Source organism: Ixodes scapularis, unplaced genomic scaffold (assembly GCF_016920785.2).
Source record: "Ixodes scapularis isolate PalLabHiFi unplaced genomic scaffold, ASM1692078v2 PGA_scaffold13__105_contigs__length_92229423, whole genome shotgun sequence".
NCBI lineage: Eukaryota > Metazoa > Arthropoda > Arachnida > Ixodida > Ixodidae > Ixodes > Ixodes scapularis.
The window spans coordinates 6,076,870-7,230,302 of record NW_024609839.1 but is presented as its reverse complement, the minus strand read 5'-3'; the positions used below and the strand labels follow the sequence as shown (position 1 = coordinate 7,230,302).

General features: G+C 46.9%; 6 protein-coding genes, 1 non-coding gene and 2 pseudogenes across 11 annotated transcripts; 6 read left to right on the top strand and 3 right to left on the bottom strand.

Moving 5' to 3' along the window:
• Window positions 1-33,678: 33,678 nt before the first annotated feature.
• On the top strand, window positions 33,679-36,295 carry LOC120841057 (uncharacterized protein DDB_G0290587-like). The gene is made up of 2 exons (XM_040211888.1): window positions 33,679-33,742; window positions 35,194-36,295. The coding sequence occupies exons 1-2, from the start codon at window positions 33,694-33,696 to the stop codon at window positions 35,538-35,540; spliced, it is 396 nt and encodes a 131-aa protein (XP_040067822.1). The 5' UTR covers window positions 33,679-33,693; the 3' UTR covers window positions 35,541-36,295.
• A 10,022-nt stretch (window positions 36,296-46,317) lies between these two features.
• Window positions 46,318-48,537, top strand: LOC120841031. The gene has a single exon (XM_040211863.1). It carries the CDS (start codon window positions 46,318-46,320, stop codon window positions 48,535-48,537), a length of 2,220 nt encoding a protein of 739 aa, XP_040067797.1.
• Window positions 48,538-119,314: 70,777 nt separating this feature from the next.
• Window positions 119,315-122,072, top strand: LOC115309128 (annotated as a pseudogene).
• A 5,650-nt stretch (window positions 122,073-127,722) lies between these two features.
• LOC8042060 (peptidyl-prolyl cis-trans isomerase 7) lies at window positions 127,723-185,786 on the bottom strand. 2 transcript variants are annotated; one of them, XM_029984871.4, is made up of 11 exons: window positions 185,662-185,786; window positions 184,942-185,082; window positions 184,666-184,772; window positions 184,344-184,535; window positions 184,070-184,192; window positions 173,063-173,169; window positions 151,203-151,292; window positions 149,329-149,386; window positions 140,399-140,485; window positions 132,770-132,812; window positions 127,723-131,490 (listed from the first exon to the last, which is right to left on the bottom strand). In XM_029984871.4, exons 1-11 carry the CDS (start codon window positions 185,726-185,728, stop codon window positions 131,402-131,404), a joined length of 1,104 nt encoding a protein of 367 aa, XP_029840731.2. In that variant the 5' UTR covers window positions 185,729-185,786; the 3' UTR covers window positions 127,723-131,401. The 2 variants fall into 2 exon arrangements, with proteins under 2 accessions (XP_029840731.2, XP_029840732.2); XM_029984872.2 differs by lacking the exons at window positions 127,723-131,490; window positions 132,770-132,812; window positions 140,399-140,485 and adding an exon at window positions 147,990-148,339.
• On the top strand, window positions 155,706-157,209 carry LOC120841006. Its single transcript, XM_040211828.3, has 3 exons — window positions 155,706-156,807; window positions 156,877-156,979; window positions 157,086-157,209. The coding sequence occupies exons 1-2, from the start codon at window positions 155,768-155,770 to the stop codon at window positions 156,974-156,976; spliced, it is 1,140 nt and encodes a 379-aa protein (XP_040067762.1). The 5' UTR covers window positions 155,706-155,767; the 3' UTR covers window positions 156,977-156,979; window positions 157,086-157,209.
• Window positions 185,787-219,295: 33,509 nt separating the features above from the next.
• On the top strand, window positions 219,296-231,607 carry LOC8040052 (AN1-type zinc finger protein 2A). 2 transcript variants are annotated; one of them, XM_029980887.4, is made up of 8 exons: window positions 219,296-219,669; window positions 219,937-219,979; window positions 221,162-221,345; window positions 223,178-223,323; window positions 229,826-229,997; window positions 230,673-230,740; window positions 230,930-230,981; window positions 231,325-231,607. In XM_029980887.4, exons 1-8 carry the CDS (start codon window positions 219,615-219,617, stop codon window positions 231,352-231,354), a joined length of 750 nt encoding a protein of 249 aa, XP_029836747.2. In that variant the 5' UTR covers window positions 219,296-219,614; the 3' UTR covers window positions 231,355-231,607. The 2 variants fall into 2 exon arrangements, with proteins under 2 accessions (XP_029836747.2, XP_002413941.3); XM_002413896.5 differs by having other exon boundaries at window positions 219,314-219,669; window positions 230,930-231,607.
• Window positions 231,558-1,152,946, bottom strand: LOC8040054. Of its 3 annotated transcripts, none has more exons than XM_040211831.3 (22): window positions 1,152,787-1,152,946; window positions 999,611-999,639; window positions 852,608-853,029; window positions 292,320-292,439; window positions 278,029-278,189; window positions 275,164-275,266; window positions 274,720-274,771; window positions 271,108-271,221; window positions 269,980-270,087; window positions 266,105-266,236; window positions 265,250-265,369; window positions 262,158-262,294; window positions 261,301-261,520; window positions 259,008-259,091; window positions 258,349-258,456; window positions 255,443-255,575; window positions 253,536-253,669; window positions 251,792-252,118; window positions 250,388-251,042; window positions 244,612-244,992; window positions 238,979-239,469; window positions 231,558-234,091 (listed from the first exon to the last, which is right to left on the bottom strand). In XM_040211831.3, exons 3-22 carry the CDS (start codon window positions 852,742-852,744, stop codon window positions 233,225-233,227), a joined length of 4,584 nt encoding a protein of 1,527 aa, XP_040067765.1. In that variant the 5' UTR covers window positions 852,745-853,029; window positions 999,611-999,639; window positions 1,152,787-1,152,946; the 3' UTR covers window positions 231,558-233,224. The 3 variants fall into 3 exon arrangements, with proteins under 3 accessions (XP_040067765.1, XP_040067763.1, XP_029836745.2); XM_040211829.2 differs by having other exon boundaries at window positions 238,979-239,472; window positions 1,152,787-1,152,936; XM_029980885.4 differs by lacking the exons at window positions 852,608-853,029; window positions 999,611-999,639; window positions 1,152,787-1,152,946 and adding an exon at window positions 381,751-381,905 and having other exon boundaries at window positions 238,979-239,472.
• On the top strand, window positions 542,007-542,088 carry Trnas-aga. The gene has a single exon. It is a non-coding gene; the product is annotated as a tRNA-Ser (tRNA).
• LOC115324343 lies at window positions 895,457-900,331 on the bottom strand (annotated as a pseudogene).
• Window positions 1,152,947-1,153,433: the final 487 nt, after the last annotated feature.

The window sequence follows — 1,153,433 nt, the reverse complement described above, 5'->3', positions numbered from 1 at the left end:
TGGACGACTTCTAGGACGACCTTGACAACGACACCTAAAGAACGACGCTTAGGCCAACCTCTCGGGCGACCTCAATAACAATTTTTTTGACGGCCTCAGGGCAATATGACGGAGGCTTATTGCGGAGAAGGCGCCGTGTAACCGAGCTTTCGGTTGGACGTCAAAAGATCTCCAGGTGGTCGAAATTAATCCTCAGTCCTCCGCTGGGGCGTGCCAGATGCCCGTCGTAGGTTTGGCACGTAAAACCCCCCAATTTTTCGGCCTCAAGGACGACTTCTACAACAACCTTAAGGATGACGTCCAAGACGACCTCAAGAACGACCTCGAGGACGACGCCTAGGGGACGACCTTACGGACAACTTTTAGGACGACCTCAAGGACAACTTCAAGGACGACCTCAAAGACGACGTCTGGGACGACCTTAAGTACGATGTTTAGGACGACCTCATGGACGACTTTTAGAACGACCTTGACAACGACACCTAAAGAACGACGCTTAGGACAGCCTCTCGGGCGACCTCAAGGACAATTTTTAGGACGGCCTCAAGAACGACTTCTAGAACAACCTTAAGGATGACGTCCAAGACGACCTCAAGAACGACCTCGAGGACGACGCCTAGAGAACGACCTCTCAGACTTTTAGGACGACCTCGAAGACGACTTCTAGGACGACGTCTAGGACGACTTCATGGACGACTTCTAGGACGACCTTGACAGCGACGCCTGAAGAACGACACTTAGGACAACCTCTCGGGCGACCTCAAGGACAATTTCTAGTTCGGCCTCAAGGACAACTTCTAGAACAACTTTAAGGATGACGTCCAGAACGACCTGAAAGACGACCTCGAGGACGACGCCTAGAGGACGACCTCTCGGACAACTTCTAGAACGACCTTGACAACGACGCCTAAAGAACGACGCTTAGGACAACCTCTGGGGCGACCTCAAGGACAATTTCTAGTTCGGCCTCAAGGACAACTTCTAGAACAACTTTAAGGATGACGTCCAGAACGACCTCAAAGACGACCTCGAGGACGACGCCTAGAGGACGACCTCTCGGACAACTTCTAGAACGACCTTGACAACGACGCCTAAAGAACGACGCTTAGGACAACCTCTGGGGCGACCTCAAGGACAATTTCAAGGACGGCCTCAAAGACGACTTCTAGAACAGCCTTAAGGATGACGTCCAAGACGACCTCAAAGACGACCTCGAGGGTGTGGGGTTCTTTATGGGGGAGGTCCCTCTATACTAATAATCGCCGCCCGATCGGTATACCTTCCGCCCGTCACCCAGGGAGTTACACAACGCAACGAGAAGAGAGCGAATGGGTTAACTGTACCTCTCGGTTGCCCGTCGTCGAGAGCCGGTAGTCCAGGCCCGCCGACCTTTGTTGTCGCCCGTCGATCAGAGCTCACAGTCGGGGTCCGTGTCCAGGCCTGCGGATCGCCTTTCCCACGCCAGCGCTGCGTAGGCGCCCCGGGCTATCAATGCCCGAGTCTCGCTGCGGAACCACCCCGGGATCGTCATAGCCCAGGTCATATGACCCGGGCTCGCCGTTTCCACCGGTCTTGCTCCAGACCTCGCTGGTGGACCGCTCCAGGGTTCGTTATGGGCCAGGCTAGGCAGCCCCGGCTCCGTCGTTCTTTGTCCAGCTTCCAGCCTCGCTCAGCACGCAATGTCTCGCCCCAGCTCGTGTCTTCTCCGCCGGCCGCCTGTCACGTGCTCTCTGCCTCGTCTTTCACCCTCGGCTCCCACACTCTCCCCCCCTCAAGGCCCGGACTTCGGGGGACTTCATGGGCCTCAGGGAGCCGCTGGGCTTCATGGGCGGCCGCTGTTGCTGTTGCCGGAGTGCCCAAGGTGCAGCGTCCGAAAGCGGTGTAGGTGGTGGTGGCTAGCGAACCCGTCAGACAATGCCGACCTGTCTGTCGCTCGCTGTCCCACTCACCGCGATGCAGCAGGGGGCTTGCTCTAAGCTGGTCCGGCCGACGCAGACGGACTTGCCCCGTTCCGCTTAGAGGTCACAGCGGGCTTAGAACTGCCCGCCTGAACCGTTCGTCAGGCCGAACAACTGTCAGCCACCCTGAGCACTTGGGAAAACGAATGGCCAGTTTTCCCTCCCGGTGGGCTTCCTGGGTTACGCCGTCTACGGCAGTCTTTCCAAGAAGCTATTCTGCGCAGAACAAAGTGTTAAAACAACACACAACGAACAAGTACTCTGCCGCAGATTGTGGCAGTGGCCATAGCCTCTACCGCCACATAGCTTGCCGACGGGTTCGTGTACCATGCGGCCAACTCAGCAAGTCTGCATTCCAGAGCTCGCTCGTGGGTCGCCAAGAACAGGGGATTTCTTGTGTCCTACCGCAACCTCATGTTATACGTCTTCCCCATCGCGACAACGGTCCTATCCTTTCAAGTCAGCGATGTGAACCGGGCAGGCCTCCTCGTTTGTATCTCGCCGAGTAAGCCTTGAAGTAAGACACGACGCACGCGTCTTTGTACCTCGGGTGCCCTTCTCACCTCGGTGCAAGCAATACGGCAAACCCACTAGCTGCATTGCTCAACGCGTGAGTTTTCTTCTGAACAGGTAACGATGGTGTAAACCTAGTCCATCTTTAGCGCAAGCGAAGGGATCCAATGCCTGTGGCGGGACGGCCATATTCTATGCCCGCGCTCCAAAACGGCTACATATACCATGTGGTACTCGATGTAAGCGTCAGCGTCCCATTCCGTCCACGTGTATACGAGCTCTAGGGACTGCTCGGTCCTCGGAGGGGGCGGTAGCTCAGCGAGTAAGCCCGCTTAAACCGTTCACGCCTCAAGGCAAGCTGGACAACTACAAGCCACCTAAATGTCTACCGCCTCATCCCCGGCTAGGTCGTGACGCGGCATAACTTATTAAAAGTCTTGCTGTCACTGCCACGGCCGGCCAGAGTGAAGCCGAAAAAGTATCCTATAAAACATTTCGTAGCTCTCTCGGAACGACCCCCTCAAGAGAGAGTCGCCCCTCTGCCTTTCGTCGGTTGTTGGAGTGACGCGAAGCAACTAGCCGTCTTGGCCCAGTGGTTACAAATCATACTGCTCCTTAACTCGCCTGCCAGCGTTCCCGGTGTCAACTGCAATTTACGCCAGTTTGTCCAACACCCGCTGACAATCTCGTCCGCCAGTGTTCCCGGTGTCGACTGCAATTCCCGCAATCATTCCGACACCCACTGACAAAAACCGATCTGCACCCCGGGCCTCGACAAGCGCTTGCTTGCCTACCGCATCACTCCAAGCCTAAATCCTAAATATTCAATAAGTCCTGGCTGTTTTCCCTCCTGCCAGTCGCTATCCTGGCTTCCAGCGAACCTGCCGTGCCTCTCCTCTGCCTCCGAAGACGACGTTCTTACATCTTAACCGCGCTCCTCGTGTTCCCCCCGGTTGCGTCACCTTCTGCCAACCACTATTCTGGGGTACCCGAGAAAGCGCGTCCGCAACCTCGTCCTTCGAGACCTTTAAGTACTCGATTCGAGGAGACACCTGCTGAGCTCTGCTGTGAGACAAGTCCCCAAAATTCCGAAATACTTTGTCTCAACGGGCATCGTTAGCGTTAGTGAACAACCCGCTCAACAAATCCATGGGACTCTCTGGGGACGACTAGAAGCAGAGGCATACCGAACGGGCCCCACGTTGGGCGCCATTTTAATGTGGGGTTCTTTATGGGGGAGGTCCCTCTATACTAATAATCGCCGCCCGATCGGTATACCTTCCGCCCGTCACCCAGGGAGTTACACAACGCAACGAGAAGAGAGCGAATGGGTTAACTGTACCTCTCGGTTGCCCGTCGTCGAGAGCCGGTAGTCCAGGCCCGCCGACCTTTGTTGTCGCCCGTCGATCAGAGCTCACAGTCGGGGTCCGTGTCCAGGCCTGCGGATCGCCTTTCCCACGCCAGCGCTGCGTAGGCTGGCTGTCCCGGGCTATCAATGCCCGAGTCTCGCTGCGGAACCACCCCGGGATCGTCATAGCCCAGGTCATATGACCCGGGCTCGCCGTTTCCACCGGTCTTGCTCCAGACCTCGCTGGTGGACCGCTCCAGGGTTCGTTATGGGCCAGGCTAGGCAGCCCCGGCTCCGTCGTTCTTTGTCCAGCTTCCAGCCTCGCTCAGCACGCAATGTCTCGCCCCAGCTCGTGTCTTCTCCGCCGGCCGCCTGTCACGTGCTCTCTGCCTCGTCTTTCACCCTCGGCTCCCACAAGGGCGACGCCTAGAGGACGACCTTTCGGACAACTTCTAGGACGACCTCGAGGATGACGTCTGTCATGATTTGGAAAAAGAAACAGAAGGAAGAGAAGGGAAGAAAAAAGAAGAGCAGTATCGCGGGTGCGAAGGGATTCGAAGCTGGACCAAGAGCCGCGACGGTTGGCTGCTCGAACGGTGCGCTGCCCGGCTCCGTCCCGGCGTCAGTGTGGTGCGCTACCCGGCTCCGTCCCGGCCCCAACGCGCTGAGAATCAACGAGCCTGGCTTTGTCCAGGCTGCAGGGAAGCTGAACTTCAACGTAACCGGCTTCAGCACGGTGACCAGCAGCGCAACCGGCTCCGTCCCGGGATCAAGGCACCCGTACCCGAGATAACCAGCCCCCTCCCGATATCGCGGTACGCTCTACTTCACCAACGATCAAGGGGGCGAACCATCAAGGGCACCAGCGTCCCGGGCTACGACCCCAGGGGTGATTATACTGCCTACCGAACGTGCTTGGACGGTCGAATGGTTTCGTTTCTTGTGCCTTTCTAACGTTGCCTTTTTTTTATTTTTACTTCCTGACTTGAATATATATATATTTGTTTTTCTTCATGCATTTGACTCAATCTCCTGATCCTTCCTCTCACCACCCCGGACGAACCTGACAATTTGGCGAGCCTGCCAGGATAGCTGGCCCATTACATTATAGTCACATCTTTTTCCGGAGGGTGAGAAGGGTGAGGGAGATTTGGGTGGTATTTCGACGATGGAAACTGACAAGTTAATCGCGGTAGCGAAAGAATTAGGCTATTCCGGGGCAGATTTGAGGAAGTGGGTGGATGAGGAGAAAGTCCGGATAAGAGCAGAAAGGGCTGAGGAGCGCGAGCACTCGAGGTTAGAACGGGAGGCTGCTGACAGAACTTTAGCGGCGGAGTGCGCGAAACTGGACAAGGAGCGGGAGGCGCTTCAACTACGAATAGCAGCGCGCGATAATACACGTAACAGTTCAGAAGATGTGGAAGGCGCGCGTGAGGAACCACCAGGCTCCAGGAGCCTCGGGAGCCCACATAAGCTCATCCCGCAATTTAATGAGCGTCGAGACGACCTAGACGCATACTTGCAGCGCTCTGAGCGCACTGCAACAGGCTTAGGATGGCCTCAGCAAAAGTGGGCCACTAATTTGGGGCTTTGCTTAACCGGGGAGGCACTCACGGTTGTCGGTCGGATGACACCGGCAGATGCGTTGGACTATGCCAAGGTGAAGCTAGCACTCTTCCAGCGGTTTCGTTATACCAAAGAGGGATACCGCGACAGGTTTCGAGAATCCAAGCCGGAAGACGGCGAGACAAGAAGACAGTTTGCGGCTTGATTGGCAGGGTACTTTGATAGGTGGATTGAAATAGCAGGGATTGATAAGACTTTTGAAGCATTGCGAGACAATGTCTTGGTGGAGCAGTTCTTGCTGACTTGCTCAAGCAAGCTGGCAATATTTCTAAGAGAGCGGGACTGTCAAGGTTTGGATGACGTGGCAGCTAAGGCTGACCTGTTTTTGGAGGCTCAGGGACAACCTAGCACAAGTAAACAAAGAGGAGACGAGATCGGAAATAAGCAAAGTGCCATAAGCGAGGGGAATCGCAGAAAAGGTGAGGCTCAAAAAGGCATCCGCTGCTTCTTGTGTGGAAAGTCTGGGCACAGAGCAGAAAACTGCAGGAGTAGTGCACAAGGAAGAAGGGTTCTGCTGTGTTGGAACTGTGGTCGCAGTGGTCACAAGGCTGACGCGTGTAGAGAAAAGCCGAACGATAGACACCAAGCTTCATGCCTCTGGACGATGTCTCCAGGCAACTGCGACAAGTCAGATGACTGTTGCGTCACCTTGAGTAATGGCGATAAGATTCCAGTTGTTAACGCTGCCATGGGGAGGGCCCCGAAGTTCTTAGTAGAGAACATGCCCGTCGTGGAAGGTCGTCTCGGGGACCATAAGATATCGGTATTAAGAGACACCGGATGTAATACCGTTGTAGTTCGCGAGGAGCTGATTCCTCAAGAGAACCTAACTGGCAAGTCGAATCCAGTGTTTCTGTTGGATCGAACGGTCCGGTATTTACCTGAGGCGGAGATCTTTGTGCAAACGCCTTACTACACAGGGAAGGTGTTGGCAAAGTGCGTCAGCAATCCACTATATGACCTGGTGCTGGGAAATATACCGGGAATACGAGACGCTAATGACCCGAACCCAGCTTGGGTAAAAGTAGATGAGTTGGCGGGTCAGAGATTGAAAAAATGATGAGGTAAAGGTGAATCGGCGTACTGGTAAGGAGGCAGATGCCAGCAAAAATACCGATTCCAGTGACAACAAAAGGGACTTGTTACATCAGGTGGAACCAGCAGAGGTCGCTGCAGCCCGGAAAACAGGCGCCACACGAAATGAGGCGAAAAGTGAGACGCCTCTGAGTGTACCTCGAGTGGCGATAATTAATACCACAGCGGAAGAACTCGCTAGAGAACAGAGAGCAGACGGAACTCTAACTCGGTGCTTCGACGATATTGGAACGATCACAAGAAGGCACAAGTGTAGGACCAAGTTCCAGTTCTTCATGAAAAACAATCTTCTGTACAGGACGGCGGAATACTCTTCTGGGCGAAAGACAGAACAGCTGGTGCTCCCGAAAAAGTTCAGGGCCGCCGTTGTCGCTCTCGCACATGACAGCATCATGTCAGGACACCAGGGCATGAAGAATACGCTCAACCTGGTGGCTGAAGAATTCTTTTGGCCAAGTATGCAGAGCGAGATTAAGAGGTACGTTCGATCATGTGATATATGCCAACGTACAATACCCAAAGGCAAGGTTGGTAGGGCACCTCTAGGAAGAATGCCGACTATCGAGACACCTTTCCAGAGAGTGGCGATAGGCTTAATTGGCCCCATCGCTCCGAGGGCAGGCTCAGGTAACAGATACATCCTGACAATGGTAGATATGGCGACGCGGTATCCGGATGCAGTAGCGATGAAGAGCATCGGGGCGCAGGAAGTAGCCGAAGCTCTGATGGAGATGTTCACAAGATATGGAGTGCCGACAGAAATTCTTAGCGATCGGGGATCGTGCTTTACATCAGAACTAATGAAAGAGGTCAGCCGACTTCTATCAATGAAACATCTCATGACCACTCCCTATCACCCTATGGGGAACGGGCTAGTAGAGAGACTCAACGGCACGATCAAGCAGATGTTAAAGCGGATGTGCCAGGAAAGCCCTCGTGACTGGGACAGATACCTACCAGCCGTCCTGTTTGCGTACAGAGAAGTACCACAGTCGAGTCTCAAGTTCTCACCGTTTGAACTACTCTACGGAAGAAGAGTAAGAGGTCCTCTTGCCATTCTGAAAGAGGTCTGGTCGAACGAAACCCTCAAAGAAGAAGTGAAGACATCGTACGGGTACATGTTGGAGTTGAGAGAGAAGCTAGAAGAGACGTGCAAGCTAGCGCACAGTTGCTTGGGGGAAGCAAGAGCTAAGTACAAGGGGTACTACGACAGAAAGAGTTCCAACCGGAAGTTGAAGCAAGGTGACTTGGCGTTGATCCTTCTCCCTACAGATAAAAACAAGATGATAATGCAGTGGAAAGGACCATTCCTTGTGTTGACAAGAAGGAATGAAGTTGACTACGAGTTAGACATGGGAGGAAGGACGAAGACTTTTCACATCAACATGCTAAAGAAGTATGAAGAGAGGGAAGGAAGTCGACAGGAGCAGGCACTTTGCAATGCTGCAGCAAGCACTCACGAAATGAACGACTCCAGACACGACACTGAAGAAGACGGTCATATTCCAATGCTGAGTTTGACAAAGCAACAAGGGTGGCAGGATGTCGTCATAAACGGGAAGTTAGAAAGAGACAAGTCTTGCGAGGCACGCGAGTTAATAAAGGACTTCAGCGATATCTTTTCTGATCTTCCTGGTAGGACAAACCTCATGACATTTGACCTTCAGCTCACCACTCCACAACCGATACATGTGAGACAGTATCCACTACCTTTGGCTGTTCAAGATGTAGTCGAGAACGAAATCACAGAGATGCTCAAGTTGGACTTAATAGAGAGGTGTACGTCATCGTACAATGCCCCAGTGGTCATTGTGAAGAAGAAAGACGGGTCGAACAGATTTTGTATCGATTACAGACGGCTGAATGACGTCATACATCCTGACGCTGAGCCAACACCAAGAATCGACATGACGTTGGTCAAGGCGGGACAAAAGCGTTTCTTCTCAAAACTTGACGTAGCCAAAGGCTACTGGCAGATTCCGATGGATGACCACGCCAAGAAAAAGACGGCTTTTTCGTCGACGAGCGGGCATTATCAGTTCAAGTTTATGCCGTTCGGTCTGAAGACCGCCGCCGCTACGTTTACAAAGCTGATGCGTAAGCTCCTAGATGGGGTGCGAGACGCGCATCACTACATTGATGATATCCTAGTTGCAACAAGTTCATGGGAGGACCATATAGAGGCGCTCAGGACGATTTTTGAACGTCTACGAGCAGCGAAAATTACAGTAAAACCCAAGAAATGTCAGATAGGGTTCGAAGAAATTAGTTTCCTTGGACATGAAATTGGAATGGGTAATATAGCTCCGGATGCACAAATCATCGAAAGGGTCCGAGATGCACCACGACCGCAAACGAAACGCCAAGTTCGTTCGTTTCTCGGACTAACAGGATTCTACAGGCAGTTTGTGCCAAACTACGCAGAAGTTGCAGCGCCGTTGGTAGACCTGACTAGAAAGGGAGCACCTGATGGTGTCGAGTGGGGCCCGAGGCAAGAGGAGGCTTTCACAAAGTTAAAAAGACGTTTGGACGAGCCACCGATTTTGCTGTCACCAAATCCTGAGAAGGAATTTGTGTTACGCATTGATGCGTCAGAAGCAAGTTTGGGGGCAGTGTTACTGCAGGAGAAGGAAGGGATGCTGCACCCAGTAGCATATGCCAGTCGGAAACTGAAAAGAACTTCGCCACCGTGGAAAAGGAATGTCTAGCGCTGGTTTCGGCAGTTGGCCGGTTTAAGCTCTTTTTGTATGGGAGGACATTTCGCGTCCAGACTGACCATCAGCCGCTGGAATTTCTCAACAAGGCAAGACTCACGAATAGTCGGGTAATGAGATGGAGCATGGCGTTGCAAGATCACAGTTTCAACGTAGAGTATATTAAAGGTAGGGATAACGTGGGCGGAGACTTTTTAAGCCGGCTCTAGGGTGCCTTTCAAGAGGGAGATGGTTCACTGACCGGAGCTGATTGAGAGGTGCGTGCCACAAATCCGTATATACGTCAGCGGTATCGAGGAACCAGAGTCAGTATCGACTTAGGTTCTAACAGGTACCAACCTTGGCAGCTGGTCGGTGTCGTAGGTTCTTATAAGGTCTTTGTTTTTTTTTTTGTGTGTGTGTTTAATGGTTGTACGCTTATCGGATAAATTTTTCCTGAATAAGAATAAGTTCGATCTACGACGAGGTGCTTTAGTGTATGATTGAAGAACGAATCAGAGATTTTTCGTTTGTAAACCTTTTTTTGTTTGGTAAAAGTGTGAAATGGTGTGAGATTTCGGCAACGGTTGAGTGATGGCGTTATCGTTCGTGGCGGGTGTTGTGAAAGTGTCGTGACAAAGGCTCGTATCTCTCGGTTGCGATCAGCGATGTTGTGACGGCACCTGGAAGAGAAGAAACGGACAAGATAGAAGTTTCTTACAAACTTCTCGTGTTTGTGGGGTGATGTCATGATTTGGAAAAAGAAAAGGAAGGAAGAGAAGGGAAGAAAAAAGAAGAGCAGTATCGCGGGTGCGAAGGGATTCGAAGCTGGACCAAAAGCCGCGACGGTTGGCTGCTCGAACGGTGCGCTGCCCGGCTCCGTCCCGGCGTCAGTGTGGTGCGCTACCCGGCTCCGTCCCGGCCCCAACGCGCTGAGAATCAACGAGCCTGGCTTTGTCCAGGCTGCAGGGAAGCTGAACTTCAACGTAACCGGCTTCAGCACGGTGACCAGCAGCGCAACCGGCTCCGTCCCGGGATCAAGGCACCCGTACCCGAGATAACCAGCCCCCTCCCGACATCGCGGTACGCTCTACTTCACCAACGATCAAGGGGGCGAACCATCAAGGGCACCAGCGGCCCGGGCTACGACCCCAGGGGTGACTATACTGCCTACCGAACGTGCTTGGACGGTCGAATGGTTTCGTTTCTTGTGCCTTTCTAACGTTGCCTTTTTTTTTACTTTTTACTTCCTGACTTGAATATATATATATATTTGCTTTTCTTCATGCATTTGACTCAATCTCCTGGTCCTTCCTCTCACCACCCCGGACGAACCTGACAACGTCTAGGACGACCTCAAGTACGACTTCTAGGACGACCTCGAGGACGATGCCTAGAGATGATAACAAGGGATCAGGACCTCACTTCATACTTGCCACGACCAATGGGGAATTTTCTGTCAACATCCGCAGACGCATTTTTTTCCAGATCTTAGTGCATAACAGCTTCGCTGTAAAAGTTGTTGCCTTGGAAGTTAGCAAGCTAAAACTGGCATGAATGTTTACTGAAGTACTCTTTCCCTCCCTCTCACACCCACAAAAAAATCTCTAGTATAATTTTTTTATACTGTTTCACTGCACGGTAAGTTTGAGAGATAGCGAGATGCACCACGCACTCTGGTCGGATAGCGGCGCTGTGCCCAGGTTGTTCAGTTATTGTTACCTCAAAGGTGCTCAAGAGAACACTTTACACGAGGGCAGGAAGTGTCTACGATAAAGTACACAACAAAAGCAAATCTCGAGGAAAATACCTCTACCCCAGTCTCAGGTTACTTTAACATGGTTAAGATAACATTGTACACACTTCACAAAATAAATCACACATTACACGGATTCTTTTTTTTTTCAGTTTTGTAGACAATGTGCGTGTGCAATGAGTTCCAGTCGGCAATGGCAAGAGAGAGGGGAGAGTTTTGAAATGTGTTAGTTCTGGGCTGAGCTTTAAGGGGATGATCAAGGCGCTTGGAAATGTAAGACGGGTTCTGGAGGTGGGCAGGCTGCGAAACTCGGATGATGAATTATAAATGCCATGAAAGAAAACAAGACAGACGATTTTGGTTCTGACGGTTAGTAGTCTTAAGTCTAGGTTTTTTCTTCTAGAGCGCAGTTCTTAGGCGCCTGTTTCCGGCTTCAGCGGCGTCGCCGTCACCGTCGCTGGTGGCGTAACCGCGCGGTGCATTATAAGAAATGTCCCATAGTGCACCGCGCGGGAGTCTTGTGATGTCAGACGTGACGTCACGAGTGACGTCACGAGGGTCCCGCGCGGTGCATTATGGGACATTTCCCATAATGCACCGCGTGAGGAGGAGGGGAGGGAGGATGAAGAGAGGAGGGAATGAGCTTAAAGGATGAGGGGAGGAGGAGGTGAAGGAGGAGGAGGAGGAAGAGGAGGGAAAGAAGAGTAGCAGGGTGGATGAGGAGGTAAAGAGGAGGGAGGAGGGGTATGCCCTCCCCTCAGTACCCTTCCCTCCTCCTCCTCAAGAGCTGCGCTCTAATTTGGCGTTACCGGGTGCTGTAAACGTCTTTCATTTTTTTATAGCTGTGACACTCAACCTATACGAGTACTCATGAGTAATGTAAAGTGACGCTTTATTTTCTACCCATTCGAGCTTGTTGATAAGATATGTTTGATTAGGAAACCAGATGATGTTAGCGTATTCTAGTTTTGACCAGACGAATGCTTCATATGCGGTCAGCTTTACAGTCTTTGATGAGCGAAAAAAATTGCGTTTAATGTATCTTAGTGCTTTACACGCACTGGGCACGGAGTTATTGATGTGTTCGTTCCAAATGAGCTGCTCTGCAAATCTGGCTCCTAGCCCTAGGTACTTGGAAATACTAACCTTCTCTATGTCTGCGTTTTTGAGTGTATATTTCCTTAGTAATGGAGAGGGTCGGCTGGCAAATGATACGCATTTCGATTTATTTGTATTTTTGTTGTTACCATGTGCTGCACCAAAGTGAAATTATGTTCAGATCCTGTTGTAATAGTGCATCGCCATCCATGTTTGTGATGCAACGATAAGCTACACAGTCATCCGCGAAGAGTCTCATGTGGGATGATAAGTTGAGTGGGAGGTCGTTAATATATATAATTAAAGTGGTCCCATGACGCTGTCCTGTGGAACCCCCATTTCACCAGTAATTTGGGCGAGTTTTTCTCCCCAACATACGTAGCTTGCTTACGGTTAATGAGAAAGATAGCAATCCACTGTATGATAACGGGATAAATGTTGAGTTGAGTTAGCTTATTGAGAAAACGTTGATGGGGTATACAGCATGAAAGGCTTTAGCAAAATCAATGAAAATAACATGAGTAGTTTAGAAGCATAGATAGTGTCGTGCAAATGAGTAGCGAATTAAAAAAGTTGGGTTTCGCTCGGAAATCCTTTCTTAAAGCCATGTTGATTAGTGCAGAGGAGGTGATGGTCCCATAAATAGCTAATAACATGAGAATACATAATAGGCTCTATATTTTACATGGTATGCTTGTTAAGAATATTGGTTTATAATTGCATGCATAATTTTTATCTCCAGATTAAAAAATTGGTAAGACTCTCCCAAACCTCCAGTCTGCCGGATGGTGCATTTGTCCTACTGACTGCTCGAAAATAAGAGACAGCAAGTGAGAAGACATTGTTCGGGTTATTTTATGAAGTTCTGGACACATTTCGTCATCTCCGGGTACCGAGCATGGGAAAAGTCTTTCAATGCTGGCCAAAAGTCCTTCTTGTTTAAATGTGACATGCTCGCATAATACAGTAGGCGAAACACATACTGAATCCCATGGTAAGGAAAACAGTTCCTAGGTAAATACAGATACAAAATACTCATTAAAGACGGTTCCTGATTCGTGGTGGGAAAGCTCCTGTTCGTGATCATTATATATACTGGGCAAAGTTCGCTCGTGCGTGGGACCAATGGTCTTCTAAACTTTTTTAGAATTAGTTTTCAATAAATTTATGAGATCACTCATGTAATACTTGTTTTTGCCTCCTTTATTTCTAATTTGTATTCATTGTAGCACTCGTTATGCTTAGACCAATCTGAAGCAAAGTCACTGATCTTCGCTTTCGAAAACAGACGTTTCTTCTTGTTGGACAATGTCTTTAGTCAGTAAGTAAACCGCGGCCGTCCAGCATTCGTTTCTAGCACAATATTTGGAATGAAAGTATACTTCAGTCTTTTAAACTCTGTGTTTAGCATATTCCAGTTCGCTTGAACAGATATTGTGTCAAAATCAGAGTTATGTAGACGCGAAACCTTGAAAAGAAAGAACGAGGGCGTTTTTGTCGATCTTACGGTAGTCATAGATTACTTTTAGCGCTGTAACTTTATATTCAATCAGAAGTAGCATTTTAACAAAAACAATATTGTGATCACTGATTATATCAAGAACATGAACTATCTTTTCATTTCATTTCATTTATTTACCCTCAGGGCATAAAGCATTACAGAGGGGGAGTGGGGGAACAATGAATCGCTAATAAAAAAAACAAAAAAACTCACGTGGGAAAATTGATAAAAATCATGATTAACAAAATCAAGTAAAGGTGCTAATCAACGCCTTTTTGAAAAGAACATTGTCTACAATCGAAACAATGGGGGCTGGAAGGTGGTTCCATTCATGGGATGTGCATGGTACAAACGAATGGAAAAAGCTTTGCAATTTGAACGAGGGATGCCAACTTTATGTTGATGATCGACTCGTGATGAAGCCGCCTCGGTGGCACTGCTATAGAAGCGACGGAGCAGCAAGGGCTGGAAGGTTGGTCGGAGTTCAGAGCGCGTTTAAACAAACGATCTCTGAAGACACGGTGGACAAAGATAAGTGTCACTAGGCCACCGTAAACGGGGCCCGGGTTTTTACACAGATGTAGGTATATGGCTGGCGGAGGGACTTGTGATCCGAACCGCGAGAAAGCCGTTGCGATCGTTATCTCTTTACTGATTTGTATAGCTGACACCAAATACTGTGTACTGTATTTTTTTCTCACGCACTAAAAGTGTTTCGTACAGCAAAAAAAAACACGTTTTTTAAAGCAGGTAAATAACAAATGCTTTTAATAAAAAGTAAAAAAAAAAAAAAAAAGTCGCCTCAGTGGTTTCGAGGCGAGAGCGCTGGCCTACAGATCCCCATGTGGCGGGTTCGAATCCCGGCCGAGGTGCCTGCAATCTGACGGAGGCTTATTGCGGAGGAGGCGCCGTTAAACCGAGCTTTCGGTTGCACGTCAAAAGATCCCCAGGTGGTCTAAATTAATCCTCAGTCCTCCGCTGGGGCGTGCCAGATGCCCTTCGTTAGTTTGGCATGTAAAACCCCCAAATTTGACTTTTTGACTCGTGATAAAACATAGAAATGAAGTTCAAAAGCCTTTCTCGCAGTGTAACATTAGTGCAATACATTTTGTGAAATAGGCTTAACCGAGCGATTTTTCTGCGTACTGAGAGATGTGAGAGTGAAAGGTTAGCCTTCATTAACGATATACTTGTGGTTCGATGATAGTTAGAGCAAATAAAACGTATTGATCTGTTTTGTATGGCTTCAAGTGATGCAATTATTGCAGATTGACCAGGGTCCCAAATAGATGATGCATACTCTGGCATTGGTCGTACGAGTGTTTTGTACAGTATCACCTTTAATTATTGGGGTGCCAATGAGAAGCTTCTCTTCAAGTATCCCAGCATGCGATTTGCATTGTTAGTTGCGTTATCTATCGGATGTTTCCATGTTAGATCAGACATGATATGTACACCAAGGAACTTGTACTTCGAGACCGACTGTAATGCAATTCCTTTAATATTATAATCTGCCGGTACTGCAGTGAATCCGGATATTCTCATAGATTTACATTTAGATGACTTTAATTGCATTGACCATGATTCGCACCAAAGTGACACTACATTAATATAATTTTGTAACTGTCTTGATTCAAGGTTATTGGTTACTTCGCGTATAGGACGCAGTCATCAGCGAATAGTGAAATATTGGATGAAATATTAGATGGTAAGTCATTGATATTGATTAAAAATAGCAAAAGTCCTAAGACTGAACCCTGCGGTACTCCTGAAGTGACAGAAACTAAAGTGGAACTAGAGTCATTGATGGTAACCAATTGTTTGCGATTAGTCAAGAAAGAATGTATCCAGGTGAGAACTTTAGGGTCGATATTTAGTTTACTGAGTGTTAACAGAAGTAGTTTGTGAGACACTTTATCAAATGCTTTTGAAAAATAAAAAAAAAATGCAATCTATACTTGACCTCCGGTCAAGTACAGAATGAAGGTCATATGTGAACGATGCAAGCTGCGTTTCGCATGAGAATGATTTCCGAAACCTTGTTGAAATGGACAAAAGAAGCAGTTTGAATCTAAGAAATTTACTAAATTGGCATAAATTATATGTTCAGGAATTTTGCGTGGGACACTGGTCATTGATATAGGGCGAAAGTTTAGAGAACTATTTTTATCACCTCCCTTGTGAACAGGAACCACCCTGGTGACCTTCCAATCATCAGGTAAAACACCGAACTGTAGGGATTGAGTAAATATAGCAGAGAGAAAAAATTGACGTATACATCTTCGTGCTTTTAGGAACTTTGTATTAATATCGTCAATCCCTGTGATGATGAAAGTTTAAGGGAACCAATTATTTTAACAATGCCCTCAAGATCAACCACTATCAATTAAAAAAACCATCGGTTATCAGTGCGTTTGCGTTCTGCTTTTTTTTTAAATAACCAGCCTGAGTTGTGAAGCGTGTTAGATGCGGCATCGCTGTGTCGTGCCCCGCTGGTTATAGGCACGGTAGCTCCTTTTGATGGCTGTCCGTCGGCGGAGGGAGGTGTTGAACGACGCGCCATTGTCCAGCGGTCTTCAACACGGTGACGATAGCAGCATGGCTGTGTCGTCTTGATGTTGCTTGCTGAGGAATGCGGGTAGAGCACGTGCGCCTTCGGCCGTGATGGTTGTCGTGATGTAGTGCCGTCCAGCCGGGTTGGATAAGCGGCGACGAACAGGAGCGGGACCTGAGTTGTGAAGCATGTTAGATGCGGCATCGCTGTGTCGTGCCAGTTGCTGCTTGAGCCAACGGGACAGGAGATGAAAGACACTCCAAAGTGCAGTTGCCGAGGTCGGATGAGAGTGGTGCTGGCTCTTCGAGACTCGGATCTCCTTGTCCGGCCGCAACAGTCACTCTCGAAGCATCTTTAAAAAAACCTAGCGTTTCGCGTAGTGACTTTGCGAGCAGCTGTGATGCGACGGCCGTGTACTGCTACGACTGTATATGGTCTTGGGTCGTAGACCAGAGTGAGCTTGTTAAGCTGTCGTTGTCTACAGAGTACGAGTTGACCTGACACAAACTTGTGATGCTGGTCACACCCAGCATCACAAGTTTGTGTCAGGTCAACTCGTACTCTGTAGACAACGACAGCTTAACAAGCTCACTCTGGTCTACGACCCAAGACCATATACAGCCGCACGTCAATGTATGCTTGTTTCATATTTTCCTGGCTGCATCATTTTGTTGTGCCTCATTGTGAGCATTCTTGCTGCCATCCAAGTCTGGGAGTGCTGGCAGTAGGTTCCGCACTGTCCGCTTGAAGAGAAGTTGGGACGGTGGAATGTTCGTGGAACCGTGTGGGGTCGAGCGGTAGCCTAGCAGAAAGGATTGAAGGTCACTCGTCCAGACTTCGCCATTGATTTTGCTGGTGACAATGAGTTTGTTTGGTGTCCTCATGAATGTTATTTACTTCTCCGTTTGCCTCAGGCCATCTTGGTGTGATGCGGTCGTGCCTAAATTCGAATTCTTCGGTGAACGTCGAGAAGTCTCTGCCTTGAAATGGTAGACCACTGTCAGTTTTGAGTATGGGTGGAATGCCAAACTGGGCAAAAACTTAACGTAGCTAGCTGATGAATTCAGGTGCTGCAAGAGTTTGCAGGATGTTCACCACTGGGTACTTGGAACAGTCATCGATGACGACTATGGCATACCTGTCATCTGGGAATCGGCCGGCCAAGTCCAATGACAACTCGGTCCAAGGAGTTTTTGGTAGCTCTGATATTTGCAAGGAATACCGGTGATCCTCAAGTGTTGCCGCTCGACAAGCTAACTTGAAACTTGAAACACCTGGAGTCGGACCAGGTGGCTTCTGCCGGGTGCCTGAGTCACCAGACTGTGTACGTCACGGTAAAGGAAAAGAAATGTCGTCGTCTTCCCAGTCGTCTTCGGAACTCTCTTGAGGTCGTATCGACGAATTTAGCAACTTGGCTGCATTCCATCGACGCCCGTCTGCAAAGCGGTACGTTGACAGTCCCACTGGTGCGTGAATTACCTAAGGTTTTGAGTATCAGCTTTGTAACTTCTTGCGCTGATGTGGTTGAAATATTCTGACTGCTTGACCAGGGACGAATTGTGGCCACCTCACAGCTCGTCGTGCGTCAGAATAAGACTTCATCCAGCCTCGATACTGTTCCACTCGTTCTCGGTGCTTTGCCCGTCTGGAAGGAGTGTTAGCAGGAACCTCCCGGGTTGGCATTCCTTGTAAGTCTAGCTTGGAACGATAGATTCTCCCGTGAAGCAGGACGCATGGTGCTTGCCCAGTTGCTGAGTGAGACGTTCTGCGATACGCTTCCAGATCCTCTCGAACAGCATCTCGGAGTGGCTTACCCCATACTACAGCCAGGAAGCCAGGACTTTAGTACTCGATTAAATCGTTCCACCTGTTCATTACATTGTGGATGATATAGTGCTGTTTTCTTCTGCTTGATACCATGGTCCCGCAGAAAATCTTGGAACTCGCGCGAGACGTACTGAACACCATTGTCGGATACAATCTCGCATGGCAGGCCTTCTCGAACGAAGACATTCTTCAGGAATTTTATAACAGTTGATGATGTGGCTGATGATGCTGCTTCAACCTCTGGCCACTTGGAGTAATAATCGGTCAGAACAATAAAAAATCGCTGACTTGGAGCAGCCCGGTCGATTGGTCCCACGATGTCTATTCCCAGCTTCTCTCAGGGTTGGTGGGGAAACTCCACTGGCTGTAGCGGTGCAGGAGCTGTTTTTACCGGCTTGTCCGTCAAGTGACGGGCTGCGCAGTTTTCTACCTTGGACTTAATGTATAGATTCATTTGAGGCCACCAGTACTGTTCCCTAATTACGCTGGTTGTCCTGGATATTCCTTGATGTGTTTCATGAGCCAGTTGTACTATGTGGTCTCGAAGTTTAGAGGGGATGACGATCTTTTCCTCCTGGTAGAGAATCCCTTCATGTAATGAGAGATCGTCTCGCACCTTGTAGTATGGGCACAGCTCTGGAGAAATTGCATTCTTCTCCGGCCAAGACGACGTAGTGTACCGGATGACGCTTGGCAAGTTGACATCGCCTTGACAGCCTCTTGAAGGTGGGTGTGCGACAAGGGAACGTTGATGAACGAAATAGCATCCTGTTCAAACTTCGTTTTATCTTCTGTGTCTGGCACAAGGAGTCTTGAAAAAGCATCCGCTACCAAGTTATCACTGCCTTTTTGATATTCAACTGTCAAGTTATAATTTAGCAGTCTGGAAGTCCATTGGGTTATACGCAGTGGTCTGACGCCAGATCCTCTAGTTGACAGCAAAGTTACTAAAGCCTGGTGGTTTGTGCGGATGCCGAAAGGACGTCCCCATAGGTAAACATGTCCCTTTTCGCACGCCCAGAGGCATGCTAAAGCTTCCTTTTCGCACGTGGAGTATCTTCTCTCAGCGTGTGTGAGAGAGCGGGAAGCGAATGCAACTGGACGAAAATGGTTCCCATCCTGTTGCTGTAAAACAGCTCCTAAGCCGTAGTTAGACGCATCCGTGGATACGATGACGGGCAATGTCGGATCAAACATAGCCGAAATTGGTGCATTCTGAATGCAATTTTTAACTTTCTGGAAGCTCACCTCAACTTCTGGCGACCAAACAAACCGGACTCTTTTCCAGAGTAAACGGCGAAGAGGCTCAATTACAGTAGAGCAACGAGGAATAAATTTGCTATAATACTCTACCAAACCCAGAAATGTTTTCAACTTAGTCGGGTCCGTCGGAGCTTCGAAATTGAGAACTGCACCTACCTTAGATGAAAGGGGTGCTAGCCCTGCCACGGAAAGACGATGACCCAGGAACGAAAGCTCCTTAAGCGTGAACAGCCGTCCTGGGGCCCCTCTTGTTATTCTGTTTCAAATTTCGCAAACTTTATGCTATACTGTTTACAAGAAAATAAGAACGGGTATTAAGCAAAAAAAGAAAAACTGCGCAACTTAGAAATGAGCGTGACGCTGCAATAATGCTCCACGGTCACGCGCGCGAGGCGCGCGCGCATGCAGTTTACTCCTACTGCGAGCGGCGAGCTTCCTCGCAATACTCATGCCGAGCCAACGAGAGTGACTGCGAGGGAACATTTAGCGCACCACCGGCGCGGCGTCGAAGCTTGGATTGTGCTGGGCGAGGGTCAGACACATTGGAGTAGGCCGCCCACCTCGCAGCGCCCTACACTCCAATCCGCAGTTTTTTTGTCAGTTTCAAGAGGCCTCCAGGCGGCGCAGCTCGTACCGATGGCCACGCGCTCCGCTGTTCGCATTTCCTTTGAACCCGATAGTACCACCAACTCGCCCAACTTTCCGCCACCATAACAATTCCTTTCTTCTACAATGGGCTCTTTTATATGTTCGCCATGTTTGCATCCCAACATCTTGTACATCAAGACCATTGCTGTTTCACGGGTCAGAGCAAGACATTGCGCCTACGCCGTCAAGAGGGGTTGTTATTCCAATGAAGTTGTGAACCTGTGCAGTTTCCCGATGTCGGATGGGCATGCCAAGAGGGTCGCCAAGATTCGACGCTCTTGCGGGCCAGGCTTCTACTGGACTCTTTGAAGGTATAATGCTACGCCGTTTCTAAGGACGAGCGTGCGGCGGTCCGGTTACTGGGGGGTGTCTGCACGAGGCGACTCAGAGCACCGAGCTTTTGTGGCAACGGGTAAGGTGTCTCTTGGAAGACCTGGAAAGAAACAAGTGAACGGTCGAAGGGACGTGGTGCTGTTGGGGATCGACGCTTCGGCGCCGGTAGGCGTACTGCAAGTCCTGGAAAAGGGTCCCAAGTTTGCCAGCGAAGTGACATTGAAACCTCAGGAACTGCTCTCTTTGGTTAGGAATGTGGCTGCCAGGGCTGACGAAGCTGATAGAGATAGAAGTATTTTAGAGGGTGTTGAGTCCTTGCCGGGCGTGTTGGAGTGTCGCAAGGCTAGGCCCCACATTAGCAGAGTGGTTTTCTTTTGCGTAGACGAAGGTCCTAAGTTAATGCTCACTGATAAGGAAAGAGGGTTCGCCTTCGTTCCCGTAGGAGTGTTTTTGGAGAAGGCTGGAGAGTATTATATTTTAAAAAGATCGAAAAACTGACCTTGAGGTCAGTTTTTCAGGCAGTGCAGTTGTGTCAGGATTTGGGTCGTGAGAGACTTAGGGTGTCAACAAAAAAAGAAAAAAAAATCTCCACCTCATTGTGTTTTTTGCTGTTATGTCCCACAAGACTTCCATGCCATTTCGGGCGATTGTCTCCCAAAAAAGGTTCTTGGTAGGTGCACATGGCGTCCTTTTTGAAAAAGAACCTTTCGCCCCTCCAATTGCAAGACCCTTTCCGGGTTTGTAGTTCAGCGAGCGTTTTTGATTTCCTGAGGGAGGGGAACCCGGTCGCGTGTGATGCTGTCTCTTTTGACGTCGAAAATTTGTTTTATTCAATACCTCAACAAGAAATGATCATCGCGGTAAAGGGGTGCATTAGGGTTTACGGGACTGTTTCGTTTCAAAATGCCTGTGGAGTGAGCGTTGCCAATTTTTTAGAGGTGCTGGGTTTTTATCTCAAGTCAACTACGTTGTCTGCGATGGTTCCCAGTTTTTGCAGAAGCAGGGAGTTTGTACTGCGTCTAGCGTTGCCCCTGTGCTGAGCGACATTTTTTTTTTCAGGTTGTGATAGGGGCATTGCAAGAGATCTTGGTGGTGATGCGATCCGTGTGTTTAGGTACTTCAATGATTACCTGGTTCTGTTCCGGTACAAAGGGTCTGTTCAAAGTATAGGTTGTTTTTATTGGGAGTATGTTAATTAAACATATAAAATACCGCAAAAAAATACAAGCACAAGAAGTATACAGGACTAGCGCTGGGAGTATGTTAGAGGTGTTTAAATTGCATGCCTGTGGGTTGAACTTCACGAGAGAAGACCCAGTAGGTCGTTGTTTAGAGAGGGATACAGCCTCCGTTTTGACTCCATCCATTCTAAACTGATGAAGCGGAGGACTGCGGTGGGTTGCCTTCGGGAGGCACTGGTTAAGTCATGCCCACACCCTATGCCTGCTAGTTGTGCTAATTAGGCTACTAGGCTTCAGGACGGTGGCTACCCAGGTGGCATGCTGAATGGTCTGGCGGAAGGCATGGCAAGAGGGCTTCGTGACCCGTGTAAGGTTGCCAGGGAAAGGCCAAAAAGGAAACCTATGGTATATGTGATAAGGTCTCCCACAACCTTAAAAAAGTAGCTTAACGTCATGGGGTGCCAGCAGTTTTTTCAGCGCTTTCGAAGTTAGAGCGATTCTGCGCTAAAGTCGACAGGAGTAGGGTTCAGAGTTCTGTATGTGGAAAGAACCGACGTGCCGTGCACTGTAGGTGTAATTTACAACATTAAATTGACCTGCGGGATTGGTTACATCGGACAGGGAGGTCATCAAGAAAATACGTACCGTCAAAACGACCAGTATAAAAAGCAAAAGCGCACTGTACAGAGTCAGGGAAGGGTGTAGTGTGTGGCCATGTTGACGTTTGCATGTGTTGTGTATATCTATGTTCTCCCTGTATGTGAGTTGTACGCTATTGTATGTGTGGCACGCGAAGTGTGAGTGTGTGTATAATATAGATGTGTAAATCGCGATAGAAGAGCAAAATATTTTTTTGGCCGATGAATTGGATGGTGCCTAGCGCCACCTAGCCCAGACATTTCCAATTACTCTGCCTGTGCCTGCTATCTGGTGGCTAGCGATTTTACCACGACTTAGCTTTCTTTCACATAATTTAAAAGGTTAAAAGCGCGAACTGAAACACGGACCAAACAAGAAACACGAACTGCAAGGACAGGCGCAACTTACAACATAATTTTTTTTTGAAAGAACATTCACTCAGCCAGACTGTCGTTCGCCATATCGATAACAAGCCATGAACCGATAACGTATATCGGCAGTGTTAGATGAAGCCATCTAAATAGCACAATTCCTTATCTAGCAAAAAACAGACGGCATGCTCACATTTTTTCTTTCACCCGCGTTTTTTAGATAAAGAAAGCTTCGACGATTTCTCTCTCCCTCTTTGCACTCTCTTAAAAAACTTCGTAAAATCTAAACTCTAAAACGAGGAATTGCGTCCACATGCCTACATGCAGCTATCACTAAGAGCTGCCAGCATAAACTGTCAAGCAGTTTCGACCTTCAGGTTGAGCGTTTAAACAAAGCTACTTACCCGCCTCACCTAGTTCCTAGCGTTTTTGAAAAGCTCCTAAAAAAAATAAACGTCCGAGCAGCGAAAACTCTAAAGGGCAAAAAATGAGGATGCCAGTGCAGGTGGTACCTTAAATGTATAAAGTGTCGCAATATTGAAAAAAAGTGTCTGACAGGCACAAAGTTAATGTCCTGTTTTCGACCTCTCACGAGCTTTTCAAGATCCGTTCTACCTTGTCAAGGAAAGAGCATGTTCAGTGTTTCAAGAAACATCTTACGAAGTACACTGAAAGTATTACGACGGTGGTCTACGAAATTATTTTTAGTTGCGGTCGGGTTTATATCAGACAGACGGGACGTTGTTTAATTATAGGGCGAGGGAGCACAAGTAAGCTGTTTGTTTGTTAAAAGAGCGAATAAAAAGAGGGAAAGAGAATCGTTTAACCTTTTATTTTTTTATAAAAAACGCGGGTGAAAAGTGTGTGAGCGTGACGTCTGTTTTTCTGCTGGATGAGAAATTGTGTTATTTAGATGACTTCATCTAAGACTGCCGATATATTTTATCGGTTCATGGCCAGTCATCGGTATGGTAAACGACAGTCTGGCTAAGTGAATATTTTTTCAATAAATTCAGTTGAAAATGGAGCCTGCCCTTGTCGTGAGTGTTTCTTGTACCGTGCGTGTTTCAGTTCGCGCTTTTAACATGTTAAATGACCTGAACCAACTACACCCAACCAAAGTTTTATTGTTTTCGGGAACGACTCTTGATTTTGAGAATGGTGACCACTCCTCTCTCACTTGCGGTGTTAACGAAGGCAATATGTCGCGGGTATTTGCAAAGGTGAAGGCGATACGTGATGTGTGCGCAGTGACCGCGTTCGGGGTGTCTCCATGTAACATCGCAGTGTTGAAAACGAGAAGACTAAGTGGCAGCGTTCGAAACGCATTTTCTTGCCGGCGCGAGAAGCAGGCTTCGGTAATAAATGGAGTTCATGAAAAGCTCGTGTTACGTTTTCGTTCCCCGCAGCTCGCGCTCCGAAAGTAGAGACTTGCTTGGATGTGCGCCAAGCGGTTGATTGCGTTTCTTGCGTAGCGTGACCACCTTCCCACCCCCCCCCCCCCCCCCCAAAAAAAAAAAAAAAAAAAAAAAAAAAAAAACGGCCTTTTGACGGGGAAGGATGTTTTTAATTCTGCGATATTGAATTTGTGTTGAAAGGAAGATGCAATGTTCGTCTTTAACAGGCTGTGCAATTTATTGTAACGAATGATTTCCCAAGAGGAATTAGTATAATGTGCATGTACACAAAGACACAGCACTGAGCTCAATAATATGGGCAATTATAAACCCTCCTTAGTGAAAAATAAAGACATTTCTGACTAACTTGCCGCGCATAGCAGATGGAGAACCAACTAGTCTGCTGGTTGGCATAACAATATCAGTGAATGGAATAACATTTATACTAAAAGTGACTGAGGATTTTGTTGCTGCTCTTAGAAAGCATTACGCTCGTGTAGACTGAGCGCAAATCTATATTTTTTCTAAAGTCGCCAGCTCGGGGTTTCGGACGTGTAGATCACGTCTCTTCAAATCAAATCAACTTTATTTATGGCCTTGAGCCAACGGTGCCCCCAAACAAAAAGCTGCCAGAGGCAGCTTGACAAAGTCTGAAGCCCGTCTCCAGTTTGGCAGTACGACAGAAAACCACATGCACACATTACTTATGTACAAAAGGTAGAATGCTCTATGTGATCAAAAAATCAAAAGCGCCTCTTTGAAATAAAACATTTCTTAATCTATGTTAAAGAAAATACAAAATTCACATAAATTCTTGTGACAGAAACAACATACTACAGATACAAAAAATACAAAATTCACATAACCGCTTAATGACAGCTCTAAAAGCAACATACTACCAACACACACACAAAAAAAAAAAAAGAAGGTAACATGCTGCCTCGCCACTCGCATACCCCTTTCGAGAAATTGCAATTACTGGCTCCCCATGTGCGGCACTGAAAAATAACCGCTCGTACTTCGTCCATAAAATGCTCTTCGCGACTAAATCCACCAAACCAGTGGCATAGTACAGCCGTTAAAAAAATATAAGTGAATATGCCACAATGGTATCGGATATTATCATATATACATACACGAGCAATAATATGCAATACACAAAACAACGCAGAAAAACAAAAAAGGTAACATTTTGTATGCTGGCTATTTTCTATTTGCGGAACTTGAATGTATATTTCGAATTCGACTGAGCTGCTCGGATGAGGTGCTTGTTTTCTCTCGCCCATCTTTAGAAAGTCTTCACAGCTGTACACCAAATTATACCGCCCACAGAGCTCCACTTTAACCATTGGAACGCTTAGCCGATTTCTCTCATCCGTCCACAAGTTCCCCATCACGCTAAATACGCGTTCCACAAACGCGTTGCTGCAGGGACTAGAGAACACATGCTTAATTAGGTTCTGCAAATGGGGGCACCTGACCTATTTCAAGAATTTGAGCCAGATCGAGCTCGATTTCTCGTCAAGTCCTAGAAGTCCAGGGAGAGTATCCCTCAAAAGACAAAGCTCTGAGTACAACTTATCGCCCTCCTCTTCAAAGTTAATGCCAAAAAGCTCCCCCGCATTCATTACGACTGACATGCTGGGAGCACCTCTGCGCAGATCCATTTAGGCGAGCCTCTTAAACGGGGAATTCTCGAAGTCAAACCACTTTCCAAGGTACGCAAGGGCCCTGTCATAAACATTCACGAAGTCCAACGTTGCAGCCTGTCCGCCCGGAAGGATTTCAAGTCCCTGCTTAGCCTTGACACCGAAGAACATATCATCCTTCCGGTTAATCAGCTGCTTCCTGAGCTTAGTCATTACAGCGTAAAGTTCTGTCGGCTCAAGGTGACTCTTTTCAAGGGTGAGGATCGTTGAATGAAACATTGCAAGAATTTTTTTATTATATATTAATTTATATATACCAACGCGTCTAATTAAGTCAAATCCGCAGGCACCATGGTTTAACTCGTCACTAAAGCGTCTTAATAATAAAAAGAAAAGGCTATTTAGGTGGGCAAGTAAATATTGCCGCGGGCCAAGTAAACAGCGCGGCCGTAGCCTAACGGTTATCGCGCTTGCCTCCCCCGCGAATGGCCAGGGTTCGATTCCTGGCCGTGGCTACGCATTTTTGTTTACACTGTAATGTGATGTTCTAGTGAATTTGAGAACCGTCTAGCTGATTCGAGGTTGGAATGTTCTACGCGTCGAACCTTCTACATCGAATGCTCCAGAAGCCAACGCGTGTACAAAAGCGGCTCCGCCTGGCTGTTTACTTGGCACGCGGCTACGGCCGCGCTGTTTACTTGGCACGCGGCAATATAACACCCCCGCTGCATGGAATAAATACATCTCTGCCGATGAAGCATACAGGTCTGCTTTAGAATCCACCAAACGATCATTTTATTACCAACGTCTGCCTAATATGCTAATAAACACCCCAAAACAGTTCTGGAAAGTTGTCAACCCATCTCCAACAACATTAATTTCTTTAATTGACAAGGATGGAATAAGCATCGATGTTGAGAACTGTGCTAATATTCCTAATGAAGTGTTCAATTTGGTTTTTACAAAAGAAATTGTTGGTAATCATCCTGTAACTTCTGCCTATAACTTTCCACTTCTGTCAGCCATCGAGTTCGATGAAGAAGGCATCTACCATATAATCAAGAATCTGAAATTATCATCTTCAGCTGGTGTCGATGAGCTTAATTCAAAAGTTCTTAAAAACACAAATACTCTTACTAGTAAAATATTAACCCTCATTTTCACCCAATCACTAACTACTGGCTGTATTCCTGACGATTGGAAAGCGGGGAAGATCGTTCCTATCTCAAAAAAAGGCAACAAGTTCTCTCCTTTGAATTATAGGCCCATCTCGTTAACATGCATACCCTGTAAAATCATGGAACATGTAATCTTCTTAAAGCTTGTATCTTTTCTTGAAATGAATAAGTTCTTTTATCCTTATCAACATATGGTTTTCGCAAAGGGTCTTTATGCGAGTCGCAACTTTCCGCTTTCATTCACAATCTGCATTGTAATCTTGACAATAACATACAAACTGACGCAGTTTTTCTGGATTTTTCCAAGGCCTTCGATAGGGTTCCCCATAACCGACTGATGCTTAAACTTTCCCAGCTTAACTTAGATGCTAACGTCATTTCTTGGATTAACTGCTTCCTTACCGGTAGAACCCAGTTTGTACTCGCTAACAACCACTCTTCTTATCCTTCTCCCGTCACGTCTGGAGTACCTCAGGGGTCTGTTTTAGGTACTCTTTTGTTTTTAATATATATTAATGACCTTCCAATATCAGTAGCTTCTAACATTCGTCTTTTTGCCGATGATTGCGTAATATATCGTAGCATTATTTCTCCCGCCGATAATATTATCTTGCAGAACGACCTAATAACCATCGAAAAGTGGTGCACAGACTGGCAAATGTCACTCAACGCTGATAAATGCATGCTCCTTTCCTTCCACCGCCGCACTAACCCAATGTCATTTGTGTATTGCTTAAATAGTTTCGCCCTAACATCCTGCACATCGTATAAGTACCTTGGTGTATATCTCACCCTAAACCTCTCATGGGCAACTCACATTGAGCATCTAATTAAATCTACTAACCGCTCTTTAGGTTTCCTCAAGCGTAACTTAAAGTCAGCCCCACATCACCTCAAACTTCTCGCCTTTAAAACACTTGTTCGCCCTAAATTAGAATTTGCTTCATCTGTGTGGGACCCTCATCAGTCATATCTCTCTTCCGACGTCGAAGCGATTCAAAATCGCGCAGTCAGGTTCATTCATTCAAATTATTCGTATAACACTAGTGTCACAGCGTTGAAGAAATATGATAACTTACAAGATCTCAGCATACGCCGCAAAATAACCCGTCTTCTGCTCTTTCATAAACTATTTAATGACGCTACTAAGTGTGAGTCATACATTCAAGTAGCTGCTGAACGCCATCTCCGCAATTACCATCCTCACCAAGTCATACCTGCAAAATTTAAAACAACTACTTTCATGAATTCATTTTTTGTCAAAACTGCTAACGACTGGAACGATCTTCCCCGTGAAATCACTTCACTTGCTGACCCATTGAAATTTAAAACAGCTCTCCTCTCATTTTTCTAACTTGTGCATATGTTTATGTTGTCCATACAGCCAGTATTGCTATCATCAGTATACCAGTCTAACTAAACAGCAGTATCATATTTAGAATTTTTCTAGCATTTATCTAGCATTTTTTTTTTAACCTTTTATTATTTTTTTTTGTGCGTTTACTGTTTAATTTTTATTTGTATTGTATAATTTGCAAGTCCTTATTTGAGTGTCTATTTGTTACACTGTTTATTTTGTATTATCTACTTGCATTTGTTTATTACACGATTATGTAATACCCCGCAATGTGTCCTTAAGGTATGGAAATAAATAAATAAATAAACGAGTGCATGAAGTGCAGGTAGCACTCCGGAAGCGTGATACACTCCGCAAGTTCATCGGCTTGGTTGCCAATAAATATCCAGATTATTTTTTCGCACTCCTCCTCGCCCTGACTCATAAAGTAGGACTTTATGGGAGCCCATTTCTTAATCAGTCTGTCTAAGGCCGTAAACAAGCTTAACCAACGGACAGAAATATGACCCAGCACTTTTCTATATTCCTGATCACAGAAGTCAAAAAAATGTTTTCAATTCCTCTACACATTTCGAACTAGAAGAAAACTCTTTGAAGATCTTTAATACAAGGGTTTCCACACCAAACTTAAAGACTTCACTGCGTGCTTGGCAGCGTTGTGCACTACATGGCGATTACAATTGGCCTTCAACAAGTGCGACTGATCTTTCTGCATCTTTTGGAAAACGAAGTTGTGGTTCCCATAATTCACAAAAGCGTTATCCGCGCTATACGCCACAGCTTGCTCTAAAGGAAGACCCACCTTCTCCAAACTTGTTGCCAAGAGTTCGCAGATTCCGCCGGAAGTCTCGTCCGCCTGCTCACAGAAGTCGATGAGAGCGTCCGTTATTCCGGAACCATTCACGTCGTAGAAGCGCACGGGGAAAAGTTTCTATTTCCCTTGTTGGAGGCCTCCGTGGAGAGAGCAAACGGGAGGTTGCGGCCTGCTAGGCGAAGCTTCTCGACTATGCACTACACTGCATAAGGTGCCAGCACATCTTTCACGAGGTGCATTCCATCTTCGTTCTTCCAAGTCGCATTCTGCAAGCGACGTCTAAATCCGGGAAGACTTTTGACCCTAACTTGCTGCCACAATTCATTGACAGGTGACTGTAGGTGTGCTTGATGCTGTGGAATATGGTGCCCAGTTCTGCAGCAGTCATCTTATGTTCTGCGCTAGAAGTCGCTGGAGCGAAGAACTTCGTGAGCGCAGCCGATTGTTTCGAGGCGAGGCTCTTCTGCTTATGTTACTGCGTTGACGCGTGATGTTTGACAGCGCTGACGCCATCAAATTTCACCGTAAGCGTGCTTGCGCATAAAGTACATCCATCTTGCAGCTGTGGCATCGTCATCCACGGGCAGGAGCCAACTCTCGTACTCGGGTTGAGATCTCCAGTCTTTCCGAAACACGCACTAACGTCATTTTCGCTGTTTCGAAGGCGGAGAATTCGCGCTCATGATGCAAAGCAAAGGAAGCGCGTAACCACTGATGCAAATTTTCGCCCTCCCAATGACCAGTATACTTGAAGGGACCTTGCTTCCAGTATTTACGGGCACAATATAAAAAGTGGTTGACAAATAGCATGAAGTTTTGGTGATTGACGTCGGGAACGCCTCCGTACAAACCAATCGCATCGCTGCGCACGGTACTGCCCTTCAAGTTTATGGCAGCCTTTTGGAAATAGTTAGAAAGCAAGCCTGAACATAGCAGCACATATCGATACTCTGAAAGAGTGCCGAAAAAAACGACAATGTCGGCGTCTTCCTTTGATCCTCTGCGATGGCTCCACTGGCAGTGCACGGCAGCAGAGACAATGAGTCAGCACTCAACGTGCGGCTCCTATTGCGCACACTCTCTGTCATTTTGGAACGCACGCAGGCCACCAAGTAATCCCAGCTGCGAGAGCCGAGCATCTCTTCCTAGACATTGTCGGCGCGTGTCTGGCTTGGTGCTCAAGCAATTAACTTTGAATATTCCCTTATGCTCGCGCAAAGCTTTCCGAAGGAAAACGAATAGCGAGAACCAAGGAAAAACAACTATGGAGGTCTGAAATGAAGGGAAGGTTACTTTTGGGACACAAACAGCCAACAAAGTGACAACAGCTGCGAGAGACGCTCAGCTCTTTGACATCGTCGGCGCGTTTCTCTGGTCTTGGCAATTAAACAATTAAATGGAGAACGAATAGGGAGGGGAAAAAACGAGGATCTAAAGTAACAACAATATTACTCCATATGTGTAGTGGAAGGGGAAAGCTTGGGGAAAGCGCATACGCCGCCCGACACAGTGGACGGATGAAGCGCCGTGCGTGTCCTTGTCAAAATGCCGACAATCGTTAAGAAAACCAACACCTCCCAGAAGGCTCAGCTATCGGGAGGGATTGTCGCCGAGTTGCCCGCCGGCGACTTGCTTGTTCTCGCTCCCCCTCATTTTCCTGCTTTCCAGCTTTCCACCGCGCTCCCGGTGTCGTTTTGTTTTGTGTTGACCGTACCCCTCCCCCGTCTCAGGGAGTTCTCCTGTCGCGCTCGCCCGCGTACTTTCTCTAATCGCGTGTCCTATTCATCGTCGTAGTTGTTGAATTGTCGCTTAAAAAACGCAAGAAAAATAAGCTAAAACCAATCGCGCTTCGATGGCTGTCAAAAAACCGGCCAATGACGGCCGGTTTTACCTACGGACCGGCAACCGGCCTGCTGTCTAAAAAACCGGCTGGGCCGGTCAAAGACCGGGCGGGTGGCAACCCTATTCTTGCGACTTAGCAGGCCTGGGGGGCCGCCGTTGGTGCGAGGTAAATTGCCTGTCCGAAAACGACAGCTAGCTCTTTTCGGTTAAATCGCGGCAGCGTTGCGCGTAAAGGCCCGTTCACGCTCTTGCGACCGAGTAAGACCCAGAGAGACCAGTCCGGTTTTTAAGCCTCTTGCGACTTCTCAGGACCAGCTCCGCTGCAGCGCATCCGGTCCTAAGACGTCGCAAGAGGCTTAAAAACCGGTCTGGTCTCTCTCGGTCTTACTCGGTCGCAAGAGTGTGAACGGGCCTTAATGCCAATCCTGGCGTCCTAGTTAAACTTTATTGAGCTCGATTCACTCGATTCGGAGCCGTCATATTGCTATGCAGACGAGGGTGGAACGTTGCTCCCACGTTTGCGGGGACAAACGTTGTTACGTTTTTAAAGGACCATAGGGGAGAAGATCGTTGCGCTCTTTATGAAGGAATATATACACCTTTTTTTTTTTAAGTGCACGAACAGCCTTTTGAGCATGCGACATACCTTGGAGAAGTAACCCTCCTTCTGGCATGACTTGCAAGTCTTGCCTCTAGCTGGGCAGTTCGATCGACCGCCGTCGTGGGGCCACCATCCTCCGCAGTTGTAGCATGACGCGCCGCTGCTGGCGCTGATTCTGCGAGGACTGCGTCTTCCCTTGCCGCTTCGGCTGATGGGGTCACGAGGAAGGTTTGAAGTTGACTACCAGTGTTGCCGCTATATTCTCGGACCACTATCGGCCTTGTTCCATTACCGTGACGCTGTGCTCGACTTCTCGGAATAGTATGCGTCGCTTGCGAATTCTCTGTAGATTGAGATCATGTAGCATGGCGTACCGGCGTAAACGCGCAGGACGTCGTGGAAAGCAGTATTTGGTCCTTGATTTTCGAGTCTGCATTGGCGAAGCACAGTGTCTCGCTAGGTGCCGTAGCCTGGCGTAAAACGCGTCGGGAAACTCGTCTTCCAGTTGCTTGGCTTGTCGGAACCGGTAGATCTCGAACGTCATATTCACCCTAGGTGTAAAGTACGCACCGTGGTTCCCATGCGCTGTCTTGTTGATAGGGCTTGCCTCGGCAAAGCTTGAACAGGCCGCTGCTGGCGTGGTCGCTGGAGAGCCGGGTAGAGCACAGTAGGTATCGTGTACTTCTTCCCCAGTGTTGTGTAGCAGGAGGGCAGTCTTCCGGGCGTCGCTTCTGATGCCGCAGGCTACCACGAAGTTGTCGAAGTGTTTCACTCATTTGAACCACTCTGTGCCGACGTTATTGGCGTCAGTGGCACGGACGTCGAACAAAAGGAACGTGAAGGCCATGATTTGCTCAATCTCGCTACAGAAGTTCGGTTGTTTAACGAGGGGTCCGTACCGTTCAAAACTATTGTTTGGGGGTTCTCCCTTTGTTCGATCTCAAGCTCATCGCCATTGTTTTGTTGGATAGCTGCGTGAACACGTGAATTCTTGTAGATTTCAAACGGTACACATGCTTATTGAACATAACGCGGCAGCTATGTTCGATGCAATCCTATCAATAAAACATAGCTTAAATATCCAATCCTATCAATACTCTACGGATCATTTTAAGCACTCCTTTTTTGTTCGATGTATTGATTTCTGGAATAAGCTGCCTGAATGTATAGTCAACTCTCAAAGTGTGTCAACTTTTGTGAAGGAAATTGAAATGTTTCTTTCTTCCCATGTCACCAAGGGATGTGACTGAATTATTGAATTCTTTGTGTGTCCTTGGTATGTTTTTCAAAATATGTACCACTCCTGCCTTGGCCTCACGGCTGGCAGAATGAATAAATAAATAAATAAATAAATAAAATCCCTTCCCATGTTGTCAGACTTCGAGTACAAAATGGCTGAAGAGCGCCATTTTCCAAGGCCACGCGCTAGCGACCTGGGCGATGACTTGAAACACAAGATCTGCAGTAGAAGCTCCTCCTCCAGCGGCAGCTTTTGACCTTCGATGACACTATGGCTGTGTTCCAATATTTACTCGTTCGTATACTCCAGGGTGAGGATTTTGTGCTTTTGTGTTCGAGAACACACCCGCGTCCTGCGTTTTTCTCTCTCTTTGCTGTAACGTGGCACGACCCGCTGGAGTAACTCGGGTCCATTTGGGTAAGATTTGGAGCATAGCCTTAGGCGCACACGTAGCCAAATAGGACGGAAGGCCGCGTGCTGGAAACGGGGATTCTCCTGTAGATCTTATGTCTGCATTTTGTCATGCACGATTCCTGGGTAATGGGGTCCTCACTGGCACTGCCTGTGAGGACGGTTAATGATGCCACATTTCTTTACAGCAGGAATAAAGGCACCGTTTATTTTGCGCGTTGTAGCTATAATATTTCTTTATGATCCTTTCGTGTTGAATCTTTGACTGCAGGGAATCGTCGTCGTCGCGTCCTGTATCGATCTCGAGACAAACTCAGCTTCAACCTCCAAGTCGGATGGCGCAACCGAAGAAACCTTACAAGAGTCCGGCAGCCACTCCTTCTACTCAAACGCTAACACGGACCATAACCAGCCTTCTTACACCTACGCCGCCATAAACCTGAACCCTTTTGCAACTCCAGACTCTTCGGCCCGAGCAGACGATAACCAACAAGCGTCTTCCAGGAGCAAAACCCCCAATGAACCTGCTCAACAAGAACCAGCCGGCCAGGCCTTCTTCCATCCAACATCGTTCGAGTTTGGACAGACCATCAACCACGCCGTCACTGCGGGAGCTCCAGTCTCAAGCGCATCCAACCTGGAACAGAATCGACAGGTGTACGGTGTCTTGTCGAGGCCGGACCACGGGGGCTACAGAGCCGAGGCGACCGTGCAGAGAGGTCAGGGCGATAGCATAAGGTACGGAGCTAGCTCGGAAGAAAAGCATGACCCTATTCAAGCATCGGCAACCGACGGGTACGATGGACGGTTTCCAGGAGGCGGATATGACTTTCCGCAAGCAACAAACAGGTTTGTTCCAACATTCGGTTATATCACACTTGGAGAAGATATTTTGCAACTATACTTGGAGAGGTTTCGGTTTCTATTAATTGAGGTTCCGGTTTTTATTAATTGAAATATTTTACGCTTCCAATGCCATGGTATGCATTAGACACCGTTCTTCCTCTCGCTTTTGCTACAGCCACGAAATTTTCAGATACTGTATTGGTCCTCCTGGGCCATTCAAAGATAGATAGATGGTTTATGAGCACAGGAAAAATTACAAAAAAAACAGGCACGCTGCCTTTTTATTTTGTTTTATATACCGATCGACGCAATGGCGATTGCATACACAGTTAGATATGTTGTCTTTTCCTTGGGTTTCAAAACAACGTATGTTTTTGACTATCAGCTAATAATTACAAAAGGAGGAAAACGATGTGGTTAATTACGACGAATTGCTGCCTAGAAACAACCACGTTAACAACTTTTTGTAATAAATTTCGTTTGTTAGAATTTGCCACAAAGCGGCTAATGTAGACGAAATTAATCAGAACCACATACTAGGAGAATACACGGTACTCCGCTCATTTGCAATAGACAGCGCGCTTACACGGCCCTCTCTGCGCGGTTTGGAAACGTTCGAGAGAATAAATGCGCATCGCGCTGTGCCGAGGGAGAGGGCTGCCGCCGATGCACCGAGATACCGGATCCTCCAAGACAGCAGGTACGGCGGTCTCCGCTGTCTCGGCGCGTTTCCACGAAGATAGGTGGCCATACACAGCTCCTAATTAAAGCCCCTCGATAAAATTCACGCTCAAGCACATCGAGAGGATTCAGAGGGGAATTCCCGGAGGTTGCGCGCGTCCAGCCGTTCCAACTGCGCAAAAAGGCCCCAGTATAAGGAAAGACCAGCCAAGAGGGCGAATGCAGTTTGCTCGGGGTTTCCCCATCTCCTTTGCGCAGGCGCGGTTGCGTGACCTTGTAAAAGTGAGCGCGAATAACGAAGACTCCTCGATTGGCTCCTTACATGCTACGCCAACTCACGGCTTTTGTCAGAAATGCGAGCGAAGCTTTGCGACACCTGCTCCATGACGAGGCGACGCCGTCTAATTTCTTCCACCGTAGCCAAGGTCGTTGGATTTTTGCGGAGTAAGATTTCTTCCCTTTACGTTGTTTCAGCTTAAGACGCAGCTGGCGTTACGAGCTGATGGGACCCATTAAAGAGCGTGAAAAGCGCACCGCCATGGTTTTCGTCATGTTTTCGTACATGTTCTATCACCGCTGAACCAATCATAAGCAGAAAAGGCATCTTGCACTTTTGACGCTGCTTTCTTGATCCCATCAACTAGCTTCAGCTGCGTCTGGACTCAAGGTGAAACCAAGTAGAGGAACGTATTTGCCAGAACCGCAAGCTAATTTTCCTTTTCAGTTCCGACAGCTCAATTGTTTTTTGTCTTCTTTTTTTCAATTTATTTCAGATACTACGGTTACGGCGGCGGCGGCTCTCCGAAGGGCTACAACACCCAACGAGCGTACGCTTACGAGAAGGTATACCCGGAAAAAAGATACAGTACCAGCCATGCTGTGGCCTACGAGAAGCACTACAACGACGACGACCACAGTCCCGGAGGAAGCTACAGGTCTTCCAGCTACGGGCCTTCCAGGGGCGGCTACGGACGATCTGGTGGAGGATACAGACCATCTGGTGGAGGCTACGGGTCTGCGAGTGAGGGCTACGGATATCCACGGAGTGGCTACGAGTCCCAATACGACTCCAACCCCGCGGCTACGTCTAAAGACAGTGCCGGTGGGAGGCCACAAATGAGGAGCTACGTGTACAAGAACCCTTACGACAAGAGTACAATGCGGGTCGTCGAAATGCGCTCTGGGAGTCCCGGAGCCTCGTCGAGCCTTAGCAAGATATTTGCGAACCCTGGGAGCATGGAAGGGTTTGTAGCTAACCTCATGCGAAACGCCAAGGACGCTTTTCCATTTTAACCGACTCATTCTATACCGGGTCAGACAAATGAATCAAACTCACGTTTGAATAAGTTTAAAATTCTACAGCACTAATTCTGCTCGTAGGTGAAAATACCTAACGTATTTGTGAGAACATTGAAGGATATATTGAAGGGAAAAAGTTGCTTTATTTAGAGTAAAATAGTCAAAAAATTTGTTTCTATGAGCTGACGCTTCCTTAACTACAGGGTGTTTGTTTTAATTCGAACATATTTGTTTTTTAAATGGGTGGTGAGAGTTAAACGTGTTTTGTCTTCACCATGTATTTATCAGTCTAGCGTCCATTAGATGAGAGGATAATCGTCCCGATACGTTGATAATTAAATAAATTTCTTAATTAAGTTTATTGGTTTTGGTGGTCATGTTCAAATTGCAGTAGTGACGGAAATTACTATTAGAGGCCAGACCAATTTAAAGAATTGGCTAAAAGGTAAGGGTTTTTTACATATTAGTCTATAAATTTTGGCCCGATTTAAAAATTCCTCTAAAAAAGAGCGTCACAGCCCACAATAGGCTCGTTCAATTTCTCTGGACCTCCTGCATCGGTGCAGAAAAGTGAAGGGCGGTGTACTTCCGCTCGTATCTCAATGCACACACCACACTGCCCCGCACGTTTCTGCTCCGGTGCAGGAGGTGTAGGGAAATCGAACAGGCCTAATGGCACTTAGAGGAATGATGTCATCCTTTCAACCATGTCGTCAATACCTTGGCAGCGTGTTCTTCGTGGATGCACCAAGGACACAAGTGGCAACATAAACGTACCTCACTATTCCAAGCGTCCTTTTGGACAGGGCTGGATGCGCTCATTTTGGCGCGCCTATTTTAAATAGGACTAGATTACCTTTTCGCAGGTCTTGCTTCTAATAGTAACTGCCGTCAATAATGCAAATCCAACATGACCCTTACAACCAATAACTAAAAGTTAATCAACACGTTTGAGCTAATTAGTCAATTTAGCATGACGAGTATCCCATCATCTACTGTTCACTGAGCCTGATAAATGTACGGTGAAGACTGCACTCGTCCAACTCTCACAAACTTTTTTATCTGTTAAAATTAGAACTTGTATAGTAAAAAAAAAATGTTGCTGTGCGTCATCGAGACCATTAGACAAACTAGGGAACAAGAGCGAAATGAGGACTTTTGCCCCCTTCCCTGTTTTTGTTTACAGAAACGTTCCAGTGGTCTCAGTGTCGTTACAATAATCCGCAACAATTTTCTTTTTGTATTTGATAACTTTTACACAGGAAAGGCTTAACTCCGTGTAGACCCGTAGGAAGAGTATAATTTTTAATTTTTATTTTAAGCTTTATACTAAGGTACAGTTTTCTTTGATATTCTTAAAAACAAATGCAAAGTGTCGTAGGGTGTGAAACTGACGTTTTGCGATTTCTTTAACGTGAGTTGACTTCGTTTGATCCACCTGGTATCGTATTCTCTGACATATATTTCTTCCATCAGCATTAGAGGTGCAGTTTAGATTGAACCCGGCTAATGTAAAGGATGTAGGTTTCAAATTTATGGTTTTAATAGAATATCTACTTGATACTCGTCCTTCCGAATTCTCTCGCTTTTGAGCGTGGCATTTCGATAAAATTAACTTTGGAAATCGGCACTCTTCATGTGGGCGACGCAAATATCTCTCGCATCTGTTTTCTAAAGGAACCACCCCGGAGTTGGGACATTTTTATTTCATAATGCATTTGCTTTATTAATTTCGAAAACGGTTAGCGGCTTTCTCGGTCGACACGCTTTTGTCGCGGATGTCTGTCATCTAGTTCAAGGCCGTCGGTCAAAGCGGCTTCAGCCTCTTATATTAATTATAAAAAAAAAAATTCACGTGGTCTCTTATGTTATTCCTACGACTTGAAGGCGAAAGCCCAAGCGCCGATGCATTAAACACAGACACATGATTTACTCCCTGAGTCATTCCTCTTAATGTGCTGAGTCATCCTCCTTAATGTCCTGAGTCATCCTTCTTAATGTCCTGAATCATCCTTCCAAAAGTGCTCAGTGTTAAGTCATCCACTGAGTGGTCACGTAAAAGATTTTGTACCTTTCCTGTCGTCGACGCGTTTTCGCTCAAGGACTTTGAAGGTCGAATAAACTAAGAGACATATAAGGCTTTCGTCTTAAAAGCATGTCTGGCGGGAGCGCCTGGGAACTTTGCCGATGAGGAGGAGGAATATAATAAAATCCCAAAGAGGTTAGAATTAGGTACACGTAGCAGAGCACGTTGGATGGAGTACGTTCATACGGAAAGAATAAAAACGCAAAAAATATATGTGTGTGTCTGTCCCTCGTATATTTTCTGTGTTCTTATTCTTTCCGTGTGAAGAGAGTAGTAGTAAAGGTGTACAAGTTTGCACAGCGACCAATCACAGCGCAGGAGGGCGGGGCCAAATCCAATCCAACCAATCACAGCGCAGTAGGGCGGGGCCCTTTCCCTCTCTCCCATCCCATTGACCAATGATATCGATGGCCCCGCCCACAGGGCATTAGCCAGTGACCAATCGGAGCTCATCGAGGTCCCGCCCTCTGGTGAGGTACGCGGCACGTGCCTCGTACGTAATACCAGGAGTTAACAACTCCTGGTATTACGCACGTGCCTCCTGGTATTACGCACGTGCACGTGATGTTAACCACGTGATTTTCCCCGGGTTCGAGTTGTGTTCACGTGATGTCATCAGGGTTGGTGTTGCATCCGACAGAGGGCGCTGCGCTGCGGTCACATGACGGTCACGTGGGATGTCATCAGCACGGCTCCCATCACGTGATTCTAACCACGTCATCTCACACAGGGTTCGAGTTGCGTCCGACAGAGGGCGCTCACGTGATGTCACATAGGGTTCGTGTTTCATCCGATAGAGGGCGCTGCGCCGCGATCACATGATGGTCACGTGACATTATTCGAATCGCTGCGCGCTAAATGCCCCTTTTATTCGATAAAAAAGGCTCCGCGGCCGACTGGAACTCGACCGCTCTACCTTCAGCTCAGAAGTCCAACACTCTACCCCCTGAGCTACGAGCACAGTTTTTTTTCTTTATTACATGGAAGAAGAAACGTTGGGATCACAACGTTGTCGTTCAGGGTACACTTTACACAATCATACTACACATGTTAGAACTCTCTGATGTCTACAAGACTGTTAAACAGAGGCAGCCAGTCAGGTACGACAGTTTGAATATCATACACGCTTTTTACGCGGATAACAAGTTCAATGAAATGTAGGCGTACTGTTTTTGGATGCAAATCCTTATTCCTTATGTCGAGGCGGGACTTCCACATGCTATACAATGCTAGGAGCATTACAATGTCATACGGAAAGTTATCTCTAGATGATACAGGCAGGAGACGAATTGAATAGGGTGTAATATCAATATCCTTTTTTAGAGTGCGCTGCAGAACATCCCAGAAAAAAATGGCATCCCAACAGTGAATAAAAATATGTTCAATTGTTTCAGGCGTTTTACATAATGTACAGTTTGTTGACCACGGAACGAATATTCCTTTCTCTTCTAGCCACACTTTCGTGGGTAACACTGAACAATGTAATTTGAAAAAGAAAGTTTTCGCTGCAGGGGGAATGGACATCTTCTTTACCCGGCGCAGTACATCGCGGTGGGAAACGTCGCTAAACATTGAGCGGTAAGTTGGCATTGGAAATAAGATATTCACAAGATCTCTTGTCAACTTTTTACGTGAAACAGTCACTAAATATTCTTTTGAAAACCTTACTGATAAAAACTGAAAAGCATCGACTTCTCTAAGATATCCTACTAACAAACAGGTTTGGCCTCCCACGGTGGATACAATAAAGTCAGGTAGGTAATATGCCAGTCTATTCTGAATGACTTCACGAAGAAAAGAGTGCCCCTGGTCTCTTAGGAAAAGGAAACGTGAAACCAACTGACGTATAAACAAATGGGGAAGGCCAAGTCCACCACCTGATACACGACAGAACAAATTGTCACGGCGCATAGGTTCCCAAGTGGACTTCCATACTAAAACAGAAAAACCCTGTGCAATTTTTAAATACTTGTTCGTGTACAGTGCAGTACTTGCAAGACATACCATACTTTAGCCGCCAAAGATATAATTAAGTGCAAACACTGACAAATTCTTGTGTGACCAATTATTGGCTCGTCGTTTCAATTCAGTCGCAACTCCGGACCAGTAAGACGTGCTGTTTCGGTAGTGCTTCAATGGCACTCCTAGATGGTTACACGGAGTGCAGCTCCAATCTATGCCTTCGTAGTGCTTGGGCGTCGTCGCCCAGGTTCCATGCTAGAATCCTCGACACTTTTCTAGATTTACCGAGGCTCCAGTGGCCTCACAGAATCTGCGAGTGAGATCCATGGCATGGATCACGCTTTTCTTATCATTACAAAAATATGCGACATCGTCGGCATATGCTAGAACTTTAATTTCAGTGTTGCTCAAAGTAAAGCCTTGTATTTGTCTACTTCTTATTACAGTTTGGCACAAAGGTTCTAGATATAGAGTGAAAAGTAATGGAGATAATGGACAGCCCTGTCGAACTGAAGAACAAATTGGGATGCTTGCTGTAACTTTGTTATTTATGATTAAGCGTGTAGAACAGTTTGTGTACGACATTTTAACGCCATAAAGTATCATATCACCAACGCCAATGTGCGACAAAATCATAAAAATAACATTATGGCTAACACGGTCGAATGCTTTTGCAAGATCAACTTGCAGCATCGCTACCTGAGAGCTGCTGTTGGTGACACACTCTAATACGCTTCTGGCAATGTGAATATTTGTCTGAATCGACCTTCCACGAATCCCACACGTCTGGTGATCCCCTACTAACTCGCAAATGATGCGCTGCAATCTATTTGTCAGTATTTTAGCAAATATTTTATAGTCCACATTGCATAATGTGATTGGTCGATAGCCAGTCACTTGTGAAAGTTTGTTTTGGTCATCTGTCTTTGGAATAAGAATAGTGTGTGTATGCAGAAATGAGGGCGGAAGGTGGTGGTGGTGGTAAAAACTTTAATTCAGTATGTTCAGTGATGACGCCCCCCGGGTCAGGTCCCCAAGTCCAAGGCCCCGCAGGCCACCGCTACCCGTCTAGCCCGTTCGAGCAGCGCTCGCTGCCGTTCGGGGCGTGAGCTGAGTAGAGCGGCCTCCCAGGGGGTTGTAGTGGGATTAGGAACGGGCATGACTTTTACCCCGACAGGGGAAGGACATGCCCAAGTACAGTGGTAGAGGGAAGGGCGGAAGGCTTTTGTTTCTGTAGGCCTCTTGAAAAATCTCCTGCAAGATAGGACATAAAGTGTTTTTGCGAAGCTTATAAAATTCTGCAGTAATACCATCCGGTCCTGGGGTTTTGTTTGTTGGAAGGGCATCCACAGCGTTTTCTACCTCAGCTAAACTGATCGCTTCTTCCAATTCTTTTGTGTGTTCTTTATCTAACTGGGGAAGCAATGTTACAAGTTCCTTTAGATATTCTATATCTGTGGAGGCAATCTTTGTGCCGAATATCTTTTTGTAATGTTCAGAAAAGGCTTCGACTATAGCTTCGCTATTTCTAATTATCATGTTGTTTTGCCTTATCTCTTTTATTTCTTTAGTCATCGCATACCTTTCCTCCTCCCCTATTACCTTTTTTGTTGGCTGTTCTCCCAAAAAATATTTTACAGCACGAGAACGTATAACAGCGCCTTGATAACGCTCTTGGTGAAATTTATCGAGCTCAGGTTTTTGCGGATAATATCTTCCAAACCCTGTCCAGAGTTTTGACATTCAAGTTGAACCAAGGCACGGAAATTACTTATCAGCGTCCTCTCGGTCTCATACTTTTGGAATTTTAAAACACTAGCTCTCTCAATTGCTATATGTTTAAATTCTTGTTTAAAAAGCTCCCATTTAGCAGATATATGTTCAGTTGTTCTCCCTATTCGCTCAAAAAGATCGGTCACAGCTGCGACAAAGTTTTCATCGTTTAACAGTTGATTATTAAGTTTCCATACTTTCCAGTTTATACACTTTTTTCTTCGTTTCCTTCCAATTGTTATTGATACCATGCAATGGTTTGTGAAAAGAACTGGATCTACGGCATAACCATTTAAATTGTTAATAAGGTCTACTGAGCAGTAAATCCTATCAAGTCTTGCGTGTGATGTGTTTTGAAGATGGGTATATGGTAAGTGTTTTTCCTTTAGCTGAAATGCTGCGACATCAAAAATATTAGACTCGCCCACAACGTCCTGTAGCAGTCGTTCACTTTTGTCAATTCGAAGTTTATATGGTGATCTGTCTGCTCCGTCGCAAACGCAGTTAAAGTCTCCAAGCAGAACTACCATTCCATCACAAAGTAAATAAGGTCGTAGGTGATCAAAAAAAGTTACTCTAGCATTCACGTCATTCGGTGCATACACGCATATCACTCTCCACATTATGTCGGAAACTCGGAAGTCGCACATAATGAAGCGCCCGCAAAGGTCTGTCGTGGCAGCTAAATCAAATGAAAAGACTTTCTAATAAACAATAAACATCCTGCGGAGAGACATACAGCATGGCTAACGCATACCTCTTAGTCGTACAGGAAATGTTGCATGGCCTGTTCTACCTGTTCTACCGTTGACAGTTTTGTTTCCTGTACGGCTAGAAAGTCAACCTCTTTGTCTTCAAGTAGACGTTTCAAATGATACTGTTTCTTTCGTGAGTTAAATCCTCTTACGTTTAGGGTAACAATACGAAGGCTATCAGTTAAAGTTAATGGAAGGGGAGGAGGGGGTGAGGATAGGATAGAGGAGAGGGAGGTGGAAGGGCAAGGCGAGGGGGTAGGGAGGGGTTTGTTCATGTACTCTAGTGTGCAAGGGAGGTTTTTCGCTTACTCGCGATAATGTCAGGCGGGTGTTTTTTCCTCTTGGTGTCACTATTGTCCTTGCACGTGCTGGGGTTCAGGTCCATTGCTGACGGGTCACTTTTGTTGTCAAACGTTGTAAGTCCGTCTGCAGACACCGCTGACTGTTTCGGTGCCTCTGTTTCCGATGTTGACAAGGCGTCCTTGATTGGCCCTTCCTGGGAAGCTTCTTTCTCGGCTTCTGTCGATGTTGTGTCTTGGAGTACCTCCGAAGCTTCTTTTTCAACTTGCTTTTCGCTCTCGCCGGAACTCTGGGGCAGTGCCTCTCTGGGCTGCGCTTGAGTGGAAAGAACATCTCCGCTAGCATCCATGACCTCGGAGATGTCCATCAAAAGTTCCGGGTTGGCGTCAGGGTCGTTGCCAGAGCCTCGTACTACAGTTGCATAGCTTGAAAAGCACTCGTCACTCTCATGCCCAAATCGATTACAACGCGCGCATTTCGGAGTACGGCACTGTCGTCGAATATGACCGACCTTCTTGCATCGTAGACACAAGGGTGGTCGTCCCGACATCACCAGAAGGGATTGTATGCCGGAAACCTTCAGTAGGTGAGGTATGTCTTCTGACGTCACGGTGTCGTGCAGCGTTAGGCAGACCTCCCTGTTCAACGTCTCCATGTTCTCCATTCCTGGCACGCGCCACTTTTCTCGCGCCATGCTTCGAACCGTGCCGAACGGTGCTAAAGCTTCAACGACCTTTTTAGCTTCTAAGTATGACGGCAGCCAGAGTAGCTTGAGCTTCACGTCCTTTGAGTTCGGGTCGATGATTAAACACTTCTTCCCTTTCACGCTGAGTTCTTTCGCGGTTGTCAACTTTTCAGTGGCTTCAGGACTAGCCAGAGTCGCCATCCACACATGGCTCATCTGAAACTGCCCGAGAGACACCACTTCGCTGAGGTCGACGACCCCTCTAAGTCCATCGCGAAAGTCAACTGCACGGTAGGGCCGACCCGTGAGGTCAGCGTGGAGGAAGACCGAGTTTACGCACAAGGCTCCAGGTGAAAACGTGGAAGTATAATCTTATACTCATCTTGGCCGGTTGCCGGAATAGGAACGTCTCTTGGGGCCACGGGTGCCGTTGCAGTGTTCTCCGAGTACATCTTGTGATTTTCGTTACCAGTATAAGAAGCAGAGGTAGATGGGTTTCCTCGGCCTGAAGCCGATTGTTGATTTTCGACGGAGAACATGAAAGCACGACCATTCTAAACGGCGTCTTCTTCTTTCTCCCCCTCGACCACAACCTGAGCTACGAGCACATTGCTTCCGAGACCGCTTAACTCTTCGTAGTTGTCCGTGTGTGCAATTCAGATCACGTGATTTCCCGCGCCCTACTTGACTTTTGTAATGCGCTTAAAACAGGGTGCGTCGTTACCGCAGGTCATGTGTCCATGGTCGTGTGACGTTGATCGTCTTGGTTCGTCACCACGACTCCCATCACGTGATGTTAACCACGTGATTTTCCCCGGGTTCGAGTTGCGTTCGACAGAGGGCGCTCACGTGATGTCATCAGGGTTGGTGTTGCATCCGACAGAGGGCGCTGCGCTGCGGTCACATGACGCTCACGTGGGATGTCATCAGCACGGCTCCCATCACATGATTCTAACCACGTGTTTTCCCCCGGTTCGAGTTGCGTCCGACAGAGGGAGCTCACGTGATGTCATACAGGGTTCGTGTTGAATCCGACAGAGGGCGCTGCGCCGCGGTCACATGATGGTCACGTGACATTATTTGAATCGCTGCGCGGTAAACGACTTTTATTCGCTAAAAAAAGGCTCTGCGGCGGCTGCGGATCGACCTTGTGCACAGGAGCCCGACACTCTACCCCCTGAGCTAGAAGCACATTGCTTCCTAGAGGGCTTAACTCTTCGTAGTTGTCCGTGTGTGCAAATCAGATCACGTGTTTTCCTGGCACTTGGCTTTTGTAATACGGTTAAAAAAAAAGGATGCGTCATTGCCGCAGGTCATGTGTCCATGGTCGCGTGACGTTGCTCGTATTACTATCACGTGATTTCGCGCGCGCGCGATTCAAACGATGCTCGCGAACTCGTAGCCTCGTGGCGCCCCCTTAGCTGTTGCAAATGGGGTCTTCGACCCGCTGAATTTTGGCGTCATGTGACGGTCCCAAATAGAAGCAGCTGGGGGTCCCGCAAAATTGAGGTGAAATGTAAAAATTTTGAAGCTCGCGGACCGTGATTGATGTTGATCCTGCGTAAAGCTTTAAAGTGGCCCTGTTAAAATTCGGGGGCAAGCTCGTAACACTTTGCAAAGACCCAGCATATTTTGGGAATAGGTGCCATCTAGTGTTCAATGTGTGAAGTGGTCCTCGTCCAAATTGGGTGCCATCTGGTGGTAAAAGCTTCGACCCGCTATAAATTTTGGGCGTCATGTGAAGGTCCCAGTTAGCACCGGTGCCGCTAAATTGGGGGTGATGTCACGCTCACGAACCGTGCTAAGCTGAAAAACAGCGTAAAGTTTTGAAGTGGCACTGACATATTTGGGGGGGCTGGCCCCAGCGCGTAAAACTCTGAAGTGGCCCTGATGAAATTTCGGGCCCAGCGCGTAAAACCTTACACAGTCCCATCCAATTGTGTTGTATCCAACACCTAGCGTTAAAACTTTGAACTGGTCGAAGATTATTTTTAAATTCAATGAGATGAAGATAGCATTTCCTCTTCTCGATTTTGCGCGAACACAGTTTACATCTGGGATTTAGGCGTACGAGTTGTCAGCTCCGTTCATAGATGGTGCGAGATTTTGTTTCTAAGCGTCTTCGTTGTTAGGGCATGAGTGACATCTGGCGGTGTGGGTGTGACCTTGCGACATATTTTGCTGAAAAGTTAAATTGCTCGTGTCGCTAAGGCGTGCTCATCCGTATTTTCGCGCGCGCGCAATTCCGGGCTTTGTGAGTTGTCGATTGCGTTTGTAGATGGCGCGCACCTGAATCCCTTGGCTGGCGTGAACCATTATCACGCGAAATGTCTTCCTAATTTTAGCGCCAGCTTGGTAGATGGCGTCAACTCTATCGCGCGCGCGATATCTCTCGCTAATTTTATCGTCATCTGCAGCTGCTGAACGGAGCAGTGTGGGAAAATGGAACGGAGCGTGACCGCATCCTTACGCTAAAAATGAGACAGATATGGTGTTTCATTTTGTTTTATTCTCATAAGCTCTAAAGACATCCACACTTCTAAATACAGATACGGCACTTAATTTTTTTTTTTTCACTCTACGCAACAAAGACGTGATTGGAAACGCTTTACACCAAAAAATGTACAACACAAGCACAGTTTCGAGACACATCCGAGGCAAAAAAAGTTTTGAAATGACATCTCACGAGCAACGCGCGCGCGATCCTCGCATCACAGATAACTCCTTGACGATGTCGCTCACAAATATTTTACAATAAAAGGGACCACGAGACAAAAAACAAAAAAAAAATGGATTCACTACATCTCGTAGACGAAGCAATGAAACACCTCTTACCTATTTCTTGTGAGAAACGAGGCACTTTGCCGGACTTTTCGCGAACAGGCACACTCACCGCTTTCGCTGTAAAAGGTGTATGATGGGCTTTCGCTTTCGCACTACGCTGGGGAGTCAATTATCGCTGTGTAAAGAAAAGAAGGCAGTCCGAACAGTGTGTCCTGCAAAGGGGGACGCCCTGTATTTTCGGAGCCCCCACACGATGGAACCCTTTCCCTACTTTTGCGTCTACGATTTCGAGGCCATTCTGGAAGCGGAAAACATGGGTCAGGCATACGAGAAGCACGTCCCCAGTTCATTTTGCATACTCGTAATCCGATCCACGGACTCGCGCATCGTCGAGCAGTTTTTATACCGGGGCGAGGACTGCGTGGAAAAGTTCATTTCCATCCTTAATCAATTGTCAAAGCTCATTGGCGAATGGATTCGAAGCGAGGAAGTGCCAATGGTGAGCGTGAACGAAGAGGCTCACGCGTCGGCCTCTCACTGCGCGATTTGTGGCGAATCGTTTGGAAATCGAAAGAGAAAAGTGAGAGATCACGACCACTTCAGCGAACCGTACAGGCAGTCGTTGTGTCAGGGATGCAATTTAAATATGAGAGTAAACAAGAAAGTCATTCCAGTGCTCGCGCACAACCATTCGTATGACCTGGCCTTTATACTACCCAAACTCGACTTATTCGAGTCTAAAGATATTAAAATGCTCGCCACTAGCTGCCAGCAATTTAAGCGACTCGACGTGGGTAACCTGCGGTTTCTCGACAGTCTGGCATTTCTCCCCGCCAGCTTGGATGCGCTGGTTCAGGACCTCCGTTCCAAGGGACTAGAAAACCTGTGCTGTCTAAAGCAGGCTTTTCCGCAGCACGTTGAGCCTCTGGCGCGGAAAGGCGTATTTCCCTACGACTACGTGACCAGTTTCGAGGCTTACCGGGAGCCCGAGCTACCGCCGCCCGAGTCGTTTTACAACAAGCTTAACGATAGCCAAATTTCGGAGGAGGACTACCGTCACGCCCAAACCGTCTTTGAAACATTTAATTTCAAAAGCCTAGGAGAATACAGTGACTGCTACCTGCATCTCGACTGTCTACTTCTCGCCGACGTGCTCCAAAATTTCAGGAAATGGACTTTAGACACGTACGAGCTCGATCCGCTTCACTATGTTTCCCTCCCCGCGCTCAGTCTGGCCTGCGCACTTAAACAAACTGGGGTGAAACTGGAGCTGCTCGACGATGTGGATGCGTATCTCTTCATCGAAGCGGGTCTGCGAGGAGGAATCATTCAATGTGCCATTCGCAACACGAGGGCTAACGTGCCAGGAACCGCACGTTTCGATCCGAGCACTGCGGTTTCTCAAATTTTAGACCTCGATGTGAACGGTCTTTACGCTTCCACCATGCGACAATCCCTTCCATGCGCCGATTTTCGCTGGCTAGACCGCGAGGAAATCGACGCTCTCCACTTCCAGCAGGTTCCCGACGACGCGCCAGGGGGTTACATTTTAGAGGTGGACCTTGACTACACTCGGGAACTACACGATTCGCACGCGGACTTTCCCCTGGCTCCCGAGAAACGAGGAGTCCCGCTCGAATGGCTCTCACCCTATCAAAAAGCGCTCGTCGAAAAATTTCACCTACTCCAGCGAGAGTCTGAGCGAAAGTTGCTTCTCACCTTTTACCCGAAACGCAATTACATTATCCACTACCGAAACCTCAAGCTGTATCTGGAGTTGGGCTTAAAACTAAAGGTCATTCTTCGCCTTTTGAAGTTTTCGCAGAGGGCATTCCTTAAAGATTTCATCGACTTTAACCACAACCTCCGAAAACAGGCGGCAAATGCTTTTCAAAAGAACTTATCTAAGCTCATTATGAATTCAATTTATGGCAAGACTATCGAAAACCCACGTCAGTACAACAACGTTGTCATTAGCGTGAGCGAGGACGAAGTGCTGAAAAACCTGCAGAAGCCTAACCTCAGACAGTTTGCGGCAATTAGCCCGGCCGTGGTGATCTTTCAGTTTTCTCAGAGAACCCTACACTTGAACAAACCCGTGTACGCGGGCTTTTTCATTTTAGAGATGTCCAAACGGGTCATGTACGAATTTTTCTACAAGCAGGTCAGGCGCGTTTTCCCCGACGCTCGCGCAGCGTACAGCGGCACGGACTCGTTCATCCTCCAAATCACCGACCCGGATGTAGACTCGAAGCTCGCGACCCTTGTCGAAACTCACCACTTCTGGGTACCCGGGCGATCACCCCTTGTTCTCTCCCGCAAACAAAATGAAACTAGGAGTGTTCAAAAACGAGCTCCCAAAAGATCACATTCTTGGATTTGTTTGTTTAAAACCCAAACTCTATTCGATGGAACTAGCCTCCCGAGAGCACTACGTGAGGGCGAAAGGAGTGAAAAGGTGCGAGTCCCGTAAGCTAACCTACGAGCTGTACGTTCAAACTCAAACCCATTCTTTACCGGAACGCGTGGGAGAGTGTTCCCATTGTTCACACGCGCCTTATCATCCATCACGTGGTCTTGATGCTTGCTTTCTAGTTTCCTTTATTGAAACGGATACTGAGCTGTATGCTGTATGCCTGATTTCAAAGGAGATATGCTGTTTTGCCTATAATTGTTCGCCGGGAGTTTTTTTTGCTTACAACACTAACGACACGACCATTTCCTTGGCTGGCAGAGGTATACAGTTTCGCCGTAAAAAGGCTTTCCTGCTTCGCGCGTGTATCACCGGGACGCCTGTTACCCCCCCCCCCCCCCCCCCCCCCCCCCCCCCTGCGTTTACGCCGCTTTGGCGGCAGTCTGCGGCGACTAATTAAAAAAATGTTAGCTCACCTGAACCGTCCGTACACGCCGCTTCGCGGTGGCCGAATTCGCTAAAGGGAGGCTCATTGCCATATTCTCTAAATTGGGTTCTATGTCGGTGAAACGGCGTTCGCTAAAACGAGTTTCTCTAAACCACATGCTTCCGGGTTTACTACAGTTGATCGAACTCCATTTCATCGAAAGACGTTTTAGAGAACGGGCACGTTTTATCGAAGCTCGGTTCAGAGAAAGGGGAGCCTCAATTTAGAGAAAGTCAGTTTATCCAAAACGAAAGCTGTTTAAAAAAGGCTTTCCTGCTTCGCGCGTGTACCACTGGGGCGCGTGTTAACACACCCACCCCCGCCCCGTCTCCCCCTCCCCCTCCCCCATCTTAAAGGGACATTGACACTCCCCAAATTTTTTTTTTCATTTTTTGCCAGGCGATTTATTATGGTGTTGGAATACTACCCAATTAATTTTTTTGCTACAAAGTCACGTGTTTTTTTTTTAATAAAGCAAAAAAAAAAAAAAAAAAACGCCACTGCTCAAAACTGAAACCGAAACCCACGCACCGCACGGAGATGTGGAGAGGAGAGAGGAATTCTATCATTTGTAGTAATGCATCCCGTCGAGTGTATGTCGGAAAGTTTTGCTGCCGATTTCCCTCGAATGCATGCATTCCCGGCTTGAAGTCGGGCAGCACCACGCATTGGCCACATTCGCACCGAGTAAAGAAACCGTACGCGTGCGTATTCAACTTGATGTACGCACTTCGTGCTTGACGTTTGCGCGAGCGATGTCTTCAGCCACGAGAAAGGACGGCGGCTCGGCGACGTCTTCGTGCAATCGGCTTGCTGGTCGGGCGTGCCGTACGGGATGAATATCAATTCTTTTGATCGGTCCACAATTTCTCTTTCGAAGGAAGACCGGATTCGCCGGTGCCGTGAACGACAGTTCTGAAGTAGAGGTCCCACGCCCGTCGTCCGCTGCCACCCGCGAGTCCCACCCACGAAACGCGAAACGACGCCATTTTTAGAATTATGCGGTGAACGCACAGAATGCTTCCAGTTGTCTGTGCAACCTTTCTTTTTTTTTTTTCAATCAACGTATTTGCAGCTTTTTGAAAGCCACAAAAAATGAGTTTCAAATATTTTTTCCTATTTTTAGTATTGACTGTGTGCCAGAACTTTGATTAAATTTGGTGGTAGTGTCTAAACCTTAGAAAACTGCCCGTGACCACGGAGAAGAGAGTGAGCGCGACTCAAACCGGCGAGTTCTCGATCGGCGGTTTTCGGGCGGAAAGAAACCAAATTTCGAGCCGCAAATTATGTTCGGGGTTGTTGGGCTCTCATATGTCACGTACAACTAAAAACCTCGACGAGCATAAATGCCCTGTCAGTGTCCTTTTAACGCCGCGAAGCGGCGTTAACGAGGGGTGGGGAGGGGGGGGGGGGGGGTTACGACGCGCCCCAGAACACAAAAATGTTAGCTCACCTGAGCCGCCTGTAAACATGAACCTGAACCGCCCGTAAACAAAAATGTTAGCCAGCTGAACAGCCCGTAAACGCCGCTTGGCGGCGGATGAATTTACTAACAGGAAGCTCATTGCCATTTTCTCTGTACAAGTTTTTTTTTTATAAAAGGTGTTCGCTAAAACGAACTTCTCTAAAACGCGTTCGCCGCGGTAGATCGACGTTTTCACAGTCGCGGTATCTCCACTCGTCATCGAAAACACGCCGCTTTGATTTTTGCGGGGACCGAGCGCCGCAATCGTACCACTGCGACGGCTTTGTTCATATTACCATATCTCTGCTCGGCGTCGAAAACGCCCCACTCGCTTTTTCCCGGGCACGATCGAGCACGAGTAACACAATTCTTCGCACCCTCTGTCAAGAACCGCCACGGCGATCTCGTGAATGATATTCACGTGGATACAGTTGCAGACGCGGACGTCAAAAGGCTATTTTAGATTCTAGAGCCCAAGCATAAGGTAATAAAATTGTTACCGCGTCCGACTTGTTACGATCACGCAGCAATCCTAGGGCATTCGTTCCAACTGTTCTGTTTTGGCAAACACACTTGTGTCTCAAAACGTGGGCGAGTAATAAAATCGAAAGAATGGTACCAATGGTTGTTTCACGTCTTGCTTTGATCGTGTCACAGGGGGCGCTTGATTTTACGCCGAAAAGGGGAAAAAAAATCTGCCTCTCTAACTTTGAAATTGACGTGTCGGCAGTTGACGTGGAACCAAACCCCAGGTTAGGGTTCCATGCGAAAAGATCCCTCCCATTCGGAAGTTCTCCCCTAACCAGGGTGTCGAACCGGAACCGAACCGAACCGAAAACCGGAACCGAACCGGTACTTTTCCGGAACTGAACCCGAACCCGAACCGTTATATTGTTATCGCGATGAACCCGAACCGGAACTGAACCGGAAAAAAATAACGGTTACCGGCTCATGTCAAAACGGTTCGGCCACGCGCTGTTGACAATGAATGTGCTATCAATGCCGTTTGTTTTTTAAGTGCCGTCAACTGACACACACCTCGCTTACATATTTTTCTTCTCCACTCAGTCTTAGGAATATAAACGCTGCATCCATGAATCTTGACAAACGCTGCATCCATGAATCTTGACATAGGAATAAGTATTGTGCTGGTCGCGGCTTGCACGAAAAAAAAAAATTAAAAAGCGGTGCAAAAAAAAAAAAAAATCGCGTCACGGGATTTTATTTTTTTACAATCTCGTAAATCCTAAATGCTGCTGTGTGCTCATTTCATAACACGTTTCTAGAACGCGCGAGTTCTTGAAGCTTGCTTCATCGGAATCAGAAAAAAAAAAAGGCTGCGGAGTTTGATAATAATGCATCCGGTTTCGTATAGGCACTTAGAAGCTAACATACTTGTGAGACAGCGAACTCTTGTATTTTAATATTTATCCTATTACGTCCTTCTGGCGTTGCGTTCGGTGAAGTGTTTTTCATATTCCGTATCTTGTTTAATGAAAACTTCTTTAAGGGTCTAATTTGAGTTACCGAAGGCTAGTTCAAATAAAGAAAGCTGTATTTTCTCCCCACTGTTCCTTCAATTGCTTACACGCTGAGGTGGCGGGATAGTTAGCGAGTTCTACTTGTAAGTGGGTTTGTAAGGAGGTTGCAGATTTTACAGCTACTGCGTCGGACCCAATTAGATGAAGTCCGAATGCGTAAAGGTCGGTGAGGTAACCTTTGAGTGCACTAAAGAAACCATTCCTGGTAGAAATCCCTGAGCCTTACACAACGATGTATCCCGTTTCGTATGGGCTGATTTCAGATGTTTTATTTGTAATTTATTTTGATGTTGCAATTTGTCATTTATAATTTCCGAACCGGTTCGCGAACCGGTTCGCGGATCGAGTTAGTCGAACCGGAACTGAACCGGAACAAAATAAATTTACCTGAACCTGAACCGTAACCGAACCCGTATTTTTTTCGGTTCGACACACTGCCCCTAACACAAACTCTAAAAATGTGCACTTTTTTTTTCTTCTTTTTAGTCGTTTCTGGCTGTTTTGTTGGAAGTTTGTTCAGAACCCCCACATAAACCATCTTTTCACAAGCTAGCAGACACACGAAGATTGACGTCAGCAATTCATTCCACTCTAAGCTTTAAAGAAAACGACGAGAACTATTATTTTATGTATTAAATATTTTATACAGTACCATGTTGGTCTGTGTTACGAAGACCTGCGTTCAGGCTTAAATAGAAAAAAGCAAATATTATTTAATTCTTCAATCAATCTTTGCGTAAAAAATTCAGTGTGATTGGCTCGATCAAGTACCTTGGCTGTCCGGAAGAGTCGGATGTGTGTATTCTTGATTCCAAACTTAAGCGATCCTGGTGTTGAGCGTGAACTCGACGCTCGCGTGACAGAGACTGTTCGCACTTTACGGCCGCGGTTTGCTGCAGCTTTTATTTCGCGGAGATCTGCCATAGCAAAGTTGCCCCAGTTGATTGCAAAGCATTACAGCACTTCAAGAAGCCAAGAGATGCGAAACACATAACACAAGACCGATTGAATGGCGGAAACACGAAACCTAGTGGCAATGTTTCCCTTAGAAGAATGGATAGTTGGGTGAGTTGGTGTTTCCCTTTAACAGCATGCAAACAAAACCCGAACCGGAAGTGTGCTTGGCTCCGTGTCATGGCGGCCGAAAGTGGCCCGAATCTGGAAGAAGCAAAAGTGCGCAGGCGAGGTGGTAAGGCAACATCACACCCCTGAGACACAGAGGAAATAAAATAACGGACAAGACGACATAGAACCCTCAAAAGCAGTTGGGTTTATTCGCAAAGAAACAGCAATATATAGCCATCCACGCGCATAGGAAAGAACAAAGACAAAAGACATGCCGCCGCAAAGATTTGCGGAACATAGCCATACAGACTGACCTCCAACACTGCCTCCCGTGGACCACCCACCCCTCAACACCAACACACAAAAAAAGGCTCGAGGTACACCTAAGCACTTCTTATGAGTTGTGAATGCGAAAGCATGCAAGCCGCTCGTCCGCTCCTTTTTTCGTGTGGATGCCAGAGGCGACGCCATTTGGTCGGCGACGAGACGAGCAGAAGCCGCCGAGCGCACGCCAACGTGTCGGCGGTCGGTGAAACTGCGCGAGTTTCAACGACCGGCCACCTTATGGCGCTGCGTGTCCGGCCATTGGGAGCCTCGTCGACGCGCGTTAGCCAATGGGACCGAAGTGTAAAAGGTGCCGCTGGCTAGCTTTGCGCCTGGTTTCGTAACTGGAAAGCTGGCGGGGAGGGTTTAAGAACCGTTTGCCGCGGTTTCAAAGCTGACGACATCAGCTCGCTTCATGAGACACTTAACGCTTTCGCATTAAAACGAAACACGAAAACTTGCAAGAAAATAAACTTTCTCGCTTTCGAGCGAAAGACAACAAAATAATATTATTCATGCGACTGCAATTGTGAAATAAGACGTGCGAAAAAGAAAAATAAAAGCTGAAGCAACATGACGCAAAGGAAGCACTCCCGAAAAGGGGAACACCAGTAAACGAAAACCAGATGGGGAGACGAAGATTGGGAAGAGGGTCAAAAATATTACGTACTGGGAAGGACGGGGGAACGAATAAAATTGGGAGGGGGGTTGACTTCACAGGAATATTAAGGAAAACTAAGGAAAAGAATGCGAGAGCTGAAGCAACATGACGCAAAAGAAGAAAGCACTCCCGAAAAGGGGAACACCAGTAAACGACAACCAGATGGGGAGACGAAGATTGGGAAGAGGGTCAAAAATATTACGTACTGGGAAGGACGGGGGAACGAATAAAATTGGGAAGGGGGTTGACTTCACAGGAAAATGAAGGAGAACTAAGGAAAAAAAATGCGAGAGCTGAGGCAACATGACGCAAAAGAAGAAAGCACTCCCGAAAAGGGGAACACCAGTAGACGACAACCAGATGGGGAGACGAAGATTGGGAAGAGGGTCAAAAATATTACATACTGGGAAGGACGGGGGAACGAACAAAATTGGGAGGGGGGTTGACTTCACAGGAAAATTAAGGAAAACTAAGGAAAAGAATGCGAGAGCTGACGCAACATGACGCAAAAGAAGAAAGCACTCCCGGAAAGGGGCACACCAGTAAACGACAACCAGATGGGGAGACGAAGATTGGGAAGAGGGTCAGAAATATTACGTACTGGGAAGGACGGGGGAACGAATAAAATTGGGAGGGGGGTTGACTTCACAGGAAAATGAAGGAAAACTAAGGAAAAGAATGCGAGAGCTGAAGCAACATGACGCAAAAGAAGAAAGCACTCCCGGAAAGGGGCACACCAGTAAACGACAACCAGATGGGGAGACGAAGATTGGGAAGAGGGTAAAAAATATTACGTACTGGGAAGGATGGGGGACCGAATAAAATTGGGAGGGGGTTGACTTCACAGGAAAATGAAAAGGAAAAGAATGCGAGATCTGACGCAACATGACACAAAAGAAGAAAGCACTCCCGAAAAGGGGAAAACCAGTAAACGACAACCAGATGTGGAGACGAAGATTGGGAAGAGAGTCAAAAATATTACTTACCGGGAAGGACGGGGGAACGAACAAAATTGGGAGGGGGGTTGACTTCAAAAGAAAATGAAGGAAAACTAAGGAAAAGAATGCGAGAGCTGACGCAACATGACGCAAAAGAAAACCCACACAAAAGGGGCACACCAGTAAACGACAACCAGATGGGGAGACGAAGATTGGAAAGAGGGTCAAATATATTACGTACTGAGAAGGACGGGGGAACGAACAAAATTGGTTCACAGGAAAATTAAGGAAAACTCAGGAAAAAAATGCGAGAGCTGACTCAACATGTCGCAAAAGAGGAAAGCACTCCCGAAAAGGGGAACACCAGTAAACGACAACCAGATGGGGAGACGAAGATTGGGAAGCTAGGGTCAAAAATATTACGTACTGGGAAGGACGGGGGAACAAATAAAATTGGGAGGGGGGTTGACTTCACAGGAAAATGAAGGAAAACTAAGGAAAAGAATGCGAGAGCTGAAGCAACATGACGCAAAAGAAGCACTCCCGAAAAGGGGAACACCAGTAAACGACAACCAGATGGGGAGACGAAGATTGGGAAGAGGGTAAAAAATATTAAGTACTGGAAAGGACGGGGGAACGAACAAAATTGGGATGGGGGTTGACTTCACAGGAATATTAAGGAAAACTAAGGAAAAGAATGCGAGAGCTGAAGCAACATGACGCAAAAAAAGAAAGCACTCCCGAAAAGGGGAACACCAGTAAACGACAACCAGATGGTGAGACGAAGATTGGGAAGAGGGTCAAAAATATTACGTACTGGGAAGGACGGGGGAACGAATAGAATTGGGAGGGGGGTTGACTTTACAGGAAAACGAAGGAAAACTAAGGAAAAGAATGCGAGAGCTGAAGCAACACGACGCAAAAGAAGAAAGCACTCCCGAAAAGGGGAACACCAGTAAACGACAACCAGATGGGGAGACGAAGATTGGGAAGAGGGTCAAAAATATTACATACTGGGAAGGACGAGGGAACGAATAAAATTGGGAGGGGGGTTGACTTCACAGGAAAATTAAGGAAAACTAAGGAAAAGAATGCTAGAGCTGACACAACGTGACGCAAAAGAAGAAAGCACTTCCGGAAAGGGGCACACCAGTAAACGAAAACCAGATGGGGAGACGAACATTGGGAAGAGGGTCAAAAATATTACGTACTGGGAAGGACGGGGGAACGAATAAAATTGGGAGGGGGGTTGACTTCACAGGAAAATGAAGGAAAACTAAGGAAAAGAATGCGAGAGCTGAAGCAACATGACGCAAAAGAAAGCACTCCCGGAAAAGGCCACACCAGTAAACGACCACCAGATGGGGAGACGAAGATTGGGAAGAGGGTCAAAAATATTACGTACTGGGAAGGACGGGGGAACGAATAAAATTGGGAGGGGGGTTGACTTCACAGGAAAATGAAGGAAAACTAAGGAAAATAATGCAAGAGCAGGCGCAACATGACGCAAAAGAAGAAAGCCCTCCCGAAGAGGGGAACACCAGTAAACGACAACCAGATGGGGAGACGAAAATTGGAAAGAGGGTCAAAAATATTACGTACCGGGAAGGACGGGGGAACGAATAAAATTGGGAAGGGGGTTGACTTCACAGGAAAATTAAGGAAAACTAAGGAAAAGAATGCGAGAGCTGACGCACCATGACGTAAAAGAAAACACACACAAAAGGGGAACACCAGTAAACGACAACCAGATGGGGAGACGAAGATTGGGAAGAGGGTCAAAAATATTAAGTACTGGGAAGGATGGGGGAACGAATAAAATTGGGGGGGTTGACTTCACAGGAAAATGAAAAGGAAAAAATGCGAGATCTGACGCAACATGACACAAAAGAAGAAAGCACTCCCGAAAAGGGGAACACCAGTAAACGACAACCAGATGTGGAGACGAAGATTGGGAAGAGAGTCAAAAATATTACGTACCGGGAAGGACGGGGGAACGAACAAAATTGGGAGGGGGGTTGACTTCAAAGGAAAATGAAGGAAAACTAAGGAAAATAATGCGAGAGCTGACGCAACATGACGCAAAAGAAAACCCACGCAAAAGGGGCACACCAGTAAACGACAACCAGATGGGGAGACGAAGATTGGAAAGAGGTACAAACATATTACGTACTGGGAAGAACGGGGAAACGAACAAAATTGGTTCGCAGGAAAATTAAGGAACACTAATTAAAAGAATGCGACAGCTGACTCAACATGACGCTAAAGAAAACACTCACAAAAGGGGCACACCAGTAAACGACAACCAGATGGAGAGACGAAGATTGGAAAGAGGGTCAAACATATTACGTACTGGGAAGGACGGGGGAACGAACAAAATTGGTTCACAGGAAAATTAAGGAACACTAAGGGAAAGAATGCGAGAGCTGACTCAACATGACGCAAAACAAGCACTCACAAAAGGGGCAAAACAGTAAACGACAACCAGATGGAGAGACGAAGATTGGAAAGAGGGTCAAACATATTACGTACTGTTAAGAACGGGGGAACGAACAATATTGGTTGACAGGAAAATTAAGGAACACAAATTAAAAGAATGCGATAGCTGATTCAACATGACGCAAAAGAAAACACTCACAAAAGGGGCACACCAGTAAACGACAACAAGATGGAGAGACGAAGATTGGAAAGAGGGTCAAACATATTACGTACTGGGAAGAACGAGGGAACGAACAAAATTGGTTCACAAGAAAATTAAGGAACACTAAGGAAAATAATGCGAGAGCTGACTCAACATGACGCAAAACAAACACTCACAAAAAGGGCACACCAGTAAACGACAACCAGATGGAGAGACGAAGATTGGAAAGAGGGTCAAACATATTACGTACTGGGAAGAACGGGGGAACGAACGAAATTGGTTCACAGGAAAATTAAGGAACACTAAGGAAAAGAATGCGAGAGCTGACTCAACATGACGCAAAAGAAAACACTCACAAAAGGGGCACTCCAGAAAACGACAACCAGATGGAGAGACGAAGATTGGAAAGAGGGTCAAACATATTACGTACTGGGAAGGACGCGGGAACGAACAAAATTGGTTCACAGGAAAATTAAGGAACACTAATTAAAAGAATGCGAGAGCTGACTCAACATGACACAAAAGAAAACACTCACAAAAGGGGCACACCAGTAAACGACAACCAGATGGAGAGACGAAGATTGGAAAGAGGGTCAAACATATTACGTACTGGGAAGGACGGGGGAACGAACAAAATTGGTTCACAGGAAAATTAAGGAACACTAATTAAAAGAATGCGAGAGCTGACTCAACATGACACAACAGAAAACACTCACAAAAGGGGCACACCAGTAAACGACAACCAGATGGAGAGACGAAGATTGGAAAGAGGGTCAAACATATTACGTACTGGGAAGGACGGGGGAACGAACAAAATTGGTTCACAGGAAAATTAAGGAACACTAAGGAAAAGAATGCGAGAGCTGACTCAACATGACGCAAAAGAAAACACTCACAAAAGGGGCACACCAGAAAACGACAACCAGATGGAGAGACGAAGATTGGAAAGAGGGTCAAACATATTACGTACTGGGAAGGACGGGGGAACGAACAAAATTGTTTCACAAGAAAATTAAGGAACACTAAGGAAAAGAATGCGAGAGCTGACTCAACATGACGCAAAACAAACACTCACAAAAAGGGCACACCAGTAAACGACAACCAGATGGAGAGACGAAGATTGGAAAGAGGGTCAAACATATTACGTACTGGGAAGGACGGGGGAACGAACAAAATTGGTTGACAGAAAAATTAAGGAACACAAAATAAAAGAATGCGAGAGCTGATTCAACATGACGCAAAAGAAAACACTCACAAAAGGGGCACACCAGTAAACGACAACCAGATGGAGAGACGAAGATTGGAAAGAGGGTCAAACATATTACGTACTGGGAAGAACGAGGGAACGAACAAAATTGGTTCACAAGAAAATTAAGGAACACTAAGGAAAAGAATGCGAGAGCTGACTCAACATGACGCAAAACAAACACTCACAAAAAGGGCACACCAGTAAACGACAACCAGATGGAGAGACGAAGATTGGAAAGAGGGTCAAACATATTACGTACTGGGAAGGACGGGGGAACGAACAAAATTGGTTGACAGGAAAATTAAGGAACACAAATTAAAAGAATGCGAGAGCTGACTCAACATGACACAAAAGAAAACACTCACAAAAGGGGCACACCAGTAAACGACAACAAGATGGAGAGACGAAGATTGGAAAGAGGGTCAAACATATTACGTACTGGGAAGAACGAGGGAACGAACAAAATTGGTTCACAAGAAAATTAAGCAACACTAAGGAAAAGAATGCGAGAGCTGACTCAACATGACGCAAAAGAAAACACTCACAAAAGGGGCACACCAGAAAACGACAACCAGATGGAGAGACGAAGATTGGAAAGAGGGTCAAACATATTACGTACTGGGAAGAACGAGGGAACGAACAAAATTGGTTCACAAGAAAATTAAGGAACACTAAGGAAAAGAATGCGAGAGCTGACTCAACATGACACAAAACAAACACTCACAAAAAGGGCACACCAGTAAACGACAACCAGATGGAGAGACGAAGATTGGAAAGAGGGTCAAACATATTACGTACTGGGAAGAACGAGGGAACGAACAAAATTGGTTCACAAGAAAATTAAGGAACACTAAGGAAAAGAATGCGAGAGCTGACTCAACATGACGCAAAAGAAAACACTCACAAAAGGGGCACACCAGAAAACGACAACCAGATGGAGAGACGAAGATTGGAAAGAGGGTCAAACATATTACGTACTGGGAAGAACGGGGGAACGAACAAAATTGGTTCACAAGAAAATTAAGGAACACTAAGGAAAAGAATGCGAGAGCTGACTCAACATGACGCAAAACAAACACTCACAAAAACGGCACACCAGTAAACGACAACCAGATGGAGAGACGAAGATTGGAAAGAGGGTCAAACATATTACGTACTGGGAAGGACGGGGGAACGAAGAAAATTGGTTCACAGGAAAATTAAGGAACACTAATTAAAAGAATGCGAGAGCTGACTCAACATGACACAAAAGAAAACACTCACAAAAGGGGCACACCAGTAAACGACAACCAGATGGAGAGACAAAGATTGGAAAGAGGGTAAAACATATTACGTACTGGGAAGGACGGGGGAACGAACAAAGTTGGTTGACAGGAAAATTAAGGAACACAAATTAAAAGAATGCGAGAGCTGATTCAACATGACGCAAAAGAAAACACTCACAAAAGGGGCACACCAGTAAACGACAACAAGATGGAGAGACGAAGATTGGAAAGAAGGTCAAACATATTACGTACTGGGAAGAACGAGGGAACGAACAAAATTGGTTCACAAGAAAATTAAGGAACACTAAGGAAAAGAATGCGAGAGCTGACTCAACATGACGCAAAACAAACACTCACAAAAAGGGCACACCAGTAAATGACAACCAGATGGAGAGACGAAGATTGGAAAGAGGGTCAAACATATTACGTACTGAGAAGAACGGGGGAATGAACGAAATTGGTTCAGAGGAAAATTAAGGAACACTAAGGAAAAGAATGCGAGAGCTGACTCAACATGACGCAAAAGAAAACACTCACAAAAGGGGCACACCAGAAAACGACAACCAGATGGAGAGACGAAGATTGGAAAGAGGGTCAAACATATTACGTACTGGGACGGACGGGGGAACGAACAAAATTGGTTCACAGGAAAATTAAGGAACACTAATTAAAAGAATGCGAGAGCTGACTCAACATGACACAAAAGAAAACACTCACAAAAGGGGCACACCAGTAAACGACAACCAGATGGAGAGACGAAGATTGGAAAGAGGGTCAAACATATTACGTACTGGGAAGGACGGGGGAACGAACAAAATTGGTTCACAGGAAAATTAAGGAACACTAATTAAAAGAATGCGAGAGCTGACTCAACATGACACAAAAGAAAACACTCACAAAAGGGGCACACCAGTAAACGACAACCAGATGGAGAGACGAAGATTGGAAAGAGGGTCAAACATATTACGTACTGGGAAGGACGGGGGAACGAACAAAATTGGTTCACGGGAAAATTAAGGAACACTAAGGAAAAGAATGCGAGAGCTGACTCAACATGACGCAAAAGAAAACACTCACAAAAAGGGCACACCAGTAAACGACAACCAGATGGAGAGACGAAGATTGGAAAGAGGGTCAAACATATTACGTACTGGGAAGGACGGGGGAACGAACAAAATTGGTTCACAGGAAAATTAAGGAACACTAATTAAAAGAATGCGAGAGCTGACTCAACATGACACAAAAGAAAACACTCACAAAAGGGGTACACCAGTAAACGACAACCAGATGGAGAGACGAAGATTGGAAAGAGGGTCAAACACATTACGTACTGGGAAGGACGGGGGAACGAACAAAATGGGTTCACAGGAAAATTAAGGAACACTAAGGAAAAAAATGCGAGAGCTGACTCACCATGACGCAAAAGAAAACACTCACAAAAGCGGCACACCAGTAAACGACAACCAGATGGAGAGACGAAGATTGGAAAGAGGATCAAACATATTACGTACTGGGAAGGACGCGGGAACGAACAAAATTGGTTCACAGGAAAATTAACGAACACTAATTAAAAGAATGCGAGAGCTGACTCAACATGACGCAAAAGAAAACACTCACAAAAGGGGCACACCAGTAAACGACAACCAGATGGAGAGACGAAGATTGGAAAGAGGGTCAAACATATGTACTGGGAAGGACGGGGGAACGAACAAAATTGGTTCACAGGAAAATTAAGGAACACTAAGGAAAAGAATGCGAGAGCTGACTCAACATGACGCAAAAGAAAACACTCACAAAAAGGGCACACCAGTAAACGACAACCTGATGGAGAGACGAAGATTGGAAAGAGGGTCAAACATATTACGTACTGGGAAGGACGGGGGAACGAACAAAATTGGTTCACAGGAAAATTAAGGAACACAAATTAAAAGAATGTGAGAGCTGACTCAACATGACACAAAAGAAAACACTCACAAAAGGGGCACACCAGTAAACGACAACCAGATGGAGAGACGAAGATTGGAAAGAGGGTCAAACACATTACGTACTGGGAAGGACGGGGGAACGAACAAAATTGGTTCACAGGAAAATTAAGGAACACTAAGGAAAAAAATGCGAGAGCTGACTCAACATGACGCAAAAGAAAACACTGACAAAAGGGGCACACCAGTAAACGACAACCAGATGGAGAGACGAAGATTGGAAAGAGGATCAAACATATTACGTACTGGGAAGGACGGGGGAACGAACAAAATTGGTTCACAGGAAAAATAAGGAACACTAATTAAAAGAATGCGAGAGCTGACTCAACATGACGCAAAAGAAAACACTCACAAAAGGGGCACACCAGTAAACGACAACCAGATGGAGAGACGAAGATTGGAAAGAGGGTCAAACATATTACGTACTGGGAAGAACGGGGGAACGAACAAAATTGGTTCACAGGAAAATTAAGGAACACTAATTAAAAGAATGCGAGAGCTGACTCAACATGACGCAAAAGAAAACACTCACAAAAGGGGCGCACCAGTAAACGACAACCAGATGGAGAGACGAAGATTGTAAAGAGGGTCAAACATATTACGTACTGGGAAGGACGGGGGAACGACCAAAATTGGTTCACAGGATAATTAAGGAACACTAAGGAAAAGAATGCAAGAGCTGACTCAACATAACGCAAAAGAAAACACTCACAAAAGGGGCACACCAGTAAACGACAACCAGATGGAGAGACGAAGATTGGAAAGAGGGTCAAACATATTACGTACTGGGAAAGACGGGGGAACGAACAAAATTGGTTCACAGGAAAATTAAGGAACACTAAGGAAAAGAATGCGAGAGCTGACTCAACATGACGCAAAAGAAAAAACTCACAAGAGGGGCACACTAGTAAACGACAACCAGATGGAGAGACGAAGATTGGAAAGAGGGTCAAACATATGTACTGGGAAGGACGGGGGAACGAACAAAATTGGTTCACAGGAAAATTAAGGAACACTAAGGAAAAGAATGCGAGAGCTGACTCAACATGACGCAAAAGAAAACACTCACAAAAGGGGCGCACCAGTAAACGACAACCTGATGGAGAGACGAAGATTGGAATGAGGGTCAAACATATTACGTACTGGGAAGGACGGGGGAACGAACAATATTGGTTCACAGGAAAATTAAGGAACACTAAGGAAAAGAATGCGAGAGCTGATTCAACACGACGCAAAAGAAAACACTCACAAAAGGGGCACACCAGTAAACGACAACCAGATGGAGAGACGAAGATTGGAAAGAGGGTCAAACATATTACGTACTGGGAGGGACGGGGGAACGAACAAAATTGGTTCACAAGAAAATTAAGGAACACCAAGGAAAGGAATGCGAGAGCTGACTCAACATGACGCAAAACAAACACTCACAAAAGGGGCACACCAGTAAACGACAACCAGATGGAGAGACAAAGATTGGAAAGAGGGTCAAACATATTACGTACGGGGAAGAACGGGGGAACGAACAAAATTAATTCACAGGAAAATTAAGGAACACTAAGGGAAAGAATGCGAGAGCTGACTCAACATGACGCAAAAGAAAACACTCACAAGAGGGGCACACCAGTAAACGACAACCAGATGGAGAGACGAAGATTGGAAAGAGGGTCAAACATATTATGTACTGGGAAGGACGGGGGAACGAACAAAATTGGTTCACAGGAAAATTAAGGAACACTAATTAAAAGAATGCGAGAGCTGACTCGACATGACGCTAAACAAAACACTCACAAAAGGGGCACACCAGTAAACGAAAACCAGATGGAGAGACGAAGATTGGAAAGAGGGTCAAACATATTACGTACTGGGAAGGACGGAGGAACGAACAAAATTCCTTCACATGAAAATTAAGGAACACTAAGGAAAAGAATGCGAGAGCTGACTCAACATGACGCAAAACGAAACACTCACAAAAGTGGCACACCAGTAAACGACAACCAGATGGAGAGACGAAGATTGGAAAGAGGGTCAAACATATTACGTACTGGGAAGGACGGGGGAACGAACAAAATTGCTTCACAGGAAAATTAAGGAACACTAAGGAAAAGAATGCGAGAGCTGACTCAACATGACGCAAGAGAAAACACTCACAAAAGACCACACCAGTAAACGACAACCAGATGGAGAGACAAAGATTGGAAAGAGGGTCAAACATATTACGTACTGGGAAGAACGGGGGAACGAACGAAATTGGTTCACAGGAAAATTAAGGAACCCTAGGGAAAAGAATGCGAGAGCTGACTCAACATGAAGCAAAAGAAAACACTCACAAGAGGGGCACACTAGTAAACGACAACCAGATGGAGAGACGAAGATTGGAAAGAGGGTCAAACATATTATGTACTGGGAAGGACGGGGGAACGAACAAATTAGTTCACAGGAAAATTAAGGAACACTAAGGAAAAGAATGCGAGAGCTGACTCAACATGACGCAAAAGAAAACACTCACAAAAGGGGCACAGCAGTAAACGACAACCAGATGGAGAGACGAAGATTGGAAAGAGGGTCAAACATATTACGTACTGGGAAGGACGGAAGAACGAACAAAATTGCTTCACATGAAAATTAAGAAACACTAAGGAAACGAATGCGAAAGCTGACTCAACGTGACGCAAAACGAAACACTCACAAAAGGGGCACACCAGTAAACGACAACCAGATGGAGAGACGAAGATTGGAAAGAGGGTCAAACATATTACGTACTGGGGAAGGACGGAGGAACGAACAAAATTGCTTCACATGAAAATTAAGGAACACTAAGGAAAAGAATGCGAGAGCTGACTCAACATGACGCAAAACGAAACACTCACAAAAGTGGCACACCAGTAGACCAGATGGAGAAACCAGATGGAGAGACGAAGATTGGAAAGAGGGTCAAACATATTACGTACTGGGAAGGATGGAGGAACGAACAAAATTGCTTCACATGAAAATTAAGGAACACTAAGGAAAAGAATGCGAGAGCTGACTCAACATGACGCAAAAGAAAACACTCACAAAAGGGGCACACCAGTAAACGACAACCAGATGGAGAGACGAAGATTGGAAAGAGGGTCAAACATATTACGTACTGGGAAGGACGGAGGAACGAACAAAATTGCTTCACATGAAAATTAAGGAACACTAAGGAAAAGAATGCGAGAGCTGACTCAACATGACGCAAAACGAAACACTCACAAAAGTGGCACACCAGTAGACCAGATGGAGAGACGAAGATTGGAAAGAGGGTCAAACATATTACGTACTGGGAAGGACGGGGGAACGAACAAAATTGCTTCACAGGAAAATTAAGGAACACTAAGGAAAGGAATGCGAAAGCTGACTCAACGTGACGCAAAAGAAAACACACACAAAAGGGGCACACCAGTAAACGACAACCTGATGGAGAGACGAAGATTGGAATGAGGGTCAAACATATTACGTACTGGGAAGGACGGGGGAACGAACAATATTGGTTCACAGGAAAATTAAGGAACACTAAGGAAAAGAATGCGAGAGCTGATTCAACACGACGCAAAAGAAAACACTCACAAAAGGGGCACACCAGTAAACGACAACCAGATGGAGACACGAAGATTGGAAAGAGGGTCAAACATATTACGTACTGGGAAGGACGGGGGAACGAACAAAATTGGTTCACAAGGAAATTAAGGAACACCAAGGAAAAAAATGCGAGAGCTGACTCAACATGACGCAAAACAAACACTCACAAAAGGGGCACACCAGTAAACGACAACCAGATGGAGAGACAAAGATTGGAAAGAGGGTCAAACATATTACGTACGGGGAAGAAGGGGGGAACGAACAAAATTAGTTCACAGGAAAATTAAGGAACACTAAGGGAAAGATTGCGAGAGCTGACTCAACATGACGCAAAAGAAAATACTCACAAGAGGGGCACACCAGTAAACGACAACCAGATGGAGAGACGAAGATTGGAAAGAGGGTCAAACATATTATGTACTGGGAAGGACGGGGGAACGAACAAAATTGGTTCACAGGAAAATTAAGGAACACTAATTAAAAGAATGCGAGAGCTGACTCAACATGACGCTAAAAAAACACTCACAAAAGGGGCACACCAGTAAACGACAACCAGATGGAGAGACGAAGATTGGAAAGAGGGTCAAACATATTACGTACTGGGAAGGACGGAGGAACGAACAAAATTGCTTCACAGGAAAATTAAGGAACACTAAGGAAAAGAATGCGAGAGCTGACTCAACATGACGCAAAACGAAACACTCACAAAAGTGGCACACCAGTAAACGACAACCAGATGGAGAGACGAAGATTGGAAAGAGGGTCAAACATATTACGTACTGGGAAGGACGGAGGAACGAACAAAATTGCTTCACAGGAAAATTAAGGAACACTAAGGAAAAGAATGCGAGAGCTGACTCAACATGACGCAAAAGAAAACACACACAAAAGGGGCACACCAGTAAACGACAACCAGATGGAGAGACGAAGATTGGAAAGAGGGTCAAACATATTACGTACTGGGAAGGACGGAGGAACGAACAAAATTGCTTCACATGAAAATTAAGGAACACTAAGCAAAAGAATGCGAGAGCTGACTCAACATGACGCAAAAGAAAACACACACAAAAGGGGCACACCAGTAAACGACAACCAGATGGGGAGACGAAGATTAAAAAGAGGGTCAAACATAATGCCACGCCCGTCAGCGAGCTACCGCGCGCGTGGCCGAGTGGTTACCGTGCTTGACTGTCGTGCAGAAAGTCTGGGTTCGATTCCAGTCAGTGGAATGCTCTTTTATTTGTTCTTTCATTGCGTTCTCGGGAGTTCGAGAGCATTCTCGTCAGATCGAGTTCTGAATGTTCCAGTCGCCGAACAATCTAGGCCGATTGTTCCAGAACCCAACGCGCGTACATAAGGGACTCCGTGTGCTGATCTGCAGTCAGTCTCGCCCCAGCGTTCGACTCTGCTGCCACGCCGACTTCGACGCCCGCGACGCTCTATTAATATTATTTATACTCTTTTATTTTTGGCACAAGTTCGCCACATTAAACGTTTATTTCTTCTTGTTCATTTCTTGTTTATTGGTCACCACCCGTGACATTTTGGTGGAGGTGCGGGGTACCGTATGCCCGTGCAGCGTTCCCCTCCCAGGACCCGCAGTGTAAGCCCGACTCCAAGCTCGCTGAGAAGACCACTCAGCGCGGAACCTGAAACTCGGACCAGCCGCCGCACCAAGGGAGAGGATCCGGAGTACGGTTTGCTCCTGGACAAACCCAAGCCGAAGACGACAACGATGGACAACCAGTCGCAGGCCCCCGCCGCTCCTGCCGTCGTCTACATACCCGTCACTCCTCGGACACCGGCTCCCTTCCACGGCGAAAGCCACGAAGACATCGACGACTGGGTGCAACAGTACGAACGAGTGGCCCGTTATAACGGGTGGACACCGGAACAGTGTCTGCAAAACGCTTACTTCACCTTCGAAGCCACCGCCCGGAACTGGTTCGAGAACCACGAAGCTTCGATCACTTCCTGGGAGCAACTCAAGGCTGAGTTGCGAAGAACGTTCACGAACCAACAACGAAGAGAACGCGCGGAAGAGCTTCTTCAAGCGAGGATTCAAGGCCCTAACGAGAGCGTCGTTAGCTTCGTGGAAGATGTCCTGCGACTGAGCAACCGCGCCGATCCCGAAGCATCCGAAGCAAAGAAGCTCAGAGTCTTGATGCGTGGCGTCAAGGAAAGCATTTTCGGTGGTCTTGTGCGGAGCCCGCCTACCACCGCCGAAGGCTTCATGACTGAGGCCACCAACATCGAACGTGCCCTTCAAGCACGAGCCACCCACTATCACCGAGTTCCCGGCGTCGGTTCCTTTTCCCCTTCCGGCTGCAACACCACGGACATCCGCGAGATGATCCGAGACGTCATCCGGGAAGAGATCAAGAAACTTCTACCTGCCGCCGCAAGCCCAGCTTCGCCCTCAATCGCCGAGATTGTCAGGGAAGAAGTCCAGCAAGCGCTGCAGCCTGAGGTTCTCGTCAGCACCGCTCCGGAACCACCGACGTTGAGTTACGCCGCAGTGGCCCGACGGCCACCGCCTCCTCGTCGCACCTATGTCACGCCGCCCCGACGTCAGTCTCCTGCGCCGCAGCACGACCGACGCCACGACGACCAGGTCCAGTACGCCTGCCCGGAGCCTCGCGCACCCCGCAAGACCGACGTGTGGCGAACGCCCGAACGACGCCCTCAGTGCTTCCATTGCGGGGAAGCGGACCACACCTACCGCCGATGCCCATACCGACGACTCGGGCTACGCGGGTTCCACCCGAACGACCCGCGCCCCCGTCATGGTGAACGCCCTATCGAGATCGACGAGTACCTGCGACGACCTCAGTCCCCCGAGCCTGCGTCCCGCAGAGAGTTCCGGTCGCCGTCACCGCGACGTCCAGCTTCGCCGATGCACCGACCACGACGTGATAGCCTGTCCCCCCTCGCTCCTCGCCGGGAAAACTAGGCGCGGCAACCCCTGGAGGTGGAGTTGCCGAAGACGACCGACGCCAAGATCCTCCACGAACGTCGGGGGGCCCCCACTCGAACGCTACCAGAGACCAAAACGACGCCGCTGCAGTGGTGTCCAATAACCTAAACGTCGTCATCGACGGCCACGACGCATCTGCACTCGTGGACACCGGAGCAGACTACTCGGTCTTGAGTGGGAGGCTCTCCCGCCGCCTTCGAAAAGTCATGACGCCGTGGGATGGACCCCAAATACGAACCGCCGGAGGACATCTCATCACGCCAGTCGGGAGATGCACTGCTCGCGTCGAGATCCACGGTGAAACGTGCCCTGTCAAGTTCGTCGTTCTGCAAGACTGTTCGAGGGACGTTATCCTGGGAATGGACTTTCTCTGCGAGTATGGCGCCGTCATCGACCTCGGAACAAACCGGCTGACGCTACGAAAACCTGCTCCACCAGCGGAGGAGCCCCAAGTGTCGTCACCCACGGTCCGAGTCCTCGCAAATCACGTAAACCTACCACCGCGGTCGAGCGTTTTCGTACTTGTCGGGATCGATGAAGCTTCCTGTGGCGAAGTTCTTCTCGAGGGAAGCCTCCAATTGCTCCTGGGAAGAGGAATAGGCGTCGCAAGGGGAGTAGCTGAACTTCAGGATGGACGGACTGTAGCCCTCGTGACGAACTTCCGAAACGAAACGCAACACCTCACGAAAGGTGCAGCCGTGGGCCACGTCGAGGAACTCCGAAAAACCGCCGAAATCACCGCGATTACTGACGAAACCTCGCCACCTCAGCAAGGCAGTCCGTCGCCAGCGCAGCTCGACATTGACCCTAAGCTTCCGAGCCCGAAACGACGGCAGCTAAGTGACCTCCTCGCCGAATACAGTGACTGCTTCGCGACGTCGTCGAGGGTGCGCCAAACCGCCGTTGCGAAACACCGCATCGTTACCGAGGACGACGCGCGCCCTGTGCATCGATCGCCGTACAGAGTCTCCGTTAAAGAAAGGGAGGTGATCCAGGAGCAAGTGCAAGAGATGCTGAACGACAACATAATCCAACCTTCCAGCAGTCCGTGGGCCTCTCCAGTTGTACTGGTTAAGAAGAAGGACGGAACGCTTAGGTTCTGCGTGGACTACCGGCAGCTGAACGCAGTGACGAAGAAAGACGTCTATCCACTCCCCCGCGTCGACGACACGTTAGACCGGCTGCGCCACTCCCGATACTTTTCATCCATGGACCTGAAGAGCGGCTACTGGCAGATCGAAGTCGACGAACCGAGAGAAAACAGCTTTCGTCACGCCAGATGGGCTGTACGAGTTCAAGGTGATGCCCTTCGGACTGTGCACGGCTCCAGCAACTTTCCAACGTGTCATGGACACCGTACTGGCAGGACTGAAGTGGCAGAGCTGTCTCGTCTACCTCGATGACGTCGTAGTGTTTTCCAGCGACTTCGACGAGCACTTGCGACGACTCCGAGCAGTTCTCCAAGCCATACGGACCGCCGGACTCACCCTGAAGCCGTCAAAGTGTCGGTTTGCCTATGACGAACTGAAGTTTCTAGGTCACGTGGTTAGTAACGAAGGCGTTCGCCCCGACCCAGAGAAGACTCGCGCCGTCGCAGCATTTCCAGTACCGACAGACAAGAAGGCCGTGCGAAGGTTTCTTGGACTATGTGCCTACTATCGGCGCTTCATCCGGGACTTTGCAAGGATTTCCGCACCACTCACAAACCTCACAAAGGACGCCGAGAAGTTCGAATGGGCCGAGAAGCAGCAGCAGGCATTCGACGAGCTGAAGCGACGACTGCAGTCTCTCCTGTTCTAGGACATTTCGATCAAGATGCGGAAACCGAAATTCACACGGACGCAAGTAACGCTGGACTTGGCGCGGTACTGGTTCAAATGCAAGACGGTACCGAGCGAGTTATCGCCTACGCAAGTCGGACACTCTCCAAGGCGGAGAAAAATTACTCCACGACTGAGAAAGAATGCCTTGCTGTCGTCTGGGCAATCACGAAGTTTCGTCCGTATTTGTACGGGAGCCCGTTCCGTGTAGTCACGGACCACCACTCGCTCTGCTGGCTTGCGAACCTCAAAGACCCGTCAGGACGCTTCGCTCGATGGGGTCTACGACTACAAGAGTTCAACATGACTGTGGTCTACAAGTCAGGCCGCAAGCACAGCGATGCCGACTGCCTGTCCAAAGCCCCCATCGAAACACCTTCCGGCAGCAGCAACGACGAAGACGACGAGTGCTTCCTAGGTGCAGTGAACACCGACGACATGTCACGACGTCAAAGAGACGATCCTGAGTTGCGCGCGCTAATCGAGCACCTCGAAGGACGAGGGGGTACTGTCCCCCGTGTCTTCTCGAGAGCCCTGCCGACTTTCGTCCTCCGACAAGGTGTACTTTACAAGGAGAACTTCGGAGACAGCAGCACACCATGGCTGCTGGTAATCCCCACCGACCTTAGAGCGGAGATCTTCCAAGCCTGTCACGACGACCCGACGTCCGGACACCTTGGTTACAGCCGTACGCTGGCCCGTATTCGTGAAAGGTATTACTGGCCCAAGCTGCCGAAGACCGTTCACTTCTACACACGGTCCTGCCACGAGTGCCAGCGACGCAAGAAACCACCGACGAAGCCGGCAGGTCTTCTGCATCCGATCGCTCCCCCGACCGTACCGTTCCAGCAGATCGGAATGGATCTACTTGGTCCTTTTCCACCATCGACGCAAGGAAACAGATGGATTATTGTCGCCACAGATTATCTCACACGGTATGCCGAAACGAAAGCCCTTCCTGTAGGGACTGCTGTGGAAGTCGCCAAGTTCTTTATCAAATCCATCGTCCTCCGGCACGGCGCTCCCGAAGTTTTGATCTCTGACCGTGGATCATCGTTCATGGCCCAGCTGACGCAAGAAATCCTTCGTCTCAGCCACACCAGCCATCGGTGCACAACGGCGTACCACCCGCAGACCAACGGGCTGACGGAGAGACTCAACAAGACCATCGCCGACATGATCTCCATGTACGTCGACGTGGAGCACAAGACATGGGACGAGGTGTTGCCGTACATCACATTTGCCTACAACACGGCCGTGCAAGAGACCACCGGGGTGACACCCTTCCAACTGGTTCATGGTCGTAAAGTAACGACAATGCTGGACGCGATGTTACCCCACGAACCGGCTCTCGACGGAAGCGACGACGCCCAGGTGGTTGCCCAACGGGCAGAAGAAGTCCGCCAGCTCGCCAGACACCGTATTCAAGCCCAACAACGTGTCGACACTGGCCGCTACAACCTTCGTCGTCGGGACGTCCACTTCCAGCCCGGAGACAGGGTGTGGGTGTGGACACCGATCCGCCGCCGTGGTCTCAGTGAGAAACTCCTAAAGCGCTACTTCGGACCCTACAAAGTACTTCGTCGACTCGGGGATCTGAACTACGAGGTGATGCCCGACGGAACACGGACTTCATCACGCCGCGCTCCACGACCGGAAGTCGTCCACGTCGTGCGCCTCAAGCCGTACTACGCGCGATAAGACTGCGAACTGTGATCTTGTGCACCGCTTGATAGGATTGTGTTTTGCGAGCCTCCGTATGTTCCCATGTTTTTGTTTGTTTCGCTCTGTTTTGTTGCCTTTTACGTGGCATCGAGACGATGCCTTTTTAAAGGGGGGAGTAATGCCACGCTCGTCAGCGAGCTACCGCGCGCGTGGCCGAGTGGTTACCGTACTTGACTGTCGTGCAGAAAGTCTGGGTTCGATTCCAGTCAGTGGAATGCTCTTTTATTTGTTCTTTCATTGCGTTCTCGGGAGTTCGAGAACATTCTCGTCAGATCGAGTTCTGAATGTTCCAGTCGCCGAACAATCTAGGCCGATTGTTCCAGAACTCAACGCGCGTACATAAGGAACTCCGCGTGCTGATCTGCAGTCAGTCTCGCCCCAGCGTTCGACTCTGCTGCCACGCCGACTTCGACGCCCGCGACGCTCTATTATTATCCTTTATACTCTTTTATTTTTGGCACAAGTTCGCCACATTAAACGTTTATTTCTTCTTGTTCATTTCTTGTTTATTGGTCACCACCCGTGACAGTATTACGTACTGGGAAGGACGGGGGAACGAACAAAATTGGTTCACAGGAAAATTAAGGAACACTAAGGAAAAGAATGCGAGAGCTCACTCAACATGACGCAAAAGAAAACACTCACAAAAGGGGCACACCAGTAAACGACAACCAGATGGAGAGACGAAGATTGGAAAGAGGGTCAAACATATTACGTACTAGGGAGGACGGGCGAACGAACAAAATTGGTTCACAGGAAAATTAAGGAACACTAAGGAAAAGAATGCGAGAGCTGACTCACCGTGACGCAAAAGAAAACACACACAAAAGGGGCACACCAGTAAACGACAAGCAGATGGGGAGATGAAGATTGGAAAGAGGGTCAAAAATATTACGTACTGGGAGGACGGGGGAACAAACAAAATTGGGAGGTGGGTTGACTTCACAGGAAAATGAAGGAAAACTAAGGAAAAGAATGCGAGAGCTGACGCCACATGACGCAAAAGAAAACACACACAAAAGGGGCACACTAGTAAACGACAAGCAGATGGGGAGACGAAGATTGGAAAGAGGGTAAAAAATATTACGTACTAGGAAGGACGGAGGAACGAACAAAATTGGTTCTCAGGAAAATTAAGGAACACTAAGGAAAAGAATGCGGGAGCTGACTCAACGTGACGCAAAAGAAAACACACACAAAAGGGGCACACCACTAAACGACAACCAGATGGGGAGACGAAGACTTCTAGAATCGTGGTTTCTTCGCAGGGACACATCCGTGTGCAACGAAAACCGCGGCCCTCTCCACGAAGCTTACACGGACATTCGTGATAAATAGCGTGGAGTTTGGGTTGAACCCTGCATTTGCTGTGTAACTACTGATGATGCCTCCCGCATGGGAGGCGAAACGTCTAATGAAGTTGTTTTTTCTGTTATGTCAAGTCGGTGTACTTATTTTAATTATGACGTCTCCCGGCTTTTGGAGTATTTTTGCAAAAGTGGTTCACAGGAAAATTAAGGTAAACTAAGGAAAAGAATGCGAGAGCTGACTCAACATGACGCAAAAAAAAAACACACACAAAAGGGGCACACCAGTAAACGACAACCAGATGGGGAGACGAAGATTGGAAAGAGGGTCAAAATAATACGTACTAGGAAGGACAGAGGAACGAACAAAATTGGTTCACAGGAAAATTAAGGAAAACTAAGGAAAAGAATGCGAGAGCTGACTCAACATGACGCAAAAGAAAACACACACAAAAGGGGCACACCAGTAAACGACAACCAGATGGGGAGACGAAGATTGGGGGAACGCGACAGAACAGCACACGACAAAACAGCACGCGACAAAACAGCACGGTCAAAACAGCACGCGTCAAAACAGCACAGCCTCAAAACAGCACGGCGACAAAACAGCAGGCGTCAAAATAGCACGCGACAAAACAGCACAACGTCAAAACGGTACAGCGACAGAAGAGCACGTGCCAAAACAGCGCGGCGGCAAAACAGCACAGCGACAAAACAGCACGCAAGTAGCAACTTCGAGCGCGCTCTTCATCTCTCTCTGCGCAAATAATGTCGAACCTCCTTAACCCTTTCATATATTGTCGCTAGGTTATAAAGGAATTTATTGCCTATTTCATTGCTGAGTCAGTGTCCCGACTGGTGCTGCTGTGCTATTGCTAAAAACAAACGAAGTTAGCAGTAGTTATACTACTTAACTACGCTGACCACTGAAGAGATTGGGTATAGTTAGAGGTGATATCTTCACGTCGATGCGCGTTGTCTGGTCTTCTTTTTTTTTTTTTTTTAGAATTAACGAAAGATGACAACTTATAGGGAAAAAGAAATCCATAAGTTGAAGTTGTGAACCGTCTGGTTTACGGCGGTCTGGTGAGGTTCCGTAGTACTCGTCGTTTCGTAATTACCACCTAAGCGTAGAACGTTTCCCCAAAAAAAGCAGGAGATGCGCCGATTACAGATGCCTTGTTAAACCGGGAAGGTAAGGTAACTTTAATGTCGAGCGAATTCGAGGTGTACAATGGGCAACGATTCTGCGGGGTTCATTAGCCGTGAATAAAATGTCCCAGAAACACGTGGCTGCAGCTTGTAGGCGAGAAGTTGTTTTGAGATAAATTCACAGATTATTTGCGACGAAGGCTTCGATCGAGTGGAAGCCGGTGAAGCAGAAACATGCCATAGCCTCTGTGCTGTTGCCGTACAGCGTGGGATAAGTACACCGTTGCCGCACACACTTTCTGTTTTATTTTTAACAACTAACAACAGCACAATGTCGTGCGATTGATTCATTTATTGTAGACGACATCACCTGCAAACTTGAGCGTCAATATTAGCAGAACTTCTCGAGAAATAGCCAGAATACGCAACAGCGAGGGCTTCGGTACTGGCCAGGGAGCATGCATGTGCGTATCGCGTATACTCCCCACTCCCAACTTGCTCCCACGAGAACGGATTCGACAAATTGGCCGTCGACGAGATGACTTCCGAGGAATCGGCCTAGACCCTCCATTCTTATACAGTGCCTACTTTGAAACATGAATTTTTTAACTCCATCGCTATATTTAGGGTTCAGCGTTTTCGGTATAAACCAATAAAATGAGTAAAGTACGACGAAATCTTTTTTTTTTTAAATTCGGTTTTAACTGAAAAAGGTCAGTATTTTCGAGGGCGTTTAGAGGCGTGGGTGGGGGAATGTGCTTCATTACTGAGCGTATGACCACTTCCTTCCGCAGTTTTTAGCAAAGTCTCCGAGATCGGTTCAACTTTCAACAAAATTTGAACCGACGCAATGGTCTTCCGGACGAAATGTGGGTTTTTCACATGATAGAGATTTGTGTGTCGAATTCTTTGTTCAGAGAAGAGTTTAATCCGTAAATGCCGCACCCATAGCTTCCGTCTACTAGAGGGGGGCATAAATACGATTGATTTATTGTCGTTTCTTGGACTGCGCGAATTAACCACCTCTCGCAGTCGTCAAAATGGGGAAAAGGCGCAAAGAGCACAATGCTTGCAGTTTTGTGGATTTTGGTATTTGCCGCTCCGACCGAAGTGGTAGTAAAGCTCATGTTCGTCCTGTGTACAAATACGAGCCCACGACGATAATGTCAGATCACGATAGGGCCCCAGTGCGTCTTGCAGAACAGGTCGCGTCGGCTGCCAGACAGCAACAAATAAGAAATTCGGTACCTGGTTCACTCACCACTCATTTTAAAGAAACGCCTTTAAATATTGCATTTTCGTCAGTATAATGGTTTTCGTCAATAAACCGAAAAGAACTGAAAAGTTTATGAATATACTCAGCAATAAACCGAAAACTTCTGCTTGAAATAAAAACCGAAAAATGTACGCTGAATTTCAAAATAATTAAAATCGAAAACGCCAAACCCAAGCTCTATTGTCAATGTCCTGTTTTGACGTTGTGCTGTTCTGACGTTGTGATGTTCTGGCGATGTGCTGTTTTGACGCCGCGCTGTTTTGGCACGTGCTCTTCTGTCGCTGCGCCGTTTTGACGCTGTGCTGTTTTGTCGCGTGCTATTTTGACGCGTGCTGTTTTGTCGTCGTGCTGTTTTGACGCTGTGCTTTTTTGACGTGTGCTGTTTTGACCGTGCTGTTTTGTCGCGTGCTGTTTTGTCGTGTGCTGTTCTGTCATGGTGCCCTTTCGGTCAAAAATAATACGTACTGGGAGGACGGGGGAACGAACAAAATTGGGAGGGGGGTTGACTTCACAGGAAAATTAAGGAAAACTAAGGAAAAGAATGCGAGAGCTGACGCAACATGACGCAAAAGAAAACACACACAAAAGGGGCACACCAGTAAACGACAAGCAGATGGGGAGACGAAGATTGGAAAGAGGGTCAAAAATATTACGTACTAGGAAGGACAGAGGAACGAACAAAATTGGTTCACAGGAAAATTAAGGAAAACTAAGGAAAAGAATGCGAGAGCTGACTCAACATGACGCAAAAGAAAACACACATAAAAGGGGCACACCAGTAAACGACAACCAGATGGGGAGACGAAGATTGGAAAGAGGGTCAAAAATATTACCTACTAGGAAGGACAGAGGAACGAACAAAATTGGTTCACAGGAAAATTAAGGAAAACTAAGGAAAAGAATGCGAGAGCTGACTCAACATGACGCAAAAGAAAGCACACATAAAAGGGGCACACCAGTAAACGACAACCAGATGGGGAGACGAAGATTGGAAAGAGGGTCAATAATATTACGTACTGGGAAGGACGGGGGAACGAACAAAATTGGTTCACAGGAAAATTAAGGAAAACTAAGGAAAAGAATGCGAGAGCTGACTCAACATGACGCAAAAGAAAACATACATAAAAGGGGCACACCAGTAAACGACAACCAGATGGGGAGACGAAGATTGGAAAAAGGGTCAAAAATAATACGTACTGGGAGGACGGGGGAACGAACAAAATTGGGAGGGGGGTTGACTTCACAGGAAAATTAAGGAAAACTAAGGAAAAGAATGCGAGAGCTGACGCAACATGACGCAAAAGAAAACACACACAAAAGGGGCACACCAGTAAACGAGAAGCAGATGGGGAGACGAAGATTGGAAAGAGGGTCAAAAATATTACGCACTAGGAAGGACGCAGGAACGAACAAAATTGGTTCACAGGAAAATGAAGGAAAACTAAGGAAAAGAATGCGAGAGCTGACTCAACATGACGCAAAAAAAAAACACACATAAAAGGGGCACACCAGTAAACGACAACCAGATGGGGAGACGAAGATTGGAAAGAGGGTCAAAAAAAATACGTACTGGGAGGACGGGGGAACGAACAAAATTGGGAGGGGGGTTGACTTCACAGGAAAATTAAGGAAAACTAAGGAAAAGAATGCGAGAGCTGACGCAACATGACGCAAAAGAAAACACACACAAAAGGGGCACACCAGTAAACGACAAGCAGATGGGGAGACGAAGATTGGAAAGAGGGTCAAACATATTACGTACTAGGAAGGACGGAGGAACGAACAAAATTGGTTCACAGGAAAATGAAGGAAAACTAAGGAAAAGAATGCGAGAGCTGACTCAACATGACGCAAAAGAAAACACACACAAAAGGGGCACACCAGTAAACGACAACCAGATGGGGAGACGAAGATTGGAAAGAGGGTCAAAAATAATACGTACTGGGAGGACGGGGGAACGAACAAAATTGGGAGGGGGGTTGACTTCAGAGGAAAATTAAGGAAAACTAAGGAAAAGAATGCGAGAGCTGACGCAACATGACGCAAAAGAAAACACACACAAAAGGGGCACACCAGTAAACGACAAGCAGATGGGGAGACGAAGATTGGAAAGAGGGTCAAAAATATTACGTACTAGGAAGGACGGAGGAACGAACAAAATTGGTTCACAGGAAAATGAAGGAAAACTAAGGAAAAGAATGCGAGAGCTGGCTCAACATGACGCAAAAGAAAACACACATAAAAGGGGCACACCAGTAAACGACAACCAGATGGGGAGACGAAGATTGGAAAGAGGGTCAATAATATTACGTACTGGGAAGGACGGGGGAACGAACAAAATTGGTTCACAGGAAAATTAAGGAAAACTAAGGAAAAGAATGCGAGAGCTGACTCAACATGACGCAAAAGAAAACACACACAAAAGGGGCACACCAGTAAACGACAACCAGATGGGGAGACGAAGATTGGAAAGAGGGTCAAAAATAATACGTACTGGGAGGACGGGGGAACGAACAAAATTGGGAGGGGGGTTGACTTCACAGGAAAATTAAGGAAAACTAAGGAAAAGAATGCGAGAGCTGACGCAACATGACGCAAAAGAAAACACACACAAAAGGGGCACACCAGTAAACGACAAGCAGATGGGGAGACGAAGATTGGAAAGAGGGTCAAAAATATTACGTACTAGGAAGGACGGAGGAACGAACAAAATTGGTTCACAGGAAAATGAAGGAAAACTAAGGAAAAGAATGCGAGAGCTGGCTCAACATGACGCAAAAGAAAACACACATAAAAGGGGCACACCAGTAAACGACAACCAGATGGGGAGACGAAGATTGGAAAGAGGGTCAATAATATTACGTACTGGGAAGGACGGGGGAACGAACAAAATTGGTTCACAGGAAAATGAAGGAAAACTAAGGAAAAGAATGCGAGAGCTGACTCAACATGACGCAAAAGAAAACACACACAAAAGGGGCACACCAGTAAACGACAACCAGATGGGGAGACGAAGATTGGAAAGAGGGTCAAAAATAATACGTACTGGGAGGACGGGGGAACGAACAAAATTGGGAGGGGGGTTGACTTCACAGGAAAATTAAGGAAAACTAAGGAAAAGAATGCGAGAGCTGACGCAACATGACGCAAAAGAAAACAGACACAAAAGGGGCACACCAGTAAACGAGAAGCAGATGGGGAGACGAAGATTGGAAAGAGGGTCAAAAATATTACGCACTAGGAAGGACGGAGGAACGAACAAAATTGGTTCACAGGAAAATGAAGGAAAACTAAGGAAAAGAATGCGAGAGCTGACTCAACATGACGCAAAAAAAACACACATAAAAGGGGCACACCAGTAAACGACAACCAGATGGGGAGACGAAGATTGGAAAGAGGGTCAAAAAAAATACGTACTGGGAGGACGGGGGAACGAACAAAATTGGGAGGGGGGTTGACTTCACAGGAAAATTAAGGAAAACTAAGGAAAAGAATGCGAGAGCTGACGCAACATGACGCAAAAGAAAACACACACAAAAGGGGCACACCAGTAAACGACAAGCAGATGGGGAGACGAAGATTGGAAAGAGGGTCAAACATATTACGTACTAGGAAGGACGGAGGAACGAACAAAATTGGTTCACAGGAAAATGAAGGAAAACTAAGGAAAAGAATGCGAGAGCTGACTCAACATGACGCAAAAGAAAACACACACAAAAGGGGCACACCAGTAAACGACAACCAGATGGGGAGACGAAGATTGGAAAGAGGGTCAAAAATAATACGTACTGGGAGGACGGGGGAACGAACAAAATTGGGAGGGGGGTTGACTTCACAGGATAATTAAGGAAAACTAAGGAAAAGAATGCGAGAGCTGACGCAACATGACGCAAAAGAAAACACACACAAAAGGGGCACACCAGTAAACGACAAGCAGATGGGGAGACGAAGATTGGAAAGAGGGTCAAAAATATTACGTACTAGGAAGGACGGAGGAACGAACAAAATTGGTTCACAGGAAAATTAAGGAAAACTAAGGAAAAGAATGCGAGAGCTGGCTCAACATGACGCAAAAGAAAACACACATAAAAGGGGCACACCAGTAAACGACAACCAGATGGGGAGACGAAGATTGGAAAGAGGGTCAATAATATTACGTACTGGGAAGGACGGGGGAACGAACAAAATTGGTTCACAGGAAAATTAAGGAAAACTAAGGAAAAGAATGCGAGAGCTGACTCAACATGACGCAAAAGAAAACACACACAAAAGGGGCACACCAGTAAACGACAACCAGATGGGAAGACGAAGATTGGAAAGAGGGTCAAAAATAATACGTACTGGGAGGACGGGGGAACGAACAAAATTGGGAGGGGGGTTGACTTCACAGGAAAATTAAGGAAAAATAAGGAAAAGAATGCGAGAGCTGACGCAACATGACGCAAAAAAGAACACACACAAAAGGGGCACACCAGTAAACGACAAGCAGATGGGGAGACGAAGATTGGAAAGAGGGTCAAAAATATTACGTACTAGGAAGGACGGAGGAACGAACAAAATTGGTTCGCAGGTAAATGAAGGAAAACTAAGGCAAAAAATGCGAGAGCTGACTCAACATGACGCAAAAGAAAACACACATAAAAGGGGCACACCAGTAAACGACAACCAGATGGGGAGACGAAGATTGGAAAGAGGGTCAAAAATAATACGTACTGGGAGGACGGGGGAACGAACAAAATTGGGAGGGGGGTTGACTTCACAGGAAAATTAAGGAAAACTAAGGAAAAGAATGCGAGAGCTGACGCAACATGACGCAAAAGAAAACACACACAAGAGGGGCACACCAGTAAACGACAAGCAGATGGGAAGACGAAGATTGGAAAGAGGGTCAAACATATTACGTACTAGGAAGGACGGAGGAACGAACAAAATTGGTTCACAGGAAAATGAAGGAAAACTAAGGAAAAGAATGCGAGAGCTGACTCAACATGACGCACAAGAAAACACACACAAAAGGGGCACACCAGTAAACGACAACCAGATGGGGAGACGAAGATTGGAAAGAGGGTCAAAAATAATACGTACTGGGAGGACGGGGGAACGAACAAAATTGGGAGGGGGGTTGACTTCACAGGAAAATTAAGGAAAACTAAGGAAAAGAATGCGAGAGCTGACGCAACATGACGCAAAAGAAAACACACACAAAAGGGGCACACCAGTAAACGACAAGCAGATGGGGAGACGAAGATTGGAAAGAGGGTCAAAAATATTACGTACTAGGAAGGACGGAGGAACGAACAAAATTGGTTCACAGGAAAATGAAGGAAAACTAAGGAAAAGAATGCGAGAGCTGACTCAACATGACGCAAAAGAAAACACACATAAAAGGGGCACACCAGTAAACGACAAGCAGATGGGGAGACGAAGATTGGAAAGAGGGTCAAAAATATTACGTACTGGGAAGGACGGAGGAACGAACAAAAGTGGTTCACAGGAAAATTAAGGAAAACTAAGGAAAAGATTGCGAGAGCTGACTCAACATGACGCAAAAGAAAACACACACAAAAGGGGCACACCAGTAAACGACAACCAGATGGGGAGACGAAGATTGGAAAGAGGGTCAATAATATTACGTACTGGGAAGGACGGGGGAACGAACAAAATTGGTTGACTTCACAGGAAAATTAAGGAAAGGAATGCGAGGGCTGTCGGAACATAACACCACGATAACGAACGAACGAAATAAGACGAGGAGGGCACAGCAGCGGGACGGGGAACGTCGGGAAAACGAAGAAGAGGAGGTCGACTGCGGAGGAAAGAGTGGCAGTGTTCGTAGCCGAAGATGAATCTATTGTTTAAGCCGTTAGGAAAATCAGTGCGGAGATGAAAGATCAAACGTCTTTCTTCCTCTTTGCGAGAGCGGGAACAAATGAAGCCAGATTTGATGACGCAGACGCGCATATGGAATTCACTGTGTTCATTTTTGTAGAAGTTATCAGAAACGTGCGTGGAGAGGTTATGATTCATTACGGTTGGAACCAGCTGAACAATGAAGGAAGGAGAAACAGAAAAGACAACCTGCATTTCTTTCTTTTCTGATCTATAGTACTGAACAAAAACTACTTTTATAAATAATTGAAACGGTTCGCGCCACTTATATTTTGTATTTCGACTAAAAAAAAGCTTTTAGCGGCTCTGACCAGTAGTAAGCCCAAAACCAAAGACGTCACATATCGCGCGCTTTCGGTACCACGGGTCGCCCCCGTCGGCGGAGGTGGTTTCCGCGTCGTCCGGTTGAAATATGACGCACTGATATAGTTGTTCTCTCCGTGCCCGCTGGCTTGCCCGAACCCCAAGAGGCGCGGAAACCGCAAAAAAGGTAGACGCTTAAGTATGATTGCAGGGCCCCTTTAAAGGGCCTCTGACACGCCAAAGAAAGATTTTTTTTTATGCTAGACGTTGAAATGGCATATCAGGACATTACAAAAAAAAAATTGTTTCACTATAGAGTTGCGTAGTTTTTTTTATAAAAAATAGAAATACGAGGCCCAGTTCAAAGTTCCCGCCCGTGCACTGTGACGTAACAGTGTACCGCAAGGTGTCGGGGCGGTCAGAAGGGGGGCATCGACCTACGTCACTAAAAGTGGGTTCGCCGGAAGTCACGTGAGTTTCAATCCTCGTGCTCTCCGCGAAGGAGCCTAACACTATTTTTTTTATTAATATTTTGCTCGTCGTACGAGCGATCGTAGAAAACGAAGACTAGGGAGAAAGAAGTGACGTCAGCAATGCTCTTTGGGTGTTGATTGGTGTAGTCGCTGATGACGGTATCTGCACAAGTTGCTAAGATACGTTCATTCACACCTACGTCACTTCCTTCTCCCTAGTCCCCTCGGAGTCCAAAACGTGCAACATAGCCCCCCAGGCTGAAGATGCCTGCCGTCTAAAGAATACGATCTGGTGAGTGTACCGAGTACAAGTAAACGTCAAGCATAAAGTACGTGTTTTGTCTAGAACATGAGCAGAGCTTGTTTACCCGGCGCACATGCAGCCGATGCGTCGTGACGCCTGAATTCAAGCCTCTTGAGTGCCGCTGCTGCAGGGAGATGGACAGGAAACTTACAGACCTGCAGTTGAGGTCTCACATCGAGACTTGTGAGTTTTAGTAAACTTCGCCTAGGGTTGTAATCTTCAACACTAAAGTGCATCGAGCATATCCATCGCCTACCCACGGATTCTAATAGTTGTCCTGCGGGAACCGCAGTCAGCCACCGGTCTATCTCTTGTATGCCTCTCGGAAATGCATGCAGTGTGATGTCTTCTTCAGTTGCTGAAATACCTGTATGGTGGCTAGAAGGGGAGGTGTGACGGTCGGAGGAGGCAAGGCCGTCGCGCTGCGTTATGACGCCGCGAGCGGCGCTGTGGTCAGCAGCCCGATCAGCATGTTCCGTGTCCGCGCTGTCGTCTGCACGTTTTCGCGGTTCGTCCAGTTTGCAGTGTTAACTCCGATGCAACACTGTTTTTTTTTTGTGTCACAAAAATAATGGACCGAGATTTTAATTTTGTTCGACAGATGTAGCATGTTAGTTCGGTATTTGCACCTCTGTTGTGTTTTAATCGTGGGCCGGTCACGGAACCTTGCGCGAAGTGGCCACTTACGTTCTTGCCTTAACCTTTTGACGAATCTGTGTGGAATGAGATTGGAGCGGGAGATTTTGAATGTCGGGTTACAAGCAAAGGGCAATAATGACTTGATTTGTCAGCGTTTGATGTTCACGCTTTTTTTACTGCAGTACGTAAGCTGTTGTCCAAATATCCAAAGGTACAATCGAGCTTATGCCTAATAAATGTGAAATAATTGGGTACCCGAGAAAGCAGAATATTACTCGTGTTAAGGTTTTGTGTTCTTGCGTGCGGGTAGGGCTTTGTATTTGTCTATTAAGAGTTTTATCGAAAATACTATATTGAATTGCACAGTGAATTGCACAGTGTAACATACTTCAACGTTAATCCAAAGAATGCATGAACACTTTAATAAGCACGAAACTCAAAACAGGGTTGTGGACATCTTCCCAACAGCACAAACATGAGCCAGCAGTCAGTCTCATATATCAGGGTTTCTTCACAACAGAACAACTATGTAAACATTTCAGTGGTCACAAACGGAGTGTCTTTCATAGAAACTTAAAAAGAAATGCAATAATGCCAGCTAGCAACAAACTCGATACCGGTTTTTACAGCACCCGCCTCATCTTTAGGTGTTTTTTTTTTCTTTCCCGACTCCTTGTTAAGGAGCCGGGAAAGAATGCCAACTTGCATTCTTTGTGGCGACAAGGAAGGGCAACCTTATTAAGATGAAAAACTTAATGATAATGTTTGTCAATGTGGTGCTGCGTGTAGTGCAGCCAACAGAGCCCAGTGAGCATGCTTGCAGAGAAGAGCACAGATCGTGGATGCTTTCCGGTCCAAGTTCTCGGAAACTAAAGCAAGCAGTGAACGCATTTTCCAGAGATATCACCAATAGGTTCAGAGCTGCGGATGGGTAAAGAAGTCCACCCCGGTTTACAGCATTCGTCAGGCATGTATCCTTGGGTGCTGCTGCAGATTCCTGGAGCAGCTGTTCAGTGCATTCTCTGCAGTGTGTCTGGCGTATGCACTTGTGTGCTACACACCCTGCAATGTAGAACACCAAGCGCGAGTCACTACGCTCACGTGTGAGGAACAGCTGGTCAGTAACGATGCCACAAGCATCCAGCGTGGCCTTGGCTTCCTGAAGGTTGCCAAGATCAAGGAGGTCATCGACTCGTCTCTGAGCGTCTTGTGCGTTGCTTGGGTTAAGAAGGCTATTCACGGTGCTTCCAGTGACATTCCCTCCTGTTGGCGATTTTGCAAGGTTGGCGAATGTCAGGCAGTTTACAGAGACGAGAAACTGTGAAGGTGTTGGATGGTCATTACATCCCGACATCTGACGAAGAATCCCCAAGAGGTTTTCAATGGGATCTTGACTAAGTCGTGATGTGAGAAGGTACCTGTACCCCAACTCTCCTGTCACGTAATGCAAGAGAGAAAGCGTGCTTGAAAGCGTAACACGAAGTCCTTCGACGGTGCTGCGACTGAGGAGGCCCTGCCCTTGCATTCCTGCCGATGCCTCCCATGTGTTGAGGTAATCGAGAAATTCTTGCAGCACAGCCTCCTTTCTGGACCCAGGCCTTAAGGCGTCCTTGCTGCGGCGGGATGTCATTACACTGATAAGGTCTCTCATCTGCCTGACAAAGCACTCTGGTGCTGTTGTGGTACCAAACCTGCGCTCTACTTCTGCTTGTACAGGTAAGGGCCCCGGACTACCTCGTCGCTGTATAGGTGGATAAAGTGGCTGACGCTCATTTTCTTAAATCCGTTCGGGTGTAGCACCGGTTTTGTGACGCGCGGCATGGCTCTCAGTGGTGTGAGACTCTTGCTGTCACACTTCCAGGCTTCTTCGATGTGCTCCACTAGGACTCGTCCTTCTGGTGTGCGAAACCCTGCGATCAGCATGTTGTTTCTCGAGCATTTCACCAGGTGCGGAAAATCCGAAATGAAGTGCAGCTTTTCTGCTGGGGTCTGCAGGATGCTCCGTCTTGCCGACGACCTTTGTTGATGTTGCTTTAATTCCAAATATTTTCCACATACGCCTGTTCCATGCAGCAGCGTCACATGTCACAAAGTCAATGAAAAGCCCAGCTTTCTCAGTCATCAAAATAGCATCTACGATGATACGTGCGAGCATTTCGCTTTTACATTAGATCGCAACCCAAAGACGCCCAAGATCTGATGCCACTTTCCGCCAAACGGCTGAAATAGCAAAACCAGCCCATGATCGCACATGAGGTGCTTTTCTTTTTCGGTGGTGTAGTCGGCCAAGTTCACAAACCCTTCAAGCCTGCCACCTTGTCCTACACTCAGGTGTTCAGAAAGCTTAATCTCATCAATGAGCAACCCACCGTGGCACATGGAGTTGTCAATGGTTTTTGTTTTCTCAGCAAGGCAACGGAACATGTTTACGTTAAGGCCAAATCCACCCCTGTACGCACGAGTGTATGTGCGGAGGCAAGTACGCCCCGGCAGGACCAGCGTCTTTTGTTTGCGAAGGTGCTCGTACAGACGAGGGCTCTTCATCCGCATAATGATGCACTCGAGTGCCCATTCATCTGTGATTTTCATTCCACACGTACTTTTACACTTAAACGCCTCAAGGCAAGCTCACACCTGCTGTTGCTGCATGCTTGGCAAGCACTTGAGTTCTTCATCCAGGGTTAATAGCGTAACCTGTGCATTTTTCACTTTCATTTCTGCCAGTTTTTTCTTCATGACAGCAACTTCTCCTCTTGCTCGGTTAAGCTTGAGCGTCTTGATCCGCATCTTGTGAGCTGTTGCTTGGACAGGGTACCTGATACTCCTCCGCTTCCGCGAAAGTTCATTCAGCAGCAGCTTGCGCAGATATTTACTTTGCACACATCTGCTGTTCTGGCTCTGAACAGTGCCAGTGCACTTCAAACTCAATACTTTGCGTCCGAATGTCCGGTGCTTACACTTCGCGCGAAGCAGTTCATCAAGGTCCTGCACTTCTCCCAGACCCATGCAGGCTCGTTTCATCGCTTGTACTTCTCTAAGCAAGTCTTCGACTTCTTGTATGTTCTCTACTTGAACTTTCTTCAGGGTTGCACCCTGAACAATCATGAGGGCGCAGATCCCGTTGCTCGTGTTAAACACAACCGACCGCTCCAAGCCTACCGTCCCTCCGTCCATTTCGCACACTGAGAACACAACAATCTCAGGGGCACCTGAAACATGATGGCTTCCCCAGTAGTTGTTAGGACGTGCACAGTCTTGCAGGTCCACTCCTTGAAGAACGCTCGTGCTGGTGCACGGCAGGTCAGCGTCGTTGAGCTGCTGTGGAGAATCTGACCCTTCGATGTCAGCTCGATGTGTATTCGAAGGGAGCCCCTCAGACGATGTTTTTGTTCGCGCTTCTCTGGCAGCGGCTTTGAGAGGTGCGCCGGCAGGTTGGGGAAATCTGTTGGTACCGCATCGTCCGTGAGGATAGGGCGGTCGCGAGGGATCTGAGCGAGCTCCCCCCTCGCTGTATGCGTGAAGTGGCGTACGATATATCGTTCGTCAAAGTGCAGTTCACAGAGGACTGACCTGTCGTCGAGTTCTTTGTCGGCTCTTGGAACGGCGCGCTGCCAAGCTTGGAAGCGATCTGCTTGTTTAGGCACACCGAACAAGGACACGTGTGTCTTCGTTCGTGTCGAAACATAGCCGCTTGAGCACCCCGGCGCAAAGCAGTGCGTCTGCTTCGTCCCCATTCTGTCCACTGTTCTGCCTCGCCAGTGGCGTACCAACTTGTTTTTGTGTGTGTGTGTGTGTGGGGAAGGCGGGGGGGGGGGCAAACCAGACCCCCCCCCCCCCCCCCCGGGTCGCAAACTTTTACGAGTGATGGGACAAACTTTTGCCAAATTGAAAATTCGGCGCAACTTTTGCCGAACTTTTCTAAAGATTCGGCAATGATTCGGCAAAAATGCACTGTTACCAGATTTAACATTGCTATTTAGTTTTTTTCTGACGAGAAAAGGTTAATGGTTTTTTCTTAACTTTAGCACATGTAGTGCCTTTAGCACATGTAGTGCCTATTGACACAGTTGTGACTAAATAAGGTGATATTCTAAAAGATAGTACCGATGTCGCTTTTGTGTGTTCACTGGCAATTTTAGTGTTTGCTTGCAGAAAGTGGAGTGACAACCAGGTTGGGTAGTAGCCGGTGCAATCATGAATCACGCTACGAGAGTTAAGGTTTTGAGGCTTCATCAGCGCACGCCCGCAAGTTTTATTACATTGTTAAAATAAAGTCAATCCCGGCGTTTTTACTTTCTCTGGGAGTCACCGTTTCGTCTGCGAAAACCAATGCAATGGATGCTTTGCCTTCATCAGAAGAGATAACAATATTGCAAACATGCATGTTTTTCGATTTGAGTCACTTGACGTCAGATTACCATGAAAGTATGTGTTCCATATATGCAACGTTACGTTTTTAATCTTTAAATTCCAGTTTCTGGTGTTAGAAGACTCATGGACGTTTAGGAAGATGGGGAGAGTTAGGAATGGTCGGGTGTGCAACGTCGAGCATGATAGTTCTGTGTTTAGTTTTATGCAGATACATGGAAATCGCGAAATAACGTGAACAAAGCAATATTAATCTGTTTTGGCACAAACTACTTGTGAGCTGAAAACAAGATTGTTATAATAATAATAATAATAATAATAATAATAATAACAATAATCATAATAATAATTTTATTTGCACATACTGGAAGGGGCCCATGTGGTGGTGTGCGGGGCTAGGCAGATAGGTGAAAACCCTTACGCAGAGCTCCTGCCAGCTAAACTTGTACGTAGTTCAGCTACTTTACTCAAGTTACTGCAGTTGAACTACATTTTTGGGTAGTTTAGTAACTTTCAATTACATTTCTATTTTGGTTATTAGTAGTTTAACTACTTTTCCGAGTGACTTCTACTCAAATTACAAATTACGTTCAAATTTTAATGGTTGTTTTGCCTATCAACAGAGATAAGATGTTGGAAGATCAGCTGATATTTGCAGAGGGAGAAGCATGTTGGCGTAGAAAAGGGGGGGGGGAAGAAAGTAATTTGGATAGTTCAAGACCCCCAAATATTTTAACGAGCCCCCCACTGCAACAACACTGCTACGAAGCGCGGGGAGCGAAAAGACACGACGCAAGAGAGGCCGAGTAACTGTGGGATTAGCGCCGAAGACTGTCGTTTCCCTGTGTCCCGAAGTTCAAGGAGACTTGACGCATTTGAAGAAAGGGCTTGTCTCCCCTTCTCCCCAATGTAGGAATTCTTGCCCACCACAGGAGGTATGCGCACTACATCCTCACTCAAAGAAGGTAACAAAGGGCAGCACCCGCTCTGAAGTTCATCTGGTGCTCCTGTATAGCTTGTGTCATCCGAGACGTCTGGTCATTTCTCTGACTGAAGTAATGGCGGCTATAAATCCAATACAAATAAGTGCTGTATGAGTTGATTATGTTAAATGATGCGGCAGCGAGAATAAAGCAATTACTCTATGGCGTAATAGTTGCCGCCATTTCCAAAAAAAAAAAAAAAACATGCATTTTCGAATTACAGGAAATGAAAGGGCATTCTGAAAGAGTGTGTTAAAAAGTACTTCAACTTTACTTTGGAAGTACATTGTATCTATAGTACTTTACTTCAAGTACATTGCATTCGGTGTACTTACTACTTTACTTGAAGTACGTAACCTCTCATTAACTTTGTACTTCCAGGTAGTTTTTAGACCTACTTTACGCAACACTGTAAGCAATGAAACTTTGTCTGCAAAATCAAGCTCAGGCAGTGCTAAACCTCTAAGGTGAAAAGATACATCCGCAGTACATCCTTGGCTAAAAAGAAGTACACAACATTAGGCATGCAGAAGCAGAACCATCTATTAAAGCATTTATGTGAAAACAAAAGCCGCTTTATATTCAGCTAGCAGAATTTCGCTAACGCATCAAAACCATTGTTAGTACTTCCTTGTTAGCGCAGAAAAAATAAAAGTAACTTCGAAAGTAATTTGTTACTTTTCTACGGTAATTATTAATTTACTCAATTACTTTCTATTTGAGTAATTTCTACTCTAATCAAATTACTTCTGAGGATAATACTCAGTAACTTAACTTAATTACTTTTTTTGAGTAGCTTGTATATGTCTGCTGCCAGCCCGCCACCACATATGAAAAAACAAAACAGAGAAATAAATGAACAGAATATACACACTACAGAAAGTACGTAAAAAGGAAAGAAAAGAATATATCACACTATGACTAGGATGCCAGCAGTATCCCATAAATTCTGGCAACCTATCGTGACTCTGCCCCATTTGACGGCAGTGGGCTGGCGAACACTGAGCGTAATTGTCAGTTGTCAGTGAATGTTTCATCTACCTCGTTGCATCAATGGAAAGGTCAAACGAAAATCACACTATCCAGAACGCACCGCATCATTTGTCACTTGCGCAGTGGACTGCGTAAATTACTGGTCGATCTTCTGTTCTTGAGGCAGAAAAAATTGAAAAGAACCACACTCGCAAAAGCTCACAAACAAAAAGTTACCGTGTCGCCTACTCCACACCTCGCCGTAACCGCTGGTTGTACACACCTCCGATCTGCTCCGCACAGACGACTTACTTCCAGCGAAAATTTACCTCAGCGACCTGATTCAACATTACCATCGTGTGCCTCAAGACTTCCCGAGCACGTCGACCCCAAACTTGCGGCCGTAGGTGCGATATTTTGCATTTTACGACCACCTCAAGTTTCGAAGCGAGATCACCCCGCTAAGCCTACCACGCTAGCGGCGTGGTAGGCTTAGCGGCCACAGAGCGGACGTTTCCCCCCCCCCCCCCCCCCCGCCCCCCCCCCCCCCCTTCCCCCGGTCACGCCCAAGTGCAGAGAGTGCGGCGCGCCGCTAACGACGGAGCAACATAACTGCCACCCCCGATGCTCTTTGTGCGGCGGAAATCACCCGACGGCAACCAAACCCTGCCCTAAAAGGTTTCTCTCGTCCGTCAACCGCCGGAAAACGCAGCAGCAACTGGGGAACCCCCAGCAGTCCCCCAGGCGCGTCAGCTCCTCATCCCCGGGACCAAGTGGCCGGCGCTCAGCGTCCCGTCAGTCCCGGTCCCCCACACAGCGCGAAGGTGCGGGACCAAGTGGCCGGCGCTCAGCGCCCCACTAGTCCCGGTCCCCCACACAGCGCGGAGGTGTCCGAGGAAGGAGCGCTTCCACACACCGTCCCGGTTCCACGCGACGGACTCCGTCGCGGAACCGGGAGCCCTCCCGTTCCGAGGTCGGTTCGCTAGTGCCAGGAGGGGAGGCCAGGGAGCGGCGCAGGCCACAGAGCAGGTGAGCTGGGCGCAGGCTCTCTCTTCCAAAGCGGAGCGCGGCTGCCGGCGCGGTGTTGGTCACAACCCACAAGACTACTGGTTCGTCGTCGTTTCGAACGGCTTCGCAAGAAGAGAGAACGCCGGCACCGATCTGCTTCTGCTTCACTGCATCGTCCTTCGGTTTATCTGCACCTACGTCATCAACCAGTTCTACAAAAAGGACTATCGCACCATAGTTCACTGGGATTTGGGGCCTGGTAGGCTGAGCGGCTAAACCTTTCCTGTCTGACCTTGCAGTATTCTTCGAAGACCGAGCTAGCGGAGCGCGGCTGCCGGCGCGGTGTTGGTCACAACCCACAAGACTACTGGTTCGTCGTCGTTTCGAACGGCTTCGCAAGAAGAGAGAACGCCGGCACCGATCTGCTTCTGCTTCACTGCATCGTCCTTCGGTTTATCTGCACCTACGTCATCAACCAGTTCTACAAAAAGGACTATCGCACCATAGTCCTTTTTGTAGAACTGTAGTCCTTTTTGTAGTCCTTTTTGTAGAACATTACACACAGTGAAATTGATAACTGTGAACTTGTTATTGATAAAGATTATCTGGTTTATCGGAAAGACCGGTTGCACTCAAAGGGTGGAGGGGTGCTTATCGCTGTTAAAAAATGTTTCCACTCTGTCCCTGTCGAATTAAAAACCGAACTCGAAATGCTCTGGGTTCGCGTTAAGTTTTCGTTTTTTTATGTCTTGGTTGGTGTATGCTACAAGCCGCCTCATGTTACCGCTGATTTTGTCCGGGATCTTTGTATTAGCCTCGATGACGTTATTTCTCGTTACCCCGGATGTCCCGTTTTTTTTTTTTTTTTTGGAGGAGATTTTAATTACCCAGGAATTGACTGGATTTCTTGTGAACCAATACCTGACTGCAGACATGTTTCCGAGTGTTTAGAGTTTTTGAATGTTTTTAAATCACTTTTCCTCTCTCAAGTTGTTCTTGAACCTACCCGAGGTACCTCTATTCTAGATCTATTTTTCACGACTGCCCCTGACTTAATTAAGCGCGTAAATGTTCTTGAAGAAATTAGTGATCATAAAATGGTTTTAGTCGAAGTCGAAATGACAACTCAGCACCCCCGTAACCAGTTTAAAGAAATCCACGACTACTCAAAGGCAAAAACTGATGAAATAAGCACAACTATGAGGATCTTTTTTGATGACTTTGAGCGGTCGCTCCGCCTACGGTCTGTTGAAGAAAACTGGATCGCATTTAAAAATCAGCTGAATTATATCCTCAGAAACTTCGTTCCAACAATCAAAATTCCGAACAACCCTTTACGTCCGTGGTTTTCTAAAAATCTTAAGTCTCTTTTGAACAAAAAGAAACGCTTGTACAACAGGGCTGTGGAAAGGAACACGAATTTGTCTTGGGACTTGTATAATTCCCATTCATCTATATGTGCTTCCGAAATTAAAAAAGCGAAAACAACATTCTACAGAGATGACCTAAATGGCCTTCTGAAGTCAAATCCAAAAAAATTCTGGAATTGCATAAATCCACCGAAAACAAGTTGTGATCTTAACTTTACGGATGCGGAGGGAAATAGATGCACTGACCTTGAAACTGCCAACAATTTTAATGAATGTTTTAGTGAAGTTTTTACCAACGAATCGTTTCCGTTACCTTCTTGTGAATTGACCTATGACCACGCTTTCTTGGAAAAGATCACTGTTTGTTCACGTGGTGTAAGTAAACTCATCGAAGACCTTCCTTAGTTCCTCGCCAGGCATAGATGGCATTAACACTAAACTATTGAAACTTACGCAGCCGTTCTCTAGCGACATACTAGCTTTATTGTACCAGCAATCCCTCGAAGATGGGCATTTGCCGAGTGATTGGAAGCATGCAAAAATAATTCCGGTTCACAAGTCTGGTGACACGTCATGCTTAAATAACTACAGGCCTATATCGTTAACGAGCATCCCTTGTAAAATATTAGAGCATATCCTATATAGTCATATTATTAATTTTGTCTTGGAGAACAACATTCTTTTTGAGGGACAACACGGCTTCAGAAAAGGCAAATCGTGTGAGACTCAACTTTTCGAGCTTGTAACCGATCTTTATGATAACGTTCATTCGCTCCAACAGACCGACTTGATATTTCTAGACTTTTCCCGGGCTTTTGATTGTGTACCGCATCAGCGGTTATTACAAAAACTTGAAACGTTGAATATAGACCCCTCACTGATATTTTGGATTAGACAATTCCTTACGAACAGAACTCAATCCGTTGTAATTTCTGATCAGTTGTCATCGTCTACTGATGTTAAGTCTGGCGTGCCCCAGGGCTCTGTCCTGGGACCCCTTCTCTTCCTTATATATATAAACGATCTCCCTGTTAGCATTTCTTCATCGATTCGACTCTTCGCAGACGATTGTGTATTGTATAAAAAGATAGTACATATAGACGACACCTCGACACTTCAAACCGATCTGAGCTCTATTGATTCGTGGTGCGACAAGTGGCAAATGCGAGTTAACATAGATAAAACCAAATATTTGACTGTGACAACAAAGAAAACATCAATTAATTTCAACTACTCTATCAACGGTGTCCCTCTGGAAAAGGTAAATAAATATAAGTATCTGGGTGTTTTTATTTCCGATAGTCTTAATTGGCATGACCATATTAACTACTTAGTTGGGAAAGCAAATCGTTCTTTAGGATTCATCAGGCGGAAGTTGTATTTAGCTCCCCCTGAAACTCGTTTGCTAGCTTTTAAGTCCTTCGTCAGATCGCAGCTCGAATACGCCAGCATCATATGGTCTCCCCACCAGGACTACCTGATTGACCAAATTGAAAGAATTCAAAACAAAGCCGCGCGCTTCATATTTAGTGACTATTCACCTTACACGAGCGTTTCGGCACTGAAACAAAGGGCTAATTTACCTTTATTAAAAGTCAGGCGCAAAGTCTCCCATCTTACCTTCATTCACAATATTTATTACTATAATGTTAACCTTAAGGAACTCTTATTACCTCCCCCTCATCGCATCTTTCCCAGACATGATCACCCTCACAAAATTCGTTTATCAAATTGTCGCACTAACCAGTTTCGCAACTCGCCATTACAGCTTGCCATTGCAGAATGGAACTCTTTGCCCCCCCACGTTGTAGATATCATAGATAAAAATGAATTCAAATCATCATGTGAACGCTTGTTTCACTTTTCCATGGAATGAATCGCGGGATGGTGTCTTTCTTGTTTTTTATGTGCAAAGATGGTCTTTTCTCTCTCTTTTTGTAGCCTGGTTGGCACGTTGTTTCCTGTTTGTGTAAGAGTGTATTCCTTTCGAGTGGGTGTATTGCATTGTTTCTTGTTTATTAAGCAAATATGTACGATATGTATCGTTTCAATATTTTTGTCGAAAACCTTGTACTCCCCCCCCTCATACAATGCCCGAAAGGGCGCTTTGAGGTAAATTAAATAAATAAATAAATAAATAAATAAAGCCAACAACCCGCTGCTAATAGTGGGCGACTTCAACGCAGCCCACCCCCTCTGGGGCCATGCGTACGCCAACCCCAGGGGAAACTTGCTTCACAAACTTATTGAGGACATGTACCTCACCCTCGTCACTGACCCCACGAACAGCACGAGGCTCGGCACAAGTGTCACAAGGGACACCACCCCAGACCTAACCCTCACCAGAAGCATCACCCAAGCTGACTGGACCAACCTGGAGGAATACCTAGGCAGCGATCACGCGCTGCTAGCCACAACCCTTCTTGGGCTCAAATAGAAGGCCAGGATAGGCACTGCTCGCCTCACGGATTGGGCCAAGATGCGGGAGACAAGAACACAACGACCCGGAAACGACGACCGCTAGCACCACCTCCCCCATACAGGACTGGATTACCCAGCTCCACCAGGATGTCCTGGCCCATACTAAAACACTGCAAACGCCCACCCCCATCCCATGCATCGACGCCCGCCTCCTCCACATGTGGGAGGCCCGACGCAGCTTTCTGAAGCGGTTGAAGCGCCAACGATGGAATCGTAAACTCAAGAAACGTATCGCCCTACTCACGGAGGAGGCAGCGAAATACGCCACCTCGCTATGCAGAGAAAATTGGCTATCCCTCTGCGACGGCTTGAGAGGAACGCTGAGCACGTCCAAGACGTGGAAGCTATTGCGCTACCTCATCAACCCAGCCAGTGGCAAAACGGAATCCCACCACAACTTGGCCCGAGTGATCCATCAGTTTCCAGGAAAAGGGGCAGACCTCCTTTGGACCCTCAAAGCCCGGTACTTCCCCTCACAGCCATCGGAGCCGCTACCTCCATACACCGACAGTCCAAACGATCTCCTGGATGAGGACATTCATCTCCCTGAAGTATCTGCGGCATTACAACGCTTGAAACGACACACAACCCCGGGATTGGACCAAATCACCAATAAAGCGCTCATTAATCTTGACAGCCCCTCACTACTAGAGCTTACCGCTCATCTAAACAAAGTACGGCGCGAAGGAAGCCTTCCCGAGGACTGGAAAACGGCGGAGGTCCGTCTCATACCGAAGCCAGGCAAACCACCAGCCATTGAGAACCTACGCCCCATCTCCTTAACTTCTTGCGTTGGAAAACTCCTGGAGCACATCGTTCTCAACAGGTTACAGCCATACCTGGAAGACTCGGGCAAACTTCCGACAACAATGGTAGGATTCCGTCCGGACCTCTCAACCCAGGACATCTTACTTCAAATAAAAAAGGAGGTGAAGGCACCAGCGACGGCGCAACTCTCCCACTGCCCTCCTCGCCCTGGATCTTAAAGGGGCGTTCGACAACGTCAAGCACTCAGCGATCCTACAAAAGCTGAACACCCTTGGGTGTGGGGCCAGGACGTACCACTACATAAGGGATTTCCTGTCGGATAGAAAAGCCATCCTGAAGGTCGGGGATGAAGCCACGGACCCCTTCCCACTCGGTGGACGCGGCACACCACAAGGAGCAGCGCTATCCCGTCTCCTATTCAATATTGCCCTCGTAGGACTTGCGCTGCCCCTCGACAACATCCCGGGGATTCGGCATGGCTTATATAAAATAATAATAATGACTTTATTTACCATACAAGTATGGTGGGAGCTGAGGAAAAAAGCTGTGCAAGCAGCTTGACAGGTCCTCAGCCCCCCACAGGTACACAGCATTGGGGAAGTCATACACAAGAATTTATATAATACAAAATACTTAACAAGAAAAAATTAACGAAACAAAAACAAAAGCAATAATCTGCTAGCTAATCAACAGCAGTAAGGATTGTTTAATTTGAAAGAAAATAATCCTTAAGCGCACACATATTGGAAGATTCAACATCAAAATTAGAGCCCATTAGAGTGTTCAGTAATGTTAGCAAGGTTATTTTAATCATTTGGAGGCCATAATCTGTTCGTGACGTTTCCTGCCCAAATATCCGCGTGACGGGTGGAATATGTTGCAGTTTATTTTCGAAGTGATGATATGACAATAAAAAACTGTTTAACTCGCGACATTCCTGTTTATACTTTATGCTAAGTCTGAAAGCATAGTGATCAAATATGTTCACTACACGCAGCTCTCTAAAAAGTTGGTCAGTGTGAGAATCATAAGGCACATTACATACAATTCGTAACACTCTTTTCTGCAATAGAAATAGTTTCTGCAGATTGCTTTTTGTCGTCGTCCCCCAAACTAAATGGCAGTAATTCAGATGAGATAAAAACAATGAGTTATACAAAAGCCACTTAACTCCTTTTGGAAGATTATGACGATGTCTATGCAGCATACCAGTGATACGAGAGAGCTTAGAAATAATATAGTCAACGTGTTCAGTCCAAGACATGTGCCTAGAGAAAAACACCCCCAAAGTCTTAAACGTGCTTACCACTTCGATAGGCGAAGAGTCTAGAAAAATATCACTCGTAAGTTCAGGGTTCTTATTTTTGGCGCAAAATAAGGTCGCCTTAGTTTTCTTCTTATTAATTATAATTATGAGATTATTTGATTTAGCCCATGTGTCTAGAGGTGTCATTAGCTACGTGCGAAATTTCATTATAATTCTTACCTGAAAAAAGGAGGCTGGTGTCATCCGCGTAAATGATAAACTTCACTTGCTGCGCAATGTTAACGACGACATTAATATATATATTAAAGAGCAATGGCCCAAGTATGCTTCCTTGTGGTACCCCAGACTTAATTGGCTTGATATCAGAAAAGTGACCTTGAATGCGTGCGCTCCCCGCAGGGGGCACCTGTGAAAGCAGGTGTTTGGAGAGTGGCGTCTCCACGGACCCCGAGCCCCGCAGGGGGCGCCTGCACCTTTGGTGCTAGGTGCTTGGTGAGTAGCGTCACCACGGACCCCAGCCGCGTGGACCACCATACCCGCACGCAGGGGGCACCTACTTTAGAGTAGGTGCTTGGTGAGTGGCGTCACTACGAACCCCGAGCCATGTGGGTTCGCCCACCCACGTCTGGCTGTGCGTGGCTTAACCCGTGTCCGGGGAAAAGGGGACCCTGGTGGTTGAGCTGAGCCCGGGGTATGCTTGGACCCTTCGGGGCCCCCCAGGCGAGGCAATACACCGCTTCGACCCCTGCTTCTCGTAGACGGGTGTCTTGGCTTGGCCCGACCAGGATGATTCAGTCAGTCGCCTCTTCTACCCTCTTCTTCCTTCTTTCACTTTTCCTTCCACCTCTTTCTCTTTTCTTCTGCACTCTCTTCCTTCCTTTTTCATCTCCTTAGGCGGCAAGGGCTAACCTTGAGTGGAAACAGGTCCTGTCCCTGCAACCACGCTAGGGTATAGTGCCCGGGCAGCACTGGTAGAGTAATTGTGTCAGCCAAGCCCATCTTGCTATGGCACATTATCTACCCCCTTGTTGGGCTCCGTGGTGGGCGGTGCACCCGGGCACCGTATCTTTCTCCCATCTTTATGGGTCCTCAAGCTAAACCTCTCTCCGATCGGGCCCTGAAAAGGGTCCGCACCGAAGTTCCTAGAAAAGACACGACCCCATCTCCTCCTGCGTTCCCCAAAGTTTTGGTTATGCACTCCGAAGATGACACCCCACTCTCCAAGATGTCCCCCTTTCTTGTTGCGAAAGTGCTAGAAAGTGCGGTCGGTAAGAACTTTAAAGCCAAAAAGATGCCCTCAGGTGACCTACTAGTGGAAATTGAATCTAGACAGCAGAGTACAGCACTCCTGGTGTTGAACTCCGTGTCTGATCACAAAGTGACCGTTTCACCCCATCGTACACTCAATACGATTCAGGGCGTTATTTCTGAGGATGACCTGATCGATAGTTCCGACACTGAAATACTTGAAGGGCTCTCTGACCAAGGAGTTGTAGCTGCAAGGCGCATCTCCCTGCGTCGGGATGGTCAAGAGCGGAAAACGAAACACATAGTTCTAACTTTTGACTCCACCACACTCCCCGATGCTGTTAGGGCTGGCTATCTTCACTGCAGGGTTAGGCCCTATGTGCCTAATCCTCGAAGATGTTTCAAATGCCAGAAGTTTGGCCATGGCTCCCAGCATTGCCGTGGAAAAGCCACGTGTGCGAAATGTGCCAAATCTGACCACCTCGCAGAGTCCTGTACCAACGACCCACACTGTGTAAACTGCGGTGATCCCCACCCTGCATACTCTCGATCCTGCAGAACGTGGAAAGAAGGAAAGGAAGTACTTAGTCTTAAAGTGGAAGAAAATCTCTCGTACCCTGAGGCACGCCGTCGCTTCGCATTTGTGCGCAAGGGCAGCTATTCGCAGGTGGTGCAGCGGGGACCTGCACCACTGATGGTAGCAGTGGCGACCCAAACGTCCTTTCTGGACTATGGGAAGCCACGGCAGCCCCCACGCCCCAGTTGAAGATTCAGCTTCCGGGGCATGTTATCTCGGCTGGGCGGTCTACGGACCCTCCAAGCCAGAATGCAAACCCTCGCGCTCCAACAGGGCAACAGCCCGGGTCTTCTCAGGCTGTTTCCCAAACCCAGGAGGGACCATTGGCTGCCGCAACCGTCCCTCCTCCGCGATCTCCTTCCAGGGAGAAGGGTCGACACTCTCGCTTACACTCCCTGGAGAGAGCATCATTGAAGGAGCGGCACGACTCTCGTGCCGCACCTGCAGCGCCTAAGGGACAGGAACGGGTGGACTTGGGCGACGCTTCGCACAGCACCTCCTCTGCCCCTTTGGCTGGGTCTGGTCGCGGACGGCGCATGGCGCCCCGTTCTTCAGACCCAAAGAAACACGCAGGAAAAACCTCGCCTCAGGAAACTGAGGCCATGGAAGAGTGTGAAGTCTCCACTCCTGCATCTGACCAAGACGACATGGAGTGGCAGACTACTAAGAGTAAACACAAAAGCAAAAAACTGGTGACCCCACCATCGTGATGTTGAACAAGCTTTATTGCCCTTCGCGTCAAAGTTGACGTTTTTACTTTTACCTGTACCTTACTACTTTTACTGATTTACTCATTTTTAACTTAGTTTTAGAATAATGGCTAAATTTACTTTTATGCAGTGGAATTGCCGCGGCCTTTTACGAAATATTGACGATGTTAACTTTTTTATGGACGACCTCCGTCCTATAGCTCTAACCTTACAAGAGACGCACCTCAATGATCGTCATGTGTCTATTTTACGTCGTCACCAAGTTTTTAGAAAAGATCGTTCCACATCAAACTCATCTGGTGGAGTAGCAGTAATCGTCCAAAGTGGAGTTGCTTGTTCTCAGATTCCTCTTTCTACACCCCTTGAGGCTGCAGCTGTACGTCTCCTCTTGGACCGCTTCATCACCATCGTCTCCATCTATATTCCACCAAATGCTCCACTGCATATTCATGATCTCCATGATTTAGTTGCTCAGCTTCCTCACCCATTTTTACTTTTAGGAGATTTTAATGCCCACCATCCCTTGTGGGGTGGCACACGCCAGGACTCACATGGTGGGGTCATTGAACGGTTTTTACTGTCATCAAGTCTCTGTCTTTTGAACAGCAGAGAGCCTACCTTTTTTAGCGCAGCTCACAAATCATTTACATCCATTGATCTTTCCATTTCATCTCCATCCTTGGTGTCTTGTTTCACATGGAGCGTTTTAAATAATCCGTTTGGAAGCGACCACTTTCAGGTTGCTCTGGAGAGCGTGAAATCTATTCCCAGTCTCATGAAACTGACTCCGCGTTGGAAGCTAAAAAAAGCAGACTGGGCTCTTTCTAGCCAAAAATCCAAGCTTCTCCCCTCTATGTTCTCTTCATTAACTCATGACGATGCCACAGCCTACATCACAGAGCATATAATTGGTGTTGCTCTTTGCTCCATCCCTCAAACTCCTTCGAACATCCCCAAGAAATGTAAGCCATGGTGGAATGAGAATTGTTCCACCACAAAGAATAACCAAGATAAGGCTTGGGGTGTCTTTCGTAGATACCCAACATCGGTTAACTTGATGGAATTCAAGAGACGCAGAGCTTGTGCCCGCTGGACTCGGAAGCAGGCGAAAGGAAAATCTTGGAGAGGTTACTTGTCCTCCATCAGCAGCTATGTTCCAGCAAAGGAAGTGTGGGACCGACTTCACAAGGTCGAGGGGAAATACCGCTGTTTTACAATCCCCCTTTTTCCTTCTTCTGGAGCCTCATTACTAGACCAGGCTAACGTGTTGGGCACTCACTTCGCTGCTGTTTCAAGCTCCGCCCATTACTCTCCAGCATTCCTGAAGCGTAAGGCAAGCATGGAAAAGACGAGGCTCTGCTTCACAGGGGGAACGTCTGCACCTTACAATCAGCCATTTACAATGGTTGAACTCGAAGTGGCTCTTAACTCCCGCAAGAATTCTGCCCCCGGTCCCGATGGAATTCACTACGACATGATCCGACACTTATCTAAAGAGTCACTCAGTGCTCTTCTCACGTACTTCAATGGTCTGTGGTGTGATGCCTACTTCCCTGTTGAATGGAAGCCGGCTGAAGTTATACCGCTGTTGAAACCTGGCAAGGACCCTTCTTTTCCTGAAAGTTACAGACCAGTAGCATTGTCAAGTTGTTTATGGAAAACATTTGAAAGATTAATTAACAGGCGTCTTATTTATTTTCTCGAGCAGCATGATGTCTTGGATATTAATCAGTGTGGCTGTCGGCCTGAACGCTCTACAACAGACCAGTTGGTGCGACTGGAGACCTTTGTGCGCGAGGCATTCGTCAACAGGCAGCATTGTGTATCTGTTTTCTTTGATTTGTACAAGGCCTATGACACCACTTGGAAGTATGGCATCTTGCACGACCTTTCTATGTACGGAATACGCGGTAGATTGCTTCAGTGTATAAATAGCTTTTTATGTAAACGCACTTTTCGAGTTCGGTTGGGAACAACTTTATCTGACTGGTTCGTTCTAAAGTCACTGGATCCTGGGAAAGTAGCGCCATTGCCTTCCCTACCTGCTAGCCGGACACAAACGGGTACTAACATACAGACGACCCAAACCTAGCAAGGCGATTGACTAATCGGTATACGTTGCCATGGAAATCGCCATCTTGGTCCATTTAAATCTTCGAAGCTTCCAGGGGGTCGTTCTAAACCAGTCGCGCCAAGATTACCATGAAGCATCACCGTACTGGAGGCGTTCCTCGCCAATATAAGAGTCTTTGGCACTCTGTATGCGGTCAACTTATTATTCATGCCCATCTCCATAGATCTCTTACAATTATATTGTTCTTCTTGCGTATTTTAAAACATTAAACTTATTTTTCAGTGCCTCCAAGCACCGACACAGCATCTCGAGGTGGTACGACGGTCGCGCTTGTTTCACTGGTGATTGGTTAGCATAATCTCGGTATACAAAAATCCACTACATAAAGCTACCCGTCACCAGCGGATCTAGATCGGCTCACCAAGAACGGAGGGGTCAAGGAAAAATTGCTCATTTCACGGACCAAGATGGCGACCACACGGGGAGCTTGGCGTTACTTTCCCAGGATGCAGTGACTTTAGTTCGTTCAAGAGAACGGTGTTCCTCAGGGTGGAGTCCTAAGCGTCACACTCTTTGCAATAAAGATTAACTCTCTTAGTAAAGTCATTCCTCCTTCAGTATCTTACTCGCTATATGTCGATGACATTCAGATATCTGTAGCGTCATGTAATACGTCAAAGTTCTTTCGCACAAGTCGTGGGGCTCGGATAGAAAATGTCTCCTTCGTCTATATTTTTCTCTTATTCGATCCCGCCTTGATGATGGCTCAATTGTCTACGCCTCTGCGAGACCGTCTGCTTTAAAAATGCTCGATCCGGTACATCACCTTGGGCTGCGTTTGGCATCTGGTGCTTCTCGCACCTCCCCTGTGGTTAGCTTGTATGTTGACTGTCATGAAATGTCACTTGAAAAAAGGCGACAGCTGCTTAGCCTCACCTATGCTTACAAAATTTTGTCGGACCCCAGCTCTCCCACTTATAGTTGTATTCAAAACTCTAGGTTTTCTCGCCTCTTTAACAATAAGCCAACTGTTGTGCGGCCTTTGAGTCTTCGTGTCGAGAGTCTTCGCTCCTCCCTCAATCTGACTCGTGATTTTAACCTTTTGGATAGTTCACACCGTACTGCCCCATGGAATGTCAAACCCATTTTTTGTGAATGGTGCTTCACAAAATTCAGGAAGCAAAGAGTCTCTCCTTTAATTTTACAGCAGGAATTCTTTGCATTGGAAGAAAAATACAAAAATTATAATAATTTTTACACTGATGGTGCAAAGTCGTCAACGTTTGTTGGTGCAGCTTTATACTCTTCTCATTTTTCCAAAATCACTCGACTGAACACTCTTGAAAGTATTTTTACTGCCGAGCTATACGGGGTCATGATGGCGCTTGACTATATTATTCAGAGTAAAACAAAGAAAGCCATCATCTTTGTAGATTCCCAGAGTGTTGTTAGGGCTGTGTGTTCTGTTCTATCAACAAAGAATCGACTGACCCTAACTGTGCGAGGTAAAGTGCAGCAGGGCCTACAGGATGGGCACGATATTAGGTTTTGCTGGATTCCTAGCCATGTGGGCATTGCTGGCAATGAGGCTGCAGATAAACTGGCCGTCTCTTCGCAAAATCTCCCAGTGTCACATGTACGCATCCCCCACCAAGACTTAAAAATGCCTACAAGACTTGCAGTCTTGCGATCGTGGCAGTCTGAATGGGATTCAGAGGTGAACAATAAGCTTCACACCATCAAGCCAGACCTTGGTAATTGGGAAACAACTTTTGACAAAAATAGATTCCACGATGTCCCCTTATGCCGCCTGAGAATCGGTCACACCTACCTCACTCATAGCCACCTACTTACTGGTGGAGAACCTCCATCCTGTGAGCGCTGCGGTGAACCCTTGTCTGTTCTTCATAATTTACTTCTTTGTCCTGGTCTTCGGCAGCAGCACAAATTATTTTTTCCTGATCTTTTCAAATATTGCATTCCATTTCACCCTGCCTTGTTACTTGGTAAGCGACCGCTGATTTCATTCAAATGTCTTTTTAATTTTCTTGAAAATACTGGATTTTTAAACAAATTATAGAACTATTTTCCCATAGTTTAGTTCAACTGACCCCTCTTTATTGATTCACCTTGTTTGGCGCAGTATGGCCATTGTTGCTCTTGCGCCATTAAAACCGTAAACAACAAACAAACAGACCTTGAATGCGGACGACATTACCATCTGGTCGTCTACAGGGTCAATCGGGGCAATGGAGAGCCGTCTGCAGGATGCGGCGGACGTGGTGAATGCCTATGCTAAGTCTTGCGGCCTCAGCTGCGCCCCCCCAGAAGTCTGAGCTACTCCTGGTTTCGCCGCGACAGCAGCAGCACCCCCCCCCCCCCCCCCCCGGCTCGCCCACTATCACCATACACCTGGAGGGACACACCATCGCCCCATCCCGGAGCGTGAAGATACTGGGCATAATTTTCCAGGCGGATCGCAACAACTCCACATTGGTGAAGAGGCTCCAGACTACTATTGGCCAAGTTACCCACATGATTCGGCGGATCGCGACCAAGACAAGAGGCATGGGGCAGGAGGACACGCTTCGGCTTGTCCAGGCCTTCGTCGTGTCACGGATCACTTATGCTATTCTCTACGCTTTACTCAACCCGACGGAACTAAAAACACCAGACACAATGATCAGGAAAGCGTATAAGCAAGCCACGGGCCTCCCGACAAGCACCTCCATTGAACGCCTCCTCCGGCTGGGAGTACACAATACGGCCGAGGAGCTGATTGAGGCACACCTCTCCAACCAGCGAGCGAGGTTGGGGTCACGGAAACGGGGAGGTCCATCCTCTCACGCCTGGGGCTCTCGGCCCCGCTCCATCACCCGCCTCCTCAGACTGCAAGCCTACCCCATGCCATCCGGAGCAACATTATCGTTCCTCCCCTTCCTCGCAACATGCACCCCGTGCACCACGTGGAGCGAAGGGAGGCCCGGGCATGGGCTATTCACAAGCAGTACGGGTGTCAACCCTCCACAGCCTACACGGATGCGGCGTCCTACCCCGGCAGAGCAGCCACAACAGCAGAAGCCCGATTCGCCGTCATTCCTTACGTGCACAATTCAGCCCACCGGATAAAATCCCTTGCCTCAAAGTTCGACACGAATGTTGTCTTCTCGTGCCGCATGCGTCTTAAACAACTCTGTCAACAAGTGAACAACAACCGGATTCCGATTGGCTGCACTGTCAAACACGAAAAGAAATTCATTCCATGCAAAGAGAAGAAAGTTTACTCCCTCCCCTTGAGCTGCGGCCATCAATACATAGGACAGACCGGCAGATGCACCAATCACAGACTCCGCAAACATCACAACGAAGTTTCTAAGGCCTCTCCAGATTCTTATCATCCCATAGTCATACATGCCTGTTCGTGTTTGCGTTGTCATCCCCTCTTTGATGACACAAAAATCCTGGGGGGGGGGGGGGGGGGGGGGCATGATTGGCAGGGAAATCATAGAATCATTCGCCATGACCACAGCAAAAAACACCGTGTCTAACCCTTCCCTCCTGCTGACGAAAACTGTGGTTGAATTTTTAAAATCCGAGATAACCCTACCACCCTGACTTGCACTTCGCGTTTATTATCCTTCCTTCTCTCCCCCTTCTCTCCCCTACTCCTACTGGGTATAGTCGGCTGCTCGCTGTTGAAAGTTTACTCGTCTGTTGCTATAGTTGAAAGATGTGGTTGTGTTGTCCCTGTTTTAATTGTTTTATTCTTTCTTCATCCATGACTTTGCCGAACTTTCTTGCAAAATTTCGGCATGTGCGGAACTTTGCCGAATCTGAAGTTCGGCAGATTCGGTCCATCACTAACGTTTACGGCGTGTGTGTGAGTAGGCGTTGACACGACAGCGCACAACCGATTGGCAATTGAGCGCACGACACGAGAGCGACGAGAGCGCACTCCAGTTGAGTACGTTACTGGAGCAAGCTCAGTTCCACAGCTCCGCCTGCGACGTGGGCTCAGTGGCGGTCACGAGAACTATCAGCGCTGCAGTCGAGTCTTACTTCCGGATTGTCTAGCCCGCCAAGTCTGAATAGCAATACTTGAGCTTGGGCGAGTTGGTGATTCATACTAACACCTCACAGCTCAAGGAAACAGACGCACACAAAAATAAAATTCAAACACTCAAAGAAAGAACTCTCACACTGCGCTGACTCTCAACTCCGTGGTGTATTACACTTCATCTTCATCATCTTTTTTTGCTATTACACACATGGAAGTAAGAAATAAAAAAAGACAAGGAAGAAAAGAAAAAGGAAAAGAAGCTCTCAACGCAGTGGTAGGAGACGACGCGCGAGACAAGGAAGTACAAGGAGGTTATATAGTACTAGGGGGGTGCACGTTGCAATATTGGTGAAGCCTAGTCATAAAAAGTTTAAACGACGTTGTGGCCAACGTGACCACAGATCTCTCTGGCAATTGGTGCGCGTGACATGTCACGTGTGAGACGGATGGTTGCTTGAAGAAGGATTCCTTGCAGGCTTGCGCGCGCTCCGTCCGGAAGGTTTTGTCATATCGAAGTCTAGACGAAGGCTAGCTACGGTCACGTGATGTCGTCACGTTAGCCTGATAAGTGAAAAGGGTAAGGAGGAAAATGAGAAAGAGGCGAGGCGTCAAAAGAGCATGGCTTGGGGAGGCTACGCAGCTGAGTTCATGCCCTCTCCTACCTCATTAGTATGGCAATCTGGGCTAGTTGGTTCATGATAACTTTCATGGCGCCGAAAATACACAAGGACAAGATACAAGAAAGGAGACGTGAACAAGGCGCACTCGCAACTAGCGTTTATGGAAAAAACCACTCTCTTATATACTTATGGCAAACAACACAGTCATACTACACAGTCATACTACGTCCGCTGTAGCCCCCTTCGTAGAAATGTGTGCTCTTTTGCCGATAGTGACACAGACGTGTCACTAATGCAGTCCTTGCCCTTTTTTATTTCGAAGGCCTCGTGCAGCTCCCTCGATATCCGATCGGCGTATCTGGCCAAAAACCTTGTGTCACTAAATGACGGTGTGCAGGAGCAACGGCTGCAGTGCGTGGCGAGGTGTCCCGACGGGGTAGCCCGTGTAGCCACAGCATGTTCGCGGGCGCGATCGTTAAAGCATCTGCCCGCGAACATGCTGCGGCTACACGGGCTACCCTGTCGGGACACCTCGCCACGCACTGCAGCCGTTGCTCTGTACACCGTCATTTAGTGACACAAGGTTTTTGGCCAGATACGCCGATCGGATATCGAGGGAGCTGCACGAGGCCTTCGAAATAAAAGAAAAAGGCAAGGATTGCATCAGTGACACGTCTGTGTCACTATCGGCAAAAGAGCACACTTTTCTACGAAGGGGGCTACACCGGACGTAGTATGACTGTGTAGTATGACTGTGTTGCTTGCCATGAGTATATAAGACAGTGATTTTTTCCATAAACGCTAGTTGCGAGTGCGCCTTGTTCACGTCTCCTTTCTTGTATCTTGTCCTTGTGTATTTTCGGCGCCCTGAAAGTTACCTCTCCTACCCTTCTACCCTCCTTGGGGAAGTAAGATCCGACTGCAGCGCCGCTAGTTCTCGTGACCGCCACCTGGGCCACTCGCCTCCGCAGGCGAGAAGGGGGAGATGCGAAACTGATCTTGCTCCAGAAACGTTAAGTTGAGCGAACACCGGAAAATGTAGGATGCACCCGCGGCTCCAGAGACAGAAAAAAATTGTGCCACTCATCGGATCGCAGCATTGGTGATTTCTGGTTGATTAAATATGCCTTTAATAAACAAATAACAATAAAATGGGTGCAACTCTTTCTACCCAATTTTAAATAGTATTGTGACGTCCCTGGCCGTAATGAAGAAAGCTCACCGCTAAAAAACGACCAGCCAAAAACTCATCGAAGCAATGCTCAGCGCAATTTTATCGGATGCAGAGCTTTCCAGCCTTTTGACGGACACAGGAAAACCTCCCGTGCAAATCTGTAAAATATATTTGAGATTTTTTTTTTCCAAAATCCTAACTCGTTGACTTGTCGGGTACGAGGACGACGTCACCTTCTGCTGTTGATAGAACACAACCTAAAGGCCATGCCCTTTCTGCATGTCCCAGAAGAGACCCTACAAAGAAAAAAGACTTGTCTATCGCTTTGTCCGTTCTTTGCGTTATACAGAACCCTAGCTCCAATCTTTAGGGCTGAATGAGAGTGCTATGATTCAGAAATATACGGATACCAAAACTTCAGAAATATATTGTAATGTTCCAAGGCAAAGGCGAGAACAAAGAGGAAGCTAAAAAGGGGAACAAAGAAGAGGAAGGCGATAAAATAAAAACGCCATTTAATCCTGTTACGTACTTCGGACCTTTATACTTGGCGTAGCCGACAAGATTCTTTCACAATGTGGATTCAAATATGTTTGACCCATGGAGAAGAAGGACGACCCATCGTGGAGAGCTACCAAATAGACGGTGAGGAACCAGTTCATCTAACCCAGCAGTCTAGCAGCTCGGAGCTGTTTCATCTCCGGTAAGACGAAATTGTCGCCAGAAGATCTTGTCCAAAGAAAAACAGTAAAGCAGAATATCAAAATGGACGACTTCCAAAAGACCACTGCAGACCTCCTGCACTCACTAAAAGACGTATGTGTGGACATCCCAACTGCTCATGGGCAACAACGATCAGAGCCCAACCCCAAAAGTACGACTTCCGACGGTCGTAGCGGGAACCAGCTCCCCGCGTACCAGGCAAGTAATGAGCCTCAGGCGAATAAGTCGGGACGCAATTCACTCAACCTCATCGCAGAGAGCGCTGCTGACAAGCAGACAAAAAACGAATAAAGAAGGGTGTAAAGTCCCATCCGATGCCAAAGAATGCGACTGTCTATCTCATTAGGTACAACATTCTCTATACCCCTGGCATTATCAGTGGTAGACAGGTCGATGCCTTAGTTGACACCAGAGCATCTATCAGTCTTGTTAATAAGATCGTGAACAAAAAGAAGGTACGAGCTGGAAAGCCCATCGAAGTTCACAGCTATGACAACACCATTAAGCTGATGGAAAACTGGGTGACACTGGAAGTGGACTCCAGGGAAAGAAGCTTACAGTTGGAGCACTCGTCGTAGAGGAGGTCGAGTTCATGTTCATTTTATCATGACCTGATATGAAGCGTTTTCGGATGAATATTTCTTGGAAGGACGAAGTGACACTGGACCAGGACGTGGACATTCAGCCTATGGACGCACTGAAAGAGCTCCGTATTGTGAAGAGTTGAGATGACGTACCTACACTGTACCCGGACCTAGTATGTGTCGGATCATATCCGCCAGCAACCTCAGTCATTAAGGTTTCCTTTGAGCTACAAGATACTTCCGTAGTACGAAGAAAACCTTACAGTATGTCGCACGAAAAAAAGATGTGGCTAAAACGGGAGCTGCAAGGAATGCTAGACGCCGGAATCGTAAGACCATCGACGTCAACATTTGCATCTCCAATCACCATCGTACCGTCCGTTTATGCACAGATTACCGCCAAGTTAATAGACTACTTCCATAAAGCCCTGCATGCAACACGGCGCGCGTTGCACTCTGGGAACTAGTTGGCCAGGGAGGAGGGTGGCATGGTTTCGGTTTCGATCGACACGTCGACAAGAGATTGTTTTCTGGTTCCGAGAGCGTCATTTGTGGTCTCTAAACAACCTAAATGGTCATACCTCGAAGCTTTAGCACAATCCCGAGACGTATAACTTGTCTTAACACATGCTTGTTGTATTTTTGTACTTGAGCCTTCCTGTTAGCGTTCCAATCGAGGTATGTGGACGAGCCAGTGCTGGGAGTCTCGACGCTGCGAAGCTCGGGTGCTCGGGGATGTTGCTTGTGTACGAATCAACAAGCTGTAGCAAACAATAAGTATGCATACATCGAGCTCGCGCCTTTACATTAGTGTTGTTGATCAGGAAGTTTGTTTGCTTCGTGCGTCCATAGACGAAATATTACTTTTTGCCCCCCACCCGCTTGCCTTCCACTAATATTCAACATCGCGTATGCGCATAAAGTTATCCTGCAATCATTTAGGCAAATTCGCGCATACAGACCGTTTTAAGAATGCAAAAGTAGAGCACTTGTGTGAAGAATGTCGCACCGTTCGCCGGAAGTGCGTCAGCCGGGCATGAACCCCTATGCGCACCGCATTGGGGTTCATGCCCGTCCGGCGCACGGTGCGACATTCTTCACACAAGTGCTCGAACGAATTCAAAGCGCATTTGACGGTTGCTAATGGCCATAATATTTGTTATGTGTTTGCTTTCTTCCTGCCTGAGTATGCCGAGATAATTTCAGAGACACCGTTCCCGACACAGATCTCGGGCGTCTGTAAAAACTCGTCCAAAAAGGCTTAGCGAGGAGTAGGGGACGCTTTTTAGGGCCTCCATCGTAGCTAGACGATCTCAGCGTTTGCGAAAAGTTAATCTTCTATCAGCATAAAATTTGACTGGGAGATATATGATAACACGAGGAAGACATTATAGTCACTTTTGTGCAGTAGTGAGGTCGAATTTATTGCGTTTCCTTAAAAGTTCATGCGTAAACGCTGGCCTCAACTTTGATACCCTGTGAGGATGCGGCTTGCTTTTTGCCCAATGAAGTAACAAGAAGCGAACGTTTGGCAAACAAAAGGCGTGTAAGGTTCCAGACGAACACATTTCAGTTGTAGTTCACTGGTACTAGACGGGATTACTGACATTGAGCTCAAAGATACACTCGTGGGGTGAGGTGACTAAGCCACGACTTACTACGTTCCCATACGCACGCACAATATCCGGTGTTTCGGGAACCAAGGAAAGTGCCCCGGTCTTCGATCGTTTCGCATCGCTCGAGAGTGAGTGTATTGTACGTTCGTGAAAAGTCAGATAATCGAAAACGCAAGCAGCGCGTTCGGTCGCCACGTGATAGCATGAGATGAAGCTGCTCAGTCGAAACCGAAACTGAGTGGCCAACTAGTTCCCAGAGTGCACTGCGTGGTATTTCGCCGCGGTGGGGCGCGTCGGTTTTGGAAGAAGTCCATTGCCAGACCGAGCTTTTCCCGTTTCCAATGCCACGCGTGGATGACATCATCAACGAGACGGGAGCATGCTCATGGTTTTCCCGGATTGACCTCTGCAAAGGGTATTGGCAAGACCCCTAGAAGAAGAAGCTAAGAGATTTACTGCCTTCGTGACGCCATTTGATGTCTACGAGTATAACCGGCTACCATTTGAATGGAAGAACTCAGAAGCCTGGTTTCAAAAGATGATGAATGAAGTGCTCAAGAACTTCTTGGGTGATTTCTGTACCGTCTATGTTCACGACATTATTATTTATTCCCAGACAAGAAAAGAGCACGTCGATTATCTGTCCCGGGTTCTCGAAGCACTGAGCACAGCCAAGTTGAAGATCAACATGAAGAAAAGCGAATTCTTCCAAAAAAACAGTAGAGTTCCTCGGAAGAGTTTTTGACGGCCAAACGAAAAGCACGAAGGAGAAATCAGTGCAGCGAATCTCCAGGCTGACAAAACCTTATGACTTGCACTCACTCCGTGATTTTCTCGGGCTCGCTGGACATTTTCGAGCATTCATAATAGATTATGCCACGAAGACGAAGTGCCTAACCACTTTGACTCAGAAGGATACTCCATTTATCTGGTCAGTGAGTGCGAAAGGGCGTACGACTACCTGGTCAAGGCAATTTCTTCTGACACAGTCTTTGTGCTACTTCCTTTCCAACTTTGTAGAGACGCTTCACACTATGGCACAGGAGCCGTCCTCTACCAGAGACACTCGACATAACCTCCCAACAGCCAGTTAAAAGTAGTTGGATACTACTCATACACGTTTTCCAAGAGCCAGGAAAACTATGCCACCACAGAGAAAGAAGCTCTAGCGGTGGATATGGCTTTGCGATATTTCCGAAGTTACTTCGAAGGTTGGCATTTTAAACCTTTCACGGACAACCAAGCTCTCACTTATCTCTTCAGCTTCACTCAACCGAAGGGACGGCTGGCCAGGTGGATCAGCCAGATACAAGAATTCTCGTTTGACGTAACCCATCGAACCGGAGAAAAGCTTCCTGATGCTGATCCCCTCTCCAGGCTACACACCCCTAAAGATACCTTCACCGAGAGCATTCACCCTGCCCGAATTCGGAAAGGCACCCAAGACATGGAAGTGCGAGATGGAAAGGTCCATGTGCCAGAATCCAGTGTTCTTACAATACTAGTTTTACCATGACAGTCCAGGATCAGGAGGACATGATGGATTTCGGAGAACCTATTGTAAACTGAAGCGAACGTTCACATGGGAGAATATGAAGCACGACGTCTCCAATTATGTGCGTACTTGCCACACGTGCCAAATGAATAAGGCTAAATACCGACCTCGGGGAGATTAAATGGTAACGTCCGAATACTCTAACGTCCCCTTTGAGATCATTCATCTTGACTTTGCCGAAATCAAAAAGAAGGGAGAGGAGATCAAGAAAACACAAGCGTTCCTCATCGCCATTGATGAATGCACGCTAGTGGTGGCTGCCAAGGCGGGCAAAGAAGACGCCAACTCTGTCATTTCGCTCATGGAACGAGAAGCATTTCGGAATACGAAGGTCATTGTCTCAGACAATGAACCGTCCTTTCGCAGCAAAAAGTTGCAGAGATGGGCGCAAGAAAGGGGAATCAATCTGCGATTTACTGCTCCGTATCACCCAGAAGCAAATTCGTTAGCTGAGCGGGTGATACGAGACATCAAACAATTCACCGCAATGTATCCCAACTTCACGGGTGGATGGAAGTGCGCTCTTGAAGCAGCCGCCGCGTACCACAACAATTACCACACAGCTGGACTGGGATGTAGCCCACACTTCGCCGCGTGCGAAGAGAGCCCGTGGCTACCTGCAGATCACCTTCTCGGCTTAACCAACAAAATCGAATTGCAGGAACAGAAACGACTCCCACGGCAACAAGAAAAATATCGGTCGGCGATGAAAAATAATTACGACAAACGACACCAAAGCGCAGTACCAGAAATTCAACCAGGCGACATGATTTTAGTCCTAAAAGGATTACAAGGGTCTAAGGTCGCATTTTGTGGGCTTTACATGGTCACCAAAACATGCAGGCAACAACGCTTCACGCACCGTCTTGTTCGCGCCAATAGACCTGAGTACGAACCTGAGAAAGATCAACCGGCAGCTCCTCTCAGACGAACTGCAAGCGCTGGCCCCAGGACAGTTCAGCGAAGTTCGAGTAAACACACGTAAAAACATCATAGCCGCAGATGCAAGGTCGGAGGCGGGGGTACTGGAGCTTCTCATTCTGAACAAAATAGGCGGTGTGCCGTTCCGTGCTTTCCTGCCTCGCGCGAAGAACACACGCGCAGGCGTAATTACAGACGTCGATACCACACCACTGAAGACAGGCTGACGACGCTAATTGACAGCAGAGTGCGCGTCCTTCAAGTGAGGCGCTTGGGCACCACTCAGGCAATCAAAATTGTCTTTGAGGGCGACACATTGCCTTCCCACGTCAAGATCGACTTAATACGCCACAGCGTTAAGCCTTTTGTGCCACGCCCCCTGCAGTGCCGACGGTGTTTTCGCATCGGACACATAGCGGCAGCCTGTCCGAACGATGCCATTTGCCCCAATTGCTCACAACAGCACGGCGAGGATAGCTGCGCCTCTCTGCAGAAATGCGTGAACTGCCACCAAGCGCACGCTGCAACCTCGCCGGATCGCCCAAGGCTCAAAACGGAAAGGGAAACCTGCCGGGTCAAGGCTCGGCAGAACATCACGTTCCTGGAAGCAGCAAAGGTGGTAAAAGATCAACGAAAGAACAAGAGTCACAGCGACCAACAGTCAAGGAAACTTGGAGCAGGTATCGCGCTGCCCAGAGGTCCGACCACTACGAGGGAAACAGATCCTCGGGTACAAGACAGCCTCCGACCCTCAGGGATAGCAAAGACCGTGATTCCGGAAAACGATGGCAGGGACCCCACCGCCATGAACACGGGCACCTACACCTACTGCAAGGCTGCCCAGGGCTCCTCTCCAGACCCGGCTAAGGGCACCGGAAACCCAAGCTGCTCGTCTGAGGTGGGGGCCTGGTCGAACAGGACAAAGACGGCGGCCGCGGGGTCCAGTATGCAGTCGACAATGGGAAAGGTCATCAACCTGGTTTTCACAACGCTGCATCGGCTTCTCGGGCTGCTGCCACCATCAGATTTCCGCACTACACTAAGGAGTCTCCTAACCTTGGAGAAAATTCTGGGGACGCTCTTCTAGCGGAGAGCAAACAGAAGCAAACTCTCCATCCGATGGCAGAGCGACCCTCCGGACCCACTAAGCAGACACGAACGGCTCCCACCGTCCTTCAGTGGAACGCCAGGGGCCTCATCACCAAGCACAGTGAGGTCAGTCTGTTTCTACAACGTTACCCAAGCCCGGTGTTGGCAGTGACGGAGGCTGGGCTGCCTGGTAAGAGAACCCTACCTGGATACATCAGACGAACCACCCAATCCATTCCAAGTTTTCCGTATGGTAGCGCGGCATTGTATATACGCAAAGGAATACCGCATGAACAAATTCACACCAGCCAGTTGTGCTCACTGTCAGCAGAGTTTGTGGGAGGGTGAGCAAAGGAAACCCGCAGAATTGCATTACTACTTGGGTACATTCGTCCAGACGGCACAGTCCTGCCAAGCGAGGAAATGCTGAAGTGGTGCCATGAAAGAACCGAGGAGGTGCTCATATGCGGCGATTTCAATGCCCACAACGCAGTGTTGTACGGAACGGCGTTCTTGGAACGCGTTCCTTTTAGGAGGAACGAAGGAACGTCGCCGTTCCAGTTTGCATCGGTGGAACTGGAACGGGAACGCGTTACATTTTTACTGGAACGGAAGGAGTAACGGCGTTCCTTTTTTCATCCAGTGGGGTAATTTTTATTTTATTTCGAACAGATGATTTTGAAAGTACAAGAACAATATCTTTACGAAGTGCAAGATCTCGTTACCTTTTTGACTACTAATCTCATAGATTTTCTTCTTTTTTTTTTTTTGTGGTCCTCGCTTGCTAACAGTTTCGGGTGTAGGAAAGCTGGTGGGCATTGATTCTTTCTTGAGTGCCCAAAACTGCGGTACAAAAAGCAAGGCTTTTAGTCGTAGAAAAAAAAACAAAGAAAGAGGGTTGTTTCAAACTCAGTTACTGTCTTTGGTTCAACGAATCCTCATACACCCAGAAATTTAAGGCCGACTACAGCCACTTGTGAACTTCCATAACGAGACCTACAGATACAACAAGATCACAGACTGCCACACATCGAACGCACCTTTGTATCCCGAACATTGGTCACTTAAAACATACACAAAAAAATGAAAAACCTTCATTTCTTCTCCTGTCCCCCACCTTCAAAATAAACAACAAAGCCAACATTACAAAGAATTATTTGCAGTTTTTAAGACTGACCTTCCAAAAGCCCCACCCTCTCCTCCACTTGCTCGTCTTGCGGACAGCAACATCGATAAGCAACTGTTGTTAAGTTCACACAATGGACTTTGTTCAATTGAAACGTGTGAGGTTGTTGTAAAACGCTCGTACAATGTTGGTTAAAAGTACATTCGGCTCGTCTGAATCGTCCACTACAAACATGAATATGGTTAAAAGCTGAGAATGTAAACTTGAATATATCGACAAATAAAACCCTGCTTCTGCTTGTTTCCTTCTCCTGGTGCCCTTCCATGACGACATACAAACTCGTATGTTGACTACTAACGGGATAGATAAAAACACTCTGCTTGATTTAACTAAATATAGTAATTAGCAAAACACAAATATAACGTATATGTAACGATACGTTCCATTTTTTAAACTGTAACGGGAACGAGTTCCTTTTTCACAGATGTAACTTGTAACGGGAACGCGTTCCAAAAACCAGAAGGAACGAGGAACGAGCTTTCGTTCCTTTTTTTGAGGAACGTGTACAACACTGCCACAACGTGGCTTGGGGCAGCTTGCGCACAGACAGGAGGGGGGACGCCCTGATGAGTGTGATCGAGAAGCTAGGGCTTGCCGTGGCAAATGATGGGCAGCCAACTTTCTTCAGGCCGCCAAACTCGTACAGCGCAATTGATGTTACGGCGCACTCCCCATCCCTGGAGATAAAGTGGGAACTGGCTCCGGACACCCGAGGAAGTGATCACTTTCCCATCGGCATTACGGTGAGAGGCTGTCAGATCACTAAAAAAGTGCGGAAGTCCTGTGTGAATTGGGACGTGTTCTGGACAGCGCTGGACCTGAGCCATGGCGACATACCAAGCGCCATCATAGCAGCCATTAAGGCCACAAAAACAACAAACATCTCGGAATGGCTTCCAGAGCCAGACCTGATGTATTTGAACCTAGCGGCGGCGAGAACCCGTGCACAGCGAAGGTTCCGGAAGACGGGCTCGGCCCACGACAAGTCCGACTTCAACAAGATATCAGCCAAGTTGAGGCGGCATGCAAAATCCCTCGTAAGAAACCGTTGGGCCTTACTTTGCAAGAACGCGGACGCCCACACTTCCATGACCAAGCTGTGGACAATTCTGGGGGCCATGACGGGAAAAGGCAGGTCAAGACACTCGTTTCAGACCTTAGCGTGTCAAGCAATAAGTCGGCAGAAGAGGCGGCAGAGGACTTGTGTGCACGATACGCACCCGTAGAAGCCCCAGAACGACCCCGAGGACCCAACATGACGCCTGGGCCAATTGATTTCCCTTTCACGGTCCAAGAGCTCCAAAGCGCCCTGAAGAAATGCCGGAAAAAGAAGCGCGGTCGGCCCGGATGGGATACCATACCAGGAATTAACAAACCTGACACACGAGGCGCGGCATGCCATGGTAAACTGGTTCAATAAGATATGGGAAACAGGAGACGTTCCTGAAGGCTGGAAATCGGCAGACATCATCCCGTTGTCAAAGACAGGCAAACCGCCTGGCAGGGCGGAGTCCTACCGACCAGTGGCGCTGACGTCGTGCGTAAGCAAGCTTTTCGAGCGCCTCTTGCAGGCACGGCTCTCTTGGTACCTGGAGAAGCACGAAGGACTTCCAAAGTGCATGACGGGGTTTAGGAAAGGGCTAACAGCTCAAGATAGCATCTTGGATCTAACTAAAAAAAATCATTTGTATGAGAAATTTCTTGTGTCCAATAAACACATATGAATCATACAAGATATATAAGAACATATAAGAACATATAAGAACCATATAAGAAATATATGAGAACTATATAAGAATTATATAAGATATATAAGAACCACATAAGAAACTTATAAGAAACTTCCCACTAGTTTCTTATATGGTGCTTGTATGTTCTCATATATCTTATATAGTTCTTATATAGCTCTTATATGGTTCTTATACGGTTCTTATATGTTCTTATATATCTTGTATGATTCATATGTGTTTATTGGACACAGAAATTTCTCATACAAATGAGAATTTTCAATAGCGATCTCGAAGACAACAAATAGAGACGGAGGAATACCGTGGTCGTCTTTCTCGACGTGGAGCGGGCCTACGTCGGCGTCCCCCTCTCTACCATCCTCGGAAGGCTCACCGAGATCGGACTCAATGGCAAGATTCAAGCCTTCCTAAGAAATTTCTTAACTGGGCGAAGAATCCAGATACGGGACAGTGGCATCGTATCCACCCCAAGGACCATGCACCGCGGGCTTCCCCAGGGAAGCGTGCTAAGTCCGTCACTTTTCAACATAGTGATGGCCAAACACCCACAGTCCATCCCCAGATCCGCACTCCCAGTACAGATGTCAATATACGCAGATGATATCTGCTTGTGGGTATCAGGAATATACAAAAGACAAATTTACCACTGCATTCAAGAAGCCATCAATGCGACGGAGGGATTCCTGGTGGAATCTGGACTCGCCCTTTCACAGGAGAAAGCAGCCTGTATGCCAATACGTGGAAATGGACGGCGTTTCCCTCAAGCCGACGTAACATTGGCAGGGTAAAAGATCAAACAGGTACACAAACAACGGTTCCTAGGAATTATACTCACCAGACAACTAAAATGGGCTCAGGCCGTGAAAGCTGTAATGGATGTCTGCAGACTGGCCGCAAATGCAATCCGCTGCATGACAGGGACCTCTTGGGGATGCTCAGAACAGACATTGGCAGCCGCCCACGGAGCCTTGGTAGTATCACGAGTCTTATACAGACTTCCGTACATGACGCCGTCACAAACGGACAGGGACAAGCTGGAGCGGGTACAGAGATGCGGACTACGCACAGCAAGCCGCAGGAAATGAGGCAGTTTTAAGAGAGATGGGCGTAGACCCCTTTTCGAGACAAGCAACAGTGAGACAGCTGCAACAACTAGCAAGACTGTCAACTTCCACCGCAGGTAGAAGGCTGCTCACACGACTACAAGACCGAAAGGAGTCCAGATGGAGGACGCTGATAGGCGAGTTCCTAGATGTGGCATCCCCTTTGCCAGCGGTAGCAAACGACGCAAGAGTGGCCCCCTGGGAAGTGGCAGTTACGCCACTTATCTCCGAGGGGTTTGGCATCACGGGACCTGTGACGTAATCTGCAGCATCTACTACAAGAGACACTCCCCAACAACATTTCTTCAGTGGGCACGGCGAAAGCATGAGAGGCATGTGGCTAACGAGGGTGCCGTTCTTCTTGCTACAGGTTTTGCTACTACCAACTACGCCTGATCCGGCCGATGGCGGCTGCGCTTTTGTTGACTGCGTGTGTCCTCGTCACGATGAATCGGCCACGGTCTATCAGCACAAGTTTGTTTCTACCAACGTGACTACAGCGGCGCCACTTATCTCCGAGGGGTTTGGCATCACGGGGCCTGTGACGTCATCTGCAGCATCTACTACAAGAGACACTCCCCAACAATATTTCTTCAGTGGGCACGGCGAAACCATGAGAGACATGTGGCTAACGAGGGTGCCGTTCTTCTTGCTACAAGTTAGTTATTGCACAGCCTCTTTCAGAAGTAATAATTTAGCGCTTATGATTGTGCCGTGCCCACGGTGTCTAAAGAGATGTGTCTATGATTGCTTTCTTGTTTGTTGGTTACTGCTGTGCGGTGACGTGGAGTCTAATCCCGGCTCCCATAGCCTGGAAATGCTTCAAACCCTACTTGATGGTCAAGCGACCATACAGAGAGATATAACAGAGTTTCGCAACCAGCAAACTGCAACCGACAGAACAGTAAGTGACATGCACGCAAAATTCAGTGAGATGGATGGAATTCTAAAAGAGCTAAGAGAGAAGTGTAGTCAGATAGACCAGCTAGAAAGCATTGTTAATTCTCTTCGAAGTACTGTGCTCCAACAAAGCATAAAAATTTCTGACCTTGAGGACCGTTCTCGGCGCTCGAATCTAGTCATTTTTGGCGTCGCGTAAAGTCCGAATGAGAACGAAGAACAACTGAGGAGTAAAATAATATCTGACATATTTGCTGATAAATTGGGTGTGCCTTGTACTTCAATTGCCAGAATACATAGGCTAGGAAGAAATGGCACCAAAAGACCAGTTATTATGTACTTCCAAGATTTAACCGAGAAACGGTCAGTCCTCGAAAATGCGAAAAAGTTAAAGGGGTCTAACGTCTTCATTCAGAACGACTATTCACAGAGCGTGCAACATAAAAGAAAGAAGTTGTGGGAAAGTGCCAAACACGATAAGGCTAACAGTAAGAGGGTCCTTCGGGTTCACGATTAGCTTCGAATTAATGATGACTCGTATATCTGGGACGAGGCTGCAAATGAACGCGTACTGCTTTCCTCTGCGTCGCCCGCCCATTCTAAGGATTGACGGGCAGTTCCACAAGCTGTAAACAAACAACTGCGGTTTGTAAATTTCAATGCTCGTAGCATTAGTAACAAAATAGATAAGCTTGAGCTCATTTTATTGAACTACGATCCTCATGTGACGATAATCACAGAAACCTGGCTTACCGGTGAAATCAATGATAACGAAGTAATCCCGTCATCTCACAAAATATTTAGAAGAGATCGTTCATCCCGGGGGGAGGCGTTGGAATCGTGCTCAAATCATCAATTGACGCTGTTTTACTCGATCAGATAGATGATCACGAAAGTTTGTTTCTTAGAGTGAATGTGTGCGGTTCAAGTGTCATTTTGTGTGCTGTGTATCGGCCCCCAAGTTCACCCGCTGACTTCTTACTAAAGTTGTATGATCATTTACTACGATTTCAAAATAACAATGTTATCCTCTCTGGCGACTTTAATCTCCCAGATATTAATTGGACGAGTTTCTCAAATGCATCCACTGAAAATGCTACGATAATTTGTGACATAATGTTTACATGTCATTTATCACAGATTGTAACAGAGGTTACACGTGTCCAGGGCTTAAGTAGTTCGCTTTTAGACCTAATTTTTTGTAACGAATGCCTTTTCTGACTGCCATGTTACTGTTGAAGATGGTGTGTCGGATCACAAGTTACTATACTTTTGCTGCTCTTTGGTAGCGCTTCCAGCCAATAAAAAACCCACAGTGACGACTGTCAAAGATTTCAGTCGTGCTGATGATGACAGTGTTCTTCAATATTTAGATTCGGCCATTGCTGACTTCCAAATAAATTATTCCGATGTATCGGTTCTTTGGCAAAGATTTAAGCTTATGTGCTCCTTTTGTTTAAACAACTTCATTCCTAATAATCAAAGGTCACCAAAACGAACCAATCCGTGGATTGATAGAAACATCATTCATCTCAAACGTAGACTAAAAAGAATGAGAAAAAGTAAATGTAATCCCGAAAGGGTACGACAGTTACAGACTGAGTTAACCAGCAGGGTTGCACAGGCTAGAGAATGCAACTCTGTAAATGATTGGTCAGTTTTTCTGAGGGATGACCCTGAAAATTTTTGGAGATACCTGGTCAACAAGAATAATCCTGTTGAAAAAATTATGACAAATGACAGTCTTGTTTCGGATAAAAGAAGATATTGCTCAGCATTTCAACTCTTATTTTCAGTCAGTTTTCGGAGAAAACGACGAGTATGAATGTCGCGGTTCTTTGTCACCCATGAATGCTGGTTTTATTTCCTATCAAGGTGTCTTGTCAATGCTGTTAAACCTAAAAACGAAGTCTGGCGTAGGCCCCGATAAGATTCCAAATATTTTTCTTTGACGGTACGCAGTCACTGGCACGTTTTTTGACAATAATATTTCAAACTTCGTTTATCACCAGTGTGCTTCCGAATGACTGGCTCTTAGCACGTGTCGTCCCTGTATTCAAGAAAGGAGACCCATTATCGCTAACAAACTATCGTCCCATTTCTCTCACATGTACATGTTGCAAACTCATGGAGCATATTATTTAAAACTTCATTTCTTCCTTCTTGGAGGATTACAACATTTTATCTCCCTTCCAACATGGTTTCAGAGAGGGGTTTTCCACCACAACTCAGCTTTTAACCACGGTCCACGACTTCGCCACTAGTCTCGATAAATCTGGTCAGGTAGACGTAATTTTCTTGGATTTCAGTAAAGCCTTTGACAGGGTCCCTCATGGAAAATTAGTATTTAAATTAGAAAATATTGGTCTTCCGATTCCTTTTGTTAAATGGATTAAATCGTACCTACAAGGGCGTAAACCGTTCGTTGATATTGGTGGGGAATTTTCAAATGAGTTGCGTGTATCTTCGGGTGTACCCCAGGGCAGCGTTCTGGGGCCCTTGTTATTTCTAATATACATTAATGATATTGTTTCAGTCATCGATGAAAGTGTAAGCATTAGACTTTTTGCGGATGATTGTGTTCTGTTCAAGTATATAACAAGCTCATCCGACCAGTTTCGGGCCATTGAGAAGGCCCGAAACGCAGCAGCGGAGCTGCCACCGCAGCAGATCGTCATCCTCTCGGACTCCAAGTGCGCCTTACAAAGATTGGTCAATCCGTCCGTTGGCGACCCACTGACCACGGCTATAAGGAACACGGTTGGCGAACTGGAAAAGCAAGGCACAGCGGTGTACCTCCAATGGATACCAGGACATGTAGGAATCAAGGGAAACGAGAAGGCAGACAGCCTGGCAACGGAAGCTCACAAAAAGACTGCCAGCATCACCATACCGGCGGACCCACGGAAAGTGGCACGTACAAAGCGAGAGACCGGAACCGGCCTTACCCAAAGGAACACTGGTTGGGTTCTCACGAGCAGCGTCGACCCTTGTCGGTCGCCTTCGAACAAACACGGCGTACACCAACGAGTTTCTGCACAGAAGTGGGAGAATACCGGACCCTAGGTGCCCCAGTTGCAACGAGGTAGAGTCGGTAGAGCACATACTGTCAGTGTCCACGGAGTACGAGACAAACAGGACAGAAATGCTCCGAAGACTGTCATCCGGTCCAGGAGTATCACCTCAAGACGCGCTGTTTCCAGATGGCACGCGGAGAACCTGCAGGAGGTCTTTTAAGGCTCTAATAAGGTTCATCACATACACAGGGCTCAGAGACAGACTGCAACCGCTCTCAAGCCAGCACCTAAAGAATTAACAACACTGGTTTTCTCTCTCTTTTTATTTTTTTAATTATAAAATGCCCTTTTCAGGGCTCGTCGCCTGCCAGCGCCAGCGTCATTAGCTAGGCCAACCTAGGCGAGGTAAAGCCTCAACGAGTCACTACAACTACTACTAGCATCCATCACTGGGCTTGGCAGCAGCAAACCAGCATGACGCATAAACCGTTCTTCGTTCTCGCGCAGGTTGGTGAATTTGATTCTGACTCTCACAAAAGCAATAACATCTGTCTTTTACTGCTGCCAAGTCCCCAGGCATGTTCTGATTTCATTTCTGCTATAAACTCCCTAATCAAGTTGGCCTTGTCTGGCGACGTAGAACTGAACCCTGGGCCTACAACTGAGGAATTGCTTGCGCAGATTCTTTAGAGCCAAAACAAGATGGCTCAAGACGTAGCGGACATCAAATCGTGGAAATCGTCATTCGATCAAGCGCTTGCAAAACTTGATAATCGCTTAGATTCTATCGAACGGACGATTGAAAGCCTGAGCATGGAAGTAAGGAAAATACAAGATTGCGAGGAGAAAATATCAGGTCTAACATCTTCCGTATCGCATAATGAACTGAAACTGGACGACCTTGAAAACAGATCACGACGCAACAACCTAATAATTTATGGTATTCCTGAAGAGTAGCTCAAGAGACCTTTTACGGTTTAAAAGAGTATGTAAGTGTGAACATCTTCGAAAGCATGCTAGGAGTCAGAGTAATTTCCATCGAACACATGCATAGGCTAGGGAAAAATCAAAGAAACAAAGTGCGACCAGTTATAGTGCGGTTTTTTTACTACAATGAAAAGATAGCCTTCTTGAAAAACGTTACGAAGCTAAAAGGTACTAATATCGCTATTGGCGAAGATTACTCTGTTCGTGTACAATCATCGCGTCGTAACTTATGAGAGAGCTCCCAAGCCGAGAGAGCTAACAAACAAAAGGTTAAACTCGTCTATGATAAGCTCCTTATCAACGGTGACGTTTATGTTTGAAACTGTGATACTGCTCAGCGTGAAAGGCTGCATGCAGCGTCTTCATTTTCCCAACCTTGACGTCAACTTACAGGGCCAAGTAGTTTTAAGCTGATTAACGTAAATGCTCCTAGCCTTTTGAACAAGCTTGACGATCTTGACATTTTGTTGGCTGAGCATGACCCCGATGTACTGGTCATCACTGAAACATGGCTCCATAGCTCTATCAGTGACTCTGAAATTGTTCCCAGCGGATTTAAAATTATTCGAAAAGACCGGTGCTCTCGGGGTGGAGAAGTCGCGATAAAGGTAAAAGATACGCTGAACTTTACGGTTATGAATGATGTTGATGGAACCGAGTCTTGTTGGGCTAGAATAAACTCCTTTTCTCCTCCCATTATTGTTCGTGGTGTTTATCGGCCCCCTAATGCTGACTTGTCGTTTTTAGAAAATGTATACTCGCACCTCACGCCCATTCTAAAAAAAAAAAAAAAAAATAAGCACGTTATTATTGCAGGTGACTTTAACCTTCCCAATATTAGCTGGGAAAATCTTTCTCCTTTGAACCACAACTGTACTGATTCTGTCTTGTTAACTGAAATGTCGTTCAATCTAAACTTGTATCAAACCGTCACTACAGCCACACGTATTCAAGGTTCATCGTCAAATACTCTTGATCTCTTGTTTGTTTCAAGTGATGTAGCGAAGCGCACCTTTTCATGTGAGGTCTCGGAAGGCATCTCAGATCATCGCATTGTTGTTTTTGAATATAATCCATCTTGTGTAGGTTGTGCTGGTCCTGCTCGTAGGAGCACTCGCTGAGTGTACGAAGAGCGCGCTCGACGAAAGTGTTATTGACCAATTTGAAGTTAAACATGACGTTTTCCTTAGTCTGTACCCTTCGCCAGAAAATAATGATAACGAAATGTGGTTGTATTTCAAAAACCTGGTTTATGGGTGTCTATATCTTTATGTACCTAAAAGAACCCTCCGCTCCAAAAATCATAACAAACCGGGGTTAACGCGTAATATTATTCACTTAAAACGCAGAATTCATAGACTGCACAAAAATGAACACAATCTTCTACTTGGAGAGCATGCTGACAAGATGAGGGAGCAAAGGCAGGTGTTAATTCTACACGCAAATCCAAGTATAACTTTTTTAACGTCTCGCTACCTCGCTTTTTAATAACAGACCCAAGGAAATTCTGGCGATACATTTCTCCCAAGAAGGAACAGCTAGATAAAATAATTGTTGACGGAGTAGACGTAACTGCGGGCAAACAAATGGCGACCGCCTTTAACCAGTACTTTTCCAGTGTGTTTTCGCAAGACAACGGTGTCGAACCGAGCTCGCAAGATTTTCAGTTTGCCCAGTCACTGCCTGATATTGTTGTCTCAGAGGAAGGAGTGTTCGCTTCTCTGCTCAGTCTACATACTAAAAAAAGTTCTGGTCCCGACGATATACCGAATTAATTTTTAATGAGATACGCGGAATGGTGTTCTAAATATTTATATTGTTTATTCGAAAAATCGCTACGAGAAGGTTCAGTGCTAGATGATTGGAAATGCGCAAGAGTCGTTCCCATCCAAAAATCGGGGAGCACCGATGACACTACTAATTATAGACCAATTTCTCTGCTCTGCACGGTCAACAAACTGCCTGAGCATAGAGTACATAATCATATTTCTTCTTTTCTCGAAACAACCAGCGTTATTTGTTCCGAACAACATGGCTTCAGGCGGAAGCTCTCTACGACTACTCAATTTCCGGAAACGGTTCATTATTTTTCGGAAATTATTAACAAAAGGGGGCAAACGGATGTAATATTTTTAGATTTTTCGAAGGCCTTCGACCGTGTGTCACACCCCAAACTTCTTGTAAAACTATCTAAATGATTACCAAATGGCAAAGTGCTTCGGTGGACTAAAGACTACCTATGCAATAGGAAATAGCTTGTTGCGGTAAGGACGATCATCATTACTGCCGGTGCATTCAGGCGTTCCCCAGGGATCTGTGTTAGGCCCACTCCTTTTCCTCGTTTATATAAACGACGTAGTAAAAGATAACATAAACATAAATTTTCGCCTATTTGCCGACGATCTGGTCATATTTTCTGAAATTAACAATGGCGCAGATCAAGCTAATCTCAATTCGAGCCTGAGAAAAATCAGTGACTGGTGCCAGACATGGCAAATGCAGTTAAACCTTGAAAGATGTGTTTCGATAACAATAACGCGTAAAAAGTCTCCGTTGGTCTTTTCATACAGTTTAAATAACTCTACTCTGCAACAAGTTTCTTTATTCAAATATCTTAGAGTCACTATATCTTCTGATCTCAGATGGAATGCCCACATTGACTCGCTGTGTCAGAAGGCGATGTTCAAACTGTGGTATCTGAGACGTAACTTAAGACACTCTACACCTGCAACAAAATTAATAGCCTACAAATCTCTCATCGGGACACTTTTAAAATATGCTATTATTTGGGATCCACACACATTATCGAACATAAATAAACTCGAAAAAGTACAAAAGAAGGCACTAAGATTTATTTACAACAAATACAAAAGATTAGATTCTGTGAGTGCCCTATAAACGTTTGTAAGTCCGGTCTCAGGGCGCCGTCATCTTCCTCAGTGGCTTGCGCTCTTAAACACGGCCATAATCCGATTACGACGCTTTAGCAAGGCTTCGTAATCGGATTAGGACTGGTCCAAGCGCACCCCAGCCAAGCAAGATGGCAGCGCCCTGAAGCCGGACTTGGAAACGTGTATACAACATAGCCGGTATCCAGCCCCCCAAACGCGTAGGAAAATTAACAGACTCACTTTCCACTGATAAACGATGGCTTTAGAATAGATAGGTCACGCCTATGTCACTCTAAAATCTGCGAGAAGCACACCTTACCATGCCTTATCCCTTACAGACTTTTCTCTTTTTCCTAAAACCTTGCTGAATGGAATGAGCTGCCTTTTGACATCGTAAACACGACTACCACCCAATCATTTAAAGCCTCGCTCTTTTCGTTCTTTAAATAACCTCCAGGCTACTTGTTGCTTATTGTTTTGATTTTGTTGTCATTGTCATTGCTTAGAAGCCCGTCCTACAACGCCTTCCTTAAGAAGGCAGTAATATCTGTAAATAAATAAAAAAAAAAAAAAAAAAAAAAAAAAGCACGCAATGTCCGAACAAGTGGTCGGTCTGGTCGGGCCACTCGCGCTGGACTGGTTTTGCGCTCTCGTGTCGTGCGCGCTAACGTCGTGGCGCTCTAATGTCGGCGCTCTTGGGTCGTGCGCTCCAGTGCACAGCCGAAAAAAAAAACAAAAAAAAAACAAACAGACCTTTCTCGAGAAAGGAAAGGAAATGGCAGCACATTTTTCAAAAGAAATGAATGCCGACACTACCACCGCGTCAAAGACTGATACTGCAGGAGATCATACAGCGACATCGTCACTGGGAAAATACCTAAAAATTCGAAAACTGGAGATTTAGTAAGTCTAATGTTTTCTGTTTTACCCATCTTCAAAACTTTGTCGCGGCGCCGATTCTTAATCTGTATCCAAGCGTGCGAAGGCACAGAGACGAAGCGCTTCGGCGTGCCAAGGAAGCTTTGAACACGCCGCCAGACTGGCGAAACTTGCTTTCGACGAGTTGTGCCTTTTTTCTGAGGCAAGTATCACGCCTGACAGAGGGTTTTAAAAAACTTCATCGGTGAATGACGACGAATGAGTAGAAAACGTGTCTTTAGCACGCTGCCGCCGGCCTCTGCAACGCTAGCAAAACGGAAAAAAACGGCATGCAGGATGGCCGTCCGGTGGCCGCACTCGCGGAGCAAGGATGCGCGATTCAGCAATTGTCATTGAGATCAGTGGACGCCAAGCGTCTGTCTCCATGCTCCGCCGCTTGCGACAGCCAGAATGCATGGGAAAATGGCGGACCTTTTCCTCTAGAGTTAGTATATATAATCTCTATGCAATCATCCAAAATAACGGTGGAAGAGTGCGACTAGCGGAACGATCGACACAATCCATGCGCCAGGCGCTGAGGGCCGGGAATCTGCCATCCGAGCGGTCACACTCTGTCTGAGCAAAACAAGGTTCGAGCGGCACATTCGTTTCTTACATCTTTCAGCACGATCATGATCGAAACATCACATGCACTATATTTTCAACCATAAGGGTTACTACATCTTAGCTCTTATGCGCTTATTAAAGCATTGTACCTATGATTAAAACTGTTTCTCGCTACCACCACTAGGGAATTCTTTTCGGCTTTTGGTTGGCCAAGAGAGCATGTCAAGCCCTCTTTCTGCGTCTGCTGCACGCACTGGCTCTGCCCAGTCCTCCCATTGACCAAACTCTCGGCTCTGTACCGCTCTAAGCCCCTCCATCTCGTTGACTACACTACACCACGCAGACGCAAGGTAGGAATCGTAGGATGATGGAATATTATGGGATGAAAGCGAGCTTCCCAGTGACTATTTCCAGGAGTTTATCAATTTTAAGGTATCAACGTTTATCTATGCAACACTTGAGAATATTATTTATTTTTATATAAAAAACAAACTCCAATAAACTCTGAATAATCGGCAAAAAATAAACTCCGAAAAACACCGCCCGAATGTGACAAACAAACTACAAAGACGTGGAACTCTACTTTAGAGTTATACTTGTAACGAACAAACACTTTAACCTCGGTGTGCTCACGACCTACTTAATTGGGGCTGGGGAGTTTGATAAATGCTCATTAATAGTAATGTCCACACTTTATTGGATGGGAGTGATGGGTATAACATACATGGCACAAGATGAAACCAGGATAATCGGCCACTCCTAACGGAATGTGTGCAGAGAAAAAAATACATACAAGGTGATTCCAACTAGTTACGATTACCACCGGTTAAATTGTAACTAAATGTTATTAGAGCGCAGCTCTTAGGGGCCCGTTTACGGCTCGAGCGGCGTCGGCGTCAGCGTAACCGCGAGGTCACGTGACCCCCCCCCCCCGAAGTCACGTGACCTCCCTGAGGTCATGTGACCCCCTGAGGTCACGCGACCCCTCTGGGGCCACGTGACCCTCCCAACGTCACGTGACCCCCCCCCCCCCCCCCCCGAGGTCGCGTGACCCCCCGAGGTCACGTGACCCCCCTGACGTCACACGACCCCCCCTGAGGTCACCTGACCTCAAGGAGTCACCTATCCCAGTAAGTTTCCATCCTCCTCCTCAAGAGCTGCGCTCTAATCCGGCATCACAGGGAATTGTAAATGGCTTTCATTTTTCCTTTCCTCATTCTCTCTTCATTCACAAAGCTACAATTCCAAACTGGGCAAAAATTGTCAGAAGTACACCGGTATACACCAAATGCATCAAAATGGATAATTATAAAATATTAAAATTATTTAAAATACCTATGCAAACAAACCCACTAAGGAAACATTCAGATGTGAAGTATATGCTCAGAAATACCACTGAAAAATCATTGAATACAACATAAAATGGCAGCAACAAGAGTGACATATTAATAATGATGAAAAAGGTCAGGTCAAAAATGGTGAAACCACACACATGCAATGACATTATGCTACTGGCAACAGCCTACTATCCCTCAATGTCAAACCGAAACAAGCCTAGGGAACGCAGCAATGAACACAAGCAAAGCCAAAAAAAAGAAAATATTCCATTGATAGTCCCGACTAATAAAATCAGAACCCAGATCCCTAGGGCCATTTGCAAGAAAAACTTGTAAGGCCAACGAGAGTAAGAGCAGCAAAAACATTATTCCAAAACTCACAAAAAAGAAAACCAGCATCGAAGCCGCAGACAACCAAGTCGCCCTTAAAAAACCCTCTCCATTGCGTCATGTAAAAAAACAGCCAGTTGCCCCATTCGAAACTCACCCGACGTAATGGGGCGTTTTACACAGCCTTGCCAAAGACAGACTTCTCTTTCTCAGCACAGATTCAACACCGGGAAGATGGCAACCATTCAAGCAGTCGCACGCACAAAGAAACCGTCGAAAAAGTTCCATTAGCACTCTCAGAACGTCACCAGCAGATTCACTGCTCCAATAACATAATGTCCGTCATAAAATGTTCAACAAAAACACACACAAATGAGACACAACAGCACCAAACACCAGCCTTGACTCACAGCCAACCGAAATGATATTTGCATCCGTTCGTCACTGCAACGTTGTGGAAACAAAAAACACAAAAAACATCTCGCAGCACGGATTACGGCACTTTCGAGCTCCTGATTAGTGAGTTCCACGACTAGCCGCATCCACCAGAGCTGTAGATGTGTCTTTGGGGCATGTTTAAACAAAGCCAAAACTCAATCCTATGCTAGAGAAAAATTACACGCAACAAAACAATTTCGCGCGAGTCAAATTCAGAACAGGAATGAACATCGTTTTCACCACAACTGCCTTAATTATTCAGCATCCAAACAACATTACAGCACAAGCCATAGCCGCAGTCACGGGCAAAGTCGTCTTAAGACAAAGAAAGCATACCTTTTTTTTTTCCATCAATCCCTCAGCAATGTTGATCTGCCAATCAGGAAAGCCCGCTCACGCGGTCAGATCCAAGGATTATTAAACGCATCTCAAAGGTTTTGTGAAAACAAAATCAAAACTGTCGACACATCTAAGTCTAGGGAACAAATCGTAACCTACAAATGCACCTTCAGCAAACGGGCAGGTCCTAGTACATCGCGGTACAATACTGCATAATTCAAAGCCCTACACAATTCAACCTAATAAACACCACCTAGGAACACTGCTAGTTGATCTAAACTTTCCATGGGGGAATTTAGCGGAGCAGATTTTGGATATAAAACAGCATGCCGAGCCATCGGAGTGTACGCTCACGAACGAATGTCTTCCTAATCGCCTTAAAGGGACACTACAACGAAATTTCGGCGCCTATTTTTTTGATCTAATATGTGTTCAAAGGAGGGGTATTACATCGGACACACCAATATCTTGCTAAAAAATGCACGAAAAGGAATTTTAAAACAAATTAAACGATTAGCAAAGAGCACCTGGTGGATGTCGCTAACGCCTCGTTTGTAATGCTCACTTAAGAACCTTGAAGATAACTTTCTCGCCTCCGGCCACCATGAGAAAGGAGGGGAAGGAGGAACTCCCCTGTCCCAGATATTCTCTTTTGTGTGTCTGAGAAGTTGTTAGTGTCTCTCTATAAGATTCCAGAAGATTAACCCGTCACTCAAAATTCGTACAAAAGCAGCCGCTTCGGTGGCTGGAACGACTAGGCCATCCTCTCAACGTCAGCCTCGCTGCAGCTTTGCTTGTCCTAAGGCGAACTATGTCACGATTGCATTGGATGTCACATGCCCTCCCGTGGCTGCATTCAAGCGCTTGCCAGAGTGGGCCGTTTATAACCAAAAATACAGCCACCAGTCTCAAAATACAAACGTGCGATTGTCATTTACGGATATTGTGGATCATATTCAACCCATTTCTGAACCCGACGGGTACATTTAAAATTTCGTTGAAGTATCCCTTTAACAGCAGATTAGTGCTGGAGGCGGGACAATTTAACCTTTCCGCCCAGTTGATAACTACAGTCTGGCTATCCACTTTGGCAAATTTATACTCGGCGCTTACCCTGTGTCAGGCTTTTGCTCACCCACTTTCCTTCTAAGGAACATCCGCCTTCCCATCGAACGGATCGAGTGACAACTTCCACTGCCACTCGATTCAAACGAGCCCGGGAATCTCGTTAAATTATGAACTGCGAGCACAACTGAAAAGTCTTAAAATACCCCGCAAGAGTACTACATTTTCTGGAAGCATGGAGGCTGCAAAACCACCATAGTCACCGACAGAATGAGGATGACATCTCTTTCCGATGCCTGTGCGTGCACGCTCCAAGCTCACAAGACGCGCCATCCGAGCTAGGAGGCCCCAACTGGAGGAGGGACAACCGAAAGACTATCCCTGCCGATCCTGTCAGTGTCCGACCAAGTTTCTGACGACAGACACCAACCCGTTTGCGTGGTCTGGAAAAGAGACTCAAGCTCGACATACAAAATCCTTTTCGGCCCGACTGAAAACCTCTCTCTAACTTCAACCTCTCCATAGGGGGCCTAATCCTAGAGAGGAAGTTTCCACCTTTGCATTTCCCATACAAAAAAGGTACCCCTGTCTGGGGGGAGCTTCTCACGTAAAAAGGGAGAATGGCGGATCCCTCCTTTTTGGTATTACGTCGATGCAACGTACCATCACCCGCAGAACCATGACGCCATCGACAAATGACCTCGAGTGCAATGATGAGTCGGGTGGTGTCCTATTGTAGAACGGAGCTGTCAAAATGCATATTATGGCAGAAAGAGGGCCAAACTCTACACAAAGGGAATGAAAGAGAGAGAGAGCGCATCTTTCTTTCCCGTTATTGTTGCACGAGTCAGTTGAAGAGTTTTGCATAGGCTTTGCGTTCCTGTGCCTTGTAGGCCTGCATCTCCCCCTTCACAGCTGCTATTTCGGACAGTATTGCTGTGGCAAAAAAGAAAGAAAAGTTGGCGATGAGTCACGTGGGCAAAAAGAAAGACAAGGATATCTGTAAAGACCTTGAAAGTCATTTTGTTGTCCCTTTAAACAGAACTTCCACTTCATCTAAACAGAGCAATGATAGCATCCCTTAAACAATCGAATACGGGAAAAACAATCTGTCTGGTTACCTCTACTGCTTTTTAAAATGACATCCAAGATGAGAACGCCCTCATTCACTGCCGCTGCAAGGATAGTGAGTTACAAGTATAGTCGACTCCCGCCTATTCAAAGTCGCTTTATTAGAATTTGCAGTTTATTCTAAGCAGAGGTGCGGTCCTCACAATTACACGTGGAAGTCTATGGGAAAAAACACTAATTCGAAGTTTAACCTCTGGGACCAGTTAAATTGAAGGACTTTTTTACACGTTTCAAGTCCGGCAAATCAAGAGCCTAAAAAAGCCTCGCGATTATGCTGACCTAGCTTAAATCACGCCTGTGCACACTTTATTGCTTTTACCTACTTTGTATGCGGTCGGGAAAAAGAGGGAACGAGCGTGGTGTGCAAACAAGTCGGCAGGCAACCGAGCCGATTAAGCGGCCAAGCCACATCAAGAACAAGCCAAGCCAGCATGGATGTGGGCACACGCATCATGGCATCGTTCCCAGAAAAATTACGAAAGCGAGCGCGGCCATGCGGCGCGTACGGCCAACAAACCTTGGTTTGAGGCCAGTCCTACGGGATATCTTGTATATAGAATATATTGATGTCAACAAATATGCCAAATTCTGTAGTCCACTTCCAGACAGTGACATTAGTAACTGTGCAAATAATTAGGCCCAGGAACGATCACGTAGCTTTCTGTGCGTTTGAGTGCCACTTACTGCTTGTGATGTGCCACCACAGAATACAATTTAGCTTTTTCTTTGCCAAAGAAACTGCTAAAGGCACCCTGAGAAAGGTTTGCAATATACAGGGCATAGTTAATACATCTACATTGGTGGAATACTGCACGTGCCTCCGCTAGAGGGAGCAAGCAAAAAATTGTCCTGGTGAGTATTGAATAAAAAAAAGTGTGGTTTGAGAGTGTCTTTCTTAACCCAAGGTATGTTTAATTCAACGCGTTTTGCTGTCCCCGCGTGAACTTTGAATTATCGAGAGCCGACTGCTTGAGTGTGCTCAGGCAGAAATTTGTCACAGGAGTGCATATTAGCATGGTGAGCTCCTAGGGTAAGGCTATCTGAGTCACTAAAAATATGTCCTATAATATAATGAAAATCTTACCTTTATTGTTTGGCGACAAAGAGAGAGCTTGTTGTAGATTTGCCTGCAGCAAAAAGGAACGAACAAAGAACCCCGAAGTACAGGATTAGGGTTCTTCTTATCTTAAGCCACACAATTCTGAGACACAGACATAAACAACGATGGACATGCACATGTCATTAACATGCTGGTGATATCTTTTAAGTATTAGAAACCATCCCTAACAACTCTCTGCCCCACAGGCAAATCATATCACCTGTCGACATTTAAAAATACGAGGGATGTACAACATTGATTTACAATTACCGTTCTGCTGCAGGTATCGGTCATTTAGAGGTCCGTACATATGTCTGCCCTTTTGTACAGCCTCCCCCTGTAGCCAAATGCCCTTGCAGCACCTGTGTGGCAGCCTCCCCATGGCCTGCTGGAACCACTTTTACAGCGCCAGCTATATTAAGCAGAAAACTAACGGAGCATGCACGCACTTATCGCAGTTTCGCAGTTGGCTTTGGTGCCGGGAGAGGGCGCCACATGCTCTTTCTTGCCTTTGATCACTCGTTCGCTCTGTCTTACCACGAGTGTTAGGATGAAATGCATTCGACATCAAGATTATTCTCTGCATGAATGTAAAGCGACATGTAGAACAGAATGTTACTGAGCGAAAAATTGACACGCTGGTGCGGCCAACCAATCTGTGCAGCGCATCCACGAGAACATGTCTGGTCCTAGTTGTTCTGCCTGTCATCGATTATTGTTTACGCAATTGCGTAAACAATAATCACCAACACTTAAGTGTTGGCGTCTTTGCCAGTGGCTTGTTGCAAGGTTCTCCGAGTCGTCGCATTCGGACCGTGACCAGACTGCCTTCAAGGTGTGTGCTACGGGCCTACGCACTGTTTGTTCTGACAAGATCCCGAAACAGTCAAATTTGGGGGTTTTACGTGCCAAACCTACGACGGGCATCTGGCACGCCCTAGCGGAGGACTGAGGATTAATTTGGACCACCTGGGGATCTTTTGACGTGCAACCGAAAGCTCAGTTACATGGCGCCTCCTCCGCAATAAGCCTCCATCAGATTGTGGGCACCTCGGCCGGGATTCGAACCCGCCACATGGGGATCCGTAGGCCGGCGCTCTCGCCTCGGAGCCACCGCTGACAAGATCCCGAATCTCGCCACGTGCTACGGGCATGCATACCTGCCCATGCCAGAGGGTCTGCCTCAATTAAATCTCGTGGGCAAGTGTTTGATATCCCCTCGGGACTCTAAGCCTTTAGCACAATGATGCGGCAGCTGAAGCATAGGCAATACCTTCGAAATATTTCACCAGCTGACACTGTCCATTTGCATCCCATTTTTGGGGGTGCCTCAGTCCCATGCCTGGACAGCTGCTTTCAGCCGATCAGTGACCATGAGACCCTTGCAGGGTTTTCTCACGCCACTCAACAGGTGATTCCCACTGGGAGCCCGGTCAGGCCATACCCATGCACAACCAAACAGCCATGGCTAATCATACGGTGTGTCAGAAGGATGGCCAAACCCAATCAAGCTTCAGTCAATCATTGCATCACGTGCATACATGTGAGGCCGCGATTGGCCAGCATCTGATCAGGTTCGGTCGTCTTTTTGGCACATAGTAAGACCAGTGAGATGCTTGGTCGAGCATGTATGGGTATGGCCTGACCAAGCTCCCAGTGGTTATCACTAGTTAGGAGCAATGAAAAAAACCCTGAGGACAGCATTGCGTGGTTATTAATGAGGAACTGTTGGGTGCGAGGCACCCCCAAAAAATAGTTCCAGCAGGGAATGGACTCGGGTGGTGCAAGGACATCCAGCTACAAAGGTAGTCTGTTGAGAAGGTGGGTATAGCATTTAAGTGACAAATCAGTGCCTGCAGCAAGAAAATTAAATGTAAATCAATATAGTATGCCCCTAAAGAAATCATGTATATTTATAAAAAGATAAAGCGCAGACTACGTACAGTGTAGACCGCATATAACGTATGTCGCGGGAGTCGCGAAAATCTGCATTATAAGCGGTACCGCGCTATAACCAAAACATCAATTTTTCAGCCCAAAATACATGCTATGAGACAACTTACCTTCATAAAAGAATTTATTTTATGTTAGATGAAAAATAAAGCTTAGTTTGAGGAAAGTCTTTATTTCACCAGACTAGTACAGTTCTGTCTCGTGTGTCACAGATTTTTAAAGAAATTAGCGGCTTTTGCCTGGCGCAGCCTTTTAACGGCGTCGCGGGTTGCGGACGGACGTTGCGAGCGTTCAGGATTGCTAACCCTAATCACTTTTCTCCGGAGATGAAAACGCGTGAAAATTCGCATCCTTCATACGGTACGCGCCAGTAATACCTCGAACTTGAGCACACGCATGAAATGCGCCAAATAAGAAATCCGGGCGATGTTCGAGGACACAAATGCTTATAGAAATCACCACTGTAGTCGAAGTAAACAAACACGACGACACGGGCGTTTCTGCCGTCTTGAGAGCGCCGCCACGACATCGCCGCACGAGTAGGTGGATCTTCCCTTCTAGTACGTGCTGGGTTATCATAGCGACACACAACGAAAATTCACAGTCAAGGATAGCGCTTTTACGCAGAACGATGAGATGAACGCCGTCTACGACGACGATCACAACCGACGCCATGTCTGCGGATAGAAGCAGCCGGCCCGCGACCGGCATGCAACGCGCGCGAACACTTTTCCGACTTCTCCTCGATCTGCAATTGGTCTGTCGGTGCGGTTGTTTGTTTCTTTGTTTCCACGCAGCAGAGGGGCGGAGGGACGCACGCACGTGAACGACACGTGCGTGCGTCCCTACTGAAGAAGCCTCTCTCTTCGCTTCTCCCCACTTCTTTGAGCAACATCCTCGCCCCACGCCGTCAGCGCCGTTATCTAGTGTCGCACAGGGAAGCGTGCTCGCTGCTCCGGTCGTCGGCGCGGTCGGCGGGCTGTGCCAAAAACCGCACTATAACCGATATTTACCTTCGCGCGCCTGCATTTTAAGTGGTATGTAAATACATGGAGTTCTATGGGAGGCGAACCGGTGGTTTAAAAAAACCGCGTTATACCCGGTCCTGCACTATAAGCGGTTACGTTGTAAGTGGTCTATACTGTACAACTTTGGGTTTATCTGTTCCTCCCCTGGTGAAAATCAGTTCACCTGCAGCTAGACTATAAAACTAGTCTTAGCTGGATACTGCTGGAAATGAGACAATCCGGCTGGATCTAGCTAAGACCAGTTCCATAATCTGGCTACAAATGAATGGACAGATCAATGCTAATGGCTAAACAAGGGGTGGCCAAACTGCGGCTTGTGAGCCACATGCAACTCTTCACGGGTCCAAGTGCGGCTCGCGGCTCCGCCGTAAGCGAGACCATCTTCCCCTCCTGTGCTCCAAAACGGAAAGAGTTCTAGAACTTAAAAGCTTACAGTCTTGACAGCTTGGTACTACACTAGGCACATACAGCTGGATTGATTTTTGACACATAGATGCGTCCAGTGACTCCGTTTCCTTTATTGCTCTAGAAATAATTTTGAACCGTATACACATAATGGGCGTTGGGGGCTGGCTAGCGAACCATGCATTAAGTTTTGCTTAGCGGTTGAAGAAACATTCAGCTGCCTGGTGTTACTTGTTGTAGTCAACAATTATACATGTGCCCTTTGGAAAGGACTGTTCCATCCATATAGTTTCTTGTAAAAAGTAGCCCCCACCCCTCTTTTCTTTCTCCTGCAAATCTCTAAACTTTTGTAGCTTTGTCTGTAGCTCTAACTCTTTATTGCAGGCAGTAGCTTGCACCACTTATCCTCAAAGCTAAGGAAACAAACATGACTCCCGCCCCCCCCCTCCCTTCTAAGCCAATTTCCTTCCCCTCTGCATTTTTGTAACTATCCAGGCAGGCTGAAGTTGGGCTAGTTGGTCTATTGATGCAAAAGAAAAGGTCAGCTAGAATGTTAGGGACAGAAACACAGAGAGAAGAAACAGACATGCACACCGCTGACTATCAACTGTGACTTTTTACTTCATCACATAACCAAATTCGTTTCCCTTTTTTTCTACTTATTCTGCGCATGAAAAAATGCCAATAAATTAAATTCAATTATGACCCGTTACACATTCCCCTCTCACCCCAACCACCTAACTTCACCAACACGTGATCCCTCTCATTTACCCTCACAGGGACGTACAACACCGCGAAACCTGTTTCTCTTTTTTGCTGACCAAGATGGAAGGCATGCTCAATCATCCATCGGCGCTTTCCTCAATGGCCACGGCCTCTAGAATCACATGCTCAAAGGCATTTTTGTGTCTTTTAAGGATGGGAATATTGCTAAAACTTGAATTGCACTCACACGTGCGGCAATGGGCTGAAAGATGCCCAGCCGCCGTGCCTTTCATCGACGCTGCGTGCTCTCCGACTTGGTCAACCTTTAATGCAGCGACTTGTTTGCCCGATGCAGCATTTCCCGCAGGACATTGAAAACTGGTACACAACACCAGTGAAAAGACGGTGAGAGTGCAGGCGAGCTGGTGGTAGCTAATCATATGTCGTATTACACCTGAGAATTTTGAGACGTTCTCTGTGTCTGTTCCTTCTACTGAAAGTTCTTCCGATTTCTTCCACCGCAGTCTCAGGTGTAATACGACATGATTACACAACACCAGTTTGGCACGTGGCGTACTATTGCATCCTGTGAGCGGTGTTGCAGGTTGTCTAGACGTGTTTGGCCTGATTTACTCTGCGGCACATAGAGTTTGCTTCGTTTGGTGCCGAGCACACAACCTGGACATTCTGTCGTGCAGCGTTCTTTGCGAGTTCGTGGGTGACACTTTGCATGCAAGGAACTACCGCAATATTCTTTCATGGTGTCTGCTTCTGTTGCTCAGTACTTGGTGATTTTCTTTCCCGTCTTTGGTTTCACACATGGCTCCTAGGAGGACAATTGGATACCAAGAGTCGCATAGCCAAGTGATCTGTTATTGAAAACTTGCGTCAGCTTGATGGTGGCATGACTTGCTTGGTGCGGATACGAAAGCCTTGTTGACCACACTTCTTTTGACATTTGTTTTCGAGTGGCCAGATGTAAATAGAAGAAAACCTTTGCTCGAGCAGGGTTCATACCTCCAGCACACGTGTCCATCTATAAACTCAAGTGCAAGCTGTAGGAATTTAATGGACTTGTCAACGGGTAGTTTGTGAGTGAAGATCAAGTCAGGGCAACATTCTTGGAAGCTTCCCATGACCATGCTTCTGCATTTCTTCATTCTCAATGTCTATGCTGCATGGGATCAAGAAGTCATCCACATAGCTAAAGATGGCTTGGATTCTGGAATCGTTCAGGGTAGATTGGATATATCCCTTCCACACGCTGCCAAGAACAGGTCGCATACATGTGGCGCTACCCAAGAACCAATGCAGATCCCACTTTTTTGGACGCAGTATTGACCTTTACATGAAATCACCGTCGCCTTTAAATACCGTATTTACTCGCATATTGAACACACTTTTTTCCCGTAAAGTTGCCACATATTTAGGGGGTCTGCTCATTACACGGGGTAAAGTTTTGCACTTGCACACTTTGTGCAAATGTGTATTAGGGGCCAATATGACATGGCAAGGTACTGTGGCACGTCTTCACTAATAAAGGCGCACCCACAGCTGGTCAGGAGCACGCCACAGTAATTATGCTTTATTAATTGCCTTCCATCATGATCAGTAAAATAAAGAATGAAAGAAAGAAAAAGAAAGTTTTTGCGATGTGGCACAATTTTGTGAAAGGAAATAAGAGGGATCGGGTGTTGGTGGAGTTGGGTGGGTTGGGGTAAGAAGGAAATGTGTAATGTGGTCATGATTAAATTTATTTATTGGCATTATTTCATGTGCAGAATAAGGAGAAAGAAAAGGTAAACAAATTCGGAGTTCATACAGCCTTCCGAACAGCTCGAAATACCAGACATTATGGATTACGCATCTCGCCTTCGTACAACAATGCAACAACTCAGACCTTCGGTAGACCGCAAGCAAGCCACCGCTAAAGTGTTTATAAGCCCAGACCTCCATACCTCTTCGCACGTCCTCGTACGACATGACGCGGTGCGAAAACCGTTACAACCACCTTATGACGGCCCCTTCAAGGTACTCCGACGACATCCTAGGTACTTCACACTGCAAATTAACAATCGAGAAGAAAATGTCTCATTGGTTCGTCTCAAACCCGCCTATCTCGATACCAGCGCGGCCAAAAAACAGTGCGCACCACAACCAGTCATCACGTCAACGACCAGGCCAAAAACCGTCCGATTTTCAAACGCTCCCGCCGCCCAACCCGCACACTATCTCGAAGCTTGTCCGGACTACGCTTCTCTTCTAGGGGGGGAGCTAATGTAGAGACCCATTTGCACGGTGCGCATAGAAGACAAGAAGGACAAGCGCGTGCCACGGGACCAGAACGAGCTCGAGAGACGGAACGACCGGCGTGACATTATAAGCTCTCTGTGATCGCAGCTACCGTTCATGGACTCCGCACATCTAATGTAAATATTGTAGATAGAGTATTAAAGAGTCAAGTACCGCGTACCTACAAGGTGATAAAGAAGAAGTATAAAGTCACAGATGATAGTCAGCGGTGTGCATGCCTGTTTCTTCTTTCAGTATTTCTGTCTCTAGCATTCTGGCTGACCTTTTTTGTATCCAGGCAATGTGGGATATCGCCAGGACGACCTTTGGGGGATGGACTTGTGACAAAGCTGGGTTTTGTGTGAATATTTAAGTCTCCATCAAAGTTGAGTGTTGTGCACGAGAATGGGGCCACTGCAGAAGAGAAGAAAAAACAGAAGACGAAGAGATAGCAAAAAGGCCAGTTGGGAAGAGCGGTAGAAGGCAAACTTCAGGAAATCAGGACAGACTCCGTCTCCAACTCTGGAGCTTCGAGGGATTCCTATCGACATGGATCCCTATTGTTCCCAACGACAGGCAGAGACAGAAAGACTGCCAGCCGTGAGTGGTAAAGACGAGAACTAATTGAGTCACCTACTTTGAACTCCCAATCCACGGACTATGACAGTCACTCCCATTGCTTCGTGTAAATAGCTTTTCCTCTTTATGAAAGTTTACCCTTTTTCTTAATTTATACTGATTCTTAAAGTAAAACTAGTTCATTTCACAACGTCTCCGTATTTGAAATGACCCTCCACAACATAGAAATATGCAGCTGTTGCGACGGCTCGAGGCGTCACAGACTGATTTTCACCCGGGGTCACCAAAATTATATCGGTACCTTTTCAGTCAGCGCTTCATCAAACTAGTGTTCTCTATATACTGTAAACGGCAGAAGTTTTGCAAGGACCTCATTTTTGCGAATTTCACGAGTCGCCTACAATTCGCGAAAGATAGGTCCCGCAAACAATTCTGGTCAAATGTAAACACATTGAAATCTATATTGAGATCCCACTGCGTCACGAAAATTAGAACCCGCGAATTATTCCAAAAGTTCAGCTTTGGCCTAAATCACGAAATACTGAGTCCACGAAAAATAAGTCGTTTACAGTATAAGTTGTTCGAGCCTATTGTGATTTAGTCAATAAAGTGAACCGAGATTAAGGAGACAGAAAAAGCTTGGATGGGTTACCATGCTCTTCTCATAGTCTCGCATCCCATGAAATGCTTGACCCCTGCGGAAGAGGGCTTTGGGATGCTTTGGTTCCAAGTCTAATGCCTGTAACGAAAAGTAAAAGACAACAGGTTCTTGGACATCTTTCTGAGGAAGAACCCTTCTTGTTTGTCATGTGGTCACAACTGATTGGTTTCATGGTCACCACTAAAAGTAAAAATGAAATAGAAGTTGATAGCACACACGGCTTGCATGAACTGGAATCGCTTAGGCTATCAAAAGCTACAGGTCTCCACCATCGAAGAAAAGGCAGTCTTAACACAGAATGTATTGTGCGCCGCTTCGTGGTGATGTTGCACAGACAAACTCTGTATGCACCTTAATGGAGCAAACATTGGCGCGTGTCTCTAAGAGAAAGCCCTGTCAAAGCGACTGCTCCAACAGGAATGCAAAGCATGCATCGCCCCAGCTTTGACACCACTGCTTCGCGTCTCCCCGTTTCCTCCAAGTTGCTTGTTCTCTTTCCTCTCCGCACCTCCAGACGTGCTCTCGCTCAACACCTCCTACAGAAGAAGGCCGTAGTGCCCAGTTGTGGAACTCCCGCGGAAGGGGGTACCCCCCTCACTCACTTCAGTCCGCCTCCCATCGTTTGAAGCGCCATCTAGATTTTCGTTTCATAACTGTGCGTTCCATTAAGTATGGTGGATTGCCATCTAGACACCGTGCTTCAAAACGTATTCATTCCATAGAATACACTGCAGTTAGCATAGCAGCCGTCCGGAGCGTCAAACGACGGCAGGTGAGCCGTGGTGAGTGAGGGGGGTTACTGCTCGTGCAAGCAGCGTCTATGAGCAGTTCTGCAACTGAGCTAATCTAATAACTTTGGTGTTTGCCCTCTTGCTCTATAAAAACAAAATGCTAGTACGCTGGCAAGGTGATGCAATTTATTTCTTGTTATCACGTCAGGTAAGGGAACAAAGAAGTCTTATAAACAAATCAAAGCTAAAAGTGTCACCGGTGAAACTGCAAGTTTACAAAAGGCACAGAGCACAAAGTCTCTTCTCTACGAAATCTCTCGACCCCGTCTTGCGTTGTCCAACTTTTTTGAGGTGGACTATCTGGCCCCCACACTCAAACGAGTTTGAGATCCTTGTGTGCAGATTTCTAAATTTGACAGCAACTTTGGGTGCAAAAAGAGCAAAAAAGAAATGCAACATTTTTTGGTTTTTTTGCATGCGCATTTGATTGAGGCGACGTCAAGGCTTACAAAAAGGTTATTATTGAAACGCAAGCAATTCGTATGTTCAATTTCAGGGATACACCTCATGACCAGGATTTACAGGACGGCTGTTTAACTTAGGTGTTTTCTCCGAATCAGAAGATCCTTCGAAAAAGATCTCCCAATATTTGCTCGAATTTCTGCATTTTTTCTGACAAAATAAAAATGTAACAAAGCAGAGTAGATCCGTTAAGAAGATAAGTACAAAACTAGCTTTACCTGAACATTTGTAATCAATCCCTGACAACACCCAAACATTTCGTGAATACGCACAGGCCTGCAGGGCGGACACATATCCTGCCAGTGCCTGTGCCAGATGCGCGTGGCAGTACAATGTGCAGAATCAACCGCAGCACCACCGCGATGTGACGTCACAATGGTGCTGTGGCATGCGTCGCTCAGTGTTGCTTTACTAAAAGCTACCCACTTGCCACCTGCTAAAGAGCAGCTGGTCGCATCTTTAAAATTGGTATGAGTGGAGTAGGCGACTTTGCCTCGACGCAATATTTCGGCTGCGATCACAATTTGGGTTACCGGTCATTTATTCCGGTTTCGTTTTCGACCAAAGTCGCGCTTTAACTTTCTGCATAGACATAATGTTGTTTTAAATATGGCTCTTATGCATACTTGTAATGTCAAAATAGCCAAACATTTTAATTTATAAATAGTAATGGACAAGTAACGTGGATTACTTTTTCTCAGTAACAGTAACGAGTTACTCCATCCATGTTGGAGGCATTCGTCGCTGTTATGATACGTTTTGTTTGCTTTGGGTTCATGTTTGCGCTGTAGTTTGTCCCCTCACTCAAGGTCTAAAATTGTCAGATGAGTCATAATTAATTGGAACTCGTAATTAATTGTTCCAGACGTAAAAGTCTGCAACGAAATGGAGCTACGGCCAGCAGTATTGATTTGTTTAGAATCCTGGCAACCATTAGGAACCACGACTAGCTGACACTGGAGCAATCAATTCGCCAATATCATGAAGGGCTCCAAAGGATACACCGGCACAATCTCGAGAGAAAAACTTCGTACCAACTAAGGGTTTGTGGACTGCACTTAGTGTCAAAGCAGACAAAATTACTTGCATGACAGCTCCAGTCTTCATCCGTGTAGCGAGTCAAAAAGTTGGAGGACCCGCTACAGTTCTGAGAAGTTTTGCGCAGTCTCCCCCAATTATTTTACATATAGGTAGAGGCACTCATTTTCTTGTCAGTCGCCGCAAACGGTTAGCAGACGACACATTTTGTGCCGTCCGACAGAACGCTTGTGAGGTGTTCAAGAGCCAAGCGACCGCACTCCACGCGCGCATTCAAGTGCCATCCGAGGTACGTTAAACGAGAGTCACGCTTATTCTGACCCATGTTTCGTCGACTGATCGCCACCAATTTGTTTTACCATCAAACGCGAGCGGGGCAAACGCCAGAAGAGTGAGCGGCCTCTACGGCTCTACCGCTGCCGCAATAAGGCGCCGGATGCCTCAAACATAGTGCGAAGGCACAGATGGAAGACGACAATGTTGGTTTCGATTTCGAGGCTAAATGGATGTGACGTCAAGTGCTAGAAGCCCATTTGTTTATGACCTCCATGGTACTGTACTTTGTTTCAGCTTAAGTCCGGATGCAGCCGACGCTACGAGCTAATGGGACCAATCAAACAGCGTCAAAAGTACAACTTACTAGGCGAACATCTTGGCAACAAACAGCGGCAAAGAAACTTGGACAAGAGTAAACGAACAAACACGACAGGACGGCGTGTTCAGTGCCGTCCTGTCGTGTTTGTTCCTTTGCTCTTGTCCAAGTTTCTTTGCCACTGTTTCTTCCCAAGATGTTCACCCCAAACCAACAAGCCTAACACGTCACATTGTTGAACTTACTAGGCCTTCTCTGTACGTGATTGGTCCAGCGGTGATAAAACACATAGAAAAACATAACGAACAGCATAAAGGTGCACTTTTGACACTGTCCGATTGGTCCCATAACCACGCAGCGTCGGGTGCATCTGGCTATAGCTGAAACAAAGTATAGTTCTGTTCAGATATTCGGAGACCTCTCTTGTGGTTTAGAGTTTCACTCTGGACCACCTGAGCTCCTCACGGATTTGGAGTTTTCCAGATTGTCCTCACAGATGTTTCGATACGTTAAAATTTACGGGGCCCGCCAATAGACTTCTTCCGAAATTCAAAGCACCCTATCGCGGCGAAATGCCACGCAGTGCATTCTGGGAACTAGTTGGCCACCCAGTTCCGGTTTCGATTCAGGAGCTTCAATTCATGCCATGACGTCGTGACCGAATGCGCTGCTTGCGTTTTTGATTGTCCGACTTCCCACGAATGCATTCTCGAGCGATATAGAAGGAACTCTGGGGCAGTTTTTTTGGTTTCCGACATGCCGGATATTGTGCCTGCGTATGCAAACGTATTTAGACGTGACTTAGTCACCTCAGCTCACGACTGTATCTTTGAGCTGACTTTCAATAATCCTGTCTAGTACCAGTGAACCACAATTGAAATTTGGTCACTTTGAGCCCTACACCTATTTTGTTTGCCAAACGTCCGCTTCTTGTTACTTTATTCAGCAAAAAAACAAGCCCATCCTCACAGGATACTCACAGTTGAGCCCAACATTGGTGCATGAGCTTTTAAGGAAACGCAATAAATTCTCACTCACTACTGCTCAAAAGTTACTATAAAGTCCTCCTTGTGTCATCATATATCTCCCACTAAAGTTTTATGCCGATTGGAGATTAAGTTTTTGCAAACGCCGAGATCAGCGAGCTACGACGGAGTCCCTAACAAGCGTCCCCTGCTCCTCGCGAAGCCTTTTTGGGCGAGTCTTTACCGACGCCCAAGATCTGTGCCTGAACGGTGGTTCTGAAATTATCTCGGCATACTCAGTCAGGAAGAAAGCAAACATATAACAAATCTTATGGCCATTAGCAAACACCAAATGCTCTTGAAATTCTTTAGTTCATTTGGCACACTGCATAGGCGCTCACGGCGTATACATGCTGTCCGCCGAACCGTGTGACATTCTTCACGCAAGTGCTCGACTGTTGCTTTCTTTAAAACGGTTTATATGTGTCAATGAGCCTATATGATTGCAGGATAATTTCATGCAACATTGAATTAGTCGAATCCAAGTGTGTAGGGACTTCACTTCGTGCGGTGCTGCTGGTCAGCACAGCTATAAAGGGATAAGAAGTGTTTGACTTTAGCTTTTCAATGGCGTCTCCCAGTTTTACCTGAGTAATTGGACGTATTAAGAAAAACAGTAAATTAAAAAAAGGTAATTTTGTCAATGGACACAGAAAACAAGTAACAACCTTGCTGACCAGCAACACTAATGTAAGGCTGTGAGCTCAGTGTACGCAAACTTATAGGTTGTTACAGTGCGTTGACTTGTACACAAGCAAGATCCCCGAGCTTCACAGCGTCGAGATTCCCAGCACTGGCTCGTCCACATACCTCGAAACGCTAACAGAAAGGCTCAAGTCCAAAAATACAAGCATGTGTTAAGACAAGCTATACGTCTCGGGCATGTGCTAAAGCTTCGAGGTCTGGCCATTTAGGCTAGTTTAGAAACCCAAAACGATGCACTCGGGACCAGGAAATGTGAGATAATGGCTGTTTATAATCCACGCTCTGTGTATGATCTCTTCTCGACGTGTCGATTGAAATCGAAACCATGCCGCTCTCCTCCCTGGTCAACTAGTTCCCAGAGTGCAACGCGCACAGTGTTGCTTGCAGGGATTTATGGAAGCAGTCTATTACGTAGTTTGGGGATTTTGAGTATTAATTTAATCCCGGTCGGGGTCGTCGGGTTCACTTGATCCCGAGCCGATTCTCATGTTGGTTTTATTTGGTTAGAGAAAGAAAGACAGAAAAAAGGGGGGGGGGGGGGGGGGGGGGCTCGTTCGAGGTGTCTCGAAAGGTCATTATTATATCAGGTTTTGCAACCCTGCCTGCTTGTGAGGTAGGGCTATGTCACGTGCCTGTGACGATTATTACGTGTGGAAGAAGAAAAGAAGCGGAAGGGAACAAGCGCATTCCAGAGAACGGCGAGCGCGAGAGGAGAAGCAGCGGTGAAAGCCAGGGTCGGGCCGCGACGCACGGTGACGACCAGAGCTCGGAGGGAGGACCAGCCGCTACAGTCGGCGACTCCTGCTACGAGCAGCTCCAGGGGGAGTACGAGACACCGGCTTCTGCCTCATCACATCAAGCGGCGACGCTCCGCAAGGCACCGAGGGGAAAGACATGAACTTAAGGCAAGAACGGTAGCGGGAACGGGCTATGAGTGTGTTGACGTCACTTTAACTACCTTCAGTGTTTTGCTTTTCTTATTGCTAATTCTTTTCCTATTGTATCGCTTCTGACGCATTCCTCTCTACATTCTTGTAAATATATCATTTCTTTTTTTGATCCTCTCATGGATGCGGTTTCTCTCTTTTCCCGATTGACGATGACAGGCTACAAAACTATTGGTTCTGGCAAGATAGTTACAGCGTGAGTGGCCGTCCGACCAGCACTCCGCTCGTCTGCCCGTTGCTCTCGTCGCAAGTCTGCTCTCTTTTTCATTTGGATTCCTAGTTTTGCATTTCGGCGTGCCTTGCCTTCAGCCGTGTGCTGTTGCCTTTGGGCATGCTGCACCCTGTGGGCACATGTTTGACTGTGAGCGGTGTGTTGTTCCCGTTCCGGCAGTGTGGTGTTGTGTCGGCCTGCCAAGCAACGAGACGACGACAGTCTTCTGGACCCAACGTCAACCCTGCGTCAGTGAGCCTGTGAAGCATCAGTGAGCCTGTGAATGTTATCCTGAACTTTGGGTCCAAGAGTTGAGACTTTTATTTGTTGGAATTCCATTTCTATTTGTGCCGGCAAATGTTTCTTTCCGGCTCCATTTGTGCCACGAGCTGTGCATTGTTTCATAGTGTTTTTTGTATGTTTCTTCGTGGCCATGTTGCCCGAAGGTTTGTCAGTATGCTTTGTGGTGAACGCTTGTTAGCACTTTGTTGGTAGCTTTTTGCTGTGTCACTCGTGCAACTTTTTATCGCTTATTTTCTGTTTTTTTTTATTGTTTTGAGTTGGGCTGGTTGGTTAGCCTTCTGTTGCCTCTCTTTTGACTTTACACCAGGCGTGGACCCATTGCTTGTCATCGGTCTAAATCTAGCATTTCGCTTTTCTTTTTAAGTAATTTATTAATTTTTTAATGCAAAAGCATTAAATATCTCATGGAGCAAACCAACGTCATCAGTTTGAAGCGTGAAAACGGCACCTTAAATCCTTTCTCCAAGTGTAGCCAGCTCCCAGCTATGCAATTATGTGAAATGACTAGACACGGTACCTAGTTTCCCCGATCCCAAAAGAAGTAAAGCTGATGAATTTTCGACTTCAATCCCATTGGCTGGCGCACATCGACGAGGCTGCCATTGGCTGCTGCGCGTCCGTTTCATTGATCGCTCACCCGATGGCGCTGCGTGTCCGCGAGGCAGCGGCTCCATCGTTCCACGCCCAAGGTCAGCGCGCCGTTCACCGCAGACGAAAGAAGGGAGCGAAGAGCGGCGTGCGTGCTTTCGCATTCACAACTCATAAGAAGTGCATAGGTGTACCTCGAGCCTTTCTCTAAAATTAATTTTCCCCCCCTAGAGTTCTACATATCTGCAGATTGCTCGTGGATCATCCACGGATATCCGATGTCAGCTTGGCGGATGCAGATAAAAATGAATCAGGTTTGGTGGATTGCAGATCGGATAAGGATGACAGGGGTTGCGGATGCGGATATTCGTGGGTATGTTTCTATCGAGGCAGCCCATAAACGTGCGCGACTGCAGAGTGTAGAGTGAATAGGTGAGTGATAGTAGAAGGAAGTGCATCATCAAATATTTTGCGGGAGCAAAACGTTTGATGATGCACTTCCTTCTACTATCACTCACTTATAGGCACCTTCCTATAGGCTTCTGAGAAAAGGTCCTACAGGCACCTTCTCTCAGAAAGTGCCTATAGGACAAAAAGCTTTTCCTAACGGCATAAAAGACTTCATTCTCATGAAAAATCGCTTTATGCTGTTTTATCTCTCCAAAAATGGTGTCCCTAGAAAAAGTAAAAAATGCAGAGGCATCAGTTGCCCCGGCAAAGCATGCTCTTGTTTGCAAGAAAAAAGAGTGCATAACAATCTTCGGGCAAAGAAAATCCAAAATGTGCAAGCCACAAGTAGAAGAAGCCTCATTGATGAGTGAAACTTGGCGTATGTGTGCGTGCATTTCTTGTCTCAACAATTGGCAAGTTGCTGCTAAGTATGTGGTTCGGAACAAGCAGCTGCAGGTTCATGTTTGAAACTGAAGCCAATACGAGGTGCTGCCATTATCGAATATTGTCATATTTTCCCAGTGGTGTAGTCAGGTCTTACCACGTATAAACGAGTACTTCGGTGCGGTGAGTGGCCGCCTTTCCTCTCCCACATTGTATTGTTTGATGTAAATAAAATTATACTATGTTATGAATCTGAGGCCTTGTATTGATTTTAATGGTTAAAAAATATATGTCAGCATCTAGTGGGGGTTACAATAGAAAAAGAAAGGAACTATTACAATTTCTTCCCTTTTGAACACATCTTCTGGGCAGAGGGTCGCAGGCTCCCAGGACGATATCATAACCGCAATAATCTTTCCAGCGACGCGAAGTGGCTCTGAAGGAACAAAAGCTTATAATATAAATACAATAAAGTACCTATCATTGTACTCTAACTCGAAAAGTTCTTCGTCCAAGAATAAGCAAACGGCTAATAAGGTGCCATCCAGACGCTTCTTTTTTTCGTTCAGGCTGGCTTTCATAACCTACCAGGAATGCATGGATTGCGGGTCGGAAGGGGTTCGAATTTAGCGGATGCGGTTCGGATGAGGATAAAAAGTATGCGGATGCAGATGGGATGCGGATACAAAAATTTAGGAACACCGTGGAGGTGGCTCATTTAATTTATTTCCACTTTGAAGGCCCACTTAGGGCACTCCATAAGGGGAAGGGGGGGGGGGGGGGGAGTTTAATACACTAAACCAGGGGTGGCCAAGCTGCGGCTCGCGAGCCGCATGCGGCTCTTCGCGTGTTAAAGTGCGGCTCGCGGCTCCCTCCCCTACCTCCCCTCCCCCCGTCCCCAATCCCCCGCCTCCCTCCCGGTCCCACGAGCACTTCTCCAAAAAAAGGAATGGAATGCGTTTTAAATAGAAAGACCGGTTGCGGTTTGGTAGTCTTGTGCTACTGCTACATTACGTACAGTTGGACAGCTTTTGACTCAAATAGCTTGAAAGTAGCTCTAGTATTGTTTATTCCTTTAAACAAAAGTTTGCCCACCCCCCGGCTCTTGGAAGTTTCGTGGTTTCGTTTGCGGCTCTTAGACCGGGTCAGCCTGGCCACCGCTGCACTAAACCAACAAATAAACGCAATAATGTAGAATAACACGAGGGGTGGGGATAGAAGGTCTGCGGGTGATCAAATCATTAGCCCACCCTGTGACAGCATTCCTCATACTTTGAGGTAACGTAGGTCGGTAATGAATTCCTTTTATTTGGAAGTAACGAGTAATGTGTTTCGGTAACAACGCCACCCAAACCACGTCGATCGAGCACCCTTACACACGAGCAAAATATAGCATGCCAAAGCCCGTGATAAGAAGGTATTTACCTCGTCGCAGTCGTCCAATGCCTGGTCGTACCGCTTCAGCTTCAACTTGGAGGCGGCACTGGAAGCAACAAGGAACAGGGCAGACAAGTAGGAAAGCATTACCCACCCAGATGAATCTAACTATGCCAAACAGAAGCTAATGGCTGGTTCACACATTTGCATTTGACCCTGATCGACCACTCGTGATGATGCCATCTATCGGGTAGAACACTTTTTACAGCAGAGCTGCTAAGGGCTAGTTTTCCAGTTTAGAGTTCGTGGACAAATAAATCTTGACACAAAACTCTGGACAGCTACCGCCATCTATGAGCGACAGTGGCAACCAGACAACAGGCTTGCCGGTTGTCTGGTTGCCGCCGTCGCTCACAGATGGCAGCAACTTTTCCAGCTTTTCCACTCTGGTTTTCACCAGAGTGGAAAGGCTGAATTTCTCTAGGCGTCGTAATTGAGGTTGTCCTAGAAGTCGTCCTAGACGTTGTACTTGAGGTCATCCTCGAGGTCGTCTTAGAAGTCATCCTTGAGGTCTTTCTAGAAGTCGTCCTCAAGGTCTCCCTAGAAGTCGTCCTGGAGGTCATCCTAGACATCCTCGAGGTCATCCAAGAAGTCGTCCTTGAGGTTGTCCTAGATGTCCTCCTTGAGGTCATCCTAGACATTGTCCCTGAGGTCGTCCAAGGCGTCATCCTTGAGGTCAACCTAGACGTCGTACTTGAGGTCATCCCAGGCGTCGTCCTCAAGGTCATCCTAGAAGTCGTCCTTCAGGTCGTCCTAGACATTGTCCTAGATGTCATCCTCTAGGCAACGTCCTTGAGGTCATTCAAGAAGTCATCCTTGAGGTCGTCCCACACAGTACAGCTCCGCTGGTCTTCCTGCTTCACCAGAGTGGAAAGGCTGAAAGTTTTCATAGTGGCCTCGAAATTATTCTGACAACCCTTTCTCAGAGAAAATGGGTAGATCTGGCAAATATTGCAAAGCTACGTCCATCGCTTGCAGGGCTTCCAGGGTGTGTTCTCTCGTCATAAGCATTATGGTTTGAGTGGGATCAATCAAACAAATTTGTGAGCCAGCCTTAATTAAGTATACACTTTCTAAATATGCGCAAGATTTCAACTTTGTTCGAGCACAGCAGGAAATAAATTTACGTCGACTAAACAGCCAAACGCTATATAAAAAGATCTGGGTAGGCGCATGTCCGGCCACCTCGGTGGCTTTGAGGCAAAGCACCGGCGTACGGATCCCTATGTGGCGGGTTCAAAACCCGGCCGAGGTGCCCGCAACATGACAGGCATATTGTGGAGTAGGCGTCATGTAACTGAGCTTTCGGTTGCACGTCAAAAGATCCCCAGGTGGTCGAAAATAATCCTCAGTCCTCCACTCAGGCGTGCCACATGCCCTTCGTTGGTTTGGCACGTAAAAGCCCCCCAAACTTTTAGGTGCATGTCCCTCTTCAAGCGGCATGTTTGCGGGCCTGCACCCAAAAAGCTGCCATTCGTTAGACTAGTACCTCCGGCATATGTATATGCATAAAAAGTGCAACACCATTCGTGCGAATGCCAAATCGGCGATCGCTCGGTTTCGTGCAATTTCCGTGTCGAGATGAATAGACCGATCTCACCAGCCACTTTCGTTGCGCCACTGCTGCCGGCATGCATTGTGGGAACTGTAGTCTTTCTGCACTGCTGTCAGCCTGCGCGAGCAGAGCACAAGACAACACGAGCTGTCTTGTTCACTGGCATCTGCCTCCTGCAAACTAAAGTTAAGGCTGCGTCACTTCTGCGTGGAACGCTTAGTGAGATCGGTCTATTGGATTGCCAGAGAATGCAGTCTAGCAAATCGGCTTTTGAGCGCGACAGAAACCGGCTGGTGACGGGACTCACCTGTTTAGTATGCAGGGCAACACCACCGCGGCTATTTTGCTCTCCTGCTCCTTCGATAGTTCGTTGACCTCGTGAAGTTTGTTTAAGTACCTGCAGGGAAACAGGAGCGTGTATTGAGCAACAAAAATATTTCGCTGGAACGGCTCAGTTTTTTGGGCGAGATTTGTACCGAGGGCTCGATTTTGGTCGAGGTGAGAGCGAGGGTGTTCTCAGCTGCCAATTGGACGTGGCTTCGCAGCTTGCATGTGCATAGTGGGCCATTGAGACCTTTCTGACCCGTCAGCGAGTTCGTAATCGGACAAAATTTTTATGAAAAACGTCTCATTAACGTACAACCCAGACAACGCACATAGTCCCCAGGCGGTCCATAACGTCCAAACGTCCGGCTCAGTTAGCAGACGTCCTTCGTACCTCCTCCAATCGTATGTTTGTGAATTGCGCTCGGGAGCTTGGCAAACACACACACGAGTGACATGACATAACTCGTTACTTGGCAGCAACGGCAAGAACACGACGTACAATGAAGCACTTGGGTCTTAGCCACTAATATTCCTATTTTAAACTAACTTACAAATAAAGCTGTTTCTGGTAGATTATGTTATTTTAGTAATATTAGCAGAACTCATGTAAGAAAGCAACTACTTTCTTGAGGCTGTCCGCCTGGTCGTCCTTCAAAGGACAACTGGGCTGAAAGTAATTTGTTTCTTATATCAGTTGCGCTGATATTGTTGTGTAAGCAGCTAGCCAAGTGGGCAGAGAGCTTGACTCCCACGGAGATGGCTGGGGCCCGAATCTCGCCACCGCTTGTCATTTTTTCTTTCTTTACGTAAGTAAAAAATTCTAGGACGTTAGACAGCCGTGTAGCTCGTTCATGCTGAGAATGTATACTTCCAGAACAAACGAGGTAGAATGTTCTCAGCTCCCAGGAAAGGTTCAAAAGAAGCTGCACTGTACAGAGTCAATCTTTCGCCAGTGCTCGACTCTGCGCTCACGCCGACACTCGACGCCTACGATGCTTTCCCCTTACCTTCTGTTATTCTCTTTTGCTTTCGTTTTGGGCACAAGTTTGACCCATTAAACGCCTAGTTTCCTTTGGTCATTTGTCGCCTCATCGATTGTCATTCGTGACAATATTGCTAAAATAGCAATCTACCAGAAACAAATTTATTCGTAAGTTAGTTTAAAATGATATACCAAGCATACAATATGTTAGCGGCTAAGATCCAATTAGTACTTTGTTGTTGCCATTCTCGGCGTGCACCGGGTTTTTTCGTGTAGTGCTACGCTGCCTTCTATTTTTTTAGTTTCCTGACCTAACCAACCCGACGTCTCTTTCTTGCCTAGAGTAAAACCAGAATTTCAAAAAGCACGACTGAGAATGCAGGTAAGTGTTGAAACCATCTTAATTGATGCGAGTGCAATTTTGTGTGCATTTTTTTGTTCAGTTTGCTCAGTTGCTTGGCCAGGCGATCTCAGCACGCAGTTTTTATCAAAAGTATGACGTGAAGAACAGTTTGCTACTTTGTGAGCCTATTGAGGAGAATGTGAATGTTGACCAAGTGGATGGTGAAGACATCTCTTTGTTTGATCCCAAGCCTGCCTTGCCCGCTTGACTGGGCACCTCATCCGAGGAACACAAGGGCTGAACGCAACTGGCTTAAAGGCCGGCCCGCAAGCAGAGAGAAGGAACCGGACCCTCACTTTCCTTCTCGCCACTGTGAAAGGAGGAAATCACCTCTCGTTTCCTCCTCGCCATTTTCCGACCTTTTTTCCTGACCGCCTGCCTGATCCCCTTTCTGGAAGGTTTGGGTGGGTGCAATCAACGTTTGAAGGATTTGAAAGGATTATCCAGGGTCAAGCCGGCACCTCCGCGACAGGGAGCTGAACCAGCCGAGGCTTTTTTGAGCGAGCTTGGCACTTGCTCTCCCCAACGAGTTCGATGGCTGTTTTTAGCGTGGGTTTGGAGAACGATTTCTGTTGTTGTGAAAACACCAATAACTGTTGCTTTATTCAAAGAAGTAGTCATTGAAGTATCAATTTTGTTCTAAATCTCTGATTTGTCATCTTTCGTTGTTTATGTGAATTCATGGCGATAGCGGGAATTACGAGCGGCGTTTTTCGGTATCTCACGAATCGCGTTCCATAGACCATTGGTTCGGAACCACTCTACATTGAGGACCTAAGTGACTTTGTTAGGCGCAGCATTATCCTGTGTGAGGCTCGAAGACGTTAGACGCGATGGTTCGCTCGCCGGTATCTCTTTTCCAACGTACGCACTACACGCTCCACATCGTGTTTACGCGTTGAGTCGATACAGGCGGTATACTCTATAAGGCTTTGGCTTTATTACTGGTACTGCGTGTGGGAAAAACCCCAACCAGCAAGAAGCTTGAGAAGTTGTTTTGCACGATAGATCAGAAAAATTTTTAATATCTTCAAATGTGCCTCCACCGTGAAAACGTATAGCATCGTTGGGACATTCAAAAATGAGTGCATGATGGGCCGGGTGCGTTATCACAGGGTATTTTGTCCTGTCATTACTGGTTATCAAAAAAAAAAAAAAAAAAAACGCCAGTTATATTACGTTGCAAACAGCTGATTTGGGTGTTTCTCAAGGAGCTCTAGAGCTTTTCCATTGACATTTCGTCTCTTTATACAACATTCAAAAAGTTAGGTAATTAATCTTAAACATTTATTTGCTTAGGGTTATTTAAAAACACGGCAGCTCTCGCAAGACTTTTGCTAACAACATCTAGTCGGTTCAATTCGCGTACGGTGTCCAATTTTTAAGAGGAAAAAATTAGGGTGCGTTATTTCGGACACCCCATATTTACATAGATTTACTTATGGGTGATTCGAGAAGGAAAACGTAGCTATGTTTTCAGTGATTATTCATTTTGGGAAAAATCACTGTACTCTGTTGAGCGATGGAATAATACACGGCAAGCCTATGACGATATGAGATGTATAAGTGTGTCCTGCATCGGAAGCCGACAGATCTCGGACTTCTGGTCTTTCTGTGTAAGTACTACCCGTTTGTCTCTATACTATTTTACGTCGTGTTTCTTGTAATGAAAAAGAAAGAAAGATCGAAACTCATATTTACGCTGAAAAGTTTGTGCGTGAAAAGTTTCTACAGCGAAAAGTCTGCACACCGAAAGGTCCGCGCATCGAAAATTCCGTGCACCGCAAAGACCGCACCGAATCACCTTACACCGAACCGTCACACAAAAACGCGGCAGCTCTCGCCAAAATGTCCACATCCCATCCGAGGTGATGAGAGGGGGAAACGTATTGGGTCATTATGATTTCGTCAAAATAAATTTGTAATACTGAGAGCTAGAGTGAAGTAGACCTTTCACAGTTACGTATGGTGAAAGATATCAGCCAGAAGTTGGGTGCGTGCTTTCTATAATTCAAAAGATTAAAATCTTATAGCCTGGCTTGACTGATGAGTCCCTGCCACTTTTGAGAGAAAATAAAAAAAACCTAAAAAAAAAAAGAAAAGGAGAACGGGGCGGGTTGCGCCACACTGTCGAGCCCATGTGCGGCCTGACCACATGAAACCTGCTCTCAAAGTTTGGCATAGGCCGGAAGAGGATTTCAAAGCATTAGAAAGGATTAGTTCCACTGTTGCAATCAAGAGACCCCACTCCCCTTTTTTTTTCTTCGCACAGCGTTTTTTTTTTTTTTTTTTTTTTTTACGAAAACCCATTCTGCATTTGCCTTACTTCAAATAAGTACATCCCGGTTTGAAACACACGAGCAGACACGGTGACGAGCTCTTTCTGCTGGCTGACACTTGCTGGTTACAGCGAGTTCTGTAACAACCTCATTTCGCCAGCTGTTTGATGAACGATTTTTACTTTCGAGAAAACATCCAAGGCAGCAATACCCAGTACAAGGATTTCTCCTAAATAGCGGTGCGTATAATTTTTGGTTTAATTTCTAGATGTTTTTTTTTTCACTTTTGGTCAACACAGTGCCATATTTGTTTTCTCTTTACTATTTTAGCGACCACATCGACTAGACCGACAAGCATGGAGGTCCCTGAACCTTCTACGTTCGTTTCGAGAAAGAGGATGAAAGACGGTAGCGTAAAAGAATACACGTGTCAGCGGAGCGCGTTGCGCCGCACCATCAGCTTGACTTTTTCGTCAGAAGATGACATCACAACGTTTGACACGCTCCTGAAAGGTGCGAAAGCTGCATATAAGGGTGATCCGCTTAGTGCAATAATGACGAGAGCCTTACAGTCCCTGTCTGAAACACCGCATGGTCATCACACCGCTCCTGCACGAGTAAGTGACGCGCTTGCGTTGTCATGTGAGTCGGCTTTGATTGTTTGTGACACGTCAGCGCTCTTCAAGATGCTTGAGACTCTGCAAGACCACAGGGAAAGTTGCCCAGAGACGCTTTCGCTGGAAAAAGTGACCTCCTGCGGATTCGGCTCCCGCCTCCACTGGAGGTGTAAAGAACATTCTTTGACTGTTTGCTCTAGCTCCATAAGTGGGGACTCACGCACTGTCGATTGTCATCTCGCACTCGCATTTATATGCAGCGGTATGCTGCCGGTGCAGTTCCGGAAGTTTTGCGAGTTTAGCTCGCTGCCCTACTCTCCGAGGGCCCTGGAAAGGGCCACAATCAAGGTCAAAGCGGCAGTGGGCCTCTTGCGGATAGAATCCTTGACTGCCGCCCAGCAAGAAGAGTGCCGAGCAAGCGAGCCCCCATGTGCCTCTCCCATGATGAGCATTGAGACGGACGCACGGCATGCCTGCCGTAAAAACTCGTACCATACAGATGTCATTGCCCTAGGCCAGGAGACACACAAGATCGTAGGAATTGTGCATGTCACCAAGGATGATGAAATCTCGTCGCAGAAGCATGAAGTCGTGGGTACGAAGAAGTTGTACGAGTATTTTGATTCAAAAGGAATCGAACTGCAAGACCACGCCCATGACAGGAACACCTCCGTCAACAAGATCATCCGAGAGAGGAGTGGAAATACAACGAACACGAACGACCGCTGGCACGCAGCAAAAAGTATAAAAAAGGGCATGATGACCATAGCCTCGGGACCAAGAAAAAATGAAGGAAAAACGTGGCATCAGCAACTCTCAGACAAATGCCAGCCAGTACGCAACCATGTGTACTTCGCGATGGCCACCTGTGGCGGTGATGCTGACACCCTACGGGCAACACTGCTGAACTGCGTCAATCATTTTTCCGGTGACCATCGGTGTTGTGCTTCGGAATCACAATGCAAGGAGGTTGGGCACGTTCCGAGTACGCTGCTCGTTAAAGATCCCATAGCTCTCGATCTCTTGACAAATTTTATCAAGTCGACGACAGTCTACAAGCACGCACATGATTTTGTGAGGTCGAAGGACACTTTCTACATCGAATCCTTCAATAACACGGTACTCATGTACCTGGACAAACGCATCCACTACCAGAACAAGACATATAACCTAAGACAGAGCCTCGCTGTGCTCGATTGGAACGAGCACGTCGGACGAACGAGCACGTCGGCATACCGCATGGAGGATTGCCAGCACCCGGACAGGCAGGGTGGGAAGAAAAACTACTGCAAAAAAAGTTACAGGTAAATTCCCAGATTATTTTCACCTTCTTATGAAATGATTGCTTTTTATTTCATGTTTCTTTTTTAAAGATTCGTGAAAAGCATTTGTGACCTAATCTGCCAAGCCGCGTCCAAGGACAACACGGACTCCTCGGCAAGTGGTTCTCTCATGGAAGACGACGATGAATAAAAGGTACGATCAAAATCTAAATCTCTAAATAAAGTTCAAGTTTAAAATAATTCTAAGACTGTTAATTCATGCTATTTCTACCATATTCAAATTTCAACACTCGTCGCAGGCAGCACGAATGGATCACTGCATGCACTCCTGGCGCCAACGAGTGCCCAATCAACGGTCCTGCGACGTCCAGTGCTCAACCACGCATCACCACCCGACCTGTTTCAAAAATAAATGCTTTCCCGTACTTGTGGTAAAAAGGGCAAATTTTCTACTCAGCATGATCTTTTGTGGACCTATGGTCTCGTAGCCAAGATCGGTAGTTCACAGCTTTTGGATGGCGCAGAACGACGGATTCATTATTTACAGCGTAAGTACTGTTTTGACATTGAATTTCACATAAAATGGCATTTGCACAAATTGTGGCACGATGCCGAACTTGCTTGATTTACATTTCTTTCATAGGCAAGATAATCATACATAACCTACAGATATTGCAGTTTTAATTTTAATCGGCGTAGAGTGTGAAAGACAAGTACAGGCATAAAAAACACAACATAGCAGTGCATTCCTTTCTTTCTGTGCTTGTAGACAGTACGGGGCAGTTTGCCCCGCACGACTATATTCAAGAATTGCCAAATCTCCCAAGCGCCCCTCTTTTTCTAGTTGATTTTCTAATTTGTAAATTAATTAGGAATTAATTATAACGATTTGTCAGCCTCAAAATGCTCATTCATGATACAATCTCTGAGATGAAGGACCTGTACGTGCAATCCTGAGCGGAGTACTTCAAATCGGCAACTTCGCACAACATTCGCCACTCGAGACTCCCCACCATACCAAACAGGGATATAAGAATGCGCCTATTCACTTTCTACGAGATTTTAGAGAACCGCCTTACGACATGCAAAAACCCACAATGGGTTTACAAGCAGCAGTTCTGTCATACCTGGGCTTGGTAATGTTGAAAACCTTGCTCTGTTTTATTTCGGGTTACATAGAAAAATCTACATGCACACTGACCAATCAATGTCCCCTATTTCCACTTGTGTCCCATGTAGCAAATCCCGGCTGGGCTCAGGTATAGATCTCGCAAGTGTTGAAGGACACATTTCGGCATGATTTCCCGCTTGGTGATCACGTTGAGCTGGCCGCTGTGCCCCTTTTGTTCTATGGAGGCCGGGCGACTGCCAGGCGCCTAAATTGGCCAAGCAGCCCCAAGCCCTACGGTAGTACACCTTCCAAACTCCTGGAGTTTTTGTGGTGAAGGTCGCTGTGCTTCAACCACTCTGACAGAGCCCCGGACAATTATGGAAGGGCTGCAGAGGCAATCTGGGTATTCCATTTCTTATTGGACTGCGAACAAACGGGAACAGAAGAGAATGAAAACTTCGTAATGCCTGCTGTCTTTTTATAAATGACATAATTTGCTATTATTGCTAGTTGCGCACTATTTTACGCGTAGAAAATCTTTAATTATGCCGATTCAATCTCCGTCTTTCCCGCTCTCTTTGCTGTTACGCAACATATTTGTCGGCTGTTGAGTTCTCAGTTACATTTGTTGACAGAAACTAAATGCAACTTTGGCCACGAAGAACTTTTTTCAAAGGCTGAAGATGCATGAAAAAATCGTAAACCGATTTGCTTTTATGGAAGTTTGTTTTTTACTCTTCTTAGTTCCTTCAACGAGGCAGCCGTTACGAAAACACCTGTAGTACGAACCTATATATCAGGGGTGGCCAGGCCGACCAGGCCTAAGAGCCGCAAATGAAACCACGAAACTTCTAAGAGCCACGGGGGGGGGGGGGGGGGCGCAAGTTTAAATTCTGTTTAGAGTCTGACTGTAGGTATGAGTGCACAAGGCTGTACGACAGTACGTATGGAGGTACAAGGCCGTCAAACCGCCAGCCGTACTTCATTCTGCCTGAAATCCCTTCTTTTTTCCTGGGAAAATGCGGAAAAGGGGGGGGGGGGGGGGGGGGGTCCCCTTAACGAGGGATCTGCGAGCCGCAGTTGGACCAGCAAAGAGCCGCATGCGGCTCGCGAGCCGCGGTTTGGCCACCCCTGCTATATATTATGCGCCAGAACTGGTCAGACTGTGTTCATTTGGATACATGACTATATTGTCAAAATGCAACTAATTTTACATGCTTCACCCTCTTACTAAAATATTTTTGACTTGTATTTACTTGTGATTATTATTTTTAACAAAAAAAAAAAAAACGAAATACTGATACAATTACTCTTCAGTGTGCCGTTGTTAGAACGACCAATTCTCAACACTCTGGGTAGAGCTCAAAGTTCAAATAAAAATACCCACCTTTTTTTCTTTCGACTGTGATGTTCAAGTTCCGTTCACTCGAGATAAATATGCGGTATTGTAGCGTATGTGGCCACATGCGGAAGTGTCTGAGTGTGTTTTAAAGCTAAAAAGAAAAAAGAAAAAAAAAAAGAAAACAGGAGAAAAGCGAGCCAGCCCGCACCCTTACGAGCTCATACCGAGCCTGCCTAACTAATCCCTGGTGTTTGGGATTGAAGCAGAGAACCTTGAAGGGTTGCAGAGATTTTGTCGGGGAGCCGGTAAGCCCATTAGCACTCGTGCGAGAAGGCCGTAAAAAGTGAGGAGGAAATTGGAGGAGGAAAGGGGAGGAGGAAAAAAAGAAAAGAGGGGGAATCTTCTGCCACGCTGAAGAAAATTTTGAGCGCCCGCCTTTAAGTCAAACCTAGCCAAGTCGGCTCTATACCTGAAACGCAGCAGCAAGTTGCAGACTCCGAGCCATGTAGCAAAAAAGTTTGTGCTTTCCATTTAAAGGCAAATGTGCTATACTTCCACTATCGCATACTAGTTCTAACTGAGGTGAGGACTCTTGTATTGAACTTGTATCAAAATTATTACTTTTTTGTCGCGGAAGTGTTTGTTTCAATCTAGTGTTTTGGAAGATTTATTTTACTTTCATGCTTTTCATTTGTTTTGCATAGATGGGGCAGACATTGCCATTGCGAAATTCCCACAAGAAGACACTGTCACAGTTGTGCCACGCTTGTGTGGCTAAAATGAAAATAATTTTGTAAGATTGTGTAGTGCAACACTGATTGAGGAAGTTTCTTTGTGTTTAAAGTTATAAAAAAACACCCCAAAGGTCTTTTTTTTTTTCTTCTCTAAAACGATGCAAGTTGTAGCCATAGACATGCAAAAAAAATACCACAACGCAAAAAGATATCTCCCCATGCATGCGCACGGCATAGAGTTATTACAATAAACGCTAGAGGCTCAGCTGGCGCTAGTGTGCTGTTGCAAATTGAAGCAGACAGCATGCAGTCAGAAATTGACTTCCGGTAATGCATTTCTATGGGAAAAAGCGAGTGCATTTTCTCTCTGCGCTCAATTATAAGAGCAAATATCACGAATAATTTATACGTACTAGGCACATTGTAACATTTCTCAGTCACGCAGACGAAATAATTGGTCAGTTACAGCATTTTTATTTGAAATTCGCGGCATTAAAAACGGTGTTAAAACTGCTTCGTACGTGTATTTATGTGCACTGTCGGACACTGTTAGCGCGAACACGGCGTCGACGCTTTCCAGCATGGGGGATATACGTGCCAAAAGAACGAACGACATGTGGAAAACCAAGAGAGACGGCAAGAACTACGCAGTAACACTGGGTAAGTAACTCCTTGTGCTTGCAGACGATCAAAATAAGTTGAAAGTCACGTAATGTAGTCCGATTTACAATAAATAAGTACTGCTTTATTATTTCTGCTCATGAATATGTGCGAAGATGCTTGTTCTGTGTTCAAATCATCAACGCTCCAAATCTTTGCAAATAGAGGGAAGCCAGAGGACAGGTGCGCGATAAAAACTGCCCAACATAGGAGATAATAAGAAAACACACCTTTCGTAGCCCACATACTTTATTCTTTAAGTTTCAAACATTTTTTTTTTTTTTTTTTGTAATTGCTTGTAGAGATGCACGACGGGGTCATTTTCATATAGTGAGAGGACAGGCATATTAGCAATATATAAGCACCAGCGGAATGCTGGCGAACTTTGAACACACTCTACATTCCTTTCGATCGTTATTTTGCTTAGAATCGTCGCTCATTTCTACATACCTGCCATGGAACAGAGGTTTGGGCGTGAAATATAGCGAAGTTTAACATCGTTCAGTGGTAAAGGAAAAATGCTGTAACTAAAGCAATTACACTTTCACAATATTAATAAAGATACATACTACCCGGTACAACTAAAATAACAAAAGTTATTAATGTTGTTTTCCGGCGACGAGACAAAATTCGCGCGTGTTTTCCCATAGGAATACACAGGAAGGCTGGAAAAGCAGACTGCATGATGTCTGCTTCAATTTGCAACCGGAAGTCCCATAGACACTAGCGCCAGCTGAGCCTCTAGCGTTTATTGTAATAACTCTATGGCGCACGGCTTTTTATTTTGAGTTTTTTTCTCTCCCCCTTCTCACCTTCTCGCCTCTTTTTATTTGTGACATAATCGATTATAAAATTTAGAAGCTTTGGAAGAGACATTTCTATAACATTTAATAACGGCATTTGCAAAACAATGTTTTTAACGCAAATACGAACATACTACAGCCCTTCTTTTTGAAATAACGAAAATCGGAGTTCGGAGTGATGTCGCCCCCTAGCTTTCTATCCTCCCTCGAAAAAAACGACGGTGCGGTGGCACTCGGCGCACGTAGCACAGAGGATGATCGGTGAGTCGAGGAATCCGAGGAAGTTCCCTCTTTTAAGTGCCCGACGACCTCTTAGATTTCAAAAAGGAAATGCTCAAACGGTCAAAACAACTGGGTTTGGCATCTGTGTTCCGTAGTTTCGGTTGTGACTCCGCTGGGGCAGCCTTTCACGTAGAACCGGAGCGACACGGCCCCTTACGTCATTCACAAATGTCTACTGTGCATTCTCTTCGACCCATTTAAAAAAGTTCCAGATTTTAGAGTTTGAATTGGTCCAGCTTCAAACTCGAAAGGGAAGCGTCGTCTGCTTGCAGCGACAAGCAACCAGCATGAACGGAGGGGAGCGGTTGTTCACAGGACGCGAGTGAACATGACACTTCAGGGTCACAGCGGTTCCAAGGCGTGAGAGAAACTTGAGTTGCAGGACAACTCTCTCTGACGTCACTGCACTGGCGCAGATCGCGTCGAAACTTCAAATTCAACTTTGGAAAAATTTGTTTTTCTTAACTTCACAAATACTGAGTTCCCAAGTTTCGAATTTTGAGGGCAATGTCCAGGCAAGATTCAATCGTCCCGGATAATAAAAAGAAAAAAAAAGATTTTGACCTGTCAGTGTTCTTTCGGACTACACATACGAATACATTAAATGATAAAACATTGAAGACGGGCGCAAAAACAGGACTTCTTTCAGTGAGCAACGACATAGATTTTACGTTGTTGCTCAATGAAAGAAGTCCTGTTTCCGTCCCCGTCCTCAATGTTTTATCCTTTCATGTATTCATATCTATTCACCAACACGCTCGTTTTCAAGTATTACTTAAACTACAGTTCCTAGTAGGGGTGTGCGAATATTTGAGTTTCGAATTCGAATCGAAAAGTTATTACTCGAATAATTTGATTCCACTTTCGAATTCCTAGTATTCGTAATTACGAATAATTCGACCCGACGAATATCGACAATGCGGTCAATATTGTGACGTGCTTAAGGTAACTAGAACTCACCTTAATATTCCTCCAGCAGGCCTTCTGTAACATCTTTATCGACACCTTGATTAAAAAATATAGTGTCATGAACTTGATTGTGTGAACGCGGAAGCACGTGTCCATGCGCTCTCGCTAACCAATATCACGCTTTGCTCAAATCTTTATCCTAAAGATAAAGATCTCTATTTGCTATTTTCGCCACTGATGGGCACATACTTTGGGCGCATTGAAAGCACGCAAAGTTCCTCTGTTGCTACCGATCTCCTGGGTACACAACTATCAATTCTGTGACGGCCGCTACAGCCGCCATGTAAAACTGCCACATTGTGACGGACGGCGATGACCATGGGGCTGTCGCTAACACGCTTGTTCAAAGGTAAAAAAATATACTATATATATTTTCGTCGCTTTAAGTCAACCCTCGCGTAATGTTTAAAAAATAGCAAAATTCTTAATTCCTATGCAATTCGACGGCACTTTAGCTACTTTAGCTGTCGCGGTGCTGAAGCCTCCGCTATCTCAGGAGGGGCGCCGCCATCATTTAAAAAGAAAAGAAGCAGAAGCAGCGTGGAGTTGAGAGAAAGAACATGAAAAAAAGCAGAAGAACAACGGAGGCAAGCGGAGAAAGAAAAGCTCCGTAGCTTTTCAGCTCCGTTGGCTCCGTGACTCCGTCTTCAGCCATTCGGCCAGTACGGCAGTCGCCGTTTTTGGCGGCTGCCGTACTACGCCTTTTTTAAGACGTCCAAACGCTAAAGATGTCATACTTGTCTCTTTAGAGTCATTATATTGGCTCTGGCTGAAGTACCTCACGCCCTTTCACACTTCGATTCATGCTAGGATTCCGTTAATTCGCTATGTTATGGCGATGGAGCGCATTCAATACGTCTGCCTCGAAACCACCGTAGCTCGGCGGCTTGACATCAACGCGTCGCTGATTCGCGGATGGCGGGGTCGGTGAGAAATGACACGGAAAGGCTCCGGAGCCCTCGTTGTGGCGTGGTATGACTGTATCGCCTCCCGAATGGGATTGCGCTCAATCTCAACCGGGTTCGACGGTACGAAAGATACCTTCATTCTTAGGCAATCACGTAGACATTTAGGTTCGTTTTCGCGAAATTTATTTGTTTCGGCATCGAAGCCCTCAAAGTATATGGCCTGCAACGCGCCTGGACAACAGTAGCGACCTTCACACTGCGCCAGAAATACTGTCGCAGGCATGTTCCATGCCGAGTCACCTGAAATTTCGTCGAAATGAAACCATCAGCGAAAGTGATTGCCCGAAAATACCGAGCTCCTCCAGTGAAGGCGATGAGCAGTAAACCCATTTCCGAATAGATTAATTCCTTGAATAAAGATGCCATTTCTCTTTTAGTTCGTCTCGCAATACATTCATTTTTTTTTTCGCGTGACGGGTGAGCAAACAGGAGGCATGGTTGAAACTGGTTGAAACACTATCATCATCAGCCTCCTAAGCCTACACAATTTCCCGAGTTGATGCACACACGCACACGCAAGCACTCTTGCTACTTCTTCCGCCGTCCACAGAAGCCATATTCTTCTCCCGTCAAGCGCGCACATGTTGTTCTCCGCAACATGAATGGCCGCGGTGAAAAAAAGAAGTCTCATATGGAATTTTTTTGACAAAGTATCTCCAAGCTCCGCTGCTTGCAAGAAATGCGGTTTGACTTTGAAGACACCATCAAGCACAAGCCCGCTCGTGAACCATCTGAAGGCCAAGCATCACGTGCAATACAATGAAGTTCAACAGTCATTCAAGTAGAGGAAGCAAGATCCAAGGCAGTCAACCTTACTGGCTTCAAAGAAAAGGGAAAGTTAAGCTGTCAGAGAGTGCAAGAAAGCAAACGACAACATTCATCGCGCGTATGATCGCTGTGGACCTTCAACCGTACGAGTTTGTCGAGAACAAAGGATTTCAAGACTTCATTCATTATCTTCAGCCCCAGTACAAGGTCCCACGCAGGACTATCTTTTCTAGGACAGTGATCCCCGAACTGTATCAAAATACAGACGCTCAAGGCAGAGATCTCGTTGGACATTGCAGCTGCACTGGAGTCGATCACATTCACTAACAAACAAATTTGGGAGGATTAATTTGGACCACCTGGGGATCTTTTGACGTGCAACCGAAAGCTCGGTTACACGGCGCCTCCTCCGCAATAAGCCTCCATCAGATCACATTCACTACAAACATGTGGACTTCTAGGGCCAATGAAGGTTACATTTCTCTGACATGTCACTACATGACGCAGGATTTCACAGTCAAAGCCTTCACTCTGGCGTGCGCTCATCTGCCAGAAAACCACACTGCAGTCAACATTCAGAGCTGTTTGACTGAAATCATCAAGGATTGGTCTCTTGACCTCAGCAGCATGCCCACACATGTGGTCATAGACAATGGCCGGAATATCCGTGCAGCCGTGCATCAAATGGAATGAATTTCACTGTAGTGCTTGGGACATACATTTCAACTTGCAACAAAGATGCAAAAGAAGAAACCCCTGCAATGTCACTGCTTTGCAACAAGGCACGAGCAATAGTGGGGCAATACAAACACAGCGCTCAGGCGACCCTACGACTTAAGGACTGCCAGAAGCGCATGGAGCTTCCGAGTACAAGTCTTATTCAAGACGTCGAAATGCGTTGGAACAGTGAGCACGCAATGTTGAGTCGGTTGGTACAGCTGAAAAATGCTGTCTTCCATGAAATGGCAACGTCGGAACCCAGCATCAGCTGCCTTTCAGCAAGTGAATGGAGTGTTGCAGAGAGCCTGGTGCAAGTCCTGCAGCCTGCTGCAGATGCAACTGCAGACCTCAGTGGACAGAGGTATGGAAAACACTGTCGTCGGTGGTGCTATTTATTTATGGTTCAGAACAAATCCTGAAGAGGCACTCCATGATTGAGAACGAAGCAGCAGTGTTTGCCAAGAACCTGCTAAAAAGTTTGAAGCCCCGGTTCCCTCTCTTCAAGGAGCAAAAAGAATTGATGCTCGCCACTCTGTGTGATCCAAGATTTAAGGCCATTTTCTGCACAAGTTTGTTCAACCATACACAAGCTGTTGAGCTGCTGGCAGCAGAAATCGCTGATTGGTGTGCTCGCATAAACTCTCCCTCACAGCAGTTTCAGAGGCAGAAACTTCACTCTTAGACATCGACCAGTCATGACTGCAGTAGAGAACGCCTGGAAACAATCTGGGAGACTGTTCAACTGCTGGCACTACAAAAGAACAATCACAGTAACCAAGGACCCTACAGTGAAGAGGTTCAAAGGTACTTTAATGAGCCATTGGTCCCCAGGAAGGATGACCCTTTAGAGTACTGGAAAACACAAGGAACTGCGCTCTACCCGGGCATCGCAAAAATCACTTTGCGATAACTTCCCATCCCTGCGGCTGAGGTGCCCAGCGAACGAATGTTCTCTACTGCTGGAAACACAGTCACATCGCATCGAGAGCACCAGGTCACGTGGAGCAGATAGTGTTTCTGCATGATAATTTGCGGTTCTGTTAATAGCAGGTGTTTTCAGTGCATTTCAGGACACAAGTTTCTCATTGTGTAACAGGGTGTGTGTTCCTTTGAATATAAAAATAAAACTTTTGGTGTTCCACATTCGATTCGATATTCGACCTTTTTAGCTACTATTCGGCACGATTCGATTCAATTCAATTTAAACTGAAAATTTCACTATTCTCACACCCCTAGTTCTTACGTTCCTTTGATGAAGCACAGCGAAAACTTCCGTTAGCGGAACAGTCATCCGATCTAAGCTAAAAAGTAATGGTGTTGTTGTTAATTTCATAGGTATTCGGACAACAAGCAAACAATACTTTTGATCAGCTTTGTAAACCAAGAACACAAAGAGCAACTCATTCATTTATTCTTTTTCTTTTACTCAAATCATTTTACCCTTCCGAACTAATTTTTGTTTTGCTTGCCTTTTTACATTTTCTGTGCTGAAAGTGTAATGGGTATAAATAGAGCTTTATGAAGGCAGTGCAACACTGGGTAGCATGAATTGCAAGGGAAAGATGGGCACGTTATTTCAATGATGTGCTATAGTGTGTGCCACTTTATGGAAGCATCTCTCCATTTAGTGGTATGCTTGGCATACTACTGGTATGAATGCCAACAATGCCACGAACAATGCATATCTCACGACTTATTTTTTTTATCACCTGAGAAAATTTTAGTCGGGCGTTTCAGCAGGCCCCATTTTTTGGCCATTTTTTTATTTATTTAACGATGTTATTAAGAATAATACCAAAGTTGAGCAATAGTGAGTGCAGAGACAGCCTGAAGAAGAGGACAAGTAGGCCTTGAAACGTTGGGTTTCTTGCATCCAGCACTTGGTTGGATGTCTGCTCTTTACTGTTTGTCCCCCCCAATCAGAGGTTCCTCTCAAATGTTCACATTCAAGATATAGCTTCCCTTTTTATTGGCATGTGCCCTGACAAACTAACAGCTGTTGCAGATAACTGCACCTCCCTTAAAAGCATGAAGATATTTTAACTGCGTAAAAATAAGAAAAAGAGGTATTTTTCAGGCTTAGAAACAAAAATAATACATTCCTATTTTTGAATAACCAAAACATTGAATTCATATTGGAAATGAGAGCATTGGGTGTTATTTTTTGGGTGAATCTTATATGGGATCACTGCATAAGCGACATTGACATTGAGTATAGATCTTTCCTAACTTTTCAGAGATTTTTGGACTGCAAGTAATGGCTCCACATTTATCTTTTGCCAGGGTTTGAAAAGCATGTCCTCCGGATGCTCCACATCGTCAGTTTGAAGCAGACGCAGCACTGTACTCACTTGGATCTGCTTTTATCACAAAGAAATCAACAGGCTCAGGGTTTTGAAAGGGATGTAATCTAAGGACCACTTGAGAATGTAGACGAGTTTGTCAAATTGATGCGAAGCTCGCTGCTTCATCACTCTCAAAGAATGTCTGGCGAGTGCTTGCGTTTCATTCACAGTATATAATATTGGTAGTCTCTTCTTACCACCCTTCACCCTGTCTCATTAGTTTCCTGCCAGAAAAGCTCCACAAACAATCTAACCCTATTTTTTTTATTTCTTAATTTGGGAAGTGTAAAATAATAAGCGGCATGCTGAACTAGGTTCAAGTTGTACCGATCATATATCGGGCCATAAATATACCTTATTTATTTTAATTGAAAATGTCTATTCTATGACCAGGCTTAGCACACACACCCGATAATTGTTATTAAAGGAACATCTCAATGAAAAATGGTGAAACCTCAATTTGACCTCAAAATGTTACAAATCAGTGGCATGACACTGAGCATAATATTTAAATTAGAAGCTGGTGGGGGTTGGAGGACTCGGCTGTGAGGACGTGACAAGGAGGATATGAAAGGGCCTATTCAGTCATAAAGTGGCCGTTGAGAGGCTAAACTTAATGGATCTCACATGCTATGACATTATGCACCGTAAGTATAGGGTGTAGCATTTTGCCTTTCCATGTCTAGCTGTTCGGACAGTGGCCAAATAAGTACTTCATTTACCATGGTTATAGTTTGTAGCTGCTGTCTCATAGCCACAAGCTCTTAAGTGAAACCTGTTTAGAACGTGTTAGGAGAGGCACGCAGTTGCATGCGTCGCCACAAGATGGCGCCACGGCGGCATCGAGAGGACGCCTTCCGCGAGACTCGAGAGATGGCGCGCAGGATGCGCGGTTGTGGGGGGGGAGATCAGCGGACGGAGAGGGAGCGGAGGAGGGACGCAAGACGGCGAGCGGAGCGCGCGGTGCAGCGCGAGTGCTCGGGAATAAAGGAGTTCCGGTTATGAGAGTGCCTTTGTTCTGAAACCGTAAGCGAGCTAGCGTGGAAGCTCGCTGGGCCCTGACAAACGACCCCATGTACAGCAAATTATTGTCGATATCGAACTCACGGAAAATTGAAATAAAAATGCATGTAAAATGTACTTTTTGTAACAAACAACATATTGGCTATATCGAACTTCCCCCCCCTCTGGAAGGCTTCTAAAAACGTGCAAACAATCGTCCTCTAGCCTGTCCCTCCCCCCAAAAAAAATCTAGGAAAGAAAGAAAATTCCAAAAGCTCAAGGTGCGAGCAAAATCGACAAAGAGAAGCGATTCAGAAGGGGAGAAAGCTAAAAAAAACACTGCAAGCACACAAAAAAAAAACTTCATCCCAAAGCGGCCGCCTACAAAGAGAAGTGATTCAGAAGGGGAGATAAGCTAAAAGAACACACTCTGCGCTCATGCAAACAAAAAAAAAATTTCTAGCACTTTGTTACAAAATGGAAGCGAAGAGATGAAAAAGAAAGAGAAGCTCTCACCTTACAACGAATGCATCATGGAATTTTGTTGTAAATGGGTTTTTGCTATATCAAACTACCTGCTATATCGAACAGATCCTAGCGTTTCCTGCTGTTCGTTATAAACGGGTTTGACTGTAATTGTGCATTATGTGTGCATGTCTGTAGCACGAATGAGGATGCTGTTCAACTCTTTCTAGATAACGTTCATTCCTAAGACTTGTTTTTAGAGGTCTAAAACGAGGGGGCTATGGTGGGCAGTGGGACAAACTGCAAGGCTGAAGTAATGGCAGCTAGCTGGCTGCGTCACGCAAAACAGTGTCTCAGAGCCACCAACCCGTTAGCCACCAGGAAGAACCAATCATTTTGGGAACTTTTTTTTTTTTTTTTAAAGTTCTTTAAGTCGGGTTATGTTTACCTTTAAGATGTGTCTACTTAGTGCTGAGATCTCTCCACTAGCCAGAACATTACGGTGGATATGTCAACCCTCTTTTGTAAAAAGTGTGTAAAATAAAAGTTTGTTTTAATGCCCCTCTTATGCGGCTAATCTCTTTACATAATTGCGTCCCCCAATAATAATTTGTCTTCAGCAAGACTGACTGCATTAAGTCCGCTTGCAAGAGAAGACGGGAAAGTTGCAAAATGCTACATTCCAGTCGATGCATTGTGCAACCAATGCAGCATCTCGTGAAGGATCGTAACGCAATTGACCATACACAAAATACATGAGCAAAGTGGTGTATGCATGCTAGCCCAAACAACCTGCTGACTATGCACAGCTGTGGATGGTCTGCAAATTGTTTGGACTAGCACGCCCATACACCAGTTCACACATATATTTCACACACGGCCGATTGCAAGCCTGGTGTGCGTCCTGGTAATGTTCACAGGATGTGCTGGCCAACTCTCTACAGTGTCCAAGCGTCACAGGCTGATAGATCCTCAGGTTGACTGCAGGACATCCCACAGGATCAAACCAGGATGCTTTGAGGATCTTTTATGGACAATCCATAAGAGATCCTCAAGACATCCTGGCTTGATTGTGTAGGATGTCCTGCAGACAACCTGAGGACCTAAAAGCCTGTAACACTTGGTCACTGTGGGATATGGCCAGGACATCCTCCGGATATCATAAGGACAAACACCAGGTTCATAATGGACATCCTGTGGATGTCCCAAGAACATTGTGCTTTGTTCGAGTGCATTGTTGGGAAATAGCGAGAGATATTTCGCTGCCTCTTCAATACTCCACCCGCCGGTCGATGTCAACTTGCGCATGGCAGCAAAACAACTTGTTTTAGAAACTAAGCTAGGGTTGTCAATGGAGTCCAACATGAAATAGCAGACAATCACAATTTCAAACGTTCAACTATAGCAAATTAATGTGCAGCAAACAAGCAATAGCAAAAGAGCTTTAAAGGGCCCTTAAAAAAAAAAACAATTTTTTTTTTGGGGCAGTCTGGTTGGGACACGCGTGTCAAAAAATAAATTTTACGCAAAAACATTTTTTTTAAAGTAATATTGACGGCGCGAGATGCGATTTAGTCGGTAGTCATCTCCTTTGCACTCGTTTTCTCTCTCGGCATTTCGGGCGTGTGGAGGAGAGGTGGATCGGCTTGGCCATCACATAGAGGTGCAGAGAGTATACGATTACGGTTGTAGCGAACCAGTCGAGGTCAGAGTTCGACCAGGTTCGACTTTTCGAACTGATTGTGAAACATTCGACAAAGGTTTGTAGGAAATCGCGTACCGCCGCCAATTCGCCGTTTCCCATGTGGTCTGTCAACAACCCGAGTCCAGCCTGGTTCTTTCACGGGAGCGGGATTCCGCTCCCAGTTTATTGGTACAATAAAACACATTACAAAACACTAAATCTAAACTACAAATACAAGCTACATTACACAAATATTTACAACCGCATGTTAAGCCCAAAGCTAAACACAAAGAAGGACCCCAGGCCTCGTGTCCCGCGATTACCCTAGATCCGGTCGCCACCCACTTGCCTGTGTCTCGGTCTCGTCCGGAGTTCTAAGAGCCCTCTCGCCCCCTAGCCCACCGAGTATATATCTCGATCGATGGGCAAGGAGGTTTCTCCTCGCCCGCCACGGGGGCGCCTGCAGCGCCATCGTGTGGCTAGGAGAGAAAGCGGCACGTCGGAAGCCGAATTCGGGATCCCGATCGACCCCGCGACAACACAACCTACTGATTGTGTCTGAGGCGAGGCAGCTACTTAGCTGCCTCGCAGCCAAACTGGCAGAGTGGTTTGATAGGCACCCTCGTGAATGCACCATGCGCCATATGCTCAACTCGGGTTCGACTCAGGTTCAACTGCTATGCGTATGTGCGACAGGCTGGCCAGTTGGATTCGGATTGGATAGTGATGGCTAAGGGATGAATTAAGGGCAGCACTGCTTGGTTATTTCAGTTAAAACAGTACAACAAATTAAGTTATCAACTTCTTCAGTGATTAGAATTAGTTTCTTTTAATTGCAACTGTTCACAAAGTTAAAATAACCTTTTGCATAAAACTTTGTTTCCCAATTTAGACATGTTTGTATCAAGGTCTGGCCACAATGTCCAGAAAGTCGAACCGGTCGAATCTGGTTAAAAGTTTGAAGGTTTCGTCGAACCGGTTCGACCCAGCCGAACCCCGAAAATTTGACTTAAAAATCCGGTTTGACAAAAGTTTGCGACACCCCTATGCAGACTTTGCAAAAAGAGCGCTCTGGCCACCGCCATTTTGCAAATCGAGCGACCCCTATCCGCCAGAAATTTCTGGCACCCGCCTGAGCTGTGGAAACCCGGTCAGCGTGACTCCCCACCTGCATTGTGCATTCGGAGTTCGCTGGCTTTTCTTGGAAGTTTTTACTTTGTTTGCCTGTTTAGGATGCTTACCCATTGAGTGTTACCTTCCACTGTGAGAACCAGGGAATGCCAGGGCTCTTAGCCTGCTCGGCCTTTGCAGGAAACGAACGAAGAGAGCGAACGTCAAGCAGCCCGCGACGCAGGCAGTTCGACGTTCTTGGAGGATTATTTCCGTCGAGATAATCTCCAAAAAGCCTTCCCGGCTATGTTCCGGGTCTTGGCGAAAAATAGCCGATAGGGTCAGGTCTGGGGTGTGGGGACGGAATAGACACGTTCATTCATTTGCTTTGAAGCTGTGCAAAAAAGCAGCTCTCTTCTAGATGTTCCCCAAAACACGCCGCATTCCGTCCAATCGTCGTGAAGTGACTATTGTCGACACTGTATATTGGATATGCTGTGTTATTTGAGACCTTTCTCAAATCCTGTTAAAATAATGTGGCACAGTGGGGTACGTACAATATATGTTGCTCGATTGATGAGACTGGTTGAATTTCATGTAGTGGGATATATGAACTGCATATCCATGCAGTTCGGCTATCCTCTGTAATCAAATATTTTTGACGGCTACGACCTTTGCAGGTTGACACGGCTGAGTGTACGGTGCTGTAAAAAGATCAACATAATGTGAAACAAACATTCCAGTTGCATTTGTTCTGTCGAGCAAGGACTCACCAAAACAGCTTTCATTTCTTTGTTTTTGTTCCCAAAAATAGTAAAATGCAGTCTTAAAAACTTCCGAGAAATTATATTCGCCATAGAACACAATATAAAAAATAGAACGCGGCGATTCAGCGTCCAGCGTCCGGAAGTGCACCTAAGCAGGCTGCCTGAGCCCACCGACTAGAAAACCCACAGCCCAGCGCAGTCAGGTAACACTGACGCACCATCTCAAAACCAGGGACGCGCACTGTAAATCACTTTGTTTGAGACTGCCGCTGGAAAGGTCTATAATACGACCATCTCGTTGAGGTGGAAAGAGTGTGAGACCATTCCGCCACGTTGTGGACTGCGCGCAGAATTTGAAATCAATCTTGCGCCATCAATACTGCTCTAAAAGAACTTTTTCTGCGCGTAAAACTTCTTTTTTTACACGCGTGCCCCAACCAGACTGTTAAAAAACAAAAACATTTCTCTTTTCAGGGGCCCTTTAAGAAGCTATTAAAGAATGGATAGGGCTGAAAAAGGCAGAGGAAACCAAAAAAGCATGCTCACCTGAGCGCCTTCTTGTATTTTGAGTGTGCTCTGACAAAGTCTTCCTTCCTGAAGTAATGGTTCCCCGACTGCCGAATCTTTTCAGCCACGCACATGATGTTCTCAATCTGCGTGCGTCGGAAACCAACAAAACATCTTCAGGCGGCGTTTTTTGTGCTTACTGATGGATTGTTTAAAAAAGCAAAGCACCGAAGACCCAACCGAGCACCCAACATCTACTTGAATTTTACTCCAGGAATATTATGGCTACAGATCACACGGAAACAATAAAACGACAGAAAATACACGAGGGACAGACACACACAGTTCTTTCAACGAGCAACTACATTTAAATGATGCCCATTACAGTATGATGAACCACTTTGGTCACAGAGAAAATTAAGTCAAGACGAAAATACTAGAAGATACTACAAAAAGATAAAAATAAAGATAGCTGAATTTAACTTCCTGAGAGGGAAGAAGAAGAAGAGACTGGAGGAGATATTTTCTATGACAGCTCCGGCGCTAGGAAATCCATCTCTGATATCGATAACGACATTGAGGGCTCGGAAACATTGTCTGTGGCAGTTTTCATCTTAAATGCTTCGATTATCTCTCGGCCATACTTGTCCTTGTGTGAGCCTAGCACGGTAGTGTTTTCATAGCTATACTCTGTTTCACCTTGTGTCGTACCGCAGGAAAGGCTACAAGCGCAAGCTCCTTGCTCTAGGGCACATCTCGGCGGCACAAGCTCTCGTACACCAAGGGCAGCTGTCAACGCTATGAGCTCGCGCTTCTAGCCTTCGCTGCGGTACAACATAAGGTGAAACGGAGTGTAGGAGAGCAATCTTGGTAGGTGCGGGCATGGACAACAATCGGATAGTAGGAGTCGGATGACGCCTTGTTGACTTCGAGAAAGTGTTCCCTAAGGCGAACGTTCAGGCATCGTCCCGTCTGGCCGATGTATTGGCTGCCACAACCGAGCGGAATAGAATAAATTGGCTTCTCTTGGCATTAGACGTATTTGTTGAAGTGTTTGATGGTGCATTCTGGTGGACGACTTTCGTTATTTACCCTTTGGCACATTTGTTTTAGCTTCATCCGACATGTGAATACCACCTTTGTGTCGAAGCGGGCAGTGAGACTCTTCAGGCGATGGGCAGTATTATGCACATATGGAATACAAGCCGGGCGTGTGTGGCTGTGTCCTTTGTTGTTAAATGATCGACGGTTGGGGCCTGTAATGAGATGCTGAAGGCTACTATGGAGTAGGTCTGCTGGATACCCGGCTTGGAGAAGGCGGTCATGCTGACGTTGGAGGCCTGCTGACGATGAGATCCAACGCGCTCTGCTATGTGTGCATATTATGGCTACAGAGACCCTTTGCAAAACTTAGTCTGGCAAACTCAATCACCGTTGTCATCCGAGTGTACGGACTCCCAGCTGATCCATACAAATAGTGGTTTTCTCATGGCTCACAGATAGGGTTCCGGTTTTTCAAATACATCCGAAAAACTCCACGAAACAGCTGCCCGTAAATTTTTCGTCACTTCGAATTTATCCAATAAACTCAGGATTTCAATGTGCCAATGCCAAGAAAAAAAGGAAAAATAAAAAAAAAATATGCTATGTTAAGTTTGGTTAGTGGAGAAAAAGCCATCGCAGTTTTCTTTCACATCTGTGACCATTGACAAAAAGGTTCTTATTGCCTATCTCATCAAGGCTCATCCAGAACAGGTCATTGTACTGTTGGGTCATGACAAAGGCCACCGTTCTGGTTTCCAGTTTGGGCCACGCTATTTGTGCTTCTTAGAGTTCTGTTTTTGTAACACTGAAAGGTATGAACCAGAGAGATTTCATAGGAGGGAGAGAGGGGATGGGCAGTTGAAGCAGGATCCGGACATTTCGGTGCAGGACGTTTCGGAGTAGGACTTCTTGGTGTGGCCTTTTCCGTGCGCAGACGTTTCGGTGCACAGACATTTCGATGCACGGATGTTTCGGTGCAGGGACATTTCGGTGTGAATGCGATATATGTTTGGAAATAAATAGTCGAACCTTTCATGCATCAAAATATTAAAGTTTACAAAAATATGAAGAGACCCTTGTAAACTTTAATATTTTTATGCATAAAAGGTACAAGATGTATTGAAAGAAATTGCAGATTTGTCTTAATTTAGCTGTCTTCTTTTGGCCATTAATTCATTGTGTCTTCGATTCAACAATGATATATTTGGCCATTTTAATGTGCGGAAAGATATCTGAGTGCAGTTGTGAAGGCAGTCATTGTGACAGGCTAAACAATCTATCCATTTTACAAAAACTGCAACGTGTTTTCTTAGTGACAGCCACTGATGCAATCAAAGGGTAGAATAAGGGTCGGTATAGCCTTAGTTATGTGAGGTAAAACGACAGGATAACAGTCACCACATATATACTGCAACAGAGTGCCAAGTGGGGACAAGTAAGCCGAGTATGATTTCTTGGCCATTCAATTAATAAACATAAATAAAAGAATCTTATTTGTAAAGGCAATACTGCCTTCCATATCGAGAGGCCACACAAATATTGAATGGAGATGCAAGAATAAACAGTATAAACAATCAAATATCCGACGTATGTTCAGAGACAATCAAAGATATCCACAATATAAAACGAAAAGCAGTGTTGGGAATGAAACTTGATCAAATGGAAACTTGGGTGAGTTGGTGATTCATATCCTAAGGTTAACAGCGCAAGATCAATCACACACACCGACACAGAAAAGGACAAACACCATTCTTCCTTCCATTAGCTTCCCTTATCAGAGAGATAATGGAAGCTCAAAAAATAGCACTTCATGCTGACAAGTGTGTTAGTAGTCCGTCCATAACACTGTCTCAAAAAGAGCTCGAATTTTTATTCTGATAATTGCGGTGAGGAGTGAGAAGCATATTTAGAAGTGTTTCCCGTATTCGTGCTAATGTGCTGGTCAGGGGGATTGGAGGAGCCAACCTTAAATGACGAGAACGAAGAAGTAACAGAATACAAAACGAGTTGTAAGTCAGTGCATGTGTTTGTCCTTTTGTGTGTCAGTGCGTGTGGTTGATCTTGCACTGCTAACCTCAGGATAAGCGTTGAGAAGTACTTTAAGTACATTGTGCTTAAAGTGCTCCTTAAAGTAGGTTTACAAAACTTGTACTTTACTTGAAGTACATGTACTTATACTTTACTTAACCCTTTGGGGCCATCTGTCAGGTATCTCCCGACAAATAAATATCCCTGTTCTGGAGAAGAGTTGGGGCTCCCCCAACAGGCCCATTTCTCCTTCGCAGTCAAGCGTTGAAGCGTCGGACGCTTCCCGATAATTTCAACCTGCGCCATCTCTTGTCGGGTATGCGCAGTGGCGCACCGATGAGGGGGGTTTTGTTTTCTTTTCAGAAAACAAAACCACCCACATTTCTAATTTTGTTTACTTTTCAGCTTACAATGTTTTAATTTTGGGGGATTTCATTTCATTTTATTTATTGGCCTCAAAAGCATCTATTGATGCATTGCAGGAGGGGGGAATGACAAGAATGGGCGAGAAGTCGTGACTTATACATATATGAGAAACTTTGATAAAAACAAACTTATTGACCATGGCAAAAAAACAAACGACAAAGTGTACAAAAGAGGAAAATGTGCAATAAATTGCACACCCATTGTGGAACTCGAACAGTAGAAACACTGAAGTTAACAATAATACAAAAACCGTCATGGAACAGCAGGTAAACGAAACAACTCTTCGCAACTCTGTTTCAACATTATCGGGTCAGATAAAACCACAACATCACTGGGGAGACTATTCCGTTCCTTTATGGCTAAAGGGAGTGGTGAAAACATGAACAGGTTAGTAAGGGATTTGATCGGTTCAATTTCAAAAGAGTGATCAAGTCTACCAGATGTGAACCGTGCCGGTGAGCAGAGAAATGTTTTGAATAATGATCCGTCGTAATATATTTGATGAAAAATAGCAATTTTTCGCCGAATCTCTAAAAGGCCTAAGCCCAAGCTTCTCTTTAGGTCTGCGACACTTGTGAAGGTCGTGACAAATGAATCGCGCAGCTTTATTCTGCAGAGCTTCTAGCTTTAAAACGTTTTGGTGAGGACTCCACATAATACTGGCATATTCTAGTTTGGAAAGGGTGATTGGCTTATAACCTTCGTTGTTTGTGGAGCAGAATAAATGTTGCGCTTTAAGAAACCGAGCTTCTTAGATGCATTTGCAATTGTGCTCTCTATGTGCGTTTTCCAGGACAAGTTGCTGGTAAAATGAACCCCTAAGTACATATAGGGTGGTGCATTTTCAATAACCTCATTTAAAAATGAATATTAAAAAGATGACAATGTTTTTTTGTTTGTAGCTGTTAATACGCGGAATTTACTAGAATTTATTTTCATTTGCCAGGTAACACACCACTCGCTGATTATGTTCAGGTCGTTTTGGAGAACTAAGTGATCGGCTGGGGACGATATTTTTTGATAGATAGCACAATCATCAGCAAAGGGCCTAATTGTTGACGTAAAACTTTTTGGGAGGTCAATATAGACTAAAAAAAGTAAGGGTCCGAGAACGCTTCCTTGGGGCACTCCAGAGATTACAGGCACCTGAGAAGAAATACTATTGTCAACCATCACTGATTGGGGTTCTGTTGGTAAGAAAATCCGATATCCAGTCAACTACCAAGGGGTCAATTTGAAGGTGACGAAGCTTTGAAATTAAACGTGCATGAGGTACTGTATCAAAAGCTTTTGCAAAATTGATTAATGTAATATCAGTTTGCGCTCCAGCATGGGTGTTTAAGTGTAAATCATGTACAAATTCGAAAAACTGAGTGTTACGTGAGTTGTTTTTCATGAAACATATCTAGCATTAACTGGGATTTAAACATGTCCAGCACTGATCTGAGTGCCGGATGTGAACAGGAATTACTTGATTTCATGAATGTTAAGGAAATGTTTGTAATTTTTATAGCAGTCTATATTTTGCAAAACAAAATATAGACTGCTTAAAGTCTATATTTTGTGCCTTAAAGCAAACCAGATTTATTACTTTAAACTTATGCAGACAATATACAAAGAAAAACTCTATCAAATGGATGAAGTGCCATCGCAACCTTATCTTCTTAGAAACGCCAAACACAAGACTCCTAAGGTGAGGACAAATTATGAAAAACAAAAACTAAATTATCAGGCTCCTACATTACTAAACATTTTGAAGGGCGCACTGATTTTACAGTATCATTTAAAGGGGCCCTGCAACAACTTTTTGACTGGTTTTTAATTTGCACCGAACCGGAGCGCACTTAACGTAGTAACTTAAAGAAACTTTTCTTTTATCAAATTTCGCTTTATTTTAAAAGTTATAGGCAAATTAGAATTACAAAAACAAGCAAAAAATAACCTCCTTAATGACGTCGTAGGTCCTGGCTTGAGTGGCCTTGAACTAGAGGAGGAGTAGTGAGCTCATCGAGCGCACACGGCTGCCGCACTCCGTGTCGACGACTCGAGAGGGCGCCACTAAAGCACGTGTTGGATAGGCTGTATGAAGCGGGCGGCCAGGGCAGCTCGCATTGCATTTGCAGCGCGACTAAACACTAATTCGGCATAACATTTCATTGGCCACAAACGACAGCAAACACGGGGTAAAGATAAGTTCAGAACGGGAGCCACTTCACGCTGACGCACCGCCAAATGGCCTAATCGCCAGCAGGGCCCGCGTCGAAGGCCTTCGAAATGCTCGGAACCGGTCGGATTCTTGAGCCGGTATACGATCACAGCGCCGCCACGTACATCCGGGACCTTTCTACGCTCCTTGTTTGTCGTAGCCTCCTCCCACTAGCCTTTTCTAGTATGCGCCGTTTTTTTCCGCCGCTTGGTGGCGGGTATGTCGACGGGTCATTTCTCGTTTCTGTACTTTCTAAACTGCATTTGTTTCTTTTCTGATCTAAAATAGTGAACAAAAACTACTTTCATACATAATTGAAACGGTTCGCGACACTTATATTTTGTATCTCGACTAAAAAAAAGCTCTTAGCGGCTTTGACCAGTGGCAAGCCCAGGACCAAAGACGTCACATTTTGCGTGCTTTCGGTACCGCGGGTCGCCCTCGTCGGTGGAGGAGCTTTCCGCGTCGTCCGGTTAAAATATGATGCACTGATATTTAGTTACTCTCTCCGTGCCCGCTGGCTTGCCCGAACCCCAAGAGACGTGGAAACCGCAAAAAAGGTAGACGCTTAAATATGATTGCAGGGCCCCTTTAATAAATATAAAAGTAACATCAGCCACAGCCCTGTACACAACGATATATATTACGCATAGTAGAAATTGTTTTGTTTTTGCGCAGACCAGTGCTGCAATGACGAATGTGTTTGTTACATGGCTGTAACCTTTTGTGGACATATCTTTTGTGATTTTTTTTGCTCCTTTGATCATTTTGTGATTATACGTCAGTGATTACGAATCAATGTCGTATGAATGATAGTAATCTTTGTGTGGCATTATCTAGCTAGGTTTCGAATTTCAAAACGTTTCTTGAATTATTTTCTTATTTCTTGTAATACTGTATATTATTTATATTTGTAAAATAATTTCTACAATTTTGTGTAACAAGTGTGCAAGTTTGTAGCTATATAGATATATGTATTTTGTTCACTTTCTTTACGTATATGGCAACTAATGCGATTGTTGTGCTATAATGAACTGTGGGGGTAGAGGCCCAGTCAGGCAGAAATGCCTTTTGTCCCTGCCTCCCTACCGGGCCTGGCCCGTGAGAAACCAAATAAACTTCAAACTTCAAAAACTTCAAACTTCATCAAATTAGCCGCGTCTAAATGTTGCCAGTAATGTCCTTCATTTGTGCATGACAAACGTCAGAGAGGCCTCTAAAGGCGCTGTTACCTCGTTGAGAAGTGGTTTCCTCCTTTTCTAGTAACGGTCTCCATTCCCCTGACTCTAAGCTCAAACAAGCAGACTCTGGTGTTTGATTATGCTCGCGCTAACTCCTTGGGACTGTACATGCATCCGGACGATACTGACTGGGACACTGTCTTGAAATGTGCCGACATTGACTGTGCTGTCTCTTGGCTGACAGATATTGTCAAGTCTGCTTTGGAGCGGTTTACACTGGTAAAGGAGAGCATCCGAGGTCCCTGCTGGTTCTCACCTCATCTCCGGCTATCACGAGAGATTCTCTGGCTCGGACAAATGCCGCTCTATATTCGAGGAGCATCACTCTAAGGTGAAGCGATCGACTAAAAGAGACAAACGCCTATTGCGCAATTGCATCGAGTCTCACCTCAGGCGGCGTCCCGACCAACTTTGGGGATATCTTAGCTACACTAGGCTATCCAGCGCAACTGAGGCTAGCACTCCGAAGACTCTGACCGGTCACGTCTCCGACTCTTCGGGTGTCTGCAAACTATTTGCTAAACACTTTTCGTCCATAGTAAACCCCAATGTTCCCCAGTTTAAAGACGCAACCCCTTGTCCCAATATTCTCCTTCTTATGTCAATTCCTGTATTGACAATTCATAAAAGCCAAGTGAGGCGAGCCATAAAAGAACTTGCCCCAAAAAAGTTGCACGGGGAAGATGGAATTTCTGGCTTCCCTGTTAAAGGATGTTCTGTAATCTTGGCTCCTGTACTGCAGTAGATTTTTAATGTGTCGTTAAAGACGAGTACATTTTCATTGGCGTGGAAAAATGCTCTAGTTGTACCAGTGCACAAATCTGGGAGCTCTTTGTGCGTCAATAATTATAGACCAATTGCTCCGCTTTCTGCTCTCTCCAACTTTTTTGAGAAAGTTGTTTTTAAGCATCTGAGTTTCTATTTAAGACCAATGTGCTCAGTCCAAATAAACATGTTTTTTGTCGTCGACGATCTTTTGAGACTAACCCTGTAACCTTTTTGGAGTCTGCAAAGCCTATACAGTCAAACTCGTTTATAACAAACAGCAGGGAATGCTACGATCAGTTCGATATAGCAAGTAGTTCAATATAGCAAAAAAGCATTTACAACGAACTTCCGCAATGAGCTCGTTGTAAGGCGAGAGCTTTTCTTTCTTTCTCATCTCTTAACTTCCGCCTTGTAACAACGCCCTAAAAAGTTTTTTTTAAATTTTTTTTTGCATGCCTGCGCATTTTGTTTTTTAGGTTATCTCCCTTTCTGAATTGTTTGTCTTCGTGGGCAACCGCTTGGGATGAATTTTTTTTCTGTACGTGCATGCAGAGTGTATTTTTTAGCTTTCTCCCCTTCTGAGTCGCTTCTCTTCGCTCAATTTTGTTCGCCACACAGAGCTTTTGGAATTTTCTTTCTTTCCTACTTCTTTTTTGGGGGACGGGTCAGGCTAGAAGATGATTGTTTTCGCGTTTTTGGAAGCCTTCCTGGGAAAAAAAATTTGATATAGCCAATATGTTGTTCGTTATAACACATACTTTTTACATGCATTTTTATTTAAAATTTCCGTGAGTTCAATATCGACAATAATTCGCTGTATGTGGGTTCGTTCTAAACAAGTTTCACTGTAGCTGGGTCCCGTAACCAGGTTGATGTTATCTATTTTGACTGTTCTAAGGCATTTGACCTCATAGATAACAATCTATCGTTGAAGAAGAAATTGTCCGGTCAGATTTTGTGTTCGAGAAAACAATTTAATATAATTGTTATTGCCTCGAAACGCATCATCCGTGCGATATCTAAATTTAATATGCCCCTCTGCATGAGTAATTGAATTTTAAACTGCTTCAATCGCCTCCTAGCTTAAACGGTGCTTTCGTTGGCAACATTGAAGCTCCGACAAAAAACATAACGCAAGGCGAGCATTTCCGTCTCGTTGTTTCCCTGCGAGTGAATGCCGCAGCGTGCTTCATTTTTGTTGTTGTGCACGACTTGTTTCGTGGATGGGTGAGATTTCTGTTGCGTGGTTGGGTGCCACAGTGCCCTGCAATCCGCGAGACGTGCAGCGACGAGCAAAATGGATCGTCGCCCTGCGAAGGGACCAATGGGTTCCCCGTCAAGATCGAGATCCCGCTTATGAAGCAATCATTTCACGGAAGAGAGCTACGAGCTGAGCTCTAAGCGGACAGAAGGCTCGTAAGCTGGGGTCCGATGCTGTGCCAATGATATTCAGCTACATCCACCCACTCCAGGCCCAAATCAGATCTATCGGCTTGATTATGCAGCGAACCAGAAAACAAACGCTAGGCCATCTTGAAACAATTCCAAATAAAAGATTTAGCACGCGTGTAGCCCGATTCTGTTTGACCTGCGCGTGAAAATGGAGCGTGGCTACAATTCACCAAGCTCGTCCAAGTCGACTGATGATCCAGAAATATGACGTGCCATTTGAACGACTCGCCTTTTGCATTCAATTCGCCGCCATTTTTTCCGAGGGAAGGACCCCCAGCCGCATCACCGATCCAGTGGATCTGCCAATATGTGTGGACCCAGGTGCCGCTTCAGAGGCAAAATCTGCGTCCTTTTTGCAAGAGGATGCAAGAGGATGTCCGAGCAGTGGCCATTGCAATTGTGTATGCGCGAAATGGCATACATTTTCTCACAGCTAACGGCTGTTTTCGAGTAATATCCTGCTAAAAGGCGCAACTTCTTTGCACACGCTGACGCAAGGTTTATTTAATATTGGTAAATCATATATCAAAATAAAAATGACTTGTCTATATGAAGGCTCCCTTGACGTAATGAGCGCAAAACCTTAAGTTGAGCGCAAACCCTTAAGTACTTCTGGTTTCAATAGGACAACCCCTTTAATATGGGTCTTTTTGACTGGTTTGGCAGGTTTGGCAGCTGCTTTAGTAACCGCTCAAATATGGTGTTATTTAGGATGCAAATCATATCCTTATGCATTAAATTCCGAGGTACCACAAGGGTCAAACCTTGGACCTTGGCTTTTTAATAGTTTTATAAATGACCTTGCAACTTGCGCCAGTAACTCAGGGATGCTACAGTTCGCCGCCGACGTGAAAATTTATCATAGTATCCGCCCCCGTCTGCTGACAGCAAACTGTTACATAACTATGTTTATGTGATTCGCCTGTGGTGTTGTACGAACTCGCTGCTTTTAAACTTCACGAAAACTAAGGTGGCCTCTTTCTCCCATAAAGTAAATGTCATTGTTCATCCTTATAAACTGCACGACTCAGACATTTTTGAGATCTCCAGTTGTAGGAGACCTTAGTGGTTTAATTGACTCGTGCCTCAATTTTAATTACCATGTTTCGAAAATTATCAATGATTCCTTATGCATCCTTGGCGTAAATTCATGCATTACCCATAAATTTCGCAGTTACACCCAGATACTGCACCCATTTCAGTCATTAGTTTTATCAAGGTAGAACTTTTCTTCTACCGTGTGGAATTCTCTGGGCGTCAGTCGAACGCTAAGGCTAGAGCACGTACAACGACTATTTGTAAGAATTATCTACGATCGCTACATTGGATAGAGTGTTTTTTATGATTATGCACGTCTCTTTAATACACTTAGTCTTTCGTCACTTTCGGATAGATGAGTAGATTGCGACATGGTTATTTTATATAAACTGCTCAATGCTGTTATTGATCCTCTCCCCCCCCCCCCTGTTATTGAGCAGAATATCACATGTTCCCCAGTGACAAAACCGGTCTATGGTTTCTTTTTACCCTTTTAACTTAGAATCTAGTCCTTCATTGACTCGGATTCAGAGCATGTATGACAAGTGTCTTAACTCTGACGTGGACCTTTTCGCTACCCTTGTATGTATTAAAAAAGTGTAAAACTAAGGGTCACTTTGTAGCGTGAAAATATTTTAGTCCGATTGTCTTTCATTTGGTGCACGTTTAATCCTCCTAAGGCCTCTGTTTGGGTCACACAAAAACATGGATCGATTGATTGATCCCAGGCACAGGGAGCGATGTCAGGTGATGAAAGGGAGCTGATTGTACTGCCAGTTTAGGGGGAGCGTATCTCAGAAACTCATCTGCCCCAAAACGGAAAAAAAGTTTCAAAAGTCTTACATTGGTAAAGTCAAAGTCGCAGTCGTCTGGAAACGGTGGGAAGACGTCCTCAGTGCAGTCCACTTCACAGATCCCAAAATCCTGGCCCGGCAGAATCTCTCCACAGTTTTGGATGACGCAGTCCTAAAAAGGTGGACACCTCGTCACACTCTCTCGAGTTAAACGTCTATGCGAAGAAACAATGAAAATGAGTCATCAAATAAAGATCCGTAATAACTATGAACAAAAGGGATCCCGGATACCTAGATGAGGCGCAGCGGTCTGCTTGGCTCACCTCGACAGGAACGTCCATGTCGGAAGTCCGCACCAGCTCAAGGACTGCGACCACACCCATTCCCTTGATCACCCTCCCGAACACGACGTGCTTGCCGTCCAGGTGGGGAGTGGGTACAGTGACGATGTAGAACTGCGACCCGTTCGTATCGGGCCCACTGTTCGCCATCGCAACCAGGCCCGGCTTGTCGTGCTGCGTGTTAACAATGCAGGTTCTTAAAGATGCCGTCAAAAATACTCGACACACTGTTTGGCACATAGACATGAATCAAACATGGACTTTTGTCATTAAAATGTTTAATTAAAAAATATGACAAACCTACCTTAACTGAAAGGTTTTCATCGGGAAAGACACGACCATAAATGCTTTCACCTCCCGAGCCGTCTCCTTTTGTGAAATCTCCGCCTTGCACCATAAATTTAGGAATAACTGCAAGGTGGAAAAAAGATAAATCCATAAATTCAATGCACCCACAAACAATCAAAAAGGCACCCCATGCCAACTTGCCGGCTTACAGCAAGAGCCATGACAAGCAATCAAAAGATTAAAAAAAATGCAAAATAGAAAAAAAAGTAAAGCGTGGACAAAACCGATTTACTTTTATGGAACTTGCATCCCTTGAAATGCAGAGGCACTTTGCTGCTGGCGCCAAGACCTTTTTCCCCCGTACAAAGACACCTAAAATTCTCCGCAGTCTTCGGATTCAGGTCCTTGAAAAGTTCGATAACAATGCGTCCAACTGGGTCAAAGGAATAAAAATAACAAGTATAAACAAAAAAAATACATAAAAAAAAAAACCGGATCAAAACAGCATTCCCTAGCACAATGCAAGCCAAAAGCATTCGCCTATGTTCGAGTTTGTACGCAACGCTTCAGTTTCCCCGAGTAAATTCCCTAAAACTCTAAAAGTGGGAAATTATAATAATGCAAGTTGATTTTTTTTTTTTTTTTTTTTCTCACGTTGATATAAATTTAAACGTCTTTCCGATAACGCGATTGTAACGTGAAAAGGCGACACCAACACCGGTAGATTCTGTACATAGCACGACACGCGGCCCAAAACAAAGTGCGAAATGCTACATCGTCCGCGCATAGCGAGCTCTCTGTTGTGAAAACATGATCGATGAGCCGGCTGACAGTTGTGTAAACAACGCCGCAAAAAACGCCTTGCAGACACAAAACGCACAGCCTATCACAATGACAAGGGCAGCCAAAGCTACGTTACAGGCTTTGAACGCAAGTAAGCACGATGCCGGAAGGCCTAATGAAATTATCCGACTCTCTGAACTTGGGAAAGATAGGGAAATCCGTGCATTACCGTACTCTTCGCCAATCCTCACGTCGAGGAACACGTGTGGGTTCGGCAACAACGAAGCGTCCGCCATTTTTAAAGACTACGGAAGGCAGACGGTGGTGGTCGGCAGTGGCATCGATGACGCTATTTTCCACGCCTGGCCCGTTGTTTGTTTACTACTGAGCACGTTCATTTGCTCGGTGCTCGCAGCCCTCTAAATTGTCACGTGACTTTTATTTCTAAGAAGAAAGACAATTTATAATAATTATATCTAAATATTTTACTTATTAAACGATACGTTTGGACAATATATATATACTCACCTATTATTACATGTTCGACATTTTCGCCTTCTGGTATCGTTTCCAGATGGCCTAGCTGTTGGTTTCGGTTTCGCTGCAAAATCAAATTGATCGATCCGATTTGGGCGAGGAGTGGATGGACGTAGTTTAATACCGTTGGCACAGCATCACATGCACCTCAGCTTACGAGCCTTCTGTCTGCACCTCCGGCCAAAATTCAAAAGCAAACAAATTACTGGTATCGCTTTAGTGAACACAAAATACGACCCCAGCCAAAATATTACGTCAAGGGGACGCCGCATTCCCAGCTAATGCCGATAATAAAAACGCGATCCGCTGCGAGCAGCCGCTCCTTAGCGGACAGCCAGCGGGTCACCGATCGCTAAAGCAACCTTGGGTCGTGACGTCACGATCGTTCTTTTTTTTCTTTTTTTTTTTTTTCCCCGGTGCGGATATGGGCTTGCCCGTTTCGCGGTCGAGGGGCGTAAAGTGCGTTTCTTTGAGACGCTACCACCGCTACTTCAGCTGGTGCTTGGCGTGTTTAGCCGTTGCTTTTATCTGTAGCCCGTGTAGCTTCGGTATATAGCCTTTTGTTTATTTGCTTGTGAGGACTCCAATTGGCTCAATTTAGTGAGCAACTCGGTGCGCACTCGCGCGCATCGTGGTGTCAGACAGAAGTACTCTTCCTGCGAGGTTCGTCACCAGGTGGCAATGGGAGCTATCATCGTCTAGGGTGCCTAGATGTCTGTCTGTCTCAGGGTGAAGACATCCATTGTTGTCCGGAATGTGCCAGCGCGTGACGCTCTCGCGCACTCGGTGCGTGACTTGGGCGGTAAGATGACGTCTATGCATCAACCAAAGCTACGCGCTCGAGCTGAGTGACACCGGATTGCGCGCACTTCAAAATGCATAAAAAAACGATTGGGCGGAAAAATGGCTGAGATGTCACCACTCAAGCAAAAGCGCGCGTGTGTATGAAGGCACTCTATCATCGTCTTCGATGTCTTCTCTTCAATAAACGACATGTCTGCTGAAAAAAAAAAAAGACCCGTTTAGTAGAAATCGGCACACGACCTTGATGCGGGGATTCAAACTCAAATGCTATTTATCCCATATAAAAAAGGCAAAGATAAAAAGAAGCATTTGTGGGTTGTCGATATACGTCCTGCATTAAATTAGTCAAAAGGATGATTCCAGCCGAACCACATGATAAAAGTATTCAGATCAATAAAGCAGTCATTGTCAAATGCGCAGTGTTGAACATGGAGCACTCACGCTCCGTTGAATGGGGAATGGTAGGCATGTAAACTACAACCACTAACTAGCCCCAATCACAAGCTTTTTTTGTGTGTGTTTCTTGTGTGACTTGAGTGCGGCAAGCCTTTTCTTTGATATTTTCACAAATTAGATCAACCACTAGACGAACTTACGTGGCAAATTACAGTGTCGTCACTTACAAACTCGCTTTTTACGCGACTCATGACAAAAAAACGAATAAACAAACTTATATAATCCAGCACACGCGTGTTCGGACGCCACGGCCCGCGACGAAGAGCCCCAAAGCTTCGTGTGTGGGACTGAACCCCAGCGCGAAAGCGAGAAGCCTAGGTATGAGTACGGACAAGCGCACGCACTGCGAGGGTTCCTTGAGTACTGTACGTCACAGGCAGTGCGGCGTATAGAGCAATGCCACTCCATCCACGGAGCCCCGATGACAATTTAAGCCTAGAGACGAGTACGGACAAGCGCACGCAAGGCACCGGCCGCCGGGTGCAAAAGTTAATCAACGCCTGCCGCGCGCGCGTTCCACCGCTCATACAAACAGCAACAAACGGTATTTTGCCGCAGAAAGTTACTTCCACCGTTTCAGCGAAATAAACGACTACGGTATTGATTTTGGCGTATGCCGTAGCCACTGCAGTCGAAGCGGAGTGGTAGTGAGATCGGCGTCCTACACCGGCACCGAACGAGTTCACTTGCCTGCCAGTCGCTAGCTTTCGGGTATACCGAAAGCAGCTTATCTTTTATCTTTAATTAAACGGCTAGCGCCACAGAGGCAGGTGGGGCAGGTGCCGCTTGGACCGCGTACTCGTTGAACAAGAACGACAGTGACGTCAAATCCGCCTAGCGGCTGATTTCCAGTGTTGCCGGGGCCTCGAGCGGCTAGTTTCGGTTTTGTGGACCGCGAAACCGAATACCGGGAAAAAATTACACCTTGTAATTCAGGGACGCTGACTGCGCTAAAAACGTAGTCATAATCCCGAAATCGAAACTATAGACCGGAGTTGCCCTTTAAAGGGACCATGAAATGACCTTTTTACTTTTTCCAGATAACTTTTACATTAAACCGTCAATATTCACTGAATGCCGAACAGGCATCCGTTTTCGTCTCGGTTTATTAACTTTTACACAAAAAATTATTGAAAAATCGACTTTTTCATTCTCTCCAACTGACCGCAAAAGAAGCCGTGACGTAGACCGTTTCCGGAACCGGAAGTTCTCTCGGCAGTAGGAGAATGGGAGTGTTAGCGGCAACGAGTTGGGGTGCGCCGGTAGGTTTTACTGCGCTGATGTCACCGACGTATTTCCTGAATCGGCGCCTCTCATCGCCGCATCGCAGCTGAGCGAAATTCAATGAGATATGTTGCGCTACAGCGACAGCATGGGACTAGTCCCATACGCCGGTATGCCTGTTGGGAAGTGCAGCGAGTCTTGTCACCACCCCGTCATTGTTGGCAGAAGGGCCGGCCCGTGTCAGTCGTTTGCAAAGCGACGTAGATGGCGTTTTTCGCGGCCTCGGAGATGCAGGAGCGAGCCGACGTTAAAAAAGATACGTTTGAACTACGAGTGTCAGCAAGAGCCACGTAAATACCTGCTTACACTCGGAGCGGACGCGCGCGCTTGATGGAAGTCTTGTATTCGCGCTGTTGGTAAGCGCTTCGGGACCGTTCTTTTACGATTGCAACTCGATACTGACGCGACACTCGGCAAAGAAAGGTTGGACCGGGGTCGACAGTGACGTGCAGTCTGTCAGAATAAAAATGGCATACCAATAACAAAGTGTACATACCGTGTTACGAAGGCAATCCATACGGCGTTTATTTCAGCTCTATATCACACAAAACAAGAAGATAGAATCGACGAGAGTCCCTTTTCGACGAGTGTTCGTCAACACTGCCTCGGAAAACAAGGGGAAGAGATTGACCTCCTCACCTCTTAATCTAGAATTGAGGTCAGTGATCAAACTATAATACGGGAAGGGTCCACAAGGGTCGCGCGGGCATATTCCATTTAGCACGCCAGCCGGTCGTAGGCAGACGGTCTTGCGACGAAGCAACGCAGCGCCGAGTCGGAATGCCTGCTAGGCCTATACGCTTCGTCGGAGTCGGTGAATCCAGCGTTCTTGTTCGTCGTGGTCTGTTTTAAGTACTGTTTTCTTGCTGCTTGAAGTCGGCACGCGCGGGAAGAACACGTAGAAAAATAAACGTTCAGTCAGTCAGAGTTTTGAGAGGAAGGAAAACAAAGAAAATAAATGTTCGTCGGTCGCCGTCACCCAAGTAACTGGCGGCCCTGCCCTACTGCGCACGCGCAGTAGTTGCTTCGTTTACCACACGATAGATGGCGCTTGGCTCTCAGCATTATCAAATTTGGCAATTTTCGCCACACATCTCTAATTATGCTACAAAATGTGGATCTGAATATTATTTAACAAAACTTTTAGGAAACATTCGCCGGCTATTTATTGTTTACGATCGCGGTGCTGGTGAGGTAGGCTCTTACCCAATAGGCGATGTGGATTCGGCTGACGTGCACCGATTCTGCGTATGCATCGTAGTGAACAGGCGAAGGAAGGAAGGCGCAAAAGAGTCCAGTTTTCTTTTAAAAGTTCTATAGCAAATAATTTTTTTGGGCTCCCTATTTTTGTGTTTTTGTGTTTCTTTTCACACCTTTTACGACGTGCGGTGGATGAAACTCGATTTTAAAATCATTTCATGGTCCCTTTAAAGCTCAGCTCGAAGCTCTCTTCTGTGAGATGATTGCTGCATAAGCGGGATCTCGATCTTGACGGGAACCCCTGCAGTTACTAGAACCCTGCGCGGATAACAGTTTGATTATCCACATCTGATTAGCATCCGCAGGCTTTGTATCTGCATCCGAACCGCATCCGCAAACTTTTTACATTATCGTATCTGTATCCGATCCGCATCTGCCATAGAGATCATACATACTAACTCTAGAGCAAAAGGTCCGCCATTTTCCCATACATTCTGGCTGCCGCAAGCGGCGGATCATGCAGGCAGACCCTCGGGGTCCCAAACACGGTTACATCATCAGAGCAGTTTCGTGAACTTCAACAATTCACGAACTTACCGGTGGAAAGATATTCACGTTCCTTTCGAAGCTTTCTTTTTGAAAAGCGCGCAGATGTACGGCCTCGCGTTAACGCTAAACTAAACCATATTAGCCCCGAGAGCGAACACAAGCGTCGCTGCGGTCGCCGCGCCCTGATTGGGTGAGGTGTACCGTGACGTCAGGGGGAGGACTCCGCTCCGCGATCTCGCATCGGCTTGCTTCCCAGCGCCGGTTTCCTGGTTTGGTGTTGTGTGCTGCAAGCTCTTCGAGGAGCTGGACTTCGTTTACCCGGTGTACAAGACGTTGCGTTAGGCCGATATTGACGTGCTTCCGTACATTTTATAAACCTGTTTGTCCCCTTTACCTTTAAAATTGGGTTACGAATCCCGAAAGCTATCGGAGGAGGCAATTTCGCCGATGAACCTCCCCGTCCGTCCACGCGACACAAGGCAATCTTGCGAGGGGGTAAGGCATTTGAAGTGGCATTTGGCTTTTGGCTTTTGGGTGGTCGGCAAATTAGCTCGCGACCCCGACTTTGCACTGCCACTCTGCATGCGCTGGTTCGCAGATGTTTTAAAGGCCCTGCGTCTGATGATCTTTGAAGTGCTGGTGGAACAGGGCTGTTTTACATAAATGTAGCTTCTTCGTGAATTAATTATATAGTTTATACACGTATGCAGGCATATTTCTTAGAAGATGCACAATTACTGGACATTAGTTTTTATGGTAGCAGCAAAAACGGCCGAGGCCGAATTGCCCCCAGTTAACTGTATGATATATATTCAACTGCCCAAAATATGCACAGCAATAGTGCCGTAATTTGGAATGTTTATACTTTTTCCCAACATTCTTTATTTCAGCCTTGGGTATTAAAAAATACACCGTTAAGTCTGAATTGTCATTTCCGATTAAAAGAGACACTGCTGCAGGTCCCCAAAAGCTTCCTCAGCCTCAAAACTCCCTGGAGCTGGACTCTCTGACAACAGAGGAAAACAGGAGTAAAAGCAAGCATTTGAACGTCTGTCCAGTGGTAGACGCAGCACTAGTAGCAGAAAATGTGGAACCTGTGAAGGACGACAGTCTGCGTGAGAAAAGCTTCTGGTCTTTTAGCTTCAGGACAATTCGATTAAAGTAAAATCTCAATTTTAGGGCTTAAGGGACTAATAACGAGCTAGACATCTTCGCTTACGTTTGTTATACATTACTTGAGGGTTGATATAAACAAGTCCACAGATACCACCCGTGTAGTCCTTTGAAATACTATCCGAATCCAGCAAAGGTTAAATGCGAGCAATGTATATAATAAATGTTCCTTGTCTTTTTTTTTTTTTTTTTTTTACTTTGCTCCTGCACTTGGGCTGTCTTACTTGTGATTCTCTCCCCATGGCCCAGACTGTATTTAGCATGTTGCTCGAGGAGCGTGCAGCTTTTCTGCTTCGGCGATCTTGTTTAAAAACAGAGATACAAAAGAAAAATAGTATGCATAACCTGCCAATTCATTCAGACCATCAACAGCATTTATTGTGCGAGATGTAAATCTATAACGATGCTCTTGCAATTGCGTCCATATTTCTTTATTTTCATATACCAGCTGCGATTCATGCGTTGCCTGCCCTGTCAACCATGCTTAAAATGTTGGTTGAAGTTTCCCCTGTAGCTACAGGCCATACCTCAATAAAGGCGCATATAAAAAATTACACTTCAAACACGCCAAAAAAATTAAATAGAAACGAGCGCGCCGACAGCTAGCGTCGTCACAGCCTCCACAGGGCGAGCGGGGCGAGTCGGGGAAAAATTCTCTCCTCGCCGTGACGTCACCCCGATTCGCCGTAAGGGGGCGCCACGCGAACTTCTCGGGGCTAATACCCGGCTTCGCCGGTGGGGCGCGGCGGGCGCGGCTGGGCGCGGTTGAGGAATACGAAACTGCGCAACCACCAGATTTCCGAGATTTCGACAGAAGGGAAGTTAATGCAGCGTAATGAGTTTATTGCTTTTTATAAGCGTTAGAATAGCTCATAATTTAGTTTACAACGTTAAATTATCACTGTTTATATTGCTGAGAGTTTTCACTCTTCGCGTTACCATGGCAACGTTGCTTTCTTTCTCTCGTGTTCTGTCGCTCTCTTTTGCGTTCGTTCACTCGGGAGTGACGGGACCCAGGATGTCGGCGCACGGGATTTGCCACTCCTCCTCACCCACCTTTACCCCCCTGGCATCTGCATACTTTGTATCTGTATCCGAACCACATCCGTAAAATGTGGAACCAGATATCCGACTCACAATCCAGGCATTCATTGCCTGGATTGTGAGTAGGTGATAGATAGTAGGGGATAGAAAGATAGCAAGTTGTGCGAATACCTGCTCGATAAAAGGTAACCTTTCCATAAATCTTGTCGTTCCAACATATATATAAATGCGTCAAAAACCTGGTATCATCGACAAAACTTTTATTATAGGGAGCTTTAGTGGCGCCATCTATCCTAGGTTCACAAAACCGTCAGCTCTCTCTGCTACCGCGAACAGCCGCCAGAAGCCAAAGGGGTGGGGACAGGGCCGGACGGGTATGGCCGGACCCGGATGAGACTTTCCTCCTTTCACCATATTGTTCGCGCGGCGCGGCGCCCGCCAGCACGTGGTCACGCGGTCGCGAGCGGATGAGTTCTCACCGCTCACTAATGGCTCCAAAGAGAGAACTTTTCCGGAACCCCGCGCCTACCCCATCAACGTCACTGCGCACGTGACCCGGAAGACGACGTACGAGTCGAGAGGCGGCAAAAACCTGAATCTTTTTCATTTAAAAAAAATAAAAACTAGGGTATTCAGGCAAAATCTGTTTTCTGTAGTTCACTTCAGAAGTGTCAGGCATCAACTTCCACAACAATTTAACCAATGCCCTGAGATTATTGCACACCTCCTTTAAAGGGGTACTCCACCGTTTTTTTTTATTGTCTCCGATTTGCTTGAAATTTCGCTAAACTAACCAACAAACATTGCTAAAATAGTATCCCAAATATTAGGTCAAAATATTGTTTTTTCGCGAAGTTATTGAATTTACAGTTTGGTCTTCACCATGCTTTTCAAACTGAAAGTCTCTACTGGCAACAACAACAAAGTGACGTCAGTGGAAGGCAGGGGTTAACTTTTTGGACTACAGAAGTTGTTCCCAACGGATTTGAAGCAGTTTCTTGCTGTCAAATGAGTGCTTTGGAAGCTCGCTCCCGTATCCGCGCTCCAGCACGGAACAAATGATTGGCATATTCTATTTTTAGGCTACTTGCTCGACTGGCAAGCCTGCCTGCCACTGACGTCACGGCACTGAAAAGTGCGCGAATATTTGAATATTGGTTTTTGCACCATTTTCATTTGCCGATTTCACAATACCTATTATGAATTTCGCGATGCTAAATAGCATACCGGAAAGGCTAAAGGCCGGGGAGTCAGAAAATATAGTTAGTTGAGGTAGCTCAAAAAATCGGTGGAGGCATAGATATCATAGATAGGCATAGATATCATACATACTAACTCTAGAGGAAAAGGTCCGCCACTTTCCCATGCATTCTAGCTGCCGCAGCTTGCAGGCCATGGAGAATAGAAGGGTAGGAGAGGGCATGACGTCGGCCATGTAGCCTCCACAAGCCATGCTCCCTTGACGCCTCGCCTCTTTCTCATTTTCCTCCTTACTCTCCTCACTTACCATGCCAACGTGACCACATCACGTGACCGTAGCTAGCCTTCGTCTTGCTATGGGGTACAAGAATACACCACAGTCTAGACTTCGATCTGATAAAACCTACCGGACGGAGTGCGCGAAAGCCTGCAAGGAGCCCTTCTACAATCAACCATCGCAACCATCCATCTCGCATGTGACATGTCACGTGCACCAAACGCCAAAGAGATCTGCGGTCACGCTGGGCACAAAATCGTTTAAACTTTTTATGCCGAGGCTTCACCAATATTGCAACGTGCCCCCTCCTAGTACTTCTAACTAGGGGTGTCGCGAACCAGCCGAGGTTCGAGTTCGACCGGGTTCGACTTTTTCGAACCTTTAGTGGAAAATTCGACGAACCTTGTATTGAGGTTCGACTCGTGTGCGCATGCGCGACAGGCTGGCCAGTTGGCTTTGGATTGGGTGGTGATGGCTATTAAGGGCAGCGCTGATTGGTTATTTCAGTTAATGCAGTACAAGAAGGTTAAGTTATTAACTTCTTTAGTTATTAGAATTGGTTTCTTTTATTTTCAACTGTTCATAAAATAAAATAACCCTTTGCATAAAAAAAAAAATTCTCCAAACCTGGACATGCTTGTATCAAGGTCTGGCCACAGTGTCCACAAAGTCGAACCGGTCGAATCTGGGGAAAAGTTCGAAGGTCGAACCCCGAAAGTTCGACCTAAAAATCTGGTTCGACAAAAGTTCGCGACACCCCTACTTCTAACTAGGGGTGTCGCGAACCGGTCGCGGTTCGAGTTCGACCAGGTTCGACTTTTTCTAACTTTTAGCGAAAAGTTCGGCGAACCTTGTAGTGAGGTTCGACTCGTGTGCGCATGCGCGACAGTCTGGCCAGTTGGCTTCGGATTGGATGGTGATGGCTAAGGGATGAATCAAGGGCAGCGCTAATTTGTTCTTCCAGTTAATTTAGTACAAAAAAATTAAGTTGTTAACTCCTTCAGTGATAAGAATTGATTTCTTTTAATTGCAACTGTTCATAAAATAAAATAACCCATTGCATACAAAAACAATTCTCCAAACCTAGACATGCTTGTATCAAGGTCTGGCCACAATGTCCACAAAATCGAACCGGTCGAATCTGGCGAAAAGTTTGAAGGTTCGTCGAACCGGTTCGACCCAGTCGAATCCCGAAAGTTCGACCTAAAAATCCGGTTCGACAAAAGTTCGCGACACCCCTACTTCTAACCTCCTTGTTGCAGGCTACATACTAACTCTAGAGGAAAAGGTCCGCCATTTTCCCATGCATTCTGGCTGCCGCAAGCGGCGGAGTATGCAGGCAGACCCTCGGGGTCCCACATGGTTACCAACTGCCTTCGATTTCACAAATATATCATCAGAGCAGTTTCATGAACTTCAACAATCCACGAACTTACCGATGGAAAGACATTCGCGTTCCTTTTGAAGCTTTCTTTGTGCATAGCACGCAGTTGTACGTCCTCCCGTCAACACTAAACTATACTAGGGGTGTCGCGAACTTTTGTCGAACCAGATTTTTTGGTCGAACTTTCGGGGTTCGACTGGGTCGAACCGGTTCGACGAACTTTCGAACTTTTCACCAGATTCGACCGGTTCGACTTTGTGGACAGTGTGGCCAGACCTTAATACAAGTATGTCTAGGTTTGGAAAACTTTTTTTAATGCAAAAAGGTTCTTTTATATTGTGAACAGCTGCAATTAAAAGAAACTAGTTCTAATCAATCTAGAAGTTAATAACTTAATTTTTAGTACTGTATTAACTGAAATAGCCCATCAGCGCTGCACTTAATTCATCTCTTAGTCATTATCATCCAATCCGAAGCCAACTGGCCAGCTTGTCGCGCATGCGCACACGGGTCGAACCTCTATAGAAGGTTCGTCGAACTTTCCAGTAAAAGTTCGATATAAATACGAAACCGCGCAACATACCAGATTTTCGAGATTTCGACAGAAGGGAAGCTAATGCAGCGTAATGAGTATGCTGCTGTCTATATACCTTAGAATAAGTCAGAATTTAGTTTTTTATCACTGTTTATATTGCTGAGAGTTTTCAGTCTTCGCGATTACCATTGTGACTGTCGTCCTTCAGCTGGCAACATTGGTTTCTTTCTCTCGTGTTCCATCGCTCTCTTTCGCGGTCTTTCACTGGGGACCCAGGATGTCGGCGCGCGGGATTTGCCACTCCTCCTCACCCACCTTTACCCCCCTGGGCCGCGATGGCCGCGCCCCAGGAATACGAAACCGAGCAACCACCAGATTTCCGAGATTTCAACAGAAGGAAAGTTAATGCAGCGTAATGAGTATACCGCTTTTTATAAGCGTTAGAATAGCGCACAATTTACTTTACAACGTTAAATTATCACTGTTTGTATTGCTGAGAGTTTTCAGTCTTCGCGATAACCATTGCGACTGTCGTCCTTCAGCTGGCAACCATTGGTTTCTTTCTCTCGTGTTCTGTCGCTCTCTTTCGGGATCTTTCACTCGGGACCCAGGATGTCGGCGTACGGGATTTGCCACTCCTCCTCACCCACCTTTACCCCCCTGTGACAGGGTATTTATACTCGCCGAGGTTTTTAGTTGTACGTGACACATGAGAGCCCAACAACCCAGAACATAATTTCCGGCTCGAAATTTGTTTTTTTTTTTTTTTTTTCCACCCGAAAATCGCCGATCGAGAACTCGCCGGTTTGAGTCGCGCTCACTCTCTTCTCCGTGGTCACGGGCCGTTGGTTTAGACAGTATCACCAAATATAATCAAAGTCGTAGGTCATCGAAGGTACGCACACAATATTAAAAACAGAAAATAAATGTGATACCCATTTTCGGGGGGCTTCTAAAAAGCTGCAAATGTGTTGTTTTTGGGGAAAAAAGTATCACAGCCACGTGACTTCTTCCCACCACTCTCCTCCTCTATATTTCTTCTTCCTCCACAGTTCAGTTTCGGTTTCGGTTTCAAACAGTTGCGTTATTTTTTTTTTTTTTTTACTTTATTGAAAATATACGTGACACTGTAGCAAAATATTGATTGGGTAGTCTTCTGACACCATCTGGAAAAAATAAAAAAATAAATTTTGGGGGGTGTCAGTGTTCCTGGCTGTATTCCAAATCTTACCCAAATGAATCTGAGTTACTACGAGCGTTTCGCCGCAGTAAGGTTGCAACGCCTATTGGCTGAGAGAAAAAAGCAAAAACAAGCAAAACAACACAAATCGGAAGTGACGTAAGTTTTTTGTTTTGTTTCTTTTTTAATTTTATTTTTTGTGCGCGTACGTATATTTTTGTTTTGTTTTCACTTTTGGTTCCTCCCAGAGGGTTCCTCCAAGTGTTTGTTGGGCGCTTTTCGGAGCGGTCGCGTCGGTTCCAACGGCCGCGGTATTGCTAAGTGGAGTTGGTCGTGATATTCAATGCTTGGCAACGAGCGTCGGCAGTGAAGTGAAGTCCACAGTGTCCACAGCGCATTCATGCAAGCTAGCGGGCCCCGTCTCGCCACATCGATGCCCGTGGGACGCTTGTTCGGAACGTAAAAGGTGAGTGGAATTTACCTACTGGTGGCGGCGTTCGATCGTCGATTCGGCACCGCTGTGGTGGAATTTGATAGCGCTTGGCTACCTCACGTAGCGTCGGGGACAAAGAAGAAGATAATAGAGATAATCAACGGGAGTGGCATGTGGCTCCCGGGTGCCTCCTGCGCCCCATTTGCATTCAGTAATCGCACTTAAAGAAGGACCAAGCGCGTTGGGAATGTCGGCTTTTGACGAGCTCGTGAAGTCACAAAAGCGTTCTGTCGAAAGACGGGATTTACAAACAGATCAGGCTTCGCGAATGGCCCTCCCGGCGTGTCGAATTTGTGGCGGGTAGTAATGTTACTGTTCATCCTGGTAGGCCTGCGATGGTGTTTTCTGCACAAATACTGTATTCTGCCTCGTGGTACATTCACACCTGCAGCAGAACTGCTACGCGATTCTGCTACAGGTTAATCGCGAAGAGTTGTGCTCTTCCATAATGTGCATGTTAAAGTGACAACAAATCAGTGCCTCTCTGTTCTACTTCTCCTTTGGTATTCAACTGGTTGTATTTTCTACTACATTTTGTTCACAAAGCCACTGCGAGACAGGCATTATTGATGTATACTATCCAAAATAATGCTTGAGCATGAGACGAGGTAACAGAAATACTTCTATATGTGCATGCTTTTTGTGTTTTTGCAAGACAAGGTAACAGAAATACTTCTTTAGGTGCCTGCTTTTTATGTTTCTGCAATTCACCGGCTAGACCACTCTGCTCATGGTTATTGTTTTGTTGGGTGCAAAATTTTCCACCCCAGGTGTCCGATGCTTGCGGCTGATGGCTTCTACCTATGTGCATCAAACAGCGGGCCTGCACCTTCGCCGAGACAGCAGTAAAACAGTTCTGGGTAACTGCAGCGACTGGGTCACCGATGCCGTTCCACTTCCTGCACTGCACTCCGCGTGGGTCAAAGGGCCAGCGCATGCCTTTTATGGGTTGTCGCCAGCCATAGTGAGTATGGCTTGGAGTCACGTCATGCGAGTGAAATGCTTGTCACCTGAGTGACGTCAGGGGGGGTGGGGGGCGCCGCCGCTGCTGCCGTTGGTGGGGTTATGACCAGTGGTCTGCGATCACAGACCGCCAAGCACCATTGCACTGTTCCTGGATGAACTAGCCGCTCTTGAGGAAGAACAGGGTGCTTTGGGAAGAGATATGGTGTCCGCTTTTTCACTAGCTCCAGCTATCACCACAGACATTTTATCGAAAGGAGCAACATAGACGCCGCTGAATGGCCGCAAGGGGCCTCGCTTCTGACCGAGGGGGTCAAGATAGTCCCGTTTCAACAGAGGTACTATCGAAAACAATATGAGCGTGATTGCGCCTCCGTGGCGACAAGCGGAGGCGCGTTCACGCTCATATTGTTTCTGATAGTACCTCTTGGGGTATTGTACAACACAGGAAATAAAGGGCCCGAAAGTTTTCTACCTCGACGAGGTGTGGGTTATGGCAGGACCAATTTTCTCAAAGGTTCGAGTAGACACAAATGCGGCTCTGTTCCGTGGACACCTTCATGTGTGGTGGCACGAGGCAGTCATTGCTTAACCTTGCTTAAAGGTCTACGACTGGACTGGTCAAGGGTGGCATGCCTGAGAGTGGGACAGTAGACAGCTGTTATATACCAACTTTAGACTTCATTCACCCCTTAACTGACAGGGCACTGGAGGCTACATGCTCGGTGAACCAGCTGATTGTCAGTCTTGCATTACTTATCATGCCCCTTTCTCATACAGATGTGCAGGTCGGACATGGGGCAATAAAAGCTTGGCCCACCAACCACATGGCTCCTACCGCCCTGTCAGCGTAGGGGTGAACGGAGCGTAGGGGCGGCAGAGTTGGTGGGGTCTGCTGAGTGCTTCTGGCGTAGCAGCTCGGCAGTGGTGAGTTACTAGAGCACAAAATGCAATACCGCACTTTACTCTGAATGCTGCGAGCCATCGGAGCCAATCCAGTGCCGAAGGTGTGTCATGTGGCCTGTCCGCTGGGCGCAACGGCACGTGGAGCACAGTGTCATCTGGCAGCGAGAAAGAGTTGGATTGGCTCCGGTGGCTCGTATCGTCGGCTGCGGTGCAACACAAGGTGAAACGGAGTAGAATGTGATGGCGTGTCGCGTCACAGAAGGTGAGCAAAGTAAACAGATAAAAGTTTGATTTTTAGTGTCTTTAGAGTGCATCACAGGTGCCCCAGGGCGGGCGAGGAGGAACCTCCTCGTCCATCGATATATTGACGGGGGACCGGGGGGAGAAGGGCCTCTGGGGACTGGGCGGTGCCAAGAACAGGCAAATGTGTGCGACCGGATCTCGGGTAATCGTGGGAGACGAGGCCTGGGGGCCCTCTTTGTGTTTAGCTTGGGCTTTACGTGCGAATATCATTGTAATGTCGCATGTCTTTGCAGTTTAGATTGAGTGTTTTTGAGCGTTGTGTTTTAGGAACAAATAAAAGGGAGCGGAATTCCCGCTCGCGTGAACGAACCAGGCTGGACTCTGGTTGTTTGACGGACCACGTGGGATCTGGCGTATCGGCGGCAGTATGCGATTTCCTACGATGTGTCTTTTAAGTTTCATATATTTTGGTCTTGCATTTTAACCACTATTGTATAACTTGTTCACACCATTGTTTAACATGTTTGTTTCCTATGGTTGCATTTACATTTGCACTGTGTAATGCCCCTGGCTCCAAGGGTAAAATAAAGGAATAGAAACAAACCTATTCTGTAAGCTGCCAAGTTCAATGACGATCTCCTCTTTCTGGATATGTACTGTATAGACCGAGCACCGGCCCTGGACAAGCGTAAGTCCATTGCCACAGACTGAATGCCAGCAGAGCTGGAGAGCCTCGCTTGTGTTTGGTCCCATGGTGGTGCACATTAGAGCACTGTGTGGGCCTACTTTTCGAGGCCAGTCCCGGGCCTCCTGGCAACCCGTTCTGTTCGTCCTGACAACAAAGTGCGCTTAGTCAGCATACAAAGATTACGGTTACACTTGTTTGAACAAGATTGCAGCTTTAGCGGGCTGCTCGACTGCCATGTTGTGGCAGCATTTTTTGAAAACGAGTTTCTTACATAGGCTGCACTCAATTAGAATGCTGGGAGGCATATTAATCACATTTGTCCAATCTGTCTGCCAGAATGTGTGAAAGTAGAACAGATAGCACATCACTCTTGGTAGAGCAGCTCAACCTTGACCAACGTTTACGGTAGGCCTCCGCAGTGCTCTAGATAGAACAGATCTAATTTCACTCTCCTTTATCACAGTGTGGAGCTAAAAACTAGTGTGCCCTACCAGCTGGTGGTGGTGTGGTGACCATAGCTGGATGCCGGTACTTTGCTTGGCAGGACTTAACCGAGAAAAAGTTTTCGCCTTTTTCCAAGTTTCACTGAAGCACAGTATAGACCATTCCATTTAGCCCTCTCTGGGCGGCACCTTTTTGTTCGACAGCAGCGCCCTCTCCGTACATCCGGGAAGTTTGGCGGGGTAAAACGAGCGAGAGGGCACATGCTTGACTCTGCTAGCAGACGTCAAAACAGGAGGTTGCCATTCTCCATCTTTGGGCTGTACGGAACATAGAACTCTCGCTCGTGGCTACCGTTGTGAAATGGTTCGCGTTCTTAGAATAGTTGTGGCTACTCCAAAATCAGCCTAGAGCTTTCTGTTGTTCTACTTCGGTAAATGATCAACTCGCATATCTTTTTTCCCTTACTTAAATAGCAGTTGAGTCAGCCGGCAGTACTACCCTCAACTACTGCGTGTATTGCGGCAGGAGAGCACGTCTGTATTTATTATTTCAGACATCCACTCATGGTCTCTAAAACTAAAACCAGGAGAAACTTTGTATAGTAAAAAAGGTACATCCACCGGATTCACTTTTCGCCCGAGAAACCGGCCAGTCTGACACAGTTTTCCCTATATTTTTTTTTTTATTTGCACACAGATAACAGCGCAATTGGACTGTCTTTTTATCTAGCATAGTAGTACACAACTGGCATACCAAAATCTGCGCATCTGCGATTGAAATTTCCAAAGTGACGCGATTTTAAACAGAGTTTGTACGCCAGCCGGATGCTAGGTACTGCCCACTCGGCGGAGCAGACGACATGCAGGTGAGAGGGGGAGGGCATTTTTTTCTTTTTTTACCCTCTCTGCTATGACCCTAATGGAACGGTCTATGGTTTGCTGCCTGATGCGATCGTAGAGCATGTATCCACCACTTAGAGCTACATGAGACTGGTTTGATCAAAATGAGAATTATATATTGTCCTTTCAGAAATACAAAGTAGTAAACTTTATAACTTGCCATATAATTCTTTTTTGTTTTTAAGCTTTCTTTTTGTGCAAACAACATCAACAGCCGGCATCGAGTTAAAGTATGCCTTTAGTCGGCAAGGCTTTGAACAACTATCGCATTGCCACAAAGCAACAAGAAAAAAAACCTAGCATATTGTCTGCTTTGTTCCCCTGCTCTCTCTTCGGACCACCGGTATGCCGATGGTGCAAATAGTCGTAATCTGTTATGAAATAAGGTGCGTAAGTTGTGCACATAATGATAGCATGTAGTTATACTTCGTCTCGCCTTAGTATAGACTAATGTTAGCCGCTCGTGCTAGAAACGTGAGCTAGTCGCTTTGAATGAAGCCGCGGCGGCTGCATGAGCGCTCGTGCAGCAAGCGCTCTAGTCAATGCATTCAAGGCTGTCCGCTCGCGCTAGCACAGCTTTCGCGATTAGTCCATGCTAGGGTGAGACGAAGTATAGGTAGTAAAAATAAGTGTCAGACAACACTTCACAAAGCAGAACAAAAAAGTGCAATAAAATACAGCCAAAAAAAAAAAACAAAACAATATGCCTTTGCTTAGGAGCGGAGGGGAGAGAGGAGCGACAATTTGAAGCCACTTTATGGCGGCTGTGTCATGTGATTCCAAGATGGCAGCGCAGTATGTGGGCTCTTTTGCAGTGCTTTTCAATGTGGCCGCAGAACATGAACATAGGATTCTTAATAAAGACTGAAAGTAGATGGCAGATATTTTCTGGCACCTAATATTTTGACAAGCCTTGCATGAAAGGCTTTTCTTTTTCTTACCTGGAACATGGGGCTGAAGTATCAAACTGCCCGTGATGTCGCAAACGAAACAGGATATCACCAGAACATCTCGGTGCTAATAGTCGCTGATAAGATGAGAAATGCAGGGCATCTCTTAATTCAGCAGCGAGCACATCACCTTTTCTCATGCTTTCACTCTTTGGGATTGTTGAGGCTTGCAAGATGCCAAAGCATTGCCAAATGTAGGAAGCTCCTCCCTGCCATTCTCGTCTTACATTTGGTCCTCGAGGCACACTCCAAGTTGGTACAAAAACGTGATGGTCTACTGAACACCCGTGCACTATTTGGGCAATATGTTAGATATAGTCGTTAACGGAATCCGTATGGCTGGGAGTGTCTTACAAATGTCCGGCCTCTATGCATTGCCGAAGGTAGGAAGCTCATGCTGGAGGCAGCGAACTGAGGTTTCTCTCAGCGTCTTCACCTTGTGAGCGACTTTTAAGTGTAGCAATGCTACGCCATGCAATAAAGGTTTTTACGAAACCAATTTGTGGTTGATCTTATCAAAAGCATGTTATAAATCAAAATAAATTATATGAACTTGCTTCCGTCAAAAACAAATGGTGCTGTGTATTCAAATTTACATAAAATAGTTTTTCCTGAGCAACCTTCGAAAAAAAAATTGCATTGAATAGTGCCGCTTTTTAACTGGAGTAAAAAGACCCATGTCTGTGTATAACTATCTAGACACTTTCAAACGAGCATACAGTAAGGAAACGAGGCAATGACTGTCTACCCTATACATGTCACCAGCGTCCTTTACTTGCACTACGAGACCTCTTCCAGCACAATGGAAGATCATGATTTCTCGGAGATGGAATGCATGCTTGAATGAAGGGACAAACAAATCGGTGCCGCCCTTAACAATAAAACAAGATATAAAATCTGCACTCACAGAACAGACTGGTTTTAATTTCTTTATTGCTTATAACATTTCGGTGTCAACTGGATCGATTGCTGCAATGCTGTTAGTCAATATTAGTGGAAAAAAAGATGTGCTTGCATTGACCAAAGTGTGAACATTGTAAAAACATTTTTCAGGAAACACAGATCTCCAACAATATCCGGTCTTGCTGGGCAATGGTAGCAATACATGTACAAACATTCTCACATCTAGGTCAGTTGACAAGCTTCTGAAAACGCCAGACGCTTTTTTGCGGTGCGTCCGCTCAGTGGCGCCTGCCACACTATCAGTCCGCCCTATGGACAGATCTGGTGGAATGTTCGATGCACATTACCTGCAGTGGAAAGTGATTTTATTGTGGTTCTTATAGCTCTTAGGCACCTGTTTCTGCATTTAGCGGTGTCACCGTCTATGTAACTACCTCGCTAAATTTAGCAGGAAATTGAATTGGTGTTGAGGTCACGCGACATCAATTTTCCCGCCAAGTCTAGCGGAAAAACTGAATTTGTTCACGGGTGTTAGTCATCCGACGTCATTTTCCCCCGCTAAATCTGTGTTGGGTCACCTGTCGTCAATTTCCCCGACAAATTTAGAGGAAAACTTAACCCGCTAAATTGGGCAGGAAATTTAGCTAACATTTTCTGCTAAATTGGAGGGAAAGGAGAGGTAAACCCTCCCCTCCTCGTCAAGTGCTGCGTTCTATTTTTGCATTACAGAGAATTGTAAACGTCTCAATTTTTTTAACGCTGCTCTTCCGTGGAGCTTGTCAACCGATAGATCTGAGAACATCGGCGTGTACCGCCTGAGCGGTGGCATCTGTTTTCCCAAGCACCAGTTTTGAAACCCCCCTTTTCTTGAATCCTTTCAAGAAGACACTCAGTTGAAGGGCAACTCCGGTCCATACTTTCAATTTTAGGATTATGACAGTTTTTAGTGCAGTCAGCGTCCCTGAATTGCAAGGTGTAATTTTTTCCCCACTACTGTGCGTAGTTGTAAAGATATCGACGCCCCAAAATTTTGTTTGGGGCGCGGCCAACAAAACCGAAACTAGTCGCTCGAGGCCCCGGCAACACTGGAAATCTGCCGCAATGTGAACATGACGTCAGGATCATTCTCGTTCAACGAGTATGCAGGCCGAGCGGCACCTAACTCTGCTGCGTTGGCCGTCTAAAGATATGTAGCAAGAGTTAGTGCATATACCCAAAAGCTAGCGACTGGAAAACCCGTGAACTCGTACAGTGCCGTACTCGGCGGCCGCCGCCGTGCGTGCGCTATGCCATACCCGTCGCTTGTATACCCAAAAGCTAGCGACTGCAAAACGAGTGAACTCGTTCGGTGCCATACTCGGCGGCTGTCGCCGTGTGTGCGGTCTTCCGTACTCGTAGCTGGGCCTAAATTGTCATCGGGGCTCCGTGGATGGAGCGGCGTTGGTCTATGCCGCGCTGCCAGTGACGTACAGTCCGAGACACAAAGCTTTGAGGCTCTCCGGCATGGGCCGCGGCGCCCGAACACGTGTGCTGGGCTGTACGCGTCTGTTTTTTCGTTCTTTTTTTCCTCGGGCACGTAAAAGCCGAAATCCAAAGTCCACTTGCCGAACAGCGTTCACCCACATCTTCTCCAATTTCCGGTCCGTTGGAAACTTGCAGTGATGTGATTGCTGCGCCAATTGTGCCAAACTGCGCCAAGGGGCTAACCCTGCTACATCCTGCTACATTTAGCCAAAATATGGGTAATCTGCGCCAAGCCTGCGCCAAAGGACCAATTTTGGTCGCCTTTCAAAACCGAGACTAAACTAAGAACGTAATTGAGCATGCGTGAGCTAGGTGGCGCAAGGGGCCGCCCGACACAAAGCACCCTGTATCCATCTGGTCTTGCATGGTTTTGCCGCCGTCTCGCGTTTCGCGCCTCGTCGTCGTGGGAACCTCGTCTCGCGTCTTTTTTAAACTTTTTCAACGATAGACGCGGGCGTGTGCGGACGCTCCGACGCTACTGTGCCAGACATACCGTCATGCTGTGAAACAAATCCACGTTTTTGCGCGACGAGAGTTGCTTTGTGAGCTGAAACGCTGGTCGCGCGACGTCGGGTGTTGCCGTCCCCACGTCGCTGCAGGTATGGTGCTTTCTAGACTTGTTCATCGACATTCCTGTCCTTGTTTAAATCGTACTCTACTATACAAAAATCCCTCTTTAAAAGGATATTACAACGAAATTTCGGCGCTTATTTCTTGGTCTATTCGTGTTTAAGGGAGCACTATCACATCAGACACCAATCTTTTGTTGAGAAAGGCACGACAAGGAATTTTAAAACCAAATAAACGATTAGCAAGGAGCACCTGGTGGATGTCTCTAACGCCTCGTTTGTAATGCCCGTATAGGAACTTTGGCATGTAGTGACGATAACTGTCTCGCCTCCGGCCACCACGCGAGAAAAGGGGAAGGAAGAGGACCCCTCCTTCCGAGAATGTCCTTTGTGTCCCCCAGAAGTCGCTACTGTCCCCCTACAAGGTTATAGAGGATTAACCCGTCACTCAAAATTCGTACGAAAGCAGCCGCTTCGGTGGCTGGAAATGTTTGGACATCTTCTCGACATCAGCCTCCCCGAAGCTTTGTTCGTTCCGATACGAACTAAGTCACGATTGCGGCGAATGTCACGTGTTTTGTGTTGGCTGCTCTCCGAGCGCATGCCAGAATGGGCCGTTTATAAAAAATACAGCGATCAGGCTCAAAATTCAAATGTGCAATTATCATTGAAGTTTGGATCACATTCAACCTATTTCTGAACACGACGGCTGTTTTTCAAATTTCGTGCAAGTGCCCCTTTAATTCAAAGACTGCTTGTTGAAATAATGATTACCTATGTTCCTCTCGGTGGGCTTTCTTTCGAAGGGGACCCCGGTACGTGAAAAATTCGCTACGAAAGAAAGTTGGTAAAGAGAAGTGATCTAAAGCAAAGAAGGCAGTGTCTGCACGCTGAACCCACGCAGCGCGCTTGTTTGTCTCGAGTTCAGTCGTTGTACAAAGCGCTTCAAGAAACTTTTTACCCTGGCTCGCGATGTCTTGCATTGATGCGCTCAGGTTCTTTTCTCCTGTCTCTTTATATTATACAATGCTAATCACACTTGTCTATAACGCGCGAGCGTGCGGCGTTCTCCGGGGAGCGCTAGACTGGTGGCATTAGCAGAAACTAAGCTAGTCACATGGCGCAACATGGAACAGCCCGCTCAAGGGGTGTCCTGCCCACTCTATCAGCTGGCGGCGAACGCGGTGTCATTGTCGGCGATCAGTGCTTTTGTCCTGCAGGACTCTCTCGATACTATGTGCAGTCCTGTTAAATCCGGTCAATTGATATACTTTGGTTTTTTGCATAGTAGCGTGCCCTATACCAGCTTGATAAGCTATAAAAGTGCTTCGTGATATATTTTGTTTTTGTTTTTTGATGACTACATCGTTGATACGCCTTCATGCTTTAGTTCGTTTATTGTTCGACCAATGATGTTTGTAAAAAGCGTGCGGGCAGCCTTCCGCGTTCGCCGCCAGCTGATAGAGGGGGCAGGACACCCCTTGAGCGGGCCGTTCCATGTTGCGCCACGTGACTAGCTTAGTTTCCGCGAATGCTACCAGTCTAGCGCTCCCCGGAGAAATCCGCACGCTCGTGCGTTATAGACGAGTGTGATTAGCACTGTACCTCACCTGCCAGTCTGGCAAGCACGCGCCGCTGGAGTGTTGTTTTGTCGTATGCTGGAGAGTTACATTTCGCATACTATATTGGGAACCAGTTGGCGACGGAGCGGAGTGGCATTGTTCCGATTTCGATTCAACAGCCGTTGTCTCCGCTTGCGCGACGAAGCACATACCACTGCAAGCCTGCTGATGTTGCCCTCACGTGCATGTGAACATGACTGCACGACAGAGGCACCAGCCGGTACTTTTGCAATTCATTGTTTTACGTTTGCTTACTTTTGACGAAAATCTGGCACGTCGGGAACCAGTAAAACGGTGGCAAGCGTTCTTTTCGGAATCGTTCGGCAACGCCTACAACACTGCACTTGTGGGATCTCTCAGCAGTAAAAACACAAAAAGCGAGTTCCGTCACAACACAGCACAAAGCGTCCTTCGTTTGTCCAGCACTTAAAACAAAATACAAATTTTTTCTCCGAATTTTTATTTTAAAAGCCACTTTCGCTACTCCGAAACACGGTTTTGGCTGCTCCAAAAGCCACGTTTCCTGCTCCAAAGCACTGTTCTGGCTGCTCCAAAGGCCACTTTTGCTGCTCCAAAATGGCTTAGGCCAATCACATCACTGAACTTGTGAAAAAGCACCTCTGTGCTGCGCAGCGGGTTGTTTGAGCATCCCACAGCGCTACAAGTTGCACTCGGCATCTTTCGAGGAACAGCTGGGCAGTCTTGGGCGCACCGAGGTGCTCGCCAAAACGAGTCTTGGAGTCCTCGCAAGCAAATAAACAAAAGGCTACACCGAAGCTACATGGGCTACAGATAAAAGCAACGGCGAAACATGCCAATCACAAGCCGAAGTAGCGGTGGTAGCGGCTCAGAGAAGCGCACTCCGCGCAACGCCTGGACCGGAGAAAAAAAAGAGAATGATACTGACGTCACGGCCTAATGTAGCTTTAGCGATCGGCAACCCGCTGGCCGCCCGCTAAGGAGCAGCGGCTCGCATTTTTATTATTGGCATTAGTTGAGAATGTGGCGTCCCACGGACGTAATATTTTGGCTGCGGTCGTATTTTGTGTCACTACAGCGATACCAGTAATTTATTCCATTTTGAGTTTTGGCCGGACTTGCCCTTTAAGAGAAAATGGCGACAAACAACCTTTTAGCATATTTGTTTTTAGAAATACGCAATTCATTGAACTTGGCTGCATGCTCTAGCATTTGCTTGTTCCGCCTTCGCCAATGACAAAGCCGAGCCGGTCAGTCAGCAAGTCAGTCGCTTGGGCGGCCAGCACAATCGGAGTGTGATAGACAAGTTTTTGTGCATGTCGCAACCCTGCTGTTTTCACAATAATAATTTTACGTTCTGCCTGGTTTACGGCCTAACAAAGAGCGGGTGCTCAAAGCATAGGTCAACAAGCCTCACTGAATCGTGTGGTAGCCTTTAGCGTCTTCCAGATTTGCTTATGACGATTGAATGGATTTACTAAACGGCGCTCCTCTGCAACTGCTTGTTGTAGGTGCAGTACATTCTGTTAGTGTAAAATAAAGGCACACAGCTAAAGCACCTCAGTGATGCCTAGCAGGTAGCGAAACAAACTTCTCTGTAACAAAGCGTGCGTGGTTACCGAGACATCATGTTATTCAGAGTGCAGATGCAGAGTATAACCACTGTACAGCTTTGTCTCCCTATTTGCACTATCTTCCAAGGTATTGTCCAGGCACAGGCGGCACTGCCGAGCAGACAAGCAAAATAAATATTTAACAAAGGGTACTATTCAGTTTTGTACCACCAACATTACCGTCTTGCTTCGGCTCGTCACTAGATAGCTGACAGCTGCCCGATGCTTTCCGGATATGCGGAAGCAAAACATTTCATCAACACAAGTGCTATCCGCCACCGCTTAGCCACGTGTTCTTTGCGAACATAACTGGGCTGCCTAACGATATTATAGAACGCCGTAAGTTAAATAATATATTTCAAAACAAAAGCGGTTCTTGCAATTACGCAACATAAAAAGAATAGTGCAGGTAGAGCTGCATAGTATCTACGTTTCTGGATATTTGCTAGCAAAATAGCAGGTATTAAAAACAGGAAAATTAACCAGAAAGTGTGATGGGTTTGGGAGGGAAACAAACGTGGACAAAAGGCAAGCAGTTCAGAGGAGACGACCCACCGAGCTAACGCTGTACAAACAACAATCTGAACCTGAAATACTACTTTCTGTACAAACACAAGACACCCACGATATTACACGATAAATAGCCACCAAAATTAACGTACCAATTAGGCAGTGCTGTTCGTAAGTCGCGTAAATCGCCGAAGTCGCAGAACGTTCACGAAACAAAACGGCCATCTTGGAAAAATCAAAATAGTGATGGCGATAGCGATGGGTCTTCTGTAAAAACTCTGAGGACAAACGTAATCAGTTTTCTTCGCTTTCTTGTTTTAATTAATGTAAAAACACATATTCACCTTAGCAGAAACTTAAAATCATGGCAACAAAATAGCCTAAAGTTTGAACATTTAGTTGTGCCGAAATACACTTGGTAATGTCTGTAATGTCCGTTTCAGTAATTAAATGCAAACAGAAGAAAACCCTTGCTGATAGCCTTTCCTTGCAAGTGTGAATGGTCAAAAGCCGATGCAATGATTGGCTGAAATACTTCGGGGGATAGCATGCTTATAGTGGCCAGAAATATTAAACGGGGTATATCTATCGTCTTTCCATCAAACTTTTCGGAGCTTAATCTTCTTAATAATTACCTTCTCGCATGTTTCACAGTAATCCGTGGCATGGATTCACCACACTATTTTTTGTCAAGTGTGGCAAGAGGTATGCACCACCATCAGAAAAAAATATGACAATTTATTTAATTACGACAGGAAGCCACGAAAGGGGAAGATGGCAAGACCCGATCCACCAAAAAGGAATGGGCCTAAGAGTGCAGTCTTGGTCCATGATTCAGGACGGTAACCTATGATGAATGCAGAGAACAAAGGAGTCCATCAGGTCAACAGGAACCAATATCTGACCCGAAGATGCTGGGCAATGCAGAGCAGGGGCAAATTTATGGGTCAGCCTGGGGGGGAAGGGAGACAACATCATGGGCAAAATGTTGCCCAAATCTGTTTTGTTAACCTAATATTTGTTATGTCACTAAACACCAGCGTTACTAAAGCGCTCAGTTAGAAAACTCGCTCTTGGAACCTGGACCGCTGGCATCCACCGAGACCAAACTAAATATGATAACAGTGCCACCCTTTTGCGACAAATTAAAACATGCAGGTTGTTTTATTTAGCTACTGCAAAATGGCCCTGCGAGATGGCGCCACGTAGAGTTCCTGTATAGGCTCTTTACAGGAGCCATAGTTGCATGACTGTTTTCTACGTACCACCGCACCACTGCTCACCGAGATCCGATCATGTGAGGAGCAGACTCAAATGCAGTGCACGAAAGTACACGTTGCACGCACCCTGGCATACGTTCCCCTGCTTTTGAGTGCGCTGTGCTGCCATTCGCCGAATTCAGTCAGATGAGGAGCAGGCTCCATATGCCGTGCAGGAAAGACTGCGTACGGGGATGAACACCCAACTCTGGCTCCCGTAGGGAGCCTATACAGGAACTTTAGCGCCAGTGGCTCTTCTGTGAATCGACGGAACCACTAAGTGTAGCCGTGTAGTTTCCTTAGTGGCTGCTGTGGGATAAATGGTGGCGTTGCAATAGACTTCTTCCAAAACCGACGCGCCCCATCGCGGCGAAATACCACGCAGTGCACTCTGAAAACTAGTTGGCCACTCAGTTTCCGTTTCGACTGAGCAGCTTCATCTCATGCTATCACGCCGCGACCGAATGCGCTGCTTGTGTTTTCGATTATCTGACTTTTTTTACGAATGTACAATACACTCATTCTCGACCGATACAAAACGAAGACCGGGGCACTTTCCTTGGTTCCAGAAACACCGGATATTATGCGTGCGTATGCAAACGTAGTAAGACGTGGCTTAGTCACCTCACCCCACGAGTGCATCTTTGAGCTCAGTGTCAGTAATCCCGTCCAGTACCAGTGAACTACAACTGAAATTTGGTCACCTTGAGCCCTACACATATTTTGTTTGCCAAACATACGCCTCTTGTTACTTCATTGGGCGAAAAGCCAGCCGCATCCTCACAGGAGTATCAAAGTTGAGCCCAGCGTTGACGCATTAACTTTTAAGGAAACACAATAAATTCAATCTCAGTACTGCACAAATGTTACTATGATGTCTTCCTCACGTCATCACATATCTCACACTCAAATTTTATGCTGATAGAAGATTAAGTTTTCGCAAACGCTAAAATCAGCTAGCTACGACGGAGGCCCTAACAAGCATCCCCTACTCCTCACTAAGCCGTCTTGGACGAGCTTTTACTGACGCCCAAGATCTGTGCCTGAATGGTGTGTCTGAAATGATCTCGGCATACTCAGTCAGGAAGAAAGCAAACACATAACAAATATTATGGCCATTAGCAACCGTCAAATGCGCTTGAATAATTTCGTTCGTTCGGTGCACCACAGGGTTCATGCCCGTCCGGTGCACTTCTGGCGAACGGTGCGACATTGTTCACACAAGTGCTCGACTTATGCTTTCCTTTTTGAATGTGTAAATGTACCTATATTATTGCAGGATAACTTTATGCGCATACGCGATGTTGAATATTAGTGGAAGGCAAGCGGGTGGGGACTTCACTTCGTGCAGTGCTGCAAGGCAGTACAGATAAGAGATGAGAAGTGTGTTAGAATGGAGCTTTTCAATGGCGCGTCCGAGTTTTACTTTGCATATTCAGGTGATTAAGAAAAACAGTAATGTCAAAAAGTTATATTTCGTCGATGGACGCACGAAAAGCGAAAAAAAACAAAAAACTTCCTGATCAACAACACTAATGTAAAGGCGCGAGCTCGGTGTATGCATACTTATTGGTTGCTACAGCTTGTTGATTCATACACAAGCAAGATCCCCGAGCTTCGCAGCGTCGAGATTCCCAGCACTGGCTCGTCCAGATACCTCGAAACGCTAACAAAAAGGCGCAAGTACAAAAATACAACAAGCATTTATACGTCTCAGGCTTGTGCTAAAGCTTCGAGGTCTGGCCACTTAGGTTAGTTTAAAGACCACAAATGGCGTTCTCGGGACCAGAAAACATGAAATAACGGCAGTTTATAGTCCACACTCCGTGTATATTCTCTTGTCGACGTGTCGATCGAAACCGAAACCATGCCACTCTCCTCCCTGGCTAACTAGTTCCCAGAGTGCAATGCGCACTGTGTTGCATGCAGGAATTTATGGAAGTAGTCTATTGCGTTTAGTTCGGTTCTCGAGTATGGATGGAAGCCACTAATCATTTCTTCCAAACAAAAGCTGGCGTATGTAGATTTTTCACTGAAAAAAGTTAACCTTGGGGGCCCTAGTCCCCCCCCCCTTAAAATCTGCCCATGATGCATGTGCCAAGAAAATGAGGGAGAACAGTGGAAGAGAGCACGCGGGGACGTCAGGACACCCGAGCTCTGGTTAGAAGGATTGGTGGGTACACCTAAAGCCTCCACTGCACTCGTCGAGGACGTCTGAATGCAAGAGCCAAACACTGGACACCGGCGTTCTGCAGTCGAACGTGTTCGACGAGTGCAGCAGAAACAAAGGCTGCCTTTATCTCCACTGCACTCGTCAAACGCATTCGAATGCAAATGCGAAACGCTGGACACCGACGTTCTGCATGTGCAGTACAGACAAAGGCAGTTAGCTTTAGGTCTACCCACTAATCGTTCCAATCGGAGCTCTGCGTTTTGACATTCCTGCACTCTCATCTCCTCCTCTCTCTCTCAATTTCTTGGCACATAGAGTTCTGGAAGTTTAACAACAGTGGCCAGTGAAAAATCCAACAGACATGACATCCACACACAAAAAAAAGCAGCTTTCTTTAGGATTTTTTAAAGGTGTTCTAAATTGCACAGCACTCGTAGGATCTCTTCGCACTTGACCCGTCGCCCGTAGCACACTCCAGGACTAATCGCCAGACGGACATCAATTCAGAAGACCGTCCCACACGATCTCGCAGGTCCCCCGAAAATGGGAGACGCGCGGAGGAGTGCGAGAGTAGGCCAGCAGGGTGGCATACTCTCCCTGACAAGATTCGGAACGAGCAGGCTTAAAGCCAGACGACTCCAGAAGGAATGTCCGCACGTCCGCAGCTTACGTCCCCTTGGGGGAGGCAAACCAGTGGCTCCCACAACAGACATTCGCTTTTCCTTTAACAACCTTATCAAGACTTCTTCAATACAGCCGTCAAATAAAGCAATCGTGCTCAGCGGCTGAAGAGCTGCGCTTGTTTTGACATTCAGTAGGTGCACCGAGAACTCCAAGTCGAGTTACTCCATTCGTAGCTGAGGGAGCCGCAACTGAACGCACCATCACCACTACTGCAAGGGAGGTCACGGGGAAATATTGTGTCCCTGAACTGCTCCTGCCGCTTCAAACACCTTAGAGTTGTCGGAGCTGCTCGTCGGTTTCAAGTCGTACCCTAACCCAGCAATGCGTGTTGCTGTGGAGAGGGGAATAACACATCAGCTGCCCAAAAACTATATGAGTAACTTATCCCATGAGTAGCGGGCCTTATAGCAAGCTCGTTTCAAACGCACTGGCATTATGCGAGTCATCTCCCAGAGTGCACCGCACAAAGAACCGGTCTCAAACTAACTTACCGAGTGCAGCCTGATGCTGTCACCATCTGCATTGTAGTAAGAGTGCACACCTCAAACTGAAATTAGCGCTCCGCTGTTCGGCATGACGGGCAGGAATGCGATTGTGAGTCGCTGCAACGTGTAGTTTATATCTTTCATGACTTCAAACAGCTCGGCTGTAAGAGATATCTACAGATGGCATTAGTTCCTGTAACCAGCTCAGTACAAAACAGCTGTAACTTTTTGTTGAACGATAGACTGGAAAAAAACTGTTTGCGCAAAAGCTTGATCAGAGCAAACGCAAGAAATGTGAAGGCTAGGCACGCCTTGCGGAACAAAAGGATGCCCAAACGACGCTTTCTCTGAAGCATGCTCCTTCTGTACAAACAGCCCAAGTTAATTTTAGGGTTAGAATATTGTTTACCAGTTTCATGCTGTTTTGGATGGGTGTGAACTTGGTGGCGGGCCCAGGATAGGGACTACAAATGTCGAGATAGGCAGGCCTTTGGGCTCTTAAGGACACCGAAAGAGGCAACAAAAACCTAACATAGGCACTCTAAAAATCAAACTTTTATCTGTTTACTTTGCTCACCTTCTGTGATGCGACATGCCATCACATTCTACTCCGTTTCACCTTGTGTTGTACCCAGCTGACGATACGAGCCACCGGAGCCAATCCAACTCTTTGTCGCTGCCAGATGACACTGTGCTCAACGTGCCGTTGCGCCCAACGAACAGGCCACGTGACACACCTTCAGCACTGGATTGGCTCCGATGGCTCACAGCATTCAGAGTAAAGTGCGGTATTGCATTTTGTGCTCTAGTAACTCACCACTGCCGAGCTGCTACGCCAGAAGCACTCAGCAGACTCCACCAACCCTGCCGCACCTACGCTCCGTTCACCCCTATGCTGACAGGGCGGAAGGAGCCATGTGGTTGGTGGACCAAGCTTTTATTGCCTCATGTCCGATCTGCACATCTGTATGAGAAAGGGGCATGATAAGTGATGCAAGACTGACAATCGGCTGGCTCACCGAGCATGTAGCCTCCAGTGCCCTGTCAGTTAAGGGGTGAATGAAGACTAAAGTTGGTATATAACAGCCGTCTACTGTCCCACTCTCAGGCACGCCACCCCTGACCAGTCCAGTCGTTGATCTTTAAGCAAGGTTAAGCAATGACTGCCTCGTGCCACCACACATGAAGGTGTCCACGGAACAAAGCCGCATTTTTGTCTACTCGAACCTTTGAGAAAATTGGTCCTGCCATAACCCACACCTCGTCGAGGTAGAAAACTTTCGGGCCCTTTATTTCCTGTGTTGTACAATACCCCAAGAGGTACCTCTGTTGAAACGGGACTATCTTGACCCCCTCGGTCAGAAGCGAGGCCCCTTGCGGCCATTCAGCGGCGTCTATGTTGCTCCTTTCGACAAAATGTCTGTGGTGATAGCTGGAGCTAGTGAAAAAGCGGACACCATATCTCTTCCCAAAGCACCCTGTTCTTCCTCAAGAGCGGCTAGTTCATCCAGGAACAGTGCAATGGTGCTTGGCGGTCTGTGATCGCAGACCACTGGTCATAGCTAGAGCCACTCGATATGGCAGCGTAGCTGCCAGAGTAGCGCCACGCTTTTCCCTGTGCAGCCTCTCACCGTGATTGGTCAAACGCGGTACCATAGCAACGAGCTGAGCTGGCTCGGTTCCCTTAGCAACCGAGTGACTACTCGTCACGTGACCTCGCAAGAGCCGTGATGTCACCAGTAAGATGGCAGCGCCCAGAGCTGGTGGATACGAGTTTGTTCGGTGCGCGGTAGTCGTAATGTGCCGCTGCTTGCGGACGATTTCGGACTTCTTCGTGCTCTCTGACGCAGGTATAACGTGAAGATCCGAAAGAATGTGACTTTATACCTTTTCTGTGCAAGATCGCTCTGGATATTAGCACCTGTGCGACAGCATCAGTCATATCGCGATAGCAGTGCTCGTATTCCTGGATGTGTTCAAGGTTCGATAAGACATTTTGCATGCAATTTTCGCATACTCCTAGCCTTGTTTGAACGTCGGAATGTCTGAGAATCAATGCGAATTGTATGCGTCGCATGTTGGACCTTGGGGAAGTTGTTTCAGCCCCAGGTAACCGCGTAATCACAAAGTTTTAGCGAGGAAGCTCCTGTGATCTTTACGTTTTGTACTAATCAACGATCTTACGATATAGCTTTTAGGATAACATTTTCGCATTTTCTAGCTTCCTTTGAACGTTGGAATTTCTGAGAATCGAGACGAAAGGTATACGTCGTGTGTAGGGCCTAGGGGAAGTTGTTTCAGCCCTCTGTCACCGAATAATCACAGCAACTTTAAGCGAGGAAGCGCCTGCGACCTTTAACCTTTTGTACTAATTGACGATTTTACGAATTGACAGTTCTGAAGATTTTGATAAACGTCCTTTCGTTGCAATAGCTTGCATTTGATCGCAGTGTTTTTTTGTTTTTGTTTTCAAGTGACAAGCTGGCGTTTGCTCAAATGACGTATATGAAATGACCTGCTGTATAAGAATGCATCAACACACACTGTTAAATTTATATGCTGAGAGGTGTGTTCGTCTTTGTAATTAACAAGTTACAGACAATTATTTTTTACGAGTAATATTTATTTTCTGTAGCAGGGCCCGTTTTGTGCTCATTAATGTCCGTGTGCTATGATGCCATCATCATGTGTGTATGGTTCTAAATATCCTCTTTGCAATGCCTACAAAAGCAAAAATGACGTCAGCTGACCCCAGCTCACGCATTTGACACGAAAACTGCGTCACTCGGACGTATGCGCTCGTCAGCAATCAATTCGTCGATGAATATTTGAATTAGCGTTCGTGGCCAATGAGTGCACATGAGTGCACATCCGAATGACAAGTTCTATGGTGTGCTTAAAAAGCAGGGTGCAAGCTTGGGGTCATCGCACCGGTGCCCTAGCATGTCACGACCGCGTGATTCCACTGTTCTCTGTTGAGTTGAGGATTAAGGCTAAGGAGGAAGAAGTTAAAGAATCATTTCATGGCCCCTTTAACACGGGTATACGTGCTACACCAGATAAAAATATGGACATTTTGCATGCCGGTAAACTTCCGGACGACCACTTGGCCTGTCGGCAAGAACACCGCATATCCGGCGCCCTTCTCTTTTGATGACGTTAACAATCCTTTGTAGACCACCGTGCTGTCCTTTTTGGTTTAACCCCGTCGACTGTCCATCGCGTAAAACGAGGGTGATAGCGTCGTCGACGTCGCTCCCCGCCAGTCGGTAAGATAATCTCATCTTGAATGAATGATTGGGTCTTGAAGAAGTATGGTGCTAAGCATACATTCTCTTACTATGGGGCAGTCGAGCAGCAGTCATGTCCCAAGGCAATCGTTCTGTTGTGGCCGGCGTAATCGGATTTTGTTCCATAGGAGCGAAGTCCGACAGTACAAGGACAGTACGTTCGTCCCACGAAGCCGCCGCCATCCCGGCGGCGCGGAAAACCACTCGCCTTGTCCGTGCACGCTGCAAATCGTCTCATTTCACAGAAGAAACAGGCACCGCTCCTCCAGAGGCCCGTGCCGTACCGCCATGCAAAGAGTCTTTTAGGTCTTTTACCACTTTTCAAGTAACGAATGGAGATATCAACTAGATAAACGTTGCCGCCCGGCGTTGCTAGCAGTACGGTTACCATAGAAACCTCCCAGGCCCAAAATGGTGATCACTATAGGCGCTTCTAACGTCGTGTATCTAGATAATTTTGCGTCGTGTCGCTACTCTGGCAGCTACGCTGCCATATAGAGTGGCTCTAGTCATAGCCCCACCAACGGCGGCAGCGGCGGCGCCCCCCCCCCCCCCCCCCCTGATGTCACTCAGGTGACAAGCATTTCACTCGCATGACGTGACTCCAAGCCATACTCACTATGGCTGGCGACAACCCATAAAAGGCATGCGCTGGCCCTTTGACCCACGCGGAGTGCAGTGCAGGAAGTGGAACGGCATCGGTGACCCAGTCGCTGCAGTTACCCAGAACTGTTTTACTGCTGTCTCGGCGAAGGTGCAGGCCCGCTGTTTGATGCACATAGGTAGAAGCCATCAGCCGCAAGCATCGGACACCTGGGGTGGAAAATTTTGCACCCAACAAAACAATAACCATGAGAAGAGTGGTCTAGCCGGTGAATTGCAGAAACATAAAAAACAGGCACCTAAAGAAGTATTTCTGTTACCTTGTCTTGCAAAAACACAAAAAGCATGCACATATAGAAGTATTTCTGTTACCTCGTCTCATGCTCAAGCATTATTTTGGATAGTATACATCAATAATGCCTGTCTCGCAGTGGCTTTGTGAACAAAATGTAGTAGAAAATACAACCAGTTGAATACCAAAGGAGAAGTAGAACAGAGAGGCACTTATTTGTTGTCACTTTAACATGCACATTATGGAAGAGCACAACTCTTCGCGATTAACCTGTAGCAGAATCGCGTAGCAGTTCTGCTGCAGGTGTGAATGTACCACGAGGCAGAATACAGTATTTGTGCAGAAAACACCATCGCAGGCCTACCAGGATGATCAGTAACATTATTACCCGCCACAAATTCGACGCGCCGGGAGGGCCATTCGCGAAGCCTGATCTGTTTGTAAATCCCGTCTTTCGACAGAACGCTTTTGTGACTTCACGAGCTCGTCAAAAGCCGACATTCCCAACGCGCTTGGTCCTTCTTTAAGTGCGATTACTGAATGCAAATGGGGCGCAGGAGGCACCCGGGAGCCACATGCCACTCCCGTTGATTATCTCTATTATCTTCTCCTTTGTCCCCGACGCTACGTGAGGTAGCCAAGCGCTATCAAATTCCACCACAGCGGTGCCGAATCGACGATCGAACGCCGCCACCAGTAGGTAAATTCCACTCACCTTTTACGTTCCGAACAAGCGTCCCACGGGCATCGATGTGGCGAGACGGGGCCCGCTAGCTTGCATGAATGCGCTGTGGACACTGTGGACTTCACTTCACTGCCGACGCTCGTTGCCAAGCATTGAATATCACGACCAACTCCACTTAGCAATACCGCGGCCGTTGGAACCGACGCGACCGCTCCGAAAACCGCCCAACAAACACTTGAAGGAACCCTCTGGGAGGAACCAAAAGTGAAAACAAAACAAAAATATACGTACGCGCACAAAAAATAAAATTAAAAAAAGAAACAAAACAAAAAACTTACGTCACTTCCGATTTGTGTTGTTTTGCTTGTTTTTGCTTTTTCTCTCAGCCAATAGGCGTTGCAACCTTACTGCGGCGAAACGCTCGTGAGTTACTCCGGCGGGTCGTGTCATGTGACAGCACAGATTGAAAAACGTTGGACGCGAGGTTGGAGTAAATTTTGGAACACGACCCCTAGGAAAATTATGTTTACGCGACACTAGCGCCGCCGCCTTGCTCTACGCCATCGTGACTTATAAAAATGGAGGCCATACGCAATGCTTCGAATCATCGCATCAGTGCTGTCGTCCCGTGCAACTGATTTCAGCACGTCGTAAAGGCAGTAACACGGCTAGAAACTTGACGAATCAGTCGCTATCACGACGTCAGAGGCATACAAGCTGCAGGGCTCACCAATTGTGACATCAACTTTGTGAAAATTGTGCCTAAAAGTTTGCAGGCTGCGATGGAGTTTCCAGAACTCGGCCAACATTGCTCAGAATCGTCCTGCAACAAGCTAGGTGAGATGCACTTTCTCATCATAAAGCTGCCATGCATCATCGCTTAGAGTTCGTTAAGTGAGGAAGTATATAATGTGACGTATCGGGCTGAAAGTGAACATCTTGGGAAGGAACAGCGGCAATAACTGTCGTGAGAGTTTCTTTTCCTCTATCCAAGTTACTGCCGCTGTTCCTTCCCTACGATGTTCTATAGATTTCACAGTAAATGGTTGTGACTTTTGTACAGTGATCGGGCTTGAATTGATTGTGTCACATTGTTTATTCCAGATTTTTTGCCCATGAAGTGTGACGCGTGCAAGAAGATTTTCTGGTAAGCTGAGATTCGCTACCTCTTTTTTGTTAAGAGTTCCATGTAGTATTTGCGTTTTTTAAGCGAGCTGTTTTGCAATGAAGACTCTTTTTGAATCGATTAGATGCCCGAAAATTCCGTAACGTGTGAGTGACATCAGTGAAGTGGTGGTGTTCAAAGACGTTTTCTTTCGTCGTTTGTGAATGACGTCATACCGATCGCAGATTTCAACGAAGCTTCCGGAACCTTCGGGCACATTACTCAGTCCCGACCATGATTACCTGGATTTCCTTTTTTTCTATTTTCCTGTTGCTGTCTATATAGCTCTGAACTTTTCAACCCTGTTGTTTATTTTTTAAGTTTTTGTTTCTTAAGTTCTTTATTCTATTCTCCTGTTGTTTAATATATATATATATATATATATATATATATATATATATATATATTTAGTTTGAGAGCTACTAGCTTTTTTTATTTTCTTTATTTTATTCCTTTGTTTACTTTTCCTGCTGTTTATTTTTTAAAATTTGAGCTACTAGGTGTTTAAATCCTGAACAGTCGGAGATCAAGGTTGAAATCGGCTGTAAACAACATAGCAAACTTGCGGGCTAAAGTTTCAGTTTTGTTTGGAGCAACTTAATTGAATGCATTGCAGAAGTTTGGTGCTTGCCACACTATACAATTTGGCACCACATAACGATTGATCTACAATGCTTGATGGGCTCATAAAGTGACGTCCGGAAAACTGCCACAGCAAAATAGGCGACATAAAATGTTTGGTGTTCAACGACAGTCAGTAAAGTGCCATGTCACGTTCTGCACAAATGCCATCCATCCTACATTGTTTTTCATGCTTTTTGGCCCACTTTGCACCCAGTAAAACAAAAGAATTGATTTATCTGTCAATGATAGATGAAAAGTCATTGCTGTATACAGCTTGCACACAACATACTCATTTTTACTGAGAAAACCTTTCGGTGGTGTCAACGTGTGCTGCAGAGGGCATGCACTGAGCAGCAAGGCCGCCACAATGGCTGACACTATGACATCAATGCAAGCCACATGCTGCACTGTACTGACATGTGCATTTTTGTGAAAATGGCAGCTTGGGCGAGTTGGTGAAACACCATAACAACCACTGTGTGTCTCCTGTGTGTTGTTGTCTTTGTGCTGTTGTTGTTAATGTGCATTCTGTTGTGGCAGCATGAGCCATTTCCACTACGTCCAGCACAACTGTTTGGTGGGAGTTGCCAAGGACGTGCAAGTGCCTGTGTGCCCGCTCTGCAACCGGCCTGTGCCCAGCAAACGTGGGGATCCTCCCGATGTTGCTGTCAGCAGCCACATAGACCGCGAATGTCGGTCGGATCCCGCCCTCGCCAAGCGGAAGGTTAGCAACTCTGCTATTTGTAACAGCCAAGTGTGAAACTTTAAGAACTGTCCAAAGAATGTCACACACCTGCTGCACTTCCTTGAGATGTTGCACCACCACAGTCCTGTAAGCGTTGATGATTGATGGACGGGTGCCTAAATTGCTCCAGGTCAAGGTACTTCTTCCTAAGGCACCAACTAAAAGTAGATGCCTCACATATTGTCCACGCTTTTGCCCTAACTTGCTGAGAAGCATCCATATATTGACCCCAAGGACAAATGGGGAACTTTTGCCCAAAAAGAACTCAAATACGTTTACCATTTACTTTTTTTTTTTTTTTTTTTAACTTTTACCATTTAAAATTGTTGTGTGCACGGAACTTTCCAGACTGCTTTTAAGCCTGTGTTTGTGTGCTTGAGACTTTCACGACGTAGAGCCTGCAACTGATGTGGGAATGTGTTTCATGTAGTTTGTGCTTTGCAAAGAGAACAAGAAAGAATATTGTCCAGAAATTAAATAATTTATGTGCTGGTTTTGAGACACTGTCCTCCCTGCTCCTTGTCTCTAGATTTTTCATTATGAATGTGCACCAGCTCGCCTCCATTTTGGTCAGTCATTTACGTCTTTGCCAGTTAGGAAATCTTGTAGTTAAGAATTAAAAACGGCGCGAAAAGACGAGGACCAGACAAAGAAGTGACATGGACGCAGCGCTACGTCTGTGTCACTTCTTTGTCTGGTCCTCGTCTTTCCGCGCTGTTTTTAATTCCGAAGCACATACCAACTCGCCCAAGCCTCAACTTTAGCTTGTAGGTAACATTTGTCAGAAATAGTAGTTTTGTTGCACTCTCTGGCTTGTGAGGTTCTAAACCCAGATAAAAGTATCCCGGTCAAAGTTCGAGATCCAAAGATACCATGGGCAAAACTTTGTGTTAGGGCTAGTTTCCCATGATCGTGTCCGGTACCAAACAAATGTCGACACTCCTGGTCGACGTAACACTCTGGTTGTCGCCATCGCTCATAGAGGGCGGTAGCTGTCCAGAGTGTTGTGTTTGCCGGTTGTCTGCTTGCCGGCGTCGCTCATAGATCGCGGCAACCAGACAGCTGGTTGCTGCCGTCGCTCATAGATGGCGGCAACATTTCTTTGGAAGAAGAGTGGGAATGGAACGAGCGGCAATGTGCGCAGCAGTGCAAATGGTTCCGCAACCGCCGCGAGGCCACTATCGCCTGAAGTTCTGCTGCGTTGAGCGCTTCAGATTCCCTTGCGAAAGATGATCAGCTCACTCGCCCGGAAAGCCACCGCCGAGAATAGAAGCTACAGTTCTGCTGCTCTTCCTTCTTCACCAGAATGGAAAGGCTGAAAGTTTTGTTGTGATGAAAAATGAATTCTAAAAAATGGGAAAAGCTTTTCAAAGGATGTGATATGGGTATGAAAATTTGAATAGATCTAGCTAATAAAAATGTGCACTTCCTCAGTGTAGTACTTAAAATACATGTTGTTTGTAATTTTTTTTTTTTTGGGGGGGGGGGTTAGTGTTTACCCTTAAATCATAAACACTTCATATCACACTTAACAAAACTACATGTTATGCATGCAGTTTAGTATTAAAAACTGAACTTTCCTCATTACCATACGAAAAGTCGCAGCTTCTTTCGGAAGGTGTAGATGGCAACACATGTTGACGAATGGTTTATTGCATATTTGTCGTGGTTTGCCGCTTGAATCGCCTTATAAAGAACGAAAGCTGCATCCGATGCCTGGATGTGTGCCGCGCGCAAGCCAGAAACTTTTAAAACAAGTGCCATAGCTTCGTAGAGTTGGTGTCCCTTATGGAGGCTTTTCGTCCTTTCAGGCATTCACTAATCGGTGCTCCATGAAAGGATGCAAGCAAAAGGAACTGGTTCCCGTGCTGTGCGGCCAGTGCAACCTCAACCACTGTCTCAAGCACAGACATCCTGACGACCACAGCTGTACTGGCAGAGGACTGTCTTCCTCTGGGCAAGTACACATCTACTGCATCTAGTGCCTCTTAAATACATGGTTGGCACATGACATCATTGCACCATGCTGGTGGTCGTTCTCACTTGTTCTTGCCATGAAAAACAAATTTGATGGCACAAAGTGTGGGTGGCTAAAAATATTTGCTCAGCAGAAGGCCACCAGAATAGATGTTGGTGTGGCATCAATGCAAGCCATCTATAGTGTTTGTTTGTTAGGAACTATTTGCACATAATAGTACAAAAAATGTACCCGTAATATCCCGAGTCATCGCCCACCCCCCAACCGCCTGAAATTCGTTAAAAAAGTGGGGTGGGCCATGTCTCGGTGGGTGAGCACAAACACTTGAAAAAAAGCGGAAAAAACCGCCTATTTTTCTCTGCGTATCTAGCGCTGATGCACAAGAGATACATCGAACTCAAAACTCGATTTAGTTTCATTGTTTTATAAAAAAATACTCACGAAAGAATATTTTACTATAGCGAAGTCCGTTGCTTGCATACGCTCTAGAAACACCGCCGATCTGCATATAGCACGAACGTTTGTTCCGTGAAAGAATGTCACCATTATGTTCTTCTAGTTAGTAAAAAAAAAAAAAAAGAAGTCTACAAAAAAAATAGAAAAACCGACCAGGCGCAACGAGCGAGCGAGCGAGCGAGCAGACCAAAGAAGCGACCAAGAGCAATGCTGGGAAAGCGGGAAAGCTGGCGGTCGGGTTGGCAAATACTTTGGCGTCGGGCCAAGTCGGGCGCCTTGTCAATTGCAAGCTCTTGCGCAACTTTCTTGTTTGGTGCGTACATACGTGCGTCCGTGCACGGCGGGCTATCAATGCACGGTTGGGACGCTCTGCAAACGTTTGTGTAGGACGTTCCAGCAAAGCTTTATTTACGCTTTGGCTTTGCCTAAAATATTGCACAACCGCGGTCGCGACGGGCGGGAAGAAGGAGCGGGTTCGCGGTGACCTTACTTCGGCGGAGACAGACTTTGACCTAACACTCGGAGGTTACGTTAACAAACTCTTATTTTGTTATCTCCATCGTTTTCTTTTCGCACGGATACACCACCACTTTGGGGTCGCTCACGGAGGAAATGCGTAAACAAAAAGAAGTGTCTTTCCCTCCTTCGTTTTACTTTGTCACGGACGTCCTCCAACTGTAAGGTCCGCGGCCGCGTCATTCGGGTAGGATGAGTGTTCGCGGATCACAGAGTCCGCGCTGGGGTATTTGAAGGGGTGGGCGATGACTCGGTGTTTTTTTCGGAAATCGATATCTGCCCAAAAAATGGGGTGGGCGATGGCTCGGGGGTGGGCGATGACTCGGGATATTACGGTACTTGATTTGCAATGTGAATTGGAAGGACTGTTTAAATTTTGTCAAGTTTGCATGCATTGTAGTCCATTGCAAGATTACTTGTTTATGGGGAACAGGTGGTACTAATTCAGCAAGAGTGTGTTGCAACTACAGCTTGGTTGTTCATAAACAGACTTGCCACATTTTTTTTTAAGCATGAAAAGCTTTTTAATGAAGCCCCAATCCCAAAATTTTGTCAATTTTGCACCTTCAAGCATTTACAAAAAGAAATAGGTTGCATTTTTTAAGTGCTTAAGCCCTTGCCTGCTTATTTTTTTCTTCAAGCAACAAACTGCAGAACTTCATTTTGAACGTGCAATTTGCATCAAAATAAGATAAAATCATTTTCTTAACTTTCAGGTCTTCTGGTCTCCTTCAGTAGTTTTTCAGTGTTATATAGGCTGACCATATTTCTCAAGGTAGAAAACGGGACATCCCAGCCCGGAAAGGGGGGGGGGAGGGAGGGAGGGAGGGGGAGTGAGTGAGTGAGGGGGAGAAAGAAGGAGGAGAAGGAGAGAGAGAGAGGAGGGAAGGGAGGGGATGGGTGTAGTAAAGGTTGAGATAGGGAGAACAAATTTAAGGCCAGATTTGCGATTTCAAAGCGTTAACATATTTCATGCGTGCTGTATTCATTAACTAAAAAAAAAATATTTCTATTCACGAGTCTTGACAAAAATACGTGTTTGTGGGCAAGAACAGTTCTCCGAATTTTACTGGGTAAATGTTTTAAAGTGCCTACTTTTTTTCTTCTTTTTTATTTTTGTAAAATATATTTGTAACAAGTGGGCATAGTTTCCGCTTGCTTCAACTCGCTCTGTGCCAAGTTCGAAATTATGCACTCCTGCGAAAACGGGACATGATTCCTTATTGGGACAAAAAGACGGGACGGCCCAAACGGACCTCAAAAACGGGACTGTCCCGGCCAAAACGGGACGTCTGGTCACCCTAGTGTTATAGCACTGAAAACATTCCGGAAGGTAGTGTGCCACCTTAATCGGAGTGGTGAAAACGATTCACATCATTTTTATCACTCCCATCACTGTCCATCGAACTATCAGATTCTGAGTTACTGAAAAGGTTGCAAGGCTTGTCGTCAGATATGCCTAAGCATTCACTTTCAAAAAGAAGTTTTTGGATGTCTTCGTCGGCTAATGTGGACCTCGAAGCTGAAACCATGTTGTTTTGGTGCACTTTTTTTTTTCTGTGAAACATGAACACAAACAAGCAAACAACCCAAGCTAACTGGAGCAACGAGGGTGGTACTGTCATCAGCTAGAAAGCGCGCCAAACAAGCACCAAAGCCGAAACACGAGTCACATTTGTGGTCGGGCTTTATGGTCCGTAAAGGGTGGCACGAGTGACACTTATTATCAGTAGACAAGAGGTAAATGGGCTCTCTTGTATACTAACAAAGCTCGACACCTGCTCCCTCAACCTTTGTAATACAAGACGCAAATAGCAGTGTGCCCAAAGTCTTGTCTAAACTCAAACTTTGTTTAGACATTTCACTTCTCGTTTTCAACAGATTGGCCGCGCGAGAGAAACTACAAGAGTAGCCCGAGCTAGAGTGGATGTCAAAAATAGATAGTGTTTACGAAAAAACAAAAACAATGTCACTGGAGCAGAGGGACTACGAAGGGAGGTGGCTCGCAGGCTCGACATGGGCTCCCGTGTTCAAGCTGACCCTACCCTAGTAATGCACCAACTAGCTCAACCCAAACCCGTAACTTGATATGGCTTGTTTTTTATGTTCTGAATGCAATGCACATGCAGAAAAAACATGTTCTTGCATATAGGTGTCAGCGAAAACATAACTTTGTGTTCGTGTTTATGTTCTAGCTGACACTTATACCTAACATGTACAAACTAGCTCAACTTGAGGCTATAACTCGTGTTCTTTCACACGTGGGGGGCATGGCAGTATGAAAGGGCCTAGCAAAATAAATGAATTCGCTCCTTTTAAACCAATGAGTTTAACGAAGAAAAATAATGTGTGCGATACTACTTGTTTTATTTTAAACTAATTAAAAATAGCAAAAAAAAAAACTAAATTTTCAAGAAGCTAACAAAAGTTTCCTAAATTTTTCATCTATATAAAAAAATGGGCACATTGATATTTAGATTCATGTTGGTGTAAAAAAAAACTATCTCCAAAGTCCGGTCTAAAAACATGCCTTTCGTGTAAGGCTTATAAAATTATGAGGCACTGGTGTAAATTAACCTTCTGCATTAAGTCCTTATTTCAAATCCTTTTGCTTGTATTCTGCCCATTGCAAAGCATGCGGGAAGGGCCTTGGCATGCACCTTGGATCGCTGCGCCACAGTGTTCTTCCGCAGCATAAAGGCTGTCTGCTTTCATCGCCGTCACCATGGCAACGAACGCCGTTTTCTGGAAGGCCTTCTGCTAGCCCAATAGTTTTGTAATGAGCAGCGGGAACGCAGGCAGGGGGGGTGGGTGAACACGCTCCCTAGTGATTAGGGATGCCGCGAACTTTTTTCGAATCGAAGTTTCGATGATCGAATCAAGCGGTTCGAAAGGTTCCAAAGATTTCGATTTTTCGAATTGTTTATATCGTAAAATTCGACGGAGGTCGAATTTTCGAACTTGTTAAGCTAAGAAGTTCGATGCTTTTCGAACCTTCGAACTTATTACGCTAAAAAATTCGATCTTTTTCGAACTTTCGAACTTATTGCGCTGCAAGGTTCGATGCTTGTCGAACTTTCGACCTTGACTGACCAAAAAATTCGATGAATTTCGAAATTTCGAACTTATTTATCAAGAGGATTCGAAAAGTTTCGAATTTTCGGATTCTGAAAAGTCAGAAGTTCGACGAACTTCGAACTTTTAGGGTAAAAGTTCGACGTTCGTCGAACTTCGAAAGACCGGCGGACGGTTTCATTTGATTTCAAGTAGTGGGGTACATTCGTAATTTTTTTTTCTCGAACTTTTACGCGCGGTGCTGCGTTCCTTACGAAAGACAATGTCATTTATTTCAATGTTCTGCCATGCTTAGGTTTAAAGAAATAAATCCCCGAAGGGGCGAGGACAGACGACGGGTTTTTGACGATTATCGTTTGTGCCAGATTTGAAGCACGGTGCAGCAGCCGGAGCTATTTATGGTAGATATGTTATACTTTTTTAAGAATGATCTATGTATAGCATAGGTAAGTGCCGTCTTAAGATGTGATTATTGTTATTCAACGTGAGTTTCGAAGAAATGTCCAAACATGTATCTGCATGCAATTATGACCTAAACTTGATATTTATTTTCGTCTAAGTTGTTTGAGGTATCGCATTTAAATTAACACCACAGACAGTACATATCATTGCCATCTGCAGAATACAAAATAATATATTTATTGTTTTTTCACGTTAAGGAATAAATTAACTCATGGCAGAAGATTTCTAGTAGTTTCAAATTCAGCACGTCATTAAAAAAAAACTTTTTTTTTTTCGCTTCACGTTCCTGGGACGTGTTTCTTTTAGCCTGTACACATTTTGGTAAAAGAAACTTGTTTCGAAGTTCTGAACCTCTGAATATGCAAGAATAGAACACTTCCGACGAATTCTTGATAGTTTTTTTTTTCTCCTGCTTTTTATTCCCGCATTTATTCTTTTTTTTTTTTTTTTTTTTTTTTTTGTTACTATCGGCACAGGAGTGGGCACACGTGTTTAGGTCGAAAAGACAGCTTTGAACTTCCGAACCACTAAGCATGTGACGAGCAGTGCCTTCTGACAACGAGTTTCTAACAATGACCATCTACGCAACCTTTTATGCAGTGAAGAGCGACAGTAGCTATACATATGCATAAATAATTTCAGATTAAAATAAGCACCGGATCGGATTACTACCAGCGTGCAAGGGGTGGCGAGCTAGTTTGCCAGGTCGCTTCAAGGTTTTTCTGAGCCTCAACCTCCTGCTCGCCCCTGGCCGTTTCGAACTGGATGAGTCTTGTAAAACAGTGTGTTCGTGCAATCACTACTGCGTGATAAAGACCCCCCCGGGGCTGGCGGTCACAATTCTGCACTGGCAAATATTCTAGCACGTCCGGGACACTCGTCGTCTCATTTAATTGCCTGACCCAACTTCGCAGAATCTAGATATCACACCCTAACTTTTCTAAACTTGATTTTGTGAAAACCAGTGAGTCGTGAAAACGTTATTTGAAACTGAAACTGTAGAAAAACTTGAAAATCGGACTTCGAACTTTGAAAACTTGGATTAGAAAAAAATTCAAAATCTTCGAAGTTTTTTTTTTTTTTTTAGCGTTAAAAATGAATCGAAACCTTCGAACTTTTCGAACTTTATGCAAAAAGAAATTCGAAATCTTCGAATTGTTCGAACTTCATGGCTATAAAAATTCGAAGCGTTCGAAGTTTGCGAATTTTTTTTACAAAGAATTTCGAAATCTTCGAATTGATCGAACCTGAAGTAAAAAATATTCGAAATATTCGAATTCGAAATTTTAGAAACCGTGAAAGCTTCGAAATTTTCGAATTCGAAACTCCGCTGTGGACAAAAGTTGCGAATTTTTCGAAATCGAACCTCGGTCGGTACGAAAATATCGAAATTTTCCGAAATCGAACCTCACTTCGCTTCGCAAATATCGAAACCTTTCGAAATCGAACCTAGGGTGGTTCGCGACATCCCTACTAGTGATACATGTGCCGTCCAAAAAAGTCATTCGGCATTCGTTGTCATGGTGACGGCGATGAAAGCAGACGGCCTTTTTGCTGCGGAAGAACACTGCGGCGCGGCGATACGAGGCGCTTCCCGCATGCTTTTCAATGGGTCGAATGCGAACAAAAAGAGGTTGAAATAAGGACTTAACGCAGAAGGCCGATTTTCAGCATAAAGGCTTCAGAAGGCTGGTTTTCAGCATAAAGCCTCATAATTTGACAAGCCTTACACAAAAAGCGCGTTGTTTTGGGTCTAAAGTATCCAACTGCCAAAATCAAGATACTAGTTGCCTTCTGATGAAGGGCAGACATGAGCATAGAGATTGCCAGCTTTGCTAAGAAGCAGAATCTGTAGCAGCAAGATGCACAAGTGCCCCCTCACTGCTGTGGTAGCATGCCCCCAGCAGTGAAGTAGGTAAATATTTACATGGAACCTAATCACAAGCTGTACTCTGCCTTGTACAATGTGCAGTGCTGCTGCCATGGCGAGGTTGCAGCATAGAACGACCAACTCACCTGCAGCCCAGACCAAGATGATGTATCGGAGGACTTGCGCAACGACCCAGAGGCCACCTGCGTCCCCGCAGAGACCGTGCACAGTAGATGATAATTGCGTCAGTGCATCTGTGCTTCAGGGCAACCTGGTAAGCCCCCAGCTTTTTCCAACGTTTTAATAGTTCACAAAAATCCAAACAAGTGGGCAAGAATGTCGAGATGGTTGTCAAAATCGTGTGAGTATGCTAGCCAGCATTGGAACTATTCCAGGCACAACCTCCCTCATCCAGTCACCGAGGGCATTCTTCTTAGGTTGCGGCAGTAAGGTTCAGCACCCCGTGCTAGCTTCTGGGAGCCTAACGTAACGAAACGTCGTTGGTCCTGCATTTTGTACGACTGTTCCGCACTAAATACGCCCTGCATTAGCTGGCGACTATGTCATTGCGATTCTTCGAGTTGGGTGTTCTTGTCCCTGCGACAAAGATTTCCTACACATCACCAAGCTGACACAAAATATGAATGTAACTTTGACAGGAAACCACCCAGATACTGTTGTACCTGAAATCAAAACGAGGAATTGCGCAAACAAATTGGGAAGGTTGTAGTAGGTGCTTAAGAGCTAACCGTAAAGCCTCGGCCCACGTTTTCTAGGAAACTGAGTCTTTCGGCAAAATATTGGCTATTGTACCGAGGCAAGGAGTTACCTTTACGAGCTATTATGCGAAAATGAGGTCAACAGTAGGGGTAAAAGTTCAGAACCCGTCGCTTGTTGCGAAGCGGTCTCCCATAGTATAGCAACGCCAACTGCGTCCTGTTCCTTACAGACAGAGGATGAAGCTCTTGCGCTGGCACTGCAACAGTCGCTGTATGAAGCAGAGTTCCCGGAAGATGGGTATGTACAGCAGACGTCAGCATGTTTTGCACTGGCACATTTGTGCACCTGTCGCACTGAAACCTCAAGTTCATTGCAAGCAAGAATAACTGTGAAACTTGCCTGTGAATTGTGTAATGATTAATTGCGCGAGTAATTCTTGGAGTGGTGGAAAGGAAGAGATGACTTCATGCTTTGTTTTGCTTGCAGCAGTGACCAGAACGCACATGGTCGCAGGAGCCAGGGTGCCCCACATCGGAGGGTAATGGCGCCTTTTTCTTCTTTGTTCTTCCTTAGTGTGCATGGCAGAAGTAAACATGCGATTTGGTTCTATGAATGTAACAACCATTAATGGGGCCGTCATTAATCGCCAAGTTACAAATAAAAGTGGTCATTGGCCAAGCAAGTACACTGGATAAAATTTTGATGCTTGTCACTGAGCTTGTCCATTTTGTGGGGGCTGCTTTGTGCATCGTACCATGTGCACTGCTGCCAAAAAGTGTTCAGTTGGGTCTTCGACGAACTCAATCGCTGTATTTGGCGGCATTCCACCTGTAAAGTTGTACAACAATCATGTTCATTTCTTTCGTCTACTTCTTTTTCAGCATCAGGAAAAGAATTGCAGCGTCTCCTAGTTGGCAACTGAAGAATACACATGAGCGATCTAGGTGTACAAAGCCTTTTTCTTTTTTTTTTTAACGATGCAGCGTGCAAACAGTGGTAAAACAAGAAGTTTCTGTGCCTTTTCCTTTTTTTTTTTTTAACATCGGAGATCTTTTTTTAACACCATTCTACATTCCAGCAGCCTTTTCAGCCCAAGCACACAACAAGATTGAGCAACACTTTTGCAAACTCTTTATTATTCCGAAATAAAAAGTCTGAAGATTCTTTTTTTTGTATGTTGGTATCTCGTCGTTTGGGTCAGGTGTCCCTCCGTCATTATTATACATTTGGGGACTGACAATGAGCAGTTGGTCGTTAAGCACGGAGAACCCGAAATGCCGTCTGCATGCGCATGTCTGGGCTTTGACTCCGTCTTGCGTGCTTGATAGCCAGGAGATTCCTAACAAAGATAGTAGAGTTATACGGATGAAAAATACACATTCCTTCTCTCTCTCCGCCTCTCGCGCTGCTGCGCCACCCTTTGTAGCAATGTGGCCGCCGTCAAATGCTCGCAGCATATTGCCGCAAATCGTGCGGTATTATTGCTTCAACTCTGAATGCCCCAACAACACTGTCCCATGCCCATCCTGTTGCGACACTCGCAGCTGCTTCACGAACAATCCCTTTTTTTGGTTCTTTCCGACCTTTTCTTGCACGACAGCTGTGCTGTATAGGACAGTATCTTCAACGTTTTGGGAGAAGAAACCCGCATTTCTCTCCCGAAGGCAACTGTGTGAGATAGCACGCATTGGAGACGACAAAACATTTAAAAACGATAGCGCAAGGAAAAATGGCTGCCTGAGTATCATGTTTCCTTTTTTTTTTTTTTTTCTCGCTCTCTCGCACGTGTTTGGTGATGTAGTCCTGTGTGGAACCTTGGTACTGTGAACGAGCACTGTTCTCTTTCCCCCTTCCCAGTAGAGGTTGAGAGTGAAAAGAAAAAGGGGAGAGATGGCGGTACACTCCTTGTCGGCTTAAATGCTAGCTCCAGTCCTCGCACCAAAACGCTCCGTAAAAAAAAGTCGACAGGCACGGCAGGGGTTTTCCGAGCACAGTGTGACCGTCATTTCAATCGTCCAAAACATTAAGAGGACAGTTTTCCTTCTGCCAGGTAAAAACATGCGCACACGCAAAAACTTGAAAAACGGGAGTTGCTTCGACTAAGACGAATGCTGCTTAAAGCCTAACTTGAGCACGGAATGATTCGACCTGCGCAAGCAGCTAGATGCTACCAAATGCCTCCTTGTTTGTCACGCACGTCACGTAATAGTAAAAAAAAAAAACTAGCAAGCAAAAAGAAAGAAACCAGTTCTGAAGCAAAATGCAAAGCTGGCTAAGCTTTCGGTTCAACTGGAAGTCCTCCAAGCTGCCGTTTCATTCTCTAAGGGGCCTGACGGCCTAAACAATTGGTAACCTTTGTAGATATATGGTTTCAAAGCTAGAAGACGCCAAGAAAGCGCTTTATAACTCTGGAGCAATCCCTGCTGTTGTTGACGTGCGTCGTTATCGATGATCGCATCTCGAGCCTCTGGTGAGACGACCTGTGCGGGATATTGAGATTATTTTGCGACCCTCGCTCGCCCTCACAACCTTGGATGTCTTCCCAGGCAGCTGTGGCGCGTCTTTGCACAAAACATTGCGTCTAAAACCATCCCAGACTCGATCTAAGTGCTCGTCAGACCTTGCACCTTCCAATCATTGGTCCCTCCACATAAGATCTCGAAACGAAAAAAAAAAAAAAAGTCCATCCGAAAAAACAACGCACTGTAACTGCACGTCCTAACGAAAACCAGGGGAGGGGGCGAGGGGTATCGCACGGGGGTTACAGGGAGACGGGCCAAGTTAGGAGTTGTCGAACGACCTCAGAGTCCTCATCAGCGCGGTGAGTGCGGACGCCAGGTCGGTCGCCTGATGCATGAGCGAGCCGACGGCTCCGCCGTTGGCCCCGCTCTGCGCCGACTTTCTCGCGGCGCCGGCGGCGCGTGTATACGCCAGTGCCACAGCCTTGACCTGCTCTACGAGGCCGGACCAGGCGGAACCGCCGGAGAGGACCAGCATCTCGCATGCTGCAAACATGCGGTCTAGGAGTGCCACGCACGTCACTAGGTGCTCCAGCACATTGGGTGCCCCCTCGGTGGCGCTGCGCACAAACAGTTTGGAGGCGGTCACGAACTGGCGCGACTCTGTGACCAGCTCATCGCGGGCCGACGAGAACTTGTCGCCGACGCTCGTGTCAGTCGCCGAACGCTGGAGTGCCGTCGCATCTCGCGCCACGTCATCGATGCGCAGGACCATCGTGTACACTTGCTCCTGGGCACGGAGGAACGGAGCATCGGGAGCATTCTCGTTGCCCAATGCACTCCCTAAGGCCTCGCCACGGTTGCAGACGAGGCAGGGCATTTCGGGCGTCGTCGGATTGTTCGTCGCGAATGGCAAGCAGAGGCAGCCGTTAACACCGTCGAAGAGCGACGGCACAGTTTCGTCGCCGCCACCCGCTTCGGTGTAGACGTCGCCTGCGTTGCTGTTGCCGAAGCTGGTCGGGGGGCCATTGAAGGACCGTCCCCCCGCCCGTCCAATCGTGGCTGCGCGGACGGGTGAGGTCGTCTTGCGGGGGCTCAACGGACTGGCCGTGCGTGGGCTCGCGGACCCTGGGCGTGTGAGGGACCTGCCGTGATCCGCCGAGCTTGCTGTGGAGTGACCGGTTCTCGACTGCAGTCAGAAAATTGAACGAGGGTGAGGTAGAAATTATCGCCGGCTTAAGATGTGCAGGGCTGATCGCACTTTGAGTTTGTTTTTATCGGGCATAGGCCGGCAATTGAACATTGTGGCCCATAGATTGCACCAGCTTTCAGTTACATACGATTGCGTCTCCATGGTTGTGCAAGTAAACGACAGCTCTACGATTCAAGTTGCCAGCTGACGTCTGCTACCAACAACAAACAGTGGGCTGTAATTAAATTTTTGCAGAAATTGTTTATAACGCTTTACTTTACTGCACAATATTGAGCTGAAGCTTTTGCATCCTGTCTTCGCAGCTGGGGTTACCTGTCGATGAAGTTCAAGCATTCCATGGTGTGGGGTTCATTAGCCCCACAAATAGAGTGCAGGCGAGCTGGTGTACGTTAAACATGACTGCAAACCTGAAATTGGTAGGAAAAGGAAAATGCAAAGGAAGACAGAACAAGAACAGGCAACATCTCCAACTTTGCCTGTTCTTTTTCTGTCTTGGCGTTTTCCTTTTCCTACGCCAGTCTCAGGTTTACAACCATGTTCTTCATTAACCCCTTAGCAGTTTTTGATTTTTGGGAATTTCTGACCTTCAACTGTTTGAAAGTTAGAGTTGTTCCCTTTAAACTACAGTTTCTAGCCACAAACAACATGAAAGCAAACTTAAAGAAAGAAAAAAGACATTAGTACTCAGTGTTCTCAGATAAGAATGATCATGGTGGTGTCATGCCTATTTCAAGGCTGAAGTAATAAAGAATGCAGCTTTCTACACCGTCACATTTTTCATGTTTAATGCACGCATACTTTTCTGCCAGAATTGTCAACTTATATGAGCATATATTTCAAGCGAAATTAAATGTCAAACTTGGCTTCTAGAACAAATTTGCATAACAAGCATTTTTAGGCGAATACTTAAGTCTGATTGAATTTATATTCTAAAGCTGAAACTTTATGTGTCGAGTGTTTCATGCTTTGTGAACTTTTAACAAATTAATTACCGTTCTACTGTTGAAAGTGTTTTCTGCATTGCAACCGAAAATTTCATCAAAATCGAAACAGTCAAAATTTTGCAATATTTGTGCAGCAATTAAAAAAATATATAATTTTCGATTTTCTTTAAATTTTATTCGATCGGCCCTTGATGACCGGTAAGTACAAATCTGTAAAGACATGTTGCATTGTTTTGTTTTAAAACAAAAGAATAAGTATGTAAGTAGGTCATGGTCGCACAATCACCGCTGGGGCGTTTCTGTCTTAAAGGGATACTTGAACGAAATTTGAAATATACCCGTCGTGTTCAAAAATAGGTTGAATATGATCCACAATATCCGTAAATGACTATAGCACGTTTGTATTTTGAGCCTGGGTGGTTATATTTTTCGTTATAAACGCCCCACTCTGGCAAGCCCTCGGAGAGCACGTGACATCCAACGCAATCGTGACATAGTTCGCCTCAGGACGAGCAAAGCTACGGCGGGGCTGACGTCGAGAGGATGGCTTAGTCGTTCCAGCCACCGAAACGGCTGCTTTTGTACGAATTTTGAGTGATGGTTAATTTTCTGTAATCCTGTAGGGGGACAATAGCGACTTCTGCGACACACAAAAGGGATTCTCGGGAAGAGGGGAGTTCCTCCTTCCCTTCTTCTCTCGTTGTGGCCAGAGGCGAGACACTCCCCGTCACTACCTGTCAAGGTTCCTAGACGAGCATTACAAACGAGGCGTCAGCGACATCCACCAGGTGCTCTTTGCTAATCGTTTAATTTGTTTTAAGTAAACTTTCGTTAATTCGACCTCAACGGGCCTTGAAATTTGGTCAAATCATCCATCGTCGGAAAGCACAAAAACCAGCTTTCAAGGGAAATCCTGGAATCTCTGGCTATTGAGGCGCACGGGGACGAATGCGTGAGTGCCGCCTCCCTCACACTATTTTCGAAAGAAAAACTGTATCTTCTGGGAGCGCCCCAAGTGGGGAACCAAGTCCGAAACATGTGAACGCTAGCCACCAAGTGTCATACCGAAGAAGAAAAAGTTACCCCTGGGATCTCAGTCGTATAATTCATGAGGGTAGATGAAAAGGAAAAGGAAGAATTTCAGTAAATGGTTGATAGTCCAGCAGTGTGTGCCTCTTTTTCTTCACTCCTTGGTTTTACTTCTACGTTCAGCTGGAAACCTTCAGAATCAAGCTATTTTGTAAGCAAGCTTTTGAGCGGTGCCCAGAAATACAAATCAAATTATTTTGTCAGCCAGCTACTAATATTAAAGTACTAACTGGAAATGGTAGCACAATTAACATCTCACCAGCCCGGTATAACACCCCAAAAAGGATTGGACGGGCCGCAACGTTCAGTATTCATTGGCAATATCAGCCACATCAGTGATACAACCAAGTGCACGTGCCAGGCACGTAGCCAGGGGGGAGGCACATGGGGCCCGCCCCCCCCCCCCCCCCCCCCCCGAAATCTTCCATTTTGCATGGGTCCTCCTCTCCCCCCTCTCCCTCATACAGCATTTTGTCATGGGTGGGCCCCCCCCGAAACAATCCTGGCTACGTGCCTGGCACGTGCTTTTTTTATAGTGCTTCATGGTGCCTGGGCATTAATATGACCAAGTACGGATACTGTGGCATGCGTTGCTCATGTACCACAAGTCGTTAAGACAGAAACTGCCCAGCGGTAAATGATGTGACCGCGACCTGGTTACATTTTAGAGCGCAGCTCTTAGGGGCCCGTTTCCAGCCTGAGCGGCGTCGGCGTCGCCGTCGGCGTCGGCGTAACCGCGCCCCTCCCTCTCCTCCTCCTCCCCCTCCTCTTCCCCTCCTTCTCCTCCTCCCCTCATTGTGTAGTATGGTCCGGGCGGGTCACGTGACCTCGGGGGGAGGGGGTCACATAACCCGTTTCCAGCCTGTGCGGCGTCGGCGTCGGCGTTGTCGGCGTCGCCCGTCCCCCTCCTCCCCCCGCTCCTCCTCCTCCCCCTCCTTCCCCGCCCAGGTCACGTGACCCCGGGGGGCGACTCCCCTCCCCCCGCCGAAGTCACGTGACGGCCCGCCCAAGGTCATGTGATCCCGTCCCCTCGAGGTCACGTGACCCCCCGGACCTCTGCCCTCCTCCTCCTCCCCTCATTGTCTGGTTCGGGGGGGTCACGTGACCTCGGGGGGGGGGGTCACATGACTTCAGCGGCGAGGAGGAAAGCAGTACGAAGGTGGAGGAGGGGGGGAGGAGAGACGAGGAGGCGGAGGCGAGGGGAGGAGCTTGAAGGACGAGGAGGTGGTAAAGGAGAGGGAGGGGGAGCAGGAGGGGAGGAGCACTAGCAGGCATGATCACGAGGGAGGAGGAGGAATATACCCTCCACTCCTCCTCCTCAAGAGCTGCGCTCCAATTCGGCGTTACAAGAAGTTGTAAACGGCTTTCACTTTTTTTTTTCTGTTTTAAAACAAAATAATGCAACATGTTTTTGCAGATTTGTGATTATCGGTCATGAAAGGCCTTCGGGTAAAATCTAAAGAAAGTCGAGAATGATTATCTCTCTTGATTGCTGAACAAAATTTGCAAAATTTTGATTTTTTTCGATTTTGACTAAATTTCCGGGCGCAATGCAGAAAACACTTTCAACAGTAGAACGCTAATTAATTTGTTAGAAGTGCACAAGGCATAAACCACTCGACAAAAAACGTTTCAGCTTTAGAATATAAATTCAAAGCGACTTAAAAATTTGCCGAAAAAGGCCTCATTATGTAAGATTTGCTCCAGAAGCCGAGTTTGGCATTTTATTTCGCTTGAAATATATGCTCATATAAGTTAACTTTAACTAATTCTAGCAGAAAAAGTATGCATGCATTGAACATACAAAATTTGACGGTGTAGAAAGCTGCATTCTTTATTACTCCAGCCTTCAAATTTGGGTGATTGTGCAGTTGGGAAAATAGTTTTTTCAATCTTCTCTCAAATGCGATTTTTCTCCCAAATGCAAGGAAGTATGTCTGTTCCGTTGTGTGGACAGGTTTCGTTACCTTATATAAAAAATTAATTGAAAACAAAAAAAAAAGGCATGACACCACCACGACTCCTTACCTGAACACACCCTACTGCCATTTGTTGGCAGGGCCTCAAAATAGCCATGAACGAGCCTGGCTTATCCAAAACGGTTGAGTGCATGAACCGGAGAAAGCAGACAAGCTCATCCTGAACGGTTTAGGGATGGCTCCACGTTGACGAGCTAGGCTCGTCCAAAACAGTAAAGGGGTTAATAAGCTGCAGAAAAGCATAAAATTTCGTCGAGCCATGGCTACTTATTGCTACTTTGCCGACAGCACAAAAGAGGGTTTCAATAAAAAAAATTCACAGGGGCCCTTACGTCATCCCTAAGACGACTTGAAGGCGAAAGCCCAGGCGCCGATGCATTAAAGACAGACACATGATTTACGGATGCGGCGGAGGGGTATCGCGTCGGAATATTTAACAAAAGGTCGCTGGTTCGACGCCAGCCGAGGGACAAGAGCGAAAAGTCTTTTCGGAGGAATATTCAAATTCGCAGATGCCGTGTAAACGTTTTGGTACCGTTTGTGTCGCCGACGTGTTCTCATACCTGTCGTATCACTGACGTGTTTTCGCTCAAGGACTTCGAAGGTCAACTGAATGATGAGACATATAAGGCTTTCGCCTTAATGGAAAGAAATCACTTAAAACTCCCGATTTAGAATCAAGCTGAAACTTGGCGTCAGGCCTTCATAACTGCGTTACCTTCTCGCGTAGAATCTGTTCATGGGCAGGGAAAGATTTCTGAGCAGGGAAATACTGGTACACTGGGTTATTGCTGCAGATGTGAATCGAGCCTGTAACTCTGCCGAAAAGAAGATGGGCGATTCCTCCGCACCTGCAGGGAAGGGGATCCTGGGGGCAGGGGTGGCTTCCCCATCGAGTTCTTCCGTGCCAGGCTCAGCCCGTGCAGGTTGGTCCACGAGTGCGAACGTGCCACCTGGCGCTGGGCCGCCGCACTGTCCGAAGCCTCGGGACCGTCGCAGCTCCCCGTGCGGTCTCTCTTCACGCACGTCTCTGCGCTCCCCGTCTTGCGCAGCCTCGGGGGCACCCTGGGCTTTCCCTCTCCTCCAAACGCAACCTCTTCGTAGTCCCGGGCGCCTCCGCCGTTGAGTAGGGGCCCGCCGCGGTTCCGCGAGGGCGGGAGGTCGAGGTTCTCGTACGTGTGGGAGGAGCGGTCGGTCTCGCGCACCGCAGGGTTGGGCGAGGAGGAGTTGCTCGAGTCGGTCACCAGGAGGTCGCCGTAGCCGGCAAGGACGTCGAACACCTTGAGTGCCTCCAGGGGAGGGGGACCCACCGCGGCGACTTTTGCATCATCTGCCCTGCCGTCTGCTAAGTGGCAACAAAAATAAAATGACTCTTAGTGTTGCGCAAATATTTGAATTTTCAAATAGTAGTTTCGACTAATGTGCTATTCTACATTTTCCCCAAGATGAACTGTAATATTTTTTAAAGTTTTGATTGCGGCGGGTTAGCCTTGTTGAGCGCGCTTTTTACTGAGCAGGGGTGCACCGCGGAAGAGCAACAGATGCAGAAGCGAGCTTTGCTGGTGCTGCTTCTTCGCAGGGTTGCTTAGTAAGAAGCGCGCTCAAAGGAGTTAACCCGCCACGAGTTACGTTTAAAAAGGTACAGATATCGCAGTCGCGTTTATAGTAGAAAAGCACACTTTCAAACCAGGATGGTACACGTGCATATGCCTGGTGTACGTAAGCGAAAACTTTGTGAATGCTGATACCTACATTGCAGTAAAACTTTCAAAATTAGACTATGGCTATTGTGCAAGAGTATATAAGGCCGAGATGCCCTAACAACCTGCATTCACCTCTTTTTTTTTTCTTCAAATTAAGTTTCAGTTTGAAGGAAGAATGTTTACATATAGCAAGATTTGTTGCCCAGCCTCAATTAGGCTGAGCATTTCTTTATATATATATATATATATATATATATATATTCTATACCACATCTATTTATATATATACAGGGTGTTTTTTTTTTTTATTCTTTCAGATTTGTTTAGAAAAAGCCGTAAAGGCTAAACTTATGCGGTTTGTGCAGGTGAGTTATACGGTCAAGAGGACATAATATAGGGAGATAGTCGCAACTATTAGTTGGCTGATTAAGTAAAATTTGTTGATTAACTTTAATTAGTGCAAATATCCATATAGTTCCAATTATAAACTTGCTGAGCATCATCAAAAACCACTAAATCAACTCTTTTTTAGAAGGATAAAACGCCGGGGCAGCATTTTATGGTGTTCTGTAAAAACGCTCCATTTGGACACGTTTCTAGGTTTCGGTTTCTTATCAGAGTGCATCTCTTTGCCCGCGGTCCTGCTCCCCAGTGGTTGAGACGCGCAACACACGTGCGCCCAACTTCTTTCCATTCTACGAGGGAGGCGACGGCGTGGCTTCGCCCCGCGACCACCGGGGAGCAGGACCGCGGGCGCAAAGATGCGCTTCTTTGCGTGTTCTCGGACACGTGTTGTCCAACAATACGCAAAGGTGCGTGGAGGTGTCGAACAATGTAATTTGACAAAGGTCCTAATATTTCTTAAGTTTGCCTAAGTGTTCATCAGTGTGATAAAACCTCGGTAGTTTTTTTTTCTTCCATCACGTGTTTGAAAGCCCGTTTATTCCAAAACACACGGTCGCATGCTTTCGATTTCTTGGATGGGGAGGAATCACGGAAAAACATTTTGATTTCTTGTCTGTCTCGAATCATATTCAAAGTGATGGCCACTTGATAAGTGGTTTCTTTATAGGGATGTCGAACAATGGACTGAGGGCAACAGATGAGGTGTTTCGCTGGAAGGAACACCAATGTTGCAGTCAAGTAAATGGGAAGGTTCGATAGCTGCTTTTCTTGAGTTTGGTTGTGTTCGATTAGCTTCAAGATTGAGCCACCCACGGCGGTCAGTGCGTTGGCTACTCATCTTGACTGCTGCTGAAAAAGCCTCTGGGCCACACCGAAGGAGTTGGGCTGATTTTGCAATTACAGTAAAACCTCTTTATAACAAAATGGGATATAACAAACTAATGGATATAACAAAGCAATCATAATTCCCCTTGCTTGCAAATAGTGGGAAGAAATGGACATTGGCTATAACAAACTAATGGTTATAACGAAATAATTACAACCGCCCCTTCAGCTTTGTTATAACGAGGTTTTACTGTACTTGATTCCGGAAAACCTGCTCGCTGCATACGAGCAATGAGGAAAATTGTATGCTTTCAAAAGGTGGGGGACACGTCTCGCAAAGTTAGAAGCTGTCACGACATTATGATCTAGCGCGACTCCAATATTTATATTATACCACCGTCAAAGCCTGCAGCAATATATGTCTACATTGTTTAGGTTGTCCGGCCACAAAAAATACTCGATTTCTCTGTTCAGGATTTGAAGTCAAGTTCAATGCAGAGGGGGTCTGCATAAATCTCCGATGAAGACTCTCTCCAGTTTGTTCGCATTCGTCTGCAGGCTGCGTGCTAGAACCATTTGTTTGAGTTTAATCACTCTGTCTGTCAAATATACTTTTATTCAGCAGTTCACCTAATAGCTAGTCAACTAAACTCATATTTCAAACCAAAGAATATCCTAATATTACTTTAGTAGGACATAGTATGTAATATAATACAGAACCCGCATATTCGTCAAAAAGATTTCTCGATTTCTACTAAAACCTGAATTGAAATACGAGTATCAGCTGCTTAGTGGTTAACCAGCGGGTTAACGTGCTCCTTGGCGCAAGAAGCGCTTGCTTAATTTTCATCATTTTCCTGCAGCCTGTGTTATTGACCGAGCAGACAACTGGCTGTTTCCTAAACGCGGATACGCACAAAAGCTAGATTTCGCAGACAGATAAGTCGCATGGACAGGGCATGCGAGTTAGCTGAAAATTACTCTCGGTGGAACAATTCTGTAGTCATCGCCGCTTTCCTTAGCTGATCAATACTGATTTGAGTCTGTAACCGTCTCTCCAAAGCCCATAGCTTCGGCTTTGAACGAAATCTCGGAAATAAAAGTTTGACATGGAAAGAACAAAAAGCATCGGGAAAACAAAACTAAGTTCTGCAAGTTTATGTGCACCGGCTACACTTAACCGTCGCAGTCCAAATACCTATAAAATGGGGCATTAAACAAAAAAAACTGGTAAATTGAATGCGCCACTCGTTCAGGCAGCCCGGCCGAGCCGATGCGACCTGTTCCCAGTCGCCATGTTTGTTTGGTAGTGGCGCCCCCTATAGGTCGCTGGAGTTGCGAATAAGCTGTCTGCTTTCCTTTGTACAAAGGACTGTCAGAATACGGTGAAAGTCATTTTATCGTATCCGGTTTTATCATATTTAAAAAATAAGCAATCATTTTTCCAGAGAAACTTCGCATATCTGGAAAGATGATTGCAGTTATGAGATTGTTTTGGGAGTCCGTGACACTCACACTCTGTCCAGAAGATGCGCTTAAAAGGAAGAAAATTTTAATATTTATTTTCCTTCTTGCTTCGTAAAACCCACTTCAAGCAGACGGATATTTTATATTCATGAGCATTATCAAAGGACAGACTAATAACATTGTGTCATTTTATTTAGGCCAAACAACAAGAAAGTGGGAGGAAATGTGCTTATTCACTGCAGCAAAGTAATGGTGTCTGGTAAGGCGCAAGTACACCACTGGGAAAATGTCGCAATACTCAATAATAGCAACACCTATCAGTTTCAGTTTTAAACACTATCCTTCAACTGCCTGCTTGGAACCATATACTTAAAAACAACTTGGTGTCAACTGTTGAGAAAAAGAAAACGCACACACACCCAACGTTTCACTCGTCGAGGTTGCTGTGCAGAAGAAACAGAATATCGTCAACATGGACGGATTCCCAGACTGGTTCGCCTCTCTTAAATTAACACCCGCCAATGAGAAGTCTTTTCCCGTAGGTGCACAGGGTGGCATGCACGAACTGCGCTGCAAGAATGAGGTGTGGAAACTCGTGCTGGTGCAAGTTTCACCACTCCAGAGGATCGAGTTCAATCTTCTGGATCTACTTGCAGGCAAAGAAACCACTTGTAGGCTTTTCTACTTCCTTGTCTTTTGGGCTTTCTTTTTCCAAAGAATGTTTTCTGTTCTTTCCCTGCCACACAAGAAAACGCTTTTCCGGGCCGACTGATGCTCCTGCATTCTTTACTTTTTCCAGAGACGGCAGTTTTGGCGAGATTGAACATACTAAAGCAATCTTTGGCGAGAATCAAATCAATTTTCTCCCCGATTGGCACCTTTTATCTAAGAGAACAGTTCGCTCCTGCAATACACTCCATGATGCACGATAGTATCACTCACTTAGTCACACTACACTGTGCAGTTGCACACATTAATGGGCTGCCTTGTCAAAAATGTAGGTCCAGACCCGCAGATATCCGGATCCGATCCACATTTGCAGCCCCATCCGATTTGCAATCCATTGAATCTGATTAATTGTTATCAGCATCTCCCAGCTTGCTGTGGATATCCGCAGATATGCAGGGCTCTATGTATGTCCTATACGAATGTAGGCATTGAACTTTCTGAGGCTATAATTAGAGATAATTTAAATTAGCCTGGAAAGTGGAAGTTTGGGAACAACTGGGTTTTCGTTAAAGCTGCAGTACAGTAGGCTGGGAGAAACTATTTGATATTCAACTCGAAAGTATTCAGTCAAAACTACTGTTCACTTCGAATTCACCTGTAACTCAAAACTCGCTACATATTTGCGCATATGCTTAAAAATGTGCGATCTGAATTGCAGCGCAAACATTTTATAGTAAAGTCAATTTGCAAATGTGAAAAACTTCTCTGTATAGCGCTTTTACTTTGTAGTACCTCAAATAACTGCCAGAATCATGTGTTTCGCTTTGCCGTTTGCCAGTTTGAAGGAGGCGGAAAGTGAGGGAACAGGACACATGAGTTACGGTGGAACCTTCGTATAATCAAGGCTATTTATAAGAAAAAGAAGAAACTTCCTCTATTTGCACGTTAAGTTCATTGGTACCTGAAATTACTCTACCCACACTAGAGGCTCAGTAATTCTTTTTCTTGTCATTTGCTATTTTAGGAAGGAGAGGAAGTGAGGAAACAGAATCAAAGCCTTTCTCGTACCTCGAACATCTTCATCGGAAGCTTAGCTTTTCTTCATGCAAGTGAGCCAAGGTTGTACCAACATGCAGATATGCTGCCTCCTTTTTGACAGAGAACGGCTCAAGATCTATACCCTTTGTTCCACATACTTCAGTTCTGAAGTAAATGCACCGAATGTCACTCTTTGCTGGTCCTACTGATTTCTTGCCACGAGGGATCCCTCTTACAACTTCTCTCTTAATTTGACACATGTTTCTAGATGCATACGTGCTTGTTGTTCCAGTCTCGCTAACGAAAAAAAACCTTGTCCCGAAAGGAACAAAAAAAAGCTCGAGCCAGACAACAGAGCCCAAGAAACGGACACGTACCTTGCCCGTCCTCGCGCATCATCATGCGCCGCATGTCCTCCGAGGCGCGCTCAAACCTCGCAAGCACCTGGTTCTGTGCTTGCGTGCTTTCCTCGCAGCTCGGGGGCGGCGGAGGGATGATGTAGGCTGCGATGTCGTCGTCCGTCACGCCGGAGTCGCCGTCGTCGCTCGGGCCGGAACCGGGCAGCGGGGGTGGGGGGATGGTGACGCTCGCAATGAAAGTTTCGAGGTCCTCGCAGCCGAGCTGCTGGAAGAGCGCGTGGCAGCCCAGCTCGTCCCCAGAGGCTCGCATCTCCGTCAGGGCGTCGCAGAGGTCGTCGAGTTCGGCCACGACGCGCGCAGAGTCTGCAATGGAGCAGGGGGGCGGCACCATGGAGTGGCCTGCAAAAGAATCACTTCGTGTTAGTGTTTGCTTTGCTTGCGTTCGAAGGCCTTACGTCGAGGTAAGAAGGCAAGTTGCTATGGCAACCAATGCTGGTTTACGCAGCACTGTTTTGTTATGTTATGTATAAGTCACCGTCCTGTCTCAAATGTCTCGTGCCAGGCTATCTCCTTGAACTGGTAGCCGCACTTAGCATGAAAAGCACAGATGTCCCGGCAACTTGTGCATAAGCAAACTTTTGTAGTGTAATATAGTGTAAGAAAATGGGGCCGAATGAACCAGCCACTTGACTACATTGCGAGGCATCCAGGTGAACGGCAAGTTGCCATCCGCTGCCAAGCACTGTTGTCCGATTGTCCTGGTTCAGAAAAGGCTGGTTCGTACATAGTATGGAGTGTGCGTTCCCTTCTAACTGCTCCACCCATCTATCAGGTAGTCCTCTAACAATCTGTGTGAGACAGAAGGCTTTGCAGTAGTTTCGAGATCAAATCTGGGAGAAAAAGTTGAGGGCTATTCCACGGTGAAATTATGATGCATGAAAAATTATGAAAATATATACTACATAGGCCCAATTTGTCCCTGAGCCACTCAATATAGATGGCACCAATGTGCCAATGTATTACAAGAAAGCACACAAATGCAAATGTGTGAACCATACTATATTTGTATTAGTTTATACCAACTGTGTCACGACTCCTTGCTACAATACGTTGTGCATATTTTAGTTGCCATATAGCAAACATCTTGGCTGTGTTTCAAAATTAACTCAATCCAACTCCGGAGTAAAGTTTTCATACCATGGCATTTCAAAACTTACTCGCGCTTACTCGATGATGTCGGAACTCACGTTCCAGAAGTGGGTTGTTTACTTCTAAGTAATTACTTGCGTTACCCTCCCCTATCAGGGGGTAATGTCGAATCAAATCGAGTAAATATATCACGTGATCTGTTCGTTGTCTGCTTTCTGAACCAACAACCATCAAAACTCGTTTGCTCCATTGACTTTGGTGGCAGAAAATCGAAATGACGAAGAATGAGGCAGCCATTTATGTGTGGTTATTGCGATTTGCTGTTTTCAAAGCAGGAATTGAGTGCACCCAGTCTTGGGTAAGTTACTTTTAAAAAGTAATTCGTTACAGTTACAGTTACTTTCAGAAAAAAGTAGCGAAGTTACCGTTACAGTTACCGCAACAAAAGAGTAACTCGTTACAGTTACTTTTAAAGAGTAACAACGTTACTTTTCAGTTACTTTCCTAAACAAAAAAAAAAATTTAGAAAAACTAGAATACGCCTTTCACCAAAAGTATGTTTTTTACTTCATATTGTAACTTAGCAGAAGTTGCTTCTCGAAATTAGTGTTTGAAATTTTCCACGCCAGAGCGGTGGCACAAATCAGAATACGAAACATGCGCAGTGCCCTCTGCATGTATTGTTGTTTCACGGTTGATTCACCCGATTAAAAAGCGTTTTCACAGAAAAAATAAAAACCACAACATAGATAGTGCTTCAAGACACTAAGATGTAAGTGCTCAGTCACAAAGTACAAGCGCGTGCGTAAAGATAACTAGATTTTTTTTTCATGAAATCTACACGTGGCTATATTCGGGTCGTGACTCGTGAGAAAGAACGTATTCACAAGTTCGTGCAAGCCCAACTTGACACTCGAAATGTCGGAATAAACGATTTGAAAAGTGCAAGGAATATTTAAATTGTACCTCGTTCAGTGATATATTATTCATAAAACACTGGAAAGTAACGACAAAAGTAACGTCGTTACTTTTATCGTTACCTCACAAAAAAGTAATAGAACTCCAGTTACAAGTTACATTTTAAAAAAGTAACTCGTTACAGTTACAAGTTACCAAAAAAGTAAAAACATTATAGTAACGCATTACTAGTAACGCGTTACTACCCAAGACTGACTGCACCACATCTAGACCGTGCACCTTCCCCAGGAAGTTATACCTGTTGTTATTATCAGAGTGCGAGCGTAAACAAAAGCCTCTCCGCATCCTCATCCTCGGCATTGGGGGGAACTCCATATTCTTACGTTGAAGGCTGAAAATGTTCAAACGCAGTAGATGATGTGGAAGTACTTCTTTTTCCAGAGTGTACGTGCATGCAATGAGAGGATAACGCTCGTAAAGCAGTGAAGGCTTCAAAGGTTTCATGTATACACTCCGTGCGGGAACTATAGGGGGCGCTTTGAAAAATGCGCGCAGCGCCGCTAGCGGAGGAGCTGGCGTTCGACTGCGAGGCGCGTTCAGCAGCCTGCGGCGCCTTTTCGCATGCTACGCTTTGGCGGCGGAAGCGCACACGGGCGAAACTTTTGCTTTTTGAGCCGATACGTTGAGGGTGACGTTGCATGAGTGCTGGGGCAGACCTAAGAAGGGCATTTAGCTGTTCTCCACTTCTTATATATTGAGTTTGAGTCGTAATTAGGGGTAATTTCTCTAGTTGCGGCCAAAAAAGGAGTTGGAGTAATTTTCTGAAAAACAAAGACGGCCGCCACCTTAATTGCTCTGAGTGGGAAATTTATTTCGCTCGTCGCTGTAAACCTAGGACTGCTGCAAAGATGATATTTGGAGGCGAGTGAGATGTTCACTAAGTTTGTGCACGAAGAGTGCCAAGTTTCTTTAAGACAGCAGGTGTGAAAGTTAGGTTTCTAACAAATAAAGAAATAAAGCTGTACGGGATATCCAATATTTTACCCTAAATGTTGTGTTATAGCGGGCTGTGCAAAGTGCAGATTTGGGCACACAGGCGCTTGGACTTGACAGTAACATGACACAGCACTTATTATACAAAAAAAAAAAGGTGGCATAGGGAAACCAGGTGAAAATTTGGTTTGGGCGGCGTAACTCAAAGGGAACCGGTTTTGATCATGAAAAGGCTGTCAAGAGAATACCACTGGTCGAGGGAGGTGGAGACTTTAGAGGTAGGAAGGGACTAGTGAACTGTACTTCCAATCGAAACAACTTTACGAAAGGTGGTTCCAAAGCTGAGAAAACAAAGTTGTCGGCCAACACACGGTTTTGCCGCCAAGGGCTTTTGCGGTCAGCTGTTGTGTACTAACCTGTTGTGCAAGGTGCTGATTTTCGGCGCACAGGTACTTTGACATGACCGTCACTTGGCACAACACTTATTATAACAAAAAGAGTTGGCATAGCGAAACCAGGGGGAAATTTAGTTTGGGCGGCGTAACTAAATGGGAACTGGCTTTGACCGTCAAAGGCTGTCAGATAATGCACACTTTACAGGTAGGAAGGGACCAGTGGACGGTAATTCCAGTTCGAACCACTTTGCGATAGGTGGCTCTAAAGCCGAGAAGAAAAAAAATGTTGTCTATAGAACTTGGGGTATCAGCGTTTCCACATCCAAAAGGAGGCTGGTCCAGAAAGAAAGCACACCACATAAACTTTCATACTCAAACGTCGATTCTCCAGTGATTCCGAGTTTCATTGTTGTTTTTTTTAGATTTATATTTGTCACTTTTTGTACCTTTCGAATCTTTCTTCATGAAGTACAGATTGCGTGCCATACTTGTCCGGAAATATCATCGACACGTACGATGGGGACGAAACTTCTTTGGAGGGCATTCCTCCAACGAAATTGGCACTTCATACCTTCGAGTGTGGGTTCGTCCCATCGGCGCTGACACGTGTAGGCGTTACTGGTACGAAAACAAACGCAGAGCGCAAAGCGGCAGTGTAGAATATGTCAGCCGTGCCGACACAGTGGCAGACATGATCGCGAGACCAAATTTCTCACGTCGTACGGCACGGCTCCATCGTTGTCGCTGTCCCACAAAACATCGGCGAGGTGAAAAACTGTGAAAATTTGTCTTCACGAGATACGACGCATAACTATTGAAGCACTTAATGACGGAGCACAGCTTCATGCTGTGAACCCAGCGCTACCGCACCACTCCGACTTCAATGCGTACCAAAGTACGCGGCGTGGTTTCGGTTTCGTTTTCTCTGGGGTTCTCGCTGCCTACCTTCGGTACCGGCCGCGCGGCGGCGCGCCAGTCGCGTCGCACGGAGTGTATATGATCAGTCAACAACACCACCTTGTTTCCCTCCCCAATCAATTGCCTATAGCAGCTTGGAAGTTCTCTCTGTGATTTTGTAATCATATTCGCGTCAAAGCGAACATAAGTTACATATCACTGTAAAGAAAGCCCCCTGCGCTCTACCGCGCTACACCGTGTGGAAGAAACTTGCTCAAAGCGTAATCAGTGCAAATCATGATGCGTGGAACCTATGTGTTTATGGCATCGGGACTAGACTTGCAACGATCGCGCTGATTAATAAAAACAAATTTTGTTTAACTGAAAGGAATAACTAATTTTGATCTCAATATACAGCCCAAAAGGAAGGTGAACAAAAGGAGCTACCGTACAATACCGCGCATCCGCCCATTCCACATTAAGCGCCCATATATAAAATTCTAAGATATGAAAAAATGTGCACAGTACATTTATATGTAAATGTGATGATCGGACAAGCGCCCATCCCCATTTTTTCGCGATTATCTTTAAATTTTTAGTGGGCGCTTGCCCAGTATTTTACGGTAGTGGAGCCACCTCAAGAAATACTGTGTCCTCACTCTCGAAGAAAAACTTCAAAGTGGTTAATAATATAGTCTCTTGAAGTGCTTCTCTATGATCAAGGAAGTGTCTGCTATCTTCCACCATCGCTGCTGTTTTCTTTTTGCCACAGTCCAAGACGAAGCCAATCCGCTCAGTATCCAAGTGATTACCCCGCCGTTCCGAAATCGAGTCGCGGACAGTTTGCTCGCGATGTCACGTGGTATTACCCGCTGACGTAGGAGACGGGTTACTCGGGCAAGATCTGGAACATAGCCCTAATCGTAAGTAGTCGTAAGTATTTCTATCGGTACGTTATACTCAAAGGCAAATGCCTGGACCAGTCCTAACTCGTGGCTGTGCCTTCACATAGACCCCCACAACAGTCAAATGTAGTCAGACGCTACGATATGAATATGCTTTGAAGCGCATATTTTGCACAATCCCTTACTAACAACTTGCAAAGAAGCCGGGGAAAATAAATGCCAACGTGAGAAAACAGAGTTCTGGTTTTAAGGTAGCACGAAGTTTGTGGTGTCGTCTTCCAATGTGCATAAAGAGTTTCAATTCTAGTATTGTGGGCGCTGAAGTAAACCCACCGCCTTTTATTATCGATGTTTCCTCCGTTGGAGATGGGTCACTTTTAGGTGCTACAATAAGCAACCAGAGCGACGTCGCTGTGACAAGTATCCTTGTCATTTCAGCTCTTGGATACACCGAAGTGCCCTGCCAACTCTTGGCAGTAATGCGCATAATATTAATAGATACCTCGTTCAAAGTGCATGGTGTCCAGTGTCACTCACCTCCGTCCAGCTCGGTCGCCCCGGTGCCCGACCGGGGCACCCCCTTGTCCGAAAAGGGTGTCGGCGGAAGGTCCAGCGTCCCCGGCGACGCGTCGCAGAGCTCCACGTCCGGTGTCATGGGCGGCGGGATCATCGTCAGGTCGATGATGTCTGGGTCCAAGTACAGCGTGCCCTCCGCAAACGGGAGCTGGATCTCCGGGTTGGACTGCAGCTGCTTCAGCAGCTCCAGCAGGTCCCTGTCGCTGGACCCGATTCCCGGGAGCATGTCCGGGCTGTGCAGCCCGAAGCTGGAGCCCGAGCGCGTCCTCGCAGGCGGCGCCTCCGGGTCGGCGGCGCCGGTGAGCCGCGAAGTCCGGTGCAGCGGGCTCCGGTTGGGAGTGCCGAAGCTGTCCGTGTCCGACTCGGAAGGGGAGACCTCGTCGGGCACCGCCACCTGGTTGACGGCCTCCGACACGTCGTCCAGCTGGGTGAGGAGGAGCAGCGAGTCGGCCGCTTTGATGGTGCCCCTGGGTTCCAGGCTGCAGTCCATCTCGCGCTCGTCGCTACTCGTCGACTCGCTGTGCATGTCGGCGGCGGACGGTCGCGGCCTGCCATCCGAGAGGTAGTGCTCCGCGTCGGCCACCATGCGCCGCATCTCCGACACTCGCCGCAGGACCTGCGGAAGGACCATTAGCGCCACATTACAACAGTTCGAGGATGCGTGAGCTGATCGCAATGGCCCCGAGCTTCATTGTAGAACTCTGTGCAACCACTACTTCAAAAACTTGGCTAGTACAAAAATGATTGGGTGGATAGGAAAGCCTAGAGGAATGCGTGCGTAGCACTATCGCTGTCACGATGCCAGCCGTTCTTCTATAGCACTTTGCATCATTCACCGTCATCATTCACCTGCCATTCTTGTCCCTGACAGGACAAGAATGGCAGGAAGGTCCTTCAGTTGCACCTCCAGCGTAAGCTTCCCAGCTGCGGTGTCTTGTGAGCGCCAAGCATGCACCAATGCACGACAGAAGGCAACAAACACGCGCGGGCAGGTGAAAAAAGAAAAAACCTTCCGATCGTAGTAATTACATTTTGGCTACAGCCACAATTTGTCATGAAGAAGGCACGACGACTTTACAACAAGTTCTCGTAAACCTGACTCAGTTCATTTCATTTTCACCAAAGCATTCACTAGAAGCATGCAGTGTCTTGAAAAACAAGTTTTAGGTGTACTTTGTTTCGCTTAGGTCCAGATGCTACCAGCTGAGGGAACATCAAACAATGTCAACAACATGGTGTTCGTCATGTTTCTGCTTTCGCTTTTGAGGCTCTTTGATTAGTCCCATCGTCTGGAAGCATTGGCTGTGTTTGGACTTAAGCCAAGTGGGGAAACACATAAACAACAGTAAGCGAAAACAAACAGACCTCCTCGTTTTTGACCTCGAGTAGAATGGGTTCTTCGTCGTCGTCGTCGTCGTCATCGTCCATGATGTCAAACTTGACCAACCGCTCCTCGGATTCGTCTGCTGTCGACGATGCCGAGTCCGAGGGGAAGCCATGTCCATTGGGCGACCTCGGCTCGAAAGAGGTCTCCATCTTGAGGCTCCCCAGCGCCGAGGACCGGGGCACCCTGCTCGGGCTGAGCGGCTGGAGCAGGCTTGTCTCGTTCATGTTGTGGTCCACCGAGTTGGTCAGCGAGGTAAGCGAACACTGCTCTCGTGAGCTGCTCCGCGACATGCCACGATCCGGCAGCTGCACAAAACGGGACAAGTTGCCATGTCATCACACTTTTTAGCACCAATTCGGTCTAAAATGTTGCAATGAGGTTTGTTCTGCAAGCACGCAAAGAAGTCTAGAAAGGTGGACTAGTTTGGTACTAATTCATACGTATTACGTAACAGAGCGCACAAAAAACAAACAAAAGAAGGTGTACGACGGATGAGTGCCCGTCTTGTGCACCCTGCTTTATGGTGCACAAAAGTGTCTGCTACAATTCTGCCAGCAAACACCGGTGTCATGTAGGGTAGCCGCAGGCAATCGGGAGTCTCCCTTCCAATCCAAAAAGAATAATTGTAACAGCAGCAGGCACGTAGCAAGGGGGGCGGCCCATGGGGCCTGGGCCCCCCCTGAAATCTTCCATCTTGCTGGGGCCTCCTCTCCTCTCCCCCCCCCCCCCCCCCCGAAACAAAATCCTGGCTATGTGCCTGAACAGCAGCCATTGGTCAGTTTTTGGTGCAGTAACTACACAAAGATATGTGTAAACAGCTAGCCTTCACCTTGTGTATTAGAAAGCTTTATTGTTTTTTCCTTCATCAAAATGGCAGAGAATGTTTCTATTTTAACAATAATAATAACAATAATAATCTTTATGTGTAAAGCAAGGTGCACTGCGCGGCTCACAAGGCTAGGAAGAAAGGCAAGGGCCATACGCAGGAGCATCTGCTAGCCAGCCAGCTAGAGCAAAGGAATAAAGTAAAACTCAATATGTGATGAAGAAATATACAGGAGGAAAGTGGAAGGAAGGGCCGGGACGACACGCACTGTGATAAGCATTAACGCCAGATTCCCAGCGCCACCCAGGGCAGCAGACTGCAAAGCACAATCAATCTAAGCAGTCAAGTGCGGGTGCCATGCATCGCCACTTGCGGTACTTGCGTCCTGTTCAAACAGGAATCCCAGCTGGAAGTCGGCGACAACCCCCACGCCTCATCCAGACCCCACACTACACCAAGCGATGCAGAAACCCTAGAACAGAAGCCCCGCACACAGGTGATGATGTCGGGCTGCTGTTGGCGTGAAAACGCACGAGACAGAGCGGCCGATTCAGTCCCATTTTGAGGCAGAGGGGTCCAGACAGGGGAGGGCGATGCGGGGAAGTTTTCGAAGGCATCCAAAGCACCAAGTGACGGCGGTGAGCAGTTTGTGGTTAAGAGTCTTCTTTGTGACCAAACTGACCTGTGGGTCAGTTTTAGTTCCACATTTTTTTTTTTTTTTTTTTACCCATCACATTATTTATTTACTGAAACCCAAAATACGGCTGAATGCTCTTCATTAGATATAGAGCAGTGCCCAGAATACATGTCTCAGAACGCACTGCACCGCATTATGTCACGTTTTCATTAGGTGTGATGAGCATGCAGAATGTGCAGTAAGCATATGCATCACTTACCTCGCAAGGAACATAAGCAGGCGGCGGCACAGCCAGGTCAACTCTCTTCACAATGGGGCCGTCTTGGTCATCCGCCGAAGGCGCATAGCTCCAGGGGGTGGGGCAGACTATGTGACTGCCGTGGAAGCAGGGAGCTAGAAACCAAAAGCCAGCCATTGCTCTCAAACCTTTTGAAGCGCTTGCCCCTGAATAAACTGCTTTCCAAACTCACGGACAGCTATAAAGCTACGCAGGGCATGTTAAAGCCAGAGCCATTTATACCCGGAGAGTTTGGTAGATTGGTGGAGCTTATGACCCGCTAAATCTAGCTAGAATAAGCTGACCTCACGGCAACGCAAGATGAAGATTCGTTTCGCCATTCGACTCTGAGCAAGCCCACTTAAATTCGTGGCTACGAGTAGCGTTATGAAAACAATTCTCCTTCATCGGTATTTTGCTATGCCTGTAATTGATCACTGCATGCAATCAAAGACTGCTCACTTTTTATCCATCTCCAATATGAAAACTTACAAATAAGCATTTTCTGTTTGTTTTCAAACAAAAATATACTAAGCAGAAAAGGTCAGGCGATTTAGAGCACAGGTTCGCAGTTCCTGCATAGCAAATGCTTTCCGCGGTGTTGAATTGTGGCGGTCGTGGGAATACAGCAAAGTAATTTTCCAGACAAGAAAAGGGAGCGAAAGAGAGTAATACCTTTGGAGATAGTTGCAGATAAGGAGGTGTGAGCAAATTATTGTGTGGACTGAGGCACTTACATTAACATCTCAGTGCATTGACACGTCACTGCAAACATGGGGTGGCTAATAAAAAAAAAAATTTTTTAGCACCAATTTGGTCGAGAATGTTGCAGTAAGGTTTGTTCTATTCATGTTGCAATGAGGTTTGCTTGTATTCATGGCCACCCCAAACATGGGGTGGCCAGTACAGTATGGCAGGGGAAACATTGGGTGCCAGATCCTGGTTGCTAGATTGTCGGCATGATCAAAAGAATGCAGAACTCTCCCAGTATAGACGGCATTTAACTGACACAGTTTTCCAGAAATTACAAGCCAACCTGAAAACAAAAGAGCTCATTTCATATTTTTATTTTAAACAAACTGTAAAAGACACATACCACTGGATAGAGGAACGTTCAAAAACCTTAAAAGTCCACCCACCGCTAGCTGCTACTCTTCAAAGTATGAAACACTGGATTGTTGAAGCTCTGAATTTGATAACTTGGGACCAATTGATACGTGCGTTGCAAGAAATGAACCCCAAGGACCATACAACCGCTAGCTGCTACTCTTCAAAGTATGAAACACTGGATTGTTGAAGCTCTGAATTTGATAACTTGGGACCAATTGATACGTGCGTTGCAAGAAATGAACCCCAAGGACCATACAACTTCAATAATTAAACCTTCCTCTATACAGTGATGTGTGGAATACATTTGTCTTCTACAATTTGTTTTAAGTAAAAACTTTCGCTCCTTTTTTATTAATATATGAAATTCACGAAGAGCTCAATTCAAGTTACTACCTCTGTATCTACAATTTCACTGCAGACTTTACAAATCCTGCTAACCACCATCAAACAACAAACGGTTAATGTTCCAACACGCAGAAAAAATTACAATAGAAGATACAAACATTCATAAAACATACCAAAAACCCAGAACAAAAAGCGCCCCGCAGCTGCTTCGAAAGGCTGAGAGAAGTTTGATAATAGTCACCGACGTAGTCACTGACAGCTTTTTAAGACATGCAGAGCGGTCACGCTTGCGATTCATTCTTCGTTATCAACGCCGCAGTTTCATTGGTTGCAGAGCAATAATCAGATTCCCTTCATTTCTTAGGCTCTCGCTTAATAAGTATCAGCATCAGCATGCTGAAGTCGTTCATCAACCAAGAGAGTCCCAAACTTACAGGTCTCAACTTTCCAAGGGTCGTCGGTTTCCCAGTGAATTGGCAGATCTCGTGAGGCTAGCAGCTTGTGGTAGCCTTTGAGGATGAAGACCAATTCTGCAGTTTCCCGATCCTCCAAGCCAAACTTTAGACTCTGCACAAAAGGAGATCGTACCGAGGTAATCTACATTACAAAACCATCCTTGGATATTTTACGTGCACCTGTGACGGGTTCCCACATTAGACAATGCTCGCAAGATTACGCCGAATTAACTGCAGTGGGACCTTCGATTAATGGGGACTGCTATGGCGGAGACATAGTGAAAGAAAAATGGAGTATGGTTGTAACGCTGGAACAGGCCTTTGAGGTGCACCAAAGATGTGCCACAAATGAATTTGTTGCGGAGGTTCCTACTGCGTATCTTCCTGCACTGCGACTAAACAATATATATAATTGATTTTGCGCTTACATTTAGAACACATGTGAGAACTTGGGTATGGGTCATAAACTGCCTATAGAAATAATTTACGTTCATCATGTTCTGACAGAACAGCTTGTTAATGTACCACTACCATGATCTACTTTATCAGAAGGTAGTGAACCACTATCATCACTTATACTAGCTTCCAAACAAGGTACAAATAGATACATTTTTGTTTATTGGCGATCTCATAAAAATCTCATAGATTTCTATAACATTAAATATTGAAAAAACAGTTTGTCTCCAAATCACCAACAAAAAAAAAAAGAAGACAGCTCAGTTTTCAATATAAGCCAAGGAACACTCCTGTTTCACAGGTTCACGAATACAAATACCTTGGATCCATCAACCATCAAAAAAAATCTTGAACTGGTCGACCCATAAAAAAAACTCATCAGCCTTCAAAAAACTAGGATCGGTAAGACGCAAAATAAAACTATCAACCCCGGGTGTAAGATTATTAGCCTACAATTAGCTTGTTCGACAGAAAGCTAGAATATTGCACCATCCTCTGGGACCCTCACACAAAAACTAATTGTGAAACTAGAAAACATTCACAGACGTGCCATAGGGTTAATTGACAGTCAATTTCGACCCTCATGAAAACAAACAATATACCAACCCTGGAACATCGTCATAGGATATCTCCTCTCAAATTTTTGCATTAATTTTATAACCAAACATCACAGACCTTTCACAACAAGACATACTAGATGCCATCAACATTCTTTAACACTATACTTCGCTCATACTATTCTGTTGAAATTTTCCTTTTTCCTCGCACATTCAACGAATGGAATTCTCTCCCATGCAATGCGATATCATCAATTGTGCATCGTCATTTGAAAATTTACTCTAGAAGTGTTATTATCTTTTTCTATGTGTGTTTCAGTCCTGTAATCTATTTAGGATTGTAGTAATGGTGCGTTTGTACTTGTATTTCTTCAAAATTTTGCTTGCTTTCATTTATTTTTTTGTATACTCTGGATTGCTGAATTGTTTCTAATGCCATATTACTGTTTTTTCTTAATTTTCTTATATTTACAGCCCTTCCCGCTTGGACCACTCCAAGGTTTTCAGTAATAAATAAATAGAATAAAATGAACACAACTCCAATTTAGGTCAATTGAGTTCTATCTACTTTTCTAGAAAGTTTACACACAAGATGTTTAGCAATCCTCACACAAAGTGGTGTAGACAATAAACTAAGAAACAACTTCTGAAATAGCATAGCACCGGGGGAGGGGGGGGGGGGGGGGGCGGAGGGGAATGCTTGTTTTTAGGCAAAAAAAGCAATGTAAAGTAGCTAAGACTCTCAACAGCACATATGAGATTTCCTGGAGAAGGGACCTTGTGCGTCTTTTTGTAAACTCGCCATTTCAGCGGTGGCATCCTTAGATTTTTTTTATCTGAACAGCACTTTTAACAAGCACACACTAGACACACATGCAAGGTTGGAATCGATTGAACAGGAAATGGCATCGCTTTCTTTAGACCACTATAAATAGCACCTCGGCATTGCATTTAAAAAAGAAAAAATGTTACTTGGAATCAGCATGTCGACCAAATTGTGAAGAAGGCTAGATGTAAGCGTTTTACGCTTAGGCATACCCTTAAATTTGCAGATACCGAGACAAAGACTATAGCTTATAGAGCACTAACCAGACCAATGCTGGATTACGCTAACTGTTTGGTTTCTCCACACAGCAGACGGGATAAGCAGACTTGAAGGCGTCCGAAAACGAGCTATTAGGTTCATATTCAGTACATTTAGAAACAGGACTTGTGGGGCACACTTGTTTACAAGCGCAAATATGAAGGGTTGGAAACTAGGGGAAAAATTAATAGATTAAAACTTCCGTATTCCTTTATCCACGGCAAGTCTAATATTCGCACTGAACAATATATCAACTTGTTCATCGACCAGATCGGTCGATGAAGATTTAAACGCAATGTTTTCCAAATATTAGTTTTTCCCCCCAGTCAATTCAAGATTGGAATTCACTGTCAAATGATACTGCCATGCTTTTGTAACTCCCCAGTTTTGATAACACACTTTATCAGATATGTTTGATCGCATTTTGGGTGTGTATTCATTATCTATATTTTCTTATAAAAACTTCCACTCCTGCTAAGGCTTTCAATTGACAGCCACATCATCGACTGAATGAAATAAAAATAAATAAATATAAAAAATATTTAATCGATGGTGTTCACTTTAGATATATCAGTCAATGCATTTTTACTTTCCTAGCCAGTGAAAAAAAACTTTTTTAGAAGAGCCTGTGAAGACTTCTTAGAAATATCTTCGGAATGTCCTCATAGGTCTTTAGAACATGTCATTATGTAGTTTGGCATTGAACGTGACTTTTTGCATGTGGGACGAAACAATATGGGAGCGTGCGCACATGTAAGGCGAGAGTAAAAGTGACCAATAACACAAACCTCCTTGTCAGGATCTTTTATGCTGATCTCAACCGCGTACGAGAGGTCGTCGTCTTTTGTTATGGTCACGGACGACACTTCCGCGATCTGGGCCAAGGTTACAGGTTGCTGAAAGAAACAACAACCAGAGTGATTCAACATTACCTCGTGTGGTCCATCTAGCATTTGGTGTACAGCACGTACTGGCTCCTAGACCCCAAGGGTTGCCAGGGAATGCAAGTCTGTGGCGAACACGAATTTCCAGTTCGAAGTTGTTGTCGGCAAGTCTATTTCTCGCAGACAAAAATGCCCGCCTTTTTGCACCGCTGTGGAGTTGATTTCGACAAAGCCTCGTTTGAGACGGTGAGAAAATTAATTGTCCCGTTTTTTTTTCTTGCAACTACCATGATTTCATCAAAATAACAGTAGCCCTCAGCTGTTTCTGTAGACAAAATTTATATGCGTAAAGAAATAACTTGTTTTTTTGACTCTTCATCCAGGTAAACCTGCACATTAAAGTTTTTTTTTTTTTTGAAAGCACCCAGTGAAGTTGTTGATTCACGTGGCCTGATGAGTTGACAACTTAACCCAGTGTAGTCCTGCGTAACACACTAATGAAGCAAGAAATATGTTTGAAGGTGATACCACAAAAACCCGACAGGAGAATGAAGAAAACTCACGATTGGGACGGCGCCACGGGCACTGTTTATCTGGCTGATTCCGAATTTGGGGCTTATCAAGATTCCCGTCTCCATGTTGGAATCCTACCATGAGTCAAAGGAGTGACATGACATGAAAGCGGGAAAAGGAAACGGATTAGTGTTCATCGAAATCAGGAAGGATTCATCCAAGTGAGAACAAGAATGCGGAACTGCATTTATCTATTTCCTTAAATATGGCTTCATTTTGTCAAGATCTGAGCAGCCTCTTTTGTCCATTTTCAAATAACGACCGATTTATTTGCCTAGCTGTAACTGTCCAACATTTTAGCACCACCATTTAAATCTTGTTGTTCATCTCTTGGCCACTTTAAAATGTGCTACATATGCATGAGTACTCTTTCATTTGGTTCCAATTGTCTCATGAACTTTGTAACTTGTTCCATTAGATTTTAACCATTTACAGCTAATGCAAACGAACATTATGGTTATACTAAGCCAATTTCTAGGCATATTGTTTCTTCTGATACAAAATTACAAGAAAAAACGATAAACAAACTGCTCGGAAGGAAGTTTTTTTTTTTTTTTTACTGCACTGTTTTGTTTTTTCAGCTCCGCCGCACAGCACACGATAATTAAGCATACCTCGAACTTTATTTATTTTAGGCTTCGAAGCTCAGACCATTGCACTGCATTTTTATATATTGCAATAAATTGCATATACCGTAGAATACCGCGCATCCGCCCATTCCACATTAAGCGCCCATCACCAAATTTGTAAGAACCGAGAAGATACGCACAGTACATTTATACGCAAAATTGATGACCGGACAAGCACCCATCCCTCATTTTTTTGCGATTATCTCCAAAGTTTGAGGGGGCGCTTGCCCGGAATTTTACGGTATTGCATTTTTCACATCTTTTTTGTTCCGTAGGGTGCGTACATCTTTAATTCTTTGCATTCTTGAATGTGTATGTATGTTTTCTTTCCCCTCCTGCGATCACCTCATCGAGGTCGCAGTATTTTGAAATAAATAAATAAGACCCCTCATAGACATTCATTAAAGGAAAGCATAGAAAGGAAGATAAGATGTACAACTTTAGCAAAGATGATTTGATTTTTAACGACTTAAACAGAGAAAATATATGTAAATGTAACTTCTTTTGCTTCTCTGAGCCTTCTGATTGCTTATCTTTTCAGTTGCTGCTCTGGGTAAACCTCACCCATAAATCACGCAAACCAAAGCCTAATGTCCATTACGGTAATTCCAAAAGAAATCTGAAATGCGACAAACCGCTCCCCTTCGTGGGGAGCAAGCCTGGACTTAATTTGCTCTGTGATGGGTGTGTCTCTGGAGAGGCTTCTGTTAGTCAAGCCAGTCTGAATCCCCGAAACACTCCAGATAAGAAAGTGAGGAATGAACTCCCCATGTTTTGCTTAAAGACACACCCCCCAAAATGTTTGCTTTATTTTTTACCAGGCATTATGGTGTCAGAAGGCTATCCAATCAATATCTTCAAACCAAAACCGGACTGGAGAGGAAGAAGAGATATACAGGAGAGAGTTGGCAAGAAGTCACGTGACAGTGAAACTGTTTTTTCCTCCAATCAACATATTTACAGCTTTTTCGTAGCCACTAAAAATGGGTATCATATTCCTCTTGTATTTTTAATATTGAGTGAGTGCCTTTGATGACCCACGACTGTGATCATATTTGGTGGTTGTGTCTCAACCATAAAAAAATGGTACGTGACCAGGGAGAAGAGAGTGAGCGCGACTCAAGCCGGGCAGTTCTCGATCGCCGGTTTTCGGGCGGAAAGGATACAGATTTTGAGCCGCAAATCGTGTTCCGGGTTAGTTGGGCTCTCATAGTCACGTACAAATAAAAACCTTGGCGAACATAAATACTCTGTCAGTGTCCCTTTAAAAGGAATCTTAGGCTTTGCAGGTTCTGAAATTCAAACCCATATCTCCAGATAAAAAAAATATGCAACAAATAAGTGGTAACTAACTGATAAAAGTTGTAACTTTTTCTCTTTTTTCTAATTAAGGGCACAGCATCACCCCGGTGCTATTAGTCAGTGCTGGAAATATCAGTGACCTTGCTGATGCAGTGCTGGTGCAGCACTGCATTAGTGCTAAGTTACGTTCCAGACAACACTGCATCGGTGCTGTTCTAATAGTCTCTTGCAGGTTAAAAGAAGAAGGATAAGCTCTTCACTCCAAGTTAGCAAAGAAGGAAACTTCTTTGTGGAAGGAGCTTTAACCTGCGACAGACTACAGTGCAATGCATGTAAGGATCGGCCGGGGCACCTTCATGCATGTGGAGAAGCACTTTGCCCCGTAGCTGGGCAGCTCGCCCACAATCTTGAGGTAGTGCAGCTTGGCCTGCAGCGGCGTCAGCTGCTTCTGGCCGGGGGCGCACAGCGACTGGTTCTGCTTCAGGAAGTGGCTGAGCAGCTTGCGGAGCTCCTTGCGCTTCATCGTCTCCAGCAGCGAGGCGGGCACAAACCGCTTCAGGCCGCTCTCCCGCCTGCGTAACCGGTTCCGGTGCCGCGGTCAAAAACAGTAAAACGATTACCGAATTTCCCGGAGTGTAGTCCGTGGGCAACGCATTTATAAAAGTTGAAATTTTATACGATGAGGATTATGCACAGTTATGCGGACTATATGAGGTTTTGTCTTTTGAAGGCACTTCACTGTGACGAGATGTCAAGGATTTTGTGAATGGCAGAGCATTTTAATGATGATTTGTGAATGATGCAAGCTTCTTTTTGCCAGCAAGGAGGGCATTTTTCGAGGTGTGCTCTGTATAAAAAATCTTTTGTGCAGACCATGCACCAGGTGTGGACTATCGAGGAAAATCTTTCTTTTTCAGCCGATGTTTTCCCCTGCAGACAATACACTGGATGCGGACTATGCAAAATATGGTGAATTAACTTAACAGCTGCACTAAGGTGTTAAGTTCCCCACGTGCTCAATCCAAGTTTTTCTAAAAACAAGTTCTTAGTACGGATGTCTTCAAAAAATGACAAACTATTTCCTCAAGTTCTAGGAGTGAGATGAACATATGCTGCTTTGTTGAGAAATTACTGCGCAGCCACGACAACATTTTGTTTCAAGCGTGCCTGCTGTTGTTAGGATCAGGTTACCCTGATCAGGTCACTCACTCGACAGCCTTGATGGTGATCTTTCCCTGCATACCGCTTGTGAGTGCATGCAGGTGGATATGCAAGGCGGCCAGCTTGAGAGCAACGTCATACTTGAGCTCGGGTGCAAACCTCTCTTGGACCATGTCGTTGCAACACTGCAGGGCAGAACGTGAGGTTTGCAAAAGCTTCCTCCGGAGCAAGGATGAATGTACTTTCAGAAAAATTTGAAAGAAAGCGGACTTTCAGTGCCAACACAGAATCTGTTTTAGGGCTGGTTTTTCCAAGTCTAGAGTGTCACGTGACTATATCCTTACAAATGACTGTCCCTCGGCAACAATAAAAAAACTGACCTCTCATTCAGATATACCGTATTTACTCGCAGAATGAACGCACTTTTTTTCCCGAAAAATCGATGCAAAGTTAGAGGGGGCGTTCATTACGCAAAGTAAAATTTATGCGTCCGTATTTACTCGCATAATGAACCGACCTTTTATCCTGAAAAATCGAAGTAACTTATCTCTTTGCGCGCGGCGCCCGACCCCGTAACTAAACTAAGCTCTGCAAAAAAAAAATAAAAAACTCCTTTTTTTTCTTTTATTTCCTTGTTGTTGTTTTTTTCCGCCTTTCGCAAGCTGTCATGTTTGCTTACGTTGCTTAGGCGAGGGCTCTCCGCTTATCTTTCTTATCTCCTTGCGCGCGGCGCGCGACCCCCCGTAACCAAACTGCGCTGTGCAAAAAAAAAAAAAAAAGCTCTTCTTTTTTTTTTTTTTTTTCCCCTCAGTTTTGTGAGTTGCTTTTTTTCTTTTTGCCGCCTTTCGCAAGCTGTTTCCTTTGCTTAGAGGGCTTCTCCGCTCCTCTTTCTTACCTCCTTGCTAGAGTTCCTGTATAGCTACCTACAGTAACAGAGTTGCGCATTCAGCCTCGGCGCGTGGCCGTAGCGCCGGCTTTCCCGCACGAGCTGGATGCTTTGCTCCTCACGTGACTAAATTTGGCGAATAGCGGCGCCGCGCGCGCCGCCGCGCACGGAAAACAGGAGAGGAGGAAAAGGAGGAGGAAAGCAGGGAAACATACGCCGGGGCAAGAGAAACGTCGGCGGAGCGACCGTAAAGGTGGCTTTCTTGCACGCCACCGGATGCTTTGCTCCTCACGTGATGGATCTCGGCGAATAGCGGCGTGGCGGCGCGGGGAAAACAAATGCGCAACTCTGGCTCCCGTAGGGAGCCTATACAGCAACTCTACTCGTTGCGGGCGGCGCGCGACCCTCCTCTCCTCCCTCCCTCCCTCCCTCCGCCTCCCCCTCCCCCTCCCCCCCCCCCCCCCCCCCCGGAACCAAACTGCGCTGTGCAAAAAAAGAAAAAAAAAAAAAGATCCTCTTTGTTTTTGTTTTTTCTTAGTTCCGTGGTTTGTTTTTCTTTTCGCCGCCTTTCGCAAGCTGTTTCGTTCGCTTAGAGCACTTCTCTTTCTTACCTCCTTGCGCGCGGCGGCGCGAACCCGAAATCCAGACTGCGCCGCGCAAAAAAAAAAAAAAAAAGCTCCTCTCCATGTTCTTTTTCTTGCTTCCGTTTGATCTTTTCGAATTTTTTTAACGCCTTTTGCAAGGCGTTTTGTTCGCCCACGCTGCCCATGCATTCGCGACCTCGCTGTACCAGAATAGAAAAGTGCATTCATTTCGCGCGCGTGGGGGGAGGGGGTCAAAATTTTGACATCAGAGTTGGGGGTGCGTTTATTACGCGAGTGAAAAAAAAAAGTCGAAATTTTGAGAGCACACTTGGGGGGTGCGTTCGTTACGCGAGTGCGTTCATTGTGCAAGTAAATACGGTATATATATATTGCGAGGAAGAAAAGGACGAGAAGCAGAAGACGACGAGCCAGAACATAAGGTTAGAAATTCGAATGAACAACCTCCGCAGCACCCTCAACACAGTCATTCATCGTGCATTGTAAAATTAAACCACCTCAGAAGTGGTGGAGGTCAGTCAGTTCCCCTACCTCTATGCTCCTTCTTATCCCCAATGCTGTTCTGGAGCTTCGCAGTGGACGCACAGCTACCACCACCATTGTGGACTTGGAAGCCAGCACATCTCATCAGCGCCCACCCCCACCGCACAACCGTGTCAAACACCGCCAGCAAGACCCTCCAATTTCCAGTGGCTCTTCCGATGTCGACAATCGGCTGAAGCAATTAATACAACCACGTCAGCATCCAGAACCACTGGGACGACTCCCATGAGCTGGTGAACACCGTGTTTTTTCTAAAACACAGCGCTCCAGTGGTTTGACAACCACGAGGACGACAAACTCCTGGGATGGTTTCAGGACCGCTTTTTCGGAAGCATTTGGCAAACCTGAGAGCCGCAAGCAACAGACCAAAGACAAGCTGTTTCGCTGCTACCAAACACCAGCTGAGTCATCTACGAGCAATGTCAAAGATGTCCATAGTTTTCGTCGACAAGTCAATGAGCAGATGAAAGAGAGCGACAAGATCTGACACCTTTTTAAAGGATTGTCTTAGGAACTCTTTTCAATTGTAGCCCCAAAAACTCCCGCAACCGCAACTAATATCAGAATACAAAACATACGAAGAAATGCAAGCTCCCGTATTACAAAGGTGGCTTTTGAGTGTCTCCTCGAGGTTTCCCTCAAAACGATCGGCACCACGAACCTCCCAGAACTGATCTGCACCATCATCCACAAGGAGCTACAATCATACTTCAGCCCACTATGCATTACTGGCGACACCTCCAAACAAGCCACAGACTATCCAAAAAGTAGTGCAAAACGAACTGCGTGCCGCTTTCCAGCCTTCCAGTTCTCCGTGCTCACACTTGCCCACACTGCCCATGCCCCAGACGTGTTTCGCTAATCAATAGACAGTAATGACAAGCAACTAGAAAATATGTCACTCCACTAGTCCGGTTGGTACGGTCGATCACAATGCAGAAGAACTCGAGTGAGCCAGAAAGCATCAGTTTCAGACATAAAAAAGCGGGGCAATAGTTCATCACTATGGGTTCTCATGCGAGTTTAAGCGGGATGCATGTCATGTGAAATTGCTCTATAGAACAAAGCATCGCTGCCAATGACCACACATTTCCCCCAAGACACCTCACCTGGACATAGAGGTATTCAAAGGCCACCGGATCCTTCTGTAACAGGTCGTAGGCATCTAGAGGCACAAAGGCGACTCGGAACAAACACCGCAGATGATGAGCACCAGGTCGGGCGGCAATCTGCAACCAGAACGGACGAGTCAGACACTGCGGCAGAACAATGTCGACAAGCATGGAAACCAAGCCGCCATGGTCCCAGCTGTTCAACAAACCGCTCTTGCTACAGGTAGCCAGGCCCAAAGCAGTTTATGGTGAAGTATAGTGAAGTAGGTCATAACTAAATGCCCCAAACTGGGTTCCTAGGAAACCAGCCATTTCCCAGAGTACCTTCAGTGGTTCTTGAAGCTCTCAAATTTTCTCAACTGTACTTGCCCGTAAGTAAAGTGGTTTTCCATTTTGAGCTCTTCTTAAGGAGATCTGAGCCAATCATTGACGCGTAACTATGTGCTAAATGCTTTATGTGCAGCGCTGTTTACGAGACCTGCGGGCTGCCGCACTGCTTTCCTGCATCAAAGCCAAGATCAGGAGGGAACCCTCAGCTGCCATCCAAGGCCGATGGGAGTTCCTTGAGATTAAAAAGCTTGAGAACCCCCGATGTTCACCCTCAAGCTGAGACTGCAGCCAAACCTACAAGCGCAAGCTAGCCCGCGCTCCTGGCGTTGAGACGTGCATTACCAGCGCTAGTGCTCATTCTACGGAAGAATGCTTCAAAGCAGCAACCTCATACTCTCGTGCTCGTGTCATTGGCTGCAGTCTCAGCTTAAGGGTGAACCAAGTATAGGTTACGATGGAGTGGGTAACACTGGGTAACACACAGGTCAAGATGGGCCACGATGGAGTAGTACAAGGCCTTGCCTTTGCCAGGGAATCCTTTGGATCGAGGAGCGTCAGCTTGTTCCTCCGGACTGACTTGATGTGCTCCACGACAAGACCAAAATGTTCCATGGACTTGACTGAGAGCTTCTCTTGGAGGGAGTTGAGAACATCCTGTTGACGAGATGGCCGGCTCAGGATCAATCACCCACGCTCCGATTCGCACGACATCAATGGCTCAATGCTGTCTTCAGTACGGACAACGATCAGCCAGAAACCGAGCTCTGACCTAGCTGTGGGACGTTGGTGGAAAGTCGGCTGCCACTCTAAGGCCAATAGGAAGCTCTACGTCACTCCTACCAGCTTTGCTCCTGCTTGTGTTTCATAGCATAGATGTCCACAAGCTTGCTCTAGCCATAGAATAATAGGGCAAAATTGGAATGCAATAAACAATTGTTTATCAATATTTTTTTCTATCTATAACGGCTTTTGCAATAATATTTAAAGGGTTTCATTTATCTGAGAAACTGGGCTATTGTACGTAATATAGGCTGTATATGCAAGTTTACTGAATCACACTCCGATCCAGTGATTTATCCGGTAAGAACACTTGCCTGCCAGAGCTTGAAACATAATGTCTGGTTCACCCCACTCTCATACTGCAGGTGGCACTACTGTTAACATGAACGGTTTATTTTAGACTTGCATAACACCCCTCAGATATTCCAGGAGTGGCTATGAGCATATATAACAGCAAAAAGCTCACGGTAAAGCAGCTTTCAAAATCATCCGTTATTACTGAGGCCGCCAGCAGCATTGCGGTGAAGTCGGCATGTTGAACCAAGGATTGCGTGACGGGTATAAATTGGATTATTTACCTGGTTGTCCCCAAAATACAAAAAAATTAAGAAATATTACACCTAAAACTTATATTTAGTATTTCTGTGCCTTATGGAATATATAGTAAAAAAGTTGGAAGAAAATAAAAATGGCTTTTCTAAGAAAATAAACCTCAAATACGTATCTCAAAATTAAAGATTTTTAAAATGTTTGGAGCTTATGATTATAGCTATGCACTGATATTTGTTTTATGTCGTTACCTTGAACGGTTCATTTGGAGTTATTGAAGGCAAAATTGCTCCAGGTAAGCAAGTTTGCTATTTTATACGGAAATAACTATAAAACGTGAACATCACAGTTTGATTGATAAAATGGTCCATAACATTACCTGCATTGTAAAAATATATTAGCCATTTGGTTAAAGCCAAAACTGCCTTAAAACGATGCCCAACTTTGAGAAAAAATCTAATTAAGTTTTTGACAGATTTCACCTTCAGGCACTTTGGATTTTGTTTCTGTGAAAGTGTGAAAGCACGCGCTGCCCAGACGAGCGACATGCGCTTGGAGGCCGTAGATCCTCTTATGACGTAGTAATGACAGGTCGGAGGTTTTTTGCGTGTTCTCTCATTTATACTTTGTTCACCCTTAAGCTGATCAGACTAGAAGCTCCGCCATCAGCGCAAACTCGCTGGCTTCTGCACACGTTTACACTTGTGTTAGCAAGGGCAGAAAGCACGCATTGAAGGCGGAGCTTCTAGTCTCAGCTTAAGGGAGAACAAAGTTTAATTACATATTCGGGGAAAACAAAAGTGATATTTAGATTCACAAAATAAAACTATACGCTAGAATCAACCTCTATCTCATTTTTTGAAAGAAGTGTTTCAGCTTCCCTTTAAATTGAATGGCGTTTGAATTAAATTAAATGGCACTTTGATTTATTTGACCATAGTTTTGATTAGAATGAGTGAGCAAACCTGTAAACGATGACCGATACATTTAATAAGCTGGTCATACGAAACTTCAACTCGTGAGCCACTGGAGACATCTGTGTTGCGCAAATATTCCAATAGAACTAGTTTCGAATAATAAGCTACCCAATATTCACTTTGAGATGAACTGCAATATTCCTACTTTTCTAAATGTTGATTGTGGCAAGTGAGCTCTGTTGAGGGTGCTTCTCAGCGAGCTCCTGTGCACTGTGGGGAAGCACTACCCGCAGAGCTCGTGGCCTTCACGGGTATTGCTGCCCTGCAGTGAGCAGGTGCACAGGTACTCAACGGAATTAACCGGCCACGATTATGCAAAAGTATATGCTACGCAGTAATGTCTTGACAACTCGCGTTCCTCATCTGCGATTTTTCTTTTGTCAAATTTGGAATTGATAAAACAAAACAAAAAGCTTGCATTTAGCTAGCGGATTGATAAATCTCTTTGAATGGGGTAATTCCGACAGATTTAACTTTTACATGCCACAGGTAGATCAATGGCTGTTAGAAAGAATCGCATAAATCGGTTTGTGGATGTATTGAGCTAAGATTTTGTGCGGAGGTGGCCGAAGGACGCACATTAAGGGTCCCAAATTTTCACTAAACAAAGTTGCGTGACGTCAGCATAAAGTTAGAAATGAAAAACTTGAAATCCCAACCTACAGTGGCCATCTGCTAAAGAAAGGCGTCTGATTGGCACAACAACCGACAGATGGCAACATATGTAAGATAGCAGGCGGTTAGAGAGCCTGTATACAGGCAGTAGGCAGGCAGCCACGACGGGCGCTTCCCCCTACCTCGGCGATAGCAAATACGTTTCCGAGCCAGAAACGATCCGCTCTCTTCCTGCACGAGCTTTTAGGACAGAATTAGTTTTTTCTACAAAAAAAATAATTAAGATAGAATGAGAACAACAATACAGATACATTGTCTTGTTGTTGTTTTTTCGACACTTAATTTCAGGTAGATCTTGTCGTAAGGCTGTTACTCTCTGGTTGCTACCGCATCTCTTGGTGTAAGTTCACTAACGATTGAGTGAAGGTTGCGGTACGAGGAGAGGACTGCCAAAGGACAAGAAAGGTCCGCCGACATTTTTGGACGGAGTTTCGGCGGCGACCTCCGGCCTCCCCTACAATTCTACGCTGGGTGAGGCGCCTCAACAAGAAGGAAAACCTCCAAGCCATCGATAACAGTGGTGTCATCAGCTGACTCCGAAAGATGCGGTATCTCTGCCTTCACTGCCGACGCGGAGAGCGCTGCCGACATCAGCTGTTGCGTCAATCAGACGCATTTGGTTCGCACATGGCCGCCATACGTAGGGATTTCAAGTCTTTCATTTCTAATTCAGGTAAGGTTGTTCAGTGAAATTTTTACAGCACATTCTTCAGTCACCTCTGTGAAAAACCTTAGCTAGATACGTTCAGAAACCTACTTATGCCTCCATTCAAACGGACATCGATCCTTTTGACTCGCCCTGTAGTTATACTAAAATTAACTGAGCTTAGTAGTGGACAAATGGAAGGCTAGGAACAACCTTCACAAGTTCACTTGAATTTTCCTTTCAAGTCTACAGTAGTGAAAGGTTTGAAGAAATTATTTGATATTCAATTAAAAAATGTTCAGCCTAAACAACTCTTTGCTTCAAAGTCAAAATCCATTATTCTCACATGCCTAAATTGCATGCCTAGTTGTAAATGCTTTCGAGAGTAAGGTTCCTTGCTTTCTTGCCAATCCCTGCAGTGTAAATTGAAACACAAAGTGAAAATGGTTTTCCTTCACAAAGGGTGTACTAACTTTTTCTTCAAGAACTTGGAGAAATGCAGAAATGGGGTCTGTCAGAAACATGTCCAACTCTACCATAAATAAAATTATTCTACTGGTTGGAATACCTAATTCAATGTCTCATGTACTATGTGAAAAGGCTAATAATGATGCTTGCAGAAATATTGGTATATTTTGTTGCATCTGTCTTCCAGTAACAAGCACTAACACTGTTTTATGGACTATTATTAAAGCTAATGCTCTTTATGGGCACTCAGTCAATGCTTAATACCTGTATGCAAATCTGAAGGTACACTGCACTGCACTCACCTGAACCGTGGTGGAGCTGTCATACTTGAAAGACTTTGTCTGTCCATTTTCAAGGAAAACCTTCATAACGTTGGGCAGGAAAGGAACACACGACTCGAAAGTAGATGGCTGGGGAGAAAAAGAGTGTGCAGTACAAGGTGAACAAGCATGCCGAAGAATGACTTTGTTGACACCTCTTTATTTTGACTTAGAAGAGGTTAGACTGCAAGCATCTAAAACAAGGAGTTTTAAAAGTTTTCATACATCTTTCAGTCATTGGAAGCTGGCCCAAGAGAAGCAAAAGCATTCACAGCGGTATAGCGGGGTGAAAATATGGGACAAAGTCAGCAATATTGCTCACATTCCGTATGCTTTTTTGGATTTGATTTTTGTTACTTAAACCATAATGACTACATCACAAAAAATAACTGATTAGGCATTGACAACTTGTCCATTTACTTGAGTAATAGGGAACTTGTTTGTTGATCGGCAAATGCTTGTTGGACATTGCTTTGAGCTGCAGAAACAGATGTTCCCTCTCTACAGGTGAATAAATTATTACAAAAAAGAACCGACGCCTTAAAATAGACAGAATTATATACTAGGCATGAATACAACAGTGACACGCCACCCAGAATTTTCTAGCACACACTCTGTAAAACATGAATGCCTCAAAACAACTGCTGCCTAGAAAAAAACTTTCTTGCATAAAGAAAAGCCTCAGTACAAAGTAAATACATTACCAAACAAAACGGCAAGAAAAAAACTAGAAGTCTTATTCATTAGATTTGACTTCTCGCGTGTCAAAGTTCCCAGTCTGTAGCAAACTTTGTCCCACAGTAACAAAGGGCCCTCTGATCAGAAGTGATTGATTAGCCAGAAAAACAAAACAAACAATGATTAAAGCTCACTGAAACATTCATCATCGCTCAAAAGTACCAAAAGCATGGCTGGTTTATAGCAAAAAGTAAAAACAAACTAACAAAAGAAGAGCACAACAGAAAGAAACACAACGAACCTCAAGCAGAAAAACAGAAAGGATAAAAATGTCATTCTGAATTTGCTTGCGTGGTCCCCTCATGTATTGGAAAAAAATAAATGAAATGAAGACGCTTTAGGAACGACGAGCCAAAAGGGACGTAGGCTTACGCAGTACAGCGGGGATCCATTGATGACCACGCCTTCCGCAAAGCGAACCCTGGATGGATTGGACTTTAACTTGGCCTTTTTTGCTGCTGTCAGTAGGGCCGACTTCCGAGTTGTCTGCATAACAATGTCCATCGCATAATTTCACCACCTTTTTATTTTGTACAGATCGATTTAAAGACACTGAAAAAAAACATCTTCAGCTCTCTTTCGTTTAAGCATTAAACATAGTACTATATCAAACAAGTTTACCACGAGTTACAAAAAAGGCAACTCAGAAGACAACTTTGCAAACAATAATGAACTCGACACTTTGCTTTACTTATCATAATCATATTGGTTTTGTATCTGTGTTGTGTATGTTGTATATTTATGTATGATCCTCATATCAAGACTTCACTGGATCTGAGGCAAGGAATAATAAATTATTATTATTATTATTATTATTATTATTATTATTATTATTATGTTGTTGTTGTTGTTGTTGTTGTTGTTGTTGTTGTTGTTGTTGTTGTTGTTGTTGTTGTTGTTGTTGTTGTTGTTGTTGTTGTTGTTGTTGTTGTTGTTGTTGTTGTTGTTGTTGTTGTTGTTGTTGTTGTTGTTGTTGTTGTTGTTGTTGTTGTTGTTGTTGTTGTTGTTGTTGTTGTTGTTGTTGTTGTTGTTGTTGTTGTTGTTGTTGTTGTTGTTGTTGTTGTTGTTGTTGTTGTTGTTGTTGTTGTTGTTGTTGTTGTTGTTGTTGTTGTTGTTGTTGTTGTTGTTGTTGTTGTTGTTGTTGTTGTTGTTGTTGTTGTTGTTGTTGTTGTTGTTGTTGTTGTTGTTGTTGTTGTTGTTGTTGTTGTTGTTGTTGTTGTAGTAGTAGTAGTAGTAGTAGTAGTAGTAGTAGTAGTAGTAGTAGTAGTAGTAGTAGTAGTAGTAGTAGTAGTAGTAGTAGTAGTAGTAGTAGTAGTAGTAGTAGTAGTAGTAGTAGTAGTAGTAGTAGTAGTAGTAGTAGTAGTAGTAGTAGTAGTAGTAGTAGTAGTACAGTGATAGCGCTTCTAAGGATTTGGAAAGCTCTTCCGGCAATGGACCAGCAAGACTCTTTAGTGGAGCTCCCCTAGATTCATTCAATTCGTGCTAGAAGCAACGTTTATTGTTTTAACAGAGGACGAGCCACATATGCTACAGACTTGCTATAGACACTCAATTGAAAGTCAGTCACATTTTTGAGATCCCAAGTTCAGTGAGCGACATAATAGCCTACTGCGTCCACAAGGTTTGCTAAAGAGGGGTGAATATATAGATACTTTTTAAAAAGAAATTGAGGCTAATCTTTTTTTTTTTAATGTGCGTTTTTCACTAACCACTACTTTTTTTTTTTTTTTTTGTGAGATTTTCAGATTGGTAGTTAGAGCAAAAAATTTACACCCTGGAAAAACTAGCGGAAACCTCCGAAAAGGAAACTGAAGCTTCTACTCTGTCATGTGTCACATATCACGTGTCACACGCAAGATTTCCCTCTCTCCCGACAAACATGCCCGGCGCCACCGGTTCGAGCAAATTAATTTAAGGGTCAAAGAGTAATCTATTCAGATTATAGTTTTGTCAGTGTCGCCCTGGGTACCGCTGCAGCATGCTACGATTATATTAAAAATGGAGTTTGGAAATCACTTTCTTTTTGTTTTCTAAAACTACGTAAGGACGCCCTCCCCCAAGAGATCGCTCATTCCGTTTTTCTGGCTAAATACCTGTAACATAAAAATTCCGTCGGACGCCACGCAATGTCCGACGTGAGTCGCATCAACCGCACAATCTTAAATAGCGGGTTCCCGCGTTTATGTCCGCGATCTGCATGCGCGATATCGATTCCCGTAACTATGTTTCGCATCGTGAAATGCGATTATGCTGCATCCACAATCTGCGGTATTTGTTGACGTGACATGCGATTTCGTAGCTAATTCCCACGTTTTTGTCCACGATCTGCGCGCGATATTGGTGCTAGAGAGCAGTTCACTTCCGGCAAGCAAATAAAACCTTCTATGCCATTCTGCTCGGAAGTGGTACCTGTACTTCGTTTCAGCTTAATTAAGTCTGATTGGTAGCATCAATCGGCTCGTAGCGTTGGCCGCGTCTGGAGGTGATGCAAGCGAATTGTTTGGAATCTCGTGCTGAAAATTTTAAAACATTTATTTGCTGGTCATTGCTTGACTAAGACGAGCTTGCTGAATCGTTGTCCATTATTTCCCACGGTTGATGGCGATGGCCTTCTGACTGCTTCTGACACTGGGCGAAAGAGGTTCAAGGTGCCGTTCGCTGATGTTTATTCAATATCTGACGTCACAACATCGTGGTGAACCAGTAAAGTTGCAGTTTAATTTCGGTGATATCGTATTTCTACGATTAAAATTATTTTAAACAGATTTTTGGAAAACTTATTCGCTCCTCTAGGATCAGTTTCTTGTGCTCTTTCAGAAAATATGTTTACGGTTGAAAATGTTGAAATTGACGCCGGTGAAGGTATAAATGATTCATCACCAGGAAATAATCCTCGTTTTGTTGGCAGTTATGTCAATGATACCAGAAGCTTTGCATGGCACAGTGGAGTTGGCCAGCTGCCAACAGCGTAAAAAGAAAAAGAAAAAAAAATAATGACCGCATCTCCACGTGGTGAATGATGTTGATTAGGGCGAAGCTCTGGTGATGCTGATGATACTGATTTTTTTAGCATTTGACCGCAGTGCCCTCTCGTCTATAAACATTGAGCAAATGCATGCAAAGTTTAACGCGATTATATACGCATTTCACCGCAGCGCCCTCTCCTGTGTAGACGTTGAGCGGCTACATGCAACGTTTCATCCATGACATCCCCAGCTCTTGAGTTACTACCACATCTCAGAGCCCCCTACTCGTCCCGCAGTCGTGGCCGAGTGCTATGGACTAGAAATCCATTGGGGTTTCCCCGCACAGGTTTGAATCCTGTCGACTGCGCAAACATTTTTTTTTTTTTTTAAGAAGACAGATGGGATGGCAATTGATGTGAGCACGGACGCCGGACGGACAAGGCTAGAACCTAAGAAGCTTCGCCCCTAAAACAAATGAGGAGATTGGAGAGACTGCCAAGGCTTTTCGCCAAAAGCTTCGAAAACATCAAGAAAAAGAAAACGGTACGAAAAGAGGAAACGTGGCAATGCTTTGAAAAGACATGGCGGTGCGTGCACGGAAGGCCGAGATTAGACGTCAACATCCACTGTGTTCCCCGTACGACGCCAATGTACATTAAGGAAGTCAATCCAAAGTTGCGGACAAGCTGTTTAATTTAAGAACTGACATTTTTAACCCCGGAGAGTGTAGAAACGGAAGCACAGAACCTGTCCTGTTTCCCCACCCTCCAGGGTTAAAAAAAACGTTATTGTATATACGACTGTTTGAATGGGGGATCAATATACACCCGCATTTCTTTTTAAAGCAAAGAAAAGTGATAAGAAGAAACATCCAAGATGGCTTACAGTTTTGGCCAGAAACAAAAATAATCGGCGCTCGTTTAATAATATTCTAGCAAAGGATCCAAAGCGCGTGGTCGGGTAAATTAGATTCAGCGTACGCTAGTGGCTTGTTTCAAAAGACAGAGTAATCACTTACATTATTCACATGGGGCTGGCAAACGACCAGTTTAACAGACTGCTTGCATGACCTGCACAAAAGAGAAAAAAAGATACACACAACATTTTTATAAAGAAAAAAAAAATTCTCGCCAACAGCTTCTGTTCAGGGAAGTGCTACGTTCCGTTCCTTCTTTTTTGAGAAAGGGAATGGAAGAACAGGCATTGTTCCCAAAGAATGGAGACTACGGTATGGACTCTTTTTAGGATAAACGCAAAATAAAGCTGCAGACAAATTTTCTTCAATGAAGCTTTTTTTTCTTTTTTTTTTTTTACTCAGTTTTCTTCGATTTTAATAAAACCATCTCGGGGGGTTAAATATCGGGGTTTGTCTGTAGGAAGGGAACACTAAGCGTAATGGGAGTAAATTACCGTGCTAGACTAAAAGGGCAAAAGTAAGTCAATCAATCAGGAGCGCGCTTACTTGACGAGCTCTATCACATGTTCCCGAGGAGCACACTTGACATCCTCTCCGTTGATTCCGAGAATCTGGTCTCCGGGTTGAAGCTTGTGTTCACTTGGTCCACCTGAGGTGGAAATTTCCACTCACTCGCACGCTCCACCAAAGTCGGCAGCTGAAACCACTTTCACTTTTTAAAGAAATACCTCAAATATGTACATTTTAATAATATTTTTCTTTAATAAACCACGAGCATTCCGGGAGCACGAAGTTGTCATAAATTTCAAATTAATTTTTTTTTTTCTGGTTATTTTTGAGGAAAGTACAGATCTCACCACATATTTGGCATAAACATCCGACAGACAGATGTTGCCATTTTTCTTTTACGAACTACCGTATTTACTCGCATATTGGTCGATACGTCGTATAGGTCGACCCCCTAACTTCGGGACCCCCGAAAAAAAAAAAAAGTTGAAAAATATAATACCGGGATTCGCGTATTGGTCGACCCCCAGTTTTGATGAGGCGATTTTTGAAAAACAGGTCGACCTATACGCGAGTAAATACGGTAATGGTTATCACTAAAATTCTTAGTGAGCTGCACGGCGCTCATTCGGGGCGCCCCGATAACAAGTTCATATTCGCGCAACTCCGTAGATGGTGGGACCATAGCGCCAAGATGGCGGAAGAGACGGGGATAGATCCTCCACGACTTCCCGTGCGCCTGTTCGCTCACGCTGGTTTGTGTGCTAAAATTAATTTATTTGGCCACAAATACGAAGCGGTCAGGACAGGGGCATATCACAAATGACGGAGATGTTGACAGAAGTTAAAGGGAGGGGGGGGGGGGTGCAACGATTTTAAAATGAAAAGAATTTGCATCTCGTCATTTTTACGTTGTCTATCGTGTCCCGCAGGATAAAGAAAGCATCTCCTTCATTAAAAAATGTTGCGATTCCGCTGCATAATCACAAAGCAAATGTCGAGCTTTTTCCTCCACCTGCAGCCGCAAGTGGCAGCCGAAGGAACCATGGCGAGAAGCTTACGTAACCTTGCTCGGCTCTAAGCTGCAGCATAACGCCCGCTACTGTCAGCAGAGAGAGGGAGAGGAAGCATCCTTCGAGAGAGTACACGGGAAGCTACACGGCACCCCGAATCATGTCACTAGGAGTGCGACCAGGTGTGATCCTGAAGACTGTTATTGAGTTGAGGGGTGCCAGAAATGCCAATATTTATCTTTGTTTTTACGCAACAACTACGACATGCAGGCGAAATCGTTTTTTGTTTTTTTTTTAATTTCAGAAGTGTCAGAGGGCAACCTCCACAAACTTTTGACCGAAATACAGAAATCGTTGCACTCCCCCCCCCCCCCCCCCCCCCCTTAAAAAAATTAGCACGTTGACTTTTAAAAGTTGCAAAGCGGAATATATTCATATTTTAACGCAATCACATTTTTCGTTAAAGGGTGCAACGATTTCCGGTCTTCAGTCAAACATTTGTGGAAGTTGCCCTCTGACACTTCTAAAGTAAAGAACAGAAAAACGATTTTGCCTGCGTGTTTTAGTTGTGTGAAAAAGAAAAAAAAAAAGATAAGTATTGGCATTTCTGGCACCCCTCAACTCACTCCCAGTCTTCAAGGTCACACCTGGTCCCCCTCGTAGCGTAATTCGGGGTGCCGTGTAGCTTCCTATGTACTCTCTCGGAGGATGCTTCCTCCCCTCTCTCTGTGTACATTAGCGGGCATTATGCTGCAGCTTAGAGCCGAGCGAGGTCACGTAAGCTTCTCGCTGTAGTTCCCTCGGCTGCCACTCGCGGCTGCAGGAGGGGGAAAAAGCTCGACTTTTGTCACGGGCCTACGCTGAGCTAGTTGGGTCATTCTTACGATGGGACAGCTGAAAAAAGAAACCACGCAGAAAAAACACCATTCCCATTGCTGGACTAGCAACTGTTTAATGCTCTTCTATCTGAAAAGAGGAGCATTAAACAGTTGCTAGTCCAGCAGTGTGAATGGTGTTTTTTCTGCGTGGTTTCTTTGTTCAGCTGGCCCATCGTAAGTAAGCTCGACTTTTGCTTTGCGATTATGCAGCGGAATAGTGACATTTTTTAATGAAGGTGATGTTTTCTCTATCGCTCGGGAGACGATAAACGTAAAAATGACAAGCTGCAAATTCCTTTAATCGTAAAATCGTTGCAACCCCCCCCCCCCCCCCCCCCCCCCCCCCCCCCCTTTAAACACGAGCACGCCGACCAACACAGTGTCACCAAGGCACCGTCTCCGCCGCCGTCCCCGCTCCTCTGGTTCTTCGCCCGCGAGGGTGAGCGGCAAGCGGGGACAACAATCAATCCTAATCATTTTTTTTTTTGTTGCTTTTTAGCGAGTAAGGAGTTGTTGAGTCTTGAGATAACACAGCTTGGTCGACCATCATGAGCTTTTGCTTCTGAAACCAGAGTGCTAAGGCAGAATTGCATTCTTAGAGAAGCAAACTCTGGTCTTGGAGCGTCGCCTCGCGAGCCTCGATCGCGTGCCACAGTGGGAGAGTTGGCCAGCCGCCAACAGCGTTTGGAGCAAACAAAAAATAAAACAAAAGAGGCGCGAGAGAGGACGCCGAGACGACGCCTCGAAAAGACTCAACCAACAACAACTAAAAACTTAAAAAAAAAAATAAAGCAAACGACCAGGAAGGCCGAGAGACGTAAACATTTACTGCGATCCTCATACGACGGTTTAATCGATAGGTCAAAATATAACCGATCTTTTTTTTTTCCTCCACTGATCTTATTGTGTTGAAAAAGTCGGTACTTTCGCTTGAAAGCGCATTCTGTCTGCTGTAGTTTATTCGAAGCTCCCGCTTTCGGGCGTGCGAGTGCGTGAGTGTGTGCGGGTCGTACCTTCGGTCACGAAGCGAACGATGACCGGTTTCTCGCTTCCGGCAACGAAGCCGAACCCCAGCTGCGGGTCTCGGAGCAGCTCGACCTCGCGCGGAGAAGGGGGAGGCTCTTCCTCGTAGTCCTTGCGAGGGTCTTCGTACGTCGTCGTCTTGCTCACGTGACTGCCACAAACGCAGAAAAAAAGAGAGGTTTGAGTTCCATCACACATTGAAACATTTGAGAAACCTTGAGAGAAAACAATTGCCCGACTTGACATTCCATCAAGTACAGGGAAGATGCAACGGCACTAATACGCAGTTCCTACCCCACTACTCCACAGTTCCTGCGTAGCGGAAGGGGGCAAGAGGAAGGAGAGTGCTAGCGCACCGCTCCCTCCCCTCGGCGCAACGTTGGTCGCGCGCGCTATGACGTCAAACCTAAAGCTGCGTTCCGTTGCTCTCTCCCGTGGCCTCGCTACGGTGCGACCGACGCCAACACGTGCAACGTCCGTCAAGGGTTCCATGCCAAGCTATCCCTTTGAAACAAAATTGCAAGTAGATGCGCTATTCCGCAAAATTGCACGATGTTTCTAAATGCACTCCATCTTCTGCAAGGCAGCGGACAATCTGCTTCGTTTTCCTCCTCTCCCAAAGTACGAGGTTACTTTGCTCTTTCTGTTTGGAGAAAATACAAAAGAGCAAATTCTTTTTTTTTTTTTTTTTAAATCTAGGGAAGTGGGAAAGAAAAAGAAAATAAAAAAAAAAGACAAAAAAACGAAAGAAAAAAAAAGGAGAGCCGGAAGAGTGAAGGGTATATCCATATACAGCGCTGCGTCTGTGTTACTTCTTCATCTGGTCCTTCGTCTTTTGCGCGGTTTTCAATCCCGAAGTATATCCATAATCATAAACCAAAGACAGAAAGAAATATATATATATACATAAGATCGGACATCCACACACGATTAGTATAAAGATTCCCGCGACGGCGACCGATGAACGAAACTCATCGCTTTCTCCGTTCGGTGAGCGGACACACGCGGGACACACGTTCATAACTTTGGTGCGGCGTCGATTCTTGATCGGTATTCAAGCGTGCGAAAGCACAAAGATGCAGCACTCGGCGTGCCAAGGAAGCTTTGATCACGCCGCGAGACCGCGGCGACACTTGCTTTCGACGAGTTGTACCGTTAGATACGGCTTCACGCACATTGCACTCGCAAAACACACCCACACGGCGTCGATTCTGGGTCGGTATCCAAGCGTGCGAAGGCACAGAGACACGGCACTTCGGCGTGTCAAGGAAGCTTCGAACACGCCGCCAGACCGGAGAAATTTGCTTTCGACGAATTGTGCCTTTTTCCTGCGGTACTGCGCTTTCGTAAAATGTTCTACGTGTTCACAACGGCAAGTCCCAACGAGTGCACGGGGTCTTCAAAAAACTTCTTCGGCGAATGACCACGAACAAGTAGAAAACGTGTCTACAGCACGCTGGAAAACCGCAGCAAAAGGCTAGCAAACCGCAAATCGTATCCCAGCGAGTGAAGTCCGGTGGCTTGACTCGCCCTGCAGCGAACAAGCGGGGAAGCGCGATCCAGGAATTGTCATAGAGATCAGTGGTAAACACCATCTGGTTCGGGCGCTTCTCGGCGCGGCGTGATGTGGCGCAGTGGCCGACGAACGTAGGTCTGCCGCGGCGCGGGTTGGGTTCCTCGACGTTAGAGAATGAACAGGGTGTCTAGCAAATTATTATTTTGAAATTCCCTGACTTTTCCAGGTTTTCCCTGACATATTTCGGTGAAATTCCCTGACCACTGCAGAGGCGGCTAAGTATATAAGACTATTACAACACAAGGTATTGAGCATTGAGCACTGTGAGGATCATTTTGCACAGGCTTAATCCAACTTTTATATTCCAAAATATTCGGGTTCGTCCAATCCGGATTAAACGAGCCCTTTCTTGCCGCCGACATCGTCAGTGAGGACCCCACTTCCAGAAACACGGTGAAAACTAACCACACACACACACCTTGTTAATAACCGAATGGAAGCATGGTCGCCAAATGAACACTTTCGGATACTTTCGGCTTGGGGTCTGCGGCTTTCCCATTTGTTACTAAATCTAGTAGCTCTAACTGGATTTAGCCTAGCGTCGTGCCCTCAATTCAATCCAATCCAAGGCTTGGACTAAGTTTGTCGTCTGTTCCCTTTGCATCGGGTAGCACACTCTACATTGCGTGAGCAGAGCCTGCGCTCCGCTGTAAGCAGAATTTATTGCCTATTTTTCTCCACTTCAGTCTTCAAGTCTTTGCTCAGGGCGGGTCCATATCACATGAGCGAATGACGTTTTAGCGAACAGCGACATTTGAGTGAATCGACGTTTTAACGAATAACGGGGGCGCGCGTTAACCCATCCGCCGCGCTGCGCTTACGCCGCTTCGCGGCGACAGTCTGCGGCCGCTCATTACAAAAACGCGAACCCATTTGGCCTACCCAAAAACGCCGCTTCGCAGCGTCCGACTATTCGCTGAAGTGTGGTGAAACGTGGGCGTTCGCTAAAACGTGATTCGATCAAGTGAGTGCCTCCCGCTCAGGGCACTCGATGGCGTTTTCGGCTCGTTTTCCCCGAGGGGGCTCGTGACAATATCCCCGACAATTCCCTGTAATTAAAATTTCCCTGACAATTCCCGGTTTTCCCGGTCACTAGACCCTGATGAACAACCTTTAAAGCGTACGCCAGGTCCCTAATGAAACCTAAAGCCCCCACGGATTCATTAACATGTACGTCATGAGGTAAGTGCAACTCGCGGCATACAAATTAAACCCGACGCCGAAATTTCCCAGTCAGGCAAGTAGTCTGGAACGCAGTTTCTATATCGGGTCGATGCGCCGGCGATGTCTCTCTTGTATCCGCCGAGGCACCGGAGCCGCCCTCGTGTCACGAGGGGATGATGGATCAAGGTAATGGCGGCTGATAAAAGAGAGACAAAGAAAAAGAAACAGCTGGGGACTTGGTCTCAACGTAACTTGACAAAGGGCTACGGTCCCAGCGAGTCAATCAGAGCGTCGGAGGGAGACACCAGATTATACTCTAGGTTAAAGGGCGAGGGAAAGGAAGGCTGGAGAGGAGGAAGCGGGCGGAATGCTAATGCAAGGGGGATGTTCAACTAACTTAAACATGACCTCTCCACACACGTATCTGAACACTACTCCACGAATCATTCCGAACTCAACATGCGAGTATCCGTCAAAATCAAGCTTCCACACACCCACCTCACGCAAAAAAGGAAAAAAAACATTAATTTTTAACCTAGACGGAATTCCCTTCCGGTCTAAACAAGAATCTTTCGGCTGTAAGACATTCCCTTCTCGCCCACTCCTCTCTCTCTACCTCCCTGCCTCCCTCTTTTACAGCAGAGCTGTTAAGGGCTAGTTTCCCCAGTATCGTGTCCGCCAGCAAAGACACACATCTCTGGACAGCTACCGCCATCTATGAGCGACGGCGGCACCTTTCCAGCTGATAACCTCCGTTGGTCATAAATGGCGGAAACCTTTCTAGCCTTTCCACTCTGGCTTGCCGACTTGCGGCCGGCCATTACTTCATTCCCACCATATAGTACAGCTTCGCTGGTCTTCCTTCTTCACCAGAGTGGAAAGGCTGAAAGTGTTTTTCGTTGTTGATCATATGGGAGGTCACGCGGGGTACCCTAAGCTTTCCCTTCGCCCGCATTCCTCCACTTACTGGCTACAAAGACCTCTTGCATCTTATTTGACAACTTTTCCTCCTCCCTGACTCCATGACGTCACATCTCTCACGTGTTTCCTCCGTCTTTCGTACATACGTTGTACATATGTTTTGACCTGTCAGCTCCCCTTTTAGCATAGGCGCGGGGCCCCAGAGCGCGCCACCGTCGGTTGACCATCAGCGCCACGGTGGCCAACTGAGGCAACAATGGGACGGCAAAAATCGGCAGCACCGCCGGCTCCGAGCGCGTCCCACTACACTACCGACTGTTTTAAAAATGTTTCAAACGTTAAATATATTAATGTGTATGCGTGTGTGGTTCTAGCATTAGGGAGTGTAGGGAACGAATTTCCCTGCCTATTTTTATTTACAGAATTATATAGAAGTCCAGTCCGGTCGGGAGGTGCCGGTGTTCTGAGCTCGGCCTCTGAGCTCGTTCTCCCTTGTCCACCTGTTCTTCCTTCGTCCGAACAACCGGTTGCTACAGGAGTTTCAGTAGGTGCCTTCCTCGATAGGTTGAGACAACCCAAAACGGGAACTATATAGCAGAACAAAATTGAACGGGAATGTAAGCAAACAAAAAGTTTTTTTTTATAATTTTTTTTTACGTTGTTTGCGCGCATTTTCAAATTTTTAAAAGCGAAGGCTTCGTCGAGCTTCTCTCCTCTACAAAAGCGGAACTAAAAGCGACCCCCCCCCCCCCCCCCCTCCCCTCACCTACCCTTTTTTTTCAACTGAGCTCTTCTTGCACGAATAACTGACCACAGTTTGGCGATCAGCTTGTTTCCCGTCCCCTGGTCGTCGTGCTGTGGACGATTTAGGTGTCCGAGAACTGTGTTTTCCGTGCAAGTTGACTGTAGTTTGGACAATGTCGTACGCAGTTGCACGTCGCTTGTCGTGAGGAATTACCGTGTAGAGAGAAGTGATGCCCATTGGGAAGAGAATAGTGTGGGGGGTCAGGGCCAGATTTGACAGGCGTTGGAGGATGTCTGTAACGCCCACGCCTCCCTAAAGTTTACCTCACTGATATCGAAATCCTCTTTCAACTTCCTATACTTAGAAATAACTAGTGACGGACAAAAGTTCCACACCTCTGTGCATTATAAACCCTCTGACAGCCATAGCTGCCTCCTCTACTTCTCGAACCATCCTGGATCCCGAATCAACTCTATTCCCTTGCCACAATTTCTCCGCCTCCGTAGGATTTGCAGCGACGACATCGATTTCCGTCCTAAGCTTAAAACGATGACCACTTTCTTTATTGTACGTGGTTACCCACTCGGCCTTCTGCGCAATGCCAGCAGTCGCGCATCTAACATTTCGCGGCAGGACGCCCTATTTTCCCAACCAAGACCTAAACCACCGTGCAACCCCCTCACCTTCACGTTCCATCCCTCCATACCTAGGCTCGGCAAAGTAATCAAGGACGCCACTTCGCACCTTGTAGACTCGAAAGATAATGCTAAAGCACCCGCCCTAACTTAACGCCGACAGCCCAACTTACGATCCCTTCTAGCACGCAGCCACCGGCCCATAAAGCCTCAGACTTTACTGCCCGGTACCACGCCGTGCGGCGTCCCGAAATGCCTTACGTGCAAACACACCGGCCCTCCTCCAAACCTGCTAATGACCCTGACAATCACACCTGTAAATCCTAGAATCTGATATTATTTCCTGCATGCTCTGCCCGACCTTATTATATATCGGCGAAACTGACCGCTGACTCCACGAACGCTTCCGAGAACACCGCAGACTCGTCACCAGGGTTGTAAAGTACCTAGGTACAAGTAACTGGAAATCAGTATTTAGGTACTTTTGTTGTACCTGAGGTACAAACCTAGGTACATTAATTTCTCGATATCTGTATCTGTATCTTAGGTACGATTTCCAGTAACTTGTAACTGAGTGAAGTTACTTTTTACAGGTACTTTTTTATTCGCTTCGTCAAAATGGTAGAAACTATACATCTGAAAGTTTTAACACACTACCATGTGCCGTGATTAACGGTGAGGTGGGTATGACCTGGGAGGCACTAACTTGATCGAAGGACGTTTTAGCGAACGAAGCCCCGCCCATAATGCTTCATCGAACGACACTTTAGCGAATGGCTGTGTTCATTTGAGCGAACGGTGGATTAGCGATGCCGTTCTAGTGACACCAATTTATCGAATCGCTTCGGAACTCCGTTTGGGGAAAGTAGCTACCTGCTTCCTGCATCTCAAACCGAAACTGAAAAAGATAACGTGTCCTAGAATGCTCAGGTCCAATGCGGTTTTTCTTATTTCTCACATGAACACCAATAAAGCATATTTATCGAACTCGTTTTTGTGTGCCTCCTTAGTATAAAAAGTAGGGTTGTGCGAATAGTGTATTTTGAGTTCGAATCGAATTCGAAGCGAATAGTGATTTTGGCCGAATATTTTCGAATCGAATATCGAATAGTTGCGGTTAATATATCTTGGCCGTTTTTAGAGGGAAGTTTAGAGAAATATTTCTAAATTGGCTTTTCACCCTGTCGTTAGATTCCATCTTGCCAACCAACCTAGCTTCCGCGTTTTTGACAATGTCGATGTCATTCACTCACCTTGTCGCTGTAATAATATAATATTCTTTCGAAACATTGTAGTTTAAATGTTTTGAAATGCTGTTTATGAGTTTTCTCTCAAATAAACGTTTCTGAGCAATTATGCAAGTTTTGAGAAATTTCTAAAGGTATTTATTCTTATCCTAAACTTGTTTTTCTAACTTCATGTCTGAACGCGTTGGTGATGAGAAAAGAGCGCAGGGCGCCGAGATTGACAAAGATGGCGCCGGCGTCTCTGGAGTTCGTTGGTCGGTTTCTTTTGCCCGTTATTACAAAAGTGGATAAAATAACTACGATTAATATATTTGAAAGTTCCCACCATAATATTTATACCGTTTTGCCAAACGTGTGAGTATATTGTTGATTTTAGCGATCGTTCCTTTCTGGTTTTCAGACAGCAAACAAACTTGCGACCGTGAGTTTGCCAACACTTCGAACAGCACAAATTATACAACTGCTCTCGAAGCGAATATCGAAAAGAGTAATACTCGAAACTACTATTAGAAAATTTGAATATTCGCACAACACAAGTAAAAAGCTTTACTTCCAATATATTCTGACGAATTTGGGGAAAATAAATGAAGTATCTTTAAGTAACTGTACCTGTGCCTAGCTACATTTTTAAGCGAGTACCTAGATACGTACCTAGGTACCTTTTCGTGTGAGTAACTGTAACTGTATCTTAGGTACATTTTTGAAGTAACTTTTACAACCCTGCTCGTCACACTATAGAAAGAACGGGCCAACTGTAACACGACCTCTCAACACACGTATCTAAACACTTCTCTTCCACGAATCATTCCGAACTCAACATGCGAGTATGCGTTGTCAAATCAGGCCTCCATACAACCCACCTCACGCAAAAAAAGAAGAGAGCAGATTAATTTTTAACCTAAAGACGGAATTCCTTTCGGGTTTAAACAAGGAACTTTCCCCATTTCCCCAACTCCTTCTTCTCTATTTTATTTGATAATTTGGTTGGTCACGGGGGTGCTCTAAGCTTCTCGGCTTTTCCTCCTCCCCCTCCATAACGTCGCATCTGTCAACTCCGCCTTTTGTATATACTTCGTATATATATTTTGATCTGTCATCTCCCCTTTTAGTATATCTGAAGAAGACCGTTTGGTCGAAGCGTCGTTCCCCTCCTTCCCTCTGGCACATCCCTTTCCCTTCCTATCCCCACCAATATACTAACAGAACCCCACATCTTCAGACTGAATATGTTGTTCTCTTTTACATAGAACACAAATAAATGCCGCATGGATGACCTGTTCCGGTGGGGTAAGTAAAATTTTTTTTTCTTTCTTGAGCAGACTGTTTTTTCGCAGCAGGGACCATGTTAGAACTGCCTAGACACGGGTCGAAATAGAGCAGCCATCTTGGGCAGCTAAGCGATCACGCTAAAGACGTGATCGCGTAAAAGCAGCCAACGCTGCTTTTACGGCGTCGTCAAGCGAAGGGTCCGGCAGTTCAAGGAGCCTCGTTTGCATGGCGGTGACACTGATACCGCACACGAGCCCATCTCCAAGCAGCGAGTGAAGCTGCTCGCCGAAACTGCAGTTCGCTGCGAGGCCGCGGAGCGCAGCGACGAAATCGTTCGCAGTTTCGCCATTCCAGCGGTCGCGGCCATTGAAACGGAACCGTTCCATCGTTAGGGACGGCGCGGGGCTGTAACGCGCACGCAGGACCGTGAACAGTTCGTCCAGCGACCTATCGTGGGGGCTTGCGGGCTTCAGAAGTTCCGGCAGCACGGTGAACGTCCCGGTACCGCAGCTTGCCAGGAAAACGTCCTGCTGCTTGGCTGCTGGGGTGTCTTTGGCCCGGAAAATTATTCTAACTTGCTCATGATAGACGGGCCATGCTCACCCGTCGCCTTCGAACGCGTCCAGGGACCCTTTTACAACGGCATAACTTGCCGCGGCTCCTCCCCGGGCTGCTGTTCCGACGGTGCTGGTTCGCCGGTGCCGGGCGTGCGGTCGGGCGGGCTCGAATCACCTCGACACCAGTGTGACGATCGTACTACGTCGTCCGTCGGGCTCAAGGCCCGGAAGAAACGGTACACGCGTTAGACACGCTCGGGAGTCGAAAAACGCTCGAGTCACGCTCGCCGTTCTCTTTTTTCTGCTCGTGCAGGCTTTTGCCGCCTGGTATCGCTACGGCTTGTGACAGGACGCAGTTGCTCGTCGCAAGCTGATGCTCCTTCTCGTCGACTGAATGTGCTGTGCTCTTTTACATAGAACACAAATAAACGCCGCATGGATAACCTTTTCTGGTGGGGTAAGTAAATTTTTTTTTCGTTCTTGAGCAGACTGTTTTCTCGCAGCGGGGGCGGACCGCGTAGACACGGGTGGAAATAAAGCAGCCATCTATAGGGCAGCTACGCGATCACGCTAAAGGCGAAAACGGCAGTCCGCTCTGTAACCGGTGAAGAGGAGAAACCGCTCACTCCTGTAACTACGTGCAGACGTCCACAAAGTGTCGTTCGTTCAATATGTGTCCGCGGAGCAGAAAGTGATGAGTGTCAAAGGACTGATCTGAATCTAGAGAGTTACCGCATCGAATCCAAAGTCAGAATCCATTTCAAGTCAGGCAATATGACGGAATACTTATCTTACGTGTTTTACGACATTTATTCCGCTCCAACGGTGTTGTATTTCCCACGGCCTCGACGAGAACCTGCGGAGCTTCACGCCTGCTAAGCTTTCAGGGTTGCGGCAGTTCGGTGTGCAACAGCGCCCACAGTTTCGAAGTTTGCCCTTCTGCAACATCCGATAGCAATGTTAAGAATATAAGACCAAAAAACTCTGGAATCAACATGGGCGTACCAACCGGGGGAGGGGGGGGGGGGGCGCTTGCTCCCCCCCACCCGCCCCCCGTTCTCAGAGTGGGGGGGGGGGGGGGGGGGAGGCGGGGGGGGGGGGGGGGGCAAGGCATGTGTGGAGCCAAACATAACCTGAAAACTTCGGTTAGTCAAAAACCCTCTTATGCAGCGTAACAGGAGGCCACGGACACCATATGTGTATAAGTACTTAGGAATCCCGTACCGGCCACGCAACATCATAAGCTTCCTCTAGGTCACAAATATTGAAACACAGCGCTGTCGATGAACAAGTGCTTAATGTATGAAAGTTTCCACGTGAACAAGATGATCCAATGTTGATCGCCCCGTTCTAAACCCACACTGATTGGCATCTAAAATTCTCTCAGCCTCTGAAACGTGTACAAATCGTCTCTCTATTAGTTCTCCGTAAGTTTTCTCAAGGCACCTGGTCATTGCAATGGGACGATAACTCGCTGGCAGAGCATAGTCTTTACCGGATTTCCGCAGGGGTATTATATGTGACCGGTTCCAGCACCGAGGAAAGGCAGAAGCTTCCCACAAAATATTAAAAAAAAGGTTAACGAATGGCCTAGAGATTCAAGGGATAACCGCCGCAACATTTCATAGTGGATTCTGTCAGGTGCAGGTGCCGACTGTTTTTTTTTTACCCAAGAGCCATCTCGAGTTTGCACATTGTGAAAAACTGGTTGTATACAAGGGCATCTGATCCACACATAGCGATTGACAGCTTTTCTGCAACAGCTCTGAACTTTTTTAAATTTTGCAGATTAATTAGATGAACTAGAAACTTCACAAAAATGTTCCGCAAAAACATCTGCCAGGCCTTCAAAGTTGGCGAAGGCAACTCTTCAGTTGCCCCAAAGTTTCCTCACTCGGTCCCACACCTGCTTTAAAGTGACAAAACTGTTCACCCCGGAAACATATTTCATCCACGATCTTTTCTTTGCTTGTTTACTTGTCCAACGAGCCATTGTTTTACATATTTTTTAAACTCTACCTTCCTCTAGACCGTTGGGTAGCGACAAAAAGAGCGCTAGGCCCTGTTCTGGGATCTAAGCGTAACAGTGCAGTCTTTGGTCCACCAAGCCTTGCAGCGCTTGGGAAGATTTCCAGATGTTTGTGAACTGGAGACATATGCATAATTTATGATACGGTTAATAACGTAGAGAGTCGCACTTTCAGGGGTCATAGGTAAAAACTCAGTTGGCTCAAGCATTGCTTCCAATGCAAAAAAGAGCCCAGTCAGCTCTGACTTCATTTTCACTTGGGGATGCGTTTTGGAAGTGAAGTAGCGCTACAGCACTTTCTAAAATAACAGGAGAATGGTCACTCCCAAAAGGATTATCTCAAACCTTCCAAGATAAACAGCTAGGGAAGTAAAGTTGGGGATGAAAGAGAAAAATCGATGGAAGTAAAAGTATTCCGAGGTCCACTAAAAATGTAGGTTCTTGTCCATTTAAAAGGCAAAGGCAGGATGACAATAAAAATCGTTCAATGACACCACCATGGGAATCCTGGCGAGCACATACATAGGGTGGTGGGCTTTAAATTCTCCCAAGTCCACGCAGGTCGTGCGAATGCAGTGGAATATTTGATGACAGGTAAACTGAAACAAGTTTAATAAGGCAGTCAAGAAAAACACGAACTGCCGCTGCTTCTAGTGAGGTTGTGAGAGGAACTGGAGTACAGGCAATACCACTCTGTACAACCACAACTACTCCACCAGACGAGTGGCTAAGAGATGCACGGTCCTTTCTAAAAACCTGATGACGGCGTAGGACATCTGTTTGTATGTCCTTGAGATGAGTCTCATGTAGGCATATAGCGACAGGTCGAAGTGCATCGGAAAAAAAAGATGATCTCATCAATATTAGAAAAAGGCCGGGGCAATTCTGCTGCATAATACTCTAGTTCTTTGCCATTCAGAGAAGTAAAATATATATATGTTACGAAACATGTCTTAAAAGAGAGATTTGTTAAGGTTTAAAATCTATCTTTACACGCAAAGTGCTCCGTTTTTTAGAAGCGTCTTTCCGTCTACAATTGGGGTCACAGGTGAAAGAAAAAGAGGACTCCGATCCTGAGAGGGGAGCATCCTCATCGGACATGAGCCCAATTTCGTCCATGGGCTCGTCTGTTGCCGCCGGAAGGTGACCATTGGAGGTCGACTGCTTCGGCGGTTCCCCGGGCTTCCTCCGAAGAGCAGAGGTGCGATGGGCTTGACCTCGGCCCCGAGGGGTAGAAGTGCCGGGTGTAGCAGCGGGTGTCATTCCCTCATCCAGCGTGGATGCTGACGAGGCAGCATCCACCCCGGAGCTGCCTCGTCAGCAGCATCTACCTTGCGATCCGAAAGCCCCGCTCCCGAGGACACAGGAGACCGTGACGGAAGACGCAGAACGTTTGGAGACGTCTGTGTTCCAAGTCGAAACCATTGGCCGCGTCAGTCCCTTGCGTACTGCCTGGGCATAAGAGCCTTTGGAAACAAAGGCGAAGCGCTTCTTTGCATCAATGTAAGAAAAGTTTTCAGTAACCTTCACGACATCTCTTTTTTTCTTTCCATAAGGGACAGGATGGGAGTATGTTGGATGCTCACCGTTACAGTTGGTGCAGTAAGCTTCGTTCTAACAGAGATCAGCGACATGCTGATGTGTGTCGCAGATGTCGCTACCCCGACAGCTCCGCGACCCACGGCCGAACCTTTGGCATTTAGAGCAGCGCTGAGGCTTAGCACATAAGGCCAGACACGGCACTGAAAGTAGCCTGCCTTTATACAGTAGTTGGAAGAATCGTGGAGTCGAAGGTAAAAATAACGTGCCTTGTTTTGTGTTCTACGCCATCACGACAGATGGTGATGCGTCGTGCTGCAACAACTCCCTCACCAGGGAGACCCTCAGCCGGCTCTGTATCTATTGGGTCGAGCAAGTCAGCTTCAAAGATGACACTTTGGGCATTGTTTACCTTTCAGTGAAGGGTCACACTAACCTAGTAATCTCAGACTGAGTTCAAGGCTTGAAGTGATTCACTTTGTTTCTTTGTATCTATCTCAACAAGAAGGTAGCATGATGTCGTCTTTTTGGCGCTAAAGTTCGCACCGGATCGATGGATGTAACTGTAACGGGCGGTAGCTTGCGGTACCTAGCCTAGTCTGAAACGACAAACATATGATTCCTTTCGCTCTTCTAAGCCAATTTTCTTCCCCTATCATCAGGCAGTGTGGGATATCACCAAAATGACCTTTGGGGGATCGAAAAAAAACAAAAAAACAACAACAACATCTTTTTTCACTTTTTTCTTCGGCGAGGGAGTCGCCAATTTTCCTTTCGTCAAATCTTGTCGGCGTTACCCCAGCACCGGACCCACTGGGGTACAGGGTTGAAACTTTGGGCCTGAGCCACGCGGGAGGGAGTACGAATTTTCCTCTGTCCCGCTTGTCCCCAGCTGTGCTAGATAGTTGTGCATCATTGAATTTTTCCTAATTTCCACCAATATTTTAATCGCCTCTTTGTGACTGTAATCTTTTTCTCTTCCGTCCTTCCATCGTCGCCAGCAAAACCCAGGGCCCCGGCCAAATCTGTTACCTGTTTCAGGGAGGGCAGGGCGTAGCCCCATGCACTTCAAGACCAAGTGGTCTAGTATTTCGCTCTCGTTATGGCTGGCGGCACATAACGTGGCTTCATCGGCCGCTGATTCCTTTGGCTTGCAATGGTCAGAAGTGGTCGTGTTTACATAGGCCAGACGGAACGTTACTTAAATGATAGACTTCCAGAGCGGCTTCTCTTGGCAACAGTTACAGCTCTTACTTGCCGGGGCATTGTATAAGCTGTGGTTGTTACCCCCATGCTGGACGATGCGCAGGGGGAGGGACGCAACAAAGGAAGGTTAAAAAGAGAGTTGCTGGAGGCGACAAAAATACAAGCTTGCGACAAAGACTTTTGCATTAGCGTTGCATCGGTGTATATGCAACCCAAAGAATACAGCTTCATTAATACAATCTAGCTTGTAAATATTAACACGGCGCGCGTTTTCTTTTCCTAGTTAAGGTTGTGTGGCGGGGCGATGTAGCTGTTTTGCTGACTCTCCGAAAAGGTGGTGGGTAGGCTATATCTACAGATTCGGCGGTACGCAGGGTTTCTGTTGAGATGAGATTACGCGCATGCACAGCGATAGCAAAGTTGGAAGCGTTCAATAAATCTATTTTAATATCAATGCCAATTACCACCGCGCCCAGCAGACAACGTTTTTACGGTCCAAAGGTACCCCGGGATCAGCTCAACCACCAGGATGCCCTTTTCCCTGGACACGGGTTAAGCCACGCACAGCGAGGCGTGGGTTGGTAAACCCACATGGCTCAGGGTTCGTGGTGATGCCACTCACCAAACACCTAGTAAAGCAGGTGCCTCCCGCGTGTGGGTATGGGGGCCCACGCGGCTGGGGTCCGTGGTGACGTCCCTCACTGAGCATTTAAGACATAAGGTGTAGGCGCCTCCTGCGGGGCACGGCAGGGAATGCGAGGCAGCCAAGCTCGTGTCGTTCTTGGTCTAGGTCGGGGGCTTTGGCGGGCTCAACAAACACGCGAGGGTCGCAAGGAGCAGACCAACTTGCACGCCGTAGAGGTTTTAACGAAAGCGATGACCGAGAAATTCCAGGAACGCGAGAAAATCGGTAAAAACTGGCGAGGCCCTATTGGGGCTATCTCTGTCGCGCTCTGTATGCCGGTGTACCGCTTTAAAAAGCTACTCCAGTGAGCCGGGGTCATCGTCCAAACCGACATTTTGGAAATAAGTATTCCGAGGGTCTTTGAATAGATGTGCCGGTTGCTCGGAAATCGGTCGGAAAGAGCCCATCGTCTATTCGCTGCGCCTATCGGGAGATGGCGCCACAAGTTACGGTCGGTCATCCAGAGCAGTCATCGCTGAATCGGTGATCTGCGAACACGTCCTCGGCTGAACATGGCAAGTTGCTCTCATTTTTCGCAGGGAGGGAACTAGGCTCTAAAATTTCGCGAGATAAAATCCACCACCCAAATGCACATTCGGTGAAAGTTCTACGTGCAAGTGCCAATTTTTCTGCGCAGAAACCCGGTTGATGTGTGCGTACGCTCCACTCCACAGGAACAGCATGCATGTTCCTCACGTGGGAACTCACTTGATGAAGTAGCTTCGTCCGTTCTTGTCCACGGCAGCCTCCCAGCCGTAAGGCAAGCCCGTGCACGACGAGCTCCATGAGTCCACTGGAGGCAGCCATGACGACGTCCGCGTCTCGTGGCTGCAAACGAAGCCCCCCATAAGTAACGCGAGCCAAAGAGGCATCGCACGAAGAAACACAAGCAATCATGGCGGGTTCACGGACGGCCAAACCATCCTCGCGAGTAAATGACTGCCCTACCCCACATCAGCGTCGTTGGCTAGCAACGTGCCGCCGTCCCTTAAAATCAAAACACACACACACAAAAAAAAAAGCGGCGGACAACACGTTAGATTAGCGATCAGCTAAGCCTAATGAAGAGAAATGTGACCGCGACTAGATCGCCCCGCCGCCCACTTAATTGATTTCATCCATCGCTTTCAGTTTTATTGCTCCAGCCGCTTTCTCAGCTTTCGGTAGAGACGCGGAGCAGAAAGAAAGTACCGATTACGTCGTCAGCGACAGCGTGCATTGCGGGAAAGCTTTCACCAACACAAAACGCAAAAACAAATTGTACAAAAAAAAAAAAAAGAAAAAAAAGGTGGAGGACGACGATTGCGGGAGGAAAGTCATCAACGTTCGCAAATGGCACCCAATCTGCCTTCATTTTATCTTTGTTTCGTTACTTCTTCCCGCGGGCGTATCGTTGATTACGGCAGCTCGACTTCCGCGAGAGCGCCGGGCGTCGGGAACTGACAGCGTCGAAATCCACACCTCGACTCGCCCCGACCCGGTTCGCCGATCGCGCCCTAATCAAGTCGTCGAACTGCTCCTGCTTTAAACGGCCAAATCGTTAGGGAGGGGAAAAAAAAAAAAAGAAAAGAGACCACTAATTTTTTTACTTTTCTTTTGGTTTCGTGTCGGTCACGGTACTACACGGTAGTGAGGCATCTCGTTAGGGGGTCGCGTGCGGTTCGCCCAACTTGCCCCCCTCCCTCCCTTTCCCTTCCGCATACCGCTCTACGCCGTTTCACCTGACGATGGACCGCACCGGAGGCTACGAGCCAGGCCAGCCAATCCAGCCAAGCCGCCATCATGTCACGTGACTGCGCGTCCCAGGAGTCCCAGTCTCGGGCCGTCCTGGGAGTGCATGCAGAAATCACGGACATCACGTGACGCTAAGGCGGCTCCAGATCTTCGATCGCATCTGCGGTAGATCGTCAGCTGTGCTTGTTCGAAGGTGCACAGCTCGCTCGGTGACTTGGACTCGAAATGATCGATGCTTGGCTTAGGTGCGCAGCTACCGAGTTTCTATTTCCCTTTGGCGAGAGTGCTTCGTGTCGTTCTCGTGGTATCGTGCTGCTGGTCTTCGTCAACGCTTACGCGATCAAAGAAGAAAAAGCGACGGTAACTTGCTCGTTAATTCGGAATCGATTGACGTTTTTTGTTTCCCTAATTTTTACTTCGTTGTTTCCGAGCTGACGCTCTTTTTATGACGTATTTATTCGCTTACAAAAAACGATGTTCCATAGTCCAGAGACTCGGTACCAGTAGAAGAAAAACGGCAGATATTCGGCGCAACTGCCAAACAGACAAACAGCCCGTATTGCTTTTGAAATATAGTTAACGAGGGGTCGGGACTTTTATACCGCGCAAAGCCCTCAGTATCGCCAAGTTAAGCATTCGCGGTTTTGTTGGTTTAGTTTTACTTTGTTACGGGGCCCCTCCCCGGGTCCCCCAGCATGGTGGGCCGCTGGTCGCCGCCGCCAGGCGGATAAAGTCTCTCCCTCGAAGTGGTTCCCGAAGAATCCCGCTCAGGATGTCCAGTGACACGGTCCGTGTTTTTCTTTGACACGTTCGCGGCCCCCTGGTTCACGGACGGTTCTACCTGAAGCTCTGGTCGTCGGCAGCGGTTAACCGAAAAGAGCCAGGTTTGGGGAATTTTGGAATGGCTTCCACGTGTTGAGTGGGGTTTGCTTTTGGTGCCACATATATTTTGTTTTGTTGTTTATGTACTTGCGTACCTTCTTATGCTCACTGACTTGTCTCGTACGTGCATGTTCTTGTCAACGTAGCTTCGAATCTTTTTTGCATTGTTTTTAGCTGCTCTTGTGGACTGGGGTCGAAATGTGTTTTGTTTTGACATGCTCACGTTTGCTTTAGGCTCCGAGTTTCGTTATTGGTGAAGAAAACCCTCTGGGATGGGTGACCTAGATTGGTTTCAGAATGCTGCTAAACCCGATAGAAGCAGCTGCCAGAGGTCGGTTCCCATGCCCTGACCATCGCCCTGCCTCTGGAAGCCAACCTGCATGTCCGACTCCTTTCGGCTGTGGAGTCTTCCGCCCGCTAGCTCGCAAACTCGGGACCACCCTTACGGCTGTGGAGGAGTTCGGCTCGCCCGCCTTGTCCTGGCTCGTCGAGTTGGGCTCTGGCCCAGGAGGACGACAGGGCAAGTCGCCAGAGATAGGAGCACTTCTCCCCCAACATTTATTGACTAATTGTTCATATCGGTGGAAAAAGAGTTTATCTCACATTCCTTAAATAAACTGTTCTTTGCTAACATCAAAATTTTCATCGACGGAAAAAAAACAAAAAAACTATTTTTTCGCGACAATAGTACGAAATGCAACCGAAATCAAACACTGAGGCACACACGCTACACAACCAGAAAATCTTATAACATGAAACCTAGTTTCAATCAAAAGCCGAAAGAACCTATTTAAAGATTCTAAACGAGACTATTGCTTGGCTAAAAATAGGTACATGTAGTCTTTGATGAACATTTTACACATATGTAATCGTTTGAAACATTTTTGCGCGTGTATAGTCTCGTCAAAATAGTTCTTGCAAAGACCATAAACAAATGGAGTTAGTTCGCTCGATCCATTCGACTAAAAACAACAAAAGAAGTACTGCGATTGTTCTGACGTAGTGATCGAGTTCGCATTATAATTAAAAGCAATGCTAACGAAATGCCAAACGAGATGCAGAACAAACTAGTGCTTCGCTTTCCCTGCCTGGTTCGACTGAACAGGCGCAGTGGAGTCGGCAATGCGGCACAGCAGCACATAATCACACACACGGAGTGTTTCCAAAGCCTCTCCGGCGGTTACTGCGGACTCGGCAATTCCCACCGTCTGCCCATCGATGCGCAAGTTCTGCGGCGGAGAAACAAACCGAACCTGCTCTGCGAATGTCTCTTTCTGGCCTCACAACCTCGTACTGCGGCGGAGCCCAACGCCCGCACGCTCAAAACAAAATATTATTAATTTTATATATATATATTGCTGCCGATTTTACTGTTATCAGGAAAAGTGGAAATTATAATGAATAATAAAAAAAATTAATTACAACTTGCGAGAAGGAACAGATTTGCAAAAACTGTGATGAGTTACGAGCTCCCAAAAAAGTGATAAATCAAGTTTGAATGACGGAAGTGTCTAGAATGTGTTTTAAAAATGATAAACGACTCTTAAGTAAGAAAGGGCGCAAAACGAGGCTGAGATTTCCTCACCTTCTCGAACTAAATGGGGCCGGGTCTTTCTAGAGAAGTAGAAGTATATAAAAGCAATCGTTCGCGTGTTCTTCGTTCTTTTCATCTACGCAATTTTACGACGTACACGAACGACGTCTCTAAGAAAAGCCAGGAAAAAACAGCTGTTAATAGCATAAAAAAAAAGATAAAGTAAGCTTTAAATAGGTTTTTTTTTTTTTTTTTTTTTTTTTTTTTTGCTGAGTGACGAATTACACGCAGAATAAATTGCGTTTCGAATTAGTCCACGTCTCGCTACTTCATCTAAATATTGTAGGACCACTGAGTGTCGTCAGAGCTTCAGGAACAGGCCATCGCTCCTTGGTTAATTCCGAGAAACTAATTGCATAGTTGAAGCCGCTCGCTCGAGGCAGAAATGTGCCACCGTTAATCCCGGACGAATTCAGGTTTAATCCACGCCTTGGAGCAAAACACAAGCTCGAGACATCTTCTAATACAAATAACTAGGCGTCGCAACAAGACAAGATTCCTCCGCAGCGCCAAAAGTTCAAACGAAGAACAAGAACTGCCAGGGTGAGAACGACCTTGGACAAGGCGTCTCGTGGAGCACCTGCAGGCAGCCAAAGAACGGAGCAAGCCCGTGCTGGGCCTTCATCTTCTCACTCTGCCGGTCACTAGAGCAAGGCTCATAAACGGGGAGCGCAAAACAACAACAACAACAACAACAACAAAGTATTCGATAAAGTCTGTCGATTGAGTTAGGAAGTTGTAAACGTTTCTAGGCAGCAAACGCACACGCAATCGGCCCGAGACGCAGCGGGGGCAAACACAGACGCGTGCGTGCGTGAGGCAGAGCCAAACTCCTAGCGCAGTGCAAGGAGCGCTGTTCAAAAATGTCAGCGCGGTCTCTAGAAGCGGCTCTTATACTCGCCAGTAACGGGTGTCGCGACGCTGAAGCGAAACTCGTGTCGTAAAGACTTTCGTTTCCTTTTATTTTTTCCCTTCTCACGCTTCTCGGACATGTTTGCATACTCTATACGGCCCAAAGTTCTTCCGAAGCGAACAAGCTGGCGAAGCTTAGGACGGAACCACAGCGGACGCTATCGAGTCATGCCAGCGAATCCAGCGTCGGGAAAATATGGCGCGACTAGGCGCCGAGCGTCTTGCCGCACTCCTCCCAAAGGCCACGTGACATTCTCACGGCACGGGATTGGTTGCCAGGGTTCGTAAGCGTTGGGCGAAACGAAGCGCAGGACGGCGGTGTTGAGGCGTCACACTCACCGTCCAAAAGAGGCGCACGAAGCCCGTGCCACCATTTTTTTTTTTTTAGTTGATGTTTGTTCTCTCTAACCGGACGGAGGAAGAAATAAGCAACGTCATCTGAAGCCCAAAACAGAAACAACGAAAGAAAAGAACATACCACAAAGTGGAGACTCTGTGTCGCGCCTGTCGCGTAGTTTCCATTTCTTATTTTTTTTTTCTTGCCCCGATTAAGGGCTAAAACTCTGTTGGTCGTCCACCGGTAGACCTGCATACTTTCGCTTCTCTCGAGAGGCTCGGGCCTTTTAGAAACAGCGAGTGTTCAAGAAGGCGAGTAAAATGGGGAGAGTAACACAGAGGGGAAAAGGGTAATAAAAAAAAGGAGAGAGCGAAGAGAAAAAGTAGCACGGAAGGAATGGGGGAGAAGCAAACTTCTTGACGGTGGGCAACAAGATGGAGAAAAGCGACGTCATCAGGAAGGAAACATGGAGAGAAGGTAAAAACACGGGCGAGCTGCCGAAGAACTCCCATAATAACCGGAGACACAAAACGATAAAAGAAAAAAAAAAAAAGGAGAAAAAAAAAAAACGGACAAAACAACAAGTCTCAAATGTAGCATATGGAAAGCGCCGACGTAGGAGATGGATGCAGGAAAGGAAAGTGACGAGAGTCGAAGGGCTCTAAGAAACTAAATAAATAAAAAAAAGAAAATGAAGAGGCAAAAGAAAGCGATGCCGAAATCGCTGGTGTAGCTTGGCTGATTCTCGACGGTATGCGTTAGCATTTAGCGCACGGGTTCGTTCTCTTCGGAGAGCCAGCCTGTTCTCCCCGGCGCTTTCGGATGCACTCACCACAGCTTTTAGAGGAGCGCCCGTCAACAAGGCCGTGTCATTCAAAGCCTGCGGGAAGACTCTTTCCCTCTTACCTTCGAGGGGAAAGTGGACGTAGCCAGCGAACGAGAGGAGCGCAAGAGCACGGCGGGAACCGCGTCGCCGGATCCATAGAGTTATTACAATAAACGCTCGAGGCTCAGCTGGCGTTAGTGTCTACGGGACTTCCGGTTGCAAATTGAAGCAGACAGCATGCAGTCTACATTTCCAGCCTCCCCGCGTATTCCTATGGGAAAACGCGCGTGAATTTCGGCTTTTCGCCGGAAATTAACATAAATAACTTTTGTCATTTCGGTTGTACCGGATAGTATGTGCCTTTATTGGTATTCTTAGAGTGCAATTGCTTTAGTTTCAACATTTTTCTTTACTACGGAACGATGTTAAACTTCGCTCTATTTCAGGCCCAAACCTCTGTTGCAAGGAAGGTATGTAAAAACGAGCGACGATTCTAAGCAAACTAACGATCGAAAGGAATGTAGAGTGTGTTCAAGGTTTGCTAGCATTCCGGTAGTGCTTTTATGTTGCTAATTGCCCGTCCTGTCATTGGATGAAAATGACTCCGTCGTGCATCTTTACGATCGGTTAAAAAAACATTCGAACGCAAAAAAAAAAAAATAAATAAAGCACGTGAACTACGAAAGGTGTGCGTTTTATTATTTCCTATGTCGGGCACTTTTTATCGGGCACTTGCTCTCTGGCTCCTGCAAGATTTGAAGGTTGCAGGTGATGGGTGATGATTTGAATTCCCAGAACAAGCATCTTCGCACATATTCATGAGCAGGAATAAAGCAGTACTTATGTATTGCAAATCAGACCATATTACGGGGCATTCAATTTATTTTGATCGTCTGCATGCACAAGGAGTTACTTATTCAGTGTTGCTGCGTAGTTCTTGCCGTCTCTCTTGGTTTTCCACGTGTCCTTCGTTCGTTTGGCACGTATATCCCCCATGCAGGAAAGCGTCGACGCCGTGTTCGCGCTAACAGTGTTCGACAGTGCACATAAATACACGTACGAAGCGGTTTTAGCACCGTTTTTTATGCCACGAATTTCAAAAAAAAAAAAAAAAATTGCTGTAACTGACCAATTATTTCGTCTGCCTGGCTCAGAAATGTTCTAATGCGCCTAGTACGTACAAATTATTAGTGATATTTGCTCTTATAATCGAGCGCAGAGAGAAAATGCACTCGCTTTTTCTCATAGCAATGCATTACCGGAAGTCAATTTCTGACTGCTTGCTGTCTGCTTCAAAATGCAACAGCACACTAGCGCCACCTAAACCTCTAGCGTTTATTGTACTACCTCTATGGCGGGATCACGAAACCAGTTCAGTTCACGGTCCAGTCCAGTCCAAACTAAACCAAAGCAAAGACGGCTGCATACACCAGGACAATGAATTCGAGCCCTTGAACTCGTCATTCAGAGCACATCCCAGGGGGGGAGTGGTGTGGTCAGTCTGGCAGAGGTCCCCCCGCATCCTCAGATCAAGCTCCTCCCTATCGTCTGTAAAGAAAGGCGATCTTGATAGTGGGGTACAGAACGTTGGGGAAGCATTGTGGAAGCTTTGCCTTATACAACGTAGTAAACTCGATAGCGTCCTCCGCCGAGTTCCATTCAAGACTCCACGAGCGAGCCTTACGGCCGCGAACTGACGCTGCTTCTTATGGGCCCCTGACAAGGCAGAATTCCAACGGAGCTTCACAGACCGTCCAAAGGCGCAATCTTGAAATTTGCTTATTCTTTTGAAAACGAGTTTTCTCGAGTCTTCTGCCGGCAGCCCAGAAACACTAGTCTAGACTAGTGTTTCTCGGCTGCCAGCACAACATAGAACCCATTTAGGCAAAGAAATAAGCGCAAACATTTCGTTTCCCTACCCCTTCGAAGCCCCTTGGTAAAGGCATTTTTTACAAGTACCGCAAACTATTGTTGTGCAAACGCGCAAGACACGTGCCACGAGCCGGTGCCCCGCAGCTATTCGCTCCCGAAGGCCGCTCTTTTCAGTGTTGCGCCGCCATTTGCTTCCAACGGTCGCTGGAGACACGCGTCTCGTGCGCTGGCGTATTTGACGCTGCTCTCCAGACAAAAGCAAACACACCGAGCCTCGAGGGGTTTTGCTTGGTTTCAGCTTAAGCCCAGACGCAGCCGATGCTACAAGAGCGAGCTCCGGGTTTTCAGCCTCCCTGCCAAGCACGCGCGCTCGTGCAGTGCAAGCCCCGTTCAGGCTCTAGTTTAGGGCCACATGCTCGCGCTTGTAGCACCTGCTGCGTCTGGACCACGGTGTAAGATAATACTCTACAGGTGAGGACAGCGCGCTCCTCGCGCAGCGCAGATAAAGTTCGCTTTTCACTCTCTTCCTCTCTCTCACTATGGTTTCAAGCGGCGCCGGCAGATGACTCGTGCCGCGCGATTCCTCGTGCCGCGCGTTCAGCCCCGCCGTGTCCTCACCTAAAGAGTGTATCTTACACCGTGGTCTGGATTTAGGGTCAAACGAAGTATAGTCATCCTACGACTGACAGAGGCTTGGGAGGCTTGGCGGTCGCAGCGGAGATTCGGCTCGAAAATGGACGTATTATTTGTTTGTTTTTCTCTGTTCGGGTGTGAGAAAGAACCGGCTGGTATCAATAAAAGCATTTAAATTCATCTACCTTTATATTCGGTAGACTAGACTACTCCAGAGAGATACCCGAAATAACATGCCGTACATCCGTTTTTAAATCGTCCTTCTTCCCCGTACAATAAATCAATGGAATAGACTTCCGGACGCCGTGGTTACCACGCCCGTTGAAAACTGTGACGGTGCTCTAAAGCAGTGCTTTCGTGAAACCGTGCTATGATGGTTTTCTATGCAGCTTATGAATTCATTTTTCCTGTGTTTGTATACGAAAAAGTGGAAGGATAACGGATGAGTACCGTGTTTCGATGATGCAATGTTCATGAATATTTTTGTTGCTTACTTTAGGTGCTACGCTGGTTCAGTGTGCTTTACCTGTGTAGCCAATCATTGATATGTATTCTCTATCTGTGTATGTTAATGAGTAAGTCACCCCCGTACGATAATGCCCCATGGGCGAACTGTAGGTAACAAATAAAATAAGTTACATCCTATCTCACACCCTTTTGGAAAAGCGTAAATTCCGCGAGAGGCAGAAAAAAACGAAGAAAAACATTTTGGCTGTGTATATGTTTATACAGCCTGAACTTAGACAATGGGCAACTTGTCTCCCAGGTGTAGATGAGCAACTTAGCCAGTGCAGGAGAACCGCCAGCCTGGGCTCTTTAACGTGCACCGCGCAGTAGTGATACACGAATGCACGCCGCGACGATGCTCATCCAAATCGAAACGGGCAGGGGTGAGGGTTGAGCCCAGGACACGGTGGAAGAAACACCGTGGGTACAACAAGAAGCGGTGAGCGATGGAATGCGGGTCCACTGCTGAAAGAAACAACCGGAGCGGTCGGTTTGGGAGGGACCCTAGGGTGCCTCCATCTGCCGGCCGCTTACGCTGACAGGGTGGAGACACCAATGGAGCCAATGGAGCGCCACAATATGGCGCCTTAGGTCAGTATTGGCTCCACATTGGGTGTGGGTCCAGTAGAATGTGCGTGACAAAGTCGTGGTTCAAAAAAATCGTTCAGCCTTTCCATTCTCGTGAAGAAGGAAGACCAGCGGAGCTGTACTCTGTACACTGTGTGCTTCTTCTTCGTCGTCGTCTGTTTTTCGGGCTGTTTCCTACGATGAATTTCCACCAACGCGCCGCCCAACTATCCAGTCTTCTATGATAGCTGGAAGGGTTGGCGCCATCTACGAGCGACGGTGGCAACCACGCTGGTTGTGTGCTTGCCGCCGTCGCTTATAGATGGCGGTAGCTGTCCAGGTAGGTTTGTGTCGACATACCGGACACCATCCTGGGGAACCTAGCTCTGAACAGCTCCGCTGCAAAACGTTCTGTCTAGAGAAAGTTATGGAAATATATACTCAATATGGACGCCGGTGAGAGCATCGCCAAGTTCGCCACAAAATGGCGGGTGTTTCCCCCCTGTCAGCGGAATGGCCGGCAAATGAAGGCACTCTAGAGAAACCCCATGCTTGGGCGCCATCTATCCCCGTGCCAGCGAAGCGCGCTCGGTGCGCCGAACATAATGTGGCCGCCGCGTCGGACAGAGAGTCATCACCTAAAGGCTGTGGAACAAATTCTGTGACGAACAACTGGGGAACGCCGCCCGACGGCACGCTCGCTTTGCGCGCGACGTAGCAGCCACTGTGTTGATTCCACGCGCAGAGCAAACGCCGCCGGGCAAAATTCGTCGGTTATTCGCAGCATATTCGTTCCAGGGAGTTGCAACGATAATCAATTGGAATGTTTTTCGCTTGACACGAGCTTACTGGCACACCTGGGACTCAAGGATACTCACACGCAACGCCACTGGCCAAGAAACTCCTTTGTTGCGGTGTAATTTCAAGGACAAAAGCGATCATTTTCATTCAATCTCTCCTTTGCAAAATTTGACGACGTAACGTGGGGATCGTAGTACACCCAAGTGACGATATTTGAATGCGGTTTATAGATTGGACCCGAGCATTGCGTGGGCACTCGACTTGGGCTCGTGATAATTGCTAGTTCGAGAAGCATTCGGGCAGTGACCCGTGTCCAATCGCTGCAACGACGACAACAGCCGAGCCATAACAATGCCTGGAACTCAGCGCGTGTCCTGCGCTTTGCCAACCCCAGCGCGTGGCTATGATCAACATTGGCGGCATATAATCGGCTCCAGATCACGTGGCCGCTTGTTCTGGCTGCGAGTTGAGGGGGTGAACGCTGCTCGTTTTTCTTTAATTTTTTTTCTGGGACTTCTATTGCGTGGGGTGAAAAACGAACGCGTGTTTCATAGGTCATTAACGTCCGGGATCTGTTCTAAGCGGTATTTGCGCAAAGTACAAAAATTGTTGCATCGCTCCTTTAAATGTGTTTCTTTTTCTTCCACCGTGGCCCAGGATCCCTGGGTTCTGCAGCGCGGGCTTTCGCTCTACGTGCACCAGTGTGCGTAGCCCACTCGGCCACCGATACCACGCGAGCGGCAGGAGCTCAAATGTCGGTTGGGAGCGGTCGATTGCTTATATAGCCTCGCTTCAATCATTTTGTTTGTTTTGCCGTTACAGAAGAATAAGTGCCTATCACCATATATACCAGCATTAAGAAAGCGAAGTTTGAGTATGATATGATACGCGATGCTTTCCTATACACTTTAATGTCATAGCTTTATTTTTGTTGCGGCAGCTGTAGATTTTGCAGTACTTTAAATACCTAGTTCTTGTACTGGTGTCAATACATCGTTTTTGTGTAGCACAGATATATGAAACCGAGCTTTTGTTGACTTGTGCATTCTCAGCCAAAGATTATAGACCAAGAAATGTCCGAATCGATTTCATTAGTGAGCACGCGTCATATGGATATAAACACAAATCCTGGCAAGATAAACGGAGCGACTTCAACTGCTTATTGAGGAGTAATCCCACTTGGAGAAATTTTATTTTCTCTGATTTATCTGCACAACTCCTCCTCCTCCCCCTCCTCCCCCCCTCCTCCTCCCCCTCCTCCCCCCCCCTCCTCCGCCCGCCCCCCCCCCCCCCCCCCTTGGAATCAGACGATCCCATTCCGAAAACAGAGAGGCCTCGCTCGGCGTTCGAAACAAGTAGTGTTTCTCTTGGCATGAGTAGTAACCCACTTTGCAACCCGGCAAGAAACACACTTTGTCTTCGCCGTATTTGTAATCGTTGTGTGTCCCTTGCCTCCTGGGCACAGCCACACAATATTGCGTCGCATGACACACAGTGTAAAACTAGAAGAAATAGTCACACCCACACGCGGGCACGTAGCCAGGATTTTGTTTCGCGGGGGGGGGGGGGGGGGGGCCAATGACACAATGCTGTATGAGGGAGAGTGGAAGATTTCGGGGGGAGGGGGGGGACTGTTGATGAGACAGTTTAAAATCCATAGGGTAAAAAGAAAAACGAAGTTCCGTAAAACCAGCCAAACTCCGTGGAAATGAAAAGAGGCAGTCGGAAGGAAAAGCTGGCGAAGAGGAGGTAGCAAAGGGAGAAAGAGAATTACAGGAAGAGGATCCACGAGAGAAAGAACGAGTGAGCTAGACGTCTTGCATTCCTGGCATTGCACAAAGTTGCACTCCGTTCGCCCCCAAGCTGACAGTGTGCTGGAAGCCACGTTTTCCTTAGACTAGTCGTGTGTCTACCTTTCGCTGCGCGATCACTCTCCCGTGCCCCACACCCACTCGCAGAGAGCGGAGTCAGGTAATGAAACGAATGCCTTTGAATGGTCCACCGAGCGGGTAGTTTCCACCGCACTGTCAGCTCAGGGGAGAACTGGGTACAGCCCAGGCCCTTTCTTCCATCTGACAGTCTGCTGGAAGCCACGTTTTCCTTAGACTAGTCGTGTGTCTACCTTTCGCTGCGCGATCACTCTCCCGTGCCCCACACCCACTCGCAGAGAGCGGAGTCAGGTAATGAAACGAATGCCTTTGAATGGTCCACCGAGCGGGTAGTTTCCACCGCACTGTCAGCTCAGGGGAGAACTGGGTACAGCCCAGGCCCTTTCTTCCATCTGACAGTCTGCTGGAAGCCACGTTTTCCTTAGACTAGTCGTGTGTCTACCTTTCGCTGCGCGATCACTCTCCCGTGCCCCACACCCACTCGCAGAGAGCGGAGTCAGGTAATGAAACGAATGCCTTTGAATGGTCCACCGAGCGGGTAGTTTCCACCGCACTGTCAGCTCAGGGGAGAACTGGGTACAGCCCAGGCCCTTTCTTCCATCTGACAGTCTGCTGGAAGCCACGTTTTCCTTAGACTAGTCGTGTGTCTACCTTTCGCTGCGCGATCACTCTCCCGTGCCCCACACCCACTCGCAGAGAGCGGAGTCAGGTAATGAAACGAATGCCTTTGAATGGTCCACCGAGCGGGTAGTTTCCACCGCACTGTCAGCTCAGGGGAGAACTGGGTACAGCCCAGGCCCTTTCTTCCATCTGACAGTCTGCTGGAAGCCACGTTTTCCTTAGACTAGTCGTGTGTCTACCTTTCGCTGCGCGATCACTCTCCCGTGCCCCACACCCACTCGCAGAGAGCGGAGTCAGGTAATGAAACGAATGCCTTTGAATGGTCCACCGAGCGGGTAGTTTCCACCGCACTGTTAGCTCAGGGGAGAACTGGGTACAGCCCAGGCCCTTTCTTCCATCTGACAGTCTGCTGGAAGCCACGTTTTCCTTAGACTAGTCGTGTGTCTACCTTTCGCTGCGCGATCACTCTCCCGTGCCCCACACCCACTCGCAGAGAGCGGAGTCAGGTAATGAAACGAATGCCTTTGAATGGTCCACCGAGCGGGTAGTTTCCACCGCACTGTCAGCTCAGGGGAGAACTGGGTACAGCCCAGGCCCTTTCTTCCATCTGACAGTCTGCTGGAAGCCACGTTTTCCTTAGACTAGTCGTGTGTCTACCTTTCGCTGCGCGATCACTCTCCCGTGCCCCACACCCACTCGCAGAGAGCGGAGTCAGGTAATGAAACGAATGCCTTTGAATGGTCCACCGAGCGGGTAGTTTCCACCGCACTGTTAGCTCAGGGGAGAACTGGGTACAGCCCAGGCCCTTTCTTCCATCTGACAGTCTGCTGGAAGCCACGTTTTCCTTAGACTAGTCGTGTGTCTACCTTTCGCTGCGCGATCACTCTCCCGTGCCCCACACCCACTCGCAGAGAGCGGAGTCAGGTAATGAAACGAATGCCTTTGAATGGTCCACCGAGCGGGTAGTTTCCACCGCACTGTTAGCTCAGGGGAGAACTGGGTACAGCCCAGGCCCTTTCTTCCATCTGACAGTCTGCTGGAAGCCACGTTTTCCTTAGACTAGTCGTGTGTCTACCTTTCGCTGCGCGATCACTCTCCCGTGCCCCACACCCACTCGCAGAGAGCGGAGTCAGGTAATGAAACGAATGCCTTTGAATGGTCCACCGAGCGGGTAGTTTCCACCGCACTGTCAGCTCAGGGGAGAACTGGGTACAGCCCAGGCCCTTTCTTCCATCTGACAGTCTGCTGGAAGCCACGTTTTCCTTAGACTAGTCGTGTGTCTACCTTTCGCTGCGCGATCACTCTCCCGTGCCCCACACCCACTCGCAGAGAGCGGAGTCAGGTAATGAAACGAATGCCTTTTAATGGTCCACCGAGCGGGTAGTTTCCACCGCACTGTTAGCTCAGGGGAGAACTGGGTACAGCCCAGGCCCTTTCTTCCATCTGACAGTCTGCTGGAAGCCACGTTTTCCTTAGACTAGTCGTGTGTCTACCTTTCGCTGCGCGATCACTCTCCCGTGCCCCACACCCACTCGCAGAGAGCGGAGTCAGGTAATGAAACGAATGCCTTTGAATGGTCCACCGAGCGGGTAGTTTCCACCGCACTGTTAGCTCAGGGGAGAACTGGGTACAGCCCAGGCCCTTTCTTCCATCTGACAGTCTGCTGGAAGCCACGTTTTCCTTAGACTAGTCGTGTGTCTACCTTTCGCTGCGCGATCACTCTCCCGTGCCCCACACCCACTCGCAGAGAGCGGAGTCAGGTAATGAAACGAATGCCTTTGAATGGTCCACCGAGCGGGTAGTTTCCACCGCACTGTTAGCTCAGGGGAGAACTGGGTACAGCCCAGGCCCTTTCTTCCATCTGACAGTCTGCTGGAAGCCACGTTTTCCTTAGACTAGTCGTGTGTCTACCTTTCGCTGCGCGATCACTCTCCCGTGCCCCACACCCACTCGCAGAGAGCGGAGTCAGGTAATGAAACGAATGCCTTTGAATGGTCCACCGAGCGGGTAGTTTCCACCGCACTGTCAGCTCAGGGGAGAACTGGGTACAGCCCAGGCCCTTTCTTCCATCTGACAGTCTGCTGGAAGCCACGTTTTCCTTAGACTAGTCGTGTGTCTACCTTTCGCTGCGCGATCACTCTCCCGTGCCCCACACCCACTCGCAGAGAGCGGAGTCAGGTAATGAAACGAATGCCTTTTAATGGTCCACCGAGCGGGTAGTTTCCACCGCACTGTTAGCTCAGGGGAGAACTGGGTACAGCCCAGGCCCTTTCTTCCATCTGACAGTCTGCTGGAAGCCACGTTTTCCTTAGACTAGTCGTGTGTCTACCTTTCGCTGCGCGATCACTCTCCCGTGCCCCACACCCACTCGCAGAGAGCGGAGTCAGGTAATGAAACGAATGCCTTTGAATGGTCCACCGAGCGGGTAGTTTCCACCGCACTGTTAGCTCAGGGGAGAACTGGGTACAGCCCAGGCCCTTTCTTCCATCTGACAGTCTGCTGGAAGCCACGTTTTCCTTAGACTAGTCGTGTGTCTACCTTTCGCTGCGCGATCACTCTCCCGTGCCCCACACCCACTCGCAGAGAGCGGAGTCAGGTAATGAAACGAATGCCTTTGAATGGTCCACCGAGCGGGTAGTTTCCACCGCACTGTTAGCTCAGGGGAGAACTGGGTACAGCCCAGGCCCTTTCTTCCATCTGACAGTCTGCTGGAAGCCACGTTTTCCTTAGACTAGTCGTGTGTCTACCTTTCGCTGCGCGATCACTCTCCCGTGCCCCACACCCACTCGCAGAGAGCGGAGTCAGGTAATGAAACGAATGCCTTTGAATGGTCCACCGAGCGGGTAGTTTCCACCGCACTGTCAGCTCAGGGGAGAACTGGGTACAGCCCAGGCCCTTTCTTCCATCTGACAGTCTGCTGGAAGCCACGTTTTCCTTAGACTAGTCGTGTGTCTACCTTTCGCTGCGCGATCACTCTCCCGTGCCCCACACCCACTCGCAGAGAGCGGAGTCAGGTAATGAAACGAATGCCTTTGAATGGTCCACCGAGCGGGTAGTTTCCACCGCACTGTTAGCTCAGGGGAGAACTGGGTACAGCCCAGGCCCTTTCTTCCATCTGACAGTGTGCTGGAAGCCACGTTTTCCTTAGACTAGTCGTGTGTCTACCTTTCGCTGCGCGATCACTCTCCGTGCCCCACACCCACTCGCAGAGAGCGGAGTCAGGTAATGAAACAAATGCCTTTTAATGGTCCACCGAGCGCGTAGCTTCCACCGGACTGTCAGCTTAGATGTGAACGGGGTACGGCCTCGGGGTGGATGGAAAATGGGAGGCTTTTAGTGGAACTTAAGCTTAACTTAACAGAAACCATAAAGAAAAAAAAAAAGAAAACGCCAGGTCGTTTCTTCCTTTTTTTTTTATTGTTGAAGGGTAGAGAAGGTGAAATGGGGCTCTTAAAACAGAACTACCGGGCAGAGGGAAACAAAAACACACACGGGGTCTTCTGTTTACTTCTTGTTCTGTTTCGGAGGAAATCGGTCAATCGGCTTCCGCGTCTCCTGTATCAGCCCCCTTCGGAGAAGTTTTTCTTTCAGGGTGCGCAGACGCGCACGAGCGTCGTAATCAGTGCAGCCTAGTCAGGGTTGGCTGGAAATACTCTCTAAAGTGTTTAGACATAAAATATATGCAAAAAAAGCTAAAACACTGATACTGTAATGCATATTAAAAGGTATGGCGATAAGTATCAGAAATAGATTTGAAAAGAAAAGTAATTGGAACAAAACCTTGAAAGTATAAAACAGAGTGGACGAGGACGGGAAGTGGAACAGGACATCTTTGGAAAAAACAAATATAGGAATACATATTGGTGGGGCAGAAATACAGGTACTGAAATACACCAAGAACAAAAAAAGAAGCATAATCGAGAATACCAGATTTTGTTTTTAAAACAGCAAACGAGTACTCGCTGCAAGAAGAAGCCTGAATTTTGACGTTGACGTTTCTTGGCTCAAACCAGGTCTACCGCAGAATTAACATTTTGTGTTTCGGAAAGTAAGGGAAGCGAGCGATTGTTCCACCAAATACTTTACTAGAGGAATACATTCCACTGCGCTCATTTGCATTAGACAGAACGCCTACAGCGCCGAATCCAGCCCTGACGTAGGGGAGGTCCGCATCAGTCCACGCCCTTGTGCACCTGGATGTTCGCGGCGGCCGCGGCGGTGTCTTGTCCGATTCCACCTAAAGCCCCTCCATGTTTTAAAAGTAGCGCAAGGTGCGTCGATGCACGAGGCACGTGCAACGTGCAACCCTTGGGAAGATCATGGCGGCACAGCGCAGCACTACTAGTACACTGTGGCAGCAGTGAAGTACTGAGCTAGATTTCAGTCGCCATGAAGTTCCCCAGAAGTGGCGCGGGGCACGTGTCTCGAGCATTTCCACAGCAATAAATTTGGTATGTAGAACAACCATCATCGTCATCATCACCCTTTACCGCCCGATAGCCGAGACCTCTCCGACGATAGGTGGCTCTCGGCAAGCCCAGAAAACCTGTCCGCACCGAGGCTATTGCATTTGCGAGGAGTGGAATGTATTCCCCCTAGTAAAGTATTTGGTTCCACGATGGCTCGAGCCATGGGCGGATTTAGGGGATATGGGGGAGCGGCTGTTGCTTTTCCCCTACCCCCGCCCCGCCCCGCCCCCCCCCCCCCCCCCCTAAATCCGTCCATAGAGGGGGTCCCCGAGGCTCCACCTAAGGTCACCAAAGTCAACCTTTTCTTAATAAGAAATCGATATACACCAGCTTTTTTAGGAAGAAATATTAGTTTTTGGTCACACAACATTAGGTCAACAAAACAGACCTCGGCGACGTTTCGCCCGGGATGTCATTTCTTATAGAACTTTGACTATAAACTTTGACAGGTTTCATATCTGCGGTTCGCTTAAGCTATATTTAAAATTTTAATGTCCATGGAGTTCTTTATGAGCATAATAATAATATCATTCAATTATGCGCATTATCTCCTTCCATATCATCACTTAAAAATTGTAACTATTGAGAAAGATGCAAGTTTGAGATGAATTTTCATAAAAACACTTTTTTTTTTGTTTCGCGTTTTCGTGGAAAAAGGATTTTTTTACCTCATAGTTTATAGATATATTATTTTGTTTGTATGGCCTCGTGAAATGTGAGTTGGGCGACAATGGGCGGCACACGCCACTGCAAAGCCTCCCCAAACAAAACCGAGATGTGCGGGGGGATAGAAACGTGACGACCCATTCTGACATCACTTCGGTGACCGACCAATCAGAGCTAGAGCGAGCAGTTCAAATACGTGCATGATTCAGAAACGGCCAGCATGGAATTTCAAACGATCGGAGTGAAGAAGAAGAGAAAAGTGGAGGCGTGCTGATTCCCAGCTTGTCCTCCATCTTGGCCAGATGGCATTCAGAAGCGCGGCCGGCTGAAGAACCCGCGGTGCTCCACTCGGAGGGGTGGGGGAGAGCTCTTCGCTCGAAACCTGACACGGACCGAACCCAGGGCGAGGAATGTCGTCGTCGTGTTCTCTTGTGCGTGTTTCGCGGGCCTTACCCGTCGCGTACACGCATGCGTCGAGCGAACGGCAGCAAATAACGGCCAAGATCCAATAAACAAAAGGGCAAGAGAACGATGCCTGTCGTGAAGCGAACGATAACGACGAAGACGTCTTCCATCGGACACCGAAAATCGAGGCGTCCGAACCCTTCAGTTCAGATGGGTTTCACGTTGTTTATAGCCTTGGTTGGAATTGTTCTCCGTTTCTTTATTATTTTCTTTTGTTTGCTTTTGCTGGAAAAAAAGGGGGGGGGGGGGGGTTTGAGTGAGCGGGACAAGCTTAATGTGCGGATGGCGTTTCTATACGCACTTATTGTGCATTCTAAGTGAGCTTTCTTAGGAAAAAAAATAAAAAAATCAACCAAAAAGAAAGGAGGGAACGTGATGTTAAACAGAACTTTAAGAGCTTTCAAAAATGTCTCCGTCCTTCGTTCGCTCCGCCAGTATTGGATGTCTCTGCTACAATGCAAGTGACGAGAAGAACAGTGGGGAATGAACGACGCGGTTCTGGCAGAGAAGATGACGACCGAAGCGGTTCTGAGTACAGCTCAACAGAGATGCGCAAAAAGAAAACAAAAATGCGAGAGAAAACATAAGGATGTAAACCACATAAGCTAGACAAGAAGAAAGTATCTAGAAGTACGTCGAGACACAGCCAGGCCAGAAAAACAGACGTCGCCTAGGGTGCAAAGGCGTCCGGCAGGCACATCGAGTGACAGCCTCGAAAGAGGACAGAAGACAGGGATCAAACCGAAGGATGACCCGGAGTACAGGACACCGAAGCTAGCACCCGTTCGCTACTAGAAGTAAAGTTCCGTGATTTCGGATATATATATATATATATATATATAAACTTTTTAATTACTGATAATAGTTTTATGGTTCCAATAAGAAATTTGCTGAGCGCTTCTCACGCTACGCTTCTCACGCACTCAGTCTTTCTGAAAATGATGGACTTAGTGGTTTTCGATAACGCTCAGCGAGTTTCTAATTGGAACTATATGTGTAATTTTACTAATTAAAAGGTTAATTAACGAATTTTCGTTAATTAGCCGACTGATTGTTGTGATTAGCCCCATATACTATGTCCCCCTGGCCGTATAACATACCCAAACAAACCGCATAAGAGTAGCTTTTATAGCTTTTTTAAAACAAATATGTTAATCTTAAAATAACACCCGACACTGTCCCCGCTCGAAACGTCGTAATAAACCTCGAATTAGTAACTCCGACAGTACGCATCTTTGACTTATTAACGTTTCCCGGTCCATCGTCTTTATATTTACCTTACTTTATATATATATACAGTGCAGTCCACTTATAACGATATTGAGAAAACCGCAAAATCCAATCGTTATAGCCGATTATCGTTATATCTGGATCAAATCAAATCTAAAAAAATAGCGATCAAATCTAAAAAATTTGATCGCTATAAGCGATATATCGTTATATCTGGTATCGTTATAAGTGGATTACACTGTATATATATATATATATTTCATCAATTCAGATATATCCGAAAAACTCAGAATTTTTATGTCACAACAAGAAAATAAGAAGCAAAACAAAAAAGGATATTTTACGAATGAAATTTGTCGAGCACGAGGGTAGCGGTCCTGCAAAAATAGCCTCTTTATATTTTTCCTCTTATCTCCGGTTGATGACAGAATAGAGTTTTCCTTTCCTATCGTCCAAATGCGTACAGTTGTGGGGTCGCTCTCTAATACTTGCCGCCCAATCGGTCTGTGCTTTGCTCGTCTCCCAAGGAGCGACGCAACGAGAAGGCAGCGAATACTTCCCGGTCGCCCATCTTCGAGAGCCGGCAGGCCGCCCTGTTTGTCGCTCGTCCTTCGGACCTCGGAGTCGGCGTCTGTGAATGCGGATCGTTCTTCCCACGCCAGCGCTGCGTAGGCCAGCTGTCCCGGGGCTATGACAGCCCGAGTCTCGGAACCCCTCCGGGATCGCCATGGCCTAGGCCGGTATGGCCAGGGTTGGCCGTTCCCGCCGGTCCTGGTCAGAAGCTCCCCGTTGGACCGACCCCCCCGGGAATGGGCCAGAGCGGCTCCATCGTTGCTGCCCGGCCCCAGCCTCGCGCAGGACGCTCTATCTGGCGCCATCTTCCCGGCCGACCGCCTCTCAGGTGCCCTCGGCCCCGGCGTCTTCCACCCTCGTCTCCCACACAACGGGTACTTCTGGGTCACGACAAAGACCACCGTTACGGGTTTGGACAATGCGAGGCAGTGATAAAAGCTGTAGATTTTATAGAAGGACAGCTGAAGCTTCTATGCTTCCCAACGCTCGAGTTGAGCTATTTCAAAGTACCGATGTTTATTGAAGCAAACTTCATTTCCAAGATTTTCCGTGGGACAGTTCGTACTGCCAATTACAGGGGCCATCGGGACAACTCATTTCTTTCGACTTCGGTACGTTTTTGTCCGGAATTATTTATCTTTATTCTAAATTTGGAAAAAATTGGGAACACAGTAAAATAAACTCCGATTTCCGGAGAATCGGAAATCTAAAAAATATAAACTCCGAAAACACTAAGTTAACAAACAGTAAAGTCGAAGCTGCGTGAATGATATATGACCAGTAAACCGTCGGCCGTTACGCACACGCGAAGAAGTAACCTGTTCCAACCATGCTGTCAATCAACCCGAGGCCAGGGTGAATGGGGGTACTCGTTGTCACAGCAAGAAAAAAGGAGGTTTTGCGCATTCTTCATATGCCGTTGGAAAGTACCGTATTTTCGCAATTCAAAGCACGCCCCCCCCCCCCCCCCCCACCCACACACACACACACACACACACACTCTTTCAAGCATGAACACCTGGAAAAAGTTTGCATGCGAATGTAAGCACCCCCCTCCCAACAAGAAATTTGAGGTCGGAGACGACGGTATCGCCGAGCGCCGGAATCGCGAACGGCCGCTGGCGCTTGCTTTCAACGTCAGTTAATAGATGGCAGCACATACCGCCATTTTCCACTTTCGCATCCGTACAGGCTGCGAAAGGGGGTGCGTTGCCGTGCCCTCTATCGAAGACGTTTTGTCTGTTTGGTCTCCTTGCGCTTGTTGCAGTCGGTTGTTTAGTCTGTTAGGCCTATTCGTCCGCGTTGGCCTCGCAATCGTATTCTGTTCACTGTGTGCACGTGGTTAGCGGAAGTCGTCCGTCATGAGTGGGAAGAGAACTTCGTACACGATGAAGCTCAAGAGAACGGCTATTTCTTACGCGGAAGACAACGGAAATCAGGTCGCTGCTGAACAGTTCGGAGTGCGGCGTTCCGCGCAAGCCGAGGCTGGGTGGAGCGGATGATGAAGAGGGACGGTTTCTCTTTGAGACGCCGCACCACTATCTGCCAGAAGCTACCGGTGGACTCCGAGGACAAGCATGTCAACTTCCAACGTCATGTGATGAAGCTGCGTCGTGAATCTCGCTAAGGACTTGGGCAGATCGGCAATGCCGATGAGACCCCTGTGTACATCGACACGCCAAGGACGTGCTCCGTGAACGAAGTAGGCGCCCGAGAAGTAAAACTGCGTACCACTGGCTATAAAAAGCAAAGGGCGACCGTACTGCTGTGCATCACAGCCGACGGTCGGAAACTTGCGTCCTACATCATCCTCAAAAGACTAGTCGCGAGAGCGACTTCGTCTCACCTTAGCATGGACTAACCGCAAATGCCGTGCCAGTGCGAGCGGCTAGCCTTGACCGCCTTGTCTGAAGCACTTGCTGCGCGAGCGCTCGTGCAGCCGCCGAGGCTTCATTCGAAGCAACTAGCTCGCGCTTTTAGCACGCGCGGCTAACAATAGTCCATTCTAAGGTGAGACAAAGTACAGTCGACCATGGTGCAAACTGATGGCAAGCGGGCTACTCTCCAGTCTTTACTTTATTTATTTCCTATAGAACATTTATTCTTTCATTTTGATTATAATAAATTCATATTTCTAGCGCAAATTTCATATTTTCGGGTCATGTTCCGAATCTAAGCACCGTCTTCGAACATCGCGGGTGTGAAAAAAAGGGGGGTGCTTAGAATCGAGTATATACGGCAGTTCTTATAAGATTTGCTTGTCGGAGAAAAAACGAACCGGCCTAAAAAAGAAAAAAAAAAAAAGACCAAGGGAAAGGGGGGGGGGGAGCTATGGATGAGAAGGAAATACGTCGAAATACAACGAGAAAAAAATATAACAACATCAAATGCTACGAAAAAAAAAAAAAGACGACAAGCGTTGTAAGCTTAAACAAGACAAATATGGAGAAAAAAACCGGGCAACATCTACGGACGAGGAAAGATAAGGAAGGGATGGAAGCGATAAAGAGGAGAACCGCGGAGAACACGACGAGGAAAAATGGGAAAGGGGCGAAAGGACATCCAAATCATTCCTTCCCTCTACAATGGATCGCAGCCGAACGCGGCAAGCCATCGACCCAATGCCACCAGTGTCACGTGACTACCGAGAAGCGCGGGGTGCCTAGGAGCCAGAAACGTTGCTCCATGCTACATTCATTTCGAATTTAGAAATACACGATTAAAAGGCTTACCCTCGTTTATTTCCTTGCCTTTTCAATTGCAGGTTCCTTAATTGTTGGAATTAAAAGCCTTGGCTAGGTGGCGCATGCCGCCGCCCATTAAAAGGGTTCAGTCGTATTCATCCATCCATACGATTCACAGCGCTGGATAGGCTGGAATGGCCCGCAGCCTCCACTGCGATCCATCGTGAGGCGAAGAAACGGAGCGCAGGGAAGAAAGAGAGGGGAACGGGGAGGAAGGAAGCGGATACAACTAGGGAGAAAACGGGCTTTAAAAGGATCCCTCCCGAGAGCTGAGGGATGATTCCAAGATGGCCCAGTTCTTCCGGTGAACGCTCCAATCGACATCGGAAAGGGAGAGGGAAGATGTAAAGCATGGGATCATTTGTCACGACGGGACGGCACCCCAAGCCGCTGCTGCATGCTGTTGCTGCTTCTACAGCGGGGTGTTTGCGCTTATAAGTGGCTGTTACCAACCCTAAGCCGACAGTGCGGTGGAAGGTACCCGCTCGCCGGACCAATCAGGCGCTTCCCTTTCACTACCTGACCTCCCTGCGCGTCAGTAAAGGCGGGAACCTGATCACGTGGCGGATCACGTGACGAGAACGTAGCTTCCATCGCACTGTCAGCTTCAGTGGGAACGAAGCATTCTGCCGTTTCGCCACAAACCGTGTTTTTTGCTCCGACGAAGCAATACAACACGCACACACGACGAACAGCAGACAGAGAACGCAGAGAGGGAAGGAACAAAGGATTATGAAAGATAATTTCCCGTTTCTTCCGTTGGAAAATATATATATATCCCGAAACGAGTCGAGAAGAGGAGCGAGGGGGAAATGGGAAAAGGTTGGCTCGTTGTGAGCGCCTGGAAACGCACGCACAGCAGTCACCGAACTCGAACACCATTTAGTTTCGCTTTGGCGGCGTCCGATCGATCCTGTCGTCTGCTTTGTTGTTGGTCCGCTTGGCTTCATTCCTGATTCGCCAGTTAGAGTTTTGAACTCTTACTCTCGCTGTACTCTTTTGATCCCGGTACTGTTTTTGTTTTTAATTCGAGACACGACTTTGAGGCGGTCCGACGTGTGAGTGAAAAGGTTGAATTGAAAGTCGTGCTCGTCGAACCGCGATATCCCGAAATGTATCAGAAAAACGAGTGAGATCAAAAGAATTCCTCGTAGTGGATGCGACATTTGGAGGCCGAAATGTGCTCGTACGCGAAGGAAGCAAACGCTACTTCTAAAGAGTCAAGAGACATGCAGAAGTTCAAACAGAAAGCTCATTTAAAACGACACAAAAATGCATGCAAAAACAAAAAAAAGGCAAATGTTATTTTTTGTTCTCCCGTTGGAAGAGGACCGTTCATCTTTGTAAAGCCGGCGAACGATAAGTCCTCCGGCATCCCGTCTGCTTATCTCGATGCTTGCATCTGTTTGCATCGTTCTTGTCAGTTCACGCTCGAGGAATATTTCAGAGTCCGACTGCATGTCTCGATGGTGTCCCATCTCGCTAAGTTGTTTAGTGTGTTTTGTTGCGGCCCAAGTGGTTACATACTTCCTTTCAGCTATCACGGAAGAATTATATCTCCGATTCAAGATATTTACAATTCTAGATGGCGCCACCCTCGTTTGACAAAAGACACTGTGAAAGCCAGGCCAATCTGACATGCCTTTTTGCGCTTCCGCCGATTTCGCCTCTGCAGGAAATAACTTACGCTTGTTTTTTTGTTTTTTTTTTTTTTTTAATGCAAAAGCATAGTTTTATGGAGTGAAGCCGGCGGTGCTTGTAACCGCGAAAAACGGCCCAGAAATTCCCTCCGCGGAACGGCTCTTAAAGGGCAACTCCGCTAAATTCCGAAGATTTCGGGATAACGAGTGATTTTGTATTAAAAAAAAAAAAACATAGTAAAAGACAGCACGTCGTCTGCTTCGCGAAACATGGGATATATATTTTTAAATCTAATTTTAAACACGAGCGGAAATCAAAACTTCGGCTCCGTTCGGCAACACTGGCCTCGAGCCGCCAAGAACATGGCCATCAGGTGATACGAGATGTCACATGATGCTCTACACTGTTAGCAAAAATAACACGCCCAGACGTGTAAACCGTTGTCCCATAGCGGACACGTCGAAACGTGTTCGTTTTACACGGAGCCATCTGTGTTTTTCGTCTACACATGAGGTGCTGTGTAAAGTTAACACGCTACACCGTGTTTGCCTTCCGAGAAGCACGGTTCAACGTGTTCCTTATGAAACATGGCGGCCAGCAGCCGAGAACAGGCGAGGGACGAGCCCAGCCAGCCGCGCCTTTCAGCCGAACTGAACAGGACGCGTTCGTTCTCGTTCGATGTCTTTTATGCACAGTAAACAGTCCCCGAGCGGCGGACGTAGCTACGTGCAAAGGTACCTACGTGCATCGTCGGCGGTCGGTGGCGTCGGCAGCTACGACAAAACCGCTAGACAAAAACAAAAACAAAAAAAAAAAACGAATATTGAACTTACATGGATAAATAGCTCAAGCAAACTCTTGTAATCGGGCGGTAACTTGCGCCACCTAGTGCGATTTCTAGCAACCAATGAAAAAAAAAGCAGGAGTCGGTTAATACGCTGGGAACTATCACGAGTAGACTGCTACTCTACATACATCACAGACAACACGAGCACCACGTAGGACACAGCAGCGACACATACACAAACACAACACCGACACTACGCCCGACACTTCCTACTAACAACGGACTCTCCCCGCGGCGTATATATGCTTGACATGTACGGGTGAGCTCTTTGGTCGCTGACCATTACCGATTTATAGAAGAAGACACAAAACACGGCACAATGGACAGCCGTATGTAAGAACTGTTTGCATTTAAAAAGTATGGAGGCAAAATCTGTAAAATTAGTTCTTTGCGAAAAACAACGATGTACTAACAATAAATCTTAAATTGCCCATGAAAAAGTTCAAATTTTTGTTATTTTCATGCTCGACCAGTGTTATGAGCAGTCCGACTCGCTTGAATCAGATAGAAAAACAAATGATTGGGATTTTATCAGTACGTATTCAATAATCAATGGAAATTATACTTGCGCAAGGCATTTTTTATATATATTATTGTGAAGGACATCCGCCCAACACTTCACTTCCGCTAGTTGTAGTACGCGTACGGGAGCAGACGCCTTCACTTTTGGGGCGTTTTGATGCAGATTGTTGTCGTATGTCGTGTTGGTGTCGAGCGAAGCGGTGAGGCCTGGGAGTTTGTGACCGGTGTTATTCGTGATCATTAATGTGGCGCTGATGCGTTTTTTTTTGTTTTTTTTTAAAAATATTTCTATATAGCCACATTGAAAATTCACGAGCCCGTGGCACTGCATTATGCTAAAATCGCGAGCTCCTTCTCTGTTGACGTCGTTTTTCTGGTAGCACTCGTGGATACTGCAAGCGTTTAAACAGTGCACAGTCTCGCCTACATCCGCGGTGACGTACTCGACCTGTTGAAACATATTGCTTGCGTCATTTTGGAGTACGCAAGGCAATTATCTCGCTGCTCTGGTTTCGGTTATAAAAGCAAGGCAAAACGCTCGTAGTTCCCGCCCTCAGTACACGTTGGACATCTTCCACACTTTGACACTGGATAACTGGATGAACGAGGATTTACATTTACTTCAGAGGTCACACTCGCCGCTTCCTCACCGTCGAGCAGCAGGATCAGCTGGCGACAAGCCGCGTATGAAAGGCTCGAGCATCAACAGCCCAAGTGCACTCGGTGCCGATGCGGGCGATGCGGGTTTCTGTCAACCGCTAGCCCAGCACAGACCGTGACCGTTCCAGCTCTTCGTCATGACGCGGTGTTGCAGAAAGCAGCGTATAATGCCACTACACGGACCACCGAAGCGAACGCACTGTTATCGTGAATCTTGGCTTGTGATTGCGCCTAAATTTGTAAATAATCTTATTCTTTTTTCTGGAGGCGCAAACGAAGGGCATAACAAAATCGTTTGCATATTCCGCATACCTCGCAAAAGCATCAGTCACCTTGCGAGAAGCGCAAAACACGGTGTCCGCACCGTCCTGACTTCCCAGTCTTTTACCTGCTTTAGGGCAGTTTGTACCTGTTAGTAGGTATGTTTACTGAAACTGCAACTTGAAACTTGGGGCAGTGCCAGAGGGAAAAGAGACAAATTCGGGCCTCTTCCCAATGTAAAGAAAAACCACTATGTTACGTAAAAAATTGGTCTCAGTTCATGCATCTGTGGGCAGGTAGAAAATCTTGCCCTAGTTTATTCACACCGCATGATGAGCGCAACAAACTCACACGAGTCACACGAGATTTACAGGAAAACATCGGTGGTGACTTAAGTTTCCCTGAAATTCTGTATAACCGGTCGTTTGCGGGACCGAATCATCTACTCGAGCGGTGTGCGTCGCTGTGCGAACACGTCGCTGTGCAAATGCAGTCTAACGACACGAAGCATAGAAACGGCAGATTTAGGGAAACTATCCGAAGTCCCTTGTTCAATTAAAACGACGTAATTTTGTTGAAAACGTCCGCAGCATTTTACTCACGGTATGCGTCGGGAATCTTCCACATTTTGAAACGGAACGAAGGAAGATTTACTTTTAAGAACGCTCGCTGCGTCCTCCCCGACCAGCTGGACCGGATCAGCTGACGACGACGGGGCTAAACCCGCCAAACGCAACCCCACAACAACCAATATGAGCTCCGCGTTAGTGCGGGTTTCTACCTACAAGCACCGCACCACACACCACGAACGTTTCGGCCCTTTCTCGCATCGCCGTGTTGCCCCAAACAGAACGAGATCGCCGAAGAACGCAGCGCTGTCGTGAACCTTGGCTTGTGGTTGCGCACTCGTGGACCCTGTGACTCCCCTCGCTTTCAAAGCACACACGACGAATGGTACTTTCCGTCTTCCGGGAACGACACAGGGGCACTTCTCCGGTCACGTCTTCACTATGTGCTCGCAAACTGCGAAGCTCTATGCGAAGCTTCTCGCGTCCCGTCAAACCAAAACAATAGCGGCTGCCAGAAATTTCTCCGGTCAAACAAAAAGAACGAAAGCCAACCGGCTCTTGCTTCCACCGTACAGATCGGCCAGATCGCTTGCAGTTGAAGCAGTTGAAGCAGTTGAAGGTTGAAGCAAAAACGAAACCAACTGCAATGTCACGTGTTCACATCGCAGACACGCTTTTTATATCCATTTTAACTGTTTTGAACGAATAATTGGACCCATGACTTTATTTGTGGTGTGTAAGAAACTATTATCAAGAGCCCTAAACTAAATGCAAACATGGGCGACATGAGGGAAGCCGCATTGCCATCGACCAGAAAATGGCGGCGAGCCACGGTAAGCGCGGGTTTCGCCAACGTCCCGCGACATGGCGTAATTGCTTTTGGTGCATATCTGTTTCCGAGACATGTTTCTTTCCGCGGCATTTGTCTCGACGGTCCTTTCTAAGTGTGTCCCCAAGCATTCCGGTGCTTCGATAGCCGGCAATGCCGCGGTCGTCGCCGGAGGCGATGCGTGTTATCGAGGTCGGCTACACGGTTATGCGTGTATGACCGAACCAAAACACGTTTTTTACAACCTCGCATGATATCTGAACGTATTATCCGTTACTCATCGTGTAAATTTATGGTAATTTGTGTAAATAGCGTGTTTTTCACCCCAAATATTCACCAAATACACGGCACTTGCTAACAGTGTACTCAACGACGGGCGGGATTGGGGCGGGCGTGTGCCAGGCGCAATCTGCGCCGCACTCTTCGCCACGTTTTGTTGTCTAGGACATTGGACGACGTCTGCACAACTGCGGCATATGTCTGCGCACGTGGTGTCCGTAGTGTGGCAAAACTCCGAGATACAACAAGCCGCGTTTACATGAATCCGACTTAGTCGCGTCGAATCCAGTTGTCGCATTCGATGCGGTCATGTAAACGGCATAACGCGCTAGAGAAGCGCATCGTATTCAAGCCGCCAGACAGAGGTGGATTGAGACGGCGGGTGCGCATCGCGTTTTGGAACGGGGAGCCGTGTTGCCAGACGGAGAAAAAAAAAAAGTCAGCAGATTCATCACCAAAAAGTCAGTAGATTTGCTCAAAAATCAGTAGATTCTACGAAATCTGTGTTTTGCCATGTTTTCCTATTTGCATTAAACCACACTTCGAAGAAATAGTATAGAGTTATTGATTTGTGTGGCGATTTCGAGGATTATTCTTTGAAATCGAGACTGAGCCACTTTTTGAATCAACAGATGAGGGTGACAGTGCGACATCCACCTGTCGCTATTTTCGAAACGAAAACAAAACAAGACGTTCCGGCAAGTGCGCGCGCACATGTCCAATGGTAGTCCCCTGCAAGCTGCCATCTTTCCTTACTGGGCTGTGGAAGGTTTCTGACGCAACTCCGTCGGCGCGGAGTACTGTTGAGGCTACGCGTCGTCTGCTACGGGCTTATTTCCTTTTCTCCTGACTAAAAGTTTGCGTTCAAACGTGGAGGAACTTAGTTCGTTAGCTTCTTAAGCCACCGAGGATTAACATATATCATTTTCTTGCCAGAGCCTGCCGAATAAAAGTAAAGAACCAAGTTTGGATGTCGGTCCCATGCATACCGCCGGGCGAATTAATGAAAATCGCGGCCTTCTCCGCTCAGCTGGGAGCATATGGCTGGGAACAGCCTAGAGTTCACGCGCATGCGCTCACGCCTCTCGCTCTGCGCCGCAGGCTGATTGGCTCACTTGGGAGGGGGGCGTTACAGCGGCGAGATCATAGACTGGCCAAGCTCTCACCACATATGGCTCTGGCCCGGATGTCACCGTCGAACCGTCCAACGTAACGTTGAACCGTCGAACCTGCTTTGAGTGAATAAATAGATGAATATACGGCTAAGTCACTCGAATATAGGACGGGCTTCTGGGCCATCTAGCCAGTGCTTCGTTTTTAATTCTGGGAGAATATGAGTTTCCTTTGATGGCCGGGCGACCCTAGGAACTGATGGGGCCATAATAAGTTTTAATATGTTTACAAAAAAAAGTCAGTAGATTTTCTTTTTTTTTTTCAGTGAATCAGGAGACCCGGAACGAAATCAGTAGATCTACTGATAAATCAGTAGACCTGGCAACACTGACGGGGAGGATTATGGGAAGGCGCTCGCTGCGGGAGCGAGTGAACAGCTGAGGACATGGCGGCGGCCAACCTTGTCGGCGGCGGCGGAGAGCGGTTCCGTGTGGTCGCCCGCAGTTCCTCCCGAGAAGAAACGCGAGCTTTTATTGCCAAACTAAATGAGTGGAATATCACTGAGCTGCTCGGAGAGGGCGGCCCCCGTCCAAGCCTTGCGAAATACGGTTTGCGCGTCCAAGGGAGTGCCTAGAGACTTTGGCGCAAGCACGAACGACTCCGAGAGTCTGAGCACTGCACTCTAGCGCAGAACGAGCAGCTCCTACCTCGGTGCCGTCCCTGGCTACGCCGGAGCCTTTCGGCATCGGGGTTCGGCCGCGGTTGGCAAAGTACGGCGAGGCGAAGCGCGATGGCGTCCGCAGAGCGGTAGGACACGATCTCGCTCGCCGGTCCTTGCACGTCGCCTCTGATCCAGAGTGGCCCAGCGGCCCGACGCGGAGCCCAAGACGTTTGGGTTTTGATGTTACTTCCGTCTCGTAACTCCTTGAATTACGCTCGCTGAAAGCGTCGAAAGGCCTTCACGCGCTTCACGTGCGATGCACCGGAAGACGTGGTCACGTGGTGCGACCGGTGCCGGAAACGCAGCTTTAACTTTGAGCTTTGACACGGCGTGGCGCCACCTTTGCGTAGGGCTTGGTGTGCATTCATGTAAACCTTGCCGCGTCGGCTTCCTTCGGACGACGAGTGGAGTCGATGCGCTGAAGTCGTATTCATGTAAACGCGGCTATTCGCCTCGAGATCGAACCGTGTCGCCACCGTGCGGCTGAAATTGGAAACGCGCGAAAGCGGGGATACCGCCGTGCGTCGTCTGCTACGGGCGCACGCTCAGAAGCGTGGATCTCGGCGACGCAAGCCCCGTTTCAGGCTGAGCTTGACATTCCTTATTAAATGTTTTATGTCTTTGTTGCCGTTTCTTCTTACTAAAGGTTGTGTTGTATCGTTTCCCATGCGTACAAATTCAGCAAAGCGGTTATGATTAAGTCGGAAGCTTCCATAATCTTAGTGTGTTGGTTTGTATACAATCGCTGGCCCCACGTATTTTTGTTATCTCGCACAAACCGTGGCTTTCATAAAGCATTGGATCTTGAGTGGGTCTGTGGTTTGATTAGAAAATTAACCCGACTGATCGCTGTCCTTTAATAGACTAATCAATCAATAAATTCGTATGTTGATTTTTCGCCGGTCATATTGCGTGAAAGACGTTAAAACCACATTTTTTACTGGTTTTACTATGTCATAAATGGCGTATTGAATTCCCATTCTAAACTTTACGTTGTGAGTCCTATATAAATATGAACACTGGAAGCTTTTTAAAATCAAGTATTTTTCAAGCTATTATTATTATTTAAACAGTATAATCGCCCTCGGTGAAATGACGAGCACGCTGAAGTGGTTTACCGTGCAAGCCTGTGTCACAAAAGAAATAAAGACGTCAAAAATATTAAAGCAGGCATATTTTACTCCTTGTTGACTTTCTCCAGCACAAGACTCCAATTGACCGGCAGAACAAAATTGCAATTAAAGCATTACTTGAATATTCTGAAAGTTAATGAATGAACTGCCCAGTCCCGATATACGTTAGGTGAGGGCGGGGGGTGATCGGAAAGTCTCGTGAAGGGCCCTCATCAGTAAAAGAGTATCCCTGCGGCCGATGCTGTCTGTGTCGTGGTGCGCGTCGTTTTTTTCAGGTTGCAGAGTCTACTGTGGTTGAATACAAGATTATTTAGCCAGAAATTTATAGCATTAGCCTCTTGACATCCGCGGCCCTCACCAAGAAAATTGAAGCGGGTGAACCCACACTACCGAGAAAAGCATTTCATAACAGGAACATTGCTGCGTTGCTCGGTTACACCCGTTTATTACAGTCACGGCAGATATATTAGAACAGCTTGATTCACTTGTCCTGCCAACCGTGCAGTTTGCAGATCTTAACTAGAAGAGACACACTCTCCTCATCGCAACGGGGTACATTTGTTCAGACTCCAAAGAACTTACCCACACTATGGCAAAGTGAAAGGGCAGAGGAACTCAATAGCATGGTAATTTCCAATACAGCGCTAACTTATCTTCATTCTAAATATTTATATTACTGCAAAAACTAGAAGTTAAAAAAAGCATAGCAGCTGCGATTTCACAGCCCACAGTGCCAATATTATATTATCTGGGTTGGAACTTATTGTGTTTTTTTTTAATTAGCACGTTGATGAACCGATACATCCATTTTATAAGAAACAAATATTTCACATAAATATTCCAGTTGAGCCGGAGAGAGGCATCAGTCGTGGTGATCCATGCTTTCCAACGTCTGCCTAGAGCAGACGACGCCTCCACAGAAGCGATTTTAAAAATTTAGGCCGCACGCTGGCAACACAATTTGATCTTCACTGAAGCACCGAACAGTACCGCATCTTTTTTCGCTAGAATTGTTTTCCCACCAATAGTATGCGACAAACTAAACGTAAGAATCTACGCCGTCTCGCGCGCGAACGTGGAGAGTCTATGGGGCGGCCGTTCTCCTATCCCCGCTTTGATGACGATGATAGTGCGACCTTAGCGCCACCTCTAGGTCGATCTCGAGGCCAATAATCACAAACGGTGAGACGACGACGGCGCTTATGACGTGGGAGACGGCGGTAACCGCCGAACCACGGCGGGTCGGCGGTACGGCTCCCAAGAAGCGCACTGCGCAGGCGCGTTACGCCAATGACGTGGACACCGCTGATCGCAGAGAGGAAACGTTGCTGACGTCATCCGCTACGCCCGCACAGAGGCGGCAATGGTCATGACGTTTAGCTCAATGTTAGTTACGCCCATGCGGTAGCCTTGACTGCGCTGCGAGTCAGCCGATTTCGGCAACTTGGCGAGTTGCAAAGTTTGCCGGACCATTTAAGAGACATTGAGACAGAACTGCGCCGTAATATTTGACGTGTGGTCTTCCTAGGCGGTACTGAAGAGGGCTGCATTGTTTCTTCAAAAACAAAAATGAAGCGGAGTTACCCTTTAAATGGCTGCGAAGCGGCCGGCGCGCCGGATAGTTCCAAGGAACGCCACGTCACAGAGCGGCGCTGCTCCCTTTCGCCGCTGCTAGGGAGGCTCTAGAGAGGGTGCGCGTGGGTGCGCGCAACTGCTAGATCGGGGATAACGGGATATGGGCGCCATTTGATCGCTAAATTTTGCTGGGAGTCTACGGGGCAAAGGGTCGTTTTACTTTCGAACTCAGGTCATAAGAGCCCTTTAATGTGCTTGGATAAGTTACGCAAGGTATAAATGATTATTTTTCCATAACCACCATTTTTCTTCGATAGGTGAAGTATTTCTTTAACGCGAAAAATGGCAAATTCCGTAATCTTGGCCGTTGCTGCTTGTCTGGCAGATCTGCTTTCTCCTCTCGACGTTTGCGATTCCCGGAGCGAGAAGGAAGCGAGAGAGGCTACGCCAAGGCGTTCGTTGCTTGCACTGGGAGGCGAGAGGAGGAAAGGCGCATGGAGCAACAGAGTTGCAACAGAGCGGGCGTCTGCTCTCGTGCAGGCAACATTGGCGCACATCCTTTCTCGAATCCTCTGCCTCAGGCTTAAATTGCAAACGCTCTCCAGGTTTTGAGTTGCAGCCACCCTCACTCTAGATCCTCCCTAACCGCCACAGCAGCGCACAGTCGCCGCTCCCCAGAACTCGGCCGGGCGGCGTCTGCAGAGGCTGCTAGGCAACGCGCGGAAACTTAGATTTCGGATTCGGACGGCGCCTGTACTCGGGAGCGCGTTAACCCACCCCCTCGCCTGCGTTCACGACGCTTCGCGGCGACAGTATGCGGCTCCTAACTACAAAACTATTCACCCACTTAGCCCGCCCCCTTCGTACACACCGCTTCGCGGCGTACAGCCGGCAACCCAAGCCCCGCTGTCCCCCATGCACCTCCGTCCCATACCATTTAGGTCGGCGAAGTTTCGTCGACAACGTGCGTTTTTTTCAATGTTAAACGCAAAAAAGAAATGTCGTAAATATCGCCAAATGCCTCGACAAAACAAAATGTTGAAAAAAAATAGTACGCCCACACTGTGGATCGAACTCGGGTGCGCTGCGTTCGAGGCAGACATTTTAGCAATAAGCTACGCTACCGCTTCGGAAACTCCTTGCAACCGCTGCCTATGTTGACGGCGGCAGCGTTGATCTCCATGAGCCAGCCGATCCGGCGTGAGCGCCGTTGCTAAAGCGTGCATCGATTGCGCCTTAATATATACGCTGCATGCCCTCATGGCCTCTGCAGAGAATAGTGGGCCGCGCAGCTTGTAGGAGTACGTTACGTATACGAATATTTTCGCATTCCTACATGTAAGCAGTCTTAAGTGTCCTCCTGTATTTTTTTTCATTGCGTGTCGGCGCATTATGCTCGGGGACAACTTTGAGCGGGCATCGAGAAGTGAAGACGGTGTGGCATCGATCGGTGTTCGAAGTGCAGGTGCACTCGGATCTCCTATCTACAGCGCCTAGATTTCCACGAGGTTCCACTCAATCTAATGGCCAACGTTTCCCGTAGAGATTGGACGCAAGTGCGCATCCGCCAAGTTTTCGCGTGCTGAGGAGGAAAGCAGGCGGAAAGGCTGAGATGCCTGCAAACCATGCAAACCATGCAAGTCGGAGGTATTTGTTTTTAATCATGAATCCCGGCTTTTGGAACATTTTTGCATGCAAAACATCAACGGCTTCGGCACCACCTCGCAGCTCGTATTGCAAATGCGGCCTAAAACACCAACTGCTCCACCCAGGTGGAGCAGTTGGTGTTTTAGCCGAGTTACACTATAGCGCTCTCAACTGTCATTTAGTCAACGAGAGTGGACTGAACCGCGTTCGATCGGAGATAAACGGCGGCGCCAACTGTCGCTGAGCCGCTAACGATCATTGAGTTCAAGTGATCCGGCCTGCCTCATGTCGAATTCCACAGGTCGTTTTGGAGCGCGCCGGGATCGAGGTTTCTGGAGCGAGCCTATTTCACTGGGCGATCGGGATCGAGACCGACGTGTTTCACTGGTCGTTTTGGATTAGCTCCCGCTCCAGATCTCGATATGGATCCGAGAAAAGTCGCTCCCACGATTTCGGCGGATTCAACTAGAAGCCAGCCGGGCCAGCCCTCGGCGCACACACGTGACTTCCTTTCTCGTGGGGCATCTCGCCTGATCTCGCCCATCTCGCCTCAGAAGAAGAAGAAGCACGTCGCGGGCTGGGCTCCTATACTCTGTTTCATACTTAGCGTACAACGGTGTCAAAGCTACTGGCACGAGCGTGTGGCTTCATTCATGGTTTTTCTTGCGCGAGAACGCGTGCACATGATCAACGAGATCAAGCCCCATGCTCGCGCTAATAGCTTTGACAGCGTTGTACACTAAGTATGAAACAGAGTATAGATTGTCTCGACATCAGAATTGACAATGGCAGCTTGCTCACCCCTTCGCTCGACAGCCGGTTCGTTTTCCAGGAAGAAGAAGAGAAGGTATTTGCCGCGCTACGGGCATTCCGGTAATCTCTGCTAGAAGCGCCTGAGCCATTCCTGCCGCTCGTGCGTCGAACACGTGTTAGCGCCACGATTGCGGAAACGTCTTCGAAACGACCGCGGCGGCCGCGGAAAGGGGATTCCCGGGCAGTTGAATGACGGGAAGGCGTCCGCCGATCCCGGAGCAGTGGTCAGGTTCCACTGGGGATCCGTAGGCGGCGCGACACCGTTCGGATCGTGTGCTCCAGTCCGGATCTGGTCAACTGATCCCGGCGCGCTCCAAAACGACCCATGGAATTCCCCATGGGGGTTCGCACCTGGGTCCGGACATTTCGTCGAACGCCGTTTCATCGAACGCCGTTTCATCGAAGCCGTTTCATCGAACACCGTTTCATCGAACACCGTTTCATCGAAGCCGTTTCATCGAACTCCTTTTCATCGAACGCCGTTACAGCCTGTAATATTTTTGTATTTATTTTAATTTTTATACACAACGTCAACTAATTCTCCCTTTTTTTAAATCACAGGGTGTAGTGACGAGGTAAGTTCCATCGTGAACATTTCCTGCTTCGAGAAGAAAGCCTCCATGAAACAATGACCCCTCTCCATGTCACATGAAACAACTAAAAATGAGACAAAAAACAAACAAACAAACAAACAGAAAGCACGATGTGCTTTCTGGGAAGCGGATAGTGTTTTATTGTCTGACAGCGTGTACGTGTAACCTTGGGTTATGTGAGGATCCGAAAGGGTTTTGTCTTCTTGGGTGACAGAGTACACCCAGGGCTTTACTATTGTCTGGTGCGGGTTGGCCTTCCTAAGAAAGCGTCCTGAAGATCATTCAGAGGTAAAAGGGACGGTGATAAAGTTGACAGTGAGGGGGAGGTGGTTCCAGTCCAGGTGTAGCCCGAAACCATGTTGGCTGACACTTTGTGCAGCTTTTCTCTGTATAGTTTGAAAACTAAAAAAAAAAAGAAAAAAAGGCAGAAACGTTTAATTTGAGCATAAAGCCGATAATCAGAGTATCGTTATATTTTATTTCGTGTGCTCTCCTGGCAGAGTATCGTTATATTATAAGTGTGCTGCCCTGCTTTTCGCGAATAAACCTTCAACTAAGCGTAAGTGTGCAAACGAGCTAGTGTGAATTGCACATTACTAAAAACCCCAAACAGCCGGTAAAAAAAAAAAAAAAAGAACGACACAGACATTCAAAAGTGTTTTAAGCGTCGGTCCTTTACCTCCAGTGTCATGTTTTCTGTGGTGTACATGAGTAAAACTTTTCAGTAAGTCGCATACCCATTTGTTTTTATACCAATGGTTTTTATTTCTAGTAATTTGGCGCCACCCTAAAAATAGTTTCACAAGCCTACCTTAATCTTAACAAATGTAAGGTAAAACATCTATAAAGCACTGTTATGCCCCAAAACTCGATACAGAGAAATTCGATGGAACGACCCTTAGCGGTTCGATGAAACGGCGTTCGATGAAATGTTTATTCATTCGATGAAACGGCGTTCGATGAAACGGCGTTCGATGAAATGTCCGTTACCCGTTCGCACCAATAGAGCTAAAGATGACGGCGTCCGCCGCACCGCCGCCCGTGGCCAGCGCAGCACTTCCTATAGACCTTTTCCGCAAGGGCGCCGCCATCTTGAATTGTCGTCACTTCCAGTATGGGCGAAAACATTGTGTCACCGTCACCACGCCAATAGAAGGCATTTAGGACATAAACGTAACCGTCACACATTCCGTTTTGCTTCCCCTTTATTTTTTTACTATTTGCAGGTTGAAACGTTCTGATATTTTTTCGTCGCCCATACCGGATATGCCTACTTCGCGGTCGGGAGCGAGAGTAAGCGGAAAAGGTCTATACACTCCGTGCGGGAACTATAGGGGGCGCTTTGAAAAACGCGCGCAGCGCCGCTAGCGGAGGAGCTGGCGTTCGACTGCGAGGCGCGTTCAGCAGCCTGCGGCGCCTTTTCGCATGCCAAGCTGTGGCGGCGGAAGCGCGCACGTACGAAACCTTTGCTTTTTGAGCCCATAAGTTGTGGGTGACGTTGCATAAGTGCTGGGGCAGAAGGGCATTTTGCTGTTCTCCACTTCTTATATATTGAGTTTGAGTCGTTATTAGGGGTAATTTCTCTAGTCGCGGCCGAAAAAGAAGTTGGAGCAATTTTCCCAAAAAACAAGACAGCCGCCACCATAATTGCTCTGAGTGCGAAATTTATTTCGCTCGTCGCTGTAAACCTAGGACTGCTGGAACGATGATATTTGGAGGCGAGTGAGATGTTCACTAAGTTTGTGCACGAAGAGTGCCAAGTTTCTTTAGGACAGCAGGCGTGAAAGTTATGTTTATAACGAAAAAAGAAATAAAGCTGTACGGGATATCCAATATTGGACCCAAAATGTTGTGTTATAGCGGGCTGTGCAAAGTGCAGATTTGGGCACACAGGTGCTTGGACTTGACAGTAACATGACACAGCACTTATTATACAAAAAAAAAAAAAAAGGTGGCATAGGGAAATCAGGTGAAAATTTGGTTTGGGCGGCGTAACTCAATGGGAACCGGTTTTGACCATGAAAAGGCTGTCAAGAGAATACCACTGGTCGGGGGAGGTGGAGACTTTAGAGGTAGGAAGGAACTAGTGGACTGTACTTCCAATTGAAACAACTTTACGAAAGGTGGTTTCAAAGCCGAAAAAGCAAAGTTGTCGGCCAACACACGGTTTGGCCGCCAAGGGCTTTTGCGGTCAGCTGTTGTGTAATAACCTGTTGTGCGAGGGGCTAATTTTCGGCGCACAGGTACTTTGACATGACCGTCACTTGGCACAACACATGTTATAACAAAAAGAGTTGGCATAGCGAAACCAGGTGGAAATTTAGTTTGGGCGGCGTAACTAAATGGGAACTGGCTTTGACCGTCAAAGGCTGTCAGGTAATACCACTCATCGTGGGAGGTGCACACTTTACAGGTAGGAAGGGACCGGTAGACGGTACTTCCAGTTCGAACCACTTTGCGATAGGTGGCTCTAAAGCCGAGAAGAAAAAAAATGTTGTCTACAGAGCTCGGGGTGTCAGCGTTTCCACATCCAAAAGGAGGCTGATCAAAAAAGAAAGCACACCACATAAACTTCCATACTCAAACTTCGATTCTCCAGTGATTCCGAGTTTCATTGTTGTTTTCTTTAGATTTATATTTGTCACTTTTTTTAGCGTTAGAATCTTTCTTCATGAAGTACAGATTGCATGCCATACTTGTCCGGAAATATCATCGACACGTACGATGGGGACGAAACTTCTTTGGAGGGCATTCCTCCAACGAAATTGGCACTGCATACCCGCGAGTGTGGGATGGCACTTCAGTTCGTCCCATCGCCGCTGACACATGTAGGCGTCACTGATACGCAAACAAACGCAGAGCGCAAAGCGGCAGTGTAGAATATGTCAGCCGTGCCGACACAGTGGCAGCCATGATCGGGAGACCAAATTTCTCGCGTCGTACGGCACGGCTTCATCGTTGTCGCTGTCCCACAAAACATCGGCGAGGTGAAAAACTGTGAAACTTTGTCTCCACGAGATACGACGCATAACTATTGAAGCACTTAATGACGCAGCACAGGCAGCACTTCATGCTGTGAACCCAGCGCAACCGCACCGCTTCGACTTCAATGCGTACCAACGTACGCGGCGTGGTTTTGGTTTCGTTTTCTCTGGGGTTCTCACTGCCTACCTTCGGTACCGGCCGCGCGGCGGCGCGCCAGTCGCGTCGCACGGAGTGTATAGACCGTTCCATTAGGGTCATAGCAGAGAGGGTAAAAGAGAAAAAAATGCACTCCCCCTCTCACCCCGCATCTCGTCCGCTCCGCCGAGTGGGCTGTAGCTAGCGTCCGGCTGGCGTGCAAACTCTGTTTAAAATCGCGTCATTTTGGAACTTTCAAGCGCAGATGCGCAGATTTTGGCATGCCAGTTGTCGTGTAATAATATGCTAGATAAAAAGACCTACAGGGTCCAATTGCGCTCTTACCTGCGTGCAAATTAAAAAAAAAAGGAAAACTGTGTCAGACTGGCCGGTCTCTTTGGCGAAGAGTAAATCCGGTTGCTGTACCTTTTTTACTATACAAAAGTTCGTACTGGTGTGGGCCTTTAGCGACCATGAGTAGAAGTTTGAAATAATAAATAAAACGTGCTCTCCTGCCGCAATACAAGCAGTAGTTGAGGGTAGTACTGCCGGCTGACTCAACTGCTACTTAAGTAACGGAAAAAATATATGCCAATTGATCATTTAGCAAAATAGAACAACAGAGAGCTATAGGATAATTTTGGAGTAGCCACAACTATTCTAAGAACGCGAACCACTTCACAACGGCAGCTACGAGCGAGAGTTCGATGTTCGGTAGAGCCCGCCGATACAGCCCAAAGATGGAGAACGGCAACCTCCCGGTTTGTCGTCTGCTAGCGGAGTCGGGCACGTGCCCTCTTTCTCGTTTTACCCCGCCGAACTTCCCGGATGTGTGGAGAGGGCACTGCGGTCGAGCAAAATGGTGCCGCCCAGAGAGCGCTAAATGGAATCATCATCTTGAATTGTCGTCACTTCCAGCATGGGCGAAAACATTGTTTTGCCGTCGCCACGCCAAAAGAAGACATTTAGGATATAAGCCTAACCGTCACACATTCTCGTTTTGGCTCCCCTCTATTTTTTTGCTAGTTACAGGTTGAAACGTTTTATTATTTTGTCGCCGCCCATACTGGAAGTGACGACAATTCAAGATGGCGGCGCCCCTGTGGAAAATGTCTATAGACCGTTCCATTAGGGTCATAGCAGAGAGGGAAAAAGAGAAAAAAAATGCACTCCCCCTCTCACCCCGCATCTCGTCCGCTCCGCCGAGTGGGCTGTAGCTAGCGTCCGGCTGGCGTACAAACTCTGTTTAAAATCGCGTCATTTTGGAACTTTCAAGCGCAGATGCGCAGATTTTGGTATGCCAGTTGTCGTGTAATACTATGCTAGACAAAAAGACTCACCGGGTCCAATTGCGCTGTTACGTGCGTGCAAATAAAAAACAAAAATAGGGAAAACTCTGTCAGATTGGCCGGTCTCTTTGGCGAAAAGAAAATCCGGTTGCTGTACCTTTTTCACTATACAAAGTTCGTATTGGTGTAGGCCTTTAGCGACCATGAGTGGATGTCTGAAAAGAAAGAAATAAAAACGTGCTCTCCTGTCGCAATACACGCAGTAGTTGAGTGTAGTACTGCCGGCTGACTCAACTGCTATTTAAGTAACGGAAAAAAAGATATGCTAGTTGATCATTTTGCGAAATAGAACAACAGAGAGCTATAGGCTGATTTTGGAGTAGCCACAACTATTCTAAGAACGCGAACACTTCACAACGGCAGCCACGAGCGAGAGTTCGATGTTCGGTAGAGCACGCCGATACAGCCCAAAGACGGAGAACGGCAACCTCCCGGTTTGTCGTCTGCTAGCGGAGTCAGGCACATGCCCTCTCTCTCGTTTTACCCCGCTGAACTTCCCGGATGTGTGGAGAGGGCGCTGCGGTCGAACAAACTGGTGCCGCCCAGAGAGCGCTAAATGGAATGGTCACCTTTCCAAAAAACGCTCCTAGGCCGCCGCCGTGTTGCTGATGCTGATGCGGCTGGTGCGACTTTCGCGCCCCCTATCAGCTAGACATTTTCTGCCACTCTCTTGGACTGTGGAAACCCGCTCAGCGCGGTTCTTTGCCGACGTTTTTGCGGTTTTGCATTCGACGTTTTCTCGCCACTTTTGAAAGTTTCCACTCAATTTTTTTTTTATGCGTGCTGCGTACCCTTTTTGTGTTATCTTCCATTGTGAGAAAGAAGGCTGGTAAGTGCCTGCCATTCAAGCTTTTCTGCTCGACATTCACGGGAAACGAAGAAGGTGAAGGACGTCAAACGACCCTCGACGTGATTTTGCGAACATTGTTCTCCCCCCTCCGAGGGATTATCCGCTTAGAATCCTCAGTCATCTCAAAAAACAGTTGCCCGGGTTGGGGTGAGAAACAGGTCAGTCGCGTTTGTTTCTTTGCCTTGTTGCGGTTGTGAAAAAAGGAAGCTCTCCCCGAAACGTGCCCCAAAACGAAGTCATTCGGATTCCGTCCAATCGTCAAGATGTGACTGTCGTCGACTGTGACTGTGTTATTTGAGATCTTTCTCAAATAAATTCTTTTCGGAGAACGCTGCATCGTGCGGTACGTACGATATATTCTTCGAATGTTAACACTTCCTCAGTTGTATGTCCGTGCCCTGTCCATCGGTAAACACGTTACTTGTGAGCGTGAAAAATGCATGCTTTTCGGCCCTCTTCTGTTGCAATTTATTTTTGACAGCAAAGCGCTTTGTCGTTTCACATGCGTCGAATCCCGCGGCGCTGTCAAAACTTATCGTAAGAAAAAAACAAATAACTAGAACTATACATTCCAGTCGCATTCGTTCTGTCGCGCTCGTACCCAACAAAAATAATTTAGAGTTTTTTTTTTTCAAAATGTGGCACAATGCTTTTTCAATGTCCTCGGGAAAAAACATGTACCACGAAGCACAAAATATAGCGGGAAAAGACGAGAATTTAGCCGCCAGCAGCGTTTGAAACTGCGCCTACGTAGGCTGCGCCTATTGAAATCACAGTCCACTCGGTTAGGGTTAGGAGGGACGCCGGTGAGAGTCTAGCCTCAAACTCAGTGGCTGGGCTCGAAAACGATTTGTTGCCTCTGGGGTCGACTGTTTTTTGGAAAGGTGTATTGCGGGAGATCGGGGGAGATATGTAGAAAGTATCGTAACAGCAAATACTGTCCGATGAGGTACGATTTAGGGCCAGAGCTGCCGCTAGAACGATCCCGGCATGTCGCGGAAACCAAAGCTCGGCGGGGGCGGCCATTGCGATGTCAGTGCTGATAAGACTTCTGTTATGTCTCTCTCGCTTCAATTCGTGTGAACAGTTCTGATTGTCGTTTGTTTACTCTAAAAACGAAAAAAAAAAAAAGTTAGCTTGATTTTTATTTAAACGTTTATAATTAATCAAAAGTTGGCACATAATTGATTTACACCACCTTATAAAAATAAAAAGGCAATGTGACATCAGTTTTGGTTTCGTTTCGGTTTCAACTGTGTCCCGTTACGTGCATCTCAACTGAGTTTGTTAGGCCTAAGACGCGCGTAATGACGGTGGGAAGATGCCAATTGGCTTAACGACAGTTGGGAGCGCTAGCGTAGCTAGGGTAGTAGACAGGCTCTGCGCTCATTGACAAGGTTTACTAAACGGGTGACTCAGGACTCTTCAGTTGCTTCCCTGCGTTTCGACAAAAAGCTGCTCATCGGCGGTCGCGAGACTTCCGCTGAATGTAATCGACCGCCTTCAACCTCGGCATTGTGTTTGCGTTGTTTTGTGCTGCCCGAATCGGATTGTGCATCTATCACGACAGAGAGCTGCTCATCGACGACCTCGAGACTTCTGTTGGATGTGAGCGACCGTTTCATCACCGACGTTTTGTTTGTGAGTTGTTTTGTGCTGCCCGAATCGGATTATGCATCTATCGCGGATTACATGAGATCGCTGTTTTATTTGGAAGTACTCTGCAAGCATTCTTCTGATAGTAGTCCTCCTTCCGTCCCAATAAACCATGTTACCGTTTACAAACATGAACTGCCGCTTACGCCCCAAGCAACTCCCGGTCGTTCCGTCTTTGCCAGCCTGTCGAGTTCTGCTTACGTTACGTCACCTTCCCTGCGTAAAACGTCCGCAGGAATCTGTTTTGTTGTTCTTTTCCAGCATTTCCCCCTTAGTATTGTCCTAACCCATAATTGTACCACCAGACCAAGTCACACGGGACATGTGTCACATTTAAACGGGTCTGACACGAACAGCGGACCTTTTGTTTCGCTTATTTAGGCGCAGCCTGTATCACTCGATCCAATTTTAGACCCCCAGGTAAAGGGGAAAAAATACACGAAGGGGCACTCTCTCGAAACGCCCGAAGAACACGGAAGGCAAATCGAAGAGCAACGATTATTATGTGCGCAACCGGACATCAGCACTGTGCCACACTCAGCTCTAACGAATTGAGTGAAGCTGTTTGACCCCCGGGTGCGCTTAATATAAATCCAACTTAGACCGTACGGTACATTACACGATCCGAAAGCTGCAGGGAAACTGAATGCCTTGGCCATTCGATCACATTTGCAGCTTCCAGCGGCCGCGACCCGGGATACAAATAGCGAAGCAAACCTACGAGAACTAGTTAACGGAAGAGGAATCGGCCAGCGGCTATTAAATATTTAAAGCGAAACCACTTGACGACTCTGACTTAATATATATTTTTTTTATAAATAAAAGCGCGGGCAATTGATTATACATAAGGACATACGTTTGTAAATACGCATATCAGACGACCCTGCCTTTTCGGTTAACGGACGCAGTGCTTAGAATATTCTTCTCGTCTTTTCAAATATTCCTCTCGCCGCAGAGACGGAAAAAAAAAAAAGCGACCAAAGCAAAAGAACTATTTAAAATTCAAATTTTGTTAGTGATATTTTAAGCAAGCGCAATTGAGCATAGTTTTATAGCAATTCTGGGACAGGACTTACACAGTGATTTGTTTTCTTTTACCCTTAATATTAGAGTGCACTACAGTCACCGACAGCTTCCAGGAGTACGGAAGCGAAATTTTAGCGCCTATTTGTTTGCGTAGATACGGTCTCCTTTAGGACAGCAGCTCACGAACAGCAGTGTTTCGTCCGCAAAGGCTCTGTGGAGATCAGCGACCGGGCACTCTATGGCGCCGTCATCGAACTGCCAGGCTCTGTGAGTATTAGCGGCGAGAGGTTTCGGTGGCGCCCTCGTTCGGTTACCTTTCATGACGTCATTACCTTGTGAACAACAAGTTCGATGGTTTTTGTAATGGGCACGGTGGAAGCCTGAAATCATAGCGCTCTCAAAGCAACACTGCAAGCACCGTCAAAATTGAAGTTCTTGCATTCCTCTTATTTCCGTCGATGAGACATCCTTTGCTGACGTCATAGTCAGCACTCGGCCAATTGTGGTGGGCCGACCACAGCGACGCTTTAGATCGCGCACGTCGCCAATAGAGAAGGCTATGGCATCGGATACTAGATGAACCAGAAGTATCGAGCGGCTTATTAACGCTGTGGCCTAGCTCACTGATAAGGTCTCCGCTCCGCACCTAGCGGACCCAGGTTCGATTCCCGCGGGCGACGGGCGATCTTTGGCGAGGATTTGGCAACTTTGACGTCCGACGCCCTACCTCGCGTTCTACGACATCAACAACCGACGTCATTTCCAGCGCTGGCAAGAGCCCACAACAATTATCGCTGTCAAATACAAAGAAGACTTTCCATCATTCAAGCAAACCCAACCTATACGGCTATAGGGCTACGGCGAGCAAGTGTTCTATAACGAGCCTTGTGAGCATCGGTACGCAAAAAGGAGCACGCCAATCGAAGGGCGACATGGAGAGGCAGACAAGCTCGCCCCGTCAGTGGCCCAGATCGGCCGCACAGGCACATGGGCGCATTTGAGAGATGTGAACAATCGCACGAGGGACGCAACGAGCGGACCAACTTGCACGATGTTGTCTTGTCTGCGTGATTGCAGATTCGACTGAAGATAAATATGCGAATGACTAGAGCCCTACGCGGGTAACACTTTGATCATCCGCATCCGATCCGCACTGCCAGACTTTGTATCCAGATCCGAACCGCATCCGCGATGTTCTTAAATATTTGTGTCTACATCCGATCCGCATCGGCAGACTTTGCATCGGCATCCGAACCGGATCCGCAAAATTCGGAACCGCACGCGACCCTCAATCTGCGCATTCACTTTACATCATAAAATCAAGCGTATGACTAAAAAAATAATTAAAAAAAAAAGCATCTGGACGCCCTGTAAACCGTCTGCTTACCTTTGTACAAAAAAAAAAAAAAAAAAAAAAAAAAAAAAACCTTCGTGTCAGAATACGGTGAAAGACATTTTATCGTATTTTAAAATAAGCGATCATCCTTCCAGAGATACTTCACATATCTGAAAATATGACTGCAGTTATGAGATCGTCTTCATTAGAGTCCGAAACACTGACATTCTGTCCAGATGATAAGCTTAAAAGGAAGAAAAGTTTAAGATAAAACTCATTTCAAGCACACGGATATTTTATAAGCATGAAAATCATTAAAGGACAGGCTATTAATATTATGCCATTTTATTTAGGCCAAACAACAAAAAAGTGGGAGAGGAAAGGCGCTCACTTACCGCAGCGAAGTACTCGTGTATACGGGAAAATATCACAATATTCACTAATAGAAACACCTCCGATAGGTTTCAGTTTTAAACACTATCCCTCAACTGCATGAAACAACTCGGTGTTCAACTGTCGACAAAAAGAAAACGCACACACACGCAGCGTTTCACTCGTCGAGGTTGCTGGGTAGAAGAAACAGAATATCGGCAAAAAGAACGGATTCAGGCTCTTTCGCCCCTCTTAAATTAATACCCGCTAGTGAGAAGTCTCTTTCCGTTGGTGTACTTGATGCTGGGGTGATATGCACGAGCTGCGCTACAAGAATGAGGCGTGGAAACTCGGTGCAAGTTCCGCCACTCCAGAGGATCGAGTTCAATCTCCTACACCTACTTGCAGGCGAAGAAGCCACCTGCAGGTTTCTTCTACTTTCTTGTGGCTTGTATGTTTTGGGTTTTTTTTTGCCCAAAGGTCGTTTTCCGCTTGTTCCCTGCCAAACAAGAACATGCTTTTCCAGGACGGCTGATGCTCCCGCGTTCTTTACTTTTACTAGGTCCAACGTCTTCTTTTTTGGCGAGACAGAACGCTTCTAAGAGGATATCTCAGTAGAATTTCATCTCAGATAGGAACTTTTCCGGAATCCAGATGGCGCTGGGGAGAAAGCCTTCCCCCTCACCTGCTTAAAGGGGTCATGAAACGCTTTTCCAACTTTTTCCTGTTTTGCTTTCCTCCTCAACTCATAAATCGCGCATTCCACCAAACAGTTAAAGAAGACGAAAAGAAGGGAGGCCCCTCTCGCTCGGAACCTGGTTTGTGTAATCCCCGGACACATCCATTCTCCCCCTAGAAGATTAGCCCGTCGCTCAAAACTCAGACAAAAGTTTCTTTCCCTAGCCCGTTCACCCCTAAGCTGACAGTGCTGTGGAAGCTACGTGCTCCTTGGGCTAGCCACACTTTTGCCACGTAAGCGTGGCAAATGTGGCTGCAGAGAATGAAGTCAGGTGATGAAACGGAGGTGGCTGATTGGTCCGGCAAGCGCGTAGCTTCCACCACAATGTCAGCTTAGGGGTGAAGGGACTAAATGAGGTCCGGTTTTGTGTGACGTCAGTTTGGACCCGATGACACGCTTTTGGGACCGCGGATGTATCCCAGTGAAAAGGCAGAGCGGTTACGAAAGCGAGAAGGAACGAAATAGTCCGCTGTGTTTTCAAATTTTCGCACTGAATGTCAGGCTTTTGACTTTCTACCTTTTTTTCATTTGGCCCACTGAACGATGTTCTATTAGTAAAATCCCAATCTAAAATGATTTATCCCAACCCAAAAATCGTTTCATGGGCCCTTTAAAGGCCGGCCCGCAAGCAGAGAGAAGGAAGCCGACCCTCACTTTCCTTCTCGCCACTGTGAAGGGAGGAAATCGCCTCTCGTTTCCTCCTCGCCATTTTCCGATTTCTTTTTTTTTGCCGGCTGCTTCTTTTTTTCTTTTTGACAAGTTTGGGGTGGAGGAAATGAGAGCTTCAAGGATTTGAAAAGATTATCCAGAAGCCAGCCGGCACACCTGCGACAAGGAGCTGAACCAACCGAGTAGCTGTTTTGAGCGAGCTTGGCACTTGCTCTTCCCAACGAGTTGCATTGGCTCTTTTTTAGCATTTGTTTGGACGACGATTCTTGCTGTTGTGAGAGCACAAATACCTTGTTCTGCTCAAAGAAGTAGTGATTGACGTATCAATTTTAATATAAATATCTGATTTGGCATCTTTCGTTGTCGGATTCATGGCGACAACGGAAAGTACGAGCGGCGTTTTCTGTATATCAGGGATGGCGCTCCATAGACATGTGGTTCTGAATCATTATGGTTCATAAACCGGCAGAGGTGACGGAGGACCCCATCCGTAGTGGGTCTAGCACTTTTCGGCGTAGTGCGTTTTGCTGTAAAGCATTTCGGTGCGCACTTTTTGGTGCACAGACATTTCAGTGTACGGACTTTGCTGCAAAGACTTTTTGGTGTGGGACTTTTCGGTGCGCGGATATTTCGGTGCACGGACACTTTGATGCATGGACATTTGATGCATGGACATTTTGATGCATAGACATTCGACGCTATGGTTTGCTCGCCAGTATCTCTTTTCCAACGTACGCAGACACGCTTCACATCGTGTTTGCGCGTTGAGTTGATAAAGATAGTCTCCTCTATGAGGTTTTAGCTTTATTATTGGTCCTACGTGTAGGAAAGGACCCAAACAGCAAGACGTTTGAGGTTGTTTGTGTATTCAGAACAATTTTGAATATCTTCAAATGCGCCTCTTCCGCGTAATCGCACAGCTCCGATAGTTAATAATAAATTGTGATGACCTCGCGCGACAAAAAAATAATGTAATTATCACTTATAACTCATTATGGAATAAAGGAGGCGTGTGCGGGTACAAAATAAGTGTAATAAAATCAAATATTGATTCGAATCAAGTAAAACAAGTCGAATTTGGTGAATGCTCAATCTATTTTATTTGGTATCAAATGTTTACTCATTCTCGTACGAAAAAAAAAAAAAACAGTGACCACAGATCATACACAGCGTATGATATGTGGTCAACGTCTCCTTCCATGCCGTACTGATGTCGCCGGACGTAAAGAACTGCCTTACAATCGTGCTTATACAGGGAGATTTTTTTGAACGACTAGACATTTTTCTAAAAAAAGACGACCGAGTTACGCAATTGCGGTCTTTGCCTTATCTGTAGTCATCAAAAACACCAAATCATTCATTTTTAAAGAGATGTAGTGCACGTGAAGTGGTTCACGGCGTCCTAAAAAGCCTAATTTGGACGCGAATCGTGTTACCGCGATCTTTTCGGCCGCTGCACTCCTCGCCCCTTCTACAGTGGCGTTGTCACAGCGATGCTCATGATTTGTCGCTTTGGCTTCATGGCGTTAGGCTGTGCCACGCGAAGATGGAGCCCACATAAAATCAGAACTATATTTTCGCGCCCCAATTAGGAGGACGCCGTATCAGGACGCCGTATAATAGTGTACGCGCGTTACATCTTATTAAGAATAGACGGTTCGGTGGCTTGCGATTATGACCAACAACTTTCTAAATACACGATGTCGTTTTTCTTTTCTAACTAAAAGGTTAATTAGCGAATTTTAGGCAATCGGTCGGTTTTAGTTGCGTTCTTTCTTGAACCTAATCCTCGCCTGGCCGTATAGCTCACCTACACAAACCGCAATGGCGCTAATTTTCACGGGACAATTTGGTGGCTTTCGATTATGCCCAACACCTTTATAAATCAACTATCCCGTTTTCTTTTGTAATCAAAAAGTTAATAAACAAATGTTACGTAATCAGTCGGTTTTTGTTGCGTTCTTTCTTGAACCCAATCTTCACCTGGCCGTATAGCTCACATCCACAAAACGTTAATTTGCACGCTTTTCTAATATCTAGTAGGTGAAAAAAAAAAAAAAAAAAAAACAACGCTGTATATAAAACAGAGGGCAGTTCTTTTCTGATATAGATAAAGCGTGAGGCACGCGTCTTGCATGCATCTCTTTTTTTTTCGGCCTATAATAACGAATGCCGGGATATTCGAAATTGAGTTTATATGGCGCGGGCGCTTTATCACGGGGTATTTTGTCATGTTTCATAAGCTTTGTTACAGGTCAGAAGGCAGCCACGCGAGCCGTATCACGTTGCAAACAGCTAATTCGGGTGTTTCTCAAGGACCTCTAGAAATTTCCAATTGACATTTCGGTTCTTAATACATTTAAAAAAGTTTGGTACTTAGTCCTAAACATTTAATTTATGAGGCATAATTAAAAATACTGCAACTCTCGCAAGACGTCTGCCCAAAACATAAAGTTGGTTTCATTGGCGTAAAGTGGCTGCGCTCTAATTTCGCGTTACAGAGATTTGTAAGCGTCTTTCATTTTTATGCTTGGTTTTTAAAGATTCGTGAAAAGCATTCGCGACCTTATCTGTCAAGTCGCGTACGCGGACAGCGCGGCCTCCTCAGCAAGTTGTTCCCTCATCGAAGACGACAATGAATTAAAGGTACGATCAAAATCTTAATTCGTGAAGAAAGCGCAAGTTTAAAATACTTCTAAGAGTGTCAGTTGATTTTATTTTTACTATATTCAAATTTCAACACTCGTCGCAGGCAGCCTGAAAGGAAGCACTGCACTCTTGGCGCAAACCAGTGCCCAGTCATCGGTCCTACACCACCCGACCTGTTTGAAAAATAAATAATTTCCAGTAGTTTTGGTAGAAAAGGCGAATTTTCTACTGAGCGTGATATTTTGTAAACCCAAAAGTCCTGTAGCCAAAATCGGTAGTTCATAGCTTCAGGGAGACAAAGAACGACGGATTCATTATTTCCCGCGGAACTACTGTTTTGACGTTGAATTCCACATAAATTGTATTTGCACCAATTGGTGGCACGATACCGAACTCGCTTGATTACTTTTCCGTTAGAGACAACATAATCAGGCATAATCTACAGATATATCAGAATTTGTTTTAATTCGCGTACAGCGCGAAAGACAAGTATGGACATAAAGACCACAATAGAGCTCTGCATTTCTACTGCATTTATTTCAGTACTTGTGGACAGTTAGTCCGCATGACTATATTCAAAATTTGCAAAATCGTTTAAGCCTTCCCCTTTTTATAGTTTTGTTTTTTCATAGATGAATTGTGGCGAATCCCGGCTGGGTTCGGGTAAAGATCTCGCACGTGTTTAAGGACACATTTTGGCATGATTTCCCGCTTGGTGACAACGCTGAGCTGGCCGCTGTTCCGCTTCTTTTCTAACTAGACCGGGCAACGCCAGACGCCTTAATTAGCCAAGCAGCCCCAAAACTTGCGGTAGTACACCTTCCGAACTCCTGGATTTTTTTTGGAGATGGTCGCTGGCCTTCGCCCACCCTGACAGAGCCCCGAACAATTATGATGCAAGGGCCGCAAAGGCTATCTGCGCATTCCATTTCTTAATCAGCGAACAGATGGGAACAGAAGAGAATGAAAACTTCGTCCTACCTCCTGTCTTTCAATAAATGGCATAATATGCTACTATTGCTCGTTGCACTATTTTATGCGAAGAAAATTGTGATATTGCGGTTCAATCTCCGTGTTTCCCGTTCTCTTTGCTGATACGCAAGATATTTGTCGGCTGTCGAGTTTTCAGTTACATTTGTTGACAGAAACTAAATGCACGTTTGGCCACGAAGAAATTTTTTTCAAAGGCTGAAGATAGATCAAATATACCATAAACCGTTTCATTTTTTATGGAAGTTTGTTTTTACTCTTCTTAGCAGCTTCAACGAGGCGGCCGTCACACTAGAAAACACCTGTAGTACGAACCTATATATTATGCCTCAGAAATGGTCAGACTGTGTCCCTCTGACTGCAATATCTTTGACTTGTAATTACTCATGATTATTACTTTGTACAAAAAACAGAAAAAGAAAAACATAATAGTGATAGTTCTAACAACGGCACACTCTTCAGCGTGCCGTTGTTAGAACGACCAATTTTCAACTCTTTGGGTAGAGCTCAAAGTTCAGATAAAAATACCCATCTTTTTTTCCTTCTGCTGTGATGTTCAAGTTCCGTTCACTCGAGATAAATATACCGTATACGGTGTTGTACCGTATGTGGCCGCACGAAAAAGTATCTGAATGTAAAAGAACTTGTTGTTGGGCTATAGACCGTTTTACTGAAAGAGGGCGAGAGAGAAAAGGGGAAAGGGCTACCGGGACTTTCCCCCTTTCTGATTGTGTAGAAAGAGTGAAAGTCCCGGATGAGGGGCTTCGCTGGTGTTGGGTGTCTGCTGTGCCCGAAGTTCGGTCGCGCTTTCTTTTCTGTTTTGAACTAGCAAACTTAGTTAGAGCCAGAGGCTTCGATGGCAACAGTCCCCCGGTCATCGGGACACCATTGCTGGGTCATAGGGTGCACGAATAAAAACAGAAAGCATAAAATACTGTCCGAGGACATATGTAGCTTGCAAGGAATCCGGCAAGGCGAGAGCGGCTGCAGTGTCTTTGAGCTCCATCGCTTTCCACATGACCCCTGTCTCCGGCGGCAGTGGATTGCGTCCGTAAACCGAAAACGCGTCTCCTCAACGCCATCCTCTCGACTTTGCTCGGAACATTTCGGGAATGGAGCGCGCACCAAACGCTGTACCGCCGATGAACATGGGGTACGCTCGCAATGTGCGTGCGAGTTTTCTCATGCTAACTGCTGTTTCAGGTTGTAAAATTTTGTAACTGAATTTATATTAATAGTGATAATTTGCAGTGGTGACTGACTCGATTTTATCATCTACAACACTTAGTTGAAGGCTCATTTCCGCCCCCGGGTGAGGCTGGAAATTGTTGAAAACGTATTTCTATTGTTTTTTTTTTTTGTATTTTTAATCGCGATCTTCTGCGCGATACCAGGGAGCCGGCAAAAGCGTCCTTGGAGTGCCGCTGGTGGGTTGTTTCCGTTGACTAAGGCGCTTTGAGGCGCTTGATAGTCGCTGCAGGGAACGTCTCGTGTGTTGCGATCTGCGTTTTCGAGCCCAGTGTGCACGTTTCTTTGTTTGGGTCATGGCATCCGCCGGTGTGGCGACGGGGGGAACCGCGGCAGCGAACGTGCCAGCTATAGATATTGGAGGTGAGTACCCAAAATATTGCATCAAATAGTAAGATGATTCGTGGCTGCTTCGAGGCTTTCTGCGGTTCGATAAAAGTACATCTGGAGCGTCTTCGTCATTCATTCACAAGGAAATATAAGACAAACACGAAGATACAAACAGCAGAGCAAGACGATATGTAGCAGCTCCGGGCGTTTACAAAGTTAATTGAGATTCCCGTTTCGTGTATAACTTGTTGATTACAACTAAAAGCGGCTAGGTTGAAATAGGCCCATTCCAAGCAAAAATGTATAAATGGTTCATCATTTTCAGTCACGCGGAAAGCAATGGAGCTTAAAAACATTCCAGCCGTACTTGCCTTGCCGGATTCCATGCAAGCTACATAGGTCCTCGGACAGTATTCGACGCTTTCTGTCGTTATTCGTGCACCCTATCACCCAGCAATGGTGCCCCGATGACCGGGGGACTGTCGCCATCGAAGACCATGGCTCTAATTAAGTTGGGGAGTTTGAAACGTAGAAAAAAGCGCGAACGAAGTTAGGGCACTGCAGACGCCCAACACCGGCCAGGCCTCTCATCCGGGACTTCCACTCTTCCTACACAATCAGAAAGGGGGAAAGCGCCGGTAGCCCTTTCCCCTTTTCTCTCTCGCTCTCAAAATGGCGCTACCCACGATAAAACGGTCTATAGTCAGTTACAGGTTAAGAAGGTAGCGGCAAATGCTTCTCAAAGGGAATCGGATATCCCTCCGCCACCCCCGCATCCAATAGCGTCCCACCGTTTCCGTGACGTCGCTGCCAACGCGCGAGGAGGGTCTTGCCTTTTTGTACATATTTGCTTTATCTTTCGACTTTGATTTAGCATTGTGGAAGCCACGAGAGGGAGATTAGAGTTCTCCCCCACCGACGGAAACAAATACGACTTTCGGGGATTAGCTTCCCCCCCGATGGATACAAAGGCTGCTTTCAGGGGCTCGGTTCCCTCCCCGATGAATACAAAGGTCGCTTTCTTAAAAAGTGGGATCGGAGACAAGTGGGAATCCATTGAAGCGGAACAAGGAGCGTTTCCAGTGAACTCTTCTTTCGACTGCGGAGAGATTTGAAACGGGCGCATCACACTTGTGGGAGGAGCTTCTCCTACCTTCTTGACTTGTAACCGACTATAGTTGGTGTTGACTATCTGAGTTGTTTTAGAGCTGCAGAAAAAGAGTAAAAAAAAAAATAAAAAGAAAGGGGAAAAGCGAGCCAGCCCGAACCCTTCCGAGCTCATATGCAGGCTGCCTAACTAATCCCTGGTGTTTGGGATTGAAGCAGAGAACCTTGAAGGGCAACAAAGATTTTGTCGGGGGGCCGGTAAGCCCATTAGCACTCGTGCGAGAAGGCCATAAAAAAGCGAGGAGGAAAATGGAGGAGGAAAGGGGAGGAGAAAAAAAAGAAAAGAGGGGGAATTTCTGCCACGCTGAAGAAAATTTTGAGCGCCCGCCTTTAAGGGGTGTCCAAACAGGACACTACAAAACGCGCGACTCCGGCAAATCGTGCCGCGCTCTGCCGCGATCCGCTTCCGGCCGTCGGAGGGAAATTTCCCTCCGTCAATTCTTCCCGGGGGGAAACCTCCCTCCGTCAAATCTCCCCCTCGCTTCCTCCACGGCGGCCTTGCTCTGCTCATCACGTGGGCCCGGAGAGCCACTCACACGCTCTGTTGGCTGTCGGTCAATCGCTCAAGGCCTCCGCTCACAATACGGAACCGCATCGGACGCCATCACGACGAAAGTGAATCTCGACAAAGAAAGCAGATCCGAGGCGGGCGAAAGGCACCCTTCGACGCAGGAATGTCCCAAATCCACCCAAAGCCGGACCTCCTTGGCCTTCGAGCCGAGGCGACGGCGGTACGCGAGGGCGTTGGCGAGGTGAGACAGACGCAGGTGGCGTGTGACGTCAATCTGAAGAGGAGAGCAGTCGTGATTGTAAAAATTTTCACGACTCCTGCAAACATTTTCACGACTCCGACAGACCGTAAAAATAGAAGCGTCCGCTTCAATTTTCACGATTTGTCGGAGTCGCGGGTTTTGTAGTGTCCTGTTTGGACACCCCTTTACGCGATATAATGCTATTTCCAAACAAAAATAAAGAAAAAGCTTGTCTTTTTGTTCCGGTTATCAGCGGACGGCTTGACCCTGAAAGCGCCCCACTTAACCCACCAATCCCGTCACCCCGCCCTGCAAACTGCGAGAATGTTTTTTTCTTTTGTTTTCTGCAGTTTAGAAAGAGGACGGCAGTGAGGGTTCTGGGCCTCAAAGCCCATCGCGATGGAGGCTCTTTGTTCCAATCTTACCGGATTAGGAAGAAAAAAAACGCGGTTAGAGAACGCCTTATTTCGCTGCCCGGTCTTACTTCGGAGCTGGAACTTCGGAGTACCCGAAAAACTCAGTTTTTCGGGTATTCCGTGTTCCGAGATTTTTCGCACGATACGATTTCCAAAAATCATGTAGATTGTTAATATCGTGAGTACAAAAGCGAGATATGCTATGCATTTCTTTCGTAGTGTTGTGTCTCATAAATTAAAATGTTGCGAAATAATCTGCCACAAATTGGAATGGCGTTGCGTCCTAACAGCAGCCCCTCAGAGCCTACTTTTCATTCCAGCGAAGCAGTGCTTTGAAAAATAAAGCTACTCACTCTAAAAAGTGTCTGATCTCCTCGTGAGAAAAAAAGAAACAAAATTAACCATTTCGCGACGCAATCAACAGCCACTAAAGTCCCAGCTTTTTTTTTTCTTTTTTCCAGAGCATCGGATTTTGTTTAATTTCAACGGTCACCCTGATTTCTAAATAGGTGTGCGATTTCTAAATTGCAAGGAAGCAGAACTCTATGTTGTACTGTCAAAATGCCAAAAAATCAATTGCCACAAGTTTAGATAGTGGAGCGTCTTATATACGGACTGATCAAAGAGTAGTTCCATTGTCAGAAAGCTATGTAAAAAGAAAAAGAAAAAAGAAAAAGGTTCTAACTAATTTTTATAATGACATGTTCCGATTACTCACTTCACAAAACTGAATTGCCACTAAGACCCCGGCACCTTTTACCGAGAACCTCATTCGTTGTTGTTTTGTTTTGTTCGCCCGGACGAGGCACCGCCTCCACAAATCCCTCAAATCAATAATCGCTGTGGCACCAAGTAACAGCGTCAAGGGGCGCTGGGCGCTTTTTGGGCCATGTGATCGTCTTTCTTACAAGATCACAAGGAAATAACTTTTTCTTTTTTTTTTTCCAAGTGGTCTAATTTTATGTCAAGCGAAACTGAGATAAAGTGGAATGTTTGAGTATCAGTAAAACTATGAGCCATGTATCGCGGTCACCTCCGGAGTGTTTTTTTCTCGCATAATATGACCAATCCCAGTTTAGCGCTGTCGGGCTTAGCAATCCTTTTCGCACTGTCGGGCTTAGCAAAACTAGACCATAAATATGTCACACGTCACGGCGAAATTTGGAGCGTTTCAGTACCCCGTACGAATTACGGCTTTACATCATTAAAATACGCATTACCATCTTTACTTAATAAACTCGAAGCCAACGGTATCAGCATCTATGGGATATCAAATCGGATGTTGGCAAAAATCATATTACAGACAGCATCATTTTTACTTTTAGTGCCTGGAGTTTTTGTATCTGTGGTGAAACTTGTTTTTACTTTAAAAACATTTGTTTTGATGCATTCAAGCTGAGTGCAACAATGTGAATTCTCGTGATAGTGTTTTAGGGCCCATTTTCGTGCTTGTTTTCGTAGTGTTTCCAATGCTGCTTTCCCGCCGAAGTGTGTTAGGGCGCCAGGACCTCGTCAAGCTGCAACCGCAGCTTTTTGTCCTGGCGTCCTCCCTTTTTGTACCAACCAGAATGGGAAATAAAATACATTGTTATTATTATTATTATTATTATTATTATTATTATTATTAAAACACGAGATCGATGCAGCGACAGATATAGTCCGATTTTCAGCAAAAAATAGCTGAGTTTCGGTTTCTGGCTTGTTTCGGGCCGGCTCCCTTTTTGCGCTGGGGATAACGCCAATTAAACTTGAGGAAGAAAGCGAGAAAGGACGGCTCTCCGTCCTTTCTCGTTTTCTTCCATCTTATACCAACCCGCTCGTTCTGTCTTTACGAATAACGCTACTCTCAAAGTTAATTAGGGGGGGTCCACTGGCTTGTGGCCGGGGTAGGCGTCTTTGTATTGCGTTCCGAGGAGTCTGAACCATCTTAATTGCGTTTTGCCGGTTTGTCTTTAGGGAGAAGAAAAAAAAAGGGGGGGGGGGGGGGGGGGGGGGCTCCAAATCTGCGCCTGAGTTGTCGTCGGGCAAAGCAATAATAATAATAATAAAAAAAAGAACGAAGTAAAAAAAACAAAAAAAACACGAATGTGGTATCCATAGAAGGAGTTTCTTGGAGATGTTGAGCTTTCACCTGGACTCCACCTATGTTGCGTTTGAAGGTTCGAAATTCATACGGAAGGAAGGTATATGTATTGGGACGAACGTGGCCCCAGTGCTGAGTGATTTATTTTTGGCAAAATGCGACAGAGATATAGGAGCTAAACTAGATAGTAATATCATCCGGATATTTAGATATGTAGACGACTCCTGGTACTGTTCCACTCGGGGGAAGGAAGTAAAAGAGCGGAGTTTATTTAAAAAAAAAACGTTGGATGTTTTTAAGAACTGCGCCGCCGGTCTGAGTTTCACTACAGACGATCCTGTACAGCGCATTTTACAATGTTTGGACCTGAAACTGATATTTATGCCGTCCCATGTATGTTGGATGTTACTCCCCCAGAGCAAGGAAAGCGGAGTTACCCTACGGCTCAAACCACTCTAAGATTATTAGGAGAGGTATTGCCACTACGTGCTTGGGAGCTTCGCTGACTAATTCGTGCTCACACAATATGGTGGACGGCTTTGGTATACGAGTGAAGAGACTAGAAGATGCAGGGTACTCTCTTACGCTTATTAAACGTGTGGCAGAAGGAGGGTTACGAAAACTTCGGGGAGGGGAAAGGGGTAGTGGAAAGGTCAGGCGGAATGTTAGACCGACCGTGATACCATATGTGCACAAATTTAGTCATAGCCTCAAGAAAGTGGGCGAAAAACATGGAGTACCGGTGCTACTCTCAGCGCCTCAGAAATTGGGTAAACTGTATGCAAGAATAGAAAGGGGAGATTTGAGGGCGGGTATATATGTAAGAAGAAGCATGGAACTAAACATGTGAAGTGAAAGGAAGGGGTGGTGTATAGAATACCTTTGACGTGTGGGAGGGTTTACATAGGACAAACCGAAAGGTGCATCAACGACAGACTAAGGAAGCACGCCCTCGGGTAATCTTCGCCCTCGGGTAATCTTGCGATTCACTGCAACCGATGCGATTGTGGCCCAAAGCTTCAGGAAATGGTTATCCTGAGCAGGAATCGTAACAAAATGACTAGGGAAATTTCGGAGGCGTTTTCCATAAGGAAGTGCGACGGCGACACGTGCATCAGCGGCCCATCGATAGCATTGTACGATTCGGAGGTGCCGTATCCTCAGTCCTTTGTTCGCTCAAGCTAGAAAGATTATATGTAGATTATTGAACAATGTGTTTACATGATGTGGATGGTTGTTGACAAGGCATATATGTTTCTTCTTTGGTTTAAATCAGATTAAACCTCAGTTGCAAGTGCGCTCTCCTGTGTGTGTGTCTTCTTTTACTGGTTCTCGTTTTTGAGGGCTTTTAATCCTGAAATGTACCACCAACTAGCCCAAGTGAATACCCTTTTAACTTGAGTAGAGTACAAATACTTAGAAATGCAATTCAATTACTTCTGAAGATACTTCCGCATTGCCTAATTTGTATCGGCGTCAGTGAAAACGACAATTGTACAGCTCCGCAAATCTGGGTTAGCAGAATGGTTTATTAGCACGCCACAACACGAAACGGAAAAAAAAAGTATCGCAGGACTATTTTTTGCAGTCCAACTATAAGGAGCAGGATATTGTCACGAATGACAAATGATGATGCGGCGAATAACTGAAGAAGCTAGAAGTTTAATCGGGCGAACTTGTGCCCAAAACAAAATAGAGAAAGGCTAGCATCGCAGGCGTCAATGTCGCCGAAACAGCAGGATCGAGCGCTGGTGCGAGACTGACTCCGGACTGCCACTCGGACACCCTTGTGCGGTAACCGGACAAAAGCTCACCGGACAAAAGCTCACCGAACAGAAGCTCACCGGACAAAAGCTCACCGGACAAAAGCTCACCCGTTTTTTGACAGACCCGGACAAAAGCTCACCCGTTTTTTGACAGACCCGGACAAAAGCTCACCTCGATTTCTTTTTTTTTACTATCCGGGCGAAACACGGGCTGAAATAGAGTGCGGACGCAATGGACATTGGACCATTTTTAGGAGAACTTGTACCTCATCCACCATTGAGTTGAGAATGTTTTTAAAATAACATTGAAAGAACGGGAGTTCGGCCTTTTGGAAAAGTACAAGACAGATGACCAATTTAAAAAATTGTGCGGTATTTTAGATAGGCTAGGGTTCCTTTTAACACAGCTTGTTCCACAAGAACTGACCATCAGGGAAAAGTCTACCGGTGACATCGCTACCTACTGGACTATTTTGATTGCACGTATTTCAACGGCCGCTTCCGTTATGCTTCTGTTCCATCTGCGGCGGTACCCAGAGCGAATTCTTCCCTTCGCCTGCCTCTGCGCCGACGGCGACCGGAGTTTCCCCCGGTACGGAGGAATATGTACGACACCACTCTTCAAGATAAAGACCGGATGAGCAACACCTGCGAAAGATAGAGTACCGGGTTCCAGAAGCCCGTCGGCCACGCCCATCCAAGCGTCTTGAGGCTGATTGAATGCCTACAGCAAAATCAGGCGCTCGTTGCCACGGCATTGACAAAAGCCCGGAGAGGTGAGCCCACCGTAAAGCGGGTGCGAAAAATTACTCTCACCTGCAGAATCGTCTTAGAAATATTTGCGAGGGCTTGATGTACATCGAGATCTACCAAGACTGCTGGAGCTAGTGGGGCACTGCATTCGCTTCTAACCAATCGATAAATAAACTTGTTTCTATTAAAATCAACAAACCATGCGCCTGTCAGATTTAATTTATCGTTGCCTTTTTGTGTCGCACGCATGCACCAAAGTTGTCCGCACTCGTGTTAAGACCAACATGAAATTTTCTCGTGGTGAGCTTTTGTCCGGGTCTATGAAAATATGGGTGAGCTTTTGTCCGGGTCTGTGAAAAAATGGGTGAGCTTTTGTCCGGTGAGCTTTTGTCCGGGATTCCCCTTGTGCACCCGAGTGGGTTTCTGGGAGATTCGGCGTAGAAAGTCCGGCGCGTAGAACATTCGTAACTCGATCAAACGACAAGGTTCGCGAACTTACGAGAATGTCAAGTTGAAAGAATAAAAAAAGAGGAATCCGCTCCCTGGTATCGAACCCGGAGCCTCCGCGCGAGAGCCAAGCGCGGTAACCATTCGGAAACGCGATCGTTGAGCAGCGCGCACGAGAATATCACTGATGCTACAAAACATTTCTGGGACAACAAGAAATAGGTCGCTTTAGCTACTAGGGAGGAGATCAGACCGTGGCGCCCCAAGCGGTTAACTTTAGAACTACACGGATGGGGACAACGAATGCAATGACTCAGCACTCGGCTGACATAACCGAACGCGACGTCAGCGTTCGGCTGGAGTTCGTGTTCTTCGGTGAGGGGGAGGAGGGTCTCTTTTTTTACGACTCCAACCTGCATGAACGATGCAGCATGCACCGTGCCCAGCTCAGCACAAAAGCCCTCAAGCTCGCCTCTTCTGACTAATGCTTTCGAAAGAGATCAGGCACTTAACGTCACTTCGTTTATTGTTAGTATAGTTTTACATTACACTGTACCTCGCGCTCTATTGCAGAAGGTGACATGGACATTCCCACAAGGCCTGTGGGCATGTGCAAAGGCCTTGTGTTGGGTAAACACCGAAATGTGGGGGCAACAAACGGGTCAGAGCGCCTCGCCAATAGTGACATCGCTGAATATCACGTCCTGCGGCGCACCTTAGACGCATCGTTTCACTACAACCCATATTTCCTATATGGGTTGTAGTTCACTATAAACGAACTTGGGATACGGATATGAGTGAAGGGATAACAAAAAAAGCCCACATAATAGCCACGGCAGTGGTCGCACCTTCTTCAAGTAGGTTGCATTCAGAAAGGCACTCGACGTTGGGGGACACTTTGTTGAGATTTTGAGAGGTCATCCAGCTCTTAGTTCGTTTCCTGTCCTGTTCTCTGCTTATCAATGTTCGCTTACAGACAGCGTTCGCGAGAGCAATAGGTGATGAACTGACGATAAAACGAAAAGAAACAAAAGAAAACCTCGACGTACTGCCCCTAGCGGGGTCAAATATACAAAAAAGTAAAACAAAAATGTTTTTTTCTTGTGTGTGTCTGTGTGTGTGTTGTAACCTACGACGACACTCAAGTCTGCATTGTCGTCGTAGGTCGTTTCCCGGTCTGCGTTCCGCTCAGGGTGGCATCTTTACTTCCGTAAAACCGCACCTCTTGTTTGAGGATTTTGTTTGGGGGGTAAACGCGAGGGGAAAACCTTCATTGTACGAACTTTGGGCTGAAATATGAGTCACAATCGGCAAAAAAGCGATGTTTCCACGAGCTCAATCAAAGTCATCGTAGCTAATCGGAGCTAGCAACAGGATTTGGTTGCTCGAAACAATGTTCAAGTTTGCTCGTGCCACGCCCACGCCACTTAAAAAAAAAAAAAAAAAAAACTCGCAAAATGGCGGAATGTCAAACATGTATTTAAGATAATGAGTATAAGTAATTAAAATAGAGTATAAAATACTCTCGATCAAGAGTATTTGCAAGGTACCAAGATACTTCAAAAAGTGTTTAAAATACAGTATCCTGAGTAGAGTATTCGAGATAGGTACAAGTCTGGTTTCAGGACATTTAATCGAACGCCGTTTCATCGAAAAAGTGGTCATCCCGTACCAAAACTTTCAATTGCAACAATTGGCCGGTATTTTTAAACGAAAAATCCTGATTGCGGAAAAAACAAACAGAAACGTTGCTAACCAATATATATATATATATATATATATATATATATATATATATATATATATATATATATATATATATATATATATATATTCGGGGCTGGTGGAGGGGGGAGGTGGTAGAAACCCCGAATCCATCCGCTTGGTTACAACTCCAGGCGTGTTTTCCACCGTGCCATCTAAGCGTCTGTCGTACGAGAGGACAATGAGAAATGACTTCTTAGTTTACAAGATTCAATGGTTTCAAAGAAAGAATAAATTTTCAAATATTATTGGCAGAAACTTATATGCATTCAATGAAAGGGCTTTCGGTGAAATGTCTGGTCCCAGGTGCGGTTGATCTAGTGCGCAACAGAACCTCAGATGCCTCGCTTTGTGAAAATATGATGACTGAAAACCAGTGTTGTACACGTTCCTCAAAAAAAGGAACAAAAGCTCGTTCCTTGTTCCCTCTGATTTTTGGAACACGTTCCCATTACAAGTTACATCTCTGAAAAAGGAACTCGTTCCCGTGACAGTTTAAAAAAATGAAACGTATCGTTCATATAAGTTACATTTGTATTTTGCTAATTACTATATTTAGTTTAATGAAGCAGAGATTTTTTTTCATCTATCCCAATAGTAGTCAACATATGAGTTTGTATGTCGATATGGAAGGGCAACAGAAGAAGAAAACAAGCGGAAGCAGGGTTTCATTTGTTGATACATTAAAGTTAAAAATCTCAGCTTTTAACCATATTCATGTTTGTAGTGGACGATTGAGACGAGCCGGATGTACTTTTACCCAACATTGTACGAGCGTTTTACTGCAACCTCACACGTTTCAATTGAGCTGATTCCCTTGTTCGAACTTAACAACAGTTGCTTCTCGGTGTTGCTGTCCACAAGACAAGCAAGTCGAGGAGAGGGCAGGGCTTTTGGAAGGTCAGTCTTAAAAACTACAAATACTTCTTTGTAAGGTTGGCTTTGTTGTTCAATTTTGAAGGGGGGGGGGGGGGAGACAAAAAAAAAGAAATAATGTTTACCATGTTGGATATACGTGATACTGAATTAGAAAATAACATAAACGTCAAAGAAACAGAAAGGGACAGGACGATCGTCTCAAACTCGGCTACCAGGTTTATTTAGTCCTCCTCCTTAGGAGGACTCCTTAGGAGGAGGACTAAATAAACCTGGTAGCTGAGTTTGAGACGTCGTCCTGACCCTTTCTGTTTCTTCGACTTTTATGTTCTTTTCTACCCCAGTCTCAGGTATATTCAACATAGTTAACATCGACCAGCTCGCCTGCACCCTTACTATTTTATATCTATTTCAAAAAATGTTTTTTTTTGTATCGTTTAAAAGTGACCAATGTACGGCATACAAGGGTGCGTTCGATGTCTGGCGGTCTGTGATCTTGTTGTAACTGTAGATCTCGTTATGGAAGTTCACAAGTGGCTGTAGTCGGCCTTAGATTTCTGGGTGTCTAAGGATTCGTGGAACCAAAGAAAGTAGCTGAGCTTGAAACAACCTTCTGAGTTTGTCTTTTCCTACGACTAAAAGCCTTGCTTTTCGTACCGCAGTTTCGGGCACTCAAAAAATAATCAATGTCCACCAGCTCTCCTGCACCCGAAACTGTTAGCAAGCGAGGACCACAGAAAATAATCCACGAGATTAGTAGCCAAAAAGGTAACGAGATCGTGCACTTCGTAGAGATAATGTTTTTGCACTTTCAAAGTTTCCCGGTTCGAAACAAAATAAAAATTACCCACTAAACAAAAAAAAACAAAAAAAAAAAAGGAACACCGTTACTGCATTGGATGGTGCGCTTGTTCACTGGAAGTGTAGTTCAGGGCAGTATGCTCGCACTTCTATGTTCCGCTTCGCTCGCACGATAAAATCAACTCTACAGGTAATGCATTTAGTGAAACAAAGCTAGCTTCTGCATATGTGTAATGCCCTCAGTTTTCGCGTGATTACACGAACGCTTGTTTATCATTATTGTTTTCGTTTCCCACTGCGATTCATTTCGTGTTTTTTTGTGGGATACGGTCCATTCGTCACATGCGCACTCGTCACAGGACGATTGGTCACAGGACGATTCGTCACACAGGAACATTCGTCATAGGATGACTCGTTACGCGGCCAACCGGTCCTACAATAGTTCGTCCCCCCAAAAATGTATTGTTCAATTTGGTTCGGGCGCGGACAACGTGCCTCACCTCATATCTTAGTATGTCTTTGGCTTCTGAAAGGCGAAGAATTTGTAACAAACGTTTTAGCTTCTGGTTCGTTCCCGAACATTGAATGTTGGTTCGGCCTGACAAAGTGGGTCACCTCTTCTCTCAGCACGTCTTTCGCTTATCAAGGTCGAAGAATTTGTAGCAGACGTTTTAACTTCTGGGTCCGTCCCAAACGGTAAATGGAGAGGCCATATAAAAGCGACCATTTTCGAACTCGGGCTACATTCAACGGATGGAGGTGTTCGCAACAGAGAGAGGTGGAGCCATGCAGCTGCACGAGGGGTACTCGTACACAGGCATGCAGAAGAAAGAATTCCGATAATTGTTGGTTTTCTCGAAGAGGTGTATGCAAGGCAAGGTAAAAACTTATTTGGCTGCCAGTCGGGTTATTGCTCGTTCAAGCCAGCAACTTAGGTCAACCTGCTGAAGAGTCGGAATATGATGAAAGGAAAAGCGGATGAGTATCGTAAGATTAGTTTTTCTAACTATTGGTTTATGTCACAGTGGGAAGTCGTGAAACTCCTCATCAGGGAATGTGGGCGGTTGTTGAGATTTACAATTTACTATCGTCCCCTGCCCGATCGATGTGACCAGTTGCCCGCATGACGAGTCATCCTGTGATGAATGTTCCTATGTGACGAATCGTCCTGTGACGAGTGCGCATGTGACGAATCGTCCTCATCCCCTTTTTTGTGTGCTACATTCATTAGATACCAAGGTAACCCAGGAGCATTCTATTTCGTGGAGTGTAAAAACACCTATGCAACTTGACACGTGCGCCACAATTAATACAAAATATTCTATAAGCTTCACATGGTGACCGCTGGCCTGAGTAAACATTGTTGTTTGTCAAAAACAATTGCGATTGTATGAAATCACGTCGGAAAAACTCATTCTAAGCACACGACCGTTAGCATGCAGTGAATTCTCATAATCGGGGCCGAGATGATTGGTAGCTATCAGCGGGTGGAATTGTAAGCAGTGAGAGAGTGCAGGCGAGCTGGTAATTAATCGACATCTTGTAAACCCTGAGATGGGGAACGATAAAAAACGGACGAACACAACAAAATCTCAAACGCAGCTGAATTTTATTAATATGAGCATACCAATAAATAGACTTTCACACAAGAGGAAAAGAGAAAGGGCAAAAATAACTCAAAAGCAAAAAAAAAAAAAAAAAAAAAAAAAAAACGAGACGGTTAACGCGTTCACCCCAGACAGCCCAGAGTTAGAATGTTTCCTTCTTTCTGTTGTAAGCAAACAAGAGACAACTTACACCAAATCTTAGGGCAATAAAGTACTATGAACATTCAAACATTACTGCCTGAGCAGTATATGCGTGCAAGCTTTCGCTTTTGATGCACGATTAACTTTTAATACGCTCAACGCTAGTGTCTTAATCAGCGTACCATGTGCGAGCTTACACTGGATTTTATGCAACGTCAAACTCTACCCGTTGCATCTTTCTTCATTTATGCACACCACTACTTGCGCGCATAAATCGCCAAATTAAGACTGGTGCAGGATGTCACAAAAAGCTTTTACAGTGTTTTTTGTTTTTTTTTACCGCAAAATAAACGACGCATTGCCTACCGCTCATTCTCCACCGGAAGGTAGCGCTAGGTCACAACCAGATGCCAAAGTTGTATCCCGAACGGACACCTTATTCAAAAGCTATGTGATTTTCTGAAAATTTCAATGGGAAAATGGAGCCCGTTTTTGCCCGTTTTCGGTTTCTATTACCATAGATCCCCATGTATTCGAAAACTACGTTACCTCGGCCGCCATTTTCCCATTGAACTTTTCAGATAATCACTTATAACCCTTGAATAAGGTATCGGATCGGGCTGAAACTTTAACATCTGGTTGTGACCTCTAGCGCTACCTTTGGGTGGAAAATGAGCGTCCGGCGATACCTAGTTTATTCTTGCAATATAAAAAAAATATATATTGTATTTTTTTTTGTGAAACACTGTACATTGCTTAAACTATGTGGAAAAGCTATCTACTGACCCAAAATGTTTGCCTGGCCAGTCATGGATTTATCACTGGATTCGTATTAAAATTAATTCTTATAATGTATTGCTGTGAGTGAATTATTAACCTCGGAATTTTTTTTATTATGACTCCCGCACCGGTCCTACTTTAGGTTTACCAAACTCAACACCTAAACCTGAGTGTCATTTTTTGTTTGTTTTCCAGCTTCGTGGTTTTGGTCAAACACCCAGCTACCTAAATGAGACACCTGACCGCCCAAAAAATAGTTCATTTGTTTTGATATTTTACGTAGTTAATTCCTCAAGCTAGAATTTTGGAAATCCAAGTCTATCACGTCATCACGTTTTCCTGGAAATCCACAAAGAGCCAAACACATGCACGACAAAAGGGCCGGCTCGCCTTATTGCCGCCCGCAGAGCCGAGAAAGCAATGCTCGGTCACGGACTTCTAGAAGAGTCGCCTTCATTCTTGCACCAGACGTAACTTTCGCCCTGCTTTCTTGTTCTCGAAAATGCCAGTTCATCCTCGCCCCCAGCAAGTGACGCTAGAACCTTCTTTGCCGAACATTCGAGATAGTGACGCACTGTAGATAAGCAGCTGCCCGCAACATTGTCGAGTCAGTCTCGCTCTCGCTCTCTGTTACGCTGCCGAATCGCCGCCTGGCTTCTGCTGTCTCAACGCTCTTTCTTTACTTTTTTTTTTGTTTGGCACAAGTTCACCTATAAAACCTTTATTTTTCAGTTCACTGTTCGTCCTCTCGTCACCTTCATTCGTGACAATATAAATCTGATCACGTTGAAATGCGTAATTGGCCTCTGAAATCTCCGATAACGGCGCACGGGCAATTTTATATTTTTCAACGCGTCGGTGGTTTTGTTGTGCATGTGTCTCGCCATTTGGCCCAGGACGATTTTCGCGTTTAGTTCTGCCCACATTTGCTGAAGACGTGAGCTTGGAGCGTAGGCCACTGGCCCCCTTGCACGAGAACTGGCGCAGCCGTGCGCATTCCAAAGAAAGCTCGTGCAGAGAAGAACAAGCCAGGGACCAGGGGTGTCAAATTCAGGACATAGAAAAATACCCCACGGTTTCTCGCATTGATGTACAGGCCTGGAACTAGAGTGCCTTCATACACACGCGCGCTTTTGCTTGAGTGGTGACATCTCAGCCATTTTTCCGCCCAATCGTTTTTTTATGCATTTTGAAGTGCGCGCAATCCGGTGTCACTCAGCTCGAGCGCGTAGCTTTGGCTGATGCATAGACGCCATCTTACCGCCCAAGTCACGCACCGAGTGCGCGAGAGCGTCACGCGCTGGTACCTTCCGGACAACAATGGATGTCTTCACCCTGAGACAGACAGACATCTAGGCACCCTACCTGGAACGCGATCCCATCGCCATCTATTGGTTCAGAATCACACTAACCAAGGGTGGGGTTGCACCTTATTGGTGAACGGAGTATAGCGCCTCGTACTGCACGGGCTAAATTTCTCATATACAGTGAGTAACAAGCGAACCAATAATTTGGTTCGCTTGGCTGTGTTTTATGTAACGAGTGACATCAATTGACACCTTATCGAACCGAATATCTTTACGTTATTTCTCGTAATTATTGTCTTCGTCCCTGTCGCATGCAAAGAAACTTTAAAAATCGACGATGTTTTACGGCCTTTTTATATTGCAAAATGAAGAAATAGTTCTTCACATTTTAATACAGGAACCGCCTTCGACGAAAACGAAGATCAATTCAAATTGTAGTACTACAGAAGGCAAAATTAGCTCTCTAGAAGCCCCAAACGATAGCACAATCTGAAAGCCCATAGCCAGACTTAACGATGAGAGCATATACCGCAACACAAAACCGTGCGATAATTTTTGGCTATCAAAAGAGAAATGTGGAATGTAAGTTCGATTTCGGGAAAAGGTTAATGTGTAGATGATAAAAGCAAAAAAGAGTAGCCGAAAAATGAGAATTTTTCGCAGAGACGGAACATAAGACTGTAATAATCGTCTCAAAAACAGCGCGCTACGTTTTTTTTTTTTTTTTTTTTTTTGTGCGGTAGTGATGTGTCCGGTGGTAAGCTCTCGAGGGCGCGTTCGGTGGGTTCAATCGTAGTCCGGATTGTATGGGAAACGAGCCGCGCACATTCGAGATCCTAACCCGCGGTTCCACCAAAAGCAAGCGCGAGGATCCTTCGCTGGCTATTTCTTGGCTGAGAGTGGTCCTAGTTTCGGAACACGCCTCTCCCATCGCCGGACCTCGAAGTGCTGCGATCTTTGATTGTTTCATCAATAGGGAAATCGACCGCGTATCGTCACGATTTAGGGACGGGTGCCTAGAGCCAGCAGAGAGAGGTATCGCCATATTTAGGCCATCTGAGAGACCTTCGCACGACGGAGGTTTTCTCGCGTAGCGGCTTTTGGAGCCGGCATTTGTCATCGGGTTTGGAGGTTACGTGACTAGCGTCACCCTTTACACCCGCGGCTGGGTTATCCGCGGTTATAACAACACAACTGTCATCATTCCTAAAAGGAGACGGCCCGCGCCGCTCGTTTGCAAAGCAGCGTATACGGGAACGAATAGCTGCGGCGTTTTTCGCGGCCTCGGGGAGGCAGGGGCGAGCCGACGTTCAAGCGACGTTTCAACTACGACATTGTCAGCAAGAGCCACCTAAATACCTGCTCACACTGGCAGCGGACACGCGCGTGTTTGACGGAAGCCCTGGAACCGCGCTGTTGGACCGCGTCTTGGTAAGCGCTTCGGGACCGATCTTTTCCTTTGAAAACATGATAGCGCTTCAAGACAGGGACGGAAGTAAGAAAGAGACAACACAATGCGACCTTTTCCGTTTGCAACTCGATGCTGACGTGACACTCGAAAGAGGAGGGTTAGACCGGCATCGTGGAGCTCTAACGAACTGCTCTAGCTCGGCAGTGTCGACGTACCGTCGTGTCGGAATAAAGAAGACATATCTCATAACAAAGTGTACGTACCATATGTTGCGAAGGTAATCCATACGGCGTTTATTTGAGCTCTATATGACGCATAAAAATAAGATAGAGTTGATGATAGTTCCCCTTCAGAAAGAGCGTTCGCCATCGCTGCCTCTGAAAGCAAGGAGATGACAGGGGGAAGAGACTGATTTCTTAACTGAAAATTGAGGTCAGCGACAAACTATTCATACGGGAAGAGTCCACAAGGGTCGCGCGGGCATCTTCCACACAGCAAGGCTGCCGGTCGTGGGAAGACGGTCTTGGCCAAGGACCGTCGGAGTGCCTTGCTAGGCCTAAACTCCACCGATTCTTGGTGGTCGCTTGGTCGGTGGGATCGTTGCCGTTGCAGCTTTCTCCGGATGCCTGTGGATCCAGTGTTCATCTCCATCGTAGTCGGTTTCAAGCACTTCATTTTTTTCTTGCTGCTTGAAGTCGGGAAGCGCGTGAACAGCATATAGAAAAATAAATGTCCGTTGGTCGTCGACGCTGTCGGCCATGTTGTTTGATCGTAGAGAGTGCGTAAGACATCTCTAAAGCTGTCGTAAGATTCCATCGTCACTTACACCAAACTTTCGTGAATACGAATTTGTTCTTAGGTTTTGTCACAAGCACAATTTTGGCGGAAGATCGTTTCGTGAATCCGGCCTCTGAACCACTCTGAAAATTACGTAGTGGTATCGAGTCAAAACTGAGGACTTTTCTTTACAAACACCTTATCGAAAATCTCGTCTTGTTCGTCATTCATTTTGGCCAGGTACTTCGTTAATTTCGGCCACAGTGAAAGAGCAAATTGACAACCTGGATGAACGATATGCTGAATTACGAAAAACAGGTAAACTCGCAAGTTTACTCCTCAATGTTCTGTTTTCGTGAACACCTACTTTTTGATAATTTAGCAGGCACGGAAAGGCTTCGAAAGTGGTGCGATAGTCTAAAAGAGAGTAACATTGTGTCGGCTTGTTTCCTTTAAAAAAATTAAGAATTGGAGGAATATTTCGGTAGTCCATCCTAAGCAAAGAAAGTAATCGGCCCTTGTAAAGTGTGCATTCACAGCATTTTACAATGATCGCTAAGTAGAAAATAAATTACTTGTTATACCTACCATTGCTTACGGCGTGCTCAGGATATAAGATAGGCGGCCGGCCTCTCAAGTGAAGTGTTGTATGCTAAAGCCAAATGAAATTAAATGACGCAAGAGATGTGACCTCCATTAAATGCCAGGTACCACTTCATGAATCTGTGCAGACAAAGTTCTACTTATTTAGTTGGACCAATGCGCTCTGAACGTTTTGGGCATCACCAGTCACTGAAAGTAAATCAAAATCCGGCATCGATCACAACGCCGCACTTGGGTGCTTTCAATACAGACGGTTGGTCCTGACTCTCCTTCCTCGTGTCCTCGTTTTTTTAGACGCTTTACAAGTGAAACATGCACCGCCCACCTATCCATTGTACTTCAATGCAGACGGTGTTTGTTTTGGCGTTACATCGGTCACCATGCGCTCTCAATTTGTCTGTGGGTCTTTTTCACCCCGTGAATTTTTGACCTTTGTGATCACATTACTTACTTTAATTATAGTTTGATACCCGAAGAAAATAATTTAAGCACCCGAATAATTGTAGCATGTGACCGAGCAATGGGTGTAGTTTCTATAAATATATAGAGAAACCGATCCAGGGAATGTTTCTGTCGCAAAAACGATGAACATGCATCCAACGCATTTATAGATGTAATATTTTAAACATACTATTCATTTATTGTCGAGGTTACCATTATTCTGAGCATCAAATAAAATATAAGTTGAACATTCGTCGCCTAGCTTATATATATATATATAATATAAAGCAACCGTTTTCGATTTCTTATGAAGGCAAGGCTCGATGCTTTCAGGCAGCGCACATAGTGGGTTCATACGATGATTATTCCTGAGCCAACGAAAGTTGTCATACTCGACCTTTGAACCCTCGTGCTGTCCTCGAGTCACCTACATTGCGTCAGTACTGATTCATGTGCCCCCTCGAACTACCTGACATGGATCCGGCCTGTCGACGGCGAAAATAGTCAAACCGTGTAAAATTAACTGCAGAAGTTGCGCACCTAGTATTGGGAAGCAGTTAGGCAGGAAATATAAGGATCAGACGGCGCTTTACAGAGTAAGGCAGGGCACGTGATGAAAGGTGATGAGAAACACGAATACGGCGGCTTTGCCAAGGCACGGAGGGAGGAAGGGTGGCCGAGTGGGCTGGCGCACACAAGCTCGGAGCACCCCGAGGGACTCGTCACAATATGAAATGGCAGACCCACTACACGCTGTATAAATAACCACACAACCCCCAATTATAGGAGGTATTCACTGGACGCCATATTTGAGGGCGATGTTTAGAGCGCATGCCCAGAACGAGATAGCATTAATAGCCTGCTAAGACCGGCAACCTTGATGGTGCTAAATGCACGTTGCAAAAGGACTGCGGAAGCTCGCCGTCAGCACGCGCTCAGCTGCCGCGCACACAGATATGGCCGCCAGTGAATACTCCCTATTACGGAGGGCCGAGGGACGAGTTGAAGCAACCGTACGGCGGTCGCACCCCGTGATTTCAGGATGGCAGCGCCCATGCGTCGAAGGGTGGAAAAGTATAGACCTTTGCAAAAAATCGCCTTCTGCGAGCAGCCATCTTTGTCTGCTGAGCTGTAGAACTCCTTCTGAGCATGCGCTCTTGGTCTGCTGTGCGGTGTATCGGAGCCTGCGTTTTCCGTCCACAGCTCACTGAGCTCAGTGACTCAGCATTTTTCGCCCGGGTGATAAGCAATGCAACACACGAATGTTTTGCTCCCCATTGCCATTGCCCCCCCCCCCCCCCCCCCCCCCCCGAAAAGAATTCGTGGCCAGGCCACTGCTCCGCGTGCGCATGTTTGAGATCGGTCGGTGTCGGTTATTGCCGCTGTCGCTCAAGTAGGACTAGGAATAAGAATGGAACAAACAAACATGCGCACGGAAGTAGCACGAAAGCTGCGAAGGTAAGTGGAGCCGGTTCTTAGCGAGGGCGAGAAAAAGTCCGAGCGCCTGACGGCCGAAACGCCAAGCTCGTCGAGTGAAAGGAGGCGGAGGTGTAGCGGAGAAAACGTCGGGAAAACGAAATGGATGAGAGCAGACAGCTGCGGTCTGCCGGTGTGTCTGTGCAGCACGGGCCAAGACCGACCTGACCTTGCGCCAACTGCGTCACCATCGAGTGTGTGTCGCCGGAGACCCGTCCCGAGTTTAGGGTTCGATTCCCCGTCGGAAGCCAAAGCGATACTAGCGAGTTTTAGTAGACCGTGTTTCCCCCTCCGCTAAGGCCCTCCGCTACCCGGAACCCTACAGCCATGGCTATCGGTGCGCAGGCGCAGTGGCGGTTTTTTAGTAGCGGAGGGCTAGCGGAGGGGGAAACACGGTCTACTAAAACTCCCTATTCTCTCTCGCACCCACAAGAACAGGTGGAGGAAAGGCACAAGTACACGTACTTTTTTCCTGAGACATGCTACAGCCTTTCTCAAGCAGAGGTGTGGCGCTAGAAAAGATGGTTCAATCCAGTCCTGCCCGTTTCGATCTGGCATGCATCGTAGCGGCGTGCGGTCGCGTTTCACCCGATGCACGAGCCCAGGCTAGCAGTGCTGGGTCTCATCAACAGCGGAGATGGGGCTGACTTACCCTAACTTACCCGAGACCCCTGCCTTGTGTGCGGTTCAAGCTCGCTTACGCTAATCACGCTCGAACCACACACACAGCCAAGGTTCATCCGAAGACTTGGCAGCACGTGCAGAAACAGATACATTCGCATGCACCATCTTGCACGCGTGCACAAACGAAGATTTCCGGGCTCACATCGCTGTATCGAAGAACACACTCAGGCACCGACATAGACGTCAGCAACGTCGCTTCGGCCTACGCCTATGAAATAGCACGTCAAGATGAAACACGGGAGCCGGCGCAGGGCAAAAGCCCGCTCCGCGGATGCCACACACGACTTCCATCAATATCCAGCGCACGCATATAAACAACCCTCCCCCAAAACACACACACGTACATAAACACGTGCACGCACACGAAAGCAGAAACACACAGAGACAGACACACGCACATACATGGCCACACACAGGTACACGCACGCACAAACACACATCCATACAAAAACACGAGCGCATACACCCACAAAGAAACAGCAGGCGTGCCAACGAACCCCAGGCACGTCCTCGCGCGGGAAGCAGACGACGATGGATGGGATTGCGTCTCCGTCGTCTGCTTTCTTAAACAAAAGCCGTTTCGGATTATTGACGCCCGAGGCGTGGATTTCCCTTACGCTCCCGAAATAGAAAAAAATATATATAACCAAGGGTGTGGGGAAAATATAACGTGTCTATCGTGATTATTCGTCCCTTGCCTCCCGCGTTCCAACAGAGAAGAGAGATGACATTCAAAACAGATACACTTTTTTTCTTCTAATAGCAGTAGTAGCGTTTTGTTTACTGTTCCGTGTTTTCGAAGACTACTTTTCGTGAAATTCTGTGTTTATAGGAGTTTATTTTCGTTCTGTAATCCGAAATTTCCACCAAGATCGGAGTTTTATTTCGCCAAAATCTTCAATTAAAAAAATACAATAACAAGTAATATCCGGACACAAACGTACCCAAAATGGCTAAGAACTCAAATGTATCGAATGCTATTGAATTCAGCATTAGCACCCCTGCCACTGGGAATACCAACTGTCCCACGACCAAACTTGGGAACAAGTGCTGCCTTCACTACTAAGAAGCGGCTACTTGAACATAACTCGTGGACTGCAGTCGTTGACAAGCAGAGAAGCTTCAGCTGCCCTTCTCACTCCTATGAAATCTACGGGTTCATAGCTTTCACTACAAACAGTTCTAAGAATATCATAGACCACATAAGTATAGCTTGCACGACTAATAAATAAAAAACTTTAAGGTTTATTAAAACGTTTTGGATATAAAAAAAAAACAAAAAAAGGCAATAAAGTTTATGTTAACGGGTCAATTGTTTTTCGTACCAACGCTGCAAAGCATGCGACCGGGCGTTGCACGCGTTTTTTTTATTGTTATATTGTTGAAATAATTTATTTTTTAAAAGTACTCTTTCGTTTTTATGGAGTAAAAAAAAAAAAGAAAAAGAAAAAGAACGTTGTTCAGAAATTCTGCCGCATTCGCTTACAACTATAGGGCCAAACCGCAGCGAATATACTTACCGAAATTAAAACGACAGGCGACCCCGAGTCTCTCCATCCCCTTCGCTTTCTATTAAACGAAGAACTTCGTAGAAAAAAAGAGAATGGCTGGGCGACACTTTGAGCTCATTCATTAGTTTGATTAAGCGCACACATCCGTGTGCGATGAGGGTGCCCGTGAACCCACACGACGGTTCGACTTGGCGCAGATCGCGAACGGCGAGCCCTCGGGCCACGCGCCGCGCTCGTCGGTTTCATGCTGGCACCACGATAGTGGCCACGGGAAAACAAATCATTGGATCAAAATACCGAGTAATCACGTACGCTGATCATTCCGAGATATTCTTCAGTGTTAACAGAAAACAAAATATTGAACTGGCAGCAAACTCTTATCTTTCAAAACTGCCTAAGAACATAGATTGGAACTAAACTCAAACAAAACAATATACACAATTTCTAAAGCAGTAAGGCGGTTTCTTGCGTCGCTGGCACTCGTGGCGTGATCGTGCGTAGAGATGGACGGTTTTGGGAAGCTTAGGTCAGTAAAAGTTCTCACGAACACGGGCCAGTGTCCCGCTCTAACCAAGGTGCCCAGACGTGGGGGGGTCGAAGCAGGATCGAAGATCCTGCTTCGACCTCCTTCCTTCTTTCCTTCCCATCCATCCATCCATCCATCCATCCATCCATCCATCCATCCATCCATCCATCCATCCCCCTTCCCCCGTCCCCCCATCCCCCCACGTCCGGACACCACGTCTGGACACCCCTCGAAGATCGGTCGGGATTACCAGTAACCACGGCCAGTTGTCGTCCCTCAAGTTCTCTTTGTAGAGCACACCTTGCCGAGTGGCAAAGATCGGCAGGGCTCGTGAAAAGACAAGTGGAATGCCATTCCCGCGTTCTTCCAGGTGCTCGATCAGTGCGCGCAGCTTAGGATCGTCTCGTTGACGTCGTGCTATGTCGTTAATATTTACTGCGCCAAGAAAGCACGCGTCAACATCGTCGTCGCTGCTGCCGTAAGTTGTCTCGACAGGGGCTCTGGACAGGCGGTCGGCGTCACTGTGCTCGCGGCCTGACTTGTAGACCACAGTCATGTAGAACTCTTGTAGTCAGAGACTCGAGGTTCGCAAGCCGGCAGAGCGAGGGGTGGTCCGTGACTACGCGGAACGGGCTCCCGTACAAGTACAGGCGAAACTTGGTGGTTGCCCAAACACCTGATGCCTGATGCCTGTTTCCTCCTCTTATGACATTGGTCGGATACAAAAAAGTGTCTGCCGACATGCAAACACGCTTTGAACTTGCCGCAAAGAATTATGCCATCACGTTATGCAGCCTATCTTTTGTAGGAGCAGTGAGGGTGCGGCTCTGTAGTGATACCCATTTAGCCAAGGTCACGTGTTCTGACCAGATTTCCAGTCCCAAAGTACGGCATGCGTAACCGCGCATATTCTTCGACACACGAGGCAGATATCTCACTGGTAACAAAAACGAAGACACAACGCCCGCTTCAGATTCGTAACATACGCGTAAAACAACGTCAACCTGGCCGAAAAAAAAAAAAGGAAGCAAATGCGACACAAAGAATTTCAGCAACGAGGTGCAGAGAACGGCCACCGCGGCCATACATATATCAACTCCAGGGACCAGCGGTGCTCTCGCGGAAAATTGCATCAACCTCAAAGATTCAATTATTTTAAGAGCCCCTCGACTCCAAGGCGCAGCGCGCAAGAACACACACTTCGATGGAGAGGACACAGGGAGCCGGCCCCGAACTTTGAGAAGCGAAAAGAAAGAAAAAGAAAGACATAAAAAAAGAAGAGAAACCCGTAAAGTAAATGTGTTTTCGAAACTGCCGGGTGCAGCGAGGGTAAATAAGCGAGATTCCCGCCCATTCCGACATCAGGGCCCTGTACGCGGCGCTGAACGACATCGGGGCTATAGCCATTATACGGCCATGAACGACATCGAGGCTTTAGCCATTACAGGTCCTTTTTGTGTCTGGTATATACCCGCGTTCGTACGTACGCAGGTCTTCACCGGCGCCTTCGTGCACAGGCGTATTCGGCTGTGATTTTCCCATTTAACGTTTACCTGTACGGTGAATGTTTAGTTTTTCCCTTATCGGCCAAGTTTCGTAGCGGACCCCGGCCGGGCTGTGCTCTGCCTAGGGTCGCCACGTCCCGTCACAGCCTCACGTGACGTCCCGTCACACACAAAATTTTGTCCCGCTAAATTTAGCGGATGAAGTTTCCCGACAGGTTAGATTTAGCCGGAAATTTCCTCTCGCCTAATAGTAGGGGTACAATTTATTCGCTAAATTTAGACGGGAAATAGAAACAAAACACGTTCAGGTGAATAGAGTGATAAACTAGTTCTCCGCTAAACAAAGACAGGGAAAAAAATCACGATTAAACATTAAAAACCGCGCAAAGACACGTACAAGAACGAGAAGGTAGACGAACATGGCGCCGTATTCGTCTACCTTCTTCTTCTTGTCCGTGTCTTTGCGCCGTTTTTAATGTTTAATCGTGAAATACCAACGAGCCCAAACTTGTACGTTAGAGCAATTTTCGCCGCTAAATGTAGCGGGAAGTTTTCTCCGCTATATGTAGCGAGAATATGCGCGTGCGTAGTGTGGACGTGTGTGTGCGGCAGAGCGAGCAGCTCCTCGGCTCTTGCCCCAGGACACAGCGAGGGAGGTTTGGCTTCGTCAGGGGCGCGCCTGCCTGTGCGTTCGTGTGCTCGCCAATGGTTTCTGGGCGTGCCGCAGACTTGAAGGCTATTCATTACAAGTAATCAATTTTACTGCCATCGATTACTTTTTGGAGCAACTTTGTGATCTTTTGATTACGTGTATTAGGAACACAAGAAACCCGTCAAGCTGTACCTCACAGCTTTCTTTCCTGATCGCCGCCATCATCTTATGGTGGAAATAAACACTGTTACTATAATTTGATTAGTTTTGGAAGGAGAAGAGTTTTTTGTAAGCGTTACCATTTCCCCCTTCCTAATGGCGCCCTTTTTTCGTTTCCTAGCAAGAAGTAATCCTGGAACAGGTCTCCGACAGGAGGATACCGAAATTGGTGGATTAAATCCACAAATCAGCGATTAGGTCAGAAATCCCCAATTTTAATCCGATAACGGTCAGTGCGAAAGATCACGTTCCAAACCGGCAGAAATCTCAAGTAATCAGAGCAGCTGATTTTTTCGATTAACGGCCTATGGGATGTTACTCAAATAAAATTATTCAAATTACTACACGTTACTAAAAAAAAAAGCCTATGACAGGCTTTTTTGAGTAAGGAATAGTAAATTGATTACTTGAGACTTCTCAAGTAATCACATTGAATGCTTCTTAGGGAAGCCGGAAGAGTCATTATACCTGTAATTGATTACTGTTTCGAGTACAAGACGGGCGCGTAGTAGTGTACGGTCGCATACACGCCCTATGGGACGGCTCTTGGCGCGCACCTGTTCACACCCTGCTTACTCGGTTGCATCTCCAACACCTGTATAGATTCGTGCATGTGCGCTTTCGACTCCATATACGTGCGTGCGTAAAGAGCCCGAAAAAATGCGAAAAAAAAAATTCCGAGTGTGACATGGCGTTGTCGCAACTTTCCGTATCTCAATTAAAAGGGACCACACTACAGTTCCCACATTCAAAAGACGCAGTTGCACGAAATCAGCACGAGTACAAGTCTCAAGTTTCACTTTCGCTATTTTTTGTGTAAGAAGTCGATTTTAATAAATATCATTAGCGATATTTATGAAATATCGTTTTCTTAATAAATATCAATAGCGGCGAAATGAAGATGCGTCAGACAATGCGGCGGCACCGAAAGACTGAGCTTTTCCACGCGCTCTGTGACAGCTGCGAAAGTTTTCGATTTGCATAAACCTTCGGAAAGAGAGCTAAATCAACCTAACCACCCTGGAAGGCAAACAAAGGTTTCGCTTCCTTTTCAGTATTTTTTAGTTTGTAACAAAAAACACATCGCCCTCACAGTTTCGCTCTTTCTTTTTCTTTGAGTGGTGTATATACTAGAATATAAGTACAAAGTATATATTCTATTCCTACTTTTTTATCTTTGTCACGAATATTACCCCGACTTCAAGCGCTGGCACCATGCCGCGAGCGGACGATATTTTTGACGCCATGAAATGAAAATAAACAGTTCCGAGAGAGAGAGAGAGAGATACCATCTCCATAAAATACGCCAGTGCGCGCGCGGCGAGCGAGTCAACTCAATTTTCGCAAGGTCCGTTTGAAAAGAAAATCCAGAGTATTTGATATAGCGTAGCGCCGTTCCGGCCTTGGGCCGAAACGCCGTAGGCTTTCGCGAGAAATGAATAAATAAATACGGGAGCGACGCCGTGATATCAAACGAGATTTATCCAGGCTCCCTACAACCTCCAAGTGGGCCTCAGGGTGTTTCCAAAAGTCGAGCGGTAATTTCCAAGCCCGTAATATAAGGAAGAAATCGGGGTTTTCTAGAAACTAAGGCGGAATTCGCGTTTTCCTGGTAATATATAAATATTAATAAGGGGGCGGTGCAAGGATTTTATGATCAAAAGAATTTGCACCTCGTCATTTTTACGTTGTTTATCGTGTCCCGGAGGAGAGAGAAAACACTTCCTTCATTAAAAATGTCGCGATTCCGCTGCATAATCGCAAAGCAAAAGTCGAGCTTTTTCCCCCACCTGCAGCCCCAAGTGGCAGCCGAAGGAACTACGGCGAAAATCTTACGTGATCTCGCTCAGCTCTAAGCTGCGGCATAACGCCCGCTAATGTCAGCCGAAAGGGAGAGGAGGCGTCCTCCGAGATAGCCCAGGGGAATCTACACGGCACTCCGAATGACGTCACTGGGAGGGGGACCAGGTGCGACCCTCAAGGCTGGGAGTGAGTTGAGGGGTGCCCGAAATGCCAATCTTTATCTTTTTTTACGCAACAACTAGGACACGCAGGCGAAATCGGTTTTCTGTTCTTTACTTCAGAAGTGTCAGGGGGAAACTTCCAGAAATCTTTGGCCGAAGTCCGGTAATCGTTGCACCCCCCCCCCCCCCCCCCCCCCCCTTTAATAACAAGAACTAGCAATAAAAAGTCTTGACCGTTTTTAGAAGATGGAACGTTTTATTTTCACAAACGAGTCATTAATGTACCGATTATCGGATTAATAGGTAGAATTGGAGTTCACATGGTCATTTCAATTTGGGATACATTTTTGTTGGGATCCATAATGACCTGCCGTGCACAGTCCTTCTATCTCGAGAGTCAAAAGTCTCCAGACATATCTTAACTGAAAGAATGTTTGAGAACATAAACCTTCCGCCTGCAACGCACAGAAACGTCAAATTCAGTAGTCTGGAAAAACGCTTTTATCAAGAAAAAAAAAAAAAAAAGGACGTATTATTTGAATACTTTTGTTTGGCTTTTTTCCTGCGCGCTTTCAGCAATTCTCGTTAACGAGCTCCAAATTTCTACAACGCCAAGTAAAAAAAAGAAAAAAAGAAAAAAGAAAAGTGTAAACGGTGGAATTTTTGTTCCGAACTTGGAAAAAAGCGTAAAAATCAAGTTTAACCAGATTAAGAAACACATGCTGTTCGGGGTGTCAATATCGGGGAATATGGGGTCTTCACCTAGAATAAAGGGCCTAGTTTCTGGGCCGCGTTTTGCAGACGAGCTGCAAGGAGGTGGATCGCGGGTAAGCGTCTTTCGGCCCCGTTCTCTCCTGGCCAGGCGCCAAAGCAACGCATGCGCACTTCTATGCGCGGGGGGCCCTTGAGTTGCTCCCTCGCTCCAACCTGGGCTAGCCTCCCCAATCTCCCAACGACCCGTTCCCGAAGGCGAAAAGAGCTGGCAACCAGAAAATGGACAAGAACCGAAGAAACAAACAAACCAAAAGACTGGAAAAAAAAAAAAAAAGAGTCAACGATAGATTTAGGACATTCCCGAATTGGGAAATCAGGCCCGGCGGCGCAACCCTCGCGCCTCTCATAGGCTATTCATATCCTCCGCTTTTATATTTATTTGCTGGATTGTACTCTAAATGAAAAAAATAAAGTAAAAAAAAAAAGAGAGAGAGAAGAGAAAAAAGGGGGGGGGGGAGGGAGCCGGCAAGTGGGCGAGCGAAAACAAAATCATTATATATATATATATATATATATATATATATATATATTTTTTACGACGTCCGTTCCATTTGGTTCTGGACACTTGTCCGCGCTTGGATCGTTGGAGCGGAGGCGACGAGCGCAATGGGCGCGAAATTAAGATCGTCCAACTGGGAGGAAAAAGAAAAAAAAGATTCAGAAAACGGTTGATCTTGCTTACGAAGTTTGCCGCATATACGCCCCGAGTATGATGAGGACGTCCGAAACGCTCTAGGGCACGGGTGCAAAACTAAAAATTTAGGCGGGCCAAAATTGGTTTATAGAAGACTGTGCGGGCCGCACCTAGTGCGACGTGTTGCACATTTTGGCTGCGGTCAGGCTTCCGATATCATGTGTCATCTCACTCGTTGCCGTCGTCAGGACGTCTCGCAATGTCATGTCCGTCATGGAAGATCGAGGGCGGTTCTTGTGGAGAGCCATCAGTGAAAAGGTTTGCTCACAGACATACGTGCTCCCGAAATGTGACGACAATTTCTAGGCGTGGTCCAGCAGGTTTCCGTACTTGCTCTTGTCCAGGTTTTTGTAAAACGCATGCAGCTGAAATTCGAGATGAATAGTCTTCAGCGCCGGTGGACACTGGAGGTCGATAAGCTCCCATTTCATCTTTGGATCACAGTCCTCCACTCCGATGACGCGAGCCCTAACTATCCCAATAAAAAGGGAGAGGGTTGATAGCGTCCGTGGTGAAAGAGGGAAGGGATCTGTTGAGAGAGAGCAACAAGTTTTCGCATTCCGTGTACAGACATGTTGAGACAGATCCACACCATGGACACCTGCACATGCTGCACACACAGCTGCACATGCTATCTTATTGTTATCCCCGGGATTAGTGAAGAGGGAAAATTTGAATTGAGAAATCGCAGTTACTTCGCCGAAGACAGAGAAGTAGATAAGAGGGTTTCACTGCTGCTTGCCAAGCGGAGCGGGCGCTCAATGGATATAATGGCATAGTAAGCGAATTTCTGTGCTGAGCCGGGCCGCGGGCCGCTAGAAAAGCGCTCGCGGGCCGCATGCGGCCCGCGGGCCGTATGTTGTGCACCCCTGCTCTAGGGAATCCTGCGACCCTTCATTTGAACAAAGACGCCATTCGGAAATATTGGACAGGCATATATTGGGGCGCGACTCGGGGAAAACAATGGACCGCTTATGCGCAAGGGTGGTGCGAACAACAATACCCGTACGGCGATTAGGCGCCATTTCTCATTAGGGATGGTTTACAGGTTCCCTTTTGAGTGGAATCGACCGACGAGGGAACACACGCTGACGCCATCTACCGCGAGCGTAGGAAGAGTCACGGAACTCTTTTGACCTGGGACTGAAGGTTTTCCGCTATTCACGAGATAAAATCTACAAACTACCCGCGAGAAATGGTCGCTCATGAGATTCTCCGAATTAAATCGAGCACACGGGGAAAGAACGACGCGTAAAGTACACCTACATCTCAAGGTTTTCCTGCCCCATAGACGACGCCAGTGTTGTCTCTCGTCGGACGCGGTCACAAGTGGTCGTTTAAACGCAAATGTATTTCCCAAATCCTCCGTAATTGTTCTGAATTCGAATTCTCGTAGGTACCTTTTTTAAATTATTTCCGCGCTCTTGCATTTTTCGCGTTACCATATTTGTGTTTTTGCGTTGCAGCTGCTTGCAGTGTCCGAGAATTTCGAAATAAATCAAAGACACGGGAGATAAGCTCGAGCGCGAGCCGTCGGATGAGGGGAGAAAAGCTCAGCCACCAATCTGCTAAAATTTACAAGAACACGTAGGAAGCTCCGTGTTTCTTTTCGTCTTTCCCCCATGCGAAGGCGATGGGGTGCGAACCGCTCGCCGAATGCTCATTGCGCCAGATAATTTATCCATTGAAGAAGTGTATTGGCTTCATATTGATCGTTGTATTCGTGTTTTTGTTTTCTGGTTTTAGGTAGATGAGGTTTTTTAATATTGGAAACTCCGACCTGCCGCTCGCCCTCTAGCAGACAAACGAAGAACCAGAGGAGCGGCGACGGCGGTGGGCGTTAGCAGAGACTGGCCTCGGTGCTGCTGCTTCGGCTGCTGTATTCGTGCGCCATGCAGTTTTCACGGAAGAAGCGAGTGCCTTAAAATACGAATCGTTGTGGTACGCTTCCCAACAGCGCTGCACAAAGGAACCGGGATGTCTCATTTCATTAGGAACTTTTCGTAGATCTCTTCCGCTGCGGATTTCGGGTCCTCCAGTCGCCAGCACAATCTGCGCTCAACGTGAAGGCAAAAGCTCCCGCTAGTAGTGCAAAACTCTTAAGTACGATCTACGAAAAGTTTCTTCTCTCTAAAAAGTGGGAGGGAACTGCTCGCGCAGCGCTATATCGAGCGATAGACATCCGAAATGAGTAGGCATTTTGTGCACCGAAAGGCCGTGACAAGAAATATGAGAGTTTTCTCAAAGCACTTCCAAAAGACAGGCTACGCTCACCTGCTTTCACGTAACTACAGTGGCAAATAAAGAAATGCTCGTAGCATTTTAAGCGCGCCTGTCCGCCACTTGTGATGTCTGATGAGAACGGGGGGTTTTGGTGAGGCGGGTCTCGACGATGCGAATAACACGGTACACAGCTGGGAGTATATTAGAACATTTAGTTTGACACAGCAATAAATAACTACAAGAAATACGCCGATGGCACCATTATGCAGTTTTTGCATAGCGCTACTGTAGGCTATTCGCAATTCCAACGCCCTACAGGTGGCGGGGCGGTCGTTCTAAGATGGCAAAAGAGACGGGGATAGATTCTCCAGGATTTCCCGCGCGCCTGCTCGCTGACGCTGGCCAGCGCGCTAAAAACGATTTATTTGTGTACAAATGCGAAGCGGTTAGAGAGGGATCATATTACAGGTGACGGAGATGTTCATGCAGATTAGGAAAACGAGCATGCTGGTATTTAAAAGTAGCAGAAACCTCAACTTGCGAAGCTTTGTGGTGGGCGAGAGCGTTTTAGGCAGCGGCCACGTCACTCTTTGTGGCAGAATATCTTTGAGGGTGATGCAGATATCATGTTCTCGCTTTGCCAGCCCGTTAGTGCTCCAGAGAGTGAGCCGCGCACGGTCGACCGTCAAGCTTCGGAAGAGCTGCGTTCACAGCATTGATGTCTTCGCGTCACAGGCTCGCAACTCGCTGCTCACCCTCTCAATTTTAGTGTACTGCAGCACGTGATCAAACTGCTCTATCTTTATTGATAAAAAGTCTATTACCGCAGGCTACCGTGCGGTGTAGCATTACAACCGCAAGCTCGCGCTGCGCCTTTGAAGCACAATTTTCAGCGCGCGTCAAGAGCGTTGCCCTGCCGTGCACTGACGTCAATCTGACGGCCCCAACTTTTACGAGAGGCTTGATGACGGCGCGAATAAGATATGAAACAGCTAAAGTACGCATAAAAAATACACCCCCTCAAGAAAAAAAAAAAAATTGCAGTAAAGCAAAAGAAAAAAACAAAAACAAAAAAAACCAGACTACTTTTTTTTTTACAGTCATTTACACTTAAGCTATTTTAATAAGTTGCACAACTCGGCTATCAAGCCGCTCGTGAAAGTTGGTAACGCCGGTTGAACGTCAGTGCGCTGTACGTTCAACTGAAGTTTAGGGGTGTCGTTCGCTATGCAAAAACTGCCTATTAACATAACTGGCGTGTTAAGGATTTTATTTATTGCTATATCAAAAATAAATATTTTAATGTACCGTACATTTTTCGTACCTTGTTATTTACAACATTGCGGCCCCTGTCGCCAAAACTGCCCGTTCTGTAAGCTCTCGTCATGAATGGCTGGCGAACACAGACGCGCTTAAACTGCTTCGAGCATTTCTTTATTTGCTTCGTAATTACCCGAAAGCAAGTACGGGTATTGTCTTTTTAAAGTGTTTGAAATAAATGGTTATGTTCCCTGTAACGGCCTTAAAACGCGAACCTATTCCCGATGTGTATTGCTCGACAACATTAACAACTATAGGCCTATTTCTGTACTTCCTATGTTTTCAAAGGTTCTAGAATTTCTTATAAAAAACGGTTTTCAAAGTTCCTTAGTGAAAGAAATGCTTTTGTTACTCAGCAATACGGTTTTACGGAGAATAAGTCAACCGAAATGGCTCTACTTAGCATCAAAGAAAAAATACTTAATAATTTTGAAAACAAACATTTCACTATTGGAATGTTTCTGGATTTCAGAAAGGCCTTTGATTCGATTAAACATGATATTTTGTTCTATAAATTACCGTTTTATGGAATAAGAGGTGTTGCTTTAGATTCAGTTCGTAGCTACTTATCTTGTCGACTACAATTACTAGTCTTAATGGCTACAGGTCCAAGTTAGAACAAATTTCGTACGGTGTCCCACAAGGGTCTATTTTAGGTCGTCTCTTTTTTATTATTTATATTAATGATATCGTACGTATACCTAAAACTCCTGAAATAGTTTTGTATGCCGACGACACTAGCTTATTTTTCTCTAGCCCATGTCTGCGTGATCTTGAAATTTCTGCTAATACATGGCTGAGCGAGTTATCGTCCTGGCTAGACTCCAATCAGCTTCAGTTAAATGTTACAAAAACTAAATATATCATTTTTAAGCCGCGAAGTAAACCGGATGACTGCGAAATTATTTTAAAATTCCAAGACTCTCCGATAGAGCGTGTCACTATCTAAAATTTTTGGGAATTCTCTTCGAAGAAAATTTAAGCTGGACTCCACATGTAAATAAAATTCATGCAAGCATCTCTAGATCTATTGGCATTTTATACAAAATAAGAACACTTGTCCCAGGCTGGTTAAGACGTCAGTTGTATTATTCACTAGTTCATTCCCACCTTCATTATTAGGGAGTTTTAGAATAACGTACGCAATTTTAGCGCACGCTAGCGCTAAATTTAGCGCTTGTATTAGCCAGTCTTGGGTAAGTTACTTTTAAAAAGTAATTCGTTACAGTTACAGTTACTTTCAGAAAAAAGTAACGAAGTTACCGTTACAGTTACCGCAACAAAAAAGTAACTAGTTACAGTTACTTTTAAAAAGTAACGACGTTACTTTTCAGTTACTTTTTATGACACAAAAATAGAAAAACTAGAAAACGCTTTTCACCAAGTTTATTTGCATAAAATTAAAAAGTGTGCTTTTTACTTCATATTGTAACTCAGCAGCACTTGCTTCTCGAAATTAGTGTCTGAAAGTTTCCCTTGTTTGATAACAAACACGTCCCTGCCCTTGTTGAACAGGCGCTCGTCTAACGCGCTGGATGGGATTGCTGTGTTGTGTCGCCGGAACAGGTGTTTGATTGCCGGGTAGGCGTTGAGGCAACATAGTGTCATTTTCTGCGGTCAAGTTGTTAGTAACCACCTCCACCACAGCAAAATACTCTCTGTACGCCGGCCATGGTAGTTCTTCTTTGTTCTTATCAACATTCATATCCTTGGTAGCACTAGCACAAGTTACCAAAAAAGTAACGAAGTTACAGTAACGCGTTACTAGTAACGCGTTACTACTCAAGACTGGTATTAGCGCACGCGACGCAAGAGAGTTTTAGAACAGCGTTTCTCCGCCGCGACGCAAAAGCCCAAGCATCTCGCGCTTGCGACGCCACCAAGATACAGTAAAAAATTTCATTTCACACACGAAATGCTGTAAATTTAGAAAAAAAACGAGTTTTATGGTCCAGAGTAGCATTTTAATTTGTTTAAACATGAGAACGCGACGCGAGCGGTTGAGCGGTCGTGTCCGCTTGCGTCGCCTCGGCAAGAGAGGTCTCGTGTACTGACCATCGCACATCGTTCCTTCGCTGTGAAATGTTCGCGCGTGGCGAGCATCAAGTTGTCGGTGATCGCTGCCAAACCGAGTACAATGTCGTCCCGTACTGAAAATTGCAGTCGCGAGGATACCGCCGACGTCGAACTCACGATGCCGCCAAAGCAGCCGCCGACATAATCCTGGAAGCCGCCATTTTTTTTAACTGTGCTCGTCTTGGCTTTAGGCTTTAGCCAACTTCTCATCACGAATCCTCCTAGGAGAAGCGCAAAAGCTCTTTGCGTACGCACGCTATTTCCGAGAAATAGCGCACGCTAAAATTGCGCACGCAAAGCGCAAAGCCTGCTTTGCGTTCGGAACATGCGCAGTGGCGACGACGCTATTCTTTGCGTGCGCAAAGCTTTAGCGTGCGCTATTCTAAAACTCCCTACTGTCTACTAGTCTGGGGTTCAACGACTAAGACAAATATTGATAGACTGCTTGTTTTGCAAAAAAGAGCAGTACGTTGTATTGAAAATCTTCAGCGCACCGACCACACAACGCCGTTTTTTCTAAAACATAGCTTCCTTAATATTAGTCAGTTATTCCAGCTTAAACTTTCAATCCACATTTTTAATCAGTTCAATCGTGACCAATCCATTTTTTTTACGCATTCCTTCCTAGAAATATACAATACAATCTTCGGTATGACTCTTATAGAATACATTGGTCAAGGACGAATTACGGACATACTCAATTAGCGTACTTAATTCCTGATTTCTTAAACAAACCTCCGGCCGTAAGAGAAATGATTCATGAATTGCGGCTCAAAGCATACCTTTAAAAGAAATATAAAACGGTACCTTCTATCATGTCCCATTGAATGAATGTTTTTAAAAAGTGTTTGTATCCAATGGTTGAGCTTCATTTATTCTAGTGCATCCTATGTCCCCGAAAATTGTTATGACATGACTACTGTATAAGTTATGTTGTTTTGATCTTTATTTGTGGGCCGTTCTGTTTCCCGTGGTTTCTGTGTTTATATTACAACGTGTCGTACTATACGCTGAGCAATGTAAACTGGTGATAGGGCCAAGTCAGGCAGAACCCATCTGCCTTTTGCCTTGTCATCCGAGACCTTGTGTCTGAATAAAACCAATTCAATTCAATTCAAAATACCGTTGCGCGTCGAGTTTTCTCCTACGTAGGGCAAAGAATATACTTTTCGTAGACCGTACAATATAGCTCGTCATTGGGGAATTGTAGTAGACCGTTTCCGCAGCCCGCTAAGCACCCGGATAGCGCTCCGTAATCCGCCATAAGACCTTGAACTGTGCAGAGAAGGCTGGCGGCGCGCATGCGCAGCTGCGCCGTTTTCTTCGGGGATACCGTAGCGGAGGAGAAAAACGGTCTACTACAATTCCCTATTATTAGGGGGAGCGTTTGCCGTCACGTTGAGCACAGATGGAGCTGGCGGCCATACACAAGACCAGAAATCCGCAGCGTATGCGATATACGAAAAGTCCCTAATGAAATTAGACATCCCAGTCCTTCGTGCAACGCTGTTGAAAGACGAAGCACGATTTTTAACGCGCTCACTTTTTTCGTTAAAACGGCTTTACGCATCAAGGCCGACAGTCCCTACCACTAGCGGTTTCCGCGCCGCCGCTGCCGTCCCCGCTCTTCTGGTTCTCCGTTCGTCCGCGAGAGGGCGAGCGGCGGGCTGGAGTGACGAATAGGCACGGAAAAGCTCCTGGCACGCTCTGGAAATCACGCTTCAAAGGTGCAGCGCCAACCTGTGGTCGCAATGCCTCATCGTACGGTAGCCTGCGGGTCCGCCATGCTAAAGCTGCCTCTTAGCAAGCATGGCGCAGGTTCATCACGTCTCGCAATGCACTAAAACCGCGACGGTGTACAGTGGGCGGTGAGCCTCAGAGACATCAGTACTGTGAACGCTGATCTACTGGTCACCATGCGCGGCTCACGTTTTAGGCACCGGTGGCCAGGCACAGCGTGAACACCACGATATTTTCACCGCCCACAAAAAATATCCTACCACACACCATGATGTGACTGGCGCCCAACACACGCTCGCCTTCCACAAAGCGTCGCAAGTACTGTAATGCTTCCGCCGCTCCTGTGGCGACCGTTTGGCATCTGTAGCCGTATAAATTAATTTCAGCGCACTGACCAGCGTCAGCGAGAGGGCGCACGGAAAATCTATCCCCGTCTCTCCCGCCATCTTGGAACTACCGCCCCGCCATCTATAGGCCGTTGGAGTTGCGAATAACTTCCCAAGGTGAAATATTGAACGCCTTTAACTGCCACTCTCTCGTTTTCGGTTTACTCGTAGGTGATTTAGCGTTAGATTGCCTTAAAACGGGCAACCTTTCTTATTCGGAAATGTTAGCGAGAATTCTTATTCGTGCCATAAGTATTTATGAACAAAATATAATTGCCAATTCGTCAACATATCAACATATGATCACCCTGAAATAAAAAAACGATTTAAATGTTAAGCAAAAATGGTTTGTCTAAGTATGAGAACAACGATACAATAAAAACGTAAAAAAAACCAGCGGACTTGCATTCTGAAATACGGTCGGTCAGAGGAGTTCAAGAGAGGTCAATGCCTATCAATACTAATGATAAGAGGCTGACTATGTAATGAGTGACGTCACTGAGGTAGCTTGTCGATGTCGACACCTGCCGGTAGTGTTGCAAATGTAGGTATGGGAGAGAGGGAGAGCCACCCACTGCTTTCTTATCAGTTCCAGAAATTAATTTGTATCCTTCAACAATATTGAGCTAAGGAGAAACACAACGTTGCGACTTGTTGTTACAAGACGAGCGTCACACTTTTTTTTTTCTCTCTTACCCTTACATAATTATTTTTTCTTTTATGCGTATTTGAGTCAAAGCTAAACTTAAAATAATTCTATTCGTCAGAAAGAAGTAACCAACAACGAAGACTCCAAATAAAGAAAATTGTTAGCGAGATCCCTTATTTCCGGAAAGGGTCTGATTTAAATCACAAGGCGAAAAAACACAAGATTAAAATCACAATTTAAATCAATTTCATTTTTTTTTACGCTATGTCAGGCTGGCAGGCGCATTTGCGTATGGGTTTTCACCTTTCTACACAGCCGTGCATGCCAACCAAGATGAAATTATTTGCGAATAAATATTATTATTATTTGTCACATAGGGTGTACAGGAATCTGATGATATAAACCATATAAGAGCAACAATATGTATTATACAACTTAAAAAGTACCTTCGTACTACAGTCACCTAATAACATATATATTATACTGAGTATTAATATTGTCACTGAGTATACGAATACCACGTGGTACACCAGGTAATAAACGCATAGTGCACACTATAAATTAGGATGAACTAGTATATTATCGAGTTTACTGTGATACGCCCGAATAACTATCCCTGTATTGAAGAAAACAAACCTTCTTTGCGACTACGTAGAGCTTACTAATATTGCGTATTATATACAGCATTAGAAAGGTTTCCACACTTCCAAGACAGAATTCTTTCGCGTACATAGCATTAAACATACACGTGGAAAATCGAAATTTCGTTTAAGTTGTTTAAGTCCACTTAGATGCTGTTGTAAATTGTTTTGCCCACGGTTGTTTTAAAGTTACTTTTATCTCAAGCGCAACTATCGTGGGAAAATAAAGTTCGTAAGGAGATATATTATTGGAGCTTGGTTATCCGGCAAATAAACAAAAACAAAACACCAAGCAAGCGTTCTAACGACTACAATAAACAAACTAAAAATATATATAAAAAAGCTTACCCGAACACCCATCTCATGGCCATAGCCACATGATTCCAAAGAAAGACTTTGGCAGCGATTTGTTCGCGCTCTCCAACGTGGTCTGGCCGATGCAGTTCTGGCAAGGCTTAACTTTTCGGCGACGGCCCGAACTCCGGCGCACAACACAGGAAGTCGCGAGACGGCGAGGGGGCGGAGGAGGGAAGGAGACAGGAAGTCCCCTCTCACTGTGTAATCCCGAAATATATCGTAGGGGCAGGGAGGGAGGGGGGTCACGTGACCATCGAGGCCCGCCAGCGAACTCTCGGCTGCCAGGACGTTAAAGCCACGTGCGACCGAAACTCGAGAAGTCCCGGCCTTTACGCCCTCTCGACGCACGACTGGGCCGGAGGCTTAATAACGAAAAAAGAGAGCGAGAAATAGCGATTAAAAAGTAGCACTTCTTTTTCTTCTTCGTATTTAAAAGCGAATGCATTAGCTCGCGCTGCACAACCCAGGGATCCTGGGTTCGAGCCCCACCCCTGCCCGTTTCGATCTGGATGAGCATCATACAGGCGTGCGGTCGTGTGTCACTACTGCGCGGTGCACGTTAAAGACCCCAGGCTAGTAGTCGTATTACACTGACTAAATCGCTCATCTACAGCTGAGACACCAGACGCCTACTGAGGCAGACTAACTTCCGGCTGTATAAACATACACAGAACAACTTTTCGCTCGGAGCTCAGCATGCCTAGCTTTTCTAAGACGACTTTGCTCTTACAGGCGTCACAGAATACCTCACTCGTTCCTCCCAAATAAAAGGAACGCCTTACAGAACTGCCTTACTTCAAGAGAAAAGGAACGCATTACAGTTACCGGCACTAATTAAAAGAAACGCACTATTGCATTACAATCTTTATTTCTGATTTAAAACGTTCGACCATTTCGACGCTAAAGGAGCGATGCAACAATGTTTGTACTTTGCGCAAATACCGCTTAGAACAGATCCCTGACGTTAATGACCTATGAAACAGGCGTTCGTTTTTCACTTAACGCAACAGAAGTCCCAGAAAAAAATTAAAGAAAAACGAGCAGCGTTCACCCCCTCAACTCGCAGCCAGAACAAGCGGCCACGTGATCTGGAGCCGATTATATGCCGCCAATTTTGATCATAGCCACGCGCTGGGGTTGGCAAAGCACAGGACACGGGCTGAGTTCCAGACATTGTTATGGCTCGGCTATTGTCGTCGTTGCAGCGATTAGACGCGGACGACTACCCGAATGCTTCTCGAGCTAGCAATTATCACAAGCCCAAATCGAGTACCCACGCAGGGCTCGGGTCCAATCTATGAACCGCATTCAAATATCGTCACTTGGGTGTACTGCGATCCCCACGTTACGTCATCAAATTTTGCAAAGGAGAGATTGAACGAAAATAATTGCTTTTGTCCTTGAAATTTCACCGCAACAAAGGAGTTTCTTGGCCAGTGGCGTTGCGTGCGAGTATCCTTGAGTCCCACTAGTGCCAGTAAGCTCGTGTATAGTGAAAAACATTCCAATTGAATATCGTTGCACAGCTCCTTTAAAGGTTCGCCACATTTCAAGAAAGTGGGAATGTTTGCGCGACGGAAGAAGAGGCAAAGTTTTCGAGCTATGTGGGACGAGTGCAATCCTTCGTAAAACTTGGCCTCAGAGAAACGAAAAAAAAAAAAAGTGTAACGTATAATATTGTCGAGCCTCGAGAGGAACAAGTAACGAATAACATAACTACGTTCGCCGTTACTCGAAATAAGTGACGTAAGTACGTTATTCGTTACTATTTCGAAAAATAACGACTACGCTAATACGTAAAAAAAACAAAAAAAAAAAAACAAACAAAACAATCGCGTTATATCGAACTGCTAGCGCGTTACCACCAAAACTGTTTCGCTTTTTTTTTTGTGTGTGTGTGTGTGTTTTTTTTGTCTGTGTGCGTTTGGGCGTAAACAAAACGACTGGGCTGTTACGGGTATTTTTGTGTCTCGTAATCTCGTGGTAGCTCGCAGCATTTACTTATTTCTTACGCACCACTACATATAGGGCGTTACATAATTACGCATAAATAAGTAATAAACATTACACCAAGAATCTATTGAGACTTAGAACAACAAAATAAACTCTCGCAACTTCTCCGCTCTGCCGGAAAGAATTAAGTCGACGAGAAAACAGAAAAAAAAAAGCCAAAAGAGAGCTAGCCGCAGTTCTCTCGTTGAGAAGAAAGGCCACTGGCGACGCCGCTTGATAAGTCTGGATGAGTGCGAAGTATGAACTTAGAAGAGGGATTCTGCCAGGCGGAGTAGACGAAATCGGGCGTAAGTCTAGAGTTAAGTACAAAACGAGCGCGTTGGTAACAGTAATTAAACATGAGGAAGATACGTAGAAAATGGGGACGGACAACATCCCCCCTTTCTATGCATCTTCCTCATGTTTAATTAAGTCTAGAGTGCCTTCAATTCTCTATGCCAGCATTTCAAGATTGGGGAGCTGTATTGAGCAGCGAGAGTCGATGATTACCCCGGGTTCCATTCCCGCAGCTGGATGAGCACTCCCAAGAGCGCGGAGGAAGCTCTTGGATCACCCGATGGTCCCTACCCAGGCGTACAGAGTCAGCCGAAGAAATGGCTGATTCCGCCGCAGCTTGAGCGGGACAGTAGCAGTCGTACTGCGGAGGCCATATTGCGGCTCTACGGGGTTTAGCCCGCCTCACTATTTCTTAGGAAACGACGCAACGGCCGCAGCAGAAATATCCAGCACGCCTTCCGGTAAATATAAAGCGAGCGAGATAAACGTTGCAAATGCCACTGCGAAATACTCCGGGGCTATTTTGTCGTTGGAACAACGACCCGCAGTTGAAACGAGCTGCCCCCTTCCTCTTGCCCCTTCCTTTTTCTACTGCACTCGTTCTATAATATCGTACTATATAGACCTTTCCAAAAAGAGCTCTCTGGCCGGCGCCATTGTGCGACTCTCTCAAAATAGAGAGTTTTGGTAGACCGTTCCGGTACCTCCGATACCCCCGATAACGATACGATGTATGCGCAAAGGCGGCGGCGGACTATCGGCTATTCTTAACGGAGTCACCAGGGCTGTGGAAACGCGGTCAGCGCGACACTCCACACGCATTGTATATTCGGAATTCGTCGACCTTTTTCGATAGTTGTTCATTTTGCTTATTCAGGGTGCTTACGTTTCTCGTGTTATCGTCCACTGCGAACCGGGGAATACCAGGGTTCGTAGACTGCTCGGCCAAACGAGGAGATGTTCAATAGCCCGAGACGAAGGCCATTCGACGTTCTTCGAGGATCATTTCCGCTGACACAATAGAGAGTTTTAGAATAGGAAGCCCCAACGCTTTGGGGTACCCAACGCAACGACACCTCACGCAGCGTGCTTATAGAATAGGGTTTGTGACGACGCAACGCGGCACGCTCGCCTTTTTCGCATGCAGCGCCATTGTGGACAACGAACGAACTTCTTAACAGTGAAAAATTAGTAAAACACAAAACATTTGCGCTGAAACGACACTTTATTGTGGCTTCCGGTTCAAATAATAGGGAGGGTAACACCAGTTGGAACGGCAAAGCAAGACCCATCTGCCGACCGCCTCTGAATCAGAAAATTTACTTCTCTGGTCACAAGAGAGTGCACGCCCTCAAATACCAGGCTATCATGTGCGGCAATGGAATTATCTGCGAACTCGACGGGGCCATTCCCCGGTCACAGGCACGATGCTGGTAAGAGTAGCTTGCTTTTAGCCCATCCTGTAGCTGAGGCAGCACGACAGTTATACACGACATATTAGACAGTCCCAAAGGTTTGGGGCCCCCCAAAAATAGGGGCTCCGAACTGCGCATGCGCGGAACCCTAACTCCGTTTTAGGTTTTGTAGAGTTTTTGTACAGGCTCCCTATGGGAGCCAGAGTTGGGCGTCTGTTTTCCACGTGCCGCCGCGCCGCTATTCGCCGAGATCCGATCACGTGAAGAGCCGGATCAAGTGCCGTGCAGGAGTGTAGACGTTGCACGCGCCCCGACCGTTCCCCTGCTTTTGAGCGCGCTGCGCGCCTCGAACGCGCGGCGCCGCTATTCGCTGAATTCTGTCACGTGACGAGCGGGATCCACATGCCATGCAGGAAAGACGGCGCTACGGACATGAACGCGCAGCTCTGGCTCCCTTAGGGAGCCTATACAAGAACTCTACGGTTTTGGGTTGGCGCGCGCCTCCAACGTGAAATTCGAGAAATAGCGTGGGGCCCCCAATTTCTGGGGACCGGGTTGTGTCCGCAAACATGGCGGCACCCTTTCCGCTCGCTTCGGAGCAAATTCGTCGTGGTCGCTGCAGTATTAGCCAATTTCATTGCCAATGAATAGTGAAACCGGCTTTCGCTTTGCTTCATCTCGCTCAAGTCAAAAAGAATGAGCGGTGGGCTCTCTCCCTTTTTAAAGATCCCCCAAGCTCTGGGGCCCCCTAATCTAAAACTCTTTAAGGCTGCGGTACCACGGCGGCCATCTTGAACAAAACATTAGTTGAACCACCAGGGCGGCGTTGGCTGTCCGTATGAGCAAATGCTGCAAAACCTGCGCGCCAATTTCGAAACCCTTTTTCCCTTCGCTTGCGACCTTGAGTTTCCTTCTCCACTCTTACGCCCCTCCTTTCACGTGTTCACCCTCATGCGCGTCGCGCCCACGTTCATTGTTGGGAGGACAATGTACCGGATAATCCCCAACTTGAGGCCCCCTGCCAAAATTGTCCGGCTGCCAAGTGATTTGAGCGAGATGGGGTTTTGAAGCGGTATGGAAAAGTGGGACCGTCAATTTTGAACTATGCCTTTTCGATACTGCATACGTTGTGTACGGGGCTGGCCAAGGCACGGGCGCGAGGAGGAGCACTCGCACGTAGAAATGGTAGGACGCGCTTTCTGAAATCACACGCCTACATTCCGCAGCGTTGCAATCCTACGAGTAAAACAGAGTACATCTTCGGACAGTGCGTGAGTTGATGCCGGCCGTACGAAAGACACCCATCGCGCTTCCTGTAACTACTGCCTCTGCTTGCACGCGCTGCCGATTGGCGGTCCTTTCTTTATTTTGTTTCGTCGCTCTTTTGAAAATACTGAAACTAATATTTTCTCAGACCCTGCTCATCGTACCTCTGCACTACAGTTGTGTAAACACGTTGTGATGTAATTTGAGATATGGGACGGAGTGTCTACATTCTTTTTTCGTGTGTAATGCCGGCGTAAGATTCCTTTGCTGCCAGAGGGTCAAAATAATGGTAGGGTCGGCAGCAAAAACTATTTCAATGACCGAATTATGATCAAACACCAGTAAGAACATAAAAAAGAAATCACATGGGGCCAATAAAAATATTGCTACAAGAGGATGGTGCGTGGGGCACAAACAATATTCGGAGTGACGTTGAGGGAACGCGACAAGCCAGATCTTTCCTGATGGCAGCCGTAAATTTGATCTGGTGCCTCGTTTTGATCGACTTTGCACGGAAACTCGTAAACTACCGACTATCTTGTCAGTGGTGAACATAGTGAGCATGAACTGGATGATTTTGTTGTTGTTGTTTTTGTTTCTGTAGTTAAATGAGAGTATGGAAATATGAGACGTCCGCTGACGCTTGCGTCGGCTAACGGAACCTCAATCGCCGATCGCGGCCGATGTCATGGGCGTATACAAATACATCAAGTCGTTTGGGCGGGAGCAGTTGAAGCGCCGCACTTTTTTGGCCGGTCAGTAGAGACTCCGCGAATTCTGACTCGAGGCTACTCTGTGCGGAGGGAGCCGCTACTGAGCGCGACCAATCGGAAACCAAGGATGGCTGAAATTTCCTAATTGCCACGAGATTTGCAAATTCGTTCTTCCCGCCGTAGTAAATTCGTCCGAATCGCTATTCGATTTACTAATCGATTATTTGGATGAAAAGATATATTTCAAAATTCGTACGTGGCTCACCAAATGGCAATAAAATTGGTATAGGATTTCAAACCTATATAGTGTCGCCCTAATTTCCAAACTTGTTTCACTTGAAATTAGAGTTCACGCGCAAGCGAGCTGGTGGAAGCCTATACTAAAAAGGCCAGAAAAAAGAGAAACAAAAAATAAATAAATAAGAGCGGGATAAGCGCAACACAGTCTCAAATCACAGCTGAAAATGGTTACTTGGTAAGTGTAAATGTCCAGACATTGTATTAGTAAAATGTATATATATATATACATATATATATATATATATATATATATATATATATATATATATATATATATATATATATATATATAAAGTCAAAAATGCGTACTGTCGGAGTTATTAATTCGAAGTTTATTCCGACGTTTCGAGCGGGGACCGTTCTTCATTAGGTGATGAAGAGTGGTCCCCGCTCGAAACGTCGTAGTAAACTTCGAATTAGTAACTCTGACAGTACGCATTTTTGCCTTTGTATATATATATATATATATATATAGAGAGAGAGAGAGAGAGAGAGAGAGAGAGATAGGTAGATAGATATTTTTCACTATTTGCTGACGGCCGAAACTAACTATGCAACACAACAAGTAAAACCACAGAGCTGCCCCGCCTCATATCACCCTCAGTTGGAGCTCGACTGACACATTGCGCCGATCAAGCATCACCAACAGCTCAACACCTAAACGCCACGGCGTTCACTATCTTTGTTTGGGTGATTCCACCCACTAATATAACAACTCATACAATGCGCCGTGATAAAGTGCTTTTTGTCTTTGTTTATGCGTTTTCGTGACATCTAACCTCTGTTTGCGCTCTGACTAAGAATGAAACCATGTATACTAAAACATCGATAGTGGTATCTATTTTTAGCGACGCTCGCACACGTCTTGCCTTTGACGCAGTGGCATTCTCATCTCCCATACACGGACATTTGGACAAAATAGGTTGGTCGGCCTTCACTCATTAGCTGCGGAACGTTTTGACCGTGACGTATGTATAATTCAAAGAAGCACCGACAGGCCGGTGCCCCTTTGAAAACAAATCATGTTCGCGTAGAGATATTTAGCGGCTATAGTATAGTCCGTGGGTATTTATTTCTAGGCCAACTCGTCGGCGTCAGTCGGTACAGGCGCTGGAGGCGTGATGAAAATGCTGGCAGATGTCGGCTTGACGAGCCCCACACCCTCCCCTTACAGCAGATGGCAAATAAACCAACAACAATATTTGTCGACGGGCAATTGATTGAAGAGGCCAATCGGTAGTAGGATGACTCGACAAAGGGTAATTCATCAAAAATTCCAACTCGTTGACAATTGTTTGTGAGGCCATTCAGTTTCCACATTGCACTCATCTTCTGTATTAGTACACATACACATGTTAGACATTTTAATATAAGCAAGTTTCGGGCACCGGATGTTTTTTTGAAAAGCTGTTTCACCGAATTTCGCATCTCCCGGTTCGTCGAATTTTGATATGAAATCATAATATAATTATTATACTTGTCACTTCTTCAATTAGAAATGGTTACAGATAATTATAAAATAAAAGTAGGCTTTCGCAAAAATTATGTCGATTATAGGCTATGCCAACGTAACCGAACAGTAAAAAAAAATGTTATGAGGGTGTTTTTGTTAGGGTTCGAAAAAGACAAAGGCGATTCTTCAAATGAGCACTGGTAACACAGGCCGACTGGTAACATAATTAATATAAAAGCACCGACTTCACAGAACAGGAAAAAAACAATTTCACTAGACGTTTCGCCTCCATGAATAAACGCCTCCATGAATCATGAATAACCAACTCGCCCAAGCTGAAGTTCTGACCAGTTTCGCCTCCCTTGCGGGAGGCATCTTCAGTAGTCACACAACAATGCCTGTGTAAGCTTCGTGGAGGGGGCCGCGTTTTTTGTTACACACGGATGTGTGTGTCCCTGCGAACAAACCACGATTCTAGGATTTTCGGGACCCCCATCTGTCCTCCCTCGCCAAGGTCGTCGCGGCCGGGAAGTCAAAATAATGCCCTATTGTCCACACATAGTACACCAGTTCAGACTTCAGTCGGGTCGCGTGGGATGCGCACGTGACGTCACGCTTGTGTTTACAAAGCAAATGAAAAGTTCAACCTCAAGTCAACGCTATTTATCAAATATGTCCGTACTTCGTGGAGAGGGCCGCGGTTTTTCTTACACACGGATGTGTCTCTGAGAACAAACACGATTTTAGGAGATTTTCGGGACCCCCATCTTTGTCATAGGGTGACTCGTTTATCGGACTGTTCGTCGCAGCGAGAGTACAGGGAAGGATAATAATTCATACCCTATATCGTGCAGAAGAGAAGAATATAAAAAAAAAAAGAAAACGAAGCGAAAATTTCGATTTCCTTTCTTGTGGACAGGGCATTGTAGGTGAACGTGGCTTCTTTGTTTGATTCGCCAAAGTAGCAACAAAGCGACATTTTACGATCGAGCGAGCACCGTCGGAAACACTGCCCAAAATAATTTTATAGGGAGTTTCACGGCTTTCCACTGCGACATAAGCACGTGGATAGAAAAACAAATATTGACAACAATAATTGTCGAATATTTTTGGCACGCTCACTCCTGGTTTTTCTTCATAATTTGATGACTCATATGTTGATTTTGTTTGCGGAACCGTATTTCTGACCGGCAATTTTATTGCGTACGCGAAGCTTTTGCGTGCGATCCACTACAGTTAATTATTTTGGGGTGTCCAAGTTGAAGCGGTGCGTGTTATTTTTCGATCTCTGTCCGAATGATACAAAGTTTCACGTTTTCACCCTGTGAGTGAAGTGAGTTGGTCAGTGCTAGCATCGAAGGCTAACTTCGAACTCTAATTTGGAAATAATGTCTCTGTTGCCGCATCGCGGACAAAGATATATATGCTCTTATCACTGTAGCAAAATAACGTGGCAGGATTTGTGCTCTTGTTATGATCGTGTACCATTGTAGTCAACGTCATCCCAGCACGGCGTATCGTTTTTGTATTCGGTTCAGCCCTGCAAACCACACTTAGGAAAAAAATGAAAGTTTGCACCTTGTTTGTTCAATTTTTTGTTATACTGCAGAAACATATTGCGCCCCGTGTTTTTGAAGGCACGGTAGACGGTGGTGACGGTGAGGTGACCGACCCCCATGTCAGCCGGCGTCTCGCTCGACCTCCTCGGAGGACAGGTCGTTTTTACTGGTGGCTGGTGCATACGTGGAGCAACTCCGCGCGCATTGCGTTCTTCATCTCAGAGAACGCAATACATGACTCAGCTCTATCTCGTCATCGCTCCAAAATTACAAGTGGAATTCGCAACTGTAGTCGGTGACAGGTCAAGAACGAAGTGGGAGCTCCTCCCACCCTGTTCCACTTCAGCGGAGCGAACGGGGGAGAGGAGGTCGCCCCCTCTCCAGCGTTCGCAAATGGCAAATATTAGTTTATTAGGCCACTAACTGTCAATTTACGCTCGTTCCTTTACGTCCGCCGCAGCCGATAATGTTATCCCCGGGAATACCAAAAGTATAATTTCTTTCAGCAAAAAAAACAAAACAAAACAAAACAGAATAATAAAACGCCCGGAATATCACAGCTTTGACAACGCTTCACGTGTGTGAGGTTCGATGACCGACAGAGAACCACCACTGGCCGTGCTCCCGAAGCGGGGAAGTGCAATTTATGGAGACCGATCATATTATCAGAAAGGTGCAGACTAGAAAGCCTTCATGTGCGCGAAGCGCACATGGAGGCACTCTAATGCAGACAATCCAGGAAAAGTATTCTTGCAACTATGAGGTTCCAGTTGTACTTACACATGCATTATCGTCAAATTTGACGGAGTTCCTTCCAACACTAAAGAGTTGTCAAGAGTGAAGATTATAAAGGAGAATATCAGCAGGAATCTATTGTCTGTTTACTGAAAACAAAACAAGCATCAGAAAAACGCATTTGGGCGGCCGGGGAGGCCAGAAGCACGGACTGCGCGCACCCAGCGTGGAACCAGCGAATGAGAGGGCACTCCTAGCAATCTGTTTTCAGAGCCACGGTATGCCGGCTGCCGGCCAAATGCCCACTTTAATTCTATTATGGCTTTCGAAACGTAAATACACGCTCGAGAATTTTCAACAATATCACGCGAGCGCCGACCGGCCTGTAGATCAGCGCATCGTCACGGCGCGAAGTAGCGATATCAATGACAGTACGCGCGTGCGCAGAAGAAACGCGCCGAAGTCGGCGTCGGCTGCTAAGCTGTTTCCCCAATCACGACCCACCCCTGGCGCGACGCCCACCGCTTGCTCCACCCCATAAGCAGGGGACCTAGTAATCAAAGCGACACACACGGTACGCAAACACGAACAGCAGCCAGTAGGAAGGACACCGACACGAGCTTAGTCAGCGAACGAAAAGACAGACACAAACTTCACTTTAGGCAAACAGAGCAGGGGTAGTTACAAGGATGAGATGCGTGCGCAGACGGAGGTAAGCAGTGCACAATAAATACGCGAAAACTCGCAGCAACCGAAGAACTACGCAGCAAACACGTACGTGCACACGCACCAGAAGCACGTGCGTCACGCTGCGTATCTACGCAGAACTGGCGATTTTGGCATTTCGGTAATTTGAAACTTCGATATCGATTCCGTGAACAATTTATTCAGCAAACTGAACCGGTGGAGCCTCGCATAAAAAAAAAAAAAATCGTTTAACAATATGAAAGCGACTGAAATTCTTCCTAAAAGCTATATTAGCAGAAAGTACCGTGTTATAAAGGACCTCACGAGTTTCGACCAAGTTTTCCAGCAGGTTATTTTGCAAGAAACGGAAGAAGCCAAGTGTACAACCAGTTTCCGAAGCTGGCAACCACAGCTGGAATCAGCGCCATCCTCGGCGGTTTCCTGAACCTCGCGTAGTCACATTTCAGCCACTGCCACATAGAGGGCGCAACCAGACATCCAATTTGTGTTTTCTGTGTGTTTTATGATTCTTTTTAATAAATAGGCTCGATTAGTGAAAATGTGGGCTAATAATCAGGACCTGGAACAGTAATCTCCATTTAATACTAAAAATATCGGCCTAAATGTCTGCCAAAAGGGGTCAAAATACTCGTTTTTGACTATCAACAAATACGTGATTTCACCTATATTCAAACTTTGTTTATGGAAAATCAAAAGTGAAATTTAGAAAAAGGGCCTCGCTTTGCAAAGCAGAATATGTTTTTCTTTGCGGGCCTACAATTTTATTCATGTGTGCCAATCCCTAAGCGCTGTACCACTGTACTACCAAATGAAGTTTGCCAAAATTAACGGTTTTTGTCACTTTTCACGTGAGCATTCCGAAAAAAGTTTAAGCCATATTACAATGAAATTTAGCGTAACTCTTTCGACCATAATTACAAACTGATGTAAAAAGTTTCAAATAAAATGACCGAGTAGGCGCCCAAAACTTCGCGACTGAAGTGCTTCCGCAAAGTCAATTTTTCTAAAGTAAATATCTGTCAAAATAAAATAAAAAACGAAAAAAGGGCCTCCGTTGACAATGAACGCACTCTTCTTCTATAACATTCTAAAATTAGAAAGAAATTGCTCCAATAGTGCACCCTGTACCACTGTACTACGAAACCATGTTTTGCCGAAAAGGTCAATGTTCGCGGGTGCCCTGTGAATTAGCTTTTTGCACTAGGAAAACAAATCCTACATCAGATAAAAGATAATGTTGTACACTACAAGATGATATATAACACATAATTTTAGCAAGCTTGAACACGCCACAATCGCATTTCGAAAACGTGCTGAAAGCGTCAGATGTCATGGCCGCCGTGGGACCGCAGCCTTAATCTCTGCAAAGCCTCGCGGTCTTCGCGAAAAATAGTTCATCGGGTGCGGGGTGGGGGGCGGTTCACACACCTCTGCTTCTTTACTTCCGTGCTGTGCAAACAACAAGCGCTCTTCAAAACGCGCCCTGAAACAAGTTCGGATTTTGTCCGATCGTCGTGAAGTGACTGTCGCCGACACTGTCGATGGGATATGCTACATTTATTCGAAATCTCAAATAAAGCTTGTTCGGACAATCCGGCACCGTGGGGTACGTAAATATGTTGTTCGATTGATGAGACTCGCTGAATTTTATATTGTGAGCGGGGAATATTCGTGCCTTTCGGCTATATTGCGTGATCAAATATTTCCAACAGTTACGGGAAAGCGCAGCATCTTCCTAAAGCGGAGTTCCGTCCTGTGAGCCGAGAAGTACGATTACGTGTTTCGCACAGCTCCAGTCATAAGCATACTTGGGTAGTAATTCAACTACAGTAATTGAATTACTGTAATTTAATTACTTTTCTTGGGGATTTATAATTGGAATTAATTACTTTCTAGCGTCAGTAATTGCAAAATTTGAGGCACAATTACAATTACTTTTGCAAAACATCGTGGCGCCGATAGATCCTCTCTGTAAGCCTCAGCGCTCACACAAGCGGTTTAGCTCTAGGCGAAACACTCGCACGAAGGCACGCACTCACACACGCGCACAACATAAATAGTGCCCCATTGTTTGTTGTTCTGTTGCTAACACTGCGGGCTGAGAGGTAATCCTCTTTGGAGCCTACCTCAATGGCGCCGTGTAGCGCCGTCTGCTGTCCGCGCAGAAAACAAAGCGTAAACATGCCGAAATATTGAAACAAACAAAAATTGAGCTTCAGCTTTCTGTTGAGCTAGGGAATTTTAATTGACTATGAAGTATTTTTGCCAGTTTTTACGTCTTTTTTTTTTTTTTTTGGTACTGTCGCATATTTGCTTCTTTGTATTATTTTCAAGTTTATTTCCTGCTGGTTTTACTTCGGATATTATTTGCATAAGCATCTTTACTACTTTTGCTAAAAACGTTTGCTATAAATTTAAAATGTCAAAATTTCATTAACTAATGTTAATTAATTAGTTAATTGGGAAAACACAAAACAGCGCGACTCGCTCCGAGCAACGAACAAGCTTATTCTTTCGGTTTCGTCTTCCTAAAATGCACAAAAATGTTTTTGAACTTCGGCTAAAGGAACGTCTAGGCCACCGTTCAGGCTAAGCAGCCTAGACGGCGAATGGAGTTCAAGAAATCCGAGATTACCAAAAAGATAAAAATTTCCCACGAGTCCACACCGTCGCGAGGATTGCTCGAAAAAGAGAGACCTCATGCAGGAACGTCACTTACCTTTTTGGCAGTGGAGCAGCAGACGATGCGTGAACATGAAAGAGAGAGAGAAAAGAACAGAACATTTTAGCATTATCGATTTTATTTTGTCTCCGATACGCGAGAACAAAGACAGTATATGCGCAAACCACTCGGCAGATTTCAAAATAACACACGCTAATTTTTTCTTTACTCGGCAAAGAGGGAACCTCGCGTGGAATTGGCACGCTTGGCACATTTATTACGCCGAACTTGGTTACTCGTAACAAGATACGATGGAGCCCGGAGAATGCCTCGAGTCCACGAATTAACTTTTGGAGCGGCACACCGACGCGTGGAGTCCCGCATAACGATCAGAGCTTCGGATTGGCTCGAATATCGGTCCATCGTACGGCGTATGGTAGCTCCGCACTGCCGAGGCCGGGACACTGCATATGCGCGGGGTGACGGTCGTGCGGTGCGGCTATTCTTCCGTCTTAAAGCTGCCAAACCCCCCCAGCGAAAGAAAATTGTCCTCACTGAACAATGGGGGTGTAACGGAGCGCCGCAAGCTTCCAACGCTTCCTCCCATTCTTCCTCCGCTCACTTTCGCGGTAAAAAGAAGGTACGCCGCTTTGGTTCGGAAATATGCCGCCCCTTTCGAGGGCGCCCATGCCTCTCGTAGCCTAACGTCCCTGGATATTTTTTCGTTTTTACAGGTAGCGACAACTTTCCTCCTTTCCATCTACGATTCCTCTTTCCCCAAAAAATGTTCTCCTCTCCCTCTCTCCAGCGCCGCCATTCGCTTCCTAACGTCAGACGGGAGGGCGGTTCCGCTGTGTTGTTATGTGGTTAGCAATAGCGTAGTCTTCCTTGTTTTGGTAATTTCCAGCGCGTGAAATTAATTTGGATATCATCGGGTTACTTACGTGAGTCGAACTTAAGCTGTTATTTCCGCAAAAGCACATATATATATATATCAATATTTTGCCGCAATCCCTATCATACCGCAGCGAGAGCTTTCGCGAGCAATGCTCTCGGCGATGCTAGATTAGAGCACTGCACGGGCCGGAATTTCTAGGCCCGGCCCGACCCGGCCCGGTAGAGACACGGCCCGGGCCCGGCCCGAGCCCGACAGAATTTTTAATTTCTAGGCCCGGCCCGACCCGGCCCGGAAGAGACACGGCCCGGGCCCGGCCCGAGCCAGACAGAATTTCAATTTCTAGGCCCCGCCCGACCCGGCCCGATGGCTGTAGCCCGAAACAACCCATTCCCGTTGGAACCCGTCCCGTTTCCACCCGTTCCCGAAACGAGCTCCCCATTTGAACCCCGTCCGGTTTCGACCCATTCTTTAAACGCCCTTCCCATATGAACTCGTCCCGTTTCGACCAGTTCCCTAAACGCCCTTCTCGTTTGAATTTGTCCTGTTTCGACCCATTCCCTAAACGCCCTCCTTATTTGAACCAGTTTCCGAAACACCCTTTGCGTTTGAACGCGTCCCGTTTCAACCTACTTTTATAAGGCCCTGCACATCGCAACCTCTTCGCAAAAAGTCTCCATCGTTCTGAGCCTGGTCTGCGCACCTTTTCCTATTTAAGAATATGTTCTCAAGTAGCTTTACATGTCAACGCGTTCTTAAAATATACAACCCTTTCAGGCAAGATTAAGTTTAATATATTCCTACTTAACCCCTTAAACGTTTTTTTCAAGATGGTTCCCAAAACGTGCAAGCGCGGAACGGACTATGTACACTGCGCGACGCTGATACCGCGAACACGATGTTGGCTCTTTTTTCGAATTTTACATGGAAATGGTATTAGTAGGCACCAAAATATACCGCTTAGGCCTTTGGCCCAGATGAGCACTTCTAAAAACACTAATAGTTTTGAAAACAGCGTTTTGATTCTATGAGATAAACATAAAAACACGACGATCGCTTGTTCGCGCTATTATAGTGTCGCGCTCTGTGCAATAAGGGAGTCTTAGAATAACGTACTCAAGCACTTTGGGCCAGCTAAAATTAGCATCGCCATAGGTTTTACATCGCAACGCTATTTTTACGGTACCCAAAGCGCTTGCGTACGTTTTTCTAAATCTTCCTAATAGTGAACTAGATATTTTTGAGAGCGATGAATCAGACAGACTGACAAGGAAACAGCGCACCCTCAAAACAAGCACTCTAAGGTTTCATTCACACAAAAGAAAGAACCACTTACACAGCGCTGAAGTGGTTCTTTCTTTTGTGTGAATGAAAGCTTAGAGAGCTTGTTTTGAGGGTGCGCTGTTTCCTTGTCAGTCAAGAACAACCAACTCGCCCGAACCTCCGTTTTACCAGGAATCAGACAGGCTGACAAGCATATGACTGGGACTTTATTTTGTTTACAATTTATAACACTGAACCCTCGCTCACACGAAAAAAGCTTGAAGGCTTTCTAGCTTCAAGACGTCTTTTAGTTACTATTTTTAACGACGCTGTAGTGAATTTGCACTTCGCTTTTTTTGTATTCAATGAAACTAAAAGAGTAATGAGCAAACTTCTTGCTATCAGCAACAATTTATGATTTACGGCACAAGATTGCCCAGGCACGGCCCGGGCCGGTTCGGGCCGCCGCGGCCCGAGAACTTTTTTGTTAGAGCCCGAGCCCGGCCCGGGCCCGAGGAAATACCAGCTACCCGGCCCGAGCCCGGCCCGCGGGCCGGGCCGGGCTCGGGCTTTCGGGCTGGCCCGGGCCCGTGCAGTCCTCTATGCTAGATATGTGCGCGCCTGCGTTACAATAAACTATTTATATTTGTAATGAAGACAAATGCCTTGTGAAAATTTCATTCAGTCGTCGATAGAGCCGCATGGTTAAGCTATTTTGAAAACTCTATTTTGTTTACAACCATTCTCCCTCGTGGCGAGCGTTGGTAATGCTACGCAAACGTGTGCACGGTGTAGACGCAAACGCGTTTGGAACTCATTTTTTTGGGGTGTATCTACATGACTTCAACACACATTTTGTTATAAGTACTATAGTAGCAGTGCTTAGATGGAAAACAAACGTCGTGCGAAGTAGTGACCTTGACGAGTTTGGACGATGCGAGATCCGTGCGGACAAAGTTACAGCACTTAACTCACCAGTCCCGAACAATATTTCGGGTGAAGTTACACCATCGCACGTGTTATTCCCACATGCGATAACGGGATATCTCGTCATCGAACCTCTACTGCGGAGCCGTGTTTGGTCTCAAATAACTCTGTGAAGGATTCTAGCTTGCAACTTTCGCTGTTTTTGATTGATTTGAAGAAATGTTGCGTACAACTTTTATTATTTTGCCGCATTAAACGGTGAATCCAAGACCAATTTTATTAGATCGCGTTCAAGGAATTCGCTATGAACGTGTTTAATGTCTCTGTCTACTTTTTTCTGCCTAGATTCCACTGTAACATCCACGCAGATATTGTTTTAGACAAAACCAACGAGACTAGGGGGAAGGAAGGACAACACAACACGAAGCACATGCATTGTGCAGACATTTTTGTTTATTTCAGCTCTTGTCGTGCGATTATATATATATCTCAAAAGGTAAGTGTTCTACTCCCACAAGCTCCATTATTCCTCAACTTCGCTTTCTATTCCTAGTTCGGACCACAGCTCTCTCAAACACAGGTGGTAAGCCAAAAAAGCATGAAAGGCGTTTTCAGCTCATACTGTCCTCGGTAGCAGCTTTTCGTGTTTCGTAGAGGTTCACTGCGGGACACTCACAGCTGAAGCGGCCAATCGGCGGCTTCATCCATTCATATCCTGTCCCTTAAAAACTCAGATTACGCAAAAAACTTTGCCGGCAAACAACCGGGTTTTCGAGTGAAAAACAACAGGCTAAAACGGCAGAGCACCGATGCCGCATTTCAGCTGAGACCGAGCTCGGCAGTCAGGCGCGTCAGGCAAAACATTGCATGTGTACCTATGTGAACGTGTGTGGAAGAGGTAACTAGTTCAGAAATGCTCACCTCACAAAGCTTGCTGCTTCTGGTAGGGACAAAGTTTTTCCTCCCACTCATGGGAAGCCATGCCTTTTGCCGCTTCAGATCGGCTTTCCGAAGCGGAACGGCGAACAACTTTTTTCCCCTACCAGAACCCTGGCTGCACCCAAAAGCGCAACACCCCGTCATCTAACACAAACGCTTACTACTTGACTTGCCTCATTACGGTCGAGAAACATTAGGACGTCGAGCTAAAGTCGTCGGCGAGTATCACGAAACACGCGAGCGGACGGAGCAGCCGAGCAGCTTGGAAGCAAATGGCGGACGGAAGGGGCGACAATTCCGGAAATCACGTGACATCGCTCTCCTCCAATAGAAACAGATGTCGGCGCGGCAAAGAATGACGGTACTTGTAAAACGCAGTGAAAAAACATCGAGGGACTTTATCGTAGCCCTCTCCGAAAAAGAAAAAAAAAAAAACGAAATAAAAATCTTCCTTTTGATTTTCCGCGAGGCAGAAGCTCCCTGCGTTTCCTTCTCTCCCGAACTGCGACGCTAGAGCGAGTCCTCCCCCATGACGAGGCTCCAGAAGCGAATTTTCCACGTCACGTGCACGAGACGCAAGAGCGAAGAGATTGGACGGGAGTGTTCGGCTGGGATTCCACGTTAGATCGGTGCGTGAGAACTGCCAGCCGAACGCCGAGGCAGCACTCGTGTCCGATCGGTGGCCTCGTGCTATAGCCTCCGATTGGTGACGTAGAAAACCCGGCACATACGGCCTCGTATCCTCGGAGGCGTCGGAGAAGACAACGTCACTTAGACGAGGTCTTAGTGCTCCTCCGACCACGACACGGGCAGTGAAATGGGCCAGGAACACAGAGCGCCGAAGGAAACCAATCGCGCGAAAGGATGCCGTCGAAACAACGTATTGACACAATATAAAAGGCGAAAGGCTTAAGACCAAGCTGTGGATAGAATGAAGTCCTGCACTGTTAGCAAGTGCCGTGTATTTGGTGAATATTTGGGGTGAAAAACACGCTATTTACACAAATTACCATAAATTTACACGATGAGTAGCGGATAATACGTTCAGATATCATGCGAGGTTGTAAAAAACGTGTTTTGGTTCGGTCATACACGCATAACCGTGTAGCCGACCTCGATAACACGCATCGCCTCCGGCGACGACCGCGGCATTGCCGGCTATCGAAGCACCGGAATGCTTGGGGACGCACTTAGAAAGGACCGTCGAGAGAAATGCCGCGGAAAGAAACATGTCTCGGAAACAGATATGCACCAAAAGCAATTACGCCATGTCGCGGGACGTTGGCGAAACCCGCGCTTACCGTGGCTCGCCGCCATTTTCTGGTCGATGGCAATGCGGGTTCCCTCATGTCGCCCATGTTTGCATTTAGTTTAGGGCTCTTGATAATAGTTTCTTACACACCACAAATAAAGTCATGGGTCCAATTATTCGTTCAAAACAGTTAAAATGGATATAAAAAGCGTGTCTTCGATGTGAACACGTGACATTGCAGTTGGTTTCGTTTTTGCTTCAACCTTCAACTGCTTCAACTGCAAGCGATCTGGCCGATCTGGCCATGCGCAAGCGCAACGTCGATGTACGGTGGAAGCAAGAGCCGGTTGGCTTTCGTTCTTTTTGTTTGACCGGAGAAATTTCTGGCAGCCGCTATTGTTTTGGTTTGACGGGACGCGAGAAGCTTCGCATAGAGCTTCGCACTTTGCGAGCACATAGTGAAGACGTGACCGGAGAAGTGCCCCTGTGATGTTGCCGGAAGACGGAAAGTACCATTCGTCGTGTGTGCTTTGAAAGCGAGGGGAGTCACAGGGTCCACGAGTGCGCAACCACAAGCCAAGGTTCACGACAGCGCTGCGTTCTTCGGCGATCTCGTTCTGTTTGGTGCAACACGGCGATGCGAGAAAGGGCCGAAACGTTCGTGGTGTGTGGTGCGGTGCTTGTAGGTAGAAACCCGCACTAACGCGGAGCTCATATTGGTTGTTGTGGGGTTGCGTTTGACGGGTTTAGCCCCGTCGTCGTCAGCTGATCCGGTCCAGCTGGTCGGGGAGGACGCAGCGAGCGTTCTTAAAAGTAAATCTTCCTTCGTTCCATTTAAAAATGTGGAAGATTCCCGACGCATACCGTGAGTAAAATGCTGCGGACGTTTTCAACAAAATTACGTCGTTTTAATTGAACAAGGGACTTCGGATAGTTTCCCTAAATCTGCCGTTTCTATGCTTCGTGTCGTTAGACTGCATTTGCACAGTGACGTGTTCGCACAGCGACGCACACCGCTCGAGTAGATGATTCGGTCCCGCAAACGACCGGTTATACAGAATTTCAGGGAAACTTAAGTCACCACCGATGTTTTCCTGTAAATCTCGTGTGACTCGTGTGAGTTTGTTGCGCTCATCATGCGGTGTGAATAAACTAGGGCAAGATTTTCTACCTGCCCACAGATGCATGAACTGAGACCAATTCTTTACGTAGAGAACATAGTGATTTTTCTTTACATTGGGAAGAGGCCCGAATTTGTCTCTTTTCCCTCTGGCACTGCCCCAAGTTTCAAGTTGCAGTTTCAGTAGACATACCTACTAACAGGTACAAACTGCTCTAAAGCAGGTAAAAGACTGGGAAGTCAGGACGGTGCGGACACCGTGTTTTACGCTTCTCGCAAGGTGACTGATGCTTTTGCGAGGTATGCGGAATATGCAAACGATTTTGTTATGCCCTTCGTTTGCGTCTCCAGAAAAAAGAATAAGATTATTTACAAATTTAGCGCAATCACAAGCCAAGATTCACGATAACAGTGCGTTCGCTTCGGTGGTCCGTGTAGTGGTATTATACGCTGCTTTCTGCAACACCGCGTCATGACGAAGAGCTGGAGCGGTCACGGTCTGTGCTGGGCTAGCGGTTGACAGAAACCCGCATCGCCCGCATCGGCACCGAGTGCACTTGGGCTGTTGATGCTCGAGCCTTTCATACGCGGCTTGTCGCCAGCTGATCCTGCTGCTCGACGGTGAGGAAGCGGCGAGTGTGACCTCTGAAGTAAATGTAAATCCTCGTTCATCCAGTTATCCAGTGTCAAAGTGTGGAAGATATCCGACGTGTACTGAGGGCGGGAACTACGAGCGTTTTGCCTTGCTTTTATAACCGAAACCAGAGCAGCGAGATAATTGCCTTGCGTACTCCAAAATGACGCAAGCAATAAGTTTCAACAGGTCGAGTACGTCACCGCGGATGTAGGCGAGACTGTGCACTGTTTAAACGCTTGCAGTATCCACGAGGGCTACCAGAAAAACGACGTCAACAGAGACGGAGCTCGCGATTTTAGCATAATGCAGTGCCACGGGCTCGTGAATTTTCAATGTGGCTATATAGAAATATTTAAAAAAAAACCAAAAAAAAAAACGCATCAGCGCCACATTAATGATCACGAATAACACCGGTCACAAACTCCCAAGCCTCACCGCTTCGCTCGACACCCACACGGCATACGACAACAATCTGCATCAAAACGCCCCCAAAGTGAAGGCGTCTGCTCCCGTACGCGTACTACAACTAGCGGAAGTGAAGTGTTGGGCGGATGTCCTTCACAATAATATATATATAAAAAATGCCTTGCGCAAGTATAATTTCCATTGATTATTGAATACGTACTGATAAAATCCCAATCATTTGTTTTTCTATCTGATTCAAGCGAGTCGGACTGCTCATAACACTGGTCGAGCATGAAAATAACAAAAATTTGAACTTTTTCATGGCCGGTTTAAGATTTATTGTTAGTACATCGTTGTTTTTCGCAAAGGACTAATTTTACAGATTTTGCCTCCATACTTTTTAAATGCAAACAGTTCTTACATACTGCTGTCCATTGTGCCGTGTTCTGTGTCTTCTTCTATAAATCGGTAACGGTCAGCGACCAAAGAGCTCACCCGTATATGTCAAGCATATATACGCCGCGGGGAGAGTCCGTTGTTAGTAGGAAGTGTCGGGCGTAGTGTCGGTGTTGTGTTTGAGTATGTGTCGCTGCTGTGTCCTACGTGGTGCTCGTGTTGTCTGTGATGTATGTAGAGTAGCAGTCTACTCGTGATAGTTCCCAGCGTATTAACCGATTTCTGCTTTTTTTTTTTATTGGTTGCTAGAAATCGCACTAGGTGGCGCAAGTTACCGCCCGATTACAAGAGTTTGCTTGAGCTATTTATCCATGTAAGTTCAATATTCGTTTTTTTTTTGTTGTTGTTTTTGTCTAGCGGTTTTGTCGTATCTGCCGACGCCACCGACTGCCGACGATGCACGTAGGTACCTTTGCACGTAGCTACGTCCGCCGCTCGGAGACTGTTTACTGTACATAAAAGACATCGAACGAGAACGAACGCGTCCTGTATGCTTTCAGTTCGGTTGAAAGGCGCGGCTGGCTGGGCTCGTCCCTCGCCTGTTCTCGGCTGCTGGCCGCCATGTTTCGTAAGGAACAGGTTGAACCGTGCTTCTCGGAAGGCAAACACGGTGTAGCGTGTTAACTTTACACAGCACCTCATGTGTAGACGAAAAACACAGATGGCTCCGTGTAAAACGAACACGTTTCGACGTGTCCGCTATGGGACAACGGTTTACACGTCTGGGCGTGTTATTTTTGCTAACAGTGTGAGAAAGGCCCGTTCGCATTTTTAACGAGAAACTTTAGGTGATACAATTATATCTAGGAAAGCCCGGTTGTATGACAACGAAACATTTTCGTAATGGGATACAGAGTAACGCAGTCACTAAAGTAACTTTCAAAATTATGGCGCGGAACCACGAGAGCCCATAGCGGTTTTAGCTTTTGGTCCAGGTAGACAATTGAAAGTTAACGGAAAAAAGAAAGGCGCTGAGAAAGGACAAGGTTCCGAGCAAGAATCTGCAAAGAGACCTGGAGCGTCTAGTTTCCCAGAAAGCAGCTTGGACAGCCAATCGCTGCAATACTATAGAAGAGAGCCGGGCGAATGGGCCAGGCTGACAAGATATCTTTAGAGAGAAACACAGACGTGCCAATGAACATGACAGCACGCTCAGTGCCGCGCCCAAATGCAGCCTCGTCATTCGCCTCTCCGTACACTGCAGCGATTCACCGACTGCTTTTCGGGGAAAGACACGCTCCAGATTGCTCCGAGTGCACGGTCAGTGAGAGCCCAAGGAACACGAAGCTTCCAGAGTGCCGACAATCTTATTACCGCAGCCTGTGTGAGATAACCACATTACCTGCGAAGAACGCCGAAGCTGTCAGTTATGATAGCCGTACTCTGCTGCTCGCATCAGGCAGCAGAGAACACCTGTCGGCGAAGCTCGCAGGCGTCGCACTCGAGGAAAGGTTCAGAGGAGAGAGCGCGAAGAAAAGTGGGAAGCGCCAAGTATAGGTCGCCCTTTCGCACGAGTTGAACTGATCCAGGAATTTCCAGAATGGAATTCCGAACAATTTAAGGAGCGGATTCGGGGAGCCCGGGGAGTGCGTTTGGGAACTCTTCTCAAGCGCCGTCTCGGTCCTCTAGAAAAAAAAAAAAATTAAAAAGAGCGAAGAAAAGGTCTTAAAATCCGCTTTCAGAAACAACGCTCCAATTCTTCAGCAAGTCCGACCATCACTCGGAATCCAATTTGAGTACGCGCGACGTGTCGCTCGTCACCGTCTCTCTCTTGCTCTCTCCGAGATCCACTCACAACATACACGAACATACGTTTCCTTTCAAGTATGTTGATAAACGCACGGACGATTAGGCCAAGTACTATCGCGGACAATATGAGCTGAAACAGCGCTCCGGCCGGCGCACAGTACTACCTGCGCCACCTGTTGCCTTGCACCGCAGACACGGCGCACCCTGAGTACGAGCTTGTTCCCCTTCTCCAGGGATTATTTTCATCAATCTTGTCCAGCTCGCTTGCACCTTCGCATTTAATTGCATTATAATTACAACCTTAAAGGGATACTGAACCGAAGAATGTAGTGCCCATAATAAGTGGCGCACGTTCTTTCCACCAGCCAGCAGCCGCCGGTGTGCGCGAGCACACGCAACAAAAATGACGTCACAGACCTCCATTCGCGGTTGAGATGATAGTGAAATGCATGGGCTTCGGATTAAAGGAGAATAAGGGCAGGCTTTTCATCTCTACAAGTGAAAGCTACGTGCTTGTTAGACCAATTCATCGCTTACTTTTTACACCAGGCACCACTGTGTAGATGAAAAACTTGTCTTTATTCTCCTTTGGTCCGAAGCCCATACATTTCACTGTCATCTCAACCACGAATGGAGGTCTGTGACGTCATTTTTGTTGCGTGTGCTCGCGCACACCGGCGGCTGCTGGCTCGTGGAAAGAACGTGCGCCACTTATTATGGACACCAAATTCCTTGGTTCAGTATCCCTTTAACTTGCAAGCTTCACCCTTGTTGGTGTTAGGCTGGTGGCGGCTGATAAAACCCGTTTGCTCTACTGACGTCTAACCCCTGGTTAGCTCAGTTGGTAGAGCGCTCCACCTGTAATGGAGAGGTCCCGGATTCGATACCCGGACCAGGCGGATTTTTTCGGTTGCTCACCACTCACCTAGCTGTGTTTGGAGATTTATGTTTGTCCTTTGTCCCCCTTGTTCCCCTTCTCCAGGGAATATTTCCATGAATCTTGTCCAGCTCGCTTGCACCTTTGCATTTAATTGCATTATAATTATAAATTTTCAGTTGCGCTCGCTGCGCCACTGCGCTCTTCCGGCCGTCTGCAAGCGAGACGGCGGGTGCGGCAGCGGGCATATGTGTGGTAGGGCGACAGGGGGAGCAGAATATTACACTTGTCGTTGACGCCTCTCATGGAATTGATTTACTTTACTCTATCGCGCAGAATCCCGTAAAAAAAACGCTGACTGGTGAAGAACAAATATTAAGTGTCTTAAATTTCAGCGGCGATTTTCGTTTTTGAAAGTAACATCAAAAGACGTTGCAGCTTGTTTCTTTTTGATTATAGGTGCATGGCACAAAGTAGGACATCGTAAAATATAGGCGAAAATCTGTATGCCAAATGTAGTCCAGCTCCAAAGTGTTTTTTTTTTGTTTTTCATTCATCACAATGTCTAAAAAAAAAAAAAAACGGGAAGCATACATGTTACTAGAAGGTTTTGTAACCTAGATTGGTATGAAAAGGGTCAAAAATCTTATTTCTTTATTACTGGGCCCACGTGTTTCTTACAAACAAAACAAGTTGTTGACAAGACACCATTTTTTCTTTCTTTTTTTTTTTACAAATTCTTAGTATTAATGAAGTGGGACAAACAGTCATATATTTGCCAGAAGTAGGAGATTGAAACTTAATCGAAAAAATATTTGCAGAGGACAATGTCAGACACAAAAGATTAATAGTCGGCTTGGAAGTTCCACTGCACTATACAAGGAGATCGGGATCAAGGAGGCACCGCACAAAAGTATGCGTGGTTAATGGCGTCAAACAGTGTGTCGCAACCGTATAGCATCAAGCTTTCTTCCAATCGTCAGAAGTCCGCTTCAGGGGGTCCTGAAGCGCGTTAAAACTTATAAACTAATTTAATTCCGTGTCATTCTTCCCTCACCCGCGACCAGGGCTCCCATCCTGTCTGGTAAGAAATCGTAGAGCGCGGCAACGAAGTCTGGCTCAGCCCGAAGCCACTCCCATTCACCTCTGATTGCTTTCCACAATTTGTGGGCAGTGACGCGGTAAAGGGGACGCCGTGACATGGCTACCTTGATGCGCCTCCAAATGTTTTCGATGATATTCAAATCGGCTACTTTTGGGGCCCAAGGCACCTTCGTCAGGCAGCGCTCCTCACTGAGGAGATACGAGCGTGACAACGCATTTCCACTTCGGCGCTTTTTATGAATGCACTGAAATGCATGCCATACTTCGTTTCAGCTTCGGTCCGAGCGCGGCCGATGTTATCAGCCGAAAGGTCAATCAAACAGCGAAAGAGGCACAACGTCATGGCGTGCTCTCTGCAGTTCATAGGACCAGCCGGTATTCGCCGTCTCTCTGTGGGCGCTCCTCCGCCGGCTAGTCCTATCAAGCGCAGAGAGCACACCATGACGCTGCGCTTTTTGCGCTCTTTTATTGGACCTTCGGCTGATAACATCGGCCGCGCTCGGACCGAAGCTGAAACGAAGTAAACGTGGACATTGGGCTTTACGGCACACGCACCGTGATGGTGGTTCCGTCGGCCAATATTTTCGCTAGCAGACGGCCGGAAGAGCGCAGCGGCGCAGTGAGCGCAAGTGAGAATTAAAGGCTAGCCCACATGGCGCGTTTTTCAGTGCGTCTAGACGCGCGTCTCGGCTTGGCGCGCGCGCTAAGCCAGACGCGTGCGCCCAGTCAAACCACACGCAGCTCTACCAGGCAGCGCTTCGCGTCTGCGTTTCCGAAGCGTCTGTCCAACGTAGCCAGACGCGCTTAAGAAACATAAGCCCATTTTAAATAAAAATCGCGCGTTAAATGATGGCTACATGCCGTAATATTTAATTTTAGTAATAGTAAGCACGCAATTGCAATGAAGCTCAATTTCACTAATTTTCATCCTTTTTAGTGCGGACGCCTCATCCACGTTTCGATACGCCATTGGCATCACCACCGCCTGCGCCAAAACCACTGATCTCTATGACAATTGCTGGATCGCGCTTCCCCGCTTGTTCGCTGCAGCGCAAGTGAAGCCACCGGGCTTCACTCGCTTGGGATACGATTTGCCGTTTTTGCTAGCCTTTGCTGCGGTTTTCCAGCGTGCTGACGACACGTTTTCTACTCGTTCGTCGTCATGCGCCGAAGAAGTTTTTTGAAGACTCTGTGTATTGTTGAGACTTTCCGTTGTGAACACGTGGAAAATTTCACGAAAGTGCAGTGTCGCAGGAAAAAGGCACAACGCGTCGAAAGGAAGGGCTGGCGGCGTGTTCAAAGCATCCTTGGCACGCCGAAGTGCCGTGTCTCTGTGCCTTCGCACGCTTGGATACCGACCAAGAACCGACGCCGTGTGTATGTGTTCAGCGAGTGCAATGTGCGTGAAGCTGTTCGTGCCTCTGGATCAGCGTCTTTTCCCCTCGCGGTTTAGGAACGAGCTTAATCCAGCGTCCACTAGCGACGGGAGATGGGGAGAAGGTACGTCTTTTTTTCGTCCTTAGACGATTTACACAATACCGTGCACATCAGCTCCTCATCACTGATCAGTGCTGGCTTATTATCAACCTACGCGACTCGCCTAATTGTAATTGGTTAACAGATTGCACACGACCATATCGGCCGCGCTTCAAAGATTTTCATTCTCGCCGTCTTGTACATTTGCTTTCGAAAACCCCCCTGGCTCCACGTACAACGTTGCCCTATTCGTGCTCCCACGGAATCTATTAGAGTAGATTTGGGACATAGCCATGGTTAATATAGTACATAAGAATACGTACAGATCTCCCCCTTTTATTGATAGCAACTCACCGGAACAGCTGGACGATCCAGAACTCCGTGGCCGATATATATAAATGATCTAAAGGCATCTACGCGCGACACACGTTCAGAACTTTGGCGCGGCGTCAATTCTTGACCGGTATCCAAGCGTGCGAAGGCACAAAGATGCATCACTCGGCGTGCCAAGGAAGCTTTGATCACGCCGCGACACCGGCGACACGTTTTCGATGAGTTGTACCTTTTGATACGGCTTCACGCACATTGCACTCGCTAAACACATTCACACGGCGTCGGTTCTTGGTCGGTATCCAAGCGCGCGAAGGCACAGAGACACGGCACTTCGGCGCGCCAAGGATGCTTTGAACACGCCGCCAGCCCTTTCTTTCGACGCGTTGTGCCTTTTTCCTGCGACAGTGCACTTTCGTAAAATTTTCCACGTGTTCACAACGGAAAGTCTCAACAATACACAGAGTCTTCAAAAAGCTTCTTCGGCGAATGACGACGAACGAGTAGAAAACGTGTCGTCAGCACGCTGGAAAACCGCAGCAAAGGCTAGCAAAAACGGCAAATCGTATCCCAAGCGAGTGACGCCCGGTGGCTTCACTTGCGGGAGCGGCAAGCGCGATCCAGCAATTGTCATTGAGATCAGTGGCCAAAACATTCACGGCTGGCCGCTGGCCGGTGCTAGAGCACTATATAGCTCCTTCGGAGCAGAGTAGCGCAATCTAGAACGCCGCCTCTCGGCGACTAGCGGCGAACGCCCGGAGGTTCCAACTGTGGTCAGAAATGCATGGAGAACGTGAGAAAATCGTTGTTTCTTCAGTATTGTGGGGTTGTACGGAATGGCAATTATTTTTGACATAATAATGGAACATTTTAGAATAATTTGCGCTAAGTTTTGTGCCCCGCAAGGACGTGACTTTTTTTAAAAAATTGCCTGAGCGGCATCATGCAGCAGACGACACGGCGACGTCACACCATTCACGTGACCCGCTCCGGCCAACCCGAAAAGCCCATCTCCGCTGCGAGCGAAAATCGTCTGCTTCAAACGCCATTGCCTTGGAAATTGCTTTCTCAAAATTTGCACACGCATCCGATATTATTAAAACTTTGATAAATGGTTTAGTGCTTTACTAACTTCACGACAGACTAGTTTTGAAAAGTGTGAACTCGCCGTTAATTTTTTAATCAGCCGTGTTGTGTCCATCCCCATGTATTCTCCCATAGGGCGGGCCGCCTCCTGGAACCCTGAGCACCACGTGACTCGCGCCGAGCCGCTCTGTCGGCCATGTTGTCGGCAAAACACGGGGTTCAAAGGATTGCGCTACTCTGCTCCGTAGGAGCTATATAGTGCTCTAGCCGGTGCAGAGTTTGCGTTGTTGCGGTTGTTGCCGGTGTTGCCGGTAGTATTAATGTTGTACCTTTGTCTCTCGGGGTCCTAATCTTTACATTTCGCCTGCCAGAGTGCAGGACGCTTTTGTACTTTGCTAGGTCCTCTCTGTTCCGCTGAAGGAGCGTAGCCTCTCCCGCGGAGCAGAGAGGATTCCCTGGACTTGTGTAAAAGGTATGATAAACTGATATCCGCGGGGGGAAGGACGTAACTACCTATGTTCGCCCTGCTGCTAGCGTTGGCGGGGCCTAAAAGCCGTTTTTATATAAGGCCGCGAGCGTGCAAATTTTGTAAACTCCGCGCGCGCGGGTGTGTGTGTGTGCGTGCGCGCGTGCGCTCTGCCTTGGAATGACAGAGGGCTGCTACCCGTTTTTGTGTGTGTATCTTTCTGTTTTGAGTGTTTTTATTTATTTTCCTTTCCCGTATCCCCTCCCCTACTTGGCGGCGGGCTAGCAGGCCCACCTGCGTAAGGGTCTCAACCTTTTTGCCTCGCCTCGCAAGCTGCCGAGTGAGTATCGCAATATGTACAAATAAAAAGTATTATTATTATTATTATTATCGCCTTTGTCGCGAGGTCCGTGGCGAAAACTACAGTCCTACAGTGGCGAAAACAGTGGAGAAAATTCAAACGCTCCTTGCAACTAGTGAACACGGCGGTTCATTGGTTGTTGCCTTCTGGACGCAGCGCGAGACGCGACGCGTGGACGCAAAATATCTGGCTCCTCCAGATACGCCGGAATGCGCCAAAAAACGCTGCGTTTCGTCCCGGCGCCGGAAGTGACGTCAAAGCGCAGGCGCAGACGCGACGCAGACGCGGAGAAAAGCGCACCATGTGGGCTAGCCTTAAGGCTAGCTCACATGGCGCGTTTTTCAGTGCGTCTAGACGCGCGTCTCGGCTTGGCGCGCGCGCTAAGCAGGACGCGTGCGCCCAGTCAAACCACGCGCAGCGCTACCGTGCAGCGCTTCGCGTCTGCGTTTCTGAAGCGTCTGCCCAACGTAGCCAGACGCGCTTAAGAAACAAAAGCAAATATTAAATAGAAATAGCGCGGTAAATGATGGCTACATGCCGTAATATTTAATTTTAGTAATAGTGAGCACTCATTTTTATTACAGCAATCGCAATGAAGCTCAATTTCACTAATTTTCATCCTTTCTAGTGCGTACGCCTCATCCACGTTTCGATACGCCATTGGCATCACCATCGCCCGCGCCAAAACATTTACAGCTGGCCGCTGGCCGCTACAGAGGTTACGTTGTTGCCGTTGTTACTGGTAGTATTAATTTTGTACCTTTGTCTCTCGGTGTCCTTGTATTGTTTACATTTGGCCTGCCAGAGTGCAGGACGCTTTTGTACTTCGCTAGGTCCTCTCTGTTCCGCTGAAGCAGCGTCAGCCTCTCCCGCGGAGCAGAGAGGATTCCCTGGACTTGTGTAAAAGGTATGATAAACTGATATCCGCGGGGGGAAGGAGGTAACTACCCATGTTCGCCCTGCTGCTAGCGTTGGCGGGGCCTAAAAGCCGTTTTTATTTAAGGCCGCGAGCGTGCAAATTTTGTAAACTCCCCGCGCGCGGGTGCGTATGCGTGCGTGCGCGCGTGCGCTCTGCCTTGGAATGGCACAGGGCTGCTACCCGTTTTTGTGTGTGTATCTTTCTGTTTTGAGTGTTTTTATTTTTTTTCCTTTCCCTGCTTGGCGGCGGGCTAGCAGGCCCACCTGCGTAAGGGTCTCAACCTTTTTGGCTAGCCTCGCACGCTGCCGAGTGGGTATCGCAATATGTGCAAATAAAAAGTATTATTATTATTATTATCGCCTTTGTCGCGAGGTCCGTGGCGAAAACTACAGTCCTACAGTGGCGAAAACAGTGGAGAAAATTCAAACGATCCTTGCAACTAGTGAACACGGCGGTTCATTGGTTGTTGCCTCCTGGACGCAGCGCGAGACGCGACGCGTGGACGCAAAATATCTGGCTCCTCCAGATACGCCGGAATGCGCCAAAAAACGCTGCGTTTCGTCCCGGCGCCGGAAGTGACGTCAAAGCGCAGGCGCAGACGTACGCAGACGCGACGCAGACGCGGAGAAAAGCGCACCATGTGGGCTAGCCTTTAATCTCGGCCTCAAGGTGCGCCGTGTTTAGGGAGCGATGCGGCAGGCGGCGCAGGTAGTACCGTACACAGGCCGGAGCGCTGTTTCAGCTCATATTGTCCGCGATAGTACAAGTGTGCATGAATGCAAACACGCGCCTCTCTGTTTGAAACGGCTGCACCCACTCACACGCAGCGCAATCTCACATAGACAAACACACACACAAGCGGGCGCGCGTCGAATTACAAACACGCACACAGACACCACACGCACAAAGACCCCCACGCACAAATGCTCGCGAAGTCACAAAATAATGTACACAAGCGCGCAGGAACGAGGACAAGACGACACGCGATGTGACACATCTACGCACAGCCTCGTACCCACCGAGACGTCCAAGGGCAGACGCGTGGAAGACACGAAAAACATTAATAACGAGTGCAAAGAAGCTGCGCACTTTCGCGCAGACAGACATAATCAGTCCCGAAGTTTCGAAGCATACAGGCGCATTCAACGCGTCCCAAATTAGGGCTGACATTGCGGATCTTTCCCAGCCACCGAAGGCGGCGACGCCGGCCTTCTAAGCATTGCTTTCAGGGCAAAAGAGAACCGGAGCGCTCGCAAAGACCTTTCTCGCGAGCAGAGTGGTGAATCGAAGCGAGATGAAAAACGCGACAGAAACACCCACGCAAGGAAGTGACGGTCAACGTTTCAAAAGTGCACGCCATAGCTGAAGCTTTATCCAAAACAGGCGTTGTTTGGACACGGCCCCTGAGCATGTATACGGAAAGACTGAGTGCGCAGCCGAGCTGATGGTCGCTAATCACGTCGTTTAACACTCCAGAATCGGGTGCAGAAAAGGGAGAAAACATTTAGTCCGAGGAACAGACACGGAAGAGAACGTGTATTTTTCAGTTCTTTTTTGCACCGGAGCCTCGGGTGGGAAGGGTACATGTATTGGACACGAGGGCTGTGCCAGGGTTCGGCGTAAACCGCGGCTCAGCTCGGATCGAAAACGAGTGTCGCGTCAGTGTTCGCCGAGGACTCGGATCCAAGCAATGGCCCGCTACCAATGCTCCTCGATGCAGTTTTGAAAAGGTTACGGCGGACTGCGTAGCACGTAGCTGAAAGCGCCGCACTGGATGGCTGGATGGATTCGTCTCCTCAAATTGGGCCGAATTCGAGGAGACCTAGCCTCTGTTTTTCTTTTCTTTTCGGCACCTAAAATTTCGTAGAAACAGTGTTTCGAATGTACGCCTTTTAATAGCGCCGTTTCTAAACAAAAAAATCGATCGGTATGACGGAAGCGCCTCTTTGCGGGCACGCCTATTCCTCCTACGGATCGCCAGGAAGAGGACACGAAAATCTTTGTTTTTCCCTCGACTTATGTCAAAAGTCAGCAAAACTCCGCTTGGTGATCAGATTTCCTTCATCGCGTTTACTTTCGATATCTGTAAACTCCAAAGTGTTTACTGCATCAGTACCGCCTACAGATACTGCAGCACGAAGGCCTTTAAAAAAACACTAAAAGAAAGGAACTTTCCTGCAGAGCTGCCGGCTGTGCAGGGCTGGGCGTCGGCTTCGAAGGTGACAGTCAGACAAGTAGGCCTACACCTAGACAGAAATGGGCTTTGTCTTGGACGATGACAGTCAGATATGGGAAAAAGGGGAATGAAAATATGTGTAATAAGTGCAAACGAGCGTGGCGGTGAATACGTACGATTTCATGTATTCGAAGATATATGTGCTGATGGAATAAGCCGTAACCGCTCTTCGCCAGACAGCTTAAAAAAAAAAAAAAAAACGATGTCTAAATATGTGTGCCGTGCACGTGTGTTAGCAACTTTTCTGTTTACGCGTGATTGCCATATGCTTACAACTGTCATTTTGTCCTTTATTCTGTCAAAAAAGGTCAGATTAGTCGCTAGTTGTTTTTATACAGCAGTGGGTTGGTCTGCCAGAACATAGCGACATTGCTACCCACTGTAGATAAGCAATTTAACCAGTGCAGTACAACCGCTAGCCTGGGGTCTTTAACGTGCACCACGCAGTAGTGATACACGACCGCACGCCGGTACGATGCTCATCCAGATCGAAACAGGCAGGGGTGGGAGGGATTGAGCCCAGATCTCTGGGTTCTGCAGCGCGAGATTTCGCTCCACGTGCTCCGAGCCGGTGTGCGCTAGACCACTCGGCTACCGAACCTCCTTTATTCTGTCCTCCACCGGAGAAGGGGAGATGTGGCAGCTAGGTAATAAAGGAGGACGAAGTGCGCGGGACACACGCTTACCCAACAAAACACGGCCACGACTCGTCCATCAGAAATACCGCTACGCAAACGTCGTTGAAAAATTGAAATAAAAAATAACAGCGCAAAACACAATAAAAAACAACAAGCAGATCGATGCACGCGCGTATACTAATGTAAGCACAGGACGTCCTCTTGAAATATGCAGCGCGCAAATAAGGCTGCGCGCGTGCGCCTAATAACACCGGCTTTTCAGCTTTGCCCCATAATTGAATATCGACACAAGCTCACAAGCTCCCAAATCTGCCGTGATCAAACGAACGGGGAAGCGGATCTCATCATACGAGCGCTTCCTAGTCCAATCCAATCACATCCGCTGGCGTTCGGTCAACCATCGCAGAACCGGGCGACCTTTATGAAAAAATCGTGTCGTCCCTCTGCAACCACGTCACTTCGGGTATGCGGTAAGACATCCTTTTGATCTCTCCAGGCAACAGGTGTTTACGAAAAATGCGTGGTTGTCGCACATTCTTGTTTCGCCTCACCTATATTTTCTCGCACAATACAGGTTGAAAGGTATCATTAATCTTTCCTCCCGCATTCCAGATAGGGAACCCACGTGAAATGAGAACGACAGTAAACAGAAAACGTCTATAGGGACGACAAAAAAATGTTCTTCCGAATAAAAAGTTCGCTGTGTCTCAAAAACCGAACTTCGACGAACATCGACGAAGGTTCGGGCTCATCGACATTGTTTTTCTTTCATTTCCCAACAAGATCAATTTGATGATCCGTAAAGTAACATACGATTATGACGAATATAGGATAAAGTTATATTTTTTTTTTACAGCGAAGCTGTGTGACTTGTTGGTCGAGTTTTTGTTTTGTGTCCGTCGACAGAAGAGTAGTCGACAGATAAAATAGTCGACAGAAAACAAACGCGCGCGCCTTATCGCTTATCATGTGATTTTGACACATGTTTCCATAAGAAAACCACAAAAGCGTCAGAAGCAGGAGATAGATGATAAGCACGTAGCGCTCCCCGCATACGTTTCACAGTAAAAATTGCGGTTGCATAAGCTGCCGCGGCGACGGCAGCTTGCGACGTGGGGAGTGACGTCACTAGCCCCGCTAGCAATCCTAAACACGTAGCGCCCCCCGCATGCGGTAAACGTTGTAGTTGCATAAGCTGCAGCGGCAACGGCAGCGTACGAAGTCTCTCATATATAAAAAAAAAAGTTTTGGTACAGTGCATCTACTTCTCTTTCGTCAATCATTTGATATAGACCTTTTTGCTGTTTACAAACATGAACTGCCGCTTGCGTCCCAAGCGACTTCCGGTCGCACCGCTTGTTGAGCTTGCTTATGTCACCAGTGCTAGAAAGCATTAATGCTACACGAACAACCAAGTTGGAGATTTAACGAGAGCTTTCGGCTGTACAATAATCCATCTTGGAGGAGGCAAGTTGGTTTACAAGAATACTCGAAACATTTTAACAAATCTCGCACTCCTTCCTTGTTTTGGCGTTCACCTCGAGAATCATTGGTTAAACGTTTCAACTCCATTTCAAGCAGCGGTGTTGAGGTGGCTTCGTTGCTATGGCAACTTCTCGTTCATTCTTTTTTATGAACCTTTAAGTTCTTTCTGACATAAAAAATTGGAGCACCATCCGGTGGCGTTTGCCATAGAAAGGGTCTATAGTGCAGTGGGTAATCGTTGCACGTGGCGCCACAACTTCGCGGTCCAACCCCCTTCACAGCGTTAATTGGTTAATGCATTAAGTGCCTCATGGAGCGAGCCGACGTCATCAGCCGCGCCAAACGGCAGATAAATTCCCCTCTCCCAACGGAGCAAAGTGAGGCCGCGATCTGAGGCATCCCAGCTTTGAAGCCGCGCAAAAAGCCCAGCCAAATGGCAAATAAATTCACCTCTCCAAGTGAAGGCGAAATCTCATAAATAGGGCTCCCATTGGCTGGCGCGCGTCATATGGGGAATTCCACTCATAGATCCGGAGCGCTTTCCGAAATCCGCGAGGGAGGCAAAATTCCGCTCCGTGGGACCCGCTCCCAATCGACGAGGGGAAGATAAACTCGCACTTTTGGAGCGACCTCCCCCACACCCCTCCCTATCGCTTCTCCCTCCGCCGTTCAAAATGGCCGCTGCTCGAACTTGACAAACCCACCAACGCCTCAGCCGACTGATCTTTCCGACGCAGAAATAACACGCGACACAGGCCGGGCGAAAGTATACGTATCACGGCGCCCATGTCGCAAATAACGAAGACGTCCTCGTTCGGCACCGTCACATAACCTTTCGGCCGCCTCGAAGCGCGGGGCACGGACAGCGATTGCCAGCGGTGAGCTCAGATTTCTGGTACGAAAACAATAACTTGCACGGTCGTTGCCTAATCTCTTCTTGCTTTATTGCACGGGAAAACGCCGGCGGAATGCAGTGTAAAAAACGTAAACAATCATTGGCTGCAGAATGAACAGGCCTAACCTTGCGTCTGACTCCGGCTTTTCTGTCGTTCTTTTTCTTGTTCTTCCTCTCACCATCACAGATGTCAGCGCTTACGATTTACCACGCTCCACAGTCCCGGCTTTGTATCCCTTATCTACGCGAGGTAGAAGCGTTCGAGCCGTCACAGTCCAGCGTAAACAACCGACGCACCCAAACAGATCCAACTCGACGACTCGACCTTCCCAGAGGCACCTTTTGTTTCCTAGAGTTTCCCCAAAAACAACCTCAAACAGAAGGGGTCGTTTTACGAAAGTAAAGATTGCTACACTGAGGCGCAGCGCAGAACGGTAAACGAACCACGACAACAATGCAGACTTCAGTCTCAAGAAAATAACGAATAGAATAAAATAAAAAGTGGACACAAAAAGGAATTATTTTTTTTTTTTGCTGGTTGTATATCAAACCTTGCTACGGTAAGAAGTCGAGATTTTTTCTTCTATTTTTGTCTCTAGTGCGGCGCTTATTGCTTTCGCGAACACTGTCTGTAAGCGAACACTGATAAGCAGAGAACAGGACAGGAAATGACCAGCGAGTGGGATGCCCTCTGAAAATGCACACAAAGCGTCTCCCAACGTTGAGTGCCTTTCTGAAGGCAACTTACTTGAAGAAGGTGCGACCAGTGCCGTGGCTATTGTGTGGGCTTTCTTTGTTAAACCGTCACTCATTTTCGTATTCCAAGTTCGTTTATAGTGAACTCACCATATAGGGAATATGGATTGCAGTGAGGCGATGCGTCTGAGGTGCGCCGCGGGACGTGATAGTCAGCGATGTCACTATAACTGAAGCGACCTATTTTTTTTTTGTCCGAGAAATGTTTTGTAACATGTATCGGTGATATTCCTGCTCCCGGACTGCATAAAACAACCCTACGATGTTTTTTGTTTTTGTGCTGTTTTGTATCGTCGCGTGTTAATAAACCATTCTGGTAAACCAGATTTTCGCAACTGTATGATTGTTTGTCATTGACGACGAATCAAATTACGCAAAGCGGAAGTATTTTCAAAAGTAATTGAATTACATTTCTAAGTATTTGTACTCTACTCAAGATACTATGTAGTGAAAGTAACTTGAGTAGTATTTTAAATACTTTATGAAGCAGGTGTTTAGCAACTTAACATAGATACATTTATCGAGTACCTTGTTCAACACTGATGGAATTCAGCGCGTGTCCTGCGCTTTGCCAACCCCAGAGCGTGGTTATGATCAACATTGGCGGCATATAATCGGCTCCAGATCACGTGACCGCTTGTTGCGGCTGCGAGTTGAGGGGGTGAACACCGCTCGTTTTTTTTTGTTTTTTTTTCTGCGACTTTCCTTTAGTGTCGTGAAAAACGATTACGTGTTGCATAGGTCACGAGCATTAGATATTCGATCTGGGCGGTATTTGCGCAAACTACAAAATTGTTGCCTCGCCACCCTTTAGGGTGAACGGAGTATACACCATTACAATATTTACAAGTCCTCAGCCCAGCCTGCGATCTTCTCAGACAAGCACGCGCATGTTCATCACTTCGGAACATGAGCTTATCACGTGTCATACGCACAAACACTAAAACGTAACCGGCCAGGAGCGCTTTTTTGAAAAGATCTATATGGGGGTAGTATCATAGCCTTCTCTATACTGACAAAGCCTGGCATATCGCCACGGTACGCGGCCGCCGAGTGAAAAGGTACAGCGGCAGACAACGGAAGGGAGGAGAGCTACGTGAAGGGAGGCCCGCTGCGGCGAGACGCCGAAATCCACTTCTCCCGAGCGATGGAATGTCCGCTCGTGCTCCTCGTATTCGTCGAGCTACTTTTCTCGTCGGGTTTGGAAGCCCTGTTTCGGGTCCTCGCCGCTGCAAAAGCTGTGTGCTAACGTCCAAGTTCCCCGAGAAATGTTCTGTGCTACCAGATCCTCGCGCTCCAAATCTGCGACCGGGCACTCTTTGGCTCCGTCGCCGAACCGCCAGGCTTTGCGAGTGTTGTGGGGACCGTTGGTCGCCCTTCCCCGATGCCCGGTATAGCGGCCGTGGTTCGGAACGTTTGGCCTGGCTGCTGTGAGCTGTTCGTGAAGCGTAGGAGAGCCGCCTGGCTTGGGGGCTGTCCTCCTCACTCTCTCCCGGGGGGACCTTTTCTCGTCCCCCAGCTCATCCGGGAACCTAGTTGCTTTGGGTGAGGACGACGCCCGCGGGGGGAGGAGTTCGACTCGCGTTCCCGACTTCGGGAACGCGGGGGACTCCTCCCGCGGATGCGATAGAGATCGGACGCGTCGCGATTCGCGAAGATCTTCCTTTGCCCGCTCTGGACTGCGCTTGCGGGACGGTGTCGACAGGGTGAGCCTTTCATCTGACCTTGTCGGCGCGGGGGTTTTGGGACAGAGTCTTTTGGTGTTCCAATAAACACCGTTGGACCCAGTCCTACTGTGGTACGTGCTCCTCCTTTTTAGAGAAGCAATCAGTTGTGCGGCTGAAGTTCCGACTCGCCCATAGCGGTGTTCTCGAGAAAAAGCTGCGGGGTGTGAGAGTAGGCTTGGCGTCCCTCGATTAGAGACCGCCGCTGAACCCTTCGGTTACCACCACCCGTGACCATCCTACTCATCCCACATATTCTGGCGCCCAACGTGGGGAGCCATTTTATGTGGGATATTGCTAGCTACCAACACAGGTACCGATAGAGCAACCAAAGGGTTATTTTAACAGCGGCGGCGATCTAAAAAAAGACGTCAAACCTAGAAGCGCGATTCCCACATATCCGCGGCAATACAGACGACCTTTAGGGCTACATTACCGCGGGTCGGTTCGATAAATTATTTCCGCCGGTGCCAATGATCGACTACCTTGTCTCACTCTCTCGAATATAGCGGAAGGGAAGACACACGTACCAGAGTAAGGGCAGAGTCCAAGAGCATTTAGTAGATCATTCTTCTAAAAGAACTGCATTGTCCCAACCTAAAATGCCCCCCGCGCCGGCAAGGTAAGAAAAGGACCTTCCCTGCCAGACGCGGGGTCCCGGAGAGCCAAGATGGGGAAAGCATCGGAGAAGTCGCCGACACACGTCCTATCTTTTTCGCGGTCACCGGACGAGTCCCCCTCTCGAAAGCGGGAAAACAAGAGGCGAAAGCCCCCTCGCCTGTCAGCAGTGATTCGCATGCGAGCGGGGGGACGGAAAGAGGTCCCCCCGGGAGAGAGGGAAGAGGAGAGCCCCCAAGCCAGGTGGCCCTCCGCTCACGCACAGGTCGGAGTTCACGGCGAAGCAGGCCGAGTGTTCCGACATGCGGCCGTTATTGCAGTCATCGGGGAAGGGAGACCACAGGAATCCCCTCAGTGTAGAGGAGGCTATGGTAGTATCAAGTAGTATTCACTGGCGGCCATACCCGTGTGCGCGACTGCTGAGCGCGTGCTGACGTCGAGCTTTCACAGTTCTTTCGCAACGTGCATTTCACACCATCAAGATTGCCGGTCCTAGAAGCTTATCAATGTGAGCTCGTTCTGAGCATGTGCTCTAAACAGCAACCTCAAATCCAGTGAATTCCCCCTTTTGTAACCGTTCTAAAGCACAATCCTAAAACCCTAGCCTCCGAGATTTTCCGCGCCCTGGCTGCGCTCGTCAGGCTATAGTATTTGCCGGTATAGAGACTGTTACTGTGGGGCACTTGGTGGCACTCGCAACCAAAACTATACAATACAAATGAATAGCTGAGAATTATCATCATCACCATGTTCGTCGGTCTACGAAAATTTGGGAGCAGCGTGAGATGTACTCCCAGCCTCTCGCCGCAACATGTACCTTTGGCAAGTAAAAAGTTGACCAAAATTTTATGGTTTACTTTTTCAAAGCGTGAGAGGTCCGTGCACGTAAGTGAAGTTAAGGAGGCTGTTCCCATGCATGGCGACAAATGTATTTCTTCGCTTATCCCACCAGCCCAGACAGTATCCGCAGAGTTCAAATAAAGATTGGCATTAGAAGAATGGATAGTTGGGCGAGTTGGTGGGAATTCATGGTATCCTAGTCATGCAATGCCCCCATGGAATGAAGGGTCGTTTTCGTGTGTCTTCGTAATAAAATCCCTCAGTTGATAGTCAGCGCTCGTCTCGTGTGTTTCTTCACGGTCCACGTCCTCGTGTTTTCGGGCTGTTTCCACGATGAATAGATTCGCACTAAATCTTGTATTCTGAGCTCTGTATCCCACCAGCGAAATAGCGCAAAGACCGGAGCAGCGAATAAAAATTAGGAATGAACAGAGATCGATCTGTCTCTGTTCCGATGAGGAGAAGAATGAAAATGCAAGCTTCATGCCTTGGGCTCACACTTGACAGCGATCTTTGAGGCGATTCCGTTTCTGGTTTGGTTCTAAGTACCGCATGCGGAGATCTAGAGAACTGGCACGGCTCGCTTTTTGCGCTGAGCAGCCGAGCGTTTGGACAAGCCGGAGGACAGCGCGGAAAAACTCTCGGAGGCCATGCTGAGACAAATGAAGCACGCGCGTTCGTCAACGCCTTATTGTAGTCATTAGGGAGTTTTAGTAGACCGTGTTTCCCCCTCCGCTAAGCCTCTCCGCTACCCGGAACTCTACAGCCAGGGCCATCGGCACGCAGGCGCAGTGGCGGTTTCTTCGTTGCGAAGGGCTTAGCGGAGTGGGAAACATGGTCTACTAAAACTCCCTATTTACTTGAAATCTTTTATACGGGGAAGGCGAGCGCGTGCGGCGCAACACTCCCAGCATTCTCCTGGGGCCCTATGTTGCGCTTTTTGGACGCCCACGGCGACTAGGGAGAAGGAAGCGACGTCAACGACGTAGCAAACGCAGATTGGACGTTGATTGGTGAGAGACGATGATGACGAATTTCCGCAGAAGAAAACAAAGAAGAAGTGAGCTTTGTTTTCTTCTGCGGAAATTCGTCATCAGCGACTCCCACCAATCAACATCCCATCTGCGTTTGCTAGGTCGTTGACGTCACTTCCTTCTCCCGTAGCCGTGGGAGCCCAAAAAGCGCAACATAGGGCCCCTGGATGCTTGCATTGGTTTTAAATAGACCTATTGGCGACGTGCGCGATCGAAAGCGTTACTGCGATCGGCCTGCCACGATTTGCGTGCAATGAGCCAGGTTTTGAGTTGGCTGTTTCGGGAACGACTTTTTTGGTTTCGGGAATGGGTTTCCACTCCTTTCTGACGTGCGGACGACCCCTAACGAAGGAAATACGTCGCGGGGAATGGGAAAGGGTAGACGTGACGTGGCCGGGTTTCTCTTGTCTCCGCTTAACATGGCAGTGTTGAAAAGGAGAAGACTGAGGGACTACTTCGAAAAGCGTTTCCTTACCTGCACGGGAAGCCGGTTTCCGCAATAACCACAGGACGTGAAAAGCTCGTGATGTCTTTTCCATAGCTCTCGCTCCGAAAGCAGAGACTCGTTTGGATGTGTGCGAAGCGGTTTCCTGCGATAGCTGCTTAGCACGTCTGGGGGGCCACCCAGTGGTTCGAGGGATTCGCTTGTCCGAAAACTAGGCTACCTCTTTTCGGCGGATTCGCGGCAGCGTTCCGCATACAGACCGACGATACCCGCGGCGCCCTGGCGTCATCGTTAAAAAACAAAAAAACAACAACAACAACTGAAGAAGTTCTTGAACAAAAAAAAAAAAAAAACACACAAAAAAACAATCAACAATCGTTACGTCATAAAAGGATCTTTGGGCCGCCAAGCGCGTGTCGCTAGTGTGGGCAGCGCGTGCAGCTGCCAGGTACATTCCCCCACGCTGACACCAGTCTTGACGGAATTTTTTTTTTGTTTTTATTGAAAAGAGTGGGAGTACGCGTGCATAGCTTGGAGAGTGGCTGAAAATGCGCGAGGGCGGAAATTACGAAAACTCCTTTTATGACGTCACGCTCCGGGTTCTTTGAAAACTAGTTTCTCCAGCCTGAGTGCACCTTTTTGAAAAATAATCTCGATATTCATGATCCGAGAGGCAAAATGAAAACAATTTAAGTGTTTTTCGTGAAATACAAAATCGCGTCAATTTCGACCGTGCAAAAAAAAAAAAAAAAAACGGTGCACAGGCAAAAAAAAAAATTTGTTCCCATTTCTTTTTCAGCCTTACAGCATCAAGGTTCATAGTGGTGAAACAAATTTTCTGAATAGAGATTGCGAACTCCCATCCCCGTATATCTGAAGTAAATCTGTATTAAAAAAAGGGAGTTAAGACATAAAACAAATATACGAAGAAATATTTTTGGGCGTCAGGTTCCTGAACGACGCGAACGAACCGGATCCGAAAAATAACGCTGTGCAAAGGGAAAAAAATATCCGGGGAGAGGTTAGTTTTTTATGGCGCCTCTCCCCGGATTTGATCGGCTACACGGCAGGGCTTGGATACTGAAGATTCTTCAATCGACATGGTTCTGCCAAAATACCCGGCTAAAAGCGGCTCCGAAAAGAACGCACAAAAAATAACTTCTTTCAGATATGTTGGCGCGTCGTTATTTCCAAACCCGCAAGAGAAGAGGGCGCAGAAGCGGGATATGAAAACGCTGTCAAACAAAATAAAATTATAAAAATAATAATGGGCTAGAAACACAACAGAACGAGCGATGCAGACTTTAGAAGAAGGCAATAATGCAGAGGCAAAAAAAAGAAGAAGTGGGTGTTTTGCTTTTCTAGCTTCTAGTTCCTCCCTCAAAAAAAAAAAAAAGAAAAAGCGATTTTGCGTATGAAGCAATTCCTGTGTATCGATGGATCGTGTCTAAGCCAAGTCCTGTCAATAAAACAAAAGAAGAAAACAATTTTTTTTCTTGACAATGTTCAACAGACATTTTACAGAAAAACGCAACTAAATTACACAAGCTCGATCATGCTGACAAGTACCTGGAAGTGGAGAATGTGTTGAGTGACAACTACCCCGTGAACTACCTCACAGAAATTGACTTCACGTGACCTGAGGTAACACGACGTGGTCGCGTGACGTTGGTTTTCCCGCTTAATTAAGCGGCCAAATGGACGTGACAATTTTCTCGTGCGATTCGGCTGATAAAACACGTGTTAAAAGAAAACACTAGCGACAACGTGTAACCAAGGGCCAGGAATAAACCACGTATGAAACAAAAAAGAACCCACTGATCTCTAGTGTAGTACGCTGGATCGCGGATCGGGAGCCCGTCGGTGTTGCCGCCGGCGGCCATTGCTTGACACCAGGCAATACACGCCAGAGATGACAAAATTACGTTCAAAAAGTAATTAAATCACGTTACTAATTACTTTCCTGAAAACTGCAAAAGTATAATTAAATTACATTACAAATCACCCCAGACTGAAGGTAATGACATTACATTACAATTACTTTCCAAAAGTAATAAAATTATTTTGAAATTACTTTGACATCACTTTTGAATACCTCGAGGCAGTAATTTGTGCTCCTTTTATTTAACGTATACACCAACACACTGTTTACAAAACAAGCCCTCATTTGCCCATACAGCGCGTGTATAGCAACCAAATCCGGGAAAAGCGAGGCGCTGCGCATGCGCAGTGCCGACAGCAGCGTCACCGCAGTGATGTGACGTCAAAGATCTGAGTTGGTCTATATGTACCAAAACTCAGATCTTCCTGTTGACACCGCAACAACCTTATGTGCCTCAAAGTGAACCATACTGAACAGTGGTTTTGCTGGCGCACACGACATAAGTGTTTAACATGATAAATAGCTTCTTTAGATGTGACTCAGAAAGACAGTCGACTCACCGGTTTCGCTGTTCATTCGACGGTGAAGGTTTTTACTAAGAGGGTGATATGTTGCCGTCTTCCTGATTTAGAAGCTGTAGTCCGTGTCAGTTTGTTAAGTCGGGCAATGGCAGCTCGTTCTAACAAGGAGTCGTCACGAGGAACGTTTTCCTTCCGGCTCCTCCTCCCCTCCCCTCCCCTCCCCTCCCCCTCCTCCTCCTCCTCCTCCTCCTCCTCCTCCTCCTCCTCCTCCTCCTCCTCCTCCTCCTCCTCCTCCTCCTCCTCCTCCTCCCCCCCCCCCCCCCCCGAGACGCAATCTTTCTATTCTCCCAAAAGCACTTACTATGCTCGGCAACAACCTTTCTTGGCAATGCAGTGGAGAGGAGGAGAGCCCGCCAACAGCTTTATTCAGCGGTCAAAATGGGAGAGGGAATACGTGACTGTACCTCCACTGCATTACCAAGACGAGTAGGAGCATTTTTCCCAAACACCCGAAGAGCTCCAGTTTTTGCGCGTTATCAAAGAAAGGGCCTGGATAATTTCTAAGCCGAAACGTCGCCAGTTGAGGGATGGCGCGAGCTTCCTAAATTGTGTACTTTCTTAACAAGCGGGGTGCGATATCTCCTTGCAGGCTTATTCGCGAATGAACTTCCCTAGGGAAGGCAGCGAGGCATAGCACGGGCGGCACCTGCTTTGCTCGAGGACACACGAAACGTCCTGGGGCTTTGACAAGGCATCTGGAATTTATTTATTTATTTATTTATTTATTTAAAAGTTCCCTCAGGGCCCGAAGGCATTACAGAGGGGAGCGGGTACCGACAGTAGAATTCAACAACATACAATAAATAACAACCTATGAATGCAAAACAATATGTACATATTAGTGAAACGCTGAAATGTGAACATTGTTAAGGCAATTTTCGAAAGCAACGCTGTCAGATATTGATACCACAGACGCTGGAAGGTGGTTCCACAACACTGTGGTTTGGGGTATGAATGAATTGTGAAAGGTAGTAGTGTTACATGAAGGTACGCCCATCTTGTGTCGGTGATCGAGACGCGGTGATATGTAAAAAGGAGATGCTAATAACTTGTCACGCAAAGTATGATTGTGGTAGTAGACTTTGTAAAACAGGCACAAACGGAAAGCTTCTCTACGCGATGCAAGATTAGGCAGGTTCAAACTTGATTTCATGGATGTTACGCTGGCAGTGCGGTGATAACTAGTGGGTATGAATCGGGCGGATCTATTTTCAATTGCTTCAACTGCAGATGTTAATACGTCAGTACTGGGGTCCCAAATTGAAGAGGCATATTCTAGTTTGGTGCGAACAAGCGTTTTGTAAAGAAGTAGCTTAAGCGATAAGGGGGCTACTGAAAAATTTCGTTTTATGAAACCCAGCATACGATTGGCGTTACTTGTTACGTACTGAATATGAGTTTCCCAGGACAGATTGGATGAAATATGAACTTCCAAATATTTGTAGGTTGTTACTTGTTGTAAAGGAGTATGGTTCAGGTAATAACAAGAGACATCACTGTGAAGCCGAGAAACCCTCATTACCTTACATTTGTTACTGTTAAGCTGCATACGCCATAAGTCACACCATTCAGATACACGGTCAAGGTGACACTGAAGAGAAGAAACATCGGATTTGTTACTTACTTCACGATATATAACACAGTCGTCAGCAAACAAGCTAATTGAAGATGAAACACAGGAGGGTAAGTCATTGACATACATAAGGAAAAAAAGAGGACCCAGTACAGACCCCTGCGGCACCCCGGGACGTCACAGAAGCTGAAGGAGAAGACGTGTCATTCGCAAATACAAACTGAGACCGGTTAGTTAGGAAGGCGTGAATCCAAGATAATGTACCGGAATCAATACTGAGTCTGCTTAGTTTATGAAGTAGTAGAGTATGGAATGTTTTAGCGAAATCGAGGAATATTCAGTCAGCTTGGGAACTTCGATCAAGAATAAGGTGAACGTCGTTAGTGAAGGTTAGTAGCTGGGTTTCACACGAAAATGACTTACGAAAACCGTGTTGGGCGGGAGAAAAGAAGTTATTAGACTCCAAGAAGTTTACTAAATGTGAAAAAATGATGTGCTCAAGAATTTTGCAAGGGATGCTTGTTAGTGATATGGGGCGATAATTAGAAGGAGAATGTTGATCACCCGTTCTGTGTATCGGGTATCGGCACCACCTTTCCCACCTTCCAGTCGTCAGGTAAACACGCACAATTAAGAAACCGATTAAATAGTTTAGAAAGTATTATAGAAGAATATTCTTTGGTACTTTTTAGAAATTTTGAATTAATAGCATCTACTCCCGCAGAACACGATATTTTTAAATTATCGATTACATTAACAATTCCACAAGCAGCAATAGCAACCGGGTACGTAGGAACAAATCCAGTATGTTGAAATGGAGGTAAAGATGACACGTTAATGTCTGAAAATAAAAGCCACGAAGGCGGAGTTCAAAACAAGGGCACACCCACTAAAAGACAGGATTTTCAGAAGAACTAAACAATGATATTAACGATTTTTCATTTCGATTAATTACATTCCAAAACTGCTTTGGGTTGCTTGTTAAAAGTGATGGTAGAGTTACATTAAAATAAGCAGACTTCGCATTTTCAATAGCACTTTTATAATTATTGGCAGCAATATGGTAAGCAGACCATTTAGAGTCAACATTTGAAAATTTAGCTGCTCGAAATTTTTGTTTTTTCTTGTTAGAAAGCCTTTTTAATATGTTGTTAAACCATGGTGATTGCGGGAAAATGGAAATACTGCGCAAAGGTATATATGTACTAGTAAGATGTACAACCTGCATTTTAAATAACTCCCAATTTTCATGAATTGAGCGTTCCGAAAAGAGCGGCAAGTAATCATCAAGAAAAAGGTAAAGTTCATTGTTAATCGCCTCGAAGTTAGCTTTAGCATAGTCGCGTATTTTCGTCTGATTCTTTGGAGCATTTCTAACAGGAATATCGATGACAAAATGTATTAATGAATGATCACTTATGCCCTGCATGGTGCTAATTGAAGATATTAAAGAAGGTGACGTTGTTAAAATTAGATCCAATATGTTGGCTGTTGTACGGGTAATTCTAGTAGGAAGAGTCATCAATTGACTGAAGCTGAAATCGCTACACAAGTTTATGAAGTCACTCGCGTCTGATGAAAATGGGTGACTGTAAGCATGCAAGCCAGTCCAGACTATATTTGGGTAGTTAAAGTCACCCAAAAGAATGATTGGAACGGAAGGAAAGCGCATTAATAATGAGTTTATTGCGTCATGAAGACTGGTAACCAAGGAATGATTGTTAGACGGCGGACGATAGCATACACCCAAAATAAGTTTCTGGTGATTCAAATACAAACAAACCCATGTTATTTCCAATTCGCTGCTCAGGCGCACACAAAACGATTCAATATGACTTGCAATTGGGATTAACACACCTCCACCACTTCTTTCACCTCTATCGCAACGAGAAATCTTGAAACTTGTTTCACAACAAAATATTTTGGAATTAACTATTAATTCCGGTCGTTCGCTGTTCACAATGGTCGAAGCCTACGGTTTGACCTTGATTGACGAAAGTACAAGACTGGGGATCTGTTTGTCCTGTCCTCTCAGGTTTTAAACTGGGTTGACCTCAGTGGGAATGTGACCTTCGCCTTGTCGCCTAAAAGCCGTTCATCCCTAAGCTGACAGTGCGGTAAAAGCTACATGCTCGTTGGAACAGTCACACGTCTATCTTTTGCCACGTAACCACGCTCTTGTTCATGCCCACGCGCAAAAAAAGGGACGGGACAGGTGATTAAAGGGAGGTGCTTGATTGGTTCTGGTTAGCTTGCAGCTCCCACCGCACTGTCAGCTTAGGGATGAACAAAGTACAGTATCGTCGTGATGACGCGCACCGCGAATCTGTCGTGCCTGGAGTTCATAAGCCTTTGCCTTCCAGCGATGTCTGCACGCAAGCTTTTTTCCTTCGCCATTCCAGCCCTCTTTTGTGCGCTTGTTCAGCAATTCGTAAGAGGCTTTGCGCTCAGGTGGCCGTCGATTATTTCCTCTGATGCTCTTTCACAACATCTCACCGTGCAAAATAAGTTGTCTATTTTTAAAGCTTGCATACGAATTTTCTGATTTAGGCCAAAAGTAATTTCAAAAGTAATAAGTAATTTTCTCGAAATTACTGCCTGAAAGTAATTAATTACATTACTGAATTACTAGCCTATAGGAGTAATTCATTACATTATTCCTTACTCCAAAAAGTAATTTAATTACTGTAATTCCATTACAGTAATGTCATTACTGCCATCTCTGATACACGCAAATCTATGGGAGAAACGCACAAAAGTACGAATATTGGAGCATGTACGCTGTGTTCGGAGGCGAGTATTTTATGGTGCGATGCGATCTTTATGTCGGGTGTTTGGAGATCGAATCGGTACTTGTCAAACGTTCGAACGCCGATTAAAAAAATCAAACGTACCGGAGCACCTACGGCTGAGCTGGCAAGCTTGCTCTCGAAGCGGAGTAAACAAGGGAACTTGCCGTCAATGAGACCATCCTCGGGGAAGCCCAGAAGTTGATGAACGACAAAGAAGTTCCATCTCGACAGCGGCTTTCCTGGGAGTGAGAAATTTCCGCGTAGCAAAGCTTCGAGCTTGTCGTCTGCTAAACCCAACTCAACGAAACCGCCAGACTCCGCGGTAACTCTAGGTAACTCTGGCCTCATTGAGCTGCACTACATTTTTCGGCCAGCGCAGTCACTCTCGACCACAGAATATTTATTTATAAGAACTACGAGGGCTGTCAGTTTGAATGTTTGTACGCAAGCTATTTGACGGGCTTATCGAAAAGCAGCCAAAAAGTTTCTGTGCCGACAACAGCTTTGAAACGGGGGAAACGTCATCTTTCCTCGTTTTTCCTATAGAGTCCCATGCATTGGCCGGTGTCAATCAATGGCCGCCGGTGGCGACACTCGGCCCCAGCTGCCGAGGGAGCGGTCCGCGATCCAGCTCCAATAGAGATCAGTGAGAGAACCCTTAACTCTGTTACGTCCCGCTGCGGTGGTGGAGCTTCGGGTGCACTTCCGGTCCGGGGTTGTGTGGCGGAAGTCATCATGCGGGAAGTGCATTCCTGTGTTCTTTTAGAAGAAACCAGGCAAAAGCCTGCCTTCTCGTCCAAACGCCGTGACATGGGCTGTGCCAAGAGTCGAGAAAACTATGAAAATCAGTCTTCACATGTTCTTTGCCTGCTCGGTTCGTCCGAAAAGGTGGTAGGTGCCGTGAAAGGGGAAAACCAGACGCTGATGGACAACGATTGCTTGTGCGGGAAGCGCCTTGGGTTGGATTCACGGATACTTGTGGTCATCAGATTTATTTGTTTTGTTCCAACATGAACGCGGGAAAACCGCCAAGCTGTCCAGACCACCCGCGGACTACGTTCAGTGCATCTTCAAGTTCAAACGGCCGCCTGATCGATCGAGCTGTCGTCTGCTCTTTCAGACTCGTTTGCTTATGGCGAATTCAGGTGGACATTTCCAGGGCAAAATATTTTGCCATATCTTCCGCAAGGGCGTTCGTGTGGTCAAAAGCTGGCGAGTTTAAGCTGTAGGTAGCGCTTTTCAGACGCGAGCCGGCGATTTGCCGGCACAATTTTTGCCCGAGCTCCAAGAGGTCAAACAGCTTGTCTGCCAGACTGTTTCCGGTATCTTCATATCAGAACCGGGAAAGGAAAATAAACGGAACAATGTTCGCCGAAAGCGGCAAACAGCGGGTTCGAGTCGAGACAGACCCGCTGTTTGCGGGTCTGTCTCGACACCCATCAAGACAGACACCCGTCCGAGACGAGATAACAACTAAGATAATTCATGTTTCATAGGAAGCCAAAAATTTTCGAAGACTTTATCCGGCCTGCGCGAGGTCAGTTTGCTCTTGGACACGAACTGCACCACAATCCACCCTTTTTTTTACAACCATGTAAAAACGCAATTTTTCACAGCTGGAAAAAAAAAATGGATGGATAGTGATGCAGATTGACACTTGAACACGTATCAAATTTCAAGGGGGGTGGGCGCAATAAGGAAGCTGAGGATTCAAAAAGAAAAAGAGTAACAATCACGAAACAGAATTTAAAAAAAGCGACGCTGGCGAGCCTCGTTGGGATTCTCGTAAAACGTCAACAGTTCCTCGGGGATCCAAAGAAAATATATTGAAATTTGACGTGTGTGCGGGCAGCACCACGCAAATTTATTAATCAGCCCTTCCGCTAATTTTCTAATTAAAAACCCTCTAAGCTGCGCGGACTGTGCTGATGTTAATATTTCGAAAAGTATCGCGAAGCCGCTTGCGTTGACACACATCTCAGAGTCGGAAGTTGACACACATCTCAGAGTCGGAACTTATATTGTTGACTCGTACAGGGTGCTTATTTGTACCATAGAATAACCGAGGAAGAAGTTAACCAAGCTCACGCGCGACCCAGGCAAATCAAAACGCCAGTTGCCGGCGTTTGGTGTTCGGGTGCAGAGGGGCACGTGGTGCGCCGACGGCGCCTGTTTGGTCGCCGGTGCCACCGGCAAAGGCTCGCCGGCAATGGACCTGATGAATAGGCCATTATTGACGTCTGCTCGTTCAAACAACAGCGGCCCGTAGACCAAACTATGACCCGGTAATTGCGATAAGAAGCGAGTGAAGGCCTCAAAAGACAAGTCTGAAGGTTGTTTGTGGTAAGTAGACTCGGTGTAAACAGTAGATACAAGGAGATGTTGAACATTGTTACCAGTGGCCATCACCGACTTGTAATGCCCGATCCACTCGATCCGATTCTGTTGGCGATTTTCAGTATCGACGTCGAGCATCGGAGCTATCGCCCATGCACCCGGAGCGACGTCGCGACGAGGCGTATCCAGGAATTTATTTGTTCCGGGGGGGGGGGGGGGGTTGAGGTGGCTGGGATGTTCATGATATGACTTGGGGTGCGGAGAGAGGGTGGGGCGTCAAAGTGCATGTGTACATTATAAGGTCGGCTGCATTTCGGGTGAAACTGAAGCCCCAGTTCTAGAGGAACACTCATCAACACGGGATCCTCAACTGAAAGTCCTATAAACATCCCCAAGCCGGAGGGAGCTGCCTTCGTTCCCTGCAATGCTCCTATTTCGGGCGTCCTTGTTCACATTATATCTCATTGTCGCGAACGACACGAAACGCCAAAAATATTCTCGGTGTGCTCCATCTAAAACCACGAAAAATTCCATCGCTTTAAACTGGCAGATACTGCCAAATGAAGGCAGAGAAAAAGGGGAGTTGGAGAACAGGCGAGGGAGAGACTCGTACTTTGCGAACGTAACTGAACGCTGTATGCGTCACTGATCTGCACTGAAGAGCGAACGAGAAAATTGGGTAAGGAGATTAGGTAACTCGAAGGTAGTTGAACATGCAAATGGAAGCCAAGGAAAAGGGGAAATTAAAAAAAAGGAGGTGAGGGAGACTTGTATCTTGTAAGCGCGAGTAAAAGTCGCGGACTACGGAGATAGGTAAATTAAAACAGGCAAATGGGGAGAGAACGGCGGGGAGAACTAACAGCAGTAGAAAAGCAAACGAAAGAGAGAAGCATGAAAATAAAGGGAAGAAGAAACTGAAATGAAAATAAAAAAAAATAAAAAATAATTGAGACATGCAAGCACAGTAACACTTGGTAAGACACCAAGTACCTTCTGGAAAGAAGATTGAAAAATAAAAAGCGACAATGACAAAAAGCCGTATACAAAAAAAAAAAAAAGCAATCAGGAGGAGTTACGCCAACATCTCCAAAAAGGTATTTATTACAGAAGAGGCTCGCCCGGCGGACGTGTGAGAGACAATGGAAGGGAATGGGGAGGAAAGAGGTTTCAGCGAGATTGCGACCGCCCCGAAACGTTCATACGACACACAAGGGCAAGTAAAACGCAAACTGGGGCCAAGAACGGACGTATCTTGCACAGCAAAGAGCAAAAGCAAAGATAAAAAGAGAAAGAAACCCAGAGAGTTTCAAGCAGCTCTTCAACAATGTTTTCTCCCGCTCCTTTTCAATTTTCTTTCTTCGCGTCGGAGATTTTTCTCCGCGGAGAGAGACCATTTATGCAACAACTCGCGGACTAAGGGACCGGAAAAAAGTAGACACGCATGCGCGCGCACACGCACCCACGCATGCACACGCATACACGAGCAAAACATAGACCACGTACAGCAGACGTGCCGAAGAAATGAACAGACCTCCAAGAGAGGACTCGGGGAGCACGCAGACGCTGTACGAACTCGAGCTTTCTCTGGAAGGCTGAACTTCATCCACCTTCACTGCTTTCCCAGAGACCGAGAGGCGAGAACGAATGGACTAGGAGAGGAGGACGTGGTTGAGATACTCAGGGCTTCGCGTGCTGTAACACCTTGAAAAAGAAAACGCTCATAGGCCGCAGCCAACGTTACTAAACCACTCAGTTGGGAAACTGCCATAGAGACTGCTCTGAAAAAGTGTCCCCGACCTGTCCTCGAGCTCCGAGCTAATGGCGAACACAACGCCGCCTTTTCTCCCGCAGCGGCCACCTGAGGAACTGCACGTGACGTCTATTTTGGCTTTTATTTATTGTACTTTTTCCGGTGCGCCTAAACAGCCCGTAGGTCTACATAAGGGTGCACCGTTGACACTTACATGCAGTTTTGCATAAAAAGGATGCACGCAAACGCATGTATAATCCGCTTAATCCGCCATTTCGGCGCCGAAACAGATACAGCGAAAGAGGTTACAGGGGTGCCACCCCCATCCCCCCAGCGTACGCGCCGCGTCTTACACCGAAGTTAAAATGCACCTAGGTCGGGACGCGCTACATGAAAGCACGGCTGAGGCATGGTTGTATAGAAACAATACTAATTGTGCCGCAAAACCTTGCGAACTATAGATTATAAAAACATCACGCGCCCTTCATTTTGTACTAGACGCCTATAAATTGCATACAAAAAGAGTCTTTTCCGTTTGTTTTTAGGCAAAAACATGCTTTCTAAAAACTCAAGGTGACCACAGTACAGACAATTGATAAAGAGTGGCGCTGTTCTCGTATTTAGCTCGGTCTCGGTGGACTCCAGCGGCCCTGGTTTCGACGGCGAGTTTTCCAAGTGAGTGTTTTCGTAACGTTGGCCGCAGCTATGTTACTGATAAGGATGCAGCTGGTGTGGCCCTCGCGCCCCGGTCAGCTGGAAATTTCTTTCGAACAGAGGCTTCACCCTCCGGGACAACGACCTTTCAAAAATAGATGACGAAATAAAACTGATTTTTTTTTTTCGTTCTAAATAGTTATTTTGTTTTAATAAAGTAGAAATAGAAAGAAAAATTAAATCTAAGACATCCAGATTTTCATCGGAGACTGGTCAAATTCATTGTGCGCGTCCGCTTGTTGCAAGCAACGCCGAACATCGCAGCGGCAGAAAACGCTCTCGGACCGCGCATGTGAAACGAAGCTTTGCGGTTTGCGCCGCGGCGCCAGTAGCGGCAGCGGTTTTGGCCGCAGAACCGCTGCATGTGAAACGAGTATTAGGAATGCTGCATACCATTTTTGTGTTATCTTTCAATGTGAGAAATAACGCTGGTAAGTGCACGCGTTTCTGCTCGACATTCACAGGAAGGGAGAGAAGAACGTCGAACGGCCCTCGACGCGATCTTGCGAACAATAACTTTTCTTCCGACTCCCAGAGATTAATCCGCGTAGAGACCTTTTCAGCAGACTTGCACGTAGTTCAACTACTCTACTCAAGTTACTGTAGTTTAACTACTTTTCTGGGTAGTTTGGTAACTTTCAATTACATTTTTATTTCGGGAATGAGTAGTTTACTTTAATTACTTTTCCCAGTAACTTATACTCCAATCACAAATTACTTTTGAATTTTAGTGGTAGGTTTGATTATCAACAAGCATTCCTGAACAAAAAGAGATAAGACGTTGGAAGATCAGCTGATATTTTCAAAGAGGCGGAAGCATGAAATGTAGGCAAGAGGGCGGAGGGTGGAAGGGGCTTGGACTAGGGTCCAAAACCCTCTAAAAGTTTCAACTCTGCTACGAGGCGCGGGGAGCGGACAGGCACGTCGCGAGTCAGGTCGAGTGACCACGGGACTATCGCCGAAGACTGGCGTTTCTTCTGTCCTGAAGCTCAAGGAGACGACGCATGCAAAGAAAGGGCTTGTCCCCGCTTCTCACTACGCTACACCAGGTGTACACACTGCATCCTCACTCAAAGAAGGTCACACAATGCGGCTCCAGCTGTGAAGCCCATCCGGTGCTCCCGTAGTTTGCGCAGTACTCAAAGAATCTGCTGCTAAAGGGCAACGCAAAGGTGACCTCTATGCGTTGCCTTTCGTCCCAAAACTCAGAATATGAAGGACTTCCAAGATTCGAATATTGTCCGAGAAATCTTAGTGATTCCCCCAACGTTTTTACATAAAAATAATAAACAAACAGTGTTGGTAAGTACCTTAAATACACGGTACTTAAAGTACTACTTCGAGTAGGTTTAGAAAACTCGTACTTTACTAAAGTACAAGTGCATGCTCAGAGAATGTACTTCGAGTACAGAATTTGTTTCTGGTATTTTCTGAGAAATGTAAAACTCCCGACTTCAAAGTATATTCCCGCAAAATAATAATAAAAAAAAGGAAGAAAAACACGGCGTACCGTCATGTGAAAACGGGCTATCGTCTTTCGAGACGTCATCTGGGCATTTCTCTGAGTGAAGTAATGCCGACTCTAAGATCGATACAAATAAGTGCCGTATAAGTTTATTGTATCAAAAAGTTCGTCAGCGAGAGTAAAACAACTACCCTGTGGCGACTTCACTTTATCCAATACTTGCCGTCATTTCCGACAAAAACAAACAAAAAACTGGTGTACCTTTGATTATTATTGGAGCAATGCGTACGTACCAGTAAAAAAGAACAAAAATATTTTATAGGGAATGAAAGGACATAATAAAAGATTGTGTTAAAAAGTACTTGTACTTTACTTTGAAAGCACACTGTATTTAGAATAGTTCTTAAAAACATTGCACCCGGTGTACCGCGTGGGTTAAATGGATTGATGGCCGTTTGAAGGGACGGCCTAAACCGGGTTCTTAGCGTATCACGCTAGGATTTACTACAGAGGTGCCTGCAGTTGGTCGGAGCTTTCGCGGATCACCAGCGTCCCATACTCCCACAACGCATCCCACTGCATCCGATGAATCGCTATGCGCTTTAACACGAAAGTCGTCTTGTCCTGCAGATTCCAGCTGGCGAGCCTGTGTAATAAGATTAACCGGAAGGAGACTGAGCCGCTCTCCGAGAAGAACACCACACCCACGTCAGAGAATGTAAATGCGGAGCTGAATGCATCGGGCAAACTGGCTGATGCGTAAAGCGAGACCATCGAAATCAGGCAACATCAAAAGCCAATCATCCCACACATTCCGTCGCTGCTCATGCGAAGAAGTGTTTTGGGTGCGCACCGGAATTCGTCAGCACCAAGGTCCTGGGAACGCATCATCGGCGATTCGGACGTGAAATCATGGAAACATTCTTCATCCGCTTCGTTAGCCCTGACAAGACGTGAAATCCAATTCATGGGGCCAGTGGTGGAAAAAGAAAAATGATAGACTTGGGTAGGCACGGTACGGTGACTCAATCCGTATTGGCGCTCCCGATTCCAGCCTTCTTTTCAGCCTTCCCCCGTCCTGGTCAACGTGGGATTTTTTCGCCCCCGGGAAATAAACATTCGTCGTGGCTAAATGGAAAATTGTGGTTGTCTGTGAAAGTCCTCCGTGTTTTTAGTGTCAAAGCATTAACTGTCCCATGGAGCGAACCGGCCATATCATAAACTTTTGAAGCCGCGCCCAACGGCACCTCAATTCCCCTATCCCCTGGAACGAAGCCTGCAGTCTGTAGCGGCGAAACAAGGAATAAATTTCCATTGCCTGCGACGCGTCATGTCAGGTGCCTCGTCACGGAAGCCGCCGGGGCCGCTCAATGTCAACACGGACGCGCCTCAGAAAAAAAATGACATAAAGAAAAGCCCAGCAAAGCAGATGCAAAGCCTCGGAGGGGGGGGGGGGGGGGGGGGGGGGTACGAATGCTATCGCATTCTTACACGTAAGCAGTCTAAAGTGTCTTTTATACTTTCTATTTTACGTATTTGTTGGGTTATAGAGTTTCGTTGTTTCACAATAATAAACTAACTAAATATGTAAATGCACATGTCCTTGGTCTTAAATTGCGTAAACATTGGCGTTCATTTTATAATCTACAAAATAGGCCTTCGAAATTTGTGCGTAAAAAGTCGGGTAACACTGCCCATAGGTCAAACTGTTCGAAGTTTGCCAAAACTTCCAAGATGCGCCAAACCAGGCCTACCTCGAGGCTCGACGTCGAACCGCAGGTTCGATAAATGTTGGCCCCCGCCCAATCGGGGGAAGGGAAGTGCCACTGTAGAGGCTGTGTCCGAGCGCTATTCGGACGTAAAAAGAAAAAAAAAAAAGACTATAAATAAACTAATACACTGAGTGCAATGAAACCCAAGTGTGCCTTTAGGCGATGCATTCATTATACCCATGACTGTAGCTTCTAGGGAAATATTTTAAGCCAAAGAAACCCTGCATCTTCTTTTTTTGTGCATAGGGAGGGTGAAAACCGTCTGGTTGACGCGGCCTACTCACATATGGTCCAACTTAAAGCAAAAACGTCGTATTTGAGGCTCGCAAGCAGATCTGGCAGATCCAACCATCTGTGAGCGACGCCAACCAGACGTTTCTTATTCTTTCCCTCTCTGTACGTGGAAAATGATTTTTTACACATGTTTTTTTCTGAAACCCACACTCATGAAATTTGAGTATGGTAAGTCCACCACCTAAAGGCACATTTGGGAAAAGTTTCAACGCTTCATTAGTTCATTTATAGGAATTTGTTTTGCGCCCGAATAGCGCTCAGATCCAACGCTCTGCAGAAAAAGCTGATGATGATAGAGGTTTTATGGCGCAAGAGCAACTTAGGTCATATTGCGCCAAACAAAGGTTTTTCCAACGGGCTAAGAGGTGTAATCTAAAAGAACTGCAACCTACAGTTGGTGTAAAAGGCCAGAGTCATGAAGGAAATTTAAAACTCGATCGAATGATACGAGTGGTTCATCGCCAAGCAGATAATATGGATGAAAGGGGAGGGGATCTCGAAAAAGTTCTGAAAAACATGATCGGCGCTCTTGGTTTAAAGCTTTGCAATGCCACAGGATGTGCAACCCAGTCATATCTTTCCCACATTTGTCGCAAAGTTTAACATCCTCACCACAGAGCAGGTGCAAATGAGTCAAACGGGTATGTCCAATACTTAAGCGGCAAAAGAGAACCTGAACCCGACGGACTTTATGGAAGGAACTCTCCCATACCCCCAGTTGGGGCTTGATATTATAAAGCTTGCTTTCTTTTTCCAAATCCGAATCCAACTGCCATGACTTCATCATCGATTTCTGTATGATGGGTTTCAGGCCTTAGTGTGGCAGGCCAAGAGGCGGTGTTGGGCATTCTTTTGCAGAGGCAGCAAGCAAGTCTGCTTTTTTCATTGCCGAAAATACCCACGTGGCTTGGGACCCAGCAGAATCTGATCTGGTGTCCTAGTTGAATTGCTCGGTTTAATTGCGCCCGAAGACAATGCACGAGAAGGTTCTTGCTGTCTGCTAAGGACGAACCGGCTAGAAGAACGCTCTGGGAGTCGACAAACAGAAGGGCTTTCATGATATTGTTCTCTAATAAGTACTCAACAGCCATTAAAATGCCGTACGATTCGGCAGTAAAAATATTTGAAAGCATGTGGAGTTGTCGAACTTTCCCGAAGGTGATGGAATAAACCGCACACCCCACAAAAGTTTGTTTTCGATCCATCAGTGTAAAAATGCGAGTAGTCCTTGTATTTCTGTTATAAATCGGCAAACTCATGCTGAAGAACAAGTGAAGAAATAGCTCTCTTTCTGTAATTAGACAGTGACCAGTCACAAGACATTGGCAAAAGGTGCCAAGGCGCAACTCTCTCATTGCTGCTTAGCAAAGCAGCCTCACTAAAAGGGGGATGGAGCGATGTTGCCATGCTTTGAACTCTGAAACTCAGAGGCCGAACAATGCTCGGCTTGTTTTCGAAGAGTCGGAAGGACCTAGAAGGTTGAAGTGCATCAAAAGTGGGATGTTGAGGATAGCTGTATATCTTGTAAGCATAGCAAAGACTCAAATATTGCCTTCGTCTTTCTAAGGACATCCGATGTGTATCAGCATACAGGCTAAGCACAGGTGATGTTCGAAATGCTCCCGTGGCTAGTCTGAGCTCCAGATGATGGACGGGGTCCAACATTTTTAGGGCGGACGGACGTGCCGACCCATAAACAATCACGCCATAGTCCAGGCGGGACCGCACCAAGCAGTTATAAAGACGCAAGAGGCACTGTCTGTCAGACCCCCAGGACGTATGCGACAGGACTTTGAGGATGTTTGATGAACGTAGGCCTTTATGTTTCAACTCTTTCTGTAGAAAAGGTCGGGAGAGTGTAAAAATGGAAAAGGAAGGAAGGCGACAAAACAAAGCGTGTGTAAGAGGCGCAAAGGGCACATTGTTTTAAACGAACGTCGTTCGTCTGTCCGACGGTGTCTGACAATGACGGGACAAGGCGGGGAGAACATCGAAGAAAGAAAAGAATACGACGAGGGTCTCCAGTGCGGACAGCAAACATTTGCCAGAGAGAACGATCAACTTAACAAGTTAAATATATAAAAAAAAAGACAAATTTGAGAACAAAGTCGGCGGCTCTTTCAGCGAATTGTTGGCTGAAGTGAGCGCTTGGCTTCGCGCCAGGAACAAACATGCTTCGTCCCAGACAGGGTGCCGAAAATGAACACAAAACGTAGCTAACTTAGAGCCCGTACAGTTTAGAAGTCTGTGTTAGGGAACTTCAAGAAAGTTGGCCCTTGTCGTGTGTGTATCTTCCTTGTCCCCATTTCTCTCGCGCTTTTAAAATTTCCCTGGACCACAAAAAGGTCGCTTAAAAAAGAAAAAAGGAAAGATGTGGGAGAAGTCAAACTTTTCCCAAGTTTTAGGTCATAGCCATGTCGCTACAGAGGGGCGCCTTGGCCAACTTGTTTTCACAGAGCCTGCTGTCTAGCGAATACAGGGCCTGTGGACTGGATTCTCTCAATCGAGCGCAGGGGCACATGAATACCGACAGAACACGAGACCCCTCCGAACGACGACGCAGCCTTCGGCTATGCCAGCCGAGCCGGCTGCGTCCGAAACCCACACAAATAATGTAACTTGTCCCAATAATTCAAGTTCTCAACTTAGCTCCTAGGGGCACGACGGTCACATCTCCCCAATATTACGCTTCGCTTCACAATGGAGAGTTTTCGTAGATCCTGTTTTCAGGCCACGCTATTTGTAGCGGGAGCTCGCGCTGCCACTTCAATGCAAGCTCTGAAGCTCGCGCCCGTAGCGGTAGCGGGCCCTTGAAAACGATCTATTAAATCTCCCTAATAGGGAGTTTTCGTCGATCGTTTCTTCCGTCCCGCAACGCTCTCTGCAACCCACTACGATATTCGGAACTCTGCAGTCAAGGTCAGCGGTGCGCATGCGTACTACGGGAGTTTGCGTTGCGGGGAGCATAGCGGAGTGGGGAAAACCATCGACGAGAACTCCGTAATGAAGCGCTGCTGACGCTACCAGCCGTCCAATACAGCAGTGCCAACGTGCCACACTCGTCGCAGCCACTGACCACTATTGTAGTAGGCTGCATGGAGGATTGGGAGTCCGTCTACTAGCCACCGAAGCCCGTCGGTGGCACCATCTGCGGTCAATACTTGACATTAGGCAATACGGGCGAGTCTATGGGAGAAACGCACGAAAGTAGGGCTATAGCAGCTTGTACGCGGTGCTCCAAGGCGAGTACTTTATGAGGCGCCGCGATCATTACATCGGCTGTTTGGAGACTGAATTAGCATTTGTCAAACACGAATTAAAAAAAATCAAATGTGCCGGAGTACCACCCACCGTACCGGCGTCGCTTGTTTCAGTCACTAAATAAATGACACGTTTCACAAATGAACGACACGCACCCAGTTTTAGTTCGCAACAGAAGCCCTCTCACTGCAGTTCAAAACAAAACCTCGCACCAGAAGTTCTCTGTACAAGCGCTTGAAACGATGCGTATGTTTCAATTTCCGAAAATCTACGGTCGTCTGGCCATGGCTGCGTCGTCGACCGGTGAACAAATCATTTTAATAAGCGTAAGAAAAATCGCAGAAAGTGCGCGATAAGCACAAAAAGCTGCAGCGGGTGGGACTGCAATATTATCGAGCTTCACACGTTTCCCACGGATTCTTATTTATGAACTTAATCGATTGTCAGCGTGAATGGCGAGTGCTTCGTATCAGACTCATCGTCACGCTTAGGTCTATAGACGGGGGTTTAAAAACCGCAAATGACTAAGAAGAAGTTCTGTCCTTTTCTTCTCTTCTTAGCCATTTGCGCTTTTTAAACCACCATCTAGATGGTCAACCAACTAGCCCCTCAATTGATCTTGAGTCACGTTCATGCTCGCGACTACTTCGTCTAAGTCAATCGGCCCGATTCCAACCCGGCGCCGGTGCTCCAATTAGGTTATCACTGCATGTATATACCATTTCTCCGTGACATGTGAAGGTCATGAAAACGTCTACGCGCCACCGTTCAAGATGCAGCTATCAGATGCCGAGAGCTCACTTGCATAGACTACATTAAACAGCTCATAAGTTCCCTCGTTGTGGAAACTCAATCACAGATCCCGCCGTCGTCGTCCTCGTTCATTCGAGGAGGCAAGGTGATGGCCTGTCATTAGCCAGCTCGATGCGACCGACCAAGTCCCAGCTCAGTTAATGTAGCCGGCAATAGCCAAGTCTAGCAAAGGTTTCCCCCTACCCACGCTATAGGCAACCTGCAATGCTGTTTAGTTTGGCGCCATCTAGCGACTGAAGCAAGAAATGTTGGGTACCCCTGGGAGTGGCTGCTGCATTGTTCAAACCGGAGCTATTACTCTGGTGGCGCCGCTGAACCTAGTGTCTGAAGCAAGCAAATACTGGGTATCCCAGGAAGCCGTGATCGCGTAACGTGCCAGTAGAGCTGAAGCTTCAGCCCTGGCGGGCCAATCGGAACGTGGCTGCGTATCACCGGAGCGCGCCTCAACTCCGAAGTAGTTTCAGGCTTTTCGCTGCGTCATGCTCCAACATGCGTGCGTTGCCCTCGTATACGTCGCGGATTTCGAAGCCTTCGGCACGCAATGTGGGGCTTATCGTTCGCCGTTTGCCAAGTTACAACGAGACAGGGTATAGCCGTGCGCTCTCATTCTGCTGGCGCCGCCTAGCCGTTGCCGGCTGCCTATGGGGAGCTACAAGGGGAGGCGTGAAAGCCTCTCGCTTCGTGCAGCGGGAGAAAATGGCAAGGCTGTCGCAGCGTCGATAGGCCCGCAGCAGCGCCACCAGAGCACCCCGCCGCGCGCTGTGAACACCAAAAGATAAGAATCTTCTTTTTGTATCCCTTCTTCCCCGAAACAGCATTGTGGTGGAACGATCAAACAGAGCACATCGTCACCGAGAATAACCCTGCTTGCTTTCGCTGTCTTATCAGCAGCCATTTAGGTATGGTTCGAGTTAAGATTTCTTGTATGTTTGCACTGCTAAATAAATCTTCAACTTAGAAACTCTAACCAAGCTTTATTAAAAAGCAAAAATCCCGACGTTTCGGAACCAACTCGGTCCCTTGATCACGGGTGACTGTTTTTGTCCCGCGGAACGGCCTGCCCACGAACCCGAACACCCCCGGGTGTTTTTCGGATTATCCCTCTTAACCCCGAAACGTAGCTGCTGGGAAGGGTCCCATTTGCCGGAACGGTTCAGCGCCGGCCTTTTATGGCCTGCCGAAGGTGCACAAGCCAGATGTCCCCCTCCGACCCATAGTGGATTTCACCACGTCTCCGTTACGTGCGTTGTCCAACCATCTCCACCGACTGCTGTCGCCTTTAACCGGGAAGACCGACACGTACGTCCAAAATTCTGGACACTTCATCCAGCTCACCTCGGGCCTCGAACTGCGGGACGACGAGAGCCTTGTCTCCTTCGACGTCGTGTCGCTTTTCACAAGTGTGCCTGTGCCTCTCGCAGTGTCTGTGACGCGGGAGGCCCTCTCGTCTGACACGAAACTCTCCGAAAGAACGTGCCTTGAGGTGGACGAGATTTGCCGTCTACTGGAATTCTGCCTATCCAGCACTTATTTTTCTTTTGCTGGCCGCTTCTACAGGCAAACCAGTGGTACGGCTATGGGTGCTGCGGTCTCCGTGACTGTGGCAAACCTCGTAATGGAGGCGATCGAGAGAAAAGCCCTGGACACTTTCTCCCCAGCACCCGTGTGTTTCCTGCGGTACGTCGATGACTGCTTTTGTGTTGTAAAGACCAGTGAGATCGACCGTCTCCACACACATCTCAACTCCATCGAGCCAGCGATTCAATTCACGATTGAGCACGAATCAGATGGCTGTCTCCCTTTCCTAGACGTCTGTGCAGTGAGAAAGTCCGGCCACCTGGACTTCCGTGTGTATAGGAAGCCGACACACACAGGCCGATACCTGGACTTTTCCTCAAGCCACCCTAGGACACATAAGTCTTCCGTGGCTTCGGCACTCGTCAGACGGGCGATCACGGTCTGCACATCAGAAGAGACCCTTCGAAAAGAGATCGAAACGATCAAACAAGACCTGCGGAAGAATGGCTACCCAGCTGGATTTGTAAAAAGCACGATCAAAAAAATTCGACGCACCCCTTCAACCCAAGACGCCCCCCCTCCCTCCACCCGCGTGTGTGTACCCTACATCAAGGGCACAAGCGAGGTTCTCGCCCGAGTACTGCGACAGTACGGCATAGCGGTATCACACAGGCCAGTCTCGACCATCGGCGGCCTTCTCCCCCTGCCAAAGGATCGCCCCCCGAGGGAGAGGGCACAGGGACTGGTTTATAAAATTCCCTGCGGTGACTGCCCCGCTTCGTACGTTGGGGAAACGAAAAACTATCCAGAGCGCCTGCGGCGCCACCGCTACGACATCGCGAAGAAAAATGTGGAGGGAAGCGCGCTGGCCGAACACGTCGAGAAGACGAACCACTCCATCGACCTTGACAACAGCTCCATCCTCGGAACGGAGAAAAACTGGCGGAGGCGCCTCCTGTTGGAGTCGTGGCACATTCAATGCACACGTGGCAACATTAACCGGTCGACGGGGACCCTTCCCAGCAGCTACGTTTCGGGGTTAAGAGGGATAATCCGAAAAACACCCGGGGGTGTTCGGGTTCGTGGGCAGGCCGTTCCGCGGGACAAAAACAGTCACCCGTGATCAAGGGACCGAGTTGGTTCCGAAACGTCGGGATTTTTGCTTTTTAATAAAGCTTGGTTAGAGTTTCTAAGTTGAAGATTTATTAATCATTCCTAACCAGACGGATGTCCGTCGAAAATGTTTACATTTAAGTTTGCACTGCTGGGCAAGTTTTTAGGTTATTGTTTTTTGTGCGTTTCATATATATATCAAGACGTTTACGTGCGCGCGTCGGTCTTTAGCGTCAAGCTTCTTGCAATCGGCGAATGAGTCCGCTGCTGCGTGCACATGCGCTCGCGAACTGATTCGCCGCCTTCGATAAAGGCATCACTTTAGGATCCTGTCTATTCCCGATGTTTAAACACAACAGACGGTTTTAGAATAGGAGCCTCTTCCCCAATAACTTTAAGGTGTCACATTCAGCACGCGCAGAACTTGTGCGCAGCGCAACGCCCCAAGTTCTTCGGGAGATCATTGGGGCTAACTATTCCGAAACTCTCGAACTACTTGGGCCTACGTGGCGTCGCCCTGCTCTAAACAAAGTAGCCGTGCATGAGAATACAAGTTTCTGCGAGTTCCCCCTCTCGTTCCCCATGCGAGCAAAAAGCCCGGACAAGCCCAGAGAGTGTAGTTGCACGTCGATATTTTCCGAGCAAAAAATCGTATACCATGTTACAAGAACCATGGTACATGGCGGCACCCTCAAGACAACAGAGCCTAAAGAGCGAGGAAAAACAAACAAACAGCAGAAAATGACTTGGAGAAGGGGGTTGCGAGGAGTGCTGTTGCACGCCGAGGAAAGCAAATATTGTCCGACAGGGGAAATGGTGATCGCGCCCGGCGTGTGCTTGTTTATTCGTCCGCCTTGTAGTTACAGGCGGTCGGGAAAAAAACGATCGGTGCCGTGCGGAGGTGCTTGGTATACAGGAAGAACAGCTAATGAAGTGGAGGAACAGATTAGGGGACATTGGGAACTGTCTTGGAGACCGATCGTGGACGACGAATAGGCGGGGAAAAAAGATGGAGAAGTGGGACAATGTGAGAGAGCTACAGAGACAAACATGAGGGCCAGAGATAAACTTTCAGCGACATTACTCGGTCCTACGTATAGGTCGTATTTAAAGACTCTAACCTGTCAAGGACCGCTCAAACAATTGCGCTCAGAACGACCGCTACAACTAGGAACGAATGCAACGAGTTAGAGCGGCCAATTGCCGTGGTAACGAAGCACCACAGGGTCGTCGTCCGCGAAGCAAGGAGTTGAGCCGCGCTGATTTTTTTCCGCTACGTTTGGGAACGACCACAACGACTGGCCAATCATGAGTCGAGAAGAGCTCGGCCGCACGCGTTGCATGCCGGTCGAGGTTCCGCCTATCTGCGGAGAAACAAGGCGTCGGCGGTAATCGTGGACGTGGTCGAAGCTCTTCGTTCCGCGTAGAGCGCTATCCTGGACTGGGAACTCTCGTCGTTTGTCGCCACGATGAACCAGCGCCCGAAATACAAGGTGCATTTATCCGCGCGGCAATGTCGTGACGGTAGCCTCAAGACAGCAGACCGGTAGAAAATATAATAAATATTTAGACAGAAAAAAAAAAAAAAAACAACAACAGAGAGGGATTGAGAACGAAAGCATACAAGAGGGAGAGAGAGCGCATGTAAAAGGAGCGAGGGCAGGTCTAAGTGTAAGCCTAAGTATTTGGTGTGACAGTGCGGTTTAAAGAGCCAGAAATTTAGAGCATATGTGCGCGTGTCTAATGTGGAATTCCCTGGGTGGTTCTGGGGGGATCCAAAAGCGCTCGATGCTTGCCCATTTCGTGCACTAAACGCGAGCGCGCACTCGCACGCCCAAGAATAGAGAGTTTTAGAATAGGGGGCCCCAACGCTTTGGGTAACCCAACGCTTTGGGGAACCCAACGCAACGACACCTCACGCAGCGTGCTTATAGAATAGGGTTTGCGACGACGCAACGCGGCACGCACGCCTTTTTCGCATGGAGCGCCATTGTGGACAACGAACGAACTTCTTAACAGTGAAAACTTATTAAAACGTTTGCGCCGAAACGACACTTTATTGTAGCTTGCGGTTCAAATAATAGGGAGGGTAACACTAGTTGGAACGGCACAGCAAGGCCCATCTACCGACCGTCTCTGAATCAGAAGATTTACTTCTCTGGTCACAAGAGAGTGCACGCCCTCAAATATCAGGCTATCATGTGCGCCAATGGAATTATCTGCGAACTGGACGGGCCATTCCCCGGTCACAGGCACGACGCTGCTTGCTTTTAGCTCATCCTGTAGCTCCAGCAGCACGACAGTTATAAAGAGTTTTATAATCGGGGGTCCCAAAGCTTTGGGGCCCCAAAGTAATAGGGGCTCAGCGCTGCGCTTGCGTAGAACCCAAACTCCGTCTGGGGTTTTGGGTTGGCTCGCGCCGCCAACGTGAAATTCGAGAAATAACGTGGGGCCCCCAATTTGCTTGGGGCCGGGTTGTATATCGGCAAACATGGCGGCGCCCTTTTCGCTCGCTTCGGTGCCAATTCGTCATGGTCGCTGCAGTATTAGCCAATTTCATTGCCATTGAATAGTGCAAACGGCTTTCGCTTAGCTTAATCTCGCTCAAGTCACAAAGAATGAGCGGTAGGCTCGCCCCATTTTAAAGATCGTACCTGATTCTGGCCGTTCCTAAGCCTAGACATACGTCGTAACTGTTGACGTGGTGACGTATTGCTACTTTGCGGCTAAAGGCTCGTTCACACAGACCCGTTTCTTTTTTTTTTTTCTTCTTTTTTACGTTACGTTACGAAAAGTCACCGGGAAATCTGTGCTTCGTATTAAACTGTGCCAGCAGCAGGTCGACCCGGTCGCGGATGGCCCGGGTGGGGAAATTTCTTCCGATTGCTTCGGAGACACTTTCGGCAATTGAAGTCCATCTCCTGGAATCCTGGAATGGGTTAGTGGCGTACGCACATAAATGTCATCGTCGATCGAGAAGCGAACGCGCGCGGGAGCCTTCTCTTCCGCCATTTTCTTTTGGCCTTGGATCGGCCTCGACTCGTTCGGCCATCCGGCTTCGAGTGTAGCCGAAACAATCCAATCCGCTTGCACTCTAACTTGGCGCTTGTTCTCGTAGTAACATAGAGAGTTGAGCTAGCTCGTACTGAAGGTCTGTTCACACGATGCATCTTTTAGGCGCGCAACAGTTTCGCGACACTCAAGTTTCGCGAAATGTGCTCGTTCACACGTACCGCTTCACGTGCAACAACGATGACGTTTAGACTCGCGAAAATAGTTTGGGTGTTGACCATAAAGTGGCGCTTCAGTTGAAAGCCAACATCATCATCCTCACCATTAGCCATTCAGCATCGTGTTCTCCATCTCCCGCCACATTGTAAGAGTCAAAACGCAGGCGAGCTGGTGAACAATCATAATTAAGAAATAAAACCTTAAGACAAGGAAACAAAAAGGGACATACACATCACCGTCTTAAAACCATGCACAGCATACAGCTGTCATTTACTTCCATTTACTTAATTTACTCTTAAATTTTCATTTACTAGTTGTTGAATTGTCATTTACTGCCAATTACTTTATTTACTGTTGAATATCCATAATTTGGACGGAGGTTGACAAAGAAGAAGACTGTTGTGGAAGTAAATGAGAGCTGTACGCTGTGCTGGTTTTGAGACGGTACTGTGTACGTCCCTTTTTGTTTCCTTGTCTCAAGGTTTTATTTCTTAATTATGACTAAAAATAGACGTGAATTATCATCATCACCAATTACGTCTTCTTCCATCGCTGGATTTGTTTCCGATATGCTACTCACTTTTCCTTCAGTGGTGCTTGACGTGCTTGCGGAAGCGCCGGCAGTATCCATCGTTCGTGGTTTCGGTTTTTTTTTTTGGATTTGGCTCGGCTACAACACCGTCAGTGAAGTGGTCTTCTCAAACAGCTCGCTCCTCCCTCAAAGGCCACGTGAGAGCGTTTCTGAGCGGCCATTGGCGGCGCCCTCAGAGTGATTGACAGGACTCGGGAAGGTTTCAGCAAAAGCTCGCTCCAGAAGAGAGGTGTGCGCGCAACTTTTTTTAGATGCGCGCGTCCTTTTCGGACTCGTTCAGACGGCGCAACCATTTCGCGAAACTACGTTTCGCGATACTAGATGCGCGAGAAAAATGCATCGTGTGAACGGGCCTTGAGAAGACATACCTGAAACAGTGCACAAGCACAGGAAGAAGATAACAAAACACAGGAAGGGGCGCTGATCCCAACTTATGTATTGTGAAAGAAAGAGAAAGAGGAAGCTTCAGATATGAAGCCCACGTTGTTGTTTTTCTTTCTTCTTTTTTTTCCCATCTTTTTTTTTCTTCGTGACCTTATAATATCAGTTTTCTCCTTTTCTACTGCAACTTAGTAATTTATATGTTTTTATTCTTTCTTCTTTATACCTTCTGTGTGCGCGTGGGCTTCATGTCCGAAGCTTCGTCTTTCTCTTTCTTTCACAATACATAAGCTGGGAGTCAGCGCTCTTTCCTGTGTTCTACTTTCTTCCTCCTGTGCTTGCGCGCTGTTTTAGGTATGGCTCGTTCTCGATTTTTTTGGGCGTTCGTGTGCGCTTTGACCATCTGCAGCCGAAGATTTCGGCCTTCAACTATGCCGAGACTGAGACGAACGCGAGCGCGCATACTCTGCGTGCACTATTTAGACTGAGCTGGAGCGACTTTGAAGCCTTGAAATACTTGTTTTCAAGATGCAGGTATCGTGCCACGAACGAAGTCTACTCGGAGCCACGGAGTAGCAATACGTTGCCATGTCAACGGTTACCGCGTATGTTTAGGCTTAGAAACGGCCAGAATCGGGGACGATTTTTAAAATGGGGCGAGCCCACCGCTCATTCTTTGTGGTTTGTGCGAGATAAAGCAAAGCGAAAGCCGGTAGCACTATTCATTGGCATTGAAATGGGCTAATACTGCAGCGACCATGACGAATTTGCTCCGAAGCGAGCAGAAAGGGCGCCGCCATGTTTGCCGACGCAACCCGACCCCAAGCGCCAACCCAAAGCCCCAAACGGATTTTGGGTTCTGCGCATGCGCAGTGGTGAGCCCCTATTTCTTTGGGGCCCCCAAGCTTTGGGGGCCCCTATTCTAAAACTCTCTAATATGTGGAGGAAAAAGCGGACTAGAACCGCTCCAAATCTACCGAGGAAATTCCCCGTAAGCAACGCCACTTATACTCGTGTTCACCCCAAGAACCGTTTAGTACAAAAGGTAAGCCTCCTCGCGGGACGTCACTCATTTTCATCCGTAGCGCTATTTTACCGAGACGTTTCAAACGCCAAAGGACGCCTCTTCCTCAGACAACCAAATCTTGTAAGAACTATACTCCGCGCAGGGCACAGATATGCGCTCTACTTTCTTGATGCGACAACGAGTAAGATAAAAAGCCACAGTGCTGTTTTTCCCACGCCACCTACTGAGGGCCTGCGGAGGTCACTTGCGTTCAGTCGGAACGAACAAGAGTCCCCCTTTATCCAGGAAACGCATTTGCGTCCTCCAAAGATGTCTAAAAAGTCCGCGAGAGCGAAAAAGGAAATCTCCCCAGCGTCCTGACGCCGCATCGAAAGCTCGAGAGGTTGCATTTTCGAATCGTAACAATCGCCAATAGTGCCTTTTCAAAGCCCACTTAAACAACACTGGCGTACGCCATTTGTTTATTTCAAGTTGTAGGGGGCATATGGAAAGGAGTCAGGGTGCTGGAGGGTCGTCTTTTGACAATGTGGTACTATGCATAGAATCTGAGGTCCAGTCGAGCTTAAAGACCCGGCAGAGGAGCGCGTGGGCAGACTGGCACTGGGGGCGCATGGGAATACACTGGAATACACCAAATGTAGCAGTGCAGAGAGACATTGGCTGGGCCTCTTTCGAGGCTAGCAAGGCGTTCAGTATGTTAAAATTTTAACGAAGGCTAGACACAATCCACAATACACGGTAGGTGAGAAAGCCATATAGGCATCTGTACATGAAAAGTCTGAACACGAAATGGACAAACGAAACACGAAAACTAAAATTTAAATATCAGTCAAGTGCTGGTGCAGAACAGACTACCTCTGCGAGAAAGGAAGTAAAAGAAGCCGAGAGAAAGATGTGGGAGGAAAGAATGCAGGGAAAAGCAGCCGAAACTATGTATAGCGGACGAAAACAGAAGGTAAGGAAGGGATATTGGTACGATAATTCACGGGGGAGCTCGTTGTTATTCGAGGCTAGAACGACAGTCTCGAGGACTAGGACATATAGGACAAAGTATGAGGAAATGGATACACGCTGTGCCGTGTACGAAGGTGAAGACGAGACAATAGAACATGTGCTGTTGACGTGTACGGGCTTGTTCCCGCCCTCCCGGAGGGGGCGACCGATTTAGCCGGAGCGCTGGAGTTTGCTGATGAGAATGGAAGAATGGATGGTACGCGCATTTTAATACCAAAGAGGAGCTTGGAAGATTGGTGGAAATTCTCTAGGTGGAATGGAATGACGTACAACTAACTGACACAGCTGGGGACGGGCGGGACAGAGGAAAATTCCTCCCACGTGGCTCCGGCCCAACGTCTCCACCTTGTATCCCGGTGGGTCCGGTGCCCGGGGTAACGCCGACTAGGCTCCACGAGAACAGAATTGGCGAACCCTCCCGCCGGGGGAGGTTTTTTTTTTTTTCGCTCTTTCGCCCGATCCCCCAAAGGTCACCCTGGTGATATCCCACACCGCCTGGTACGAAATTGTAGAGTGTAAGCAAACTGGCAAAGTAAAGAAATCCTACTTTTGGTTCCTAATATCTAGGCTAGGTGGCGCGAGCTATCGCCCTTTATAAATAGTGCAGCCGTTAGCATCCATTCCTCCACATTCCATTGGGGTAGGTAGCGCGTGAATGGCTCCGTGTAGTCGCCGAACGCTGACGCAGCCCTCGTGCCCGATACCTGTTCGGAGAATGTGCCCAAGGAATGGCGCACTCGGGCTACAGTGAACTAGAATTGGAGTGGAAAAATAGCCGGCCTCCAGGTGAGGCGCTTCGTGTAGAACCCACCAGGTAGTGCTGGTGTTCGCGCCAAGCGTAGCTGTTTTTGACCTTAGCGGTTCATTAGTGTGGCCTATGTGTGCTTTATCGGTGTTTCAACATCCATGAATTAATGCTTAAAGCTTACTTGGGCAATGTGGTCAAAACCGGGGTAACCAGTCTTGCATGCTGGCGCAGAGCGGTGCGCATCCGTCTTCTTTCTCTTCGTTTTGATCGCTTAGCGACAAGACTCGAACCTATGTAATCACAATGCCAAGCACTTCAAATCCACGAAAACAAATTGCGAAAACGACCAAAGACACCACAAAAACCATCTGAGAACCTACGTGACCATGTTACAGTAGCCATGTCCTCCGGATTTCGACAACAGCGCCACTCGCGGCAGTGTACTCCTGGGGTGCTATGTTGCGCTTTTTGGACTCCCAGGAGACTAGGAAGAGGGAAGTGACGTCAACGACACAGCAAACGCAGATTGGGTATTGACAGAAGAGAACGAAATCAACACCCCAATCTGCGTTTGCTGTGTCGTTGACGTCACATCCCTCTTCCTAGTCTCCTGGGAGTCCAAAAAGCGCAACATAGCACCCCTGGCTTCACACGGCCGATGGGGCGCCGCCGACGCTTTTTCCGCTGCCCCTATACTCTTGTTCACTGCACTCGGGTAGCCTTTTCGAAAGTCCACGCCATCGGGAATCCGCCATTGCTCAATCACGTGCCCAGAGCACGTAAGGGACACGAGAGCTGCGTCAGCGTTGGATTTGTTCACGCGCTCCAAATCATCAACGTTCCTTGGTGGACTTCTGAAAAGGGTTTATTGACGCAGCAGCTAAGATGGCGCGCATCTTTCTCAAATGGCGCTCGCTCCGCAGTAAGCACCATAACAGGGATGATTGGGGAAGGGAGTGCCGCTGCGTGGCCGCTGCAGATAGGTTACTCTTGCCTTCTATCATGGTGGCCGGTTCAAAACCGTAAAGACGAGCACACCGCATATACACTATACGAGTGGAAGCCGATCACGTCGGGGGAGCACGGCACACGAGCGCCAGCCAATGCGGAAGTTCAATTAGCGCTTCGCGAGAACAAGGACTTCCCACCATTACATCAACCGAATATGAATGAGTCACGAGTGAAGAAATGTCAAAGGCGAGACGCTCTGAGAAACAACGGAGGTGTGTGTTTGTGAGTGGGGGGCGGGGGAAGTGGGGGGCATCACGAACGTCCCTTTCCACAGGATTATGCGGTGTTCGTTAACTACAAATAAACACGACATTCTACTCGTTGCCTCTTCTTTTTATCATCATTCCGCTATCCGCTAATCCAATCTCGTGAAACCGATGCTGCAAAGCGGAGCCGAGTAGGACTGCGCTTGAGATTAAGGAGACGGTCACTGATAGGATAAGCATGGCGTTTTTTTTAATTTTCTCGTCTCCCCAGCAACACCTTCGATAGATAACACCTGGGCGTCATCTCGAGAGTGCAGGCGCAGCCAAAGCAGGGCTGAAAGAGACGCCACTCACCGCGTCATTCGCAACTTCAGCAACACCTAGCGGGAAAACACTGAACTGGCTCGAACAGGTCGCGATTCATTTTTGTTTCTCGTGGCTTCCGTTATTGCATGCATGTTGTCGACGGCTGGCCCAATAGACGCTTTACACACGCGCCAAATTACAGCCGCCATTGCTGACCTACTCTTGTCTTACCGAGATGCCGAGCAACTGAAACGGTAGTTGACGATCCTCTACAAAGGCCGATGCTTCAGAAAAGGACACAGTTGAATCTAATGTGGCAATAACCTGACCTGCTATACTAAAGATGAAGTGAAATAAACGAAATAAGAGGAAACAAAAACTGAAGGTCAGTTATGGCGGCGTTCATGCGCAGCTGCTGCAAAGCGTCTATAGCCGCCAAGATAAAGCGACGCAGTTGCGTTAGTTGTGTCCACGGTGGAAGAAATAGATTTAAGTGATGACTCACTGTCCGATGCGGCGACCACATTATGTCCGGCGCACCGAGCGCGCTTCACGCGCACGGGGATAGATGGCGCCCAAGTATAGAGGGGCTTGTGAAGGCGTGTTAGAGGGCTTGTGAAGGAAATATATGCATTCTTTACTCGGTTCCTGTGTACTGCGTAGCTAAATGATAGACTTATGTTGGCGAATTGGCACTGATTGCCTTTTCCCCCGTGCGGTTGCTGTTTTTTAAACAAGAACATTCCGATGATGACTCAACGTGACAAAAATACTCGTATAAATACAAAACTTCCCGACACAATCCACTGAGCTTTCAATAATTTAGAGTAATTTAACATAATTCTTTTGAACAGCTGGGTCGCGTTCGCATGTTTTGTCTGACAGCATGTTTGGTAACAGTTCCGTAAATTGTTTACACACATTGCGTGGCTTTATAGGAGGTCGGGGGATATTTTCCACCCTCCTCCTGCCTTCTTATTGAAAAGCTCAATTCTAATAATGTTACATAGTGAGGCCTAAATAATTCTCTACATGCGCAGAAAGGTATTAGCATTACAAATGATTTATACAAACGATGTCAACTAGTGCTGTGGTACATACAAACCATGTGACCAGAAAACATTTCTATTTATGATGACATAATGACTTAAATGATGACACAGTATGCTGACATACTGACTGAAATGATGACACAGTGACTAAAACTCAAACAGTAGTAGCGGTTATAGGACATAAGTCACTTTTCATCTATACACTCACAATATGGTGTCACCACGTTTTACTTCCGTACATCGGGCAGCTAGGGAAAATGCTCGGAACAGCGTCTACAGATAGCACGGACTTCTTTTCAGCATAGGGGAGAACTCCCCCACCGAATTCCGCATGATACGATTTCGATATCAGTTCGTCGGGGAAATGCTTGCCACAACCATGATCACTAGGTAGTGACTTGCGATCGGCCCTCGGGATTTCACGACGCCACTGCTCCAGGCGAGCGTCCATTCGATGGAGCTTTAAACAAATACACACGCTCTGCACAGTTCCGGTACACCGAATTGCAGTTGGGAACGAAGCACGTCTTTCCCGTCCCCATCCTTTTATAAAAAGTTAAATTGTGAATATTGGTATCAGAAATTTTCAGTTTGCAGAGCAATAGTTAAGAAGCTTTATTCTGGAAATGAAGCCCGTTATCACAGCTGTTTGGAAAGCAATAAAAAAAAAAAAGAACAATTGATGATAAGATTTTGTGCAAGCCACAAGAAGTGAGCCAATCATTTGCTAATCACTTTAGCTCTTGCTTTTCGGAACGTGACAGTGTGCCTAATGATTTTGAATTTGAGGGTTTTGCTGACTCCTTAGCATACCACAGTGTAACCGAGAATGAGGTGATGTGCTCGATACGGAAGCTCAAACCAAAACTTTCAACTGGCTGTGATGACATTCCTAATTTTATTATCAAATGATGGGCTGAAATATTTACACCTATCCTGACACATATATTTAATCTGTCCTTACAGTATGGGGTTTATCCTTCTCAGCGGAAAGCTTCAGTCGTAATACCAGTCTTCAAGTCAGGAAATCCTTGTCACGTCAATAATTTCCGCCCTCTGCCTCTTCTTTCTGGCTTCTCAAAGGTTTTTGAGATGGTGGTGTATGAACGCTTGTACTGATATTTTAAACAAAAATTTCACTTTTGCAACACGGATTCCTCAGGGGCAGATAAGTGGAGACGAACCTAGCTACTTTCCTCGGTCATAGTGGTCGTGCAGTATGCAACCGTTGTCAGGTGGACACAGTGTACTTTGACATGACCACGGCCTCTGATAAGGTTGACCACCAGATACTCTTGTTGAAATTAAAATAATACGGACTATGCACTTTGTATTGCGCATGGTTTGAAAGTTACCTTTCAAATCGTCAAAATTATGTTAGATCTTTAAATTGTGTGTCGGAAACATTTGCATCTTTATCTGACGTACCCCAAGGTTCTAACCTTGGACCACTCCTGTTTTTGATATTTGTTAACGATCTACCATCTTCCATCAGAAACTCGAAAGTGCTAATGTTCGCCGATGACTTTAAACTTTTCCGTGTTGTTGACAATGTAAATGACTGTATTCAGATACAAAATGACATCCGCTCCGTTGAACATTGGTGCTTAAAAATAGGCTTCAACTGAATCCAAAAAAGACTGTAGTAATGTCCCTTACCAGTAAAAAGGGGAGCATAGTTTTCGACTACATTATATTTGAAGAGCAAGTGCTGCGGGTTGTCTATGTACGGGATCTTGGTGTCTTTGTGGACTCGAGATTGGATTTTCGCCTCCACGTCTCTCGCATTGTTGATCAAGGACTTCGCCAACTGGGTGTAATTTCGCGGCTGACAAAAAAATTTCGTCGCTCTGAGTGTCTTTTATGTCTGTATTGTGCATTGGTTAGATCACGCCTCGAATTGAAAACGTTCAGCGTAAGTTTATAAGAATCTTAATACGACCGATATATTGGCCGCCGCCGTTTCTACAATCACCATTCCCTGCTCACTGACCTCGGTCTAGTGCCTCTGCACGATAGACGAATTGCAAGAGACATGCATTTCCTGCGTCAAATTGTGCGGGGTTCCCTCGATTGTGCCCAGCTGCTGATGTCGCTGAGGTTCCGGGTACCGTCAGGGAGGACATCAAAATGCAGAGACACGTTTTATCCTGATGTGCGGGCCACTTGCCCAATGACACGTCTGCAACAGACTCACGATGCCTTTTTTAGAGAAACAGACATTTTCGCCTGATTGTGTTTTTATCTCATACTCTTATGTATCTGTGTACAAAACAGTGCACTGCTGCTCAGGCCACTTGGCTGTTTGCAGGCACGCAAATAAACCCCATCTATCATCTATCTATCTATAGCTTCTTCTTAATCGGGTTGAGGCTCACCTTCGCGCACGATGGTGGCACCTGTGATCGACACAGCACCAAAGCAAAACACGAGGCCAGCCACTGGCCGCACACCACCACCACACCACCACACCGCGAAAAAGGCGAGCACGCTACGCCGCCGACACCGAGGCCGCCGAGGAGGGACCTCATACCCACGGTGCTCATAGCTCAGCGCCCACCGCGGCGGCGCAAAACTAACTCCTCCTAGTTCGAGGCTAGCTCCGAACACGATCTGGTCGCTCGGTCCGCACGGGAAGAGCGGCCAGAGTCATCACCTAAATGTATTTCTTCCACCGTGGTTGTGTCCAAAGCAACGAAAACGGCAACAACGACACGGCCACAGAGAAAACCGGGGCTCATAATGGCCTAAGAAAGGCCTTGCATTGTTTCTTATGTTCCGCCAACAGTTGTCCCGGTGTTTTTCTGGTTAGTGTCGTATCAGCGTGTTGCTCAGGTCGCTCGGAACGTAACATACGCAACCGCGTGAACCAGACACTCTGCGTTCATCCATGTTAAGCAGCGCGGTAGTAGGACCGTGGACAGTTCTTTCATCGCTTTTCCGAAAAAGGTGAAGCCTCTGGAAGCAGCTCGCTTACGCCACCACACCGTTCCGGGTCTCGACCGTAGAGGATCGATACCGTGGCAAAACATTTCGAGGTCAATGCTTGGCTGCTGAAGCCCGAGTATAGTGCGTGGAGCTCGCACAGGGCACGGCACGACCTGCTTTCGACCGCCATATCTCCCTGAGGGTGGCGACATCTACAGGTCGCTGGAGTCGCGTATACTCCATTCCAAATGTTTCCCCAGCCCAGCAAGCAATCTCCCATATCCACACGAACGTTGAAAATGGCACCGGCCAAGAGCCCTTTTCTGGAATAGGAAGTATTCACTGGACGCCATATCTGAGGGCGATACATGTTTAAAGCGCATGCTCATAACGAGCTCATATTAATAGGCTGCTAAGACCAGCAGTCTTGACAGTGCTGAATGCACGTTGCCAAAGAGCTGTAGAAGCTCGCCGTCGGCACGCGCTCAGCAGTCGCGCACACAGCTAAGGCCGCCAGTGAATACTCCCTATAGGCTAGAAAAAGTCGCGCATTTGGCCGGAGTTCATAGCAAGATGAAAACCAAAAAGGTGACTTGCGGCTTTAAATTCCATCTTTCATCTCTCCTGTTTCGCCAGCCTTCTCTCTCTCAGCTGAACACGGGACTCCAGGAGCCGCTGGAAGTAACTTGGTTATCTTATTCCCGGAGTACGCGTTCAGCATCTCAAATCATTGGCCTTTCCGAGGTTTAGTGGACGTAAAAATTACTTTTAAATTGATACTATCGTCTGTATTAAAGAAGACAGCTCTCGACCGGATTCGCGCCACTACGTGCGATTACGACCCTTCCCATATTTCTTTTTTATAGCCGCGGCACATGCGGGTCTTTATGGTACGGGCTGTCGCCTTTCCGGAGTGCCGTGGCTCTACCGAGTCATTAGCGAGTTTTAGTAGACCGTGTTTCCCGCTCCGCTAAGCCCCTCCGCTACCCGGAACTCTACAACCAAGGCCATCGGCGCGCAGGCGCAGTGGCGGTTTCTTTGTAGCGGAGGGCTAGCGGAGCGGGAAACACGGTCTACTAAAACTCCCTATTAAAGATACTCTATTACGTCAGCAAGCTTTGCTAAGGAGAGCCTGAAACAGTTCGCTTCTCTCCTTCATACATACACCGCGACAAAGGAGCTTCCGGCTGTAGCTCCAGGGCAGAGAATAGGAGGCACCTCGGTTGACTGCTAGACTGCGCCGCTGGTGGCCAAAAGGGGAAACTTTTGGAAGGCCATGCCACCGAGCGATTGGGCGGGAGCGTTGCGTCAAAGTTCGGAGAGGAGATCGGACCTTTCAGCTCGACATCGGGTCCAATGATTGCGGCCGCGGGCCGTCTCAGAGTTGCGAAAACTCCCCCCTAAGATGGCGCCACCTCTTAGACAAAATTTCATTGCGCGGCGGGTATAGCGATGCACGCGAGTATAGTTCTGTAAGACGTTCCTTATAATCCCTGTCAGCTTAAGCAACACCGGACTTCTCGTCTTTACGCTCCTCGCTCGGCATTTCGTCATCTGGCGTTCTTATCGGCGATGTCGCACTGGTCGCGGAGCAAAATTAAGACGATTCACCTTGCGTTACTTAAGCAGAAGTTTCCCTCAAGTTTGTAACAGCCAATATCGTCTCGCTCGCTCACGTACGTCTATGTGAGATACAACGCAGGAAAGGGAGAAAACCACGAGCAAGCGCCCAAAACCCGTGCACAGCATACAAACCTTGCTTTCGATCGATAGAATCGAATCCCCGAAGGCCCCTTTCCAAACCATCTCTCTCACGCAAGAAAGCGGTTTTGACGCTTGAGAAAGTTTGGGCCGCATAAAATATGGGAGATTTTGAATACCCGCCGAGCATATCCGTATGCAGCGAGCGGCGTCGAAGGCGTGATGAAACGGGGCTCGAGCACTTTGCACACACGGAGAACTCCCAGGCGGGTGTCCAAGCCTCAAAACTGCGGAAGGTTTATACTACGGGCATCCGGCAATGTTTACCGCCACTGAAGATTGCTGTAGGCTCGGCGCTGTACATGTCAGTACCTTTCAGCTGGGTCCAATACAGACAGGCTATTTGAGTTCTGCTTAGCGAAACCTAGCTAGCAACGAGATGTGGAAGCTTTAAAAATCTACAGGACAGTATCACTGTTCTATGGGGTGTATTCACTGGACGCCATGTTTGAGGGCACTGTTTAGAGCGCATGCTCAAAACGAGCCCACATTAATAGGCTGCAAAGACCGGCAATATTGGTGGTGCCACCTTGCAAAAGAACTGGGGAAGTTCGCCGAAAGCACGCGCTAATAGAAAACCGCTCTGCAGGCACTTTCCTCGTGTGACGGTCACACACTGGCTGCAGACATGTACTTGGGACTTGCTTGAGGCGTCGCCATGTCCGCAGCGAACAGCCTGTCTTTTGTAGGAGCATTTTAAAAGGAAAATGGCTCGCTTTTCGAGAATGCGCTCGGAATGCAGGAGCGCCGTTTCGGCCCCTCGGGAACGAGGAAAAAGGGGCTGCCGTTAGAGACTTTTAGCCGAACTGTTACCGTGTTCCGCGTACTGCACTATCGGAGCCTTTGAAGCATGCTTTAAAAAGCATGTTTCAAAGGCTCCGGCAGTGCGGTACGCGGAACACGACAACGGTTTCCTAAACGTCCCCATTAACGGGCGGAAAACGTGACTCAAACGGTGGAACTGAAGGCTTTAAAATCGCAATCTTTTACTAATTCGAACGAATAAATAAATTATGGAGAGGTCACATTTAAAGAATAAGGTAACTAGCCTGGTGCCGCCCGGCGTCTGCGTGTAGAAGCTGAGCTTTAGCCCCCTGGAGATCTGAACGCATGACGTTCCCCCCGGAGAAAAGAGCAGTCGCAGTGAGCAACGAACGTGACAGGCTGTAATGCACGGCTGCGGGTAATCTCACGCGCTGCACTCCGCTACTCCTATTGGCTCGCAGGGGCAGCAACCCTGTACCAAGGTATCTTAGAATCCATTATAATATCGTCGTCGCTTTTTCTGGGGTATATATGTGTCAGGGATGGGCAGTATTTCACATACAAGTATTCGAAATACGTATTTCAAATACTTTGTGTATTTTGCATTTGTATTGAATTACAAATTGGGTAATGTATTTGACGTGTGTATTTAAATACTAAAACGAGGGTATTTCAAATACAATTGTAATTAAATACAATTTTGTGGGAGAAAATACATCCGTCAAATTTATTGTCACTGTCCAGAGCAGGAAGAAAACTACGTTCTGCACCGAATGCATTGTCTTTCAATCAAGCACAAGCGTTGAGTGACTTTGTGATTACGGTGCTAGTCCAATGCAAGAGTAGTGACGAAATCAAAGTTCACAGGCAGACTGGCTAAATAAGGGCCTGCAACAACTTGTGATGCTTTCCAGCCTGATTTCCATCCATATTTTCGCCTGGAACATTCTAAATGCGCGGGTCGTCCAGATTTTCGTAAGTGGTGCGAGTTGTAACAATATAAAATTCTCTAGCTAGTGCTGCGCGTCTTGGTCGGCTCGGTTTTGTGTTGGTCTATACCAAAATGTATAATCGACAAAAAAAAGCTGCTTGAAGCTCTGTACTTTTTTCACCTATTACGTCCAAGCTGATTACATTTTTGTCGTGTCCGTGTGGTGATGACAACTACAGCCCGAATACTTATGAGTTTAATATGACCCAGAAGAGCCTCAGTGCCTAGCTTGCGCCATCGGTAGCTCGCAGTTCCAGAGTGCGCGCTCAGGGATCGCGCGCACAGGGCAATGCCGATCTTCGTCCTTTATGCGCGAGTGGCGCCGCGCTGGACATCACACTCCTTCCCCCTCTAGATGCCGTCGCCATATTTTTGAGGAGGTCGCCTTTGACGTTGAGGTCTAGCGGAACTGTTTGATGGAACCAAGTCGGCATTGGGCTGCACTTCTGCTTGAGCCTCTGGGGCACATTGCTGTTCTGCTGGTGACGGTTCCCCAGTCGTCGGAATGGTCCACTGCGCTGGTAAACTTTGTGGGCCATTACTGGTCTTCGCTGTCGAAGATGCTTCTGTGACAAAATGTCTCGGGTGGTCTGTTACCGGGTTCCTTATGTGATCTTCGTGTCGTCGTACTGTGCCTTGGTCTGTTCTGATGATCCAAGACGAGATCCAAGTCTTCTTATGATTGTTCCTTGGATCCACGACGGTTTGCCTGTAAAGTTCTTAACGAACACCTCTCGGTTAACAGACAGATTTCTGGGAGACTTGGTTGTTCCTGGTGTATCCTCATCTCTTCCCCTTGCTTGCGGTTGGAGGCGAGTGATCGCCGTTGACAACTCGCGACCCAACATCGGCATGGCTGGAGTCTGTCTCGTCGCGCAACTGATGGTGGTGTGTTGCTTAAAAAGAAACCGAGCGATTCGGCACGATAAGCACCCCGTCTTATCCTTCGACACCGCTTGTTTGGTCTCGTAAACCATCCTTTCAGCTTGTCCGTTGGTCGCCGGATGGTACGGTGCACTCGTGACGTGTCGAATACCGTTATTCTTAAAGAACTGTTCGGTTTCGGCTGATACCAGTGACGTACCGTTGTCGCTGACGATCTTGCGTGGTACTCCGAATGTTGCGAATACATTACGGAGTTCCTGGATGAGTGAGCTGGAAGTGATGGTGTTCATTTGACGAACTTCCAGCCATTTGCTGAAGGCGTCAACTATTATCAGCAACATCTTGCCTTCAACGGGTCCGGCGAAGTCGATATGTAATGTATCCCATGGCGTCGTCGGTCGTTGCCATTCCGGAGAAGGTGCTTTGGGCGGTGCCCGTTGATGCTGTTGGCAATTGCTGCACGTTCTTGCCTTGGCTTCGATGTCTCTGTCTACACCAGGCCACCAAACGTAACCTCGTGCAGCTGCCTTCATGGCCACCATGCCTCGATGACCTGCGTGGAGTAGCTCGAGGACGTGAGCTCTGGCTGCACTGGGAATGACTACCCTCGTGCCTCGCGTCAAGCAACCGTTAAGTGTCGACAGTTCAGTGGCGATAATTTTGTACAGCCCGCACTCGTCCTTGCTCAACTCTCCCAGATTGCCGTGATGTATGGCCTTGTAGACGAGTGCCAAAGTTTTGTCTTGCGCTGTGAGCGCTGCAATGCGTTCTGGGCAAAGTTGAGGAATAGGCGAGCCGGCCAACATCAGTACATCTCCAGGTTGGCAGGGCTCGTCGACACAAGCAGGTAGCGGTAGCCTGCTCAGAGCGTCTGCGTTTTGATGTAATCGTCCCCGTCTGTACTTCAACTCGTAGTCGTATGCACCTAGTTTGATGCACCATCGTGTCATACGCGGGGATAGCACTTGAGGTATTGTTTTCGAGCCTCCAAGTATTCCCAGAAGTGGTTGGTGGTCCGTGTAGATGGTTACCTGTCGTCCAGCGATGTATTCATGGAAGTGACACACTGCATAGACAATGGCCAACCCTTCTTTATCCAGCTGGGAATAGTTTTTCTCTGCTGCTCCTAGCGTCCTCGACGCAAAAGCAATCGGAGCCTCACGTCCCAAGGCGTCTCTCTGAGCAAGCACTGCTCCTACGCCGTAAGGGGACGCGTCGCAGGAAAGAAGCAGGGGCTTGTTTTCGTCATAGTGGGCAAGGACCGTGGATTCCTTGACTAGTTGCTTGAGCTTTCGGAACGCTTCCTTGTGACTGTCCTTCCAGAGCCAAGGAACATTTTTCTGGAGAAGCTTGTACAGGTCTGTTGCGACTGTAGCTCTGTTCTTGAGGAAGCGGTCATAAAATGCCAACAACCCCAGAAAGGCTTGCAGCTCAGGTTTCCCGGTTGGCTCTGGAGCGTCTAGAATCGCTTGCACTTTGTCAGCGGTTGTGTGAACCCCTGAAGCATCAATTTTGTGTCCCAGGAAGGTAGCTTCGCTGACTGCAAACTTGCATTTTTCTTTTTTTAGTCTCAGACCGGTGCTGTCTAATCTGGACAGTACTTGTTCCAAACGCTCAGCATGTTCTTTCTTGCTCGCTCCACTGATGATGATGTCATCTAAATAGACACTTATTCCGTCTATGCCGGCGAGTGTTGTTTCCATCATTCGCTGGAAGATCGCTGGTGCTGCTGAAATTCCGAACGGAAGTCGTGTCACTCGGTACAATCCTTTCATCGTATTGATTGTAAGTACAGCTGCCGTCTCTTCAGTTACCTTTAGTTGCTGGTATGCTTGGCACAAGTCTAGCGTGGAGAAAGTAGTTCCGCCTCTGAGGTTCGAGAGCACTTCTCCTGTTGTTGGTAGGGGATAACTGGCCTTTTTCGATGCGGCGTTTACCGTACTCCTGTAGTCGCCACAGAGTCGGATAGCTCCGCTCTTCTTGCGAACGAGTACAAGCGGCGTAGCCCACTCAGAGTGTTGAACTGGCTCAATTAGCCCTTGGTTCTGCAGCTGTTGAAGCTCGTCTGTCACCGCTGATCGTAGCGCGAGAGGAACAGGGCGAGCCTTGCAAAACTTTGGCGGGGCTCCTTCCTCCAGCTCCAAGTGCACTGGAGGTCCCGTGTATCCAGCGATGTCGTCTTGGAATACCTTGGAATGTCGTTGTAGCACTGCCTCCACCTCCGGTGGCGTGGTCTGCTGCTGCATCTGATTGATTCCTTGAACTCGGATGTTGAGCGCGTCGAACCAATCTCTACCCAAAAGGCTGCAGCCGGCCCCTTTCATTACCAGAAGCGGCAGTAGGTAATCCTTGGACTTGAAGCGTACTCGAACTTGAAGCGATCCCAGAAGTTTCAGGCCTTCGCCACTCCAAGTGTAGAGCTCCAAGTCGTTCTTCGCGAGCTTTGGTGGGTTCTTGGGCCAGGTTGAGCGAAATGTGTCTTCGCTTATCAACGAACAAGCGGCTCCAGAATCGACCTCGAACTGAAGTGGTTTACCTTCAATCCGAAGGGAAACATAAAATTTCGGGAAGCACCTTCGTGTGGTCAGCTGGTTCAGCTCATGACATGTACATCTAGAAGAACACGCTGGCTGGCTCACCACTTCAGTCGCTGCTTCAACGTTGTAGTTAGCTTTCTTGTAGCCTGTTTTACCTTGTTGTTTTTTCTTTGCAATGCATGCCTTTTCAATGTGTCCTTTCTTTTTGCAGTAGTGACACTCGGTAGTCTTGAATCGGCAGGCCTGTGGGTCGTGTTGACCTGTGCAACGATAACACGGACGTCCCTTGTATGAAGCGGACTTGTTGCATGCATCCGTTGTCTTGTTGACCTGGAGATCCTCCTTGTTTTTTATACTCTGTTGTTGTTTCGAGGCACTCTCAGCACGGACGGCGATGTCTAAGGCGCTTGCGAACGTTAAGTTCTTTTCTGCGAACAGACGTTGTTGCAGAAGTTCGTCACGGATGCCGCAGACAAACCTGTCGCGCAGCATCACGTCCAGTGGCAGTTTAGTGTCCCATTGTGGAGTTGCCGGTTGTGCAGCCGTAGCCACTGCATCGGGTGCTGCTTGTGACGCCGGTTGCTGCGACGCCGGTTGCCATGCCGTTGTCGATGCCACAAGCGTAGTTGCGGAAGCTAAGATGCCGAAATTGCAGTCTCCAGCCAGCATTTTGAGTGCCGCAACGTAGCTGTTTATGGACTCGTCCGGTAGTTGGTCTCGCCTCTGGAAGTTGTACCGGCTATAGAGCTCCGAAGGTTTTGGATCGAAGTGCGCGCCGAGGATCGTCACGAGTTCTTCGAACTCGACATCCCCGGGTCCTCTGGGTGCTACCAACGCTCGTACGATGTCATATGTTTCTGGACCGCACAGCGTAAGTAGGACAGCTCGCTTCCTGTCCACGGCGCTGATGTTATTCGCCACGAAATAGAATCCGAGGCGCTCAATCCAGGATGCCCATGACTTGCCTGAGAAGGCTTCCATTTTGCCTGACTTAGACATGGCTCGAGGTCTGAGGTTCCAGGCGTCGTAGGTCCTTGATTACTCGTCGCCAGTGTCGTGTCCGTGTGGTGATGACAACTACAGCCCGAATACTTATGAGTTTAATATGACCCAGAAGAGCCTCAGTGCCTAGCTTGCGCCATCGGTAGCTCGCAGTTCCAGAGTGCGCGCTCAGGGATCGCGCGCACAGGGCAATGCCGATCTTCGTCCTTTATGCGCGAGTGGCGCCGCGCTGGACATCACAATTTTTCTATGATTATATTTCTCTTACATTGCTATAGTCGGTTACATGTTAAGAAGGTAGCGGAAAATTCCCCTCAAAGGGACTCATATATCCTCCGTATCCAATAGCGTCCCATCGTTTCCGTGACGTCGCGGCCAACGTGCGAGGAGGGTCTCGCCTTTCTGTACATATTCGCTTTATCTTTCGGCTTTGACTTAGCATTGTGGAAGCCAAAAGAGGGAGATTAGAGTTTCCCCCTCCGATGAAAACAAATACGACTTCCGGGGATTAGCTTCCCCCCTCGATGGATACAAAGGCTGCTTTCAGTGAGCTCTTTCGACTGCGGAGAGATTTGAAACGGGTGCATCACGCTTGTGGGAGGAGCTTCTCCTACCTTCTTGCACTAACCCCCGAGTGTGCGAGGCAAAATTAAAACGAGATACCCAGAAACCTGTTGCAGGTGTCCTGAAGTCGCTGACGCAAATTTTGAGGAAAGTATTTGGAAAAGTATTTGGAGGAGACCAAATACATTTGGTTGTATTTGTATCTCGTACTTAAATGCTTTTTTGGAAATGTAATTAGATTTGTAATTAAATACATTTTTGTCGAAGTATTTTGTATTTGTATTTCGATACATATTAGCATGTATTTTGCCCATCCCTGATATGTGTTTACAACAACGAACTACGACAAGGGAATCTGGCGAATTTATGCGGAACAGTCCTTCTTTAATTGCTTTCGAGTACGAGAGGAGGAGTAAAAATTCCACTGCGGCATAAAAAAAAAATTTGATGAAAAAAAAAAAGGAAGCGAGGAAATTAAACAGTGTGCGGGAGTAGCGTTCTGGGATTGAACCCTATGTGCGCTCAAGAGCGCACTACAAGGCGCCAGGGACACAGTGGTATCCAATCCAACGGGTCACGAGAAAGAAACGTAGCCATGGCAACAACCAAGACCCTCAACGAGATTCATTTGAGCTCGTTTCAAGGACCCATGTTCACCTTGGTGAAGCGTCACAAACATACGCACCGAGTGGTAAAGCAAAACAAAGGTATATATATATATATATATATATATATATATATATATATATATATATATATATATATATATATATATATATATATATATATATATATATATATAAGAGGGGAAGGAAATGTCACGTAGCGAACGAAGAAGACCAAGAAAGACGATGGACATGGCAATCCTCGATTTTCGGTTGCGAATGTTCGTAAACCCTAGAAGGCTCGATAAGAAATTACTGCGCCCCCCCCCCCCCCCCCCAAAAAAAAAAAAAAAAAATCTTTATATATATATATATAGCAAATGTTTTCTTTTAACTCTGTCAACTCAAATCAAAGACCGAGTAAAATAAAAAAGGGGAAAGAAAAAAACTGAAGGAAAGATGTAAATAAAGAAAAGGGCAGCACAGGAGAAAAATACACCCCTTTTTGTCTCTTGGGTTTTCTCTACTGTCGCGCTTGATATCTTTTCAGCATTCCACCAGGGTGAGGCTAACATGAAATTTAAATATAGCACGCACACATATATTTGCAAAGACAATCAGTAGGTGCCGCAAGTCGCCACCAGGCTCGATCTAAAACGGACCGTAAAAATCGACGCGCGCACGAAGCAATCTAAACTTTTCGTCAAAGGTGTATTTCAAAGGTCCGTTTTATTTTTTTGTAAAATTAGAAAGCATAGCTCGCTTTCTGTAAAAAAAGATAGGACCAAAAGACTTGTCAGGGACAAGGGGGGCGGCGACGCAGACGACGGAGTCGAGCGGCGGGGTGCGTTTGGCATGACTTTTTCCACGAGGCCACAGTAGACTGTGGCCTCGTGGCACAGTCTACATCATACCTGATTTTTTATGCCAGCACCCAGACCTCCGATTCAGTCACTGGTGCCCTCCACCATCCCACTCCCTGTATTATTTTTTTTGTCTAATAAGTCGCGTCCTAATCTAATCTAAGCTGGGCTTATGCTAGGTGGATTCTCCGCCGGCCTGGCTGGCTGCTCGATGTGTACATCTATGGCGTTCTTTTGATGCGATAAATGTTCTACTTTCTAGAGCCCTGTTACCTGCCATGAGGTTTTTTACTGTGCGACCCGCAGAATAGAACAGCCTCCATCCCCCTTCTCTCTTCATTGTTCCTACTTTAGTTTACTGCTCCCTTTTCTTCTTACAGCTCAAAAAAGCTAGGACCAAAGCGTGCGCAAAACAATGATCGTAGTGTGCGTGAGGCTCCTAATATTAGCTTCCAAAGATAATTAAAACGGCACACAAAGCCCTCCACCCCTCCCCTCCCCTCCCCTCCCCTCCCCTCCCCTCCCCTTCCCCTCCCCCTCCCCCTCCCCCCCCCCCCCCCCCAAAGTGAAGTCATTGAACGATGCCCGCCTTCTTAACACAGCACCGTCTCAGGCTGTTTTGTTTTTTTTTAATTTACTTATGCATTTATTTAACTATACTTCGGCTCTCCGCTGAATACCACCTACAATGTGAAGAATAAATAAAAAAAAAGATTAAACATGACCACACAAAGAACTGTTTCGGAAAACATGCCGTTAAGTGCAGGAGTAGTAGGAAGAAAGCGTTGGTGTATCATTTTCAAGTGAATGAAAATTGCATTGCGTGATGTCCTAGGAAAAATTAAATAGTTAAAGACAAGGTGCTTAAATCTCTATTGCGATTGATGGGTGAGCTTTTGCTCGTGCTGCACAAACGCCCCCCGCCGTAGCGTGTGATTGATCACGAACGACTCTCACAAAGGACGTTATGGACGGTGCGGCCACGCTCGCTGCTGAAAACATCGTCCATCGACCGGCTGATCGATATGGATTAACGGGAATGTCGCGGTTCCATTCACGGGCCCTGCAATACACCGGGTGCGATTGGAAGCAAACCCCTAACAACGTCACAAACTTCTACCAGTGTCAGAAAATATCGAATAAATTAAAAACACTGTAGGAACTAAACCCCAGTTTTTACGCATACGTTCCCATTCTACGAATAAACTCAAACTCTTCATTACACATCGGAACTGACTCTGGACTAACACAAACATCAGGATCGTGTAGACGAATGGGATACGCCTCGTGCATTTCCCGAGTTAATTTTTTTTGGGGGGTGGCTTACCAATATTTCAATGTGTTCAAACAGAGGTGCACAACCACATCTATTGGAATGAACTGCCAGGTGACCCGATGGTGTAGACCTCAGACAGAGAGAGTTCCCTAGATCGAGCATTTAATCAGCGACCTGTCTGTCGTACCTTACCGCAAGAAAATGAGATTTTATACGCAACTCCAACTAATGCATGCGACGTATTTGAAACCATGTTTGATTTCACACACCACTTGCTTACTTCTTGCTTTCTCAATCGCAGCTCGCAATCGAGACAACTGAGACGGGGCCCAGAAGACAGTTAAAAACGATTCTTCTAGCCCTGCTATTGCATCTTCAGGGGAACCCATTGAAATCAGCCTGTTGATCTGGGTTATAAAGCTATTAGAACTTTTATGAAAACAAGATTTCGTTAAACAAGCTCTCAGGCATGATAAGGCAATTCCTCAATTTATAATCTTGGTGTGCGTGCAATCATAGCTAAAAAGAGATTTCTTTGTCATCGATACTGTTCTAGGTGCAAGCTTAGGTCCACAAAGGGCAAGGCATTTTTATGTGGAACTTCGAACATAAACTTTAGGCCTCCAGAGCACTCTCTATAAATGTCAAATACATGGGAAACCACGTCCAATCTTTTTTCACCCTGATCAGAAATAAATATTACCCAATAATCTTTATAAAAAAGTAAAACAGTGCCAAAAAGAAACAAAAAAAGGAGGACAAAATTACGAAGTGTACAAACAGTGTGCTGTTTGTACACTGTCTTCTTGTCCTTCATTTTTTGGCGCTGTTTTACTTTTTCTTTAAACATGTACCACCAACTCGACCAACTTTCTACCATATTACCAGATAATCATCCACATATCTGAAAATTTTTCAAAACCTATCCGTTCAGCCTCTCTGCAATTGAGCAATCACATCCAGCGATGTAGATGCCATTTAACACGAGAGCAACGACCCAGTACATATTCCGAAGTAAAACATATAAAATAGCGCAAAAAAGATAAGGACAAGAAGTATGCAGGACAGGCGCCTGTCCTGTATACTTCTTATCCTTGTCTTTTTTGCGCTATTTTATATGTTTTACTAAGATGAACAAACTAGCCCAACAACGTACCCTACTAAACATATTCCAAAGTTTTGTAAAAACTTGTTGCCCTCAGACGTGATAAAAGTTGAATTCAAATAAAAGCGAAGAAGATCTAAAAATTACTCCACTGAAATGCCAGTAGAGTTCTGGAAGGCCACCGAACCATTGAAGCCAATACCTCGTTGGACCGCTTGAATGAGGCCCTCACGGGGAATAGAAGAGAAAAAAATCCTAAACGTCAATCGAAACCATGTTACAAGTACCAGGGTTCTCATAGCTGCCATACTCGATCAATGCTTCCGAATTTAAAATTAAAAAAAGGATCATTCAAATTCAAAGACGAGAGGTGCTGTTGAAGATACTTTGAGACGTGTAACTGCCAAGTCCCTTTCTGTGTAACAATTACCCTGAAGGGCATATTTGTCTTGTGGGCCTTCACCGAGAATGGACTGAATAAATATTTGTTTAACGAGCATCAGTTGCAGATGTTAGGGCACCCGCCCGGTGGAGGGCATCCTTAGTCCGGGATACCCTGGCTGCGCTAGCCATGGTCAGGCAGGCCACCCAATGCTCGTAGGATAGGGTTTGAGAGGGAGTGAGCTCCGGTGTTTGTTTGCATTCCTATACCAGATGGTACAGTTGAGGACAGAAATGACAGGTGGCGGGGTACTGAATGGGGCAAATGGCGTGAAGAAGGTGCTGTGGGGAGATGTGCTGGTCTTCGGACGGTGGTGCCTTCATCATTTGATAGCTGCCACTAGCTGCCCTGACGGACTTATGGGGTTTCTCTAAAGCAAACCGCTTGCAAAGTCGCAGAGCACATGCCTTCATTTCGGCCAAATTACATCCGGAACTGATTTGAAATTTCTTAAAACGGCTCGTGTAGCTTTTTTTTTCTTTTTAGACATGTGTTCTGGCACAGCTACAAAGCTATCCTCGTTATCCGCAACAAGCAGTTTCAACCCGGAGTCATTAAAAAATGCAACAATTGATCGTAGATTGAACTTATGCACAAGCTTTCTAGCGTCTCGACTTAAAACCGTCTACAAAGTCCAGGATGCAATTGTATTTTCGTTCGGAACCTCTCTTCTCAGACACTTACCTCACCAATGCCAACATTTCTGGAGGTTTCACCGTCGGTTCAGTAACATATTTGGGACCTTTACTTAATATGTTGCAAATGGTCGATGGTGGGTCTTGCATCCCCTGAAAACCCAGCACTGTTCCCTACTCGAGGCGTATCCTTGTTCCGCTTAGGGTACGTGGAACGTAAGCGTTCCCAAAGGAACTCAGTACTCCGTGAAGATTCTAAGTTACACGCTCGAAGTTTCTCCGGAGCAATGTGTTCATTAGGAAACATGCTGTAACTCCACACCGTTAAGCAGTCATGGAGAAGCCTTACTTGCCTCCATTATTCGGAGCGGCGAATCTTGCAATCTTACATTCGTCTACACAGCCCTGATGCTTGCGTTAGTGCAGAGTCAGGTACGATGTGTTATGAAGAGTCTGAGTTCATTCCTATAGAGTCAAACTCTTGAGTTTGAGTTTATATTGGGTTCAGTTTCTACAATTTTTAAATTTGTTAGATGTTCTGTGACACTTCACTTTAATTATTTTAGTTTTAATTCTTTAGAATGGTTGACCGAAGAAGTGTACTTCTATGAATGAGAGTTTTTTTTTTTTTTCCTTCACTGCCTTTATGTTTCGAAACAAAGTCGTGAGTCAGGGCTGTAATTGTCTTTTCTGTTCTCGTTCTGTTTTTTTTTTTGTTTTTTTTTGTTACCAATGCGCACTTGCTAGCCCCGAACTTCCCACTCTATTATATATAACAAATCAAATCAGAACGCACGCATAATGCAAGCACGACACAATTTGTGTTCCCCGAGTTTATCAAAACGATAAAGACACGTTTTCTTTATCTTTTACGCGTTTTTCTTGCTTCAGTGGCAGAACTCCTAAATTCCACCCCTTCGCTAAGTCGTCTACGTCGCCCCCAAGAAAATAAACAATCCATAAACCTTCAAAGAAAAACAAAAATGAATAAAAAATGGCGGCTTGAACAGACCCCGTTATTCCGTGAGCTTCCAGTGCCCCATAAGGCAGAAGCAGATGTCCGCCGTCTTATGCCAACACTCTCGTCGTAAAGCGCGAGGGTGCCCGACACCGCTGCTATTAAGTTGGCCCAACGTCGGCCCAATGCGGGACGCGGATCCCTTTATGAGCCCTAGTACCGCGAGAATGCGCGTCTGGTGTTGGCGTGTACGTGCGTGTACTAGCGCACTCTATGTGCGTGTATGACCAGAAAGAGAGGAAGGAGGGAGAGAAGCAGTTTGTAAAGCGTCGTCTGTAGTGGACGTTACGCAAAAGGAGGTCATCGAAAACGAAGAAGCATCGTGCCTGGAAAGCGGCCGACTCGGCCCTAGGGTCGAACGCTATAAATGTCCACGAGGGAAGAGAAGGGAAGAGCTTCGTTCGATGGATTGGCAGGACGCTTTCGAACGGCAGATGGGGTCATCAAGGAGGACCTGAACATCGAATCGTGCCCTTATCCCGGCCAGCCTTTAGGTTAAGTTCGTGCCTACTAGTGACACAAATAAACGTGATACGCGAGGCACTAATCATTGGGCTGCTCGAAAACAATTAAATGTTCCGCGTGCTAGAAGTGTATTCAGTATACAACCTTTCTACAAGGGCGCAGCCATCTTGAATGTCGTCACTTCTGGTACGCGATAAAACACCGTCTTGTTATCTCCACGCCGCTGGGAGGTGTTTACGAAAAATGCCTGATTGTCACACATTCTTGTTCTGCCTCACCTATATTTTTTTCGCATAATGCAGGTTGAAACGTTTTATCATTTGTTCGTCCCGCATACCAGGTATACGGAACCAACGTGACTGAGAATGAAAGGAAAAAAAAAAAAAAAAAAATGTCTACACGTTTGAAAATATCGTTTTTTTATGTTTGTTTTGTGCATGTGCGTGTGCGCGCGGGTGTATTCGCCTGTGTGTGTGTGCGCGGGTGCGTGCGGCATGGAGCCCCGACTGGTGTCCCTTGTGCGCAAGCACGTGCAGCTTGCGCGTGAAAACAGCTTAGGTAAGCTTGCAATAGACCCTTTCTAGGGTGCCTAGATGTCTGTCTGTCTCAGGGTGAAGACATCCATTGTTGTCCGGAATGTGCCAGCGCGTGACGCTCTCGCGCACTCGGTGCGTGACTTGGGCGGTAAGATGGCGTCTATGCATCAGCCAAAGCTACGCGCTCGAGCTGAGTGACACCGGATTGCGCGCACTTCAAAATGCATAAAAAAACGATTGGGCGGAAAAATGGCTGAGATGTCACCACTCAAGCAAAAGCGCGCGTGTGTATGAAGGCACTCTAACCCTTTCCGGAATTCAGTGCCATCTGGTGACTCAAACGGCAGTTTATCTTTTACTATACTAATGACGGCAATGAGCCTGTGGTCTGCAGTATTTAATGGGGCACCGTCACTTAAAAATCAACAGTAAACGAGAATGTGCACTTCACTACAATTATTTTTCAATCTCTTTTAGTGTCGATGGCGAAACAAATGCAGCCAGTCGGAATGAAGCGCCAACCCACATAGACGCCTTGATAGAGTTCTATACATCAAGAGGCTTTGAAGCCGATTGAGTGCTACTAACAGATTGACTGGGACTGAGTTAGAAATGAACGCTTACGCAGCTCTTGCTTCCAATTCCTGCTTCACGTCGCGCTAACACCTAGAATGTATAGGCCTCGAATCATCTGCTCAGGAGCATCTTCAACTTCTTCCTTCATCAGTAAACAGAAGGCCGCCATTAGTATAGCACATATGCCGTTTTCAGATGATGATGATAGTGATCAAAGTGGCCAGACTGAATTCCGGAAAGGGTCTATTGCAGGGGCTTGTCCGTACGAGCAGACACTTAGCGGCCGATTCCAAGCAGGGCATCAGGCCGCCGCCGTGTCTCTGCACGTGCGGGCAAGCACATGCAATTGAAAGCCGGCCAAAGATACGTTCACGCGCACGCTTCTCGTGATGGTGTCCCCAAGCATTCTAGTACACTGTTAGCAAGTGCCGTGTATTTGGTGAATATTTGGGGTGAAAAACACGCTATTTACACAAATTACCATAAATTTACACGAGGAGTAACGGATAATACGTTCAGATATCATGCGAGGTTGTAAAAAACGTGTTTTGGTTCGGTCATACACGCATAAAGGTCCGTTCACACTCTTGCAACCGAGTACGACCGAGAGAGACCAGACCGGTTTTTAAGCCTCTTGCGCGCTGCCGCGGAGCTGGTTCTAAGACGTCGTAAGAGGCTTAAAAACCGGTCTGGTCTCTCTCGGTCGTACTCGGTTGCTAGAGTGTGAACGGGCCTTAACCGTGTAGCCGACCTCGATAACACGCATCGCCTCCGGCGACGACCGCGGCATTGCCGGCTATCGAAGCACCGAAATGCTTGGGGACACACTTAGAAAGGACCGTCGAGACAAATGCCGCGGAAAGAAACATGTCTCGGAAACAGATATGCACCAAAAGCAATTACGCCATGTCGCGGGACGTTGGCGAAACCCGCGCTTACCGTGGCTCGCCGCCATTTTCTGGTCGATGACGATGCGGCTTCCCTCATGTCGCCCATGTTTGCATTTAGTTTAGGGCTCTTGATAATAGTTTCTTAGACACCACAAATAAAGTCATGGGTCCAATTATTCGTTCAAAACAGTTAAAATGGATATAAAAAGCGTGTCTTCGATGTGAACACGTGACATTGCAGTTGGTTTCGTTTTTGCTTCAACCTTCAACTGCTTCAACTGCAAGCGATCTGGCCGATCTGGCCATGGCGCAAGCAGCGCAAGCGCAACGTCGATGTACGGTGAAAGCAAGAGCCGGTTGGCTTTCGTTCTTTTTGTTTGACCGGAGAAATTTCTGGCAGCCGCTATTGTTTTGGTTTGACGGGACGCGAGAAGCTTCGCATAGAGCTTCGCAGTTTGCGAGCACATAGTGAAGACGTGACCGGAGAAGTGCCCCTGCGATGTTCCCGGAAGACGGAAAGTACCATTCGTCGTGTGTGCTTTGAAAGCCAGGGGAGTCACAGGGTCCACGAGTGCGCAACCACAAGCCAAGGTTCACGACAGCGCTGCGTTCTTCGGCGATCTCGTTCTGTTTGGGGCAACACGGCGATGCGAGAAAGGGCCGAAACGTTCGTAGTGTGTGGTGCGGTGCTTGTAGGTAGAAACCCGCACTAACGCGGAGCTCATATTGGTTGTTGTGGGGTTGCGTTTGACGGGTTTAGCCCCGTCGTCGTCAGCTGATCCAGTCCAGCTGGTCGGGGAGGACGCAGCGAGCGTTCTTAAAAGTAAATCTTCCTTCGTTCCGTTTCAAAATGTGGAAGATTCCCGACGCATACCGTCAGTAAAATGCTGCGGACGTTTTCAACAAAATTACGTCGTTTTAATTGAACAAAGGACTTCGGATAGTTTCCCTAAATCTGCCGTTTCTATGCTTCGTGTCGTTAGACTGCATTTGCACAGCGACGTGTTCGCACAGCGACGCACACCGCTCGAGTAGATGATTCGGTCCCGCAAACGACCGGTTATACAGAATTTCAGGGAAACTTAAGTCACCACCGATGTTTTCCTGTAAATCTCGTGTGACTCGTGTGAGTTTGTTGCGCTCATCATGCGGTGTGAATAAACTAGGGCAAGATTTTCTACCTGCCCACAGATGCATGAACTGAGACCAATTTTTTACGTAGAGAACAGTGGTTTTTCTTTATATTGGGAAGAGGCCCGAATTTGTCTCTTTTCCCTCTGGCACTGCCCCAAGTTTCAAGTTGCAGTTTCAGTAGACACTACTAACAGGTACAAACTGCTCTAAAGCAGGTAAAAGTCTGGGAAGTCAGGACGGTGCGGACACCGTGTTTTGCGCTTCTCGCAAGGTGACTGATGCTTTTGCGAGGTATGCGGAATATGCAAACGATTTTGTTATGCCCTTCGTTTGCGTCTCCAGAAAAAAGAATAAGATTATTTACAAATTTAGGCGCAATCACAAGCCAAGATTTACGATAACAGTGCGTTCGCTTCGGTGGTCCGTGTAGTGGTATTATACGCTGCTTTCTGCAACACCGCCTCATGACGAAGAGCTGGAACGGTCACGGTCTGTGCTGGGCTAGCGGTTGACAGAAACCCGCATCGCCCGCATCGGCACCGAGTGCACTTGGGCTGTTGATGCTCGAGCCTTTCATACGCGGCTTGTCGCCAGCTGATCCTGCTGCTCGACGGTGAGGAAGCGGCGAGTGTGACCTCTGAAGTAAATGTAAATCCTCGTTCATCCAGTTATCCAGTGTCAAAGTGTGGAAGATGTCCAACGTGTACTGAGGGCGGGAACTACGAGCGTTTTGCCTTGCTTTTATAACCGAAACCAGAGCAGCGAGGTAATTGCCTTGCGTACTCCAAAATGACGCAATCAATAAGTTTCAACAGGTCGAGTACGTCACCGCGGATGTAGGCGAGACTGTGCATTGTTTAAACGCTTGCAGTATCCACGAGTGCTACCAGAAAAACGACGTCAACAGAGAAGGAGCTCGCGATTTTAGCATAATGCAGTGCCACGGGCTCGTGAATTTTCAATGTGGCTATATAGAAATATTTAAAAAAAACCAAAAAAAAAAACCGCATCAGCGCCACATTAATGATCACGAATAACACCGGTCACAAACTCCCAAGCCTCACCGCTTCGCTCGACACCAACACGACATACGACAACAATCTGCATCAAAACGCCCCAAAAGTGAAGGTGTCTGCTCCCGTACGCGTACTAAAACTAGCGGAAGTGAAGTGTTGGGCGGATGTCCTTCACAATAATATATATAAAAAATGCCTTGCGCAAGTATAATTTCCATTGATTATTGAATACGTACTGATAAAATCCCAATCATTTGTTTTTCTGATTCAAGCGAGTCGGACTGCTCATAACACTGGTCGAGCATGAAAATAACAAAAATTTGAACTTTTTCATGGCCGGTTTAAGATTTATTGTTAGTACATCGTTGTTTTTTGCAAAGGACTAATTTTACAGATTTTGCCTCCATACTTTTTAAATGCAAACAGTTATTACATACGGCTGTCCATTGTGCCGTGTTTTGTGTCTTCTTCTATAAATCGGTAACGATAAGCGACCAAAGAGCTCACCCGTACATGTCAAGCATATATACGCCGCGGGGAGAGTCCGTTGTTAGTAGGAAGTGTCGGGCGTAGTGTCGGTGTTGTGTTTGTGTATGTGTCGCTGCTGTGTCCTACGTGGTGCTCGTGTTGTCTGTAATGTATGAGAGTAGCAGTCTACTCGTGATAGTTCCCAGCGTATTAACCGACTCCTGCTTTTTTTTTCATTGGTTGCTAGAAATCGCACTAGGTGGCGCAAGTTACCGCCCGATTTCAAGAGTTTGCTTGAGCTATTTATCCATGTAAGTTCAATATTCGTTTTTTTTTTTTTTGTTTTGTTTTTGTCTAGCGGTTTTGTCGTAGCTGCCGACGCCACCGACCGCCGACGATGCACGTAGGTACCTTTGCACGTAGCTACGTCCGCCGCTCGGCGACTGTTTACTGTGCATAAAAGACATCGAACGAGAACGAACGCGTCCTGTATGCTTTCAGTTCGGCTGAAAGGCGCGGCTGGGTGGGCTCGTCCCTCGCCTGTTCTCGGCTGCTGGCCGCCATGTTTCATAAGGAACACGTTGAACCGTGCTTCTCGGAAGGCAAACACGGTGTAGCGTGTTAACTTTACACAGCACCTCATGTGTAGACGAAAAACACAGATGGCTCCGTGTAAAACGAACACGTTTCGACGTGTCCGCTATGGGACAACGGTTTACACGTCTGGGCGTGTTATTTTTGCTAACAGTGTACACTGTATCCATGGCGCACCAGACGGGGCGCTATAGGAACCGTGCGCATCTAATTCAAGCCCCGACCAGGGCGCCCCTAGCGGCAAACGGGTCCATCGCATCGGGGAGCTTCTGCCAGTCGCTGCGTTGGTTGTGCGTTGTAGTGGGTTAGCGTTGTAATTTCTGAGATGGCTATTCCGCACCAAGAAAGCCGCAACAATTGCTGCGTGGTCGGCTGCAACAGTACGTCGAAGATCGCACACGGCACGAAGTACTACATCGTCCCTTCGAAGCCGTACGGCCGTAGGAGGCGGAGTACTGCGCGACCTGCAGGTGCGACTTGTGCGTCCGTACAGGTTAGTGGCGTTTCTTACCTTTCTGTTCGCGCTTTGTTTAAGCTGCTGACGAATAATACAATTAACTTTTTTCTATTCTAGCGACGATGGAACAGCATCGACACCGACGGCAAACTCTAAAGTATGCCGCAAATACTTCACCGGAATCGAGAAGCGGAGTGCGGTCGCCCCCCTAAGCCTACACTAGGATGTTTCCATCAGCCTACAGGAAGATAGTAGTGAGAATCGCGGAACGGCGTGAAAAAAATCGCCCAGTTATTGTCAAGCTGATTCAGAAATAAACGTACATAATTACCACGGTCCACTCAACGCCAACTACATTTTTTTGCGGGCACGCTTAATTTTGTTAGCGGAGTACGGCGCTCCGTGACATCCACTTGTCCGTCGAAACGGACCTCCTTCACGTCGTACACGCGGCCAGATTCACGAAGGAGTTTTCCCTTCTTCATATTGGTACCACGGAAGAAGCTTTCTAGATTCGTAACCGCCTTAAACCCCGTCGTAATCACCCCGGGAACACTATCCGCTGTGCTAGCTGTGCTGCTCATCGCCATTGCTTCCCCCGATGATTCTGCACACACTTAAAATTTTTACACCCTTATTCGTGTAAATGGCTCGTCCTCTGGCTAACGCCTTTATTCGTGTAAGGGTGTTAGCCGCCGGAGGTGGTGAAAATCGTGTTAACTGCTAACACCCTAAAAACAATATGGCGGCCAGTATGCGACAGGCGATACGAGCCTGGCGAGCCGTACGCGGCTTCTCGCCGGAGCAAGAGCATACGGCTCGCACGCTCGTTTGGTGTCATCTGTAGGCGCAAAAAACTTTCCAAACATCTCTATGTCCAAGCGCCAACACCGCAAATAATACGAGTAAGGCCGAAACCGCTGGAGACTGAACAGCCGAGACTGTCGCCGAAGTCTCGCTCGGCCTGCTCAATGCCGGTCGCATTTTCATCGCATCAGAAGCGCTTATAAAGAAGGGATAGCTTTACAAAACACTGACAGGCTGGCTTTATTGAACAAAACGCCCACTTGCCGTGGACAAGTTGACAACGAATCGCTCCGACACCCTCTGTCGACAGCGGCTAGGAGGTATCGCACTCGCGCTCCGTGCGGCTCTCGATTAACTATTGCCTGTGCTCACCTCTGTTACGTGCGTTATCCACTCATGAACGTTTGTGCGTGAACAGCGGCATTCAGCACCTAGAACACGCGCTGGGGAAGCCGCCTAACCTCCTTTTGTTGCAATCAGGCAGCATAACACGGCGACACAGCTGCCAGCGGAACCGAACAACTCGGAGCGATCAACACGACGGATGGACTAATGGCATCCAGCCCTCTAATAGTTATAGATCACCAACCGCCACACTTTTCAAATTGGGCGGCGACAACCCCCATCTAGCGACGAAAACAAAAAGTGATAAACATTTGAAAAAAAAAAACAGCAGTTCTTTTGCTGCCCACCGCGCGGTTACATTCACTCACGACGTCGACATACACACAACACTGTACATACACACGCGCATACAAGCACTGATCAATAGCACAACACACAAATAGTACATACAACCTACTTATACAAACTGACAACTGCCCCGAGCGGTATATATGCCCTCCTATTTCGCGCATCGGTTAGCCCAGTGACCACGCTAGTCTTAATAAAGATATGAAAAGATTACGCCAATTTTATTTTTCAATAATATTTTTTCTGCACTTGTCTTAGGTAGGTACACATATCCCTTAATAACTTCTTACAGCATAATGTATTATAATGATACGCGCCTAACTTCTAGTAACTCAACGTGAGTGACGAGAAAAAAAAAATCGTGTGAATTCTGTCTGGCAACCACACTCGCGGCGTGGTTGCTATGGCGACGCTGTCGGTACGCGCGCCGGCAGCCGTCCAGCTGGTTCGGCCGTTCAGCTGGTTCGGCTACGGCCGAGTGCGCGAGTCCACGGTGAACGCCGCGAACGCAATCGAGAAAACAAAGCGTCGACTACTGAAGCTGTACGTAATCGAGTTTCCGCCCGTTCGCTGCCGAATTCTTCGTAGTCTTCTTCCGCCCGTTCGAAAGGGAACAGCCTACCAGTACGATTACCGCCGTGGCTTCAGTGGCTTCATCTTCGGAGGGAACTGTCAACTGAATTATAGTTCCAAAACGCGGGTGCATCAGGCAGCGCAACGTGGCGCGGTCCACGCACATAGTCGGTAAGTAAACAAAACACTCAATGCCGTTCCATTCTTTTTTTTATTTATTTACGGGGGCGCGCGGTGTTTCTGGGTGGCTCAAGGTATGGGAAAGCAACCGGAAAAATCGGCGCCTGATCGACTATGGGGTGAAAATTTCAAGGCGTATCGTACGCAAACGACAGCGTTTGCCAGCGGAAGACTCGGTCGTCCGTGGCGAACGCATTTTTAGTATTTTTAAGAATGTTCTAGCTGCAAAAGAAAGGAGCGCCTTAAAATTTCACAAGGTAAAATACACTGCTGAGGAAACGACGCCCCTTTGCGTGCAGGCGCCGATTTTTCCGGCAGAGTTTAGCGCGCTGTGAAATGCAGTGTGCATTTAGGGAGAGTTTTGGCATAATATAATGTTGCTCATTGGAAATAAAAAAAAGAAATGCTGGCATCATATATGTTTACACACCCTTAGTCATTTTTGGAATCTTAAGTACCCTTTTTGTGGCAGGTATTGGACGCCAGCATATTTTACGTAGGAACGAAGAGTGGAATCCGGCCAATTCCCTTCCACATTAACATCAAATGAGTGCTGTGAAAGCAAAGAAGAAAGTGAGGGTGAAACAGTTCCTGCAGTAGTAAGTGCCAGAAACAAGAAAAGTGCCCCGAAGTGGAAAATATACTCCCTTGAAAAGGATCCAAAAGAAATAGAGGTTATCAGGTATACCGCCGAGCGTCACAGACCTGGACACTCCATTTCAGTTTTTTAAATGCCCATGCCCTGATGAGCTGTTTACAGCGATATTTGAGGGGACCATCCTGTATTGAACTCAATGCCACCATGAACACCATTTTCGGGTTCTGGTCACACCTCCACGCAGGATGTCCTGCTTCAGATCAAGGAGGATATCCTTGACAGAATCTCCTGTACGACAACGCGGGCGGTCCTGGCCCTGGATATAAAGGGCGCCTTTGACAACGTCAGTCACACGCTGGTGTTCGAGAACTTGGCCTCAACTGGGTGCGGGCCCCGGATGTATGATTATGTGCGGGACTTCCTGAGCAACTGGATGGCCACCATCGGAATCGAGTCCATCCGCACAAGCACCATCCCGATACCGAGCAAGGGCAACCGGCAAGGCTCGGTCCTGTCACCCACCTTGTTACCTGGCGATGTGCAAGCCGCCTCCTCTACTGGAACGGATTCCCCGGATGAAGCATACACTCTATGCCACTCTATGTGGACGACCTGACGATTTGGGCTACGTCGGGATCGGACAGCGGGAGGCAAGACTTCCTCGAAGAAGTCATTGAGACGGTGCAGAACTACCTCGAGGCCGGCAACCTCCAGCGCGCCCCCGATAAGTCTCAGCTGTTGCTCCTCCGCGCGGGCAAGCCAATTCCCGAAGAAGAAGAAGGCGGACATCCGCCTCACGTTAAAGGATGGTACCCCCGTGCCGGTGGTGAAGCGGGTTCGGATACTGGGGCCTTCACCTCCAGCGGGACGGCGGAGCCAAGTACACGGTCGACCGACTCGTCAAGACAACCACGCAAGTCATGCGCATGGTGAGAAGGATAACGAGTCACAGACACGGGCTCTAGGAGTCGGACCTGATCCGGCTGACCCAACCACTCGTCGTGAGCCACATCGCCTGCGCAAATCCGTATCTCAACCTGACCTGCTGTCGAGAGGTAAGGGCAAGATGGATGTGATTATTCGCAAGGGGTACTAGCTGGCACTGGGGGTGCCGCCGTACGCGTCGAACGCCAAGCTCCGGCTGCTAAGTGTAAACAACACCTTCCAGGAACTCATCAACATGCACCTAGCCAGTCAGTGGGAGCACCTGGCCCTCACACTGAGTGGGCGGCATGCCCCGAGCTCGCTCGGCATCCCCATCCCCGCATCGCAATGCGAGGCTATCCAGCTGCTGCTGGCCCTTTGGGACAAGATCCAGGTGGCACCAATCCCGTGAAAGCTGAACCCATCTTTGCATCCAGGTCGCTGGATGGCTCCCGGTCCCTTGATTCCGCTTGGTCCCGTCGTGTAGCATAGGGCCCCTGGTAGCAATCGGTTGCTAGCCCAGCATTTAAGCATACTCCAGCCTTTTTGTATGTAAAGCAAAACAATTACTGCAACTGAATACTTCTTACCTGACAATAATCGTAGTTTGCACTGCTCAATGCCCTTCTGTTTTATCTAAAATACCGCAACTAAGTACTCCGAGTACTGGTCGGAGCACTGCGGTGCAGGTGAAGTTTCTACTTCACCTGTTGCCCTTCTGTTTTATCTAAAGTACCGCAACTAAGTACTCCGAGTACCGGTCGGAGCTCTGCGGTGCCAGGTGAAGTTTCTGCTTATAAAAAAGTGTCTGCCCAAAAGCTTGCTTCGGTACCACGAGCTGCAACAGGAAGCCTGATGCAGAGGCTTTAAGAGCAAGCTCCATGCTTTGAATGTTGCTAAGCATGCGCGCTTGTGCAGTGCAACTGTCGTTCAGGACAACGTGCTCATTCTTGGCATTTCAGTTTCACTTGCACTTAAAGGGATGTTGAACCGAAATCTGGATTCCATAAAACACGGCGGCAAAAGCGTGTAACAAGATGCTACAAACGCCAAAACATCACTCATACAGCGATATTTCGAATGGATGACCTTACTTTTAAAAATAGGAGGCGCATTTGACAGATTTGTTTGTCTTGTTTCTCCGAGAAGGAAAGGGAACGACCTCGCGTCTTCTCCACCTCGCCGCCTTGAGGGGGCGAAGCAGAGAGGAGAAAACGAGATATCTTGACGTCACGCGCCTCATCGGCCTCGTTCAATCTCAACCTCTTTCTCCAAAAATACGGCCGTCCATTCGAGATATCGCCTTGTGACTACGAGTAGTGTTTTAGGGATTGTAGCGTCCCACCTACGGCTTCTGCATCGTTTTCTGAAATCCAAATTTCGGTTCACCAGCCCTTTAAAGGGAAACGGAGTGTGGCAGCGATTAGATGATTTCTTGTGTCAGCCGGAGTTGCCTACCATTACCACTGTAGGGCAGCAAAGGCTACAGGCATGCAAGAGCGACTTTGAGAAGCGCTTTCGCAGAACAAGAGCTTGCGATAGAGCGTGTACTAGCTCGCACTTGTCGCCTTCGACCGCGCTGTCACCCTGGCAAGCCTTCGGCAACACCTTCAGAATGCCCGCATTCTTCAAAAAAGCCACAATGTTATGAATATACCACAACAATGCCTGGCTTTTATTTTTTTCTAAAAAAGAGCATTTATGAAACTTTGAAAATGCAGCAGTGCACGCTCATTACCTTCGGTACTGCTTAGTACGTGCTCACTCACGCTCACCTTATCCAGGCTGAAAAGCTTGTGCTCGGACGGGGCGTATTGAACACTGGTGGTGTCTTTTGACTGAAGTAATATACAAAATATGAACAGGAGTGATAAAAAAACACAACATTTAATGCCGGTCATCTCCACTTTTAAAAAGTATCTCAACGTGAGATTAATTTGACATTTCGTAGCAAGGGTGATGAATTCCAGACAGGGTGACACAAACCGTTTTGATAAAAACGTAAAAACAAAATGTAACTACTCCATACAGGTGCCTAATAGTTTGATGACTAGGAAACAACACGGAGGACTAGAGAAATGTGATGAATATAAATGAATAAAGCTGGTCATGAATTGAAGCATACTTAGGTATGTGAGCCACACAACTTGCGGCTGCCATCTCAAGAAAAACAAACAAAGCCTTTAATGATTTCGAAAATCGGAACAATCCTGGCAGGAGTTTCACAGACTTTGGCGATTGCACTATGTGATCAGCAATCAGGCTACAGGTGTTTTCTTGATTGTATTAATCACCTTGATAGCAACTGGCCGTAGCTGTGAGTAGATTAGAATAAGACAAAGCCTCTCAAGAAGGCAGCTCCTATTGTACGTCTTCTGGCCATGGGCGAAGCCGAAAAGCCAGTAGGCCGCCATGACCACAGTAAAGCTTTCGAAAAGCCAAATGGTTCCCTCCTGCATATTAAAGCAGAATTGATTCAGTCAGAGAATAATAAAGGCCGCACTGATGAGTATGATTTTAAGCATGAAATGCTTCTAGCTCCCGGCCACCAAACTGATGACATATCTTTTCGGGAACTAATGCCAAAAATCACTTCAAAACATCCCAGGTTTCGAAGTTGACTTTTGCGTTGGTTTTCTTATTTGAAACCGGCTTTGAAACCTACTGGGTCTCGAAGTCAGTTTTGGATCAGAAACGTGTACACTAGCAGGGTTCAAAATTTGCTGTCAAAATTTTGTTTCCTTGAGACAAGGAAAACAAAAAGGAACATACACACCACCGTCTCAAAACCAGCACAGCATACAGCTGTCATTTATTTCCACAAGTCATCTTCCTTGTCATCCCACACGCTACACATGCTATGGAACCTATTCCTATACACACTATGAAACCTATTAATTCCGAACTACAGCTTTAAAAAAATTATCCAACATTCAAATTACTTTTTTGTATGACATCTCACTACCGAATTCTAAACCAAGAGCGCATCATTCGTTTAAACCGTTTGAAGCAATCGCCTGACGAGGAGCCCGTTGTCGTCACGCTTTGATGGCGCACTTTAGTTCACCTTTCTGCCGCCGTCTTGGGGGGGGGGGGGGGGGGGGGGGTCTCAGGCATTGTCCCCGCGCAAATATTACCACAACTGTTTAATTGATTGGTGCGGCACACAAACTTCTGTTCGGGCTGGAACTTGGTCAACAGTGTCTGAGATGAGCCCGACGCCCATTTCAGACATCAAATAAAATTTCGAAATTGCTTTTATAATCTCTTTAAGAGTTTGAATGCAGGCGTCTGGAATTCGCAAAATTTAGTGGCCGCGATTATGTCCTCTGTGACCGATTTGCAAAAATAAATGGTTTTACAGTAATGATCCAGATAGTGATTTATTGGGAATTAACCAGTGCTGTTAATAACATGCTCTGTATTGTCCGCTCTGCTGGTGTTTTTTCTGCCGTCATTGCATCCACGCAGTTTGAAAGTGCACTGCTTTATGCGACAGGTGGCACGCACACACCGTGGCACTCCACTTCATAGCGTGGCATGTGGTGGCAGCAAAAGGCTCTCCCAAAAACATGCTAAGCACAGCATTAGTGGCGGCAGAAAAGATACAAGGCTATTATCTTGTTCCCGAGAGTATAGTATGTTGCAGGTTAAGACGGTACGGTGAGGGGAAGAAGCTCAGTCTACACTCTTTCCACTTTAGCAGAAAGGATGCTATAGAGAAAAGAAGGAAACTGCCAATCGTGGCAGGCAAACCCTTTTTGGACTGGCAGAAGTGATGGGAGACGCCAGGCAGTGTAAAAAAAGGGGAAGGGGGTGGACTGCAAACGTGTTTACCAGTAATAAAAAGGGGGAAGAGTGAAAGGAGGTATTCTTCTGTAGATTCCTCTTTCTCCCGGAGCTGTGAATGTGCCATGGCCGAACTGGGCTCAACTCAATGCCCCAAATCATATATATAAAAAAAAAAAAAAAATTATTGCCGGCAGAGTTTTGCGGACTCCTAAAATGCCTTTACGGAGAGGTTCCACAAACCCTCTTTCCAGATCCGTTGGCCTAGATTGCGGGCATGGGCATCTGCAGTACGTTTTGCAGGAAAAGGAGGGGGAGGGGGGCAAACCTTGTTTTCTTTCAAAGTTATAGGTTTGAAAGCTACACCCCTTCAGAATAACCCCCCCCCCCCCCCCTTTTCCGCCACTTTGCTGACGCCCATGATTGTGGGCACCTCATCACTTACAAAATGTTTCCTAGGACCCATGTGTAGAAAGTAGGAGCCACCATTCAAGCCCCTGTCATGACTACAGTGCAGACATATCACAATAGCAGGGAAGAACAATAAATAATAATGGACAGTCTGACCGGAAACAATATTGGTACAGTTTCAGACTCGCCACTCAGCTTGCCAGCTGAGCCAGGCTAGAAAAACGAAATTGGCAAAGTGAATGAGTTGCGAGTATAAAGATGCAACAACAAAACCCTACTGGAGTTCTTAGAAAATGTTGGGGCCTTCTTGTCAATGGAAAAGGCACTCAGTAATTAAATCCAATACTCTTTCGGATAGTGAGATTGGTATCGTGATAAGGTGGGTGCTTGTCCCAAGCTCTTGTTTTAGCACCAGTGGGTGTCAAGTTACACACAGCCAGAAAACAAATCAGCATAGCCAAACGAATCACAGGACAATTGCATCCGTAAAATAGCCGATGTTCCATATTTCAATTAGTTTTTGATCTCACTCTGCGCAGCACACAATTCATAGCAGACGATTGTCCCTTTTTGGCTCTGTTCGCAGAGCCAAAAAGGGACAATCGACGAAAAAGTCTGTTCGTCAAACGACGAACAGACTTGCCAGTCTGTTCGTCGTTTTGTTTCTGTCAGAGAATGATACCTACCTAGTAGCAAACAAACTCATTATTATTCCCTCATGTTAGCAGACGATGCGTCTGGTAGCAGTATTTTATAGCGAGTTCGCTTCACACGCACTGGCACCGTTCGAGTTCTCTCCCAGAATGCATCGCACTTGCAGAGTGTTGCACTGAGAACTGGACTCAAACGAATTCGCCAAATGCACCAAGTGCGGAAGACTGATGCTGCCGCCATCTATGTTGTAGAAAGAATACCGACCTCAAACCGAAACTGGCGCCTTGCTGTTCGGAGTGATGGGTGGGAATGCGAGAGTACAGTCGCTACCAACGTTTATCTACAAACGTTGGTCGCTGCAGCCTGTAGTTTATAGTTGCAATGACTTCAAGCAACTCGGCTGTCATAGGGATAGTTACAGACGGCGTAAATTTCCGCAACCAGCTGTCTACAAAGCAGCTGGTTGCGATCCTTCAATTCTCATAACCGTTTACACTGAAGAAAATGGATGATGCTGTCCGAGCAGAAGCTTGATCCATTTCAGCATGGCATTATGCGTGGACCACTGAAAGGGTACGCCTTAAAACTAGTCTGCTGGAATACCCAGCAAAACTTTTCGATTTCGATCGTCATTACAGGTGGATCAGATATTAGCTTTGGTGAGGGCGTCGAGAACGAGAGTTTTCCCGAACAAAATATGACGGGGCAAGTTAGCTGAAGTAGGTAAATGTTAAACATGATGATGTTGCCCAAGCCTCGGGTAAGATCACTAAATTTAGCTTTCTCTGATGCTTATTGGGCAGTCAAAGTTTCTGCTGGGGCAGTTTTGTCGACAAATGTTCAATTTTTCACCCGCACAAGTTGGTGATAAATATCTCGGGGGCCGCTGATGCATTTGTTCTGAGCATTTCTTTACACACTGGTATATTTCAGCGTTTTTACGGCAACAGAGCGACTTAAAACCTCCAAATAAAGCATGGTTTGTCAACTGCTTCCTTCATGAAATAGGAGACGCTCACAGTTCAAGCTCGCGTTTGATTCCGTTGCCCGCGGGACGCAATTTCTATCAGGAAATCTACTTTTTTTCCTTTCAGTTCTGCGACACATCGTAGCAGACAAACTTTCGTCATCTGCTCCAGCACCTTGCCGGCCTAGCCGGAGCGAGGCACGACGGGATTGCATTTTGGCGCAATCTCGATTTTCTCGGTGCAGCGAGTGCATGCACGCGTGGGGTGTCAGCAATGAAACGAACTCGGAGAGTGCAACCACTTGTGGAGTGCCGGCTGAAACGAACCCGCTCCACGCTGCGGGTGCCGTGAAACAAACTCGCTAATACTTCTTCAGTGCAAGCCGGTTGAGACCTCAATGACCAAAATCGGGCTCTCGGTGAGATGGAATGGCAAACTGAGAATGATTTCATGACCAGGGGCCAAACAAATAACAGGTGCATTGTATGGTGAGAGTATTAGCACCGAGAAGTCTGGGAGGCGACCCTTTACAGCGAGCCGGGGTGACGTCCTGCTGAGGACAAAATTTACCCCCTCACTTGCCCTACAAAGGCCGAGACGGCGTTAACTGTCGGCATATTACTTTCGTTTTTTTTTTTTTTTTTTTTTTGTGCGCATTTTACGTAGGAAATGCGAATTATTATATGCGGCCTTATTGAGGTATGGCCTGTAGCTGCAGGCGAAACTTCAACCAACATTCCGAGCATGGTTTCCAGGGCAGACAGTGCATGAATCACAGATGGTATATGAAAAGGAAGAAATGCCACCACACTTGCAGGAGCATTGCAGTATATTTACATCTCGCACAATCAACGCTGCTGATGATTTGAATAAATTAAGAGGTTTTTTTCAACTTTGTTTCTAAACAAAAACGTCTCAGTGAAAAAGCTGCACTCTGCTCGAGCAACATGTTAAATATATTCTGGGCCATGGGGAGAAAATTACAAGTGAGACCGCCCAAAGGCCTTTGACTTAGATGCCATTTCTATGCCCGCAAAGCGGGGTCTGATGTTCTCCTAAAGCGCGAGACAAATGGACGGCAGAATCGTCCGATCCGACAGTCCGAACGCCGCTCCGAATTGAGACACACGCACACGCTTCCGACCTTGCAAGCGACACAACAATCCGTTCGGCTCCGCCCAGGAGATCCAACTTCCAAGCACTCCAGCGGAGGTCCGCGTTCATAGATCTCTGGTCCCAGATTGATGGTTTAGCTCGCACGAGCGAAGCTAGGAGCTCGTTCTCCTTAGCGCGTGCATTCTTTGCCGGGGCCATCTTTCTCGAATGGATCAGCGGGATCTACGCGTCCGGCTTCCCGTCGCCCGTCCCGTTTTCTTATTCGTCCCGACAGACCAAGTATGTCATCATGACGTTCGCGCTAGCTGTGCTGTCATTGGCTGGACGCATCCGACAATCCGTCCGCCGTGCGAAACTATCTGGCGCGTTTGACGCATGTCGGATCGCCGATCTGACGCCTGAAGCGACCAAATTTTTCGGATCAGGCAGTAGTACTGTCGGATCGGATGTCGGATCGGATGGATTTTTCGCGCATGTGTCTCGTGCTTAACTCATGAATCTGCAAAGAACAGAATTTCAGTGTCTGAAACACTTACACCGCCGCTTCCACAACCCCTTGCACAACCGCCTTATATCGTGTGGAGGGGGCGGGGGCGGTTCATCGACGGAGTTGCCTCCACCGATAGCTTTCCATACTTATAACCCAATTATAAGGGTAAACGTGACAAACACGGTTGGAAAAGCTATGAAAATTCTGTCAGCATAAGTCTCACCCAGCGCCTTGTACACTGGGTAAACGAAGCCCCGCTTCTCAACGTGCTTACAGCTCACAACGGCCGATGTTGACGGTGCCTTTCCCATCCTTAGTCTGACTGTCCACGCTCTTTTTAATCTCGAAGTTTTCGGGTGGTAGAATATGATACCAGCTTCTTTTTGGAAATTGCATTGCAGCGCTGAACAGTAGGTCAGCATGATCACAAACCTCCGATCGTGAGGAAACGGGCGCAGAGAAGCCAGCTAGATGCCAGCTAGATGCCAGAACGCGAAGCGGAGTCCGTCACCAGACGTCACGGTACACCTCACCCAATCAAGACGTGGCGACCGCAGCGACACTTGTGTTTGCTCTGAAGACTAATAGTACGCCGTGCAAGCAATACCATTGATCTCCACGACAATTTGCTGGATCGCGCGTCTCCGCTTGGTCGTTGCAGCTCAGGTGCGGCCACCGGATGGCCACCTTGGGACAAAGATTATCAGTCAACCTTTTGGAGCGTCGTGGAGGCTGCGCGGCAGTAAGCTGAAGACATGTTTTCTGCTCGTTCGTTGTCATTTACCGAAGAAGTTTGTTAAAACCCCGAACGGTGAGAATTGCGTTTGAGAACACGTGGAAATTTTTACGAAAGCTCAGCACCGCAAGAAAAAGGGGCAACTCGTCTAACGCAAATCTTACCGTTCTGGCGGCATGATCAAAGCTTCCTTGGCATGCCAAAGTGCTGCATCTTTGTCTTCGCACGCTTGAATACCGATCAAGAATTAACGCCGTGTGGATTTGTTTCGTGAGTGCAAAGAGCATGAAGATGCATGTGCCTCTGGAGCAGCATTTTACTTTACTCTTACGACTGTATTTGTAACTTGCGGCACTTGCAGTCCAGAAGCGGGCATGATCCAGTGGCGAAAAAGGAGGGGTAGGAGGCTATGGCGACGGCGACAGATTGCACACAACTATATGGACGGGCTTCATACTTTTGCCTTCGAAAACCTATCTTCTTCCACAGCACTGCTCTATTTGTGCTGTCATGTGATCCATTTGAGTAGATTTGGAACATAGCCATGGTTAATACATAATAGCAACCACCGATTTCGTTTCCTATTGATAGCAACTCGCTGGAACAGCTGGGTGATAGAGAAGACGCCTATGTACGATATACCTTCAAAGCTCTGCCATGGCATTGATTCTTGATAAGTATCCAAGCGTGAAAAGGCACAGAGACGCAGCAGTTTGGCAGGCCAAGGAAGCTTTGATCACGCCGCAAGACCGGCGAGACTCGACGTTCGACAAGTTGTGCCTTTTTCCTGCGGTGCCGCGCTGTTGCAAAATATTTTATGCGTTTTCAAAGGAAATTCTTATTGTTTACACATTGCGAGCGTTTGGCGCTCCTTTCACTAAACAGAGGGGAGCGCCGCCGGAGACTGACACTCGAGCGTGCTCTTCGTGCTCCGAGCATTTCTTGGAGCACAAGTGACTTCTTTGCGCTCCGTGATGTCACGTCCACAAACAAGATGGCTGTGCCATTGTTGAGATTGTTGAAACAAAAGGCGTAGCCGGACAGCTGCTCCTTTTCAGTCCATTAGTGGTTAATCCAGCAGGTAAAAACAATTTGATTTGAAAGCCAAGACAGCAATTAGCATTCCGGAAAAGGTTTGTTCATGTGCCTTGCCTGAGAACAAAGTGATCTATCGAACGAGCGTGCTGATAGCTCGGCGACAGAAAAGTTGCCGAGAAGACAGTGGGACGGCTGCCCTTTTTAAACTGCTTAGTCCAGCTGCAGCGAATAAAGATACTTAGATTGGAAAGCCGAAGCATCAGTTAGCATTGCGGGAAAGGTTTGTTCGTGCATCTCGCCTGAAAACAGCTTGCACGGTCAATAAATAGATCAGCCAAGGTGCCTTTCCCCGCACGTGCTCGAAGCGAGTCTCCAAACCTCTCAGAAATACTTAAACGTTCGTAGAAACTTCATAACGTCGCCGTCTCTTTTACTTTGTACCCTGCCGCTCTACACTGGCTTTAATTAATTTACCACCGAAATAATTTTGGCTTCTCCCACCCGTATCCACGGGATGCCAGGTTCGTCATAACCGTGCGGTGGGAAGGAGCTTGTGCGGCTCGTCAATAGATTTGGTGTGTACGCCATGCGCCGTTTAGTTGCTGTGCCTGGAGTATGAAACTCGGAGCGTCAGAGTAGGAGTAAAGGAGTGTGGACTTAAAGGGGAGCTGCAATCATACTTAAGCGTCTACCTCTTTTGCGGTTTCCACGTCTCTTTGGGTTCGGGTAAGCCAGCGGGCACGGAGAGAATAACTAAATATCAGTGAGTCATATTTTAACCGGACGACGCGGAAACCTCCTCCACCTACGAGGGCGACCCGCGTTGCCGAAAGCGCGGAATATGTGACGTCTTTGGTCCTGGGCTTACTACTGGTCAGAGCCACTAAAAGCATTTTTTTTAGTCGATACAAAATACAAGTGTCGCGAACCGTTTCAATTATGTATGAAAGTAGTTTTTGTTCAGTATTTTAGATCAGAAAAGAAACAAATGCAGTTTATAAAGTACGGAAACAAGAAAAGACCCGTCGACAAACCCGCCACCAAGCGGTGAAAAAAACGGCGCATACTAGAAAGGCGTAGTGGGATGAGGCTCCGACGAACAATGGGCTTAGAAAGGTCCCGGATGTACGCGGTGGCGCTGCGGTCGTATACCGGCTCGAAAATCCGACCGGTTCCAAGCGTTCCCAAGGCTTTCGGCGCGGGCTTGGCGGTATGGCAGCGCGACCCTTTGGCGGTATGGCAGCGCGAAGTGGCTCCCGTTCTGAACTGATCTTTACCCCGTGTTTGCCGTCGTTTGTGGCCAACGAAGTGTTATGCCGAATTAGTCTTTAATCGCGCGGCAAATGCAATGCGAGCTGCCCTGGCCGCCCGCTTCATGCAGCCTAGTCAACACGTGCTTTAGTGGCACCCTCTCGAGCCGTTGACACTGAGTGCGGCAGCCGTGAGCGCTCGATGAGCTCACTACTTCACGGCCACTCAAACCAGGACCTACGACATCATGAAGGATGTTATTTTTTGCTTGTTTCTGTAAGTCTAATTTGCCTATAACTTTTAAAATAAAGCAAAATTTGAGAAAAGAAAAGTTTCTTTAAATTACTACGTTCAATGCGCTCAGGTTCGGTCCAAATTAAAAACCAGTCAAAAAGTTATTGCAGGGCCACTTTAACGCTCCCAATGACGACAAACGAGCAAAAAACATGTCTTCAGCACGCTGCCGGCCAGCCTCTGCAACGCTCCAAAAGGTTAATTTTCCGTGTCCCAAGATGGTCGTCCGGCAGCCGCAATCACGGAACGGGGAAGCGCAATTTAGCAATTGTCGTAGAGATCAGTAAAAAAATATGGAACGCATACCCTCCTAGCATCCATCAGGTAGGGATAAGCATTCTGTGCAGTCTATATGCCCATCAATGTCAACACATGTAGCCATTTGCAGGCAGTCGCATCCTTTCGAAGATCAATCTGGCCTTCGTCAGGCACCAGCTTTCGCTCTCAGCACACAGCCACTGTTGGTGGGCTTCGAGGCTGCTCGCATCTTCACCCTCCACAGGCGGGGCAGCCCCGGTCTGTAAATGTAGAATATGAATATGGCAGGTATTATTTGATAACACTTTATGTTTTGGCCGTGTAAAGAAAATCTGCATTCCATTTTCTAACATATCTGTTATGAAATAACAAGGTCAGGTGGAACGGCTCGAGTTCGCTGACTGAAAGACAGAGGGCTTAGCCTGAACCAATATCCTAGCAGCCTTCGATATTGGTGTGGGGGGAGAGAAGGCTGAACCTCTAAAGATGTCTTCAAATGATTCTCTAATTGCTTAACTCCAAAGTTTCAGGCTGCTGCACTTCAATGTTCGGAACTTTTTCCAACATATATTTGCGCTGTCGCTAACCATGTTCCATTTGCCAATTTGTTACACGCCCCTTCTCCTCCAATCAGAACAGCACGAGAGTCCGCCGTGAACAGACTTGGCATCATCGTGTGTCATATGTCCCCGATGATTGCCCATTAAAGCCAAGGTTCGAGCACAAGCTCATAGCATCGCTAGATGGTCGCACTGCACGAACCCTCGTGCAGCCTGAGTATCTACTAGTACTGTTAAAAGCGAGCGAGTTGAAAATGAATACTTAAAATCGAAAGAACAAAGCGCGAGGGACAAGCACAGGACAACCGCGTAAAGCCTGGTTCAAACAGTTGCGTTTGACCGCGTTGCGGCTGCGAGAAACCAGGACATCCCTGCTGCTTATATCGCGTGCCAAGATGATTCTTTGAATTGGAATCCACGCTTCATACGAAGCACAGATGTGCCGGTGACTCGTTTTCGGTTCTAAACGCAACGCAGACAAACACACTCAAACGCAAGTGTCGGAACCGACCTTTACGGTACAGGCTCACAGTAAAGCTGTGAGCCCGAACCGTCTCGCACGTCTAGCCTTCGCTTTAGTACATCTCAGGATAAGAAGGAATGTATCATAATAGAACCGATGTGGTCTCACCATTCTGAGCAGAAGTGCGTGAGTAACCGATGCTATTTTCGTGGTCGCTTGCACGTAAACAACTTGTACACAACGCCGGCATTCATCTGGCTTGAAAACAACTTGAGCGTTGGCTTGGCTTGGATGTCAGCTGCCCATTGTGCTTACTTGAACTTCACGAAATCCTCTAAATTGAGCAGGCTGCTTCTTGACTTCTGCTGTCGGCGCGTATGTCTGCAATTCGGCGGTTTCCGAGTTCGACGATTCGGAAATCATGGGTGTACCACCGCAACACCCTCTTAACACGATTTCGGTAGCCGTAGGGTGTAAAAAAGATGTACGAAGGGTGTAGGCCTTTCCGTACACCCTTGAATATTCAAAAATCATGTAAAAATGGTGTAGGAAGGGTGTGAGCTCGGAAAAACACCCTTTTAACACGAACATGGGTGTTGAAATTTTTAGTGTGCACCGGCTACCGAAGAAGTTTTCCGGATTCGTAATCGCCCTCTGTCCTCTGTGGTGTTCGTTGCTATTACCTCCCGATGATTCTGCGCCGACGGCACCGGCTACCGAAGGAACTTTCCGAACTCGTAACTGCCTTAAATTCCTTCGTAATCACGACGGGGACACTGGCCGCCGTGCTGTTCGTCGCCATTGCTCCCCGATGCTCCTGCGGCGGCTACCGGTAGGTCGCGGCGAACAATAGGCGACCGCCGCGACACGGCCGGCATGCTCGCTTCCTATGCTTGCAATAGGCCTTTCGCTACGTTACCCAAGCATCAAAGAGAATGTTGGGAACGTAGGTACACGCGCTGAACGTGCTCGCCTTCCCTATAGAAAAGGTTCCAAGTAAAAAAACAAAACAAAGCGTCCGTGGAACGCGCGTGCGAAGTGCCATTTGTTTTAGATTGTTGCTTTCGAACAGTTAGAGCTGACGACGCCAGCACGCGCAGAGCGTGTAGCTACGTTCCCGGCATTCCATTTGACGCTCGGGTAATTCGGCAAAGGTCGGTTGTCTATACCTGCAATCAATACGCCCGTTTGTCGGAAGTTGCGTGGAACCATTTCACTATGTTCGGATTTTCGTGGGATTTTCGTATGGTTTTACGCAGATCTGTTGCAGCACCAACCCCAAGCGCATTTTTCGCAACTGGTTCTCCCGCTCTGCCGAACTCCATGGAGCGAATGTGCGGCGAACTAGCGACGAACTTGGCCCGGGGCACGGTGTAAGGTAATACTCTTCAGGTGAGGACAGCGCGCTCCTCGCGCAGTGCAGATAAAGTTCGCTTTTCACTCTCTCTCTCTCACTATGGTTTCAAGCGGCGCCGGCAGATGACTCGTCGACACGTGGGCACGGCACAAGACGGCTCGTGCCACCTCATGCTCCACACGCGCAGAGCTCTAGCGAGGTTGTCGCATGTGGAGAAAGACCACGGTGTACCTGGGTGTCATGGCAACGAGATCATTTTTTTCACTCTTAAACGGTTTCGCCGTTTGGCCGCCGGCGACACTGTCAGCCGCGGGCACGGTGGCCGCGGAATGATGCAGCCTTTCGGATGCCCGTCGAACGAACACTATCTGATTCCTCGCGCCGCGCGTTCAGCCCCGCCGTGTCCTCACCTAAAGAGTGTGTCTTACACCGTGGCCCGGGGGCACGTTATGCTCGGTGTGAAGAGCTACTGTTGCTACGCTATGCGCAGGACGAACGCCACCGATCAAGGAGAATGCAGGGATTGGTGTTCCACGCGCCACACGCGCACGTCTTCCCCGTATAAATGATTCGCAGTAAATAACAAAAATAAAGCGTTGACGAACGCGCGTGCAAGATGCCATTTGTTTTAGGTATTTGCTTTAGAAAAGTTACTACTGCTGAGGCCAGCATGTGCGGCGCGTGGAACACCAATCCCTGCGTTCTCCTTGATGCTTGGGTAATATAGCTATAGGGAGTATTCACTAGCGGCCATAGTTGTGTGCGCGAATGCTGAGCGCGTGCCGATGGCGAGCTTCAGCAGTTCTTTCGCAACGTGCATTCCGCACCATCAAGAGTGCCGGTCTTAGCGGCCTATTGGTGTGAGCTCGTTCTGAGCATGCGCTCTAAACAGCACCCACAAATATGGCGTCCAGTGAATACTCTCTATAGGTCTATTCATCGCCTGTTCGCAGTGTATCCACACCATGGATTCCAGACTACGGTTAGAACGAGGCCCCAATTACTCTCGTGAGCCTGCCCTCTAGACTTCTCTCTTGCCATCTCTGTCGCGGAGTGGCCAAGGACGAAAGCGACGAAGAAACTAAAACGGAGTTTCGGGGCATGCAATGCGTATGCCACAAAACTCCGTCTTAGTTTTCGAGTAAAGCCCACAAAACGACCAAGCAAACTCGGCTAACACAGCTCGCTCGCGATCGAAGAATCGCGAGCGAGGTAGCCAGAAACCTGAGCCAGGTCACGTCTGTAGTCCCAAGTTAGAGATGGTTCCTTCGCAGCTAGGCAAGGTCGGCAGGAATCGATGCTGGCAATGCATGTCTCCGAACAACTCCGTTCTGTCCGTCGCAGAGTGGTGTCTAGTTGGGAAAGGCGGTCACGTCGCGGAGTCGCAAAGTGCACACCCCACCGGGGAACACTCAAGCTCTCTCGAAAATGGGGATCGACACTGGCTGAACATCCTAATCAATACCCTTTCCTTAGCTACTGCCAGTGGTGGCGGGAACGCGTTGCAAGGAGCGGCGTTACCGTTAGCGCGTTCATTTCATTTTATAACGTAGCAATGCACTCGTTATGATTTTAAAATATTAACCTATAACGTACTTACCTGACTTATTTCGAGTAACGTCTTCCAATATGTATGGTGCCAGCTGAACATGAAGGAAGGTTGCATACAGAGAGTTCAATAGGTTCATGCACTAGGGGGTTATTGCACTCCTGAGTAGAATTCCAGGCGTGCAGGCGACGAGGACAGGCAGGTAGCTCGTACACAGTGTGTGCCCACGTCGCCCAATTGGAGGTAGTTTCGTCTATTTACAAAAGAGATGATGATACAATGGTGAAGAGCGTGAAAAGGTATTCACACGAGGGAGAAATCCCGGGGATTTCTCCCCGGCACGCGCGTATCACGAGATGAAAACGCGAGGCTTTTGCACATCGCGAAGCCTGACGTTTTCTTCGTAGGATGCGCGTGCCGGGGAGAAATCCCCGGGATTTCTCCCTCGTGTGAATACCCCTTCGCGACGGTGGTCTTCGCAGGGACGCTGCTGGCTTCTAGCAGACCTGCCACGAACGCCTGGCGAAGAATCCCTGTGTGCCCAGCTTGCAGACGAGCCTGCTGAATTTCCGGTCGGATTTAGGGATTCCCGGCAAAGACAAACACTCTGTATGCTACCTTCCTTCATGTTCAGCTGGAACCATCTATAAGCACTGAACCAACCAGCTCAGCTTCAAGGCGTGACATCTTCTTAGATCAAAATAAATTACACTTCAATTTTTCAACATGAATAGGAATTTTTGCACTCATCCCCCATACCTTAAAAATTTTGCGTTTGGCTTATAGTAACTGCATGACTAGTCTTGTAATTAAAAAACAAGTAAGTAAGCGCATTTCTGTGCTATCCTCTGTTCGGCAAGGGTGCCCACTTCCCCGTTTTTGTTCGCTATATTTCTTGAGCCCCTAAGTGTCATGAAGAGTAAGAACATACGCGGTTTCTATTTAAATGCATGCGATGTTAAAATATTAGCGTACGCAGATGATGTCGCGAATTTCGGTAGCGATAGAGAGAGCGTCTCAGCGGCTGTTGAACTCACGAGCTCATTCTGCGTCCAAGCAACCTGTGCTGCGAACTCAGCGAAATGCTTGGGGATCTGGCACAGACACTGGAATGTGACACCGCGTGTGTTTGAAACTATTCAGTGGTCCACAGAGCCCGGTGTGTACTCGGCAACGGTGCGTAATATATTCTTTGTTGCAAAATTTTGGTTCCTGTTAAAGGTTCTGCACTGCTTTAGTGTGCATATGCAACGCATGCATCGTGTAATGGCCGTGTACATAGTGAAGTCTACGCGGGAAAGAACTAGACGAGATAACCTTTTTCGCCGCGTGAAGTCGGGTGGACTTAGTTTTGTCGCACTTGTTCATACGACAGCTGGTTTCGCGGTTTTTCTTTTTGCGAGACCAGGCTGACCCTTTTCTGGGAACTGTCATCTAAGTACGGTTGTTCAGAGAGTTACCCGAGTTCATTGTTTCGACGTGTGACACATGTGAAGGCCAAGTAACGGGCTTTCTTAGAGAGGTTATTTGTGCGCACCAATTTCTTAGTGTGCGATTTTCAAGAGAGTACTTAAACTCTGCCACATGAAAGCGTCTGACGCGAGATCTTGTTGAAGGCCTGTTTCCCGTCCCACTGTATACCGCTCTTTGTTCTCCGACAGTGCTGACCGTGTTGAGCTTTCCGAGTGAAAAGAATGCTAGTTTCCGGATCTGTGAAAGCCTTTTATTTTAAACTACATACCAACACGCTGCCAGTAAAGGCATGTTAGCGAAAATGGGTATGTTTATATTATGGGGCGAGGATTGTTTCTTGTGCAAGAGACCGGAGACGGTAAAGCACGTGTTTCTAGACTGCTGGAATGCTATCCTGTTCTGGGATGTGCTCCAACGCACCCTCAGAAAGACCTACCGCTCACAGCTCGTGGAATACGTTACTTGTCTGTGGAGGAGACGCCTTTCCCATATGACCTCGTATTTTTACTGGGCATGCATGCTATTTGGAGATGTAGGATGGCAGTTCGTCACGCGGATCTAGATGCCCGACCCGTATGGTAGTATTTCTTTGAAAATATGAACTTGATAGAACCTGTGTACCAGACAATATGTCCGGAACTGGAGTAGTTGCCGGCCTTTTTGGAGCTGTCGATGATCAGAGGATTTGAACAATAGACCCTTTCCGAAATTTAGTCTGGCCACCTTGCTCACTATCATCATCATATGAAAAATGGCATATGTGCCATACCAATGGCGTCTTTCTATTTACTGATGAAGGAACATGTTGAAGATACTCCTAAGCTGAGGATTCGAGGCCTATACATTCTAGACGTTAGCAGGTTGCGAAGCCGGAATTGAATGCAAGCGCTGCGTAAGCGTTCATTTCTCTAATTCGGGCCCAGTGAACCTGTTAGTGGGACAAAATCGACTTCAAAACCCCTTGACTTAAAGAACTTTATCAAGGCGTCTGTCTGGGCTGGCGCTTCGTTCTGACTGGTTGCATCTTTATGAGAATCGACACTTGAAGAGATGATTCAAAAATACCTGTATAGCGAAGAGTTTATTCTCGTCTGCCGTTGACATGCATAAGTGAAAGTGCCCGATAAAATACTGCAGGCTACGGGTTCATTGCCGCCATTCGTATGGCAAAAGTTAAACCGCCATTTCAGCCACCAGATGGCACTGAATTTCGGAAAGGGTCTATTCTCACCGCCTCTCAAAACCTTGCAGGCGGCGTTTTATCGTCATCCTCAATAACATCATCAATATACTATTGTACATGCTGAAGCGAAATGTATCGTGCATTGTGAATCTTTGTTCACTCTCAAAATATTCCAATAAAAAAAAAAAGATCGATGGCCGAGTGGTCTAGAGCACACTAGAGCCACTCTATATGGCAGCGAAGCTGCCAGAGTAGCGACACGACGCAAAATTATCTAGATGCACGACGTCAGAAGCGCCGATAATGATTTCCATTTTGGGCCTGGAGGTTGCCATGGTAACCGTGCTGCTAGCGACGCCGGGCGGCAATTTTTTGCTAGTTGATATCTCCATTCGTCTACTTGAAGGTGTTAAAAGACGCTCGGCATGGCGGTACGATACGGGCCTCAGGAGGAACGGTGTCTATTTCTTTTGTGAAGTAAGACGGATTTGCAGCCTGGGGACTGTCGGGCGACGAGAGCTGCTGAGCATCGTAGGTGGTCGTAGGTGAACGGACAAGGCGAGTGGTTTTCCGCGCCGCCGGGATGGCGGCCGCTTGGTGAGACGTACGTACCGTCCTTGTACTTTCGGACTTTCTGAAAACGCCGGCCACGACAGGACGATTGCCTCGTGACGTGACTGTTGCTCGACTGCCCCATAGTAAGCGAATATATGCTTAGCATCATGCTTCGTCAATACCCAATCATTCATTCAGGATGAGATTATCTCACCGACTGGCGAGGAGCGACGTCGAAGACGGTCTCACCCTCGTTTGGGCGATGGAAAGTGGACAAGGTTAAACCAAGAAGGACAGCATGGTGGTTTCCAGAGGATTGTTAACGCCATCAAAAGGGACGGACGCCGGATATGAAGTCGTTCTTGCCGACAGGCCAAGTGGCCGTCCGGAAGTTTAGCGACATGCAAAATGTCAATATTTTTATCTGGTGTGGCACACATATCCGTGTTAAAGGGACCATGAAATTATTTTTTAACTTCTTTTTTCTTAGCTGTAATCCTCAACTCAAAAGCGAACTGTGAAATCACGCGGTCGAGACATGCTAGGACACCCGGGCGATGATCCCAAGCTTCTACCGTGCTTTTTGAGCACACCATAGAACTTGGCATTCGCAAGTGATAATAAGTTCCGTCACTGCACTTATTGGCCACGAACGCGAATTCAAATATTCGTCGACGAATTGATTGTTGACGAGCGGATACGTCCGAGTGACGCCGTTTTCGTGTCCAATGCGTGAGCTGGGGTCGGCTGACGTCATTTTGGCCTTCGTAGGCATTGCAAAGAGGATATTTAGAACCATACAGACATGATGATAACATCATAGCACACTGACATTAATGAGCACAAAACGGACCCAGCAACAGAAAATAAATATTACACGTAAAACATAATTGTGTCTGTAACTTGTTGATTACAAAAACGAACACATCCCTGAGCGTCTAAGTTTGATAGTATGTGCTCATGCATTGTTACATAACCGGTCATTTCATATACGTCATCCGAGCAAACGCCAGCTCGTCACTTGAAAAAAGAAACCAAGAAACACTGCGATAAAATGCAATTCATTGCAACGAAAGCACGTTATATCAAAGTCTTCAGAACTGCCAATTTGTAAAATCGTCGATTAAAACAAAGGGTTAACGATCGCAAGTGCTTCCTCGCTAAACGTTTCTGTGATTATGCGGTTAGCTGGGGCTGAAACAACTTCCACAAGGCCCAACTTGCGACTCATACATATCGCATCGGTTCTCAGACACTCCAACGTTGAAACAAAGCCAAGAGTATGCGAAAATTGCATGCTAAAAGCCTTATCGATTCTCGAACACATCCGGGAATCCGAGCACCACTACAGCGATGTGACTTAATTTGTCGCACAGGTGCTAATATCCAGAGCGATCTTGCACAGAAAAGGTATAAAGTCTCATTCTTTCAGATCTTCACGTTATACCTGCATCAGAGAGCACGAAGAAGTCCGAAATCGTCAGCAAGCAGCAGCACATCACGACTCCGCACACCGAACAAACTCGTATCTACCAGCTCTAGGCGCTGCCACCTCACGGCTCTTGCGAAGTCACGTGACGAAGAGTCAATCGGTTGCTATGGGCACGGTGCCAGCTCGGCTCGTTGCAATGATACTGCGTGTGACCAATCGCCGTGAGAGGCGGCGCAGGGAAAAGCGTGGCGCTACTCTGGCAGCTACGCTGCCACATAGAGTGGCTCTAGCGCACAGCAGCCCGGAGCACGTGAAGCGAAATCTCGAGCTGGACAACCCAGGGATCCTGGGCTCAATCCCCACCCCTGCCTGTTTCGATCTGGATGAGCATCGTACCGGCGTGCGGTCGTGTATCCCTACTGCGTGGTGCACGTTAAAGACCCCAGGCTACCGGTTGTACTGCACTGGGTCAATTTCTCATCTAAAGCTGGGAGACAAGTCGCCCGTTGAGAGAGAGAGTAAACTTTATCGTGGAAATGGAGTTTTCCGTATCCAAGCCCTAGTCCGGGCCTAGTTCGTTGAGGCAGACTAAGTTCTAGGCCGTATAAACATGCACACGCGCCAATTGTTTTCTTTTTGTTTAATTTTTGTCGCAGGCCAGGCATTTCCCTCGCAGCAAACTTCCAACGCCGGCGCCCTTTGTCCCAGTGTCGAAGAACGCTGTCGCCGTCAAGGGCAGGCAGGGTGGACAGAAGCCACTGGAACTCCAAATCCCCGGACAACACCACTGCGTTCGTTGCAGCCATGACGACAGAACTATCTGCGGGCACGAGGCGCGTCCAGAGAGAGTTGCCGATGCATGTTTGTTTCGCACACTGGGATGCTTCGAAAATGTCTGCAGCCGGCTGGTGTATGGCCGATGGGACATTCATACAAAGAGCCAAGTGTCTGTACACTCTTTTGTATGATGCATCAGCAGTACGGTCGCTGCTTAAAAGCACACTGAAATGAAACATTTTTATAAAGAAAAGCTTAAATGGGACACGTCATTTTTTTTTTTTAAATTTTTACAGAAATAAGTTTTTTTGTTTTCTTTTTTTCCACGCAATATTTACGCAATTAGGCGCAATTTTGTGTGGGTGCTGATTCCGCTCTAGGCCCCGGCCGACGCTTCTATAGCTAAGCACCTCTTTCCGGCTTTCATTCGTTGGAGAGATGACTGACGTGTGAAATGTTCGCTGTAAAGTTGTACCTCCACGCCGTAATATCATTTTTATAGACAACATGTTTGAGAAACAAATAATCTAGATAGAGTCGTTAGCCTTTTCAGAATTATGCCGAGATTGCGTTTGCCCTTCGGTTTCAAGCGATAACAAACGTGGCTGTCAGCGTTTGCGGCGTGCTCAACGAGCGTAACTCATTGAGCTCGTTTGTTTCTACGAAGTGCGAGTCGTGCGTTCACCGAGCTGTTTACTGGAAGATCTCCCCGGCCGACCTAGTTTGCAGGAAGCAACCGTCGCAAGTACGCGCTTTCAGAAGCGCTGAGCGGGTGCTTCTTTTCGTGGCGGGACCGGCCTAATCCTAGCGTCTCACGTAAACTACAGCATGTAAACTAACGCTTCGAGGCAATTTAGACGGCCCGCCAAAATCGCTTTCTCAATGCATAGCGCTGCAATATACTACAGAAGTCCAAGCAGGTGGTGGAAGTTTAGAGACAATAAATCAAGAAATAAATTTACCTCGTTGAAAAGAGAGAAAAAAGAAAAGAAAAAAAAGAAAACCTGTTTCGGGCAATCTACGGCGCCACTTCGCAGACGATGCACGCGTAGAGAGAAGTGCTACCGACAGATGGCGTACGCAGGTTCTTTTGCGAGATCGTCTGCTATCAACCCGAATCGGACGGCGCTCCCTCGACGCGGCCTACGCCATCTGCCGGCAGCACTTCTCCCTACGCGGGCATCGTCTGCGAAGTGGCGCCGTAGATTGCTCAGAACATATTTTTGTTCCTCTTTTCTTTTACACAAGGAATGTTCATTCCATGATTTTTTTTTGTTTATTGTATTCTATTATCTGTTTGGACTTTCGTAGTAAATTGCAGCGCGATAAGTTCAGAGACCGACTTTCGCGGGCCGTCTTAAGTGCCTTGGAAGCGTTAGTTTACATGCTGTATGCTACTTGACCTGGCTTGATTTGCTCCTTTGCGCGTGTTGATACTGCACAAAAATGTTGGTCCCCGTAAAAGCGGCCCCGCTGATCTGTGAATTGTGGAACCGCCGTGATCGCAACCTTGGTTTCAATACCGAGAAGATACCTAGACAGGTAAGAATTTGCGAGCCATTTGGCTGGAGACAATCGGGCGTCCGGCTCGCATCAAGTGTGTCTAGGTATGTTCCCCTCATTTCGCTTCGAAACGCAGGTGGCTCTCAAGGGTTGCAGTGCACCCGGCCTTCCATTACAAATATTTCTACGTCGCGCTTTGATTGTCCACTATGACCCTTACTCAGCTGGCTCGAGGACGGCATCAGAAAAAAATAACGAGAAGAGTAAAGCTGGAAGGACTGCATATATACCTTGTGCATTTAAAGAATACCAACATCTCCATAATAAAGAACTTATCTCTCTTTACCTTGTGTCTCAAGCGGCGGCCAGGCTCTTTAAATTCGGTTTCTTAACCTATCGCGCTACAATTTTGTGCAGCGTTGCCCAAAGACGGTTCATTTTTTCTATAAAATTTGCAAAGAGCGAACTGACCAGAGGAAAAAGTAAAAAAAGAAAAAAAAGGCTTAACTCCTACGGAAACGCAGCGAAGTCTCCGGTCATCAATCAATAGGGCACCCTAAGCAGCCACAAGAGGCTGAAAACCGCTGTTGACTCTGCCTCTTGACTCCGCTCAAAGCGCGTCGGTAAGGCAGGAAGCCTGATCATGTGGCCAAAGCTAGACGGACGACTAGCCCAACCAGCACGCAGCTTCCACTGCACTATCAATTTAGGATTGAACGAGTGAGATGGCTACGTAATATTTAATATATACATTTTACATCTTGAAAGGTCTAGTCTGTCGGGCGAACCAGCCGAAGCGAGCGTGGCTCCGAAGCTCTCCGTCGAGCTCGAAGCTGCGTCTCGAGCACGTCGTTCATAAAGCCCTTCCTGTTTTAAAAGTAGCGCAAGGTGCGTCGATGCACGATGCACGTCAACGTCCAGCCCTTGGGAAGATCATGGCGGCACAGCGCAGCATTGAGCTATGCTTCGTTTTACCTCATGTGCCAGCGAAGGCAAAACTGGACGCGCGAGCACGAAAGCTCCGTGCGTTCAGGCTTTGCTCGAGCGCGCGAGCCGGGGAGAAGCGCCAAAAACCCTGGCCTCGCGCTTCGAGCTTTGGCTTCGCTCGCAGATAAAGTGAAACGAAGTATAGATTTCAGACGCCATGTTCTTCCCAGAATTGGCGCGCGGCACGTGTCTCGAGAACTCCCACAACAATAAAAGGCGCCACTTTTCCCAGGATAAAAGGACTTTAGTCCTTCACTTCATCTTGCGCCGGCTGTTCACTACGGGAGTATAACGAAACTCAGACCGAACCGACGAGAACACAAACGACGAGCGTGAAAGCCCGCGATGTGTTCGTGCTTGCCTCGGTGGCCGAGTGGGCTAGCGCACACCAGCTCGGAGCACGTAGAGCGAAAGCTCGCGCTGAAGAACCCAGGGATCCTGGGCTCAATCGCCGCCCACTGCCGTTTCGATCTGGATGAGCATCGTACCGTCGCGCGGTCGTGTATTACAGCTACGTGGTGCACGTTAAAGACCCCAAGTTAGCAGTCGTACTGCACTGGATAAATTGCTCATCTACAGCTGAGACACCAGACGCCCACCTTAGACGTTTATTACAGCGGAGCTGTTCAGGGCTACTTTCCCCAGGATCGTATTCCCCGCAAAGAAATGAAGACACCGAACACTGGACACCTACCGCCATCTATAAGCGACGGCGGCAAGCCACGTATCTGGTTTCCGCTGTCACTCATAGATGGCGGCAGCCTTTCCACTATGGCTTACCGACTTGCGGCCGGCCATTACTTTCCATTGTACAGCTCCGCTGGTCTTCCTTCTTTACCAGAGTGGAAAGGCTGAAAGTTTTTTTTTTGTCTATATGTGTTCAGAGGAGCAGTATCACATCGGACACACCAATATCTTGTTGAGAAAGACATGAAAAGGAAGTTTAAAACGAATTAAACGATTAGCAAAGAGCACCTGGTGGATGTCGCTAACGCATCGTTTGTGATGCCCGTCTAGGAACCTTGACAGGTAGTGATGATAAAATCATACTGACCAATCACAGTAACTTCAGTAATATATAGACTAGCTATGCAAATTGTAAAAAGAAGAATGGAAGAATGGGCAGAGAGAAAGCAGATTATGGGGGAGCTTCAAAACGGTTTCATGAGGGATAGACGAATAGATGATAACTTATTCGTAATCACCCAGTGCATAGAGATAGCAATAACAAGTAAAAGGCCATTATGGGTAGCATTTTTGGATATCAAAGGGGCATATGACAATGTGAATCAGGAAAAACTCTGGGACCAACTGAAGAGATATAGGCTAGGGGGAACCGGTGGCTAAGTTTCTAGAACGGGTTTATACGGAGAATATGGTGGTTATAACATGGGAAGCCGAAACTACAAGACCAGCAGCAATAAAAAGAAGACTTACGAAAGACAGGGTTGCCCATTGTCTCCCCTGCTCTTTATGATATACCTCAGTGAGATGGAAAAAAGATTAAAGCAGTGCAACCTAGGTTTCACCTGGCCTACAGGGACGAAGGACAAAAAGTCAATCAAGCATTGCCAGGGTTAATGTATGCAGACGACATTGTACTCGTATCCAGAAAGTCGTGAGACAATACAGGAACTGATTAGGATTTGCTGCAGGGAAGGGGACAGTTTAGGACTAAATTTCAGCAGGGACAACTCAGGAATATTAGTTTTCAACGGCGAGAAGGGGGAACCCCTGGAGATACAGGACACATTGATAGAACACGTAGACAAGTACAAATATCTGGGTGTATGGTTAAGTGAAGGAAAACGGTATCTAAAAGACCCTGACGATATTGTAATAAAGAAGAGGAAACGAGATTCAGCTATTATGAGACACAGGGCACTATGGAACTATAATAGATATGACGTCGTTAGGGGTGTATGGAAGGGAGTCATGGTGCCAGGAGTGTCATTTGGGAACACGGTATTGTGTATGAGGTCAGAAATCCAGGCAGGTTTAGAGATACAGCAAAGGAGTGTGGGTAGGTTGGCATTGGGGGCACATGGGAATACACCAAATGAGGGAGTACAGGGGGATACCGGTTAGGCATCTTTCGAGAGTAGAGAAGCGATCAGTAAAGTAAAATTTGAACAAAGACTAGCTGAAATCGAGGATAAACAGTGGGCAGCGAAAGTGTACAAGTATCTATATATGAAAAGTATGAACACTAAGTGGACAAACCGAACCCACAAGCTGAGATTTAAATGCATTCAACGAAATGGAGCCGACCAGAGCATATCAGTAGAAAAGGGAATAAAGGAAACGGAGAGAAAATTGTAGGAAGAGAGAATGCAGGGGAAATCAGCTTTAGCAATATACAGGGCACAAAAACAAGAAATAAAGAACGAACAGCTGTATGATAATTCAGTGGGGAGCGCTTTGCGGTTTGATGCTAGAACGGGGTTGCTACGAAGGAAAACGTATAGGGCTAAATTCCAGGAAGTAAACATTCTGTGCGACGTATGCAACCGCAAAAGGGAAACCACAGAACATGTAATTTTAAGGTGCACAGGGCTTCGTCCCACCTTCTTGGGGGGGATGACTACAGATTTGGAGGGTTCACTGGGTTTTTGCGGACATGGATGGACGAATAGATAGGGAAAGAATCGCGGTAACGAAGAGGAGATTGGAAGATTGGTGGAAGAGAACTAGGGAAAAAAAATACAGATAAAATTAAGCAATGGAATCACCTTAAAAGGGGGGGGGGGGGTGTTTGTTTTAACGAAATTCATACAAATAAAAAAAAGGGATGACGAAATGTTAGGCCAGGTGGCGCAAGCTGCCGCCCGTCACAAAGGGTATAGCCATTACCATCCATCCATCCATCCAACTGTCGCACCTCCGGCCACCACGAGAGAAGAGAAGAAAGAGGAACTCCCCTCTCCCCAAGAATCTCTTTCGTGTGCCCAGAAATCCCTATTGTCCCTCTACAAGATTATAAGAATAAAACGCCAGTCGAAATTCTCACAAAAGCAGCCGCTTCGGTGGCTTGAACGACTATAGGTCACTAGGGCATCCTCTCGACTTCAGCCTCGCCGCAGCTTTGCTCGTCCCGAGACGAACTACGTCACGATTCCGTCGGATGTCACGTGCTCTCCGCTAGCTGCTCTGCGAGCGCTTGCCAAAGAGGACCGTTTATACCGAAAAATACAGCCACCAGGGTCAAAATACAACGAGGTGTCTAGCGTTACGTCCGACGTAACCCAAGTTACGTCCGAATCTCCGCCTTCCCTAGGTTCACGGGGGAGAGAGAGGAGGGCGGGGGGAGGGTTAGGTATACGCGTTTCAGTGCTCCGTCCGGACGTAACGCTAGCCACAGCGAAAATACAAACGTGAGATTGTCATTTCCGGATAGTACTGGAAGATAGTACTGGAAGTTTAACCAACTATAGAAATGATAAGTTATTTGTTACCTCAAAACGAGAGGGCGGAGTGTCCAGGTATATTGAAAAGCCTATGATATGTACCATGATCCATGAATTTACGGCAGTTATTGATGACTACGAGGTTCTGAAATTCAAACATGCGGTTAACGTTCTTTGTCATCTATCGCCCTCATGGTGGCCATACGCCCTGTTTTGTTAAAATCTAGATAATCTTTTTCGCTTCATTCGTGATAACATATTGAGACTTATTTGGGGGGGGGGGGGGGGGGGATTTTATTGATGAAACAAACTGCACGGACTTTACGTAACAAATATAACAATGTAAGCGCACGTTTACGGAGACATCATGAGTGAAGCCACGAGGCGGGAATGAGAGAAACGCCCACCAGAAATCCCATTTAAAGAGGTCCGCGTACACGTAGGGAACGGGGCCTCGGTTGGAGTTGCAAGCCGATGAATCACTCCGGATGCACCATGACTCTAAGAGTCTTCGTGGGCCCCACCTTTGCTCGCGCGCAAAGGTCGACGCATTCTGCAAGTCTGCTTGTTGCCCGGTATCCGTGCTTTCAGGCAGTCACGGCTGAAGCTTCATAAGAGATTTGAATATTAACATGCTTGAGTGATCGCCGCAACAGTCGGAATTTTCTACGCTTTATCAGTCGTACGGATATAAGAGCGCTATTTGTCAACCAACCCCCATACTAGGCCGCATACCCCCTGCGGCAGAGTATATTAATTTTCGCCGAAGGGCCAATAGCGTCCGTCTCAAGCAGAGGCTCAAACAACCGGCGGCGGAAAGCTTCCTAAACTCAAGACCTTTACAAACAACCGGAACGGCCCAACTTTCCGTTTTAATGTATCGCCGCTTCAAAGGACCGGGAAAGGGGGGGGGGGGGGGGGGGGGAGAGGGAGAAGGGCACTCATGCTTTTTTTTTATATTAGTCTAAAAAATAAGTGACGTTATTAAATAAAAAGTTGGGGCTCCAATCCACGCTGTGAAGTATTTTTTTATGGCCAACGCCATCCCACGTGGTGCTTTAGTCTGACGTCCCAGAGAATTTCCGGTTTATGAAAAAGAATAAACAAAGGCCACCTTAACACCGCTGCTTGAAATGTAGATAAAACGTTTAACCAACAATTCTCCAGGCGAACGCCAAAACAACGAAGAAGCGCGAAATACGTTAAAATGTTTCGAATATTCTTGTAAACCAACTTGCCTCCTCCAAGATGTAATATTGTATAGCCGAAGGCCCTCGTTAAATCTGCAACTTTGTTGTCCGTGTAGCATTTCTGCTTTCTAAAGCTGGTGTCATAAGCAAGCTCAACAGGCTTGCAAAGACGGTGCGACCGGAAGTCGCCTGGGACGCAAGCGGCAGTTCATGTTTTTAAACAGCAAAAGGGTCTATGCAAATGACTGAGTAAAAAAAGGAGATGCACGATACCAAAACTTCTTTTTTATATATGAAGGACTTCGTACGGCTGCCGTTGCCCCGGCAGCTTATGAAACCGCAATATTTACCGCGAAACGCATGCCGGGAGCGCTACGTGCTTCGCATTGTTAGCGGGGCTAGTGATGTCATGTACGTTCCTAATCTGTACTTTTAGGTAGACTTTCATGCTGTAAACCGTAAAAAAAAATAATAATGTAGGGGAGGTTAAACGAGAGTGGGTGACGGTTACGCTTATATCCTAAATGTATTCACAGGTGTAGCGACGGCAAAACTATGCTTTCGCCCATACTGACGATATATAAGGTCTATACACGGCTCTGACGTAAGGCGTAAGAGCCCTATATACTGAAAGAGACTATTGTGAGAAATTAGGAAGAGATCTTCCTCCTCGCCCATGCCCTTTCCCTCGGAACATTTCTCTTTGCCCTCGCTTCAATTGAACCGGGTGCGACACGTGACCGTTACCTTCCCATGATCCCGCGTGATTCCGAGGTCTGCTGTGAAACGGCGCCATTTTTGTGCGAGGTATGGCGGTGTTAACCGTACGTTGTTTTGTTTTTTGTACCACGACCTTGGCGGCAAAGCGACGCCATTTTGCTGTGCTGTGGATTGAACGAATGGCGTTGTGAAAGAGAAGAAGCTGATTACCGTCCCGACGGTAAGATGAAATCTTCAGCGACGTGAATAATATCTTTCAACTGCCTCCCAGGGAGATAAGTGTATTCGATGGGTAGTTGAATGCACGAGGCGCATAAATAGAAGACGCCATATATTCCTCCGTGCGCATATGCACAGTTACAGGCAGTCTTCGACGTTTGTAAAATCTGCACGAAGTAAACCAATCTGCTGGTTTGGCAAAACGATCGGTATCTAAAAAGTACCGCGAACTCCTGGGTGCGTGATGCTGTGTTTCATTTGCCTAACTCGACTACTGCCGAGTCTCCAAAAGTATTTCGTTCAAGATGTCATGGGCTGCGAGCAGCAGAGGCAAAAGCACAGGCGTGTCTTTCAGATCGGATTTTCTTTTACGAGCACTCGCGAAAGGTGCACCTGCTCGGTATTATTAGTTGAACTATCGTATATCTAAAAATTTACCCAGCGGCATCGTGAGAACCTTGAAAGATATATTTTGCGACAAAGAACTCGGTTGTTCCTGTTTGGACTGATTGCTTTTGTCTAGAGCTGTGCAGATTACCTCACTGGTATCGATCCTGTGAAATAAATACATGGAACTTTATGGGCAATATGGACTAACCGTTGTAAGTGTCACCGAATCGTCCAGCATCTGGTAACCATATACCACCCACGGCTCACAGGTTTCTTCCTAAGTGCCCACCGTTGACGTCCGAAAAAAAAAAACAAAAAAAACACGGTAAGTTCTTGTGAAATGCGGTAAATACGGTGACTTCTGGTAATTTCCGGCTTTATTGGAAGTGAAAGGAGTCCCATAATCCAGTAAAATAGATTTTAACTGGAAATAGAATTCCCGTAAAACGTCCGGCGACATTCCGGTAAAAAATGCGGTCAGATTTCGGTAAAAAATCCGGTGACACTCCAGTAAATTCCGGCTTTACTAAAAGTGAAAAGAGTCCCCAATCCAGTAAAATAATTTTTTACTGGAAATGAAATTCCCGTACAAATCTTTGTGAATAGGGGAGTCGGCACAGTGTGCTTCTCAGCCTTGGGAGCCGTCCCCGGCGTCCCAACCGCCGTCTCGACGTTTGGGATTATTGTGTCTCATTTTGTTCAGACCGCATGCGCAGGCAGATGGCGCAGTTGTGCAGACGACGTAGGATATCGGAGACACCAAAACGTGATGAAGACTGCGGTGCAGACGACACTTGCGCCTGGCACACGCTTGCCCCAACGGTGGCCAACCCGAATCCCGCCCGACGTCCCGTAGAGGATCAAGCGACCGGTCGTACCACGTGGTAGCGTCGTCATGGTTTTGGCGGGCCGAGGCCAGTGTTGCCCCATGAAGCCCAAGTTTCGGTGTCTGCTCGTGTTTAAAGTAAGATTTCACAAAAGATATCCCCCTTTTCGCCAAGCAAATAACACCTTTTAATAGTGCTTTTTAATGTGAAATCACTCATAATCCCGAAATTTTCGGATTTGCCCTTTAAGCGTGAATTATTTAGGGGCTCCACATTCGTCCATCCTTGATAGAAGGACATGAAAGTACCAACTGGAAGGGGGGGGGGGGTACCATTGAGCAGGGCAAACACTGGTTGGCGGCGCCCGAGAGATACTAAGGGCACGGCCCCCCGACGCTGGGGGAGGGGGGGGTTGGTCTGTCCCCCCACTCTAAAACAAGTTGGTACGCCACTGCAGAAGTAGTTTCTTGTCCTTGAGCCGTTTATCGTTGTGTTACGTGTTTGCTCATTTTGTTCTATTTGCTTTTTACCAGTTTTAATGATCTATAGGGGCTATTCACTGGACGCCAAATTCGAGGGTGATGTTTAGAGCCCATGCTCAAAACGAGTTCATATTACGATGCTGATAAGATCGGTAGTCTTGGTAGTGCAAAATGCACGTTGCAAAAGAACTGTGAAAGCTTGGCGTCAGCTCGCGCTCAGCGGTCTCGTAAACGGCTAATGGCCGCCAGTGAATCCTCTCTATTAGCGGCAAGATGCTTTGGTGGCGCCCTCGTTTGGTTCCCTCTCGTAACGTTGCGAACAAGTTCGATTGTGTTTCTAATTAGGATGGTGGAAGCTAGAAATCATCGCGTTCTGAAACCACCACTGCCAACCCCGTCAAAAATGAAGTTCTTACATTCCTCTTATTTTTGTCGACGAGAAAACTTTTGCTGACGTCATTTGGCCAGTCGTGGAAGGCCGACCAGAGCGACGCGTTCGATCGCGCACGTCGCCAAGAGGCGATTCTGCCGTTTAAAGCGAGAGAAGTATAGCCCGCGGTAAATGAACGGCAGAAAGAATCAAACCCGTCGGAGACAGGTGACGTTTCAAATTAACAGCACGTCGCCGAAACAGAATCAGCCGCTAAAAAAGAGGAGAAAGAAGGAGAACCATGTTGTCGCCGCGTTTGCTCCGCGTTTTTCCTCGCCGTTGTTGCAGTTCTTTTCCTGACGTGAACTGTGCCTCGGTTGTTACGTGAACGTTTCAAGTTGGACTGAACACGGCGTAGGTTTCACAATCTTTCTTCCATCGCATCCATTGTTTCTACCTGGCAACGTCCGATATTCCAAACTCTAATTGTTCTTCTATTTGCGTTCGTGTGTGCGTCTCTGTGTGTGCGTGCGTGCGTGTGTATGCGTGTCTGTGTTTAGATGGTTTTTCTTTTGTTTTTTTGTGTTTATACGCCAAGCTAACGTTTTATCGCGACGAGAAAAATGCAACGTAAATACGCGAACACAGAAAGAGTTCAAAGCGTCAGAAAAGTACGTACTATCGGGGAAAAATGAAATGCGAACAGAGGAGCGCGTGGCGCGCGGTACAGGCTGCGCCGCCTGGAAGTAAGCCTAGGGGCCAGGGTGAGTGGCCTACTTCGATGTGTTCATGCCCCTCGATTGGCGCTCCCCCAGCTTCGGCAGTGCGCCTCTCAGTGCGCTGAAAGCTGTCACCGCTATCTTTGCCTGCTCGGCGAGTGCGGCGAGCTTCTTTGCACCGCACGCGCTGAGCCAGCAAAGATAGCTGTGATAGCTTTCAGCGCACTAACAGGCGCACTGCTGAAGCTTGGGGAGCGCAAAGGGAGGGGCGTGAACACGTCGGAGTAGGCCACGCACCCTCGCTCCTAGGCTCACTTCCAGGCGGCGCAGCCTGTACCGTGAGCCACGCGCTCCTCTGTTCGCATTTCATTTTTCCCCGATAGTACACAATGTTGTGTCGACGGGTGTCTTGTTGACACGACGTGTAAACAAGGCACCTCAAGAACGCTTCTGCGAAATCAAAAATAACGGTGTTATTTTTACGAAGCGCGGGGCCTGCGTGAACTCGGTGCTGTACCGATTCCCGAAAGCCAAAGTAATCATCACAATTACGATGAGGCAACGCGGTCAAAACCTCCCGCTCGAGATTGAGTGATAACTCGACGCTCTTCGTTTGTCTACCAGATTAGAAAACGTAAAGCCCGGTATCTTTACACATTTCGCAAGCTTCAGTGTCAAACCTGCGGAAACGGTACATCAGTCTTCGCGAAATTCGTCTTCGGTATCAAGGCAGCAAGTCACTAGACTTCGTTTCACCTTTAAAAGGACACTGAAACGAAATTCTAGCGCCTATATAATATTCTAAACGTCAACAACGCTCTGGTCACAGCACAGAGACACCATTTTCTTGCTGGAAATACGGCAAAACATTATTTCGATGGATTAAACCGAATGTCGTCAATGTACTTGAAAACAGCATTGCTCGGCGGAAGTAGGGCAGCAAGCTGCGTGCACGCGAGCCCCGCCGAACCGAATTTCCCTTCTCTCCCGGATTCTTTCTCTTACGGGAAGCGGAGAGGGGCAACCAAGAACGGCCTTGTTGTAACTCGTTGACGACGCTGAGCGGCAGAGCTCATAGCCACGCCAGCTCCCAAAGAGCTTTGTCCGTGCTGGAACAAGTGACGTCACGTGTGTGGCGTGAAGAGGTCGAGTTCCAGTGTTGCAGAGCGCTCTTCGATGGCTGATCTTTGAGCGGTCGCTGGAATGCGTCCTTTGGAACGAAAATATAGTCAAATGTTCAAAATTGAAGTGTGCGATTGCCATTAGCCGATTGAGTTGATCATGTTTAACTCATTTCTGCGAGCCTATGGGACCAATGAAAGAAAGGTCAAAAGCCCGCTGCCATGGTATGCTCGTCGTGTTTTTGCGCATGTTCTCTTACCGTTGAAGCAATCCCGTACAGGAAATGTCCAGTGACTTGCGTTTTTGACGCAGAGTCCGGACTTAACATGGAGCGAGTTATAGGCATCTCCGAAAACAAGATAGTTAAGTCAAAACGTGTTTCAATCTTGCGATGATGGCAGCTTGGGCGAGTTGGTGCATCATCACAACAAGAACAGCGCAAAGACAACACACACAGGCAGGAGACAACCCCAAGAAACACGCAGCGCTGACTTACAACGGAATTGTATGTTTTGGGGTTCTTGCGCGCGAGGAACGAGGATGGAACAACTGCTTCGTATTCTTGGTTTTCGCCAGAGGCGTAACAATATTTTCCGTACCTCACTGGCAGAAAACAAAGAGCTAGAATTTTTGGCACATGGAGAGATGAGACGCCACTGAGATACGGAAAATATTGTTGCGCTTCTTGCAAAGACCAAAAATGCGAAGCAGTTTAGCTATCTTCATTTCTCGGGCGCAAGAACCCATCCCCTTCGAAAGTGTGCCCTCTGTTTGAGGCTGCGCAATCTCTGCAAAGTGGTGGAGACAAACGACACCATTGGGACTCCATAAACTCTACTATAATGCCACTTCAATCCTAGCTTACGTTGCTTTAGAATCTCACGTGTTCTGCGGTGTCGCTTGTTCCGCCATTGCGCTCTGCTTCAGATCTTTCAACAAGGCGCACGTGACTTTCGAAAGGGGCCTATTAGCGGCGAGATGTTTTGGTGGCGCCCTTCTAGGGTTCCCCCTTGTGACGTCATTACCTTGCAAACAACAAGTTCGATGGTGTTTGTAAATAGCGTGGTGGAAGCTTGAAATCATTGCGCTCTCAAAGGAACACTGCAAACACCGTCAAAATTAAAGTTCTTTCATTCCTCTTATTTCCGTCGATGATAAATCCTTTTCTGACGTCATAGTCAGCGTTCGGCCAATCGTGGAAGGCCGACCACAGAGACGCTTTCGGTCGCGCACGATTCCCATATTACCCAAGAATCCAGGAGAATTCAGGGAGTGGTGTTCTAGGCGCCGCACGTGCTGTTGTCTGCAGCAGTAACTGTTCTAAAGCAAAAGGCAGCTTGCACGCCTGTTCGTCAACGCTTTATTTTGGTTATTTCCTTCGAATTTTTAATACGGGGAAGGCGTGCTCGTGTCGTCCGCGGAAAACCAATCCCCGCATTCTCCTTCACGCTTGGGTAATATGCCAATAGGCCTCCTGCGCTGAAGCTTCGAAGAAACTGTACCGCCCTCATTTTGGGTAGTACAAGCTCACCTGATTGAGCCTCGCACTGCATATGAAACGTTGGTTAACCTTTTTTAATTCTGTGTGGTGCTGAAGAACGAAAAAACACCTTTGGACGCCAGAAATGGGCCTGACTCAACGTTGAAAGACAATCGAAAGTGCCAAATTCATGACACCACCGCTAGAGCACGCGTCTCTTATCTCTGGGTGGTGACGTCAGAACACCTGTGTCGCGACGCTTTCATTTTGTTTTCATTTTCATGTCTACTTTGGAACGCGCGAAACGGCATCTCTTGGCTCACGCTCTTAGCGTCTTAGCTTTGACGGCGTTCGAATTTTTGTTGTTTCTTTGTATTTTCATCGCGATGTCGTGCTCCGCACCAGAGCAGACACGCTTCTGCATGCGTGACAGTATGAGACGCTAAAATTTGTACTACCCAAAACAAGTCCTAACAAGTTCCTTTTCGCAGCACCCCCTGGGCAACGCAGGAGGCCTATACGTCTACTGAGTTGGAAGTCAGCGCTGTGTGTCTCTTGGGTGTGTGTCCTGTGTGTGCGTTGTTGTTTTTGCGCCGTTGTTGCTACGACCTATGTTCACTGCGTTTCTTTCGCCCCAAGCTTGTCCTCATCTCGTACGGCGGCAGCTCAGGCATGCGCACGGGCAACCCATTTGCTCAGGAGGAAGTGGAAACGTTCTCCACGCTTTCAGTTGCTCCATCTCCGAAATCTTGGCTCTCTGATCGTAAGAATCGTAGAGGCCGCCACCCTCATCTACGAACACGAGTCGGCAACATCCAATGACACCAGACGATCCAGCAGCCCTGATTGGAGCGTCGTCTATGTGATGCTCGAAGCGTGCATGCTCCTCCATACGTATGTTCGCTTCGAACATGTTTGGAGACAGGGTTTGAATGGTGACCGTTATACAAGGAAGGAACTCCACTCAGACAGTGTTTGCATACTGCCTTTTTTGAGCGAGAGCACGCCTTAGACGATTGCATCCAGTTCAATGACACCCGACGACCCAGCAGCCCTGATAGGAGCGTCGTCTAGAGCCATATCGACGTCGTCGCCATCGACCAAGAAGTATACTACGGAAAAAAGCCCGGACGACCTAAAACAAAACTCCGATAAAACAAAAACGGCAACAAAAACCCTTACGGGACGCGAGACAGACTCTCAATTAATCTTCGGGCAGGCCGCGAAGAATCCAATGTTTCCAGCTCTCGTAAAGCCTCGCTTTGGTAAGGGAGCGAAACGGTTCATCGATTATTTTTAATCAATATAGGCGTCCGTACGAATGAGCACTATGTATAGTTCCAAAGACCGAGGGAGAGCATGAGAGAAGGAACGGGACGGAAAAGGAACCATTTCACGTTACGATGAACCGCAGTGGACGCCACGAGCCATCCCAGCCCATACAGCGCTGGGAAAGAATCACGTGACAACGCGCCTCGCTGCGTTCTTCCCACGAATCACGTGAACCGGTATCAGTGTCGGTCCATCCTAAGCTGAAACGGAGTAGACACGATTGCAAGTACGACCCCTGGGCGCCGCCATCTTGCTAGTGGTGTGGGTAGACCGTAGCAGTGCTGGGGCGTACCCACGGCTTCCAGACTGGCGCCAAAGCAAAGCGTTTTCCACCCGAGGTGGCCAGACTCGAAGCGCGGCTGCTTGAGATACATAGATAGCTTTTCTTTTCTTTCTTGTTGATTGCATCTCGTGCGAGAGGTACCGTCCTGCTATCACGACGCTCGATCCCATTAGATTTCCGACACCGGGTTCGAAAGCTTTCGTGCGAACAAGTCCGGCTGTACTGGGCTGCCTTTTCTCGTCTCCCAATTACGATGTGTTCAACTTGCGCCCCACTCGAATCCTACCTAATTAATCTCGTATTTCGGTCGACGCATCAAAAAAAAGGAAAAAAACGAGAACCTGGCCGTTTATTTGCCAGACCGGTTTTGTTATTCTTTTGGTGCCTGTACGCGCTAGCCATTTTATGTTGTTGTTTAAAACGTGACTGCGCATAGCTCCTCGCCCGTGCCGTTTCCTCCTTTCCTTCGAGGGGAATCCTGCTCGCCCTTCGCGTGACCCGTAGTAGTGTAAGGTCCCTATATACTGAAAGGTAGCGCAAACCAATGTCTGAAATAAGGAAGAGAAATTTATCCTCGCCCATGACCTTCCCCTCTCAAAAGTTCTCCTTCCCTCACTTGAATTGAATCGGACGTGACACGTGACCGTTAGCTTCACATGATCCCGCGCGATTCGGTGGCCTGCTATAAACCGACGCCATCTTTGTGCGAGGCGTGGCGAAGGCTCCGCTGCTTACAGCCCGGCCGTAGTTGTTCTTTTATACCACGACTTTGGCGGCAACGCGATGCCATTCTGCTGCAGCGGCGATGACCCGAAACATATTTGTTCGCACGGGAGAAGTGTGTTTCGGCGTCTCGCCGCAACGATGCGCCAGTCACGTGGCTCTCCTCTGGTGCGTTGTCTGGCGCTCCACCTTTTCCACTTCGGCGACCGCTTCTCGTGGCGACCTGCCAGGCTTTTGTCAGTACTATCGGGGAAAAATGAAATGCGAACAGAGGAGCGCGTGGCTCGCGGTACAGGCTGCGCCGCCTGGAAGTGAACCTAGGGGCGAGGGTGCGTGGCCTGCTCCGATGTGTTCACGCCCTTCGATTGGCGCTCCCCCAGCTTCGGCAGTGCGCCTCCCAGTGCGCTGAAAGCTGTCACCGCTATCTTTGCCTGCTCGGCGAGTGCGGCGAGCTTCTTTGCACCGCACGCGCTGAGCCAGCAAAGATAGCGGTAATAGCTTTCAGCGCACTAAGACGCGCACTGCTGAAGCTTGGGAAGCGCAGAGGGAAGGGCGTGAACACGTCGGAGTAGGCCACGCACCCTCGCTCCTAGGCTCACTTCCAGGCGGCGCAGCCTGTACCGCGAGCCACGCGCTCCTCTGTTCGCATTTCATTTTTCCCCGATAGTACATAGGAGGCTATGGTAGGGGCGTTAAGGTTTCGAACACAGCCATGGTTGGAGTGTTAGGAAGAACATGGCGGACCGCGCGCTAGAAGACAACAGGAGCGAGGGGAGGAGTGCGGGGGAGGAGGACTGGTCGCTACCTCGCAGCGTTCATCTAGGGACGCTACTCGCCCGCACAACCCGGACTTCGCGCAGTTCGTCATTTAGGAATTTCTAAGGTGCCCAGGGCACGCACACTGAGTCATCGCGACATCTTGAGGCGATCTCAGAAACATCCTCAGGGCCCCTCGAACTCCACGGCTATGGGTCCAAGCAACAATTGTGTATTGAAAAAAAAAAAAAAAAGGATTACGAAGGAATAATAAAGAAAAGAGAAAGAAAAAAGAACTGACAGGCAGCCGCGGCCTCGAAGCTAATCTGATAAGCAAACATTCCCGTTTATCTCAGTCTTTTTTTTTTTTTCGATAAAAAGCTCGTGTTCTTTTCGCTCCCCATCGATAACTGGGAACCGAGCATGGAGTTCAACAACAGAGCGTCACCGCTTACGCATCACAAACGCGAGCTGGTGTACGGAATGAGCTCTTGAGATTAGGGCGGGAAAAAAAGAAAGAAAATGGACGGTCCCATAGACGCGCACAACACTGATCGGAGATAATGCGGCGGCCAATTATTGTCGGAGTGAGCTTCGGACCAAGTACCGACTTCGGAAACTGAGCTCTGATGGATTGGCCCGAAGGTAATAGAGCCCTCGGGTGCCGCTGTAGATTCCGGGAAGAAGAATTTCCCCACAGCCCATTTAAAAGTTTCTTGCGCAAAGACAGCCACTAAACGGCACCTTTCCTCCTTAAAAATAAAGAAAACAAATGGTGCGGATGACGTTTAGCGGGAATGTGTCCGACGACCGTGTTCCTTCCACACTGGTCGACACATAGCGCGCGTGACAACTGGTTTCATTTTATGTTTGTAGTTTTTTTCTCTTAAAATCGAAAGGCTGTTATGAAGAGTATTCCAGCGGTGAAAATGCTCCCTTGGGGCACAAACCTACGCCGTCAAGTTTGGTGCCCTCGCCAATATATCCTTTGAAAGTGCGAAACGGCGCCGATATCGTGTTTACGCTATACAGTGTCGCACAGTGCGCGACAGAGCAAAGCGACATCACTTGAGCTTACTAACACCATATATAGAAGCCCAGGAGTCGATGGCCCTGCACTAAGCACCAAAACGCCGACGCCTACGAGACAATCGGGGTGTTTTGCTAACGATTAATGGATTTATTAGCGAATCAAAACCGGTTAAAAAAAGAAAAAAAAAAAAGAAGCCGTGAAAGTTAATGCGGACCGTGCAGGTGAGTTATATGGCCAGCGGGGCCATACTATTGTCGCAGTTTCCTACTTCACCCTCATGTTCCAGAAAAAAAAAGAAAAAAAAAAAGAAAAAGACCGGCCACCAACTAGCCAAAGAAAAACGTGCTTTTCGTGTAAGACTCGTCAAAATAATAGGCGCTGGAGAAAATCAGTCACCGGCATTAAGTACTCCTTTCGAACTCTTTTTGTTCCCGTGCCGCCCATGGAAGAGCCAAAGCTCGCACCTGAGCTCGCCACACCGCCGTGTTCTTCCGCACGATAAAGTCCGTCTGCTATGTTCCCCGAATGACAATAGGCCTTTTTCGCTTACCCTCGTCTCCAGCAACCTTGTAGGCATATCCGGTATGGGAAGGAGCGACGAAAAAATAATAAAACATTACAACCTGCAAATTGTAAAAAAAAAAAAAAAAAAAATAGAGGGGAGGCAAAACGAGAACGGGTGACGGTTCCGCCTATATCCAAAATGTAGTCAATTGACGTAGCGATGGCAAAAACAATGTTTTCGCCCTAACTGGAAGTTACCGTATTTTCAAGATGGCGGCGCCCTCGTGAAAAGGGTCTACAGACGCACACGCGAGCGCAGCTCTGAGGCCACAGCTCAAGACGCGCCATAGACAGAATATAGTTCTGCCAAAGTCAACGCGGCAACTAGCCCAAGCCGGGCGAGCCGTAGCGTTGGCGGTGATAACCGTTGACGGCGCGGGTCCTTGCTCTTAAGTTCGATGTTATGATGTGAGTGAACGTACATGGATGAGGAAATATCCTATTTGGCCAAAAATAGATGAAAGATGGGCGCGCCGTGCGCCTGTCTCCGGGCCGCTCGAAGCATCAAGTGCATCCGGCAATGAGCACGTCCCCGCGCCAGGGGATGTTATTCTTGCATCATACGGCGAAACTTGGAACGTACAGCCAAGCTACACCACCCGTGTGCGACCGTTCTCCGCGCTCTTGGGATTCGCGTTGGCGTAAGCCCACTTAGACATCACTCGCAGACAATTGCCTCCTCTTTAGGTCCGATCAGGGGGTCGCGTGTGTCGTTGGGGTCTGGGCGCCAAAAGGGTCACAGGTGGCCCTAATGTATCGTTGTCGTCAGTTGCTCTGCTGCCAGCGCTGGGGTGGCCTCGTCTGTCATTCGAGTGACCAATGATGCCGGGGGTGGAGATGGCAAGCAGCGTTCCTGTTTGGCTATCGACGCCTCACTTTTTCGCTATCCGCAATTATTCGCTCGAAAAAAAAAAAAAAAAAAGCAACCAAAATGACGACACATTATACACTAACATTGGAGGCTCAATAAAGCATGAAAGCAGATATTTCTTTAACATAGACAAAATTTCAACGCTTAATTCCTTCAAACCATTTCAGGGACGGGGAAGAGTGCTTCGCACCATTTGATTTGCATATTTTTGTTGTGGGGTGCGGCACTTACCACGTATCTGAGCTACGTGTATCATAAATCGTTTCTCTAATTGTAAGCTGGAAAATAGAGAGAAGTACGTTTTCTTTGTGATGAAAAGACTTTTTATAGGTGATGCAAAGTTTATAATTATAGTGATTTGGAATTTGTACAATATGAAGATTTTTAAACAAGGGCTTCCACGAAAAGGTTCTCAAGAAGGGTAGTTTCCCTGAAATGTTCTCACGAAGACAGTACGGTCAGCTGCAATTCCTCGTGAGCCCTCCGAATGTTGCTTAGGTTCTTCACCTTGCCGGTCACTTGGCTTCAAGCGAGTTATCGCGGTTGGCAGTGCTCGGTAAAACATTGCAGGGGTTATGTTCGTTACTGACCTGACCGTGGTATGCTGTTGCAGCAGGAACCGTGAAAGCTTGTATTCCAGCGCTCCAATCTGATCGTTGGTCAGTGCCTGTTTCGTTTCGTACACAATCCTTTCTGCTTGACCGTTTGTAGCTGGATATAGTATGGGGGACTGGCGACGTGTATCAAGCCGTTGTTTCTAAAGAACGTCCGTGTTTCCTGTGAAACGAAAGAGGTGCCGTTGTCCGTTACGACCTTCTGTGGCACTTCAAACGTTTCAAATATATTTCGCAGGTCTTAAGTTAACGATGATGATTGTACGTTCGTCATTTGGCGTACTTTGAGTCACTTGCTGTAGGAGTCAACCACAATGAACAACATCCTGCGCTCGAGTGGTCCAGCGAAGTCTAGGTGAATCACTTGCATGGACCTGCACAAACCTTAAAGGACGCATGAGTACGAACTCTCGGCGCAGCTTCATTGGCTTCTTCGGCCCGTGGTGTTGGATGCGCCCCAGTCTTAAGTAAAGCCAAGTGAAAATTCCCATCTTAGGGTCGAACCATGAAAGGGCATCCGGCACGCACCAGCAAATAGCGGCCTCTTCATTTCTTGACCAACTCTTTTGTCGAGCAACTGAAATCTCGATTGCAGGGCGCCTTCTCAATAATAAGCCTCTGTCAGATTGCGGGCACCTAGGACGGGATTAAAACTCGCAAAACGGAGACCCGTAGGGCAGCGCTTTGCCTCGGAGGAACCAAGACCGTTTATATACTATTTCCGGTTAAACGCCACCGAGACGGCTAGGAAATGAAGTATGGTCGCACCATTCTGACAAGTCCTAGCGTGATCGCAAAAATAATTTCTGCAATTGATAAAAAAAAGTAATTGAATTTTCAGTCGTGGTGGAATTGCAACCGCAGGAATCGTTTTCACGGCGTCACTTTCATTAGGGCATACCGATGCAGGGTGAAACGCGCACAAAGGCAGCTGTGCTCCACTCGCAGCCTCGCGCTCGTTGTTTCAACATCTGAGGCTCGCTTGCTGCGGACATCCACGCATCTGACACCCAGGCATCTGGTGACATTTCTGTCCCTCACGTGGCGTTCCAAGCGGCACATGATGACAAATGCAAAATCGAGCTATTCCTGAACACGTATCTCGGTCAATATTTGATATCAGAAAACTGAGACTTGCCGTAACTGACTGGGAAAAGTTTGCGATTTCATACTAAACTTGACGAGTAATCTATCGATACACAGTTTCCGGTAAATAAAATATCAAAAGAAGCCTCGCACTTTAATGTCTCGTTATTTTCGTTAGTTGACGCGATTCCGTTTTTATAGCACGAGGAAATAACGCTATTATATACTTTATTTTTTATTTAAAGAATTCACTCTATCCAACAGACCGTTCACGTAAACAATCGTGGACATTGGGGCGGTATCACTCGAGAAAAAAATGGTTCAATATCAGAAACTGTGGTCTATTTCAAGTTATATAATAAACGAACAAAAAAACAAAAAGAAACACACACACACACGTAATATTGAGACATTCAAGTATAGCTAGAAAACGGTTATTTAACATAATCTTTATGGTGTAGAATACTAAGAAAGAAAGTTATAAACCGTCAAAAATGACGCAAACGAGCAGTGGGGTTGTTGCACACAGTACTCCTCGAGAGGAACGAAATACCGTTACTCGTTAATTGGCCTTAAAAGTACGTTATTCGTTCCTTTTCTAAAGAGTAACTGTTACTTGTTACCGAAGAAAGTAACTATAAGTAACATGTTAGTAGTAAGGCGCTACGTACGTACATGTCTGCGTTGGCAACTTCCCTAGCTTAGGGTGCCTACATGGCTGCCTGTCTCAGGGTGAAGAGATGCATCGTTGTCCTGAATGTGGCAGCGCGTGACGCTCTGGCGCACCCGGCGCGTGACTTGGGCGGTAAAATGGCGTCTATGCATGAGCCAAGGCTACGCGCTCGAGCTGAGGGACACCAGATTGCGCGCGCTTCAATAAGCATAAAAAAACGATCGGGCGGAAAAATGTCTGAGATGTCATCACTCAAGCAAAAGCGCGCGTGTGTGTGAAGGCACTCTACCCTAGCTGCTCTGGTTACGCCACTCAGCGGCGAAACGCGACGCTGTTTTTGCGCACACGTGCTTCACGCTTAGGAGAAGAAAAGACAAAAATCTGCTATCTTTCGTTCGTGCCGACAGGGTTGCGAAGGGCACGTGAGTGCCGGGTGAAAGTAAAAAGGGGGATAAGAAACCGAGGAAGTGAAAGGAAGAGAGAGAGAGGGAGAAAGAAAGAGAGGAGGATGGTAAAAAAAAATGCAGAACCGACCAATGCCTCTTCATTAGCGCGGACTAGCTTTACTTAGGGAAGCTTAGCGCCGGCAGCCCCCAGAGACAGCGAGCAGCACGACGAGGCGTCGGCGTACCTCGTTAAAAAGGACGTAGATTTGAGAAAGGAACAGCAAACGAATGCAGCGGAGGAAACGCATAAAACACGGTTAGAAATGCCAAGAGCCCCAACTACTCCCAACATCGCTTATTTTTCTTTTTCTTCGCATACCTCACATTTTATGTTAGCGACCGCGGTGATGAAATCTTACAAAAGCGAGTACAGGTAGAGCATCGAATTGTTTAATTCTCTCGAATGTCTGAACAACATAAGTCTTTTAAATTTTTTATCTTCTTTCTTGTTTGTTTAATACACGAAGGCAGAATGTTGCTCAATTCGCTCAAGACTGCGGACGAACCCCAATGCAGTAAAGCGGAAAACGAGAATGGAAAAATCGAATAGAGGAAGTACTAGCCCCCTGGCGACCATTTTTTTTTTGTGCGCGGCTGCTGAGCGCGTGCTGTCGGCGACCTTCCGCAGTTCTTCTGCAACGTGCATTCCGCACCATCAAGATTGCCGGTCTTAGCAGGCTATACGTGTGAGCTCGTTCTGAGCATGCGCTCTAAGCATGAGCACTAAGCATCGCCCTCAAATATGGCGCCCAGTGAAATATGAAACGTGAAATGAGAAAAGCAGGCTGTCAGGGAAAGCCATGCATTCACTGCGCATGCTCGAGGATGCAACACGTGCAAATGCACCTCTGCACTGCAAAAAAAAAAAAAAAAAAAAAAATGTATGGCAACTTGTTAGGCAATTGCGGTGGATACGTGAAACGTTCTTGCGTCACAAACGTTTAGCGATACCCCGAGTTTCCAAACGTCAGACGGCGTATACACCTTTCCAAAAAACGCTCCTAGGCCGCCGCCATGTTGCTGATGCGGCTGGTGCGACTCTCGCGCCCCCTATCAGCTAGAAATTTTCTGCCACTCTCTTGGACTGTGGAAACCCGCTCAGCGCGAGTCTCTGCCTATTTTTCGCGGTTTTGCATTCGAGGTTTTCTGGCCCCTCTTGAAAGTTTCCACTTAGTTATTCTGATGCATGCTGCGTACCCTTTCTGTATTACCTTCCACTTTGAGAAATAGGGCTGATAAGTGCCTGGCATTCAAGCGTTTCTGCTCGACATTCACGGGAAACGAAGGAGGAGGGGACGTCGAACGGCCCTCGACGCGATTTTGCGAACAATAACTGCTGTTCTCCCCCTTCCCAGAGATAATCCGCGCAGAGTCCTTCTCAGTCATCGCCGAAAATAGTTTTACCATTTTTTCTAACCACCTGAGGCTGGGTGGAGAACTAGGAGTGGAAGGGACAGGAACAGGAAGACAGCTAACGCGTCGTCTTCTGTCTTTCTGTTCCTGTCCTTTCCGATTTTGGTTCTCCAGCCAGTCTCAGTCTCAGGTGGTTCAAGAAAATGGTAAATCTACACCAGCTCGCCTGAGCCATCACAATCTTATCAAAAATAGTTGTTCGGGTTGGAATCTTTCTCAAATATATTTTTTTTTTTTCTTAGATAACGCTGCATCGTGTGGTACATACAATATATTGCTCGAACGTTAGCACTCGCTAAATTGTGTGTCCGTGTCCTGTCCATCGGTAAATACGTTATTTGTGAGCATGAAAAATGCACGTCTTTCGGCTATTTTCTGTTGTAAATTATTTTCGACAGCTAAGCGCTTTGAGACGCGGCTAATCGGGCGGCAAAGTCAAAACTTGTCGTAAAATAAAAAGCACGACAATTAATATTTTAGTTGCATTCCTTCTGTCGCGCGCGTACCCAACAAAAATAGTGTACAGTTCTTTTTGTTTTGTTTTTTAAATGTGGTACAATGTTTTCTCAATGTCCTTGGGAAAATACATAAACCACGAAAAACAAAATACAGTGGGAAAAGACGAGAATTTAGCCGCCAGCAGTGTTTGAAACTGCACCTACCCAGGCTGCGCCTATCGAGATCACAGTCCAGTCGGTTAGGTTTAGCAGGGACGCCGGTGAGAGTCTAGCCTCAAACCCAGTGACTGGGCTCGAAAACGGTTTGTTGCCCCTGGGGTCGAGTGTTTCTTGGAAAGGTGTATAGGTTTACGGCGCTCTTCGTCACATAACTTAACCCCTGACACGTGTACATTTGATGTTTGTTCCTAGATGAATTTTCCATTGTGTCCTCGCCCTCAGTGCGCACAGCTGGTCGAGCTCCCCCACGCCTACCTCAGTCCTCCTCGGCTACCCCTTTGGTCGCATGACCTCCCCGTTAATCAATCAGCGTTGAGCAGCTCACTCCTCCTCTCCCACCTGATAATGATGAGCATCAGTGTCCTCATTTATCCAGCATTCACTTCTATCTGGGCTTCACGAATCGCCCAACACCTAGCCAAACAACGCTTCCCGCTAAAGCGCGAAACACATGTACGACGAAACCGTCCGATCCGACGTCCGACCGCGCAATACGACGGTCGGAGGCGAGGGTTTTCAACGCTCTCCGATGCTACGAACACCCTCTCCCCCCAAGGTCATTCCGGCAGTCCGCACGTCGGATCGGAAGGTTTTCGTCGTACATGTGTTTCGCGCTTAAAACGTGTGACAGGTGTCAACTTGTTATCTGCCGGACGCGATGCGGATGTCCCTCAGGGCTTATCCCGCCCAGTGGCACCTCAACTCACGGTGATGTGTCGTAACATGCTGAAAATACACTTGTTTAACCCTTTATTTGCCAGATAAAAAAAAAAAAAGATTGCTTAAAACATTTATGTTTCAACATATTAATGTTTAATAAGATCAAATGAAAGAACAGGGCTAATAATATCGTAAGGTAAACTTGCAAGTTATAGTTTTGTTGCCTGTGGGCAACACCAGGCGAGAGTTCGAAGGCGGCTCCCTTGCGTAACCTCTATATATCACTATAATAGAGAGTTTTAGTAGATCGTGTTTTCAGGCCACGCTAATCGTAGCGGGAGCTCGCGCTGCCACTTTGATGCATGCTCTGAAGCGCGCGCTCGCAGCGGTAGCGGGCCTTTGAAAACGATCTACTAAAACTCCCTAATATGTCATTATTAACTGCGCCTACGATAGGCTCGAGCCAAGCGAGCATTTATCGTAAAACATATGCGTCAAAAACCAAAAATCTTATCCATGTTTTTTGCCGTTCCGCCGTTCTCAGTCATCGCGTATTTGCGCGCCAAATTGCATTTTTTTTTCGTCAACTATTTGCCAATATTTTCACTAGATGGTGCTGTAGTTTTGATCTTCAAGACTGTTGCCAGACTATTAGATTTAAAAAAGGGTAAAATCGAAACTCTCTCTCTCTCTCTCTCTCTCTCTCTATATATATATATATATATATATATATATATATATATATATATATAATGTAGTTTTCTGCCTCTACGCACCATTCGTCAAGAAATGGTTACTAGTCTATGTGGTCTGGGTTCGATTATCGCCTAGTGCTAACGCTCTTTTACTGTAATGGAAAAAGCCACGCTTGCACCAGGCTTCACGAAATGCCGATCACATAACAAAAAAAGGTTTCACGTTAAAAAAAAAAAGCTTTTCTTGCGTTTTTTTTTATATATTTATGTTGTATCGATTGATAGCAGTGCTACTCTTTTTCACCCGCCGTATCAAAATCGAGAAAAACAAAACATGGCGAAAAGTCAACGCTGTCATAATAGCTAAGCAGTTATTTTTTTTTCTGTCATTGTTTTATTGTTGTTTTGTTGCCGCAACTTCATGTTTTTTTTATTTTTTTTTTCCCTGGTAGCTTGAATATGCTTGTGTGTGCATCTTTGTGTTTACGTCACCGCGCTAAAGTGAAACTTAAAGAAAACACAAGCAAAAGAAAAACGTACACGACCGAAATTTCCTCGGTAAGACTCGCTAACTGGTATCCATGAGGTTAATGGATTGATTGAACACACGTCTTTATTTCCCCTTCTCTATGCTACAATAGTGGTGACCTGATTGTCCTTGCTGAATCCGTGTTTCGGATTTATTTCTGCGCTCAGTTCTGCCACACTCATCCACTGTTTCCGGATTTCGGAAGCGCATTGTAAGCAGAATTTATATTTCACTTTTGTTAATCATTGCTCGTACATAAGATGGTGAGAGCTTAAAATAGTATACAGATTTCAAATAAATCATAATATTCAAACTTTCACGCAGACCGCGCCAAATCTGTCCAGTAGATCTAGTGATGAATGGTCGTTAAAAATTTTCTTATTCCTATCAACGGTAGTAGTAGATGTAGTTGTCGTGGTAGATGTTACTCAGAATTGAGCGACCCAGAAAAGGACTTCTGCATTACAAGCAAACACAACAGACGCACATACATCCCTAGTGGAAAAGGTATGTGATCTGTACAATACACGTGAAAAATGATGATGTGTTCAGTAAGAACTTTACGCACATAACTAATCTATACAAGTTTTGAAATGATAATTGGACAAATCACATGGGAATTTTCTTTATTGGCCATTAAGAATGAGCACGCAAACTGCCAACTAAGTAACAAAAACACACGCACACGAAAAGATCCAGGGACCCTATATTAGATGGTGCTATTAAGTTGCATAGACGAGTACGAGCAATTCTAACATCAAACTAATGGTCTTGTTAACAAAGCGTGGGAAACCGGATACAAGTTTCGGAAACAAACCAATAAAAATCAACATCTACGCTGACCGCTTCCAAGGTTCAATTGATTTATAGAACACACGCAGAGAAAGAGCAGTTGTATCGCGTTCCATTTGTTCGCGTCTACTTTTTTCAGACATTTAAGAGATCATAGTCGCGTCCCAGTCAGACGCAGTCCTCTGGAGCACGACACGAAACGCTCGTCTTCGCTAGAGACGCGACATGTTGGGGGCACGGGATTGATGCAGACGGCCGTAAGCGTAAAACATTTACGCACACACGCAAGTTAAACTCAGGCTCATAAAACGCTCTTCACTGCGTCCCGTTCACGGCAGATGCTAGGGTCGTGAAAAGGTAGCAAGAGTGCGCGTGCGCACAAGCGAGTTGATTAATCGGCTTCGTGAAGCTTGAACTCCATCGCAAACCACTCGAGCAACGGCGGGCCCGGAAGATTGCATCTACGGGAGTCAAGACGCAGCAACGGGTGCATTATTCAGACGGCGAAGAGAGAAAACGAGACGGAGAGAGTGAGTGAGTGTGATATTAAGTGCTAATCTTACCGGAGAGGCAAACTCCGGGGTCGCTGGCGCGTGGCCTCCGAGACCCTGTGTCTGAGCCGCGAACCGAGAAGAAACTTGCCAGGGAGCGAGAGATTAACCGCACCGGGTGCCGGAGGCAGGTTGAACAAGCTCGCTTCATCCCCACCGGAGGATTACAACCCCGCGGTTCGGACAGCGGCCGACACGAGGGCTAGCTGCTGGAGCCAGTAGAGGGTTCGGAATCAGTACCCCGTGACCTCGCTCTCCGGCTATCGCTCGTAGCCGTTCGCCCGGTCGGGTGACACGCTCGCTGTGCTGGTTGGCTCGTGGGGTTTCGGCCTGATCCCTTTAGGAAAAAGGGTGTTCTCTGCCCGGCTTTCGTAAACTCGCCAAGAGGTGAACGTCTCATACGAGCCTCGCCATGGCCTCTCCCCTGTCTGAGTGTCCTCCTTCGCCTTTTCCAGAGCCCCCGCTGAGGCGCGCTGTTTCCGAGAGAGCCCAGGTGCGGGCAGATTCACGTCAAGTGCATGCGCCGCAGCGGCGTGACGTCACAGCTGCGAGTGGCGTCACAGCATTGCGGTAACGCTGCTGTCGGCACGGCGCCTGCGCAGACGCTTCACGCAAATCCTGGTTTCTGAGCAGTGCCCAGACCTCGTGCGGGCCTACTTGTTTATGCGTCTACGAAGAACCAACAAATATCTTAGCAAAAGCTAAGATTCGTAAAAAGTGTACGACAAATTGCTAGGCAATTGTCTTGCCTACGGGAGATGCATCACAGACCTTTAGCGATACTCTGAGTTGCCAGACGCCAACGTTCACGGCCCTCTTCACCAGATAATTTAATGCCTGGCATGTGTACACTAGATAGTTTTTCCTAGAATGAAATGGACACTACCGCTAACCTGTCTGATAAACCTGGCGATCTTCCATAGCCTTCCATGCTCTCAAGTTCCTCTCCCCCAGTGCGTAAAGGTAGTCGAGCTCCTCCTCGATTAGTTCACTCCTCCTCGCCTACCCCATTAGTCACATGGCCTTCCCGCTAACCAATGAACGTCGAGCACCTCACTCCTCTCCGACCTGCGGACCAACCAGCGTCGGGCCTCGCGGCCACGCTTTTATCCGGGCTTCACGTTTATCTGGGCTTCACGAAACTCCGGACACTTAACCAAAGATCGTTACACGTTAAAACGTGTGACAGGGTGTCAAGCTGATATCTGCCGGACGCAGAGCGGATGCCGCGCAGGGCTTTCCTGCCAAATGACATCTCAACTCACGGCCAAGTGTCGTGACGTGCTGGAAAGACGCTCGTTCAATTATCCAAATGATCTGGGTTCAATTCCCGCACGGCGCAAACGCTTTTTTACTGTAATGCCTCCCCCCCCCCCCCCCCTTCTAAAGTTCCATCAGTGCCGAGCCTAATTGCCACGCTTTTCTCCAAGTTTCACCTTTATCCAAGCATGACAAAATGCCGAACAGCTAAAAAAAAAAAAAAAAAAGTTTCACGTATAAGAAGAAAAAAAAAAAAAAAAAAGAGAAAAGAAACGAACATTTATAATTTTAGCAGAGCCGCAAGCACTCGATGAAGACATCTGAGAGGATAGCTGGGCCAGTAGGGTCATATTGATGCCTAGAAAAAGCGACGAAAGAGACAAGGACGGAACAAGTAGAACGAGCTAAGGCGATTTTTAACATCTTCATCTTTTAAACATTTCTCAAGTTACCTAGAAGTTCCCAGAGAGGGATGCCGCATAGCGTACACAGAAAGAGACGAGAGAGGGACCAAAAAGAAGCAAACAGAATGTGAACACTGTCAGCGCGGCATCAGTCCTCCTCGAAAGCAGGCAGACAACGAGCAGACAACGCGGCAGACGAGCGGCAAAAGCGTAAAGAAAGCAGTTGGAGCAGGAAACCCCCCGCGCACACACGAGCGCTCCCAAAACACTCGTAAGGGCGCGCACAAAGAGAACTGGAGGGACGCAACAGTCCCACGCATAAGCAAATCCAAGCGCGTATGCGTCCGCGATTCAGGCACGTGCGCACAAAAAACAAAGCAAACACATAAAAGAGCGTTACGAAATTCTTTTCCTTTCTTCGAAATCGAGGCAATCTTTCGCGAAACCGGGAGTTCGAGCCCCAATACAAGTAACGTGCGAAAGAAAGAAAGAAAGAAAGAAAAAGGGAGAGAAAAAGAAAACAAAAAAAAAAAAAAAAAAATGGAAAGGCGTGCCCGAGGTTTCAAAAAAATGTGCTCGCCGGTTGGCACGAAGCTCTATAAATTGTCTCTGCGGCTGAATATACATTTCCGCAGTTTATGGTGAAAGTACACCAGCCACGCTTGGGCAAATATCGAAAGAATCAACGGACAAAAATATTGTGGACGAGCGACCCAAAGGCGGAAGAAGGAGCAGACAGCTGCGACACGTCACGGCCAAGTCGCTGGGCATCCGCGTCGCGTTCACGCACCGGGCTGCGTCAACAAAGGCGTTGGGAACAATATAGGCGTCTGTATTTCGTCGAACGCTTTTGTTTTGTGTGGTTCAGTTTCGTTCCGAACGCTTTTGTTTCTGCTTTGTTTTAAAACGCGTGAACTCGCCTGTCCCGGCACGAGCTCTTGGCATTTTCTTATCTGCTATTTCTTTATTTTCCCAGAGAGCTCGCGCAGTGGGCATCGGGCACTCCAAAAACCCCAATGGCCAATGCAGGGGGCCATTCCCGGCAAAACATTTCTCCATATCTTCGGCAAGGGCGTTTGCGTGGTTCCAGTGAAGGAAGGAGGGATATACTCTCGAGAAAAAAGGGTGTATCGTTACACCGTTTGTCGCATATAATACACCCCAAAACTTCATTTCGACGTACAGCGCCCTATAGTCGAACAGACGGCCCCAAATGTTTCGAGGGGCTTGATAACGGTGCGATATAACTTTTTTTAAAAAGCTAAAGTACGTATCAAAGACCACATAAAGAAAACACCGAGTTTTTACAGTAGGGCCAAGAAAACCCCGATTATTTTTTGCAGTCAGTAAAATGTACATTAGCTATTTTAATAAGTTGTACCACACGGCTATCAAGCCCCTCGTAAAATTTGGGGCCGTCTGTTCGACTGTACGTCGAATTGAAGTTTTGGGCTGTATATATGGGACAAAGGGTGTAACGATACACCCTTTTTTCTTGAGAGTGTATACCCCGTTTCACCTTATGTTGTACCACAGAGAAGGCTAGAAGCGCGAGCTCAGCGTTGGGAGCTGCTCTTAACGCACGAGGGCTTGTGCCGCCGAGATGTGCCCATGAGCAAGGAGCTCGCGCTTGTAGCCTTTTCGGCGGTACACCATAAGGTGGAACAGAGTATAGTCAGATCAGGCACCGACGCGCGCCATGCATTGCTGTGAAGCGGCGAGTGTGTAAAGGTCCCGGATGTACCATGGGTTGGAAAAGCAATCTCCAACCATGTCGAAATCGTCACTCGCTCGACATGTATAAGAAATACGAGTCAAGGGGTGAGAGTGACATCATCGTATTCAAGCCCAATCTTGTTTGCGGAATAATTTTCGCAGCACAGTAAGATGCACTATGAGTAAGATGCACTATGAACTCACAAGAATGTAGGCTCGGACACTGGCTCACCAGTACGCAGATGCCTTAACCTGCAAGTTTCCAGCATCATGGGAAATCAACGAATTCGCTTGAAGGGACTGGGTTATGGGCTTCATGAAGCGCCATCCGCAGTTGTCGCTTTGAACTCTCGCAACTACAAGTCCTGGACTAGCCACAGATTTCAAAACAAAAAAACGTGAACGCTTTCCTCTTTAACTTGAGGAGCCTTTAAGATCGCTACAAAGTCACTCCTGACAGCATCTACAAGTACGATGAGACTAGGTCTACTGCTGTACACAACCCACTGAAGGTTGATACAACACATGGAGATAAAGCAAGTCGGAGTCGGTCAAGTGACATCTGTGAAGCGTAGTGACTGGGTTACCGGGCTGTGCGATGCCAACGCTACAGGTAACGCGGTGCCTCCAGTCTTCATCTTGCCAAGAGTTAGATATAAAGATATCTTCTTGAAGGACGGTCCAGCGGGAAGTCTGGGTCTATCCAGTCGATCGGGATAAATGTCCATGGAGCTGTTTCCACTTGCGCTGGAACACATTTTGAAACACACAAAGTGTTCGAAGGAAAATTCCATCCTCCTGGTTCTGGACAGTCACGAAAGCCACGTGAGCATCGGCGTCACCGACGAAGCGAACGAGAGAAGTGTCTGCCAGCTAATATACCCCATCGCCTGAGCCTCTTGACGTGTCGGTGTTCGCAGCATTAAAATCTAGATACAGTGCGGTATGCAACGACTGGCTGTACCCCGGGAAGACCATCACCACACACGGTGTTGCAGAACCAGAAGGGTCTGCGTACAAGTGACATAAAAGAACATAGTTTCAGGCTTTCAGAAGACCGGCCCATTCAACGGTGATCTCTTCACAGATGAGCACTACCTGATGCCTTCTGTTACAGACCGACCCGAAGCACCCTCCAGTGAGCAGGGAGCTCAAGAAGCAGCCACCAACATAAGTGATGCGAGAAGTTCCCGTGGTACTCTCCTTCAGGTTTCTTTTGCCGACACTTTTTCTCAACACAACTGAAAACAACGAGACTCGAATGAAGCTGCCATTAGCAGGAGCAAGGAAATAACGTGTACGCCAACTAGGCCCACAACCCCAATTCTTCCCAGCGACATTCGTCCTCATCCAAAGGCTTCACAACGGGAAACAGGACAATGAGGGAGGAAAAAAAGGGACGACCAAAGTGCTGACCGATACGCCAGAAAAATTTGCTATCGAACAAGAAACCAATGTAAGGATAAAAAGAAAGAAACTTCAAGAAATGCGACGTCTGGCCAGGATGGAAGGAAGTACCAAGACACGTGGCAGGCCAAACGACCGTCCAGCTCTTCAAGTGATGAAGACTGCACAAACATTCAGTCTGATGAAACTAAGAGTTACGTATCTCTTGGAGGGATTACGAGCTCAGTAATTGATTGGCAGACTGATGAGGTGAACGTTACGAACGATGACTTTGTCCTTGTGCGGTTTCGTACCAAACGATCAGTTACCTTTTTGCCGGTAGAGTTGAGAATACCGACAACTTTGACATCACTGGGAAGTTCATGCGGAGGAGAGAAGACAGCTGCAAGTTCTACTTTCCTCTTTAGGAAGGTATAAGCACGGTACCGAAGAATGACACGGTGTCGAGTTTACCACAACCACAGACAAGAGGAGGAACAAAACGAGTGCAATAGTGCTTGATGTAGACCTGTCAGCCTATACTGTTCTTTGGAGCACATTTTCAGTGGAATCTGGCAGGCGTCCCATTCCTACCAGTTGATGACTCACCCCTCCCTGCGAGGAGTGTGGAATAAAACATATTTTGCTTGCCTCAAATAATTGTTTAGCTTCTTAGTAAAGTTAGGAAACATTGCATCTCAGCTATGGTAAAGCGTCTTTCCCTTAACATTCAGAGCCCTTCAACTTGTTTCCATGTGCACAATAAAAAAACAGTATATATATATATATATATATATATATATATATATATATATATATATATATATATTTAGAAAATTTATTCCATATGTTTTCACTTTCCCTTAGGCGTAGAAAAAATTGTGAGCAGCAACAGAGGCTGCTGCAAGATATTTCAGAGATGGAAAGAGAGAGAGAGAGAGAGCAAGTATGAAGATACACGTCGACACCAAAACCAAACCCACACACAGCCGGGCCACGTTTGCAACAATACATAAATATGGAAAAAAATAGAAAAATAAAGAAATTGCTATTGGCAGTGTCTAGGGAACGCAAACATTTATAGTAAAAGGCGGCATTTCCTTTATCCCACCACCCGCCTTAAAAAAAAAAAAAAGAAAAAAAAAAAAAACAAGTATATCATCACAACTACCCGGGTCGCTAGAAAAAAAAACAACAACAAATACACCCTAAACATTAGTGAAGAAAAATGCGAGCACCGGGCTCCGGCGAGGAGACAAACGCAGGAAGCCATAAGCCACTTCTTAGTGGAACAGGACACGCCAGCCGCGTGGAGACACAGATAGCGCCCTGATGGAAGCGTTAGGTTCGAGTAAGTTCGGCCCGTTAAAAAAATTTAGCTCAAAGTCATGTAAACAAAAAAAAAAAAAAAAAACTTTTTATCCTTGCTTGTTTTTTCGTTTTTTTTTTTTTCTTTATATCCCTTCCTCTCTCCCTTTTCCCTTCTTTCTTTTTGGGGCATTACACGCCGCGATAGCGGTTTGCCTGATTCAACAAGAAGACAACAACCTATGGGGATTTCCCTTTCAGATGCCAAGTGGAGTCAACGAACTAAATTTCAAAATGTAATATGACTCTTCATTTTTAAGTGTTACATCATATTTAAAATTACTTTCCACGACGGTAATTTTTAGATGCGCATTGACGTTATGCTATACGTCAGAGTTTTTAGCAACGGTGTATTTTCCTTATTTACAATATCAGACTTATGGTCATAAAATAGCTCCGTCATGGAATTTTTAGTTTCTCTCACATATTGCATATTGCAGAGCGTGCAGTTCATAGTATATATAACGTCGGGAGTTTTGCAGTCAATACGCTGTTTGATATTAATGAAGAAAGCCGGTAAAATTATTTTATCCCACCGATGGGAGGGCAAGTGCCGGGAGGGGACATCCGCCCGAAAACGGACAAGGCTACTCGACTGGTTCTGACCTATCCACGTTGGGCTCGACTATGAAACGAAAGGAACGACAGGGACGTTTTTTTTTAATAAATTCTGCTTTCTCGGCGGAAATAAGAGCGATATCAGACTGTTAACTTGGACGGTGTTGATTTTAGAATGCAAGGTCCCGAGTGTCCATCGTGCTTTCCAGAGACCATCCAACCTGTTGGTCGCAGCTGGTCATCCCTGTCGTGACGTCACACGTATGAACCACAATCGTCTCCGCGCGCTCTCTCGTGCTGCTCTTGTTCGGCGCCTAGGGAGTGCTAGGGATGCCACTTCAATTGAAAAACGTCACGAGGAGAAACGGATCTGCGGGTTTGTGAGAAAAGAAAACTTGGCGACAATCTTTCGGCTCCTCTCCCCCTGGGTAGCTAAACTCGTGGAGCAAAACATTCTTCGCTTTTTGACGTAGCGGGGGGAGTGACCAAAAGAACGCCGCAAAGTTTCCTCCTCCCTGCGCGCGCTCAACTTCGCAACTTTTGACGAAAAATCCCCCGCGATCCCTAGGCGGTGCACGAGAGCACGAGACAGCGCGGGGAGGCGAGCGTTCACGCCCCTCGCTGTACGTAGAGTAACTGTATATGCTCCGCTTGCGAGCCTATTAGCGGCGAGATGTTTTGGTGGCGCCCTCCTATGGTTCCCCCTTGTTACGTCATTACCTTGCGAACAACAAGTTCGATGGTGTTTGTAAATAGCATGGTGGAAGCTTGAAATCATTGAGGTCTTAAAGCAACACTGCCAACACCGTCAAAATTGAAGTTCTTACATTCCTCTTATTTCCATCGGTGATAAACCCCCTTTCCTACTTCATAGTCAGCGTTCGGCCAATCGTAGAAGGCCGACCACAGCGAAGCTTTCGGTCGCGCACGGGGCTAATACAGTTACTCTAGCTGTACGTTGTCTTTGAGCCCTCTAGCGCCGACAATCCCGTCATGCCTCGCCCAGGCGAGGAGCGAGAGCAGACGACGAGAGTTCGTCTGCTACGATGAGGCATTCGCACAGCGGAACTGAAAAAAAAAAGTTGGTTTTCTGCTCGAAATCGCGTCCTGCTGGCCACGAACTCAAGCGCGAGCTTGAATTGTAAGCGTCTGATATTTCACGAAGGGAGAAATCGACGGCCCGTGTTTTATTTGCAAAATTTGAGTCGTTTTGTAGCCGTACAGACGCTGAAACCTACCAGTGTGTAATGAAACGCCCAGGACAACCACAGAGGCCGCGAGATCTAGCATCATTTGTGTATGGGTGAAAAGTGGAACATTTTTCGACAAAGCTCCCACAGCAGAAACCTGTGAGGCATTCACTCAGCGTCCGGGAAGGCTGAACATGGAGACGTTGCCCGAGACTCAAGCAAAGCCATATTTGAACGGCAGCTATCTTGCCCCGTCATATTTTGTCTTGAGAAAGCTCTCGGTTCTCAATGCCCTCACCAGGGAAATAAAAAGTCGTACGAAACGTATTGCTAGATGTTCCAAGAACTAGATTTAAGCCGTATCCTTTCAGTGGTTCACTCATAATACTATGCTTAAAACGAAGCAAGCTCTTGCGCGTACAGTGCCATCAATTTCCTCAAGCGTATGCTGTTTTGTAGTCAGCTGGTTTTGAAAACTTACGCCGCCTGTAGATATCTCTGACAGCCGAGTTGCTTAAGTGGAAGTCATCGCAAATGTAAGTTCCACGTTGCAGCAACCAATGTTTATATAGATAAACGATGGCAGCGACTGGGCACTCATGCATTCCCACCCATCACGTCGAACAAAAAGGTGCTAGTTTCGGTTAGAGGTCGGTACTTTTCTACAACATCTATGGCGACAGCATCAGTCTGCACTCGATGCATTTGACAAGTTCGTTCGGGGCCTGTTCTCCGTGCAGCACTCGGCGGGTGTAATGCATTAGAACTCTCACAGTGCAAGTCTGGATCGCGAATCGAGAGCCCGTCACTGGCCTCACCGGCGGCCATTGTTTGACGACATTCAATACGCTGCGTCCTGTCTAGTTTTCCCTTCGTTTTCGTCCTTGTTGTTTTGGCCAATTACACCATGAGGCAATACACGCAAGTCTAAGGGAGAAAGACGCAAAAATTGGAAGCTTGTACGCGGTGCGCGAGGGCGAGCATTTCATGACGTGCTGCGATGATTATGTCGGGTTCTTGGAGATCAAATTGACATTCGTCAAGCGTTTGAACATCGATTAAAAAAAAAATTGGCCGGAGCACGATTGACTTACCGACGTCGCTTGCTTCGGTTGCTAAATAAATGGCACGTTCAGCGACTGAACGGCACGCTCCGAGTTTCAGTTTGTCACGGAAGCCCTCACAGCAGTTCAAGGAAAAAGCTTTCACCATGAAGCACTATGTACAAGCGGTAAAAACGATGCGAATGTCCCCAGTAAAGGCATTCTAACTTATCGTTGGCTGAGCTTTGATGACTCCGAAATAACGGATGACTTCACAATAGCTCTCGGTAGCCCTTGTCTCATTAAACACATCACAGTTAACGCCCAACAAAGTCGCCCTGGACCCTCAACCACACAACATTTAGTTAAACAAGATTGGTATTCTAACGCGTTAACAGCGAATATTGCCCACAATATTAACTGTTATTTGCGGAAACACGATAGAAGTTTCATGGTAAAGAACAACTTACTAACGTAATAAAACTGAGTTTTTCCGTTTCTCCTATAGTATGCATAAGATCGTGTCAAGCGATGACTGCCGGTGGTGCCGCTCGACCCCAGCAATACAGGTCTCTATCCGCGATCTAGCCTCCTAAGAAATCAGTGGTGCCAGTGCTATTAGACATAAATCGTTTATTTGCATCGGTACACCGATACCTTCCGGATGTCGGGACGAGGCGCAAAACCGTACATACGGCCAATATTGAAGCCGGTTTTCGGCCGATATTGCCTCGACACTCGCCAAGAAGCAACGTGCTGTTTCGGCGACTCGTTTGTATAATTTATTTGTTCAGTCATATTATTGAGTCCCGGGCCACTGTGTACACCCAAAAAAAGAAAGGTACTGTGGTAATTACACCTTGACGAGAAGCAGGCACGTAGCCAGAATTTTGTTTAAGAGGGGGGGGGGGGGGGGGCGTTGATGACAAAGTGCTCTATGAGGGGGAGGGAAGAGAGGAGGCCCCAGCAAAATGGAAGATTTCGGGGGGGGGGGGGGGGGGGCGAAGGGCGGGCCTTATGCCCCCCGCCCCCTTTGGCTACGTGCCTGACGAGAAAGGGGTATTGTAGTTTTACATCTTTATAAAAAGGTGTAGTGCATTATCACACGTTTTAAGAAACGTGTTTAAAAAATCACTCATTTTTAAAGGCGTGAGGTTTACATTTCTTTATAAGGTCCATCGCTACACTTTTTAGGGTGTTAGTTATGGGACACCCCACTTACATGTATAAAGGTGTGAAAATGTTTAATGTGTATATACCTCTAACGGAAGACAATCTCTTTCATGTGATTACATCGCGTGCCGATGAACTGATTTGACCGCCAATGAGTGACGACTGCCAGTAGAATTTCGGGGAAATAATTCTGCCGGCTGCCGGGAAACTCGACCCTACCCAAGAATTACCCCGGTTCTTGTTTGTTTCCCAACATTCTGAATTGTATACCACCTTATTAATACCGCTTCAAATATTACAGAAAAAAAAACAAAAAAAAACGATGGCAGCCGCAAAAACTTTGACAGCCCGGCTCACAGTCATGTGGGAGACTGACAGGTGCTCGTCAGTCACCACTTGAAAGCTACCGGTTCTGAAGAACCGGAGCGCGGAGAGAACTTGTTGTTCCACGGTCCGAAGCGGCGAACGAAGCTCGTCGCAGAGTCAACGCACAACGGCTTTCGATAGCCGGTACGGTCGCCGAAAGTCGTCGTCGGGGAGTTAAAAGGCGTCCCCGGTGGTCTCAGTAGCGACGCAGACGGTGGCGGAAGATAAATAAGCTCGGCCGCAGCGTACGGCACCGCCATGTTGACAAAGTTTAACTTCGCCTCGATCCGAAGCGAAGATCTCGAGCTCAAACCACGGCTCTCGCAAAGTTCGGAAACGTCACTTTGACGTCAGCGACAACTTCGACAAACGAGGTTTCTTTTTTACACAAACTTCGGAGGGATTTTTAACGTCAGCAGGTCGCCTAGGGACAATCTGCAAAGCATTAATTTTAGCTTGGCGTAGGGATGTAGGGACAAAGGGGGCGCTACATCATCGGCGAAGCCGTTCAATCAGCGGGCTCCTCGCGCCCCTCACGCGCCGCACGCGCGTCCCGATGAAGTTTGCTACATTCTGCCTCTCTCAAAGAAATGAGCGTTCGAATGATCGACACCTCGCTCGGCGCGACGTCAGCGTCGCGAGAGTCCAATTAGCGCGTTCCGCAAACTTCGGGCACAAAGTTGTGCTTGACGAGTTTAGCGACCCTGATGTGATAACACAAAGAGTATTTGCGTTGGACAAGTTGAGTGACCCAGGGCGTGGACCAATCGCCTGGTCACCCGTCCTTTTAGTAAAACACAAACTTGTGACAAGCCGTCTCCTTTTTGTCCCCACACTGCTACGGAAGCTACGTGCTCTTTGAGGCGTTGAGAGAGTGCGGTTACGCGGTGAAAGGCAGCCGACTGATCGGTCCGGCAAGCGCATAGCTTCCGCCGCACTGTCAGCTCGGCGACCGGCGAAGTGAAAGCAATCGGCCCGGCGAGAAAACTGGGCCGCCCACGGCTCGAGCAGCGGGTCACCACTTGGAATGCGAAGCGCAACATGGAAAGCGTTTCATCTCCAGCCCAGAGATCATTGGCTCCGTCGCGCCCTCTGTCTTTCATCCCTTTCCCTCCAAGGGATGTGAACCCCCCTCCTTTCGTTGCCTTCGTACACTTTGCTCACCCCTGACAACGCGGCGGGAGCTGGGCCCTGAGCGGACCAATGAACCTCTTCCCTTTCTGCAGCTGACCCCGCTCTCTGCGCGCGGGTATGGAGCGGGAGCGCGGTCACGGGGCAAAAGATAGCCTGGCCAACGACCTCGGACTCCTAAGCTGAGCGTGCGGTGGAAGCTCCGAGCGCGTTGCACCAGTTCTACGTCCATCTTTGGCCGCGTGATCTCGGTCTGGCCCGACACCCACGCGCAGAGAGCGGGCTCCGCTGATGAAAGGGGGGCGGTTAACTGTACCGGCGAGCGCGTCGTCCTGTCCGTTTCGAGGGGAACGGAGAGCCTCGCTCGCATCCTCTCCACGGATAGAAAGGCCCCCTTGCCCTCCTTCCTCGGACTCATTTCGGATGCCATATTTCATGGGGCTCCCTCGCTGTTCCTCATGCGCCTCGCAGAGTCGTCGGGTGCCCTCTGTCTCCTCCTTTCCCCCTCGGTTTGTTGCTCAACCCTTTGGCCGCCTTCTCGGGCGGAGAAGACCGGGACTCTTGATTTACGTTTATATGGATTTCTAAAAAGAAAGAGGCCTCGGCTCTCACATCCCTATACGACTCGATGGATTCTTACAGCTATTGGCGTATACGGGGAGAAATTGAAAAAAAAAAAAAAAAAGGGAGCAGACGATATCAACCGGGGATGCCAGAGAGCCCAGCTCTGACTAGAATAGACGAGAGTGGGAAGACACAAAGCTGCTTTTGTCGAACGAGTTCGAACAGTGAGTAGAGATCAAAGCAGCCAGCTTTCTGTCTGCCCACTAATCCTTCTAGCCACAGCACAGCTCTTTGGCGTCCCTTCTCATCGCCTCCTCACCCTCAGTTTCAACCCACACAGAAAGCCTTTGCGGTACAACTGGCGAGTGCCCGAGACATTCCTTAGAGATTTACAATGTTTGCCCGTCTTCTTCGGCATAAATTAAAGGATAACTCCGGTCAAAAGTCGAACCACATTAGTGATATCGATTGTCGGAGACTAACAACGAGCACTGTCAAAATATTACGGTAATGAAAACCGCGATCCACCCTCAACCGATATTAAAAAATGCTACCACCAGCTTCTCAGCCGGCATTCGGCGGGTTCGTTGTTTGTGAAGCAACCTTGTGCCCTAATACGATAGACAGTTTCGAAGAGGCTTGCAAACGGTCGCCGGGTGAATTAAATGTGGTTTTAATCTAAGTGTGCTGGATTAATGTTATTTTGGTCAAATCACAGTGTTTGATATTGAACGCAGAGAGGTAATCCCAGTCATGAAACCAAAAAAGCAGGCTACCAAGAGCGGCGTAGGCGGGCAGATGACGTGCGAGACATGTGACCGTTGTGTGGATCTGGAGGTGCCGCCGTTCGAAACGCTCTACGAGGCCGGAGCAAGCCACTACAGATTCGCTTTGTGCATCAAGAATGAGGTTATGCAGGATATGACGGAGAACGCCTTGGCAGGATCGCAGACAGAATGGCGAGAGCGAGAGGAGTGCCTTAAGGCGCGCCTCGAAGAGGAGAGCGCGGTGAGGACACCGGAATAAGCAAGGGGGCAACAGCCAGATAAGCGGAGCTCGTCATAACAGTGGCGGAACTACAGTGAGCGACAGGAGAGGAAAGAAAGGGTCCGAACCCGGATACAGAACATGCAAAGGACGAGCGGAGCCAGACGGCAGACGGGAATAGATAGAAGAAAACGGCGGCGTCCCCGACACGTCGAGGGAACGACCGGAACCAGAATGAACCCCTGGGGACAGCGGACAAGGGAGACAATGGAACTCGCAGCCTGGAAGGAAGAGAGATCTGCACCGCCGAGGACGGATCGAAAGCCGAGACAGGGGGGAGGGGCAAGCCTGAGACAAGGGAAAAAAAAAATGACCGCATCTCCACGTGCACGTGAATGATGTTGATTGGGGCGAAGCTCTGGTGGTGCTGATGACACTGATTTTATTGTTCATAGGTAGTGCTGATGGTGCTGATTTTTTTTTATTGCTCATAGGTAGTGCTGAGTTCCGGGTTGCGTTTCGACTTCATTATTATTGCTGTATGGTCGCTGAAATGCAGAGCCAGTGGTTCTTCTGGCGGATCAGCTTGGATCCACTAGGAGCCGTGGGAACACATCTCCACCGCTTAAGTCAACGGTCCATGTCAGAAAGAGAATGTGTGGTATGGATCGTGGTTATATACGCAGTTGAGCATTTGACCGCAGCGCCCTTTCTTCTATGAACGTTGAGCCAATGGATGCAAAGTTTAACGCGATTACATATGCATTTGACCGCAGCGCCCTCTCCTGTATAGACGTTGAGCGGCTACATGCAACGTTTCATCCATGACATCCCCAGCTCTTGAGTTACTACCACATCTCAGAGCCCCCTACTCGTCCCGCAGTCGTGGCCGAGTGGTTAAGGCGATGGACTAGAAATCCATTGGGGCCTCCCCGCACAGGTTCGAATCCTGTCGACTGCGCGAACATTTTTTTTAAAGAAGACAGATGGGATGGCAATCGATGTGAGTAAGGACGCCGGACAAGGCTAGACCCTAAGGAGCTTCGCCCCTAATATTGCCTACCTGCTGGGCGACGCCAACGAGGAACAATCGGAACCATTGCTGAAGGAGAATGTGAGGGACACTAGAATGAGAACCTGGTTCCACTCGACGACAACCTTGGGGAAGGGGAGGGACTTGATCGAGCTTGACGTCGACACAAGAGCGCTCGTGATCATTTACACCGGCATGGAGGATGTCGTAAGCGGTCAGGCGGCGGCCGAGACAACTGAGACGGCCAGGATCAAACTGGAGGAGCTGCTGCAGAGGTCACAGTGGCACTGCTATTTGCGCAGGACCTATAATCCATGGCAAAGAAAAGGAGACGCTACGGCGGGTGACAGAGCCCAACCAAGGCTTGAGGATGCTCTGCAGGGAGATGGGCCCACAGGTCGACTTTATCCGAGTAACTGGGATGTAGAAGAGACCGCAGTGGGTGGAAGGCTCGCAGTGCTCGAACGAGGCAGCAGAGTTTGTGATGGAAAGAATGAGCGCCAGATTTCCAAGGAAGCCCAAATCCACAGAAAGAAGAGGGGGCAAGACAGAGCAACTGGAAGGCCTGCAGAAAGGCCTGATGAAGCAACTAGAGAGGGGATATGCTCCTAATCTCGTTCCAGGTAGGTTCCAGTAAGTAACTGGAACTTTGTTTGCAAAAAAAGTTCTGCTTAACTAGGAAAAACTGTGGTCCATACACCTCTTAGTTTACGCAGAACAGTGTTTCAGACAAATTGCGAAGGTAGTGCGTAAAACAGCGTCCCACATATTGAAATCTGGAAAGCTGTTCCATATACAGTGACAAGAATGTTATGTGAAAGGGTGTTCCATGTATTGCCATCTCGAACAGCGTTTCACATAAAGCATGTCTGTTTCCGTATTGGTCTCCTTGCAGTGGTCGAAACCTATCTAAGAAAGGAAAAAGTACCACCGCAAGACCTAGAGTTTCTGTGGGGAGGATGCAACAGAACAGTGGAGGGCAGGCGGGGAGGGGGTGTTCGGTGTCTTTGGACCAATTCACAGCAGTGGACCAGAAAGAGCGTGAATGTAAAGAACACATCTGGATGCTGGGCAAGCTCTTTGGGAAACAAGTGTCCGTGGGCATTCTGGACCCGTGGACGGGGGTTCAGGACAAAACAAACCAGGACATATGCTAGTACCTAAACAAGGATACACAAGATCTACAAGGACAGCGGAATATAATCACACTTGGAGACCCCAATGGTAGCTTATAAGAGCTCAAGAGAAGGACATATGCCAATTGCAGGCGACTAATGGCTCTTGCAGAACGGAACGGTCTTAAGGTCGAAAACCTAGAGAGGTGCGATGGGGCCATCACTTGGGCAGCAAGAGACCGATGCTCCAGCATCGATTACTGACCGATGTCGAAAAGCACATACGACAGGCTGACAACCATTAAAGTCGATGAAGATGGTCTGAAAAACCAGGGAAGTAACCATAACCACCTGAGGCTGAACTTCGTGACAAGCGAAGACCAGATAGGAAAGTGGAACCAGGCACGCCTGGCCAGACTTCCGACAGAAAAGGAGATAGAGTTGCAGAAACTCTGGAAGAGTCAAGCTGCCTTTTGAAGAGATACAAGCACGTGGCAGAGGCAGTGTGAAGAACCTTGAAGGAACATATCTGTACACGGCCCCGACAGAGACGAAGATGCTAAGCCTGGTGGAATCGGGACGTGAACAGTGCAGTGATGAGAAGCTAGTAGGAATCACCGAGGTATGCTCAAGAAGGGCGGCCATGAAGAGGTGATCACCGACTTGAAGGTCTTCAGAGTTTGCAAACAAGAGGCAGCGGCCAGCAATCAGGCAAGCATACACAGGTGTGACCAAAGCTTTTCCTATAGCACTACCACCACTGCTTTCCCCGTGTTTTTCTGCTGCGTTTTCAGCCGTCGCAACGGACGATTTTTGCTTATGTTTTGTCTTAGCGGCCATTGTTTGTAAGTGCTCTTCGGCAACCGCGCACGGAGATTATTTACTCCCTGCTCGCTCAAGCGAGTCGAGATGCCGAAGGTGGCATTTACTGACGGCAATAGATTAGTGCGTTCCTGCTCAGTGCGAGCTTACGATGAGCTTCCAGAACGCTTCTGTGACGAGCACTGCCCACCACCAATATTGTAGTTTTCGGAAAATAAGTGGGGGCTCGATATGAGCCTGCGTTCATCGTGGCAAACCCGCATTTCGGCCAGCAACTTTATGACTGTGTATTAATTCTTGCAATAGATGTTTGATATCTGCAACGCAAAAGTAAAACAGCCGTAGCACCTTACCTGACTCATTGGAACTGCTCTTTCCACTAGGCCAGTCCTACGTTTTGCGGTACCGCAATTCCAACTTTGCGACACACGATGGTCATGCAGCTGATCACGAGGCTTGTCATCATGCTCGAGCAGGTAGTTTCGGTTCCATTGTAGACCCCGGAAACAAAACTTTGAGATAGGATAGCTAAACAACTACGCAAGGCATCGAGAAAAAAAATGGGCACGTCCTAATTCAGATACACTTCCTTACTAAAACCGTCGTAACCCTAAACTCAAGAAAATGTACCGGAGTTGCTCTTTAAAACCCTCAAAATTAAGATACCAAAGCCACTTGCGCAGCTACATTTCCGGCGCCATCATTTAAAGGAACGATAGAAAAGAGAGCATTATATTATTAGTCGAAATCTGGTTAATTCCCCCCTCCCCTCCCTTCCCTTCTCCTCTCTCACATCTGTCTCCTTCACAAGTTTAGAACTATTCTTTCCTACCCTCTCAGCATGCTCGTTCTGCGTAACCAATACCTCTTAGACTCGAAAGGCCGTAGAAGTTTTCGGGGGAGGAGGGGGCCGACATGAGGGGTGAGGGGACTTCCCTCAAATTGTTTACTAAAGTCCCTTGCACCTCAAGAAGGCAAAGCGAGGGAAAGGAAGGCCGGGTAGGAGGAAGCAGACGGAACGCTGGAGAGAGGAGGAGGAGGTTTCCCCCTCTCCAGCGTTCCGTCTGCTTCTTCCTCCCCAGCCTTCCTTTCCCTCGCCCTTCCTTCTTGAGAACTTACTATAGACGCTTTACAAACGCGCCAAATTACAGCCGCCATTGATGACCTTCTCTTTTCTAACCGAGATGCCGAGCAACTGAAACGGTAGTTGCCGATCCTCTACAAAGGCCGATGCTTTAGAAAAGGACCCAATTGAATATAATGTGGCAATAACCTGGCCTGCTATGGTAATCATGAAGTGCAATAAACGAAATAAGAGGAAACAAAAACTGAAGGTCAGTTATGGCGGCGCCCATGCACAGCTGCTGCAAAGCGTCTATAGAAAAGTCTCATACGCCTGGCAGGAGGAAGGGGAGATTTCCCCCTATCTTCATCCGACGCCACCGCCGCACAAAGACGAATTATTGTGCGCCAAAATCTGCGGTATACTCTGTTCACTCTTAAAGAGATCATGAAACAATTTTGAAATCGAATGTCATCCACCGCATGTCGTAAAAGGCGCGCAAAGAAAACAAAAACCCAAAAATTGATACAAATATTTTTTTCGCCATCGAACTTTTAAAACAAAAGCGGACTCTTTTATACCTTCTTTCCTTCGAAAGCCCTCTGCCTTTTCACTGCGATGCATCCGCGGTGACAATACGCGTCAGCCAAATCCACGGCGCCTATTGGGCAAGAGTCTACTTCACCAGCACCGCGATAATAAACAATAAATAGCCGGCGAATGTTTTCTAAAAGTTTTGTTAAATAATATTCAGATCCATATTTTGTTGAAGAATTAGCGATGGAACGGAAATTGCCGAATTTTATAATGCTCGGAGCTATGCGCCACATTTCGTGAGGTAAACGAAGCAAGAGAAAGATAAGACTGCGCCTGCGCTGTTCCTGCTTTCTGCAAAAAAACATGGCGTCGGTGGTGGCCGTTGACGTGGTCGGCGTGGTGGAAGCTCATTGTTCCGCGTAGAGCGCTATCCTGGACCGAATTTTCGTCGTGCGTCGCGATGAGAACCGAGCACGTCCTGGAACGGAAGATCCATCTACTCGTGCGGCGATGTTGTGGCGGCATCCTCAAGACAACGGAAACTCTCGTGCCGTCGTTTTTGTTTACTTCGACCATACGGTGGTGCTTTCTTAGCATTTGTGTCCTCGAACAACGCCCAAATTTCTTTTTTTTGCGCATTTCATGCGTGTGCTGAAGTTCAAGGTATTACTGGCGCCAACTGTATTTAAAGGCGTAAATGAAGGAGGCCAATTTTGACAAGTTTTCATCACCCGAGAAAAGTGATTAGTGTTAGCATCCCTCAACGCTCGCAATCTCTATGTGATCACGAAATCATATTCCTATCTTGCTATATCTCTGGTAATATTACATCGACTTTTGCAATCGCAGAAAAGGCGTGTGGCGAGGTTTGTACTATCGGTAAAGTCGTGTTGTAAAGTCGTGATCGCCCAAGACGGCGTACTGCATCTTTTCCTTTCTGTTTCTTTTTTTTTTTCACCCACTCTGCCCTGCGAGCCTATCCTGACAAAATTAAAGTTAATAAAGCTTGAGCCCCCCCCCCCCCCCCCCCAAAAAAAAAAAAAAAAAAAATCTCTGTTAAGTTTTTGGTACGCCAGTGAGTGGTAGCGCGTCCACTTCTTTTTAGACATACCGCGGAAACGGCTGACGGCGGCGGAAAAGCGACCGTCGTGCAGGCGGCAGTTTGTGTAGTTCAGAGCTTAAAAAGGAACGATGGCAGTTTGTGGGAGCCAAGGGTGAAAGAAGACGAGGCAGAGGCACGTGACAGGCGGTCGGCGGAGAAGCTACGAGCTGGCGCGAGACAGTGCGTGCTGAGCGAGGCTGGAGCTGGTCAGGAACGACGGAGCTGGGCTGCCTGGCCTGGCCCATGGCGAACCCCGGAGCGGTCCACCAGCGAGGTTCGAAGTCCAGGCCGGTGCAAACGGCGAGCTCTGACCATACCGACCTGGGCTATGACGATCCCGGGGTAGTTCCGCAGCGAGACTCGGGCAGTGATAGCCCGGGAAGGCCAGCCTATACGCAGCGATGGCGTGGGAAGGGCGATCCGCAGGCCTGGACACGGATTCCGACTGTGAGCTCTGAACGACGGGCGACAACAAGGGTCAGCGGACCCGGACTGCCGGCTCTCGACGACGGACAACCGGGAGGCACAGTAAACCCATTTACTGTCTTCTCGTTGTTATGTCACTCCCTGGGTGACGAGCGAAACGCATACCGATCGGGCGGCGATTATCAGTAGAGCGACCCCTCTAAAGAGAATCTCACAAGTTTCATCGCTTGCCACGCGAGGAACCACGTCGAACCACTTGGTGCAGACTTATCGGTTTGAGGGACCCCAGGTCTAAGGTCATCCGTGCATGCTCACAACATTCCGTACATTGGAGTTGGCACTCCTTGTCGTCCGATTCCGACGAGGATCTGGAGCCTTCGTCGGAAGAGGCGCCGCACTTTCCAACGAACGTACCGGCGTATGGGACCCGTCCCTAGCTGTCGCTGTAGCGCAACATATGTAATTGAATCTCGCTCAGCTGCGATGTGTCCATGGCTATCGTGGTCATAAGAGGCCCCGATTCAGAAAATATGTCGGTGGCGTCGGCGCCATCAGCGCAGGAAAGCCCTGCGGTAAAACCTACCGGCACACCGTTAGCTCGTCGCTAATGCTCCCATTCTTCTACTGTCGAGAGAAATTCCGGTTCCGGTGCCAGGGTACGTCACGACCGTCAAAATTACGCCGCGGCTTGTTTTGCGGTCATTTGGAGAAGAACAAAAACTCGATATTTCAATAATTTCCGTGTAGAGGTTAATAAACCGAAACGAAAACGCATGCCTGTTCGGCGTTCAGTGAACATTGAAGGTTTTATGTAAAAGTTACATGGCAAAAGTAAAAAGGTCATTTCATGGTCCCTTTAAGCTGAGCCAGCAGCTAAAGCTACAAGCGCGTGCTAGCTCCCGTTCCTGGTTTTGAGACGTGCATTTCTAGCGCGAGTGTCCGTTCTGCCGAAGAACGCTTGAAAGCAGCGACCTCGAGCTCGTTTTAGTAGCATTGGCTACAGTGGAGACGAGGTCGCCTCCTCTCCAGCGCTTGCTTTGCTAAAGTGGAAAGGGGTGGAATTAGTTTACTCTTAACCTGTCGCTAACTATAGACCGTTTTATCGTGGGTAGCGCCATTTTGAGAGCGAGAGAGAAAAGGGGAAAGGGCTACCACCGCTTTCCTCCTTTCTGATTGTGTAGAAAGAGTGGAAGTCCCGGATGAGAGGCTTGGCCGGTGTTGGGCGTCTGCAGTGCCCCAACTTCGTTCGCGCTTTCTTCTACGTTTCAAACTCCCAAACTTAATTAAAGCCATGGTCTTTGATGGCGACAGTCCCCCGGTCATCGGGACACCATTGCTGGGTGATAGGGTGCACAAATAACGACAGAAAGCGTCGAATACTGTCCGAGGACCTATGTAGCTTGCATGGAATCCGGCAAGGCAAGTACGGCTGGAATGTTTTTAAGCTCCATTGCTTTCCGAATGACTGGAAATGATGAACCATTTATCATTTTTGCCAGCAATGGGCCTATTTAAACGTAGCCGCTTTTAGTTGTAATCAGCAAGTGATACACGAAACGGGAACCTCAATTAACTTTGTATACGCCCGGAGCTGCTACATATCGTCTTGCTGTGCTGTTTTTATCTTCGTGTCCCTGTTCTTATATTTCCTTGTGAATGAACGACGAAGACGCTGTAGATGTACTTTTATCGAACCGCAGAAAGCCTCGAAGCAGCCACGAATTACTTTACTATTTGATGCAAAATTTTGAGTACTCACCTCCAATTTCTATCGCTGGCACGTTCGCTGCCGCTGTTCCCCCCGTCGCCACACTGGCGGATGCCATGACTCAAACAGAGAAACATGCGCACTGGGCTCGAAAACGCAGATCGCAACACGCGAGTCGTTCCCTGCAGCGACTATCAAGCGCCTCAAAGCGCCTTAGTCAACGGAGACAACCCACCAGCGGCACTCGAAGGAGCGCTTTTGCCGGCTCTCTGGTATCGCGCAGGAGATCGCAATTAAAAAATCAAAAAAAAAAAATCAATAGAACTACGTTTTCAACAATTTCCAGCCTCACCCGGCGGCGGAAATAAAAGCCTCTAACTAAGTGTTGTAGATGATAAAATCGATTCAGTCACCACTACAAATTATCACTATTAAGATAAATTCAGTTACGAAATTTTACAAGCTGAAACAGCAGTTATCATGAGAAAACTCGCACGCACATTGCGAGCGTACCCCATGTTCATCGGCGGCACAGCGTTCGGTGCGCGCTCCATTCACGAAATGTTCCGAGCGAAGTCGAGAGGATGGCGTTGAGGAAACGCCTTTTCGGGTTACGGACGCAAGCAATCCACTGCCCCCGGAGACAGGAGTCATGTGGAAAGCGATGGAGTTCAAAGACATTGCAGCCGCTCTCGCCTTGCTGGATTCCTTGCAAGCTACATATGTCCTCGGACATTATTCTATGCTTTCTGTTTTTATTCGTGCACCCTATGACCCAGCAGTGGTGTCCCGATGACCGGGCGACTGTTGCCATCGAAGCCTCTGGCTTTAATTAAGTTTGCGAGTTTAAAACAGAAAAGAAAGCGCGAACGAAGTTCGCGCAAAGCAGACACCCAACACCGGTGAAGCCTCTCATCCGGGACTTTCACTCTTTCTACACAATCAGAAAGGGGGAAAGCGCCGGTAGCCCTTTCCCCTTTTCTCTCTCGCCCTCTTGCAGTAAAATGGTCTATAGACCATTCCATCTAGCGCTCTCAGGGCGGCACCATTTTGTTCGACAGCAGCGCCCTCTCCATACATCCGGGAAATTCAGCAGGTTCGGCGGGGTAAAACGAGAGAGAGGGCACGCGCCCGACTCCGCTAGCAGACGACAAACCGGGAGGTTGCCATTCTCCATCTTTGGGCTGTATCGGCGGGCTCTACCGAACATCGAACTCTCGCTCGTCGCTGCCGTTGTGAAGTGGTTCACGTTCTTAGAATAGTTGTGGCTACTCCAAAATCACTCTGGAGCTCTCTGTTGTTCTATTTCGGTAAATGATGAAGTAGCATATCTTTTTTTCCGTTACTTAAATAGCAGTTGAGTCAGCCGGCAGTACTACCCTCAACTACTGCGTGTATTGCGACAGGAGAGCACGTTTTTATTTCTTTCTTTTCAGACATCCACTCATGGTCGCTAAAGGCCTACACCAGTACGAACTTTGTATAGTGAAAAAGGTACAGCAACCGGATTTACTTTTCGCCGGAGAGACCGGCCAATCTGACACACTTTTCCTTATTTTTAAGTTTTATTTGCACGCAGGTAACAACGCAATTGGACCCTGTTAGTCTTTTTATCTGGCATAGTATTACACAATAACTGGCATACAAAAATCTGCGCATCTGCGCTTGAAATTTGCAAAATGACGCGATTTTAAACAGAGTTTGTACGCCAGCCGGATGCTAGGTACTGCCCACTCGGCGGAGCAGACGAGATGCGGGTGAGAGGGGGAGGGCATTTTTTTTTCTCTTTTTACCCTCTCTGCTATCACCCTAATGGAACGGTCTATAGTGACGCTCACGCATACCAAAAGTGACGACATTCAAGATGGCTGCGCCCTTGTGGAAACGGATCGTGAAACTTCCGGTATTACCGATCAGGGCCGCGTGAAAAGCGGACTCCGCTACAATACCGATCGATCCTTCGGTACCTAAACGCTAACTAAGAAGAACAGCGAACGCAAAGAAAACGAGAAAATTAAATTCCCTCCGTGTTTTCTCTGCCGTCAAGTAACGGGATCTGCAACCCGGGTAATGAGGGAAGAAAAAGACCAAAAACGAATTTAGCGGCCCATGTGTCCGATCCGATCCAGAGTCCCCCCTTCTCCCTGTATTATTTCAGCTCAAAGCATCGGGATTTCTCCGCGGAGGGGGAACCCTCTGCACTTATTGCCCCTCCTGCAATTAGCGCCAACGAACATGTTTTACTTTTTTCTGTAAGAACCTTGAAGAGCTTAGTGAATTTCCAGCGCTCTCTAGGAGAGTCCTTCGCCGATCTATCAAAAACAGACCCGCACCGCGCAGAAATCTAAGGTGCAGGAAAGAAGAACAACAGGAAAACACTGACGAAGTCTGAGCCTACGCTCTCGACCCCAGGCACAATGCCGGCGCCATGTTTTCAGGAAAAAAAAATATATATATATTAAAGAAACAACCCGAAAAAGTAGAGCACATTAAATAAACAGCGAAACAAATCAACAACGTAGAAGAGAGCAAGACAGCCGTATCCCCTGATAAAAACAACAACAAAAGAACGACGGTTGCAGAAAAACAAAATGCCAGATTGCTAGTATTCTTTATAAAAAGGGCGATAAGTACGACATCGGAAATTACAGGCCCATTTCAATTTTATCAGTTTTTTCTTCTTTTTTTTTTTTCTTTCTGGGGGCTTCGAAAAAAGCGTGCTTTCACGATTGACGCAGTTTGCGGACAAAAAAAATTACAATCACTCCGTCGCGGTATGGGTTTTGTAAGGGTCGATCTACAGAACTTGCTCTCCTAGAGCAAAAATAATACATTGGGCAAAAATTTGATGATAAAGGAATGACACAGGTATCTTTAGTGATTACACTAAAGCCTTTGATTATTTAAATCATAACCACCTGATAAAAAAAATATATATGGGTTTCGTGGAAACGCGTCAGCTCTAATTTCGCCTTACATTGCCCATCGTGAGCAGTACGTTCATATCCACGGTTAATGTTCAGACATTAAACCAATCGCACGCGGAGTTACACAAAGCAACATTCTAAGTCCTTTCTTTTTTTTTTATAATTTATACGTTAACAAAATCGTAAGCGTAAATAAAAATATAAAATATATAATTTACGCCGACGATACGAGTCTATTTTTTACAGGTGACTATTGTCTTAAACTAGTAAATAAGGCAAATCAAACTCTCCCGGAGCTGGGTAGCTGGTATCGTGTTGGATTCGATCAACATAGAGGTTATGACTAAAGCTCTAAGACATTCGGTGTTATAATTACGGAACGAATGACTGGCGATGACAATGTAAATCATAATCTGGTAACATTGCCACGGGTTGTTGGCATATTATACCGTCATAATTCTTTTCGCCAGCCCATGTTAAAATAATTATCTATAACTCATTATTTCTTTCGCATGTTCTCTATTGTCACCTTGTCTGGGGATATACTAAGGATGCAAATCTAAATAAGATACTTGTACTTCAAAAACAAATATTACGACTTAGAAGGAATTTCGCATATGATTACCCTAGCATCTCTTTTTGGAAGTTTAAATATATTGCATGCGTATAATTTATATAAATACCGTTTATGCCTAAGTTGCAAGTCAAATGCTATCAATCACGTATGTCATGCTGTGAAACTAGCATCTCTGACGATGAGAAGTCCTACATATTGCAACATAGAAAACTGGAAATTGACTCATTGCAGAACAACTTACGGTGAGCAAATGCTTTGACTGTGCTTCCCAACCTACTTAATTACCTGAATAGTCAAAATGTGCGATTTTTAACATCCATACGGAAACAAATCCGATCTTTTTGTAAGACTGTAATGCCATGACTATGACCAATCAAAGTTTTGCTTAATGTCCTGGTGTGTCTCTATCGATTGCGTGTATGCCTGTTCGAAATAAGTTTAGTAACAATTTATTATCAGTGCTGAATCATGTTCTCTATGTCCCCAAATAAATGTATTTTTGTTGCTATAATTTTTTTTTTTTATCATTCAATTGTTAGAGTTGAATTCGCGCCTGGCTACAATGTCATATTTTGAATTGTTGGCCCGATTCATTTCTTTCTGTGTTTCGACTAATATGCTTTTTGTTTATTTTGCGTTCTTTGCTGCCACTGCCGCTGACCGTTAGGTGGGGGCCGAAAACTCGTCAAGCTGCGTTTATGCAGCTTTTTTTCTCCGTCTCCTTCAATCAGGAATGTAATGTGATGGAAAATAAAATGTGTTCATTATTTATTCTTATTATTAATATTATAGTTATCTCGGAACACGAGTAAACTAAAGGTAAGGACTTTTTTAGACTTTTTGTTCTTTATTCGTGGTTGTCCCAGTTTGCATTCGACGACAAGATATTGATGGTCATCGATTTGTAGAAATTTTTTACCCGTCCACTATCCACCACTGAGTGTCTCTTTACCAAATATTTAATCAAAATGAGGATTTTCTCGCGAGAGATCCTTCTTGCTCACAGGGCCATGATGGAAGAGGACCTCAAAAGCGTTAGATGATGACGCCAGTCCTTTGCGATCCCCTTCTTCTCACCCCTCTTTTACTGGCCTCCTCCTGAACTAAAGGTAATTAAAGACGTTTTCTCTCTTTCTTGCGAAGAAGAGAATTTTGAAGCTTACCCGTAAACCTTCGAATCACTAGTTGTCGCTCTACTGGCAACAAGGAGCAGCCACAATGCTGGGATCCTCGTGACGTCAAATGTTGTATCCGAAAGCAGACGCTCCCTCCTCTCGTTGCGCGGTGAAGCGCTAATGGCTGTAGACGGTTTTCCTCATTCTGTCTGGATCGGGCTATTTGCGGAGTGCTACGGCGGGTGGAAGGAATTGGTGCTGTGGGGTGCACTAACAACACGAATGAATGCTGCAGTGTGACACACCGGAGGTTTAGAAGTCTCGCCGAAAAAAAGTGGGTCCCAGCAGTCCGACACGAACGCTGGCTCCCAGCCTTCGCGTCCTGCTAGCAAATAAAATCTTCCACACTGCTCCTCAAGCGGAATCCTCATGTGGGCGGATCGTCCGAAATCTCGTCAATCTCGCGCTGAAAATCCCGTTTGTTCGTCAATGCTTGACTTGGACCAACTCGATGAATCGTAGCCCTCAGTTTCTCACGGACGATCGCGGCGGCCTGTGACGCTGGGCGAAGCAAGATCGAGTTGCCCATGTGCTCCCGCTTATAGAACATCTGACGTCACGACGAGATGGCGGACCATCAAGGATGCAAGTTAGTTCCGCTTCCTCTTGTATCGTATTTCTACTATTAAACATCCTTTCAAAACAATCGGGGAAATTCATCGGCTGCTCTAGACTTAATTTCGTGCGTTCCTTCGAGATATATGTTCAGTCGAAAACGTTCCTAGTGACGCCATTCATGATGTAAACCTTGGGAGTTGAACCCGGGCTGGTTCACATGTGCAGACCGCAGCGGAAACCGGCGGTCCAATTAAAAGGCCCCGAGTGTTTCACCGGACCCTCACCGGCCACCAATCACCACGCTCACATCCTTAGGTCACGCCTTAAAAACTCGGTGGACTTATTCGCTGGGATGGCTCGTCTAGGCGGTACGCGTTAAAATTGGAAAGAGTGAAAGAGAAGAACGAACGGCCAAACAGGATTACCAGTGAAAGTGAGTACAACAAATATCAGACATGTTTGCTTTTTTTTTCTCTCGTCTAGCTCACTTTGTGTGAGGTTTGCTACGCGCCAACACGAAGCTGACAAAATGGCCCATCTTTGTTAGATTGTACTTAGAGAACACGTTAATCTAGCCTTAACTGGAAACTAATTAGTGAGCGCAACTGGATTCTAAAAAGATTTACGAGGTACAAAAACAAATTCGCCCCCCCCCTCCAAAAAAAATAAATAAAAAAAACTAAAATAAAAACAAGGGCACGAAGAAAGAGACAGTGCGCCGAGATAAATACAACACGAATCTAAGAGATCGCTTCCGTCGATCCATTGTTTCTGAAAAGATCAATATCTTGGACAATTAAAACAGTTTTAACAGCGCAAAAAAAAAAAAAAAAAAAATCCCATTTTTTTTTTTTTTTTTTTAATAATTTACGCGTTCCCCACAGCTCATTTTCCTCCCAAATGTAGTAGTAGCGGTCCGAACGGGATGCCCAAGATTCAGAAGTAACCGCTACTTATTCGAAAGTTATAGGTGGTTTTCTGAACTTTTCGATGGGAGAATGGTGGCCGACGGACCTCTCGTACACATGGGGTTGAAGGCGCCGGTTACCGAAAACGGGACCTATTCAAACACGACGAAATAAACGAGCACAAACAACTAGGACAAAAAAGGGGACACGTACGACAGACAGGCGCTTCTTCACAACCGGAAGTTTAATAGGACTTCAGAAAAAAGAAAACGAACAGTCCTTTCCCCACCTGGACACTGACGTGAGCATGGCACTGTAAGAATCTTCCTGCTGAGGAAGATTCTTCCTCAGCATCCGTCAGAGTTTTCCGTTCTTAGATTATAACGGGGAGGGGGGGGGGGGGGGGGGAGGGGGGGGGAGGGGGGGGGGGGCCACAAGCAAATAGCACAGCATTCAGCGCCGCTACTTCCCGCGGAAATTTTCATAAAATCCCCTCTTACATTTGAATGAGATAACGGTTTTTTGTGAAACTTAGGCATTCGGCGGGGACCGCTAGGGCTCCATTGGGGCGAAGCAGCTTGCACTAGAAAGAAATCTGGAGCGCCTACTTTCCCGCAAAGCACTCGGGACAGCATATCGCTGCAGTCTACGCAAAGAGCCCCGCCACCGACGAGACTCCGAGTATGGTTACCTAAAAAACATCTGCCTGCGCCGCGGCACCAAGCTTGGTGAGACAGAGCTGCAGTGTCACAGCCCATGCTGTTTTTCTTTTTGTTTTTTACAGGTTTTTACGTGTTTATGGTCAGTGCCAGGCGCGGACTTTCTCGGCCTAGAGTTCTTCTGGCTTTGGATCGCGCTCCCTTCGTAGATCGCAGCAACTGGCTTAGCAGGAAAATCGATATTCTGCGTCCTCAACCGGCGAATGGGATCAGCTGCGGAGCGCTAATGAGATGCTCTCCACGAATTTTTATTTTCTAATTAGGCGAATTTTCCAATCGGCGTAGAGGTAAAAGTGCATCCCCGTTTCCTGGAACAAGTTATTACTCTAGTGCCGCTGCAATCCTGCCTTCGGTCGACGGTCATCAGCTTCGATAAACAGCGGCCTCCGCTTCGGTCAACGAGCGCATTTCTCTCGGCCTCGCTCGGGTAACGTATTTCTGCTAAAAGCGGTCAGATACGGATTTCCTAGTTTAATTAACTTTCGAGGATTAGTCGAGACGACATCGTTACGAAGGCTACGAACTTTATTTCCTGCCTCGCGCCGTAGTTTTTAGTTTGCAAAATATATATTTTAAAGAACAACCCGAGAACTAAAGACCGGCTCTAGGGAACAACTAAATGACGACGGAAAATTTGCTAAAACAAATCGAACGCACGAGCGAAAACAAGCGCCGTTAAGAAAAATAAGCGCTCGCTATTCCTCGTTCACGCAAGACTTAGAACCTCGGAAAAGTCGTCGGTAAATATGCGACGTCGACGTTGAGTTTTCAACCTTTCATATTCTTCTCCCAAAATGTGCCCGATGTTGACGAAGCAGCAGAACACGAGCTTCCTCTAACCTGCCGACGTAGCTAGATGCGGCAATATGGGTATTCTTTTAATGAACCTGAAAGGGAAGATTATCTACCCGGAAGCGTAGTAATTTGGGGAAATTGTCGGGAGAATATTAATGAACACGGAAGCGTCATTGACGCGATGCATTATTACAAAAAAACAAACAAAAAAAACTCGGTTTATTGGAAGGAAAATAATTACATATCGAAAGGAAGGAGACATTTGCGGTAGCACGCCCTCTTTGTACGACAAGAAATTTGATTGATTAGAGGACCTTCTTTTAGGAAACGACACTTTTAGCTGAACTTTGCGCGTTTGTACGATCAAACTCTTCGAGTGGGCTTTTGTTGCGTGTGCGACGAGAAGTTATCCAAGGCGCTCGCGCAAGAGGCGGAATGTTTCACCTCGCCACTGAAGGTTTCGCGGTACTTGGGAGATCCAAATCCCCGCACTAATTTTCCAATATGCCCGGAGCGTCTGCTCTCCCGCCAAGCAGCCAGGGTAGGGCCGCAATGTACGGAGGTGTCGCTCCGCTCCGCGACGCTGAGCACGACGTTTCGCAGTGCTCAGTGTCCCAGCGCCCGCAGACTGTTCTCTTTAGGTCATTACCGCAATCCGTCGAACGACCTCCGCGGATTGGGGCCATACCCTGGCTGCTTTGCGGGAGAGCAGACATATTTCTGAGCGTAGTAATACTCACGATTGTTAGAATGGCCTCCAGGCCCCGGTGAAGTAATTATGCGTAAAAAACTAGAGAATATATACTGCGGCCAAAGGCGTTGCTACCCGACAGATCGCGCCGGTGTGCCAGCAGTAGAGCTCAGTACAAGAAAGTGAGAGGAATGGTGGCTAAAATCGAGGGACGGAGAGAGGTTAAATCTAATTCATTTGGCTTAAACATTATTTCATCCGAGCGAAAAAAACATATATACACATTTGGCTGGGTGACACGACTCACCCCCCAATTCAAAGGCAACAGACCATCCATACAAAATGCCAGTGTTGCGAAGTACTCCAAGTAGATTGTACTTAAAGTGCTACTTCAAATAGTTTTGGAAAACTTGTACTTTACTCGAGTTACATTCTCGGAATATGTACACGTACTTTACTTAAAGTATTGCTTCTTGTACTGTCCGAGGAAAGTACGACTCCCGACTTGAAAGTACGTCTACATTCCCCAAATTTAGCTTCGGGGAAAATTAAGCAATTTTAAGAACAACGCCTTCTGTCCTTAATTTTTCCAATAAAATCAAATCCAACCGAAAACAAAAACGTGTTGCCATGGGAAAACGCGCACTTCATTTGGTCACTTCTCTGATTGAAGTAATGGTGGCTATAAGATCGATAAACGTAAGCGTCTTATAAGCTGATTGTCTTAAATTGTTCGCCAGCCGACAGCGAAAGTAAAACAATTACTTTTTCTTCACTTGACGTTATCCAATAGAGCTTTTGTGAAAGCCTCCAAGCGCCCCGGCCCGCTTGCGAGGAATTGTGGGAGAGACTGTCCTTCGCCTGGCCGCTCTGCCTAGAGATCGCATTGCCTTGTCGCTTGCCTTCTCTTAATCCTCTGTTTTTCGATCCCGTTACCCATTTTTATTTATTCCAGTGTATTTTTTATTGCTTCTAAGTGTTTCTATTCTCTTCGGCGCTCAATATTTCTAGTATATATATAGTATTTGTGTCTTTATTTCGCCTTTTTCGACGGGAGTGACGACGGACAACACACCGCTTCGCGCGTTGTTCCCCGGGTGAGTACCGTTGCTACCGATTCTTATCGCGCTGTTAGCTGTTCATTTTTGTTCATTTGACCCGCGTGCAGTCGAGAGGAGCCGTTTATGAACACCCGCACACATGTCATATATAGGAGTAGGCAGGGCTCTGAATCAACAATTGCGACACGAGAGCCGAGTGCGCTGTGATTTGGCCGCCTGCACTCGCTCCGTTGATTCGTACTGTAGCGTGTGCCTTCGAGTGCCGCTTACTTGACCAAGATACAGTAGGCCGCTTGGTCGCCGCAAACCATTTGTCCGAATGTTTGCGAAGCTGAGGCATATGCAATGCTGCGGTGCCTGACAACTGCGGGCTGCGGCGCGATCCCTTCGCAAAGGCCGACTGCTCAATGTCATGGCTTGAATGCGCCTATGGCATGCCTTCGTAATCTATCTGCTAAGCTGTTGTCAGTTGTCAACGCCCATTTTCAAGTGCAGAGATGTGTTGCCGCGGATCATTTGTCCGAATGCCTGCGAAGCCGTAACAGCGTTCGTCATATCCAACGCTGCGGTCCGTGATAAACTGCGCGGAGCGGCGCGAGCCCTTCGCAAGCGCCGGTGGGCCAACGTTGCGGCTTGTATGCGCTTTCTTCTTAATCTATCTACTAAGCGGTTGTCAGTTGCAAACACCCTTCTTCAAGTGCAGAGATGGGCTGTCACCGAGGCAGTCATCTTGAAACTCGTAGTTTCAACCCAAAATAACCTAAAAGGTACACCTTGATTTGATATCTTGACTAGCGAAATAAAATTGTCGAAGGAACTACGAGTTTCAAGGTGTCTGCTTGGGTGAAGACACATCTCTAGACGTAAAAAAGGGCGTTGGCAACTGACAACCGCCGAGCAGACTGATTATGAATGCATGCATACAAGCCGCGACGTTGAACCGCCGGCGCTTGCTAAGGGCTCGCGCCGGTGCGTGCAGTTGTCAGACGCCGCAGCGTTAGATATGCCGCACGGTGATACGGTTTCGCAGGCATTCGGACAAATGATTCGCGACGGCAAAGCGCCGTACTGTATCTTAGTCAAGTAAGCGGTACTCGAAGGCACATGCTACAGTGCGAGTCAACGGAGCGAGCGCAGGCGGCTAAATCGCACCGCACTCGGCTCTCGCGTCGCGATTGTTAATTCAGAGCTCTGCCTACCCCTATGACATGTGCGCGGGTGTTCATAAATGGCTCCTCTCGACTGCACGCGGGTCAAATGAAGCAAATTGAACAGCTAACAGCGCGATAAGAATCGGTAGCAACGGTAGTACTCACCCGGGGAACGACGCGCGAAGCGGCGTGTTGTCCGTCGTCACTCCCGTCGAAAAAGGCGAAATAAATACACAAATACTATATATATACAAGAAATATCACGCGCAGAAGAGAATAGAAACACTTACAAGCAATAAAAAAATACACTGGTATAGATAAAAATAGGTAATGGAATTGAAAAACAGAGGATTAAGAGGAGGCAAGCAACAAAACAATGCGATCTCAAGGCAGAGCGGCCAGGCGAGGGACAGTCTCTCCCACAATTCTTCGCGCGCGGGCCGGGGCGCTTGCGAAAATTGCAAATAATCTATATGTTAAGTACAAAACGAGCGTGTTGGTAACGGTAATTAGACATGAGGAAGATACATAGAAAGGGGGGGACGGACAACGAAGACTTCCAACTAGCAACAACATTTATTGACCCGAAGTTTGCATATATAGGTGAAGGAGGGGAGGGTGAAAGACGCTACACTGGAAAGTGGGAAAGCGATGGGAGAGGGTGAAGAGCCAGGGAAATGAGGGACGATCCCGCGTCTTTCACCCTCCCCTCCTTCACCTATATATGCAAACTTCGGGTCAATAAATGTTGTTGCTAGTTGGAAGTCTTCGTTGTCCGTCCCCCTCTTTCTATGTATATTCCTCATGTCTAATTACCGTCTATATGTGTCGCAATTTCCATTTATCACCAGTTCTACATCCCGAACACTGGGATATTTACGACGCCACCTGAACTCTGCACACCCTCACCTACGCCACAATGTTTGACCTCCTCTCCCTTTGGGTTTGAAGCTCTAGAAGGAAGTACCTTCCTCCCTTTCCTCTTAGCCATCACTTGCAACATGCCAGCGGACGTGAGCACATGGACGATTGGAGACGTCTGCTGGTGGCTTTTTGAAAACGAACTGCAATCGGCCTGTTCATCATTTCAAGGTAAAACTTCTTCTAATCAGGCAATATTTATAATTTATCTTGAAAATTGCTATAAGTACAGTAGTGCTCAATATGGCCGGAAATTGTTTGATGCATAGGCAGAATAAGTAGGACAGGGGGCGGCTTCTTATTAATTAAGCTACTTGTCGTTTGAAATTTGTTTTTATGCTATTTTAACTTGGAGTTGTCCAAACAAGCACGTTGCAAAAAAAAAAACATTATTTTACAGTCTTGTATGTTGAACTACACAAGAAAAAAACGTTTTTGAAGCGAACACTGATTTCATTACTACAATACTGACTATATATAATATGACAAAATGCTGAGTTCAAGCTTTCCGCCAGAAAGATCTCAAGAACAGAACTTCGAATTTACAGCGCGAATGAAATGAGCAATGATATCTCTTCGTAAATGTAAAAACGTATGTTACCGGGCTTTAATTAGCTAATGTATCCGTATTTATGGCCCCAATAAACGTGAGCGAATAGGTGCTGTAAACGTTTTTGTTTTTTGACCGGCCAGGGACATGGCACTCTGAGAGCCAATCACTGCAATTTACGGCACCGCTCAACTAATCAGGATGCCGAACATTTGGTTAGACCCAAAGATGCTGTCTGCGACATCAGGGAATGCAAAACGTCCCGCTTGCTTTGCTTAATGTAACAGCGCAGATTGCATTTCTTGGTCTAAACGTATGTTCCGCGTCGTCATTCGCTGAGAGGACTTCGCAGGTTGCAACGATTGGCTCTCGGAGTGTTGTGCGGAAATCGACAGGCGCGAACGTTTTGTGCATTTTGTGTTTGCACAAATGTGGATGTATGTTTGATAAAAATAACTGTTATACTTGGTCCTATATTCAGTGCTGCAACTATTATGTAAATAGCTTACATGCGTAAACGGCGCATCAACGTAACAAATTGTTTTTGTTTTAGGGATTCGTTGATACTCACAAATGTGAAAACGCCGTGAGTGCTCGCCGTCATGTTTTGCTCATGAACGAAGAGATAACTAAAGCGCCCCTGAACGTCGACTTGATACAAGACCGCATGATGCGGACGTTTCAGTCTTGCCAAGAATGGATCCTCAGCGATGCTGGAGCCCTCACAGTCCTTGAGGAATTTCCGGCAATGACGATTCCCGGAATGGTAACTCAATATTATCTTCTTTATATTTAGTCTTAAAGTTTCGAGATTTTTACAGGTCATCAGGACTTCAAAAGTTTCTTACTACCCGTTTTATCGCCTGTGAATGAGATAGGGGCTTTGATACGTGCTAAATTAAATAATTTTACCTCGTAATAAGGCTAGGCAATCAATTAGTTAACATTCCGATTAATTAACTATTGTTTTACTCTGAATCAAGTGAGTTTAACTGGCATATTGGTTGGATTTAGAGTTACGAAAAGTCTTATAAACAAAATAGTAAAAAGAATATTCATTTAATTCTTTTTGTGTGTTTATAACACAATTGTCTCTCATGGCTACTTAAGTGTTTTATATGATTATTATCTAGAGTGGTTTTGAAGTTTAAATAATAACGTACAAATATTTTATTATAAATGTTTTCCATGCTTTTCTTGTGTATGAGCACAACGGCAAGTTGATATTTGAACTTGTTATTGTGCAAATATGTACATATATTTTATTTTAAATGTTAGTCATGCCTTACTTCTGTATGAGGCACAATGACAAGTTGTTATGTACTAAGCCTTATAAGACGTAGTAAAAACTTGTCAAAGAAAAAATCGGTTGTTCTAGGCCTTTTCTAGACACAATATCTTGCCTCGAGATCAGCGCGACCTATAAATTGATTAACTAGTCAATATAAAAGAAAACGTAAATCGAAATTATTTTAATTGACGCCAAGCCCTACTCCAGTATAGTGATAGTAAGTGGTCATTTAGTTAATATATATATATATATATATATATATATATATATATATATATGTGTGTGTGTGTGTGTGTGTAAACAATCCGTGTGTACAAATTCATAGCGCATAAATGTACTTTTGTAAACCAGCAACACTGTCCATTCGTTGTTTATTTTTCAGTTACTACAAGACGTTAAACTGCCGTTCGGCAAAGACATCCGGAGGACATGGGAGCCAAGATTGAGGCATTTACAGCTTCTACACAGGTGTTCCTCAAAGGAAAAGAACGTCACTCTGAACCTCGAAGAGCTGCTTGAATGTATACTTTAGTTGGTGTTTTTGTAATCTAACACAAGTTTCAGACTGCGACGACGCAGAGGTTTACCTTCGTCCACCATAAATATGCTGGGTTAACTTACTACCTCATTACGAACTGATGACCGCTTATCGGGGCCATTCGTTTAAGACAGGGTTAACTTATACTCAGAAACAACTTTCTGTGGCGTTTCTGAAGTGAAGAGTGCGTGTGCATAGCCTTGATTGGCGCTTAAGATGCGCGGGCGTTTTTAACTTCGACTACATTGCCAAAAAAGTTGCCCAAGTCACCCCCGAGTATAGTGCATTGTCACAGATGGTAATGCAAACTTGTCAGGGTTATATCTTCAATATACGAGCTAGTAATATAAAACATATCCTTGCTTTATTTTCTAAAAATAATATGGAGGAAATATAAGCGACTAAAGTCAATGACAGGTTAAGAAAAATCTAAAAGAAGAAAGCCGATGGACGCTTGAAATGGAGAGAAGGTTTCTCCTCTCCCCTACAAGCTTCTGTCCGCTTCCTCCTCTCCAGCTCGTAGATTTGTTCTTAACCTGTTACTGACTGTAGGGCAAGAAGGATTAAATATGGGTAGAACCAACGTTTCTTGAAACATGCTTAAAATTCCTGTGCATCTACTTCCCGCAGAACACTCGAGAAGCCAATCACACCAATCCACGAAGAGAGCTCGGCGAATAAAAAGGCCAAAGCATGTTTAGACATATGAATGAAGCGAGAGATGTCACTGAGCATGGCGGTTCACGTACTGACTTCATGCTCAGTGTCACGTTACAGACTTCATTTTTAAGTCAAACATATTTTCAGCTTCTCCATTGGCCGAGTTTTCTTCGTAGATTGCATTGATCGGCCCCTCGAGTATTCTCAAGGGAAGTGGACGCACGGGCATTTTTAAAAGCAGAGAAAATGCGGTGGCACGTTGGGCATTGTTTTACGTGTGTACTGCACATATGTTGTAATTCATTGACTTCCGATTTTCTTCCTTTACTACTTCTTGGATGGAAAGGGAACGCTTGATGCTGCTTACCATTTTTCGCTTTTACACATTGTTGTAGCGAAGGGGGCTTCGAAGGGGACGCTTCGTCATCCGCTGGTCGCGCTCTCTAGATCGCACTGATTGACCCACTAAATGTTTTGAAGGAAATCATATCTGCGGGTAAGTTTTAGAGCGTAAGGCTAAACGAGAAATAAAATGCTTAGTGAAACCTATACAATTATAATTGATCTGAAAGCGCGGTGAATGAGCAACTCGCAGCATAATAATACAGAGGAACATACATGTGTTCATATTCTTGCTTTCTTGTTGTAGGAAGTCCGGACACTGATGCCACTCATCCATCTCCAGGAAAATGAATTTGACATCTTTTTGGACGGTGTCCTGACAGTGAGCGACATCAGAACGACAGTAGAAGCTGTGTGCACATTGCTGGCAGTGATACCCGTCTCGTCTTGAAACTGTTTCGAATTTTGTTAGCTTTTTTACTGCGAACAGAAGAATCAATTTTTGCTACTCCAATAAAGTATATGATTGGACATGATGTTTACTGTTCTGCCTGTCACCTAGTTAATTACGTACAGGAATGAAGTGTGTTGACTCTGGCCAGACTGATGTTTGTCAACCTGTTGAAAAGGCCCAGTGCTAGCGATTAATGAACAATCTAAAGACACTTTGGTTGGTAGAAAAAAATGCACCTTGTGGAGCAAGAAATACAAAATACGATTTACTAAAAACTAACTAGGAATGTAAAAAAAACTCATTTGTCATAAAAGAGGGTTAGAAGTACAAAATATGGTTTACTAAAATAACGCCAACATAATCTAAAGAACTCGGGATTTATTGAAAGAACCAAGGAGGGTTCCGAATAAAACATGAAATAGGGTTCATAAAGAAAAACCAAAGAAGGATCCGTAAAGAACCTCGAAATAAGGTTCATTAAGAGCACGAAGAAGGGTTCTGGAAAGAACCCGAATGGGGTTCATTAAGAAGAACCAATAAAGGATACGAAAAGAACCCTGAAATAGGGTTTATTAAGAGCACCAGAAACGGTTCTAGAAAGAACCTGAAATAGGGTTCATTAAGAGCACCAGAAAGGGTTCTGGAAAGAACCCGAAACGGGGTTCATCAAGAGCACCAAAAAGGGTTCGGGAAAGAACCCGAAATAGGGTTGATTAGGAAGAACCAAAAAAGGATCCTAGAAGAACCCCTAAATAGGGTTCGTTAAATAGAACCCAGAAGCGTTCTGAAAAGAACCAAAAATAGGGTTCATTAAGAAGAACCAATAAACGATCCGAAAAGAACCCTGAAATAGGGTTCATTAGAAAGAACCCTTTTTGTGGGTTCCTTTCTGCACCTTTAAGGGTGCCGCCCATTGGACAAGCGAAAGAACCCTAAAAGGTGCTAGTTGGCACGCTTTTTTTTTAGAGTGTACGAAGGGTATGTTCGCCCAATCCTTGAATTTGCTTCTGCCACACGGAATCCGCCACCAGAAATACTTTATTAATCAAATTGAAAGCATCCAACATCGTGCTGCACGGTTTATAACAATCCTACTACTCCCTCCTTCTAAGCGTCTTCTTCCTTAAAAGCTCAATCCTCTTGCAGCTAGTCGAGACGTGCCGCATCGCTGCCCTCCTACCTATTATTCACAAATCACACCCTACTAACCAGAGTCATCGCCCAGCCCCTCGAGCCTCCTAACCGAACATCACACGGTCTAACTAACAGTCGAAGTTATAAGCGTATTTTCTGACATATGTTTTTAGTAACTCCTCATTGCCACGCGCAGTTATGTACTGGTATAGTGCACCTGACAACAGAAGCGCTCTTTTAGACAGTGCTACATTTCGAGCTTCTATCCTAGACTACTTGAGTGTCCTATAGTTTTTAATTCTCGAGATGTGCGAACCTAAATAGTATTTTCAATTTCTGTACAATACACGTTTTTTTGTTGCTCGTGGCGATGTTTCCAAAAGAGTATTAAAATGTAGAAATTGAGCTGTGTTTCAGCTAAAATTGTTCACGGCTGAGAGAATGAGAGATCTTTTGTTTTACGTACCTGCTATTAAAAATGTTTTTACTGTACTTTGACTACATCCCTCCTTGTGTATTGTCCAAATATGAACCTGCGAGGTATTTTGAGTAAATAAATAAATAAGTACTTACAACTTTGCTCGAAGTACATAAGGTCTCATTTAATTCGTACTTTGCTCGAAGACCTTTTTAGATGTACTTTACCCAACACGACAAGAGATCCCAACAAGCTCGGAACAATAAACCCAAATATGCGAACCAGAATTTCGAAGGTTCTTGGTGCGTGTTGCTATAAAGGCCAAAAAAAAAAAAAAAAAAGGTACATATGGGTGCCTGACTTTGCAACACATCAGCTGAAAGTTCGCCTCGAGCTTTGTTAGGGTGCTTTCGTGCATCTCTGTCTTGGTTACGCAGTTTAGTTTTATTTTGTGAAATAACAAAAACAAAAACAAAAAAAAAAAACAGTGATAGAAATAGAAAGAATTTAAGGACAAAAAAAAAAAAAAGAAGAAATGAAAAGTGAGGGTGGCTAAGTGAGCGGTACAACAATAAAAAAGAAAGAAACAACAGAATAAGGTGAGCACGGACACCGTACGACTTAAAACACCCATTTTTTGTGCGTATAGACTCGAAAGCGCGCTCGCGAAAGCAGAGATATTCATTTACTTACAAAACGAGACCACCCAGTGCGGATATTAAACCAGAACGCCTCTTATTTTTCTTGGAGAAGGTAATATATTCAATCGCGGATCTCAGAATAGACACCCTTCCCACGCCAAATAAAGTCACACTGCGCTGTTAAAAAAAGAAAAGAAAAAAATGATTGGTAAACATTTACGCTATTTGTAAGGTGAAGCACTGCGGCAGCTGAGGTGTGACTTCGGAGCCGCTGGGGTGTCATTTCGGAGCAGACGAACTGAATGATCGGTAAAGGTGCGAGCGCGCGCCATAGAGTCCGCATAAGCGGTTCGTAAGAAACCGAGTAACACGCCGAACGAAAATTCCCTAGCGTTTTGGAACCAATGAGGGTGTACTATTGAATTGAAGTCTTTATTTCTTTCGGATCAACCGAAAGGGGAACAGAGACTAAAGGCAGAAAATGCCTGACGAAGGTCTCTGTCCCCTTTGCGGTTCGAAGAAGAGAGCATTTCATGAACCCGTTAAACAATTTTATTGGACACAAACTAGGACTGTCTCGTGGTGAAAGAACCCCCCGAAAATCGCACGCCCAAGTTTGAAATCCAGAGAACGACGAAACTGCATGTGTCTGCATGAGCCGTTCCCTCTCGTTGTTGAGGCTGCCTGAACGTCTTATGGAATGTTATTGGACCCTAACTAACACCGCCTCGTGGTCACTGAACAACCCCTCCAAAATTGCACATTCAAGTTTCGAGCATGTAGCTCCACCTAATTTCACGCCCGTGGTTTCGCCGGGTCAACACCCACCTAGCTTAATTAGTTTTATCGGCCGAGAACCCTTCGGACATAATTAGCGAAAACTCCCGCTTTAGAGCGCAGCCCTTAGGCGCCCGTTTCCGCGAAAGCAGCGTCACCGTCGGCGTAACCGCCCCACTAAACTGAGCGGGAAATTGAATTGTTGTTGAGGTCACGCGAAAACAATTTTCCAGCAAAATCTGGCGGAAAAGCAACCTTTTCATGAGTGACGTGATACGAAGTCATGCGAAGCAATTTTTCCCGCTCAATTTAACGGAAAAAAATGAATTGCTGTTGAGGTCACCTGGCGTCAATTTCGCAGCTAAATTTAGCGTGGAAATTGAGGGAGGAGGGGAGGTTATGGAGGAGTAGGGGAGAGAAGGAGGAGGAAAGGAGGTGCAGAGGAAGAGGACGGGAGGAGGAAAGGAGGAGGGCACTCATCCTGAAGAGGTGCGCTCTAATTTGCGTCACAGAGTTTTGTAAACGTCTCAAACTCAGCTAAAAACTTTATTGCCTCTACGCCTTATATGGTAAGCTAGTAACGTTGGTGCCGTCATAGTCTCACGTGACGTCATGACATCACGTGACTCACGGTGTCAGCTGACGTCATTAAGTCGCGTGGCGTCAGCGTGCAACGTGACTTGACGTGGCAATGTCACGTCATGGTGTCAGCTGACGCCAGGTAACAGGTGACGTGGTGCGCGGAGTGACGTCAGAGATGTGGAATCTTTTGCCGGAGTGCCGCAAATGACACGCGGCGATATTGTGGGCAAGGGGACTTGTCCGGTCAAAGGGGAATCCGATGCCCGTCCCACCGCGCGGCCGACGGCTACCAGCGAAAGCGGTCGTCGCGCCGGGTTCTTCCAACGCCATGCCAACAACGACGATCCCGGTGTCCAACAGCGTTTATTGAGTACCAGGGGTCCCCCCAACAAGACACTGTGGTCAAGGGAGCCGTGGACACAGTGTGCCCGCCGACCTGACAGCCAAAGGGGCATTTGCGAGCGAAGTCATCGGCGGTAAGCCGAGCTCTCGCCGCTACTTGTCGTCGCAGGTGTTCGGGGCTCTCGGCAGACGGACGCGTCTAAGGGGCAGGGTACGCCGGCTGTCCGAGCCAGGGGAAACGCTAGCGTCGAATCATAGCCGGTCGGACGAGCTCACGCCGCGACTCGTCCCGTCGCACGGAGTCCCATCCAGAAGTCCTCGACCAGACGGCCGTCGACTCGGAGGAGGGCAGGCCCGACTCTTTCGCGCCATCTCGCTGTTCTCCCGAAATCGGCGAGACGCGCGGAGGAGTGCGAGAGAGTAAGCCAGCAAGGTGGCGTCCTCTCCCCGAAACGATACCAGACTTGTGCCCGCTACTTCACAAATGTAATGGACTGCAATTGCAAATTACCGAGCCCCAAATGTAATGAATTACCGTTACAAATTACTTTCGCTGAAAAATAACGAATTACTTTACTCGTTAAGTTTCAAATTACTTTCACGTTACTTTTCCCGTAGGCTTATCATGAAAACAATAGAAACAATTTTGATACTTCTCAAGAATGTTCTCGAAACACTACTTTCGATTTCTCATACACCCGCATTATGCTAGTCATTGTAATAATAAAATATTGTATTTGAGAGAAAACATGTAGGTGCACTAAGTTTACCTGTAAGCTGGCAAGGCAGCGAAAGCTGCACCCACACCCGCCATCCAGCTAGCTTCCAGCGACCGGAAACGATCTGTGGAAATCTGCAGGCAAAGTTAGCGGTGCGCATGCTCAGTAGCTACTTCCGCTAGGAGATGCGGGGGAAAGGAACCGATCTACGAGAGCTCCCATTTGGAACGGGCCTATCAGGTGGTGTAAAAGTCAAAAACAATTAAACACGAAGAGGTTTCTCAGAAGAAAAATACGATGTATGGCGATGGAAAGAAGCTGTCTACTCGGCGTTGTCTTCTTGATCTTTGTTTTAGAGCGCAGCTCTTAGGTGCCCGTTTCAGGCTTGAGCGGCGTCGGTGTCGCTGTCGGCGTCGGCGTAACCGCGCGGTGAATTATGGGACGCGTAACGGCACTTATGACGTCATCAGTGACGGCATCGCACTGATGACGTCACCGGCATTCGCATCGTCATCGTCACTGATGACGTTACTAGTGATGAAGTCAACAGTGACGTCACTAGCGATGTCACTGATGACGTTATCGTCACATGACCTCATAGGGGTCACGTGACCCCCGTGACGTCACATGACCGCTGTGAGATCACGTGACCCTTGTGAGGCGACGGCGACGCCGCTCGGAGGGAGGAGTAGCAGACAGGATGAGGAGGTGGGGGGAGGGAGGGGGGATATACCTTCCCCTCAGTACCCTCCCCCCTCCTCTTCAAAAGCTGCGCTCTAATTCGGCGTTAGAGGGAGTTGTAAACGGCTTTCATTTTCACATAGTGTTTTCACGTCTTTCTGGTGGTTATAGTGACCTGTCAAACGAAAAATCGTATTTTTTTCGGTTATTCTCCTCTTCACTGTGGTTTTTATTTAAATTTGTTAAACTTGCTCCCTCTATGCCTCTGATTTGCCTGCTCACATTGCTGCAGTTTCTTTATTATGTTCATATTGAAAAAAGAGAAGAAAGGGTAATTCAAGTAATCCGTCAGCAATACTTTGTAACGAAATTACATTACAAATTACTGCCGCAAAAAGTCTCGTGTCAATTACAAAATTACTTAAAAAAGTAACGGATTGCTTCCCAAGTCTGCGCGATTCGAAACGAGCCGGCTCGAAACCAGAAAACTCCGGCCGGAACGTGCGCGGCTTACTCATTCTCGGGGAAGGGGAACCAAGGGCTCGCAGAATATGGAGCACAGTTGCCGGCGAGAAAGCCGCCAAGTGACCAACTGCTATGGCGTGAGAGCGTGAAAAAGAAACTACACCAAAGGAAACGGCGAACGCTGCAGGCAACGTGGTATCTTCGTTCATCGTACGTTCATCCTCTTCGCTCTCGCTTTCATTTCGAACCAATACATTATCATGAAAAGATTTCGATCGCAGCATTCATTTACCCCGTGTTCTGCCGAATAACCGCCACTACCTTTCTCTGAGAACGAGCTTATTAAATTAAGATTCTGGTTTGAGCTACTTGGTTGCTTGGTTTGAGCTACACGTCCAGACGTGTGTGACCCACAGGATTGTGTTGTACCATTGTGTCGTTTGCAGTTTTTAACCCGAGATGGAGGCATGAGTGGCAACTTTGTTCACGCAAGTGCGCTGGTTGGACTGACTGGGATAAAATGTCAGTTGCAAGTTAGCGCATGTCTGTGTCGTGGGTGCTTTCTTTTTCGTCTTTGTCTTGTTTTGCGCTTTTAACCTTTTAAATATACTGTTCAGTTTCCGTAAAGCGAGCGATCATGAGGTTTGTTATCTGTGTGTTCCTTAGGTGACTTGTTTTTTTATGTTAATTATAATCCGTATTCTCGGGTGTGTTTTTTTCTGGCATTCAGTACGCATTTTTATTTTTACATTCACGGCTTTTACTGTTGCTTTTATTGTTACATTTGTGTTATGTCTCTGTGTCTCAGTTCTGTAAAAGTTTTTATCATGTTCTATTATTTTTTTTTAGATGAAATGCATTTCCATGTTATTTTTATGTGTGGACAGTAAGGGACCGGTGCCACGTCAGGCTTTTTTAGCCTTTTGCACCGGCCCTTCTTTCGGGCTTTCCCCGAGGGAAAACAAATAAAGGAAGAAAGAAAATCGAGCTTATTAAACACCCTGACGTGCTAGAGAAAATAACACAGAACAGTATGAATTGAGTTGTCAACATGTATTTCCTAAACGTCGCCAAGCCCGCAAGATAGGTCGGACACTGAGTTAAAACGAAAATAAGCAGAAAGTAAAATGTTTGAAAGCAAATACGGCCGTCAAATTACTATTCCACTCCATGCCATTTTGTATCCCTCCCGTTTGTTCTAATTGGATGCAGCGTCTCCTGTACAAAATCAAACTGCCCCTCGCAAAAATAAAATAAAAGCAGTCGGGACAAAGTGTTTACCACGCCTTTTTTGACAGGTCCACGGGCCGAATCTTCAAGACCTCTCACCAATCCCTCCTTTCCCAGAACCACGTCCGTCCAGGCAGCCTGCCAGCGCCTCTCCCCACGAGGAAGCTCTCTCCCTACCCCTCTCCCCCAGGAGGAAGAGACAACCCTCCTCTTTCTCTCTCTCTCTCTTTCTAAAGTTACATCCCTTGTGTTTGCCATTGGGTTTGTCGTGTTCTGATTCCTATCCTACGTTCCAGCTGTGACACGCGAAAAGGCCCGAGGTGACAACCAGTGGCGTCGAACAGGAAGGGGAGAGGACAAGGTGGGATGCCCCCTGGCGACAAGGATGCAGCCCCATCGTCGCGCATGACGCCGCTTCGAGTTGAACAAGGGCGGCGACGTAACCCACTTTGTCAGGTTCAACCGACAGCCGTTCATTCCATCTGGGCGCTCTCCTCGCTCGGTCGTCTCCAGACGTCGACGTAAACACGCCGCAACCGGTCGTGGCTGCGCATTCGGTTCCTTCGGTTCTAACTCTCCAAGCGCTTGTTCAGCGCCGTAAAGCACGCGTTAGACTGCAATATACTTTTCTACTTCCAAATCCTTTGCATCTGCAACTCGGCCTACCTTTCCACGCACTTTTCACTTTTCGCTTTCTTTTTTGTATCCCTCCCGCAGTGAGGGATACAAAAAAGCTCCCATATATATAAACGTAACACGATTCATTGTTCGAAATATTCCTCGTTGCTGGCGCCTTCGCTCAAAAAGGGCGTCGTGCAGCGAGGGAGAGAAAAGCTAGGAGAAGAGGAATGGCGTTACTTTTTTCATTTCTAGAGCCCACCTCTCCTTCTCTCGAACCCTTTCTAGCTGTGCAGGCCAACTCATGTTTACAAACAAACCGGAGCGCCCCTAGCGGACGTTACCGGCGCCGCCCACACGCCTTAACCGTCGCCCGTTGTCGGTGTGAGTCCCCGTGTTCTTTTTCGCGTTAGAATTGTTGATTTTACGCCTTCCTGGCAATGTCTGACTACTTGAGCGGCCTAAGCGAAATTACCGAGGCTCGCTACACCGCAAAACTTCGTGCGAGTAATGTGACATGCGGCGATTCATTCCGCGTGGGCGCCGCAGAATAGACGGTAGAGCCTGATTCGCATGATGGGATTCTGCTCGCTATTTTCAGTCATGACGTCGCTCGGGCTGCAAAAGCGTGAACCGTAGCTGAGATGGTCGACGCCGATACTGAAAATCGCAAGCAGGATCGGACCGAGTGAATCGGGCATCACAAGTCGGTGATGGCCACTGGAAACAATTATCAACATATGTTTGTATCTACTGTTTACACCAAGCCTATTTACCGCAACTTACCTTCAAACTTCAAAGTCTTTTCAGGCCTGCACTTACTCCTTATCGTAATTACCCGGTAAAAGCTTGGTCCACGGGCCGCTGTCGTTTAAACAAGCAGACGACAAGCAGACAAGTTTCAAAGAGCAGAAGACAGCTCGAACGATCAGGCGGCCGTTTGAACTTGAAGACGCACTGAACGTAGTCCGCAGGTGGTCCGTACAACTTTGCGGTTTTCTCGCGTTCATGTTGGAACAAAACAGATACATCTGACGACCACAAGTATCCGTGAATTCAACCCAAAGCGCTTCCCGCACAAGCTATCCTGGTCCGACGGCGTCTGGTTTTCCTGTTTCACGGCCCCTGTCTACGTTCTCGGACGAATCGAGCAGGTAGAAAACACATAAAAACTGACCTTTAAATTTTTTGGCACAGTCCCAGTCGCGACGGTTTCACGAGAAGACAGGCTTTTGTCTGGTTTCTTCCAAGACAACACAGGAATGCACGTCCCGCACGGCGACTTCCGCCCACAACCCTAGACCGGAAGTGCGCCCGACGCGCCACCACCGCGCCGTGGAAGAACAGAGCTGAGTTCGTGTCTGTTTTTCTCCCCCTCTCCCTCTCTCTCTCTGTCATGCTTCTCATTCCTGCCTTTCTCTAGTGTGTAAAATATTATGCAACCACTCCTACAACGTCTCCTCAAAGGAGGCGTTGAAAATGAATATTGGTTCCTCAATATTTGAAAATAAAAGTTCATGAGTGGTAAATTTCCTTCTCCCTTCCTTTTCTCTCTCATACAGACACCCTTTCAACGTCACCCTCTCCCTCCTCCGATCACGCACATCCGTCTTCGTGCACAATGTTTCCGAACCCCCCGGTCTTAGCCTCTGCTCTTGTCCACTCTTTGAGCACTTCGTGCGTGCTTCGATTTCTTTCTTGTCTCTCTTTTTTTTTCTTTTTCTTGCCGCACCCCCCCCCCCCCTTTTCCATGCCTTAATAAAGCCTTAGCCGCTCTCGCCTTACTGCCCTCTCACTGTTTATTGCCTTGGTGTAAAGACGGAAAAGGAGGAGATGAAGACCTTGAGTATGCTGGTTGTTGCCGCCACTGCGTGCACCCACAGCCCAACGAAGTAAGTCTGTCGTAAAAGCTTGGTCTGCTGGGCAAGTTGGTACTGGACATTCATATTAAAAATAGCGCAATAAAGACGGGACAAAAAGACGAAGAAGCGCACAGGACAAGCGCTAACTGGCCACCAAACATTTATTGAATGCTTCCAACTTTGCTAGCGCCGTGCACGCGCTTAGTCTCGTCTCAACAAAAACACGGTGTACCGCCAAATCAGCAGATACAGGCCGCCCACCGCCTGTTCAAAAAGCCAGCAAAACAGCTACATCACCCCGCCGCACAATCCGAACGAGGAAAGGAAAAAAAGGAAAAAAGCGCCGCGTTAACATTTAGAAGTTAGACAGCGTTAATGAAACTGTACTCTTTCGGCTGCATATACACCGATGCGACGCTTAAACAAACGCCTTTGTCGAAAGCATGTATTTTTTCCGCTTCCAGCAACTCTCGACGTACTACGGGAGGGCCTACCCGGAGTCAACAACGCTTTCTCCTTGGACGTTGAGGAATTGTTTTATTCGGTTCCACACGAAGAACTTCTAGTTGCTGTTCGGGAACTGATTGAGACATCGGGCGTTCTTGCATTGCAAAATGCGTGCGGGGTTACATCTGATTGATGCCTTCCTGGAAGTGTCGGACTGCTACCTAAATTCAACGCTTGTTTGCTTTGAGGACAAGGTGGATGTGCAGAGGCGTGGCATTTGTATCGGGTCTAGTGTGGCGCCTGTACTATGGGAGATTTTCTTCCTTAGTTTGACCGCTCGGTTTTGCATGAGTTGACTGACACCCGCGTTGTGAAGGTTTGCGGGTACGTTGACGATTTTATTATTTTTGTTAGTGTTCCTGCAGAGCAACGCCTGGTCTTTTTAGTCGAGACTACTCTGGAGGTTTTTAGCAGATCTTCTAAGCATTTACATTTTACCTACAAACTTCCGTTGGGAGGATTTTTACAGGTTTTAGATGTCCGGTTGTCTTTTAACTCCCTTGACCATGTGTGCTGCATGTACTGGCCACGCACAAAAAAGGCCCTTTCGGCTTTTGACTCAGCCCACTCTAAATTGATAAAGAGGGGCATCGCCTCCCTGTGCCTCCGGTCGGCGGTCGGCACTGCTGAAGTCCTGTCCGCATGTAATTAGTGACAGCTTTAACCTCCAGACACTTCGCTTGGAACACTCCGGTTTTTCCTCGGTTCTAATACAGGGAGTTGCAGAATCCCCCCTAAAAAGTAGAAAAGCTCATCCGTTGTACCCAAGAGGAAACCGAAGAATTTTGTAGTGCTACCTTACATTCATAAGGTGTCACACAATCTGAAAAGGATAGCGTCTAAGTTCGACGTGGACGTTGTTTTCACTGCCCCGTGCAGATTGTCAAAATTGTGCGCTATGGTGAGCGGGCCGAAAGTGAAGAAACCCGTTTGCAGCAAGAAACACGTCACAAAGTTTGTGCCTTGTGCCACTGAGGTGGTTTACAGGATTCCTTCAACGTGTGGTCGTGTTTACATAGGCCAGACGGGACGTTACTTAAATGATAGACTTCGAGAGCATGCGGCTTCTCTTGGCAACACTTACGATTCCCATTTGCCGGGGCATTGTGAAAGGTGTGGTTGTTCCCCCACGCTGGGCGGTGCGCAGGTGGAGGGACGCAACAAAGGAAGGTTGGAACGAGAGCTGCTGGAGGCGGCAAAAATACATGCTTTCGACAAAAGCGTTTGCATAAGCGTCGCATCGGTGTATATGCAGCCGAAAGAGTACAGTTTCTTTAACGCTATCTAACTTCTAAATATTAACGCGGCACTTTTTCCTTTTTTCCTTTCCTCGTTCGGATTGTGCGGTGGAGTGATGTAGCTGTTTTGCTGACTTTTCGGAACAGGCAGTGGGCGGGCTGCATCTGCTCATTTGGCGGTACGCAGGGCTTCTGTTGAGACGAGACGAAGCGCGTGCACGGCGATAGCAAAGTTGGAAGCATTCAATAAATTTTAGTGGCCAGTAGTGCTTGTCCTGTGCGCTTCTTCGTCTTTTTGTCCCGTCTTTTTTGCGCTATTTTTAATATGAATGTAAGTCTGTCCTTGCTGAGAAGCCAGAGAAGTCAACGATGCTTTTCTCATTAAGCTCGTTGAGACTGAACAAGGTAGCGGATACAATAACAGGCCGATTGCGCGCAGCGCTTCTTGGAATTTCATCCACGACGCTGTGATCTGGCTGCGTGGAAACAGGCGTTCGAACCGAAGACTAGCCAAACATTTTAGGGACCATAGCCATGCCCCCTGGAAACTAAAGTTACGGCGGCGTCTCGCATGCGAGGAACGCTTGGTGAGATCGGTCTATTCAAGCAAGAGAGACATAACGAAAGTCTTATCGGCCCCGTCATCCCAATGGCCGCCCTCGCCGAGCTTTGGCTTCCGCGACGTGCCGTGATCGTTCTAGCGGCAGCTCTGACCCCGAATCATGCCTCTTCCGGCAAGATTTGCCGCTACGATACTTTCTAGATACCTCCCCCAATCTTCGGCGATAGGAAGTGCTTCGCCGGCGCTGGCCATGGGCGGCGATGCGGCGGATGCCGCCATTTTTAGCTCTATTGGGACGAACCCCCATTAGTTAATTGAGGTTGAACTCAATGATCGTTAGCGGCTCAATGACAGTTGGCGCCGCCGAGTAACTCCGGTCGATCGCTGTTGAGTCAACTCTCGTTGGCTTAATGACACAAGTGTAACGAGGGTATTAATTAGCTCTCGAAATATCCGCTTTACCTGACACATCAAACACTGGCGTTCTCAAGCGACTTTCGCCAGCATTTCTACGACCAACCGCCAGGATCGCGACATCCGGCAACATGACACTTTTCTGACGTCATTTGTTGCCACTTCGGGATGGGGCGCTAAACGCACCAGTCGGAGACGCGCTCCCCTTGTGGCTATTTGGCGCGACAATCTGAAATTTGATTTTGCTAATCCTGGAGGCGAAATATAGACGATTTAAGTCTTCTCGGATACAGAGCGGCTTTCGTTTACGGAAAGCAGGGCGAGTGCCGAGCATCTGATTAGGGCGGCCAATGAGACGGCGGCAGTGGCCGAAGAACCAATCAGGACATACGATTCTCGTCGACGCACAACGCCGCTGGGCCTATATCAACCCCCCTCGCTGGAGGAACAATTTTTAGCCGGCCTCCGCCGCCGCTGCGCCCGACTCAACACCCGCTGCCGCCGATAGATTAGATGGCTTCCAGCGCGCGCTTTCGGCCATTCCAGCGAGATAGCCAGTCCACAGAGACACGCACACACCATACGAGCGGGCGCACATACACACAGACGCGCACACACAGAAACATATACACACGCACGCACACAAAATTCGGGTCCAATCCAATAAGCCATAGAGGAACCTCTGGAATAAGAAGGCGGCTTTCCAAAACCATGCACATAAAGAGCTGCGGACCTCTGCGCCGGTGGCCATAGACGCAGTGAATATAAAAAGAGAGCCAATGGCGTGGAGGGGAAGTGCTTATGGAATTCCGGGCGACGGGGCGGCGTGGTAACTGTGTGGTATGCGGGAGAAGCCGATCCGCAGACAGTCAGAGAGGCGCCGCCAGTTCGCCGACATGGCGACGCCGGTCTATGAGGGACCAGCCCTCTTCGAGCAAGAAAAAGAAGAAAGAAGAAATATATATATATGTGTGTTTTTTTTTACAAGGACGGCTTTGTTTACGCACATCAAAGAAGGGCGCAAGGAAGTTCATGCGCGAGACTGGGGAAAAATGCTAATAAAATATAAACTTTTATCATCTTTTATTTATCGAGCGACTGAGTCAGTCAGTAAGGTTTATTCGAAGCAAGAATTTACGGAGAGTTTCCTTTTACTTGAAAGGGAAGTGTACGCGTTGCGGTGGACTTGGCAACTTCATTCCCAGGTAATTATGAGGTGAAGTAAAACGTAATTAGTCGGGATTTGTTTACACAGCGGGAGTTTGCCAGAAACAAGGCCCCATTGTTACCCATTCTGAATGAGCAATTTAGCCAGTGCAGTACGACTACTAGCCTGGGGTGTTTAACGTGCACCACGCAGAAGTGATACACGACCGCACGCCGGTACGATGCTCATCCAAATCGGGTAGGGGTGGGACTCAACCCAGGATCCTTGAGTTCTGCAGCGCGAGCTTACGCTCCACGTGCTCCGAGCTGGTGCGCGCTAGCCCGCTCGGCCACCGAACCCCCCGAGGTGAAAGGAGATAGGGCATTAGGAGGGTAAATACAAATTTAAGGAGCAAAAAAAAAAAAAAAAACAAAAAAAAAAGCAAGGAAAAACGATGTGGATACGAGTTTTAAACCGCAGCACACACTGCTCATGCATCCTACGAAAGTCTCGTATTCGCCACACACATCATGAGAGAATTCTGAGCGGAATTATCTGCCCGTGCGCGGAAGCGCGAGATCGTGCTACACTTTGTTGGATGTGGAGGCTGGGAGGATCAGACGAGGGGCTCAAACATACTTCGGGTATCCAGTGTCGGATGTTTCGCAAATGTTGCCAAGTGTGAACTTCAAGAATATATCGCGTTAAAAATAAAAAAAAATAAAAAAAATTGGCTAGGGTATGATATGATATAGATTCGTTACCGCGAGAAAATACGTTCGGTCTAGTTATTTTTTCCGATATTTTTCTAGCCGCGAAATGAGTGAAATTGGGTCTACGCGAGAATTATGTCGTTTACAATGCTCGAAAACATACCATGGGCGCCGCCATTTTATCGTTTGCTTCTTATCTTCCGTCTCTACTGCCCATGCGCGAGGCAAGTACCAATGAAATCGCAGATGTCGCCATCTGGACGCCATGGTGGTCGTAGCCTCTGGCGGAAGATAACAAACAGCAGTCTCCCCGAGGAAACCGAGAAGAATACAAATCAGGAGTACGTACTGCGACACACGTAGCCCGAACTCAACGTAGGTGCTTTAACGAAGGATGCCGGTCACCTGTTCGTCTTAGCTACGTCGTGCTCCGTACAAACAGCACCACATACACAGGTACGCAGATACGTACAAGCACGTTCGCTCTTGACAATGCTGACGCGAACGAGGCATCGTCGGTTTTCTCTGTTCTTTCCTCAGTGTTTAAGGACTGTCATCGAAACTACTATAGTCGTGGAAAGAGCTCACTGGTGTACAAACCCAAGTGGTGAAATTTGATGCTCGGCAGCATACTTTCGAAGGAAGACCGAAAAAAGCGCCGAGGTGTCGCGCGTTGAATAGTGTCGCGCGTTGAATACATGACAGATGTCTTATCTATACCTGATTTCAGCTTAAGTCAAGACGCAGCCGATGCTATGAGCTGATGAGACTAATCAAAAAGCCTCAAAAGCGCACCATTAGGGTGTTCATCATGATTCTACATTCCGAATCCCATCAGAAACAACAAAGGCCCAGTGACTCGCGATTTTGATGGCGCTTCATTGGCCCCCTTAGCACGTAACGTCGGATGCGTCTGGACTTGTGCTGGAATGAAGTATAGCAAACGAACAAACAAGCCATAGACAAGCTAGCCCCAACTTATAATGAGTGCAGGGGCGAACGGAGTTCATTGACGCACTGAGAAGTACGCACACTCAAACGACAGAGGAACGCACGAATGAAGGATGGCAAGGACAGCGTAAAAACGGGACAGAAAGGATCCAGATAAAGAATGTCCCATGCACAGGACAGAAACGAGGCAGTCGTGGGGCCAGCGGGGGGCTAAGGTTCCCCAAACCCGCATTGCAGTTACTTTCCCAGCTTGTTAAGCCGCGAGGAAAAGGCAAAAACAAACTCCAGGCTTCTTTATTTCGCCGACTTATTACTCGTCTCTCGGAGGAAAAAAATTAATCTAAAGAGCAGGAAAGGGGTGCCGGCGGTTTAAGGCCGCTGTTCTCCATGCTCGCCCCTGCCGTAACCAAATTTTTTTTGTTGCGCTGTGAATTTAATAACGCGGTGCCAAATAAACCCGTGAGCCGCCCAACCACTTTATTTATCGTAAAAACGAATATGGCTTGAAGTCACGATCCCACACAGTGTTCGGTGTCCAAATCTCGCCTCCGCCGTTTACTTCGACTTTCGGTGGTTTCATGAAACTGATTCATTCAATCAAGTACGGTTCATTCATCCGCATATTTTCGATTATTTCCTCTTTGGAGATTACGGACGATAATGAAAAGTGACCGACCATGATATATATACACCAGGCGTTCCATTTTAATTCGAACAAATTTATTACAAAAATGCGTAAAAGATGCACTAATACAGTCGAGGCAGGTGAGTTATACGACCAGAGGGACATCATATAGGTGGCTAGTCTTTGCGATAGGTCAGATAATTAACTAAACTTCCTTAATTAACTTTTCAATTAGTAAAAATAGTAATATGGTTTCAATTAGGAACATGCTTAACATAATCAAACACCACAGTATCAGTCAATTTTAGAACGACTTGGAGCTCGCGGGATACTCGGCGGCGCACATGAGTTACCCCTCGCGCAGCAGGTGCAAAGCTAGCAGCGGCGGTACGCGATGATAATCTAATCGTCCGCGTAATCTAATCATCCGCGAAGTGGATGAAACCCTCAACCGAAACATCAGAGAAATGTTGAAGGTCGCAAATTGCGCGTTCATGAATCTAAGAAGAGTTTTGGTTCGAGGCTGCAATACATGTCTTTAATGTCAAAAGACATAATTGAGTCTGGAATGGAAAGAAAATGAAGTGAATTGAAGCGGGAGATCAATTCAAAGGAGTTTTGAACTGTGAAAGGCTGAGGGAGGATGACATTTTATTCATTTATTGAGATTACCTGCCTCGCCTTGGAGGCATTATTGCAGGGAGAGGTTATCAAAAACATTTCAAGCGAAAATACAGAGGGAAACACATCTTCATTAAGCTTGTTGCATCCTAATGTTGTTGGAATAAAAAATAAATATCTACAACAAGAGTTTATAGTTGCAACTTTGTGGTATTTAGCGTACAAGGTAGAGAGAAGGACAGGACAGAAAAGAGCGCTACTCACAACTACGTTTACTGACAAGAAGGGAAGAGAAAGAAGAAACCCAAATAATCCGCCGCGGACTCGTGCATCTGCCACAGCCCCGTGAATGCTAGCGGCTAGTTCATCCTAAGGGTTCATCCAGGCTCGTGTGGGCCATTAATTGTTTGTTCAAGTAATTCCCTTTCCTTGTTTGATTACGTTACGGATTCAACGCTAATACAGTTCCTGTCCTCACGAAGGATGTAGAAGGCCTCCAACACTTCGCGGGTCAATTTTTCTTTGCTCTTCCCCAAGATGTTGGTCTCAAGGAATAATGGTCTGCACGTGCATTCCCCGCAATGGAGAGGAAGATTTCCGCCCACTGTAGCTTTCAGGGAGTAATCATGCTCCCGGAGTCGGTCATTGAGGCATCAGCCCGTTTGGCCTACGTAGCTCTTGCCACACGAAAGAGGTATCTTATATACGACGCCCAAAGCGCATGGAAGGAATTTGTTTGCACGCTTCTTGGTGCGCGTGGGTTTTGTGGTATCCTCAGCATGCGCATTCACTCCAGGGCAAATTTGGCTCATTTTTTGTGGTGCTGAAAAAACTACTTTGACCCCATAGCGGCTCGCGTTGTTTTTTTTTTTTTTTTTTTTTAATTATGGTACATCCTGTGCAGGTACGGTATTGCTACTGGCCTTGTTTTCTTGACACTGGTCTTGTTAGACTGGAAGTATTTTGCCTTCTTCAGCAGAGCGTTTGCCACATCAGCCAGTAGCGCTAACGAATAGCCGGTTTTTCTTAGCCGGCTATTCGAACACAGGCACTCACGCGTTAACAAACTAAAAAAACTAGCAAGAAAGAAAAAAACGCGGCCGCAGTATTTATTATTTGTTTTCGCCTTTAACCTCAATAGCAAAAGCCTGGAACATACCCCGAGCAGAAACGTGGTTTACGAATACGACTGACGTGTTAAAGTTACCAGTGTATAACCGCTATTTTTTTTAATCGCACGGCGTCTCGGTGAGGTGGCGTCGCTCTCTCGGTTAAATCGGACATTTCCTGGGAGATGCTCACTGACTACTGTTGTGTTCATAAAGATTACGAGATGCTTTTCTTAGTGATAGGCCATAGTATTATTGCGGTTTGTTATCGTACGCCAAGTGGGAACCTATCGTCGTCTTTCACTGTCCTTGAGTCTTTCCATGAGCATGCAAATGAAAAGAAGTATAACGTAATCTTAGGGGGCGATTTTAATATAAACATGCTTCTTGAAACGTCATGTAAAGTACAGATGAATACACTGATTAGGGGCGGCGGATGCGCTAATAGAATATCTTCGGCAACAAGGGTTACTGCTGAATCATCGACACTGCTTGATTTATTTATCACAAGTTATGATGAATCATACACGAAATCTGGCGTCGTAATAGCCGACTTAAGTTATCACTTAGGCATATTGTTGTGTATACAAAAATAAAAATGCAAACCAAAACAGAATAATCAGTCAATTAAATTACCAAACATAACACCCTATACCTTGAACGACTTTAGACAGAAGCTGTCATGTTTGGACTGAAACGACGCCCTTCAAGAAACGAACGCCAATGCGGAATATAACTTCTTTCTGAATAAATTTCAAAGAACTATATGAAAGTTGTTTTCCACATAAACCACTACGTACTTCTAGAAAGAGGCGTAAACTGTGGATAACGCAGAAATTACTCACAAAAATTCGCAAAAAAATGCGCTGTATAATAAATTCATAAAAACCAGGAAAAATGAAAAACTTAAAATTTTTAAACTGTATCGAAACCAACTAAATAAAGAACTTCGAAATGCTAGAGAAGTGTATTTTTATGAGTTCAATATAAGGTGTAGTAACAAAGCCAACGTTGTATGGAAAAAAACTAAATTCTGTCTTGGGTCGTTCATGTGCGCCAAAACAAATAGAAAATATAAACAGCAATGGAGTTATCAGGTCAAACATTGGCAAATGCATTTAATAATTATTTTGTGAAAGGGGCGGTGCAACGATTTTATGATTAAAAGAATTTGCATCTCGTCATTTTTACGTTGTTTATCGTGTCCCGGAGGATAGAAAAAAACCTCCTTGATTAAAAATGTCGCGATTCCGCTGCATAATCGCAAAGCAAAAGTCGAGCTTTTTCCCCCACCTGCAGCCCCAAGTGGCAGCCGAAGGAACTACGGCGAAAAGATTTCGTGACCTCGCTCGGTTCTAAGCTGCAGCGTAACGCCCGCTAATGTCAACAGAGAGAGGGAGAGGAAGCGTCCTCCGAGATAGCACACGGGAACCTACACGGCACTCCGAATGACGTCACTGGGAGGGGGACCAGGTGTGACCCTGAAGGCTGGGAGTGAGTTGAGGGGTGCCCGAAATGCCAATATTTATCTTTTTTTTACGCAACAACTAGGACAAGCAGGCGAAATCGGTTTTCTCTTCTTTACTTCAGAAGTGTCAGAGGGCAACTTCCAGAAATCTTTGACCGAAGTCCGAAAATTGTTGCACCGCCCCTTTAACCTCGTTAAAGAAAATCCCGAGTCAGATGCGTGCAAGTATTTAAATTTTCAAAGCAATGCATCAATGTTTCTTACGCCTATCATTGATACAGATGTCATATCTGTCTTTAATCCGCTTAAAAATAGTAGAATTGTGATTCCGATGGATTACAGCTCACGCCGGTTGAGCATGTTATTGATCTCATTTCTCCTTGCTTAACGCACATCTTAAATCTATGCTTGCTAGCCGGAGTATTTCCCAGTCGAGTGCAATTAGCTAAAGGAACAGTCATATATAAAAAGGGTGATAAAAATGACCTAGGTGATTTCCTACCCGTTTCAATCCTATCTGTATTTTCTAAGGGTCTAGAAAAAATTATACACCTTAGAATGACAACATTTGCGGATAAACACAACATAATAAGTTCATGTCAATTTGGTTTCCGTAAACATCGCTCTACCGAACTCGCTCTTTTAGCCCAAAAAGAACATATACTTAATCATTTTGAGGATAAAAAACTTGCTCTTGGTATATGCGTCGACTTCACTAAAGATGTTGACTACCTGGATCATAATTTGCTAATTAGGAAATTAAATGAGCATGAACTTCGTGGCCAAGTGTCACTTCTTTTAAATTCATATTTGTCTTCCCGCAGACAATATGTAGATATGAATGGTCAGTCATCTGAAATAAAACCAATCAAGTCCCGCGTTCCCCAAGGGAGTATTTTGGGGCCTTTATTATTCAATGTATACACAAATGACATAGTAAACACAAGATCAACAACAATTTTTTTTTATCTACGCTGAAGATGCTAGTTTATTTTTTACTGGAGAAAACGCCACAGAGCTGATACGTCACGCCAACGAAATATTACAAAAACTTGATAGTTGGAGTAAATGTAATGCTCTAAAAATAAATGCCAATAAGACAAAAGCAGTCTTATTTCGACCAAAAAATAAATATGTCTACATTACTGAAGATATATTTTTTTTTAATTCTTCGAAAATTGAAATGGTACCCACATTTAAAACTTTAGGTATTTTTGTTTCAGGAAAACATGTCATGGGACAATCATATTAATTTCATCGTATCTAAATTATCAACTGTCGTTGGCATTTTATATCGTCCTAAACACATCTTGCCTCTTAAGACAAGGTTATTATTATATAATTCAGTATTTTACTCGCATATAAATTATGGCCATCTTATATTGGGAACCACCACATATACCAATCTTCAAAAGATATTTATATTACAAAAAAAAAAGATATTAAGAAGCATTTCTCATGTTACGCTGGATTATCCAATGAACATTGTCTTCAATTAACTTTGAGTAATGAAAATTTTTGATTTATGCAAATATCGTTTATGTCCTAAATATATGGTAGAAAAAAAAATCAATCTCAACATTATCTCGAAGAATAGCAAACCTCACAAAACAGGTATATGCATATCCAATGCGAACTGTAGAAGCATGGGAAGTACCACTTTTTAGAACTAATTATTGACAATACACTACATCATACACCCTTCCGACTACACTGAATCAGTTCAGTAGGGAAAATTTAAAGCTTAACAACGTGTCGGAGAGCAGCTTACGGGAATTAATCCTACTCATCTCAAACCAAACCTAATAGAAGCTAAGTGCTGATATACTCATCTTAAACCAAAACGAATAGAAGAAAAGTTAATTTTTAGGGGTTGAAGCTGTTTTTTGCCGCGTGTTGTCCATTAATGCAAGTCTGTTCGAACTGAATTTGCATTATATAATGACACTAATCAATATTTCTCTCGTGTAAAGATTCTCTTCATGTTTTCATTCGTGTCCTCATCATATGTAAATAATTTGGTGCCCGCGTCTCAACTGCTATTTAGGTGGTTCGGAACTAGTCAAGCTGTGTTACAGCTTTTTTCCCTTTTCACCTTCCAACTGTAAACTGTTGGCAAAATAAAGACATTTATTTGTTTACTTAAACACCTGTCAGCCAGGTTCACCCACTCTCGGGTATTTCTGCAGTCAGAGTTGCGGATGCCAACTGCTCACGCGGCCGGGCGCTGCGACAATGACTGTAGAATTAACAACATCATGCAATGCATTGCAAGAAATATCAGATACACTATTTTGGTCAACTCATCCACAATGCCTGAACTGGAAACTGCCTTTCAAGTAATTTCCGGTAAAGAAACAGCCACAGGACCAGATAGCATAACATATACTAGGTCCCAAGCTTCCCTTAATAACTTCGGCCCGAAGGTGACCATACTTCAACTATTTAATTTTAACTATTTAATAACATGATGGCAACAAGATTGCCTTCCACAGGACTAAAAACTAGGCTGTCCCTTTCCTAAAAACAGGAAAATCACGAACGTCACTGGAGTCATTCCTCCCGGTTAGTCTAACAAGCTGTTTTTGTAAAGTTATTGAAAAATTAATCAACGAGCGATGGCAATCATGTCTTGGAAAAAAAGAAAAAAAAAAAAAGCGCTTTCATTGCACCTTGTTGATTCAGAAGACGTCGATGTCTCCAAGGCTCTTGATCCACAAGGTTCCAGCTTTTAAAGTCATCTCAAAGGCCTTTTTGACATCACTCCTCATCAATTTATTCATTCATTCGTTCAGTGCAAACTAATAACGAAAAAAAAATCAACCGCAAAGACAAAAAAAAAAGTTAGGAAAAAAGCGACAGTACTTTTGAGGATGTTGTTCACGTTTCATACCGGATTTCTTAGCTAAAAACGGGAGGCAAATCCTACTTTGTACCCGATCTGAACCGAATCAATTTTCGGCGTGACGCTAAAGCCGGTCACGGCAAGGCCCATCGCTGCAAGAACAAACCGCGACGCCGGCGGAAGAGGTGTTCCCATCTCGAAGACGGCGCTCTCGGTGAAATCCCCAATTTAAAACAAACTCACAAAGAGGATCCTCCGCACGAAATTTCGAGACACGTTTATTTATTCGGGTTTCTTTTCTATTTTTCTTCTCCCAAGCGCGGAAATGAGCAGCGCAATGTAGAACCCAGCTGCCGCCGCCAGCGAGGAGAAGAAATAATAAAACGCCGAGTATAGACCGGTGTCCGAAATTCTAGGCACCACCGACAAAAATAAGAAATAATAATCTCAAACGCAGGTTCTCGTGAAAAGAAGGGCTGCGCATAAAACAAGATTTTTGCTTTTCACAGCATTCTTGGCACAGGCGTTGTTCTTCAGACTTCGCGACTATACATTTCGGACGTTCTTGCACTCCGATATGTGCGAAGGTTTCTAAAAAAACGGAGTCTCACAAAACGCCAAGCTTTTTGTTGCATGGCGGCGCCCATGCAACCGAGCAGACACTGGTCGCAGCAGGCGTGCACCTCGTGGTCAGCCTGTAAATTCGTGGAAACGTGCACTTGCGTTTCCCCCCAAGCAATGATGGTTGCCTCGTCATCGGGCGTTCCCCGCGCCTTTTGAGTCCTTCGATTCTTGGAACAGTCGCTCGGTGTGTCGTCACTCGAGTCAGCTGAAGAAAATTACGCCTCTCAATTACTTTTTTGGCGCTCTTCGGGATGACCTTGAAGGATGCGCGGCGCAGCTATGTTTTGTTTCTGGATGATACTAAAAGTACATGAATGTATAATTGCGAGAGATTCGTGGAAATGGGGAGTTTCGAGGTACCGAGTCCGTTTACTGGGACAAGAAAAGTGGCGTTGACGAGCGAAATTTCCTGAAACATGAGGGGAATCTGCGAATGTGGGGTGTGCGTTCGGGGTTTGGGTCAACATTCCCACGGATCCGAACCTGCAGGTTTTACCGTCCACTCTGTCGTGGCCGCAGCGACCGCGAAGGCGATCAAAAGAAAGACTGAGTGCGTTCGGAATGTCACCATGACGACAACGTCACGTGCGTCGCCCTTTCAGTTTCGAAGAATCGTAAGCTTCAACTCTATAGCGTGCTGAAATGAAATACTCGAGTACATCCTTACGTACAAGTTGCCAATGGATCGTATTTGTTGAGCTCATTGTTACCACTAGGGGAATATTTTTGGCAAGCGGCTGGTCACAAGGTGTCAATCGTCGCGCCCAAGGTCATTGAAACAACTTGGGGTCATGACGTGCCCTTATTTCGCCCTATTCTGAGCAATTAATGACCGAACAGTCTCCATATACGGCTCTTCAGTAACGACTGGTGAAGCTCGACCAGAGTCATCGTCAAGTGGCGTCGCCGTGTATCTGGGTCTCACCACGGGGCGCCACGACCGACGCCGCTTCTTGGCCACTCTTCCCAAGCCTGTTTTCAGCCTGGAGCGGGGATCCACGGCCGATGACGCAATATGAGCTTGGCCCCGAGCTCATATTGCGCGGCCTCAAGCTGGTATCGCGGTGGAAAGATGATCGGAGCTCGTCAGGCCTTTCTTAAAAGCGTCGGCCACTCTAAACGTGATACGTTAAGCGTAAAACTCCAACATGGCCATCCGACCTGGTCGTTTTCAAACGCTTTTGAACCTTCACAATTCTCGGGGGTCCGTCCCTGCAGGCGAGGGGCCACTTGACGAGCGCTCGAGAAAACGCTTCGAAGGCGCTCAAAAATGTCCGGCCGCGAAGTTTTGACTGGACCCGCCAGACAACGCGTGAGACGTCAAGTACTTCGATTCTCACGTGCGAGCTTAGGCTGAGGTTGGTTGAGCGTCGCTCCTCCACAGGGGCGTACCAGTGCGACAGAAGAACAAAAGAAGTAATATCGGAATAGGACTCACCTGCTCGTCGTGGAACCACAGGGAAGAACATGAAACAAAGGAGAGGAAACAAGTTAGCGTCACTGTCACGTAGAGGAGAGGTGCGAATAATTGCTACAGCAACTTACAACCACGAAAGAAACAGTCCTTCTGACGGCGGTGCGGAACGATTCTGGCAAAAACGGGCAGATGGCGCGCGCTCAAGATCTTAGTGGGGTTCTTGATCTCGGTACCGCAATGGCTGAATAGCTCATCTACAGCTGAGACACCAGACGCCCCCTGGGGCAGACTAACTTCCGGCTGAATAAACATACACACCACAATTTGCTTTGCTTCTATAACTTTTTCTTCCTTGGTTCTGTTCGTCCGTAGCTTTTAGCGAATCTCTTTATCCGGATTACCTCGCGTTCTTTTCGTTCGTAATGTGTGCTTAGTAGGAGGAGCGTCGAAACGGGCTGCTAAAACTCGGGAATTACTACACCCGTTTTCACGTCAAAAAAAAAAGTAATGTTTGCGCATTGTTCATGCGCGGCGCGAAGTAGTTCTTACGAGACTCGGTTATCTGAGGAAAACGCGAGGCTTTTGGCGTTTGGAACGTGAACGTCTTGCTGAGACAACATATATCTAATCTACAATTCACCTACGTATATCTCAATTCTCTACATAAAAGGGGAAATCAGTAATGCTCCGCGAGAAGCCGGACTTTTTTTACTGTGGTTCTTGAGGTGAAAACGGGTATAGGAAGATTTCGTAGATCGCTTCTGCCGTCCCGGGACGCTCTCCGCAACCGCTAACGAGGCTCGAAGTGCGCATGCGCAGTAGCGGTGTCCCCGCTGCACAGGCCGCAGCGAAGGTAGAAAAAACGATGTACAAAAACTTCCTTTAGGAGTAGAAACTGAGGAAGTGGAGGAGACAAGAGGGGAACTGGGAACACCGTGCTCTGGATGGCATCATTACTGGGCAGACGCAGAGCCAGCTTCCTTTTTCTCTGTTCACTCTTCGAAGGCGTTCGAAAGTCGAACACCGGCGTTCGCGCTCAAACGCGTTCGAAGAGCGAGCAGAGGCAGAGCTCTCAACCCAATCAGAGCTCTCCTCTACTTCACGTTCTACTCTTTCCTGGCACCGCTCAATCGAACGTCAGTCGTTAATATATTACAGCGTGGGCTCTGTTCACTCTTGCCCCAAAGACGCTCAGAATGCCTTTATAACTAGACTCAACAAGCAAAACCAAAGACCTTCCCGCCTAACAAAGAAACTAATTTGTAGCCTAAAACAATCGATACCCTATAGAGATGTCTCACCCAGTCTCGAAAACGTTGATAAAATCACGTCCAGATCATATGTAGAATATTCACGAGACACCGCGAGTCTCGAAAACCGACCGTATTCTAGGGATGTCCCGTTCCGTAAGTCGTCTACTTCTTGGGCAGGAGTTGTAATAACGTAAGCACGACGCCGAGCTCCAATTCACTTCGATGGGAAGGATAGTGGGGAAACCTCGAGGTCTAGCCACTATTCTGTTCAACCAGCCAATAAGAGCTCGGCGCTGTGACATCATGTAACCCCTATGCAAGAAGGAGACCAACTTGCGTTCCGCATAGTTCGGGTATGCGCACTGAGGGTATAGAAAATATACAGTATCAATATGGCAGCATGTTACACCGCGTGAAAAAAAAAAAAAAAAAAAAAGCACACAAACCCAGAGGCTTAGTCGCCTACGCAGCGCGCTCAGAAAACAAAACAAAACAAAAGTGCGAAGCAATTATAGCAACTATCATTCAATCTAACCATTCACCCGATCGTTTATTCCGGGTCTTTACGAAACGTACCGATTAAAGTGGTCGCGCCACGTAGACACTCGCAGGTTGAAGATCGTATACGCCTAAAAAGTTTAATTGGGATCTGTGAAGATTTAATACGAAACTTCTAGAACATTATTTTTTTCTAAATAGGGTTCGGCAAAGTTTCAACGATTTCGCTAGCAGAAAAGTGGGAAGCTTCGAAGAAAAATGGGAATTATTTAAAGACTCACAAATGAGAGCCCTTGACCGGTCCAGTATATTGAAACACGAAGAGGAAAAAGAAACAACAGAGTCGAGCCAACTGCTACGAAGGTTGCTGCAAGAAGAATGTGGTATGCCCGGCATTTTCGCTGACGACATAGTCAGTTTGAGAAAGAAACTTGAGGCTCTGGCTACTGAGCGGTAGAATGGGCCATGGTGCGAGCACGATTAAAACGGTTATCACTTGGCGAGATTCCAACAAAACAAGCCCTCGGAAAAGAAAAGACACGTATACGCCAGTAAGAATGAGATCAGCGAAATTTTATACCAAGGAACTGTAACCGGCGATAAAGGAATAATTGATTGCGCGTTCGTAGACTACTAGACCGAGCTTCTTAGTTTTCGTGCCCCCAATAAAGGCGGGTTCCAGACGCGATTTTTGCCGTTAATGCCAAAACTAGACGACGACGTGAGGAAAAGATTAGATCAGTAATAATGTTTGGGTAAATTGAAAGAAGTGATTGAAAATGAAAAAAAAAAAAAAATGGAAAATCGCCCGGCTCGGATGGTTTAGGAGGAGAGTTGTACCAGGCTTTCAAAGACTAAATAGCACCTTTTTTGCATGGAGTGTTCAGGAAGGCGTACGATTTGAATGTTTTGCCTCCATCTTTTTTGTATACGCACACGAATGTTATTCCGAAAAGTGATGATCGCGAAAAACTCAGTCCTGTCGGTTCTTATCGTCCAATGACTTTGACGAACGTTGATTTTAAGATTCTGATGAAAATTCCCGTTGGAAGGTTACAAAGTGTAATAAACATTATTGTCGGCCCACACCAGATGTGCGGTATCAGGGGAAGAATTATTGTTACGAACACTCATGTTGCACCTAGTATTTTAGAATGCTGCGATAGTTTGGACCGTAAAATGGCACGGTTGCAGGTCGATCTAGAGATAGCTTTTGACCGCATATCTTACGAGATTTCTTTTCTATCTTAAAACATGTGAATCTGCGTTCCGTTTTATGCGATGGTGTGCGGATGGCGTACCAAAACTGTGCCACCAGCCTTGTTGTCAACAAGCGTGTCAGTGAGCGTATTAGGCTTTTTTTCGTCTGTGAGACAGGGTTGTCCACTTTCGCCGTTCCCTTTTGTATTTTTCTTGAACCTTTTTGCTCCAGCATTATCAATAACAGACATTTCCGTGGGTTAAAGCTACCAAAGTTTGTATTCTGTTTTACGCAGCTGACGCAGCTAATTTTTGTGTTGACGAAGGAAGTCTTGGAGGAGCAGTTGAGGTAACCACAAGTTTTTGTGAGCACACGTGTAACGCAGTGAACTGGCACAATAAAAAGTGTACCGGGTTTCGGCACGGTGATTGGCCCTCCGTGCCGGGCTGTGTTTGAAAGCATTGTATAGTCCTCCACGCCGATCCGTTATCTCGGAGTGCCTTTGGAGCATTATCGCACCAGCGACCAGTATACTGGCACGATGAAACTGAATCTCTCCGTGCAAACTCTGAAACAGGGAGGGAAGTGCTTGTCCATTTTATCGCATGCAACTGTGTGCAACACTTTTTTCGCTGCAAAGCTGCGGCATGTCTCACAAGTTTTGCATTGTTCACGAATCAATATTCAGCGCAAGCACCGGGTATTTGCTGCTTTTATTTAGCGTTCGGCATGGGGATTATCAAGTCGATCAGATCTCTTTTCTCGGGTCAAGTCCGGCGGTCTCGGACTTTCGCATTTGTTTATCAGAAAGCTGCTCAACAAATTGCTTTTTTTTCCCCGAAACCAGAGATACCCTTTTTTACGCACTGTAATTCAGGTAAAGCTGCGAAATCTACTGCCCGAGTTTATAGTAGCGACGAGCGCTGAAATCAGCTTTGGTATCCAGGTTCATTTGAAGGAAGTTATCGTGGCCTATCGGTTTTTGGCAACATATTTTTCATTAGAGCATGTGTCTGGCGTTTGATGCAAGCGGTTGTCGAAAGACCTCGTCGAGTTGCTTTTTCTCACACCCAAGCTTGTATCGATCGCTGTACAGCCCAAGCATTGGGCAGGATATTCTAACACGAGTCAAGAAAATGGTAATTTCCGCGTGCACTAAAACATTTTTCTTCAGGTTACATATCAGATCGCTTCCTGTAAAAGCTTGGTTAGTTGAAAAGGGCATACCAGTAGCTTGGTCAGAAAACTGCTTATAGTGCAAAAAGTCAGAAACCACTGAACATGTGTTCCTGGACTGCTGGGACGCAGTGTTTTTTTGGGACGTCCTTCAAAGCACTATAAAAAAATCCCCCTTTAACGTCCCACGGCATTCCATTCTTGTCTAGAAGAAGGTTCGGTACCTTATGATATGTTCATGCTCATGGGACTGTACAGTATATGGCGATGCCGCACATCGATATCATGCTGATATCGACGTTCGGCCGGTGTATAAGTATTTTGTAGAACACATGCGTTTCCTTAAAGCGCTGTACAGGGCGCAGCAGCCTCAACCCGAGTGGCTGCCACTTCTGGAGGACTTGACCTCCATCAAAGACTTTCAGCTCTGACATTAGTCAAAAAGGCTGATGGTTTTACCTTTTTAGTCTGTGTATGCCCCCAGTGATAAACAGGCAATAAATTAAAAAAAAAAAAATTTCCTTGCGTGGCCTCGCTAGTAGTGTGTCTGGCCCGCAAACGAAGGGTCGTAGGATCGAATCCCGCCTAAAATTCTTCAAATTGTTCTTTTATGCAAATGAATTACCACATAAAGTGAAAAAAATTGAAACATGGGGCGACCTTTGATTCGCATTACACGTCATGTTTTTTAATGACTTTCATTCCACGCGTGACGTTAGGTTTCACGTGAGCGTTGTGGGTTGATTGAAATTCCCGCGCAAGGTCATGCAGCTGTGACATCATAGCCCTATCGACCAAGCCTGGATTTTCGCGACCCACCACCGGCATCGGCTTTTCTGCCACACGAGCTCCTTAACACTATCGCGTTCAAACACGAATTTCATTTCATAGGGCTGTCAGAAACAAGGTTGACGAATACTACCGATTGCTCTTCTAACATCCCAGTTTATCATGTTTTATCCAATCATAGAGAACAGTCACAAACAAACAGACTAGCTGCTCTTTCTACATCTCCCGGGGGAGCTGTGCTTTATATTAAATATAATATCGCGTTTAACGTTTGGAGCAACATCATTATTCTAACTGACCTATGCGAATCACTGTTTATCGAAATTTCTCGTCCCATCAATTCAGCAGCCTTCATTCCGGACAAACATTGCTCCATCAATTCAGCAGCCCTCATTCCGGACAAGCACTGCAACACTCTAAACGGTCTAATTTACCGTTCCCCTCAAAATAATTAGAATAATGTTTGGTGGGAAATTGATCAGACACTCAAGGCAACTCTACCAAGAAGACTAACGTTTTTCTTATGGGAGATATCAACGCATCAAGTAGAACGTCAATGGCATACTCATATCTTGACACACTCGCCAACCATGAATTACTTAAATTACAGAAAATCCCACTCCAAATAGTTCTACAAATTAAAGAAAGCACAATGGATCATATAATAAACAGCCATGATATCTCCAAATTTACCATAGGTACTATTGCCGCAGACATAACTGATCATGACCCTATTTTCTTAGTTTGTAGTGCGAAAGAAAAATTAAATTGTACCTTAAAAGAATACAAGTCTTACGACTTTGTACCAATAAATGAGTTGTTAGATCATGAAAAGTGGAAAAATGTATATGATAAAGCCACAACGGAATAAACATTCGAGAACTTTCATAAAACGTGAAAACCTGGCTCTATTCTGGCATAACTATTTAACCACTCGTACAACGGGGAGAGAAACGGTTCTAGATTATTTGCCGACTATAAAATCAATTCATAAAAAACAATATGTACAAAAAGATTAAGCATAATCCTTCAAACTCAACAATCCCATCAACATATTTAATATATCGGAATCAACTCAGCAAACTAATTGTTATTACAAAAAAAAGATATATATTTCCATAACAAAACTTTAGGAGATTCCGGCAACCTTTACGCTACATTAAAAATTATTAACAGTGCACTTAACGAAAATCCCAAAGTGAAAGCGGTGCCCGCGTTGCCATCATGTCAACAAATACTTCCCAACAGTAACACAAAACATTCAATATATACAAAAGACAACAAATGCCCACGAAACACCACTCATTCCAAGGAATTCCAAAATACACTGCTGGCCTCCTGTTGACCATATGAAGTATTATCTACAATAACACCTTTAAAAGATTCAGCATCTACTGATTACGACGACATTTCAACGGCTTCGGGACAGCTTAGGCACCGGGGACCGAGGCCGCCAAAGATACTCCTCAATGTCCCGTGGTCGCTCCCCGAGACGTCGTCGAGGGTCGTTCGGCGCGAACCTTCGCAAGCCCATTCGTCGTTACCGGCACCTCCGGTTGACTTGGGCAGCCTCACCACATTGGTAGTAGAGTGGTCATCGGTCGGCCGTTCGCCACAAGCACGTCTTCCTTGGTGTACTTTGATCAGTGTGGACCTACACTTGTTCTTCCTGACGTCGGGAATACTGCGGCGTTGGGGTGTCCCGTCCAGTTGGCGTCTGGTACTAACGCACAACCGGTGGCGATCGTCGTGCCATTGCAGTGAAGGTCACTCTCGGTTCATGAGATGCCGCTTTGCACGCAGAAGCCCCCGGTTTAAATGCCCGTTGAACTTCACCGTTCGGCTCTCACTCGCCGATGTTGGCTGACGAAGGTGCGCTTCAGCTCAACCTTGCAAACTTCCCACGACACCAAAGAGGATTTGTGGATTTCAAACCAGTGCCTGGCATTTTCTTCAAGCAAGACGTACGAGCTCCACCCGTTGCGGCGGTCGACACGGTAATATCGGTCAATCCAGTCCTCGTAGTCTTCGTGCACCTCGCCGTGAAGAGGCGGCGAAGTACGAGGTGCGACGTGCACGTAAACCACAATAGAACGGCCGCGATGTGCAGCTACGGGTTGGTCATCGTTGGCTTAGTCCGCTTCGGCTTCCCCGGCAGGAGATCAAATTCCGGTGATTCTCCCTGTTTACGGCGACTGGATCGGGGCTTATGTTTTCTCGCGGTTTACTTGCGGGGCTCGTTCTCCTTGTGGGACTCGCTAGTCTTGCGGTTTTTCTGCCGGGCTCGGGATCGTACTTAATTCACGGCTCGTCGAGGTGCACGAGGAAAAGGCATAGGATAAAGTACCCGGCACTTGTACCTAAACAAAAGGTAACAGCCGAGCATGGACTGGAACTTTCCAGAATAGCAAACATTGATAAAAGGATTGGGCCAATCATCCGTGACAATATAACAAAACTGACTGAAAAGAGCTGTAACTCGGAAGAGAGAACGCGACGATCAAACAAAGGGGACGACGAAACAAAGGCTAAGCCGAACGCCGTGACACAAAGTGGATTGGGTCAAATAATTAACGAGAGAGATGAAAGAAAAAGTACGGGACAATAAATAAACGATGAGACTCCGCAAGAAAGAAAGCAAGCAAAAGGAAGAGAAAAGCTGTCCCCGAGTGGACCTGCGTGTTGGCGTGTGACGAAGTACTGTGCCTGATTAACGTTGAAGTTTGGGCTAGTCACTATACAGACATAGTACCCGGCCTACCTCGAAGAGCTCCCCTTTTTGTCTCGCTTAGTTTCCCCCACTCGGGAGGCGGCTTCCCTAATCCCCCTAGGCTCGCTAAGAGTGTATACGGGCTTTTCCGTTCACTTCCCACTCGAAGGGGTGCTCAGTTCCCGGAGTGCTCGGCAAACACGTAGCCTCAAGAGAATAATGGTCGAAGCGGTACTCGGAGCGCTATCAACTTTTCCGCACCCCTATCCACACTCGATCCCTAGGATTCCCCTTTCAAGATGCCTGTTTCCCCCTTTCTCTCACTCGCTCTTTCACCTCATGCATTGGCGACCATCCCACATTTCCTTTCGCCCCTACTCCTCCCCATATGCGCTTTATTGTCGATTTGTTCCCTATTCCTCGACGTGTTCCCGCAACGCTAGCGCTCTTTGCCCGCTTTCACTTCTCTCGACCAACTGCATCTAACCGACATACCGATTTCAAATTGGTTGTACGGTTCTGCGGCGAAGAAGTTCGTCCGCCTCGACTTACGCGTCGTTTAGATACACGCTCGCGTTTGCTCGCCTGGGCCCTACGCGGAAAGCAGACACGCGCGAGGCGTCTGCGTGTCTGCACCGGCGGCAGCGCCACCGCAGGAGCGTGACGTGAGGGCCGCGCGTTCTGAGCACTTGGGCAGGCGCTTTCTTCCGCGGAACATGAAACGGCGCGCATGCGTCCCTGCGTCTCCTCGGCATCATTCGCCTGGGCGAGAAGCGAAGGAAGACTCGCATCATGACTGGCACAGTACGCGGCTGCTATTCCTCACGTGCTTAACGAGCAACGCGTAGCAACTACAAGGGCGCGGAGCGTCCGCGTAAACGCTGCTATACTAGATTATGGGGAACTCCACTGCTAGATCCGGATCGGTTTGCAAAACCTTCGACGGAGGAGAAAAACCGCTCCGTGGCACCCACTCCAAATCCACGAGCGGAAAGTCGCATTTTTGTAGCGACCCGCCGGAAACAGTTGTGGTTCAAAATGGCAGCTGCTTGAACTTGAGGAGCTGGGTGAAATCTCCGACACCCAATCAATACCGTTGCTGCACAACAGCGGAAACAATACACGACGCAGGTCGAGCGCCAAACCACGAAGTTCATGTCGCGAGTAGTAGATCCGTGTTCGCCTCCAGGCGGGGTACGCGGTGATTGGCAGCGGCGGAGCTCAAATAAGACATTAAGAAACACACGGAGGTAGCAAAGCGTCACTCGCACGGTCGTTGCCTAACCTGTTCTCGCTCTACTGCGCCAGAAGGCACCGGCGGCATGCAGTGTACGAGGGTAAACTATATCACTTGCGGCAATATGAACGCTTCCTTCTTGGGGTTTTCCGTCGCGCTCTTTCTCGTTCTTTCTTTCGGGATCGCAGATGTGAGCGCTTAGGATCTTCCACGCTCCAGTCCCCAGCCCTGCACCCCGTGAACCGCGCCAGGTAGCCCCGTACGAGATGCACTTCCGGTGAGATCTCCGACCTTCACGGAGAGGTTGCGGCGCGCTCGGAAGTGCTCCACGGAGCTTGCGCTGGCACAAATCTGCGAGCGGAACATGAACAACTTGAGCCAGAACTGCGAGTAGAATATGCGCGCTCCAAAAGGGGCGTTTTCGGAGCGCTCCGGATCCGCGAACGGAATTTACCATAAACGCTCAGTGCCCCGAGAAAATGCTTGTCGGCGTCGAAATTGGTAGAATTGTTTCGAGCTCGAGATATCCCGCGTCCTGCAGTGGAGACTTTTGCGCCAAGTTGCGCGCCGGAGGATGAGATGCCCCCCCCCCCCCCCCCATTCCTTCTCTATTTCGACCGATATGGATTTTCGTTCTCCTTCTGGTGTCACTACACCTATACTTTGTTTTCCTTCGAAAATATATTGGGGCCAAAAAAGAGTGTTAGGGCGTCGAGAAAGTGATCCGTGGTCAGACTGCATCACACAAAAGATCTGAGCTTTCCTCGTCATACAAAAGCTGTCTGGAGACGCGTTTGAAACAAACAGGCGAGCCACCGGAGGCTCTGAGGCGCGCCCCCGCCTTTGAAAACGATACTGCCCATTATGACTGTCCGAGCAGTCTGACTTTACAAAGAGACGCTGAGTGCAACAACAAGTTGCACGGTCCATTCGACCAACAATTAAAAACCTCGAGACATAAGCACCACAATGTCATTTATGGTAAGTGTCTACGGCCTCCTTTATGTCTCCAAGTTTTTAATTATAATTGTGCACCAGCTCGCCCCCCTTTTGACTCCACTCTCGACCAACACCCTGAAAGATGTTGGGTTTACGGTGGTTGTAAAAGGAGACAAGAGCGTACGAAAGCGGGTAACCGTGAGTAAGTAGATAGAGTGAGTCTCTAACTTACCCCGAGTTTAAAAGACGCCTTAGAACCTCTAGAAACCTGTTACGATGACAAAAGACACTGGCGCCATCAGTCGGCTAGCCGTGAAGTCCTTGCGATTTCCTGATGTTTTCTCTTCTTTTTTTTTTCGCATCGATCTTTCTTGGTTCGAAAAAATAAAACGTTCATCGTTACAAAGGACCATTTCTCGTAAGCGTTACGTACATTTGGTCTCGCAGATACCGAAAGAAACCTTCGCCTTAGTGAAATGCAGTTTCAGGGCAAACTCGTAGGTGGCGCCAGCGCGCTAGTGTGTTCTCTCGTCGTAAGAAATCCTGACGACTCGCTCGTGAGCATACCCAAGTGTATGAACAGGCCTTAGGAATCTTTATGGGAAAGAAAAAGAGTGCCACGACAACTAGAATAATCGCGTTTAAAATTACACAAGACTTGGCTAAAAGGCGAAAAAATGGGTACACGTTTAAGCCAAGTTCCTCATCTTTTACGCCAATTTAGAGTTATCTGAAACGTAATGAGCATCGAGCAACTGGCCTGCACACTCGGTGTATTTTCGTAAAGCTAGAATACGACGTCCCCCGGAATACGCGCCAAATGGCATAAATAGCGCCCACACTGCGTTCCCGGTTCATGAGATCCGGGAGCCAGAACTGGCGTCCATGGGCCCGAACGCTAGATTCCACAGTAGAGATGTTTCCCTTCCGCCCAGTTGTCAGAAACGTAACACAGCTGGCCACTCCAGCAACTTGGACTGACGCTAGCAAAGATAATCCGTTACCCACTCATCCGCTCACGTAAAGTGACACTTTAAGGCCGCGATTTAGCGACAGTTATTTCCTTCTATTTTTACCCCGGAAGTTAAAACACAATCATAAAAAAACGCGGTAATTTTTTTTAATTTTTTTTATGAATACCATGACATAATGTGGAGGGTTTTTCTTACTTTCTTTTATAGTTTCCACAAGTGCGTGTAGCAGATCTCTTTCAAGCTTAATTTCGTTTAGAATGACACAGGTTGTCTCAGATAACTTGAACAAAAGTTTAAATAAAAAAACGAGCGCTCTGCAGGAGTGAAACCAACTGTGTTGTTAGCAAGCGCCGTACGAAAGTACACGAAGTTTTCCTAGTGCGCCTACTAATGTAATTGATCAAAACTAATTGGATCATAAGGTTGATAGCTGGGCTAGCTGGCAATTGTTGTACATAATAGATTAAAACCGCGCGACAAATAAAAAAGGCAGAGACAGACCGGACAGGACAGCGCTCTGTCGTGTCCGGTTTCTCTTTTTCTCTTTGTATCTGTCGCGCTGTTTTATTTCAGTCATTGGATAACTTTATAGTTATTTGTATCAGGGCCGAGGAATTGTAAAGTGGCAGGGCAGGTTCAAAACTCCAAAATGAGGCGTTTCCTACGTGATGCGCTTTGCACGCTTCTTTTAATTAGTCTAAAAAGGAAGCCCGCGAAATTTCAAAATACCCCGAGACAAGGCGCTCCCTGCGCTGATTGGTCGCAGACATCGAGTTGTTGATCGCCGGCCAATGATGATGACGAGAGCTAGCGATGACGTTTAGGGAGGCCTCCCCTCAGAGGAACTCGCGACGGCCCTCTGGCCACGCTTATTGAACCCACGCTGTTCGGCAGCCGATGGAAACTGGAATCTGTGGCCCAGCCAAAAATACCGTCAGGCATTAAAGGGATACTTCAATGAAATTTGAAATATTCCCGTCGTGTTCAAAAATAGGTTGAATATGATCCACAATATCCGTAAATGACAATCGTACGTTTGTATTTTGATCCTGATGGCTGTATTTTTCGTTATAGACCCTTTCAGGCAACATTTCATGGGCGCCGCCATCTTGACGTCACGTGACCCTGCCGCCATAGCCGCCCTTCAGTTTCTCGCCGTTCCTCCGCGTTGTGTGCTGCATCGGCCACTACCGGAGCTTTGTTTCGCGTTCTTTTGGGTTCCGCGTTGAAATCGTGTGTTTTCTTTAGGTCTTTTCGATATTTCGGGCTTTCATTTAATCATTTGATGTCTATATTTCAACATTGCTCTTGTATTTTCTTATTTATGAAATGGAATCGGACAGCGAATGGATCGACGATACAAGATTATGGCTTCAGAAACCATGTAAGTTCATCGCATTCTAACGTTTTTCTCGCTAATAAAGGGCAGTCAACACTATCGCGACATATGCAAATTTCAACTGACGCAGAAAGGCTATCCAGTCGTGCTTCTTGCTGCAAGTGCGCGCTCGTTCCCGTAAAGCCGACCCGCATGTAAGCGATTTAGCCTGCGACGAGACGAGCAACGGCGACAACGACGAGAGTCAGCGACGAAGATTTCTCACTGTCGCCTGTTACATCGCTCGGTTTTTTGGGTTTCGTAGCTCACCGTCTTGGTCGCTTGCTCCCGTCGCTTTCATGCGGTTTGCCTCGTCGCGCGACTGCCCGAGCAACAGCGAAGCGGGTCACCGTCGCTTGTCTCGTTGCTCGCCGAATCGCTTGCTTGCGGTTTATACTTAATATCGAGGCGCCAATGGTTCAGTGCCGTGTGCATCGAAATTAATTGAGTATAACCCGCATGTAAGCGATTTGGCGAGCGACCAGATAAGCGACGGCAATCCGCTTCGCTGTCGCTCAGTCAGTCGCGAAACGGGGGCAAACCGCATGGAAGCGACGGAGCAAGCGACCAAGACGGTGAGCGACGTTTTCTAGAAATCCCAAAACCGAGCGATGCGACGGGCGACAGTGAGAAATCTCCGTTGCTCGTCTCGTCGCACGCTAAATCGCTTACATGCGAGTCGGCTTCACGGAAACGAGCGCGGACATGCAGCGAGAAGCGCGACTGTGATAACCTTACTGCGTCAGTTGCAATTTACATATGTCGCAATAGTGTTACTGCCCTTTATTAGCGACAAAAACGTAAGAATGGCATGAACTTACATAGTCATTGAAGCCTCAAAATCTTGTATCGTAGACCCATTCGCTGTCCGATTCCATTCCATAAATAAGAAAATACAAGAGATATGTCGAAATATAAATATCAAATGATTAAATGAAAGTCCTATATATCGAAAAGACCAAAAGAAAATACAAGATTTCAACGCGAAACGTAAAAGAACACGAAAACGAAGCTCCGGTAGTGGCCTGTGCAGCACACAACGTGGAGCAACGGTGCAAAACTGAAGGTCGGCTATGGCGGCCCGGAAAGCGCGCGAAGGGCGCGCCGACTGGTGGCAGCTCGAGTAACTGACTCGCTGAAAGCGTCTATAAACGACCCACTCTGGCAAGCGCTCGGAGAAGGCCCAGCTTAGAGCACGTGACATCCAACACAATCGTGACGTAGGTCGTCTCAAGACGAGCAAAGCTACGGCGAGGCTGACGTCGAGAGGATGGCCTAGTCGTTCCAGACACCGAAGCCGCTGCTTTTGTGCGAATTTTGAGTGACGGGTTAATCTTCTATAATCTTCTAGGGGGACAATAGCGACTTCTGCGACACACAAAAGGGATTCCCGGGAAGAGGGGAGTTCCTCCTTCCCCCCTTCTCTCGTCGTGGCCGGAGACGAGACAACCTCCGTGACTAGCTGCCAAGGTTCCTAGACGAGCATTACAAACGAGGCGTTAGCGACATCCACCAGGTGCTCTTTGCTAATCGTTTAATTCGTTTTAAAATTCCTTTTCGAGACTTTTTTAACAAGACATTGGTATGTTCCGTGTGATACTGCTCTTTTGAACACATATAGACCAAAAAATGAGCGCCGAAATTTCGTTGTAGTATCCCTTTAAATCGCGGCCGGTTTTTGTAGCCACCGAGCACTTGTCTATACACTGGAATCGGAGCTCGGAGGCGGCGAGGGTCAGGCGAGTACGAAGCCACGAAAACTGTAGCCCCCATCGCAGATGCACGTCCATCCGACCTTTTACGTTCACCCTGAAGTTGACAGTGCAGTGGGAGCGATACAGGCTTATCATCCACCGCCTCCCTTCCATCACCTGGCTCCGTTCTCCGTACGCGGAATCGAGCGTTATCGTGTGACGAAAAATAGGACTCGTCCAAGGAGCAGGTACCTTGGACCACGCTGCAAGCTTAGCGGGGAGAGTGTTTACTAGATCTGAACGTGTTGCTCACGGTGATCCACCACCGTGAAGATCGTCAAATTGATCCAACGAAGAAATAACTCGGGAGTCCTAACACCACGACTGCATTGATAGAATTCTACTCCAAAGATACGCACCGTCGGGTCAGGGTTCGAGCCTAACCAGTGCACACCACTAACTTACGTCACAAAAAAAATCAAAACAAAAACATGTTAGGCAAAGCGTAATAGCTGTTGTTGTGGCAGAATGAAAAGGGCAGGTAGGTCGTACCCGCGGGAGCTTGGTAACTCGGATAACGCTAGGGCGTGCGTCAGCCTCGAGCGCGCCTGCGCATTCCAAGCTCGCCGGAAGGCAACGGGCGCCTTTTGGGGACCGGACATCTCAAAGAGGCACCCAGTCCTTGCCACTCTCTCAGTGACTAGCGCTGCTCGTTTCCGAGCATTTCGCTCACATCAGAGTGGAAGAACAGGAACAGCGCCACCACTTCTTCCAATAAATATCTACCACAACAAGAAAAAAAAACAAAAAAAGAAACGCAGGTGGTTTCGAAGTCTAATACCGATGTTTTCATATATTTGTCTTTGATTCTAAGCTTACCGCAAGCGCGGCTTTCCTTCTTAGAGCGGTAGAAAAAGAAAAAAAAAAAAGGACGGTGGAGATAAGCGGCTGGATCTGAGCTTTTCGAGAAACCTCAGCCGCTTTCAGTCCACTTCAAAGACTCATTCGAGTTTCTCGCCGGTCTCTGGTTTTCTTCTCTATATTTGTCCGACTTTGGCGCTGCGTGCTGTGAAAATGTCTAGCCTCCGTTGGACTCCAAGCCCCCGAGGCAGTCGCTGGGCGCATATTCGAAAGGGCATGGGGCTGCGTGCCAGGCTGGATTTTCACTTCAAAAGCGGTTCCGACAAAACTGCGCAGCGAGTGAGTCTTCCAACCCCGCAATCGTCCCCAAGAAAATCGACGTATCAACATATTCATGAACGGCCAAAGGAAAATGCAACCACCTGAGCCCTGCGGCGCAGAATAAAAAAAGAAAAAAGAAAGCGGATGGTTTAAAACTTAAAAAAAAAAAAAGCCACCCTGATTTACTTTTGTATGCGCGGGATGAATAAGTGACGCGCATTCCACGAGACAACCGTATAGAAAGGAACAACTGTTATTTCCTCTTGCTGCTATTTTTGTTGACGATTCTGGTACTGTCATGACTACCTCCTCTACAAGGTCCCCCGCCCCCCCCCCCCCCTTTTTTTTTCAGAAAAACAAACAAACACACAAACAGAAATATTTACAGGGTTCGTTTTACTAGTACAGATTCAAAGGGCGCCTCGCCGAAAGCTCATTGTTCATTCAAATGTAGCGCTCCGAACCAGATGGCAAAATTTTAGAACTGCCGTATTTTCCGGGCTATAGCACCTGGTGCATGCCCGCAGGAGCAAATCTGGGGTTTGCTTAGGTAGTCCGCCCACCGTGCATAGTCCGCACCCGGTGCTTAGTCAGCAGGAGAATCTTCTCATACACGGCGCGACTGGTCTGCTCTCTCAGCTCACAAAGAAGCTCGTATTATACACAAATCGCCAGTAACGTACTCTTTCATTCCCAAATTCTGTCACGTCTCGTCCTATTGAACGATCTTGAAAAACGAAGTTCCTGCATAGTCCGCACGCGTGGATAGTCCTCACAGCGTCAAATTTTCAACATGTATAGTTCGTGGACTATAGCCCGGAAAATACGGTAACCGTTATCTTATTCAAAAGTTACGGGTGGTTTTCGGAAAATTTCTCGGCAACTTGCGCCATTCAGAGGCGAGAGTTGCCCATTCGACGCTTCAGTCAGCCGCCATTTTCCCGCTGAAAATGTCAGAAAATCAGCTTAGAACTTTAGAACAAGATAGTTGTGAAACTAGGGCCTCTTGTTCGGGCCGCTAGCGCTACATTTGAGCGGACAATGAGCGTTCGGCGATGCCCAGTTTATTCTGGCGGTGAAAGAATACTTTGCAGGTAGGATGAGGTCCGGCCGCAGTCAACGCCACGATCCGAGCACCTGAAAAAGTGCATGTGTGCGTTTGCTATCGCCGGAATCACGAGGAAACGCAGGATGACGAGGCATTCATCGTTCGCGAATGATGCAGCCCTCGATAGAAAAGGCAGAAAGACGACAAGCGCCGTGAGACTTTGGGCGCTGCTCGCCCCATCGGACCGCAGAGTGCGATCGGTGTTCCACAATTCCTCGCTCGAGACCAGCGTAGCGTCGACCCTTTCTTCGTTGCTCCAAAGTTGCCAAGAGCGCCCGTGCGAATCGAGTCAAAGACGAGGCCGCCTGCTCCCCCACGACTGCCAAGTTGCATCTCCGCGAAAGCTACGCTAGCCTCGACAACGATAGAGGTGCAGACGAGTGTAGCTTCGGATAGCCCTCTCGAGGAACGGTGAACTTCGTCGCGGAATGTGCATTTGACGTGAAAAATGTGGAATGTGCAAAATGACGTCAGGCGACCTGAATTCACTTGACGTGGTCACGTCACTCAAGGTCAGCCTACCTTCCCCCGACATCACGGCATTGAAAAGCGCGGGTATACGGGAATCTTGGTTTTGGCGCCATTTCTACTCGCCGATTTCACTAGAACTGTTTCGAATTTCGCGATACTAAATGGCATACCGGGAAGGGCAAGGCCAGCGATTCCAAGAACATACTCGGTTGGTTTAGCTCAAAGCATTGCCGGAGTAATACAAATACAGAGTATTTTCGGGTAGGCAGCGTCCTTTGGAATAGCGCATCGGCAGCGCCTCCTGGAGTGCGTGGTATTTTGCGGCAGCGCTGGGTTGGGGCGGAAGCTGACCTTTTTCATTCGCCATTGACGTGCGCAGGGCCGTAACCAGGGGGGGGAGGGGGGGGGGGGGGTTAGGGGGTTCTGACCCCCCCCCCCTCCCCCCCCCCCCCCCCCCCCGAAATTTTTTTCTGGGTACGGCCCTGGTCGGTGCACTTGTAGCCAGCCGATTTTAATCTCCACCTCTGCGCACGCGCAGTGGCGCCGGTCGGCTACCAGATAACAAACCGGGACCGGTTCTCCGGTTTGCTGCAACTCTCCATTATATACCACCGATGCACATGATTCATAGGCGAAAATAAGACAATAGACACTTTCAAAATGGCCGCCGTTGTCCCCGAAACCCAACCCCCCCGAAATTTTTTTCTGGGCACGGCCCTGGACGTGCGAAAGGGCCCGATAAAATAAAGTTTCATGACCGCCGGTCGGGTCTTCCTCCTTGAAGGAGGCAAGCCGCTGGCAGCCCTTTCCCACTTCTTTGAGTGAAGGTAGAGGCTCGACTGCTTTTTCCGCCTTTGCCCCTTATCGGCCCAGGATAGGATACGCGGATCGTTGGTTCGAACCTGTCCACAAGTTAGAGAGCGTCGCAGGGTCCCGGCACCGACGGAAACGGTCGGAATTAAAAATAATAATATCCAGACCATTTCCCATTTCCTAAAAAAGGAACTGGAAAGTGCCAAGCAGATACAAATTTGAGAGGGGAAAAAAATCGGGAAACAAAATTTGGCGCTATAATTAAGAGACAAAACCGAAACCAATTCGCGCTCAAACCCCGTCACGCTCCTTTGGGGCACAACCCGATCAAGCGAGGACGAGAGTGTCCGGTTATAGACGACACTGGTGCGATATTAAGGCAAAGTTCCGGTTATAAAATCAAACATGTTAATTTTTTTTTTCTTTTTTGTGGCGCTCTACAGCTAACACATTAACGAAATACAGGACGACGTTACAATTTGAATAATCTAGTGGCACACAGTTGTAATTTGCTTTTATTTATTATTATTTTTTTTTTTTTTGCATGGTGCGTTATAAAATATCAACGCTAAGTTTCTATAGGAACCGCGTGAATACGTGCTTCCCGTTTCGTCGCACTGTGGATACGAAAAAGAAAAACGGGAAAACTGTAAAGATAATTATTCGACATTCCAGATTTACGCGGCTCTTCAGAAAACCACAGGAAGACGACTGAATAACTATAGACCTTTTCACCCTCCGTGGCATGGGCGCTGCCACCTTGGAGTCACGTGATGCGGCCGCCATTAGGTTGCTTCAACTCGTCGCTTCGCTCTCCCCTCCGCGCTACTCCGCGTCTTGGCGGATGCGTTGAATTCGTGTTTTTCGTCGCGTTTCACCGCGTTTCTTACCTTATTCTGTAAAGTGTCGTCCGATACTTATATATTTACCGAGTAATTGCATTACATGATTATGTGAACAACTTCCGCAGTTAATTTTGTAACACGGTTTGACTATTTTTACAGTCGGCGTGCCAGCTACGTGGGAACAGGCTATGAGCACATGAATCAGCGTTAGCGCTCACGCACATTGAACACGTATATGACTCCAAGACAGCGCAAGGGTTCAAAGGTCAATAACTTATGAGAACTCACGCTTGCTTACTAATAGGGTTCAAGGTTTCAAGGGTTCAAAGGTCAATAACTTATGAGAACTCACGCTTACTTCTGCCGCGCCATTCGCTGCGCGATGGCGCGGCAGAAGGACACGTGTGGCAGCTGCTCCGCGGGATTTCACCACAAGCAGCAACAGATTGTTTGCTGTGCGTGTTTAACTCGTTTTCACTGCAAGTGCGTGAATATCGTCAATGATGACTACGACCTACTCGTGCAAGATGGGGTGAGCCAGTACAAGTGTGCGAAATGCGTCAAGCGAAAAAACGACGACGACGACCAAGTTCCCACGCCTAGAATTTCAACCACGGAATATACAATGGACGCGGAAACCGACACCGATGACATTCTCTGTGCTGCAGCAGGTTCATCGACATCAAAGAAAGACATGCAAGCGGTACTGGAAGAGCTCGTTGACCAGTTCGCACGACTAAAAGCGGAAAACGCCTCGCTACGTCAAGAGGTTCGTCGTCTCAACGACACCGTCTCTTTGTTCGTGAGTCAACGCTCCAGGAATATTTCAGACACAACTGACCGCTCTCGTCCGTCGTCCTACGCATCTGCCACTGGAGAGTTTCCCGCCTTCCCGACAGCAGAGCCCACCGAGACCTCGAAAAGCGCTGCCAGCTGACACTTCAGCGAATGCCATCGGACCAACTGGGCTCTTTCCACCTGCAGCGTCTACAGCCCAACGAGACTCCGTTCCACGAAGCACCGTGGATGGTGACGGCTTCACCCTTGTCACCCGCCGTAAGCCCGTAAAGCCCTCTGTCGGAACTTCGAAAGCGTCAAAGATAGCCGTGATTCAACGTGCCCCACAAGAAAGAGCCCTGTTTGTGTCAAGACTGTCCCCGGAAACAAGTACGAAGGACGTTGAGGATTTGGTCGCTGCTGTTTTGCAAGGTAAAACTTTCGTATGCACGAAATTGAAAACCAAACTTCCTTACTACGCGTCTTTCCACATTCTCGTTGACAAAGAAGTATTTGAAGCGATAAACAGCGTGTCTGTCTGGCCAGAAGGCTGCATCTTCAGGCAATTTTTTGGACCACTTCCTGTGTCGCGCCACTTCGATAGTGCAGAAAGCAACGTTGAGGCTGGTGCGACTGCAGCGTAATTCACGGTTTTCTTTGCACTTGTTTGTCCGTTGTTTTTTTTTTTTTTTTTCCTTTTAACCTCTAGCTTCATGGCCGAATACCATGAACTTCTATTGCCTGTTAAACTAAAGCGATATGCAGGAACCAAAGACTCGACCACGATCTTACATTTAAATATACGCTCTTTGAAATGTAAAAGTGACAATTTTATTACTCTTTTAGATCAACTCTGTGTTTCGTTTGAAGCGGTGATGCTTTCCGAAACATGGTACGCAACAGATGACGATGTTTTTATCGTGCCGGGTTACAATCACTTCTTTTTGAATCGAAGCGGAAAACGAGGGGGAGGTGTTTGTATCTATGTTAGACAGGATATTAGATGCGAAATACTCGATGCCTTTACCGAAATTACAGACGACTATGAAATCGTAACTGTGAAGCACGGACGTCAGCTGCTTTCTGTTATGTATCGACCGCCAGCTGGTAGCTTTAATAACTTTTTGTCTTTTCTTGAGAGGTATCTTGATTTCATATCCTTGAATAACTACTCACTTGTTCTGGGCGGTGACTTAAATGTAAATAGTTCGGAAAACTCTTCTCTTTCTTCACGACTGAGTAGTACACTCAGTAGTAGTGGTTTTTGCAATGTGATTGTGTCCCCCACCAGAATTACTCATTCTACGGCAAGTTGTATCGACGTTTTTATTACCAATATAAATACTATAGTTCGCAGTGCAGGTACTATTAGTAGTGATATAAGCGATCATTTACCAATATTTTTTTGTTTTCAAACCCGTGATTTATCACGGAGCGTCGGTAGACTCGTAACTTTCCAAGCGATAACCGACTGCCAACTGCGGTCCTTTCGAAGCACAGTCATGCAAACAGACTGGACTTCTGTCTTTTCAAAGCAATGCGTGAACGAAGCATATGATGATTTCATAAATATTTTTAAGACGCTATACATCGCATCGTTTCCATATAAGACGGTTACTGCTAAAAAACGAATAAGAAAACCATGGGTCACGCCACCTATTCTAACAATGATAAGAAAAAAGAATCGCTTATATCAGGAGTACCTCTGTTCAAAGGATGACGGTGACCATGCAGTTTTTAAGAGGTATCGCAATCAACTGACATCTGCACTTAAAAAATCAAAAACAGAATATCACAAACGTCTTTTTCATGACGCCCACAAGAAGCGTCCTGCGATTGTTTGGCAGTCGATAAATGAAGTGCTTAAACGCAGCAAGCAGAAGAATTCAATAGATGAACTTTCACTTTCTGGTGAGAGCGTGTCAGGAGTACAACTATCTGAGCTCTTTAACAGACATTTTACTAACTTGCCTTCTAGCGCGCACAATGAGCATGCTTCCTCGTTTATCTCGCACCGTGTAACAGACACAATTTTCCTACAACCTACAGACGAATTGGAAGTGATCCGTGTATTTATGGGATTGAATAACAGTAAAAGCCATGACATAGACGATATACAAATAAAGCCCGTTAAATTCGTAATCGATGTGGTGGCCCCACTCTTGGTATATATATTTAACTTAGCATTGTCGAGTGGTCAATTTCCGAATAACATGAAACTCGCAAAAGTTTCAGTTTTGCATAAAGGTGGAGACAAAAATTTAGTTACAAATTATAGACCCATCTCTGTTCTTCCAATATTTTCTAAAGGGCTGGAAAAAATTATATTATATCGTTTAGACAATTTTTTTACGAAGACCTCAGTGCAAACTGACTCCCAGTTCGGATTTCGCAAGGGAAAATCCACGGAAAGCGCTCTGATATCACAGAAAGAAATAATATTACACAATATAGAATGCAAACTGCTGACACTGGGAATATTTATTGACCTTAGCAAAGCGTTTGACTGTCTTAACCATTCGACGCTCCTTGATAAACTTTCATGTTATGGCATACGTGGCACGCCTTTGATACTTATTCATTCATATTTAGAACACCGTAAGCAATGTGTCTCCGTGAGTGATCATGTTTCCTCTTTGCAAATCTTGAAGTTTGGTGTGCCCCAAGGCAGCATACTCGGCCCTCTGCTGTTCAATGTATATATAAATGATCTAGTCAATATTTGCCATCAAGGACGTTTTGTAATGTATGCAGACGACACGAGTATATTTCTGTCTGCATCGAATATGGACGAACTTATACCCATGGGAAACTTAGTTTTGGAAAAGTTTCTTTCGTGGTCAAAAATAAATGGTCTTAAAATAAACACTGTAAAGTCCAAAGCAATTTTGTTTAGACCTGTAAATAAGCACGTTATTAGTAATTATACTCTAGAGATTGGAACTGACCAGATTGAAATAGTTAAACAGCACAAAACGCTAGGTGTCATTTTTTCAGAACATATGCAATGGGATAATCACATCGAATACTTAGTTACGAAACTGTCAAAAGTTGTTGGAATAATATGCCACTGTCGCTCCTTGTTGCCTGTAAATATTAAAATGCAAATTTATCATGCTCTGTTTAGCTCACAAATTAACTATTGTCATTTGGTTTGGGGCACAACAACCAAATCTAATATTAACAAACTCACGATCCTACAAAAGAAAATGCTGCGTTTTATTGCAAACGTGCCTTACGACACTCATACTGAGCCATTATTTCTTAAATTCAACATCATGAGGATTGCCAGTGTATACGAGTACCGTTTGCTATGTTCTTATTTATTTTCGACCGCTGAGTTTGCTTCTTTTTTGTCTAATGTATCCCATCTGACAAAACGTGAATCCTTCATCCTTGTCAGACGCAGAGAGTTCTGGAACGTGCCTCATTTTCGTACAAATTATGCACTCCAATCTATTGCGCATAACCTGCCTTCATTACTTAACAAGTTCCTTATAGACCACAATGATATTCACTGTTTAACAAAAAAAGATGTACGTGTTTGTTTTGTTTAGTCAAAGTGTATTCTGTAGTACTTGTTTTTTTTATAATGCCCTGTAAGTGCAGGGGCACCAGGCCCAGTCAAGCTACCTCATGGAAGCTTTTTGTCTGGTGCCCTCAGCACAATATTGCTGAAAATAAATATTACTTACTTACTTACTTACTTAAATAGTAGCGGAACATTCGCAATAGGAAGCACAATGTAAGTATATAATGATCGCGGATTTGGGATATCAAGTATGGTGACAAAATACTTAGGGTAAATAACCACGTGTTTCCTGAAAGCATCGCGTTTTGTATTCATAACAGATCGAAAGCAGTGGCTTTTGATTATATAGGTGAAATCGTGGACAAAGTAGGGAACAAACGTTTAATTTTAATTTGTTGCTTTATGTAAGAAATAATGTTACGTCAACGTTTTGGGAATTTGTTTGTTGACAATATCACACGAATATCTGTTCGATGTTCTTAATCGTGTCTGCTATATAAACATTTGCCTGACCAGTTTATTTAGGAAAATGTCTACAGTATTTTAATTGTCAAGCTATTTTGTTAAGATAACCCGTTCAATTCAATTAATTCATTTCAACTCAAAGGTTTTGACTTCCCGCGTAATAAACTGTCACAGACAGCTTGAGAGTGCCTGGGGTCCACAATATGTGACGCTGAAAAGTCTGTCAAAATTAAAATCGCACGAATGCAGTGTTGTCGGCGGCAAATATAGATTTACCTTGAGCAGCTGGCGACGCCGAAATCTACGAAGCGCATCGGTTCAAACCAGTAAAGAACTTTCTACAGACGGTAATTGTGAGGTGCCTGGAGCTCGACTTCAGCCATACTTACCAGAGATCACTTCTTTTGCGGCCTTTAATTCCATCTGGCAAATTTTACGGGAGAGTTATGTCAGGTATCACTTGAGGGGCCTGCCACTTATTTTATACCTTGAGAACGTCGTAAGCAAATCTCCATGTAACAAATAGTCTATTTCATCGGGCCAATATCATAAAATATTTTTAATGAGTACTTTAGTTTAAAAAAAACAAAAAAACTTAGTCGGCCTAGGGTGGTCTATTAAAATATTTCTCGAGAACTTAATTTATTTAAATAAAACAGGCCGAGAGAATAACAGTTTTTTTTTTAAATATTATCTACGTCATTATAAGAGACTTCCGGTCTGTGAAGTTGGTGTATGAAACCCAAACTGTAAACTTGCCACTTCATATGTTTTTCGTGATTCGGCACATTTTTAATCATGTAGTGGACCTGCTTCTTCACTAAGCACTCGTGAATTATAGTCTGTTCCAATATAATATGAGCAGTCGAATCTCTGGCATGAGCTCGAGCCCTTCCATACCACTAGGTGCACGCGCAGCCAAAGCCCGACGGCAGGAAAGAAGCGCGTGCTGGACGCGGTGCTTCTCCAGCTCTTTATTTATTTTTTATTTCATCTAGAGTCCGGGGTACGGCCGGGGGCCACTTTAATCCCCTCTGTGCACCAGAGCAGTTGTTGCACTTCCGAACCTGGCCGAAATTGACAATTATACGTAATCAGACGCATCTGGTGTTCATAAAATTGCTCGCAATTTAGCCTCGAAATCACCTCCTGGTTCTCCAAGTGGCTCAGCACCATTGTGTCATTTGCTGTGTTGCACAAGGAAGAAATTTGTATCACAAAATTAAGCGAAAATGGCATGAAACAGCAACACAATCGCGTGCGCGTTAAACCCGCAACCAACCAAATTGAAGCAACCTCATGGCGGCGAGTGCGCCAGCGCCCTCTACCCGACGGTCAGCCAACTACTGAAATGAAAAGGTCTATACAAAAAATATCGCCGTCGCCGAACACGCCAACCAACTTCTAAGACACTTTAAACGAACGTCAAAACGAACGCGTGCACACTAAGTGCAGTTATCTCGAAAAAGAAAAAAAAAAAAAAAATTGCTGGAGCAACGCGTAGATGGTAAGAGCATAAAAAAAAAAAAGAAAAAAGGAAAACAAAACGGAAGTGAGTGAAAGTGCGGTGAGGAAGGAAGAGTGAGGATATAAAAGCCGTACTTCCGGTTCCGCCGGAGGGCGGCCGCCTCCGACAGGAAATAGAGGAAAGGGGGGCGCTCACGCAACCAGGGAGGACAAAAAATCACAGTCATTGGGGCGATGGCAAAAAAAGAATGAAAGAAAACTGGAAGGAGAACAAAATGCAATAAAGATGCGTCTCCAGTGAACAGATACTGCTAATTGTACTTATTCTAGATAAAAGGAAAGCACGAGGGGAGTTCAGCCTGCTAGAAAGTGGAAACCTTCTACGAGCGTCAGAATGGTTCCGCCAGAGATGCCGCCAACTTTTCTTCAAACTCGAGCTTCGAAAATAAACCCAAGGGGTTCCAGGTCCTTCGATTGACCTTACCATCTTAACAAATGGGAGAATATTTTGCACTTATCACGTTAAGAAACTAAGACCATTTTCGGACTTCATTTCAACTACAAATTTGGCGAATTTCGAGTTTCAAACCTCCGACGTTCAAAAGCTTGAACCAGGTCAAGGACCTGTCGGAATATAAATAGAATTCTCCATTTAGGGAAATAATACCAATAAAAAGAAGAAAAAAAAGAAAAGAAAAACCGAGAATGAGAAAAAAAAAACCGGTGTATATGTGATTTTCTACAAAGTATTTCCCCAGTCTGGGGTTTTTCATCATAGGGTCAATTGCCCACTTTGCTTGTGTTTTTCTTTTTTTTTTTTTTTTTTCACTTTCATCTACATGTAGGCTCCGAAACAGGCTTTAATCGTCGCAACTTTGCCTGCGTGCCGTGCAATTACTGTCAGTTTGCAAAGAGGCAGCTGGACGTTCGCCGGATCGCCTCAAGATGTTTCACTGATCCATTTAAAGTCTCTTTCGCATGTTTCCTTTATGGGACCAAAGGCCGCAGTGTAGGAAAAACTGAGAAATGAACAGAAAGTGACCGTAGACACTTGTAACATGATTTTTTTTTAAATACACACGTAACACGTCATTAGGAAAATGTGGCGAACTTGTATCGCAATGGTTGCAGGTGAATTCGTGGGAAATTTATTCCAAACTGCAGAATCCGGAATTCTGTGAAAACTTAGTTTGACATTTGGCAAAAAAAAAAAAATCGAAATGTTTTTGAACTGAGGAATACGAAACGGTCAGAAACCTTCAAAACTTGGTACTTGTTGCAAATACCAACGTCGGCCATGTCCGAAAGTCGCGAAATTTGAAATTCAGAACCTTGCAAGGTTGGACAATTTAGAAACCTTTCGAACTCGTACATCGGGAGGACATCGATGGGCCCAGATCACGGGTGATGATTTAATACACACAAAGAAGCAGCAAACCATCACTTGCAAGCTCTGTACTTATATAGCGCTCAGAATCACGGTCGAATGTTGAGCGAGCGGATGGGATGACATGCCAGTTTTGAGTAGTGGACAACATTTGGTGCAATCGTGCGAGGCGATTTTCGGATCAACGAGGTGATCTGGCTCTGGACTTAAGGCCTCTTATTTTTAATGGTATACGGTCCATTCGTCACATGCGCACTCGTCACAGGACGATTCGTCACAGGACGATTCGTCACACAGGAACATTCGTCATAGGACGACTCGTCACGCGGCCAACCGGTCCTACAACTCGCCCCCCAAAAATGTGTTGTTCAATTTGGTTCGGGCGGACAAAGTGGTTCGGGCTCACCTCATATCTTAGTATGTCTTTGGCTTCTGAAAGGCGAAGAATTTGTAACAAACGTTTTAGCTTCTGGTTCGGTCCCGAACATTGAATGTTGGTTCGTCCTGATTAAGTGTGTCACCCCTTATCTTTGCATGCCTTTCGCTTCTCAAGGTCAAACAATTTTTAACAGACGTTTTAGCTTCTGGGTCCGTCCCGAACGGTGAATGGGGAGGCCATATAAAAGCGACTATCTTTGACCTCGGACTACATTCAAAAGGATGGAGATGATCACAACAGAGAGAGGTGGAGCCATGCAGCTGCACAAGGGGCACTCGTACACATACAGCAGAAAGAATTCCGATACTTATCGGTTTTCTCGAAGAGGTGTATGCAAGGCAAAGTAAAAACTAATTTGGCTGCCAGTCGGATTGTTGCTCGTTCAAGCCAGCAACTTAGATCAACCTTCTGAAGAGTCGTAATATGATGAAAAGAAAAGCGGATGAGTATTGTAAGATTAGTTTTTCTAACCATTGGTTTATGTCACAGTGGGAAGTCGTGAAACTCCTCATCAGGGAATGTGGGCAGTTGTTGAAATTTACAATTTACTATCGTCCCCTGCCCGATCGATGTGACCAGTTGCCCGCATGACGAGTCATCCTGTAACGAATGTTCCTATGTGACGAATCGTCCTGTGACGAGTGCGCATGTGACGAATCGTCCTCATCCCATTTTTAGTGAAGTTGTCCCCTCCTCAATGAGGGGGCCAGAGGAGCTCGAGAGTGCGAACAGCGAACTGCTCTTGCTAGAAATGGAGGATACTTTCTCATCGCGGACAAAACCTCTCTCTACGGTCTACTTATACAATGATATCAGTTCAATCAATCGCCTAGGAAAACGTTGAGATTGTTTTTTTTTTCAATCTCCGGTCAACTGGGTATAAGCAGAAAACAATGGTGAAAAATGTTTTAATATACACAACATGTAGATACATGGTTCTCTGCAGAATCAGCGCGCAGATTGAGGCAATTGCCTTGACATGGCACACGCCTTTCGATGCCAAAGAAGGTTGCCGTCGGAAATCCCAATCATTCCTTCCCGCGTCGACAAGACTGCCAATGGCCACAAACGCCTAATGTGTATGGAAAGTGCATGAAGCTTTGGGAAGAGCGGACACCGTGATGTCAGGGAAGAAAGTGTGTGCTGGCTGACGGTCTTGCTGAACGCGTGATGGAGAGAACCGAGACGTTAAGGTTTGTTTTTTTAGGAGGACATCCAAAAGCTTTTGCCACCGCATGATAATTGCTTTAACCAGCGCGGGGATTATATGAAGTAGCTACTTCTTCACGCGTTCTAGATATTGTTTCGACAGACTCAACAATATATTGCATACCAAATCCCTTTATCAGTCCTATCCGACGAAGATTACTCTTACCGACGATATGATTGAAAAGATACGCTCCGCCAGGTTCACCTCCCACCGCAAAAACGCACGAAAACCTCTCGGTGTCTCCGAGCATCGATACATGCGCAAGGCCCCATTCACATGGCCGGCCTAGAGGTACCTTCAACGTAAGTCCCTTTGCGTTCCGCGAATCAGCCCAGCCAGCGGGTCGCGCGGAGAATCACCAACTGATCCGCCGCCGACCAGTAAGGTCGCTTAGCAAAAAGGACCTCTATGATCGTGTGGATGGGGTAGAAGAACTACTGAGCGCTTCCATGCTGTCAGCTTTCACTGAAAAATCTAGCCAAAAAAGCTCCCCGATTGGATGAAAACGGCTACCTTAACTGAAGCCGGGAGAAAACAAAAGCAAACAAAAAACGTATAAAAAACATACGCTGGCGTGCATGACTTTTACTAATAAACAGCCTGACGCATTAGCAGAACAAGAAGAGGTGACAGGTGAGTTGGCATTCGCGAGAACTTTCTATAGCCCCAAAGCAGTGAACAGGAGGCGCGTCAGTCGGTGAGCTTTTCTCCGGCTGGCTGGTGAGCGCGGCTGGCGGTCAAAAGGGACAACTCCGGTCAAATCACGATGTCGAACGATTGAACACGACAGCCCCGTCACAGTTTGGCAGCGCGCTCCAATGTCCGAGCTCGATATCAGGACTAAGAATTACGGTCGCGGACTGCCCCGGAGTTGCGAAAATTTCTCATCAGATGGCGCTACTCGTCAAAGCGAACTTCAATGCTCAGTCCATATATCAAGTAGCCCGAGATCTAGCCTGCGAACGGTGGCTCTCTCTCCGGTTGGCGAGCGAGCTCCGCCAGGTTTGCCTGCTGCGATTTCATTCGAGTGCACTGAAGCCGTCGTTTTGAAAGCACCAACTGGAGCGCAGCAACACGGTTCGAAAACGAAGCTCATGGAGTTTCGGTGCTCCCGGAACATCCGGTATGTGGCTCCAACCAGACCAGGAACCAGCAAGGTCAAGGTCAGCTTCCCAAAAATATTTTCCTCGTCACTTAACTTTTCTAGCAACACCATATGTTAACAACTCGCCCAATTCGCTTCAGTGGTGCCATCTGTAAGCTCCAATCAGGCCCATTAGCTACAAGAAAAATATTTAAAAAAAACTTGGCTGCGACTTTTACCATAATATTTCTGCCATGGATGGGGGCGGCGGAGAAAAACTCACCGCAGAAAAGCTCGCCGGAGATAAGCTCACCAGAGAAAAGCTCGCCGGAGAAAAGCTCACCGCAAAACCGTCATATGCAAAGAACAACTCACCGGAGAATAGGTCACCAAGTAATCTGTAAATTGAGTCTTCGCTCAATTGAAATACATTAATTCAATTGAACTATAAATTTATTGCGCACTTTACCAGTAGAAAAACAATTCCTTAATGCATAAGTACCGTGCAAACCTCTTAGCTTGCACGGCGACAATAAATAAAGTTTTCCTATTGGACGGTAAATAGAGGATTGCCCGGGAAAATATAACAGTGTAGTCAACTTCAGTTGTTCCGGAATTGTGAAGTTACTTTTTATCTAGTGTCCGACAGTAAATAAATAAAACAAATTCCTTTATACTTCACCATTTATTTGGTTGTCCAATTAAGTCGCTACTTCCTACAACCGGGCAATTTCAGAATTGAATAGGGTCAGGAGAAAACAGACGAGATGAAAGCGGAGCGAGAGTCCCACTGAAATGTCGCGTGTAGCTTTTTAGCTCATCAACCCACTAGCCCAAACCTAAATTTTAGCAAGCTCTTTAGCTCTTTTATATACTAAATTGATATCAACCACATCGCATAAAAATTTATCTGAAGGCGCGCTTTTCTCTGTGTCTGTCAAAACACTGGTGAGCTTCTCTCCGGACCCACTACGGACCTGGTGAGCCTATCTCCGGCGAGTTTTTCTCCGGTGAGCTCTTCTGCGGGATTCAAAGCATGGAATGCAGTATGTAAGAAGCGATCGTTTAAATACGTCACATGACGCTACAGTGTCAAGTCGTGGTGTCACGGGACAACATGACGCCTCGTTGCCTGCCGTCAGACCTGTTGTCTCATTGTAAAGTGTCGCGTCACGTAACGGCACGCAACGTAACTGACGCGACGTCGGGTCACGTCACTTAACCTGATGTTACGGCACACGGACGGACAGATTTGGCGGACCAGGGGCTACTCCTATAAAGCGTTCCACGATCGAAAAAACGTTCGTGAGGACGCGGTGGTGCAAAAGGGGCCGCAAAGCTGTTCCATGTTGGCGAGCGGTGTGTGTCGTCTGTCCGCCCGGTGGAACCCTTCAGAGCAAGCGACTCACCGTGAGAGGAAGACTAAAGGCCTCGGTTCATCCCGACCAGCACCCTCCGCAGCCCAAGAGTTGGCGCAACACCAGCTCATAGCACCGCCACACTGCACGGGCCGGATCCTTCCTGCTGCCAGTCAGGGGAGGGCACACAGCGTACACACACGCGCGAGGCTCGCTCGGGACTCAACTTGAACGAAGGCCGCGCCGACCAGAGATCTTCGGGGAAGTCCAAGAGGAGAAGGACCAGACACCGAAATGTCGAGATCTGGGCGACGAAACTCCGAGGTTCTCAGTCGCCGCAACCGACTCCGGTGCACGCAGCGCCTCCGGAGTTTCCTCGCGCGTCTCTCGCCGACGCCAAATTGCGCTGCGTGGCTGCTGCAGTTACGCCACAGCCGACAAAAGACGCTCGCCCGTACAACACGACGTCCAAGTGACAGGAAATATGCACAGTCATCCTTCGACGATCTCGGTGATGGATAAAGTCAACTGATCAAATGCTGACTGAATAAAAAAAAAAAAAGGAACTGTCAACGTTGGCATTTGAACAAGAAATGCATAGTTCGCGCGTCCGTGACACCAGTTGTTCGTTCATTTTGTATACTCTGTACGGACATTGCGTTCATCGATGCCTGGAGTAGACTCCTTGACGATAATCAGCTGCTACGCAAAGCAGTCGTTTCCCTCCTAAGAACGAACAAAAATGAAAAACCAAGGACTTTTATAGAAAGGCGGCAGGGAACCTCTGGGCTGTCTTCAGCAAGCCATTTGGCAGGCACCAGAAATCATCGTCTGCAATCCTAGAGGCTCAAGGAGCTATGTCTGGAAAAAGACTCAGAATATTACTTCGAGACCTGTTGCAGCAACTTAGAACTGCCTACACCGACAGAAAGAAAAAAAAATTCAAAGATCGTTACACAATTCATCAGCTACTCGTCTGCTCAGTTCGAGTTGTTCGCTGGAAAATGCCATATTCCATTCAGACTAACGTGGACGTTGATGACTCTAGCAGTAATGACCACTACGCAGCTTACGCATGCGAAGCACAGACTAGTAACTCATATAATCACCGTCGATCACAAAACTTTCCGCACCCGTTCAATGACTTAAAGCGGGCAGCACTACCACGAGCCTGTGCTTCAAAGAGTGAACTGAACTCTGGTTTGAGTCACTCATTCAGGAGCAACGAAAACCTACGACAAGAAGCTGATTTCAGCGCAGGACGTATTAAAAACGGGACTCTCATTAAAATGCACTAATATAAAATTGGAGGACTAGACAGTTTAAGAGACACCGCAGTCCGGTAGGTAAGTGCAGCCAAAATCACATTTTGAAGCCGTAGAGCACAACACAGACAGTCACATAACTGACGAAGCAAGCAGCCGAACACAGAACTGTAGAATTTGACGCCGGAAGCCGAAGTAAGTACTTAAAGACAGCAGTTGCTGAGAGTCACGTGTTCACCATAGACCGAAAACGCACGAAGATTGCGAAGCTATATCGCTGCCGGACGCAGTACTCGAGCCTCACGTTGATTGCGGGTTGATGGGAGACGGGGATGTTCGCTTCGGAAGGTTCATGTGAGCACCGCAGGAAGAGTCAGGTGCCTCAGAGTTGCAACCGGATCCGGAAGTAGACAATCTAGCACAACGAAGCAAGACACGCACCGGATCAAAGGGGCCGCCGAGCAACCAAAGAACGTTCCCGAACCACGATTGGCGCAATCCTTGTCGCGATTCTTTGTCACAGCAGCATGCCCAGAGGACTTCGAAGACGAGCGTGTCTTCCACGGGGGTTCCTTCGTCGACGGGTCAACCACCTTGGGTGCGCTCCTTCTTTTAGACGACAGCTGCGCGGCAACCGCGAGTGGTCCCCACCGCAGACGGCAAAGCGGAGACGGGCAACGCTCGGAGCCCCGACTTGTCCACAGACTGCCGAGGTTTGGGTTCGCGGGTGGGAAGCGTAGAAAGAGACGCGGCGCTGCGCTCGGGGGGAAAAGAAAATGGGACTCGAGATATTTTGGTGATGCTGGCGGGGGCAGCCGAGCAACGCGCAGTTAGCCTTGGGAACAAACGGTGGCGGGGGAGATAAGTTGAGCGGTGGCGGCGGAAGTGTGGTGCGGTCTTTGGAGATCGGAGGATGGAGAGGAGCCAGCGGAGGAAAGCTCGAAGAACGGGAAGAAAAGGAGAAGAGTAGGAGACAAAGCTATGCTTACGGATATGTAGTCTGACGCACATGAGCTAGGAGAGAAAAAAAGAGATATATATTTGAGCCCTGACACGTAGAGCGTAAATATTCATTCCAACGCAGACGAAGCGAGGCAGCAAAGACGCGGAAATAAAAAGAAGGAGAGCGGGGAAGAGAGAAACAGAGAGTGAAAGAGGCAGGCGGCCAATAAGTTATGTTCTGGCGGGAGCGATGGGGCTGACAAGTGCATTTTCCTCGTTCCCGGGGATTTTTGAGAAGCCTCGTTTCACAAATCCCCGCCAAACTGAAGGCTTCCGAGGAAACACGCTTGTATAGTTGTTGTATAACAGCGAGCGCTCGCCGAACAACAGCGAAGAGCGGCGTCGGCGGCGAGAATGTAACGAGTGTGCGAGAGAAAAGTGGGTTTTCTTCCGCGGGTATCCGTTACCCACATCGAGGGCGCGTTCCTCGCTTTCAATATCTTTTTCTTCATTCGGTATTATAAAACTTGGGCGTCGGAATACACGCATCGTCCATAAAACTCCGGGCACGGATATAAAAAAGGGCCGCGAAGCGAAGGTCACCTTCCCATAATCACTGACAGGACAAGAGGGGCGACCCTTCTTAGTCACTCAACCAGCTAGAAGACGATAGGTGCGCATTTTGTCGTCTGGGTGGATTAGACAGTAAAATGAAATGGCTTCTGCTTTAGCTCGTACGTTAGAACAAGTTTGGCTCATCTTGCGAGGGGCAGGGAGCACGAAGGGGACACCTTGCCGATTGGCCACCTGCTTGAGCTTATAGGGAAATTTAATGCAAGTACAATAACACCGCCACCCGTTTTTTTTTTTTTTATGTTTCGCCCGACTGTTTCGGACCCTTTAACTGTTTTAATCGAGGATCCCACTAGATGATTTTAGTCATTCAATTTGAGCTTACAAACTCGCTTCGATAGCATGAAAACAAGACTTGTTTAGAACCCATGAAAGACAAGAAGTAGCTAAGCCCCTTTATACAACTTTAGAATGCGAAGATGTGGAATGTAGGAAAGCTCTTTTCGAACGGGGCGAGAAAGATCGCAGAGAGGATTGGGTTGGAGATATATCGAAAGGTAAAAAAAATTAAGAATTGCCTTTTTCGGGCTTTTCTAGCGCAGGGGAAGGTCCCAAACCACACTTTAAAAAAATGCTCAAAACATTAGGAAATATGTAGTCTTCTAGGGATCGTTCGTAGATTAGTAGGAGAGCATCTACACATCGAAACACATTTGTATCTAGCGTGGTATTAAATACGGCCTGAAAAAAGAAAGATGCCACTAAGTATCGGCGGAACACATGATCTTTTGCACACGCCCGATATCTTTAATTTTAAACCGAGCGAGCAATGCTCGGTCATGCGCACCGAAATATACTTTTCTTTCTATACTATGAATGTAAAACTTAAAGAGAAGAGCAAAATTTCAAAAAAAAAAAAATCTTTCTGTACATATTTTACATGGAGATATTTACATGGAGATATTCTGTAGATATTTTACGTATTTTACATCATTTGACTCAATGCAGAATTTTACAGAATTAAGTAGATGTTCATGGGGAAGGGAGTAAAAAGACGTTGGACGTCCACACTGGATAGACTGTGAGAGGTAAATTCATTTGTACTAAAATTTCAAAAGCTGCTTCCGAATTGCGAACCATAAAGATATCTTGTAGTTGTGAACCAAAGAGGTGTCTGTGCAGGAATGTAGCCATTTGTCACTGCCACGTACCCCTTCCGGTAACAATCGCTCGAAGAGGGCATGCCTCTCTGTTGGTTTTAGCACTAAGGGAAACATCCAAGTGCAGCCCTTCAGCGTTTTTGATGTTGCTAGCAAGCTGGTTCAACGATAGTCGTTCACACAAAGCTACAGCATGGTTCAGAACTTTTAACTGCCTGCACAGGTCTGAAGTTTTTTTGTATCTGCTTTTTTACAAAAGAGTCATTCGGGCATTATAAGAAAAAAAAAAAAAAAACTCCCTTTCTTATGTTTTTTTCGGAAAACGCAGTTGGTTGTGAACCAGGAAGTTGTTCACATGTCCAGGGTTGTGAACCTGGACACGTCGTGATCCAGAAAGAGTGTCTAAACATTCCGAGACACAACGTGGTCTGTCTTCATCGCTGACCATGTAAGCAACGTTTCTTGCCAACGTCAGCAGCTCAGGAGGTCGTAGGTTAGGTTCAGACATGTACGTGACGTGCTACTTGTAACGAGTTACTTCTACATAGCTACTTGTTTCGGTAACGAGTGGCGCAAATATTTAATATTTTTTTAGAAAGGGAACGAGTAACGTACTTAGTTACTTTTAAAGCCAATTAACGAGTAACGGCATTTCATTCCTTTTGAGGAGCAACGTGTACACCACCGTTTAAACAGTTTCGTTTTAATGCTAATCTATGCGTCTATTGCGACAATGGCAGGTGGACAACCCGTAAAACAACGAAACAGTATGAGAGCAGAACAACGTTTATCGCTGAACAGGTCAGTCGAACTCTACAGCTGCAATGTCCTTCACCCGGAGAACACAGTAAAGTTCGTTGGTTGAACCTTCTGGAATAGACTTCTTCCAAAACCGACGCGCCCCATCGCGGTGAAATACCGCGCAGTGCACTCTGGGAACTAGTGGGCCACTCAGTTTCGGTTTCGACCGAGCAGCTTCATCTCATGCTATTACGCCGCGCCCGAACGCGCTGCTTGCATTTTCGATTATCTCCTTTTTCACGAATGTACGTACAATACGCTCATTCTCGAGTGATACAAAACTAAGACCGGGGCACTTTCTTTGGTTCCCGAAACACCGGATACTGTGCGTGCGTATGGAAACCTAGTAAGACGTAGGTTGGTCATATCACCCCACCAGTGCATCTTTGAGCTCAATGTCAATAACCCCTTCTAGTACGAAAGAACTACAACTGAAATTTGGTCACATTGAGCCTTACACGCATTTTGTTTGCCAGACGTCCGCTTCTTGTTACTTCATAGGGCGAAAAGCAAGCCGCATCCTCAAGGGAGTAGCAAAGTTGAGCCCAGCGTTGGCGCATGAACTTTTAAGGAAACGCAATAAATTCGACATCACTACTGCACAAAAGTTACTATGATGTCTTCCTCGTGTCATCATATATCTCCCACTCAAATTTTATGCTGATAGAAGATTAAGTTTTCGGAAACGCTGTGATCGGCTAGCTACGACGGAGGCCCTAAAGGCGCGTTCACACTCTTGCAACCGAGTACGACCGAGAAAGACTTCTTGGGACCGGATGCGCTGAGCGGAGCTGGTCCTAAGAGATCGCAAGAGGCTTAAAAACCGGTTTGGTCTCTCTCGGTCGTACTCGGTTGCAAGAGTGTGAACGGGCCTTAACAAGCGTCCCCTACTCCTAGCCAAGCATTTTTGGACGAGCTTTACTGACGCCCAAGATATGTGCCTGAACGGCGTGTCTGAAATTATCTCGGCGCACTCAGCCAGGAAGAAAGCAAACACATAACAAATATTATGGCCATTAGCCACCGTCAAATGCGCTTTGAATAATTTCGGTCGTTTGGCGCATCGCATAGGGGTTCATGAACGTCCGGCGCACTTCCGGCGAACGGTGCGACATTCTTCACACAAGTGCGCGACTTTTGCTTTCTTAAAACGGTTTGTATGGAGGATAACTTTATGCGCATACGCGATGTTGAACATTAGTGGAATGCAAGCCGGGGGGGGGGGGGGGGGGTCTTCACTTCGTGCAGTGCTGCAGGGCAGTACAGATACGAGATGAAAAGTGTGTCCAAATGGAGCTTTTGAATGGCGCCTCCGAGTTTTACCTCGCGTGCTCAGGCGTATTAAAAAAAAACAGTAACTGCAAAAAGTTATATTTCATCTATGGACGTACGAAACAAACTTCCTGATCAGCAACACTAATGTAAAAGCGCGAGCTCGATGTATGCATACTTATTGGTTGAGACAGCTTGTTGATTCGTACACAAGCAAGATCCCGAAGCTTCGCAGCGTCGAGATTGCCAGCACTGGCTCGTCCACATACCTCGAAACGCTAACGGAAAGGCTCAAGTACAAAAATACAACAAGCATGTGTTAAGAGAAGCTATACGTCTCGGGTGATAAAGCTTCGAGGTCTGGCCATTTAGGTTAGTTTAGAGACCACAAATGACGCTCTCGGGACCAGAAAACATGAGATAACGGCCGTTAATAGTCCACACTTTGTGTATAATGTCTTGTCGTCGTGTCGACCGAAACCGAAACCATGCCAATTTTCTCCCTGGCCAACTAGTTCCAGAGTGCAACGCGCGCTGTGTTGCATGCAGGGATTTATGGAAATAGTCTATCGCGTACAAACCGACTGTAAATTCGGACGTTGCCAACGTGGGAAGGTATAGAACCTATTGTCAGCTTCGAAGTTTAGAAGCAGAGAAAACAAAAAATTACCGCATCTCCACGTGGCGAATGATGTTGATTGGGGCGAAGCTCGGATGCTGCTGATGATACTGATTTTGGTCATAGGTAAAGTCACTTTAGTCATAGGTAGTGCTGATGGTGCCGTTTTCATTCAAGTCAGTAGAAGAATGTGTGGTTTTCTTCTTTTTCTTTTTTTAAGAAGACGGATAGGATTAAAGCCCCTTGATAAAAGCGTTTTTTACAAGTACCGCAAACCATTGTTGTGGAAGCGCTCGAGACACGTGCCACGAGCGGGTGCTCCGCCGCCATTCGCTTCCAAGGCCCGCTCATTTCAGTGCTGCGCCGCCATTTGCTTCCAAGGGCCGCTCGAGACATGGGCCTCGTGCACTCGCGCATTTGACGCTACTTGCAAGACAAGCGCAAACACATCGAGGGGCTTTAGATAGGATGGCCTCTCAGAGTGCCCTATTTTTTTTTTCTTCTTTTTCTTTTTTCTTTTTTTTTTTTCATCTTTTTTTTTTTTCATTTTTTTCTTCTTGCTCTCGCTGCTGAACAAGGAGCTTCGCCCCTAAAAGAGAGGGGAATCCCAGATTCAGCAGCTCTTCCTGAAAAACACCACTGCCGTTCCTTCGAGCGCGTCAGTAGGACGACTCTTCAGCGTCGCCGGAGATGCGTTATCAATGAAGCGGTGAATCATAACCGATGAAAACCGAGAGAGGCTGATGCCGCCGTGTAACTTCAGTCGATCGCTATTGAGTGAGCTGTCCTCGGCTCGTGGACAGTTGAGAGCGCTCGTCTAACGGGGGTAGCCAAGAAACAAACACTAAAAGGAAGCAGTAGAAAAAAAAAAAAAACTACAGAGAGACGGCTTGTGCAGCCAGCCAGTTGTCGCGCGAGCAGTTTGGCGCGATTGATTCCTTCCGAGTTAACCGAGTCCGGGGACCTCGCACAGACCTCCTCGGACCATGAAAACGCGATGATAGAACGGGTGTAAAATCTCGTTAACCATGGCATCAAAGTTCCGCGGACCATGAAGTTTACCCACATGACACAGGACATTTCACAGGTCCGCGGACTTGTCCCCGGACACGTTCCCGTGATCCGCGGACCAGGTATCGAGTTTGGCCTGGAACATGGCGGATTTCGAACCGCAGAAGAGGTGACGTCACCGATTTCTAAGGAACTTCTACGGGGACATGTCCGCCGTGTGAATCCATTTTAAGGGCCTGCCCCAGGCAGAAAACAGAGTGAAGCACGGTCAGAACGCTTCCGTCATAACGTCGCCGCGTGCTGGCAGCTCACGAGCGCAACGCCAGGGAGACTCATGAAGCCCGTGTGCTCCTGGGGCAGGTCTGAGATCCTTGAATATTGACGTGGCGCCTCGCCTTCTGGATGGCCTGAGCATGCACTCGTTGCCTTCCGCCCTGCTTTGGATCCGCGTGCACACTCGAGGCTGACGAGGAGGCGTCGACGCGCTGTCCAAGCGAGAGGATGAAATAGCTCTTTGCCTTCCTCTCACTGATTCATTGACGAGGAGATGGAAATAGAAGTGGCTCTTGCTCAAGCGTTTTCCCCCCCAGAGCTAGGACAGAACACGCGGATTCTTTAACGGCGTCTTCCTCGATCGAGCACAGGGTTAGGTCACGAGAGCTCCGTCAGTGTTCGACGGGGAGAATGGATCCTTGAGTGAGCGAGGACACAGCCGAAATGCAGGGTTTGGTTACGTGAGCCGAATAACTCGTGTGGTTGTCCTCGTGGGTTCAGTTCTCAACTTACTCGTTAGGGGCGCAACAATCTGCTTCCAATACTTGGTTTTCTCCTAGGTCTCGACGACACCGAAGCAGCGAGCTTATGGGAGCAATGAAAGAGCGTCAAAAGCACACTATCATGTTGTTCGTCCTGTCATCATCGCAGAACCAATGGAAAAAAAGAAAATGCCTCGTGACTCGCGCTTCCGACGCTGCTTGATTGGTCCCATTAGCTCGTAGCGTCGCCCGCGTCTAGACTTACGTGTAAATCAAGCGTAATCTGCAGAGATGACAGAGTTTTTTCAGATGGAGATCAGGTGATTTATGGGCCGCGTTTGCAATGCGAGAAGACGACGAGAGCGTCGATCGTCTCAAATGCTCTCCACCCGCTTTCCACCTCGCCACACGAGAACAGAAGGCACTAGCTAAACATCGGCGCAGGTGGCGTCCGCCATTAAAGTCCAAACGCTCCTCACCGGCACGAGGTGCTCCCTCCCTTTCATCCGTTTCACCTTATGGTGGACCGCAGCGAACGCTACAAGAGAGTTGGGCCAATCCAGCGTTGCAAGATCACGGGATGCTCACCGGGCATTGGATTAGCTCCGCATGCGGTGCGTCCCAAGGCCGATCCCATATATAGAAAGAGGGAAGCATTCCCTCTTCCTAAGCCGATTAGGGATTAGGTGCCGCATCCGACGCGCTTGGAAGAGGATGAGAGAAGCAACGGAGAGAGCATTTCTGACAGGTTGAAACACGACGCAAAGATTCAAGCTCCGGATCTGTGTTTGCGCAAACGATTTTCCCCAGAACACGTTGTCCTATAATGCGCCGTCTCTCGAAGCGTTTCTGGCTGCGCTCTAAGCTAGGACTCCAAAATGTCGATGAAATTAAGGAACCGTGCAGCGCAACACTAAAAGTCACTAATCAGGCGTGAAACTCGCGGCGAACAGCGGGAGCGGCACGAGTGATACTGGGAGTGTTTCGCAGATTCGCATCGCTGCGGATTGCGGGACCTCCCGGCGCGCGTTCAACGAGTGCTCCAAGTAACGGCGGCACGAGCTCCCCTTATCGACGTAACGCGCTCCGTCAACGTAAAGTTTCAGCTGTGTCTCTGCACGGATACGGGGCACATTTTTTATTCGCGGTTTCCGATGATTAGTGCAATCCTTTGGGCGTGGATGTGGCCGTTCCAGTAAGGGACTTCTGGCCGGCGCCATTTCCAGCGCTTGAGCGCACCCTGCCTGGTGAGCTCGCTCTCCGAAACTAACGCGTGCTCGGCTGTTCCGAGGGCACGACGCCCTAGAAGCGCTGCCATGTTACGCCACAGCGATTATCTAAACGAATAGTACGTCGTCAATACCTTGTTCCTGGTGCAGAGAGCCACTGGCAAAGTCTTTTATCCGCCGTAAGCCCTCGTGTGCCTTCCTGCTTTTTAAGATCGATGGGACTGTTCTATGCTGGTGCGATCGGAACACGCGCCATGCTCTCTTACCCGAGAGGAAAACTTACATAACAGGTCTTTTTTCTACCTGCATTAATTGGCTCCGAATAATTTCAATACCTCGGTGATCTCGGAATCGTTATTTGATACGTGAAATGCATTTAATACTGCAGGCTGGGCGAGTTGGTAAGGCACAATTACGAACGAACGCATAGGTCGAGAGTCACCCAAAAATCCAAACACTCGAAAGAAATACACTCCCATCGGGGCTGATCTGAGTGTATTTCTTTCGGGTGTTTGGACTTTTCAGTGACTCTTGACTTTTGCGCTGGTTCGCAATAGTGAAATTTCACTTCGTTCAATATTTTTATAACCATGTTAAAATATTGAACGTACCACGGGAAAGTCACGAAGCTGATGAACATAAAAAAAAAAAACGTTGACTCCGGCATTTCGCAAATGCCTTTTTAAGGGAATAGCCATTGCTAGGCCTCTTCCACCTCCTGCACACACGAGGGGACGCCACTCGAGGGCACAATGCAGAGCTTTTGCGATTATATAAACCGATCACAGTGTCACGTGACGTAATGATGTCACGTGACACCAATCCTAAGTGGTTGCGCAACGCGACCTCCTCCAAGTCCTATCCACCCGAATATACGATCTTTCTCGTCATCATTCAACATTTAAACAAGAAAAAAGGCAGAAAATTCTAAAGTTTCTACGTGAACGTTGCCAGCGATACGTACGAAAACGAAGCCTACATAAGGGCACTCACTCAAAGGGAACGCAGAAAAAACGTCGATCGAAAATCCAAACCATAGAACAATGCCAACGCGCATAAAATGAACAAAAAATAAAATACTTTGCGTCTATCGTTTGGTGAGGCGAGAGACGGGAGCGTCGCGGGCAGTCATCCGTGTCCCGAACGGAGAACGAATATTTCCGAGCACGCATCCTTTTTCCAAACAACATTACTACGGGAAGAAAATGATCTGCTGCCCGCCAAGCGGGAGACGGCAGCGCATTTGTTTCCGCGTCTCGCGGCGCTCAGCCAAAACCCGCGTACAGTGAACTCGTGTTACAGTAGGCGTTTCTTTGGTATTCGAGGCCGAGCGTGGCTAGAAGCGTACATAGTGGTTCCAGGTGATCGCAGTCTTGTACACGTTACTAAAAAAAAAGTAATCGATTACAATTACTATTACTCTTGGCTAAAAAGTATTCAATTAGATTACTTGATTACTCGGCAGCAAAAGTAATTGGACATTACTTAGAGAAGTAACCGTTACTTTTTTTTATTACTTTATTGTGTGAAGACTTAATCTTTAGCGCTCTAACAATGAAATACTTCCAACCTATATTTCACATTTTCACGAGTATTGAAGAAGAAAAAACCGGTTCCCTCTCATCAGCCATCTCTCTGCGCTCCATCATGGGATCATCGGTTTTTCTAGCTGCAAGATTTCTAGCAGTGTTGCAATTGCTATTTCACCCGAAACATCTCCACTGGTCCCCGATGAATAGAAACTTAGACTGTTACTTAAAATATATGGTTCAAAATAAAAGGCATTTTGTTTTCTTGTACTGGCAGCCAAGAGGCCCTTACTCTCTTTCGCACATACACGCGCTTCTCGAGATGTTATTCACATGCGGATGAACTCGCATGTTATACAAAAGAGCAGCAGCTCCAGCATTTGAAACGGACCATGCGTAGTATCCATTAGCGGAAGAGATCGCCCCCACCACTTCTCTACTGGAAACCTTCCTTGTCACAAAGACCACGTAGGGGAAATACGGGATATTGACGTGTATTTGGACTGGCTTTGTTATATTTTGCATCCGCCTTAGACATTCTTCAGTTCTGGTTCTCCTACGGGCTGCGAGTTGGTAACGTAAGCAGGATTGTTTTTGTTCATTTCTGTGTGTGTGTGCGTGAGGGGGCTAGTTTGAACGAAGGACTTACAAAGTTATATTCTGCTCCCTCAAACTTCGCCCTGAATGGCCTTTGTCACGCACTGGGGCTTCCCTGGGCCTTCCCACCCCCAGTACAAGCTCGAAAAAAAAAAAAGGACATCCCACAAAAACTATACTTACAAAGGTGTTGACCTCGTTTTCTACAGCTCCGCGAAAATCTCCTTTTCTCGTTCGAAAAAAGAAGCAAATTTTATTTTTGTCCATTTAGAAAAAAAAAAAAAAAAAAAATGGAGAAATAGTAATGGTTAGAAGTAATTTTCATTACTTCAAAAAGTAATCGTATTACTCTTGTGATTACTGCCTAATAAAAGTAATCAACTGGTTACAAAATTACTCCAAAAAGTAATCGATTACAAGTAATTTGATTACTTGTAATGCGTACGGTACAAGTCTGGGTGATCGTATGCCCGGGTGGAGCGGCTGACAACCGAAATAAAGTCTTGGGCACGTTACCCGAGAGGAGTAGAAAAACTGCAACCCCCGATTATAAAACAGTAATGGAGTTTTTCCGAGAAGCGTTCTGTGCACGTGCGAGCGCCCGATGCGACGGAAGTCGACACGAAAAATAGAGGAAATTGGGAAGGAGGCTGTCGATCAGCGAGTAAAACACGTAATTGCAGCATATATATAATTGTGTTACACAAAAAAGAAAATGGACCCCCCCCCCCCCTTGAGGAGGAGGGGGAGGAGAGAGGAGGAGGAGACGAGGTGAGGAGGTTGAAGGATGAGGAGAGGAGGAGGAGGTGAAGGACAAGGAGAGGGGAGGAGGAGTAGCAGGCAGGATCACGAGGTGAAGAGGAGGGAGGAGGATATACCCTCCCCTCAGTGCCCTTACCTCCTCCTCCTTAAGAGCTGCGCTCGAAGTCGGTCTTACAGGGAGTTGTAAACGGCTTTCATTTTTTTTGTAAGTTTTTTTTAACCTTTCTTGGTTTGTCACACGCCAAAGTTTCGTCGACTCATTCCGCAATGTCATTGCTTAATCCCTGCCAATTTTACATAAAACACGCGATGCCCGAACAAGTGGTCGATCCGGTCGGGCCACTCGCGCTGGACTGTTTGTGCGCTCTCGTGACGGGCGCTACACTGACACGCGAGTCGCGCGCGCTAACGTCGCGGCGCTCTACTGTCGGCGCTCTAATGCCGGCGCATTCGAGCTGAACCGCGAGAGGAGAACGTGATAAATAATTATTCCTCGAAATCGGTTTAACGCGCAGTTGTTTTCATTATTGGATGTGAAATAGCACATTTAAAACCGAAATATTATTTCTCTCTGCTTTTGCGGCAACTTTACTTCTTTTCTCTAAGTCTAAGGGTGCACCTAAATGAGTCCTGCTTTAAAACGTCCGACCCGTCTGGCCACACTTGCCCTAAATCATCGGCGTTTACGAGTTTGCATTGCGAGGTGGGCGACCTTTTTATGTTTAGCAGCTCCATTTTCTTGCAAAGTTCTCACTGAAGTAGCTAAATGGTGCGCGGCAGAAACGAACCACGACGGAGTCTCCCGGTTACGCGGCCAGTCACGCGATCGAAAGGGATGGACGACGACGAAGATAAAGGGTCCTGGGCGGGAGAGTCGGGCGACTCGTCCACAACCTCGAAAAAGAGCTCGCAGGAGCCCATCGCGTTCGGGTTCCTAGCAGACATTGTTTTCCACGCGTCGCCGCTGCTACCTGCTAGCTAGAGTATGCGCTCATCGTCACCACATTTGTGTTCACAATCATTTCATGATTTCATACTTATATATGTTCAATTTGTTATAATGCATTAAACGAGATATATTTATATATCTAGGATATTATTTTGAGTTCGTGGGTCCGAGGCTACTCCCTGTAGCTGTTAAGAGAGCTCGGGGAGCTCCGTTTAACACAGGACCTCCCTTAGCGAAAGGGGCCTTTATGCGCCGTGTGATCACGATCTCCAGCTCCATTTACGACAGGTACCTGGGCTAAAGATACCTTCACGCTGCCGTGTGATTTCGGTATTAAAGGGGCGATGCAACGATTTTTGTGCTTCGCGCAAATACCGCTTAGAACACAGATCTTCGACGTTAATGACCTGTGAAACACACGTTCGTTTTTCACCAGACGCAGGCGAAGTCGGAGAAAAAATGTAAGAAAAACGAGCAGCGTTCACCCCCTCAACTCGCAGCCAGAACACGCGGTCAGATGATCTGACGCCGATTTCATGCCGCCAATGTTGATCATGGCCACGCGCTGGGGTTGGCAAGACACAGGACATGCGCCGAGTTCCGGACATTGTTAGGGTTCGGCGATTGTCGTCGTTGCAGCGAATGGACACTTGCCACTACCCGAATGCTTCTCGAACTATCGATTACCACGAGCCCCAATCGAGTGCTCACGCAATGCTCGGGTCTAATCTATGAGCCGCATTCAAATATGGTCACTGGGCGGTATAGTGCGACCGCCCAGCTACGTCATCAAGTTTTGCGAAGGAGAGATTGAACGAAAACGCTCGCTTTCGTCCTTGAAATGACACCGCAACAAAGGAGCTTCTTGGTAAACCGAAAAACAATCCAGTTCAGTATGGTTGCACCCAGCCTTCAATAAGTAAAAAAAAAGAAATCGTGTTTTTAACAAGTTGTTCTTCGGCAAAAAAAATAATACACTAAAAGATAGCTAATTGTGCACTTCTATGTCGAAAAATAGTACCTGTGGCAGTCCAGCGTCGGCGCCGACGAAGGTGACAAAAATAGTGGTCCGCACAAGCCAGGCGGCGCGAAAATGCATAGGACGTTTTCACCTCGCTCGGTGTCGGTCGCCTCGTCTGCTCCGTCCTCTACATCGAGCGCGATTCAATGGTGACCCGGCCGCGATAATCGGCTCCGAGCACCTGCCATCCAGGGGACCGTTGTCCACGGCCCGGGGCACGGCAAGGGCTCGGCATTTGGGACGATTATGCGAGAGGCCCATCTACCACGGCCCCCGCATCCGGAACCTGCGCCATGGCCTCTGGCCCGCTGCGTCTGCCGCCGGCACCTCCCAGCAGCGGACTGCGATCCCCTCGCTCGCCCCGTCGGCTCGCCGAGTCAGCGTTCTTGGGTATCTCTACCGCAGTCCCCGGTGTCGCTCCGACGGCAGCGAGCTGCCACAAATCAGTGGAGCGTGCCGCACCGCGCCACACCATGGGCGTGACAAGTCAGAGTGCAGCACACCGATCACGACGAAGCACGTCGCTAGCTGACCTCATGGGCGCTAAGTAAAGCATCCGCTCTCGGCTCGGTTCCTCATCTCCGGGGAGGGCGTGGAATGGGCTGCACACTCGGAGCCGATGGAGCCGGACCCGCAGCAGGACCGGGTCCATTTGCCCGCTGCCTCAATGCCTGATCTCAGCGTGAGCACCACTTGCACGGTTCCCGCACGCTGCCTCTGGCCTTCGCTGCTCTCTGCCGCGAGCTGCGGGCGTATCAACTCCTCCGCTGTCACCGCTAAGATATATACATACGGAAAGTGCAAGTTTAGTAATAATGTTCTCTCTATTTATTTACGAGTAAACTCGAAATACATTTGAAACGTAGGTTTATGAGCATACTTTTTTTTTTTACCAAAGAGCGCAAAATTGGTTAACGTTCGACGTCCTATTCCTTTGTGCGAACAACGGGCCTCACCCCTAAAGCGTCCGAGTGCATCGCAAAGAGAAGCGAATCTTCCGACTACAACCACTACAGCCACGCCACGTTATGGGCGAAATCCACAATATTCACCATATCCGCGTTATTACAGCACGGCCCCAGTGTCCGTCCAGCCAGCATTCCACGTTTTAATAACCAAGTAACACGGAAGATGACGGATGCAAGATGACAAACGGACCGAGAGAGCGAGGGTTGGCATTTGACTAAGTGACGACTCGTTAATATGAAGCCCGTTAATACGCACGCCGCGCTTTCTAGACGAAATACTCGGGGATGATGACGCGGGCATTTTTTTCTCGTTATTGCGGTCCACTCGCATTATTACGGACGATTTTGGGGGGAAGGGAGATTCTAGCGTTTTATGGTTGCGGGATCCTCCCGGTGGCATTTCTAATAAGCCCCGTGGCCTTGGTCTTCCCCCGCCTTTTTCTTTCGTGGGTTCGTTCGCCTATTGTTCGCCTGACCGCAGCCGCTCTACTACGTGTCACCTTAGAATGGAGCGCTGTCATCCATCCCATCCATTCAACAGTCCCCGAGGAACAAAGTGCCAGTGCCGAAGTTTCGGCGTCACAAAAAGAGGGACAAAGCCGGACACGACTTCGATGGGACTGTTACGTCAGCGTTCGAACGGGAGTTTTAGCCGAACACCGATACAGCTCTCGCGTCCAAGCTGTGTCCCGCGTTGGCCTTCTTTAGATCACGCCGAAAATTCGACACTACGGCTTCGTTAGCTCCGAGATGTTTCAATGTGGCAGATCACGTGACCCGCGACAGCGGCGCTGGATTGGATGGGACGGCTCCTAGAGTCCGCTCCGGTCCATCCTAAGCTGGATTCTCATAAAGCATGGCCCCGTCTTCCATTTCTGGACGTGGACGTCGCACCCAAAGGGAGATAGGAGGGAAGGGTACAAACCGAGTAAATATGAAAAAAATCTAGTCGGAATAATGAAGACAAAAAACATATAACACAGGCGGAGTACGAGTGCAGGTGCTGGCCGGTCACAAAGAATCCGGCACCAGGAAAGCGATGTGACATGGTACTTAGAAAACAATAAGAAAAAACGAAGACATGAGGGATAAGAATATCTAAGGAGAGAAATTACAGGATGACGCTTAAGCTTCGCCTTTAAGAGTGGAACGCGATAGCGAACGCTAGGGGCGCTTCCGTTTTCCCCACTCTGGGTGGTGCAAGTGCTACCCACACGGTTATGTTTAATTTTTCATACTGCATAGAAGCTCGGCATTGCACGTGCTTGCACCAGCAGAAAAAGTTCAAGTATCTTCACTCTGGGTCGCGGAAAACTTCCACCAGGCGGCGACACCCAAACTTCTCGCCGCGAAGAAACTCCCGCTCGTTCCTAAGCCGTGCAAGCGTGCCTTGCGGCAAAAGCGTGTCTGGCTCGCAACCGAACGGCCGTGGGTTCGAATCCCGCCTAAAATTCTTCAGTTTTCTCGAAGGCAAATGAATTACTTTATAAAGTCAAATTATTCGAGACATGCGGCGACGTTTAATTCGCATTACACGTCATGTTTTTTAGTCACTTTCATTCCACGCGCGACGTCAGGTTTCACGTGAGCGTTGCGGGTTGTTTGAAATTCTGGCGCAAGGTCGTGTGGCTGTGAGGTCATGACCCCATCAAGCAATCCTGGATTTTCGGGTCACCGCCATCGGCTTTTCTGCGACACGAGGTGCTTAACGCTATCGCGTAATTAAAATCATATGTCAGAGCGCAGTAGAGGGGTTCAAGAGGCACTACCACGGATGACTAGTTCAGCCGATTACCGCTTAAACATAGAAAGACAACGAAACCGTGACGTTGCGTTTTTGGGGTGTTGGACCTTATCGTTCAGTAGCGTCAGCTGTGCCCTGAATGAAGCGGAAACGGAGTGCAGAGCGACCTGCCGTTGAACCTCCGCCGCACGGGCTCTGCCATCTTGGAATCACGTGACGCGGCAGCCATAAGGTGACTTCAAATCGTCGCTCCTCTCTCCCCTCCACGCCGTGGCGAAGGCGTTCTCTTCGTGTTTTTCGTCGCATTTTACCGCGCTTTTTCGCCTCACTTCGTGAAGCGTCGTCTGATACTTATTTTTACTACCTAACTGCATGCCATCATTATGTGCACGACTTATGATCTTTATTTTATAGCACGTTTTGACGATCTGCACCGTCGGGGTACCGGATACGTGCAAGGAAAGGAATAGGCACTGGCGCACATTGAGTGTGTAGATGACTCAAGCCCGGTACAGATACGAAGGCGAGTTACCGTGAGATCCGTGCTTCGAATGTCGCATGGCTATGAGCTGAAGGAGAGACTTGACACGCGACATTCGAAGCACGGATATTGCGGTGCCTCGTGTTTGCCGACTGTCTTCTGCAAGATGCATGAGCCATGTCATCCCGGGCAAAGACAGACGACGGTTGACAGGTTTATGACAGTGATAGTGACTAAGTGAGAGCGGCGCAATAAGAAGCGCAAGGTATATTTATGATCACGCAATTATGATCTTAAAGACTGGCAAACATAGTCAACGCAGCGAGGTTTCTCGAAAATATCGTGCTCTGCCTTCATAACAAATCCAAAAACAGTTCCTTTCGATTATATGGGGGAATCATTTTTGCGGTATGAACATTCGCTTTATTTGTTTATTTATGAATTAAAAAAACTATACACCGTGCTCGGTTTCCCGTCTGCAGTCATTCAAGTTTCTCAAGATATATCCAATTCAATTCATTAGGCACCGAAGGTTGGGATCCCTGGGTTAAAAAGGCGTCAAAGACAGCTTCCGAGTGCCTGAGAAAAGCGCCCGAGGCACGCAATATGTGAGGCCGAAAAGAAGCCGTCTGCATGCAAATCACTCAGGTGCCGCCTTGGCGATGCCGGATTTGCTCTCGACGCCGTTGGAATTAGAAAGCGGATCTGTTCAAAAAAACACACATCTGTCGACAGAAATCCACCAAGTGGTGCCTGGCATTTGACTCGAGTCAAGCTTGCGGGAGGTCAATTTTCTCGCGCCTTTTAATGTTAGTCCGCAATTTATACGAAAGACAGACACCAGAATTTATTTCACTGGTTTGTCCCTTATCTCGTATTCTCATTGTGTTCTAAGGAAATGCCCTGTATAGTAAATAGCTTTCTAACGTCAACATTGTGAAACGCTGCGAATGAATACTTTAGCGGGGCTGATAGTTAAAAAAAAAATATTCATCTCGGCCTCACGATCGAAACATCTCTCGAGTACTAATCTTTAGAGAACCCGATGGAGGCAATATCGCTTCTTTGTTGCATTCTATGCGGCTTTCTCGGTCGGCAATTTTCCCAGAACGTTGGTGTCCTCGAAAGAGAAAGAGCGTCGACCTGCCTCCATGCATTAGTATCTTCATTAGTTTATTTTTATGGAAACTAGTATCAGTGAGCGTACGTCGAGTACGGCCGTAGACATCGCTAACTTTCCCCCGGCATCATTTGAGTCGTTTCGCCGGCGAGCCTGGCCGAAATCGGATCATGGTGTTCGCTAAAAGGTTCCCATTTTAGTCTCGTAATTCCGTGCTAGTTCTCAATCTCAAGGTGGCTCAGTGCCACTGTATCATTGGTTGCGTACCACGAGGGACACATTTGTATCGCAAAACGAAGCGAAAACGCCATGGCACACCAACACAGCCGCCAGCTCGTAATGGCGCCCCGGGTGCGCCAGCGCCTCCTGTCCGCCGGTCAGGTAACCAGTGAGATGAAAATGTTTCTATCGTTTCAGGGCGGTCAATACGTTGAGAAAACGAACAAACTCGAACAGAAATCAAAGAACCGGCGTGCTGCATTGTGGCGTCAGAGTGCACGGAGTTACTCCCCACAACACGCGCTCAAAGTTTCTTTATATGAACGCGTTTCTCGGTGCTTCACTGGTCATGAAAATTGGGTTTCGTGAACTCTACCATTCCATTTATGAATACGTAACTTGGAAAACATTTCGTGTAGTGTGTGGTCGCCGCACGTGATCGTGGAATAGATGGGTGAGTGCAAACCCCAACGCCCGACTATAGACCAGCGGTTTAAGTAGACAAGAAAAAAAGTCACATGTGAAGCTGCTAACATTTTTCTTTTCTAGTATAGTAAAGCCCTCAAAGATGCCGATTCGGAAAAGAAATCAACACGGATATATACCTTGCCGATTCCCATTTCACTTGTGCGCTGATGCAATGCTGGATTGTGACAGTATATATGTTGCGAAGAAAGAAAACTCCACAGTCGGAATACCTCTCCGGCGGAGATAGAAATCAGGTAACCAAGGGTTACCTTTCATTGCCCGCACGCCACATGAATATATCTTTATATTCGCTTCGTGTTCAAACGAAACGCCATAAGAAGACAGCACACTCCAGGATAATCAAGAAGAAATAGAAATTCCCCAACAAACCCCGCCGAAAACAAACTAAAAACAAAAAGGCGAAATTTGGTTACTTATTTTTTTTCTCCCCGTAGTCCTGATTAAATTATTTTAGTTTCCCGGGTTCCGCGCGGGTAGAACAAAGACTCGTGAATTTCTTTACGGATGAAGCGAGAAGTTGAACTCCGATTTTATTCCCGGTGAATAAAAGGGAATATTTGCATCGACGATACTAGGCTATTATCTCAACAAGAAGAATGTACACTACACACCACGGAGACGTGACATTTTTTTTCTTTTTTTCGTTTTCGCATAATATGCTTGCTGTTGAACGTTCCTGCGCTCTCCCATGTTTACTCTGTTTACTGTTACTGAAGTTCATGGCTAGTTGGCAAGAGAAACTCTCTATGCCGTGTAACGAGGCTTTTGAATGTATCACATTTTTCAGCCAGATTGCTACGCTTACTTTGCTTTAGGGCCCTAGACTCAGTCAAGTAACCATATGGGAGCTTTTTGTCTGGAGGCCCGCCAGAGTAAATTTCTAGAAAAAGATTTCATTTCATCTCAACAGGGAGAATGTTAGCACCACGGAGAGGAGACACGCCATATATATTTTCCAATTAGAGTGGATATCGAGTATTCGTACAACATGTATGTCGACTCTGACGCCACGAAGATACGATGATGGCTCGGTTACCTCAGTTCCCACCAAAAATGTCCCTAATGTGAGTTGCCTGCGATAACGGGACAAGAATGCCGGTATTTACCGAATTCGTCAAGGAAAGTTTATCTATGTAGCGAGGCATGCATTCTAGAGGGGTCTCAATCAAAGAAACATGACTATTTCTCGTGACCAAATTGAGAGAAAAAAGACAGATATTATGCATTTTCGTCGTCTCGCTGAAAACAATTTGAGTCAGAAATCAAACAACTTCTTAATTGTTCCCGAAAAAGATACCCTCGAGGGTTACTGATAATGTGCATATTTGACATTGACTTGAGCGTTCTTTCTATGCCCGTAGTGAAACCAACAAATCACGAATGACCTACCGAGGAGCACTCAGACCCACGTCCCCCGCCTCGCGACCAACACTGCCCTGACTCCTATCCCCCGACGCTGCGCCATAAGGTCTTCGGTGACGATCCCGACGAGGGGGCGTGTTGCCGGAGGACCGCGACGGCTGCCCATGTTGTCTGGGAGTGCGAGCGCCACGCTCGCCTTCGGAAAACGAAACTGGAGGAACTCTCAGACGGGATCCGTCCGGCGTATGTCCATTGGATTCTGCCAACCAGTCGTGGCAAGGCGATCGTCTCCCTGCTCTGGGCAAATCTGGCGGAGCTCGTCCACGACAACGACGGCCCCGGCGGACGACTTTGCAGTAGCCGAAGGCGCTGGGACCAACACCCACGCAGACCGCCGTGACGGCAACGGCAGATCCTTAGGCCCGCACCGATCCACACGACAATGGTGCATTATATATATATATATATATATATATATATACATATATATAGCAGGACAACAAAGAACGTTCTATCAACAACAACAACCTCTAAGTAGATAAACATAGAAACCACCGTTAAAAAGCGTCTTATCAATATAAGTTCCAAGTTGAGACTCAAATACGACAATAACCGAACTGTAATATAAACCGGAGTGGCAATATACTGAACCAAAATTGCCGCAGACACGACTCACAAAACATAACCATATTAAAAAAGAGAAAATATTTCCACACTTTGCAAATACGCAAACCTTGTTCTCAGATAACGACCACTGCACGTGGAAAAGGGCCAGGCTCAACATTCCATTTTCAAGGCACACGACCGCTTTTCTAACCTGCAGCCAGGGCTCACACAAAACACGAGGAAAAGAAAAAGCGGCTGGCAACGTTAAGCGAGTATAACATAAACCACGTCTGAAACTAGCCAGACGGCGGCTCGCTCGGCGGTAGCTTCGCTGTGTACTTCGATATTTCCGCCTTCGTGATACTAGAATTTCGTGCATTGAATGTCGTCGCTCGTTCCAGGGGCGTATTTTGCTTAAGAGAAGCTCGCATCGGTCGGTCGCCGCCAGGACCCAACCACAATGTGTTTTATCAGTCAGATTCCATGACAAATCTGTCATGAAGAACCGTCACGAAGGACCGTCATGAAGGACCGTCACGTTCATTTCCCCGCTAAATTTGTCGAAGAAGCAATTTATTTATTTATCTGTATATATTGTGACATCAATGAGAACATAGCAAGAGTGGAAAACAGCGGTTAATATAAATCAATATTAAACAAAACCAAAGCGCTAGAGGTAACAATTTGAGAATTACACATCAGGGTAAAGTAGGTTTCCCTATTTATAATATAAAACAATCATAGGAAAGCATGCGTGTAGATCAATCAACACTATTCCATAACACGATAGTGCGAGAAAATATTTTTTTCTTCCTTTGTTTTGTTAAAACAGTTGATCTGAGATTGAAATGGAACAATGTTTAAAGGATGAGACCGTCTAGTGCGAGTGACATCGGTGAAATTAATGTAGTTCGTGCGCAGAATGACACAATCCCCATTACCAATTTTCTTCGACGGTTTCAGCCGCTCGAAAGTCTGCCTGAAAGACAAAAATCCCAACACTTCCATAGCCGACGACGGTGAGAAAGTCGTTCCTACCGACTGAAAATAAATCGAACCGCCTTAGCCTGGATGGAATCCAGAAGGTGCTTTTCTAAATATGGGTCCCAGGCAACGGATCTCCGCTCCAAAATGGGCCCAACGATAGTTTTAAAAGCGGTGAATATGATCTCTTTAAATTATAAAGCGCGAGAGATAGACAAGTACACCGAGCAGACAAAAATTGTTGCGTGTATGTTTATACACAGCCGGAAGTCAGCCTGCCTCGGTGGGCGTCTGGTGTCTCAGCTGTAGATGAGCGATTTAGCCAGTGCGGTACAACCGACCTACCACAGTGTAGTTTTATTTAAGTAAGGTACAAAAACCAAATTCCTCATTCAGGTCGATACACAGACAACTCATTTATTATCTCGGGCTCGTGAGACGGCTGTGTCAGCCAGCCTTCCGTTCCCTTAACTGACGAGTAAACATCCTTTTGAAAGAATAGCGAAGGTGGTTGAAGTCGTTGCCGCGCTCCTTGTGCCGGGGATTTCTCTCTCCAGCCTTCCAAACGTTCCTGTCTAGTTCACTGTGGCGCTGTTGCCAGTGTTCCTTTCCTCGTGCATGCCGCACGCTCCCGCTTATTTCTTCTTCTCAACGTAGAATACATTTGAGTTGCCAGCCTTCTATGTTGAGTTCCTGTCCTCGTCTCCCTGCGCGAGATTCTCTCATCGTGTTCAAGCAGTACCAACTTGCCAGCTTACTACTTTAAAACGGCAACACTCTCTGGATTTGCCCGCAAAACACAAATGTTAAGCGTTAAAACAACAGCGATGCGCTCAGGTATACCGTTTACTACTATGACTAAGAAAAACGAGGTCAATGATTCAATTATCGTTAGTAAAGTCATTAACCCCTTATTCGAATCAAATGACACCGAGAGTATCACAAACAAGTTTAGCGCGACCACCAACGTTTTCCAATCTGTCAGGTACATTAAAACACCCGTCGTGACAATTTTTTTTTTTTTTTTTTTTTTTTTTTAAGGCTATGTTTAGTGTGTAAAATATCAAAAATATTTCAGAGGCGGTACGTGGATCATGTAGGCGGCTCCGATAACAAGAACAAACTTATCGACATAAACCTCGTAAAAACAGCGACTGCATTTGGTAGACAGGGAAAGTACAGAAATATTAACCCCAGACCTAGAAAACAACGCACCTTCCAGATGACCTATCGCAGCGTAGAACATAATTAGGCGAAGTAAATTCACAACCAAGTAGAGAGTCATACAACCATGTTGCAGTTGCCACACGAGAAGAAAATTTGACTGCAATGCTAGTACATTTAGTAGACTCGGCGAAAATCTGGCATTAGGATTTAATGGAGTAAAATAATTTGCTGTCATGCGTCATTAGAGCGGCTAGGAAGGTGAGGGAGAGGAACCCTTAATAAGAAATTATTAGTCGCATCCTATGTGAGTCGAATTTTGTATACAAGTGCGTAATCATGACGCAAAACAACCTTCGCAAAGTCCTTTCTGAAATCAGCCGTATTAAGACAGCTGCCTGCAAATGTTCCGACCACGAAGGGAAATATCTTCGTTAATAAACAAGCCGGTACCCTTTTAAGTTTCGGAGTGTATTTAAGAATCAAAACCTTCTCCCGGTAGTCCATAACTTTGAAGATGATAGGCCTAATCTTGTCATTAATTCGAGAGCCACGCCGATCACACCGTTCAATAACATTGCAAGAAAGAAAAAAGCTTGGAATCTTCTGACGAGGACATTGATGATTGATTTTCACCTTCATCTAAGCCGTAAATAATCAGGTTGTTCCTTCCATACTCCGTCTCACTCCGCAATGGACTAGGTCCCGAAGGCTCGCAGGTAGAGCACAACCTCAGAAAAGCTTCCATCCGCATTGCAAAGGAGTGCGTGAGAGAAATTCGATAGGCAGAGTGCGAATAGAACTAATATTACGCATATGCTTCTCTCTTTTGATAGCGCGCTATTTTATAGTAGTGAAGTCAATGTACGTAGTATTTAGCTTAATAAATATCCATGCAATACTTCGTTAACATGTCAACTGTTCGAAGAAGTTTGAGGGCGCGCGTGCAACATTGACATAAAGTCGTTTCAATTTAGCCATAACATTCCAATCCAATCTTTGCGTACGTGCTCGGGCCCGTATATTCCTTCCGCACGCGGTCCGTAGACATCCTCCCGCGTCGAACACTCGATCCGACTCCTCTTCATTTCTTTAGTGGCCACAGGTTCTGATTCTGGGTTTCCTTGGCTACATCGCCTTCTTGAGGGGATTGAATCCCTTCAGTAGTCTTGAGCAGTGGAAAGCCGCTAGGGCTCGATAAGCAGGCGAAAAACTCGCCTCCGCATGGCCTTTCTTGGCGCAATGACACGTACGACGGAGCAAATATACCACGTGGTTTCAAACAGGTTCGTGATTGGACCCGGCGGCCAACTGGGGGCGTGTACGAACTACAGGGGGCGCTTCTCCAGCTAGCATCACCATCGTTTGTGACGTCACAGGTAGGACAGACTCCAACAGGCCGCGCAGATGTTGGATCCCTCAACTCGTCAGCTCGCTTCATGCGCTGATTGCGAAGACCGTTTCACACGTTGTGTTTATTTAAGAAATTGATATTTGTAGTAGGACATTTTACTAAGGCTGGAAATCCTGGCACGCGCAGTCGTGCTAGCAAAAACTTTTGGCACTGAGCTGTCGAAGCCTGTGGGATGGTGGGGTGCTGTTCTCTATCCCAGTACAAAAAGCTGGATGATGAAAATAAAATATCACGCCCTTTAACCGTCCACAACATCTACCCCGGCGAAAAGGGAGTTTCTTTTTTTTTTTTTTTTTTTTCAATTATGAATTGGACAAAATAAAACTGAGAAAGGAGTGTCTGATGAAATTGAAAATAAGAAAGCGACGTTGGAGAAGCTCGCGTGTGTAGTAAACACTTCTGTGAAAGCGATTCCTTGTGTCCTGTTGGTTGCAATGTGTTCTGTGAGTGCTGGTCTCTTACTAGTTCCAAATTAATTCAGTTTTTTTTTTTTTTTGTAGACCAGTAAACGAACATTTCTCCAAAATAACTGACAAGAAGAAGCGGTGGCATTGCTTCTGGAATCGTTTCAACTGAACCCCTGCTTATTCACCCGGTCAACACGAAACACGCGAGACCCCCTCGCGATCCAAGTCTTAAAGGGACACTGACAGGGTATTTATGCTCGCCGAGATTTTTAGTTGTACGTGACATATGGGAGCTCAACTACCCAGAACAGAATTTGCGGCTCGAAATTCGGTTTCTTTCCGCCCGAAAACCGCCGATCAAGAACTGGCCGGTTCGAGTCTCGCTCACTCTCTTTTTCGCGGTCACGGGCCGTTTTCTAAGGTATCGATGCGACCATCGAATTTAATCAAAGTCGTGGGTCACTGAAGGCACACTCAATATTAAAAATAGAAAAAAATATGAAACCCATTTTTTGTGGCTCCTAAAAAGCTGTAAATACGTTGATTGAAAAAAAAAAAAAAAGTTCCACAGGCAACCGGAAGCATTCTGTGCGTTCGTCGTTTCGCGTATCGTGGGGCTCGCGGGGACGGCGATGGCAGCGGACGACGGGCGTGGAACCTCTATTTCAGAACTGTCGTTCGCGGTACCGGCGAATTCTGTCTACCTTTAAAAGAGAAATTTGGGACTGATCAAAAGAATTGGTATTCATCCCGTACGACACGCCCGGCCACCAAGCCGATTTGCACGAAGACGTCGCCGAGCCGTCGTTCCCTTCTGGTGGCTGAAGACATCGCTCGCGCAAACGTCAAGCACGACGTGTCTACTTCGAGTTGAATATGCACGCGTACGATTTCTTTACTAGGTGCGAATGTCCCCAAAGCGTGGTGCTTCCCGACTTCGACCCGGAAGTGCTTTTGCTAGAAGAAAATCGACAGCAAACTTTCCAACTTACAGTTTACCGGCTGAATTATTACTAAGGAAAGAGATCCACCACAAAAGAGATGCCCCAGTAGCTCAGTGGGAAAGACGTCCGGATCACATGCGGTAGGACTGGGTTCTATCCCCCGTGAAACTTTATTTTTATTTTTTCAAACATTTTTCAATGTTTACATATCTTTTTTTTTTTTTTACAATCATCACTGAAGAAACAAACAAAAAAAAATAACAAACAAATGTTATGGACGCTACTTCGCTGAATTAAATGGTATGGGATTTCCGTTTTGACACCTGCGAACTCAATGTAATCACTTTCCACAAAATGCAAGGATAAATCAGGTGGCGTCCGCTTTCCGAGGTGCCCGTAAATGTTCTACAGGAATTGCAGCCAGCCATTAGTCCCGATCCCGTTGATCTTTCGGAAACTCTGTAGCACAATGCCACTTCTGTTTCGGACGCGGGACATGTGAGCCAGCTCTTCACGCAACATCTTGGGTGTATTCTTTTCGGAGCCGATCATGGAAATTCACCACGGGCACTCGCTACTCATCTCCGACTCCTCAATGTACAAAACAACTCTCTTGGAGTACAGAACAACGAGCGGAACATACATAACCGCAAAAGAATCGCACGGCGAGCGGTTCCCGCACGCCGCATGTTGTGTGCTACAAAAAAAAAAAAAAAGAAAGAAAAAAAAAAAAAAAAGCGCACGGTCGGGTGTAGCCACGTGACTTCCGCCACTGACTCTCTTCTCTCCACTTCTCCGACCTCCGTCGGGTTTCGGTTTCGGTTTCGAGCAGTTGCGTCTTTTGGCTTCATTAAAAAAATACGCTACTCTGTTGCAAAATATTAATTGGGTAGTCCTCCGACACCATAATAAAGCGCCTGGCGAAAAATTAAAAAACATTTTTTGGGGGGTGTCAGTGTCCCTTTAAATCTAGTAAGCCGGTGGCACTTCACCGTCCCAAAATATGAAAAATACAGCTGCTGTGAATTACTAGCGTTTGTATGCTTAATTTTAGCAAAACCAAATGCGCATACGCGTGATGCGCTTCTCAGCGAGCGATTTTAAATTTGCAAGCAATCTTCAGTAAACATTGGATAGAAGAAATAAATAAATCGCCTGAATTTGCCGGGCCATGGCTGACCAATGTAAGAACTTATATATAAAAAAAAAAAAAAAAAAGAAATCTGCTTTTTTTTTGAGCAGAAGTCCCGATGTGAAAAAAGTTCTTTGCCACGTATTCGATTCGGGAATAGCTAATGCATAAGTAGCTGACGAGCATTTGCTCGGCAGCAACTGTCGAGTCACACTTGGATAGAAGCGTCGGTATCGGCAAGCTCAATGCAGCTAAAACAAGTGTGCGGCATTTTGCAACACAATTGTGGGCGTGTGCACAGCTCAGAGGACAGCACTTTACTTAGTCTCGTGAATGGGAAAACCCTTTTCTACAAGAGCCTCTATCGATCCCAGAAAAAAAAAAAAAAAAACAAGAAACATATAGGTTGTGAATAGCCCTGACGCACGTCGCGCAAGCTGTAATGTGAGGCTCTAAGCTCGTTTTTGAACATTTTATGGCTTCTCTAATATAAAAAGCAACTTCGAGGCCCTGTTATTCATTAGAAAGATCACTCAAAAAAACGTTCTACTCATACAGATTGAAACCTGAGACTGTGGTTTGAAAAACGGAATCTCGTGAAGTAGGAAGAAAAAGGGACAGACAACGGCTCATTTCTTTAATAAATCAACCGTTCTAATAGGCATAGGTGCGAACTAACATTCCGTGCTTTGACATAGCGCGTCGTCTGCTCGCATCCTGCCAGCTGCATCACAAAAGGGCGCCTGCCAGGTGGCGCCACGAAAACAACTCGTCGCGAATAACATCGGGCTTTAGTCCATTGTAGGATGAGACAAAGTATAGAGCGATTTTCCGAGTCATCCTCTTTTTCGGATACCTCGGCAATTGAACGTTGGAGCGGGGCACCCTGTGTTTTTTATCTAGACACTCCAGCTTTTTATCAAGACCGGATAGTTGTAAAACAGCTGAATCCTTGTCTACCACACGTGATTGGATACCACCGATCTGGTTGCGTGACGTCAATTTTCCCACTAAATAGAGCGAATAGATTGACGTGTCCGCGTAATGTGACTTAAAGTCACGGGATGTCAATATCCCCTCTAAAGTTAGCAGAAGGATTCATGTCACGTGACGTCAATTTCCCCACTGGCGGGAAAACTGATGTCACCTGACGTGACCTCGAGTCCACTGACGTAAAATTATACGAGGTGCTTCTGGTAGGTGCTACTTGCGCCCAAGAGCTCTCCGGGCTTTTTCAGCACGATTAAGCTTGTATCAGTTTTTTCAGCGCTGCGAGTAATTGTATGTATGTTGAGACAGCAAGAAGCTAGCCAATGGGCGTCCTCGCTGTGTATAGGAAACTTAGCCAGTGGAGTACCACAGCTAGCCTGGGATCTTTAACGCGCATCACGCAGTAGTGATAAACGACTGCACGCCGGTACGATGTTCATCTGGATTTAAACGGGCAAGGGGCCGGGAATTCAACCCCGTGTTCTGCAGCGGGAACGTTCGCTCGTCCGAGCCGCGTTGCCTTCACACGCTCGACTACCGATACCCCTCGATCGTAAGCAGTCTTGGGTCGTAACGCGTTACTAGTAACGCGTTACTGTAACTTCGTTACTTTTTTGGTAACTTGTAACTGTAACGAGTTACTTTAAAAAAAATGTAACTTGTAACTGTAGTTCTATTACTTTTTTCTAATGTAACGATGAAAATAACGACGTTACATTTGTCGTTACTTTCCAGTGTTTTATGAATAATATATCACTGAACGAGGGTGCAATTTAGCTATTCCCCTTGCACTTTCCAAATCGTCTATTCCACCATTTCGAGTGTCAAGTTGGTCATGCACAAAGTTGTAAATACGTTCTTTCTCGCGAGTCACTACCCGAATATAGCCACGTGTAGATTTTATGAAAAAATTTCTAGTTATCTTTACGCACGCGCTTGTACTTTGTGACTGAACACTTACATCTTAGTGTCTTGAAGCACTATCTATGTTGTGGGTTTTCTTTTTTCTGTGCAAACGCTTTTTAATCGGGTGAATCAACCGTGAAACAACAATACACGTAGGGCACTGCGCATGTCTCGTATTTTGATTAGCGCCACTACTCCGCACTGCGCATGTTTCGTATTTTGATTTGCACCACAACTCTGGCGTGAAAACTTTCAAACACTAACTTCGAGAAGCAACTGCTGTTAAGTTACAATATAAAATAAAAAGCGTACTTTTAAATTTTTTTTGTGTTATATAAAAGTAACTGAAAAGTAACGTCGTTACTTTTTAAAAGTAACTGTAACTGTAACGAGTTACTCTTTTGTTGCGGTAACTGTAACGGTAACTTCGCTACTTTTTTCTGAAAGTAATTGTAACTGTAACGAATTACTTTTTAAAAGTAACTTACCCAAGACTGATCGTAAGCTTATCGACACATTATTTGAAACAAAGCAGCAATACTATGGTCAAGGAGAAATTATTTATAAAAACAAAGTGTAGAAAGAGAGGAGAAAAACTTGAAAACGAACGCAAACACACGGAAAAGAAAGTCGTCTCCACATAACGACAAATAATAAACAGCTTTCGCCAACACACGGCAAACCCAGCACCTTAGCAATATTTTTGTTGTAGCACTCGAAAGTCACCCCCTGGCCACGAACAATATGTTCGTCAATAAACCTGGTATCGCGGAAGACTAAACCGGGTCGCCGCTCAGAAAATGCATTCGTTCCATGTTGCAAAGTGGCAAAGTGGCAAGCTGGGCGAGTTGGGAAACGTTGAACACGATGTAAAATCGTGCACAAAGACAACAGAGGAAGGAACACAGAAGACAGAGAGGCGCGTGTTACATGTTACACGTTCACGAACTAACATCGGTGTTTGTATAGCACTCGTGGGAATAGGTCACAGACGTGCGCCGCAGACAGCAAAAAGAAGAACTCGGTAACGACGACTGCCATTTGTTCTGATTGGATCCACTATTGATCAAATTATGAACATCGTAAACTCTAGCTCGCGCGCATTTTTACTATTTCTTCGACTTTGCACGCAGTAGTTATGTTTATTTTTGTAAGCTCATCATTTATCTTTTATGATTGAAAGAAAGAGCAAACTGCAAAACAAAAAATAAAAAAAAATGAAAAAAAAAATAAAAGCGGACTGTGTTTCTAAGGAGATAACTCCAAATTGCTCGCCGTCTAACGAGGCCGTTTATACGAATAATAATAATAATAATAATAATAATAATAATAAAATCTAGCGTCGCACACGCGGTTGAAGTATATGTATTACGATCAAGAAACAGAAACGACACAAACATTGTTTAAAGAATTTATAAAAAACATCGTGAAATAAAAAAAGGAAGGATGAGAGAAAAATAAGAAAATTTGACGATTCATCCGCTTCCGCCCAGCCCTCTGCCTTCTCTAAAAAAAAAACATCCACTCATAAAAGAATATAATCGTAGACACGACGCTTTCTTCTACTTTTCGGAATTGGAGACAGCGAGCGAGCGGACGATAAAAAAACAACGAAAGAAAAAGGGAGGGAGGGTGGAAGTAATACGGAAAAAAGCGACAATAAAACAAGAAAAGAAAAAAAAAAGCTCCAAGAGTAATACCCAGATATGCAGAAAGGAAGAGTCGGAGCTCAACGAATAAACCGAGAGCGACAATAACGAACGAAACATTATGGCGATAATGAATTCCGGCCGTTCGTGAGCGTCAAATAAAACGCGCTTGGATTCGCGCGAGTTGCTTTAATTTGCAATTTCTTCGTGACCCAGAAAGCCCCCGCTCTCCTTTAGCATCGGAGTCGGACACAAAGAAATGGGAGGCTCTAGAAATGAGGCTATTCCGAGGAGAAATGTGCGCATGCGTGAGCTCTACCTAGAGGCGCAGGCTAGCATCGGCTTCGGAGGACACGGAGCAGCCGGCAGACGCTGCTCGCTTCGGCTGCTCTTCAAGCCGGTGCAGTGGCCGTGTCCTTCCCAAGTTGGCTCGTCAAACCTACTCGGACTCTGTTTTCTTTTACAAATGTGCACGCGACCCTCGTATGCGTCTGACCGTGTGTGCAGAATTATTCTCTCGTGTGTGTATGTGGGTCCACAGCTCATAGCCACAAGCTTTTAACACGATGGCGTTTAAGGGCTCGTGTCGCAGAAAAGGCGGCGTCGGCGTTGGTGGAACCAAAAATCCCATAATGCAACGCGCGCAGCCACGTGTCACGTCACACGTTGCTGCGCGCGTTGCATTGTGGCATTTACCCGCTAAATTTGTCAGAAAACTTTTCTTCAAAAATTTAGCAGAAACTTTTCCCGACACATTGAGCGGGCCGATAGGGTCATGGCGTCACGCATCACGTGACATAACGTCGACCGTGACGTCACGTGAGACGTGACGCTACCGAGTAGACCACGCAGACGCGCTTGCATGGCTTGTCAACGAGCGCGGGTTTGTATGAGAAGACTTTGCGAACGGGAACCGATAACGCTATCGCGTTCTACTGTTGAATGCGAAGCGTAAGTGTGCCTCAAGGTGTTTTTTTTCCTATTAGTTGGGCGTATTAGGCTTTTAGGTATGGGCCTCTGATATTTCTAGTATACCCCAACCCTCCCGAGTTAAATAAAGAATATCAATAGCATATACTGCACGCCAGCCGGAAAATAACACTTTGTGCAAAAAAAAGCAAAATAAAAAAAAGAAACGAAAAAAAAAAAACACCTTGTTTGGCCAGGTGGCGCAAGTAACCGCCCGATTCAAAGGGCCACGCATCAGTCCATTCATCCATACGGTCGAAAAAGTGCTCGACTATGGTGAAGAGATCCAACCGTCATGCCCCTAACGGTTACGTTGAGAACCAAAGTCCAGTTTGTGTTTCTGACGCAGCACTCGGCCGGGCTCCAATAGGTGAAGCAGCGGTTGAATCTAAGCCGAACGCAGCAATCGTATCTCTCTTGGCGTCCCGCGCTCGATCGTGAGGGAAGAATTCCTTCCACGGGTCTTGCGTCGGCTTAGAAAACGAGCTGAACAAAGCGCCCCCTATGGTCCTATCTCCTCGCCAATAGCGTTCGCAGAGGGATGTTAAAGAAAGTCGAGCGTTCCAGGAACCAGCCGGCCAAACACCAATACAAAAGTAGGACGCGACTGCGGCAACTAAAGACTGGGGATCATTTCATAAATATCCCGGTCTTAATTAAAACACGAGCTCCTACGGTATTTCCAGCCTTCAGTTTTAAAATTATCCAGGTTCGGAGAGAGAGCTGCGAGTGCGGAGCGAATTAAATCCAGAATCCCTCTACGCCTAGGCTCTGCGAGTGCCCTGGGGTGTGTGTATATGCTTGTGTCCCGCGTATGTGCCTGAATACGTCTGCGTGTCATTCTTGAAAACTAAGAACCGCGCAAACAACACGAAAACCAGAGAAAACGAACTCGGACAGAATGCGGCGTTTTCTCTGGTCCTTCTTCGCGATCTTTTTGGTTTTAAAGATGCATACCTAACTCACTCAAGTTTCGACCATGTTTCTGCGCGCAATTGTTCCTTCCGCGTGTGCCTGTGCGTGTGTGTGTGCAAGCGTATTTGTATACGTGCGTGTGAGAGAGAAGCGCGTTAATGCGCCCGTGTCCATGCTGGTGCCCGACGTAGTGGAAAGAGGTTTCGTGAGAAGAGTAACACACGTTCTACCACGAAAGCTCAGCTGGTTCGCCGTGAAAGGCTGTAAGAAGAAAGGGGAAAGCAGCCCGGTGACTCGGCTTTTCTTCGCCTAGGTGATGAGCGCTGGAAAGGTGCACAAGAGCTCAGTCCACCCGACAGCCCGGAGCGCGTTCTCAGCCGAATCGGCGCACCTTGACAACCAGACGAAAGACAACGGGGCATTCGTGCTCCCATCCTCGTCGTCAGACGACGAATCCCCAACAACCCAAGAAGTTGCCTCGGCGAAGGAGAAACGAATTCCCGATCGGTGATGAAGCGGGGCGTCCCAATTACGTAGCAACCCGCGAGAGCGTGACAGGCCGATTGCAATCAGAAGGGCAGGTTTAAGGAGCCGGTCGACCGGCAAGTGTCGGTCGGCTGCACACCCGACTTCTCCAGACAGTCCAACACCAGGCTCTTTTCGGCTATTCTTTCTCACTCCCGGGTCATGCTACACTTTACATTTCGTGTACTCTCTTTACCGCAGTGTGCGAAGAAAATACTTAGCAATTACTTTTACATTCAGAAGAGAGAGATCGGACATGTGCGCTTACTTGCGTGCGCCTGTACATTGCGCAACAAAGATGTTACCTCTTAGGTTACTGCACAAACGACTACTTTCCACCGCTAGAGTAGTTTTCGTTACAGTTCTTTAATCGTGAGAGAAAAACAGAGAACCGGTGATGGCTTGTTCGCGCTAACAGGCTCAAGGAGTGTACGTGTGCGTGCGTGTGTAAGCATGCGGATATGCCTGTGTGCCTACGTGTGCGTCCCTCTCAGCACATACAAGTGTGCCTGACTGAGTGTGCGTGTGAGCAGAAGTAAGCCTCAAAGCATGCTCACACACTTTTGAAAGAGCGTAGACGTTCCCGTGCGACGGCCGCCCAGTTCAACTTGGACGCAGTTGCGACGGGAAATACAAAAAAAAAAATATAAAAAAAAACTGTTGCAGAGTATCTCAATGCTGTGCAGCGCATGTATCTGGAATATGTGTTTCCGCAATATATGTACACGCGTCTGCAATATCCGCACATGCCTATACTTGCATGTACATATGTACACACATGTAGATATACAGGGTGTTTCTTTAAGCTTGACAAATTTGTTTAAAAAAGCCGCGAAATCTACATTTACGCGGTTTGTGCAGGTGAGTTATACGACCAGGGGGACATTGTATAGAGGGCTAATAGTAACGATCAGTGGACGAATGAAGTGAAATTTGATAGTTCACTTATTCATTAATGAAAATATACATATGTTACCAATCAGAAACTCGCTGAGCGGCATCAAAAACGACTAAATCAACTCATTTTAGATGGATAAAACGCGGGGCAGCATTCTACGGCGTTCCGTAAAAGCACTTCATTTGCACGCGTTCCTAGGTTTCGGTGTCTTATCGGAGTGCATCACTGCGCCCGCGGTCCTGCCCCTCGGGCCTAAGAACGAAGGATAAGCCGAACAAAGAGCAGCAGCCCCCTGGAAGAGATAAGGACAAGACAAAGGCGCGAACATGTCACGCTCCTTTACAGCTTCTGGAAGAGACTGGGACTGAGAAAGAGCTCATTAGCTTAATCGCCTCTCTTTCCAGGCTCTCGGTAGCCGAAATCCTAATCCAGGAGATTTGATTGCGGGATCCGTTGGCAGCCGGCGTTCATTAGGCTAAAAGCTCTCCGAGTTCCCACAGCTTTTCAGCCAGTCCCAGTCGCACGGGATTCGATCTCGCAGCGGCGCTATCAGCGAGGCCAGCTCGCCCACCTCTCTCTCTCTTTATATCTTTGACTGCCTCTTTGTTTCTTTCTCTCTCGTTCTCTCCAGCTCTAACTTTGCGTGCGTGTGAAAGCGTTTGAACTAATGCTCCGGGACCGGGAAACTTGACGCGAACCTCCTCTCCACACGCCGGCTTCTTTTCTCCCTCGTCCTCTCCCGGCCAGGCATTACGCAACAGGAACACACCCCACTGGGCCCAAGTTAGGTCTCTGGGGGATCGCCATCTTATGCAATCTTGTGCGCAGCAAGGACGAGGACAAAGGATTGCGTAAGATGTCAAACCAATTCGCCCAAACAACCACTCTTCTATAATTATAATTTAGTTTCAACCACTCTTCTTGCATCGCCCCGCTTGAGCCAAGTGTGGTGTTTCTGCTGCGCTCGTGTTTCCGGCTCAAGTATGGCCATCGCCTAGGGGCCTAACTTGGGCCCAATCAGGGTTCACTCCCAAACCTAGCGTCCAAGTACTTTTCTTTCGCGTTTATATGGCTCAGGTTCGCCACAGAACTGTCAAAGTGCCAGATACGAGCCAGACATGCCACGTATCTACCGAACAACCCGCAGTGAATCCTCATCGTGGCACTTCGTCGGCAATTTGGGCATAAGTTGCCACGTGAAAACTGAACAACCAGAAGCGAAGGCTAATTCTGGCACTTGTTTGGCGATTCAGGCCCAAGACACCGAGGCACTGTCCAAAGAAGGGCAAGTTTGGGTTTGCGTCGGCATCTTCGGGCTTTTCGAGGCCCTAAATTCGCGAACGAAAAACAATTTTTTACCCCCCCCCCCCCCCCCCCTCGAAAAAAAAAAAAAAAGTGTGCCACCTTTACCTGCGAAGAGGCGCCTTCCCGCCCTCTCCCCAGGCCGAGCTCGCTCTGGAAACCGTAAACCGCAGCTAGTGACTCTCGCAAGTCCGCTGTGGAAAAGTAGGCGTAGTAGATTTCTAAGCGAGGAAAATACAGAAGCGCATACTCAAAGCGCAAGGTGACCGTGCATTCACTACGAGTGGTTTGTTTAGTCAAATTTAGCAGACGCCTCGGCTGCGTCGCAACGTCCATCGGCGCGCTGCATCGGCTGCATTCTAACGTAAGGGGAAATAAAGCATATATATGATTGAAGCGCGAAAAATCGCCCTTCTGACAGAAAAAAAGGAAAGAAAGAAATACATCGAGCGAGTGCTGCCACATCGCTTAGAGAAGAGATAAAACCTTGCAGGTTCACTAGGATAACTTCTAAAACATATCAGCGGCCTTCATCATGAATACGTATGGGAACAGTGGAAAGGCAAATACAACTCTAATTAGATTTTCCTGTCTCGCGACTTTGGATCTGGTAAATCCGTACGCGCGCTACCCGTGGGTGAGTAGAATTCACTTCAAAGGCCGAAGAATATATAAACGCTACGAATAACTCTATTTCCATTTAGTGCAAATGCTCTCGAATTTAGAAAAAAGCCCGAAACAACCCTCGCACTCCCTAAAGTTACTTCCTTTTCCTTAGATTTCGTTTTTCCTTTTTGCGGGCGTGCTGAAATTTTCGCTTCCGATTTAACCTACAAAAAATCAAAACGCAAAAAAACAAAGATTAGTAAAGGTGCTTTTTCAGGAGTTTCCAATAAACTCTTCAAATAAAGAAGCATTCTGCCTTGCCTTCCTCCTTGTGTACCTATGCAAAATGAAATTAGAAAAATGTATTATTAATATTATTATTACACTAAAAAATTCTTTATCTTTATTCCGGTCCATTAAAAAAACATTTTTTTTTTTTTTGTTTTTAGATGAATGTCTTGTTTTTCAAATGGTTGATCTTCGGGCGCAGATGCAGGCCGAGGCACGTCGCGCTCTTCAAATCCTCTTCGGCGCATCGCAGCTGCGCAAGAGGTGAAGCCAACCTTTGGTGTACGAACGAACAATTAAAAGTTCCGCGTTTGAAAGGACACAAAAAACTTAAGAAATAAACTAATATAGTTAGCACTAAACAAAGCGAGCTACGAATTTGGGTATAAAAAGATCTTAACGATGTCAGGAGTAGTTAAGAAAAGATTAAATAAATAAATAAATAACTGCTGCAGACATGCCTGCGACGGTCGCTTCTCTGCAGCGACAAACAGCATGCGGAGAAGCTATCCTCGTACATTCCGCGGAATCTGCTCACCTTTTCAAAAATGCGCGTTAACGCGGATGTTATAATGCAAATAAAAAGAAAAGTGAAAAATGCTCTAGTATACATAAAAAATATAAATAAAAAAGCCGCGTCACAGCTTAGTATAGCGTAACTACACTAAGCTGTGACGCTCTATTCTAACATTGTCGCCTTCCATGCGGAACACGATACAGCTAAGATACCCGGAAACAACCTGCGTGATAACCGGAAAATGTAGGGCATCAAAGCCAAGCATTGTCCTTTGAAAACAGTTTTTGTTTCGTCTGAGAGAAACACGAGACGGAAGAAAATTGGAACAAACACAACGTCTCAATGAGGTGTTGTGTTTTTCCAACTTTTTTGCCTCCGCCTCGAGTTTTTGTAAGTTCATTAACAACCAGCTCTCCGGTTTAATAAAGTTGTTTCCCTTTTTTTTCGCGTGGTTCCTAAAATAGTGAAGTCACCCGTCATGGCATTTACGCTGACAATGAGGCCAGACCTTCTCCTCTCCATCGCCAGTCTTCTGCAGCTTCAATTTATTACAAAAAAAATTATCAACAAAACATTATTCTTCCCGCCGCGAAATATTATCGCTACACATCTATGGTAACATTCAACAGCGTTTTTCTCTTTGTGTAATTTGGAAACATCTTCACAGTTTGCGTAAAAAATTTTTTGGTTATAATATTGTCCTATGACAACTTTAGGACACGTAGAATGCAACCACCTAGGTTTGCATAAAATGTATGTTTTTTCAATTTTTGTATTTATGAAAAATTTAAGAACTTCCGTTAGCCCCTTCAAAATGTCGTTTTTGTGATTTTTAATTATTTTAAAGTAAAGGAAGTCTCGCACACATTACTTTTGTGTTATTCGTTGCACTCGGTGGTTTAAGGGGGATTCAGCCGCGATTTATATACAGACTTTTGCTCACAGAAGGCGCAGATTGTTTCCCGGAACCAAGGAGTTTGAGGCTATCTGCTGCGCATGCAGGTCGGCCACTCGGGGTCAGCTCGGACCAGGGGCACCGCTGGTCTAGAAAGGGTTGAGTGGGGCCACCGGGGAGCCATCTCTGCAGCTCCGCATGCTCAAAAAATTATTAGAGGGCGCTACGAGCGAACTGGCTCGGATTTGCATAAAAAAAGAAGCAACCAGCGCTACAATATAAGGTCTTGACCAAAAGCGTAGAAAAACAAAAAAAACAAAAACAAATCGTGTTCAAGTTCTTTATCGGCGCCCCTATTCCATCACGAAAAGCACGAAAGAGGAATAAATAAATAAAGTGATGCCTAGGCACTGCTTACAGTTTACGAGACAAACACCCGAATTATTGGTTGCGAAACGCGTGGAAGAAGTGTCTTTCTTTGTCAATCTCTGTTTATTTCTTTTATTTTTTATTATTTCTTTAAGAGAATAAAACACAGGTGGAAGGAAAGCTAAACGAGCGAAGCAAGCACATTCGGATTGCCCTCGGGAACTGCATTCAATCAGACGGATTAACGAAGAGGAACACAAATTGGGGGAAGCGCGCCAGCACCGGAGAGGGCACAGGGATTGTGCTGCTTTGTTCGTCGTAATCTTTCCCAAGACAGGTAGTAACGCGCTAGAAGGAGCAGCGAAGATGCGGGACAGACAGCAGGCAAACGCGCCCTATTTCCCTAGGCGTACAACAACAAAGCAACAAAGCAACAACACAAGCCTCCCCGACATAAAGGAAGCGGGAAGACTGGCGACCCAACTGAATCTTGACAGTGAGACGCGTTCAGAAACACATTTTGGTCTGTTTTCTTAGAAGTCGAAGAGCTCAACCGAAGGAGATATTTCTGACTTGGAATGCCTCTACCAAATGTTCGTCGAATGCTTCCGGCAAACGCTGATCGGCTAGCGACAGGCGAAACGCATCGCTTGGGGGAAAAAAAATATGGGTCCCGGACCGGTCCAGATCTTATGCCAGCGACGAGTGGATTTCGCCACCCGGCTTCAAAATCCGCTCGAGGCCGGCGCGCGGATCCCCCCCCGTCAATTCCCGAGTGTAAACGCACAATGAAGCCGGGGTCACGCCGCTTATACATCATACAAATGACAGTCTGGATGCAGGTTCGAACACCAATCACCGCGAGATTCGTGCTTCGAATGCCGCGTGGCAATGAACTCAACAAGAAAACGTGACACGAGGCATTCGAACCACGGATGTTGCGGTGACTCGTGTTTGCAGACTGTCTTTTGTAGGATGCTATGAGCCGTGAGACCCCGGCTTTGAAGACAACTCGACGAACAATCAGCGAATTCGGAAGGAAGTAGCGGAAGATGAGCGAAGCTGTAACAAGCGAAACGACCCCGACCCACGGAAAATAACGATATCCGCTATGAACCAAGCTTTCTCGCAACGATTACGTAAAACGAATTTCAAATGAACCGCGAAACTAGCACGAAAGAGCCGAGAACCGAGCGAAGCCGAAACTTAGCATAATTAAAACAAAAGTCGCGAAAAAAAAAAAAAAAAGATCGGTTAGGCGAGCACAAAACATCATTATAAGGATTCAATATCGAAAGCAACGCAAAACCAAAAAACCGTAACCGAACCAGAGCGAAAATCTCCGAAAGTCAGCGGAACTAAGACCGAGCATAATTAAAACGGCCCCCATGACGAACCGCGAAAATATAACGACGAAGAACGGCGCAACCTGACGCGAACGAAACCCTATATTCAACGAATCAATAACGAAAGACCCTGGAAATCTACCATAACGCCACCGAACTCGAGCGGAGCCAAAAGATAGTCGAAACCGCGCCGAAACGACCGATCCAGCGGGCCAAGTCAGCGAGGTGTAGCGAGGCCCCCGGGTGCCCAGCATCGCGGCAGAGCCAATAATCCGCGGCACGCGAAATGGGCTCCCTGTTGCGGCGAGCAAGAAAGCCCGCCAAGGGAGCCAAGCTCGTACTGCAAAGCGCATCACGTCGAGGTCGCCCCGTCGGGAAAAAAAGGAAGAGCGCTTTCACCCCTCGGCTGTCAGTGCGGTGGGAGCTACGCGATTGCCGGAACAATCTCCCCTTCATCTCGCATTCAGTGCGCGCGAGTAGAGGCGAGGCCACGTGGCCAAAGACAGGCGCACGAGTGGCTCAAACGAGCGCGTAGCTTAGACCACACTGTCAGCTTCGTATGTACCCAGTTTCACCTCACGACGGACCCAAACAGAGTATAGAAGCGAGGTTAGCCCAGAAAACAGTCAGGCGTGCTCGCGCCCCGCGCGTCGCGGCGCCCCGCGGGAAGGTCACGTGATACTCACCTCACGTTTCATTGGCTCCTATGGCAGGTAGCGTCCGCTGCGGTCCATCGTAAGGTCCGGCGGAGGCTAGCCCAAGCACGCCGAGCGAAGGAAACGACCGAACCCCCGAGGAATACCGAAACGACTTTGGCGACGCATAGGTGGAAGAAGAGTCGTCAAGGAAGTCACCTTCGGCAGCTGGTGCGTCGACTGCCCGATGGACGAAAAACAAAAGAGAAGCGGCGAAATAGCCCCGAGAGAGCACCGCGTGAGAGACGGGGCCGCCGTCAACAACACGTAGGCGGGGCGAGTAGAAGCTACGCTGAGAAAACAAGGCAAAAAAATGAATGACGAACGAACGACAACATTGGGTTTCCACGGTAAACAGCCGTTCTACTGAGAACATCGGCCGGGGAAGTCGTTTTCTTTGTTTCGTGTCAACAACTTGGCTGCCTGCAATCCGACTGGATTAAGTAAGCCGTCTAAACGAGTCGACTAGACCGATTTCAGTAAGGAATATTATCAGTCGCCATATCTCGGAAGCGTGCCCTTGGACCAGCGTCTTCAGCGAACCAAGCATCCGTTCTCACGCGGGGGAGAAATGCCTCCCGTAGCTCCCAGGGATCACGTGGTTTACAACGCCACGCTTTTGCGCGGAGGCACGCCATGCTGGCTAAAAAGGAGGAAGTGCCAGCATCGCCTAGCCGTGTGTGGCCGGGCGCTGGTATATTCTGACGACGATAGGTGGCGCGCTCATCGACTCTGAGATGCCAATGGCAGACTCCGCGTCCGGAAAGGCTCGTCGTTACAAGGGCTCGTTTGAGGTGCTTTTCCCGGAACGATCGCCCCAGGCATCAAGAATGGCAAGACGGCAAACACGCTGCTTCGCTACCGGATGCACCACGCTTTTGCCACAAAGAAAGCCTCTCTCTTCGCCGTTCCCGACGACGACCACAAAAACCTTCGGCAGGTTTCCTCGTGCGCTACTTTAGCCAGATGTCCCAAAATGAGCAAAGTTTCAGCTTTAAAAGTATTTTCTGGGGCGCTTATCGCACGCGATACTTAGTCGCAGAGCAAGAAAGCGAGCGAAACGCAGCGGACAAAACATCTCAATGTGACAGCAGAGCCACCGCTGCATTCTGACCGGCTGCTCCTTCTCTCGCACGCCGATTCGGACACCTTCCCTTTTAACCACCGTAGTTGGGCTGACCTAGATGGGATGGGACAGCTTTGGCTCGGGCTGCACGAACGCTCCTTTCCGTGGCGTGGGATCTATTTCGTTCGTGTGTCTGGCAACTTGACAGATTTTGCTCAACGAGATGCCGGCAACGGGATCGCCTAACTTGTGGCTTGCGATCCAAGGAGGTTAGAAACACTAGGAGGACGTGGGTCGTGATATTTGTGAAGCCTAGTCCTAAGACGTTTAAACGATAGCTGGGCCAGCGTGACCCCAGATCTCTCTGGCAATTGGTGCTCGTGACATGTCACGTGCGAGATGGATGGTTGATTGTAGAAGGATTCCTTGGAGGGGTTGCGCGCGCTCCGTCCGGTAGGTTTTATCAGATCAAAGGCTAGGCGTGAAGGAAGGAAGCGGTTTCGGCGGATTACGGGCAGACGACACCGCAGCTGGTACACGGGACGATCGAGGCAATCGCCGCAATCGCTACGGAGAAAACGAAAGCCTGGCGTCAGCGGGACGCTCATTTCCGCCGGCGACGGGATGGGCGCTTGCAGCGTGGTTGGCTGCAGCAATCGGACTGGCTTTTCTTCAGCAACGGTTACCTTCCTGCGGTAAGCCCTTGGCGTATTACACACGCATAGTTTTACGATAAGAGGAATCGATCAATAATTTTCTTAGATTTCCGACGGTCGCCGAACTGCCGAAACGATTTATTTTGGCCGTTGGTCGCGGCGGTGGATCGACGCGACCGAAGTGGAGCGTGACGTGCTCCGCGCACTTCGGATAGTCAAGAAAACATCTCCCAACCTCGAGTCAAGTTGAGCTGGTTCAATTTGTCACGACAGGAATAGAACGTCTCAGCGGACGACTTGCATAGTGGCCGCAACAAAAAGAAAAAGCCAAACGTATTGTAGCGTGATATAACGAGAGACCGATGAGAGCGCAGCTATCATTTGCAGGCGGGCGTGGAAATGATCCGTAAAAATGCGGAAGCATTGGTCCAACCAGTCGGGTTTATGTGTATATAATTTATTCGCGCCAAGGGGCAATGGTTACAGCGCTGACGTTCCACGTTAAATACTATCATTTTCAGGATGGTAACGGCCTGTAGAAAACAAGAGGCATTTACTTCATAGTTGAGGGTACATAACGAAGCGCAGCGGGCGTACAATCAGTCGGCTGGGTGCGGGCCACAGTTCCTAGCTGCGATGACTGATAATTAAAACCCAACAAAATGGTACACCAATTTTTATTTAAATCGGTATGAGGAACAACGGGGAGGTGTTTCTATTTACGTTCGGTAAGAACTTCTGCAAACGTACACTGAAATGACTGAAGGCTTTTAAATATTAACAGTGAAAAGTAACAATCTAATTTTCTCGGTAGTATATAGGCCGCCATCAGCGTGTTTCGATAGGTTTGGTTTGTTTCTGCAGAAATACCTCGACTTTATAACGGTAATTAAGTTATCCCTTTTCCTAGGAGGAGATTTCAATGTAAATACTCTGCAACACTCGACTCTTTCGTCACAGTCGAAAAACATTATAAGATTAAATGGTTTTATGATTGTTATCCAGTCTCCCACTAGAATCAGTATTTCCTCCTCAAGCGCCCTCGATCTTTTTATTGCAAATGCTCGTGAAGATGTTCCTGAGGCTGGCACAATCGCTAGTGACATTAGTGACCACATTTCCACATAGCACTTCCGTAAAAAGCTCGAATAGAGTTACCTATGTTCTTCAGAACGTATCCGAGCGTAATTAGAAAAGTTTGGGACAGAGATCTCCCGCACTGACTGGGACCCAGTTTATTCTAAACCATGCGTAGATGAGGCGTACAACATATTTATTAACGTCTTTAGCAAAACATGTTGCTCGAATTTTCCCTGGGAAACAAAAACAGTTTCTAAAAATATTCGAAAGCCCTGGAGTCTGGACCCACCTCTGCACCTCAAAAAGCTAAAAAAAAGGTATCGTTTGTACGAGTCATCTTTATCGACGAGAAATCCCGATAAACTGATTATCTTCAAGCAATCTCGGAACCGCCTGACATCCGAATTCCGAAAGGCTAAGCAAGAGTATTATACGCCTCTCTTTATTGGAAATTCTAGAAAATGCCCAGAAATGGTTTGGAAATCTATAAATCAAGTTTTACGCTGCAGTGGACAGCGTAATGATATAGGCGAACTTTAAATCAATGGCAAAAATATATCGGGAATGTTGTTAGCAAAACACTTTAACGCAGCTTTTGTAAATTTAAATACAGCACCACATAACGTCAATCCTTCAAACTTGATCGAACACAGAGTGCCCGAGACGCTTTTTCTAACGCCGACTGATGAACACGAAGTATATAACGCGTTTGCGGGTCTCAGACGCAGTAGAAGCTGCGATACAAATGACTTACAACAAGTTAGGCATGTGAACTTTGTTCTTAATAACATTGCACCTTGCTTGGTGCCCATTTTTAACCTAGCCTCGTCATCAGGGACATTTCCCCGTAAAATGAAATTAGGAAAAGTCTCTGTTATATTTAAAGGACGAGAAAGAAATCTCGTCACAAACTACAGATCTGTCTCCATACCTTCAATATTTTCCAGAGGGCTTGAAACGATTCTTTTAAAACGCCTAAACTCTTTCTGTAATAAGCATTCTGTGTCAACGGATTGTCAATTTGGTTTCTGTAAAGGAAAGTCTACATAATCTGCATTACTTCAACAAAAATAAATTATTTTGAAAAACAAAAAAATCGATTGTTCCCCTTGGCATATTCATAGATTTTTGTAAGCCATTTGATTTCATCAACCACAAAATTATATCAGATAACGGTGTCCGTGGGGTACCTCTATCCCTTTTGCGCCCTTAGCTGGAGCAACGTACGCAATGTGTTGTGGTCGATGGTCATACATCGTTCTTATAAGGTACGATGCGGTGTCCACCAGGGTAGTATTCTTGGGCCTATGTTATTTAATATATATATTATTGACATCGTCAACATCAATAAAAAATAAAATATATAATATATGCTTGCGATACAAGCCTATTTCTTGCTGAAACGAATGTTTAAAAATTAATAGCCGACGCAAATAATGTCCTTAGCCAGTTTTTTTTTATATGGTCCAACAACAATGGCCTTAAGATCAAGATCCAGAAAACAAACGCTATTGTTTTTCGAGCGAAAAGCAAGGCTGTGTCTACTGACAACAATATTACAATTGATTCTACACCGTTTGAACTAGTTAAAAGTCATAAAACGCTCGGAATAATTTCTTTCTGAGCAGCTTTTGTGGAATGACCATGTCGACTATCTCGTAAAGAAGCTGTCCAAAGTGGTTAAAATCATGTCCCACTGTCGCTCTGTTTTTCTAGCTATGTTGAACCACAAATTTACTGTTCACTATTTCCGTCCTACATCAATTACTGTCATCTTATTTGGGAGAAGACCACTCAAATAAACATGAAAAAACTTGAGTTACTACAAAAACAAATGCTCCGTTATATTGCCAATGAACACTTTATGGCTCATACAAATCCCCTATTTGCCCAATATAAAGTAATCACCACTAAAAAGATCTGCGGCTACAGACTGCTGTATAGTTGCCGCTTTTCAACTTCTGACCATATTTTGTTTTTATGTGAAATGGCGAACCTCTCCGAACATCCTCATCGCATCGACACACGCTCCTCGGAAAAATGGATCATACCCCGAGCTCGTACTAATTATACTTATGAGTCAATCACTTATCGTCTACCTTCATTACTTAGCCATTTACTTATCAATATTAGTTATATATAAAACACGGAAAGGAAATTAATATTGATGCACTTTTTAAAGTCCTGTCGGAAGCTCTGTTTAAATAAATGTTAACGCGTTTTATTGTATGGTATGTGTATTCTTGTTAAAAAGGTTTAATTCTTTATAATGCGGAAAGCGGCTGTGTGTACGTGTTTTCTTTTAAATATAGAAATGTTTCATTTTATTAAAATGCTTCCTGCTAACCGTATTTTTTTTTTTTTTTTAGAAAGCATTAAATTTTGTAGAATATTTTGAACTGAAGCGGTGCGTATCTTTTTTTATGGCGCGTGCGCTTGCGTGCGACCTTGGTATTTTGGTAAATATTTTATCAGCGTGTCTCGTTTTTAATTGGTTTTGCTTTTAAACTTTAAACGGGCCCCAGACCCCGTCAACCTGCCTTTGGCAGCTTTCTGTATGGGGCACCGTTGGCTATAAGGCCAAAAATAGACTGATCGATTGATTATCATTATTATTAAATTTTATTATTAACGCTATTATTGAATTGTTAATATTAAAAATAAAAGCTCGTCAGTAGAAAAGACTGTATTGTTGCATGCTCACGAGTGTTTTCGCTTACATGAATGCTACAGGCGCCCACAATCTTAAATTTCGGTTTGATGAATGATAGGCTTAGTGTAAACGTCCGCTCATAAAAACATATTTTTTCTCTTTTGTACGATTTGCTTCAGGTGACGTCATGTGCCCAAAAGTTTCCATTTCATCGCTACCGCTAGTGTCCCATTCACACGGAGCTTTCTGCGATGCGTCATTAATCCATGTGAACCGAAATGCCAGGTTTCATTCTTTTTTTCTTTTTCGATCCACCCCGGTAGAATGCGGAGACGCCATCGGACACATGGAAAGCTGGGAAAGAACTCTGCTCTTCTCCTAGTCAAGAGCCCCGACGCGGTTAGGAGGCAGAGACGCTCCATCACGCCCAAGCGCCGAGAAGCGTGGACGAGGTCGTTACGGGCCCCTTTGTTTTTACACAACACGGTATTATAATTAGCACTTTTTGGTGTACACCCAGAATGAGAATAATTAATAACGCTTTTCGGATTTCTTCGTGACAGTATTCTTTGCCGTCAGTAGTTGCGCGCCAGTAACGTAAATAATCTTTTTTTGTTTTCTCGTTTCGTCAGAGATCCACTTCGCTGTATTCATGCTCATACAGCGGAAAGTTAATCTGCCCTGGAATATGTCGTCCTCTCTCGCGAAGAGAGAGAGAGAGAGAGAGGATCATAAATAAAGAAAAACAGGAAGGTATTAGCCAGTACAGTAGAATCATTAAACTGCAAGTCTTGAACGTGCGTAACGCAACACACTAAAATAATGATATCATTATTAAATAGTAACAATAATAACAAATAATTATTTTGCTTGTCTGCATATGTATATCGAGGTAAAGAGAAACGGGTCTGTCAAAGCAAGTAAAGGCATGTAGGACAGTAACCTACACTTCATCGTTGAAAGTACTCCACTTATAAGAAGTTTCAGATCAAATATACATTGTACACGGTGTGGCCAAAGGATTATGACCATGTTCATTAAAAGGGGGCAGATAACACAAAGTCAGGATGCTTCACTAATGCCATGAAAAAGATTCTCGAGACTTTCCCACCATAGAAAGCGCCCGGCAATAACGTTTAAACTGAAACAACAATAATTACGTTCTGAGAAAAAAAAAAAAAAAAAACAAAGAAAACGTACCACACACGTATTTACACAGACAATCACGAATATACGTAGGTAAATCACAACAAAACCAGAATGCTTCACTAATACTACGGAGAAGACACTTGAGTTGTTTTAGTGAGTTCACACCATTAAATTCGACCGGCAAGTTCTTGAAAAAAAAGGTACTTACAAACTCCGAACCCCGTTTCCGTACTTCGTGACAAAACGAGGCAACTCGTATCGCTCAGTACGACGAAAGGGTGGGTGATCGAGAGATAACCTGTGGAGTCTTGAAGTTGCCGCTCCAAACGTGTTTCCGGACAACAGGTTAAAACAACACGGTTTTAAAAAATGGCAAGCCTAGGATTGCCATCCTTTGATCGTCAGTTTGTGAACCTGGACCATATGTGATACCTTCAAATAGGCCTTTCAAGACTGAACCGACCCTTTGGAGCCATGAGCCACAGCCATGTCCAATGATTGCTATTCCGAACCTTAAAAGTTTTACTTGTGCTTGGGCTATCATCTTTTTGTAGAAGTAGGTATCGAGGATCTTGTATTAAACAAGAAACGAGAAATGCATCGCGGTCGTTTACAAAGATACGATAGATGGGAACTTGATGACAGGCCATTGTCAAACTGTATACCGAAATATTTAACGTGATTAGTCTACTTAGCATGAGAACAGTTGCCAGGCGAGAACTCAGATGTATCAATGTAAAGCGGGTGACTGAATGGAAAAAAACTTTCAGTGGATTACGAAAGCACATAAGTTTGGGTTTCGATGTATACAATTTGATTTAAACCAGTCAAAAAGGTAAGTGGTATCTCTAGATGTGCCACTGCTACATCCTAATGAAGATGAAGCGAAAGAAACGCCGCATCATCTGCGTATTGGAATGTTTGCATGTAGAAGCAGAGGTGACAAAACACTCCAGGTTTTAATACAACTCTAGAGCTTCGGATGTTGCACACGGAAAAAGCAGCGTTCGCCAAGACAGAAAGATTCGTTTTAATGATAGCAACGAATCACGAAATCCGATGTATACTTTCTTCAGTAAACGTTTATGACTCATTGTATTCGAATATTTTTGCCACGTCTATACACAAAGTGCACATGCAACCTGATGCCTATCAAAAGTAAGGTGTAATTCATATGCGAAACCTTCCAAGATTGGTTGTGTCCCCCGACCATCGACGAAGCCATGTTGGTTAGACGAAAGAATACCCAATCTATCAAGAAACGATGTCATGCTTTGGAGAATATTGTTTTTCCAGAATTTGAAGAATACACGGTGAAACTGAAATTGGGCGATAGTTTTGAAGTTTTTGCCACTACCCACCTTTAAGAAAAGGGCTCCATTAGAACATTTTTGAAATCGTCCAGGAATCCTTTCACTTGACATAAAACAATCTAAAATTGAAAGCAGAACGTGCTTTTTAAAATCGTAATTTGATAGGAGATTCTCCGATTGGAGGCCGTCTTTTCCAGAGGTTTACTCAGGTTTAAAACCAAACAGCACTGTTCTCAGATCAAGCTCGGTCATTTTTGTGGTAAAGAAGCAGAGGAAATATTTATACCAAGAAAGTTTGATAAAGGGCCTCATCCTGGGATACTCCGGGAAAGGTAGCAAAATACTTATTAAAATTTTCAACCATTCTCGTCGTATTGTGATCAAACGCCTCGTCTAACGTGTCTAGTGACCGCACAGAACCCATGCCTCGTAGTTGCTCCACCAAGTTCCATGTGTGTGATACATACATGCGTGTATGTTTAGACAGCCAGAAGTTAATCAGGCTCAAGGGGAGACTTGACACCTAGGTGTAGATGAGAAATTTAGCCAGTGCAGTAGGACCGCAAGCCAGTACGATGGTCATCCAGATCGAAACGGACAGGGGTGAGGATTGAACCCAGGATCCCTGGGTTCTGCAGCGCGAGCTTTCGCTCCACGGGCTCCAAGCTGTGTCGCGCCAACACACTCGGCCACCAATCCCCCACGGCAAAGAACCTTTCAAGATACCTTAGAACAGTAAAAGCTCTTTGAGTCGATCAAACCTTCGGAGTGAGACAGGTGACAGCCCTCCGCAGGAGGGACACTATGCTGCGTTGTCCCTTCGACGATTCGATTTGCTCCCAGGGACTCCACGAACGCAGGCCGGCAAACAGTGTCCGCGCACGTGGAGCTGTCGACCATTGGATTACCCCACCATCCTCCCGCTTTCCCGTAGATCGATACGAGAGGAGTATCCACAAGAAAGCTCAGCACGAGTAGAGACAAGCAAAGCAAAAACAAAAAGAAATGAAAAATATCGATCCACTGCTACAGTGTAACGGTCGAATGGCCCGTTGTGAAACAAGTGTTCGTGAAAGTCTTCGGCCGCATGGACCTGTCATTAGCTGCCGTTCCTGCAGGATAAAAATAAAAGCGAAGCACGCTCAGAAGCACCCTTTTTCTGATTTTTTTCAAGTTTTTAGAAACGGATTTCCACACGAGGAATGTATCGCGACGAATTTGTGCTATTCCCGTCGCGGCCGCTTGCATACGCTCCGAAGAGCCGATCGTTCTCGGAACGTTGTTTTAAAAAGGAAAAATAGTTACTGGCAGGATGAGAAGGCGTCTCTTTCAGATGCCCGGCCTCCAGCACCTGGATTTCCGTCGTGCTTTGGCAGCGCGTGCACGCTCCAAGCAAAACAGAAGTCGAAGCTAAGCTAGAAAGCTCGCGCTGGAGGCGAGAAGCTTGATGAACATCCCCGCCGTTCCTCCGAGTGACTACTGTGTCGTAACCAACGAGGTAGACGAGGCTTAGAGCGGCATCCCGTTCACCAGGCAAAAGTGACCCCTACTTGGCTGCTGCCATGCAATTCGGACCACTAGACACGGGACCGTACCCAATCCCGAGGGTTTTACGCAAAATTTAGCCGAGGTTGCGATCGCTGTAAAAAAGATGATCAACTATTTTTTCGTTACTGGTAGCCCAGAGATCGGTGTCTAGCTCCGATAAAAAACCCAAAATACAGCACCGCGGCTGACGGCCTCTAGCGGAGGTATTGCGAAGGTCCCCAGGGTCTTTTTGTAAACGCACACTTTGGACTTAAAACAAACGAAACACAACTTATCTCATCGGTGCTGTTATTAAATATCAATAAGGAATTCTTTGTGCGCGGTATTTCGTTCAGACGTAAAACTATAAGGTCTCGTGTCTATCCTCGGCGACAGCTTTTCTTGTTAATGCAGCGAAGAGGAGGAGGAGAGCCCGAGCACGGCTTTATTAAGCACTCAAAATGGGAGAGGGAACGCTCGTCTCTACCTTCCACTGCATTGCCAAGAAAAGTTGTGGCGGAGTATACGATGGTCACAAATGTGCAACATGGCGGCAGCCAGGGGGGGGGGGGGGGGGGGGGGGTCACTTTCAGCTGCCAGGTCATCGCTCTAGGGCCCTCTACCTCGTTGGTCGTAACGGAGCTGTGCTATCCCAGTCCCGGTTGGTCTGCGTTGCAAAATACACGATCGTTCTCGGAACTTGGTTTTGAAAAGAATGTCTTTAGTTTCCTTTACGTTCACAGTGTTCGCGGGGTAACGCCACTACATCCATAAATAGCGGCTGTCTCTTCGTAAGTACATCTGTCTAAATTACGAGACTGCGAAAGCAGCCGAGCATCTCACGTCGGCAAAATCCCCTCGACTCGTGCAATAAGACTCCTAACGAGCACCATAGCAACTGATGTACGAGTCGCGGTGCATGAGTATATGGTCCCTTCCAACGCTCTTCTCCAATTACTAGACCGTAGTTGTCTACAAGGCAGCTTCACTGCAAACATTCTTTGACGGGTGGGTAGCCGTTTATTCTGACGTTCTACCTGGAAACAGCGTTACTTTAAGCGATGTTCGTAGTATACCTAGACTGTTCGGTTTGTCGAAAACAATGTATCCCGTTAGACATCCTAAGAAAAGCTAACGAGCGCCCCACACCGATATCCTCACGAAGACACAGGTCGCCACCGTTACCAAAAGAGGTTGTACGCGTGCTCAAGAGTCGAAGAAGTACCGCGACTAAACGGAGACGGAACTAAACGCCGCGGAATCCCGCCAAAAACGCAGTGTTCGCTCATGCGAGAAACTGCAAGAGAAAGGCAGTTCGCAAATGTTACAATAAACCAACTGGCAACGAACACGCTGGGAACAAGCTTTACTACCGAGACTACCAAGGTCAAGAAGGAACATCGAGTCCCCAACCATTTTGTGCACGTTGTTTTTCTATGAGACCCCGAATGCCGCCCCATAGGTACACAGTGAATACTTACGCATTCAAAGTAAATGCGGAATATTCAACGTCTCTCGAGTACTTCGTGTCCTCAAAATGAGCTGGTTGCTCGGTACAGTTAAAAGTATGATGTAGTCTCTTTCTCTCAATGTTCCATCAATTTTCAATAAATGCCTTCTAAACGATCGCGATATATATTTATTTTTTCCGGGGGCTGACCGTCGTTCATGATATATTTAGTTTGTCGGAGGCTTCCTTAGATTTGTTGAGTTAGTTTTCTCTAATAATGTATAACTCGCGAAATATAGTTATGCATTTGAACTCGTCCTCATCTATATTTTATTCCGCGTTTTATCGTAATTTTGGGGGTTGTTTGTATCGTTTGAATATACACACATCTAGAATTCTCAAAATGTTTTCCGGGTGTAACTGGTAGACCAGAGCAAACTGCTCTTCAGCAGTATCTCGTCTCTACCCGCGTTTACATTAAATTAAAATGATCCAAATTTGCCATTACATCACCGCTTGGAGACACTGCCTCACACAGGTCTTACATGCGCAATGATGTTCGAAGCATAGCTGGAGCATGCTCGAGGCGAGGTCGCGTCTCCAGCGAACAGCTTGTTTTCCGTATGACGTATAGGAGCGTGAAGGCTGCTTTGCCACTCGAGCCGACTCCATTCCGGTCGGCACCCCAACGAGCTATCGATCGCGGCAAGCGATGCCAGGGCCCCTTTCGATAGCCCCCGAATAAAAAAGGCAGGGCGGTCAGCACCGCGGCGAGCTCGAGCACTGGTTGCAGAACGCTGGTTTCTAAGCGCGATCCACGGATACCAGCGATATTACGTGTCACTGCTCGCAGCGGGAACTCCCGGCCGAGAGGCAGCCGCAGTCATTAAGTCCATCGCACCATGCGCCAAAACAGCCATTTCCTTTCCCCCTAATGGCCGGACTAGTGTGCCTAGACTCGAGAGTGTTTCCAACTGCGCGACGGGGCTCACGTGGTTTCTGAGGAGAGGTTCCGTGTTTTCGGGGACTCTTCTTCCGAGAATTCGGGATTGTTTTCGGGGCTTCATTTTCCCAAAGAAGCATACAGCGTTTTTCGGTAGCAATACTCGGAGTTGGACGAAATGAAGGGTTGTGGGCGAGGCCTCTGCATGGGACGTCATCGTGAGTGTATCCCCGACCCGCCCCAAGAGGCGTACACGTCCGTCTTGGCGCTTGTTGGGAGACGCTGCTTACGCAAGCTATAGGCGGCGCTGCCTGTTCCACTAGTGTTGACGTCGGAGAACCTCGTCTTCTAGAGTCAGGGGAAGCTCCTCCCTCCCATTTTCGCTAGAGCAGAACAAATGCTCCGAACTCTTCGCCTGTCACCGTCACATCAGAGAGGAAAGCTGCTTTCGAACGAATTTCGAGCGAAGGGTTAATCTTCGATAATCTTCGAATAGCAAAGCAGGGGCAAAGTTCCTCTCTTCTCTCGCGGAGGAGCTCCTGAAATGACGCCATGTGCGAGTCACGTATAGGTGGTATTGCCTCGTGTCGAACAGAATAGGACACGGGCATGGAAATGCGGGTTCCCGATCCACGCAAAATAAAACTGTTGAAAGCGCCAGCGTTTCCCAATTTTTACGTCTTAAATCATCACGAACCAACGAGTTCAAACCAATGTCTTACTTCCCGCGAAGTTGGGGTGGTTGTTCTTAGGGGGACAGCTCCAATTCGGTTTCCTTTTTTTTTTTTTTTTTGGTGTTTACTGGTGGTTACCGAAGACACGGAAGCCTATTTCCGTCCGCAATACGAGCTGCGAGGAGGAGGTGGAAGCGTGAAACGTCTGCTGCAAGCCAGGCTTGGCTCAGCCTCTCCGGCGGTTATCCTCTTGTCCACACTCACGCATGCGCACGAGGAATCAATCGGCGCCGTCCGCCATTCAACTGCGAACGCTGTCCACGGATCGAGTTGATCCCTCTCTAAAATCCGTACGTCCTTCGGGAAAGGCGAGGCGGCGGACGAAATGAGAAGCCCGCCGCGACCCTCTGAACAGACCGATATACAACTCTGTCGCAATCGTATTAGGAAAGGGAGCGTGTGGGCCATTGAAGCTATCCGCCATTTCCATATGCCGATAATCAGGCAAAACTAGTTCAACTTCCCAATGAATACGTCGCTGGTTACATTCATCGCCAAAACGACAGACACAAATAATAAAAGGGGGGGAGGGAGCGTGGCCAACAGTGGGAGCGTGCCCAAGTAGCGTTCATACTTTTTTCTTTTTTTTTTTGAAATATAAAAATGAAGACACGTCGCTGACTGAAACGGCTTGCAGCACGGTTTTGAGGACGTTTGATCGCAAAGTCACTGGGACGGATGAACACATTCGCTAGGGAGATTACACTTATGTGGACAGAAGAGATCAACTCGTTCGGGCATAAACGCCTGCCTCCGCTGCCATTTGTGAACCCTCGCAGTCCCCCCTAACGGTGGCTGTTCCATTTCTAGTACCCCGCGCACTTTGGGTTTAAAATGAAGTAAAAAAAAAAAAAAACGCGCCACCGCAGATATTGCTAATTCGTAGGAGGATGCATATCATGACGAATTGTCCCGAGCTAGAGAATAAGTGAGGGTGGAGATCAGTTGAGAAGTTTTCCAATGCGCGAAATAAGCGGAAGGGGTAACCTCGCACGTGACGATCACCACTGCTGAGATATTTTTCCCAAACGTGGGAATTCAAGGTGGCATCGCACCGCCCTAGCATGCTGAAAAGGAGGGGGAGGCGGAGGTTGCAGCCGACGCTCAGAGCCAATAGGGCTCTGAGCGTCGGCTGCCGACGCAAAAGTACCGCTGTTCATCGCCTCCTCTGCTATCTTAAGACTAAACCGATCGGTGAATCATCCTGCGCTTTTTCTCTGCCCGATTGGTTTCATAACGAAAATCTCTAGAGTGGGAAAAGAATACCAATCACCCGGTGCGTCTGATCGTCCGTTCTTTTCACAGTGTTTTCCTCGTGGAGCTCCTGGGCCAGCTGGCCCGAGGAGTTCTCCTTTCATCGGCGATAGCAAACCCGGAAAGAAAAGGAGCGCCGTGACGATGGCCCTTTTGGGCGCTGCTTGGTCGGAAAGCAGCGTCAGCTGCCGTCGGACGGAGTGGAGGCCTTTGAAATGCTGCATTGTCCGGAGCGTGGAGAGCGCCCAACAGTGCGAGGGCAGAGACAAGCAGCTCCGATAGCTCGTTGCGTCTTGGAAATTGTTGGCGCTCTTCCCGTATCAGCGAATGAGGGAGTCTGACACAGAGAGCGACAGCGCGTATACTACCACAATCCTTACGACCCGAAAGATCCGATCTTGTTCAGCATCTGCGGTCCCCGAGCTCTTTACTGTCTCTCAATTTCACAAATAGTTGCGGGTAAGCGACCTAGAGTCAGCTTTGCGTTCCTAGTCTGTAGCCCAGCTGTCTGAAAACACCTGGCAGATAGAGGCCAAAGAGGCGCGAATGACTGCTTCAGCTGCTCTCATTAAAGCGATGGTACCCAGCGGCTCGGGCGACGCAATCTCTTGCCAGCTCGGAAGGGAACACATGGGCGCTACCCTTCGGAGGCCAGGCATCGGGTAGTAACGTCAGCTGCCTAAATTCGTTAAGGTAGCCGGACGGAGAATATTTCCTAAATGTTGACGGGTCAAGTAGCCGTGGTTTTGTCCTTCATTTAATTCTTCGCGATTATTTCCCTCTTCTTTGCTCGGTATGTGTACCCAAGTCCTCCTGTTTGTATGTCCCTCAGGCGCTGCTCTTCAGCCGGGGCCGAAGGAATCGTCAAGATGTATTTTTAGAGCTTCTTTCCTCGCTCTCCACCATCGATTTTCGTGGAAAAACAAGACGAATTACTATTGATATTAATCTTACCATTAGAGCTGACGTCGAAGCAAACTTCCGAGTCCCATAACCACACACTCCAGGAATGCTGCTGGAAGCTGTCGTCTGCACGATTCGTTCGAAAAAAAAAAAATGAAGTTTTTCGACTCTGTTGAAGTGGCCGTTTGTGCAACGAAAATAACAGCTTACCGGCGCAGATGCGGATGTAAATTCAGAGCTGAAGTGTGCGTGCGGTGCCTATTATCGAGTGCGCAGTTGACGAGGCTCCGCCGCTGTGTTCTTTTCTGGGGTTGTGCGTGACCCGACATACGGCGAGGATGTAAGCCCCCTTTATTTCGTATCAACTGGAAAATCCTCGCAGTGGTGTCTGAACAGCGCTCTGGTTTGGCTGGATTGGGGTATATTTGTCGACCCTGTAGAAGTCATAAGGTGCCGTATCCTTCCGCGTGACCCAAGGATTTATTCGCGCGTTAGCAGTTTCTAAAGGCTTTTGTAACTATCTAAGGTGCCGAGGTGAGTAATGTAAGGCTTTAGCTGGGATTTCGATAAACAGAAAACGCTGAATGAGATAGGAGACCTCGTCACTCAACAGTACCATTTTCTCCTTGCACGGTGTTTCCCTTCTAAAAATCGGTAGAGAGTACATTTGTTCGTGAAAACCAGCGCAATTAAAATGTCCGACATTAAAAGCGTCCGTGGTGCTTAAAATCTGCGGCATGAGCGTGTATTCTTAACACACGGGTTCTTTTTTGCCACAGCTCCGCGCTTCCTGACGGTCTGAAACTATTAAAACACTAACGTAACCTCATTATTTGTCTGTGATGATGCCTAACATGGCTGTAATCTCACGATGATGCGTTGTTGCCGTTTAACACCGTGACCGCGACGACGCTTTCTTCCTTCGCGGCTAGAGCCACTGGTGACTCTGCTTCCTCATTTTTTTCCCACACCTTCCTTCGCATGGCTTGGTTCATTGCCGGGACAGGTGATCGGAGGCACCGCTGCTTGGGCGCTGTCGACTACCGCCGTCACACTATGCCCGTTGTAACTCAAGAAGATGGGGCGAGGGTAGGGACGGCCGGGGAGGAGGAAGCAGACGGAACGCTAAAGAGAGGAAGAGGTTTCCCCCTCCCCAGGGTTCTGTCTGCTTCCTCCTCCCCGGCCATCCCTACCCTCTCGAGTTGTAACGGACCATAGACTCAATTTCCGAGCAGCGTCGCTTTGCACAAGTTGAACAATAAACGAGCGGCCGCTTCTTCGGCACTTTCCATTGGCGGCTTCGACGACACCGAGGACAACTGCTTCGGACAGTTAAAAACATCGATGGCACCGCTTCTGTCGAGAGTACTAAAACTTTGGTTGGGGCTAGTTGGTTCATATCGATCGAAAGGTTAAAAGGCGCGAACAAACAGGACGAAAAAAGAGACACGTACGATACGGACAGGCGCCAACTTCCAACTGATTTATTGAAACATGAATCATCGTCAAACGCGATCCCAATCGCCTAAACACATGCAACTGCATGTGTTAGTTGCATGTGTTTAGGCGATTGGGATCGAGTTTGACGATGATTCATGTTTCAATAAGTCAGTTGGAAGTTGGCGCCTGTCCGTATCGTACGTGTCTCTTTTTTCGTCCTGTTTGTTCGCGCCTTTTAACCTTTTAATCGAGAGTACTAACCTTTCCGGTGCTTTCGGCAGTCCTTGTTCTCCACGTAATAGGTCATGGAAATCAGGCGTGGGTTCAAAAGTGTTTCGCCAACACAATGGCAGGGCTTCCAGTCGGAGCGGGGAGTTACACGATCGCATAATGCGAGGCAATCGGGGTCCGCAGATGCTCGAAATAAGGACACTCGCTCCTTACACGAACGCCACCCAGAAGTACAATTCGGTACAAAACATTTGTTGCCCATTTCAGGCGCTCGACAGGTGGAGATCAAGAGCGTGCGACTGGCAAGAAAGTCGCAACTGGCGGTTTACGGGTTTACCGCCAAACTTTCTCCATTTCCCACCGATTTATGATTGGCAAGAAAGCGGTCACATACGCAAAATCTGCCCAAAAAGTATTTCGGGGAGGGTCTTTGCGCGAAACCGCGTTTTAGGCGGTCCTATGGTGGAAGGCATACACTTTTTGACAAGCACTCGTGAAACGTTCAATCTTCCACCCAAATCCGACGATCTGCGAGCTCGTTCAACCACCGAATGTTGCGTGACAGCAAGACATGAGCGATGTTTCAAAGCATCGTACAACGTTGCCTCAAGCAGACGACGCGGACGTCGTGCGCTCCCTGTGGCCCCCCGGCAACAGCGCTATTGCGGCCGCCCGGAGAGGACAGCTTATGGGAGAGCAGAAGCGACACAATCTGGTCGCGCGCTCGCTGGGGAGCATCTTCGCCTAACCTCCTTTCTTACACCGTAGAAAAAGGGGGCATTAGCCGCCGAAGTCGATAACACTCCTAACTATCAGGTGCGGTCAGTGGAGAGCTGGAAAGGCCAGAGCCGCCGGACAAGAGAGAGGGAGATGGCAGACGATCAAGGAGTGGGAAAGGGAGTAGTCGGGATGTAACAGAGAAGATGAGGCTGTGCTCAGGGGAAGCACGGGATGCTAGGAATGTGAGGGGGATCAAAAGAAAGGGAAGGAGAGAGGCCAATATGGGAACGGAGGGAAAGAACGAGGCGGAAAGGTGATGAAAGGCGGAAAGAGGCAAAAGTACGAGCAAATGGGGCAAAGGGAGAGGAATAAAGCTGTAACGAGGGAGCATAATGGTGACGAAGAGAGGAAGCGCGGGATGGTGAAGAATCTGAGAGAGATCACGAGAGAGAGAGAGAGAGGTGTAAGGGCCCTACACTCGGCGCCCTTTGTGCTTCGTTGTCGAGGTTAGCCTAGCATACGCAGAGCTACAACTCCGTCAAAGCATATGACGCCGCAGGACGTGTTATCTGCCTCGACAGCGCTCTCGGCGACAGAAGTGCCCGCCCTATCAACGTCTACGCTGCTGCCGATAACAAACGTTTGAACAATTTCTTCTCGGACCGATTTTCGGCGTCAACTATTTTGAGCTACGTCACCGAGGCTAGCGTAATTTCCACAACACTCCGACTCTGTCAGAGCTAGTTGCGCCAGCGAATGAGACGCAAGATCTGCAGCAGTGCTTGAGCGGTGTGCACGTTACGCTGACCTTGCCAATGTAACTCGAAATAGTTGACCAAGTGTATACAGCTTTTCGGTAGTCACCTTCTGCGCCATCTTTGTCTACTGGGCTGTGAAAGCCGTCCTGAGCGTGCGCAGTTCTCAGGAATACCAGGCATGCGTCCAGAGCCCATTTCTAGTCTGGCTGATAAGAGCTGTATATAGATAGACCTCTGCAAAAATCGCCTTCTGCGCGCTGCATCTGTCTCCTGGGCTGTGGAACACATTCTGATCATCCGCTGTTGCTCCGCCGTGAGGTATATCAGACATTGCGCATGCGTCCACAGCTCAGTGACTCAGCGTTTTTCGCCCGGGTGATAAGCGATGGAAAGGTGTATACGGCGAGCAAGTATTCCAAAATGCGGTTTTAGCGCATCGGCAAACAAGCAGGAGCACGTCAATCAATCCAAGGGTGAGATATAGACCAACTCATGTTTACAAACAAACCGGAGCGCCCCTAGAGGACGCCACCTGTGTTGCGCATCCGCGATGGAGTGTGGGCAAAAAGCTCGCCGTCGCCCGTAAACAAACCATTGAGGTTTGTTTACGGGCGACGTTTTCCCTCTTTTTATTTCACAGCAAATTTTGGGTTTTTCCCCCTACTTTCATCCCCACCTGTCCTCCTCTCTCTCCTTTCTTCCCCCTCGTCCTTCTTTCCTCCACTCTCCCCTTTCTCCTTTCTTCCTCCTCCTCGAGCGTAGTGGACGCCTCTGACTAAATACGAGTCTTAGAACTTTGGAAAACAAATAATTTGCAAAGTGGCTTCTATGTTATAGAAGCATTACAAATGTTTGCACAATATAAAAGCGAAGACGTTTACTTTTAACGCTTTAGGTAATTTAATATTTTGAAAGAAATTAAACAATATACCCTAACAATGTTGCACACGTCCTCCGCCAGAGGGCGACGGCTCATTTCTTATGCACTAAACGATTTAAGTTTTAGCTCAACTTTTGTTGAACTTGGCGTTAGAAGTTGTCGAACATGGTCGAACTCGACCTTCGGCAGGTTCGCCACGTCCCTAGTCCGAGATAGACGTGTCGGATACGCATATCGAACAGGTGGTTCGGCTGGTTTCGGCGAACGTTCGACCTTGCGGCAAAGTTCGACCATTTCAACTGATTACGGTGACTGCGCCTCGACTGGCGACGTTTCATCGAAGCTCACAAAACTAAAAAGAAGAAACAAACGAGACAGGCACCGAAATACGGCTCACCCCGGCGCAGGGTACGCCTTGGCCCTCCGACCGGCGAGGCACGAGCTCCAACGTGACTTGGAGTTTCCCATGAGACGCCCGCTTGGTTCGTGACTTCCACTGCCGAATCCACAGGGGGCCGCACGTCTTTAGCCGCAATCCGGGCAGCTAGTTCATCACCCGGCCCACACAAGGTTCGCCGACGAAGGTCGAGCGATCGCTAAACGACAAAAGGTCATGTCTGCACCTCCGCACGGGCACTCTGCAAGACCGGCGGAAGACTTGTGAAATGCAAAGTTCGTGCACCAGAGAAGCGGGCGGAGCTTTTCGAGACACGACTGACCACATTCACAGGAAAGAGGGTTGACTTTGACGACGCAGCAAGCTTCTGCAGTCTTAGATTAGAGAGCCAAATAACACAGATTCGGGGTGTCCCAGCTGATCGTCGATCCCTCTGTGTCGTAGATGGCACTCCCTGAGCAAGCCTGTCCGCGTTCACATCTGTATGACCCTAATGACGGGGCCAACGTACGTAGCCATCGAACTTGCAGTTACGGAAGAGCAAAATAAAACCAGGGTGCGAAGATTTAGTTGGAATAGGAACAGTACTGATGACGCGTCTGCAACAGAGATATGAATGTCCTGGAATAAGACTCTGACAAGGTCCACAAGACTTCCAACAAGACTTATAGGTTACTGACAACAATCACGGACTTATGGTCAAAATAGCACATTTCAAACAAGGCTCACAAAGTAGACAAGAATATCAGACTTCTGACAAGGTCAAATATGACCAAACTAAACAACTTTCGCAAGGACTTAGACTTCTGACAAAACTCACACACTCCTGGTGTCTCACATACCTCTAACAAGATTCATAGACGTCTGACAGAGGCTCACAAACTGCAAAAAAAATTCACAAACACCAGAAAAGTCACAGACTTAAAAAATATAACGTAAAAGGTCTGACAACAATCGGAGACCTCTGACAAAACACTATACCCACACTGACACCTGTTTACCACTGATGATAGATGAAGCCTACAACAAGGTCGAGCTTGCAATCATATCGCTCTGGAGCCTAAATTGTCCACGCCGAGCTTGGCGCGAAAGTTACTTCAGCGTCTGCGCGCCACGTGAGATAATTACATCTTCCGGGCAAGCTGTCAACGCTGACTCTTGGGAAACTCCCGGAAGAAGAAAACAAAAGATCGAAAACGTTATCCGTAGGAAAACGATCTGCTTCAGTCTCCTCCGAGTAAAACGACGTGAAAATGATGCGAATCGCCCCGCGTACACAGACAAATCACAAGAGGGAGTTCGGAACTTGGACGACGAGTACCCACATCGACAAAGACGATGCTAAAGCAGAATTACGGGAAAACCACGCCAAACAAACCACCTCGCCTCGCTACAGCAGACACGATGTAAACACAGTCGCTGCCTTTTAGGGCACATGAGGACATCCCCCACCAGGACGCGGGTAACCCATCGTACTCTTTGTGGGCGACGACGCGGTAGTGACTGTAATCCTGATAATTGTTAGTGACTCTTACGAGAAAACGCCGCAGCGACGCACCACGTCCAACTCCCTTAACGAGCGTCGAAATATTAAAGTCGCGCCGGTGACTTTCTAACGTGTGATTCGGGTGATGTACGACCAGGACAACGAGGAACTGCAAACCGTAACTAAAAGGCAGTTTAGGTTCCTTCAGACAGACACTCGAACGAAAACACAACGACAGCGGAAAAATAGAGACCGCCGAGGGAGGAACACGGCCTGCCGAAAGGGTCAACAGAGATCCTCGAGCGGAGTCGCCGAGGCGAATGAGATGTTTTCTCTAATGAAGAACAAGATTTTCAGCGTGAGCGAAACCACTTCTAACGGGTGAGCGAGCAAAGGGACGAACCCGGGACTTCCAAGGCTGCTTCCTTGCAAAGCTCGGTACATGGAGGAAAAGATGATGACAAGGACGCTCGACGGAGTGTGCTGAATTCGCAACGAAACGCTCCGCTGGAAATAATTAACGGTAAGGGAGCGCAGAGAGGAAGCGTCCCGATACCTGAAAGACAAAAAAGCAACGGAAAGTCCTTAGGAATGAAGAACCTTTCAGACAAATAGGGGCGTACAGGAGATACTGAGTGCGCACGAGCGACAGCCCAAAAGTAATGGTGGCGTGCTAGCTGAAGCGCGAAAATCGGTTCTCCTTCGATTTGCTTGCGCTCCGACGATGAATTTACGCAATGGGCGGCGTGCGACTCAGCGAACTGTTCATATGACGAGTACCGATCGAAGCTTCAAACTCTCCGCCTCGTCTCCGCGTTCTCAAAAACCCGCTAATGAATTCGCAGAAAAGAAAGACACGTGGGTTTGAATTGGAAGACGAGGCAGACGACGGAGGCAAAGAAAACCTCGCCGTCGGCAGACAATATTTATGAAGGGATTCAAGAAAAGGGAAGAAGCGGCTGAGGTGCTGCAGATATTACGTTCCCTACTAACGATGATCGACGTCGAGTGGAGGAAAAGAGCGAAGAGTCTGACTGTTTCTCGGGACTCTCGCTCGACTGACTGGAGAAAACCACACAAGCCCGTAATTAAGGAGTAGCAAAAACAATAATAAAAAAGGCGGAGCGTCGGATGAGTTGGTTCTCCCGGCTGGGGGCGAGGACGAAATCCCCCTCGCTGAGTAAACACGTCGGGGCGATTTCGGAACGGACAGATGGAACAGCGAGAAGGGCCCCGAAGAGACGAGGGATAACAGACGGACGTCGAGAAGCAGTTCGGAGACGATGACAGGAGCAAACAAGAGAACAGAGCGACCGCCACGGCTTCCTTTCGGTCCTGTCACCGACGAGAAAGTAAACGAAAACTTGTCATCTAAAGGGAAATATCCTGTTCGAAGCTTGAAGTTTACCTGAAATTTCCAGTCGGCTCCAACCTCGAAGTCGACTCGAACGCAGAATAAATTACGAATTTCAGGTCAATTTTAAATCAAAAGTCAATTCAATCCTCGAGGTCAACCCGGAGCATAAATTCTGTTGGGAAGTTGGGAAACACGGGACTACGTGCTGACTCAAAATGTACGGTCGACGCAGAAATCGAAATTAACGTAGAAGTTGGAGTATATTGAGAACTGAGAAGCAGTACAGTATCTGAAGACGACTCGGGACGTTAACTGGGAGCTATAGGTTGACCCCAGAACCTGGAGTCGATTCGGAAAAGCTAAAAACGATTTGCGACGTCAAGTTGATTGGGAGCACGACGCCAAAGTTCTCTCGGAGCGTTCAGTCGACCAGGAGCATGGAGTCGATTCGTATTTTTGGGAGAGTCGAATGCTCGCTGTCGGACACAGTCTAGATACACGCGTATGCACAAAGAGACACGACACAGTGAGAACAGGAGAGACACAAGTGGTGCGAGATGATGGCGAAAAGCGCTCGTTCGTGGAGACGTTGGCGTCCAAGTAGAACTTCTGGCAAGTTTGAAGCGCACCTGGTGGCGATTCCAGGTTAAAATCTCACCGACGAACGCATAGTTTCTGGTCGATCGATCCAGCTGATCACTCGACGGAAACGCTGGCGTCTGCGTAGACGGTGAGTCGGGTGACGTAAACACTAGCACGTGGCGCGATGTCTTCAGGTGGGAACTCGTCCGAATCAAGCGCGTCAACCGTTGAAACCACGGGTCGTCAACCTGAGCACAATCGTGCCATCACATCATGCGTCGGCATGAGTCATCCCACGCGAACACGAGACCGACGCAAACACTGGGAAAACAGCCATCTCACTACTCATACACACGGACATAAAACAGAACGTGGTTCAGGCCGCTCGTAACGGGCGTAATCCACACATTCCGTTCCATCGTAGTCAGCCTCTGAAGCGAGATTGATTTCCGGGACAATCCGGGCAAGTTAGCGAGATACTGTTTCTGGAGACTGTTCCCCGCCAACAAGAGCGCGGGAGAGGGAAGCGGACTGCGGGCCCGCCGACCGCGCTCTGACCCCGGCGGTGCTCTGGGAGTCCGGAGCCTGGGTCACGTGATCGGCGCCTCGGGCCAGAACCACGTGACCCCCAGGCGGAACCGAGGCGCGCGCGCCGTCTCTTTCGCGCATGATTTCTTTGTCTCACGCCGCGTATCCCGCGCGTTGACTTTCGAAAAAAAGAAAAAGAGGAATGCGCGTTGTTTTTGTTTATTCTCCGTACATGATCAGTGGCTATTTACTCTGCTCCCATAATTTCCCTTTTCATTCATTTCTAAGCCTTCTCATTCCCTCGAGCACGGAGGACTAACCATGTGTCTCGCAGAACCCCTCGTTTCCGTTTTATTTTATCGTATAATAAATGCAACACACAGGCCGCAGCATTCTTGCGAGAGCGACTGTCTGTTGAGAAGCTGACCGATTTGCACCTCTTTTTACGAAGTGGATCGCAGCGTGGCCCGACGGGAGAATGCGTCCGGCATCCAGAGAAGGCGGTCCTGTCGCCGCAGGACGAAGCTTGCCTTAGCATCGACATAGAATAAAGCAAGCGTGAGTCACCTACACGTAACATAATATTAAAAAAAAATATATATATATATATATATATATATATATTACAATCTTTTTTTTTTTCAGGCACACTTTTTTTTTTTTTGGGGGGGGGGGGGGGGGGGGGGGGGGGGGGCTTCGTTATGTTTGTTCCGGCTCGAAATGTGCGTATAGACCGACAAGCGGCCTGGACGTTCCGCCGCCGGTGACGCTGTTTTCGGCACGGTTCATGCGTTTCACTAGGCAAACGATTTGTGCGCGGTGCCTGGTGTGGGCTGTTTGGAAAACGCCCTATGGACAAGTTTGAAAGGGATACTGAATCAAAATGTAATACATACGCGTTCAGAAATAAGCGGACCAATACTCGCCAACGATACTCCCGCGCTCGTATTGGGAGTTGATAGTCTATACTTGTCCTTAATTGCCGTACCTTGGAGAGCACTTGGAAATCAGAGATGGAAGAGCGCGCGATGCGCCTGGGGAAATCCGGCGTACCCGTGACGCTGTCGCGACTGGCTGGGTCAAGCGTACCATACTTATGAGCTTTGCCAATTGCTTACGTCCGCGCATTCCAACCTCACTTTGTCGAGGTACCCGAGGACTCAACGACCGCATGCCATCCCTAGCGCCACCAACGCGTTCGCGGAGTCCTCGCGCTGCAGGGTGCCCGCGCTTGTGTGTCTAGAATAATGGGTGAACACGAACGGTTAGAATACCACGTCGACATCGACAATTACTACGATGACATAAGTCAGTTTCTCCGACTCGCTCGCAGCGAGATAGCCGTAAAGCGTTTAATCCGTCAAGCCACGCCCAAGCAGCACATAAACGTGAAGAAAACGTCGAAAGAACGTCGAAGACGTCTGTAACAAGACGTCGTAAAACGTCGAAGGTCCGGACGTTACCTTCCTTCGACGTCGATGAAACCTTTAAATGTCCGCGAGAAAAGGTGCAAAGAAGGTCGAGGGGACGTTCCAAATGACGTTTGTTGCACGTCACATGCACGTCTCAGTGGGCCGTTGCGTCCTCCCTCGACGTTTATGATACGTGGGTTTACGACATCCGGACTACCAACGACGTTTACAGAACGTCGAGAAACCTTTCCAAATTACGTTCCCTAGCCGTCGTGGGAAAACGTTGTGGCCCCCCCCCCCCCCCCCCAAAAAAAAAAAAAAAAAAAAGTAATTTCTCAGCATTATTGCGAAGGCAAGTTGCTATCAAGCAAGTACGAAGGAAGTAACTAAAACACAGGTTTGGCACGAACTGTTTATTTGAGCATGTTCAGACACGATATGCAATACGGAGCGCCTCCAAGAGACGTACCTGGATGTGCCAGCCTCAAAGATATAAAAGAACAAACAAATTCACGTAAATAAATGAACAGGAGACGATGTCACGGGGCGCGGAATGTTCCACCGCTTACCTCGTTCGGCTTCTGATTAATGTGCTGACGCGCGTGGTTTAGCCGTCCCATTGCGCGCTGGCACTCTCGCTGCGTGCACGGGAATGGTTTCAGAAGGGGCATCCCGTCCGCTGGGCGTTCTTGATTGGGATCGTCGGAGGCGTCTGAAGGGTCTTGATCGGAGACAGGACTTGACGCGCCGTTATGTGCACTGCCACTTGTTTTCTGGGGGGCGTCATTCATATCCTCACAGGCCCCTTGATCCGAGCAGTAGTACGATTCAACATGTGAAGCGTTATGGCCTTGAAAAAAGATCCTCGAGCCGTGACTGAATAGGACGGCGTTTTTGGCGATCACCGACTTCTTCAAGGGGGCGACTTGAACGACTCATCCAAACTCAGCACTTATACTCTATGCAGACTCAAAATAAAAAAAAAAAAAATAATAAAAATCATGGCGACATAGCAGCCTGCCTCGTAGACCCGTAGACGTGACGGCCGGTGCTAGTGACTGGCTTTCGGAAAAAGCTGGACCGGGTTCGAACAACAGAACATTCAGTGAAATATTTTGAGAACGACTGAGAAAATACGCGCGCCCGGAACTTAGGCTTGTCAATTGTTCGTCGTCGCTATCTTCCCCCACTTTTCTCTCTCGCCCTCTTCTTGCCGAGTTTCCCGACGCATCGCATGGGGCTCTATGGAGATGCCACTGGCCCCTCCACTGCCTACCTTTCCCCCTCTCTCTCGCGCCACGTTAACGCCGGCCCTGTTTTTTTTTTTTTTTTTTTTTTTTTTTTTTTCTTTTTGTTTCGTTTTTGTTTTTGTTGACACTTAGGTGCGGGCTGGACTTGAACGCTTCTTGGACCGTCATCTGGGCCATTCAACGGATGGCATCATGAGTGCCAATCTACACAAACTGTTGACAGTGTTATGACCCGTCTCCATCTCCCTGAGCTTGTGAGGATTGACCTTGCATTCTGGTGCGGACGACGACCAAGCGAACGTCGAGACGGTTGGCGTGCGATCCGAACCCTTTTTGCACGTTCGACCGAAACCGGAGAAGCGTTTCTCTCGGGCCTCGGCTCAAGGGCATCAGAACCGACGTTGCCGTCGGTGTGTTCTGTATACGGCGTCTGCATTCCACGGAGGCGTCTGCATTCCACGGGAACGCCAGACAGAATCCCACCCTGAGCAGATGGGCAGTCTGTTGTGTCTGCGTCTACCGCATGCAAGACAATCGCCTACTAGTCGCCCACAATTCGGAGAAGAACAACGACCGAACTTCGGGGCCGAGAGGAGGAGGCTGACGTCGAGGCCAACTTTGGAATGCGGCGTTAACCAACCAATGGCACGGCAGCTCCAGAACCCCGATGTTATTATATAAAGACCTGTTCGCTGCCCATTCGGCACGCTCCTTTTGCCAACATGCTAAACGATATACCCATGTAAATAAACTAGTTTTCTGTCCTGTTAAGTTTTCCCGATCTGTTTCCCCGGCTGTCTGGCTGGGACGTTGTTCACGAGAAAGGTTGGACGCCAGCGAGATGGCCATGCTACCCGAGAGACCAGGCTGGGCGTCGACTCATAACAGCTGGATGGCAGCGGTAGGATGCTGAACAACGCGGAACAAGACCCCCCGCAGACTCCACGAACCGATGACCACACATGTGGGTGAGTGTTCGGCTTTTGTCCCTAGAGACACACCAGGCTTTCGCTACAATTAATTGTTTGTTAGACGAAGCGGGTGGTTGAGACTATTCTGAGGCGTGGGTTTTAACGAAGCCGTCAGGATAGTAACAGAGCCAACATTCAGAGCAATCATGAACCTCAGTTCGTTAGGAAAGGCAGATCTGATTCTGATTTGCGAGGAACTGGGTGTGGAGGGGGTGAGAAACAAAACGAAGGCGCTCATCATTGAGGCCATCAAAGCCACGGGAGCAGATGCGGATGAGCTTGCGGAGAGTTTGGACTTAGCTAAGGACAGACAAAGAGAGGAGCTCGAAAAGAGGGAGCGAAGCGACCGCATTCGTCGCGAGGAGCTCGAGCTTGAGCTAAAGAGGCAACAGCAGGAAATAGAGCTCAAGAAACTAGATCTCGAGTTAAAGAAATCTCCATCGGACGACGGAAGCGGAGCGGGCTCTGGCGGCGGAGACAGGATATCCTTCAAGATGAAAAACCTTATGCAGCCCTATAAGGTAGGAGAGGATATTGGCCTGTTTCTGGTCAATTTCGAGCGGACTTGCGAGAAGCTAGCGTTCGCTCGTAATACCTGGCCGCAGAGACTGCTAACCCTGTTGCCGTGTCAAGCAGCTGACGTCGTAGCGCGGCTCTCAAAGGAGGACGCTGAGAGCTACGACGTGGTGAAGTCGAATCTCCTTAAGAGATACCGTCTTTCCACGGAGGCGTTCCGGCTGCGCTTTCGACAGGCCAAAAAGGGGAAGGACGAATCATACCTCGAGTTTGCGTATGACCTAAAGGCCAATCTCATTGAATGGCTAAAGAGTGCTGAAGTATTCGACAATCTCGAGAGTGTGGTGGAGTGCTTCTGCTTGGAGCAGTTTTACCGCTCCATCCCTGAGCAGACGCGACTCTGGATCCTCGACCAGAGGGAAGTAAAAACAACCCAGAGGGCAGCAGAGCTGGCGGAGGAGTACGCGGTACGCAGAAACCTTCGCGAGGAGGACCGCTATGGTTCGGGTCGCCGGGACACAGAGCCACAAGGCTATTCACGAAAAGGAAAATTCGGAGAACGAGAAAATCTCACAAAGGAGGCTGCGCCCGAAACCCAAGGTAACGAAAGGGGGAGTCGTCCTAATGAGGAACATCAAGCGATCAAGGAGAGTTCGGGCACAAAGCCTGAACAAAAGACGGCGTTCGAAGCCAAGAAGCCGATGGTGTGCTTCAAGTGTCAAAAACCGGGGCATATCGCGGCCGGATGTAGGTCTCCCAACGTCGTGTTTTCCTACATAAGTGAGAACGAGGAAAACCGGCGGCTGCTGGAGCCGTACTTGAGCGACCTGACTGTGAACGGGAAGGCGTGCAAGGTTCTCCGAGACTCGGCTGCCACAATGGACGTGATCCACCCAACCTACGTAGACCCCAACGGGTACACAGGGGGTTATGCGTGGATCAGGCAGGTAGTCGAGGAGCACAGTGTGTGCCTCCCGGTCGCCCGAGTTTGCATAGAGGGTCCGTTCGGTACGCTCCACACCGAGGCTGCGGTGTCCAGCAGCCTGCCGCTTCATTACCCCTACATCTTCTCAAACAAGTCTGATCAGATGCTCCGAGAGAAGGGTCTTAGCTTTTCAGTGGGTTCTGTTCAAGCTCTAACTCGCTCTAAGGGACGGGACCTTGCTACAAAATTTCAGTACGAATTGGAGTGCTCGGATTCGGCTGAGACGGCGTTAAAGAAGTTACCGACGAAAAAACTAAGGATCAGGCGGACAGTGCTCAGGCACCTGTAAGGGAGACTGATCCCGAGATCACGGAGGCTGAGCCAAGCGCGGCGGAAGACGCTCAGCATCTCGCAGGGGAGCTGGAGCCAGAGGGAATCGCCTTGACACCGGCGTCAACTAGTTTTCAGAGGCTTTTGAGCGTCGAGCGATCAACTTTGATCTCAGAGCAGGAGGGGGATCATTCGCTCCAAAACTTGAATGAGTGTTGCCAGGAAGGCCTAGCTCGGAAGAACGTTACGTTCCACAAGCGGTCGGGTGTCCTGTACCGAAAGTATCGAGACCGCAAAGGGGTACAATTTGATCAACTTGTCGTGCCAAGCAGGTACCGACGAGACCTTCTCCACCTGTCCCACGGCAGCTCGTGGTCTGGCCATTTGGGGATCAAAAAGACGAAGGCACGCTTGCTGCAGGAATATTACTGGCCTGGTTGTTTCAAAGAGGTGGAGGAGTTCGTCAAAACTTGTGATGCATGCCAACGTGTGGGGAAGCCCCACGATAAGTGGAAAGCGCCCATGAAGCTGGTTCCAATCATCACCGAGCCCTTTAGGCGGCTTGTGATTGACACCGTGGGACCGCTTCCGGTGACTGAGTCGGGATACCGATATATCCTCACAATGCTGTGTCCGGCAACCAAGTTTCCAGAGGCAGTCCCACTTCGGGATCTCAGCTCGGCTGAAATCGTTGACGCGATGTTGTCGGTATTCGCTCGCGTGGGTTTTCCTTCTGAGATCCAGAGCGACTTGGGAAGTTCGTTCACAAGCGCGCTAACCACCACGTTCTTAGAGAAGTGTGGGATTCGCATTATCCACAGCTCGGTGTGCCATCCTCAAAGCAACAGTGTGGAAAAATGGCACTCGGTGCTCAAGCGTGTCTTGAGAGCCCTGTGCTTCGAGCAAAAACGGGACTGGGAGTCGTGCTTGCCTGCAACAATGTTCGCTCTCCGAACAACGCCTCACGAGGCAACCGGATTTAGCCCGGCAGAGCTAGTGTATGGCCGCACGTTGAGATCGCCGCTACAGATGGTTCGGGAGACCTGGGAGGACCGAGGAGAGGACCGAACGGTTGTAGAGTATGTTTTGCAGCTACTCGAACGCCTGCACTGCGCCAAGCAGGTAGTGGCCGACAACATGAAGGCAGCTCAGAGAAAATCAAAAGCCTATTATGACAAAAACGCTAAAGCTCGCGGTTACGAGCCTAAGGATCAGGTCATGCTATTGAGGCCTTCGAAAAAGAATCGTTTAGAGGTTCAATGGGAGGGACCCGCTGAGGTCACGGAAAAGCTCTCCGAGACTAACTATGTGGTGAAACTGCCTGGAAGGCGAAAGGAACTAAGAATTTACCACACCAATTTAATGAAACCCTACCGGCAACGCGAGGTAGTGGTAAACATGACTCTAAACGCACCTGAGGAAATGGACCTTGAGATGCCTACACTGGGTGAGGGAGGCGGGAAAGTCGCTGTCGAAGATATGTTGCGCGAAGTAGTAACGAAGGGGGACTTGCAACCTGATCAAGTTAAGGAGGTTACTGAACTTGTCCGAGAGTTTTCGGATGTATTTTCAGAAGCACCGGGCAGGACGCCACTCGTCACTCACGACATTGAGTTAACGTCAGACGCGCCGGTAAGGTCAAAGCCTTACAGAGTCTCTCCGCGACAGCGCGAAATAATGGAAGCTGAAGTTCGACGCATGTTAGAACTGGGTGTAATTGAACCCGGAGAGAGCGACTACACGTCTCCATTGATCCTAGTTGAAGTGCCGGGAAAAGACCCAAGGCCCTGTATTGATTACAGGAAACTTAACGCAATCACGCGAGATCAGACCTATCCGATCCCCAACATCGAAGAGAGGCTCGAGACTGTGAGCTCGGCCCATTTCATTTCAACCTTAGATTTGGTCAGGGGCTACTGGCAGGTACCCCTCACCGAGCGTGCTAGTCGCTACGCGGCATTTATTTCTCCTTTAGGTACATTTCGGCCACTAATGTTGAGTTTTGGGCTCAAAAACGCGCCGTTTTGCTTTTCGGGCCTGATGGATAAGGTACTCCGCGGATGCGAGGGCTTCGCGTTGCCCTACCTTGACGACGTCGCGGTGTTCTCTCGAACGTGGGAGGACCACGTGGCGCATCTTAGAAGTGTCCTAGAAAGAATACGCGGCGCCGGCCTCACTGTGAGAGCCAAGAAGTGCCAGCTAGCTAGAGGAGAAGTTACCTACCTCGGACACGAGATCGGTCGCGGGCGTAGAAGGCCCTCCGAGATAAAACTTGCCGCCATCGAACAGTACCCGCGTCCGCTCACAAAGACGGCGATTCGTGCCTTTCTCGGCCTAACCGGCTACTACCAGCACTATATCGCTAATTACTCTGAAATCGCCAGCCCGCTGACTGACGCGCTCCGAAAGACGGAACCGCAGCAGGTTCTTTGGAATGATCGGAAAGAGCAGGCCTTCAGCACCTTGAAAGGCGTGTTGATGCGGAGGCCAGTCTTGAGAGCGCCGGATTACGAGAGGCCCTTTGTCATTCAATGTGACGCGAGCGATCGCGGAATGGGGGTGGTGTTGAGCCAGACTGATTGTAACAACGAGGAACACCCGATCCTGTACGCTAGTCGCAAGCTCACGACTCGGGAAGAATCTTATAGCGCCTCCGAGAAAGAATGTGCCTGTTTGGTTTGGGCGGTGCAGAAACTGGCCTGCTACGTTGCCGGGACGAGGTTTACCATTGAAACAGACCATTGTCCTCTCACCTGGCTAAGGAACATGTCGCCCAAAAATGGTCGTCTGCTCCGCTGGAGCCTCGCGCTGCAGCAATATTCGTTTGACATTAAGTACAAGCGGGGCAAACTGCATACGAACGCCGACAGCTTGAGCCGCTGCTCCTAGGCTGATGGAATCCATGTAACGCAATTTACCCTTATGCGGAAAGTCTATGTGTGCGTCCACAAAATTGTTAGTGAAGTATTGATACTGGGCTTTAAGGAGTATTCCTAGTTTGTTTGACTCTTAACTGTGCATTTACGCTAGTTATTTTGGGGTTTCTTTTCACGGGAGTCCGAGTTTATTGCTTCAACGTAGAATTTTGTTTTGCTTTTGTTAAGGACCTTTTGGTGTTATGCCTGGTGTGTCTCGGGGGATGGGCTGGGCGCTTGCCTACTGGGTGGTTTGAGGTTGTCGACTGCGGGAGTCCTGGTTATCATTGTTGTTGAACCCACCCAAGACACGGCAGATGCAAGACCTAAAGCGGCTGGGATTACAGCGACACCATCCCAGCGTCATAGACTGCGATCTTCGGTCGAGTGGCTGCTGACCGACTCCACCTCAGGATCGACTTCGGGCGGCGGAGGTGCTGTTATGACCCGTCTCCATCTCCCTGAGCTTGTGAGGATTGACCTTGCATTCTGGTGCGGACGACGACCAAGCGAACGTCGAGACGGTTGGCGTGCGATCCGAACCCTTTTTGCACGTTCGACCGAAACCGGAGAAGCGTTTCTCTCGGGCCTCGGCTCAAGGGCATCAGAACCGACGTTGCCGTCGGTGTGTTCTGTATACGGCGTCTGCATTCCACGGAGGCGTCTGCATTCCACGGGAACGCCAGACAGAATCCCACCCTGAGCAGATGGGCAGTCTGTTGTGTCTGCGTCTACCGCATGCAAGACAATCGCCTACTAGTCGCCCACAATTCGGAGAAGAACAACGACCGAACTTCGGGGCCGAGAGGAGGAGGCTGACGTCGAGGCCAACTTTGGAATGCGGCGTTAACCAACCAATGGCACGGCAGCTCCAGAACCCCGATGTTATTATATAAAGACCTGTTCGCTGCCCATTCGGCACGCTCCTTTTGCCAACATGCTAAACGATATACCCATGTAAATAAACTAGTTTTCTGTCCTGTTAAGTTTTCCCGATCTGTTTCCCCGGCTGTCTGGCTGGGACGTTGTTCACGAGAAAGGTTGGACGCCAGCGAGATGGCCATGCTACCCGAGAGACCAGGCTGGGCGTCGACTCATAACAACAGTATCTACCGGATTTCGTCATTGCCGGGCATTTTATTTTTTGAAGTAGTGTTCAAAAATTCGCAAGTGTGCAGTGAAATTGTGCTCCGATTTAGTGTGTACCGGCGTGCAATTTTCGTTTGGGTACGTCATCAGTGCCAAAGAAAGCAAGATCTGTTTTGACAGTCACGTAACAAGACTGCGCTCCGATCTACTGAAAGCGCTAATGTGCTGGAAGTTGGTGTTGGGGATGAACTGTGATGTTGATGCGAATTTTGTGGTTGCACGCAAGTGATCATGGGTAACAAAACAAGAAGAGAAATTTCCGAACCTTAAAACAATCCCAGGTGGTCGCGGAGCAATATGAATGCTCCTAGGAATTGATGCATGGCTGAAATCACCTGGAGAGGGGCTAGTGTGGCAACGCTCCCGTGGCGCGTCCCAGGACCAAAGCAAGACGACAACGCGAGTGCAAAAGACAAGAATGGCACAATTCGTTCCGGACGCCATGGGGTTCACTTCCATGGGCTTGACTTCGCAAATTAAAACCGTAATAGTATTTTAAACAAACCAAAAATATAACAAGCACATGTAAAAGGAATGATATTCGCAGCATGCCTTCATATTATTTTTTTTTTCCTTCAGTGTACATTGAGTTTTGTATATGCACTGCCTAGTGTAATCCCATGCGCAATAAATATTATCTTCAAATGAATAAATTAACGCTTAAATAATTTTCTCAAGCTCCCAAAAATTAAGTTTTGCTTGCGGCTCTTGAGCAGTGTCACTTTGAACACAGCTGTAATTAAGCTTTTAACAGTGAACGCGTACTATACGTGATTCTGCGGCTCGAGATGAAACTGTAAAAGCTAAAAAACACCAAACAAAGGTTGTGGCATGACATCGCCAAGGCGTAAATGACAAAGCAAAAGTGAGACGTAATTTAAATATGTCATCAACGTTGAACAAAACGTGAGTGGGCGACGTTGCCACTACGTCCTGTATGACGTTTACGACAGTTAGGTCTGAGCGCGACGTCGCTGGAACGTCACTGACGGGACATTAATTTAACGTCACTGTTGACTTTATTTTAACGTCGAAGAAACGTGAGTGTTCGACGCTGCTAAAACGTCTTGTCGTGGCGACAATGACGACGTAAAAGTTGAAACATGACGTCGCCAGCACATCACGGACAGGACGATAATGGAACGTCACTTATGAACTTCACTTCAACGTCAAAGAAACGTGAGCGTTGGACGTTGCCTGAACGTCGTGCATCGACGTCGTGGGAACGTTGGCGACGTTTGAGTTGGAATACAACGTCGTCACAACGTCACTAATTGGACTCTAATGGAACGTTATATAAGGACGTCACCTCAACATCGAAAAAACGTGATCAAAGTCACGCGGGACGTCACGGACGTCAGGAACCTTTTCTCGACGTTTCCACGACGTTTTGTGCTGCCTGGGCGCTGTTGTTGGGTACACGCACTACCTGAGCGCTTTTCTGCTCCTTTCGTGGCAATGTCCTCGCTACAAAAATGATATCAGCGCGAGCGTGGGATACGACGGACGAGCCGTAGGGACAGCTTCGGTAGTTGATCGCTCGCTCGCAAACCGGTGGACCAGCGCCTCACGGTAGTCGATACGCCTCAAACCTGTATCGCGTCATAGCACGGCGTCTCGCTGAAAACCCCGCAGTAGAATCGGCAACGTTTGATCCGTCCAAGGAAGCAAACAATCTTCTCGGACGGCCGTCAACTTGGTCAACACGGCTCTGCGAAGCTTGCCGACGCAGCCCAGCGTGGCCTACTCACCGATGGCATTCTCCGCCATCTCTCGCGCTCATGCACACATCGTATGGACTCCGTTTCATACATAGCGTGCAACGCAGTCAAAGCTAGCGTACCGGTTGGCACTGCCGACCGGTGCGCCCCAAAGTATAATGCTGCCGTTGCAAAAAAAAAAAAAAAAAAGAAAAGTCGGAAAATGTGCGTTTTTGGAGCTGTAACTGATAGTGGCGTTATGATTTCGACGGAACAGCGATTTCTTTCAATAAAAAGGAACAGATAATGTAAACTACTCCAAATTGTTTTCCGTTTTCGTCCGTGCGGCAGCCGCTTCCGGTCTTCGGGTTGCAGAAGGGTTTGGATTTGGGCTAGTTGGTTGGACGCGCTCTGTGGTGTGTGTCTCTCCTACTCGTCCGTCGTTTTTAGCGCTTTTAACCCCTAAACATCTTCGGGTTGTGCGGCTCCCCCTGCCCAGTGCTGCCAGATTGGGCTATATATAGCCAAATTGGGCTACATTTTTTTTCTAGTTGGCGTCAAAATTTCATGGTTGGCTATGTGGCTCTTTTGGGCTATTTCTAAAAATGCGGCGAACTTTTCTCGAACCTAAGGTTCAACGCCGAACTTTAGGGTTCGGCTAGTTAATTTTCGAACTTTCAATGTTCCGAAAAAAAATTTATTGTTTCTCATTTGGCTAGTCGAGAGGAGAGAGAGGAAGGAGAAAGGCTTCAAACTTCTACAAACTTCGGTGTTTTCACAATGCGCAGTGAAGCAATGCTTGCAGAGTTCAAGCGGTCTCTCTGCAGCGCAGTGGAGCAAACCAAACAGATTGCACTATTACCAGAGGCCCGGTAGCGCGACTTCAACCCGGACGCATATTGCTCTGCCCGAACGTAGAGTGAACTCTCCAAATGCTGCTTTGGTGCCCATTGTGGGAATCCTTAGGCACCAAGGAGATTACAAGTACTAGAAGGGGGCACGTTGCAATATTGGTGAAGCCTAGTCATCAAAAGTTTAAACGATGTTGTGCCCAACGCGAACGCAGATCTCTCTGGCGATTGGTGCGCGTGACATGTCACGTCTGAGATGGATGGTTACTTGTAGGAGGATACCCTGCAGGCTTGCGCGCGCTCCGTCCGGTAGGTTTTATCAGATCGAAGGTTAGACGAAGGCTAGCTACGGTCACGCGATGTGCTCATGTTGGGCTCATAAGTGAGGAGAGTAAGGAGGAAAATGAGAAAGAGGCGAGGCGTCAAGGGAGCATCACTTGTGGAGGCTTCGCGGCTGACGTCATGCCCTCTCCTACCCTTTCTAATCTTCATGTTAGGCACCCAAGTTTGTAAAAACGAGAAGTCCGCAGTTTCACAGCTAAAAAAACTTACTACCTTCCAGTCGTTGCCCACGCCAAGAAAGGACAACACAATCAGAAATAGGGTGAACCGGAATGAGTGACACTGGGTGGGATATTGGTAAGGACCCGAGATATTGGGGTTCTGGTTTGAAACACCCAGTGTTCTGACTGTTCTGCTTCATTGCTTTGTTGTTTTACTGCATGATCATATCTCCCGGGCTTCACAATAAAAGCTGTCCTTGTGTGTTTTGTACTTCTGAAAATTTATGAAGGAAGGGTCAGTGTTGTTCGAATTTTCATCCTTTCCGAAGCCTTTTTTTTTTAACTAACATAATGCACACGAAATGTGGTGCATCAGAGAGTTGAAACGGAGAGTGTAACGTGTATTTTATGAGTGTGAGAAATTGTCAATATAAGGCTTAAAAATCAGTGTTTTTAGTCTTGGCTATTTTGGGCTATATATATATATATATATATATATATATATATATATATATATATATATATATATATATATTTTACGACTTTGGCTATATTTGGGCTATACCTTCCAGTCGTTTGGCGGTTTTTCGTTGGGGCCATCTGGCAACACTGCCCCTGCCTCGCCGGTTTTGAGAAGATGGCGTCTACGCAGAAAGCTTTCCTCTCCTGCTCGAATATTTTCGAAGATTCGTTCTGCGAAGAGTACAAAAAAGCGCAAGCAGGTGATCGCCAACGTGTACTCGAGTTCAAGAACGCGTTTCCCGGAGACGCAACGACACCGGAGTGTCTGGCAAGGTGGTGTCCCCTAAGCGAAGACCTCGCAACGTGAAAGTTTCTAGCACGCGGACCGTAACTGCTTTCTGTTATGTCTGGTGTTAAAATCGGCCTTATGGATTCAAAGTGAAACAAGCCTCAAGAAGGAACCGCGTCGGTGATGAATCGTGTCTACGGTTCCGTCTGCTTGCGGGACCTTAACCTTGGTCGGCTAGGCGGACGGTGCCCGTGGCTGCATTCCGACGCGTCTGGGTCGGAATGCAGCCGACCAAGGTTAAGTGGACGACGCACATGCCCGTGCCTGTATTCTGAGGCCCCTGCTTTCCTCGAAAAGGAAACAACACTCGATCGTGATCTCGAGTGTCGTGTGTTGTGTACGCGTCACTTGTGAATCACTCCCGGTTCATTGGGGCGCCGCCACAAGAGCAGCCAGATACTGCCGTCTGGATGACTTTCATACACCGGCGAATATTCCGACTCCGAAGGAAACTTCCATGAAGTCACATCACGCGAGGGAGCGCCAAGCCGTCTGTCTGAGCAATGGCAGCGCGGTCTACTAATCCCAGTATTTGCTATAAAGGACCGTCCACCGCACTCTCAAGGTACTCCCGATTTTCACGCTACCATGTAAATAAACGGCTTTAAGTAGAGACGCCCAGGATCTCGATCGTTCTTCCGTTTTGACGAGGCCGGCGCGGGGTTCAAGCGGAACACCAGCCCCTAGTCTACCTACCCCTTTATAAATAAAAAGCAACAAGAAAAGAGGAAGTGAAATATGCACTCCCGCATAGCGCACAATCTTGCACAAAAAATACGTCGAAAAAAAAAAAAGCTTTGCGCTCTAAGTGGATTGGAACCACCACCGCCGAGACGTCGCTATCACCAGAGTAGCACCTTGTACCGCTCGTCCACGAAACGCGCGGAGTAACACATTTTTTTGTGTGTGTGTTTCTCCATGCGCACTACTTCAGTACCTTTCCCAGCGTTGCACGCTATGTATGAAACGGAGTATAGTGCGTCACACTCCCGCAGCGAAGCGCTGCCCTCACACGAGGGATACAGTTCCTGTATAATCTCCCTACGGGAGCCAGAGTTGCGCGTTCCTGCATGGCATGTGGATAAAACTCCTCACGTGACTGAATTCGGCGAATAGCAGCGCTGCGCGTTCGAGGCGCGCGGCGTGCTCAAAAGCCGGGGAACGTACGCCGGGGCGCGTGGAACGTCTACTTTGCTGCACGACACTTGATACGGCTCCTTACGTGATCGGATCTCGGCGAATAGCGGCGAGGGCGGCACGCGGCACGTGGAATCAAACGCGCAACTCTGGCTCCCGTAGGGAGCCTGTACAGGAACTCTAAAGGGGTATTCACACGAGGGAGAAATCCCGGGGATTTCTCCCCGGCACGCGCGCATCACGAGATGAAAACGCGAGGCTTTTGCACATCGCAAAGCACGATGTTTTCGTCGTGGGATGCACGTGGCGGGGAGAAATCCCCGGGATTTCTCCTTCGTGTGGATACCCCTTTAAAGGGGTATCCACACGAAGGAGAACTCCGCGGACGGATCTCGTGACGTCAACATCCCGGGAAACTCCGTCCCCGGCTCCGCCGCGTGCACTTGGGGAGCTTTCGTGCTGTCAGCACAAAGCCTCCGCCACGGAGGAGAACGCGCCGCGAGGCGTCAAAAAGGGATGACGTATGTCTCACGTGATGTGCGATCCGCGGAGGAAAGTGGCGGATTTCTCCTTCGTGTGGATACCCCTTAACGAGGGAGAAATCGCAGGGATTTCTCCCCGGCGCGCGCGCATCACGCGTCGAAAACGCGCACATCGAAAAGCCTGACGTTTTCGTCGCGGGATGCGCGTGTCGTGGAGAAATCCCCGGGGTTTCTGCCTCGTGTGAACACCCCTTAAAATGGCTCAGCCGCATTCAAAGCTACTAGATCGGCTCAGTTGACGAGCTCCGCATTAGCCGCGCTTCGAAAAGCCGGCCCCCTCGGTTCGCGCGAGCGTGGTGGCGCTGTCGTCGCAGCCCGCCCGGTCTGCGCCAAGCTCTGGGCAAGCTCGGGACGATGGCTCTCCACTTCGAAATCATGCGGTCGGCGGCACGTCAGCGGCCCTTGCGCGCTCCTTCTTAACTAGATGCACTCTGCAAGTAGATTCTGCTGCAGTCAGGATTGTAATTATGGACGCTAACGATTTCTTCGATTTGTTTTTCCTGTCGGTGTAATGCAAGGGATAGGAGCGTATATGTGCCTAGCTTTGGGCCGAGCTTCCGAGTGCGATTTTCTGCTCGTGTAATATTAAAGTAAAACGGGATTTATGCCATAGCTGATGTCTCTCGAATTCGTCTCTAGCCAGCTTCCTCAAGCAGGGGCTCGCATGCGGTGTCAGCGCCGTATCCAGTTCTCGATAAACGCTCGTCAGAGGAAAACAAACAAAACGCGTTTTCTACCTTTTATTTGTTGGCACAACAAATCTTCGGCAAGGAGAAAATTGTAGATGAATACTGAGCAGCGTTTATTTCTTTTTCCATGACAAAATCGCGACCAGAATGCAAAACACCAAGGCTGAAAATACCTGTATTCGGCGATCACGGAGCCGGGCTTTCTTGTTGGCCACCTTCTCCGTCGGGTGGTTCCCGTTTCGACCCATTCCCCAAACAACCTTCCCGTTTGTACCTTCCCGTTTCGACCCGTCCCGAAACGACCTTCCCGTTTCATCCTTTCCCGTTTCGACCCGTCTCAAAACAACCTTCCCGTTTCATCCTTTGCCATTTCGCCCTTTCCCGAAACAACCTTCCCGCTTCGGCCATCGTTCGGTTAGTTTGTATTGTTTGTTAACAGTTGATTAGGTTCAAGTATCCAGTGTCTGTTCTCCTTGCTCACATCACTTCTCCCTCTCCCGAAACAACCTCGGAGACATGGCACCGTAAGATAAACGCTGTGTCAGGGAGGGCTCACCCGACCATTTTTCAGCTTCATCGACTTGCAAACCGGATGCCCTCTCCGTCACCTGTCGATTGGCGTCTCTCGCCTAGAAGTGCATTCGGGTTACAACAAAGAACCTTAGTAGTTGGGCAGTGAAGTTTGCACAGTGGTCTTTACACCTTAGCCTCCCTATCCTATGTTGCATTCTCAGGAACTCAGTGAGGTAGCTAAAAATGCATTTATTTTGGCTTGAAATGGATTGCACCATGAGATGCATAAAACAACGTTATCGTGAATTTATTTTGAGCACGACTGCCGCGTTAAGAAAATAGCAGATAACATGAAGCGAATTTAAATTAACGCGCTCATATAAATACGTCAAAACGCATGTTGCTGTGTCGGGAACATGAGCATGAGCTTACACAAATTAACTCATCTCACACAGACAACGAGAGTGTCACAATTTGTACACACTATTGCCGCGAAGCTGTAGCTGGTGCTGTAAAATAACACTTCGATTATCTACCGCACGTTCACACGTTAATCTTCGAAGTATGCAAGGCAGGCATACCCCGCAAACGATCAAAACACAACGGCCCATGTGCCGCAACTCACGAATGATAGACGCAGCCATTTCTCCGAGTTGCTTGCCTTGGTCCCAAATGTCGAAAACTGCCAAAACTACGAAGGCCCGGCGGGCGTGAATTTACCTCAAAAGTCGCAGGAAATGTCTCAATCCGGATATTATCACACTGGCAACAGCCGTTCGTGGTACATATTGTGAACCCACACAAAAACGATTGTGTTACACAGCCGATTCACGGGTACCGAGGCCAGTCCGACCGAACGGGTCGTGCGGGATGCGACATGAGCGCCGCTACGCAGCAGTGAACGGCAGCGCGTCACTTTTTTCTCGGAGCTTGTCAACTTAGCCGATCCAGTAACGTTGGCCGTATCCATCCATCCATCTAATGAACACAGAACCCCCCAGGGAAGCAAGCAATAGCTGAAAATTGTCAATCCTTCAAATCCTTTTCAAGCATCTTTTGTCGCATTTTCGTTTTCGTACTAACGACTGACGTATTTCTATCCGATAGGCCATATTTAAAAAAAAAAAGAAATACGCGTTTAGATTTCGTTTTCATACCGATTTAATAAATTGTCGGACGACTATTGGAATACTCGAGCCGTCAGACCGCCATTGCCATGAAGTCTCCATCTCTTAGCTTTCTCTCCCCGATGAGAAGGGAAGAAGCGGACGCGTGGATGCAGAAAGTCCCTCTGGTCAATGAGAGCTCGAGAAACACCTGTTTTCTTGTTTTCTTTTGCTTCCTCATTCGATCTACGGGAATCGACTTATGCCACAATCTCGCGTGGTCACTTTTGCGCAATTTCATCAAACTTCCGCCAACTTTCGAAGTGCTCCGAGAAGAGGGGAAACGAGGTTTTCGCCGCAATTACTTCACCCCAAAGACCTCCAACTTATTTTCAAACAGAAAAAAAAAAAAAAAAAGACGGGCGTAGTTTTGAATAGAACCATCCAGAACTCGCATCCACCACCGAAGAGATTTCCCTACGGGTTCCGAGACAGTGAAATTCGCTCGCCGGAACAAGGCCCGGTCATTCCATTCGTTCATCCGTCCTGCCGGGTTCCATTTCCCCGCAGCGCACCGGAACAAAGCAGCCAAAACACAACGAGCAGATTCCGCGGGTGCGCTCGTGGGCCAGATTTCCCATCGCCTGCCTCGTACACCGGAGGAAAAACGGACAAGTGGTCGGCGACTATACAAGTCGGCAACGCCTTCGAACGAGAAGACATCCGAGCAAGGATAGCGGATTACAAAACCTTACGACGACATGGCAGTAAAGCGGAACAAAGGGAAAGGATTTTCCTATTTATGATTCGTACAGTGAGGCTTCTAGTGCCAGAGTAACTGACAGAGTGAGAAGGACAGGGCATGTCTGTCGAAGCCTCCAAAAGGCGCTGCTTCCTGCGTACTGCGATGGCGCGCTCTAGGAGCACGAACCGGCCAAGCGTCGTCGAAGGCCGGGAGCTCGCGCTGGACAACTCAAGCTCCACCCTGTCGGATTGGAGATCTCGGGCATTTCTACTCCGTGCGGAAGAAAAATACCTCTTCGCGAAACCAGCATCGCGCGACAAAAATGTCACAATTTTGCGATCCGGCGCGGTGACCTTGGCTCCGAGACGGGCAAAACGCTCCGGGGATACAAATAACTCCCGTTTGACGCTAGATTTATTTGCCTTTTAACGACAGTTTTCTCTTGGACACTCGGCTGCAAAGCGCAGAAACTACCGAGTTGATCCGCAGTAATGTCGAGAGTGGAAACCACTAGGTTCCAATGCTAACACTGGCACCGCTCTCGCCGGGCACACCGTCGAACGACAAGCCTGAGGAGGGAAGTCGCGCCCGCTGCCCGAGTCACGCGCATTTCTCCGCAGATTTGTCTCCCGTGTGAATGCCGCTTTCCAGCCACGTGTACACCCAAAGAACCAGTGAACAGCCAATGAAAACCAGGAAGAACTGATTGCCCACGGACCGTTTAGCGTGTTTCGTTCGGTCTTGATTTTAACAACATCTTTTTAACGTGCCACCAAGTAAGGAGGTAGAAACGGACCAGAACATTGCGTCTTCCACCCAGGAGATATACGGGGGCGGTGGAGGATCGGACGAATATTGCTAAACCCCTCGAATCTCGCGGTGGCTCGTGCCATCTAGCGTGATTCGATAACGGCGCACCGCCTTCAAGGTCAGGGAACTGCAAAACGAGCTAAAATAACCTGAAGAAAGAAAAAAAAAACATAAATGCAATCCCGGGTAATGCTCGCAATAAAAGTCAGCACCCGGTATAAGGGGGCACTTTCTACATTCTAAGAAATCTGGAGCCACTGCTTTTCCGCAAAACACTGCGGGGAGTCAATCGCTGTAGACAACGGAGGGAGCTCGGCGAATGACGAGGTGAAAGATATCTTTAGAGTCCAAACAACGAGTTTGCTAATTAAAACTTGTTGTTGGCCTCGTTGGTTCATGATGCAGTATAGAGGTTTGTTTTGCGCAACACCGGGGACAATTACAAGCGGTTGTAATTGTCCCCTGTGTCGCGCAAAAAAACCCTCTATACTGCAACAAGTTTGTGCCGTACCATTGAGCCTGCTCAATGCTCAGTGTCGAAGCGCAGACTGTTTCATCGGGTCAAAACCTATTTTGAGCCTCAGCCCCCGCAGATTGCAGCGGCTAACTCCCCCAACAGCTTTACGAGAAAGCAGTCGCTTCAAATTGCTGAGTGCAGGATATAGAGGAGAGGCGAGGAGGGAAAATGGCGGGAGAAATGGGAATAACCTGGAGGACATGGAAAAAGGGGGACGTAGATGGGGAGGAGTAGGAAAATAACGCAGAAAACATGCAAAGAGGGATGGAAACGTGCGAGAGTGCGTAATATTGGGGGAAAAAGGGGGACGATTGAGAAAGGGGGGAGACTTATAACCCCTCCGGGATGTCCCGGAAACGTGGCGGGACGGGCGGTGTCCATTCTCGTTAAAAGCTGGCACACAGAACGACCGGACATTCGTCTCCGCGGGCTTATGACCGGCTCCTTGGAAACTCGGGAGGAGGGAAACGAATAAACGGGCTCCGCCTCGATCGAACAGAAAGACGAATCGACGAGAATGGCAGAGAGGGAGAATAAGAGAAGAGGGGGAGAGCATTCACCGCGTGACACTAAAGAGAGGGAGGGGGTGTAGCAAAGTGGCTCGCGTGCCCTGGACCGCCGCCAGTGTTTCCTTCGTCGTCTGCTATAACCGGTTCAGTATACATGGCATGCAGGTGACGTCATCAACAGATCGTTCCGATGACCACCAGAAAAGAGGGGAAAAAGGAGCTCCTTCCTTGCCGGGGCACTCTTTTGTGTCTTCCAGATTTGCACAGACGTCGATATTCTCCTCCCAGAAGATTATAGATTAACCCGTCGCTCAAAATTTCTACAAAAGCAGCTTCAATCTCACTCTTTCGCTTACATGGTGGTCAAAAGTACGCGATGTGACGTCAGTGCCAGCCATGTATACACGAACTCAACTCTCCTACGTCACTTAGCGGTGGTGGCGCGTCGTGCGCACTTCGGTGTGGGGCGGTGGGCAGAAGTCGCCGTGCGAGATATGCATTCCTGTGTTCCTTTGGAAGAAACCAGACGCAAAACCTGCCTTCTCATCGAAATGCTGCGACGGGGGCTGTACCGAGAGAGTCTGGAAAGGTTTGAAGATCAGTTTTCATGGGTTTCTGCCCCCTCCGTTCGTCCGAGAACGTGGATAGTAACTGTGAAAAGGGTAAACCAGACGCTGCCGAACTACGATTGCTTGTGCGGGCAAAACTTTGTGGTCGCCAGATGTATTTGCTTTGTTCCAACATAAACGAGAGAGAACCACTAAGTTGTCAGGACCACCCACGAGTTCGGTGCGTCTTCAAATTCACACGGCCGCCAGATCGTTTGAACTGTCGTCTGCTCTTTCAAACTTGTCTGCTTTTTGTCGTCTGCTCGTTCAAACAAAAGCGGCCCGCAGACCAAACTTTGACCCGGTGATTGCAATAAGAAGTAATTGCAGGCATCAAAATACTTAAGTAGGCTCGGTGTAAACAGTAGATAAAAGATATTGATCATTGGTACCGGTGGCCATCACCGACTTGTTACGCTTGATCTGTTCCCGCTTCCGATTTTAAGTATCGACGTCGATCATCGCCGCTACCTTCTACACGTTTGAAGTACGAGCGACGTCGCGACCGAAAATAGCTAAAAGAATGATGGTTTTGGCGTCCATTCTGCGGCGTTCATGCGAATGAATCGCCGCACGTCAAATTGTTTACGCAAAGTTTAGCGGCGCAGCGAGCCTTGATAATTTCGCTCAGGCGATTAAAGTGGTAAGACATTGCGATGAGGACGCAAAATCGACAATTCCAACGTAAAAAAGAGTATGCAGACTCACACAGACGCCGACAACGTGACATTCCAATGGTTTGTTGACGCGGGACGCGGTGCTTCTTGCCCGTACTCTTTTGCGCATGCGTTCGAACTGTCGTCTGCTCTTTCAAACTTGTCTGCTTTTTGTCGTCGGCTCGTTCAAACGACAGCGGCCCGTAAACCAAACGTTGACCCGGTAATTGTGATAGGAACTAAGTGCAGGCCTCAAAACACTTTTGAAGGTAGGTTGGGGTAAGTAGGCTAAGTGTAAACAGATACAAGAAGATGTTGATCATTGTTATCAGTGGCCATCACCGACTTGTAATGCCCGATTCTACTTGCGGTTTTCAGTATCGACGTCCACCATCTCAGCTACGGTCCACGCTTTTGCAGGTCGAGCGACGTCGCGACTGAAAATAGCGAGCAGAATCTCACCGTGGGAGTCAGGTTTTCGCCCATTCTGCGGCGTCCACGTGAAATGAATCGCCGCACGTCACATTATTCACGCAAAGTTTTGCCTCGTTAATTTTGCTGAAGCCGCTCAAGTAGTCAGACATTGTTAGGAGGACGTAGAATCAACAATTCCGTCGCCAAAAAGAGCACGGGGACTTTCACCGACGCCGACAACAACGCAATTCAATGGTTTGTTTATGGGCGACGGCGGGCTTCTTGCCCACCATCCACCGCGCATGCGCGGCGCCGGTGGCGTCCGCTAGGGGCGCTCCGGTTTGTTTGTAAACATAAGTTGGTGATATACCAGGGGTGGCCAGAGTGACATGGGGTTAGAACTGCAGACAAAACTACAAAACTCGCACAGCAGCCCGAGAAAAAAAAAAGGGAAAGGGGGGGGGGGGGGGGGCTTTTAACACGAAACGATATGGAGGGAACAATCCTTGCTAAAGGGGATCAAATAAAACCGGGCAGCAGGTCTCTTGCACCGCTAATTACGGCATGGTTCGCTGGCCAGCCTCTGACGCCCGTTATGCGTATACGATTCGATATTCTCTCTACAACATTCAAAAGTCACTGGGCACATCGATGTGACAAATAACAGTCCAGCTGTGTAGTACAAGAATGCGAACCCTGTGAGCACTCTTGAATTCTCTTTTCTCGAGGACGCAGGAGGGGAAGCGGGCCACACCAGGGTGCAGCGAGCCGCACTCGGACCCGCGAAGAGCCGCAGTTTTGCCACCACTGATAGATTCCCTTTTCGGCGTTCCTTTGCGCGCCGCCAACAAAGTTTTAACTCCAAATATATGCAAACAAAACACCCACACAGATATACATCTAAAGGCCAGACTTTGGCCGAGACGTCGAAAGAAAGCTGTTTCTTCACCGAAGGTTCTTTCTCCCATATATATAGATATATATTGTCGGCAATTTATTAGAAGACAATAAAGATGGTCGTGTGACGCGCGGGGCTAGCTCGTGCTCGTGATGAGCGCGGGGCAGTACGAGCCTGGACAGCCTCAAAGGCGGTTGTCGGTCCGTGGTATGTACATTGTTAAGGTGGAAATCAGGAGCAAGGGCGGTCCGTTTCAACCTCGGTCGTCGAATCGAACTGCCGGCTTCAGCCCACGCCGGAGCAGCCCCACTACAGCGTACTAAAATACTTGGGGGACCGGAGCGGCTCGGCAATAGGAGCTCGTGAGGGCGCGTGTATTGACAGTTTGTGGTGGCGCTGTGGTCGAGTCACCCGTGCGGTGCCTACATGTCTGTCTGTCTCAGGGTGAAGACATCCATTGTTGCCCTTGATGTGCCAGCGCGTGACGTTCTCGCGCACTCGGTGCGTGACTTGGGCGGTAAAATGGCGTCTATGCATTAGCCAAAGCTACGCGCTCGAGCTGAGGGACACCGGATTGCGCGCAGTTAAAAATCCATAAAAAAACGATTGGGCGGAAAAATGACTGAGATGTCACCACTCAAGCAAAAGCGCGCGTGAGTGTGAAGGCACTCTAGTTACCCGTACGGTGCCTTCATACACACGCGCGCTTTTGCTTGAGTGGTGACATCTCAGCCATTTTTCCACCTAATCTTTTTTTTTTTTTTTTCACTTTGAGCAGTGCGCGCGTAGGTAAGCCGACCACGATTTCATAGTTCCATGTGTTCGGTCGAAATATGTTTTGAACCTTGTGTGACCTGATTTTGCGGTTGGTGAACGCTTAAGTGTATCACCGAAATGCCGTCGGCGAAGCGGCGACAGAACTCTTGCTGAGCTCTTGGTTGACAAACGGGCTACATCCGAGTAAAGCGTGAAAACGGCGTCCCTTTTCGGCGTTTCAAAGAACAGAGCCACAAGAGTTCTTTGGGAAAAGAATCTGACCCGATCGGACAAGCGTCCTGAAGAAACGAGCGCTGTCTGCAAGCTGCGCTTCGAGACCCATTTCATCCTACGAGACTTCGTCCACATCATCGGCGGAAAGAAAGTGAAGATTCTTTGTGGACACCACGCGTTTACGCCAGACGCGTTGCGGACTCTGCTGCCAAGACGACCATAGGACCTGAGTGGTGACCCTCCCGCAGGACGTGAGGAAAAGAAGCGGAAGGCAGGCCCACCACAGCTCATCGTTGCAAAGCGGTCGGGGCTCGCTCGGGAACGTTGTCACCAGTGGTGAACAGCGAAGCTCCTGCCGCGATCCCATGGACAAGGCATCGATCGCGCCGCACTAGGCTCCCTGAATGTGCCAACTCCCTACTGGGCTGTTCACAAGTTCAGCAACTTCGACGACGCTGCTTATTTGAAGACTGTCCTTGAACCGAAATCTAACAAGATCAGCATCAAAAGGGCGGTGTTCTTTTGTCTCGACAACTTACCTGATGTGGAATGCCAAGTATACCTCAAGACGACTACGTGGTATGCCAAGCACACCTCAAGACGACTACGTCACTATTCTACGTATCATTATCATCACGCGGTTTCTGAATTTTGCGAAGAAAGGCAAACTTTTAACGATGAATTTCGCGAACCTAGTTGCCTTTTCGCCAATTGTCGAAATTGTGTCAGCCTTTAATAATGACTCCATTTATAACTGCAACTGCAACATAGCCAATTAAACCGTTAATGAACAAGTTAACTAACGGATTTTGGTTAACTATTATACATTGCAACGATTATTCGCCCATTTATTGTCCACCGAGCCCTACAGATATAAAGACAGCATCCATGTTGTCTTTACTTTTTAGAAGCCCTTTTTAAATCTGTAGAGCCCCTTTTACATCTGTAAAGTTCTGTAAAGAATAAAACAGAATCTGTGGCTCCAATCCAAGCTGTGAGGGTGGTTGGACAGCGAAGCTGTAAACGACAGCCACATCGAATACCCATTGCGACGTCACTTCGAAAATTCACACACGTGGCTCTACAAAGACTGTAACCAGAGTGCACCCTTTATTACTTCACAACGACATTCACGACTACTTTATGACCAGTGTGATACACACTGAGATTTTCAGTTCTCAGTGTAGAGATATTCCTTGCTAAGGTTAAATCAATGCATGATCCATCAATGTTGGTTGGTTGAGTTGCATTGGTGAAGCACATGAGTGCAAACTCTTTCATGACGAATTGGATGAACCACTTGCTTTGCGGTTTTGATATATCCACATTAAAGTCCCCGACAATGATCACGGGTTTGCTGTGATCCATTGCTAGACCGGTCTCCCTTTTATATATGAAAGCGTGGTGACGTCACTACGTGATTTCTATGCTGTCGGGCACTTTTCCACTCGGAGTAGCTTGCGCAACCGTAGTCTTTACCGGGAAACACACGCGGGGACAAGGAACGTGCTTCGCATTGTTCGCAAGCGCCGTTATCTTCCATTATGCGGTTTGCACTTCACACGAGGGCTTCGAATGACGTCAACCCCTTTCGAAGCAGCTGAAAGCCTAATCTTTACCGAAACGCGTGAGGGTGTTCCTATTGTTCACACGCGCCTTATCATCCATCATGTGGTTTCGATGCTTTTGATGCCTGTATTGCTGTTTTCTTTATTGAAACAGATACTGAGCTGTATGCCTGATTACAAAGGAGATATGCTGCTGCACGGGTGGTACCATTAGCGCACACTGCGATTCTCAGGCGCTCAAAGTCTATCTGAAAAGTACCGAAACACGAATATCCAAACACAGCTAAGTGACTGGTGCGCGACCGAAAATATCCGCCAGGTCCTGGTATCGAACCCGGGACCTCTCCATTTCCAGTGGAGCGGTCGCGCACCAGTCACCTAGTTATGTTTGGAGATTCGTGTTTTCCTTTAGTTCCTCTCCTTCCCCTTCTCCAGGGATCATTTTCGTCATTCTTGTCCAGCTCGCTCGCACCTTTGCGTTTAATTGTACTATAATGATTTAGTGGTTTTAGATGATGCTCAGCAGTTTATAATTGGGAGCATTCGTCTATATCCACTAATTAAAAGTGAATTAGGCATTTTTCAATAATTAGCAAATTAATAGGTATAGCGCATTTTTTCACGTCCGCAAGCACGAGTAATCCGATCCCTAAAAAGTTATTTTTACCTCGAATGCACTAATTTTATTAATTTTGTCAATCTTCGCTGGAAGACAGAACACAAAAATTATATATACAGGGTTTTTCACGAAAAGTGGAACCATTCGATATTGCGAAAACTACGCGTCGCAACAAAAAAAGGCACGTGTCGTTTAGGTCCTGGGCCAGGGACCTATTTAGGAAAATCATTAAAGTCCGGGATAATTGAGTCGTGAATTATTTTTGTCTAATAATTTTTTTTAATATTGTGTCTAAGGGCATGGTTTCCATTAAAAAATTGCTCAGCATCCTAAAAAAAAAAAAAAAAAAAAAAACTAAATCAGCAAATTGAAGAACGATAGAAGGCACGCGCAGCATTTTACGGCTTTGTGAAAAACCGCATAAATTCGGCGGGAATTTAGGTTTCGGTATGCAATCGGAGCGCATCTCGGCCGCGACGGCACCGCGCCCCGTGGAGAAATAGTGCAACCAACCTCTGCTGCGCTATCCTCGCGCAACGTAGCAGAGGCAGGTTGCACTATTTCTGCAATTTGTTGATTTAGTGTTTTTCGATGATGGTGAGCATTTTTGCAATAAGTTAATTATGCAAAAATAATTAACGATCTAATTATTCCGGACTTTAATAAATCTACTAAATAGGCCCCTGGGACCAAAACGAAACAAGCCTTTTTCTGTTGCGACCCGTAGTTCTCGCAATATTGAATTTGTCCACGTTTCGTGAAGCACCCTGTATATTCAGGGTGTTTTTGTGTTTTTTCTTATTCTTGCAGATTTGTTCTAAAGAAAGCCATGAAAGCTATACTTATACGGTTTGTGCGAGAGAGTTATACGCCCAGGGGGACATTTTGTGGCTGGCTAATCTTTGCCATAAGTCGGCTAATTAATTAAAATTCACTAATTAACTTTTGAATTAGTGAAAATAGACATATGGTTCCAATTAGAAACATGCTGAGCGTTATCGAAAACCACTAAATCAGACGTTTTCAAAAATAAATTTCTGCATGTGAGAAGCGTAGTAGTGCACTAAAGTTACCACTCGTGGGGCAGGTACAAGGCTAGCGGTTTCGGTAAGGCGTTCGCGCAATTTTTTCGTCTCTTATCTAGCCCCAGCCTTGTACCTCCTCCACGAGTGGTAACTTCAGCGCACTACTGCGCTTCTCACGCGCTCAAAGTCTTTCTAAAAATGACTGATTTACGGGTTTTGGACGACGCTCAGCAAGTTTCTAATTGGAACCCTATGTCTATTTTTTACTAATTCAAAAGTTCATTAGTGAATTTTAATTAATTAGCCGACTGATCGCGAAGATTTGCCACCCACACGGGTAACTCACTCGGATAAACCGCATAAGTGTAGCTGTCACCGGTTTGTATCTAAACAAATCTGCAAGAATAAAAAAAAATACACCCGTTATAATATATTATAATTATATCCCTAGAGTAAGAAAGGTATAAACGGAAAGCGAAATGTAGGACAAAGAGGACAAATCTTGTCGGTTTCCTTCATTCCCTGTAACTTATACCAGTACGCTGCAATTCATAAAGTTCGGAGAGAAACATTTAAACTGCAGTATCGCGAGAATAAAAGTGCTGGGTCGCGGAAGCCTCGTCCGCGAGGAGTAGACATATCATAAAATTGTGGGTCTTAAATCTGATAGAAGTCTTCGAGAACGTCGACGAAAAATATTCCTGCGATGTTCAGAGCAGTTCCTGAGCAGCTTATTAAAGAAATGTCTAGGAAGTACAATACGGTGTGAAATGCTATCGGATTCGATCGACCATCTCTGCGACGATTTAGGCACTATTCTTCTAGAGTACTCGGATAGCAGACCCGAAAGAGCGTGGGGGTGTCCGGCGGCGTAACTCCGGCGCACGTAAAGGCATCCCTCGCGCAGTCCCATCTCGGGCGAAACGAGACCCGCATCCCAGTCGCATCCCGCTCGTAGAGTGAATGACAGCCGGAACAGCAGCGACGGAATTATCAAACAGCACGTCGGACACCGTAGCAAGTTCGATGGGCGGACGTTTCGAGAAACCCGCTTCTCCTCACGCCTTTCTACACCACGGCCGATGAACGGAGAGAGAGGTCGATGAAACGGCACCGACTCGCCATAGAAATTCGCTCACATGTTCGGGAAACACCCGAAGATGGAGCGTCTGGGCAGTGTTGGCGGTAACACGTTGCAAAGACATTTGTAACGTAGTGACGTACTCTTTACATTTTCAAAACAGTAAGGAATAAGTGACTTATTTCGAGTAGCGGGTTACATAGTTACGTTACTGTTGCTCGCGAGAAATTAGACTGAAACGTTTCTTCGCGTTTTTAGGCGCCAAGATATTTATTCGTGCACTCATCCTGACACATTAAAACTCAGTACCGAAAAATGATACGGTTCTGAATGCAAGAGTGCAAATAACATCTCTCGAAATATGGCGCTTGTGCACACCTCTCACGTGAAAACAGTAAAACTTTAAAGTCCGAATAAAAAGTGCGTTTTATCCGTAACCGGAACGCGTTCTTCTTATTTTGGGGCAACGTAAGCCGGTAACGCGTTCCCTTCATTTGGAATTACGTAGTAACGTATTTCGTTACTTTTGGTAACGCCTACAACGCTGCAACTGGGGCAGCGATGGCAAAATTACTTTCAAAAGGTATATAAATTAAATTTCTAATTACTTTTCTGAAGACTGAAAACATGTAATTAAATTCCATTACAAATTACCGGAGACTAAAAGTCATGACCATTACATGACAATTACTTTCTCAAAGTAATGAAATTACCTCGACATTACTTTTCAATACCTTAGTGCAGAAACCCGTGCTCATTTTATGTACCAGTACATGTACCAACACTCAGATCTTACTGCCTACACCGCAACAGCCTTATGTGCCTCTAGATGAACCTATACTCAACAGTCGTCTTGCTAGCGCACACGACGTAAGTCTTACACATGATAAATAACTTCTTTAGATGTAACTGTCATGTCGGCTAAACTTCTTCCTGTTATCGTGCAGCTTCTACTGATCGCCGACGGACGCGCTCCCATTCCTGATGCGTCATCTACACAACATGGATTCGGCGCAGTACCCCACTTTCGTCACATGGACCACATTCTTTTCGGCTTCGTGACATCGACGCCAGGGCCATCGTCTACAAAAGAATCTGCCCATCACGACTTCACCAGTGGGCACGGCAGCGCGAGCCGAGGCATGTCGGCTGAACTTCTTCCTGTTATCGTGCAGCTTCTACTGATCGCCGACGGACGCGCTCCCATTCCTGATGCGTCATCTACACAACATGGATTCGGCGCAGTACCCCACTTTCGTCACATGGACCACATTCTTTTCGGCTTCGTGACATCGACGCCAGGGCCATCGTCTACAAAAGAATCTGCCCATCACGACTTCACCAGTGGGCACGGCAGCGCGAGCCGAGGCATGTCGGCTAAACTTCTTCCTGTTATCGTGCAGCTTCTACTGATCGCCGACGGACGCGCTCCCATTCCTGATGCGTCATCTACACAACATGGATTCGGCGCAGTACCCCACTTTCGTCACATGGACCACATTCTTTTCGGCTTCGTGACATCGACGCCAGGGCCATCGTCTACAAAAGAATCTGCCCATCACGACTTCACCAGTGGGCACGGCAGCGCGAGCCGAGGCATGTCGGCTAAACTTCTTCCTGTTATCGTGCAGCTTCTACTGATCGCCGACGGACGCGCTCCCATTCCTGATGCGTCATCTACACAACATGGATTCGGCGCAGTACCCAACTTTCGTCACATGGACCACATTCTTTTCGGCTTCGTGACATCGACGCCAGGGCCATCGTCTACAAAAGAATCTGCCCATCACGACTTCACCAGTGGGCACGGCAGCGCGAGCCGAGGCATGTCGGCTAAACTTCTTCCTGTTATCGTGCAGGTTAGTAAAAAGTGCTATCTCATTGACGTATTTAAGAGACATTATGTTGTTTTTTTAGTGCTGCCGTGCCCTGGCACAATTCTGTGTATTCTGGCCGACTGTCTTTATTTCTTTCGCACGGTGCTGTTAGAGTTGGCCGGTGATGTGGAACTTAACCCGGGACCGATGTCGGAGGCCCAAGTGATACAATTTAACCAGATGTTTACTTTGCTACAAGACCTAGGCAAGCGTTCAGTTAAAATTGAAAATGGTCAGTCTAACCTTATCCAAACAGTTAATGAAATAAAGCTGAACCAAGCTTCGATTGAAAAAAAAATCGCAGATTTTGGCAAAAGACTTGAAGTGGTTGAATCAGAAACATCTGCCCTCGAGTCAACTCAGAAAGAACTGGTTGAAACACGGAAAATGGTTTCCTCTGTACAACAAGAAAACACCTCCCTGCGTAACCGTTTGGACGACTTTGAGGATAGATCACGGCGTGAAAACCTGCTGTTCTATGGTGTGGACGATTCAAGGTCAGAGACATGGGCGGAAACGGAAAATAAAATAGTTGGCATACTTCAACGTACGGTTGACCTTCAAATTGCCCCAGGAGACTTTGAGCGAACGCATAGACTCGGCTCTTTCACGGTTGAAAAATGTAGACCTGTCATTGTGAAGTTTTCTTCGTATAAGCTGAGAGAAAAAATTTTAGTCTCCCGCTCCAAACTAAAATCTGCAGGAACACCGGTCAGTGAGGACTTCTGCCCCGCGACGCGCCAGGCTAGGAAAAAACTTGTGGAGTTCGGTATCTCTCTAAACTCAACCTTCAAGCTGAGGTATAACAAACTTTTAGATAACGGAGAGTGCTACAGTTATGATCACTTAACCAACAGTATTCATTTAACAACTAAAAGCAATTCCATCGCACTTGTCTCCGATGACCAAGTAAATGGAAATCCTTCCCCGATATCAAATCTGCAATAGCATGCCGCGCGGGGTGGTGGTTATCTTCAACCCTTGCCTCGTGATAACGTTTCCGTTCTGTTTACCAATATCAGGAGTGTTGTTCCCAAAAAAGAGGACTTGTGTTCGATTATCGACTCATCTAGTGCTGACATAGTTGTTCTTACTGAAACCTGGTTAACAAGCAAAATCCGGAACTCTGAAATTTTTCCCTGTAAAAAACACTTTAATATATATCGCCAAGATAGAAGGAGTAGGGCTGGAGGCGGTGTTCTTATTGCTGTCGCCGATTCTATTTCGTCATCCTGCATTAATGTGGTCTCCGACCTCGAGATAATTTGGGTTTCTGTTTGTATAAATTATAACAAGTATGTTTTGGGTGTCTGCTATCGCCCTCCCACAAAGAGCGCCAATTTTGTTGCCGAGCTTCACGATGCCGTTAACGCGGTCCATGTACGCTTCCCAAATGTTCCTGTAATACTCTTGGGAGACTTCAATTACCCAAACATTGTATGGACAAGCGACAGCCCTTTCCTTAACCCATTTTCTACAGAGAGTAATGATTTTTTAAACTTCTGTACCGATTTTAGCTTTTCGCAGACAGTAGTGCAGCCTACACGGGTTACTAATTCTACAGCCACTATATTAGATCTAGTGTTAACCACGTCAAGTGAACTTATTTCCCCTCTCACTTATTTACCCGGTCTTAGTGATCATTCTTTTTTGCTATTCTCCTTAAATATCCCAAAGTGTAAATCGTCGAAAAGTGTTAAACGCATATTTGACTATGCTCATGCTGATTTTACAGCCATCAACAACGATATGGGTTCGTTTTTGGCGGAATATCTGTGCAACTTTTCCGAGCGTTCCGTCGAGGCTAATTGGTGTTTATTTAAAGACAAAGTGAATTCCCTTACGAACATGTACATTCCTGTGCGAACTATTCGTTCTTCCACTCGATCCCCATGGTTCAATGGAGCGCTCAGAAGGCTTTCAAACAAAAAGAAACGGTTGTTTCGCTCTGCGAAGTTATCCGCTTCATCAATTGCTGATGTACGCTGGGCGGCATATCGCTCCGTCGCTGCTTTATATAAAACTACCGTCAGTGAAGCCAAACAGCATTTCTTCGGAAGTACTTTGCCAGCAATGTTGCTCAACAATCCTCGTCAGTTTTAGAATGTTGTGAACCCCTGCGAAAAACCTGGTGTAAGGCTTACCAACTCGGACGGGGAAGAGATACCAGAGAGGGAGTGTGCATCCGCGCTAAATGAAATGTTCGTCGACTCCTTTTCCAGCCCCAACGTTCTTGACTACCCTGATTTGCTCCCATCAAACTTTTGCACTATGGATTCCATTACTATAGAGTGTGGTGGCATTGTCAATATTATTGATGGCCTTAAACTATCCTCATCATCTGGCACTGACAATATAAACTCAAAATTTTTAAAAAACACTAAAATGTACTCTTCTGTTATTCTAACTAAGCTTTTCCAGCAATCTCTCAATCTTGGTACTCTTCCCGAGGACTGGAAGGTGGGGAAGGTGATTCCGGTCCATAAAAGTGGCGATAAATCTAGCCTGAGTAATTATCGTCCGATTTCATTAACGAGCATCCCCTGCAAACTTCTGGAACACATAATTTATTCTCATCTTGTTGCTTTCCTTAATTCTAAGTCTTTTTTCACCCCGGCTCAACATGGATTTAGGAAACTATTTTCGTGCGAATCTCAATTGTTAACACTTACTCACAATCTTCATGTCGCTCTTGATCGTTCTTCCGCGGTAGATTGTGTATTTTTAGACTTCTCAAAAGCATTCGACAAAGTTTCACACCGGCTTCTTCTTCATAAACTCACTGTCCTTAACATAGAACCCCATATTCTTGCTTGGATTGAGTCTTTTTTAACTAACCGCTCACAATTTGTTCATGTTAATGGCTGCAACTCAGATCATTCACCAGTAAGTTCAGGCGTTCCCCAAGGTTCCGTACTAGGTCCTCTTTTATTTCTTATTTATATTAATGATTTACCTACTCATGTTTCTTCATCCATTGGCTTATTTGCAGATGACTGTGTCATCTACAGGGAAATAACCAATGATTCTGATATTCATTCTCTTCAGTCAGACCTTGACAGCATTTCCCGGTGGTGTGACTCATGGAATATGAAACTTAACATTAACAAATGCAAATCCATGAGAGTATCACATCAAATGAACACATGCCATTCTTACAATATTAGCGGCGTTGTCCTTGATTCTGTCTTATCATATAAATATCTCGGTGTGCATATAACAAATAACCTCTCCTGGGATACTCACATTCAATACGTAATCAACAATGCAAACCGCATGTTAGGCTATCTTAAAAGAAACTTCTCTCTTGCTTCCACCTCTTTAAAACTACTTCTTTACAAGTCTTTGGTTCGAAGTAAACTTGAATACGCCGCAGCTATATGGGACCCTGGTATAACACTTGCGTCATCACTTGAAGCCATTCAAAACCGTTCTGCTCGATTCATACTGCATAACTATCACCGAACATCCAGCGTATCAGCAATGAAATTCAATCTCTGCTTACCTGATCTCTCTCTTCGCAGGAAAGTGTCACGCTTGTGCTTATTTCACAAGATCCATTATCTTAACACGTCAATGCGCCAGCTTTTGTTAATACAACCGTCTTATATCTCATCGCGCGTCGACCATCGATATAAAGTTGGCATTGCTCACTGTCACACATCACGTTTTTTTCAGTCTTTTTTGCCCAAAACGTCACTGGACTGGAATCGCCTTCCCGCAGCTGTAGTCGAGATTGCCGAGAGCTCTGATTTTCGAATTGCTGTCTACAATTATTTTTTGCATCCTCTATAACTCCCTTGTTAAGTGAATTTGTTTGTGTATATATTGTTTCAAATTATATTTTTGTCCTGTTTAACTCACTAGTTAGGTATATTTCTTTTGTTTGTATATTGTAGCTATGCCCACCCCCCTTCTGTAATGCCTTCGGGCCCTGAAGGGTATCAATAAATAAATAAATAAATAAACTCGAAGACAGTCAATTCACCGGTTTCGCTGTTCATTCAACGGTGAAGTTTCGTTGCGCATCACAGCGCAACGAAACGATGCGTGTCAAATCGTTGCGTGAGCTTGCGCATTTTAGGGGCTGCTGACTCATGAAAAGTTTGTGCGCCGTTTATTATCGACACTGAAATGTTCCGTTCATCATCCCTTCAAAGGGGCCATGAAACAAATTTAGGGCTGGGATGAATGATTTTAAATTGGGACTTTACTAATCGCATATCGTTGAGTTGGCCAAAAGGAAGAGGGTAGAAAGTCGAAAGCCAGCTTTCCGGTACGAACATTTGAAAATATAGCGGACTATTTTGTACCTTCTTGCCTTCGAAAGCTCCCCGCCTTTTCACTATGATACATCCGAGGTTCCCAAAGCGCGTCAGCGGTGCCATCCTGACGTCAGCCGATCCCAGCTCACGCATTGGACACGAGAACTGCGTCACTCGGACGTATGCGCTGGTCAACAATCAATCCGTCGACGAATATTTGGATTCGCGTTCGTGGCCAATGAGTGCCCTGACGGAACTTACTGTCACTGGGGAATGACAAGTTCTATGGTGCATAAAAAGCACGGTGGAAGCTAGGAGTCATCGCACCGGTGCCGAAGAATGTCACGACGACGTGATTTCACAATTTGCATTTGAGACTTGAGGATTAAAGCTAAGGAGGAAGAAGTAGGAACTCGCGCTACAGAACCCAGGGATCCTGGGCTCAATCCCCACCCCTGCCAGTTCCGCTCTAAATGAGCATCGCACCGGCGTGCGGTCGTGTACCACTGTACTGCGTGATGCAGGTTAAAGACCCCTGGTTAGCGGATTTACCGCACTGGCTAAATCGCTCATCTATAGCTGAGACACCAGACGCTCACCGATACAGACTAGCTTCCGGCTGTATAAACATACACACAAATATTTGCTTTTTTGCATTCCTTTAGGTGGGGCCACGGGAGCACGTTCTTACAAGGAGCTCAGTCACGTGAAACGCCTTCCCGCATGCAATCTAATCCTATTCTCCCAAGAGTACTTGCCGTATTCACTATCAGTCCTCTCAAAAATTAATCACTATAAAAAAATGGTAGCTACAGGTTTCTTTCTTCTTTTTTTTTTTTTTTTTTTTTAGAATAAGGCTGGTTTGTTATATAGAACATAAATTTTTAACTGGAATTCGATACGCATCTTCGAGAGACAACAATAAAAGGACACGGCATATAGGCAAAAAATAACCCGTTCGTGGTTTTTGCCCCTTTCAGCTTTCGCCAAGATGCAACTAGAAAAAAAAAAAAAAAGGCAACAAAAACGTCCATCACGTTTACGCGAGCTTAAAAAATCCCGTCTACCTTTATATTAACAAAAAATAAAAATAGAACATCCGATTTTTAGGTGGCTTACGGGCGGTACCGCTCCGACTCCGTAGAGTGCCTTCGCACAAAGCACAACGTAGGATAGGGTGTCCTCGCATTGTGTATCAAACGACAAGCGAGATCCACCCTTCCGCCGTCACTGGTGGCATTAATATTAATGACATTATTCTACGTGACAAAAGACGCCGAACATGACAGGCGAGCCCACCCCTATTCATATCACCAATGTCGCCAAAAAAACGCGGAGCACGAAAAAAAAAAAAAAAAATCAAACAAACTAAAAAAAAAAGAAAGCAAATCGGTTTTGCATACGCGATCCAATCTTCTCCATTTTCTATCGTTTCCTTCCCGCCTTTGATTGAAACAATCCTTGGGTCTTCCTTGTCTTTATATTAAAGGACACGCTTCCCTCGCTCCCATGTTGATCCAAGGCGTGAACTCACTTCTTTGTGAGCGCACCCTGATGCAGCTTTCTAAGCACCCCGGAACCGGGTGAGCGACTTTTCCTCGTGCTTTGGCTGCGCAAACACGCCCGAGACTCACGAGATGGCGCTGTGTTGCGAGAGACCATAGGGTGCCTGCATAGGCGCGCGTGTGTATGAAGGCACTCTAAGAGACCAAAAAGCCAGAGGCCCAAGAGTTCCTGTATAGGCTCCCTGCGGAAGCCAGACTTGCGCGTTCATCCCCGTAGCGTCGTCTTTCCTGCACGGCATGGTGATCCTGCTCCCCACGTGACTCAATTTGGCGAATAGCGGCGCGGCGCTCAAAAGCAGGGGAACGTACGCCGGCGTCTACTTTCCTGCACGGCATTTGATCCTGTTCCTCACGTGGTAGGATCTCGGCGAATAGCGGCGCGGCGGCACGTGGAAAACAGACGCGCAACTCTGGCTCCAGAAGGGAGGCAAAGGTCCACACACGCGGAAAGACACACGATGACCATGCTTGAACACGACATTACCGAGCTTCAGGCGTTCTTAGACGCCATCTGGAGGCACGGATACCGGCGGGGCGGGATTTCCAACGGGCCGTCTCACGACGCCGCCTTGAGGAGATAATTCTCCCCATAGTCGGGGTATCCCCAAGCACTCTGTCAAGGAGGACGCCTGCGAAGAGTGATTTGTTGCCGAAAACCCACAATTTCTCATCAATACATAGAAATACAGATCTCTACCATTTCTTTTTTCTCCTGAATATTATTTTGTAACGTTAACACACACATATATATATATATATATATATAAAAGAAAAAAAAAACAGCTGCCGCGAGCCGTTTTGAGCTGGTTACCGTTATATATTTTTCTGGTGAAGAGCCAAGATGGACGGCGGAGATTTCGCTTCGGTTCAGTTCCAGCTAAAAGTAAAGGTTCGCTTCGGGTTTTCGGTTCGGTTCCGGTTCGACACTGCTTTCCGTAGTTCGTACGCCGCGGATAGCGAGCCCCTGCTAGCGCGTGTCCGTGCTCGACGGCACCAGCCCCGCTTGCAACGCTCTTGCGTACCATCTACGAAACGCCCATTGGAAATGAAATGATAGGGAGAGCAGAAAAAGAAGGTGCGCGGGTAAGGTTGGAAGGCGGCCCTTCCTTTCTTCGTAGATTCCATGGACGAAAAGAAAAAAACAAAACAATAAATGCGAAACATCACTGCTCGGGGATCCTCTGCGACTACTGGCGACATCTATGGGAGCGAACGTGAAGCAGCGGAAGAGCGGGGTAGCTCAGAGCGGCCGTTAGATGGAGCAGGCAGGTCAGCGGTAGCCGGTGAGCGCCAAAAGACGCCGACCTTCAAATCTTCCTAACAAAAGAGAAAAAAGAGTTCCGAGTCGTAGCTAACGATCAGCAACTGCCACCTAAATAACCTTTTTCGAGTCGCCAGCCGTCTAGGCTTTTGTAAGAGTGGGCACTCGTTTACTTCGACTCCGAGCGCAGCAACTAAACAGCGCTTGGCGTACAGGAGCGCGACACACCGAGACTGCGTCCCAAATCTACTCGGATGGATCCGAGTTACCCGAGTCACCCTGGCGGCTTTTGTCACGTGACAACAAAAATAGAGGAACGCTGGACGCGGGTAGCTTTTCAAACGCTAAGGTACGGAAACTTTATCCTAGAGTGAGATCGAGTGAATTTTGGAACACGGCCCGAAACTATCGATGAGCCCCACGAGCTCCTTCCGACCGCACGGTTATGACGAACCCGGCTTCTCCTGGATACGGGTGGCATAAGCCGAAATTGTTTCGATGATAAATTAATTAGGTCCGCGTGGAGCGGCAGAGTCTGAAGCATAAGAGACGGCGTCGTTATGAAATTTCTACGAACGTTTAAATATTCCTGAAAGGTTTCAAGACTCGCTTCGTCCACATATGTGGAGAGTTACCTTGGCCGATGTATTTATTGACCATGCCTACTGTTCCGATTTAAATTAACGACAACATTCTTGAACCTGCTCGCCGATGCAGGAAACCCTTCGATTTGTCAGATTCCGTGGTTCCGTCTCGCAGCTCAAGACGGAAGCTACGCCGACACCGGCACACCGTCGTTCGATAGCACGCCAATAGACCTATAGCTATATTACCCGCGCATCAAGGAGGATGCAGGGATTGGTGTTCCACGCGCTGCACGTGCTGGCCTCTGCAGTAGTAACTTTTCCAAAGCAAATACCGAGAAAACACGGCATCTTACACGCGCGTTCGCCAACGCTTTATTTTGGTTGTTTACTTCGAATCTTTTCTACGGGGAAGGCGTGCACGTGTGGCGCGTGGAACACCAATCCCTGCATTCTCCTTGATGCTTGGGTAATATTGGCGGCGAGATCTTTTGGTGGCGCCCTCCTGGTTACCTTTCGTGACGTCATTACCTTGTGAACAACAACTTTGAAGGGGTTTGTAAAGAGCATGGTGGAAGCTTGAAATCATAGCACTCTCATACCAACACTGTCAACACCGTCAAAATTTGAAGTTCTTCCATTCCTCTCACTTCCGTCGATGAGATATCCTTCGCTGACGTCATAGTCAGCATTCGGCCTATCGTGGAAGACCGATCACAGCGACACTTTCGATCGCTCACGTCGCCAACAGCAAATGGCTTATTCGTTTTTAGGCGATATGCATGAACAAACCTTTCCCGCAACACTAAACTGATATGTTTCGGCTTTCCAATCAAAGTATCTTGATTCGCTGGGCTAAGCAGCAAGCGTTCCGACTGCCATCTCATCTCAAGTTTTCTGTCGCTGAGCTCTCGGCACGTACCGTACGATAGATGAATTCGTTTTTAGGCGAGATGCATGACCAAACCTTTCCCGCAACGCTAACTGATGTCTCGGCTTTCCAATCTCTATTCGCTACGGCTGGGCTAAGCATTCTAAGCACGGCAGCGGTCTGTCTTTTCATCGCAACTTTCCTGTCGCCTAGCTATCGGCACGCTCATTCGATAGATCAATTCGTTTTCAGGCAACACGCTTGAACAAACCTTTTCCTCGATGCTCACTGATGTCTTGGCTTTCAAATCGAAATATCTTTATTCGCTGGGATAAGCATTAGAAAAGGGGCAGAGCGGTCCGAATGTCTCCTGATCTCGACAACCTTTTTTTCTCGCTGTGCTACTGGCACGTTACAGTTTGACAGATGAGTTCTTTTTTCAGGCGAGATGCACGAACGAAGAAATTCTCGGTGCACGAAGAGCGCGCTTGAGAGTCAGTCTCCGGCGGCACTCCTGTCCGTTTAGTGAAAGGAGCGGTAAATTCTCGCGCCCCGGACTTAACGCGCCCAATGATAATAATGCTCTAAAAAATAATTATTTGTCAAAGTGACACCGATGCTGGATGAAAGTAACGAAAAGTAACGATCAGGGGTGTCGCGAACCTGTTGAGGTACGAGTTCGACCAGGTTCGCTTTTTCCAACTTAGTGTGAAAAGTTTGACAAAGGTTCGACTCATGTTCGACTACCATGCGCATGCGCGACAGCCTGGCCAGTTGACCTCGGATTGGATGGTGATGGCTAAGGGATATACCAAGGGCAGCAGTGAATGGTTATTTTAGTTAATACAGTACAAAAAATTAAGTTATTACCATCTTCAGTGATCAGAATTAGTTCCTTTCAATTGCAACTGTTCATACAATTAAAATAACCCTTCGCATAAAATCAAATTCTGCAAACCCAGACATGCTTGTATCAAGGTCTGACCACACTGTCCACAAAGTCGAGCCGATCGAATCTGGCTAAGAGTTCGAAGGTCTGTCGAACCGGTTCGAACGAGTCGAACCCCAAAAGTTCGACCTAAAAATCCGGTTCGACAAAAGTTCGCGACACCCCAAGTAACTATACAACTTGTATGTCCCAGATAATATCCTCACTGGTACAATACGACAAAGATTTGTTTCGTTCTAAACGCCGCCCCGCTGAGGAAAGGAGCCCCGGACATATTAGAGGGAAAATAGTTATTTGCTAGCAAAACAACCAAGTAAAAAAAAAATTAACACAATTAACAGGAGACGCTAGAGATGAGTGCAGCTACTGTAAGGACGCTCTCACAAAATTAAGGGTTCACACATTACGACAGATAAGAACAAAACAGCGATCTTGAAAGATGTTTGCGGTACGGTCGCGCTATCCCTCGGACAGCGATGGAACAAAATTAGCTTCCGCATCATCCTTTTTTTTTTTTTTTTTTGTTAGCAAAAATTTACGAGAGAAGAAAATTCCTCTCTTTCTATCTCCAGAGGGGACGAAACATAATGTAACATCTACCCCGCTGTATTAAATATCAGGAAGCCACGTTGTCGCTGCGGTAAGGAATTTTTTCCAAAGGAAGGCGAGCGCACAAATTAAAGCACGCGCTACGAAGGAAAGGAGTTCGAGGGAACTGGAGCGGAAGGCTGGGGCCACACCGCTCACACATTACGCAAAAGACAGTCTGGAAACACACAAGTCACCGCTATATCTGTGGTTCGAATGCTGAACTGATTGCCGTGCTTCATTCGAAGCTCAGATGTCGTGGTGACTCCCGTTCGAATCTGTTTGCAGACTGTCGCTTGTATGATGTATAAAGGGGTATCCACACGAAGGAGAACTCCGCGGACGGATGTTGTGACGTCAACAACCGGGAAACTCCGTCCCCGGCTCCGCCGCGTGCACCTGCGGAGCTTTCGTGCTGACAGCACGAAGCCTCCGCGCCTCCGCCACGGAGGAGAACGGGAGAACGGCGCCGCGAGGCGTCAAAAAGGGATGACGTATGTCTCACGTGATGCGCGCTCCGCAGAGGAAAGGCGCGGATTTCTCCTTCGTGTGGATACCCCATAAAGGGGTATCCACACGAAGGAGAACTCCGCGGACGGATGTCGTGACGTCAACAACCGGGAAACTCCGTCCCCGGCTCCGCCGCGTGCACCTGCGGAGCTTTCGTGCTGACAGCACGAAGCCTCCGCGCCTCCGCCACGGAGGAGAACGGGAGAACGGCGCCGCGAGGCGTCAAAAAGGGATGACGTATGTCTCACGTGATGCGCGCTCCGCAGAGGAAAGGCGCGGATTTCTCCTTCGTGTGGATACCCCATAAAGGGGTATCCACACGAAGGAGAACTCCGCGGACGGATGTCGTGACGTCAACAACCGGGAAACTCCGTCCCCGGCTCCGCCGCGTGCACCTGCGGAGCTTTCGTGCTGACAGCACGAAGCCTCCGCGCCTCCGCCACGGAGGAGAACGGGAGAACGGCGCCGCGAGGCGTCAAAAAGGGATGACGTATGTCTCACGTGATGCGCGCTCCGCAGAGGAAAGGCGCGGATTTCTCCTTCGTGTGGATACCCCATAAAGGGGTATCCACACGAAGGAGAACTCCGCGGACGGATGTCGTGACGTCAACAACCGGGAAACTCCGTCCCCGGCTCCGCCGCGTGCACCTGCGGAGCTTTCGTGCTGACAGCACGAAGCCTCCGCGCCTCCGCCACGGAGGAGAACGGGAGAACGGCGCCGCGAGGCGTCAAAAAGGGATGACGTATGTCTCACGTGATGCGCGCTCCGCAGAGGAAAGGCGCGGATTTCTCCTTCGTGTGGATACCCCATAAAGGGGTATCCACACGAAGGAGAACTCCGCGGACGGATGTCGTGACGTCAACAACCGGGAAACTCCGTCCCCGGCTCCGCCGCGTGCACCTGCGGAGCTTTCGTGCTGACAGCACGAAGCCTCCGCGCCTCCGCCACGGAGGAGAACGGGAGAACGGCGCCGCGAGGCGTCAAAAAGGGATGACGTATGTCTCACGTGATGCGCGCTCCGCAGAGGAAAGGCGCGGATTTCTCCTTCGTGTGGATACCCCATAAAGGGGTATCCACACGAAGGAGAACTCCGCGGACGGATGTCGTGACGTCAACAACCGGGAAACTCCGTCCCCGGCTCCGCCGCGTGCACCTGCGGAGCTTTCGTGCTGACAGCACGAAGCCTCCGCGCCTCCGCCACGGAGGAGAACGGGAGAACGGCGCCGCGAGGCGTCAAAAAGGGATGACGTATGTCTCACGTGATGCGCGCTCCGCAGAGGAAAGGCGCGGATTTCTCCTTCGTGTGGATACCCCATAAAGGGGTATCCACACGAAGGAGAACTCCGCGGACGGATGTCGTGACGTCAACAACCGGGAAACTCCGTCCCCGGCTCCGCCGCGTGCACCTGCGGAGCTTTCGTGCTGACAGCACGAAGCCTCCGCGCCTCCGCCACGGAGGAGAACGGGAGAACGGCGCCGCGAGGCGTCAAAAAGGGATGACGTATGTCTCACGTGATGCGCGCTCCGCAGAGGAAAGGCGCGGATTTCTCCTTCGTGTGGATACCCCATAAAGGGGTATCCACACGAAGGAGAACTCCGCGGACGGATGTCGTGACGTCAACAACCGGGAAACTCCGTCCCCGGCTCCGCCGCGTGCACGTGCGGAGCTTTCGTGCTGACAGCACGAAGCCTCCGCGCTTCCGCCACGGAGGAGAACGGGAGAACGGCGCCACAAGGCGTCAAAAAGGGATGACGTAAGTCTCACGTGATGCGCGCTCCGCGGAGGAAAGGAGCGGAACTCTCCTTCGTGTGGATACCCCTTAAGCAGGGGGACCCCGGCTTAAAAGAAGCTCCAGCGTTGCGGCCAGGGGGATTCTTTCGTGAGGATAGCACAAAAGTAAGACCTGGGGCCGTCCCAGAGAAACCCAGCATTCACGCCCTTAAAAAATTAGTACCCTATTGTAAGCTGTAGAAAGTCAAGTCCTTCCTGTTCTTTTTTTAAGGATTTTAACGGTAGTCCTTAATCCCAGAATTTCTTCGGTCCGTGTCCGTCCGTCCGGCTGAATTTAGCGGGAACTTCATGTCAGGAGATACAAACGCAAGAAAAAAAGAAATTCCCTGCCACTTAAAAAGGAAGAAAGACAAGATTGCATGCGGAGCGAAGGAAAGAAAAAGGGGGAAATCAAAAAAAGAACAAAAGAGGAAGGAATGTAAAGTTCGGACGCGGAGTGAAATTGGATTGAACGGCGACGGGAGCGCATTAGCGATTCCGTCTCCAACGAGTGCGTCGACGTCGGTCCATCGGAGGCGCCGAAAAACAAGGACATTCCGCAGCGATAGACCTCTCGTACGCAAGAACGTACGTGATACAAAGGACATGGCTGCACCCACGAAGCACGTCCGAAGCCTCCATGTCTACAGACAGACTTTGTTCATACAAGGATGCCTGTGACTACAGATGATGGATTAGCAGCGAGTAGCAGACTCCGAGAAATAGGCTCGTCACCAGCGCGCATGCGCAGAGCTCAGATCGAGCTTTTGGATGGACGCATGGCGACGACCTGACTCCGCTTTTCTATCCATTCGAGGCTTCATCTTTAGGCTGCCAGCTGCTGGGAATTTCCCTCGAGAAGGCTGGCGAGCGAACCTGACATCACATGTTTCTGCTCTCGCCACAAGGGGCAGTTCGCTCGAGTCGCTAAGAAACCGGATTCCTCTGCAGGGAAGCGTCTGCACATACGCCGCACCGACACCAGCCAACACCACCTGGACAGAAGGCTTCCACACGCGTCATCATAGTCAGATCGATCGAGGCGAGAGATTGGGCACGAGTGCTGCGTCAGTGTTCGGCTGCGGCTCGTGGCCAATCAGCGCGTCGAAGGTCGGGCTCCGGTCCAATAGCCGACCGAGCGCGATCCGACTGGATGACGTTTCATAGAGGAAGGAGAAACCATGCGGAGGCCTTCTGTCTAGGTGGTGTTGCACCAGCGCCCCCGCAGAGGCTACGCCCAACCATTTGGTCTACGAGAAATAAAACTCCCTTCTTTTTTTCCCTAATAATAGAAAGTAAAACGAAAAGCAGTAAACCCGTTTAGTTTTCTTTTTTGAATCTTTATAGCGCTCGAGTTGGTGCAGAAGACGCGGAAGAAAACGAGACAGAGATGCGCGTCCTAGAATCAGACCGAGGCGATTTTGGTTCGTTGCAACCCGCTGAGATTAAACTACACGCATACAAGCCTAGATGCGCACACGAAAAGCAGAAACGAATACCTGGATTAATCCCAGGCCCCTGAGCACACAGGGCAGTAATTGCATTACAGCACTTATGGTACGAGTAATTCAATCGCCTAAAGCGATAATTCAATTAATTTAGGACGGTACGTTTCCTCGTCATGACATCGTCACTTTACAATTTAGATCAACTTTTGAGTGTACTAAAGGGGAACGTTTTTCTTCTTCTGTTTTAGTCGCTGCTTTTACTTTGGATCTGCTGCGAATTCAAAGTTAGAGTTTGACTATTTTGGTGCCTACTTTCGTCATACGCGGTGGGCGTTCATCGGCATCAATATTTTCAGAAGTAACTTTTGGCATTAATTGGCATTCTTTTATATATATATATATAATATTTTTTAAAGGCTTTTAGGCATGTCAAGTCAAAGATGACCGCTCGGGAGTATTAAAATTCTGGACAGACAAAAAAGCCAGTTCGCATAATAATTAGAGAATGATAGCATAACTTATACCGAAAGAAATATGATTATATTAGCTCTCAAATTAAACCACGCATTAAAGAGTATTCGGAAAGAGAAGAATAATGGGCGACCATACAGCTGCTGATTTATGGTATTGTTATCATCTTTTCTTCAGTATAAGTTATGTATCTAATGGTGGGGACCGTGGCCTTTGAGAACCTGCACACGTTCATTCCAGGGTTCTCAGCTAACAAAAAGAAGCGCATTAAAAAAAATAAAAAAAGAGAAACTGCACTTTTCATACAAGCCCGTAAAGTGCCGGATACGATATCACCGTTCCAAAAAATGGCTTATCCAAAAATGAAGCACCCTCCCCTCGAGCACGTAGCAGCCCCACGGACAAAATGAGCCAAAATTCTTTCTCCGACTCCGCGGTCCCCACGAGCTTAATGATCTCTCAGGCTCGTGAAACAGTCCAAAGTATACATGGAACCTCAACTTCGCATTTCCTTCCTAGTTCGAACCAGAGCTGCCTCAAAAACTGGCAAGTACGCCAAAGAAGCATGAGCGACTGTTGTAGCTTATCTTGGCCGCGATATGGTACTCAGTAATTTACTTATCGACACTTTATCGAGAAAAATTCATCAACTTAGGCTTTAAACCGAAATGAAATTTTGGAACCCAATTCATAAACTCCAGACATGCTCATTTTGTTTTTTGTTTTTTTTTATTACTGACTAGTTCAAACCAGTGTTGCCACTCCGGAGTTGGAATGATTCCGGAATCCTTCTGCACTTCGGCTACCGCGGAATGAAATGGGAATAGAAGGCCGGCAAGCGCTGGGGGGAATGGGAACGGAAATAGATCTGTATTTGGCCCGGAATGGGAGTGCGAATGGAATGGGCTCGGTTTTTATGCGAGTTGTGTCGATTTTCAGTTAGCGTCAACGGGCTGATGGCGCAATTGGCCAGCGCATGGAAAGTTGCTACAGCATCGTTACACTGGAGGTGACTGACGGCGGGATTGTCTCACTGGCTCCTTCGAGGATGAAAAATGGCGCGTCCTTCGCGAAGCAACCAAAACTGAATAGTTGTAGACGAACAAGGTGTCGTTCCTGGCGCCGCGAGACGCGACAAAGCGGCTCTTAGAATCATACGTGATTAGCAGGGAGATTTTCATTGTAACGTCGAACCGAGCCCAAACCGAAAACGGAAGAAACTTTTTTTTTTATTTCACCAGAACCGGAACAATACTGTAACCGAAATTAAACATATCGTAATGAACCCTAACCGGAATGGAACCGTAATCTCATGTGGCGGTTACCGGTTTGTTGGAAACGGTACGGCGTAATAAAATGTGAGCCAGGCCTTCTTGCCGATGGCGGCGCGAAGTCAAATATTCTCGACGGTGGTGTCGGCGGCTGAGTTTTCGCTGAATAAACGTCAGCGATATTCCTCAAGGAAGGAGAAAGCGAACATAAACATCAAGATAAAAACAAAATTTTGACGGCTGTCGGCGCGTTTTTTTCCGCGGTGACGAAACCTGGAGGCGCGAAGGGGCAGAGGGCGACATTGTGGCGCCGGTCGCCGGGACGCCAGTCACCCAGAGCCGTGAACGCAGCTCGAAGAAATGTTTTTTATGTGTGCGTTTTCTAGAGCAGCAAGTTCTCCGCTGTCTTTTTATGTCCTTTTATTAATCGTCTTTCGACAATCCTTCGTTCTCCTGTTCAACTCAACCGTTCGAGCAATGAGTTTAGGCGTGCGGTGTGGGTAGCTTGTCACCTCGATCTGAATGAGCATCGTACTGGCGTGCGCTCGTGTTCAGTACTACATGATGCCCATCAAAGGCCCCAAGTCATACTGCACTAGCCAAAGTTCCCACCTACAGTAGGTGACAATGTCGCCATACTCTGGCAGACTAAACTCGATTCTGCTGTCTAAACAACTAATGCATTTTTTCTGGGTAGGTTGCGAGTACATGCGTGCTACCGTCACGCTGTCACTGTGCATGCTGGCTGATTGACTTCACATAGGAGTACTGTACTTCGATAGCCTCAAGTGCTTTTACAACCATCTTTCATTTATACAGAACGATGTTTGCATTAAAAGTTCATAATCACAAAATTAAATTAAGGGCATATTTGTTTTGCTGTCCTTGTTTCGCAGCACGGATTCTGATGAACAAATTTAAAATGGCGATAAAAATAGAAACAGTTACGAGTATTTTTTAGTACTTCCAAAGGTAGGGTACGGCGAGGCAAAATGAAACGTGGGGTCAAATGCGACATCTTGAGTTTCTGTATTCGAATCTTGCAATGCGATTAATTTAGTAATATGCCGACATGTCCCGGCTCCTGTTAGCTTTACTTCATAATATATATATATATATATGATACAATTGTTGGAAAGACGTTGGCGAAAAAAGTGCGCAGTTATTGCGTATGGGTTGACGAACAGCCAAAATGGTGTGAAATTCTGCACTCACCTAGAAAAGTGCAACTAAGCTTGAAAAAAAAAAAGGAAGAAAAAAAGAATTACAGTGTCTAGGTAATTTTTTTCTTTTATTTCACTAATTTATTACCGAACTGTGGATAAAACTTTACCGATCTCGGTTTTTATTGGTATGACTATAAACTTGTCAAAATAAGAGTATATGCGAGGGGCAAACCGCGACAATTTCGCCATCTACGGGCGTAAGCAGATTTTTGCCGGGTTGGGTGTTTGTTTCCGAGCTATTAGCGGCTAACGTAACTGGAGCAAGCTCAGTTTCGCAGCTCCCTATCCTCGCCTACAGAGGCGAGTGGCCCAGGTGGCGGTCACGGGAACTAGCGGCGCTGCTGTCGGATCTTGCTTTCCTGTCTCGCGCGTTGTCTGCTACCATTGCGTTGAGAGCTTCCTTTCCTTTTTCGTTTCTTCCTTCACAGTCAGCGCATTGTGAGTGTTCTTTCTTTTAGTGTTTGAAATTGATTTTTGTGTGCGTCTGTTTCTGGGCGCTGTGAAGTGTTAGTATAAATCAACAACTCGCCCAAGCTCAAGTATTGCTATTCAAACTTGGTGGGCTAGACGATCCGGAAGCCAGACTCGACTGCAGCGCTGCTAGTTCTCGTGACCGCCACTGAGCCCATGTTGCAGGCGGAGCTGTGAAACTGAGCTTGCTCCAGTAACGTTGTTAGCGGCGAGATGTTACGGTGGCGCCCTCGTGTGGTTCCCTCTCGTGACGTCATGGCCCTGCGTACAACAAGTTCGATGGTGTCTGTAATGAGCATGTTGGAAGCTTGAAAGCACAGCACTCTGAAACCAACTTTGCCAACACCGTCAAAATTGAAGTTCGTACATTCCTCTTAATTCCGTCGATGAGAAAACCTTTGCTGACGGAAGGAGGACGACGAAGCTTGTGATCTGTAAGACTTGTTTTTCTTACCTCCGCCGAGAGCTATTCGCAGCGCCCAAATTAAGGGACCTTCGCGCCCGAAAGGGCATCATGGACCAACGAAGGCCTCCCGTCACTCTCCGACCGCCAATGTTTGACCCGGGAGGGACGACTTCAGTGATGTTCGAAGGTGGTGTCATGAACAGCGCTCTAAGCCTATCACCTGAAATGGGAGACACAAACACTCGAGCTGACAATACAGAGACAACCACGGCCACATCGGGCCCAATAACGGAAGGCATCCAGAACATGCCGACCCAAGAAACCGTTTCCAAATTGGGCCAAACAGAAGCTGACAGGGAAGAAGAAGGGAAGAAGAAGAAGAAGGTCAGCTGCAGGGGACCCAGCCCGCCGGCCATCAGATCCACCAAAGATTACCACCGCCGGAAGTGAGCCAACTTTTCCAAGTTTTGGCACGAGTGATTGAACGCCAACCGGCAATCCTGGAAGCTCTGCAACAATTTGTTGCTCGATTTGTGCCGCTACCACAAGAAGTCCTGAATGACCCGCCCCAGCATAAAAGCAGAGAGACCCAAGGCAGTACCCGCGGTCTAAACGAAATAACGATAGGTCACGGTCGCCCATGAGACCAACCACTAAGGACCGCGAGGCAGAGTCCTATCAAGGAGTACAACAAATGGAAGATGATGGCCGCTTCCCATCGGCAAACCCGAAGCCACAAGATGACGGCTGGGCTTCTCAAGCTGGCGCTTCGACGTACAGCACGTCCCAAGGACCCACGCCGGGTCAATCCGTACCATCGGCACCGCTAACTGCGACGTCGGTCTCCCAGACAGACGACGACCAAGAATGGCCGCTCCCAGGCGCTTCCTCGCAGATAAGAAAACGAAGCCCACAAGCAACGGAAAAAAACGACAAATCTGCACCGGGGCCACTTCCGGTACAAACTGTGGTGCTTCGCTCAGTGGGAAAGAAAGAAGTTGGTGCATTCATTGGAAAAGAAATCCGTGATGCAATCCAGCATGCCGGCATCCACGCTCAAGCGGACTACAGCGTCCATCGGAATGAGGAAGCGAATGCCTTGTCCATCACCACCAGGATAGCTAGGTTCGACATTGTACATGTACCTTTTTTTAGTACACGGAAGTGACGTCATCACGTTTGATTGGTTGGAAATAAAAGTGACGTAATTTCCCTAGAAAAATGTGGGCGGAGTCGGCAAAACTGGGCGGAGTCGGCTACCGGACGTGACAACAAAATGACGTTTCGTTTTGTACCGAGTACGTTTCAAAAGGTACTTGCTCGGAACTAGGTGTCATTTTCAGCATGTTTTCGGCGGCGAGGTGTCGCCGTCTCGTCACTTCGACTTTTTCTTTCATAGAGCTTTTTTTTTCGCCAGAAAGGCTGTATCGGGAACACCGCGATGCATTCGAGCTCCCGGAGTAGATCTTTCGGAAGCAATACCGCCTGCCCAAGATCGTGGTGCGGTAGTTGTGCGACGAACTTCGCGAGGAACCGGAGGTGAGGAGAGTGCGTACCACGTCATGACTGTGGAGCTTCAAGTGTTGTGTGCACTGCGCTTCTACGGCACGGGGAGCTTCCAAGGCATGGTGGCGAGCGACGAACACGTAGCGCGGGACCAAAAGACAGTCAGCGTTGCGGTCCGCGCCGTGTCCGTCGCTATCGTGCGTCATCTCGTGGTCCAGCGTGGCTGGATCCACTTCCCCGAGACGCCGAGCGAGAGGTTCGACGCGGAGAAGGGCTTCAGGCTGCTCGGCAGGATACCCGGCGTCATCGGTTGCGTGGACGGGACCATGGTCTCCATCGTCGGCCCGTCCAAGAACGACCCCACCGTCACGAAGGCGGCGTACTGGTGCCGCAAGTACTTCTACGCCCTCAACGTGATGGTGGTAAGTACACTCATGTTACGTTGTCAAAACGCGCCCCAAATCTGTAGAAAAAAAAAACGTTTTGCCGATACGGTTTAAGTATGCCGTTTTATGACTGCGGGCTGTGGGGCCTCACGACTGCGCAAGTGTGTGCTCTACGTAGCATGTGAGCCGTGAGACTCTTCTCCCAAAAATAATACTTGTCTGTTAAAACGTGCAAGCTTCCGTAAAAAAAACAAAAAAAACAAACATAATTTTTGTTTTAAGGCAGTTAGTTGTACCTTGCATCCAGGAAGGTGTGTTGACATGCATGTGTCAGACAAAATAACTTAAAAGGTTCTGAAATTGCGACTGCTTTGTGAACCATAAGTACAATCTACTACTTGTGGATTCAGGTAATTACATGTCAATATCTCTCTCACTTTCAGGTGTGTGACGCCGACTGCCGGATAATGTGCATCGACCCACGGTATCCCGGGTCGGTGCACGGCTCCTTCGTTTGGCAATTTTCCTGGCTCCGAAACCAACTCGAGCAAGGGCAGGTGCCACGCGACGGCCGGTTCCTGCTTGGTGAGCATACTAAATTCATTCCTTACGCACACGGTGGCTCCCACTGCTTGAAAGCCACAGTACCACACATACTGTGCTTGTTGTGAGGCACACAGACACAGTTGCTGGAACTCCTTGAAGTAAGACAACACCCAAAGTTTGGCCATTAATCTCTGTTTATGTGCACATAACTCTCACACTCTGCAGGCTACGAAAGCCACACTACACCAATCTCACGACAGTGATAGACTATGCAAGGCATGCGACCGCAGTGCGAGTCGCTGTCCGGTTCGGCCCACTCACTGTTACTGTCTGCCTGTACCCTCTTGCTGGTTGGTTTTTGCTTGAAGTTGGACCTCTTTCACTGATACCTGGAGGCTCGCCTGGTCGCTTTGACGGTCGTCAGTTTGTACGGAATGGCATCAATTCCTCCTTGGCCACTTGGGGCTCGCCAAATCTGTCCTCGGGTCGTCTCTGTCCCACACACTGGATTCTTTTCCCTGACCCTTCTTCGGTCTGCTTATATAGCTCCTCCTATTAGACCCTCCGTGTCCCAACAGGACCTGACTCCTTTCCAATCTAACCACCCCCTCTCTTTTCCCCATCTCCAACTCCACCGAGGATTAGGAAAGAGGTTCGTCGAACTGGCGCCTTATCCCCTTGCTTGCCAAAGACAAGGCCAGCGTGTTCTGCTCTGCCCGTGCCTAAGGTCACGGCCACACTCCCAAAAGCAACAGAGCTTTTATCTGTCGGATGCAAGGGCCTAATAATGCACTCGCATACAACACAGCACCCCTAAGGAATCGTGCACACATCCCATACAACCGACCAGGAAAACACATAGTTACATGAAATAACAGGGAGTTTGCAGGCAAGCTGGTGCTAATTAATCATAATGTAAACTGATACTGTAGTGCAGAAATATTAACACACTTTTAAGTCCCACTTAAGTTACATTATAATTGACATAGTTGCACACAGCTGTTTTCTTGCCTCTTATTTTAAAAAGTAAAGAATGTAATATGTTCCATCTACATGTGCAGGTGACAGCGGCTACCCCTTGGAGCCTTGGCTCATCACCCCTGTCCCCGGGAACCACGCGACCTCCACCGCTTGCGGCCGGTTTAATAAGGCGCATTCCTCGATCAGGTCTGTTGTGGAGCGCTGCATCGGGCTGTTGAAAAACAGATTCCGGTGTCTGCAAAGGCACCGGGCTCTGTATTACCACCCTTCAACAGCCACCGCCATTATTTCGGCATGTGCAGTGCTCCACAACATCTGCCTTGCATCGAGCGAGCCAGAACCGGAGTCAGACTCCGACCCTGAAGAGTCAGAGTTGGAGTATGAGCCGAGCTCGGACGGTTCTGAGCCGAGCTCGGAGAGGTCAGCGTCGGCTCCCGAGAGGCTGGCTCCTGCCGGCCTTCCGGTCGGCCTTCCGGACGGCCTCTCGGACAGGGGGAAGGCTCTGAGGCAGCGCCTTGTCGCCCGGTTCGGAACCCGCCGCAGACGTGACCGTGCGGAGCGCCACACGCAAGGGGTCCGCCGCCACGACGGTAGTCCCGACCACCAGGGACACCGTCGGGAAGCCCCTCAGCGCCCTCGCTGCGGTGGTGCCCAGCACGGACGCCGCCAGCGACAGGGAACCTCTCGCCACCACGACTGAGGTCCTGACCACCAAGGACCCCGTCACATCCTTGCCCTCAGTGAAGCCCTACGCGTGGAAGCCGTAAAGTGCACACTTCGCTTCCTGCTCCACAGTCATGGCCGTCCACAAGCTACATACTCTCTTCAGCTCCTACACCTTGTGAAGTTCGTCGCACAGCCAGCGTGCTGCCTCCGGATACGTGTCGAGTGCATCGCGGTGAAATCGATACAGCCTTTTTTTTATTCTTATGAGCAGAAGGCACGAGACGCAGTCGACAGTGACAGAAAAGGTTCGGAGGTTTAGTTGCCAGACCAACAAATCATCTGGATTGCCCCTGCAAAGAACTCAGAAGTAATTTAGACTACCGCTAGAAAGAAATGCTTGCTTTTGCAGAGATTGCTTTCTTAGTTGCTGATTGAACCAGGGATATTGTTGTCATGGACATTGTTTCATTTTACAAATGCTTTAAAGCGTCTTGCCTTCTGCTCCATTTTATTATCTCTTTTATGGTACTTCATCAAAGTTAGGTGATTGTGTTATCTCAAGACAGTGCACATGTAGTTTGTTTTGAAAATTGCTTTATTTCTTAAAGAAAAACCTGTGACTTCATGAATAAAAGTGTGATAACATGGAATGTAATATTTCATTCTTGGAAGTAAAACTGAGCATCGACTGGAACCATGTAAGCAATTGGGCAATCTTAAGTATATATCACAGATATCTTGTTGAACACTCTGGTCTTATTTGAGCACAATAGTTAAATTTCGAAAGGAAAAAAATATATATATTTTCTGACTAGCATACCACCATATAAACACTGGACCACTTTGAAAGAATTATCACAGATGTTGCGCCAAACATTCTTATTTGAGCACAGCAATAGCAAGTTCTCGAAAGATAAAAAATTGTTTCTGACTAAAGCAGCCGTCACTCGCGCGCTCCCCGTTGGTTCCGCCGACCCCTCCGCTGCCCCCGGCACACCCGGCTCCTCGTGGTTCGACATTTTGGTTTGAAGAAGGCGCGTAGCGCACATCCCGCATAATATTGGAACAACTTTCTCTCCAAATAATTCTTAAATGTATTGCAAAAGGGTACAAAAAAGCGGTTTGTTTTAACAACGCCCAAAAGGTTTTGATTGTTTTTCACTACTTTTACCTGTACTAGAACAGATGCGACGGCCAGCGACGCACAGGATTGGTTGCCGTTCCTTCGCTAAACGCAGGAACTGCTCCCCGCGTCGTAGTAAATCCTACCCCGTATCCCGCGCGTAGGGACGCCTCAGGGAATGCGTAGCTACTTCCGCTCGTCGGTGGTTGGCTCCGGACGTCGCTGAAACGGGTGACGGGTGTCAAGTTTGCGATGACGTAGCGGCGTCAAAGTGGGCAGAGCCGCCACGTGAGTGTTGCTAGGATACGCTCCTCCTTTGCATTACGTCACTTCCATGTACCTTTTCTCAAATGTCCAACCTAGCGATCCAGGGACCCTAACATCACCGCAAAGCTCATGACAATAAAGGAAATCCGCAAGGGGGACGAAGACAACACATTCCAACCGTATACAAGGCCTTCGCCGGAAACGAGTGCCGCGGTGTTGTGTACCTACGTGGTCAGGGTAATGAGGTGTATCCTGCAAAACGTCTGGAGGATATCGTGTGCAGAACCCAGACAGTGGCAGCAGCGCGCCCCTTGGGGAAGAAGGGCAACGTGATACTCCTGACATTTCAGGGCAAGACTTGTCCTAAACGGGTGGCGTACATGCACGAGGTTCTCGCCGTTCGTGAGTACCGCCCGAGACCGCTAGTCTGCTTTCAATGCCATGCAATTGGCCATAAAATGGATGTGTGCCCACGGAAAGGTCAGCGCTGTGGAACGTGCGGCTCCGAGCACGATGGTATGGAGGAATGCACGAAAGATTCAAAGTGCGCAAACTGTGATGGGGCCCACGTGGCCACGAGCAATGAATGTCCAAAGCGCGCAATCCCACCGCGGCGCACCCCGAAGAAAACTACGAGAACGGAGGAAAGAAGCAAAAAGCCCAAACCCCTACCACCTGCAGCTGTACCGGTGAGCCAAGATGCCGGCGTGTCGTATGCAGCAGTGACAATGGGTGCATTCCAACCCACTTCATTATTGACGCATACACCCCAACAGATGGACATGCCGACGCAAATCATACAGCTTCAATACGCGGGATTGGCGCGAGTTGAAAAACTACTGTCTTGAAGCTCACGGCGGCCATCCACAAACTCATAGGCACTCGTAGTGACGAATAGTAATTCTGATACACATACAAACACCCGAGGGGCAACACACATCTAAAGCGCAACAAGCTTCGAGTGAACCTGCAACCATGGATCCTGCAATGGAACTGCGGTGGCTTACAACAGAAAATTCATGAATTCAAAACGCGTCTGTCAATACTTCACAACAAGGCACCTGACGTTATCCTTCTTCAGGAGACTAACGTCAGGAATCTTAAAATTAGGAGATACAACACTTACATTAACCCCAGTATACAAAGGCAGACATCAAATTTCGGTATTGTAGTTACACTTATAAAGAAAAAGCACAAGCAGGCAAAATTGAACTCCGAGGCCTCATGTTCTGATGACCGCGAAGTCGTCTCCACGGGGGTCAAGTTTGGAGACACAGCCATCAACATACATAACACATACATAAGACCATGCGGGGACTCGAACGAGGTCAATTGGATAAAGGGCTTGGTAGAACAGAACAAGCATACCATCCTAGCTGGAGACTTCAATGCCCGACATACCGCGTGGGGATACCCGAACAAAAACGCCAGGGAAAAACACATCAAGAAAGCATGCCTCGTAGCTAGGCTTCATCTATGCAACGACCCTGGCACTCCAACACGGCTGGCCCAAGTCGCCAGCCAAAACTATAATCAGATTACTCTAGGCATTACTTGCTAATACACCAACTCATCTCTGTTATGTCACGGCGCGGTGGTGGCGCGTCGGGCGCACTTCTGGTCTGGGGCTGGGGGCGGAAGGCTCCATGCCAGACGTGTATTCCTTCTTTGTTTTCATAGGAACCAGACAAAAACCTGCCTTCTCGTCAAAATGCCGCGACTGGGGCTGTACCAAAAGAGTCGGGAAAGGTTGGAAGGTCAGTTTTCATGTGCTCGGTTCGTCCGAGAACGTGGAAATGTGCCGTGAAAAGGGAAAACCAGACGCCGTCGGACCACGATTGCTTGGGCGGGAAGCACTTTGAGTTGAATTCACGGCTACTTGTGGTCATCAGATTTATTTGTTTTGTTCCAACATGAACGACGGAAAACCGTCAAGTTCTTCGGACCACCTGCGGACTACGGTCAGTGCGTCTTCAAGTTCAAACGGCTGCCTGATCGTTCGAACTGTCGTCTGTTGTTTCAAACGTTTCTGTTCGTCGTCTGCTCTTTTAGGCGACACCGGCCTTCAGACCAAATGTTGGCCCGGGACTTGCGATAAGAAGTAAGTGCAGGCCTCAAAAGACTTAAGTTTGAAGGTTGGTAAGCAAGCTCGATGTAAACAGTCGACACAAGGAAATGTTGATCATTGTTACCAGCGGCCATCACCGACTTGTTACGCCTGATTCACTTCGTCCGATTCTGCTTGCAATGTTCAGTATCGACGTCGCCCATCTCAGCTACGGTTTTGCAGCCCGAGCGACGTCGCGACTGAAAATTGCGAGCGAAATCTCATTATGCGAATCAGGCTTTAGCGTACATACTGCGGCGTTTACGCGGAATGAATCGCCGCATGTCACATTATTCACGCGAAGTTTAGCGGTACGATGAGCCTCGGTGATTTTGCTGAGGCCGCTCAAGTAGTCGGACATCGTCAGGAAGACGTGGAATCAAGAATTCGAACGCGAAAAAGGGCAGGGGGACTCGTACTGACGCCGAAAACATCGCCTTCCAATGGTTTGTTTATGGGCGACGGCGAGCTTCTCACCCACACTCCATCGCGCATGCGCGGCGCCGGTGGCGTCCGCTAGGGGCGCTCCGGTTTGTTTGTAAACATGAGTTGGTGTATAAATGGTATCGATCGCAAAATAAAAGGGATCGCATAAAAGTAATTTGACCGCTCGTAATGCGTGTCGTACGGGTCAAGATGGCTCGTACTCGTAGCATTCGCTGCGGTCCATCGTAAGGTGAAACGGGCTATGTCCTTCGAATAAACTATTTCACTTATTGGTCGGAGGGAGTCGAGGGCACGGGTTTGTCTGGCCAGCGCCTAGTCAGCCCACGGGTTCTTCTAAACTATAATATTAACGATATTATTAAACTCGGCGTCCTCCAAACCCGATTAGATGCGGAAGTTGGCTATAAATTATTCAAACTCGAGCGCAGACGGCGAGGAAATCCTGCGAGGAGAGCAAATCGAAAGACGTATTCCGGTATAAATTGGATTTCTATGCGCGCTTCGCGAGCATTTCACGAGAACTCGGTCAGAGGCAGTTGTAGAATCGGCGATCCTGCGCGTCTCTCCACTCAGCTAGTGATGGACTACAGCAGACGGCAGGAGGAATCCAAGCCAATCCATGGAGAGTGCGCGCCAGGAGTCTAGTTTCGTGCAAGTCCCACCTGGACGTAAGGAATAAGAATTTGCACTCAAAAACGGCACGCCTACAATTCGCTGACCTCATCATGAGCGTCAAAAGCGTGTACGGTATTCAAGCGGTAGTTGCCGAATGGATGCTTCTGTTTAACGGTCTTTAACGTGACAACTAAAGTTGTATCGTTGTTGCGAACCTGCCCTATCAACTTCCGCGTACTAAAGATATTGAAAAGAGGAAAGACCCGTGGTGCAGTGCGTTAACGGAGAGCAGCTCGGAGCACGTGAGGCGAAAAATCGCGCTGCAGAACCCCGGGATCCCGTGAGTTCAATGCACATCGCCCCTGGACGTTTCGATCTGGACGAGTATCGTCGTGGCGTGTGGTTGTGCATCACTATAGCGCGATGCACGTTGGGGACCTCAAGGGCACACCTTTATGATGGCTAAACAGCAACGTCTAATCTTCTTTTGTTTCAGGCGACCTTTGCGCGTAGTCCTCCTTCAAAGTGCTGGATCGGTTTCGATGGTTCGACCGCTGCAGCCCTTGAAAAGGCGGTAGAGAGGAAGCTCGGAACAAAGTTCGGGGGTTCCCTCGGCTCTCGAAGGAATTTCGATATCTATTCAATTTAAGGGCGCGATGCTAAGACCCCGCCAAAATATGCAGCCCCACAGTCGTCGGGAGCTCGGGCCTCCTGCCGACTTTGCAGTGTTGGGACTTGAGAAAACGCAGTCAATAGACCCAGTTTATACGAGTGTCCAGAGTTCGAAGAAAGACTCTACGCCCTTGCATGACACTAACCCTAAGAAAGGCTCCGCACAGCCCGCCCCCTTCCCCAATTACTCGGAGTTCAATGAAATCAGCGAACAAGTCAGAAGGAAGGCACTATTTTTCTGACGGCACGAAAAGGAAGCTGCATCCGGTAGCGCTCCTTTGGTAGGGGGCAGATCGTTCCCATATATGATAAGAGACACCGACGCGCCACATGCGCAAACAGAACATTTCAGCAAATCGTACCAATGACTCCGATAACGATACCCGATACTCCGCCGACGCCTTTGCGCATACATTCGTTTTCGGGCATCGTTATGGGAGGTATCGGACCCATGCACTAAAACTCTATTGTATCGGCGGAGGTACCGGGTATCGTTATCGCAACGCTCTGATATTTCAAAATTGGCGTTGGCGAAAATGAAATGGCCCCGAATGCCCAATGCGGTATCGGCACGCATAGGGCAGATCCACCACTGCGCCGGGCTCGTGTCTAGACCTGGCGAGCTCGTCCCTGGGACAAACTCTATACTCTGTTTCACCTTATGATGTACCGCAGGAAAGCGAGCTCCTTGCTCTGCCATGAGCTCGCGCTTCTAGCCTTCGCTGCGGTACAACACAAAGTGAAACGAAGAATAATCCGGGCAGCTCGAGCCCCAGTGTGGTAAGCTCGCGCCTCACGGCCACACTGTTTTTCTCGGGCAGCCTCCATGACTCGTTTCGAAACCTCGCGTGTAGCCGAGCCGCTCGGAAGTATTCAGCGCGGCAGAAAAACAAAACAGACCGCAGAACCGCTGGCGCACCAGGGAAACGAGACCTTAGGATGAACCGCAGTGAAGCGTACGAGCCGTTCCCCGGCCAATCGAACAATGCAAATGTATCCGGTGATACCCGTGGCGGCACTCCTCGCAAAAGCACTCGCAGGGCACCGATGGCTCGTAGCGTGCTCCACGGTCCATCGCGAGCCGAAACGGTGGGCGGTTAAGGCGTCAGCTCTCGCGGTCGTTTAGCGGGGGTATCCGTCTTCGTTAGGATCGTCGTCCGACGTTTTCCACTCGCTCACGCTTTCACTCGCCGCCGCAACAAGGGCGAATGAAAACGAATTGGATACCGACACGTCGCCCGCTTAAAAACAATACAAGGAACGGAAACAACGCTCATCCAAGGACCGGGGAAAAACACTGGAAAACACAACTTCCCTTAGAAAGATAACAAAAACACGGCAAACTCGACAGAAACATAAAATTAGAGGGGAATTTTTTCTCCTTTTTTTAAGGCTGGAACCATCCAGACAGAAGCGTATGACTATGTTTGAAGTTGTCATAGGACACCGAGTTACAGATACATATAGGTATTTCATATGCCAAGGCTTATCTTACTCTAACCTCTCTCTCCCTTAGCAGAGCGGACGCTGAAGAGGAGGTCGCCTGCTCTCCAGCGTCCGAACTCTCAGCCTGTGAGCAACTTGGTCGCCTAGAGGAGCGGAAGAGCCTCTTTTGATCCCCCTGGGCGATGAGCCCGTCACTGCCAAATCGTACAAAAGCCTCTCTCTCCCGCTTTCACATCACTGCACGCAACTGGTGGGATACGGTTCTTGAACTGCTTCGTACGAGGCACGTCCGGGGCACGTCTCCAGAACGCCAGGAAATATGCGAATGGGTCACTCCGCGATGTTCTATACTCTTAACCCTTAAAAGGACACAAACTGACCGGGTATTTATAGGTTTCTATTTGTACGTGACATACGAGCGCCCAACGACCCAGAACACGGTTTGTGGCCCGAAATTCGTTTTCTTTCCGCCCGCAAAGCGCCGATCGAGACATGGCCGGTTCGAGTCGCGCTCACTCTCTTCTCCGTGGTCACCTGCCGTTCTCTATGCTTCAGACACACCTAAGGCTCTTACAAAGTTGAGACGAAACCAAAGCGATTGGTCCTGATTAGATATCCCCTAGAATACTAAGGTGCTGTGCAGATGCGGTCGCCCCGTATCTCTTTATAATACGGACATTTAGGAAGCCGTTGCCGTTGCCGTGCTCCGCGTACCGCACTACCGGAGCCTTTGAAGCATGCTTTTAAGCACGCGCCCCGGTGGTACCGTAACTGCAGGGCGCGCGCTTAAAAGAGTGCTTCAAAGGCTCCGGTAGTGCGCTACGCCAAACACGGCAATGGTTTGCTAAAGGTCCCTAATATTTAATAAATCATCGCTCGAGGGGGCATTACCGGTCGACTGGAAAGCAGCTTATGTGAAGCCAGTGCATAAAAAGGTACCCAAGAAGGATGAAAGACAAACCAATTTCTTCAACACCCACTTGTTGCAAATTCCTCGAGCCCATCTTATATAGCCAGATACTGCAGCATTTAGGTCCTAACAATTTCCTTCTGGAATCTCAACACGGGTTTTGAAAGGGTTATTTCTGCACTAAACGGCTGAGCGAGCTTTGCCACCGTGTTATGTCTATGGATAGGGGGCAGCAGGTTGTTTGTGTATTTCTTGACTGCAGAAAAGCGTTTCACACTGCATCGCATTCGTTTTTACCTATAAAAATAAATTAGAAATGTCTAAAAAAAGACACCACTGTCCAAAAATAGCTACATTATTAATTGCCTCGCGTCAACAATGTTTTTTTTTTTTTGTTTTTTTTTTTTTGTTTTTTTTTTTGGTGAAACGTCCCAATTTTTTGGAGCTACTCCGGCGTATTACGAGGGTTGGTCTTAAAGCCAATATTGCTTCCAATATTTATCGATGAAATTCATATTGATTGTTACATCCCAATTAAGATTGTTTTCCGATAATTGTGCCCTTTACAAATGTCTAAAAAATGGGGAGGGCTCTGGGCAGCTCCGGGATGATCGAGATAAAATTGAACACTGGTGCAGTGAGTGGGGAATGCAGCTTAACGTAACATTATCTATTCATGTCAGTTTCACTCGTACGAAAAAAAAATTAAAACTAAGCACTATCTGAACAATCAGCAGTTGGCGAAAGAGAATGAAGTAAAATATCTAGGAATGACCTTATCATCTGACTGCACGTTGGGCGCGCAGATTGATGATGTTACAGACAGGACGGGTCGGGCACTTGGCTTTGTTCAACTATACGTAAAACACGCCTCGCAAAAAAAAAAAAAAAAATAGAGAGAGAGAATTTGCGGATTTTCTTTATGTGCGCATATCGAAGATTATACCTGCACAATATGGGATCCTGCTCAGAAGAATCATGTTGATGGCCTAGCAAAAATAGACAGTCGCACCGTTCTCTTTTTCCTAGGCCAGTATGACCGTTACGCCAACGTCACTAATATGAAGCAGGTTTGTGTCCACTACAGCTTCGACGGAAAAACTTCCACGACGTGCGTTTAAAATTCTTATATAGTATTTATCATACCACGACTAGTATTATTAGCTCATCTGACCTTTTAAGCCCGATTTACTTCTCAGGGAAAAGATCATGAACGCAAGATATGCGAGTACAGGACCAAAACTGAGCTGCACAGAAATTCGATTTTTGCCAGAACTGTCAAGGACTGGAACGCGTTGAATAAAACAATAGTCTGTAGTGCAAATACAGAAGCATTTTTTTTTTTTTAGCTTTGTTTGCCCCCTGCAATAATGCCTTAACAGGTCCCGCGAGAGTTTTATGGATAAAGAATATATTCGAAGTCGTGGGTCATCAAAAACCCACATCAACATTAACATATATATATATATATATATATATAAATAGTCCGAGTTCCCAGGCTCGATTTAAAATGGACCGTGAAAATCGACGCCCGCACGTAGCATTCTAAACTTTTCGTCAAAGGTGTATTTCACAGGTCGGTTTTTTCTCGTAAAATTACAACGCGTAGTTCTCTTTCTGTAAATAATAAGGCCAAGAAACTTGCCACGGTCTACGGTGGGCAGCGACGCAGACGACATGGGAGCGGGCAAACCCGCTCCCAGGTTGTGTGGAGTAAAGCCCATCTAGCAAAATACTTTGATGGCCTAGTTGGTTGAACATAGTACACACAATTAGCGCAACTGGGGACGAACACAGGAAAGAAAGAGAAGACAGGACAGAGGGCTACTTTCAACTGACGTTTGTTGCATGCATTGCCTTTTTCTTTTCTTTTTTTTTTGTAACAAAATGTGAAAATAAAGTATCATGAAAAGTACTCAATTAATTTCTGATAATTTTTAAATTTATTTTGCGATGCAGTAATGGATTACTGTAATCAGTTGCATTTTACAAAAAAAGTAATTGTAATTGTTTACTATTGTTTTTCACTAACGCGTACAAAGCTGCTACTAACGTCACTGCGAAAAAAAAAACGAAAAAAAGATAAAGGCCCAAACGAAGCGGGAGTTTTTCTAGTTAAAACGTCCGAAATTCTTGGGACGCAGCAACGACAAAGCGAAAGAGAACGGAACAGATTCCTTTGATACGTATACGTGCTCTTACGCACGGGCTCGAAGAAAAGCAGAACCCAAATCGCAGCTACACATCTCAGATATGCCTAACCCATTTTTCCACGACTCGTTCTTTTCAGGGAACGGAGACGACACAAAAGAATACAAAGAGAAATAAAGCAAGAGCAGATTTATTAAAAAGTTCAATATGTTCGCTTCAACTTGTATAATGAATACGCGGACATTCTCAAGAGAATTTTTTTTTTTTTTTTCGACGGAAAATTTTGCGGAATTTGGGGGAGAACAAATACAAACCGAAACTTGAATACCATTCGCTCATTCTTCGCGACGCTTATTTCTCGAGGGACCCTGGCTGGGTAATAAATACCGCAAAATATGTCGCAGAAAGAAAGAAGGAAAAAAACCAAAACCTTTCGACGAACATCTGACGTTCGGGAGAAGAATCTCGGAGCTTAGAGCTCCACTCTTCGACGTAAGAACTTTCACAACAGCGGAGCGTTCTTGCAAAGGTATTACATATTGATATATGTAACGTGTATGTATATTGATCTCTGCAACGAAGACGCCACTACTGTGCATGCGCGCCGCTGATCTCGACTCCATAGTTTCCTGTCTCGTAAGGGGTTGCAAACAGCGCTGCGGGACACAGGAAACGATCTGCACCATCTCCCTACTAGAGATCCCTCCGATAACGATACCCGTTGACGAAACGGTGCGTGCATGCGCAAAGATAGAGACTAGATCACTCGGCCACCGTCTGTACCCATATCGTTCCTGAGTGTCGTTATCGGGGGTGTCGGAGGTATCAGACCGATCTACTACAAGTATCTCGAGTATCGGGTATCGTTATACGAGTTGTCGGAACGATCTACTCAAAGTTCATTTTAACCGATACTGCAACGAAATTACGGCGGCTATGTTATAGTCTGAGTGGCCACAGCACCCAGACACCAATTTTTTTGCTCGAAAAGACACCGAAACAATATTTGAAAAGAATAAACCGAATGTCTTTACGTCACTCTGGGGTCTGAACTCAAAAGCAGCGCCACTCCGTGGAAGTACGGCGGCAAGCTGAGTGCACGCGAGCCCTGTCGAACTTGACCGAACCGCACTTCCCTTCTCTCCCGCGCTATTCATATGTTCTGGGGAGCGGGGAGGGGCAACTGAAACGGCCAGGGTACATGGAGGGGTGGATGGAATGTGGCAATTCCCTTTGAATCGGGCAGTGACCTGCGCAGTGACATCAATGCATCGGACAGTGACAACATTCCATTTTGACAATGTTCATTAACCTAATTTAATCTATACCTTGATTATCGCCACCCTTCCTCAAATCTTCTTTTACTGATTTCTACCTTCTGAAGACTGGTTCAGCCTCCTCGTTGAATCCCAAAGCCCCGATGAAGTCAGCCTCTCCGCGTGATGTCCTTGGGTGGCCGAGCCCCTCCCATTTCATGATGTCACGCTCTGGCGTTTGGACACCCTACCCAGACACCTTGCCTGTTGTACCCACCTCTGGGAATTCGGCCCTGTACGTCCTGATTCTCGAAAGCCCCGTCCTGACCTGAAACAAGAACGCACTACCTCTAGAATTCTCGAATATTGCCGCGTGCGCAGCTGGCCAAGTATAGGCAGCGCGTCCCTGGTCTAACGGATATCGTGCTTGCCTCCCACGCGAAAAGCCCAGGTTCGATGCGTGGCAGCGGACACACCTTTTTGTCGTTTCTGTAATGTCGCGTTCTGGTATATTCGAGAAACCTGTTGCTTATCCGAGGTTAGAATGTTCTACGCGCCCTTCTACGCCGATTGTTCCACAAGCCCACGCGTGTACATAAGGGGCTCCGCCTGGCGAAGCGGAGTCAGTCTCGCTCCAGCGTTCGATCCTGCTGGTTCGAGGCCATCGACGCTTGCGACGCTAGCCTTATCCTATTTTGTTTTGGGCACAAGTTCGCCCCATTAAACATTTAGTTTGCTTCAGTCTTCGTCACCTCATCAATTGTCATTCGTGACAATATTCCTTCCTTTCTAATGCCAGTTTCCTAGTACATTTCAAAAGCTGGATTCTTCTGCATTCTTGTCTCTCACGTCTTCCTCTCTCTCTCTCTCTCTCTTCATTATAATATTCTTCACTGTTCCTGTCCGCCCATCTTCCTCGGTGTTAAGCCAGTACCTTGATGCAAGTCGTCGGGTTCGTTTTCTCCATATTGTGTCTACGCTGCTCATAATATAGCTAGCTATAACATTGTGCCTGCCCAACTCTCCTCAGCGATTTCCCGCGGCCGTTCTTCGAATTGCACTTAGCTTTTTACCTCCCTTGCCTCGATCGACGACCAACCCATATCTCCCTGTACGCCTTCACCAGGGTTTATTCCAATAGGCTCCCAGTACCAACCTGCTTACGCCACGCTGTTTGACCTACAGTCTTGACTGCACCTCCGACGTCATGCAGGGAACATTTTCAAACGTTAAACCAGGCATTATAACCCCCTTCCAGAAAACTTTCACTACCTCGTATCTGTTAAAATTCCATACTAGCTCGCCTCTTCATTACTGACGAATTTGCGTTGCCTTCAGTTGTCACATATTTTTCATGTTCTTGTTGGTACTGTGTGACCTCGTGTAACCACACTCCCAAATACTTGTATTGCTCTACTCTCGGGGATTGAAATCGTTGTATACATAATGGGTTGTCCCGCGTGAACTTAAAAACCATAATTTCGGACTCCTCTGCACTAAATTCCAGTCCAAGCTCGTCACTTTCCTGTCCACATATTGTGAACAGTTTCAGCATATCTCTACTGTTGTCTGTCATCAGAACGATATCATCGGCATAGTAGGAAAGATCAAACCCAATGCCACTCTTCTCTAGTCTGCGTTCTGGTCCAGGCAAATATACCACAATCAGTAGTGGTGACAACGGGCACCCCTGTGTACGCCTATCGGTGGTACATCAGTTGGCCTTCCCATGTATCCCCGTAGATGTCTCTTAAAGGACCCATGAAACGAATTTTGGGCTGGAGTAAATCAATTTATATTGGGATTTTACTAATAGCACATCGTTCAGTGGGCCAAAAGAACAAAGGTAGAAAGTCAGAAGCCTGACTTTCGCTACAAAAATTTGCAAAACATAGCGGCCTATTTCGTACCTCCTTCCCTTCGTAAACTCTCCGCCTTTTCACTGTGATACATCCGCGGACCCCGCAGCGCGTCACCGGGCTACTAGCCACCATAACCGGGCCCCCGCAGCGCGTCACCAGGGCCCAAGCGCACGTCACACGACACCGGACCTCACTTAATCCCTTTACCCCTAAGCTGACATTGCGGTGGAAGCTACGCGCTTGCCGGACCAATCAGCCGCCTCCCTTTCATCACCTGACCTCATTCTCTGCGGGTCGGCATGCGCGAGAGGGCGTGATCACGTGGAAAATGTGTGGCTGGCCCAACGAGCACGTAGCTTCCACAGCACTGTCAGCTTCGGGGTGAACGGGGTGGGGAAAGAACTATTTTGAGCGACGGGCTAATCTTCTAGGGGGACAATGGCTACACAAGCGAGATTCCGAGCAAGAGGGGACTCCCTTCTTTCCGACTTCTTGAACTGTTTGGTACAATGCGCGATTTATGAGTTGAGGAGGAAAGCTAAACAGAAAAAAGTTGAAAAAGCGTTTCATGACCCCTTTAACAAATTGGTCACCTCGGTTTCCACCCCTGCTTCTCCTAAAATATTGCACAACTCATTCTGGTCTACATTATCTCTCTCGATATCTAGGAAGGCCACGAAGTCTCGAATCTCACAACCAGGCCGTGAAGAAAAACATGACGTCACGAGCGCCAAGTGTATCGGGAGCTCTCGAGACCGTTGCCCCTCCCCTCGGGAGGGAAATTCGCTTGGACAGGGCTCGCGGGCACGCAGTTCGCCGTCCGACTTCTACGCAAAGGCGCTGCTCTCTACGACCTTCGAATTATTCCTCGGAAATGAAGTTGTTTTCAAGAAAGACATTTGTGTCTCAGTGGTTGACATTTACGCAGTAAAATGGGTGCTAGAATTTCATTGCAGCATCCTTTTTTTTTTTAATTAGACAAAACCAGGGACTCTAACCAGAAGTTTAATAAAGAGAAACCCGATGTTTCTCGACCAATTCGGTTCCGCGAAACAGGGGTTTAAGCCCCAAAAAACGCAAACCTGGAGCTCGCTACAGAACACGACTAAAATACCTCGCGCCAAAAGAAAAAGAAAGAAAGAAAGAAAAAAACAAGGGCCGGGTTTTGTTTTTGATTATTTTGAAGGAAATCCGCTAATCCTTTTAGACTCGTGTTCTGCCTTGGTCGCCGACTCACGTCGGCCCTAATACCTCCGGCTCGATGGTCCACTTAATCTCCTCGGAACCGACAAGGAAGCCGTGCAGGGCACAAACGACCAATCCCTGGCTTTGGGGCAAATGCCCGCAATCCCACTCGAAAAAGAAAAAAATAGCGGCTCGATACGGCTGGTTCGTTGGTTGTAAAGTTTGTTGGAATCACGTCAGAAAAGTATCGCTCCTTTTGTAACGACTAGTGCCACTAAATAAGCTACGCTTCAGAGTAACGACACTTGGCCATATTGTGGCTTAAGATCATGGTTGCCTGTTATCTGAAGCTTTATTTGAAATTACAGAAAACGCTTTTTGCGCCTTCAACAAATGATTAAACAGTTTGCTACAGAGAGAATCAATATCACATAAGCTTCCTAACACCGAATCTAATGCTGAGGAAGTCGCACTTTTGAATAATGACGATCGGCAGTTGCCTCTGCTCTGCACCAGCCCCAAAATGGCGGCGCCCATAACAATGTCGGGGAACGGAGTGCCGATACTCTAAGCGCAGCTCATTTAGTGGCTCTAGAAACGACCAATGGAAACAAAGTATGTTGCATAAAGAATATAAAAAAACAAAGATCAAATAGTTTTATTTATTTATTTACTTACTTTTTAAGAAGGAAATGATTGGCTGTCCCGATTTATTGCTTACGAATCCTTCCCAATTCGAAACTTCTGCTGGCTCAATTCAAAAGGGTTGTGGTTCGGAGTCACTGTAATTAGCGAGTCCACCCGCTGAGAACGTATTGCTACCCTGGACGTATGCAAATGAGAACGGACGTTCTATAGCCCAAACATTCGTGTATGCACGGGAGCTTTGTGCCTTCTCTCCACGAGATCGCTGATAAACTGTAGCGGTGCAATCACAACGAACAAAGCGTTACATTTATACTAGAGCCACCAAATGAGCTACACTGGTTCCTCCTTAGCTTTAATCCCCAACTCAAGGACTAAATAAAAAAATCGGGTGGTCGGGACGTGCAGTTGCAATGACTCCAAGCTTCCAGCGTGCTTTTTAAGCACACCGTGGAACTGGTCGTTCGCATGTGTTGAGAAGAGCCCACTCAGTGGCCACGAACGCGAATCCGAATATTCGTGGACGGATTTGTTGTTGACGAGCGCGAACGCCCGAGTGACACAGTGCTCGTTTCCAAGGCCTGAGCTGGGTTCTGATCATTCAGTATTTTCTCTAAGGTGTTATCTGAAACGGCAGGAAACAATTTTTCGTCCTTGAGAAATGTTACAAGCAGTCCATATCGGGGCCGAGTCGTTCGAGCTTCATGACTTCGTACGTAAAGACTGGGAGTCTGGGAAGTTGCATTGTCCAATCTAGGGTGTAAGATAGACACGTAGGGAAACGGCCCATAGCAACCTATCGCAGCGCCGTGACCGGATTGTGTACTCGTCTGCTTGCGGGTACCCCCGATTTGCGACAGATGGCGCTGCGGCGAGAAGAAAAAAGTTTGGAATCGAATTTGCATGGAACTTTATGGGAGAGTGCGCAAAATAAACCGAGAGCAGGACAGTCCTCCATTGAAAATCCACGAGAAACCTTCTCCGTCAGTTTAGCCGGTCGCCACCGTTCGCCCACCCGGAGTGAGATTTCGCGGTGCTCCACATAGATGGCGCCACAGAAAAAGAGAAAACCGAGGGGGACACAATCCGGTCGCTCATCTGGCTCTCGTTTCCCCACCTGTTTATCTTACACCCTGGTCCAATCACACCGATCGGCAATGGCGACCGCTCTGCACTAACCACAAAAATGGCGCCGCCCGCAAGATGATCGAAAAATAGACTACCATTACTCTAAGCGTAGTTCATTTAGCGGCTCTAGTATACGAACAGACAAAGGTTCTGACGAAACCGATCAAACGTCAGTGAATGGACTAAAGGTGTACGGAAACGAAATTCTTGCTCTTATTTATTTTTTTACATAGGGCCTATGCTGTGTCGCTAGCCGAGAAACACTAGTCTAAACTACCCCTTCTGGGCTTCCGGCAGAAAAGTTAAGAAAACTAATTTTAAAACAAATGAATGGATTTCAAGATTGCGCCTGGTGGCGGACTTTGAAGCGCCCTTGGAATGTCGCACGCCATCGGCCTGTAGGAAGCGGCGCCAGTTCGCGAAAGCATGGCTCTCTCTCTCTCGTGGAGTTACTAAGTCTAGAATGTGAGTGGCGGAGCATGCTAACGAGTCTGCTACATTGTATATTTTAAATTCCACAATGCTTCCGCAACGTGCATTGCACACCATTCAGATCGGCGTTCTTTGTACACGGAAGGTACGAGCTTGATCCGAGTGCACAAGGACCTCTGCCGGGCCAACCACACCACTGCCTCCACAGCCCGGTGTTTACTAGAGCCACTCTGGCTCTATACTTCGTCTCACAACACTGTAGCCTCACCTTAGTATGGACTATTGTTAGCCGCGCGTGCTAAAAGCGCGAGCTAGTTACTTCGAATGAAGCCTCGGCGGATGCACGAGCGCTCGTGCAGCTAGTGCTCCAGTTAAGGCAGTCAAGGCTAGCCGCTGGCGCTCGCACAACATTCGTGGTCAGTCCATGCTAAGGTCAGACGTGAGATGAAATATAGTGTTTACTAACACAGCATAACAATAAGACTGGAGCTCGCCTATACTCCGTTTCACCTTATGTTGTACTGCAGAGAAGGCTAGAAGCGCTAGCTTATAACCGCTGCTATTGTTTGACTTTCAGTCACTGTGTCATCCTGTCAGTCAGTATGCCATCATACTGTGTCATCGTTTCAGTCACTATGTCATTATAAATAGGAATTTTTTTTCTGCTCACAAGGTTTGTATGTTCCACAGTACAAGTTGACATTGTATGTGTAAACCATTTGTAATGCGCATGTAAAGAATTATTTAGGCCCCACTATGTAACATTATTCGAATTAATTTTTTTCAATGAGGCAGGGCCAGGATGAAAAAAAGCACCCTACCTCATATAAAGCCACCCAATGTGTGCAAAGAATTTACGCAACTGTTACCAAACATGTTGTTTGACAAAACATGCGAGCACGACCCAGGTGTTTACTCTAAATTACTCTAAAGTATTGAAGACCCAGTAGATTATGCCGGGAAGCTTTATATTTATACGAGTATTTTTGTCACGCTGAGCCATCATCAGGATGTCCTAGTAAAAAAAAACAAAAAAAAAAAAAAACAGGAACCGCACGGGGGGAAAAGGCAATCAGTGACAATTCGCCAACATAAATCTATCATTTAACCACGCAGTAAACAAGAACCGAGTAAAGAATGCATATATTTCCTTCACAAGCCCTATATACCAGCCTGCACAAGCACATCTATACTCGGGCGCCATCTATCCCCGTGCGAGTGAAGCGCGCACGGTGCGCCGAACATAATGTGGTCGCCGCGCGAGACAGAGGGTCATCACCTAAATGTATTTCTTCCACCGTGCTTATACACATAGCTTGGAGCTGTCGCCATTGCTGGGTACGGAGGGTTCTTTCTGCTTACTGGTTCCCTCGGGCTACTACTACTTCTCCGGTGTGAAATTAACACGGTGAACCGAATTGTCGCGACACACAAAATATCGGCACGGCTGAGAAGGACGTTACGGGCAAGCTATGTATAGCCAATGGAGCGTACAGCCCTCGGATATCACTACTAGGCGAGGATGGATGATGGATGGATGAATCCGTCTGTGCCCTTCGGATCGGGCGGTAGCTTACGCCACCTAGCCAATTTGTTTTACCATTTAAGCTTAGAATATCTAAATGTGAAAAATATATTCACTCCGCACTGAAAAGAAAAGGAGGCTATAAAACCCACTTGCCATCAGTTAATAAGAAAATGCCTAGTTTTCTCTCGATGTCTGCCACCCGTGACTGTCAAGCATTGACGCCACCAAGCGGCAACGCTCGCAACTCGAGTACCCTCGGGCGTGCAGGAACTCTTGACGTCACGAGCGCGATACGCATTGCTCTTCTCGCTGGCCTACTTCGAAGCGAGGGGCAGAGAGCTCGCACTCACGTCATTTCGTTTCCGTACCTCTTGAAAATGGGACAGATTTCGTTGTTTTCTTTCTGGCCTATGTATTTTGCTTTGTGTTCGCAAAATTGCGTTTCTGTTTTTGTTTTTTTTTTCTTTTTAAGTCTGGAAATACGTTTATGGTTTTTTATCACCTCAGAAACCTTAATAAGACTATAATAAGAAGCTACTTTTTGAGTAGCGTTACTTACTAATCTCCCGTTTAAGATCCCTAATATCTCGATTTATCAATACGTGCCCGGTTCAAACGTAAAGATCTGTAGCTCTTTTTTCTTTTTTTGAAAACAAAACAAACACGAAAAAAAAAAAAAACAGACGCAAAACGTTTCAGCTAGAGCCACTAAATAAGCTGCGCTTAGAGTATCGGCACTCCGTTGCCCGACATTGTTGTGGGCGCCGCCATTTTGGCTCGTATGCAGAACAGACGCAACGGCCGATCGTCATGATTCAGAAGTGCGACTTCCTCAGCATTAGATTCGGTGTTAGGAAGGTCATGTAATACTGCTTTGCTCTGTCGCGAACGGTTTAAACATTTGCGGAGGGCGGAAAAGCATTTCCTGTGATTTCAGATAAAGCTTCAGATAACTGGCAACCATGATTTTAAGCCACAATATGGCCAAGTGTCGTTACTCTGAAGCGTAGCTTATTTAGTGGCACTAGTTTCAGCTTGACGTTTCGCGTGCTTATCTGAGACTCATTGTAACAGCAAACTGTTTTTTTAAGGAAAAAAGAATCGTTATTTGTTGAGCTCCCTCCGTAGATTACGACGACAGGCTCTCCTCGGCGCTTTTCCGAAAAAATACACGTGCCATTTTATTTTTTTATTTTATTTTAGAAGCTGTATGCGAAAAAGATTTTTTTAATTTTTCGCCTCGAGCTGACGAGCTAAGGCGTCTTGGGTTGCCAAAGGCAACCCAAGACGCCTTAGAGACGCCTTAAAGAGAGAAAGACAAGTGTCTGCCTTGTCTTTCTCTCTTTTGTCCTCGTCTAAAAAGCGCTACCATGCCTTTGGCAACCCAAGGCCAATATCAACTAGTCCAGCATTCAGCATTGACGAGCTAAGGCGCACAAGCCACACCGCTCACGAACACGTCATATACATTTTGTGCATGTTTACACTCGAGCGCCGCCACCAATTAGGCGACAAACGTGCATGCTTGTGAGCAACCATGTTTTCGAGACCGCTTTGGTACTCCGCTCTCCGGAGCGGCACAATCGGCACTGCGCATGCGCGGCCGCTCTGGGCGTAGCCGGCTGCGCATGCGCAATGGGAGCGGAAACTCCCTGTTGAGTGCTGCGAGACTGCACTAAAAAATTCCCGTCGGTCTACTTTCCCGCGAGGCACTTGGGAGGGCGCTGCAATTTATGGAAGGTGATTCGACGAGACCGAGAAAACGTCCGTGTGCGTTGCGACACTGCGTAAGACGTAGGCACACAGTCCAGACTGTCTAAACATAGCTCGCCATATTGCTGGCTCTCCCAAGTGCTTCGCTCAAAGGGTATGCGAAAACCTTTTTTGCCCCTATTTGCTGACGACGAGCAAAAGGCGCACAAACTGCAACCGGTAGCGAGCACCCAACACACCGTTTGTCGGAACGACCAGCTCAACGCTCGAGCCACCAATTAAGCGCCAACAGCGCACGGATGTGGGCTACCGTCAAGTGCCGCTCCCATGGGCCGCTTTCTCGAACGCCAACCGTGGGTTAAACTTTATCTGCTGTCCCAGGAAAGGGGAATTTGATAGCACGTGACTGGCAGAGAAGGGAAAGCAGTACCTACGAGAAAAATGGCCGCGACCTTGATCGAGGGTTTTCATGCTGGTCAACATTTATTCCGATTCGGTTTTTCTATAGTTGACGCAACATCAAGCTATTGGCGCCGCCAGCAAAGGGGCAGTTCGGAGGGACTAGCACACAGAGCGACAGCGCACTACGCGGACTGTCCGGCAGTCTGGAATTCGAGACACACGTACGACGGTCCATCAGTCTTCGGAGTATTTTTATGACGAGTACAAAACTTCTCCGCGAACAAGCGTTGGCATATATTTGTTGAACACGATGAAAAAACGGCCTCAGATAAACAGGGACGAAAAACGGGTAAAGACAACACAGGACAAGGGCTGACTCGCAACTGAAGTTTATTGAAGGAAAATTGAATCAAAGGAATTTGTTAGACAGATTGCACATATACAGAGTAAAAACACACGCCCACGAGGCGACCAGATGTGCAGATACAACGCTTCAAAACTTCATACTTATGTTCGAATGCAGATAGTGTACCTCCCTCTCAGAGAGCGCCACCGATGGCTCACTGACACGCATATATTTCTACTAATACGCCCAAGTTTGTGCGCTATGCACGTCACCCCGTGAGCTGCGATTACTTTGCGGCGACAGGGGCTGATCCCCGATAAAACCTTAGTTCGGGGCGCACAACTGGTACATCTTCCTCCGTTTCGTGTTCGCAGTGCGCCAACAGCATCGACGTCTCTACATATTCACGGTCGCCAGAAGCAGCGTGACGACGGTGTTGCTGATGGTGGCCGCGACGATGTTCAAATGTAACAAGAAGCGTAAGTTTACGCTGAAGCAGAGCCGCTGCGTCCGGTTCTGGCCGCGACGATCGGCACGTCCATCAACGAGAAAGGTTCAAACCCGGCATTCGATTCAACCTTGTCGATGTAGCCTGCAAAAGTCGCACAAAAACGAGAAAAAATTCCCAGGGTCTCTTTGTATACCCCTGAGACGACTATAAGGCGCAAGCCCCAGGGCCGATCCCGGTGATAGCGAACCTCCGAAGACAGCGCTCTCTCTGACGACGTGCTTTTGGCGCCGTTAATAGGGACCTTCAGCAAACCATCGCCGTGTTTGGCGTACCGCACTACCGGAGCCTTTGAAGCATGCTTTTATGCGCGCGCCCCGAGGTCACGGTACTACCTGGGCGCGCGCTTGAAAGCACGCTTCAAAGGCTCCGGCAGTGCGGTACGCGGAGCACGGCAACGGTTTGCTAAAAGTCTCTAATCTCACGGCATGTGGCGAGCCCGCTCTGTACCGCTGCCTAAACGAAAGTGTCCTCCGCTCCCGCATGGTGTGCGCCTCAGCCCATTCTGGCACAAGTAAGGCCATTTCGTGGTCCAGTGGCGAACCGTGGGTTTTGGTACCTTTGCTGTCGCCGACGTGTTTTCTTACTTTTAATGTCGTCGAAGTGTTTTTGCTCAAGGACTTTGAAGGTCGATTGAATGAGGAGACATATAAGGTTTCCGCCTTAATAAACAAACTCTTACCACAAAGAAAGTTGACATCGTTTCGCGTTCTTTCCCCCTTTAAAATTGAATAATTTAGAATTAGACAGACTCAGCTATAATTATTAATTTCTTTCTAGCGTTTAAAGCTTATAATTTGTTGTTGAACAACAATATTAGCATATATTGACTTAAAATAGATGTCAATAGCGACTGGCTTCATCTATGGTTTCGTTTGCGCGAGAATCCGTGCAAATGAGATCCGACCCCACGCCCGTGCCAGCAGCTCTGACAGTGTTGTACACTAAGTATGGAACAGAGTATGCACGTTCGCAAGCATGGCGTCCCGAATGGTGCCCCATGCGTTCAAGTCCGTGCAGAAGGCGCGCGAAGGTCGCTTTGACAGGCATGCAATTTCACGCGCTTCGTCACACGAGCAGGAACATGGTGGCGGCCAGACGCCCCGTTTGCAATCGTCTATAGATAGACAACAACCGGCGGAAAAAGCGAAAAGCAAACATAACGACTGCGTTGTTTTACCGATAGATGACGACTAATTACTGGTCAATCGAAAATGTTCTATAGGGTGCCCCAAGTCACCTGGCTCAATCTAAAATGGACCGTGAAAATCGACGCCTGCACGTAGCAATCTCAAATTTTCGTCAAAGGCGTAATGAAAATAAGAACGCCGACTTGACATAACAGCAAAAACAACTTCATTAGACGTTTCGCCTCCCATGCGGGAGGCATCATCAGTAGTTACACAGTAGTTTTGCCTCCCGCATGGGAGGCGAAACGTCTAATGAAGTTGTTTTTGCTGTTATGTCAAGTCGGCGTTCTTATTTTAATTATGACGTCTCCCGGCTTTTGGAGTATTTTTGTGTCAAAGGCGTATTTCACAGGTCGGTTTTTCTTGTAAAATTGCGAAGCATAGTTCCCTTTCTGTAAAACGGCCAAAGGAGAGTCAACGGCGGGTGGCGACGCAGAAGACCGAGTCGAGTTGCGGGGCGCGTTTTGCGCACGTATCGATAGATGGCGTTGGGAGCAGCGTCCGAACGTGCAGCCGACCAGCGAAAGAAAGCAGACGACACGCAGGCGAAATCCGTTGGAAGCAAAAGCGCCGTCGTTATGCAAACGCTTTCTTTCACTTTCAAGTTTTGCTTTTATTGTCTGCATTTAGTTTTTAACCGAAAATGCATTTCAAAAAGATTACGTTCATTTTAATAAACCACGGTGCTCGCGAGCAGTCTCGATAAGGAGGTAGCGCCATCTATCAATACGAGCGCCAAACGCGCCCCGCCACTGGACTGTCGTCTGCGTCGCCACCCGCTGTTGACCCGGGCAAGTCTCTTCCCTATTTTTTACAGAAAGGGAACTGCGCTTTGTAATTTAACAGGAAAAAGACGACCTATAAAATACACCTTTGACGAAAAGCTGAGAATGCTACTCGGAGGCGTCCATTCTTACGGTACATTTTAGATCGAGCCTGACGACTTGGGACTGGCTATACATCCAGCCGTTTATTCGAGAAGTACGTTTTCCTTTCTGGGGACGAGAAAGCCTGTCGTGGAAGGCAAGGACTACGCCATCCCAAGTGGATCCGGCCAGCTTGCGTCAGCCGCGTCTCGCAGCGACTCACGAGGAGCGCGACGATAGCAGGTGGCGACGCCAAGATGGACGGCCGGTTTTCTTTCGTCCAGCTCTGGCGTGTCTTAGAGCGATGATAACAATAACGTCGTGGCCTTCCAGCCAGTACACTGTGCTGGGACCATCGGAATCCTCGGCGCCAAACACGCACTCGACACTCGCGGAAGATGCGCTCGACCTTGACCGCACATCTTTCCTACCTCTCGCCCCTCTGCCGCTCAGCGCGGAAGGAGGCCAATGGCGGAAATGCGCACTATGAGGAGCTACCCGCCCAACACCACAAAGAAAACAAGCCAAGGTCCAGCGCGCGCTGGCGCAACTCCTCGTCGAACGCGGATGTTCACTTCGTCCTTCTTTCACTAAAAGTACACCGAAAAGTACTCCGAGTAGAGTACAAAGTAAATTAGGGGTAAAGTACTTCGAGTAAAGTAGTAAGTACACCGGGAGCAATGTACTTGGAGTAAAATGCTTCAAGTACAATATGCTTTCAAACTAAAGTACAAGTACGTTTTAACGCAGCTTCGATAATGCCCCCTTCCCAATAAGGAGTCCCGTGCTTGGTTCCGTGGCTCTAAACAGCTCACAAAAACTTCGGGAAAACATCTGATCGGGGTTATATGGCATAGGCGACAATAGAGAGTTTTAGGGAACCGTTTTTGCACATCCGATACGGTCCGATGGGCCCTCCGGTACAAACTGCGCATGCGCCTGTCTTCTGCGATCTTACCGTAATGCGCTGTTGGAACCGTAAGGCACGACCGGCACGACCAATGGCCGACATGGACAGTCTCGCTTCGTTAGCAAAACGGCTATTTCGCTGGCGGAGAGAGCGTGCCGTGGCTCCAAACATGAATAAAATAACTCGTGGCAGTGCCTGGCAGGAGCGCCACGTGTGACAGCAAGTCCATAAAGTTTGAGTCAGCAAAAAAGAAAAAAAATAAAGAACAAAACGCAATAGGACTTTTTTGATAGAAATAAATTAGTGTTTACCCAAAACTCGTCTGCTCGGTAGCTCAGTGGATTGGAGCGCCGATTTCTTGAGCTCGTAGAGGACCGGTAGTGGAGAGTTCGAATCCCGCTCGCCCAGGACAACTTTTTTTTTTATTATGTTTTTTTTTTTTTTACATATTATAAGTTTTTTTTTTTTTTTATACAAACATTGGATGTGCATTTTCAGCACTTATCACCCGTTTTTTTACAGCTGCTGTTATGACAGGATTATCTGTAGTGACACCAGAGTGTGCAACAGCCTTCTGCATCAAGGCTCTCGATACATTTTAGTTTAAAAATGTTGCATGAAATAAACATTTCTGTGCAAATGCTAATCACATATATCCTATAAAACGAGCCCTTTGAATATTTGGTGATAGTTTTAATAAGTGCACAGCAGTAAAGTTACAGGTTTTCCTTTATATTTTCTTCGTGGTCGTACCGTACACGGCGCAACGATCGGTACGCGGGCGTACGACCGTGATCGTCTGCTACATGTACCGTAAGAGAGCAACATGAGCGCCGCATCTACCTCCGTCCCTCCGCCTCCTCCTCGCAAGCGATTTACAGTAGTAGACAACATCTTTCTACTTCAGGAGCTGCTAGGCGCTACTCCTTTTTCGCTCCAGCACTTTGGAATGACGCAGCGTTGAAAAAGAACTTCTGGTTGCGAGGAGCGAAGGAACGGATTGACCTCCTCGTAAATAAAAATAGAGATTTGAGACGTACTGTAAGATACGTCATTTCAAAAATATACACACTGTATGGAAAGTAACGAATTCCCAGAGTCCCTTATGAATATAGAATCTACTAGGGTACTAAAAAGGAAACAAAGGAATTGGTGTCAAGCATCTGAGCTGTAGATATCGTAGCCCAACCGTTGGAGATATTTCGTACGTTTATTTCATGGTTGCGTGAGTAGACTTGGCTATAAACACCTATATTTCATGCTCTAAAGTGTTCCTTTTTGTATTTATTTGTGCTGCTAATTTTGTGTTCCTTTCATTTTTTTTTTTTTGTGCTGCGGAGTGTTTTCTTTTTTTTTTTTTTTGTAACAACATGTATTGTAGTTGGTCGCCTGGCCCCACATACAAACAGAATGCTGCTTTTGTGGGCCAGCTCTTTATTTTGTATGACTTGATCTGAAAATAAAAATTGAATTAAATTGAAAATTGAATTGAAAATTGAATTGAATTAGCTTTGTACAAGAAAAATGACCGCATCAACTTGAGAAAGTGAGTATATTTTGGTTATTTTTGTATTTTCTTCGAGATTTAATATTTCTAGTTTTATTTGTCCATAGCTTTCTTAATACTCCATTCTGCATTGGGCCTCGAGGGAAAAAGACAGGATCGCTAGCAGACGACTTCGAATGTTGATGATAAGCGCGCGCGAGCGTGTTTGTGCCAAATCGAGTTTGCGTTCGGCAACGTTTCAGCATATCAGGAGGTGGTTGGTGTAAACATCATATTTGTTGATGTAAAACACCGAAGTTTACCCGCTGAGAACGCATGATTTATTTGAAAACAAGTTACCATGTACGGTCGAGGCATTATTTTATTCCCCAAGTATATAAATCTGGTAAACTCAAAGAAAAAAAAAAAAACCCCAAAATACGCTGGCACATCATTCGTGGTATCCGCACATCATTCCTGGTATCACAACTTTTTTGTTTACTCAAAATCTACGCCAAGTTGAACGTCCTATGCATTGCCGCCAACAAGCGCCTTCTCTTAGTGTATCGGTGCTCGGTGGCACCCGAAAGAAATGCGACTGACTCCGTGTCACGGCAAACCAAAAAGAATGTTTATTCCCTCGTGCCCCTGCACAAGTCGCGGGCCCCACGGCACGCGCGTGCGTGCCTCGCTTATAGAAAGCGGGAAGTTCAAAAGAGACTCACGCCACACTTAGTGCGCAGACAGTCGTACAAAATCACTTTTTCTAAATTGCTTTCGCTAAATAGAGCCAACTCCAAGTCATGGTCAAAAAGATCGAGCGCCATTGTTGTCGGAAAGCTCGTCTGCTTCTTTAGCAGACGAACATTTTAGAACTTCGCCGTGCTAGGGGCGACCCGCCGTGGTGCGCCAGTTTTTGTATTACGGAAGCGCATTCATTCCAGTAAAAAAACGAGACGAACTATAAGCAGGTATACTATTTTTTTTGGTTCTCTATATATTTAGGGTGCGATTTTTATTTATTTAAGTTTCTGCGATTTGTACAAACAAACGCAAATTTGTCTTTTCTTGATGAGGCGGATGCAGGTTTCCGTTGCCAGGGGGCGCGACCTGTACCGATCGTATACTATCGTCTGCAAATACGGTCCCCCCAAAGCCGTTTCAGGGCACACGATCGGTCCACACGCCCGATCCAAGGTATCGATCGTTTTTGTTTATCGATCGTATTTTGTTCCGGTTCCCTAAAACTCTCTAATGAGGTTCGCCTACCTTTGCATGCCGACGCTGGTTTACGCTGCGGATGAGAAATTCCCGCGTACGACTGCAACATCCTAGGAAATCGTGTGCGTCTCCTTTCCCGCAAGGCGCCTGGGAGAGTCAATCGCTGCAGCCTACAGAGAGAGCTCGGCGGACGACGAGGCTCCGAATAAGTTTACACCTAACACAGCCAAATGTGTTCCCGTACTTACGTCACGCTCAGTGCCACAGCGCATACTGAGATTTGTTTTCTGGGTCGAGACGTATTTTGAGTCTCGCCATTGGACTACCTCCGTGTTTTCGGTTGCAACGATCGACTGTCCCAGGTATCAAGTGCGTAGACGGGGAGCTCTTTAACCTGCCTCGAGCAAAAGTGATATACGACCGTTACGCCGGTACGATGCTCAGCCAGCTCGAAACGGGCGCGGGCAAGGGTTGAAACCTTGGGCCGGTTTGCTGATCCGATTTTGGGGTCACGTGGGCTGGGATAAATGATTTTAAATTCGGACTTTACTAATCGCATACCCTTTAGTTGGCCAAAAGAAAGAGGGTAGAAAGTCAAAAGCCAGCTTTTCGGAACGAACATTTGAAGATATAGCGGACTATTTTGTACCCTCTTTCCTTCGAAAGCTCTCCGCCTTTTCACTATGATACATCCGCGGTTCCCAAAGCGCGTCAGCGGTGCCAACCTGACGTCAGCCGAGCCCAGCTCACGTATTGGACACGCGAACTGCGTCACTCGGACGTCTGCGCTCGTCAACAAACAATCCATCGACGAATACTGGGATTCGCGTTCGTGGCCAATGAGTGTCCTGACGGAGTTTATCGTCACTGGCGAATGACAAGTTCTATGGTGTGCATAAAAAGCACGGTGGAAGCTAGGAGTCATCGCACCGGTGCCGAAGGAATGTAACGACCACGTGATTTCACGATTCGAATTTGAGTTGAGGATTAAAGCTAAGGAGGAAGAAGTAGGAAAATCGTTTCATGACCCCTTTAAGTAGTAAATAATAAATAAATAAATAAATAAATGTCAACTAAAAATAAATAAACCTAGAAAAATTAAAAAAAAGAAAAATAAGATTAAAGTTAATTTTTTAAGATAAATTCTAATAAAAAATTAAACTTAAAACTTTTATTTTTTACATTTTTAATTTTTTTTTATTTATTTTTAGTTGTCATTTATTTATTTATTTATTTTTTACTTAATAATGTTTCTTGGCTGTTTGGTTTGTGGTGTTTAAACATTTTAAATGTTCTCATTAACGGCGAAGGAGAACAGATGACGATTTGAGGAAGAAGAAATATATCACTGAGTTGTTAGTCAGCGCTGGGAGTCTGTTTTCTTCTTGTGTGCCTGTGAGTGTGACTGTGTCCGCATCCAAACATCAATTACCAACTAGCCCAAGCATCAACATTATCAAGCCATCATCAACCTTGAGGTTATTACTGTTTCTGTCCTGGCTTGGCTTAGCTTGCTTGGGTCTCTCGGATGGGTGGGTAATTGCAATAACGGTACGCCTTGTAGTAGGCGGTAGCTTGCGCCACCTAGATTGAATATTGCCGATCAAACTGAATTCCGAAATACTGCGCAAATACAAAACTAATAATAATTGTAGTTTGTCCTGGTTTTATTAAAGAATTGTTTGATCAAAACTATAGTTAAAAGATGTTCTAAACTTACAAAACTACATGTAATAATTTGTATGTGAAATTTAGTTTAGCAGTAAACGTGAACTTTGAATACTACCGCCATTTCATTCATTTTTGTTTAAACGCAAGCAAATTCGAGGACGTGTATATTACCTCTAACTTTGTATCCTTCGTCCTCAAAAAGTCCTCAGAAGGACGTTTCTAGGATGATCCAGAGACTGACGTTCTCAGGATGTCCTGAGGACGTCTTGAAAACCGTGAGGACGTTTGTACGTTTTGAGGACGTCCTGAGGATGTCGGGTGTTGTCTGGGTAAACTCGTAACAGAATGATCACAGCATATGTAATTAACAAAGAACAGGTTGCGAAATCAGGCTAACACTTTACACAGAACTGCTTTTCAACACTAAAAGGAAATAAGGAAAACAACGCGTAGAAAACTATACACGTTCTACTCGAGACAAAGGTGCTCGCACATTTCTTTAAATGACTCATGATTTGTGTTAGTGCGGATCTGGTCCGGCAAGTCACGCAATTCTGTAATTGACAGTATGAGGGGAGAAAAAGAAATATTAGTGCGAGACTTGAATTGCTGAACTTGACACGAATTATCGGTGTGATGAGAAATGTACTGGGCGGAATGGCAATAAGTGTTTCTGAAGTATGAGTTGCTGTAGTACATCCCATGGCAAAAAAACACACACACATTCGGTTGATTTTGTGCTTTTTGGATAATAAAGGAAGATGAAGATTGAATTTTAAAGCGGGAAAGAACTTTCAAACGAGATATCGTTTAATATAAATCGGGCTGCCTTGTTTTGAACAGATTCTAATTTACAGGATAGGTAATTTTGATGTGGATACCACATAATGCTTGCATATGCTGGTTTAGGCCAAAATATGGTTTGATAAGCCAGTACTTCATTTGCTATTGGCAAAGTGCGCGATCGAAAGCGTCGCTGTGATCGGCATTCCACGATTGGCCGAATGCTGACTGAATGCTGGCCAGCAAAGGATTTCTCTTCGAAGGAAATAAGAGGAATGGAAGAGCTTCACTTTTGGCGGTGTTGGTAGCGTTGGTTTCCAAACGCAATGATTTCAAGCTTCCACGATGCTCATTACAAACACCATCGAACTTGCTGTTCGCAAGGTAAATGACGTCACTAGAGGGAAACACAGGAGGGCGCCACCAAAACATCTCGCCGCTAATAGGGGCCGTCTTTTTAAAAAAAAAAAGAAAGAAGAACCTAGTGATTTTTGTGAGCTGTTGATTGTGCTGTCGATATGTCGATTCATGCTAATGTTTCTGAAAAATGAACACCCAGGTATTTGCATAATGGCACCAATTGTAGTTACTGCGTAAAGCCGGGGTCACGCTACTCATACATCATATATAAGACAATGTGTAAAAACGAGTCACCGCAATATCCGTGGTTCGAATGCCGCGTGCCAAGTTTTCTCCTTGAACTCATTGCCATGCGGCATTCGAAGCACGGATCTCGCGGCGACTCGCCTTCGAATCTGTGTGCAGACCGTCCTTGCTATGATGTATAAGAATATTATTGAATATTGAATCAAGAATTTGTTTGAGATTGCTGCAATGTTCGTTAGCTTACATTTTGTGCGGTTAACGTTCATTTGCCGTTGTGAGCCCCGTGCGTCGTTTGAAGGATGTGATGATCCGTGGGACTCGACATTCTTCGATAAATATCGTGATTGACCTGTGTGTGCAAAGTGGACGTATGCCTTTGACTTGGCTGGGCTTTAGTTTCTAGATTTCGTCATTAAGAACTTGTCCCGTGTGTTTTTTTTTTTTTTTTTTTTTGAGAGAGTTTTATCTTGCAGAGTGAAAGTACTGTAGAAGAGGAAGCGTTTCTTCTGCTGGAGACCCTGTATGGTGGAAGTGGGTGCAAAGGGTCGGGTTGGTTCTCCCTTCAAAGAAGGACTGATAGGGAGCACTTGTCTTTCGCGGTGAACGAGTGTCGTCGGCAATTCGCAACTTTCACGGCCTATAGGGGGTGCACTAGCCCCTATAAAAATGGCTGTCATCTGGATGATCGTCGTAGAACGGCAGTACGCGGTTGGGACTACGACACGTGAGTAATTCTCATTTGGCGAAATACGACCAATATAAGAACCTTACGTCACACTTTCACGTCAGGAAGGTGTAAGGAAGCACATCTCACAACGCAGTACGACAATCGCCGAAAGTTGCAGTTATAGGGAGGCTGATGCGAAGAAAACATTTAGCTCTGTCAGAGACGGTGATGTGTACGTCCATCCCAGACAACACAAAATATCCTCAGGATATCCCTACAATCCCCCAATCTACTGCTCGGGATAGGACATCCTTGGTATGTACCTAGGAGATTCCTATCGGTACATCGTCTCACGTACCCACCAGATATTCTAGGGAGATCGGACGAGGATATGAAAAACGCACTTTACTTTCGTATTTGTTTAGACGCACAAAATACGTTATATATTTAATATTTCAGCAATCATAAACCTTTTAATCAATTTATTTTGTAGACGTTTAGCTGGAAGAGTGCTTAAGAATTTTATTTTGAAATACGCAACTAGTGCCGGTTTATGAACGCTGGTGTTTTGAAGGTCGCCATCTTTATTGAGAACTCGCGCGCGCAGTAGCGCGTCGTCACTAACGTTGGTCGTCATGGCTTGTCGTTGGGAGAACTTGGGGGGCTATGTTGCACGTTTTGGACCCCCAGGAGACTAGGGAGAAGGAAGTGACGTCAACAACGTTCTTTGGATGCTGATTGGTGGAGTCGCTGATGACGCGTTGCGTGGTGCTGCTAAGATACGTTCATTCACAGCTACGTCACTTCCTTCTCCCTAGTCTTCTGGGAGTCCAAAACGTGCAAAATAGCCCCCCTGGTTGTTAACCGCGGCACAACGCCAAATAATGAACGACACCCACGGTATGGATTGCATACGTTCTATGCTCACTGTTTTAAATGTCCTGCATGAATTTGGATTTCGCATTTCTTGATGTGCTATAGCGAGTGAACGGTCGGTACCTTATAGCCTCGCACTGTTTGGTAATTCTGACAATGCATAAGGCATTTTGGTCCAAACGGGGACTTGGAATCGACCTCTGGGGGGCTATGTTGCACGTTTAGGACTCCCAGGAGACTAGGGAGAAGGAAGTGACGTCAACGACTAGAGCAAACGCAGATTGGATATTGATAGAAGAAAACAAAATCAACATCCAATCTGCATTTGCTGCGTTGTTGACGTGCACTTCCTTCTCCCTAGTCTCCTGGGAGTCCAAAACGTGCAACACAGCCCCCCTGGGCTCCGGTCTTTGAGTTAGTTGACGAACCGAGAGATAATAAGGATTGTGAGGATTGCAATTTGGGCAAAAGGCCGGATTGAGTGCTGTCTCTTGCACAATAGAGACAGATCGCCTGTTTTGCAGTCTTTCTCCTAGAATTCATTCGGTGTCAGCAAAACTCTTAGTGTCGCGGAAAGTATGTGTTCGGGGCTCTAACTTAACAGGAAAACATTCCTGGTTCTCAATATTCTATCTTGGTAATGTCAAAAAAGAAAAAAAAAGAAAAGACGCCGAAGGCATGCTTGAGCTGTCGCTCGCGGTGTGTGTGGCAGCCAGCGCGTTGGTCGCGCGCATTTTATTTTTTTTACCTCTATGAGCATGTTTGATGATATTAATATGGGAAGAAGTTGATGATCGCTTTTTCGTGCTGTGTCGCGGTCTGAACAGTTTAAGAACGCCTTCAAAACAGAATGGAAACAGTTGAAGAACGCCTCCGAAACAGAAGAAAACAGAACTATTTCATAAGTATGTACATACGTACCAGATTCCACGACAGAACATTATCGAAATATGTAGCCGCGCTCCTACGAACGCCTCCAAAGGCTCTTGAAGGTCTTATATAAATCATTGTATCATCCGTGACTTTCAGGGACGTACAGGGTGTCACAAAGGAAAATTTACACGGTCTTTTGTGCCGCAAAAATAAACTATGCATCGCCGAACGCTCGTTCTCCGCCCAAAGGTAGAGCTAGAGGTCACAACCAGATGCCAAAGTTTCAGCCCGATCCGATAACTTAATCAAAAGTTATAAGTGATTTTCTGAAATATTCAATGGGAAAATAAAGCTAATTTTTGCTCGTTTTCGGTTTCTGATGCCATAGAGCCCCATGTGTTTGAAAACTCCGTCGGCCGCCATTTTCCCATTGAAATTTTCAGAAAATCACGTATAACTTTTGATTAAGTTATCCTATCGGGCTGAAACTTTGGCACGTGGTTGTGACCTCTAGCTCTACCTCTAGGCGGAACATGAGCTCTCGGCGATGCCTAGTTTATTTTTGCGGAGAAAAAGACCGTGCAAATTTTCTTTTGTGACACCCTGTACTTAGACAAAAGGTCTGAAAACCAGGTAATCTTTGCCCATTGCAGCAGTGCAGCCGCAGTAACCATAGGCTTTATTTCTAGATTTAGTGTGATTGGTTAAGGTTGCGCACTGGTAGATGTCTTCAAATGTAATATTTGATCTTTCTCGAAGAAACCATCTATTATTGCGAAGTTTCCGGGTGAGGAGAATCGCGCGGCACTCATACATGGGAACTGGTTGGATGGTGACATGTGCTATTGGCCGAAGAACAGGGACATCGGAAAGATTCAATCCTTAATCAGAAACGGTCAGCAGCCGACGTCCGAGTGGCGGCGAATGCGATGTATACCCATCGGATGGTATGGCGACTATTTAATCACAGATTATTTCATTTCCACTAAGTGTTATCAGTCACTGTGAGGCTAATAATTTATTTTATCATGAATCAAGTCTGTGTCAGCACAGATGCAAACTGGTGAATGTTTCTCATGGCTTTTTTGTCGCACCCATGCACATGTTTTCACGAATGAAGCAATAAACAGTTTTGATAATACTTAAAACAAAGTTTTAATAAGGCAAACTTGTGCCTACATAATATAAATACAACAATGAACCCATACATGCTTTGACGGCGGCGGCACTACGCAGCCACGTGAAGTCACTCTTGTAACCGCACTGCCCTCTGGAAGATTCGGTGTAGAAAGTTCGGTCCTCAAACTTTCTGATCCCCAAGAAATGGTAAGATTCTCGATTTTACTCGAACATTACAGCAATGGAAAGAGGGCAAACGATAGCAGGTTTCAAGATTCGAGCCACGGGCGTGGAAGACAGGTGCATGCTGACTCGGCTGCGCTCGCGCCAAGATTATGTTGGCTGTAGGCACTATCACTTGGGAGCTTTTCATGGTACCAGATATATAATGCTAAATTTGAACGTGATGTATAACCATTGCATGCACTTACGGCCTTTATGAAGCAACATCTAACTGCCACTGAATATTCTTCAGCATCGTATGACCATGCACGCAAGAGGCTTCGTGAGGCTGAGGAGATGTAAGACCTCCACAGTGAGGTTGAACAGCCGAAGAGGCGGCGTAGGCGAGCCAGGCACTATAGCACGGACTCCAACTCTGATGACAACCAGTTTGCTGTATCCTTGCGACTGCCATCGCCACCAGCATCTGCCTCGCCGTTGCATCCTAAGCAACATCCTGATCATAACACAGGTGACATAATTTTGTAAGCAACCGAATAATAAAAAAGTGTAAGAGTTAAGTGTTTTTTAATCGTCGATTTTTTTTTCTTGTAGAACGTTTTGTTACGGAAGTGTTGTTGCGTTTTTAAGCGATATTCAGACAAGGGACGAATCCCCCCCAGGTGTGGGGAATGTGTACCGCATCACCGAAACGTTGCCCTTTCCTGCACTAGCGCGGTGACATCGGCACTTCTCTGGGGATGGAAGAGCATTTTATTGGACGGCACGAATTATATCCGCTTGATGATGGAAGTCGTTATGCTCAGTGATGTTTGGTTAGTTCATCCGACAACATGGCGCAGCATGTTCTCTATAGGGTGAGAATGGCGGCCGCAAAATCGGTGCTCAGAAGAGCCGACAAATTTGCTTCTCAAGATCCCCGTTTGGTTTCCCGACACTGTGAGGGAAAGGCTAGATGGGATAGAGCACTGTATACGCTACTGAATGTAGCAGCGTGGTGCATTCTTTTAATCAAGGGCTTCGCTGATGGATCGACCCTCTTCCTCGCCTTCTCCAAGAAAATTTGCGGACATTCATCACTCCGAGAAAAAAGAGCAAGGCAAGCGCTCTTGATTGGTTGAAGCTGGTCACGTGTGTGAAACTGTCTGCTCGATCACCGCTACCTGGGTCGTTAACTAAAAAAGGCACCGGTAATTGCACAAAGATTTCAATTTAATTAAACTGTGTTTATAAAGCATTCACGCTATGTTAGTACTAGTCTTAACACTGCGCATTTAGTAGTAACACGGGAAAGTGAGTTTTTTTTTCCCCTCAATTCCCCATGCATTCCCAAACGGAGTTCTGTCTCACGTGGCAGCCGCTGAGATGTGGAACTGGAGCTTGCGCTACTCACTTCCTTCAGGGGCATATACGGCGGTGGCTCTGTGGTTCGGAGGTCCCGACAGCTGTTGACTTCATGCTTTCGTATTGTTTCAGAAACTGTTAAAGCGCAGGGTAATCTTTCTGGTGCAACTGATTATGATGTCGAACAAACAGTTAAGCCATGGCTGGCCCATTCAAAGGAGAGACTGGACAAAGCAGCCAAAAGTACGTTAAAATATATATTCTAATAATATTAACCATTAATCAACATATTAAATGGTACAAGCATCTAATACAGCTGTGATATTAATGTCTAAACTCACCTTTTAAACATATTTTCATGATGGAGAGTCTTTGGTATCATCCAGATAATTTCAAGTTAGATTAATATAAAATACTAATGGAGAATTATCAGAATCAATGTTTTTAATGTTTTGTAATGGACACGACAAGAAAGTAGATCTCCTGCAAAAATATCAAACCAATCTCTATATTTGTTTCTTAAGCGTTAGCTGTAGAGTAGAACATGCTTGAAAAATAAGAGTCGCTCAAGCATAAAAACACTATAACGCTAATCTTAATGAATAAATTCTCAAAGTTTACTGGAATGCTGATAAGCAGTACTGATCAAAAACTGCAGCCCTAGCATTACGTGAGGATTTTTCAAAATTTGCTTCTGGAAATCATGGAAGCTTGTGCATGTAAACTCCATTGTCTTGTTTTTAAGTCAATCATTTTCCGATTGTAACAAAGGCAACATTTAAACCTTATAATAATCAGTTACTTAACAGGTTAGTTGCAAATGTTTCTGGAAACAAAGGGTACATGGATAGCCCACTAAAAGTTCCTTTGTCCTTTCTTACTTTAAAGAAGTTGGTATGTCTGTGCCACCAAGCCCGACTGCTCTCCCGCGAGCAAGCAGCTCCAGAGGTAAGGGATGCTTTTGATAGAAATTGCCAATTTTTCTTTGTTTCTCACACGAGAGTGCTAGTCACTGTGCAATACGTTTATTTGGAGCCAAACAATCTCAATGGTTATCTATAAGTTGGCACGTCTATGGAGACCAAATTATTGATGGAGATTAAGTGTTTAATGATGTTCCGTTTAAAAGTCCTTTCTTTGTTTACTTTCTTTTCAGAAGTTGGTGTTATTTCTTTGCCATTAGCCAAATGCAGGAGCAAGAAGCTCTAGAATTAAGTCATGCTTTCGACATTGCTGGCGCTTTTTCTCCTCACGTGAGAGCTTAGCAAACGCTAATAGGGAGACACAGTTCCCAAGTGTATACCAATATTGAAGATGGTTGATCCATTTTCAAACATTTTAACAAGCCGAAAATTTACATTTCGTATATTTGTTTTGTACTGAATATAGTATTCACAAGCCAAGCTGAAGTATCCTACTCATACTAATAGAGAAAATACTTATGATGCCTCTGCAGCCTCCAAACCCTAATATTTATTAAGGCGGCAATACAGGCGAGTTGTTTCATGGCGAAAACGAGAAACAGCCCAAAAAACACACAAGTGGAAGAATAGACGGGACGAGCGCTGACTGACAACTGAAAGTTTATTGAAAACACAAAAACACACTAGCAAAAGAGAGCCATCAAAAACACAAAAGCAATCAAACAACCAAAAAAGCACACAATAAAAGCAAACACGATAGGCCAGCATCAATGAAAGCGTAGAAATTCTAACTCTTTGCTTCTTTTTTTTTTTTTTCCTTTTGGATTCTGGATGGTGGCTGCTTTTGCTAGTGTGTTTTCAGTGAACTTTCAGTTGTCAGTAAAGGCTCTGTTATACTCCGACGTAACGCGCGCGCAAGCGAACGCTGGCCGAAGTCGGCTACGTCACGTCAGTCACGCCGCGCGCGTCAAAAATTCGACCTCTCTATACTCCGGCGGCCCTGGCGACTCCCGCGGCGCGCGTCGTTGGGTCGCCAGCGCGGCGCATGCGCAGAATCTGGCTACGAGGGCGCGCTTCCTGCGAGAGTGCGCCATTTCCGGTTCCTTTTCATTTCGAATAGCAGACGAGAATTCTCGCGCTTCTTGAGCGCCAAGTTCGAGCGATGGCGTGGACGTACCTTGCCCGACGAAAGCTCGCGCTTGCACTGTTGGTGCACCGCCTGCGCCGCAAGCGTAGGCGGTCAATGTACATACGGTACATCTTTGACAAGCGCACGGTCTACGGTACTCAAGCTTCCTCGTGTCGTAGACACACGGGTGAGGACGAATTTCCTCGATCAGCTTCTCCACGACCGAGTCCGATTCTTCAAACATGACTTCACACGGAGTGGTGCTCCTGTCGTCTGCTATTGCTCGTATTCGCCGCGCTTCCCGCGCGACGCCCGCCGGGAGCCAGCGCGTGATGCATCCTGGTCCGGCGTCGCCGGCGCGGCCGGCGCGGAATACCGCATGCTCCATTTTGGCGTCGAGGCGGTCAGGCTGCGTCGAACGCCGCCGGTCACGTCGGTTACGCCACGACGCCGGAGTATAGAGCGTCGGGTTTTCGCCGACGTGACGTCGCTGTGACGCGCTCGCACGCGCGCACGCGTTACGTCGGAGTATAACAGAGCCTTTAACGCTCGTCCCGTCTACTTCTTCCGCTTGTCTTGTGTTTTTTTTTTTTTTTTTTTTTTTTTTGCGCTGTCTCTTGTTTTTCTAATGTTTAGTTGTACATGCGAAGCATTTCTGGCCGAACCCTGTAAACTTCGATCGATGGGTCGGTCGTACCACATAAAAACAATGTAGCGGGCAAAATATTCGGCTATAGTTATTAGGCAAATTATTTTCCTAAAACTAGGGGGCAAAAAAGAGTCCGTAATCTAAAGGACAAAGAATTTCACAACACATTGCTTGCATGAGATCCGGGCCAGCTATGGTACGAATACCGAACAGACGACGGGCACTGTATATTTTCTGTGGAACAAGAGACGCGTTAAATATTTTCTACAGCTTCCGCAAAGCAGTTGCATGTACTAGGAATACCATTGCCCTACGTCTTAGACACAAGGCTATCACCTTAATGTATGGCATCAATTTGGAGTTATTGTACTAAAACTGTACAGATTGATGTAAAATGTTTGCATTTCAACGAAACTCTAAGCAGCCGTTTCGGCAGATGTCTTTTAGAGTGGTTAGATTGGCATCAAACCAAGTGTAAGGGAATGTCATGAAGAGTTTTTTTGTTTTTTTTTCAGCGACATCTTTGAAGAACTTGTACGCCTACGACGCTGAGTACCTACTAGTCATACGTTTAATAAAGCAGCTTGAGAAAGGTCGGTACTCTGTCCTGGTATTTCCTTAAAACGTACTCCAGTCATCCATTAAGATTTGTCACGTAGCTCCATAGGATATGCTGGGACCTCCTTAAAATGTCCTCCAGTCATCCGTAAAGATTTGTCATGTAGCGCCTTAGGATAAGCTGGGACCTCCCTAAAATGTCCTGCAGTCATCCTTAAAGATTTGTCACGTAACACCCTGGGATAAACTCAAAGTGGCAACTTTGATAACCTGAGAATGTCCCTAAAATATATTTGCGTATATTCGCATTTCCCAGGGATTTCCAAATATCTTGAAAGGATCACCCAGGATGTACGTCGGATGTACTTGTGCTGTCTGGGATTTTGTTTCCGTGTCTCCGGTTTCTTATGTTACGTGATATAGCCTTTGTCACTCTTAGTCCCTGTGGCGCTTAGGCAACCTTGCTTAGCCTTCTTGTCTACTTGGCGAGCTCACAACACGGAGCACAAGAAATGAGCAGCGTTCTCGGCGTTAGCCGGCGCCGCTTGACAAAGGTTATCAGGGAGCAAAAGCGGTCCCACGAAGAAGCTCGCGACACCATTGCGCCCATCCAGCAAGGCTCTCGAAGCAGCATTCTGGAAGCAATCAGTTCGGAACGACGACTGGCCTAATGTCCGCTGAATATGTATACGTCGAGTGGACGTACAACTTTCGCCCCGTTGGCATTGAGCGGTGGACATAATGGCGGAGGCGATCGCAGAGAGCCGCGCATTCTGAGCGTCCACTCCTTGTAATCGGGCCAACTGGCGCACGGGTCGTTTCTCGGGATGACCCGGAGGAAGAGTGAAGACACGCAAACAGCGAGAAGTTCTAATATGCATGATCGATGGTACCGGGGCTCTTAACTGCTTCTCCGTTGTTTGTGTACTGCGTGTCTGTTGTGTCCCTCACCAGACGAATGTCAGACGCGAGTCTAAGGTCGTCCTGCGCCCTCGCCAGGACTTTTCTTGAATCGCCTCGTTCGTCAAGGGCACTGTAGTACAATAGTGGGAAACATAAGAAAGCATTCCATCTGTGTGTGGGGCGGGCGGAAAGTGCTTAACTTTTTTTTATCTTCCTCTTCCTCTTTTTTTTTTAATTTTTAATAGTGACTTTATTCTTAGGGTTGAAACAGCTTCGCGTACGGGAAGACAGACGGCGCTTTTCTCCCTCTTCACACGATGGACCTTTTCAGACTTGTACACGTTACTGAAAAATAGTAAGGAATTACATTTACAATTACTCGAGGCTAAATTGTAATTAATTACAATTACCCTCGCATAACAGTAAGTGCTGCATAACAGTAAGTGTAATTGCTCGTGGAGCAATTCCCCGCTCTGTGGGACAATATATGCATGCCCTTTTCGGTTTACCTAAGTCCTCCTCGTCCTCAATAGTCAACGCCAGGGCCACCGCGGCCAAACGTCTCTTTCGTTCAACCTCCATCTTGGCTCCTTACAAATAGCCTCAAAGCAGCTCGCTGCATGCGTTTGGCGGAGCTGTGGGGTCGAGGGTTAGACCGGCCCTTTCACTCTGTCGTCTGCTCTTTTGGTCCGCCGTGTGGATACTCATTGCAGCCGGGCGGCCCGCGGGCCGCGCATCACGTGATCAATTGGTCCGCGGCCCGGTCCGTCGTGTGGATACACCTTTAGGGGCTATTTTTCCCATATGACCTTGACCTGCGTCGTTGCTAGACCGCAGCGAAGCTGGCGCTGCGATCAAAGTGGCTTGGTTCCACCTGATCGCTTTCCACATTTTGAGGTGCAACTGAAAGCATGATCGGAGCCTATAGCTCGTCTCACTCGTTCCTTCTATACTCTGTTTCACCTTGTGTCGTACCCACGGTGGTCGTACCGCAGGGAATGCTGCAAGCGCGAGCTCCTTGCTCTAGGGCACATCTCGGTGGCACAAGCTCTCGTGCACCAAGGGCAGCTGCCAACGTTATGAGCTCGCGCCTCTAACTTTCGCTGCGACCGAGTGTTTTTTTTTTTTTTTTTTTGGGGGGGGGGGGGGGGGGGCGGGATAAGTTACCACCATCATTAGTCGCAGACATTTCACGACTACGCGCTATGCCACGCCAGCGGTCGGTGCGCCAGTGCATGCCAGTGTCTCGAGGTGTGAGACGTCAGATGTGTTGCGTGGTGTTTTCGTTTGATACGTTTTTCAAAACGATGCACACGATATGCCTCGAGTTTCAGCAAACATTAGGTTTCTGAATTTGGCTTTTAGAAACAAAAACATCTCCCCAATTCTGTGTATTTTGCCGTTTTGCGTTCAAGAGACAATCTGTTATTTTCTGTATTGCGTACGTTATTTCCGCAGCGAAGGCTAGAAGCGCGAGCTCATAGCGTTGGCAGAGCTTGTGCCGCCGAAACTGTGCCCTGGAGCAAGGCGCTCGCGCTTGTAGCTTTTCCTGCGGTACATCATAAGGTGAAATGGAGTATATAGTATGGTGTAGTTCTGGAATTTGCATCCTCTAGGAAACATTATTGTTCTTTCTTTTAGGGCACTACCGGCTGTTGGTCAGCAAAGCATTTTGTTTTTATTTATTTGGCTCTGGAGAGCCGCGGCACCGCGGAAAGGCAGTGTAGTGATCTGTGATAAGTGATTTTTCCACCAGGTGGCGCAACGTGTGTTCTGTCTAGTATGCTTTGATGGTGGGTTTATCGGGTTGTCTTATCTTGTGTTATGTGTGTTTATGCATGTATGATGTCACGTGATATATGTTAATAAAAGAGCCGCCGTCCGTCAGCGACGTCAGAGAACTACGGGGACACCCACCAGGCAACATGTCTTTGTCTCATTCTTCGTAAGCACCGAACGCGCGGGGCCGCGGCTTCCTACCCGGCCACATCATGTGAGTGCTGTTAGCGTCCTCTCCTTTCGTACCGCCGTATAGAAGAGATTACTACAGGCAGCAGCTCGTGCCATGGAGGCCCGCGATGCTGCGTCTAGTGAAAAGGATAATGTGATGAGTATATACATGCATGATGACGACGACATGAATTGTTGGTATTCGGGAGAATGGCAGTCCGATTCGCAGAAACCCAGATTTCGTGGAGGTGGGTTGGGCGGATCAGCAGCATGCCAAGGGTAAACAGGCACGCCGTTCGATCGGTGCATCAAGGAGCCCCAGGAACATGATGGTGCTGCTGCTCACTGGGGTCCACTGGGGTAGAAGGATCAGGCTCCAAGGAGGTAGCCCAGTCAAAGTAGAAGCTCCCATTTCCGAGGAACCAGGGCTCAGATTGAGGCACCGCCGTCGCCCGGTGTGTCATCCTCTCAACGTCGTCGTCGCTGAGTTCTTTATTCATACGCGTATATATGCATTAATAAAATAAGATAGGATAAAAAGACACAATCGAACGGCCAGCAGCGCGCCGTTCTAGTTATACTTCTAGTTATACACGCCTGAAAGAATTTTGTTCAGTTTGTGTCTGTAACCGAGCTAAAACTTTACGTACACAGGCAAATTCAATGCAAAATATACAATGCAAGTGTTTCTGACCCTACATAACAATTGCTTATACTTGAAATCCAAGACACAAATTTTGATTGTAAACATATGTAATTCTTATATAGTCATATAACCGCCACATTCTTAGTGAACATGCTGTCACAAACGCATCGTACAAATCTTTTGTTCGATAAGCCTATGTAAAGGTAGCTTGGCCGCAAGCTACTCGGTGCACGGCGGAGTGCTAACTTTAGAGGGGCAAAAAGTGGGCCGACTTTGAAAGTCTCGAGGAATGAAAAGTATCCATTAAAATACCGAAATTTTAACTGCGGTGTGTGCCATGAGTCGGCAGCTTTTATATTCCTCGGGACCTTTACGATTGCTCATTTCAGTGAGAAAAAAATTTTAAATTTTGCAAAAGCTGCTTATAGGACCCAATGCAACAATATTATACCGGACCCAGGAATAAAAAGTATACAATCCTTACGTTCAAGTAGGTATTAAATAAGAGCGTATTAGTGCCCTCTATAGATATCCCGGGGAACTTAAGGATGTCTGCAGTAGTTTGGCTGAAATTATAATTTTACTGTGTTTTGCTGAGAATAGCCAAAAGAGGGGGCAAGAAGACCGTCTCCAGGAATGCTTGGGATGACATCGTTGTAACAGTAAGGTGATAATTAAACAATAAATAATGTTTGGCTCGATATTCTTCTTGCTTTGGTTCTGAACAGGTCGAGCCTCGGTTGAGACGTTGGTGAATAAAAAACGTTTCCAGTAAATAAATATAAGTAATCGAAAAAAAAAGGACACTTAACAACAATAATTAGAACGACGGTTCAAACAAGGAAATGTAAACGCACGTTTGCCCTGTGTACCTTTCTTGGTGCCGTTCAACAACGCATGGAGCACGAAACAACTGCAGTTCACTCCGGTGTTCTCCACAAAAGACGTCCGCTGATGCCACGGGCAGCGAAGGGCAGAGTACTAACTTAATCCCTGCTATGGCCACACTCACCAGTTTCACTACCTCTGCAAGCCCAGAATACCAAGTCTACGTCAGCCATCATTATGTTTTATTTGTAAAAATATCTGCTTGAGATAAGATGCATCCTGCTGGGGTAAAAACAGGAAGAAGGGAGGAAGACCGATTTCGAAGTGCTCGCAAAAAGCTTACTGACAAAAAGGGTGGCACGCAGATAACCTGGCTGGAATTCACAAATAATGTGGGCCAACCCTAGAAGTTCGACTACAACAAAGTAGGTAGCTTTTAAAACAGAGCCAAATAAGGTGAAAGAAACAGAAAAAAAATACACCCTGTTTTCTAAGAGATGAGAAGTGCAGCAACGAACGAGGATGCTTGTGGCAATAACACCTTCACGTATTATCACATCTTTTTTAGTGGATCTTAGGGGAGACGGAGCGTTGTGTCGTCTTGTGATATAATAAAAATGGTCCTAGTCACTATAACCGAGAAGGACATTGCTAATTCTTGTCTGTGCCCTAACCGCCTCAAGCTTCTCGAAGAGGCACACAATCACTTGGTGTCCTCCTCTCCCCGTCTTCGATCGCAAAGAAAAAACAGAGGTACTAAAAAAGCAAATATGACTTGCCCCTCCCCCCCCCCCCCCCCTTTTTTTTTTTGTAGAAATGTCCATATCGATTTGTTTACATTGTTCTTACGGTCTAAAAACAAATTCAGGGGCTCGGTGTCGCAAACAAAGGCTTTGCGGAACTAAAGAGTGCCAAGCCTCCCTTTGCGCTGGTCGATTCGCGTGACAGTGTCACTGCGCTCGACTTTACCCAAATAAAAACCACCTTTTTCTTTAGAAAGGGGGAAGGGTGGTCCTGATAAAAAAATGTAACGGACTACAAGGAATTCGTTACGTAAAAAATGTAAGGGAATTGGTGTAAAATTACTCTAGAAAATATGTAATTATTTCGTTACTAAATTACTGATAAATGTAAAGAATTACGAGTAATTTCGTTACTTGTAACGCTTTACGTACAAGCCTGCATCTTTCCAACGCGCAACGGTTTAGCGAAACCGAGGTTTCGCAAAGGTGGCCTGCTCACATGTACGTCTGACGTGCGAAACCCGTGACGTATTGACTCACTGAATTTCGCCACACCTTGCCATCTGCACCGGGAATATCGAGCGTTTCGCATCAAAATGATATCGAGCTCGCACAGTGCGAAGAGACAGTCCGCTTTATTAGTACCACTTCATAAACTTGGTCAGATTCGGCTCACCAAGTTTACCATACCTGCCAAATCCGAGAGAGACCGCGAACGTTCAAGACGGGCGAATGATCTCGAAGCTAAAGAAAGTTATCCCCAGTCATCATGTTTTTATGCGGTGCTTGCACTCGTCGCGACTGTTAATGAATCTGCGCCACCAACCCGTCCTGCTGAGCAACCTCGCCCGTACGCAACCCGTACGCACCGTTTCTCCTCTTGTCGCTCGCCGCCATGTTTGTCTTCCCTTTCCGGCTTCGGCTCGGATACGGGATGGGCCAAAAATCAGACTCGTCCAAAAGCTCGCACGGCCTCGGAGGTCATAGCAAAGTCATTGGCAGCGTCCGCGTTTCTCCTTCGGGTGATCGACAGGCCTCGGTGAGTTACAGCAAAATATCGCTCCAGAAACGGGGAGCGCGCGCAACCTTTTTGGCGACTATATGCATCGTGTGAATAGGGAGTATTCACTAGACGCCATATTTGAGGGTGCTGTTTAGAGCGCATGCTCAGAACGAGCTCACATCAATAGGCTGTTAAGACCGGCACTTTTAATGGTGCGGAATGCACTTTGCAAAAGAACTGTGGAAGCTCGCCATCAGCACGCGCTCAGCATTCGCGCACACAGCTATGGCCGCCAGTGATTACTCCCTATTGGCCTCGAGATCCACCTAGAGGTGGCGCTACTGTCGCGCTATCATGATCATCAAAGCGGGGATAGAAGCACGGCCGCCACATAGGCTCTCTACGTTCGCGCGCGAGAAGGTGTAGATTCTTGCGTTTATTTTGTAGCATAGTGTCGGTAGAAGAACAATTTTAGCTGAAAATGGTGCGGTACAGTCCGGTGCTTCAGTGAAGATCGAATTGTGTTAACAGTGACGGCCTAAATTTAAATAATCGCTCGTGTGGATGCCTCGTCTCCTCTAGGCAGACGTTGGGAAGCATATATCACCACGACGGATGCCTGTCGTCAGGTAAATCGCGCCATTTATGTTAAATATATATGTCTTTTAAATATATGTATCGGTTTAACAGCGTGGGAATTCAACAAAACATTAAATTCCAACCCGGATAACATAATACTGGTACTGTGGGCTGTGAAATCGCAGGTTCGATGCATTCTTTTAACTTCTGGCTTTTGCAGTAATATAAATATTTAGCATGAAGATAATTTAGTGCTGTATCGAAAATCGCCGTGCTATTGAGTTCCTCTGCAGTCAATGTTTCCCTTTAATGTGCCATAATGTGGGCAAGTTTTTCGGAGTCGGAACAATTCCACTACATTGCAATGAGGAGAGAGTGCTTCTAGTTAAGATGCGCAAAGTGCACGTCGGCAGCACAACTGAAACGAGTGAAACATACTGTTCTAATATATCTGCAGCAAGTGTAATGAACAAGTGTAACCGAGCAACGCAGCAACGTTGGCGTTATTAAATGCTCTTCTAGGTAGTGTGAGTTCACCCGCTTCAACCTTCTTGGTGAGGGCCGCGGATGCGAATAGGCTAATATTACAAGTTTCGGGCTAAATAATCTTCTATTCAAACAGAGTAGACTCTGCAAATCCAGCAAACAACCCGCACCACGACACAGACAGCATCGGCCGCAGCGACACTCTTTTACTGATGAGGGCTAGCGACCTTCACGAGACTTTCCGATCACGATCCACCCTCACCTAACGCACATCGGGACTGGGCAGTTCATCAATTTATTTTTAGATTATTCAAGTGATACTGTAATTGCGATATCAGCAATTACAGCGAAGTCAGCAAAAAGTAAAAGATGCCTGTTTTAATATTCCTGAGGTCTTTATGTCTTTTAAGGGGTATTCACACGAGGGAGAAATCCCGGGGATTTCTCCCCGACACGTGCATCCCACGACGAAAACGTCAGGCTTTGCGATGTGCAAAAGCCTCGCGTTTTCATCTCGTGATACGCGCGTGCCGGGGAGAAATCCCCGGGATTTCTCCCTCGTGTGAATACCCCTTTATGACACAGGATTGCACGGTAAACCACTTCAACTTGCTTGTGATTGTCACCGAGGGTGATTTTACTGTTCAAATAATAACTTAAAAATTACTTCACTTTAAAAGGCTTCCCGTGTTTACATTTCTGTAGGCGTCACAACGAGAAGCTTATAATTCGAATGCAATGTGCCATTCATGACATAGTAAAAAATATGTAGTCACTTCTTTCACGCAAGATGACCGGCGAAAAATCAACTAACGGATTTATCGATTGGTTAGTCTACAAAAGGGGTGGCAATCAGTCGGGTTAATTTTCTAATCAAGCCACAGCTCCAATTAGCATTCAATGTTTTATGAAGGCTATTGTTTGTGCGAGATAACAGAAATACGTGGGACCAGCGGTTGTATACGAACCGACACACTCAGATTATAAAAGCTGCTGACTTGATAATAATAGCTTTGCTGTATTTCCAAGCATGTGAAACGATACAGCACAACCTTTAGTAAGACGAAACGACAACTATAAGACATCAAACATTTATTAAGGAGGGTCAAGCTGAGCCGGAAACGGGCTTGCGTCGTCGATGTCCACACTTCTGAACGTGCGCGTAGCAGACGACGCACAGCGGTATCCCCGCTTTCGCATGTTTCCGATTTCGGCCGCGCGGTGGCGACACGGTTTGATCTCGAGGCGAATAGACCTTTTCTTCAACGGCGCCGCCATCTTGAGAATTGCGGCGCCGACGACGCCGTCTAGCGGCTTAGAAAAAGAAATACCGGCTAGTTCTGGCAGCACAGCTATCGGGGTAGGCAACGGTGTGGGTATGGGGGGAACTTGGCTAGACTTGGCTATGGTGGGCTGCAATGACTTGGTTGGAGCATGTCCGGTTGGATCCAGCTGGCTACTCACAGGCCACCCCCTTGACTCCTCGAGAGAAAGAGGACGAAGACGGTGGGTGTTTTGATTGAGTTTCAACAGCGAAGTATATATGAGAAGTTTAATGTAGTCTATGCAGGTAAGCACTCGGCATTTGATAGCTCCATCTTGAGTGGTGGCATGTAGACTTTTTCATATCTTTCACATACCACGGGGCTTGCAGTTATAACCTAATTGGACCACCTGCACCAGGAATTAAAATCGGTTCTCTTGTCGTAGACGAAGTGGTCGTGAGCTCAAACGTGACGCTGAGTCTGATACGAATCTCTCGCGATTCAAGCTCGCAATCGACTGACTTCATAAATAAGGATTCATGGGGAAAATACGAAGCTCAAAAACATTGCAGCCAACTCGCGCTGCAGCTTCTTGTGTTCAAGGCACACTTTCTGCTCTTGTTCTTATGCTTTATAAGATTATTTATTCATCCGACGACCACGCAGTGGTAACCAGACAACCGCAGATTTTCGGAAATTGCAGCACGGTAAGAAGGAGCACTCGGAACTAACTCATGCACGACGTCCGTTTTTAAGCCTTTTCGCCCATACCCTTCGCGGTTGCGTACCCTGTGTCAGCGGGCTATCCCAAAATGCACCAGGTCAAGGGTATACGTCAGTTACTGGCTGGTTTGAGGTTATGCGAAAAAGGTCTATTAGCGATGTGCGTGGCCAAAGGCGTCACTGTGGTCAGCTTTCCACTAGGGTGCCTACATTTCTGTCTGTCTGAGTGTGAAGACATCGATTGTTGCCCTGAATGTGCCAGCCCGTGACGCTCTCGCGCACTCGGTGCGTGACTTGGGCGGTGAAATGGCGGCTATGCATTAGCCAAAGCTACGCGCTCGAGCTGAGTGACACCACAATGCGCGCGCTTCAAAATGCACAAAAAAACGATTGGGCGGAAAAATGGCTGAGATGTCACCACTCAAGCAAAAGCGCGCGTGTGTATGAAGGCGCTCTACTTTCCACGACTGGCCGAACCATGGGCATATGAGCACTGTCAGATTGTCAACTTTGACGGTGTTAGTTTCGGATTGTGATGGCTCCTAGCTCCTACTGTGCTTTTTTAACACACCATCGAACTCGTCGTCGCACCCGATGTAAGTAGCCAGAATAACAACTGGTGACGTCACGTCGAGGCAAATCCCAGTCGTGACGTCACGGAGGGAAACTATAAGAGGGCGCGACCGAAACATCTCGGCGCTAATAGAGCTTTAGAGCTAAAGAGGGACGCGGTATACACATTATGGGACATTACCGACATCAATTCAATTTCTTCGCTAAATTTAGGGGGCAATTGAACTTGTGTTTAGGTCTTTGCATAATGAAAAGCGCGCGGTTACGCGGAGGGCGACGACGACGCCGCTATTGGAGGAATTCACTGGACGCCATATTTGAGGGCGGTGTTTAGAGCGCACGCTCAGAACGAGCTCACAATAACAGCCTGCTAAGACCGGCAACCTTGATGGTGCTAAATGCACGTTGCAAAGGACTGCGTAAGCTCGCCCTCAGCACGCGCTCAGCAGCAGCGCACACAGACATGGCCGCCAGTGAATACTCCCTATTAGCGGCGAGATGTTTCGGTGGCGCCCTCGTTCGGTTACCTTTCGTGACGTCATTACCTTGTGAACAACAATTTCGATGGTGATTGTAATGAGCATTCTGGAAGCCTGAAATCATAGCGGTCTCAAAGCAACACTGCCAACACCGTCAAAATTGAAGTTCTTACATTCCTCTTATTTCCGTCGATGAGACATCCTTTGCTGACGTCATAGTCAGCATTCGGCCAATTGTGGTGGGCCGACCACAGCGACACTTTCGATCGCTCACGTCGCCAATGCGCGGAGACAAAAGCGTAAAATCTGCGCTCTAAAAAAAAAATAAAGATTTGAGCTGTGTGACGCGGGCTTGACGTTCCACGTGCTTACGTCGCAGTGCCCCAGCGCCGACTGTTATTAGGTCCAAACCTATTTTGCGCCTTTTCGATCTGGATGAGCATCGTACCAGCGAGCGGTCGTGTCTCAGTACCGCCTGATGCCCGTTCAAGACCCAGGCTAGAGGTCGTATTGTACTGGCGCAATTGCTCATGTACAGCGGAGACACCAGGGTTGCTAGAACAGCATCTGACCTGGGACTAGAGGTGTAAGAAGGCACTGGTGGGGCGCGCGAGCGTCTTGAGACGCGGTCCGAGTCCCCGCTCAGCTCGTGCGCGGGCTTTGCTTTTTTTCCTCCAGTCTCGGCCCAGACGCCCATTGGGGCTGCCTAACTTCACACCACTGATCTCTATGTCTATTTGCTGGATCGCGTTTGACCAGCTCCGCCTATGGACCGAAATGCGGTCACTGGCGGCCATCTTAAGGTAGAGTTATATCATCTCTAGCCATCATAGTAATATGGCGGACAGCGCAATGGCGGCCGGGTGCCATAAAATAGCCGTGGATCTAGTACACTGTACCGTGGGAGATAATTCGTGCTTGAATCAAGTTGTTCGACGACGCAGATTCTTGAAACCCGGCGTGAACGGTAGCCTCATCTTTGAGGACCCGAAGAAAGTTCTACGAAAGCGCAGCAGCGGGGGAAAGCAGCGCAGCTCGCATCGAAAGCAGACTCCGTAACGGCGTTTGCTTTCGATGCTTCCTTCGATGCGACTTTCGATGCGAGCTGTGCTGCTTTTCCCCCGGTGCTGCGATTTCGTGAAACTTTCACCGGGTCCTCAAAGATCGCGCTACCGTTCCCGCTGGGTTTCAAAAACATGTTTCGTCAAACAATTTCAATCAAGCACGAAATATCATCCACCCTGTTTTGACGGCAGCCTGCCACCACACCTGCCAAAACGCTGTCTGCCATGGATGGATTGCAGTGGCTGCAGGAGCTGTACCTTGGCTAGAGGTAATATAACTCTACCTAAAGATGGCCGCCAGTGACCGCATTCGCAGAGCGGGCAAACGCGATCCAGCAATTGTCATTGAGATCAGTGCTTCACACCGTAGAAACACACACACACACACAAATACTCTACAAAGTGCTTAGCGGTAAGAGTAGAGGATTATTTTCGATTGGGTCTGCCTTGACTTAAGGCGCAGGGAAGCAGGTTATGAAAGATGTTCCTGAAAAGGAGATGAGGGAGACAGAGAAAGCCAGTGGCAGACAGTTTTCGAACTGAATGCAGAGGAGCAGATGACGGAAGCGGAGAGCGACCGAGGAGCGCTTCAAAGTGCGCTAATTGGCGTCGACGGTCCGGGGACGGAGACCATTAACTCCCCACTCCCGACACTCGGAACAACGTCAGCGCTGTCTCAGATTAATTATACAAACTCCGGTGGGGAGCCTCGCACGGTCTTCCCTCACCTTCTGTCTTTCTTCGTTGACTCGTCCGTATAGTCAACGACAGCTTAAGAAGCGTCTGGTTTCTTATGTTCGATCGTGTTCATGATTGGTTTCTCGGCAAATGCGGCCATCTCATATGGGCTGCGGAGCGACAGTTACATGCCAGGTTCTGAAACTGTCGTTGACTCTAGAGCAGAATTCTATGAGAGGGGAATTCTGACTCTAGAGTGGAATAAGAATTCTTCCGTTCCACCACGCCACAAGGTTTCACGAAGGGACACGGACGTCTAATTTATTTCGGGACCTTTCGTGCGTCGCATACGCTGCGGATTTCTGGTCTCGTGGTCGGCAGCTCAATGTGTGCCAAACGCGACAGAAAAGGCTTCGTAGTAATGTAGAGCTCTAACGTACGGTCTACGGATGCCTTCGAGGTTGAGGACGGGAGAGACGTTCCAACCGACCAACCCCGAGCTTACGTGAAAACGTTCTGCTCATTTTCTCGTGCCGCCGGGCTCGTATCGACGAGCAACGTCGTCGTCCTTTATCTGCGGCTTGGTAGGCCCATGGACCGCCACAACGAACGGTCCATTATTTGCTCTGAGTAGGAGAAAACTGGTCGCCCAACGGAATGTCGAGCAATACACATCGGGAATGGGTTCGCGTTTTAGTGTCGTTACAAAGAAGATGCCCCTTTGCTCCGAGCACTTGCAAAAGAAAGAATACGCGTACTTGGTTTCACGTAAATCCAAAGGCAAATAAAGAAACGCTGGACGAATTTGAAACGCTTCTGTGTTAGCCAGCCTTATGGGACGAGATTAAAACGGGCAGTGTTGCCGAGGCGGGTCGCAACGTTGCGAAGAACGCGGTACCCCAATACACGGTATATTAAAATATTTTATTTCGACAAATCAATAAATACAACTCCTCAACACGCCGATGACGGTACAAGGCAGTTTTAACATAGTGTAACCTGAGGCTACCGTGAGCGGAGGAACGCTTCAGGATCGCGCTGAAACGTATGCTTGAATAGGCGCAGCGCAAGCTTCCGGTTGCAATGGTAGCCTGCGGACACGCTATCTTCAAACTTCGCACGAGTAATCATAGCGCAGTTTTGATCACGTGTTGCAAATACACTCAAACCGCGACGGTGAGCAGCGAGTCGTGAGCCTGTGAAGCGAAGACATCAATCCATGGGAACGCTGCTCTTCCGGAGCTTGAAGGGTCAGCGTGCGCGGCTCCCTTTCTAGAGCAGTAATGGCCAGGCGAAGCGCTAACACCGCCATATCTTCCTCACCCTCGAAAATCTTTGGGCACAAAAAGTGACGTGGCCGGTGCCCAAAACGAGCTCGCCCTCTACAAAGCTTCGCAAGTTCAGGTTTCGGCTACTCTTAAATATCACCAGGCTCGTTTTCCCAACGGACGTCGACATATGAGTCACCCGTAATATGCTCCTGCCCTGACCGCTTCGTGTTAGTGGACAAACAAATTTGTTTTTAGCGGACTGACCAGCGTCAGCAAGCAGGCGCACGGGAAATCATGCAGAAGCTATCCCCGTTATTGGCTCTAAGGGGAGGTCTGCCGAACAGAAAGTGCATTGGCACCGGTACCCTGCACCTGGTGCCATCGGGCGGCGCACAAATAGCGTAGAAGTGCTTCGTGTTAGTGGACAAACAAATTTGTTTTTAGCGGACTGACCAGCGTCAGCAAGCAGGCGCACGGGAAATCATGCAGAAGCTATCCCCGTTATTGGCTCTAAGGGGAGGTCTGCCGAACAGAAAGTGCATTGGCACCGGTACCCTGCACCTAGTGCCATCGGGCGGCGCACAAATAGCGTAGAAGTGCTTCGTGTTAGTGGACAAACAAATTTGTTTTAGCAAACTGACCAGCGTCAGCAAGCAGGCGCACGGGAAATCATGCAGAAGCTATCCCCGTTATTGGCTCTAAGGGGAGGTCTGCCGAACAGAAAGTGCATTGGCACCGGTACCCTGCACCTGGTGCCATCGGGCGGCGCACAAATAGCGTAGAAGTGCTTCGTGTTAGTGGACAAACAAATTTGTTTTTAGCGGACTGACCAGCGTCAGCAAGCAGGCGCACGGGAAATCATGCAGAAGCTATCCCCGTTATTGGCTCTAAGGGGAGGTCTGCCGAACAGAAAGTGCATTGGCACCGGTACCCTGCACCTAGTGCCATCGGGCGGCGCACAAATAGCGTAGAAGTGCTTCGTGTTAGTGGACAAACAAATTTGTTTTAGCAAACTGACCAGCGTCAGCAAGCAGGCGCACGGGAAATCATGCAGAAGCTATCCCCGTTATTGGCTCTAAGGGGAGGTCTGCCGAACAGAAAGTGCATTGGCACCGGTACCCTGCACCTGGTGCCATCGGGCGGCGCACAAATAGCGTAGAAGTGTGTCCTGCATGAGCACGCGGACTACGAGACGCTCTCGTGCCCCGTGACGCTTCACGCCACACCCCTTCCAGCAGAAGTGCACCGGTATCCTGGCTACAGCGCCACTTTTTCGTCATGAAGCGGCGGCACGTGGAACTACCCATAAACGCGGACGGCCATTTTGGAACTACCGCCCCGCCATCTATAGGGCGTTGGAGTTACGAATAGACACGGTTTCGCAGTATTTTCGAGACTATCGGCGATAAACGGTCGCTTATAACATTGTCTGAATTAACCGAAGCCCGCAGTAAAAGAACGATGCGCAAAAACAAATAAACGCAGATCTGTTGTGGTCCAGTGCTATTAGATAGATGGCGCCAGAGTCGTAAATGGTCACCAGCAGGCAGAACGCGATCGGTCACACTCAACCAACCTCCACAATCTGCGAGAAGCAAGCACGCACCCGCCGTCTAGAATAAACAGGATGGATGAATGGATGGATGGATGATGCTGAACCCTTCGAATCGGGCGGCGGTTTGTGCCACCTAGCCGGTGTTTTAATGCGATAGCACTATTGAGTACTCATAGAGATTTCCGTCTATAATCTATAGGTATATGGCGTCTAATGTAGTAGGCAGGGAAGGGGGCGAGGAACTAATTTAGGTTCCCCGCTAATTTTAGTGGAAAAATTGACGTCACGTAACCCAATGACCAATTCACTCTCCCCGTCAAATTTAGCGCGACAATTGACGTCACGAGTTATGCACCAATTCAGGTTCCCTATTAAATTTAGCGGAAAAACGAGCAGAGCTCACCCCCTCAACTCGCAGCCAGAACAAGCGGCCGCGTGATCTGGAGCCGATGATATGCCGCCAATGTTGATCCCAGCCACGGGTTGGGCTTGGCAAAGCACAGGACACACGATGAGTTCCAGACATTGTTAGGGTTCGGCTATTGTCGTCGTTGCCGCGATTTGACCAAGGGCCACCACCCGAATGCTTGTCGAGCCACTGATTATCACGAGCCGAAATCGAGTGCCCACGCAATGCTCGGGTCCAATCTATGAGCCGCAGTCAAATGCCGTGACTGGGGGATAGTGCGACCCCCACCGCTACGTCATCAAGTTTTGCGAAGGAGAGATTGAATGCAAACGCCCGCTTTTGTCCTTGAAATTACACCGCAACAAAGGGGCTTCTTGGCCAGTGATGTTGCGTGCGAGTATGCTTCAGTCCCTCCAGTGCCAGTAAACTAGTGTAAATTGACAAAAAAAAAAAAACATTCCAATTGAATATCGTTGCACCGCCTGTTTTACTGACGAAAGCGAAGTTTGTTCCTCCGTTATGCGCCTTAATAATAGTCATAGCCGTAATGCGGATGACTTACAAATTAAACCTATAAAATACGCAGTTGACATTATTGCTCCATGGCGTACGTATACAAGCTCGCAATGTCATCTGGTACTTCCCATAGAAGAAAAGCAAACCGCAAAAGCTACGACTTCGTTCAAAGCAGGGAACAGAAATTATTTAAGAAAATACCGTCCTATATCGATACTTCCTGTATTTTCAAAAAGTGTACGAAAAATCATTCACTCCCATACTGAAAGTTTTTGCGGTAAACATTGCCTAAAAGGACACCGCCCATTTTTTTTTTGTCAGGCGATTTATTATGGTATTTGAAAACAACGCAACTATTATTCTGCTACAGTGCCACGTAATTCATATTATAATAAAGTAAAAAAAAAACGCAACTGCTCCAAACCGAACCCCAAACTGGATTGGAGAGAAGGAAGAATTACTGTAAAACCGTTATTTTTGAGGCCCCTATTTCTCGCGAATCGGTCACAGAGGACGTAATCGCGACGATTACGTCCTCGTAATCGTCGCGATTACGAGGACGCTTAAACTTCGCGAATGTTTGAATTCCCGAAAATGGGAGGCTCGCGAACATTAAGGGTTTTACAGGATAGAGGAGGAGGAGGAGAAAGGTACCAGAAATCACGTAGCGGTGAAACTTTTTTTTTTTCTTCTTTTTTCAGTCAAAGTTTTAACAATTTTCTAGAAGCCACAAAAAAAAAAAAAGGGGGTCTCATATTTTTTGTTTACTTCTAGTATTGAGTGTGTGCCTTCGATTGCGAACAACTTTGATTATCTTTGGTGGTTGTGTCTAAAGAGAGTGAGGGCGACTCAAACCGGCCAGTTCTCGATCGGCGCATTTTGGGAGGAAAAAAAGCAAATTTCGAGCCCCAAATTGTGCTCTGGGTCGTTGGGCCCTCGTATATCACGTACAAATAAAAGCCTCCGGGAGCAGAAATACCCTGTCAGTGTCCCTTTAAGTACAGAATGCCAATTTTGATTCCGGAAAAATAGATGGACAGAAACAGCTTCATTGGTTCGAAACGAAGGAATACTCAGAAACTTGGAAGAAAAAACATTCATGTTTGGAGTATATTTAGAATTTAGTAAAGCATTTGATTGCATTAATCATTCCATTCTGGTAGATAAAGTATTCGCTCATAGCATTCGCGACATTCCACTAGCGCTAATGAGATCGTATTTACGAGTTCGCTCCTAATATGTGAAAATAAATGATCAGATATCAATTCATTTAAACGTATCATCCGGAGTCACGCGAGGAAGTATCTTGAGGTCACTTTTTCGTATTAATGATATAGAGGCCATTGATTAAAATCACAAATATATAATCTATGGGGATGACTCGAGTAGATTCTTTTCAGACGGACCCGAAGAATACCTTTGTGGCCAATCTGCGGGCGATGACGGGGAAGAAATGACTACGCGTTGTTCAACCGTTGTCATTCTCCGATACGGTTAGCAGCAAGAGAACTCCTACACCTCATTAAAAAAATCTTTTAAAATTAAAAGCTTGGGCTGAAGTAAATTGTTTGAAAATCAGTGTATCGAAAACAAACGCCATGATGTTCCGGCGCCGTGGTTCGGGCTATAGGCTCTTCTACAGTCCTTCGAGATTTCAATCTTTCAACGTTGAATTTGAAAAAAAAAAAAAAAAAAAAAAAAAAAAAAATATTCAAACGCTCGGAGTTATTTCCTCCAATGGAACAATCGCGTTCACTACCTTTTGCTCTAGGCTAGGAATATCCGTAAGAATAATTGATAAGCCCACACATGTCCTTCCGACGAGCGTAACGGAAGGTTTAATATATTTAGTTTTTTTTTTGTCTCATTTGTGTTCCTGACACCTAGTTGGGGTAATCAACCTCATTCAAATTTAAATAAGATACATTTATTAAAAAAAATTATAACCATAATCACAAATGTTTCCTACACTCATCATACACAATCATTGTTTAGAAGCTACAAAATAGTGAACATACACCAAATTTAGAATTATCCTTTAACAATTGCTTATAAGTACGCGGCATATGGATCCTCTAGTGCAATTCTCGAATTAATCTATTTAAAAGCGAGAACTAAATATTATTCGTCGAGAGATCACCAGCCTAGGCATATTCCAAAGTGCCGAAGAAACTATGGAAAACAGAAAATAAGTTCTACATGATCTTGTTTGTCGAATGCTTATTTTGATAGAAATATAGACGCCATGCAAACGACTAACAACTGTATCTTTACCTTGTTTATTTAATACGTTCGAATAGGTGCACACATTTTACTGAAGGCGTTTTATTGTGCACTACGTCGCAGCAGCCAAATGGGGGCCCGAGGCTTCGTCAAGCTGCATTTTTGTAGCTTTTTCCGCATGGATCTGTGTGGGCAATCAATAAACTTTGCATCGCATCGTATCGTGTGGCGTTCAGTACTCGGATCCAATAACACACTTTGTGCACAAGAAATTGCGACAGCCAACGCTCCCTCATGAATATTTGAAAAGGGTCTAATCCAAGCCCAAAACAGCCCAAAAACTCGCAAGTCCTCCCTAATTTGCGGTAACGGCGGACGTCCTCATCGTGTCGTCATTTACGCCCTCGAGCCGGGACACCTGAAGCGAACAGTCCTCAGCGCGCGAAAGGCCACTAATCATCCTCGCGGCGGGCAATCTCAGCGTGTATCTCGCTGTAGCTCCGGCGCACACGGATCAAAGACTCCGGCGCACATGGTCGTATTGACTCCGAAGCAATATCTGCCCCCGGCTGTAATGCACTCCGCCACAAGAAGCGGCGACCCACCGGTCAAGCCGGGATATTGGTTTCGGATATAGTGGCACACATAGCGCAGCCGTCGACACTGACGGTGAGTGACCCGCTCGAAGAACCGCAATTTTAAGCCACTGACAGCGGCCGAGGAATCCACGTTTTTGTGGCTCCTTGCGATTCCCAGCAACACGTGAAACACAATCCACGACCATGTTGGCGACGAGATGAATGGCGCTTTCTTCTATCTGTGACGTGACACCCAGGATTATCAATGGTTAGCGACAACTTGGACGATGCGTGTAAGAAGCACGGTGGATACTTGGAAGTGTTCTTAAACCCGTCAAAGTTAACATTGTGACATTACTTACAATATTGAAAGTGGAAAGAGAGCTTGGCCAATCCTGGAAGGCTGACGACAGCGGCGCTTTTGGTCGCGCACTCCCCCTAGAGTTAGTGGCACGATGAAAACGGCAGGGATATCCTGCGGACCTTAGATGTGTGCGAATAGGGGCGCGAATGGCGCTGCCCCATGTATAGCCTTCACAGGGGAACCTAGGTCATGATCTCTACAGCGGGGGTCTCATTCGAGTGTGGGGGTCAGATAGCCCACTCCCGAAAGGGCCAAGGGGAGGGCGTTCACTATTTTGTAAGTTGGGACAAAAAGAAAGAGCAATGTTGTTTCACGTTGCAAAAACAGCCGACTTTCCCAGCGACAAGAGATTTTCTAGAGAAAGGACCTCGTGATTGCTGCTTTTTGTATGATCGCCGTTTTGCCAGTAACATCTTAAGTTTTAATTTGCACATTCAACTACATTGGGCCCACGCCTGATGTATTAACAAAACTCAAGACGCCAACGTTGTGGAAGTTTTCAATAGAACAAGACAAGAGCAAGCACACTGTCGGTGCCCTGTCTCAGGATTCACATGGCTCACCAGGAATGGACAAACTATCTCGTCGTATGGCAGATTAAAGCAACACTCGAATTTTAAAGCCATTTCGGACGGCTGTACTCGTTGTCGCCTAAAGAAAAAAGGAAGTTTCGCGCATTGTTCATACGCCGTGCGAAGTAATTCTTTAAGGCGGTCCAAACCAAGCCGCAAAACGTGCGAAAAAGGGTCCCGGAGACATCCAGGAGAAAGGAAGGAGTGAATGGTGACGTGAACTGCGACGTTTTGTGGCTCCCGCTTTCAGGGTCTAAAAGTTGAATATATTGAACTTTTCCCGGCCCCGGAGAGCCGCGGAGGGTCCCTCGGCCAACCAGGGAGAGGCGGTCCACCCTCCTCGCAAGCTTGTGCGGGATGGAGTGGGGAGCCTGCGCTTGGCGCTCCTCGGGGATCATACAAAAAGACAGAAGGAGGCTTAAGAAGCCGTACGGGGAGGAAATGGCAGAGTGGGCTAACGCGTCTCAGCTAGGAGCGTGGAGCGAAAGCTTGCGCTGGGAACCTCCTGGGCTCGATCCCCGCCGCCCCCGCCCGTTTCGATCTGGATGAGTTTCGTACCGGCACGCGTTCGTGTGATCACTACTGCGTGTTGCACGTTAAAAAACCCAGGTTAGCGGTTGTACCGCACTGGCCAAATTTCTCATCTACAGCTAAGAGACCGATTACCCGTTGAGGCGCATCTCCGTCAAGGCTGTATAAACATACAGAGCAAACCAATTTTTTTTTTTAAGAAGCCGTTGCTTTTGTTTTCATCGAAGCCACTCAAAAATTCCCCCAAGGGTGCCTTTTCCCCGCTCCCGCCCCCCGGTCCTGCCGAGTGAGACTTTGTACAGCCGAGCTGCCTCCTTGAGCAAAGAGCTCGCGCGTGTTCCGATTCATTTGCATCCATCGGGACAGGCTAAAGCCTGACCGCTTGATTTACGTGAGAAAGGGCTGAGATGCAAATATTTCAACGAAGCAATACTCAGTCCAAAATAAATGTGTCAACACGGAGCAGGGCTTCTTGTCCAGCGGCAATGAATCGAGAATAGAAAAGTACAAATTTAGGCTCGAGCCATGGGATGCTTGAGTGCCGCGTCCCCGAGGGTCGCGTGTTTGAGAGCCCTGCTTTACAATGCTCAATCTGGGCAGAACTATTTCACCCTCAGCAGTGTTCGCACAACCCGTGGCTTCAATCATAATAAAAATTAACACGTGAACATCATAAATACTGAAGCGCTAAGGACGAGACTCAAGAACGAGAAGGACACAGAGCAAGCGCTACTTACAACTCACCTTTACTATAATCGACACACAAAGGAACACGAGAAGGAAGGGAAGGAAATGAGGAAAACAAAACAAATATTCACCGGTGAAATAAAATATGCCAAAAGAAAATATAATAAAGTGAAAGAAAAACAATGAAATTAGAAAGTAAAAAGAGATAAAAAAAAAGGGCCTTACTTGCCGAAGGGTTTAACGACGGACAATCTGGCCGGTGTGTGCGAATAATGCGGAAGAATCCCGCATTCTTCCGGTGCGGAAAAATGCGGGAGTACGCTCTTTCCCTGAAATCGTCAGCAGTGTGTCACCTAGCAGTGCACGTGAGAGCCTTGGAGTGCACCCCATTGTTCAGTGAAGTCAGAGTCCCTAGAAGAATCTATATTCAGACAGCTACAGAGGTCTTTCTGAGGCAAAAACGATAAAATCTGAAGGCGCACCATGCATCTGCGCGCCGTCTTTGGCCCTGTCGGAAAAGAAATATTCGAATACCTGAAGTTTTTGTCCCGATCGCTTCTTTTACTTGAACTTGATCTTTTTTTTTTTTTTTTTTTACTTTCTAATTTGATTGTGTTTTTCCTTCAACTAATTTTATTTTTGTTTTATTTGAGCAGCTGTTATTTCACGCAGGAATATATATATTTTTTTCTCTTTTATTCGCTTCGTTCCAGCCAAAGCGCACGACGGAAGGCAGCAAGAGCGTGCTGTAGACCGAACGTCGGAAAGAGGCGTCGGCCGTTTTTTCTCGGTGACTTTTTGTTGACAGCTGCCAACTAAAGGGAAAAGGGTTCGTGCGCGCCCTGGACTGTAAAGTGTGCAACACAGTCCAGGGCGAACAAGGCTCATCGGCAGCGTAGCGAATAGAAGCAGCTCGAAGGCCTAACGTTATGGTTAGTGGATCCCGCGAACCGGCTGAAGATGAACCAGAGCGTCCCGCTTGTTGTGAAACGCATGCGGGAATCGATGACGTTTGGGGGATTCAACTCATGCAAGGCACTCCCATAGAAACACCTTATTTGGAAACAGTGGAAATGAAGGAGAACGAAACAACCTCGCATGCAATCTGCCAGCACGAACATGTCCTGCGTGTCCCACCGCTCATACATCAGAGACGTCGCTGAAGCCATGCACTCGAAGCATACTCGTACATCGCTTCGGTCGTGTCACGACGACCGGCAGCCTGTCCCATGCATTAGGAGCCTGACCGCGGCTTTCGGCTGTCAGGGACTCATCGAAGGTGCTGGCTTCAACTTGGCTGGAAGAGTGTCCCTCGAAATCCACGTTTTTAGCGAAATCAAAGGAAAGCGCTGATGTCGAGTACGCGTTAAGAGGGTCGCGGAGTGTATCTGCCGTACACCGAAAAATACGAAACAGCTAACTCAGGGGTCTTCCCTTCATCTTAAATAATCGCGGCGGAGAAAGTCTTTTTTTTTTTCCCTCGAGTTTGTCCAAGGTGTCGGGAAGCCCGAGGAATCGGTCCGGACAGGTGACAGATGTAAGGAGCGGATTTCCGAGGACATTCCTTCGTCGCCTTCGTCCCCAGCCGGGATATTGATTATCCATTAGGCACTGAGACAAGTCCCCTCGACGCTCCCTCTCCCCGCTTTAGCAATCACAATCCACTCGATCCAGGGGGAGTCTCGCTTCACGGCTGGACGACTGTCAGCCTCAGTGTCGGTATTCCATCCAGGGAACTCCTAGGCAGTTGCTCTCCCGCATTCATATTCCCTCTCCTTATCTGCTCGTTCCTCGAGTGACTGCTCGCTCTAGGGAGGTCGTAAACTCGAGGTTCGACTCGTTCGGCGAACCTTCGAATTTCCAGTCAAAATTGGCCAAAGTTCGACCTGCGGACAGGGGCGATCGGAGGCCGAGTGTGTTAACGAACCGAAGCTCGCAGCCTGTGAAGCGAGATCTGGCGCTGCAGAACCCAGGGATGCCTACAGCTCCCTGGGGAACTTTTACAAACATGAACTTCCGCTTCCGTCCCAAGCGACTTTCGGTTGCTCCGTCTTTGCAAGCCTGTCAAACTGGCTGACGTCATCGGTGCTAGAAGGCATAAATGCTACATGGACAACAAAGTTGGAGATTGCTCGAAGGACTTCGGTTGTACAATTTAAAGGGGTCCTGAAACGATATCGGGTTGGAATCTTCATGACCTTACAGATGTCCTAGTCTGGCCCAACTATACATGCACGGACCGCGACTAATTCAGAAGCGTCTTGGTCGTGGTGAAATTGCGAAGATAAAAGCACCGTAATAAAAGGGAACTATTAATTTCGGTCCATGCCCTCGCAAAACTTGATGACGTAATTGTGGGATCGAAACCACCCGCCTGCACGACAGTCGAACGCGGCTCATGGATTGGACACGAGAACTGCGTGAGCACTCGAGTTTGGCTCGTAACAATCGCACTCGGATAGTGGCTCGTGTCCAACCGCTGCGGTGATGAGAATAACCCAACTCTTAACAATGGTTGCTTGAAACACTCGCTGCTTGCTACACTCGTAGCAAGCACCGATGTGCATGCTACGAGTGTAGTTACACGCGTTGCACGTGCAGGCGTCTGCAGTAGTAATTGTTCTAAAGCAAAAAAGTCTAAAACAAATTTTGCCTTGCACGAGCGTTCGTCAAAGCCTTATGATTATTTACTTCGAATCTTTTATAAGAAGAAGGCCAGCGCGCGCGGACCGTAGAATTACAGCGTTCTCTTCGATGCTTGGGTAATTGAGAAAAACGGTCTATTGGGACGCTGTCTGCTTTTGTGTGCCATGAATACCCGGCCGATTGAGTCAAGGCAATCCACTTTCCAAAGAGGTTGCCATGCCGACAATTATTGCGTTCATTTAGGCTTAGGAATGGCCAGAATCGAAAGACTATCTAAAAAATGCGGCGAGGTCATCGCTCATGCTTTGCGATTTAAGTGAGGTAAGGTAAAGCGAAAGCCTCCTGCACCATTCGTTGCTGACTGACACGTCCGATATTGCAGCTACAACGACATATTAGTTCCAAAGCTAGCGGCGCTCACACACCGGGGCACCGCCATGTTTCCCCGCATCCCTACCCGCCATGTTTCCCCAGTCACGTGATTTCAAAATCCCTCTCCTAGATACGGCGGCTAGCTTTAGCCGCGGTTAGCGCTTCGAGCAAACGGGTCCAGGACGCGAAATGGCAATTATCAAGGTGTCTACCAAATTGTTTTTTTTTTTTTTAATTTTTTGACTTTTCCAGGATTTTTCTGACTATTTTAATTGAATTTTCTGACCCACAATTACCGACACCAAAACACAATATATGATAGATAGGCACTGTTCACAACGTAAAATATTTTCTTTAAGTCAGATAAAGCAAACTTTAGAAGATGTTTAGAATACAGCATTGGACCCGGGTTTACTGTTTCAGGGAGTTTGGTCCCAGCACCTGATCAGTACATCTATTTGTTTTCCGAGTTACTTTGTTCACTGACTGATCAAAAGCAACCACCAGATATGGCACGTTAGAGAGGCTTGCTAGTAACTTGTCTTGAAAGTAGGGGGCGATACCACGACATATTGTACATCCCACTTTGTCTTTTCCAAGCTGCATTTTGGCGGTTTCTGGCGGTCTCACATATGGGGAACATCAACGGAAACAGCGAGGCAGACGCTGCCGCTGAACGGAAAGACCCATGAGTTGTTAGTGTTCAAGCACCACATGATCCCCGGCCTTTGTGACTTCCTTCTTCAATAAAAAGCCACCACCCACGTCTTCACAGAGGGGCTTAGAGCTTCCGTGGCGGTGGTTAGACGCATTGCCGGAGCCTCACAAGCACTATTGTTACCGCCGGACAAAAAACACCCGTTGCTGTCGCGGAAGGCAAGTCCGCATTTGTCGCAGTTTTGAAAAATACGACTGGGTTCTGGGAAACGCTTTGCAGATATTTCATAGCAGTTTGATGTTTCTTACCCTTAACATGAGTAGCAATCGCCCTATTCCCCATGTTGCTCAAAAAGAACTTCTTGCAGCACATTGCGCAGTGAGCACTATTTGGATCATTTGGAATGGGCCGAATCCAACTTGCATTCGTGCATATGTCCGGGTTTGTCCAGTTGAGATTGAAGGAGCACTTTCTCGACAGCGACATAGTCACTTTCATATATCTCCACTTTCGGAAAATAACACAATAGAAAGCGCAACCCACAGCCACAAACGCACGTGGCAGAGCTCGTAGAGCACAGGCGTCCAGGTTGCGTTTACGGGGAAGCCCGAAAGCACCATATCTGACAAACGAATGGATCGCTAGGCGCGCGTCTCTCAGAGGGTGGATGAATGAACGACGGCTGTTCTTTTTCGAGTGAGTGGTGACTCGCGCCACCTAGTATCGGCTAGAGCAACTGTCTCTCCTCGTACTAGAGCAACACCACCTGACTAGAGTCACGAACTAAACAAAATTGCCGCTGCTCCTCTGCTTCACTAGTAACTGTGAGCAACTCTTTAGCCGCCATACTTTAGCGTTGCTACCCTAAAGTGTAGCTTATTTAGTGGCTTTAGAGTGTACTAAAACAACGACGAGTCGCCAGTTTCGCACATGCTCTCGTGTGAAGCGTAGCGCGTGGGAAATTGGGCGGTTCGCATCGCGCCTAGGGGGTCGCGACGCCGCACTCGACTGCGCTCGTGGCTATGCCTGCCCGTGCCTGCCGCTTCTAGCGTAAGCGGGCGAGCATGGGATACATTCCCTGACTCGGCAATCTTTTTGGAAATTTCCCTGACAATTCCCTGACTTTTCCAGGTGTCTTAAAAGTCCCTGACAATTCCCGGTTTTCCCGGTCGGTAGACACCCTGATGATGTAGGCGACGAAATGTTTCACTTTGACTCCTCTCGCTCGGAGTGATATACGAAGTGCGGGTGAAGTCCCGTCCTATCGCGTTTGATTGGCCCCGACCACCCGTAGCTTTGGTCACGCTCGGAACTAAGCTGAAACGAAGTATATATAGTCTCGCTCAAACGCGAGGTACTCTCAGTAGGAGTACCAAACAACAGCTACAGTTCGAGGCGCTCTATATTTACTATGCATCATGGCCGAGAAGCTCACTACAATAGAAACATTCGGGTGCTCCGAAATTGTTAAACAGTACCCCATTGCATAAAGACTGCATTCAAAAGAAAAACAGAAAATAGAAAAACAAAGAGTTATAAAATTACTTATCCGTTTCTCGCCCTACTCACCACACACTAAACCAGCCAGAAAACCATCCACGGAAAAACTGAACGAAAATCGCAGGCACGAAGATATATGACCCCAAAGAAATAACAGCAGCGCGGCCGAAATGCCCGACAAGTTGTTTCTCTTTACAGGCACATCTTAATATTGACAATGGCTATTGGTACCGTTCGGATGACCGCTTTTTATTCCTCTGGCCCTGCCCACACTGCTTACAATGTCGTGTTGCGTCATCTATTCCTTTTTTTCTTTTCTTGATCGCTTCTATGCCGTGGCGACATTGAATGTAACCCTAACCATATGAGTGCGGACCAGTTGGCAGCGTTTACGCAGATGTTTCACCTGTTGAACGAACTTAACTCTAGGTCATAAAGATTCGAGACCGGCCAAGCAGAATTAAAGATTTCTATCAATGAAATAAGAGACGCAAAAAGCTATTGAAGGTAAAATGACAAATATTGGGGAAACGTCTACTTCAGTTGAGAATAAAGCAGGAAACGTAGAAAGTGAAATGGATGCACTGCGACGAGAAAACGTTATTCAAAGGAAAGAAAGAACCGCGTTGCATTCACGACTTACTCGGGGACCAGCCCAGGCGTGACAATCTGCTTTTTCACGGGAATCCTGTCATTGTATCCGAGACATGGTCACAGGCGGAAGAAAGAAAAAAAAAAAAAAAAAACGCGCTATAGAGCTTTTTTGATAGGGCTACAACCGAACTGATTATTTACGTGTTGTCTTTCGATATCGAATGTGAAAATGGACTGGGAGTTCTTTTGCCAACAAAGGTAGACCAGTAATTGTCAAGTTTGCGCCTTTTAAAAAGAAGTACCAGGTAATGCAACTCCGGGCTAAGCTAAAATTAAACCGGATTAGTCTTAGCCAGGATGTTTCCCCTCCAACACGTTTGGCTCAGAGGAACCTAATTGAGTTTGGAAGGACACAGCATTCCACGTTTAAACTTAGCCATAACAATTTGTTCGTAAATGACAATGTTCGATTTATAAGCAAGAACTAGAACGCGCCTCAGCCATTTCGCCCGCGAAGCTCCCGCGATGCTATGCAACAACCATCAAGCTCGGAGGGTGCGCACCCACATTGTCTTAGCAGTCAACGAGGGCTGGAGTCATGGTGTGTGCCTTCATCTACCGCATCCGTAGATACTTTACCAGGTGACTTTTTCTGTTTTTGCTTCGTAACGTCAGGAGCGCTATATACAAGCATGGCGCTTTGCCATCTTTATCCAAACCCGTCTTGCTGATGCAGTGGTGTCGACCGAAACCTGGCTGTCCGCAAAAGTAGGTAACAGTGAGATTTTAAATTGCAAAAAGAAGTATAGCGTTGGATGGCGCTTTGATAGGTGTTAGTGACGAGTTAGTTGTTCTTTTTTTTTTTATGTGTCGCTTGTTTCCCCCTTTTTTTTAAATTCCAGTGTGCATTCGTGTGAATAAGAAGGACGTAATGTTTTGTGCCTGTTATTGCCCGCAAGTTTACCTTCCGGTTTCTCTTCTGATTTCCACATTGCTTTAAATAAATTACATTTAGGGTTAACGTCATCACCCATTTTTGTGCTTGGTGATTTTAATTTCCCCGGCGTCACTTGGAATGCACCTATTCACATAGCCGGCTTCGGCTCTTCAGGATGCGTCTTTTCTTTCTACAAGATCTGATTTTAACGCAACTCGTTAAATGTTCAACCCGTACAACTGGGACAAGTGCCAGTGTCCTTGACCTAGTATTCAGCACATACCCAGACCTCGTTCAGTCGCTTTCAGTTTTACCAGGTGTGAGCAACCACTCTGTTATTCCCTTCAATATTCCTAACACCTCACCTCGCAGATGTGATACTACAAAGGTAATTAAAAACTATAACAGAGCTGACTACACCGTAATAAATGCTGAACTCGAGGTATTTTAGAGCGCAGCTCTCAAAGCCCGTTTCCGGCTTGTGCGGCGTCGCCGTCGCCGTCAGCATAACCGCGCGGTGCATTATGGGTAAATTTCCCGCTAAATATAGCAGAAAAATTTCCCCGCTAAATTTAGCGGAAAACTTTCCCCACTATATGTAGCAGAAAATTTTCCCCACTGCGGAAAAATTTCCCTGCTAAATTTAGCGGAAAAATTTCCCCGCTAAATTTAGCGAAAAAAAATCCCTGCTAAAATGAGCCAAAAAGTATCCCCGCTTAATTTAGCAAAAAAGAAAAAAAAAACTCCCCGCTAACTTTAGCAAAAAAATTTCCCCGCTAAAATTAGCGGAAAAATTTCCCCGCTACGTTTATCGCAAGAATTTCCCCGCTAAATTTAGCGGATAAATTTCCCCTAAATGGGAGGCGAGCAGCAGAGGAGGGGCATAGCCTCCTCTCCGATCCTTCCCCTCCTCTTCCTCCTCAAGAGCTGCGCTTTCATTCGGCGTTACTGGGGATTGGAAACGTTTCATTTTTTTTTTATCTGATTCTTTTTTGAAATTTTCTGAGCGCACGCTGGAAGAGAACTGGCTTGTGTTGAAATCGAAAGTAACTGAGCTGACTGACCACTACATAGCTCTTCGTAAAATTAGAAACTCGTAGTCGCCTTGGTTTTCGTCACCATTAAACGGCTACTGAACAAGAAAAAGCGTTTTTTTTTTTTTTCCGACGGGCCCAGCCATATATGATCCCAGATAGATGGACCGCATATCATCATGCAGAAGATGAGTACGCCTGTGTACTGTCCCTCACCAAAAATTGCGTTTTTTAATCTAACCCTCGCATCACTACGGGGAACCAATCTACGCAGGTTTCGGCACGTGGTAAACGGAAATGAAAAGAAACGAACTGAGCTTACTACTGAAAGCGAACTAACTGGTCGTCCTTAAAGGCCGACCTACAAAACCATTTTCCTCGGGAGAAGAGGTTTCCTCCTTGCTTACCAGAAAGGAGGAAACCCCTTCTCCCTTCCACAGAGACTAGCTTCCGGACCCCCCCTTTTCAGGGAGGAGGAGGAAGGAGTGCGAGAGGGGAGGGAGAGAAGGTCGTTGGGGAGCACTTTCCTACCCTGCGGAAAATGGTTTCGTAAGTCGGCCTTTAAGGAGAGTTGCTGTCTTGTTTTAGACTCTGTATTCTCATTGTCCTTTATTAACATTACACCGGCTGTGCTTCCCCATAATCCGGTTCATGATTTCTTCCCGATCAATCCAATGGTTATTGACTGGCCAAGTATATGTAAATTAATCCAAAATATGGAGCTTGCTTCTTCTCCAGGTGATGACGGCATTGATCCCAAATTTTTGAAGAACACCGAAGTGTATTCTTCTCTAATATATCAAAGATATTTGCACAGTCACTGCAATCCTGTACGCTCCCGAACTACTGGTAGGTGGGGAAGGTGGTTCCTCTGCACAAGTCAGGTAACGCCCATTGTCCTAATAATTATAGACCCATTTCACTGACAAGCATATAGCGTGCAAACTCATGCAGCATGTCATTTACTGTAAGAATATGTCCTTCCTTGATACTAATTCCTTTTTCAGTATTCATCAACACGGCTTTAGAAAAAAATCACTCGTGTGAGATTCACCTACTTGCCTTCACTAACGACTTATTCTCTGCTATGGATTGTTTAATCGCAGTTGACTGCGTTTCCATTGACGTTTCTAAAGCATTCGACACTGTCTCTCGTGGTCTGCTCCTCTATAAACTAAGTAAACTTAACATGGACCCTAATATGTTAAAATGAATATAACGCTTTTTGTCTAATCGCAGGCAATTCGTAACTGCAACGATCATAACTCCCCTCACTGTCCTGTAATGTCCGATGTCCCGCAGGGGTCGGTGTTTGGGCCCTTGCTTTTTCTCGTTTATATTAACGACCTACCTAACTCCATTTCTTCATCTATCAAACGTTTTGCTGACCATAGCGTTATTTTTCGCGAAATTATGGATCCTGATGATCGTTCCTCCCTTCAGTCTGACCTAAATATTATTTCATCGTTGCTTGCTAATAAAACTTAACGCTGCCAAATGAAAGTCGATGAGAATTTCACGTCATTCTAATCATGTGTTACCGTGTGACTACTTACTTAACGATGTTTCCTTAATGCAAGTTTCCTCCTACGAGTATATCGGCATTACGATTCGTGATAACCTTTCACGGCAAAATCACGTGGACCGCATCTCAAGTAACGCTAATCGTTTACTCGGTTATCTACGGCGTATCTTTTCTTAAGCCCCACCCTAAAACTTTTGCTTGATAAATCTGTATGTAGTCCGATTAAAGCTCGAATACGCATCATCAATCAGGGACCCTAATATTCACCCTCTTGTTTGACCAATAGAAGCCATCCAGAACCTTTCCGCGCGTTTCTTTCTAATTACTTCCTCACTGCCAGTGTCTCTTCAATGAAATCTAATCTTGACTTACACGGTCTTTCATTGCGTCCTAAACTGTCTCGTGTTTCTCTCTTTCATAAGATATATCATTTTAACTCACCCCTCAGTGATTCCCTTTTTCTGCCACCATCGGACATTTCCTCCCGCAGCGACCACCTGTGCAAGGCTGGCGTGCCAACCAGCCGCACTAATTTACATTTCCACTCCGTCAATCCCAAGACTGGTGCCGACAGAACCCCCCCCCCCCCCCCCCCCCCCACCCCGTCTCCATCGCCTTGATCACCGACACCGTCCGCTTCAAATCTGTCATTTGCAACCATTTTTTGTAACCCTGTTATTGCGTTTATGTTGACATTTATTATTATTTTTTTTTGTTGCCTCATTTATTCCTTTCTGTAATACGTCGGCCTTGAGAGTGAGTAAATAAATAAATAAACTGACGAAAATCCATCCTGAATCGCACTTCCTCTGAGCGGTCCTCTGAGCGGCCCGCGGGTAAAACGAGGCCGTCATTAAAGGGCGTAAGAACATACGAACAAAAGCGCCATAATTAGGGCGAGTTTTTCGACAGCAGCCAAGACTCCAAATGCACGCCAGTCAACAATGGCATCCAATCAACCGGATGGCACAAGCAACCGTCCATGTTCATCAGCATTAAGTTTATATTTAGTATTTGGACCTCATTCGGTCTCACCTCAATCCATACAAAAATAAATAAATAAATAAAGACGTTTACAAATCTATGTGATGCGAAATTAGAGTGTAGCTCTTGAGAAGGAGGGAAAGGGTACGGAGGGAAGAGTTTGCACCTCCTCCGTACTCTCCGCTCCTCCTCCCCTCCCCTGTTCCTCCCCTTTTCCGTATCCTCCCTTCCTCATAGTTTCCCAGCTAGATTTAACGGAAAAATTAACATCACGTGACCTCACCATTTGCCGGTAAATTTAGCGGGGCGGTTACGTCGACGGCGACGCCGCGAAACGCGGAAACGGGCGCCTAAGAGCTGCGCTCTAAAAAAATGACGGACGTTTACAAGAGCCTGTAACGCCGAGTTAGAGAGCAGCTCTTCAGGAGGAGGGGGGGAGGGTACTGAGGGGAGGGTATACCCCTCCTCCCTCCTCCTCCTCCACATCCTCCCTGATACTCCTCCTCCCTCCGCCCCCTCCTTCCTCTCCTCCTCTAGGAAGACAAATTGAGGGAGAGGAGATGAGAGGGCACGTCAGAGCGCTGAGCTCTGATTGGACTGATTAGTGGGCAGATGAAAAGGCCTGTGTCCCCACCCAGAGTCCAATCAGGGCCAAGAGAAGCGTCGCCTGATTCAGTGTCTCACGTTCCGACGCCTGCGTTCGGAGCACGAAAACGTTCCAGCAGGGATTGGAGACAAAGGCCTTCGCGTCTTCGCAGTGCTCAGGGCTCGGGGACGGACAGGTTGGAGACCGGCTTTGGGCTACATCGATGCTAAGTGCGAACCAAATAACACTTAGCTGGTGCTAAGTCCTATTTCGTCTCATCCGCGCGTGTCTGCGGGTCCCCCTCATATAGTCGCGGTGACGTGACGATATTACGTCACCGACGGGATCTCATTGGAGCTGGCTGTCGGCATCGATGAAAATGGGATCCAACAGCTGCTGTCATTGGCCCGGAGGTTTCGCAGCAGCAGCTTCTCTCCGCGTTAGAGAAAGAGGAAATACGAAGACTCGTTGAAGTTGGTTACTTCGGGAGATGTTCAGAAGCCTCGGTTCGGGGTTTTCGAGAGGGCCTTTGTCGAGCGGCGCTGCTGCGAACCGTCCCTGTAAGTGTGCCGAAGTTGGAGCACGACCTCGCCGGAGTTAGGAACGGAACACGACCAATCCTTCCAGTCAGAGCTCGGCGCTATATGACGTCCCTGCGGTGTTCTCTTTCTCTCTCAATTTTCCTCCCTTTAGTCTGCTGCAGGCCAAACTCCTCCAACAGAGCTTTAGCAGAGAGAGAGAGAGAGGAGGCGAGTGTTGAAGAAAAAACCTGCCATTATGATTTATAACAAGCAGACAGCTTCCTAGAAGGAGCTTATCCTGCTTTTCTTAACCTGCAACATACTACACAACAGACTCATACTGGACAAACATTCGAAGACATTCCGCGCACACACGTCAATCAAATAGCTCACGTTGTCAAAAAAAAAAAAAAATTGCCAGGTGTTATTGCGGAAAAACAATGTTGATAGCTGGTCCGCCTCGTGAGACGCGGCCCGGGTCTCACGGACGTTTAAGCCGGCCCGGCTTAAACGTGCGACTTTTCAGAGTAATATTTAGAGTCATTCGCGGAAAAAAAAAGAAAAAAAAAAAGCCTATAGAAACGTGCGCAAATGTAGAGAATACGAATTACTGAGAAGTACCGAGCGGCAGTTTAAGGGAGACCGACACGCTTAGGTTTCTACACGCACTTAAAACAAAAATAAGACGTAGCGTAAACAAAGCGCTCACGCATTCTCCCCCCCCCCCCCCCCAAAAAAAAGAAAAAAAAAATTACGAAAGGAAAAAAAAAACGCAACCTGCAACTAATTAAGACTCGAAGGTCGGACTTTCATGCGTTCATAGTGTTTTAGCGAGTTAATAACGTTGGCCCATGACTAAGAGGCGGAACGAACTTTGATGTGTTCCGAAGGATTTCATGCCCACGCACACGCATGCTAAGGAACAGTGATGGCCCTTTGCACGTATGCCCTTTCTCGCGCTTTCTCGTTTTTGTTTTTCCCGTCAGAAAGTGCCTCGCCGTTTTTCTACCCAGCAAGGCATCATACTTCAAAGGCGGAAGCTCTAATGAGAAAAGCATTGTCCTCCAAGTGCTCGCGAGAACGCCACAATTAACACGAACGGAGGAACCGCCACCCTCCCCGAAGATCAAAGTTTGGAGTGGTAGGAAATAAAGGCTGATAAATAATATACAGCGACAACCCGAGTGAAAACCCGAAGGAACGCCCAGCTCCGAACAGGCCTCATGCTGTTCCCGTTGCTTAAAGTGCCGCGCTAAGACTTGTTGGTGTTGCGCACGAGAATTAGAGGGACGCAGGAAGACAGCGCAAGAAAACCGAGGAACGTGTTGATAGACGCCTGTCGCCACACACCGCCCGACGAGATTGCGCTTTTCTGGCGCGTTCGCACTCGAGCATTCGGGGGCGGATCCGCGCTGGCGGCCAGCGGATTTTGGATCCGGCAAGCGAAATCCACTCACCCCTGCGCAAAAACCCCATATGGGTCCCAGACCGACTCAGATGCTCCGTCAGCGAAGAGCGGATTTCAGTACGCGGCTACAAAATCCGCTCGCCGCTGGCGCAGATAGCCGGATTCCAATGGCGCGATTTCGTTGCCATCTCGCAAGGACGACGGTGAGCAGCTTCCAGCAGGCCGTTTGTGCCGCAAGAGCGGCGTCGCAACTGCGAGATGGCCAAAGAAATGCATCGAGTGAATCGGGTCTATGGGAAGGCCCAAAACTGCGTCACAGAGCAAGTTCAGAAACCGCAACCTCCGTTTCTTAAGCTCTCAGTGTTGACAGCACCTTAATACCTCGGGGCATCTCGATAGATCCATCAAAATCAACGGCACAAGGGTGCTACCACAATACCATACATGGGTAAATTACTTCCAAAATGTAAGTTAATTACAATTACTTTGCTTCAAAAGTAGTTTAACTACAATTACAATTACTATTACATGAAAGGTAATTCATTACAATTACAAATTCCTTCACAAAGGTAATGCAATTACTTTACAATTACAGCTCTCTGAGAGCGACCCGACTTGGACCATAAAACTTTAAACGAGTTGTATAGAATGCAACGTATTTGTTCATTCCTTGCCCCAATGTTTGAGGAGGCTTAAACATCGCTGCATAAATGTCTCGTATTGTACTTCGTGTTAATGCATTTTCGTAAATCCATGATAGAACTTGACAGTCTGGTGCAGTGAAGTACTGCGTTCTTATATTTTAATAAATAATAATAACTTAGTTCCTATGCTGGAAGACGCCAGACCGCGGAAGAAAAAATTGGGTTGACAGACGTTTGTTAGCCAGGAAAATAAAATAGGACAATTAGTCATATATGACAATCTTACAAATGTTAATATAAAACTAAAATCCACACGCACTAACACCTTCGCATACAAACGTCATAGTATTGTAAATAATTTAAATCGAGTTGAAATTATAATGGTTCAGAAATGTATAAGAACCCAATCGGGCTTCCAAATCATTGGTAACAATAATCATAGGTGCGAGGCCAGGCTTTAAAATGCTTATGCAAATAATATCCGAAGAAAAACCAGCAGGAAATAAACTTGAAAATAATACAGAGATACAAATCTGCCACAGTACTGGAAGAAGGACGTAAAAAACTAGGAAAAAAGAAAGAAAACTAACCTCATAGACAATTCAAATTCCCAACCTCGGCTCAAAGCTGCAGCTCAATTATTTTCTTCCTTTCAATATTTTGGCACGTTTACGCTATTGTTTCCTGCTCGCACCGCAGACAGCACCACACGGCGCCGTTAAGGGATGCTCCAAAGAGGATTGTCTCTCAGAGCGCAGTGTAAGCAGCAAAACAACAAACAATGCGACGCTATTTACGTTGTGCGTCTGTGCGAGTGCGTGTCTGTGTGCGAGTGTTTCACCGAGAGCTAGACCGCTTGTGCGAGGCTTTCAGACAGGTTCCGTCGGCGCCGCAAAGCTTCGCAAAAGTAATTGTAATTGTTTCCGAAATTTTGCAATTACTGGCGCTAGAAAGTAATTAAATTACAATTAGAATTCCTTTTAGCTGAAAGTAATTATTCCACTTACAAATTACCAAGAAAAGTACTTAAATTACAGTTATTTATTAGCTGTAATTGTATTAATGCCCAAGTATGCACAAAACTAGAGGTGTCTGAGACGCTCCATGTCCGTCTCGAACGGCCCGTTTGGATCATAAGGTCTACTCGCATACGCGGCTACTCGCAAATGCAAGACATTTAAGAAACCTTTCTGTTTGCGATTTAGCAACAGGCCATCCTGCGCTTTCACGGAGAAGACACAAAGCCTCGAAACAACATTGCAACAAAGTGCATTTTGGTTTCGTTTTCTTTTTTCCGCTGCATTTACTCTTTTTTTTTTTTTTTTTGCTTTTTCCACTGATTTTCCAGACGACCGCAGATACGGTGGAAGTTTCCGCTTCGCCGCTCGAACAATTCTCCACCAAACCGACTGCCTTTTTTTTTCCTTTGTGCGCGTGTGTGTGCGTGGGCGTGCGTGCGTGCTTTTAAAAACCTTTTTTTTTTCGGAGGTTGAGCGGCTTAACGTCCGACTGGCCAAAGTGGATGAGCGAGCAGGCCCGACCACGACAATAACGACACGGTCTCGGACCGGACAAGGAAAATCTCCGGGACAATGTGAGCGGAATCGCGAGACGGCAGCGGGCCGGAATCAATATTTGCCCAGACTCCCGCCGAGGGAAAAGAAATGCAACGGGAAGGGAAAGAGCAGAAAAGCAGGAGCGAAGGAAGAGCGGCCGGGGAAGATTCTTTGACTGCCTACATCAATAAATGGGTGTTCCGACGACAAGCGACCGAAAATAGAGGACAGAAAAGAGCGTAGATGTGTGAGAAAGGGAGAGGGGGGCGATATTCGATTGAGAAATAAATGCGAACACAGGGAACACTCGTATTTCGTTTTAACGTACGGAAAATAACGTCTTGTGCCTTTCCACGTTGAAAGAGGGTCGCAACGTCAGGTGACAGAAATGAACGAGAGACACAAAGCGAAAAGAGGGAGGGAGGGAGAGTGGAAAAGCTTTTCTTTTGCCACCAACTCTTCAGGGCGATTCACGCACTTGCGTGGAGTCCGAGCGACTGCGAGGGTTGTTATGAGAACAGCTGCGTCGGCACCCCCACCAAGAAACGGTGTAAAAGACCCAGTTCTGCGTCTACCCAGTTAAGCGAATTCGAAACTAAACAGTACACAGAGAGCTGGTCAGAAATTGAGTCCGCCGAAACCAGTGGCCGGGATGGTCTAATCGGTTAAGGCGTCGCCCCGGACAGGCGAAGGTTGCGGGCTCGATGCCCGCTCCTGGCCCAATTTTTCGCCAGCTCTCTTTCCCTTTCCCTAACTTTAATGCAATAAATTCAATAATCACCTTCTCCCCTCTTCGTTTACAATATATATGCTTCTTACAGCACTCTTGGCATCGGTGTTTCCCTTGCAGCTTCCCAACTGCATTTCTGACGTTCTCGCACTACAACGTATGCGAACGTGCCTAAAAAAAAAAAAAAAATAGCCGCAAAAAGCGCAGCCTTCCTACCCTGTCATGGCGTCAGCTTAAACGAACATGGCGGCACCCCTAAAACAGAGCAGTGACTGGTGAAGACATTTCCTCGATCCCTTCCGGATTGTCTTGTCCGCTCCCGGATCGTTCCCAATCCAATCAGATCGGATCGCCTAGACTCGGTTTCGGAGCCGTCTGGAGTCGGGGCTCAAGCAGAACTTCCTTCGTTTTCTTCTCTTTTTTCTTTTTCTTTCGTTGAAAAAGTTGAGAGCGGTGGTTCTTCGGAGACGGACCAAATCGAATAAGTCGTTTAGGGCAGATGAGAGCATACACGCGGGGCAAACCCCCAACGCACCTGTACGCCAGTACAGAGGGATTCGACAAAAACTTGACTAAAACAACAAAGACAAAAAAAAAAAAATGAACGACACCGATGTTGCGATTTTAAGAAAGTATTCGATGGCAGAATTCGTTCGTGTTTCACCGGTGTTTTACCCATCCTAATTCCTCTCGCCAAACAGCTTGGAGTTCCTCGCTCGCAAAATGTCACCGAGACTTGCCAGATTGGCAGTAGTGTGGAGAGTTTTGTGTGTCGTTGCAGTTTAAGGGAACGATGACATGACTTCTTAACTTCCTTAGCCTTCCCCCTCAAGTCAATAAAAGAAATCAGGTTTTGACGTAGTCTTTCACCGGATGCGACGACTTCAAACTTCCCCTGTTAGGCACACCGTGACACTTGTCATTCCCAATGATGATATGTGGCTTCTTTGGCCACGAATGCTATTCTGAATCTTCATGGACGGATTGATGCGTAGTGACTCAGTGCTCGTGTACAATGCGTGAGCTGGGCTGCCGTGCTTGAGCACCGCGGACGCGTGAAAAGGCGGAGAGCTTTCCGCCGTATTTACCCATTCTCGTACCGCAAAGCAGCTTTGTGGCTTTCTTACCATCGTTTTTCTTTGGCCCACTAAGCGATATGCGATCAGTAAAATTCTCAACTTGTTTATCCCAACCCTTGTTGACGGTCCCTTGGAGAACGACAGGGCGTTATGAACACTTTACTCAGTCCCGTCCGCAAGACGCCGCCATGTGATGCCGGCTGCACCATCCGAGCGACACGACCATAAAAGCGGCGCTCTAACGTCCAATCGAGCCACGTCCGGATGCAATTCGGTCCATGCGTACCAAAAAAATCGTTTGAAAAAACAAATGATGTAGTTCGCAGCTTTAGCGTGTTATCAAACATTCCGCTTCGCTGTATGTACAGTGAAGCGGAATGTTTGTACAGTTCAAGGCCTCCGTGAGATGTTTCACTTTACGCGATAGCAAAGCTACAACCACAAGCGTGTTTCCCTGAACGATGGACGGACTGCAGCGAGAGCTCGGAGCTCGCTCTTGTCTCCTACGCCGGCATTTCTAATGAAGCACAGTATTCGCGACTCCAATTCACTATAGGTGGCGCCACTCGTTTTCCAAAATGGCGGGTTTAGTGAGGGTCGGAGATGCATGCCGCAGCTGAGTCTGTCTTCTTTGCTGGATTCACTGAGCGACACACATTATTTCTGCTTATACGAGGAAGCTAGGGTGTTATGAGCGCAGGTCACCTCTTTATCCTGAAACAAAAAAGGTATTTAGTGTAATATTTACGCAAGGAGGCACGTTTTAATTCTGGAGCGATACCGAAACTAACCTCCATTTTGGATTTAATTTCTCGGTATAGGTCTTAATTTTTTATTTTTTCATAACTCACCGTAATTATTTAGTTAAAGAAGTTGTTCGCGGAAACTTTTGTCCCGTTAAAGACAGGGTCTTTCATACACCTTAGAGGAAACACAGAATATTATTATTTGTTGAAAAAAATCTGTGCTGATATTTGTGCGTTCTCGCTGCCTTTTCTCGCTCAGATAATTGTCATGTGAAATAATGAACTGCGGGCCTTTCAATGGATTTTGCGGTATTTAGATGATTAATTGCTTTAACATTTTACCCAGCACAAGAATAACAGAATAAACACAATTTATACAATATGTTCACAGAACGTATGAATTAAGAAACGCTATTCTCACTAGAAAAAATTCAAAGACGGAATACGAGTCAGGCAGCTGAAGTGTGGGTGTTTTTTTAAAGCAACGCGTGACGCATAGGAGTTTATATTGCATCCAGTCTCTGCCTGTTTGTCTATCTTGATAACGATGTTACAGGTTTTCCTGTGCTAAAAAGAAAACAAAATGATACCTCTTTGGAAATACTATTATGATTAAATGGCGTATTTTTGTAATCGTGGCGTTAATTGGGGGAATACATTGCCCCGATTTGTATTAATAATAATATAAATATTAAAATTAAGATATTTTAATATGTACTTTTCAAGCTCTAAAATAATTAGTTGCTTAATTATGAACTAATTTTAAACGCACGAACAAGTATGATAATGTAAAGTGTGCTAACTATCATCACTGGTGCTAATTGCAGCATTTTCAATCACCAAGTTATAACATAAATATAGTTTAAAATCAATGAAAACCTTCTAGCTAATGGGGAAAAAAAATTCGTGTAAAATTAGATTAATTAAGGGTGCTGTCAAAGTAGCGACTTTTGACAATCGGCAAAACTTCTAAAGCCTTCCAAACCAAATCTTCCCCTTCCCCCTCCCCCCCCCCCCCCCCCCCCCGAAAAACAAAAACGGATATACTTTTTTCTAATTTTCATTTACCAATTTTTTTATCATTCATTTTCTTTCGTGTTTACGCGCCGTTGTTTGGCCAATCTCAGCCTCTCCAGTTCGAAGGAACGCCGACCTGCTTGCGCGTCGACGCACTGCAGCACGTTTTGTTGGCGCTGGAAGCCGGTGAAACAGTAGTGAGTTTTAGTATTGCGTATACGAGGGAACGCAAGAGCTGTGTGTTTGTGTTAGCTTTGCGTGTTCCACGCACGCTGCGCATGCGCGTAGCCCGAAATTGCGGTCTTGGATCGGAGCATGCCAACGGCCATGGGCGTACCGACCGGGGGGGGCAAGGGGGGCGCTTACCTCCTCCTCCTCCTCCTCCTCCTCCTCCTCCTCCTCCTCCTCCTCCTCCCCCCCCTCCCCCCCCCCCAGGGTTTCAGAGTGGGGGGGCAAGGCATGTGCTTTGCCTCCCTGAAAAAGCCGCCACTGGGCAGGGCAAACACTGGCCCCCAGGCAGACTTGGACGTAGTTCAACTACTCTACTCAAACTACTGTAGTTTAACTACTTTTTTGAGTAACTTGGTAACTTTCAATTACAATTTGATTTGGGTAATTAGTAGTTTAATTCAACTACTTTTTTCAGGTAACTTCTACTCAAATTACTAACTACTTTCGAAATTATATAGTGCTAATTTTGCCCATCACGAAAGTTTGAGCGCAGAACTGAATAAGACGCCGGCAGATGAAGAGGCATTCCCTAACATGGGGCCCCCTTGTTCGGGAAGGCGTCCTTCGGTCAAGGTAGCGACGAGCAGCCAAAACATAACACCGGCACGCACGAATGCAGGAAGAGATGCTTAACAAGCCTTGGTCGGGTATTGACCTAATACGGTAATGCACGCAGGCGCCGCGTTTCCAGCTGCAACCGTGAAAGACGGGGACACTCCTGAGAGTTGTTATCTGTCTTTAGAGAGTTCTGAATCCAGCGGTAGGTTCCACGGGAGGCGCCACTGGAATGACCTCGCAGCTGGGCGCCTGTTCCCATGGTCGCCTTGTCGTCAGCGCATACGCCTTTGCAAAGCCGGACTCCCCCGCGCACTATCCCTGGCACGGATAATCCGTTCATGGAAGCACGTTGCCGCTTCCAGCTGCAACTGTATACGAGCGTCGATGCTTGTTCACGTTATCCCTCGTGTCCTTCCGACCATCCACGCCAGGGAGACCTCCTCTTTGTTAAAAACGATTTACTTGTCAGGCGTGTCAGGCGCGTCACAACATTGTAGTCGCCGGCGAGGATTGCGAGTTACCCTTGGGAGATCCTTTTGTTGGACCCGGCGTCAGCGGCGAAGTATACTTCGGTTCATCTTCTGTTAGACCAAAACATTTCTTTTTTCAGTCGCGTAGCACTAGCACTACAACGGGAGGCGCAGTCGTCCGGATGATCTCATTGTCGTGGCGTGAGACTTGAACCCTTGACGGTCTGGGGCACTCGCTCAGCGTACTCTCAGAACGACGTCGGAATAAAGAGGGGCCAGTCATAACAGTCTCAACTTGACGAAGAAAAAAGAAAAAAAGTAGGAAAGATTGTTATAAAAGACTCTCTATCCGAGGCAAACCTCACATGTTTCGTCATGGACACCTAAGATGCCGACACTCGCTTACTCGACCCTGCACAGCCTGTTTCTCAAATTCAACGCTGCCGTTCCATTCAGTGCCACGGTGGAACGTCTATTTAGCTTTGCTGGGGACGTCTTTAAAAGCAAAAAGGCGAAAACTCTCCTATCAAGAACTTTGAAAGTTAATTGCTTCTGCGACCGAATAAACTATTTTAGCGAAAACGCAAGCTATAAATAGACTGCATTTATTTTAGGCTCGCAAGGTTTTTCATTTATCAAAACTGCTGTTCATTTTGCTACCACAAAAATATAAAAAGTAACTTCGAAAGTAACTTGAAAGGAACTCGCTACTTTTAGAGTAGTTAGTAGTTTACTCAATTACTATTACTAATGCGTAATTTCTACTCTACTCCAATTACTTTTGGCGTCGATACTCAGTAACTTAACTTAACTACCTTTTTTGAGTAATTTGTACATGTCTGCCCCCAGGGGATACCAAGGGCACCGCCCCCCGGCCCTGGGTGGGAGGGGGGGGGGGGGGGGGGGGGCGGACTGGTTTGCTCCCTTACTCAAAAACAAGTTGGTATACGCCACTGCCAACGACGCGCACGCGAAACGTGGAGTACGCCACCTTAACGCAAACGCACAGCGCATGGGCTTGCTTCCATACGCAATACTCAAACTCTCTATTATTGTACTATCCCATACTGGCTCCAGCACCACGTTGGGACAGTGAAGGTTGTTGTTTGCATTCGGAAATGACATTTGGCGAGCCACGATCGCAAGCAGTTCCGCCGTGCCCGCTGATCCGGAGAATCGGGAGACCCTCACATAGAGCGCTTCCCGTCTCCTCGCGGAAGGGCGAGCAATGAGCTGTTCCTGTTCACACGTGCAGCGGAGGGCGACAAGCATAGCGCTCACGGGACCCTTCACCAGATTTGTATCGCACCGTCAAAACTCTTGCTCATGGCAGACGATGAGATGACACCTGAGCAGCGCTACATCGGCGCTTCGCTGCATCCGAGAACCGGCCTTTAGAATCACAATTATTCCAGTTCTAAAAAAAAAAAAAAAATAGAAAGCTACGGACCTTTCGCACCGTAGCCAATGAAATCACGGCAATATCCAGCGCGTCTCCCGCACAGCAGTCGGCGAAGCGCTGGAACCTTCAGTGGCCAATGACGACGATCGAGGTCTATTTTGACGAGGAATGGGCAGTATTCCAAGTACGAGTATTGTAAATAAGTATTGAAATTACTTAGGGTTTTAGTATTCAATTACATATTGCGGAATGTCAACTGCCTTACAATACTTAAAACTGAGTATTTCAAACACAGCCCCAAATACAATTTGGGGCACTGCTCTTCGCAATGGAATGTGACAGTGGGCAATGTTAGCGAACGGAGTCAAATACAAAGAGCATTAAACGTGCTGCGCCTCGCGCAGAATGAACATTAAAGAAGAAAAAAGCAGGAAGATTAAAAAAAGAAATACGTACAAAAGTGTCCGAGAAAGACGAGGGACAGGACAAACATCTTTCGAATTAATGGGACGAGTACAACCATTGCATTTTGGTGGGTTGATTTAAATTTCTAAACACGTGGGATTACGACATGTCGCTTGAAAAGGCTTTAACGCACCAACTTAGCCCTTAAATTAATCTTACACCGCATACATTCTTCCTCTATACGTCATATCCACATATGAAGTTATGAGAAACAAAATTAATCTTTAGAGCTGCACGATTATTTCTAAGCACTCGATTCCTAGTATAAACTCCACTCATCATTTAGGCATGTTGTTTTATGTTTTTTTCGAGGGTTAAATTAAAGTTTAAGATCTCGCTTTTTGAGAAGAAAATGTACTTGAAAAAAGTATTTGAAGATGATGCAATACTTTCGTTGTATTTGTATCTTGTATTTAAATTAAAAACTTCCCTTAACGTGTAATATATGTAATTAAATACATTTTGTCGAAGTATTTTGTATTTTTATTTAAATACCCTCCACCCCCCCCCCCCCCCCCCCCCACACACACACACCCTTTTTTTTAGGTATTTTGCCCCTTCCTGAATTTGACTAACAGTCTGTGCAGCGAAGCTAAGAACGCGTGAGGACAAATCACAACAAGGCCTGCTCGGTGATAACGAGATAAATATTTATCAAACTTTTTGTAACCTGCAAGAAGTCATCACAGGTTCAAATTTGTTTTTTCTGAGCTAAAAAGGCAACTATTCTGTACTTCGCGCCAATACCGCTGAGAAAGAATCCCCGATGTTAATGACTTATAAAACACGAGTTCGTTTCTCACCACACGCGAAAGAAGTCGCAGAAAAATATTAAAGAAAACGAGCAGCGTTCACCCTCTCAACTCGTAGCCAGAGCACGCGGCCACGTGATCTGGAGCCAATTATACGCCGCCAATGTTGATCGTAGCCACGCGCTGGGGTTGGCGAAGCACAGGACACGCGCTGGGTTCCAGACATTGTTAGGGTTCGGCTACTGTCGCCATTGCCGCGACCGGACACTTGCCACTAAGGGAATGCTTGTCGAGTTGTCGATTATCACGAGCCCAAAATCGAGTGCTCACGCAATGCTCGGGTCCAATCTATGAGCCGCATTCAGATGTCGTCACTGGGGGGTACTGCGATCCCCAAGCTACGTCATCAAGTTTCACGAAGGAGAGATTGAAAGAAAACGCTCGCGTTTGTCCTTGAAATGACACCGCAACAAAGGGGCTCCTTGGTGAATGGCGTTGCGTGCGAGTAGCCTTGAGCCCCACTAGTGCCAGTAAGCTCGTGGAAACTGAAAAACAATCCAGTTGAATATCGTTGCACAGCCCCCTTAAAGGGGCCGCGAAATGAATTTCGGGCTACGATAACTCATTTTAGGTTCGGACTTTACTAACCGCATATCCTATGCTGGGCCAGAAGAAGGAGGGTACAAAGTCAAAAGCCAGCTTTTCGCCACGAGCATTTGAAAATATAGCGCACTATTTTGTTCTTCCTTTCCTTCGAATGCTCCCCGCTTTTTCACTATGATACAACCGCGGTACCCAAAACACGTCAGCCGACCCCAGCTCACGCATTGGACACGAGAACTGCGTCACTCGAACTTTTCCGCTCGTGAACAATCAATCCATCGACGAATATTCGGATTCGCGTTCGTGGCCAATGAGTGCCCTGACGGAACTCATCACCTGCGAATGACAAGTTCTATGGTGTGCTCAAAAAGCACGGTGAAAGCTTGGACCCACCGAACCAGGGAGGCTATGTTGCGCTTTTTGCACTCCCAGGAGACTAGGGAGAAGGAAGTGACGTCAACGACTAGAGCAAACGCAGATTGGGTGTTGACAGAAGAAAACAAAATCAACATCCAATCTGCATTTGCTGCGTTGTTGACGTCACTTCCTTCTCCCTAGTCTCCTGGGAGTGCAAAAAGCGCAACATAGCACCCCTGGTGCATAAGCGTGTCAACAACGATGTGATTTCTCGATTCGCTTTGAGCTGAGGAGTAAAGCTAAGGACGAAGAAGTTGGAAAATGGTTTCATGGCTCCTTTAAGCAATCTTTCAACAGTTAATCTCGACTCCGTCCTAAAGAATTTGTTTTATTCGCAATAACGCACACTGTATATTAACCCGACATTAAAGCATCGATTTACTTCTATATTAACCGATTTATTCAGGAAGGTCGTTGACACTGATGCAATGACACCGGCGGAGAGTACTTTTGTAAGTTTTGTTTTTTCTTTATGCTAAGGAAGGAAAAATAATTGATCATAAATTGCTGCCTCGCGGAACATATTGTTTCTTCTTAATATTGCTCGGGTATTGATTTAAATAGCTCGGTATTTTTGCACGATATATTATATCTATAGTCTGATCGAAGGCACGCTCCAATTTTTCCCCTCTTATTATTTCCTTAATTGCCCGAACTACCGTCGACGATTCTGACGCAGCTTTTTGTCCTTGTTTCAAATATTGAGCAAATAAATATTGTTCTTATTAGACTGACAGCTATATTCGCATCCCTTATTAGTCGTCTAACCCACATTGTAGAACCTGACGTTGGTGCCTGCTCTTGTAGTTTCCTTCATTGTACAAGAACGATCAAGAGGGGTTAAGTAAGCACCGAAGTACGCCAAAGTCGTGTTCAAGACGGGATCACCCCATTTCGCATTTTGAAAGCCAGCTTCCGTGCGTGACATTTGAGATTCACGCTAATCAAATAGCCCTGAGCTTTAGTAGACCGTTCCTGCATTCCGGTAACGGTACCCGATACTTTGCGCACGCATCGTATCGTTATCTCTGCCATTGCAGCACGAAACACAAAACCGATCGACTACAACTTCCCAATAGAAATGTCGTTTTTCACGGATTTCTCTCCGCCCGCAGACCGCGCTCTTCGTTCGCCAAAACGTCAATACCGAGAGAGGGACAACGAAAGGGAAAGGAAACGTAGAAGTCGGTCAGGCTTTCGAATACATTGCCCAGTCCGCCAAATAAATCCGTTTTAGTGATCACGAGGTCGCGTCTGCGGTTTGTTACTCCCTAAAGACCGAGCGAAGAAAAAAAAACGCATTTCCTATACTCTGTTTCATACTTAGCGTGCAACGCTGTCAAAGCTGCTGGCGCGAGCGCGTGGCTTCGTCTATGGTTTTGTGTGCGCGAGAACGCGTGCAAATGATGAACGAGATCAAGCCCTATGCTCGCGCCAGTAGCTTTGACAACGTTGCACACTAAGTATGAAACAGAGTATAGTGGGTATAGATGGCGGAATCCCGCGCTCTCCGAAGGGAACGCGAGCAATCCTGTCTCCGAGTCTCTCTGCATGTATGGATAGTATTGCTCTGCTCGCGGCCACTTGGAGCAGTTTCTTTCTTCCGAGTTTCTCGAAACAGGAAGCAACATTCGCACGGCGCACGAGAAAGGCGGAACCCGATTTCCGAGTGAAGAGAAAAACACGCATGGGCGACACCATACAAACAGTCTGTACAGAGACACCCCTGTCTGTGTGCCCGCCCAAACGCGCACACTCGTACAACCAAACAAACACAAAAGAGACGCGTACAAAGACGCGCCCGAGCACGCACGAAAAATGCACAAAAACCAAAACTAACAAAACACAGACGACAAGTCACAAACACAACTGCCGAAGCATGCAAACAGACGCGCATACACAAACACACGCACGCACACATAAAGAACACACCAATCGAGACAAAGACGAACACGAGCGCCAACAGGCACACATACAGCCAGACGCGTACAGGCCCGCGTGCAAAGGCGCGGACTGAAGATAAGCAAGCACGCACGCGTAAGAGCACAGTCCTCGACTCAGTCCTCGGCACAAGGGCAGGCCGAACGTTCTCGCAGCTTGCGCCGAAATGCTGCGACGACGAAAGTCAGGAGGCGAGGCCGAATGCCTCCGGGTTGGGTATACCTCCCCCCTACCTGTTTACGGTTCATCCTCTTCATTTTCTCTGTCTGATCTCTCTCGGATAATGGAAACCTTCCAAGCCGGGGATCTCGCAGCTGGGTGAACAACAAAGCCCCAACGGCGACGAAGATCAAAGGAAGCGCGAAGAAATTGGAACCTCCAACCACGCAGGACCGTCATTGCTTTGCGGCGCTCACTGAGCTAGCTTTGCGCACAAGAGAAACACATTTCGCACAAGTTATAAATCATCTACAAGGTGATCTAGAGCACACATTTTTAGCGGGCGTGAACGCGACACAATCGCGTTTCAGAAACGCGCGAAGGGCGTCATCTTTCGTGGCCGTTGTGGGGCCTTTCCTTGTAACGAATAGACAATTCGATCAAACGATTGTTCATCCCAAAATATGCACGCACTCTGTGTCGATCTTCTGGTACGAACTGGTTTTGAAACAAAAATCTACCATGTCATAAGATCTACTCTGACATGCACGGTAAGTACTAAGCTAGTTAGCAAGTTCCTTTTAAGCTTTTTTTTAACCTAATTATTAGATCGCGTTCATGGGTAATATCGATTACACAGATCTCTTACGTCGAGCCTTTAGAAACTTAGTTTCGTAAGCGCACTCTTGACGTTTCGTGGATGGTTTCTTCTGTTCACGCTACACGGCATCTTCCCAAATTCGGTTTACCCTGGACCTCAGACAACGCCTTTTGCAATGTTTCGAGTTCTCTGCGGTTTTTCAGAAGGCAGAAATGAGGAGGAACTCAGCTGAACTTATTCGCGCTATCATGCACATTGATAACATTATCGTGCTTCCCTGAAAACTTGAGGCAAAAGAGTTTGATAACACTTTCATGCGTGCCTGGTAAATTACGCTTCTGACTCGATTTTCCGTCATGACTGAGCTGCTCTTCATCAGCTTAGCGCTGCTCAGTTTGGAAAGGAGAGTAAATAAACAGGTAAGTAGCCCCCACCCCTTCGATTGTTTGGTGTTTTTGCCGTTGTGTTTTATTGGTGTGGGTACACATTAGTATTTTTATGCTTGGCAGGACACTTTTCTAAAGCTTGTTTTTCAGTTTTCAGCATACTGATTGCCTTGTAGAACACGTACATTCTATTGCCGACCAAAAACACATCGGACCTAAGCCCGCTGGATACCATCTCTCCGGACCTAAGCTCACCGATGGTTCACAGAGCCACGGACAAAAAGCTCAGCTTTTCTAATAAGCAGGAAGAGAAGCTCACGGAGCGCAAATTTAATTGCTTCTTCTGAAGAGATGACGACTCCGATTTTGTATTTGTCGGGGCCAATGGGTTTGACCAGGAGAATACGTTAAACTCACCATCTTGTTATAGCACTTAGAAATATAAGTAGAACCGAGAAGCAAGAGCAGATTCGAAAAAGCCCCTTATAAGAGAAATTTGTGAGAGAAATAACTATGTGCTATCCGTAGTACAGAAAAACACAACTTCAGCAGTGAGTAGTGTTCCAGGCAAAGAAATATCTTCGAGAGCATGGCAGCAACGGCTGAACACTGCGTCCGTGCTACTTTGCACGCCTCGATTAAATATTTGTCGTTCAGGAATTGAAATATGTCTTTCTGAGGTTGAATAAAAGAAGGGGAAAGTGGGGAGAGAAGGTGTGAGGCTCTAGCATTTTATTATATTTAATTTACACACTATTAATATTTTTCAGAAAGAAATCAAGGTTGCGTGCCATTAACCATTCAAGCGTCAAATTACTTATTACCACAGCCATTTCATTTTAAGGTGAGCAACACCCCTTGCTGCTGTTAACATTCTTTGCCATCTTATTTCTCTATTACAAAAAGCTTTGGAAACAATGACGTTACTATTCAAATTTGATTGTGTACCAGCGAGGCTGCTGAAAGTTCATAATCTTTATTAATATTTGCTGCTGTATCATAACATAAGCGTGACATTATCCAACAGTGCACCGACAAAAGGCAAGTGTAACAATAATTATAATGATCGAGCTGCAACAGTGATTTTCTTGGTCAGCATTTGTCCGGTGAGCTCCTGTAGAGTGAACTATGATTATGTTTGACTTTGAGCTGTTCTACAAAATTGGTGTAGCGCTGTATGTGCAACGAGGTTATGTTTCTTAGGATAAATCATATCTACACAGAAACGTGTAGTGCCTCGTATAACGGCGAGATTTTTTTTTATTTAAAAATGAGTTGGCGTTTTCTTTTTCCTGCATAATCCCCCCCCCCTCTCTTTATCTCGACCTGGTCTACTTGTCCCAAGTAACATTAAATCGTACCGATATCGAGAATGAGTTCCCTGTGAGTTTTTCTCCTATCATATTGTAAAATACTCCAAACTATTATAATAAAAAAAGAAAAAAAGCATCTTTTGACTCGCGTGTGCCGAGTCAAGAGATCCAACGCGTCAAGAGATTCGTTATTGGACATGTTGACTCGTTGGGTCTCTTGACCAGAAGCGCCCCGCTCTCCCCTTCTTTCCCCGTCTATTCCCCTTCCTAAGCGGAACGAGGCAGAGTGCATTAAGCAAAGGAATACTCTCTGCGTTCATCTACTCCAAAGAGAGAGAGAGATGGCGTTAATGAGCGACGTTTTCCCCTTTCTTCATTGTCATCTCTCTCTTCTGTGGAGTAGATGAGCGCAGAGAGTACCTCTTTGGTTAATTGCCCCCCAATCTCGTTCCACTTCGGTTCCGGTTATACACCAACTCATGTTTTGCGGACAATCCGGAGCGCCACTAGCGGCACGCCCCCGGCGCCACGCATGCGCGATGGACTGTTTGCCAAAAGTGCCGATACCCGCGTACCTGCGTCAACAAACCATCGGAATGTCTCGTTGGCGGCGTCGTTGGGAGTCCCCGTTCTTTTCTGACGCGTTGGATTTTCTTAGTCGTCTTGCTCGCAATGTCAGGCTGCTTTAGTGGCGTGAGCGAAATTAACGCGGCTCGTTACACCGCAAAGCCTGGCGTTAATAATGCGGCGACTCATTGGCGTCAACGGCGCCGAATGGACGCTAAAAACGTGAAACTATTTTCCGTCGCGACGTCGCTCGGGGTGCGTGCACAATAGCTGCGAAGCCCGACGTCCATACTGAAAATGGCAAGCAATCAGGCATAACAAGTCGGTGGTCATGGCACCCAGAAACAATGAGAAATATCGCATTGTATCTACTGTTTACACCGAGCCTACTTTCCCCCAAACAACCGTAGAACCTTGGTTTTCGACCGGGGAAGTGACAAAAAAAAATTTAGGGACAAAAAAAAAAAAAAAAGACTTAGCTATGATTGGTAATACCCAAACTGGCGAAAGAGGGCACCATAATGAGGGACGGACGTTCGACCAGTTGACCACACTCTGTCTAAGCGGGAGAGTGTGGTCAACCCGTCGAATGTCTCTTATCAACATGCCTCTCTTTTATAGGCCCAAGTTTGGCTTGAATATTGTCACGGCTAGACGTAGTCTCGAGCATGGGGTGGCCCCCACTGCAAAAACCCAGCCACCCGAGAAACAGGGGCTCATAAATCAGTCGATTTGGACGGCATCGACGTTAGTGAGCGCTGGACAGTGAGTTCGATTAAAAAAAGGGGAAAAAAAAAAGTCGCTTGGCTCAAAAAAGCATTGAAAGCTAAGTAAATAACTCTCATGCTGACACCTAAGTCTGCCTACAGCAGCCTCAGAACAAGGTTAAAGGGGCCCTGCAATCATATTTAAGCAACTACCTTTTTTGCGGTTTCCACGTCTCTTGGGGTCCGGGCAAGCCAGCGGGCACGGAGAGAGTAACTAAATATCAGTGCGTCATATTTTAACCGGACGACGAGGAAACCACCTCCACCGACGAGGGCGACCCGCGGTACCGAAAGCGCGCAAAATGTGACGTCTTTGGTCGGCTTACTACTGGTCAGAGCCGCTAAAAGCTTTTTCGTAGTCGAAATACAAAATATAAGTGGCCGCGAACCGGTTCAATTATTTATAAAAGAAGTTTTTGTTCAGTATTTTAGATCAGAAAAGAAACAAATGCAGTTTATAAAGTACGGAAACAAGAAAAGAGCCGTCGACACACCCGCCACCAAGCGGCGGAAGAAACGGCGCATACTAGAAAGAACTAGTGGGATGAGGCTACGACGAACGGCCAGCGTAGAAAAGCCCCGGACGCAAAAGGACGGGGTGAGCACCGGATCGTTAATTGCCACTTTGCTGTCGGAAATTTATTTAAATTGGTTAGACGCAAGTATTGCGCAATTCTTACAATCCTTGCCGGAGGATGTAATTTTGGTCAAAAGATATGTATATGATATTTTGTTTTGTTCGGGGGAAAATGGTTGCCACCAAATTCAGAAGTCCGATAACAAATCCAGCGCCAGAACTTGTTCTCAGTTATGAAGAACCTGTTCGTGGAGTGATGCAATGTTTAGGCTAAGGCTGTTTCTGCACGGAGGAGTTTGATAGGAATGTAGAAAAATGGCGCCCAAACTATTATTCTCGTTTACACGTTGTCAATCTAAGTTGGTGAAGACAGGCATATTTATGTCGTTGCCTTCAAGAAACATTTTTCTCAGAAAGGGCCCGTGCCAGTGGAGAATCAGTAGCTTCGCTCGAAAGATGCTGGATACAACAGCAACATAGTGAAAGGTATTAAAACTGCGAGTAGGGCTAGTTACCATGGTGGTAAATACGCCTAAAAACACGGACAAAGAAAGAAGCACACAGGAGGAGGCGTAACTTGCAACTGAACTTCGGGACGAGGCGTAACTTGGAACGAAAAAGTTCAGTTGCAAGTTACGCCTCGTCCTGTGTGCGTCTTTCGTTGTCCGTGTTTTTAGGCGTATTTACCACCGTGCATAGTGAAAGGGCTTGCGATGAAACTTGCAATGAAGATCAGCGGGATGATGAGGGAGCAAAGTACGGAACTTGACAAGGTTGATTTTTGTCGTTTTTTCTATGCTTTCTTTTACAATTTAATGTTCATCGCAAAAAAGAAAAGAGATGTAAAAGTGGTCTTTACGACAGACTTTAAGCCAGACTTGTGCCTATCTGAAATGCTCTACTCAAGATACTGTATTTCAAATACTTTTTGAAGTATCTGCAAATACTTTTGATCGAGAGTATTTAATACTCTATCTTAATTACATTTCCGAGTATCCTGTACTCATTATCTCAAATACATTTATGACATTCCGCCATTTTCCGAGTTTTTCGGTATGCAGTGACGTGGGCATGGCACGAGCAAACGTGAACATTGTTTCGAGCAAACCAATCATGTAGTTAGCTCCGATTAGCTACGGTGACTTTGGTTGAGCTCGGGAAAAAAGACATCGCTTTAGTTTTTGCCGATTCTGACTCATATTTCAGCCCAAAGTTCGTAGAACGAAGGTTTTCCCATCGCCTTCCCAAAGGCGCCTTTTGTTTCCTAGAGTTTCCCCCGAAAAATCTTCATGCAAAAGGGGTGGTTTTACGGAAGTTAGGATTGCCCCCCTGGGGCGCTACGCAGACCGGCAAACGACCTATGACAACAATGCGGACTTAAATGTAAAAAAAAAAGAAAGAAAAAAGAAGTGGACACAAAACAAAATACATTTTTGTTTTGTTTGTATATTTGGCCCCGCTACTGCAAAACATCTAGGCTTTCTTCTGTTTATTTTCTTTTTGCCGTCAGTCCGTCACTTATTGCTCTCGCGAAAGCTGTCTGTATGCGAACATCGATAAGCAGAGAACAGGACAGGAAACGAACTAAAAGCTGGATGACCCCTCAAATTCTCAACAAAGCGTCCCCCAACGCTGAGCGCCTTTCTGAACGCAGCCTACTTGAAGAAGGTGCGACCACTGCCGTGGCTATTATGTGGGTTCTCTTCGTTATCCATCCACTCGTATCCGTATCCCAAGTTTTGTTTATAGTGAACTCCCCATATAGGAAACATGGATTGTAGGTAAACGACGCGTCTAAGGTGCGCCGCAGGACGTGATATTCGGCAATGTCACTATAACTGAAGCGACCTCTTTATTTCTATCCCAGAATTGTTTTGAAACATGTATCAGTGATATTGCCACGCGCGTCGCCGAGCAAGCGCGTGGCCGAATGGTTACCACGCTTGTCTCAAGCGCGGAGCCTCCGGGTTCGATTTCAGGGAGCGGAATCCTTTTATATTTATTGTATCAACTTGACATTCTCGTAGGTTCGAGAACATTGTCGTTTGATCGAGTTACGAATGTTCTACGCGCGGAACGTTCTGCGCCGAATGTTCCAGAAACCAACGCGTGTACAGATGGGATCCGCGTGGCGGTAGCGAAAGCTTGCACTGGGAACCTCCTTGCTGCGACCCCCAGCGCCCTCGCCCGTTTCGATCAGGATGAGGTTCTTACCGGCACGCGTGCGTGTAATCGCTACTGCGTGATGCAGGTTAAAGACCCCAGGTTAGCGGTTGTACTGCACTGGCTAAATTTCTCATCGGATGACACGTCGACGGAGATGCACGGGACGCCTGGAAGCAAGAGACTGGGCGCGGGCCAGACAGAAAAAGAGTAAAAAGGAAGTGGAAGTAGATAATAATATAAAATGTGAAGTAACAGTGAGCGGAAAAAGTTTTGATATCGTGAGGGGCCGAGGGCGGTAATAATCTACGCTAATTCCGGAGTTAGGTAGGTTATCTCTTCTTTGGAAAGAAAAAGGGAAGGCGCGGACACATTGTTCTCCACAGTGTTCATGGTGAACGACTTAATGATTTCCCTGCCAAATCTGTTACGATGCCCTCCCAGAACCTTTGTGTTCCTGAAACAGGGAACGCAGTCGGTGCACGTGCGGGCATGAACGACTATGGGGTGAAACGAATCACCTGATGAACGTGAAACTTCTAAATTATGCTCTCTTAGTCCGTGGTTATTGCATCTTCCTGTCTGCCCAGTGTACTGTCTCCCGCACGACAAAGGAATGCAAAAGACTTTTTCTTCCTCGCACGGGACGGACCTGTCAACGTGCTTAACACTGCACCCCCGCAGTTTTTCCTGATTGTTGACGCGTTGACAGAGCTGCATAAGTCGTGTTCTACAAGAAAAAACAACATTTGTGTTGAAGCGGGATCCAAGAGCCCTACACCGGTGCGATTAATTGTGCGTGTATGGGATTCACGGCAAATCGTTCCGGATGTGTGTGCTTGGTTGCTACACAAGCACGATTAACGCCAAAAATGAACTTCTTCAAGGTGTTCCGCAAAAGGTCCTCCGGGTACCCCGCTCCGACAAGCCTAAAGGCCCGTTCATACTCTTGCAACCGAGTACGACCGACAGACGAAACTTGTTAAAACCTCTTAAAATTTCTTAGGACGAGAGAACACACTGGCACGCTAGCGCCATCTATGCCGTGACCCTGGAACTGCATTTCACAAGAGCGAAGGTTTGGCGGTATTTCCGAGGTCAAATGTGCGCAATAACTATAAGAAAGGCTCGTTTATAACGTTGACAAAGGTTTTATGAGCCAAGAAAGAGAAGATAATCCGCGAGAGAAATAGAAAATATGCCGGACCGCCAAGTTTACACAGCTACCCAATAGATGGCGCCAGTGTGTCCTCTCGTTGTAAAAGGTTTTAAGGAACCCAGTTTGAAGAGGTCGCAAGAGTGTGAACGGGCCTTAAGATGCTGAAAATGAAAACTTGTTTCCAAAAAGTGTGGGCACGACTTTGAAAAAGTCGACGAAAAGAGGGTTTTTACGATGCCATGTTTAACTGATTTAGAATGATTATTAGAGAAGTACTTTTTTGTCCTCTGCTCAGCAGACAAAAAGGTCAGGTCTAGGGTTGACCTGCAATCTTCCACAACTCTCGTGTCACTGTCAACAACCTGACATAAATTGTAAGAACAAGCAATATCTTGATGTAGAAAACCCGAGACTGTGCTTTGAGACGTTCTTTTCCCCTGTCTATCTTCTTCGACCAAGTTTCCCAGCTTTTACCACAGTCTCGGGTTTTCTACATCATGATCAACATCCGCCAGTTCGCCTGCGCACTTACTGTTTTTTCAAGCAATATCTGTTAGTTCAGCGCAGTTTTCTGCATCAGTACTTCCGTGTGTTAGGCAGGCCCAATTAATATCTGGCAAATTAAAATCCCCGCCTATTATGACTTTATTTTTTTCTGTGAATATTTTATCGAGGCACATTTTTAGTTTAGACGATATTTCAAATTTTATATAAAATATTTTGTGAAAATAAAATAAACTAAACTAATGCCCATCGATATTCCATGTGTAGGGCTACACCCCCATGGTATTTGGTAAGCGACAAATATAATAACTCATGAGTTACAAGGCTCTGAAGTTGTCACCGCATTGTCTCGTGGGAGCATTTCGATCACTTCTAGAGAAGATACAACAAGAAAAGGAGGAAATCGCATCAAGCCAATTGAAAGTTCATATGATCGGCAGCAGTAATAACAAAATTGAACGAAATAAAAAATGGCCTTTTTTGATAAAGTGAGTTCAAAATATCTGTTAATTTCATTTTCGACGATATTTCAAATTTTATATAAAAAATTCTGTGAAAATAAAATAAACAAAACTTATGCCCGTCGATAGCCCATGTACAGGGCTACACCCGCATAGTATTTAGTAAGTGACAAATATAATAACTCATGAGGTACAAGGCTCTGAAGATGTCACCGGATCGTCAAAGAGACGATGTTTGGCATTTTTTACCTCAATAAACAAAACTACAAAAATATTTTCCTTTAAACTAAAAAATAGTCCAAATAACATACAAGAACACAGAAAATTACTGTGAGTTTTGTATGCTTCCCGTATTCATACCAGCGTACAGAAGTGGGTAGAAAAATCACGGAGTAAAAAACAGATTTTCAGCCTGCTCCACTCAATAATTTTTTGTGACGCGAAATATTTTTTTAGAAGTTTTCGGAAAGCAGATTTCTTCTTCCAGAAATGGGGCAATTACATATATAAAAAAAGAAAAAAAAAAGAAAAAGACCCACCCCGACAAGCGTGTTCGATTTCAAATGAAACCACCCATATATGTTATTAATATCGCTTTTTCGCCTTGATTCCCCTCCTCCCTACCATCGTGAAGAATTTCGAGTTGCCCAAAAATAAGACAGATGTCGGGACTCAGGAACTTGGAACTTGAGGTACCTCGTAAGAACTCAAAACGCTGGTTTAGAAAAATAAAAAAAAAAAAAAAATAAATAAAAAAAGAAAGCGTTATTTTCCCATTTGAAGCTATAAAGATTTTTTAAAAACGTAAAAAATTAAAAGAAAACGGGCGACAAGCCGTTAGAGAATCTAAGACCTCCATCGAAGCGTCGCGTAACGCATCTTGTTTTTCTCTCCTATTGTCGAAGTTGCTGGGGAAGCCATTAAGGCTGTTGCAGTCCTTTATCACGCTTCACTTCTCAGCACCGCATCGCCCTTTATATGTTCCCCTTAATGAGGCTACGGCGAGGAAGACGACAAACGAGGGGGGAGCCTAAATAACACAAAAATGCACAAAAAAAGAACTTAGAAAAAAGGAAAGTTAAGGAAAGGCTGCCCGGCTCATTAGTATTAAGCGGCCACTAAAAAGCCTTGTCTGGATGTGATGGTCGGCGGAGGGCCACGGAGGGTCTCGGAATTCTAGAAGCGAACAAGACGTCTCATAGGATCGCGGTCACCTCCCATCCAAAGTGACATCAAGTCTCCCCCGTGCACAACATTTATGATAGAAAGTTATCATGAAGATCAAAATCATGAGCCATTCCACTCTGTGGAGACGTGACGCAGAATTTGAACGAAGGTACGAACCCATTTTTTGTCTCGATCGGTGGTCTCTCTCTCTCTCTCTCTCTCTCCCCCCCCCCCCCCCCCCCAGCCTCCTTCACAACGCTTCTCTCTTTCTCTCAGAGTGTCGCGCGCTGATTGGCCGTCCCCTCAAATGTCATGCGTTGTAAATGGCATTCGAGTTGCCCGTGTGGCACGGGTATCAGATATCGGTAACGACCAAAAGGGCTGCTGAACGTGCAAATCTCCGAGGTCTGTTCATCGAGCCGAATCTGATGAAATCCGCTGTTAGCGTCAAGGCGACTGAAATAGTTGGCACGCGCTAGCTCGCTCTCGATTTCCTCGCGCCGTGGGAGCTGGAAATGTTCTCTCTTTAGTGTCCGATTCACGTTTCGAGGGTCCATGCAAATTCTTAATTTGTCATTTTTTCTTCGTACAATGACTAAGGGACTCCCCAAGTCGGAGGGTTTCCTAACCTTTGCGATAATGCCTGCGTCCCCCATGCCTTCCTGTTCTTTCTTGAGGGGTTCCCAAAGTACGTGCAGCACTCGTCTGGCGGGCTGGACAACTGGTACGGCGTCATCTCGGAGTACCATCTTGTAATCCCGTCCTGTCTTGCCAGAACCGGAGAACAGTCCCGGGAATTCCGACCCTATGTTTGGGCTGGACGCCTTGTTCTACACTGAACTTACTCGGTTTACGAGGCCCAGTTGCTCGCATGCACGGAGACCCAGAATAGCTTGGTTCCTTCTCACCACGAAGTGGAGCGGCACTGGTCGCTTGTCGAGCTGCACAGACAGACGAACCTTTCCTCTGTGTTGAATTTCGCCGCCCCGGAAGTGTTGAAGAATGCTTCTGGTTGGACGGGGTTCCTGCTTCGTCCTGAGCTTCTCAAACAACGCCCTGGGCAATACGTTTGCCCGCGCTTCCGTGTCGACCTTGATTTTCACCACGGTTGCCTCGAGGCGCGTGGTGACAATCCAGTCGCGATTGGAGAAAGAACGCTCGTTCACGGTCACCAAAATTTCAAGAACGTCGAAGTCACTGTCACCTTCGGCCCCTTCGGCCACGTCGTGTACCGCTGCCCTCTTACTCCTACAGCAGACTGCGAAGTGATTCCGTTTGGTGCACTTGGCGCATGTCTTTCCATACGCGGGGCACTTCCTCGGCGGATGAGATGAATTACAATGAGTGCATCTTCTCTGCTCACGCTGTTTGGCTTGTCCTTGTTGAACGGGGTCAATTTTCACAGTTTGGCCATCCCACGCTTTCCTCTGTGCTTCGACACGCTCCTCAGCCTCGCAGCACTCTACTGCTACTTCGAGGGTCAGGTTTTTTTTTCGAAGCAGCTTTTCTCGCAACATCGTGCTCGAAATCCCGTAAACAATCTGATCTCGGAGGAGGGATTCGTTCAAATCTGCAACGTAGCACGTCCTTGCTTTCAGTTGCAGGTCCCTAAAAAAATTGTTCAAATGGTTCTCCTTGAGCTTGCCGACGCGTGCGAAACACGTAGCGCTCGTACGTTTCGTTACATTTGGGCAGGGAGAAGTCTTCAAAAGTCTCGACTAGTACGTCATAGTCGGCTTGCTCCTCTGTTGTCAAATTCAGTGAGTTAAACACGTCTATAGCTTCCTGGCCCGCGATATGTAAAAATATGGCGGCCTTCTGTTGCTTACTTTGAGGCTTCGTGGCTTCCGTTGCTAGGAGGTAAAGCTCGATGCGCTGCTTGAACCTTTGCCAGGACTCCCGCTAGTATATAGCACAGAAAGTAGACACCTGCGACGGGACCGCCACCGGGCGGAAGGAAAGGAAAATAGGCATGCAAGCGCTTGGAACTACGACAAAGACAGGGCGGTGCGAGCACTCTCCGAGATTTAGAGCGCAGCTCTTAGGCGCCCCTTTCCGGCTTGAGCGGCGTCGCCGTCGGCGTAACCGCGCGGTGCATTATGTGTAAATTTCCCCGCTAAATCTAGCGGAAATTTTTTTCTGGGGGTCGCGTGACACCCCCCCAGTCACGTGACCCCCTCCCCGTGGTCACGTGACCCCACCAAGGTCACGTGACATCGGGGGGGGGGGGGGGGGGGCACGTGAAGCCTCCCCCAGGTCACGTGACGTCGGCCCCCCCCCCCGAAAACACGTGACCCTCAGTAGCGTAGCCTTCCCTCCTCCTCCTCCTCCTCAGGAGCTGCGCTCTAATTCGGCGTTACAGCGAGTTGTAAACGGCTTTCACTTATTTGTTGACGCACACGAAACATCCACGGAACCCTAGCCATGAACAGCTTCGCTGTCAAACTTTCAGCAAAAAGAGAGTGAGATGCTCACTCTCTCACTTCAAACATATATTTTTTTCTCTCTGTCTCCCGTTTCTCTGCATAAGGCAAGCGTCACTACAAATACTTGTCATTATTCGAGGGCATGCTTTGCAGTTAGTGAAGTCTTATCTAGAGCATCGAATGCAATTAGTTTATATCGATGAATATTCGTCAAGTTCGAAGCGTATTCTTACTGGTGTTCCCCAAGGAAGTATATTAGGTCATTTAAATTTCAATATTTACGTTAATGATATTGTGAATATTAACTCTGGTGCAACATTTATCAACTATGCCGACGACACTAGTTTGCTTTTTTCAGCTGAATATGGTCGATGTGCTATTTGACATGGCAAATCAGGCGTTATCTGCATTAGCCATTTGGAGTGGTATTAATTCCCTACAAATCAAAGTCGATAAAACAAAAGCAGTGCTTTTTCGCCCAAAACATAAGGTAGTCACAATTACAAGAGATATCGTTTTGAACTCCTCGAAAATAGAGGTTGTAAAATCTTTCAAGCTCTTAGGTGTTATTTTACCGAGACTATGTCATGGGATAGTCATGTTAACTACCTTTTTTACTAAGCTGTCACAAGTAGTAGGTGTGATAAACCGTCACCGGTACATGTTACCAGCAAGGGTAGAATTATTACTATATAATTCGTTATTTTACTCCCACCTAAATTATTGTAATTTTGCCTGGGGTACAACGTCAACGAATCTAGAAAAAATACACTTGTTGCAACAAAGAAAAAAGCGTTGAGGGCTATAGAAGACGTTCCATTTGACTTCCACACAGCTATATTATTTATGAAGTTTCGCATTATCAATATACACGCTCTCTTTACCTACAGACTTGTCACTATACTCCGCGACCACTTTTCTTGGCAATGCAGTGGAAGGTACAGGCCCGCGTCCCCTCTCCCATTCTGAGTGTGCGCGGGCTCTCCTCCTCTCCCCGGAACTGGGGGAGGAGGAGAGCCTGCGTACACTCAAAATGGGAGAGGGGACGCGGGCCTCTACCTTCCACTGCATTGCCAAAAAATGTTGTCGCGGAGTATAGTCTAAGACTAGAACAAATTAGGGGTATAAACTTTTTGATAAACCTTGGACAGCTCTCTGAAAATATTCACGCGTATTTTAGCCGTCGTACAGAATGTTGGGAGGTGGTAACTGCAAGAACGAACTATGGCACACAAATGCTTAAACATACTATCCCAAAAATACTTAACTTACTTGAAGATGAAGGATTTGAATTCTGTGCATTGTCCCTTAGCGAAATTAGACTAATTTTCTCCACAAATGAATCTGAGTATGAACAAAACTTTTGGGGCCTTATAACTTCTGTCTGCATATAGGTCACTTTTTTGTTATAGCCGCTGATAAAATACAGTCTGAAACACGCTTTGTTAAATTGCGGTAATCAAAATTTGTAAATTTTTTTTTTTTTTTTAGTTGTTGCTACTTCGCCTTGTAGGCGGTCAAGGACTTGTCAAGCTGTGCCATACGGCTTTTCTCCTTGAGTGCCAGCATCAACGTTCGATGGAAATAAACTCATTGTTATTATTATTGAATAGTGACGTATAAGACAATCGTCATTATATAAACTTATACGTCACTAGTCTAAATAGTGACGTTTTCCTTACGGTAGCGGTTGTGAATGCAATGCTCGGTGTACATGCGACTCGGTATTTTTGTTCATCCTGCCTGGGCCCTCGCGCTCCCTAGTATAATATAAACGACTAATAAATGAATAAGATTATACTTCTTTTTCGTACATTTCCTCATCTGAAGAAAGAAAAAAAAAAAGGAAACAAACTGGGACAAAGAGAGAGAAAGGAAGATGGTGGGTGAGTCTCTCTCCCCCTATGAAGAGAGTCAATGTGCCGTCAGTTTTTGCCTCACTCATTTTTCAACTTGTAGGATCGATGAACACGCTTGAGTCCGGGAGCTTCGACGAAATGGCCATTTGTTAATCGGAAAAAATACGATAAAGCAACGTGGCTAAAGATTGGCGTAATCAAGCTGCAACTTTTTCGGAGCTATCATTCTCGGAGATGGCGGCGGGCCGCAGAGTGCCAGACGAATGTTAACTCGAGGCTTTCCGGCCAGAGCCCCGTTTGCGTGGCAATAACGGCCTCCTTCGAACGGGGAACAGAAGCAAGGAATAAAATTTACATGTCGCCTCTATTCCGACCAAATACCGGAGGTCCAAGAGCGTAGTTTGTACGCGTGACTTTACGGAGTCTCGCTCGACGAGGTTCATCGAAACAGTCGGCGAGAACTGAACAAACTCTGTTCTTCTTATGGCTTAGCCCAAGTACGAATCCTGAAGCCTTTCTGCGAGCGACTGAGCGCCGGCCGCCTCGGCGAGTCCGAAGCGGGCCGCTTTGCTGCTCATGCGAGCCGGCGGAAATCCTCGCAACAGGGATTTTCTTCTCACACACGACCGGCTTCGTGATAACGGGGTGCACCTCCGCGTCAAAACGGTACGTTGTCGAGGCGTATCTTGCAGAGCGTCCAGCCCTGCTGCGACAACACGTGGCTTGGTCTCGCCTGTCATTCGCACGCGCGCCAAAGGGACTCGAAACCAAGTGACGCGCCAGTAGCTTTGACAGCGTTCAGCGAGGGACGCGTGAGCGATGAAAACGGGGGCGGCAGCACGCTGCAGCATTCACAGCAACCGGTGCTGGGGCGTCCCTGGGTCAGTTCCGCGCGGCACCGCGTCGCTCGGATCTGGTCGATACAGACGAGCCAAGCGAGGCTCAAGTGAGGGTGGCTGCAACTGCTAGATCGGGGATCAGGGGACATGGACGCCATTGAATCGCTAAATTCTGCGGGGAGTCTATGGGGCAAAGGGTCGTTGTATTTCCTCACTCGGGTCTGAAGAGCCCAATTAAGCTGCTCGAATAATTTACGCGAGGTATAAATGATTACTTTTCCGTAGTTGTTGCGATAGGTTAAGTATTTGTTTAACGCGAAAAATGGTAAATTCCGCCATCTTGGACGTTGCTGCTTCTCTGGCAACCTTGCTTTCTCCTCTCGACGTTTGCAATTCCCGGAGCGAGGAGGAAGCGAGAGAGGCTGCGCCAAGGCGTTCGTTGCTTGCAATGGGAGGCGAGAGGAGGAAAGGCGCATGGAGCAACAGAGTTGCAACAGGGCGGGCGTCTGCTCTCGCGCAGGCAACATTGGCGCACATCCTTTCTCGAATCCTCTAGGTTTTGAGTTGCAGCCACCCTCCTCACTAGAGCTAGCCAAGCGGTGCGCCTGCGGTGCGCTCTGGCGGGGCACGCTTTCCCCGCAATGTAGAGCAGAGTGGAAGCTGCGCCAGCCTTGACAGCCCAAAGTTGTGGACGCCGAGATAGGCAATGGCTGCCGTAAAAGTTCATCATCGAGCAACATTGGCAATCGCTATTGCTCGGACACGTGATTGGATCGTCACCTAACGCAGCACAGTACAAGCCGCACCGACTGCAATCCCCAATACGTGATCAAACGAAAGCTGACACGGGGTGGCGCCGACTTTTAGAATCGATTCTTCCAGTCAAGGTGAACGAGCAGAAAATGAAAGAAACGCACTTGTGTACTTCGGGAGCGGCACGCAAACTTATTTCTGGACAATATCCTGTTAAGCGAGAGATAAATAAAACAACGGGCAAGGCTGAAGCAGGGAACAGATGAGCGGCAAAAACGGGCGCTCGCGCTGATTCCCATAGCAACAGTCCAGGACGCTGTGACGTGACCTATGCCAAGCCGCCAGGTCACAGCGTGCGCGCAAGTTGCCATGGAAACTGCCGCCCGTTTTCGTCGCTCATGTGTTCCCCGCTTTACGTCTGCTGAGCGGAGTCGTCCGCTTCTTGCGCATGCGTCGCAGTGACGTCAGAATGACGCCCAGTTCTGATTGGCTTTGATTGGAAGGATAGTGGGAAGACCCGAATGCCTCGACGTGGACCCACTTTCTTTTCAATCATCCGATAAGAGCTTCACGTTGCGACATCATCGCAAGCCGTGCGCAAGAAGCGTACGCGCTCCGCACTGCTAAGTTATTCAAGCAGCAAGGAGCATGCTGCGACTGTGGTTACACGCGCTGCACGTGCTGGCGCCTACAGCAGTAACTCTTCCAGAGAAAAATCCTAAAACAAACGGCGTCTTGCACGCGCGTGGCGTGTACAAGACGCTTGAATCTTGAACCCTCGAATTTTCACTTTTTTTTTCTTAGTAAACCGTCTGTTTAGCAGAGCTAATTTATCTGCTGCATTGGAATGTTGCACATTGATTTACTGACCTGCGTATTTTTTGTTTGTTTCCAAAGTGATGCATTTCCTTTGTGACCTGCCGCTGTTGCCAATTGGGGACGGGGCTCAGGACTCGTCGAGCTGCACAAATGCAGCTTTTTTCCTCACTCCCCTTCCATCAGGTACTATCGGGGAAAAATGAAATGCGAACAGAGGAGCGCGTGGCTCGTGGTACAGGCTGCGCCGCCTGGAAGTGAGCCTAGGGGCGAGGGTGCGCGGCCTACTTCGATGTGTTCACGCCCCTCGATTGGCGCTCCCCCAGCTTCGGCAGTGCGCCTCTCAGTGCGCTGAAAGCTGTCACCGCTATCTTTGCCTGCTCGGCGAGTGCGGCGAGCTTCTTTGCACCGCGCGCGCTGAGCCAGCAAAGATAGCCGTGATAGCTTTCAGCGCACTAGAGGCGCACTGTTGAAGCTGAGGGAGCGCCAATCGAGGGGCATGAACACATCGGAGCAGGCCACGCACCCTCGCCCCTAGGTTCACTTCCAGGCGGCGCAGCCTGTACCGCGAGCCACGCGCTCCTCTGTTTGCATTTCATTTTTCCCCGATAGTACTTGCGCTTGATGGATAAATAAACATTATTATTATTATTATTATTACTCGTATTGGTCGTTTACTCGGAATCGTTTCTACGGGGAAGGCGAGCATGTAGATAAAAAATTCCTCATACCCGCCGGGAGGAGTGGTGTGTCCTAATCCCGGCCCAAGTGCCCAGTCTGACACGGACGACGCCGTGGAACCGACATTTCCGGCGTCAAAATGTATACTCAGGTGGTCGATGTTCTTCTATGGGACGTGCCGTTGGATTGGCACGCAAAACCTTCAAATACGAAAATTGGGTTGTGTGTATGTTTATACAGGCTAAAGCTTATTGGTCTGCCTCAACGGGCGATGAGTCTCCCAGCTGTGGATGAGAAATTTAGCCAGCGCGGTACAACCGCTAGCCTGGGGTCTTTAACGTGCACCACGCAGTAGTGATACACGACCGCACGCCGGAACGATGGTCATCCAGATCGAACAGGGCAGGGGTGGGGGATTTAACCCAGGATCCCTGGGTTGTGCAGCGCGAGCTTTCGCTCCACGTGCTCGGAGCTGGTGTGCGCTACACTCGGCCACCCGACCCCGACCCCCGACCCCCCCCCCCCCCCCCCCCCCCCGTTCAAATATGACTTAACCCCTGAGCTGTGAGTGCCGGAAGTTCGGCTCTCGTTGGACCAGTCGCACGTGGATTCATCGATGGCCTCGTGATCAGGCGACCGCCCATACCCATGCACAGCGCCTCCACCGCAGTTTGCTGGGGCCGGACGGAGTATAAAAAACAAATCCCCAGAACTCGTAGCCATGCATTATGGTGAGTACTAATTTCATTTTAGCTTCACGGTCCCCATTCCGTTCTTGGTCATTACCACATTATTTTTTCTTCTTAAATATTCGCAGATTAAGAAACCAGTAAACACGAGAGAGAGGAAGAGAGACAGAGTGAGATAGACAGACAAAGAAACCTAAGGCCTGCGAGATAGATAAAAATACAAGAGGCGAGACGGAGCGAGAGTGATCAACTGCGAAAAACACGGAAGATCGCAGCTTCGCAGAACCGCCATCCTTCTGCAGACCGCATCCATCGACGATATTCCAACTATCCATCCCGGCTCTGACAATGCGTAGGAGGCGAGCCAGATCGACGAAGCACAAAGAGATAACCGAAAGCGTGCGATGGAAACAAAAACAGAGAAAGGTTCGGAAATAGCGAAAGAGAGAGGAACATCGAAGCGAAGAAAATGATGAAAAAAGCCGGGGGAGGCGGCCACTATTAGCGAGAGGGACGCCGTGGCCAAAGGTGCCCCCCAGCGGGAGGGGTCTGAGCGGCCATCGGTACACCCCGCGGTACGGCCGTCGGAACCATTAGCATTGGGTCGTTCTCGCCTGACGGGAGCCCCATAAACCGCAGACGAGCACAATGGAGATGACCGCCGCATGGCTCACCCAAAGAGTAGCGGTAGAGGCGCCCAATCTGATCACCGTAGTGTCGAGTCCCTGGACCAGGAAAGAGACGGGAGACAGCATTTCACGACCCTCCCACTTTTGGCTTTTACCGTCGTTTCTTTATTCGAAGTCACGCGTTTTTTAAACACCTATAGAAAGGACGGCAAGATACAGGTGGGGTAAAAGTGTCCGGGAAATACCGCCATATTAAAAAATCGAGGAGAAAAAATAAAGGACGGTCGACATGAAAACTATTCCAAAGAAAGAGGTCGAACGAGTCAAAAGGTTCATTATTGGACTTCCTGACTCGTCGGACCTCTTGACGCGTTGGACCTCTTAACCCATATCGGATCTCTCGACTCGTGCTTGACGAGTCAGGAGGTCCAACGCGTCAAGAAATCCATTATTGGACCTTGTAACTCGATGGACCAGCAGGAAAAGGAGCAAAGCAAAGCAAGGCAACGATGAATGACGGCTTTCAGGTGGAAGAGAAACTGGGTGTGATCCCGCAAACATAAGCGAAGCGAGAAAACAGAGGGAGATGGGAGAAGAGGATAGCCTCGAGGGCGACACGTTTTGGGATCCTCAAAGATCGTGACGGCGTTGTGCGTATCCCATTTCAATCGGCTGGTGACTAACGCCCTCTCTTCCGGACTAAACGAGTTGTGCGCGCTGCACGATCGCGGGGACGCAGGTTGTTTCTTCGAAACCAAGAGACAGTAGGGAGTTTCAGAATAGCGCACGCTAAAGCTTTGCGTACGCAAAGAATAGCGTCGTCGCCACTGCGCATGCTCCGAACGCAAATCAGGTTTTGCGCTTTGCGTGCGCAATTTTAGCGTGCGCTATTTCTCGGAAATAGCGTGCGTACGCAAAGAGTCTTTGCGCTTCTCCAAGGAGGATTCGTGATGAGAAGTTGGCTAAAGCCAAGACGAGCAGAGTTAAAAAGATGGCGGCTTCCAGGATTATGTCGGCGGCTGCTTTGGCGGCGTCGTGAGTGCGACGTCGGCGGCATCCTCGCGACTGCGATTTTCAATGCGGGACGACATTGTGCGTGGTTTGGCAACGACCCCCGGCAACTTGATGCTTGCAACGCGCGAACATTTCTCGGCGAAGGTACGATGTGCGAAGGTCAGTACGCGAGACCTCTCTTGCGGAGGCGACGGAAGCGGACACGACTTGTCAACCGCTCGCGTCGCATTCTCATGTTTAAACAATTCTAAAATAATACTCTGAACCAAAAAACTTTTTTTTTTCTTTTTCTAAATTTACAGTATTTCGTGTGTGATATAAAAATTGTGACTCTATCTTGGTGGTGGTGCAAGCGCGAGCTGCTTGGGCTTTTGCGTCGCGACGGAGAAACGCTATTCTAAAACTCTCTTGCGTCGCGTGCGCTAATACAAGCGCTAAATGTAGCGCTAGCATGCGCTAAAATTGCGTACGTTATTCTAAAACTCCCTAGTAAGTGGCTCACGATCCACGTTTACGCAGCATGAGCTCAACTGGTAGGAAGGGTTGTGTGTATTATTTGAACGGTGGAACGTTTGTCAGTTATGCAGAGGGTCAACGTATCTTTCGGCAGTATATTATAACGAATGAGAAATGAGGAGGTGGAGAATAACTGGAGAAACTAAACGTTTAATGCGGCGAAGCCGCGCCAAAACAGAATAATTATGACTGTTGAATAACTTGAACGTAACTTGGAAGTGATGAAGCTCTGTATCGACGCTATATCACTGATATAAGGCGAACTGGACAAGGTGCGCACTTCACTGCATGTAACCTTTTCCTGCTCACAATACTGCGCTAAATTCGCGTTCTCGCAGCGCTGACATAGATGTCGAGAGCTTGACCATTCATGGAGTGGTATAGGAAACAAATGAGGAGGCGCCATTGGCCGAAAGCGGGCTGGGTGTGTTCCAGGGCGTCTTCAGAGATTGGAATGTGACCAACCAGAAGCCGGAAATAATACCCTGGCGGTGGTCACGAGAAGCCAACTTGATACGAGCGTCGGAGTAACTCTCGGCGACTGAAAATATGGTGCACGTGATGTTTGAATCACGGCAACGTTACTAGAACTCTCAGTAGGGAAACTCGCCGTCGAAACCTGGGCCGCTGGCGTCCACCGAGACCGAGCTAAATACGACAACAGCGCCACTCTTCATCATTTGTCTGTACTGTGGTCACCTTGAGCTTTTAGAAAGCATGCTTTCGCGTAAAAACAAACGGAAAAGACCCTTTTTGTATGAAATTTATTGGAGTTTAGTACAAAGTGATGGGAGCGTGATGTTTTTAAAATCTTTAGATTGCAGGGCTTTGCGGCACAATTAATATTGTTTTTATACAACCATGCCTCAGCGGTGCTTTCAGCTAGCGCGTCCCGACCTAGGTGCATTTTAACTTCGGTTGTAAGTCGCTGCGCGTCCGCTGGGGAGACGGGGGTGGCACCCGTGTAACCTCTTCCGCTGTATCTGTTTCGGCGCTAAAATGGCCTATTAGAGCCAAAAAGGAAGTCACGTGTAATTCCTCGAGTGGCCGCTGCGGGAGAAATGGCGGCGTTGTGTTCGCCATTAGCTCGGTTCTCGTGGACAGATCGGGGCCACTTTTTCAGAACAGTCTCTATGGCAGTTTCCCAACTGAGTGTTTTAGTAACGTTGAATCACGGTCATTCAAGATAATGGTGGAAGAGCACAACTAGCGGAACGATCGACATAATCCGTACGCCAAGCGCCGACAACCGGGAATCTGCCGCCCGAGCGGTCACACTCTGTCCAAGCAAAACAGAGTTCGAGCCGCACATTCGCTTCTTACATATTTCTGCACGATCCTGATCGAAACATTACGTGCACCCTATTTTCAACCATGAATGGTCACTACATCCTACTCTTCAGCGCTTGTTAAAACAATATACCCACGATTAAAACTGTTTCTCGCTACCGCCGATAGGGGATTCTTTTCGGCTTCTGGTTGGCCAAGAGAGCCTGTCAAGCCCTCTTTTTGCGTCTGGTGCACGTCCTGGCTCTGCCCGCGCCTCCCATTGACCACACACTCTTTCTATACACGGCTCTGCGCTGTCAAACATAGGTGAATTGATCCGGCTGTTCACACCACAGCGCTAAACCAGCGCTGGAAATAGCGCTGACCTTTGTCATTCATCGCTTAGTTGGCGCTGCGTTAGTGATACAGCGCCTATACAGCGCAGCATCAGTTGTAGGTTACATTCGAGGCAGCGCTGCATCGAAGCTGCGTTGACGTAGCAGCGCGATGCACGCGTGAAGCGGCCTTGCGCAGATCCCGACGCGAACTCGTTCAACTTTTGAGTGCGGTTCGCGAGGCTGGCGAGCCACGGATGCGAGCCGAGACTGGATCGATCGCTGAGCGCGCAAGGTTTCCTCGGCCGACGGTGAGTATACACCAGCGGCCTCCCCAAAGCGGTCTCGCGAGGAGAACCGGAGACGCGGGTCATTTGCTTTCCGATTAGACTCGGGCTGGACCGCGGACGATGCTACGAAGCCAATCCTGCGCCCTCTGAGTTGTAAGCTACTCGCGACAACTAATCGAGTTCCTCCTAATCCCTGAATCAATTCGTTCTTTTCGGAAGTAGGGGAATCCTTCTGGAAGTACTCGTAACCGTGACTTGAGAGGAGGTCGGTGTACCAAAGTTAAAATCCTATCATGGACAGTACGAAAGGTCCGCTTTCGAACCGTCCTTTTGAAAAGATAATCGGATTCGGTCACTCGTTCGAGTAAGGTACTTTTCCTCTACCTAATTGTCGATTCCATTACTCTTTTTTTTGTATGTCCAAGGGGGGCGGGAAGCGTGGTCACGTGGTTCGCAGCGCTGCATTGGCTCGGGTGGCGTCCTCTACGCTCCATGTTCGAGTCGAACGGAGGGAAGCCGCCGGATCGCCGTCGCAAATGAGGCGCGGACAAGCCCGTCCTCGGGGGGCTTCTCGCGCAGGCTCGCTGGGCGCGGGGACACCGTCTCCGCCGGCACGTTCCTGCTCGGTTCGCTCGCTTTTGTTGTTGCTGTTGATCTTGGCGATCAGCGTACTCGACTGCGGTCCCGTAATCGCCACACGGCGTGATGAGACTTCGTTTCACCGCTCATTTCCCCAAATTCCGAGATTTCGAGTGATTTTGCGCGAAAAAGCACCAAGAAAAGGCGTAATACCCTTCGCCGCAAATGGTATATATTTTGTGAAATCTTACTATAAACGTGAGCAGAAACCGAAACATCGGCTCCGTCGGGCAACATTGAGCTCGGGCCGCCAGAAACGTGGCTACCACGTGGTGCGAGCAGTCAGGTGATCCTGTACGCGACGACGTGCAGGGTCGGGGCGGGCCATGGGGCGGCCGAGGCTCCAGTGTCGTCTGCACCGCATTCTTCGCCACGTTTCGGTGTCTACGATATCCGACGACGTCCGCGCAAATGCGGCGTTAGTCTGCGCACGTCACGTGAACTCCGCGAGACGAGAATCGCAGCCGGCGAGACGGCGGTTGGCACACGGGAGACGGCGGGACGGCTCCCGAGGCTGAGGCGCGCGTTGCGCCAACCAGACCGCTGAGCTGACGCAATCGGCCAACGCCGAGACGCGGCTCACCCCCCCCCCCCCCCCCCCCCCCCCCATCACCCGTTACGGGAGAAAACGAACAAGTAGTAGCGATGTCGATGACGTTTAGCTCCAATGTTGCCTACGCCCACACCGTAGCCTCGGCTGCGCTACTAAACGCGCCGCCTTAATTCGCCAGCTAGAGTCAGCCGAATTTCGGCAACTTGGCGCATTCCAAAGTTGGCCGAACCATTTAAGATATACATCTAAATAGAACTATATGTCGTAATACATGACGTGTGAACTTCCTAGGTGATATAAACAAAATTGCCGTTCTTTTTCTGCAATAACAAAAATAAAGCCGAATAGCCCCTTCGAGTGCTTCTCAAAGAAGCTTGTTTTTGACGACACACGTGACGGACAACTTCGTCCTGTCGTCCGTGTTCGTTTATCGCTGCACACAGCTTCGTACAGTCGTGGGTGTTTATTTATCGCAGACGCGTTTCTTTTTTTTTTGTTTAGCTGTTATTCCCATTATGTACAACGAATACCAATGACCCAAATCAACACTCTACTATGAAATATGGTTCGTTCGTTAATAAAAATGAAGAGATCTAGATGGTAAGACGTCCAGTAAAGCCAGCAATACACATGCGCACAAGTTTATCCTAGGGGGAGGGAAAGGGGGGTGGGGGGCATTTTCGAGTTTCCATCACCTCCATAAAATTTGATCGATGAAACTACTTAATTGCGTGGAGACATCGAACGTTACCATTATTGCCTTTTTCAGCGCGCTGCCCAATGTTAACGTAAAATCTTCGGGTGTAGGAGCCATAATAGAGCCATTGAAAACGCACGGCGCCCCCTGATGTCTGCTCCAAGTCCAAAAAGGTGCCACGACCTTCGATTCGATTTTTATAGGTAAAGCTCAGGAGCGTAATTTCGAATTTGTTTAGGATGCAGCCCGTAGGTGAAGTTCTCAGGATGAATAGATCTCCGAATCCAGGCGAGTGGCCAAAGCCCAGACGAGCTGATGGGATCAACGAGGCAGCGTGAAAAGCGCACCATTGTTTCTCATGTTTCCGCGTTTGCCTAGTATCAATTCAGAGGTTAAGAGGCGCGAAACGGGACGTGCGACGAGGGCAAGCGCTTTTTCAGCTTTTCATGTAGCAAGTCGTCCCAACTCTCTCGCAGAGTGCTCTACCCAACAAAGGCCTCTTGGACACTGACTGACACACCTCCTCGTAAGGTCGGCTGCGTCGGGGCTTCAGCTGAAAGTAGAGCGTTGCATGCCTCGTGTGCACTCGTGCAGCTTCTATTTTTCCGAAAAGCTCTCGAGCAACCCAATCGTTGCAATCGATACGGCGGATCAAGAGGCCGAAAACATTGGAGTTGCGTGCGCCGCAACTAAAGAGGAGTGAAGGATTTTTGCATGCTCCGGAGTTGCGAATAGCAAGGTTCAATTACTTCCTTTGAGACAAAAACAACAACAAAAACCCCAACGGCGCATAAAATGCGCGTGGGCAGACCACTGAGCCCCAGGGTGTGCCCTCCCTCGTCGAATGAACCTCAATAAAGGGGCGAAGCGGAAAGGTCGAAATGTGTGCGCCTCGTTAATTTAAAAGCGCGAATAAAAGGGAACCATTAGCAGCAATTTATGGATCGAGCCCCTTTTCATCGGGCGGTACTCGTCCACGTAGGAATATCGTGTGTCGCGAAAATTCCCGGAAATGTTGCTTGGAAAGGACGGACAATGCTCTAGTCCAGGGGTCTCCAAACCCCGGCCCGCGGGCCAAATCCGGCCCGCGGAGGCCTTCCGACCGGCCCGTGGCTCGCTGCAGTCCTCCCAATGGAGCCCGGCCCACGGCCCGCTTCCAGCACGCCCGCTGCTACTGGCGAAAAAATAAGCGCGTGCAAAACGGCGCCTCGGCGCGCACTAACCGCGTAAACGAAGTTACCAGAAAAAAACGAGAGAAAACTGCCTACCGTAAGGCGTGTCCTCTGGTCATATTAGTAATTGGACATTGTCATTAGCAAAATCCACACTCCTCGTCCCCTGTTCCATATCTGGGTCACTAAGTAGGTTAAAATTAATTTACGTCCCTATGTATATTGTGCTCGGTGTACTGTGTCGTAGCTATTATATATCGTCAGCATAACTTCTATCGTTCTCACGAGTCTTCTGCCCTGTGTGAACGTGCCAAAGTTGCTATGCGCTCTGGTTTATGCTGGTATGTTTTCTGGGCTCCAATTATTGTGTGATGTCATAAGCAGCTAAATGATTACATTTCATAACAAAGTGAATGCATTCATCTACCTTAGAACCTTTTAGAGCGCAGCTCTTAGGCGCCCGGTTACGGCTTGAGCGGCGTCGCCGTCGCCGTCGGCGGCGGCGTAACCGTAAGGTCACGTGCCCCCCCCCCCCCACACGTCACGTGACCCCCCCCCCAGCAGTAGGAGGGAGGTGGAGGAGGAGGGAGAGAGTTTAGGGGAGGGGGTTGAAGGATGAGGAGGAGGTGAAGAAGGAGGGGGTGGAGGAGGAGTAGCAGGCAGGATCACGACGGAGGAGAAGGAAGGAGCGGTATACCCTCCCCTCATTACCCTTCCCTCCTCCTCCTCAAGAGCTGCGCTCCAATTCGGCGTTACAGGGAGTTGTAAACGGCTTTCACTTTTTTTTTTCGTGTTTACTTTAACTTTAAATATTGCATATTTAAAAGCTTAGATATCTAGGATTATTTATTTAGATTTTCCTCATTTACATCTGCCCATTTATATTTCCGGCCCTCGAGACAGAGCCTCGATCTGGCCCCTTGGCCAAAAAGTTTGGAGAGCCCTGCTCTAGTCCGTTGCAGCTCAAAAAGGGAGGGGGAGGGAAAGGAAGGCCGGGGAGGGGGAAGCAGACGGAACGCTGGAGAGAGGAGGACGTTTCCCTCCCTCTCCTCCAGACTTCCCTTGCCTCGCCCTACCTTCCTGAGTGGCCACGGACTACAGAGCACAGGACCAACTTAAAGGGGGGGTGCAACGATTTTCGGACTTCGGTCAAAGATTTCTGGAAGTTCCCCTTGACACTTCTGAAATAAAGAACAGAAAACCGATTTCGCCGGCGTGTCCTAGTTCTTGCGTAAAAAACAGATAAATATTGGCATTTCGGGCACCTCTCAACTCACTCCCAGTCTTCAGGGTCACACCTGCATGGTCGCACTCCCAGTGACGTCATTCGGAGTGCCGTGTAGCTTCCCGTGTGCTATCTCGGAGGACGCTTCCCCTCCTTCCCTCTGCGTACATTAGCGGGCGCTATGCTGCAGCTTAGAGCCGAGCGAGGTCACGTAATCTTTCCGGCGTAGTTTCTTCGGCTGCCACTTGGGGCTGCAGGTGGGGGAAAAAGCTCGACTTTTGCTTTGCGATTATGCAGCGGAATCGCGACATTTTTATTGAAGGAAGTGTTTTCTCTATCCTCCGGGACACGATAAACAACGTAAAAATGACGAGATGCAAATTCTTTTAATCATAAAATCGTTGCACCGCCCCTTTAATTAAGGGGCCCCTATTCAAGTTGGTCCTGCTACAGAGAGACTAGATGCAAGACAGAGTCAGACCATGGAGAGCGCTTTGAACTGAATGGAGAGCTCTTTCCCCCGGGCAGACTGGTCGCGAGGCGTCGAGTTGCGCTCACAAGGAGCGCTCTGAAAGGCGCTCTCACCAAAAACATGGCAAGCCGCCGCCTTGGCAGACGACGAACAACATCGATTATTGGGGAAAAAGAAACGAGAAATAAAAAAAGCGACGTGCACGCTTCACTCATTGGCCCGCTCACAGACCTCTGAAAACTTCCCAATTTCCTAAAAGGGAACAGCGTAGAAAGGAGGAGAGAAAAACCAGGTTTTACGTGCTAAACACGACTGAGAAACGACACAGCCCAAAGAGCAAAACCTAAAAAGAGTCATACAAAAAAAAAAAAAAAACTCAAACATCAGAAAGAAAAAAGAAAACGCGTATGCTAAAACAGCGAGGCGTTAAGTCGCCCGCTCCAGTTAATTAAGGCATTAAAGTTGCCGCGCAAAATGACCCAGGCCTGAAGTACGCTTCGTCGCCCTCTTTTTATTCTCTCTCAGCCTCTCTTACAGATTGCTGTCAACCTGCCGGCTTTTAAAAGCGCCCGTGGGCTCTGGACGTGAGTAGTGTAGGATGTGTAGCGGCGGCGGAATTGCTCGGGCACGGAGGAAAGGAGAGCCCGCTCGCCGTCTTAATTACGTCACTCGAGAACGCGCCAAAACGGACCAATCAGCGTCGAGTGACGGGATAACTGCCATGTACGAAGGCAATTACTGTTCTCGTCGTACATGTGGTGTTCGGATGGATGCACCGTTTCTGCTCGTTTGTTCAAGTGGCGCTTAAAAGTATACAATGTTTTTTTCTTTTGTTTTTTCACCCCAATTCCAGAAATGTATCTGTCCATGCATTTCTCCACTATAGGGCGAAAACTGGACGCCACGGGGCGTGAACATCCTCGAGCGCGTCAAGCGCTTCGCCCCGTCCCTCCAATTGGCCCGCAGAAGGGACCGGAGAACGGGCCGCAGAAGGAGCCGCAGCAGGGACCGCCGCCTTTCGTCCCTCGACAGGGTACGCGGGCAAGCGTCGTCCCTCGCACGCATCAAGGGACGGACCATCGAGGCCCGTGGCGTGAAAGCGAGCTCGTTAAGACAACGGACGTTCGGCGCCTCTCGCATCGAGTCAACACATGGCGGCCAGGCCGGCCGCCGAGGGAAAAGTGCCGGCCCGTAAAAGCTCGGTCTGAACACCCGGTGTCCTCTGTTTGGCTCGACCCTAAAGCTGACAGTTCGGTGGGAGCTGCGCCGCACCACCGAACAGCCTCATCGCCCATTCCCTGCGCCTGGGTAGGGGCGGAAACGTGATCACGAGTCGGAAGACAGGCCGACGAGCTTCCAGAGCACTGTCAGCTCAGCGGAGATGTAGGAGAGACCGAGCCGCTCCCAAGCTGTGCCAGCGCGCTCGGAGGGCACTCGCCGGAGCCACCAACCACCTGCTTTTCACAGCCCGACTCCAGGTTTGAGCGTGGTCACGTGGCCAAAGACGGACTGCTGCAACGAGCATGCAGCTTCTACCGTCAGCTCAAATGCTAATGGAGACCGCGGAGAAGGGAGAGCCGACAGTGCGTCTCTTTCGCCAGCTGATCAGGCTGTATTGCACGTGCAGAAAGCGGGGTACGGGCTCAAAGGGAGGCGGTTCATTGGTCCGACGAGCGCGCAGCGTCCATCGCACTGTCAGCTTAGGCGTGAACGGAGGGGGCCTTCGTTAGGTGGGATCGATGGCTCGAAGCGTGAAAGGCGGCAAGTCCCTTTCTACACGCCTGACCGGAGGCGGCGTTCGGTCACTGCGATAGTCCTTGTCCCTCGTAATGCTTGTAAACAAGCGAGTATGCCCCGCACAAGTTGAGGACAAAGCGCGTGGTTAACTGGATAATCGGAATATACATATTTGGCGCCCAACGTCCGAAACAAGACCTTAGATGGACAGAATGGCAGGGAGGAGTTATACTGGGGAATGGGAGCGCAACCCTACATAACTGGCGCCCAACGTTGGGTTGGAACCAGAACCTTAGGACAGAATGAGAACGGCAAGGAGGAGTTTGCGTGTGGCTGACTGGGGAAACGAAATGCTACCCTGCATAACTGGTGCCCAACGTTGGGCTCGAACCAGGACCTTAGATGGACAGAATAACGGAAGCGAGGAGTTTGTGCGTGCCTGACTGGGGAATGGGAACGCAGCCCTGAATAACTGGCGCCCAACGTTGGGTTCGAACCTTCTAGGGTCGCTGACGAATTGAGAAGGTGTTCCCGAACCCACGTGCGGAGTTCACAATCCGCGGAGAAAGAAAACGCTCAGCACGCGTACACCAGTCTGAACAAAGCAATGGGTATACGCCCTCCCTCTGCTACGGGTTTGAGCCGTCACAATTCAATATATTCGGAGATCTAGTAAAGCATACACGCACCTCCAGCAAAATGGAGGCTTTCTCCGGTTACGTCCTGTGCAAACGACCGACTCCTGTCTCTGACGCTATGCAACACGAGCGGTCCTCGAAGGTCAAGTGGGAAAGCTTGCTGTATAAACAATGGCTTAGTTTGGGATTTGGTTTTCGGTCTGTCTTCACGTGGGTGAAGACCGTTCTCTCTCTTTGAGTTCGTTGACGGGGGAAAGGCAACGGACAGGACGTCCAAAATTATACAAGGTTTCACCGCCAAAAGTAAATACGGCCGCCAAACGCTCATTCTCCGTCCAAATGTAGCGCTAGCGGTTCGAACCACATGTCAAAGTTTCAAAACAAAGCATTCTCTCATTCAAAAGGTGAGTGATTTTCTAAAAGTTTCAATCGGCGAATGGGGCCGGCTTTCGGCCGTTTTCGGCAACTGGCGCAAATCAGCTCCACGTATTCGAGAGCTCGGCAGTCGCCACCTTCCCATATACATTTTCAGAAAATCACTTATTACATTTGACCGAGATAGCGGTTAGATACGAAACTTTGGCATGTACTTCGGACCACTCCCGCAACAGTCGTGCGGAGAATGAGCGTTAGGCGATGCGTAGTTAATTTTTGCAATAAAAAAAAACGATTTTTGGGGGTGTTGGGGGGGAGTACCCTATTTTACAGGTGGGAGATCAGCGTTCAGGACACAAGATTTCCCCTCGCCCAATCACCGTAGGTGTTGGCGGCACCGAGTCCACCGCAGACGTTTACTTTTCTGCACGTTGTGACGTGCAGAAAACACGAGGAGAGCCTTTTTGTCGTAGAGAAAAGAGGTAAAGGCCCATACGCACACTCGTCTTTGAAGGCGTTTGAGTGTGCAGCGGCATCCTTCTCGAAGGAAGCGGTCACTAGCAGAACGTAGAGCGCCGTCGCGCAACGCCTCGCAGAGCCCCGCAAGGGACTAGAGACAGGCTCAACTTTGGACGCGGCAGCGGGTTGCGGCAGACCAATCAGAAGCCGAGAAAGGAAAATGGGCCACGTGTTCGCACGCGCCACTCGGCGGGGCGCATCCGGTTCTCCGAACTTGCTTTTTCGTTGGGGGGAGCGGTAGAGAGTGCTTTTTCTAAGGCAGCAGGATAGAATGCCGGGGAAGACAGCGGGATCGTCCCAACAAGGACCCCTTCGACGCTGTCACTGGGCGCCGCCATCTTGTCGTGTATTTCGCTTACGATAGCGCGCACTCTTTTGCTCTTGACTGCGGCTGACTGCGTGTCAATGCAACTGTGCGTACAAGCTTGGCGCAAGCGCTCTTCGCAACGCTACGCGTCTGCTCGCCGCTGCGGAACGCACGGCGCTCAAACCCAAATGTGGTTAGGGGCCTCTAGAGTTTCAGCTACCTGCTTGGTTTCCTAATTCCGAATCGCAAACTTCTTACCAATGATCCTACCTTACCAAACATTTGTCTCGTCAAAACGAAAATTAAAAAAAAAAAGTGGACATTTTTTTTTGTCAAAACTCCAATTTTTTTTTTTTTTAACTACTCGACGTTCGCGAAACATAAAAACAATGCATACATTATATTTTACCCCGGGAGAAATCAAATCACGAGTTTTCTCCCGATACTAATAAAAAGTAGAAAAACTAACGAGGGGAATTCGATTTTGGGACCCTCGGATAGAAAGAGCGTCGCTCTAATCGGGCGTAGCGTGCGACGCGTCATGACGGCAATGACAACAAGCCCGTTGCGCGCATTTCATCGTCATCCGGGCTACGCGTCCCCCCATTCTCGAACCCACAGAGGAAGGAAAAACAATCATCGGAGTATATTGGATAAATCCGAATCGACCAAAATTTTACCGGCGGGAGCTTTTCAACGTTTTCCGAATTTATCCGAAAACGCGGAACCCTACCGATATGGCAGCGCAGAGCCACTTTAGGAGTGACTTAGAGTATATGCTTGGCCCACGGAGCGGAGTACCGCAACGCTGCTCCCAGGGCGGCCACGTTGGACCCAAGCCGCAATGCGGGAAGCGACCGTCGCTTTTGCAGGAGATCACGGAGGCGTGGATGGCGTTAAAGCCGCTTAATACTTCTTTTTACGAGTATACGACAACCAATACAAATGACAAAGCACATTCCGCTGGAACAAAATGGCCTCGTTTAGTTCATTCTTCTGTAGTGCGCCGATATCTGCTTCCTAAAGCTTGCACCGTCATGCAGGCGGCGCTTCAAAGAATGTCGCTCCTTGTAGGAAGCTCCAGGAACTTTCGATGGCGTGTCTGAGAGGCGGCGAGCTGCGGCGCGTGTGCTTCGTCGTCTTGTCATTTGCCTCCGGTTTCTGCCCTCGGCAGAGCGTGGCCGACGAAAACGTCTTCCCTTCGGAAGCCGTAGCCACGAGCAACGCTAACGCAAGCAGCGCCATCGTCCTATGTGTCATCTGCTTCACGGGTGAAGAACATCTGACCGGCTAAACATATTGTCAAGCTCTTGATGAATAGGTGGGTTCCATAAAATGACGACAGATTCACCATAATGGTGTCGCTATACTCCGTCTCATCCCACGATGGACCCAATGCTACAGGCCGCCGGGTTCAATCACGAGCCTCTTAGAAAGTACGTGGAATAATTGCTTCATCGTACGTATCAGTGCGCCAAGACGCGTCATGCGGAGGAGAGTTTTTCGTCTGCTTATCGAGACCTCACGGCGGCTCCGTGGGCTCGCTACTACTGAAGACTACTAAAGGGATTAAATACTGTGTGGAAGCGATGGGGCGGAAAGAACCCGGGATCAGTACCCGTGGCCATTAAGAAATTAAGATAGTCGGATAGAGTGTTCGACACGGGAGCATATGTACGGACCACATGCATGCGGAAGGGAGATACGGGCCCAAACAAGTACGCAAAGATTGGATTGGACCGTTATGGCTAAAGCGAAACGACTTTATGTCAATGTTGCATGCGCGCCCTCCAACTTCTCCAAACAGTTGACATGTTTATGAAATATGGCAAAAATGTTTATGAAGCTAAATAGCATATACCTATACTTCACCACTCTAAAATAGCGCAACAGAGAGCCATATGCGCAAGATTAGTGCTCTTCGTACACTGCGTAAGGAAATTTCTCTCGTGCACTCTTTTGCAATGCGGTGCAAGCTGTTCTGCGGTAGTACTCCGCCCGCCAGCCTTCGGGCCCATGTCCATCGTAAGCTGAGAGGTCCGAGCACAGCTCGAGGGTTCCCGCGGCTGCACGACACGCGCGGCCCTTTTTCGGCGCAAGCTCACTTCTCTCTTTCTATCCTCTGTTTCACGATAACTTGGCTAGCTGTGGAGCCCGCGGGCACCGCGGCCTAACAAGAGCACCGGAGCAAAGCACCTGACAACCTTCTACGGAATCGCGGCACAGGAAGGACGGGGAAGCTGCGGGGCCTCATTACCACCACAGCAACAGCGCCGTCCGCGACAGAAAGTAGTTATATGCTGAGTTCACTATCGAGGTTATATCAAACCTACGTCCCATCTCTATCCGCTCTTTGGTCCCCTCGTAGTAGCGTTGGCGCAGTGGCCGTTGGCACCGTTGCCGTCGCTTCTTTGTTTCCGCTCGCTGCTCCGTCGGTTCAAACGGGAGGCTGCTCCAAGCAGGTCGGAAACTTTCCTCGCTTCCTTTCTGGAGACCGTTGGGGCCACGCAGCTAGGGTTTCAGTCGGCCCATGTGGACGACATGAGAAGCTTTGGAGCGGTTGTCTTGGGGGCTTCTAGCTGCTTCCTCACGGAGGAAACCCCCGGGGCGAATCCGGGGTCCCTCATCGCCCTTTTTTGACACAAGTCACAAATTCACGCGCCACGGGCGGATTAAAACGCGCGCCAGTGTTCCTCAGGTATTGACGCTTTACAGCAGCTGTGCATGGGCGCCGCCATAACTGACCTTCAGTTTTTGTTCCCTCTTATTCCGCTCGCTTCACTTCATCATTACCACAGCAGGACAGGTTATTGCCCTTTTAGATGCTACTGTGTTCTTGTGCCCAGCATAGGCCCTTGTGAAGACCCGTCAACGCCCGCTTCAGTGGCTCGGCATCTCGGTAAGACAAGAGAAGGGCGGCTATGGCGGCTCATTCTGGCGCGTGTGTAAAGCGTCTATACACAGATGCCGCCTCGAGAGATTTAAAAACTTTTAGCTCCACACCAAGCGGTGTTGGGGGTTTGTATCCGCCGCCGAAACTAGCCTCCTTCTGTTTACCACCTAATATTTATCGTGAATCCCGCCCATCGTGTCGCCTTTTAATGTGCCGCCCCACAGAGTCGCCGGCGTGAACGAGGGGGTTCGGATGGGTTAACACGCGCCCCAGTGAGCTTCTCTGTTTACCGCCAAACATACACCGTTGAGCTCTACCACTTCTGTTGCCTTGTAATCTGTCGCCGGGAAGTGCCGTGAGCAAAGGGGGGTTAACACGGGCCCCTGTGGTACAACACCCCGCCGTCCACCACTGCACCTTCAAAAAGGGCAACGCCGCCGCTGACCTCAGTGAGAGCTGTCTTCTTGTCTCCAACAACAAACAAGCGCGAAAGGGTCGTTGTCGCCTCCCGCTTGCGAAAGAGCGGGAAGTTCAAATAGACCAATCAGGGCCCCGGATTTGCTCCGTGGTTTTAGTCCCTGAGCAAACATCAATACGCTTCCCGGGGCGGAATGACGGGGGTCACTTCGTAGTTCGTCGGGAACAGCTGGCGACAGATGCGAAAGGGGCCTCGGAATTGTTTTTGTAACTTTTCGCATCTTCCGGGCTTGCGAGAGGGTGTCCAAAGAAGACCCTTATCACCATGGTGCTCGACGTGACGAATAAGTTGTTGCTGCTGCCATTCTAATATTCGAATGAGGGAAAGTTGCCGAACTTGGTAGAGGATGGCTCGGGTGTAAGCATCCAGAGAAGAGTCGTCTATGTATGGCAGAAGCGTGTCCATGGTGGACAACGGATCGCCTGCATGCAAGACGTGAAACGGAGAATAAGCGGTGCTGGCTTGACGACTGGTATTATAAGCGTATGTAACGTATGGCGAAATTAAATACCAGTTGTCTCGGTCATCTGTGATATACAGGCCTTTAGTCCTTAGCGTAGGAGATTAGCTCATTCTACGTTAAACTGCTGCCAGAAAAAAAAAATTCTTTCTACAAAAAAAAAAAAAAAAAAAGCGACATATTGGTCACGTGATCAAACTACGGAGTTTGGGTAAATAGTGTGGTTTTACTCCAGCAGAAGGCGCTACAGCACCCAGAATCGAAAAACAAAAGCCCGATGACGATGATGACGGTCACGTGGTTCGCATTGCCCACCTCCGCAAAGTGCCTCCCGCGGGGCGGGATCGGCCGCGGGTGCGCCGCTGCCGGCTTCTCGTAGCGATTTTTCTGCGGCGGGTCGCGTCTCTCACGTCGCAAATGTATTTCGGTATTTTGTGCGCAGAAGTTTTGGCGTGATAACGCGAGAATGGGCCCGCTCTGCCGACGACTGTTCCCCGCGCTTGGTCAAGCCGAGCGTGGTGACAGGCGCCCGTCGATAGCGCAGGAAGGTTTCTTGGCCGCTTCGCAAACTCGCGGTGGGCTGAGCTTTCCCGAGGGAGGCATGCTGCGCTCAGCACGCGCTGCCGCACTCCGTCTGCTCCTCTGCTGGCGTTGTTCAACGAAGGATGCCGATCTGAAAGGTCAGCTTCCGAGGAGCATTCACGCGTCTAGGAAATGTGTGCTGTTTATGTCGAGTGTAGGAGTTGGCGATCAGTCGCGCGGTAAATCAGGTAAGCATTAGGATTGCCTCGTCCTGTCGCCCATTGAGGCGGACAAAGTCCCAGTATCGTGCCCTGCCCTTCGAGTTTCGACGACAGGAAGAAAAAAGGTCCGCCTTCTTGGTGCCAAGTAGTGGAGGCACTTTTGCCGCCTCGCGACGATGTGGTTCCGCTCCCTCGGCAGCTTGCTTGGCGCCTGAAACCGATCCCCGTAGCGGATGTCGCCACGTCGCGGAGGACACGACGCGCTATTTTCTCCGCAGCAGAGGCACTTGTAGCGGCCGCATTACACGCGTCCTCTCCCTCCTTCGCCCGTATTCCGAATACACCCATGCTTGTCGTCTTGCCGTACGAACCAGGACGAAAAATCCCCCTACGTATTTCGTGCGCCATAACAGGTGTTGGGGAATTGTAGTAGACCGTTTCCGCAGCCCGCTAAGCACCCGGATAGCGCTCCGTAATCCGCCACGAGACCTTGAACTATACAGACAATGCTGGTGGCGCGCATGCGCAGCTGCGGCGTTTTCTTCGGGGATAACGTAGCGGAGGAGAAAAACGGTCTACTACAATTCCCTATTATTTTACGCGTTCTAGCGTACCACTCCGGAATACGTGTCGGTTTCGACCGCACTTTGTCTTCGTGTGCGGCGGAGCACAGGATTCGTGTCCAATATCAGCGGTCGAAAAGTTAGCGGAGCTAACCCTTATATATAACGAATTTAGAAGCAATAACCCAAGGTCGCGAAGCTATGTAAGAAGAAATTGACCTCTACCTCAAATGAAATGGAAATCGAGTCCCCTGGTAACTGTAACTATTAAAAAAAAAAAAAAGCCACCTGGTTTTGGAAAGGTCCCGGGATGGAAGAAATTTTTCAGTCACCACCATTCGTCTAGAGGGACCGTGTCACGATTATTTTCGGGTGAAAGTCATTTTATTTTATTTTCTGGGAGGGGGGGGGGGGGGCAGTTACTCGTTACCGTAAGAGGATTCTATTAGGCAACGAAGCAACGAGCGCAACGTCTCCGGGTAAAGAAACTCGATGGCTCACGAGCCACGGCTTTCCTGGCGGCTCTGCGAGATCTAAAGCGTGCCTAGAAAGAGAGGCGATCCCTTCACTCACTTCATGTAGTAGAGACGGCCTTCCGGGTCCACGTGGGCCGTGCATCCCCGTCGAAGCCTTAGGTTGAGCTGCGCCAGGTAGGCGGCGTTGGCGTCCGCAGCGCCCCCTCCGCCGCCGTCCTCGACATCCACCATCATGATGTCAGGGCACCATTCGACGCACCGGCGCAACAACACGCAAACACCATGAAACTCGGACCGTGGCGGCACGGCCAAAGCCCTCACCCACAAACAACACTGTCGACGACGACGCCACAAACAGCACGGAAAGAAAAGAAAAAACTCAGTCGCGCACTTGAAACAGACGGATGAGGCGGAGTAACGCTGATCAGGCACAGAAGGGAGACGACACTGCTTTCACTCTGGCCGCATCTGTCGCGCTGTCGTGTCTCGTGGAACCGTGCACCGCCTCACCGTCGGTTGCTGCGAGAAACGAAAAGAACAGAATCACGCAAAAGACCCACAAGGTAACAAGACTCATCTCGCCACCTTAGACCCTTTTTCACAATTATCTTTTTTCCTGGTAAGCATGAAAATACTACGCAGTAGTTGGCTGGTCCAACGTTCACTTACAGGCAACTGTATGTGCAGGGAGTTCCCGAGAAAACAGATCCATGTTTTCGGAGGAAATTAACTATGCATCCCAGAAAGCTCAAACTCCGTGAGAATGGGACGCTAGCGGCTGGAATAGAACGCGATAATTAGAGAACGAGACCCGAATAAAAAAATAATTTAGAAAAAACAAAAGTTATCTATAGGAGCCGACGTCCGCCTAAGCCTAATATCGTCAAATAAGAAATGACATTTTGGGACGCTTGTGAGATTCATATCATTAAAAAAAAAAAAAAGAAACGCTTGTCAACAACAAAGACAATGTTGATAGAACTGGACAGCGTGTTGGTTAAACATCTTGGTATCCGAACGCAAAAGGAGACAAGGGACATGCCAGACACGGTCCGTGTCTGACACGTTTTTCTGTGTCCCTTGTCTCCTTTTGCGGTCGCATACCAAGAAAGAGAATATTGTCTAAAACTTGCTGACAAGCTCTTTTTACACTGAAATAGACGCTACGGGCGTCCACAATGACATTTCTCGTTTTGATCCTACAAGGCTTAGGTGACGTCGTTTCCTTTTTCGCAATTATCTTTTGATCCAGGCAACACCTTGGTTTCAAACTTTCGTATTACATCCTAACAGCCAGCGCCACATTCTCACGCAGTTTGAGCTTTCCGCGATGCATAGGTAATTTGCCCGGGTCAAAAAACACGGTTCTCTTTTCTCGGGAACAAAGAGCCTATTTCGTTCCGTTCGATGTTCCGCCACTTATTCATTTATTTTACCCCTAGGGCGTAAGCAATACAGAGCGGGTAAGCGTAAATTGAAAGAGCAAGTATAACGCGCAACAAACATCTTCATGGAGTTTTCTTTTCAAGGTTTCAGGAGTATGTGAAACAATGTATACTCAAAGTGTTCTATTCGACCTAGGAACGCAGTTTGCTGACTCCAAAATAGGAATAAATAAACCGATTTGAGCGTTTGGTTTACGAATGTGAGATGCCCATATTTCTATCCACGTTCATGGCGGTATAACTGACGCGGCGTTGGCTTTCTTTGGGTGACGCCGAATATTCAGCACCATTACTTGGTTGTCTACACTCTAAGAAAAATGACGGCCTAGGAGGACTAACGCCTCTGAACGCCCAGTTGCTTCCCGAAAAGACCATCTGGTTCAAGCTAGGTACCGTGCGCAAAAGCGAGGGCTAACTGCGCTCGACTGGCACTAACCGAGAGGCGTGCGCAGCAAAAGCAGCCCTTAGTGCTCTTCAAACAGGGTGCATCTGTATGCTTTAGTTCCCGAAAGCAAACGAAATGCTCGCCGCGGAGAGAGCTCACATTCCACTTGTCATGGGGATCGGCTCTACTCTGCCCAGCAGCGTCCGAAAGTGTTAACTAAACTCAGACGAAACTAGGAAAGTTTTTTTTTAATGTGCAACGATCGTTCAGTCATTAAGCTTCGCGCGTTGTGTGAATGCGAGTTAACCAATGTGTTGACATGTTACAAGTCCCATTGACGTAATTTACCCTCGCGCAAACATATAAGCGTTTATCCGTTCTAAATACTAACACTTCTTTTCCGTCAAATGAGACAACTTTAAGAGTGTGTAGAAGACGCGCTTTCAGCACCGGAGTCTCGCAGTCACAGTAGATCGTCACCTCACTCGCTAAACCTGAGTTGCTGAGAACAAATCAAGCTCTGCGTCTCCCCGCGACCAACCTTTCTGGATAGTCCTATGTCCAACTCAAAATCCGCAACGACACTCTTGAAGCATGGCACGCTTCGCCCAAAAAGCACATTCAGGGGTAGGATTCTGAGTCATGCCATCGTCGTCGCTGTTTCACATAACATTACAGATCAGCAACGAAGAACGAACTCAATGCGCCCACAACGTCAGCCATTACAACACCGTGCCCGTGGCAAAACGGATGCGACGAGAAAAAAAAAAAAAAAAAAAGCACCCGAGAAAATGACAATCGTACGTGTGTATTTTGATCCTGATGGCTGTATTTTTTGTTATAAACGGCCCACTCTGGCAAGCGCGCGGAGAGCAGCGAGCGGAGAGCACGTCACATCCGGCGCAATCGTGACGTAGTCTGTCTCGGGAAGAGCAAAGCTGCGGCGAGGCTGACGTCGTCAGGATGCCCTAGCCGTTCCAGGCACCGAAGCGATCGGGCCACCGCAACTAATCGCAAAGCTGCTTTTGTGTGAATTTTCAGTGACGGGCTAATCTACTCTAATCTTGTAGAGGGAGACATCTGGGACACACAAAAGAGAGTCCCATTGAATGGGGAGTTCCTCCTTCCCCTCGGCCCTAGAGCTGTTGGGATGACGTCAGGTTCAAAGCATGTATAGTTCGAGGCAACGTTATTAGATTAGCCCAGTTACGGAACTGGTCATGGACGCCGCTTGCACGAGCAGCACCCTCACTCACCACGACTCGCCTCCCGTCGTTCGATGCGCCGGACGGCTGCACTGCACTGTTTTACATTTGCATGGAATTTGCACGTTTCGCAGCACAGCCGCCCAGACTTGTACGTAATCCGTTACAAGTAACGAAATTACTTGTAATCCCTTACATTAATCGCTAATTTAGTAACGGAATAATTATATTTTCTAAAGTAATTTTAAAGTAATTCCCTTACATTTTTGAAGTAACGAATTCCTTGTAATCCGTTACATTTTTTTGTCAGAACCAACCCCCCCCCCCCCCCCCCCCCCCAATCTAAATAAAGTGTTTTTTTTTTAATTTTTGTAAAGTTGAGTGCAGTGACACTGTCACGCGAATCGACCAGCCCAAAAGGAGGCTTGGCACTCTTCAGTTCCGCAAAGCCTTTTTTTGCAACACCAAGCCCCTGAATCTACCTTTTTTTAGACCCTAACATCAATGTAAAAAAATCCAAATAAACAATTATTCAAAAAAAAAGGGGGGGGGGGGGGCAAGTTATTTCCGCTTTCTTTAGTCCCTCTGTTTTTTCTTTGCGATCGAAGACGGGGAGCGGAGGACACCAAGTGACTGTGCGCCCTTCGAGAAGCTCGAGGCGATAAGTGCACTGAAAAGGATTAACAATGTCCTTCTCGGTTATAGTGACAACGACCATTTTCATAATGTCACAACACGAGACAACGCTCCGTTTGCCCTACCCTTTTTCTGAGTCAGCTTTTTGCGAGCACTTAGGAAATGGTAATAGTCTTCCTTTCTCCTTCTTCCTATTTTGCCCCAGCAGGACGCATCTTATCTCAAGCAGATATTTTTACAAATAAGACATAATGGTGGCTGACGTAGACTTGATATTCTGGGCCATATCTGGGCTTGACGAGCGAGTGAAATTCGTGAGTATTTTACTCTCAGTATTTCATAGCGCGGCTTACTTAATACTCTGCCCTTCGCTACCCGTGGCATCAGCCTATCTGGAGAACACCGGAGTAAACTGCAGTCGGTCCATTCTCCGTGCGTTTTTGAACGGCACCAAGAAAGGTACACACGGCAAACGTGCATTTACATTTCATTGTTTTAACCGACGTTCTAATTAATTGTTGTTATGAGTGTCCTTCTTTTTCTTTTATTACTTATATTTATATACTGGAAAATATTTTTATTCACCAACGTCTCAAGTGAGGCTCGAACTGTTTAGAACCAAAGGAAGAAGAATATCGAGCCAACCCTTATCTATTATTTAATTATCACCTTAATGTTTTGCTATTGATGACTTCTACAGCTTCGCGATTCAGACAATGAAGAATTTTAATAAATCGGTCCAATGACTTCGCCGCCGTCTTTGCGTATGCATCATATCGTTATCGGGTACCGTTGTCGCGGGTATCGGAGGTATCGGAACGATCTACTAAATCTCTCGAATAGCAGGCAACGGCCGCAACGACGGAGCGTTGCTCTACCTTCAAGGTAGATAGTGCTTCCTTTGCTTCGCTGAAAAAGCTCAATGCAGAGCATGAATCATCCGTGAGGAGCAATATGGCACTCCCATCCAGTGCCTCAGCTCAAATGGTGTTCAGAGTAGCAGTCGACATATCGAGTAAGAAATAACGCAAAATGTCTGACGAGACTTTCGAAAGCCAGCTGTTGCTCAAAATACTCAAGATCATTAAATAGAACAGGTGTCAACAATAAGAACTTGAATAACCCTCTTCCCTTTGTTTCTTACTTGAGGACAACAATGTAAAAAAGTAACGCCACAAAAGTAACGGATTACTTTTTGGGGTAACGGTCAGTTACTTTCATAGGAGGGTAATTGTAATTGTAATAAATTACAATTGAGCCTTGAGTAATTGTAAATGTAATTCCTTACTATTCTTCAGTAACGTGTACAAGTCTGCAGCCGCCTATATGGCATTCCACCGTGTTCTATGGAACCCATAGTTAGGAAACGACAATCTAGATGGCGCTACAAACCACGGCAGGCGAACTTAAGTGAGTTACGAGAAGAACCCCCTTCCGCCGGAGTTCCACAACATGAGGTAATCTACTAACGTTGGTTCTAGGCGAGACTGTCATCGTCGCTACCTGTGAAGGTTCCTAGACGTGCATTAAAAACAAGGCTTTAGCGACATCCACCAGTAACTAATCGTTTAATTTGTTTTCAAATTCCTTTTCGTGCCTTTTTTAACGAGATACTGATGTGTCCGATGTGATACTGCTCCTTTGAGCGCGAATAGACAACACAAATAAGCGCCGAAATTTTGTTATAGTATTCCTTTAAGGTGAAACAGAATACAGTACTCGTACGGCCCCGGATGAATTGCTCATTTAAAGGGGCCCTGCAATCATATTTAAGCAACTACCTTTTTTGCGGTTTCCACATCTCTTGGGGTCCGGGCAAGCCAGCGGGCACGGAGAGAGTAACTAAATATCAGTGCGTCATATTTTAACCGGACGACGTGGAAACCACCTCCACCGACGAGGGCGACCTGCGGTACCGAAGCGCACAAAATGTGACGTGTTTGGTCCTAGGCTTACTACTGGTCAGAGCCGCTAAAAGCTTTTTCGTAGTCGAAATACAAAATATAAGTGGCCGCGAACCGTTTCAATTATTTATAAAAGAAGTTTTTGTTCAGTATTTTAGATCAGAAAAGAAACAAATGCAGTTTATAAAGTACGGAAACAAGAAAAGACCCGTCGACACACCCGCCACCAAGCGGCGGAAAAAACGGCGCATACTAGAAAGAACTAGTGGGATGAGGCTACGATGAACGGCCAGCGTAGAAAAGCCCCGGATGTACGCGGCGGCGCTGCGGTCGTATACCGGCTCAACGATCCGATCGGTTCCGAGCGTTCCGAAGGCCTTCGGCGCGGGCCCTGCTGGCGATGTGGCCATTTGGCGGCATGGCAGCGCGAAGTGGCTCTTGTTCTGAACTGATCTTTACCCCGTGTTTGCTGTCGTTTGTGTCCAATGAAGTGTTATGCCAAAATAGTCTTTAATCGCGCAGCAAATGCAATGCGAGCCGCCCCGGCCACCCGTTTCATAGAGCCTATCCAACATATGCTTCAGTGGCGCCCTCTCGAGCCGTTGACCCGGAGTGCGGCAACCGTGAACGCTCGATGAGCTCACTACCCCTCCTCTAGTTCACGGCCACTCAAGCCAGGACCTACTACGTCATGAAGGAGGTTATTTTTTGCTTGTTTTTGTAATTCTAATTCGCCTATAACTTTTAAAATAAAGCGAAATTTGAGAAAAGAAAAGTTTGATTAAGTTACTGGTTCAGTGCGCTCAGGTTCGGTGCAAATTAAAACCAGTCAAAAAGTCATTGCAGGGCCCCTTTAAGGGTTAGACATATGTCGGCCCTTCGATGGCTGATAAGTATCACGCTGTTTCAGTATTCACAAAACCTCTTAGATTTATCTTCACTGTGTGCGGTTCATCATCTTAATTTTCCCTGTTGGATCTCTCTTAATGAAAAAAAAAAAAATCCAAGCGAGAGATCTGAACATGGCATAACAAAGAGACTTCAGGTAAAAACGACACAAACAATAAATTGTATCGTAGTTGGTTGAACAACGAAGCCCCAACGGCGACGAACGTGTCTGTTAGATGAAGTGTCCGTGGGAATAGATTGGGATCTCCAAACACGTGGACCGTCATTGTTTCGCGGCGCTCACTGAGCTAGCTTTTCGCACAAGATTTCACGTAAGTTATATATCAACTACAAGGTGATCTATATCACATATTTTTAATGAGTGTGAACGCGAAAAAATCGCGTTTCGAAAACGTGCGAAGGGCGTCATCTTTCATGGCCGTGGTGGGACCTTTTCTTGTAACGAATATACAAATCGATCAAAAGATTGTTCATCGCAAAATATACACGCACTAGTCTGTGTCGATCTTCTTGTACGAACTGGTTTAGAAACAAAAATCTACCATGTCATAAGATCTGCTGTGACATGCACGGTAACTACTAAGCTGGTTAGCAAGTGTTTTAAAGCCTGCGTTTTTAACCTACCTATTAAATGACGTTCATCGGTAATATCGCGTAAGTTTAAACGGACCTCTTACGTCGAGTCTTTAGAAACTTGGTTTCGTAAGCGCACGTTTGACGTTTCGTGGATGGTTTCTTGTATTCAGGCTACGCGACATCTCCCCAAATTTGGTGTACCCTGGATCTCACACAACACCTTTTGCAATGTTTCGAGTTCTCTGCGGTGTTTCTGAAGGCAGAAATGAGGAGGAACTCAGCTGAAACTTATTCGCGCTATCATGCACATTGATAACATTACCGTGCTTCACTGAAAACTTGAGGCAAAAAAGTTTGATCCACACTTTCAGGCGTGCCTGGTAAATTACGCTTCTGACTCAATTTTCGTCATGACTGAGTTGGTCTTCATCAGCTTAGCGCTGCTCAGTTTGGAAAGGAAAGTAAATAAACAGGTAAGTAGCCCCCACCCCTGTCGGTTTCGATTGTGTGGTGTTTTTGCCGTTGTGTCTTATTGGTGTGGGTACACATTAGTATTTTTATGCTTGACAGGACACTTTTCTAAAGCCTGTTTTTCAGTTTTCTGCATATTGATTGCTCTCTAGAACTCGTACATTCTATTCCCTACCAAAAACAGATCGGACATAAGTTCACCGCACAAAAGCTTGCCGGATGCAACATTTCCGGTCATAAGCTGATTTTTGATAAGCCGACGGACAAAAGCTCACTTTTTTTTTAATAAGCCGGAACAAAATTAAGCTCACCGAGCGCGAAGTTGTTTCTTCTCACAGACGGCGACTCCGATTTCGTATTTGTCAGGGCAAGGGCTGGGCCAAATAGCGGTACAAATGTATCGCGATAGGTAAAGACACTTTCGAGTATCTGTATCTCTGTATCGAGATACTTATGCAAAATGTGTTTCAATAGGGAAGTGACATTGGCGATGTAACGCACTACTCCACCAGGCTCGGGGATCTCGTAGCAGTTGTCAAAAATCAATCGTCTGTTGTTGTTTTCTTTTTTTTATTATTATTATAAACTGAAAACCACTGTTGGTGCAAGGGGTTCCAGACTTGGTAATATGCACCCGCTGCACAACTCTATCCACAGGGGGGAAGTCTAATTGTCTAGTATATATCACGGTCCCAAAAATTAAAAAAAAAAAAAAAATACAAGAATAGCAGCGTAAGCTCTTCTCACAACCCTCTTTTTTACTTAAAGGTGTGTCTCGAATTTGTACGCATCTTTAGGGCAAAACAGCGTTTTATTTGGGCAAACGCGTTTTTTTTTTTTTTTTTCAGGGATGGCAAGCTGTCGTTTCCAATACCTACGTGGGCGACTAAAAAGAACAATTTTCCTTTTTTTTTTTTGTGTTATTTGATTTGGTAGCGGAGTGTGAACAGATGCAAAGTTTCAGGTTAAGGGGAAGTGCATAAACTGACATAAACCTGAGGAAAACAAACCATTTGCATTCGACACGAACCGCGTCCTCCGCACCTTGCACCGTTCGGGAAAGAGTGTATTCATGTACCTGTATCCTGGAATACTTTTGTGACGTTTCTGCGGTGTTTGTATTTCAGTATATGTATTGCAATATACTTTTTGGAGTATATCTGCCCAGCCCTGGTCGGGGAACATAGGTTTGATCATAACAATACGTTTAACTCCACCATCTTATTATAGCACTCAGAAGTATAAGTAAAACAAAAAAAGCAAGGGCGGGTGAAAAAAAGAAAAAAAAAAAGCCCCTTGTGGGAAAAATAACTGCGCGATAACCGTAGTACAGAATAACACAACTTCAGCAGTGAGTACCGTTCCACGCAAAGAAATATTTTCAACAGCGTGACAGCAGCGGCTGTGTACTGCGTCGGTGCCACTTTGGGTGCCTCGATTAAATATTTGTCGTTCAGCAATTAAACTAATTCTGCCGCTGCGACGTTGGCTAAAGGAAGGGGAAAGAGGGGAGGGGGGCTCTAACGTTTTATTGTATTTAAATTACACACTAATTTTTTTTTCGTAAAGGAATCAAGCTTGAGTGCCAATTACCATTAAAATTCAAATCGCTTATCACCGTAGCCATATTATTTTGAGGCCTGCAACATCCCCTGCTGATGTTAAAATTCTGTGCCATCGTCTTTTCCAATCGCCCAAAAAATGTGCAACAAAGACGTATATACAGACCTTAGGGTGAAGTCAACGAAGGGCATATTGCCCCATCAAAATACAGCCTCTTAATTTCTTGATTAACTGGAGATCTTTTGTCGTGCAACCGAAATCTCGATTGCAGGGCGCCTTCTCAATAATAAGCCTCTGTCAGAATGCGGGCATCTCGGACGGGATCAAAACCCGCCAAATGGGGACCCGTAGGCCAGCGCTTTGCCTCGGAGCTATACCGAGACCGTATACGCCACCGAGACGGCTAGGAAATGAAGTATGGTCGCACCATTCTGAGACATCCTAGCGTGATTGCAAAAATAATTTCTGCAATAGATAAAAAAAGTAATTGAATTTTCAGTCGTGGTGGAATTGCAACCGCAGGAATCGTTTTCACGGCGTCACTTTCATTTGGGCATACCGATGCAGGGTGAAACGCGCGCAAAGGCAGCTGTGCTCCACTCGCAGCCTCGCGCATCTGACACCCACGCATCTGGTGACATTTCTGTCTCTCACGCGGCGTTCCAAGCCGCACATGATGACAAATGCAAAATCTAGCTATTCCTGAACACGTATCTCGCACAATATTTGATATCAGAAAACTGAGACTTGCCGTAACTGAATGAGAAACGTTTTCGATTGAATAGTGAACTTCACGTGTAATCTATCGATAAATAGATATGCAGTTTCCGAGAAATGAAATCTCAAAAAGAAGCCTGGTATGTACCTTAATGTCTCGTTATTTTCGTTACTTCACCCGAATCCGTTTTGATAGCACAAGGAAGTAACGTTAGTTTAAAGTATTCTTTATTTAAAAGGTACAATATTTTTTACGGGTCATTCTTCTTCTGTGCACGTCGAACAGACCGCTTACGTATATTATCGTGACCGTTGGGACGTTATAACGCGAGGAAAAAAATTGGTCAATATAAAAAGCTGTTGAAAAGGTAAATAATTAGATAACAACTATAAATAAACGTAATATCGATACATTAAATTAGAGCTAAAAACAGCTATTTAAGATTAACTTTATGAGTGTAGAATCCAAAGAAAGTTATAAAGCGTCAAAACTGAAGCAAAGCATAATGCACGGTGGGGTTGCACCCTAGGGTGAACGAACGATATAGACTTTCGCGTTGCTCGCGTGCCGTCACTTTGAAGCGCAGATTGACCGCGTGCACGCTGGGTCTGCGATTCGGAGCCAACGGTCGACTAAAGGCCTGTTCCCACATGCAGCGGAGCGCTACAAGCATAGCGCTAACCTCGCGCTAAGCGCGTGCTGACGGGAGTGTTCACCAGCTTTGTATCGCACCGTCAAAACTGTTGTTCATGGCAGACGATAAGTAGCTGACGGCACGTGAGGAGCGCTACATCAGCGCTCCGCTGCATGTGAGAACCGGCCTTAACACTGGCATATGACGCTGCTCTGCTGTCATTGCGGAGCGCAAGTTCGTCTGGTTCTCTTGCACGGGTTGCGGTGACGTCAGGAAGACTCCGAGCTCCGATTGGTTCTGAATGCCGGTCACAGCGCGGCCTCTTTCTGACGTCACCGAAACTCGTGCGCAAAAGCAGACGACTTGCTCTCCGTATAGCGTGGTATATGCCCAGCGTTGCAGCACTTAAGCGGCTTTCTCGTTATTTTATTACGAGTCTGCTATGTCTCATACGTTTGTCGAGCGATCGGGTATTTCACGCTGCCAGTAAGAAATCAAATCTCTCGCGAACAAGGAGGCCAGGACATCGACCGCTTTGGACAGATGTCCAGGGCATCGTCGACGCAAGTGCACTCTTCGGAATTCGGCCTTAGGCTGGATTCTACCGCTCAGAAACCTCGACTTCAGTCATCCCTGAATGTGATGTGTATTATACGAGGCAATAAAGTTACGTTTAACTCGAACCGCAGCATTTTGTTTCTGAGATTCCAGTACACTGGGCAACTTGCGCGAAGCTTGTTTCTTCAGTTCTCAGCAATTCATGCGGCGCAACTTTGAGGTGAACAGGGCTACAAGCGAGGGTTCCAAATCTAGCGGCTCGGGACCAAATGTAAAGGGTTCACTTTTCGTCCCAGGGGGCTTAATGCGAGGGCGCAACATTTTGCTTCAGGGGAGTAAATCAGTCTCGGGTAGTAACGCGTTACTAGTAACGCGTTACTGTAACTTCGTTACTTTTTTGGTAACTTGTAACTGTAACGAGTTACTTTTTAAAAATGTAACTGTAACTGTACTTCTATTACTTTTTTCTGAGGTAACGATGAAAGTAACGACGTTACTTTGGTCGTTACTTTCCAGTGTTTTATGAATAATATATCACTGAACGAGTACAATTTAAATATTCCTTGCACTTTCCAAATCGTCTAATCCGACATTTCGAGTGTCAAGTTGGCCTCGCACAAAGCTGTGAATACGTTCTTTCTCGCGAGTCACGACCCGAATATAGCCACGTGTAGATTTTATGAAAAAATATCTAGTTATCTTTACGCACGCGCTTGTACTTTGTGACTGAACGCTTACATCTTAGTGTCTTGAAGCACTACCTATGTTGTGGTTTTTTTTATGTGCAAACGCTTTTTAATCGGGTGAATCAACCGTAAAAAAAGAATACACGTGAAGGGCACTGCGCATGTCTCGTATTTTGATTAGCTCCATTACTCCGCACTGCGCATGTTTCGTATTTTGATTTGCGCCACTACTCTGGCTTGAAACTTTCAAACACTAACTTCGAGAAGCAACTGCTGCTAAGTTACAAAATGAAGTAAAAAGCGTACTTTTTATTTTTATCCAATAAAACGTTGTGAAGGACGTTTTCTAGTTTTTTCTAATTATTTTTTGTGTTACAGAAAAGTAACTGAAAAGTAACGTCGTTACTTCTTAAAAGTAACTGTAACGAGTTACTCTTTTGTTGCGGTAACTGCAACGGTAACTTTGATACTTTTTCTGAAAGTAGCTGTAACATGGGTAAGTTACTTTTTCAAAGTAACTTACCCATGACTGGAGTAAATAGGCGCAACGTTTAGTCCTATGCAAGGGTGCAACAATACGTCCCAGGGGTCTAGATGAAAGGGCGCAAAAGTTAGTCATGGGGGTCCAATTTGCACGGCTAACGGTACGGGAGCACGGCTGCCCCCGTCCCCGTTAGTCCCGCACGGGACTAATGGCAGCGTTACCGCATTTAGTCCCCCGAGGGACTAAGTCGCGCTCTCTTTTTTTCTTAGAGTGTAGGAGGCCACCGTGCCAATGTCCAGGAGGTGTGGGCTTGTGTAAGAAAGAGAGAAAGAAACAGGGAACCAAGAAAACACGACCAAGATAAAGTGGCGACAGAGAGGAAAAAGTCGGCTTCGACGCACGTCATCGAGATGTGGAAAGAAGTACACAAAAGAAAACCACGGACATGGAAAGAAAAATAAATACCAGTGTCTAGGGACAATGCAGACCCGAGATACGTCCGCGTCGAAGCTCTGTCCACGGGGCCTCTACTCAAATTCCTAAGAAAAGGGGGGAAAGAAAAACACGGCTGTAGAATAAAAAAAATGGGAGATATGTCCAGGAGCAAAAAATAGACAGGACACGACACGCCGCCCCTTATCATCGTGGATTCGATTCACACCGCCGATATGTCGAGCACGTAATCCAGCCTATCGCTGTCGTCCTCAACGCCCATCAGATCCCGAAGAAGAAAAACGAGAGGAAAAATAAATAAAAAAAAAAACGACAAATAAAAAAAGCAAGAAACAAAAACACAGAAAAAAAACACCGACGATCGAGAATTCGAGTTTTTAAAGTATTCCAAGCCCTATTCCACATAGCCGTCGCAGCGCCACGTCGCGCGGACAGCCGTTGGTTGACAAACTTGGTCCCGGACCGAACAGCTCGGGACGGGGCTTGGTCCAATATTTATGACCAGCAGCGGAGAAAAAAATCGGCAAAGACGAAATAATAAAATAAAGTAATGGCATGGGAGGAACGAGAGAAAAAAAATCAGAACCCCCCTCCCCTCCCTTTTTTCTTGGCGCCAAACGGACGCAAAAATATATGTGAACGGGTTCGCATTTACAAACAAAAGGTTCGCCAAACTGTATATTCGATTCGTTTAAAAGCGCATCCCAAATGGAAGAGACCCCCAACGATTTCTTGGAAAGAAAAAAACGTCACGCGACAAATTTACTTTTTTTTTCCCCTTATTTTGCCTTTTTGGAAGGTTTTTTTGCTCGATTTGCCTTTGAGCGTACCGGATTCACACCGGCGACACTTGTGTAGGCGAGTGCAGACGCGCTCTGCTTCTCGAACATGTGGCGCCTGGATCGACCGCTAGTCAGCGCGGCAGGTGGGCAAAATGAGCAAATTTGAAAAGGACTAACAAACAAACGATATCCGCACACGAGCGTTGCGTCAGTTTTTGGCAGGGCCCTTAGAGACGCCAGCTGGATATCGGGTTCAGTCATTGCGGCTGTGGGATATCTGAGAGTTGCCAGAATTCCTTGCAAGAGGTTGTCAAACCAAACTTCATAGTCCGGCGGGAAGAACATCTTCTCGACAACGTACCTTTTTTCTAAGAGTTCTGTGAATGCGCAGGGCCCTCCTCACGCAGCGGCGAAATACAGTGGGCGTCATAAAGGGGAGTTGCGATACCTCTCCTGCCTCCTCAGCGACTCCGATCGCAGTTCGAACTTTCGACGATAGGTGCCGTCTTTATGCAAAAAGACCTAGGGTGCCTGTCTCAGAGTGAAGACATCCTCGTTGCGCTGAGTGGGCCAGCACGTGACGCGCACTCAGTGCGTAACTTGCGCGGTCAAGTGGCGTCTAAGCATCAGCCCGGGCGACTTCACTCCACGGGGTCAGTTGAGGAACTCGAGCGGCCTTGACCGGAGGAGCGCGGGCCGCCCCGGTAGCGGGCGAAAGTGTGGCGCTGCCGTGGCCGAGAGATCGGTTCTTTCCGGGTGATCTGCTGCGCCCGTGTCGCTTGCACGCTCTGCTGCGGGCCCCGCCAGATCTGCTGCCAATCGTCCGCGTGCGTCGCTTTTCTAATGGTCAACTGATCTCGAGCTGGAAATCCACTCTTTCAAGAAATCGACAATTTTAGGCATCGGTCGGTGGGGTTGTTACAGTCGGAAATAATTCGCACGGACTTTGAGGGAGTCAACCTAGCCCAAGAACGCTCCTCATTCTTCCGAGTGTTGAGAGCCATAGCTGGGTCGTCTCCGGCACATACTATTCTCCTATGCTGACAGCCAGAAGGATCTTAGAATGGATGCTCGGGCGAGTTGGGTATTCATATTCTGGGAGAAGCGCTAAGTAGATTCACTCACCCTCAAACTCACACTCACACTCACACCAGAAAAACGGTCATTCACGTCGCGCTGCGCGACGTGAATGACCGTTTTTCTGGTGTGAGTGTGAGTGTGAGTTTGAGGGTGAGTGAATCTACTTAGAGCCAGAAGGAGATTCTTTATGAATGTGACGACCCTCATCGCAGCAACTACGCCTCGCTTCTCTGTAAGCTCGTAGGAAATCGTGCGATCCTCGGCTGTCGTCATCTTTTTTCACCGGCGACTGTGTTCCTGAAATTCTGAAACAGACGTCGGAAAAGTCGGTGGCCATCATCGCCGTCTGCTTCGGGTTCGTAGGGAATTGTTCCATCGGGGATCAATACGGGGTAACCGAACCGGCTGCAGTCTCAGCAACGCTTCGATCGGTGGGGGCCTTTCGTTTCCGGTTCTTCGTGGTTGCTTTCGAGATATGCGCGGGGACATTCGGAAACAGACGTGGAGCAGCATCTCGTTTTAATTACCATTTGAGCTTGGCCCTTAGAACCGTCTGCCCGTTGATGATTCGTGTCGGCAGGCAGAAAATGCAAATCGCGGACTTTTTCGGGGGATCGCCTTCGGCCATACTTTGAGGCGCACGGTGTCCTTCGCAACGATAAAGTGGCTTTGAACACTTGTGAGGCACCCGCTGCGACAGCTGGGAGCGGGCGGCATGCTTGTCCGTTCATCGGCGAACCACTCAAAGCTCCAGAAGAGGACACTTCCTACGACGAGCCACCGACCACACTAGGGAGCTTTCATACACATTCGCCACGTCTGTCTTACCGCTCATTCACACTGGAAGCGGATCCGCTTTCGCAAAGCGGTTGCGAACGCGATTGTATAAAGATCCAGCGCTATTGCACGCGCACTCGATGACATCAACAACCGCGTTCGCAACCGCTTTGCGAACGCGGATCCGCTTCCAGTGTGAATGAGCGGTTAGGGTGGTGGCATCTCGGCCATTTCTGTGCCCAGAATGCACGCGCTTCGATCTCGCTCGGAGCGAGCGGTTAGCTCTTCCCGGTGCTGCCGCCATTTTAAGGCCCATTCGGCACGCGCAGGTAGTTTTCAATACAACAATAGGTGTCTTCACCCAAGGCCACACGAGCAAAAATACGAGGAACAACAACGAGCAAGACAAACCGCCCAGAACCGATGTAAGGTAAAGACCCTCAATCTGTTTGCGTTTTACTCGCAAGTGGCGCGCCCGTGCGCGAGGTCCGTGTCTCGAGCGGCCCTTAGAAGCGAATGGGCGCGTTCAGTAGCGCCTCCCTTGCCTCCGAACGGAGTGCCTCGAGTCGGAGTCATCGGAGCGCCTACTGAACGGCAAAAAAACCCGCGGCTCCAAACCTGCTTCTACGCAACTTCCGCTTCCTCCCCTGTGCCAGACGGTCTCCGAATAAACTGGAAGCAGACGATGGCGAGCACGATCGCTTTTATTTGACGCCGGTATTGAAGAAGTCTTTACAATGTCGTTGAATAAGAAGCGGGTGATTGTACACATCAGCGCTGCTGTTCGAAGCGATGCAACGCGATCGAGTCCTTCGCTTGGCGGTGCAAAGGCAGCTACTGTTATAAAAGCCGACGAAAATCGTAGTCAGTACACGCAAAATACCGAGCTCAGCGAATCTACCCCACCGGTTGCGATACTTTTATACGGCCGTAAGTTTGTTCTGCCCTTCGTAACGAACTTCCTGTAAAATGTATTTGTATACAGACGGGAAGTTCGGCCGCGCTCGGCGATCAAGGTTTTGTCGGCCGAGGCGAGCCTCAGCCAACGTGCACCCCGATTAAGCTACGCAAACAAAACATTAATCGGTATCATGCTCTGCGTGAGTGTCCAACCGGCTTCCAAAGTCGCGTTCATACCCTGTTTTTCTCTGTTGAGCGCGGACAGGACTATCGTCAATATTACCGAGTTTCCGTGCAACGGCGATCAAGAGACGGCGCGTCAAATGAACGTTTGCGTTGTTTATTAGCATATTCAAACCAAACCAAATACGGTCCAGTGCATTTTCCGAAAGAGCCTTACCTCAAAAAGATATTCGAAGGCGTTATTCGTCTTACCTTGAGCACTTTTCATTAACAAAAGCGAGCAAACCGCGCACCCGCTACAGAACCGAAACAGCTTATCCCGCCGTATTGTTTGTTTTTTACTCTTTTAGCGCCGGAAATCGTCACCAGTTGGGAAATGACGTCATTTTAGCTCCTTTGACTCTACGTGCACCGTCTCCGGACTCGGTGCTTCCGAGCTTGACTGCGAAGCCCCGGAGTTACGTGCACCGGAAGTGACTTTTGGCCGTCCAGTGGAAGGAGTCAGTGACTCCTTGACTCCGGGGCCGCTACTGAACGCGCCCAATGGCGGCAGAGCACCCGCTCGGGGCACCTGTCTTGCGCATTTCCACTACAATGATCCAAAAGTAACCAGAAGTTGCAGCATGAGAGGCTGAACAGAGCAGGCTTCTGCGGACCTACTACGTTCCACCCTTGAGAGATTCATTCTCAAAAAAAAAAAAAAAAAAAAACACCCGCAAGCCGTTGCCAAAAAAAGAAAAAAAAAGAAAAGGACGTTTCGCTGTACATGCACAATTCCGAGCACCGTTAAAGGTCTATCGCGTCAAAGTTCGACACAAGTGGGGTTTTTTCCTGTCGTATGCGCCTTACAAAACCCCTAAAAAAAAAAAAAAATTCATAGTCTGGGAAAAGAAGGGGGGGGGGGGGGGGGGAGAGGAAGGAAGGGGACACGCCTGCCCAAAAATAAGTTTTACGCGAAAAAAAAAAAAAATTCTTTTAGAGCAATATTGGCAGCGACAGCTTTATTTGAAATTCTGTCGCGCAAAGTCCATGACGTCGCAGAATGGTCATCCGCTCTTTCCACCTCAACCTGAAGGCGTTCGCGTTCAACCACGCGTTCGAAAAGCCGAGAGAAAAAACAAGTGGAAAGGGTGTGACTAGCGACTAAATCGCGCCTCGCACCGTCATTGCTCCAAACATTTATTTTTCCCGCGTAAAATCACGCGTTTCCCGACCAAATTGCCGAAAAAAAATCGTTTTTTTCTTCCTAAGGGTTCTCTAAACAGTTATGTAGAAACGTAAAGAGAGCGACAGGCCCAGAAAGTGAAATGTTAAACATGCCAGAAAGTTCATACAGTGCGAAGATAGAAAGGCTTATTTCATTGAACTAAGCTGCGGCAGTGAGTACATCGGACAAACTAGAAGATGCGTTAACTAGCGTTAACCATCGGCTCAGAGAACACAACATTGAAGAATCGAAGTGTCCAAATGAGTCTTTTCACTCGATCGTCGTCCACAGCCGCACGTGCGACGACTGAGCGCCATATTTCTCTGATACTGGAATACTGGGCGGGCACAAAAAAGGTTTTGGTAGAGAAATCATTGAACCATTTTACATGGGGACTGTCAACAGCATTTCTGCAGCTTTATTATCACTAGGGGTGTCGCGAACCTGCCCAGGTTCGAGTTCCATCGACTTTTTGAACTTTCAACGTGATGTTCGACAAAGGTTCGACTAAAGAAACTTTTGTGCGCTTGCGCGAAAATTAAAAAACGAACAAAAAACAATAAACAGTCGACACTCCTCCTGGCAAAGGAAGAGTGCAATATTTGTTCGGTATATTGACATCACTGTTTCACATTACTAACAAACGAAAGCCTTAAAAGTGCATATTTTCGCTTCTATATGGTGCAAAACACGGGTAACCATTTTGGAAAATTTAAATAAATTATTTATTTTCCAAAATTTGAATTATTCGTGTGGAAGCCGGGCAACACTGTCCATAAGTCCAACCTCTTCGACCTTCATAGAAAGTTCGAAGGTTCGGTGAACCAGTCGAAAAATCGAGGTTCGACAAAAGTTCACGACACCCCTAATTATCACTGACAAAGACAGAGGTCGAATTCCTAACATCAGATATAGGTAGATTACTGATACCAACGTTGAAACCTTCAGGGGGCGGTTTTATAATTGTGCTATTCTATAGTTATTGCTCAATAAAAACAGCCCCGTTTCCGTCCTCGGTGTTTTACCCTTTCATGTATTCGTTTCTATTCACCAACAGGCTCGTCTTCCATCATAACTGAAGTAGTTCTTAAGTCGGTCGACCAACTCGCCCCATGACTCTTCCCGCATTCTGCCTGCCTTAATGAACAGTCGTTTATATTCATTTGGCGACAATCCTAGATCACGTATAATTCGTTCTTTCAGCTGAGCGTAAAGTTCCTTCATGTCACTGCACGTGACTTTTTGTCTCATCACGAACCTGAAAGAAACGACATTTGACTTCTACCGCCTCGATCCAGCCAGGCACTACGGATCCGTACACGGGCATGTGGCTGAGCAATTGCTCAAGAGGGGAGCAGAGACCCCAGCTGATGATCGTAAACCCAGCCCCCGGTTGGCACCACCACCATTCTCCCTTTGCAATGTGTGGAGCTCAAATGACACCCGTATTTGTTGGGAGCTTCATTTTTTCGATTTCCAACTGAGTGCTGGACTCGTCATAATCAGTTCCCCCTCGTCTTCTGACGCCTCGCCAGGAAGTTTATCAGGCATTTCACTGTCTCGTTCGTCCGGCTTATACTTCTTAGCCATTGACCGAGTGATCATCCAATACGAATAACCAAGCCTGTGCGCTCATCAATTCGTGTTGATCCGTCCTTATCTCTACGTAGTCGGTAGGATGTCGGGGACACTCAAGTCCGGTTCCTGCCGCTTTCAGGCAGAGGTTAAGGTCTCGGACTCAAGTCTCGTTCTTTGTCGCTGGCTCCTGCGATGAGGCCGAGTCATGCAGCGTTCGTCCTACTGGTGAAGCAAACCGCTCATCTGGCTGGCCCGAGAAATCGGGCTACTTGGGGAAAACGCTGCGGCATGCGGCTCCGCCGACTCCTGAAGCTTTCGACGCCTCGCACTAGCCGCTGCACCACGTCTTCGCGTCGAGGAAACGTCCGACGCGTCAGCTCGTGGGTGCACATGAGAGCCGAAAAGCCGACCTTGCTTGGTTTGAGCAACGCCCGCGCGGTGTCCCGGACTCAGAGCGACGTTGCTTGTCCGTGCTGGCCGCTGACCCCAAGGTTCCGCAGTGCTGAGCTCCCGCTGTCGACTGGGCCAATCACGGCTTGTGGTTTAGGGCGTGTTGGGACCCGGGGAAGCAGGGAGCTGGTCTTGGGGCAAGCGCATTATTCGGTTTGGTCTAAGTTTCGCCACAATGTACTCCCGACTGCCCTCTCTCTCTTTTCTGCCGTCATCAACTGCCCTTTTCGGGCCCACCAACCAGCGCCTGGCACGCGCACACAATAGGTATACAATTTAACAATCACAAAATACAATCACCCATCGGTGACGGCGCTTATTCTACTGCCTCATGCATGCCTCATGCAAGAGGCATCAGCACGGTGGAAGAAACACATTTAGGTGATCACTCTGGCCGCTCTTCGCGCGGGGAGCGAGCGACCAGATCGTGTTCGGAGCTAGCCCCGAACCGGGAGTAGCTAGGTCAGCGCCGCCGCGGAGGGCGCTGAGGTATGAGGTCCCTTCTCGGCGGCCACGCTGTCGTCGGCGTAGCGTGCTCGCCTTTTTCGCGGTGTGGTGGTGGTGTGCGGTCAGTGGCTGGCATCGTGTTTTGATCTGGTGCTGTGTCGGTCACAGGTGCCACCATCGTGGACGAAGGTAGCCTTAAGCAGAAGAAGGAGGAGGAGAACACAGATTTACGGACTCTGGCGACTTGGTGGCGGCGCGGCGGCGGTGAGGTACAACAAGAAGCGGTGAGCGAGGGAATGGCGGGACCACCGCTGGGAGAAACAACCGGAGCGGTCGGATGGTTGCCTCCCATGTGCGGGGACGAGTCCAAATGCATATAGACAAAAATCAATCTGGGATCTGATGTGGTAGCCAACCGACCATAATGTGTCGCTGAGTCGGACAGAGAATCATCACATAAAACTGTATCTTCCACCGCGGGCATGAGACATCTTCGTCCTCATTTTTTCGAGGAGGCAAGGTGATGGGCTGTCATTAGTCAACTCGAGTGAACAGGCCAAGTTTAGACCATACCCACACCGTCGCCCACCCATACAGCTCTTCTGCCACACCTAACCGATATTTGAAGTGTTAACCCGCTAGACGGCATCGTCGGTGCCAGGGTTCTCAAGATGGTGGCGCCCTTAAAGGCGGGCACTCAAAATTTTCTTCAGCGTGGCAGAAGATTTCCCCTCTTTTCTTTTTTTTCCTCCTCCCCTTTCCTCCTCCATTTTCCTCCTCGCTTTTTACGGCCTTCTCGCAAGACTGCTAATGGGCTTACCGGCCCCCCGACAAAACCTCTGTCACCCTTCAAGGTTCTCTGCTTCAAACCCAAACATCGGGGATTAGTTCGGCAGGCTCGATATGAGCTCGGAAGGGTTCGGGCTGGCTCGCTTTTCTCTTTTTTTTCTCTTTTTTTTACTTTTTCTTTTTGCAGCTTTAAAACATGCTCAGACACTTCCGCATGCGGCCACATACGCTACAATACCGCATATTTATCTCGAGTGAACGGAACATGAACATCACAGCAGAAGAAAAAAAAAAAGGTGGGTATTTTTATACCCAGGGAGTTGAAAATTGGTTGTTCTAACAACGGCACGCTGAAGAGTGATTGTATCAGTATTTTGTGTTTTTTTTTGTTCAAAATAATAATCACGAGTAAATACAAGTAAAAAATATTGCAGTAAGAGGGCGAAGCATGTAAAATTAGTTGCATTGTGACAATATATAGTCATGTATCGAACTGAAAACAGTCTGACCATTCCTGGCGCATATAGTCATGTATCGAACTGAAAACAGTCTGACCATTCCTGGCGCATATAGTTCGTACTACAGGTGTTTTCTAGAGTGACGGCCGCCTCGTTGAAGCAAATAAGAAGAGTAAAAAACAAACTTCCATAAAAAGTGAAACGGTTTATGGTATATTTCATGTATCTTCAGACTTTGAGAAAAAGTTCTTCGCGGCCAAGCGTGCATTTAGTTTCTGTCAACAAATGCAACTGAAAAGTCGACAGCAGACAAATACCTGGCGTATCAGCAAAGAGAGTGGGAAACACGGAGAATGAACCGCAAAATCACAATTTTCTTCGCGTAAAATAGTGCAACTAGCAATAGTAGCATATTATGCCATTTATTAAAACATAGCAGGTATTACGAAGTTTTCATTCTGTTCTGTTCCCATTCGTTCGCAAATTGGGAAATGGAATGCCCAGATAGCCTCTGCAGCCTTTGCATAATTGTTCGGGGCTCTGTCAGGGTGGGCAAAGGTTAGCGACCATCTCCAAAAAACTCAGGAGTTCGGAAGGTGTACTACCGCAAGTTTTGGGGCTGCTTGGCTAATTTAGGCGCTTGGCGTTGCCCGGCCTACTTGGAAAAGAAGCTAAACAGCGGCCAGCTCAACGTCATCACCAAACGGGAAATCATGCCGAAATGTGTCCTTGAACATGTGCGATATCTGTACCTGAACCCGGCCGGGATTCGCCACAATTCCTAATAAATCTATGAAGCAAACTATAAAAAGGGGGAGGGGCTTAAACGATTTAGCAATTTTTGAATATATACATGTGGGCTAACTGCCCACAAGTACAGAAAGAAAGAAATGCAGTAGAAAGAAGAGCTGTATTTTGTTCTTTATGTCCCTACTTGTCTTTTGCACCAATTAAAATAAAATCTGCAATATCTGTAGATTATGCCTGGTTATGTTGACTCTAAAAGAAAAGTAATCAAGCAAGTTCGGCATCGTGCCATAATCTGTGCAAATACAATTTTAGGTGAATTCAACGTCAAAACAGTACTTCCGCGGGAAATTATGAATCCGTCGTTCCTCGTCATCCTGAAGCTGTCAACCACCGATCTCGGCTAGAGGACTTTTGGGTGCACGAAAAATCACGCTCAGTAGAACATTCGCCTTTTCCATCAAAAGTGCTGGAAATCATTTATTTTTCAAACAAGTCGGGTGGTGATGCGTGTTTGAGTGTAGGACCGTTGACTGGGCACTCGTTTGCGCCAAGAGTGCAGTGCTTCCTTTCATGCTGCCTGCGACGAGTGTTGAAACTTGAATATGGTACAAATAATATCAAATAACACTCTTAGAATTATTTTAAACTTTCACTCTATTCAGGCATTTAATTTTGATCGTACCTGTGTCGTGTCGTCTTCGATGAGGGGACGACTTGCCGAGGAGGCCGCGCTGTCCGCGGACGCGGCTTGACAGATAAGGTCGCGAATGCTTTTCACGAATCTTTAAAGACCAAGCATAAAAATGAAAGACGTTTACAAATCTCTGTAACGAGAAATTAGAGCGCAGCCACTTTACGCTAATGAAACCAACTTTATGTTGTTAGCAAACATCTTGCGAGAGTTGCAGCATTTTTAATTATGCCTAAAAAATTAAATATTTAGGACTAATTACCCAACTTTTTAAATGTATTATGAATCGAAATGTCAATTAGAAAGTTGTAGAGCTCCTTGAGAAACACCTGAATTAGCTGTTTACAACGTGATACGGCTCGAGTGGCTCTCTTCTGACCAGTAATAAAGCTTCTAAAACATGACAAAATACCCAGTGATAAAGCGCCCGCCCCATCATAAACTCAATTTGGAATGTCCCGGGATTTGTTTTTATAGGCGGAAAAAAAATGCATGGCAAAACGCGTGCCCCATGCTTTATTTATATCAGAAAAGAACTGCGCTCTGGTTTATATACAACGTTTTTCTTTTTTTTGTTTTGTTTCTTTTTTCACCTACTAGATATTAGGGGGAAAAAACGTGAAAATTAACGAATTGCGCTTTGTGGATGTGAGCTATACGGCCAGGCAAGGATTAGGTTCAAGAAAGAACGCAACTAAAAATCTACTGATTGCCTAAAATTCGATAATTAACCTTTTCATTAGGAAAGAAAACGGCATAGTGTATTTAGAAAGTTGTTGGCCTTAATCGAAAGCCACCAAACCAACGCGCGTACACTAATATACGGCGTCCTGATAAGGCGTCCTCCTCATTTGGGCGCGAAAATATAGTTCTGATTTCATGTCACCATCTCCGCGTGGCACAGCTCAACGCCATGAAGCCAAAGGGATAAATCATGCGCCATGCTGTGACAACGCCACTGTAGAAGGGGCGAGGAGCGCAGCGGCCGAAAAGATTGCGGTAACACGATTCGCGTCCAAATTTGTTTTTTAGGACGCCGTGAACTACTTCACGTGCGTTACATCTCTCTAAAAATGAATGATTGGGTGTTTTTTATGACTACAGATAAGGCACAAACCGCAATTGCGTAACTTTGACATCTTTTTTTAGAAAAATGTCTAGTTGTTAAAAAAATCACCCTCTATAAGCACGATTCTAAGGCAGGTTTTTACGGCCGGCGACATCATTACGGCACGGAAGAAGACGTTGACCATGGATTATCCACAGCCACTGTTTTTTTCGTACGAGAATAAGCAAACATTTGATACCAAATAAAATAGATTTAGCACTCACCAAATTCGGCGTGTTTACTTGATTCAAATCGATATTTAATTTTATTACACTTATTTTGTACCCGCCACACGTCTACTTTATTCCCTATTGAGTTACAAGTGATAACTTACATTGTTTTTCGTCGTGTAAGGTTATTAACAATTTGTTATTAACAAATTATTAACGATCGGAGCTATACAATTACGCGAGGCGCATTTGAAGATATTCAAAATTGTTCTGAGTACACAAACAACTTCTCAAGCTTCTTGCTGTTCGGAGTCTTTCCTACACGCAGTACCAATAATAAAGCCAAAACCTTATAGAGGAGACCATCTCTGTCGACTCAACGCGCAAACACGATGTGAAGCGTGTAGTGCGTACGTTGGAAAAGAGATACCGGCGAGCGAACGATAGCGTCGAATGTCCATGCATCAAAATGTCCGTGCACCGAAATATCCGCGCAACGAAAAGTCCCACACCGAAAAGTCTTTGCAGCAAAAAGTCCGTACACTGAAATGTCTGTGCACCAAAACGTCCGCACCGAAATTCTCTACAGCAAAACACTCTATACCGAAAAGTGCTAGATCCACCACGGATGGAATCCTCCGTCATCTATGGAGCGCCATCCCTGAGATACCGAACGCCGCTCGTACTTCTCGTTGTCACCATGAATTCGCCTAAACAACGAAAGATGCCAGACTATATATTTATATTCAAATTGATACTTCAGTGACTACTTCTTTGAACAGAAGAAGTTGTTTGTGCTCTCACAACAGCGAGAATCGTCCTCCAAGCCAATGCTGAAAAAATTCAATCCAACTGGTTGGAAAGAGCAAGTGCCAAGCTCGCTCAAAAGTCAAAACAGCTCCTCGGTTGGTTCAGCTCCTTGTCGCAGGTGTGCCGGCTGGCTTCTGGATAATCTTTTCAAATCCTTCAAGCTTTCATTTTCCCCACCCAAGCTTGCCCCGAAAAAAAATCAGGCAGCCGGCAAAAAAACAAAAACAAAAAAAGTCGGAAAATGGCGAGGAGGAAACGAGAGGCGATTTCCTCCTTTCCCAGTGGCGAGAAGGAAAGTGGGGGTCAAGTTCCTTCTCTCTGCTTGCGGGCCGGCCTTTAAAGGGGCCCTGCAACGACTCTTTGACTCTTTTTTTTTTATTTGCACGGAACCTGAGCGCACTGAACGTAGTAACTTAGTGAACATTTTCTCTTCTCGAAATACGCTTTAAGTTATAGGCATATTAATATTACAAAAACAAGCAAAAAATAACCTCCTTCATGACGCCCTTGGTCCTCAGCGTCCTTGGTCCTGGCGTAGGCCCCTCGTCACCAGCACTTCCTCAGAGTTCGCCGAACCCATCTATGTCTTCACCATGTTGCCCTGGTATATGTTGTGAATCAGTGCGCTCCACCATGGTTGCATGTCTATCTGCTTCGGTTGATTTGACAGCTAAGCATGCGGTACACTGTCCTTGGAAACGTCTAGGAAGCAACCTATTCGTGTCCTCTTTTCTTTCGGGGCCACCTGAATACATAGTGTGAACATGAGGTGTTCCAACCGGTGGCCTCGTCGGTCCTTGGAGTTCCGTGAGCAAGCCTTCTTCCTCTGCCCACGCGGTCATGTGCTCCTTTAGGATGGGAGCGAAAATCCGATGCATCGGGATAGTTACGCTCAGAGATCTGAAGTTGCGCAAGCAGCGTTGGTCACAAGAAGAAGAAAATCGATGGTGCTGTGGTCACATTATTTGGTTGTGACCAGCGTTGGTCACAACATGTTCTGGGGGGACGAGAACGACTTGGCCGCTCCTCCCCAAGTGTGGCCTCACTTCCAGACGCAATGTTGTGGAAAATCTCGGGAAAGTTTCCAATCTGCGTGTAACTATTGTCGGTGATCGTTAAAGAATTCAGTAGACGCCCCAACTCCAGTGCGAGGGCTTTTGATAACGATTAAGTCGCACGTGCACTCACTGCCCGACAAGACGCAATGATTGCATGCTAGAGGCGGAGCTTTTGCTGAATTCTTAGCCGCTGCCACCGACTATAAATGTTTTCGTTTTTGTTTTGTTTCTTAAGATTGCTTTGGGTTTCCATCTAAGGGGACGGGGGGTGCTAAGTAAAATTGCTGTTTTACAGAGCTTGACGAGCCCTTGGGTCCCGTACAAAGCGAGACAACAGCTCCAGAAGTCAGAAGTAATAAATAACAAAATATGATAACCCATATTAGTTAGACACTCTTACCATAGAACAAAAGACTTCACGTACGCCATGGCTGAAAATGACGGATGTGGTGAAATGAAATGTGGGATCGTAGGTCAGCTATTTTGAAGAAAGTTCCCTGTTCACCGTTTAATGCACCTGGATATGTTAATATTGAACGTTCAGAGTACATATTTGATACGTCAGTTAGGAGATACTTTTACTAGGTCCAAAAGATAATAGCAACTGCCGGAATAGCTTTCTCCCGTAGAATTCTAGCGCGTTTAAATTAGTTAAACCTGTAGATCCCCCAAACAAGACGTGCGTAGCATAAGTGAGTATAAAAAGAAAACGATCTACAAAGTTGAAGTTTTACACTGGTAGCTGAAATTTTCCTATATTAATTTAAAACGCCTACAATTTTTGAGTTTATTACAAATATGATCTACGTGTTGATTCCATGGCATACTGCCGCGCGCGTCGGCGAGCGGACGCGTGCGTGTCCGAGTGGTTATCGCGCTTGACTCTCATGCGGAAGCCCAGGGTTCGATTCCTGGGAGCGACGCATCTTTTATTCGTTCTTTTGAATTTAAATTTCTGGTAAATTTCTCGACATAAAAGGCTCCGCATAGCGAGCCGCAGTCAGTCTCGCCCCAGCATTCGATCCTGCTGTTACGCCGACTTTGACGCTCTGTTGTTACCATTTGTTACCTTTTTTTGTTTTGGGCACAAATTCGCCCTATTTTACGTTTCTGTTATTCTTTCTTCCTTCACATCGCCATTTGTGACAATATTATAGGAAAAGACAGGCACGTAGCCAGGGTGGGAGGGCCTACGGCCCCCCCCCTCGATTTTTTTTTTTTTGCTGGGGCCTCCTCTCCCTTACCCCCTTATACAGCATTTTGTCATCCCCTCCCATCCCATCCCCTCCCCCCTCCCCCCTCCCCCCTCCCCCTACAAAAAAAAAAAAAAAAACCCCTGGCTACTTGCCTGGGAAAAGAATACACCAAGAGTTCGGACCTTATCAGCGCACTGTATAATATGCTAAGTTTCTAACCATAATTCAGAGTAGGTAATTTTTTTTTTCTGTGCTCCTGAGTGCAGTTGAAATAACACAGCCTTGCTTTTGTCAGCATTTACATGAAGAGAAATGTTTTCACACCACATTCTTAGTTTATAAAGGAAACTGTTTGCTTTAGTAATAACATTTTCAATATTTTTATCGTACTTGTATCGTCTGCATATATAATCAATTCCGCTTCAGTGCCGATAGTAATGATATCATTGGTACAAAAAGGAGTAAAAGAGGGCCTAAAATGCTGCCCTGCCGTACACTAGAAGAAATATTAAGTAAGGATGACATGATATTTGATAGAATCGAACTGGCGGCTGTACTGCAGATACGATTTTCAAAGAGAAAATTAAACACCTCGAAATCCCTATATTGATAATTTATCTAAAAGAATACCCTGATCAATTACACTTGAACGCCTTGCGAAAGGCCAGAAAGACACCGATAGTTGACAACCTCTTTTCTATATTGTCAAGTATGATTTCTTTCTGGTGTAAAAGTGCTGTCTAGATTGACCTAAACTTTCTAAATCCGAACTGAGATTGGGTTAAAATGTTATGTTTTACAGAAGAAAAAAAAATAATTATCGAATGCATAATCTTTCCTAAGCCTTCTGAGAAAATAGGTAAGATACATATAGGTCGATAGTTTCCCAAGCTTTTTTTATCTCCTGCCTCAAATAATGCCGTGATTTTAGCGATTTGCATGTTTACGTGAAACACGCCAGATGCAAAAACAATATGTTGTAGATATATATTAGGTATGGCAAAATAAGGTTAATAACACATTTTAGAGGTTTAATATTTAACCTATCAACATCGCACTGATATTGAGCGCCTAAAGTCTTTGTATTTCATCATTAACCCATCACGTTTTGACTCTTTAGATTGCTACATAAAGTTTCTCAAGCCAACTGAAACTAGGAGCCACCATGAATTAAACCATTTTACCTTTTCACACTCGTACTCATATGTTTAAATACAGTTTTTTTCCTCACACCATTGAACGCTGGAATTTGCTACCAGGAAACATCCGATCACTACAACCAGACGAATTTCTGTCTGCCGTTGACAGTGGTCCATGGTGATGTCTGGACCGTTCTGTGTTTAACTCCCACTCCTGCCATAGCTTCACTGGGGCTCCAGTATATGTATAAATATAATAAAATTGTTACGTAAGTTAATCCTGGTTGATGATACTTTACAATCGTCGGTTGTGAAAAAAAGGCAGTTTCGCAAACTCTCGGTCTAATTTCAGCTGCATCAGTAAAATATTACCAGCCCCAATGTTCGCAAAGTAATGATTAAAATCATCAGATAATGCTGTGCCGCTCTCTCCTACGCCATTAACAATAAGTGTTTCTATATCATGACTGGGGTTCTTGCCAGAGAGAGCAGCGAGCCTTTTCCAAAGCAAATTGGAGTTCATAATGGAATTAAATGTAAAGGTGCAAGCGAGCTGGACAAGGGGTAGAGCGCTCCACTAGAAATGGGGAGGTCCCGGGTTCGATACCCGGACCAGGCGGATTTTTTTTCGGTCGGGCACCAGTCCCAGCTGTGTTTGCAGATTTATGTTTGTTTTTTGTCCCCCTTGTTCCCTACTCCAGGGATTATTTTCGTCCTTCAAGTTCTTCGTACATTCCGAGTCCAACTGCTGCGCATAGTAGACGAGTTTTGCACGCCTTAAATCGGCGTTTAGATTTCAACTCTGCCAGCTTTTCTAGATCCCTCGATTTTGAAAATTCTTCGTATAAGCCTGTTTTAATACCCATTGACTTTAAATTATGTTAAGGTACCCAAGGTTTCTGCGCATACTTGAGGGTGTTTGCTATTTTAACGGGAACGAACATTTATATGCATTAGTAAAAGATTAGATAAACATATCATAAGCCTCATTTACACCTTCTGAGAGCAGTATATACTACCCCAGTCTATAAGTTCGCAATGTTTTTACTGAATGTCTGCACTGTTTTTCGTTTATATTGTGCAGGTATCTAGGACGACAAGAATTGCTGATCTTAGCTCTTGATGGTACATTTCGTTTGTGAACCACCATAAAAATAGGCAAATGATCACTCAAATCGGCGCAGACAACTCCAGCAGTGATTTCGGAGATGATTCTTGATGAAAAGGTCGAGCAATGAAGTGGATGATGGTGCGAGTGACACGTGTCGGATGAAGTATTACATTCAGCAGATTGTTGGAAGATATCAGCAATACAAGTTCCCACTGATGACGAGACACTTGAAGCGTATCAATATTCCTGTCTCCTCCTACGACAATATTACACTGTATTTCACACATAGCAGTAAACTACCTATCCAGAAATTCTAAAAGCTTCTGCATATTTCCATTTAATGGGTGATACAAAACACAATACACCTCAAGGTTTTTGCGTATGCAAAGTACTTCGCGTAATCGTTCGTGATATCTGAAATTCGGCTAAAACTTGGAAATTCGTGTGACACGTACGTCAATAGAGATAATCCACCGCCGTGCGTTTCTGCACGGTGGAAAAAAGAAATGTGCGCAGCCAGGAAGAACAAAAAATCAGTATCATACCTGTAGCAAGTTTTGGTGAAAATTACAATATCAAATTGTGTTTTAAACGTGTTAAAAAGCAAAAACGAAACGCCATTTTTAGATGGCGCTGATATAACGTTTAGGTGAAAACGTTTTCGAGAATTTCGTTCAGTATTATAAAACGAGTCGACTTCATGAGGTTGGTAGTACTTGTTTGGGGCAGCCATTTTTTACTTGAAGGGTTGTACGAAAAATACTTTGGTTTAACTTGTATTTATTATTCGCAATTCGTTCAATATCGGTTTGACAAGTAATTTTTAGCACTTCTGACGTCTCATTTTTGCGCGAGAATACGTTTCATCCCGAACACCACACAAACTTCCAAGCTATCCTTCGCTTCTGAGCGATGAGGACGTTCCCAGCAGTATTCTGTTTAGGCGCGTTAGGTGCTTGTTCACATAAAGTGGAGAGGATGGCCCGCCCAAAATCGAGGGAGGCAGTTATAAGTCGTTTTCTCTTAGCTTTTTCCAGAATTATGTTCCTTTTCGTGCGTTGCACAAAGTAAACAATTTTCTTTTTTGTTTTTTCATCTGGCTCGAAAGTGGCGACGCGGTGGCAAACGTCAATATCCGCATCAGCCACAGGATCATCAAGCAGAGCTCCTATTCGCTCGACAACATCTGCTGCATTTCCCTGGCTGGTAACCCCTTGATCTCAAGAATGTTGGATCTTTGGTAGTGTTCAAGTTCGTCTACTTTTGCGCTAAGTTTGCTGTTTTCCGCAGCAAGTTCTCGGTTTTATTTTGCTAGCTTCGAAATTTCTCTTCGTAGCTCCTTCGTGTCATCTTTTATGGCGTTTACTGCGTCGCATGTGTCACAGCAGAACTTCAAGCTCTCCAACGAGCTCCTCATGGCCGCTTTAAGTTCACGGCGAAGATCATCTAGTGCCTTCGCCAGATCTTTGCCTTCGTTACCCATGAGGGGCTGAGCGTACGAACTTGGACCAGCGCTAACCGAGAGCAAAAACACAAAATATGAGAGCCAACAACAACACGCTAGTCGAAAACGATTCGCCGCTTCCTTTCGTTCTCAGTTACGCGGGTTCGGTATCTGGTATGCGGGACAAAAACGTAACATTTCAACCTGGAATATGCGAGAAAATATAGGCGAGGAAAAACAAGAAAGGGTGACAATAAAGCACTTTTCATGACCACTTTCCAGCGGCGTGGAGAGTTCAAAACGATGTTTTAACGCATACCAGAAGTGACGACATTCAAAGTGGCTGCGCCCTCGTCGAGAAGGTGCGTAGAATGAAGGTGGTGCCGTACTTGAGATATAAAATATATGTTCTATCTACGAGAAATGATACTCTCGGAATTATTTAGAGCCCGCGGGGGAAGGAATGACGAGGAAACAAATTAGGAAATAGTTTGGCAGATGGCAGGCGTTCCGGGGTTACCCGATAGATGGCGCCTTCGCTGTAAGCAGTCACAAATCGCCACAACGCGCAATGTCACAAGAAACCACAAATGTGCGAAGCAGACTTTAGGAGGCGGCTACTTGACCAACCGCAGCAATCGTAAACCGCCGAGCGAAACCAAGAACGCTCGGAGTGAAATCCCCCCGAAAGGGGAATGCTCCCCGCTAATCTCTCCTCCTTTGCCCCTCCCCGGCCAAATGGATCCCGGACCTAATCCGAAGGGGCGTCCGAGCAGCAGCGCATTCATAAGTAAGGCAATCCGCCTCGGGACCCGGGCTCACCGCCGCCGAAGCGAACTGGGGGGCTACGCTCAGTTTCACCGTAGTGGGATGGACCGCAGCGGAGGCAACCCACATTGCCACCGCTTACCGCTTTGGCAAGAACCGATGTCAGTGGGCTGTCTGGCATCAGGGATCCCAGATGCTCGCAAGGCGTAGAATGCGATTAGTGCAATCGTCTAAGCTTGAACACGTGATCAGGCTCCCTACGCGTAGCGAACGGGGTCGGCTGATGGAAGGGAGGCGAAGCCAATGAGAGTCGCAGCGCCCCTTCAGAAGGGCACGTGACGCATTGGATGGGAAGCACGCGCTGCGGTCCATCCTAAGCTCCGGGGAATGGAAGAGCAGAAGAGCGCGGGCGCGCGCTTCCCGCGCCAAAAAGCCCGGCTCATGCCTAATGCATAGCTGGAACGCGCGTGGCCTGTCCGCACCACCAGGGCGCATGACAAGTAGCGCGCGTTTGTTTGGCTACACGGGTTACCTCGTCTCCGAGTTGCCAGCGAGCGCGCTCCAGCCGAACGCGGGAGGTCCGCTCCAAAGACCACTTGAGCCAAGAGAACAATGGCGCACACCGCCTGCAAGGAGTCTTCCGCCAGTGTGTTTACCGTCCTATTGGCGACCTGCGCGACCGCAACCGTATCGATTCCTTCATGGACGCAAATGACGACGACGTTGCAGTTGAACGCGCGATCACTACAGCTCTCCATTGGGCTCTTTACGCGCAACGATCATCTTGTTCGCGAGTAAGAAAAAATCCGAATTGAGCAATCGGCGCTCGCGTAATGAGCTGAGACTGTGGCGTCATGTCTGCGCGTCCTCAGGATTGCCAAGAGTTGGCATTTCCGCTTGCGCTCTCGACTGCACTACCCTGCCTGATTCCGTGTACGACGAGTAGGAAAACAAGTAGCCAGCGCTCCGTAAGTGAGACCTGGCACAAAGCTTCCGAGGTGTAGCCATTCAACGGGTGCTCGGATGTTGCTGCGCATGCGCCAGCACGAGAGGGTCAGTCTCTTTCGAACGCCCACCGACATCCGGTCGCTACTTTTCCACGTCTGCTCTGGCTACGCCTGCACGCTCCAGGCGGCCAAACTTTTCGCTAACACTTGACGCTGCCCGTCGAACTAGGAGAGAGTTTGCAGTAGCTGCTTGACCTTAAAGGAGCTGTGCAACGATTTTAACGTTGAAAGAATTGGCATTTTCTGCTTTTGATATTGTTCACTGTGTCACAAGTGGCAGAAAACACACCTCCTTTCATCGAAATGTTGCGATTCCGCCGCGTAATAGCGAGGCAAAACTTGGAATATTTCCCGACCTGCAGCCACGAGCGGCGGCCATGAGAAACAAGCGGCGTGACGTCACTTGGGTAGTTGTAAGAAAGATAGCAACTTGTGCGAATACCTGCTCGATAAAAGGTAACTTTTTTTATAAATCTTGTCGTTCCAACAATATATAAATGCGTCAAAACCCTGGTATCATCGACAAAACTTTTATTATACGGAGTTTTAGTGGCGCCATCTATCCTAGGTCCACAAAACCGCGAACAGCCGCCAGAAGCCGGAGGGGGAGGGGGACAGCGCCGGACGGGCAAGGACGGGTGGTCACGCGGTCGCGAGCGGATGAGTTCTCGCTGCTCGCTGATGGCTCTAAAGAGAGAACTTTTCCGGAACTCCGCGCCTACTCAAGTGACGTCACTGTGCACGTGACCCGGAAGACGATGCACGAGTTGAGAGGCGGCAAAAACCTGGATCTTTTTCATTTTTTAAAATAAAAACTAGGGTATCCAGGCAAAATCTGTTTTCTGTAGTTCTCTGCAGAAGTGTCAGGCATTAACTTCCACAATTATTTAAGCAAAGCCCTGAAATTGTTGCACAGCTCCTTTAACGGCGGCTTTGGATGCCCGTAGGTAACACAGATCAGTCGCAGTTAGCGGCGTTTGAGAGTGCCCGTGTAGCTAAGGTATAATAGCTGGAATAGGTAACTCGCGACGCCACAGTGAGTCAAGACACGTTCTGGAACCATAAGAGAGCGCCACCGAAGCCTCTCGGCAATAATACCGACCACGGATGACAATCCAAGTGGCAACTTTTTACCTCTTCGGAGACAGGTGTAACGCCGTCGGGTGACGCACTCCTCGGGAAGCTTAATAAACAATTCGATGCCCCCTCTCGGCATAGCCAATGCGATACGTTACACCGTTCGCCGAGTGGCAATCCAGTAACCTTCGAACCCACAAGAACGAAACAATTCTCTAATGCCGACGAAGAAAAAGAAAGAGCCCCGCGTTATACGCAATATGCGATGTCAGGTCATGAGCATTGTTAAGAACTGGGGTACGACAGACTGAAGACCGGGTTTCGGCTGTAAGATGATGATGTATTAATGAGACATCATTCGATGGGAGGGGTTCATTGGTAAGTCCCATTCCGTGTTATCCGCGCAAGTCCACCCTCATATAGTCGCGGTGACGCGACGATATTACGTCACCGGCGGGATCCTGGTGTCATTGGAGGTGGCTGTCGGCTTTGATGAAAATGAGATCCAACAGCTGCTGTCATTGGCCCGGAGGTGTATGGCTTCGCAGCAGCAGCTTCTCTCCATGTTAGAGAAAGACGCTGTTACTTCGCCAGATGTTCGAAAGCCTCGGTTCCGGGTCTTCGACGGGGGCCTCTGTCGAGCGATGGCGTTGCGGACCGTCTCTGTAAGTATGTCATAGTTGGAGCACGGCAGGAAACACTTACAGGATTTACCAGCGCACATATCACAATTACATTTCCACTCGTTTTAATATGCGACTCGATCGTAGACGATGTAGGCCGCATCGACATTCGCGACAAAGGGGGAAAGGCCGAACACCCACCGATGGCTCGCTCTCCTGGCGGTCCGAAGACGGTCCGAAGCGTGACTGAAGCGCGACCGCACAAAAAAAATGCGACTTATACAATGGTGCCACCTATATGCTTTCGGGAGAACAACCATTCCTAGAGGGGTGCCAATTAAAGAGCAGAAAGCAGGGTAAATATGGGTCCCTCCTCTCACTAAAGAACGAACTTGTAAACTTGTTCCCTTTCTACTTGACCGTCACCAGATGCGCTGCCCAAGTGAGAAGGGCGTGTCTTTCGAAGGGCCGGCCTCCAGCAGGCGCTCCCTGCCTTCCGCCGTGCTTTGGCTGCGCGCTCAAGGTGTGGGAAGCTCGCGCTGGAGGCAATGAGCCGAGAAAATGAAAACTGCGAGCTCTAGTTGGAGCGATTTGTGGGCAGAGCTAGCAGTTCTCTACTCCGCTCGTCGAACGCGTCATAACGTTCAACGCTGGTGTCCGGCGTGGAGCTTTCCCATTCGAACGCCCCGAATGCAGTGCCTTTGTCTCCAGTGCACTGTCTACCCACTCATCACTCGAACCAGAGCTCGGCGTTCTTACGGCCCCTCTCGCCTCCCTCACTTTCTCGGCTCATTGAAGAGCGTCCCTGTCCTTCTTTCCTTGCTAAAGCAAATGGAACATGGCGATTGAAGCGGAACACGAAAAAAAGAAAGAACACAGTGGGTCAAACAGGTGCCCCTGGAAAAGTCGAAATGGCGTATTCCTCCGCCCGGTTGAAATTCACAAACCTCACTCCACTTCCTCGAAAAAGGAGCGAGGGTCGGCGCTGGCCAATCGCAACGACGGATAGGCGGCCTAGGCTGCTTATCCGTCCTCGCCATTGGTGCGCTTTCCTCGAGGAAGTGGAGGGGCGCCTCCATGGGTGTGACGTTTCTGAATTCGGCGATAAGGAAGAATTCCGGCCAAGTATTCGAGTGTCAGTACACACATCCCCTAAGTACTCCGAGGAGAAAAAGAAGAAAGCAGGAAGGAGAAAACACGCTATTGTACTCCGTTCGTCCCAAAGATGACAGTGCGGTGGGAGCTTCGCCCTCATCGGAACAACGAACGTCTCCCCTTCCCCACCTGGTCTAGCTTTCGCTTGGCGTGGTTACGGGCAGGAGAGTGATCACGTGGGGCCAAAGATGGGACTGGTTCCAGGAGCACGTAGCTTTTACCGCACTGTCGGCTCCACGGTGAACGAGGGGCGCTTTTCTCCGGGGTGGTCTCTTCGGGGGCGAGAGCACGGCGCGGCGCAAAGTAATTGCCCAGAGTGCGAAAGGACCGAGGCGACACGCTTCAGGCGCCTTGGTTGGACGGGAACGGAGAAACCCCGTGAACAAAAATCGAGAATCAACCGCGGAGAAAAAGAGGGGGAAAAAAATAAAATACGCAACGCGAAATCGAAGGAGGGAAACGAAGCTTTCATATAACCACATCTCTTTCACCATTCCTTTTTTCTTTCTTTACCGGTTTTTTTTTTCGTGGTTTAAAGTGGTCGGTTTTGAGCAATTCTACATTTTGGCGTTCCACTTTCCAAAAACGATTATTATTATTATTATTTTTTTATTTTTTTTACTGGATTGGGTTTAGAAGGAGCGTTCACCCATGTTGGAGTCACCTTTTTTTTGTGGCGAGCGCTTCCTTCGGGACTAACCAAAACAAAAAGTCCCCTAGCTGTTGTAAAAAAAAGAAGACACGAGGACTCACGCCGCGAGGGACATCGAACAAATTAAAACCGACGTAAAGGAACGAATAATGAAAAACATAGAGGGTTTTCTCTTCCCGTTCAGAAACGGCTTCGCAGGAGCTTCGTCTTGACCTCGACACATTTCTCGATCTAAAGTGAAACTGATAAGATATTAATAATATTAATAAGAGAGAACGCCCGTCGCGTGCACTCGCGCAACGAGCAATCGGAAGAAAAAAACTCCACTGCGCTTTCCCCATCAGCTATTCATGGCGTCCAAGCTTCCCCCTTTTTATCCCCGCTCAGAGACACGTCCCTAATCACGGAGAGCGCCCCCGAAACGCGGTATCAACGGCGGCACGGCTGACTGGCCAATGCTAAAGTTCCCAGAAAAGTGCTCCCTACAAGTAGCGACATTCTGTGACGCACCGACTGCCTGACAGTGCCGGTTTTAGGAAGCGAATGGCGGCGCACAGCGGAGTACTGAACTAAGAGGGAGTTCTCGTAGACCGCGTTTCCCCCTTCGCTCTCCGCAACGAAGAAGCCGTTAGTGCGCCTGCGCGCCGATGGCCTTGACCGGCCGGCTATCGTGGCTGGTTGCGGAGAGCGTGGCAGCAGGACGGTGGAAACCATTTAAAGAAAACTCCCTATTGGCGCCATTTCGTTTCGGCGGAATGTGCTTTGACATTTGTATCGGTTGTCGTGGCTCGTAAAAAGAAGTCTCGAGGGGCTTTAGTCAGAGGCCGTGCGTGACGATGTCGTCCAAGAGGAAACAACACGACATACACACGGGTGCAAGACAGTCTTCTGAACATAAAATTGGGTTGTGTGTGTGTTTATACAGCCTAGAACTTGGTCTGCCTCACAGGGGCGACGAGTCTCCCAGCTGTAGATGAGAAATTTAGCCAGTGCGGTACAGCCGCTAGCCTGGGGTCTTTAACGTGCACCACGCAGTAGTGATACACGACCGCACGCCGGTACGATGCTCATCCAGATCGAAACGGGCAGGGGTGGGGCTCGAACCCAGGATCCCTGGGTTCTGCAGCGCGAGCTTTCGCTCCACGTACTCCGAGCTGGTGTGCGCTAGACCACTCGGCCACCGATCCCCCCTCTTCTGCACATACTGCACGAGTATGCAGTTTTGTAGACGTTACTGGAAAGAAAAGGAACCCATTGCAAGTACTCTCGTTCGAAAACTATTCAGTTTAATTACTCGATTACTTGAGGAGAACAATAATTGGCCGTTACTCGAAAAACTAAGTTACATTTCCGATTATTTGAAATTTTCAAAACGACATATTTTTCAGCCGGTTTCAAAAGAGGTTTTTGGTATTGTTCGTTCTTGGATTTAGATCTCCGAATTATAAACTATTCATCTTTTTAAGCCGCCAATTTCGAGAGGCCATCCTCCTGTCGCAGAGCTGCTTCGGGGATTCCTCGTACAAACAAAGGCACAACTGTTAAACATAACGCGGGAGCGGTGGCCGGAGAGACTGCATGCGCCATCTACCGGCTCACTCTGGAAGCTTATGCCACTGTTGTTTACTGTAGTTACACTCCCAGCTCCGAAACAATCACCGATGCGTGACTCGGCAATAAAAAAAAAATCGCTTTTTGATTTTTGTTGTTATTGTTGTTTAAAGAAGGTGACCATTATTAGAGAAACTGCAAGATCACCGAGATATGGTAGCCCGGCATGGTAAATGCGTAGATGCGACTAAACAGACTGGAAGAAAACAAAACAGACAAGTAAAAATTTAAAACGTCGGTGATAAAGAAAGGAACCAGGAGGTCGCGTGCGATAATTATATCGGGGAATGGCGGCAATCCCAAGATGAGCCGGCTTATTCTCTGCCGTATCATTGATTTAATCGCTAGACAGCTCTGGTATCAGTTTCGGCCACCGCTCCCGCGTTATGTTTAACAGTTGAGCACACTGTGCGGTTTTAACGGTTACGAGTAAATTTGCGATTACTTCCAAATAAATTTTTCCGGGTGATTAAAAACTTACTCGAGATAGTAATCGGTAGTCCGTACAAAAACTGTCTACGGATATGTTGGAAGCCAACATGCTCGAGGCGCGTGTAAAGCCCTCCCAATGTACGGGGCTAAAAGGGATTCATGTCCCCGTGCTTCCATCGGTAAGCGAACAAGAGCGCCACAACGGCTTCGAAAGAAAACGGAGAAGCTGAGAAAACAGCTTCAGCATGTCTGCGAGCAGGTCGGGGACCCACTGACCGTGACGTCATGCGCTGGCGTTGTCTTCCAGGTGCTTGAGCACGCCGCCCGGAAGTACGATGCCCAAGAAAGACAACTTGCAATCCAGTATGCAGACGGCGAACGAAGGCCACCGTTTTCGCACTATTTTGTTTTTCTTTTTAATATTCATTCCCTTAGGGTTGAGTTCTCGCGTAAGTCAAACTTCATTCGAACTGTTGACGAGCATTACAAGTTCGAAAAAGTCGAACCTAGTCCAACATAGGAAAGAGTCGGACCTGACCGTACTGGAACTCACCCCCCTTTTCCCCGAGTTCTATAGGTAAAATTAACCAGTCTATAAGAGGGTCCGATCCGGAGACTATTCGAGAGCTATAAGGCACATAAAAAGTGAGTTCGCCTCGTCCGACCACAGCGCCACTCACCAAGCAGTGTTCGGCGGCAGACCAAGCACACCGAGCCATCAATCTCGTTTTTCGCACCAGCATCGCCGATTGACTCCGAATGATCGTGCCAAGAAAGTCGCGCAAGTTGGTCACGAAAGAATAGGCGGGACACCGCCGAAGATAGTCAAAGCCTATTTCGCCACCGGCGATTTCTTTGAGGCCCTCGTGGAACCATGCCCGAAACATAACCACACCAACATCAGACTATAGCCAGAACGCAAACCAAAGCCAAATCCTAAGCCCGTTACGAAGTCCGTGAGCCTTACTGGGAGTCGCATCCCCCAAAGCCAGACCCATGCACAAAAGCAGCCCCCAACGAGCCGAAGAACCAGAAAGCAAAAACGCAGCTTGGACGGGGAAAAAAGTATCATCGACAGCGAAACTATGGTGTACTAGAAGACTGGGCAGTGTAGCGAGCGCCGGCGGAGGGGGGGCTCTTTCAGCGATGACCGGATCGGTGGCCGCGAGAGGGCGCAACGTGTAGTAGGCGTGCTGCCGGAGTGCGGAGCGCAGGCAGCGGTAGCGCTTGGCTGGCTTGGCGTTCCGCACGGGTTCGATTGTTTCGTATTGTTTGGCTAACTCTTTACGGTATTCTTTATTTCTGCTGTTTCACATAATATTTATCGCACTAATTCGTTGCCAAATGCTTTACCCGAGACGTGCATCTTCGGACAGGACGCCACAGTACACATCGCGGCACTGCTAGCGCGAACAAGACATTGGCGCTTTCTCGCATTTACTTTGAAAGAGTGTTTTCTTAAAAAAAAAAAAAAACAGAAAAAAAAAGGAGAGCTTTGGAAAATGCCGAACTTTTATCACCTGCATTATAGACCCGAATGAGCTTTTTCCCCAGCAATTAGAACTTTGCTGAGATCCTTTGTTTTCTCATAGAAAAACCGGCGATCGCTTGTTCGCGCTAACAATATTGCGTTCTGAATAGCTGCGGGAAATCCATCCCCCAGGGAAACGTTCGGGAAGTCTCTTGAAAGAGACGTCCCAAACGTGTGTAATCCCCTGGATAACGTAGGATAAGCATGCTGATGGCATGATACCTAAACAAATGTGTGCTTTTGTGACCCTATAATTTCGCTGTCACTGTAGTTGTGATCAATGAAATCCGTGGTTGAAGCGTGCACTACCCTAATGAATTGTTTCAATGTTTGGGAAAACAAAATGGGGCTTACAAAACGGATTATATCGTCTACTTCCGTAGGCTGCATGGAGGTGCCACTGTCGACTCTTGCAGCTACTTCCACGGGCTTTCGAAGGAATTTTGAGCACTAGCCTTTATCGTATTTTCTGTTACTACGTAGGGTCTTCAAACAGGACTGTGCGCATAGTTAGAAAAATGTATCCACTCACCAGCTCTGGTAGTAACCACAGTGGATAAATTCTTATTTATCCACTGTATGGGCACTAGGGCACACAGATAAATTTTTAATTATACACTGGGGGCCAGCGCACAGATGAGATTAATGAGGTGCACCCAAGGATTTCGGAGGCGATGGTACTTGCTTTTCCTAAGAGCTCGGGAGAGGGAGGGGGGGGGGGGGGGGCTCCCGAATTCCCCAGTAGTCGGCGCCTATGGCGTTTTGTACCTCTACATTCTCCAACGTGAGGTAATGATCTTGATGAGCTTCGACATGTTCAGGATAAATGACTCAGTATCTTCCGCTGGGCCATAACACCCTTCAATTTTCTTGCGGTAAAAATAAAAAGAGGCCTCTTAGCACCTCCTCATTGAAGAGACGGAGTGCTGGGCCAACCCTCATCATTTTAAAGTCGTTGGGAAAATTTTTGCTGATGTGAGGCTATAACCTTTAACGTCACATTTTCACAGACACTTCTCCAAGCCTTTCTAATGCAGTCAGCGCGCACAGGGCCCTTCGGTGCGTTCAAACCAGTGTCAAACCGATTTAGCAGATACTTAGACTGCAAAAAGTCCGGAAAAAAAAAAATGTAGAGGACGACTGCCATGACTGCCTGCATTACATGAAGCAGAGTCTCCCTGTCACTCCTTTTAATGTTGCGGGACGACGACTGACGCCGATCGAACTCGAAGAGGGGCACGAAAAAGGGAACGGGCTTCTTTGCCACTGTTGCCACTGTTGCAACCCGGCACCTGCCCCAATAATTGAGGTTAGGGAGGGGAGGGGGGGGGGGGAGCATTGAGAATATAAGAGTCGTTGCGAATTAAAGGGGTGCTTTCGGAAAAACAAGGGGGGAGTACACCCCCGTAGAGGGGTGTAGGGAAATCACTTCCCCGACACAAAACATGTCCCGTCTCTCTTGTCCCGCCGTTTTTCCGTCATTGCACGCGTTGTCTACATCACACTGAACGGCAATGATCACAATCCATTTCACTCAACCATTATTAAAAAAACAAAAAAAAACTGCAGCAAAACAAGGCGACGACGCGAACTACGCGATCACAAGCAGTACGGCCACACGGCAATCCGAGCGGGAAGGAGCACGCCTGTTACCCGCAGCGCCCCCTGGCGTCCTTGCGCTCCGTCATCGCTGCGCCGACCTCCTCCCTCCGTTGCTTCTCGGCGCGGACGACACACTGCCCAGTTCTAGAACACCATAGCGAAACGGAGAAAAGCTCCCAAAGCAAAAAGCCCCAAAGCGAACCAAGTCCAAGTGGAAGCCGGAGCCAATGCCATAGACACGTGCCGACTCATAACCACCGACAGAAGAGGCCGGATATCAGTGCGGAGAAGGCATAGAAACGAAAACAAAAACAGAAAATACGAAGAAGAGGCCCAATAAAGAGCCCTAGGACTGGGCCAACACCGCGCCAATCCGCTAAGGACCTAATAGGGTGAACTCCAGTAGCGAGTTCCAATAGTCGGAGCGTTTCGGAGATTCCAGTCACTATAGACGGATTGTAGCAATAGCCGCAAATGCTTGTTCTATACCTTGGCGTAGGCTTCTATATCCGCGATAGCTGGTACAAATGCAAAACACAGCCTGGAGACACTACTTGAGGCGGGGTTCCTGTTTGTATGATATAGAAAAGCCGTTTGGTTCGAGTCCCAACTATGCATGCAGGCTTGGAACGTGCTTGAGGCGCGGATCAAGCGGTGTATGCCTTCTACTCAAATAATGAAACGGAACAGATCCTACAGTCTTTGACACGATGAGAACGGCAAGGTGTGTCTTGTAGATTCCTGTGCTGCAGGTCACCCTCCGTCGTGCTTTAACACGGCCTAAGCTCATAAGGCGCTCAAGTGTTACCGCTGGAGGCAGGACAACTGAAACAACTTATCATCTCAGTGACCACACGTTTGTTCTTCCTACTGGTGGGACTCTCGTGGAACTGAAATCATCAACAGCATCATAACATAAGCTCAGAACTACTGGAAACAAATCAGTTTACGGGGCTAGTAGCCACGTAAACTTGTACAAGTATTGAATTTCTTAGAAATCGTAATAATTAACATCACAAATATAGTTTAGGTTATTGTTTTTAATGCGAATATATAGGACTATACAATCGCAGCGTTTGATTTTCTTTTTCGTTTGAGTTCCACTGTGTTCGATATATTTTTTTCCGTTTAAATGTTTTGTATATTGATGATTTCCTTTTTCTTTTTTTCGAGCAGAGTTTTTGCGCAATGTACGTAGTGTACTGTACGCCTTCGTGATATCGAATTGTTTAATTTCTGGGGCCAAGCTGTTTTTACAGCTTTCTTTCCCCAACCTCCCCCGTCGCATTGATGAGAAATAATTAAATGTATTATTATTATTCAATTTAATAAAACCGGTTCCTCTTAATGTTCTGCCAATGCAGCCGAGGCTCTGCACGCTTTTCCGCCCACAGATTACATTGGTCCATTAGATCATTCGCTCGCTAAATTTAGCCAGGAAATTCGCGAAGTATTTTCATCCTTAACTTTAGCGGGAAAAAGAGGAATACCCACTAAAGCTATCGGGAAACCTTTGACGATAAATGTAAAAGGGAAATTTTTCGCTCAAAGCGGAACGTGACGACCCTACACGAAACACACCCGGGGATCCGCTGCGAAACCTCGTCAATTGAGCCTTCTCAATAGTGTGGGCAATCTAGTAGCCTGCTGCACCTATCATCCCAATCCTCTTAGCATGGATTGGACGCTGCGTCGTGGTTCGGCGAGGATCACGCTTCGAGCCCAATTTGGATTTGGATGTGGATTTAGTGGTGTCCCTTTTGTAACGGATGGCCGCTCGCCGAAAGTTCCGGCGATGGCCTGCCAAACACTAGCTAAGGTGGATCCGCTTGGTGTCAAGCCAAGACTAGCCGAGTTCTTGTTCTGTTGCGTCGGTGGTCGGGTCAACGTTGGTCGGGTCCACGGTGTGAGGCCGGCCAGCTGAGGTGGAAAAACTCGATTGTCCGGCTGGGGCTTGCAGGTTTGGTCTAGCTCGCGTCTCACTCTTCCACAGCCGCCAGGAAGCACGTGCCTGGCGATAGCAAAGTTGGAAGCTTTCAATAAAGTTTAGTTGCCAGTTAGCGTTTGTCCTGTGTGCTTCTTCGTCTTTTTGTCCCGTCTCTTTTGCGCTATTTTTAATATGAATGCCGCCAGGAAATCTCCGACCACTGTTCTAGTCGGCGCTCGGTGGTCTCGACGTGGTTCTCGCAGTCATCCGGTGCGTCCTGCAGCCTGTCCACCCGGGAGCACGGTCTGAGAGCCTCGTATTCCAGAACCAGATGCTCGGTTATCTCCTCTGCTACTTCGCAGGCGACGCAAGAGATCAGAGACTCGGTGTCGTATCACGATCTCTATAACATCGTCTTGAGGGTTCCCGTGCGTGCCTCGAATAGCAAGCCGCTGCCCCTGGAGTCATCGTACAGCTGCTCGGCCGCTCGATCGCCAGCTTCGAGCACGCGTATAGAGTCATCGATGGTTCCCGTGCGGCCAACTCCGTCCTCCTTCGCGTCTCGACCTACTGCACATATTTCTTGATGACCCCTTCTCGGAGCGGCCGGCCGTCTAGCAGGCTCCGTGGTACTTCGTGCTTCCCGCGAGTCCGGCCACCCGAGCGCGTGTTTACAGTCCCGTACACGAGGTACTTAAACACCCTCCTGGCCCATCGCTCCTCTCAGAGGCCGCACAGACAACTCTCGTATGCCAGTTTTGCCACCGCTTCCCTCGACACAAAGGCAGACATGCACCCGAGGTCCCCCTGCTCCCCTTCGTTTGGCGTCCCTTTGTGTGCCACGAGTGCCATCCGCCCTGCCTCCCACTGGCGAACCTCTAGGAACTTCCGAGTGTGGGACGACGTGCACAGAACCCAATTTGCGAACGTCAGACCGGGCACCATCACCATCTTCTGCAGGCTACGGAAACTTCGTAGCGGTCGAACGTGTCTTGTCACTAACTCTTATCATTTTGATATCAGTGTCACGCATAAAAAAAAAAATCACTGTCGTGGGAGTCGCTCGAACTCCGCCGGAGGTTATCAAGGTACTCTCCTTTGAATTCAGTGATTCGTGAACGTACCGGCATTGATAGGAACATCTACCTAAAACCCACTACTTTTACTTCCCAGAGATTAGACCACTCGAAGAAAATACGGGAAATGGCATGCCGCACATCTGTTTTTCAATCGTCATTTTTCGCACAAACCATAAATCCGTCGAATAGACTCCCCGAAGCTGTGGTTTCGGCTTCCGATGAAACATTTGATCGTCTTTTAAGTCGTTACTTACACGAGAATGATCCCTGACCAATGTATTATTTTGCATTGTGCTGATGTTAGCAGCTTATAATAAATACGTATATGTTGAGTTTAATTTTTTTGTTTTGTGATTGCGCATTGTATTCTTCGTAGTAGATGTCACCATGTATTGATATTTTTTGTATTTCCATTTGTGCACTTGTTCTGTTTACATGTAGGTTGCCCCCCCCCCCCCCCCCCCCCAATTATGCCCGCAGGGCGAAACGTAGGTAACGAATAAATAAAGTAAATAAAAATACATAGACGTAGCTGCCAGCTCCCCCTTGCCCCTCATGACTTGTACCCGTACAGCCGATTCGTGTGCATGGATGTAGTCCCTACTTGTGGATGGTGTACACTCAAGTACTTGTACTCTGTGACACACTGCACAGTCTCACTCTGCAGTACAAGAGACGTGTCCAAAGCCCCTTCTACAATCTCTGTGGGTCCCCACTTCAGCATTTCGCACTTACGGGAGCTGAAATTTAGTCCCAGTCTCTTTCCTTGTTTTATGAGTATGTCCAGCAGCTGTTGCATCTTTTCACAGGTGCCCGCTGTCAGCACGACATCATCCGCATAAAATAGTCCTGAAAGGTGCTGTCTCAACATTTGCCCATTCTTTTGAAGACAAGTCGAGGCCTCTTCCATACTCCCCTAGTTCTGCTTACCATCTAGACATGTCCAACATGAACAGGAGAGGAGAGAGGGGGCACCCCTGTCTCAAGCCCCTTGGCACTGGGATTGGTTGCGTGTTAATGCCTTCCCACTCCACTACAACCGTTGTGTCCCTGTACAGCTCCTGGAGGATCTCAAGCACTGATCCTGGCACTCCAATCTGCTTCAGTTCCGACCAGAGCCATGAGTGGGAGATTGAATCATAGGCCTTTTCAATGTCCAAGAAAGCCGCCCAGAAATGTCTCCCCTCCTGTTGTAAAACCTCGATTGCTTGGCTCAGCACGCACAGGCTGCCCTCGAGCTGTCGGCCACTTATGAAGCCATTCTGGAGTTCATTCAGTACATGCTTCTGCTCTGCCCAACCTTGCAGTCTGCGTCTTATGACTTGCATGCCGACCCTGCCCATTGGGGAGATCACAGTAATGGGCCGGTAGTTTTTCAGGTCTGTCTTCTCTCCGGTTCCCTTATATACGAGCTTCACTCTCCCGTGTCTCCAATCTTGAGGTATGTCTCTGCCAATGTAGGTCATCTCTCAGTGCACCTTGTAGAGCTTCCTTCATTTTGAGTCCCATTTTATTCAAGACGCTCATCGGCACCCTGTCTGGCCCCATGGCTGTGTCCACTTGCATGTTCTGAAGGATTCTGTGCATTTACAATTTCGATGGTTCTTCAGAAAGTCAGGGTTTTCCGAGGACTCTTCGTCCTAGTGTTGACTCTGCTGTACTCGCTGTCGTTTCGTACCGTGGGTCCCCTAGGTCTGCCTCCCCTTGGAGCAGTTTGGCCCCGGTCTGCAACACCAAGCTGAGAAACTCGTCGTCCTTGACGACTTGCAGAGTCAGTGAACTCTTCAGGTGCTGCATTGCAGCTGTTGGCCTTCCTAGGCGTTTCATTTGCCTCCAGAATTTCTTAGGTGCTGCTCTCCCGCTTCGCTTTAAGTTTTGCAGTGTACGCATCCCCACTGTCCTTCTCCTTTGGACAACGTGTTCGCATTTTTGTTTGGTTTCTCCGTACTTCTCCCAGAGTTCCCCTTTCACTTCCTTTTCTCTCGCCGCCCGATGGCATCTGCAGGCCTCCTGGCGAACATTGATGGCTTGTCTGATTTCTGGGTGCCACCAGCTTTTTTAATACCGTCCTCCCCATTGACATGCCCTTGCCGATTTTCTTCATAATTTTTATGCTAATGCATTTCACAATGCTTTCATAAGTCATGTCTCTGTCTGCCACCTTTTCTAGGTTACGACGGGCAATCTCTTCAATCTCATTCTCTCATAGGGCTCGTTCCCTTCGCAAGTCATGTGTAGCGCCTGCGGCCCTGGGTCCTCCGAAGATAGCCACGATTCTGTTGTGATCGCTGCCGACGCTGACCGCACCCTCCTCGTCGATGGTAACCCAGATCGGTTTTCCGCTTATCATCGGGGACATGAGGACGTAGTCGATGCATGACTTTCGGTCTCCGGATACCCAGGTTTAGTTTCCTTCACATGTGCTCAGAGTGTTTCCAAGTACCAAGTCATTGGTATCTACCAAGTCAAGGAGGTATTGTCCGTTTCCATCTCTCCTACCGTCCAATTCCTCAATGTGTGCATTAAAGTCCGCCACGAGAATTATGTCGTCTCCATGGTTCCTCATTTCCGGGATGTATTTATTCAAGCACCTGGCCATTTCCTTGTTTGTCTCCTTCGAGCCTTTTCCTTTCCACCAGTACACCACCGCAACTGCTAGAGGTGTTCCTTGCACTGTGCCCCTCATCCACATATGTACACAACACTCCACTTTTGTTCTGGATTGTCTCGGAAGAGGACTCCGACACCACCTCCTTTCCTCATTTAACCTTGCCTGTTACAGCCCTCCCAAACCAGACCTGGGAAAATGGGTGGAACTTCGTTTCCTCGTAGATGAGTCTCCGCCAGCCCAAAGAGAGGGATTTCTTTTGTCCATAATGGCTGCCACCTTGCTCTACTTTCCTTCTCCCCGTCCTCCCTTAGGAAAGTAACATCCGTTCCTTTTCTCCCCACCTTTCTGTTTTGGCATCTTCGATTTTGTGACGTTTTTGTCCATCGATCACCCATTCTCCCCGTGTCGAGTTGAAACCCTATGGTGCTTGGCGTCCCAGGACATGCCCCGGTTGGCAATTTACCATGTGTGCCACCACCGAGAACAGGTGGGGAAAGGAGCTACCTCCGGTTGCCGTTGCACTAGCACTGGTGGCTGGGAACCCTATTGCTGGAAAGCTCTGTTCTGCTGGGTGTTGTGGTTGGTGGGTGGGCCACGTTTCTCCTGTCGGTGGGTGACGTTGCCTCATTTTGTCGCTCTTTTTAGTCCCCTGGAGCGCGCCGCTGAGGATGTACCGGTTCCGTAGTTTGTAGCCAGCTGGAGTGGAACGTCTGGTTCAGTACCTCCCGGCTCGCGTTCTTGTCTCCTGATGCTTGTCCCCTTGACTCTGTTGACTGGCGCGTAGTGTTTGTTACACCCTTCTGCCTCGTCTGCGCGTACCTAAAAAACGACTTATCATCCAAGTTAGGCGGTCTGATGCCGTCCTTCCTCCTTCTTCACTGTTAAGCAGTCCATCTGTGGTCACGTCCTTATGGTACAGGTCCTTGCTGAGGTTGATGTATGTTGCCCTCAGCTTTTGGCAGAGGTCTCCCAACTTCACATGCAGTGACATGGCTGCCACCAGAACCGCCTTTTCCCTAGTTGCAACCTCAGGCACTGCACAGACGGCTAGGACGTCACTTCGTTTCGATCATGTGCACCTTAGCTAGTCCACAATCTCCTCTGGCTTCCTCCCTTGCAGCGGTTCGTTGATGCCAACATGGCGCACCTTTCGTGCCTGACACTCATAACTTTCAATTAGTTTCTTAGCCACCTCTGCTGTGCCTCCCTGTTGTACAGCACCTCCAGTCGTCGGCTACCTCCTACTTTCCTGTCGAGCGCGCGTGCGAAACGGGGTACGTTGTCGTCTCCGACCACAGTCGCCTCTCGCGTCACACCCTGGGGTGGTCGCCGGAAGCCAGCTATAGCCTGACCCTTTTTTTCTGCCCACTCCGCGGTTTACAGGTTATCGGCTCGCACTCCGTCCGAACTCCTCGAGGAGAGCGTACTCTCGATACTTTCTTGTCCCGCATCTGTTGTCCTTTCTGCAGCTTTCTCTTGCTCCACATCTGCCGCTGTGTTGACTTGTTGAGTGCTGGTTTCACCAGGCGCCTTCGTTTCTTCTCCGCTGGGCTTCTAGGCTCTTTTCTCCGCCACTGCACCCGTGGGAGTCGATGTCCCCACCGTCACGACATCTATCGGATCGCAGTGGCTGATCCAGCTTCCCCCGTCCATTGCCGGAATGTGTCAGCTCTGAGGTAGCTGCACTGGCCGCGCTCGCCACCTGGTCCTCTAACCGTGGGATCTGATCAGCTATAAAGCTCACCAGCGCTGTCAGCTCCTCTGTCTGCTTCCCGTGAATGTTTTCCAACACTGTAAGCCTCGTGCATATGCTACAAATGAACGGGCTTGTGTCTTCCTCCGCCTCCGAGACACCCTTCAAGCGTGTTTGCTGCAGGAAGGCTCACCTCCTACATCCGTCGCACTTTATGCGCAATTCGTCGCCAGCTTCACCGCTGCGCAACAGCCGTGGGCCCTACAGGTGCCCCCCGGCTGTTTGTTACTCGCCGTTCCGAGAAAGGATTAACTGCGTGCCTAAAATTTACATCAATGAAAACATTCTTGCAAAAATTCACAAATTAGAATTGCGTGCCTCCTGCAACCAAACCCCCAGGAGTTTGGTGGCAAATGACGACTGCCAATGGTGCTTGAGACACTTGAGTCAAGAACGGATATCACCGCAAAAGGAACCGCGACATATGATAATAGTAATTTTTTTTCGACAAAAGTAACAATGTTTGTGGAGGCAGAGGGAAAAAACTGTTATAAACATTTGGACTCCAATCCACGTTGTGAAGGAAGTTGGACAGCGACGCTGTTGTATCACCTCCAACGAGTGCCCACTGCACTATAGACCCTTTTTATGGCAAACGCCACCAGGTGGTGCTCCAGTCTATGACGTCCCAGACAACTTCCGGTTTTTAAAAAGTATGAACGAAGGCCACCTTAACACCGCTGCTTGAAAAGTAAATCAAACGCTTAACCACCAGTTCTGCAGATGAACGCCAAAAGAACGAAGGAGTGCGAGATCTGTTAAAATGTTTCCAGTATTCTTGTAAACCAATTTGCCTCCTCCAAGATGTAACACTGTACAGCCGAAGACCCTCGTCAAATCTCCAACCTCGTTGCCCGTGCAGCATTTATGCTTTCTAGCACTGATGACATAAGCAAGCTCAACAGACTTGCAAAGGCGGTGCGACCGGAAATCGCTAGGGACGCAAGCGGCAGTTCATGTTTACAAACAGAAAAGGGTCTATACCAAATTATTGACAAAGGAAAAGTAAATGCACTGTACAAAATATGTTTTATACATATATGAAACACTTCGTGCGCTACCGATGCCGCAGCAGCTTATGCAACCGCAATCTTCACCGCGAAACGCACGCGGGAGTGCTACGTGCCTCGCATTGTTGGCGAGGCTAGTGACGTCACTCCCCACTTCGCACTGTGCCATTGCCGCGGCAACTTATGCAACCGCAATGTTTAGCGAGAAATGCGTGCGGGGGGGGCGCTACGTGCTTCGCATATTTCGCGCGCGCCTTATCGTCTACCATGTGGTTTGGACACTTGTTTTGTGGTTTTCTTATTGAAACAAGAGTCAAAACCGCATGATCAATGATAAGGCGCGCGCGATGGTTTTCCGTCGACTATTCGGTCGACTGATGTTATGTCCACGGACACAAAAATACCCGACCAACGATTCATATACAGCTTCGCTGTAAAACAGCTTGACTAGTCCCAACCCCCAAGATTGCTGATGCCCGCTGAAAGAATGGCAGCGGCCGTACAGCGCGCTAATCACACAATCCGGCGTGACACTAAGTGAAGCTGACCTTACAACAAAACTCCGGGAAGAGTTGTTGCTTCCAAAGGAAAATCAAAAGAAAAAAAATATATCGTGGTAAGACACGCGGAGTGCGTCCACCCGGGAGACAGAGTTTACAAACGGGAAAAAGGGGAAGTCACCGGCGTTACCCGAATCAGCGAGGCGTCAAAGCGTGAGCGTCGTCGCGCGCGCGTCGACGCGTAAACGCTAGACGACGACCCTCCGCTAGTCCCCACGCGTCCATCGATATACGGCCTCTCCCCCGAGACCCCCCCCCCCCCCCCCCGCCCCACACACCCCTTAAAGAAACGGGAGTACCGCCGACAGACAGTCAACGAGGGAGGAGGCCAACGAGAAAGGTCCCCAAAGAAAGGAAGAGCAACGCTGGAACAAGGCGAAACTTGTTTCCCCATTCTTCCCTAGCCTCCCCCGCCGCGGGAGCAAGAGGCAGCGACGGGGAGAAGAAAGGAGCCGTGAGCACTCTCGGGGTCTGGGTACAGGGAGCGTGCTATGGGTGGGCGTCCGATTGATCCACTCCTCTGGGTCGAAAAGCCGACAAGTCGGACGTCGGGAGACCCCAGATAGCGACTGAGAATGACTTTCTTTCTTCGAACGGCGTGACAGTCGCCTTCGAGGCGTACATTCCGCGCGCAGTGCGTCGGAGTAGTGCAAAACGGGGAGAGTTGAATGACGGTTTTTAAATGTGACAGAGCATTTGTAGGGACAGCACACAACACGATCTAGAAGATAAGGCATTACGTCATTATTACAGGGTCCCTCCCGAAGCGGCAAACATGGTGAAGCTCTTGGACAGCCTTCCGCAAGGCGACTGATGCGTCCGTTATTTGACTCCTCCGCTTCTCAAGGTTTTGCCTAACCAGCTCTCACGCATACTTTTGCTTCTTGGGTGTTTCGACGTTTGCAAAAGTCCCAAGCTCCAAGTAGCGCAGGAATGGCGGGAATATATATATATATATATATATATATATAAGCTTAGTGCGCCCCTTGGTGCTCGGATATTTGAGCGAAGAATCAATTCGGCGGGACGTTCTCAATTCGGATTATTTTCCAGTTACGACTGCCGCTGAAACGAATCGATACGATGCCTCGGAGTCGGGAAGCGTAATCGGAAAAGCTCGAGTAAGCTCAACAAGCCCGTACTCTGGTCGGCGCATTTTCATGGACATCTCCGGGTTTACGGTGCGAGAGAGAAGGGTGGTCCCGAGTCATAGGTAAACACGCCTCAGTCATATAACCGCTAGCCTTTAGCCAGATCCCAGATTTGTTCACCGGATAAGCGTAGGAACATTTTAGCTCGTGGATCTCTGAGGCGTGTTTCCCCGAGCCTTTTCAACCTCGCACCGTAAGCCGAGCGATGAGTCCTCCTTAAAAGCTCGTCGATCAGAGAGCCGAAACTGGTCTTTGACCTCCAATTGAGAGAATCATCAGCTCCGTAAATTCGGACGCAGTCAGATGGGGCGCAGATTGGACACGAGCGCTGCGTCACGCTTCGATCCAGTCAAGGATGCTCGGTGTCGGGCCACATTGCCAAGTTGGCGCCACCCACAGGCAGAGGAGGCTATTCACGGGCTTCGATTATTACTCTACCTGCTGTTATGCACATGCAACTTGGACGAGACGAGTGTTCTAATCCTTTGTGAAGATTTAAAAAAGAAAAACTTTCTTTTATGCTCGTTATTGGAGAACATCGTCGGCGCCGGGTGTCGAAGTGGCTGCGACGAGCACGGCACGGCGCGTACAGACATCACGCAACAGCGCCCACGCCTAGAACGCACGCACTCCTAACCGCAGTCCTTGAAGCTGTTGCCTGCCTTCGGCCGTTGTCAATGGACGTTAGACGAGCGTCGGCAATTGACCGTCCGTCCGGCGGCACGACCAGACAAAAGCCAAGTCCCGCAGGCATACGTACTCGCGCGTGCGAAGACGAGGAGAGAAAGCGCCATAGAAGGCGGGGGGAGGGCCCATTGGAGCCGATAAAAGCCGTCCGAATCCAAAGACGCCATCAGGCCCATAAAAAGCCCAGTGTCCCCGGAGCACAAAGAAGTCGGAGAAGTCGTGATGAACACATCCTCCGTCTCTCTGTTTCGAGCGAAGGAAAAACGACGGCGGCAAGCTCTGTCTCGCCACGCTGGACTGCAGAGGACGCCAACAGCCATCCGAGCCAATCGAATTGCGCCTGAATGTCACGTGAACTTCGGAAGGAGCGGAAAAAGAAACACAAATTACGTACACTTTATTGTCGCTCAGATGTTGCCACGACTCGCTCCCTCTTACGGTTCCTATCTGCGAGGTCATGACTACGATTATTGATTACCAGCGGCAATTTCGATGGTGTGCGGAGGAGGAAAGATCTGCTGGATACCCGGCTTGGGGAAGTCGGGCATGCTGACGTTGGACGCTTGCTCATCAGAGGCGGGGACATGATTTTGAACGAGAAGAGGCAAACAGGATTCGAATAATTCCAAGCTTTACCGAGTGGTTGCTGGAGAAAGGGAGGACTGGTATTCGAGGGCCAAGATATCCAGTCGTAAACCGATCAGTTAAGTCCCGACTGGATATCTTTGCCCCCGAATGCCGCGTCTATTGATACGTAGATGAGTATCTTGTTATTCATCCGACCTCCACCTCTGCACGAGCCATTTGTGAAGCATTCGATTCCTGCTCGTCGGGTCTTAGGTTTACGGAAGAAGAACCAACAGTTCACGCATTTGGATTTAAGGCTTCATCTTCATCCTCAAGCCACATGCCGGAGTTTCCAGCAACGATCCAAAACAGCGGTCCTCCCTTTCTGCAGTAACAACTCTAAGTCCGTAGAGCTTGGAATTATTCAAACCATGTTTGCCTCTTCTCGTTCAAAATCCTTTCCCCACCTCTCGTCAGCAAGCGTCCAACATCACCATGACCGACTTCTACAACGGCCTTAAAAACATGGTACTTCCAGACTTATACACCAAAACCAGGACATCTTCGAGATAACGGAACACTTGGCGAATACGCTCACAGTTGATGTTGTCCGATATGGCATATGGTCACACTTGCTCAAAAAGGTATCACAGAGCAGAAGGGCCGCACAGGACCCTATGCAAATCCCATACCTTCATGCGTAGTACTTGCCCTCATGCAAGATGAAGGTTGACTAAAGATAAAACTTGAACAGTTCCAGAAATCGATCGATCGACAGAAATACCAGCATTGTGAAAACCTACCTCGCCGTTCATTCGGTGCACTCGCGTACTGACTCTAAAAGGGCCTCTTCTGGTATAGAATAGAACAAACGTTCTACGTCGATAGAGAACCCCACCAAATGTGCTGTACAGCTGAAGAAATCAACTATACACTGTGAATTCGGCACAAGGTACGGATGGTATAGTTCCAATCCACTCAGGTGCCTCTTTAGAAATTGGCTGTGGCTGCCTCTTCTTTTTCTCAGTAACAATGGATCTGAAAGCAGTTTCTGCCTGATGTGTCTTAACCGCTAAGAAGAGCTCCAAATGCCCCTGTCTTTCTTTTTCCGATGCTTTTCTCCAGCTTGGTAAGGTCTTTGCACATGTTCAAAACTGCGTTCTTAACTTTGTTTGAGACAAGTAACGTTGGCTTCGTGAGATTTAAATTTAGGCAAACTTCTAGGGAGGCCGACAAATCCTCCCTCTTTGTGTGCCTGTATAGTGAAGCGAAGTCACTGTTCTGGAAGAACGAAACAACCTGCCTTCTGAAGTAGCTGTAGTCATCGCACGCTTCAACGAGCAATTCCACCACACCGTGGTCGTTGTCCTCTACTGCAGCCCTCCCAGACACCCTCCGTACGTCAGCCAACAGTTCATGTGGCATCCTTTTCGGCTGGATACAGTACTTTCGCCCTTTCTCAAGAATTCTAGACTCGGAAACCCCAGATGCCTCCTAAAAGTGTCAGCCCGTCAGGAGTTGGTGCTGCAGACTTCTAGGGAGAACCGCTCCCACATATAACACAAGAACACAGTCATTTGGTTGACAAGCTGCAGATGTTCCCGGTGCCATCTGAGCCCTTCGGGGGTAGTTCGGTCGAGCAAACACAGCACTCTCAGGCAGTCGCGCAGGAACCTTGCCTGTCTCCAGCTCCCCGACCTCAGTATCTCGCAGATGCTTTTAGCGTGTCCACTGGAAGCCAGTAGACAGACGAAAAGGTCCTCCACCTTGGCGGGGACTTGGCCGTTCTTCACGGATACCGACAAGGATCTGGCCCGTAATGTTGCTACAGCGATGAGCTTGACGCGTGTGATGGCTCGGTTATTGACGTTGTTGGAACACGTGAAAGAGCCCGCGGCAGAAGAAATAAGTGATTTAGGGTGACGATGCGAGCTAGGTGGTGCATACTTGGAAAAATGGAACAGGGCGCGCAAACGACAATGACACAAAGAAATAGAAGGACCCACGACTAGCGCTGACTTTCAACTGATACGTTTAATGGAAATCGAGACAAACAACAGCGGTAAACAACTGTCATGTGTCAGCCAAGCATCTGTTCACTTATATTGGAAGGATAGTGCCATCCTGATTGGGTTACCGCCGTTGTTTGTGCTTCTTTTCATTAAACATATCCGTTGAAAGTGAGAGCTATACTTGGTCCAAGCTAAAGTCTAGACGCCGCCGACGCTACGACTTAAGGGGACCAATCAAGAAGCGTCAAAACTCGCTTTTTTTGGTTATGACAGCGCGCTGTCATAATAAAAAAAAAAAACGAGTTTTGACGCATCTTGATTCGTCGTGTTTCTGTACATGTTCTAACATCGCGATCATAGAATATATACAGAAACACGACGAACAGCATGATGATGCACTTTTGACACTGCCTGCTTGGCCCCATCAGCTCCTAGCTGCGGCTGCGTCTGCACTTGAAGGGAAACCAAGTGTCGTCCTGTGTCCTCCCATTTCCATGTGTACACGTCGCTCGCGCTGAGTTCCATTCTTGGAAGTATGCAGAAACTAGCTCGCATCACCACCTTAGAGCAACAATCCGATATTCTGATGGGCTTACATTTACACCAACTAATTATTAATTTCGTTATGAGGCGATGCAACTACTGTACGCTGTGTTTGTAATCACAAATCCCGACCACCTCAGTAAAGATCCGACCTTGAGGGTGGGACGAAGGAATAAATTAACAAACAGATTCATCATCCACGCTGTCTGATCAAACTTGAAACATTTCTTCGATACACGCGGTTCTTCACCTCAACGAAAAAGCAAGTAAACATATAAATAAAACAGCGCAAACGAACACAAAGACAAGTAGGAGAAGGCACACAGACATTTTGCACACAGTTCGTATGCAGCGCGAACTATAGTATTACGAAGTTTGGTAGCCAAAGGGGGGAAAAAAGCGTTCTTGCGCTGGAAACGAAACGCTTCGATAAAAAAAAAAAGGAACCGATATTACTCGCACATATCAGTGCCTTAATTCACCCCACAAACTTGGAAAGCTGACAACGCTCCACGTGCAGCCCAACTTTGTTTTCACTACGGTTCTTGATTCGAGAAGGAGTACTAGTTGGACAAAGTGGGGAAAAAAAAGAAGAGAATGATCGCTTCACGGCCTGTTGAACGACGTATGCCTAGTTTCCAAAGAATATATCGATCATGATGTAAAATCCTGAGACTAGGAATGGAACTTGAAAGAAAAAGTGTAAAAGACAAAGAAATTTCGTTAAGGAATTCAGAAGAACTGACTCACATCTCGAATGTTTATCATGGGAGAAACTGTTCGGTACTATTGATGGACATTAAAGATTTCTATACTCTATAGAAAAGGAAAGACTAATAATTTATATTATTTTCATACAAAAAGGTGATCCTGGTTAGCGTGCACGGCTGTGCAGGAAGCTTAAAACCCGTACACGAGTGCGCCTGCCATCCACCCACCGAGGATTGACCGCGGTGAGGAAGTTTTTGAAGTTGAATTTAGTCAAGTTTCAATCTTGAATGAGAACATTTTTGTTCTCATTTATCTCATTCATTCATCCGCCTAAACCTAATGGCGAATTCCGCGGTCGTTTTGGAGCGCGCAGGGATCGACTTTTCTGGAGCGAGCCTACTTCACTGGGCGATCGGGATCGAGACCGACGTGTTTCAACGGTCGTTTTGGATTAGCTCCCGCTCCAGATCTCGATCTGGATCCGAGAAAAGTCGCTCCGACGATGGCATGTGGGGGTTCGTCAGAAGGTATGTTGATGACATCATTATTTGCACGTTTAAAGACGGCTTATCAGAATCTCTAGAAACTCTGGTAAGATCGACGGCCCCAGAACTACCGTTCACTGCGGAAAGACCTGAAAGGAGTGCTACAGTTCTTGCATATAGACCAACACGCGGCCCTGACGTCACGCAGCTGCGGTGGCGCTGTCGACGGCACGGCGCATGCGCAGACGCTTCGCGCGAATTTGGTTTCTGCGCAAGCGCAGTGCCCACACCTGGTGTGGGCAAACGCGGGTTTGTTTGTAAACAGCGTGTCGGTCTATACGCCTTCATGTTAGAGATGGGTTGTGCTGGGAGTACGGGAAGATAACACAAAAACCGGTCCTTTCAAAAACATAGCTGTCATTCAAAGATCGTCAAGGCCGGAGTGGTCAAATCTCTAGTTAAAAATGCACTGGATAGGTCGTGCACCCAATGCCTGAATCAAGCAGTACAGAGACAGTGGAGGAGACTAGAAGATGCGGGGTATCAAGAAGCGTTCATTAAAAGAGAACTGTCCATACACATCAAAGACGCGAAGAAAAATCAGGAAGCAAGGAACCGGAGAACTGTTAAAAGATATTTTCAAGGCATATCACACAACTTGAAGGCGTGCGCCAAAACGTATGGTGTCGACACCGTGTTCACTACGGACTTCAGGTTAAGTAGATTAACACCTTTTCAAAACGGACATAGAGGATGTCAAAAACAGCGCCGTGAATAATCAGTATCTTGCGAAAAAGGCGTAGTATACGAGATACAGTTGGCCTGTGGTTTGAATTATGTAGGTCAGACTTCACGATGCATCAATGATAGATTGACTGAGCACAAACAGAACGTGAAAAACAAAGTGTCAAATTCGGAATTGGCTACACATATTCAGGAATGTAACAATTGTGCAGTTGACTGGTCAGGAACAGAAGTGCAATACAGAGAATCTAATGACAACAAACGTGTAGTGAAAGAAACGATCACAATACGTCGCGCAAGTCAAGCTTCAATGCAGCTAGGAAACCAAACCAAAGTGTTTTTTTTTATGTGAATGTATTATAAAAAAAATAGAAAGGACATTGCAAACAAAACACACAGATGTGCGTGTTCTGTTTGGAATGTCCTTTCTATATATTTTTTTTCTTTAAGAGGACAATGTATGAAGCGTGGGGTTCTAGATTAGGTTTTGGGCGTTTGCTGTTCTCTTTTGTGTTTTGTTCAGAACGTCCTTACAGAGTACATTGGTGAACTCTTGGAATATAGAAGGTTTTCTTTGTGGTTGTAATGGAAAGTGAGAAGCGTATCTGTGTGCGGTGGCGGTAACCTATTTCACGTTGTATTTTTTGTGTGTTTTGTTGAAATTTTTTTTTTTATATCTTTTTTTCCAAGAGGACATTGCAGTAAGCGTGCGGTTCGAGATTCGGTTTTGGACGTTTTGGTGTTCTTTTGAGTTTTGTTCAGAAGGTCCTTACAAAGTACAATGGTGAACTCTTGGGGTCTAGAAGGTATTTGTGGTTGTACTGGAAAGGGAGAAGCGTATCGATGTGCGTTGGCGGTGGCCTTGGGCTAGAAAAGCTGTGAAATTTGTGAGCTGAGTTTGAGACGTTTGCCTGTTTCCTTATTTCGGCGTCCTCTTAAGGCCCGTTCACACGATGCATTTTTCTCGCGCATCTAGTGTCGCGAAACGTAGTTGCGCGAAATGGTTGCGCCGTCTGAACGAGTCCGTAAATGACGCGCGCATCTAAAAAAAGTTGCGCACACACCTCGCTTCTGGAGCGAGCTTTTGCTGAAACTTTGCCGAGTCCTGTCAATCACTCTGAGGGCGCCGCCAATGGCCGCTCAGAAACGCTGTCACGTGGCCTTTGAGGGGGGAGCGAGCTGTATGAGAAGACCACTTCACTGCCGGTGTTGTAGCCAAACCAAATCCGAAAAAAAAAAAAACCGAAACCACGAACGATGGACACTGCCGGCGCTTCCGCAACACGTCAAGCACCACTGAAGGAAAAGTGAGTAGCACATCGGAAAAGAATCCAGCGATGGACGAAGACTTCTCAGGCCTCATTCACACAGCCGGCGTCTCTCCCCGTCCCGGCAACAGCGCCGGGGGCGCCGTGCCAAAAACGGGACGGTGCGGGGACGGAGGACTGTTCAAACCAGCGGCGGCGGAGCTGCCGGCGATGCTGGCGGTTTTTAGAATGTGGCGGGAGATGGAGAACACGACGCTGAATGGCTAATGGTGATGATGATGATGTTGGCTTTCAACTGAAGCGCCACTTTATGGTCAACACCCAAACTATTTTCGCGAGTTTAAACGTCATCGTTGTTGCACGTGAAGCGGTACGTGTGAACGAGCACATTTCGCGAAACTTGAGTGTCGAAAAAACTGTTGCGCGCCTAAAAGATGCATCGTGTGAACAGACCTTTACACTTTTCCTTTCCAGTCGGAGGATTTTAACACGATGGCCAACATACACCAGCTCGCCTGCACCTTGACAATGGGAATATATCGATATTAGCGCGGCACTTGGTTAGCTTCAAAGAACCGCTTTTTCCACAATATAGAAACTCACGGCTCCCGCGCGGCAGGAGCGCCGTATGCCACGTAACCTCAAAATCCAATCGCATTTCTTTATTTTCCATCCGTTACTGCGGCGAAGTTTAGCGCCGGATGCCCAGGTGTGTTGACACATCGTTGCCCTGGGGCCCTAAACTCGTGAAACGCGAAGTTGGGCCCGAAGTTGAGGGAGCGCACCGATTGGACAATCACGACGATGACTTGGCGCCTTTGTCACCAACATCCCATCGGCGCGCTCCGCGAACTTTCGGCCCGAACTTTGTGTTTCACGAGTTTAGGGCCCCTGCTGTCACACAGTCACGTGGAGTCACGGTGTTACGTGACGCCTTTGTATCACGTGGCGTCGAGCGAATGCATCTTACCGCTTCGCGGAAAAACTTATTCGCTCTATCTAGCAGATGAACATCTGGTTCCCCAGAGCTGCTCGTCGCTAGCCGGAGTTGGTGTCGTCCCGTTGAGCACGGAGTGAAGGCGCCATCGCTCGCACGCAGCGTCTCCCTCCGAACGAGAGCCACTCTCTACGAACAGAGGCGTCTGTCGCTTTGCAGCGTCCAGGCCGTTCGCTGCTTTCCCTTTGGCAGCGGACTTTTGGCGCGCTGCCACCAGTCTGCAATTATGAACCAACGCGCCTGCATCGATCCGCTAACGAAGCTGGTTTCGATCGAGCAAACCATTCGCAGGGTCCGCAATCCACATCTATGAAAAGCCTCAGCTTTTCCAAGAAGTTAGCAGTTTTCTCGAAGTCTAGAGGAAACATTTCCTGGCCAAGTTTAGCTCGAAAATGCACGCACTTCCCCGCCCCAAGGCTAGATTTCGCGGGCTCTCCACCGCATGTGCCCGTGTGCAGTGTGCATGGCATCGGCTGCCGCCACAGCCTGGCCTTTTGAGAAGTGAATCGGCCACTGCTTGCTCCGAGCGTCGCCGTTCAGCATCAACTCGGCTGAGCTGGTATGGGCCTTTGACTCGGATCCAATGGCACGATTCGTGCCCAAGAAGTGGCGACCACCAGTGTTGCTGGATGCACTTTTCGAAAGGCTCCGCATCTTGCACCAGCCTCTCGAATAATGTGCGAGAGGCGGAGGTATATTTTATTCATTTCTTCCGTCTTTCTACGAAAGCAGAACCTTTCCCTCCCGGGAATCCCAATAAATAACGCGCTCCGCGCCATATCTTCAAGGTATGTTTTCTTTCTATACACAATCTCGCCACGACATATTGGAAGCATTTTTGTTTCTATAAATGGGGAGCAAAGAGGCACTCTAATAATTCAGCTTTATCCCCGCTTTTCTTTGTTTCTTTCGAAAAGCGTAAATAAAAGAGGCGCCTTCGGTATACGCAATCCTTGTACAGCGGCAGTTCTTGCATTTTTGATGAAACTAGGCGGGGAGAGAAATGAACTTGCCCAAGAACAGCCCTGACCTCTCAGTAAAGAAAAAAAAAAAATAAATAAAAACTTGCCTCGCGACACCTTCAAAAGAATGCCTCCCTTTTTCCAGGCTTGTAACATCTAGGTAATTTTGTGACGTTATTTTTCGGTTTTCTTCTACCGAAGGGAACGCAAGCGCCAGCAGCACGACTGAAGCGAACTTCTATGGCTTCGTGTTGTGCTTTGATGTGACCTTTACGAAAAGGAAAAATCAACTCCAAAGCGATCATTCGTGCACTACAAATATCTCCCATGCTTGGGAACAGCTTCTTTTTGAAAGGAAGCTATTCGCGGCTGGAGCAAGACGGACGGCACTTTCAATTAATCATTTTTATTTGCGTCTGTACAATAATACAGGCACTGGAGGCACGAACGAAAAGTCGACAGCTGTCGGCTTGACGGGGTTCGGGCCCCATTTTTAGGAAACGGCAAGCAACCGAAAAACAAAAGTCAAATACTTAAGAAAAATAATTACTGCATCAATAGTCAAAATACAAGTTTAAAATTGGGCTATAGATTGGAATCTCGAGGAAAAAAATACTCTATATTCTAAAATACAATTGTATGGCAAATATTGACAGAAACGTCAGTTTTAAAGAATGAGATGTTAAATGTTCGATGATAATGTTATTTTCCATTATATGGTTTCGTAAAAAAGGAAGACGATGTTTTGGCATTTGAATTCTATAGGTGGTTCGACTGAATGCTATCCTCCATACTGCTTCGTGACGTACATTAGAAGGTCTAATATTTACTGTTAATTCCGCTATGGGTTACTAATGTCAGGCGTCTTTTGTTTAATGCTTGCTATATATCGATTAAGTAAAAGTGTACTCGTACAGTTTGTTTAAGGATGGAACTTCAATAATTTAAAGGCCGACGACCAGACTCGAGATTCTGCAAGGCAGAAGATCCTCCTCATCATGGGGAGGAGGAAATAGACAACGGTGGGCAGGGTACAAGGGGGGAGAGGAGGAAGCGATGGAAAAGTGGAAAGCACGAACTGGTCGTCGGCCTTTAAGCAATGGTTTCGTGTGGGTTGGTTGTGTACTACAATCAACCCACATTCATTATAGCTCGGATGGCCTTCTCTTGAAGGATCGTTAACCTGTCGAAGTTTGTTGGAGTTCATGTGCCCCAGACCAAGTGACAACAATTCAGATGTGACATAAATAAAAAATTGTAAATGAGTAGCTTAATTTTGACAGGTAAACTTGAACAGTTCTTGTCGAGTTCCGTTCCAGTGGAGGGAAAACGCACAACTGAACGAAAGAGGTCCCGATTTCTGCTGGACTCTGGTAGCTTCCCTGTTTCCATGTTGTATGGAACAGTTGATTCGGTTCTTACTGTCGTATAAGCGTGTTGACCAGGTCGCTCTGAAGGTACCTTGCGCTACCGCGTGAACCAGACATATACGTTCATGAGCACCGCAGTCCTTCCATCGTTTCCCCGAAAAAGCCTCTGAAAGCTCGCTTATGCCAACGTATCGCCACAGGTTTCAAACGTGGTGAACAAACATTGGGGCCAACCATTTTGAGTCCAATATGCTATGGACCGTAGAAAAGCTGTGTCTCTCGTTCGAACGCATCTCTGCACGCATCTCTACGCAGCACGTAGGGGGCGTGCTGCTGTAGCTCGTACCTTGTTCACTTTCAACATGCTTAATGAGAGAAGCATCCTCTGCCTTCTCTGCAAGAACAGATTTACCTACGTTAAGCATACGCAAGGTCTTCATCTCCTCCTTCTCCGTCTTTACACCAAGGCAATAAACAACGAAGGGGCAGCAAGGCGAGAGCGGCTAAGGCTTCATTAAGGCATGGAGGGGTAAATAAATCATCCACGAAGCGTTCATTTGCTCGTGTCTGTAGTATTTTCTGCAGAACTCTTTTGTGGCTCGGTAATTCACAAATTCTGGCAGGCCGATAGCGCCCAGCACCGTCACGGGCTTTCATTCCGCGGCAGTACGTCGCTGCCGGGGGCCGTGGACGGAAGACCAGCCAGTCTTTCTAGGGACCATACCAATGCTTGCCTGCTTAGACCCGAGCGTTGAGCGTTGGGCTGGCACATGGCACGGCACGACCTGTCTAATGGCGCATTCACACAGGCGGTCGAGCTGCGTTTGCGAAGTGGATGCAAATGCGGTTCGCGAGCGACCCCATTTACCCCCCATTCACACTGGAAGCGGATCCGCGTTCGCGAAGCGGTTGCGAAAGCGGTTGTATAAAGATCCAGTGAAATTGCACGCGCATTTGATGTCATCGTGTGCGCGTGCAATTGTACTGAATCCTTATACAACCGCGTTCGCAACCGCTTTGCGAACGCGGATCCGCTTCCAGTGTGAATGAGCCCTTAGACACACCGAGACGCGGTTGGCGGTTTTTCGGCGATCACGCGTGATCTTTAGGAACTTGGCAGCCTCGTTTCACAATCAAAAATCCAGTTTAGTATACGATCCAAAGTTAAAATTAAGTTATTTTAGTACGAAACTACATACTATAGTTTTTCTTCGTGCTGTCCGCACGCGTGTATCGCGAGTTCAGACCGCGATTCCCTGACGCTTCCCCCAAGCCACCCGAGGTCGCCCACAAGGGAAGCCCAGCTGCTCTGCTGCATCCTAACCTCCTGGTTGAGAGAAGGATATCCCGGACCCTTTCTCACTCCAAGTGTACCCTAGCAGTATGAAGAGCCCACCTCGTTTTCGAGACAAGCTTGCACCCCTCGTCGTTCGCTTTTCCATTTTTGGAGTAGTGAGCGACATTTGTGGTGCGGTGAATGGGTTCGGTGCTAGCGGCTTGGTTGATGGCGGACTCGCCTCTCCTCACTCAAACGACGGTTGGGAAGCTCGAATAAACGCCGCACGGATGCATCATGTGGTACGTACACTTCATTATTTCATGGTAGTAGAAACATGCCGGGTATCTCGGGCGCCAGGTCAGATACGCGGTAGTGTTGGCTAGGCAATTACGCTCACGACGATATCGGTCCTATTGGTCGCCATGCACGGTGTCGATAGCTTACAGCCGCGTTTACGCTACTGCCAAACTGGGTACGAAACCTGCCACTTCGGGCGATCGGAGGCAGGTTCCGATGCTTTACGGGCGAAGACGAACAAGGCAGCGCAGAGATTGGCGGTTCAAGAAGATAATCAATGCGTACAGGGATGGCGCAAGTAGAAGGATTCAAGATATCCGCAGCGCCTATGAAAGAGAGTGCTTCCTCCGGCTCGGAAGCGAGTTCAAGCGCCACGCGGACTTTCATCATTGCAACAAAGAAGGACAGTTTCGACCGTCTTTGGTATGTGAAACGCCGACATGTTTTTGGGCAGTATCAAGTGTGACTCGAGGCACAAAGGCAGCGGAAAGTCTTGGTTCCACAAAAATGGTGGTTGTGAGCGCCAGCATTTTTTTTTTCTTTTTTATTAAGGAACTTTTTTTATATATATTTTGTAGTAAATGGAGAAAACAATGGAAAAGAGCTGTGAGAACAGCTTGATGGAGCCCCTTGCTCCCTTATAGTGGCATATACAGAAGTCAAAACAAAGCAACACCGGACAACACAGAGAAAACCGAAATAACAAAGTAAAATCAAACAGGTCTCCTAAATCGATTCCTTCGTTTTCGCCCCACATTAGGTCATTTCGTAATTCCCGAATTGCAATAGAAATAATATCAATCTTATTTTTATTAGGTTTTTCAATATAGTAAGAAGTCTGCATCTGAGTGATTGCATTGAATAGTTGTTATGACACAATGGCACAGTCCAATGTTCCGCCGACCGAGTTGGGTAGGAAGTCGCATGTTCTTTTACCTCCGCAAGGTTTACTTAACTATCCTTATTTCTTTTATTTTCTAACTTGAAACTGAACGCGAGTCTATACTTGTACATGCTGTAAACAGGAAGTATACTATTTTTTTTATGAACAGTTCCTGGGTGCAGAGTCGCAAGAAACATTCTCAATGAGACGTACGTACATATCTATATACTGTAAGCGACTTCTTTTTCGCGGGCTCAATATTTCGCGATTTAAGACAAAGCTGAAGTTTTGGAAAGATTCCCGGGTTCTAATTTTCGCGACGCGGTGGGATCTCAATATATGTTCCAATGTGTTGATATTTTACCGGAATTGTTCGCGGGACCTATTTTTCGCGAATTGTAAGCGATACGCGAAATTCGCGAAAATTAGGTCTCGGCGAAAATGAAGTCGTTTATGCAGTATATATATATATATTTTTTTTTGCAGGAGGAGTATTTTTTTTTTTTTTTGATTTCTGCGGGTGGTTGTGCCCCAAACTAGATAAGAATAATTCAGGTGAGAAAGAAATAAACTCTGATATAAACGAAACTTAACGTTTCTCGGTAGAATAAAACGGTTACGAGAGACTAGTCCAATAACCTTTGACCATCTATAGTGTGTAAATCATCTGCATGATTATCCCGAGATAACTACAGACTGAAAATTACACCTAAACTCTGCAATATCTATATACTTTGCATTTAGGAAAAGAATCTTCGTTGTAGAAACATTTTTGTTTTTAGGCCGAAAGTTGAATGGCTTCGTTTTACTCGCATTGATGTTTAGCGTGTTATCTGATGACCATTTTTGCAACGCTGTTAGGGCCACGTTTGCGCAGCTGATAAGCTCGTAGCCAGTCTAACAAAAAAAACAAAAAAAAAAAAAAACAGGCTGGTGTCATCCGTGTATATTACGAATTTAGTCAGTGGATTTATGTTTACAATATCATTAATGTATATATTAAACAGAAACGGCCCTAATATGCTTCCTTGCGGTACACCGGATATAATACTCTTTGTTGAGACGCGAAACCATTAAGATGAACAAACTGTTTGCGGTGACCTAAATATGATTTAAGCAAGTGAAGTGCTTGACCTCGAATTCCGTAAATATCGAGCTTTTTTAGTAGTAAATTGTGATTTTTATAATCAAACGCCTTTGTAAAATCTAAAAAAAGGCCAAGGGCCGTTTTCTTTCAGAACTCCGTAAAATAATTTCTTTTTGTTCAAGAAAAGCAAGTTCCGTTGACTGATTTTTTCGAAAAGCCGAAGAGAGCATTAGTAACTATTTGGTGCTTATCCAAAAACTGAGCTACTCGAATATGTATCATTTTTTCTCAGCCCTTTGAGAACACCGGAAGGACAGAGATAGGTCCGAAATTGCTTATGTCGTTCTTATCTCCCTTGTTATACAGCACAGACACTTCAGCTGCTTGCATGAGTTGCGGAAATACACCGATTGAAAGACACAAGTTAAAAATATGAGTAATACAGGGAGTGATCAAAGGTAAAACATACTTGAGTGGTCTAATCTGCATATCATCCGGATCACAACTATGACTGTTGTTTAATTTTATAAAAACCGCAAACATCTCTGCGTCAGTGACTGGACGTAAAAAAATAGAGTCGCTGTTACTAAACGCGACATTTTTACATGCGTCGCCGCTCTATCTACGTTGAGGTAAATGTATGAAATAGTCATTAAATACATCTGCTAAAGATATGCCAGTTAACTTGACGCCGGCAGAAGAAATGCTTTCCATGTCATGTCAAGAATTCGTCTGTTAACCGGTGCAATGAGCGCGATTCGTCAAAAGCAAAAGAAATTTTGGGGTGAGGACCGAAATGTTGTCTCAAAATAAAACCGTCAAAGCTGGATTTTTTTTTTTTTTTTTTTTTAGTGCACACTTTTGTCAGAAAGCTCAACCCTGATGAGAGCAGCGATTATAGCTGTTACTATTCGTAAAATAAAAACAAAAGGGTATTGGAAACGGGTATCAAAATGAGAAAAAAAGATTTTCCTGAATCAGTGGGGTCAAAAAAGACTTAGAAGCGAGATGAGGGAAGTTGTTGCAAACAGACAAATCCGGGAAGTTTCCCATTTTTCCGGGGTCGGTATTCCCAATAAAAACGGACGCCACGATGAATTCGGTATTTCCGAATGGAGTGGAAACTTTGCTAAACTAAGGAAAAGGATCAGTTCGGTTCTTAAGGAGGAGGATTTGGAAAGTATGGCAAAGAGTCTGTTAGGTCGGACGCGGCCGACGCTAAGTTTAATATTTTTCTTAAAGGATCATAAACCTTAAATGTATCTTCGTGCGGTGATTGACGAATGTAGTACGTGGCAGAAATCAGTTTCCAAGTTTCTTCAGGATGGTTTAAAAGATGCAAATCTAGATAAATCTTTGTTTCTCGGGAATTCAAACGAGTTGATAAGTATCTTGAAGGTGAACCAGGGGACAAAATGTTCAGTTCTATCTTTGCAAATTAAGGACCCATTTTATTCTCTGGAGAAAAATAGACTGATGAAGAGGGGGACGGACGCGCTGAAATGTAATCTGGTTCAGTTTCGATTCCAAACAGCCATTTCGACTGATAGTTTAGGCGTCATTCGTGAATATTATCATCAGTCTACAGTTGTGGGCTATGAGGAAACAAGGTTGTGCAGAACGAAGGCGTGTGCATTGGGTCCTCAATTTGACCGGCTTTAGCGGAGGTTTACCTGAACTCGTTGGATTCTGTTCTGTTTGATCGAATTCAAGCTTTTAAAGCGGACACATATTTTGTTAGGAGATATGTGGACGATATTTTCGTGTGCACTTCCCGGGATGATCTATCGAACGGTCTCGAGCAATAGATAAAATCAACAGCTACTGAACTACGCTGCACTGTAGGGAAACCGGAAAATGGAGTATAATACAATGCATGGGCCTGCGAATTCACAATGAGGAAAGTATATATGCTGGGAGTAAGGCAAACCTACACTTCACAGCGCACAAGAACAGACACACTTTAAAAGTTCACAGCCAACATATTGTCGCGCGCGGGGCCGAGCAAACACGGACTTCTACAAGATTCCTGTTTATTCTTACTCGGGGCGCAACTTGTATCATTTCGTCCTACTTTTTTGTTCTCAAAAGTGCCTGTTCATTCTCACATCAAACGCGCGACGTTAGAACCTGCTGGGCCAAATTTTCGAGATGCCGAGTCGCACTAGATAAGGAGCTGCGCGTGACCTTTTCGAAGTCAGTCTCGCTCACACTTGCTGTTACGTCGCCAAATCGCCATCCGCTTTCCTGCTGGCTCGGCGCTCGTTCTTGATTTTGTTTGCGACAAATTCGCCCATTCAACTCTCAGTTGGAAACGGGGTTTTCGCCGCTTCTGCTCCTGTCATTCGTGATAATATTTATTCAGTGTCAAGACGCGCGAACGAACAATGCAAGCCAGATCAAGCAAAACATTTGACGTGGGACCTTGGTCGGCCTGATACCACCAAGCGCCTTGGGAAAGTTCTGGCATTCCCTCTTTATATTTCATATTTACTAGTTACGACATCACGTTGTTAGGAAACATGTGATTAATCGCCCAACATGAGTTCTTTTTAGCCGATAACCGCATTCCAAAAACGGAAGGCACGTGAGCATATAGCGTCGTATCGGGCGCTCTAATCAAATAAATAAGCGAAAAAAAAAAAAACATCGAAAGGCGGGAAGGCGGCGCGCGCACCCTTGTTGATGGCGCCCTGTGCGGCGGCTCAGGTCACTCACCGCTAGGGCTGGTGCTGCGTGGGACGCCAGGCTTAGGACAGTCAAGCTACGGAAACAAGCACACGGACACCGCTTTCGAAGGCGCGTACTTGCGACAGTTTACTAGCTGGGTCAGTTGAGGAGATTTTTCTCTAAACAACTCGGTGAACGGAATACGACTTGCACTCATAAAAACCGACGCCGCAAACGCCGGCAACCATATTTGTTATCGTCTTGAAACCAAAGCGGAAAAGGGAATCCGGGGATATTTTTGAAAACAATAATGACTATTTAGACCTTTTCCGTCCCAAACATAAAAAAAGTATGCTCGATAAAATACTATTACGTACGGAGAAACAGTTTTACAACGAAAATTACTCACGTCGATCACCTCTCCAACCAATGAGAGCCAAGAAACGGTGCTTCGCTAGGTAAACGCTTTTCCATCGTTATGTGCGTTATGAGCTGGCTCTACTGAAATCGAGTTAAACGCCGTAAAATTAACTAATATAATTTCTGTGGAAACAAAAAAGCTGGGGCTCCAATCCACGCTGTGAAATTGGTTGGCCAGATAAGCTGTGGTATCACCTGCCACGATTGCCCACTGCACTATGTAAGACCCCTTTTATGGCAAACGCCACCAGGTGGTGCTCCTCTTTAACGTCTCAGACAACTTCCGGCTTTCAAAAAGAATGAACAAAGGCCACCTTAACACCGCTGCTTGAAATGTATACGTGAAACGTTTAAACAGCAATCCTTCAGCTGAGCGCCAAAAGAACGAAGCAGTGCGAGATCTATTAAAATGTTTCTAGTATTCCTGTAAACCAACTTGCCTCCTCCAAGATGTAATATTGCACAGCCGAAGGTGTGCAATATTGTGACATTAGCAAAGCTCAACAGGCATAACAAAGACGGTGCGACCGGAAGTCAATTGGGACGCAAGCGGCAGTTCGTGCTTGTAAACGGCAAAAAAGGGTCTACACCGAATGATTCACGAAAGAAAAGTAACTGCACCGGACCAAAAGTTATTTATAAATGGAAGACTTCGTACGCTGCCGTTATGCAACCGCAATCTTTACCGAGAAATGCCGGCGGGGATCGCTACGTGCTTTGCATTGTTAGCGGGGCTAGTGACGTCACTCCACACTTCGTACTCTGCTGTTGCCGTGGCAGCTTATGCAACCGCAATGTTTACTGTCAAACGCATGCGGGGTATGCTACGTGCATATCATCGTTCGCGCGCGCCTTATCATCATGTGGTTTTGACACTTGTTTTGTGGTTTTCTTATTCAAACAAGTGTCCAAACCACACGATAGATGATAAGGAGCGCGCAAACGGTGATAAGGCGCGCGAGATGGATTTGTGTCGACTATTCTGTCGACAACTGTTCTTTCGACGGGCACAAAAAACCCGACGAACGAGTCATAACAGTTTCGCTGTAAAATGTCCAGGGACTGAAACCGTAACCGAAACCGAAAACCGTTAAGGAACGGAAGTTTTTCAGTAACCGTAACTGGAACGAAACCGATATTCGAAGTTTAGAAAAACCGTAACCGTAACCGTGTTCGTAACCGTACATTATTAACCGGTAACCGAGATTAACCGAAAAAGTAAAATAGTTTTGGCAAGAATGACCTCGAGGAAAGATGTTAAAATGTCGTGGCCATTTGACAGAGCTACCGTCAGCAAGTGGTGCGCCTGGTAATGCACTCTCGTTCAATCTAAATTTAAGAATAAGGATACTTAGTTCGAATCAGTGGTCGAGCTTATAATGAAAAGTCTCTATCCGAGAAAGTTCGACTAGGGTTCGACTGGTATGCGGATGTGTGACGGGCTGGCTCAGTTATTTTTTGATTGGATGATAATTAAAGGATCAAGTCAAACATCCTACTTTTAGTAAGGGCAGCACTGTTTGGGTTGTTTGGGTACTATAGCAAGAATAAATTGTTATTAACTTTTAAGTTGTTAGCCTAGTGTTCCGTTGACAAACTATTTATAAAATAAAAGAAGCTATTCCATAAAAACCTTTTCGTGAACAAGTGTTGGAGCTAGAAACGTCTGCAACTTTTGCACAATTAGAAGTACTGGTTGCGTAGCCAGGAATTATTTGGGGGGGGGGGGGGGATTTTCATGACAGAGGAGGGGGGGGGGGGGTTATCTTCGCGTGTAGTAGTACCCCGGCTGGCTGGAACAGTTTGGTAGTCATTCAATATTTGTCTTCCTTTACTAACAAAAAAAAAGTGATAATTTGGGGGGAGGCGGAGGCGCCCTAACCACCCTCCTGCCTACGTTACTGAGAAGTACTAAGACATTTTTGAGTTATTGTTACTGTGAATATCTCGTCGAAGGATATCTGCGACTACTTTAGCCCGTTTATTATGAAACAGCTGTCTAGCATTTCCAATAGACGGTATTCCCAGGTAAATATAAAAAAGTAATGGCGGAACTTCCTGTGGCCGAGAAAACTTCCCGTTGACCAGCGTCTCGAGTGTGTTTCAATGAGCCAGAAAGAGCAGCGCATCTTTTAAGTTTTTTCTCGCCGGAAAATCGGAAAAATATATTTCGAAAACCGGACGTAAGATAGACCGGTGTGTGTCTCTGGAGCCTACGGCGCCAAGCAAAAGGCGTAGCATCTCGTTTTATTTGGATTCCGGGGCGAAAGTTGGGTGGCTCTACCCGTCGGCCCAGTTGGAACTTGTGTTCACGTGAGACATTCAACGAAGTTAGACGCCCACGAATCAACCGAGGGGTGGAATTGTCTTTCGTGCACGGCAGAGCGTGTGTGAGAACAGCATCGCTTCGTTAACCCCGCGGTGTCGCCGTAAGTGTGTTCGAGCTGGCCAAGCGAAACTACACTCTCAAAAAAACAAAAGTGTATTGTTACCATTTCGTCGTTTACCCTGAGACTGGGTTTTTTTTTGAAGAGCAGAAGTAACAGAAAAAACAGACAGGTTTCTGTTACTTCTGCTCTTCAAAAAACCTCCCAGTCTCAGGGTAAACGACGAAATGGTGGACTTCCACCAGCTAGCCTGTACTTTGACTCTTTTCTCGTTAATTGTATTGTTACACCCTTTGTCCCATATAAGACCGCAATACTTCACTTCGACGTGAAGCGCACTCACGTCGATCTGATGGTACGAACTCTCACGAGAACGAGAGGCTTGAGAGCCGTGTGATACATCTTATTAAAATAGCCAATGTACGTGTTACTGACTAAAAAAAAAAAAAAAAATCGGGGTTTTCTTGGTCTTACTGTAAAAACTCTGTGTTTTTTTTCTGCGGTCTTTGATACGTACTGTAGCTAATTCATAAGTTATATCGCACCGTTATCAAGCCCCTCGTAAACTTTGGGGCCGTTTGTACTACTATAATGCGCTGTGCGCCGAACTGAAGTTTCGGGGTGCATTATAAGGAAGGAGAAAAGGGTGTAACGTGATACCTTTCTTTTTTCTTTTAGAGTGTACGCTACGCTTGTCGGACGCAGTTGAAGGAGGGTGCGAATGATTGTGCCACTCGCGCTCCATCGTGACCGGGAAAAAGAGAGCGGTGCGTTTTCGACGACCAGTGGAGATATCGTGATTGGGACAAAGCCTTCGCAATGTGGAGTACTATTGTACCGCTCGTTTTCCGCAAAAATGAAGCGGCGTGTTTTCGACCACGAGTGCAGATATCGGGATTGTGACAACGTCCATCTACCGAGAAAAACATTCCTGGAGAAGGAGAACAAGGGGTACAAAGGACAAACACACATCTTTAAGCACAGCAAGGTGACTCGTGTGCGACCAAAAAACCTGACTGTGTTTGGAGATTTGTGTTTGTCCTTTCTCCCCTTTTTCCCCTTCACCAGGGATTATTTTCGTCATTGTTGTCCAGCTCGCTTGCACCTTTGCATTAATTGCATTACCATCGATCTACCTGGCGGCGATCCCCTGAGTGATATTCCCGTGGATACAGGTGCAGACGTCAAAAGGCGATTGCACATTCTACCGGGTGATTCAAGGAGACGACACGCTCTTTAAATCGACCGGAAAATTCGGTTTCCTAACCTATCGCGCTACGACTTTGTGCAGCGTTGCCCACAGATGGTGCTTTTTTTTTTTTTTTTTTGTAAAATTTGCGAAGAGCGAATTTACCTGAGAAAAAATGAAAGAAGATAAAAAGGCTTAGCTCATATGGAAACGCAGCGACGCCACCGGTCTGCAAACAACACGGCGCCGTTTCGCACGGGAGACAAGAGATGGCGCAACGAACGCTGCCAACGAACGAGCATACCGCGCCGAGAGCCAGCGTCTTCAGCAGACAGTCTTTTCGACTCAAAAGCGGAGCGCGTTCCGCGGGCGGCGACAGTCGCAGAAACAAAAACAGGCGCGGTAACAACAAGGAACTGCAGTTCCTTGTCTGCTAATTACGCCGGCTCTCGGCGTCGTCTGCTCGTTCGTTGGCGGCAGTTGGCGTCGTGACCGCTTGCGCCATCTCTTGTCTCCCGTGCGAAACGGTGCCGTGTTGTTTGCAGACCGGTGGCGTCGCTGCGTTTCCATAGAAGCTAAGCCTTCTTCCTTCTCTACTTTTTCCTCAGGTAAGTCCGCTCTTAGCAAACTTTACAAAAAAAAAAAAAAATGCACCATGTGCGGGCAACGCTGCACAAAGTCGTAGCGCGATAGGTTAAGAAACCGAATTTTCCTGTCGATTTAAAGAGCGTGCCGTCTCCTTGAATCACCCGGTAGAACCCAGGCGATAAGGGAGGAAAACTAGTTCGCGTCCGACCTGTTACGATCACGGGAGGCACATCGGATTTATTCGAACTGTTCTGTTTGGGCAGACGCACACAAGCGCTGATGTGTTTGACGGCGTGGGTCAGTAATAAACTCGAAAGGATGGCACCGATGCTGTTTCAGGTCTCGCTTTAACCGTGTCATGAACAGACGCTTTATTGTAGGCTGAGAAGAAAAAATCTGGCTCTGGAACTTCGAAAATTGACGTGTCTAAAATTAAAGTGGAACCGAACCCCAGGTTCGGTTCCATGCGAAAACCTCTCCCATTCTGAAGCCCTCCGGTCCTCCGCTAACACACACTCTCAAAACGTACTTTTTTTTTTTTGTTCGTGGATGTTTGTTGGAGTTTGTTGAGGACTCTCATATAAACCGTCTATAAAGAAGCGCGCATGCAAACGAAAATTAACGTCAGCAAGTAATTCTGCTCTAAGATAAAGAAAAAAAGTGTAAAACCCAATATTTATGTATGAAGGATTTTATGCAGTACCATATAAGTTGGTCCGTTATGAAAGCCTGCGTTCAGGCAAAAATCAAAAGCCCTATCTGGGCGAATATTAATTAATATATATTATTCAATCTTTATTTGCGTAAGAACTCAAGTATAATTCGTCCCATCAAGTACCTTGGCTGTCCGGAAGAGTCGGGGATATGTGCATCATCGATTTCAAAATCAAGCAATTCTAGCGTTGAGCGTGAAATGGACGCTCGCGTGACAGAGACAGTTCGCAGTCGACTTCCGCGGCTCGCTGCATCGTTTATTTCGCGGAGATCTGCCATAGCAAAGTTGCCCAGTGAATTGCGAGGCACCTAAAGAAGCCAGTGAGAGCGGAAAATGTAACAAAATACCGGATTTCATTGCGGAACACACAAAACATGGCGGTGACGTTGCCCTTTAAAAGCATGCAAACAAAACGCGAGCCGGAAGTGTTCTCGGCTCCCTGTCATGGCGGCCGGAAGTGGCCCGAACACCACGTATAAAATAAATTATTGGAGAAACCGAAGAAACCGGTTTTGAGGAAGGTGTAACCGGTAACTGAAGCCGTAAAAAACCGAAACGAAACCGATATCATCAGGAAACCGCAACCGAAAGGTTATATTTCTCAGTTTGAGTCGTTTCCGAATTCTGGTGTCACTTTAAATGTTCGCGTTTCGCGGACGCCAACGGAGGTTACAGCGCCTCTTTCGTGGTCGCGTCTCGTGGACGCTACACTGTCTCCTGGCCAAGAGAAACGGTCCTACAGCCGGCGTCGACCCGGCCCTCTTAACCCTCGTTCAGTGCGTTCACCACCCCGCGCGGGTCAAGGGATTCCCGATTGGCGATATCCGACGCAGCTATTTCTCTCAGCAAACGAGCGCGAACACGATGCCACGCTTCTGGCCCCTCCCCGGCGCGGCGCAGCACAAAGACGCCGAGTCAGGTTACGAGCTGTGGGCGCCATAGTTTATTTCCTCTCATTAGGAGACGCGCAGACTAAAACAAGCAGACGAGGTTAGACATGACCGCGGATTTAAAGGGATACTGCAGCGAAATTTGAAATATTCCCGTCGTGTTCATAAACAGGTTGACTATGATCCACAATATCCGTAAATAACAATCGCACGTTTGTATTTTGAGCCTGGTGGCTGTATTTTTCGTTATAAATGGCCCACTCTGGCAAGCGCTCGGAGAAGGTCCAGCGGAGAGCACGTGACATCCAACGCAATCGTGACGTAGATCGTCTCGGGACGAGCAAAGCTACGGCGAGGCTGACGTGGAGAGGATGGCCTAGTCGTTCCAGCCGCCGAAGCGGATGCTTTTGTACGAATATTGAGTGACGGGTTAATCTTGTGTAATCTTGTAGGGGGAGAATAGCGACTTCTGCGACACTCAAAAGGCATTCTCGGGAAGAGGGGAGTTCCTCCTTCCCCTCTTCTCTCGTCGTGGCCGGAGGCGAGACACTCACCATCACTAGCTGTCAAGGTTCCTAGACGGGCATTACAAACGAGGCGTTAGCGACATCCACCAGGTGCTCTTTGCTGATCGTTTAATTCGTTTTGAGATTTTTTTCGAGACTTTTTTTAACAAGATATTGGTATGTTCGATGTGATACTGCTCCTTTGAACACATATCGACCAAAAAATGAGCGTCGAAATTTTGTTGTAGTATCCCTTTAAATATTGGTGCAGCCAGTGCTAGCGGTGTGGCTCCACCGCTTATACCGGAAAGAGAAAATAATGCAGAAAATTGCGGGGACGTTAAACTTACACACGAAGTTGACATAGCAACTGACATAGCAACTGCTTTTAATGCATATTTTCGGTCATATTTCACCGCAGGAAAAAATATACGGTAATCTCTCAAGAAATAACTCTGAACGTCGAACCCTCATGCCAGAACTTAGCGTAAGTGAACGAGGTATTCTGTCGATACCATTAAATCTTGATACTAAAAAAAGCATGAGGACCGGATAAGATAAGAAACTGCTTTCTGAAAAGTTATGCAGAATAGATAGCAAAGTATTTAGACTTCATGCATAGAGTATCGCTCCCGCAATGTCAAGTGCCGACAGAGATGGAAGAACTTAGCGTGAGTGAACGAGGTATTCTGTCGATACCATTAAATCTTGATACTAAAAAAAGCATGAGGGCCGGATAAGATAAGAAACTGCTTTCTGAAAAGTTATGCAGAATAGATAGCAAAATATTTAGACTTCATGCATAGAGTACCGCTCCCGCAATAAGGGGTTTTCGTAGACCGCGTTGCCCCCTCCGCTAAGCGTTCCGCAACGAAGAAGTTGCTACTGCGCCTGCGCGCCGATAGCCTTGACTGTGGAGTTCCCGATATCGTAGCGGGTTGCGGAGGGCCTTGCGGGACGGCGAAAACGATCTACGAAAACTCCCTAATGTCAAGTGCCAACGGACATGCCAGAACTTAGCGTGAGTGAACGAGGTATTCTGTCGATACCATTAAATCTTGATACTAAAAAAAGCATGAGGACCGGATAAGATAAGAAACTGCTTTCTGAAAAGTTATGCAGAATAGATAGCAAAATATTTAGACTTCATGCATAGAGTACCGCTCCCGCAATAAGGGGTTTTCGTAGACCGCGTTGCCCCCTCCGCTAAGCGTTCCGCAACGAAGAAGTTGCTACTGCGCCTGCGCGCCGATAGCCTTGACTGTGGAGTTCCCGATATCGTAGCGGGTTGCGGAGGGCCTTGCGGGACGGCGAAAACGATCTACGAAAACTCCCTAATGTCAAGTGCCAACGGACATGCCAGAACTTAGCGTGAGCGAACGAGGTATTCCGTCGATACCATTAAATCTTGATACTAAAAAAAGCATGAGGACCCGATAAGATAAGAAACTGCTTTCTGAAAAGTTATGCAGAATAGATAGCAAAATATTTAGACTTCATGCATAGAGTATCGCTCCCGCAATGTCAAGTGCCAACAGACATGGCAGAACTTAGCGTGAGTGAACGAGGTATTCTGTCGATACCATTAAATCTTGATACTAAAAAAAGCATGAGGACCGGATAAGATAAGAAACTGCTTTCTGAAAAGTTATGCAGAATAGATAGCAAAATATTTAGACTTCATGCATAGAGTATCGCTCCCGCAATGTCAAGTGCCAACAGACATTGCAGAACTTAGCGTGAGTGAACGAGGTATTCTGTCGATACCATTAAATCTTGATAGTAAAAAAAGCATGAGGACCGGATAAGATAAGAAACTGCTTTCTGAAAAGTTATGCAGAATAGATAGCAAAATATTTAGACTTCATGCATAGAGTATCGCTCCCGCAATGTCAAGTGCCAACAGACATGGCAGAACTTAGCGTGAGTGAACGAGGTATTCTGTCGATACCATTAAATCTTGATACTAAAAAAAGCATGAGGACCGGATAAGATAAGAAACTGCTTTCTGAAAAGTTATGCAGAATAGATAGCAAAATATTTAGACTTCATGCATAGAGTATCGCTCCCGCAATGTCAAGTGCCAACAGACATGCCAGAACTTAGCGTGAGTGAACGAGGCATTCTGTCGATACCATTAAATCTTGATACTAAAAAAGCATGAGGACCGGATAAGATAAGAAACTGCTTTCTGAAAAGTTATGCAGAATAGATAGCAAAATATTTAGACTTCATGCATAGAGTATCGCTCCCGCAATGTCAAGTGCCAACAGACATGCCAGAACTTAGCGTGAGTGAACGAGGTATTCTGCCGATACCATTAAATCTTGATACTAAAAAAAGCATGAGGACCGGATAAGATAAGAAACTGCTTTCTGAAACGTTATGCAGAATAGATAGCAAAATATTTAGACTTCATGCATAGAGTATCGCTCCCGCAATGTCAAGTGCTAACGGACATGCCAGAACTTAGCGTGAGTGAACGAGGTATTCTGTCGATACCATTAAATCTTGATACTAAAAAAGCATGAGGACCGGATAAGATAAGAAACTGCTTTCTGAAACGTTATGCAGAATAGATAGCAAAATATTTAGACTTCATGCATAGAGTATCGCTCCCGCAATGTCAAGTGCCAACAGACATGGCAGAACTTAGCGTGAGTGAACGAGGTATTCTGTCGATACCATTAAATCTTGATACTAAAAAAAGCATGAGGGCCGGATAAGATAAGAAACTGCTTTCTGAAAAGTTATGCAGAATAGATAGCAAAATATTTAGACTTCATGCATAGAGTACCGCTCCCGCAATAAGGGGTTTTCGTAGACCGCGTTGCCCCCTCCGCTAAGCGTTCCGCAACGAAGAAGTTGCTACTGCGCCTGCGCGCCGATAGCCTTGACTGTGGAGTTCCCGCTATCGTAGCGGGTTGCGGAGGGCCTTGCGGGATGGCGAAAACGATCTACGAAAACTCCCTAATGTCAAGTGCCAACGGACATGCCAGAACTTAGCGTGAGCGAACGAGGTATTCCGTCGATACCATTAAATCTTGATACTAAAAAAAGCATGAGGACCGGATAAGATAAGAAACTGCTTTCTGAAAAGTTATGCAGAATAGATAGCAAAATATTTAGACTTCATGCATAGAGTATCGCTCCCGCAATGTCAAGTGCCAACAGACATGGCAGAACTTAGCGTGAGTGAACGAGGTATTCTGTCGATACCATTAAATCTTGATACTAAAAAAAGCATGAGGACCGGATAAGATAAGAAACTGCTTTCTGAAAAGTTATGCAGAATAGATAGCAAAATATTTAGACTTCATGCATAGAGTATCGCTCCCGCAATGTCAAGTGCCAACAGACATGGCAGAACTTAGCGTGAGTGAACGAGGTATTCTGTCGATACCATTAAATCTTGATACTAAAAAAAGCATGAGGACCGGATAAGATAAGAAACTGCTTTCTGAAAAGTTATGCAGAATAGATAGCAAAATATTTAGACTTCATGCATAGAGTATCTCTCCAGCAATGTCAAGTGCCAACGGACATGCCAGAACTTAGCGTGAGTGAACGAGGTATTCTGTCGATACCATTAAATCTTGATACTAAAAAAAGCATGAGGACCGGATAAGATAAGAAACTGCTTTCTGAAACGTTATGCAGAATAGATAGCAAAATATTTAGACTTCATGCATAGAGTATCGCTCCCGCAATGTCAAGTGCCAACGGACATGCCAGAACTTAGCGTGAGTGAACGAGGTATTCTGTCGATACCATTGAATCTTGATACTAAAAAAGCATGAGGACCGGATAAGATAAGAAACTGCTTTCTGAAACGTTATGCAGAATAGATAGCAAAATATTTAGACTTCATGCATAGAGTATCGCTCCCGCAATGTCAAGTGCCAACAGACATGGCAGAACTTAGCGTGAGTGAACGAGGTATTCTGTCGATACCATTAAATCTTGATACTAAAAAAAGCATGAGGGCCGGATAAGATAAGAAACTGCTTTCTGAAAAGTTATGCAGAATAGATAGCAAAATATTTAGACTTCATGCATAGAGTACCGCTCCCGCAATAAGGGGTTTTCGTAGACCGCGTTGCCCCCTCCGCTAAGCGTTCCGCAACGAAGAAGTTGCTACTGCGCCTGCGCGCCGATAGCCTTGACTGTGGAGTTCCCGCTATCGTAGCGGGTTGCGGAGGGCCTTGCGGGACGGCGAAAACGATCTACGAAAACTCCCTAATGTCAAGTGCCAACGGACATGCCAGAACTTAGCGTGAGCGAACGAGGTATTCCGTCGATACCATTAAATCTTGATACTAAAAAAAGCATGAGGACCGGATAAGATAAGAAACTGCTTTCTGAAAAGTTATGCAGAATAGATAGCAAAATATTTAGACTTCATGCATAGAGTATCGCTCCCGCAATGTCAAGTGCCAACAGACATGGCAGAACTTAGCGTGAGTGAACGAGGTATTCTGTCGATACCATTAAATCTTGATACTAAAAAAAGCATGAGGACCGGATAAGATAAGAAACTGCTTTCTGAAAAGTTATGCAGAATAGATAGCAAAATATTTAGACTTCATGCATAGAGTATCGCTCCCGCAATGTCAAGTGCCAACAGACATGGCAGAACTTAGCGTGAGTGAACGAGGTATTCTGTCGATACCATTAAATCTTGATACTAAAAAAAGCATGAGGACCGGATAAGATAAGAAACTGCTTTCTGAAAAGTTATGCAGAATAGATAGCAAAATATTTAGACTTCATGCATAGAGTATCTCTCCAGCAATGTCAAGTGCCAACGGACATGCCAGAACTTAGCGTGAGTGAACGAGGTATTCTGTCGATACCATTAAATCTTGATACTAAAAAAAGCATGAGGACCGGATAAGATAAGAAACTGCTTTCTGAAACGTTATGCAGAATAGATAGCAAAATATTTAGACTTCATGCATAGAGTATCGCTCCCGCAATGTCAAGTGCCAACAGACATGGCAGAACTTAGCGTGAGTGAACGAGGTATTCTGCCGATACCATTAAATCTTGATACTAAAAAAAGCATGAGGACCGGATAAGATAAGAAACTGCTTTCTGAAACGTTATGCAGAATAGATAGCAAAATATTTAGACTTCATGCATAGAGTATCGCTCCCGCAATGTCAAGTGCCAACGGACATGCCAGAACTTAGCGTGAGTGAACGAGGTATTCTGTCGATACCATTAAATCTTGATACTAAAAAAGCATGAGGACCGGATAAGATAAGAAACTGCGTTCTAAAAAGTTATGCAGAATAGATAGCAAAATATTTAGACTTCATGCATAGAGTATCTGTCCAGCAATGTCAAGTGCCAACAGACATGCCAGAACTTAGCGTGAGTGAACGAGGTATTCTGTCGATACCATTAAATCTTGATACTAAAAAAAGCATGAGGACCGGATAAGATAAGAAACTGCTTTCTGAAAAGTTATGCAGCATAGATAGCAAAATATTTAGACTTCATGCATAGAGTATCGCTCCCGCAATGTCAAGTGCCAACAGACATGGCAGAACTTAGCGTGAGTGAACGAGGTATTCTGTCGATACCATTAAATCTTGATACTAAAAAAAGCATGAGGGCCGGATAAGATAAGAAACTGCTTTCTGAAAAGTTATGCAGAATAGATAGCAAAATATTTAGACTTCATGCATAGAGTACCGCTCCCGCAATAAGGGGTTTTCGTAGACCGCGTTGCCCCCTCCGCTAAGCGTTCCGCAACGAAGAAGTTGCTACTGCGCCTGCGCGCCGATAGCCTTGACTGTGGAGTTCCCGCTATCGTAGCGGGTTGCGGAGGGCCTTGCGGGACGGCGAAAACGATCTACGAAAACTCCCTAATGTCAAGTGCCAACGGACATCAGAATCAGAATCAGAATCAGTTTATTTTTGTCACAGCGCTTTTACACACATGTGACAAGGGGGGCCAGGAAAAAAAGCTGCAAGTTTGCAGCTTGACGGGTTCCTGCCCCCCCAAAAACACATGCCAGAACTTAGCGTGAGCGAACGAGGTATTCCGTCGATACCATTAAATCTTGATACTAAAAAAAGCATGAGGACCGGATAAGATAAGAAACTGCTTTCTGAAAAGTTATGCAGAATAGATAGCAAAATATTTAGACTTCATGCATAGAGTATCGCTCCCGCAATGTCAAGTGCCAACAGACATGGCAGAACTTAGCGTGAGTGAACGAGGTATTCTGTCGATACCATTAAATCTTGATACTAAAAAAAGCATGAGGACCGGATAAGATAAGAAACTGCTTTCTGAAAAGTTATGCAGCATAGATAGCAAAATATTTAGACTTCATGCATAGAGTATCGCTCCCGCAATGTCAAGTGCCAACAGACATGGCAGAACTTAGCGTGAGTGAACGAGGTATTCTGTCGATACCATTAAATCTTGATACTAAAAAAAGCATGAGGACCGGATAAGATAAGAAACTGCTTTCTGAAAAGTTATGCAGAATAGATAGCAAAATATTTAGACTTCATGCATAGAGTATCGCTCCCGCAATGTCAAGTGCCAACAGACATGCCAGAACTTAGCGTGAGTGAACGAGGCATTCTGTCGATACCATTAAATCTTGATACTAAAAAAGCATGAGGACCGGATAAGATAAGAAACTGCTTTCTGAAAAGTTATGCAGAATAGATAGCAAAATATTTAGACTTCATGCATAGAGTATCGCTCCCGCAATGTCAAGTGCCAACAGACATGCCAGAACTTAGCGTGAGTGAACGAGGTATTATGTCGATACCATTAAATCTTGATACTAAAAAAAGCATGAGGACCGGATAAGATAAGAAACTGCTTTCTGAAAAGTTATGCAGAATAGATAGCAAAATATTTAGACTTCATGCATAGAGTATCTCTCCAGCAATGTCAAGTGCCAACGGACATGCCAGAACTTAGCGTGAGTGAACGAGGTATTCTGTCGATACCATTAAATCTTGATACTAAAAAAAGCATGAGGACCGGATAAGATAAGAAACTGCTTCCTGAAAAGTTATGCAGAATAGATAGCAAACTATTTAGACTTCATGCATAGAGTATCGCTCCCGCAATGTCAAGTGCCAACAGACATGCCAGAACTTAGCGTGAGTGAACGAGGTATTATGTCGATACCATTAAATCTTGATACTAAAAAAAGCATGAGGACCGGATAAGATAAGAAACTGCTTTCTGAAAAGTTATGCAGAATAGATAGCAAAATATTTAGACTTCATGCATAGAGTATCTCTCCAGCAATGTCAAGTGCCAACGGACATGCCAGAACTTAGCGTGAGTGAACGAGGTATTCTGTCGATACCATTAAATCTTGATACTAAAAAAAGCATGAGGACCGGATAAGGTAAGAAACTGCTTTCTGAAACGTTATGCAGAATAGATAGCACAATATTTAGACTTCATGCATAGAGTATCGCTCCCGCAATGTCAAGTGCAAACAGACATGGCAGAACTTAGCGTGAGTGAACGAGGTATTCTGCCGATACCATTAAATCTTGATACTAAAAAAAGCATGAGGACCGGATAAGATAAGAAACTGCTTTCTGAAACGTTATGCAGAATAGATAGCAAAATATTTAGACTTCATGGATAGAGTATCGCTCCCGCAATGTCAAGTGCCAACGGACATGCCAGAACTTAGCGTGAGTGAACGAGGTATTCTGTCGATACCATTAAATCTTGATACTAAAAAAAGCATGAGGACCGGATAAGATAAGAAACTGCTTTCTAAAAAGTTATGCAGAATAGATAGCAAAATATTTAGACTTCATGCAGAGAGTATCTGTCCAGCAATGTCAAGTGCCAACAGACATGCCAGAACTTAGCGTGAGTGAACGAGGTATTCTGTCGATACCATTAAATCTTGATACTAAAAAAAGCATGAGGACCGGATAAGATATGAAACTGCTTTCTGAAAAGTTATGCAGAATAGATAGCAAAATATTTAGACTTCATGCATAGAGTATCGCTCCCGCAATGTCAAGTGCCAACGGACATGCCAGAACTTAGCGTGAGTGAAAGAGGTATTCTGTCGATACCATTAGATCTTGATAACAAAAAAAGCATGAGGACCGGATAAGATAAGAAACTGCTTTCTGAAACGTTATGCAGAATAGATAGCAAAATATTTAGACTTCATGCATAGAGTATCGCTCCCACAATGTCAAGTGCCAACAGACATGCCAGAACTTAGCGTGAGTGAACGAGGTATTCTGTCGATACCATTAAATCTTGATACTAAAAAAAGCATGAGGTCCGGATAAGATAAGAAACTGCTTTCTGAAAAGTTATGCAGAATAGATAGCAAAATATTTAGACTTCATGCATAGAGTATCGCTCCCGCAATGTCAAGTGCCAACAGACATGCCAGAACTTAGCGTGAGTGAACGAGGTATTCTGTCGATACCCTTAAATCTTGATACTAAAAAAAGCATGAGGACCGGATAAGATAAGAAACTGCGTTCTGAAAAGTTATGCAGAATAGATAGCAAAATATTTAGACTTCATGCATAGAGTATCGCTCCCGCAATGTCAAGTGCCAACAGACATGCCAGAAGTTAGCGTGAGTGAACGAGGTATTCTGTCGATACCATTAAATCTTTATACTAAAAAAAGCATGAGGACCGGATAAGATAAGAAACTGCTTTCTGAAAAGTTATGCAGAATAGATAGCAAAATATTTAGACTTCATGCATAGAGTATCTCTCCAGCAATGTCAAGTGCCAACGGACATGCCAGAACTTAGCGTGAGTGAACGAGGTATTCTGTCGATACCATTAAATCTTGATACTAAAAAAAGCATGAGGACCGGATAAGATAAGAAACTGCTTTCTGAAAAGTTATGCAGAATAGATAGCAAAATATTTAGACTTCATGCATAGAGTATCTCTCCAGCAATGTCAAGTGCCAACGGACATGCCAGAACTTAGCGTGAGTGAACGAGGTATTCTGTCGATACCATTAAATCTTGATACTAAAAAAAGCATGCGGACAGGATAAGATAAGAAACTGCTTTCTGAAAAGTTATGCAGAATAGATAGCAAAATATTTAGACTTCATGCATAGAGTATCACTCCCGCAATGTCAAGTGCCAACAGACATGGCAGAACTTAGCGTGAGTGAACGAGGTATTCTGTCGATACCATTAAATCTTGATACTAAGAAAAGCATGAGGACCGGATAAGATAAGAAACTGCCTTCTAAAAAGTTATGCAGAATAGATAGCAAAATATTTAGACTTCATGCATAGAGTATCGCTCCCGCAATGTCAAGTGCCAACAGACATGGCAGAACTTAGCGTGAGTGAACGAGGTATTCTGTCGATACCATTAAATCTTGATACTAAAAAAAGCATGAGAACCGGATAAGATAAGAAACTGCTTTCTGAAAAGTTATGCAGAATAGATAGCAAACTATTTAGACTTCATGCATAGAGTATCTCTCCAGCAATGTCAAGTGCCAACGGACATGCCAGAACTTAGCGTGAGTGAACGAGGTATTCTGTCGATACCATTAAATCTTGATACTAAAAAAAACATGAGGACCGGATAAGATAAGAAACTGCTTTCTGAAAAGTTGTGCAGAATAGACAGCAAAATATTTAGACTTCATGCATAGAGTATCGCTCCCGCAATGTCAAGTGCCAACGGACTGGCTAGGTGCCAAAATTGTTCCATACCCAAAACTGAAAACGAGCCATATCTGAGCAACTATCGACTTATTTCGCTTCCCTCGACATGCTGTAAACTATTGGAACACATATTCAGTAAACACATCGGGACTTACATGGAAGAGAAGAAGCGAGTGGAAGCATGCGAACAAAACTTGGCAGCGGCGGCGGCGGGCGACAGCCTGTTCCTGTGTGCCCTTACAGTTATCAACGAGCTGCCCGATATCGTCCGCACGCAGTCTGCGGCGAAGGAACCGCTGCGTCGCTCTCACTCACGGCTGTGATCAGTGTGACCCGATATCGGCGAGGTGAAGTCTGCGGTCCCACCCACGACACCGGAGTCAAGCAATATCAGCGCGGAACAATCCTGTCGTAAAGGCACTACTAGCACGGACCGGGCCATTCTGGCAGCAGCGGAGGCGGGCAACAGTACACGGACTAGTTATGTTCCTGTATGCCCTTACAGGTTGGTTGTCGTTGCTTACTTTGCTCACGACATTATTGGCTCTGTCGCTGCTGCTGCCCGAGGTGTCGTGCCGGTTTTAGCCAATAGTAACATTTTAAATGGCTGAGCTAGTATGTCTTAAATGCCAAAAGAGCTCTCCGATGATGAGCAATCGATTTCACGCAGTGATTGTGGATATTCGTATCACCCTGGAAGTGGTTCGGGAATCTCTGAAGCGCGCAGAGGACAAAAGGTGAGTAGTATCGCAAAGCTTGGAAGTGCCCCAGCGGCCGAGCTTCGAAAGTGAAAGGCGGCATGTCCAATAAGCAAACACCCGATGATGTCATAGGGACAATGTTGGCGTCGATCAACTCCATACTAGAGAACCTGCTAGATCTGAAGGAAACAGTTGGAAACATCGAAGCGTCGGTCAACATGATGTCGGCACAATATGATGAAATACTGAAAACCGTCACGGAACACGATCAAGAAATTAAAATTACCAAGTCTATAGTTGAAGAAATCGAGAAACAAGACGAAACGAGGGAACTTAACCAGTTAAAGCTAGAGAGCTCCATGACCCTGAATGGAGAAGTCGGAAGCTTAATTTGGAATTCCACGGTATTCCAAAAACTGAAGACGAAGATCTGATGAGCAACGTGAACGAGGTCGCGCCAGCGCCAGAAATGTATGAGCTGGCTGGAACTGACATTACAGCAATCCACCGACTGCCGTCAAAGCCCGACAAGACTCCAGGCATTATTGTCGGGTTGGGTCACATACAACGAGGGACGCGTAGTTGGACCGTAAAAAAAACGCTAAGAGCCACTGGAAAGAAGGTGTGCATTATCAAGAACTTGACAAAACAAAACCGAGAACTGCTTGTCAAGGCAAAGGATTGGGCAAAGGGAAAAGATTTCATGTGTTAGCGCCCTCGCAAAAGAAGACGACTGACTCCAAGCTCGCGCCACCACCCGCGTGGCGCACCGTTCTTTTTGCTGGGCAGGCGCCCCCGCCAGACGTGTATAAAACGCTCCCTTTTAAGCCTTCACTGGTCCCCCGTTTCCCATGTCGAGGCTCTAACATTTGCATGTGTGGCACACAAATGATTAAATCTTTGTTAGGCGCAAAGATGGTGATGATGCTTTTGTGATCAGGAGTGATGAAGATTTCAAAACATTCCGTTGTAGTTGTATACTGATAATGTTTAGACTTCTACATCTTTCCCCAATAAACTCATAATGGCTTTTCCAATGGCAGAGAGTACTGCAGTTGAGCCACTAATTCCTGATGAAGTAAGGGCCCTCCTCGAGAAAGAATGTAGTTCACATTTAAAGTGTTTTCATTGAAACGCGCAGTCCGCAGTCAACGAAAAAGCAGACCTTGAATTGCTTTTTAATCAGTTCGGTGTTCTTTTTGATATCATAATGCTTACCGAGACCTCGTATCCCATGGTAGGCATGTTTTAAATCGCACTTTAAAGAGGGGGCGGAGGATTGGCTAACTTGATCAGAAAGGCTACCAACTGTGAACTACTAAATTACTATTATCACGAAAGATGTAGAAGTGTTGTGCTTACGCAACAATCAAAAAATTTCGCAGATTTTTATCGCCCACCGGACGGTAGCATGTCATCCTTTTTTTGCATCTCGTGAGTCTTCTTTGATGTTCAGAAATGAAAGTCAATACAACGTAATTTGTGGGGGTGATTTTAATATTGATATGTCTTCTGACAGTGTTTCTAAAAGGGAGATGGAGAACGTTGTTAGCATGTACGGAAGTGCCAACACAAGATTTACCTTGCAGTCCAAAACCCGTTTTAGATTTGCTTATAACTAATTTCCATACAGATCGAGTGAACAGTGGATTTATAAGTTGTAACTTCAGTGACCATCTTCCCATTTTCTTGCGTGTTGAGCTTAGTATATCTCGAAAGCTAACAAAATGCCAACATGCGGTTTTCCAAAATATTGATAAAAATAGCCTCGATGCTTTAGGACGGGACATTGCAGCTGTAGATTGGAATACGGTGCTTACGCAAGAAACGGTAGATCATGCCTATGACTTATTTTTAGAACAATTTCCCAAGCTGTATAAATATCATGTTCCCATATAAATCCGTAAAAATATAAAAAAAAAAGTTTCGTAAACCGTGGGTAACGTCCAGTTTGATAAAAAAAAATCGTAGGAAATATATACTACATAAACGGTTAGTTAAGACTCGCAACCCGGATGCTCTTAAGGAATTTAAGTCTTATCGGAGCAGCTTACCCAAGGAGCTAAGGAATGCCATCAAATGTTATTATTCTTCCCTTTTCTCGTGGGCAAATGGTCGCATGCACTGACGTAATATGAGAACACCTTGGTTCGATGGTTAAGGGGTTTCCTGTATCAAACACCATTGAGACATTGCAGTATAAGGGCCGAGATTTGGCAAATGTGTTTATTGAATATTTTGTAGATATATCAAGCATTGCCGATACAAAGGACTTTTGTAAATATATTTGTCAGGGAAACTGTAGATCTATATTTTACAGTCAATTTCTAGTTCAGAAACCACTAATGTGATTTTGCACCTAAAATAGCGGTAGCTGTGACGCTGATGGAATGCAAATTCGCTCCAGTAAGTATGTTGTTCTGCCGACCGAATTGCTCCCATATTAATTTTTATTTTGAATCTTGGGTGTGTTCAGATAAGAACGGTCATGGTGGTGCCATGCCTATTTTTTGTTCGTAGTCACATTTTTAAATGAGGTAGCGAAACCTGTCCACACAACGGGACAGACCTTACTTTTTTGCAAAATACTTCTTTGTATTTCGTGAAAAAAATCGCAGTCTAGAGAACATTGAAAAAACAATTTTCCCAACTGCGCAATGACGTAAATTTTAAGGCCGTTGAAATAAGAAATACAGCTTTCTGCACAGTCAAATATTTTACGCTTAGTGCACGCATACTTTACGGTCAGAATTATTGTTAACTCATGTGACCATATATTTCTAGCGAAATAAAATGACACACTTGGCTTCCGGAGCAAACCTACATTATGAGGCATTTTTCGGCGAATTCTTAAGTCGAATTAGATTGGTATTCTAAAGGTGAAACTTTTTATGGAGAGTGTTTCATGCTTCGTGAACTTTTGGCAAATTAATTAGCGTTCTACTGTTTAAACTGTTTTTTGCATTCTGCCCGGAAATTTCGTCAAAATCGAAGAAGTCAAAATTTTGCAATTTTTGTGCAGCAATTAAAAAAAAAAAAAATCATCCTCGATTTTTTTTTTTTTAATTTTACCCGATGGGCCTTGGATGACAGGTAATTACAGATATGCAAAAACATGTTGCATTATTTTGTTTTAAAACAAGAAAATAAATCCGTAACCAGGTCGCAGTGTTGTACGGAACGGCGTTCCAAGGAACGGCGTTCCTGGAACGTGTTCCTTTTAGGAGGAACGAAGGAACGCGGCCGTTCCATTTTGCATCGCTGGAACTGAAACGGAAACGCGTTACATTTTTACTGGAACGGAAAAAAAGAACGGCGTTCCTTTTTTTTTCGTCCAGTGGGGTAATTTTTATTGTGTTTCGAACTGGGAAATGTTGAAAGCACAAAAACAATATCCTTGCGAAGTGCAGGATCTCGTTAAATTTTTGGCTACTAATCTTGTGGATTATTTTGTGTGGTCCTCGCTTGCTAACAATTTCGGGTGCAGGAGAGCTGGTGAACATTGGTTCGTTTTTGTGTTATCGAAACTGCGGTACAAGAAGCAAGGCTTTTAGTCGTAGGAAAAGACAAAGAAAGAGGGTTGTTTCAAACTCAGCCACTTTCTTTGGTTTCACGAATCCTTATACACCCAGGAATCTCAGGCCGACTACAGCCAATTGTGAACTTCCATAACGAGACCTACAGTTACAACAAGATCACAGATTGCTAGACATCGGACGCACCGTAGTATTCCGAACATATTTCACTTAAAAGAAACACACACACACACACACACAAAACTTTATTTCTTCTCTTGTCCCCCATCTTCAAAATAAACAACAAAGCCAACCTTACAAAGAAGTATACATGTGGAGGTTTTAAGACTGACCTTACAAAAACCCTACCCTTTCCTCCACTTCCTCGTCTTGCGGACAGCAACACTGAGAAGCAACTGTTGTTAAGTTCGAGCAAGGGACTTTTGTTCAATTGAAACGTTTCAGGTTGTTGTAAAACGCTCGTACAATGTTGGGTAAAAGTACATTCGGCTCGTCTGAATCGTCCACTGCAAACATTTTTAGAGTTTTTTTAGACAAAAAAGATTTTTAACTTGAATATATCAACAAATGAAACCCTGCTTCCGCTTGTTTTCTTTTCCTGTTGCCCTTCCATAACGACATACAAACTCGTATGTTGACTACTAATGGGATAGATAAAAAAAGTCTGCTTGATTTAACTAAATATAGTAATTAGCAAAATACAAATGTAACGTATATGTAACGATGCGTTCCATTTTTTCAACCGTAACGGGAACAAGTTTCTTTTTCACAGATGTAACTTGTAACGGGAACGCGTTCCAAAAATCAGAAGGAACGAGGAATGAGCTTTCGTTCCTTTTTTTGAGGAACGTGTACAACACTGCCAGGTCGTGATCGCATCAATTACCGCTGGGGCGTTCCTGTCTTCTCGACTACTGGTACACGAGCGACGCGTGCCACAGTAACCGTACTTGGCCATATTAATGCCCAGGCGCCACGAAGCACTCTAAATATAGCACGTGAACTTGGTTTCATCGCTGATGTGGCTGATATTGCCAATGAATACTGAACGCTTCGGCGATCCATATGGGGGTGTTATACTTGGCTGGTTAGATGTTCATTGTGCTACCATTTCAAGTTGGTACTTTAATATTAGTTCCTGGCTGAAAAAAATTATCTGATTCGTATTTCTGGGGATCGCTCGAAAGCTTGCTGACAATGTAGTTTTATTCATTTTTCTAGGCACCGCCCGGAACAAGCGACATTGCGGAAGCTTCTGCCCCGACCGATGGTGGGCATGTCTACACTCCCAGAAAAAAAGGGGGTCAGGTGGAGTCAAATGCGCTTTTGACTCCCCATTTTTGCGTGATAGCGTCACGGTACTCCATCTGGCAGCAAAAAAGAGTCTGATGCGGTTCGGACTCCCTCAAAAGCACTGGAGTCAAATGAGAATAGTAAATGCCTGAACTCAAGTGACCCCACTTGGCACGCAGGGAGTCATCTGATTCTATGAGGTTGGTAGAGTCAGCGTGACAGAGTCTCGCCACCAAAGTCAAATGGTGGAACCTCTCGCGGAAGTTTTTTCACTTCGACCGATGTCCGCTGCAGGACACAGAAGCCTTGATTTGAAAGTGCACTTATGGCTAAAGATCTATTTGTATTTTCATGTATGTTGTTCTCTTACAATTTTGAAAATTGCTTGTTCTTCGTACCTTTATTTTGATTTTTCTGTACTCTTACAATTTCAAGAGTTAGCGGGAATTTTATCTCCCCAATGTTCCTGAGAACTTTAATCCAAAGTCGTCTATTCGCGACTCCAGCAAAACGGACGCCACCAAGCGGGAAAACCGGGAACCAGCCGGTCCAGGTCGCTCCGCGCCCCTCCGCGTCTCTGGTGGCTTTCGCGGACACGTGTTGTCGGCGCGGGGGCGAACAATGTAATTTGACGAAGGTCCGAAAGTTTGCATGAGTGTTCATTAGGTTGGTGAAGCCTCAGTAGGTTGTTTCCTTCCATCACGTGTTTGAAAGCCCGTTTATTCCACAACACACGGTCGCGTGCTTTCGATTTCCTGGATGGGGAGGAATCACGGAAAAACGTTTCGATTTCTTGTCTGTCTCGAATCACATTCAAAGTAACGACTACTTGGTAACTGATAAGTGGTTTCTTTAGAAAGATGTAGAACAGTGGACTGAGGACGACAGACGAGGTGTTTCACTGGAGGGAACACCAACATTGCAGTCAAGTGAATGGGAAGGTTCGACAGCTGCTTTTCTTGAGTTTGGTTGTGTTTGATTAGCTTCAAGTTTGTGCCACCGACGCCGGTCGGTGCGTTGGCTATTCATCTTGGCTGATTTTCGCCGAAAAAGCCTCTGAACCACACTGAAGGAGTTGGGCTGATTTCGCAATTACTTGATTCAGGAAAACCTGCTCGCTGCATATGATTAATGAGGGAAATTATCTGCTTTCAAAAGGTGGAGGACGCGTCTCGCAAAGTTAGAAGCTGTCACGGCATTATGATCTATCGCTACTCCAATATTTATATTGTACCCCCGTCGAAGCCATCAGCAATATGCGTCTACATTGCTCAGGTTTACCGGCCACGCAAAAAGCTAATTTTCTCCGGATTCGAGGTCAAGTTCAATGCAGAGAGGTTTTGCGTGAATCTCAGATGAAGACTCTCTTCAGTTTGTCCGCATTCGTCTCCGTGCTACCGGCTAGGAGCATTCAGCTAAGTTTAAGTAGTTTCTCTCTGTCTGTCAAATATACTTTTATTTGGCAGTTCACCTAATAGTTAGTCAACTAAGTTCATATTTCAACCCGAAGAATATACTAATATCGCTTTAGTGGGACAGTTCGTAATATATATTACGAGCGGGTTATGTATTATATAATACATAACCCGCTCGTCAAAATAACTTCTCGATTGCTACTAAAACCAGAATTGAAATAAGAGTGTCAGCTGCGTAGTGGGGCGCCAGCGGGTTAAAATGCTCCTCGGCTGAAGAAGCTCTCGCTCAATTTTCGTAATTTTCCTGCAGCCTGTGTTGTTGACCGCACAAAACCTCGATTTCGCGGACAGATAAGTCGCATGGTCGAGACATGCCAGTTAGCTGAAAATTGCTTTCGGTGGAACAATCCTGTAGTCATCGCCGCTTTCCTTAGATGATCAAAACTGATTAAAAGTCTATTACCGTCTCTCCGGAGCCCATAGTTTCGGTTTTGAACGAAATCTCCGAAACGAAAGTTTGACATGAAAAGAGCAAAAAAACATCGGGAAAACAAAACTATGCGTTGCAAGTTTATGTGCACCGGCTACACTTAACTATCTCAGTTCAGATACCTATAAAATTTGGCATTAAAAAAAAGAAAATCTGTTAAATTGAATGCGCCACCCGTTCAGGCAGCCCGGCCGAGCCGACGCGACCTGGACTCAGCCGCCATGTTTGTTTGGTGGTGGCGCCCCCTATAGGTCGCTGGAGTCGCGAATACATTCCAATAAAAGAGAGGTCATACATGGTTCCTTTCATGTATACATTTCGACGTGTGAAACATTCATTTTAGGTTAATTTTTTCTTGCGGATGTAATAAGGGCTGCATTAAGAGGCAAGTTTCCAAACTGGCGACTGAATCTTAAGTCACCCATACAAACCACCGTCTTATTACGTCTCATGGCATTTCTGGCATTACCTTATATCGTGACTTAAACGCTACGTTTAGTAATATGGCACCATTAAATTAATAACAATGTTGAGCGCTCTCTCAACTAGATATTTTAACCTTTCAGGATCCCACAAAGACGTCAGTCTACCAGGCCGTGAGTTACAGCGGGCATCAGCTTACAACTTCTGACACTGCAAGAATGACATTTAAGAGCCTCACGCTTCCAGCTCTGGATATCCCGGAGGCTATCGAGCTGGCCATTTGCGCGTATTGGGCGTTTAATGTGGAGTATGGCCCACACGTGAAAAACACGTTTCTGCTTTCAGAAAACCTGTGTAACATGAAGCAGTCTCTGCCATCCGTGGCTGTGATGAAGGCGGCAACAGCTATTCGTTGTTAGCCGCATGCTGTTAACTGCAATGGGCTGCAAGCAGCCCACTGTGATATTGCATGTCATGTAATTCCATGAAAAGCTCCCCCACCACTATCCACCATATTTCTGCGTGGTGTATTTGGTGGGGCACGTGGTTTTAAATGAAATCACGTCATTCCACTACGGTTCTTTATGGCATGAATGTTATTCCATTGAAAACAGAATCCAGAGAGTCCCTTGCAGGAGTGAAGGGAGTCTAGGAAAAAAGGATTCAAGTAATTCCCTTCTGGGGAATCTTGGGAAACCAGGAACGGAATCTAACAATTCCCCATAGAGAGTCACGTGATTCCAGAAGAAAAAGAATTCAGTGATTCCCATAGGGGGTAGCCTGATTCCTTCGGATATTGGAGTCTCGTGATTCTAGTGAAAGAGTCGGTTGACTCCTGCAATACTGGAGTGCCCTGATTCTACTGAAAGAACCCACTGACTCCTTGTGAGAGGGGATCAGTTGACCCCAGAGAGGGAAGGCGTCACGTGACACCACCAGCTGAGAGAGTCAGCGGACTCTAGTGGAGAGGGCGTCTGATGAATCCACCGGGCGCTAGAGTCATTTGAGTCTTTTAAAGGAGCCACCACAGGGACAGATTTTGACTCCCCTAAAGGGAGTCAGTGTTGATTCCCTTTTTTTTTTTAGAGTGTAGGGCGGAACGATAACGAAAAACAATGGAGAATGAGTGGAAATCAAGGTTAAATCAGAAGGGATTTAGTTAGCGCAAGCGGTTCAGCGACGGGGGCAACAGCCAAGTGTGTGCTCAGGCGCTATTTGCAATAGACCGATCTCACCAAGCGTTTGGCGCTTGCTCAAGGCAGCCATAACTTTAGTTCACAGGAGCCATTCGGCAATGCACGAGACTGTTCGTGCCCTGCACGCGCTGAGTTCCAGCGAGGTTGTCGCACGCGCAGAAAGACTAAAGTTCCCTCGATGCACTGAGGCATCGGTGGCGTAGTCAAACTGGCTGATGAGATCGCTCTATTAGAACACTCTAGGTGAGAATCAGCTCTGGTGAGAATCAGCCAGCGCCGCCACCTAATGCCGTAAGCCGAGGTACGCGCACAGGTTCGTGGTTCACTATAAACAGAAAATAAAGAAAGAATTGCTGATCAGTCGACCACCCAGCACCGCGGAGAGGTCTTGCCAATAAAGAGGACGTAACGCAAGTTTTAAAGTAACGGGAGTTTAATTAAAACGATGATTTAAATAGAAACATAAATAATATAATGGGGTTCATAAGTACCGATGCGTGGCAAGAAATAACCCTAGGACTTCACCCAGCCGGTGCGCGGGCGGCAAAATGCCAAAATACGTAGCGAATACCCAGAAGAAAAACAGTTACCAGACAAAAGCTGAACTCCTAAAATCCTGAATTATTACAGACCAGATTGCAATAAGAAGTATTCACTGGCGGCCATAGCTGTGTGCGCGGCTGCTGAGCGCGTGCTGATGGCGAGCTTCCACAGTTGTTTTGTAACGTGCATTCCGCACTCTCAAGATTGCCGGTCTTAACAGCCTATTAATGTGGGCTCGTTCTGAGCATGCGCTCTAAACAGCACCCACAAATATGGCGCCCAGTGAATACTCCATATACTGAGGAGCTAGCGGGTGGAGGGAGTGTCTAATCTGTCACTGTCCGGGAGTTACGGCCCCTTCCGTTCCATTGTCCGAAGGGGGTGGTACCGGTGGATTCCACGGTGGGCTGGGAGCTCGATAAGGCCAGCCACACACACACCAGCACACGCACACGCACGCACACGCACGCGCACACACACAAGACACACACAACGCACACACACGCACACACACGCACACACACGCACACACACTTCTTGCGGAGGCTTCCCCAGCACGGACCTGGCCAGTCACCATCGCTTTTCCCGGGCTCGATCCGCTTTTTCGCAGACCGAATATCAGGGCTCCAAGTCCAGAGCAGACTTCTTGTTCACAAAGGTCGCATTTTGAGCGAGACGAAATGAGCGTGGTTGAAAGCGCGATATATCAAACCGGGTGCAGGAAGGCCTTGGAACCGTTTGTCCCGCGGGGTCTCGTTTATATCGAAGGGTATATAAATTTGGGAACTGCGATGTACGCCTGGGTCGGTCTCTGGATAATTCAACGAGAGGAGCCTCTAATATATCGGGGCCCAGCCGGATTTGGTGAGACGGGCAATCTACTAAAACACGTTCAGGGGACTCAGGGCTTCTTCCACTCCGCGCTGCGTGCAACGACAAGGAATTCTCCCGATCAAATTTTTCAGATTTTCACGTGTGAAGCGACTGAATTCCAGGCACCCCCTTGGCGTCCTTCCACTCTAGCTTTTTTTTTCGTTCTCGAAACGCCTCAAGCTCGCCATCCATAGGCTTGGTGTTTTGAAAGGCCCCCCTACCCCGTCGTATGCACTCTTGCCGTGCCCTGTTCCCGAAAAGATCCACTTCGTCGTCTGGAGCTCACCGCACTGAAACTGGTGAAGTCGGTACCGGTTCTTAAAATGGGCGGCTGCTCTACCGCTAACGTAAGTGAAGCGACAGTAGATTGGTGCGTTGTCCTCAAGGTGTGCCTTGACAAAGCCAAGCATGCATGCGCCGAGTCATGAGTTAGATCGTCGCAAATAGCGGCATGGCTCCGCCTCGACTTCCTTGACATCGCAAAGCACGTAAAGATGCTGATTTGTTTCTTCTGCCAATGGAACGCCTGTACCTCGTCCGCAAGCACCATAGCCCGATTCTCGGCAAAGTGAAAGTGAAAAACAATAGCACCCTCTTCACAAGACTGATTCTCGTCGTGTACTGCCTTCGCTTGCACGCGTCGTAGGTAGTTGTGAGGGATCCACTTTATCACAGTCTTTTAAAGCTCTTTTAAAGCTCTTTTAAAAACGCTGCGGCCGTCAGCGTCTTCTCAATTAACTTTCTAATTCCCATGTGGCGAAGACTACGTTCTCATCCATATCCAATATTAAATTTTTCCAATGTCGATTTTTCCGCTCTTGGGCACTGGTCGTACTTGCCAAAGAACCAGGGGGAAGTAGGCTGCGGACATGCACAGAGAGCCTACACATATTCTGCAGAAAGTGAATCTCCTGTTGTATTTTTCAGCCCCACGAAACATAGCTGGAACTTGACAGTAGGTACAAACACACACCTCCCGGTGTGGCAAGCACTTGACCCAATCAGGTCGCAAAGATATAAACTTTTGTGAGGCCAATCGCAAAGCTGGGGTGGACAAGTTTGTAGACGCCGCATGCTTCGCCCAGGGACCGTTTCATGAAGCGTTTTGGAGCACATTCGGTCTCTCCCTTGATTTTCACGCGCACAATATCTTCCTTAAGGGGGCTACGACACCCCAAAGGTCGTATTATTTTTATTGCCTAAAACGATGCGTGTCATAGACACGCAAGACAAGCATTGCGTGTCATAGACACGCAAAAAAAAAAACGCATCGCGCAAAAATAAATTTTTCCGCGCGCGCGCCTTTTTATTTTTGGCGTTTTTATTTCCCGCGCTCACCTCCTTGCTTTTTTTTATCGGTGACGTCAAACATCAGGAAATTTAGAAGCTTTGTAGGCGACATTTCTATGACATTTAATAACGGCAATCGTAAAACATGTTTTTAAACCCAATAGCGAACGCACTACACTCTCAACAAAAGGGTAGTCGTAGGGTACTACACTTGGGGTAGTCAGAAGCCGTCACAGATATCGCTACCCCCCTTTAGTAATACTAACGAGCCCATGCGTAGTCACGCGGCATGAAATCAACAGGTAGACACAGTGAGCACCCCCAAAAGCAACATGGCGGCTGGCAAGCGACAGTGGAGCAATACGAGTAAGGCCTAGCGAGCTGGACTGCTTTTCGCTAAAATACGATTCTCAAGTGCGCATGCCCGTTCGCTGCCTTCCGTGCACACTAAAACACTCCAAAACGCGCCTCGAAGCTCCGGCACCGCACCTATTACGAGTAGGGGCGGCGATGTGAGGGAGGGCATTCGAGGGGGTTTGTCCGCGACTGCTTTCGCGCGGCCGGCTGCATTTACTTCGCGGCCAGAAAACATTCAAAGAAGGAATCGTATAGCGACAAATGAAATGATGTCTTTATTGAACAGAGAATCTGCTTGCTGTGCTTGCCACAAGTGATCCGGCGTTTTCGGTTGACAGCGGCGAGGCGAGGCATCACCGATTCAAGCGGCGTCGGTTTCGATCGTTCAACGCTCCTGCTCACCTGTTAGCATTCGTTATCCACTTTCAAGTCCCTGGTAATCCCCACCGCGTCTGTGCACGCACTATTCACCGGACGGAATACCTATTCAACTGGCTGTGGGACTGATCCACTGATCCCACTGGGACGAGAGGCCGAGAACCGAACCCTTTGTCGCTGCGCCGTGGAGCTATGGAGCGCCTCCATGCTTTTCACTCAAATAAGTAGACATACAAACGCGGGACTCCTTGAATTGGGCGGCGACACGCGCCACCTAACGGACAGCGCTCAAACTAAGAAAAAAAGAAACGAACAGTCTGTGGGCGCCTCGCCTGACCATGTACGTACTACATATTCCACACCACACACATACGCGACATGCAGACATCATACAAGATTATACATGAACGCGGTCACAAACAGCACAAGCCACAACATGAGATATTGACACTCTACATTCCTATACACACGACCAGTCGACACCACCAGCTTATATGCTGCTGTATTTTCTGTGACCGATTAGGATGGTGACCACTGTCATATTTTGCATAAATACGAAAAGAATGTGCAAGATTTATCCGTATATATTATTTTCCTCTACTGCCCTTTAGAAAGCGCTCGTATCTCTTATGTAATCCATTGCAAAAGTGAACTGCAGCTTATAAATCAAATTGAATAGTCGCTACACGCCACGTTTTGATCAGTTTCGTTTTCTCGCTTGCCTACACTTCAAGTATACAGAAGCCTGTTTAATTAATTGTATTAATTATCGCAACCGATATCAGTTATCATAACTTTCTGAACACGCTGATGTATTTTCTTTTCTCTTTTTACATACCCGAATGACTTCAGCGGCGGTGAGTGAATGTTGAGTACACTGAGCGCGCGCAGGTGATTTTAGCGAAGCCCGTCTGCCGGTCCTCCCCGAAGCGTTGTTTCAGTTTTCTTCTTTTCGCTACAATTGTTTCTGCTCAAGCGGGTGTCTTTCAAATATGCGTTCTATGCGCTCGCGCTCGCGCCAAGAGGACAGTGCAGAATTGCCGTTTTCGGGCCCGTGCCTTCACCTACAGCGAACGCGAAATACGTGTGCTAAATTATCTGAAGCCTGGTTCAGACGGTTGCGTTTGACTGCGTTGCGGCAGCGAGAAACCAGGACATCGCTGCTGCTTATATCGCGTGCCAAGACGATTCCTTGAATTGGATTCCACGCTTCATACGAAGCACAGATGTGCCGGTGAGTCGCTTTCGGTTCTCGACGCAACGCTGTCAAACGCATTCAAACTCAAGTGTCTGAACCGGCCTCAAGCATCAAAGAACGCCGAGAATATAGTTCTCTGCGCTGCACCTGCTGGCTTCTCCAGCAATACTTTTTCTGAAAAAAAGAAAAAGAAATCTAATCCGAATAGCACGCGTATGTTTGCCAACACCTTATTTTTGGAAATTTACTTGGAATCTCTTGTATACAGGGTGTCACAAAAGAAAATTTACACGGTCTTTTTAATCGCAAAAATAAACTAAGCATCGCCGAACGCTCATTCTCTGCCCAAAGATAGAGCTAGAGGTCACAACCAGATGCCAAAGTTTCAGCCCGATCCGATAACTTAATCAAAAGTTATAAGTGATTTTCTGAAAATTTCAATGGGAAAATGGCGGCCGACGAAGTTTTCAAACACATGGGGCTCTATGGCACCAGAAACCGAAAACGGGCAAAATTGGGCTCCATTTTCCCATTAAAATTTTCAGAAAATCATTTATAACTTTTGATTAAGTTATCGGATCGGGCTGAAACTTTGGCATCTGGTTGTGACCTCTAGCTCTACCTTTGGGCGGAGAATGAGCGTTTGGCGACGCCTATAGTTTATTTTTGCGGTTAAAAAGACCGTGTGAATTTTCATTTGTGACACCCTGTAGGTAAAAGGAACGCGTGCCGAAAGGCATGAAATCCTAGTCCCCTTCAAAGTACTCCGCCTTGGATGACGTATACACTTGTTTGAAGCATTTTTTATCGAGTATGCTCAATGAAATGTGCCAAATGAGCCAGTGAAGGCGAATCATATATCCCAAGACAGAGAAATACTCAAATACACAGGCATGATCCCAGATATCTGTAAACGTCCGTCCTGTCCGGCCTCAGTCGTGGTGTTCAATGCTTAATACCTCACTGCACTTGAAAGCAAAAAAAAAAAAAAAATGGGTATGACAGGCGTGCAAGTTCGGCGGAACCGAGGAGGCCATTTGCAACTGATCTGCACGCAGAACTGACCGATCACACCTTTAATGAGATCACGCTCTTTACTGAACCGCACAATAAAAGATGACAAGAGTATCTCGTGCGGCGAACATTCCAGTCAACTCACGATTGTGCGTAGCTTCCTGTGCTTTTCTAGAGATTTGGTTAAATTCCTCGAGCACGACACCAGCTGCCAACTGTTTACTAGCAGTACATGGTAAAACCCGCGACGGAACCAAAACGGACAACCGTGATACTTTTTATCTGCCTCGGGTTTTAGTAGGTGCCTACCAAGGTTGCCTGTACTCTTTGGCATGTTTGTTTTCTGCCAGTCTAGGCGAACTGAGCCACACGCCTGTTTCGACCGGCTTAAATTTGAATAAATGGTAACACACGCACAAAGAAAACAAGTTTCAAGTACTTATTGAGATTGTTGAAGTGACTTTTGCTATTGAACGGCTGCATGTAGTTGAATGTTCAATTCAAGAGTTTATAAGACGTGACTACCCCATGCTTGTCACTTGCCGACAGGGTGGTAACGCTCAATGGCTCGAGCCCAGTGGGTAGTTAAGTAAGCCTGTGGGGTAGTTACAGCCGTCGAAACGCATGATTACTAGGGGGGGTGCTCACTTTTTCTTAGAGTGTACGGCTCCTCTTTTTGAAATACCAAAAATCAGATTTCGGTGTGATGTCGCTTCCTGGATTTGTATCTTCCCTAGGAAAACTTGGCGGCGCTCGAGCAGAGGCTTATCGAGTCGGGGAAGAAACCGGTTTTTTCCCGCGCCGGCACCCTTCTATCCCGCCTGCTCAACTCCTCGCTTCGGGCCGCGGTAGCAACGGCGCTTTGCTTCACAGCGCGAAACGGAGGTCCGAAAGAAAGTCGAGTCGCAGGAGACCGCAAAATTTGACTCACGTGCAGTGAGTCAAATTTTGCGGTCTCCTGCGACTCGACTTTCTTTCGGACCTCCGTTCCGCGCTGTGAAGGATCGCGCGGGAACTTCAAATTCGGCATTTGGAAATTGTTTTTTTTTTTTTTTTTTTTAAATTCAGAAATACTGAATTCCTAAGTTTCGAATTTTAAGGGTAATGTCCCGCCATCGTTTTCAATCGTTTCGGATAATAATAATAAAAAAAAAAGATTTCGATGTGTCAGTGCCCTTTTAATGAATTTTTGCCATTCAGCTCGCCAGTTTTGTAGTGTGCAAGCACTGCTTTAACATCCTCTTCACCAACCTTGCATCTACACGCCTCGCCCCCCCGTTCTCCGTATTTGCTCTACCGTGGTGAGGGGCTGTTGTGCCACTGCAGAATGAATGACTCTGGTGTTTGTTTACCATCGCCACACGGCCTTCCGGTTATGTTTACACCGCACAGGGGACGCCGCAGGTGTCGCGTATCGCTTCCTCGCGTCGATGAGATACGATCGCCTTTGAGAGCGCGGATGTAACCTTCGGCCTTTCTTTTGGGGAGGGGGTGTGGAGGGGGGGGGGGGGGGGGAGGGGCTGCCATTTATTTTAGCGTGGCGGCAAGTCTGCCTCAAGAAACCCTTGTTTTCCTTTAACCTTTTCAAGCTTGCAGTCCAGCTACGCCATGCGTCACAATGCATAAGATGCCACCGGCTTAACCTTCCGTTCACGCCACGCCTTTTATCAGTCGGGCCAAAGGCTTCCATAACATCGCTCGGCCCTAGCGGTTCCTAGAATGACGAATCAAATCAATTTGTCATACAAGTACTCTTATCAAAGTACTATTCTGAAAAGGTAGCAGGATGAGCATCTAACCGGCCAAGTATAATATCCTAATGAGTATCGAACGTGCCGTGAAGTTCAGTATTCATTGGCAATATCAGCCACATTAGCGAATGAAAACAAGTTCACGTGTTATTTCTAGAGTGCTTCATGGCGCCTGGGCATTAATATGGCCAGGTACGATACTGTGGCATACGTCGCTTGTGTACCAGTAGTCGTGAAGACAGAAACGATCCAGAGGTAACTGACACGACCCTGACCTGGTTACACTTTTTTTTTTAAACAAAATAATGCAACATGTTTTTGCATATTTGTAATTATCGGTCATCAAGGGCCCATCGGGTAAAATTTAAAGAAAATCGAGAATGATTATTTTTTTTTAATTGCCGCACGAAAATCGCAAAATTTTGACCTTTTCCATTTCGACAAAATTTCCGGGCGCAATGCATAAAACACTTTCAGCAGTGGAACGATAAGTAATTTGCTGAATATTTATAAAGCATTAAACACCCGACACAAAAAGTTTCAGCTTTAGAAAATAAATTTAAAGCGACTTAAAAATTCGCTGGAAAATGACACATTATGTAAGATTTGCTAAAGATGCCAAGTTTGGCATTTTATTTCGCTTGAGATATATGCTGATATAAGTTAACTTCAACAAATTCTTGCAATAAAGTGTGCGTACATGAAGTGGAAAACATTTCACTGTGTAGAAAGCTGCACTCTTCATTCCTAGAGCCTTCAAAGTTGCGTCGTCGCGCAGTGGGGAAACACGGTTTTTCAACCTTCTCTCGAATGCGATTTTTCTCACAAATACAAAGAAGTATCTTGCAAAAGTAAGGTCTGTCCCGTTATGTGGACAGGTTTAGCTACCTCATATAAAAATTTAATTGAAGACAAAAAATAAGCATCACACCACCATGACCGTCCTTATCTGAACACACCCTCTTTCTTTTGAGTCCATGTGTTTTTCCCAAAAAGAATGAAAGTAGCAGAGGTGTCTGTACTGTACAAAAAAGGAGATAAAAATGAGTTAGGTAACTATAGACCTATTTTTATATTGCCCGTATTTTCTAAGGCTTTGGAAAAGTTACTACATCATCGTTTAGTAGACTTCTCGAATAAATGTGATCTCATACTTACCTCGCAGTTTGTTTTCAGGAAAAACTGTTCCACAAAGACAGCTCTACTAGATCAAAAATAATTTATTTTAGAAAATTTTGAAAGTAAAAAGTTGGTTCTTGGGGTGTTCCTAGATTTTACAAAAGCCTGTCTTAATCACGAAGTATTATTCAAAAAGCTTGAAATTTACGGCATTCGCGGACATGCCCTACTCCTTCTGGAGTGACACCTACGACATCGCCAGCAATATGTAACATAAACGGTCATTCTTCCAGTGGAAGATCTATTACACGTCAGGTGTTCCACAAGGAAGCATATTGGGACCATTTTTTTTTTAATTTGTACATTAGTGATATAATCAAAATTTGTAATTTATGCAGATGATAGTTAATTTTTTTTCTGCCGAAACCTGTGACGACTTAATTGATATGCCGAATTTCATTTTATTGAATATAAAAGTCTGAGGGATAGCAACTCACTGAAAATTTATATTAATAAGGCGAAAGCAGTCATTTTTCGACCAAGAAATAAGTCGAAGGTTCCCCGCTTCGACTCGTTTCCCATCGAAATCGTTACAATTGTTTCGAAACTCTCGAGTGTTTTTTAGCCAGACAATGAGCTGGCATAATCATATCAACTATATTGTTCCAAAGTTTTGCTTCGGTAGTGGGAATCGTAAATCGCTACCAATCTCTTTTACCAACCGGCGTTAAATTGTTGCTATATAAATCACTATTTTATTATCATTTAACGTATTTTCTTCTAGTTTGGGGCGCATCCACAATGACTAATACAAAAAAAAGACTGTTTATGCTGCAGGATTTGAAAGAAATATGTAATGTGCCATACGACTTTCATTCTGCCAATTTATTTAAGAACTGTAAAATAATTACCATTTATAAATTATATCAGTACCGACTCGGTACTAGTTTTAAAAGTGAAAAAAAGGCGCTTGTGTTTTCTGGAAAGACTTGCGTCGTTAGATTTCCCCACATTATTCTACCCGCAACGCAGACAAATGGAGGTCGGTCACGCAACGAACAAACTATGGCTATCCAGTCTTCAATTTCACACTCACACATGCACTGATAATATTAACTTTGATAGACTAACTTTCAAGGACCTGCGCTTATATTTTTGTACGTCATTTTGGTTTCGATTCTATGTTTTGCACTTGGGTGAACCTTGGTTTGTACAAATGTCAACCGTAGATGTGCAACGGTTTCACTTTATACTTTGCCTTTTTTTGTATTTTTCCGCATGCTCGCTGCTGACCAGTGTAAGGGGCCCGAGGACCGGTCCAGCTGCCTACTGCAGTTTTCTTCCTTTGCCTTCCCCCCTTCCTCATTAGATGGAAATATAAAATTATTATTATTATTAGAACAAGCTTCCTTTTTTTCGTCAATGTGGGTTTAGAGTTGGTATTTCTACGGTCTCACAGCTGAGTAAGGTAGTGCATGATTTGGCGGAAGTGATTAACAATAGAGGTAAAACGGATGCTATTTTTATTGATTTATCCGAGGCCTTCGATAGTGTGCAGCGCAGTAAGTTGATTTATGAACTTCACGCTACCTTTATTCATCCCAAACTTGTATCCTGGACAAGGGTCTATCTGCGTTTGCGCGTGCAGTTTGTGGAAATCGGTGGAAAGTGTTCCACCCCTCTCGATGTATATTTGGGTGTGCCAGAGGGCTCAGCGCTCGCGCCTTTGTTGTTTCTCATCTATGGAAATGACATATATGGAATAGTTTTCACCCATTCACAAAGGTCAGGCTGTGTACCAATGCGTTTTGTACTCCCGTATAACCAACCAGAACGATTAGAGAAATTGCAATGCGTCGTTAAATACATTACCATAATGGTGCCTGGAGTGGGGAATGAATATTAATTACCAGAAATCGGTAGCAATGACCAAAACCCACAAAACAAAATTCTTGAATTTCCATATAAGATGTGTTCCACCCCCCGTAATAAAACCAGACCACGTTAAACACCTAGGAGTTCACATAACGCGGGATTTAAAATGGGATGCACACGTTAATTATGCGCGTAATATTGCTCGCCGAAAATTGGGCTTCCTGAGGAGAAAGTTAAAAAAAATAAAACAGTAGAATGCAAGACAACCGCCTATAAGATTCGGCCTTTATTAGAATACGCGAGCGTTTGTTTGGGACCCTCACCAACTATATTTATCGTATGGTTTAGATCAAATTCGAAACTGGGGCTTAGGATTTTTTTTTTCCTTCAAAATATAGGCGCGCAGAGGGCATGTCCAATTTTCTAAAAAGATCAAAATACCTCGCAGTTAGGCGGATAATTGCGTGCTTAAAGTTCATACCTCTACTCAATCATGGTCACCTTAAAATGAGCGCCGACTATTAGTTGGAAAACCACACAGTCACTGAAATCGAACTAATCACACTCAGGAGAACAGACCGTACGTTAGCAATAATGGCACGTTCAAGTATTCCTTCTTCGCTCGTAGCATTGAAGATTGTAAGTTATTGCTGGAGGAATTCATCGCAATTTGCGAAACGCAGTCGTTCGTGGATAGCTCGAGTGCGCACTTTCAAGAAATTTTATAGTCCACACTCATTGATTTTTACACGTGGGATATCCTAAAAGCCATTCACTTTTTTACTGTATCAACATTTCTTGAATGCAATCCGACGAAAGCACAGGTTTGTGTACAGCACCCTCGTGGAATGAGATGAAAACTGTGTTTAATTTCTGCGTCATTGCCGGATTGAATCATTACATAATGCCACAACAATACACTATGTTCTCTGTTTTTGCGTATTTCTGTATCGTGTCAAAGGGAGTGTAACCTGCCAAGGCCCGAAAAAGGCACGCAGTATTTCGAATAAATAAATAAAATGGCACTTCATTCCACATGATAATCCTGATTGCCATATTCATCCTATTGCACTTGCGTCAATAATCCTTTCAAGTGTCTCTGTAAAGTAAAAAGTGGTTGTTGAAAATGAGAAAGCAAGACCTGACGTCAAGGCTGCTGCGGTGGCGCTACTGTCGGCTCAGGCGCAAACGCTTCATCTATTGCAAACCTCGTTTGTGCGCAAGCGCAGTGGCCACACCTGGTTGGAAGGATCTTTGATTTGAAGAATCTTTGTCCCTACCGCTTCAGCTCAAGGCATGGCCCTAGCATTGGGACCCGCCATAGATTCGCGGGGAAATTGAGCGTCGCCCGAACAGTTCCCGAAGAGCTCGTTACCCTAGAGGACGGCAATGGCCAGCAGACGACAGCAGGTTCCTCCGGGCCTCCCATTTGGCGCAGTGAACAACACACGCTCCCATGACGAAGTGGCCTCGCTCCGACGCTCTTACTGTGGCCGAGTCATCGTGAAACGGAGCAGTCCTCTACGGTCACTCAAAGGATGCGGACGGCGGGGAGGTCTTTGAGTTGTCCAGCGCTAGCTTCGACAATGACGTCTCGAGAGCTTAGAGCATGCACGCGCAGCTAAAGCACGTCCAAAGGCAGCGAGCGCCCGCATCCTAAGCCTTCCTTACCCTGTCAGGGACTACTAGGGACGTCCTGCCGCGATGGGCCCGATGCTCACTATGGCATCAGCGAAGGATTTCTCATCGACGTAAGTAAGAGGAACGTGACTACTTGGATTTTGACGGTGTTAGTCTTTGAGCTTCCAACATGCTCATTGCAAACACCATCCAACTTGTTGTTCGCGAGCTAATGACGCCAGGAGAGGGAACCATAGGACACCCAGACATCTCGCCGCTGATGGATGCTATTGGTAGAGTGTACTGAGTGGCTCGCGTGAGGCGTGTGGACGAGATCGCGATAGATGTCGACCAGCGTTACTAGACCGGAGAAGTTCACAAGCACCGAGAAAAAGTGACGCGCTGCCATTCACTGCCGCGTAGCGGCGCTCGTGTCCAAGCCCGGACGACCCGTTCGGTCTGACTGGCCTCCCCGTGGATACGCCATGAAACATCGTTTTTGTGTGGGCTCACAAAGTGTATTACGAAGGGATGTTGCCAGTGTGATAATTTCCGGATTGAGACAAGATTTCCTGGGACTTTTGAGGTAGATTTATGCCCGCCGGGCCTTCTTAGTTTGGCAGTTTTCCGACATTCGGCACCAAGGCAAGCAGCTCGGAGGAATAGCTGCGTCTATCGTTTGTGGTTTTCGGCACATGGACCGTCGTGTTTTGGTCGTCTGCGGACTAAAGCACCGTGAACTTCCCTCTTCTGGTGTTCTGTGTTTGTGTCAGAAAATCAAGCGTAAACTGCGCTACATACATTCCAAAGCAGCATAAGGAAAGAATGACAATTTGAAGACGTCCTCGTCATTTCAAAGAACCTGGCTGTTTTTGTATTTGTATTCGGCTACGTCGAGGCCTGCTAGTGGTGATAACAACCGAGTTCTTCCTCTCGTGTGTTCTTTACGTGTGTGACAACCTCGCTCCCTTGCGCGTGTGTGCCATTTCGGAGGCGTGTAAGAATTTCAAGACATCACTTCCGATCAGCTGATCAACGCGGATTCGTGTGAGTATATTTGGAGATTTACGTGTGAATGTGCGATAGATATTAGGACCGTTATTTTATAGTACCTGTTACAGCTTCGAGGCAATAGTGCACGAATTGTGAGACACCCTCGTTGACTACGTGAAACGAGTTGATTTATGTAAGCGTATGCATGCTCTATGAGCCTGATAGTAACATGCTTGTTGACGTGTTTATAAGCGCACGTTAATTTAGATTCGCTTTATGTTAACTACTATTTTCTTAACGTTGCAGTAGTCCACAAATGATAATGTTGTTATATTGATCTCGTAACGTTTCTGCGATCTATTTCAAGCCAAAATAAATACATTTTAGATACCCTGAGAATGCCACATAGGAAGGCTGGCGTGCAAAGACCACTCTTGATAACTGCAATGCCTCTTCGTTATAGCGAAAATGCTCTTCTACGCGAGGTACATCAATCGAGAGATGATGATAGCCAACTACAGAAATTTCTAGTTTTGGTGTTTTCCATTCTGGTCGCGATTTGTTTTTTCATGGAAAAAGAAATAAACGTTGCGCAGTATTCATCTGCAATTTTAGCATTGCCTAAGATTTGCTGTGGTAACAAATAAAAGGCAGAAACCGTATTTTGTTCCTTTTCTTGTGACAAATGGGAGCGTTTTTCGAGAACCGGATACGGCACTGACTGCGCACGCGAGCCCCTGCTTCTGGATGCTGGTCATACACGAATATGAGACATCGACTATGACATAAATCCTCCCGTTATACTTTGATATTACACGAACATAGAATTGCACTCCGAAGCCAGGCCCAACGCTAGGCGCTTATGCTATTATCCGATGAATTATAGAGTAAAAAACGAAGAAATCGTTAGCGTCCATAACTACAATCGTGACTGCAGCAGAATCTACTTGCAGAGTGCATCTAGTTAAAAAGAAGTGTGCAAGGGCCGCTGACGTGCCGCCGACCGCATGATTTCGAAGTGGAGAGCCATCGTCCCGAGCTTGCCCAGAGCTTGGCCGGCCATTCTGACCGGGCGGGCTGCGACGACAGCGCCACCACGCTCGCGCGAACCGAGGGGGCCGGCTTTTCGAAGCGCGGCTAATGCGGAGCTCGTCAACTCAGCTGATCTAGTCAAAGCCAAAGTCAAATTGGACGTTTTAGTGATTTATACAGCGTAAGGTCGATCTGCCAGTAGGGGCGACACTGGTTTACACTGCGTAGATGAGCAATTTCGCCAGTGCAGTGCGACTGCTAGCCTGGGGCCTTTAACGTGCACCACGCAGTAGTAACACACGACATCACGCCGGCACGATGCTCATCCAGATCGAAACGGGCAGGGGTGGGGCTCGAACCCAGAATCCCTGGGTTCTGCAGCGCGAGCTTTCGCTCCACGCGCGTCGAGCTGGGTGTGCGCTTTAGCCCACTCGGCCGCGTTGCTGTCGACACCGGCGCATCGGCAGTACGGTTGGTCAGAGTCGTATATGTAGAGTGTTTGGCCTAGGACGTTGAGGCACCCTAGTTTGGCCATCGGGAGGCGCGGGCAGAGCCAGGGCGTGCACCGGGCTCCGAAAGAGGGCTTGGCATGCTCTCTTGACCAACCAGAAGCCAAAAAGGATCCCCTTGCAGTGGTAGCGAGAAACAGTTCTGATCAAAGGTATATGGTTTTAATACGCGCGTAAGAGTGAAGTGTAGTAACTCTTTGTGGTTGACAACAGGGTGCAGGTGATGCTTCGATCATGATCATGCAGACCGCTCGGACGGCAGATTCACGGCCCTCGGCGCTTGTCATGAGGATTATGTCGATCGTTCCGCTAGTCGCACTCTTCCACCATCATTTTGGATGAGCGTGATTGAAACATCACGTGTACCCTATTTTCAGTCACCGAGAGTTACTGCGATGCACTTACCAGGTTCGTTTTTCGCGACCACCGCCAGGGTATTATTTCCGGCTTCTGATTGGTCACATTCGAATGTCTGAAGACGCCCTGGAACACGCCCAGCCCGCTTTCGGCCAATGGCGCCTCCTCATTTGTCTCCTATACATCCCAACGAATGGCCAAATTCTCTACATATACGGCTCTGAGGTTAGTATGGTGGTGGTTGTGCGCGTGCACGCGGACTGCAGCGCCTTTCTGCTAAGCTGTCGACCCCAGCGCCGCGATTGTTGTCTACACGCGCAGCGTCGCAAGTTCCCATTGCCGAGTTGCGCCGGCCCAGACACTATCTTGTATTCTAGTAAACTCGAGTATTGCTACACGAGTGTTGATGACGTGCATGAGTCAGGTGCCACTGCGACGCGCGAACCTGCCTTTTTCCGTCAGGCTTTCGCGTATCGCTGGAAAGCCCTCGAAAAAATTCGCTTTTGGAGCCTAGCTAGTGCCACTAAATAAGCCACGCTTCACAGTAACGATACTTGGCCATATTGTGGCTTAAAATTAAGGTTGGCAGTTATCCGAAGCTTTATCCGAAATCACAGAAAACGCTTTTGCGTCCTCCACAAATGTTTAAACAGTGCACAACCAAGCAAAGCGTTATTACATGAGCTTCCTAACAACGGTTCTGATGCTGATGAAGTCGCACTTTTGATTCATGACGGTCGGCAGTTGCGTCTGCTCTACACAAGCGACAAAATGGCGGCGCCCACAACAATGCCAGGGAACGGGATGCCGATACTCTAAGCGCAGCTCATTTAGTGGGTCTAGTGCCTACCGATGAAGTATACCGCCACGAGAATATACCACCACGGAACCGAAGCCCTTCTCTCCGCATTGTACACGTGGATGATTGTCGTTCGGCCGACGGTTTTTGCGCTTCACGCGGCGCTGGGTTGTTTTCGCCGCCAAAACTATCGTTTAGCGACAAATATCGTGAGCTATCGTGTCATCGCCGTCCTCGGTGATCGTCACATGGTACATCACCGACAGCGTTGCTCCATTTCCTGTCACGAGCCGTCCGAAAGGGTGTCCAAACAGGACACTACAAAACGCACGACTCCGACAAATCGTGAAAATTGAAGCGGACGCGCCCGCTTCAAGCCCGCTTCAATTTTCACGATTTGTCGGAGTCGTGCGTTTTGTAGTGTCCTGTTTGGACACCCCTTTACCTCAAACAACGAGCGCGAAAGTCTCCTGTTTGTAAAAGAGCGGGACGTTCAAATAGGCCGATCAGAGCCCTGAATTTGCCCTATCGTTTTACTCCAGTCCCAATACGCTGTCTGCAACGGATCCGCTAGATGACCTGATACAAGCGCCATGCTCTCGCCGCCAGTAACCGTGCTCGATGGGGCAGACACCTGTTCGGGTGCACAGTCCGGGGAACCTTCTTCCAAACTTCCCGGCTACAGCGACACTTTCTCTCCACCTCAAGGCCCAACCACCAGGATGCTGACAGGAGAACAATCCGGATTTCGGGACGTCATCTGTTGCCTCCTCGGGACCATTTTCGATGCCTGGCTGGAATGGGACGCACCAGTCGGAGACGCCTTCCAGACACCAGAAGTGCGAGGAGCCCAAGAAAAACCTCAGTCTGCGCATGCGTGATGCCTGCAGCTCCCGCGGAGCAAACGTGCATGCTTGCAGTCGACGGATTTTCGTGTGTACACAGCGTAAACCCCACAAGTCCGTAGCGCCCGAAGAGCGAGCTCCACGACGAAAACACTCACTCGGAAAGCCTCCAGGATCCATTAGTAGCGCCAAGTGAGCCCGTAAAGACGTTCAGCGCACAACAGCCGGACAACGAAACCAACAAATAAAAGAGGAACGTCTACCGGATGTGAGCGGTCCCGGCGATCGCAGCACAGAGTAAACCGATGGATGGCGAAAGCTATCGTCGATGCCTGGGTACACACCAAGGAACCACGTCGTTCGATTGCGTCACATCCTTCTTTTGTTTACTTGTCGTGTCTTCTTTTTGTCTTCTTTTTTTGCGCAGCGGAAATTGATTTTCTTAGGTGAGTTGGCGCAGACTAAGTTGAATAGCGTGTAAAAAGAACTAAACAAAAAAAAAAGAGTCTAATTTGCCGCAAAATAAACGATGCATCGCCGTACACTCATTCCACGCCCAAATGTGGGGTTTGGAATCAGATTCAAAAGGTTCAGCTCTAGAGCCCGATTCACACGGTGCGATTTTATTTGCGATTTCGCAGTTGCGACGTCGCTCGTGCGGCAAGAAAAGCCTGGGTAACCTGCGGTGCCCAACGTCCCAGCTGCGAATCCCCGAGCAAAATCGAGGCATGTGAATCGGGCTTTACACCCTTATCTCATTCAAAAGTTTAATGGGTGCCCGAAACTTTCAAAGGGACAATGGGGCCCAGTTTTGTCCCGTTTCAAGAACTGGCGCCATTTATTCGTTTAAAATTTCCCAAAATCACCGATAACTTTTGAATAAGATAAGGCTTAGATCTGAAACTGGCATCACATTTGGGCAGAAAATGAGCGTTCGGCGATGCATAGTTGCGATGGCAGAAACCCTGTACATATATGTGGGTAGAAGGGAGAGGAGGAGATCGGAGAGCGCGGGGTCGCCAGACTCTGGCTGGAATGGCCTCTACTCCCCGTTCGAACGCGGTGCCTCCTGGATTCTAGAGAGCCTGATGCAAAGGGGAAAGGATATAAGCGAAGAGGGAGTCTCGGACAGCGCCAAACAACGCCCCAGCGGTAAAATCAGGAAACACGGACGCGCGATCCTTTTTCTGCTTCGTCGTTTTATTTCCGGAAAGGAGAACATTTTGCGTCGAGTGTTCCGCCCCTTTCCGTTTCTGGATGCGCCGGTAGCCCCCTTTCTTCTTTCTCCGTTGCAATTTGTTATTCGCGGAGAGGCCACCGCGCGTAGTTTTCGCGCTGGCTGAGGAGTGGCCCCACAAGTGGGCTAGCATATCGGTAAACAGCGGCCGGGCGCTCAATGGCTCCGCCGTGGAATTGACAGGCTTTCTAAATGAAGGAGGCCGTGGCATACTCATTCCAGTCAGAGCTCGGCACTCTGGCGGTGTCTAACCGCCCAGGGGAAGATTCAGAGCAGGGCGAACGCTGCGACTGACCAGATAACGCAATGTTGGCGAGCGCCCGAGTTGCCTCAGCCGACAGCGTCTCCGCTGTCCAGACAGAACAGCTGAGGAAAAAAACAAGAAAACAAAAAGGGTCTCGTTCACATGGCAACGGAACACGTTGGAACACCGCGCCCGAGATCTCTCCGCTTCAACGACTTCCTAAACGTGGTTTTGCCGCCGTTGTCTCGGTTCAAGTCCAGAGGCAGCCAACGCTACACACCACAGATTTTCACAGCTATATTCGTGTAAAAAGGCTGTGTCTGTAGAGAACACCCTAGCTACACCCTTCTTACACCGTTTTTTAGACGCGTTTCGATTATTTATATGTGTAACGTGTGTATAATGGCCAGTTACACCCTTCCTATACACACTACAGCCAACAAAGTCACGTAAAAAGGGTGCACATATTCGTCATTACACCTTTCACGCAGACCGTGAAAACGAGGTGTATTGGCGAAACTTTCGAAAACGGCCTCGATTTCTTATTCATCTTTCTTTACTGTGTTGGACCAAGTTTCCCATGATCGTCTCAGATTGATACGTATAGATTACATTTGTGCTAAGTCACTTAATAGCACTCGTTGGCTATGCTCAAGGTTCGAGGATCATAGCACTCCACAAACTTTCGCACCAGAGTGGGCACGACAAATATGCGAATGAAACCCCGTTGATCAGCGCAACGCGTCGTTCGTGCACAGCCGCCTCCGCCCCCGTGTCGTCGCTGCCACGGGCGGCTCTCCCACCAGGCATTTGTCCCCCGACAACAGGTATGGCTCCCACGGCAGCAAGCAGTATCGCGCCGATATTAGCGTCAAATCGGAAAGATGGTGCAATTTGATCCAGCCGATGTCTGTCAAGGATCGGATGGGTGGCGGCCACGCTATCCTGACCACGTACAGGCCACCGTTTTTCCTTCAGTGTGGGGAGTCTTGTTTGGGAAGGCGGGATCGGGTGGCCGACTGGGCTAGCGCATACCAGCTCAGAGCACGTGGAAGACTGAATCCCTGTGTTCCCAGTATCTCTGCCTGCGAGCTGCACAATCCCTGAGTTCAATCCCCCTAACCCTGCCCGCTTCGATCTGGATGAGCATCGTACCGGCGTGCGGTCGTCTATCAATTGCTAACCAAAACAAAACACGCTTCAGCCCCGACTGGTCACGATGATATTCCGATAGTATTTTAAAGGCTTGTGCTGATATTACTTCTTTTTAGTTATATTTACTGTATCCTTAATCTCTGGTTCTTTACCACTTGACTGGAAGTCTACAAATGTTGTCCCGATCCACAAGTCTGGTCTAAAGAATCTGATTGAGAACTGTAAGCCTATCACTCATGCGAACGAATCCTGTAAAACAATGGTGCACATAATTTACAGCAATCTCAAGAATCACCTAGCATTAATTAATTTTTTTTTTTTTTTACTCCGGCTCGGCATGTTTTCCGCTCCGGATCACCTTGCACCGCGCACTTAACGGAATTCTATCATGATTTGGCACTATCATTCCATAAAAGTAAGCAGGTTGACTGCATTTTTTTTATTTTAAAAAAGCTTTCGATATGGTTCCTCATGCTCTCCTCATCTTTAAACTTCAGAAGCTTAATATTGATCCTAACGTTATTTGTTGGATAGGTGATTACTTGAATTCCAGGAAACAGCCCTCGGTAATTAATGGAATCCAGTCCCCGTATGTAAATGTTAATTGTGGTGTCCCTCAGGGATCGCTGCTAGGAGCGCTCTTGTTTTTAATTTTTATTAACGATATAGTTGAATTCCTCTAACGTCAGATTATCTTCCGATAACTGTGCTTTATACAGAGACGTCGCTTGTTACAGTGGCATGTGTGACCTCCAAAGCGACTTAGACAAGATTGAGGCTTGCTGTTTTAAATGGAGCATGTTTTTAAATCTATCCAAATGTATTCACATCAGGTTTACTAGGAAAATTGTTTTTTTTTTAAATCATCGTACTCTATTGGTGGGTCGCCGGTTAAATTTTTAACTAAGGCTAAATAACTAGGCATTATTTTTTCATCAGATCTAACTTGGAACAAACATGTTGACTACATCACTGCAGAAGCTAGTCGGTCACTAGGTTGCAGTAAACGTAATTTTAGGTTGGCGTCATTATCGCCAAGGAAGTCTCGTGTTTTTTACATGTACGATCCATTCTTGATTATACTCGTACAATCTGGGACCCATGTAAGCTAAATTTGGAAGATCGGATTGAAAAAAATCCAGAATCGCGCTGCCAGGGTTGTTACGGGAAATCATGGTTTCAGAGTAAGTGTTACTGAACTTACGTCGTCTCTGGGTTGGAAGCCTCTGAGTCAGAGATGTCAATGCCTCCGTTTGAAACTTTTCTTTAACATATTTCAGAAAAATACTTGTATCTCTAAATCAACACATCTCCTACGGCTTGCTTACGTGTCTCCCAGAAAAAGAAAAAAAAAAAATGATTCGAAGAAAATTTGTTTGTATAAATGCAGAACTGATGTTTTTAAATGTTCTTTCTTTCCGCGGTCAATTGATGTCTAGAATAAATTACCTAATGAGGTTGTAGAAATTTCAATGTCAGAGCTGTTTTTTTGGCGAAGTCCAGTTGTATGTTTAAATCTCATATTCAAGTGTCTCTAAGATTTGAATGTGTTGTTTTTCTCGTGTATAACGACGTTTCATATTTGTTCTAATTTTTGATCATGTATACTGTTTGTTTGTTTTTTGCGTGCCCCCCTTCCCCCTTTACTCTAACGCCATTTTAGGCGTTGTATGTATGCAAATAAATAAATAAAATACTGCGTGGTGCACGTTGAAGACCCCAGGCTATAGCGGTTATACTGCACTGGCTAAATCGCTCATCTACAGCGAGTGACTCGTCACAACTTTGAAATGGCTGACCAACTACACACCGTATAAGTATCCCCACAACCCCAATTATTATTGTTCGTTTGTGAATCGGCTATGCTGGTCAGGTATGCCGATTTCTTGACCAACTAAAAAAAAGACGGTATCTGTTTAATTTTTTTGTTTATTTATTTAGCTTAAGGACCCTTTCGGGCATTACATAGGGAAGGGGGGAAGGGGGGGGGGGGGGTGATTCATATAAAAATTACGCATTTAGAGTATTAAACAAAATTTGTGCACTTAAATCATAATAACATAGAACACAAAGCATACACGCGACACGCTGCATGGTTGTGACACAACTGTAGCAAATACAACAGTGACTATGCATTTTGTGAAAGCAAATCAAGAGATTTAAAGAAGCCTAATGATCCTGTGCAACGGCAACGGCAAGGCATTCCAATCGGTGACAGCGAGGACAATGGGACAATATTTATGTGGATATGCAAATATCGGCTTCACTTTGTCGGACTGGTCTATGCGAGGAGATATACGGTGAGCTGTAAAAACGAGCGTTTGACGGAAAGGCCAAGAAGGGTGATAGATCGTACGGAATGAAGAAAAACGTGCGATGCGCCTTCTGCTTTTTAGGGCGGCCAAATTTCGGGAGTCTTTTATGCTCGTTATGCTGCTGGTATTAGAAGAGTCACGTGCAATAAACCGGGCTGCTTTATCTTGAAAAGACCCGAAATGATTTATTCAACAGGTTTGATGGGAATTCCAAATGACTGACGCATATCCTAGTTTCCTTCTAACTAGGGACGTATATGCCAATAGTTTTGTGTTATTGTCATATACGAACTAGTTTCTTCGCAGGAAACCTAGAGTTTGGTTAGCATTACATAGAATAGATTCTATGTAAAGTTTCCAAGACAAATCTGATATAAGGTGAACACCTATATACCTACATGGTTGTACTTTTCTATTTCTGCGTCGTTAATTTTATAAATATGCTCAAGTTCTTTCCCTTCCTTTCTTTCTTTTTTGTAGCCTAAGAAGGTCAGACAAAGCAAGCAGAGAGAGCTTAGCAGCATTGTCTACCTCAATTGGACCTCGCCTATTGTTAAGCCTCCCTACCTTCATTTCTATCTTCGTGTGGCTGTGAGCGAAAGGGACAGCCCCTTCTAGCGAATCAGAGATGTGGAGCGAAACACGTGACCGGTCTCCGTACGACCAAAACGCTTGGACGAAAATTCGTCGCGTGACTCGGTCTGACGCGCTGATGGGCTCACAGGGGCCGTAGTCTTTGCCCTATGGCAAGTTGTGGTGATGGATAGGGGGCCACGTAGGTCCGCTGTTTCCGAAATGCGCTCTTCACTGTTCCGGTTTTCGAGCGTTGCATGGTTTTTTGTCGCGAACGTCCAAAATACGTCCATACTAACTTTTCGGTACTGCAACAAAATAGTGAGTGGGGCTAGTTGGTTCATTGTACGGCAAGAAAAGCGTCAAAAACTGAGACAGAGTAAAGAAGACGACAACACAAGGCGCACTCGCAACCGAATTTCTGTTTAGAAAAACACTGTCTTAAATACACTTTGAAACACCTCACGTCATTTTCCACGTGCCCACTGTTTCTCGAAAAATAAACGCTCTTTATCTGTGGGGGTCAAGGTCAGGGTCACTGACACACTTATCTGCACCCTTTGTTTTATAACGTCCGCTTCGTGGATTTCCCTGGTGGTCTTCCTGCTGTGACGGCTCAGGACAGCAATGTCATTGAACACTGGTGTGCACACACATCGGCTGCAGCGCACAACCAAATGGCCAGAAGGTGGCTGTTTTAAGGAAGCGGCGTGCTCTCCAGAACGATCATCCACACAACGGCCTGTTTGGCCTACGTAGGAGCAGGAAACCGGTATGTCAAAAACATGAACACAGGTCGTCTTTTCAGCCCCTAATAAGTGCGTTATGCAGAAAAATTCATGATCTTGAGGGGGAGAGCGACGAATGCAAGAAAACACATCCGAACAAGTTAGTGGAATGTCAAACAGGCGTTGTTTATGACAACGTTTTCCTGCGGTGGCTCCTGCCTAGGCCAAACAGGCCGATGTGTGAATGATCGCGCGAGGGAGCACGCTGCCTCCTTAAGGTGTATCCACACGACGGACCGGGCCGCGGACCGATTGATCTCGTGATGCGCGGCCCGCGGGCCGCCCGGCTGCAATGAGCATCCACACGGCGGACCAAAAGAGCAGACGACAGAGCGAACGGGCCGGTCTTACCCTCGACCTCACAGCTCCGCCAAAAGCATGCAACGAGCTGCTTCGAGGCTATCTGTAAGGAGCCAAGATGGAGGTTGAACGAAAGAGACTTTTGGCTGCGGTGGCCTTGGCGTTGACTATTGAGGACGAGGAGGACTTAAGCGAACTGAAAAGGGCATGCATGTATTATCCCACAGAGCGGGGAATCGCTCCACGAGCGCGATGAGGTAAAAGTTGCATCGCCGCACCATGCCGTCATCGTCGCACAACAAAAGGTTCGTCTTCTTCGTCTTCAACAGTTGACGCCAAAAGAACACGACTTTGGATTTGGATTGCAATCCAAACGGCAAAAGTCAGCTTGTTGCCAGACTTAGCACTTCAATTATACTAAAAACGCCGCGGTCCGCCGCCAAGGTCCGGGCGAGAAAAGTCGCTTGGCATTTCTCACAAGCGCGGGCCGCGGACCGCCGGCGGACCTCGAAAACCGGTGACGTAAGATCACGTGATGCGCGGCCCGCGGACCAAAGCAGCAATTTGGTCCGTCGTGTGGATACACCTTTAGAGGGACACAGACCTATGCTCGCCAAGGTTTTTATTTGTACGTGACGCACGAGAGCCCAACTACCCAGAACAGAATTCGCGGCTCGCCATTCCGGTTTCTTTCCGCCCAAAAACCACCGATCGAGAACTGGCCGGTTTGAGTCGCGCTCCCTTCCTTCTCGGTTACCACGTGCCGGTTTTTTTTTTTTTTTTTTTTTTGGTTGAGACATAACCACGTACCAATGATAATCAAAGTTCTTCGTCATCGAAGGCACACACTCAATGTTAAAAACAGACAAAAAATATGATACCCATTTTTTGAGGCTTGTAAAAAGCTCCAAATGCGTTGTTTGGGAAAAACAAAAGTAGCGCGGCCACGCGACTTCCGCCAGCTCTCTCCTCCTCTTCTTCTTCCCCAGTCCAGTTTCGGATTCGGTGCCGATCACTGATCTCTATGACAATTGCTGGATCGCGCTTCCCCGCTTGTTCGCTGCAGCGCAAGTGAAGCCACCGGGCTTCACTCGCTTGGGATACGATTTGCCATTTTTGCTAGCCTTTGCTGCGGTTTTCCAGCGTGCTGACGACACGTTTTCTACTCGTTCGTCGTCATTCGCCGAAGAAGTTTTTTGAAGACTCTGTGTATTGTTGAGACTTGCCGTTGTGAACACGTGGAAAATTTTACGAAAGTGCAGTGTCGCAGGAAAAAGGCACAACGCGTCGAAAGGAAGGGCTGGCGGCGTGTTCAAAGCTTCCTTGGCACGCCGAAGTGCCGTGTCTCTGTGCCTTCGCACGCTTGGATACCGACCAAGAACCGACGCCGTGTGTATGTGTTCAGCGAGTGCAATGTGCGTGAAGCTGTTCGTGCCTCTGGATCAGCGTCTTTTCCCCTCGCGGTTTAGGAACGAGCTTAATCCAGCGTCCACTAGCGACGGAAGATGGGGAGAAGGTACGTCTTTTTTTCGTCCTTAGACGATTTACACAATACCGTGCACAACAGCTCCTCATCACTGATCAGTGCTGGCTTATTATCAACCTACGCGACTCGCCTAATTGTAATTGGTCAACAGATTGCACACGACCATATCGGCCGCGCTTCAAAGATTTTCATTATCGCCGTCTTGTACTTTTGCTTTCGAAAACCCCCTGGCTCCACGTACAACGTTGCCCTATTCGTGCTCCCACGGAATCTATTAGAGTAGATTTGGGACATAGCCATGGTTAATATAGTACATAAGAATACGTACAGATCTCCCCCTTTTATTGATAGCAACTCACCGGAACAGCTGGACGATCCAGAACTCCGTGGCCGATATATATTGATCTAAAGGCATCTACACGCGACACACGTTCAGAACTTTGGCGCGGCGTCAATTCTTGACCGGTATCCAAGCGTGCGAAGGCACAAAGATGCACCACTCGGCGTGCCAAGGAAGCTTTGATCACGCCGCGACACCGGCGACACGTTTTCGACGAGTTGTACCTTTTGTTACGGCTTCACGCACATTGCACTCGCTAAACACATTCACACGGCGTCGGTTCTTGGTCGGTATCCAAGCGCGCGGAGGCACAGAGACACGGCACTTCGGCGTGCCAAGGATGCTTTGAACACGCCGCCAGCCCTTCCTTTCGACGCGTTGTGCCTTTTTCCTGCGACACTGCACTTTCGTAAAATTTTCCACGTGTTCACAACGGAAAGTCTCAACAATACACAGAGTCTTCAAAAAACTTCTTCGGCGAATGACGACGAACGAGTAGAAAACGTGTCGTCAGCACGCTGGAAAACCGCAGCAAAGGCTAGCAAAAACGGCAAATCATATCCCAAGCGAGTGACGCCCGGTGGCTTCACTTGCGGGAGCGGCAAGCGCGATCCAGCAATTGTCATTGAGATCAGTGGTGCCGATCAGTTGCATGTTTTACTCAGTGTTGTACACGTTGCTCAAAAAAAGGAACGAAAGCTCGTTCCTCGTTCCTTCTGATTTTTGGAACGCGTTCCCGTTACAAGTTCCATATCTGAAAAAGGAACTCGTTCCCGTTACAGTTAAAAAAATGGAACGTATCGTTACATATACGTTACATTTGTATTTTTTTGCTAATTACCATATTTTTTATCTATCCCACTAATAGTCAACATACGAGTTTGTATGTCGTGATGGATGGGCACCACAAGTAGAAAACACCCGGAAGTAGGGTTTCACTTGTTGATATATTCATGTTAAAAATCTCAGCTATTAACCATGTCCATGTTTCTAGTGGACAATTCAGACGAGCCAAATTTACTTTTACCCAAGATTGCACGAGCGTTTTACAACCACCTCACACGCTTCAATTAAACAGAGTCCCGTGTTAGAACTTAACAACAGTTGGTTCTCGATGTTGCTGTCCGCAAGACAAGCAAGTGAAGGAGAGGGTAGGGCTTTTGGAAAGTCAGTCTTGAAAGCTACAAATACTTCGTTGTGAAGGTTGGATTTGTTGTTCAGTTTGGAGGTGGGGGACAAGGGATGGAATAAAGTTTAATTTTTCTGTGTATCTTTTATGTGAATAATGGTTGGGATTGAGGGGTGAATCGGATATCTGGCAATCTGCTATCGTGTTGTGATTGTAAGTCTCGTTATTGAAGTTCAAAAATGGCTGTAGTCGGAATAAGATTTGTGGGTGTATGAGGATTCGTGGAACCAAAGAAAGTAGCTGAGTTTGAAACAACCCTCTTTCTTTGTCTTTTCCTACGACTAAAAGTTTGGCTTTTTGTACCGCAGTTTCGGGCAGTCAAAAAAATATCAATGCCCACCAGCTCTCCTGCACCCGAAACTGTTAGCAAGCGAGGACCACACAAAATAATCTATACGATTAGTAGCCAAAAAGTTAGAGATCCTGCACTTCGTAAAGATATTGTTTTGGTACTTTCATACTTTCCCTGTAAGAAACAAAATAAAAATTACCCCACTAAACGAAAAAAGGAACGCCGTTACTCCTTCCGTTCCAGTAAAAATGTAACGCGTTCCCGTTCCAGTTCCAGCGATGCAAAATGGAACGGCGCCGTTCCTTCGTTCCTCCTAAAAGGAACGCGTTCCAGGAACGCCGTTCCGTACAACACTGGTTTTACTTTACTTGAAACATACGTGACGTTGTAGCAAAATATTGATTGGGTAGTCTTCTGACAGCACAATAAATCGCCTGGCAAAAAAAAAAAAAACATTGGGGAGTGTCAGTGTCGCTTTAAAGGGATACTACAACGAAATTTCGGCGCTTATTTTATGGTCGATATGTGTTCAAAGGAGCAGTATCACATCGAACAATATCTTGTTCAAAAAGTGACGAAAAGGAATTTTAAAACGAATTAAACGATTAGCAAAGAGCACTTGGTGGATTTCGCTAACGCCTCGTTTGTAATGACCGTCTAGGAACCTTGACAGCTAGTGATGGGAAGTGTCTCGCCTCCGGCCACAGCGAGAGAAGAGGGGAAGGGGGAACTCCCCTCTTTCCCAGAATCCTTTTTGTGTGTCGCAGAAGTCGCTATTGTCCCCCTAGAAGATTACAGAAGATTAACCCGTCACTCAAAATTCGTACAAAAGCAGCCGCTTCGGTGGCTGGAACGACTAGGCCATCCTCTCGACGTCAGCCTCGCCGTAGCTTTGCTCGTCCCGAGACGAACTACGTCACGATTGCGTTGGATGTCACGTGGTCTCCGCTGGCAGTTCTCCGAGCGCTTACCGGATTGGGCCGTTTATAACGAAAAATAGAGCCACCAGGCTCAAAATACAAACGTGCGATTGTCATTTACGGATATTGTGGATCATATTCAACCTATTTTTGAACACGCGGGAATATTTCAAATTTCGTTGAAGTATCCCATTAAAACAGCTACGTCCAGGCCATTTGGCTGTGCATTGCAGCCGATGGGCACTGGTGTACACTGGTGAACACTGGTGTCCACCAGTGTTTAATGACATTGCTATCGCAGCCATACTTATATAAACACCGTGGTCCCGCGAGTCAAGTCTCGTTCGTTCATGTTGTTATAAACAGCGTAGTATTGCGTTTAAATGTATAACTGTATTATTTTGCTAATTTTTAAATATTATTTCATATCAATTAAAAGTAATAATTAGCAACTTTTTTCTTTTCCCGTTGCCGCGTCGTTGAACTGCACAGGGTGGCCGGGCCTAGTAAGGCGACACGAGTCGCTCCATCCTTTTGTCCGAATCTAAATATATTCTAAGTTTGGAAGGTCCTTTCGAGAAGGTCACCGAGCAACATTGACGGCTGACGACGTCATGAGGCAAGATGGGTGACGAAGTGGCTGAGTCACTGATCTCTATTGTAGTAGGCTGACCCGTCGGTGTCGCCACCGGCGGCCATTGCTTGACACCGGGCAATACACGCAGGTCTATGGGAGATACGCACAAAAGTAAGAATATTCAAGCAAGTACGCTGTGCTGGGAGGCGATTATTTTATGGTGTGCTGCAATCCTTATGTCGGGTGTTTGGAGTCCGGATCGGTATTTGTCAAACGTTCGAACGCCGATTAAAAAAATCAGACCTACCGGAGCACCTACGGCTGAGCTGGCAAGCTTGCTCTCGTAGTGGAGTAAACTAAGCAACTTGCCGTCAAGCAGACCGTCCTCGGAAAAGCCCAGAAGTTGATGAATGACAAAGAAGTTCCATCTCGACAGCGGCTTTCCGGGAGTGATCGAATTCCGCGTAGCAAAGCCTTCGAGCTTGTCGTCTGCTAAACCCAACTCAACGAAACCGCCACCGACTCTGCGGTAACTGTAGGTAACTCTCGCCTCATTGAGCTGCATTTAATCTTTCTACGCAAGCTATTTGACGGGCTTATCGAAAAGCATTCAAAACGTTGCAGTGCCGACAACAGCTTCGAAACGGGGAAACGGCACTTTTTCTCGTTCTTCGCATAGAGTCCCATGCATTGGCTGGTGTCAATCACTGGCCGCCGGTGGCGACACTCGGCCCCAGCTGCCGAGGCCTCGGTCCGCGATCCAGCCTACTACAATAGAGGTCAGTGGGCTGAGTGCTCGCGTTCTCGTTACCAGCTGGGCCCAGTTGAACGCTGCCCCAGCCTTGGTGTCATTCGCAGAGCAGACATCTACAAGATGGCGCCCACTTTGAAAAACGGCTCCATCGAATCCTTTCTCTAGAGGTCTTCCTTGCGAGCGCCCAAGAGCGTGCTTGCGAGCTACCGCTAGCGATGCTGCTCCCTATGCGAGACTCGGAAAGCGAGAAAGTGTCCACGTGATCCAATCAAAGCTGGTATTGGCAAGGGCCCGTGCTGAGCTCCGACATTCTGGGACACCGACAGGGTGAGGACGGCAAGCTGGTTTTTCACTCGGGACGAGTGAAAAACCAGCTTGCCTCCAGACCTTCGATAACACTCGTGGGCTTCTTAAGCTTCGAACGTGTGCAAGCGGCCAAAGCAAGGCGGAAGGCAAAGCGCGTCATGCAGGCATCCGAAGAAAACGCCCTGCCGTTTGAACCCTTGTCAGCGGCCCCTGTATAAAACTCGAGTCCTAGTCACCGGAGCGCCTGCAGATACGAGAGAAGCTTTGATAGGTCGTTGCGACACCTCCGATAAGGAGAACCCTGAGAACAACGAGAAGCACGATGCATGCGAAAAGGCGCCAACGGAGTATCGAGTTTTCTTATAAGAGTTATCCAAGTTCCTACAGCATCTATACCCGAATGTTCGCCGCCACGAGCCCTTGCAAGTCAGCTGTTCACCCGGAGACACAAATGTGGTAACTGCGAACTATATAGCCTGCATAGCAATCTTCCCACGAAAAGTAAGCATAGAAACGAAACGAGGGGGCCGAGAGAAGGAAGAGGGGGAGAACTGAGTACCACTCACATTTCGATCCTGCCCTGTAGACGTTCGAGGCTAGGGTGGTCCTCTTAAAAAGAGATCAGCATTCCCGAATCGGGAACCATGTTATTTTGCCTTGTAAAGAAAAGTTGGGAGTATTGGGATCGTTTCAGGTCATACCTCTGCGTCTATGGAAGGCCAAATTGACTGCGTGCATGGAAATTAAAAACACTACGCCGTGCTTAAAGATAGCTGAGCGCGCGTTGGCGTGCCAAAGCTCGCTAAAATGAGCCCTACGGCATTTTTGCTTTTTGTAAAGGTAAGAAAACACTTTCTCGTCCGGTAGCACGCGAGGAAACGAAAAATATAAAATAAAACACTCGATAATTACCCCAGTAAAACGAAAACGCGTTCATCGCAGCATAGGAAAACCGCCAGAATACGGGTGCACAAATTAATGATTCGGAAGGGAAATACCCCAATCAAAGAATCAAGAATCACGAATTGCGAGCAGAGTTATCATTTGTAGCTCGTGCAATGATCCATGTTCTGCGGGAGAAAATTACGCGCTCTGGATCGTATACCCGAGGCAAGGGGAAAATCCACTCGCATGTGCGAATCGATCTGAGAGCGTCTGCCTTCGCTTTTTGTTCTTTTCTTTTGCACTAATGGGTCCGATATTAAGTTGGGAACAATAAAACGCTTCATTATTAGCAGGCAGCTCGATATTACGATGGAAAAAGGGCAAAGCAAAATTGCCATCACACGAACACAGCGAGCTGAACATTTCGATTGCCAAAACGAGCCTGCGCGCATAGAAGCCTGGCTAGAACACCTTTTTCCGCGTCTGTGTGCACGAATATTCGAATTGGAGTGTCATCTGGTGATAGTCCAGCTAATTAGATTCCATTTTCGGATTCCTCCATGGGGTATTCACACGAGGAAGAAATCCCGGGGATTTCTCCCCGGCACGTGCATCCCAGGACGAAAACGTCAGGATTTGCGATGTGCAAAAGCCTCGCGTTTTCATCTCGTGATGCGCGCGTGCCGGGGAGAAATCCCCGGGATTTCTCCCTCGTGTGAATACCCCTTAAGAGTAGGCTCTTGACACAGCATTGTTTTCTTCTCCTTTTCATAGGTTAGGAATAAATGATCGAGACATTAGTGTCTCGCGTGCCACGAACTGAAAGGCAGGCCTAATATGCGGCACAGTTGTGCCGGTGACTTCGTAAGATGACCTGAAAAAAAAAAAGGGGGGTTGTGGGAACCAAGTCTGACCGCAGGCGACCGTCCGGCGGAGCCAATAGGGAGTTTTCGTAGACCGCGTTTCCCCCTCTGCCAAGCCCTCCGCAACAAAGAGGCCGCTCCTGCGCCTGCGCGCCGATGGCCTTGGCTGTAGAGTTTCGGGTACCGTAGCGGGTTGCGGAGAGCGTGGCGGGACGGCGAAAATGATCCACGAAAACCCCCTAGTAACGCTGTACATCGTCACGGCGCGTCTTTCTGCCTCCGCTATCACCAGCTGGATTACGGCGAATTCACTAGGGCTGGCGTCGATTAAACGTTTTAACCCGATTAATTGCCACCCTTTAATCGATTAACTCATCGATTAATCGGTTGTGTATATTTTTATAATATATTGAAAAGAATGCAACCACCACTAAGCTTGCCTTTGAAGACTTATTTTACACTTTGGTACACGCCGCAAAGGACGTTTACGATTGACAATACATATACAGTCCAACCTAGAGCCACCAAATGAGCTGCGCTTAGAGTATCGGCACTCCGTTCCCCGGCATTGTTGTGGGCGCCGCCATTTAGGCTCGTGCCGATCGTCATGATTCAAAAGTTAGACATCCTCAGCATTAGATTCGGTGTAAGGAAGGTCACGCAATATGGATTTGTTGTGTCACGAACTGTTTAAACATTTGTGGATGGCGGAAAGGCGTTTCCTGTGATTTCAGATAAAGCTACAGATAACTGGCAACCATGATTTTAAGACAAAATATGGCGAAGTGTCGTTACTTTTAGTTTGGGCAGGACGACGTGCCCAAACTTCTTGTTTGGGCAGGTCGTCCAGGATAAAGCAGTGCGTGCGTTTCGTCGACCTCTTTTTGGGTACCGATTAAAAAACCGATTAACCGGCTAAAAAAATTGATCGCGATTAAAGCCTTCATCGATTAATCGGAAGGTTAATCGATTATATTGCCGAGCCCTAAAATTCACTGAGCGTGATACATGTACGCTACTCGTTACGAGTACTCAGATTCCCTCTAATCAATCACTCGTTCGAGTAGTTTTGTAATTATTTCATTAGCTTTATTAGAATCAGGATACTACTCCGATTCCTTTTAGAAGTACAAGCGGCGCATTTTGTCTCCACAGCCATCGTAGCGAGGAATTCTGGAACAAAGTCAGGGGGACGGTCTCCCAAAAGTCCCTGATTTCCAAGATGAGTAGTTGATATTCCGGTAAAACAAGACCCGTTTGCCAACCGGCCGAATTTGTAAATGTCAAATAATGGGGAAAGGAATGGTTTCGAGTGTTTCCTCTCCATAGTTTCCTTGAGTCCAAGACTGCTGACGATGAGGAAGATGCTTTTCTTAACATTGCTCGATTGGCTCCATCGGAGGACACAATTGTCTCTCTAAGGGGAGGGGGGAACGGAGAGTACAGCCTTGCCCCCAATAGCGAGACCCGAGAACGATACGACACGAGTGCAAAGACGACGGCGCGGTCATCAGTATGTCATCTACTAAAACTCTCCGAGTGGGCACTTGCCGAAAAGATGGCTAAATCCTCCATCTTTTTCTACCTTAATCCGGACCTTCTGAAAACCGGCCGAATCGCAGCGTCAGGATTCCGAGCGGAGGCCCCGAAAAGAGTCACGCCTGCAGGCTGACATCCGATCCGGAGCAGCGACACGTGCTCGCATTGGAAAAGCCAGCACTCCGCCAAGCTTCGTTCAGAACGGCGCTGCATCCACCCACCATACAAGTCAAAGGTGGCGGAACACACCCCACTGGGCTCGGCACTCGGGCACTCGACGACGAGATACTAGAGCTAAATCATCCACCCTCTTCTCTCGGGTAAGCTGCAAACAAATACTTGAGCATTTTCGTCGAAATAGTGGAGACCCACCGGCAGGGCGTACCGCTTCGAGCCATAATGTCAGAGAGAGGTACGTGGCAAGAACACTGTCAACCTTCTTGGCTAAGAAACTGTCGTTAACACAACGCGATGACCAAAACAAGAATCGGAGCAACTTATTTTACATCTCGAAGAAAACGGACTCAACGTCACATCAGGCTTTACAATAGGGAGTATTCATTGGACGCCATATTTGTGGGTGCTGTTTAGAGCGCATGCTCAGAACGAGCTCACACCAATAGGCCGCTAAGACCGGCACTCTTGATGGTGCGGAATGCACGTTGCAAAAGAACTGTGGAAGCTCGCCATCAGCACGCGCTCAGCATTCGCGCACACAGCTATGGCCGCCACTGAATACTCCCTATAGACATCCGAGATACGTAATATTCTATATTCCACGCGAGCCTCGTGTCATTCCTCGAACAAATCATAAAACAGCACAGCCGCAAATCGTTCCAAAACGCGGCGGGGATCAACCTGCGTACCTTCCTAGAGCTGCTCAGTGCGTACCGAAAAGCTAAAGTCGTTGCTCACCAAGGTCAGCACTTTGTACAAAAAGAGTTGTGTGTGCATGGGGCTCGCAGGATTAGAAGAAAAAGAGGTGCGGATAGTAAAGGTTCAAGAGGAGGAAGAAACATTCGATTCATAGTTGTAAGTCCGGCAGTATCTCTACCTCCGTCCTTTTCTTCTATGTGTTTTTTTTTTTTTTTTTTTTGTGGAAAGTTTAGGCTCGCCCGATCCTAGTAATGCACCAACTAGCTCAATTCAAGCCCGTAACTCAGCTGAGTGTATTGTGTAAAAAGATGATGTGAACACAAATCGTTGAATCTTTTTCACTAAAAAATGTGCATTGTACTCAAATCATTTACTCCTGCTTTGACCCCTATTGGGAGGCAGTTTTAATAAATAAAGAAAAAATCTTCGGACATTGAGCACACGGTTCCAAAATTGTGAACGGTGCAGCCGCTCGGTTCCGTGAAACCGCACGTAAAATTTAACGTATTTCAGCGAATCGTAAAGCTTGCGCAGCCGTTTAAACGACGATGATGACTGCGTTTGACCGGCAGCGCTTTCTCGTGGTAAACATCGGAAATATTCTGCAGCATGCCGTAGAACCCAATCCATCCTTTGGCTGTTGTAAGCCTGGACGGGGCCGGCGGAGTCGAGCGCCCTCTCGGATTTTCTCCGAATCGTTACCGCTGTTGGCTGCGTCTGGGGAGTCCAGCGGCCCAAGAACCGAATCCCGAAGCCTCCAACGATGCCGGGGGCATCCTGCAGCGCGACAAGGGAGCGACATTCGGACAGACCGCCAGTGGTGGCAGACAAGCCGCGCAGATCCGCCGTCGGGCCGGTGCTCATCGAACAGCTTGGAAAACTATTTACTGTTCGTGTCTTCCGTTCAAGATTGCAACAAAGCTTACGAGTTGTACCAACACCTCCCACGAAGGCTCCCAGCAGCTTCTATCACCCGAGGCTGCCGTTCCGTTGGGCTAGCTCATAGCACCGCAGACATTCCATACATGCAGTGGATGCTGAAACCTGAGACGGAACTAAAAAAGTGGGCTGCCGCTGCCAGGCTAGCACAAACAAATGGATTAAGCCGTGCTTACACTGCTCGTGCACATAGGGAGACGGTCTCTGCAGATGTCACCGCGTCTGCAGCCACGCACGATGTACGAGCAGTGCGGCTTTAAGGAAGTAATCGCGTGCACCCAACGTGAACGAGATATGGCCGGCGGCGGAAATGCTTATGCCCACTGCCGGAGGTAAACAAAACATGGCCCGAACGAGGGTCATGAGCCGCTCCTATCAACCGCGACACTGCACACCTCCTTCCCCGCCTTCTTTCCTCTACTTGCATTCTTCCCTTTCGTCTACCGCCCAATTCCACTATCCTATACTCGGCGTCAACTATTTTGTGCTCCGTTGTTAAGGTTTAGTCCCCCAACTCTGTCAAGCTAGTTGCCCGAGCGAATACGAATGAGACGCAATGGGCGCGTTCAGTAGCGGCTCCCTCAGCTCCGAACGGACTGACTCGAGTCGGAGTCAGCGGAGCGCCTACTGAACGGCAAAGAAAACCGCGGCTCCAAACCTGCTTCTACGCAATTTCCGCTTCCTCACCTGTGCCAGACGGTCTCCGAATAAACTGGAAGCAGACGATGGCGAGCACGATCGCTTTTATTTGACGCCAGAATTGAAGAAGTCTTGACAAGGTCGTTGAAGAAAAAGCGAGTTACTGTACAGATGAGCGCTGCTGTTCGAAGCGATGCAACGCGATCGAGCCCTTCGCTTGGCGGTTTTTGTCGGTTTTGTAAAACCGACGAAAACGTCAGCACACGCAAAATATACAGCTCGGCGAATCTACGCCGCCGGTTGCGATACTTGTATACGGCCATGCGTTCTTTCTGCCCTTCGTAACGAACTTCCTATAAAATGTATTCGTATACACACGGGAAGTTCGGCCGCGCTCGGCGATCAAGGTTCTGTCGGCTGAATCGAGCCTCAGCCAACGTTCACCCCAATTTAACAACGCAAAAAAAAAAAAAAAAAAAACATTATTCGGGATTATGCTTTCCGTGAGTGTCCAACCGGCTACCAAAGTCGCGTTCATACCCTGCCTCGCTCTGTTGAGCGCGGACAGGACTATCGTCAATATTACCGATTTTCCGTGCAACGGTGATGAAGACACGGCGTCAAATGAAAGTTTACGTTCTTTATTAGCATATTCAAATCCAACAAAATACGGTCCAATGCATTTTGCGAAAGAGCCTTACCTGAAAAAGAAATTCGAACGCGTTATTCGTCTTATCTTGAGCACTTTTCATTGACAAAAGCGAGCAAACCGCACCCCCACGACAGAACCGACGCAGACTATCCCGCCATTTTTTCTTCTCTTTTAGCGCCGGAAATCGTCACCAGTCAGGAAATGACGTAATCTTTAGCTTCTTTGACTCTACGTGCAACGTCTCCGGACTCGGTGCTTCGGAGCTCGACTCCGAAGCCCCGGAGTTGCGTGCACCGGAAGTGACTCTTGGCCGTCCAGTGGAAGGAGTCGGCGACTCCTTGTCTCCGGGGCCGCTACGGAACGCGCCCATTGCGAAGCCTCGGCCACCGGCTCTCGCAGCAGCGGCCGGCTGGAGCACTGTGGAAGCTAGACGAGCCTGGACAATGTAGCACGCAAGAGTTGATGCCAAGTAGAGTCGTACAGCTTTTGCCCCATCCTTCTTTCCCCCATGTCGTACATTTCTCTCTCCCTCTCAGTCATACGTTGCTTTTCCATTTCCTCACGTCCACTACATCTTACCCAAGTACTTGTCTTAACTTTCCTTCTACGTTAACTATGGACGTTGTCTCGCCTTTCTCCATTTTCTCTCTATATTTACCCTCCCGCCTCAGACAGGGCTCCCTCCTTTCCCTAAGTCGTCTCCTCTCTGTCTCCCGTTTCCTTCCCCAGCCTCTCGCTTCCTTCCTGCTCTCGCAAGCTTCCTTCCGACAGCAGTCATCCGACAAAACATCATCCCTTCGCGGCAAACATGTATCCTTTAGGATGGCGAATGCAACAACGCCACTTACTGACGAGGGTCTATCGTGCTTGGATCACTGGAGGGCTCAGCCGTTTCTGACCGCGCCTCCTTTTTTTGCCTCCTTTTAATTGTTAGTTTCCCCCCAACACAGTCCCTCGTCCCTAACGCTTCCCAATTTACATACGTCATTAGCATTCCAAGCAGGAACTCTCGAAAGTGGCGGAGCCCATCCCAAATTCCCAAATGGCCACCGGCGCGACGGTCTGTTCGAGGCTCGAAAACGACACGCGCGCGTACGCAACCTTTTTTTTTTTTTAATTTAATTCTAAATAGTCCCAAATTACGACACAAAAAAGCGGGGGATTAAAACCTGGCAAGAAACCCCTTGATGCTCATGCGGATATAGAGATAACTAAGTAATTCTTCCATCTCTATCGCAAGCTCATATGAGAACGTTTCATAAGGAAAACGTTCCAAACACAATAAAAGAGGGATCCTTACGAGTGGATAGACACGTTGATACAGGCAACCCCATTCCATAAATGGCGAAGCTAGGCGGCCGTAAGCGTAACACAACAAATCCCACGTCGATGCATGCTTTTCTTTCCTCTTCGTTTGTACAACGAAACGGCATAAAGATGCTTTCGAGATAACAAACACACACAGAAGGAGTTTTACCGGAACCCACTTGGAGCGCCGATTAAGCCTTCAGCGGTCAGTCCGAAAGCGAGTGCATGCTGCTGCGTAAAATCAAACGAGAACGAAAATCCTAAGCCGTGGCCGTCTATAAGAAAATGGCGCACCAAGAGGATTGAAATAGGAGTACACTAAATATCTTACAAAAAAAAAAAAGGAATATGGAAGCGACACCTAAAAGCCTTCTTAAAGCAACCACAAGCTCGGTAAAACAAGGATATGAAAAATGCAACGAGGGCAAATAGAAAACCGGATGCGAAGAAAATAAACGAAACCAACCTATTTCCCGAAGAAAGAAGACGAACGACGGAGCCCAGCAAATCGGCATCGCAAGTATCTACAGCCAAGGATCCCGGTCGGCGAGCGAACACCTTCGATGCATCGGTCCCCCGAAGAAAGCGCGTCGATATCTGGCGCCCAACGTAGGGCGAGAAAGCACAAGAAGAAGAAAGGCGCGTCCCGGTAGCACTGAGCACCCAATTTGCACAGCATCGCCGCAGAATGAAGCCACGATGAAGGCACGAGGAAAAGGGGAAGGAAAAGCTAGCAGAAGGGAATTCCCGCGCATAACTCCCATCGGCAGTCTGGGGATCTCGTCTATACTCCGTTCGCCCCCATGCTTGACAGTGCGGTTGAAGCCATACCTGCTCCTTGGACCAGTCACAGAGGTGCTTCTTTCAGCACGTAACCAGGCTCCCGCGTGTACATCAACACGCGGCTCTGACAACATGCCGCTGCGATGGCGCTGCTGTCGGCATACTCCGATGGTTGTCTAGGCAAGCGCAGCGCATGCTGTGAGCAAACGTTGTTTAGAACCAGCAGAGGGCGCTGCGTAGCTTCCACCGCATTGTCAGCTTCCGAGTAGACGGTGCGCCCGTTCCTCTTCCCGCCCGATGGTGCAGCGGAGGACCAACCTGTCGAAAAGGCGGCCTCGGTGCGCATCCAGGCAGGTTCCAGAAGAAACAGGCTGAGCTTGTTGCTGCAGAATACTAAAAAAGGTTAGCTGAACTTAGGAAAATAGAATATGGAGAAAGAAAAAGACAGGCATACCGTTGGACTACGAACTGTGCTTTAATACTTCCTCCTCTTTCTAAACCTTAACTTAGTGTTTTCTTCTTTTTTTTTAAGCTCATACAAAAACACCGCTTATATCCGAGACTTAACTAAACTAAATTTTTAATCACCCTCACTTCACCGAGACCTTGGCCATCGAGGAAAACGAAGCCACGTGCGTCAGCGAGCCCTCAATCAAGCTCAATACCAAAGAAAAACAATATTTGCGGTGTTTTATGACCCGGTAAGTGCGGGTGATTCAAATTTTAGCTTAGTTGGGTTTCGGATTAAGCGGTGTTTTTAAGTGGGTTTTAAAACAAAAAAAGAAAAAAAGTACAAAGTCAAGGTTCAGAAAGAGGAGGAAGTATTAAACCACAGTTGGTAGTCCTGCGGTATGCCTGTCTCTTTCTTTCTTTATATTCTATTTTCCTAAGTTCAGCTGGCCTTTTTTAGTATTCCAGAAGAAATCGCGCCCTACTTTGAGGGGCAGCTAGAACTGTACACTCATGTCCTGGATGAAAGTAGCAGAAAAAGAGCTCGCCTCCAACAAAATAGTCGCAAAAAGAAAACAAGCTTTCAGTTTTTCGCGTTAAAATAATCATTATATAGATACGAAACAATCGTCTCAGGGGAGAACGATAGTTTTAACCATTCTATTCAACCACTACCGCAGTTTATCGTAATTAGAGATGTCAACAATAGCTCGCAAAAGCTGAACGTCATCCGCCTATTGTAATATTTCCGAGGGATTTAGGCACGAACAAATATCGTTAACGAATATGGTGAAGTAGAGCAAAGGCGATAGGTTAGAGCCCTGAGGGACGCCTGATCTGGAGAGGTACGTAGTTGACCGTACACAACCGTATGAAATATAATTCCATCGGTATTGCCGATAGATCTGAATCCATTTGCAACGTGTATCGCAACGTGTAAAGGAGAGACCGTAGGACGCAAGTTTTTTAACTAGCAATGAAGGGTTTACGATGTCAAAAGCTTTTTTAAAATCAAAATAAATGGTGCCAACCTGCTGCTTCGACTCTATTTTGGCACCCACATATTCCGTAAACGCAATCAAATTTGTTTCAACGGAACGACTTGACATAAAACCTTGTCGCACATTTATACGCCTGAAAAAAAAAAAAAAAAGGAAAAGCGCACAACGTGACAATGTATGGCCTTCTCGAACACCTTGGCAAACGAACAGATCAGTGAAATTGGAGGATAATTGCTGAAAAATACTGCTGGCCCATCTTCGAATGTTGGCACAACTAGTGAAAAGTTCCCTGGAGATGGAAAAAGCCTATCTTTCAGCGACCGATTAAAAATAAAACTTAAAATCGGAGATAAGAGGTCGCCGCACCCTTTAAGTATGAATGGATGAATTCCAGCCGATTTCTTAGGTAGCGTCGCCTGAATCGCCGCAAAGAAAGTCGTCATCGCTGAGCTCGGGGACTGATAAGGACCGGTTTTCCTGGTCCGGCATGGTGCAGATTTGAGACGTATACTTCCCACGGAATCAAGAACAGTAGAAACAAAATCTGGAAACGCTTGACAGACGTCGCTCGGACTACTGATAAGTTCTGAACCGTTAGTGTTATCTTCTGAGCCGTTTTCTTTTTATTCGAGAAGTTCCTCGTATATTTTCAAAACCTTTGCGGATTTTTCTTGAAGCCTGATTCGACGCTTTGAGCGTAGTTTTGTGGTCACGACGATAAAGACGCTTGGCCAAAGCGCGCTCCCACTTGCACTTTTCGTACCACAACAGAATATCAGTCTGCTTGTAATGTCTGCGATAGAGTAGCTTTTTGCTCATTGCGTGTTTCAATGCGTGGGAAAACCAGCGAGGGTAGTGATTTGTGATACTGTGTTTGTAAACCGGAATAAACATCGTCCTTGGTTTTGTCACTATGTCTGTTCGCAGTGATACTTGTTTATCTATGTCATCTTTACGTGACGTAACGACTGACCAATCTGTGTTAGCTAAAAACTCATAAAGCCTCCCAAGTAATTTCCCTTTGAACACAAAAAAGCAGTCGCACGCGCGGATATGATGTACCTTGCAGGCACGTAGCCAGGGGAGGGGGGCCCATGGGGCCCGCCACTCCCCCCCCCCCCCCCCCCCCCCCGAAATCTTCCATTTTTCTGGGACCTCCTCTCCCCCTCCCCCTCATACAGCATTTTGTCATGGGCGTGACTCGTGACCTCATCGTTTAATATCGCTCTGAGATGTAAAAACGAACAAAACTTGAGAATGACGTAGTTGCTCAATGTTGGCTACTCCAACCCCGTGGACTACGCTCTTGACTGCGCCACGCGTCCTCTAGAGTTAGCAGATTTCGGCGACTTGGCCCGTTTGAAAGTTTGCTGGCCAGTTTAATGAATATAAAGACAAAATTAGATTGCAATATTGGACATGTGGTCTTCCTAGATGATACTGAAGGGGGCTGCATATTTTACGCAAGATCAAAAATAAAGCATACTTGACCTTAAGGTCAGCTTGTAGAATAGCATTACCGGAGGGTGAAGCTATGGTACGATATATGACGCGTCGCCTGCGAAGAGACAGAGGGTTGACTGAGTATGAATATGAGTAGAGGTCCCAGAACAGAACCCCGGGGTACCCCAGATTTTACAGGTCACAATGTTATCCATAACAACACACTGATATCAATTTGAAAGAAAGTCTCAAAGCCATTTAATTACACCCGTTTCTATTTTTACTTCTCTATCTTTTGTAGTCTTCTGTGCGGGACACGGTCGGAAGCATCAGAAAAGTCAATAAATCTTGCGCCAGTTCCGGTAGATAAGTGAATACTTTGATAAGCTGAGTAAATAATTAAAAAAGTTGAAGTTCACAGGAGGGTCCTCTTTGAAAACCATGATGATTAGGAAAAATAATACCGTTCATCTTCGGGTGATTCTTGGTCAGCGAATAAATAATCTGTTCGAAGAGTTTACACGACACGCGAGTTAAAGAAATAGGTATGTAATTTGTGAGGGAGTTGCGATCGGCAGGTTTGAAAATGGGGACGATAAGAGCGAGTTCCCAGTCGTCAGGTAACGCCTAAGTAGAAAGTGATTGTTGGTGAAGCGCTCATTAGCGCTTCACCAACATTAGATATGTCTTTGGCTAGGTTCAAGAAAAATATGGGATTATATAAGAAACTACTTATATCCTTCTTATAGCCTTCTTATAAGGTACTTATAGGGTTCTTATTTGATCATATGCGCTTATTAGATCGAGAAATTTCTTAAACAAAGAAGATTTTTCACAGGACCCTTGGTAACTACATCTGCCCTTAAGAAGCGAATCTATTTTTGATCTGTCTACTTTCCCCCGATTCTCCCGCGGCCAACAGCTACTTTATTATCCAATCACATTCGTTGGCTGCATTGCTCTTTGTATGCATAATCCAAGTATAGGTACACAAGAGATGCGAGGGCGCACTTTCGTTGGTTACAAACCGAGCCACGGACGCGAAAGTGCGTAGGGTTCGCTCAGAAATGCGTGTTTACGAAGTGGGAGGAATATTGGCCTCGAATAGGAGGGGGGGGTGGGCATGCTTCATCGAGCCATGAAGATCGTTGAACGCGAGACGGTGTGGAGAGCGGTGCGTATGCACCGGCAAAGTATTCGTTTCTCTATGGCCGTCTGTGCGTGCTGGCATGATTATTCTAAGTGCATGAGTGTGGAAGCCTGCTTACGTGGATTCGGAAGTCGGATTAGAAGCACGCACATTTACATACCCTACCTGCATTATACGAAAGCACGTAATTATACACCTGCTCATGTTTACACGCCACCGGTGCCGCGCATGCGCGATGGAGTGTGGGCAAGAGGCAGACTTATACGGTACTCATTCATTACATTACTCTCAATCGATTACGTTCGGGAGTAATTATTTGATAATATTTATTATCCCAACAGTAATCTGATTACTTTTGGAAGTATTGAAGCTACTTGTAACCGTCACTATATGTTTCCCTCGCCCACCTAAGGGCACCCTTTGAACAAAGTTCCCACAAAGGACACAGGTCGCCATTTTTAATTGAACTCACTCGCAGCTAGTAAAAAGTTAAAAAGTTACTCACCCTCATGGCCGCACTCACCTTCAAGTTATCTTTCACGAACTCATGAATTCACGCACTTACCAAACTCAGGAACTCACCGAACTCACGCCTCTCACCGAACTCACGAACTCACCGAACTCGCGCACCTCATCCAACTCATGAACTCACTCCCTCAGAAGTACACTCTTAAAAAAAAGCTAGTAAAAAGCTAGTAACTGCAGCAGACACTACCTCTTCCTGAGCGTTACTACCTTTCACTAACTATTTACTACCTCAAACGAGCGATAGGTAGCAAAAAGTTAGCAAATGCAGCCATTACTACCTTTTTTCCTGAGCGTTACTACCTTTTTACTAGCTTTTTACTACCGCAAAGGCGCGGAGAAGATGGCGGCGCTAGCTTCATACCCGATTGCCAGCACTAGCGACGTACTTCCTGTTTCGGATCGCAAGGAGAGGTATCTACACGCAATCGTAGCGTCAAATATTGTATGAGGGGGCAAGTTTAAGGGTTCGAGCTGACTTTATAACGACCGCAGCCTCCGAACCAGCACGACGTGAAAGCCAGCGCTGCAGCGAGCGCAGCAGCCATTGTTCATGCAATGGCCATGCGGCTTACTTGCTTTCCTTCTCGTTTGCATTCGTTTGTGAGCGTTTGTAATTTTATTTTGGTTTTAACTGAGATGAAAATAGCCACGTAGTGCATACTAAAAACGTTTCCGAAAACATGAAAAGTTCATTCGTTTTTTATAGCTTTTTTATTTTTGTATTTTTTTCAAACATGTTTTTCTTTCACAAAAGGCGCTTGGCAACATTGTACGGTAAGCAAGTTGGGGCCAGCCCGAGTTCTCAAGACGCTAATTTCTGCGATGTGAACCTGCCGTTTTTGCCTTGTGTCGTGTGCAGCTCTCGTGTTCCCGTGTTGGAGTGCATAGTTAACGCTCGTGCGCTCGACGGGGCGAGTGTGTGCGTGGACCTTGACGTTTCTGAGGATAGTTCTAACGAGCCGGTGCCGCTGTCACTGGATTGGGTTTCGTCGTCCAAGAAGCCTTTCTGCGCCTCCTCCTACTTGACACTGAGAACTTCTTCACGGTTTGTGTGTGCTCGGCGGTTGAATGATTCTGATTGAGCTGTCTTCGGTCGTGACAGTGCACTGTCACAACCGTTGATGTGCGTCGTAAATAGTGTATGTAGCTTTGGGACTAATGAAAAAAAAAATCAGTTTTGGCATTCTACGAGTCTTTATGAATTTGCTTATATCTTCCCCAAAAATGCGAGCATTCGTCAGTGTACTACAAAAATTAAGATGCAAGCAGCACGCGGTATTATTTTGCACGCATTTTTGTAGCGTAGCACGCGAAAGGAGTGCAGCTGCCGTCGTACTCCCCGTCAATTAGAGCCTTCATTCGCCGCGGGAGACGGCAAGAAAGCAGTCTCTCGCTGACGGCGACCGCATTCGTTGTAAAGGCTGAACTGGCTGAACCGCATGTAATCGATTCAGCGAGCGACGAGACCAGCGACGGAGACAGCGACGAGCGACGGCCATTTTTCACGGTCACCCGTCGCGTCGCTCGTTCTTTTAATTTCTAGGGAACGACGCTCATCGCCTTGGCCGCTTGTTCCCGTCCCTCTCATGCGGTTTGCCTCGTCGTGAGGCAAACCGCATGATGGAATGGTCTAAATGGAATGGTCTGTAAGCACTGACGTGCTTACAGACCATTCCATTTAGCGCTCTCTGGGCGGCACCATTTTGCTCGACCGCAGCGCCCTCTCCACACATCCGGGAAGTTCAGCGGGTTCGGCGGGGTAAAACGAGAGAGAGAGCACGCGCCCGACTCCGCTAGCAGACGACTCCGCTAGCAGACGACAAAATGGGAGGTTGCCATTCTTCATCTTTGGGCTGTATCGGTGGGCTGTACGGAACATCGAACTCTCGCTCGTGGCTGCCGTTGTGAAGTGGTTCGCGTTCTTAGAATAGTTGTGGCTACTCTAAAATCAGCCTATAGCTCTCTGTTGTTCCATTTGCTAAATGATCAACTAGCATATTTTTTTTTCCGTTACTTAAATAGCAGTTGAGTCAGCCGGCAGTACTACCCTCAACTACAGCTTGTATTTCGGCAGGAGAGCACGTTTTATTTATTATTTCAGACTTTTACTCATGGTCGCTAAAGGCCCACACCAGTACGAACCGGCCAGTCTGCCACAGTTTTCCTTTTTTTTATTTTTTTATTTGCACACAGGTAAGAGCGCAATTGGACCCTGTGGGTCTTTTTATCTAGCATAGTATTACACGACAACTGGCATACCAAAATCTGCGCTTGAAAGTTCCAAAATGACGCGATTTTAAACAGAGTTTGCACGCCAGCCGGACGCTAGCTACAGCCCACTCGGCGGAGCGGACGAGATGCGGGGTGAGAGGGGGAGTGCATTTTTTTCTCTTTTACCCTCTTTGCTATGACCCTAATGGAACGGTCTATACACGACGATAAGTTTGCGCACTCAAATGGTCAGTATAAAAAAACTTAAGGGCAGTCAAGGAAGTTAGCGGGGAGGAAGTGGCCGAGTGGGCTAACGCGTCTCATCTAGAAAGCGTGGGCTGGGAAAGCGTGCGATCTCAACTGCCGTAAGTTAGCGATTACAGTGATTAGGTAAGCGTGTGTTTGTGTTGGAAGCGATTGTGTGCTAAAAAATGTGGGTGTGCATGTTTATATGTATCTATTTGCAAATGTGGAAGGATTGAAATAAATAATCGGCTTCCTATTTTTTGTGTACGTTTAATTGGACGGTGACTAGCGCCACCTGGATTACTCATTTCCAGTTTCAATTTTTGTTGCGCCTGCCACCTGGTGGTAAGTGGCATAACCCCCCTACCTTTTCTTCCACCGGAAATCACGTGACTATAGTCGGATGCAACCTTAGAACAATTTTTTAGCTCCACCCACAAGCGCATTGCGCCCATCTGAATTGACCTTTTTCGGAGAATTTTGTGCGCATGCCCGAGCTTGAGGTGAGAGTGGGAAAGGGAAAGGCGCCATCTTTGCGGGCTCTCGTCGTACGCTGCCTGGCTTCGCTCGCATTGCTAGGCGCGTCTGTCCGGCACTGTCGCGATGCCTCACCGCTGCTCGGCTGTTGGATGTACAAAGATAAAAAAACACGCCGAACGTGAGCTTCTTTAGATTCTCGAAAGCTACCGCGCACCTCAAGAAGAAAGAAAAATGTATTCAAGCACTGCGACGCCAGAACTTTGACGGGACGCCTTGGCAGTCATCTGCGAACTCGCGTGTTTGCAGTGTCCACTTAATTGGAGGTTAGTTCAATCATATTTGTTTGAACTCAGGAGATACCCGTTATACTCCGTGCAGGCTAGTGATTCCCGACACCTGTCTCCGAACCGAGTTTCCTTGCACGGTACAGCAGGGCAGCAAATAGGTGGGACGCCAAGACTTGTCACGAAAAACAAACCTTTACACTGTCGCATAGTGTAAGAGCAGGCCAGCTATGTGCTGGCATGTTCCGCTCAACCTGCAATATTTATATTTACGCTTGAAACTCGTTAAAATATTGAATAAAAAGATGTCCTACTACATAATTTTATATCAACACGTCATCTAGTTCGATAAGTAGATCGATGACATAGCTTGACCCTTTTTAAGTACCACAAAAAGACGAAGACGACAAATCTTGTTTTTTGTTTTGTTTGTTTTAGATACCTTATCGCGTCACGCATAAAATATGATCAAAGGACTGGCATACACGAATCTCGATACAAATGCGCCGAAAGGATAGCGACTATGGGGCTACGCCTTACAAATATTGACACATCTTGCAATCCTTAAGACATATTATCACATCGCCACGGGTTTTACCGGAGAAATAAACTAACCCTGCAACGGCAGTCGCAAGACGCTTGAACGATATCGGCGCTCTTGGAAAGCGATATCAGTTGCCTGTAATGTCCCGGTTTCATAGACGGTGTGGTGCACGCGTGCTCCTTACAAGATGAATGGTGTGGTCGGGATCAAGGATCCCGACCACACCGTTCAACTTGTAAGGGATCAAAGTTGTTCACCATGACCTTCTTGACGTAAGCTTCTTCTTTGAAGGTCCATCCTATCCGGAGTTGTCTGCAGTCCTTCGCGAAGTACCGATCGACGCACGCTGTGTTGACGACCGGTACCGATGCAGCATCGGCACTCCATCCGTCTTGAAAAGCGTACAGACGGATGAAGTCGGCAGTGTCGAAGACGGTTGCTTTACTCGATCCTTCGGGATCGTCATCAGCCATTTGTAGAGAACGACAGCCCGAAAACAGCGAGAAAAACTTTCCACAACGAACGCCCCAAAACGATCGCGTCGAGGAAGCGGACGGGTTGACGGGAGGACGGACTGAGCCCTCAAACGTTTTGAATTATCTCCGCGAGGGTGCGCCACGGTCGCTTCAACGAACTCTGAAAAAGGTCAATTGCCTCCGCCGTCGAGAAAGTAGTTCGCTAGCAACGTTGCTTTTTATTCCTCCAGGAAACGTGTCTTAAACTACTACAATATTTATTTAATTCATTCACGACATTTAAATAATTTAGAATACGTTTTTGTCAACGAAATAGCTGTTTAGTAAAGAAAGAAAGTCATGTCCAATGTACCGTCTTCCCAATTCATTTTCTGTCCAAGATACTGTCTAACATAGCGTCTAACATACCTCTCAGCAGTGGTAAGCCTCGCGCCCGCTTCGAAATTTTCGTTGGCGATAGCGTCGCTGGATTCTCACGTTGTCGCGCAAAAACTGCTGCAAACGCAAGCCGATACCATTAAGATTTCGTGGCGTAACCTCGGGCACCTAAAACACGGTGCAAAAAAGCAGAATATTTGTCACGAGAAACTAGCGTCGCGTTGCTAAGGCCAGCAGCCATGTTGGGCTTTTCTTTTTTTTTTTCAAAAGGATCGCGATTGGTCCACGGAATCGTGACGTCATGAAAACGATTGGCTGGCGTTTCTCGGCGTAGGATTACATTTTCCTCTGAGAGGCATTTCCGGTTTTTTCTTAGCTTGCAACCGACTATAGTTGCGTCTTCGGTCTTCCGTCGGTGGTAGCGCTAGTTACTAGCTAGAGGTAGTAAAATACATAAATTCTACTGTGAGGCTAGTAACAGTTCCAAGCTTCTTGACCTAGTAACCGTTACTCGCTTGACCGTTACTACCTAAGGTTACTAGGTACCTAGTAACATATGTGGCAAGCGGTTACTAGCTCTTACCTAGTAAATACGAGCTTTTCTTTAAGGGTGTAGTTCTCGCCGTCACCACAGTCACGGCGCTGGCGCTCGTGCTGCGCGCGGGTTGGGCTTTCTTTTCCAACTCTGCCAATGCCGCTGCCGTCTTCCGCCGATCCAGGGCCAGCCGTCACGTCGTCAAGAAATGGTTTGTCTTTTTTCTTTTTTTCGTTTCGAGTCCTTTGGCGCGCCCGCCGAGCGCTTGAGGAACACAAGGACGAATCACGGCGAATCTTGGGAACAAGTATTCCTTACGGTGTTCCTTCCAAGTACCGAGTGTCGAGTGAGCGTCTGCATCGATGTTTATTTGGGTGGGAATTATTATTTTTCCAAAACGCAGCACCGTGGGTGTGTATTTTGTCTTTTTTTCCGCATGGAATATTTTAAACTTCTCCATAGTGGCAGGACGGCTTGCTGGGGAATTCGTTGTCAACTAGAGCTATTTCGGAACGGTCTGTCTTTATATTTGTCGTCGTTCGCACAAAGTATCTCATTTAAAAGAACTGCATGGTGGATACATTTATATATATGTATTTTTGGACGAGGTAATAATTGAAGAATTTTGTGCGTGTATTAATATTAGAGAGTTTTAGTAGATCGTTCCGATACCTCCGATAGCCCCGATAACGATACTATGCATGCGCAAGGGAGGCGGTGGCGGAGTATCGGGTATCGTTATCGGAGTCATTAGAACGATCTACTAAAACTCTCTATTATTTTTTATCGCCTCTCCCGTTTTTGTGGCACGGCACATACAAATTTCACCTCGAACGTTCTAATCTACCGACTCTGTGCTTCGTAAATTGTTCCACTTTATCGATCCTGACAAAATGATGATGAGTGTCAGACGCCTTCGGTAACCTTGCTGCTCAGACAATGTGTGTTTGTTTTCAAACTGGTCGACATGTTGAATACAAATATTTACAAACTACATGTACAAACTTTGTGTTTTCCATTAAACTCCTTTATTAGTTTTTGATAAATGGTAAACTTTAATGTCTTCGCCATTTTGAATGATTAAACGGCCTACTGGTGTAAGCGCGAGTGATTTTACCTTCGATATCTAAATTATACTCTACTTCTAACGGTTGATAGCGTAATTCGCCTATCGTGCACGCTGTCTTTGAGAAGCGGAATGGCGCGGTATGCAACTGAATTAAACAGTCTACAATTCTCCAAGATCTCTTTTGTTAGATATAAAAAATTGGGGCGCTTCATTTCTTCGGGCAGAGAAGATTGCCTCCGGGCACGCGTGCAAGCGTAGAAAATATATTTAATGACTTGGGTTTACATTTTACCCGCTCCCCCTGCTATTTCCTCGCATATATAGAAATCGCAGCAAAACAGAGAAATAGCGCTCCTCGGAAACGACTGGGACGTGCTCCGGCGCGAGCGCTACCAGTTGATGAATAATACCACGTAGGAATCTTGAGCAATGTTTCACTATTGGAGCTCGGAAGAAGACCCTTCCTCGGGCACGCGAAACGTTTCCCGGTGCTGCGAGTATTCCAACTCTGCTCAATGGCCCCCTCTTGAGCGACGACTAACCGGGTGTCGGATAGCGGGTTAGACCGTCGATTTGTTACCCCCAAATATTAGGCTGAAAGTAAAAAAGATCGTTTCATATCTCCCATTGCATGGAATCTAGAAGCTTATCGTCTGCAATTTTTCTATGACAATTCACAGTCGAATCAACTTTTATATCCTACGAAACGAAAGTAGCAGCCTTCAAACCCAACAGACCTTTTGCCGAATTACCCAAGCACCAAAACGCATGCCGGGAACGTAGGCACACGCCCTGCCCGTGCTGGCATCTGCAGCTGTAACTGTTCGAAAGCAAAAATCTAAAACAAACGGCACTTAACGGGTTTAAGCTGAGCTAGTTGGTTCATACTTCAGATAAGGCGAGTAGATATAGAAAAAAACATACACACAAAGAGAAGACCATACACACCGCTCATACTTCAGATAAGGCGAGTATAGATATAGAAGAAACATACACACCGCTGGACTAACGAGGGAGTTTTTCTTTCTTCTCCTCTTCTACGCACCCTCCTCTCTCTCGCGCTACACGAGAAAGAAAAAAATGTTCCTTCGCGGGCTAAATCTTCGGTGAAGTAAAAATAAAAAGGAAGAAGGGAATATTTCCCTCATGCGGGGTTCGCAGCAAGAAAGGAGGAAAAAGAAAACTCAGTTGTTAGCCCAGCGGTGAGTGTGGTCATTTCTTTGTGCCAATGTTTATTCTGGCTCAGCTGGATTTATCTGAAGGATGAAGTGGCACTTTGCACACGCGTTCTATTAACGATTTCTTTGAATTACTTACTTTATATATATATATATATATATATTTTTTTTTGTCTTGTAGGGAAAGCGGGCGGGTAATTTAGATCAATGCATATCGCGAACAAGTCCGGCGTTTCGGGCGTACTTCAGCCAGTGTAGGCATACTCTTTTTAGTTTTTACAGAACCCTGGCCTACAACTTGAAGAAACAAGTATCCAGGCGAATGGCGACAGTTCGCAGTCGGCTTTCATTTTCTCATTGGCTCGAGAATTAGCGAGCGCTCATAAGACGAGCGCACTGGAAGTAACCACGTTTGCCTCGAGGCTTACCGCCGTAGCGCCCGCTCGTCTCCTCCACGAAAAAAGAAAACGCCGCGGCTGCCTCGCAGTCTCCACGAGAGCGGCCGAGGCGAGAGCCCTGTCCACTCCCTCGTGACCCCGCCCAATCAAGGGCACCTTTCCTCCTTTTCCACCACTCGTACAGGACGAGCTAAGAGCGCCACTGCGAAGCGAGCGTCCACTCAACTTCCCGGAAATGGAGGTCACATGACCCGCCCGCTCTCATCCCGCAAACCCTCATCAAGCCCATGGCCCCTCAAGGACCTTATGCCTCGCCAAACTCATCAACTCACGCCCCTCAACCAACTCATGAACACAGCCAACTCGCGCCCATCACTCAACCTCGAACTCGTGAGTTTTCGAGGCCTATGAACTCACTCAGCCTCACATCCTCACGCTTCATCGGTGAGGGTGAGTGAGTGCACTCATGAGTAAGTTTGGCCCAGGTACGGCGAAGGGATTCTCCGAGCGAGAGAGAAAAAGATGAGTTACCAAAATGTGCGAATTAAGAAGGTAAGTAGTTTATAGTTCGTTCATTCTATAGAATAATGAACAGTATGGTGACATCCGTTTTCAAACAGCAGAAAGTTAGGTTGTTTTGAAGTCCGAAGTAATTCGGGGAATAACGATGGCTTTATTAGGTAACGGCCAATCCCCTTTCTTCTCGAGTAATCTAACTGAATACGTTTTAACCGAGAGTAATTGTGATTCGCTTACTTTTTCGAGTAACGTGTACAAGACTGGCATCAAAAAACCCTTGGAATGTCACGTTTTCAGCGTCGGTGTGAGTCCCCGTCCTCTACCATAAAGGGTGTAGCCATTACACCCTTCGTCCCATATAATATACACCAAAACTTCGAAGTTCGACGTACATTGCACTGACTGACGGTCCTACCATTTAGGCAGTCTTAGGTAAGTTACTTTTAAAAAGTAATTCGTTACAGTTACAGTTACTTTCAGAAAAAAGTAGCGAAGTTACCTTTACAGTTACCGCAACAAAACAGTAACTCGTTACAGTTACAGTTACTTCTAAAAAGTAACGATGTTACTTTTCAGTTACTTTCATATAACACCAAAAAAAAATTAAAAAGTACGCTTTTTACTTCACATTGTAACTTAGCAGCAGTTGCTTCTCGAAGTTAGTGTTCGAAACTTTTCACGCCAGAGTTGTGGTGCATATCAAAATACAAAACATGCGCAGTGCGGAGTAGTGGCGCTAATGAAAATACGAGACATGCGCAGTGCCTTACGTATATGGTTGTTTCACAGTTGATTCAGCCGATTAAAAACCGTTTGCACAGAAAAAAGAAAAACCACAACATGGATAGCGCTTCAAGACACTAAGATGTAAGTGTTCAGTCAGAAAGTACAAGCGCGTGCGTAAAGATAACTATATATTTTTTTCATAAAATCTACACGTGGCTATATTCGGCTAGTGACTCGCGAGAAAGAACGTATTCACAACTTTGTGAAGGCCAACTTGACACTCGAAATGTTGGAATAGACGATTTGGAAAGTGCAAAGAGTGGCTAAATTGCCACCCCCACCCCCCCTCGTTCAGTGATATATTATTCATAAAACACCGGAAAGTAACGACAAAAGTAACGTCGTTACTTTCATCGTTACCTCAGAAAAAAAGTAATAGAACTACAGTTACAAGTTACATTTTTAAAAAGTAACTCGTTACAGCTACAAGTTACCAAAAAAATAACGAATTTACAGTAACGCGTTAGTAGTAACACGTTACTACCCAAGACTGCATTTAGGAGAGGCTCGATGACGGTGGGATATAGCATATTAAACAGCTAAAGTTCCTAACGCAGAAAATATTTTAAGGGTGTCGGTGAGCTGGTGAATAATAACCACACTGAATTAACCTGAGACCGGGGTGCAGAACAAACATCAAAACGTACAAGAGACAGGAATTAAACAGCACAACGCCGCAGAAGCAGAATCGGGCCCAATGAGTCAGGCATAAACAGTCGATGATGCCCCTGGTACCAATAATAAACGTCTCATTGTACCTACTGTCTACGCCGAGCTTACCTACCCCAAACAACCTGCAATTTCGAAAGTCCTTCGAGGTCTGCACCGCCTTCTTATCGCAATTACCGGGTCAGCGTTTGGTCTACGGGTCGTTTTCATTTGAAAGAGCAGACGAAAAGCAGAAACGTTTGAAAGAGCAGACGACAGTTCGAACGATCAGGGGCCGTTTCAACTTGAAGACGCACTAAACGTATTCCGCGGGTGGCACGGAGAACTTAGCGGTTTTCCGGCGTTCATGTTGGAACAAAACAAATAAATCTGATGACCACAAGTATCCATGAATTCAACCCAAAGTACTTCCGGCCCAAGCAATCGTGGCCCAACGGCGTCTGTTTTCACAGCCCCTATCTACGTTCTAGGACGAACCGAGCAGGCAGAAATCACATACAAACTGATTTTCAACCAATGATAAGGTCTCATTGTACTTACTGTCTACACCGAGCCTACTTACCCCAAGAAACCTTCCATTTCGAAAGTCCTTCGAGGTTTGCACTGCCTTCTTATCGCAATTACCGGGTCAACGTTTGGCCTACGGGCCGTTTTCATTTGAAAGCGCAGACGACAAGCAGAAACGTTTGAAAGAGCAGACGTTAGTGCCCCAGTCGCGGAGCTTTTACAAGAAGGCAGGTTTCTTATAACGCATCCGAAGAATGCGCGTCCCGCAAGGGCCCACAGCCCCAGACCGGAAGTGCGCCCGACACACCACGGCGTGACGTCACATAGTTGAGTTGGTGTATAGCGCCTTGAAGACAAGGTTATCTTTAGTGGATACCCAAGCGGTAAACACGCGTCGACAAGTCTAGATGCGTCCGTTTCGACGCCGCTACGTGCTAACGTCGCGCTTTCTGTCGGACGTTGCACGACCCGCTTGCGCGGATGCCGACCAAAGCTTGGCGCTGCTGCTTGGACTCGCTAGTCATCACGTTTTGGGGGACAAATCCTTGACTTCTAGGTGGTAACACACCTGCTGCGGATATGCACCAGGTTGGTGTGTGTATACAACATGAAAACTGACACTACAAGGGCACTTTAGGCGGACCGCAAATATCAGTTTCTCAACGTTTCGCGCTAACATTTACTACAAAGGTGCAGGCATGTGGTAAAAGTCTACAGTGAAAAAAAAAATGAAAAAAAAAATGAACTTAGCTCGTTATAAAAAAAAACAACTGTTCTGGGTCATTTACGCCGCCACTTCGCAGACAATGCACGCGTACAGAGAAGTGCTGCCGACCAACAATAGCTTTTTCTTTTCTTTTTCTTCTGCTTAAACAAAAAACTTTTTTTGTTTCAACTTTTTTTTTTTTTTTTTTTACTGTAATCTTTAAACGCCGGGTTGCACCTCTGCAGTAAATTGCAGTGCGATACGTTGAAAACTCGGCTTTTGAGCGCCGTCGAAAGTGCCTCAGAAGCGTTAGTTGACATGCTGTATAATATGAAGCGCTCTGCTCGGTTCGAAAACGAGCAGATCATTGGAATAAGGTATATACGATAAAATAAGCGCCTGTTTCGGTAGAAAAAAAAATCAAAGCCGGTGCGTCGTGTTGAATGGCCCCGGCTAATCCACGGAGGTGTCATGGATGGACGCGAGGCACTCGGTGTTACGCAGCGATCGGTTTCTGACTGATGCGTTATCCTGGCGGCGCCCGTGCGGCGAGCTCAGACTCGAATGATTAGGGATCTGAATGGTGACTTCCCGTGAATGGGAATGTGAGGTAAATACTCCCTCCTCTGCCACGGCGAGGACAGTTTCTACGGCCCCCATGCACCCTGGAACGAGGGGCAGACGGGAAGGGATAAATACAAAACAGCAGCTGCGTGTCAACAGCTTCAACTCACCCAAGTTACTATGGCGCTGTCGGCAGCATCTGAAATAGACAAGAGCGGAGAGAATGATCAGTACTGAGCGAACAGTGGGAGCATAAAAAGCACTACCAGAGTTCCGGCACAGTATACGCTAATGCTTGCAGGGCATAATTCCCATACAAAAATGGTCTATGGACGTCTATGGAAAATCCTATGGTGAGCTATCACCTTCTTTGGCCCTCTATGGTCAGCCATTAGAAACCATAAAACACGCTATAGCCACCTATAGAAAAATGTATGTCTTCAAAGCTTTAGAATCTCGACCATTCCGATTTCTATACCTGGCTATAGAATAATTTATGACTACGCAGCTATAGACTCGCGACTATTCAATATTCTTTAGCGAGCTATAGAAATATGTATGTCCTTGATGCTATAGATTCGCGACTATTGAATGTGCTTTAGCCGGCTATGGAGTGGGCGTATGTCCCTAAATCTATAGAATCGCGACCAATGAATTTTCTTTAGCCTACTCTATAGCGTTTTATGTCACCAAAGCTATAGGCCTTCGACCTTTCAATAATCTTTAACCGGCTATAGAGCGGTGTATGTCCCTAAATCTATAGACTCGCGACCATCGAACTTTCTTTAGCCGTCTCTATAGTGTTTTATGTCACCAAAGCTATAGGCCTTCGACCATTCAATGTGCTTTAGCCGACTATAGAGCGGTGTATGTCCCTAAATCTATAGAATCGCGACCATTTAATTTTCTTTAGCCGACTCAATAGTGTTCTATGTTACCAAAGCTATAGCCTCCAACCTTACAATGTGCTTTAGCCGGCTATAGAGGGATGTATGTCTCCCGAGCTATAGACTCGCGACCATCCAATTTTTTTAGTTGGCTCACTGGTTTGTTTAAGCTATAGGCCCGCGACCCTCTTTTTTTTTTTTTTTTTACTGCAGCTGTACGAAAGTGGAAGAGAGTCATTCATGCGCTCGATCGGGGCGAGAATTTTCTTCAGCCAGGTTAACGGGGCGTACGTCGCCGAGGCTATACGCCCGCGATCACAAAAGCGTCCTTAGCTGCCATTGCAGTTTTGCCGGCTGCTTTCCCTGCGCATTGCCTTATTTCGGCGTTGACGTCATCTCAATCTTCCGTTTTTTAGCTCTAATTATCTGTTGTTTCCAGTGTATTTTGTAAGTATATGTATTTCGTAGCGCGCCTTCTACTTTGTCCGTGTCCCTGCCATGTTTGCATTTCTTTCTGCCTGCTGTGTTAAATATATTTAATGTTTTTTTTTTGTGTATATTTCGTCGCTCTCGACGTGGCGTCAAGAACGCTGATTACGCCACTACAGAGGTGAGCTTTACTCTTGTCACGACGGTTTATCGCGCTATAAAGCCGTCTATTGGACTCGTATAAAGTCTCGAGAGGGCGGTTTCGAATGCCGGTGCACATGTCATCGGTGTAGGTAGAACAACGACGTAGCAATCGCGACGCGAGTGCTGACTGCGCCTCGATCTGGCCGCCCGCGCTCGCTCTGTGGAAATGTAAGCTTGGGACTCCGAGCCCAGTTAGCTTACTGAAGATGCAAGACACTACTTGGTCGTCGCGAATTCTTTGCCCTTCGAATGGCTTCGAAGCAGTTCCAGCGCCCGGCGTATACCCTACGCAGCGTCCTCCAACAACCGTTCGCACAGCATCGGAACCCTCCGTCTGCGAACGCCGGCGGTTCGCCGTCGCGGGGATTATGTTCGCGGGAGTTCATGTTCGCGGTGTTTCATGTTCACCGCAGGAGTTCATAATATGCTCCCATTCAAGTCGCAACGATAAATCGTCGGCGCTCGCTGACTGCCAGTAGGCTCCAGAAAGGTTGCGATGCTGCGCGGGCGGTCGCTGACAGGCGCTGCTGCCTAGGGTACGCCGAGCACTGGAACGTTTTCGCCGGCGTTTGCAGGACAAAGAATCTCAACGACAAAGCAGCGCCCTGCATCATCAGCAAGTTAACGCTGCTCGAGAGTCCCACGCTCACATTTTATCAGAGTGAGGCGCAGCCGTCTCTCATTTCGCGATTGCTGCGTCGTTGCTCTGACTAAACAATTGACAGTTCTCTCGAGACTTCATGAGCGTTAAATCGACGCGTCTATAGCGCGATAGACTGTCGTGACAACAAAAAAGCTTACCCCGGCAGGGGCGTAAGCAGCGGTGCAATGTCCGTCAACGCCCATGTCGAGAACGGCGAAATATACAAAAAAATAACAGCCAAAAAAAAATTAATATCATTAGGCACGCGCTACCCTAGGTGCGTCCTATTATCTCTCTGTTCTGCGAATTCAACAAATCAGCAAGCGCTGTGGCTAATTTTTCTTCCTTTTCTTTAAATTATGAGACATTAAACTCATTGGAGCTTCTTGGAGCACACATCCCCACCATGAGTCATTATGGTGCTCAGAGATTGTAATTGATGGCAGTGATATAGACTGAACTCACGGATGAAAAACGTATTACGGCACAAATTTCTTAAACCACGCAATCATAGATGCCACAACGATGAAAAGATTCCCAAAATCGACGTTTAAAAATGCGAACCTAACAGTGTACACATAATTCAAAAGTGCTTGGTATAAAAAAAAAAAATATATATATATATATATATATATATTTATTTATTTATTTGTTTGTGGACATCCTGCGCAAAGAAAAAGTGTTCGCCATTAATTATTCATTTGGAATTAGAATGTGGGCTAAAAGACGTAAAATATGATATCTTCAAACATGCCTCGTTTTGGGTCACTTCTGGGAAGTGCAGCTTTAGAAAGAAGTCCAAAAGCTGGGGGGCCTTCGTGGAGCTGTCCTGTTCACTCGGTAGTGACAGCAGAGTAGACGCTATGTGTGTTTGAGGCCAATCATGTCTCCGGTTAGGGTCCCGTGACAACTGTCTCGAAGCTGGTGATAACGCTGGACATGGCACCTGCCTTAAGCCCAAGGCCACACATAGCATCCACTGCACTATCAACCTTGGCTCGAACTGTCAACAGGATATAAGTGACACATTCTCTCGCTGTGTTCATTGTTGGTATGCCCCTGAAGATTAGTCTTTGTGATCGCACCCCCGTTCTGGCCTTGAAGGAGCTCTGCTTTTCAATTTTTCTGTTTTCTCCCTCTCCCTAAGCTAGAAGCATTGCAGAAGGTGCGGACTCGGCGGACCAATCAACCGTAGACTTTCTATCGCTTCACTCCGCTCTCTGTGCGCATGTAACGGAAGGAGCGTGATCACGTGGTTTGACGGATGACGTAATAGCCGCTGCCAATCCCGGAATGAGGCTGCTTGCGGACCTAGTTTCGCGTGTCGTGCGGCCCGCGGGGCTGCTGTGGATTTCGCTTCTATGTTAAAAGGTATCCCGATCGAAAAGTCCTACCCGTGTGTCGGCAACAAGCGATTTCTTCAAAGAAGCCCAAGACATTCTTGCGATGCGTTCAGTGTTTGGTTCGGCAAGTGACAGCTTGTGCTACATCGTGGTGAATCTTCACGGATCCCTTCCTTCTCGGTTTTGAGTTTGAGTGGTTGGTCTGCAGTGCCCGTGTCGACGTATATTTCGGATTACATCTTTCAAGTCCGGTATTTTGAACGTAAGTGCGCTGCAACCTACTCGGCGACAATTGACCGTTCTGTAGTGTCTATCTCCTGGCAGTGCCTATCTTCTGACAGCTGGGAGAATAATGTCCCCATAATTCTTCCGGAGTCGCCTGCCATTAGCTCTCTGAAATTATGCGAAAATTGTGGTTAGAGTACTGACATTCTTATTCTCTCTGCGTTTTGTGAAAAGACGTTTCATGGACACCTATTCGTGGATAGACGCTTCATGGACACACGTTTAGTCGGCACTCGTTACGCGAATTGCACGCTGCAGGGACATTTCGTCGCGCCTGTATTCCTGAGGCGCGTGCTCACCGACTCAGCCCACCCGTTCACGCCACTCTTGGCAATTCATTACAAAAAAAAAACAAAAAAAAGAAAACATATTTTGAGTTGTTTATAAACGTCACGTGTTGATGAAACGATCTCGATGAAACGTCTTTTGATAAACTGATTGCAGCGCCAATGAGTGGCGACTGGCATTAGAATTTCGGGGGGAAGGGGGGGGGGGGGGAATTCGGCCGGCTGCCGGGGAACTAGACACTACCCAGGAATTGCCTTTGGTTCTTGTTTGCTTCACAATATTCTCAGTTGTATAACAGCTCAGTAGTACCTCTTCACATAGTAGAGATTGCTTAGTGTGTGCTTGTCTACAGAATGGGCTGTGTGTAATAAACTTCTTGGAGATTTGAAAACAATACCTTGTGTCTGTTTACCTGTGCTTTTGCAAACACCTGAGTGAGTGCATTTGTTTTTTGTTGTTGTTTTGTTGAAATCTTCGCTCTTTGTTTCAAATGGGGCTATGAAGTTCGGCACGTCTCACAAGGTTTTTTTTTAAAGATGTCCAGTGACAACAAATAATTTGTTTCACATTTCATACGATTGCGGTAAAAAGAAAAACTACAGGCAGCTATGGCACGATGGTAAAGAGACTCATAAGACGAGATATAGAAGAAGCTATAGCAAACCATACAGAGAGCAATATGCAGCTAAAGAAATCATAGAAAAAGCCATAGGCAGCTATTGCGCGGTGTCTAAAAAGATCCATAGAGTAAGGCATAGAGATTTCTACAGCACACCATACAAGATGCTATAGGTGGCTAAAGGAACCATAGAAAATTCTATAGGCAGCTGTAGCACGGTGGGTATAGAGAACCATAAGACGAACTATAGAATGAGCTATAGCGGACCATACAAAGGGCAATAGACGGCTATAGAAACCAAAGGAAAAGCCATAGGCAGCTACTGCACGCTGTCTAAAAAGATCCATAGAGTAAGGCATAGAGATTTCTACAGCACACCATACAAGATGCTATAGGTGGCTAAAGGAACCATAGAAAATTCTATAGGCAGCTGTAGCACGGTGGATATAGAGAACCATAAGACGAACTATAGAATGAGCTATAGCGGACCATACAAAGGGCAATAGACGGCTAAAGAAACCATAGGAAAAGCCATAGGCAGCTATACCACGGTGTCTAAAAAGATCCATAGAGTAAGCCATAGAGACCTCTATAGCAAACCATACAATATGCTATAGGCGGCTAAAGGGACCATATGAAATGCTATAGAAAGCTGTAGCACGATGGGTATAGAGAACCATAAGACGAGCTATAGAATGAGCTATAGCGGACCATACAAGGGGCAATAGACGGCTAAAGAAACCGTAGGAAAAGCCATAGGCAGCTATAGCACGGTGTCTAAAAAGATCCATAGAGTAAGCCATATAGATCTCTATAGCAAACCATACAATATGCTATAGGCGGCTACAGGGACCATATGAAATGCTATAGAAAGCTGTAGCACGATGGGTATAGAGAACCGTAAGACGAGCTATAGAATGAGCTATAGCGGACCATACAAAGAGCAATAGGCGGCTAAAGAAACCATAGGAAAAGCCATAGGCAGCTATAGCACGGTGTCTAAAAAGATCCATAGAGTAAGCCATAGAGATCTCTATAGCAAACCATACAATATGCTATAGGCGGCTAAAGGACCATATAAAATGCTATAGAAAGCTGTAGCACGATGGGTATAGAGAACCATAAGACGAGCTATAGAATGAGCTATAGCGGATCATACAAAAGGCAATAGACGGCTAAAGAAACCGTAGGAAAAGCCATAGGCAGCTATAGCACGGTGTCTAAAAAGATCCATAGAGTAAGCCATAGAGATCTCTATAGCAGGCCATACAAAATGCTGTAGGCGGCTAAAGAAACCAAATAAAAAGCCATAGGCGGCTATAGCATCCTTTCTAAAGAGACCCATAGACTAAACCATACCGAATTCGATAGCGAAATTTCCATTGAAAAAGCTATAGACAACTATAGGGGAGACCATAGGGAAAGCTATAGACAGCCATAGAAACGGCTATAGCTAATTGGGCCAATTTGCTATAGCCGGCCATACAAAGGATTTTCTATAGCCGACCATAGACCATTTTTGTATGGGTAAGGTATGAGTGCGTTTATCTGTGCAGGATTTAAATGATATTTGAAGGATATCAAAGCGTGTTAATGTTGCGGGATATAAAAGTAACTCCAGAGGAGTGTCTAGTACGTTTCAAGGCGAGAACAGCGGGACAGGTTCCACCCCCCCGATTACACAAATACCAGTGAGGATACTACGGCACTCGCTACAAGTACAAACGCACCATCTCCGTGACGTGAAAGAACGGAATCCGTCAGAGAGCCCTTTTCGTCGCAAACTGGCACACACAGAAACCATGGCTCCGTCTACCTACGTAACAAGGCCATAGGCCTGACATTCTGACGTCACACAAAGGAGGCCAACGCAGATTGGACCCGAATGCAGCGTCAGCGCTCGGCTGGAAGTGTCCAGGCAAACGCTGACACAGCAGTCGGGTCCCATCTGCTGGCCTCCTTTGGGTGACGTCAGAATTTCAGCACCGAGAAAGAAAAGAAAAAAACTGGTGCAGTGTCCATACGCTGCGCCAAGTAGTTCTTACGCGATTTGGTTCTTGGCGAAGGAAGGATGCTTTTGGCGTTTTCAACGTGTACGTCTTCATATACGAGGTGTGATGAAAACGTTATGGGATTGATTTTGTAGCGTAAAAAGAGCACAGTAAAAAGCAGCGGAAGGAAGGGACCTTCGCGTCTCGCTAGACCCAAAGGCGTCGCTCTGTGAACAGTTGGAGCTCCGCTACACGAGTTTTTGTAACGACACGCAGGAGCATAGTAGTGCCATCTCTCCAGAGACTGAAAACCAAAGCGAGAGCGAACATCCACTTTACGTCAGTCTCGGCAAATCTAAAACAGAGTGATGATTTCGAAGGCTTATCTTCAAAAGCAGCAAGGTGTGAGCCTCAAGAATGGTAAAACGTCACTCAAGTGAAGGAGAGATCGGTCTCCCCACCGCTCTTGCTCTTCCAGCCATGTCTTGTCGTTCCTGAAGCACGAGTGCCACGTAAAGTTTTTGGCAAAATTCACCACTTCTTGACACGAGTCTGCCGAATCATTTCAACGGTTCATATTTGCCGAGTCGGATGCAGAACTGATACGTTCGCTCTTGCTTGCGGTGTAATCGCCATTGTGCCCGTGGTCAAACAAACTCGTGTAGCCAGCTCCGAATGTTCACGCAGCGACGCCGTTTAGTGTAACGAGACACGCAGTTCGTCGACTGCTGCGCGCGCATCACTGCGCTGCCCACTCTCTTTTCACGCTACAAAATCAGTCCCCTAACGTTTTCATTCCACCTGTTATATATCTCAAAGCGTCGCAGGAAGGGAGATATTATTGCTGCTCCGCGATAACTTTTTTTACTTCGGTTCTCGAGGTGAATGCGAGACTTCTCTTTTGCTTTACGAGTGCCGCCATCTTGAGAGGTGTAACGTCCACGACGCCGTTCAGCGAATTAAAAGCTTCAAATTCCGGCTGGCTGTGGCAACACTGGGTCGGCAGCGGTGTGGCTGGACTTGGCTATTCTGGGCTACAATACCTTGACTTAAATGGTTGCATCGAGCTGGCTAATGACGAGCCATCACTACTGTACTAGAAAAGTACACTGTAGCGTCACTTGGTGCCAACAGAGTTATTTCCCCAATAGCCGCCAGCTTGGTGGTCCCTGTTCCAGTCACGTCTTCGCTTTGCGGCTTATCGCCATGCTGGCTGGGCCTCTTTTGGGACCTGTCGTGTCGCTCGGCCCGCAAAGTATATTCGATTGCAGTCAACTGCCCTCAGTCACTGGATGCTGTTCCACCCAGTGTTCAAACCACAGGACTTGAAAATATTAGCGCGTGCGATGCTACGCCCATCGTAAAATGAAGCGAATATAAACTATTACTAGAATTAAAAAATGAGAGAACAGCATCCATTGTCGGCTTTGTTTTCATTCCAAAGACACAAGCGCTTGAATGGACACACGTGGAAAAAACGTGCACGGCGTATCGGGATAGTCTCGGTTCAAAAAGAGTTCATTTTGAAGATTTCTTTTTCCCTTAGCTCGAGCACTTCAGCAGGGCTCACACTGCTTATACAATGTACAACGGACAGTCTGTATGCAGGTTCGAAGGGGAGTCAGCGCGAGATCCGTGCTTCGAATGCCGCATGGCTATGAGTTGGAGGAGATAACTTCGTACGCGGTACTGGGAACCACGTTCATTGTCGTGACTCCTGTTTGCGCACCGTCTTATGCATGATGTGTGAGCAGTGTGGCTTTGGGCGAAGTGGTCGCCAGCATAAACGTGACGATGAGCCTGATCCGAAACCCGCGCGTTTCACGCCCGCAGTCGACTGATTTTAGAGGGTTTTTCGGGGGCTCAATAAGGTTGCAGCCCCACTGCGCTGCAGCTTCACGTGCACCTTTCGCGACTGTTCTTCTTAAATTCCTTTCTGCTCTCGATGACGACGCACTGATAGCCAGACAACCGTAAAGTTTCGGAAATTGCAACACGGTCAAAAGAAGCACTCGGAACCAACTCAGGCACCACGTTCCTTTCTAAGCCTTTTTTGTCCTCGGCGGTTGCGTAGCCAGCGGGCAATCCAAAAATGTACCGTGTGGAGGGTGCGTCATTTGCGCGCTGGTATAAGGTTGTACGGTAAGGTACGAGCTGTCAAGAGTGAGTTTTAGTAAACCGTGTTTCCCGCTCCGCTAAGCCCCTCCGCTACCCGGAACTCTACAGCCAAGGCCATCGGCGCGCAGGCGCAGTGGCGATTCCGCGCTCCGCTCTGCAGAGCGGCTGCACGAAAACGATCTACTAAAACTCCCTAAGGTCTTGGCGCCTTGAGCGGAGCGTCGTTTTTCTCTAAGCGAGTCCTTTTGCGCAGTCATTATGCTGCAACAAAGAATTTCCATCTTGGGATGTTATCCCTTATGTCCTTCACCGCGTTACACTCTCAGCCTGTCTAGAGTTTCGGATAGACTGCACACCCTTTTATCCGTCATAAGATTAAAAGTCGAGAGAGAGAGCACGCACATAAAGAAAAAGGAAAGAAATAATGAAATATGGTTAAGGCTGTCGTAATTCTCGGGTGAACAACGGCAAAAAAAAACAAAAAAACTCACAAACAAACCAAAAATAGTAAAAGTCAACTTACGGAGTTGCCCGCGTAAACAACATACGCGCGAGGATCGCTCATCCCAAACTTTTTTGTTGTTTATCCCCTTTTCCCCAGCTAACCTCCGTTCTATTCGTGTTCTTAGCTATTAGCGAGCGACCTTAATTACACTTTTTCTCCTCGCCAACAAACCCAACGGGGGGAAAAAATGAGCGGGGGAAGAGCGACGAGATATGAGCACCGGATGGCACGCGAGAAAAAAGGGAAGCAACTCCTTCAAAACAAACTCAAACAAGAACACAAGGCGACCAGCCGATATATGGGGAGCTACAAACATTAGGGCCTGCCAGCAGCGACCCCCGAAACACAAAGCCCAATAATAAGGGAGGATCAAGAGAAAACATATACTATATATCCCGAGGAAAGAGGAAGCAAAAAAGAGTTAAGGTTAAACGAGCCACCAGTTATCTGCCTTCGTTAAGAACGCCAGATACGAAGATGCTTTGCTCCCAGGGAACATAATCCACCAAATTATTTCTCCTCTTTGTAACAGGTTTTCTCCTACTGCTACCGACTTGCATCGAGGTATCCGCGCTCCCCAGCGGAGGCTCTCGCTCGACCAATGCGCCCTTTTCGTGCGCCCTCTTTGGAAGTGGAAACGCGACCCCATTCGTTCCCGACTACAGCTGGTAATCATTTTCGTCCAGATTGTAAGTTACAAGGCCCAAATCGAAAGCCACAAAGCCCATGTAAAGGTTACTTGTACCGGGCGACCAACGTGTAAGATCCACGCCTATAAAAAGCGCGGTAAGCTCAACAGCCCGCACTGGAACCTCTACGCGAGTCTGTATATTTTCTTCCTCGCAAAAGAATAAAAAATAAACGGAAGAAAAAGTGGGGAGCATAATAGTGAGTTCAAAGGGGCTACAAATCGGGCGAGAGAGAAGCCAAAAATAAGACCGGTAATTATTCGGTACTTGCGTGCCATGTCCCATAATTTAAAGAAAGTTGCACAGCGGTCAACGTTACTAAAACACTCAGTTGGGAAACTCGCCGTCGAAACCTGGGCCGCTGGCGTCCACCGAGACCGAGTTAAATGCGACAACAGCGCCACTCTTTATCATTTGTCTGTACTGTGGTCACCTTGACCTTTTTGAAAGCCTGTTTTTGCGTAAAAACAAACGGAAAATACTCTTTTTGTATGCAATTTATTGGAGTTTAGTACCAAATGATGGGCGCGTGAAGTTTTTATCATCTTTAGTTCGCAAGGTTTTTCGGAACAATTAATATTGTTTTTATACAACCATGCCTCAGCGGGCATTTCAGGTAGCGCGTCCAGACCTAGGTGCATTTTAACTTCGGGTGTTGAACGCGGCGCGTCCGCCGGGGAGACAGGGGTGGCACCCCTGTAACCTCTACCGCTGTAGCCGAAATAGAAGCCACGTGCAGTTCCTCAAGTGGCCGCTGCGGGAGAAATGGTGGCGTTGTGTTCGTCATTAGCTCGGTGCTCGGAGACAGATTGGGGCCACTTCTTCAAAGCTGTCCCTATGGGAGTTTCCCAACTGAGTGTTTTAGTAACGTTGACAGCGGTTTAGAGTACCCGTAGTATTTTCAGTCCCGGAAAAAACGGCACACTTGTGCCGCAGAATCAATAATCCCCAGCCAGATATGGAGCATTGCAGCATAAAACAGCGTACTAAATATGCAGAGTGTGCCGTCGGAGTGGTGCACAGATACCGCTGACTTGCGGCTCCGTATACAGCGGCCAGACTGGTAGATGTGTCAGTGATCATGCAAGGGAACATGCGGCAGCTATGGGAACAAGCCCGGGTCTGGTAATCTCGCTGTTCATTGTAGTCGTTGCCCCTGCTCACCAGTTCTGCATGATGGTTCTGGCGAAATATAAAGAAAAACTATGCCGAGAAGTGCACGAGGCGTTTGAGATTAGGGCAATGCGCTAGTGAACCTTCCCTTGCCCTCTCGGGGAAAGAATTTGCATTTATAAAGGGGTCTTATCGATTGATGTGATCGATAGACGTTTCTAACGGCCTTTATATTATGCGTTTTTTCATAAATAAACTTCAGTTGCGGGCGCCTCGTCTTGTTTACTCTCTTCTTTGTCCTGCAGTTTTTTTTTTTTTTTTTTTGGGGGGGGGGGGGGGGGGGGCGCTTTCTTTTCTGACCATGAACCAACTGGCCCAAATTTCCACATTGCTGGAGTTCAACGAATTCCGAAACTATGCTCACATGACCACGCACGTGATATCGGCTTCCACGACCGTCCTCGACAGAGTCGGAGCTGCAGGGAAATAAGACCCAGTGGTCCCACTCAAGACCACTTCCGGTAATCGCGAATAGACAAATGCGGTGCTGTCAACAGAACGTGTAAAACCAAGAGAGATAGAAAGAATCGCAATAAAATAAATTGAGTACGCTAATGTAATTATTTTAAGAAAAAAATACCATAAGCCTGGTTCTAATGATGGAAGGGAAAAATCGTGCAGTGACCGCTACCTTTACAAGTTCATTGCTCCTAACCGAAGCCATGTTGTTAAACTTCGCCAGCCGTGTCGCTTGTGTTGCCATGTTGCTGTTCTCCGAATGTCTATTTTCAAGTTTATTTCCCTTTCGGTTGGATCTTTGCTTGGCGTTCTAACGTCACGTGAGTTCCCGAATCAAGCTATGATTGCGTTAGAAATGGGTCACCTCAGGCAAGAAGTGGACGAGCCGGGAACTCACGTGGTCCCTTGCGATCCCGCTTCAAGTAAGCTACCGTGGGTGCCAACATTTCTTCAGGTGTTCGTGCTTTCCTCCGCGTTAGGCAGGACACGATCGAATTTTCTCGAACGCGATGTACGTGACCCGGTGAATTTCTTAGGCATACGCCGTCGGGCGTCATTTGCAAAACGGTGGAAAGCCATGAATTCCTTGTTAAGGGTTAATGATCTCTGCTAGACTTCCACGCATCGGCGGTTTCAAAACACTTTACTGAGAAAATAAAAAAATATCGTGGCAAATGGCGTTAATCAGGGGTGAGCTTGGGGTTTGCCGACTTGTGAAACGATCAAAGGAAACCTGACATCGAAGTGTAAACATATTTTAAGAAAAAATAATTTAAAAATTCTGCACCACAATACATAGTGAATTTACCGATCGTTATATTTACAAACAGGCTAGGCAAGCTGACTGGGAACATTGAACGTACCATCGAATTGACTGGTCGGACGGATGTTCCTCTATAAGGGAACTCACGGAAAGGCAGTTAAAAACTTTTAGCCTTTCCACTCTCGTGAGGAAGGAAAACCAGCGTAGCCGTACTCAGACTTGTACGTAATCCGTTACAAGTAACGAAATTACTCGCAATCCCTTAAATTTATCGGTAATTTAGTAACGAAATAATTACATATTTTCTAGAGTAATTTTAAAGTAATTCCTTTACATATTTTACCTAACGGATTCCTTGTAATCCGTTAAATTTTTTTTCCAGACCAGCTTCCTCCCCCCCCCCCTTTTTTTTTTTTTTTTTCTAAAGAAAATGTCGTTTTCATTTTGGTAAAGTGGAGCGCAGTGACACTGCCACGCGAATGGACCAGCGCAAAAGGGAGGCTTGGCGCTCTTCAGTTCCGCAAAGCCTTCTTTTGCAACACCAAGCCCCTGAAACTATCTTTTAGACCCTAACAACAATGTCCAAAAATCCAAATAAACATTTTTACAACAAAAAAAAAAAAAGGGGGGGGGGGGGGCAAGTTATATCCGCTTCTTTTAGTGTCTTTGTTTTTTGATAATTTCACAACACGAGACAACGCTCCGTCTATCCTAAAATCCACTAAAAGAGATGTGATAATATGTGAAGGTGTTATTGCCAAAAGCATCCTCGTTCGTCAATGCACACTTATTATCTTCTCTTAGAAAACAGGGTGTATTTTTTCTGCTTCTTTCACCTGATTTGACCCAATTCTAAGGTTGGCCCAATTCTAAGGTTCCCAATTCTAAGGTTGGCCCACTTTATTTGTGAATTCCAGCCAGGTTATCTGCGTCTGAGTTACCCTTTTTGTGAACACTTCGAAGATGATAATAATCTTCCTTTTCCTTCTTCCTGTTTTTACCCCAGCAGGACGCATCTTATCTCAAGCTGATATTTTTACAAATAAAACATAATGGTGGCTGACGTAGACTTGATACTGTGTGCTTGAGGAGAGAGTGAAACTCGTCAGTGGGGCCATAGCACGGCTTGTTCCCTGCCCTTCGCTGCCCGTGGCATCAGCGGACGTCTATCTGGAGAACACCGGAGTAAACTGCAGTCGGTCCGTGCTCCGTGCGTTTTTGAACGGCACTAAGAATGGTACGCATGGCAAACGTGCGTTTGCAATTCCTTGTTTTAACCAATGGTCTAATCAATTGTTGTTATGAGTGTCCTGATTTTTTTTTCGATTATTTATATCAGGGTGTCGAACCGGAACCGAACCGGTATTTTTTCCGGAACTGAACCCGAACCCGAACCGTTATATTGTTATCGCGATGAACCCGAACCGGAACTGAACCGGAAAAAAATAACGGTTACCGGCTCATGTCAAAACGGTTCGGCCACGCGCTGTTGACAATGAATGTGCTATCAATGCCATTTGTCTTTTAAGTGCCGTCAACTGACACACACCTCGCTTATATATTTTTCTTCTCCACTCAGTCTTAGGAATATAAACGCTGCATCCATGAATCTTGACATAGGAACCAGTATTGCGCTGGTCGCGGCTTGCACGGAAAAAAGAGAATTGGAAGGCTGTGCAAAAAAAGAAAAAAAAAATCGGGTCACGGGATTTCATTTTCCTACAATCTCGTAAATCCTAAATGCTGCTGTGTGCTCATTTCATAGCACGTTTCTAGAACGCGCGAGTTCTTGAAGCTTGCTACCATCGGAGTGAGAAAAGAAAAGGCTGTGGAGTTTGATAATAATGCATCCGGTTTCGTATAGGCACTTAGAAGCTAACATATTTGTGAGACAGCGAACTCTTCTATTTTAATATTTATCCTATTACGTCCTTCTGGCGTTGCGTTCGGTGAAGTGTTTTTCATATTCCGTATCTTGTTTAATGAAAACTTCTTTAAGGGTCTCATTTGAGTTACCGAAGCCTAGTTCAAGTAAAGAAAGCTGTATTTTCTCCCCACTGTTCCTTCAATTGCTTACACGCCGAGGTGGCGGGATAGTTAGCGAGTTCTACTTGTAAGTGGGTTTGTAAGGAGGTCGCGGATTTTACAGCTAATGCGTCGGACTCAATTAGATGAAGTCCGAATGCGTAAACGTCGGTGAGGTAACCTTTGAGTGCACATAAAGAAACCATTCCTGGTAGAAATCCCTGAGCCTTACACTACGATGTATCCCGTTTCGTATGTGCTGATTTCAGATGTTTTATTTGTAATTTATTTTGATGTTGCAATTTGTCATTTATAATTTCCGAACCGGTTCGCGAACCGGTTCAGCGCCCCGAACCGGTTCGCGAACCGGTTCGCGGATCGAATTAATCGAACCGGAACTGAACCGGAACAAAATAAACTTACCTGAACCTGAACCTGAACCGTAACCGAACCCGTATTTTTTTCGGTTCGACACACTGATTTATATTTAAACATTGGAAGCTTTTTTTTTTTTTTATTCATTAACGTCTCAACCGAGGCTCGACCTGTTCAGAACCAAAGGAAGAAGAATAGCGAGCCAAACCTTATTTATTATTTAATTATCACCTTACTGCTACCAACTCCGCTAAGACTCTCGAATATCAGGCAACGGCTGCAATGAGGGAGCTCTGTTCTATCTTCGAGGTAAATAGTACTTCCACTGCTTCGCTGAAAAATCTCAATGCAGAGCGTAAAACATGCGCGAGCCACAGTATGGCACTCCCATGCAGTGCTTCAGTTCAAAGGGTGTTCAGCGTAGCGGTCGACATATGGAGCAAGACATAACGCAAAATGTCTGACGAGACTTTCAAGAATCAGCTGTTGCTCAAAATACTCAAGGTCATTACAGGTGGGAACAATACGAACTTGAAGAACCTTCTTCCCTTTGTTTCTTAATTGAGGAAAATATTGTTGAAAGTAACGCCACAAAAGTAACGGATTACTTTTTGGGGTCGCGGTCACTTAGTTTTATTGGAAAGTAATTGTAATTGTAATTGTATTAAATTTGCAATTTAGCCTTGAGTACCGTATTTTCCGGACTATAGTCCGCACCCGGTGTATAGTCCGCAGAGGGAAATTTGGGGTCAAAAATAAAATATTTTGCTTAGATAGCCCGCACCCGGTGCATAGTCCGCATATGGTGCTTAGTCGACACGAAAATCTTCTCATAGACGGCACACGTTTACCAATGTCTGCTTTTTAGCTCACAATAAAGCCTATAATATGCATAAATCATCATTAACATACACTTTCGAGCACAAAATTCGTCACGTCTCGTCATAATAAACGATCTTGAAAAACAGAATTCCTGTATAATCCGCACAGCCAGAAATTTCAACTTTTAAACATGTATAATCCGCGGACTATAGCCCGGAAAATACGGTAATTGTAAATGTAATTCCTTACTATTTTTCAGTAACGTGCACAAGTCTGGCTGTACTATGGTGGAAGAGTACAGCTACGCTGTACTACTCCACTTTGGCCGCAAGTTGGCGAGCCAGAGTGGAAAGGCTGGAGAAGTTGCCGCCATCTATGAGCGACGGCGGAACGCGCGCTCAACGCGTGGTCACTCCACACGAAGAATCCACGGAACCCTAGCCATAAACAGCTTCGCTGTAAAAAGTGGTGAGTAGACCCAGAGCCGTGTATAGAGAGAGTTTGGTCAATGGGAGGCGTGGGCAAGAGCCAGGGCGTGCACCAGACTCAGAAAGAGGGATTCGCGTGATCTCTTGACCAACCAGAAGCCGAAAAGAATCCACTAGTGGGGGAAGCGAGAAACAGTTTTAATCCTAGGTATATGCTTTTAACAACCGCGTAAGAGTTAGATGTGGTAACCCGTCATGGTTGAAAATAGGGTGCACGTGATGTTTCGATTATGATCAGGCAGAAAGATGTAAGAGACGAATGTGCCGCTCGAACTCTGTTTTGCTCGGACAAAGCTTGACCGCTCGGACAGCAGATTCCCTGCCCTCGACGCCCGGCGTACGGAATATGTCGATCGTTCCGCTATTTGCGCTCTTCCACTATGATTTTGGACGACCGTGACTGAAACATCACGTGCACCATATTTTCAGTCACCGAGAGTTACTCCGACGCGCTTATTAATTTCGTTTCTCGCGACCACCGCCAGGGTATTATTTCAGGACTCTGGTTGGCCAGATTCGAATTTGCGAAGACGCCCTGGAACAAGCCCAGCGCGCTTTCTGCCAATGACGCCTCCTTATTTGTCTACTTCCCAATGAATGACCAAACTGTCTACATATACGGCTCTGGGTAGACCTAAAGGCATCTAGCATTGGGAAGAATGGAAAAATTAAAAGCATCAGTAACTATGTTTTCTTGGTATAAGCTTTTTATCTGGTAATGTTTAATTTGAAGTCCGCCCACTAAATTTCGTGCTACATCTATTGATTCCAATATATTTATTAATAGATTATATGACTGCTTCTGTATTTTCGAACTGTTTTTTATAAGAACATGTAAATAAATTCCCAGCCACCGTTATTAAACTCTATCAAAGTAGAACCGAACAAGAAGTGGCAACACGTCATGGCATACAAGCCTATGTGCTTTAGCCAACAGCTGATTCCCGATTTTCGGGGATTCGCTATAAATGGTCCTGAGGAGAACAAAACAAAAATTACGATCCTTAGCAGAATGCTTCTTTTCCCTTGTCAGTGGTAAAGGCTATGAAGATGTGTCAACGGAATAATAAGGAAAACACAAGCGTGAAACAAACATGCGAAAACCCTGACGCTAAATGTCTTCAGCGAGTGTTTTCCCTTGACAAAGAAAACATGCTGATTATACTGAATAGTTCTAAAAAGCGGGCGTACTGAGGTGTGAAGCCTGATACCTGAACTCCATAAATATACAAAATATGAGCACAGGAAAACTAGCAAACGGCCATTTCTGTTTTACCTCCATATTAATTGTACAAGAATCCAACTCTCTTTTTTTTCTTTTTGTTTGTTTGTTTCCTTTCAATTTCATGTTTTTCCCAAAACAGGAAGTTGTCTGCCCGTATATGTCCGTCTTCATTCACTTTTTGGGAAGTGCTTTAATTTTCCGACCCACTCCAGAGTTTTCTGAAAGCGCTCATGCTTTTCCAATATGAAAAAAAAAAAAAGAAAACACAATCAGAACATATATAAAAATATATAGCACTCATGTTTACATGCAATTGCTGTGAGAAAAAAAATATTTTCAGCGAAACAAATATCACGCAACCTGATTAAAAAAAAAAAAGAAAAAGATAAAGCACTCATTTTTACATTGGTGAAATATGCAATCAGATGGGTGGTTTAAATAAACCTATTTTTGATATAACGTGGTTTGACTGTTTCTAATGTAGTGTTGTTTTTTACGAAATTCGTTAATAACGATAGGAGATGGTGCCTTAAGATTTGGCTTCCGTAGTTTGTTCTACTGAATGGTACTCTCCCAACATATCCATTAAGAACGGTATAGCGTTTGTGCTAAATCTACTATATGGTTGATGAGGGAACTATTCATTTTGCGGCATGTTGTGTGTCGCTAAGGTAATGTATAATCATAAAGATTGGAGACCTCAATGAGATGTAGTGTATTTTAAAGGGGCTGCGTATGGGTGTCGCATGAAACGCCGGTCATAGTTCTCGTACTGCTTTTTTTTTTTTTTGTCTTTATTTTAAGGACATGACGCTCGTTTATGTCAGTGGTTCCAACACAAGGTGGCAACAATTTAAACGTGAAGCTAGCAGAAAATTGTGATTAAGTAGATTTTTTTTTTTTTTTGGTAAGTCAATGCGAAACTTGTTAGTAATGCGAACAGATTTGGAAATTTTGGGAATTATATTTTCAACATAAAAAAAAAATCACAGAACAAATTTTCCTAGATTATTACCACGAGTGTTTTGGCATTGGGCAAAAATCTCAATATGAAGAGGGCCCGAGGGTACGGTTGTAATTAAATATATATATATATATTCTCGGATTTAATACGTACTTCGTTTATTTCAGAAGTGTTAATTTGTAGCGAATTTACGTTGCTCCCTTTATGAAGAGTTCTCAAAGTGACATTCCCATGTTGAGCTAGCTTTTCATAGTACTATCACTATCGTTCGTACAATCGATAACTATCGAAAATACTTTCGATGGCACTATAAATATCCGAATATCAAAAGGCAACTATCGATAGGACTATCGATACTCCACTATTAGAAAAAAAAACTATCACTAGGATCGATAGTCACTTTTTCGATAGTTTTGCACGAGAGCCACACACCCGACCACCGATCCGGCGTAAAAAGTAAAAGAGCGAAGGAAAGCGGCATATAAGCCGCCACGCCAGTTCGCGGAACGAGCAGTTGTTTGGAAAGCCGACCGAGGACGTCGCTCTGCTTGCCGGACCGGACGTTAAGCCGCATGCCTCGTCAGTCCTCCCCCTCCACACACCTGATCCAACCCTGAACGAACGAGGCAAGGGGCGCGTCAATTTTCGGGGTAAACAATTCATGCAAGAACGCGCCGTGACCGAGTCGAGCTTGTTCATAATTAAAGGCCGAACTAATTAAAACCTCCAACCCGCTACCACCAGTTTCTTTCTTTTTTTCCATTTTATTAATAATAATTTCATGTCTAAGGGCATAACTGGGACACGTTTCTTTCTTTTTCATAATGTTTGCACGAAAAAAAAAAAAAAAAAAAAGCTTCTTTTTGTGCAATATTTACGCCGTTCGACGCAATTTAGGCGGAGGTCACGTCCCGTTCTAAGCCCCGCCCGGAGATCAGAGGCCCCGGCCATTACTACTGGATTGGCTTGGCTGCTCGGCCGACCATGCTCGGAAGCCCACTGTCTCCATTCTCCCGACATCCGGTGCGTCTCGTCAGAAAGTCTGACGTACCGCCTGCTAGTCGTGCGAGCAGACGCGCGGCAGCCTCCGGCATCGTCTGCGCACCAGCGTCTATCGTCGTCTGCCATGCACAGACGCGGACATGAAAGCTGCCTGTCGGCGTCCATTTTCGCCTTCGTCCGTCCGCTATTCCGTCTGGAAACGTCCGCAACGCTCGCCAGACGCGACCATGAAAGCGGCATTCCAGCGCTCCATCATGCAGAAGCCACGGTCCAATACTGTCAGCATCTACCCAAGGGCGCTAATAAGACACCGAGAGGACCCAAAGAAATCAACAAAATGAACATGTCCAGCTTTTCTGTTCTTGTTATATTGTCGCATCCGTTTTCGCATGGAGCGCGAGTAATCTGGGTGAGCGTCGTGACTAAAACGCGACCAAACAATCCTCGCATTGGCAGGTACTCCAACACGTGGAGCTACTTTTTCTTCGAAGCAAAATGACGGGACAGACTTTGATGCGCTACGAACGGCCGATTGCATGCACCCAGATCGCTCGCTAATTCTTAGCTGCGTACGGATCGGTATTGAAACCATGGTTGCAATCACAACGGTCGCACAATTCACAGAGGGCCCCTTTTACGGGAACCAATATTTAGGCCAAGGAACAAATCAAACCGCATCAACCAACATACAGCGTGGACGAAATGGATTGAACGCACTTTCAACTGACCCCATAAATCGGTTTCTTGACTTATCGCGCTGGCATTTACTACAGATGTGCCCGAAGTTGGCGGAAGCTTTCGCAAAAATTGTGGAAAGATTGCCCCACCCGAATAAATCAAGAAAAAGAAAAAACCTATGTTTTCCTTACACTTTGCGTGTACACTAGAAAAAAAATAGCATGTTCTCCAGTGGCCCTTATTTGGGCCACATGAAGTGAAGGATAGGTAAGCCGATTCTATTTTCTTTCCACTTGACAAATTTGTGCATCGTGCTAAACGCCAGAATAGCCCACAACGACTTCCTGACGATTTTGAGATAAAAGGTTTCGCGATCATTTTTATATTAACAAAACCCGTCTGTATTTTCGAGAGGTTTCGTGTATTCGTACTCTCAAGTAATAAATACACCAGGTTCGAGCACCTCTGTGGTAAATCCCAGAGCGATAAGTGAAATCTTTAAGCGATTATTAATTCAACCGGAGCGGTAAGTTAAGAAACCGATTTCAGTTTCAGGTGCGCTCAATCCATTTCGCCAGGCTGGAGTTCGACTGAGACGGTAGGCCCGTCCCGCTACCGGCCGCCACGAACCCCAGTACCCGGACAGCGCCAAGAGCTCATCCGAAGGCACTTGCGACAGTTCCCTGCAAACGTTGAAGAGATCGTCGAAACAGCTCGGTTAACGCGGAGCTGCTCTCGTTGATCACTTTGCAGACGCCGGCAGCCACGTTAGTCATCGGTAGAAACCGAAGGAAATGTCGGCATATAATTAAAAACACTATTGACTCTATGCAGATCAGGGGTGGCCAGAATGACCCGGCCTATAGAGCCGCAAACAAAACCCCGAAAGAGCCGCCTGGAAGAAAAAAAGACAGAAAAAAAACCGGGGGGGGGGGGGGGGGGGGGGGGGCAACCTTTGCACAGAGCAATAAACGAAACTTGAACCGCAAACCGCAACCTGTCTTTCGATTTCAAACGCGTTCCATTTCTCTTTTGTGGAAAGTGCTCGTGTGACCGGGAGGGAGGCGGAGAGACGCAGCTGGGCCACCCCTGATTTAGATTATTTGTTCCTCAAATACAAAAATATTGTCGATAAAAAAAACTATTACGAAACGTTGAGACACTTTTACAACCAGCATTTCACACGTCATTCATTATCGAACTAATGAGAGCCGAGACAGGGTGTTTAGTGTGCAAACACCGGGCGGGGTCTAGAAAAGTGGAAGCTCCCCCCCCCCCTCCCCCCCTAGGATGCGTGTAAGGGCGCAATATTGCTAAAAACATTGTCAAACAATTTACACACAAAAAAAATATTAAACGCATTAAAAAACCTTTTTTCTCACTTGAGTGACTCTTGAAGCGCATTGTATGCGTAATTTTATTCTTATTCTAAATGTCCGTATTCCCCTGTGCCCTTAATAACGGAGCATGTAATAATAATAATAATTTTTATTTGCACATTTTCTAGCATCCACTCGGCAGCGCGCAAGGCTAGGCAGAAAGGTTGGTACCCTTACGCAGGTGCGCCTGCCAGCCCGCTCTCTGAGTGACCTGCTTCCCTACGGAGCAGTCACTCTGAGACAAAAATCCGGCTCTTCGAGCTCGAATAAAAGTATCTATCAACATGGAGTGCCTCGATTCATCTTTCTTTTCGGGCCAAGATATGATGTAAAATCGAGTTGCCGCCGTTCTAAGCGTGCGTTTAGTCGACGCGCCATTTAGAGCGCAGCCAGTACGTAGCTCCCTCACGCCTTTGGAAACATAAGATTTGAACGCCTCGCCATGATCCATGGGTGTTGTCTGGTTCCACCCGCTCAGTGTATCAAACGCGCCATCCCTGTTTTCTCACGCATGACTGGAGAAAGGCGCCGGTTACACCATCTACATGATAGGTCCTCAACGTTCAAAGTGGCTGCAGTGGAGAGCGTGACCAAGATTCGCCGAGGCTGTGTTGGCACCAAGGTGTTTTTAGCCACCAACGAGCCCTGTCCACTCACAAGTCGTCTCTCTCGATACGTATATCTTTCCATCTCTAGAACCATTATTTCTCTCTTGGCATGTTCACGTCTCTTTGTTTCTGCGCATGTGTGTCCGGACAGAAATGTGTACAAAAAGTATTAAATTCATATATATATATTCCTTCGGGTTAACCCTTAGCGAAAACTAATACGTTTGAAATATACCACATTCTAATTTGAGTGTATTTGAAATACAATTCATAATTGTAAGTACACGAAAAATATACCGAAAATATAAACTTCTTTTTTTGTTACTTAGTACTAAAATATACTTCTAAAAATCATTTTAAAATACCTTTACTTAAACTACATTTGAAGTTCCCTTCATGCGTTTGGAAATATGTAAATACTAAATTAATAGGCACAAAATACCTTTCACATATATTTCTTGAAATATTTATTTAATTCATGCAAAATATACTCCAACCCTAAAAAAATGGAGCAATCAAGAATACGTGCAGAATACTCTTAAAATACCTGAAAATCGTAAATACTGTTGTGTTATACTCTAAGTACCTTTTGACTGCAATACTTTGGTAGTTTGACTTTAACTACCAAATAAACCATTCTGGTAAGCCAGATTTGCGCAACTGTATAATTGTCGTTGTCACTGACGTCGATTCAAATTACGCAATGCGGAAGTATCTTGAAAAGTAATTGAATTGAAAACTACCAAAATATTTAAAAGCTCCCCTTCTGAAGTTCACTTCAAGCAGATATGGAGTACACTGAAGCGCCTAAATACATTTGATTAGTTTGGCAATTGAAATGCGCAGCATCGCACTGATAAATCAGCCCAGTTTATGTTATTGTTTCCTTTTTTTTTTATCAAGAACACACCTGATCAGTTCCTTGCACACCAATCACAAACGGGGTTCGGGAACTACAACCACAGCATTTGCTGATGCTGGAAAGCTTCAGCAGGTGCTGTGAACAGATGCGTTTGGCATGGTTTTGTTAGCACAATGTTAGTTCACTGAACGTGTATACTCACCATTGTACGTGATGTGAATAGTGACTTTAATACAGTGACATTAACTACCATATTAAATAGTCAACTACTAAAAAGGGAAGGCCAAACAACTACTGTAAAATATTTATTTTTCGCGGGCTCAAAATTTCGCGATTTAGGTCAAAGTTGGAGTTTTGGAATAATTCGCAAATTCTAATTTTCGCGACGCGCTGGGATCGCAATATAGATCTTAATGTTTTTACATTTTGCCGGAATTGTTCACGGGACCTATTTTTCAGAATTGTAGGCGATTCGCCAACTTTGCGAGAATTAGGTCCTCACGAAAATAAAGTCGTTTACAGTATTTTAAAGTGAAGAAACTGCCTTGATTCGCTTCGCCCTGAGTGGTGCTACGCAGAGAAGCAATAACATGTATTTTATGAGCCGTTTGTGTGGATATTGTTTTAGGGACTGTGCCGAATTGTTATTAGTTGTACCAATGCCTTTTAGTAAGAGATATCGTCCACGAACTTCAAAACACTGTTCCCCCCTTGACAGACTCCCGAGGAGAAGATCGAATACCTGTAACCTTAATAAGCGCAGAGGTGGTCACCGAAAAAATTATTACCTTCAATATGTAGGCTATATAAGGCTCTAGAGCAGTCAACGGGACTGTGAATGAGCTCTTCAGTGCGTCATGGTGTTTGTGGTTGTGTACGTTTCTAATGTGTCTTTGTGAGATGTATTTAGTAGTGCCTTCAAATACCACAGGGACACCATTTGCTGACAAAATCGAAAATAAAAAAAAAATTGTGTAACCGGTTTTTAATCCACAAATGGCATCTTGAGTGTGAAGGAATAATATTTTTGGTACATCTAAAATATTTTTTGATTCATATTTATAATGTATTTTGAATACATTACGCGCGTATTTCGAATGCGGCCAAAATAATACAGAATAAATACAAAATGAATATTCGTACTAAATATATTTTAACTTCGTTTGAAGTACGGTTTCTTTTTGCTAAGCCATCTCGACTTGTTCTTATAGTTTCGGCCGAAAAACAGCAAAACAATAAAAAATTAAGAGTTAATTATTCGGAGTGAAACAGATTACCAGCCTTCGGATCCCCAAGTCCATTCACCCTCCGTTTATTTATTTATTTATTTTTTGTCAAAATTGTTTCGGAAACGAGACAGAGAGCGCCCAGCCAGGTATATAATGCGACGCACTGCTTCACACAGTTCATAGAATTCCCGAAAAGAACTTCCGATGGACAGCATAGTTACGCCCGCCTCTCGTACATGTTGCGCAATATATTGGACAGATTATAGAAGAACCGCGACAAATAGCCAGCAAACGCACAAAACTAGAATATTCATCGAGAAATGCGGCGCTTCGTGTTCTCGGAATAAAGGCAAGAGCGAGAAAATTTCCTCGCTTGCAAATCTTCGTCTAGGGAGACAAAGCGTCTGGCTCGCAATAACGAGCCTCGGCCAAAACCTGAGCGGATGTCCTTCTAGAATGGGCGGAAGAAGGATAAGAGAAGAGATTTTTAATTACTCGAAAGCCAAGTGAGCATTCCTCGCGGAGCAGGAGGCGCTCCGGACAGACAGATCGAACACGCGGGAATGGCCTGCCCTAAAAGGAGCAAGAATCAATCAAGCGGCGCTTGCCTTCGTCCCGTTCCAACAGCCTGCGGTGCTTTGTGCGCTCGTTGCCGTGTGGCGCGAGATACAACCATTTCTTGTCCCCGATTTGTTCACTCGGTTACGGTTCGCTTCAAACGAGTCTCGTGTTCGCCTCGAGAACCGTAGTCAAATAGAGTCATTTCTCCCCTCGTGCGTCGAATTCAGGCATCTCAAGTGAGCATTAGAGCTTATTGTGTCGAGACGCTTCAAAAACCAAACTCATCGCTTCTTCCAGCCCCCCCCCCCCCCCCCCCCCCCCCTCAAAAAAAAAAAAAAGATTATTGTAAGAAGTGTTCATACGGAAAGAATAAAAACACAGAAAATATACGAGGCTGTGTATGTCTGTCCCTCGTATTTTTTTTTTTTTTTGTGTTTTCATTCTTTCCGTGTGAACTGTCCTCCACCCAACGCGCTCTGCTACGTGTATGCAAGAACTATTTCAGCTTCCTATTGGCAGGGGGTGATAAAAGCGCAGATCCGTGCGTTCGTTTTTTCGTTGGCCGTCATATCCCCAGGGCCGAATTCATCACTATACGTATACCCGTTCCTGCTAGACTACAGGATATTTAGCTATTCTAAGGATAGGGAACAAATTGCCTGGAAAATTAGAGCGTTCCAGCAATATCGTTTATGTTCCACACTCTTTTCATGGCCATGAACGTTTTAATCTCCTCTTTTTTTTTTTTTTTTTTTTTTTTCAGTCAGAAAGGTCGTGCGTGCTCAAGAAAGGCTCGGAATAAGAAATCGGTTCTACAGGCACGAGTATACGGAGCCCCGGACTTGGAATAGATATCCTAGTGCCGCTCGTAATCTTACCCGCTTACATCCTTTCACGCACAAAACGTTTCTGAATTTTCTGCATATTTACGAAAACCGCCCTACTCCAAAAATTCATTGGCCTTTCCCGGTGCATCCATTTCGTAACCTGGCAGCCATAACAGCCGGCCAGTTGCCTGGGTCACTTTGTGGGACAATCCCATAGCCTATTTCATGTTGCACGCTGCCCAGTCGTCCCCTGTTTCTGTCCAAATATGAAGGCAGCTTATCAGACGTCCCGGGTGGGTACCGGAACTCCGAGGGAACAAGTGAGGGGACACTTGGATCGCTGTTTTCCTTCACCTCAATAACTAAACTTTAGCGGCTCTCTTTATCGGTGGCTCCAATTTTTGCTCTTTTGTCCCGAATGACGTCACAGCTGAAAAAGAAACGGGCCTAGTTAGACGTAGACACCTTTATGCCAGTAGAGCCAATCAGGGGCCAGTGTGTTCATTCTACCATTCTTACAAACATGACCCGTTAGGAATCCACAGGGAGAATATTGTCCCTCCGGAGGAGAGTGGCCAAAAGTCTTTCTCCGAGTCGACTATTCTTAATTCAGAAATCGAATTTTATTTACACTGCCAATGAGAACCACGTGTGCTTTCGCGTGAATCTGGGCACGTTTTTATGCAGCGGGTCGTTTGGAACTCCATCTGGTTCCCTAACTATCTTCAATCGGAAGACCTCGCGACAGTTAGCCTGCCAACGCCTACCGGAAGACCAAGCAGTCAGAGAACACTTGAGAGCAGGCTCGGCGGCAACGCCTTGCGTTTTTCGGTAACGGAGTAAGGTGCTCGCTACTTTCTCAAAACAGCAACGGGTAACTACTCACGCTACTCATTTCGAGTAACGGGTAACGCAGTTAAGTTACATCTTCCCCAAAACCTGAGAAAACACACTTAAAGTGTTTTCGTTTCTATACTTGGTTTCCCTTCAAGTCCAGCCGCCGCTTCGAGCTCATGGGACCAAGCAGACAGTGTCAAAAGCGCACCATCATGGTCATGTCTTCGTACGTCATCGCTGAACAACTTTTCAACAGAAAAGGGACTTTTGACGCGGCTTCGTTGGTTTAATTAGCTCGCAGCCTCTAGACTTCGGCCGAAACCAAGTCATTGCTCTCCTCTTCCGCACGTAAGAAGTCCCACTTTAGAAAAACCCCAGCGCCCTTTGTTCCAGTGTCGAAAAGAGGCTGTTACCCCCCATATATCGACAAGAAATATCGTAAAAGTAACCCGCCTTACTTTTTAACGGCAACGCATTCCTTTTCTTTTCAGGTAACGTAGGTCCGTAACGCGTTCCTTTATTTTGCGAGTGAGGAGTAACGTAAATCTTACTTTTTTTTCGGCAGTGCTTATGAGGGCAGCGTGACGCACTTTTCCTTCAAAAGGCTGCGCAGTTACGATACAAGCCCGACAATTAGGGGCGCCGAACACACGGGCAGCTTGTTGTGTAGAGCGTCTGGCGAGCTTCCTTTTTAGCGGGGCACGCTCAGACGAGAAGATGACGACGAGGGGCTCCTCCTGGAGCCACTGCACAGCGGCCATTGACGGAACAGCACGGAAAGCTCCGCTCCAATCCCTCACAAACGCGGATCGCCTCGTTAGGCCTTCCTGTTTTTGCAGCTTTCTTTCTTCGCTGCGTGCTCGGCGTCCCAAGTTTCCTCACATGTAAGGCACGTTCGAATACACCATCTGGGAGGTGAGGCCCTGGGCTGCAGCATCCAGCGTTGCAACCCCCTGCAAAGTTCCCAAAATGGCGTAGAACTGTTCAATGAGATAACGCTAAGTTGGGAAACTTTTCCACCTGTTTCAAGACCGCCAGCGCCACGACTGAGTGAATGCTGAGAGTACGGCGAAGCGTAAATAGTTCATTTCTGCGGTGATAAAAACACGGTTCTCTCTTCGTGCGACGCCCGTTCCGCATTACAAACACCCCACGGAGAAAGGTTCGGACAGAACGAGCGAGAGAGTGAAGGAACTGGCAACACGAGCACCGAAGCCACTGCCCGCTCCACCCAAAACCCCAAGGGTTACAGCAGTGTTGCCAAAGCGTCTCTTCACAAGTTGGCAAAGTAGAGACGCTGCATAACGGCAGCACCTGGCTCCCCGAGCACAAACAAATCATACAGGCCCTGCATGCAGGAGTATATTAGGGAGGGAGAGAGTGAAAAGAGGGAGTTTGAATTAGAAAGAGAGAGGAAAATAGAGTGGATGAGAAAAAGAGGAGTGAGAGTGAGCCCACAACTAGGCCACAACAAACGAGGAGGCGGCGCCCCTGAGCTCATCTGACCGGCTGCTCTGGAGCCTGCGCCGGTGTGTGGCCGCACAAAGATCCGATTCCAGAGTGCGCTAATTAATTAACTTCTCCTCCTGTCCCGGGGCCACGAGGTCGGACAGGGCGCCGCCGGCCACGCTCGCAACGGGAAGCGGACGAACCTGGGCGAGATGAAGAGCGCCCTTTCCGCCAGTTCTGCTCGGGAGATTAGCTCGGCAGATTGGCCAGATTAGCCATTGGGAGCTAGGATTTCCGCCTTGTTTCCACTTTGAAAGCCTGAAATGGCTCCTGACAGAAACCCAAAATTCCCCGAGTTCCAATACTTCAAAAAATAAATAAAAACACGAAGGACTTTCACGGACAACCACAATCTTTCATTTAACAACGGCGAAAGTTCATTTCCGTAATTAGACATGAGGAAGATACACAGAAAGGGGGGACGGACAACGAAGACTTCCAACTAGCAACAACATTTATTGACCCGAAGTTTGCATATATAGGTGAAGGAGGGGAGGGTGAAAGACGCTACACTGGAAAGTGGGAAAGCGATGGGAGAGGGTGAAGAGCCAGGGAAATGAGGGACGATCCCGCGTCTTTCACCCTCCCCTCCTTCACCTATATATGCAAACTTCGGGTCAATAAATGTTGTTGCTAGTTGGAAGTCTTCGTTGTCCGTCCCCCTCTTTCTATGTATCTTCCTCATGTCTAATTACAGTTACCAACACGCTCGTTTTGCACTTAATTCATTTCCGGGTGCGAAAATTTCGCGCGTGGACCATGACGGGAAAGGGCTGAAGGAGAGGAGATAAGAACCGGGGGCGCCGATAAGGAATGAGTCATCGTACCGTGCCTGTCCAAGTCTATTTCTTTTTTTCTTTTTCCACCACTGGCCTCATAAATTGGATTTCACGTATTGTCGGGGCTAACGATGCAGACGAAAAATGATTCTATGATTTCACGTCCGAATCGCCGATGATGAGTTCCCAGGACCTTGGTGCTGCCGAATTTCGGTGCCCACTCCAAACACCTGTTCGCATGAGCAGCGATGGGACCAGTGGGAGCTTTTGACGTTGCCTCAATCCGATGCTCTCGTAGAGGGTCGTTAACGCATCGACGAGTTTGCCGAGGCATTCGGCTACGAGGCTCGTGTTCCAAGTGAGCGCACGAGTCAGCGGATATCCAGTCAGACGATCTATACTCAGACGCGAGGACTTTGCGGTGGCGCTGCTGTCGGCGCTGGGCATCCGCTTCCTCTCGGGCCGACTTCTGCGCACAAGAAACGCCAGGCAAAGGCGGGCTCGTTTTTTATACATACATACCATTCACAATGCGCAATTTCCTTTGCCGCCCAGCAGTTGCAATGTCGCTCGTGCGCCAAAACAGTCGCCGCTACCAAATCGGGACCACAACCTCACAGTGTGAACCAAGTAAGAGTAAGCTATCCCAGTAGCGCTGGAGGTAACTGAAACAACTTCGCAGCCCCCCAGGAACTAAAGAAGAAAAAACAAAACTCAGGAAGCGAGTTGTAAAGCGATCGTTCGAGGCTTCGCGCAATCGAAACCGGCAACGGCCACCAAAGCACGAAAGATAGAATCCGCCGAAAAGTGACGAGGCGAATAGCAGCGTATGCAAATTAGGCGAAGAAAATTGCCCGCTTCAATGTCTCCCGCGTCTATCCCCATACGTCTCCCCCTTCCCCAATTACTCTCTTGGCGAATCTATCAAACTTGGGAACATGTCTTGCTTCAACTTGCGCAGCTGCGCCGACGCGCTTCGCTGCCTGCCCCCGCCCGGTGTGTGGGGACACACACACACACCTACGCACGCACAAAGAAGAGCTCGTTCAATTTTCTACGAGGCAAAATTTATATATATATATATATATATATATATATATATATATATATATATAGGGTGTTTTTTTTAAGCTTAACAGATTTGTTTAAAAAAAAGCCGTGAAAGTTACACTTATGCCGCTTGTCGAGGTGAGTTATACGGCCAGGGGTAGATATAGGGGGATAATCGCAATGATCAGTTCTCTAATTAATTAAAATTCGTTAATTAACTTTTTAATTAATGAAAATAGACACATGGTTCCAATTAGAAACTTGCTCAGCGACATCGAAAACCACTAAATCAGTCATTTTCAGAAAGATTTTCGGCGCGTGAGAAGCGTAGCATGGTACTAAAGTTACCACTCGTGGAGCAGGTACACGACTGGGGCTAGATAAGAGACGGAAAAATCGCGCGGGCGCTTTATCGCAACCACCAGCTTTGTACCTGCTCCACGAGTGGTAACCTTAGTGCACTACTACGCTTCTCACGCGCTCCAAGTCTTTCTGAAAATTACCGATTTAGTGGTTTTCGATGACGCTGAGCAAGTTTCCAATTGGAACCATATGTCTATTTTCATTAATTAAAAAGTTAATTAACGAATTTTAGTTAATTAGTCGACTGATCGTTACGATTATCCCCTATAATATGTACCCCTGGTCGTATAACTCACCTCCACAAGCGGCATAAGTGTAACTTTCACGGCTTTTGTTTTAAACAAATCTGTTAAGATTAAATAAAAAACCTGTATATATACATATTATATATATATATATATATATATAGAGAGAGAGAGAGAGAGAGAGAGAGAGACCGCCCCATGTGGTCCACGTGGTGTCCCAAGAAATCTAGTTGGTTAATACCTAGTTCGCATTTGTTGGCATTAACGACGATGCCGTGGGAGTCAAGGCGTTCGAAAAGCTGATGGAGGTGTCGTTGATGTTCACTCTCCGATGCGCTGGCCACAAGGATATCATCTAAATAGGCGAAGCAGAAGTTCAAACCCCGTAGGACCTGGTCGATGAAACGTTGGAATGTTTGAGCCGCGCTGCAGAGTCCGAATGGCATTCGGACGAACTCAAAAGACCGAAAGGCGTGATGATGGCTGTTTTGGGGATATCTTCGGGTGCCATCGGGATTTGGTAATATGCGCGAACTAGATCGACTTTGGAAAATACTTTCGTTCCATGCAGATTGGCTGTGAAATCTTGAAGGTAGGGGACTGGGTACTTATCTGGTGTTGTGATCTTGTTGAGCGCCCGATAATCGCCGCATGGACGCCAGTCGCCATTATTCTTGGGCACCATATGTAGTGGAGAAGCCCAACTGCTGGAGAATGGAAGGATTAGCCCGAGGTCGAGCATGTGCTCGAACTCACGCTTCGCTACGGAAAGCTTCTCTGGAGGAAGTCGGCGAGGTCGTGCGTAGACAGGGGGTCCTGTTGTGCTGATGTAGCGAAGAACATCATGCTTGATCGGACGTTGAGCGTTGCAAGGTTGTGTCAAACTTGGAAACGCGTAGGGAATATTTTCAAAACTTGATTTTGGTTTAGGGCGCAGGAGTGTCGGACTAATGATCGCTGGTTGAGTTGGAACTCCGTGGACAGTGAGGGGGGTTTCACAGTCCAGCAGGCGTTTTTTACACTCATATCTACGAGAAGGTGGAAGTGAGCTAAGTAGTCGGCTCCGATTATGGCGTGTCGGACTTTAGCGATGATGAATACCCATCGCAAAGCACGACGCAGTCAGGTCTAAAGTTACAGAACGTTCACCGTACGTGTGTATGGGAGTTCCATTTGCCGCTTCGAGTGTGTTAGTGTTGAGGGTTTTCGTCAGGTCGTACTACACTGACCTCGGCGCCAGTGTCAATTAAGAACCTCAAGCCAGTTTGTCGTTCCGTAAGAAAAAATAGTGTCAGACGGTCTGGAGATGTTCCAACAGCACTGGCCGTCCGCAGTTGTTGGATGGAGAGTTTCCCGCAAAAGAACGAGGAGGATAGCAGTTGCGGGCTTGCGTCCCGAACTGAGTGTGGTACCAGCAAGTTGTACCGCCGCGTTCCCTGGAATGGCTGTTGCGGCGTGGTCTGGATCGCGACCTGAGAATCGGGCGACGAGGTCTTGGTTCATGCAAGTTTTCGGTGATTAATAGTGTGAGCCTGTCATTTGCGCTTGAAGTCGCTCTAGTTGCGTATGTTGAGATGTTAGCGTCGTGATGGCAAGAGTCGGCGAATCCACGGTCGATGACGCGGTTTCCAGAATTCTATCCGCGAGTTCTGCCATCGCGTCCAGGGAGACGCCGGATGAGGTAGTCAAAATCACGCGTGCATTTGATGGGAGGCGTTGCAGGAACAACTCGCGAAGAATTGAGTCATCTATGGCCGCAGTTCCTATCAGTTGTCTCATGCGTCGCAGTAGCTGAGACGGCTTGCGGTCTCCCAGTTCTTCTTCGGTGAGGAGTTGTCGAAGACGTCGCTGGTCCGACGCCGTTGTACGCTTGACAAGCTCGTGCTTGAGCCTGTCGTACTGCACCTCTGTGGGCGGTGTCATGATGATGTCCCTGACTTCGGCAGCTTCACTGGGGCTGAGTGCGCTGACAGCGTAGTGGAACTTGGTAACTTGCGATGATATGCCTCGCGTAGCGAATGGGAATTCGACGTGGGCAAGCCACAAGGCCGGATCAGCGGGCCAAAAGGGTGGAAGTTTGAGAGAGACAACTCCAATTAGTGGTGTAGGCTGACCGTTAGCTTGCATGGTTACGTTGTTCGGCGACTCCGGATGAGTGGGTCGATCACGTCCGGGTCACCATTGTGGAGTCGTGAGACGTCATGTTTGAAACAGCCGCTTTATAACATCCGTAGGATTAGAATGGCTCGAGTCCCGGGAGCACAACACGCGCACCCGATTGCGTGCCTGAGTAGTCCTCTTCTTCTTCACTCTAGCGGGCCGCTACACACATATATATATATATATATATATATATATATATATATATATATATATATATATATATATATATATATATATATATATATATATATATATATATATATGCAAGGACTTTCTATTTTTAATTATGCAAAGACTTTCTATTTTTTGTTGCAATGGAGGAGGTCGTGCTTTGGAAGATCGCCTGTGTTCCGTGCGCAAGCCTGTTTGTCGCTTCCGTTTGATTGTTTTCGAAATTGGCAGGTATGGTCAAGGATTGCTGCAGCGCATATTCTTCATGAGAGGACATAGGGGACGCGTGCGTGGAAAGCTGCTTCAAACTTTTCGGTGTGAGGCTCGCAATCGCTTGGAAACGATGAGAGAACACACGTCTATCTGGTAGCCCCGGAAAACTTGTGATCTGCGTACATATTTTCTTTTCTTTTTACGCATCATTTTGATGCGTAAACAAGCCCACGGTGAAAGAATGATACGCAAAAAAAACTGAAAATATAGGCGTAGATGGGAAGTTTTCCAGGGCTGCCAGATAGATGGCGCCAGGGTGTCGTTGTCAGCCACGGAGGTGGGAAGCTTTGGGACGCGACGTGAAGCAACCGGTTTGAACGACGACCAAAAGACGCTATTGGTCGGAAAGGGCAGTTGATTTGGGGGCGGCACTGACTTGGGATGTTGGCTGGCTTTAGCCGGTATATCGCCGCCTATCGAGTTACAAACGTCACTGACGTTGTGACAGAGAGCTTCTCCGAGAGATGGAGCCCTCATACAAAAGACCGAGGCTGTATCCCATGCAAGGTGCCAAGCAGGAATAGCATGCTTCCAACATGCCTGTGGCGACGAGGGGTGCGGCTCTTTCTCTCATCATCTCAGCTGGGCTGCCCAGTGGTTCACTCTCGCCAGGACCCATTCCAAGGAAAATGCGACAGAGTTGCCAAGTCCTGGTAGCGCCAACCATGTCGCGCAGTGCATGCACGAAAGCGAAAGAAACATCGACAAATAGCCAAAATAAATAAACCGGACGGGAAAGGATTAACCGAAGGAATAATCGCGGGAGAAAAGAAACCGTCCAACGGAACCAAGAAACCAAAGCAAAAGCCTTATCGACGCTTTTCCCCTAGTGAGAATCCCTGGCGGCGTAAAGCTTGATGTGATCCCCCGAAACCAAGTGCCGTCACGTAGCGCGAGTGCAAAGAAGGGCCCATCGCTCTCTCTTGGCTCTGCGGGGCTTGAAAACCTCACGAGACAGAGCGCTCCTGACGCTGCCTATTGTACTCACCCCCTTCTCTCTCTCTTCTCACCCGTTACCCACCGTCCGCCCTGTCGAGGAAAAATGGCGCTTCAGCGTGTCTCAGCAACCATGGCAACCATCCCTCTTCGTGTTAAGCGTCGCCTTTCTCGAAGCGATCTGAACGGCGGTCCCCTGCATGGGACGGGATTTCAGTTGCGTCACACTTCATTTTCGCGACAGCACGCTATGCGCGCGAGTGAATGGCCCGTCCTTGCAGGCCCAGCGGAGAACTGTCAATACGAAAAATGAACAGCTAAATGGTTTTACAGACATACTTTAGACTGCGCATTACACTTTTCTCGCCCATACGGTTCTCTGGGACACTAACAAAGCTCTCTCTCACAGACTCACTCACTCTCACACATGCTCTCGTTCCCTCTCGCACACCCTTAATACCGGCCGCAATCCGAACGAATGGAAATCGGCTAATGTCGTCCCTATTTAGAAATCTGGTATTCGAAATTGCCCAACAAATTATAGACCAGTTTCATTGACCTGTAGGAAAATGATTTGTTGGCCTAGTTGATTAAACATTACGAAAATTAAAAAGCGCAAAAGACAAGGACAAGAGGGAGAGAACACGCGCTTGTCCTGTGTTGTCTCCCTCTTGTCCTTGTCTTTTGCGCTTTTTAATTTTCGTAATCATTGACCTGTGTTCCTCGTAAACTTCTAGAACATATAATATATTCATCTGTCATGAAACACCTATTCTCGAATAACCAGCTATTTCCCAATCAGCCCGGCTTTCAACGTGGTCTTTAGTACGAAACCCAACTGTTTGGTAACGGATTTGCATACCTGTATTCACTCGTCTTCACAAATCGACGCTATTTTATAGACTTTTCTAAGGCCTTTGATCGTGTACCACCACAGCCGTCTAATAATAAAACTACAATATCTCAAAAGTAGAAATAATGTAGAATCAAGGATTCCTCAGTTTTTGCGCGATAGAAATCAATCAGTAATTGCAAATGACATCACCTCACCACCTATACATGTCAAATCTGGCGTCCCTCAGGGATCCGTTATTGGTCCACTTTTGTTTTTAATATATATAAATGACCTCCCCAACAACATTTCTTCAGAGATTCGCCTATTCGCAGACGACTGTGTGGTACACCGTCAAATAGCTAGTCAAAGCGACTGCCTAACTCTTCAAAATGATTTAGATATCATACTTTCTTGGTGTGACACGTGGCAAATGCAGATAAATATAGATAAAACAAAAACAATGACATTTACCAATCGTCGCTCATCTTTTCAATACGACTACAAAGTTATAGATTCAAAATTGGATCAAGTATCCACATATCAATATTTAGGTGTCCACTTCCAACCTCTTCAGGAACACACATTTAGATTACATCCTTAAGAAGGACAACCAGTCACTTGGTTTCTTAAGAATGCATTTATATATGGCAACAGCAGAAACAAACCTACTTGCATACTCTACCCTCATTAGGCCAAAGTTGGAATATGCAGCCATAATTTGGAACCCGCATCAAAAATATTTATTTAATAACTTAAAATTACTGCAAAACAGGGCCACCAGGTTTACACTAAAAACGTATTCACCTATAAGCGTCACTAAACTTAAAAGTTCACTTAATTTATTGACTCTCCACCAGCAAAGGTTATCCCATTTTCATAAACACTATGATAGCTTCTCAGATTTCCGTGAAAACAACATTCTCCCACCGGCTCGCATTTCCTCTAGTCATAATCATTGTTACCAAGTTCATATTCCATTTGCAAGAACTGATCTGTTCAAATATTCCCCGTTCGTACAAGCGGCGACCGAATGGAATGAGTTGGCAGGCAAAATTGCGACGGTCACTGATCATGATACACTTATGTTGTTATTGCTTGAATCTTTAGGGTGAATGAATCCTATATTGCCCTGTATGTTTTTTACTCGCTCGCTGGCAGCCTATTGCTTTGTTTTTTCTAGCACGTCGACTGTCTCCAATGATGTGAGTGCGTGTGTGGCCTTTTTGTTACGCAATGTCTTCCTTTTGTGGTTCTGTTTAGTGTGACACGATGTTTTCTCATTTTTATTTTTTCTTGCGAAATCTTGTATGATTATGTAAAAGTTTATATGACACCCCCCTCTATGTAATGCTCTTTTGGAGCCTTCGGAGATATGTAAATAAATAAATTTCAGAAACTCTCCCACAGAAATATCAATACATATCCCAAGGCCCTAGCAGCCTCTTTCACATTTTTTCGTACACAGAAATACACAGAGTTATCACTCTACATACATACAGAACCGAAGAACGGTAAGAAACTACCAGTGTACTCCTACTATTCACGCAGAACGGGCGACGACCAGCGAAACCAAAAAAAGAAATGTGACGCTGAAATGGCAGGCGGCAATAAAAGGTTTCCGACTACCGCGAAACTTGGTCGAACGTCCGTTCTACTCCATTACGTTTTTCAATTCCAATTTTGTTTCTTTCTCGTTCAATTACTGCCGGTAGGAGAAAGGAAGTCAATTTCAGTGTACGTAACCTGCGTCAGCGCTGTGCCAACACGAAAACGAAGCCCAATATTGTTTTCGTCGCGCTCCTTATTGCAACGCGACACCCGGTACATCCCGGTGTTGGAACCATTTAGACGGAGAGAGCACGAAGTAGAAAGATATATCAAAGTAAAAGGGGACCACATAATACTCGCCCGTAGAAGGCGACACGAAACTTTTCTTTTGGCCCCGTCCCTTTCCCTCGCCAATAGAGCCGTCGTTTTCGGAAGGGGAGAGGAGTATGTTTATACAGCCTAGAACTTAGTTGGCCTCGACGGGCGACTTGTCTCCCAGCTGTAGATGAGCGCCCGTGTTTGTCTTCTATCTTGCGTACGTCTTTTTTTTTTTTTTTTAGCGCTTTTAACCACGGTTCAATACAGTAGATGAGCAATTTAGCCAGTGCGCTGCAACCGCTAGCCTGGGGTCTCTCACCACGCCGGTAAGACCCAGATCGAAACGGGCAGGGATTGAAGCCAGGATCCCTGGGCTCTAAAATCGTTTCCATAGCCGGGCCAAGGGCTAAGGACGGGGACTCGGTAGTGGAACGCAGAAAACATCGGTTGTCCGGAGAGAAGAAACGAGAGACGAAAGACCGGTAAAAGAAGAAGAGACAGGAGGGCGTCGCTCAGCTGTTATGAAGAGTGAAGGCTTCTACGGGTGCCATCAAAGAGTCTCCCGAGAGCTCGTCCGTCACGGAGAAGGAAGCTGTCTCTTAGGAAAGTGGCAACAACTCTCCTCTTCCATCCGAAATCACCCACTTCCCGACGATCCCGTTCCTCAGGTGTGCCGTACGCCAGCGGCCGTGCTTACCGAGAGAGGCGCCACTTGCTTCTTTTTCTTGATTTGTTCGTGTTGGTGTGTTGGGGGGGATGTTCCGACTAGCTTGCCGTAAAGATTTTGCCGCTTGGAAAACACATTCAGGACGAACCGCGCCGAACTATAAGTAGCGTCACGACTGCTCCACTTCATCGCAGGTTGGAGTGCAGCGGAACCAATCCAGCGCTGCGAACGTGTCACGTGGCTAGGCACCACGAGCGTTGCCCTCCACTGGCTCGTCCTCTCCCTTGAGTCACGCGGTACTCACCACTTCCGATTTCACTCGTTTTATCATGGAAAGTGACACCAGACTAGAAACAAAAAACTGTGCACAGATGCTCGCTACTTGGCTCCAAAAGCAGCTCTTAAAAAACAATTCTGGATTTGACAAAAAAACAAACGCAAACTCAAATCATTTTTATTTTTTATCCACGATAACAAATGCCAAAATTATAAGCCAGGTAGGTGCCCCATCCCAGGCAGCACAGACACGTTGAAAAGACGTCGAAAGAACGTCGATGACCTCTGGAACCACATGTCGAAAGAACGTCGAAAGTCTGAACGTCAGGTCCCTTCGACGTGATATGGAAAGGCGGGAATTTTACGTCGACATAACGTCCCACTTAACGACCTTGGAACGTCGAGTGCATACCTGAATTGGACGGGAAGTCAAGTGATAACGTTATATCAACATTGACACAATGTCCCATTTAACGACCATGAAACGTCGAGTATACGTCTAAACTGAACGGGATGTCAATTAAGAACGTCATATTAACGATATCATAACGTCCCATTTAACGACATAAAATATCCAGCGCACGTCTGTGATAACGTTATGTCAACGTGGAAATAACGTCGCATTTAACGACCATAAAACGTCGAGCATACGGTCTAAACTGAACGGGATGTCAATTGATAACGGTTTCGACCTAGGTCATCGTGGAACAATGCAGTCAACCGGATCTGGCTTCGTTGCTCGAACTTATGTTCGCGAAAGCATGCATATTCGGACAGAATAGACCATTTGCTAAATCCCCCAAGCGCCCCGGCCCGCAATCCAGGAATCATGGGAACGGTGTTCCTTCAGCTCCCTGTACTTCGTTTCAGCTTCCGTCCGAGCGCAGCCAAAGCTATGTGTGGCCGGAGCCAATCAGACGCCGGCAATAGGTCATGCGATCTCGCCTGCACCTTTGCGCTGGTCGTCCGCGCCGCCCGCGCTCGCCGAGTATTTCGTCTGCTACGGGTGGTGTCGTCTGCTACAGGTTTAAAAAATGCCCTTTCACGTTCTGAAATTTAGTCACAGGGGATGCCAGTACGTAGGCTGGCCGCTGCCGTCTGTGTCCGAGCTTTCCACCTGTTCGGCATTGTTTCGATATGAAAGTACAGGTTGCAAGGTGCCCGACGACCCGGCCGTTGGTGTTTCCTTGTACTGTCTGGATATACCAGGGCTCGAGGCGCAGTCCTTTTCACTTACCACCTTCTCGGCGTTCAATGTGATCGGCAGGTAAAGGGGTGCCCTGAGTTCGCCGCGTATCAGTGACTTGTAGTGGCCCGGACGCTTTTCTTGTTTACAACGCATTCGCGGTACGATGCGGCCGGAGTCTCCTGCCGAATTTAAGAGGGCGCGGTACCTCTATTTATTCGTCCGTTTCAGCCACCAGATGGCGCGCGGCTCGAAACGTGGTTGAACGCGCAACTTCTAGATGGCGCCAGTATGGAGGTGTGAAAAGGCCCGCGTTATCCGCTGCGTGAAATAGATCCCGAAATGTGCCGTGTTCTCCCGGCGGAGGAAGTTTCTCCCTCCCTCGCGCGCGCTTGGTATGTACGCGCGGTGGCCGAGTCCGGCCTCTACGCTGTGTGATGCACTGGGTGGCGCTCGTTTCTGTTCGGAGATAGGAATAAAAATGCCGGTCCCCTTTTTTACGACGCTCGTTTCTATTAGCCCCGAGAAGTTCGCGTGGCGCCCCCTTACGGCCAACCGGGGTGACGTCACGGCGAGGAGAGAATTTTTCCCCGACTCTCCCCGCTCGCCCTGTGGAGGCTGTGACGACGCTAGCTGTCGGCGCGCTCGTTTCTATTTAATTTTTTTTGGCGTGTTTTTCGTAGGAAGTGTAAATTTTTATATGTGCCTTTATTGAGGTATGGCCTGTAGCTACAGGTTAAACTTCAACCAACGTTTTAAGCATGGTTGACAGGGCAGGCAACGCATGAATCGGAGCAGGTATATGAAAATGAAGAAATACGGCCACAATTGCAGGAGCATCACTATACACCGACACGCGGGCTTGACGTCACGGAGCTGCGGCGGCGCTGCGATCGCGCCGGAGCCGGGGGGTGTGGGCAAAAGCGCGCACGTTTCGCATGGGCGTCATAGCATTTCAGCATGTCGCGAAGCTGTGTTGCCGTTAATTGCACCGAAATGTACAAGAAAATCAGCGGAGTGAGTTTCCACAAGTTCCCGGCAGACTCTGAAACGCATAGAAGGTGGATAATATCCGTGGATCGAAAAGAATGGTCGCCTCGCTCGAACGACCGTTTGTGCGGCAAACACTTTCTTGGAGGCAAGTGCGGCTTCCATTTCAATCTCCGTCCCGAGGCTTGCATTAGTGCAGGGAAACCGTTGTCTGATCGAGACCACCCGGATTTTGTTTCCACGGTGTTCGCGCACAACGCACCCGGGCACCCCCCAAGCGCTCGTCGGAGGCTCGCTACGGCCGTGCTACCGAGCAGAAGGGGATCGACGACAGAACGGCAGTGTTGTAGGCGTTACAAAAAAAAAAAAAGTAACGAAATACGTTACTCGTTACTTGCAAATAAAAGGTACGCGTTACTGAGCTACGTTATCTAAAAATAAAAGGACGTGTTGCCGCTACCGATAAAAAGTAAGGCACGTTACTTCTGCGTTACTTATCTAAATTATGATGTAACGCATTTTACGGTTTTGACGATACAGGTCATATATCAAGAAACATTATGTTCATGCAGAAACTGAACATAATTACTTTAGCTCTTTTCACGGTTTCACCTAAATACTTACGAGAAAAAACGCAAAGAAAAACATGATTTGACGCCTAAAACACGGAAACAATTGAAGTGTAATTTCTTTAAGACTTGGGAAGTAGTAACGACTAACGTAACTACGTTACTTGAAATAGTAACATAAGTACGTTACCCGTTACTGTGCCGAAAACGTAACGAGTAGGTTACTACGTTACTGAAAAAAGTAACGCGTTCCTGGTAACGCCGTTACTTGTAACCTGTTACCGTCAAGACTGCAGAACGGACAAACCTTTATTGGTTGTAATGCCTTGTGGTCATGAGGGTATGAAAAATATCATACCTTGACTTGAAGACGCTCTGTGTATTTAATCAATTAATGAATACACACACTTCCGCAGACCCACAGTCTGCTGATCCCGCCGGCAGTGCAGAAACCGACTGGAAGTAATCGTAGGCCTCGAGAGACTTGTACGCCTGCACCGTGTCGGCCGTGAACTGGCTTGGCGAAAAACCTAAATAAACGACGACCTGAGCCGTTGACTTCCGTGGCAGCAACTTTACGTCGGAAGTCCAGCAGGCCTTGTTTACGGCGTACAGATCCTCGCAGGCCACGCCGTCCACGCACAGTTTGTTTCGATACCGCTACCGTTCAGGCTCGGGCAACGAGCTCAAATAGTCGGGCATAGCATACGACATACGTTGTGAGGAAATACGACGCACAAATAAAGATACGAGCGTCCCTACAACGTCAACAACGAGCGCACGCCATAGAGCGCAATGGCGAAAACACGGACAGCCGGGCTGCTTTTGCCCACATAGCTACCGCGCATGCGCGGCCTTCCGGCCGTGTTGGTAAACAGAGCCGCTCCGCGTGTCGGTCTATAGATTTACATCTCGCACAATAAATGCTGCCAAGGTGTCTAGCTCGTTAATAGTCCCTTAAGCCCTAAAATTAAGATTTTACATAAATCGAATTGTCCTGAAGCTAAAATACCCGCAGCCTTTTTCACGCAGACTGTCGCCCTTCACAGGATCCACATTTTCTGCTACTAGTGCTGCATCTACCACTGGACAGACGTTCGAATGCTTGCTTGTACTCCTGTTTTCCTCTGTTGTCAGAGAGTCCAGCTGTAGGGAGTTTGGAGGCTGAGGAAGCTTTTGGAGACCTGCAGCAGCGTCTCTTTTAATTGGAAATGACAATTCAGACTAAACGGTGTAGTTTCCGAATACCCAAGGCTGGAATAAAAATGTCAGGAAAAAGTATAAACATTCCAAATTACGGCACTATTGCTGTGCATATTTTGGGCAGTTCAATACATATCATACAGGCAACTGGGGGCAATTCGGCCGTCCTTGCTGCTACCATACAAACTAATTTCCAGTAATTGTGCATCTTCTAAGAAATATGCCTGCATACGTGTATAAACTATATATAATTAATTCACGAAGAAGCTACAGTTATGTAAAATAACCCTGTTCCACGAGCACTTCAAAGATAATCACGCACAGGGCCTCTAAAACATCTGCGAACATGCGCATGCAGAGTGGCAGCGCAAAGTCGGGGTCGCGAGCTAATTTGTCGACCACCCAAAGGCCCATGATATAAATGCCACTTCAAACGCCTTGAAAGCGGGATGTAACATCGTCCTAAATCATGAACATGCAAGGAACAGAATTCCAGCGTCTGAAACACTTGCGCCACCGCTTTACCGATCCATCGCAAAATTGCCTTGTGTCGTGTGGACGGACGGGGAAGTTCATCGGCGGAATTGCCTCCGCCGATAGCTTTCGGGATTTGTAACCCAATTTTAAAGGTAAAAGGGACGAGCAGGCTTATAAAAAGTACGGAAGCACGTTAATATCGGCCTAACTCAACGTCTTGTACACCGGGTAAACGAAGTTCAGCTCCACGAGGAGCTTGCGCCACACAACGCCAAACCAGGAAACCGGTGCTGGGAAGCGAGCCGATGCGAGATCGCGGAGCGGAGTCATCGCCGTGACGTCACGGTACACCTCACCCAATCAGGGCGCGGCGACCGCAGCGACGCTTGTGTTTGCTCTCGGGGCTAATAGCTTGTTTTTTTAATTTCAAGTGACCTACAGTACCGCCTGTTCGAAATCGTCCTTTGCGGTGAGCGATTGAGAGTCAGGTTAGCATTTTATTTGGGTCAGCACTACACGTTCAATGGAGACCTCGGGCGGCGATGTAAATATGCATTGCTTCCCAAAGTGTGTCCAAGGTGCGCAATGACAATTGGAAAGGGTATTGAGGGCGCGCGACCGTCGGTTGGTAAAATACGTGCGTCAGATTCACTTATTCAGTCTAATCATTTTTGCCAACGTCTTTTATCTGTTTCGACAAATGACATGGTCGAGTCTATTGATAACCTTAGCTAGATTGGACGTACGGAGTGTCCGGGCTTTAAATAAATTTGCTTCGTTTATGTGAATGAATAACTGTTTTCTCTTTTCCGTGCTCGGTGCTATGCAAAAATCGCCGAGATGTTATGGTAGCTCAGTGTGGCGGCGTTTTGCACGCTGACTCGCTATTGCATTCGCTGTGCACAATATGTGTTCAGATGGAATGTGCCAAATCGTATTTCCGATCGATATGATATATTTACTTTGCTACAGTGTTAATTATATTTTCCTGATTTAAACTGGTTCGTCCCTGATCTGAGCCTAAGTTCAAATTCGAAGGGCAGACAGACTTAGCGTCGTAACAGCCGTAATGCGCAGAAAGAAATTAGTACCATGAAAGAAAAACAAAAGGATACGAGGTGGCTCAGTGTTATAGAAGTAATGAGTGTGCAAAAGATGCCATCGTACGTGTTTTTTTCTTTTTTTGTTTTTTTAACCCTCCACATCGCTGGGAAACGCTCAAGGTACCAGCAAAGACAGCGAGCTGGCGTGAAATTTCCATCGAGCGGAAAACGAGTGTCATTTTTATTTCATCATGCGCTTTCATTTTGATATGGCTCAAAATGGGCGCGAAATAGTAACAGGTAAGGCAACAAAATTTAGATAATCATGTCGTATTACACCTGAGACTGCGGTGGAAGAAATCGGAAGAACTTTCAGTAGAAGGAACTGAGACGTTCTCTGTGTCCTGAGACGTTCTCTGTGTCTGTTCCTTCTACTGAAAGTTCTTCCGATTTCTTCCACCGCAGTCTCAGGTGTAATACGACATGATTAGCTACCACCAGCTCGCCTGCACTCTCACCGTCTTTTCACTAAAAATTTAGATGTTAGGTCTGGAGCACCGTCATACTCAGCTGTGTTGGGGGCATCTCTCGCGAGTCAATACGGCAAAGGTATTGCGCGTCGAACTGTACGTGAGAGTTATCCATTTCAGCGAAACCTTGATTTCGCAAAACTATCGTGACTCGAGTCGTGGCTTCCAGCACTTGGAAGCCACGAGCGAGAAATAAATGACAGTTGATTTTGAAGGACAATCGCGACGTGGAAACCCATAAAAGAGAGTTCCAATAAGACGAGAGCTTCCCCTTCTCTTCAAGTGGGTGGGTTACGCTCTCAATCCTGCACCTGTGGTAACACTGCAGGCTCCTAAAATCGCTTTAAAAACGTTCCTGATCGCAACAACTTTTTTTTTTTTTTTTTGTCGAGGCGCTATTTTATTTTTTTTTTTTTTTTGCTTTTTCTCTACCTTGATACCCCATCAGCGCAAAAACTACCATAAACTAAAAAAAAAAAAAAAAAAAATAGTGGGCATACAACGACAACGCACCCACTGGGACCCGAGTCAAGGCAAGAACAACTAACTACTAAGGGGAAAAAAATCATGTTCGCATACACGCCTCCATCGAAAGAAATGAATCATGCGCTTGTTCTGCCAGTCTCGTTGTGCGTCTGTCAAAAGCCACAAAGGAGGAAGACAATCAGCGCCTACACCACTCCCCTCCCCCCCCCCCCCCCCCCTTCCCCCCCGCCACCCCTAAAAAGAAGAAAAGAAAGGTTTCTTGGGCGGGCGCGCGGTCGCCCAAGCGATGACCTTGGAGGGGTATGCGATTGTAGCACGTTTGTCCCCCGGTTGTGCCCCTGTCTCAAATGCCACGGTCCGTTTCTCCCAAGTGCCCGTCTTATCTTCCCGAGTACCAACTCCGCAGTGATTCTGAATCATTCCGATGCTTTCCAACGTTGCAAAACTGTTAGACGAATATTTGCACAGAAGTATACACTGTTCGCAGAACTATCTACGGCGCTAAAATTCAAAAACGCCGTGTTGGATTCGGGAACTCGTGTAGGTTTAGCTCATTGTTGGAACATTCTTATTCGCTCGATGAACTCCACAAAACGTGTAAATATTAGAATGAACTTTCCAGAGAACGATAGTTGTTGTCGGGGTTCCAGGCGACCGGACAGGTCGCAATTATTGGCTGATTAAAAATTTTATTTCATAATCACAATCGTATCATCAAGGGCACGCCATTTCCTCATCACTACTTCTACGAAAAGAGTTGCTGTATTCGTAGCACACACAGACGGAAACGGTTGAGACTGTGCCCAAATAATATCTTCTTTTGGCAGGTACTGCGCAGCGATTACACACAATGCCTCTAACATAAACATGCTGCTCCACATGTCTATTCACAAGATGCAATACATCGTTCTCCCAACTTTGTTGAAATGGGCATGAAAGCGCGTAACCGTCACTTCTTTGAAGTTCTACTTAGAGGTGAAGTGTTTACCGTAAAAAGTCGTTAATTATTTATATTTTTCCGTTCCACTACAAAGCTCGAATCACTTAAATTTTAGTTTTTATATCGTCTCTACAGCGCTTTTACGTCGGTACTTTCGTGTTAGAGGACATCACATAATGGGCGAAAAAAAACACAAAAAAAAAAACGGTAGGATCGATGCTGCATAGCCTTTTTTTTTTTTTTGTGGACATCAAGAAAAAAAAAAGAAGAAAGATAGTAGTTGTCTTGACTTTGCACTGCATGTTTTAGCACGGAAGTTCCTATTTGGTTATGATGTCTTTATTTTCTTAAAAATTGTATACAGTAATTTAAATTACCGAATTACAAAAACGTCGAAATTGTATAATTGCTTTTCGTTGGGACGCCATGACGACAGCGACACTCGTGTTCCCTCGTGGTTTTCGCCAGCATTTCTACGATGAATTGCCAGGATCGCGAGATGCAACAGCGTGACACTCCGTCTTCTGTGACGTCATTTGTTGCACTTCGGGACCACTTTTGATGTATGGCCAGCGTAAGACGCTAAACACACCAGTCGGAGACGCGCTGCAGGTGCCATAGTCCTGCTCTTAAAGGTAGTTGTCACGTGCTTTGCTCCGCGACTGTGATTCCCTCACAGCAGCTCTCACTGAGGGTTGCCAAATTACGGCGAAACGGAGTATAGACAAAACAGACCGGAAACGAGCTGCCGGCATACGATAGTTAAACTCCAACAAAAAGGATTAGTTTCTTCCCAAGCTGGACGACATTTGAATCCCGGAGAAAAGCTCACCGGAGAAAAGCTCACCGGAGAAAAGCTCACCGGAGATAAGCTCACCGGAGAAAAGCTCACCGCGAAACCGGCGGATGAGGAGAAAAGCTCACCGGCCATTGAGCGTCTGCGCAGAAAAGCTCACCGATATTTTTTCTTCTTTTTATATGGAGGCTGTTGGATCGTGCGTAACATATATTAATTTATTATCATTAAAATTCGTTAGCTTTGTAAAAAAGAAAATGTCCCCTTTTGTAATATTTGTTAAGCTTAATGGGTATATTGCTCCCAAATTAATAATTGCGGGTCAGTGTTTTTTGTGGCTTACTCTATAGGCAACGAAAGCCTAACTGAAATCTTTATGAACTTGAAGAACAGGAAAAAGTTAAGAAAAACGTAATGATGACTGCCTAAAACCTAAAAATCAAAGGTGTAAATGCCGAAAATCCAAAAGTGCACGCGCAACACCGCGGTGCCTGAAATTCTCTTTGAAGCGTTCGTTAACATTTGAAAACAGGATAAAACAGTCAATAGGATATCGAGGCTTCTTTCTTCCACGGACATGCACGCTTTCTAACCGTTCTGGTGTTTCCACACGTTCCCTTTGTGTGATAGTGTCCTTCTACGGTGCGCTACCCATAACCTTCAGAGGTGCACACTGTCTCCGTTGTTATTCGTGAGCTATATAAGAGCTAGTCATTTGTAATTTACGTAGCGAATTGGGCCAGTTGATAAACGTTATACATGATGAAAACCGCTCAAACGACGACGACGGAGTGAAGACAACAAACACGACACGACGAAGCTGTTCTCGCAACTAAAGTTTTGTTAGTGAAATTAACATAAAGAAAACAGCGTAGCCAACACTGATTACATTAACAAACATCTACTTATCTATTAGGCACTACACAATATTTAGACCTCAAGCGAATCACACACCGCTATTCATATTAGCTCGCAAAAAACAAACCTCTTTATCTGACAGAGCCACCGACAGCGCACCCTCAACCGTCAATAAATTGTTGCTTTTTTTATCGGTGTACGATGTTCTGATTTTATACTTGCGGCTTCATTATTTACAGATTGGGTGATTACTAATTTCTGAGGAATTAGTAAATATGCCCAATGAACCTCAAGAATATTACATAAACGAGGACATCTTTTTAATGAAGTGACGAAGGCGAATTGTGTTAAATTGCCACGTTTTACGCAGAATCAAGCTAAGCTAAAAAAATATCGGTGAGCTTTTCTCCGCATCTGCCGGTTTTACGGTGAGCTTTTCTCCGGTGAGCTTATCTCCGGTGAGCTTTTCTCCGGTGAGCTTTTCTCCGGTGAGCTTTTCTCCGGTGAGCTTTTCTCCGCCGCCCACGACATTTACCGGGCATCTTTAGAGCTGCGAAGCTCAAAATCACGCGTACTCATAAGATTTTTTTTTCTCGCGTGTTTGTGATTTTTATGATGTCCTGCAAGCAAGAAAAAAATATATATGGCGAAGTCACTCCGAGGGGGTACCGATAACTGCGAGCCACGAACATGAAGGATTCGCTAACATCCGTCAGGAGTGTGAACGGCAAATCGTCACGCAAACATGTTCTCACAAGCTGCAAATATTTATTTGGCTTAGCAAGTAGAATACTAGTATACTAACGACATGTGATTATTGTACACAAGATACCATTTCTCGGTTCTTCAAAACCATTTCCCTAGTCTGAACGGTCGCGCTACGGGCCGCGGCTAGCCGTGCCCTCGATAGACTACGGAGCTGCGTTGTGTCGTCCGCTACTGTACCGCCAACAGGAGAGCGATAGCTCTGTGTGCTCCACAGATGCGTGTTGCGGTATAACTCTGTACGTCTGTCCTAGAGGAAGACAAAGAGATAGGCTCTGTGACCCCCTCCTAAGCTAACAAAAACAAACAGAAGTATACTCGTTTGGACTGAAAGGTTTCCAAAATAGTGACCAGACATTGGAAAAGCATATGTCACAGAACTTGGTTTATGAAATGGCATCATTGTTTCGAGCAGGAAATCACCTGCTCACCACTGGGACGATGAAATCGTCACTATTTATTGCGTCAGGTATATTTGCGCTCATGAAGAAAAATCTGAACACATCCTTCTCCCAAAATCCTATGTCGAATAATAAACATTTTTTAAACATCTATGCACAAATAACTCATTTTTTTCTACACTTGTATATATACGTTAATTAAACGACGTCAAACCGCATTTTTGATTAGATCGTGATGTCTACACCAACTACATTCATATTTTTTAGGGCTTTATTGAACGATAACATCAACTATAGTTAATGGAACACGATGGCTCGATCTCAACAAAAACCTCAGCGTGCGAAGCTTCCACAGACGGTCGCTTGCGAGTATTCTCAATGTGAGACTTCAGAAGCTTTCGCTTGCCATAGGGAGCTTGCTTTCGACTACAGCACTGCACGGGCCCGGAAAGCGCGGAGCGCGCTGCTGTGGGGAGAGGCTGACTTACAAGATGACGTGTTACGTGGTCACGTAAGATGGCGTCATTTCGTGCAGCGTGATCACGTAAGATGACGTCATTTCGTGTAACGAGATCATGTAAGATGACGTGTTTGTGTCACGTGATCACGTAAGATGATGTCAGTTCGTATGAACTGACGTCATCTTACGACAACGCCAACAACATTAGTGCCGTCCGGAACCATTGGCCTTAGAAACGCGCCTCTTCGCTTGAAGAGCTGATATGCGTTGATTGTTATTTGTTTCTTTTGCCTACTACAGACCATTCAAAAACTCGCCTTCTGGGTGCCACCAACTTCGTCTACTGGGCTGTGAAGCGCGTTCGAGCGTGCGCAATACCTCTCTAGGCCGAAAGATTGTACACTGAGTATGCGTTCACAGCTCAATGACTTAGGCATTTTTCGTCAGGATACATGCTCCCACGAGAAGAGCGTAATGGATATGTGAAGAGAATTGGAAATTTGAAATGTTCTTGTCCAATCGCATTTTTCTTTGGTTATCAACGCTTTTTAGCGTCATCGCAAGACGTTCAGCCCATAATACACTGGTGATTAAAAAATAAGCACCGAAAAACATGCACCGATTTTCGCTCAAAAATAAACACCGGAAAAAACATACCGTAATCGTTACCCATGTCACCTTTTTGGGTGATATGTGAATTTCCAGAAGAACAGCGAGATCACCCTCCCCTAGGAATACCCTGACTACAGAGCAGGCGACCCGTTTTTCCCCGCGTTAGATTGCGGTGACCACGAACCGTACGGAGGTCACAGGACGTCCGTGAAAAATAAAAAGGAGGAAAACAACGATCTACTCTGTGCACGCTTCATCCCCGATTTCCACGACCCCAAGGCCGAAGGACGTTTGTGTGAAGGATAACAATAAAATAAAACTTTGCGTCAGAAAAAAAAAAAGCCCGTCTTTAAAAGAAAAAAAAAGTAGAAACAAGCCCAACGCGTTGACGGACCGCGAGGTTGTGGAACACCTCGCAGTCCGCTTGCCACAGGACGGTTGTCTTCGACCCATAGCTCCAAGGTAAATTTGCCACTTGCGAAAACACGGAGACCTACCCACCCTTACAAAAATGATCAATGAGTTTCAATTGACTTTCTATTGTGTTCCTATAGAGTCAATTGAAACTCGATATAAACTCAATGTCTAATGAGTTTGACCATTAGAAACTCAATTTTGATTCTATTGAATTTACTCATTAGGAATGCAATTGAGACTGATCATAAGAAACTCAATATCGATTCTATTGACTTTACTCACTAGGAATGCAATTGAGTTCGATCATTAGAAACTCAATATCAATTCTATTGAATTTACTCAATAGGAATGCGATTGAGTTTGGTCATAAGAAACTCAATTTCGATTCTATTCAATTAACTCAATAAGAATGCAATTGAGACTGATCATAAGAAACTCAATATCGATTCTATTGACTTTACTCACTAGGAATGCAATTGAGTTTGATCATTAGAAACTCAATATCAATTCCATTGAATTTACTCAATAGGAATGCGATTGAGTTTGGTCATAAGAAACTCAATTTAGATTCTATTGAATTTACTCATTAGGAATGCAATTGAGACTGCTCATAAAAAACTCAATATCGATTCTATTGACTTTACTCACTAGGAATGCAATTGAGTTTGATCATTAGAAACTCCATATAAATTCTATTGAATTTACTCATTAGGAATGCAATTGAGTTTGGTCATAAGAAAGTCAATATCGATTCTATTGAATTTACTCATTAGGAATGCAATTGAGTTTGGTCGTTTGTGGATTACTGCACCCGTGTGCACCGAACGATTATTGCTTGTACCAATGTTTTTCTATTAAGGGATAGAGTCCAATGACGTCGAAACACTGTTTATCATCTATGAGACTTTCAAGGAGGAAATAGGAAACTGGGAACCTTAGTAGATGCTGAGGTGGTCACCGGCCAAATGAATACCTTTCTTATGTAGGGTATATAAGGCGGTGGGGTAGTCAAGGGAGTACGATTAGTAGGTAGTGAGTGCTTAGTTACGATGTTTGTGTTCGTTTCCTCTATGTGCTTTGTTTCCTTCATGTTGCATGCTTTAAAGAATTTAAAAAAAAATTCTCAACCAGAGCAATTTTTTTTAAATGCAGTTGCAATAAATTCTATTGAAGCACTTTGCAATAATTCAATTGAAAGTCAACTGCAATATTTTTATTAAAACTGAATAGCAAAAGTTCTATTGAAACACCATTGCCAAAATTCAATTGAAATGCAAATGCTAAAACTTCAATTAAGACTCAGTGGCCAATAGTCTGGGACGGATCAATAGCGACTCAATAGAAAAAGTCAATTAAGTTTCAATTGAGACTGAATGAGGTCTATTGAGTGAGTCCTTTACACTTTCAATTGAAAGTCAGTTCATTTTTTTGTAAGGGCAGCGAGAACCAGGAAAGCAAGGCACGCACACTGACGCCTCGGCGTGCAGAATGAAACAGGATACGGGCGCGGAATACGGCCGCGGAAGAACACCTCGCACAGTGCCGATCCGGCCGATCTCCGAACGGACGATTTCGCATTTCGTGGACAGCGAGCGCCACCACACGGGAGAGAGAGGTACCTTAAAAACGACGAAAACAAGCACCGACACCTTGGTTCTTTATATTTGCTGTAGTTACGGAACAAATCGACTTACATGAATAATTTGAATATTATTCGACTCCGTAATAACTTTAGAAGACATTAGGCGCAATACTTCTTATGTTTGAATTTAGATAATTTTGTAAATTCGCTCCGAACGTAAGAGTGCCGAATTAGCCGATTTTGACCATTTTCATGATTTTTTAAAAAATATAATTAAATTTATGATGAAACATTTGTTGCGCTTAGTGTCTCGATATTGACTCAATGTCTTTAAAGCCGAAATTTTCAAGAAGATCTGCGCAGCCGTTATTATGTGAGAATATTTTTAATTTGGTGAAAAACCTAATGTATTCTCTATGGGGCTCTGAAGTGCGCCCCCTCTTAAAAGCAGACATTCATCCCGACCTCTCGCGCCTGACGCACAAACGTACCTTTGCGAAAGGACGTTTTCAAGCGACTCGGTGAGGAAAGCAGCGAAGCACGTACATTATTCGGCCATTACGGTATACTACCGGAACGAAATCACACAGAAAAACTGAGCGCTGCGGCCGTGTTGCCAGCGGATGTATGTGCTTTTACCAAACCACATGCATTTACATATATTTATACAATTATAAACTTCAGATATTTAATTCCGTTAGTTGCAAATAATTATCAGCAGTAGATATCTGGAATATTGTGCACCGTTTACGCGCAAAACAGTTATCTAGAAAAAAAAAAAGTTTTGCGGACTACTTTGTGGTGCGTAAGTTGCGAACCGTCCCTCAGCCTTCGGCTGCGCTCGGACGGAAGCTGAAACGAAGATTAGTGATCGGTAATTTCGGCCACTTCCATGGCTACACAGTTTTTGGGGTAATTCCGAGTCGCCCTAAACAAGCGTCCTATAGTGCCCAAGGACACGTCCTATCACTTTTAAGATTTCTCGTCAATGACAACGTTTTCGATGCTGTGCATGCTGTCCCCCCGTCAACCTGGCCTCAGCTGCAGAAATCTCTTACAATATTATCATTCTCTTACAGCTTCAAAGACGCTATTAAGTTAGAAACGCTAATAATGCCACAAACAGCCCCGCTGACTCCGAGCTAAATCCTGTTTTTTGTTGTCAATTCTGGGCTTTTTAAGCATTTCCTGCTAAAACAACAATCACGGGAATTATAATATTGTAAGAGATTTCTACAGCTCAGTTAGGTTGAAAGGTGGATTACATGCAAAGTATAAAAATGCTGACATTGACGAGAAATTTTAAAAGTGATATGGCAGCCCCTTAGGCTCTATAAGACGCTTGTTCAGGCTGATCAAGGTGTTCGCTCAGAAATTGCTGGTACGTCTCGCGCTCAACGTTCAAACAACCTCCAGAAAAAAACGTAGAACTGACGTCGAATAATGTCGATGACGTCAAGGTGTTGCTCAGGACATCGTTGGTACGTCTCGTGCTCCACGTTTGAAGAATTTCCCGGAGAAAACGTGGAACTGACGTCTATTATTGCCAATGACGTCAAGGTGTTGATAAGTCATTGTTAAGATGTCTCGCGCTCAACGTTTGAAGAACCTCCCGAAAAAAACGTAGAACTGACGTGGAATAATGTCGATGACGTCAAGGTGTTCCTCAGGGCATTGCTGGGACGTCTCGTACTCGACATTCAAATAACTTCCCGGAGAAAACGCAGAACTGACGTCGATTAATGTCGAAGACGTCAAGGTGTTGCTCAGGACATTGTTGGGACGTATCGTGCTCGACGAACTTCTTAAACAAGACGTCGAACAGACGTCGATTACTGTTGAAGACGTCGAGGTGAAGCTTATGACGTTGTCACTACGCCGCGTGTTTGACGTTGTCCGAACCTCTCATGTGGACGCACCAATGCCGTCGATAAATAGTTTGTAAAGGACTGCGACGTCGCCCAACGTCTAGGACCTTATTTCGACGTCATCTCGACGTCTTGTGCTGCCTGGGATGGAGCCACAACAGCGCTCTCAAAATAGCGCTGAAGCCCCTCCTTCCCTTCGCGTTCGGTGCAATGAGGGAATCCAGACGTTTTCTGCGGAGACCGCCACACGAAATGACGTGCGGGCGAGCTCTCTGCCCCTCGCTTCAAAGTCGGCCAGCGAGAAGCGCAATGCGTATCGCGCTCGTGACGTCAAGAGTTCCTGCACGCCCGAGGGCACTGGAGTTGCGAGCGTTGCCGCTTGGTCCCGTCAACACGTGACGATCTCGCCTCGTACCCGAGGGCGAGAGCTCGAGGTCGCTGCTTCGAAGCGTTCTTTCGCAGAACGAGCGCTCGCGCTAGAAATGTATGTCCCAAAGCCAGGAGGGCGGGATAGCTCGCTTGTAGCTTTGGCTCAAGTCTCACCTTATGAGTGATCGGAGAGTAAACTCGTTAAGGCTGGTTCACACATTTGCAACGGTTGGGCTCGCATGCAACCGAAACCCCCGTAACGATCAAAACATCGCAACAAGCGTGATTGCATCGCGAAGTTACTCCTCGCACCGCTTGCCATGCTGTGAACGGCGAACACTGGTCCCGGTGACAAGACCTATCTACTGGCCGATGCACGATCAACCTTACGTAACTAGATCTGTCTCTCTATGCCTGTCTCTCTTAGTCGCGTCACACTAGAGCGACAAACAGCAGCAAACGACGGCGACACACGACAGACAACACCGACAGACCGGCTGTTTATCGGAGTCCGCCGTCCCACCTGGTGGACACAACGCAAAACACGGGCACAAGGAACCTTGTTTCCTATAGTGGGACTGTAGTTGTCAACAAAACACTTCAAAATACACAGTCAGACAGAGTCCGGCGACGCGGTTTTCGTGTTTTGCTCTTCGGGCGTAAAACGCGGTGACAAACACGGTGGAAGTGGAGACGATTACTCTATCTCTTGATTAAAGCTTCCGCTAGTCTTCATTTGCCGTTGGGGACTTTCAGCAAACAGTGGACACCAAACTTTTTCCAGGTATTCTAGGTGAGCGCCACGGAATTTCACGCCGATTTCGAGAATGTTTATAACTTCATCACCGATAATCGAAAGCAAGTTTTTTCTTCTTTTTTTTTTTTTTTTTTTTTTTTTTTTTTTTTTTTTTTTTTGGAGGGGGGGCAATACGGCATCCCGATTATCAGAGAACTTGATGACAAGTCTCTCGCTTGCCGCAATGTCTTGCCGGAACGTCGTTTCCTACTTCGTGTGAGCGGTCTTATCTTGGTCAGTCCTCGAAAAAGGGGTGTATCCATCCTAATGCAGCGGCGTAGACCTCGGCTTCTTGAAGCACCACCTCGCGCACCAAGTTTTCGCAAGCAAAACCAGCCACAGCAAATTCCCTTTCACAACAGGACCGCCAGCAAGTAAACCGCGCCCACTACGAACAATCGAGGGAACCGCGGGAACGATCAGTGGCCGCCAAGGACTTCTCCGAAGGTCGAGCGTCGGAGCGAGCCGCGGGAGGAACGGCAGGAAGGGTGGGAAGACAGGCAACAGAGGGTTCAAACTGTTGACGAGGACAAGTTCGTCTCCGAGAGATGTTCCTCGGTGGGACTGCTTGTGCCGCTTCAAGTCAAACGACACACAAGAACTCGTCCGTCGTGGATCGTTTGTCGGCGTTTCTCGGGGGTATTGGTCGTTACAGTGGGACAGCATCAGCGACACGGAACTTTGCGGTGTCGCCGGACAAAAGTCGGTGTTTGTCGCTCCAGTAGGACGAGGCTATCTCAATCACTCCTTCTGTCGTTCTGTCCGCGTGTCCGCGCATGCATACTTGTTCCAGGGCTCGTTGTCGTCATTTCAAACGACACCGACAAGCCTCAAACACATGCTGATAATGCAATTATTGCAAAGGTACGAGCGAACTGAACAAGAATGACGATAATAATTCCTGGAGAAGGGGAAGAAGGGGGACAAAGGACAAGCACAAATTTCCAAACACAACTAGGTGACTGGTGCGCGACCGAAAAAATCTGCCATGGTAGAGCGCTCTATTGAAAATGGAGAGGTCCCTGGTTCGATACCAAGACCGGGCGGATTTTTTCCAGTCGCGAACCAGTCACCTAGCTGTGTTTGGATATTTCTGTTTGTCCTTTGTCCCCCTTCTCCAGGGACTATTATCGTTATTCACAGACATGCAGCATGCTCGCGATAGCTCCTTTGGCAGGCGTTTAGTCGTTCGGTGCTCGTGAAGTAAGCACGAGTGCTTGCGAGCCTGCCAAAGATGCCCTCGCGTGCACGATGCTCGTGTTCGAGCATAGCCTCGCTTATTTTACAAAGCCTGTCAAATCGCGAAAGAGTTTGAGGCTTGTCGCTGTCGTTTGTTTCTGTTTGTCGCTCTAGTGGGACTCGGCTATTATGCCCTACCCTACTAGAGCGACAAACAGAAACAACCGACACCGACAAGCCTCAAACCCGTGCAACATGCCCGTGAAGGTACCTTTTGGCAGGCGTCTATCGGTGGTCGTGAAGTAAGCACGAGTGTTTGCGAGCTTGCCAAAGATAGCTTCGCGTGTCTCCGGCACGTGCTTGAGGCTTGTCGGTCGTTTCTGTTTATCCATAGCCTCCTCTACACTCACAAAGCCTGGCAGTTCAACGACGGAGCCATAGAGCGCCTGGTCGCAGATATGGAGCGCGAGGATCTAATAGCAGAGAGCATTTCTCGGGGAAGCTGGTGGTGAGCGCACAGCTTTTGCAGCGGCGAGGACGCACGAGCAACGCGAGGAGCACGAGCGGACATTCTATATCGCTCGGGAGAAGTGTGTTTCGGCGTCTCGCCGCAGCGGGGCGCCCGTTACACGACTCTCCTCTCATCCGTTGTCTGCCGCTCTACCTTTTCACCTTCGGCGGCCGCGTGGCCGCGTCCCGTGGCGATCTGCCAGGCTTTGTCGGTATAGAGGAGGCTATGGTTTATCGCCCTAGTAAGACTCTGACAAGTATACGCGTGCACACGGTGTCGCGAACACCACAAAATACACAACCAGACACGCGCACAGATTCAAGACACCCCGAAACACCAACAGATGCCCCGACAGATGCGCACATTTCGCTACAACGCGCAGACCAGGGGAAGAATGCAAACCGATGCCCCTCGGCTGCATGCCGAAGGAATAAATCACTTTCCCTCACAGGGACGGGCGGCAAACGGATAGCGCCAATATTCTTCCCGCTTCCGGCCGTAGCCTACGATCGGGTGAAACTTGGCGCACGTTCCGACTTTTATTCTTCTTTTCATTTGTAGTTTCGTTTCATGCGCAACGTTTTCGCGATATATGGGAGGGCGTGCAAAAAGTTTGATGTTTGGACTGTGTTCCACGTGACCTGCAGACGGGGTCGAACGCGTGCAAAGACAGGTCCAGTGTTATCTACTGCACCGATGGGACTTCTGGGTAGGCCAGCTAGAAAACAGCATAGGGCCCGAGAGACACGGCTGTATGCAAACTCGAGAAATACCCCCCAGAAGACGGGATCACTCGACTCGTTTTCACCCTCAAGAAACGCAGAAAAAAAGTCCGGCTCCTCCCAGAGGATAACTTCCCCATTACGAGGAGAAATAAGATAGATGCGGGTGCATCTTCGATGAAATCTATGTTATCAAGACGTTTCCAAGCCTCTTCAACATAGTTGAAAATCGCGTACAAAAAGACGAGGACGAACGAGGAAGGAACACAAAACACAGACAGGCGCGCACTCACAACTCTATAGTATATGTAGTGAAGAAAGATGAAGCACAAGTTTTTACAGGGGACAACGTCACCAGGGGGTAAAACAGATCAGTCGCAGTTAAATGATCGCAAGAAGGCAACTTCTTTTTCGGTCAAAGCTACCGACGGCTGACTAACACAGCGATCGGCCAGGCTCAAGATGGTGAACGCCTCGAGCACCTCGCGCGCTTGTTTTTCTTTAAAGCGGCCAATGATCGATGTTTTTTCTAAAGATGGTGAGCAAGTTCAGGTCTTACAGTGCACCGAAAGGTGACCTCCTAGAGTGGATGTTAAAAAAAAGTTTGTGCTCTCGTAGCCGGTCAATTAAGCTCTTGTCACACTGCGGAAACAGTCGGAGAACTTTGTCCTTCAACACGAGGAAAACATGTTTTCGGGGACCCTGTCACATTGCCGAAACAGCAACAGTCCGGAAACATGTTGCTGTCGTCCGAAAACCATGTTTCCCAACTTGTTCTTCGACACTCCGGGAACATCCTGTCACACCGGGAAAGCGTGTCGGAAGAACACAAATTGCCTCCTCTCCTGCGCGCTGCATCCCTCTCTCTCTCGCCCTCGTCTGCCCGGCCGGCTCGGCTAAGCTACAAGCGCGAGCTCCGGGCTTTCAGCATCCCTGCCAAGCACGCGCGCCCGTGCAGTGCAAGCACTGTTCTGGGCCAAATGCTCGCGCTTGTAGCATCGGCTGCGTCTGGACCGAAGCTGAAACGAAGTATAGGCGGCTCAGCTCAGATCCGCTGGCTCCGCTCGCCCCTTGAATCGTTGCCATTTTGGATCGCCGTCTCATCGCCGTCGCTCTACCGTAGTCGATTCATCAGCCGCGCGAACTATCTCGTGCTCTCTGGATTTGGCGGTTGCGTTCTGCTACAGGGCTAGACCCTTGCAGGATGGCATACGCGCCGGCCACAGCAGCAGCTTCATGCTTTGGTGCTCCTTTGTGCCATCGATTCAGATTATTCTGACGATCAGCTGCCGCGCCGCGCAAGAAGCCGCGTTCAAAATGGACCAGCGAGTGGCTCGCAAGAGTGCATCAACAAGGTGCCTATGAGAATTTGATGCGGGAGCTGGCTCTGGAAGATTCCGAGGCCTATCGGCGTTGGATTCGGATGGACACCGGCTCCTTTGAGGATCTCCTAGCAAGGGTGAAATCGCGCATCGAAAAAAGGGACACAAATTTCCGGCTATGGGCCCCGGCTGGAGAGCGACTGGCCATCACGTTGCGGTACCTTGCCACGGCACAGTTGAAGGGTTCGACGGCATCTCGAGCGAAACACTGAACTGATCGAACAAACTCGACCGCTCCGACAAACCGCACAGTGCAAGAAGGGACGTGCTAATTGCAATAGTGATGGGGCTGCTTAGAAATGGGGAGTTGTCAATTATTGAAGCATTTTCGTGCGACTATATGTACTGAAAAATATAGATGGTGCCGTGTCGCTGGAAAAACAATTCGCTCAGCCACCGAAATGGGCAACACGTGTCGTCCGACACAAGTTGCCGAGGTTTCCGTTGCCAAAAGCTGTCACACCGAGACAACATTGTCGCTGCCGTCCATGTTGTGTTGCTGTTTCCTGAATGTGACAGGGTTGTCGGGCAACAGAGCCGACAGCCGACATGTTTCCCGACTGTTGAGAAACATGTTTTGTTGATGTTTCCGCCGTGTTTCCTCAATGTGACAGGGCCTTTAGACACTATCCCGTTTGCCCAACATAGCATCTTGCACATGAAAGAGGAATGCTATATACAACGCCCGGTGAACAGGGAACAAAAGGCCTGTGTCTGTTTACGTTCCTCGTTTGTCCTCGTCTCTTTGTGCGCGATTTTTAACTATGTTCAACGTTTACCAACTCGCCCAGCTTACTACTCTTCCAAGCCTCTTCTTCCTCCGAAAACCAAATCCGATAAGAACAAGTTGGCGCGGCGTAGGAACAAGGCGCAAAACTTGCTTTTTTTCTTCAGCTCAAAACGAGCAGAGATGCTCTAGGCGGGACTCCCTTACCGGAGGTGCAATGCTAATGGCGGAGCGATCCGCAGACTGTTGCCGCGAAGAACGGGCAGTGTTGGCGGTAACGTGTTCCAAGGAACGGCGTTACTGGTACCTTTTCCAGTAATGCAGTAACGTACATCTTCAAAACGGTAACGGGTAACGTCTTTACGTTACCTATTTCGAGTCACGTGTAACGTAGTTACATCACTCGTTCCATATTATTCCCGAGACTTAAAAAAAAAAAATCACGCTTCAATTTTTTTCCGTGTTTCTAGGCGTTAACCCGTGTACGTGTTTTGAGTTTTTGCGAGTTTTCTGCCCGTTTTTCTCGCGAGTATTTAAGTAGAACCGCAAAAACGATAAAATAATAGTGAGTTTTCGTAGACCGCGTTTGTTCCTGCGCTAAGCCCTCCACAACGAAGAAGCCGCTACTGCGCCTGCGCGCCGGTGGCTTTGACTGTAGAGTTCCGGTATCGTAGAGGGTTGCGGAGAGCATTACGAGACTGTCAAATCGATCTACGAAAACTCCCTAATTATGTTCAGTTTCTAGATGGACATAATATTCCTCGAAATACGGCGCTTAGAGACCGTTCCATTCGGGTCATAGCAGAGAGGGTAAAAAGAGAAAAAAATGCCCTTTCGCCCGCATCTCGTCTGCTCCGCCGAGTGGGCAGTACCTAGTCCCGGCTGGCGGACAAACCCTGTTTAAAATCGCGTCATTTTGGGAATTTCAAGCGCAGATGCGCAGATTCTGGTATGCCAATAATCGTGTATTACTATGCTAGATAAAGAAGGCTAACAGAGTCCAATTGCGCTGCTATCTGCGTGCAAATAAAAAAAGAAATAGGGAAAACTGTGTTAGACTGGCCGGTCTCTCCGGCGAAAAGTGAATCCGGTGGCTGTACCTTTTTTATTATACAAAGTTCGTACTGGTGTAGGCCTTTAGCGACCATGAGTGGATGTCTGAAATAATAAATAAAAACGCGATCTCTTGCCGCAATACACGCAGTAGTTGAGTGTAGTACTGCCGGCTGACTGACTCAACTGCTATTTAAGTAATGGAAAAAAGATATGCTAGTTGATCATTTACCCAAATAGAGCAACAGAGAGCTCTAGGCTGATTTTTGAAAAGCCATAACTATTCTTAGAACGCGAACCACTTCAGAACGGCGGTCACGAGCGAGAGTTCGATGTTCGGTAGAGCCTGCCGGTACAGCCCAAAGATGGAGAATGGCAACCTCCCGGTTTGTCGTCTGCTAGCGGAGTCGGGCGCGTGCCCTCTCTCTCGTTTTAGCCCGCCGAAACCGCTGAATTTCCCGGATGTATGGAGAGGGCGCTGCTGTCGAACAAAATGGTGCCGCCCAGAGAACGCTAAATGGAATGGTTTATACATACCTGTAACGTGGAAAGACTGAAAGGGGTCATTCATAATTAAATGTACCTCCAAAATAACGCGCGTTTTTTTTTTTTTTTTTTTTTTTTTTAATGCTAACGCGTTTTTTTCATCTTGAGGTGACGTAGGTCGATAGCGCGTTCCTTTTATTTTGAGGTAACGTAGGTCGGAAACGCGTTCCTTTTATTTGCAAGTAACGAGGAAGGCATTTGGTTCTTTTGTTTTTGGTGAGGCTACAACAATGCATGGTTCCCACTCGCCCTGGCAGCCACCGCCCCGTAGTGCGACTCCGAAAAGGGCGACTCCTCCACGCAGGTCCGCCTCCGTTTCCCCCAAAGCTAAGACGTGCCCGCCGGACCAATCAGACCCTTTTATCACCGGCCCGGCTCTTGGAAATCAAGGGGTACATTGAGGTCTGCCCAAAGCCAATCTGAGCTCGGCGTGTTTCTCCCTGGGCAAGAGGCAGGCGACTTGCTCTCCGAATTAGGGTGCCTACATGTTTCCGCTCCGCTTTAGGGTGGCGCCAACTTCTTGTTACCCCTTCCCAGATCCTCTCCCACCGCCATTTTCACCCGCTTCTTATTTCGCTAAACGTACACAACGTTGAGCTTTCGTAGTTCCGACACACCGGCAACACTGTGAGGTCACTTCCGTTTCCGTTCATAAGAGGAGTCGGACGAGTTGGAGGCTCAGCGGGATGGCGGTCGTCGTGGCTGTCGCTCTCTTTATTCGGGTGTTTCAAACTTTGAAGTTGCGAGCAGGAAGTATGCGTTGCGTTTATCGAAACGTGAGTCCCCTCGACAAAATGGAACGCAACGGACCGGCATCGCACGCCGAAACCTCGCCGTCGGAACGAGAGCGGTGGGCGCTCCCTAGCCCTAACGAGGATTAGCGGAGTAGCGCGAGCGCACGACCGGCGAGTGTGACAAAATGGTCGACGAAACAGCGGAGGCTGCCATGGTAACGAGGTAGGCAACACTGGTTTGTCGGCAACAGGTATCACAAACGTTGTCCACACCCTAAACAGCGGAGCGGCGGAAACATGTAGGCACCCTACTCCGAATACTCCGTTCATCCCTAAGCTGAGACTGCACTGTAGGACCAGTGAATCGCCCATACCGCGTTTCCCCCTCCGCTAAGCTCTCCGCAACGAAGCAGCCGCTGCTGCGCCGGCGCGCCGATGGCCTTGACTACAGAGTTCCGGCTAGCGTAGCTGGTTGCGGAGAGCGTTGCGGGACAGCGAAAACGATCTACGAAAACTCCCTAATATCATCGCTGCGGAACGACAATAAGAGGACCATAACTCGCCACGTCCTGCCTTTCTTAATTAGGGAGTTTTTGAATATAGTTTTTGCCATCCCGCAACGCTCTCCGCAACGCGCTACGATACCCGAAACTCTACAGCCAAAGCCACCGGCGCGCAGGCGCAGTAGCGGCTTCTTCGTTGCAGAGGGCTAACAGCAGGGGGAAACACGGTCTACGAAAACAGTGAGCGAACGTGGATTGTTCCAACATTGGACGCTTGGAGAAAACAAGTGTCCTTAAGCGTGGATGAGAGGTCTTAGTAGCGCTCCCATGAGATTGCGCTATTAGCCACGAAACGAGGATCGTGAAAAACCCAGCCTTGCTTAAAGTATTTATGCTCGCCAATGTTTTTATTTCTATATGACATACGAGAGCCCAACTACCCGGAACACAATATGCGGCTCCCAATTCGCTTTCTTTCCGCCCGAAAACCACCGATCGAGAACTGGCCGATTTGAGTCGCGATCACTCTCTTCTCCATGGTCACGTCCCGTTTTCTATGGTTTAGACGCAGCCACCAAAGATAAAGTCGTGGATGATCGAAGGCACACCCTTCATACTAAAAATAGACAAAAAAAATATATAAGATACCTATTTTTTGTGACTTTTAAAAAGCTGCAAATACATTGACCGAAAAAAAAAAAAGAAAGAAGAAAATGTAGTTTCGGTTTCAATTCCAAGGAGTTACGTTTTTCTTTGCATTTTTTTTATTGCTTTATAGCAAGTTTACGTGACGCTGCAGCGAAATAATGATTGGGTAGTGTTCTGACACCATGATAGATCGCAAGGCAAAACAACTATTTTCGGAGGATGTCCCTTTAAGGGATATTCACACGTGGCGATCCTGCTCGGGGAGGGACGTCGGTGCCCCCGGCGCAACGAGCGGGACTCCCTCCCCGACTCTGGATAAAATGGAAACTTGGCCGAGTTGCTGATTCACATCTTAAGGTAATAGCGCAAGATCAATCACACGAAACGACACAGAAAAGCACGAACATGACTTACAACTGTTTGTATTCTACTACCTTTTTGTTCTCTTGAATGGGTCAACTCTCAAATTATCGCTCTGTCCAGCAAAATAGCAGGAATACAGGAAACACTTCTAAATATGCTTCTCACCCCTCACCTATCGGGATAAAAATCCGAGCTCTTCTTGAGATAGTGTTAAGGACGGAACACACCTGTCATCGAGAAGCGCTATTTTGTTTAGTTTCCATTATCCTCTGGTCAGCTGGTCCCGACTGGTTCCTATTAGAGAACAATTTTCAAAATTCGGAACGCATCCACAATCTCTACAGTGTATGCCCAGGCGTTCTGAAACGATTTTCTGGGCTCTCTTAAAGGGATCCATGAAACGATTTTCCTACTTCGTCCTCCTTAGCTTTAATCCTCAACTCAAATGCGAATCGTGAAATCACGTGGTCGTGACATTCCTTCGGCACCGGTGCGATGACTCCTAGCTTCCACCGTGCTTTTTATGCACACCATAGAACTTGTCATTCCCCAGTGACGATAAGTTCCGTCAGGGCACTCATTGGCCACGAACGCGAGTCCAAATATTCGTCGACGGATTGATTGTTGACGAGCGCATAAGTTCGAGTGACGCAGTTCTCGTGTCCAATGCGTGAGCTGGGCTCTGCTGACGTCAGTTTGGCGCCGGTCACGCGCTTTTGGAACCGCGGATGTATCATAGTGAAAATGCGGAGAGCTTTCGAAGGCAAGAAGGTACAAAATAGTCCGCTATATTTTCAAATGTTCGTACCGAAAAGCTGGCTTTTGAGTTTCTAGCCTCTTTCTTTTGGCCAACTCAACGATATGCGATTAGTAAAGTCCCGATTTAAAATCATTCATCCCAACCCAAAATTCGTTTCATGGCCCCTTTAAGCGATCATTTTAACACCTTCCGGTTTGTCCTACATATTCTCTCCCCGACTCGAGCATTCACGCGAACGGCGGGGAGCCGAGTCGGATATGTCAGTGTTAACATCAGGTGAGCAGACAAATGGATGCGTGCATGAAACGGCGATACCTGATTAGATGGACAACAACTGCTTCCTGCTAAAACAAATGTGCTTCTTCAACGGCTGCGTGGAACATAAATAACGTGGAATCCAAAACCAGTTGTATGAGGAGCGGCTTCAGGACGCCATTGATGAATCTCCAAGACTGGTGCCTCGGACAAGTGCGAGAGCGCAAGCCACGACAACTATCCCCATGCCATGAGGGGCGAGTCTTGGAAAGGAATTTGGAAACTAATTTACATTAATGGCAAACGTCAAGTAATAAGGCTTAAAGCGAGTTAGTGGTGGCTGGCTTGACTGGCTGAAGGCTCGACTGGCACGAGACTGGCATCAGACCGGAACCCACGTGCCGTCCGGGCTGGGCGCGAGGTCTGTGTCAACCAGGCAGGCTCACCTGGGGCGCGTCAAAGATAAAGAAGAAAAGGAGGATACCACGGCTGGCATCCCGAAGAGAATACCGCCGGTTGCAAAGAGACGTGAAGACGAGCTGCGTTTGTGCAGTGACTCACGCTAACTAAGGAAACTCGTACAGTGATCCTTTATCAAATGAACGGAAACTTTAGGCGTTGGACGGCGCGCAGAAAGAGTTCCAAGAGGCTGAAAAGTCCTACTGGCGACAACAGGTTCAAATATTCGTTCCGACGAATCCAATGAAGCAGCAGCGTATCATGACCACAGCCTAAACACATCACGTACAATGAATGCATCCGATCTTGCCCAGGATGGGTGTATGATAACCAAACACGACGAGCACCGTCACATTTCACTCGTCGGCTCCATCCGATTCTAGTGCAAATGAAACAATTCATGGCGCTCGAACGTGGTTACGGAACGGTCAAGCGTGACAAACCAAAGCGCGTAAAAACTCGAACCCGACGCAAGGCTCGGACCCCGCATTAGCCGCGGGAAGAGGCCTCGTGTTTCTCGGGCCCCGAGTCTGCCCAAAGAAACCCGAGATGAGGAAAGCGGCGCGCACCGACGACTCGTTCCGAATGACAAGGAACCCCCGGTCGAAGAAGAATCTCGAAGAATAGAGAAATAAAATAGTCTCGGGGTCAAAGTGGCCACATTCGGATCACGTCCAATGTTCATCCGTTTCCACACCGCGGCACCGGCGGGAAGAAACGAGAGATTAAGGTGGCCTCACAAAAGCCACACTTAGAATAGGGAAAAGGGAGCGGCACAGAAATGGGAGAGGCCGAGCTAAACAAAAAAAAAAAAAGGTATTAAAAAAAAAAAAAAAAACACGCTTACTCGTTTTATTTATTTTTTTTTTTTTTTTTTAAGAGAGGGTTCCGATGGGGTTTACCTGGTTTCTGGGCCGCATTTTCAATACGAGCTGCGATTAGGCGAGGCGAGCGACCATCGTGTGCTGCTCCGGCTTTCCCTCTCGCCCGCGCGAAAATGCGTGACGTCTCCGCCATTTAATTGCCAACGCCCCCCTGACTCGAGATGGATCCTCTCTTCAATCTGGGCTCCCTAGCGCTCTCCAGCGACGTGTGCGAGACCACCAGGCGGACGCTGGAACTAAAACAGTGGGGATGGGCCACGTGTCGCCTGCGTCCATTATTATCGCCTTGCTGGTCTGTGAAGGGCTGCTCGGAATGCTAATATGCCGCGTCTCATATGCTCGGGGTTTAAATGCACGATGTGCGAACTTCTTCAGACGGACAACGGATCTTCGGTAGCATGAGCTTAATGGACTGTACACTCGACTGTACAGACAAAACCAGAGTGTCCAATCGAAATTCTTATCGGTTCGGGTTCACCGCTTTCGGTCCAGATCCGTGGAGCAAAAATAACGGTTCGAACCGGTTTCAACCGCTGAATTAAGGATTTATTTCCCGCCCTGTTTTGGTAATAGGCGCCATTTTCGCCGTGGAACAATTGTAACTATAAAGCTTTTTTTTTTTACGTTCATCCACTTTTACTTTCATGTACCAAAGAGGTTGCTTTCTTTAATTTCGAAGCAACAGTAATGTAAAACCTCGATGACATACAAAATGTCGGATTTATACGACGCAACGTCCATTTGTTTTCCTCGGTCTCATATATTTTACCCGAGCTGAAAGGTTTTCACGAAGTGTGATAGGTCGCCTAAAATACTCATGATTGCGTGTCGCAGTATCAAACGCCGAGTCGTAGTTGCGCTCTTACACCTAAAAAAAAGTATTAGGTACACTGCATAAAATCATGGAATTGACATCTCGTCGCCATATATATTGTCACGAATGACAATTGATGAGGCTATGAAAACTGAAGCAAACTAAACGTTTAATGGGGCGAACTTAAGAAAGAGGCTAGCGTCGCAGGCGTCCATGGCGGCGAAACAGCAGGATCGAACGCTGGAGCGAGACGGACTCCGGCTCGCCACGCGGAGCTCCTTATGTACACGCGTGAGCTTCTGGAACATTCGGCGTAGAATGTTCCGGGCGTAGAACATTCGGAACTCGATCAGACGACAAGGTTCTCGAGCTAACGAAAACGCTTCACTGAAAGAATAAATAAAAGAAGCGTCCACTCCCAGGAATCGAACCTCGGGCCGATTCGCCCGAAAGCCAAGCACTGTAACCGTTCGGCGACGCGCGTGGCAATATCCCGACATATTGTTTATAAAATACGTTTCCCACCATATATGAAGACGATGCAACTGAGCTAAAAACCAGCTCACAACGCTCCTTCAGCCTACCTTTCATTCGCGGCGAGAAGTTCGGGTATCGCCACCTGGTGGATTCTTTTTTTAAAATTCAAGGTGACAATACGCCAACTTCCTCTGCTGGCGTAAGCACATGCAACGCCAAGCTATCTATGGTTGGCTTCATCTCAAATCGGCCAGGCTACAAGAGTCTCATTTTTAATTTTGACGAAAGAAATACATGTTTTGGGGGCATTCCTCAAATAAAGGACGCTGCAAACACCATGTTCCCCAGATTGTTTGTTCTCGAGTTACGAAGCATAGACGCCGCAGTGGCAGAAAGTCGTATTATTGGCTGCCATCGCAGGTCGCGTGCCTGACACCCTCTGCTGGCGCTAGTTTCGAACCTCCACCGTTCTAAATTTTCCCCCTCATTTAATAGGCTCTATAAAGACACCTTGATGCGTTTAAATATTTTGAGGAATTTTGCTGTTTTCTAAGAAAAAATTTCAAACTCGTCGTTCACGTCGATTTTTGGTCAACTTTGACAGGTCCTTACATTGTCTGTATTTAAGGTAAATTTTCTTTCTTCAGCTCCATAGAAAGCGCAAAGCAAGCTCACGATAGATATAAGAATTCCATTATGATCTGCTGACTAGCCACCTAGCCACCTTCACGCAAACCTTAGGGGGGAAATAAAAAATGTTCAAAGTTAAAAATCGATTTCTTTCAAAAACCCAATTTTTGTAAGCTTTTATTTTTTGTAATTATTTCAGATATAGTAGTCGACTATACGAAAAATACACTCTAGAAATGTAATATTCTGTTTGTATGTCCTCTATTTGAGCCGTAATCGTGTGAAATGTGTGCTGATCTGACTAAAATACAGCAGGCTCACCGGCACGTGCGCCACTACGATTTCGAAAAATATATATTCTTATTTTTGTCTACGTTTTCAAAAAGGTACTTAATGTATAGGCGAAGTAGTGATATTCATTGTAATTAAAAACTTGAAATATAAGAGAAATCACATAAGCACTACAAAACAATGAGCAACAAATATATACAAATCAAAAGGCAACGCAACATGTCAAACTAATTTTCTATATAGAACGGTTCAAGGTAAACGAGGGTGGCTACGCATGATCCCCTATATGACGGTGGTCATTTCGATTTGTTCTTGCCGAGAAAATCTGAACCGGGCTTGCACGCTGCAGAGGATTCGCACTAAGTGCAAGCCATGGATTTCAGAGTCAAATAATTCTCGCTTGGTGCAGCGTCGTGAGGAACGGCGCCAGCGTCTGCCATCATAAGAACGCGCTTTATGGCGGGAGTGTCGAATTGATAAGTAGTCCTTTCAATGATTCTATTCTCCGGGACAACTCTCTGAGGAGGCACACCAAAAAGGAAAACCCGTTTGGGTGCCTTAATGATATGCATATCTAAAATGGGTGGGGCAACAATTGTTGTACTTTCACTAAATACCGCTAAGAACGAATCCCGGATGTTTATAACTTGCACACACACACAAAAAAAAACACCCATTAGTTGTTGTTTTTTTTTGTGCAATGGCAGACGCAGAAAAAATTAAGGAAAGAAACAGCTCTTCCCTCCTCTACTCTTAGAATAAGCGGCCAGGTGATCTGACGCTAATTACATACCGTCAGTGTTCATCATAGTCATGCGCTGGGGATGGCAAAGCAGCGAGCATATGCTGAGCTTCAGTTCGAACACACTCATCTTGAATTGAACTCGAGCTGTTACCCGAATGTTCGCAGATGCATGAACCCGAGCACTCGACTCGGGCTCATGACTATCGAGCACGTCACGGTGCCACGTGACTCGGGGTGAGAAGCCGTGATGTCACGTGACATTACGGCCTCAACAACGCCGAGGAATCTAGTGACTTTATCTAAATCGGCTTATTACAGTAAGTCAACGTCACGTGACGGGAGCTTATTTGACAGCATGGCGTCCCGTGATTCATGATTAATCATAGTGCCAATACAAAAGCGCCTCGAAAAAAAAAAACAATTTCTTATGCATTGCAATTCTGCATAGGACGATTGATCAATACACAGAAATACAAAGCTCTGTCAATTTTTAGTTATCAAATATTCATTTTTTTTTATATTAAAAAACAAATTACCCCGACCCGTTGTGAACCGGTTACCGTTATATTTTTTTTCCGGCTCAGTTCCAGTTCAGTTTCAAAATAACGCCGAATATTTAGGTACTGTTCAGTTCCGGTTTGGTTAAACACAACGGTTCGGTTTCGGTTCGAGACGGAAGACAAAACTGCTTTCGTGGATGAAGTTTTTACTATTAGTTATGTTGTTATCCTAAAAAGAACGCGCAGCTTTTAAGTTTTTCCTGTGAAAAAAAAACTACACTTCCAAAACATATTTATTTATTTATTTACCCTAAACGCCCTGACGGGCGTTACATTGGGGGAGGGGGGGGAAAGCGATGATACAAAGTTTGATACAATTGGTTTAAGTGAAAAAAAAAACAATTACATAGTTGGCATGAACAATGTTAGACAATCAATAAACAAAACAACAAGAACACTTGATGAAAACATAACACAAGCAGCACTATATAAGTTGATACAAATTACTTAAAAAACAAATGAAGATATCAGGGGAAGTGATTAACGCGATTTCTCTGGGCAGGCATTCGGAGATGGCAAGAGCCAGAGGGGAATTGTTGACCAAGCTAGTACGGCCAGAGATGGGCGATACTTTGAAGTGATGATCTACGCGAGACGATATCCGATGAGCAGGCTGAATAAATCAGGTCCTATAGGGAGATGATCCATCATAGAGCTTGTGGAAAAATGACATGCGAGCAATACATCTTCGGTACTGCAGTTGGGTTGAGGTTACCTTTCATGTTAGACACACTGGAAGTACGGGAGGAGTCGTGGGTTATACATCTTGCAGCTTTATTTTGAAGTGCCTCGCCTTAGCAAAAAGAGGCCGTACTTGAAACAAAGTTTAAATATATTGAATATGAATATTCATTTTGGTATTATTCTGTAGTATTTTGTCCACATTCGAAATACGCGCGTAAGGTATTCAAATATATCATAAATATTAATCGGAAAAGATTTTAGATATACCAAAAATACAATTCCTTGCCCCTCGTGACGTCATTTGTGTATTAAAAACTCCGCAACACAATTTTTTTATTATTTTGGATTTTGTTTGTAAATGGTAACACTGTGGCATTTGAAGGCACTACTAAATACATCCCACAACTACACATTAGAAAAGAACACGATCAGCATGACGCACTGAACACCTGAAGCACAGTCCCGTTGACTGCTCTAGAGCCTTATATAGCCTACATAATGAAGGTAATCATTTGGCCGGTGACCACCTCTGCACTTATTAAGGTTCATGTATTCGATCTTCCCCTCGGGAGTCTGTCAAAGGGGAAACCGTGTTTTGAAGTTCGTGGACGATATCTCTTACTAAAAAGCATTGGTACAATAATAATTCGGCGCAGTCGCTAAAACAATATCCACAAAAACGGCTCATAGAAGAAATGTTATAGCTTCTATGCATAGCACCACTCAGGACGAAGCGAGTCAAGGCAGTTTGTTCACTTTAAAATAGTTATTTTGCTTTTCTTTACTAGTTGGCTATTTAATATGGTCATTAAGATCACTATATTAAAGTAACTACTCACATCACGTACAATGGTGAGTAGACGCAATCAGTGAACTAACATTGTGCTAACAACCACGCAAAACATATCTGCTCACGGCACTTGCTGAAGCTTTCCAGCATCAGCTGTTGTGCTTGTAGTTCCCGAACCCCGTTTGTGATTGGTGAGCAAGAAACTAATTAGATGTGTTCTTGACAGAAAAAAGGAAACAATGACATAAACTGGGCTGATCTATCATTGCGATGCGCCGCACAACCCAATTGACAAACTAATGAAATGTTGTATCTAGGCACTTCAGTGTGCTCCACATCTGCTTGAAGTGAAATTTTGATATAGCGAGCTTTTCAATACTTTGGTAGTTTAAGTCAAACTACCAAAGTATGCAGTCAAAAGATACTTAGAGTTTAAAACAACAGTATTCACAAATTCCAGGCATTTGAAGAGTATTCTGCACATATATTTGATTGCTGTATTTTCATTAGGGTTGGAGTATATTTTGCATGAAATAAATAAATATTTTAATAAATCTATTTTCAAGGTATTTTGTGCCTATTAATTTAGTATTTATATATTTCAGAACGCATGAAGGAAACTTCAAATGTAGATTAAATAAAGGTACTTTAAAAAGATGTTCAGGAATATATTTTAGTACTAAGTAAAAAAAAGCAAGTGTATATTTTCAGTATATTTTTTGTGTACTTAAAATTATGAACTGCACTTGAAATGCACTCAAATTAGAATGTGGTATATTTCAAACGTCTTACTTTTCGCTAAGGGTCAATATGGTTGGTTAAGTAAGGCTGATGAGGGTGCCATATGATGGATGCATGTTTCAACTGCGACCCGACGAGAGCAGTATACGCAAGAAGTTTAGTTTCTTTGTTACCGTGAAATAAAGAGCTTTTAAGAAAACCAAGAGTTCTGGATGCTTTGCGGGTTACATGTTCAATATGAAGGTTCCATGATAAGTTATCTGTTAGGTGGACGCCGAGGTATTTAATTGACGTAACGTTTTCAATGCGGTCCTCTCCAATCATGTACACGTGATGAGTGATTTGTAATTTCAATGTAAAAGTGACAGCTTTAGTTTTGTTAGTGTTTATTTGCATTAACCATGAGGTGCACCATAGCTGGACCATGTCTAGGACCCGCTGGAGTATGCGAAGATCCAAGGGGTTAGAAATGATCCGATAAATGACGCAATCATCCGCGAAGAGCATACCTCGGGAAACCTCACTCATGAGGGCCCCCACTCACCCTCATTTTCACAGGTGAAGTGAGAGTGAGTGAGTTTCCGAACTATGAAAATTCATGAGTGTGAGGGTGAGTGAGGGCCGGGAGGGCTGTGAGGACCGTGAGTGCGTGAGGGCCGTGAGGGCGGTGAGTGCGTGAGGAGCGTGAGGGGTGTGAGGGCCATGAGTGCGTGAGAGGCTTGAGGACGGTGAGTGCGTGAGTGGCGTGAGGGCCATGAGTACGCGAGGGCCGTGAGGGCGGTGAGTGCTTGAGGGGTGTGAGGGCCATGAGTGCGTGAGGGGCGTGAGGGCGATGAGTGTGTGAGTGGCATGAGGGCCGTGAGGGGTATGAGTGCGTGAGGACCGTGAGAGCAGTAAGTGCTTGAGGGGTGTGAGGGCCATGAGTGCGTGAGGGCGGTGAGTGCGTGAGGCCCCCTTCAGACGGAGCAGCTTTCTCAACAATTTTGGTGTTGCTGGCGGGTTGCTCCCTAGCTTTTCCTATATCAACACGAATTGCTGAGATCGAATCCGGCTCGAAACAAGCGAGCAACTCGGAGCTATTCAAAGACGTTTGAAGCGGCTGCATCCAATCAGGGACGCGATATTTTCACGTGATAACTTGTGCCGGCGATGATGCCAATAAAAAACTTGGTTCTGGTTTGAAATTGATCGTTTTTGAAAATAAACTATTTCACAAAGATGCATTAGTATCGTCAACGAGATTTAAATTTAAATGCATACAAACACGTTTATAGAGCACAACTGTTTGTTTAAATAGTGCAAGAAAAATAAAATTTCAAAATGATGATGGCAAACTGCAGCAGTTGGTTGCTGCGTGTGAACGCGGGCGGCCCGTGTTGCAGATCTTGCGACGTCAGGTTTTTAGGCGAAATTGCCCCGTTTGAAGCGGGCCTGAGTGGCGTGAGGGCCATGAGTGCGTGAGGGCTGTGAGGGCAGTGAGGGGTGTGAGGGCCATGAGTGCGTGAGGGGCCTGAGGGCGGTAAGTGGCGTGAGGGCCATGAGTGCGTGAGGGGCTTGAGGGCCGTGAGGTTCAGTGAGGGTGGGTGAAGAGCTGAAGGTGAGTGTGACTGCGAGGATGCGGGTGAGTGAGGGGCTGAGGTGAGTGTGGGTGCGAGGGTGAGTGAGGGCGACCTAAAATGCCGACCTCTGGCGAATCGAGGTATGCTGGATTGATTGGTAGAGTGAAGGTCATTTATATATAAAAGAAACAATACCGGACCGAGGACAGAGCCCCGAGGGACGCCCGGACTTCCCCGGCATAGGGGAGGAGACACACTTGTAAATTACAACAGATTGAGAGCGGTTTGTTGAAGAAGCAGCTATCCACTGAATAGCAGAAGCGTTTATATTAATAGTTTCTAATTTGTATATTAATCTGTTATGCGGGACCCGATCAAAAGCTTTAGCAAAATAAAAAAAAAGCCTCGGTAGGACAAGAGGAGTGAACGAAAAGGTGAAAGTCAGTAATCAATTCAAATAATTGTGGTTCACAGGAATGACCGCGTTGAAACCCATGCTGACTAAAGAAAATGAGACTGTTTGAAGATAAGTAGGCCATATTCTGGGATGAAAGTATAGTTCTAAGATTTTACATGAAACGGAAGTGAGCGATGTCGGTCTGTAGTTATTGAAATTATTTTATCTCCGGCTTTGTTTTTTTTTCTATATTTAGGAACGCGGGAAAATGTAACAACAAAACGACGCGCAGATAAAGAAAAAGAAAAAAAAAGTTTTATGCGGAGTCCACAGGTTGTTTGTTTCAACTTCGCTCGTTGAAAATGCCGCAGACCCACACGACATTAAACTAGGCAGGGTCGTGAAAAATTATGCTCTTCAACGATATATGCTAGCGCAGTGGTTCCCAACCGTTAATGTTTCGCGGACCCCTTGTGGATCGGCGGAGATAATAGGGAAGGAAAAGGCATAGGTTAGTTATAAAAATGACTTACTAGACGGGTATAACTAAGGGCAAGTGTGAAGTAGACCTCTCTCATCGGCATACACACGAGAATGGGAACATTTGTCACCAATCTACATAAATAACTCTTATTGCCGGGCTTGACCGATGAGGCGGGGCTTCGCAGACACCTAAAATGCCTTGGCGGACCCCCATTTGAGAACCTATGTGCTAGCGGAATAACTCGAAGAACAAAACGAATACGAGAAGAGCTGCTTCGTTTCGGCCGTATTTCGTCGTGGTATTTTCACGCGTCACCGCTCGCATCTCCATAGGTGCGTCCACAGGTAATTGATAGCGATAAATGCCGATTTGCTTCGTTACTCTAGAAAGTGCAATCTTGAAAACCGCAGTGCGAGTCTGGAGACTCGGGAGTTTCCATCCCGTAACGCTCTCCGCGTCCCGCCACGATAGCTGTGTAGACAAACCAGCGGCGCGAACTAGAGGGCCAGACGATCTGCGCCTTCACTCCTTAGCCAATCAGACTGAGGCGCGGATTGCGGCGCCGAAAGACAAAGGTTCGTACTCTGTGTCGTTGACAAAGCACGTTCGGCTGAGAGCAAGCGCCCTGTTCCCAGCTAAAGCCAGAGCACCGAGAGAGCGCCGCCTGTTGGTCTTGAAAACAGCTTCCGCTTCGTTACACCAGATGCAGTCGAGCACCGAGAGCTCGAAGAAAAAGAGCTTTCTTCGAGACGCACAAGAAACAGGCAGGCAAAGCATAGCCACATGGTCTTCGGGTCATCGCAGCTCCGGGTGCCTCGGACACAAGCATTAGACGCCATTGATGTCTCTTCCGGACTCATCGGAAAACTATCATTTCGTCCTGTCGCTCCTTTTGATCATCTACACGGACCGCACGCACCAACTCCGACTTCGATCCAAAGAAAGCGACAAAGAACCCCTTCGAGGAAAAACGTAACGTAGAAAAGTGTTCATTCGGCAGATCCGAAAATATTGCCAAATTGACTGACGACCGAGGGAAGCGGAAACGTGGCCCAGTAACAATTAATGAGCCTTTCCTGCGGTCTGCTAACGCTTTCTCTTGTTTGTCCTCCTTCTCTCGAATGATACCTTTCTGTTTCATTTTTCCTTTATTTCTCAATTGCTTACTTTTTTTCCCTTCTTTTTCTCGATTCGTTCCTCACTTTCTCATCTTCACTTTGATTGGTTCTTGCATTCCAGCTACTCCCCCGCCTTTTTTTTTTTACGTTTCTTCGTTAGCTCCTTTTGGTCTTTATAACCGGAAGAAAAAGAAATATAAAAGCGCTAGAAAAAAGAAGAAAAAGAAAGTTATACTTGGTTTCATTTTCTGACCGACCGCAGCGAATGCTACGAGCCATGCGAGCCAACAGCGCTCCGGGCGTGATATGTGGCTTGGCGCGTCCCTCCTCCAACCGGAAGGTCCCGGGAGGATCTCCGAGCTACGGATTGGCTCCGACGCTTTTTGGCAAGTAATCCGTTACAATGTAATTCGTTACTTGTTGAAGGAATTCTGTAATGGCCACGTTACTTTTTTTTTCGCGAGTAATTTGTAATGTAATTTCGTTACAAAATTTTCGTAACCGAGTACTTTAATTACTCGTTACTTTTGTAAAAATATGAGCATATTACAGTAACTGGACCAATACGAGCAGAACATTGAGCAGCATAAAGAGAGCAAGTTCAACAAAATAGGAAACATCAGGAAGGGGAGAATGGCCAAAGAGAAAACACTATTTTGAATGACCGGTCACTAGAACCACTGGAAGAACGGGCAAGGCATGTACCTATATACGAAAGACAAAGATCAAGTAAGACAACGCCGAGTATAGCTCTCCGTCGCCTTCCATCGTGTTTTTCTTCTTCTCCCGGGCAGGAGAAAGCTGTTCGTGTCTATTTGTTTTTGTCTTTTACACCCTTTCAAATTCTTCGACGTCCCCCACCTTGTGCACAGACATCAGACGCGGGTCCGTACCCCCCGATTCACGGATTCACAACTCGACTAACAGACGATGTAGCCTCGCGCACGGGGTCGAATCCTTTGATTTTGATGTGCGCTACTTGATTCTAGCACGCTCTTGAGGCGAGGCTGGAAAGCGCCCGGCGCGAGGCGAAGAGCATCGTCTTCGAGGGCACGGACGATACATGTTTTGGTTTACTTGTCTGGGCATGGTGGTAGAGTCCACTCCTCACTTTACAAGTAACAGTCAAGATTAAGGGGGGGGGGGGGGGGGGGTAAGCAATTTAAGGAGTGCTGACAGAGAGAGAGAGAGAGAGCGCGTAAAAGTGGTGTGATCCTCTATTGTTTTGTGAGACCGATGGCCACCGCTTCTCTCGCTCTCTAGGCCTTTTCCCCTTTCCTCCCCTGGCCTCCACGATTATTGGTATGAAAGTGAGAACCGATGAACGATCGATAACCCGCAACCACCACTTTTTCTCTGAGTGGTCGAGTTTTCGGTCATGGCGTGTCCGTCCTCTTCATGGCCATCTCTTAATAAGATGTTCCAAATTCAGGGCATTGAGGAGAACGGAAACCTAGAGTTTCGGTGCATACTTTGCTTGCAAAAACAAAAACAAAAACACACACACACACACACATTGTCATCAGCAACAACAGCATACTCTAATCTACGAAAACAGAGAAATAAGCTGGGACACCCGCATTCTGCATTGACTATACATTGTAACGTTGGAGCCAAGTTTTTCTTTTCTTGCGAATAACAGGCGAATCCCCCGAGTCAAAAGGGAGCTTTCGTAAGCTCCGAATCTCGTAGCGGAGGTAGCTACAGAGCATGCGCACCGCTAGCTTTGTCTGCACAATTCCAGGGACCCTTTCCGGAGGCCGTAAGCTAACGGGATGGCGGTTGTGGTTGCAGCTTTCGGTGCCTTGTCAGCTTACAGGTGAATGGAGAGCACCTGCACTCTTTCTCTTCAATACCATATTTTATTTTTACAAGGAGTACCGTAATACGGGCGTATCAGAAATGAAAACTAGTGTTGCGGAACATTTTTAAAAAGATATCAAAATTGTTTTTATCGTTTTCTGGGTAAGTGCGCGTAAATAACGTGAAACTAATTTGTAACGTAGCGAGTAAAGTAATCCGTTACTTTTCAGCTAAAGTAATTAGTAAGGGTAATTCATTACATATTTCAAGTAACCAGCACAAGTCTGAGCGTACTGCAAGAAAAACCCTAATTGGTTATGACGATGAAAGATGGCGCAAGGGCAAAAGAGGAAGGAATACAGACAGGTGCATGACGTGACGCGCCTGTCCTTCCTCTTTTGTCCTTGTCTTTTTGTGCGCCATCTTTCATCCTGTTCAACGTTTACCAACTCGCCCAGCCTTAGTGAAAAGGCCATTTGTATGAGAAATTTCTTGCGTTCAATAAACACATATGAATCATACAAGACATAAGAGCACCACGTAAGAATTATACAAGAACATAGAAATTGGTCATACTAATTAGATTTTTCAATAGGGACTTTACTCCAAAGATTGGGTAACGCTACCCGTAAAGTGAAACACTGCGACAGCAGAGGTGGGACGCCAAAGTTCTAAGGTGTCATTTCGTAGCAGATGGACTGAATGATCGGTAGAGGTGTGAGCAAGCACCATAGTCCGCCTGGGCGTTTCGTAAGAAACCGAGTAACACGCCCGACGAGAAATCCATAGCGTTTTTGAACCACGAGGGTGTATTAAGTAGAGAGCACTAGGACAACCCGTTAAACCATGTTATTGCATACAAACTGTCTCGTGGTAATTGAAGAACCCTTCGAAAATCTCGCACCCAGGTTTGAAATCCAGGGAACGACGAAACTGCATGCATGTGTGCATGACCCGTTCCCTGTCGTTGGTGTGGCTGCCTGAACGTCTTATGCAATGTTTCTGGAACAAGAAGACCTCCAAAATCGCGTACTCCAGTTTCGAACGCGTACCTCCAGCTAATTTCACGCCGGTGGTTTCGCTAGCTTAACACCCACCTAGCGTTATTCGTTTTATCGCCCGAGAACCTTTCAGACATAACTGGTGAAAACGCTTTGTTTTTATTGTTTCCATTAAGAGCATGTCTCGTGTTTGTGCTTCTAACGTTCCGCCATGGTGTCACGTAAAGTCTGAATGTCACGTGACGCCATGACATCACGTGGCTTCCGACGTCACCTGACGTCATTAGGACCCGTGGCGTCACTGCGGAACTCGACGTGACAATGTCACGTCATGGTGTCAGCTGACGTGAGGTAACAGGTGACGTATGAGTAGTGTCGAGCAGCCTGACGTCAATATGGAATCTTTTGGCAGAGTGCCGAATATGACTCGCGCCGATGTGGAGCGCGGCTGTCGCCGCGAAAGCCGCCAACTGATAAAGCGGTGAAAGAAAATGAAAGCCGGTTAACACTCCCTGTGACGCCGAATCAGAACGCAGCTCTTGAGGAGGAGGAGGGAAGGGTACTGAGGTCCACGTATTGTCGGAGGTGTCACGTGACCTGGGGGGAGGGGTCACGTGACCTGGGGGGGGGGTCACGTGACCTGGGGGGGGGGGGGGGGTCACGTGACCTTACGGTTACAGCGACGCCGCTCAAGCCGGAGAAGGGCGCCTGAGAGCTGCGCTCTCAAAAAGGAAGACGGCGAACGCGCGGCAAGATGACACAGTATGGCGTGCTGATGGCACCACCATGTCGATATTCCTTCACACGCTGCTACGCTCGAAGAAACTGGCGTGGGCTTACTTAGCGCACCGAGTGACCGTCGGCCTCGGCCATAACGACATTAGAAAGTTTTTGAATAACGTACGCAATTTCAGCGCACGTTAGCGCTACATTTATCGCTCGCGTTAGCGCACGCTACGGAAAAGTGTTTTAGAATAGCGTTTCTCCGCCGCGACGCAAAAACCCAAGCGTCTCGCGCTGGCAACACCGCTGAGATGCAGTAACAATGTCTATTTCACGCACGAAATGCTGTAACTCGAGAAAAAAACAAGTTTTCTGGTTCACAGTAACCTTTTACATCTTTTTAAAATATGAAAATTGGGCGGGAGCGGTCGACCGGTCGTGTCCGCTCGCGTCGCCTCGGCAAGAGAGGTCTCGTGCACTGACCGTCGCACACTGTACCTTAGCCAAGAAGCGCGTCGGAAGCAGCAAGTTGCCAGCGATCACAGCCCACCATTCTGGATCTTCCTACACGTTTCGGACGTACAGCTCCCGTAGGAGTGCAATGTCGTCCTGCGTTGGAAATCGCAGTCGCGAGGATGCCGCCGACGTCGCGCTCACGACGCTCCCAGAGCTCCCGCAGCCGCGCTGCTGGCAGCCACCATTTTTTGAACTGTGCTCGTCCCGGCTTTAGCCAATTTCTAATCACAAATCCTCCTTGGAAAAGCGCAGACTCTTTGCGTGCGCACGCAAATTCTGAGAAATAGCGTACGCTAAAACAGCGCGCGCAAAGCGCAAAATGTGGTTAGCGTTCCGCCCATGCGCAGTGGCGACGACGCTATTTTTTGCGCGCGCAAAGCTTTAGAGCGCGCTATCCTAAAACTGTCTACCGACAAGCTGCGGTAGAGCCTCCGCAGCTAGACATTAACGTTAAGGCCGATATGGGCGAGAACCTTGGGATCAGAATAAAAGAGCGACGTTTTGCCACTACACGAAAAATCCCCTCCCCTCACACTACGCGGGGAAGGGGAGGGTTTTTGTTTTTTCTTGTGTCACAACGTAGTAGGGGCGCTGGATGTCGATCGGGAAATGAGAAGACGGAGCGCTCTTATAACAAAGGGAAGAAACACCGTATTGCTGTGCACGCATGCCTACAATGGCCTATAGTTGCACGGGTACCCTTAACCAGCGTATAGGCCCCATTTGACTGCACCTGTGCTTCAACCACAGTCGAGACGATCGCAAGCGGGGCGACAAGCCGCCGCCATGTCTGCTCGTGCGGACGAGTCTCTGCAAATGAAAGCTTGCCAAATCTAACGCTCACGTGCACGAGGAGTATACAGGAACTCAACTCTGTTACGTCAAGGCGCGGTGGTGGCGCGTGGAGCGCACTTCCGGTCTGGGGCTGTGGGCGGAAGTCGCCATGCGAGACGCGCATTTCTGCGTTGTTTAAAAACAAACTAGACAAAAACCTGCCTTCTGGTCGAAGTGCCGCGACTGGCGCTGTACCAAAAGAGTCGGGAAAGGTTGGAAGGTCAGTTTTCATGTGCTCGGTTCGTCCGAGAACGTGGAAATGTGCCTTGAAAAGGGAAAACCAGACGCCGTCAGACCACGATCGCTTGTGCAGGAAGCGCTTTGGGTGGAATTCACGGATACTTGCGGTCATCAGATTTATTTCTTTGGTTCCAACATGAACACGGGAAAACGGTCAAGTTGTTCGGAGCACCTGCGGACTACGTTCAGTGCGTCTTCAAGTTCAAACGGCAGCCTGATCGTTCGAACCGTCGTCTGCTCTTTCAAACGTTTCTGCTTGTCGTCTGCTCTTTCGAATGAAAGCGGCCCGCTGACCAAACGTTGGTTCGGTAATTGCGGTAAGGAAGTGCAGGCTTCAAAATACTTCTAAGTTTGAAGGTTGGTGGGGTAAGCAAGCTCGGTGTAAACAGTAGATGCAAGGGGATGTAGATCATTGTTACCAGCGCCATCACCGACTTGTTATGCCTGATTCACTTGGTCCGATTCTGCTTGCGATTTTCAGTATCGACGTCGACCATCTCAGCTATAGTTCACGCTTTTGTAGTCCAAGCGACGTCGCGACTGAAAATTGCGAGCGGAATCTCAGCGCGCGAATCAGGCTTTAGCGTCCATTCTGCGGCATCCACGTGGAATTAATCGCCGCATGTCACATTATTCACGCAAAGTTTTGCGGTGTGGCGAGCCTCGTTAATTTCACTGAGGCCGCTCAAGTAGTCAGACATTGCCAGGAAGACGCAAAACCAACAATTCCAAAGCGAAAAAGAGCACGGGGACTCACACCGACGCCGACAAAATCGCATTTCAATGGTTTGTTTATGGGCGACGGCGAGCTTCTTGCCCAAACTGCAATGCGCATGCGCGGCGCCGATGGCGTCGGCTAGGGGCGCTCCAGTTTGTTTGTAAACATGAGTTGGTCTATAGAATATGCAGATTCTGAACCATCACACATTCCCCCGCCCTTGAAAAATCACCTTCATGAAATAACATGAACAAAATATACAAAAATCGTCCTGTATAGGAACGTATTTAACATGTCCTGTTCAAAACCGCTCCCAGTATATCTTCTTCCATGTTAATTAATACGGATAACTGAAGACTTCCTTTATTCGAAAGGCGTCGGTTGTATAATTTTGTTTGTACCCCTTTTCAAAAGAAAAAAGAAAACCTTTATATTTTCGTAATTTCACTTTGCCACCAACTTTAAATTTCGGCTTCTTCTTACCTTTCGGTGAGGGATACAGATTTTTTTCTGACCTCTTCATTCTTTTTCCATGAGGCTTCGGTCGGAGTCATTTTAATAGATCGGTGAAGGATGTCTTATAGTTTTGAACTACTTCGCCCATAACCCGGGGAATCTGAGCCTTTTCTAATTTTGCTGTTAATGCTCCGTTGAACCTTTCGACGGCAGATGCTTTTAGTTCTGAATAACTACTAAAACGTTTAATGCCCCTGTCAGACGGGCATTTTAAAATCGGCGAACCGGCGCACGCCGTAGGGCACGAGCGCACTCAACATCGCGAGCAGGTTGGCCGATTTTATAAAGGAGCTTAGTGAAAAGGATCTTTAAAACACCATCTGACAGGGATTTAATTCCACTATTCGCAAACAATCTGAGTACCTATCTTAAAACTGTAGTCTATGGTCTGTTTGTATCGTTTGAGTTAAATATTTTAAGTAATGCCCGAGTTGTTTGTTCACCTGGGCCCATTAGCTCGAAGCTGGTTAACTTGAACCGCGGCAGAATTTTAACCGCATTTCTCTACGAGGGGGAATTTTAGGTCACATGACCAGCAGAGTAGGGACGGCGGGGAAACATGGCGGTGCCCCTGCGAGCGAGCGTCGCTCGCTTTGGAACTGATGTGTAGTATTCGCTGCACGATCGGGAACGTTTGTCAGTAATAAATGGTGCAGGAGGCTGTCCCTTTCCCTTACCTCGCAAAGCATGAGCAATCACCTCGCCATATCTTTCAGATCGTCTTGCAATCTTGGAGCCTAAAGGGACGTGGTAATTGTCGACATGGCAACCTCTTTCGACTTCTAGTGGATTCTCTTGACTTGATCGGCCGGGCATTGATGGCACGCAGAAGCAGACCGCGTACTAATTCCAAGTGGAGCCCAAGTACGCGATTTTCAATTTTAAGAAAAAGTTTTATGAATTGTTCTTAATGCTGGCCAAGCATGCTGTCGGTGTGCCTCCCGCCTTGCACTTCTTCCTCATCGTTTCTAGCACTGAGCTTGGTCGTCCTCTCTCACGCTGGAAAGGAAATTTCACTGAGGCTGGTTTTGACTTCAGACAGTCAACCATTGATTAACTTGACAAACACGGGTTGATTCACATTACTTATTATTTGTACCCCGAGCAACAAAATGTTGCTGCGTCGCGAAAACCCGACAGCGCGAGTGCTTGAGTCTCTCTGTTTGAAGAAAGTTTTCAAAGAAAGCTATTGATATTCGCTACAGCCATTAGGTGACACAAGCTACCAAAGTACAACCACAAAGAGCTATCGAGACCAGCCCTCGGTAAACTTGGCTAGGTACTTGCACGTACCCAGGAAGGAAATGCGGTATCTTTAAAGTATCTTACCCGATACTTTAAAGGGACATTGACATGGTATTTATGCTCGCCAAAATGTTTCTAGATACGAGAGCCCAAATACCCAGAACACAATTTGCGGCTCGAAATTCCTTTTCTTTCCGCCAGGAAACGCCGATCGAGAACTGGCCGGTTGGAGTCGCGCACACTCTCTCCTCTGTGGTCACGTGCTACGCTTTAGACAGAACCACCAGAGATAATCAAATCAAAGTCGTGGGTCGTCGAAGGCAAACACTCAACATTAAGAATGGAAAAAAAGAAATACAATACCCATTTTCTATGGCTTCTAAAGAACTGCAAACGCGTTCATTGAAGAAGAAAAAAGTTCCACCGCCACGTGACTTACGGTAACTTTCTCCTCCTCTATATCTCTTCTTCCACCCCAGTTTAGTTTCGGTTTCGGTTTCGAGCAGTTGAGTTTTATTTTTATTTTTTTTATTTTATTAAAAATATACGCGAAACTGTAGCAAAATTTTGATTGGATAGTCCTTTGCCACCATAATAAATCGCCTAATAATATTTTTGTAGGGGGTGGGGGGGGATGGGGGGGGGGGTGCTAGTGTTCCTTTAACTTTTAGAGATAGTGCTTGGGTGAAATCCCAGGAATTAATTCGAGCTTCTTCAAATACCCTTTAAGGGGGCACTACACCTCTTTCTGCGATAGTCAATTTAAGGTAACTCAATCGATGGGCTCTAAGCAATCGAAAACAAAACGAAAAAACACATGACATTCCTGCGTGACCGATTTCTTTATTAAACTCGGTATCAAATACCGATTATCTCGAATCATCGCGGATAATAAAAAGCGCCATCAGACGAGGAAAAGCCCTTCTCGTTTAAACGCCTCAATAAAAGCGTCTTTTTTTCTTTTTTTAGTTTTAAGAGTAGCGCCATTTCCTGCCGCGAGACACGTGCCACGAGCTGTTGGTACGTCGCCATTTGCTTCCAGGGGCCGTTCGAGAGACGGACCTCGTGCACTGGGGTGCTATCTTGCAAGAGAAATGCCAACTCATCAAGGGGCTTCTCCTCAGAGATACTGAGAGTTTGGACTTGACAGCCTGGCAACCATAGCAGGCTAGACAACCGCGAGACGACTTCTGTCCGCCATTTTATGGCTCGGACTCGTAGGAACTCTACGCGATATTTCAGAAATAAAGGAGAAAGAGAAGTAACGCCATTTTGCGTTATCGCGAAATCCGCTGGTTCTAGTGGGGAACAAGCTCCGCCCATTGACCAAACTCTCTAAGTATAAGCGGCTTTGTTCTCCTTAGAGTTCCTGTATAGGCTCCCTACGGCAGCCAGAGTTGCGCGTTCATTCCCGTAGCTCCGTCTTTCCTGCACAGCATGTTGATCCCGCTCGTCACGTGACTGAAATCGGCGAATAGCGGCGCCGCGCGTTCGAGGCGCGCGGCGCGCTCAAAAGCAGGGGAATGTACTGTCGGGGCGCGTGCAACGTCTAGTTTCCTGCACGGCATTGGATCCGGCTCCTCACGTGATCGGATCTCGGCGAATAGCGGCGCGGCGGCACGTGGAAAACAGACGCCCAACTCTGGCTCCCGTAGGCAGCCTATACAAGAACTCTAGCTCTCCTTGTCCGACGGCGCCCTCTGGTGTCTAGAACAGTTGCGAGGTATCGGCCACGAATGTGATGCCCATAGATTAAGTTCTGAGCATAAATTGCCGCACTACATCTACGGACAAGGTCTGCAGACAGTTGAATACAACAGCGGCTTTGAGGACGCCCGCACCTACGACGTCGTGTTGCGCAAAAACAGAGAAAAAAGAAAACGCACCAGGAAGCGGCGGCCACCATATGCATCGAGCTCGGAAAGCCAGCTCTGGAAAAGAAGAAAACGATGTTGACGTCTGCCGCTGCCAAGGTCGTTCTTTCGCCGATCGAGGGCCCTTCATGCCGGCGCCCGCCGCGAGCACACTCATCTGTGCCAATCGACGCAACAAAGAGGATACCTCAATGAGGACGGGACAAGTACTATAGGATACTGAAAACGTCAAGGTAGAATAAGAGACTCTTCGTGGTATCACTGCTTCTGTTTCTTCTACATTCTACGAGCTGTAAATACAATTTAGTTCTCAGCGGGACGTAAAACACCGCAAATATTGTTTGTGTTTAGCCAGATAGTTTGTGGCGACTGTTGCTTCGCTTTTCTTCAATGACCAAAGTGCATACGGGCTTTTGTTTATTAAAACTTGTTGTCGGCCTAGTTGGTTCATGATGCAGTATATTTCTTGCAAGGACGGTGATGCTGCGGAACGCTGCACTACATTCACAGATGCGGATACGATCATGAGCTGCTCTAGTTCCCTCGACTGATAATAGTAATAATAATAATAATAATTTTTATTAGCCAAAATTGAGGTGCTCTGGGAGGCTAGGCAGATAGGCGGCAGAAGGAACGCCTCAGCGTCTGCTAGCCAACCACGCCGAGCCCCATGCTCTCTTGTCCTATCATTTCCGCAGCTGCCAGTTTGACCCATCTAACATATGCCACATGATAGGGAAATGCGATAAACAACCCCCGTGTCACATCTTGTCAGAATGTCTTCTACGGTTTGGCTGTTTCAAAGTACAGGTCCCCTCAAAGTAAAACGGAGCGCCGGAGCGGCGACCGAACTGCATCGCCGCGCTATCTCGCAGCGCCGGCTGCAACTGATAGGTGCCGTCTGCGCCTGATAGGTGCCGTCTGCGCATGCGCGCGTGCCGTTCGCCTCCGTCTTTCTTGTTTTATCCTCGCATTATCGGCTTCTCGAGCTGCCAAATGCTGTTCCGATAAATACCGCTAGGTGTTCGGCTCACACGCGGAGATAACGCTGAGCGCCAGTTGGAAAGGGCCAGTCGATGAGCACCGCACCTTGTGCCATCAGGCGTCGATTTTAGGAAGATCGTTGCGCCGCTAGGTAATGGGTTACTTTACTCGTTACGTTACAAATTATCAGTTACAAATTACTTTCACCTTATTTTTCCCGCACATTTATCGAGAAAACAATAGAAACGAGTTTTATGTTTTCAAAAATATTCCACAACACTACTTTCCCTTCCTCATACGCCCGCATTTTGGTAGTCTTCTTAGAAATAAAACATCGTATTTAAGAGAAAGAAAGTTCGTTCACTAGTAAGCTTACAGGGCAGCGAACCCAGCAACCAGACCTACTATTCTGCTAGCTTACGACGACCGTAATCGACCCCTGGAATCGTGCAGACAAAGCTAGCGGTGCGCATGCTCAATAGGTACCTCCGCTACGAGAGTCGGAGGTAAGGAACCGATCTACGAAGAGTCTCTCTTCAAACGGGCCTTTCGAGCGTGAGAGCAACGCCCCAAAGCCGCGGTCTGGTGCCTGGAACTTTGACGCACTGTCAGATTCTGCTTGAACGGATGAGACGCTTTCAGCGCGCGCCAGATTGAGCCGTCATTGCCGACCATCTCTTGTCTTACCGAGGTGCCGAGCCATCGAAGCTGGCGTTGACGAGCATTTAGAAAGGCCTCTGCTAGGGAGAAGGACACAGCATCGCCTAAAGTGGCAGTAATCTCTCCTGGAACGAGTGCTTAAAGTAATCCCTTACCCATATTTTGTAACTAAATTATATCACAAATTACTGCCCCCCCAAAAAAAAACAGCAACGTGGCCATTACAAAATTACTCGAAAAAAGTAAGGGATTACGAGTAGAATCCCTCGTTAGGAATTCTCCACCAAGTGTGGCGGACAGTGGCTCACGTCGTTTGGGAATCATCCGGCGTTACGAGAGGCTTCCGGAGCGTCAACTTGATTGCTCCCAGGTCGATGACGGCGCCGTGTTCAGACAGAAAGCCCATTCTTCCCAGAGTCATGGAGGGCACCAAATTTCACGTCTCAGCGTGGATGTGAACGCGAGCCGTCCCTACTGGCGTGAAGAGGTTTCCTTGGGCGGTTCGAATTCGTGGACCGTTCATCCGACGGCGTCATCGAAGGTAACAGCCTCCACGGGAGCGTCGTTTCGATGAGTCTCGTTGCCAGGGTGGGAGCTGTCCGACGTTTCTGAGGGATCGGCATCTCCCGGTATCGCCGCACTTAGTTTTCCCGGGAGACAGGCTTTCCCGGCGGCATCAGGGGGAAGGCGAGACAGCTCCTCGGGGCGAAGGAGGCGCACAAAGACGGGCGCTCACCGTGGGCGGCAGGCGTACGCCGGTAAATGCGGTCCTCGCAGCTGCGGCATAGACGTCCGACTTTCTTGGTGTCGGCGCTTCTTGGCCGGGTACAGGCGTCCTGTACTGGCGGGCAACTGGTGGCGATCGTCGGGGACACTCGGCAAGGTTAACATATCATGCACACTTAGGTAGCCAGACGGAATTTCCCGAGGGTCCTTACCCACTCTCGACGAAAACGTAATATCTCATTATATTGGTACTTGACTGGCAGAAGCCGAAAGTAATTACTTTCAAGTTCGAAGGAGATACACTTGCTAATCAATTACGTTTAAACACGCCCACACACGTCCGTCTGTCTTCGTCCCCATTCCTAAATTCTTATCCAACAGAATCGTTGGCTTTTTAGATCTCCATGTCGGGAAATTTGCCACTTAAATACGCGCCGTCACAGCGGTGATACGGCGGAACCAACATACAGACTACGCGGGCGACTGAACCTTTTTCTTCGTATTTACGTTGGCATGATTCGCAGCGTCTCATAGAGCGAGAGCATATGACCCGTTCATACATTATGGATTCTAGGAAATGGACAGAGCGAAGAAACCAGAAAGAAACTCCATGAAATCCAGAGTGAGACAAGAAAGGACTGTAAGGCGGTTTCAGAGACCCATGTAAGCATATTGTACTGGCCGGGTCAACCAAGCTTTCGTCAGCTCACAGCGCTCTCTCCGCATAGATATAGGCGGTCACGTGGTGAAATTAAGACGTATGGCTGTTCCAAATAGCAACGTAGCTTTCGCCGCACTCTCATCTTCGGAGTGAACCGAGATTCGAACAATGGACCGCTAATCCGACGCGCTTGTCACGAGCAGAATGACGCCTCCGGCATCGAAGTGCAAGGCGACAAAGCTGTCCGCTCTCGAGTAACGTCAACAATCGAAAATCCCATGAGAGACGGCGAGCCGGATGAAGCGGCTGAAAACATAACTCGTCAGGCGCGAACAGCGCTACGAGCGAGCGAAAAGTTTCGCTCGTCAAAACAAGCTTGCCAAACATAACAAGACGTGGCAACGAAACCTTTAGGCTGTTTTCCATTTCGAATCCAATAGAGTCGAGCTTACAAAGGACCACAAGGGAGAAACGCATAAAAGACACAAGCGCGCCTGACTCGCCAATGGTATTTAGGAAGAGGAAAAGGCGCTTCCTACATAAGAGAGGACTGTGTGCGCTGCTTCCTCAGGTGAACTCCGGGTCGAGTGGCGGCGTGAGCGTGTCCGACCGGCGATCCCTCCGTTCGCTATCCCCTCTGAGGTGCACGGCTCGCTCGACCGCAGCCCCTTTTTGGGAGTTTCCCAAGAAACACCCTTGGATACCGGGATCATCGTTGTTGGCATCGCTGGCGGGTGTTGCGACCGCCCTCGCTACACTCGAAGAAAAGATGACTATTCTGGGTAGTCGAAATGGAGTTTTGGAGGCTTTGACTACCCCCAAGGGCGACTAGCCTTTGGGCAAAGTGACGATTCCAAACCTCCGTGGAATGACCACTTTCCTCCAGGTCACGACGGGGATCTGGTCACTTTCGAACCGGAAAAACATGTGCAGGCACTCGTAAATATCAGTAACTTAAATAACAACAAAAAGGCTATCAAGTATGTTCTTGGGCTTTTGCGATCCTTCAACATCCGCCAAGATCAGGTGTGTTGAACTATTCGCGTAATTGGTGGAATAAACAGTTTGTCAGCGTGAGGAGCAAGTCTGGTCGTCAACAGAGGAATCCGAATCCAGATCCTATCCGAGTCCAGAGACAGCCATTGGAGACAGCTGAGCGTGATAACGACTAGAGCCACTACTAACGACTAAAGACGGTGCGCTTGTTTTGACGTGAGTGTTAATGAGGTAGGGAGTTTCTTTTTGCCGTAATAGACCGATCTCACCAGGCAGTTTGACTACGCCACCGCTGCCGCAATGAATCGAGGGCACGTGCGACAACCTCGCTGGGGCTTTGCGCGTGTAAAGCACGAGACGGGACAAGCCAGCTTGTGCACTACCGTTAGCCTCCTGGGAACTAAAGTTAAGGCGGCGTCACGCATGCGCGAAAAGCCTGCTGAGATCGGTCAATTGATTGTGGGCCTTCTTATTAAAAAAGAAAAAAATTCCTACTCGCATGTATCCGATCGTATGGCACACTGAGAGCGAGGATCAACAGGGGAAACGTGCTCAGAGCTATGGGACTGTGTCGCCCGCGCCGTTCTCCTCAATCTCGGACTTTGCTTGAATTTCTGAGCTGCACCCGTCGTTGTGCTGGTCTCCCACGTAGCGCTGGAACTTTTCAACGGGCGCAATTCGTGCTATCATAAGCGCGAGCTCGAGCCCCAACTCGGGCCTCTTTCGTGGTTTTTTAGTTCGGATGTTCTGCTCTGTGACTGATTCGTCGCCGGCGGGATCCGAGCTGGCCGCGGACTGGTCTGCCGTCAAGGCACCCCGGAGCTCGGCCGCTCTACCGGCCCTTCCCGAGCGTATACTGCAGCCAAGCAGCAGCATCGAACAAACATCGTCGCCTCAGAGAATCTCTACTGTTGGGAAGGAAGTAGTCAACGCGCTGGCGGCCAAGGCTGCACGTACTTGCATCGGGACTTGCCTGGCGTCTGGTTCGATTATGACAACTGGCGACGAGAGATAAAATGTAATATACTGACGCAGTCCTGTGACGCAGGTATCGGGGAGAGGTACCTGCCAAGACGTCGTCCGTAGGGAAGCTGAAAGCGTTTGATGCTAGTACAACTGAGTTTTCGGAATACCACGGCCCGTTTGCTCGAACCGCTAACCGCGGCTAAAGTCAGCCGCAGTACCTAGAATAGGGATTTTGAAATCACGTGACTGGCTCGGTGGGAATGCAGGGAAACATGGCGGTGCCCCGGTGAGTGAGCGCCGCTCGCTTTGAAATGTCGTTGTAGTTCCGATATTGGGCGCGTTAGTCAGCAACGAATGGTGCAGGAGGCTTTCGCTTTGCCTTAGCATCACCAATGACGTCGTCGCATTTTTTTAAATAGTCTTTCGATTCTGGCCATTCCTAAGCCTAAATCAACGCGATAACTGTCGGCATGGCAACGTCTTTGGAAAGCGGACTGCCTTGACTCATTCGGCCGGGTATTGGTAGCACACAAAAGCAGAGAGCGTCCCAATCAAGGAAGTTATAAGTACTAGGAGGGGGCACGGTGCAATATTGGTGAAGACTAGTCATAAAAAGTTTAAACCATACTGTGCCCAACGTGACCGCAGATCTCTCTGGCGATTGGTGCGCGTGACATGTCACGTCTCAGATGGATGGTTAATAGACCGATCTCACCAGGCAGTTTGACTACGCCACCGCTGCCGCAATGCATCGAGGGAACTTTAGTCTTTCTGCACGTGCGACAACCTCGCTGGAGCTCTGCGCGTGTGGAGCACGAAACGGCACGAGCCCTATCGTGCGTTGCCGTTTTCCTTCTGTGAACTAAAGTTATGGCGGCGTCACGCATGCGCCCAAAAGCTTAGTGAGATCGGTCTATTGTAGAAGGATTCCTTGCAGGCTTGCGTGCGATCCGTCCGTTAGGTTTTATCAGATCGGAGGCTAGACGAAGGCTAGCTACGGTCACGTGATGTGGTAAGAGTAAGGAGGAAAATGAGAAAGAGGCGAGGCGTCAAGGGAGCATGGCTTGCGGAGGCTACGCGCCTGACTTCATGCCCTTTCTTACCCATCTATACCCCTTGGTCCCGATAGACCTCTCTTTAAATTTCCCAAGCACCGAAGTGCATGCGTCTTCAGTAGTAATTGCTCTAAAGCAGAAAGTCTGAAACAAATTTTGCCTTGCACGTGCGTTCGCCAAAGCCTTATTATGATTATTTACTTCGACTCTTTTATAGGGAGTATTCACTGGACGCCGTATTTGAGGGTGCTGTTTAGAGCGCATGCTCAGAACGAGCTCACATTAATAGGCTGCTAAGACCGGCAATCTTGATGGTGTGCAATGCAGGTTGTAAAAGAAAAGCTCGCCCTTTGCACGCGCTCAGCAGTCGCGCACACATCTATGGCCGCCGGTGAATACTCCCTATAAGAGGAAGGCCAGTGCGCAAGCCATGCGTGCGGACCGTAGAATTACCGTTCCAGCGTTCTCTTCGATGCTTGGGTAATTTAGAAAAAGGTCTATTGGGACGCTGCCTGCTTTTGAGTGCTATCAATACCCGGCCGATTAAGCCAAGGCAACCCGCTTTCCAAAGAGGTTGCCATGCCGACAATTATCACGTTCATTTAGGCTTAGGAATCGCCAGAATCGAAAGAGTATCTAAAAAATGCGGCGAGGTTATTGCTCATGCTTTGCGAGTTAACTGAGGTAAGGCAAAGCGAAAGCCTCCTGCACCATTCGTTGCTGACTAAAGGGCCCGATATTGCAGCTACAACGACATATTCGTTCCAAAGCGAGCGCCGCTCACTCACCTGGGCACCGCCATGTTTCCCCGCATCCCTACCGAGCCAGTCACGTGATTTCAAAATCCCTTCCCAAGGTACTGCTGCTAACTTTAGCCGCGGTTAGCGCTTCGAGCAAACGGGCCCAGGAGCGTGTGGTCCTGTACTCCCTGGCCAACGATGTTGCCGAGGAAAAGAAATCGGCCGTAGTTCTGACAAGCTGCGGGACAGCAACGTACTCACTATTACGAAGCCTGCTCGCGCCAACGAAATCTGCTCACCAAAATCTTCGCAGTTCTCAATGCCCATTTCAAGCCCAGGGTATCGGAAGTTGTTGCAAGCTGCAAATTCTTCTCAAGGCGACGGCACGAAGGCGAGGCTGTCAGTGACTACGTCGCGGCGCTAAGCAAGTTGGTAGATGACTGCAACTTCGGTACTACGCGCAACCGCATGATGAGAGACCAGATATTGAGGTATTTCGCGCACAAGGTAGAGAGGAGGACAGGACAGAAAAGAGCGGTACTCCCAACTACGTTTACTGACAAGAAAGAGAGAGAAAAAACCCAAATAATCTGCCGCGGACTCGTGCATCTACCACAGCCCACAGCTCGTCGCGTAGATAATTCCCCCTTTTTTGAGCCCTGTAGGCCGTCGTTGTTCCGGAAAGCCCAGGTGATCGCGGGGAGAACGCTGATCCCCAGCCCTGCGGCAGCCGCCGTTGTGAAATACCCACGTGGTCGCGCTGTGCCGATCAAAATGCGGACACACCTCTTGACTGCCGTCGCCGAAAAGCGAGCTGTTTTCCAGAAGCGCCTCTACAGAACAGCTATCCAGTCCGACCGAGTGCAACTGCAACGGCTTGTGGGTTGCTATGGCGACGTCCGCTCCAATAAAACGGGGGAAGAACCGGTCATGTTCGAGCCGATGCAGCTGTTCCCATAGCAACCCACAGGCCGTTGCAGTTGCACTCGGTCGGACTGGACGCGAGGGTGTGAACCGCCCAGGCGCGGTAGCGGGCGACCAAATTATAACCCCCCCCCCCTCCCCCCCTTCAAAAAAAATAAAAAAATGCACGTCTGCTTTTTTTTTTTTTTTTAACATGTAACATTTCGCACAGTCGTTGCAACGAAGCACACATCTCATACACCAATTTCACTGAAAGCAAAGAACCCATTGCAAGCATTGTACAGCGCACTGGCCGAAGGCAAGTCTCCATCGACATGCCTTTCCACAATGCAGCAGCTACCGCCGCGAATGGACGCACATTTTGTGAGGTCGTTTGCATTCTTTAGGTAGTCGTATATGATATCACATTTCCCTTTTTGGACAATATTCGGCACTCTTAGATTTCGATTCGAGTAGAAAGTTCACTACGCGCACGCCCCTAATAATTAGAGAAAATATATGTTTTATCTATTACCCGTAAGCTCACGATGTAAACGTCTAAAAAACAATGCGCTTTTTTCTCTTTACCATTTAATTTTTGTTGGGGCTTGGCGTAAGCGGCAAGGAAGCTCCAACGAAACGAAACACAGCCAGTTAACGAGATGCACACATTAAAAAAGCCAGCAAAACCACGCACAATTCGAACCAAGCTATTTTGCAACACCCCGATTCTCGCGCTAACAGACGAGAAAGGGCGAGGAACAAAAGGAGACATCCTACAAATTCGGTTAGCCCTCGAAGTGGAAATTGGCTTCTAATCACTCCCTCTGTCGCTTACTTTCCCCATTTTCTCTTCTTCGTTCTACAGAAGAACGAGGGAAATAAAAATTAAAAAAAGACAACAGTAAAAAAAGAAGGCGGAAGTTAGGGAGAACCATTTCCCCCCGATCGATCTTTAATGAACGACGAGGGTCTCGTTGTAGACGACAATCCCAAATTACTCGTCGTCTAAAACCGGGATCAAGGGGACGGCAAGAGAGAAAAAGGGGAAGAAACGGCCCCGCATTATATATAATGGTGCCGCTCCTTTCTCTTCTTAATACGGGAGAGATCCCTAGATACAAAATGTTCCGCTGGGACCAAGTACAAAGTACAAAACGAGAGCGAAAGCAAATACCGCCAAATAAGGAAAGGAAACGCGAAAAGGGATTTAGGGAAGAAGGAGGCTTCGCTCCCATCATCCTTCATTCCATTACCCGCCACGCGAGTTTGTTTGCTGGTTTTCCAGAGGCCTCAACTGCTACCTATAATTCCAAAATGGAAACGAGGAGTGGAGAAAAATCTAAGGAAGGGAAAGGCGCGGAAAGGGTGAACAGAGGGGAAAATTTTGGGAAAAAAACCAGCGCCGTCGTTCCCGAAAGATATCTTTAACGTATTTTCCAATTTCTGGTGACAGTTTAGAGTCAGCCTCAAAGAAACTCAGCTTTTTCTTTCTCTCTCGTTGTTTTCCCTTAATTTCGTCTCCCCACTTTCCATTAAGTGCTTGCTATTCAAGGCACCACAAGAACAAAACTGACGACAACGATGACTATGCGTGTGAAAACAACGCTCACCTTCCAATCGTCACTTCAAATTGCATGTGACACTAATCCCCAACCGAAAACCGGAACCGAACTGTTATTATAGGCGAACCGGAACTGAACAGAACCGAAATGTTCGCCGCCATCTTGGAACTGAACCGGAACTGAACCGGGGATAAAAAACAGTGCAGAGCATTACACGGTATTTTTTGTTTGTGAATAGGGAGTTTTAGAATAGCGCACGCTAAAGCTTTGCGTACGCGAAGAATAGCGTCGTCGCCACTGCGCATGCTCCAAACGCAAACCAGGTTTTGCCCTTTGCGTGCGCAATTTTAGCGTGCGCTATTTCTCGGAAATAGCGTGCGTACGCAAAGAGTCTTTGCGCTTCTCCAAGGAGGATTCGTGATGAGAAGTTGGCTAAAGCCAAGACGAGCAGAGTTAAAAAGATGGCGGCTTCCAGGATTATGTCGGCGGCTGCTTTGGCGGCGTCGTGAGTGCGACGTCGGCGGCATCCTCGCGACTGCGATTTTCAATACGGGACGACATTGTACTCGCTTTGGCAACGACCACCGGCAACTTGATGCTTGCGACGCGTGAACATTTCGCGGCGAAGGTACGATGTGCGAAGGTCAGGACACGAGACCTCTCTTGCCGAGGCGATGCAAGCGGACACGACCGGTCAATTGCTCGCGTCGCATTCTCATGTTTAAAGAAATCTAAATTAATACTCTGAACCAAAAAAAAAAAACTTTTTTTCTTTTTCTTTTAAAGTTGCAGCATTTCGTGTGTGAAATAAAAATTGTGACTCTATCTTGGTGGCGTCGCAAGCGCGAGCTGCTTGGGCTTTTGCGTCGCGACGGAGAAACGCTATTCTAAAACTCTCTCGCGTCGCGTGCGCTAATACAAGCGCTAAATTTAGCGCTAGCGTGCGCTAAAATTGCGTACGTTATTCTAAAACTCTCTAATATCACGAACTAAATATTTGAAAATCAAAAATTGGCAGCTGTATTTCTATGCATTGATCAATCGTCCTATGCAGAATTGCAATGTATAAGAAATTGTGGGTTTTCAAGGCGCTTTTTCTTGGCACTGTGATTAATCATGAATCACGGGACGCCAGGCTGTTAAATAAGCTTCCGTCACGTGACGTTGACTCACTGTATTAAGCCGATTTAGATAAAGTCACTAGATTCTTCGGCGTTGTGGCCACTGTGATGTCACATGACGTCACGACTTCTCACCACGAATCACGTGGCACCGTGACGTGCTCGATAGTCATGAGCCCGAGTCGAGTGCTCGGGTTCATGCCTTTGCAAACATTCGGGTAACAGCTCGAGTTCAATTCAAGATGAGAGTGGCCCAACTATGTCAGAAGCTCAGCATATGCTCACTGCTTTGCCATCCCCAGCGCATGACTATGATGAACACTGACGGAATATAATTAGCGTCAGATCACGTGGCCGCTTATTCTAACTGCGAGTGGAGGGAGGAGGCGTTTCTTTCCTTCGTTTTTTTTTTTTCGTCTGTCATTGCACGGAGAGGAAACCCAATGGGTGCCTCGCAGGTTATCAACGTCAGGGATTAGTGTTTAGCGGCATTTACTGAAGTACGAACACTGTTGCACGACCCATTTTACATGTACACATCACTAAGGCACCGAAACTTGCTTTCGTTGTTGCTGAACTGCCTCAGAAAGTCGTTCCCGAGAATAGAAAGATTGGAAGGATTCAATGCGACTTATTAAATCGACGTTACATCGAGCTACAAGTGTGCACGGGAGGTATACTTGAAAAGAAAGATCTATAGTGTCCTCAGAGGGACAACTGAATTTTGGCTGCCACTCTAAGTCTCACAGGAGTGTCATTCCCAAGTTATTCCTCATGCTTCGACCACGTCCGTACTTTGCGCAAACTTTACAATATTAGGGTGCAAAATAAAGGCAATGGAGGATTACTTACAACAAATGACACCAACATAATTGTTTAATTAACGTTCCAAACGGAGGAGGGAGTCTCTCAGGAATAAACAACATTCTCTAAACAAAGAAACAAAGAAAAAATAAGAATAAAATATAAAAGAGGGGGGCGTTACAGGGAGTTTACAACTCCCTGTAACACCGAATTAGAGCGCAGCTCTTGAGGAGGAGGAGGAGAAGGTACGGAGAGAGGGCTATGCCCCTCCTCCTCTCCTGCTCGCCCCCATTTAGGGGAAAATTTCTCCGCTAAATCTCGTGGAAATTTTCCGCTAAATTTAGCAGGGGAAATTTTCCGCTAGATTTAGCGGGGAAAATTTTCCGCCAGATTTAGCGGAGAAATTTACCCATCATGCACCGCGCGGTTACGCCGACGGCGACGCAGACGCCGCTCAAGCCGGAAACGGGCAGCCTAAGAGCTGCGCTCTAAAAAATAGAAGAGGGGTGGGCGTAGTTTCAACAACATACTGTTTTGTAAAGGTTCCTCCGCATCGCATCTTCGGCACAGACAAAAAAGGGTGACCCAGGAAACTGCTTTGTCTGCCAAAACACTCTCGCCATAAAGCGCGTTTTTATGATGGCAGACGCTTGCGCCGTTCCCCACGACGCTGCACCACGCGAGAATTGACTGTGAAATAGTACGTGGCTAGCACTTAGCGCGAACCCTCTGCAGCGTGCATTTTGCAAATCCGGATCTGATTTTCTCAGGAAGAACAAATCGCAATGACCACCAGCAGATCCAGTGGATCCGGTGCTGGGGTAACGCCGAAAAGGTTTGCCCAGAGGAAAATTGGCGACTCCCTCGCCGGGGGAAAGAGGCAGGGGGGGTGATGTTTTTAGATGCTTTTTTTTTTTTTTCGCCCGATCCCTCGAAGGTCATCCTGGTGATATCCCACACTGCCTGGTGATAATTAGGGGGAGAAAAATTGGCCTTAAAAGGGCGGGAGGAATCACGTTTTTGTCTTTTTAGACTAGGTGGCGCAAGCTACCGCACGGTACAAAGGGTATAGCCATTAACATCCATTCATCCGATATTCACTACTCGCCATATTTGAGGGCGCTGTGAGAGCGCTTGCTCAGAACCAGCTCGAAGATCCTCAAGGGAAAGCCGAACGTTGGCAGCCGCTTTAAGTCTCACACGAATGTCGTTCCCATGTTCTTCCCCAAGCTTCCACCACCTCCGTATTTTGTTTCACAGCTTTTGGGCGCAAAATAAGACGAATGGGGGATTAGGGTAAGTTGCAGGTCAAGAAGGTGGGGGCAAATGCCCCTCAATGGGATTCATATATACCTTCGCCAGCAATAGCGTCTCATCGTATCCGTGACGTCGCGGCCAACGCGGGAGGGGAGCGTCTTGCCTTATCTTTCGACTTTGGCTTAGCGTGGTGGAAGCCACGTTTTTTAAGAGTTTTACAGTTGCCGCTGTAAAACTCTTCTCTTAGAAATTAACGAAGAAAAAAAAAGGAAAAAAAGGAAGGGATTGTTTTGAGAACACGAGTGTTCCATAGGGTGTCTTCACTGATGTCATTTCGTCCACTATTTTGTTAATATGAGCAGCCTGGCGCGCGCAGAGGGCGAGCACTCAGAAGATTCCCATCACACCCTCAAGCTGATAGTGCACAAGGGCTGTTTCATTAGGCTGACATCTAACATCAAAATGGCGTATTGACGTCATGTGAAAACACCTTATAGACCCTTTTAATGGCAAACGCCACCAGGTGGTGCTCCAGGCTTTGACGTCCCAGAGAACTTCCAGTTAATAAAAAGGATGAACAAAGGCCACCTTAAGATCCCTGCTTCCAACTTAGCCTCCTCCAAGATGTAATACTGTATAGCCGAAGGCTCTCCTTAAATCTCCAACTTTGTTGTCCGTGTAGCATTTCTGCTTTCTAGCACTGGTGACATAAGCTAGCTCAACAGGCTTGCAAAGGCGGTGCGACTAGAAATCGCTCGAGACGCAAGCGGCAGTTCATGGTTACAAACAGAAAAAGGGTGTTTTTTGCTTTCTTTGGTTCTCAGTCACGTAGGTTCCATATGCGGGACGAAAATATAATAAAGCGTTTGAGCCAATTTGCGAGGCGAGGCAAAACAAGAATGTGTGACAATCACGTCCCTTTCGTGAACACCTTCAAGCGGCGTGCAGAGATCCAAACGATGTTTTAACGCATACCAGAAGGGACGACATTCAAGATGGCCGCGCCCTTGTGGAAAAGGTGTACATTTTCGTCGGTCCCGCATTACGACAGACAGGAGAGCGTGCCGCCGAAAACCACTTTGCAAAAACGCTCGCCCCGTTCCTCGCGACGCTGCATTAATCAATTTCTGTCTCTCAAATACACGGCTTGCACTCTGGGATTCGCTCAACAAGGAACACATCGCAATGCCCACCAGCAGATAGAGTGTGATGTTTGCAACCCTAGATATCCGAGGTGGGAAGATGTGTACTTATGCATATATGGGCGCTTTCATTTCGATTCAGGCAACGAGGGGCAGTCGTATCTTTTATTTTACTTCAAATTTTTATATCCCGTGGCGCATGTTCCAAGAAGAACACTCCTTTTTTTTATTTTAATGTCCTGACATGTTTGGTTTTTGAGAAGAAAAAATCTCAAAGAAGCGGGAAAGAACGACGAAGTTTTGACGATTGCCGTGTGTGGCGTTTTTGAATCACTCTCAATCTCAAGGTATTCAAAAGAGAGGATCTATATTTTTTTAGTGTGATATATATGCAAGTAGGTAAGACGGCATTATAACTACTATTTACTGTTCGTCGCTCCAATCTTTGTAAAAATCCCTAAACATGCCTCCGCGAAACACTGTGACCTAAATTGCGGAATTTTTTGTTTGCTTTCTCAGTCGATTATATGTTTAGTATCGCTTTTAAAATAATACCACGTGTAGAAAATTTCATTGCTTTCCAGATTAAGCAAAGTTCGCGTTTTTATCATGTACGAGTACTGAGAAATAAATTATGAAACAGAGAGGGTTGTCACTTTTCGTTCATTTCAGCACGCTGTATATTAAAAAAAAAAAAAAACATTTTTAATTTTTGTTTTTTTGCGTCGCGTTTTCTTTACACCATTCTTTTAGCCAGAATACATTCCGAAAGAGGTATTTGCCTTGGTTTCAAGTTTTAGGCCTCTAAATACGCAAAAAAAAAAAAAAAAAAAAAGAGCGAATGACGATTTTCGTGTGTGGCGTTTTTGAACCACTTTCAATCTCAAAGTATTCGAAAGAGACCTTCAATATTTCTTATTGTGATATATATGCAAGTCGGTGAAACGACATTCCAACTACTATTTATTATTCGTCCATCCAATCTTTGTAAAAATCCCTGAACATGCCCCCGCGAACAACTGTGACCGAAACTGCGGATTTTTTTTTTTTGGGGGGCCGAGGTTACATCCACGCGCGGGGGCGTAACCAAGTAGGGAGGAGATAAGGATTCATCCACGCAAAAGGTCACGTGACATATAATATAAGGAAACAATTTGTTTTATGTACATATTATGCTTTCTTATGAGTAAATATGGGACATAAAAACTTAGAGCTTAGATTTTATTGTTGTATTAAAGTTGATATGTCACGTGGCCTTACAAATTCTTAGACAATTTATCCATTTTTTACTGTTTACTAAGACTAATAGCAAATATCATGCGTCATCATAAAAATAGTATCAATCGATGTCTTTATGTTGTCCAGGAGTCAGACACTCGCGTGGGCGGCGTGCGTGCCATCCGTGCGTGTGGGCGTGCAAGCAATCTGGAGCGGGCTTGGTTGGTGCGGCCTCCGGTGCCTTCGCCCATGTGGGCACCGAGGCAGTGAGGCTTCGTCGCGTGTGCGGTTGGCTTGGTTCGAGGCGTTTTGGTCCGAGCTTATCTGCATCGAAGGGGACTGGTGCGAGCCCACCACTCCGTACGTTCTTGACTTGCGCGTACGCTCCCAATCTCACAAAGATTTGAGAGAAGGGAAAACATGCATTAGGCCCAGTAATAACAAACACACTGAGAGCATCTAATCGTGGAAACTGGATAAAAGAATGCAGAAGAAGTTTATTCCATGACAAATAAAACGGTAGCCGATGCACAGATGGCATTCGTCGACGAGATCACCGATGAACACGAAGCCCTTCTTGCGGCAGAACTCCTGCAGAAGCCAGTTCACGTCTCTTTGGCGATCATTCAACGCCTGGATCTCGGCACTCTGACTACGCTGACGCTCCAACGAAGAGAACCTGTTCCCCCGCCTCGGAAAGACGGAAGAATAGGCGATCTGCACCGTCGGAGTGCCTTCCAAGATCTGAGCGGCCAGCCGACGGTAGCTGTCAATGTACGCGCTAGCACAGACGCTGGTGTTCTTTGTGCCTACGTGCAAAATGACAGCATCAAGATCAAGCAGGAAGCCTCGATCCTAATGCCACTAAACACGCGCACTTCGACAGCCACCCGGTTATTCGATGGGAAACACGAGGACAAGTATTTCACCATCGAATCCCCGGCAACCAAAACTCGAGGCATGTCAGAAGCGCGACCGTGCTAATGCACAATTTTTTTTCACAGAAACCAAACCCATGTCAGGACATGAAAATAAAAAAAGGATCGTTCTTCTTGGAACATGCTCCACGAAATATAAAAATTTGAAGCAAAATAAAAAATACGACTGCCCCTCGTTGCCTGAATCCAAATGAAACCGCCCATATATATTTAGCGGTGATGCGCCGCAACCTAATAAAATGTCTGAGCCAGGGCTCTCCCCACGGTGGGCGGCAGTGGCTACCACTCCAACTAACCGCCCACATCTGTTTGTTTTTGTTGTTTTTTTTTTGGGCGAAGCTTCTTAGCGTCTAGCCTTGTCTGGCGTCCTTACTCACATCGATTGCCATCCCATCTGTCTTCTTTAAAAAAAAAAATGTTCGCGCAGTCGACAGGATTCGAACCTGTGCGGGGAGACCCCAATGGATTTCTAGCCCATCGCCTTAACCACTCGGCCACGACTGCGGGACGAGCAGAGGGATCTGAGATGCGGTAGTAACTCAAGAGCTGGGGATGTCATGAATGAAACTTTGCATGTAGCCGCTCAACGTCTATACAGGGGAGGGCGCTGCTGTCAAATGCGTATATAATCGCGTTAAGCTTTAATGCATTGGCGCAACGTTTATAGACGAGAGGGCGCTGCAGTCAAATGCTCAAATGCGTATATAACCACGTTCCATACCACACATTTTCACGTTCCATACCACAGATTCCACACATATGTACATGGGTAGCGAGGCTTCGGCCAAAAAGCGGTTCAAAACAAATCGACAGCGATATCGACCTGGAGGGTCACGTGAAGGATGCGACTGAAGCGCGACTAGCAGAGGTGGGGACAAACATTATTAAAATTAATTAGTTTGTGGCAAGAAGTACAATTATTAGTATTTTAAAACAAGCTAAATATAATTACTAGATATTATCAATCATATTTGGCGCGCTACAAAATTCAAAACTGTCTTTGTTTTTGCTAATATTATGCATACTTCCTATTAGCGTCCTCTGTACGCCACTGGCAAAAAGGCCGGCTAGCAAGAGCGATATTTGGAGCTCTTTGTAGACCTCGTGGCGCGCGGAAAGGCGGGCTGCTGACGTCCGTCTGCTTGCTTGTGTTTGGGCTTCCACATGCTCTTCGCTTTTAATTGTTTTAGCGGCAGTGGAGTTTTGTTGTTCGCTCGGGCGTGATTAGCCCAGTTACCTGCGCGGGAACTGGGCAGTCGTGTGCTTGGATCTTGGACGCAACTGCGTCCAAGGGGCTCAACGTCTTTTGCGACGATGAGCACAGCGCTATACGCAAAGAAACGGTGCTCCGCGGAAATGTGTGAAAGCGGCACCCGCACGGCTGGCATCTCGCTGCACCGGTTTCCCCTCGACTCTCGAAGGTGAGGCTTCGCTACTGTCAGTGACATGCCTGCAGTGTTATGTCATGCCCCCTTGCTCGGTCTTCTCTCAACTCTTGTTAGTTTTGCCTAAAACTATTAGGGTTGACTGGATGTGCGCAAGAAACTACACCTGAACGCGTAATATGTTATGCTAGGAATGTTTTAACTTCGAAGTCACTCTGAGTTCGCAGCGTTGTGTGCCGTCATTATAAAAGTGCCCACGACATTCAAAATTACCTGTACCGGCCCGGCTCTGAGGAGCCGAGTGTCGTGATCATCGGCGTGGTTATCAGTGGTACAACATAGATATATAATAGGGCATCTGTACGTAAGACTCATGTTTTTACTCTTCGTGGTGTACACATAGCGCTGATATCATGCATTTGTTAACGTCCTTCCTCTGATTTGCTTTGGTTTGTGGACATTTTAGCTACTTTTTTTTTCGTGAGTATTCACGGCACCTTCATAGCACCATGCCTTATCTGCAGGCGCGAAGCCTGGGTTCGATTCTGCAACAACCGAAGTCTACAGGGGAAGACTCCATGGCAGCTACGAGGCAGGGTAGTTTGCTCCTTACATTTCGAGGAGTCAGCTTTCCTGCGCCCTGGACATCTCCGTCACAATGCGTTGCCAAGTGCGCTTGCCACAAAAAGTAAGCAGACCAATAAACCTTCCGTGCACTTTGTGACTAAGCATGGTTAACCCGCTCTTAGAAAAATAGTTACCACATGGGGCTGAAATATTGCTTCTGTGGGATCATAACATTTTTATATTATTTGCAGAGGCGACACATGGCGACATTTCCAGCAAAAGCTCTCCAGGTTCAGCAGTTGTGCATGGTGAGCTTTTCCGCTGAACTACCCTAAAGTGGCAGCAACTGCCAGCACCATTGCATTACCTCATGGTCCTCGTGACTTGAGCATGTTGCAATAGAACTACGTGAGATTAGCTGGGAAAAGCTGGTAGAACATGGTCAGAGGTACTACTAGAAGTTCATTTCAGGCCCTTTTATAATGACATGTTTTCTTTGAGGTGATATAATCAACGTCAAAATCGGTCCACAGAGCATCTTTTGCCTTGCCGGCACCCAGTCTTCCATAATAAAGCTGCCCATGAAAGAAAGTGATTTACATTTTGTGTTAAAATAGGCGAACTCACCATAAATTTGCAGAGGTGAGTTCGCCACCCTCATCGAGCTACACATGCTTCGGCAGTTCAGACTCACGGAGCTTCTGTGGTCACCCTGACGACCAGTCTTCCAAAATGGAACTTTTGTGGGAACAAGGTGATTTTCTTTGTCGTGTGTTAGAATAAAGGAAGGAACTCAACTACTATTCCATGGCTAACTCCACGCTAAATTTGCAGAGAGGATTTGGCCAGCCTCATCGAGCTGCACGTACTCCGGCCGCTCAGACTGGTGGCGTTCCTGTAGTCACCCTGACCAGCAGTCTTCTGAAATAAACCTGTCATGGAACGAAGGGGAATATCCTTCTTGTGCGTTCAAATAGGGGAATAAGCCAGGAATTCAACCTCTTCTCAATTGCTAAGTTCACATTAAAATTGCAGAGCGGATTTCTGTGGCTTCATTGGACCACACATACTCGTGCACCTTACTAGAGAACAGTCCATTAGGGGCCAATAATATGTGGTGGCCGAATATTGTTTGTGATATCTTCTTATTCCCTTTTTTCCTGAGCTTGCTTTCTTAACTGGTAGAAACAGCGCAACTTGACGAAGGACAGGAAAAAAATAGTATACAGACAGACGCTGTAAAAGTACACGGAGAGGCACTGTTTCTGCCAGCTTACATGAACGTCCAACTCGCCCAACTTTCCACTCTGTTGAACTTGCTTTCTTACTTGCAGTTTTCGCAAAAACATTTTTTTTTCTTTTGCAGCTGATCACAGCTACGCTCTACGTCAAGATGCTGCTTCTGCTCAAGAGTCCAGCGGGGATTGGCTGACATGGAGATTTTGGTTTCTTCACCGTCCCCTAGAAACTCTCTCGCTGGCTGTGCTGCTAGGCCTTCTCACAAATGTGAGTGCTTTGTATGATGCCAACTTTTTTTCTTTTGCATGTTCTTTTTTGTGAAATTATAAAAGGTCAGGCCTCAAAAGTAAAAAGCCAAGGCTCGAAAAAAACCGGCGGAAACTAAACTTTATCTTGAGAGCTGATGGCGCAAGGGGTCACATAACACAAGACCGGGTAGCTCACAGCTACAAATCGAAGTTTGTTCAAAGTTCACCACATTTTTGTGTTTCACGGTATTGTCATTCTCAAGCACACAAAAAGACAAAAAAAAAAAGTTCCACACGCAGGTGTTAACACCGTCAAATCAAAACAGCTCAACCGGTTTCACTGAATCATAAGTCTTCCCGCAAAACCTCACGTAAGACAGTGTTTGTTTTTTTTTGTTTTTTTTTAAGTTATCGAAAAGCTGCCCTGGTCAAATATGTTTGATGCTGAGCCTCTCATGGTCCCTTGTCCTATCTGCCAAACTTTAGTTGCCTATTATTGTGCGAACGCTTCACTGTTACAGTGCCATGGGCCTAAGTAAGATATGGTCAAGCTTTAAGAAAATGCATTTCACACTTCGGATGCCTATTCTGACTTGCATGATTCTGTGTGCGCCCTTAGTCTTTTTGGACTATCAGGTCCCTGGCCAACATGAAGCGCCTGGTCCGACATAAAGATGTACTGCTGGTTTCCTTAACTTGAATTGCATATGTGTAGCCTGTCACGTCACACTTGCTGTTCTTGTTTAAATACACTTCAAATCATTGAGGAATATTCTTGAGCGTGAATAGATTACACATTTAATAAATTGATGGCGAATGCAAGTTTTTCTTGGAGACTTTATCTGGGTCATTTGTCAAATTGCCGCACCCGACAAAAGCCGCAGTATCGGCAACAAGAAGATGAACCCCTGAGAGCCGAGGTGCGACAGCTTCAAGAGCGTAACAAGACGGTGCAAAGAAGGCTGCAACGACAACGTCAGATGAGCACTGTTGCCGAAGTCGTTGAGAGTGTCCGCGTTCATGTGTCTCCTCCTGTCACTGCACTCGTTGAAGCCGAGCTTAGGATGAGCAATGTGAGCCGGTTTGGCCAGAGATGGTGCAGCCACAACAAAGCCTTGACTTTAGGTCTCTACTTTCATAGCCCCAAAAGCTATAAATAAGTATTGCAGGCGACTGGTCAGGCTGCCATTAGTGAGGTCACTGCAGCTATGGCTTCAGGGTGTGCCACTGGAGGTTGAATTTTACCCTGGCATTTTCGAGCTGATAAAAAGGCGGGAAGCTTCTTTTTCTCGAGCCCATAGGGTCTGCAGCATAGTCTTTGATGAAATGCACATCAAAAAAGAGCTTCCATACACCCCTCGTCTGACAGGCTTGAAGAAGAACATAGTGGACAGCAAGGCAAAAAGCTGGCAAAGAAGGTTCTCATGTTCATGGCAAAAGGAGTCGGAACACCGTGGAAGCAGCCGTTTGGCTATCTTTTTGCTCACAAAGGCACACCTTCAGATGTACTAAAAGATCTCTTTTTCCAGTGCTACAGCGCCCTTGTGGACGCTGCTCTGGAGCCGGTAGCTGTTGTATGCGATCAAGGGCGCCAGAACGTGTCTCTTTTTCAAGCATCGCAACTGCCGAAAGTAGAGATCAAAGGCAAGACACTTTTTTTTTCTTTTTCGATGCTCCGGATCTTTTTTGAAGTGTCTCAGAAACATGTTATTCAGATACGACTAAAAAGTTGGTGATTACATAGTGAAAGGTTCCTACATCAAGGAAGCTTATGAAAAGGACCGTAAACTTGAGATCTGTTCTATGCCAAAGCTGAACGAGAAGCATTTTAATTTGACTTTCTCGTCAAAGATGTCGGTGAAGCTAGCAGCTCAAGTGTTTAGCAATCACTGCGCAGCTGCATTGTATGCCCTTGTTACTTTTCAGCAATTGCCAGCCACAGTTGTTCACACAGCGAGATTGGTTGAAAGAATCGACCGTCTCTTTGACAGCCTAAAAAAAGCTCGCAGAAATTTGAAAAGACGCGATATGCCTCTGCAATGTGTAAAGGCTCTATCCATGAGGAATTTCTGAAAGAGTGCATTCTGGTTTTTAAAAGTCTGCAAGTACTCGGGTGTAGAAGGCAGCCGCACTGCATTCATGGCTTCTTCTGCTTGACAGTTAGGCCACTGCTGCTGCTCAGCAATCACCTCGCGGTTAATTACGCTTTTTCCTACCTTTTAACCCGCCATTTGAACCAGGACACTCTTGAAAACGCTTTTGCTGTTATATGTTGAAAGTCCGGTGCAAACATGAACTCCACTTCCCGTCAATTTCAGGCGAACAACAAGATAAACAAACCCCCCCCCCCCCCCCCGCCCCTTCGGTAATGTCCACCCCTCAGGAATTCCTGGCGAGAGCCCTGGTCTGAGCATATGACTGATAAAGGAGAGTTGTAACGTCAATGTCCGAAACAAGTGCACGTAGAACCGAATATTTCGCCAGTATTTCGCCAAGTTTCGAGCTCATGCAAGCTGATACCTAAACGTGATTTATATTATAAATATAAGAATATTTGTACTTCGCGCTATTTATGCGTGATTAGGAATATCACTGCAAGCATCTCTATGTATATTTCTTTTAGCAGTAGGGTATTATGTATGGGATATTATTTAGCAGAATGCCATTTAGCATCTCTCTCTTTCTACTTATTTCCTATATTTGCCCTCAGATCCATCATGTGAGCATACAGTCCATTTTGGCATACTCCGCGACCCAGAAGTTCATACTGCCAAACAGCGAAAAGAAAAAAGACGTTTCCGCAGAACGGTTTAACAGCTGGCGTATTTTCGATTATCGTCCCCTCACAATAAAGGAAAGAAAAAAAAAGTATCGACCCTTCGTGTTAGCCTCAAATGGTTATGTGAATATCATACATTCAAATTTATTCACGCTAATAAAAATTGTTTTAATTACTGACTGCTTTGACAACATAAATGAGGGGCCGATTTCCTTAAAGATATACGCCATAATCGCAGGCACCTCTAGATTATCTCAACGATGCTTTGGAAGTCTTTTCCTGTGTTTTTATCCTCGATAGATAGGTGTATCAGTGATTAGAGAGCCTTAAAAAGGTTTATGCTTTTGAAGGTGATTTAAATAAATATGCGTTCCTGACATATAAATAACCTTTCAAACATATATAAGTCTGTAATTGGCTCTTCTATGTGATGGACAACACATTTATGTGTCTGTAGGCTGAACAAAAGGACTATGAAGATTACGCACGCAGACCGCCAGAAAGCTACCAATTAAGAAGCTTCCATGTCGAGTAGAGCATCAATACTAATTAACAAAAAAAATCATGAATTAGCGAGGGTGATACTTATTTTGAAATTGAATACAGCGGCATCTTGTCGAGAAGCCTCAACATGTTTATCCTTGTATAAGAAATTGTTCATTCGGGTATTTTAGGCGAGCTTCGATTAGAGCACGAAAGTGCGTAGAAATTAGAGTGAAGAAATTTGATCACTCCTTTCTGTATGGTTCTTCGCCCACGTCACTGTGAGTACAAGCGTTGTGACTGTCCATCAGTGTTTCTATCAAAAGTAGACTGTAAGGGCTGGTCCGAAACTTTCGAGAAATTTTAGAAATACGATTACTTTTAGATGATTTGCGCCACCCTATCCATTGTGAAGCGTATTTTGTCAACTATATTTCACGATATACAAGGCGACGAGGTGCGCATTCCCACTGTAATTAATCCCGCAGCTCAAGACCCAAACTCTAGTTTTAAGGCCGACGTAGAGCTTCGGTTTTCTGCAAGGAAGATAATCCTCTCCTAAGCTGCGATGAGAAGTAAAAAGTGGAGGGGATATAAGGAAGGAGGAGGCGGGCAAAAGTGGAAAGCGCCAAGTGTACGTCGGCCTTTAAGACTGCGACGCAAAGTTGCACCAAACACGGCTATTTTAAATACGTATTCACATGGCGGACCATTTAGGAGAACCTGGTCCGCGGACCAGAGAAATATGCGTATCACATGACTCTGACGTCATTACGAACAATTACTTATTTTTTTTGTTTGAGATCAAAACGAGTATACAGTGGGAATAGTTCTGTAAAATTATTTTTATCAGAGAGTCAGTTTGTTACATTTAAATAACAAATCATTTGATCGAGAGCGCTTTAATGACAGCCACTTGAGACATTGCACAGATGTAAATGTTATGAAACGACCATAATGAGAATATAATTAAGAAGAGAGATGATGTGGAATTTCTTTATAACTGACCTGCGAGTGAAGAAAGTACTTTTGTGGCCCAGTTATGATTAGTGTCAAGAAAACGCAACAAACCCTAAGATCACAGCCTGTTTTTTGGGGACGTTATATGACATTTTGTCTTGCTGGCCATAATCCGTCTAGACTAATTAACAGTCGTAGTATTAATGTTAAACGTACAGCAACGCACATTTTATTGCACGAAAAAAAGATCCCAATAGCGTCTACCGGCAGGCAAAATAGTAAAACATCCAGCATGTTTTTTTTTTTTTTTTTTTTTTATAACAACATTACGCCGCGACTACTGCACCCTAAGAAAGGCAAGACTCGTGCGACTGTTGGATCCTCGGGACCGGATTTGTTAAAGAGACACGGAAGCCTTCTTCCGTTTCGGATAACATAAAAAGACTCTTCACTGTTCTGTCAACTTTGCAGCGCGACAGGTGACACGGACGACACGAAGAAAGAAATTCGGGTGGGGCGGGAATAGGAAAGGCGGATTATCTGATTATCGATGGCGCCGAGTCCCGCCAGCGGAATGCGTACGGAGAACGAAACAGACACTTGCTAAGAAAAGCAAACGACCGTAAAAAATATAGCGCAATGCGAGCAAACTATCGCGGTCGCCCACTCTTCTTTGCCGCGTTTTAATAGAACATCTACCGTTGAGTTTCTCTCGGATATGGATGGAACCCTGTACCTCTTTCGGGCAAAGTACGTTCCGTCACCACCGAGCGGACAACAACGAACCACCGTGCCGCGTCCCAAAGCGAACAATCACGCCGCCATGTCAACAACCCGGGGTGTCCTCACATTCCGGGTATCGGGTGACATCCACGTGCTGTTCAGTAGCGCCCCCTAGCGTGGTTCTCGCGCGCGAATACCACTCCCGTAGATATTTTCCAATTTCTCGCAGCCTCGCATAGGGAATGCCAACTCTCTTTCCCTTTATGTATGCATGAAAGAGGCTGAACGTTCCTTTTGTTATGTTGTGCGCACCCTTTACGACTCGGCGGGAAAACATCCGAGCGTTAGATCCCCAGCTGAATACACCGGTGGCCGGAATATTCCTGCTCGAACTGGGGATTTCCGAATGCGCGAGCAAGGAAGGGGCCACGTTGTTTCCTAGGTCCCTACGCTTTTCCGCTTCTTCCCAAATGAAATTCACTAGAGCAGCGATTGCAAAGAACAAAAAAACAAAAAAAAAAAGAAACACCCTAAAGTAAAAAAAAAAAATATTAAAGTAAGGAAGTTGAATTTGAACATGAGCTCGGATGACGGCGAACCGTGGTCACGACGTCGTTAGAAGGCGCTCCGTCGGAAATTTCGTTCGCAATCCCGGGAGAAACATAAAGGAATCGCGGGGCCAAGGGCGACATCCCCGAGACTAAACGAAACGCATCGCGAAATCCGCCGTAAAAGTCGGTCCTCTCCAATCGCCCATCGTTAAAAGAAAAATTAAGGAATAAAAACAAATAAAGAATGCTGAGAACTAATCAATCGTCCGAGAGAAGAATTTAAAGGAGCTGTGCAGCAATTTCAACGTTGAAAGAATTTGCATCTTCTATTTCTGACATTGTTTATCTTGTGAGAGAGGACAGAAAACACATCTCCTTCCATCAAAACGTTGCGATTCCGCCGCGTAATTGCAGAACAAAAATTATAATATTTCCCGACCTGCAGCCGCGAGCGGCGGCCATGAGAAACACGTGGCATGACGTCAAAGGGGGGACTTGTGACAAGATAGCGAGTTGTGCAAATACCTGTTCGATAAAAGGTAATTTTTCTATAAATCTTGTCGTTCCAGTATAAATATAAATGTTTCAAAAACCTGGCATCTTCGACAAAACTTTAATTATATAGAGTTTCAGTGACGCCATCTATCCGAGGTCAACAAAACCGTCAGCTCTATCTGCTACCGCGGATGGATGGATGGATAGATGGTAATGGCTATACCCTTGGTAACGGGCGGCAGCAGGCGCCACCTAGCCTAACATTTCGTCATGCTTTTGTTTCTTTTTTGTTTTGTTTTTTAATTTGTATAAATTTTGTTTTAACACCCCCCGCCCTCTTTTAAAGTGTTTCCATTGCTTATTTTCATCTGTATTTTTACCCCTCCCTAGATCTTTTCCACCAATCTTCCAATCTCCTCTTAGTTACCGCCATTCCTTCCTTATCCATTCGTCCAGCCATGTTTGCAAATCCCTAGTTCCCCCTCCAAATCCGAAGTCATCTCCCCCAAGAGGGTAGGGCGAAGCCCCGCGCACCTTAAGATTACATGTTCTATAGTTTTCCTTTCGCGTTTGCATATGTCGCACAGAGTGTCTATTTCCTGGAATTTAGCCCTATATGTTTTCGTTCTTAGCACCCCCGTTCTAGCTTCAAACAACAAAGCGTTCCCCAATGAATAATTATACAACTGTTCCTTCTTTATTTCTCGTTTCTGTGCCCTGTCTATTGTTAAAGCTGATTCCCCCTGCATTTTCTCTTCCCACAATTTCCTCTCTGTTTCCTTTACTCCCTTTTCTACTGATATGCTCTGATCGGCTCCATCTCGTTGAATGCATTCAAATCTCAGCTTGCGGGTTCGGTTTGTCCACTTAGTGTTCATACTTTTCATTTAAATACTTGTACACTTTCGCTGCTCACCGTTTATCCTCAATTTCAGCTAGTCTTTGTTCAAATTTTACTTTACTGATCGCTTCTCTACTCTCGAAAGATGCCCAACCCGTATCCCCCTGTACTCCCTCATTTGGTGTATTCCCATGTGCCCCCAGTGCCAACCTACCCACACTCCTTTGCTGTATCTCTAAACCTGCCTGGATTTCTGACCTCATACACAATACCGTGTTCCCAAATGACAGTCCTGGCACCATGACTCCCTTCCATACACCCCTAACGACGTCATATCTATTATAGTTCCATAGTGCCCTGTGTTTCATGATAGCTGAATCTCGTTTCCCCTTCCTTATTAGAATATCGTCATGTTCTTTTAGATACCTTCTTCCCTCACTTAACCATTCTTCCAGATATTTGTACTTTCCTACGTTTTGTATCACTGCGTCCTGTCTCTCCAAGGGTTCCCCCTTCTTGTCGTTGAAAATATTATACCCGACTTGTCACTACTGAAGTTTAGGCCTAAACTGTCCCCTTCCCTGCAGCAGATCCTAATCAGTTCCTGTATCGACTCACGACTTTCTGATACGAGTACAATGTCGTCTATAAACATTAACCCTGGCAATACTTGATTTACTTTATGTCCTTCCTCCATGTAAGTCAGGTCAAAACCTAGGTTGCATTGCTCTAATCTTTTTTACCATCTCACTGGGATATATCATAACGAGCAAGGGAGACAATGGGTAACCCTGTCTAAGTCCTCTTGGGAGCCCTGTTCTGGCAAGGTACTGCTAGAACAGGGTGCTAACGCGAAAAGTCCGAATTTCCCTAACGGAAGCCTGAAATTTCCCTATTTCTGCCGACATTTCCCTCGCTTGCCTTAATAATTGTATAATCTCAAACATTGATTGTTTTCTGCATCACCTTCACTCTCACCATGAGATATATATTATATAGCCTATACGCCACTCGTGCGTTTCGCAAAAATAAGTTTATCGGGCCAAAACTGTCGCCAAGGCCAATTTGGCGAAGAGAGATTCAAACTGTCGAATGAATCCTTATCTTCGCCGTAGATGTTTTGCGCGTCATCAAAACATCGTACAGCTTTAGTAACTTCATTAGCGCTTTTTATAATAGCCAGTCCAAAACAAAAGGTATAACTCAAGCGAGAGTTTTTAAACTCGACCACAGGAAACGCGACACACAGTAAGTACCACTTCGTGCACGGCACTTCACAAAATACTATTAATGATGTAAAGTCTGTTTCTTGGACATGGTAAGTCTGTATCTCTAGACATCGCAGTATTTCTTCTTGTACTCAAGCTTTCTTTTTCGAGAAGGCACATCCGCGCTCTCAGAAGCTTCGACTTGGCTTGTCCCTCCCCCAATAGGTTTCACGAGGGCGAAGGGGCGATGAAAACTGATTTGCCGAAAAACCTTGTCTGTGTGCTGCTCAGTGTTGCCAGATAGTCGCACAACAAACTACCAAATGGCTGGAGGGAATAACCCAAATATAGCCAAAACCGCTAACATCCACTGTTATCTCGAGAAAAAAAAAAAATCATAATTGACCTTCACAAATTCCACATATATAAGGTGCCCCAAATTTCCCTCAAACCAGCAAGATTTCCTTTATTCCCGCATAGACTTAAAGATTCCCTTAATATCTGGGAAATTTCCCTCGAGTTGGCAGCCCTGCGCCAGAAGCCAGACTGTAGCCGGACGGCCGCAGAGGACGGCCGGACCCGGACGTGCACGTTGGCACTTTCCTCCTTTCACCATGTTGATCGCGCGGCGCAAGCACGTGCTCACCTTGTTGGCGAGCGGGTGAGTTCCCGCTGCTTACTGATGGCGCTAGAGAGAGATCTTCACCGGAACCCCACGCGTCCCCCTTTCACGTCACATCGCACGTGACTCGGGAGATGGTGAAGGATTTGAGGTGCCAGAAACCTCAATCTTTGTCATTTTTCTTTTATAAAAACTAGGGCATGCAGGCAAAAGCGGTTTTTGTTCTCTACTTCAGAAGGGTCGAGACACCGACTCCCACAATTATTTAAGCAAAGCACTGAAATTGTTACAAGAAGCTCTAAAAGAAGAAACGTCGAAAAACGTAACAGCGCACGAGTAGTGCTCCATAATTTCTGGTTTGCGTCGTCTGAGCGCCTTCCAGCACGCTCTATGTTCATTTCGATGACTACCAGTTCAAGCGAAATTCGGCTTTGGTAGGTTAGTTTGTTCCTTTGCGAAAGATAAAATACTGAAATACAGCCTATTCCCCTTCTGGTCTTCCTCCTGTTTTTCCTCCACAGTCACAAAAAACAACCACACCTAAAACGCCTGTTTGCGCAAAAAGATTATCGTATTAATTTTCGGCGACCGTGCGCTACCGACCAGCGAAAAATCTCCCTCGAGGAGGAAACATTCGAAAGATATAGGGGAGGCAGAAAATTAACTCGGTCGAATGAGAAGACGATATGAGCCTCTTCCGGAATATCCTTCGGGAGCGCAAGCAATGAATGTATTGGCCAAACTCCGAGGACCCAGAAATAACTTCACATGCCACTGCTAAACTACACAAATGAGATTCACCCTCTTTCTGCGCGCATAATTAGGACAGACTTACGGCAGCCATTCGCCTCAAACGCTAGGTATACATTCGGTTCCTTTAAAGCCCCTTGATAAAAGCGTTTTTTACAAGTATCGCCAACCATTGTTGTGAAAGCGCTCGAGACACGTGCCACGAGCAGGTGCTCCGCCGCCATTCGCTTCCAAGGCCCGCTCATTTCAGTGCTGCGCCGCCATTTGCTTCCAAGGGCCGCTCGAGACATGGGCCTCGTGCACTCGCGCATTTGACGCTACTTGCAAGGCAAGAGCAAACACATCGAGGGGCTTTAGGTTCCTTGTCTCCACGGCTCCGCCTTGTGGCTACCTTAACCGCCAGGAGAGATACCCGTATTGACCAGCAAACCGGCCCAGGGCTAAATAAACTTATTGCTAAATTACCCCAGCATCAAGGTGATTGCTGTGCTTTCCCCGTAAGTAAATGAGCAAAATAAAGCGTTAACGAACGCCATTTGTTTTAGGCCTTTGCTTTCCACACATAAAGCCCCTTCATGTTTCAAAAGTAGCGCAAGGGGCATCGAACCCCGAGGCACGTGCAATGTGCAGCGCTTGGGAAGATCGTGGCGGCACAGCGCAGCACTGAGCTCGATTTCAGACGCCATGTTCTTCCCAGAAGTGGCGCGCGGCACGTGCCTCGAACATTTCCACAACAATGAATGGCGCCACTTTTCCCGGGATAGAGGGACCACACAGCGCGGTGCTTACAAACACTGCAAAACAAAGAAATTGAACCTCGCCTAGCACAGTCTGGGCACGAGCGCTTCCCTCTGAGCAGTGCTTTGATCGCACGAGGAGCCGCCTTTGAATCGTCATCTTCGATAACTCTGATCAAACAATCCAAAATACACACGTTTGAAAAACAAAGGGCTCCATTTTCCAGTTTCAGTGTTGGTGCGTGAGGCGTGGGATTTGCTCGCTTTCCGAAGCGAGGAACATGCGCCTGCTCGCATGAGCAGAATGCCAGCTGTTTATGCTCCAAGAACGTGCTGATCGGCATGAACATTTGGACAGATACATTGTATCGCGTGCAAAGTAAATACGAGCCACAACTCGGAAATCCGTCCTCGAGCACGAAGACGTTTCCCGGACGAAGGACTAAATCACTTTTTAATCCGGTTCCCGAGTGGGGAGAATTGGGGATATCTCGCCGCGAGCCTTCTTTTCAACATGGCCGCGGTCAGACCAGAGAGAGACTCCTATGCAATCCTGCGCCGCTTCAATCCAGGGCGCACTTGAGCACCGAAAGAGTTGGGAAACATGCGACGGCTCTAAGAGGTGCTCGGAAATGACTCCGCAACACGACAAGGAGTCGGAATGAGTGTTGCGGCCTCTTGCCGAACCTGCTCGAGGTTCGACCGACTTTCGATCTTTTAGCAAAATCCGACAAAGTTGGCAACAGTTTGGTCCGGTATACCGAACGAGTCTCGCACGCCTCCCCCGCCAGGTGCCGTCAGATCGTTTTAAATTCCCGCGCATAACAGTTGAACTTGAGCAGAACTTTTGTCCAACTTTCGAATAGAAGTTAGAAAAAGTGAATGGTGCAAGCAGACGTTGCATGGCGCAGGCCTTTCGCCACGTGGCTCCCTCCCATAGCCAGGTACAGAGAGAGGGCTCAGGCGATGAAGGGTTGAGCTTCCACCGCACTGTCAGCTTAGCGGCGAACCGAGTTTGGTAAGGACCCATTTCGTCGCAACCGCTTCATCCTTGGCTCAATGAGATTAGAATCCTCTTGGATGAGTCGGGGGAGGGAAAACCTACCTCGAATTGGAGAGAGGCTAATAGACCGTTTGGGGGATTCCACTTTGAGGAGAACGCGGCTCTCGTTGGGTGCTTTAACAATCCCAACTTGAAAATACAACTAAGCAAATGAACCGCACCAAGGTATCTGCGGCACGGAAGCTGCCAAGATGCATTTAACCAAGATGCACTTTTGCAAGTTGGCTTGCAGTAAATATACGCTCGTTTCTCGAAAATAGCGAGTTTTTGTATATTGGTCCGATAACTTGGATAGTGATACTCAATAAAGATAGAAAGGCGAAGTATCGGGTACCCTTATCCGAGTTGTCGGAACCATTCTACGATTCTTCCATTCTTCCGATTCTGGGAGAATTTTTCGGACATGTGCCTTTACACTCACTTCGCAGTCTCCACTTTCGTTTGCTTCCTTATTTTTTCACCAAACCCGCACAAAAATGATCGGTAAAAATGTATTCCTATAGAGTCAACCGAAACTCAACAGAAACTCAAGGTCTTATGAGTTTCAATCTAGGCAACTCGATATCCATTCTATCCAATTTACTGATTAGGAATGCAATTGAGTTTGGTCATAAGAAACTCAATATCGATTCTATCAAATTTACATATTAGGAATGCAATTGAGTTCGCTCATAAGAAACATAATATCGATTCTTTTGAATTTCCTCATTAGGAATGCCATCGAGTTTGGTCATTATAACCTCAATATATACTATTTTGAATTTACTCATTACGAGTGAAATCGAGTTTGCCCATTTAGAACTCAATATCCAATCATTTGAATTTACTTATAAAAAAACTCGATATCTATTCATTTGAATTTACTCATTAGATATGCAAACGAGTTTTATCATCGAGAACTCAATATCGATTCTTTTGAATTTTCTAATTACATCTGCGAATGAGTTTCATTATTAAGAGCTCAATATTGATTATCTTAAATTTACTTCTTAGATATGTAAGGTACTTTTGTCATTCAGTTTTTTTACCTTAGTCACTAGACATTGTGGTTCTCCTTTGGGCCACTGCCTTTGGGAGTACCACGTTCGCGGAGAGACGCTCGACCGCAGAGCGGGTTCGTACTCGCGTGGCATGCTGCTCGTTGAGCGCAATCAGACACCAGTCACGTTGATAACGGTGATAAACTCTGTTTATTTACAATACAAAACAAATAAGAAAACAGCGGCTATAAGCTAATGAACGCTGTCGGTGTGGAGATCACCCACGGCCGAAGGGTCGTTCACAAAGGTACAAAGGACGGGGTAAACGCTCACTGGTGCGCCGGACGGTTCCCCGTTGTCGCCGCCGCCGAATCCCAGGAAAAAGAGAGGCGAGACACTGCTGTTCGCTGGTTTTAAGATAACGGTGGGGCGAAGTGGCCAATCAAGGAGCGACACGTCGATCACCTTCCTGCGGGCGTTCGTTACGAAAATCGCCCCTAGGGGGGAAAGGAGGAAGCCACTTACAGTGGTAAGCAGCGCCACCTCTCGCTACGTCAGCGCGGCCGCCACGCCGCGCCAAAACGCTGACGCGACAGAATGTTGAGGGATCACAATCCCCACAACATACACTTGAGTTTGATTACTTAACAGACATTTCTTGGTTTGCATTAGACATTTAAGCGAGTTTTTGTTATTGAGCAGTTGACATAAGCTGGTTTGTTCCCTTTTCTGTTGAGGAACCCAGCGAGGGCACAGCTGCAAAGAACCATGCATACACTTATGTCTCTCTCAATAAACATACTTGCGCACAATCATTTGAGCAAGAAATGAAATCCAAAACTTCGGACACCTTCGAGAGCATAGCCTGCGTTATAATAGAGAGTTTTAGAGTAGGGGGCCCCAAGGAAATAAAAAGGGGCTCACCACTGCGCACGCGCAGAAAACAAACTCCGTTTGGGGGTTTGGGTTCGCGCTCGCCCCCGACGCAGAATTCGAGAAATAGCGTGGGCCCCCCGATTCCTTGGGGCCGGGTTGCATCGGCAAACATGGCGGCGCCCTTTCCGCACCTTCGGAGCTAATTCGTCATGGTCGCTGCTGTATTAACCAATTTCATTGTCAATTGAATTGTGCAACCGGTTTTCGCTTTGCTTCATCTCGCTCAAGTCACAAAGAATGAGCGCTGGAGCGGTGGGCTCGACCCTCGTGAGGGTAACCCTCATAACCCTCGTGAGGGTAACCCTCGTAACCCTCGTGAGGGTAATCCTTACAACTTTTTAGTTGCTTTTAGTAAAAAGAAACATAATATTGATTCGGCTTATGCTATTGGTCGAGACTCGTTGCGGAAAGTGTCTGAAATTAAATATCTTGGTGTCATTCTTTCAGAAAACCTTTCGTTCAATCAGCACATAGATATGATCATGAAAAAGGCTGGCAGGGTTCTTAGCTTAGTCATCCGCAATCTTCGCTCTGCTCCACAAATCTTGAAAGAGACAGCGTATCGCTCACTAGCTAGACCACATCTAGAATATGCGAGTGCCGTATGGGACCCGCACCAAAAATATCTCATAGATAAGATAGAAGGCATTCAAAATCGCGCTGTGAGCTTTATTCTGAATAAGTATTCTCGAGCAGAGAGTGTGACACAAATGAAAGTTTGTGTCACAGCCTTTAGAAAAAAGACGTAAGAAAAATAGACTTAAACTTATTTACGCTATCAACAATGATTTAACTGGAATAGACAAGTCTAATTATCTAGAAATGCCCCACTATATATCGACTAGGAGGGACCACGTAAAAAAAATACGCGAAATAATTCTTTTTTTTCCGAGAACTATATCGGAATGGAATGAACTGCCGTCTGATATTGTATCAGCTAACAGTGACTCTTTTATTAGCCTTATTAATGCAATGTAAGTTTCTGTGTTAAGTACATCATTGGTTTTTTTCGTAATATTGCAATTGTGTGCTAGTGTGAATGTTTATTGATGTTGTTGGAAATTGCTGATGTGTGCTGTTATGTGACTTTCCAATTTATAATGATATATGTGAATCATGTAACCCACTCCTCTGCTGTAATGCTCCGGCGCTGCAGAGAATAAATAAATAAATAAATAAATAAATAACCCTCGTGAGGGTAACCCTCGTGACGGTAACCCTTGTGACCCTCGTGAGGGTATCCTCGTGATCCTCATGAGGGTAACCCTCGTAACCGTCATGAGGGTAACCCTCGTAAGGGTAATCCTCGTGACCCTCGTGAGGTAACCCTCATAACCGTAGTGAGGGTAACCTTCGTGACCCTCCTGAGGGTAACCCTCGTAGCCCCGTGAGGGTAATCCTCGTGGCACTCGTGAGGGTGACCCTCGTGACCCTCGTAACCCTCGTGAGGGTAACCCTCTCAACCCTCGTGAGGGTAATCCTCATAACCGTCGTGAGGGTAACCCTTGTGACCCTCGAGGGTAACCCTCGTAACTCCCGTGAGGGTAATCCTCGTGACCCTCGTGAGGGTAACCCTCATAACCGTTGTGACGGCAACCGTCGTGGCCCTCGTGAGGGTAACCCTCGTAACCCTCGCGAGGGTAAGCCTCACAACCCTCGTGAGGGCAACCCTCGTGAGCATAACCCTCATGAGGGTACCCCTGGAGGCTCTTGTGAGAGTAACCCTCGTAACCCCCGCGAGGGTAATCCTCGTGACCCTCGTGAGGGTAGCCCTCATAACCATCGAGAGGGTAACCCTCGTGAGGGTAACCCTCGTAACCCTCCTGGCTCTCGTGAGAGTAACCCTCGTAAACCCCGTGAGGGTAACCGTCGTAACCTTCGTGAGGGTAACTTTCGTGACCCTCGTGAGGGTAGCCATCATAACCCTCGCGAGGGTAACCCTCGTGGCCTTCGTGAGGTAACCTTCGTAACCCTCGTGAGGGTAACCCTCATAATCCTCGTGAGGGTAACCCTCGTGAGGGTAGCTCTCGTGGCCCTCATGAGGGTAACCCTCGTAACCCTTGTGAGGCTAACCGTAGTGAGGGTAACGCTCGTGACGTCACACGTGACGTCACGTGTGACGTTATTATGAAAAACTTCCCATAATGCAACGCGCGGTTACGCCGACAGCGACGGCGACGCCGCTCAAGCCGGAAACCAGCGCCTAAGAGCTGCGCAGTAAAAATTATTTTAAAATTTTCCGCTACATCCATTACAACAGAATAATTAGGACTTCCAGCGTCTTTCTGGCAGCGGTATCGAAAGGCAGCGAAATTAATGGAATATCCGTGTTAGAAGCGGTATGAAATGTTTGAAAGATGCGATCCTCCTCCGTTCAAACGTGCCTTCCTCTTTTGAAACTCGAAGGATTTTCGCCAACACGTGAACATAAACACACCTCATCTTCCTAAACGTCCGTGCGTGTCCTAACACCAAAAACCGGAATTTTAAAGGTTAAAAACGGCACGTTCCAAATATGGAACGCACAGTTTCATGCAAAGCTGACACCAAGTGACTCAAATCAAGAAACATGCATATTTACAACATTGTTATCTCTTCTGGTGAAGTCTCAGCTACCGTTGCATTCGTTTTCGCGCACGAAACGACGACTCCCAGAAAAAAGTAAGGACGCGGTGATTGCCTTTATTTTAACAATGTAAACAAACTTGCAGGCGTGCGCTGATGAAGTCTCAAAATCAAAACTCCGGTAGCGCGATTCGTGACTGCGCCGGCTACTACTAACCAACCTCGTTGTCACGCCACTTTCTGGAAGCAGACACTAAAATTACAAGTAAACACACAAAAGCGACACTGATACAATTATCTTGCAGAATATCACTTTATTTAGTCATAACTGTGTCAATGAGCACTACATGTATTTAAGTTAAGAAAAAAAATTACTAAATATCGACGTTAAGTCTGGAAAATCGCTAACGTAATACCTGTTCACAAAACTGATGACCGCCAACTAATAAGTAATTACCGTCCCATCTCTCTCACCAGTGTTCCATCTAAGCTCATGGAGCATATACTTTACTCAAATATAATAAACTTTCTTGACTCTCATAACCTTCTTTTTGAACATGAGCACGGATTTCATAAATCTTGCTCTTGTGAAACCCAGCTAACCGCCTTTGTTACTGATATTTACTCGAGCTTCGATTCAAATATTTAGACAGACGCCATTTTTATTGCCTTCTCCAAAGCATTCGACAAAGTACCACACCAGCGTCTTTTAACAAAGCTTAACGATATTAACATTCACCCCTCTGTTATTAAGTGGATTTCTGAATTCCTAATTAGCCGTAAGCAATATTCCTCCATTAACAACGTAAAATCTGCCACCTCTACCGTAACGCCACGTGTCCCTCAGGGAACCGTACTTTGCCGCCTTCTGTTCCTAATCTTTATTAATAATCCCCACCTTCACGTAGCTTCTTCTGTGCACCTGTTCGCCAACGATTGTGTCATTTACCGACCCATTCTTTCATAGCATGGTCATCACGCTCTCCATGAAGACCTTGAGTCTGTAATCCATTCGTGTGAAAAATGGCTGACGTTAAACTTCAATAAATGTAGATCCCTGTCATTTTCCCGCAGTTCGCGTGCCACACAATTTTCGTATTACCTCACTAACACTCAAGTAATAGCATGCTCATCTTATGAATACCTGGGTGTTCATCTCACCTCTGAACTCTCATTGATTACTCACATAACTTCTGTTATTTTTGATACTAACCGTTCTCTCGGATATTTGTGCCGCAACCTCAAACTTGCTACACCCTCCGTAAAACGACTAGCGTATACTACTCTTATAAGATCGAGGTTAGAATAGGCCTCATCCATATTGTTCCCATGACAGTCCTACCTGGCAAATAATCTAAAAATCCGTCCAAAACAGAGCGCTTTGTTTTATTTCTAACAACTACTCACACCAGCATATCAGGATTACGCCAATCAGCTAACCTTCATTCGCTTTCCCTTCGCCGCCTAGTATCACGCCTTTCTCTCCTCCATCGAATTTTTTATCACAATAGCCACCTCAAAGAGTCACTGCTATCACCACCCCACCGTATGTTCCCGCGTCTAGATCAACTATGTAAGTTACGTCCGATTCGATCATCGACTGTTTCTCACCAGAGTTCCACACTACCATTGGCCAACGAGGATTGGAATTCACTACCTCATAACATCGTTTCTATTAGTGATACAGCTAAATTTGTTGAAGCCATTACCCTCTCTTTATCTAACCTACCTAGCTAGCTTACATCGTTATAATTGTGTTTACTGTTCGATTTGTCTTCGTTCTAGTGCCTCCCTCTTGTATAATGCCGCACAAGCCCTCGAGGAAAATAAATGATGATGATGCTGATAATGAACGGTACTTTTGCCGCATCTTTGCCGAATCTTTAGAAAAGTTCGGCTGAAGTTCGGCTCAACCGAATCCGAAGATTCGGCAAAAGTTCGGCCCACTACTAGTAAAAATATGCGACCCGGGAAAGGGGGGGAGGGGGGGTTGGTCTGCCCCCCCCCCCCCCCCCCCTCAAAAACAAGTTGATACGCCACTGTTGACGAGGCATCTGACGGGCCCGATTGATGTATTTGTGCCGACTGCAACAGTTCTCAGCGGCTCGAGCAATCAGGCAGAGAAGAAAGCTCAGAGCCAACCCGCAAAGAGAACACTTTTGAGGCTGCTCGATCGGATATCGAGTAGACGGCTGGAGAGGACCATTCGAAGCCCTTCCAATCTCTCCGTCCGACAGAGTTTCGCCAATTTCAGCGACGACATTGTGTTGTCAGGGCCTCAGGAACTCAGGACTCAACCAGCGTCCGTTTAGAATCAGCCATTTAATAATCTGTTTCGAGCGCCCCTTCCTTTTCTTCATCGTCGTTTTTTCCGGCTCACGCCTCGCGATGACTATAGCTCCTAGCACATCTCCCCCTTTTAGCTAAGGGCTAAAGCGTACTATGGGTTTGACTACTCGGCCACTTCGGGTCACAACGTGATCGGAATGTGGGGTCCCATTGGTCGGCTCTAGTGTTCTTTCCGCAATCGCATCTCGCGGTGGAAGGTCAGGTGATTTGGGCACTGTCGGAATCGGGACGAGATGAAATCGGTTCCGACTGAGGTTCCCATCCTGTGTGTTGACGGAGTAGGACCTTGGAGCGTCCACCGACGACTGCACTATTCCAGTTTCGCGTCGATCGGTTATCCACACCCTATCCCCAGGCATCAAAGGTTGAAGCCGGCGGATACCGTGTCGTCGGTCATAGTTACGCTTCTGATTCATGATCCTACGTTCTTCCCCAATATTGAGGGCTTCTTTATCTACCTGACTTGGCTGAAGAAGGGAGTCAGCCGTTGGTAGAAAAGTACGCAATCTCCGTCCCATCAACAACTCTGCTGGACTGTAGCCGTTAACCAACGGTGTCGAGCGGTAGGCTTGTAACGCGACGTAGCTGTCCCCATTTTTCTTCCAACTACGTTTGATAATGCCAACAGCAACTTCCACGAAGCCAATACTTTGGGGGTAACGTGGGCTGGATGTTCTTTGTTCAAAACCCCAACTTTCGGCGAACTTCTGGAACTCCGACCCTTGTATTTTTCGGAATTGTGGTCCGTTATCACTAAAGACTACTTCAGGTGTTCCATGTCTTGCAAAGAAAGACTTCAGGTGAGTTATTATTGTAGTCGCCGTCAGACTGTTGAGAAGTGCAATCTCTGGAAACCTTGAAAAGTAGTCGGTGACGAGGAGGTAGTCTTTTCCTTTCAAGTAAAACAGGTCCATTGCGACTTTTTGCCATGGTCGATCTGGAAACATTGATGGAAGCAGTGGTTCGTGTCGGTTGTGTGTTTCTTGGATGCACTGTGTGCATGTGCGTACCACATCCTCCACTTGACGGGAAAGTCCAGGCCACCATACAGACTGTCGGGCACACGCCCTACACTTGGTAATGGCTTGGTGTCCTTCGTGAAGTCTTTGTAAGATGTCACTGCGCAGTGACTGAGGAATAATTATTCGGGATCCTCTCATGAGGAGACCGTCTTGCAAAGCTATTTCTGACCTATGAGGCCAGTAATCCCTGCAGTCGGTTTGAACCCCATTCCGTGTCGGCCAGCCTTCTTCACTGTACTTGACCAGTGTCCTGCACGTGACATCTGCAACTTGCTTCTCTCGGATTTCTTTCAACCTATGGTCGGTTGCCGGCAAGCATGCTGTAAGTCCACTGACATACAGTGCAATTTGCTCCTGAAAGTCCCCTTGACCTGTCTCCTGTAGAGGCTTCCGAGAGAGAAGATCGGCAGTAATCAAGGCTTTTCCAGGAATGTGTCTCATGTCGTATGAGAATCGCATCATCCGAAATTTCATTCTTTGAAGTCGTGGAGCGATGTCCGCTAAGTTTTTTGACGAGAAAATTGGCACAAGGGGCTTGTGATCTGTTTCAATCAAGACGTGAAGTCCGGTTATAAAATCTTGGAACCTTTCACATGCCCACACGGCCCCCAGGCCTTCTTTCTCCACTTGCGCATACCTCCTTTCGGTTTCAGTCGAAGTCTTTGAGGCATAGGCGACGGGTCGGTACGTTCCATCTTCTTGTTGTTGGCGCAGTACCGCTCCTAGCCCATACGACGAAGCATCAGTCAAAATGATTGTGTGCTTCACTGGGTCGTAATGTGCCAACACTGGACTTCTTGTCAATGCGTTCTTCAACTGGTCGAAACTTCTTTGTTGTTCGCTTGTCCAGATCCACTCGTTCTTTGTGCTTAGTAGGCAGTTTAGCGGGTAGGCAATCTCTGACATGCCTGGAACGAACTTCGTTAGGTAGTTTACCATTCCGAGGAAACTTCTTAGTTCAGACACATTTGACGTCACTTTCATATCGACAATTGCTCTGATCTTGTTTGGGTCTGGTCGGATACCCTCCTGGTCGATGATGTTTCCAAGGAACTTAACTTGCTTAACGAAAAATTCGCATTTCTCTGCGTTTAGGGTCATTCCCCTGTCCTGGAGTCGTTTGAGAACATTACGAAGCCTCTCATGATGCTCTTCTGGAGTGCTTCCGTAGATAAGGACGTCGTCCATGTTGCACAGGACCCCTTGCAGACCTTCGAGAAACTGTGTCATCTTTTTCTGGAAAAACTCCGGTGCTGATGTGATGCCGAAGGGCAATCTCCGGAATCTGAACCTTCCAAAAGGTGTTATGAAGGTCGTCATATGTTGAGACTCTTCGGCTAGTTCAAACTGCCAAAATCCAGAGTTGGCATCAATCTTAGAGAAGTATTTCGCTCCAGCGAGTTGTCCCAGCACGTGTTCTCCAATTGGCAAAGGATGCACTTCTCTTTTCACGTACTTGTTTAGCTCGGTCGAATCTACGCAGATGCGCACGTCTCCATTGGATTTTGCGACTATAACCATCCCAGAGCACCACTCTGTTGGCTCTTCCACGGGTTCTATTACTTGCATCTTGACCATTTCCTCAAGCTTCTCCTTTGCCTTGCCTAGCAAGGGAATGGCTACTCTCCGAGGCGTCATCAGTGCAAAAGGAACTGCGTCATCTCGTAGCTCAATTTTGTAAGCTTCTTTCACGTGTCCCAGCCCAGAAAAAAGTTTGGGAAACTCACTTCCCAGCTTGACCTCTCCAGTACGTAAAGTCGCAACATCGCAGACCTTTTGGACGATTCCCAGCTTCTCACTGGCATCTCTCGAAAGAAGAGCTTCATCCAAGTCGTTAACAACGTACAGGTCCGCTTTTGTCGACCTGGTTCTGTAGGTCATGTCCTTCGTGATCATTCCCAGCACGTCTAGTTCATGGCGACCGGGACCCTTTAGGATCTTCGTGGGCCTCTGAAGGGACGTCGCTGAAAAAGACGGTTTGTACGTCTCTGTCGGAATGACTGTCACGTCGGCGCCAGTGTCGACCTTGAAGACAATTGGCACCTCGCCAACTTGCACTGTCGCCGTCCACCGCTGACTGTTTTCGCATTCGATGACTCCAAGGAATGCAGTCTCTGTACTGGAAACTTGGTTCAGCGCTGCGGAGTTTCGGCATTGGCGGGCGTAATGTCCAATTATGCGACATCTGTTGCAAATCGCCTTTCGCGCCGGACACTGTTCTTTCGAATGCTGACTCTTGCCACAGCGTGAGCAGTGTCCAGTCGGTGCTTTCTTTCTTTTCTTTATTTGTGTCTGCGGATACATGTTCCGCAGAGGGGGTTTAAGGCTAAAGGCACAAAGTGCCTGACGAGGGCTTAACCCCCTCTTGGCATGCAGCGAGCAACAACATACATATGCAATACATCATACACATATAATACACCATACACATATAATACATAGTACACATATAATACATCATACATATTAAGTACAGATTCATTAAATTCATATCAGTTCAATAGCCAAATCTTAATACTGTCAAACTTGAAACTGAGTAGAGTTGGGTACCGTCTTCTCGCCCACTCTTCCTCCACGATTGGCTTTTTTCGAAGGGGCCTTCTTTGATACGTAAAGGCGATCCACGTTGGTTCCACTGGACGTGTGAAGTCTGGTCTGTTGGTCTTTCACAACCTCAGACTGTCGCGTCATGTTTGTTGCTTTTTCAAGCGTCAAGTCTGGATCAAGCTGCAGTCTTTCAGAAAGCTTGTGATCTTTAAGTCCCACCACTATCCTGTCTCGAATCATTTCGTCGTGGAGTGTGCCGAAGTTGCAGAACTTGGCAAGCTTGTGCAGATCTGTTGTGAACTCCTCGACATTCTCTCCTTCTCTTTGACATCTCCAATGGAAAGTGGCTCGCTCATAAACAACATTCCGTCTCACGACAAAGTGGTTCTCAAAGGCTTGGAGTACGGCGCTGTAGTCTGTCATTTGCTGTTCAGGTAAACTGAGAGACAGCAGGATATCATCCGCTTTATCCCCCATGAAGTAGATGAGAGCATTCAACTGTTCTGTTCCTGGCTTCGCAGCGAGACCACTGACGACTCGAAATCGTTCGAAGCGGCGTTTCCAGGACGTCCATTCTTCTGGGTTCGCAAAGGTGTACGGCTCAGGGGGTTGACACAAGAAGCTGGACGTGGCCATTGCTTGCGTAGCTCCTACTCCGGCAATATCGCATTGGCGCACTTCTGACATTATGTGTTGTCAGGGCCTCAGGAACTCAGGACTCAACCAGCGTCCGTTTAGAATCAGCCATTTAATCATCTGTCTCGAGCGCCCTTTCCTTTTCTTCATCGTCGTCTTTTCCGGGTCACGCCTCGCGATGACTATAGCTCCTAGCACAGACATCAACCCGCTTCCCTTTACCCCAGGGAACTCGTCTTTGAGGGGCACATCTCAGGTCACACGCCAAGCCTCGTCAGCAGAATCGATATACATCCTTACTTTGGCAACTTGCCTTTTTTACGCAGTACGCGACGGAAAGAAATTTATGATTTTAAGCCGCTGCTTGCGACCGCCTCTGCTGCTGCGCAACGGTCGATCACAGTCAAACGCAAGTGTACACCGTCTCGGTAACATATCGAGGGACTTTACATTACTCGTAAAACTATCAAACGACTTTACATTACTATCAAACAACATTACATTATCAATGAACTCGACGCTGCCTGCAAAAGTGTCGAGGGGCGTTACTTCTAAAATTACTGCTTACGTTACTCGTAAAAGTATCACTGTATGTTACTCGTTAATGTATCCATGGCGTTACTTCTAAAGGTACTGAGGAGTGCCCTCTCACTGCCCGCCTGGCCGTTACCATCGTCGAACGACACTGTCGATTTCGCGTAAAACTCGGAGCACACACTGCGTCCCGTGAGGGTATGCCGCTCCGTACCCCGCGGCAATTGAGGATAACGGTTCGTTAATCCCCAGTAGAAAATGCGCCCACTCATTATGGTAATGCGAGCGAGCTCGTCGAGCACAGCGGACGTGCTGAGGCGCCAAACTGCATCGAAGAGACGCTTAGTACATGGCGGGCCTCATCTTCTCTCAAAAAACAATGGAGCTTAAGTCGCACCCAATGAGAAAACGGGGAGGGTCGGGAGGAGGGAGAAGCTCGGCGAGGACCACTTTTCCTTGCTCAACGCTCGTAAAGCGATTCCCTTAACATTGTCTTACGCGTATACCGGGATCTAGGCGTGCGCGAGAAAAGCCATGTATGGAACGGCTCGAAATTGACCCGCACATAACGCACGACGGATAAGAAAAGAAAGAACACGAGACCGCACAGTATTTAATAATTAGGGAATGGTACTTGTTACTAATAGACCCACTTATGTGCGCCCCCCTCCCACCAAAAATAAATAAAAAATAAAAAACAGGAAATCGCATTGGTTGTTGAATGAATTTTCCGAAAGCAGCGTTTAAAGGCCAACTTTCTGGGACATATTTCGAAAATAAACGCTTTTCTACGCTAATGTCGGAGTTCTAATTGGTCTGTGTTCTATGATATCCAGGCAACTGCAGTCCTCGAGAACATTACAATCTTTTGTCAATAAAAGCAGAAATTGACACTTTCCGAATGCCACTCATCAGACTCAATACCAAAGGGAAAGGATGTGTGTAGAGCTGTGGAATATAAACTATTTGCGTCCAAAAGTTTAATTACTGCTTTTTGACATTTTCTTATTGTCATTTAAAATATACCCGGGGAACATTGGGATGTTTGTTGTTCAGTTGAAATTCTCAGTTTACTGCATGCGCCGAGGTGTTGATGACCCAAAATGCTGGGGATGATGCACTCTAAAAATGCCCACTCTTACAGCTCAGTTTCCATTGTAGCTAGCGGTCGTTTCTCGACGTAAGCACCCGTAAAGTGGTACAACGCTCCCGCGTTTACAACAAGTCGCCCCAAGTTTGGCTATATAACCCTCCGACCTAATGCGCTTAATCCGCCATAAAAAAAAAAAGCGCGAAATTCCGCCGCGCGAGTGTGCGTTCCTTGAAGGAAACGTGTTCTGTGAAGCGCTTCGCTGATGTCGCGTCCACGCGCGGCTCATCCAAAGAAGCGGGGACACTGTCATGGTATCCTTTATAGCCTGTCAATCGCGAAAGGACGTGCCAAGGGGAAAGAAGATCGAGGAAGAGGGAGCCGTATATTGGCTGAACCTGACCAGTGGGTGTGGCGACGAAGGCGCTGGAGAGGGAGAAGAGCGCCGAAGGAGACGCTTTCCGTACACAGCACTGTTCAAGCGTCGTCTGCTACGGCTCGACTTGTTTTCCGCACGAACAAAAAAGGTTCCGGTCAGACGTCGAGAAGACATTTGCGAGTGCGGTGACACAGATCTAAGCACAAATCAAAAGAAATAATAGACGCGGTTCTCCAGGGGCGCGAAATACGGACGCCTCGAGACAGAGGACGTTTAAGAACTCGAACCGGTCGGATGCATTGGCTCTTTCTTCCCCACAAGGGCATCAAGGGCAACCTCCGGACTCTACCCAAGCTCCACAAGCGGCTGTTGCGGTTCGGCTGGCGCCGTACTGGGACCGCAACCCTCGAGTCTGGTTCGTTCAGACAGAGTCGCAGTTCCACCTCGCTGGAATCGAAAGGACTCAAATATCATCACGTCGTCTCGGCCTTCTCTCCACCACCGCGGCCGACGCTGTCTACGACGTTCTGTCCGTCCCGGCCTCCGATCGGCTCAAGTCAGCCCTGCTTCAAAGAATCCAAGCCTCCGAACGTTCCCTCTGGCAACAGCTGCTCTCCGCCGAGTAACTCGGCGAGCGACATCCATCCCAGTTGTTGAGTCGAATGATACAGCTTCTCGGAGAAGACGCCAACGAGATGGACGCCGCCCTACTCCGAGAGCTGTTCCTTCAGCGGCTGCCAACAGACGTCCAGATGGTCCTTGCGGCAGTAGCAGCGCTCAATCTCGCGGAACTCGCCGGGTTGGCCGACGCGGTGGTCATGGAGGTCTCTGCCCCGTCTGTCATCATATTGGGCAGCTGACGCATCTAACAAGGCGCAAGACATCCGGACCCCGCAGACGTCCCAGGGCTACGTCCCTAAGCTCTGCCCACGCCTCGAACGTTCTCTCCACTACAAGACGTTCTCCTGATCGCGCCGACTAGACCGCTCTGAAAGAGCTCATCACGTCACTACCACCGCCGTTTCGGTCCAGGCGTTCCGAGCGTCCTTACGCGTGGCCGGAAAACCGACCACTATATAGAGGCGTCGAGCGGTCCGGGACAAGGTGGTCACATCACCGACACTGGGAATCGCCTACTCGTTGACACGGGCGCCGAGGCCATTCCTGAATCACGTGCGGACCATTCACCTGAAGCCAGTACCTGAAGAAAGCCTATCTTTCTTCAGGCACGGCTAACCCATCCCCGCGTACGCTTTCTCCCGCTGAACACTGGCCTTCGACGAGTGTTTCGGTGGCTGTTCCTAGTGGCCGACGTCGGTCGGGCGATCCTTGGCGCCGACTTCTTTCAGTACCATTGGTTTTAGTCGACGACAAGAGGAAACACCTACTCAACTCGAACACGAGGCTTTCGATGCAAGGGGTCGCCACAACAGAAACTCAAGCTAGGCCCCTCCCAACCACCGCTCAGTAAGTTTCCCTCTCTTACGCGACCGACAGACTGGACGAGACCTGTTGCACATAATGTAGCACATTCCAACAACAGGCCCACCAGTTTTCTGCCGTCCACGACGACTACCACCGGAGAAGCACCGAATTGCGCGAATTGGAGATAGTACGACCATCCTCCAGCAGCTGGGCCTCTCAGCTGCCGATGGTCCGCAAGAAGAACGGGGACTGGCGACCATGACGAGATTACCGCGCTCTGAACCGAAACACCGTTCCAGACCGGTACCCTCTTCCCAACATACAAGACTTCGCCGCCAACCTCCCAGGCTCTACTATCTTCTCCAAGATCGATTTGACCAGAGCTTACCATCAAATTTCGGTCGAGGAAGAAGATATCCACAAGACAGCCGTCACAATGCCTTTCGGCCTGTTGGAATTTTTACGCATGTCTTTAGGCCTCTATAATGCAATCGTTTCAGCGATTTATTGACGCTGCATGTGGAATTTAGTTCAATATAAACTTCATATAACTAAAGACATGGCGATTAAAATGCAGTCTTCTACCCGTTCCTCCCAAACAGAAACGAAAGCTCGTTTCTCCTTCCCTGTCAGTCTTTAAACGAATTTCAGTTAAAAGTGGTTAAGAAGGGACGCGGTCCGGTTACCATCCTAGGATTGGAACGGGTCGTTAGATCAACGTTACCTTTGCGATTTGTTTTGTGTGTGCCGGATAATACGTGAATCAAATAAAGCGAGCGAATTAAAATATCAACATCGGACTACGCGCCGAGTCGTCACAATCTCATTCGTTCCAGTGTATTTTTCTGGACTATCTCTCGGACACCTCCCCCGACGTCAAAGGTTGAAATAATCCCTAATAAAAAAAAACCTAAATGTCTACAAATTGTGGTAAAATTGCCAAGGAGAAGGCCCTGGCTCTAAAACCACACACGTTCCCGTTCCAGCGACGGAAAACGGAACGGCGGCGTTCCTCGTCAAAGGAACGCATTCCAGGAACGTCGTTTCTTAGAACGTCGTTTCGAACAACACTGCTAAAACGCAAGCCTGCGAAAGGACGCGACCAAGCTTAGCAGTCTTTCGTTTTTTGACTGCTTTTCCCGAACTGGTTTTTTTTTTTTTTTTCAAAGGTTTTTTTTCTTTGAAAACACGATTACGAAGCAAAAAACAAACAAAAAGACATGTAGAGCGAATTCTGCTTTAAAGCGAATGAGCCAGCAGTGATGCATTAGTGGCAGCACTAAAAGGAACACCCGATCGGAATTGAATCTTGACGAGGCAGAGGACGACGCGCCTTCGCTGCGAGCCCCGGCTCATGCACTCCGGCCGCTATTGGTTCATTCCGTTACTTCTTTTGTACAGCCCCCCATCTCCGGTCATAAAGGCAAAGTCAACACACACACAAACAACACACAAAAAATCCAAGATGCAGAAATACAAAAAAAGGACTTCCCTTCTTTCTCCTCGAAGAACAGAAGGTATAAAAAACGAAGGGTTTTCCGAGAGAAGCACGGCGTGAAACAGCTGGGGATGAAGCGAGCTACGCTGTGCTTCGGAATCATCACCGGCGTCAATAACGTCGTGTGAACGAGCAAACGAACTGATGTATATCATCACCATCTGTTTACTACGTCAGAAGCCCCCGTGGCATCCGAGCGGAAGACACAAGCATCGAAAAGGAAAATTCCTTTTTCTATACGCCCAATTATGAGCGGAATAAAAAACGAAGCAAAAAAGAAAACAAAAAGATACGCGAGAATGTACGGGAAGAAATACGCGGAGGATTTCTCCCAATAGAAGGAACAACAACCAGAAGCGATATCACTACACGGAGAAACGTACACGATGAAACGCCAACAAAGCGAGCAACAACAACGAGCAGAAGTTCGTGACACGAACGCGGCTCTGGCAACTAGCACACCCCATCGGGAAATTGGACAAGTGTTCGCGAGATGACGCCATCTTTTTGGTATACGTATAACGGATACTGAGAGATTGTCTCGAAGTTCCGTTCTCTCCGCGTCTCTGTTTTTGGCTGCCGGCGTAATCGAAAGAGTCCTTCGGTGCACTTCCATTCATCATCCAGAGGCCTCCTCCGGGAAGCGCTGGCGTCAACAAGCTTGGCCATCCTTCGCCTTTTTTCCCCGTCAGCCATTTTCGCATGTAGAACCTCTGTATCCTTTATATTCCCTCAAACGATATCCCGGAAACTGCGCTGATCCTGCATGGATCCATGTCTCATCAAGATGCGACCAATGTACGTTCAGGGCAGGTCCCCGAAGGGACCGGCTTTTTACGGGTTGTGTACCGCTCAAAGTAAGACCTCGGGAATTATGCCGGGCTCTATGCACCGATTTCTTTACTTTCTCCCTTCGAAAGGAATAACAAACACACCGCGCTAATGCCCCATTTTCCCCCAATCTCCGTGTTATTCCTTTTTATTTCCTCGGCAACGAAATATCCGTCTCCAAGGTCCTTAAAATCGTCTCGGGCGCGCCCATGCATCCATTATAAATTACTTTCCCAAGAAGAGCCAAAGTTGCATTACATCGCTTTAATGAGATACCGAGACGCAATACTGGCTAACCCCCCCAAATAAAAAGAGAGAACAAAGAGGAAAAAACGGCTTCCTTAGGAGCACGGTTCGCTTCAATGCGGCATTGGAGCAAAGCAACTTGGCTGAAGCTTTCCTAATTCGAACCGAACGTAAGGTATTACGGGCTGGGCTGGAGTATAAAGAGTCCGTCCCTCGACGACAGGCTGGTCAAACCTTACGGTGGACGGACGCTACGGGCACTCCCAGCCGATCCCCAACATGTCATTCAATGGGCTATCCAGGCTGCCTCTAAGGTCCATCTCAGATGCCGATACGATACACAAAAGGGCCAATCGCATCAAAAATCCAACTCGGTCGTTCCTGGCAGAAAGAAGAGATAGGATGAAAGTCAACTGGAATTGACGGCGGAAGCACACACTCCAAGCGAAGCAGACGTCCAAGCCGGGGACGACCGTTCAAACTTGGACCATGCTGTTTATTTTTCTGAGTAATTTCAATTACATTTTTATTACGGTAATTAGTAGGAATTCCCTTTTCCGACGAACTTGTACACAAAATGCAAATTCCTTTTAAATGGCAATTTTTTTTTTTTTTTTTGCTTTTGATGTTTGTGTTTTGGTTCTCTTATTCACACTTTTTACGACCTGCGGTGGATGAAATTAATTTTAAAATCGTTTCATGGTCCCTTTAAATAGTTCGTCAGCGAGAGTAAAACAACTATCCTGTGGCGACTTGACATTATCCAATATATGTCGCCATTAAAAAAAAAAAAAAACTTTTTTTATTACTTCTAAAACAATGCAGACCAACTAAAAAAACAATATAACAAAAAAATAACTCTATAAGGGATGAGAAGGCATGATGGAGGATTGTGTTAAAAAGTATTAGTACGTTACTTTGAAAGCACCTTGTATTTAAAGTACTTTACTTCAAGTACACTGAACCCATCTGGTGTACTTACTGCTTTACTTGAAGTACAGAACCTCTAATTTACTTTGTACTTTACTTCAAGTACTTTTTATATGTACTTTACGCAACACTGCAAACAAGCATACACTGTCTGCGAAATCAAGCTCAATCAGCGCTAAATCTCAATGTAGAAATAAGACATCCGTTGTATATCACTGACCAAAAAAAAAAAAAAAGTACAAAACAATTAGGCACACAGAAGCAGAACCAGCCATTAAAGCATATCTGTGAAAACAAGCCGCTTTATATTTGGCTAGCAGAGTTTTGCTAACGGATCAAAATATATGTACTTTCTTGTTACTATAAAATAAAAAAAATATAAAAGTAACTTCAAGAGTAATTCGCTACTTTTTACGGTAGTTAGTACCGTACTCAATTACTTTCTATTTGAGAATTTCTACTCCACTCATACTGACTTTGAGGCCAATACTCAGTAATTTAACTTAAACACTTTTTTACTAACTTGTACATGTCTGCGACCGTTAGCAAGCAGGTGGTAGACTAAACCAATTAGCTCACAGTAAAAAAAAAAACGCAGTAAAAAAAAGTACAGAAAGAAGCGTTTGCATGCGTTCTTTCCAAAGCCCATGCGAAAGAAGATCCAACCATCGCACCCCCCAGCCGGTAAGTTGAAAACTAAGCCGTCGAGACACGGCTTCCGAGATTCTTGGAGCATAGAGCCGAGAATCTCGAAGGCCAGGCTCGAGGCACCAACAACCTTTCTTCCCGTCCAACGTCCACCGTCAAACACGTTAATTTTCCAAGCCTTTGCAGTTTTGGATAAGCAGGGATGTCGACTGGCAATGTTGGAAGCGGATGTGGCCTCCTTCGCTGTCTTCGCAAGGACTTCGTGGACCCGGAGCACTTCAAACATCTATCGTTATCTGGTATTCCCTGGTACGTAAAGAAGAAAAAAATCACCAAGGCCTACCGGGACGGAGCCAGCACGAGGATCCAGGACATCCGCGGTGCGTGTGACAGACTTTGGACACTTCTGGGAGGTGATTTCAAGCACTACCGTGAGTATACCACCAACGGAGCAGTACCAAAAGAACTCTGAACGGCTATTGAGTGTGCACCGAAGGCATGTCCTGGACAGTGTCAAAGACTTGAAATCTTGTGGTGATGGGCATTGGAAATCGTGGTTTAGAACTGATGTATGGCGTGAGCCTCGGCAGTCTACTCCAAATCCACGTGGCGAAGCGTTATCACGAGGACGGAGGGACTTCTGGCTAAGGGACCAAAGCGCTGTTTAAATTTAAAACATTCGAGGATCGAAGTGTTGTCTTCCATTCATACTCTAGCCAGAATGCTATACTTAAAAGTTATACTTTAAGGTTACACTTAAAGAAACCGAGACAGGAGAAAAGGAGGGGACAAACACAACGTTGACCAGCTAGCCTGAGCCACTATCATTATTTCCAGAATGGTTAGCCGAAAAGAAAAGGCCGCTTTCGTAGATCATGCAACCAGTAGGATGGAGAAAGGAATGGGTGATACGGTACCCAAAGGTCAAAATAATCTTAAAGTTGTTGGAAACAGAAAAGTCTGGACGTTTTGCAGTTCTACCAATGGCAGTATTGAAGGAAAGAAAACTGCAATGGAATGCCTGTTTTCTGAATGGCTACGGAGCATCGGAAAGTTGAAGAGAAACATTTGTGAAGTCCTGGATGAGGATGAATTGAAGGATGTAGCAAAATTAATCACAAGCGCGACTAATCCAACTTTAAGCTTCAAGTTTTTTTGTTTTTTTTGTAAAGATCATAAGCTTGAAATGCCTTTTGTGCGGTCAGCGGTGCCAAAGTTTCTTCAACGAGGGCTCAGTTATGCATACTTAGAGAAGTCACAATCTCTTACAAATTCAAATGAAATTATTGACATTTTGGATACCCATCATAGGAGGTATTGTTTGGTGTTACCGATAAACGTTAACGACCTGTACTATTTTGTGGAAAAGACACTGTTAATGCAGAAAGTGAGAGAGTCAATGGAGCTGAATCTCGTTAAATTCCAATCGGGATCAGGTATATCGGTAGAAAGTTTCTTAACAATCCTGGAGTTTTATCTCAAGTCAACGGTGGTGGAGTATGAAGGACGTACATACAAAAAGATGGTATTTGTACAGGGTCCATCAGTCGCACCGATCTTAGCTTGAGCTTACCTAAACTCTTTGGATCGTGTACTGCACGATATCTACAGGAGTTGCCCCCAAGTATGTCAATAGTGAGAATCCTGGTATGCACGTTTAAGGAAGGTCTTTCGGAGAGTGTACAAGGTGTGATAAGATAAAAGGTTCCAGAACTGAGGTTTACAGTGAAAAACCCGGAGCAAGAAGTTCCACACTTTCCTAGATTTACGTATTCACACGAATCAAGGGATATGTTGGGAATACGGTAAAGGAAATTCGAAACTGGCTTTGCCAAGAATGAGTTGTCATACGAAAACCGTAGAGGGAGGGATTGTAAAATGGCCAAAAACGCGTTACAAAGGTCGTATGTTCCTTATATAACTGATCAGTGTAGGATAGGACGACAGATTTATCAAACGTCAATTAGACTTGTTTATCAAAAGCAGGAGAAAAACAAAACAGAAATCAAGGAACCGCTTTGCTGTAATCCCCTATTTTCGTGAGATTTCGCACAACCTGAACGCATCTGTGAAGCAGTTTGAAGCGGACATGGTCTTTAGTTTAGATTTCCGGTTAAGTAACTTGATGCCATTTCAAACAGCTGTGAGTGCAAAAAGGCGCATCGGGAGAAATCGGTATGATGCGAGAATGGTGTAGTATACATATGAAATGCCATTAGTGTGGATTTACGCATGTAGGACAGACGTCAGGCGCTGCATCAATGACAGATTAAACGAACACAAGAGAAACGTGAAGAACAATGCACGAAACTCGGAAATAGCTAAACATATTCATGAATGTAACAACTGCACGGCGCTCTTGTAGGAGACGGAAATCGTACACAAAGAGAGGAACGATGCAAAAAGAGTAGTAAGGGAGACTGGCGAATTAAATCTCTAGGCAATTGTAGAAGCCAGGCCTCGCTACAGTTCGGAAGCAATTAAAAAAGAACTTGCAAAAAATGTGATGTAATTTTTTTTTTATTTTTATGCATGCGTTGAAAAGTATAATCGGGGAACAAATTTACTGATTGTGATTGTCCAGAATGAATGTAAGGCACTCCTTTTTTTAATGGTTTCTTTTGCAGTGTTTTCTTTGTTTTGTTTCCTCCCCGACGCTGTATTAACCCAAAAACCATTTCGGGTCTTTTTTTTTTTTGTCTTTTTTTTTTTTTGGGGGGGGGGGTGCATAATTGGTGGAGAGAGTGTCTTTTGTATCAGAAGTAGGGACTGCGTTTAGAATAAAAGGGGACAATGATCCTTTTGTTAAGTTTGCAGGAGGATGGATACTGATATTTCATTCGGGCTCAGGAAAGCCGCGGTGCCGGAAAACGGGAAGTCGCCCATACCACGAAGGCCTGCGGCACCGTGTCCAATGATGATGAATTGGTATTTCACAGTCATGACTATGCTTAAATGGAGCTCGTGGGCGATGTTACGGTTGGGGTGAAGAGCGTTAGGCCCAGCTGCGGTCTTTGCGACGGTGGTCTTCGCAGAGTCGCCATGCGCTGCTGACTTCTAGCAGGCCAGCTCGAGCACCTGGCGAGGGCATGATGCGCGCCCAGCTTGCAGACGAGCCGGCCCTATTTCCGGCGACGCAGGGGGTCTTGCACCCAATGTTGGGGCTCCAGCGGTAGGCCCCGGTGTTAGCCGGGTGGCGGTCTTCGCGAAAGCGGGCCTTGAAGTCTCCCAGCTCGCGGTCGAGCTTGTAACCGAGCATCGAAGACATGGGCCACTGATTCGGCTGGCTCTCAGGGCTTCTTGCACTTCGCGCTTTGTGCGACGTACAAGGAATTCTCCTTATCTGATTTTCCATATTTCCACATGTGAAGCGACTGGATTCCAGCCACTCTATCTTTTTTTTTTTTTCGTTCTCGAAATGCCTCAAGCTCGCCATCCGTAGACTCGGTGTTTTGCAAGCCCCCCTACCCCGTCGTATGCATTCTTGCCGTGCCTCGTTCCCGAAAAGATCCACTTCGTCGTCTGGAGCTCACCGCACTGCAACTGGTGAAGTTGGTACCGGTTCTTAAAATGGGCAGCTGCTCCATCGCTAACGTAAGTGAAGCGAGAGTAGATTGGTGCGTTGTCCTCAAGGTGTGCATATTAATTTTTGACAAGGCCAAGCGTCAACGCGCAGAGTCATGAGTTATATCGTAGCAAATGGCGTCAACTTCCTCGACATTGCAACGCACGTAAAGACGCTGATTTGTTTCTCCTGCAAATGGTACGCCTCTACCTCGTCCGCAAGCACCATAGCCCAATTCTCGGCAAAGTCGAAGTGGAAATCAATAGAACCCCTTTCACAAGACTGCTTCTCGTCATGTGGCCTTTGCTTGCACGCGTCGTAGGTAGTTGCGAGGGATCCACTTTATCACAGTCTTTTGAAGCTCCTTGATAAACGCTGCGGCTCTCAGCGTCTCCTTAACTCCCCCAATTCCCATGTGGCGAAGACTGCCTCCTCATCATGTCCAATATTAAATATTTCCAACGTTAATTCTTCCGCTCTTGGGCACTGGTCGCGCTTGCCGAGGAAGAAGGGGGAAGTAGGCTGCGGACATGCACAGAGAGCCTACACAGATTCTGCAGAAAGGGAATCCCCTGTTGTATTTTTCAGCCCCACGAGACATAGCTGGAACTTGGCACAGTGCGTACAAACACACACCTCCCGGTGTGGCAAGCACTTGACCCAATCAGGTAGCCAAGATATGAGCTTTTGTGAGGCCAGTCGCAAGGCTGGGGTGAACAAGTTTGTGGACGCCGTATGCTTTGCGCAGGGACTGGGTCATGAAGCGTTTTGGAACCCTTTGGGTCTTTCGCTTGATTCTCACGCGCACAACATCTTCCTAAATCTGGCTTTGCCATCCAGCTCGCCCGTTTTGTAGTGTGCAAGCACTTCACCAACCTTGCATCTACACACCTCGCCTCCTGTGTTGCTCTACCGTGGGGAGGGGCTGTTGAGCCACCGCAGGATGAACAACTCTGGTGTCTTTTTACCATCGCTACATGCCCTTCCGGTTATGTTTACACCGCACAGGGGACGCCGCAGGTGTCGCGTATTGCTGCCTCGCATGGGTGAGATACGATCGCCTTTGCGATCGCGGATGTAACCTTCGGACTCACTTTTGGGGAGGGGGGGGGGGGGGGGGGGGGCTGCCACTTATTTTATTAGCAAGTCTGCATCAAGAAACACTTGTTTTCCTTTCACGTCTTCAATTATGCTCCGGCTTTGAGTCCATCTACGTCATCCGTTACAATGCAATAATATACCACCGGCTCTTATCTTTCCATCCACGCCACGCCTCTTATCAGTAGGGCCAAAGGCTTCCGTAACATCGCTCGGTCTTAGTGGTTCCTAGAACTAAGAATTAAATTATTTTGTCAGAGAAGTACTCATATTAAACTACTAATCTGAAAAGGTAGTACGATAAGCATCTAACCAGCCAAGTATAATATCCTGATAAGCATCGGACGCGCCGTAAAGTTCAGTATTCATTGGCAATATCAGCCACATCAGCGATGAAAACAAGTTCACGTGTTATTTATAGAGTGCTTCATGGTGCCTAAGCATTAATATGGCCAAGTACGGATACTGTGGCTAGCGTCGCTCGTGTATCACCAGTCGTGAAGTGAAGACAGAAACGCTCCTGCGGTAATTGATGCGACCACGACCTAGTTACACATTTATTTTTTGTTTAAAAAAATAATGAAACATGTTTTTGCATACTTGTAATTATCGGTCATCAAGGGCCCATCGGGTAAAATATTTTAAAAAAAATCGAGAATGATTATGTTTTTAATTGCCGTTCAAAAATCGCAAAATTTTGACTTTTCCATTTTGACGAAATTTCCGGCAACAGTAGAACGCTAATTAATTTGCTGAAAATTTACAATGCATTAAACACTTGACACAAAAAGTTTCAACTTTAGAATATGAATTTAAAGCTACTTAAGAATTCGCCGAAAAATGCCACATTATGTAAGATTTGCTCGAGATGCCAAGTTTGGCATTTTGTTTCGCTTGAAATATATGCTGAGATAAGTTAACTTTAACAAATTCTCGGAGTAAAGTATGCCTGCATTAAACGTAAAAACTGTTGACTGTGTAGAAAGCTGCAGTCTTTCTTGCTCCAGCCTTCAAAGTTGCGTCATAGCGCAGTTGGGAAAATTGTTGTTTCAACCTTCTCTCAAATGCGATTTTTCTCACGAATACAAAGTATCTTGCAAAAGTAACACCTGTCCCGTTATGTGGACAGGCTTAGCTACCAGATATAAAAATTTAATTGAAAACAAAAAATAGGCATGACACCACCATGACCGTCCTTATCTGAACACACACTCCAATTAAGCCGTACCTACGTAAAAGACAACAGCTTGTTTATATCAACATTATAAGTTCTCAGACATCAGAAGTGAAACATAATGTGCCTCAAGGTTCCATATGAGGGCCACTGTTATGTCATATATATATATATATATATATATATATATATATATATATATATATATATATAACGGGCATGGTGGCGGGAGGCCGAAGGCGTGGGTATAAAACTGAGAAGAAAAAAACCCTTAGTGAAAAACAGCAACCTGACGAAGGTTGCTGTTTTTCCTGACGAAGGCCGGAGTCCGGCCGAAACGTCAAGATTAAATCGTCCGTTGTTGCTGTTTTTCACTAAGGGTTTTTTCCTTCTCAGTTTTATTTATTTATTTATATATATATATATATATATATATATATATATATATATATATATGACATAACAAAATATTCCAAATTCTCCACATATGGTGATGTACGCTCAGGACACAAACATTTTTTAATGGAATCTGAAAAATAACTCTATAGATACAGGCCAAAGATTACCTAATGAAACTTTTAAAATGGCTCGAAAGAAGTCAAGTTTAACCTAATGTGGACAAAACGAAGTGCTTTATATTTAGCTACGTCAATAAGCAAGATAATACCATAATACAATTGAATAACATCCCCATACCTCAAGAACAAGAGTGTTTGGTTTAGGGAGCAGTTTACCTGCACGACTCATGTAACTAAACATTTAATTATCGAGATCGATCCGTTGTGTGTGCAGAATATCAAATTTAATTCCCAACTGACTCAAGAAAAACATATATTATTCCCTATTCTACTCGAAACTTTGTTATGAAATTCTTGCCTGGGGTAACAACGAATGTACTTCAGGAAAGGGTAGCAGAGATGTTGTTTCGGTCTTCGATGGGCGCCTTGTGGGTATCTACCGTCGGGGACCGGAGTAATCCTGGAAAATGTGGTACGGATACTGGTTGGCGTTGAAGACTGCTTGCTCTGGCCGAAGGACTAGGGCTAAGGGACTTGGAGGCCAAGTTGTAATGAATACAACAAACAAAACTAAACTTTACATGAAGACAGTACAAATATTGAAAAGCGTACGGCTTACGTAGTTAAGCAGTTGCAAAAACGGACGAATCAGCGTCAAGTGTCCTCCCCCGCACGGTGAATACGGCGGCTATGACGCAGAGCAGGGGCTGCCGCGCACGACACAAGTGATGCGGACAGTCCGTTTGATCGGGACATTTGTCCAATCCAATCAGGGTCTAGGTAGAATCCACTCTCAACCAATCGGACGGGCAAAACCCCCTTCGCCAGGAGGCCAAAAGGTCAGCTCCCAAGGACAGGTCACACGGCAAGAGCCCAAACACGAGCCCTGGTTTCTTTGTGGTCGGAGAGAACCGCCAGGGCGTGCCTCGCGGGGAAAACCGTCCCTCGGAGTGTGAAACCAATACACGACACACAAAGATCACCTCGGGGGGGATTCACCCGATGCTGCGTCTCCGTTTGTACGTAAGCCTCTACCGCGCTCGGGACCCCCGCAGCCAGCCCCCACAACCAGTGTAACTTGATCCGCGGTCTCGCCGGTGTGGCCTGCGCCCGAGACTCGCGTCCATGGCACTTGGTCTAGTTTACGAAGCGGCCTGCCCGTTGACATGTGCAATTAGGGGTTATGCTGGCTGGCTAGGTCATCCCAGCCCCCCACTTGGAGGGCAGTTTCTTCACGAACCGTTGTATGTTTAAAGGAGCTGTGCAACAGTTTCAGTGCTTTGCTTAAATAATTTGGGAGTTGGTGTCTCGACCTTTCTGAAGTAGAGAACAAAAAACCGCTTTTGCCTGCATGTCCTAGTTTTTATTTTAAAAAAGAACAAAGATTGAGGTTTTCGGCGCCTTCCGAGTCACGTGCGCGGTGACGTCAATGGGGTTGGCGTGGGGTTCCGGAGGAGGTCTCTCTCTGAAGCCGTCCATGAGCACCGAGAAGTCATCCGCTCGCGACCGCGTGACACGTGCTGGAGGGCGCAGCGCCAACAATATGGTGAAAGGAGGAAAGTCTCATCCGGGTCCGGTCATACCCGTCCGGCTCTGTCCCTCTCCCTATCCGGCTTCTGGCGGCTGTTCGCGGTAGCAGAGAGAGCTGACGGTTTTGTGGACCTAGGATAGATGGCGCCAAAAAAACTCCGTAGAATAAAAGTTTTGTCGATGATACCAGGTTTCTGACGCATTTATATATATATATATTGGAACGACAAGATTAAGGTTACCTTTTATCGAGCAGGTATTCGCACAACTTGCTATCTTTCTACAAGACCCCCATTGACGTCACGCCGCGTGTTTCTCACGGCCGCCGCTCGGGGAATATTCTAATTTTTGTTTTGCAATTACGCGGCGAAATCGCCACATTTTGAAGGAAGGAGATGTGTTTTCTGTCTTTTGTGACAAGGTGAACAATGTCAAAAGTAGAAAACGCCAATTCTTTCAACGTCAAAATCGTTGACAGCTCCTTTAAACAGCAAAATAAGGGATAGCTTCTTTTTTTTTTTTTTTTCGATTTTACCTACCATTTTCTTTTAATGCTAAAATTCCAAACCGTAAATATACGTAATCTCCGTCATATTTTCATACTGTTCAGTCCTTTCCCCAGAACGCAATCGCTCTCGGGGAGGAGAAACCAACAGTCACATTGGCCACTTTACGATAGGAGCTTACGGTTCAGACCAGCGTTCCAACATGACTATCCGCACGTCGATCGATTGCAGCTAATCCCTCAATGGTCTAAAACTCTTTAGTGTAAAGCGGAATGCCAACCTGTGACACCTCGCCTCCCCTGATCACGGACCGACCAGCGGCATCAATGCTCGACAGCTCATCTTGTTGTTACACCACTGACACGCAAACATACGGTCACATCGCTGATAATTCCAGTATTCTGTTCACAACGCACAACACTGCCATCGCGTGTTGCTGCTATGTTGCTGACTCGCAGAAATACAGAACCACGTTGACTGCCGGTTGCACTCGGCATCGGAAAACAGGATCGAACTCAGCACAGAAGGCACCCAGGTACCCGGCAGCAAAACCTGTCTGTCTTGGACGCGAGTCCAGTGTACGTAGCGTTGCTGGCACTGCTCCGGAACTTCGCTGTTTCCAGGGGCTTCGTTTGCTCGTTTGATAAAATTAGTGGTAAAAACGTCAATGCAACCGAAATGCTCTGCATGTTTCGACAGGGAGACGGAATTACAGGCGGCCTTCGCTGCCGCTGAAGCTCAATCACCTCAACAGCTATTTATTAAACAACGTGCGCGACGTGCTCGAAGAACGAAACCGAAAGAAGATGAGTCGGGAGGGCTTTTGTTCCGTCTGCCTGGAGAAGGAGAAAAACGTCTCGTTCCTCCCTTCTTATCGTATGCGCTTGGGGGTGCGTCAGTAGAAGGGAGGAAAATGCGCCGTTGCTAGCTTTTTCCTCCCTATTTTCTTACAGTGTATACGCGGCGTCGCTTCTAACAGCGCACTAGCGGTGCTCTTGCCAAGTGGTCGAAGCAGAGAGCAAGACAGCTTCTAGACAAGGCCTTGTCAAACAAACAATACGCTAACCATGTATCTGAGGAGGGTATACACCGCGTCCGTTTGCAAGGAATGGTTTTAGTTTTTGGCGCCTTCTGGGACCCGCGAATCTTTTACGCTTGATCCATGTCTGCAGTGACAAGAGGTTGTCACGAGGCGCTTTGTGTGACCATACACCCTTCGACTTAGCAGAATGAGTGCTTTGAGGATGCTTTTGCGTACTTTTGCAGTCGTCTCCGCGTTTGATAACGTTAGCAGGTTTATGCTCCTTTTTTTTTTTTTCAGTGACACAATGTGGCTGTTAGTTACCTTTTGTTTTTTCGCCTTTAGGAATTAGAGGAACGGAATGGTGAAGTTCAGCCATTGCAGGAGTGGGAATGGGCCCAGAGTCTTCATTCCGAGGAGTTGAAAGGAATGGAATTGTCAGAAACTCTAATTCCTCGAAATGGAATTGAAATGAAAGGGAGGTGCCCATTCCGCAACACTGATTTCGACATTTTTAGAGTATACACTCAATAATTTTAATAAAAACAGCTGAACCTAAAAAAAAAAAATTGTAGAGATAGGAGAAAAGACATTCGATCGCTGGACTACCAACAACTTATTAAACCTCCGCTTCTTCTTGTACGGGTGTTGCTACTGCTTTTGTTAAGGCTTTTTTTTTTTTTTTCGTTCATTCTGTTTAGCGGTCTTTTCTCCTATATTTTCTGTAAGTTGAGCTGGTTCCACTAAACATGTACAACCAACTAGCTCAGCTCATACCCCTCGTACAGTAGATAAATATGTGCGAATACTGAAACAGCGCAGTGTAGTCCACTCTTAAAAACCAGGTGCCTTTCCTTTGACTGGGGAAGTCGTGAAGGGCGCTATTCGATTCTAACCGGTAATCACGCAAACAAATATGGCAGCGCACAAAGGGCGATTCTGGTCTATAGACCATGGTACGTCACGGCGGTGTTCCAGCCACGTGTGCACGAATGAATCGGGAGAGTGCGCCAACTGACTCGCGATTGAGTGCAAGCCAAGAAGAACAATAGAAACCTTTTCAGCGCACACCCAGAGCGACGAGGGAAGTTTTTCCGGCTAGAGAATAGAGTGCTCGACGGCATCTCAAAGGGGAGACGCAAATCTATTTTACGCGAGTCGCGCGTCCGCCCGAAAGATTGGGGAATAAAGGGCTCAGACGAGAAATAGAGTGCTTACTCGCGCGCATGAAAGAAGCCGTCAACGAACCAGCGCTCAGCAACTTGCTTTGGGAAAGGCGACAACTCCGTTTACCTCCACAGTGGCCATTCCTGCCGATCTGGATGAGCATCGCACCGGGTCTTGGACCACAACGGGGCTGACCAACTTCCCGCCGTCTAAAGAAACCCGCAACCATTAGGGGGGAATTCGGAACAGCTTGTCGAGTCATGATTGGCGCCTTTTCATGGAGAGGGTAAACAGGCCAAAAGACGCGCTAGCCCTCTGTCGGCTCCCAGACTAAAGGCTAGTGCGTAAATCACAGAGGCCTGTTTACTAACCTTCGCCCCCTGTCTGACCAGGGCGACATCCATAAGCTGGGAAATTGGCTGGTTGACTTACTAAACAAGGTTTTCAGAACAGGCCGGCGTCAGAAGTGCGCAGAACAAAGGGCGGCTGTCATCTCCGACTGGTGGCCGTCGTCTCGCTCTCCAGCCTCCCTCTTTCGGGGAGCGTCTCAATGCGCGCCACCCACACGCCGACAAAGCGACCGATCTCTTCCTTCTACTGCTTGCAAACTCCTCGAACGTATTGTTCATAAACATCTTACAGAGTTCATCGAACAAAATGGCCTACGCAAGACAACATGGATTTCGAAGGAAGTTATCGAGTATCACCCAGTTATTTGAAGCGACTCATTATTTCGGATCTGTTTTAAATGAACGTGGTCAAGTAGATGTGACGTCAATTGATATGTCAAAAGCATTTGACCGAGTCACACACTCGAAGCTGCTAAAAACAAATATTGGATTTAGGGGTAAGTACGCCTATTGTTTCTTGGATCAAATCTTCCTTGTCAAACAGATTTCAATTTGTTGAGATCGCGGGGGAAACTTCCACGATACTGCCAGTCACTTCCTCAGGGCTCGGTTTTGGGGCCCATTTTGTTTCTTGAGTATAGAAATGAGATTGCAAATGGAATTCATCCAACTGTTCAAGTCCGACTTTTTGCAGTCTAATGTATATAAAAGTTCATTCACAAAGGTACTAAATGTTATCAAATGACTCGTTAATGACTATGCACTCACAAATAGGATATGAAGATAAATCTTGAAAACAACTTTTGTAACAATCACAAAGAAAAGGTCGCCTAAAATATTTCCGTATTCCTATAAAGGTGCATTTTGCAACAGTCCGAAACTTTTAAATAATTAGGGGTCACAATTTCCAACGATCTAAACTGGAAGGTACATTTATAGAATGTCTGTAGTGCGGCTTTGGGAACAACGCGTCAAGTTAAATTGTCTCCGTATAAGACTAGTTCGATCATCTCTTGAATACGCGTACGTGATCTAGGATCCACATGACAAGTATCAGAACAACCTGAGCGTATCCAACGGCGTGCAGAAAGATTCCTTTATTCAGAGTATCACCGCACGGAATCGGTAGCAGTATTGCATTTACTTGCCAATGTTCCGAAATTGGAACGTGTGAAACTTGATTTCTTGGTTCTCTTTCGGAATATACCTTTGTTTTTAATTTTTGTTTTCGCATACTGTTCAATGACTGTGGAAAACACCGAAATTTTAGCTTCTACTATTTTTCATTTAAAAAAAATTGAATCTGTGTTTGTGAAATTACACATTTTGGGTTTTTTTCATAGCCAATTGTGGGTTGCGTCATTTCGTAAGAAAAAATGGCGTTCAAATGAACAAAGCAGATTTAAAATAAAGGGAAGTCATTGGCGATCATGTGATAAAAAAATGAATAACCAAAGCCTGTCCGTCTTTCACTGGCACTGAGTTTTTTGCAAACGTTCCGTTTTTGGAGCATTGGCACTTGACAGTAGCAAAATTCAACGTAAACTGGAGCCTGCACTTCGGCATAGTATTTAGTCTTGTTGGTAGCGCCCCCTGTGCGGCGGTAGGCAGAAACTTGAATGGCAGCTTTCCTTGTCGTTCTTTTGAGATTGTTCAGCACGAGTAAGCCGCGGCGTCCACGTGCAGTACGTGGCAATCTCACCACTTGTCAATATAAGTAGAGAACAACCTTATGGCTTACTTTTTTGTGGTGGCACACTTCCTTACCGTGCAATAATTCTCCTCTTAGGACGTGGCTTAACGCTTTCTTACTTCGGAGGCTGCAGTTGAGCTTTTGTTCAGCCTTTCCAATGAAGAACGCGAATATGCATCTATATGCCAGTTGCCACCTGACGAAGATGGCAACATTACTGACGAAGAGCACGTGAACGAAAAAGACCTATCTGAGGTTGTTCCTGCTGATGTTTCTGGTCGAAGTCATGCAGTGCAGCGATGATGACGTTGATGCTCCGGAAGTCTCGAGCCACAGCGGAAGAGACGCGCGAGGAAAACCCGTGAGGAAACGGTACCTCAGCGTGTGCAAGAAAAGCGCACAAAGCTTCTACCAAGGCGGGGAACAAGATCCCTTCTAATAGAGCGGTATTAAGTCAACATTCTACGTTCCACAAAACACTTGCCAACCCTCGGCCGTTGGTAGAGGAGTTTCCTTAGCTTGCAAACATGAACCCCCTTTTGCTGTTGAGCAAAATTATTTCTCCTGAATACCTTTTCGCTGAAATGACAACAAGGTATGGACTCCACAAAGAGACCGAGTTGGACGTCACAGCAGCAGATATTGGGCAGTTTTTGGGTCTCTTCTCACTCCGTTCCCTCCGAAGACTCTTACTGGAGTACCTTTGTATGCCTTTAGTGGCGACAGTGATGCCCGGCACTAGGTTCAGGCAACTGAAAAGATTTTTTCACATTGTGGACAACATTCAGTTAAAAGCAGGTGAGCAGATGGCGAAGATTCAGCCATTTTACGACGAGATTTCAAAATGTTTCCTCCAGTTTGGAGTGTTCCACGAAAGCCTCAGCATCGACGAGGCCATTGTGCCCTAGTATGGCCACCACACGTGCAAAATGTTCATACGCAGGAAGCCCATTAGATTTGGCTATAAGATATGGATGATGTGCTCTCCATATGGGTATCCCTGTGCGATGGAGATATATTACGGAAGAAAGGGAAGGATGAAAAGACTCACCTCGAGCTCAGGGCGGTTAGCAAGAGGGTATCTTTCCTGTCTAGCCCTGAGCAACATCAGGTCTACTTCGACAACTTTTTTCATCTCTTACGGTCTCCTGACGAAACTGGCTGACGAAGGAATAAGAGCGACGGGGAGTGTACGAGAAACAAGAAATGGTAGTTGTGTGCTGAGGAGCCAGAAAGACATCGCTAAAGAGGAGAGAGGAGCTTTCGACTACAAGTGTGACGGTTGTGGGATTTCCCCTTTGGGGGGGTTACCACTTAGAAACACAAAAGGTTCTTTGGGTCCGGATAAAGACGTGTTTATTGACTGCAATGCCAACACGCTTCGCTCTTAGACAATGAAAAGTCTGGGCGCTGGCTCAATTGCCAGTATCACCCGGTCGGTTTCCCGCGCTGCCGCATTAGACAGATTCACGGGAAGTCGGAGGCCCACAAAGAAAAACCGAGCTCCGTGGAGCCAGGGCCTCCGCCGACGAGAGCCCCTGGCCCACCTTCGGGGCCAGCTTATGTAGCCTCGGAGAATGGACGCGCCCGGGGAGGCCACTAGCAGTCGCGTCCATTATAACTCTCAAGGGTGTGCCGAAGGCGCGTTCACCCAAATGGGCAAGGGAGAACCGGCCCCTTCGGGGAATTCGGCCTCGTGGTTCCTTGTATCCGGGAGGCCGACGCCATTGGTGACGACGACTCCCACGGCCTGCTTGAAGCTAGGCCTGGATAGGGATAGAGGGAACCCAATGGTTCCCACACTCCCCCCTTCTCAAGGCTAAGGTAGGCCTAAAAATAAAATGGCCTACCGGCACGTTGGGCGCCAGATGTGGGATTTCCCCTTTGGGGGGGGGGGGGGGGGGGGGGGGGGGGTTACCACTTAGAAACACAAAAGGTTCTTTGGGTCCGGATAAAGACGTGTTTATTGACTGCAATGCCAACACGCTTCGCTCTTAGACAATGAAAAGTCTGGGCGCTGGCTCAATTGCCAGTATCACCCGGTCGGTTTCCCGCGCTGCCGCATTAGACAGATTCACGGGAAGTCGGAGGCCCACAAAGAAAAACCGAGCTCCGTGGAGCCAGGGCCTCCGCCGACGAGAGCCCCTGGCCCACCTTCGGGGCCAGCTTATGTAGCCTCGGAGAATGGACGCGCCCGGGGAGGCCACTAGCAGTCGCGTCCATTATAACTCACAAGGGTGCGCCGAAGGCGTGTTCACCCAAATGGGCAAGGGAGAACCGGCCCCTTCGGGGAATTCGGCCTCGTGGTTCCTTGTATCCGGGAGGCCGACGCCATTGGTGACGACGACTCCCACGGCCTGCTTGGAGCTAGGCCTGGATAGGGATAGAGGGAACCCAATGGTTCCCACACGGTGCGGTATACGTATGCAGATGGCACGACAACGCAGTGGTCACAGTTGCCTCTGACCATCTCAGCCATGAGCCGGTTTGTACTGCAAAGCGCTTTTCACGACGCTGCAAGAGAAAGGTAGACATTGCGCAACCATATCTGATAAAAAAATATAACGAAGGCATAGGAGGTGTGGATGTTATGGACCGCCTCCTTGGTAGCTACCGCCCAAGGCTTAGAAGCAGAAACTGGTGGTGGAACCTTTTCAGCGATGGTCTCAACATGACTGTAGTCGCAGGATGGATCCTTCACTGCGAACTCCACAAGGGCAGAGATGCCGCCATGATGCACCTAGCTTTCAGGCGGGACGTCGCCATGTCCCTGCTCTACCTGAAGCAGAAACTCGCCCTGCGACCTGGACCTCGGGTTCATCCCAGCATCGCGGAAAGGAAGAGTGACGGTCACTACATTGTCTCAGCTACACAAAGAAGGTGCGCGGAGTGCAAAAAAAAAAAAAAGACACTATTAAGAAATGCCACCAGTGCGAAAAGTGGCTGCACAAGAATTGCTTTGCAGCTTACCACGGCTTGTGATTGTGAAGCGCTGACTGCCACGTAACACATACATTGAATAAACATATTTTCCAAGCATTCTTTTCTATCTTTATAGTTTTCGAAGCCCTTGCAAGTAGCTAAAAGGTTCTCTTCAGATAACAGAATCAATTCCCATTTTACACACAATAAATGTGGTTTCAGACGACACTTGCATTTTGTTTACTGGAAATGCCAATGTTCCAAAAATGGGACATGCAAAAAAACATGCCTAGTGATTGTTAATTTGGCTATATTTTTTTTATAGTTAATTCAGAAGCAATATGTGAATTATCAACAGCCATTGTATTCTGTCGAATATTGCGTAATAGTGCGGCGTTTACAAGGTCAAAAAAAGCAAGGCCGCCAAACTTGGGTCAGCGGAAAAACATTGGAAGTTTAAAAATGTTTCTATCAACTCTAGAATGGGCATTCTAACATCAGTTCGAGTGACTCTATACAGCTTCCTGGTAAAGGGTCCCCGAGAGTTAAGAACCAGTTGGGAGTCAAGCCGCATTTCCGAAATCTCGATGTACATGATGGGCAAAACACGTCAAAACGCGGACCACGAAGAGCAACATACACAACAGGACAATGCTCCACTCGCAACTGAAAAAAATTAATAAAGGAAACAAAGACATAGCAAAACATACACAGTACATATACATATACATTTTAAGATACTGGGTATGTTTTCTTATGTCTTTGTTTCCTTTATTAATTTAATCTATCTTTTTAATCTATCTATCAACAGTATTAAGCCAAGATTAGCTCCGAGAGCAATCTTTTTTCTTATTTCGCGGGGAGGAATGCGTAGAAAAAAGTCCCTTTGCAGTCCGAGGGGCGCGTTGGCGGCGCTTGGGGCTCGCACGGCCGCCACTCCAGGAAATTAGCTGCCGGCCAAACGATCTCCTCGATAACCCTTAGACTAACCTCATTAGTGCCTTCGAACAAATTGGGGAACAATTAGAAGCTACTCACAGACGATTCGAGCGAGAGTTCCGACTCAAACTGCGCTAAAACATAAAAACCAACAATACTTCCACTTCCAATTGTGCCAAGTCGTTGGTAGATTTCAATAATTAAAGACATCTCGAAGCGCGTTATCTACCCCGTGATCGGATGAATGTGGTCACCGCGACATCGAATTTGGCTCTCACGAATAATCGTTAGCGGGTAGATTGCTCGCAAACGCGAGAAAACAACCTCTGCTACGGAGCGTCATTCGCCGACCAAAAGAAAACGACAAAACACTCATCTGTTAACGGAACCGAAAACCGAAAGAACAGGTCGCCGTCTCGTGAAAGCCGAGTGCTGCGGCGAGTAAAGTAAAAGGCCATTATGGGTAGCATTTTTGGATATCAAAGGGGCATATAACAATGTGAATCAGGAAAAACTCTGCGACCAACTGAAGAGATATAGGCTAGGGGGAGCCGTGGCTAAGTTTCTAGAACGGGTTTATACGGAGAATAGGGTGGTTATAACACGGGAAGCCGAAACTACAAGAGTAGCAGCAATAAAAAGAGGACTTACGGTAGACAGGGTTGCCCACTGTCTCCCCTGCTCTTTATGATAAACCTCAGTAAGATGGAAAAAAGATTAGAGCAGTGCAACCTAGGTTTTCACCTGGCCTACAGGGACGAAGGACAAAACGCCAATCAAGCATTGCCAGGGTTAATGTGTGCAGACGACATTGTACTCGTATCCAGAAAGTCGTGAGACAATACAGGAACAGATTAGGATTTGCAGCAGGGAAAGAGACAGTTGAGGACTAAATTTCTGCAGGGACAAGTCGGGAATATTAGTTTTCAACGGCGAGAAGGGGGAACCGCTGGAGATACAGGACAAAGTGATAGAACACGTAGAAAAGTACAAATATCTGGGAGTACGGTTAAGTGAGGGAAGAAAGTATCTGAAGGACCATGAAGATATTGTAATAAAGAAGGGGCAACGAGATTCAGCTATCATGAAACACAGGGCATTATGTAACTATAATAGATATGACGTCGTTAGGGGTGTATGGAAGGGAGTCATGGTCATGGTGCCAGGAGTGTCATTTGGGAATGCGGTATTGTGCAAGAGGTCAGAAATCCAGGCAGGTTTAGAGATACAGCAAAGGAGTGTGGGTGGGTTGGCATTGGGGGCACACTGGAATACGCCAAATGAGGGAGTACAGGGGGATATGGGATGGGCATCTTTCGAGAGTGGAGAAGCGATCAGAAAATAAAGTTTGAACAAAGACTAGTTGCAATTGAGGATACACGGTGGGCAGCGAAAATGTACTATCGCGGACAATATGAGCTGAAACAGCGCTCCGGCCTGTACACGGTACTACCTGCGCCGCCTGTCGCATCGCTCCCTAAACACGGCGCACCCTGAGGCCGAGATAAATTCTCACTTGCGGTCACTGCGCCGCTGCTGCCGCCAGCCTCTGCAATGCTAGCAAAACGGTAACCAAGCGTGCCTTCGCACGCTTGGATACCGACCAAGAATCGGCGCTGTGTGGATGTGTTCTGCGAGTGCAACGTGCGCGAAGCCGTATGTGCCTCTGGATCAGCGTCTTACATTACTCTGACGACTGTATACTTGCGGCACTCGCGGTCCAGAAACGAGCTTAATCGAGCGTCCAGTAGCGACGGAAGAGGGGGGGAAGGTACGTCACTTTTTCGTCCTCAGACGATTTACAGAATACTGCGCAAAACAACTCCTCATCACTGATCAGTGCTGGCTCATTATCCACCTACTTAACTGCACTTGACGTTTGAGCGCGGCTCGCCGAATTGTGATTGGTCAACAGATTGCACACGACCATATGGGCCGGGCTTGAAAGATTTTCATTCTCGCCGACTTGTGCTTTTGCCTTCGAAAACTCTCCTTGCTCCACAGCTTTGCTCTATTCGTGCTCCCATGTGATTTATTAGAGCAGATTTGGAACATAGCCATGGTTAATAGTACATAAGAACACGTACAGATCCCCCCACCCCTTCTATTGATAGCAACTCACCCGAACAGTTGGACGATCCAGAACTCCGTGGCCGATATATATATAAATGATCTTAAGGCATCTACGCGCGACACACGTCCAGAACTTTGGTACGGCGTCGATTCTTGATCGGTATCCAAGCATGCGAAGGCACAAAGATGCAGCACTCGGCGTGCCAAGGAAGCTTTGATCACGCCGCGAGACCGGCGACACTTGCTTTCGACGAGTTGTACCGTTAGATACGGTTTCACGCACATTGCACTCGCAAAACACATCCACACGGCGTCGATTCTGGGTCGGTATCCAAGCGTGCGAAGGCACAGAGACACGGCACTTCGGCGTGCCAGGGAAGCTTTGAACACGCCGCGAGACCGGCGAAACTTGCTTTCGACGGAGTTATGCCTTTTTCCTGCGGCACGGCGCTTTAGTAAAAATTTCCACGTGTTCTCAACGGCAAGTATCATGCCTCACACAGGATCTTAGGCGCGCCAGTTCGAGCGTCTTCGGCGAATGACGACGAACGAGTGGAAAACGTGCCTATAGCACGCTGGAAAACCGCAGCACAACGCTAGCAAACCGAACAAGTTTACCATGAAGATGGTCGTCCGATGGCCGCACTCGCGGAGCGGGGATGCGCGATCCAGCAGTTGTCACTGATATCACTGACTGCAGCGCGCGCGAATGAAGTCACCGGACGGCCACCTTGCTCGTAGACGATTTGCAGTTTTGCTAGCATTGCAGAGGCTGGCGGCAGCGTGCTGTAGACACGTTTTCTAATCATCCATCGCCATTCGTCAAACAAGTTTTTTAAGGCCCCTTGTAACCATTGAGACTTGCCGCTGTAAACACGTAGAAAATTTTACGAAAGCGCAGTGCTTTCGTAAAAAGCAAATGACGTATAGTCGGTGACTGGTCAAGAACGAAGTGAAAGCTCCTTTCACCTCTTTTTGCTTTAGCAGTGCGAACGCTGGAAAGGAGGCGACCCCCTCTCCACCGTTCGCACTACTGAAGTGGAACGAGGTGGGAGGAGCTTCCACTTCGTTCTTGACCTGTCACCATGGAGAATAGTACTTCTAACCTCCTTGCCTGTCACCGACTGTAGTGTCTTTTACCAAGGCTTTTTAATGCGAAATCACTCATTATCCCGAAATAGTCAGAATTGAGCGGAGTTGCCCTTTAATAAACACAACCAAAGGAAAAAAAAGAAAACTTGAGATGTAGAAATCCGTCGAAGACGTCAGAGAGAATGCGCAAGCGAAGAGAAATATTTTGTACTTCCAGAAGAGAACGAGACAAGCTCGCTACGAGTGAAATTTGGTTAGGATACTTCCACGTCGAGTTGCCGTTCCATTTAATATTCCTCGTTTCAGTGTGCACTTTAATTGCTTTTCTTTGTCGGATTGCCCTCTTTGCAAAGCTTTGAAAAGATACGAATAAAAAACAATAAAACACCGGCTCTGACGCCAGTTATGTCGGCCGCTGAAGGCAAAACTAAGTTGTTTCGAGCAAGCAAACGTTCCCTGCCGTCGCTCTGTGTAGTTGACATATACCCGGAGTTGTCGCGGACAAGTCCAATAAATCAAGTTTCCATGCCAGTTTAGAAAAAGAAAGGGAAAAAAAGAAACAGAAAACATTGTCAAGCAACAAACGAAACGCGGACGCCATCTCGAAAGCAGACGACACACAGCTACCACACCGGGAGCAGACGACACGCACGCGAACCCCGAAAAAACGAACAAAAAGTGATAAAACAGTTCAGCCCTTTTCGGCCTTTTTTTTTTTTTATTATTATTACTATTACTTGCAAAGCGAAAGGAAACTACATTTTTTGTATATGCACCCTTCCGCAAAAGTCACAATGAAGACCCCTCAGTTTTCATTTATTTCTGCTCGTATCCAAAAAGCGAGTAAAAGAAGAAAAATAAGCCTAACGAAGTAATGCAAGCGCACGGAGATTCGAACAGTAATAATCCTGATGAGTTTATTCTTCACCTGCATTCTTTTCCTCGCCTCACAGGTTTCTCCAGCTCGAAACACTTCCAACACGAACAAGAAACTCGGACTATGGGAAACTCAAGTAGTATACGTAAAAAACGGCGTCATATTATCATTCGCGTCGGCTGACCAACCGACACTACGCGTCGACGATCGTCAAAGCACAGTCCGTCGCACAGATCATTTGGCGGAGGGAAAAATCTACGCTCGTTCCGCTCACAGGCGACGACCGAAAACTGCGTCCGTCGCGAGTCTCGGACGTAAGCCGCGATCGCGCTGCATCGTACGAAATCCCGACGGTCGGCAACACCAAATCCACAGGTAGTTTCCGTCGATACGTCGTTGACATGCCAGCAAGCGAGAAGAAACCAATGCCCGGAGAAAAACAAAAAGTATAAAAAGTGCCGTGTCGTGTGGCACGCTTTCGGGCGCCCACGGCGACTACCAGCCGTACGAAGTACACAAGCGTCGTCGGTCGGCGTGGTCCAGGAGAAACAGGGTTGAGAAAAATGCACTTACCGCTTCTTTAAAACCGCACTTTTTTCCTGGAGACGCTCGCTTCCTCCGACATGACAAGTCACACAAACACACACATACACGCACACACAAACACAGACAGCAGGGAGCACCGAATCAAGAGCCAGGCAGCGCGGCAGCTACTGCTAACGCCGTCTGCCCAGCGAGTTTCCTGGGGAAGCGTACCCACTGAAAACCCGATGCGAGTTGTTTCCGTTCGCTTGATTTCTCATCGTCTTTCATTTTCTCGCTGTTTGTTCTCTGTGTCGGCGATCTTGGCGCCGCCCGACGAACCGCCCTCCGGGGAACTTTGTCGGCGACAACTTTCGCGTAGCCTGTAAGCTTTCGGAACGCGGAGATGAATTAAGAATGAAACGAAGGAATGTTGTCGAGAGTTTCCCCCAGTTTGCGAAGGAGGCTTAATTAGCCATGGAATGGTGTCAGGACGGGCGCGCGTACATTCCTAAATATATGACAAATATACGCACAAAAAGAAAATTTCCTTATCGAGCGCTGTAACAACGCTGCTGCATTTGCTTACACGCATGAAACAAGCTGAAGAAGAAACTACCTTATCTTTGTCTAGCGTCGTTATTCGCGCGAAAGGAGCGTCTGCAACAGATATTACATTCTCTGTGTCCCATCAAGCC

What these genes read in the sequence shown, in the direction of transcription:
- LOC8040052 (XM_002413896.5), top strand. Translation starts at nt 219,615, where the DNA reads ATGGAGTTTCCAGAACTCGGCCAACATTGCTCAGAATCGTCCTGCAAC. An exon ending in ATCGTCCTGCAACAAGCTAG is followed by an intron (nt 219,670 to 219,936) that starts GTGAGATGCACT and finishes TGTTTATTCCAG; the next exon opens with ATTTTTTGCCCATGAAGTGT. An exon ending in AGAGGACTGTCTTCCTCTGG is followed by an intron (nt 223,324 to 229,825) that starts GCAAGTACACAT and finishes TACAATGTGCAG; the next exon opens with TGCTGCTGCCATGGCGAGGT.
- LOC8042060 (XM_029984871.4), bottom strand. Translation starts at nt 185,728, where the DNA reads ATGGCGGACGCTTCGTTGTTGCCGAACCCACACGTGTTCCTCGACGTG. An exon ending in TTGCCCTGCATACTAAACAG is followed by an intron (nt 149,387 to 151,202) that starts GTGAGTCCCGTC and finishes TGTTGCTTCCAG; the next exon opens with TGCCGCCTCCAAGTTGAAGC. An exon ending in GAGACTATGAGAAGAGCATG is followed by an intron (nt 132,813 to 140,398) that starts GTAACCCATCCA and finishes TTTTTGCTGCAG; the next exon opens with GCAAATCTACAACAAGCTCT.
- LOC120841006 (XM_040211828.3), top strand. Translation starts at nt 155,768, where the DNA reads ATGCTGCCGGTGCAGTTCCGGAAGTTTTGCGAGTTTAGCTCGCTGCCC. An exon ending in TACTGCAAAAAAAGTTACAG is followed by an intron (nt 156,808 to 156,876) that starts GTAAATTCCCAG and finishes TCTTTTTTAAAG; the next exon opens with ATTCGTGAAAAGCATTTGTG.
- LOC8040054 (XM_040211829.2), bottom strand. Translation starts at nt 852,744, where the DNA reads ATGATGGTGGATGTCGAGGACGGCGGCGGAGGGGGCGCTGCGGACGCC. An exon ending in GGCCGTCTCTACTACATGAA is followed by an intron (nt 292,440 to 852,607) that starts GTGAGTGAAGGG and finishes CTTCGTTTGCAG; the next exon opens with CCACGAGACGCGGACGTCGT. An exon ending in ATGGATCCCCGCTGTACTGC is followed by an intron (nt 270,088 to 271,107) that starts GTAAGCCTACGT and finishes TTTTCTCCCCAG; the next exon opens with CCATCTACTTTCGAGTCGTG.
- LOC120841031 (XM_040211863.1), top strand. Translation starts at nt 46,318, where the DNA reads ATGGAACCCTTTCCCTACTTTTGCGTCTACGATTTCGAGGCCATTCTG.
- LOC120841057 (XM_040211888.1), top strand. Translation starts at nt 33,694, where the DNA reads ATGGACGGTTTCCAGGAGGCGGATATGACTTTCCGCAAGCAACAAACA. An exon ending in TTTCCGCAAGCAACAAACAG is followed by an intron (nt 33,743 to 35,193) that starts GTTTGTTCCAAC and finishes AATTTATTTCAG; the next exon opens with ATACTACGGTTACGGCGGCG.